The following is a 998,650-nucleotide window of genomic DNA, read 5'->3' as shown; positions in this document are numbered from 1 at the left end:
CATCCGCGGTACGCATGTCGTACACACGCGGGATGTAGGTTTTCACCTCGTACGGAGGTCCGTTCGGAGACTCTCTCGGAGACTCTCTCGGGGACCTATTAGGAGATGTGTTCGAAGATGTCTAACTAGCACCTTGTAGTAGTTAGACATCCGTTATTACAGTCATTACCCTACCCGTACCTTCTAGTCCCGTGTGTTACTATTCAGGTTTGCTGGCAAACCTTATAGAATAACGGATCACCCAAACACCCCGACTAGGAGACCCCGTATACGATGAATACGTTCACGCAGTGTTACGGACCGGATAGGGCTGTCCACCCCATCCCTGCGGATGCGATCCCGGTCTTGAGCGAAGACGGGAACATGCAGATGATGGATGGACAAGGAAGGTTCATGTGGAGGAACCCAACTGGGGAGACGCTGGTAAACGACCAGTGCGTCTTTGCCCACCAGCAACCGGAGGTAGGTGCCACGGGGGTACCTACCGCTTCCACGCAGGCCGCACCGGCCAACAACATGGGGCAGACTCCCCCACAAATGCAGTCAACACCCCCAGCAGCTAACCCTGCTCCGGCCGCTGCGCCTCCTACCAGTCCGGACGTTTCCGCCCTGCTCTCCATGATGGCGAACATGCATAGCCAGATGATGGAGTTGGCGATGTCGAGGGACACTCGATCGGCGACGGCCACGGAGGAAGCGAGAGCGAAGCTGTTCAAGTTCGGTACGCCGGACAGGTTCGATGGTAGCAAGAAAGAGAAGGTTAGGGGATTCCTGGACCAATGCAACCGGGAGTTCCAAGTCAAGCCGGGGTTGTACACCGACCTTTACAAGATTATGTACGCGGAGTCGTACATGGATGGGCAGGCCCAGGCATGGGCAAGGGAGTACTCGTCGGGGCGAACTCAGGTCACCTGGCGGGAGTTCGAGGCGTTGCTCGTGGAGATGTACGGAGGTGGAAGGAACATCCTTGCTACGGAGAAGGAGTACTACTCTCTGAAGCAGGGTAACAAGAGCTTGAGTACGTACATCACCGAGTTCAACGACCTCGCCGCCCTCCTCCCAAACCTCAACGAGTACGGCAAACGGTCGTTCTTCCGCGCCAACCTGAACCAGGCCTTTCAGGACGCTATTATCCCTATGCCCAACCAGGAGCATATGACGCTGGCGGAGTTCCAGATGGAATGTCGTCGGTACGAAGACCAAGCGGAAGCCCGTAGGCACACGTCTTCGGGTAACCGTGCCCACACGAGCGGGAATCGTTACGCAGGTAACCACGTCGCTCCCCGAAACCCTGTTGTGGTTAACACCACTGTTGCCCCTCCTGCGGTGGCCGCCACATCGGGTGCTACGCCCATGGAGGTGGACGCTGCGAGGATGCCCGGCGGGAAACCCTGCTACAACTGCTGGCAGCCCGGCCACAGGAGTGCCCAGTGCAGCAACGCCAAGAGGTCTCCACCTGCTTGGTGGCAGGCTCGGCAACAGGCTGGTCGAATGCAGGTGGCTGCGACGTACATGCAACCTCCCGCCCAGAACCACCAGGCGTATTGGGATGAGGAGTTCGCCAAGCAGAACGGGGACGAGCCGTTGCTGTGGACTCCGGGTGCTTAGGGTTTTCGTGTTTGTCATTACTCATTGTTGTACCTTCGTCGGCAGGACCGACGAAGATGTTTATCACCATTCCTTTTTTTACGAACTTCACGAGCCAACGACAATCAAGTTTGTCTTACGAAAACAATGAAGTACCACGACTCGCTTGGAGGCTCAATCGGAGACTCGTTCGGAGACACGTTCGGAGACTTTGCTGGAGAAATGAATCGCAACAAGAAAATAGCATAAAAATAAAAAGGGAGCCGACCCCCGAACGGCGACCAAACGAGACGTTACAAACACAAACAAAAATCACGCTCCACCACCGTCGCCACCACCGTCACCACCGCCATCGCCACCGCCATCGCCGCCCCCATCGCCACCATCACCCTCGTTGCGGTCCGCGGTGTGCTCGGTCGCGGTCCCCTCGCGCTGGGACCTGGCCCTGCTACCTCGTTGCGAGGGCTGCTTGTCCTGGACGGGAGGGGGAGCGGCGTCCTTGGCGGGGGGCGGGTCGGCGGGGGGAGTACGGAACCGAAGGGGGTTGACGGCGGCGAGGCGGTCCCGGGCCCGTTCGTACTCCAAACGAGCGTCCTCAGCGACCTTGCTGGCGGCCTCGGCGTCAAGCCGCTTCTGGCGGGCCTCTTCGTCGGCCTTCTCGGCCGCGAGACGAGCGTCTCGTTCCCGCGCAGCCTAGGAGAACTTGGGTTAGCTCAAAACGCAAACGTAGAAAGAGAGTACTAACGATCTGGACCTCGGTCTCCTCCTCGTCCACATCCATGGCGTCCTCCTCGCCGGGCCACACGGGGAGAGGCTTGTACTGACCCTCGGCGAAATCGAAGGTGATCTTGCGGGCCTCTTCGAACCCTTCCCAACCGCGACGGGTGTTGGGGTCCAGGTGGTCCCACTCCTCCTTGTTGTCGGCGATGGCCTTGTAGAGAGCCCCGCGTTCGCTCATGACGGAGACCCCGGACCGACGGTTGAGTTGAGGTACAATCTGGATGTCGGATAGCATGCAAGAGGAGTCAGTGGAAGAAGAAGAAAAAGAAAAAGAATAGAAGAAAACAAACTCACAACCGTATCGAGGAGCCTCTCGATCTCGGTCGCGACCTCATCCCGAGTCCCCAAGGCCATCTTGTCGGCGCGCAACAAGACCAACCCCGCTCGAACTCGGGTCTCGGTATCCTCATCGTCGTCGAAGACGACAACCATCTCTCGGGGAACGGGGGCACAACCGAGCTTCTTCGGGGCGCACCGACCGCAGGACCTGGTGACGTTGCCGGCGGTGTGCGGCGGGTGGATGAGATGGCGGCAGAAAAAGAGACCCTCGACGCTGATCACGTCCCACCACGTGCCGTCTTCCGGGTTGTACGTCACAAAGTCGGCGGGAGTGACGCTCTTGAACTTGCCACCGTCGAAGCAACGTTGGCAACACCATTGCCAACCACCGGAGAATTGGGCCTGAAGATCAAAAATCAGATATCAAAGGAGGGTCAGTCGGAGACCCTCTCGGAGACCCTATCGGAGACACGAAAACAAAAGAATATCAAAGGCTTACCAGCAACCCATTCACGCCATCCACATCCCCTCTCATCCAAGCGGAGATTACCTCCGGCGGGACGGTTCCTCGGAATCGTTCTTTCGCCTTCTGTAAGGCGTTGACCTCGTTGATCTCGAAGCCTTCCCAGTTGTTACCGCGTATGTAGCCATACACGGCGTCGTTTACCCAGTCCGTGGCGGCCTTGCGTTTGCGGGGTCTCGAGGGAGTAGGGGGAGCAGAGGGAGGCATCGTACGAAAGGAGGGAAGGAAAAGATACGGGAATAGTAAGCTATAGGTTTGCTAAAGGAGAGAGGATACGTACGTCGAAAAACATCAAGTCGACAAACCCCCTCGGGGGTCTTATACCTTTCACATTTCGAGAACAAGACAAAAGAGACCTAGGTAGCAGTTACTAGGACAAAGCAAGAAGTCGTTACTTCGAACACGACAAAGAGAATACAGCGATATCGGTTAGAAAGGACGTCGATACATACGACATCACCTTTGTTTACATCAACGAACAATACCGCGGACAGGACCATGTTGCAATGTCCGCGGGGAAGACAATAGAAGATAGACGCGCGACACGTCATCGTCGTCGGCTAGGCGTTTCAGACGGGTCGACGACACCGATAGACAATAGGTTCTTCATTGCAGCCCCCACGGGCGCCGAGCAGTGTTTCAGAAAGAACCAGTGTACCTGGGCGTACAAATCGAAGGTTCTAGACGATCTCTTCGGAGACAATAGAGCGGAGGCACGAGGAGAGTCGCGGGGGTACAGACACTGGACGTTTCGAGGGAACAAAGAACTTCAAGATGAAACGTCTACTCTAGCCTCGGACTACTCGACTACTTTGGGCAATCTGGAATCTCGCCCTAAGGGGGGGATCCTATTATAGGCATCCGCGGTACGCATGTCGTACACACGCGGGATGTAGGTTTTCACCTCGTACGGAGGTCCGTTCGGAGACTCTCTCGGAGACTCTCTCGGGGACCTATTAGGAGATGTGTTCGAAGATGTCTAACTAGCACCTTGTAGTAGTTAGACATCCGTTATTACAGTCATTACCCTACCCGTACCTTCTAGTCCCGTGTGTTACTATTCAGGTTTGCTGGCAAACCTTATAGGTGGAACTCGGTCAGTTCCAGGTGCACTCCCGTACGTACCAGCGTACGAGCCTTCTGGGTGATCCTTCCTCCCTGGATCTCCCGACCATCGATCACCGTCACTACCCGCGGCGTCTCGAGGTCCGTTACGTCGAATCCATGTAGCGACGCGAATGTCCGATCCATGAACATCCCGGTCGCTCCCGAATCCAACAACATGAGTGCTTGGACCGGCACTCCTTCCGGGTAGAACACTCCTACCAACGTCAGATGGCTATCTGGACCGTTGGGTACTCCGCTTGCACCCAGCTGCAAGGGGATCCGGCTACCTCCTCGTGCTCCCCCATTCGGGGTCCTTTGATGATCCGTTATTCTGTAAGGCCCGGGAGCGGCCCCCGATGGGGGTCCCCCTGGACAGGCTGACGGGACGCAGGAATGAGGCAAGGTATGGGTAGACATCTAGATGTAATAACGGATGTAGAGCTATTACAGGGGTACTAGTTCTACATCCAAACAACAACACCGAAAAGTACCCCCGACGGGAGTCGCATACGGGAGTCGCGTACGGCGTGTCCGACGCGTCACGTGACCGCTATAACAAGCATCGCAAAGACCGTAAGGATTCTTGTATCGAGCGGTGGGGAATGGCTCTTCCCAGCGAGATCCTGAACGGTAGATCGGTTCCCGCAAGTTTTGATGCATCCCGTATATAGCGCTGCCGAGCCAATCCTTTTCTTCCTTGTGCGATTTGGACGGCGTTGGAGGCTGTTGGTCGCGGTTTGAGGGGGCACCGAACTCGTCCACACTCCTCTCCCTACGAGCTCTCCCCTTCACCTCTACCTTCTCGGCCATGCCTTGTCTGGTTCTCACAGTTGAAGAACCCGGCAGCTCGAACTTGGATAGCGGGAACCGCTCTTGAAACTTCGCCAAGCTTTCCTTGATTCCCTTGTCGTCTATCTTGTAAGATGACTTAGGCACAGCTGGGGCGGGACGCGTCAAGCTGATCGTCGGTGTATCCCAGAGCTCAAATGGAACCGTTCCCGCTGGATGAGACAAATTTTGTACATCCTTGTCCTATGTATAGCAATCGCATACGCATCAGCACTCGCAATCACTTTCTAGATCCCCAAGAGAACATCGCAAACAAAAACTGACCTTTCCCGCTGGACCTTCTTCACTCTCACTTCTGGCCTTCGCGTTCCCGTCCTTTCCGGCGTCCAACTCTGCATCTTTCCCCGTGCTTGCTGCGGCGTTGCTCTCGGCGTTGCTCTTGCCATCTTTGCTTCGCTCGCCTTCCCGTCCAAGATTTGCCTTAGGGATTTCATAGTCGAGATCAAACTCAAACTCTTTCGAAAGGTCATCGTCTAGGGAGGCCCCCAACGTTTGCATCTAAATTCCATTGACACAATCAATATCTCAATCGCAAGTAACGGCCTGTGGTTAGCCTCGTTAACTTACCCCTTCCCTTTCCATCCTCTCCTTTTCCGCCTCATCTTCGTCCATATCCTCCACCGTCGCCGCCAAATTCTTGCGCACGACCTGCAAGATTGCCAAGGACAATAGTTAATACACGGGGCAGGTTGCTGCCGAATCGAATCGCTCACCGGTTTCTCCTTCCTATCGTCTTCCCTCTGTCTGTCCGACCCCTTCTGGCTGGACTTCTCCTCCTTGTCTTCCGGTCTCAAGTTCTTTTCCAACTGCTCTCCCGTTCCCGCCGCTCCCGCTTCACCTTCCCGTCGCTCTTCCTTCGTGGTATCGGTAGGGGGAGGCGGAGTAAGTGGGGTCGAGCTCCGTGAACGTTCATGCTTTCTTTTTAGCGGGACCTGGACGTCCTCCTTGTTGGGTAAGATCTTTACTTTTTTATCCTGGCGAATACATCAAGATACAATGTGATATACGATCAGTACAAACATCGATATGCCGTATACCTTATAATAGCACTTACATCGGGACCCCCAAGCGTCCCCTCTGCCTTCCGCTTACTCTGTCCCTTCCGATTCGCCGCGTTGATTAAGCACTGCTGTCTTTTGAGCTGTTTGAGTTCCTTCTTGCTCAGCTTGGGCTTGGGCTGTTTCACTTCAGTTCGGGCAGCGTTTTCTGACATGATGTGAGGATAATGAAGATATTATCGAGGCAGATACAGTTGTAAAACTATGAAAGTTCGCGATATGAGTTCGATTTCCTGCACACACGCACGCCTCGAGTACAACTCTCGAGCGGTGTTTATCAGCTCATATATATGTATATCCTTCGACGGAGCCGATATACAGACTTACCTTCTTTGTTCCCCAATATTATGTCGATCCGCGCAGTTACTTTTGTCTTCTGTTCGAAGTTATCGATATGTTGACTGGTTAGAAGTGGTATTGTTATTGTGCGGGAAAAATAAGTCTTTTGTTTTGATTGTGGGACCCGCCTTTGAACTCTTTGTTCGACGACACGTGGGAAGCCGGAGCACCAGAGTTAAGGCGTTATTCGTCATTCCCGCTGATCTGCGCGGGAGAGTTCTTATTCCCGCCTACTGAAAAGTAAACAGATCAAGTATTGCAAGTGGAAGATTTGGCAGTCCGAGCCATACCTACATTACAAAAACTTCGACAGTTGTTTTAGAGCACGCTGGAGTTACCCATTCACTCCTCGATACTTGATCATTACCTTCGGCTCTGAACTATTTGAATCATCAAGATGGATCTTTTCCCCCATAGCCAAACCCTCGCTTCTGCATACGAGAGTGCTAGCCTGGTTGATAACCATATCGACCCCTTCGCTATCCCCAACAACGGACATGTCGACCCCTTCGCTATCCCCAACAACGTACATATCGACCCCTTCGCTATCCCCAACAACGAACATGTCGATGTCGTCACCACCGGCAACCAGTTTCAAGACGACCTTGACCTTGGGGAGGAATTGGATGTAAGGACTGGGAGAGCCGATCAGGTCGGCCAGTTAAACTACAATCTCGCTGTGCAAGACATCCTCAGCTCGCTGCGCACGCAGTGTTCGGAATATGCTACTAAGCTCAATGTCCGACCACAGAGACTACTATACTCTGTTCTTAATATAAGCGAGAAAGAAAAGAAAAGCCGCAAACTGAACGAGTGGCAAGCGTGGGTGCATCTCACTGCCAAAGACCTTAGTAAGTGGAGCTTGTTCCTTTCCCGTTCGCTCCCCCTCCCAGATTCCCGTTGCACAGAGCTGAAACTGGTTGTCGCCTTTCAGAACTTTCAGCTACCAGCGGTAATTCTACGCCAACTACCAATGCACCTTCCACCTCGGCTGTTGGCGTTCAAGAGCAGTTCGCGACCCTCCAGGCCGAAGCTAAGAAGAGAAAGGCTGCCAGTCATTGGTCACCCGATGTTATTGAGAGGACAGTACAGGAGTTGGAGAGAAAACGAGCGGAGGACAAGCGCCAATCCAAAGCCACGTTGCCAAAAATGAAAGATACTCGGAGGTTACAAGCGTATCGGGGTAACGCGGTCATGCAGGACGTTTCTTTACAGGTCAGTCAACGTTTTTACGTCGCCGCGGCTGGTACAACGCTCTGACATAACGGCGGGAATGTTCGAAATCCTCCCATAGCTCTCCCGACTTCACGAGAACTATCAAATCGCCGGCTTTCTCCTGCTTATGCCTCTCGATGCAGACCATCCTTTCATGCCCCAGGCTGTTGTTAAGAGTCCTTACCTTGAGGCGGTATTGCAAAAGCGCTGGGGCATCGGCGGGAACGACTCCGGACAAAGCCAGGCTGTTCTCCTGTCAATCCAGGCAGCGATTCATGAGCTTCGTGCTCGCCGTCGTGAGTGTGGCCTGGGCTGTCCCCATCTCTAGCGACTAAATCTCTCTCCCTCTCTATGCGCTCAACAGAGGATGCCTACACCGCTGCTGTGACGGGAACCGGCTCCACTGCCTCACTTGCGGTCCAGCATTCCCGTCTGTCGTTGCAAGCTCAGCGATCGCGATTGACAGAGGAGATTAATAATGTCATGAGTGCTGGACTCAGCAAGAAGATGACTACAGTTCCTTGGACGGGAATGAATGTGGTCTGTTTGGAGCGGGATGTGTGGTGGGAATGCGTTAAGGTCGACTTCGACTGGGGGTTGGTGCGTGAAGGGCGTAAGGAAGCGGTGCGTGTCATTGGCCAATAGTTTGGTGACTGCGCTGATCCGGGCGCTTCCCTGTTCTTCAGCTCTTGTACCTGGGTGAAATATATGTCAAAGGGCAACTTGTCCTCAAGAGTATCAATGATTACGATGCCGGTTACGCTACCGCCATCCGTACTGCATTGAAACAGATGGCCTTGAAAAACGACAACAAGGCTGCGATTAAGCGATTTTTTGGAAGTAATCCCCCATCCTTCTCGTCATCTGAGCTCGACCGCTGCATAGCACAGCTTCCCGTCTGTATGGACTTGTAGACCTGTTGGCGTCCTATTTAATATATCTCACTTCGGCACTGAAGGATCAAACGTTCATGGCTGGCGGCGGGAATCAATACTCTCAGCATCTAATGACTAGGTCGACGCCAAGCCTTACAGCGAGGGTCGAGGTCATGTTCCCGGACTGACGAGGGACCGAGCCTATGGCGACGTTTACGTCGCCATGGACTCGGTCCAGAGGCGGTCCGGGAACATGACCTCGACCCGAGCCCGGGGTAAACGCTTACAGCTTATATATTACTGGCATAAAAAACGGGAGGGATGCAAAAAGGTTCAGACGGTATATAGAACGACGAGGTAACCTCTGGCGCACATCGATCAGATAATGAACTATTGAGACCCTCAGTCATATGTTCCGGAAAGAACCACAAAGAGTCCTCGATGAGAGATGTCTGGCCGTTCCCGCGATCCCCGGTTAGCGATTCGTGTTCCCGCAAAAATCTCGCGCGTTCCCGCACGCAAAAAGTTAATTCCCGTCGTCAACTCGAACCACGTACCACTTCATCCCAACAAAAAGGTCGCATGTGAAGATCGTTACTACTGCCCGATCGGTTCTTACGTGTCGGTTTACTCAATCTTTCAGATTGATTGAGTAAAACGTGAGAAGGTCGTCGTCACGACATGTATATCTGGAAGCTGATGGGCATGTCCAGATGGCGAACATATATTTCTTGAAGGCTGATGTTACGGTCGGGCCTAGTGGTAGCGGAAGGCTAGCCTAGGTGGAAAGGGTCAGTGGAAATCGTGCTGAGGCACAGATACTCAACGTTCGGTGTTGTTATTGGTGTTGATTGTTAATGTTTGCGTTGACGTTGGTATTAATGTTTGTGTTGGCGTTGGTATTGATGTTTGCGTTGAGGTTGGTATTAACGTTTGTATTGGTAACAGCTGAGAAGTCGGCAGGTGTGTCGACGATCAAGATTTACGAGGTAGGCGCAGGACAGGATAAATCGACACCGCAGCGCCATCACCCCAACATGAAACGCCAGTCTCTACTTCATGATGAAACAATTGACCGAGTTGCATTCGATTGGTACCGCAAGCAAGCTCGCTGCCGGTGCAACAGATGTAAGTGTTATTGTCTTGTGTCCGAGCATCGTATTTGCGGCAGGTCTCTATTAGATCACGTCTCTCACGTACCAATGTCAGGCAGGCAACGGCATGACCGGCGACATCGAGGTGATGATATGAAACATTCCCGCGCGCTGGTGAGAAGCCGTGTCTCATCATCAGTCAAGAGTATAGTGCTTCATATTGTCGGGACCTCACTCGCTGCTACTACAATCACTATATATCTATATTCCCGTCTGTATATTGGCCAAGATAGCCTTCCCGTCCCTCGGAGATCACACGCACACACACGATCACACAAAACGCGGTCGGTAGACTTGAGTCGGTAAAGTCTCTGTTTGAATTCACTCGTTAGCCTCACTGGTTTTCCAGACCAAGAAGAAGTGAGCGTACCAGTCTAGCTCAACGGGCCCATGCGTCCGTTATGGATGCAAGTACACCTCAAACGAGCCAGTCTGACTTCCTCCATGAAGACCGTCCAAACGGACATGTCGGCGGCGGCGGGAACGCGAGCTTCCACTTGCTCAGTCGAATATCCGAGTCGTCGGAGTCGAGGTCGCAAAATGTGGATGCGGTACAACGCCGCGGCCACCGCTGACCAAGACTGGGGAGTATGTTCTTTGCAGAGTTGGCGGTACTGCATATGTAGAAACAATCCCTGCCCGAACCAGTAGATTTCTCGCATGTCCTCCCACCGAAGCGTCTCGTAATTGACGGTAGCCAAGATGTATTCCCGCGCATCGTCAATGGCCATCATGATGATCTCCTGTCGCACCAGTATTGCGTATATATCAGTTATCCATCGATGGCGGGGCACGAGAAGGAGAACGTACGTGACAGAGCCATTGGGTGTATGGCTCGTTGCAATACGCCAGCAGAGGGTATTCGAAAGGCCTCCTTGCGGGAGACATGAAGTCGGGCAGGGACAAATTACGAGCATGCAATCCCGGCGGGAACTGAAGCAGCCCAAGATTATCGTTCCACCTTAACATAATTCGAGTGCCGTCATAAGGTTCCCAGATCAGACAGGGGAGATTCTCGCGCCTGTTCTGCCATAGCTTGGGACATTCCGGAAAGTAAGCCCGGATGTAGCCTGGAGGGGGTCCCGGCGAGTATCGAGGGGGCTGAACGGGAAACAGCGGGACTCGGAGGTCGTTGGGCGGCTGGGCTGGTCCGTTCTGGTAGACGACGCGACCTTGGCTGTTGACCGTGAAAGGTCTCCCCACAGCATCATGAAGGACAACACCAGGGGCAGTGGGTTCGTAGACCAAGACAAGGTCGTTGGCGCCGGCGGGAACGGACATCGTCGATATGTTGTGCGCCTTAAGTTACTATCTAGGTGGTGGGAAGAAGTAGGTCGAAAGAAGTACACTTAAAGGTAAAAGTTGGTTGGAAGTGATATGAAGAAGTTGAAGGTACGTCGCTGGTACGGTAGATATATATAGGGTTTGCATAATCGCAAAAATGATGGTACGACATCATACTCCAAGTGGATCGTTCCCTTCTTCACAAGCGAGACAAAGGACCCAAAGGATCGGCAGTGTATCCGAGAAGCACGAAGATCTGGAATGTACCCTCCTTTAGCCTCACCAGGGCCCGACGAGGTGTTCTAGGGACCGAAGATCATTGCGTTCCTGGGCTCGGTTCGCAGTTGAGTACCCTCCTTTCAATTATTTCTTCCTAAAAGTTCGATTTGCTGTACCGATGCGACCGCGGGAACGGAATAACACACGGCGGGAACAGCATTACTCTGCAGCTTCCAGTACATCATCAGCGATGTCATTAAGTCCAGGTAATTGTGCTTCATTTTGAGGGTCGTTGCCTTCCTCTGGCACGGCAGGTAAACGACTCGATTCCGGGAAATGCAAAGACATTTGCTCGGATGTGTATGGGTTCCGGGAAGACGATACTGCACGGTCGGCCGCGATGTGATATGTGCTCGGAGATCTCGCCGCTGAAAACATGGCGGGAACGTCCAACTTGCACAATTCTTTCTGCCAAGTGTCACTCCTCCGGTTTGCTTGCTGTAATTTCTCTTGCAGCCTGAGGAGGGCAAGCATAGGAATGATTGTAGTGGGATAGCGGTCCGGATTCACGCTGTCTGGAGATTCATCCCAAATTGCCGATATAGGGAGTTTTAGGGGGCGGGAATTGATGGCGTCAGATATTCTTTCTGGTTCCGACTTGATCCATAGTTGAAGTCGAGAGATCTCGATCTCTAATTGCTTCAACTCGGAGGTGGCGCAAGCGTGTAGTCGGGCTTGGCGAACTCCCTCCCGCATGGTAGGTTGCACCCAATCCTCCTGAGAGAAGCTGGCTAGTCCATCTCGAGCTACTGCAAATGCTTGAGAGACGGAGTCTTGGTCTCCCTTGAGAGCGTCCCGCTGCATCAAAGCTGGCTTATGTTGAAGTGGCAACTGTGTCCAGGCTTGGGCGTAACGTTTGTACGCGGCTTCGATCCCCTGCGTACGAGATCTCAATGCCCCTGCGATCTTTGCTCTCATTTTATAATTCGTTCCAGGTCGACAGCACCTCTCTGCCTCTGCGAACCTGTCGACACAAGCAAGCTCAAGCGCGTCCAGAGCCTGGTTGTACGCATGACGGAGGTGGAAGACCTTCCCGCGCTGACCATCCGGGGAGACTAACCATTCGGCCAGGCGGGAATCGTTTTGAAAGCTGGCAACCCGCCCTTGCCCACCAAGGAACTCGACTAGTCGAGTTTGTGTGTCATGTAACTTTTGTGACGCAGCAGCCAGTTGGGCAAATGATGACCAATCTTGGACTTGGCTTTGAATGATATCGAGGCTGTGGGTGATTGCGTTGGTTCTGGTAAGTGCAATCCACTGATTCTTGGCACGTAGGTAATCTGTACCCAATAACCAAAGGCGAGCATGATTCAGACCGGAGTTATAGCTCTCGGTGGTGGCAGCGGATGCTTCACGTGCGCGAGCCAGTTGCTCTTGGTCCCAGAGGCGATTGAAATAGTCCAGGGAGAATTCTGGGCGACGATGTTGCTGGCGTAGGCGGGAAATGTTGGCCAGACTGCTTTGTTGGATGGTTTTCGCTTCCCGCCAACCCTTAAGTATATTGGTAGCTGCCAAGAACAAAATTCATGAGGGAGCGATGAGCTATAGGGCCGGAAGAGTCTGCCTCACGATGGCAAACTGACCTAAATGTAACAGCTTGTCGCTATTCCACTGCTTTATGACCCATTCTGTTATAGCGGTCACGTGACGCGTCGGACACGCCGTACGCGACTCCCGTATGCGACTCCCGTCGGGGGTACTTTTCGGTGTTGTTGTTTGGATGTAGAACTAGTACCCCTGTAATAGCTCTACATCCGTTATTACATCTAGATGTCTACCCATACCTTGCCTCATTCCTGCGTCCCGTCAGCCTGTCCAGGGGGACCCCCATCGGGGGCCGCTCCCGGGCCTTACAGAATAACGGATCATCAAAGGACCCCGAATGGGGGAGCACGAGGAGGTAGCCGGATCCCCTTGCAGCTGGGTGCAAGCGGAGTACCCAACGGTCCAGATAGCCATCTGACGTTGGTAGGAGTGTTCTACCCGGAAGGAGTGCCGGTCCAAGCACTCATGTTGTTGGATTCGGGAGCGACCGGGATGTTCATGGATCGGACATTCGCGTCGCTACATGGATTCGACGTAACGGACCTCGAGACGCCGCGGGTAGTGACGGTGATCGATGGTCGGGAGATCCAGGGAGGAAGGATCACCCAGAAGGCTCGTACGCTGGTACGTACGGGAGTGCACCTGGAACTGACCGAGTTCCACCTCACCGATTTGAGTGGGTACCCGGTGGTACTAGGTATCCCTTGGCTGCGGAGACACAACCCGCATATCCAATGGGACTCCAACGCGGTGACGTTCGGGGATGTCTGCATCAGCACGGGATGCCTCAAGAGGCCCGAGACGGTGTATGCTCCGGACGAAGTAGAAGTGGAGACACGAGGGATCGACCCGTTCAAGAAGATGAAGGGGTCGATCACGGAGGATTTGGTCGTCGCGCAGATGCAGATGACCCGGGAGGACGACGAGCGGGCGAGGCGCCCGGACCTGTGGGATTGGGACGTCAAACCCACGGACTCGTTCCAGGACGATCTGGATCCTCCTGAGTATATGGAGAAGCTGAGGGACATGGTACCGGAGAAGTATCATGAACATCTTGGAGCGTTCTCCAAGACGAAGGCAGATACACTGCCCCCGACGCGATCGATCGACCATGCGATCGAACTCAAGCCCGGTACGTCGCCGACGTACCAGAAGCTCTACAACCACTCCCAGCGGGAAAGCGAGGAGCTAAAGAAGTGGTTGAAAGAAAATTTGGAGAAGGGGTTCATCAGGCCGTCGAAGTCGCCCTGTTCGAGCCCGGTACTGTTCGTACCGAAGAAAGGCGGCGAGATGCGTATGTGCATCGATTACCGTCGCCTTAACGACATTACGGTGAAGGATAGGACGCCCCTACCCCTCATCTCAGAGACGCTAGACAGGTTGAAGGGCGCGAAGGTCTACACGAAGATGGACCTCCGAGGCGCGTACAACCTGCTACGCGTAAAAGAAGAAGACATTTGGAAGACCGCGTTTACTACACGTTTCGGTCTGTTCGAATGTTTGGTCATGCCGTTCGGCTTGACCAACGCCCCCGCTACCTTTCAGCGGTGGATGAACGAGGTTTTCCAGGACCTTTTGGATGTGTGCGTCGTCGTTTACCTCGACGACATACTTATTTACTCCTCCGACCAGGAGACCCATGACGGTCAGGTCAAGGAGGTTATGAAGAGGCTGCAGGCAAATGGCCTGTATGCGAAGGCGGAGAAGTGTGAGTTCGATACGGTGGCTACCGAATTCTTGGGGTACGATATTGCCCCGACGGGGGTCAGTATGAACCCCTCCAAGGTCAAGTCCGTTTTGGACTGGGCCCCCCCGAAGAACATTCGGGGACTGCAGTCCTTTTTAGGATTTGCAAACTATTATCGGAGGTTCATCCAGAACTACTCCAAGAAGATTCAGGGAATGACGGCCCTGACGAAGAAAGGGGTGAAGTACTCCTGGACGGCAGCCGCTGACGCTGCGTTCCGGGAATTGAAGGAGTCCTTCACCCAGGCGCCTATATTGGCGCACTACAACGAGGAGCGCCAAGTGGTGCTCGAGACCGACGCTTCCTCTGGAGCGATCGGCGCGGTGATGTCCCAGGTAGGGGACGATGGGAAGCTCCACCCGGTAGCGTTCATGTCAAAGAGTCTGACGCCCGCCGAGAGGAACTACGATGTGCACGACAGGGAACTGTTGGCCATCGTCTATTGCAGTCGGATATGGCGACATTATCTCTGTTATAGCGACGCGCGCGTACGCCGGACTCGAGTCGTACCAACTCCGGCGGAGTTGTTCAAGGAGCATATCGTATTGTACCACTTTGTATCAGCATTGTAGTATATAGTCTTTCATCTGTTATTACATCTATATACCCTAGTCCTACGTTCTACATTACTCCCGGATATGTCCTCGCAGGTATACATCGAGCCGGTCTTCCCTGGAGCCTTCTCGACGCCTAACAGAATAACAGATCATCCGAGTTCCCCGGGTAATGACTTGAACGTAGCAACTGGAGAACCGTTGGTGCTGAGCAGCATAGGTTCTCCCTCTCGGCCGGAGGCTCATATTACGGTCGCCGGCACCTTCTACCCGAATGGTACTCCGACGGAGACGGTCTTGATGATCGACTCAGGAGCGACCAGTTTGTTTATAGACACCGAATTCGTCGAGCAACACGGATTCGACCTCATTCCTTTAGAACGACCCCGACCACTCCTGGTCATTGATGGGAGAGAGATCTCTTCCGGCGCAGTTACACACCGGGTACAAGCTAGACTACGTATCGGTAGACATACCGAAACGGCGTACTTCTACGTATGTAGCCTCGGAACTTTCACAACGGTGCTCGGCCTACCATGGTTGAAGGAGCACAACCCCCGAATTGACTGGGAAATGAGCGCAGTAGCGTTCGAAGATAAGTGCGTCCAGAACGGATGTACACCAGCAAAAGAAATAGTATACTCCCCCGTGGATTACGAATCGGAGGAGAAGGAGTTACGTTCGACGGACCGAATCAAAGGAGGGGTCACCGAAGAACTAGTAGTGGCCTACCTCAAGGCCAATGATGAAGAAGAAGAGAGGGTGAGGCGTCCCGACTTATGGGATTGGGACGACAAGCCAGCGGAGAGTTTCCCGGGAGACCTGGACCCTCCCGAATATATGGAGACGTTACGGAAGGTGGTACCGGAGAAGTATCACGCTTTCCTCGGAGCGTTCTCCAAGACCAAGGCCGACGAGTTGCCGGCGCATAGAGACTTCGATCACTCGATCGACGTAGAGGAAGGGAAAGTACCCCCCTTCGGAAAACTCTACAACCACTCCGAAAAGGAGAGCGCCGAATTGAAGCGCTGGATCAAGGAGAACCTTGATAAAGGTTTTATCAGGGCTTCGACGTCACCCGCCGCAAGTCCCGTATTGTTTGTCCCGAAGAAGGGAGGAGAGCTCAGGCTCTGTATTGACTACCGGCGTTTGAACGCCATTACCACAAAGGATCGGACCCCGTTACCGCTGATTTCCGAGACGCTCGATAAGTTAACGACAGCGAAGGTCTATACCAAGTTGGACCTCCGAGGAGCGTACAACTTGTTACGAGTAAAGGAAGGGGACGAATGGAAGACAGCTTTCCGTACTAGATACGGACTGTTTGAGTGTCTGGTGATGCCGTTCGGGTTGACGAACGCTCCGGCGACGTTCCAAAGGTGGATGAACCATGTGTTCAGGGACCTTCTGGACGAGTCCGTCGTAGTGTACCTGGACGACATCCTTGTGTTCTCTCCCGACGAGACTACGCACGAGAGACACGTGAAGGAGGTGCTGCGAAGGCTACAAGAAAATGGGCTGTACGCCAAAGCAGAGAAGTGTGAGTTCCACACAACAGACACGGAGTTCCTTGGATACGACGTGTCTCCGGGAGGGGTAAAGATGAACCCCTCCAAGGTGTCGTCCATAGAACAATGGGCGGCGCCTCGAAACCTGAAGGGACTACAGTCGTTCCTAGGTTTCGCCAACTACTATCGGAGGTTCATCACGAACTACTCCCAGAAGATACAGGGGATGACAAAGCTCCTGAAGAAAGGAGTGCGGTTTCAATGGAACGAATCCGCAGAGACTGCGTTCGTAACGCTGAAGAAGGCGTTCACGCAGGCGCCTATACTGGCGCATTTCCAGGAAGATGCAGAGGTAACGTTGGAAACGGATGCCTCGGCCGGAGCGATTGGAGCAGTGATGTCGCAGAGAGGTTCGGACGGAAAACTCCGACCAGTAGCGTTCATGTCAAAGTCGTTAACTCCCGCAGAGCGGAACTACGACGTTCACGACAGAGAGATGCTGGCCATCGTCTACGCCTGCAAGATATGGCGACACTACCTGGAGGGACCTCACCCTATTCGGATCTTTACCGATCACAAGAACCTCGAGTACTTCCGAACGGAGAAGTTACTGTCGAGGCGACAAGCAAGATGGTCTCAGCTGTTAAACAGTCTGAGCTACACCCTGGAGTACAAGCCGGGGGTAATGAACGGTAAGGCCGACGCCTTGAGTCGGAAAGAGGAGCTCCTAGAAGAGAGCGAACCAAGACAGACCGAGACGATGCTACGGCCCATGAATCTCTCGGCTACAGCGCGGGAGATTCCTCCGCATCTACAGATCAACGGTACCCTGCCAATTCCCGGCGAGGACCTCCGGAGAGACCTGTTGCAAGGTTACGAGGCGGACGAAGTAGTCAAGGCCATCTTGGAGAAGATGGAGGGGGAGCCCAACGAGCAGGGTCCCTACAAGAAGGATGGCGAGGGGTTCCTAATCTACAAGGGACTCCTGTACGTCCCTGATGTGGAGTCGGTAAGGGTCCGACTGATGAAGTACGTTCACGACGGCAAGCTCGCGGGGCACTACGGGCGAGACAAAACGGAGGACCTCCTCTCGAGAGACTTTTATTGGCCCCGAATGAGAGACTGGGTAGGCAACTACGTGGCCTCGTGCTTGACGTGCCAGAAGAACCGCCGTCCCCGACAAAAGCCGATCGGAGAATTGGCCCCTCTACCTGCGGCGAGGAAGCCGTGGTCGTCTATCACTTGGGACCACATCACGGACCTCCCCGAGTCATTGGGCCAGGATGCAATCCTGGTAATCGTCGACCGCTTCAGTAAGCGGGCACACTTCATCCCGTGTCGGAAGGATAACAACGCCTCGTACCTGGCGAAGTTATTCTTCTCCCACTACGTCAAGTTGCACGGGTTCCCTGATCAGATCATCTCGGACAGAGGAACATTGTTCATGTCTAGCTTCTGGCGGGATGTGTGTGCTTTTGCGGGTGTCGAGAGGAGGTTCTCGACGGCATACCACCCGGAGACTGACGGACAAACGGAGAGGAGCAACTCGACGTTGGAACAGTACCTGCGGAGTTACGTGAACTTCCAGCAGGATGATTGGGCGGAGTTGTTGCCTCTGGCGGAGTTCGCCTACAACAACTCCAAGCATTCCGCCATAGGGATGTCGCCTTTCATGGCCTCCGAGGGGACTGACCACAAGTTCACCATCCGGATGGCCGAAGTGCCCAATGAAAGCGCGGATGAGTTCAGGGAGCGACTCTCGAACATCCACGAGTCGGTACTCCGGGCGTTGGAGCAAGCAAGGGTAGATATGGCGAAATACGCCAACAGAAAGAGGCGACCCGTTCCCGACGAGGGAATGGAGGTCGGGGATCAAGTGATGTTGTCTACGGACCACATCAAGACGGTTCGTCCAAACAAGAAGTTGGACTACAAGACCCTCGGACCTTTCAAGATCACCGAGGTCGTGGGAGATGCGAAGATGGCGCGAAGGTTGGAGCTTCCCGAGCAACTGCGGCGGGTACACCCCGTGTTCCATGTCTCGATGCTGATTCCGTACAAGCGGAACGAGCTGCCCTCGCGGGAACAGGTCCCGCCTCCTCCCCCAGAGGTGGTGGATAACGGTGACACCCAGTGGGTAGTATCTGAGATCGTAGATTCGCGGAGCAGAAAGCGGGGACGTCAGACGCGTACCCAATATCTGGTGCGGTGGGAAGGTTACGAGGATGAGTATAACGAGTGGGTACATCCGGAAGACTTCCACCATGACGACCAAGCGGTGCTGGATTATCATCGACGATACCCAAACAAGCCAAAACCTGCTTTCGAGGAGTACGGCGATGCCTAGGGCGTTCGGAGCTCGCCCGTAACGGGGGGATCCTGTTATAGCGACGCGCGCGTACGCCGGACTCGAGTCGTACCAACTCCGGCGGAGTTGTTCAAGGAGCATATCGTATTGTACCACTTTGTATCAGCATTGTAGTATATAGTCTTTCATCTGTTATTACATCTATATACCCTAGTCCTACGTTCTACATTACTCCCGGATATGTCCTCGCAGGTATACATCGAGCCGGTCTTCCCTGGAGCCTTCTCGACGCCTAACATTCCCCGTACAGCAACTCTCTGTCCGGTTCCGTGTTGATTCTTGAGCTCTCGTAATTCTCGAGCTAAAGCCTCGTTGACTTGGGCTTGAATCTCTTGGTCCCGTGCAGCTTCTTCCGCGCGACGGAGTAATTCTTCGTACGTTTCAGCCCGCTCCTGAGCGGGAACGGACTCAGTCTCACCGCTTAACATTCTTTCCGCCCTAACATTCATCAACTCTCGAGTGAGAGCTTCCTTTTCTTGTTCCTGTTCTTCCTGTACTCGTTCAGCCTCTTGTACGCAAAAGAGTAACTCTTCGTGCGTTTCCGTCCTGACTCGTCCTTCTTCTTGAACTGCGCCTGCGTGTTCCCCTTCGAAATTACTTTCTTCATCTAAATCCCTGCCGTCCTGTCCTTCGAATCGCTGTTCTTGTCCGATCCTGTCCTGTTCAGTAAGGTTTCGTTCCATACTGTCCGTTTCCTGCCTGGCCTGACTAGTGTTTCTAGTCAAGGGAGGCATAGTGAAGCGTCAATATAATGTCACGGGAGGGCTAGCCGCGTAAGCGAAAGGTGAAGTCCGGCGCGAAAGGGTACTTTACTGTAAAGAACTGCTCGTAGAGGTGGCTAACCGTCAGGATAGTGACCTTTACTCTTGTACGATGATCAAGTATCGAAGAGATGTAATATCGACGCTTGAGTCCTATTCAGTACTCAAGCGTCTCATAACAAGTACGCTACATTACAGAAAGATAAATACTCGTACCGAAGCGTACGTAAGCGGACTCTAGACCTCTCTCCCTGCGCTTCTACATCGTTCGCCTCTCGACTCGTCTACGTTCTTCTCTCTCGTTCGCTTCGACGTCCTTTCCCTCGCTTCGCGTACGGATCTGTGCGTTCCTGTACCGTAAAGTCCGATCTCCAAAGCGACGCGTACGTAAGGGTTGTCGGGCTTCTCGATGATCTCGGCCGAAAGTGAGGAACGTGTCGGGCCCGATATCGATCGTCCTGTGACAGGCGGCGGGAATCGATGGTAATTGAACGTGGAGAGATGGTGGAGGCGGTTCGGACGGATCGTCAGGTAGCCGGGCTCGTCGGGCAGCACGCATCAAAGCGTTGTGGAGCGCCTCCGCGTCCGTTTCTGTTGGACGAATGGTAGCTACATATTGATATGTGAGCTTTTTATCGGAGGGGGTGGCGGCAGGGGTAGCAGGTGTGGCGGGCGGTTGATCCCTGACAGCGGCGGGTGGGGGGGAAGAGTATCTGGCTGTGAGCGGGAACCCGTTGGGCTTGACGGCGGACTGCGCGGGAAGAGGCTTGATGGGGCGGGAATGCTCTTCGCCCGAGAGTTTGTCTGTAACACTGCATTGCAGAGATCAGCTGTCAACTTAAGAAGGGTGCAGAGGAAGACACAAGATACGTACGGAATTCGGAGAACAGGTCGACCGCCATTTTCATATGATGTTTGAACTGAATAAGAACCCCGCGGGCTGCGGGTGGCACAGGGTCTGCGGTGAGATGTATTGAAACCCCGGCAAAAGTCACAAAACCGGCGTACCTCTACCTTCCGGGACCGGCATCTCCTCAGCACCGGATATTACCCACGAGGATACTGCCTTGAAGAGGTCGTCCCTGGATTCGGTTGACCGGTCTGGACTGTCGATCATGGCAAAGCGGTAGCCACCATACTGCGCAGGACTGAGCATGAAGTTATATGGGGATCAATACAAACAACAGACGATGACAGCAAGCTCATTCAGTCACTAACTCCAAGCCATTCAGAACCGTCGACATATCCGCCATCAACTTCAAGAAATGGCGGGAAGGGTCGACCTCATCCGCTGGTGGTCCGGTTGGCACGATTGGAAAGATTATGAGCTCGCCCGGGACTTGAGTCGAAGTGTTCGGACGATTGGAGGCAGAGCCATTGCCTAGAATTGGCGGGAAAGGAAAAGTTGAGGTGGGCATATGTGAGTACCAAGATGATGCTGTTCCCGCATTGAATCCTTGGCTCAGACTGACCGGTCGTACTTGACATCGTTATAGCTTCGAGGTTATGCAGAAGTTATTTCAAGGGATTGTAAGGTAGTGAGTCGATGTTGATATGCTGGTGCGAATAGAGAATTTTGCTCGAGGGTATGACTGCATATGTGCGTGTGTATCTGCCCATATTTATATATACATCGTTCAAGCGATCGTAAAGAGCTGCGTCAACGGACAATAGAGAGATACTATGGATATGAATCCAAACGATAGGCGATGAGAGGTCGTCCAGACAATAAGCAGATCGAAGACTCGCGATATGAAACGATTGAGAGTAAGGTTATGGAACGGTCGAATTAGCGGGAATGTAAAAATCGCTTATTGTTATGGGCGGGAACGTCATATCTCGACGGGAACGGTGGACAAAGCAAAACAAAAACAAAAAGATCAAAGGAGGTCTCGATAGTCACGTGAGGCCCTAGTAAAGAGGCCTCATCGCGCGACTCGTCGCGCGGTGATTCACGGAAGGGCGGCCAGCATAGAATTAAGCTGACGCGTGGTAGATTTATCAGGACTGCCTGTGCTGTCACGCAGCCAGGGACAGGTGCGAGGTTGTGCGGAAGCAAAATCGAATCGACTAGACGGGACGACTTGCCATTTCTGGTCGTCACACGATCGAATTAGGGAAGACCAAGACTCTCTTTCGTAGCAAGCATGAACACAGTCGACATGTGTAAACGGGGTATCGATTCGTATAATGTTTCGTCAGAGGTTCAGAGGAAAGCTACATGTGATGGACGTCAAGGACAGAAGATACAGACAGAGACAAAACCCGTAGGAAAAAGGAAAAGTCGTAACAAACCATAAACCGCTCCGTCAACCGACCTGCATCTCATCCGACTCTCGCTCGCTGGGACGGTCCGCTGCCCCAACCTTTGCCGTCGAAACGTCGCCCAAAAGGCCCGCCACGTCCAAGCCGGGCACTTTGACGCCCTTGTCCCTCAGCTGTGTCTCGCCCCAACACATCAACCTGACCATTCCGCTCAACTTGGTCTCTTGCCCCTGACCCTGAGATTCGAGGATCGCAGCGTTCAACTCGCGAGCGACTTTGGTTCGGTGATCACGTCGAAGCAGTCCACCGAGACTGGCCCAAGCGGGTTGTTTAGCGAGCGGGTCGGGACCATCGGCCGGTTGATCCTGTTCGTCTTCGTCCGAGGAAAGGGCGGCCAATTCGGGAAAGGCCAAGAGAGCCATCGTCTTTTCCAGGTCGCCTAGAAACTCGGGATTCTGAGCGCCTCGAGGTGCGAGTTCGGTCGAGGCGAATTCGAGGGCTTCGGGTACCTTGCCATGGCGAATAAGCTCGATGAAGCGTTGCAGATGCAAGTGGAAGAGAAGAGGCGGGTTCGTGTCCAGGATCTAATCGTTGAACAAGACTCGAGCGGTTAGCAAGACTGTTTTGTTATTTGATTCGATAGGCTCTGAAGCCCTGCGGACGACCGGTAGACAGACAACGACGACGAAAGCAACTGGTGTTTGTATGGGGTCCCTCATTTCAGGTCTGTGATAAATTTCGGTTGTCTCCGCATATCCACCCCGAAGGGATTTGGACTAAGCGTGGTGCATGAAATCTTTAATCATCGGGAGGGTTGCTTTCGGTCGTCGTTGCCGTTTCGTGGTCCCGCCGCAGGAATACGCAGGGGATAAGAAAGAACAAGGGCATTGACGCTTACCTCGCTGTCCAGCTCGTTGACCCGTCTGACGGCCTCGTCGATCCGCCCTGCCTCGATCGACTCTCGGATCAACATCCTCTCGTGGATCGAGTCAAAGTCGATCTTGCCCGGGTTGGATATGTTGTCCGAGATCGAGGTCGAAGGCTGAGAAGCTTGTGCGTCGAGTTCCAACTCTGATGCGAACGAGACAGCGGCGTCACGGTACCCTTCGATGATGAGCCAGTCCAGGACGAGCTTGTTTAGATCACTATCCGGGTCGAACACAAACATATCAAAGGCGATCAGCGATGTGTTCCGTTGTAGATGAAAGTGTCCACGACAACCGGAGGGATAGCGAGGGTTCAGAGAGCAATAGTAAACTATATATCCTCAATTGTTTTAGGAGAGATTCCCACTTTGCATTTATAGTAATTCTCATCAGGGACGGATGACGTGGGTAGACAGTCGAGCGGGACGAGGTACAGGGGTGAAGGAAAGGAAGGAGACGATGATGGTGTGGTGATGACGATGCAGGGAGGTCACGGGAAGACACAGCAAGCAGCAACAATAACTCACCTCTTGGAGACGTCCACGGCGGCGAGACCTTTGTCCCATTCATGTTGCGGGACCCGAGTGCGTTGGCGGGATTTCTACATCGGCGTTGATGCAACGTGATGGTTGAGATTGAAAGGTCAGTATCGTAGCGAGGCTCTGGCAGGATGCGGCATCGATCAATCCCAGCACAACTCCGAAGGGGGATGTGGCTGTACCTATCTCATCGTGCAACACATGCAGAGTCATCCTCACCGAATGTGTGCCTGCAAGACGGACGTTCTTGGAAGCACATATACGGTAAGGACGACTTTGTATCTGTTGGGCTGATGACGTGGTAGGTGCAGCCAGACCCCCTTTCGAGCGTGACGTGAATGACGTGGGATGGGAGGAGGGTCAGGTGTAGAAGAGACGTACATTGTTGTTGGTAGTAGTGGAAGCTGCCATATTTATACCTCGAAGGGAAGAGAGGAAGGTAGGCTGAGAGAATTTGCGAGACAGGGGGGGAGGGGCAGGGGGAGGGGTCTGAACGAGAAGAAGGGAGAACGCCCTCTAGCGGGGGGGGGACCTGGCTCTCTTGGATGGGGTGAATGCAAGAAGCGCATGGAGACGGTAAGCGCACAATGGGTGTGACGTGATGTCGGAAGCAAACGCTGCGGTCTGGGTTCATACTGAACATCTACCTCTCCTCGAACGTTTGACGAGCAATTCGAGCAATCAACGATCAACCTGTACGTTTGACATCACGGCAGAGACGCTTCGCTTCTACTCGAACAATCATCAGATTCGCGTAAACATGTCTTCAGAAGCCTCTACCTCGAACGCCATACAACAAACTCGGCGCGATAACGAACACCTCGTCATCTCGGACGACCCCGAACATGTACGTCCTGGATCGACATGCCCTCTACATTACGATTTTCTGGATGTTCATTCTACAAAGTCGACCTGATACGACTTCTAGCCTGCAAACTTGATCCCTGAGCTGTGTCGCGGTTTCTACCGTACGTCTCCAGCTTGCTCTCTTTCGCGTGCCATGTTGTACTAACCCTAACCCACTTTGCAGAACTCGGCTGGGTAACCGGCACAGGCGGCGGAATCTCCATCCGGCATTCCACCTCTGACCAAAACCTCGTCTACTTGGCGCCCTCTGGCGTTCAAAAGGAACGAATCACCCCTTTAGACCTCTTCGTGCTCCCTTATGATCAACCTACCGTCCCCCGCGCTGGTACAAAGAGGACGACGCTAAGGGAACCGAAGAAGCAGGGATTAAAGGAGAGCGCTTGTACGCCCCTCTTCTGGAACGCTTTCAGGTTGAGGGATGCCGGGGCCTGTATCCATACGCATAGTCAGCATGCAGGTGAGTGCGATTTCTTGAGTCCGTCTTGCTCGTCAACCGGCCAGTCGACTGATACTCCGCACGTTTCCTCTCCTTCAACGTATACAGTAATGCTCACCCTCCTCCTCCCCCGTACCGCAAAATCCTTCAAGATCTCCCATATGGAGATGATCAAGGGCATGCGCCTAGCCGGTACAGGCAAAGCGCTGGCGTACTTTGATACGCTCGAGATTCCGATCATTGAGAATACGGCAGACGAGGAGGATCTGACGGGTGGGATGGAGGCGGTGAGTCGCAGGATCACGGATTATAAACCTAGCGGGCGGGTCACGGGATGAGAAGGCTGACAGAGATGTGATTTTATGGGCCGTTGCGGGTAGGCTATGAACGAGTACCCCGAGTCGGGGGTCGTCTTGGTGCGACAACACGGGAGCTACAACTGGGGCAAGTCATTCCAACCATTCCTCGCGAACATACCCTATATTGACCTTTTCTCCTACATTCTTTCTGCCTCTCTTCCGGTTACCCTTTCTCTCACACCGCACGCCGGCGTTGACAGGCAAGACCTGGGAACAAGCCAAGACACAGGCGGAATGCGCCGATTACCTGTTCGAGATGGCCGTCAAGATGATCCAAGCAGGGATCCCGCTCGTAGGGGAAGACAAGACGCCAAGCAAGCCTTTCTTCTAGGCTGGGCTCGGTCCGGGCTAAGTACGCGCGTTACAGGGCGGGTATGCGGCGGGGTGGCTGTATCGAATTGGTCAAGAACAACGACGTGGTAATATGTATGATACCCTCAAGAGCGACGCGATTGACGACGGCGACGGGAAACAAAGTCTGTCTCTTCCTGCTGCAGATCCCGCACGGATTCCGCTTCATGCAAATTTCTGGCTATATATAGTGAGCAAGCGCCATCGCCAAGATCACCTGGGCAACGAAGCCCGGGTGCCGACTGAACGGCTTGACAGTAGGTCTGTGCTTGAATCCGCTTAGCAGTCTTTATTCCCTTTACGCGCAAATTAAACGGAAATTTTGCATTTCCTTTTTGCCTCTTTGCGTTTTTACTCGGCTCGACTTGTTTGCAGCTTTAGCTAACGGCCGCGAAATGTACTTTTCTGTATACGACTCAGCCCCGGTTATTACGACTCGCCCATGGAGGTATATAGACAGGCCATCGAGACCGTGATCATCCAGATCCAGCGTGTCGGTGGAAAGATGCCGAATGCCACCTTTGACTTCGATGTTATCCCTACACCCCCTGCAAACGCATGTCAACTCCTGCGGAATACATGTCCCGATGAACATCAGTACGCTGGTGGAACCAGGGAGACCCTGGGCGGGCATGGGCGCAAATGAGATCATGCCGTTGAGACGTTTCCTGAGGGGGATGGTAGAGTGAGGTCGTTCAAGTTGCATGTTGTAACGTTGAGTTCTGTCGAGTAGCACGGACAAAGCTCTCACCACATCTCCATATAGCCCAAGATTTCTCTACCATGTAGGTTCCACATGACGGTGTTGCCTTGCCTGACCCAAGACTCAGATCCTTGCCACGATAATGTGATCATCTTCTGAATAAAAGCCATGTAAAGGCTTTTCCCAGTGGATGTTCAGCAACATCATGCAAGGATTATCACTATTCGAGGCAGTCGCAGAGGCAGATCCTCCATGAACAGAGAGGTGAGCCAACGCGTGTTTGTCGACATCGACGCCGCCGTTATACCAGACGTGGAATTCTTGAGAAACGACTGGTATCTCAGGGGCCCATTGAAAATGCCATCGGGGTTTCCTCTTCGTTTTTCCTGGCTACAAGCGTCGGAGATTGTAGAAGGGCAACATTGCGGAAGTGACTATGGACACTGAACATGTACTGTGGCCAACGTCGTGATGCAATCACACGAACAGATTCATCAAATATCTCAAGTGGATACCATACAACTGACCGACCGAGTAAAACTGGTAAATAATGCGATCCCTCATAGCCTATGCCGTAGCGGCCACGGTCGCCGGCCCCGTCTCGACCTTGTCCTGCTTCTGAACCTCTACAGCTGGGGCTTTCCCTTTACCCTTGTCAGCGACAGCGGGCTCGGGGGACGTCTTGGCCTTCTTCCTCTTCTTTAGCAAACCTATCGAGGATGAACACGTATATCGAGGTGAACAGACGGGAACAAGGATCAGCTTCCATTTACCGATCAAATAGCGGTCCAAACATCTGGGACGACATAGAGCCAAACGAACGCGGATGCAATCACTCACCAGCAGCAACGGCACTCCGAACCCCATCGTTGATCTCCCTGCTTGTCTCGAAGAATGCATTGTCGTCGAACTTCTTCCGCTTCTGTGCGATCCTGACGAGCTCGGCGTCTGTTTCTTCGTTTGTAGGTTTCGAAGATCCAGCGGCTGAAGGATTTGAGCTGGAAGAGGCAGAAGACGTGGAGATGCCGAGTTGACGCTCGAGAGCTTGGAGCTTGGCCTTGTTGGCTGCGAGTTCGGCTGCGGATGACTTTTCGGAGGATTCGACCAGTTCCGCCATCCTGTCAATCGAAAGCAGAGAGCAAGGTCAGCTCACTCAGCCTCTCAGAGAGTGACAGACACATGGGCATCTAAGGGATACCTACTTTTGCGCCTCGGCCAACGTCCTCAACCGTCGACCGTTCAGATCCCGACAACTATCGTTGTTGGTGTTCTTTCCCGAAGACATCCTCCCACCAGCAGCTCTCAATTGACTTCCGAACCCTCCTTTCCCTCCTCGAACGCGTACCCCCAACTCCAAGAAAATTGGCGAGCTGGAGGACCCATCTCCGAGCGCTGAGAGCTGAGTATTGGGTGAAAGAGGAAGCGAGGATGAGGTGCGAAGGTAGGTGTTCGAGTCGAGTTCAAAGGGAAGAGGCAAACAGGCGAGCGAGGTTGACCCGGAGCATGCTGGGACTTGAAGAGTCCGGAAAGGAGCGGGAAGGCGAAGGAATACGGTGTGCATGGCTGAGTACTCCAAGTGATGGTATGTGTGCTATGTGTGGGAAGTACGGGGATGTCCAGAGACGACGGTTCATGAACTTGAGATGATCGTGATCGAAGTCAATCTCAGGCTTCGGCTTTGGACTGACGATGATGATGATGGTGGGTTCTTATCCATAAAATGTTGATGCAAGATGGAGAGAGAGATCCGTCAGCCAAGATGACGTGTCAATCAGGACAAATAATTCATCGCCGCCGCGTAATCGCAATCGCAATGACCAGCTTGCAGGGTTGTCGATATGATGATCACGCATTCAAGACGAGGATGACAAGCTACGTCGAGACTCTGCCATACAAGACATAAACGTTTGACAAACATACAAGATGGTAAGCCTGAATCAATAGGGCGTTGTGTGTATCACATTGTACGCTGACCAGAGCATGCATGATTGATGATAGGGTCAAGCTCCTTCAGGATTAGGCGGACGACAACCCGGTCAACCCGGTGATGGCAAAAAGGTCAATCCCTATTCGTCGGCCATCATCACACCTTTCCATAGCTGAGTCGTATGCCTTTCATCCTTGTAGCCTGAACCGAAGAAGTGGGAGCCTCCCGTGCCCACCAGGATCGGGAAACACAAGAAGAAGAGCAAGGGACCGGATTCGAGCGTCAAGCTTCCCGCCGTCTATCCTACGACCCGATGTAAGCTCAAGATGCTCAAGCTGGAGAGAATCAAGGATTACTTGTTATTGGAGGAAGGTGAGTTTAGCCTCGAGTCGTTGACTCAACGCCCTACAATCGATGGCTAACCAAGACTCTGACGGCTTGACACAATGCAGAATTCATCGCCAACCAGTCGCAACACCTTCAAGGCGCTGGAGCGAGTGAAGATCGTTCCGCTGAAGATCGAACCAAGGTCGATGCTCTTCGTGGAACCCCCATGGCCATCGGCACTCTCGAAGAGATTATCGATGACGACCACGCTATCGTCTCTGGTGCCGGAGGCGGAGAGAGCTATGTGACCATCATGTCCTTTGTCGACAAGGACCTGTTGGAACCCGGGTGTTCGATCTTGATGAACCACAAGAGCAACGCCGTTATCGGTGTCTTGGGGGACGATGTGGATCCGGCGGTGAACGTGATGAAGTTGGACAAGGCGCCGACAGAGAGTTACGCGGATATCGGTGGGCTCGAGAGTCAGATTCAAGAGATCAAGGTCCGTTCGGGCGGCCAGTTATTCGCGTGTCAATTTCTTACGCTGACCCACGCCCATCCTGTTATCCGTAGGAATCCGTCGAACTCCCATTGACCCACCCCGAGCTGTACGAAGAGATGGGTATCCGACCCCCCAAGGGTGTCATCCTTTATGGTGTACCCGGTACAGGCAAGACCCTTTTGGCGAAAGCCGTCGCCAACCAAACCTCCGCTACGTTTTTGAGGATCGTGGGATCGGAATTGATTCAGAAATACCTTGGAGACGGGCCTAAATTGGTCAGGGAGTTGTTCAAGACGGCTCAGGAGAATGCACCTAGTATCGTGTTTATCGACGAAATTGACGCCATCGGAACGAAACGGTGAGTTCACAATAGAATTTCGGTGAGAAAGCGAACGCGAGGCTGATCTGGTGAACGTTATGGCCTGGGCAGATACGACTCGACGTCCGGAGGTGAACGAGAGATTCAGCGAACAATGCTCGAGCTCTTGAACCAGCTGGATGGATTCGACGATCGAGGTGATGTCAAGGTCATCATGGCCACGAACAAGGTCAGTATTCGACATATCGTGGTAGTAATACATGGCCGTAACGACTAACGGAGAGTATCTCGAATATAGATCGAGTCGCTCGACCCTGCCTTGATTCGACCGGGACGAATAGATCGAAAAATCGGTAAGTGAAAAAAGATCTCATCAATCGCGAACTTGCAGACCCGAGTTGACATTTCTCCTTCTTTTTCCGCGAATCACAGAGTTCCCCATGCCTGATACCAAGACCAAGCGACACATCTTCAAGTTGCATACATCGAGAATGTCGTTGGCCGAGGACGTTGACTTGGAAGAGTTGATCATGACCAAGGACGATTTGTCGGGAGCCGACATCAAGGCTGTGTGCAGTGAGTTGCGACAACGCCCTTGAAGGTTACAAAGGTGAATCACATAGACTGACCCTTTGCCCTTGTCCCTTCCAGCCGAGGCGGGTCTACGAGCTTTGAGGGAGAGGAGGATGCGCGTCAACAAGGCCGACTTTGCCGCGGCCAAGGAAGCGGTCATTCACCAGAAGACGGAAAACACGCCCGAGGGGTTGTACTTGTGATGAATTAAGCACACGCAGTTTGATATCAGTGTAGCGACCAGAACCAGATGCGCCGTGTCAGCATCCGATATTATGACGAATGATTCTACAAAGTCTACGGTTACACTAGTTTGAGTGGTGTGATCAGTGCAACGACTCCTCACCGTCTTCTACTTGGGGTTTCTCTCTTATGGCATATCTACAACAGCTTTTATTTTGAACCGAGCTGTTAACGACGGGAACCTCGATTTCTACGCAGGCGCCGGAGGCACCAAAGCGACATGTCCTGATATCCTGAACACTGTCGCAGCCGGGGTGGGCGCATGGGCGTACGAGTAGTCACCGGAAGCAAACGTCAATGGCGTCAGTCAGCTGTCGCATCGATGCATCAACTACTTATTATCATCCTCTCTGGCTCTGGATCTCTGGCCTCTCTTCAAAGCTTCGAAAGCATATTTCCCTCTTACCCCTCTTGTACTTCGGCGCTTTGGTCAACCTACAATCCTGGGAAAGCATGGAAGAGAGAATCAATAACAACTCTTAGACTCGGGAGACCAGTCCGATTCGGTTCGGCTCGATTATACGTGATCATCATTTGAGTAGCGACCAATCCTCTCGCAAGTTTCACCGTATACTTCTCGGCGGGCCTACGAAGACACTGCCTCTCCAGACACCACTACAAGCTACACGTCAACCTCACATCTATCAATTCGACTCGATCTACAAAACAAACCTAGAGGTGGACAGGGTATCATGGTCCCTCCGGAGATTCTACATTTGATCTTCTCGTGGTTGGACAGGAGAGATCTGGTGCCCTTCCTGCTCTTCTCGAGTACCTTTGATTTCGCGGTAGAGCACATCTACCGACACGTACCCATGTCGGTGGTCTCGCTTCTGGAACTAAACGACTCTAGACCATCCTTGCTTCGTTCCTCCGGGAAGCCCGAAGATGGGGGACAGAGTAGTCTAGAGCGTACGAAGGCCTACAGAAAGGCTGTCCGCGTTCTGATCCACCCTCCTATCGGCGACACCGATCCGGACGTTCTCGATACAGCTTTATCCGAACCTCCTGACTTCCTCCAACTCAAGGAGAGCTTTCTACCTGGCCTACAATACGTATGGCGTAAGCAGGTCGGGAACCGGTTCTCTCAAGAGTACAGGCAGGCCTCTATTTGCTACAATCCTGAGGGTCGGATACTCTGTATCATCGTCAGTCCGAGTCGGGTCAGTCTGCCTGACTCCTTGAAAGCTATCGGCGTTTGGCTGGCTGGCCCCTCCGTGAAACCAGCAAATCGGCCGAGGATCTTACTCGGGGAATCTCACGGCGATGATTGGCGGTCGCGAGTCCGCACCAATGCAAGATGGGACGCTCCGCTTGATTACCATGACCATAGTCAGCAGGTCAAAAGGCTCAGACTGGAGAGTTACCGCATCCACATGAGTGAACTTGACCGGCTCCTAGAATCGTTTCCGGGACTCGAGGAGCTCGGCATCAACCTGGAGTTGCTTCTATCATACGAAATCAGGCCGGACATGATAAGTCGGCATGGTCATCGGCTGAAGCGAATATTTCTTCGGGCCTCAACCACGGACACTCTGGACAGGATCCTGGGCCAAGAGTTGCCGTCTCTGACGTCTTTGTTCATTCGATTGGACCCGGCAATTTTACCGTACATGACAGCCGAGTCGAAGTGGAATGCTCCTGGTCTTGCCGACTTGCACCTGCAATTACATTCGCAATGGGCGGGAAGTCCTGAAAGAGTCAACAAATGGCTTTCAGCTCACATCCCGAGGTCTTGTACCGTTGAAATCTTCTTCGGCGGCCCGGATGACTGCGCTTCTCTGAAAAGCAGACCCTGGCAAAAAGACTGGACTGACCGATTCAAAGCTCTCCGGCTCTCCGATTCCGAACGGAATCGAGGTCCGCCTGGCTTCTCGCTTGTTGCTTGAACGAAACACTCGTTCTCGTCGTCACTGATTGACCGATACACGATACGTCGAGGCGAACCTTACCTTACCTTCCGGCTTGCGGAAGCGATTTCCCCATGGCCTAGAATATGATCGACGAAAGACCGATCTCGAATGTCACCATACCCCATTGTCTACATGACCGCTTCTCCTTTATGTTGCAGGATCTTTCGCCCTAAACATCCATACATGCTATACACGATTGTAATATCTTGTCTTCTCTACTTTCATCCCGGTACAGCAGAAGCGCGTCCTCATCGATCGTAGCGCGTAGCGCGATCCTACGTCATTCGATCAATCAACCTCGATGGGCAGATTCGCTCGAGACTTTTTCTGACTTGCACATCAAGCACTGACTGGTCGCTACACAGATCTTGCGCCAGCACTTCTTGCTAAACATCTACCAGGCCTCTCCAGTAGCGATGCCTAAAACCAACAAGTCGTCCGCCTCATCGGGCACACGGAAGAAGCAAGCCGCAAAAAAGGCCGACAAGACGGGCGATCCCACCGCTGCGACCAGTAACAACAAATCTGGCGTCAAGCAACAGCGAGGTCAGAAGAAGCTCTCCAAGGCCGAAAAGAAGGCTCTGAAAGATGCTCCCAAGCAAAAGATCTTCGTTCCACCGCCTAAACCGCCGGCACCTGCCATCCCGGACCCATTGGACTCGCAGGGATTGGCGAGGACTCTGCCGGCCGAGTTGGTCGTCGTCCTGAGACGGCTAGGGAAGAAGGACGGTGTGACACGGCGGAAAGGATTGGAAGAGCTCAAAGAGAGCTGGGTAGATCTCGTCGCGAACAAAAGAAAGTCGGGCAAACAGGCGGAAGGAGATGCTGACATCGAAGGAGATGGAGTTGAAGACGCTTTGCTCGAGGCTATGCCGGTCTGGGTGAGTCCGCTGGGCTAGAATGACCGGGAAATTCTGGTGGATATGAGCGCAAATTCTGACATCATTCCGCGGTTTTCTCTAGCTCCACAACCTGCCCAGTCTGCTGCTCTCTCCGGGCCATCGCAGTTTGGCGCTATCGATTCACACCTCTTTGATTTCCGTCCCCTCTATCGCCTCATCGCTACGAAATACCCTCGCACTCGGATTGTTCGCAGGCGAACATCAAGGCCGGGATGTCATCTCCACCTGGCTCACTGCATGTGTCGAAGAGAGCGGAAGGAGACAAGCCGGTTTGGGAGCTGGGAGTTCCGATTCTGCATTAGGGCGATTCGAGCGGTTTGTCTCGTGGGAGGCAGAGAAAGAATCTTCCGAATCCGAGTCAGAGGGTACGGAAGGAAAGCTGCCTATGATAGAACAGCTAGGGCTATTAGTGGAATACATGGAAATGGCCATTTTGAACCCGCACGACCTGCACGACGAGGTACATCCTGCGCCTAAGGCCTCGGGCACGGAACCGTCGTCAGGGACCGCGACGCCTAAGAAAGGAGGAAAGGCAGCGGTCACCCCGATGAACTTCCCGTCGCTCGCTGCTCTCGGCCCAAGCAAGGTGGACGAAGAAACCGCTGCCGAGGAAGAATTGCAAAGGGTCGAGCGGGTATTGAGGTATAACTTGAGTGGGGTACTTGGATTGACGTACGTGTTGGGCAAATTGCCAGAGTCCGTCGAATGGCCCGAAAGGCTGGGTGGTCTGCTGTCCTCTTCAGGCCTCTGGGACATGCTGCGTCCTGCCGTCCCGAAGCATCAGGTCGTCGCCTCTCCTCCTGTTCGAAGAGCGCTTTATGGTCTACTCTCGATATTGATCTCCCGGTTCCCGGCAATCTTCGGAGAGAAACTGTTGCCTGTTGTGGGGCCTGCCGTTTTGACGAGTGTCTGGAGAGAGTCCGACGGTAGCGTTTGGGGAGGGACGACCGTGAGCGAGGCTTTGACTATGCTGGTCACCAAATTCCGAGGTGTCTGGACTATGGAGCCGGATGCCAAAACCTCGATCCCAGAACAGCAAGCAGGACAAGGGGAAGAAGACGCAGAATCCGACGAGGAGTCGGATGATGACGAGGATGATGATGAGGAACCGCAAGAAACAGAAACGGAGGCCGTCGAGGAGCCGAAGGAGGTATCAGCTAAACCGGCACGATACCGAATGGGCACCGAAGCGTACAACCAGTTCTTGGTGTATTTGCAACGAGGATGTAACGGTTGCCCTAGCGAGGGTTATCCCACTGTCCTGGTGATACTGTCCACTCTGCCTGCCGAGGTGAGTTGCCGATGAACGGCTTCAAATCTTCCGGGTTACCTGACTCAGGCATACTGCATTCCAGATACTCGCCCTGTCCCCCGATGTCTATCAGAGGTTCTTTACATCTCTTTGGGCTGCATCGGACGCCAAGTTGCTCTCCTCGACCCCTTCGGGCTCTGGTCCCTCTCCAGTGTTCCAATTCTTGACTGCGACCATCGACTGTATCGTCTTTCTCTCGCTTCGAGCGTGGCGTAACGCTGACGAGGCCGATAAAGAGGGATTCCTCTCACTTACGACAGAGGAGCTTTCACGAGTCTGGGTAGACGGTGTCCTTCCCGAGACTGGGAAGCTAACCCGTATGGACCGGTCGATGTTCGCTGAGCAGAGGCTCGAATCAACAAGAGAGGCGGTTGCTTTGTCGAAAGGGTTGTCCAGGCTGGCACAGGAATCATCGGGTGAGGCGCTCCGCCACAAATACATTTCAGGATTTGGCTAACCGTTGGATCCTATGACTGGTAGCGCTCAGCTCACAAAGCATCAACAGGATCTGCGAAGGAACTCGTATAGCATACGAACGCCCTCAAAGTAACGTCCAGGACAAGTCGCGAAGCATTCTCATCCCTCGCTTTACTGTCCTGTCCGAGGCGTTGAAGTCCAATTACCAAGTGGACGACATCATGAGCCGAGCGCTCGACACTCTGACATGTCAGGTCTACCGATGCGCCATAGCAGCAGCGGCGGACCCCGCTTGTGAAAAGGCGACACGCGAAGACTACCTCAAACTCGTTGTCCGTTTCTTCAAATCTGACGGACAGCTGTTGTACCAAGAAGAAGATATTCGAACGGTAAGTGACAGTGTCGACGGCAAATATTTCTTATCTGATCCGCTGGGCCCTCATAGCAAACGGTATCGATCATGGAAGCACGACTCCCCGAAATGTTATCTACCCTAGATGACAATCTCACCGGGCCCTTGTGCCGCGACTATATCGGCTGGCTCTCGGATGCGCAAAAGAAATCGGACGCATGGAAGAACATTTCGCATGTTGTGGACAGGCTTCCCGTGTCGAAAAAGTTCGACATTGCTCGGGCTCTGCTTGTTACCTGGAGAAATACGGATATCGATCTGAGAGCGGACGACACAACATGGGGCCATATCGTGATGGAGGCTGCTGAGCACGCTGGAGACAAGCAAGACCGAAGTACCTCAGCCGAACAGCTGATCTCGGCTGTCGTGCTTCACTCTGGTAAGTCGAGGCTTGTCTCCTCTACCGAGTATCGCCTTGATCTGACAGTATGAGAGACACCATAGATGATATTATCGACAACGACACACGGGACGGACTCCTGTTGTTGATTACCACGTCGATATCGTCGTCAATCAATCACATGTTGGAAGTCGGTAGTGCCGGTGCCATCGACACGGCCAGTCTTCAAAATCAGCTCGATGCTGTCAAAGTTCTCGCGACGCGGCGAGCTGCTGATTTCAATCAGTCTGATCTTTATCAAAGCGCGATCATCTCGATCTCCGAGATGGTCTCGTTTGCCGATTTGCTGGATCCTCCACCAAGCGACGAAGTACTGCGGGTATCCGGAGCTATTTTACAAGACCTGGAATCTTTGACATCGTCAAATTCGTTCCAATACCGCGCTGCTGCGCATCTTAACGATCTACTGGACGATCATTCGATACATCTAGAGTAAGTTGCAACATCGTTAGATATAGGCTTTATAACTCTGACTCGTATCGTTCAATCAGTCCGGCGGGCATGGTCACCTGTCTCTTGTCTCGAAAACAGACCCGCGGTCTTGTCCCGCAGGTTCATGAGCTGTGTCAGGGATCGCAGAAGTACCTAAGCGAGCTGTTGCAGCGCTCCAGCACCGCCAGCCCGTCTATCGTCTTTGACGACCTTCTGCCCTACGAGACCAAAACCTCTGCCTCTGGACAGGTAAACTATGATTGGCGAGGAAGATCGGTATACGCTCGCAGAATCGAGGCTATTGTCGCTCTCCTGCGATCGGATCGGTCCAAAACCCGCGAGTCTGTCGAGATTATGCATCACCTGCTACTTGCCGATCGCTTGCTCCGGGATTTGATTGATTGTGGAGGTGCCGACTGTGGCATGTATGCGACAGCAACATCTCGCGAATACATCGACAGTCTCAGCTCCGAGACCAATGACCTGGTTTCGTATGCCATTAACGCCTTGGCCGGCGATACTACGCCGCAATGGCACGCCAGTATCATGACGTCGTTGTCTAGGAGCGAGGACTCAAGCAAGGAGCCATCGCTGTTGGGCGACCTATTCTTGCGCATCGCAACATCGGTGGAGTCGGATCTCCTATCGCCAAGGATCCTTCGGTTCCTGTTGTCACGTGTTTTGTCCTTGTCAGGCGATACTCAGATAACGGAACGTTGGCTAGCTTGCGGTCAGAACCTGGAGGACAAGAGTTAGTATGGATTGCGATTGTGAGCGATATCGATAGACGCTAATCGGAAAATGCCCCCAGAGCCCATGACAACCCGAGTCATTCTACAGGCGGTTGTCCCACGGCTTGAAAAGTCGCCTCGACTAGATCGGGTCCGCAATGATATTGCCAGTCGACTGACAGCCACCCCGGTTTCCAAAGCTGGCTCGAACGGTCTTCGCCTCTTGTGCAATCTCTTGGCAACATCGCCAGGCATCGACTCGGAGGACGCTTTCTTGCCAGAGCAACGCTCGATCTTTGTCATGCAGCACTTGACACAATGGCTCACCAGTGATGATGACGCCGCTGACGACTTACCGGAAGAGGTCGAAGCCAGAATCTGCCTGCTTTTTGCGGAGCTCGCCCCTATCGTGCAAGGCCGTCCTGGTGCCCATTGGAATTCGATCTACGACATGATTACGAACAATCTCGAAGTGAGTCGAACCTGTTGCCGTATGACCATGTGCGAGTCACTGCGTCTGACGTTATTCTCATTTCTCAGTCTTGTTCATTGTCTGATGAGACTACCTACAATCTGTCATTCGCTACGTTGACCTTGATGTCAAGGGTCTTGGAGCTCAGCACCACGAACAAGGCCTTGGCTGCCGAATGGACTGACAGAGATGACCAAATTCGTCTTCTGGTTCAGTTCCTGTCCTCCGTAAATGGCGAGAAACATCACAAGAACGCTGTGCGAGACCGTTTATTATCAAAAGCAAGTGACATGATCCGCGGGATGGGAGACAATATTCCGGAAGTGCCGGACATCAACAAGGTCAGTACAGTGGGCGGTTTCTAGCTAGATCTTCGGGAAGTTGACGTGCCTTTCAATCACCAGTTGTATCCACTTCTGCGTTACGACAATGTCGAAGTACAGCAGATTGCTCATCGCCTCTGCCGTATCTCGATCGTCAAGCACACGGCGGATTTGGTCGTCGAGATGGAAACTGCTATCGATGCGGAGGATTCGAGCAAGACTCCTGTACTGCCCGCGGAGCTATTAGACAACATTACGGCATCAGCGTTCGAAGATCAGGTATGTGTCTATTGCTGACTATCACATTAGCGAGACCCTTTTTAAGTTTCACGGCGTTGCAAATAGATCCCCTTTGGTTCACTACTCGCGTGGATGCTGATCTTTGACCATTTCCGCGATGCCGTAAGTACGATGGTCTCTTGCATTGCTAGCTTTGCTGAATATCAGTTCGATGTAGTCCGCATCGCTGAGGTCAGTCTACAGCGAGCAACTACGGGACCGTGCCGTGGTGCAGGACGCCTTGATGTCGCACATCCCGGATGTCTTGCGACAAGCGTGCAACGGAGTCAAACCGTCCGATTCGATGTACTTTGCGGTAGACGAGTTTCACTTGGAGGGTACGTCGGTTGTTGTCGGGTTTCCTGTCGGGTTTCCTGGGAACCGTACTGACCGCCGACGTCTTACTACTCAACGTAGCTTTGGATGCCCTGACAGAGCAGACGACGATCGCCTTGTCGACCCACGTCTTCTACAGGGCGTTGGAGAACGTGCCTCAACTAGTCAGGAACTGGTATGAAGCTTGCAAAGACCGGCAGTTGGCGATGTCCTTCATCGCCATTGTCACCCGTCACCTTTCGCCAGTCCTGATAGAGCACGAGTTTGCCGTCATCCGTCAACCTGGAGTGCTCAGAACTCTCGAAAACGACAGCTTGAGTGTTCGAATCTTGTCTGCTTCGGCCGAGATTACGGCGAAATACATAATCGACGAACAACCTATGGAAATTGCCATCAAACTCCCTCAGGAATACCCACTGCGCAATGTCGAGGTCAAGGAGGTGAACCGGGTCGGGGTAACAGAGGGAAAGTGGCGAGGCTGGATGCTGAACGTGCAACAATTGGTCATGAGTCGGGTAAGTGTAGTCCAGGACTTTGTCCGACTTCGGCTCGGGCTGACTTTGGTGACTGTGACTGCAGAATGGCTTGCTTTTGGAAGCTCTCAAGCTGTTCAAGTCAAACGTATCTCTGCATTTCGAGGGCAAGACCGAATGTTCTATCGTAAGCTGATCGCGCAATGTGATCGCCCACGAGCATGAGCTAACCTATCTGATCTCTTCGTGTGATGTGATCTTAGTGCTACTCGTGAGTTCTATATTCTTTTCGGGTGCGATTCGATGTGATCGCTCATTTTGCCTCGCTCTAACAGCATCATTTCGATGAACGATCGCTCGTTACCAAGCCGAGCTTGTCCCACCTGCAAGAACAAGTATCACGCCAATTGCTTATTCACTTGGTTCAAGTCATCGAACAGCTCGACTTGCCCTATGTGTAGAAGCCTTTTCTGATTGACTAAAGTCGTCTGCATACTGTATCCTCATTAGCATAGTGTCAAATCTGACATACACGACCTATAATCGAAACGAGTGTATTTGAAGTGAATTTGTCATGCATGAATCTATGACGATATCCTGCGCGTTACAGGCTTTAGTTATAGCAACAGAGAGTCCTGTGAATATGATAGCATGTGGGCGGCACCTTGTATTTATCAGCCCTTTATCAGCCCTGACTCAAACCGTCTTGGTCCCTGGCGGCATCGGAAATGCGAGGCTTAGCCTTCTGCTGTCGAGCTCTGCGGGCATGGGGGTTTGGGACGGAGTGGTTTCGTTGTCGAAACCTTGTTCCGCATTGACCAATATGTACGAAGTCCTGGAAGACGACGGAGGTACCGAATGTACCGGGCTGGATAGAATGGTACGAATGCGCACATCGTTATCGGCGACAGCGGACGCTTCGGTCACTTCGGAAAGCAAGGTCGAAGATGCGCTGGCACGATGGCTGTGTCGCTGATGTCTGGATTTGTCGCCATTCCGGGACATGGGTCTACCGGAAAGATATCGCCCGCTAGGAGCGCGTTCCACCGTGGAACAGTGCGAGCAGGCTAGAGGATCAGTCTGTACTCCGACAGAGGTCGTCATCGGGCCGGCCCGAACGGTCGTTGCGGTCATGTTTGCGTGGTCCTCTTCTTCAATGACTTCACTGAGCAGCGAGAATGACTTGTCCAAGGGGGATCGCAGAACTGGGAATTCTGGCATTGCGACTTTTGGCTGATCATCCTCGACCGAGACCGAAGGCTGAGAGGCTTCAAATGCAGGAGTTGATGATCTGCTCAAGCTGGGGATCGTGGGCGAGGGGCCGCTGACGATGCTGGCAAAGTGGTCCGCTTCCTCAGGACGCAGCACGGTAGAGGAACTTTGCAAGAGTTTGCGCCAGTCACCGCTCGAGCGTCGGCTCTGCCAACGCGAGCCGGGAGCATCGAGAGGCTCGCCCTCATGGGGAGACCTCTGGGCTTTGGGAAGACCTGCTTGCGACGAGTCAGATTGACGCCGAGACTCTATAGGGGGGAATTGATAGGCGTCGCCCGTGTGGAGCCTTTGCGGAGATTTGACCGGACTGACCAGACTCGTCTTGGACGAGTTGCTTCGACGGAACAGCAGGGATAGGCGCGCCAATGATCGAGGTCGGGTCTTTTTGACTGGGATCTGCCCATCTTCTGCAACCGGAGTCGAAGCCCTGCTGGGCAGACTTGCAGATGGCGACTCGATCGCTGGTTTGGAAAACAAGGCCATCGATGTTGGGCGAGACTCGATGTTATCCATCGGCGGGTCATTCGCGCTTGGGTTTCCCTGCAATTTGGTTGGCACTGGTCGAGAACGTGCCGCGCTCCAATTCATCCGATCGTCTGGAAATCCAAGCGCCGCCTTTGGTCTCCGTTGACGGTTCTGCGTGTCCATGGATTCCAGGTTCAGGGATGTAGTCGAGAGCCACGCAATGATACGGTCATCGTTCGGCGTGTCGCGTTGCAGGCTTTCAGACAAGATGGGCATGGAAGGCGAATATGGGAGGGGTTTGGTGTGGCTAGATTGCCTCTGCGCTCGATTGCGCAAGAACGACTGGTTCTTGTATGATGAAGTACGCGCAGGTACCTGAGGAGGCTGCTCGGGTTCGAGGTCTTTGGCAGCGCTCGATCTACGGAAGAATAGTTTCCTCGCGCGTGAGCCAGGCGTCTGATCTTGACTTTCCCCGGATGACCGTTTGGGGATCCCAGATGATCCTGCATCTGCCTGCTTTGTATGGCCCACGAGGCTCATGAGGGACGCAGAGAAGCGCTTCTTGAATCCACCCAAATCCTTCTCTTTACCGCTTTCCAAGGGAGCGCTCAAGGGATCGGCGCGCCTCCATTTATCCACATTGATCTTTTTGCCACGAGCATCCCTCTGCGGACCTCCTGCCAGTCCATCGCCCATGTTGATGAATTCGCCTTGCAGCGGTTGCGTGGAGACGGGAGCTGGGGTCGGGCGTTCGCGAGGTGGAGAAGGCGCGTGGGTCTGAAATACGGAATCCACCTCTATCTGGCCTCGCCCTCCGCCCAGCGTGGACGATGACGGCACCCGTTGGAGATGGCTGTCAGAATGTAACGCCATCATGCCGGTCGACATCAGCGCGGGTGGTCTCCCGTCGAATTCGTCCTCTCTCTCCTCCGCCCATGATCGTAGGACGTTCTGTCTGTCTGTGGCGTGTCCACGGGATGATGAATCTCGGTCGTCACTGCTTTCCCGCTCGTTCGAAGATCCAAATGCCTCTCGCTTGCCAGCAGACGACAGGGATTTGAAGGAAGACTTTTTCTCGATCGCCGGCGGGGAAGTAAATCCTGCTATTCGGGCATCGTAACTCAGGGGAGAGAACCCGGCCTGTTCGTCGTCCCCAAAGGTAAGAGCCCGAGCTACCTTGGCACTTGACACCGACCTGCGGGAAGAGGATGCCTTGGAGACAGGGGTCCTGAACCCCGCTTGGATAGGGGAAGGATAGGAATTGCTGGTCTGGGTGAACCGGCTAGGGGAATCAAATGTCGGAGCCCTGGGTGCTCGAGGAGGAGTCGAGCTCGAGCCTAGTTTGGGAGCGTTAGGTGGCGAAGAGTTGGGCGGCATGGGAGAGTCGAGGAGTGCAGGGATCTCCGAATCTAGGGCGGGGGAGACGGGCCCGCCGTTCGTAGGCATCGAGACGGGAGGACCCAGTATGAACGGCGCGCTTAGGTTAAGAGGCGAAGGCGACAAGGGAGGGGTGTCTTGAGGATGAGATCCGGCAGTCCAAAAAGATAACCCGGTGTCGGCACGCTCCTCCTGCCCAAAGGTCGGTCTCGACCAGATCCCGTCATCTCGTTGCATGATAGTGGGAGTAGCAGAACCGGTTTGCTTTGTTGGCGTCGGCAAGAGCAACGAGACTGCGCTTGCACCCCAAGCGTAATCGCTACTGCTGTATTGTTTGACTGAAAGATGCGAGAGGGATCGTCAAGGTTATCAGTGACGAGGATTGGGAAATGACGCATCTAATTACTTACTGAAAAGAGGCCGAGATGGGGGTCTAGCAAGGGAAAATTCTGCGGATTCGCTTGCCGATGACCAGCTGGTTGAGGAGTAAGATACTGATAGGCCAGGTGTTAGCAAGGAGGTGTCGTCGTCTTCTGAGGAATCCCGGTCCTCCCGCGGCAACGTTATCGAAGTCGAGTCGTATTCGTCACGATTCTGGACGGTGTCTAGCAACTTGGTCCTCGCCCGTTCCTTGTCCCGATTCGATCTAGGTGCCGGGCGAAGAGGCGATCTGGCAGGTACGGTCTGGGTGGAAGGTTGAATGGATTTGTGTGTCTGGCGAAACACCAAGTCGTTCGACGGTCCCGAGGATAGCAGTGAAGTCATGGCGGGGACCAATTTTTTCCCAAACTGGTTGGGTGATTTCGCAATCCAGGACGGCGACTGCTGCTTCCCGACCGACTCGACCCGCTCGATCGATCCGATCCCACGAGGACGAGACGGACGACGGCGTTGATGGAAGAGGAAAGAATCGAGGGAAACAAACACACGCGACGCGGTAGAGAACCCCGAGGCAGGCTGCTGTGTAGGTGGGTCAAAGTCGCCTGGACTCTGCTACAAACCGAGAGACGACATTTTGTACAGTCTCGAGTCTGACATCCGCCAAACGTTGGTGACCTTATATGCTATACATGCGTTAGAGACTAGTCGCGATCGCTCTGGATCGATTTGGAACGGCCGGAAAAGCCTCCCGTGACACTTTGAGCCTGTGAGAACGCGGCCTCGGTCTTGGGGAATCATGGATAGCGTTCGTGGCTCTGGACTATCTTTCGGAAGGAAACTTCAATTCTGCTTCGGGCCCGTCGACCTCGCGACTCGACAGATGGGCAGAAGCTTCTGTAGCGATCTGCAGTGGCACTAGTGTTGTGTCTGATCGATGATCTTGGCAAATGTGGACTCCCTTCGCTAATGAGTCCTATCGTTTTGCTGACAATGTTGATTCACAGCGAGCGAGACGTGGTGGTCGTGGCAGCAGGACTCACGAACCGATTGCTTGCGCCAACCTGGGATGGCGTGCCGAACTGAGACGAATTATCGCGTTGAAGAGCAGGCATGGGAAGCCACACGGGACTTGTGAAAGACAAACCCGTTCCAACGAAACGTCCGAGTCATCCGAGACTCTCCTCTCTTCGATATCTGGTCATCAAAGCAGGGGCGTGATGGGATGATGATGATGAATGATCAGGAACGCGGTTGATCCGGAACTTTTTGCACCTTCCCGCGCGACCCAGATCCACCTCCCGGTTTCTCGGATGGGATCATGGTCTCAGCCACACACTGAGCGGATTAATTGGCAGCAGACAGTCATGAATCAGGACCTGATTGAACGCAGGTCGGTGGAGGGGCGACTTGGAAATATCGCTCATCGTCATATTCAGGTGACATCCCATCGGTCTTTTACTGAAACATTACAAAGGCTACCGTATCATGCCGCCGGGGCGCGATCAGGAGGATCCTGGTCATGATGAACCAGACGCGATCTCGTCGCAGTAGGTGCGCCATGTTTGCGCAAGCTGCTTTATTTCCTTCTTGGGCAGCCCACTCTTGCTCGTCCCGACAGACGTCGTCAAGATGTTCATCTGCGTCCTGGTCAGCGAGATGCCATATCTCATCACGTACTGCACAAACGCGGGTAGGGCCTCTGCGTAGCCCTTGACGAGCACGGCGATAAAGGCATCGCGACTTGCTTCCGAGGCGGTTCCCTTGGACGCCACCATCGTTCCCGCTGTCGTTGCCACGGTACCTGCGGGAAAGGTGTGCTGGAAGAGCTTTTCCGCCGAGCTGGGAGCTTGGACCAGGACAAAACTCCGCGCCAACAAGCCGATGGTCGTTGGCGTCAGATCTGTTACGGGCGGCGAGGACGCGATGAAGGCCCGGATGACGGAGTGGGCAAACCCTCGATCGTACGACCGGGCGTTGGTCACAGTACGTTGACCGCCGAATGCTCGAACGAGTCCATACATGACGTATGGGTTTTGTAAAACCGCCGTTCGCATCGCTTCCGAGCCGTGCTGAACGGCATTTTCGTAGAAACGTCGAGCGGATTCCTTGCTCCGGCTTCGAGAAAGGTAGGTGATGAACCAGGGCATGTACTGAGGCGAAAGCGTTTCTGACGATGCTTGGACGTCCTTGACCAAGGTCTCGACGGATGATTGAGTCCGACCCGTCCGACTCGTTCGCGCCAGGTAATCATAAAGACGCAGAAGACAGGTGTCACGAGGAGGCTGATAACCTTGAGTTCGGAGCCGGCGGTAAACGCTCCACACCGTGGCGATCGAGGATTCTTCCAGGGCGGTGTAGAAACTATCCAAGACCGAGCGTGAGAGAACTAACCCCGATTGCTGAAGAGGTGGGCCCAACAGGAGCGCCTTGAGCGGTTCAACTTGGGCAGGGTCTCTCGAAGCCAAGGACGTCCTCGCGAGCTGGTTGATGGTCTCGCTCCACACGCCTAGGGCGACATTATCGGTTCCCGCCAGCTTGCTCCCGAGCTTCTTGGCTCCCAAAGCCAGACCCCAAGCTCGCTCGATCCACAAAAGATCGGTACACCCGCGGACGACACCACACCAGATCAGCAAACTGGTAGACTCGGCAAAGTACTGGCCTCCCGTCTGACGATTGGCAAACACCGACAGGTCGAACCATCGGGCCTGACCGAGCAGTTTGCAGATCTTGAGCGCGGGGACGACCTCGTCTCGTTTCAACAGCGAGACGATGACCCGGTAGACCAACCACTTGGCCTTCCGTTCCCGTTCTCGGGCGGAGACGGTGTCGCCTAGGCCGAGCCCGACGACCTCGGCCGTGTACGTGTAGAGCGTCTTGTAGATTCGGGCCGACGAGGTCTTGGCCGGACCCTGCTCCTGCAGGTATCCTTCCAGTATGCTCTGTAGGCCGGCAAGATGATCTTCACCATTGTGCGGAACGAGAGCCGTCTCCCCGGTCCGATCGGATGTGGACAAGCCGAGGTTCTCGTCAGTAACCGTGGCGACGAGTCGGGAGAGGTACGACTTGTCCAGACCCATGATAGCCGCTTGACCTGAAGTACAAGCCCTGAGCACGGCGATCTTGACGTCGTCTGCGATTCTCGGGCGGATGGCGATGTCGTGCATCACCAGCTGTCCCAAGTGAATAGCTCCGATGGACAACAGCGAGGCGATCAGGCTCGCCATGCTACTAGGCGAGATGGTACGGAGAATCTTGTCATAAGACCCTCGAGATCGAATCGACAGCATGATCGAGATCAAGCCCATATCCCAATGTTCCAAGTGCGGGTTCTCGGCGCGGACCTTGAGGACCTCGTCGAGCACGCTGACGATCTCGTTGTCCTCGAGGGTTTCCAAGTGGTCCAACCCGAAAGATCCCGGGGGCTTCATCGGCATTCGGTCCAACGAAGCCGAGAACTGTGAATAGTCGACATCGTCCGGAAATCGCTCGTACATTCGATCAGTCCCGAGTTGGGTTAGCACCGATTTCGGCGCCTTGTAAGGTTCCATGGGAAGATCATGCTTGATGTTCAGTCTCATCCCTCCCATCGTTCCGAACCCCCTCCGCTGCGCATAAAACCGATGAAGATTGGCCGAAGTCGAATATGTTCGGTTACGTCGGGCGAGGACGAGACCCCGTGCGCGGTCGCCTACCGTTCCAAGACCTGATCTGAGGCCTCGAATGACGACGGGTGTGGCGCTCCGGACGTTCCTCACGAGCACATGTTGAGCGTGAGAGACAATCTGCCGGGCAGTTGGCGGTCTCCAGTTCCGTAGTCTCCGGATCCCGCCAGGTATACCCCTGATCAAGGCGATCAGCCGTACCAATCTCGAACTCGTAGGTCCGTCTTGGATTTTAAGTCCGGTCGATCCCTCTTCGGCGTCTTTCAATTCCAGAGACCTCTTTAAGAGAAACGTCTCCCACCCAGCCCTCGTCCCCCGCTCAACAGCCGTAGGCCTGTAACCTATCCGTGACCACGTCTTTTCCAGCCACCTTAGAAGCCTGACATCGCGTCTTTTAAACAGCTCGGTCGTGATGATCGATATGGTTGGTGGTAAATCGTCTGGTGAGGCCGAGCCGGGAAATTTGGTTTGGGAGGTCGAGGCAGAGGTGGATGCGAGATGTTTGGAGAGTCGGCGGGAGAGGAGGACGTCCGTGGCGAGTCGATCACCAACGACCAAGATCCTCAAGGGGTCGTTCGGGTCGTTATTTCCCGACTCAGAAGCAGAGTCGATATCGACCTCCCTGGCCTTGCCTTTACCCTTAACATCCCTTGCCCTGATCGTCCCCGCCTGCCTGCCTAACAGAGTCTCCCCCTCTTCCCTCCTCTGCCTCAAATCCACCCTGACCGCCTCTTTGATCTCCCTCTCCACCTCGGGGCCGAGATGTTTTATCCGTGATCGGTCGGTCAAGGAGTGCAAGGGTAGTTCGCCGGAAAAGTAGGAGATGATGTCTTGTGCGCATCCGGGTTTGGGTTGAGGGTGGATGAGGACGGGGACGCCTAGTTTGCGGGAGACGGATTCTGCCTGCCGATGTCATGCCATAGAGGAGCGACCGAAAAGAATATCAGTATCGAACAACCTGGACTTGTATAGGATTGCTAACAATACGGCTTTGCAGGAAACTCACGGCTATTCCTCCGAAATCCTTTCTCGTACCCGCGGAATTACTGACGACCAGTACCCTGCCGGGTCCAAAGGTTTCCTTCAGGTCCTTCCACCCGTTTTCTATCGAGGGGTGTAGCGGATCTTTGTAAGGGTATGTCTGTGATGTGAGGAGGAACATATCATTATCATAGTAATCAGAGAACGGTAGATGCCCGCGCCCTGGGAGAGATCGGGATTGAGAAACTTACGAGGCAATTGTCCTTGTCGATGACGACGGCGTTGAAACCTCTTCGTTTCAGGGCTTTCCAGTCGATATGTGATATGCCTAGGCAGGATGGAATGTGACCGTAAGACGACCGTATGCCACACAACACTATGCACAGAGGCGGCCCGACCTGGACTCACTCGGGGCGTAAAGATCGGGGTTGAGCTTTCCTGGTGAAAAGATTGCCTGGGTGTAGATGGCCGCGTTGGGCAGTCGAAGGGCGGGCATCCTGGGCCGTCAGGCTGCAGCGTTTCTACGCCTGTTCTATAGCTGATTGTGTTGTGTTGCGGGATCCTGATGTGTATATTATGATTATTATTGAATGTTCCGATGTGGAGATAGCACGAAAGTTCTAGGTCGAGATCGATCGAAAGGTCGAGGGAGGTCGAGGGTCGGGCGAAAAAAGGTTCCGCGCCCCTTCAACTCGCTCGCTCGGAACAAGGTTGGGACATTCGACATCATCAACAATTAACAACAATGCGAGGTCGATATTGTTCAGGTCTTCGCTCACTCATACCATACAACGTGTTCTATCTCGTCAGACCACCCACTCGAGATACACACTCATCATGTCCGGCGCCAACCTGAACGCATCCACCTCTACGACCTCTTCATCGGCGACCACCATCACGCCCAGGACCTCCCCTTCACCACGAGAAACGCAGAACGGCAGGTTCGCCTCGCTTTCTCCCTCGAAACCAGGAGGACTCGTTCGACGTCCCAGTCTGGCTAGGCAGACGACCGTCACTCCGGGTGCTGGCGGTGTTGTTACCGGTTCGAATGCTGCGGATAGGAGGAGGTCGTTGGTCAACGGGGCCGGAGCGGGGGTGGAAGGTGTCAAGAGTCCTGGCGAGTTGACGGTGTTTGTAAGTCGATAGGACCAGGTCGCCCGCCTCAAGACCGTTTCCTTGAGACTCACGAGATGTTTGTCCTATTGCTTGCTGTTGTGATAGGTGGACAAGCTGTTATCAGACCTGGAGGGGAAGTTTGATTCGATGTCACACGATCTATTGCAAGTACACTTTCCACCCTCCCTACCTCTTCCTAAACTCCCGCTGACCTATGCTTTCCTCTATAACCCTTCACAGAGAGCGAAGTAAGTCCCTGCTCGAGTCTGCCTCTTCTTTATTTTGCTTCTGAGTACGAATGTGCCGACTGTTCATCCCGCTGACGTCGCTCTATCTCAATTGCCCTTCGAAATGCTACCAGTGAACCACATGTCGGACCGTATAGACCAGATCGAGACGTCGATTCATGATCTCATTTCTACCGACCTCGATCACGACCATCATCACCACCAACAACAACAACAGCAACAGTATCCCGCAGTCTCTGTTTCCAACTCGGACCTGGACGATTCTCGCGATAATGGGCAGACGGGAAGGGATGTCGAGGGCCAGGGCGGAAATGGGAGCAGAGTCGGGAGCGAACAGAGCTTGTTGCTCGCCGAGCCGCCTTTGGGGGTCGTCGAGGGAAGCCCCTAGACGTGTGTCGGGGGATCGGCCCAAGCAAGAAACGAGAGAGGGAAATGGATAGACGTAATGACTTGTTGTTTTTCTTTCTCTCATAACGACTTTTTACGGGACTTTGGGTTTGTACGGTTCGGGTTGTATGACTATCTATCATCTTGCGACATTGTGTTTGGCCGTCAGGCTGATCAGGCTCGACTGCTCGGGCGGCACTGTCAGTGGTTCGGGCATATCTAGGCCGAGGATGAGGAAAAGGAGACGGTAAAGCACTTCCACCAGGGCCAAAGTAGACCGCACTTGGGTAGAGTTCTTGCGGGTCTATCAGCCTCTGGTCTTTCCCGTTCAGCAACAAATCTGTCACAACTTCCACCGCATCACTCTTTGCCTTGATACATGTGGTCTCCAAACTGTATCTGTCTGTTCCTTTCCAACATAAGAGGTTTGAAAGCTCAGTGTGCGCGGCTCCTTTTGCTAGCATGGTGTCACTGACGGTTGAGCATGGAGATTGTCAACCGTCAGGAGTGCGGCGTGTAATCCCAATCCTCATGTTTATAATCGATACAGTATCCCTTGCTTGTCCTCTATTCGGTCACACCCAGCCGCTGTCCGTTCTCAGCTCATACCGAAGCCCTAGCCCGCTGATCCCGTGCTTCGCTCTGCACCTTGTCGCCGACGTGGTCCACCTCTTCGTCGTCCTTCGCATCAGACCCCGAATGAGCCCGTTCCCTGATCCGCTCGAACCACGGACTCGAGCTAGTCCCCGTTGACGAGGATGCAGCCAGAGCCTCGCCCGGCGTAGGTGTCGTGCTACTCGGCGAGAGGTGCAAGAGGTTCTCGATGTTCGCCTGGATACGACGGATAGAGTTGGGTCGGTGGTGCCAGGCGAACTTGGTCACCGCCCAGCCTGTACCCAGGGCGGTCGCGCTGAAGAAGGAGGGGGCGACTAGCATGGTGGCTCCGGATGTTATCCCGGCGAGCAAGGTGCCTCCGAGTGCGGTAGCCACGGCTCCCTGAAATCCGAGACAAGGGCAAGCGGTCAGCCTTGTTATTTCCTGGTGTCGGTCTCTTCGTCAACTCTGACGACATTGAAACTCACGGCAATGGCATACTTGGCATATCGAAGCACCCTCCAGAAGATGTACTTGGAAAAGTACCTCGCCGTCGTCAATACCGAACGGGTCTTCCAGCTCTTGGGTACCGCAGATGCACCGGCCGCTGAACCGTACATGAGGTAGGCGGCGGATTTCTTGACCGTGTCGAGCTTGGTCTCGGGTTGGTCGGGGCGAGTGGCGGTTGTCGTGGACATCGTAGTATTTGAGGCTGATTATCTACGATGTGGTGATGGAAACAAAGCTTGAAACGATATCGGCGTTGTTTAGTTGTTGCTTGAATTCTTGATCTGATCGCTCAACATGCAATATGAATCTTGTCGCGACGGGTTTCAAGATCCACCTCGCTGACGTCAGGGCGACGCGACCAGGGGTTTTCTAACGCGGACATCGAGTTTCAGCCACAGTCCGCGTCTGAAACGCCTCTTTCAAAATCACCTGACTCTCATTGGGTCGGGTGAATTCGGAACGGAACTCGCTCCTTTCCCCTCGGCCACCGCCCTGAGCACGCTCTGACCAGCCAGATCGCGGCTGTTTGCTTTGTTTTCCGCGCGCTCGTCAACAATTGGGCGGAGGGTCGAGTTTTCGCCGCCGCCAGCATCCGCATCCTCCCCCCCCTCTCAACCTCGGTCGTCCTCTTGAAATTGTTTCGATCGATCTAGACCACATCTATATCGCCACACTCGAGTTGCTCTGCTGATACTCAACACCTACTCTTTACCCACTTCACTACCCACTTACACAAAACAACTCTTACAAAATGCCTGGTGAGCCGGTGGTCCCGCCTTCGCGCGATCTGCCGATCTCGAGCTGATCACGACGTATCCTTCCTCCTCGACCTCGATCGTTTTCACTCAACCTAGCCGACGTCAACAAGGGAGCTTCGCTCTTCAAGACCCGATGTGCTCAATGCCACACCCTCGGTGCCGGTGAGCCCAACAAGGTGAGCTACCAGTCGGGTCTCGTGTGAAACCCTGGCGGGAGACTAGCATCATCTTGCTCGAGTTGAGATAGGATAGCTGATGTCTGTCCGATGCGGTCTCGCCTTTCCTCTGCAACTAGGTCGGCCCCAACCTGCATGGGGTTTTCGGACGCCGATCGGGTCAAGCGGAAGGATTCTCCTACACTGCCGCCAACGTCAACAAAGGTGTTGTCTGGGAGGTCGATACTATGACCGAGTATTTAGGTTCGTTGTTCCCGCTCGATCATATCGGCTGTCCAGTAGCTAACTTTGCCTCGCCTATCCTTCATCGTATGCAGAGAACCCCAAGGTAAGCCCGACGCAATCTTCGAACTTCTACGCGTTTCTGACCTCGTCTCTTTAGAAATACATTCCGGGAACGAAGATGGCGTTCGCTGGATTGAAGAAATTAGGGGACAGGTGCGTGAACTGTTTCGCTGCTCGTTACTCGTTATTGCCCCTTCCTCGAGATTATGGCTTTCCGATCGTCACTCCGTATAGAGTTCATGCAGATGATAGGGACTAACCTCACTTGCACTGCGCTATCATCCTAATAGACAGAACCTTGTGGCCTATCTTAAAGGTAGGTGAAGAGGTGTTTGTTTCCATACAATCCTCATCGAATCATTTGGCTCACCGCACGTTGTTGCCTTCGTTCCACAGAGGAGACCAGCAAGTAATCTCCTCAAACGCGAGAAACGTCGAGAGGAACTCACGGAAGACGATAGACGCTGTAATTCATCGGTTCACATTCTCTCACGACCCTTATACATTATGCCCTGTCAGTAATTCTGTCAAACTACATCATCCGCCTCGAGCGGAGAATCACGTGTAGCGCGTCACCCTCCTGCTTCTTCCACTTTCCCGACCCACCGTCTCGCCGTCGGCCTTGATGATGAACTGTCGTAGCTCAGCCCTGGTTAGGGCTACCGACGAACTGCTTTTCCAGTATGCGAGGGGTCGAGGAACCGTAAGAAATCCTTCCATTGCTTCGATCTGGTTGACGAAGCGACGGAATTTACGGGATCGAATGGAACACATACGTCATAATGATCGGCAGTACAAAGACGGGACTCGGGGATCGGATACTCAAACGTTATGATAACGAGCGATGATTGTCGGGCAGGAGGTGTGGATTTATGCGAAACGATTCTGCTATTCGGGTCGGGTCAAAGTTTTCTGCAGGTTCGGCGCTTCGTCCGTTCGTGATCTCTTTATCTCACCAGCTCGCTGGTATGGGGCCCGTACAGGCTTGACTGCTACCGGACGATTCCGCTGCACTATCGAAGATGTTGATGAATTTTCGCCGCTATGCGCCACCCTACACGTTTATCCGACCAACCGGTACAAACCATCGAGGCGCGCGAGGTCCAATCCGCTACAGGATGCGCGGTGAATCGAAGTGGCTCGACCGGTCCAATCTGGTCCCGGATCGATTCAACCCGGCCATGTCTAGCAGCGGTAATTGCCGCATCGAAACCATCGCCAAGAAAAAGCGCTCCGCATTCAGCGCGGCCGTCTGTGATTCACTGGGTGGCTCGCCCCGACTCGTCCGCGAAAAAAAGACCCTCGACCGCCCTCGACATCAAAGTCGTTCTTGTTGCAAACGATCGACGAGCATCGATGTCCCCCTTGCCTTGGTCGATTCTGAAAATCAGATACATGAGAGCAGTGATCACCCACCCAACCCATTCCCTTCGGGGTTGCTGGCGGCGACGATCGGCTTAATGTTGATGATTGAAGAAGTTCTGCAGTCAGTGAAGGCAGTTGATCGCCCACCGCAGTTCTTGCGGCAGTGGCTGGTCGGCCTGATCTGACTAAAGACGACCAAATCCTTACAAGGACTGTTGTTGATGAACCCTGTGATTTGGGGGAACTCACATCAGCCCCGGTGATGCGATCTGTTCTCGTGATTTGAGGCAGATTCGCAAGTGCAAGCAGAGGGATTTCGGCTGTGAGTTTCCGACAACCCGGTTCCCCACCGCCGGTCACTCTGTATCTCGTTCAGCGAAGCGAGCAGGACGAACGGGATGGGAGCGTCGTACCCTACGACCTCATCAGGCTAGGGGTCAGCGAATGCCAGGTATGTACGACTGACCAGCCGATCGCGCAATCGAAAGTATCTCGAAACGCCGTCGCTTTGTACATCCACATAGTGGGTAACGGTGCATAACCTCACTCTCTCCCGGCAAACATGACAGGGCGCGCAGGAATCAGGATGCAGGAATGGTCGAGGCGGTCAAACGTCGTGACCCTAACCGGCGTGTGGTGCGCCAACGCAGACGATAGCCTACCGATCATGGACAGACTCGAAACCGTACCCATCAAACGCATCGTTGTGTTGGACCCAATCAGGCTTGGTGTCTCTAAACCGCTTCGTTATGAAGTCGAGTGATACACAGTGATTCGATATCCAGAATCAACCAAGGCAAGGGGGATCTTGACGATCGTTTGATTTGGCTACGCCTGGAACGATTCGAAGGTCAGGGGCGGTTCAGGGTTTTGAACGTGGACGAGTTGACGATCCGCCCGATTGGACTCGCTGGCGGGCTAGGGCCAACTACCGTCGCACCGCGCTGAAGACGGGGCTCTTCTTCAAGGCGCGACCGTTACCGCTGCTAGACATGGCCGGGTTGAATCGATCCGGGACCAGATTGGACTGGTCGCCCTTGCACAGCCTCGTTACGGACGTATGAGATATCAGCATGATCGTTATCAAAGTGAGCAAATTCAGCAAAGTCAAAGTCAATCGTAGGATTGGCTCTAAGTCGATACGATATCCATCGAGACGTTGATCCAAATCTGCAAGTGCCCGAAAGGTCGCGTATTTATTGAATGTAATTCGACATGAATTTGACGCAACTGTGACATCCAGCGTTCTCCGTGACAGACAGCGTTCTTCGCCGGCGCTTCCTGGCGCGTTTTGCTACGAGGAGGTACGAGAAGAGTCCGTGAAAGATGCGGTCCTTGTAGATGTGCAGAGGTAAAAGATACGGTTCTTGTAGATGTGCGGGGGTTCGGAGCCTGAGGTAGGCGTTCGAGTCGAGAAGGGCGGCGATTTTGATCGAGTACCGTGAAGTACAGCGCCGTTCTCGGAAGAGAATCCGTGTAGCTCACGAGTGCGGCTCTCATCTCCTTCTAACGTATGCCGTGCCGTCGGACCGAAAGTGCTTTGAGGAGTGATGACTCAAGCGAGACCGAAAGCGATTCGAGGAGTCCTCATTCAAGCGAAAATAATGGCGAAAGAACGTCCGTAAATTGGTTTGAGGAGTGCTCTTTCAAGCGAAAGTAATGGCGAAAGAACGTCCGTAAATTGGTTTGAGGAGTGATAATCCAAGCGAAAGAATTTGATGGTTCAAGCGAAAGTGTTCTGATGGCTCAGGCGAGAGTATTGGGCGAAGTAGAAGGGACATCCGCGCAAAGTCGCAGTAGATAGAAAAGTTCGAGGCAAATAGTAGAGAGACGCGCGGGTCCCGTGAAGCGTGTCCTTCGGACGGCCAGAGATGATATGTTATGGGCCTATGGGCGATGTAGACAGTCGGTGTCGGTCGCGCGATAGTCTGGTGAAAGACTACCGCGCCAGTGCAGCGGATATACGTGGAGATATGCATTGTGGCCAAAGAAGGCATGGGCGGTATAGACCTTTGGTGTCGAATGCGCGAGGGAGTGATGAAATATGATGGCTTCCGTAAGGTGCGCCGTTGTGATAGCTGGGATCGGTACAGAACCAGCTCTCGGTGCAGTACGAGCGAGACCTCGTGCGAGAGCGTGATACTCGTCAGAGTGAGCTGATTGCGGGAACGCTGAAGATTGGTGTGATTGCTGATGTTCCAACGAAATGAGAGTGAAACTGAGAGATTCGTGGTGTTACTTGAGAGCGATTGATACAGTGGTCCTTTTGAGTGCCGCGGAGGCCGGTCATATTCGTCGAGGTTGGGTCGAGCAAGGGCTCAAATCCTGCTCGCGTTTGGTCGACGGAATGAGAAGATGAATGGCGATAAGGAGAGACGGAACGAGAGATAGGGTTTGAGACGAAATCCGTGTAGCTAAATTGAGCCGAGCTTGCTTCTTCAGATTAATTGAGTCGAAGTTTCTTTGCCGGAGCGACTTCCATTCCAGCAGCCTTCATCATGTCGATAAAGCTGATCGTTCGTTTATTAGCAGACGAGGATGGCTTGACGGCGGCAGCCGAGGATGGCTTGACGGTGGCAGGCGAGAGAAGCTTCAGGGTGCCAGACGAGGAAAGCTTCAGGGTGCCAGACGGAGAAGGTTTGACGGTGGTAGACGCCGGCTGATCGGCAGGCTGGCTTCTCGTCTTGATTTGAAGTTGATAAGGTTCCAACTTTTTGGGCATGTTGTATCTCTCGAACGTTCTCTTCCACTTGTAACCTCGGCAAATATCGATGGCGTGTTGCAAATCGAGTCCGCTGTGCAGTGTTATGACACAATCAGTACCGAGTGGACAAGCGCCACGATCAAAATAGACAAGATCACTTACTGGTCGAGGAAGCGCTTTAAAGGTACGCCCAGTATACGCAGCCATTCCTTTCGCTCCCGTACTGCAGGACAATCTTTATCGCAAATCGATCCCACGATCAGTAACGAATTGACAAGCGCCACGATCAGTACAACAGACAAGATCACCTTTACCAGTCATGAGGTGATCGAGAAAGGCGTCGTAGAGAGCATGAGCTTCTTGTGTCAAGTGGCCTTCAAGAGCGTCGGGAGCGTTGGGATCATAGTGTATGTCGAAAATATTGACGTTGAGGTTCCTCCCATGTGTAGCGCCGGTGAGCAGATTCATCAGTACCTCGAGCGCTGATGTCAACCCGGGAGTACGGTATGGCAGGGCAACCCGCTGGGTGTTAAGCAGGATGCTTGGGGAGAAATCGATTCCTCTATCCATGAGCGCCTGTACAGTGAGGGTTGTGCGCAGTGAGGGTTGTGCGCAAACGGGACACTTTGTTAGCGATTTGCTAGGCGCGCGTTCCACCGAGGCGCGACCCTACCTGTATCTTCCGATTTACGCCCTTCCTCCTATGACTTCTCCATCTTCCCTGAAAGCTGTCGCTAGTCTTTCCAACGTAACCGCGAACTTCGACATCCTCTTCATCGTGAAAAGCGAGTAAGTAGATTCCCGTGTCATTGCTCGTGAGGTCTCGTCGATTTTTGGGCATCAAGTCCTGTAGATTCAAGTACGGGTACGCGTTGGGTCCTCGAGCTTCCAGTCGGTTTAGAGCATACGAGAGAGTCCCTCCACCCGCAGCTGAGATGGTGAGGCCGCATGCTAGAACCTTTTCTAGGTGGTCGAGAGGTTCTTGATGTTCGAGAAGCCCAATCCAGTCTGCAATTTGAACGCTGCGGATCCTGGTGATCCTATCTCTCTGAATCAAGTCATGAAGGAGTGGACGGTGACGCTTGGCCTCATCTTTGTAAAGATCGGGAATGGTATCGTAATAGGGCATGTCGTATATGTGTGAAACCTAAGAAAAGGAACCAATTTATCGACAGCTGTGGGAAGAGATCGACTCGATTTAAAAGAGCTCGATCAATCGTCACCCAGGAAGGAACGGAACCTTCGAGCGGTCGTGTTTCGGGTGGACGCAGGCGCGCGCTTTTGTGTGGCCTGAACTGGCCGGGTCGCAAATCGTTTATAAGAAGCGACGATCCTCATCAAAGGGTCCTTTGAGAATTTTCTTCGCCTTCCTCTTTCCAACGTCAAGATCATACCTGCTCCGACAGAATTCCTCGCTCCTCTAATTCTCATCGCTCATCGCTCCTTCATCCCTCATCACTGTTTCACCCTTCATCTCCACTGCTTCGCCAAGATTCTCGACCATGAATTACTGTGATGTCCCCGGCTGCTACAGCGGACAATCCATACCCAAGGATGTCAGGAAGCACAACGCTACGGTTATCCATCAACGTCGAGAGGCACGCCACGCCGACGAGAACGACGTCATATCCCTGATCGAGAGCGAGCGAGAGGCTTGGGCCGCCAGCGACCCTAAACGTCACGATATCTTCCTTGCGTTTCAAAAAAGGCATGGTCCCGTCTGGAATATAGACATGGACGGATTCATCAAAGCTCACTACCAGCGGGACGTGAACGGCACAGAGGCTTACAACTCGGAATCACCTTATATCACCCTTCTGAAACCCGCTTCTTATCCCCCGAATCCTTGGGCTATCGCTATCGATGCCAAACAACAGGCAAGTCGACTGAAGCCGCACAGTCCCTCGTTCCTATGCATTGAATTGGAACATCAGGCTGAGACAGACCTTATTGGCTTCCCGACACAGTCAACCCACTCGCTTCGATCCCAGGTCGAAGCCGGTGATCACGCCATCAAATCGCTCTTTGTCGACGATCTAAAGGTGGGGTGCAGCTCTCGCGCGATGAAACCCGTAGCTCGTCGACTCACTCACGCCCCGCAAATAATGATAGATGGATATCAAACAAGTCGCCGCTCATGCTCATACCAAGAAGAAGAACTGCTTGCAGCCACTCCTTGCCATCACGCTTGCTCGCTACGTCGACTGCAGCGATATCGGCGACTTCTACGACGAATGGTTGCAAGCCAGCAAAGTCTTTGCTTTCGACGGTGCCGCTAGAGGCGGTTCCAGCCAAGTCAAGGAGCGGCAATGGCGTACTCTCGACGACTGGGTAAGCTTCGATCAAGCTGTTATGGAATTACGACTCGGTAAGTGCAGCCAGACAGAAGGACTGCGTGCGCCAGGCCGGCCTGGCTCAAAGTCTCTGCGCTAACGACTTGTGAATTCTACCTACGCTTCGCTCTTCAATACCAAACTCGAAATACTATTTCTCTTTGGACCTTATACTCCTTGACTGTTCACTACTCTCAAACGACTCTCTCTTTCCGGAACGTAGACTTCATGAAGGCGTTCGGCGTTACATCCGATCAGATCAGCGAGTTTGTGCTGCTGGATGGTATTACGTCTTGGAACCTGTTTGGCACGTGTTGTTTCTCTGAATGCACGTCTCTTTGCTAACTGGTTGCTGGACACACAGGGAGATTATTCACCAGTCTCATGGGCGACCGACTTGGCAAATTCGAATATTGGCCTGGCGTAGACGAGCAGGCGAAGGGTGTAGGTCTATATGGATTACGGACCAATCTACACAAGAACCTCAGAACCTATGAAAGCGAGTGGAAAGCTGTTCGCAGTCAAGGACAAGGTAAGTCATCGGATACCGAGGAATAGACAGGAACAGGGTACAGTAGTAGGGTCAAGCGCTGATCCTGCCTGCGCTATACCACTAGTCACCGATGTCGCGCTCAAAAAAGTCAGGTCATCCCACTACGCACAAGACGACCTAGGTCTCGATGAGGTCGCGGAACGCATCGAGACCGACAGTGACGCCTTCAAGATTTTCAAAGTCCATCTCAATCCGTTAGCCCATGGATACCGCGGTCAGAGCCGGGGTACTGTCAGCCGAATGTGCTTGCTGCACTTCATCAATCTGGGTTCGGACAGGTCCAACCGGAGGTGGACCAAGGAAGAGCTCAAGGCAAGTCCGTGTATGATGCTCCTGTGCTTCAGGTCATCTAGCTGATGATCACGCCGGGCGCCTCGTAGGTACTTCGAACCGGCGCCAACGTATGTCACGTGGTATAAATGCAGGCGATCAATAGCTCACGCAACGATCCCCCTTTAGGCCTGCCAAGTCACCGGATCGGTCATGCCGCTGGCTACAGCTGTCGCAATCGGCGCGATGGCTGGTCTCTCCGAACGTACCCCATTTGCCATTCAAGTAAGTCGGGTACAGCAAATCTCCCACAGTTTCCTCCAGTCTTACGATTTCTACAGATGCGTTACAAGGTCATGCGAGCTCAGGACGACTTGTAACGTGCTACTGGCAACTCGTTTGAAGCTTACTTAATACCGACAACTTATGCGAGAATACGAAATACATACAAGAAATATATGTCAGAATCAGCTCCATGACTTTATGAAAGATAATATATTTACGCACATGCGCTGACAGTTGCCGTGATCTCGACCTATCCCGACCCGAATTCAGGTCGGGCTGTGATCTGTGACGACTCTTTTTTTCCCCTGCATTCCCACCATCCAGACGCAAACCAGCAGTTGAGCTTCGCTTGCACAGGCTATCTGCCATAATGTCTAGTAAGTATGCGGTGAATCTCGGCCTAAATATAATAATAACCTGGCCAACATTCCGATCCTCCTGATTTGATAGTGATATAGTGAACAGTGTGTGTGCCGAGACTTGCACACGACCTTGGGGCGGAAGCGGATTGCGTCATCACCCTTCCAGCGCTGTGATGAGATACGACCTCGTTCTTCTTGCTCGTACTCTTGATCCCACCACTCCAGCCATTCCTTATTCCCTTGTAATATCAGGAGCAACACCTGGGCAGACGTACAGTTACCAACTGAGCTTCACTTGTGTCAGCTCTTTTCCATCATGTCTAGTGAGTACAAAATGGTTTGCCGGCTTAACTCTGATATCCTGGCCAACACTCCTCATCTCTCTTTAGACAACGCTTCGATCATCCACAAGGGTGCATGTGCGGTCGTGGTATGTTTCCAGCTGGTGGCACTGGTTCTTAAGTACAATACTGAGGCTACATTGTTTCTGGTTTCCTGATTACAGACCGGCGCAGCGTGAGCAAATCATCCGTCTCTACGACGCATCTCATCAGCTGACCCGAAAGCCTTTCGCTTCCATCACAGCTCGGGCATCGGTCTCGCCGCATCGAAACACTTTGCCTCGGCCGGCATGCACGTCGTCATGGTGGACATCAACACGAAGCTCTTGGAGACTTCTGCTCAGGAAGTCAAGTCCATCACTGGTGCTGGGGATGTCTCGCCCATCACCACGGATGTTAGCAAATTTGACGAGGTGATCAAGCTCAAGGAAAAAGTTCTCGACTTGCACGGGGAGATTGCCATCTTGATGAACAACGTGGGCGTCTTGCTTGCTTACGCGAGTGTGTTCTCTATTCAACTGACCGTCGACGTTCCTCTTGCACAGGCGGCCTTGTTGACGAAAACTGCTCCGGCATTCTCGCTCACGGAGCCCGTTGCCAATGTTCACCAGACTTGGGAAGACATCATGTCGGTCAACTTTGGCGGAGTCCTCAACGGGACCCAGATTTTCGCCCCCGTCATGTGAGTCGAAATGTTGCCTGGTGATACCAACATACACTAACTAGCTGTCCCATCGCCAGGGCCCACCAAGAGAACCCCTCGGTCATCATCAACACCGGTTCGAAACAAGGAATCACGTGCCCGCCTGGCAACGCTGCCTACAACGCTTCGAAATCTGCCGTCAAGACCTTGACGGAGCAGTTGGCTCACGAGTTGCGAAACCTGCCCGACAGCAAATGTAGCTCTCACCTCTTTGTGTAAGTCACAGCGCATTCTTCACAATATAACAGGCAGCTCTTCTGATCGATAAATCGACATCTCGTCAGCCCCGGTTGGGTGCACACCGGTGAACGAGGTCGAACTCAGCCCAAGCCGGATGGAGCTTGGACTCCCGAAGAGACCGTAGCCTACATGCTGGACAGGCTCTCTCGAGGTGACTTTTATATCATCTGCCCGGACAACGATGTGACGTCGGTAAGTGGGCAAGCGACCGATGCGTATCACGCTCTGACGCTGAACACATTGCACTCTCAGGACCTCGACAAGCTCCGGATTGCCTGGTCCCTTGGCGACGTCGTCGATAACCGTCCGGCTCTTTCGCGCTGGCACAACGACTACAAGGCTCATTTCGACGACTATATCAAGAATGGCCTCAGGGAAAGACGTGCCGATCGAAGCAGGAGTAGGGGAAGGTTGAACACGACTGATCCCAGCCCTTTGCACGACAACGTTTGAGGCGATACGGTTGCGCGGCCATAGGTCTTTGAGTTGTATCTGAAGCAAGAGCATCAGCGAGGGCAGGGAGTTTCAGCCTTGCTCTACATCAAGATATAGGAATGACATAGGAAACGATATGAAGAAGTGCTCATCGCCTCGATCAAGCTCTTGTGGATGCGCTGAAGGTAGCGTCCGGAGTTTATCCGAGACCTTATACCTGGGAGGAGCTTACATCAATCACTGGCGTAAATTCAGAGACAATGGTGAAGTACGGTATCTATTTATCGAGATACCCGCAGGTAGGACCTCCAAAGCGAAATACCACAGTACAGATATACAGAACAGCAGGAGATAAGCCCATACGGCAAACGCGCTTGCTGCGCAGATCAATCGTCGTCGTCATCCCTCTCCCCTCGCATCGGAGGTGCCTAGGAGTGAGGGAGAAAGAAAGCCTTAGCAGACATAGGATTGTGGCAAGACGAAATAGCACTCACCTCGCGAGCGCCTTCGTCATCCTCGTCTTCGTCTTCCGACCTCGCACGTTTCCTCGTTGGAGCTGTCATTCCCAAAAATACGTATCAGCAAACGTTTTAGCTTGACAGTCCGTTATTCGGGGCCGGATACTCACCATCGGCACTAGCTCCCACCGGCACATTCGCTCCATCTCGACCGAGACCACCTTCAGCAGCATAGGTATCGGCAGCTGCGAGCTCTCGTCTTCGTTTAGCTTGGGCGGCTTCATGACCCCATCCACCTGCAAAATACGGTTCAACTTTGGGTCGCAGAAAGGAGCAAGGTTGAAAAGCCAATCAACTGACCTCGACCGGCGTCATAGTCATCTCGGTATTCATCTCGTACCTGCCCCTCCCGACCTCGATCAGCTCCCCTCCCTCTTCCTATATCATCTCCGTAACATCCCAGTCCACACTCACCTGCCCACCGCTCTTCCCTCGCCCGAACTGTCTACCCTCCTTGTACCCCGGATCCAGATCACACCGGATTATCCGCTCGTCCAACTTGGTCCCCGAGATGTAACGCATCGAAGCTAGGGCTTCGGAGTGCAGATAGTATTCGACGAATGCGAATCCGCAAGGGGTCCTGCGAAAGTAGAAAGGCGACTTTAGTGGAAGTTCAGGTGCATCATATGCTAAGGAGGAATTCCGGGCTGACTTGTTATTTCGGTCAAGGCCCATGATGATACTACGACAGGCGGAGCTAGTCAGACAGCTGACCCGGTACCTCCATGATCGAGAGCTCGTACTCACCGCTTGATTCCACCTCCTTCACTCGGCTCGGCACATTGAGAGAAGACTAGAGTCCCGGCATTCTAGTCAGCAACTGAGGCATACAGGGTACTGAGCAAGCAATCCAGACTGACTCTCGTAAATCTGAGCTTCGGTCGTGTAGAAACTCAAGTTGCCCACGTATAGCGTCGTAGAGTTGGCCAGCTGATTCCTCTCGTCCTCCCGGCTGACCTGCGGATGTTTCAAAAAGTTCAGATGCATCTCTCGGCGATGTATCAAAGTCCGTCTCACCCTATTCTTGTTGTCCTTGTAGCTGGACGGCATGTCCAGCCGGTCGACAATGTGAGCCATATTGGAGCGTGTTTTGAGCTCGATAGCGGCCTTTAGATTTTGGCAGACGGGCTCTTGTCAGTCGAATAGCTGATGAATGGCTTATCCAGAACCGCTGTGCTTTGCAGGCGCATTGCATGCTGACAAACAAGGAGTTAAACATCGAACAGGTGAATATTCAAGAGAGAGACATCGACAACAATCGACCTCGCAACCATGCACGAACCGACTTAATCACGTGACATGACTCGAGTGACATGGGATGACGTTCGAACATCATATTCACCCTTCGACCCTCCCAACCCTGTCACTAACAGACCTACTGCTTCTGAATCCCAAGACCATGCTATAGTACTCGAATCCAGACATCACATCCTAGATCACATGGTATGCTTGGACTGCGATGGCCGACACGCAAGGTCTGGCGGGACTGCCACTTTTGCGGACAATCTGCACTCGTCGAACGGGCGACGATCTCGGATTGGAACTGCGTCAATCCGTTGTGTGGGCAGAGGAATCTAAGTCATGTAAGCGGGCGTCCCGGAAGATTTGGTCAGGCGGTCTTCATACTGAGGTATTCAGAATTTCGTCAGAATGACGAGGTAGTAGCCGCCACTGCCACGGATAGACCCAACGGTCAAACAGGTCAGTCTCTTCACTCGACCCGAACGTAGGGCTTCTTAGCTGACTCGCAGCTCTTACGTGACAGACGTATTCTCGGAAAGAATACCATCCACCCCGGTGGAAAGCCCATTCTGTGCACAATGCGAAGAAAGCTTGCAGGCTAGTCTGGACTTTCGATCTAATTATCAGCTGGGGGACGATGATGTAAGTAGCTCCTACCAGGCCATTCCCCCTGCTGTCCTGACTCGCGCATGGTATACTCATTAGATTGATTTATTTATCTTCTGATGTGTCACCAGGAAGCTTTCCGGATATTTCAATGGGACATCCAAGCTTTCGAGCGATCCCACCCTCTAGCATGTCCCGCCTGCGAACCCAAGATCAAACGGATCATACAGGAGCGGGATAGCAAGATGAGGGAAAAGATATGGGCGGAGGCGACCGTGAGCAAAGCTGACCCGCTCGATGCCGTGCGCAATGGCGAGAGCGACGGAGATCCTGGTACACTGGATGGGAGGGCTCGCCGGTGGATGCGGACACTTCGCATGGATGCCGAATTATGGGTCTGGAGAGCCGGTTGGTTGGGGTGGACTGCGGGAACGCTACTTTACGCCTCGGTGGCATTCGCGGCAACGGCGACTCGGAAATATGCCTGGGGTGGTATACTTGCGCATTGGTTGACGAGACGTTGGATACCCTGGTGGAGGGCACTTCGATATCGTATGGACAGGGTCGAGGGGGAAGACGAGTGGCAGGCATGCGAGAGAATCATCTCGACTCTACGCCTCGTTACGCTCGTCGGATATACGTTGGGCCTTGGCACCGCGCTGAGTATAGGTCTGGGAACGGAGATGGTGGTAAGTCCTCGCGCAGGTCGTACGATTACCGTTGTATATCTGACTCAAGCCATTCGAAGTAGATTCGATTCTATGCGATCAGCTGTTTACGCTGGATCCGGCCGGGATCGATAGTTGGGCCTGGACTCGAGCGCACGGACACCAAGGAGGTTTCCCTTCGGTCAATCGCCAGAGATTGTGGCAAACCCGTCATCCGCTCGCTCGCCTCCATCGTCACGCGGTCGGCACCGTTGCCACCCGTCAAAGATACATCTATGGTAGAAGAAATGGATTGGGAACCGGAACATCCACGAGCCGTCCCATTACATTCAAGCTTCCAAGAAAATGCTCAAACGCCCGCCAAGAGAACGTTTCCGGCCTTGCAACCAACAAAGACTATGGAATTCGTCGTTTCCGCACCACCGAGTCCGCTTGACGATTGGGCACGTTTCAAGAACGATATTACGACCGAGATGACTCCCATAACGACCTCTCCTACGTTAATGCATCAAGAAGAAACAGAATCCCTAAGCGTCTCCGTTGAAGCGGTCCGACCGCATACACAAACCCCTTTACCAGTTGTCTCGAGCGAAGCATTTCGAATCGGCTATGCCTTCAGCGCGCTTCTCCGAATTCTTGCTATGGTTGCCACGTTGACATCGCGGGCAGGGGCGACAGCGACGTCTCGGTCAGAAGGGTTCCTCGCCGAGGGTCCTTCTATCATTGAGATGATCTCGTCTGCCGGGTCGGGTATGGCTCAGCGGCAGAGGGCGCAAGTGAGTCTGCCACCTTGTTGCTGCCGATATACCTCGCCAGCTGACCCATACTAGCCTCAACAGACAATGACAACACGTCGGACTATCGCGACCTTCGTTCAAGCACTACACTGTATTCACCTGATGTTCCGGTGGGTATCGGCTCATGCCAAACCCATTCGGATCATCGCGCAAGCGGCCAACAAACACGGGTCGCTTATCTACTGGAGGATTTTGGTCGAGTTGTTCTGGGTGGTCAGCGATGTTCTCGTCTGGCTGACAGTGTAATTTGTACTTCACCATTATACCACGGATCGAATATTGCATTGCAGGAGGAATCAAGACGTATAGAGATAGATGCTGACTGCGCTCAAGCAGAAAATGGGTTCTGCCTGGTGTTCAGCCGGGCGTTCCTTCGAAAGAATGGTATTTAAGGATGTTAACGTCGGGCTCGAGAGCGGACATTCCTGTCTGGTGACTCACCTCCCATAAATCGGTCGGCAGCTTCACGTTGCTCGCCGCTGCTCCTCTTAAACGCTGCGATGCCGATCAGGATGCCGCCCGCGAAGACTAATATCCATCGAAACGCGCATCAGCCTGAGCTGTATCCTTTTGCAAGACGCGGGACTTACAGATGATAGAGTTGATCAACCAGATAACACCTGGAAGAGTATCGGTAGAGGAAATGAGCCAACTCGGTACTTTTGTGAGACCGATGGGAAACTTACCCCAGACTCGAGGTCCAAAGAAGCCGATCATGGCTGCGAACCTGCTAGCATCTGAACCGTTGACCTTTCTCTTGATCGTGTCTGTAACGCAACATCAACGGGTTTAGCATATCAGTCCATGCCAGGTTAGATCTGAGCAATAGTCAAAGCTGACTCGCCATCGATGATATCCCATATGGCGTAGAAGCATCTTGATGAAGGCAGCGTCTTTTGAGCAGCAGAAAAACGTCAAAGTCCAGCTCGTCGACTCACGACATCACGCCGATGAACAGGACCAAGAACCGTAAAGGTACCGAATCGTAGATCAGCCAACAGAGCTTCAAAATGCCGGATTCGAAGTTGGTTCTCAGTCAGTCTAGCAATATGGACGAAAAGGAGGAGAGAATGTCGCGCTCACCGCCAACAGCCCGGTGAAGAGCGGGACGGTGATCCAAGCGATCCACGAGTTTCGAGCCCACCAGAGCGTGATGAGAAACCCTACGGCCAGGGCACATGTAGCACTGACCCGCATGCGATAACATCAGGACATCCATCCGGGATCTGATGCTTGTTCGCTTTCGAACTACTCGTGAGGAGACCAGACTTACATCTTGCTAGCATTGATATCGAATCCACAAGCGATCAGGGCCGCTCCGATCAGGCTACTTCCCAGGTACCCAGCGGGTAGGGTAATCTATACCCCGATCCATGAAGAGGATCAGTCCGAATACCACTAGACGTTTACTGGATCGTAACCATCGCTTTTATGGCTTCACTCACGGCGGGAACCCCGCCTCGCATCCGGGTGGCACCTCCTTCGTCCGGGTCCAGCTGGATGGACTCGATAACGGCGCAGGTGACGACCTGTTGGCAAGATGAGGCGGGATCAAGCCTGAAAGGATTAGCATGACGGAGTTGTAGAGTCGAAAGTCGAAGCAGACTCACACCCGCGAAAGCGTGAGAGCTGTTTATCGCCGACCACGAAGAAAAACCGGTTGTTCCAGCCAGTGAGCCCTCTACATTGCATCGTACTAGCTGGTGTTCACTCACGCTTCGTGCATCCCAACTACCTGTTGTTTCCGTTATACGTCCACCGCACAAGTAGTATATAGCCATAGACCATGACACAGCCGCAATCAGTCGTCTCTACTGCAGCGGGGTCAACGGGTCGATTAGACGAGCAAATGGTACTTACGAGCAGTTTGAAAGGGTAGATGATCTTGTTGAGTAGAGGAGCTACGAGCGATTCGGTTAGCTAGAGCCTATGGTCAGTAGGGAGATGCGACCAGGAACTCGCCATGCCATACTGTACAGATCCCAAGCAGCGACTAGATCTCAGCAATGCCATGGTATGTCAACATGAGAGAACACGAGATGGCTTACATAGAGCGATTACCAGAATGTACCCGCTGCAACCATTCGCTCTGGAGATTAGCCGATTCGATATTTATGATTCATGGTGCAGAACTCACGCTGCTACTCCCAGGGTGACCCTACAAAGAGAAATGCAAAGAGGTCAGAATCAGCTAAGACACGCCGCTTCAAGATGATATTCGAGTCATGTACTTTTGGGTATCATTAGGCGTCAAGACGTCTGAAGTGGCTCGCTTGACGAACGTATGGTGCTCCGTTGGCGGAAAGGTAGGAGACATCACGAGCGATTTGAGATGATTGTGATCCTATGGAGGTTGTTCTAAAGAGACACGACGAGCTGTGAGCTAGTAGCTACGAGCTGGTACGAGATCGACTAGGAGACTCTATCACGGTCGATGTCGAAAGCAAGTTGCAACCTGCTTTTATCGATCTTGTTTGTTTGTTTGTTTGTTGTTTGTTTACCTCGGTTTCGCCGATCGCTGATCATCATCAACTTTGATCGCTTACACAAATCTCCGCCGTTCCCCGCAGCCCGCAGCGCCCCGGTGAAGCTGATCAACCTGAAACTCCCGACGACCCCCCGCGTGCTCGCGCCCGGCAATAGATTTTGAGACTTCTCGCGCTTCACTCCTTGATTTACGCTGATTTACGGTCGCGGTAAATTGACCCAATTCTGATCACGGTTTCGCCTCTAGGATACCTTCTATACATCGGAATGTTGAGATAAGACATGGAAACTGATCTACAATGTACCCTCTACGATCCTATCTTACCTAGGAACGCGGCTCGTGATGCGTCGGTGAGCTCGATATTTCACGAGCACATTTGATTATATGCAGTCGATTTAGGAATCGGCATGAGCACGTGACCGCGGTAAACACCTTTTTGCTTTTAGCATCCGGTTACGGACCCGGATACCCTTGATAAAAACTGTGATGGCACCGTGGATGTACCCTCTACCTGCCTATACTACCACTTATAAGACCCTGGTTTTCGTTGCTGGTAATGTCGAAATTCGACACGAAGAAATGCAAAGTCGTTCCAATTTATCTCCTTAAATCGGGCTTATTTCCACCCTTCACTTGCGCTAGAAGCGATGGCACTTGCGCTAGAAGCGATGGCAATGCCAATCGATGTCTCTTCCGAGTTGCGACTGGTATCGTTGGTGATATTATGATTGATTACAGACAAGAAAGGGTATAGATAGTCACCTCGGACGATGTGTACGTTACAACAAGGGCAAATTTCCTCTGTCCAGATCAACCCCGCGGCGACTTTCAAGTCGTATCAATTGCTAGCTTCTTATAAGAATCCCCTGCCATCCCCAGACCGCCGACCGGATCCCCTCGGAACCATCCGAAATCCTCCTCGTCCTCCCAATAGTCCTTCCCTACCATCTTGAGCATCTGTTCCAACAGTTTCCGGCGTTCGAGGGATTGATCTTCGTCGCTAGGTAGTCCTGGATGTCCTTCGTAGATGGGGGAGGAGAGAATGGGTTGGTCGAGGACGAAAGTCTTCTTCTTGTCCGCAAAGGCGGAATCGCTTGGCAGGTTGATGGTCATTCGGAGTTGATACTATCAAGATGAGAGGAAACAACGGGGGCATTCGATCAGCCTCGATGCACAGGTTCAAGGAGAGACCGATTCCAAAATCATATAACTCACAACGAGGCTCGTGACGTCGGTGAAAATGGTCGGCAGACCGTTGATCTGAACAGTCCCCATCTGGACCATCACCTTGCTCCATCCATCTCCGTCTTCCTCGGTCCCGCTCCAGATCCCATCCTTGGTCAGTTCGAACCCGAACCCTTTCGGACCCACAGTCACGCCCGTCCCCGAGCCGGATCCCATCGCAGACGAACGAGAGGGTTCGATGACCTCTTCGAAGGCTTTTGCGACTCCCGCCGAACGTTTGTTCGTCTGGATCCGTTGTTTCAGGTCGAAAGAGATCTCAGATCGGGTCAGGTCGATGGAAGAGGGCGTGCGAGAGGTGAACGTGAGGAGGAGATGATAGGGGATAGGACGGCTTGGGGGCCACAAGTCCAGATTTGGTGTGGCGAACTGTACGGTGAACCGGATCATCTTGTCAGTTAGTTTTCGAATCCTCAAACTGTATCAGCATGACCGAGTGGACCTGCCTGTATTCTCACAACCCCCTCAGTGGCTTCATCGCCCCGAGACTTCTTTTTGAACAAACCCCCTATCCCTCCAGAGGCCGTCACCTCCCAAGCATCCTTGACGATCTCGGATTTCCACTTCTCTGGTACGTCGGCAACTTCATTGGGATTCGTCCGAGCGAGGAGGGTGGAGATGGGTGCGAGTGAAGGGGGAGATGATGATAAGCTGAATGGCATGTAGAGGATCGGAAGAATGATGGATTCGCTATGATGAACCAGGATTATTAGCTTGGGTGACCAGAGCCTGGATCGAAAGGGTCGAGGATGGCTTACGATTTCGTCCGACCCATGCTCTTCCGTTCGACGAGCACAGTGACCTGATATCGACCTTTGCTCGACAAGCGACAAGTCAGCTTCCATTCGCCATGAGCAGGAATCTACCTACTCACAGTATCCCACAGAACCTCCCGCGAACCGAGTAGACTCTAGTTGCAAAGACGGCGGCATCCTCGTCCCCCTCTCATCCTGGTCGGGGAAGACGAAATCAAAATTCACCACTCCTCCCGCACTTCCAGCTTCAGCCTTGGTGATATGCTGGACAGTGCTGAAGAGCTTGGTAGCCACCCGATGGTTGACGGGTTTCGCGCTGGCTCGGGCAGCTCCTACTTGAGCGTCTACCCCGCCGAGCGCTGTTACAGTATTGAACCCTGTGGTGTTGTAACCGGTGGACATGGCTTCGACGGATACGTACTGTGAGTCAAGAGACAGAACGTGATCGTGAGCGTGAGGTCGGGTCTTAAGTGACCGGGTGATCTCCGTGGGGCGAAGTAGGGACTGACCTGGTACCCAGCGAACTCGATGGACAAGGATTCGATCTTTCCCGGATCTTCGAGCTGGACGACACCCCGGATAGTATCGCCCGAGCAAGCCACGAGCCTGCCATTCGAGGGTATGTCCAGGAGAAGGCCCTCTTTCGAAGAGAGACCGGTCAAGGTAGCGCGTACGTTCTTGGACTTGAATAGCATTGTGGTGTATGTCGCTGAGTAGCTGAGATCTATGGCAAGAAATTGGAGGACCAGACTATCGCTGTGCAGGTTGGGCGACATCCTTATATATAGCCATTCTCCTTGTATTCTCTAGCCGGCGACCATGACGCAACATCGCGCCGGGGATCGTCCCCTCTCTCTCTCTCGCTTCCAGCGATGCCGGGGAATTCTTCTCAGGCACGCCGACCTCGAGCCTCTCTTGGCGGAAGACTCGCTGCCGAAACGGATGTCACCTGACCGAGATCAGCCGGCAACCCTATCGAGCCGTCGAGGCTGGCAGGCCGAGGTCGAGACTCATGGTGACATGGTGTACATGGTGATAGACATAGAGTCTACACTCGAACCTCGTTGCCGAACGACTCTCGCCGAGTGTCTAGTCAGTGAGTGGTCACAACTGTTGGCCTGGGGCGTCGCCGATCAGCATACCAGCATCCTCCTGCACCTATCGATGAAGCGTTGGCCGAGCCGGGACAAGAAGCAACAGGAAGATGCTCGTCGCCACCTGATCAAAGTCGAGCTCTGTCGAGTTCTGAAACCCAGTCCATCATATAATCATCATTCCCTTTGGCGTACAAAACCGAACCTCTCCATCATCCATGTCAAAAACACACCCTTCTCCTGCTCCTGCACGTGGTCCCCTCCCGTACGAACCCTTACGTTCACTTGCCCGAAGGAGGGTTGTAGTTGGCATTCCCCTGCCCGTCGTTGTAATAGGTCGACCCGTTCGAGTTGGAATAGTAATAGCTCCCATCGTTGTTGGAATAGTGGTAGGCGTTTTGGTTGGGAGCCGAGTCGCCATAGTCGCGGCTGCAGTAGTGGTTACCCTGGTATAGAGAGTGGTGCAAAAGTCGAGTTAGCAAGCGAGTAGTGGGGGATCAACTCTTAGCTCTTAGGGAATGAAAGCGTTGTAGGTGCTGACCTGGTCGTTGGTACCGCTGCTCTTGTAATCGTAACCCTCGGGCATCTTATCGATTGTTGTTCTGTCTCGAATTTGGGTTTTATCGGTTGATTCTGGTTGTTGAGGTTGACACCAAGTCGGGACGCAGTATAGATGTGTGGATGGTATGGATGGAGCAGCGTAATCAATGGTAGTGGGAGAGATTGGCTCGCAAGACGTGGCCGTCACCGTGTATATACCGTCTGCCCTTCGAGACCTAGCCCTGTCGGCGGAGATACCAAAACCGGAGTATCTTGACTCGAACGCACGTGCGGATCCGAAGACATTCCCTCGAGACCCCATCCAGCAACGCCGACGTTGTCGGATCTCGTTCGGTTCGCGCTGTGCACCTTGCGATAGAAAGCGGAAGAACAGTAAGATGCTATAGCGTGAACGGCATACTTGACAAGCGTTCTTTTAGCTTTTTTGCCTCGGGGCAGATGTTGTTCAGCTCTAAACCGGAAGGGTAAGCGACATTAGAGAGTCTCCCGACATTAACGCCCATGACTCAGGACCCATAACGCCCCGTATATTTCGCCGGCGCACAATCATCGTACTCGATAATCCGCTATGTACATCGCAAGCCTCGAACGAAATTCCCTCAGGGTCACCTCGGCTGATCCCCCCCTATCCCTCGTCCTCGCACAATTCCCTTCCTCATCCTCAACTCTACTCGCAGAGCACAGAGATCGACTCGTTCGGCACATCGGTACTCGCCCATTTACCAGATCTCGCTGGTAACTTGATGGCGCGTCGAACGAATGGCACTCGGCTGATTGGGGTGTCTGCTTGGTTGGACATATGCCAGATCTCGCTGGTAATTTGGTGATGCGTCGAACAGATGGCACTCGGCTCATCGTAGTGTTTGTGTTGTTGCCACTCTCTCCGTAGTGGTCGGTCCTGTCTATGTCGAGGCTGAACTTGCAGCTGCTTCAACCTCTTTCTTATCGTTTGCTTCATCGCTCACCCCGGAGCGACTGCCTTTCCTCTCTACCCCCCTCTCGGTCCTTCTCTACCTTCCTCTTGGATCGCACTCGTCGTCATCGAGGAAGGGTCGACAATTCCATGAATTACTGGCCTTGTTGGTTCGCAGCAGACGGATCTTGCGAGGGAGCAGGAGTGTACTTTTCATAGCCTTCGCCATTGTCCCAACGTTTCGAGCCGTCGGGGTACTTGTCGAACGAACTTCCGTCCTTGTTGTCGTACCTATAAGCGTTTGGGTTGGGGGCGGAAGGGTTATAATCGCCAGCGAACCAACGATTGCCCTGTAGTACGATGATCAGATAGGATCAGCTTCAACAAAGACAGTGGAAAGATCACCCGGCCCATATTTAGAGAGACGCACTTGTTGGTTGGTACCGTAGGTAGGGTAGCTGTAATACTGGTCGGACATGTTGATTTCGATGTAAGAGGTATTAGAATCCGTTGAGCGATAAGTCAATAAGAGCACGGGAAGGCAAAGAAGAAGAAAAAACGTAGAGGGGAACGGACCGGTATATATACCTTTTCGGTACACAGCTTGTCGGAGCTTACTCCGAACCCTGTTCTCTTGGCCATTGAGCGTGGAGCGGACAGAAAGACACTACGAAGGAGTATCCTGCGATACGGTGCACGTGCGGTCCCGCTGCTTGATAAGCTGAATGAAACCTGAAACTCGCCGGGCGACCCCCGGCCCGCGATATTATCCTCTCCGAGTCATTTGATCACTGGCGGATATTCCGAGGTCGTCGGACTTGCGTGCTACTCCTCATCATCGGATTGCTTGCCTACCGATGATTGCGCCGGTCGTGTGACATTGCAAATTTGATCTGTGTGGTGCAACTGAACGTCAACGCGGCGAGAGCTTGCCGGTTGTTGAAATTCTCTGCATTTTCCCGTCCGTCCCGAACGCCAATTTTCCGACAGGCTGGTGTCTACGTCGAAGACCGCTCGAGCAGTAGCCATATGAGAAATGACGTTTGAAGTTCCGCCTTTCAGAGGGTCGACGAGGTGACTTTCGATCCGGACCCAACAAGCTTCTTGATCGGCCAAAGTACTCCGCGGTGTTTAATGACGAGGTCAGTTAATCGAATTGGTTGCATCTGGACAGAGCGGTTTCCGTTTGATTTTTGATTGATCAGTTCTTCCGATCAAAAGGCGTGATGGCAATGCGAGACGAGACTTACTGGGACCAATCCATCAGCTCAAACCGTCCAGTCGAAGCGTGTTCAGGGCCATCTGTTACCATTAATGGTGGATACCATGTATACTCGTGTACTCATTTGTTATTGTAAATCGGGTCGAACCAAGAAGTTGGAACAAAAAAAGCTCAAAGCCCTCTCTGATCTCTGCCGGCCATCTCCGGAAAGGTCGCGGTCGAAGCGCGTAGGGTGGGCTGATCAGCTTTTGATTGATCTCGTTTTACACCACTCATACTCGTCTGCCTCCCCCAAAGAGACCGTCATCTCTACGGTCGCGATCACCTGCGTCATCATACCTTCCTTGAACACCTGTCAGCCATGTCATCAGCCGTTCCCGTAGACCCGCTATCTCGATTCACCTACCATCGAAACTTGACGACAAACACGCCAGAGTTCACATTCGCGGTCGAAACCGCTGGCAATCAAAGGATCCCTCGATGCGATCAGACGACCCTGTTACAACTGCTCGATCCCAGTAGAGCTCCTTTCCCACTCAAGGAACAGAGCACCGCGTTCTATACCGCTCAATGTGCGCACTATGGGCTGCCAGAGAGAAAGACCAAGGAACCGGCCAAGAAGACGTTGATGGCAGCGTTTGATCAGCAAAAGGGGACGCTGCGAGTACCAGCCCATATCCTGGCTAGGGAGAAACAGGCAAAGAAGCAGTTTGAAGCCGCTGCCAAACAGATTGAGGCTGAAGCGAAAAAGGCAGACGCCGCAGCAAAGAAGGCGGAGGAGGAGAAGAGAAAGAGGATGGAAAAGTTTGAAGAGATCGCCAAGGTCAGACAGAGGGCGTTGGCGGATCTGGCAAAGGTGGATGCTTTTGAGAAGAAGTTATTGGGCGGGTCAGCCGGATCATCGAAGCCCAAGGCGGCGGGAGCCAGTGCTGCTGCAGCTATGGCAAAAAAGAAGACGCCTGCGAAGCAGGCTGCTACGGCCCCGGCTTCGACTTCAGCAGCAGCGAAAAAGACTACAAACAAGACGACAACGGCAGGAGCAGCGCCTACGACCAAGAAGTCTGCCACCACCAAGACCACAGCCTCGGCTGTCAGGACCGAACCTGACAACTCGCATCTACCCTTCCTGTCCGACCGCCAACCTCGATCTTACGGCCAAGCGGCATCGTCCTCATCGGCGTCATTTGGAGTCCAGGCGGCCCATAAATCTGGCTCCTCCGTTACCGGTAGGCGGACCAAGCAGGCTGTCAAACGGAGCGAACCAGCCTCTGTTCCGTCTTCTCGGGTCAAAGCGGAGCCGGTCGTCAAGGCCGAAGTGTACGAGACCAAACCTACACTCGCACCCCAAGTCCAGCAGGAATATAATTTCCATTACGAGTACGATAAGTACGACGGGCTCGACGACGCAGATGATGACTTTCATTATTGGAATAACTATGATGTTAAGCCATATTAGACAAGACGAAGGTCTTTGTGCAGTGAGTCGATTTGGAAACACAAGTTCCCGAGCACAGCCCATGGCAGCTGACCGAGTCGCTTAAGCCAGTTCTTGCACGACTTGCTGAAGGTGTCTCTGCCAGAGTTGGAGGTCGGTTGAACCACCTCGACCAGGCTTGTTGTATGCCTTAAAGCTGTTGGAATGATATACCTTGGTGCCATGCTTGTCAGGGCGTCGGTTGGGACAGACTCGTGGCAGAGACATCTGGTAGGAGCCGGTCGCAATCCAAGCTGCACATTCTAAGAGAGCAGAACGTATTCCTTCGTATGTAAATTGTGTAAATCCGTACTCCTAAGTCGGAGCCAGGTACTAGACGTTTGTGATATACAGACAGACAGCCTTCGTACACCAAAGTCGATCACTTGTGACGCCCATCATCGTGGACTGGCGGCTTGGAAGCTACGGCCTTTTTCGACGGGTACGATTGCGCACGGGTCACAGGACCAGTCCTCTCCCGCTACGCGAGCTCCCTTTCATCAAACCAGATCCGTCTCCCGAATTCGAAGACGGTCGTCTGGCCATCGTCCGGGAACGCCAGGTCATCCGGCATCCGAATCTTTTCGGCCTGACACCGTCTGACGAAATGACGGTCGTGATACCCAAAGACCCTCGAGGCCTTTGTCCATCGACGGAGGAAGACGTCGTCGGGAACGTGTCCTTCGGCGGATTCGGGTACGCGGTGACGTTCCCTGTAGTCGAGCAAGAGTTTGCTCAACCTGACTCTTAGGCCGTGCACATGCAGGCCGTCTTCCCGGCGAGTCATCGTTCCCGCCCCATTACGCGGGTCCCCACCCATCTCCATGTCATACACCGCAGTCGTCGCGGCAGCATAGATGGACGGGTCCATCGTTTCCTCTTCCAGCACGCTGACGACGTATTGCCGGACGAGATTCCATCTCGCCTCTTGATCCGCATAGGGGTCGTTGGTACGCTTGACTTTCATTTCGAGCGGTTTGACAGCGTCTGATGATGGCGATCAGAGGATAAAGGGGAAGAAGAAGAGGGACAAGCGATGTAGGTCGTAAGCAGATCGTTCACACTACGGTTGGATCGTACGAGATGCAACATGGGAGTTCAAGACGTACCAGCCATATCAGCCGGTCTCATCGGTTTGAACTTGGAGGTATCGCTGGTGGCGTTATCGCTTCGCTCGGTTTCTGGCGCGGTATGCTGCATGATGGGATTTTGAATCACCGAGTCGATAGCGCAATGTGAATGACAGAGAGAAGAATGAGGAGGTGAACTGCCGCACCACTGCTGTGTAAGCGCGTAACCAGTATTTTGAGTAGTATACTCGAATGTCACATGCAACATGCAAGATGTTATACCATGTTGATGGAATTGCTGGCCGCTGGAGTGATCCTTTGATCTTTGATCTTTGATGCGTTGACTCGCGGCTCAACCGGTACGGGGCGATGAGCCATATGCCAAGCCGAGCCACGATGGCCGATATGAATCATAGGCTCATAGCTCATAGGCTCATGCGTTCATAGAATCATAGGAGCGCTGAGCAGGTGATCTGACAAGCAAAAAGAATTATCGTGAAGCGTGACGAAGGGGTAGTTGGGAACCTGCGATGTCGGCTTGTCGGGAGTATGGGCGGTTATCGATATGTCGTAGAGGGGGCAAAGGGGGCAAAAGTCAGTTGTTATCGCATGGATCGAACGGCGGATGTCAGGGGAGGAAGGGATCGGAAACAGTTGTGGCCGTATTGCGCTACGGGCTCCGGCAAGCACCCACCTCTGGTCCCTTTTTCCCAATTACGCTAGTCGTGCTTCTTTATACTAGGACTAGCTTCTTTCACCTATGAGATAGGCGTCTGCTGCTTTGCCTGTGTCTGCCGACGTCACCTGCGGCGCCGTCGATATTCAGTTCAAAAGTTGTTTACTTTGTGAAGCTGAGACTCCAGGGAAACCATAAATCTCGCTTGGTTAGACTCCTAGAGGACCATAGGTGCGCAGGTTGTCTCCATACAACTTGTCTTTTCCGTCTTCTTTTATATATATAACTAGTTTCTTTCACCCATGAGATGGGCGTCAGGTGTTTCGGTGTTTTGTGTTGTTAGCGTTTTGTGAAGTCGTGTCAGTTATGCCAATTTTCACAAAGTCCATTATCTGATTCTAGAGCCGGCCCTGGGCAAAAATTGATAGAAAGGCAATTGTTATAAGAACAATCACATAAGTACAAATACAATGATCAAGAACAGAAATGACAAACAGAAACGTAAAAGAGACCACAAATTACTAAGACTAATACAATTCAACCATCCGACTATATACCACGTTCTTAACCTTCCGTTCCAATCCATATCTAGAATCCTCCAATAGCACCGTTAATCTTCCAGGATGAGTCGCTCTTGAGAAAGCGACATATAATTGACCGTGTCCAAAGACCGGTGATGAAAGGTCAATCCCTACATTGTCAAGAGACTGACCTTGCGCCTATAATTCACATCAATTCAATCAGCTCTCAACTTCACGTTTTCAATGCACTTAATGTAACTTACTTTGTTAATTGTCAAAGCAAATGCCAACCTGACTGGAAACTGTAATCTCCGTAACTTGACAGGTAAGGTCTTGGTCACGGTGTCCAAGGCTATCCGAGGGATTAATACTGTCTTTCCACGATGATCACCCATTAAGATCCTGGCTTGAAGACACCTTCGTCCAACTTGCAAGAGTAGTAAGCGAGTCCCATTGCAAAGGCCTGCCGCAGCATCAAGGTTCCTCAAAAGAATGATAGGTGCGCCGACCTTCAACCGAAGATCATGCAACGGCAGGCCTGGAATTGTAAGGGAGTTCAAATACTCCGGTGGGAATGCTAATCCTTCAGCCAATTCCTCTCCATCCGTTATTACACAGTCGGCACTTTTCAGACTGTGCTCATTGCCTGGCAGCAGATCCAATACTGCTTGGTTGGCAGCATCAACTGAGTCGTTCCGTGCTGCTAAGATGGCCCGCCCGCCAAAGTAATCTGACTGCTGATCCAGACTTTGACCTTCAATCTGAGCGACTTCAGGGAATATGTTGCTAATTAGCACTGGAAGACCTTGAGTTGGGCTCAAAGTCCTTATGTACTGTGGCAACTCGACATGTCCCGCTTCGGTGTTCAATTGCCCTCGTCTATTATAGGCATCCGCGGTACGCATGTCGTACACACGCGGGATGTAGGTTTTCACCTCGTACGGAGGTCCGTTCGGAGACTCTCTCGGAGACTCTCTCGGAGACCTATTAGGAGATGTGTTCGAAGATGTCTAACTAGCACCTTGTAGTAGTTAGACATCCGTTATTACATTCATTACCCTACCCGTACCTTCTAGTCCCGTGTGTTACTATTCAGGTTTGCTGGCGAACCTTATAGAATAACGGATCACCCAAACACCCCGACTAGGAGACCCCGTATACGATGAATACGTTCACGCAGTGTTACGGACCGGATAGGGCTGTCCACCCCATCCCTGCGGATGCGATCCCGGTCTTGAGCGAAGACGGGAACATGCAGATGATGGATGGACAAGGAAGGTTCATGTGGAGGAACCCAACTGGGGAGACGCTGGTAAACGACCAGTGCGTCTTTGCCCACCAGCAACCGGAGGTAGGTGCCACGGGGGTACCTACCGCTTCCACGCAGGCCGCACCGGCCCACAACATGGGGCAGACTCCCCCACAAGTGCAGTCAACACCCCCAGCAGCTAACCCTGCTCCGGCCGCTGCGCCTCCTACCAGTCCGGACGTTTCCGCCCTGCTCTCCATGATGGCGAACATGCATAGCCAGATGATGGAGTTGGCGATGTCGAGGGACACTCGATCGGCGACGGCCACGGAGGAAGCGAGAGCGAAGCTGTTCAAGTTCGGTACGCCGGACAGGTTCGATGGCAGCAAGAAAGAGAAGGTTAGGGGATTCCTGGACCAATGCAACCGGGAGTTCCAAGTCAAGCCGGGGTTGTACACCGACCTTTACAAGATTATGTACGCGGAGTCGTACATGGATGGGCAGGCCCAGGCATGGGCAAGGGAGTACTCGTCGGGGCGAACTCAGGTCACCTGGCGGGAGTTCGAGGCGTTGCTCGTGGAGATGTACGGAGGGGGAAGGAACATCCTTGCCACGGAGAAGGAGTACTACTCTCTGAAGCAGGGCAACAAGAGCTTGAGTACGTACATCACCGAGTTCAACGACCTCGCCGCCCTCCTCCCAAACCTCAACGAGTACGGCAAACGGTCGTTCTTCCGCGCCAACCTGAACCAGGCCTTTCAGGACGCTATTATCCCTATGCCCAACCAGGAGCATATGACGCTGGCGGAGTTCCAGATGGAATGTCGTCGGTACGAAGACCAAGCGGAAGCCCATAGGCACACGTCTTCGGGTAACCGTGCCCACACGAGCGGGAATCGTTACGCAGGTAACCACGTCGCTCCCCGAAACCCTGTTGTGGTTAACACCACTGTTGCCCCTCCTGCGGTGGCCGCCACGTCGGGTGCTACGCCCATGGAGGTGGACGCTGCGAGGATGCCCGGCGGGAAACCCTGCTACAACTGCTGGCAGCCCGGCCACAGGAGTGCCCAGTGCAGCAACGCCAAGAGGTCTCCACCTGCTTGGTGGCAGGCTCGGCAACAGGCTGGTCGAATGCAGGTGGCTGCGACGTACATGCAACCTCCCGCCCAGAACCACCAGGCGTATTGGGATGAGGAGTTCGCCAAGCAGAACGGGGACGAGCCGTTGCTGTGGACTCCGGGTGCTTAGGGTTTTCGTGTTTGTCATTACTCATTGTTGTACCTTCGTCGGCAGGACCGACGAAGATGTTTATCACCATTCCTTTTTTACGAACTTAACGAGCCAACGACAATCAAGTTTGTCTTACGAAAACAATGAAGTACCACGACTCGCTTGGAGGCTCAATCGGAGACTCGTTCGGAGACACGTTCGGAGACTTTGCTGGAGAAATGAATCGCAACAAGAAAATAGCATAAAAATAAAAAGGGAGCCGACCCCCGAACGGCGACCAAACGAGACGTTACAAACACAAACAAAAATCACGCTCCACCACCGTCGCCACCACCGTCACCACCGCCATCGCCACCGCCATCGCCGCCCCCATCGCCACCATCACCCTCGTTGCGGTCCGCGGTGTGCTCGGTCGCGGTCCCCTCGCGCTGGGACCTGGCCCTGCTACCTCGTTGCGAGGGCTGCTTGTCCTGGGCGGGAGGGGGAGCGGCGTCCTTGGCGGGGGGCGGGTCGGCGGGGGGAGTACGGAACCGAAGGGGGTTGACGGCGGCGAGGCGGTCCCGGGCCCGTTCGTACTCCAAACGAGCGTCCTCAGCGACCTTGCTGGCGGCCTCGGCGTCAAGCCGCTTCTGGCGGGCCTCTTCGTCGGCCTTCTCGGCCGCGAGACGAGCGTCTCGTTCCCGCGCAGCCTAGGAGAACTTGGGTTAGCTCAAAACGCAAACGTAGAAAGAGAGTACTAACGATCTGGACCTCGGTCTCCTCCTCGTCCACATCCATGGCGTCCTCCTCGCCGGGCCACACGGGGAGAGGCTTGTACTGACCCTCGGCGAAATCGAAGGTGATCTTGCGGGCCTCTTCGAACCCTTCCCAACCGCGACGGGTGTTGGGGTCCAGGTGGTCCCACTCCTCCTTGTTGTCGGCGATGGCCTTGTAGAGAGCCCCGCGTTCGCTCATGACGGAGACCCCGGACCGACGGTTGAGTTGAGGTACAATCTGGATGTTGGATAGCATGCAAGAGGAGTCAGTGGAAGAAGACGAAAAAGAAAAAGAATAGAAGAAAACAAACTCACAACCGTATCGAGGAGCCTCTCGATCTCGGTCGCGACCTCATCCCGAGTCCCCAAGGCCATCTTGTCGGCGCGCAACAAGACCAACCCCGCTCGAACTCGGGTCTCGGTATCCTCATCGTCGTCGAAGACGACAACCATCTCTCGGGGAACGGGGGCACAACCGAGCTTCTTCGGGGCGCACCGACCGCAGGACCTGGTGACGTTGCCGGCGGTGTGCGGCGGGTGGATGAGATGGCGGCAGAAAAAGAGACCCTCGACGCTGATCACGTCCCACCACGTGCCGTCTTCCGGGTTGTACGTCACAAAGTCGGCGGGAGTGACGCTCTTGAACTTGCCACCGTCGAAGCAACGTTGGCAACACCATTGCCAACCACCGGAGAATTGGGCCTGAAGATCGAAAATCAGATATCAAAGGAGGGTCAGTCGGAGACCCTCTCGGAGACCCTATCGGAGACACGAAAACAAAAGAATATCAAAGGCTTACCAGCAACCCATTCACGCCATCCACATCCCCTCTCATCCAAGCGGAGATTACCTCCGGCGGGACGGTTCCTCGGAATCGTTCTTTCGCCTTCTGTAAGGCGTTGACCTCGTTGATCTCGAAGCCTTCCCAGTTGTTACCGCGTATGTAGCCATACACGGCGTCGTTTACCCAGTCCGTGGCGGCCTTGCGTTTGCGGGGTCTCGAGGGAGTAGGGGGAGCAGAGGGAGGCATCGTACGAAAGGAGAGAAGGAAAAGATACGGGAATAGTAAGCTATAGGTTTGCTAAAGGAGAGAGGATACGTACGTCGAAAAACATCAAGTCGACAAACCCCCTCGGGGGTCTTATACCTTTCACATTTCGAGAACAAGACAAAAGAGACCTAGGTAGCAGCTACTAGGACAAAGCAAGAAGTCGTTACTTCGAACACGACAAAGAGAATACAGCGATATCGGTTAGAAAGGACGTCGATACATACGACATCACCTTTGTTTACATCAACGAACAATACCGCGGACAGGACCATGTTGCAATGTCCGCGGGGAAGACAATAGAAGATAGACGCGCGACGCGTCATCGTCGTCGGCTAGGCGTTTCAGACGGGTCGACGACACCGATAGACAATAGGTTCTTCATTGCAGCACCCACGGGCGCCGAGCAGTGTTTCAGAAAGAACCAGTGTACCTGGGCGTACAAATCGAAGGTTCTAGACGATCTCTTCGGAGACAATAGAGCGGAGGCACGAGAAGAGTCGCGGGGGTACAGACACTGGACGTTTCGAGGGAACAAAGAACTTCAAGATGAAACGTCTACTCTAGCCTCGGACTACTCGACTACTTTGGGCAATCTGGAATCTCGCCCTAAGGGGGGGATCCTATTATAGGCATCCGCGGTACGCATGTCATACACACGCGGGATGTAGGTTTTCACCTCGTACGGAGGTCCGTTTGGAGACTCTCTCGGAGACTCTCTCGGAGACCTATTAGGAGATGTGTTCGAAGATGTCTAACTAGCACCTTGTAGTAGTTAGACATCCGTTATTACATTCATTACCCTACCCGTACCTTCTAGTCCCGTGTGTTACTATTCAGGTTTGCTGGCGAACCTTATATCGTCCAAGTCGCCTGAGCCAATCTGCATATTGAGTCATTGTGACCCGCTCCTCCGGTAACAGACCTTGCGACTGTAATCTCATGTTAGTCTCCAATTGGAGGATACTAACATCGTTCCAAAGCGCGCTTGAGGGTAGTGTAGCACCGACAATTTCCCCTTCGGTAGCATTAGGTATGATGGGCAGAGTCTGAGCCCAGTCGCCCCCAAAGACGGTTGTAATACCGCCAAAAGGCCTTGGATCATCCCGTAAGTCCTGTAATGATCGAGAGACAGCTTCTGCTGTGTAGCGATGCTGCATGGGTGCTTCATCCCAGATTATGAGCGAAGCTTGTTTAAACAGTTCTGCCAGTTCACCCTGTTTGCTGATCGATAGCACCGTGTCATTCCCACATTCAAGAGGAATCTTGAAGCGAGAATGAGCCGTCCGTCCGCCTCGAAGTAGTAGCGCTGCAATACCTGAGCTAGCGACTGCCAGGGCTATTCCGTGATTCTGCCTGACACCCGCTAACATTGAATTCTCCACAAATGTCTTTCCCGTTCCACCTGGACCTTGTAAGAAGAATAACCCAGATTCCCCCTCGACAGCTGCCATGACTGCATTGTAAGCAGATCGTTGATCCAGGTTGAATGCGGCAAGGGCAAAATCTGTTACGGCCTGCATTTCAACTTGGTTGTAGCTCAATTCCTCTTGAATCAACCTTCCCGCTTCATCAAAGACCGCCTCAGGTGAGGGCACAGGTAATCCCAACTCGGCCAAGGTTTTGTCATGGCGGGAAAAGACTTTCTGCAACTCCAGTAAGCAGAAATCCTTGATCTGCACATCATTAGGATTTGCGATGTGGAACCTGTTAATGAGTTGATGGTGACAGTCATCCGTAAGACTTGCAAAATGCCTTTCAAAAAGAGCTCCAACTTCTGCTGGAGAGTTGTGTAGGACGATCATGGCAAATAGATGGCGCAATTGACTGCCAGTTTGAAAGGTTGCTGCTTCTGTTAAGCAGATATCGAACTCTTCATCCGATTCCAAGAGACCTCTAGCTATGCAAGCGGCTTTGAAGGTTGGGTGAATGACCCCATCAAATGTTCTGAGATGTTCCCAAGACTTAGGGCTATGTACCGTGTTCAAGAGGATCCTCAGGTAATATCTTTCGCCTTCACGCGGCTGGGCAAAGTAAACCCTGCCAACAGCATAACCTTTCTGACGTGCCTTCCATTGCTTCTTTGTTGGGTCCCAAACCAAGTGTTCAGGTGCAAGGGGATAGGTGATGTTGGCAGTGGTATCTGGATTAGCCGAGCAGTATTCAAAGAACTTGATCAACATGGTGCTGGCTAGTACTGCGTTCTCTTGTATCTATTGTCTCAGTAAATAATCAGTTCTGCAACCTCCAAGTAATAAGTCACAGTCTTTATACTGAGTTGTGGCAATCCAGCTTCAGGCTGGAATAGGACTTGCTGTTGATTCGGCAAGTGAACCTGTAGCCGCATCACTGGTGGAGAATGCTTATGCATGTTATTGCTGAACAATCTCCACATTGCTTCAGGTGGTGAAACATAGCGGCTGTCGACATATTCCCTCGTTTCATCCCTTGGCTGAGGTTCTTCTACTGGTCCCATCGTGACGGTGATACGGTCATGTCCTTTGTAGACATATTTGTAGATGTATTTTACGCAATGGATTCCTGTTGTTACCTCGACGTTGATATGGCAGTTGAAACGTCTGCTGAGGTAAGGGCTATAGGGCACAACCATGTCGTTGCGTAGTTCAAATTCCCTACCGCCTGCCATGGTCCGCTTAACAGATCTGCCGTCATTGCGCCGTCGGTAATGAGGGTACCCGTCCTCGGCCATAAGAGTCTCGTCCCGGAAACTCTTTGGGTACTTTTTAGTACATTTTCCATCTTTCATGCAAGGTGCTGAAGGAAATTCTAGGCCACACGGACCATGCAGCATGCAAGAGGCCACAACTTGGTGCCCTATAGGGTCTGTTTCAGGGTCTGGCAACTCGGCACAGACCAATCTATCAACGTCTTCTGTGGTCCTTGGACGGTCTGTTGGATCCATAATGAGAAGAGTGTGCGCATGAGGTAGACCTCGCTTCTGGAATTCTATGACTTGCACATAACCAATGCATCGTCCTAACACGCCCTGCTTCAGGATTTCCCCGTTGATGGCATCCAATTTCAAGGCAAAGACTCTAGCAACCAAATCAGGTCTGTCGGTAGCTGTCTGGCCTGGTAATAGTTCCCTTTGAATTTCGTCCCACCGTGGATTGCAAGTGATGGTGATGAACAGGCTAGGTGCGCCTAATTTACGCACTAAGGCCATTGCATCCTGAAAGAGTTGAGCCATATGACGATTACCACCAACGAATGAAGATGGCAAGATGACCTGCCGGCCAATGTGTTCAGCAGATAAGCCAGTGTTGACCGCATCTGCCAAACCTTGATAAGTTTCCGCTCGAATAGTAGATTGGTTTGTCCGAATGAAACGTAATCGGTTCGCCTCAACCGTTACCCACATGTCCAGAGTATATTCTTGCAATAGTCTGCCCGTATAGAATAGCACGCTCATTTGTTGAGGCCGAGTGGGGATGTGCCATTGGAAGAACTGAAGCTGGCTGAGACGGGTTGAGCCTCCCTTTCCCCGTTGGTTGCGTCCAGTGACCACTTCGTCTTCTAGATTTTCCCCTCGAATAGCATCTCCAGCAGTTTGATTGGCAGCGAAAGGAATTCCATCATGCCATCCATCTTCACCACGGAGGTGAATTAAAGGGTAACGCAATGGGAAGTACATGCGGCTGAGTTCATTCAACCGTTTGAGGAATCCACCCTTGTATTGAATCACAATATCTCTGCCGTATCCTGCAGATTCATCGTCATTGGGCATGACCAAAGCCACTTCACTGATGGTAGGCAAGTTGTAGCGCCGCACATCAGTTCCTTCCCTCTGTACAGCTCGGAGCCTGAAGGCTAGTGCGTCTGGCTGAGCCTGATACCGATCAGCGGCACTTTTGAAGGTCCGAGCGTAAGGATTATTGGTATTAAGCCATGATTGTAATTGCCTGATGATTTCCTGCTGTATTCCCGTTCCACCGAAATGATCCATCCGCTGTGTGACTGCAGAGTCGTCATCCAAAGTATAGATCTGAGCAAAGCGTGCGGGCTGATGAGGGTCTGGTAAGATGGATCCAATTTTGTGTACTAATTCTCCGCTGATACGAAGATTATAAATCCCCTGCGGTCCCCAAGTAGTAGCGTCTGCGTTGATCCCAAGGGACGTGAATGACAGAACATTGTTAATATGCCTCAAGTTGTCTATGAAGACTTTTGACTGAGGATGATCCCGCTTGAGTAATGAGTCAAGTAAAGGAAAGTCGACATTGACTCCAATTGATGGCAGGATCACTTTGCCCGTTGAACAGCAGTCACTAAACAGTGGATTGCGCTTGGGTGATTGTGCCGTGCGTTCCTCTATGAAGTGTAGAGCATGGCAAGATGGACATTCTACCTCCATACGGCCCAAAGAATGCACTTGGTGATTGCCAGCATTCAGTTGTTGAAGCTTTGTGCGATAGCTTTCATCATCGTGCTGCGCCGTAAGCTCGCGCTCTTCTGCCCGACGCCTTTGCTGACCTTCTGCCCTGTTGGCAGTGTTCACAGGCTCATTGATTCTATTGGCTCTTGCTCTTTCCCTTTCCCTGCGTCGTTGTTGACCAAGTTCACGATTCGCAGTTTGGCGCGCTAATCGTTCCTCTGCACTTTCTGCAAGGGCAGCAGAGCGGCTGATACGTTTAGGTGGCATGATGTAGTAGTATATGAGCTGGGACCTGCTCAAGTAAGTGTTGTATAGTGTCTAGTCGAATGTCACCACCGATAGTAATGATAATGTGGCTATAGTGTTTGTTTCGTTGTTTCGTTGTTTGCGACGTGTTTCACTGATGTGTGATGCCTTAGTCTCAAAGCCAAGTGTTTACTTGGTAGCCGTAGCTGTAGGTGAGTTGATAATAGTAATAGCTTATAGCAGTGATGTTTGCTAATGTACCGTTGGCTGTGTTGTTCGGTAATGTCATCGTTTTCGCTTATATCGACGTTTTTCGGCTATTAGACCATATAGGGAAGTGTACTACTGTACTCTCTTCCCTATGAGGTTGCTAGGCAGAGGTCCGACGCGACCCAAATATCATTAATCCATAAAAATCATTTTTATATGACATTTTTGAAAGACATTTTTGTATGGGCTCAGGCTCGTTTTTGACACAACTGCAACTTTGCCAGCCAAATCGTGTTGGTATTGGGTCAAGTTTTGTAACGGTATTTCGAAACATCTGTTGTAGACTCTACATAACACTCATGAGTTGAACTTGGATGTAACAACAGCACCAAGGCAATTGACGTGTTGTAAACGTGAAAATGAATCACTTGCAAGCATTAATTGTAACAACTATTACAATCGTTCCCATATAGCTAACAAATGTGCTAGACCTCAATCTTGGTGGTGGTACACTGTATCAAAGACATGACGTCAATATTAATGAGACTGCGCAGGCGTCTGATTTTTTAATAAGCAAAATGCGCAAATTTAGGAAACCAAAATGCGCAAAATGCACCACACAGGGCAAAAAGAGATATCTCACATCAGATTTGAACCCTGAACCTGGGGGTCTCTTACCGGGAAGGCCATGCGCAGGTTGTCTCCATACAACTTGTCTTTTTCATTTTTTATTATATATATAATGCAGGTTATTGACATATGACAGGTTGCACCACTATGAGCTATGATCGTCCTGGGCATGGGTCGAGGTCGCAAACAAGCGAGTTGCTGCTGCTTGTACACGTCACCAGTTGCCAGTTGTCGAGGTCACGTGACTCGTTTCAGCGCGATGATCAGCCGATCGACCGGACGGCCGGTTGGACTTTCAAGCCAAATGACGATTGATCCTCGATGTCCTTGATCGTCCATTTATCAGGGGAAGGATAGCAACGACCTCCCGATAAACATTCAGCAGTCATGCTCCGGTTCCAGACCATACTTCGTCGACCATCGAGCCATCTGTTTCGTTCCCGCCGGCTACATACGACGGTGCACACCATCCTCCACCCGACCCCACAATCCGTCCGAGCCCATATCGATTCGCTTTCCCTCTCGTCCGACTCGGTGGGGCTGTACCTCTTACACCCGGAACTCAACGACATCTCTTCGGTCTTGTCCGCCGTGCAGGATGGGTTGGCAGTAGGGAAGAATTCGATCGGGTCTTTCGCACAGTCTGCTTCGAGACTTCAACAACTTCAATTTCAACCCCAAGCAGAAGCTGAAGAGCCGTTTGTCACCATCGCAACGTTTACCCCCTCTAACCCCAGAGAATCCATCCTCCCCTTCCGCTCTGAGCTCTTGGGACTCCCGCCTGTCAGCGTGGGTCGATGGCATCGTCCGGAACTATCCTACTCTGAGCGCAACCCGGCCTCGAGCGTGGACAAGATGAGACAAGAAGATCGCAAGGGAGAAGACGTCGGGGAGATCGAGAGGGTCTTGATGGGATCCCTGGGATTCGAAAAGGGAGAGTCGATCGGATGGGAAGGGCTATGGAGGTCGGAAAGGTTACAGGCTGGCGAGACGGGCGAGGGTACGGGTGATGGGTTGGATACCCAGGGGGTCATGAAAGGTCTAGAGGGACTTGAAGGTGCAACGTGAGTGAGTTTCCCGTCGCTTTGATAGCCTAGTTGGAGCTTCTGGTAGCTGATAATACAAGTCGATAGTGGAGTAAAACACATGTTGGTACTATCAGATAGCCTACCCAACCCGACGATAACCTCGCTCGATCGAAATTTCCCCCAAGCTAGCAAGGTACGTTCCCGAAAACTTGTCCTGGCTACATTCATTCTACTCTCCTCATCTGTAGGCTTAATTCTGATCTTGTACCGCTGCGTTGCATTTCCAACCACATCAGCTCGGGCTTTTGACAGAACCTACCCCCTTCCTCACCGGCAAACCTCACACCCTATTCCGAAACAAAGACATTTTCGAAGCCGGGGCCGTTGGACTAGCATTCTGTGAATCGACAGTAGGAGACGACCCCAGCGGTCCCGGATTTTCTACATTAGGGACGAAGGTCGGAATTGAATATGGAGGGCTTGAGAGGCTGAGCGGGCTGGAGACGATCGACGAGTGAGTCGGTCTGCCTTTTAGCGAATATCTATTTTGCGAGTCCGAGCTCATAGTGATACATATCGATTCGCAGTGCACAAGGCAACCTCTTGCTCTCTTTCCACCCCTCGAATGCCAGCTCGACACAAAAACAGACGAACCCCACCCAGGTGCTCATCAAGCTTCTCAACGTCTTTCAGTCAGCGTCCTCCGCTACACGTCCTTCAGAAGCGGGTACGGCTGAAGGAGGAGTTAGCTTGGGCAAGAAGATGAAGGAGGAAGAGTATTACTTGGCAGTCTGGGGGAATGGGGAAGATGGGACGGGAGAGGTGAGTTGTCAGGCGCGGTCGAAGGGGTCGGAGCTAGGGATTCTGACCGATGAGCCGTGCCTCGTGACAGCCAAGAGAGGTCGTCAGGATCTTGTCGGGAGATCCGTCCCGAGGCGCATTATCGCTTGATATGGAGACGCCTTTGCGAACGGGCCAGAAAGTCCAGGTAAGAGACGGCTGCGAGTCTGTCCCGTTCTCGCCCGTCGACCGCATCTGTTCTGACCTGGCTTGGAATGCTATTTGTCGAGCATAGTTCATGCACAAACCTCGAAATGACGGCAAACAGGACCAGACAGTGCCCCGCGCGAGGACCATGTCATTCTCAACATTACCTACAGAGAACGCCGTCCGTCTTCCTGCCTCGACGTCAGGCAAGACAGAGGTCATCGAGGGTATATCGGTAGGTACCGAGGGCGGATTCTTTTACTCCCCGGGCCAGGGGGAAAAGACGGCTCGGACGCCGGGAAGCGTTTGCAAGGTGGTCGGTGCAAATGGTTGGCTCAAGGTCTGAGATAGGGAGCGCAGTTTCTAAGCATTAGAAGTGGGAACCAAAAAGTCTATCGCCCTTTGTCTATCATGGATACCCATCTCTACAATCCGCCCTGTGATCATACTACTGGAACCGATGTCGGATCAGGGTACGGCCTGATATCCACCCCTACCGGTCTGGTTCCCAGGTCCGGGGATGTGACCTTGCTCATTGTCGTCGTCGGTGCCCAGGGTAAATCCACTACCGGGGAACCTGCCGTTGTTGTTCCCACCAGATCCCTGGTTGGTGTACGGAGGCGGAGTCGAGGAGAGCGCACCTGGCATCGCAAAGACTGTGCGGACATATATTAGCGATCTGTACGCTTAAGGCATGCAGTCGTGCTCGGACTCACTCGTCTGTCCTCCTTGTTCTCCTCCACTGCCCAAAGTCTGACCACCGTTCCCCGTTCCCCATCCGCCCCCGCCTCCCGCAGCCTGGAAGTTCTGCATAGCTCTCCTCGGATCCAGACTCGCGAACCCGTTCACGGCCTCTCCGCCCTTTTCGAGGAGGACGCGTTTGGCGCTCATGTATAGGGCCAACTTGAGGCCTAAGGAGAGGGCGGCGAGGATGAATGTGAAGAGGTTGGAGGTAGAGGAGAGGAGCGCAAAGCCGTCGAGGAAGAGCGAGGGGAAGAGGATGTGAATGAACTAGTGCGGATAGGATCGGCGGGATATATAGAAATCAGCTTGTGTTGGTGCTTATCTTGTAGCTGCGGACCAGAGGGAGCAGAGAGCGCAAGGAAGGAGATATGACGTGTGGACTCACTTCGCGGTAGACCACAAAGCCGCTCATCTCGTGCGACACGATCCCAAACAGATATATGGGGAAATTCCATTTACCGATCTCCCCTACGAGATTCCATGTAAACAGGCTGAAGATCTGTGAAGCGAGACGATGTCAGTACGAGGTGGTCTGATCGGCGCTCAACGAGGGCAAGCAAGAGGAAGAATTGGACTTGCTGCTCCGAATCGGCAGACCGACAAGGGGCTGTACGAGGAGAGGGCCTCGATCTGTCTGATCATCTTGAGGATAATTGAACCCTTTGAATGTCGATTTGCTTGGGGACTACTTGGTAGCTTGTAGCTTGACGTGAACGTATCGAGTGCAAGATAGATACATGCATGAGCTGCATGAGCTGTGTCTCGACTGCATCGCATACCTTGACCAGAATAGCTTCCGGCCCGGAAACAGATTTGGCGACGGACATCCGATTTCCCGTGAAACTATAGTTTGATGTCCGTCAATAAGTTCTCAGCGTTCGAGCACACCATCATCATCTCGATGTTTGCGATGTCGAAGATGTCTGCACATGCTGCACAACTACCGAAACATCTTCTCAGCGATCATTAGCTAAGCATCTTGACAGCCGTAATTCGACAATGGGTAAACGTAGAAGAAAGACCAGGACCCATCTGAAGGGCGCTCAGCCCGAAGAGGTGAGCTTCATCTCGACATCCGGCAAAAGGAAACGAGACCACTGATGGACGTCTGTGTTATGTAAAATCTACGGCTTGCCTTGTTCGTAGGATGATCAATCCGGTCCGAGGTCATTCGTGGTCAGATCAGGAGCAGTGACACGGAGTACGAATCAGTTGGTTAGGGATATGAGAAAGGTCATGGAACCCGGCACGGCTAGTCGACTCAAGGTCAGTCATGTGCACCTTCCTCCTAAAGTGATGTCGAAACTGAATTAAAACACCCACATGCTCACGAACGTTCTGTAGGAGCGACACGCTGCTCGTCTAAGAGATTACCTCGTCATGGCTCAACCTCTCGGCGTGACCCATATCATGGTTTTCACCTTGACAGAGGCCAACAACGTGCATTTCCGTATGGCCAGGCTGCCGACCGGTCCGACGTTGACATTCAGGGTGGAGAGGTATAGCTTGATGAAGTGAGTCTTCAAGATCAAAGTTTTGCAGACCAGATGGACACCCGTTGACGTCGTTTGCGGTTCTCTAGGGATCTTGTGAATGCGTCGTTGAGGAACCTCGGCAAGGCGCCAGGTTGTGAATACAGGACACCTCCTCTTGTGAGTACAGACTTCGGTGGCGTTTGGGTCTAATCGAGTATGTCTATGTGCTCACTTTTCCGATCTGTACAGCTCGTTATGAACAACTTCCAGACGCCGGCTGGGCAACCCCCCAAGCCCCACTTGAAATTGATCACGAGCATGTTCCAAGGTCTCTTTCCCCCTATCCAGGTCGAGAAGGTGAGCCTAGACTCACGAGACCGATTCGACTGCTATCAATGTCTAAGATGACCGTATCCCCCGAATAGTCGGCCCTGCCTTCATTCCGCCGAGTACTGCTGGTCTCTTACCACCCCGAATCCAACCTCATCTCCATCCGACACTACAACATCACCGTCCGTCCCCACGGCGTCTCCCGCAGAGTCCGCAAAATCCTCAATTCAACCACCGCAGGTGGCAGAGAACCCCTTTCGAAGTCTTCTCGCAAAGTCGACCTGTCCAACGCGGACGACATCGCCGATTACCTCTTGAAGCGGAATAAGAGGGACGGCTCTCAAGCGCCTTCAGAAGCTGGGACCGAGTACACGGATACGACAGGGACGGGAACGGGATGGGATTCGGCGAGCGAGACGGATGGGAGTGAGGCGGAGAGCGATTCGAATGCGGTGGATCTGCCCGAGGACTATGTCGGGAGGGGGAACAAGAAGGGAGAGAGGAGGGCGGTCAGGCTCGTAGAGGTCGGACCGAGAATGGAGCTGAGGCTGATCAAGATCGCCGAAGGGTTGGTCGGAAGCAAGCGAGGTGAAGGGGAGACGGTCTTCCACGAGTTTGGTGAGTGACGAATGTCTTTTCCGCTGCTTAGAAGCGAGCTCTACTTACGGGTTTGGACATTCCATCTTGCTATACCATAGTCGCCAAGACCAAGAGCGAGGCCGCAAAGCAAAAGGCCGAACACGAGGCTCGATTGAGGACCAAGGAGGCTCGTAGGAAACAACAAGAGGCCAACGTCGCTAGAAAACAGGCTGAAAAGGAGGCGAAACAAAAGGCCAAGGCTTCCAAGGCCAAAGCCACCACTGACGAGGACGGTGAGGCAGAAGAAGAGGATAATGACGAGGAAGAGGAGGAGGATGAACTGCCGGAACACGTCGCTGGGTTCTCGTCTGACGAGGACGACGAGTTTGAGTACGAAGACAAGTTTGGACCGGCTGGTGGAGCAGCGACGAAGGGTGAAGACGAGGAAGAGGTGGATTGGGATGAAGAGGTTGGGGATGTCAGCGAGGGATCCGATGAAGAGGGAGATGGGCAGGATGACAGCGGGAGCGAGAGCGAGGAAGAAGTTCGGGCTCCCAGACCTGTGGCCAAGAAGAGAAAGTGAACCGAATACGAGGTACGAGGAGGTTGTAAGGTGTAGATAGATGGTTTGCTGGGTACGGGCCGATGAACCATTGTCATGTATATCCTCGACAATGCTGAGCGGGAGCAATTCCGAGATCCTCGTCCCGTCGGGGTCGACCGAGGTCGAGGGTGCATCTACGTATCTACAAGCTACAGGTTGTACTCGCTCGATCACGCATTCAAAAGCTTCGTGCAAACGAATCAAGACTTTCGCATCTTGCCCAACACTGACATAGATAGCGCCAAGTGGACAAGCCATGTCGGCCGACTTTGATCGGATCGATCAAGCTGCCCGTAAGAGCCGGGCATCTTCGCTGTCGGACTCTACGTTAGCTGACGTTGTCGAAAGACCTCGCTGTCCTACTGTAGTGTTACAGCAGTATGGCTTGACGAGCCTAAATCCCAGCAGATGGGAGGACGTACAGGGTGAAGAGACGGCCGAGCTGGGGCTCGATGGGGACGGGTTGGCAGGGTCTTCGAAGGAGATGGATGATCCGCTTGGATTGAGGAACAAGCTCGCAATGTGAGTGGTTTGACATCCGGTCGCCAGCTTTCAGCTGACAGATTTTCCGAAATAGCCCGAGGGATATGGATATACATGAGGGTGGGTGGGAAACTCGATCATCAGTTCCTGGTCAGCTCTAACAGTATTCGTCGGGGGAATCAGTCACGCCGACATTACTCTCCTCCAAGACCTTCTCCCCATCGGCTTTTCTATCGCTCCACCACCCCGATGCATCGTTCCAGGATCTTCACTATGGAGTGGAACATCTCCGGAGAAACGTCGAATCCAAGGGCGAAGAGGTCAGGATCCTCGTAGAGAGGGAGTTTGGCAGGTTTGTCGGGGTCAAGGGGAGCAACGACGGTGAGTACTCTCGTTTGGGGCTTGGTCTACTATAGGACGACCGACTCTGTGTTCGACTATAGCCGTATACCGGGATATGCAGCTGGATATGTTGGCGGACGGAACGGACCACGGGACAAGAGAGACACGAGAGATTATCAAGAGCAAGTCCCGAAAGGGTCGGAACCGTCCAACTGGACGCTGACCATCGGTCTAACCTCTATTTCACACAGTCACATCTCATAAAGCCGAGACGATCTTTCTACCGCTACTCTCCAATGCTTTGAAGGCACAGAAGCTGAAATCTACAGCAGGAGTTTTTGAGCAGAGCAAGTTTCTATTCGGATTGCCGAGGAATCTGAGGATGTATATGCGAGCGGTGAGTTCACGCAATAGAGCTGCGCCCAGAAGCCTCATTGATAAAAGGCATGATCTATGCTTAATAGGGTAAATATGACGCTGTCCTGCGTGACTACAACAAGGGCCTTTATCTACGAGATACCCGACCGAATCAGTTGTTGCCAATCGGCAGTACTGCCGGTGAGGCCAATCCAGCTGTCGACAAGGCCGATGGGTCTGCCCTGTCCGAAATCCAGGTACAGGCGAGACGAGAGCAGCAGAAACGCGTGTTCGACAAGATCTGGAGCGAGGTGGAAAAGATCATGGATGAGATGAGGATGAGGTTGGAGAGTGGTCTGAGAAATTCCAATGGCAAGAATGTGGAGGATATTGAGAAGAATATCGAGTAAGTCACCATCGACCACACTGACCGGGTGCTCCATTGACGGATCGCGATATCCGGTTCGTACAGGATCCTCCTCGAGCTCAAGCCCAAGGAGGACCCAGTATGGGTTTACCTTGATTCGTGTCATTACCAGATCATGGACAAACTCAAGATCGTTTACGCCAACCAAATGAAGAATGTCGAAAGTGAGCAATGACGCTTCCAACCTGTTGGCCTTCCGAAAATAAGCTGATCGTAGCGCGCCATCAGCTGTTCGACAGGAAGTTGTGCGGAAGAACTTTGACGAGTATCAGGGTGCGAACAACCTTCGGCGATGTGTTGCCAGATTGACTAGACAACAGGGTGACGCTTTCATCTGTAGGTCTGAGTCACTACTTCGCCCCTGCTGCAAGAGCTAATCCCCCTTTCCATGTTAGCCAAATCTGCGGGACACGAAGAATGGCAGGCAATAACTCATTTGGTCAACAGGCTATCCACTGTTCTCATGGACCGCTTGCCCGATTTCTGGCGCATCGCCAAAGGCCATATGGAGGGCAAATATACAAAGGTCAGCCAAGAACAACCTCGATTCGGATGAGAATGCTGAACCGGTCCGGATCCTTAGCATAAAGGCCAGAGTCGTAGACAACTCGGACAGGCTCGAACAATGACCATCGAAATTATCAAGCTCTACGTCTCATGCATCAGCCAATTTTTCACCCTCTCAGATGTTGCAATCGCATCATCGCCCAACAATCCCACAGCCAGCGAACCTCCAGACTTTTTGCCCCAGCATTCTAATTCGATCACAACTTGTCATTTTGCGTCCCGCGTGCTAGCCGAAATCGTCGAGACGGCAAGCGAGCTTGAGGGTATCGGTGGAACATTGGATGGTGAACGGGCCGGCAGCCAGATGGAGGTTCGCAATGTTCTCAAAAATTTCGTTGAGAGCTGCCGGTGGAGATTCGAGGAAGCTATCTGCACAACATGGTCGAAAGGTGAGTTTGCGGAATCGAGCCCTCACCTTTACGTTGCAAGGCTGATTTCGGTTCGCAGATGCAAAGTCTTTCTTCCACCTTGAGGGATGGAATTTGAGTGCGACAGATTCGTCGACCACAACATATCTGGAGTGTATAGCTGCTATGCAGAGACATAATGCAACCGTAGCATGGCAGATAGCTGGAGGATCCATAGAAGCTGGCGCGTCAAAGGTGAGAAATGCAGCGCAGTCTAATTGTTCCTAAAGCCCACCCATCGACCGCATTCTGGTCTCTGTAGGGCACGGTACCCCAGGTCTTCATCACCAAGATCAAGAATGCGTTCTTCGACTCGCTATACTACCTCCTGGATGGGCTGGTGCACCTCGCCTTTTCGGATGACGAACCACTACTGGTATCCGAATTTGATCCGGAAGGCGGGGCTTCACGGCATAACGACAAAGTGAGTTCTCCCATATTAGGAGCGTCGGCCAGGTCTCGACTGACGTTATGCCAATCAGGACGCACGGGTACTGCTGACTATCAGCAACCTAAGCCATCTCAAAACGATAATGCTGCCTTCCTTTATGACCAAATTTGAGAACATGTATGGAACATCAACAAGTGCCGATCGGGAGACGCTGGACGAAGTCGTTGAGCAGCTGGACAAGATTCTGTTCGACGACTTTATCAAGCGCAAGGCCGAAAGGCTCCTCGATATAACGCAGAAAGGATTGATCCAGAGTGGAACCGCATGGGCTGAAGGGCCGAAACCTACAGGTAAGTCGTGCGTGGACCTGTCTCAAGCGATGGCAAGGCTAATTCCCATCGTCGTAGAGGTTCGCCCTTACCTATTGAACAACCTGCTATCCCTGGTCCATGTTCATTCACAGGTCAACGGTATAACACCTGGTCTCGTCGAGAGAGTCCTTCGAGCGCTTCTGTTTGAGCTTGGAACGATCTTGCTGGAGTGCTTGAGGCAGATACCAAGACTGGGAATGGGTGGAATGTTGCGGGTAAGTATCGGTTCTCGTCGCCCGAAGGATCACAAGAATAGAACAATAGAGCTCACGCTGTTTCATGTAGGCCACTCTCGAGGTGGAGCTTCTTCACCAGACATTGATGCAATACGTCACGGATCAAGCTACAGTTGTGCTCAATAACATTTACGAGGCCATATCTCAGGCGTACTCACGTAAATCGAGCGAGGATGAATTGGAGCAAGAGCTGGAGAATCTCAAGAAAGTTCTATATGATTGTCGCAGAGCGACCGGAGTCGAGTTTGTTTGTTTCAAGCCGACCAAACTGTAGTCATGTTACGTATGCCTACTACCCAGGGAATACAAGCTGCATTTGCTGTGGCCGCCCAATCTTCGGTGGAAATCAATCTATGCATTGTTCGCATCGTGATATATAAAGGCCTTTCGTGAGGCTCGTCTAGCGTGAAATCGTAATACTACATCAAGTCAAGGAAATACCATAGCCCAAAAGTTGATCGTCATATGCGAAGAGAGAACAGAAGAGATGTCTGTATGATTATGTCTAGAAATCAGACAGGTGATCGTGTATGGTCTCGAAAGGTAGGATCTGCTTACCGTCATGAGATCGGTCGATTACTGAGTGACCGCGAAGGCAACGACAGTAGAGTCAGAGTGCGAGATGGAGACTTTCACCGTCTTGCCGGCAGCAGCGCTCTGAGCGTCGCCGGTAAAGTTTACCTGCAAGTTGTGCCACCATATGAGGTTGAGTAGACTGAACGAGCGTTATCATGCAGAGCCTATGCACTTACGGTTGGGCCGGAATCGGTGTTCTGGATCTCGATGTCCTTCATGCTCGCACCCGCACCCTTGCTGGGCACACCCAAAGCCTTGAACTGGGGAGGGAAAATGGGGTCAGCTTCGTGTACAAGACAATCAAGTCAGACAAACCCGAAGGCTCACCACTGCCTCCTTAGCAGCCCATCGACCCGCGAACGAAGCGTCCGAGTCAGGAGCGCCGTTACAGTATGCAATCTAGAGTAAGGTTGAAATGTTTAGCCTGATGACCGATCGGAATGCTTGCAACGTGTTCGCAGATTTACCTCGGCTTCGGTGAAGTTTCGCTGCCTGAACGTCTCCGACGTAGGAACGCTGGAGATCAACTCGGTATCGACGCTGTAGAGAGAAAACTATCAGTTGGAGGTTTTCGATGATATGACGGCGCAAGAAGAAACTTACCCGACACCGTGAACACCCGATGCTTGGTTGAGCACGTCGCCCATCACGTCCAGGTTGCCAAGGGCCAAAGCCGGACCTTGAGGCATCTTCGGCCCAAAGGCATAAGAGTCCTTGCTGGCGGATGCACGAGCCAAGGGGTTGAGCAACACCTTGGCTTCGAGCTCGGGGGTATAAGGTGGTCCCTCCTTGATCTGGACCAGGTTGTTGTGGGTCATGGCAGAAGACATTCGAGAGTAGGCCTCCAACTGTCGATCACCACGAGCGGCAACGTAGGCGTTGTACTGGTCAGGCCGCAATGAAGCGAAGAGGTATCGCGGGTGGACCACCGCAATCTGACCTCCGACCTGTCCGAAACCGAAACTGGTGATGAGACCAACCTCGAGCTGGACGTGTTGGATAGGCTTGGATGGGTAGAACAAGTGGGGGAAGGCGCGGAGTTCTTCGGCAATGTTGTCGGCGTTGGCGTTACCCGGAATGAGAGCGCTTTGCAAGACTTGCATCATGCCGTTGAACTGCCAAGCTGCAGCTCCTCCCTTAGGATGTCCCGTCAGGTACTTCTGAGAGATAACCGGAACAGCGTTACCAGGAGTGCGGCCGAGTTGTTCGAACTGGAGGTTGTACACCCCGCTCTCGTTCTTGTCGTTGGCCTTGGTCGATGTTCCGTGACAACTGACGACACCAATATCGTCGGCCTTGAGACCCCAGACGGCCAAAGCTCGGCGGAGCGGAGCAACGCGCGAGTCCTTGCCTTCCAGCATACCGAAAGTGGCCATGGCATCATGCTCCTGCCTCTTGGCCTCATCCTCGATGAAGGATAACCGAGTCTGCATGAAAGAGTCATCGGTCGCAAGACCGCTCTGCTTCCTGTACTCGATCTCCTCACGGAGGACTTCGTGCTCATTCTCGAACCATTGGGAGATCTGCTTGCGTCGGAACGCCAGCTGTCGGGCTCGGTACTTGATGTCCAGCAGAGGCAAGGGCTCCTTGGTGACGATTTCTCGAGCGGTACTGAGAACACCTCGACCGGGTGCAGGAATCGACCTTCCAGCCTTGTCGGTGTGGGTGGAAACGTAAGCAACGATACCTTGAATGGTAGCACCCATCTCGATGGCGGTTTTGGCATTCATGAGAACGTGAACACCACAACCCTGAGACTCCATGAATCCGGATCGAGTCGTGGTCATAGGACGCGAGAACTCGTTGGGCTCTCGGCCCATGGCGAACTCGGTCTCGGAGTTGGCAGTTGCCTTCATGTTGGCGAATTCGAACGATCCTTCTTCGCTAAAGTCGTCGAATCCTCCGGCGATCATGACCTTGGCCTTTCCAGAAAGAATGGTGTCGCAGGCAATCTCGACTGACTGCAAAGCGGTAGCACAAGCTCCGACAGGGATCTTGACCGGTCCGCTGCTCGACAGCAACAGCAAGTTGACCCAACCGGCAACGGTATTGATGAAGGTTTCCTGCAAGATATCCTTTTGCACGTCCTTCTCCTCGCGGCGATCCTTGAACATGGCGCTCAAACTTCGCATACCTCCCATACCACTTCCCAAACTTGTACCGACCTCCGACGGGTGGATGTGCTTATACAGCTCGTAAGGGTCGGTCACTCCCGACATGATCAAAGCTTCCATAGTGCAAATCAATGCCCAGAGAGCTGTTCGATCGGTCTGAGCGATAATGTCGTCGGGGATACCATATCGTGCGGCGTTCCATCCGGTCGGGATCTGTCCGGCGACGACTCGGTCGAATCGGATCGCCTTGGGGATCATGACCCGAGCACCTCGCTTGAATTTCACGAACCATTCTCCCGAAGCCTGAGCCCAGGTGTCGCACTTTTCCCCCTGCTCTCGCTTGAATCGCTCGGCATCCTCTTTCGAGATTTCGAGAGCCTCCAGATCGTGAGTCAACTCGACTTCCTGGTAGAAGACCTTCTTCTCGGGGTTGTATCCGAAGAAGAGGTCGGGCTCGATGATCCTGATACCAGTGTGAGCGAGAATCTCCTTCTCGTACTTGGCTTGGATGTCCTTGTCGTCGACAGGATCGCCGGACTTGGCGTCAACCCAGCCAACCCATGTCTTGCCGTCCTTAAGACGACCGTCAAAGTGCTTGATGAAACCCATCATCCAGGCCATCTCGATGCAACCTTCGATCGTAAACTCTCCCTTGGCCTCCATCTCCCATCGGGTTCGCGAGCTTCCCCAAGGTCCGACTTCAGCGAAACCGGTGACGACGACAACCTTCTCCAGGTCGATGAGACCCTGCAAGTGTGAAAGCTGCTCCAAGTTGTCCGACTTATCCAATGAAGGGAAGTCGAATTGGAAGTTGGCTCGAGGAGCAATAGAGATCTTCTGATGCAGACGCTCAGCATCGACACCATTGATGACCTTGAAGTCTTGTGAGTTCTCCATCGTGATGGCTCGTCGGAGACCAGCCTGGGCGTTGAGGTCGGTACGGATCTTGGTGGTAACCTCAGCCAGATCAGATAGCCTGTCCATACCTCCGTTCAAGTCGGCCCAGATGGGCTCGATCTGGGTGATGTTGAACAGAAGAGGGTGCATGAGACCGAGAATGTTAAAGGCCATCTCCTTGGCCGAAAAGGTCCTAACACCGAGCTTCTCGATGCCTTCAGCAACGAAGTTGGTAGCGCTCATCAAACCGGTACCTCGAGTCCAACCGATAACAGCTCCAGCGATACAGAGGTATTCACCCCAGCTTTCGGACGACCACCTGTTGAACAAGGTTTCGAGGGCAATCTTGGATTCCGAGTAGAGACCGTCGTTTCCGAAGAGACCGTGGTTGGGTGAAAGGGGCAAGACGACCTGTGTGGGCCGGGTGACGATGTTCCTGCTAGCCTTCTTGCTCTTGACCGCTCCCATCAAACGCAGCAAGTTGGTCAACATGAGTCGATGCGCGAGTTCAGACACATCGTCGATGTTGTCGATTTCCCGACCGTTCTCGGGAAGAGCCGCGAAAGGAATGATGTAATCCAAATCCAAGCCCAAGGTCGAGTAGATGTACTCGATCAAAGCCTCGGTATCCTGTTTGGAACCACCGTTGTAAGGCACGACGATGAGCTTGGAACCCCTCGATCCGAATTGGTGGAAGATGGTCTTGTAGTAGTCTACCGCAGCCCTGCTGTATCGCGAGGTAGTGATGACACAAGTGGCACCTCCGGCCAAGAGACCCTTGACGATCTCGCATCCGATACTACCCTTGCCGACGCCGGTCATAAGAGCAGCCTTCTTGGCGAAGGAGGTACCGGAAGTAGCAATCTCAGTCAAGACGTCCAGGTAGATGTTGGTCAACTTCTGGCTGTAAGACCAGCTGGATCCGACCTTGCGCTTGAGATGAAGGAAGGGCAACTTGGCCGCCTGAACGACGCTGGGTTCAGCAACGTTGGGTCGCAAGAACTGCGATGACGATCGACGACTCCTGACGCCGGACGGTCCGCGAGGTTCTGCCGATCGACCGAGCGATTGAAGGACTTCCCCATACAGCGATCGGATGGCCGACTTCTGACTCTTCGAGATGGCAGGCTGGCTGTTGACGAGGCGCCAAAGCTTGGCTACGTCGGCCTGTACCTTGTCCAAGTTCAGAGCACTGGTGATCTTTCCACCAGCAGCCATTTCTACATGACAGATCCGTTAGTCCAGCTCCTGAAATTAGTAAGCAGGCGAGAACTCACCATGCACGTATTGCTCGAGCTTGCGAACGTTCTCCCTAACGACTTCAGCGTAGATGATGTCTCCCTTGGCAGAGATGGTGGTGGAAGGTGCGGTAGGGAAAGTAACTATACCGGTGTCTCTATCAGTCAACGACCTTTGGACCAACGGGCTTGAGATGTGACCTACCATCCTTGTAGAGAGGGTTCTCTTTGAGCGCCTCTCGACAGTTGTCCAACAGCTGTTGACCGAGCTCCTTTGCCAATCGATAGGTCTCTCCCTTCGATTCGTCACAGTGGTCGATATGGTACTGCATGTAGCTGTGAGCGGGGGATCGTATCAGTTACAGTCTCAAGGTAGATCCATCTCCGTGATAGAAACCCATACTTACTCAAGCAGAGTAGGATCGGCTCGGTTCATGATGGCGATACTCTTGCTGGTGATTTCACGGTCGACCGCGGTAAGTCGGCCGAAGATGATATCGTACCACATGATCAACGCATCCTGTCGCACCCAGTTCCAAGACGAATCGAAGTGACGAGCCTTGAGCGGCTCAAAGATGGGTTGGATTCCGTTGACGTACTTGTCGCCATGCTCACGGGCGATGGCGTCCAAACGTTCTTGCAGTGCAGCAGAGTTGGCCTTCTCCTCGTCATATAGCCTCTCGCCAGCCCGGACATCTCGCTTCAAGTGACGCATAAGGAGGTCAATCTGACGCGAGGTGAACTCGTTCTGTTCAGCTTGGAACTTGGTGAATTCTTCGCTGTTGATCACGGCTCCACCGCTAGCAGCTCCACCGCCGCCACCACCTCCTCCAGAAGAGAGGGTAACGCCGGCTTGCTGAGCATAAGCGGCAACGACAGAGTCGAGCCAAGCCTTAGCTTCAGGTTCGGACCCCAGACGTTTGGGCGGTTCCATGGTGATACCGTGCAAGAGAGCAGCATCGGTCCTCAGCGGTCCGAGTCCCCAAGTCTTGTTGATGTGACCTCGAGCAGTGGAGATGTTGAAACCACCTGGCATCTTTCCTCCGATCATTCGGGAAACCAATCCGCTGGTGTGCTTTCCGAGGGAGCCAGAGTAACCGACGTTCAAGGCGGCACCGAGTTCATCCAAAGGCAACTCTTCACCCTTCTCGGGGGCCGAAGCGAACTCGGTCTGCAAGTCTCCGAGAATTTCGTTCTGCAGGGTGGATTTTCCACCGACGAGATCCTTGATAGTCTTGCTGAGGGGAATATCGGCGACGCTCTTCTTCAACTTCTGGGCGATGATGATTCTGAGAGAATCAACAGCCTTGAGAGGGGCATCTGCGACCTCAGCGGCAGCGACACCGGAAGGAGCCGCTACGGGCGCAGCAGCCACAGGCGCGGCAGCGGCAACAGGAGCGGCAGCAGCTGCAGGTGCCTCAGTGGTAGGGGCTTCAGCTACCTCGTCCTCGAACAGGTAGTAGACTTCCTTCGTGTTCTTGGCGTGACACAGGATGGTCCTGCGAACGGTCGAAGACACGTCCTGAGCTTCGTACTTTGCCTTGAGGGTTCGCGAAGCCATTCCGGTCAGAGTAGGAGAAGGTCCGACTTCGACGAGCCTCTCAAACTTGAACTCGCTGAAGAGTCGGTCTTGAGTTTCAATCCATCGCACCGGAGAAGCGAACTGGTAAGCCAACAGCTCGACCAGAATATTGTAAGCGAGACGCTGTCGGTTCTCTTGCGAGTCCCAGTTGTCAGTCTCCCAAGCCTTGAAGATCTTGTTCAGGCGGGGCGATTGTGTCTGATCATAGATCTTTTGGGCGTACTCGCGGCTGACTTCGAAGGGCTCGGCGATCAAGTTGGGGATGTACTTGCCGATGAGTCGGTCGGGGTTGAGGCTGTTGGCGTCAATTTTCTTGGAAAGGTAGTTGCGGAACGACAAGACACCGGGCCATAGGTATCGGGAGTGGAAGGGCACGTCGATTCCGGGAAGCGGGATGGTAGCGAATCCTCGCTCGAGAACGATAGATCCGGTTTCCTTCTCCTTTTCCATGGTCATGTCCCAACAACCGTCGATGATCTCCTTGAGCTGTTCGCGGACTTCCTCGAGGGTCATCATCTCGGCCAATTTGACGAGATCGATCTTCTGAACCTTGAGCAAGTTGAGCACGTTGGTCAAGGTCATGAGACCGCGCAGCTCTCCAGCACAGACGTATTGCTGGTTGGCAACGTTCAGGTTGACAATCTGGACGAGACAGTTCTTCTGCTTGCTGACGGCATCGACAATCTCCCTCAAGGCACCCTCGTTGAAGGTCTTCGAAACCCTGGACGGGTTGACGGCCATCATGGCATACTGACTCTTCCCTTCAGCATCTCGCTGCACAGCGCGTTGCATGGTGATACCTCGGAAGAAGACGACGTCGGCCAAACTCGAGATTGGCAACACGTCGGCGATGGCGGCCAAAGCAGAGTATTCTCCGAGCGAGTGACCGGCAAAGGCAGCGTCCTGAGCGACCAAACCCTTAGCCCTCATGTCATCGAAAGCGGCCTTCTCGGTCACAACGAGAGCGATCTGGGTGTATTGAGTGGCAAACAGCAGACCTTGAGGGTGCGAGAAGGTGTAGCTGGTTGTGTAGAGGTCGATGTCTCCGAAGAGGGGCAAAGTCTTGAGCTGACCGTCCTCGTCGACAGTGTCGTACGTCAAGTCCATGTATCGTTGACGAATGGCTTGACCCTTGATTCCGCCAAAGTGAATCGTCAATTCCTTGGGGTTGTTCTTAACGATGTCGACGATAGAGAAGCCGTAGACCGATCCCAAGTGGGCGTCGGCGGCATCCCAAACGGCACGAGCGGTCGGGGAGTTGGCGTACAGCTCCATTCCCATGCCGACCTCTTGAGATCCCTGTCCAGTAAAGACGTAGGCAGTAGGCGGCTGCTCGACCTCGGCCTGACCTTCAATGACCTTTTCGCCACGTTGGTTGATCGTCTCGACCTTGATGACCTTGCGACCATTGTTCATCGCGACGTGGGTCAGCTTGACCGAGAGGTCGTCGCCAGGCAACACCATGCCAACGAAGCCGACATTGTACCTGAACCACTCGAAACATCAGTCCACGAACCTTGTGCAACGCGTATCTGTAACACTCACGATACGACTCGTTCGGGGTGGTTCTGAGCGGCAACGGTCTCAACGTAACTTCGGGTAGCAGCGCTCGACCACATCCCGTGAGTGATGGTACCGGGCAACACCGCAAAGTCGGAGAAGTAAGGGTTGATATGGATACTATATGGCGAGGAAAAAGCAGGTTTCAGATCGGAATTTCAGCTAACGGTAGAGCTGTACTTACGGGTTGTAGTCGCCCGAGATCTTCGAGTAGGGCTCGTTGGTCTTAGGAGTGGTGTACGTAGATGTAGCCAAGTCGGTGATCAAGGCGTAACCGCCAGTCTCGAGAGGAACAGCAAGGCCGGTGGGTTGGCCCTGCCTCTTGAGGTATTCGACAACTGGGTTTCCGATAGAGCGACCACCTTCGTAGTCGACAGTAGCGACCTGTACCAACGCCTTGGTCCGATCACGAACGTAAGCGGCCCCTTGCACGATGGCCTTTCGGTAGGTAGTCTTGTCCTGGTAGTGAACTTCGGACTTGACCTTGAAAGTGAGAGTGACGCCCTTTTCAAGAGGTACCGAATCGTCGTCCCACTGGAACCAGTCCTTGGCCTTGAGAACGCCGACCTTGAGGTCAGTGTCGAGCGAGACCTCGTAGTCGGCCTCATCGACGATCTCAAACGTGTTCTGGTAGTCGGTGAACCGGCCACGGTACAAGAAGGCGGAAGAGACCTCAACGACGGGTTTTCCATCTCGCATGACGTGTCCCTTGACCTTGACGGTTTTGCCGCTGTCGCTGTTGACGACAGAGACGACTCGAGCTTCGGCACTGCACTTGTCACCGACGGTCAGGGGGGTAGCACCATCGACCATGCGGAATCCGTTGGAAAGATGAACAAGCTTGAGGAGATCGCCATCGATGGCATCGGGGAAAATGGCCTTCATAATCGACTGCAGGTCAAGATAGTTATATACTTAGATGATTGCTTATAAGGCAAACGTCGAGCTATATTGACTCACCTGCCAACCGGTGACAATGGCAAAGTCCATGGGAGCTTGCACCTTCTCGCTTCGTCGCTGCTTGAAAGTCTCTCCAGCGTTGCCAACGACAGTGCAGAACCTCTCGACGGTCTCGACGTCGATAACAGTCTCTCCACAGGTGAGGTTAGCGGTAAGATCTAGAGAGGGCATGACCTGGTCATCACCGAACCAGAGCTTCCAGTAAAACTCCTTGATGGCTCGGTTGCGGCCGTCCACAACCTCGTGGATGGGTGCGAAACCTTGGTCAGGTCGGTAGGTGAAGTTGAAGGTCAAAGGCAAGCTAGAACCAGATCGCTCTTCGAACATGGTCAGCTTGATGCTCTTGGTCGAAGCGTCGAAAGCCATCTCCAAAGCTTTGAAGTCGCTAGGGTGAGCACCGAACGAACGAGCAGCACCGTAGACGGTAACCGATGAGGGCTTGCCGTTCGACTGAGCGATGACGACCTTTTGCTGCTGACGAGGCGCAAAGAGACGCTTGAAGGGGTTGCTAATGTACGAAGTCCCTTGGATAACGTTGACGCAGGTCAAGGCGGCTCGCAACCAGCTGGGTTCGGGACCAGCCAAGGTCTGCAACCAGGCGGAGAGCGAAGGCAAGGCGGAGCCGACGGTGTAAGTTCGCTCGCCATCGTTCTCGACAGCGTTGACGCCTGGCAAGTTGGCGGGAGCGGAGGAAGGCTCAGCTCCGATGTACTCGACGACAGGGACGTCGGCCTCGTTGCCTCCGTAGTATCGCTCGAGCAAGTACTCGATGAGCTTGGACTCGACGTTGCCAAGAATCTCCTTGACGGGTTCGTCGACCTTGGTCGAGTACTTGACAGCGATCGGACCTTGCAAGATACAAACTCGCTGGGGGTCTTGGTCAAAGACGGCGTCAATGTCCTCGGCGGCCCAGAGCGAGTCCTTCTTGAACCAGACCTCGAAGCTGTTGTCGAGGATGGGGATGAAGGGGACGGGCTTCTGTCCGGGCCTCTGCGAGATGTTCATAAAGTACGCCTTGTCTTCAGCCGCAACGAGCTGGGTCTTGGCGCGCGGGTAGGCGTTGAAGAAGGCCTCGATGGTCTCGAACGGCTTTTCGAGGTCCGAGAACGACTGGATGATGGATTCCTTGGACTTGGAGCCCTCGACACCGGCGAACCTCTCTTCGACTCGGCGGAGCCAGTCTCCGGTGAGGTTTCGGAGAGAGACGTCAATCCATCGACTCTGCTTGGCGACGTACATCAGACGAATCATTCGTCGAGTGATCTCCTCGTAAGTCATCTTGGCGAGGTCGTCGACGACGGTTCCATCGGCCTTTTCGCCGAACCAAGGCTTGTTGAAGTCCTTGTTGAGCTTGTCGATAACATAGGCCTTCTTGCCGGCCAACCAAGCACCTCGCTTCTCCTTGGGCAAGGCGAAGACGGTGTCATCGAATTCTCTCCAGAGCTTGACGGCGCGGTTGGCAATCTTGTGGATGGGTTCTCCCAACTCGGATCGAACGGTAAGGATACCACCGGTGGGCCTGTCGTAAGTTCCCTCCCACTTGTCATCATCAACACCGGGGGCATCAACGATCAACTGCTTGACCGAGGCACTGGTGTGAGCTTCCTTGGCGACCATCATTCGACTAGCAAAGAGAGCTCCGTCGTAAGGCATGGGCTGGGTGTTGAACATCTTGACCGACCAGTCTCCCGAGAGGTAAGGCCAGACGTCGTCGGCACCACCGAATCCGGATCCGGCAACCAAAGAGATGTTGGCGTGCTGCCTGATCGAGCTGTAGGTAGCGAGGATGGGCTGATGCATGTCCTCACAGCTGTGATGACCTCCGGCACGTCCACCGGTCCATTGAAGGATGATGGGGTAGTCGGGATTGGCTGCGGCGATGTTGACGACCTGTCGAATACCTTCCACCGAACCGGGCTTGAAGGCAATGTGCTTGATTCCCGCCGACTTGAGGTTGCTAATGATCTCGGTAGCCTTCTCAGATGTAGGGATACCGGCAGCGACACAGAAACCTTCGATGGGAAGACCTTCCCTCCTCATCTCTTGCCAGAGAGGGTACTGGAAGGTGAATTGCCTCTGGTTGATGTACAAGGCGTTCAAAGTGATTCCGACACCAGGTTCGATCTGGCTCTGAATCTCGGCGACCTTGGCACGGAGCGCCTTGGGGTTGTAGTGGGCACCTCCGGCCAACTCGATATGGTAACCGGCGTTGAGGGTGGCCGAGACCATGCCGGCGGGCACGGTACAAGGGGTCATACCAGCGACCATGATAGGAGGCTTTCCGAGCAATCTCGAGAAAGGCGTGTCGATGTGAAGCTTGCCATCGGTCGTCTTGACCAGCTTGGGCGTAAACTTGTCCGACCACCTCTTTTCGGTCTTGACAGAACCGGTCGAGTAGATCTCGGCACCGTTCTTGCCCTTGTCACCAATGATGATGACCCGGACACCTCGACCCTCCAAAGCTCGGGCGGTGATGGAACCGGCTCCGGAGAGTCGGCCTGGACCAAAGTCGACCGCATGGGTAGCAGTCTGAGGGAAGTCGGTCGCCTTTTGCCAGTGGATAGGCGCGGTGAAGATCTGGTCGCACAGCGAGGCGGTGATGGAAGTCGAGAGGTTCTGGAGGTTCTCGCCTGAAAGAAAATAACGCAACGAGCAGACGCGGATCAGTACTTTCGTAAATTGCGTTTGGAAATGCGCTAAACGCGAAGATAACTTACCAGACTCGGTGTGATAAAGTCCGAGCTTGATCTCGCTCGCCTGCCACAACTCTTCTCCCTGAAGATCCTCCTCGACCAACTTTTGCGTAGCGCCTTGCAAGTAAGGGCTGTGGTAAGGGACGTTGATGGGCATGAACCTGTTGGTAAAGACCATCTTTCGCTTGCTGAAGGGAACCTTGCTCTGGTCGAGCCCGGCGGGAGCCTTGACCGATCGAAGAGCACAGCCGAATCCGTAAAGCGCCTTGGCAGGACCGGTAACGACATAGTTCCTAGGTCCATTGTGCAGGGATACGTAGATTTGCGAGTTTTCAGGGAGATGCTTGTTGGTCTTGGCGACCTGGTTCTCGAGGTCGGTGAGACGCATCCCGTTGACGATCATCATGTTGGTCGGGACGCCCTCGCCGTTCTCTTCAGCGTCTTCGACGAGCTTGGGCTCGAGTGCGAGGAGGGGGAAAAAGTCTTGTCCTCGCAGACCGAGGTAGAAGAGCTGCCTGAGCGCCTTGAGGGCGTTGACGTCGAACGAGTCGAACGAGTCCGAACTAGCTACCGCGACGGCAGCGACGATACCTTGCGAGTGCCCGGTAGCACCCCTGAACCTGCTCCTCATCTCACCAGGAGTGAGGTCCGAGACCTTGCAGCTGATCAGGTACTGCACCAACTGGGTGAGACCGATCAAGGGCATCGAGACGGGGATCGATGCGAGATATTCGACAGGGGGTCGAGCGGTCGATCCGTTCAACCACGAGATGACGTCGAGGCCGTGGGCGTAGTAGGCGTGTCCGGCCGCCTGAGACTTGGTGGCCAGAGCATCGAGGTACTTGGTGGCGGAAGCCAAGAAGGGCTCGACGAAGGGCTTGTAGATGTCGTACAATGAGTAAAGCTCGTCAAAGTAGACCTGCGAGGATGACGATTGATGATTAAATTTCTAAGAAAACGAGCAGCTGTCTGTCCACGCCTCTCGACTCACCTCGTTGATACCTTGTCCTCCAAACAAGGCGTAGAGCTCAGCCTGACCCTCAGCGGCAGCCTTGAAGAGTGCGCTAGTCTGTACCAGCTCGACCTCGTTCGCACCGTAAACGGCTCGGAGGGTCGAAAACGCCTTGTAGTAGGCGGCGAGCACCTTGGCGCGGATGTCGACATCGTAACCCTGGACGAGCGAGTGCACGGCCTGGTTGGCGAGGAACGACCTGTTGAAAGCCTCGAACGAGGACAAGAGGATCTGGCTGGCGTCCGTCTTGCTAGGTTTGCCCGAACTGACGACCTTGTCGTTGACAAAGGCCAAAAACTTGCTGATCAGCTTGACCTGAGGTTCGGTGGTAGCGACGGCTTGGACGGGATTGCCTTCGTCGTCGAATTCCTGAGTGACAATCTCGACCAGGTCGGCATCGCCTTCGATCGAGTGGTAAAATTCTTCACGAATGACCTCGGCCGCGATCCATGCTTCGGAAGACGAAGGGATGGGGATCGAGAGACGGGTGGTAGCGTGCTGAAGCACCAGGGGTCGAGTGGAGGGTTGCGAGGATGAGGAAGAGAAGAACGAAGCCATGATGAGAGAAAGAGGCTCCTTGTTTGACTAGCTCTCCGGTATTAGGGGGCCAGAACGGTCCTGGCGATTATGTGTAGGTAGATCAGTGACCCAGTAAGGCGGTCAACCTGAGAGCGAACCCAAGAGCAACCAATGAGCTCTTTTTTCTCGATTCGACAACCAAACACGATCTCATCGCTTTTATCACTCACAACTACGTTCCACGTCTATAGTTTTGTGGGGGAGAAGGTCAGAGCTCGAGAGAATCTTATGATCCCTAGCTCTTCCTCTCTTTTTCGTCTATTTCCGTCGTGCCTCGTGTAAAGAGTGGGGAACGAGGTGATGTGGGTTTGGTCGTAAGTAGATTTTTTAGTCGGCTTGACAGCGTCTGATGTACACGCCGTTGTCAATCCAGAACTAGTTTGAGAGAGAGACCAAGCACGACGAAGACGACGAGGTGGACCTAATGATGGGATGACCTCTTGATCTCGAGCAACATTGCATCGGGAGAGAGCGGGACCCACCCCACGCTCGCCCAACATTCCCACTCGCACTCCTCTCAACATTCCCCAATCACGGCAGATCCCCAACGCGCGGAAGCAATTCACTCGCGTCGAAATCATCAGCATCAGCTGAAGGGGAGGGGAGGGGCGACGCGAATCGGTCATCTAACTGCCACAGCCAGGCAGGTCGGCCGAAGCAACCCGGGCACGCCGAGGTTCAAAGTCGTGACACATGACACAAATGGTGAACGTGAATGATATGGGTAGTGACCGTCGGCGAACGGCTCGCGGCTCGACTTGATACAGATACACTGTCTAACTGCTAGATTGATTCGGTGCTCAGGATCACGGGATGTTTACTCGAGCCTCCATCCCGCTCTTGACCCCCTTCAACGCTTCCGAACTCAACCTCGTCCTAGTCCCCGTGCTGAAACTCGTCCCGTTCCTCTTGGCTTCTGCCCACATTCTCGAGATCCTGCTAGGTCGTCGCAACGTACCGAGTAATCCCAACATGGTCGTCAACAAGACCACGCTCCCGGCCTGATGAGCCGCAGCGAGCGGGACGGGGACGAGCATGAGCAAGGTGGTGATTCCCATCGTGACTTGAAGCAGGCCGGCACCGAGGGCGACTTTACTCCACTTGATGGCATTGGGTGGCAAAGCTCGACGGAGAGCAGGACGAGTGGCAAGCAGAGGCAACGAAGCGACGCAGGCGAAAGTCGTCATGGCCTAGGAAGTTTGCGGCACCGACCATTAGTACGATGCTCTTTTGATACTGCACTGGAGCTCGACATCGGTCGACTCACAAAGGCTCGGTGATCGAACTGGACGGTAGTAGGGTTCTCGAGCATGTTTCTCCACCACTTGTCGCTCCCGTCCTCCTTTTGAGCGTAACGCGGATCCATCATCTCGTCGAGAGGAGGAACAATGGCACCTCCCATCAAAGGGAACTCGTTGTAGATGAGACCAGCGTCGAGTCCGGCGACGAAGGCACCTACGAAGTGATTTCCGTCATTAGCATCAAGCTTATCGAGAATTGCAGATAAGAGTAACCGCTCGCGACTCACCTGAGACAGCAGTGAATAGCACAGCAGCGGTAACAAGACCAGCCCATTTACCGAACCGCCTGACAGCCGGCTGGTCCAAAACGCTCATCAGGTTCTTGACCTCGACCCCAGCCGTCTTGCCCTGACCCATGGCGTACTTCCAGTCCCTGTTGATCCCGATGGCAGTGTGTACCATCCCAGTGTAGAGCAATAGAGCCGCACCAAGGTGCATAGCCAATCGATACTGGGAAACACGGGGAACGGCACCGGGCGTAGAGAGGATTTCTTCAGAGAGACCGGATTTCACCATGTACCACCCGAGGAAACCTTGAAACCCGATTCCTCCAGCGAGGGCGAGGAGCTTCCAGCGGACATTTGGGCCGACCTTGCCCCTCGATACGAAGTAGATGGCCGGGAGGATGAAGCTGTAGTATGGGAGAGGAGAACCGTCAGATATGACGGTCGATGGCAATGGAACGACAGACGAGACTTACCCAACTCCAAGGACTCGACCAGCGATACGATGAGCCCATTCCATGTAAAAGATGCGCTTGAAAGCGGGCAGATCCAATTGAGAGTTCATCCTAATTAGAGTAATCGCACATTAGCCATACAATTGTAACCAAATGAAGTTTGGCTCTGACTTACAAGACGCCTTCAGGCGTGACCCTGTACTTTTCCCACTCGACCATCCATTGATCCTCGCCGATGGGCGGTAGGATCCCTTTTACCGGCTCCCACTCGGTGATACTAAGTCCAGACTCTGTCAATCGGGTCACGCCACCAACGACCACGATGAAGAACACGAGTCCCGATGAGAGGTACAACCACCTAGCCACAGCGGACGTGGTGAGGATAGGCAAGCTGTCCGTCTTCGACTCGGAACGGTGGTAACTCTCTTCCTGGTTGAACGCCGCCGGAGGCACTTGAGAGAGGGTCGCAGAGCTCTTCGAGTGAGGAGTGAAGCTGATCGAACGGCTCGGTGCGATCGTTGAGGAGGAAGCTCGAGCGTTCAAGCCGGTGCGACCGAAGGTAGCTCTACGGGTCGCCTGCGTAGAGAGCGATCGGAGGAGGCGATCGGACGTCTTGACAAGGCAGCTTCTTGAACGTGGTTTGATCGTCTGTGCGGCTGCTAGCCGTAGGCCAGAGCCAAAGCATGTCGATATTGATGACATCGTGGGGGTTTCCAGGTCTTGAGCAGGTCTTGGTGAACAGAGACTCGCACGACCTCTTCCCGATCGAAAGTCCAATAGAGGACGATATATTTCAAGAAAGCGAACCCTTCACGATCGCTCGCAGATCGCGGAAGCAAATCGCTCGGGAGAACTCGCGCTGATCTCCTAGGCCCGACATCGATCTGATAGAACTGATCCGGTCGATCTCAACTCCAGAATAGCCAGAATGCGGCACAAATCACACGATTGATAGCGATACAACCGTGTTGCGGGTACGATGATCAGGATCGGACAGATACCATCTTCTGCATACTTTGACAATAATAGCACACAATTGAAATGTCGATACAGGGAATCACAGCAGGGGTAGTAAGGATCGCAACAGCCGTCCTATCGGGCTGGTCTGCCCTCAAGCTACCGGGACAAGACAATGAATAGCTCTTGTTTCGTCGCCGGCGTGGCTGTCAGCTCAGGCTTGGTGGTTCGGGATGAGCACAGACCTAAACCTAGCCTTTCCGCTCATCATGCTGTCAGAGGTTCAGGCTGTAGTCAGTCATTGTGCCCTTTCCCAGAGAAATGGCTGGGAGCAATGCTACTCACGACTCGTAGGCCTCTTCGGCCTTTTCCAGAGGATACTTCTCGACGTAACACTTGATACCTTGATCAAGCGCGAACTGGATCGCCTCGAGCGAGTCCCTGAGCGTCAAGATCGGCGCGAAGTGAGAAATACTGATTATCGCGAACGCTGGAACACTGGTAATTATCTCACCTAGGGCTCCCGCTGGGCCAACCTCGGACGGACAAGCGTTTCTGAATGAGCGGCATACTAGGAATCTGTAAATCGTCGCCGACAACGGCGAGGATGAGCAAGGTCCCATTGACAGCGAGACCACCGATGAGCCTAGTAATCAAGGTTTTTCGACAACGTCGCAGTTATCAGCCATTAGCCATGAAGTAAGAAGTACCATGGTCAATAGAATCGTTCACATACTTCTTGATAATATCGGCGTTGGGCGCGGTACACATGATCAAATCGGCACCGCCGAGCTTGTTGAGCGCCTCGGCTTGATCCTCCTTCGATCCGTCGACGTAAACGTGAGCACCGAGTTCCTTGGCGAGATCCTTCTTCGAATCGGAGGACGAAAGCGCGACAGTCTTGAAACCGGATTTGGCAGCGAATTGGACACCCAGATGGCTGATATATGGAAATCGCAGGTATTCAGATTCAGAGAGAAGTTCGCCCGCTGTCCTGTACAAAACGCTTACCCAAGACCACCGAGACCTTGGATGGCGACAACAGCTCCGGGCTGAAGACCCATGTTCCTCATGGAGTTCTGTATTACAAGACTCGATTGCATCAGCCAAAAGTTCTAGGCCATATCTTGCAACCGAGCGACATTGACTGACAAAGGTGGTGACTCCGGAGCAGAACAGAGGAGCCTGAGCAGGGTCCAATTCTTTCGGGATCTTCGTGATCCCGGTGAAGTCGAGGGTGACGTATTCGGCGTATCCTCCATCGGTCAAGATTCCGTTGATACCCTCGTTCTTGCAAGTAGGGTAGTCGCCTGGAAACGCATACTCCGTCAATCACTACAAAGCTGACGAGTATAACTCTAGATAAGGCTCACCCTTAGCGCATTGTCTGGCCAGATGAGAAGAAAGGAAATAATCAACTAGGGTTCCGGCTTATACCGAAGATCGCCTGTTCTTCTGTTCGACTTACACGCAGGCGAGGCAGTTGGACCCGTGCCATCCACTCCCGACTCGGTCCCCAACTTCAAACGCCTCGACACCTATACGTAATGGTTAACGAAGAAGTGAAACCCATTCTGAATTAGCTCGTGACCCGGATGCAGAGGAACAAGATGAGGACTTTACCGTCACCGACCGCGACGACATCTCCGATGATCTAATGCCGGAAGCCGATTCGGTGTTTCAGCCCTTAGCTCTAGTTTAATATAAGGTTGCAACTCTGAAACCCACCTCGTGACCGGGGATACGGGGAAGGACAGGCATCATCTCCTCCTTGACCAGGTCGTCACTCCTACAGACTACGAGCAGAAACGCATCGGACAACGGTCAGCCCAACAAAATATGATACATCGGAAAGACGGTCGCACATCAAGAGCAACGTACCACCACAAGCGAGGACCTTGACGACGACCTGCCTCTTCTCAGGTTGTTTCATCTCGACATCGATCATCTCGAAGGGCTTGCCCTTTTCCTTCTGCTGGAGGGCCTTGTAGGTCTTGGGAAGCGACATTGCGGTTCAGATTTCTGTGCTTATGTATTTGTTGACAAGGAGATGCGAATGGATCGAGTAGCTCTGAGTAGCGATATGCTTAGGTTTGGATGTCGAGGCAGGTAGGTATAGATCGAAGTCTGGCTCTATACTTGAAGACACAGTCTCGTCGTTCCCTAGGTATACGTCATACTCAACCCCGGCGTTTGCTACGGAAAAGGTGGAGGCAAAGTGGAGGGGGGCATCGTTTCGTGTCAGAACCCTTCCTTTGGAGAGTGTGGAGGGTTCTTTGATCAAGTGGATTGTTCCTAAATGCTACAAGCTACAGACATTTCGATCCTACAACTTTGAAGAGTACTAGAAACGGAAACCAGAGCAGTGGCGTCAGCTCAGACACGGGGACGGGCGCGACCGGTCATCTCTGGAGACGTGAGCACGCTACCCACATCATAGAAGCCTCTCCCGCTCTTCCGGCCCAACCGCCCCTCCTCGATCATCTTCTGCATCAACGGACTAGGCTCAACCAACTTCTTGTCGATAAGCCCTTGGTCGGCCTTGTCCTGCCACCCCGAGACGATATGGGAGGCGGTGTCAAGGCCGATAAAGTCGAGCAACTTGAAGGGCTATGACGGAGGTCAAAGGAGATTCTGTGAGCCTAGAATTCCATCTAGATAAATGACTGCAAGATAGCTCACTCCCATGGCTGTATTCAGCGTAATCAATGCGTCAGATATGTTTCGTCATGTGTCGGAAATTTTGGGAAGGGGTACTCACGATGACCGGTTCCAAGCTCCATGGCCTGATCGATATCCTCGGCCGTAGCCTCTCCGCGCTCCAACATGCGTACCGATTCCACTATGAACAGAGAATATGCAAGAACATAGTTTCATCAGAGGGATATACTACACAAAAAGTCGCTCCTTCACGTCTGAACTTACTCAGATATGGGATTAAAAGCCGGTTGACGATGAACCTACAATTGCCATCCTCGTAATTCGGTCAGCCCAAATGACCGCCATCGTTACGTCCGTAAAGTGAGACTCACCCAGGGGTATCCAAGCAGTTAACAGGACTCTTGCCCATCCTAGCTGTGATCGCCAACAAGATCTCGATGATTTCCGGATCGGTCTTGGGCGCCTTGATGATTTCTACAAGACGCATGGCGGGTACGGGTTGCATGAAATGCACGCCGGCGAACCTTTTTTCACCCAAAGATCGATGTCAAACCAGTCGAGTGAGTATCGTTATGGGAGGAGGGAACTGGGTGGAGCTCGGATGAAACGGCGAGCTTACCTGGTTCGTCGGTCTTCGGAACATTTGGATGAGATCTCGGCTACTGAGAGCGCTGAGGTGTTGCTAGCGAAGATGCAATCCTTGCTACCAGTCCGGAGACAATGTTATACCTCTATCAGCCTTCGTTCTCTCTATGCCGTGTATAATAATCGATCGTGGGAAATGGCTTACTTGGCTTTAGAGTCGAGGAAGGCGAACAAATCTTGCTTGATCTTGAGATTCTCGATGATAGCCTCAATGACCAGATCGGCGTTCTGTACCGCTTCCGCCCTGCGATTACACGCGATTCAGCCCACACCATATAAACCGTCAACACTTCAGGCCTCTCCGAAGATGAGACACTCGGTACAGGAAGCTGAGTAGACGTACGGGTCCTGACTGGTCGTGATCCTCTCCAAGACCTGTTGTTTCCAGTCCTCCTCGCTCTTCTCCGCTTTAGGGGCCATCTTCTTGGCGACTCGAGCTAGAGATTTGTGGATGATGTTCATTCCATTCCTTTTCCGATGTGGAATCAAGTTTTGCCAGTCAGTTCAGCTGAGCTGGAAGTCGGGGATTGGAAGCGGGGTTTTTTTTTTTAGCTTACTCGAGCGCTTTCTGTAGAGATTGAGTTGGAGGCATCGTAAGCTTCGAGGATATGGCTGATTTTCTGGTTAGTTATTTACCTCTGTTACATCAGTCATCACAACCTGGAAAGAGCACAAAATGGTCTATTGAGCTCGCGTTGCCCAAGAAGAGAGGAACATACCGCTGAACCGTGAAACATACCTTGTACCCGCTCGTAGCAGCAACCTGAACGATCCCGGAACCTACACAGCACTGGTATCTTAGCTCCTACCTAACCATCCGTCATAGTCTGATGTTGGTAACTCACCCATGAGTCCCGCACCGAACACGGTGATGCTCTTGACCTTGTCGGCTTTGGCATCGTCCGGTTTCGAGGTCGCGTACATCCGGCGGCTGGACATGATGGTGGCAGGGGTTGTGCGTGCGAGTGCGGCTTGTGCTACCGGTCGAGATCGGAGAGCTACTCGGCTCAGCATTGTATGTAGGTGGCAGTCGGATTGTCAGATCGAGACGAGAGATGGACGTGGATGAGGGTGTGTGTGAAGTTGTAGCTGATGATGTGCTCGTGACCTTCGACCGGCTATAACTTGAACCCCCGGTATCATATGCCATCGGAAGCAAATATTTGTTTCCGCTAGAAGAGGGGTTGAGCGATTAGGTAAGCACACAAAGTTCGCTCTCAGGCCCAACTCTATTCCAAGCAGTAGCTCAGGAGATACTCGCCCGTACGTCGTTTGCTCATGTGGTAATACCCTGACTTCCTTTTTGGCTTTGGGGAAATTGTTCCCTACGCTGCGGTACTCTAATCACTCCGGAGGACCTCATGACGATGGACATGGACTTCACAGACGACTTTGACGCCCTAGATTCGCTGAACAACCTCGAACAAACGTGAGCCTCCAGGTTCGTCATCCTACTCGCAAGGTTTTCCTTACCCATTACAAACCTCGATACAGGTACTATCAACAAGGTTACAAAGATGGATTCGAACACGGTCGACTACACGGCCTATTTGAAGGTCGAGCGATCGGCCAGGAAAAGGCTTTCGAGATCTGGGAAGAGGTCGGATATATAGAAGGGATCGCCTTGTTCTGGCGGGCCGTCGCGGAGAAACAGACATCGAGTCAAGCGGAGGGTGGGAAGAAAGTCAGCCCACGGTAAGCCATAAGTTTCCTATTTCAGCGGTTGATTGATGTCGCTGATTTCCTCCGAGGGCCTGATAAGAGCCCAGAACCATATTCAGACGCTACTCAACCTCATCTCGACCTTTCCTACCGACAACCCCACCCCGGTACCCGACAACTCATCCGTGCAGCCGGACGCCACCATGAACGCTGGAACGGAATCCCTCAAGCCCCAGGACGAGCCCGATCTCGCCGTACTCCTCGAACGTATCAGAGCTCGGTACAAGCTCCTCTGCTCCTCGCTCGGTGTCCGACCACGTTTAGCGGTAGCCAGCCGACCAGAAGATACTGGGCCGGATTTGCTCCCAAGAGAGACTTCGGGTGTGGAAGTGGGCATCGTAATGGGTGCGGAAGGGAGCGGGGTGGCCAAGGGCATGATCGACGGGGTGGACACTCGGATGTTACGATTTTGAGGAGGGCATGTTGTCACCACTCGTTGAATGGGCAGGGCCCGGGTGTCCTGGCGCCTGCCATCTCGTCTGTTACGGAACCCAGGATCTGGAAAGACTTCCGCAGTGCCCGGGCCTTTGTCAACGCGAGGATCGCCCTGCACAGTACAAGAGGCAACTGCTCCTCCTCGCATCGCCAACTCCGTTGTTGTATGATGGAGTTTTGATCAAGACGGTCCCAGCAGCCGAATCCCGACACGCTTCAGAAAGGTTGCGAGGAAGCGTATAAGAGTTCCTTCGGCTTCCAGCCCTCGAGCTCTAATACTTGAGCAGACGTGCTTGAAAATCAACATTGCGTCAGTGAATATGTAGATATATCATAAAGTCCCATACCCAGCAACGATCGTCAAGAAGCAGGGCTCAAGTTCGGGTCAGGCAAGAGACGAGCGCGATGTATACATGTTGACCGCCATACACGTCAGTGTGACTACAACTTGGCCTCCTCGCGGCCAGCTTTGCCCCAGACGGTGATTGACACTGCTTAGATCCAGAGCTTGATGGTTCCATCCCAACTCGCGGTCACAAGCTTTGACTGTATATGCGGATTATATCAGCCTTTGCCCTCCAAATCGGCCGGGCTATCTCTGACTCACATGCTCATTTGGTAGCCATGCGTGATCGATGACCACCTGCTTGTGCGCGTGCAACCTCTTCAAGATCTTGCCTCCCTTCCAGTCCCAGAACACCATGTTACCCTGACCGTCTCCACTGGAAACGAAACGGCCGTCTGGCGAGAACCCGATCGCACAAGCGTAACCAGCAATGGTGTGCCCGGCAAATCGCTTTTTCCGGTTTTGACGGAAGCCGTCGGTTGAGTACACCAGGATCTGGTTGTCGAGAGACTGGGCGGCGAACCATTTTTCTGCAAGCGACAGAATATACGTCATTAGGTCGAAGAGCTAATTCATGCGTGGATCAAATACCGAACTCACTGTTGGGGTGAACCGTAACAGCAGGCATCGAGTGCATGTACGGCTCGGCAATGTATTTGATGACGACGGGGATATCGTAATCCCACCCTCGGATCGTCTTGTCGTCCGAAGTCGTCAGGAATCGTCGGTTGTTGTCGACCCAGGTGATGGTGTTGACGGGTCCCAAGTGTTGATCGTACTCCTGCGTAATCTCCTTCTGTCTCAGATCGTACTGAATGATCTTCTTGTCCTGCATACCAGCCAGGAAGATGTGCTGCTTGTCCTCGTCCGGGTTGAATTTCACACAGTGAGGAATCTTTCCGTTCGAAAAGGCCTGGATACATTGACCTTTTATGGGACGGCCTGAATCAGGTCGAGCTCATTGACTGATCAAAACGACTTGGTTCTTACCGGTCTCGGTGTCCCACAACTTGATTTGTCGATCATAAGCCGCACTCAAGAACTTGGTTCCATCGTTGTTGAAGCATATATCCTTGACAGCCTTAGTGTGCCCTATGAAAGTCCGCAGGACGTTCCCTTCGTGGTAAACATCCCAGAGCTGCGGACAGAAAGCATTAGCCCGTAGCCCCTGGATGATGTCTCATTGATGCTGACCTTGATTTTGGTGTCCATACTAGCGCTCAACAGAAGATGACCGCTCTTGGGGAACAATCGAATCGCCGAAACGGCCTTGGTATGTCCAGTCTATTCGACCGAGCGAAGAGGATAAGCCTCCAGGACACACCCGCCGCATCACCGACCCGGCTTACCCAGGTATGTGCGCAAGTCTGCGGGATGAAGCTCTCCACGGCAGGGGTATCTTCGTCCGGTTTGAGGTTGACACCCAGATCGGTAGGGATATGCATATACGTTCTTCCAGCGTAGTCGGTAAGTGATTTGCCTGTCAGTGAAAGGCTTCCGAGTGAGCTAGCAAGTCTTGAAGAACGACGCAAGACGGGTTGACGTGGATTGTACTGACCGTGGAAGATACTCTTCTCCTCTCCAGCCTTCTTCATCTTCTCCCGAGTAGCCTCCTGCTGCTCTTCTCGTCTCCTCTTCTCCGCTCGCCATTTCTCTGCATCCTCTTCCAGCTCTTCCACGCCTTCCTCCTTTTCACCCTCCCAACCAGCCCAGGGACCCAAGTATGCCCCATCTCCGTCGACTACCCCAGCATCCCCCTTGCCTTGTCGTTTACGCTTGTTCTCTCTTCGAGACATATGCGTACCCTTGATGTTCTCGATCAAGGCATAGTTGTTTTCGGCAGCAGAAGCGACGTTCCCGACATAGGTGGATGAGGGGTCGTTCGAGACGGCTGAAGGGTTGAGAGCGTAGCCATGTACCGCGAACGTCCGTTGTTGTTGCAAGAACGAGTGGGCGTCCATTGATTGTTCCTCAACATGACCTGATGGTGGATTATTCACAGAGCATTAGCTGAATATATGAGTAGAGGCACCGGTCGACATCGGACGCACCAGCTAAACTGTTCATGCCCTTGTTCTTCCTCGTGTCAAACGGATTGTCGGGCCCCAGCACCGGACGCATCATATCATCGTACGTGATGTTGACGTTCATGACCTTGTCTGTTGGCCGTGTGATCATCGCTGTAGGAGCGTTCGGATCCTGCAGTTTCGTAATAGCGGTCAGCCTGAGAGCTCTTGAAAGGCTACAAAAGTCTTGCTGCTCACTTCCGCTAGTACATCCGGTGCCGCCGCTACTTTCACCCCCCGATCCGCCCTGTTCGCTTTGTTTGATGACCCCGCTACTCCACTCAATCCATACAGATCCTTCTTGGCTTGCTCGGCTGCTGCATCGTCGTCTTCATCTTCATCGTCATCTTCCGGTGCCGGTCGGATCGCGGCTGAAGCGTCATAATTGACGGCTTGAGCTTGATCGACCGTGTCTTCCTCGTCGGACGAGCCGTACCCTGATACAAGTCCAGACATGATCGTGCTATTGGTTGTGTTTGATCAAAATGATCTAGGACGTCGGGTCGTGCAGAACGAACAGGACCGATTGATTCATGATGGTTCAATACCCCTCGCAAGGGTGAGGGCGACCGAGTGCGAGCCTGACATTTCTCGCGGGGCCTTCCGTTCTGAGCGTTTCAGAAAGACCTGGTGTTTCGAGTGTCTTTCTACACTATACGATCATACTTTCGCCCTACCCGCAGCACCGATGCCTACGGGGCGTCCCGAAGCCAGATCGAATAAACAAAGCCGTCCGGATTGCGAAAATACGATGCTCATGTGGACCATTGTTGGCGAGAATCACGGCCCATGCCCGCAAAAACCCGATCATTCAGCTCATTGTGGTCGCGGATGACGAGAGTGGCTGTTCGTCCACCTGAACGACCAGACGTCTCCTAAATCTTTCAGGAACACGAATTTGTTCATAAATTAGCATGTTTGCCCTCGTTCGACCTCAAGCTCCTGGCAAGTGGCGAGACAAGGTGCAGGTGTTTACAGCTCGGATTTGCCCTACGTCGCCCCGTACCCGGCGAGGCCCTCCTTCGAAATGTATTCTCCGGCTTCCCATCAGAACCGGCGGTGATATCAGCAAAGATCAAAGACCTATTCGTCGGATCACGACTTGTCAGGTATCTTCGTGCTTAGGTAGACCTCACTCCGATCACAGTCACTGATGAATGCGTGCCTCATGCCCTTGAATTTCACTCAAGACGGAATAAGAGGGTATGTTCCAGGTGGCTGCATGCACCCAATTGTCAGAGCAAGCTCTTGGTATTCCGCACAGAGTAGCCCCAGAGACGCACCTCATCAGGCTGATCCGTTTGTATCAGACTGTTTTGTTTCTTAGCCGCCGGAAACCCCTAGAAAGCGTCTGGAAGCAGTCGAAACGGCCGGACGAGGGCAGAAAAGTCTCGCGGCACCAGACATTCTGCCGTGTTATCGACAAGCACAGGCTCTTCGCCACACTCTATCATAAGATCGATCGCATTACCCGATGACAGGACTGCAGATGGCGGGCGCGCTTATAAGACGGCGCAAACGGCATCCCAGTACGCGACGTATCAAGGGATCTCGACCGCCTAAGTGACCTTGACAAAAGCATTGCAGCGTGACTTGTCAGCTTTAGTCCGGTACGGGTCGCATACGTGCAAACGAGAGGCGACTGAAAACTGGGCTTCCAAACGGCGAGACACGCTGATCGGGGCGATTGTTATCGACCAGAGTCTTGCGAAGTCAATCGTTAATGCGCTTACACGTCCGGAATGGCCAATTATCATATCAGCTCGGCTCTCGTCTCAGAGTCATTGAACGAAACGATCGAGCTCGATGTTATGATGGGAGTTCAGGCGTCTTGAGTACCTTGTAGCACTTGCGCTTTGAGTGTAAGATTTGAGCCAGAGGAACGATGCAGGGGGCGGTCCGCACTACTTGCCGCTGATGCGGGCGCGCTATATTTCAGTGACTACTTGTGTACCTTCGGAAATTCACAATAAATGCATCACACGCAAGCGTAGGTTGGGAATCATATCATGGTACCGCTAGAAGAAGGACGGGTGGTTGCTGCCCAATGCGGAACCCAGTAAATTTCAGTTGCAATGCAAGGTCAAGAGAACGGCAAGTTTCGCGTATACAGGCTGGAAGCGCAGATTTGGAAGTGGCATGTACGAGTTCAAGGAGTAGATGCACTTCGGCGTTCGTGTACTATGACTACAGCAACTTCGCTCAATAGCATACAAGCGTTAAAGCAAGAGCACAATTCTCCACGAACGTCACAGAAAGGAAAGTGTCTAGCGCGGCGAGTCATCGAGAGTCGATTTCGCTTGATGAAAGAAGTTTCCTGCTCAGTGTGTTGAATTCTGCCCTCGGGGTGTCAGGATATTGCAGAGGTTCTGAAGACCTCCTCTTTCATCCCTTTACTTCAATGTCAGTATATAAATGTTCTGACATCCTGACAAACATCGATTACCGATTAGCCCGTTGAGCTCCGTTGGTAGAGCAGCCGACTCTTAATAGCTTCACAGCCATTGCGATCGGCAGGTCGTGGGTTCGATCCCCACAATGGGCTATTCTTTTTGTCCTCAGCAGTCCTGTTCAGATACTACCGGTTGTCCTGGTCTCAGGATGGTTGAATTGCGATCGGAAACCGCGATGCGTACCCCATATTTTTGCCAATATCCGCGAGTTCGGCGAGTTTTTATCACAAGGTTCCGCTTCCGCGCGTCATCGTTTGCCTCCGCGCGTCTGACGCTCTATCGCCGCCTCTAATATCACGGTATCAGGTTACATCTTCTCAAGATCGTCGCATTGCTGCCTCGAGTCACAACCAGAACCATCATCGTGTGACGGCAGAGAGGACTTCTCAACATACACAAAGGTCGGAGTCTTGTTGGCCGATCGCCCAAGGTAAAGCTGTACATGGTATGATATTACGCATGATAATGGCATTGAAGCAAAAGCTCGTACCAGACGCCCATACAAACGGAGTGAGTGGTCGCAACTCCATCTACAACCCCCTGAACACGTTCTTCGATGCGCTCCTTCCCGGATGTCGCCTGCTCGATCGTCCCTTGCGTTCGTCTTCGGTGACCTCGCGGTTCCCGTCTGCGCTGCCCCGGTAACCACCCTTCTCCAATCCGGCGGCGAACCTCTCGACACGCTTGTCGCCGGACTTCTTGCCATCGTCGGCAGCCTCCTTCTTCTGTGGCACATAGTCGACGTTGAGATCGTCCTCGCCTCGTCCCCCGCTGGCTTGTGGCACGAAAGACATCTCCATCCCCCCGTCTTTCGTCCTTCGAGCGGTGAGGATCCCATCATCTCTCGATTTCCCCTTGCTCGACCCGGCCGCTGCATCCCGATCGCCTCGCTTGAGACGTTGTCCGAACGTCGACCCTCGTCCGACCCGTGAACGACCATCCTCATCCTCGTCATCCCCTCCACCTGCCACCATACGCGGCTTCGACAGGGCCTTTTGCCTCTGAACGTATTCTTCCTTGTCGACCCAGCTAAAGTTGCGGGGTCGCAGCTCTATGTAGGCAAGTATGATTAGTAACAGACTTGACTCGATGATTCGTTCGCATCCCGACTCGCCTCCTTCTTCGTCACTGTCCTGACTCTCATCTCCATCCTTGTCGTCGGCCTCGTCGCTGTCATCATCGGAATGAGACAAGCCATCCGAAGACGCCCTGTCGCTCTCCTCCTCTTCTTCCTCGACTGCCGTCTTTTGTCGTTTCTGCGCGCGCGGGAAACAAGGAAAAAAAGAATTGCACTGTAAGCGACTGGATTCCAAGTCACACCCATCGAGACGAGACAAACGAGAACTCACGGCCGCATGTACCGATCCGGGGTTGAGCAACTCGTACTCCCGACTCTGCTCGTCGACCTCGAAATCCGGATTCTCCCACAACTCGGCGAATCGCGGATCTTGCAGGATGTTGGTCGTCGACGCGGACTTTTTCTTCTTCTTCCCATCCGTCTCGCCTTCGTCCACCTCGTCCTCGTCCTCCTCTTCTTCGAGATCCCCATCGACGAGCCCCTTCCTCTCTCTCCTCCTCCTCTCCTTGGCTTCTTCCCTCTCTTCCTGCTTCCTGACCCGCTCGGCGAGGGCCTTGTTGACCTTTGGCTGCTGCTTCCTCGCCCTGATCCTCGATTCCTGTTGAGCCGCAATCTTGCTCTCCACGACCTTTTCCCGATGCTCGGTATAGCTCGAAGGGTTGGACAACAGTCGAGCGGTCGTATACAGCTTGAGCGAGAGGAAGTATCCGTGCATATAAGGTTTGAGTGTAGACGTCCCGACGAGATGGGACAATCCGAGGGTGTCGAGTTCGGCACGGTCGACGAATTTATAGTCCCGGTAGGCGCCCTTGCCACCCCCGTTGACGCCGTCGACGTCGTCTTCAAGTTCCTCGGTGACCCCGTCCAAGAAGCTCGCCCATCTCGGTGCGGGTCCGAGTTCGGGGACGTAGTAAGCCGACATCTGAGGCGAATCGAGTGCGGCCAGCAGGATACCCGATCCGGGCAGAGGACAGAGGTTCAATAACGGAGCGTGAGGTTGAAGGGAAAACAGGTTTTCTCCCGCAGACGACTTCTCCCAGACCTTGATCACCTTGGAGTCGGCACTCGAAATCTTGCTCGTGCTCCCATCCGCGCTCGTCAACCAAGAGACGTTCTTGACCGCCTCGCCGTATCCTTGGTCCTTGACAGCAAAGGGTCTCGGACTTCGGAGATCGTAAAGCAGGGTATGGCCCGTACTGGTTCCGACGGCGAGGGAGAGCCCGTCGGTAGGGTGTGATTGCAAGGCGGTGATACTGAGGTAGGGAGAGGCGGTGGCGGTAGGTTTCAAGCTCGACGTAGGCAGGTGAAGCGATGTCAACGCCGTCCTCGACCTCGGATCCCAAAACTCGACGTGACCCTTCTTGGCTCCATCGAGCCCGAACGACCACAGCCCGTGGTTCTTGTCGACGTCGATACAGTTGACCCCGTCGATATCCTCTGCGCCCGTGGATTTCTTGCTACCGCCACCGACGACGAGGGGCATCATGTACCTCCCTTCGTCGAGGTTGAATCGAAAGACTTCCTTGCCCGTGGCCGCTACAAGCGCTTCACATGAAGGCGAGTGGTACGTCAACGCACGACCGTACGTCGGTAGCCGGACGGTATGATGCAATCCTCCCTGCGTGTGTAATTGCAGCGACCGATCGGCCTGCAAATGCAAGCTCTTCGTCCAGTCTTGCGAGAGCATGACGAAATCCACATTCTCCGCATCCGTCACCCGTTCAAACTTGACCGTCAACTGATTCAGATCCCAAACCTTCATCATCGGTTTATACGTCCCCGTGCCTACGGCATGTTGTCCATCGTCCGTGAGCTTGATCTTGATGGCCGATTGGGGAAAGGCAAAGTCCTGGATGAGCTCGAGTTGACCCAAGGAGTGTTGAGTCCGTGATCTTTTCTTATTGGGACCTCCTTTTGTCCGGGCTTTTGTCGTGATCCATGTGGGCAGGGAGGAGGAAGAGGTGGTAGATGGACCGTTGACGGTGTAGATCCGTGTGTACGGTGCGGTCGAGGAGGAGGCCTCGGGCATGCCGGCGAGTCTCGACGAGGGTGTTTGCGAAAGAGTTGTAACGAGGGGTGATAAGATCGAGGTAAACCTGCTGCGAGGAGAATGTACACGAGCTAGTTGTCTTTATGTTGGTGGTGTATAGTTGCCAACGAGAGATGATGTAGGTGTATCGACTTGAATATGCTCAACGGACGGCGACTCTCTCTGAAATCTCGATTGAGCCCCCATGTTTGTCACGTGATCTAGTTGGGGAGAGAGGGGCACGCTACATCCATAACAAACCATCTCTAGCTAGCTATTCGACGTCATTTCTTCAATCTTATAACGACCACTCGCTTGCCGTACATATATAGCATGCGACTCAAGCGTCTCCAACCATCCCTTAACCCCGAAGCTCAAAAGCTCGTCACGCTACTCGACACGATCGGCGTGAAATCGACCGATCAAGTCGTCCACACCCGCTCGACAAGGTTGTTCGGCTTGCTCCGACAAGCAACTAGGAATGCCAGAGATGCTCAAGGGAACGACAACGACGACCAGGACGGAGTGACGATCGGGGAGGCATGGGGATCGTTGTTGGAAGCCTGTCTGCAGGAGGAATTAGCGGGCAGGAAACCTTTGAACGCCATGTCGATCCTGGATCTGGCTGGTGGTAGCAGTGGCGGGGAAGACGCGGGGTCGGGCTCAACTTCAGCGGGATTCGGATTCGGGTTGGAAAGCCTGGACGACCTCTTGATGGGTTTCTTCAAGGAATTCTCGCAAGGCGGAGTTGTAGAGGTTGCAGGGACGAAAAGCTCAGGACGGACTGCGAGCATCGTTCGATCCCTACACTGATAGTTCATACGGATTGCTCTGACTCCTGATCTTTCTCGTTCGTAGCTACTAGCGCTGCACCTAGTCCTGCGAATCCTCTTCCACGACCCACGATCAACCTGTCTCTGGATAGATACAGAAGCTTCCTTCGACGCCGACCGGGTCAAGGATATCAGCGCGAGGCTTTCCTCTCCGTCACCCACACCACACGTTCAAGGTGGTATAGATGTGGAAGCAGCCAAGAGTGAAGATCTTGCAAGATCCCAACAAGGGGAAGCACAGGATGCGTTGGAGAGGCTTGAGCTTGCTGTCCTGTTTGATCTGGACGGGGTGAAACAGACGTTGAACCTCTTCCGGCAGAAACAACTGGATAACAGCAGCGGTAATACAGATAGGAACTGCGACGAAACGAATGACGGCATCGTGGAGCAGCCAAATACGACGGGGAACACAGGGAAGAAGGTCATCGTCATCGATTCGATAGGACCTCTCTTAGGACCTTGTCTGGTCAGTGGGAACGCGCACGGTGAGTCTCGTGCGACTGGGATAAGTAGAATGATGCCTATACGGGTTGTGGCCGAAAGAGCTTTTTCTTACATCTGAATATACATCGTGTTCATTTAATCGGAACCTCGTGGGCGGATCATACTATGATCATGGGATGTAGGTCGGGCGGAAATGCAAGCCTTCTTGGATGGTTTGAAGGTGTTGGTAGAAAAAACCGGGGCATTGTGTATAGTAAGCCTCACACTCAGTTCAATCCTTTCGTTTGAACTTCTGACCCTCTAACATCTCTGATCCCTCTGCAGATGATCAACTCTACAACCCCCCTGACAGGTCCGCGGCAACTGAACTCCTTTCCCTCCGTCTTCAGCACGACCTCGGTCAAACCGGCGCTGGGTCTGAGCTTCACGTATACGAGCGATGTGACGTTGTTGCTGCAGCGGACGGGGGAGGTGTTTGACCAAGACGACAGGGAGAGGAAGGACGGGGCGGGGAGGAGTGTCGTGGAGGTCTTGAAGAACAAGTTTGGGGTGAGCAGGATCGATCCTTTTTTTCATACACGTGGAATGGTGGCGGATGGGCTGATCTTGGTTGGTGTCTTTATTCTGGCGCCGTTGGTAGCCGGCATCAACATGGACGGTGTTTCAGACTGTGAGCTTAATGCCCCCATTTGCGTTCATCACACGCACGCTGACCCTTCATTCGCTGCTGCCAGGACGGGATCGGGATTTACGACGTGTCGCCCTGATTGGTATTCATGATGATGATCAGGAGCCTGCCTGATTGTTTTACGAAGAGCGAAAAGTTACGATGGTGTGACATGACGACGACTTTTTAACGATTGTATTTATGAAGCGCAATGCTAAGCGGTCGTATGATTTCGATCCATACGGGCCAGGGCTTCACAACAGCGTTGTTCTTCTCCAACTTGCGCGGCGGTATCGAGACAATCTTGGGAGAAGCACATGAAGCGTACAGGTACATTGTCATCATCTGAGCGGTGAGGGTAGAGGCCGATAAAGCGTTAACGTTTCCCACTACAGACTCGGACGGGACGAGTGGCTCATATCCACTGTCACAGACGATGGTCATGCGCAGGCTATTGCTACCAAAGCTTGGGTGAATTTCCAACTTGGCCTATGGGATTAGATCAATTTGCCGCAAACATCAACATTCGACAACCAATCTTAAGAAAGGGACTGACAATCTTCATCCGTGTTCGCTTCACGAACTGGACTATTCCGTCAGAGCCGGAAAGGGCAGCAAACGAACAGCCAAGAACGAATGGCAGGTTGACATTTCCTGTTTTCTCAGATCCACTGCCCTATCGTCTCGTACCTCTCCGCTTCTCCGTATCGGTCAAATCCTTGAGATACTCTCAAAGACCAAGCTGGTGAATCTTGTAAGAACGCTGGCGTCAGGAAGAGGGATTTTTATAGCCACTGTTGAGGTGCGTCGTGCGAGCGCCCATAAGAGCCTGCGATCTTGCTTGTTGGTCTCTCGCTCAAGTCCAAGTTGTGCTCAGGGCCCTGCTCAGCAAGCCACCTAGTTGTCCCCAGTACAGACCAGTCCATACCCCTAGCGCAGTCGGTTCAGAATTCCATGTATTTTCGTACCCCCCTCTTCAGATGCTACAAACTAAGTCCCAAACCTCGATGCGGTCCAGCGCTTGTTCATGGCTTCAACGAGCTGGGGAACTTGCCGGCCTCGACCTGTTCGTCCCAAGCGGCGGCCTGGAATAGGGTCGACGACAAGCAGAATGGGCAGAGCGGTCAGCTTGGGAGGAATTATGAGCGTTTTTTCCGTGCCGGAACGTACCCATTCGTCTATCGATCGCAGACGAGACGTCAGCAGAAGTAGAAGAGCATGTCGAGTTTAGCAAACCCTCCGAATCAGGATGACGGGTCTTGCACGTCTAGAAAGAGGCCATGGACGTACTAGGGCACAACGACTTGTAAGCCCTCTGGAACTGCTTGCAAGGAGCGTACTCCTCTCCCTTGGCGTTGATGCACTTGTGGTAGTCAATGTAGTTTTGCTGCAAGTTGTGAGGCGAGGTTGGGGTTCAGTTTAAGCGTTGATGATAATTATGATTTATTGAGGTTTCGAGTATACGTACGTAGCTGTATCAAAGCCGCAAGATTTTGTTTGTTTAGCTCTTACTTTCATCTCCTAACGAGATAGAAGAAACAAAGTAGAATGCTCACCAGTGCCTGGTCTGGTTGGTCTCGGGGAACCTGGCGTCGTAACCGGCGGTTTGGAGCTGAGTATCGCAAAAAGATTGTCCGAGCAAGGCGTTGTTTGCGTTCGGTTCACAGATGAAGCAGTTGAAGATAGGGACCTGATCAGTTTCTGTAACGTTTCCCGCAACCTTATTGTTCCGAGGATCCTAACGCACGACGTAAGTGCTGTAAGAAGACGAGATCAAAAGATTCGTCAGTTCCATATCTTGTCGTCGAGGGATATCCGCCGAGCTCCTGGGAGATTACGAGCTCCTTGCCGATACGTACTTTTCAGACATTATGGCGGGTTTCCGAAACGAGATGCTATCTGATGACTATTCACAAGACCGATGTAGTTGCTCGACCTTTGGATCATTCAGGTTACAAGTCGACAATCTATCCGGTCATTGCCTCGATCCAACCAGGCCCAGGGGACGCGATCGTTTCCGAAACCATCTTCCTGGTGTCCAAGGGCGACGCTTTCTCACGCGTACAACCAAGTTTTAAGGCGACAAATAGGGTCACATTCATCGATGGACCACAGGATACGACAACGCAATCTCCAACTCGGATGATATACAGACAGAACTACATTTTTCTGCTCGCTGGAAATCGTCACTCGCCCGTCCCCGAGGGCAACAGTCCCCCCTGCTTCATATCGTCCTCCAACCGCTTATACTCGGCTACCGTCTCGTCGTACCTCTTCCAGATATCCTCTATCGTACTCGTCTCTTCTTCCTCTGGCCTGCCGCCGGATCGTCTTACGTCCTCCAAGGCCTTCTGGGCGGTGACCAGAAGCTTGCCCATATCTTGATAAGACCTCTCAAACTCGGCCAACAAGACTTCGGGGCGCCGAACGTGAGATTGCGAGTGTAGATTTTCGGTTTCGCCTGTCATCGACCCATCTACGTGAAGAGGTACGTTTGACATGCTCTCCATGACTGTAGCCATGATCGCCTGGTTATCAGCCGAGAGAAGATCGGGGTCAACTTGAGAATTGAGAGCGAGCGTGTTTTCCTGCTGAGCGAGATCTTGGTCTTGTCCGTGAGATTGAGAGCGCGATTGCATCTGTTGGTGCTGCTGCATTTGTTGTTGTTCAGTCTCCTGCCTCGACCCCGTCGTCCTCAAATCCGAAGTCTGTTGAGAATTCCTCGAAAACCCGTTCTGACTATGCCCATATCCCTCTGCAATCACGGGTTCGTACCTGGTCTCAAAACCATGGAAATCCGGTTGTGTTTGAGGGTGCGGGTGTGATGGCGGTTGGTGGGCCAAAAGGGATTGACTCATTCCGAATCGAGCGTTCGGGTTGAACTGGAGAGCTCGATTGAGAGGATCGTTACCGGTAACCATCGGCTCATCTTTTCCTGTTCCCGCATTAGCGGCTTGTTGCATAGTTCCGTAAAGGGTCGCCTGCTCCTCGCCTTCACCTCCCGATCCGACGAGCGCTTGATCGTCCTCCGCCCCTGTTCCATCGATATCAAGCTTTTCCAGCTGCTTCCCCTTGCCCTTACCGTTCCCTCGAGTTCCAGTTCCTCGTCGCCGTTTGACATCCCTGCTCTCGAACGCAGCGAGATCTGCTTGGATCTCAGCCTGACTCCTCGCGACCTCTTGACCCCAGACGATACCCCGGAGGTCTGGGTTATTCTTCTTCTTCCTTGCCCGATCGAGTTCCGATGGGTCGGCCGGGTCGTGCCCCGTATGTTGCCCTACAGACGATGAACAACCGCCAAAGTCAGTCGAGGTACTCGAATACGATTGGACCTCGGCGAACAGCCACCGAAAAAACGGAAACGGAAACTTGAACTTACACTGATAAGTCGCCTCGATCAACCCAGTCTTGATGACCTTTCTCAACATGAACTTGGCCTTGCACCCTACTTTCGTGCTCGGCGCCCTCTTCCTCTTTCTCCCGCTTTTACTCGCATGGTCCCTCTCCCGATGTTTCCCGGAGAAGCAACATCGGTACTCGGATATCCACGCGTACTGCAGAGGGCCACCGAATTTACGTTTGAAAGGTTTGGGGTTGGGGGTTTCGGATGGATTTTGGTCGAGGTCGATTGAGAGTCCGGGGTCGATAAGAGGGTTCGAGGTTGACATGGCAGCCGAATTCGAGGTCGATGCAAGGGGTTGAGAGTGGGATTGGAATGGGTTGGGGTCGTATGGGTACGCGTTTAGGTGGGCGTTGAAAGCAGAATTGATCGTCTCGGCAGAGTATACAGGGATCTCCGGCTGGGTTTCGCTTGCATCATCTGCGGTATGGACAATAAGGACAAAAACAGTATTGTCAGCAACATAGCAAGAAATATCTCGCAATCAAGTTTGTGTCTTGCTCTACCTCGCACCTACCTATCTCTTTCTCCTTCTTCCCCTTCTTGCTCGCGACCGGATTCTTCTTCTCTGCATGTTTCAGAAACACAAACTCCCTAGCTCTCGCCTGGAGATAATTGGGAACTAGGTGCTCTTCGAACTCCTCCATGTACGGGTCCGAAGCGAAGTGGGCGGGGACGAGGATCATACGGGTGGTGGATAGGTGAGAGGGGATAGAAAACTCTTGTTCTGCGTCGTCGACATGTTCCTCGATGTCGTCCTGATCTGCGACATCCTCGTCTGCGGCGGTCGTGGCCTCTGTAGTCGCAGCAGCAGCTGCCGCCTCCTGGAGAGACTCGTCCGGTGGACGTCTAGACGACCCAGATCCTGATCCTGATGCCGCGGCCATCGCCATGATCGCCTCGTCTCCGACAAGCGAACGATCCATCAGACTCCTATCATCCAGCTCGATCTCGTTTCCATTATCGTTTCCACTCAATCGGGATTGTAGGCGCCGACCGATGCTCCCGGCCATATCGGCAAACTCTGCCAGGGTGGTGATCCCTGCATGTTGGTGATCATGTTCGATCTGTCCGAGATCAGCGTCCGTTTGAGAGAGGGGTTGGTACAGTGTCGACGGGTCGTATTCGAGGTCTGGTAGGTCGGCGAGGTGAATGTGTGAGTTGTGCTGGTGGTGTTGATGATGTTGATGGTCCATCGTGAATATATCGTTAATCGATGCGAGATCGTCGAGGTCGCCGGTCTAGAGACAGTCGGGTGGATATATGATACGGAAGCCGCACACGAGAAAGATAGTCTGACCCTTTGGCGATGATGCGTCTGTCAGCAAGCTCGACCGGGCATCAGGTCATTGTACCTTGCTCGAAGCCCGCTGTAGAAGTAAGCTCGATATCATCGACTGTGATCTGTGAACTTGTCGAGTTGTGCGTTGTCACGTTAGACAAAGGTCGAGGATAGCGACGATGAAGCGAAACTCTAGGTCGCCTGCTCGCCTGCTCGCGCGGAGAACGCTGCGTCGACAGCCTAATATGCTCGCGAGTGCACGTCGATCGCATGCTGCTGCTGTCAAGGCCTCGGCCCAGCTCTTCCGGGACATGTATGCAAAGGTTCGTCAGACCGTTTTTCAATCTCTCACATAATAGGCAGGTATATTCGCGCTGGAGCGTGTGGCCTAGAACGTGTCCCATCTGAATTATGATGCGAGGGGTCTCCATCGTCAGGTTAAAGAGGGAAGTGAGACTTTGCCTTACAAACCACTATGAGAGGTGGTCGTTCCCGCAGGTTGAAATCCGCTCTTCAAGCCGATCGGGGCAGACTATGCCCGGTCGATACTCCCTCCACTCCCTCAGAGGGTTTCTTTCCAGTTCCAAGATCCACTCGACCAGATGCAAAGACCGCCCGGGCTTAATCGCGATCGAAGCAAGCACCTGACATTCGCCACGGTCCACTAGCCGTCGCCTGATTATCTCGCCTCACTCCCAGCAATATGCTCTCGAAGTGCTGACCAGGCCGCTGGCCTCGTACTGATTCTGACCATGCATAATTCCCCAACACCGTCACTATGATCATACACCATCGCCATCAGGGACGATCTCTCCTCCTCTTCCTCATATCTTCCCCTTTGTCCTCATTTTGTTTCATATCAAGAATACACCCGTGATGACCGAGTTTACTCTTGCAACTTGTACCCGACGAGGTTCCTTCGACCGATGATCTCGCCGATCTTGAAGATACCGTATGCCTCGAGGCCCTGGTGAAGGTGATGACAGGTGCAGAAGCCCAAATGCAGGCCGGATTGAGGTGTTTGACGAGAAGTGGAGATGAGGTAGAACGGGGACGAGGGTCGTATGAGTAAAGCAAGTAGGTAGCAGATAGATGATCCGATCAACTTTCTGCAAGTGAAACATCCCGGTCGTACCCTCAGGACGCCTGCACTCACGACGACTCCAACCTTGGCCCACTGTCCGTTCTGAGCGAGCCCCTTCCAAAAGTTGGGCGAGACGGCGTTGGACCAGATGTTGGCGTACGAGTTGACGTACGCCGAGAGGTTCGTCGGGGGTGCCATCTTCTCGGCGATGTAGACTTGACGGGCGAGCGAGGCGAGGACCTTGAAGTTGTAGACGATGGGATCTTTGTAGCCTGCGGATGTCGAGCCGGAACAAGTGGTAGGTTAATAGCGGATTGCAGTGGAATATGAGGTTCGGATAGGCGGGACCGGGATGCAGCGACAGGTTCGATCTTCCTTCCAGCCTATACACCGCATACACTCACCTCCCATCATGCTTCCTACACGCTCCCCGATAGGTCCAGCGACCCTCTTGGCCGATCCGAGAGCGTTGTCGTAGGCCTTGGTAGCCGACTCGACGGCGGCCTTGACCTGGGGGTTCTGAGCCTCGGTCGAAGCGAATCGACGCGAGATGATCTGACGGAACGAGGCGATGGTAGGACGGGCAGAGACACGCATGGCGGAGGGGATTGATCTAAGGGATGGTGGTGGTAGAGGATAGGTCAGGGAAGAGGTGGAAGGGACTGGTTGCTGAATGGTATGAACGATAACATCGACCGAGATGTCCCAACTCCTGCTCTCCCCGGGCTGCCTCTCCCGAGGTCGACTTTGGGTGTTTTGCCCGATTTTTCTCACGCGACCCCACGCGCAGGGCACCTCACTCGAGGAGAAGGCCACGTCCTCGACCTCATTATCCATTCAACTTCTACCTCCAGACTACGCTATTTCTCTTGCCTGCATCACTCTATTTATCCCTTCAAAACTCAGTCGCATAGAGCAATAATCAGGCCAATTCTATTGCCAGCCTCAAAATGAACCCCGCCGTGAGTGACCCGGATCACCGAAGTACCTCGGTGCGATTCGAAAGCCATGCTCACATGCCTCTTCTCATGCTCTCTTCCTGTCCTATCGCTCGTTGCTGGATCGATCGCTGCAGGTCACCAACCTCGTCTTCTCCCTAGGAGCCATGCAGGTCGCCAAGCGTCTGCCCATGGAGGATAGCGATTTCATCCAAAAGCTCAGGGTCGGCTACGTCGCCGCTCAGGTCATCTCGCTCGCCATCTACTTTTACATCCAGATGCAGGTGAGTTGAGAGTCCCTGACGTGCAATCTGAGTCGCTTGTATCGTTTGATCTTCTCTGAGCTCGTACTGATTGTATGTTTGCTCTCGGCTGGACCCCTTATCAGATCAAGAAGAAGAACGACCTGACCACGCTCAAATACGTCCAGCCCGCCAGCCCCATGTCGCAAGAGGAGGGTGGACTCGTCACGACCACCGTCAGGGATTACGACTTGCAGGAGACGAGCAAGGCTATGAAGGGGTTGTTCACCGTGAGTCGAACGTCGTCAGGTCATCAGTCAAAGTTGGATCTGCTTGGCTGAACGTGCTGAGCGTTGTGGGTTCTTAGGGAATCGCCTTTATGGGTTTCTTGCACGTGTACATGAAGTACACTCAGCCCTTGTTCATCCAGGCCATCATGACCATCAAGGGTGTCCTCGAGTGAGTCCCTCGCTGTTGATTCATACCGACCATTCTGAACGCCTTGCTAATCCAATTTCTCCTGCCATACCCCTAGGTCTAAACCCGCCAAGCTTCACCTGTACGGTCAGAAGGCCGAGGGTGACCTCGCCCGTCCGTTCAAGTCGGCCCCGGGGATGTTGGAGCAGTTCACCGGACAGTCGACCCAGGTCCAGACCGATGCTGCCAGCATCAAGTCTGCGGAGAAGCCTACGGGAGCCAAGAAGGACCTGTAGGGGGCTCCAGGCGTGGCGTGCGGACCAAATGACGAGACGTTGAAGAGGGAAGAGAGGTGTTCGCTGGCTCGTGGGTGGAGACGAGGGTGGGGAAAGGATACCGCCAAGCGAGCGGCAGAGGTGGCTTTTTTTTGCTACTTGTATTTTCGAGAGACGTTAGACATACCGTGGGACATCTATAGATCATCGAGGAGAGCGTCTTGTCCAGCTTGTCACCTTTGATTGTGAAGTTCGATGTGTATGGTTGCATCGGGCGATCAGTCGTAGTGAACTTTGGGCGCGAGGTGTTGATGACGAAAGCAAGCGACGACTGGCGAGGAAGGGAACCTTCATTCATGCTCTTCATCTTCGGATCTCCAGTTTGGTTCGAACAAATCTCCTCGCATGGATCATATCTACGACGTTCTACATCTATACAGGACAAACCGATCTCATCCATAGTTACAACGCAAGATGACCACACCATCCAATCGCCCATACATCGAACCCGAGCTCCGAGCCTATCTCGACCGGATCGATTTCCCCCTAGGTAACGATCCTATAGTCTTGGTAGACGAGATCAGCCGGGATCCGAAGGCTGCATTGGGGCAGGTTGTGAGGGCTCATTTGGAGAGGGTACCTTTTGAGAATACTTTCATGTGAGTCCAAGATTAGAGCTGAGTCGAGGCGGTTGATTGAGTGACGTACGTGTCTCTTTTTCTTCGTTCAGACATTGTAAGCGGTACCCAAGAAGAGCTTGATCAAAGGAGGCGATCACTAAGCAAGGCGATCTCTAATCTCTTTCCCGATGTTTATATGAACAAACAGTGGCGGAACCCCGTATATCGCCTCCACTGGACCCATCCTCGTTGCACGACCGGATCGTCCGCTCTCAGCTCGGCGGTTATTGTTTCTTCCACTCGTTGAACAGTACCAACGTCGTACTAGGGCTTGTTCAGCTGCAACGAAATGGAGATCGGGATCTCGATCACAGTCAAGAAGGAAATTCAAATAGGCAGCGAGGCCATCGACAAGGTTGGCAGATCACGAACGCTAGACCTGTCCTCGGCGTAGTCTCCATAGGCAAAGAACCAGAAACCAACCGCCCGATCTTCGAGAGTCGTCGAGAGCCTACACACTGTGTGACGCTCGTCACCTTGCTCGACACCCGCACAGGGGTCGAAGAGCGGGCGGTGATGGATGTCGGGTTCGGGAGGAAGGGACCTATCGGGCTGGTCCCTCTCCCAAGTTCTGAAAAGGCTGGGACGGCGGGTGAGGTCATCTGGGATGATTCGCTCAGAGGAGAAGCTTGGCGAGTGAGGAGACCTAAAGTGGGGGAGTTACCGGGCCCGGAGGAAGGCTTGGAAGAGAGGTGGTTGGAGGGTCATCCGTTGACTGATGACGAGGGGAAGAGGAACTACTTGATGCAGCATCGGTTGTTCGCCCTAGGTCAAGATCCCAGCGACCAAGACGACGACGACGACGACGACGACGACGACGACGACGACGACGACGACAGTAATGGGGCCTGGGAGACGTTGTACGCGTTCAGCGTTGCCGATTACCACGGGCTGGAGACTTTCCAAACCTTGTCGGGGCACGTCTTTGAGGGGAGCGAGGGGTGTACGACCAAGTTCAAGGATCATCTGACCGTCTCGAGGACGTATGACTTGGAGCAAGGCATAGATTTCCCTGTCAAGAGGAATATGGGCAAGAAATCGGGCAGTGAGGCGAGGACGAGGTCGATGGGGAGGCTGGCGTTGACGGACATGGTATTGTCAACTTTCGTCACTTCAGACGAGGGCAAGGGCAAGAAGGAGGTCATCAAAGAGTACAAGGGTGAGCGGGAGAGGAATGAGGATCTGAAGGGGTTGTTCGGGTTGAAGTTGTGAGCTTGGCAGCACGAGGCGTTTCGAGCTGTACAGCGGGGTGAGCTGCTGAAAGCACCCCAATCAATGCCCGTTGACCATCCCCACACGCCCGCCCTGCTCCGAGCGCAAAGGTTCTTTTCCTCAGCTTGCTTCAGGCTTCACGGTTTGATCGTGCTATGGATTCATCTCAAACATCCAAGGACTTGTGTCGAGCTGCTTGACTGTCGTCCGAAGTATGCCACCCCTCACTCTCGTGGTCTTCACACGACGTCAAACCTTATTGTTGTCCGGTGTCCCTCTGTTGAGAGTATTTTGTCTCCGAGCGCGGTCAACACCGAAGAGGCCCGCACGGCCAAGCAAGCAATAATATGAAGATTGTTTGAGAGTTAGCATTCCATCCCAAGTCGTTACATACAGCATACTGCTTCCATCTTGCCATTGTCCTCGCTCCTGTTCCTTACCTGGCTTCTACTACTCTGGTCGACATCGACCTCGTCATTGTTCGTGGTAGAAGGATGAACGGTCGTTACGACCCGAACAACCCTCCACTCAGGCATGCTGACGGTGAATCGGGGTATCACCTCGCTCAAGACCCCGTAGCAGCGCCACCAGCTATGGTCTACACCACAGATCGTCTGTCTCATAATGATGGACATGAGGTGTACTACCCCCAAGCGGCTGGGACGGGTCAATACGCAAGAGGTTACGTATCGACGATGGAGCCGGTGGAATATCCTTATCATTCGCAGCATCAGGATGCCAGAACAGCTCCAGGCCCTTTACCCCAAGCTCCATTCGATCGCACGTATGCGATCTCTCTTCAAGAGCCTTTGCCTCTATCACGGCCTTCTGTGAGCTATATGGACGACACGGGATACATTCATGCCTCAGTACCGCAAGGCCAGGCTGGCGAACCGAGTGACATGCAGAAACAAAACAACCCTTCGACTGCCCTTGCATCTACCTCTGCCGCCATGGTATCAGCATCAGGATCTGGGTCGACGAAAAAGGTTAGAACTCAGTTCTCGGCCTGTCAAGCGTGTCGTAATCGGAGGGTGAAATGCGATCTCAAGGACGTTCAAGAGGAATGGGACAGTCTGGAGATCGACCTTCAACCCGGTTCATCTCAGTATCCTTCATATCCTTCGGGCAGCGACCACAAATACGGCCCCTCTCTGCCCCCTCCGCTCGTTCCCGGTCAGAGTGGGAACCCTTTGATCGATCCTACTACTGGGGAGATGTACCGAGCCCGAGGGATCTTGCCAACAGGGAAATCTCGACCGGGCAGGACGGGAAGGAAGACAAGGGACATCAGAGGGTTGACGAGGGATGAATTGAGCTGTACGAATTGTTTCAACAGGAATTCGGAGTGCGTGGATGAATATGGGGAGAGGAGGGAGAGGAGAAAGGTCGGAGCTGTGGTTGGGGAGGTAGGGTCGAGTTCCGGAGCTGGAACTGGAGTCGCAGCAGGGGAAGGAGGAGCGGGAGTGGAGAGGACGCGAGGAGAGGTGAACCCCGGAAACCGGTATAATCCCATCGGAACAGAGAGGCGGCCAGGTTATGCGCCGATGATGAGCGTGTTGAAGCAGAGTACGGGACACGCTCTGCAGCCACCAGCTGTACCACAAAGACCCGTTTTGGTTTCCTATCAGAGCTCCTCAGGGTTCTCTGATCGTCCGGATGTATCTGTAGAGGGACACGCCGCCGGGACGAGCATGCAGGCCTTGATGCCTGTCCCGCCGCCGTATGCTTCGGTCTTGCCTGCACCGGAACGACCGCTGGGCTTGTTCGACCCGAATCACCAACCTCAACCTCAGCATCAACACCAACAGGCATACCCCATGGCTTCGTCGTCAATGGCACATGTTCCACCCGTTGCGCCCAGCGTACCGGAATCGACCATGAACTGGACCGGTACTGGAACGGCTGGACCGAATCCGAGATTCGTAGCCATCGACCAGAACTCGAAGAACGCTCGCCCAGCTCAGCTCGTTAGCACCTACGAAGCTGTCCCTAACCAAGGACGTGGCCAGGAACGCCACATACCACCGTTGGTAATCGGTCCTCTCGATCGGACCTCGCAGGGGCACAAACCAGGGAATGTGATGATGACATCCGTCGAGCCATCCCGGGACCTTAATATGATGATACCCACGAGACCCGTCATGCCTCAGAGAAAGTCCGCGTCGGTTACTACTACAAACAAGACGGTCGGCCCAGACATTATCGTCGACCAGGGCGAAGGAGAAATCCCCGACCTCTCCCGAGACTTCTTGTCGAGCGCTTTCTACCGGAGGTTTCACATCCAACGACCCATCTGTGACCCGACCGACTTCTCCCGGCGTTACCTCGCCCAAGACCCACCTCGAGCTTCGTATATGGGCAAGGACGGCTCGATCCTCGTCCACATCATGTACGCCTGGGCTTGTTCGTACGGGGTGGACGAGACGGGGAATCTGGACGTACCCGAGAGGAACTGGCCTGGAGGGGTATTGCCACCCGAGACGGGTTATGTTTGGTCACATGATCAAGTAAGGGAAAGGGATAGGATTGGGCGAAGGGCCAAGACCGATGGGGTGGTGGCCAAGATCCTGAAGGAGATCGATGATGCTGGGATCATGCGTCGGCATTCGTTTGACGGAGTGAGGTGTTTACTCCTGCTCTTGCCATTGACGGAATACGTTTCGACTCCCATGGAAAGGCTGGCGATGTACGAATGCGCTGTCGCCCAGGTCTTTGCTTTGTGTTCGCTGTCGTCCCTCGGTTACGATGGTATTCAGCATCACTTGGGTCCCGAAGGCGATATCATCCGGGTGCGGCTGTACTGGTACACGTTCGTGCACGAGGGCATCACGTCAGGCCTCAAGGGCGGGCGCCTGGTCCTGGATGAAGATGATCTCGAGAACTTTCAAGCTAGTCTTCCACAAGGGTGGGCCTTGGTGAGCGGTAGTGGTACGCTCGATACGATACCACCACGTTCCTGATGACTTCGGTTTCTAGGTGACGCGGTCGTCTGCCATCAAGTCGGTAGCCAAGTTGGCTACAGCTCCGATTCGACTAGCTGTGAGTTTCCGGATTGAAATCGAACGATACACCTCGTGCTCAGCTGTCTCCCCTTTCGTCAGGTCGCATGTCGATTGATTCACAAGGCGCTGACCGGTCCCAAAGCCCGGAAACGGGAACGAGTCGACAAACGGTTAATGAATGACGCTTGGGAGGCACTCGAGAGCTGTTGGGAAGAGTTCGAAGCGATCAGGGCAGAGCCACCGGGTACCTTTTTGCAAAAAGACGATATCATTCGGTTCGCAGATGGCTGGGTAGGTTCAGATGACAAAACGGGCTCGCATGCGTGTCGGCTAAGAAGTGCGAGTTTATGCTTGATTGCAGCGCATCTTCATGTTCGAGGCGCACAACGTCATCCGAGAATCTTTGGAACATAGATGTGCACACCTCGTCCCCCGACCAGAAGGGGCCTTTCTCACCGAGCTTTCGCTCTCGGCGGAAGAGACGGATCCTCGGATCCAGATCCATAGGGAAATCAAACACTTGCACGATATCGCCCGGGCCAAATGCGAGCAGTTGACGAGGTTGATCGTGGATATCGTCAAGATGCACATCAACACGAGCTTTTTCGAGTGGGATGCGAGTCTCGTGCGAGGTGAGTTGTCAAGCGTATCGTAAGCCATCAGACATGCGGTACTGAATCGAAAGACAAACTCGTCTAGATGGGACATACTATGCTGCGATGTTGCTGGCCAAAGATCACGGTACGGAAGAGGATGTGGCAGCGTGTCTCCAAGCACTCAACGAGATGCGCTGGGCATACGCAAAGACTGGCGAGCGGTCAAACAAGTGAGTCTGGCGGTGAACAATGATGCCGGCTGCCAATGGCAGAAGCAGAAGTGTTAACCCAAGTCTTGAATTTTTCTAGACTGCGTGACCTGTGGGCGGAACGGCAAGCCAAGATGGCGTTCCCTACCTACTCGGCAACACCTTTCGGTTCTTCCAACGCGTCCTCCTCGGTAACCCCGCCCAACTCGGGGATGCTACCCCCTCCTCATAGCTTGATGACTGCCATCTCGAGCTTGGGCGCCAATGTCAGCGGCTGGATGCCCGACGGCATGTTGGCGGACACGTCCAGTATCAGCCAGGCGGTCGGCACGGATTTCGTTGGGGACGTCGCCGATTCCGCAGGGGCTGGTGCGTATCCCTCGACAGCGGCAGTCCCTCCTGACTTGGAACACTCGCCTACATCGTTAGCGGGGTCCTCACCTCCGATCCCTCAAGTAGCGCTTGAACTTCCAGGACCGGCATGGCGCACGAATCAGGGCTCATCTCAAGCTCAATCTCACGGACATGCGAAAGGTCTTTTCGACGCCTACACCCCGCCCGAGACAGAGGATCCGAGATTCGGCGCTCCTCAGGTCTATGGTTCGAACGGGATGCCTTATATCCAGCCTTCTAGCGGGATACATCTGCCAGGACACGTAGGTGTCCAATCGCTAGGCGGCACCCAAGACTTGACGGGAGAGCGGCTGGTATATCCGGAGACGAGGTACCCTCCAGGGTATTCGCAATGGCGACAGGCATGAGAATGTATGATCAAAAGTAAAGCGGACGGGGCTGAGAGGGGTCAGGCCTGATTTCTCGATCCTTTAGCATATAATTCCGGGTTTTAGGCTTGACCTTGTGAGACGTGGGAGTGGGCGGGGCGTTGACGGGGACAAAAGCAGGGATCGATCCCTCATGAGGATAGCATGTGGCCATGTGGTTGAAATTAGGGTTCTGCCCTGGTTTCCAGCGAGCGGTTCCGGAGGAGAACACAGCAGCTCGCAGGAAGAGGCATGCTATCGGGGAGGGATTTGCACATCTCGTAACGAGGGAGAGAGATCATCAGAAGATCATGGAACATCATCTATTTAATGGTCCAGACTTGCCCTTCAATCGCTTCGAATAGCATATAGCAGGTAGCCACGCCGTGACCTGTCTCCAAATATAATCAATCGAAAATCGACGTTCACGACTTGTCGCACATCATCCCTCCGGTCGCAACCTAGCATCCCGTCTGCAAAAGAGGCGTTCGACCCAGCCTCGATAACTGGGGCACACCCTCACTACAATAGGGACCCTACAACGATAGTACCCCACTCCGACCTCCCTTTACCGGGACTTGGTCGAGGGTGCTTTGGAGGTCCTTTCGACGTCGCGACCATCGCTTGTCAAATACCGGTTCTTGTCGACACCGTGACGATCGACGACAAGGAACAGGCGACCGACTAAAATCAGCCTGTACGGTCCAGACTCGGCTATCTGGGTGTCATTCTCACAGCGAGAGATAGAGCTGCCACAACAGCAATCGAGACAACGGCGACAACGACTGGGACGGATCTGACCGAAATTGATTTCACGACCAACAGCAACATTCCTCTTCTCGGCAGATACCTTTCGCTTAGAGGTCTCTATCAACCTTTTCCATCGGGTCGACCACTCTGTCAAAGGACTCTTGAATCGAAGCTAAACTATTCCCACATTGGGTAATAGCGGGATTGGGCTCTTCCACCCTCGAGCCGATAAACGACCCAGGCCCTATAATCGATAAAGCGTGACTTGCAGGGAACAATAGCTGATAAGCTAGAACTCTTGGATCGTCGAGGCCTGAACGTGGACGGCACATGCGGCAGATCGCCATTACAACCGCATCTAACAACATCTTCACCAACCTACGCACTACTAGTCACAAAGTGGTTCAACTCCGAGCGACAGACCCGGCTCGACGGTGATTACCGACCAGACGTCATGCTCGTTCAAGGCGGATTGCGAACGACAATCAACAATAACAACCTCTCCGGACACCCGAATGACGCACAGAATCCACACTCTAAAAGCCCTCGAAGTATTGGCGTGGATCGGTTTTGGGATCCAGCGACGGAGACGGAGCGGGACGAGCCTTTCCAAGACGGGTCGAGCTCGAACGAAGCGGATGACCTGTCAGACCAAGATGCACCGGGCCCCTCTTCGTTTTTCGTTCAGGCTCAGTACTCGTACAACTCTTCCGATACGTCTTCGCTTTCGTTCGCCAAAGACGACGTTATCGAGGTTCTGACCCAACTCCCTTCCGGATGGTGGGACGGTCTCCTGGGTCTCCGTCGAGGTTGGTTTCCGAGCAATTACGTTAGGAAGATCGAGCCTTGGGAGGCGGAGGCCTGGTACGACAAGTTGGCTCAGGAGGTCGAGGTTGAGCAAGACGACGAAGACGAGCTGGATACTGGAGATATCCATGAGGAGAGGGACGGGCGGGACGATACGTTGACCGGGACCCGGAGCCAGCCTCGGCCGATGATGGACCAGAACCCTGATGTAGAACTCCCGATAGACCGGTATTCGGGTTCGAACTATGTTGACTCTCCATTACCGGACGATTCGCCCACGGAAAGTGGGATCATGCATGAGGGGATCGACCGGGGATCACAAGGGAGCAAGAGGTCTATTGAGAGGCCTGCTGCGGTCGATCCTGAACCGCTTGAAGGCCAAGAAGAGGAGACGGGTAATCCTGAAGACTTTTGGGTACCCAGCATGACTCAGGATGGACAGGTCAGTGCGCTTGATGCTCGAGCTCTTCAATGTGTTCGCGTTAACAGTCGATCATGATCGCTTGACTTGTCTAGATCTATTATCAAAACACCAAGACAGGGGAGACGGCCTGGGAGATCCCGCACATCGATTCTGCTGACGAGGCAGAAGACGCAACGTTCCCCGCTCCGAAAGAACCACGCCGACCGCTCCGAGTCCCGCCAAGAGGGAGCTCGATCGGTGGGGCAGAAGATTTCGAAGACGTTCGTGCCGGAGGAGAACAGCTTGAGGACGGTGCGGCTCGAGGGGTGGATGATGGGTTCTCTCCCTATGGCCTGCGGAGACGGTTGAGTGAGATCGAGGAGGGCTTCAAGTCCCAATTTTCCGGCGGGTCGCAAAGCAAAGGCAAGGCATCAGAATTGCTCGGACATGTACCCGGTGGTAGCTTGGATACGAACGGGCATGTCGGTCAAGCCGTACGTCCTGGTCGACCGGGTATGGACAGGCGGCCAAGTGAAATGTCGGTCGAGTCGGCCAACTCGTATGGCATGTCGACAAGAAAGAACGGGACGAATGGGAGCGGCAAGGGCAAGCCAAGGAAGGGCCTCGGAGATGCTCTGAAGGCCTTTGGGATTTCCCGTAACCCGAGCCTCAGCAATGGACCCGGACAGACGATGCCGTTCGTCGGCCCCTCTTCCAGTAATCAGAATGGAGCCTCGTCGTCCGGTTGGAAGATGGACCGTTTCGGTGCAGTGGAGAAGGCGGTCAAGAGAATCAGTGGTACCCCACGCTCGAACGACTTTGGCCTCGGACCCAGTTCTCCAGTTCAGCAACGTACTAGCATGCAGAGTCTTCAATCGAACGGGACGAGCAGGTCTAGGCATGCCAGCCTGCGCAACAGTCAGGAGAGCGGTTCCGAATCCGCCAGGCGTAGAAGCCTACTAGCTTGGGAAGAAGAGGCGACCGTTCGACTGGAAAGAGCTGTCAATGATGAGGAAGCAATGATGGACCTGCAAAAAAAGGTGGAAGACGTGACGTCTGCCTTGGACGAGATCATTTCTGCCAGCGCGACTTATCTGTCTGTCTTTGAAGCGAGAGAGGCGGAAATCAACGCTGGCGAGGTCGAGGTGACGCGGCTAAAGGAAGCCGAGGCCTTGCGTGAGACTGTTCTCGGATTGAGTACGCCGGTAAGGCGACTCGTTCATGCGTGTCGCCACGCTGTTCTCGGTCTACCCGCTATCGTCATAGAATCTCTGATGGACGATACGACGCAGACGCCTACACAGGAACATGCGTTGTCCTTCCTGTCTATCGAAGGACTGCATCCTTCCCAGCGTCGAATCGTCGCCAGCCTCAGCAAGATCGTCTTCACTGCACATTCTGCTGTCGGTATGGACTGGCCTGTCCAGTCTTGCGCGGAAAAGCTTGGAAAAGACGCGACCGACGTACTGGGCAGCGTCGAGCTGTTTATCAACGAGGTCAAGGCGCTTGGGTGCCTTAGCGAGACCGGACGAGGAGTCAAACACATCGATCCTCTGTGGGGATTCGGCGAAGTCATCCTGCCCCGCAAGAAGGACTGGAAGCGTCTCGACGAACGAAGTCTCAAGCTAGTCGAACAGCTGGTCAACGAGATGGATGGTCAAGTCGAAAAACTGAAAGGCACCGAGGCGGCCGTGGTCAGCGATCTGGAACGAAGAGCTCAGCTCGAGGAGGCGGTCGCGTTAGTGGAAAGGTTCGAGCTGACATTGCGCAACCTCGACGTAGCCGCGACTCTCGATCTCGATACACTTGCTAGCCCCACAAGTCCAGCCGAGTCCTCAATCGCGGATTCGGATTCGACCTATTCCTCGCTGGTTGTACAAGCCATTCAGCACAAGCAAGCATACGAGGACATGTGTTCAGAGACGAGGGCTACTTCTGCCCAGATACTGTGGAGCATGATGCAGCCCGATGCGGAAAGCCGGTCAGCCGAGCTACTATTGGAGCTCCAAGCCACTTGGGGCAAGACCGGATCACTGCTTGAAGAGATGGCCAGCAATGCTACTCGTCAAGCCGAAGTTGTTGCCAACGGACAAGTCAAAGGGCAAATCGGCCGCCGATCCGCTCGAGTATTGGAGCGAGAAAAGATTGCACGACGAATGCGGTCGTCATCGCGCTCAAGTTCCCTTGCCTCCATGCAACAATTCGCTCCTCGGCAACACCGCACTTACGACGATGCAGACAATGAATCGCTGAGGTCACAGGATCATCACAGCCAGCCATTCGCAAATCGCTCGAATACTAGCTTGCACGCACGAAAGCAATCACTGGGACGTGATGGACTTTCGGCTTCCTCCTCGGTATCTAATCTGTCGACGATGGCCGACATGGATAACTCACTGATGATGTCGGCTAGGAGTAGCACGGGCAACTTCATGAAGGGGGGTATGGGCTTTCTTCGTAATCGTTCCGCGAGCGAGGTTGATATTCGTGAGTCGTCTCTGATGCGGGAAACAGATTAATCGCTTACTCGGCAAGTCGTCAGGTCAATCTCCCGTGTCAGGTAGCAAGAAGAAGCTCGCCAAATGGTTGGGGGAGGAAGAAGTCTCCGAGATTCTGGATCCCTCTCAGATGAGACCGCCGGTGGAAGAAAATCCCTCTTATCTCGCGGTCGATTATTCGGATGACGATGTCATCCTGTACATGGACGGTTCCGTCAAGGCCGGGACGTTGCAGGCGTTGGTTGAACGCTTGACACTGCATGATCGTACAGGCAAGTCTCGATGGCTCCGTTGAAGAGGATCCCGCCAGGCTAACGATACGCGTCTGATGCAGACCACTCCTTCAATGCAACGTTCCTCATGACATATCGATCGTTCGCGACTGGAGTCGAGATTGTCGATCGCCTCGCCCGACGGTACAGTATACAACCGCCGGCTGGTCTCACTCCGGACCAGGTCAGGGACTGGCAGACCAGGAAACAAAAGCCGGTCAAGCTGAGGTGAGAATAGGGCTTCACGTCCACCTCGCTCTACCGGGGCTAATTACATGGCTTATCTACAGAGTCTTTAATATCTTCAAGACTTGGCTCGACCAGTACTTCAACGAGGAAGAGGATCCCGAGGTGCTCAACAAGATTGAAACGTTCGCGGAGGAAGTGCTCGCCCGAGACATTCAGGTCAAGATGCCGTATCAAGTGCTTTTGAGAGCGGTACAGCGTCGGGTGAGTCGACGCTTCAACGACAGTCTTCCTACTTGATTACTGATGAATTTCCCATCTGTACAGAGAACCGTTGGTGACATCGGCGCTCGACGGTTGACAGTCACGACTGCTCAACCCCCACCTCCAATCGTTCCCAAAATCAACTCGTCCCGGGGCGTCCAGTTGCTCGATATCGACCCGGAAGAGCTTGCTCGTCAGCTGGCGATCTTCGAGGCCAATCTGTACAACCGCATCAAACCCGTCGACTGCCTCGACACGGCTTGGTCCAGGAGCAACCGCGAGGACGGCGCGAATATCAAGGCGATGATTTTGACCAGCAACAGGATGGCAGCCTGGGTCGCTCAGGCCATTTTGACCCATATCGACGCCAAGAAGCGAGCCCAGGTGATGAAGTATTTCCTCCAGGTTGCCGATGTGAGCATGACGACCCCTAGCTCTCCGTATCCTTACCGGAGGACTGACACGTTGCCTAATTTTGTTAGCACTGCCGCCGGTTCAACAACTTTTCCACCATGTTCGCCATCATGGCGGGCGCCGACTCGACACCAATCAACCGGCTGAAACGGACCAAAGATAACCTGAGCACCAAGTCGCAAGCGTTGTGGGAATCCTTGGACAAGACGTTGGACATTGGCAGGAAATATGCGGGATATCGGGAACTATTGAAACGGATCAACCCGCCTTGTATTCCGTTTCTAGGTGAGTCGCAGGATGGATACGGAACTTGCTCGCTCACAAGCTGATCGACATCGCTTCGTTTCTGGCAGGCGCCTACCTGACATTTCTCACGGCGATCGAAGAGGGCAACGCCAACATGTTGCCCTGCCCGACAGACCCTACTCGCAAGCTCATCCACTTTGCCAAACGCCAGAAATGCGCCGACGTCATTCGAGAGATCCAACAGTATCAAGCGACGCCTTATACATTCATCAGCTTGCCGGTCGTGCAGACGTTTGTCAGGGAACGATTGGAAAACGTCGAGAACGGGCCGGACGCTTACGAGTTGAGCTTGAAGTTGGAACCCCGGGAACGGGAAGACGAGAAGATGTGAGTCCAGCATAGTGGTCGGGAAAGAACGGGGCAAGGCTCACGACTTGTGTCTCTCTCGATGATCGCGGTACAGTGCCCGCATGCTCCGAGAGTCGGTGAGTACCGCAAGCGGATGTCTCGTGACTTTCGTACACATAGCTGAACTCGTCCTTTAACCGTGTCTTGCAGGGAATGATCTAAGACGGTGTTCTAGCACCTGTGCAACAAGGAAACAGAAGAGAAATGTGCAAAGAGATCAGGTTGTAATCGCTTCAGACCTGCCTGCAAACGAATTAGGATCAATCGACATGCGGACCTGACGACCAGGCGCTGCGATCGTGGTCGTGTTCTCCCTTCGTCGATCGAATTTCACCGACGATTGGGGCGACGACTCGCTTCTGCTTGCCTGATGCCGACCACGCTATATGCCAAGCGGTGGAACACGATCAAGTCCCCGTGCTGTGTTGCTGCTTGGTTGTCCCTTTTCTTTCTTTCGCAGTGAAACCTTCACCGCCTGCTCTGGCCACCGCGCGCGTCACGTCGGGAATCGTCATCTCGCTCCTCTTCCTCGTCCCTCCCTCTTCCTCTCCATCATCTCTTGTTCACAGAGCCTTTGACTAACGTTTCCTCCTGTCGCAAACCCCCACCTTCCACACCATCTCTCCTCGGCTCCCAATTAGTTTGATAGCAATATGCCACCGTCGAATCAGGCCTCGGGCTCATCGGCGACGAAAAGGCGATTGACGCACAGTCAACTGGATCGACCGAGCTACCTCGTACCCGACCCGTCCGAGATCAACCTGGCGAACCCATACAGTCGACCGAATACGCCAGACATTCGGTTCGCAGCGCCTTCATCTTCCAACTCGAATCACCAGCCGTCAATAGTATCAACGACGACAACAGGACTGTCGTTGCCGGCCGTCTTTGTCGCGTCGGATGAGCTCATGGGAGATTCTCTGCCTAACACCGACGTCAGGGTCAACGTCAATGTAAATGGGCACGTCGGCGGAGATCTGATGTCTAGATCAGGGAGATCGATGATAGATACCTCGGTCTCGAATGACATGCCCGGCATGTCTATGGATCGGACGGACGAAAAGGGAAAAGGTCACGCGACATTCGACGACGAGTGGGAATGGCGAGACCTACCCTGGGTAGGATACGCCAAGTTTAGGGATGCTGTCAAGCAGTTGCCGAGGTATTGGAGGAGGAAGTCGAGGGCTCTGTCCCCGGTACCCACGTACCGCAAGTCGAGGCGCCGGCATAGCATGATCCTCAATGGGGGTCTGGAGGATCATACCAATCTTCGACGGAAAAATAATCGGATACCTTGGAAACGGATTCTCGTCATCCTCTGCATTTTCACCACCATAATCTTCTTACGGAGACGACATCGCCTATCTCTATTCCCATTCAAAGAGAAACCTCCCCCGGTAGTGCCTACGCGGGATTGGGAGCACAGACCCTTGTCAGGGTGTTTTGACCCGGAACGGGTCGAGAGGACAGACTACAACCTCACTCAATTCTTGGACTCTCGACCTCGGCATACCTTGAATGCAGGGAGTAACATGAAATTCGAGATGGAGTGTTACGATTTCGCGGGCACAATCAGGCCTGACGAGAGGTACGACGACACGACGTCGTCCTTGATCTATCACACCTACTGGAGGATGGACCTCTTGCCCTTTGATCAGAGGGAAGGGTATACAATCGATTCGTTCCTTGCTACGCAAGACCTTTCGAGGTCGAGGTTGATCCTCTGGACCAATGATGCCGCGGGCTTGTCGGTCACTCCGGTCGTGGCCAAGTACTTGATGGATTGGCCAGGCGTCTTCGAAGTTCGAGAAGTCGATGTGCGGGAGATGACGGAAGGCACGGTCTTGCACCGGATTGAGGCGCTCGAAGGCATGTACGACGGGTCAGCTTGGGTGGATGGGGATGCGGTGAGGTTGTTGGCGTTGTGGAACCATGGGGGGATCTGGTTCGATATGGACGAGATCTTGACGAGGGATCTAGGCGTCTTGACGGAACACGAGTTTGTCACCCAGTGGGACTGTCGAGGTGAGTGGTGGTGGATCCATCCGCACTGTTCTCCCCTCGCTCGAACGTCATATGCTCATACTACTGCATGGACGACCCGATAGACGACCCAAATCTCATACTCAACGGCCATATCATGCATTTCCGTCGCCAGTCGCCCTACTTGTGCGAAGCGTTCCACATCATGGCCACCGAACCGGCCCCGACACCCAACTCGCTCGATTGGGGAGCGTTCCTATACCAGAAACTATACCGCCGTTTGATGCACGGCGGCGTCAAGCCGTTCTCGGTCCTTCCGTGGTGCTTTACCGACCCTCGCAATTGTCACGACGATATCAGTTTTCCTAATCCCTTCGAGAAGGATCCGGGGTCTTGGAAGGGACTCAATTGGTCTGATCCGTCCGGCGAGGGTCCCATCCGGGACGGCAGACAGCACCTGGAGAAGCGCATAAACCAGATCTGGAGCATTCATTTGCATAATCAATGGAACAGGACGTTCCCAGAAGGTGGATACATCGAAAGGTTGTTGGAAAAACAAGCAGACGAAATGGGCGTGCGAAAGAACAAGAGGAATGCCTACAATTGACGCATATAGCATATTGCTTACTAGCAGCAAATACAACATGACGACCTAATGACATCATGACTAACGCGTAGCGCAAGCAATCTTAGGCCGCACTCTGAGCGGAAGGCGTGCCATTTGAAGCGCCTCGACCTCGTCCGGCGAATCCACCTCGACCTCGTGGATGACCCCGAGTAGGGCGAACGACTGGGGTTGCGCCGTTGTGCGGAACAGGTACAGCTGCGTGAGGTGGAGCAACAGCATGGCCATTCATAGGCCGAGCGGCGAATCCGCCTCGTCCACGCACAGGCCGGATAGGTCCACCAGTCTTTCCAGTCAGAGCCTGATGCAGGATCTGTACCTGAGGCGTGTTCCCTTGTGCCGCCGCTGGAGCCGGCCGAGGTCGAATGCCTTGCGCAGCTTTACCATATTGCATGGGTCCTTGATGAACAGGAGGCCGGGGCCTGAAGCCTTGCGAGGCTGCGTTCACCTGAGGCTGGAATTGCTGATTGGCCCTGAAATGCTGACCAGGGACGACAGGCTGAGGGCCAAACTTGGGCTGGAAGGCAGGGTCCCGGCCCATTGCTTTCGGAGCAGACGACTTGTTGACGGCGAATTGTTTCCTGGTCAGGTTGAGACATGAGGCAAAGGGAACGATCGAGCCACGGTGCTCGGAGCATCGACCGGTCAACGTCTCTCCACCGATAAAGGGAGAGTCCCAGACCACGTCGATCGAGGTTGCGTTGAGACCGATGACGACTCCCTTGAGCGAGAAGGGAACACCGCCGACTGCCGCGTCTGATACCATGATGACCCGGTCTCCGATAGCAAAGACCTGTCCTTGTAAACGGTAGAGGGCATGTGTCGGCTTCAGCAGAGCTTGCCTAGGCACTGCCTTGATGACGACCCGCTTGATCTTGGTCAGATGCCTCTGCGAGTTGAACTCATCGGCCGTCTTCTCCAAGGCTTTCACAGTCGTCTGGAACAAGCGGAGATAGCATCAATATGTGATCGGACAACGATGTCGCCTAAGCTATCTTGCTCACCTTGTCCAACTGTTCTGCAAAGAGGGACACAGGTTCGAGGTCGAGAACTCCGCGGTCCTTCAACCATTCCCGAACCTGCTTGACGCGAGTATCCGGGTTGGGTGCATTGGGGAACATGTCCCTGGAACGGGCGATCCCACGATCGTTGCCATCAAGCCTCTCAAAGACGTCCGGGAACTCGTTCTTGTACTGCGCGCACAGCTCATAGGCAGCTTGACTGAACTCCCAACCTCGATCGTTCTTCCTGCTGTACCCGAGAACCTTCAAACCCTTGGCGTCGAACTTGAGGCTGAGTCCGATGTTGTACTTGCGTCCATCGCTAGTCTCGATCAAGACTGTAGACATGATTCGAGACATGGCCAACGACGAGACTCCCAATCCTCTGGCGATGAGAGGGTTCGGGTGGTATCTCTCGTTCGGCCGCGAGTGAACGAGTCGAGAATAGACAGCGGGTTCACTGGCTTCATTGGCAAAGTACTGTCGACACAAGGAGGACGGGTCAGTCAAAAGCCAAGGCCACCTTAGACGTCAATGCTTGATACTCACAGCCAGTTCTACGGTCAAAGCTTGTTCAGTAGCTTCAGTGACTTGGGCTGCGGCACCATAAGCGTGGTCGCCCAAGAACAATACCCTAGTACCCTTGGGGAATTCGGCAGGCAGTGATGGCGGGTCTTGTTCCTGCGAATCGATTCGAACATTAGCGGATGTCTCAAACCAATGACAACATGTAGAAAGGTAGACATACCAAATATCGTTCATCCTCGAACGCAACCTGGCGGACAGCCATCTGGACGGCCTGCTCGATTTCCTTCTCCTTTTCAGCATAATCCTTGAGCAGAGAGCCATCGTCCATTCGCTTCAGACCTGTGTCATTCGAGGATAAGGTCAACGACTGCGTGGACTCAGTGGACCCAATACAACTCACCTTGCAAAGGTCTGACGTGCATCAGGACATCGATCTGTCCAGTCACGACCCCGAAGCGTTTCGAGTAGTGGTCCTCGATGCGGTGCGATTTCTTTCGGAAGTCGATCAGCGAGTTGGGCTCGTGAGGCGTGGCAATGACACCTCGAGGGCCTTTCTCATAACGGAAAAGTTCGTCCGAAAGAGCAACGACCATTCCTTCTTGCAGGAAAGGCCAGTGTAGGAAAGTCCTCTCCCCGACCATTTTGCCTGCCAGCTCGGAGGTTTTGACGTTCTCGAAGGCGTTTTCGATGGTAATGACCATCGAGATGTTCCTGCTGTCCTGTCCATGAACGTTGATGGCGTGATGGTTGAGCTGGGCGTGATGCGGCAGTGTCTTCATCGAAGGGAATCCAGCCAGAGCCGAAGCACCAAGGTGAACGCCATCAATGAGTCCAGTAATGAGCTCAACGCCGTTTCCGAGGTCGGGCAAAGCATAAGGCTCCATGCGACATTTACACCTGGGCAGATCCGGGAATGATCCCGGAAGCGACGAAGTGTAGTGGTTCGACGCGCTCTCGTCGTAGATGAACATGGTGCTGTAATCGCTCAATTGGTTTCGTGCTTGCTCGTCCGCAGTCAGCCTGTGGTCTCGAGCTATAGTGATACGTGTAAGCATGTCGTCCAATTAGCGCAATGACATTCAGCGTGCTTACAGGCCATCGTTCGAAGTAGCCTGTCGCCATCAATGAAGGGGATCTTAACGGTAGCCTCCCAGGATTGCTTCTTTCCGTTCATATCCTCCTCGAAATCTTGAGGGTAGAAGTCGAGAATAGGAGAGCTCGGGTCAAACATGAGGTCCTGCGATCGGATGCCTGATGAGCTTCACTGGGTGGTCGGCCAGGTCACTGGCTCGATTGACTCACCCTGTACGCTACGGGAATATGCTCGGAACTTGCAGCCGGCAAAACACCCATTAACTGCTGGAAAGGCTTGAAAGGTTGTCCGAGGACAAAGTCAAACTTCATGTCTCCTAGCCCGACGAAATCTACGAAATCCGTTGCTAGTGCGTAAGAAACGGTTCATTGACCTGCAACAACATGTACTCACCGGTAATTCTGGGTGCGTAGTGGTAAGGGTAGTACCAGCCCCAACTTGAACAACCCTTGTAGTAGTAATTCATGACCCATTGTAGACCCTCAACGTATTTGTAGACGACCTGCTTGACATCCTTGTCGTCCTTGGCCTCGAGTTTGGTCTGACGACCCAAAGGTTAAGTATCGACGCCAGGTCGCAGAAAGAACGATAGAGACTCACTTTGTAGTAGTTGTCTTTCCATTCATTCAGTCGTTCGTGCAAGACCGTTTGGTAAGACTTTTGAGCGTCCTCATCGATATTGTCGATGACCTTGGCCTTCCTGTACTTGTCTAAGACCCGCTTGATAGCCGCCTTGCCTTCCGCATCCTCGTCATCGCTCTCGTCCGCTGTATCGCTGGAGCTCTCCTCGTCACTGACGGGCTCACGCTCGCTCTTGGTTGCAGAAGTAGCGGGACTGCTCTTGTGGGCGAGCATACCCGGAGCGATTACGACAAGACTCTGACCGTACTCGTCCACCTCGTCCCAAGCCAGGTCGACGTGCAAAGCATCGGCAAGGTCCTGGATGAAAGTCCTGTCCCGAGCCGGCAGATTGTTGACGAATTCGACCTGGTCGATCTCCTTCTTGTCGAGTTCGATGAGGTCAAGAACAAATCTCTCGACCTTGTCAAACATCGCTCGTTGGTTCTTGGTCAAGACCAGCTTGCCTCGATTCTTGGCGTTCTCCAGCGCCTTGATCTCCTTTTCTTGCTTGCCCTTGAACCAGTTCAGGTCGGCGTGTTCCCGCTCAAAGTACTCGATCTCGGTCTTGGCCAGCTCGTTCATGACCAGCTGTACCCGATCGACGTTGATCGTACCGCTAGAGTTCAAGTAGCCGCCTATTGCATCGCATTCACCTCAGCTTGGTGCAATGCAGAGCGCACACTCGACGCGACTCACCAGCGACAGGCAGAACCCTCTTGTAGATGTTCCAAATTTCCTCCATAGCTCCCTCGTTGATATGTAAGTTCGGTAGATGCGGCAAGAAATCGTTTCCAACGAAGACCGAGAGCAAGATGAAATCGTCAATGATCCGCTCGAGGTCGTATTCGAAAGGCATGGCCTCAGCGATACTAGAAAACTCCAGATCGAGGTATTCTCGCAAAAGCGAGAGATGCAATAGGAAAAAGTTTTGAGCAGCCAGGCCTCCGCTCTTCTTCTTGTTCCTGCCGAAAGTGACTTCCTCTCGCAAGAGACAGAAGTGGGGGTCGTGACTGAGCAGACCCAACATGATGAGATCGGCATCGAGCCCGTATAGACAATGCCTGGTATTGGGGTTGTAATCCGGTTGAGCCTTGTTCAACCTGATGAATTCTTGAATCTTGTGTTCTCCTTCTCCCGGGACGTCGTGGCCGCTGAAGATGACCTTGACACCCCGCCAGTCGGAGTCTTCCGATATCTTCTTGTTGATAAAGTATTCGAGATGTTTCGAGAGACGGGCCATAAATGGTGTCCCTAAAGGGATCAAGAGACAGCACGTTAGATGGTATCGACTTGTGTGAAGAGCTCATCAACGCCTCACCCGGTGTAATACAGTTCGAGTCGAATGCCTTTTCTTCGGGCAAGACCTCTCCACTCCTCTCTGCCTTTTCCTGTGCCTCCTTGTTCTCCTTGGCAGTCCTAAACCTCCTGCTTCTCTGCTGATTCATCTTGGCCCTAGGCGCACATCCATCGATGGCCATGAAAAAGACCTTTCTCGGCTTGATCTTGGTGAACAAGTGATCGATGTAGGCATAAACGGCGAGGATCATCTGTTCCTCGGTGATCCGGAAGTGCATGTCGCCCTCGGTCGAGGGAGGGTGGGAGCAGTTGTGAATGATCCCGTTCATGTCGAGGTAGAGGTTATCAAAAGTAGGGATCGTGTTCGGGGTGATGAGTTGGGACGTGAGGGGGTACCTCTCGGAGATCCATCGGAAGAACTTAGGGATACCTATTGTGGCCAGGTCAGCTCGAATCGGCTCAGCAGATCGATACGCAATAGCTTACCCATGATGCTTCGTTATGCGTTTCTCTTTAGTGTTTCTAGTGGTTCAGTGTGGGTTGTCTGTAAGACGTATGCTATGAAGCTCGGGGGTTCCGGTGTGGTGATACTAGCAAGGTTGTTCTGTACTAGCTCGACGGCGGTTTGTTGGTAGGTATCAAGAACTACTAGAAAGAGTGACGGTCCGACTATAACGAGATCGAACTATAGAGCTTTCTGAACTTAAGGATTCCAAAGGTGAAGAAGATTGACCGAGTTGTCCGGTTGTTGAGAGGCGATGAGGAACAAAGAGAGACTTCCTCGATTTATGACACTCCCACTTGGGTGTTCTTTAACTTTAGCTTAAGGATGCGAGGGTTTGAATTCCAGGTGTTTCAAGAAAGGGAGAGAAAGGGGGGCGGGGGCGATGGAGATGGTTCGACCTTGTGATCCGTGATCATGGCCATCATATACAGAGTACAGTACCCTCGAGGCCCAGCTGGCGATCGTGGCGACGTAACGGGTGACGCGTCGATAAGCGCTTGATCGGATGGATCGCGCTTTCATCCGGACCTCGCTACCGGGCCACCGTGACTGCCTGGAATCGTTCCACCTCGCCTTGACCGGAACCGAGGACTGTCACGTCCAATCGCACCTGGTCAACCCAGTCGCCACCCATTTTCTCGCAACGACCTGATCGTTGGGTGGCCAGACAGCATCGATCCGAATTCATCCTAGAGCCTTGGAAGATCGGAGCGATCGATCTCGCTTGCGCGTGATGATATCGATCGGCTGCTCACGACATGGCTCACCTTTGTTGGTTTGCGACCACGATTCACAACCAGATTTGAGATCGCCCAGGAGGGTAGTAGGATTCAAGAACCACTATGGTGAAAGAGGATCTATGCTGCCGAATCACCCTCTACACCGCCAAATATATTCATTGCTCTGCCGGCGGTGGACTCCGGTCAACATTGCTATATGACGGCAGCGGCAGTGAAGCAAGGAAACGAACGAATGCCTCACTCACTTGGTCTGGAGCGAGCTTCAACGCTATTGAAAGCTGAGTGGCCAAGGACCTTGTCGTTGGCAGGGCAACAGGCACATGTTTTTTGTGGCTTTGTCGTCGCGCATCTCATGCAGACGATCTCCGAGATTGTGATGGAAATGTTGCGGTTGGAATGAGCTTCCGATCCCTTGTGAATAGAACATCAATCGAAATACTAGACTCAATCAGCGTGACAGCGTTTCGTTTGAGGAAGCGACATTGGGTTGGGGTATGCTTAGCGAATGGGATATGAGACCAGAAGGATGATCGATAACCAAGAACCTTTGTCCGAGAATTTCCTGCCGCTAAAATTAACCGCTGAACACAAGATCATTCGCAAGAGAAATGCCTCGATTGCTCAGAAACTGGAATGTACAACCTGAGTTCAACGGGGACGTCAGCAAATGCTAGGCACCGACCGAAACCGATACGAATCACCCGTCGAGAAGATCGCCAGCTTCGCGCGAATTCCCACCTGGTTTGCCCGAAACAGTCAACTCGACGGTCTTTTTTCGATTACTGCGTATGAGGTCCATATTGAGGGATAGTTTAACACCAAATATCGTCGAGTATGTGCATTGTTTGGCCACCTATTAGTTGGACCTCGTCGACATCCCGGTTGACATGTTACAATTCACTTTCGTTGTCCGCGAAGTCCTCGTCGCGAAGTTCGTTGATGCTCTTGCTCTGCGATAGCATATTTCCTGTTTTCATGGGAACCTCGAACGACAAGGTCACGAGAGTTCACGCTGCACACGTCCAAAGGGCAACGACGCTACCGGATCTGATCGGCGCGATCTTGACGGCCGATAGGTGAAACCACACTTGGAACCTGGAAACTCTCTGAAGCGCACAAATGAAGGCACAAACAGATAATCCGCGCGTCGATCACTCACGTGACCCTAGCTCCTTCCCCAGGTCATCCGGGTGACTTGCCCTTTTCGAGGGACGATCCCCGGGGTCTGATCGGAAGCAGATTGAGTTTCGCTGTGATCCCGGTCATGGGAGGCGTAGCAGGCGTGAGGGGGCGTGAGAGCGTGGACAACAAAGACAAAGAACGGGCAAGGGGGGCGAGGAGCCGTGACCCACGGGGAAGGGCAGATGGAACATGGATCGGGTTTCGGGAGGGGCGCTTTTTCCAGAGGCTAGGTGTCAGGTGAGCGAGTGAGCAAACAGCAGGGTAGGCTGGGACAGGCTATATCGATCTGTTGCTCTATTGACGAGGTACGGTTTGTACTGAAGCTTGACGAAAGTACCTTGTGCTGAAAGATTAATGCCTAGGCATCTTCTCGCTTCTCGATTAGGCAAGCTTGCATTTGCCGGGTCCGTGGGATGTTACGAGGGGGGCGGTGGTTGTACAACTGACATGTGTCTCTCGCTCTCGGGATCTTGGTGACTAAACCTACGCGTGAGCTATTCTTTGCGCTCTTCTCGATCGTATGTGCGTGGTCTTGTTGGTGGTTTTGAGTAGATTGATGTCTAGATGTATAGACATGCTAGGTAACTTGTCAGTTGGCTTTGCTGTTGTGCTGTTGTAGATCGGCAGGACTTGTTACGACGTCGAGATCCTCCTGTTCCAGCTCGTGAACGCGGTCGATCTCCCGTCTTACCCCACACAGCTAGCGAGCTAAGATCACGGGGACGACACCCGAATCCGAATCCGACCTAGACCGAATCGACGCGATCAGAGCTTCGACGTCTCATCATCAACTTGCAACTTGTAACCCACTCGAGCTCGTCTACATCGCCCTAGTCCGTCTGCATCGACACCAGTGTATCGAGTGTGAAGAATCTGCCATCGATTGTTGGTTGGGTTGTCCTTGCCAATTGCCGCGAGTCAATCTGGACCGCTTTCGCAGGTGGATCGTCGCATCAAAAAGCGTCGTCACAGGTCACGCCCCCCTTCTGCCACTCCCCCGGTCGATCAAACTCCATCATCAACACCTGATCCTCGACTACGTCGTCAATCGATTCGGTCTGACGTCCGACTCATCACGCCAACCCAACACTCTCATCTGATTCGACCTAGCATCGCCATTGGGCACGAAATCCTGACGACCCAGATCATACAACCCGAAACCTCTCAGAAGCAACAAAGCAGACCAAGGAGATCTTGAACAAATCGGACCTGGTCGTCTCCCTGCATACAGCACTCACCACCTGAACATCGCCTTGCGACCCGCCTCACTCTCCCTCTTCGACTCTTCTTCTCCTTCCTCTTCCTCGGCACTCGCTCTCGCTCTCGACAACCGTGACGGTCGACCCTAAGCGGTCACCGAGGTCAAAGGAAAACAGTCTCCCCTGGAAGTCACGTCACGACACCTCCTCGCTATCCTACCGGACGTGAAAGGACGGACCAAGAGCTAGACTTTTGGTCTGCTCTTAATAGCCAATCCGGGCTAACCATACAGTACGCCGGCGGTCACCTCGACAATCGACGCATAGTAAGTATACGGATCGTAAATCTTGGCCTCGGAACCAGTATATTCTTTTGCCAGTACACCAAAGACGCAATTGCGAATGACGATTCGGACCTCGTGAAGTCACCCGCTCCGCTGAATCGACAGACGACACTAAGGAAAGGGAACAGACGAAGAGTCTGACTTGCCTGTTAGGTCATCTACACGCAAAGATGTACTCGAACCAAGGGGACAACGGCAATAGCCTGTTCGGGATGAGCAATGCCGATCTGAACGCATTGATCGCTTCCTCGGGGGTTAACTTGAACGGCATGAGCCAGAACGGAGGGAATCAGGGTTCCAACGGCAACAATGTCAACACCAATACCAACAATGGATTTGGGAACATCGACATGAGCATGTTCCAAGGGATGGGCATGGGCATGGGAGGACAAGGCGGACAAGGGATGCAGGGAATGATGCAGGGCGGTGCCGGAGGAAACGCCGGATTGGGTCTGGGTTTAGGCATGAGTCAGCAAGGGCAGGGACAAGGTCAAGGGGTTGGTAACGTGAGTAGTCGGGCTCAGCCGCCGCACGTCCTTTCATCTCCGAGTCGAACTGACGATTTCGTATCACGCGATTGTACGTCGCAGAACAATCCTCATGCCCACCTGCTCAACTCGTACAATCGGGGCATCTCGCAGCAACAGCAACAACAGATGCCTCAGAATGTGCAGGCCGTTAACCAGCAGCAGAACCAGGGGAACACGCAGAGTCCTCAGATGATGCGACCTCAGGGTAACGGTAACGGCCGGCCGCAACATATGAGGGTGAATAGCGGGATGAACATGCAAGGCGGAAACGGGCAAGGACAAGGGCAAGCCCAAAATCAGACTCAGGCGAGGTTGCAGAACCTGGGCTTGAACTTGGGCGGTGATCCGCAGCAGATGGCTCAGTTGCAAAGGTCAGTCGGCGTGATACTGTCTAGAAGGGCTACGAGCTGATCGGTATTACGATCCAGGATGATTGCGCAGAACCAGCAGAGGAGTTTGGCCGCACAGCAGGGCCAGCAAGCGGTACAATACGGAAATCAACAGCAGCAACAATCGCAATCGCAACAGCAGCAACAACAGCAGCAGCCACATCAGCAGATGCAGCAACAGCAATCACAACAAGGTGGTTCCTTGACCCCGGCCGACCTACGACAGTTGGCTAATCATAGCATGGCGACGATCACTCGGGGTCAGCAGCAAGGTGGTTCGACACCTCAGCAGGCTCAACAATCTCAATCCAACATGACAGCAAAACTAAACCTGTCGAGCTCTCAATTGACCCCGTCGCAGATGCAACAGCTCTCAAAGTACATGGCGGCGACACAAGCTCACGCACAGCAGGCGTTGCAAATCCAACAGCAACAACAGCAGCAACAGCAACAGTCTCAGATGAACGGCTCGATGCAGCTCCAGACCCCTCAAATGGGCGGTCAGCATCTTCTCAAAACGCCACAGACCGGGAACGCTCTGCCCCAAAGCTCGCCGGCTCTTGGCAGCGAAACTCAAACACCTGGTATGTGGATGCAGGGTAACGGTCAGAGGCAGAATAGTGCCGGGCCAGTAGGGCCTAATGGCCAAGACGTTCAGGGCACCCTTGGTTGGGCAGCCAATATGAATGAGCAACACATGAACCAGGTGAGATCTCCTGTCGGCGGGTGCAGAACCGAGGACGCCGCCATATTGACAAGTCTTCCCCTCGAAAAGCTGCGGTCGATCTATGCCTCTCATCAAGGACGTCTAGGTCTGCCAAATGGACCCAATTTGCCTAGACAGATGTCGTCGGGTACTGCCGGGTCCGTGGCTTCGCCCCAGAACATGCACCAAAATCCACAGCAGCAGCTCCAGACCCAGAATATGCAGATGAACCAGAACCAAGCGGCGATGGTGAACCAGCAGCAGCGTGCTCAGATGCTGCAGCAAACCCAGAGCCAAAGCCAGCAACAAAACATGAACGAGCAAGCCGCGATGACGAATGGCCAGATGCCGAATACGCCTAACATTCAAGCCGTCATTGACGGCCAGGGCCTGTACCGTCAAGTTTCTGACGACGACTTGATCAATACTGTCAAGACCATGATTCCCAAGCTCAATGCACAGCTCCGGACTACCGAGGCGGTCAGTCGACTTGTGATGATTCGCAAATTCAAGCCGATCTGACGCTTGATATCTTTCTTTTCAGCAAATCTCCTCGTACTCCCCTGACTCGCAATCGAGACCACCGGCCGAGGCGAAGCTTAGCAAGATCCACGGCTTTCGTAACGGATTCTTGAAAGAAATGGCACGGCGCGGTCTGGACCCCAAGACCGTAGGTCTGTCCGCAAAGTGAGTCATCGGGTATCATAGACAGCATTTCGAGCCGTCATGTGGCTGACCTCAAAATCAACAGTCTCTTGATGGGTAATGCGGTAGGACAATCACCGCTCGCACAATCGCAGCAACTAGGCGCACAACGGCCGAATGGCACGACGCCGATGCAGCCGTCTTTCGGTCAGCCACAAGGAAGCCCGGCCAGTCGACTAATGCAAATGCCAGATCTGTCAAGCGGTAACAACGGTAGCAGCAGTAATACCAGCAACAATGGCCAGCTGTTGGCTCAAATGCAGCAGGCGAACGCTAGCGCCGCCAACCTGATGGCAGGGCTTGCGGTGAACGCTTCTACTATCCCTCGAGCAGCCACGCTTGCCGGGCTGACGCTGCAAACCCAGAAGTCTATGCCCATCAGTATGTTTGACGGCCTAAACAGGGCGATGTCGTCGCGGAAAGGGATCGATACGTCCACAAGATACGTCGAGGGACAAAAGGTGGAGCCGTACCACCTCTTTCTGATCGTGTGCAAGTTCGGGGGTCATGCCGAGGTAAGCCGACAAGCTTTCTCGCTCTATGCGACTCGACAAAGGCTTACAGTTGGTCTTGATAGGTATCGTCAAAGGATATTTGGAGCATGATTGGGGGCGCCCTAGGATTCGTAGACGTGCCGGGTCCTCCTGCTTTGTCATCCTCGGAAGTTGCTCAGGAGCTCGCTCGTATCTATCGGGAGACGCTGGCACACGTAGAAGCCGCTTTTATAGCCCTAACCAATCAGCAACGCGCCTCGAACCAGCAAGCAGGGAGTACTTCTGAGGGCGTGTCACAACAGCTCGCGAATGCGACACAATCTGGCAATCCGAGCAACCCCCCGCAGGCATCACCTCGAAATGCACTTATGGGTGGTCTGCCCGGAGGAATCAATCCTTTGACCATGTCGGTCGAGCAGATGATGGCGCTAGGCCTGACGCCTGAACAACATCGTAGTATTGCCGACCAACGTCAACAGATCGCCGAACTCGCGAAGAAGGCTCAGACGTCAGGTGACCCTCAGATGCAAGCCAGACTCCAGCAGAGCCTTTTACAGCTGTCGCAGCAAGCGGGCATCTCCCAAGAACAGATGCAGGCTGCAGCGGCATCTCAAAGTAGCCTGCTTCCTGGTGGTGTCCCTCGGGCAGAGTTGGAATTCGCCAAGGATCAACTGAACCAGATGTATAGAGACCGTGACCCAACTCAAGGTGAGTCTTTCGGGCAGTCTTCGACAATCTCCATTGTGTACTGACTCGTAGACGAACTATAGGATTGGTATCTCACCCTATGCTGCCTGCCGAACAGGAGCAAGAGTACACCAAAATGATCGCGCTCGCTCAGAACGCTGTGTTGCAATTCGACAGGATGCTGACGGTCCTGATAGCTCGCAAATGGCAGGTCAGCGAGCGGACAAGCGTGGCAGTTAACACGGTTAGATCCTTGGCGCTTGCTTTGATAACTCGTCTAGATGCTGATCGTCTCGGCTATTTCCGCGTGCGTGCAGGCTGCTGTATTGAAATATGCCAGCCTTCGATGGGAAAAGAATCGGACGGCGGTTCTGTCGAGAGAGGAACTGATGACTCAACTTCCTCGTATACGCGAGGAGGTTGGCCATCTGAGCGTCGCCCTGAGGGGTACTATGGGGCAGCCATCGTCCGCAGAGGGACAGAGCAACGGTAACGCTCAAGCGATACCCGATTCGGCGCAGGCCAAGCAGGCTCCGTCGGCAAACACCCCGGTGATCGCTCCCCGGCTTCGGATCGAGGATTTGAAACCCCCACCGGCCAAGCGTCAGAAGCAGAACCCCAAGCTCAAGGACGAAAAGCCGTCCTCGGCTTCAGGCTCACCGGTCAAGGTCAAAGCGGAGGGAGAATCGAACGGAAATGTGACTTCGCCGCCATCTCAGACGAAACGACCGCAACCCAAACGGAGGAGAAAGCCGACCAATGCTGGGATGCCTCAAGAGCCTATCGATGTCGATGCCGCAGGGTCCACGCCAGTCGACCTGACCGCATCTCCTGACAAGGTGGACAACGGCCCCGCGCCAGCCGTACCTGGTCGGCCACCGATATTGACTGCGGCTCCGGACAACGTCCTGGGCGTAAAACTGGGCGAACAGATGGTCCAAGCCAGAATCAAGGCGGACAATGACGCGCAGTCGGACCCGGTGACGTATCTGACGAGCCAATGGAAACGGCTGGAAAACGTGCTGGACCGGCACGACCAGACCGTGCTGGACAATGTCAAGGCGGATCTGGCGATCGACGTACCGGTACCGTTTGACGATGCGCTGGGCGCATTTATCGTGCGTATGCGTACGGCTCAAGCGCCCTTCGGTCCCTCGTCGATGATGCCGCACAAGTCGGGACCGGCGATGTCGATGCCTATCCAGCAGCCCGCGGTTCCGGAAGGGTTCGACTATTCGTCGTTTATCGACTTTAGCGGACTTGAAGAGGACGAGGAAAGCGCGCCGACGATTATCGCGGCCACTCCCGATCTCCTCGGTCCTGGGGATGCCAGGTTCGAGGTCAGTCCGTCGTCCGAGGGTGCGACGGGGACGCCTCGTCAGGCTCCTCCGCCGATCCATCATCATCGAGCTCCCATCGGAACCGTCTCGCCCGTGCAGCAGCACGTCGACCTGTTTGGGGAGGACGGATGGCTCACGGAAGGTCTGGCGGATTCCAAGTGGGATGAAGGGTTCGACCCGAACGCGTCTTATTGGCATCTCGGTAGCATCTGAGACCAGGTACAACCAACAACACTCTCTTTCAATCACCTTGCTTGTTTAACGACCTCGCGACACGACACCGTCATTTCCGCATCTACTGCACGCCACCCAGAACCAAATTTCCAAGTTTATCGCAAAACCAACGCTCGCGCACCAAGAAAAGTAAAAACAAGGAGGAAACGAAAGATCAAAACTTATGCATGTCTCTTGCTCTTGGAAACCCACTACCAATGGTCCTATAATAACACGATGATCCGGTAGCGAGATAGGTCAAGAAAATTCTTTGTACTTGCGCCATGTTGTAAGAACACCTAGCCTCGCCACGCTATTCATTTTACGTCCTGTGCCGTTTCTGCAAGGAACCGGATATCGAACCTTGAACCTTGTCCCTGTCTTCGGTAGTAGTTGCGCGCGCGGACTTCGGAGTTTTTCCAGATGATAGATGATGATTGGCACTAACAACTTGCACTACTCGTATCCCGGATGACATTAGCATGGATACCGTCAAGGACAAAGTTGTCAATGGTGCATCGCATTGTTTCCCCCTTGTCGAGCGTATGACTCGCAGATCAGACGAGGTGCAGAACCATCGTCCCTAACCATGCTCCCGCTCAATCGCTGACAATCACACAGTCGCTCGGTCCCGGCCAAGCCTTTTTAGGCACCGAGGGGAGGTGAGGTGGACGGGGTCCCAAAAAGTGGACAGGCATCTTCATCGAATCATTTCCACAACACGGAAATACAACAGAAGGACACTGCTGCTCGTAGAGTCGAATCATCATGGCATCCCGGCACAGGGATCTCTCGACCTCCGATCATCTGGCAGTGTCGATCAACTCGCCCACGGGACCGGCCGAAGACGACGCGATGTGGGCTCGAGAGACTAGATCACAGGCGATCAAGCTGGCCCTGGCCGGATACAAGACCCTAAAAGATAGTCGTTCGGGGGTCATCTTCCTCAAGGGAGGTCTAGCTATCAGCCAGGTGAGTTGATACCGTATCCGAGCGATAGTCCTGGCTTGACTGACATTCTTGCGAATGTCGGCTAGATCACTTGTCTCTTAGTCCTCCTCATTCTCGCTCGACATCGAACATCACCGACAACTCCCGGGATCAGCCAATCATCCGTTCCATCCGAATCATGCGGGAAACCACTGGAGAAATGGATCATTGCGTCTATCGTGCGGCTGGCTGTCTGCTGGAGCGTCAGTATCTGGGTCGTCTTCCGCAGAAGAGAAGACGGCGAGGAGGAAGAGGCGGCAGAGGAAGAAACGCTGGAGGCAGGGAGGTTGGCACCTGGTCGGCCGAGTATCGAAGTAGATGGGAGACAACCTTCTTCGACGACTGTTCTACCGACGCTATACAAGGACTCTCAGGAATTGGGGTCCAGAGAGGGACGCAGTGTTGGGAATGCCGAGGGAAAGACTATGTATGGTAAAGAAGATAAGGAGGATCACCGGCCACAGTCGGAAAGGGTGGATGAATATCCCGAGACATTTTCTTCAAGACTTGCCAGAGGGATGGATTGGATCGCTCCCAAGTTCGTCCACTTTTGTGACTCGCTTTATCTCTCGATCCGCCATCAATTGACAGACTGCGTTGACTTTCCATTATTAACCAGGATCTCCTTATCCCTCGGCCTACTCTCCCTAGCCTTGTTCATCTACGGCAACATCCTCCTCTTTACCTCCCTCGACACGTGTCGTCGGTCCGCCCCTTTGTTATGGTGGGCCGTCATGGTCGTCATCGGCGTGGGGTGGTTCCTGTTGTTAGAGGTCGTCCTCGTGATCCTCGTCGTAGGGGTCGTTGGACCGGGTATCTTGGTGGGTTCAGAATATCCTTACATGTCTGTCAGTGGTACAGGCGTGCTCATGGTTGGCATCCATGCGGTTGTTCTGTAGGTCTTGTTGAGGAGGTTTGGGCTAGTAGCACCTCTGCCTGAACCGGCTCTCCCTTTCCCTCTCCCACCGAAACCTATGGATGCGACGCTCGTACAGGGGCTGTCGAAGGTCACATACCTTCCTGCATCAACAGTAGCGGAAGAACCTGAAGTCGACACTTCCGACTCCAACGATTTAGTCGAGAAGGATAGGGAACCTCTGAAGAACGGTTTCAGATGGCAGAATCGCAAAACCAAACAGACAATACAACCACGTGTGCCTCAACCTCGGGTTCAGCCGACAAGGATGGAAGGGTACACACTGCCCGTCATCAGACTTCAAAAGGAACTGGCCAGCTGTTCCATCTGTCTAGCCGAGTTCGTCGAAGCTGTCAGGACAGACGCACCGGCGGCGGGAGAGACGGAGGATGAGCATGCACTGCGGTTATTGGGCTGCGGGCATGTTTTCCATGTGAGTATTCGATCTGTATTGCAGTGTGTTGTTCTAGGTTACTGATTGACGTTCTACACAGGTGGAGTGCATCGATCAATGGCTCATAACTGCCTCGGGAAGGTGTCCGGTCTGCAGCGCTCCTGTCGTATTGCCAGACGCGAAGCAGCAGACGTAACGAACCGTATGAGATCACGAACGACGGATTTGCTATCACGGATTTTGGGAACCAGATGTCAAGAGGGATACCGACCGTTATGAGACACGATTTGTAATATCGCGTTGTAAATAGCCATGATAGGCATCGGATAGCTTAAAGCTAGTATTATACGTGTAATGGAACATCTTGTGTTGGCCATTTTGTCGTGCTGTATGGTTAGACAGCTTGCGACTCGTATGAATCCATATGTTGATCGATCGTAACTCTAGTACACGTTATATGGGCCATCTAAAAGCCTTCTGCGCTTCGTATAGCATCTCCGTATGCCGATGTTGCAGTTCCGTTGCTATCAAGAAGCACTGCTGCTGATTTAACGCTCATTCTAGACCAACGATGGAGTCTAGCCTGAGCTTAGAAGTAGCCTAAATCAAATGCATCATAAATCTTTCGTGAGACCCACAGATGGTAGCGGGTTTACTGACCTCCACAAGCCCTCTCGAGCTTCCCGGTGGATTGAATCCAGTCACGGCCCTGAATAGTATCGTCGGTGCCTACGACGACGTAACCGAGACGAATTGCCTCCTTCGTATACGCCTTGAAATTCGCTTGCAGGCCGTGTGGCCAGGTTTGCTGTCTAAGAGTGGCGCCTACCAGACTTCTAAGTACTTTCGGGTCTCCCTTGTCTTCAACCAATTGTCTTAAAGTTGAGATGAGGAGAAGGCAGTCCTGCTGTATTTTTCTGCGCAAATATAACTAATTGGTTCTTGGGGTTTCAGATTGGATGCAGATTCAGTTCCGACTAACTGATCAGCTTTATTCCATTCAAACGTGCAGGGCCGCTCATGAATCCCTGATGAAAAAAAAACTTAGACAGAAAATCTCGACGGTTGAGCGCGGCGGCTTACCTAACGCCACAGTTTTTGGTTGAATGGCGGAACAAACCTGCTGATGAAACAGCAGGCATTTGCCCTTGGCCAATCTATGGCAGCCTCTTCCGTATTTGCACATCTGCTGACCAAGATAAACTCGGTATTGAATCGAGGCAGTAGGGCTGAATTGTATCTGATCGTGGAGATACTGGCACGCCCATCCTCTGCTGCATTTTCCAAGTTGATGATGATCATGGCAGGGCTTCTTGCCGAATTTCTTCTCGATATGCTGGACGCCTTTGAAGTCGGATATGCCTGCGCGAAGTAGTCTTTGATCAGCGCTTCGCGAAAAAAGCACCCAAACCATAGACTTACGATTATCGAGATGATGCGCAGTCTTTCCAACTGTCTTGTGCTTAATGGACTTGTGTGAAGCCTTAGTTCCGGCAAACGGAGTCGCGGACCCTAATCAGCAATTGAGATTATCGGTCGCTTCGCTCGCACTGCTTACATTCACTCCGCAATGCGCCACAGCTCCGTGAACGTAAACACGAGACGGCTCAGGGTCGGCTTTGGGTCGCGATCCCCTTGGGGAGACTAGCAAAGGCGTATTTTTTATTATAGAGACGCCTCGTAGATGTAGATTGACGGTCACAAAGCTCGAAAAACTCTCCTCTCTGAATTCCAAGTATTTGTTGACGTCCGTGTCGACTAGGGTAGCGTAATGCGCTTGAAAGCCTTCCTGTATCCCCACAAAATCGATATCCACCTGATGGGGTGGCGGCGGCCGAATATAGGCTTGCTTGAGAGGCTGTACAGTAATCAGAATAGCAGGTCCAGATCCAGACAATGCATGATCTACTGAAAGCCTTCATGTCAGTAGTCGTTCGGCAATTTAAGTAAGGCCTGAACGCACTCTTGAGCATGTTCTCGAACACCCTTCCATCATCCGCGCTGCGATTGTGCCTTCCAGGCCAGATTGTGATGGGATACTGCTGTAAGTATGCACAAACGTGGTAATCCAATCCAGCCGCTGTATCATCAACTATGATCTCCTCTATTCCAGAGATCCGGTGGTTCTGGGTCTTAAGGAACCGTTCGACGTCCTCCTCAACAGCGGCGATGTATTCAACCATGATCTCTTCATCATCCACGGCCTGACATGGTTTCTTTTCTCAATGAGACACCGGTTGACCGAAGTGATACAGCTCACCATATCCACGGGAACGCTCATCACGATTATCGCTCTGCTCGATTCATCGTGGTTGAGAACGGTAGGGCGGAAGTTCTGGTCAATCTGTCGAGATATCGTATTGTCAGTCGAGCAATAGGATCCATGCGCTCTTGTAAAACTGACCGCTATCGTCGACATCGTCATCTTGCCGCAGGCAGATTAATATCATACACTGCAACTTCGTCAGATCCTATCAGAAAGCTTGCAAATGTACCCACCAGACAACTGCTGCTCATCTATATAGGCCCCTAGGGGACTTTTCAATTGACCGGATTTGCCAGTTTCATGCTTCTCAGCTTTCGGGCTTCTCACAGCAGCAGCAGAACATGTACGGATCGTCGTACAACCGGTGTAGTCAGGCACGGTTATCTTAGCGTATCTATGTTATCGACGATCTTATGGCTGTGGAAATGCAAGCAATGAACAAGGGAAACTTAATACCTATGCTAAACGTCAAACATCGGCTATCCACTGCTGATCTCGGTGGCGCTCTCCTTTGAGAAGATCGGCCGAGCCTTCCTTCTGCTTCCGTCGATCCGCTTGGCGCCCTTGACTTTGCTTCAGACACAGGTCTACTTGACGGGAAAAATGGTAAAGTTGTTGCCGATCCACAAGGTCGATGACCCTGACTCTTGTATCGAACAGGAACCGACAGTACACGGTGTATGTAACATAAAGCACAAGACGAAGTACAATCGATTCGCGATGTGATCCTGCGTTGATTTTCGAATTTTACTCGGATCACATAAGGGGGTCTTAATTGTACAGATATACTGATTTACTATTTGCCGTACAACCTGCATTGAGGGACATATTGCAAGGTCGTCGGAAGAATAACAGGACGATCGTAGGCTTTGAAACTCGATAGATCGATACGGTGTTGCGCTGAATGCCGATTCGATTTAGTGGTAAGGATCGACTGACAACGGCGGTATAGTCTTTGGGGTCAATGTAAGTCCCAAGACTCGCTGCAAGGCTTGGACTCACCTCCACAGGCATTTTCCAATCTTCCGGTCGACTTGATCCATTCGGAACCGCTGCCGATCGCACTGTCAAGTCCAAGGGTAACATACCCATGCCGAGCAGCTGCGTGAGAATACTTCTTGAAGTCTGCGTATTTTTCCAAGCCGATAGGCCACCCATATCTCGCGCTCAAAAAGGCTCCTAGTTGACCGCGAGATATTTTCGGGTCGTCTTTCCGTTGGGACATGTCGTACATGGCTTTGATGAGGGGTATAAAATCCTTCGGCCTAGATAGCTGGCATCAGTTGAATTACCGTGACATCGAAGGACTACCACTTACTCGTGCGTGAGCGGCAATCCATTCGATTCCTGCTGCCAGGCTTGGGAAAGCTCTGAGTTTCTGGAATTGACCAGCGCTGAAGAAGATCGGTTAGCGAGTATGTGGCACGGCTGCGTGATTGGTTCACTGACGTCGCGTGCCACTTCCGGCATGGGGTGTTAGACCGTGATTGAAGAAAGAACTCGGACTGAGAATCTGCTGATGAGGAAGTTCCGACGTTCGAGCAGGTCGAGCGGTCTTTTCTGGATGCTTCCATTTGCAGAGGGGTCGGAGGCAGCAGTCTCCCATAGGGCAGTCGTGTACGAAAAAGCACTTGCCCGCAGCACTGTATTTACAAGCGCCTCCATAAGGACACGTCTGGCCGCTTAGGTAGAGACGATACTGCTGTAAAGCTTGAGGTGAAAATTTGATCCGGTCGTGCAGATGGGTGCAACGGCTTTGCTTGCATCTTCCGACCATATGGAATGTATGGCAGGGGCCCTTTCCGAATCGATCCTTGATGTCCGCAAGAGTCGTAAATGTATCGACTACTGTTTGATTGTACGCCTATCAGCAAACGAGTCTATATCACCAATACTTCCGACTGACCGTTATCGGCTTGCGTCGACACTGTACGAGTAGGACCTCCACCTGGAGAATTTTGACACAAATCTCGGAAGGTAGCATCGTGGCTATGGATTGACTGGAGAAGAAGCGAAAGATTATGATTTCGCCAAACGACAATTCAAAGGGATGACATACCGACTCCGACTCTACGGCATCACCTAATTTGAGGGGAAGATCGGCCGAAGGAGGCGAGGAAAATCGACCCAATTCGGGCGATGCGCGACGGATTTCTGGCAACAACCCAATTCTCGCGGATTCATCGAGCTTGGGTTCCACCTTTTCTGGCGCTGACAGATCGATCTTGAAAAAGGGTATAGGGGAGTCACGTCTGTCCTGCACATAGACCTGTATGTCTTCGTGTATCCAAGCAGCGTAGTGCAGTACATAGCCGTCTTTGATTCCCGGGAATTCCAGGATGATCTGCTGGTTCAGAGCCCGCCATCCCCACCCTTTCGACATCGCTTGAACGAAAACCAAAATTGCCGGAGAGGAGTTCTCGGTCGCCTTTTCTGCGAGGTCAGCCGTGCGATATGGCTCAGCCTTCTTGATATAACGCGGCTCAGGACGATCGCTACGGTGGCTCACTACTCAATGTAGTCGGAAGGTCGTCCCATTCGTAGGCTCCAGACATTTTCGAGGCGAGGACAGTAATACTATGGTGTTCCTTCAATCGTTCAAATGTGTCGTGGTCGATGAGACAGTTGTTGACCAATACAAATTCAGTGCTTGTGATGTGCTGCTTGAGCGAGCCTAGGCGCCAGAGGATATCTTCTTGAATCCAATAAAGATATTTCAAGACAAGCACTTCATCCTCGCTCGGCTGCGACATGTGTATGCGAATCAATGTTCATCCGGTGAGGCGAATGCAAACGAGATTTGGGTCTGCTACCGAACTCACGAAATTCAGAGGCATGTCAACGACAATGACCAATCGCGTACTAGTATACTCTATGGCGGGATCCCCGGTATGCATATTCTGCTACACACACATGTTAGTATGCCATTTCCTGCTTCGTAATTGTATACTCACATCTACCATTCTTGCACTGCGATGGACACGATCAAGGTGAATAATCGCTACGAGTCCTTAGTTTCGGTATCGATTCAGACGTGAAAAGTGGTTATATCGCTTCTGCATTATTTGTTATGCTTTTACTGACATGATCTGTATATATGGACATACCTTCTCGCAATGGTTGTCGAGGTAGCATCTCGAAGCGAGGATTCAAGCTTCTTGATCCACTTGGCGACAATCGGCAGGATTACGACAAGAAATTTATATTGTTGTCCGCCTTCAACTTTACCGCGGAAGCAGAATATGAAACATGCTTCTTCCTTTTGTCCGCGCTCCCATTGAGACAGAGTGACATATGAGAATATGTTGCTACGTCGGCGTTGAGAAGGGCAGTTGCAAGCGACACACCAAAGGATGCTTGTTGAGCCGGTCGCAGTCTTTCGCTGGATACATGATGACCAAATTGATCGTTAAGCACTCTATTGTCGCTTGTCGCTTCTCATCCGTTGCGCCAGCGGAAGCAAAGGGTGAAACAAGCGATCGTCTATCTTGTTCGTTTGCAGCGCTTCTTGTTCTGTACTACACCCTAAAATCCACCGAACAACAGGGGTGCTTCCCGGTTATACGGAACCGTACGCGGTTCACGTCACTCCAGTAGCTTCTTCTCCCGATAAGACCGGATCCCACAGCCTTTCGACATCTCCCTGATCTCGGTATGGAATCATTGATCCTACGGACACAGGGGGAGTACGCGAAGCTCGTGAGAAGAGGGTTCAATTGTCAAGCCCTTCGTAATCGAGCGCTAACGTAGCTTTACATCATCGGCTAGCGAGATGATGAGCGAGTTCTACCACCGTCCCTCCGGCTTTCGTCTTTGATCGTTGTGGTATTGCAGTGTCAGCGACCGCAGACATAGCTCGATTTGCGAATCCGCTTCGAGTAGCTTCGCATGACGAGACCGACATATGCAGCAGTATTTGACTTCAAGTCGGATTGGCCCCTTCGGATGAATAGAATAAACAACGCATAGAGCATCGTGAAAGATGCAGGTCGGTAACATATGGAAGAGCATTAGAGTACACTCCATCGACTCTCAGCGAGTTCGTATCCGTCGGTTGTCAAGCGACCGTAGTCTTGTAGAAGCGGGCACTCATATCCATCGAAATCGTATACTTCGATATTTGCATCTTTGTGATTCAAGCGTCACAATCACTACTGATCAGGATCAACTGTTTTGGGAAATGTAGAGTGAGTGCAGTTTACAACAAATAGAGGATCATAACCGTGAACTTACTGCCGCACATCGTCTCAAGCTTACCGGTGGATTGAATCCACGCATTGCCAGAGATATCTAGTCCCAGAGTGACGTAGCCACGCTGAGCAGCCACATGTGTGTAGGTTTTGAAATCGGCATATCTCTTGGCTCCGAGAGGATACCAGTGTTTGTCGACTTGTGCACCTATCAGGCCTCTTGGTAGCTTAGATTCCGCTTTAAGTCCGGAAACGTCCCATAATACCCTGACGAGGGGGACGAAATCGACGATAATGTCTATGACACTGAGGAGAGTATCAGGTAAGACATCGTCAAATGCAAAACCACAATATTTTTGCTACGTATCTTTGACTCACTTGCAGCCAGAAGGCTTCATCGGAGTTTTCAAGTCCCAGGCTTGATACAATAGAGATCTCACTGCAAATAAACATATGATAGATCATCAACTAGGAACAGTAAGTGTCTTAATCGAGCTGGGCTCACATTGTGTACTGTACGAGGCATCATCCCAGCTTGCGTCCCGGTCGTCGGGCGGCAAGGGAATGCGTCGGTATGCGTATTCCCCTTGATGGACATATCGACATTCCGAGTTTATGCAGGCGGTTCCAGCAGGACACCTGTGTTTCGACCAGCAAGTGCCAGAACTCAAGAAGTTGCACTTTTCGCCAAGCCGGCAAGGGGTCTCGCGAAGGTGCGTGCGGTAATCTTCCACAGCTTCAGGAGTGAACTTGATTTGTTGATGTAGATAGTCGCATCGCGCAATCTCGCATTTCCCGTCCATCATGTGATATCTGAGACAAGGGGTGCCTCCCAATTTGTTGCGTAAATCTTCAACACCGGTAAATTCGGCGATCACTATCAAGAACACCAAGCGTCAGCTCAATGGCATAAGCGAAGTCTAAATCGAGTTCATACTTACGAATCTGATCCGACTGATGCTGATCGGCCCTGATCTGAGAGACGGACTCATTTTGCGAAACCGTGTAACCAACCTGTCAGAGCAGAATGAGTATGTGGGCCTTGAAGGACGCAGACCGAGGCATGACTCACAGTCTGGCTGATCTGGATCTCGGGAGCGAGATCTGTCATATCTTATAGTGTCAGCGTAGCCATGCGCATCCAATGACTTAGTGTTGTGTGCGAGATACTGACGAGAGATCCCTGAACTTTGGATGGTCACGCTGTTACTCTCGTCGCAGTCCATATGCGATACCGATTCTTCGACCCGATAGAAGCTGGGGCCAGCTCGAAGTCTATCCCGGAAGTACCTTCTGAAGTAATTCTCGATGCACAGGGCGTAATGAACCTTGAAGCACCCCTGCAAACCAATCAACATATCGGGGACCTGTGGGGGTAAAACCTTCCCATGGGAAGCCCGGTCAGAAGGATGGACGGTCACTAATACACTAGGACCTGGGCCTGTCGGAGCCCGTTTGTCTGAGTATTGAAGAACCCCTGTCAAGCACATCAGGTCGACAGGGATAAGTATGCAGCCAAAGATTCCAGAACAACGAATGCTTGCCCTTTATGAAACCTGGTACATCCCGATGGTCTTGAGTAATCAGTCCGATATCCATATTGAGGTGCTTTTGTAAGTGATCTTCCACCACCTCTTTCGGGATCCGACTGTCGCTGTCGACTAAGATAGTGTCCGTGGCGAAGGGGCGAAGGCGAGCGGAACCCATGAAGCAAACGGTGTCGTCGCGGATTTTTTGCAAGTATTTCGTCAGAATCGGCAGGAAATCCCCAGGCTAAGAAGTTGCCTTTCAATCAGTCAAAGTAGGAGCGCTATTGCAATCACGCTGTAGCCAACTCACGAAGTCTTTAGGTATCTGAATGACGATTATCAGCCGAACAGACTCGACCGATCCGGTCGAAGGCGATACGAGCTTTATTTGCAGGTATCGGTCAGTATTCTGCTTGAGTCGGAATAAAGAGGTATCTTCTTCGCTCACCGTAGGTGCCATGAGTGATGTTTTGTTGAGAAATTCACTTCGAGCAATATGAAAGACCGCTATCAGCTTAGTAGCTCATTGCCGCCTTCCTCGATCACTTAGCTATTCGCTGCTTGCCTGCTCGATTATATGTACATGTTCGAGAAGCTGAAATGACGGAGCTCTCGCCTCACTGCTGTGCAAGAGGCAAGGAACGGGAAAAGAATGACCGAAGTCGCTTTGTGCGATGCAACAGATCCACGATCCACCTGTCGTCCGATTATGAATGTCTCAGCCCGTCGCTGTCGCTATCGGTTGTGTCCTGACACAAAAGCTTGAAGAGATAAAGTTCATCATCTCAGGGTGAGTGCGAGCGATGATCGCCCTCTTTTGTTCCTCGGCATAAGTGGGTCTTCCGTTGCTGTCGGGTTTCAAAGTCGGAGCCCGAAAAAAGTCTCAATCTGTTGCTTCGGCGATATTACACAACTATGTCATGATAGTGATAGTGAGCTATATCGATGATGCGACCTCGATCCTCTTTACGCCTTGCGCCCTCGCTAGATGACAGTACTCTACGATCTGAGAGCTTCAAGCATACAAAGTTGAGGCGATAGCATCGCCGCGCGCTAGAATCTGACCATCTACGATCCACCTTGAAAGGTACCTTTCGGCATCGCGATCCACCTGCTTTGCAAAGAGTGTAAGCGAGAGGTGTCTCACAGCGATCCAGCGACAAAGAAACTTTGTTCGAGCTTCGCGCAAACAGCTGAAAAGGCTTCCGAACCTGCTTAGCGATCTCGGACTTGGTCGGAGTCCTGTTTTGCTCATACTATCAAATCCTGACAGCTAATCCTCCTTATTTTGGTTTCGAACATGTCAACAGGTCTGCTCGTACGTAGAGAATCATGAGTCAAATGGGAGTTACAGTATTATGATGCGCTGCTACCCAATTCTATGCCTCCAATCAATCCTGGGTTGCGATCTTCAGACCCCTTTCCAGATCAGCCAACAAATCCTCCCGATCCTCAATCCCCACGCTGAGCCGAACCAGATTCTCGGTGATCCCGGCTTTCAGCCGATCCTCGACGGGAATACTCCCATGGGTCATCTTCCACGGAGCCTCGGCGAGGGATTCCACACCTCCTAGCGATTCGGCCAGAGCGAATAGGCGCAGAGATTGCAGGAACTTCTCTGTCTGGGCTTCGTTGGCACGTAGACGGATGGTCACCATCCCGCTGAAGGGGATACCGCCCTCAGTACGCTCCTTGTCCAGTTCTGTGTGACCGTTCGAGCTGTTGTTGTTCTCGTCGAGGCTCCAGCCTAGCCGACGCAAGTCCCTCTTGGCCTGACTGCTCAAGCTCCATTTCGCTCGTCCGTGAAACTCGTTGCTCGCCAGACCGGGATACCGGACTTCGCTGATAAGCGGGTTGGACTGCAGGCGTGAGGCGATGTAGAGGGCGTTGATACCGTGTTGGAGGGCGCGTAGGGGCAGGGTTTTGATACCACGTTGAGCGAGGAAACAGTCGAAGGGGGAAGGGATACCGCCTCTGTCACCACCGAAAATCATTATGGGATCATTACTACTTCTCAACCAGGATATACGAACGGGGAACGTCTCACGAGCTATTCTGAAGGAACTTCAACCCTTTCAAGAGCCGTCCTTCCAACCCCTGTCTGATGATCAAGGCGCCCATGATCACATCGCTATGCCCATTCAAATACTTGCTGATCGACTGAAGAACGATGTCTGCGCCCAAATCCAACGGGTTGCTCCAATAAGGCGAGAGGAAAGTGTTGTCGACCACGATCAGCGGGCGGTCTTGCTCCGGGATCGAACGGACGACAGATGAGATGAGCTCGAGGGGAGGTACAACGAGCAAGGGGTTCGTAGGCGATTCGAGCCAGATAAGTTTGGTCTCGGGGGTCAAGGCGGAGGCGAGATCGTCGGATGTAATCTGGGCCATGTCTAGGAAGTCAACTTCGACCGAGGTTGTGGCTTCTGCCACCCGTCTCAGGTAACGGTAGGTCCCGCCGTACTACACATCAGGGGATCGACAACGTATTCAAGGTGAGCGTCGCGACCAGCCAGACCTCACGGATTGGCTACTTGCCACATCGCTGATAGACAAGACCCTGATTTCATCCCGCTTCGACCCTTTTCGTCCACCTCCTTCAGCTACAGGCAGGGTCAACCATTGACAGACCGCCGCGGTCGCCGCGCTCCCACTCGAATAGGCGATCGCGGCAGAGCCGTGTTCCAAAGAGGCCAAGAGCGATTCCAAGGCTTCTCGGTTAGGGTTGATGGATCTCGAGTAGTCGTACTGCCAGATAGAGTTCAAATCAAACAAGCAGAGAGGAAAGGGTCAATCAAGATGTATGTTAGTAGCGTTCGGGCTGGGGTGCTTACTTTGGCTGTCCCGACTCCGGCTTGAGCAAAAGTAGTACTGAGGGACAGAGGAGGGATCACTGCGCCGGTAGTAGGATCTGGTTGAGAACCGACATGAATGGCACGAGTGGCGAAACCATCCTGGTCCGAGTCGTGATGGATGTCTTGATTCGTCATGATCGGTGGAATTTGATCAAGCTTGTCCTAGATGGAGATTAGAGCTGAGGTTTTCGTCCTGAACCAAGACAATTACAGTGGGCCCCGATTCTTATACTACTTGCGATCAGGTCATAGTAGGGAGGCGACCTATATCTTGCTCGATTACCAACCCCCCACTTCCCTTCGCTGTATGAATGGATGGAATCTGAATCTGATCTGATCGAAATGACGAATCCTGAATGTCGTGCACTTTCTCGCTTCCTCGGAGTTGACGGTTCGACCGAGCGAGATGTCGCCATCGCCGGGTTTGCTTCCGGGACTTTTGTATCACGTGATCTGAACCTCTTAACCACTCGTCCCTCGTAAGTGCTTGTCAAAATACGATCGAGGTCATTCCTGGCTTGAGCCACTCGCTAGTCTTGGGACCGAGTGCCGGTACGTTGCACTAGTCTTTACTGTGCGTTGGCTTCATGCAACGCATCTCCCGACGACATATCGCCCATAATAGCGAGAGATCGGTTCTTGAAGACTAGAAATTACTCTAGTAGGCGCAGCGTTATGCTGTGCATATAGGTATGTAGCAGAATCGAAGCAGAATGTAATTAGATAAGTACACCTCGAATGGGCGACTCGCACAGACTTGATCTCGAGGCGGGACCGGCAATCGGTCAGAAAAGGCCAGATACAGCTACTATGCGTTCTCAACAGAATTTCGCTTCTGGGCGCCGCCACTCGAGCTTGAAATCAGGCGCCGTCTCGCATCAACTTCCCTAGCTGGCAGATGGTCGCCACTGCTGATGATCTTGTGCCAAAGAGGAAGGTTTGACTAGCTCACTGCGTTTAGCTTGCTTGCAGCTGGATCACCGACTGCACATCGTGTCCTGGTAGTCTCTGCTGATTCTTGGGTCACGACCGTCGCTGCCTTTGTTTCGAGTTCATGGCTGACTGGATCACAATTGCCGTGGCAAAGGCATCAGAGTCAGGGTTTGCCAACCCGATTGTTCTTGATGAGGTCAGCGGCATACAAGGCCCCTACCGCCGCGCCACAATGGACATGAAGGCATAACTCGTCTGAAACGGTGCTGAACCTTCTCTCAGAACGCTTTCGATCCGGAGATCGTTTACCCGATCCTCTTGAAAAGCTACCTACGCTCTTCATCGACTATTTGAATATGACTTGTCGCCTTGCTCTTGCTATTCATCGACAAGCAGGCGCGATTGAGGCTCTGGCCTCTGCTAGCAGCTAACGATTGCAAGTCCGACTCGAGTCTGCTCAATCGCCCATGATGGTTGCGCTTCCTCCTCTTTCGATAGACCGCGCGCAAACCGAGACGGAAAGCTGAAACGACAAACGGACCGACGGAGCATTGGTTTCCTGGAACTGCGAAAGGCTGCGTCCCTGGCCCTGCGCCTCTACGCCTCTTAAACGCCACGAATCCTATTCCAGACTCCTCGGCACAGGTCTCGGCAGAAAACGGATGCTGACGTGATGACGCAAGAATCGCGTGAAGGCATTCCTCAAACGCGAGATGCAGGGGGACGGTTCTCGTCCAACCGGTCCAGGTCTCGCGCGATTTGTTTTGATGATGAATGATGCAATGCTCACGCGGTTTTCATGTTGTCGCTTGGACGGCAGCGATGGATTCCAGTAGCCTGGGTCCAGCGACATTTGCTCCTCCTCGTGCTGCTGTGCTGAATGTCTCGCTTGGGTGACGGTTTTGGAGCTTGTTTTGGTCCTGATCGCGTCGAGGACGAGGGTCGGGTCTGATGCTTTCGTCATCGCGCGAAACGGAGGGGACCTCGCAGTTCGAGCAGCGAGCAGGTCGAGGTAAGCAGAACCATCCCCCATCAACCCGAAAAAAAGGACATCGATCCTTCGCATTTCCCTCTCAAAAGGGATCGAGGGTGGAGGATCGAGATAGCTGTTATACCCTGCACCCGCCTTCGATCTAGACCTAGACCCTGCACGACATCACGGGAAACACCCACCTTACGGTCATTTACTGTATTCACTCGGCGAGAAAAGCAGAGAAGATCATTTCACAGCATAGAAACCGTATCGACCGCTACGGCCGCTACCCGCAACTCTATCAGCGATCAGCGGCGAAACACGTCGCGAAGTGCACAGCAACGGACTGAGCACGTAGCTCGCAGCGAGATCAAGAAGGGGCACATATTAAAGGAAAATACTCCGACGGACCAGTCAATCATCCGTACCCAATAAACCAGACGAACGTTCTTGAGAAGACGAGAAGATATTGACCCATCCGCATACCCCGGCTAAGTCTACAAACCCCCCGGATACCTCCTCGTTTCACATTTCCCCTCACCCCTCTCGCAATCAAAGGAAACTCACCTCTCACCCTCACGAGTTTCTACGTCACCGCGTTTGAGCTCTGGCAAATCCGGAGTCGACTACGTCAACGCCCTTTGTCTACCCTCGCCTCGTACCACTTGTACGACTCACCAGGACCAGGATCAGCGGATTAGGGGGGAATCGTATAAAGGCCCTTGAATAGCTTTCGGAAGGTGAGTTGAGGATCCGGATGTGGGGTAGTTGAGGGGTCTTGTCTCGAGGAACATTTTCGTCTGATCAAGTTTGAGCGGTTTGTAGATCTAGTGTTCAACCAACATCACCAACATCCCTCACCACCACCCATAGCATTAACAGCGACAAACGCAGCGATACCTCACAACATGTCTCCTTCAACGACATCCCCCTCGACGCCACCGAGCGACCTCTCCTCGCCTGGATCTCCACCTCAGACAGACTACGCAGCAGCGCTGCAGAAGTATCATGAGAGGTTGAGGGATAGGATCCTGGATGGGATCTGGGCCGAACATTCTCCCGTCCCTCTTCCTTCTGCACCGAAACCCAACTCGAGAGCATCTTCATCAACTTCAATTTCAGCAACTGTACCCACGCCTACTCCCCAGCGAAACACTAATGGAGGTCGAAAAGGGACCCCCTTGAGTCCCTCAGCACTCGCTCTCCTGGCTAGTCAACCGACTAAAGGTGCTTCTCGACGACCGAGCGCGTTGGGAAGTTGGGACCGGATGATGGCCAACAAGCAACAAAGCCACGCTGCAGAAGACGAGAAAGAGCTAGGATTGGAGGCGAGCAAGCGGGCGATCAACCCGTTGACGAACAGACCTTATACGAGGTCTGATGCGTCTTCTGCCAAAGACCGGTCCCGGCTCGGGGCCGAGCGGGAAGTCGAATCGAGCCAGAGCGGGACGTACGTCCCGGTCAAATCGTTGGCCAGCGTAGGCGGCAGTCTCGGTTCCCGAGGAAGGCGAGACGAGCACGATCATGATCAGGAGGATGGGAGACGGTCCCGAAGTCGGTCGACCGAAGTCAGGCGGATCCCGGGGCTTTCGAGGGAGAGACCTCGATCGCGATCCCGATCTAGATCCGGGTCTAGGTCCAGGAGGGAGGTCATGGAAGTCTCGGCTTGGTCGAGCAGTGATGAATCGGATTCCAGCTTCCAAAGTACGCCCAAGAGCCGGACGGAGCGGAAAGAGTGGACGGGGCGAGTCAGCAGGTCGTCGGCCTGTCCCGAAGAAGAAGAAGATGATGACGATGACGAAGGCGTCATCACCGGTCAGACTTCACCTTCGCCTGCCTCAGGGTCGATCCGAGGAAATCTCCAGAAGGATGTCGCGCAGGTCATCGACTATAGCATCCCTCTTCGTTCGCCGACCGTCTTCCCCGTATCCTACAAGGTGGATCAAACGACTGGGGAAAAGATCGAGAGGAAGCTTGCGAGGGGAGCCAAGGTCCAGGCGCTCGGGTTGGGACTGACGGCTATGACGATCACCCCTGCGTCATCGGCGCCCTCTTCAGCATCAGGGGAGATGGGGACGGGTACCAAACGACCCAAGTCGGCTTCCTCCCTCGTGCCGAGTCGCGCTCCGTCGTTTGTCGATGCGTTCAAGAACGCTTCTTCGAGCGAACTCGGATCGGCACTTCCCACCCCAGCCGAGTCGGAAGACAGCTTCGCAGCCATCGCTCCGAGCCCGCTATGGACCCCTTCTGTCAACCCGCTGATCAGAGGCAGGAACACCGCTACTACGGCTGACGGCGCATCGTTGGCTGCAGGTGAACAACCGTTCTGGAGCATTGGGGCCAACGTCCCCTTAGTCAGCCGTAAGGGCATGTTCAGGCGGACGATGAGCGGATTGAGCGCTTCCCGCTGGGACGTCGACAACGATTGCGAGGCACCTGTAGAGGATGAAGCGGATGACGGATTGGTCTCGGACGGACGGGACGTAGGGTTCATCGATGGCCTGCTGGAAGATTATCAGTTGGCGCACCCCCCTACCCCGGCTGCTATGCCCAGGTCGAACTCTTACTTGGGGAAAGCGTTCGGGATGACCCAGATGAGACCGACGGTGGGACGAGGAGGGTCGTACGCTAGCGACAAGGAGAATAGGAACTTGCAGGTCAGGTCGATGGTCGCCGTTTCCAATACCCAGTCCAAGGCCAATGACGTGCAAGTACAACACGTCGAAGGCCGCTCGATTGGGGCTATGGCCATGACGACTCTGCCCAACGCACCTATTCCTTCTCCAAAAGCTAGGCGGAACCATAGCGATGGTTCTACACGTCCGACGACAAGCCCGGATTCTGAACGCAGGATGTTCAGGATGGTCCGAAAGTTGACGTTCCAACGACCCCATCACAAAGACGGACGGGGCAAGGGACGAGGAGGAAATTGGCACCGGGAGTGCGGGGAGGCCATCTGATTCGTGCAGATTTGGGAGCAGTCCGAGAGCGCTCTGATAAATTGAACGAGATACTGTATTACCAGTCACATACACGCACTACACTGTATCATCCTAGTTACCCGCATATACACGTAAAGGGAGATTCCATGCGATGATCATAAATGAGAACGATGACGACGATGATGGTGGATGGTTCGAAGCTTCATGACCGTTTCGATTCGTTCAACTCTGGTGGGTGACTGGTGGTCTCGTTGAATCCGCGGTGCAACGGTCGACGCGTCTCTTTGCATGATCGCGACTCGGGTGGTGCACTTGCTCTGCCTTTGAACCCTCGACCCTCGCTCAAGTCCTTGTCATACAAATCGACAGAGATCTCGGTAGAAGTTGCATCAACCCCTGGGGTGAACACTCGACAGACAGATATCGCAGCAACTAGCTGGTATCATCTACGATATACCTCCTGGCCCACCGGCTGATCGACGACTTTCTACCTGTCACCCTGGTTCGAACCGGGCCAAAGGGACAGCCGGAAAGACGCGATCACTCACGTTTCGTCACCCTGGGGCAATCGACCTTCAACCTCGGAGTTTGTTCCGCCCGAGGTGCTCAAATAGTCGATACGAGCAAGTAACACTTGGTCGATCTGACATCAAATCAGCGATCCAGCAAGCGACTGGTAGCCTCTCACGTTGACACCGGCGATATAGGCACCTCTCCAATACCTTTCTTGTCTTTCCTCGCCTACATCACCATCACCAGCATCATCACCGAGACCCTCAATCCCACCTCGTACACCTCTTTCGACCTCCACCATGCCTCGTCAAACCTCAAAAGCCAAAGAATTTACCCCGCAAACGAAAGATAAAGCGCTTCCTCCTGCTACACCCAACCCGCCGCTTTCTCCTTTGATTCAGTCCTTGAGGAGAGATTGGAGATGGGCGTCCATCAGCCAGTTTCTATGGACGTTTGGGCAGGCGGCTGGGTTGAGTAGCTGGGATATCGATGTAAGAGAGTTTCGAGGCTGGTTGCGTTTAGGTTTTGCGGCTGATTGTGATGCCTATCTGCTTTGTTTCCGCCCGTCTCTGACCATTAACCTCATCGCAAAACTCGCTGTCACCTCAACTCCTGCCCAACCCTCAATTCGTCGATACCCGGAACAGCTCTTCGAAGCAGACCTGGATTCGCCAGAACCGGATGTGCTCGTCCCCGAGACGGTCGTCAAGTTCTTGTATACTTTGACTTATGATAAGACCGTCAAGTGAGTCCTCTACTGCTCAACTCTAGGTTGTTTGGCTGGTCTGTTTCTTTGAAGCTAATCGATATCGTTTCTCTCAATTCATCCGACCTCTCTCCCATACGCCCCGTCTACATTAACGTTCACCCACTCAGCCGGAACAACCTCGAACGGAAACTACAGACCGAATACATCTCCCGTTCCCCTAAACAGAACCCATTCGGCACCGACCTCAAGCGAGAACCGAGACCGTGGGCAGAACTAGGACTGGGGGAGAAGGTGGATGCGCTGTATAGGGTGTGCGAGTGGCAGTGGGCGAACCCGCAGAGGTTCAGGGCACTCTTGGGGGATGATGAGCCGACGGCTTGGGTGAGTCGAGTCCCTACAAGGGAGAGTTGTGGACAGCTGTTAGGTGGAGCGTGAGGTGTTGATGATAGTGTTTGTGTGTGGACGTCACAATAGCGGGTCGAACCGATCGGATGGGACAAGGACGAGAACTGCTATTGGCTATTCGATGGTCAGTCCCGCTCCCTGCATCCCTGTATCTTCTCACATGTGGCTGACAATCGAGCTATGTTCCTGCAGACAATCGACTCTGGGTACAACACCCTGCTCCGAAACCGCCCAAACCTCCTCCAAAACCCAAGACTAATTCGAAAAAGGCCAAACAAGCCGCTAGAGCCAAAAACAAGGCTGCCGGCACCACCGCTTCGTCAACACGCAAGACTCAGGAAAAGAAGCCTAAAACTGTTGCAGCAGAGCCGATGGATGAGGACCAGCCGGAGAGTTCGACTGCGAGGCGATCGGGTCGAGGTCGAGCGGCTAGTCCGAGTCTGGATGTTATCCAGAAACTCATCGCCGAGGAGAAAGGACTCCGGTCGACCCGAAAACGGAGCAGGGACGAGGCTACTTCAGATAGGATGAGGGAAGAAGCGGAGAGCACGCCAACCAAGCGGTTGAGAGATCGATCAGGCAAGGCGGCTCCCGCTGGTCTTTCGTTCTCCACCCCAACGAAGATGGCAGGATCGGCCAATGGAAACCCGGCGTCTGGATCGAGGTCGACTCGACGGACTAGGGCGACTGAAGAGGTGTGGCAGCCTATCCCGGAGGAATGGTTGACGCCTAGCAAGACCCGGGGTTCGGCCTCCAACCAGAAGACACCGAGTCGGCTTGTCAATGAGAAGAACCAGGGCAAGGGAAAAGGCAAAGAGAAGGAAAAGCCGAAAATCAAGACTGGGTTGGAAAGCGACTCCGACTCCGAACTTAGTGAACTGAGCGACGAAGAAGAGGAAAAGGCCGAGGTGGTTCAAGCCGCACCGATATCAACCCGGGCTACCAGCTCGGACTTATCGCCTGATCCGGATCAGGAGGATGAGGGTGTGCATAAGGGGGCTTCGAGGCAGTCCACGCCGCTATCGGAGCCAGAAGCAGAGCCGGAAGGTGGTTCAAGGGTGGATGGGCCGGCTGAGCAGAACATGGACAAGCCTGAGACCCCTAAGGACATGGGCCAAGCGGATGAGCCGATGGAAGGTGTTGAGGCTGAGCAGTCGACAAGACGGTCAGTCACACCTATCAAAATCAGTGATGAGTCGACAGGCGAGAAGGTGGCGTCCCCGGAGATCGAGATGGCACCGCCAACTGGAAAAACAGACGAACATGAACTGGCGGACGAGAAGATGGAAGTCGATGAGAAGGCTGGTGATGCTGTCGACGTCACCGCACCGATGAATACCGCGGAGACGGGTGAGACAGCATCGTCTGGCGAGGGACAGCAGCAAGCGGAAGGTGACAAGACACTGCCTCCGAAAGGCGATGTGACAGATGGAGCTGATGCGATCGCGCAAGAGGGTCCTGCTCAGGTGGAAGAAGAGCCTCTGAAGCAGACCGATCGAGAAGCGGAAGGTTCCTCGAAGAAGGAGGACCAGGCTGGCACCGGATTGATCCCTGACGATGTCAATGCCGCCGAGCAGGAGGCGGAGCCGGAGGCCATGAAAGAAGAAGTGGTCGAGGAAGAGGAGGAAGAAATCACCGACGAGGTCATGCTCGCTGCGAGGAAGGCGCTCAATCCTGGGTTTCTCGAATGGGAATGCGTAAGCGCTCCGGTATTCCTTCTAACCCATGTCATCAAAACTCACGCGGCTCTTCAAATAGGTCTGCGCAACGCGATGGGACTGGGAGAATTGGCCCGAGCAGTTTGCCGGAAGCAGACATCCTGACGAAAAAGCCTTTTACGCTCATCTCGTCGAAAACACCCGACCCGCAGTGCTGGTACATCTTAGAGTAAGTGCCTGTTCGCGAGTCGCAATCACCTAGTCTATTCCTGACCACGCTCTCATCATAGGAAAAGGAAATACAAAGGGCCAAGGAAGAAGCCGTCCGGAACCGCAAGCGATCTTCTCGAATCGCCATGCGAGAGCTCGAGAAGGAAGAGGCTGCCAAGATGGAAGAGGTTCGTCGCGATCTGGAGAGGCGGATGCAGAAAGTCCGGGACGAGGAAGCCAAGGAGGCAGCGGCCGAAGCCGACAGACTGGCGAAAGAACGAGAACGGGAGGATCGCCTGAAAGACCGGGAGGAAAGGCTGAAACAGAGAGAAGAGGCCATCGCACAGCGCGCGATCGAGGAGATTCGAGCCAAGGAGGAGGCCGAGCGCGCAAGGGAAATCAGGGCACAAAAGAGACTCGCCGGTGAGAGTGCCGCTACGGAGTCGAGATCAGGCACTCCAGAAGGCAAAGCGAGCAAAGGTAAAGGCAAAAAGACCGAACCGCAAGCGCTCGCTACGGAAGAGGCCGACAACGACGACGAGGAGGAAGAGGAGGACGAGGAGCCATGGGAGCTTGCTTGTGAGATCTGCAAGCAGCATGGATGGAACGTTGTGAGTACTGTTTGATTCCCACATCCCTTGAAGTTTCAGTCAACTAACGAAATAGCGCGCCCAGGATGACGGACGCAATATATGTTGTTGTGAGAGTTGCGGTCGATGGCAACATACCGACTGCCACGACAAACATGACGAAGACAAGGGAAACAAGCGGCGGAACTGGAACAGGGTCACCTTCTATTGCGGTGACTGCCGCCGAAGAAAGGCGAGAGAGCGACATTCCGCCAGGAAAGCTGCTCAGAATTCTCCTGCTCAGGCCGGTCCGGAGCAGGCCTCACCAACGCTCCGTTTCAGTATACCCCAACAATTTTCGCCTACCGCCAACCGGTCTCAACCGCGATCAACACCACAAAACAACGGACAAGTCCCGTCTTTGGTACATCCATCACAAGCGCAAGCTAGCGGGTCTCGACCTCGCCTTTCGCCTCAGAAAATGGCCGCGCAGCCAACTCTAGCCCCTGCGTCGCAGACTCGTCCTTCCGTCTCGCCAGTAGGACACATGTCTAATGGGCATCATCATCCTCAAGCGGCCAACGGTCACGCAGGGCAAGCACCTGTGCAACGATCTGGTCCACGACCCGAAGCACCACACTATGGGCGCGATCCGCGAGCCAATGGTACCGCTCCTGCCCGACCTGCGGCATATCAACATCAAGGCAGTCAAAATCAATCTCCAGTGATCTATCACGCTGGATACCCGCCTCGACAAGGCAACGCATATGTTGCATCACCGCAAGGCACATCAATGCGTTCACCACCTGCTCCCAATGCGCCCCAGCTCTATCTACAATCAGGGCAACCGGTATATCGTCAGCAGATCCAACCGGGGCATGTGCAAGCTTCTCAATCGGGATATCAGCAGATCCCCTTGGCAAATCAAGGCAATTCGTCTACACCAGCACGGAATCATCCGTCTCAGTCGCCTATCCAGCATGCAATCAGACCTGTACAAGCTGCGCCCACGCCTCAACAGATGTATGTTGCATCGCCGCCAGGGGCGGTTCGCTATGTACAAGGCCAGCCGTACTATCCTGCTCAAGCGCCCATGACTTCGGATCTTCGTTATAGTGGGCTGCCTAACGGGGGAGCAGCGGGACACTTCCAGCAACCGACAAGACCGCCTCCGAATGGACAAGCAGTGCCCCCTCGACCGATATACAATGGCTACGCACCCAGTCAGGTCGATTCGCAACGCTATATGCAGCAGCAAGGGCAGCCGTACCTGGATCCTCGCGCTTAACAGCAACAACAATCGTTGCATGCTCGACCACCTGCACCGCCTCAGCCGAGATGATCGCGAAACATGTTTGCGTCTAGCTATTCGACTTTGCTATTCATAACTTTATGACTCGGAATTTCGGGTTGTAATCGATGGAAACCTCGGTGATATAAATCCGCAGAACGCTGCTCGCAGCCTTTGGTCTCAATGTCCGCATGTTTACAGCCCGCGGCAAGAGAACTCTTGCCAACAAAGATCAAGAACTGATCCTTCCCGGAGACTAATCTGACGGTAGAAGCGGATCATATATTCTCGACGTGCTACATGGTCTCGAAATCGGCAAGCTAGACAGTCATGATGTCAACGGCATGCATGAGGTAGATGCGTTCGATCATTTCTCTATTGAAGTGATACAGTAACATTCAGCAGGAAGCGCCGACGCAGAAGGAAGGAAAGTCGACTCACTCGTCAGCTTCTCTTTGTTCTTGTACACGGCGATCGCCCTCTTTAAGAACAAGTGCAACGGCTGTTGTTTCTTGTCGTACACTTTGAGAGCCCTCTCCAGATACGAAGGGAATCCTTCGTCGAGTTGGGGGGACACTTGACTAGTCGGCTCGACAGCCCCGGCAGGCTTGCTGGGGTTCTCATAGAACGCTTCCTCCGAGGTGGTATCTGCAGAATAGGACGAAACAGACATCACGGAATCAGTCGGGACGGACTCGACAAGTTCAACCCCGACTTGGTCTGGGTTGATTCTCTGGTGGTAAAAGTACTGTGCGGGAGCCTGGTTGTAGATCGAGGTCATCTTATCCACAAGCCCAGACGTGACGAGCTCCTGATCAATCCCATCAAACTGAATATAATGGGCCGCTTCGACGTTTGGATGAGCGTGGAGAAAGTGCCACAGAGGCTGGGACGTGCCGAGGGGACTGTCGGAGAAGTAAAAGTAGACGACCTGTCCCAATTGCATAATATCTACTAGAGAAAGGTAAGATTCAAACAACTCGCCACAAGAGCGCCTTATGACACACCTTGGCAAACGTCTTCGACCATCGCAAGGGGCTCGTCGTTCAACTCATTGATAGAGTTCGTGTTCACCCCCCATTGATCAAGCCCGGGCCATCGTGGAGAATGATGATCGACCACTACGCGGGTAGTCATCCGCCCGACGTGATGACCGGCTCCCATCATGTATCTCCATGCCCTGTGTTCGATCTCCCGCTGCCACTCAGTGTAGTTGGCTTCGGCGTTGAAATCGATAGCCTGAACAGCATGTGAATCAGCTGCAGGTCGAGTGGAAGAAAAGCATTCGACAACTAACCTTCCATGCATCGAAATCGATGACTACGAAAGCGGTCGCAGGTAACACATACAACGGATCCGATGCTTGATCCCCTGCAATAGTGATATGAGTGTACATCGTGCTGTGGCCTGTGGATTCAAGCGCGTGATCGCTTGTAAGATTGGACAAGGTTGGACAGCGCAGAACGTAGTACCACAAATCTTCGTCCACTACACGATTGCCCATGATTCTCAACGACCAGCCTTTTATACGGTCGCCTAGGAGCTTGGTGACGAGACAGGAATCAAAGGAAGGCTATGTTCGCTGAGTCTGAACGTCCAGGGCGACGCGCACGATGTCATGCGTTTCAGAACGCGATGGCGTGAACCCCGTGATGAAGCGCGATCGATTTGCATCCGATCCGATTGATGTCACGATCAATAAGCAAGCGAACGTTGACCAGCCGACTTCTGGCCTCTGGTCGAGGTACTGTGACTGTAGCGCTATATGGATTCGAAGATGTCCGCTTCCGCAAGCATTCAAGTGTATCGCAGACCGATATCGCGCAGCTTCCGCGATGGAATAATAACGAGTATTAATCGATCGCGTCACGATTCATGATCAGGAGATCAGGATTGATCGCATCAGATAAGAGGAGTCAATTCCTTTTTGTTCTTCTTTTCGGAACAGTCCGTTTGTTTTGATCCGAGTGCAGGCCGAATTCAAGCTGACGCGTCGTCGCGGGGTGAGTATATGAGTATAAAACAGAGGTACAGAGGTCAACCATCAAAAAGTCATCTGGCCACCCGTCCGGTGATCCCCGTGTCAACCGCATAGCAATACCTCGCAACTTTCGAAGATCGATCCTCCGCCCTCGCCCAATATCGCCCTTTCCCCATATCCATTCGACGAATACGACACACCACCATGGCCGATGCATCCAGCCGCAAAACCAACTGTGAGACCGAAGAATGCCTCAACCCTTTGCATTCGACCACCGTGGCTTTGTTGTAATCAACTTGAAAACCTGGCAGGTGAGTCACTCCGGTTCTACTATCGTCAAAATCACAAGAAATCTAAGTCTGTGGTCCTTCTAGAACCGCTTCTTTGCACCGAAAGAGGCTAGAAAGATCTTCTACAAGATCAGTCGAAAGGCATCCCTCACGCTGACGGGAGGAGAACACAGGGTCGGAGAGATGATGTTTGTCGTGATTGATCATGCGAACAACATGATACCCAAGACGAAGGAGACGTTGATGGAAGACAGCGATGTTCAAGTGAGCGTTGAGCCGCAGATGACTCGCAGGATTCTTGAAGGTGAGCCCAAGAGGTTAAATGATCTGTTCGGAGAATCAATAATAACTCCAAGAACTTACACCTGACTGTAGATTTCCTTCGAGCACCTGGATTCTCGACTATAGTACCTATCTACATCACGGACAGCAACCCCACCCATCCTCACAGAGATGCCCTATACGAGGCTCTCTGCTCCGGTCCCAGGGTGAAGATGTCGTACCACATGTGGTACCCTCCCATGTGCGAGCACAACGCTCGACGTGCCGACTCTGCTGCCAGGGTTGATCACTTTGACCCTATTCCCATCGTCACCCCGGAGAGACACGACCATTGCCCTACTGGATGTGCCAATCACTCGGTTCATACGTGAGTCAAACAGAATTGCTTGTCGGAAGGTTCGGCACCTAACAATGGACGGTGTGTCATCAGTCTGGAGTGAAGCAGGGCCACAGTGCCACAATGCCGTATTGTTGGAAGAAGCGAATATAGGATTTGTATCGCATAAGGTAGAATCGACGACCGTGTCTTATCGACAGAATATGATTACAACCTCTCGAACAGACGAACAGCCCTTTCTAAGAAGGATAAGAATCCTTCAGCGTTCCCGCCGACCAGATCTCCCGCGGTTTGGGAGTCGAACTTCTGGTCGTGGTTCTGCGAGTTTCCGGTTTGAACGTCGGACGAACTGTGGATGGATCGTTCCGCCGTAGGAAGACCGGCGAACTTCGCAACCTGAGGTACAGGTTCGAGGTGAAAGTGTTCGACAGGTCCTTGCGCGTAGATCACCTCCATCTCTCGTCTCACTGCTTCTTCGTGGATGTCCATGGTCGGAAAGCGGTAGCGAAGATGATGAGCCGCTTTGAAAATGTCGTTCCGGAAGATTTCCGTCCAGTAAGGGTGGGATAGGGATTCTTGGTCATCGCTGATGTAGAAGTAGATCATGTTGTCTTTCTGCATACGGTCTGGAGAAACGGAAGGAATTCGGGATCAACATTCAGCAATGCAAAGGAGGTCGCGCTGGCTGAAAAAGCTCACTCTTGAAGAACCTTTTGGCTTCCGTGAGATCCGAACCGTATTCCCAGGCTTCAACGTCCGGATATGTGTGGATTTCATCGTCGTCGTCGATGTCGTTGACGATGTATGCTCGACGTGATCATAAATGCGACCTTGATTCGGGACGCGATCGTAAACGAGGTCTGTGATACCTCGAACCCAGCGAATGAGGGCTTCGTGGTCCGTCACATCCTGCCATAGCTGGATTTTAGTGACAGATCGGGTTAGGTGTAACATGGCAGAAACAACTTCGCTTACCTCCCATGCCTTCATGTTGATCACGCAGACGATCTCTGGAGGTGGATCGTGGTTCGGCTTAGGGAAAGGATTCTTTACGGTCATCTTGAGGGGCGCAGCATTTCTCGTCGTCGATATCAGATCGCATTCACGGGCTGATCGATGAGAGCAACTCACCATCTAGTACGTAATTGAAGCAAATTGGTCAAACCGTATGATATTCAGTATGAATCAATATTAAGATATGGCTGAGTTGCTGAAATGCGCAGAGGTTGATAGAAGCGAGACCGAGAGCAACGTGGCACAATGAGTCTTTTATATGCTTCTTGCTCTTGCGGCTCCAATTTTCCTCAATCATCGGTCGTCTGAATCAACTGGTCCAGATCGTCGTCGTCGTCGTCTTCGATGACCCCAAGAGTCCCAAAGGACCTCGGCGATCGGGCCGATCCACCTCACTCCGAGAGCACCCGAAGCACTTGAGCGGGTGGATCGCGCTCAAAGTGAGACTACCGGTTTCAGGTGGATCTTGACAACGAGCAATAAGCAACAATGTATGACAAGGCTCACGTCTTCGCCGTATTTAAGATTACCGCATAGTGGACAGAGTATCGAGTATCGTTCAACCTCTTCACGTATGTCGTGTTTCCGTCTATTCGAAGCAAGAAAAAAGGTGTCGGGGAGTTGATACAGGAAGCCCAAGCTACAAGGTGTCAACCTAGCATTACGGCGGCCGCCTGTACATGAGCGTATGGCTAACAACCGGTTAGCGCCTTATCTATCTATCTATCTATAAATCTTGGGCAAAAGGCTTACTCGGTGTATTCCAGAGGTGAAACCTGTCCGAAATCGCATCATACCAGCATCAAAATTCGTGGTAAAGGCTTACAGCCCGTTTCAAAAAATGGAAGAAGGCCCTCTGGTTCGTCTTTTTCCGACAGTACTCATCGCAGGGAGGGCCAAAGATCGAAGCGCTTCGGATGCTAGAGACGAAATGACGGTCTGTCGAAATGCCTTTGTTCTGAATTGGTTTTATTCTTGGGCGGGGCTTTTATGGTATAGAGCTCAGCCAGCAGAAGATTCCGGTTGCATAACTCCAAGGTTCATATCGCCGCTAACAAGGATCTGTATGTAATGATTGCGGCTACTATTAAGGGTCCAAGGTTGTTCATCACAAGTCTATATAGGAAAAGCATATTCGGCGGAAAACACGGTCTCGTTGTCGATGCTCCCCTGAATGACTGAATCAATATTAATGCGATCCCCTTCCCGGTGTCTTGCATGGCTTACTTAGTTAGGTGCACCATAATTTCAAGTATCGCTCGCTTATAATCAGTCGTCCATCAGATCAACATCGTCCATTTCGGCCCTGGGATCCCCGAAGTCTGGTCAGAGACTTTGCCTTTTTGGGTTCAACTGCTACCTTCCAACATACGTTGCATCTTCTGCTTCAACGTCGACGTCATCCCGAATTTTCCGAAGCTCCCGTCCTTCAGCGGCATTGCAAGCGGGTGGAAGCGGGTCTCGGCTTCGTTCACGGTTACACCATCGACGGAATTGCGGCAGGACGATATCGATATGCTCGATAAGACCGCACTGATAAGCGACAGTCAGGATTTTTTCGAACGCCGTCTTCCTGTTCGGATACTGATAACGTTGAAATATGGCGCTAATCACCTGATTGTGGTATGGTACGTATGTCCAGTAAGGTGTTTTATGACTTTCAGGGGCATCGGTCACATAGACGTATTGTATTTCCCGGTTGCCAGCGGAAAATTCTGGAAAGCAAGATATCAGATTGATCTGTTACTTGGATCGAGGGCATAACCTTACCGTGATGCAGCTTGGCTTCCGTGATTTCCGCGGAGATATCGACCGAGATGATGGGTGTCCCCCAGACCGCTTCTACCGCTCGAAGTCTGGGATGGATGGCAGCATACCATTTGCCGATGTTCTCAAGGCGGACATAGACAGCAATAGACGAGAAAGAGTACTTGTTGCCATGGGCGTCACCTCCATCGACGGGCCGTATCGCATTATACATTATTAGCTGATACCAGGTCGCAAAATTCTCGCTCATCGCCTGAACATCCTGCTTACAGGGAAGTACAGGTAAGGACGTGTTCGTATACGCAGCGAAATCTTAGCCGTACTCACTTGACAATCACTTTGGCTGATGAAGCTCCAGGCAGCCAAATCGATGAGAATTACAGCCAAAGAGTCTTTCGTGTTGCTCGAAGGCAATTTGTTTTTCACTTGCGGTGCCAAAGATAGGGTTCTGAGTTGATCGTTAATATCGGCTACGCTTGCTTTCGAGAATCCCGCTTATGTGGGCGCGTCAGCGCTTCCTGGCGCGATGAGTGCAATTAAAGAGCGCTCACTGTTCTCGCAAATACCGGTCGTCGTTCCCGGCATGACGTTTTTGGCGATGCCTGTATATCTTTTGTCGTGAGAGCTGATTATACACGTCTCGGTACTATGAGAGCGTCGGCTGTGGTCGATCGTCAAAATAGCAAAGTACTCTATATGTACCTATGAGGCCGGTGCAGATGTGTCGGGTGAGCTTGTACCAGTGGCCTATTTACATCCTAGATATATAGATGGTCCCCCGTTACCTTTTCGGACGACCGCTCTCGGCAATCGCGCCGTCTTAGCGACGACAGCCAAGTCGAGTCGACAAGGACCCTAAAATCTGATCGTCCTCCCGGACTGAACGTAACACACGGTGGATCTGATACAAGACAACGGACATCGCTATCCCCGGTCGAGTGGATCTGAAAGGAGGTCCTTTGGGGATTAGCGCTTTCACACGGATGTTTCAAGAAGAACGGAAGCAAATCGGTGTCATTTCACCGGTATGACTTGGATCGTGAACCGTATCGTCATATATTCGAGATTGCGAAGATGCCACCAAGATCGTAAGAAGAACACCGTAAAAAGACGTCGGCTCTATCTAAACTAATTGCCCGTGTTTGTGCTTCATTCTATCGACCCATCAGTCCGTAAGTTCTCGCTTTTGCGAGACGTTGCAAAACCTAAGCGCTCTGTCTGTGTTTGCACGATCTGTTATCATAGCAATTCAGGCCCGAAGAGACTAACAGGAGACTTACTCTTCAGGCCTTCTCATAGAGGGCCAAAGCGCGCTCGAGAAAGTGGAGAAAATCGTCACCTTTCTTTCCGATGGCTTTCTCAGTGACCACGACATTCGAGGTTTCGACTTTGTCTTCGTCCTTGGGGAAGACCCTGCTAGCCTGCGCAGCAGCCCGCTCGGTCGGTACGTTCTGAGCGACACTTTGCTGAGACGGAATTTCATCGGCCGTCGGAACGACCACGTTGGCTTGTAAGCCAAGTTCCTCGACGATCAGGCTCTGAGTCTGTACCTGTTGGCGATCAACGAGAGCGTCTGTATCAAGAATCGGCCGTTCCGAAAGTAAAGAGAGTTCCCCGGAAGAGTAAACGTTGGACAGCGGCTGCGGGTCGAGGATTGGCTCGCTCCTCTGAATGGGTACGTCTGAAGTGAATCCATTGAGAATAGATCTGAGAAAGACTCCGCCAGGAGTGTAACGAATGATCTGACATGGTGTACCATGATGCTTCTCGATCACTTGCTGCCAGATTGGAGTTTTTTGCGCTGTCGGATTCTCATCGGTGGCCAAGACAAAGGTCGTACCCGGCTCCTGTTTCATTATAACGTCTGGCATTTATCATCAGCATATGGATAGATGCAATTGTATAAGAGAGAAGCATTCACCTCTGAGGAACTTTTCTGCTGACACGTACGGATGCGATGCCTGGCTTGGCCAGATGATTGCGGTGTCATCGACCACTTCTAAGCACCGGCGCAGGTTGTTGATACTAGTTTTATCATCATACGTGTCAACGTAGATCTTGATTGATGTGTAGGAGAAGGTCTTCTTGGCCTTGTCAAGAACAGATTCATAGGAGTGACTGAGATAGACAGTGCCGTTTACAGCTTCCTGCAAAAGAACATATATCGGACGTTTGCCTGTCTGGCCACACTTCATTAACTCACACTCCATTTTCGAAATTGCATCATCATGATGACCGGTCCTGCAATACGATTGGTGACCTCATGAGATGGTCGATACGAGCGTTGAGCTGATACTGGAACAGGGTTGCAATCAGACATGGCTTGTTCTGTAGTACAAAGGGGAAAAGATTTGGCTCTCGAATGAGTCTGAAGTATACAATGACCGTTGGAGCTTACTGGTATCGAGATAACGTAGGTACACTGCAGAAGTATTCTTCGTTTGCTGCTCGAGAGACAAGGGCGTCAGCTTTTTATTGAAGCGGGATCGCATGACCCCCTTATATAAGTATATTCCCAAACTCCATAAGTTGTTTCGATCAAATCGCCCGATGCGGAAGTCCGAGTCCAGAGTGTTCTAGCTTTCTAGGCGACCGAATAATCAGATCGTCAACCAAAGGGACAAAGGCATTGATTGTTGCTTCTCGATCCCTGAAACATAACGACCGATCGACCGACACTTCCTAACCAACCGACGACGATAAGCAAAGCGGGCGCAAGTTAGCGCGTCTGGATCCACCGATGATCCGGCTATCCTTCGAGATCAGGCTTCTTGTAGCTTGTAGGGAGGCGAGCACCCTCATTCGGGCGGAGGATCCTTCGGAGACGGATCTTTGACGATGAGTGAAACTGGGACTGTGCGCCGAGATGTCCAGAGGCCAGCCTGGTCCTCAAATTGGAAAAGTCATCGCCGTCACACAAATCGAGATGCTCGATACCGATCACTGATCACTAGGTCGTACGGTTGCATGAGTGCTCATTCGAAGGTCTCAAGATCCCCAAAGGACCTCGGCGATCGGCCGATCGTCTCACTCCGACTGCACCCGACGCGTCTGAGCGGGTGGATCGCGCTTAGGGGTGAGATCATCGTTTCAGGTGGATCGAGCGACAGTAGGATCCTAGCGTTGTCTCTGTGGTACGTAACACGGCAAACAGAACAACTGGGAAGCCGCCGATCTTGAAGGCTCGTATGACACGATCCAGGTCAAATTCTAAGGGAAGCGTAAAGTGATCGACGGTCGAGAGCTAGTAATTCAGACTGTAGATGGCGGCAAGCTGTGTTATGGGTTTTGATTGAAGGCGAGGCCGTCGCAGGACCGTGTCTAGCAAATCGATCCGGGCTCGACTCAGCTATGTCTTCGAGTTTAGAAGTCAGTCGAGAAACAGGCTCGTATCTTGCTTCTTCTGAAACAGCAGGCGGACGAGTCAGGCTGAAATGCCCTACAACATCAATCGTGCATCAACCGCCTCCAACTCCCTTGCTCAGGCGGCTAAGCCAAAGTATGACACAAAAATACGGAAGATCGACTTAAAGATTCATTCGCCGGCCTCGCCGATATTCATAGTGAGAAAGAAATACTACGGGTACCTAAAGACAGAAGATACAGGGCAACGGAGAAGAACAAATCTACCGAATATCATGCCTGTTTGAGCGGCCGTACGTAGTACATGCATATCTAGGTTCGCCGAACGAAGCTGGAGGAGGGGAGCGAGCTTTTCAAATGGGATTGATCGTTTCGTCTACCTTCATAGTCAAACAGCGTTGACCCTTCACATCAGATACATATCAGCCGATGCGAAACAAAGGAAGAGAAGTTTCCCCCACGTAACGTATGACAGGGTGAAGATCCCGCGATCAAAGCACCGTTGTCGCGGAGGGATGTTCTTCCGGAAGCGATAGATTGTCGGGCAGTTCAGGCGATGGATCGAGTAGGGTGGACTCGCCAGCGGCCGATCTGATGCTTTGACGTCCCCCCTCGGTATCATCAAATCGGGCCATGTCGCTTTCCGGGTTGCCCTAATAGAAATATTCGTCGGGATGATCGTTGTATACGACGTGCATTCCATTGGGAGTGAGTGGGTTCCTAGTCTCCCTCCAACCATTGTAGCGGAGATAATGGGCTGCGACAACCTTTACCGAATGAAGGATATCCATACAACGACTCTCGGACTTTGAATCTTCTTCGTCCGTGATCATAACGTATACAACTGGTTTCACACGGCCTGAATCGTCCAGATCTTGATTCCAGGTCCGCTCACGCTCAAACGGAACGCAATCCTAGCGAATACCATGTCTGTCCGACTCGTCATCAACATCTCCCTGTAAGCAGATCCAGTCGTAGGACAGCCAGCACACCAATGTATCAATATACCAAGTGCAGGGATGTCTAGCATACAGTGCGGTTCACGCGCCCTGGTGAGCACCTGAACTCCGAGTAATATGGCGCGCGACAAGAAGAAGGCCCGACGGTGCATCACACGCCGCCCGCCGTACTCGATACATGACTCGACTGGGTTCGCCATGTTGATGTCCTAAGCTTCTCCCAAGCAGTCTGTTGTCGTCGCAATATGACCCGAGAGCTTTGTGACCGAGTTTCGCGATGACTCGACGTAATCGAACACGGTTTCACGAGGATCTCGGTCAGACCTCGGGCGATCGTTGGCGCGGTACTGGCACGGGAAAGTGGCCCATCGCCCCATCGCCCATCGCCGAAGTACCGGGAATCAGTCAGCCAGACCGCTGTCGCTCGCAGCTCGCATGGTATATAAACCTCGTCCCATGCGGCTACCATGACCATACAATCGTCATATTCAGTTTCACTTCTCTTCCATCTTTCTTCCCTGCACGTCTTCAAAACGATACAAGAACGCGAGTCATGTCCAAAGAATCCTACAACCTCGACGACGTCGTCAAGGACGCTCAGGGCAAGATGCGCTACATCAACCTCGGCCCGTCGGGGTTACGAGTCTCGAGGATATCGTTGGGTATGATGTCCTAGTCAGTCATGAATCAGCTATGGTGTGTGTTTCATCAGGACAAGTCATGCTGATCCGTTGATACCTGTCTGGGCACGGGGAGTAGTGGGAGTAAGAAATGGCTCGATTGGGTATTGGAAGGTACGTCACGTCTGCTCTACCTTATCCCCCTCTCCCCCCGCGGCGCCCCACGTCCCGACATAACAACTCTTGTTCATACCTGATTTATGACCGTGCCTCGAGTAGAAGACGAAGCGCTCCCCTTGATCAAGGCCGCCTACGACGTCGGTATCCAATTCTTTGACACGTAAGCGTCTTGTGAAGCAACCCCTTGCACCAGAGAGGTCGCTTATCATGCTTGGTATACTCTCCTCCAGCGCCGATATCTACTCGAACGGCAAGTCTTTGTTCTCAAACAATCTCATGTACACCATCGTTGCTCGTATACTGAGACGCACGGGCGTCTCGCAGGATATTCGCACAAGGTCTTGGCCAAAGCGATCAAGCAATATAATCTCCCCAGAGAGGATATCGTCGTCGCTACAAAAGTAAGCCTAGACTCTATTTTTAGAATCTGACGAAGCGATAGTAGCCGACCTAAATCAATGGTTTCATGACTCGCGACTCGCAGCTGTTTGCGCTCATCCCTAGGGATTTCGAAAAGGTCGGTCTGGGAAGCCGAGCCGTTATACAGGTTGTAGTCGAACCTGATCGCTTACCGCCCTTATGTGACACACCGTACCTGATCTCAACACAGGGTCTGGACCAACTTTCCCGCGAGGAACGCGAGCGTCGCCACTATTCCAACCAACAAGGTCTCTCCCGTAAACACATCTTCGACTCGGTCGAACGGTCCCTGAAAGAGCTGGACTTGGAGTATATCGACTTGTTGCAGATTCACCGGGCGGATGAGAACACGCCTTTCGAGGAGACGATGTGTGCCTTGAAAGATATCATCCAGTCCGGCAAGGTCCGATGTGAGTCGTGTCGTATCGGAAAGAACAATCGAATCTATTAAAGCTGATCGAAGCCGTTTGACCGTTAGATATTGGTGCAAGCAGCATGTTCGCGTGGCAGTTCATGGAGTACCAATCCATCGCCAAGCGTAACGGATGGCCCCAATTCATCAGTATGCAGAACTATTACTGCGCCTCTTACCGGGAGGAAGAGAGGGAGATGATGCCCTGCATAAAAAAGATGGGGATCTCGAGTCTGCCCTGGAGCCCGATCGTGAGTCCTCGTGTCTGGAGGCGCTTGGAAACGGTAAAACTCGATATCCTGATTCTGACCGTGTTGTGACGCTCCGCACCCTAGGCCGGAGGTTTCCTCGCCCGACCGCACGCGCAACAACGCGGCATGACCTCTCGAGGTGACAAGGAAATACCCCGCGAGGACACCGAGATCGCCGTCAACGAAGCCATCAAGAGCGTTGCTGATCGACTGGGAATCACCATGGCCCAAGTGGCCATCGCGTGGACCCTGGCCAACCCGGTCGTCGCCGCGCCCATCGTTGGGATCTCGAACGCCAGGAGTTTGGACGACGCAGTCAAGGCTTTGGACGTGGTCTTGTCGGACGAGGACAAGGAGAAGATCGGTTCGGCATACACGGTCCGCAAAATTATCGGGCATTCCTGAGTATGCCGGTCCAGCAGCTCGTGGCACTCGCGTTGCCGATTGTATGATCCGAATTGTATCGCTCAATATGCTCAAATGTACTAGTGTCTCAGTAACCGCCTGGATACACGCCAATCAAACTCGACGACGATCGTCATCACGCCTTGACCTGCTTGTCAATCATGATCAAACTGTTCCCCGCGTGTTCCCTGATGGCGGCAAACGGGTTCGCCTTGAACGCCGGGTTTTGGAGGACCGCCTGGACGTGGGCTCGGGAAGAGAGGCTGCAGAGCCGGCACGTTCTCGTTAGCAGTGGTGCCTCGAAGACTTTCACGACACCCGGAGAGCTCACATTTGTTCTTTCCTCTGTTTCTCCTTCAACGTCCGCCCCCTCCCTTCCCCAATCTTGGGTCTCCCTCCGTCTGCCCCCTGTGTGGCCGACTTCTTGTTCTTTTTCCCTTTTCTGCGTTTCTTCTTGCCCAATGCTGTCCCATCTACGCTCATCCCATCCTCTTCCTCATCGTCACTATCCTCACCATCGATACCATCGTTCATGTCGTCTTCACCCGGACCGGCTTCGTCGTTCAAGATCGACCCCAGAGCATCTTGTACCCCGGCCATTGACCCCAACGAGAGGTTCTCGCGGGTCTTCTTGTTCAGCCGTTTGCGTGATGACTTCGAGAGGTTGTACGGGTGGTTCGTCGATGATGATAGAGAAGCAGAGCCGGAGAAGGGACCAGAGGTGGTGGAAGGGATTTTCGATTCGATGGCTCGTTTTTTACCCTTGACGTCCGAGTTCGAGGCGATGGCCATCCCCTCGTTTACTGCAGCGACCATGGTCGAACACAGATCGATCAGCTCCGTGAGGCCTTACATGACTCCTGAGCACGAATGAAAAGCTTACCTTGATTGATCACGTCCGGAATAGAAGCATCTTGCCCGCCGCCCTTTTGAACTTTGGCGAGCTTGGCCGCCTTGTCGTGTAACCTCGCTCGGCCTGATTTGGCTGCTTTGGGCTGTGAGCACAATAGATCAGTCGAGTTGGCAGAGAAGTGAATTTAGTTTTCACTACGAGAGACGCACCATGATGGCTAGGTTGGATGAGTGCTGATACCTTCCAGTCTTGCGGTGATTGTCTATCGATTGCAAGTGGGATGGATCATCTCGCTATCTAATCTTTGAACTTTGTGAGAGGAACCCTGATGGCCCTTGGTGTGTCACGCGTGAGAAAGCGATTTGATTGTCCCCCTCGCGCCACACACAGCTTCGGGAGCACATCATCATCACCCCTCACCACCACCCATCATCATCATATCAGCAACATGCAACAAGGTATCATCATCCGATCATCCACACAGCGTCATTAGAGTCTAGACAGCTAGTACCTATATTCATCAAACGCAGTGTAAGTATCAATCGATGCAACGGGTGGCTCGAGCGTGGATAAGATCGTCACGGAACGAGAACGAGAAACGGCAGCGGTCAGCCAACGACACCTCATCACCATCACCGTATCAACAACAAGACGTTGCGCGGCTTATGGACGACATAGGACGGGCGAATCTCGAAGTAGGGAGACCGATCAACAAGCTGAGAAGGGGGAGCTGGTAGCGGGAGAATCATAATGCTATCGAAACAATCAGGTGGCATAGTCAAGGACTTGGTGCAACGGGACATCCTTCAGGAACCGAGAACCTGCTCTGCAACGCATTTCGCCCCGGAAGAACCTGTTATATCCAAGGGTTCCACAATCATCAGGCTTGGCCTCTCAGCGAATCTGACTCTCACAAAAGTCAGGCGATGTCAATGGATGGCATTATCAGGACGTCAATCGGGCTTGGTCGTTCGGAGCAAGCGAGCGAAACTCGGTTGTCGCCGTGCGATTACGCTCCTCGGCTATACCCACGCTCGACTACGGATAGCAACGGAACATAATCCTCAATCGCCTAATATCTGAACTCAAATGCGGACTTTCACAACTACCCCGGCTCGAAACATATTTTCGTCCTGGCCGCGGACCTCTGCTCTGATCGTGATCTTCATCCCTAATCCATGTCTGCAACATCACGGGATTCCGCAATAGACATTGCTGCAAGAAGAAGAAAGCTAACAAGATCATTTTCATTCTGTCTATTTGGCGATCAGAACTCAAACGATAATTCAAACATGTCTCACGCAGCGGAATACGACTACCTCTTCAAGGTCCGTCCCCTCGACCCTCCTCCCTACCTCGATCTGATTCACTCACCTTCAACCCCTCAATTTGCTCCACCTACAGCTCCTCCTGATCGGAGACTCCGGTGTAGGGAAGTCCTGTCTCTTGCTCCGATTCGCAGACGACACGTACACCGAATCGTACATCTCGACCATCGGTGTGGATTTCAAGATTAGGACGATCGAGTTGGAGGGAAAGACGGTCAAGTTGCAAATCGTGAGTGTCGTGAAGTCGTGGACGAAGGTCCTTGCGCATGGGGTGGAAGGGAAGGCTGATCGACTTCGTCCTTGGGCTGCGTGCTGGCTTTAGTGGGATACTGCGGGTCAGGAGAGGTTCAGGACGATCACTTCGTCGTACTACCGAGGCGCTCACGGAATCATCGTTGTATACGACGTTACCGACAACGGCAAGTTCTTCCTATGGCTCTTTCGATTTCATCAGAACCTCGTATTGACGCCCGATTCGTTACCCCGCTATGCACTCTGTATGGCCATCATTGTTGGCGACCCACAGACACCTTTACCAACGTCAAGCAGTGGTTGCAGGAGATCGATCGTTATGCCGTTGAGGGTGTCAACAAGTTGCTCGTCGGTAACAAGAGCGATCTGACGAGCAAAAAGGTCGTAGAACACGCCGTGGCCAAGGTCAGTCCGAACGCGGTCCATATAATCGGGTCGATGTGGTGCGGATAGTTGATGCATTCTGTTGTTACCGGTGGGGACGTGCAGGAGTTTGCCGATCAGCTCGGAATTCCTTTCCTCGAGACTTCGGCCAAGAACGCTACCAACGTCGAGCAGGCATTCTTGACCATGTCCAAGCAGATCAAGGACCGGTGAGTTGGGCCGTCGACAACCACTTTCTGCCCAATGCGAGCACGGGCTGATGCAAGATCCTTCAACGGACGACGTATATCGCAGAATGGGATCGAGCTCGATGGCCGCTGGACCAGGTGGAAAGTCGGCCCTCAAGGTCGGCGAGAAGGTCGAGCAGAAGGCTGCTGGAGGATGTTGTTAAGCGGAGTGTCCAGGTCAGGGGTGGAAGCCTTGGTGTAGCGTGTTGTCTTTTTTTGCCGCTTTTGTGCGTAACGTCGACCTGGAACGGGAGATTAGAGAGGACGATCTCTCGTTTTTCAGTCATTCCTTTGTTTTTGTTTCGAGTCTGTTTTTGCAACCTTATGTTATTCGTCTGAACCCGCAAGACGACGTCGTCGACCAGCTTTCTCAGGTGCTTTTGCATGCCGTACTCTTCAGGTGCTGATCTAAGAGACGCATTGTCTCAGTAGTTGACGGCTGCAATGATTGGTACCCCCCCGGTCCAAATCGCTCTCGCAATCTTGACTCCTCATAGACCATCGATGCGATACAGCTGGATGTACACATGGCCATCTTGACAGACTCATTATGAGCATCTCGCGATGACCAGTGTGAGACAGGGAAATGAGGTTACCGCGGCCCTTAGCAAAAAGGTCTTCGGTCTTCGAGGGGTGCCTCCGACAGGCCATTGCTTCCGACTCGCTTTCAGAGGGTGGCTACATGGCTTGTGTCCAAGGCATGTAAGCACATGTAGTATAGTATAAGCGATGGTTTTCCTGAGGTAGTTTAATGGGTCAATTCCCCACTATAACACCTTCCATGCATGAGTACGGACCGTGGGGCTCAGGGCCCATTCCTGAAAGTTCTTACATGGAGGCAGAACTTGCTGGCATCCTATGAATGGTCACTCTCTTCGAGTTACTTTTTGCTAACCTTGGGTTCGTCGGCCAGATGCAGGTCTCGCAAAGAAATAGACGTTGCGGGCTCGGGAAAGATCTGAGCAGATTACAAATAGTATCACTCTTATTCACGACTTGATTCGAAGAATCCTTGAACCTTGGAAGGCGAGGACCGACTGCACTCGCCGCTCCGACTGTTGCGGATCGTTTGTTTCGAAAGCGCCCCAAGTTCCCGTGCAACGCTACTTCCAGACCGAGCCGACCCATACCGAGGGCCTTCCCCCTTTTGTCCTGATTTTTATGTATTCTCATATCCAAGTACATCCCGTCCCCCCAAGCTCGTTTTGTGGATCAAGCTCGGGTATACATCCGACCCCATTTCAGTCCCAGCCCGACTCGCTCAAATGCTCCGCGTCTATGGTACTGTATGCTCTCTCTCTTTTCGCTTCCAAGATACGTTTAGAAGGGCTTGTCGCAATCCGGGGTGTTGTCTAGCAAGTAGAGAGAAGATCGGACGTCAGATTTAGAACGATGCTTTGTGTCTTGGTGAGTATGGGGCGAGAAAGAGAACCGGAAGAGAAACGTGTCCGGGCTGCGGGACTCACCCTTGAAGTAGAGGTTGATGATGGGGACCTTGTGCAGGATGTCGTGCTGAATCATATAACGACGAGGAGATCAGCACAGGAACAAAGGAAGACCGGGAGATGGAAGAGGGTGCAAATATGGCCACCCCGACTGAACGCACCTTGAAGATGGGTATCGAGGAGAGGAAGAGACCGACGGCACCGGCAGCACCGGCTCCCCAGTACATCAAGGTGGGTTGGAACTTGCGGATCTTCCTATATCAGCTCGATCGGATATGGAGAACACGATGAAGGTAGAGAGAGAGGTGAGCTTGCTTGTTTGAGTGTTGCGGGTCATAATCGAGGATCGGGAAAAAGGACGTACTCCGGGGTGATGTGGCCCAATCGCTAGTAGTCCCAACAGTCAACGAGTCAATCCAGATTGGAGACGCAGCCATCCGCCAAGGGTACGACCAAACGAGTAGAGAGCAAGATATAGTAATTCGGATGTCAGCTTGCTTGTCGCTCCTTGTCTCGCTTGTGGAGAGATAGGCGAGGCTAGACTGACGACGGGGTTCTTGAATCGGAGAGAAGAGTTCATCTTGACGGGCTTCTACTGCGAGGACGACAAGGAGAGATCGAGTGATGCACAGATGCTGACTGACTTGATAGCTTGCAAGATGTAGCGGTGCTTCTTGACTTTGTGATTGATTCGATTGGACCGAGCTCGCGGGCAAAGACGGGAGCGAGGGGGCGGCAAGGGGGAGAAGCGGACATCGAGATGCGAACCCTGAGAGGAAACAGGGCGATGTCCGCTCTTCATCATTACGGTCACGTCCGATCGATCGCGACTTGCTGCTACCCTCGTCCTGATTCTTATTGTCCTCGTTCGCAATTGACCCCTGATGGTCGAAGATATACATCGACGTCCCGTGACAACTTCGATCAGACGATACACCGGGGTGATCGGTATCACTTCAGAACATGGCGTCACTACTCGCCACATCTCCTCTCTTGTCTCCTAACGAGGCTCATCTCGTCGCCTTTTCCCTCACCTCGGCTTACGTCGGCGGGCTCTACCTCTCCCGTCTCTCCCTTTCACACCAAAACGTCCAACCCAAAGCGACAGGTTCGGATGCTTCCAAGAAGAAGGATGAGACTCCATTGAGAGATTTGGTCGAGGCGGATACTCCCATCGAGTTGGACAGGGATGATCCGAGGGTGATCAGGAGCAGGTGCAAGGCGGTCGGCGTGGCTACCCTGGGTGGATGTGCTCTGGTAGGCGGTATCATCTATTACCGAGGCAATGTCCAGGACCTGAGGGCTACAGTAAGTCTCAATTCCTGAAAATCGATGTTTCCCTTTTGCTGAAATGTCATCCGATGTCTTTATCAGTTACCTGTCACCCTACGATATCTAGGCCTTCCCAACTCCCTCCCTCCCCTGCCCAACTTCCCCCTTCCCTCGTTAACCACCCTCTCCCATATCATCCCCTCCCCGTCAACGATCGTCGACCTCTTCACCTCCCTCCCTTCCAAGATTCAAATTAAATCCCTCCGCCCGCTCCTCCCTTATGCGCTCGCCCCGATCTTGTTCACCGGACCGATCCTCACAGGCGCCATGGAGAAGACTTGGCCGGGCCAGGCTTATGGGAGGAGGTTGTTCTCGCTGAAGGATGGTGGGGTGTTGGATTGCCTATCTTTGGTGATCCCTGGGTTCGTGAAGAATGCTTGGGGAGCGTTGAAGGGGGAGAAGAGGGAGCGAGTGGAGGTTTCGCCGGCGGTGGAGAGGAGGAGGTGGGTCGAGATGAGGAATTATATCGTCGTGAGTACCGCCACGAAGGCCAATCACACCGTCACTTCATCCGACTAACCTATCTCAAACCCAATCCTGCCCTCGTCCCGGCGTGGTGATCTCACTCGCAACTCGTAGGGCCCGATCACGGAAGAGATCGTCTTCCGCTCATGTATCATCTCCACCTACCTGCTCGCCGCTTACGACAAACAGTCCTCTTGGAAGGCATTAACGCTGGGCACTCCATGCTGGTTCGGACTTGCCCATCTGCATCACGCCTGGGAGGTGTACAAGAAGGGCGGGAGGACCGGTGAGGCTGCATTGAGGGCGGCGATCTCGGCCGGTAAGTCGGGCGAGACCTGGACGAGTGTGAGGTAGAAACAAGGCAGAGTGACTTAGTGAGCTTGCTTTCCGATCGATGGGTGGCAGGCTTCCAGTTCTCGTACACGACCTTGTTTGGCTGGTTCGCCGCTTACTTGTTCATCAAGACCGGTGAGTCTACACGCATTTCTCTTTTCCTCTTAAACCGCTGGTCTTGACATCGGATTCTGCAGCTGACAATGAGGTATTTGGTTTTCGTTTCTATTCCGTAATTCCATAGATTCGGTCTTGCCTGCGGTTGCGAGCCACGTGTTTTGCAATATCATGGGTTTCCCAGACCTTATGGGAGCGATCGAGAGTTTCCCCTCGATGAAAGGTCGTGAGTCGCAGCGCGCTTCGATGTACAGACAACACGAGTCTGCTTGGGTTACTGATGCCATTCTCGGTTTCAACTCGTCTCAGCCATCATCGGGTCTTACCTCGCGGGAATCGGTGGTTTCGTCTACGGTCTCAGACAGTTGTAATCGGACATCCACGTCTCTGTGTAATATGATCCCTTGTCCGCCGGTTAGGGCCATTTCTAGAAGCTGCGATTGAGAATCACAGAGTTCATGAGCCAGGCTGATGTCGGCGGGGAAAGGCATGCTATGATTGCAGGACGGATCAGAACCGGCGACGTTCTGTCTCGGCCGGAACATGTCTTGTCTCACCTTCCCGGCCGAGCCCCATCGTTTCTTTTCTCCGCGTTTCAGCCTGGTGCTTCCTTTCTCTTTTGGCGCCCAGCACAAAGAAGGAACCACGGAGTACGAATACGGGGCTAGTCAGGGGCACCTGTTGCCCCTCGTCTGGGGCAAGGGGGTTGAGTCATGGCCGGTATGGGGATTCGAGTGTGTGCACAATGGGCTCGGTCAAGATAAGCGAGAGTTTGGTAGGTACCCGATGAGATGACTCGGGATCACGCAGCACGGTCTTTGTCTTTGATTTGAGTGGATGTTCGGGTTGAAAGGGAAAACAGAATGGGCGGGCGCGTGATGTGAGTATATAGACCTAGGTCGCAAGTTAGAGGAATGGCGGAGTTCAGGTGTTGTGTCTGCAGCCATTTGTCATCCCACTATTCTCCTCGTACGCTGCAGCTGTCCTGAACCTCCGCCGAACTCGCCGAAAAACAGTTGCTCAGACGTTGCTCCGTGGAAACCAACCCAATATCCCTTCAGCAATCATCCCTTCAATTCGAGAAGTCTGCCGTATCGATCACGCGCCGTCGGAGGTGATTGGTTGAAGCACAGGTCTGGGAATCGCTTGCGAACTACGTCGACACACTCCTGACCACCAAGAGGGTGAGTAGGGTGAATCGGATCCGGTTGCGCTTACCTTTGAGGAAGACTGGCGCGGGATCAACCTCGACTGACGCGGTCCCTTGCGTCGCGAACTGGCCCGAATAGATATATAAACCCTTCAATTTCGACCTTTTGGTTTGGACCGCATTATCATCGACTTCTCCGTTGCCCCACATACTCGCACTACTTCACACTTGGATACCCCATCTTCACTATTCAATACTACCATCTCGTCGATATGTCCAATGCCAACACTTTCCAACTCTACGACCAGGTCAACGAGCTCAAGGCGTTGTTGTTCCACAACAAGGTGCGTTTCGCTCGCTCTTCGCTGTGCATGACCCGGACTGACTCTTCGTCGTCTCGATTACAGAACACCTTGACTTCCTTTACCTTTGTTCCCACAAGGACTGTTACCTGGAGAGGTGATATCGTCGCTTACAAGATCAGAGTGAGCCTTTCCAGCTCTATATCGGGGCTTCTTCCGGACGATTCGGGCTAACCTCTTTTCGGGACGCTTTTCAGCCCCTCTTGGCCGACGATAATGGATGCATGACCATTCGCATCTTGCCTAACGAGATGCAAGCCTTGATCGAGCTCGCTCATAAGGACAAGGTAAGCATCTCTGTACCTATTCATTAAAAACAAACTGCCCGGAACTGACGCCCACGGGCCGTTTCATCCCCACTTAGGACCTCATCGTGCGCCAGACCACCACCCGACTCTTCAACGTCGAGTCCATTCCCAAGTACGAGATCTCCCTCTGGCAAGATTCTCCCTTGAACAGCCCCATCGGTTCGCCTAGGATCGCTTTGCATCGATACGCACCGCTCGAGAAACGATGCGAACCGGACTGGAGGGAGAACGAGGGGTACCCTCCCTCAACCGCTATCGAAGAGAAAGAGAAGGCGCACGCCTGATCGGGTCGCACTGCATCTTAGATCGGTTATAATTTTCGTCTCACTCAGCATATCACGACTTCAATGTATCCTATGAGCATCTCAATCAGCATGTCATCTCATTCACATCTTTACGATCCAGACTAGGTCTACAAAGGGATGCAGTATATGGTTGATAGAGTTTCTCGCCAAACGTAAAGCTTACGTCATCATTTTGGTCACGCGAGGTTTCGTCACCGAGCTGCTGCTGCACCTTGAGTCTCTTTGATCACCACTACTGCACCTTTGTCCAACTTGAGCTCTTGATAGCATGACGGTGTTGCCTTGCAGTAGTATCACAGATCGATCTCTCCCTGACTTAGACGCTTCCGATCATCCTACATGCATCAATGATCTCTACGAACAACCGTAAGCTAGCTCTAATTGCTACGATCACTTTGATCGCTGTCCCGCTTGTCCTTGCCCATCGAGCAGATTCGGTCAGTCGGATGAGGAAATCATGACATATTATCGTCGTCATCTTGAGGGAACTGAAGTATTTTCTGCTGTATAACCGCTTATAGCATGGGAAGCTCGATAGCAAGATATCGGACGGAGAGTCTGCACATCACGGACGTCAGATTCAGCACGACAGTTTCCAGCAATGGGCGTTTTCCAAGCTGTTCCCGTTCAGTGCAAGGTGGAATTCGGTACTGGCTACCTTCTACATATCATCGTGAGTCAAAGTCAACCGAACACCGACTTCAAAGGCAGTTGACCCTTGACCGATTCCGACATTCCTTTCTTCGATCAGATTCCCCAACTTTATCCTCGCTCTTGTTCCCACCGAGCTCGACCCAGCGTCACTAAACACCATGATCGCCTTTGCGACCGGAGGGCTTTTAGGTGATGTCTGCATGCACCTCATACCGCATTCGTTCATGGGCGAATCCGAGACCAGCGCTGGGACCGTGATCGACGGGGTACGATATGTTCTGGTCGAGGAGAAGAGGAACATTATCATCGGGGTGAGCAGCATTTCCTTGCGACAAATGTATGGAAAAGGCTTTACTGAATATGTAGTTATCGATTTTCAGGGCGCTATCTTTGGCGGATTCTTTGCATTCTACTTTTTGGACAAGACAATGAGAGTACTCAACTCTTCACCTGGTGGGGAAGCTTCCGCTGGGAGCCATTCTCATCACCATCACCACCACCACGCACCTGCCGAAGCCAAGTCTACTGCCGTAGAGACTACCGTTTCTTCAGACGGATTGAAGCAGAGAACCAAGGAGAAGGCTAGCGATGATAATGTGATCGCACCGGTGGAGGACAAGAAGACAGAAGTGAGCGCGAGCTTGCGGTTGTCGGCATATCTCAACCTCTTTGGCGACTTCAGTGAGTATCATGAGAGATGCGAAATCGGCGAAATCGGCTGATGGCCAAACCCCCGCTATACTAGCTCACAATATCACCGACGGACTGGTGAGTCGATTTGCAAACAGCTTCCTTTCAAGGAGGTCGTTCGCTCATCACTTGTTGCGTTACAGGCGATGGCTGCTTCGTTCTATGCTAGTCCTCAACTAGGAGCCATCTCGACCTTTGCTACCTTCTGCCATGAAATTCCTCACGAGGTGGGTCTCGAAGTCTCCGCAAGTCATGAAGGCCTTCTGCTAACGATACGCCGCTATGTAATCAGATCGCCGACTACTCCATTCTAATCAAATCGGGTTTTACCAAGCGACAGGCGATGACTTCACAGTTCATCACCGCCATCGGAGCGTTTGTGGGAACATTTCTAGGTATCTGGATCGCTGAGAGCGCTGGTGCCGGGGGATCGACGAGTTCAGACGGCGCTGCCATTCTAGCTGGACGGACCGGAGGTTTCTTGGGGACTTCTGTCAGGCCCGCTGACTTGGTCATCCCGGGAACGGCTGGAGGTGCGTGCTCATATGGTTGTTGCTTCGTGCAGAGCAGCTAGTTAACCTGATCGTCCCTTAGGTTTCTTGTACATCGCATCGGTCTCGGTCATTCCTGAACTACTGGCCGAGAGTTGGTCTGGTAAGCAGACCATCAAAGAGGTTAGTCGACAATCGGTACAGGAGAAAACGACAATCATTAACGTTTAACGCATGTCACGTGTGGAACCCGTCTGACACCGCAGTACGCCTTCATGCTGTTCGGTTTTGGTGTTATGGGTTTGTTGGCTTGGAACGAATGAGGCGGCGTGTAAGATGCCATCGTCTGGCTATACAATCAGGACAACATACAAGAAACGAAGACGATGATACGAAGACGTGCAGAGAGTTCCGGGAAACTTATAGCTTGCTCTCCCTCGGGTTCTTGTCCAGCTCGGTCTTCCCCTGCTTGATAGCAGACGCAAAGGGACACCCACCGCCAACCTTGTCGAGCGGTTTTCCTTCCCGAGCCGCCTTGTTGACAAGACGTGAGAACCCCGAATCATCCCGATCGACTCCAAGCTCGATGAGCTTCCCGAACGCCAAGGCAAAGTCCTCGAAGAACTTTTTCTGGTCTTTGGCGTAGATCAGTACCCACTTCTTGAATTCGGGGTCTTCCATGAGTGCCATCTGCGGTGTCATGGAGTACGGCCGTGTCAGTTGAAGCAGACGGAATAGATGTTCAAGATGGTACTCACATCGGTGGGCAGCATCATGAGTCTCTCTCCGGCAACTATCGTCTCGTACTGAAAGGGACCGTCCCACTTTCTAGGCGTCCATTTCCGGGTTGACAGGAGCTTGAAGTATTGGTTCGAGAAGCTAGACAAAGGGACAAGATTCAGCTTGCATATATGAAAGTAGACAGCGAAGCCTAAGGTAATTACCGAGTCGGATTCACCACCCAAGGGCCGTCAAAGCCAGAACGATCGGCGTGACATCGACCGAGGTTGTGCGCTCCAGACAGGGCCACGATCTCTTGATCGCTGTATCCCATCCTGCCAAAGACCTGTCGCAGGTGATCGGCTCCCAAAGCCCCATCAGGTAAGCGGTCGCCAATGTTCCCTCGATGGTCATCCGCATGCGATTCATCATCATAGTCGGTCCGACCCGGTCTCCACGGCACCTTCGGACCCTTCATCGCCTCGAGTGCCGTCACCCCAGCTAGCGTCCAAAGGTCGGCGTGGGTGATCCATGGGTTGGCAGCCTGGATCGGCATGATAAACTCGATAGCGTGAACAAGACCGGCGTTGGCTGGATCGTCTCGCTCTTTGCCGAATCTCATTCCCGCTCCGTTACTTCCTCCGTTGTGTTCGACCAGGCTGAACGTCCCGCTCGCATGCCATGCCAGCCTGAATGTAACGTGATTTAGTAGTCGAGCGGCAGGTGGACGGAACACTAGTCGAGGCTCACCTCACGAGTACAGGTCCGGCCGACCCTGATACCGGAAAGCTACCCGTCAGCTGTGTCCTCTCAGGTCGATGGACTGCTTTGCCACTCACCATCATCATAACCTGGCTGTTCGAGCACCTCGACGATCTGCTTGCGGATGCCGTCGTAGTCGCCTTTCCCGACAGCTCTAGCTTGAAATTTGCCCATAGCGAATACTCTGATCTAGGTAATGTAGTCTTTTTGTAGGGAGCTGTATGTAGTGTGCTGCAATGGGATGATAGAGAAGCAAAGAAGGAGATGTATCGGAGTTGTAATCGACTTTTGCCATTATTGGTCCAAGGGTGTTGCTCGGTCACGGACGGCCGGACGTTCCGGCAACCGGCGAGTGACCGGCTAACGCGGAAGCAAAAAGCCAGCAAGCGGGGCCTGCGCTTCGTTGTAGTCGGGTTGACGTGAAACGCGACGAATCGTCAAGGCCTGCTCTTGGAAAAAGAGAAAGGGATGGACTGATATGATGGAGATAGGTTCGAGGATAATAAAATACAAAGGTAAATGCGGAAGGCGCAAGCAAGATTGAGAAGGTAGAAAGAGAAATCATCGATGAGACAATGTAGCGATGTTGGCGGTGACTTTTCAGAAGTTCCTGCGGATCTTGCGTCGACGGTGCGAAGTCAAAGCCGTATCGGAACAAGTCTTCCACTGAGTTTGCAAATCCTTTCATCAGTGAGTGGCTAGTTCATTATATGGAGCTATCAGACAACTCGCCTTGGCGTCACAATCCGCGGCATCGCTTTGACCGCTTGCGATGCCTTCTTGACATGTTTGCTGGGTGGAAATGGCTTGTCATCAGTGACGCCCTAGAACCTCATATGAGTGCAACTCTCAAAATTTACCCGGATCTTCCCGCATGTCTCCCAGGCTTGTTCGTCCAGCCTTTTGAGTAGAGAAAGGTCAACGATGAGATCTCCTTGTGTAACAGTCGCGTACCGATACAACATCGACTCACCCGCCAATAGCAGAAGCGGCGGGAGCGCCTTGTCCTGTAGGTAATGCAGGAGCATCAGCGGCAGTTCTTGATGTCGCTGCCGCAGTATTGAACGAAGCTGCGGTTGTCCCATCGGAGTTGGCTAAAGTTTGGGGCAACTTGGCACCAGGGTCCAAGGTCGCCGAGGGGTCATTGTTTTTGGCGTTGCCTTCAAATGCGGGGACTGTAGGATCCACTGGCCGGGCAGAGGCCGAGGTGCCGGAAGGGCTGACACTAGCAGAAGAGGCATCGGTCGCGTTTTGACCACCCGCTGGAGCGTTTCCACCCGCAGGAGTGTCGCCACTGGCCTTTACTCCGGCCTCAGCAGCAGGGCAAAGCGCGACATTGTTGGCATTCACGCTGTTCATGTTGAAGCGCCGTCAGCTCTGAAAGTGTGGATTGATGGACGACTATACTGACCTCACGCCTCCGGCAATGACGTCGAGCTGAACAAATACTTTATCAGTCAGGCTAGCAGGGTTTGTTAAGACGGTGGACTTACTCCGGGGATCTGATACATCAACGAGGGAGGATCGCAGGCATTGTTCCAGATCTCGAACGAGCTCACATCCTTGTTCCTTGGACTGGAGGTGTCGGCATAGATGGCAGGGAATTTGCCAGTGGGAGAAGGCAAATCGGTGCCAGCACTGGCTAGCTTGATCTGGAATGCTCTCGGGTAGTATTCCGGGCCAGCCTATCGTATTGTAGCAATCGGTTTCAGTGCAGTATATAGATTCCTCAGACCAATGGTTGGCGTACACTGGAATGCAAAGCTATTCGATGGTATGTTTTCAGTGAGCTGTAGTCCTGAGCAATCGCGAGGCAGCGGTGTGTAACGTACCGATGATGTTAACGCGGACGAGGTAGCTGCCCCCTGGCAAGCTAGTAGGAAGCTTAAAGCTCATAGACGGCTTGATCGTCTCAGTGGTAGCTGTGGGGTCAGTCGTTCCAGTCCTGGCGAACGCTAAAGTTGGCCATTGACCGGCCGCCCCATCAAATCCCCACTCATGAGTCTTGAACCACTCCATGTCAGCCCCAGCCTCTCCGTTGCAGTCATCGGCACACTTTGCCATGTATACCTGAAACGCCACATTCTCAGACCAGTAAGGACGACTGATCTTAAGTAAGACATACCTCGAGAGGACTCATACGGGGTGGGAAATTCGGTCAGGCTGCCATTGCAAATAGATCTTGAAAATCGACAAACCTTGATGGTTGTCCGGCATATCGTACCATCTCCACCAGGTGACGACAACCTCATCTCCAGCGTTGGCAGGAGCAGTCTTGGGGGCTGACGACTGGGTCTCACCTGTAGCGATGTTCGGGGCATTCCACCTGATCGGCGAATCGTTGGGAATAGGGCGTCTGAAGGAGAAACACTCAATTTAGCCAACCGGTGAGATTAGAGGGTCGCCCACTGACTGTATAGAGTTGAGTGCCCTTGGAGTACCGACAGTCGGTTGGGCTGTTTCCAGAACGAGTCGTGAGCGTCATCATGATCTGGCTAAATAACACCGATTGGACGGAATGGGAGTTACTCACTATTAATAGTTTCGTCTGACCAACCACCGTAGTCTATCCCTCCGATATTGATGTTATAAAGCAAAGAATGACTCCAGGCTGGGAGAGCTTTCAGAGCGACCACAAGTAGCGCGGTTCTGAAAAGCATAACGAGTTTGTGTTTGCGAAATTGCGAAATTAAAAAACAGCGAGCGTGAAAGAGGTGTACCGCACAGCGATATCGTCGTTTGAGTGATGATGATTCCGCCTATGTAATTTCCTGCCAGACCAACCTGCTTCACAGTAGGCATTGGCTTATATGGTGTTGGTACAACTGAGACATTGCGGGTGACCATAGCAACTCCCCTTGATCTTGCGACCAGTTTGAGGCGTCCTTTGCAAAGGATATGGCCCCCTCCTTTGATCTCCGCCTCCCCGTTGTTTATGCACAGCCGAGAATGTGGTGTTTCGACCTGAAACACCCAAGAATAGCGAGATGCTGCCGAGACAAGGACACATACGCCGAATAAGACTGGACATCGTTCATTATAAGGAGCACCTTTTGGCTCAATAATGTATTACAAAGATCGAGATCGAAAAAAAAGGGAGATGAACGTTCATACAGACGGTTGTAAATGATTCGACGGGATTGGAGCTACAGTATGGCGCACGATGACGCGATGCGCGAAGTATCTGATATTCGCAAGTTGTTCTGCGTCTGCTCCGCATGCAAAGATTTGATGTCATTTATTGTCCGGGACGAGTGCCTTCGCCAGTAACGGCGTCAAGCATGACTTGAAGGGCGTTGTAGTGCGCTTTGCCAGACCCGGAGGGTCGAGTGGCCGAGGCGCGAGCCCAGCGGGGTGTAGTCTTGTAAGCGGCCGATTTTGACGCCGCAGAGTTTGCGTTGAGATTTTGGTGATCGAGTTCGGTAGCGCTTTCGTCGGAATCGGAAGGATCGAGCATGCTCTCGATCGAAGGGCGAGTGGCGGTAGGCTGAATCGAATTGTTGAGCAATGCGGGAGAGTCCAAGGGTGTCATGAGGGCAGAACCGTTCCCGGCGGGGATGTCCAGGCAGGCTGAGACTGGCGAGACGCTCGACAATCCGCCGGTCGAATCGTCTACAGCCATGGGCGTAGGCGGGATCGAGACAAGAGATTCGTCCGAACCTCGACGTCCGAAAGGGACACGAGCGGGAAGTGGCAAGGGGGTAGGCCTGGGTTTGATCGATCGAGTGTTATTGGATTGTTGAGCTTGCCATTGAGCTGATGCGGCGTAGTCGATCCTATTTTGCGCAGGGATTGGGATGCTCTTATCCATCGCCATCTTTTGGTTCAAGTAGCTAAAAGCCGCGGCCGACCTCTCGGGGTAGCACTTGGGGCAAGCAAGTGCATACCTCTGAACGAGATCTTTGGGGAGGTACGAGTACGAAAATTTGTCTCGGATCTGAACCGTGGTCAAACAGTATCATCGTGGTTAGCCGTAGTTATGAAGTGATGAGCTCGTCATGTCCTGACTTACCATCGCCATGCACTTGTCCCTTCCTCCATGCCTGGTCGCAGTATGAGCGGCGGTTAACAATTCGTAGAACTGTTCGACGATCGCCACCCTCCTGTGCGCGTGGAGCAAGTATTTTCCGTTCATCCCGTCCATCTGATCGCCCTTGGGATCATCTGCGAGCTTGAATTGCTCGTAACTCCACTTCCTGAAAGTCGGAGGATAGTAGGGATCGTATGGATTCCTTTCGAGGGCTTCCCGGATATGAGTCGCCAGTTCGAGGTTGATGAGCGCTTTGAAGTGCTTTTGAGGGGAAATATTGCTGATGAATCCGTAGACGATGACGGAGCATTGGTAGTCGGTCATTTGCCCGTCTTTTCGAAGAGCGTGGGTAAAGTCTTCTTGTTTGGGAGGGAGATGAAGGGTAAGATCGATGGGCAGGGAATTTTTGATTTCTTTTTCTTCTCCCTCTTCCTTTTCTTCTCCCTCTTCCTTTTCTTCTCCCTCTTCCTTTGCGTCGCCCTCGTCCTTCTCGACCTTGGGCTTCTTGGCCTGGGTCTTCTTGGCCTGGGACTTTCTGCCCTTGGCCTTCTTGTTATCCTTGACCTTTCTGACGTGGTCGGTAGCCACACGCCTTTTGAAAGGAGGTCGAGACGATCCGGGCTGTTCGTATTCGTCCTCCTCGTCTTCGTCGATGTTCGCGTCATCCTGTTCCGAGGCCGATTCATCGTCCGACTCTCCCTGAACCGAAGCCAGCTCGTCGCCGGAATCTTCCTCTCGATAATTGGGTCGAGACTTGACCCTGACGTCTTCGTAGTCTTCGAGAGTGATCATGCTCTGCCTGGGCGGCAAAGACGGAAGACGCTGGGCGGGATCGCGTTGCGCGCCGCCAGTCGAGATCGTATCGGGAATCGGTACGCGCCTCACCTCCTCGTCGTCGGACGATTCGTCGTCGGACGATTCGTCGTCGGACGATTCGTCGTCCATGTAGACGTCCTCGTCCTCATCGGAGAGTTCGCAGAGATCGTCGCTGGCGAACGGAGAAAGTTGGTTACTGAATCCGGCCTGGCGCGGACTGATAGTCGGGACGATGGTGGTTGGATTGATCAACTGGAAGGATAAAGGATAGGGGTAAAAATGAACATCAGGACGGGGTAAAGGATGTGATTGATCGTCAGTCTCCGTAATCAGGGTCAGCGAGGTATCTACGTACCAGAGTGGTATCACAGCACAGGACGGCCATGATGGGCACGTCCTCGAGGTATGAAGGTTTCGCTTTAGCAAGACTCGCGATCAAGAGATAGGGGTAAAGGAGGTATGATTTCGCGAAATGGACTGAGGAGCGAAGGGGTTACAACGGGGTATGAGGAGATGGCCTTGCTCGAGGCGTAGGGGTTGCTCGAGGCGAGGTGGGAGAGGATGCTGAATGTAGAGGAGAAGTATAGGTGAAGGGATATGGACCGTTGGTGATATGGCCTGATATATGGCGATGGTGACGCTTACGGTGCGATTATTTCGCTGATGTTATGAATCTGTGACGTAGGGAGCGCAGGTCGATGATGTCAAGGAGCGTGGTATCCGGAGGAAGATGCGGTGAGTAGGGACAGTAGGTGAGCAGGTAGAGCAGGGGGAAGGTAGCTATGACGATGTTGATGACATCCAGGGCGGCGGGGTTTAGAGAGGACGAAGTGGTTAGTCTGAATCTGAACATATGTTTCGCTGAATCGGTCAACTCCTCCATGTGATCTCTTTGATCGACGAAGCACCCGTTACCCTGCTCTCGCTGCTCGCTCTCTCTCTCTCTAAGCGATCAGGTCTAAACCTAATCAATCGATCAAAATCTCGAAATCACCTCGACAAAATCAACAAACAGGCGGGAAGCGCACAGAACGGCGGCGACGATCCCCGGGGCGCTAGAATACTGGAAACGCGACTAACGGGCTGGCACTCGTCATCACTAGGTCCACTCGAAGTCCAAGGTCATAACTGATCCGAATAACATCCGAGATCCGAGATCGTACGAGAAAGTAAAGATCCCGCTTCCGAGATTATCGGTCAAATACTTGCTCAAACGACCACGCAAACCACCTACCCAAGGTCCATCTTGCTCTTTCGACAGAAACTCGTCTCAATCTCGCAGCCAACGGATACAATCAACCTCATACAATCGCAGTAGCCGGACCCTTTCCTGACGATCAACGACCCGATTCGTACCGTTCAAGGTCAAAATCGAAGCTAAAGACGACCGACCGTATAGGAAAGCCATCGCTGTCATGACTTCCACTACACCTGCCAAGGACTACCCTTACGACCGTACAGACCTCGAAGGATGGAGATTGGTCGTCTCGGAAGACTCGCATGGGCAGCACAAGTGGATCTACCTCGGACAGGACGATCCGAGACGAGAGACATGGGAACAAAGCCAGCCTGCCAAGTACTGGTTGGATCTCAATCTGGTAGGTTCATCAAGTTGATCACGAAAGCCTTCCCAGCGTTCATTCCAGCTTGAGTGCTTTCTGAAACTGCCTACAGGGAGCTCCAGAGTTACCGGAGCCGAAGACACCGATGGAAGCTGCCAGGAACGGGTTCGAGTTCTACAAGCGTCTCCAGGACGAGGACGGCCATTGGACGGGAGCCTACGGAGGTGAGCAAATCGCTAGCGTCTTTCTTCCTCATCGAGTAATATTGCTTCGGTATCGATCGGACTAACTGACCAAATGGCTCGGTGCCGATCTGTCTTCTTAGGGCCGATGTTTCTGATCCCTGGTGCGTAATTCACCGTCTCGGTGATTGTTCCAAAGCTCGGTACTGATCGTCATGACGTTGTCTCGTGATTCTCACACTCTCAGGCCTGATCATCGGCCTCTACGTGACGGGGAGATCGTTACGACCTGAACAGATCGTGGAGATGAGACGATACTTGTTTACGAAACGTCGACCTGAAGGAGGATGGGGATTGTAAGTCCCGAGAGCGGTCGCCCTCAAGATGCCAGGCCTGACCATGAGAATCATCTGGCTCGCAGGCACACGGCGGCACCACCGACGGCCTTTGGGACGGTCATGGTCTACGTAGCACTTCGTCTGCTGGGTACGGACAAGGATCTACCGGAGATGATCGAGATCAGGGCTCTTATCCACAAGATAGGCAAGTAGCTGACCTCCTCAGAACGATGCTGCTTCTGCCTAACCGTTGAATGTGGGCACTACAGGAGGCGCAGTCAGGGTTCCTTCTTGGGCAAAGGCGTGGTTGTCGATCTTGGGAGCCTACGAGTGGGAAGGCGTCAACCCCGTCCCGCCCGAACTGTGGTGCGTTACCGCTTGCTAGCCAAAGTCTTTATCCCAGATCGACGCTAATCACTTCGGTACTATAGGTTGTTGCCAGACTGGGTACCTTTCCATCCTCATCGTTGGGTGAGTTCGTCGTGCGACCCAGACCTGACAGGCGCATACTTATAGCAGTTGTGAAAACAGTGGATTCATACGAGAAACGTCTGTAGGTAGCTGTGCCGTCGAGGGTTCACCGGGTCACGCTGAAATGACAGAGGCTGCAACCAGATATTCCTCTAGGATATCTCTACGGCGTGCGTTTTGTCGGCGAAATTACGCCGCTCGTGGAAGCTATCAGAGAAGTGAGTCAATATTGAATGGGTAGACCCGAGAGCTAGAGCGCATTCTGATGTCGCTTCCGCATAGGAAATCTACATCGACCCTTACGACTCGATAGACTTTTCGAAGCATAGGAACAACGTGTGTGAGCTGGACATCTACCAGCCTCACCATCCGGTCCTAGACGGTCTCAACGAGATTTTGGCGGTTTACGAACAATGTCCATTGTCCCCTCTGCGGAAGATGGGAGTCGACCGGGCTTACGAACTCGTCGTCATGGAGGACGAAAACACAGGGTACCAGACCATCGGCCCGGTATCCAAGATGTTCAATATGGTCTGTCGGTGGCACCGAGACGGACCAGAATCCGAGGCTTTCAAGCAGCATTGCGCCAAGATTGACGACTTCCTCTGGATGTCGGGTGAAGGGCTCATGATGACGGGGACGAACGGTTCGCAACTATGGGACGCGGCATTCATGAGTCAAGCTCTGGTAGAGACGGGTCTGGGAGAAGAGAAACAAAACACAGAGGCCGTAGAGGGCGTGCTGGACTGGCTAGACAAGTGTCAGATGAGGGAGAATCCAAAGTGGTATGGCAAAGACTACCGGCATGCGACGAAAGGAGCCTGGCCATTCTCAACGCTAGAGCAGGGGTACACAGCAAGTCTATATATCGATCTGCTGCTGAAAGCGTGAAATCAGCTCAACATCCGTTGTTCGGCTGTATAGGTCAGTGATTGTGCCGGAGAAGGTCTCAAAGCCGTTATCGGCCTGCAGAGCCTGAGGTGAGTTCGATCCCGGTAACGTGAGCCGCATACACGGCTTAAACGCTACCCTGCTGCTTTAGCTACACTCCTTCGCCAGTAACTCCAGACCGGATGAAGGATTGCGTCGACGTGCTGTTGACGATGCAGAATCCGGATGGCGGTTTCGCCAGTTACGAGCTGATCCGTGGAAACAAGAAGATGGAATGGCTGAATACCGCGGAAGTCTTTGGAGATATTATGGTCGAGTACACATACCCTGAGTGAGTCGAACCTCGATTCTGCTGGAAAGCTTTATGTGACTGACACTGCGCAATAATAGATGCACCACGTCCTCGATTTCAGCATTGTTGCACTTCCTCCATGTTTGCCCTGACTACCGTCGTAGAGAGATCAAGTGCGTACATGACCGCAACGTGACTCTTAGATATTCGCGCTCATGACCGGCTGTCAACTTCACAGTTCGTGTGTTGACAAGGCCATCAAGTACGTGCATGATAAGCAAAAGCCTGACGGATCATGGTATGGCGCGTGGTAAGTCTTATCGCCTAGCGCAAGGATCGTCAATATCACTCATGACCGCTCCATTCCTCATAGGGCGATCTGTTTCACCTATGCGACCATGTTTGCGCTCGAATCCCTCTCGATGGCAGGCGAGACGTGCGAAAACTCTGAGAGCGTACGACGAGCTTGTGCGTTCCTGGCGGGCAAGCAAATGAAGGATGGCGGTTGGGGAGAGACATATATGGTGAGCTTATGCTTCTTAGCTCAGGACGTCGCAATAACCCCCGTCCTGTTGCGTAGTCGTGCGTCACCGCCGAGTACTGCCAGCATGAGCAAAGTCAAGTAGTCCAGACCGCCTGGGCTGTACTCTCCTTGGTCTACGGTCGTTACACCGACAAGCAGGTCATACGCCGCGCAGTCGACCTGATCATGAGCAGACAGCTTCGAGTGAGTTCGGCATGAGCCAGAAGGTGACGTGGACTATGAGGCTGAATAGATCCTCTTGACAGGATGGACGATGGCTTCAAGAGGACACCGAAGGTATCTTCAACAAGAACTGCGCTATCGACTATCCCAGTAAGTAGTAGTCACGCCCGTGGTTTCCAGTAGCTCCATCTAACTGCGCGGCCTTGCTAGACTATAAATTCTCGTTTGTCATTTGGGCACTCGGCAGGGCGGACAAATACCTGAACGAGAGTTGAGGCTAGCTTGGTAGCTTCGCCCGATCACGATATGCATACGATATACCCTGTATCCGAGTCGCACGATGCGTTGTCCGCATTTCTCGTGGCCGATAAGGTGAAACGTCCCGTGCCGGATCATCTCAGCGTAGCCGTCGAACATCGACCGGTTTGCCCAGACTATCACCCCAGCCTTGGACTCTGCGAAGATAAAAAAAAAACGCCTTGAAGCAGATTGGGTAGTAGTGTCATCTGTATTGGGTATTGCTACAAGTTCAATGTCGTCTATCCGTTCCCCGCGTGCATCTTCCTTTCCGATCGCCAATTATAGCTGGATCGGCTCGTTTTCGTCGGCAACCTTATCTCCCTTGGGCTTAGCTCGACCAACAGCGGGGTTGTAGATTGGCTCTCTCTTCGGTTCCTCGGTCGACCCCTCGGGACTCGATTCTGCCGTCTTGTTGGCAAACTCCGCTGATCCCGGGTTTACACCAGCTTGTCCAGCAGCGGCCTGTGCAGGTCCCTCACCTGGTACAGGTCCCTGACCAGGTCCAGCTCCGGTAAAAGGTTCAGCCTCCGCCGCAGCCTTGGCCAACGATTCTGGTGCGACTCCTCCTTCAGCAACTGTTCCTGCAACCATTGTTTCTCCTGCTGCTCCCTCTGCAACGGCTTCCGGGCCCTTCTCAGCCTTTATCCGCTCAAGTGCTCGGTAGACCTTGGATTGAAGGTAGTGAGAGTAGATAACAGCTGGTGCTTTGCCCTTTCGTCCGGTAGGTTTGGCTTTAGGGTCTGTTGCGGCAGGAGGTTCAGGTTTGGCGTTTGCCTTGAATATACGTTCGTAGTTCTACGTAGAAAGAGGAAATCGATCGGCTTGTCCAATCTGGTAATGAGGAACGAGCCTATCAATTACTCACCTCGAGAATCTTCTCCATCGAGTCGCCCTTCTTGACATTCAGAATCAATTGAGCTTCTTCAAACGACATCCCAAGTGATGAGGAGAGGTTCTGCGTTTTACCGCTACCGCCTCCCGCCTTCCCAGAATCAGCCACGCCCTCTGGCTTATGCCGTGCGTCTATAGAGTCCCAAGATTCAGTACAGCATCGTGCAAGTGGACTTCAAGAATGAACTCACTAGCGACTGCCTGCCGTCCGGCTTCCCTCATCGCCCGACCAAAAATTCGGGTAGCCGCCCATGCGATACGTGGGATGTTTGACTGGATACGGGTTCTCGTTAGGATTTTCCACCCCTCAGACGACATACCGGTCAAAACTGACCATGTTGAGGAGTTTGAGGGGATCTCGTGCGCAAGTGGACGATCTCAAGCTGAATAGAGCAGGAGGTTTCCGTGTACAAGATGCAAGATGAACGATGAACCATGATGATGATCGCGCACTTTCGGCTCTCGCTTCATCCCAAGTACCAGTCACGTGACCGAGACCAGGAACTTCGTTGCTACCGGTATACGAGTACATCTCCGAGCAACCCGACCACATGTGACTTGTATCAAGATCTTGTAGCTTGTAGTGATACAACAATTCCACTAATCGCATTCTTCGTGAACTTTTTGCGGTTTACCAAGCTTCGGCACCTGTTTCTGCGCTATCTCCTAGTTGCCAAGATGTTGGTGCGGGAAGGAACATGTTTGCCAACTCGGGCGGCAGGAAGATTGAATCTGATCCGTCGTATGGCAATCCTAGATCCATAACGTTCTATAACAGGGTCCGATAGCAGCTCATTAGTAAGATGTTCCGGAGAAGCGCACGACACAGGTATCCTTACCCCTTCAGTAATCCATTGTGGCAAGTTGGATGGACTGAAGCCGTCTTCTGGCCAGTTGAAGGGTCCAAGATCGTCCAAAATCGAGAAATCGACAGCGGAGTCGCCGTCCATACTCAGTAAGCTCTCCAATCCACGGTGGCCTGGAATCATGCCGTCGACGCTTGGCCCCGCTACCTGTCCATTGGCCATGGTACGAGGTGTACCTGGCGCCATGGTCGTTTCCCCCATCTTGCGACGGAAAGACCTGAGCATCAATCGGAGTGTAAGAGCGTAACGCTCGGCGGCGCATTCTGACATCAAGTTTGCCAGATCAGCGACTTCGGTGCTGATGAATTTGGCGGTGACCTGCGTCGGGAATAGAATGGCGATTTTGAGGAGGAAGACTGCAGCAAATGAAGCTTGTACCATCGTCTCGTGCACAGCGTATTTGAGGTAATGCCTAAGAGGGGTTTCGCAACGATTAGAAAGTGATAATAGTAGCAATGATACACAACATACCGAAGACTGGATGATTTGTAAGCCGACAAGCACTTGAGAGCGGCATCCTTGGCGCCGAAAGCCAATTCTCGCTGATCCAAGTTGAGCTTGTCCCAATTACATCCCCGTAGTGCGACACATGCGGTCCATAGCTGAGCATAGTACAGCTCGGCGTCAAGCAGCTTGACTAGAACGCTTTCTTCTTCATGTTTCTGCAGATGCCGTGTCCTCCATTCTGCATGCCATGCGAGCAGATCGTTTGACACTCGCCGTACAAAGTCGATGGTTGTAGTGTCGATGCGTCCGCGAAGTGGATGAAGATGTGTCCAGACCCGCACTGTAGAGACGCTGACTCAGCATGCGCTCGTGCAGACCGACCGGTTGGAAGCTTACCTTTGTGACTCATCAATTCGACGCAAGCGACAAGACGGACATCGGTTTCAGACGCCATAGGATGTGTTCTAATATGTCGTTGTGTCAGGCTTCATTCGCAGAGTGTAACATCACATGTACTCACAAAAGTTGACGAGCATTCCGAACAGACTCGTCATCCCGCAGCATTAGAGGCCGCCCCGTACCCAAGCTGACGCTGCAGATGCAAGATAACGATGAGCGAAAAAGTGCATCAACTACTGCGGCCTCGCACATACGTATGGTCGTTTAGGTAACAATTCAGCCAGATCCGTGCCGAGACCACTGCAGGGAGAACGAGCGCAATATAAGCTAAACCTGGTCTTACGAAGAATAGGACAAGGACGACCTACCCAGATCCCGTTCTTCCGCTTCGGTTCTGGCCTTGCCCCCTCCGAACGTGCCGACATCCTCGCCAAGCTTTTCCAGAGCCTTGTGCAGGTTCATGTCGAGCCCCATACGTAGGGCGTGTCCGCTTGGCAGCCATGGATCTTGCGACCAAGAGGCGAGGATGAGTACAGCCATCACCGCTTCTTTACGCACGACCGGACCAAAGAGCGTCGATCGAGCGATTCCCTGCGCTTCCTCCAGACATCGGGTATGTGTACGACCAAGAGGACCTGTTTGATTCTCATCAGTCCATGATTACGACCAAACGATTTGAGAGCCTCTATACTAACCAGCACCGGCACGAATCTTGGCTGCTACTGCCAGCATGCCGTCGAAACTAAAGGGTGTCCTCTGGACGAAACTCTCAAACTCGTCGTAGCTCGGATCGAATACGGGAATGAAGTAGTGACAACCGGAGAAGAAACTGGGAGAGCAGCGGGTCAAAGCCATCAGTTTGCATCACAACGAGGAACAACTGGCGCGGCTTACATGTCCCACAACTCCCTCGCTTCTTCCGGTGACACCAGCCCTTTCGTAACGACATCGGGAAAGGCGTTCCTCGGTGCAGGATCTGGCTTCTTCATCCGCTTGAACTTGAGCTGATTTTGCAGCACCCGTGGGGGGCTGAGGAATCCTTGCTGGCGGTTCTCTGCCTCGAGCTTGGCATTCTCTTTGGCAGCCTGATCGGCAGCGTTGGCCAGTTGATGCAACGCCTCGATCGGCGCGTTCAAGCTGGACCGGGGCAACGTGTCTTCCGATTCGTCGTCAGAAGAGGCGGCGGTTGAGGATACAACCAGGCCATAATTGGCGTATCGATGTGGAGGAGGTTTGAAGCCGGGCAATTTTGGGAACTCTTTCGGTTTGACGTCTTCCTCCATGTTGTCCTCCTCCATCTTGGCGATTGTCGCCTTGGGTACCGGAGGGTCCGGCCACGCGAAACCATCTTCGTCCCTGCGAGCCCGATTGCCATTGACGCTCCCGCTTCGAGGCGCCGCATGGCTGCCATCCATCTCGTTGCCATGCTTGAGTCCTCCTGCACTCGTCCCGACAGATGGCGAATACGTCACATCTATCCCGTTCCCATCCTGCACGAGGCCGACGCTACTCCCCGTATATCCGTTGGCCACAGCCACCTCGGTCAATGCGGCAACGGTCCCAGGCGAGAACGGATCCAGACGGGTTGAGTCCTGAGCTTCTGGAGGTGCTAGGTTGTTCATGCTGAACATGTCTGCCCCGGACATGTTACGCGAGGCGTGATGCTGCATCGGGAGCGAACTCTGCGAGGTCCCCATACCATCGTTTTGCGATGGCGAATGTTGTGGATAATTCAGCTGCGGTACATGCTGACTATTCATCTGGTTCTGCGAGAGTGCCGAGAGGATTTGAGAGAGCTAAGACGGCATCATCGGCGATATTCAACAGGTCAGCGTCATAGAACACCAGCCCGAGTTTTTCGTACTTGTCGGCAAACCACTCACCGTCGACTGCATCTGATTCTGACTCGCAGCCAGATGATTCACCGAGCTCTCGATGTGCATAAATCTCCCCTCAGGATCTCCTGCAGAGTTCCAACCACCTTGCATCCCAGTGCCCATCCCGCCGATGCTCATCCCGATTCCCATGCCCATACCCATCCCGTTCATCCGAAGCTGTCCCGATTGGTTCTGCTGCATCTGCGATCCGTTCCCGTTGCCATTCAACTGTTGTTGCAGCGAGTTGGAATTCGAATTACCGACCTTGGGCGGAGGCTTGGCAAACACGCATTCGAGGTTTTGCGCCGCACACCGGTTACAAGGATGGTCCCCCTCGCACCGGTTCTTCCCTCTGCGACAGTTGGTACATGCCCGAGCTCCCCGTCTCATGCCTTTACCACGACCGGGTCGCTCCTTTCCCTTTTTCCGAGTCTCGTCGTCCTTGTCCCCGGTACCTCCTCCATTCCCGCCACCGCCTCCTCCGACGCCGCTAGAGATTCCACGTAGAGCGCGTTTGCCTCGGGATTGGGATGAACCGTTATTTCCCCCACCCGTACCGGAACCTCCGTCATCATGGTCGTGATCATTATCGTCATCATCGTCCTCGTCGTCTTCGTCCTCGTCCCTGATCGAGACTTTGCGTTTCCTGCCACCGTTCCCGCTAGCATTGCCGTTGGTGGACGAGGCGTTCCCACCACCACCACCTCCATAGTACTGATGCGAATGCATCTCATCATCTTCCATCCCTGAACCGTTCCCAAACTTGCGCCTAAACGTCTGTGGTGGTTGATGCTGCTGTTGTGATGGGTGTTGATGTTGATGATGCTGTACGTCGAACCCGAAAGAAGGCCCCGCTCCACCCCCTACGCTTCCTCCGAAATGACCACCCGGATTTCGAAGCCCGCCAGAGTGCATGCTCCCGTAGGACGATCCCATCTCCCCTGTGGTCCCTCCCGCTCCGACGTTGTTATGGCTGGGCGAATAATCCCCATAGACGGATCCCCTGCTCCCCACGGAACCGTTCCCCTGGTTCTGGCCTTGATTCTGGTAATCTCTTCCTGTGTGCGACGATCCCCCTACACCCGTGCTCGAGCCGGTACCGGGCCATGAAGGGTTCGTCCCGGGCAAGAACGACCCCGTCCCGTTACCAGCATTGTGACCGTGAGCGCCGTACCCGGTGGTAGAGAGGTTGGAAGGGTTGACCCCGTTCCCGTTGTTGTACCCGTTGTGGCCAGGATGGGAATGCGAGTGCGAGTATCCTTGGTCCATTCGTACAGACGTGGATGTGGATGTTGACTGGTAAGCCCGGTCAGATCCGGAAGTGGTGACGAGGTCGTTCAAACCGCCTCGGCTTCTGTTCGAAGTGAAATGTTGCTGCTGCTGCTGCTGTGGTGATTGGTTCGTCTGCCGTCCAAACGAGTCCATCAACCGGGCAAACCTGCCTTCTGGGATCCTGTTGTTGTCCTTGTCCCTTTCCCTCTCCCCGTCGGCTCGTCGCTGATCGCAATCGCGGTTCCGGTCTCTCTCGTGGCGATCGCGTAGCGGCTGACGCAAGTGTGAAACGTATTCACCCTCGACGATCGGGGGTGGTGCGAGGGTGGATTGCGGTGGTGGTGGTGGTGGTGGTGACGATGAGATTGAGAGTGAGATCGAGGGTAACGGCCTGTTTTCGGTCAAAGGCGACATTCCCGTTCCTCCACCTTGGATGGAGAGAGAGGTCTGCTCTAGCTGCCTGCCTTCTATTTCTCCGCCCTCTGTATCTGTCGCTGTACAGGGAATGGTAATGATCTCGGTGTTTCGGTATTCGGTCGAGTGAGAACCGATCCGGGTATACCCTCTACCCTGGGTAGTGGTGGATGGTGTGGAGAAGGATGGCAAAGGGATGGGAGGTGATGGTTAGTCTCTGCGGGGTAGAGGAGGGAGAGAGCAGCGAGGGAGGTTATCGACGGCACAGGGACCAGCGCGAGGGAAGGGAGGGGTCACGCGCGCGAGAGAGAGAGGCTGCGAGCTGCGGGTACCAGTACGATCGAGGTAGAAGACCGTCGATCAGGTATGCAAGATACAAGAGCGGAGGGAATTGATGATGCAGTAGCCGGTAGGGGAAGAACAGTTATTCCAGCTCAACTTGCCTGCGACCTGCAAGTAGAAACGCGGATGTACAAGAAAGACCTGCTTCGACTGCAGCTATATGATGTGGCGAGCGCGTCACGACGACATTTTTCCCATCGCATTGTCCGTAAGGCAGACAAATCGATGCATTGCTCAAGGCTCAATCGTATCGTTTTGGAATACTACTTGCGCTATACGCAGTAGATGATGACTGTACCGGTAAGATTCTGGCTGGTAACAAAGCTGAACCCCTGTCTTGCTTCCCTTCCACCTTAAAAAGTAGAACGGCTGGACCTGCTATGAACCCGCGACCCGTCCTGATCCGTAGAACATCTCCCTACATCCTACACCCTAAACATCAAGCTACAGACGCCAGGATAGGTCGTCTCATGGTGTACCAATCCTCCTATCCGGGGTCGTTGATTTGACACTACGACGCGCCCCAGTCAAGGTCGGTCGACCATCGTCCATTCTGTCCTTCGGCTCGTCCCAGATTTTTAAACTTTCCCAAAACCCCCTTCACTCGCCTCCGTTTCGCGCCACCGCCGACCCGCGAGCCAACCGAGGGCGACGACCTCCGGTGCGACATGCGACATGATGTGCCTGGCTCTACGACACGGCCGTAACTCAAATACTGGAAACCAAATTCTGAAATCTCGAATCAAATTCACCGATCATGTCGTTTCGCTGCTCGTGGTCGAATGCTGGCCGAGGGGCGCGCAAAGCTCGGGGCCAGGACCTCGCGTGCTTCGTACCGAGGCAGGGTCTTGGCGGATTTTGCGTGGGTCGTGTGTGATTCGAGGTGTACATTGTCCTTCGACTGGCTGCGTCTGACGTGAGAGAAAGATGCAGAAGGCCGAGATTGGGAGAGTGTCTGGACCTGTACTATGATACGTTGATGTTGATGAGATGTTCGCTTTGATATCGATGGGACGAGATAGAGGTTACGTGTCTGAAAGGTTCTTCCTTCCATGCGCTTGCGCAGAAGCCCGAACGTCAAACGCCCACGCCCAAGAACCGCTCCTCTAGGCCTCTATGCGCTCCGCCTTGCAAATTCGAGATGTCCTCGACACCGCCGTCCCTGCGTTCATTATCTACGTGACGACCCTGGACGACCGACGCTTTACTCGAATCTACCCTTGGATCGTCCCGTCGCAGCTCGCTTTCACCTGGATAGAACGTCGGTCGCTCAGGCTCGGTTTGAAACTGAAGCCTGAGCTAGCCATCAGGTTTCCTGGGTTGACCGTGCTGGATGCTTCGGACCACGAGCAGGGAGATCATCATTGGAATGACGTTCGAAGCTGGGGACGGTCGGCTCCGACAGGTGTGGCACAGGGCGTATTGATGAGCACTATCGTGTACGGGCTCACGAGATTGGATACCTGCTGGATCCTTGCCATCCTGGTAAGTGGGGCTGCATGTCTAGAGTCTGGTAGCCGCTGACCTCTGTTGTCATTCGGAACTTGGCATTCAGAGTTTCTCGGTCCCAATGATCAGCCAGATCAACTCTCCTTTTTCTCTCTTCTTTTGCTCGTGTGCAATCCTCTTGGCTGGACAACAACCTCTCCCAGATTGGTCTACCGTCATAACGACATCGATCATCGCTTTCGTTGCGTTGGGAACGGTCTACCTCGGTCGGAAGCTTCGAGGAGATGAAGCGCGAGGAGAGCGAGACGGCAAAACGTCTCGTTTGAGCGTGTTCTCCGGGTTCGTGGGTACGGAGCAAGAATTAGTGGTGAGTCGCCCTGTGCTCTTCTGCGGAGAGACGGATGGCCTTGTACTGACAACGGTGAATAACATGGAAGATCGCGCTTGTGACATCGATCTTCTTGCTCTTGATCCAATCGTCTGAAATCCATACACCAACGTGGTCGGGCATTGGGCTCCTTGTTATAACTAGTTTACTCTCTGCGCTTTCCTCGATGGTTTCCGAATTGGCAGCAAGAGGAGAGGATCGACCACAGGGGCCGTCGTTCGTGCCATTCATCGCCCTTGCTATCACGATCGGATATCTTGCTCGCGGTCATCCTATCGACAGGCGTTGGGCACACCTGGCCTTGACTTTTGGTTTGGCCACAGCCGGTTCCGGTGCAGACGATAATCATGCCCGGGATTACAGCGAGATCGACGGGGTTGACGAGTTGGACACGTTGAAGGAGAGCGGAAAATCGTCCTCGATTGATTCCGGTGAAGCCCGGTGTGATGTCAGAGTCGACATTGGGGCAAGCTCAAGCGGCTCATCGCGAACATCGTGGAAACGTATGGGAATCACCGCTCTCGTTGCGCTGCCTATCGTGATCGCGCTGGGCCAACAAGCGGCTCAGTTGCGTCGCCTCGGTCACCAAAATACCGCGATGAGGAACGATGACCCAGAGGGTATCGTAAGGAGTCCAACCTGGAAATCTCGTTCAGACTACGACCTGTAAGCCTTGTCGCGAATCCGTGCCACCTGACTTCGAGGTCTGACTTTTCTTACGTGTTATCACCCAGCGTGATCTCTTACTACAACGAAGACCTAGAAACGATTCAGAATACGATCGAGCAAGTCAAAAAGCGGTTACCAAGCCAGACGACATCGAGGACGATCGTCTATGCAAAGGGACCAAATTCGGCTAGTCGCGCGGCAATGTCTGAATTTCTCCAGAAAATTGACGCAGACGAGATCGTGGCTTTGAAGACCGTCGGCAGAGAAGGGGAAACGTATTTGGTACGTCCTTGCTGAGTTGCCGTACGCGGACTACGACCTGATATGCGTCCATCTCAGCAACATATCGTCCGGCACTATTCCTCTACAGATTCACCCCTGGCCACGCACACGATATTCCTGCAACCTCACATCCCTTGGCCCGGCACTGCTTTCCCGCGGCTGGAATCGATGACCGCGAATACTGGCTTCATGTCCCTCAGTACATACGTGAACGCGAGCTGTCCTGCCGACGGTAGCGAGATCGACGTCCTAGACCAGGTACATCCACGCATAGCCCAGATATACTCTAGCTTTCAACAGGATTTGTGTCCATCGACGGGTTTCACGGTTGGTAATCGAAAGGGTCCTCTGAGAACTTTCGTGCGTCTACTGATGTATCCTCTTTCATCCGTGTCAGATCACGTGGTTTGGGCAGTTCGTGGCTTCGCGACAGCGTATCCACCGAAATCCGCTGAAAGCGTACCAAAACTTGCTGGACTACTTTGACGTACCCGTCGGCGAGGGAAATGAGAAGGAGTGGATCTGGGACGAAGGGTGGTGGAACAACTCGCCGGATAATCCGACGTTAGGTGAGAGACAATGTTTGCATGGATCGACGTGCGGTAACAAGTATTGACATTCGGCTTCGCGCTCAAAAGGTCATGCGCTCGAGCGATCTTGGCCGGCCGTTTTCGGCTGTTCCGATCTGAAGCTAGCACTCGAATGCAAAGACGAATCGGGCTCACATTGTATGTGTATGGATTGATACCAATGTCCTGGAGCACAGAGTACGGTTCGCCTTGCGTCCAACCACTTCGTAACAGTAGTGTGGTGTCATTTCTTGACAGTTGTTGCAAAACTGCTACAAATTTCTCGTGAGCGATGAGTGACATGGGCAGCAAGGACGCCACGAAATTCATGAAACACTCTGCTCGCTGCTCGGGCATATCGGCCGTCACTCGCTTGTTGGTAACGTAAGAGGAGGTCCGGCGTTGTGCCTGAGGCGATAGAACATGGGGCGGGCGACGTTCGTTGTCTCCCAAACCCTCAACTCGACCTCACTTGACGACGGCCGACCATATAGTGCAGATGATTCGACTCCAACGGGCGACGACGTGTTGCCTTGTTAGAGTGTTTATCGAGCTACGGTGTTGCAACGAAACAAAGCAATCCACTCGTCTCCCCGGAATGACGACCTGACCCTGTACGCGCTAAATTTCACTAAAGGTCCTCGTTCCCTAGGCCCGGTCAGAGCGGAAGAAGAATAGCAGCGAGTCAACCCTTGGACCTGTGAATTCACATGCCCATGTCTCCCATCTTTTTTCTCTTTGCTCAGTTTCGTCAAAGGACGTACATCGTGCACCGAATCTATCAGTAGCTCAGCAGTCATTCTCGCTCGCCAGTCTTGTTTTCATTCAGAGTCGGCAGTCGATAGGGACGAGCACTCGGACGATCGGTCGGAGGATAAGAGATAGACGACTGTCCGGATAAGCATCTCTCGTTGCATCTATTCCCGGCTCATAAAAACGGGAGGCCTGTGTAGAGAGACCTCTGCGGAAGAGCTCAGGCTCTACGTATTCCGATACTCGATACTCGCCTAGTCCGTGAGAGTAGTCACTTTGCAAGGCTCAGACGACGCAAGTGAGGCACCCGCAGGTCCCGATAGCTGTACCTATAGCTGGAGTGCCGACCTACCTCTCACATAGACGGCTTGTAGCTCTCGTTATCCACGTCTGGCCAGGATGACGGATCGATCACACCGAGATCGACAGGCGACTCATAGGGACCATCAACAGCTAGCCCCTATCGTCACCAATCCGGGGAGCTCTCAAGCTGCAGCTGCCGGGACGGGGACGGGGACGAGCGGTGCTGGGCATAGCGGGAGTGGGAGCGGAGGTGGGGGCGGTGGAGGTGGATTCTTCTCCAAGTTGATAGGCAGGGCCGGATCGACCTCGAGGCAGAGTTCGAGCGATACGATCCCCTTCCATCGGACACGCAGCGATGCTAGCAGCTCGAGAGGTCCTGGATCCTCCTCGTCGCATTCAGGATCACCGGCTACTTCCCCCGTCATTGGACCAGTGGGCGGGAGAGACAAGAGGAAGAGTGCGTTGGGTTCCGCCGAGGTCATCAGAGGAAACTATGATCGGGATTACAGGCCGGGACAGGACGCCGAAGGTCGAGGGATAGGATCGGTTCAGGAACAAGAGGAAGTTAACAACAACATTACCAGACCGGGCTCGTTGACGCAAGTAGAGATCGAAGCCGAACCCGATATCTCACTCGAGGAACTCATCGGATTCGTCAAGGGAGACTCTCATCTCTCTTCCGTTCCAGGCGAAGTATCGGGGCTGGACCAGGTGGAGGCTGTCAAGCTGTTGGCTCGACGTCTAGACAGGGCGAGGGAGCAGGCGAGAGTCGAAAAGGAGCTTCGGTCGTCGATCAGGGAAGATCGCGGTGATGGTGACGCTTCGAAGGAGGATGACACTCAGGCGATTCAAGGAACGCTGGGGTCTAGAGAGCAGGTTTTGGAACTTGCTTTGCCTCTGTGTGCCGCGCATGGCTCACCGAGGATCAGGACCGTCGGTTTCGAACTACTTGCCGCTGGGCTAAGGCTAGAAGACTCGACCCGAGCCGCCAAAGACCCAGTTTCCATCTCTCACACTCCCTGGGTCATTCTCAACACGATCCTCGATCTTCCCGTCGATCTACCCCGGAACCTGTCGTTCAGGTACAACATGACCCACGAACTTCCTTCATCGCAAACACTGGATCTCCACGAACGAGTGTCCTGCCTCTCCGAATTGACGGATCAAGGAAAGGACATTTCCATCAACCTCGACATGATCAAAGTCATCGTTCGTTGGCTCAACTTGCTCTCTGCCGAATGGGTCAGGGCATGTTCGAAGGGCTCGACCGGGCAGAGGAGGATTGCGAGCGATGAGAAGAAGGTGACAGCAGAGTTGTCAGGTAGTGGCACGGGACTAGGATTAGGCTTCTCTGGGATGCAGGAGGAGATCGAGCGTGGACGACCGAGTCAAGCAGCAAAGGAAATTCCACCGAAAGACGAGGTGGGTTCGTTCTGTGCAATGGGGCCATTCTTTGCTTATCCGCTGACATCCTGTATCACAGGGCGCCCACGACTTGGCGGCATCCGAATACACGCTCAAGACCGTGACGTTGCTTTCCGAGCTCCTGCTGAACATTGTGAAGAACAACCTCGCCCTGTTTACCCCTAATGACACCTCGCATATCCTTAATCTATACCTGGACACGATCAAGCGAGGCATTCGACATACCCCAGGGTCTCACCCGCTTCACAATCCGTCCTTCGCAGGGTACGGACGTACCGAAGCTTCCGTGCCCGACGTCAGAGGAAAGCCTTTGGCGGCCGCCCATGAGAGGACATCTTCGGTGCTCAGCAGTTTAAGAAAACCGACCAAGGTAGCACCAACTTCTGCCATCTCGATGGGGGACACTACCCGGTCTTCTTCGTCTTCGCTTCCTCCCAGCCTGTCACGGCACCCGAGCACGCGGAGCAAAGGTGACAAAGGACTGGCTACTACGGCCATCTCTACGGGAGGCGACGTCTTGGTCGATTTACCAGACCTACCCGAGGAGAAACCGTTCTGGTCGACATTGATCCCATCGCTTATCGAATTCACCAGGATGCTTCTCAAGGCCCGAAGCTTATCTCCTTTAGACTTGCCGGCCATCATGTCGCTCTTCGCCTTGTGTCTCGGTTGGAGGGCCATCTCAACCCACTCGTCCTTCAGGCTCGATGGAGGAGATCGGGCGCTCATTACCAATGCGCTCGACCTGAGGGACCGCGATGCCATCGTGGCCCTTGTCAGAGATATCATCGTCAGTCGGATGATTGGAAGGAGCGGTGAGAAGGCTCTGCGAGGTGTATTAGGGATGGATCGTGGGAGAGGAAGGGAAAAATCGACTTATCACGTCGGTCGAGATGAAGGCTTGCGGGGAAGGGATCGATTATTGGGGGTCATATGGTACGTCAATTCTGAGAGACTCCAGATTCACGTCCCTTGTTTGATGTTCAAAAATCTGTTATCAGCCTTATTCGGGAATTGTTGAAATCCACGCATCACGCGCATACTCGAGCCGATCCCGCATCTGCCCCTCTGTCCGAGAACTTCAAGCTCGCCTCCTTCTCTCCTTCGCTGCTCTCGGCCATGAGATTCTCTCACTCTGGCACTTCGTCACACACGCAAGATTTTGCCGATGCCTGGCACGATATCGATCTCGAGATCCTTGGCATAGTCGACGATCATCTCCGAAACCTGGATCACGTCGCGACGGCACGATCGATACCTTCACCCCAGGGCGTGTCAGGTGCTCCAGGGATTTCGCGCGGTCAAGAGACAAAGGCCGTTTCTTCGCAACACCAAGATGCATGGACAGAAGGCGAGCTGGTCTGCCAATTCCTGGAGAGAGCAAAACGTTGGATAACGACTACAGGGTGAGTTCGCTACATATCGCTATAAAACGTACCTTCTCGCTGATATACCACCTCCCACTTCTAGCGATTCTGGGGATTCTCGCCTCATGCTTACGCCGGAATCGCTTGTGGATCAGGACGGACTCCCCGTCGCGAACCATCGGTTAATTCGTCTCTTCCTGGAACTGCCGGCGGTGTTGGGCCGAATGCAAACGACCTCGTCTGGAAACGGCTTCTTCCATCCCGATTATGTGGACATCCTAATCCAGATGTCGGACCATTTGACTGAAGAGAACGCCTTGGCCCTCTTGGATTATTACGAGCGGGAAGGAGTTTGTCTGCCTCCAACTCAAAAATGGACAGGCAACCTCAACCGGATCTTGAACGCTTTCTACGTTCGCCCGAGGGCTCAGACAATTGCCAATGGTAGGGGGCCCTCGATGTCAGTCAGGCGGCGCACAGCAGAGCTATTGTTCCACCACGTCTACGGATATGTGGCAGAAGACAGTGCACTGAGGAATCAGCTCGTGCAGGACGTCTTCTTGGACCTGGCAGAGAGAACATTGCTCGTCGAGTCGGATCCTGTTGTTGAAAGGATGTTTTGGCAAGTCATGGTTGATTTCGTCTCTACCGATAGCATCGAAAAGGATGAGCAACGACGGGCACATCGTCTCGAGCTAGAGCAAGCTGGCCAGCCGGTGCCGGTATTGTCACTAGCTGAGCTAGTCGAAGGCGACTCGTTCGATCGACTGCGCTTACTATCGCTCCAATGCCTCAGTCAGCCTTGCGACCAGCATGCGGGCAGTCTGACCAGGAACAATTCTGAGCGGCGGGAATCCGCCCAGCGGAACGTCCGCGAGCGTGCGCCTCGCCCCGCGCAGGGTAGGAGTGAAGCCGACGAGGATCACTCGCGGTCCAACTCGGCGGGAATCAGCCTTAAGGGTATCATGGAAGCCATTTCCCCTACAAGTACCAATCGCGAGCTTCCACCCCTTATGGGCAGGACTGGGGCAATGAGCCCGCGGAGTGATGCAGACGAGACCAACTCACCTCGGGCCGAATCCATCAACGAAACTCTACCCGACAGCTCTCGGCAGGAAACGTCTTCGCCCGAGGAATTGAACCCGAGTCCTTGCAAGCACACGGCGACGATAGCCACCGCGATCACCATCTTCAACCGTTTGGCATTCTCGCTTCCATCCTCATCTGGACCGGCTCGACTTAGTCGTTTGCCGGCATCGGCAAGATGCATCATCATATTCAAGGATCTCGTTCGCCTCATGAGTCCCCCCGCAAGTGGGCCCAAACGAGACCGTGCGACCTCACCGGCAGATGCCAAGACAACGACCGAGTCGGATACCGACTTCAAGGATGTCGTCATCTGTCCCAAAGCTAGATTGACCATTTTGCAATGGTCGCTGCGTCTACGAGCCACTCAAGAGCATCGCATATGGATGCGACAGAATTTGGATCCTGAAGCAACCAGTTCTGCAACGACTCTCAGTCGCATGCAGGTGCAGGCAGATGCCATCAAAGTCGGTAAGCTTGCGGACGAACCGGACCCAAGGCGTAGAACGACGCGGACCGAGACCGTGGCTGGGGATCGCGGGCGCATGGAACGCTCGATGCAGGATGGGACCGGCCGTTCTCGCAGTCGTTCCCGACAACCTTTGCGCACCACACCGTATAATCCGCTCTGGACAATCCCGGATATCCTGAATTTCGAATGTCCAAAGGATGAGCGTCCCTCTGAGGGGATGACGACATTTGATCCCAGACTGACAGACAGTGGAACCGGCGATGTCACTGGTCCGATGGGAATATGGCTACCGATTTCAGAATATCTATCCGTCATGTGCGACATCCTCGAGTCGGACCCGGATTGGGACATGGTATCTTATCTCCTCGTATTCCTTCCATTACAATTGGCAAATCGACATTTCTACTGCGGACCTCGAGCGAAGACTGTAGTGAGGCGGCTCAGGCGGATTCTCTGTGACGGTCTACTCAGCGACCGACTCATTCACAACGTGCAACTACCCTCCATCCTGCGAAAAGCCGACATCAGGGGGGTCGCCTATCAGACACTCACGATATTGATTGGCTACAAATCGCTCTTTGATCGGTCAGAATGCAACAGCATCGTCGAAACCCTCGCTCGAGGACTTTCAGGCATTCATCGGAGCACGACCAAACCTTGCGTCAGAGCTTTGACCATCGCCGCGTACGAGTTGACCGACAATCTCGTCACCTATCTGCCTGGTGTGCTCGAGCAACTCAGCCAGATCATGGGCACGCCTTCAATCAGCTTGCACATACTGGAATTCCTTTGCTCCATCGGCCAGATTCCCGCCCTTTACGGGAACTTTACCGACATACAGTACAAGGCCGTATTTCAAGTCGCCATGAAGTACATCGAGATACACCACGACGAAGAAAACAAGGCCTTAGCCGATGCCGCTCAGACGCAGGATCCTGAATACTTCACGTTGTCTCAACACGTCCTGAAGCTCTCCTTCTTCGTAATCTATACGTGGTACATCGCTCTCGCCCTCCCCAAGCGAGTGATTATGTATCCTCACATCCTTCGGCAACTCATCTTGTGCTTTCCCAAGCAATTCGATGAGATGGCAGAAGTATGCTTCGACTGGCTCACCCGTTACACCTACGGGAATGCCGATCCAAAACCAGCGACATCCCACATCGGTAGTGTTGCCATGCACAATTCGGGAAAGTCGCCCCTTGCTGCCGAAAACGACCGTACCAAGTACTGGCTTCTGGGAAACAGCATCATCAGCATCACCGCGCATCCCAGGTCGGGGTGGGCCACGCTTAATATGCGACGCGCATCAGGAACTGTAGGAATCTTGTGCAAGATAGAGAACGTCCCTACCATCACTCTTGGGGAAGACGGGGCGGACCTTGACGTCTTGCCTGCAATGATGCGAGCAGATCGTCCAGAGGAGAAGCCCACCTACCAAGACAGCCATCCTGTCTCGCCGTCGGGGGATGATGAAAACAAGGCGGCAAGTCCCAACTGATTTGTCCTCCTGAGATATCGACTAACATATGATCCGAACCCTCTTCTTCACCCACAGTTGCAAGAATTATCTTCCGAGGAGGCTGCAGACAACCACGTGATATCTGTGACACCTTACCGTGAAGTCGAGTCTCAATTCAACTTCATCTGGTCGGGTAGCGCGCCGTCGCAACGCAGGAAGGACGTCGTCATCGACCCCAGCTTCATCGGGATTCAACTCTCCGCATATCCCTACATCAGCGCTTCAACCCCGCGCGGGCGTTTCCTGCCTCTAGACTCGACCGTCGAAAGAACGCTACGGAACCTCGATCGTATTCCAGTGATCGACACGCAGGCCATCGCTGTGCTTTACGTTGGTCCGGGCCAGACGACCGAAGACGAGATCCTGTCCAACACGAGCGGTTCGCCCGGCTTCTTACGATTCATGGCAGGATTAGGCCGTCTCATCAAGCTTAAGGGACAACGTGATGTTTACACGGGCGGCCTCGACACCCAGGATGACAGGGACGGGGAATACGCGTACGCTTGGTGGGACGATCTCATTCAGGTCATCTACCATGCACCTCATCTCATGCCCAACCCGGAGACGGAACCAGGAGCCAAGCCAAACTATTTCACAAAGAAGCGAGAGGTCGGTAACGATTATGTCAAGATTGTCTTCAACGATTCCGGACTCGACTATGCGTTCGACACCATCAAGTCCGAGTTTCAGTTCATCAACATTGTCATTTCTCAGCATACACCAGGCTTGAGCGGGACCTTCAAGGACCAACTTGAGGACAATTTCTACCAGGTTACGATACAGCGCGCACCAGGCATTCCAGACTTTGCTGCCATTGGCGATTTCAAGTTGGTCTCTGTCAAGGCTTTGCCGCTAGTGGTGCGACAAATCGGTTACTACGCCAACGTCTTGTCACAACTCCACTTGCACACTTCCACCAAGGGCAATCTTGAATATCTCACTGCTTGGAGGCAAAGGTGGCAGAAGATTCAGTCGCTCAAGAACTAGTAAGCATTGTGGCGGTTCGAGACGGCGTGGTTATGCAATCCTCACGCGTCTCCGGTATGTCCAACAGTTTACCGAAGCCCCCAGATGCAGAAGAGGTTGAGAACATGACCGATGTCGACCGCCGACAGATTTTACGAGAGTCAGTTGAAATGCATGGGTATGATAGACCAAATTGTGGCTGATGCTCGGCTTTCCGTCACAAAACAACAGCTTTACACGAGGATTCTGATTGTGATGATTAGTGCTGTGATTAAACAGCCTTTGACGACCCTTGTTACGACCCATGTACAATGCACTGCACCCTGATGAATCATCGATTGGCTGGCATTCCCCGATGCCAAAGCCACCTTCTTGCAAACACCCTGCTAAATGTTCACTGGACCAGGCATACATATCTGCTGGCCACGCAGCTGAAGGTGGGCTGCCGCGTTCCGAATACTGTGGTGTCTATAAAGCAGGAGGAGGCGTCCCTCCTGCCGGCTTGATCGGCAAGAACTCTGTCTTCAAGACCCGCTTGCCTTTGTTTCGAGGCTTCGGCGCTGTAAAGGGTCATTAGCGTTAATGCCAGGACAGGAACACGCATGTTCTGCCAGACTTACCGTTCGTATTAGAGGTGATGTAGAATCTCCGTAAAGCCAGAATAGCCTCTTCACGGTAGTAACCTCCGTATGCTGGGAACCCTTTCTGTGTAGGTATCATGTCGCTAGAGACATCACCGACACGGTCAGACAACGTAGACAGGCAGACCAGCCGACCAGGGCGAGACTCACGTGCTGTTGACGTCCAAAACGCTGCCGCAACCGCCGAAACGTTCGTTTCCGCAACCATAATACACCTTGCCGATTCCGATCTGACGCAGAGCGCTGGCACACATCACACAAGGCTCGACCGTCACGTAGAGGGTGACATCGGATAATGGTGTGGGGATTTGCTGAGTCTGTATGATATGATCGAGTGATACCAGCTCGGCGTGCAGTGTTGCCTGTGAAGAGTTTTGACACTAATTGTCAAAGGGAATATAGAGCAAAGATCGATAGGTCGACTCACATTGCGCCACTCGTTTGTTCTGTTTCTCGCTTTGGCTATTGCCTCGCCATTTCTAACGAAAACACATCCAACCGGAACCTCTGCAGCTTGCAACGCCTCCTCAGCCTGGTACGATGGAACACAGTCACGGAATCCAGGACAATATGATTATTCGTTTGGATCGATATATGGTGCATAGTAACGAGATCATGCGATAACACAGGAAGAACGGAACTAAGCTCGGAGTGAGCTTCAGATCTGAGACCTTGGGGGGGAAGGACGATTCCTGAGGTCGAAGCGAATGCTCACCATATCGAGCGCGACCCGCATCCATGTCTTGTCTTCTTCAGACTGTTCTTCCACGGGGACATAGTACGCTTCGGCTTGACCGAACGGTCCTTTCTTTTCTGACAGAATTGATTCCTTCGTCTGATCCTCGATGGTTTCCTTTTCAGCGGACTCTTTTTTCTGTACCTCGATGGACTCCAAGCTCTCAACGAGCAACTCGAACGACCCTTCCTGCTCGCCGAATCCGCTCCGGCACATGAAGCTGATCTCGGTGATACCCCGGCCCGGATCAAGAGGTTGGTAGTTCTCGTCACCCTCTTCTATCCGTCGTCCTCGATAGGTCACTCCAAACTCTTTCCAAGAGATCCAGTGGTCTAACCCGTCATTGATGCTCGAGGTCGCAGCGGGATACGTGAAGGTGTATTCATAGTTGACCGTGGATTCCCGTCTGCCATCGGGTCGGAGAGGTGGGACACCCGTCTTCAGAACCAAGGTGTAATCTAGAGATTTGCCTGTTGTCCGTTCTCCGCTTCCTTGCGTGAGAACCTCAGCATTGCTGGTGTTGGAGCTGCTCAGTAACCGAAGGCGCATGCCCGTATAGTCAGAAGCCGGCAGTTTGAGAGCTTCTTTCAAAGCGTAGGCCTGGGATGCAAAGCCAGCCCCGCCAAGTGTCTTGAAATCTGACATTGACAGGGGTGATCATCAGTCATCTGATGCTCTTCCTCTTGTGTTACAACTGGGTACCGGTGAACGTACCCAGTTCTCCGAAGAACCGCACGCCTTCCGGTCCGCTTTCATCTTTGCCATGACGAATCGGTTCCAAGTGGGATGTTGAGCTACCTCCCCGGATCCTGTCGTCCACCGCTCTCCACTTTTCAGGGGCGTCAAAGGGCGGGAATATGATCATGATGCTACTGTCGAGACGAGATGGCAGGAAGTGTGGGTCCGTGTCGATATGAGTTCGAATTCACGTCGACCTAGCTCTGAAGGTCCCCGTATCTTATCGCTCGATCCACAGCGGGGCGAGGGGCCCGTTTAGACGTTACGCGCGGTCCGTTTGATGCCCGTTTAGAAATGACTTTTTTCCAGCTCTCTCCGCAAGTTTCCGCAATTTTCATGTCGCGAACTAAACCCCGTTTGGGGTCCGTTTAGGGTTAACCAAAAGTCCAGCTTACGTCAGCCTTGTTTGGGGCCTAACCGGGCATGTATTCGACCTGTTCTACATTCATGTAAGACCAACTATATATGTTCATATCTCTCACTGTACCACTCGTACCAAATCCTGGTAATCGACCTACAAAGGTACTCTAAACCCACCTCAAACTGACAACAATGAGCGGCTTTAGACACAACGCTCCAAGGTGGGATCAACAGTACCCGTTGTCACTTGGGTTGGACGAGATATTGAAACGAGTGGTACGCTAGATGGTCGTCAAACGGGCCTCTCTGAACCCCCACTGATTGCCAGCATCAGCCAAAGCGAAAATTTGGCAAGTGCTACTGTACCAAATGTGGACCGGGCGGCGTCGCTATTTTAGGACGGACTTATTACGCCCATTCAGTGGCCGAATGGACCCTGATTGATAACCGGGAATTTGCCAGGCAGAGAGATCTGGATCGACTCGCCGCAGCGACTCACCCCCCTCCAGCTCCCCCTGAGCCAGAAGAGCCAGAAATGCGGCCTATTACACCCCAATCAGAGGGTGTTGATACACCGTTTGAAGCACCAGCAGAAATGTCCCTGGGTGATCATCTTCGGGCCTTCAATGACTTCCCCGAGAACATCAATCCTGATGTGGAACGGTCCTCAAATGACCATCGAACGGACCAAACCGGCCCAGCACTGCACACAGCTCCTGGTCTACATGACATGATCGACATCTGGCCGAACGATATTCCTCAGTGCTTGCAAGACAGCCCCCTTAGTCAGCCTTTATCAGGTCTGATTAGCGACCAACAAACGGCCGATTTGCCTTTTGTCGAAAGGTTCATCTACACGGTATCGCTTACGCTGGAGGCTGTCGGCGTACCTAGGGATAAAACAGAATACGCCCTCAAAGCCATGATTTGTGTGGCCAATATGACACTGTTAAAGGCCCGAAGAGACTTCACCAACGAGCAGATCATCGACGACTCGCCCGCACAAACTCTCAAAACAGTCCGCAAGCGAATGGGCATCGATCTGTCTACAATCGCCCATCCTGTTTGCCCAAACAAGGACTGTCAAGCAGTGCTGTATGAAATTACCACGATGTCGACTGCCGCTGGGGCTTTGCAGGGGGTAGAGAAGTGCCCGAAGTGCGGCCTAGACTGGGCCCAACCGGGCTCAACTAGAGGACCATCTACCCCTGCAGTATTTCCGACACTTCCCCTCACCAGCGAGATTGAGAGACTGCTAGCATACCCAGGGGTAGAAGAACTGGCCTTTAACTGGCGTGAAAGGCACGAGGTCGACACCCAACTGGCTAAACATGATTACCCCGACCTGAAAATCTACCGGGACCAGACGGATGGCTCATATTTACATTCACTGCTCGATCCTGACGGGAACAGGGTGGATCAGGGCCCGTTTGAAGGGGTAAAAGAGATATTTGTGAATCTGTCTCTCGACTGGCTCAACATCAACTCGTCATCGCATGGACCTGGATATTCTGTCGGCCCAATCCTACTCCAAATGGGCAATCTTCCGCAGTCAATGAGGGGGCTTCAGGCCATGGTTATGTGTTGCGGTTTGACTCCAGGTAAGCTTTGTTGATCGCTAGCCATTCGTGTACATTGGGTTTAAACGTACTCTTAACAGGCCCGAAAGAACCCAGTAAAATGACCCTTTGGCAATTCATGCTTCCGATCATCATGCAACTTCGTCGGACTTGGGAAAAGCCAGTTTTGATCAGGACGCCAAAGCACCCAGACGGGGTCTTATGTCGCATTTATCTGGCCACAATCAGTTGTGATAGGCCAGCCTTCACGTCGCTCGCTGGGTTTACCGGACAGATGTCGAAGGATCACATTTGTACGCGATGCACCCTTACTGAGGATGGTTTTGCGGCCAATCAAGGTGCGTTTGATCCTCGTTCCAGTTTCACATGTATCGCTGACGGCTGTTCCAGTTGGGGAGCCTAGAGATTCGGTCAAACAGGCTCGTGATTTTCTAGAGAGTGAAACCCGAGTCGCAGCGGCGGTCGAAGAGGCCCGTTTAGAGCACGAAGAACGCCAAAGAAATCTTCAAATCTTGTTTGACGCAGGTCGGGAAACACACAGGTCTCAACCGCGCGAGTTAGGGGCCCGAATACCCCCCGCTCATCGCCCCATGCCTTTCAGCAGGCTAGCTGCACAACGTGTAGCCAATCTACCTCAAAACAGGCCTTCACCGGGCCACTTGAGCGCCCTGTATCTGCTCCCCTACGTGGCGACTGCAGTTGCTGGCGTTTTCGATGCCATGCACAACATCCTCTTGGGCGTGAACAAGACTCTTTGGCGATCATGCGTTGTTCAGGGCGAATACAAGACCGACAAAGGCCCGGTTGAGTCTGGAAATCGATCGGCATCGGAAACTGAGACTGATGATGTGGAGTCAAATGGAGAGGGCTCTACACGTGGTTCGCAAGGCCTGTTTGGGCCCCGTCCCCCCCGCGTTGCTACCCTACGACTGGATGATCGAGTCGGTGATAAACCATTGACTCTGACAGCCCATCAGTTGTCTTTGATCAAAGATACAATCGGCACTGTGAGTGGAGCTTTAAAGGACCGTTTAATGTGCGTTTATGCTGAGTTTCAATACATCTGCACAGGTGATTACGCCTAGCAATCGATCTGTCTTCCCACGTCTGCCATCGACATTTTCGGACCTCAAAGGGGGGTCAATGTCGGCCGTTCAGTGGCGGTGTTTCATGGAGTTTTATGTCCCATTGATTCTCCCCGAAATTGCCCTCTTATCCCGCTCGAACGAGGCCCGAAACACCACCAATAGGGGAAAGTCAAATACTCGGATCACCCCAGAAGAGGTCGAGATGCTGCTTCTACTATCGGGCATCAATCTGGTCTTAATCAGGCCCGAAATCAGTGAGATACAGCTGCAAGAAGCGGAGAAGTTGATCAAGCGCTTGGTACCTCTGGCCCTTAAGATCCGACCGGGCCTTAGAGCCACCCGTAACCTACACCAGTTAATACACATTATAGACGACATCAGGGCGCATGGGCCTATCTACTCGCACTGGTGTATGTGTGGCGAGCGATGCGGCAAGTGCATCAAGAATGGCAACACCAACAAAAAGACCCTCGAAATTACTGCAATCAATGCCCGTTTAAAGGCCAGTACAGCCGGTCTCATACAATCAGTCCTGTCACGCTACACAGAACATCCAGAAGATCAAGAAGCGGTACTCAAACTGGCCTCGTTCCAGTCAGGTTTCCTAAAGAACGACCAGGCTCGTGGGTCATCTGCTTCAGAGCTCTATGCCGAGATGCAAGCCGACGCAGCCCAAGTAGAAGCTGGCGTTTATCGGTCCCTGAATGGCCGACTTCTTGGTCCACTGAAGGTTACTCCAGCACCGCTGTCCTATCTTGAACCCAACCTGCGTCCTATCGTACTCCAAACTCTCATGAACAGTGAACAAAATGACGGGAATGTTACTTACACCTTCCGTGAACGAGGGGCTGAAGTACTTCAAGGGGCAGACTTGGACAACACCTATTTCATCCAACGAATGGTCAAGAAACATGCCCGATTGGACACCCATTACAAAGGCTTCAATACGTGGAATTTGAAGGCTGATCCTACAACTGCCAACTTGGAGTCGTTCAGGGATCGAATGGCCATTTATCAGCCCTCTCGCAACGTACTTTACTGTACCTATGACTCGCCATCCTTGATATTGCTGGATAACATCCTTACGGTGAAGGCTGCCACAAACGGGGGTCAATCGCGGGAGTTTGTACTGCTTCTAGGCCGTAGAAGCATTGCTTACAGGGGAGAGACCGAGCACGTCTACTCAGATCAGTCAGTATCAATCGACCAATCACTCTCACAGCTTCGTGTTAACCACCCTCTTATGTAGCCCCAATCTGGGTGTACAAATGTGGGAACCCAACCAGTTCGAAGAGGAGCCTTGTTGTTGGGAACTGAATACACACACTCTCACTGCCTTGAGACCCGTCACCTTGCGATCGATGCGGGCCAATCCAACCCTGAATGACCCCCGTTTAGTATGGGCTAGTATTCCTTGCACTAGGGTCTGACTTGGTCCGACTTGATCGAGCCAGTGAAAAGACTTCCTCATCAAACAGGCCGTCTTGTTGTTCGTTTGGGTACCGTTTGAGGCCTTCTAGTTAATCATGATAAATCGATTCGAAATCGCTTACGAGCTTAGTATCTTATAGCAGATAAGTGATCGCTTCACAGGTGAGTGCTCAAAACGTCTGAACGGACATGGAACGCTCATTAATCGGACCCCAAAGACTTCTATATATGCTACAAACAGATATTGATACATGTCGTAAAGAACTCGTAAAAAGATACAGCACCTCGTAAGTTAACATTATAAAACGGGCTCTAAACCCGCCTCTATTGCCTGCGTTGGCCCCCATATCGTCGTGAGAAAAGACGTCGTATACTTGGTCGTGAAAAAAGGCCGTAACGTAAGTCGAACACAAGAAAAAACACGTCGTCGTATCGCCGCTGACTCGGCCCGTTTAGTGTCAGTTCAGACCCCACTTCTCGCACGAACCTCAAGTGCAGGTGACGCCGGTATCCTCCTTGTAGAATTGGATGGCGGCGGCCTTGAGCTCGAACGAGTTTAAAGTGGCCCCAACCGGGCTCTGATAGACCCCGATCGTGTCCCGAATGGCGACGTTCGCGCCCTCCTCGAGCCACTCGTCGAGACTCTTCATTGCGGCGTCGTTCGCAGACGGTATCGGATCGGGGTATATACGGGCCCAAAGTTCGGGCTTCTGGGTCTGGATCTTCGTCCGAACGTCCTGGCGAATCATCGACCGGTAGATCACCCACAGCCTCGGGTCGCTCTCGTTGGGGACGTTCGAGTCGTTGGCCGAAGGGGGGGCCAAGTCGTCCCGTTTGAGGTCCGTTATGGGCCAGAAGCGTCGGGGACCACACCAACGGTTGCGCCAGGTCGCTTGCTTCCCCTCTTGAGTTACTGCGAACTCCCGGTCGATCACACTGGCCGCTTTGATAGCCTGATGCAGGTAGTTGATGGTGTGTTTGATGGGGGTTGACGAGGCAGAGTATCAAACGAGAGGAAGAGGAAGAGATAATGTTATCGAGTAAGTACTCAAACACAATCGGTATCTTAACGGGGTCTGAACAGGCTGGAACATACCTCGTCGGACATCCAACTCGGCCAAACGACCTCCCAAGCCTTCTCGGCCTTCTCCTTACCGAGTACGATCCGCCGGTACGTTTGCCACGCGTCGACCCCGATATCCTCGGCCTCTTGATCCCCGTTCGCGGGCCGTTCCATGTCGGGAACCCCGGGGTACCTCGCGTCGAGCCCTGGCTCGTCGGCCTTGTAGAACGACGGTGCGAAGCACCTCTGCCTTAAGTACCTATAAACGGCCCTTTTTTGACAGTCATGGAGGATCGATTTCCCCCACATCTTCTCTCGGTCGGCGCAGGTCTATACGGAGATGGAGAAGGATCTTAGAAAACAGAAACGGGCATCAAACAGGGGTTAAACGGGACTGACTTTCAACGATTGACGGTCCGACCACGTCACCCTCGACTCTCCACCGGCCGCAGAGTCCTGGGGGGCTCGACCGGCCTTGGTCCGAATCGTCTCCGCGTACTTATAGATAGCGGTGACTATCGTATCCCGTCCAGGGACCGGTTGATCCCCGTTGAACTCCTCCCAATCGTTCTTGACGTTGGCCACGCAGGCGTCGATGAAGGGTGCCCATTCCCTGTTTTGATACACGTTAGTTGAGTCCGTTTGGAGTGCGTTTAGGGACTCACGGCTTCTTCACGTTCTTCCAGTCAGGGCGCCAAAACGTCACCTTCCCTTCCGGTCGAGTGATCTTGACGGTCTGTCGACCGTCGCCGCGAGGAACGGGGAAGACAGCGGGGTCTAAACCGTCGTTTTTCCACTCCGGGTGGGTGCCGGTTAACTTCGTCTTCATCCCGACGAGAAGCTTCACCGTGTGGTGAGCGTGTGCCTGCAAAACGAGGGTTAAACGGGGTCTAAACGTATGCATCACAAGCAAGAATAGGCTTACTTCCAGAACCTTGTTCCTCCCGGCCTTCTCCTTCTTCTTCGGCGACGACGACGACGAAGCACCAACGGGCCCCGATTGGGCGTTGGTCGGGGTCGAGGCGCGGGCGCTGCCGGTGATGTCCCGAACGAGTTTGGCGAACTCAGGGTTGCCGTAAAGAAGCTGGAGGACACCAGCAGCGTTCATCTCCCCAACGAGTGGCTTCGAGGCCTGTTCGACGGCCGATTCCGCCTTGTCCTCGCAGTCGTCGACTCGCTTGCGGAGCCTCTCGATCTCCTCGTAGCGCTCGTCGAGCTCACCGAACAGGGCCTGAACGCCCACCAAAGTCCCCTGAATCTCCCCCAACCCAGCCGCAACGACCCCAAGAACAGGAAGCGTCTGCTTCAGCGTCGACACCAACTCCTTCGTCTGCAACTTCTCAACCTCCCTCCCTTCGGCCATCAAACCGACCGCATCAGACACCTTCTCCACCAACTTGTTGACAGACCTTAGGCTCTTGTCGAACCGGGTCTTGGCGGCAGCGAGGTCGGCAGGCTTCTCGTAGGGGGTCGAACGGGTGTTGAACTGTCAAGATGGGTGTGACCGTGAATCACGATCAGTAAGCAGTCAAACAGAACGATCTCATAGGCTCACGAGGTCCTTGATGGTAGTCTTAGGCTATAGACAGAAACGAACATCAAACGGGGATTGTTCAGTCTCGATAACACCTTCCGAGAAGCCCAAAACAACAACATCGAGAACTTACGGCGGCAGGCATCTTGAGAGGTCGTAAAAAAAGATAGTAACGTTAAGGGGGTCGTAAGGGGGTTCGTATGGACTAGTAAGAGGTTCGTAAAGACTTTGTTTGATGTTTTATAGACAAATAACGATTTCGAGTAGTATGTAGTAAGTTGTAAGTCGATTCGAGCTTCTCGGTCGAGTACGAGAGGGGGGGGGGCGACGCGTACGGGGGTGCGGATACAAATAATCGAGAACAATAAGACCGTGTTCAAAGCCCGTTTGGAGTGCGGTTGAGACCGGTCTGCACAGCAACGCGAACAGGCATTGAACGGGCGTTAAAGTGACCGCGTGTACCCCCCCGTTTAGAGATTTATCCCCTAACAAATGGCGCGTCTAAACTAGCCCGTTTAGAACTCCTCTCAACGGGGGTAAAACGGTCCGCGCGTGAACTCCTGTGATCGCTCGGGTCACACTTTGAGAGGTGAGACTCATCGCAGACGGAAAGAAAGAGAACGGGTTTCACCTCGAATCTCGACATCACACATCATCCTCGTGCTGAGCCGTATCTTACCGAGCTCAAAGTCCGGATCGCCGCAAAGTTGAGACTGTATCAGTGACCACCGAGCAGTCGGCGATAATATATTGTCTGCCTTTCGAATCCAGATAAAAAATGATTGGCCCTACTATGATTGTGCTTAGTGCAATCAAGATCACCTTACGAGTCGTCCCGGGGCGTATCGCTCTCGGTTGTTTAACAGTAACGATTCGTAAGGGTCCCGTCATGTGGAACTGCAGATTTTCGAAGAGTTGCTGTTCCAAGGTAAATACAGATTCAAGCGAAGTTCGGCAGCGAAGGTCAGGATCGCCGCTAACCACGACCCTTCCCAAGCACCACAATCCGTTTTCTACTACTGATACTCACTCTCGCCCTGTACCTTTACAGACAGGTCCAACTCGGATGTACCAGTGTATCTAGATGTTTGGTAACTGTAAAGTTGATCGCTGATCTTCATGTTAGCTTTGATGTAGTGCCGGTTTTGACGTCGATCGTGGTCATTTCGGTTACACATTGGGCGATCAACTTGTCACCCTCGCACATGAAGCGTTTCGCTCTTGCTAAGAAAAAGTATATGGATATAGTGTAGGAGGTTGGAATCGAATCTTCACTTGATGCTTCGCTCGAGCTTCCTCTGTTTGGAAAGAAAACGATCGGGACGGACTTTCGAACCGGGCAACTTAAAAAGCATCACCACGCACGCAAAAGTAAAACAAACTTGAGGGATCGGAGCATCATCTCGCCCTTCTTGAAGCTTGGTACTCCAGTCGACCTTTCGCAAATTCAATATTGGACGTTTTGGAAGACTGCTCGCATTGAGAGGGATTGACTCGATACTTGAGCAGATCGCTCATCCGAAATCGCTGTAGCGTGAAATTGACAAGCGCGTCGAGTCGTACGTTATGGAAATACCGACTGGGACGGAGTTTGCCTGTATCTGAGGTCCTGAGTAAGTAATCATACAATTGTGCATGGGACGAGAACCTTCATGATCGGAGCGTGCAATAGAGCGCGAAGGGATTATGCTGGATGCGGGAAATCACAACTCGAAATTCGTTCCATTCTCGTTCCTCATCGAATCGACGTTCTAATTGGGTTTGATAGTAGCACGATATAGGCAGTCCTCTGTATCCCGCAGGAAACGATATCTGAAAGTGTTTCTCTTGGGAGAACGGGCCAGCCATTGTTCAACCCAAACGGTTAGCCTTTTGAAACACCGCGCGTGTACGCGTGTCATCATGGGTCGCGATGCCTTCGCGGAAGACCTCTAGGAAAGTCTGGTGGATTGATATGCAAGGACCCGCATCAGGTACCAGGTACTGCTGGTACTGAACAAAATCGTAAGATCATGAGAAAGGGTCCCCGATGTATTCAAGTGGTTCGGGTGTCGACTGCTCGGCCCAGTCGCAGGAAGAACAATAGGAACATCGTGCGAAACTCTACACATTGCAGGCTACTCCTCTTGCTCCGCCTACAGCACACATTGTCTGACCTCTCGTCTCACACCCAGAGGGCAACAATCGCCTTGCGATCGAAATGATCGTCGACAAAGTCTTTCTCACGAGTCGGAGATTGGATTTGAACGATAAGCGCGAGGGCGATAAGTCCAAGCGGACCAAGTTGCGCTTTCATTTGGCAGCTGATCGATGCGTCTTGTCTTGCGCGCGCGGGGCTCTCAACCTTTTGCCTCCGAGGGCCAACCTCTCTAGCTCTGTCTCGCTCGATTCTCAAGGTCGACCTCGTCGCAAACGGGAGAAGTGATCGAGTTGTAGCGATCTTGATCTCTCCTCCTCCGTTCGTATCTTCGGTAATAGTCGGTCACCACAAAAAAGACGTCAAGATGCCTTTCGTCAAGCTCCAGAAGAACTCTGCCTACTTCTCCAGGTTCCAGGTCAAGGTAGGTCGGCACAGCGGAAAGACGATATGGAGGAGGAACTCGCGTGCTAAGAAAGTTTTCGTGTGCAACATGACTCTTTTCCTCCTTGACCCCACTTTCGTATTCGACAATACCTTCTTTCATTTTGCTGGAAACTGTATTTGATGGGAAAATAGGCCAGGAGGAGAAGGGAGGGAAAGACCGACTACTACGCCAGGAAGCGATTGGTCGCCCAGGCCAAGAACAAGTACAACTCGCCCAAGTACAGGTTGGTTGTCAGGTTCACCAACAAGCAGGTCATCGTTCAGATCGTCTACGCCAAGCTCCAGGTGGGTTCACGAGCACAAAGGACCAAGGTCGAGGCGGAATGTGGGGGTCGTCAATGTTTTGCAATGCGAGATGTCGAATTCGAATTTGTCGTAGGAGACGAGACGAGGCAGGGATGCGCGGACAATCAGGGGTGAACGCACCTCTGCTTGGAGAGCCGGTCGAAGCGTTGCACGGCATCAAACGACCCACCCACACCGCCTCGAATCGTCGAGTGAACCAATTCGAGACTGACGAAACGTCTTTAATTTCGCGACAACAGGGAGACTTTGTCTTCTGCGCTGCTTCCTCCTCGGAGCTCCCCCGATACGGAGTCAAGCACGGTCTTACCAACTGGACCTCTGCTTACGCCACCGGTCTCCTCTGTGCCCGTCGTGCCCTCAAGAAGCTCGGCTTGGACGAGAAGTACGAGGGTATCACCGAGCCCGATGGTGAGATGACCATCACCGAGGCTTGTAAGTGTGGCAGAGACTCGATGAGATGTGAAGAGGGGACGAGGTGTTGATGAGCCGCTTGCCATGGTTTGCACATCACTATAGTGGAGGGTGACGACGAGCCCAGGCCTTTCAAGGTCTTCCTCGACGTCGGTCTCAAGAGGACCACCACCGGTAACCGAATCTTCGGTGCCTTGAAGGGTGCTTCGGACGGTGGTCTCTACGTTCCCCACAACGAGAAGAGGTTCCCCGGTTACGACATCGAGTCCAAGGAGTTGGACGCCGAGACCTTGCAAAAGTACATCGTCGGTGGACACATCGCCGAGTACATGGAGTCCCTCGAGGAGGAAGATGACGAGAGGTGAGATGACGCTCAAGGGCTATGGTACAATGCTGTTGCGCAGGACCTAACACCCTGATCACTCGATTTCTAGGTTCAAGAAGCAGTTCTCGACCTACCTTGCCGACGGTGTCGGTTCCGAGGACATCGAGGAGGTCTTCACCGCCGCCTACGCCGCCATCCGAGAGGACCCCGAGTTCAAGCCCACCGAGAAGGACACCGCCAAGTGGACCGCCGAGTCCAAGAAGTACAAGTCCCCCAAGCTCACCTACGAGCAGAGGCAGGCCAGGGTCGAGGAGAAGATCGCCGCCTACAAGGCCGGTCAGGCTTCCGACGACGAGGAGTAGATTCGCGCTCTTCGCGAAACGATGCCTTGACGAACGAATCCACTCCACGATGCTTTTTGTACTCCGTTCATGACGCTCGCTATATTATGCGCATGTTCGGGACCTTTCTGTCGCGTTTCATATCCGTCGGTACCGACTGTTCACGTATGAATGCCAGAACACGCCTCTTCCCCAGTGGCTTAGATCAGATGATACTCGCACTATGTACACATGGGCTCTTCCGTTAGGCCTGAGCCAACGAATCTCCGGCCTAAGCAAGGAAATTCGTATGACGAGGGGGAGCAGGAGTTTCAGTTCAGTCCGTGGTCTCGTTTAAGCGTCTCTGTAATCGGTCGCATCAAACGCATGCTGGCAGGCTAAGACGATGGACTTCAAAAGAGGTGTGACAACATCGAGATCGCGATCAGCAGTTCTCCAAGGGGAGAATCAAGGGCAGCCATCAGATCTTGGGCCGAAAGGGGGCCCGCTGACCTCGAGGGTTTGTAGTAATTCAAACCATTGGGCTCTAATAATGAAAGATGCTAGCAACGTAGATGCCCGAGTCATGATTATATACGGAATCGAAAACATGCAAGAGTCATAGAGAGAAACCAGATACAGCCTGAAATGTTGCTACACGAAGCGAAAATAGTGTGCCAACCTCCTGTCTTATCCTATCCTGTTCTTGGCAAAGGCGTCTCATGCCGTGCTACCGCACATGTACCTGCCAGTATCGTTTTGTCGACCGCACAACTTGGGCTCGACAAACATCGCCACGATGGAAGCGAGCAAGATGGCGAGTGCTAGAAGCGGTTTGGTTGAGTATTAGTCACAACGCAGTTATGGGGAAACGGTCGCTAAAGCTCACTATCGGCGCTTCCTATCGTGGATACTCTGTTTTTCGCACGATAGCAAACAGGTTGATGCAGTCAGTACAAGAAGGAATTCGCGGCAATCAACGAAGCAACCCACAGAAACTCCTTCAACGCCGCCTCATCTTCCGCCCGACGTTCCTCTCGGATCTGGAGACTCATGACGGACGGATTCCTGGTCAATCGGGTCGGACGCGGGAGACCTCGACCGCGTTCGACTTCTTCTAGGATCTCTTGTTCCTCTTCACCCTCTCGCTCGTCAGCGGCAATCTCGTCCTCGTCGTCGCTGAAATCAAGAAGGGCCTCTCGTGCGGAGTCTTCGATCCTCTTGCGTTTCCTGGCCTTGGCGAGCGCCGTAAAGACGGGATCGGGCAGAGCGTGTCGGCCCATCCGGTAGTAGGTGTTACCGAGTTCGGCACCTCCGCAGATACCCATTGCGATGACCAGGGTAAGGACCATCCAAGGACCATAGAGCGTATTCGAGTCGTCCGGCCCATTCATACTCAGACTCTCCCTCAGCTGAGCGAGTAGGATAACGACCTCGACGCCGACCAGGGCCCACAGCGCCGTAGGGTCTTGACGCTTGCCGCCGGGTAGGCGTACGACGGTGATGGTCGATCGACCGATAAAGGCTGCGAACTGATATAGGGTCTGATAGACCGGATAGAACGATCGACGAGCGGGGAAGAGGTCGTTCAGGAGTGAAGGTCGTGCGTATTGGTTATCGGCGAACGGCAGGTAAAAGATGACGGTCGCCAAGACGCCCTGATCGGGACAAAAGTCCGACGGGGACAGACGTCAGCCTATTTGCGACTTTTTTGCTTTTGCGTGCGCAACCCAGCCGTTGCTCACCTGCACGTTGATGAGTTCGACCAAAAAGATGGTACAGAGCGGCAACATGTACTTGGCTACGATCGGTCGAGCGATGCTCAGTTTCGCCCTTGTTCCCAAGTCCTTGATCATGCCCTCCTTCCTCGCACCCGGCTTCTTCTCCTCCTTCTGCGGCAGCTTGGGGAAACCGGGTAGCCAAAAGTTGTAAATCGTCAGGATGACCAGGGGGACGAGACCCGTCCCGGAGATGACAGCCGACGGCGAGGCTCCCAGTTGAGTCAGGACGGTGTACGTCAATGCACCTGCAAGACCAGCTGCACCTCCTCCCGAGGTGTACAGACCCACGGATTGAGTGATATTATCCTTGAATCGTGTCGACATTTGGTAGAAAGTGCTATGTTGGCGAGCATTGAGAGAACTTTTTGTCAGCCACTCGGCCGTGGATGATATCCCTGACAAGCCGACATGCGACTCACAGATCGCCCAAGTTCGAGCTGCAACTAGCGAGCGCGATCCCGACCAGCCTGACAAAGAGGTTCCCGCTCCACGCCAGGAGGTTCAACCCGAGAAACGAGCATACCGAGCAGACCCCGATCCTCCACGGATAGTTGACTTCCTCCTCTTCGATCTCTTTACCCTGTTTGATCACGCTCCTGGCTTTCCGTTTGGGGACCAACTTGCGGACGAGCGGGATCCGACGCAGAGTCGGTTTCAGAGGGGGAAAAGATGCAAAGGGGACGAGGAGGCGGACCATAACTGAGGGGAGAGTGTAGGCGGTCAGGACGGCGGACTTGGGTGCCTTGTCGCCCACGAGACTAGAAGAGCAAAGGCCATAGAGCTAGAACGAGTCAGTTGATGTTCATAGCGAGGCAAACGACGAGGCAGACCTACTCTCCGGCAGCCGCGGTGACCACGCTGAATTGCATGGCTAGACCATAGGGAACAAGAAAGCATCAGTCAAATAGAATGCCTCAACCCTAACCTCGTACTGTGCTCACCTATCAGCATCCCAAACAGGAAGAAACTAGTCCCTAATCTCATAGCCTCCTGCCCGACCAACGGTTCGCCCTCGTCATCTCCACGAATGCCCGCCATCCCATCCGCCGCGTCCGCTAGAGATTTCGCATCCCCACCTCCTGGTCGACCGATCCCCAAGCTAGAGTGGTACGAGACGTCTGAACCTCGACGGGCGTGTTGTGATCCGAGCAAGTAGGCGGACGAGGTCAGCCTCGAATGGGCGGGTCTGTCCCGATCCGCGCTGAGATGGGTAGGATAGCTCATCGTTGTCGACTGCGAGAGGCGATTGTTGACCCTCGAGTTGATGTGCCGTGCCGTGCAGGATCGATTGACTGCCGATTGCCCACTCGCACTCTATATATCGAGACGACCTGCCGCCGGGATAGGGGAAGAAACGACGACGACCGACGACGACTGATCTGATCAAAGTGTTGATGATGCTTGATACTTGATGTGATGTGGATTGATCGCGAGCGAGGGAGGGAGGCGGCGGGTTATCGGACTCGGCCGAACGTCCTTTGGATCAATTGTTCCTTCGAACGTTTCAGAAAGTCGTGATGACGATCCACCGCTCTCTCTCTCTCTCCTTGTTCTTCTGATGGAAAGAAGTAAGGATGCGTGCCTTTCTCCGCCGAGCCGACCTTGGGGGGTATGTTACGGCGTCGAGGGTGTGTTGGCTTGACATTTATAGTGTTTAGATACCTGGTTCCAGTACTAAAGATCTCAGGATCCTGTTATTTTGTTTGTTTTCGCCTCGATCCCATGGGCCAGGGGCGGTGCAATGCGGGGTGGGATGACGGATGCTTTTCTTGCGAACCGGTTGATATTTGCTTCCGATTCCTCGAAACGGTCGTTCCGTGCGTGCAACACTGCATGCATCGTCATATCGTCGTCATCCTGTCACCACATATATATACCTTGTTCACTACGTATTCTAGCTGTATCGTCGTATAATTCACTGATTACTCCCAGATTCCCTTTTTCTGACGTATTTGGTACCTTCCTGGTCCAGATCGACCTATGTATCTATATCGAGCGGACACGCCTGCTCCCTTACTCCTTTTCCTCCCTGAGACAGACCGAGATCTCACAAGCGTCCACCTCGGCGGTCAAGTCGTCGTAACCCCAGACCATCTCGCTCGAGTAGACCAAGTTCGGGTTCCCCTTGGCCGTCACGCCCTCGCTCTCGTCCGGGGTCCAACGGGTCTCATCGATCGGTCCATCAAAGAAGGCCTTGGTCCACTCTTCCTTGGTGGACGGGTTGGTCGTCGCGGGAGGTTGGGTGGTGAGACGAGGCTTCTCCAACGAGGCCCGTTTGAGTGCGGGGGTGGCTCGGACCCAACTGAGGTAGGCGGGGTTACCGGGCTTGACGACGTTGTCGGCCACGATGCAGGTGTCCTATGAGGGGTGAGCAGCAAGCGCGCTTAGCATAGTGCGCCACGGAAAAAGACCTTGAACCTTGACCGCCACTCACGGGTCCAACGAGTCCCTCGTCCTCCATCATCTTCAAGTCGTTGGTGTACAACGGCTGATATGGGGACAGGGGCAAGACGTCAGCGTCATCCGACCGATATCGCTGCACTCATCGAGTGTAGGGCTCACCTTCAAGTGGTCGATAAAGACGAGGTCAAACTTGAGCGGAGCGGGGAGGTTGAGCGTCTCCCTCAAGCTCTTGATCGACGAGGTCGAACTGCCCTCGACGATCTGTAGACATGACAAAAGTGATCGAAGATCAGCATTCGGTGTCATCGCCGTCTTCCATCCCTCGACGATGGAAGCCGCGTCGACTCACCTTGACGACATCCTTCAACCCGGCAATCTCGATGGCGGTCCTAGCGGTAGCAGCGTACACGGGGCTCTTCTCGAGCGAAATGTATCCGGCTCGGTCTTCCGTGGTGTCAGAGGACCAGTCTTTGGGGTAGATGCTGTTCGGGTGGGCGTCTCGCATGGACTATCGAGATGAACGAAGTAAGCGGCGTGGAAAAGGGTTTAAGGCGAGGAGAGGAATACTTACTCGGCTGAAGGTGATGGCCGAGTATCCGACGTAAGAACCGACTTCTAGCACCAGCTACGTATGATCCCACCAAAACCGCACAAGTCAGCCATCTGATTTCAACCTCGTGAACCCCTCCACGGACCCACCTTGGGTTTCCTCTCCTTGATTACCCTCTCGACTCCCTCTCCCTTGGTGCCACCGACGTTCATCAAGTAGAACTTTTTACCAAACTCGTACAAGAAGTCGAGGACAGGCTGAGTACCCGGGTTGTTCTGCAACGAAGGTTCGGCCAGGAGGGCCTTTTGAAGGGCTTCTTCTCGACCATCGCCCTGCAGAGTGTCAACGAAGCGATCCAGATTAGCAACGAGCGAGAGCATGACGGCAAAGGGGAGCGTAGACGTACGTGGAAAACGGTTCCCTGTACGGGCTCTAAAGGAGGTCAACAAGCAGAGTTGACAGGTGAGCCAAAGGTACCCTCGAGTAGCTGCAGCACACGAGAAACACGACTTGCCGTGGTACTTTTGGGGAGGGTTCTGCTTGTCGACGGGCATGATGAGAGAGATGTGTGAGGATGTTGTGGATCAAAAAACAAAGTAACGTAGAGTGGATATAGGATTGAAAGGCTGATTACAAGTTGCAAAGTCGTCTTTAGGCTAGGACATGGTCCATTCCCCTCTAGCTCTCGACATGCCAGCGGGTTGATCGGAGGGGGGATCGACTTTCGGATGCAAAACTCTCGATCTCCGAGGTTGATGACGGAATGCGAAACTCTGACGTAATAGCGCGCTAGACACGATCAAGGTTCTTTCGACGGTGGCTTTTCGGTTGGAATGTTCGATTATCCTCGGAAGCGGTTCCAGCCGGCGATCGCTTGTATTCGATCTGGAGTCTCGGTCGACCGAAATCGAGAAATGGACGGCGATCGAGTACGACAAGCGGTATTTCGATCGCTCGTGGATTAAATTGGTATCCGCGGAACTGGTTTCATCTATTAGGGTTTGAGTAAGTTGAATTTTTCGTCAGGCGAGCATCGTTTCAACGTGTGGCACTGACGCACTGTGAAGCGTAACACACTGGGTAACGAAACAAATACTGTTGCCAATCAGCTGATTACTAATCACCTGTAGACAAGCGGGGATCTCTCTGAACAGATGTGCATATCTCTTGTTAGTGGCCAGTAGTGGGTCGTGCTTCCCAGTGTCGCATGTCGAACTTGATCTGGGCAGAACCTGTCATGTCTTTTCTGCGACGACCGTTGGGTGAAGATGCTTGGTTCAGCGCTATTAATCGAAGCAAGCAGACCTTCAGTCTATGGGCTGATGGTACGGCTTCAAGAAGGCGCTTCCATCGAGACATAGCCTGCTGTAGAATGAAGCGCAAATTCGACAAGAGGAATCGAGCTGATACGGTCGGCTGGAAAGTTCGACCTGCGAGCGTGGCGCCGCTGTCGAAGACAACAGGATCTGCAGAGAATAACTTCCTCCACTGCTACCTCTCGCTTATCTTATAACGCAATCTTCGGCCGTCTTGGACCTATAAGGGAGCGACTTACCGTACTTAAGGCAAACAATGAGTAGAGGCTCCGGCAGAAACAGCCAGAGGTGTACACGTCCTGTCTGTGCCTACCCAGGAAAGAAAGTTCCGAGTTGAGTGGTGGACTTGGTAGTATGAGATTCATGGGAACAGTATGTATTTCCTGGACGCCTTGACATTCTTGACATATGGTACATGCGCCTATTACCTGATCCGATGCAACATCATTGTTGGCCCTAGACCGGACCTCTCGAGATAACTTTATGTCCACCGTAAAATCAGTGCTTGGAGTCAATTCAACACATACATTTGGATGTAAGCTCATATCGATGGTGGCGCCAGAGATGGCCAGGAAAGGTCAAGTGACTGCGCCTTTTCTCCGATTGGCACCAAGATGACACTGGCGGCTGTGCAGTAACGATGGGAGTGAGCGAACATTCTGACCGCAAGCCAAAGAGAAAAGAATCTCAGGGCGCACAGGTAGATGTCCATACGTGCACGATGGGAACTCGCATGACGCATCCGAAGCTTTCGCAGAGTCTGAATGGGCAAACTCGAATATCTCCGCGCTTGTATAGCAACAGCTGGGACCAGAATCTGGAATATCGAGGCCGCCACTGTCGTACGCTCGGACCCTTCAAAGATGTCACTCTTCAAGATCGGCGCACAAGAACATCATGCACAGATGAGGTCCCGCTGGCAGCTAAACGGCTGTCCTTGATCTGTGGAATACAATGGCCACTTCTCAAAGAGCTGATCCATTGACCTGTAGACGGTTTGCGAATACGGACAGCTTGGTGCCGGTTGTGGATCTGGTGGTAATTAGGTGACGCTACCAAGACATGAAGAGACAAGGCATGGCGGAAATACCATATTCATCTTCCCATATGGCGGCATCTCGTCGCGCATACTCGGCTTGTTCGTCCGTTTTACAATCTTGACCTCTTAGACGGAAGGGCGGAAGTGGAAGTGAAAGAGGACAAACAATTGCACTCTCAATGAAATTCTTTTGGGTATGTCAGCCAAGGTTTTTAGCCGCTAGAAGACAATGCACCGTTTCGGCCGGCAGGTTTTCCTTAGAGCGCAGACAACAGCCAATTCAGAGACAATGACGGGTGGCAGACAACTCCCATCTCTCGAAGGGCACGATCACAGACTTTGAGACTACGCCAAAAATCTACACGATTGTGGAAATGGTTCATTTCATTTCAGGGAACGAGCGGAACAGGGTATCGTCTCAGACGCATATGTAAAGAGGAAAGGGAATCGAGGGCGAGTCTTGGAAAAGGTCAGGTATGGTCGCGAGCGGAAAAGGAGACGAGATCGGCCTCGGTATGGAACCCTGCTTTCTTTCGGGTAACCAGCCTATCAAAGATGAAGCAAACAATCAGTGATCGTATGACAGGCGGCTTACAACAACAGCGCGGACTGACCTGTTGGAGCTTGATACAGTAGAGAAAACGGGAGTTTTAGTAGCTGCTCTTTCCTTGCAACCACTTGTTGAGCATGCTGTAAAAGAGTCGGTTGCTATCAGCAAGGCTAGCAATTGGCTACAGGACAACGTCATTGCTTACTCGTCAAGGTAAGAGACCTTCTGCCCCTGAGGACCGTACTGAGCGCCGTTGGCAGCGTACTATGACAAGAAGTAAAATACGCATAAGTGGGCGTCAAGCAATCCTGCTGTGACGCGGATCTCGAGACTCACCATGCCGGGCTACAGAGTTAACAGTAACAGGAACACAAATCAGACAGGCTCATACCGCGATGAAGCGCTCGCAGCAAACTCACCATCCATCCGTTGTATTGACCCAAAGCCGAGACGATGTTCCCGTCGGGGTTACCTCCCATCTTGTCGACCAAGATCGAGGCTCCCTTGTGGATGTTGTACCAAGGCTCCTGGCAGTCCCCGCTCGGGTTGTCACAGGCGTTACCGGCGACTTGCATGATACCCTGTTCTCCACGGGCACCGACGGCCGAGCGCTTGCATCCAGACTCTTGCATACCGATCGACATCAACAAGGCCGTAGGCACTGAGGACGAGGCGAGCGGGCGTCTCAGTTGTTGTTGGCCAATAGCTCGGCAAGCGTCAAACCGGACTAAACTCACTGTTGTACGAGGCGGCAGCATCAGCAAAGATGCTCTGGTACTCCAAACACCCTCCAAAGACCTCGGGGTGGGTCGAAGGGTCAGTGATGGAGATGAGATCCTTGGCCTTGATCGAGGGAGGGTTCCAACCACCGCTGCTGTCGAGCCCACAGTTGAGCCACCAAGGGGCACCGTTAGGGTGATCAGCCGAGGGCTGGTTAGCACCGCAGCTATCGAGGACGGGGCAATGTACATGTCAGCACAAAGACTGGTGGCTTTCGTCAGCGATTTCAAATTTGACACTCACGGTCCGTCGGCGTAGAGCAACCCCGAGTTGGAAGGAGGAGCCTGGGTAGCCGAAGGAGCGGCGGACGAGCTGGAAGTCGAGGTGGGTGCGGCCCAGGTGTCAGACGACCAAGCCGAGGAAGACGACTGGGAGTTGTGCCAGTTTCCTCCCCAAGGGGCATCCGAGGAGGTCGAAGCCCAAGTGGTCGAGGCCGGTTGCAAGACGGCGGCGACGACGGTAGGGGTGGCAGCCGCGGTGGACGAAGCCCAGGACTCGCTCTGACTCTGGGTAGAGGACTGGAAAAGCAGGCGAGAGGGTCAGTGTCGGAAAAGGATGGCAGCGCTGAACAATAGCCCGGAACTCACAGCAGTCGCGGAAGCACTGCTGACAGCCGAGCTGGACGACGAGGCCAAGCTGGAAGGGGCGGCAGCATCCTTGACCCTACAGATCTTGCCTCCCCTCTTCTTGTACTTTCGAGAGACCTTGCCGGTCCTCTTGCTGATGGCAGCCTCGGGAATACCGTTCACGGTGGCCTCCTTGGCCTGACGGTCGGCAATGATGGCCTTGTGGTTGCGTCGGTCGAATTTACCGTGAGGGGAAGCGGCCGAGACCATCGAGATCCCGACGAGGGTGGTCAAGGCGAGAGAAAGGATTCCGGAGGAACGCATATTGAGCTGATGTGTCGGAAAAGGGATATAAGGAGTGGGCTGTGGCGAGTCGTCGAGGTCGTATACGTGTATGGTGGAAATGAACGTAGTAGAAGAAGATAAAAGAGATGGGCAACTCGATCAACGAGTCTGTACTATGTGAAAGTCGACCTGCGAAAGTGAAGAGGTTGTTGATGATGGTTTGGCTACTCACAAAGAGGTGTATGATCTATCGGTTCCTTTTCTGAACTGATGTAGCGAGGACTTGTCTTATCGTTCGTGAAGGTGCACAGACGACTGGACTGCCGGATTGAGAGATGAAAGGTCGAGGTAAGAGAGAGAGAGTAAGAGCACGGTGCGTTGATCCTGTTGGAAAGGACAGACGATCCTCGAGGGGTACGATGAGACTGCGAACTATTTGTCTGGCTCTCGTGACCTCGACGTACGAGTCTGTGTATCTGTTCGTTTGTTGTTTGGGTCCGAGTGAGGCTCTGATCAAAGAGGTAGCAGGTAGCTAAAGCGATTGTTTGGGGATCTAAGAGAAGGTGGGTGGTCGACGTGGATGTGTCGAATCTGTTTGTTTGTTGTCCTTGCCAGAAGAGAGTCGGAGTGGGGGTCCGGGGGGTGGGGAGTGGGGTGAAGGAGGTGGATGAATCGATGAATTGATGAGGTGGTGTAGTTTGTTGTTTGATGCGTTTGATCCGTGTTCGACTCCTCGGTTTTGATGTTCGAGATCAAAAGGAGGGCCAAGGGGGGCCAAAGGACGAGAAAGGAGCGAAAGGAGGGTGACGACGAGGGAGCCAAGCGAGGGAAGAGCACAGCACAACAAAGAGCTAGCGTGGTGTGCGTTTCAAGTGTTTCGAGGGTGTAGCTAGGGTAGAGAGAGCGTGTCGGTCTTTGTTGAAAGAGGATCTAGGATGACGCGAGCACCGGGCACGCTGGCAAACAGTAGTAGTGGACAGGGGGAAGTAAATGCTGAGAGTTTGGTAAGACAGGCAACACGGACAATCACATTCGATACGACATCATTTTATCATGGAGCTACCCTCCCATCAGAGAGAGATGGCTCGACGACCACCCAAGACTTTCGACCTCGCGGAATATTTGACGGACTTCGTGCCTCTTCTTGTCGCGCCTTGCGAAACTTGGCACAGCTCACGGTCGCGTCGAGCCAGCCACGTTCGCCCGCGGCCTAGGACACAAAACAAATACAATCGAGGTAACGCATCTGACCGTCCTTGTGCTCTCGCGCTCATCATCATCCGGCAAGGGCGAAGCCGAGAGACCAAACGAGAATAGCCAGCATAGCCAGACGTGTGATGAAGTGTTTGATAACATGAAACTCGACAATGTTCACCGAGATGCGAGATGCGGGGGGACAAGGAAAAGAGACCGCTCTCGCCCACTTTGAAACCTTCTTACTTTTGGTCGCCAAGGGAAACAACAGCGAAGCAGAACCCGACGCCCCCGTCGCCTCTTTTGTTTATCTTATCCACCCGCGGATGTGGGGATCATCGCTCGTTTAGATTCTCGGACATGGTATTTGAATGCGATGTCCGAGATGAATTACACCTTGCTTACGGGCGCCACGCTTCGGGTGGCTGAAGTGTCTGACGATACGGTAATTGCGTAATTGCAATTACGTCGGCGAGTGCGGAGATGCTAGGATTTGATTTGACATCTTCGGACCATCACAGTATCACAGTTCAGATCGGTGATCGGTGTGATCGCTGGGATTTCCTTGCACAAGTCCAACCTTCGGAATCCCCCGTCATACTATCGAGATCGAACTCCTTTCGAGTTTTCCCGAGCTCGATTGCTCTTGTGAGAGCCGCGGAAGGATTCGTGATCAGCGAGAGAATAGCGGCAATGGGAACCGGCCCGAGATCGTCGATGTGTGGATTTCCTTCCGCGGAATGTTGTTCATCGAGATTCCAACAGAGGCCGGCACTACAGGTGCAATGAGCGCAACGACAAGGGGAAAGAAGCCATGGGGCAGCGCTGCCAGTCATTCCTGGAGCTCACAAATCTGCCTCAAACCTCCAGGAACTATCGCGCAAGGTTGGGGACTTGTGTGTGTGCGGGTGAGCTTGTGTGTGTGTGTCATGTAGACTCGCAACGACCGTGTGTGCCGACGGCAGTATTCTCCCCTCTCGTCATCGATCTTTCCAGTATTGCTAGATCGGGCGATGCGTCGATCGGGGATGGATCATGGCAGAAGTCGAGCGCAGCGTTTGTTAAGGGATTAGCGCCTCAGCTAGGCGAAAGCTTTCTTAATCGTCGGGTATCGTCCTTGCCCTCGCTCTGGCCCGGGCGGGCAAGCCACCATACCCCCCATCTCGCTGTCATTCCGCTGCCACCGGGGCGTATAGCTGGAGGAATAGGGTGCCACGGCAATTGAGAAGGGGGATCGTAGGACCCCCCAGGCTTGCTCTCGTCAGCGAACCTTTCGGATCGATCGGGTCTATCGATGATGCTGTGGCAGCGGGGTTCAGGGCTCGACCCGAATTGTACATATACCACCCAGGCTCGACACGTTCGTTCAGGTCTCGTCGCACAACTTCAGTCTTGCCTCTTTTCCTTCTCTCAACGAACTCTTCTTCAACTCGACGAGCTTCTTCCATCTTCAACACTTGATCCCTCACCCCTCCCCTGAACTCAACTTCAACGAAAATAAAAACTCTTCCATAATGTCTTCCGATATGTCAGGCAACGTCGTCAAGACCCCCACCGGTCTCAAGGTCAACGGTAGCGAGAAGCTCGACTACAACTTCCACTACGTCTCCCCCGTCTTCGACATCAGCCACGCCAAGCTCGCCGAGACCTACAAGCCATGGGGCCGAGTCCTCATCGTCCTCGACAAGAGTGAGTTTAGTGTTCGCTCTGGGCGTAGTCCGACGTGTCGAGCGCGCATGTTCAGTTGAGCATGAACTGACGGCTGTTGTATCTCACTCTGCGCAGTCGTCGCCGGTATCTACCAGAAGCCCATCGAGGAGTACTTTGCCCACTACAAGGTCCCCGCCCACTTCAAGCTCATCAACGGTGGTGAGCTCAACAAGAACATGGACGTGAGTACAGGGTGGACATGAAACCTTGCTGCGCGAACTCTCTTGCTCATCCCCGGCCGAATCCCATCTCATGGCGACAGACCTTCGAGGAGATCGTCGACTTCCTCGACGCTTCCGGACTCGTCCGACAGGAGCCCCTCCTCGTTGTCGGAGGTGGTCTCGTCACCGACGTCGCCGGTTACGTCTGTGCCAGCTACAGGCGATCGACTCCCTTCATCCGAGTACCTACCACTTTGATCGGATTGATCGACGCTTCCGTCTCGATCAAGGTCGGTCTTAACCACAAGAAGCTCAAGAACCGACTCGGTGAGTTTTCGAGTTCCCCTGCCAGCGCATTCTCATCGCGTCGCATCGTCACCTCGGTCAACGTCGACACGTCACGCTGACGTAATGCGCTGTTTGCTTCCGCTCCCCAGGTGCCTACTTCGCCCCCGTCGACACCTATCTCGACTTTTCCTTCTTGAAGACCTTGCCTGAGGGTCAGGTCCGAAACGGAACCGCCGAGCTCATCAAGATCTGCACCGTCTCCGAGAAGAGGATCTGGGACCTCTTGGTCAAGCACGGAAAGCAGCTCGTCGAGACCGGATACGGTTTCAAGAACGACGACAAGGAGTTGAAGGCCATCGGTGATGACATCTGCAAGAGCGGAATCGAGGAGATGCTCAGGGTATGTGGTAGCGTTTCACTTTCATCAGTCACGGTCGGCCGCTGACAGTCCCTCTTCCTTCATCTCGCAGCTCGAGTCTGGTAACTTGCACGAGTTGATGCTCGACCGTGTCATCGCTTTCGGTCACTCTTGGTCCCCTACCTGCGAGTTGGGAACCTCGCCCCTTCCCCTCAGTAAGTGTCCCATGTGACGATTCGTATCAGACCATGTCACTCATTTACATCTCTTTACCACAGGGCACGGACACGCTATCATGATCGACATGGCCTACTCCATCACCCTCGCCCACTCTCGAGGCATGCTCACCGACGCTATGCGTGACGAGTGGTTCACCCTCGCCACCCAGGTCGGACTCTCGATCGATCACCCCCAGTTCGACGCCAAGCTCTTGCAGCTCTCTACCCGAGCCATCGAGAAGACCCGAAACGGAAAGCAGAGGTTCGCCGTTCCCGACGGCGAGTTCGGAAAGTGCACCTTCTTGAACGATGTCTCGGACGAGGAGCTCGCCAAGGTCCTCGAGACCCACAAGAAGTTTGTTGCCGACAGGTTCCCCAACTACAAGGGACAGGACGCCTACGTTGACTCTGGGTGAGTTTCGTCTCGTACTTCCACATCATCATCTTTGACAACCGACTTATTCTATCACCTTTTCCATTCCCTCTCAGTGACTTGGGTGAGGACGTCGAGAAGTACATCGAGAACAAGAAGAACGGCGGAGAGACCCTCTCCGGTGGATGCGACCACTCGCACGGCAACGGAACCGCTCCTTCGCTCAAGAAGGTCGACGGCTCGGCTGCCAAGGCCGCCGTCGCCGCCGGTGCCGCTGTCAACTCGAACGGCCAGATCGTCAACGGTCAGGACGGAACCGCCTGAACAGGGTCTTCAGTCAAACATGACTGAGGCTCTGCGTTCTCGGGTCTCGACGGATCGGTCTTCAATATCTCGGCTTTTCTTTTCTGCGAATCGACAAATACAAACCGTACACGAATAACGACCCGTGCGGGAAGGGGATGCGAACCCTCTTCTCGCCGGGAAATGGACTGTGTAACACTACCCACTCAAAGAAAGGAAGTGCGCTGCAACACAAAAGAAGGGAGTTTCTCTCTCTCGAGGGGTCTCTCAAAGTTGGTGTTTTCTAGGGTTATTTTTCTATCATGACAATGTAAATGGGTGAATGCATCGAGCATACAAATGAATACTTTTCCTTGCAAACTTGGTTTTTGGCTTCACCTCCTTGCGGTCCAAACGCTTCATGTGGTCGACCGATTTCGTCCTGTTATTTATTGGACTACCCAGCTCCTACAGTTGTCAAGCGGGAACCCGCATGGGCTGTTCTTCGAGAAATTTCGCAGCAGTAGAACGATCATCGAACTCGATCGAACTTTGCGACGATTGTGGCTTGATTGGCTTCGGTTAGCTGGGTCTTGCACGAAGATCGGAGGATCGAGGTCGAGAATCGGGGTGATGAGCTGGCACACACAAAGTAAACAATCGATCGTGACGTAAGCGGGAGGTTATCTCTGATCGCGGAAGCAATTATCGGCGGCATCGATGGAACGTCATATCGCCAAAGGTTGGCAAGAAGGTTTCGACACAACTACCTCCTTTCAACTAGCAACCTGCAACCTGTAGACAAGAACGATTGCATCCCGTCGACTTTTCATCTCGTCACATCACCTCTAGACAACATGAGGCAGACCCCGTCCGACGCCCAGGACTTTGCGTCGAGCGTCCTCCTCTCGGTGCTTTCGCTCGCCCTCTTGCCAGTCTCCTTATCGGCCGTCGCAGGATGTATCCTCAAGGACCTCTTTTCCGGGGAAGACGAGTCGGTCAGAGTGCTTACGAAGCGTGCTAGTGAGAGGAAGAGCAAGGGAACCGTCATGATTAGTGGAGGCAAGATGACCAAGAGTCTGACGTGAGTTTTCGGTTGGTCGTGCGAGAACTCTGTGAGAAGCGCTCACGTCAGGTCTTCGCTCAAATCAGTCTCGCTCGGGCCTTCAAGCGTGCCGGATGGAAGGTTATCGGGGTCGAGGAAGCTGGGCGAGTTCAATGGGATCGAAATGTCGTCAATGCCTGGTCTCACCCTTGACACCTCTCATGTATTCACAGATGGGGTGAATACTGCCCGATGAAGTACTCTTCCTCGGTCGACTCGTTTCACCTTCTCCCTTCGGCCTCGAAAAACTACACGCAATACTCCAACTCGCTCATCTCCCTAGCTATCGAACACCACGTCGATCTCTTCCTTCCCGTCTGCGGAGTCGCTTCCGAGGTCGAGGATGCCAAAGCCGCCGAGACCATGTCGGTCAAGACGGGCGGCCGATGCAAGACCTTCATCCAGGACCCCGAGACCATCTCTCAACTGCACGACAAGGACGAGTTCATCAACCTGGTTGATTCGCTCGGGTTCCCTGTTCCTCGTGGTAAACTCGTCTATTCCGTGGACGAGGCCATGGACTTCCTCTACTCTGAAGCCAAGGACGAGCACGGTCGGGGTGTTGGATTCATCATCAAATGTACCGAGCTCGACGAGAACAGGGGGGATTTGACGACGTACCCTTTTGCTGGGGACGATGCTCAGATGAGCAAGACTAGGAAACACTTTGACGGACTCAAGCTGAAGATGAGCCGAAAGTATCCCTACGTCCTGCAGGAATACATTCCCGGTCAAGGTCAGTCGCGTCGGCACGTTTCAAGTCCTTGGTAAACATGGTGACTGACGTGGAATCCTTTGCATGATTCCACAGAATGGTGTACACACGCCTCGGTCGTGGATGGCCAGATCACCGCTTTCGTCACTGCGCCTAGTAACGACATGCTCATGACCTATGAGGACTGGACCAACCGAGAGATCGGAAAACGGGCAGAACAATGGACCCGAGATTTCCTTGACAGGCTCGCCAAGAACCCCATCGCCAGTGGCAAAAAGCGTCGTCTCACCGGTCACTTTTCGTTCGATTTCATCTTGTCCGAGAGGAACGGCGAGATGTACCCGATCGAGTGCAATCCTAGGGTCCATACCGCCATCATCCTGTTGCCCCTCTCTCAACTGGCCTCGGTGTACCCAGCCCCGCACGAGTCTTTCCACGTCGATAAGGTGTTGAAGCCTCTTCCCGGTACCGTGCCGAGGTCGTGGATCTACAACGATCTCATCATGCGCTACTTGCCCTACGTCTTGCCCTTCGCCGAGATCCTGGAAATGATCCATCCTTCCCTCCCGGCTTGTCACTTGACCTGGGACCAGAAGAAAAAAATCCTCCCGCAAGAGGGCGTCATGCAGCTCAGGGTCGATCCGACCTTGATCGCTGACGATCCGATTCCGTTTTTGGTATTGTGGCACGTCTTTTGGCCTTACTTGTTGACTACCCGTTGGTGGCAGGGGAAAAAGTGGACTAGGGTGAGTCAAGCGGGTGATCCATCTCGAGGTTGACGATATTGATCATCTCGTCTCACAGCTCAACGTCAGCACTGGCCGTATTTTCGAAGCCTGATCGATGGGAAAGCAGACTTGGCTGCTCTGTGCTGAAACGATATGGATAACAACACGACTTCTGAGGGTCACGGTAAAATACGAGATGTATGAGGAACGTGGAAATTGGAACGATAGAATAGACAGCGCTGAGCATGATAATAGATACAACCAAGATGACGACAATACTTTCGTGCTTTCTTCTATCGAGCGGCATCTGCGATCGGGTTGGCGTGGATTGTGATCTGAAATGACCACAAGAAGCATAAGCACATAGAGGGTGTACCGAGTCGCAACGAGACTCACCGATTCGAGTTTAATCTCATGCAGCGGCCTGTTTTTTGGGTTGACTGGGACCTTCTCCATGGTTTCCAGGGTGGAATCTGATCCGTCTATTACTCTGTGTACATGGGATTGCAAGGAATGGGCTTCAGCAGTGTACTTAAGACTTGACACAGACGTCAGATCAACACATACCGCCCAAAGATGGTATATTTTCCGTCGAGAGATGGTTGCTTGGCATATGTGATGAAAAACTAAGGTCTTGCTGTCAGCGTGAATCTTCAGAAGCAATCTATCGAGAAGGCCGCTCACCTGCGATTTGTTGGTATCCGGGCCAGCGTTTGCGCAGGCGACTACTCCACGAGAATTGAACTGTAAATGTATAAAGGCTCGATCAGACCCGGACAGCACGAGGTAAGCCACGTTGAAACTGACTTTGAGCGTCGGCCGGATCTCATCTGCAAAGGGACTGCCCCAGATCGACTGTCCTCCTTTGCCGGTGCCTAACAACGTCCAATTATTGATCAGAGACTGATCGCGTCAAACATGCAGATCTGCGTCAAACTGACCGGTTGGATCTCCGGTTTGTATCATAAAGTTTTTGATATTTCTGTCAGGCCATCATCGTGTTAAGCATCACCAGCTCAAATAACCCAGATATGGGGCTCAGGTCTTACCGATGAAAGAGACAATTATCGTATGCTCCTGAAGCGCATAATGCTAGGAAGTTCTGTGTGATACTTGCAGATCAGTCTGGCGTTGAGCGATGTCTATCTAGCAGTACCGTACCTCTGCCGCTTTCGGTGCCGCTTCGCAGAACACTTCAATCTATGATTGCAGATATGGTAAGGGATCAGTATAGAGACAGAAGCGTGCATACGAACTCGGCCGTCAACTAACCTTGATATCACCCAGAGAGGTGTGTAGCGTTACTGACTATCGAGAAGCCTAGCAGGGTGAGCGAGGTTACGATGTATTTATATATAAATTTAGCCAACTTACCATGATAAAGATGATGTCTGCTGCTGTACTGTGAGCCTTTGATTAGCAGATGGCATGTTGTAGAAGTCCAAACAGTTCAAGAGTATCGTATATCGTAACGAGCAGCGAGTTCAATGTGGAGGTCGATCTCCCGCGCAACGCGGACATGAGCTATTTACATGCCCCCGTTTCAGAGCAGGTAGCTAAATAATTACAAAGTCCTGTGAGACATGCTACAATTATGCTTGTGTAGTTCAATCTACTTGGATGCTCCACTGCCACTGTCATGATTAGTCTGAACGATACATTGTACGAAGTTGGTCGGATAAGAATTCTTGTGTGCCAGATCTGTCCATCATCGTGATGGGACGATCAGCAAAGCTAGGACGACCCGTACAATTGCAGACAGACATACCTCATGCGCAAAACCCTCAATATCATCTCGCTGCTTCCCGCTCCACTCTGCTGGCGACGTCGTTCTTCGCGGTCTCGCTTCATGGTGCCTAGGTTTCGTTGCGACTTGATCGTTTTCGAGCGGCCCCGGATGGCATAGGTGGTCTTGAGCGTTTTCTGAAAGTCACGCACGCATTCCTAAAGTCCCGATCTGAAATCAGCTTGAGCTCGAACGGCGACTTGAAGTGACTCGGACTTGCCTCCATCAAGTCATCTGTTGGCCAATCGTAAAAGATCCTGACCCGTAGGAGTTCTTGATATGCTTGCACTTGCAACTCCTCGAGAGGGATACCGTTGCTGTCCCCTGATGCGTAGAAGTAGTCCCTCAAGAACTGCGACATAGTACTACTTTCAGTATCGCGTCTAGCTTAAAGCTCTGAGATGATGTACCTTCAACCACTTGAGAACCACGTCTAGCTCCCCGTCTGTTAGAGGCCGCATATCGGACGGTCGATCAGACAACGGCGGGACAATCATGTCCTCTATGGCCAAGATGATCTCCTTCCACAGCCGTAGCAGCACCGCCCTGAGATTTGTGGCTGACAGTGACCCGCTCAGTACCTGGAGGTTGTCGTCAAAGTAATCTAGCAAAGGGCCGATAGCACTCTCTATCTGCACATCCGTCAGTTTTTGGCTGATCTTCGAGTGGTTCCGTTCCTTGACGGCAGGAATGAGGTTCTCGGACTGCGACATTGCCGATCGATAAGCCGCCGTAATCTTGTTCAGCGCTTCGTTGGTAGTCGTAGGCATCGCTCCAGTAGACCCTCGGAACAGCCTTTTGAGCGTTTTCCGCGAGAGGCACGACCGGATGAAAGGTGTCATCTACAGACAGGAATCCTATTAGCAAGCTGACTTTGGTGGCATTATAGCACATCCGACTTGCCTTGTCAGCGCAGTTGCGCACCATCTCCCCCTCAATCAGTTTGAGGCGCCGGAAAGCCTTGCCAAAGTAAAACTGTGCATCATCCTTTTCCCGTTCTCGGCTCAGACGAAGGAGCAGTCTGCCGCCAGTATCAAGCGGAAGCCAAAGATCGCGAGCTACCATTTCTGGGAAGGCCTTCTCATCGAGCTTGACGTATGCACGCCCAGCCCGCGGGTCGTCGTTGGCGTGATTGTGTATACTAGCCATCAACCACATCCGGCTTTCGCAACTGACATCAAAGCTCTCTTCCCCTATCGTGCGCAACGTCCCGAGTGAGTATCTCTGCTCAAGTTCAAGGTTCAGGCTCTAGCGTTCTACTCACATCGCGGATAGGCTGTATCCGGAACGATACGCGTAACAGCAACGGTCTGACCTTTCTCATCACTCAATACGACCTGTGTCTTCAGCATGGCCTCGTCTCCATAATTTCCGGCGCTCAAATCAGCTCTGATCACGCGCAAGCTGTATAAGGATGAATGTCCGCCAGCCGTGTGGATAGAGTGTCCGTCGACGTAGCGGTCGATTTCCAAATCCCAATACAGTCGGTCGAGCTCGGTCATGGCCTTCTCGATGTCATTTAGCTTCAAGCAGATCTGTTCATGCAGGATCATCAGCAGATCGCCTCAGATTGTAGGGATGGGGCATCCAGCTCACAGACGGCGAAAAGTCAAAGGGCTTGATAACCGGCTTCTCCCTCCTCGCTACGCGATTGGCCATAGCCATCCATCCTATCTCGCTGGTGGGTGCTTCTGGCAGTTCCTTCACCTCCGCTATCTCCGAGATGAACCTGTGTTTCAAGGCTTCGCCATACCGTGTGACAACGAGCATCACGATCTGGTAGGGTTAACGAATGTTTAGTGGATTGAGACGCATACCCCGATTTTGCTATACTGACGAGTGAAACCTCAGCGACAAAGTCCGCATGGCGCCGTTCATCAGACCATTTCAGATCATTGACCGCCTTGACTACGCTGTGCAACGATGTAAATACGTCCAGTACAGACGAGGTGCATCCATCCTCTTGACGAGAGGCGAACTATCAAGAAGAATGAGGCGGTGAGGAATTGCTGTCTACAGTCTAAGACAATGGTACTCACGTCATCTAGATTGATAGCCTGTCGGTAGATGGAGCGTGAGCGGTGTGTATATCCACTACAGGCAGGTCGTCACATACATTATCTACCCACTGTCGCACTTCCATGTGCATTCTTCGAAGCCATGCCAGAACTAAAGGCTCAAACAGTTGGTTGACGTCTACGCCCAGACTTGCTCTGCTCGCAGAGGGTGTCAGATGATCGGTCGACCATGTTGAATCGCACAGGTCTGCTTACCCGGGAACAAAGGCGCGGAAGAGGTCGCCAAGCTTGTTGACGGTCTTGTATAATTGAAACACGTCATCTGCCTCCAAGGCGTTATTGTCCGGTTGGCTGTTACCGGTCGCCATATGAGCCTGGCGCAACAGATATAGATCTCTCGCAAACGTGGGTACTTGAGCCTTCAACACTAAAGGCAATACGTCGAGTTGGCTGCCGGTCGGATGTCAGTTCCGATAACGACCACCGATTCCAAGCAAGCTATGAAGAGACCTCACTCTAGAATGCTGACTGGATACCGCTTGTCTAGAGCTTTGGCGTGCTTTTCAATCCATTTCGCGGTCTCGAACAGAGCCAAACCCAGGCTGTCTGCTCGCTTATCCCATTTCTGCCTGTACCGTTGTCTCGCGACTTGCGTGATTAGGCCGCTAAGTGCCGATATCCTGCCTTCTAATCTAGCCCGGATTCCGGCCACGCCTTTTGGGTCGATTTCCTCTAGGTCGTCCAGTATGAGCAGAAGATCGCAGATTTCGTTGACCCTCTCAGGGGGCGCTTGATCGTATTGATGCATTAGCTCGCCGAGCAGGGTGATTACGTGATCGGCGACCTTGGCGAGCATGTCGAAGAGCAGTGTTATCTGAATTTGGCACGAGACACGTCAACGGGATGACCTATTTTCCTGATTGAAGCAAGTCGCACTCACATCTTGCCTGAGCCAAAGATCCCTGTCCGCCTGTTGGACATATTGCCGAAGCTTAGTCAAGGCTTCGGCGACGCACTCTACCGGTACGCCATCCTCTCGGAGCAAGTCGACTAGTAAACTCGCGTGTGCGGTGAGCTTGGTCGCTTTCGAAATCCGCCAATGTCCGGCAACCTCGTCCAACAAGGCGATATGCGGCTCCGATAAGATTGCTAGCGAGACCATATCCGTATCGGACAGATTGGCCATGTCGTCGAGATCAACGTCTAGACATCTTCGTAGGAGGTCCAGATAATATTTGCGAGGTTCTGCCGGGATGAACGTAAGATTTGTGCTTGATGCGAGACTTGCATCGCTGATGGACTCAGGTCGATTCTGCAGAAAGGCCACATAATACGTTTTACGCTCCTCGAGATCCGCCTTTTCTTGTGAACTCCAAGCGTCGTATCCAGCAGGCGACATGAAGTCTTTCGCTTCGGCAAAGGCAGCATGACCCGCGGACAGTAGATCCAGCTGTATTTGGATATCTCTGATAGCATTCTACAGAGGAACCCAGATACATGAGATAATCTAGACTTTGACAGTCCTTCTAGAGTTGCAACTCACCTTTGCGTTGCTCAAGCCCTTCAAAGCACGACTCTTCCCCTTGACTTCCGACTCGTCCAGGATGTCGAAAACCCTCAAAGCGGTCGCTGCCATCTGTATCTGGTCCCCAGGTTCGTAGAGCGACACCTCTTCCGCCTCAGGCTGCGGCTTCATACTGGACAGGTAACCGTCGAGTCGTTGCAAGACGTCTGTGAGCTGGGGCGCAGCCTGAGCCACGGTAGCCCGCATAATTTCCACGAATTGTCGGATCTGATCGTTAACTTCTGCGTTATGTCGGCTTTCCGGAAGGTCGGGAGCCTTCTTGACAGTCTTGACGGTGCACGTCACGAATGGTAGGATGAAGTCTTCTGGACTTCGGCTCTCCCTCATCGTTTTGACCCAATCCGGATTGTGCCAATTCCCCCAAAAGATGGCTGATGTGCGGCGGAAAGCGTCGCCATTATATCTGAAGCCTTGGTCTAAGCCGCCATCATGTCCAGAGAATGCTCGACCACATAACTCACTTTGGGTCTTCCCCCTTTGCCACTGCTCTTAACCGAGACTCTAATCCTTTCAGAACTTCCTTCCCTAGCTTCGGCTTCGACTTTTGATTGGCCATACCAACGGCATCCTTCAGACTTCCTAGTATGCTAAGTGCATCACTGGAGGAGCCGCCACCGCCTTGACCTGTAGATTGAGGTAGTGAGTTCCGGATGGAAGCCTGTTGACGAGCTGTTCTGGCGGCCTGGGTCGTCACATCGCAAAGAACGCTATATGAATGTGATCAGCATCCGTTCTGAGTAGAAATGATAGCAAGAGGCGCTCACCTGACTCGAGCGGTGTACTCTCTGTGGACACGGTCTCGTTAGCTCATGTGGGTTTCGTATATCAAGCAATCAACTGACATCAAGTCATTCGCTGTGAGTGTAAGTCGGTTATGCCTCCTGTCAGACAATTTGCTACACAGGCCATGTCTTGGCAACGTGTTGCTTACCGAAGTTACTAGAGCTCATTGAGAGCTATGTTCCAACACCAAGAACAAGATTCCTATGAGAGGAAATAGTCTTTCGTGCCGCTCGATCCTGCGGCGTCTTTCGGTGCGATTCTTCTACCTTTGATCGTCTGCCTGCCGTGCCCACTTTCAGTCTTCGACCGGCTGTTCGAGGTCAATCCAGGTGTTGTTATCTATGGATACCGGTCCGACTGCTTGTATCCCGATAATCCGATTTGTATCGAAGTCGAGATATGAAGTTGTCGATATATCAAAGTCTTCCGACCAGCATGCATGCAGCTGTCTGCCAAGACGTCACTACCTGTCTTTTGCTTCCGGTCATTTCAATCAGTCGATCCTCCCAGATCCCGGGGCCCAAATCCCGCTTGCTGTATATATATATAGCGAGGGGTATAGAGTCTCGCAAGACCGCAATTCCCTCGATAGGCCTTGGATCACCATAGAAATCTAGAGACGTTGTTGACTAGGCTCGGATCTCATTTAACAAACTGGGAACGTCGACAGCAACGTTGCTCATAGGTCCTAGCAAGATCGTTCAGCAACGCCGCCTGAAGAGACGGGTCTACAATGACCATCCGATTAGCGGCCTGCATGGGCAGACCACCTCTTTGGTCAGCTTGTAGCGGGTCAACGGCCTGCGGTAGGCTATCAAGAAGCTCGGGAGGGTCCTCACTGCTCGATGCTGGACTGAGACCATATACGGATCGCGCAAGAGCACAATGGTCTCTCCGATCGGTCGTTCCTCTTAACGATGAATATCGGAAAAGCCGGCTAGCCTTAGTTCAAGCCTGTAATGGTCTCGGACAGAAACGGTACTACCGACAACTCTCGACTCAGGAAGATAGAACTACACAGTCAAGTGTTGTCAAGCCTGTACCAACACCTTCAAAGTCCTCTAATGACCTTGCAAAAGAGCTGGTTACAGACGACGCCTCGAAAGTGTCAGACAAGCAACAGAGCCTGACGGACTGGAAGATAATAAAGCGTCTGGCAAGCAACATCTGGCCGAAGGGAGAGTGGGAGATCAAGGCCCGGGTCGTTGGGGCGCTGGGGCTATTGGTTGCAGGCAAAGTGAGCTATGCATGGCATATCGGAATTGAGACATCTGCTGATGAAATTGTTACGGTTCTGCCATATCAGATACTGAACGTGCAAGTGCCGTTTTTCTTCAAGGATATCGTCGACGCCCTGAATGTCGAAATCACTGCGGACACCACTGTATGGGTCATCGGAGGAACCGCAATTACTGGTTGTAAGTGATCTTTCTCGCCTGTTCGTTTCGACACCGCGTAGCTTGCCAACAGCTCGCCGTATCGCATAGACGCACTGGCCAGGATCTTCTCGACCTTGTTTTCGGAACTTCGGAATGCCGTATTCGCTAGCGTATCCCAGAGAGCCATTCGCCAGGTCGCAAGGAACACGTTCGCCCACCTCCTCCATATGGACATGGGTTTCCATCTGACACGGCAGACGGGTGGTCTTTTGCGGGCAATCGACCGAGGCACCAAGTACGTCTGCCCTTGCAACAGCCACATTGACATGCTCGACGCGGGCTGATTTACCTTGTTGGGTACCTTCCGAGTTTAGAGGTATCAGCTTTCTGCTTTCGTCAATTGTCTTTCATGTCATACCGACAGCTTTAGAGGTTTCGATGGTCTGCGGTATCTTGGTAAGCACTTGAGTATGCCTTCCATGGCTGACCGTGGCTCATCGGAAGACGACTTACTGCAGAGCTGGAAATTCGGTTGGAATTTCGCCGCCGTGACTGCTGTGACCATGTTAGCATACGCGTGGTTCACAATTAAGACTACGGCCTGGCGGTAAGTGATCCCTGTTCTGCTAGATGTCATACCAGATGTCCGATTTCTCTGGTCATCATAGAACAAAATTCCGCAAGCAAGCAAATGCTGCAGACAACAAGGGAGCGACTGTGGCTGTTGATTCCCTTATCAATTACGAGGCTGTCAAGGTCAGTGGCCTCCGGACGACCACCATTATCTTTTTGCCGCTGAGACGATCGAGCACTTTTGCAGCATTTCAATAACGAAAGCCACGAGATCACTAAATTCGACAAGACGCTCAAGAACTATGAGGACGCCTCGGTCAAAATTTCGACCTCTCTTGCCTTGCTCAACTCCGGTCAAAACCTCATCTTCTCGTCTGCACTCACCATGATGATGTTCTTGGCCGCCCAAGGCATTATCAAAGGTGTGTTAATGAACAATTCCTATGTGTGGATACGGACTTAGTATTCGGCTCTCGACTCCTCTTGCAGGGACTATGACGGTCGGCGACCTGGTCCTAGTGAATCAACTGGTGTTCCAACTCTCGCTGCCACTGAATTTCTTGGGAACCGTCTACCGAGAACTTCGTCAGAGTCTGATCGACATGGAGGTCATGTACAACCTGCAGGGCGCTCAGGCCAACATCACCGATCGACCAGAAGCCCGACCGCTCGAGTACAAGGGTGGTGAGATTCGGTTCGAGAATGTCAGTTTCGGATACCACCCGGATCGACCCATTTTCAAGGACATGTCCTTCACGATACCTGCTGGGAAAAAGGTTGCCATCGTGGGACCAAGCGGTTGTGGAAAATCCACCGTGTTCAGGCTCCTCTTCAGGTTCTGGGATTCCCATTCCGGCCGGATCCTGATCGATGGGCAAGACATCAAAGATATCAAGCTCGAATCTCTTCGCAAGGCTATCGGAGTGGTGCCACAAGATACCCCGCTATTCCATTCGGATATACTACACAACATCCGTTATGGTAACCTCGAAGCGACCGAGGAGGAAGTCGTCGCGGCTGCCAAGCGGGCTCAGGTGGATCAGACGATTCAGAACCTGCCTGAAAAGTACCAGACCAAGGTCGGGGAGCGAGGTCTCATGGTATCCGGTGGAGAGAAGCAGAGAATGGCAGTGGCAAGGCTCTTGCTCAAGAACCCCCCGATCTTGTTCTTCGATGAAGCGGTAGGCAGGCATCCCATAGTTCATCCCGTATGCTGCGCATATGCTGATTATCGCTCAACCGACGTTCAAAAGACCTCTGCTCTGGACGTGTACACCGAGACCGAGTTGATGCGGAACATTAACGAGACTTTGATTGACGGAACCAGGACGAGCGTCTTCATCGCTCATAGGTAAGTTGTGACTTCCAAGCTTTCCCACTTTCGATCTGACAGGCTTTTCTTGCAACCGGAAGATTGCGCACGATCGCAGATGCAGGTATGGCTACTTACTTTCGTCGTGCAAAACCAACGCGATTACTAATGCGTTGGGGCATCGCTCTGATCAGATCTCATCATCGTGTTAAGGAACGGATATGTGGCTGAACAGGGCACTCATTCGGAACTGATGGAAATCGATTCAGGAGTGTATGCCGACCTTTGGAATGCACAGTTGCACGACAGCGTGCCCACAAAATCGGTTCCCGAGGAAGAACCGATCATTCAAGCTAAAGCGTAAAAAGAACAAGTACCCCCACTTTGTAGATAGAACATTTTACCTCGCATGTCGTGATGATCGCGCATTGATGGAGTCGTCACGTGATCCAACTCCCGGCATCCGGAATTTCTGAACGCGAGGGTACACTTTGAGCGATCTATCGATTTGACATGCATGTGAACCATGTAACAAGGTCGACCGAAGTTGTAACCATACCGAAAGGCCCGTCGAAATAGCAAGGCAGACTCAACATGGCCTCCAATGTATTGCCCTTGTTCTGGCAATTATCCTCAAACGACACAAAGTCGCGACTAGATGCGTCAGAAGAGCTGGTAACAGCCTTGCACACTTTTCAAAAACAGCATGAGGCGAAACAGAGTACCTCTGCCGGGGATGAACTGATGGAGGCCTCTGACGACGAGGACGAAAAAGACGATGGAGACGAGGAGGACGATGAATCTGGGGTCGAGGTGGACGAGGACGATGACATGGATGACAAGCCGAAAAGGACGAGAGAGATGGATGAGGAGGACGCCGAGATCGCCAAGCTGGATCGTATCTTCGAAACTCGCAACTCCGAAGATGTCAGATACTCTATCAAGCGATTGATCAGAGGTCTTGCGAGTTCCCGAGAGAACAGTCGTTTTGGGTTTGCCGTTGTGCTGACAGAGGTTAGTTATAACGATCCGGCGCTGCTAGCACGGGAACCGGGTTTATTGATCAGCCTCGTTGAATCCGCTTCAGCTACTGGCTACCATCGACACCGTCTCACCGAAGCATGTGATTTCCCTCATCTTAGTAGGATCTCAGACATCAAATGCGATGAAGGGCACGGAGGAGCGGGATAACCTCTTTGCTCGGCTATTCGGTCTGACGGCTGTAGTGGAATCCGGCATACTCTTCCAATCGAAGGCGACGATGCAGGACTTCAAGCTGTGTATCGGAGAGTTGATGGCTCTTGGAGAGAAAAAGTCTTGGATCCGAGAGTCAGCATGGTGGACCGTCCTAACTGGAGTCAAAAGCTTGTTGCACAGTGAGGTTGACTGGCGAGAAGACGCCGTCAAGGCGGTATTGCAACGTATGTACGGTACCACTGGCGAGCAAGAGGAGTCTAGCAAGAAGCATAGGGGAATGGAGTGGACCCAGGACAAGGCTGCATTAACTCTGATCCTTCAAGAAGCCAGACCTGTAAGTCCCGCACGATTTTTGCACTGTTCGTGCGGCTTGGACTGAATTGATCTGTTCTGAAACAGGAGTTGAATTGGAAGGTGATTTTGGCCCCGACCTTCAAGAATGGTATCATTCTTTCAGGGCAGAATCTTCCCATTCTCGGCAAGCTTCTCAAGGTGAGTACAGCTCTTGAGACGTGGTCGACTGGCACGCTATTGACTTGGATCTGGGTTGTCCTGTTCGCAGGAGACAAACGAGTCCATCGAGCCTGCAGCCCCATCAGGCGCTCCCGTGGCCTCGACCTTGACTACTGGATCTTGGAAACCCAAGGTTCACTTCATTTGGGATATCATCCTCGACATGTACCTCGGCGCAGATGCCAAGAAGGCCAGCCTCAAGGATAAAGCTGCTTTCCAGGAATTCTACCGCATAACCGTCGATGGTGAGCGTATTGATGGACGATGGAAACGAGTATATACTTACGAGAAGTTCCGCAGAAACCCTTTTCGCGCCAACTTCTACGCCCCAGAGGAAATACTGGGGTTTCGAGGTCGTTTCCAAGGCGTTGCCTTTGTTGTCGGACGAGATGCTGCCGTTCATCTTCACTCAAAACTTCATGAAGTGCTGGATGAACCACCTGTCGGGTGAGGATCGCTACTTACACAAAGCTGCCCAGCGTATTGTAAGCCAATCTCTCGCAATCCGCTTATCTGGCGGCCGAAGTAACAAACCCGCGATCTATCGTAGGCCAAGCAAGTACAGGACGTCACGAAGAGCAACTCTCTGGTCGGATTTGCCCTGCTGTCTCAGTTGTTGGGCAAGAATGGTTCCAGAAACTTCGACAAGGTCACCAGAACCAAGACGGTGGAAAACATTATGGGCAACCTGAATACGGACGGAGTCCAGCAATACGTCGAGTTCTTGACCAAGCTGGTTCTAGAGACGGCCGAGAATGACGAGTGAGTCATACAGGATTCGGCCGAGATCATACGGCCGCTGATCGATTGAAATGGTAGGGTCGACGGCTCCAGCATCGAGACCAGGCGAGCCTGGGCGTTCGAACAGCTTTTCGCCTTGATTCGAAGCCCGACTCTGCCGAAAGAGGATTCATGGGTTTCTACCGTTCTCGATTTCCTGCTTGCTCACGGACTGTTCATTCTGGACAAGGTCAACAAGAAGAGCAAGCACGAAGTTGTATGTCACTGCAATGGCAATGACTACGAATTTGCGGCTGACTTGACTGTTGTCACCTGAAAGCTTCACACCCGTCCTCAACCACCCATCTCTGAAGCCAGCGCCACAGTCTGTCGAGCTCGATTCTTCTCTGCTATCATTGAGCTCACAACGCAAGCGAGGGTAATCAAAGGTCAGCTCTGTCGTACCCACAAGCCATGTCTTCCGAGAACTCACCTCCTTCTGATGTTGTGCAGAAGAAGACCGAGCCACCAAGCTGCAGGGATGCGATTCGCAGGGTCGATTGTGGCTGTCCCGAGCTCTGGAGACTTTGCAGCAGTTGGAGAAGGACAACAAGCACGTTTCGTTGGCAATCGACGTCGACGACGAGATCATTGCGGACCGCTCCAAAGCATCAAAGGCCTTGAAGGATGTGCGAGAAGTACGGATTACGCTTGCCTGTCAAATCCCCAGTATACATGCTGATATTGGATCGCTTCTTAGGCTTCTGCGCTATCCTCGGACGTAAAAAAGGGTGTCGAAGTTCTTTTATCTTTCGGTCTTTTGCAGACTTACGGAGATGATGTCAAGGCCTACGAAAGCCTCGAGGCAAGTTGGCACCTTTCAATTGATGACAAGGAGAAGGCTCACCTGGTATCAACGTTTCCAGGATATCGTTTCTTGCGCCACCATTCTGTCGCAACCGGCAGCGTCATCATCCAAGTCGGAAGCACCCTTGCCACCTCTCGACTTGCTTGTTGATGTTCTCATTGCGTACCTCGACAAGGCTTCCAGTGATCTCAAATCGCTCGCGAGCCTGGTCTTCGGTCTACTATCCTCAGAGGTGCAACCTTCAACGATCGAGCACCTGATCGCTGTACGTACGACCGAATACGCATCATGTCATCGCTTGCGCTGACGCTTTCGTTCTATTCCTGTCAACAGCAATTGGAGCAGACCGGAGATGGCAACGAGAGCGACGATGAAGTTGAGGACGAGGACGAGGACGAAGTCGAAGAGGATGAAGAGGAAAGCGAGTCTGAAGATGACGCTGTTGAGGAGGAAGACGACAACATGGAGGTTGACGCCGAATTCCGCCGACGGGTGGCTGAAGCCTTGCAAGTGGCCGGAATGTCAGGTGGCGATAAAATGAATGGAAATCAGGATGACGATGCCATGGAGGACGACGAAGACGAAGATGATGGTGTTGACGAGGACAACGATGATTCCGAGTCTGACAAGGAGTCCATCTCGATGGATGATGACCAGATGTTGGCATTGGACGAAAAACTGGCTTCGATCTTCAAAGAGAGGCGGACAGGCAAGAAGGGAAACAGCGCTGGTAAGATACAAGCATATGGATGATCCTTATGATCAGTCGCGCTGATTTCGGCCTATATTGCCTCACAGTGGAAGCCCTGCATTTCAAGCAGCGTGTCCTCGATCTCGTCGAGATCTATCTGCGGAAACAACAGACCAACCCCTTGGTCCTTTCGTTCATCCCCATCCTCTTGACGCTCTCTCAGAGCAGCGCTCCTGCCGAGAAATCGCTGGCTGAGAAGGCCAAGGCCATCTTGCTCCGCCGATTCGGCAACGCTGTCGAAGTCCCCGTGATTGAGGACGTCGAGGCAGCCAAGAAGACCCTGGAAGCCATTCACAACACTGCTCGGAGGACCTCTTCAAAAGAGGTCGGAAAGGCTTGCAGCAACGTCAGCATCTTTATGGCCAAGGCGTTCAACCTATCTCAGAGCGAGGGCGCTGCGAGCGCCGTCACCGAGATCTACCGGGCTTCGTTGAAGGACTTTTTGAGCAGAAAAACGAGCAAGCTGTCGCCCACCTTCTTCCAAGCCTACTTGGAGCGACAACCTCTTCAAGCTTGGGCGCTACGGGACGATATTCTTCGATATGCTCGTGGAGACGCCGTCAACGATTTCCACTATCTCAGTGCTCTGAACCTGTTGAGTGCCGTTGCCAAGCAGTTCAGCAACGTGGTCAAAGCCGGTGAAAAGGGGAGCGTCGAGGCGTACGTAGAGGACTGCCGAAAGGTGCTGTACGAAGCGCTCGAAACCAAGGGCTCCGCCGCTGGATCGTGGAACGCACCCCGTGTCAAAGAGGTCATCAAGGCCTGTTTGCAGATGGCTCGACTATCCCAAGTTGTCTTCGACACCCCAGAAAAGCTCGCCCAGGCCTGGTCCGTAGAAGATCTCCGGAACATCGACCTGACCTTGCGACAGACCGAACGACTGGCCAACAACGGTTCCGTCTTTACCCTGCTCGGCCAGTTTTTGCTCCTCGTCGACCCCCAGGCAAAAGAGGCTCAGGCGGCCAAGAAGCAGCAGAAGCAGGCGGACAAGAAGCGAAAGCTCAGCGAGGTGGCCAGCACCGTTGACGAGTCTGTGACTGCGACAAAGAAGGGTAAAAAGGCTGGTGGGGCAGTCAAGAAGCAGAGCGCGACCGAGGATGGTACACCAAAGAAGAAGCAGAAGAAGGTGGCCAAGAAGGACTAGGCTGGATGCCACAGGGGTCGTTGCCTCGGGCCTGTAATATCAGAAAGGGAGCATCTTGTTTGACTTTGTACGGGATTGGATTGAAAATGTAGATTGTCGCGATTGGAACGGACGAAGATCTCGACCATGTGCGCAGTCATTCGGCAGCAATCCTTTTTATAACTCATTTGCTTCCGCGTTCGTACTGATCGCCCGAGTCGGCACACAGATTCGGCACTTGCGAAGATGAGTCGAGTTTCGCAGACATACAAAAGGGGATCAACGCCTGCAACCTGTGCATGGCCTACGAGCCTGTGTAGCTAGTTGTTGTCATCAAGTCGATCGAACATGTCAAGGAATCGTACGCCGTGAAACAAGACCTTTCTGGACTTGGTGATTTGAAGTTGATTGGGAAACGTACTGATCTCGGTAAGCCCTTGTTTCTCGACCTCGCCGCTGTTCCGTGCTGAGCAACCGCAACGCCTGATGCACCTAATACCGCTTCACAGAACTCTCGCTGGGAGCCTCGTTGTCAATTATGATCTGGGAAAAGACCGAGAACAAGGTCGAACCGTCCTTCACGCACGATCCCGAAGCTGGACCTACCTCTCCATCGGTCCCTGCGATCCGGACGTCGATAGCCAGGCACAGACTACTTACCAAGCTAGCCATTGGTGCACTGGCTGTATGGGGATTGATCTATATCACGAGAACATGGGGAGACTTTGCAGGGCTGCCTGGTGCCGAGGAGATACAGCAGGCTGGAGATCGTATCGGTGTTTCCAAAGGAACCGGAACAGCCTCAGCTGGCATGGCTAGTGACATCGACGCCTCCCGACCTACCCTGTCAGGTTATACAGGACCTGATTCGGATCAGTTGATATACGGCTTACCTGCAGCGATTGACAATCCTGGTGATCTGAGGCCAAGCTCTTCTCTCGGTCTCGAAGCCGAGTACGCGTACCAATGGGGTCCGACAACGCTGGTCGAATACAAGCAACACCTGGATAGTTTCCTGGAGAACCACTTTCCGACGGCCTCTCAGATCCGTCTGAAACAGGATCTTGAGCAGTACCTAAACGCATGGACGCCGAAAGATAATGAATCCGCTATCTCCTTGCCCGCACTCGGAGGAACGGGCATCTCTCGCAAGATCTACATGACCGACAAGGACGATTCAAGGATGAACTCTGACGATGTCGCTGACTGGGTCGAGAACAAGGACGGGTGGGACGTCATCTTCATAGACGATCAGGCTGCGGAAAAGTTTGTCGATCGGAACCTCGGGTCGAGTCGATTGAAACAGGTCTGGGATGCGCTGCCGAAAGGGATCATGGTGAGTCGGCTGCGATTTGTCAAAGACAGTTCTCGCTGAACTCAGCTCGATCCGTTGCTTTCCTGCGCTTTCAGCACTCGGACATGTTAAGGTATACCCTTCTCTACCTGAATGGCGGGATCTACACCGATCTCGATACCAGACCCTTGAAACCTCTGTCCGAATGGGGCCGTGAGCCAGACCTCTTTCGACAAGGCCGGGGTTGGTTGTTCCCGGAAGACCAGGAGCATGAGCCGACGCCGGAAGAACTGGAAAAGATGAAACGGTCTTTGGACGTAGCGAGCGTTGTTGTCGGGGTAGAGAGCGATGTCGGCGGTCGAGAAGACTGGCATGATTGGTGGCCTCGACCGGTGAGTGCGACGTCGGCGCCGTATCTGGATCACTGCGCGAGGCAATCTGACGATTCGCTTGTCTCCACGCTCGCAGCTTCAGATTGTACAATGGACCATCGGGTCAGCCCCTCGTCATCCCATCCTCCTCGACGTTTTGCTTGGGATCACCCGTGCCACCTCTCGAGCCTATACCTGGGCACGTGAACACCAAATTGACTCTACCACCCGGTCACCACAAGACTCGGACACGACCCTACCCGATATCACCTCTGAACCTAACGCGGGCGGACCCGTAGGCGTAATGGAATGGACTGGACCGGGCGTATGGACGGATTCGGTGCTCCGATACTTGCGGGTCAAGTATGGGGTCAGGTGGACGGATCTGAGGAGATTGGCGAGACCGGTGAGAATCGGAGAGGTTGTGGTATTGCCCGTGACTGGGTTCAGCCCGGGCGTAGGGAATTTCGGGGCCATGTCTAGGAAACGTGAGCCCAACGTGCTTTCTTTGTCAACATCGACGATAACTGTGTATGCTGATCGTACTATTCGTATTCGAAATTAGACCGTGAAGCGATGGTGGAACACAAGTTTGCGGGGACCTGGAAACCCCGCGAATCGAGACCCGAGGAGGAATGAGAATAGAAACCGGCTTGCGAGGCAATCACAATTGCACCAGGACAATTGACGTGGGATAGGAATCGAAGGACCATATATGAGGATGTCAGGAAGCTAGCGATACCTAGATCAGGCAGGGCGCGGGCAGGGTTCAGGATAGATGCGTTATAGACGAGCACAAATTCGGGGAGCGTCAGTGGAATAAGGGGCTGATTTCGCAAGAGGGCAGTCGGAGGATTTGATTTCGTTACATTCGCCTGTAATATTGTATCTTGTATCTCTAGTGTGTTTTCTTGTAGCTTGTAGGACGGGATGACGAAAAATCAAGGGCTCGGACGGAATAGGACGAGGTATGACCTCCCTCGACCAGGTTCATACGGATGAGAGCGCGTGGGAAAGAGCTCGGCAGAGGGTAGCGCGAGGGACAAGGGGACGGCCCGGTCCGTCTCTCGCTGATCGCTGATCCGTCTTTATCCGTTCGGTGGAATGATCTGACGGATCGGAGGATATCGAACGTGAGATCGTTGCGTAGCCTTGGAAAAGTAAACAGGCAAGGGGAACTGAATGGGATATATCTTGGCCACCGCTCGGATCGCTTGATCACTAGAAAAGCAAGGTTGTTGGCAGATTGCATCATCTACCCAAAGAGCTCGTATTGCATCAGCGAAGCCTCTTCTCGCGCTAAGATTAGCAGCCTTTCGATCCCGATCGATTGTTCGACAACGCAAACAACACACACACGCTCTCTACGCTAGCTACGCTAGGTACGCTAGCCCTAGCTTCAAAACGTTCGGCTTTTAGCTTGCTGACAAGGTCATACCGACTAGTATATAACGTGAGTCTCAGCGGTGAGGAGATTTGGGTCTAGCTGTGTGGCGGTATGAGATTGACGTCTCTCGATCTCTCGAACCCTCTCGGCCGTCCGCTAGATCAAATAGATCCGCCGCTTATCTCGACAAGACTCGCTAGTTCCCAAGCTCGCCATCGACTACAGTATCACACGGATCCAAGTCCTTGCTCGCCCTGACTACCACGCTGCGAAAGGTCATCTGACCAGACCGCTATCAACCAGTAACACCCATCGTCGTCGTCGATCCACCGCCGATCCACCCAGTCCCCCTTCCCCCAGGGTGCCCCCCTCCCCCTTTCCCCTTTGATCCCCCTCTGCTCGCGGAGCCCCGTGCGCGTAACCTTTAGATTCGAGGGTACAACATCCACCACATCACATCACACAATCCCATCAAAGGAATCTCTCGTCCCAGGTCAGCTGAGCGAGCCACACGATCGCACACCCAAAGATCACATCTCCCAAACTTGCTACGAAGTATATATAAATCTCGAAAGACTCGCCATTGAAGAAGTAGGTCAAGGACTCGGGCGACCAAGCTACCGGTAATTCGGTTTCATTCCGCTTATACCACTTGTCGCATCTCGCAATCCGTGTTAAAAAGCTAGTCTACGTCGGCATCAAACGAACGACAAGCACTACAACCACATCATCAACCTCGACATGCTCTCCTACATCTCGCCCAGCTCATCGGCAGCGCCTTCGCCCCGCTCTTGCGTCTCCCCCTCACCTCTGGCTCACAAGCTCAACGTCATCGGCTCCCCACTCGCACTGTCTCCTCACGGTTCACCTTCGTTCCGGGGCATCGTCCACCCGGTGACTCCACCTCCTTTCACCCTGGCTTCGGACAAACCGAGCACGACCGGGAAAAGCGCTACGACCGGTCTGGGCACTGGTGGTCACCCGACCGCGCTCGGAAGGCAGTATTCCACATTGGGAGCGCCGTCGGGACTAGCAGGCGCGCATGTGAGCAAGTCAATGTCGACGTACGGGTCGTTCGACTACGAAGCCGAAGGGTCCAACTACCCCGCTAAACGGATGGACTCGGTGCACGAAGCGTTGAAAGAGTTGCACGAGATCTTGATGGGGGACGTCGGGTCGTCCGAGTCGTCTTCCGACTCGGGGGAAGATGCCGGTGAGGGAGCTTTCGAGATGGACGACGACGACGAAGACGAAGCGAGGGATGAGGTCAAACTGCCAGTCTCTCCTCCCTCGGTGGGGATCATGAGCGGGCGACGGGCTAGCTTGATGGCCGCACAGAGACCCAGGGAGAAGCCGAGCAAAGGGTGGAGAAAGGGGGTCGCTAGGGAGAGCGTGAGGTTTCAATTAATGGTCGACGTCCCCTGTTGGGAGCCCGGTTGCTACAGTGGTGAGTCGGAGTGTTACCGGGTCGAACCAGCCTAGAGCACATGTGGCTGACATCCTGTGATTCGTTATCGTTGCAGACCTCTCGTCCATGCAAGCCCTCCGCGACAAGACCCTCAAGGCGTTGCACAACCTCATCGACTCGCTTCACCTCCGAGGCATCCGCTCGACCTACCGTCTCCACTCGACCGCCAACGGGGGCGCATGGGGTTGCATCCGCGTCGCACCATTCATGTCCTCTAGGCTCGGCCCGTCCGCGTCCTCGTCCTACCACAAGGCGCCCACCTCACCCCTCTCTTCCTTCTCGCCCGTCACACCTTCGAGCTTGTTGTTAAACGCCCAGACGAGGAGGTCGACCGTAGCAGGGAGCTTGCCGACGACGTCTTCCTCCTGGAGCGGGGACGGCAAGGCGGCCATGTTGGAGAAGAAGGAGATGGACGAAAAAGAAAGGGTCGCCGAGAGGATCAAAAAGGCGCTCGAGGAGGATGGAGAGGGGATTGTCGAGGAAAAGTGAGTCCCAGAGAGATTGTGCTCTGTGCGATGCGTCAGCTCACCATCATCCGCATTGTTTTTGCCAGCCGCACCTACTTGCTTGCCGTCAACGGTCAACCCGCTCTCATCTTGACCTGATCGCATTCAACCGTCCGACCGACGTCTTCCAATGTATCCCCTCCACTCTTGCTACTCTACAAAACGAATCTCCGACCGATCACAGAATTCAGCCATCGACATCATCGTCCCTGTTCCCACTCACATTGTCTCATCAACATCGCGCATCGCAGGATCCGCCAAACAAATCACGCCCATCTCTTCACATTCATCGGATCACGAATCTTGGACAATGCCTCTCTGGCCACTTTCTTCTCTTTCCTGAACTCTTACTCTCGATATACTTCTCTCGACTTCGGGCATATGGTCTGGTCGGCCTGTGACCCTGTATAGTATGCAAAAACGGAACCGGCAAGCGCAGAGGGATCCGTCGGGCTGGTCTACGCTGCCTGGTTCGAGAATCTCTTCGAAGCTCGCGCTATGTCAAGGCTGCGATCGATCCTAGAACTGGCTGTTCCTGTTATGGCTGTACAGGACTGTGTGATGTACAAATGAAATGATGACTGTTTCAGCTGCCGCTCTCTGCGATTTCGAGTTCTGCTTCCGTTCAAGAGACCGGCGACCGCATCGGTTCGAATACGAAATCTTTGAATTGCATCTACCTCGATCGACCACCTATCGATACCTAGCTACCTGGTAGGCAAAGGCCGCTACATCTCCTTCCAGTGCCATCGATCATCGTGGAGACAGTCGAAAACCTATATCTCGCTCAGCCGACGAGACGCGAAGCAGCTACCAAAACATGACTACGAGCTCGGCATCCATCCCGCAGCCGACGGTACCCTCCGTACAACAAGAATCTACGTTCGAGGAGGATTACTTTGCCGAACTTCTCCTCGACGACGATGTCGATGCTGAACTCGATTCGGTGGTCAAGCCGCAGAAGAAGAGCAGAGAAGAGCGGATGAATGAGGCTGTCGAGATCAGCAAGAGGGAGTACAAGTATGAGCATGGAATCACGGAACAATGGGTGAGTCGTTCTCGCACTTATCCATCATGCCGATGAAAAGACTGGATTTGGCTGATGTTAGAAGATATTCTCGGATCAGTAGTGGTCTTTAGGGCTCGACAGGCATCCTCATCACTTCGAACGGGACCGCAACGTTACGGGCGAAAATTGGGTGGATGTCGTCGATCTTAGAGTGGTCGGTGAGTAACTCCACTCCTTCCGCATCTGATCGTTCTGCCTGTGTTGCGCTGACTTCTTATGCTTTGTGTGTCTAGAGTCGAATATCATACAGCTATATTACCAGCACAAGTTCGCACGAGCTTTCAACCTGTCTCTACGGCTACTCTGTCCGAGCAGGTACTCGGGCATCTCCGCGGCTCAGATCCCGGCAGATATTATACCATATCACCCAGGCATGGAATTAGTATGGGACAAGATTTCGAGAGAAATAGGCGATATGATGATGAGGGTCGCTGTAAGGACGCAAACGAAGGAATGGGGACGAGTGTTGGCTGATGGTATGAGACGGACGGTGAGTGAATCAACTGAGACTTATACACCATGTATCAAGCTGACAGCACGATAAGCATGTCGTAGTGGACACAAGGATCTAACGGTCCTATGGCGGAGTTAGCGGCACAATGTTATGCACTGGACGGGCGTTTTAGAGGTGAGCTCGCTGCCGAGTCAAGTGAGATGTCATCAAGCTTATCGAAACCTACACACCTAGACGCTCTCGTAGCGATATCGTATGCTATCGTCGATCGGGGCTTTCTGAGGCCATTCCAGAGAACCCTACTTGGCATTCTGACTAGCTGGACCTCTAGGCTAGCTGAGGCTGAAGATGGAGCATTGGCTGATATCATACAGTCGATGCGGGGCGTTGCCGAGCATTGCGTTCGCTCGAACGGCCAGGCAGACAAACCCATGTTCACCGCGGAGGACAAGGTTAAAAACAAAGAGGAGGACCTTTCTTCATACACGGTTTCGCTGCCTGAGATTCCAGATCTGGGGTCAGAGCCGGAATACGTACAACGGTCTTCAGCAAAGCTAGGCTTCACGGACGAAGACGAGTTAAAAGTGCTAGACAAGGCTTGGAAGCGGGTAACAGGGTCGTTAGTACCTCGGTCTAGAGGAGCAGGAGGCCCGGATGACGATGAGGACGGTGCGCAGGGTGGAAGGAGCGTCAGAACGTTGTAGAACGGGACTCGCTAGCAGATATAATTCGTTACGACATGTTCGGAAGTGCAATCCAGTTTTTCGGTCAAGTGAAGAGTGTTATCTGGCCAAATATTGACTCCGCAGGTCATCTGCAGTGACCCCTCGCATCGCACATATAGTCGTCACTGCTTGTTGGAGAGTGAAAAAGGTGGGAGATGTAGAAAGGCAACTGCTATTCATTTCGGAATCTCATTTGAACCAACCGGCCGATCGATCTGACTTACGATCATCATGTTTGATCCTGTTCTCAATCCTCGTCTCGGATATTTGGCAGACGAGATCATTCAGCGGCAGAAAATGTTCTTGGAGGAATCCCGTTCTTCCAAGTGTGCTGTCATTATGGAGGGCATGCACCTGTACCGAAGGACCCCTTCTTCTGCCGAATACAAAGCTACCAAGTATGGTTTAACGTGGAACAAATGGAATCCAGGCGCTGTTGGTCACTTGGAAATCTCCCAGCCAAGTACCTTTCTCATCTGCAGTCCGCTCCTCCATCAGGTTTTCGAATCAAAGATTCGCACCGGTGATTACACGAAGTGCTGTTCAACAATCCGTGCTGTCTTGGAGAGGCTAGAGCGCGCATCGTCCCCCGCCGCAACGGCCTGGAGCGGAAGCAAGTTGATCGTTTCGCCGTTACCGTTGCATTGATGGGGGGCTTCCCGTACTCTTTTGTTCGTCGAATCGACGTGGCATCGTCCCCATCACAGTTCAACATCATCCGTCGTAACCCTTTAGCTACTTTAGTTATTATAGCTTCCGTCTTGCCACCCATCGATCCTCAGAATCGCAAGCCACCTGGCTTCTCGTTCGACTATACTAGTATATCGTTGACAGCAACGGTCACCAATTTCGGCGTGGGCGTGTCAAAGGACCCTGCTCCTTCATCCTTTCGAGACGGTCACGGTCGAGCGGCTTTCTACAAGCCTCTTTATACACAGAGCTGAAAAGATGGCAGAGCGACCCATCTTGCCGACAGAGATTCTGGACCTTGTCATCTCATGGTCGGAACGGCGGGAGCAAGTAGCCTTCCTGCTGCTCTCGGACACGTTCGGTCTGGCTGTCAAGCATGTTTACCGGCGGGTACATAATATCATGCCCCAGCTTCAGCAGCTGACGGCATCATCATCAGAAGCGGAAACCGAGCGAGCAAAGACATACGGCGAGGCCGTGCGCGTCTTGACCCTTGGGGATGCCGATTTCGACTGTATCAGGAGCGACAAATACCGCGGACGGGCAGAAGAGGCCATGAGGATTCACCTCGAAGGGCATCTGTCTGTGGCCAAGACTCTGCTACCCAATCTGGAGCGCGTATGGGCTCTCAAATTGCCTTGGTGGGCACGTGTCCCACAAAACATCAAAACTTCAGTGTGCCAAAAGCCTGACGGTGGCCTGCTCAGCGTGCTCGTGAAACCAAGCTATGAAAGTAGCTTGGGGTCCTGCTTCGACACTCTTCAGAAGGTACTGCACCACGCTCCAGAGATCCACCTGGGCGAGCCTCAGCAAAGTAATGAACGATTCTGGCTTCGTAGACAACTCTACAGAGATCATGATGCCTGTTTCGCGCCGATTGGGTTTCATGACAAGCATGGGGTCATCAAAACACTTCGGTTGGATATATACGATATCGGATCAAGTCGCCTCAATGACATACTGTCATGTTTCCCAAAGCTACAGGAGCTGGGGATTGACTTGAGCGCAGGTGGCAGTGCACCATATCCGGATGTGGTGCACAGCCATGGCTCAGACCTGCTGCGGTTGTGGATATCAGCAAATACGCTGGGCTGTCTCGATGCCGTATTGAATCGAGACTTGCCCAGCTTGCGGCTCTTGCACATCCACATCAAGTCGGTCGCAAAAAAGACCAAAGACATCAAATGGGCTGCTTGCCTCACCGATCTGGTCGTCCATATTGACTGGGAATGCCGAATCACGCCCGAGGAATTGGCCCAGCGGTTGTGGATCCGGGTACCCAGGATGTGCAACATCCAAATCTTGTTTTATGTTGGCGTCATCCATAAGGGACCAACATCGATCGACAAGGACGACTGGATCGCGCGGTTCAAGGCTCTGCGTTTGGAGCAGATCGAGAAAAGCCTTGGGCCGCCCGGCTTCTCGCTCGTGCCTCCTCCTCGTAGCAACGAGTCGGGCGAGTCGGAATTCAGGTCGAGCGAAGTGCACCGGGTTGATGCGGACCCGACGATGGACGCAACGAGGAAAGCAGCAGGCTCGTCGCCCGATAGCTAGCTATGGCTGCTTCTGTATATAGGCTTTTTCCTTATTCCCAAGATTTTTGTTCCGGGCAAGAAGAGGTGGGAGGACAATCACAAGCCTTCTGACATCTGACCTTACAATGCTTATGAAACATTCCAAACCAAAACAATTGTTGTCATTCATCATGAGTTTGACGGTCAAAGAAGTGTGTAAGGTCCTTCCTGAAGCCCCAACCTGGGTGCTTCTTTTACTACATCAAGACTGCATACCCCTCTATGGTCTTAGGTTGCGACAGGCCAATCTGCCGCGTCGCAAGCGATTTCATAGGGCGAGGCAACTCGGAATCGTATCGAGTGGTTCATGGCGATCCATAGCCCTAACAGCGCCCGGACTTTGTTTACACTTGCGCGCTCAGAAGTCTCCCAAATCCAACTCGACTGCCACGTCTCCGGTCTTAGTTTCTGTGACCTTTGCCTGCTCATTGTTTGTCAAATCAACAGGTGCAGTCGAAGTTCCCGCTTGGTTGGGTGCAGGACTACCCCTTGGCGATGGCGTATCCAGTGCCCTTCATGAAGCAGAGCGGGAATCAGCACCGAACTAGCTAAGCGCCAATCTTTTTGAGCCAACTCACCGGCGCGACTTGAAGTCTCCCAGTGCCAGCCGTTTCCTCTCCGTCTCGATCTTGAAAGCCCGTTTATGCGCGTCTTGTACGATCCTTCTGCTCCTCTCGTTGACTTTTGCAAGCATCGCAGCCGTCGTGTCGTTCGAGACGTTGCCTTGCTCTTGAGCCAGCCGCACACTTTGCAGATCGACAAGCTGTGCTTGCAGTGCTATGGCCCCCTCGGTATCGTGTCGTCGCTGAGCCAGACTCAGCTCGCTCTTCAGGATCTCTTCCTCCCTGTTGTTGGCCGGTCCTGCTCCCATTTTTTGCATCGCCGATAAACGAGCCTGGATCTCTTCCTGCGGTCGACAAAAAAGGTATAGAAATCCTAATATTAGTCGGGTCTATTTCGAGGCGCTAACTGATGTCTGGGACACACATCTGTAACGTTCCGATTCTTGAATTCTCCCAGCTTGACGGCCTTCTCTTGCACATCGGAGCGGAAAGGAATCGTCACATCGTCGGTATCCATGGTCGCTTGCCATCGACGAAATTCGGACTAGCGTCAAAGAATCGAGGTCTACTCAATACCTTCGTCATCTTTGGTAGACAAAGTCGACGAGAACGAACCTCGCTAAGCTTGGAGTTGGACACTTCTGCCATTTTGTACGGCCGGGTCACCTTGCCGTATCTCAATTGCAGACGCCTATTCTCCATGATGTTCCTGCCTCGATCTTCCATCTCGTACTTACGCTCTTCGCCGGTCAGACCTAGGCAACAATCATCCCCCGTAGGGTCAGCGACCACTGGTACATTGAATTCTCCGCCCAGCTCACCAACGACCTGGAAGAGCCGGTACTTCGGCTGTTTTCGCTCATCTTGGCCAGAAATGCACCTCACGTAGGCTCCTTTGCTCGAACGGAAGGGTCAGAAACAGCCACCCGACGTGTGAATTTTGCACCCACCTTTAATCATTGTCTCAAAAAAGGCCCTATGTTTATATTCCGCCAGGTCTGCACGCGTCAATTGTACTCGATGGATAGTCTCGAGATCGACCGGCCGATCGTCCTTCTTTGGCTTGTCCCTTCGGTTCCTATCACCTCGGTCAGAGTCGCTCTCTTCATCCGAGTACATGTCGACGGATCGACCGCGACGACTCTTTTTGCCAGGACGGGCGCCGTATTCTGAACCTTCCGACTTGTAGGACTCGGCATCACTGTCATCATCCCTTTTTCGAGTCTTTGGTGCCGATGTCTGGGGATGGCAAGTTCGATTTCAGTAAAATAGCAAAGTCGAGAGGCCTAAAACCCGTGCACACTCACGCCGTTTTTCGCCTTGTCCGTTCGAGCTCTCCGCTGTTCGGCGAGCTTGTCCAATGCTTGCGATTTAGGTTCAGAGGTAGTCTTTGTGCCTGTTCCAATCACCGCAGAAATTAAGCGTTCAAGGCATACTCACACTTGGGGCCACCGTTGTCGCTTACGGGTGGCTCCTCGTCCCAACTCTTCCTCGCTCTCTTGATCGATATCCATGTCCATCTCCATATCCTCTTCACCCTCCGCATCTTCTTCTTCATCTTCGTCTCGAGCTGGAGCTTCACCCGGGTTGGTCCGGCTGTACAAGGCGGCGAGTTGCTGTCTGTCCACAAACTTTTGGTGCTCCTCCAGACGGGAAGCGATGATCTCTTCTCTCTCGATCTCTGGCAGTCCGAGCAGACTGGTGAAGAGACATGTGTTTTAATAGCCATCCTAGATCGGCTGGACTGAACCGACTCACTAATCTCGATCGTCCTCATCCTTGAATTTGCCTTCGAGGGGGTATGGATTCCTGGCTTCAGGGTCGGTAGCGGTCTCTTTCGATGGTTTGCTGGCCGGAGCCTTCCTCTTAACAGCTCTCCCCTTGGGTACAGGAGCCTTCTTCTCTTTGGGCTTGCTCTTCTTGACCGGGGCCGGCTTGCTCTCCCGTTCCTCGCTGCTCCGCTCTGGAGATACTCGAGCGCTGGTCTGCGCTGTAGTAGGTGCAGAGGGTTCATGGATAGGTCCACGTTCGCCGTACCCATCCTCAGACTCCAGATCGATGTCCATGTCGTCCTCTTCCTCATCAGCTGCCCGTCCACCTTGCGGGAGGTCGTCTTCAGTCTCATCGTCATCTATGATATCCCTTCCAGTTTGAAGCAACAAATATTCAGGATCTTTTAGATACGAGAACACCGGGGGACGAACGGAACCCACTCTGACTTGTACTTCTTGCTGCCATTCCCACTAGTCTTGCGTTTTCGGCCGGTATCCGTACCCTCGCCAGCGAGGTCGAGCAATTCATCGTCGATGTCCGACATGGTGTGGCTTCGCGTCTAGGACTTTGTACTTGACTGGTCTACAGGTAGAGTGCACTTTGAGTATGTTCGTACTAGGATCCAGGACTGTAGGTAAACCAGCTGATCATTGCCTGTAGTAGCAGGTAGTACTCGTGGGGAGTAAGAGCAAGCAAGGTAGGACAAGGATGATCTCGGGGACCTCTCGCTCGCTCGCGACGACCTCCACCTGAACGTCCCCTGCACATGCAGCTCGACCTGGAACTCTGGGGTTATATAGACATCGTGTACCATTCCACTCCGAGTCATCCGGTCAGCTAGGACTCGTAGCTACAAAGCTGCATACTATAACATGGAAGACGATCCCTGGGGTTCTACGGCAGTGGACCCCTGGACCACTTCCAAACACGCTCAAGAGGAAGACGTCATCTCGAAACACGATCCTCTCAACGTCCCCAAGGATTTTATACTCGAGCGACGTCCCTCTGCGTCTGCGGACCCTTGGGCCACTGAACAGGCCGGATCGAATCTGAATGATGACAATCGGGGCGAGAAGACGACGGGGAGCGAGACGGAAGGGTTGCCTCTACCTTCAGCCAGCTGGGCGGCGAATACCGAGGACGATGGAGGTTGGGGAACACCCGCACCTATCGTCGAAAAGGATGAAGTGGTGCATTTCTCATCCCTCGACCAGGATCGAGCTAGATTTGAAGTGCCAAAATCGTATGCTCAGCCCAATGCTGATCAAGTGGGACCTGTCGACAGCGAGGTTCAGGAGGGAGGACTGTCAGTCTCGACACCTGCGCTTCCCGTCATCGACCAGGACTCGGACGGCTTTCGATCGCCTTCACCGCCTATCGTAGCCCCCGCCGAATATGCCGAATCAGATGAGCCGCCCTTCAAGAACTTCCCCGCCGACGATGAGGACCTCGACATCCCCGCCTTTCCTGCCACCCCGTCTCCCTTACCTACCTTTCGCACGTCGATACCTGAATCCCCTTCGTTCGGGGATGACGCATTCGGAGGCTTCTCTGGAGGGTTGGACGATCCTGCTCCGATGCCGGCTTGGGAACCCGCACATAAAGATGACGATGATGGCTGGGGGAGTCCAAATTTCTGTTCTCCAGACTTGCAAGTGGGAGCATCTGGTCGGGTCGCGGTGGATGCCTGGGGTGAGGAAAGAGAGGTAGAGGAGGGGGTAACACCGGTTGGTCAGACTAGAGATCAGCAGGAGGATGAATGGGATCGAGCGAGGAAAGCGATCGAACGGAGGGAAGCTGTTGCTGTAAGTGATATAACTAACCATCCTTTTCGATAAGGTCGAGACACCGCGATCTGAGCTTTCTTCCGTCGCTAGCCTACAGAGCTCATCGCAAGATTGGAAAGAGAATGGAGACAAATAGCCCGGGAATGCTACGGCTCTAAGGGTACTAGTGCAGAGCAGAACCACAGCGATGAGGATGCAGGTTTGAGCCAAGATGTTATCGATGCACGGGATCAGTGAGTTCTTTTTTCGTTCCCCGAGTCGTGCATACCGGACGCACCCTGAATGTCTGTTCGGTGCAGGCTCGCTCGTGAACTCGGTTCGATGCCGCCAGAAATCGACACTTTCCAGCACAACCTCGCCATGAGCATGACATGGGCGCGGTATCAAGACGCCTTGACCCAAATAAACCTGGATACAAGGACATCGGTTCTGGCACTCGTCAGCAGGCAATCCGCTACGAGGGCAGCGAGGAGGTCGTCTTCAGAGTGGCAGAAGGAGTTTCAGAGTCGGAACAGGGTCGACGATTCTCAAGCTATCAAAGACGCACAAGCTAATGTTCATGCTGAAGAGGCTCGTCCGAAATGGAGTTTCTGGGGTAGGCGTCAATCCACGCAGGTGGTACCGCTAGTGACTAGTGGAGGGGGAATACTAGAGGTCAAAGCCCTCTCACCCAGCAATACTGGAAACGCCAGCCTGCAGTCTGGGTCAAAGACGCCTCTACCTGTTACGCAGCAAATCACCTCGCCCATGTCTACTGGAGCGACCCCCTCGATCAATAGTCCGATTGCGGTGACTACCACCTCTTCGCTGCCTGGCTCTGTCGCACCTCTTGCTGCACAGGAGCAGCCTGCCGAGCCCGCACCTGGAGCGGTGGGCAGATTCTTTGGGCGATTCCGTAGACCCAGAGCGTCCACTCCTTCGGTTGATGTCAGCAATCAGGATCTCGAGCTCACAAAGGACGATTTCTCCTTCCTCGATCAGGTGCCGACGGCTCCGCCCGTTGCCCCTAAAGAACCGGGCATTGGCGATCTCTTGTCGATAAATGGCCCCGGTGGAAGAAGCGAACAGATGGCGAGTCTCGAGTCGATGCTCAGCTCAAAGCCTGTCGCTCTGCCGTCTCGATTGGCTCCGCCCCCTATCTCCAAAAGGACCTCTTCGGCAGCCTCTATCCCGAAACTCGGACCTAGCAGCCGATCGAGCTCCCATGTTGACATGTTTGGGGATCTGGATCTATCATCGCCATCCCCTCCCATTACTGCTGCCAAACCCACGACCGCTTCAAACGGTCTCTTCGAATTGATGGCGAGTGGGAGTAGTACTCCTCAAAGCGCCAAGCCTACGGCCCTGCCGAAAGACTTTGACTTTTTTGGAATTCCACCTGCTGCTGGTTCCTCAAAGCCTGCACCACCGCCCGTATCGACCTTCGTAGCTCACGCTGCTCCACCACCGATCCCGGAGGACGACGACGACTTTGGCGACTTTGGACAGACGTTTGTCTCGGCGCCGGTTCAAGGCAATCAGACCGACGCCAGCTTTGATGACTTTGGCGATTTCGGTGGTTTCGATGCTCCCGCACCGAACAAAACTTCACAGCCAGCGATCGTTCAACCACGTCCTCAATCGTCCACAATGGACCTGAGCTTCTTCGACAGCACACAAGCGAACAGATCGACGCGACCCCCCGAGATGAATTTCGGGTTTACCGACACCACAGCACATGCTGCTACACAGAACCTGGTTCAAAAGGCTGCCGAAAGACGCGGCCGCTGGCCAGCTCCCCCTTCGCCTGTACCTGATGCATTGTCACCCCCACCTGGCTCGAACAGCTTTTTCCCCAGGATAGATTCGCCTAATACCTCGCAGCTGAATACATCGACGTTGTTGTCGGGACCTCCTCGGCCCGCTGTTGCGACGCCACCCAATCACTCAGTTGCGACGCCTTTCACATCAACGACCACGAAAGACAAACGTGCCACGCTGTCCGCTCAGGACCTGTCATTCTTTGATTCGTTGTAGATGCCTGTCGTATATCTGTTCTGCTCATCGTATACCATCCTTTGCCAGCCTGACCGGATTTGGATCCGCACGAGGCTGACTCATTCGCCGTGACAGGCGGTCCTCGGCGGCACCGATGGACAATCTCTTTGACCGTACAACTCGAAGTTCACTGAATCATCCAAGTCTGGGCATAACGTCGATCCATCCAGAAAGAGCCCTATCGAGACGTCTTCGTCGAAACGTTCATACGTTGATATCCGTGAATCTTTATCCCGCTACCATGCCTGTACGTTCAAGGTCACTTGCCGACCGCTTCCGTAACGACGTGATTTCGCTGACCTGATCTTCCGTGACAAACCCCCTATCTACCGACTTCTCTTCGGCGTTCGTGTGCGTGCTGGTCTGGTGTGCAACCTCGAAACTTGGCTTCAATAGAATGGTCGACGCCTCTCTGATCATGACGATCTAGGTTCTGAGAACGAAGAGGGCGAGGGGAGCCCAGAAACTTCGCGGGGAGGAAAGGCTCGCAAGACAAGCAACAATACAGGCGTGTGCGTGTAACCGATATCGCTGAAGGAAAGCGTGTACTATTGAACTGACATGAATGACTTTCTTGCAGTTCGGCGCAAGGTACGGCTGTGTACCTCTCGAAGGACGTAGGCAGGTACTGAAATGGAGTTCAACTTGTCCCTAACAACAGCTAGACGAGACCAGAACCGGATCGCACAGAGAGAGTTCCGTTTGCGAAAACAAGTACGTGTCGTGGCGCAAGTCTAGCTGGGAAGTGTCGGATAGTTTTGCTGATGTGATGTGCTTACCGACAGCAACAAGTGAGTGTGGATCGATGAATAGGATCTGTCAAGGCTGGACTCTTACCGTCCGTTGCAGATCAAGGATTTGCAAGCCAGGGTCGAACTGTTGTCCGGCGACCATGATGAACGGCAAGAAGCGATATCGCTCCTGGTCAAGAACCTGTTGACAGAGAAGTATGTGCATCAGCATCAGTATGGAGCCATTGATGGTCGGCTCACGCGCATCTTGCTCTTATAGTGCTCAACTCAGAAAGATGGTCAAGGACCTCTCGGGTTTCATCGGAGAAGGTGATCCGTCGCTTCATATGCTTGCATGCGTATCCGAACTTGTGTGAATTTACCATCGCATTCTTCCAGGTTTGGCGACGTTCCTGCCTAGACTTGGTTTGAATCATGAACAGCTCGACGCCTTTGTGAATCGCCCGGAAACCGCTCCTGCACATGAAGCGATGGAGTTGCTTCGCGTCGCCAGGCAGAAGGAAGAGAATACGGGTACGAAGACGGCGAAGGAGTCCAACTTCGATGACATCTTGGGAACTGGGACGAGAGATGCTAGTCCCTTCGAAGGGTCTAGCCGAAAGCGGGCGGGGCCGGACACGAGTTATGATCCAGAGTCCTCGAAGAGGGCCCGGATGGATGAGCCAGAGGCCGGCTCTCGTCTATCTCGATACAACGAATATCCCATGCACAACGGGGGGACCGAGCAGGACAGCGGACGGCGTCCAACTCTAGATCCGATCTCGACGCAGAGTCAACCCGAAGCGAGTTATGGAGCAGGCGCATCGAACGGTCATTCTGCTATGTCACAAGCTCGGGGCGAAGTCACACCGAGCCGAAGTCCCAACGTCCTTGCGAATACGGGACAGGCTTTCATGCTTCCAGAAGGACGTGCACAAGAAGCTATGCAGCTTATCGGATATCATCTTACAAAGTAGGCCATGCGTATACCCCCGATTCTCGTTACCAGCCCTTTTAACCAGCACGTTTCACTAGCTATCGCCAAAACAATTCCTACGTCTTGCCTCCATCGCTGAGACCGACACCTCTGCAACGAAACCTTGCGCATGGTGAGCCTGATCTGAAATGGAATTAATGGATCAGGTACTGATTCTCGCCGGTAAAACAGAACATATTATCGACGGCGTCATCTTCCCCTCCCTTCGAGACAAGCTGATCTTGCTTCGGGGTAAGTATCTTATACGAGCAACGCCACGCAGGGCGTTCAGAGCCTAAGACGTCATGCAACTCTTCCCGCAGGAAAATACGACGTAATCGAGGTTGTCCGAGGCATGTTTGACGAGTTCACCATTCCAGGGGGTGAGTGAAGGGTCTACCGGCCCTAATCTCCTTGGTCGCTGAGAACCCTTTCTGTCTTGCAGAGGATACCCTGAATCATCATAGCTACGAAGTCAGCGAAAAGTGGCTTAGGGAAAACGTCTGGTTCTGGGACAAGGAAGTGTTGGAGATCACAAATGCTTGGAGGGCACGTAGAGGAGAGCCAATCTTGACTCGTGAAGATCTGGTCGGCAAGAACGATCCGTAATCCTAATCAGCAAGCATATATGGGTGCGAGCATATTTCCTGTCTTGACAAGGATCTCGATGGTGAGAATGTTGTATTATATCAAATCAGATCTTGAAACGCCATTTCACCTCTGATGCAGGATTATCGAAATATATATAGACGCAGTGAAAAAGGCGTTTCTGAGGAGGGTCAACGAGATAGAAATCAAACGAGCATGGCCCAAGCACAAGGATGGTGCCGCGGCCAATTCCCCAGCCTCTCCGGCCCGAATGAACAATCCACTGGGCTTTTCTCCGTGTAGTCTGAGGAGTCGATCGCGGCACCGTCCTGACGCCAGGGTCGTCTTCTTTGTGACGCTGAGCAAAACCGTAGCATCCCGAATGAGGTACCGCTCTGGATCAGTTGGAGCATCACTCCATGCTGACCCGGACAAGGGTCCCCGAGGGAGTGTCTTGCCAGACGACCAGATGGTGCAAGCGAATGTGGACGATGACTTCGTCCATAAGAGGACCACGGATGTGTTGCTCTCGAAGTTCGTAAAGGAGGTCGTCCAGATACATGGACTGATAAGGTGCAGCACGTCAGCGAGTGATGCGAGAGGATGGCGTCGACGTTTTTTCTCCCTTTCGGAAGACTCACCGATCCGTCCGCGGTCCTGACCATATTTAGTACCCACTCCGACAAGGGTCCAATACTCTCACGCTCTGCTTCGGTGAGATAGGGTTCTTCCACAAAGGGACTGGGTCCGGAACTTCCGGAAGACCAGGACATCGAATGAGTGGCGTGTGCGTCCCCGGTAATAAAGGTCGTCTCGTCGATGAAGAAGTTCCCGAAGGCCTGTCTGGACGAGACAGTGAGCGGTTGTTGTTGCCACCTTGACGACTGGAACTTGCCTTGAAGAATACTCGACGAGGAAGCCGACACCAAGTAGCGAGAGAGACCGGTGGAACTGATGTGTTATGCTGTGGACGCAAAGTAGGCCAGTCAGAACAGAGGCGAATGGTGAGCGTTGAACGTTGTATTCCTGCCTCACTGGATTCGATATGGGTGGACACCTGTATATCAAGCTATTGATCAGATGTTCAGGGACCCTTCAAGTTTCCGAAAGGACATCCGGCGATTTATATATAAGGTGGGGTTCTCGATTCTCAGACGACCGCTGTGTGATCGGAACCCCTCATCACGGGATCGGCAGTATGACGACTCGAGAACAAGAGCAATCGAGTACAGCGCTCACTGATGATTACCCGAAAAGGCCGAGTTGTTGTCAAATCCGTGGCGAGAACAATGGCTCATCATGTCCAGTATTCACCATCATCAACATGCAACATGACGCTCAAAGGCGGCCCGACCTCGTCGACGATCCTCAATTTCCATGGACTCACTATCCATCGGAGTGATATGCTGTGGAACAATCCCCACCGAGAGAACAATCCACCAAGCGATCCCCGATGATCGGCGCTCGGAATCCTTTCAAGTTGTGCTCTGGCGCAGAAGAGGACGGGTATACCCGCGCTAAGCGACGTAGTCGACCATGGTCAATCGTCCTTTGCGTTCTTTGTTCATCTTGCTAACTGGTCGGGTAGGCCGATCACTCAATCAGATCATGTACAAGATCGCTGTCCTCGTCTTTGGTCTCTAGATCTCAAACTTCTATGTGGTACAAGCCTCGTCTGCCTATCTGTTCTCGTTCGCTTCCTTCGCGCTCTTGGGAGGGATTCTCCTCAAAGGCCTCAAACAAGATCATAAGATACGAGATCCCCTTTTTCTTCCGTGATGATCGGACCGGTTCGATCGAGGTCCACAACTTCTTCCTCCACACCAAAGGTGATCTCTAACTCATCGCCGATCAGTCGGATTCGAGCTTTCTCTACAGGCCAAGGGTAATCCTCGACGCCTCGGCCGAGTAAGGTTAGCACGGGCATCTCGTCAGGTAACGATAACCGGTGTACAAAGGGGACCAGGAGGTGAGCCGTCGAGATGGTCCAAGCGGTGCAAATAGAAAGAGCAGTGATAACTAGGGTGTAGGTAATCCAGCTGTTGTCGTAACGAGCCAGAGCAGCCATCTTGTCCGCGTGGATGTAAAACTCGTCTGCTCAAGACCTCGCCGTCAGCCTTCCAAACGCTACAGTCGGCCAGCCTTTTGACCCACCGATCCAGAGAGCGGCTAACAAGCCCTCAAAGACAAGACAGACCCCCACTCTGTGTAGAAGTGGAGACTTGTCCGTGTTTTGACAACAACTCGCTTCTAGGTATCCGAAGCAGAGGTAAACCAAGCCGAGTTGAGACAGAAAACGAGTAACGTTGATCATCTGGTCCCATTCTTCTTCCGTGCCCCAGTAGGCACCGAAAGAACCAAGTCTATACAAGGCTGAGATTACTAGACGACGTTTGAGTTCATGTGCTTTCCAGCAACTAGACACCCACTCACCGTCGGGTACATGCCAAAGCACCGCACTGTATGCCAACGAAAGGCTGGCCAGGGCGGCGTGAAGAACGGCGCGAGTGCAGGCGAATCCCCTCGAGGAGGCTGTGGTGATTTGGACGTTCACCTCCAAGTCGTCGTCTTGAGTAGGCTCATGCAAGTTCATGCTGGAGATTTTGGCTTGGTGTGATACAGGGGCTTTGGAGGTCGAAACGTGTTTGCTTTACCTTGTACATCTCAGGCACATCACTCATCGCTCAGCTTCCAGCTGCGCTGCGACTTTATAGGCGATACCGCCCTTGCATGGCATCAACATCGAGATATTCCTCGCCATAGGTCACAAAGGAAGACGAACACGGATAAAAGGGGGGAAGAGGTATACTGGGGTCGATCCAACTTCGAACGGTTGGTGAGGGAAAGCTGAAACACACCACGAAGCGGATGGAGAAGCGCAAGAGACGCGCGCTTGACCGGGGAATCGATGCCGTAATTTCAGAGAGAAGTCGACAAGGTAAACAAACACGCATTTCCCCGACCCTCAACTTGTCAGATCGCAGGATCGCAAGTGATTGCGAGCATTTCGATTCATCACAAGCTCATGAATCATAGTCTTGGTGAATTGAGATCGACAACACTTACTGACTGAACGTCGCAAAAATGTCAAATGAAGCTACCCGCCGTCCGGAATCTAGGTCTGGACGTCAGACACCCCTCTCGCAACCAACGAGCGAGCCGGCTGCAACGACAGGAATCGAGCCGAGATCTCGAACGCGGGAAGCTTCAGGCAGTCAAGCGGCTGGCGAACCGGTCGGGGACAAGGCCTCAAAGACTGATGTAGGAGAGATCAAACGGAGAGAATACGCGAGAACTACCGCTCGGTCAGGTCAGAAAGAGGTAGACGTGTGAGTTGATCGAGATTGTCGTTCCAGTGGTGGAGAAGCTCAGCTTCTCGACGGTAGACAACCTGAACTCCGTCGAAGAGCATCAAGAACGGATACAACAGAGAGGTCCAAGAGAGTACCTCGACCTATATCCGTGCCAGACCTTGAGCCTGTGCCGCCTCCAGGTTTCAAAGAGCCAGGGACCGGAAACACGCTCAATTCGCCAGCCCCGATGCCGACTCTAGACCCTTCAGAAACCGAAGGCAAGACGAGAGCAGAGATTTTGAATACCTGGAAGCAGAAGACTGGTAAGATTTGGGTAATTCGAACATGTGATCGGCTTGAATGCTGAGCCTTGATGGTGTGATATTAGGTGTCAAAGCGGTAGATACATCGCTGCTTCTCCGAGACATGCTGTACCTTCTGCAAGGTATCGATGGTAAATACGTTCGCTTTGATCGCAAAACAAAGGCTCAGAAGAGCCGAGAGGTGAATCCGTATCTGGGCAACATCGAATTCACCCGCAAAGGAGAAGGTTCGCAGCTCGACAGAGATCTGAGAAAGGGAAAAGCACGAGGGGACTTGCTGCTTGGAGGCGGTGTAGAGGAAGATGACATTACTGGGGTCACGTTTGTGAATGAGTCGGGCCAAGTGAGTTGACACTGCCGTCTGCGGGACATTGGCTTCTTGCTGACTCTCTTCTGCGCGAGACAGTCCTATGAGGCCTCCGAATCGCTCAAATCGACAATCGTATCGCTCGCCGAGTTGGGCATGTTATACAGAGGGGTCTATAATTTCGTCAGGGTGACCCAGGCAACTGCTGGCGTGTCTATCGGAGCGGGAGGGATGACTGCTCAAGTAAGTTCATCCTGGGACAAGGAAGAGCGCATGGATGTTGAATGCAACTCCGCAGAGCCTGTGCTTTGTGCTACAACGAGAATTATCTGGGTATCATGAGCTTCTCACCTTGTTGGAGAATCAGATGAAGCGCACAGAGTCGGAATTGCCTCCTCAGAGCGAAGGGTCTCGGGATTCTTCTCGGGTCGTGGATCACGATTTCCCAGCACAAAATTCAGGCATGACATTTCAACGCCTTTCGCTGTGGACAGAAGAGTCGAATCTTAAGATGAGGATGATGAGCACACTAGTCAGCGAAGCCAGCAGTAAGTTTTAGCAAATTTCAGTTGAGCACAAGCCGTAATTGACGAGCCAATTCTCGATGTCAGCTGCTAGAGGTGGAGCTCTGATTTCTGCCATTCACGCTCATACTTTGCATGGCGATCCTTCTGTGCGGGAGTTTGCGAACGATGTGCTCGAAGAGGTTAGCCAAGTTACACAGCATCGCAGCCCGACCTCACATCTGACAAGCCTAAATCTCGAACAGGTCTCCAAACCTTTTTTCAAATCACTACAAAGTTGGATTTTCTCGGGGCAACTTCATGATCCCTTCAACGAGTTTTTCATACAACAGGATGCAGAAATCGCGAAGCGTTCCAACGGTCGCCACACACCGCACGGCGACTATGGCTTCGGAAATGGGGATGCTGAATTCGGCGGAGATGATCCGTACATGATCTGGGAGAAGCGGTATATATTCGTCAAGGATATGCTTCCCATCTTTGTGAACGAAGAGTTTGGTCGCAAGGTTTGTCTGTCTTCTGATCTGCCTTTTGCTCTCGACACAAAATTGACTAGCATTCATTTTTAGATCTTCATTACTGGGAAAAGTATCAATTTTATCAGGTTCAGTTGTCAAGACAGCGACTGGACTTCCGTTCAAGCACAGTCCACAGAGGAAGATGCAGGTGCGTCTCGGAGGCGTTGACCTTCGCGCGACGCGTTCTGAATCTTGACTTATGATCCGCTAGTCCTTTGCTACGGTGACATTGCTCACCTGGAAAGAACAATCGATGCAGCGTATTCCTCGGCCAGCAAGCGGTTGTTGGACATCTTCTTCGACCGCTTCAAGCTCCTTGAGCACCTCGAGGCGATGCGACGATACGTCCTGTTGTGCGCGGGGGATTTCGCCGACATATTGTTAGAAGGGCTTAGGTGAGTAGATTGCGAATCTTCTACGCGATATATGCTAATCTCATTGCGCCTATAGCCCACGACTAGACCGAGACGCTTCCAAGCTGCTACGACATCATCTCGCGTCAGATATCGAGACTGCGATTCAAGGCAGCAATGCCAGACACGAACCAGAAGACGTCTTGCGCAGACTGGACGCCCAGATATTGACATTTTCCCCGGGAGCCCTCGGGTGGGAATGCTTCTCCTTGCAATACAAGGTCGAAGCACCGATCAATGCTGTGCTGGATGATGCAGCGACTCGCGACTACGACAGGATATTCATGTATCTCTGGCGGGTACGACGTGTAGCCGCATCACAACGCAAGCGCTGGCTTAGGAGCACGTTCGAGCCTCGGAATTTCCGGAGTCTAAAGGGTGAGTACAGCATACAAGCTCAGAGCTGTGTCTTCTCGTTGACGTTCGTTCGTATGATCAGGCTATAAAAGTGCATGGCACCGTTGTCATATACTTCAAGCTCAGATGATACATTTTGTGGCGGAACTTCAAGCCTTCTGCCAATTGGAAGCCATCGAACTGGCGTGGCAGGACATGCTCGAGTTTGAACGCACCCGACAAGGTGACCTAGATGCGTTGATCTTGGCACATCGAACATATCTACAAAACATCATGTCAAAAGCACTCTTGATCAACCCAAAAGACCCGAAAGATGTGAGTCCGAGCCCGCTTTAGGGAAACAGGCACGTACTGACCCTCATCCCGAGATCAGAACTCGCTCAACGCCACTGTGAACAAGATCCTAGATCAGATCATGCAATTCGGACATCAATTGGTTAGTGAGGACTGCGATATTAGCCTAATAGCACACAGACTAACAGCAGGACTTGCAGGACTCGCTTTATAATCTCTCTGTAGCGGAAAAGACACGTCTTACCCAAAAGGCTGAGGTGGAGCGGGTGAGTAAGGTGTGGTACCTGCCAGCATCGAATCGTTGGCCGAGACTCTATATTGCTATCATCAGGGTGTACTTCCTGCATCAGTTTTGACCGACAACGGCGAAAAGGCTGCAGCACAGCTGCAAGATCTCAACCGTCAAATCGAAGATCAAACAAAGAAGTTCAAGTCAAGCATGACCAATCTGATAACAGGTCTCGAATCCCATTCGAACTACGAAGTCAAATTTTTGGCCGTGCGCCTGTCGTTCAACGAGGTCTATGTCGCAAAGAGAACCAAGAAGACGGCGACATCCCGAACGTAAATGATTCCCACTGTACAAGGCACAAACAAGCGTGGCCCAAATGTACGTTGATGACCTTGACGACGAGATGACGATGATACCCGGTGTACATGTAAGATTCAGAATAGGCAGGTCGTAAAGAGCATAACCATCTATAATACAACGATCTGATCCGCAAGTATTGCACGCTACTGTCTTGATCCACGCTTCTTGTTGGTGAGATTGACCTTGTTTGGGCCTTTCTGCTTGGTGGCTTTCCCGAGCGGCACGTAAGAATACGGAGATACATCCTGACCGGCGGGTTTGATGTCTCCTCCCGCTCGCTATGACAGGTTCGATTAGCGACAGTCCGCACCAGGCAAAGATTGACCAGACCTACCTTGGACCTGAACTCCGTCCCGAGCTTTTCTGGCACTCGCCTGGCCTTCTTCTTGCGATCGCTGTCGTCGTCCATGATCCCCTCCAACATATCGACATCGTTCTCGGCCTCGACGGCACGACCGCGTTTGTTGGCCTTATTCAACTTTAGTCGACCCCGGGCATCTCGACTCATACCGTCCACCGAGGTAATCGCAGTCTGGTAAGCGCTTCCGGCAAGAACATCGCCAGCCGACGGTTCTTGATCGGAGCCATCTTCGTCGATAATCATCCTGCCAGACTCCTTGTCCGTCTTGAAGTCGGCAGCATCTTGACCAGGTCGACGACGCTTGTTTGCGTTCGGATTCTGGCCAGTGACTCGTCCGGCGATCGACCTGTCTAACAGATCCATAGGTGCATCGTCATCCTCCCGAATGAAAGCACCGGTGTCCTTTCCTTTCCTGATCTTCTGTTGAGCCTTTTTGCCAGCTACAGCCCTCTCCACCTCTTCGTCATCAGACTCTTCGCTCGCACTACCATACAGCGCATCATCGAACGCATTACCAGAAGTCTTTCGTTGAACAGCCTATGGAATTGCCGTTGTGTTAGGTCGCGCTGTAGCGATTTGCTTTCGATACTTTTCTCAAAACTCACTTCTTCGTCCTCTTCGTCGCCGTTCTGAGCTTTGGCGATCTTCTGACGCTTAGCCCTGTCCTTCTTCTTCTTGATGTGCTCCAGAACCTTTTTCTCGTCACCCTCTCCAGCCTTGCGGTAGACCGAATCGTATCCGAACTTCCTGATCATCCGCTCGAAGATATGAATGGTCTTGGTCTTGAAATGGTTCTTGTGGTCGTGCACCCAGCCCAATAATGCGGGAACCAGAGCGCCTAATTGCGGTCGGAGTGTACTTTCGGGCAGCGAGACGACAGCGACCTTGACAAACCCGAGCGCCGACTTGACGATCTCTCGATTCTTCGAGGCGACAAATACGACAATGGTGGCAACCATCTCGTCGAGCATATCGCGGGGAAGGTCGTCTGTGAGATAACCGACTTGTCAGCAACCAAACATTGGCCCGATGCAGGTCTGGCCCAAAATCTTACCTTGGAACTCGAACATTAGACGAGACAAGGCCGTGATGGTAGCGCTGATCATATGAGGTGTGCTAGCAGCCAATCCAGCTGCCACCATGGTCGTGTACTCCTGCACACTTGCAACAGCTGTGGCGAGAGAGCGGTACAGTCAATCAGCCGACCCGCGGTGGACGTGCGACCGAGACTTACCGTTGCCAACAGGCGCGTCACCTTCCATCGCCTCATCGTCCTTTTCCGCATCTGCACCATCCCCTTTCAGCAATTGCTGATCGACTACACCTCCCTCGGACATCTTCCTGGCCATCACGACAAGCAGATCGAAGGCAGCATTTCGAGCCTTCTCGTTGACCTCCTTAGTTCCGAGCACAGCTTCCGTAACGAGCGTAGGAATCAAATGCAATCTAGTCTTGGGCAAAATTGGCACGAGGGTGATGAGGAGAAGCATCCGATCCTGGTTTGCCCCTAAATGTCAGTTGTCGTAGCTCGGTGTCATCACTGTTTCCACAACGACTTACTCGCTGAGCTCCCGGTCCAATGCTGGCGCTCACGTCGACCAGCTTCTGAACAAACTGGTCGAACCCTTCTCCCTGAAGTACGCTAGCTTTATTAAGCTCGATCAGACGGGTCAAGATCCTGTAACTCTTCTTCTGGATGGCAGCGTCAGAGTTCTCGATGAGGTTGCCAGTCGACGCGGCATTAAACAGCGCAGTAGCAGGAGCCGAAGGCAGATGAGGGATGAGGATGATCAGAAGATCGAGCATTGTATGAGACACGGGCGGTAGACCTCCAGTAGAGCTGGAAGGCTGGGACAGAGCGCTAGCCAAGTGTGAAGTGACCTTTTCGTAAGTAGCGGTGACCTCCTGTAGCAGACTTAGATATCAGCCCGTTTTTCACGCCGACTACGTAACATTGGACCCGGTGCTAACCTTTTCGTCCATGATGCCAAGCCACAACCCGATAACGTCACCGACCTGACCTCTATGCTCCCGCGGGACGCTGCTGAACACATTGAAGAGCACCGCAAGCATCTCGCCTGCCATCTTCTTCAAATGCGCGACATTCTGAGCGGCATCTTGCTGATCGACACCGAAGGTCTTCAAGAGCTCTTCAGCGTCCGTGCCGGAACGCGATAGGGTTTGCACGGAAGTGATGACGTTCGAAAGCGCTCGAAGGATGGGACCACGGAGCAAAGGCTGTCCGTACAGCAGTTGCGCTAAAAGGCTCGCAAATTGTGTTGTGAAGCCCTGGAGTGGCGCGCATGTCAGCCATCCTCGGTACCGGATGGCACGAACAATTCGATCGCACTCACCTCTCGAAGGTCTCGGGCAAGATCAACAAATCCAGGCAGGCAGTCCCAAATTTGACCAATGATAACTTCCCAAACCTTGGCTTCACCCGCCCTGCCCCCTTCTTCGGCCTTGACCTTTCTCTCAAAGGATCGCTCGGACATAGGTACCAGCTTGTTGGTGAAGAACGACAAGGAGTCGTTGGTGATTCTCGATCGCATGAGGGGAAGCAGATGTGCTCGTCCAGGTTGGGGAACTTTTCCAGAACTATTAGAAGCGGTTTAGCTTTTGTTACGGACAATGTCGATCGGTGTCGAGCGAGACTCACGCGTCAGGCTCAATATTGAGTGGCAAAGACCTCAGTACAGCCTCGACACCCATAACCTCGAAAGCCATTCCGACGACATCGTCAACCTTTTCCTTGTCTTGGAATCCAGGTTGTGCTCGAAGATCTGCCACGGAGTTAACGGCATCAAGGAGCAGGATCTGCGCGGGCGAGCTCGATTTCGAGTTGTCGGTCTTTTCCTCGTTCTCGACGACTCCAGACCTCATCTTTGAGACCAGAGCGGTCAAAATGGGCAACAGGTAGGGTAACAATAAGGGCTGAGTAGCCATGGCTCGCTCCAGCTGGTTGAGGATCTTGCTCAGAAGAGGCGGCTTCATCTTCTGTCGCTTCGCTTCGAGGTCCCCTCCAAACTTTTTGTACTGGACCGCCTGGGTGATCATCTCGGCCGACACGCAGTATCGGATCAATCCTTGCGAACCGAGACCTTCAGCTGCCTTTCTCCGTGCCTCGGGAGTAGCGGTCGGGTGGGTCAAGATGTTGCTCCAGAGGACGGTCCAAGCCTTCGAAAAGTATTCCTTCGAAGTGATGTACGCGTCCTGCATCGACAGCTTGAGCATACCAGACGAGAGCGCTTGGATATACTCGATCTGGTCGGCAGGCGCGGACGAGGGAGGGGGTGACTCGAGCAGAGCGTTGAGGATCACAGGCAGGTTGTTCAATTCCCTGATGGGCATTTGCTCATCCTTGGGGATCCCTGATGCGTATTCAGGAGCGGGAGAGAGGAGGTGGGCGAGCAAGGAAAAGATCTGAGGGGTCAGGTGAGGCATGTGAGGAAGGGAGAGGAGCAGAGGACATAGTGATGAGAGGTCCTGTGAAATGTGATAGAGTTGAGCGTGAGTATATGGAATCGAGAGCGGCGAGTCTTGATGGGCAGCCTCACCTCCTCGTCCATCACCGAGACCCAGCCTCGCAAACCCTGTACCACCCAGATCGCCCGTTTGCCCTCGGCATCCTCGGCACCGGCCATGACCATGCCGCCGGCAAATTTAACCTTCTTGACCTTGCTCTGGCCTCCTTTGGTCTCCTCCTCGAGGATCCCCATGGCCCAATCTCGAGCTCGATGCAGGTAGGGGTGGTCCCCAGCTACCACCTTGGGAGGAATGGGGGTAGTAAGGACCTTTCGGACGCCCTCTTGTGCGAGATGTCGGACCTTGGGTCGGGGATCCACGTTGAGCTCGAGAAAATGGTTCCAGGCTCGCTTGAGGAGAGGCGAAGAATTTAGGAGACCGACCGGAGCCAAGAGGAAGATTGTCGTGAAGATCTGAACAAGCGATCGGAGCGCCGGGGGATGTGACAAGCATGGGTCGAAGAGCGGGATGAGAATAGGGAGTAGGGTATTTAGCTGGTTGGATACGACCTGCTTGGGAGTTTCTGGTACCACGGTCGCCATCAAGTAGAGGGTTGCAGGGATCAGTCCGCCCTCGGAATAGTCTGTGGCGTCCTTCGACTTGGGCGTGCACGCCTTCTCCAGACATTGTACCAAAGATGCGAAATAGGCCGTTCCCGAGAATGGAGGTCCATTGACATCAGGTAAGCTGGACTTCAAGGTGTCCTCGAGAGCAATGAGCAGTTGAGCAGGTTTCTTCTGATGAGCGAGACCCGAGTTGGAAAGCCGACGGATGTTCTGCAAGGCCGTCTCAAAGTCCACTGCGGGAGCCGTTGAGGTCGTTTCTCCAGCAGCCATCTCGGTTCTATTGAGGTAGCTCGCTGGTTTCTTATATCTAGTTTGCAGAGTCCTGCGGGGTGGTTGTTGAAGATGCTTTGCGAGTGAAAATGAAACGAACATCCTCGAGTCCTTCGGTTTTTGCCTTGATCGACCCTTTCGAAATCTCAATCCCATCGTATGAAATCTGCTTCCGGTCGATGGGCAACGGGGGAGTCACGTGATTCAAGAGCGAGGCTCTCCGTTTCACAATTAATCTTGACGTTCCATGACATGCACGTAACAACAGGTAGAAATGACGGGACAACCCAGGCCCTGCACTCCCAGCCTTCGGTTCATACTCTTCAGAACAAAGCGACAGTCTCCTGGCCCTCGCCTCGGACCGCTTTCACAGCGCCGGACATGCCGAAAAATTCGCCCTCCCACGCAACCCAACCGGCGTTCTCCTTGCTGCCCTTCAGTCCCAACAATCTGTCCAGGTTGGTGGAAACCATGTCTATCGCTTGCGCCTTGGACAACGAGATGTTGGCGTTGATGTAAGTCCAAGCGGCATCGAGACGAACGTTGCGCGCCATCCACTCTTCGGTGATACCAAGCCCGACGACAATTCCCCGTTTGTGCAGATAAACAGGGAGGGATTCGGCGCTCAGCGGAAGTCCCGGGAGGATACGTCGAGAATCCCAGGATCCGGGGTAGGACCGGGCGGGCGAGACGATCACTCCGATCTCGGCTTTGGCAATTTCGTCCGCGATCTACAGCGTGAAGTGAAGAAAAATCAGCTTCATGACATCCGTCAGCGCATAACGTTTGCGAGGCGACTCACAAGCCATGCCTCGTGAGCGCCAACAAAGGTCATCCTCAAACCCGAAAACTCGCTCTTCAACCTGACGAGGTTCGCCATAATGTCCGCCTTGTCGACTTCGACGACGAGAACCAAGTCTCCCTTGGCGACCTTTTTGAACAATCGCGTCAATTCGGTTTTTTCAGGGTATTCGCCCGAGAGCAATGCCCGCAATACTCCGATATGGGTCGCGGTCGAGATTTTGGAGCTCTGACCCAGCCCGACGTGTACGGCAGCTACTTCGTCAACCAGACCATCTAGACTGGTCTTGCCGTTCGTCGCATAGGAATACGAGACGCCTTGGAAGACGCCGGATTCGATCGGGTGGACGACCCCCTTGGTAACTCCGTTGGCAAAGGCGATTTTCTGGTCTTTACCTCCGAACAGGGCTCCATCCTTGCCGAAAGTAACCATGCCATCGAGAAGGCTAGATCCCTCGGACAAGGTGTCCGGGATCTTGCCATCGGTCGTGACTCTCTCTTGTCGAATCTCCATTAATCCCATGTAAGATCCGTAAGCGGTCAAGCCGGTGGTGATCACACCGCCGTCCAGATTGACAGACTCGTAGTCCCCCGACAGGGGAGTCACGCAATCGGTACCGGCACAAGTGATCTCTCCACCCTCCACGATCACGCGAGAGGCTGCCAACTGAACAGCATCATTCTCGGGGATCAACCGGATCTCCTGGACCGATTCTCCGCCTCGCTTGAGGTAGACTGCAGAGACGCCTTGGAAAACGATGTTCTTGGCGCTATGCTTGGCTCCCAAAGGAGGATCTCCACGGTACTTCATTGTCTCGGCCGCTTCTTTGCTGACATCTCGAGTCTTGGGCATCTTCTGAGCGTGCTCGGGCTTGACGATCGTGAACGAGGTCTCAATCTGAGCAATCCCATCGATGTAAGTCTGGACAGGTGTGGCACCGAGAGCGAGAGGGTTCGAGTCCCAAACGACAACGTCGGCATCGTAACCCTTGAGTAGATGACCGATCCGGTGCCCGAGGCCTAGACGGTTGGCAGGCGTGACGGTGATCGCCTTGAGAGCGGTCGAGGCGTTCAGGCCGAACGCTACGGACTGCTGGGCTTCGTACGGAAGGTATCGGGAATCAAGGACGGGGTGATCGCTCTTGAACATGACTTCGTAGCCATTTTGGACGAGGATGTATGGCGCATAAGGGGAACCGAGGTAGGATTCCTGCTTATAGTTTGCGTTGTTGATGAATAACGCTAGAGCGGGCTTGCCCCCGTACACTTTGCTCAATGAGCCGTTGGACAAGTAGGACTCGTGAGCGTGATGCATGGCAGCAGGGGTGAATTTGAACTCGTTGGTCAGACGAGCGAAAGCGTCAAAGTCGGCCGAAGTGTACGAATGGGTGTTGACAAGCGTCTTCCCCCTCAAAACGTCGGCCAAGACTTCGTACTTGTAGTCTTCAGGGAAGGGCTCCGTATTCTCTTTGCCTGCAGCGCACCACTTGTCCTGCGATTCCTTCAATCTTTGGCCCTCGAGATAGGCCATCCTGAACTCAGCAGCCTGGTCCAAACGATTCATACCGTGGACTCGAAGGATGTTTTCTCCCATCGCACTCTTCATATGACGATAGTGACCTGTACGTTTGTAGGTCGTCGAGTTGCCATCCTGCACGATGGCAAATGGCGATTCGACGATCATGCTGCTGGGGGTATCCTCGCTAGTGATCCTAGACTTGGCGACGAAGGCCTGACCACCCATGTTGTTCGCACTGCCAGGCAGGATCAACATGGTAGAGATACCGCCAGCTCGGATCAAGGGCAACTCGAGGCCGTGGATGTTGAACCCGTTCCAAGAGGCTAGCCAAGGCTGGATGTTGGCCCGAAGAGAGTTGGTGTCTTCCGAAGAAGCGAGACTAGGGGCTGCATCGACCATGGCATGGCTATACAAGGCGAGATCAATATCTAATCACGATTTCCCAAACGAGATCTGCTTACGAGTGAGTATCGACGATTCCAGGAGTGACCCATTTCCCTTCAAGATCGATGGTTTCCACCTCTTCTTTTTCAAGGAGGGCTTGCACATCTGCCATGACATCGCTATGTTTCCCTATCTTGAAGATTACCCCATTCTTCAAGAGAACAGAACCTCCGTAGATGACCTCTTCGCCGTTCTGAGCGCCGGTCCACAGGGTTCCATTGCTGAGCAAGACCGATTTCGTCCCGACCTCGAAACGATCAGACATCGTCCGGTCTTTGGCAAAGTTCGAGGTATCAGGAGGCATGGTTCGAACTTCCTCACATCTAGCCAATCCGGCCTTGATGAAATCAGGGGTTGTCTTGGGTTGAGGACGCGGAAGAGGGAAGAATGGACCAGAGCTCAACAGATGCATAGTGGCGAGCGTGGCCAAGACGCCCAGAAGAGCGTATTTGATCTTCCTTCCATTCTTGCTTCGACGAGCTTTGTCTTCGTTGTCGGTTTCAGTTGGGCTATGATGCGGGAGTACGTCCTTCTCGAGGTCGCCCGAGAGGTGGATCGGTCCAGCGGCACGTTGTCGCATCATGTTGGGATTCGAGGGTTGACAGAGCTGGTCGAAGATCGACGAGAAGCGCGAGATGTTCAAACGGTCTTAGTCTTTGAACACCAAAGTGGTCTGATTAGAGGCCCAGTGCTGTTCGCTGAGGATGCTCGATGCTTTTAACGTGTTGATCGAATGCGCGATCGATAGCAATCGCTGAATACCATATGGGCCTCATCGGTCGCGGCCGTCGACGAGGATCACGGTCAAACCCGAAGGACGAGTGCTGGGGAGGGGGACCCGGCATAGACCGACCCCGCCCGTTCGGATCTGATAGGCGTGACTCGATTTCGAGGTTGACAGCGACAGTGCCGCTTTCAACGCCTCTCCGAGATCCGAATACCATGTTGGACATCTGTGATCAGGATTGTTTGATGGCCCATGGCCCAAGCTCTGACTGATCTGACGCCATCAAGGGATGATGACCCCCTCACTCCGCCAAAAGGAAATCCCCCGAAGCCGAGAGGGCGACGCGCACCGTGACAATCGGAAGATGGGTGCCTGGATAGAATATCCCTCAACACAAACATCCGAGGTCGATCAATCGACTGCGACTGCTACATCTCGACATGCGTGACGACTAGGTCATCGTGACATCAGCAAAGCAGGACCTTTAACAACTCATAATACATCAACGACAGGACTTTGAACAACGCCAATCGACCATCCGGCCTACCGCCTCGGAGCCGTTCGAATTAGCCCCAGCCCATAATATCGTACACAATTCCGCCTATTAACCACATACCCACCTGGCGATGCGATCAGGAGGCATTTTCTACATTATAAAGAACGGAAAGACCAACACAAACATATAATCACTCATTACACTTCGAAAGTCTCGCAAACACAGCCAACATGAATCGCACAGCCCGACCGTACCCGCCCGCTCGGGATTCGTACATGAGCAACAGTAGTGCCATGACCGATTCAAGCCAATCGACGGTCATGACAGACATCTGGGATCACGGCAATGGGCTTACAAGTCTAGGATCCCCCGGTAAAGCAGGATGGAGGACGTCACAGATCGGGTCCCATCGCAACTACGGATACGGCGCCTCGGCCTCCTCGAGACCGTTCTATAAGCGGGCCAGCACGAACATTACCATACCCGACGAGTCACCGGAAAAGAAAGACAAAGCACCTCTGCTGGAAGAGGTCGAGGAAGCCGCAGAGGATGACGCAGATACGGTGGTAGAAGAAGACCTGGAGGGATCTGAGAGGATGAAGCACTTCCCGGAAGCGGATGAGGAAGTGACGATAACCTTCGGTCAAGATACAGGCGAGAGCAAGACCAAGGCAGAGACGTCCCCCCCTAAACCATTGTTTGGGGGAACGACATCCTGGACTAGCGGTTATCCCACCTCTCCGTCTATTCGCGGGTCTATCCGATCACGACCCGCATCGACCCTGTTCTACAAGCCAGTCGACGCGGAGACCTCTTCTCCTCTCCCCGATCGCCAAGCTCTACGAGAATCGCCCAGAAGGGGGAGTCGGACGAGTCATATCGCCGCAGCCCTCGAGGCGCTCGAATCAAAGGCTGCCTCTAGCTCCGAGGGAACTCTCCCGACGACGCCTACCCGGTCGAAGCCTTCGAAGCGAGTCAGCTCGACGATCCAGTCAATCAGCAAAAGCCGAACTGCTGATCAGGATGCCGAGACGCCTGCTTCGGGCATGAAGGCCTCTCCGAGCATTATGGCACTAAGGAATACGGGGGGAATCAAGAATCGGATCAGTATGATCGAGCAGACTAGCGAGGGTCTCCCGCCAACAGATGCGTTCGGGATCACGCCTGGTCCAAGGCAAATCATCGCGACGACCGCTTCGTACGTGCCAAAGTCGCCTGTACCAAGCTTGCGGTCCCCTAGTCAACGGTCATCCAGACTGCTCGAGAGATCGTTGTCACGCCGAACGACGATTACAACCCAGTCTCGTGCAGGAGCATCGTCTTTCGCTGATTTCATCGAAGGTGAAGAGTCAGCCGGTTCAGACATGACCCTGGCGAAAGACGATCGTGTTGCCGACCCGCTAAACCTCCAATCACCTGTCGAGACGTATGAATCCTTTGGCGTCGAGTCGTTTTACGGCGAAGGTTCCCGGTTGGATGCCGATAAGGGGGACCTAGTTGAGAGAGAGGGCGACATCAGGTCAGGCAGCCTGCTCATCACTCCAAGCGGAAACTTAATCAACCTACCTCACGTAGCTCCTCTCAACCTTCATCGGCCAGCAAGCTCGATAGCCAGCGCGAATTGGCGAGGCGAACAGGATAAAATCAGGTTGAATACCGTCCGCGAATTTGACGTGATGACACCCGAATTATCCGACCAGGGCACTCGATCGACAGAGCAGGGCCAATTCCAACTGCTGACGCCGACCTTGTCGGATACGAATAAGGCGCACGATCTACCTCATACACCTCCTCGGGAAGAGGACGCAAAGACCGTATCACCGTCTCATTTCTCCACTAGCAAATCTTTGCGAAGACGAGCCAGGGTACCTCCACCAGAGTTGACGCCAAAAACCGCTGCGACAAGCGTGTTCCGGGCGCCTTCGACGAAGACAGTCAGAACCGCTGCGTGGATACAAGGGACTACCACAGACCCTGATACCGAGAATATTGACCCTGGAAATGCGATCGGACTGGAGACGGCAGGTCATGCGAAAGCCATGATCGACCGGTTCGAGGCTCAAGCCGGAATCGATGATGGTCTCGCAAGCGCAGCCAAATCTCTACCTTCGACACCGATCAAGCGATCAGCTCGGCAGATAGGTTTAGGGACACCACCAGTGAGAGGGAACCAGACGGAATCTCGAATCCCAAGCGGAAGGACTGGTATGCGGGGAGAACTATCCGGCTCGTACGCCAATAACCGCAACAAGCCATTACCAGCAATTTATCCGTACGAAAGTCAGCGAGACGCAGGTTTGAGACCGCCCGAACGAACTTGGACGAGCGAGGAAGTTGTGATCCCCGTATCACCACCGCGCGTGAACGGAAAGAGCTCGTCTCCTTGGAATGCAGGCCATTCGCCGCTAAAGGGAATCGGCAAAAAAGGCAAGAGTCCCCTCAAAGACTTTATGGGCAGGTTGCATGACGTGCGGAACAAGGTCAAGAGCGAAGTGGGGCGAAGACGGGCCGGAACGCTCGAGAAAGTCAACAAGACCCCGTCATGGGTCGTACCCGCTTATAGAGCTGGCGGAGGGACTGATCCCGTCGAAGATGTGTTTGGAAACATGTCCCCTCTCCCTCCCAAACCCACGGAGAAGGAAGCCGAGAACGGCTTGGGACCAGACGTCGGTGTCGCTCACAGCGTGCTCAGCAGCAGCGTAACGCCGTCTCAAACGGCTCCGTTAGTGCGAGATCGGATGGGAGACGCGGAAATGCAGATTGAAGCGCCTCTACAGGAGATGCCCCAGGTAAGCCGACTCAGCAGCCTGGTCTCTGCTCTATAACTGACTCCTGTTTCCCGGTAGCCTGTGCTCAGGCAATCGACCGGCTTTTGCTTACTACCCCCGCCGTGCTCTACGACCGACACGATCGGCTCCTGGATGCCCTCGGATCTGATGTTGACGAGCGGAGCGTTGAGTGTCAAGCCAGCCTTTGAACAAGATGCCTGGCACTTCGAAACACAAGAATGCTCCGATATCAGGTCGCTCTCCTCGAGACAAGCCATAGAACAAGGCATCCCGCCCGTCTTTACCGAAGACGGCAATCAAGCCGATATCCTGGAACTCAGTTTCGGCGAGAACTCTCCTCGACGGTATATAGCTGTGGAGGGGCTCGCGAATCGCCTAGGCTGGGTCAGCGCTTTATGGGATGCGATACTGGCATCGCAGCGCAGAACGGACAGTGTAGCTACGAGCGACAGACATACACAAGGAAACAGCGTATTCTACACGCCGTTTGCGATGGGGCTACAATCGAGCGGTCCCTTGACCATACGAAATCGCGATGCTACGCCTGCCAGCATCAGCACGCTCAGAATGGCTTCCGACTCCACCCCACGCGCCTCTCCGCGAATGGCTTCTGCGCTTAGAAACAGCGTCCAAGGTATGTTCGAAACGCCCGTCGAAGGACGGACTTTGGCGGATCTCAATGGAGAAAACGTGGAAGATCCCACCGGCGAACTCGGTCTCTACAGATCCCATACCCCTATCCCGGCTGAACGAGAATTATCGCTGTTCAGTCGGACGCGGTCAATCGCCAGGAGGAAGAGCACATCGACTTCCATTGCCGGGATGGTACCCAGTGCTGCTGATGGATCGGAAGGGATCCCGAGCTTTGACGAGAGTGACCTCAATCCTTCACGGTCGGCGTCTCAATGTGCTAGACCTGTGCGATCCGAGGTAGAATTTGTTCCACAATCTCATCAAGCGGCTCCTACTCGTGCGCGTTATCCTGGACGAGCGTTACCGCAGCCGAAGATGCCCAGTTTACTAGGGCCTCGACCTGGTCCTCGTGGAATACCTCCAACTGTCGGTCTGGATACTGCTCAGACGGGGAACAAGAGCGAACTAGAGTCTTCAGCACCGCAAGAGCTTACAGCCAGGAACAAGGATCTGCCACCCCAACCGGAAGAAGTTCACGATGAGACGGAACAGCCGCATGGCGATATAGCAGCGAAAACCGAGGAAGTCAAGGAACCGACCAAAGGGAGTCATATCGAGATGCCAGAACTCGCTGGCGACGATGTGGTTCCTGTACCAGAAGCACCTGTTGAGGTGGAGCTTCCCGTACTAGAGATGGCTGTCGAGAGAGAGGTCCCCGCACCGGAGGTCACCCAAGCGGCTGACATCGCCGCGACAGCCACTGACCCCCCTGCTGATGGTGAAGAAGGTGCCCCTACTCAGCCCGCCAACCCAGACGCAGAAGAGTCGGAAGAAGCGGATGTTCCTGCCGAGGAAGAACAAGTCGATCTACCAACCAAGACCGACCTAGACGCGCAATTGGAGACCGTCCGGGCTGAAGCTCGATTCGCGTTTTCTCAGTCTAAGCTTTTACAAGAACAGACTGACGCGATTCGAACGCAAGCCGAGGCTGTCCGTGCCCTGTCTCCTCTGGTCACCAAAGTTGACTCGGTTCACCTGGACATCAAGGAGATCCAAAATTCTCTGCAGATCGCGGCGCTCAGCGCTCTGAAACAAGCTGAAACGCCGCCACTGGATCTTGATGCCATACATGACAAGCTAGATGCTCTAGCGCTAGCTTTGAGCAAACAAGCTATTTCCGAATCTCGTCCAGAGGAACCGGTCAGCGAGAACAAAGCGACGACGGGTCCTGTCCCAGCGGCTACTCCAGCGGAGGCGAACGCACCAAGCTCGATCGCTACAGCTGTAGCTGATGAAGTGCTGAAAACGTCGATCACGGAAATGGCGGAGGGTCAGACAGCCTTGGCAGATCAGGTAAGAGGCTTGGAGCGCAAAATTATCGGGGGATGGCTAAGCTGAGTTACGAGACCTTCTTATATTACAGGTGAAGGAGGTTCTTTCTGTAGTCGAAGGTATACAGGCCGCCCGAGCAGCACAGACCCAGCAGACCGCGGACATGGCCAAATGTAAGCAGACGAATCCCTTTTCTTCTTTGGCCTGAGAGATTTTTGAGAGGCTAACATGCTGGATGACCTGGTAGATCTTGGCCAGCTCAACGGATGGCTGGAACAGTTCGTAATCGGAAGTACGAAAGAGATGCAAAACGTGACCGGACGGTTAGACAGGCTCGTGAAAGAGCTTGCGCCTGAACCGACTCCCGCGCCAGACGGAGGCGAACCGCCGGCTCCTGCCAGACAAGGTGTCGCATCTCTGGTCACACAGGTTCACGACTTGATGCTTGAGCAGAAGCAAAGGACCGATGAAGACGCCTCGACCGCTCAAAGGGTCGACAACTTGCTCAATCAGATGGTCGAGGATCGAAACAGTATGTCGTCACCTTGTCTCGGCTTCTCCCACGAAGTCGGCGATGCTGATTCAAGTGCCATATTGTTTCAGGCTGGACAACGTCACTCGACACCGTCCGCCAAGAGAATGAACAACTTCTTCGCGCCATGGCAACAGGTAAGAATTTCCATATCAAAAACATGACCTCGCCTGCGACCTGACAACATCGCCTGCAGATCTCACGAGCGAAATCCGAGGAGAACGTCTGCGTTTCGTCGAGGCCATGCGGGAGGCAACCAGCGTGAACGTCAGCCGTAAGTAACAATCACTCATATCCTTTCCCAGTCCGGAGGTTTCAATCGCTGATTCCATTCTCATGTTCGCCTCGTAGTCCACATCGAAGAGTTCAAGAACATGCTCAACACGGAAGTCTCCCGAAACATGCAAGAGCTCACCCAGATGCGGGAACAGAAGCGGACGCTCGAATTGCAACTGAGTGACTACTTTGCTCTCATGGCAAAGACCAACAAGGCATCGGATGGCGCGGGCGTGAGTTCAAGCTGAGCTTGACTCGGAAAGAGGAGAGAATCTGAGACTGGTCGCGGGTTTGCATGTGAACGAAAAGTTGAAGCCGATATTACCGGGAACTACGCCGAGGGTCAAGTCGCCTCTGCCTCTTCCACCTACAAGCCCGCAACAACAGGCTTGAGCTGGCTCGTCATAGCGACTTGCAGCTTCACGACCAAATCCTTTGATTTCGTTCCTTTTGCATTATCTATTTCCATGGCGAATCAATTTATGGTCTGCTCTCCTAGTCTTCTCCGAGCTGTCGTCAAATTTCGTCAAAGTTGTTACACGGCCCCAATCCAGCACAAGAGGTCGCATTATCGACCGATCCCGCAACCTCCTTCCGCTTCGTGTACGTCTAGACAAGGACGTGAACAGCTGTATTCCCCGCATCGGCCACACGAATAGGCTCCTGTATATCCGCACGAGCTGCAGATCTTCCTCGCTGGCACCTTAGATGCGGGTGGCGTCGCGTTGAAATAAGGATGATCTTCCGGCTAGGAAGAAAGAGCAGAGCAGTCGTCAGAAGGGTGTCCAGGCTATAGGAACGGAATCGGAGATCTATGCTCACTAGCTCGTCAAGGTATTCCGCAAGTGATTTCTTATACATGAGGAGATTACGGACGTTGGTAGTCTGCTTCTTTTTATTCTTCTTCGTGTCGTCTATCATTGCGAGCGAAGCAGGTAGACCGGCCGGCGCAGCCTTTGTGGGTTTGATTGTCTCCTGTAGCGAGATGGGTGAGGCAAAGGAAGTGGCAGGGACATCTTGGGCGTTGGTACGCTGAAATTACCCCTTTGTAAGCTCGTGCCAATCGCGTAGTTGTGCGACAAGAGTGATGTACGCACCTCGAGCTCTGCCAGCTGCCTCGCTACTCTCCTATTCCGAAACTCTAGCAAAGCATCGTCTTTCGAGCCTCGCGATGTTTCGGTCGGTAGAGCCGCAGCCTGCCTCCGGGCTGTATAGGTCGATCAGTTTGAGCGACACCCACAACGATGTCCGGCTGACTAACGTTGTTTTCTTGTGTTCCGAGCCGTTACAGGCATTGTGAGTGTGCGTCGCTCTGATCGTCCAGTAGACATCAAACAGGAGTGAACATGTACCCAAATCTCGCATCGATAGACCAGAAGGGATCGATCTCGGCTTCTGCCGAAGGACCTCGACCCCGATTGACCTGAGACTCCAAGGGATACCGCCGGCATCTGCTTCTTACCCATATTCACATGACGACTAAAAGCTCTCATTTTGGGGAACTTACTCAATTACTCGACCTTGTCGGGATAACTTCAAGCTGAAAGAGGACAGCCAAAACTCGAAACCTGTCAAACACCGCTTGCTGTGCAACTATGACAACCCGACCTTCTAATTCCGGAACAGCGACACCTCATGAAGGCTTCTCGACCGAGCAATACTTCGAAACGCAACCTCCACCTCCAGATCTTGACGCTCGCATACAGCCAGCTCGAGATTTCGTAGAGCGATGGAACCGGGTGGAGGGGAAGAAGGTTGTTGTGGTGACGGTAAGCTAGGCCACTCCAATCACAAACAAAACTTTTGAGGCTGATACCATCCCGAGAACAGAGTGGAGGGACGACGGTGCCGCTCGAAGCCAATACGTACGTTTTCGAAATAACTGAAAAGTAGGATATCGAGCTCAAACGAGCATCAAATTCAGGGTGAGATTCCTCGACAACTTCTCAGCGGGTGAGTCCTCTGTTGCAACACGTCTACATCCTACTGTGCTAAAGAGACGTCTTGCACTCTAGGAACAAGAGGTTCTACATCCGCAGAATATCTTCTCTCCGCTGGTTACGCCGTCATCTTTCTTCATCGCCAACACTCGCTCAAGCCCTTCTCCCGGCATTACTCTCACTCGCTTAACCCATTCCTGGATCTACTGAATTTGCCAGAGCCCGGAGCGTCTCGACAGGACATATCAGTCACCAACCAAGATGCCAACCACCTCCTGCCCGTCCTCAAAGCGTACAAAGAAGCACAAACAGCGGGAACTTTGTTGCAGATGGATTTCAACACTGTGAACGACTACCTGTGGATATTGAGGGAGATGGCCGGAGTTATGGGAGTCTTGGGTAGACGGGGCATGTTTTACCTAGCTGCTGCAGTCAGCGATTTCTTCCTCCCTCTTGACCGAATGGTAAGTGTTGTGTTCAGGGAGATCGCAGCACAGAGTGCAGAGATTGACGACTTGTTTGCGCGACAGGCGGAGCACAAAATCCAAAGTGTCAAAGGTAACCTTGTGCTGGAGATGGATCAGGTTCCGAAGGTTCTTAGACCTCTGGTGCAGGAATGGTTGCCCGAGGCATATATCGTCTCCTTCAAGGTACGTCATAATAACTCCGGCCGTCTCTGTCCAACAAAGCAGAAGTTGATTTCGATCACATTGCTCTGTTGTCTATTCAGCTCGAGACGGAGCAAGCCCTGCTGATCCCCAAGGCGCAGAAGGCTCTCACCCGATACGGTCACCAAGCGGTCGTCGCCAACGATCTGCACAAGAGGAAGCATGAAGTTTGTCTAGTGGAAAAGACACCCAGATCCGGTCAAGAGGCAGACAGTACCAGCGAGTTCACAGAGACGTGGTTGAAACTGGAGCAGCTAGCCAACCGAAAGACGTCGAGTGGCAGCACGCCCGAGATCGAAGAACTCATCATTGACGAGCTATTGAAACGGCACGAGGTCTGGTTGAAAGGATAAGATCAGCGGGTCAGGCGCGAAAAACGGCGATCAGAGCCATAGTCATAAAGTCGATCAGAAACTCGGGAAATTGTATCACACAAGATGGCCAGTTGCATACAACCTCAGCAGCATAGCATTACTGTCAGCTATGGCCTGGACGAACACCTCACAAAAAGTTGGATATATATTTCTCTCCTTCGGCTAGACTTTACAATATGGCTACATTCGAGCGATTACAACTTGGAAGAAATCGCTTCGTCCTTGAACAGAGAATCGCCCTCGGCATAAACGGCGTCGATGACCTGTTTGTAATGCTGAGCAGCAGCTTGCCTGTTTAACATCGGAAGGGGTAGTCTCAGCTAGGCTCATGAATCGAATCGGATGAATTGCCTTTCACGAGACTCACCTCTTGACCTTCAGGGTCGGCGTGAGGACATGCTCTGGGAAAGGGTCGACCTCCAGGTGCACACCCTTGATCGTCTCGAACCTAAAGCAGCGGAATCATGGTCAGCGTCGTCTGCTATAGCATTACTACCTATATCCTTGACATACCCTGTCAAGCCTGCCTTTCGCGAAAGCTTCTTGAGGTCTCGCAGCACCTGTCTTCGAACTCGCTTATCGTTGATGAGGCTCTTGATCTTGTTCAGATCGGTAGGATCGACCTTTTCACCGGTCACGCGCTGGATCAAGGCCGCCGACTGTACGGGGTCGCAGATTCCGATCAAGATGATATGGGATTGGAGGCCGTCTCCATGAACCAGCAAGGTTGAGAAAAGTGGGTTGAGGGCGTAGACACCTTCGACCTTTTCGAGCGCGACGTATTCTCTGATCAAGCGACAAACTCGTGAGATACATGCAGCCGACAAATAAGCCAACCGACAAACTCACCCTTGTGATAGCTTCATTACGTTCTTGATTCGATCAACGATCTTGACCCGTCCGACATGATCGATGGCCGCAATATCTCCCGTGTGGAACCATCCGTCCTCGTCGATGGCTTTCTTGGTGTTTTCGGGGTCTCGGTGGTACCGCGAGATGATCATCGGGCCGCCGATAAGCAACCTTTCGAACAACAAACAGCACGTCAGGATACAGAGCCGTCGGCTTGCTGGACCTCGCGAACTCACTCTCCACGAGGGTAAGGTTTGTCATTGACAGTGTACTGTGTGCATACGAGCGGTTGCGAATTAATGCCAAAATCCCCGCTGGGCAGATCATGGCAAAGGCTGAACTTACGTTGAGCTCTGCAACGTCAACAAGCTTGAGCTTGATACCGGCTCGAGGGTATCCGGTTGTACCCAAGTGACCGACATCCCACGCGATACTATAAAAGTCGGGCCCATGTGACCGAGCAGGTTCAGTGAAACGATCCTCTCTCGGTAGCAAGATACGACTCACCCAGAGGTACACGTCCCCACAGTCTCGGTTAGACCGTACCCTTCGGTTACGTCACAACTAAAACAAGCTTTGAGGACTTCCAATACCTCGCCCGAGATAGGGGCACTACCGCTGGCGATAAACAATACCCTTCCTCCGAGCAGGTTGCGGACCTATCATGTGATACGTGACGTTACCTTCTTCAGCGATCATTACGATTCAAGCCGTACGATCGTTTGTGGACTTACCTTGCGGAAGACTAGAGCGTCATAGATGGCATGCTTGACCTCACCGGTCTTTCGGTAATGCTGAATCTTGGCGTTGATCGCCTTTGACAAGAGAGCTCCCTTGACACCCCCGGCGTTGACTTGAGCCATGATCGCCTGGTGGATTCTATCTCGCCTCGACCGCGGTCAGCCTGACATGGCTGATATAGGGAACGTGGCACGCGGACTGACCTGTTTAGTACCCTAGGCACCGAGGGGAAGAGGTGCGGCTGGATGATCTGAGCGTCCTCGAGCAATCGCAAGGGGTCTCCAGTGGTATAAGCGAGGACACCGTCGATGTGGATCACAAGCAGCTCCATAAACCTCTCGAAACTGTGTTGCGAAAAAACGCCGAGGTTTTAACTACTCATTCAATCTTGTCAGTCTCTAAAACTCCCTGACCCACATGTGTGCAAGAGGCAAGTAGCTGATCATGACGGGTTGTTCCCATTCCGGAACAGCGGCGGCACCGAAAGACTGAGCGATGACCGCGTGCGTGACGGCCGAATGGGTTAAGACGACACCCTTGGGGTTGCCCGTCGTCCCGCTCGTATAGCTGATCGTCGCCGTCTGTTCAGGTCGGGGCGGCCTGACCTGAATCTTTCGTTTGAGTCCCTCCTTGGCACCCCAGATCTCAAAGTCGGGCAATTCCCAGAGCTCGACCCCGGTCGTCTCGGCCCAAGCCTTGAGGACGGCTCCTTCTCGCTCCATCAGCGTGTCCATGCTGACGATCACACGCAAGCTCGGGCACTTGGGAGCGACCTTGAGCAGCGCAGGGATGTGGCTCGACGCGGTAAAGACGATGCTCAAGGGGGAATGGTTGATGACGTATTCCACGACGTTAGGTCCGAGCGTATCGTAAAGGGGGATCCCGACTAGGGAGAACGCATGCCCAGCGAGATCGACCAGCTGCCATTCCGCTCGATTCATGCTCCAGATCCCTACTCCGTAACCCGAAATCTCATCGATAGGCTCCGGTCGACCAGAAGGTCCCGAACCTCGAGGGCCGAGTCGACCGTCCTGTTCGAGAGCGACGATGGCACGGCCGATGTTCAGCCTGCGTTCACGGGCCGTGAGGTAGGTCATCCCGGTCAGCACGGGGGAAAAGACCGCAGGCGAGGTAGGAGTAGCTGTCGCCAAGATGGGTCTCCATCGGAAGAGGTCCTTGGTGGTATTGCGGTCGGCAGCTATGACAAAGCATACGGTGTGACGTTAGGATACGAAAGCTGAGCGATCTCCTCATGTAGATTGCTTACACTGCTCGAAAAGCTCGTGGATCGTGAGCGGCTGGTTCTGGGTCAAGGCCGAGACGGGAAAGATAGCTATAGTGCGAAAACAACGATCAGCTCTTACGCTTAATCCGTGAGTCCAGCTACCAGCACTCACGGGTTGTGTAGACGCCTTTTCCAATGCAGCCTCCGGTCAGCCAGAGCGAGCAATATAGCAAGGTAGACGCTCAAAGAACTCACCGGACTGGCCCTGTTTCGCTGTGCCAGGTTCCTCCTTCAAGTATCAAGAACCGGAATGTCAGCTCTCGCGGCCATTGTTCGGTATGAACGTCTATCCACTTACGACTGCCTGACGGGTCAGGTCGAGATCTTCTGGGTAGGGTACGACTGGCATGACGCGGACTTTTGCACAAGATACGAGGCGGTTGGTATTCGAGCTATCTGGTTGCTAGCTTGCAAGCTGACGATGTGTTGTCCAGCTTGCAACGACGACGACGACCATCAACTTGCAACTTGTAGTCACACGTCGAGAGGGGGCACAATGGGAAGGAGGAGGGCAAGCGGGGGGGAATGGCAAGGTAACCGGCTCAATTGCCGGCTACTCGCTCTCTCGCGGATGCAAATACGATGATACCGGCGCGCGGCAGCACGGGGCCCATCACGACCGTGTCCTTGATCCGGGGAAGAAGGAGGATGCGCCTATCATTTCTGCACATTCGTCGCCCCATATACACATCTACAATGACCACACCTTGATCTCGCCATCCTTGCCTCCGCTGACGAGGTACTTGTCCCAAAACCTCATCCTCTCCACCGGCTTGACGTGTCCGTTGACGACGAGCTTCTTGTGCTCGCCCGACGTTCGGTTGTAGACCTCGACCCCGTTCTCACCCGTACAGGCGACAATCTTGCGGCTGTCGAATTGAACGGCCGTAACAGGGAAGTCGTATTTGAGCGTGTCAACGATGCTGCCCGTGCGGAGGTCCCATGTCTGTTTGAAAACACGAAACAAGGTTCAGCCACGACTCGCTCAACGAAATATGCCACATCGAGACCCTTCGACGTACCCGTATGGTCTTGTCTAGGCTACCGCTGATGATGTAAGACTCGTCGAATTGCAAGCACGTGACGGGGCCCATGTGCCCTATGAGCGTTCGGTGCGCTTGACCCGTTCGCACTGGTGAGCAAGAGTACGCCATGGGCATCAGCAAGATATATCACACCTCACTCCCTTCAATACACGACTCACTGTCCCACATCCTAACCCCTCCATCCCCGCTTCCAGTAGCCAAAGCATATCCCCAAAATTGCACCCCTCCCACAAAGTCCTGGTACATTTCCCAGCTCCCATCGGCAAACGGTGGGGTGGGTACGGCAAACTGCCCCGTCGTCGCGTTCAGAACCCCGGACCCTGGCATACCCATCATCATCCCCGGTCCAGGCGAGGCGAGGAACGGATCGTCAAACGGATCATAATCCCCTCCGCCAGCATATGGGGAAGAGATCGAATTCCTATACGTCGACCCTCTACCCAAGATTCCCGGTCGACGAGGTGAAGAGACGGGCGTCGTAGCCGGGTTGATCGTGTTAATCGTCATGGCCGGAGGGTTCGAGATGGCCCACAGGATATCCATGGTGAGGATACATTGACCTGTATTGACGTCCCACTGTCGGACCGTCTTGTCGTTAGAACCCGTTACCAGACAGTTGTCTTCGTAGTATAGCGAGGTGATGCTCTTGCTGTGCCCCTCTAGCACTCGGAGGCAAGGATCGCCTTCGAGCCGTTTATCCTTTTCGACGTTCGCCAGTTCGCGATCCTCGTCCTCGTCCCGACCTTGCCTCGAGGTGTGCTCGTCGATCATGTCTGCTCGAACGTTGGGTAGTCTGTGGTCCGCACTAGCGTCCAAGAGGCCATCCAGCCCCCTTCTCCGCTTTTCCTCGGCCTCGCGTCGAGACTCTTCCCATTCTTCGACCCGACCCAATTCCCATAGTCGTACGGCCCCATCGCTGCCGCCTGTCAATGCCACGGCTCCCTCAACCTGGACGCACTTGACGAGTCCATCATGGCCCCTCAACAGGCCCATCTCTTCTCCGTCGCAGAGATCCCAGACCCGAACCGTGTCATCCTGACCAGCAGTCACGGCCACGCCATACGGTTCGGAAAAGTCGAGCGATGTTATCCCTCCCGGATGGGAAGAGAGGGTCATGAATGCCACGTCCTTTGGTAGCTCGTCGTGCTCCGAAGGCAAGAATGCCGGTCCTCGTCGTCTTCGCGAAGGTAGCGAGGATGAGTTTTGTGCATTAGTGCCGGATGAAGGTTTCGAGTGGTCCTGTGCCGATGTTGACGACGAAGTCGTAGCGATGGCTGGGTTGGTCATGGCCTCCTTGACACCCTCAACTGCGAGCAGATGTGAATGATTCGTTAGAAATAACGAACGTATGATGTTGTCGAGAATCTCGGAGTGCGATACTCACGTTCGTCTTCGAGCTCGAGTTCTTCCTCTTGCATCTTGATCATGCTGCCCTCTAGCCGACGTCGGATCACCTCGAGAGCGTCGATCTTTACCGTGACGCTATCTATCTCGGCGGCGATCAGGTTCTGTAGCGACAGGAAACCCATAAATTCAGGCGATCAGAATTTAACAGGCCTGATAATGCTTCTGTCGAGCTTCGGACAAGACTCTATTGCTCACCTTTCTCACGGTCAAGTTGTCCTTGTCCACCGCAATCTCCTTGACCTGCCTCGTGAGCTCGTCCAGCCCCAAACCTTCCATGATCCCCATCTCTCTCGCTCCCTCCCCCTTGCCTCCTCTGCCCTTCCTCAACCGTCTCCTCCTAGACTTTCTCGCTCTCGACCGCTCCTCTTCTAACTCGAGCTCGGTCTGTTCTTCGCCCTCGTTGGTCAATAAACCCCGGGCTCGATCGCCGAGCTTTTTCAAGCCGATCTTGTTGCCAGGAGCATCGAGGAGCAAGAGGTCGTCGTCCGCTACGCCTCCACGAACTCGACGTCTCCGTTGTTTAGCGAGCTCCGAAGTCGGAATGGTCGCCTTGAACCCCCTGATCAGGGAGACCGTGCTCTCCGTTCCTTCTCCCGCTCTGTTCTCCAGCAGACGGCTGCTATCCGATGACGACGAACTCGGGTTGGAATTGCTTCCCGGGATCGAGAGGTTCAAGAGCGCAGGTACGTTCTCGAGGATGGCCAACGAGGTCGATGTCTCTGCCGGCTGTTTATAAGGGATATGGGTGGTATAATGTCCTAGACGAGTGGTGAAGCTGGCATTATCCTTGATAGCCAGCCGGGAGTTGTTTTGACCGTATCCGAGAGCTCGGGATGCGCCTTGGGAGGTCTTCATGGATTGGGCGGAGATGACATGCGGGACGACTAGTTCGAGATGTCCGGATCGTGCAGCAGACTCAGTCCAATCGATCAGGTGATACAAAGCAGGAGCTGACTGCAGACGTACGATCGTTAAGCTTGCTCAAACCCTCTGCCCGCCGAGATTCGCCATGAAACGGGGTCATGAGCGCCTCCTTGACGATGCTGAGCGTATTGCTCGAGCTCGCCAAGGTGGCCGCGATGGGTTCCAGGGCGTCGCTCAAGGGGCGACGTGAGCTCTTTTGGTTGCTCATCGATGATGCATCGAGGTCAGAGGTTGTGCTATGTCAAGAGTCTTGCCCACTGCAGGGGCTTCGCAACGAAGTATATAACTAGGATTCACCTCGTCTACGCTTCATTGGATGACTCTGAGGTCGTCCTCCTCATCGTCATCGTGAGCGGGGAGATGGGGTGAACATGATTACACGGACATCATAAATAGACGCTCGATGTCCGCTTGGGGCTCTGGTTGATTAAGTCGCGCGAGGATGAGACGCGTTCGACCTCTGCTTAGAGTCTCTTCAACTTGTGGTGGTATACTCGACGCTACACCCAAATGCAGTCTCGCTATCTTTTATATTTATGTATCAATGCCATAGCTAACTTTCTTGATGGTCCTCAAGCTTGTGGGTCCTCACGATCTCAAACCCGATTTCTCCCTACCTCCAGGATCGGCGATCAAGGGTACTATCGGGACGCTCAGGACCCTCTCGCGGGACGGTCCGCTCGTGTTCCACCTCGTCATTCACGAACCCGCCGAACCGATTCACAAGGGGCCATTCAAGAAAGCTGTGGTCACGATCACCACCGGTCTCAAGAATAGTGGGAACCATGCCGAGCTTCTCCAGCTGGCTCATGAGGCCTTGAGACAGGCGATGAAAGATAATCACAAGGTGGTCCTACATCTGGATGTCAAGGGGTGCCGCGTACAGAGCTGTGTAGCCAACCCGGAAAAGAAACGAAGAGAGGCGGACCTCAGGCTGGAAAACGGTTCGAAATTGCAGGTGGTCGGACCTACAGGAGAGCTCGGCGAGGTGGTCGATTTCTTCTCTGGCAAGTCGACAGCCTTTTCCCGTCTCTGTATGACGAATCATCGCGCATCGAGAGCTGACCTGCTTTCTTTCCGCTTGTTTTGCGACGGGCTACACGTAGAATCGACGGTCAACGAAAGAGACTGGTTCTCGAGTCCTCCTGATTCTCAATCCCAACCAGCTCCCTTCGAGCCTACGCCGAGACCGGACGGCACGGTACCTCTGACGGAATTGCCCATACCTCGACCTGGACCTCAAGCGGGGACCGGCACTAGCGCTAGCAGAAAGTCGGGCACTGATAAACAGTCGAGGGGAAAGAAACAGGCTGCTAGTTTCAAGCATCCGAGCACAGCGACTACCGGCAGACCGATGAACAACAGCAAGCAAGCTCAAGCAATGTCAACTAAAGGAGTGCAAGCGCAGGCTACCGGGGCTCGGGTGGAGGAGCTGTTTGCCAACCTGGATCGTAACCTGGCGCATTCCCCACGGTACTCGGTGGTCGAGGACCCCGAACAGCGTGAGATCTCCACGGAAGGCCGGGATAGGCCGGTCCAGAAGAAACGCCGACGAGAGGTCTCGCCGAGGCCTGTTGGATCCAACGACACATCCGGGAGTCATTCGGCCAACAATACGACGTCTATGCCGCCTCCTGCTATCCCCCGGGTGGCTGCTCCTGTTCACTCTGCATCTCCCGATCCCATTCTGATTCCCATCCCGACGGCGGCTCAGGCATCGAGAGATCCTGTGGTCAGCAATTCGAAGTCTGCGCCTGTCGCAAACACTTCTACCGCCGCTAGTGCGGTGACAAGTTCAGATATCGGTTCTTCCTCAAAATCTCTTGCTGCAGCAGCACCAAAAGCTGTCCCCACACAACCCATCTCTTCACTAGTCGACCCGGACAAACATATCGCCAAGCGTCTCAAAGCGCAAAAGATCGCCGAGCGAAGACAAGCGCGCGCGCTCGAACAGGCCGGGCTGAGCGGTCAATCCATCGTCGATCGGGAAGAGAGGGCGAAAAGAGTCAGGGAGGAGATCGATACGGTCTATAAGCGCGGATTGGAGAAGGCTGTCGCTTTAGTGGTCGAGGTCAGTGCGGTCCGCTCTGGTCCCCCTGAGCTTGCTGAAGCGTGCGAATGAGCTGAACGCCTGTCTACCCACTGTCAGTACAAGTACAACTTGATAGGAAAGAGTTTGACTTACCATATGCTCGATCACTGGGTCAATTCGGATCGTCCGTTGACCGGAGGGGAACGAGGCGATACTATAGCGGTCATCAGGGATTACTCCTTCATCCCTTCTGACGGCAGAAGTAAGACGGGCGTGGATCTTGCGGGATTGTCAGACAGGGACTGACCTGGACTCGGTTACGATAGATGACAACCGGTACAACTTTCAACTGCAAGATCCTTCGGTGGATCCAGACGATTTTTTCATCCTCACCGTCTTTTCTGCGACCCGGTTAGAATTACCAAATCAATTGTTGCGGGGCAGTGTTCTGTTGATCAGGGATATATGGGTAAGTCAGATCAATCTCAGGTGATAGCAGACCAATTGGGAGCCGCTATCGTTGACGCTGCGTGATTTTCAGGTGACAAGAGGACCGAATGGACGGCAGCGAATGAGCGGGAAAACGCAGTCCCATTCTGGTTTCCAATGGGCTTGTCTGGAGTTGAAACCGGACGGGACTACCATCGAGCATGTGGGAACGGGCAGGAAAGCCGTCAAGTATCCCGAGCTTGGGCCGACCGAGCGTCAAAGGATGACCAGATTGAAAGACTGGTGGGTGTATGTGGCCAAGCCACAGGGTGTGTCAGGAGATTCAACAGTCGGCGAAACGGTCTCGCATTACGGAAGCAACGGAAAGACTTCCAAGCGGGCGACTGTCGGCGAGATGAAGCCTTTTGCTTTTTACGATCTTGTTGCCGAGGTAAGCCAAATTGCTTTCCGACAGAGCTTTCGCGTCAACGGTCTTGAATTTGCGCCATCGATCAGGTGTTGTATACCTCAAAAGGTTATGCCGGAGTTATGGCCGTGTATGTGACCGACTATACGTCAAATTCGGAAATAGAAGACGACGACAGAGTTCTTGCGCATCACCCACATTTGAGAAAGATGATCATGGAGGTCACCTTTTGGGACAGCAACGCTGCAGAAGCAGACAAGCAAGAACTTAAAGAAGGCGATTTCGTCTTCTTGCGCAATCTACATTGTAAGGTCAAGCATGGGACCTTACAAGGGGTCCTGCATGACAATGTCCGAACGGGAAGCAGGGCTACGATCGAGATGGGGCAGACTTGGAAGAAGATGAACATCACAGACCCGTTGGTGGTCGAGCTATTGAGGTGGGTGTGGTTGGGTTTGCCCCTCGATATTCCGCACTGAAGACTAGCCTTCCGATCCGCAGTCGGAAGGAAGATCTAGCATCAAGACCGTCCACGCAGAATGAAGCAACCCAAGCACCAGCCATCGCGTCGGCGGAATCGGATTGGAATGGTAGGTTCAAGTTGTGCATAAAGGTCGATCCGACACACGTTGACCCTACTCACGTTGTAGAGACCATGAACCACTCGATTCGCACGGAGCATACTGGCCAACCTTCTTCAACAATCCGCGAGATTCTGGATAACCCGTCTGTGCCAAATCGATTCCGACTCAAAGCTCGTGCGAGCGCGATCAGGCCCATAGGGAAAAATTTGGGCGACATGATTATAAAGTGGTGTCTCGTGTGTAGTAGAAGGTCTGTCTGGTGACTCAATTGGGTTGTCTCCTCGGAAGCTGACGAGTCGTCCATGTTCGCCAGTTTTAAACATGAGTACTGCACGAAATGCAAGGATAAAGACCTCTTGAACGCGGAATATCGCTACCGATTCTGGGCGATCTTGCAGGATGAGCCCGATGGTCCGAAGTTGCCTTGTCAGATGGAACATCAGTTCATAGTAAGCGAGATACATCGGAATGCGTTCGCTCCTCAGACCTGACATTTTCCCTTGATAGCAAAACATTCTACATCGGTTGCCGGGCATCAAGTCGCCGGCGGAATCGTTGACCCCCTTGTTCATCCAGGCTACTGCCAAGATCCGGAATGTCCTGTGGGATTTCAAGGTCGACGACGTTTTCCCAAGAAATCAGATTGATCTGAGCATAGAGAGCTATCTAGTGGAACACCCTTCTCTTCCCGATCGATCAGTGGTCATGTATAGGGTCTTTGGGATGACCGTCGTCTAGAAATATTGCGGTGTAGGCGTCTCTTCTTGGTTGTATGCTTAGGTAATCATTCCTGTCATTCCCGTTGTATCAGTGGTCAAAAAGCGCGAATGTGATAGTCGGGTGTATACCCTGATCCCTAACGACCTTCCTTTGTTTGCATCTTCTCCGTGCTAGGGGGAGGAGCCGAGGGGCGAGGGGGATCAACGCTGATCGACGAGTATATATACGCGGCTCGATGATCGTCCTTGCCTTTTGATTTGGTGGCGTCGCAGGAACCTGGGCTTAGCGCTGAAAGCTTAAATCACCATACAAACGGATATCGCTGGTCACCGATATGGGTATGTTCTGACGTCTCTTCTATCGCGCTTATGTATAAAATTCTTACGAGCATCTGTGGACCATCCTCTTTTCAACTTTTCCGACAGTTGGAAAGTATGAACACGTAGGTGCGAAGAGCGATCGATGTCGCAGGCATTTGTGCTCACTGGACCCCGATATCTTACAGCGTGAAGTGCTCTCTGGTCCTATCGCCAAGTGCGAATGGTGTCCAGATGGCTGTGAGCATTATAACCACCCGATGACATGTCACGAAGACCGTCTGAACCTCAAATCATCCCCATAGTGATTCATCATGTATACAAGGGCTCGATCTATCACATTTTAGGAGTTCCAATCTTACCGCTAGGCCATCAGAAGTTGAGATGCCTGAGCTGCGGATCTTCAAAGCGGCGAAGAGGCGAGTCTTTTCTTTCTATCTTGGCCCATGATTTTATGCTTAGCTTTAGCCTTCTACATGCAGGTATCGGAATGAGCGGGTCTTATGCTCCTATGACTTACACTAGGTAAGAGCTTCACTGAAATGATGTGACCTCGCTCCTAGCTGATAACGATCGGTTATCGGTCCCATAAATTCACAGCATCAACATTCGACAACCCTATGTCAGGACACCGCACTTTGTCTCGAGTATGTCTACCGGACGATACCCTACCATGTCCCGAAGGCGACGGATCTGGTGACAACGAGGTGGTCGACATCCGGTTGTAATAAATACGCTGCATGATACAGATAGTTTCTCTAGTTTCTCGTGCTTTGTGGGTTTGGAAAGAATTACACGGATAACATATGCACTTCTATTGCTACAGTTTACTTCCCGAAATCTTTTCAAACAGGAATGTGATGCGTCCCCCTTCCATGGCATTGAGATCGTATTTGGCGCTAGGCATCTCCAGGCTGAAGGGTGAGGTCTCGTCCGTATCCGCCTTGGCGCGACGTTGCCCTCGGGCACTCTTGCCTTTGCCCATTTGAGTGGTCTTTCGTTTCTTCTTGACATGCCTTTCGGACTCCTCATTCGCGTCGCTGTCCTCTCCTACATCCCAATCAGGCGACGAGGCCACCGGCGCTCGCTTCTTGCTGGCACCCAATCTGGATGGACTAGACTTCCCGGACGCCATCTCTTCAACCTCGTCATCATCCGATCCTACCGTGCTTGCAACTTTGTTTGTGTCGACCGAAACATCTGCCTCGTCATCCGAATCAGAGATGTTCTCATCCTGAAACAGAGGCGGTGCCGACGATGACGGCATCTTTTTTCCGCGAGCCGATCTGGATTTTTCGATGAGCCCAGAGAGCAGGTCATCCCGAAGCAGGTTGACCGATTCCGGTATCTCTGGGTCGATGTGGGTCCATTTGTGTAACGCCGCTAGTTTCGCCTGCTTGTCTTTGGCCTCCTGTACACATCGGCACAACGTTAGTATCATAACTAGCTGATAGATGCGATTCGGTGGGTTTTACTTTGAATGCTTGCTTCTTCGACTGGAGAACATGGAATTGGTCAATGTCCCGGCATGCACGCGCAGGAAGATTCAGGTCAGACTTACCGGTTTACCCTCATACTGGGAAGCAGCCACGAACGCTGGCTCTTCCTCTTCATCGCTCACGCTACCGCTGTCGTTCCCTACATCCGTATCCTTCTTCGCGCTCAGGTCCCTGAGATCAGGCAAGTCCTCGTCATCGTCACTAGCTTCCGAGGGGACCTTGGAATCCTCGTCCAAATTGTATTTGCGGACTTGCTCTTGCAGACATTCGCATTCCAGGAGATCATCTGCCAATCACCAAGTAAGCGAGCGGACAGACAGGCCGTCGGCAAATAGCTTACGAGTCAAACATCCGTTAGTTCTCGTCTGTACGGTGAACAGATCCTTCAACTCTGCCGCGGTGAAGGCTTTTGCAGAGTTTTGGTTTATCGAGTCGTCAGCCTAAGATGATTCTGGAGTTTGGTCATCCAGGACTGACCATCGGAGTTCCCTTTCGTGTTCTGGGCCTGATCAATAAGCTGGTCGGATAGGCCGGTCTTCGTGACTTGACGCTAAAAAGTGGAGCTTCGTAAGCGTTGTGTGCTCAGCAATAATCAACGTGGACACTCGCCTGATAAATTTTCTCCTCAATTGTACCGGTAGTCAAGAACCGATAGATATGAACTGGGCGCTTTTGCCCGTCGCGATGTATACGAGCTTGAGCTTGTAGATCTAGAGCCCGAACAGATAAGTCTAATGAACATGACTACGAGATGTGCAGATGCACGCACCGGTACTCGGATTCCTGAGAAGAAGAATGGACGGCGTCTAAGATCGCTTTCGCTCGGCCTCTCGCTTGAAGCAGGAAACATGCTTACCAATCACTGTCAAAAAGCACCAGTCTTGACCCGCTGCACATAGGACTCCAGAAGTCAGCTTTGCGTAGTCTCATACAATATTCGGCAGCGAAAGCCTACCCAATCAAGTTCAGACCCACGCCTCCCGCTTTGCTGCTGAGCAGGAAGACGAAAGATTGCTGCTGGGAGCCTCTATTGAACGAGTCGACGAGATCTTGACGATTCTTCTGCGCTGTCTTCCCATCCAGTCGGAGGGAGTTGTAACGCAACTTCGTGCAATGCTCCTCGAGCATATCCAGCGTACTCGTAAAATTGCTGACGAGTACGATTTTCTCGTCGCTGTTTCTGTAGAGTGAGGCTAGAAGTCGTTCGAGCGCCATCATTTTCCCTGCCACATGAGGAATCAGCGCTCCGTACGCGCTCGATATCTGTTGATGACCTATGCTAACCACTCAGCGAGGTATCATGCAGTGAAGCACGATACGGGATGAGCTGGATAGCTTCCTTGAGATCAGCTTCTAGCTCTCGCTCCCCATCTTCCCTGTCTTTTAGTAGCTACAGAGACGTAAGAATGCCAGTCAGGCACGTTGTACTGCTCAAGAGGACAGTGGGGACAAGACTTACCGCTGGTGAATTGCATATCTTCCTCAGGATTGTGACTATGGTGGACAGGCTGACTCAGCTCGGGACGATCGCAGATGAAGTGCATTTTACTGACTAAGGGCTAGACATTGCGCTGTTGCTCCACGTGTGAATGTTTGCAATAATTTTGGCGTGAGAATCTTGTTGAGGATCTGGAGTTGCAATGACGATGGAGCCACATAGACCACGTATTCATCTACACGGACGAGAAATTGATCAAGACCACGTTGGCGAAACGGCTCAATCAAAGCTTCAAATGAGACTAACGCTTCGGGGGAAGATAGTTTGACAGGATGTCTGCGGTCCTTCGCAAGACGAACTCGCGTGTGATTTCCCCCAGCTGGAACGAGTGTATCAGTCACCAAGCAGTTTGTTGTAGCATACGCCCAACCTCACCTTCTCAGCTCTAGCTTGACCCAATTGTTGATCTTTCGCCGAACACCTCGGAGCTCTGGATTTGAGGATCGGTTTTTCGTAAATCTTGCTGAAAGCGGAGTATGTGTCGAGCAGCCCAGGGCAGGCGAAGTCGGCCTGAGAGACGACAAGGATAAAACAGGTTGGAGAAAGGCAGATATGAGCGCTAGCGAACCCGCATGAACTCACCATCGACCAATACTCCTGGAGATCGTTCTGTAGAGGGGTACCGGACAAGACTGGAAAGGTCAAGCTGTCAGCGAATCTACCGTGCATACAGACGTCGGATTCACTGACTAATCCTGCGCTTTGTGCTGAGGCTGTCAAACATCTTGGTCGTCTTGTTATCCTTCGATTTCAACCGGTGACCCTCGTCGCATACGATCAAGCCGATCGGAGGCACACAAGTCTTGATGGAATCACTGGGGTGTCTCAGTCGCATCAGGACCTTTCGTAAGCAACTCGATGAATCGAGCTTACATTACTGTTCGGAGCTGAGCAAGGGTGCGAAGACGTCAGCCTAGTGTATGATCTCACAATCGGACGGAGGCAGACCAACCTTCTCGTAACCAATCAGCAGAACTTGATGCCCCTTGCTGTTCGCCTGCAATATACGATTCAGAGGAGGTCATCACAATTTGACCAAGGTAGATGGCTACCCACAAATTGGCGGATCTTGTTCTTGTCTCCATCGCCGACGAAAACTCCGATCCTATGTCTTCCCAGCCTACAGCGAACAAGAGCAGGTCGGTCAAGGTTATGGCTTCGACGATTTCGTTGTAGAAACGAACCATTTGTGGAATTCCTTCTTCCAATTCTGCACGAGGGATACTGGACTGACGACCAGTACTTTTCCGACACTGAAGGAACCATAGACCGGTCATTTCGACTTTCTAATATGATTCCGACGAGATCGCTACTCACACTCCGCCTGCCGAAGGGCCTCCATAAGGATTTTGCTCTGAAGGTTCGTCGAATGACAATGTCTGTCAGGGTGGTTGCCTGATCGACGGACACAGCTACGCTGATTGACTCACGTAACAAGGTATAGATGAGACTGATCGTCTGCAGGGTCTTCCCCAGACCCATCTCGTCTGCCAAGATACAGCCGGTTCCCTCCATCTTCTTCATTCCCATAATGCATTCGTACATGAACTGCAGCCGGGTAGGGGGTTCAGCCACTTTCACAACGAAATGACCAGGCTCAGGGCGCACCTTTATTCCGTCTCGCTGATGCGGACGGAGTAGAGAACTCAGCTGTGGATCCACCACCACATCTACGATACTGGCATTCCTGGAAATAGTCAAGCATGGTCGTGAGCGCGGTCCATGAGTGGGCATAGAGGGAAAAAGACCGCTTACGATTTGTTGTACTTTGCCGCATGATCCCTCGACGGACGTCGCATTACCAGCGCGCCTTCAGCAGTCGGATCAAACCTACCAACATGAATCTCGAAATCAGCGGCATATTCCTTTGCCTCCTAGCTCGAGCCGGCTGGACTCACTTTGGCTCGCCAACTTTCGGTTTCTGAATAAGATGCGCGCTCTTTTTCGGATCTGCGAAAAAGCTGGACGCCGGGATAGGCTGCTTGAAGATGGGTTTCGGCGGTTTGCCTAATGTGCGGACGGGTGGAGCGGGTGGCGGAGCGGCACCGTAACCGAAACATGTGCCATCGAGGTATCTGCGCGGCGAAGAATGATAGGTTTCGTCTAGTTTCACATCCTAGGAATCCGCAAGTATCGGTGACACCCACTGTTGCGCCGGAATTTCGTGATCCACTTCCACCTTGGAAGTGGCAAAACAGATATACGTCAGCTGATGAATTTCTGTGACAAGCAGCGAAAGACGTTTACTTCTTTGCCTCCTACTCTCAGTTCGACACCTGAACTCAGTCTTCCTGCAGTATAACTAGCTGACGCGATACTACACAAATCGCGATGGTGGTAAGGTATCCCGTAGCAAAGCAATAGATACGAAAGCGCTTACTCTTTCCCGTCCATATCCTTCATGTAACACTTGTTGCCCCTGATCACCAGTACTCCATCGCCGTCCCACGTTTCTGTAGATTGCATATATACTGTAAATATCATGCGAATATCAAACGAGCCCATCGTACGGCTTACTATGCTGTTAGTAATGATTGATAGTTTGGTAGCCACTGATCAGTTATGAAAGGCCCGCATATGCAATTGAAACAATATACCTTTTCTAATGGCCGCAGCGGAGATGGAAATCAGTGATGAACGATGGAACGATTTGATACGAAATAGTACTTACTCGCTTGTGGTTTCCGCCTGAGCATTGGAGGACAAGTGGTTAGCTCAAGAGCAGCATTCCAGGCACCACTGCCCTGACCGAAAAAGCTCACCATTGCACCATCCAGTAGCTCTCGTCAGAATCGTTTGCCCTACTCGTCGTCTGGAGAGGTTTCGAGGGCCCAGCCATGGACGACCCGTATGATTTCCCGCCGGGTAACAAGCTGTTCATACTCGTCTTCACCACTCTTACGGGTTCAGGCACAGAAAGATCGTCGAGTTCGTCAGGTTTGATAGAAGCCGGCGCTTGTTCATCATCCTCATCACTATCCGGCACGCAGTCGTCTATCGGTCTTCGAGATCTAGCTGAAGTGACCGACGGTCTCGTCGGGGTAAAGTAGGGCGATCGAGCTGTGGTGGAAGGTCCTGGTGCTCCCGGGCGATTTGCCATGGGTGAGACGAACTTTTTCGAGAAATGGGGATACATGACGGCAGACCGGGTCGATCCCGTCCGTTCCAGCAGGATTTAGCCCACGTCTAGTGACTCTGATTGGAAAGAATCGCTCGATCGGTAGTAATCTGGCTGGAGGCTAAGTTCAGACTGACAGGTGATGCACCTGATCGATCGCTCTACAAGATGCAGAGCTGATCGACGACTCGGATCGAGGTCTCGCACACACAAAGTAAACAGAGAATCTGGGCTTGGACTTATCGCTGACCTAGATACGCGTCGCGTAGAGCGCAGAGCCTCTGCTCGAAAGATAATCATCAACCTCGGCGACAAGGAGCCTGGTGGAAGTTCACGAAAGAGGCAAAGTCGATATTTTGTACCATCGTTTCTTGTTTGCGGGACTATCTCTGCCTTTGGTATCGGCGGCATAGACTACACCCCCGGTGACCTTGAACTATAGCTCTACAAGCATCGACAGCCCGAAAATCTTGAAACCCCCAGATCGGACGACGATCCGCGCTCATCGGAACAACTGTTGGAAAGGACGCTTAGCGGTCAACTCCGTCGAGCATTTGCGAGTCCCATCCTAGAGTCGTGTCAGTCACCATACCTTGTCGTCGAGGATCCTCGCTCGTTGTATCCGACTCCGACAGCGAGATGACAGCACCCAGAAACAACTTGAAAGATCAGCTCAAGCTGTTGAGTTCGGGAAACAAGGCCAGCAGACCGACTGGACCTTTAACACCGGCTTCGCAACTCAAGGCAAGTCCACCTTGATTCTTGCGATCGGTCTTTGCAAGTCACTAACCTCGACGTCATCGATCTGTAGAGTACGGGTACCTTCCAGCTAGCCAGCGTTCCCGGTAACCCAAAAGGTTTCAGACTAGCAGCTCCCGGACCTTCCTCTCAGGCTTCTCGACCCATCTCAACCTCGACAGCTTCGGTCATCCCCAAACCCAAGAGCTCTTTGTATGCAATCCACCCTCCAGCGTCGTCTGTCCGAAACTCGCCAGCTCCTTCAAGACCGACATTCAACATGCCTCGCGATGACGAGATCGAGCTGTTAACAAGCGATCACGAAGGACCAAGTCGATCTGCAAGAGTTGCCGAAGGTAGAGGTCGGAAGCGACAGTCCGAGGAACACGAGGACGGGGCCGCAAGAGCTCAACGACTCAGGGTGATTGACGACGAGGCTGGCTCTACTGTCGGGCTGCCACCTATGGCTAGTTCAGGAAGAGAGAGCCAAACCAAGGTCACCCAGCTCACCAGAGACGTTTTGATGGCAAATACGAACGGGAGTCAGACTCGACGAGAAGGTGGGACGGCAGCTTCAACGGGTGGATCAGGAAACAATAAGCTTGCACAGGTATGGCTGTTTCCCGCCTCTTTCGCCGTTTGTATAGCTGACCGGTTGTCTACTGTCACACAGCTGTCGACCGAAAAGCTGCAAGCGATGTTAGCGAACAACAAGGACGAAATGATCCGCGTGTTGCAGACGCTTATGAACGAAGATGTCGATCGGGAGATGGTGGCGATGCAATCGCAAGTCACGACCCATGTTTCGAACTGTGCAAGACAAAAAGCTCATTCTTTTTGCTGTTTGGCCTATTACCACAGTGCAATGTTGGAGAAGCGTTGCAAAGAGCTCACCGAAGCGATCAACAATCGCGGCCAGACGTCCAGCATGGCATCATCCGTCATCAGCTCACCTTCACTGGCAAGCAAGCAACTCAAGTCTGACCGGGCATCAGCGCCAGGTGATATAACGCAATGGGCTGCCGGAATTCAGCCCACGGATACCACCTCCGAGGTGGAAGAGACCTCCAGCCCATCCGAGCGCGTGGCAGCGGGAAGGAGCGGGAACGCGGGCGAAGGACCGACGTCACGCAGGCTGCCGATCATGACACCCAGTCGAATGCCTAGCAACGAGGAGCTACAAGCAAGTCGTCGTGCTGGACCTTCTCATAACGGACATGCGGAAACACAAAAGATCATCGCCCAATCTACACCTCAGCGCCCTACCTCTCGCCAGACATATCCTGCCGAAGCGATCGAGGTTGACGATGAACTCGAAGACGATTTCGATATGGACGCCATGTTGATGGTCGAAGCCGCGCAAGCGGAGGAGGCTCAGATAGCAGCAGACGAAGCTGCTGCGAGGCGATTGCAAGAGGAATGGAGCATACAGCCTGTGTCACCGCCTGGACCCTCACGGCCCAATGCTGCCGTGTCCCGGACCATGTCGACAGGGAGATCGAGGAGCCGAACACCTGTTCCCGCTCATGCCGAAATCATCGACGTCGAAGATGAGCCGATTACTGCTCGAATACAGCCGCGGCCGCGTGTTCCGAGTCCTAGTCGGGTTGTTGTCAATCATCCCTGGACCAAGGAGGTCAATCAGAAATTGGAGAAAATGTTCAAACTGCCAGGGTTTAGGCATAATCAGAGAGAGGCTATCGACGCTACCCTCAGTGGAAAGGATGGTGATTATCCGAGTCCCTCTCAAGCGTGTGGTCGTTTGCGCTAATCACCGCGTTGATTTTGCGTTCAGTCTTTGTGCTAATGCCCACGGGTGGAGGAAAGAGTCTGTGCTGTATGTTGAACAAGAACGGCCCACTTCGCTGTCGCCATAACGCTTATAGGAGCGTCATTTATATCCTTGTACAGATCAACTACCAGCTGTTTGCGATGGTGGCAAGACACAAGGAGTGACTTTCGTCGTATCCCCGCTCTTGTCGTTGATCACCGATCAGTGCGCACATCTGGCGGCTAACGATATCCCAGCTATCGCCTATACTGGGGATCTCTCGGCTGCAGACAAACGGACAGCCAACGAGCAGCTTAGTCAAAGGGACCCGTGGGTCAAGGTAGTCTATATAACGCCAGAAATGCTTAAAGCGAGCACGGTGACAAAAGACATCCTCCGAGGTTTGTATAACCGAAAGAAGCTGGCTCGTTTCGTCATCGATGAAGCACACTGCTTGAGCTCGTGGGGTCACGATTTCAGGCCCGATTACCGGGCATTGGGCGAGCTCAAGGCGGAATACCCTGGAGTGCCTCTGATGGCATTGACAGCGACGGCGAACAACCAGGTGCAACAAGACGTCCGGAACATCCTTCACTTGGAGGGATGCGCGTTCTTCAAGCAGTCCTTCAATCGGCCCAATCTCTACTACGAAGTCCGAAACAAGACCGCAAAATCCATCGTCGCCGACATGTACAATTATATCCAGCTGCAACCGGCAGGATCGACCGGTATCGTATACGCTAACTCTCGTGACCAGTGCGAGAAGTTGGCGGCCGATCTACGTAACGCGCATGGTCTGCGGGCACATCACTATCACGCCGGCATGTCAAAGCAGGATCGGATTCAGACTCAAACCGATTGGCAGCAAGACAAGTTCGACGTCATCGTTGCGACAACGGCATTCGGTATGGGTATCGACAAGGCCGATGTCCGGTACGTCATTCATCAGGCTCTCCCTCGTTCGTTAGAAGGCTATTATCAAGAGACCGGTCGAGCAGGACGAGACGGCAAGGCGTCTCAATGCGTCGTGTTCTATTCCTATTCGGATGTACGGAGTGTTCACCGGCAGATCGACCGAGACGACACTCTCAACCATGAGCAAAAGAACAGGAATAAAGAGGCCGTTCAAGCGGTCCTACGGTATTGCATCAACCGGACTGATTGCCGTCGAGCACAGGTCCTTGGTTTTTTCGGCGAATCCGCGTGCGAATGTTATAAGGGTTGTGACGTCTGCTTGTCGCTCGACAAAGAAATCCGAACATCAAGAGACGTCACCGAGCACGTCGTCAATGCTCTCAAGCTCGTGCAACAGGTCGACGATTCTACAACTCTTAAAGCAGCCACAGCCTTGTTCAGGGGTACAAAGACCACCAAAGGGTCCGAAAACCCCTTCTTCGGGATCGGATCAGACTGGTCACTCGGCGACGCCGAGCGGTTGTTCGAGAAGATGATGATCGAAAACCTCTTTGGCGAGGTTCACAGAGCCAACGGGGCCGGTTACACAAATTCCTATGTTTGCGTAAGTCGCATTGTTATCCTCTCTGACTGTGAACCCGGAGCTCACCTGGTCTATCTTGTTGACAGCTCGGTCGAGATCATCAGCCTTACTTGAAGGGAAAGAAGCGTTTCAACATGGACTTCCGGGACGAGACCCCTAAAGCCAATAAGACGAAACCCAAAACGAAAGCTGCGACAGCAGCAGCGAAGAAGAAAGGAGCAGTCTTGCGCAACCCATCTGTCAAAGATGTATTTGTCGGTCAGGACTATTGGGACTCGGACGAAGACTACAATGACGCGATAGAGGAGTCGCCGCCGGTCACCATAGCCAAGCGCGTCTACCCAAAACGGACGATGCCGACTAGTGCTGCTGGAACGAAATCCCTGACTGGGAACGGCTCAACGGACTCTCAGTCAAAGTGAGTTTCACGTCTTCACGGAGAACATTATCTCGTTCCAGTAGCTTATATCGGTGAATCCCCAGCCGCATTCCTTCCATCGAATATATACGAAGTTTCAAGGCTGTGCCGGCTCAATCCCCCTCGACACTCCGACAGACGCCTCTAACGGCTACCATGCCTGGCTATATCCGACCGACTACAACAGCTAAACGAGTAACACCTCGCTTCTGAACCTGCTCCTTACTTTGATGAACGCAACGATTAGTAACGATCCACCGCTTTGTATTGATTCATATGGGAACCTTTTTCGATTCATGATGACGAATGCGAAAAAGGTGTTAGGCCTTAGTGGTAGCTTGTGCCGGCCTTGAGCGAAAGAGCTGGATCCTCGATATCGATCGCAATTCGGGTTTCTACGTATCTCAAGGGGATCTTAAGGTTCAAGTGCGATACATCACTACAGTCATCAAGATGGTCTTGAAAGTTGGATGGCATAGAGAACACTTTCTCTCCCCATTGCTCCAGCTGCACGCCGCCAAGGGGGGCTTCGAGGTGAGATACGGTACTTCGCTCCTTCAGCGGCATGATCGCCGTTACTAAGCCAAGGCTGTGCTCGAAGCTCGTTGAATGCCCTGGAGGAACAGGGGATATGCAAGCAAAGTTGAAAGCTGGAGAGATCGATGTGTGTATCGGTGAGTGGGTCGCCTCGGGAAACCTCCGAAGCCGCTCTACTGACCTGAACCTACCTGTAGCTCTTACCGATGCTCTTATCGCCGGCATCGCCAATGGCCAGACAAGCTATAAAATCGTTGGTCGTTACATCTCGACTCCACTCCGTTGGTATGTAGACTTGCGCCATCCTGCAAATACCTAGCTGACAAGGGACCTTGTGTATAGGGCAATCATCACCGGGAAAGACAGCCAATACCAGGACGTGAGCGACTTGAAGGGCACCAAGCTCGGGATTTCGAGGCTCGGAAGGTCAGAATTGGTTCTGAACTTGTCATTATCTGGAGATCTAATGTCTGTCGATGTGAACAGCGGTTCCCAGGTCATGGCTTCTGTGATGGCTTTGCGTGAAAAATGGTCTCAAGCAGATCAGCCGACCTTCGAGGGTGAGGACGTTGCGCTCCATCACAGCAGATCGCTAAGCTGAAACATTGCTTTCAGTCAAGGGGAGCTTCCAGCCGCTACGTGACTCTGTAAACTCAGGGGAAAGTGAGTTAGAGAAGAGGTCAAAGCTTGTCCGGAACCACGAGCTGCCCATCTAACCTGCCGCCGAATTCGACCATCAGCTAGCGTTTTCTTGTGGGAGTGGTTCACCACCAAACCTTATGCGGATTCGGGAGAAGTCCGATTCATCGGCTCTGTCTACAGCAAGTGCAGTTGTCGCTGCTATGAGAGCTATCGCCAGCTGATTCCGTTTCCCTCGATCGCTCTCAGCGCCTTGGCCTTGCTGGATGATCGCTGCTTCCCCTGCAGCCGATGCTGACCAGGTCTCCCAGCTCCTGATCGCTCTGGGAGAGTACACGACCGAGTTCGACTCGAAGTCCAAGCGAGACTCTGAAAACGTCGGTTATGTCGCCAAGACTTTCGGGCAACGAGAAGAAGATGTAAAAGAGTGGCTCGGCACGGTCGCGTGGTACCATGATCTGCTTGCTGTAGAGCGCAAAGTGGTGACTGATACGCTTGAGTAAGTCTCCCTACGGTCCGTATGCACTAAATTGAGCTGATGATGGGCACGACGATAGGGTATTGAGCCAGGCTGGCGTGGTGAAACGACCTAGCGAGGGGTGGGACGTAGATGCTTTTGTCGATCAGCGTATCGCGAAGGTTATCTAGCATTGACTTTGAACGTCCGCATTCCATAAATCAATCTCATCGATATTCTATGCAAGAAAATAGCTGCAAGGAAGATGTGCAAATTGATCTATCTTCACGTGTTACCGGCGGCGACCCCTCGAAGTTCTACTTCATGGTGCTGAATGAACTTAGAAATGTGATCCTTCTTTGATACCGAGTCTTCTCGCCCACTAGATAGCCTCTGGCAGCTGGCAGGTTATGCAGGGCGAACGTGGATTCCGCTTTTGCTCTTAGAAGCGCACGACGTCTGCCGTTGGCGGATCCATTCCGCAATGTTGGTTCATGTTCTACGCGCCGCATACCGCTGTTGCGATCCGGTCGGAGGGAACCTGTCACCGCGCCGCCCATTTCAATGTAAGGATCTTACCTTCGTATCATAGATTGGGTTTTCATTTTGTACTTTCAGCATCTCCCGGACTGTCGCTTCATCAAGTTCAACAGGAAAGGTAGCTACACCACGAAGAGCTGGTCTCTTCAAGCTTCTCCTCTCGTTTCTATAGTCAGTATTCACGAGATCGACAGGGATGACATAGCGCTCATAGCCCTCTTTCATTATGCACAGCCCTCAATCGATACCAGGCCAGCACTTCATCGCCGAGCGATTCAGCCTCGGCAACACAACATTGCAACCCGCTTTTAGTATCCTTACCATAGCCAAGTTACTGGACTTCGTTCCGGACACCCTCAGACGTCGCCCGAATCGTCCGGTCATCTTGCCTATCGGATTACACACTGTCTATCACAAGCGATATGTCAAGTCGGCACAATATTATGGTTTTACGGAGAGGGGATACAACATCGGCGGCACCAACGTCGACGATCATCCGTTCTCCCGTCTTCATTGCGCTGTTGGGCGTCATCGTATGTCTGCTGCTTCTAACACTCGCACTGGGACTGGTGCTACGCAAGGCCAACACCAAATTGGAGACTTCGCCAACTTGCGTGACCTGTACTTCTGTCCAATGCACGGAAGTTCAGCAAACCCAGAAGCCAGGTCATACTTTGGGATACCAGGACCGACGACAAGCATCACGAAGCGATGTCTCCGTGATCGAGGCAAAGAATCTCACGCTTCATCCGGCTGGACTCCAGGTCATGAACCGAACGGTCACCACCTTGAGTGAGGTTCCATCGGTCCCGTTCAGAAGCGCTCCGCAGGAACGAACAAGTATGGCAGAACCGTCGCGGGTGGCTGCGACTGTTCGGCTAGACCGTTATACCAAAGCTCTACCTAGCTTTCCGGAGCCCGTCCACAAGCTGGAATTCACGGCAGCTTGCTACAAATCTGTTCGCCATGACAGTGGTCTCCTGAGCGCCGATTTGAAGCCAGGTGGCGCAACGTCCTCAGAGCTCAGTAACAGCTCCACGAGGGACAGCACAAACTTCCATGAGTCGCTTGTCGACCTTGGCTCATGTCCGAGTCCCGGGTTTGCGAAAGAAAGCATCTCCAGCCCAGTCGCTCCCACTGTACTCCGATCGACTGCTCCGTCCGCCCTCACCGGTCGAAGCCTGACTCATCCAGTGTCTTTGCCGGCGCACTGCAGGCCGCGACCCCCTAGGCAACCTTCGCAGCTGTCATCGTCCTGGATCCCCGATGACGAAGAAGATGCAGACTCCGATAGCGTCAAAGAGGCGGAAGTGCGTCAGGTCACCGCGGTGGCGTATCTGCAGGCACCCAACAGCCCGAACTCCCGGTATCCGACCCTGCGCAATAGAGATCGTCCTCTTCCAGTGATGCTCTCGCTGCCATACGAGTTGGCCGAACGCGGCTCGACACCCATTTTCAGGGGACCGATTCCAGATGTTCGGGATTATCCCGTGTTTTATGATACGTCTGGTTTCAAGATCAAATCAGAATACTAGCTTTCTAACGTATGGCGCTCTCACCCCGCCTCTTTGTACGGTATATAGATCATGCTGAAATCGATGTCATTAAGGTCGTTATGTATTATGAGCGTAAATCCAGGTCACATATCGTCACCAACCGCCTTGCCGACACCCATACCCATCCTGACTAGCGTTTCGATAGCTTGGGAAGAGTTGTCCAGAATGTCCTCGTCCCATCGCAGCTTGCCCTTTTCAAATAGACAGACAATGGTGGAGCCGCCTTTGTGTCGAGACTGTAGTCAGTTGACGTCATAATCATGACAGGACAGCAGCTTTTGCTCACCAAAAGCGAACCATCCCAACTCGTCTCCACGCTTGACATGGTCCCCTTCCTTGACGGTGGCGCCGATACTGCCAACCACTAGAAAAATGCACACAGGTCTCAGCTTCCGGCATGGCGTCTAACAGTAAGGCCAGCTGATGGGACCCTTACTCATCGCGCCGATCCAGACCGTCATCACAGTTCCAAATTGAGGGGAATGGATAGGCCACACCTCTCGAACGTTCTCGCCATAGACGTCCAATGTCGTACGAATCGCTTGAGGATTGACAGTGTAGTACTGACCCTCGATCCGAGTTGGTTTGCCTATGATTCCGTCGACGGGACTATGATATCGATGGTAATCTGGCAAAACATTTAATATCAGCGGGAATTCCTTCCTGACGTCGTCACTGGTAAGACTGACCTTGCGGAGCGAGACTGCAGCGCGGAAGTCCGAAAGACAGTCAGCTTGGCTTTGGACGCTAAGAGTATACCACGACTAACCGGAAGATTCCCAGTGCTCCCCCTTCGTACTTCTGCCAATCGCCTTTATAGCTGTCTCCAAGCAAGCGCCCCACACTGAATTCTTTCCCCTTGATCCACAATCTAGTGGCTTCGTTAACGCTCTCGAAGGCCATCATCCGGCAATCTGCGCATGATACGAGCGTAGATGGATCCTGGGGGTTTGTGATCGGCCTTGCATCAGCCTTCAGCCGTCGGTAGAAGAATTCGTTGAAGGTTTCTGCGGACCAGATAACTATATCAGCCAGGGTGCCACGTATCGAGCTTACAGTCTCGATCACTCACTGAAGGAATCGAGAGGCTCTTTGATTTCATCAACATTGAGCTTATGATAGGCGACAAAGGTCGGAATGTCCGCTTTGGATTCGGGAGAGTTGTACTTGAGCCCCTGCTTAATGCTCATAGATCGCAAAAGCCGTTGTGCTGGGAAGGGATATGTCAGTAGAATCGTTGCCAGTGACCAAATGCCTTGATACATATCAACTGACCTCGATCTCCCTGCATACCCTTCTTGGCGCCTTTGTAAAGCACTCGAATCCCGATCCTAACGTAGACGGCCATCTTTTCTTCTTGCAACTGGCCCGTCAATCGATCCTGCACGATAATGTTGGCCGAATTGGCGCCAAGCGAGTAGGCTCCGGCCGAGACTTTGGTCAGGACTTTGGAGAAGAACTTGCGCTGCGCTTGGGACGCCGTCACATAGTTTCCAACAACGATGCGATCGACGCGGTCCCAGTCGGCCGAAGCACAGACGGCAAGATGAGTCAAGATGTCCGCCTCCGACTTCTTCTTGAGTCTAGGTCGGTGACATAGGGGGCACGACTTTATGTTGACGACCCTCTCCGTCTCGCCGCGAACGCCGATGTCAGATTCCGAGTCAGAGACGTCAGGAGTAGAGCCTGAGGACAAGGCGTCATGGGCTTGAAGGTGCTGCCCTGCATCAATACCCCCGGATTGTTCGACCTGGATCGGCTTGACGTTGACGTCTCCGTTCGGGCTGTCGTCGTTATCGCAGGTCGGTCGGCTGGCCTTGATATGGGCGGCTAGTTCGTCGGCATCTACGCCAGATGGAGCTCTCGCGGAAGGTCCAGATTCATCAAGACCATCGCTCGCAGGGTACGGTGCCATGGAAGGATAGGCAGAGGGAGAAGTAGCTCCAGAAGGCGGCTCCGATCGAAGGTGCTTCTTCTCAGTCGCGGACTTTTTAATCTCGTCTTCAAGACATCGAATGATTTCGTCGAAGCTGAGTTCGTCCTGCTCGGGGTTCTTGCCGAAACGTGTGAAATAGCCCTCGAGCGTTGAATTGGTCAAGGTCGAGTTGAGCGAGTCCAGCATGGTGGTCAGTTCGGTGAAGGAGATCGAGCCGGTATTGTCGGAATCGAATTGTAGCAGGTATTGTCGCCAGAAACGCTGACGAAGGGCATCATACGGTTCGTATTTCGCTCTGAACGAGGGTTCTTTATTAGACCTCATGCCCAGCTCGTATAGCACGAGCCAGATACTCACCTCACATGCAAGACGGGGGAGTGTCGGCTTTCCCACCCAGACTCCTTGGGTGTAGCGATGGGAAGCTATTGATACCGTGCGCAAGATCAGTACAGGGGACCAGGCGGATCGCATATCTGTCAGACTTACGGCAAACTCTCTCATCTCGTGCTTCCCATCAACCCGAGAGCCATACAAACCCGTCTCTTCGTCGGGTCGAGGCGCGTCCTTGATCAAGTCTTGCAGAGGAATAGTGCTTGAGCCGATGAAATCGTTACCTGATACCTTGTCCCAATCGAGAAGCGCAAATTGGATGTTGTAGTTGTCCTCGTACCGACGAACATGGAATAACATCTTTTCGTCCCAGGTAGGGTTGAGTCTGCGAATCCGCAGCGTTGTCAACATCGAAACGATCGCTGGCAATGTGTTTTCGACTCACTCGTGACGAATGACTCGGGTTCTAAAGACCTTCTTTCCGAAACTGATGACCACAAAGGGGTCCATGTCGAAAGTAAACTTGAGCGCTAAAGCAAGATCAGCGAAGAGTCAGCTCGGTTCTGTGACAAGTCTGGCTTGGACACACCTTGAACTTACAATTGCGTAACTTGGGCAGATCTTTCGCCCCTGAAATCTCCAGCATGACGATCCCCAAGATATCCTTGCCCGCGCCAAGGTTGTACTCGGTCCCGCTAGTATCCTTGCGCCTGACCCCTCGGAACCTCTTCTTGAACCTCTTCCCTTCAGGCGGCACGCTCGAGCTTGGCGTCAACAGACCCGACCCGGTACTCTTTTCCGAATATGTGCTTTGGTATTGGTTGTGCGCCGCGGTCAGGGTGTCCTTGCTGGCCCGTCGCTTGTTCAATTTGGACACCCCAATAGCGGTCCGGGGTAGCATCTTGTCAAAGTAACCGGGTGCGACCTCCTTGGCAGCGGTCGGCGGGACCTCGACGATGACAGGCGCATTCGCGGCGGGATCGGTCTGGATCCTCGTCAACCCAAGATCGGGACTGCTTGAAAACTGCGCCGTCTCGTGCTCCTCGATCGTCTTTCCCTGCATGGGTGCGACCTGACCACCGCTGACCGACCCGGCCCGATCCTTGTCCGTCATCGAGCTCAACGTGCTCGCGGTGCCACGCCTGGCTCGATCGGGGACCAAGAACCCCATCGAGTAGACGTCCCCGTGATCCAGCTCGCTCGCACTATCGCTCAACCCATCGTCCCTCAGAACTTCTTCGTCTGACCCGGTAGACGACGCTTCGGAATCGCTCGCCTCGTCCGGATCGTCGCTAAGCGTAGGTGTCTCTGCGCCCTCGCCGTCATTGCGCCCACGACGGTCTTTACGGTGAAACAAGGTCCGCGCAGCCGATTGCAAGGCGTTCTTCGGAATGGCGCGTTTCCGACGTCTCGGTCGCATCTTGACCGTACCCACGCCTTCGTACTGCAGGGTGACTACTTGTCAGCCTGATCCTTTCATCGCACGTCTGCCTCGAGTTGAGCTCAGGAACTCACCGCCGGCGCTGCCAACAAACTATCTTTCAGCCGTTTCAACTCGACATCGTCCTCGCCCCTAGACCGCCTAGATAGCTTCCCGATGACCTCTTTCGCCCATTCCTCTGTCAAGCCGACGATCGTCTCGCCGGGTGGTGGCAGAATCCCGAGTTGCAAATGGACCGTACCCGAGACTCGTACTTCCCGCTTCCCCCTCCGTCTCGTCGAATGGAGGTCGTGTGCGGTCGACTGATTCAAGCGACGTATATTTGGATCACCCCCGGGTCTTAGCTCCCAGCGCTCTTCTCGGTCGACATGAGCAAACGAAACCTTGGTTGCTCACCTGCATATTCTCCTTCCAAACCAATCCGCCCTCTTCCCACTCTCCCAATCTGACACAAACCTCTCCCATATAATCCTTCCTCACCCCTCCGAAATCCCTATCCCACACAACCACCTCCACTCCTCTGCCCTCGTATACCCCAGCTCCCTTTCCCAACGATTCGTAGAGGGGGAAATCAAAGGTGGATTTCTCACGTTCCTTTTCACCCTCCCAAGACGGATTCAGGGATTTCTTCACGCTAGGTGTCTGTCTGTTCGGGGTTGGCGGGAGGGAAAGGACGAGGTAGGGATCGGAAAGGCCGTTACGGTCCCTCGAGGTGAGGGAAGTTGCACGAAGGACCCGGACGCGGAGGATAGCTAGTGGAGGTTCGTTTTCCAAGGGTTTGAGGGAAGGTTTGAGACGGGTGAGCTCAGTGGAAGAAGTGCCGAGGTTGGGATTCGCGATCGAGGTCGAGTTGTTCATCTGGGCAGTGGTCGAGCCTGAAGCGATGGCGGGCGGAGGTACACTTCCCTCCCCGCTTGGCCCATCCAGACTGCCCCTACTCCCGTCCTCATCCATCGTGCTCAAACCGGTCGGCGTCGAAGCTCCCGTACCCGCGGAGCTGGAAGGGACCCTGTTCGAGCTGAACCCTCTCTTGATAGACCCGGCTATCTGGAAGGGCTTGTTCAGACCCGCAGAGGCTAGTCTTCTGAACGAGGGTTTCGAGCTCGAGCTCGGAGCCGAAGGAGTGGGAGTTGCTGCTCCTGATTGTCCTCCATTTTCAGTCATCGCATTGTTGCTAGAGTTGTTGGCGTCAACTCCCTGTGCTCCAGTAGTTTGATGTTGATGATCGGGGTTGTGAACGGGGTCTAGCGTCTTTTCGAGCACTGTCGTCAAGAGGTCTTCTTTTGGATTGTTATTGTTGGGAGGCATTTTGATGTGGATATTTTATCTCTTGTTTGTTTCTATGGTAGGCGGCTCGCAGAAGCTGGTGTGGACTGCTCTTGCACTGAAAGGAACGTCAGAAGATGATGAACCGAGTTGACGATGCAGCTCGTCAGCCTGTAAGGTCGACCAGAATCAAGAGCGAGTGGTCCAACTCAGTCCAGAGATGATCCTTGACGTGCTGACTATCTTCCGGGTTGATCTGGTGGTCTGGGGACGATGATATCTTTGTGGAGAAGTAGCTGTTGATCGAGCAACTGCGTATTTTGTCGGCGAGCTGCTGAGCTGCTGATCGATCTTAGCACACGAGCGAGCGCAACTCCGGCTTGGTGCGAACAGACGGTACAAAGAGGAGACGACCCGGCTCTATGGTTGCTGTGGCTGTATGGTATTTATTCTTCTATAGCTTCGTGCTGGCAAGTCTAATCGTTGCTGATGGTGATATCCAGCAAGTGATGTCGAGGGGATACGAGGTTGACAGTTACCGTTATCCGGGTCGTGATGATGATGAATCCTTTCCCCCTTTCAAGGGCGCGAGAGCTCAATTACCGCCGTTGGCCTAGGGGAATGTCGACCCTCGGCCACCGGGACAGGCAGCCAGGAATATACACACAGACACAGATCGAATGATACAGTAGTACAACACAGATAGGCTCGCACGGCCTCTCTCACTTCCGGATCAGTAATGTGACTTGCCAGGATGCACGAGGTTGGAGATCCGATCGTCAGTTGTACAGCAGCTCAGCAGCGTGCATGTACCGTGGGCTGTGCTGCGGATCCGAGATCGACACTTTTCACGTGATTGCTCTAACCCTAATCATCAAATTTCCGCGTCGCCCTCCTCCGCCCTGTCCCTATATAAACAGGGGAACACAGTTTCGTCCTTTATTACTCACAACCACTCCGTCTCGTGCCGGCAACGTCGACCATCTTCGCCATGTAACTAGATTATAATCGTAAGCATCTTCTTCCCCTGTTTCTTTGTGTTCGCCTTTCCGGCCCCTTTTCGCAATCTGCAATCACCGCCTCGACGACCCTTGAACCATCATCATGGCGCCGTCAACGCAACGACCCACAAACGACCGCGCACGCATATCCGTGATGTTTTCATTTTATGTTAGACTCTGACCGGGAGGACCTTTCAGCCTTCGTAACTGGAGTAAAAAATAGTCAATAGTCCCTACGGGGTAACTGAATGATATGCGTGCGCATCGCATTCGGGTCGATCCGTTGTTGAATGCGGGGTTGACGATGGGAGATCTTGCGGGCGGGATTGTGCGACTCCGTTCACAGTCTTATGAATTGCAAGCTGACCTGTCGTTACTGCTCTTTCGCACACTAGATTATAACATACCCAGCCTGCTATTCTCTATACGTGGAGAGATGGCTGCGTAAGCCCCGACCCGGGTTGGTGCTTTACAATCTCCTATCATCGAGCATCCAGCATTTCGATAGGAACATGTATCGCACCGATTCACCATCGGGCCCGGCCATCTCCCACCTTGCTTGATCGTCTTCTCTACCCTTCTTCCTGACTCTCCCCTCGCAGTTCCCTCACCTCGTATCGTTCGTTTCACATCGCACCAACTAGCCAATTAGACCGGCTCTTTCGAAGCCCATCCACTTTTCCAAAACTTTCCACAAGCGGACGGGTCAAAAAGAAAGCCCAGAACGATCCAAACCCACCCGAATCGCCACAAGATGGTCTCGGGGGGATGTCTTCTTTATTCTCTCCTTCATCCTTCTCCCTCTTTTGGGAGGCGAAGTCTCGTGTAAAAAGCGGACTTGTGGGGAGGAGAGTATGCTTGAGGACTTATATACATATCAACCTCACTGTATCCTTTGAAAAAGCAATGTCATAATGAACATGAGATCGTAACGACGAAACCGGCTCTTGAGCTCTTGACGACTGCCGACCATGTCTCTTTCATCGGCGTGCCAGCCATTCGAAACGATGTTGCGTGTGGACGTCGACAATGGCTGAAACGGTGGTACATGAGATTAGGTTGCCCATGCATGCATGCGATGCGACGATACAACACCTGTCGAGCGCGATCCTGATCCTTTTTTTTTGCGACCTGCGCTACCCTACTAATCTTGTCCGACGTGTACGGTGAGCACCGTAATACTGTCAACGTTGGCCATGAACGCGGACACGAGCGCAACGAGGGATAGGATTTCATCGTCAGCAATCATGCTCGGACGTGGTGAGTAAGAGCGAGACTCACTCGTCCAACTTGCCTCCTGGCCACTTCAACCTGTTCTGTGCCGCTTCCACTATCGACGTTGCCGTAAATTCCGGATCAGCGCCCTCGCCCGGTACACAGCACCACTCCCTCATAACCCTCCATGATTGCTGCACACGACTCGACTCACACTCGAATGGCGTCTGTACGTCTTCCCGTCCCATGACCATCCTCCCGTAAGCGACGAGAACGTCCGCCAACAGCCTCGCACGCTCGACTTCTCGTTCGAGCGGGTCCAAGAAGGCGTTTTCTGGCGAGGCCAGCGTGTTGTCGACGTGTTTCAGAAGACCGACGAGTTGGTGAGGGTGGACGTTGTCGGAGAAGCCGTCCGTCTGGCGTTTATAACGACGCGGACGAGCGATAAGCGAGATGGGAGGACCGAACCAAAGTCGAAGAGAGGACGTTACTCACGTAGAGGACGATCATGTCTCCCGGTTTCAAGGCCTGATGATACAGGTCGGCTTGTTCAGGACGATTTGATGCGGCGTCGGGTGTCTTGTTCACCAACTTGGCCAGTTGCCACTACGACGGAAAGATTTCTCCATGGTCACGTCAGCTGTGCGAATTTCTGGCTACGAGGAATAATGCGCTTTTGCGCTGCGAGGCTGGGCTCACGGGACAGTTGAAATACACGGTCTGTGATGTCGAGGCGAAATGCACGGCACCATTGCGAATGATGGTAAATCCGCTATCTCCTAGACTATCCCCGAGTGCCAACATCCGTGTCACAACTCCGTGTTAGCTCTCCATCGCCTCGCGCTCGAGAAAGCCACGACGACTCACTTGGCAGCTTCCAAAAGCCCTCTCCCCTTGTCCAAGGAGACGACGCAACTCGTCGAACTCCCACACTTGACCCCCTCGTCAGCTAACACGCCCGCGTAGCCCTTGATGAGGACGTCGACGGGTTTCGCGCTCGGGTTCTTGAGGGTCGAGGTGTACATGTGGTAAGTGAGGGATTCGGAAAAGAGGGAGGGGTCGACTCCCGCATCTGACCATCCTCCGACGCCATCTTGGACGGCTAGATACGTTTTCTACAGGATAGATTGAGAGATGCGATTAGCTTGATGAAACATTCGAGTTTTACTGCGAGGGATTCCAGCCATACAAAGTTGCCCTGTGGAGGGAAATGTGGTGGCTGTCAGATCCAAGCTCTTCCGGGTCCGAAGCATAGTCTCTACTGACCGACTCGTTGACGAAGAACGAATCCTCCCCGCTGCCCCATCGTCTCCGATCCGCCAGCCCGCTGTTCTCCCTGGTCCAGTCGTCCTCTTTACTCTCCTGCATCGTATCGAACAGTTCCACCCGACCCCCACCGAGGGCCATCATCTCGCGTTTCCATCTCCCAATCTTGGAATCCGGTTGAAACCCCTTTTTCGCAGCCTCGTTGGCTCTCTCGCGAGAGACGAACGGAGGGGTGTCTTTGCCAGAGTATCCTACACCGACTGAGAATCGAAGCGGGTCGGATGTGGAATGCGATTCGAAGCGTCTGGTGCAGGTGCTGAACGCTGCGATTCGGGTCCGGGTGAACAGCCGGGGTGTCACGAGCTGAACCGATCGGAGCGACATGTTAGGTTCGTATCGCAGGTATATCGGTGTTCGATGAGGGCGGACAGACTTCCAATGATGAGAATTCGTAATCATCCTGAAACGACCTGAAAGCTCGTCAATCATGATCGTGATGATGATGAATTCGCGGACATCGGCACGATTCAAGGTACAATCAAAGTGGAAGGAGGGAAACAGGCTGATGTCCGCTCAGATGGATGGGACCCAAAGGTCCAACGAACAGGACAAGTAAGTATCCTCCAAACCTCTTCAGCCGTGCCAGTCAGACATCATCCACCTGATTATCCAGCGATTTGATTCTCAAGCGAACGCCGAAGCCATGGGGAAACGAGGAGCAGAGGATCAACTGACCAAGGACGACGTCGAGGGCTCGCGAGGTAGGGACTCGGATGGAGACGAGGTGGGTCGACAGGTCGTATAGTCCCGTCCTGGAGTTTGTCGCTGACAGGTATCGCTGCCTGTTGTCCACTGTCTGTCATCTAGATCGAAGAGGTCAGGAAAGATGCATCACAGGAAGCACTAGCCGGCAGAAAGTACGTCGAGCGCATAGACACGCATCATCTAGAGAACGTCGGCATTGAACGTTTCATTCCTGCCGTTTGCGCAGGATCCGAGGCATGCCCAAGAGAAAGGCTCCAGTCGGACAGACGACGTCAACAGCGAGTACTGCTGGTTCGTCGGCCGGGTTCGGATCTACAGGAAGCGTGAGTCGTACAGTATGGCGGTCCAGCCGGCTGTTTCTAACTAGTATCGACACCTGACCGACATCTATATTGCGCAGACGCCTACCGCAGCAACCTTCTCTTTCGGAGCTCCGGCTGCCAATCCCACCTCGTCGACCTCGAACGCTCCGACCTTTTCGTTTGGTAGCACCAACACCAGCTCGAGTGCAGGACCGACCACCTCGGCCTTTCCTGCTCCGTCCGGACCTAAACCCTTCACTGCATTCTCCTTTGGCGCTCCTCCACCGACTTCCACGCCTAAACCGTTCGGATCGGCTCAACCCGCTGCATCGGAAGCCGCCGCACACGCACCTGCTGCGACTCCGGCTAAATCGCCCTTCGCCACCTTTAGCTTTGGGAAGCCCGCACCTGCATCCGTCGCACCCACCGCTCCAGCAGGGGCGGCGGCTGCGGCACCAGCTTCGATCCCAGCTCCAGCTCCTGTAGTGCAAAAGGAAGATGCCACCAAGAAACCGTCCCCATTCTCAGGCTTTTCTTTCGGAGGTGCGACTGCCAAGCCTGCAGCCCCGGCGGCGTCTGCATCAACGGTGGCTCCTGCTGCTTCTCAGTCTGCATCCTCTTCTTCTGCTCCATCTTTCTCGTTCGGCGCACCTGCTCCCCTGCCTACGACAGTCGCTAAACCGACTGAAATGGCGCCGACGCCTGTTCCAGCCCCTGTCTCGAAGCCGACTGAAACTTCGGCAATTGACACCGAAGAGAAATACCTCACCTCGATCCGGGGCCTCAATACGTCGGTCATCCGCGCTCTCGAGGTCGCATTGAAGCAAGACCCTTTCCTTGACCTAGGGGAAGCTTTGGAAAGGATGAAAAAAGAATATAGAACGCATTTGAGTGAGATCAAGAAGGAGGCTGGAAAGCCCGTGGACCTCGAGGTTGAGCAAGCGGAGAAGACGGGTATGGAAGTGGACAAGGTACCAGCTGTGACCGGAAAGGCGGCACCGGCCGCTCCCGCGAGCGCCGTAGTACAGCCACCCAAGGTTGGCGCGTTTACCTTGCCTGCACCTGCTGCCTCGACCTCGTCCGCTTCGGCAATGACTGGTGGATTCAAGCCGGCTGCGCCAGTGATGGGATTCTCTTTCGGTGGCAAGACAATCGATGTCGGTGCAAAGCCTGCTTCGGAGGGCGCACCGGCCGCCTCGCCGTTCGTGCCCAAACCTGTCGAGGAGAAGACGGCCCCTAAACCTCAGGCTACTACCGCCGCTGCTGCGCTGGTACAGGGAATGCTGGACGAGCCGCCTGCTCCGGTCACCGAGAAGACAGACAAACCGCCAGCGACCCCTAGCTCCAAAACGCCTTCTTTCAGCTTTGGATCCACCACTCCTACTGCATCTCCCGCTCCTCCTACCTTGAACAAACGTTCCTCGGCCATCTTTGCCATCAAACCCGAAGTGAGAAAGTCAACTGGAGGAGATGCATCGTCGATGGTCATCCCGCCGTCATCGGGAGGTTCCAATCCGGTGCCGTTCATCTTCAAGGCTAGCAACACTGGGTTCAACATGGGATCGAGCGGGGCAACTGCACCGTCAGCTTCGACCTCGACACCTGCGCCTGCTACTACCGCGGCTTCTGGATTCAGCTTCAGTCCGGCCAAAGCGAGGCAGAGCTCGGCTGGGTTCAGCTTCGGAAAGGCCGATAGCCAAACTCCTACAGCCGCGGCTGGGGACGCTTCCTCAGCCACGAAACCTGCCCCATTCTCGTTTGGCGCGCCGGCAACTTCTGGCTTTTCGTTTGGAAAACCCGCTGAGACGGCAGCTGGCGGGGCCGGTGCCAGCAAATCCGTACCCAGTTTCAGTTTTGGAGCGCCGCCTGCTGCTAGCGGGACCGCCACGAGCGCACCGAAACCTCCCGTCTTCTCCTTTGGCGCTTCGGCAGCTGCTAGTGGCAGCTCTTCACCCGCACCTGTGACATCAACCGAGACTGAAGGTGCAGAACAGGCTGAAGGTAGTGACCCAGCCGCACAGTCTGCCAATCTGACTACAGGTCAGGGCGAGGAGGACGAGGAGACGTTGTGGGAGAACAAGGCTCAGATCGGGACGTTGACGACGAACGACGAGGGTAAAAAGGTCTGGACCGATTGGCGCGTGTGTAAAGTCAAGCTCAAGCGGGAAAACAAGAAGGCAGGACAGGCGGATAGTCAGCCGATGAGAAGATTGTTGATGCGTGTGGATCCGTCCGGTCATGTGTATCAGGTGAGTCGGCGTGTTGAGTTCGTAAGACTGCGGTTGCTATACTGATTCCTGAATACTGGTATCTTGACAGAACTTTTCGCTACGATCGATTCACACCATCATGCCGCTTGGTCCCAGCGGTGTTACGTTATCAGTTGCCGACCCATCGGGTGGACTGAAACAGATCGGAATGAGGGTCGGGAAAAAGACGGATTCTTTTGATCCGCAACCAGTCTTGCAAAAATTCAAGGCCGCCATCAATACCGAACGACGGGCGATGAAATTGGGCGAGGTATAGAGACACGTCGAGGACCAAATCGGCCACTCTTTTGTACAACCGGGCCGAGCCACATATCAATCTATCGTATGACGAGCTTCTACGCATAGCTAAAGTCTCCGGGGGCAGCATCGTCCTTTCTCACCTTCCACTTGACGAGGTCGAGCGCTGCACGGGCGTCGGCACCGCTATCGTGACCTTCTTCGAGGATGTTGTTCTGAATAAAGACGCCAAGCTTTTCGCTCGTACTGCCGACATGTGGTATAATTAGCTCGATTATAGCGGAAGCGCGAGGCTGGGCCATCCACTCACAGGTCTCTGAGAGCACGTCTGAAAGGGGCGCCCTTGGGATGAGGAAACAAGATGGCCGTATCGATCACCTGCCTATGAACCAGCCGCAAGGATTTCAAGTCGTTTTCCAGTCTGTCCGAGAGCGGTTGTCAATTTGCGCCGTCTTGACGCTGACAGAAATCGAACACGTACCCATGACCGATAATGATCGTATCCTCGTCGATCAACCGGCACATCTCCCGCCTGACTTCTGGTAGGTCTTTTGTCGCGCTGTTCATGTCTTCCATGGTCAACCCGGAAAACTTCTCATTCACGTCACTAACGGCCAAGAAAAGAATAAAGCTCAGCTTGATAGCCACACTTCGCCACAAACAAAGCAAACTGGACTTGCAGTATGGTAGCTGTTTGTTTAACGAACTCGTCCAGGATCGTATCTCCTTGGGCATCTAGCACGCTCACGCGAGCCAACGACATTCCGCTCGACGTGTCTTTTCCCATCAGTCGGAACGACCGGTCAATTTCGAATGCGAACTGGAGTCCCGACAGCGGTCGCGGCTTACAGATCATCTCGCAGTCCATAGCGACGACTTCGTGAGGTTCTCGTGTTCTTTTCCTCTTTTCCCCCCGTGCAGCATCGACATCGATGACATTCTCGCCCTCGCCTCTGCCCATCGTTCCGACCTTGTCTTCGTCTCTGATCTCACGCAAGACCTTCAAAGTACTCCTAAACCCCTCCCTCGAGTGCAAAACCTCGACCTCCTCCTCCTTCTCCCTCTTCTCGGCCTGTAGGTCCGTAGCTCCTCGTCGGTCTGAAAACTTCCAACTCTTTCCATCTTTGAATACGTGAAACTCGGCTACGGCGCACCCTGGTTCGTTGAGCGTCCGATCGGATCCGCAACAACTCCAACGTTGCATCCTGACCCCATCCAAGCGTTCCATGGTAGCTTTCCCCCAGTGGTACACACAGGGAGGATGAGGGTCGACGCGTTGTTCGGAGGGGCCACGGACGGTAAAGTCGACGCCGCAGCGGTCGCACATCTTGCGTTCGCCTAGACAGGTCGTATGCGTGCTCCCCTCCCCAGGGGGACAAGCGTAAAGATAACCGAACAATTCCATCTGGGCACGGGTGGCGACGTACTTCTTGACTTTATCCCTCGTCAACCTGGACTTTTGTTCTTCCTCCCATTTCTTCATCTTGGTCTTTACGTCGGCGATCGTCCCACAAAACCTCGACCCCAGATCCTTGGGTGGTTCTCTCGTCTTGATCGACATGCAAGCTGACCTGACGGCTGACGAATAGGAAGCCACGGTCGTGCTGAACGATATCGCCATTTCTTCCGCCAACGCATGATCGGCCGCCAAGTCGGTGTTGAGAGGGAGGATCCGGGCGTAGGTCCGTTTGTATTCGTCGTATAATCTCTCAAGACCTTTACGGCGGTCCATCACGGGCTGACGGGAGAGACGGGAGTTGATCTGGAGTACGGGAATCTTCAAGTTCAGGCTAGTCTTGGGAGGTAGTCGTGAAGAAGATGAGGAGGGAGAGTTTGTGACAGCATTGGCTGATGACGACGGTAACCTCGAGCTCGAAGCCGAATTCGAACTGGATGGAACCGTCATGTACGGCGTCGGCGCAGAGAGCGAGATTGCCTGGCGTTTCGCTGGAGGAGCTTTCCATCCCGCCGGTCTGGCCTGTAACTTGGCTGCCGTCTTCTTGGCCAGCTCATCTCCCTCGATGATCTCGGCGGTGATGGATCGATCATGAGAGAATAGACAGGGTCGTCGATTGCATCGGGAGTCCGGGCAGGGTACTCCTGAGAAGAGGCCCAGGTTTGAGAACATGAGGATCGGCGGCCCGCAATGGGTACGACAGGACGGCGGCGGCGGCGATTCGTTTCTTATTCTTCCCAGGTCCTTCTGTTCGGTCGTGAAGTCAACAACAGTAGTGTTTGCATGATCGGATGGTCCTCAATCTGATGATCTGATGCTTGAATGCTCAATTTCAAGGTCCATGATGACATTTGCTTTTAGCGCCGCTTCGCCCAAAAGATCAACAACGACCTCCACCACCCGAGCCCTAGGCCATGCTGCAGCTCAGCTTCGTCATGACATGTCATATGCAGAATACACATGGCAATCATATTCCCTTCCAGTGACATCCAAACCACCTATCCACGCCAACCAGAACTGCTACGACCTCGACGAACCAATTCACGACCTCATTAACGATCCCGTTCCTCACACCAACTCGCTCGGAGTATACCCGAACAAACGAAACGTAAACAAACAAGTCGTCGACATTACGAAGTCTCCTGCATCAAGATCGAGATCCCAGAGACGACCACAACGAGAGGGCATTGGAGCAAAGGGCATCGTGAAGGAAGAAACAAACAGTTTCCGAAGCTGACAGAGAACCGAAACGTGAGTTGCCACTTCCTCCCGCGGTTGCGATGGTCATCAGAAGATCCACTAGCTGATATCCTTCGTGCATTCTTCAGGCCTGTAACGGTGACGAAAGGCAGAGCATCAAAGGATAGATAGGTTCCTGAAAGTCGACGAGACGAACTGAAATCGTCCAGAGATCAAGATCGAGATCATTATCAGATTGATCTCAGCGCTCAGCATGAAGATCACCTACAACGCCTATCACGCAGTAGGCTCGTGGCGGTGGGACCTCCAACCCCCTGCCGAGGGCGAAGGAGCTACCAAAACGGAGCCTGAGATTGATGACGAAGCGGATAGTGGTAGTGAGGAGGAAGAAGATGATGAGGACGAGGAAGAAGACGAGGTCTGTGGGATCTGTCAGTTGGAATTCGAGAGCAGTTGTCCGGGATGTAAAGTTCCGGGGGATGATTGCCCTTTGAGTGAGTTCTGACGAGATCTTCAGGTGTTGAGCGGGACTCTGAATCAGGTCGAATCGAGATGCTAATGCTTTGCGTTTCTTGTGTTTCTCCTTCTCCCGATCCGATGGACTGGGCTCGACAATGTCGACGTTTCGTTCACCCGGCACACTGTCCTTATGCTCAACTCGACTCTCCAACCATAAATCACTTGCTTTCCGACCACTGGTACGGTCCGACCGATCCTCCTTTGGCGAACCGTAGTGTGGGGTCAGTGCACGCATGTTTTTCACATGCACTGTCTTCTCAAATGGTTGAACACGGCGAGCAGTAAGGAACAGTGTCCTTTGGATAGGAGACCCTGGGGTGAGTCTTGTCTGCATTCTGGTCTTGATCGAATGAGGGCGTCGGAATTAGATCCAGGGGGACTTGTCTTGTATGGGCTCGAACATGTTCACGACATCTGGGCTGACTCCGATGGTTTCACTACGTCTCCCTGCTTTTCCTGCTTGCCTCCTCATCGATCTGTGCCATATTTCGCATACTGGAACCGACAGTCACGGCCGAACGACACACCTCGTCCCACGGTGCTCCTGTTCCGAGTACCCGCAGCGATACCGGGTCCAACCGGCACAATCACTATCCTGGCGCTGTAGCCGGTATTGCCGCACCGGCTGCCATGGACGATCGGAGCATGATGACCATCGGCGAGGAGAGCGATGACGTCGAATTGAGGCTGGCCATCGAGGCCTCGAGGGCGGTCTAGCCAGGGCAACTGATCTTCGAAGGATAATCGAAGACAGATTCGACTGAGGGATGATACTTGGGATGTAGATAGCGGTACATCGGTATCCATTGCCCTTCCCATTCCGGCCCTCGACTACATGCGCCGAATCAACGTGCCATAGTAGCCTGTGTGAGACGCAGACCAAAGCAGGACGGCTTGAAAGACACATATAAACTGGGATGAAGCCTGAGTTCTCGACGCAGGGCTTGAACTCGGGTCTGGTCGATTTGAGGGATGGAGGGCTAGAACACACCGTAGACGCTAGCAACGATGGTGATGACAAACACCGGGGGACCGGTTTCTATAAATCTGATCTGTACCACACCTCGTTATACCCAAGCAGAATACGAATTTCAATAGCGATCTCAAGGAGCATGCCGACGTGTAGATATTCTCCGCCAACTTGAAACTTTTCACATGGTCGACTCAGCACTGCTCGAAATATTCCATCCATTGCAGGCGGATCCCTCGAGGGCGCAAAATTGCGACGATCGGTCACAAGTCAATCAGAGACAGGTCCTTCACTCTTATTGTGGAATTCATGTACCAATTCTACCGTTATATCACCATTTCTCGCCATAGGCGAAGTTCGGCGCTAGTTGAGACCTGAAACATCTTATTTATTGGTGGGTACTTGACGGACATCCGGCAGCACTCATTGGGCGATCCGGCAATCTTCTTCTAGGTACGGCAGCAACCCGCCTATCAACCTAAAGCACTGCGTCTGGCTGTCTAAAGGCCACGTGACAGCATACAGGGGAAAACCCAGGACAGGTTCAGTCTGAAAGGAAGCGATGACGCAGCAACTCCCTTGTTGCAACCTATTCGCCCCGTGATGAAAATCGGGAGTTGGCGCTTGAATGGTTGCGCTTCATACATCTGTACTGAATTTACGAAGGGCTATCGGAACGGACGCTCATACCGTGCGGACTGATATGATTGCCTATCGCCGATATAGTATTGATCATGGATTAGCCCTTTCTGCTTCTTGCGATGCCTAAAGACACGTGACGACAGCCAGGCAAGACCACCTAGAGAGGAGAAGGATCAAAGGAAGCAATGAAACAGCTCCCTAGGGTTCTCGCAACATCAGCTCTCTTGTTACCTATAAAGACGCCTGCTCTGGACGCGACCGCGAAGCGATCTCCCTTCCTCACTCGAGTCCTCGAATACTCCTCAAACCGCAAAGTGAAAGCCCTTGTTATTCGCCTTTTCTTTATCGACCACCTTCATTCAGCTCAATGAACGACTCCATCAAGACTACTGTGCCGTCCCTAAGTGGGACACAGAGGCCGCAGAGCCAATCTGGATCTTACGGGCCTCAAGACCGTATGGCTGCAGATTTCCTCAAAGAAGCCACAGACCTATGGACGACGTACTCGTACATGTCGAGTTCGGAAGACGCGACAGATAAAGAACTGAATGAAATATTCAGAAAGTTCGATTACAATTATACCAAGGGAATTCGTCACAAACAGCTTGAGGAAGGGTCCGTCGATACCTCGGGTCCTCTTACAGTCTACGCTAAAGCGGACTATCGCTTGAAGGCTCGACGGATCTTCCATGCCTACAGGCTTGAATCCCCGCCTCCGCCCATATTCGAACCCAATGCCGGTTTGAATTTACTGTCCGCTCAGCTTTGGCAATACGCCGAATACTTCGAAAGGTACTTGCTGGAGGACGACGAGAAGTGTAAAAATCGATTGATGGAGGCTATTCTGAGCGTCCCCGACGAGAAACTCTCAATCTCGCCCTCAATCTCGCCGGAAGTCTTCATAGAGTTGCTGGATCTCTTAGAGGCGAATGAAATTCACGCAGGAGATCCCAAGGAGAAGGAGGAGAAGGAGGAGAAGGAGGAGAAGTGAGATGAGCGCCTCCCTTCTTGCTTTTCCCCATGTGTTGAGCCTATCAGAAACAATCTGTACGATAACGTTTTAGCATTGATGTACTAGTGAAGTCGATTGTGCACGGACGATTGAGTAGTAGGATATCACCCTGGAAAAGCAGTAGACCGATTCGTGAGCCGTCATACATTGCGCGTAGTCATTCCGTTCATTCTATAGGACGCTGCCGGAAGGCGAAGCATGATCCAGCCAGGCTAGAAGCAGAACACAATGGAATGGATCTGTCTTTGGTGACATCTTGACTATCACAAGCGGTTCACTCTCATGCCATGTTTGGGATTCGATTTGTCGAGCAGGCCCTTTAAGCACAGAAGTAGGCGTCTAACTGTACACTGTTATTTTGGCGAATTGGCTTCAAAGACGAAGTGGAGGGTCTCGATGTGACGTACGGTAGGGAACCGAAAGGATAAGCCTTGTGCCTTATCGCATTCAAAGATATTACCGCTTACGTTTACGAATGGACAGATGATTGTAACATTGGTTTACTGGAGGGCAATCTTGAAGTTTTCTTAGTGCTCGAGGGGGGTCTTGCGCTGAATCAATGGGATGACATGGCCACTTGCCGAAACTCTTCCCTGCTTCAGCCAAAACACGATGGTTGATGCACTCGTCACCGCAAGCGCGCGAAGGCACGTGACGATGTTCAGGTGAAGCCTGCAAGACAGGAGAAGCATGAAAGGGAGCGATGATATGCTTTTCTTGCAAAGCACTCCCTGTAGCAAACATTGAAATCACCTTTAAGGTACCTACCATTGTGGCAGATGAGGGCGACATGCAAGACATGAGCCCGTAATGGGAATCGTAGTGGCTGGCATGATTTATGAATTTATGAATTTGAGTTTCCCCCGCTGCCCCTATGTCCGCATGTCCGCCTCTTACGCGCGAATGGATGGATGAATCGAGCGAGCTGGACTAGATATTCCCGAGAGGCAGGTGATCAGCTGATAGCCTGCCTGCTGCATGGGATACCCAGAGAGGGAAACAGATTCCTTCTACGCCCCACGCTCTCTCGGGAATACCGAGCCAGGTCTTGGGTGGCATGAGTGGGGAATGCGGGGGAGGGGAGTGGGGTGAGAGAGGCCGAGACCCCCAAGCTGGGAGCTGGGGACCGGGCCTGCTGGGGCGGCGGGCGCGGGAAGGAAAGAGAGATCGATCGAGGGTGTGACCCGGTGACCGAGGGGGGCGAGCATCGTATGGCGACCTCGACCTTGTTCACAAGATGGGTTTGTTGCTTCGGGTCGGGTATGGATGGGGTCATGCTGCAAGAGATGATTGATGACGACGACGACGATCTACCGTTTGTTGGGGGGATCGTCGTATATAATACGACGAGGTTACCTGAATCTCGGTGACCTTCATGACCTCTCGCTCGCCGATATATCCGATTTCGCAGCAGCAACTTTCACCAATCTCTTCTCATATTACTCTGCTGACCTGGCATACGTACATCCCCCGACGTTACATCTACTCACTCCAATTGCCCTGTCGACGACCCTGTCTGATACTTCATAACGGCGTGAGGAACGACATTTGCATCGGCGATATCCCAGCGCTTTCTCTCTCTTGCACACTGCTCTCGCTCGTCTAACCCAAGTGACTCACCATCTCACCACTCGAAGCGGACCACGTCGAAAGCAACCACGCAAACGTCTGCACATCTATCAACCTATCCATCGATACTCGACCACCTCGCTTCTCAACGTCGTCGTCGTCGAAGATTCGAACTCCTCGAGATCGTCAACGAAAAACGCGACTGCGCCGACGAGACAAAGGACACGAGTTATACATCACGACATCGGCACCAGCATTCCTTCTCAATCACGCAATTTCACCCCGGTCTAATCGACCCACTACATCGTCTTGACCATGTCGTTCCTCCCCTCCCTGGACTCGCTCGTCCAAAAGATGACCTCGATCGGCGGCAAGTCGTCTTCCTCCCCAGGCGACCCGGGCTCGAACGACCTCGATACCGCCAACAACCCTGGTACCATCGCCGGCCTTCACGACGACCCGGCCTACGACCCGACCCTGACCTCCCCCTCTGCCATCCACCTTTCCACCTCCCTCACCCATACCCGAGAGGTCAGCATGATCGAAAAGGGCCCTTCCCACGTCGGGGTCGTCTTCACCCCCTCGTTGGCCGAACAACGGATCAGCTGGGCACTCGACGTCTTGCGTAAAGAAGAAGCGAGGAGCGTCCTGGACGTCGGGTGTGGAGAGGGGGCGTTGTTGAAGATCCTCTGTCGGCCGGCGAGTTGCGTGATGGAGGATCCGATCGAGCCCGTAATAGGGCAAGACGGGTCCATGGCGGCGAACCTGGGGGGTTCTTCGGCAATAGCAGCAGCGTCGGGCTCGACCTTGACCTCATCGTCGTCGTCTTCAAGACCACCGGCGGGCGGTTTGAAGAGGTTGCGGTCCGAGACGTCTGATTTCGCTTCGGACGGACGGGAAGGCGATCGGAGACGGTCCTCGTCGTCTTCCTCGCGACAGTCGGAAGCCCACAATACAGGCAATAATAGTAGCGATGGAGCGGTCAAGGAGCTGTTTATCCACGTGAGTCTCTGATCCATGTCTCGGAATCGAACAAAGACCTGGTGAGGCTGATCAAAGGTGCTTTATTCTTGGACTGGTCATTCATAGCGCCTGGGAGGGCTCGACGTGGATGCGACCACCATCCCGATCGCCGTTCGAAACACCGCTCCTCCACCTTCATGTTCCGGCACACAGGCCTCCGCTGCATCAACATCGCCATCATCACTCGATGACGACGCAAATCTCAATTCGGATGCTAGCAACGTACCGCCGAGATGGCAGAGGCTCGAAGTCGAGATCTGGCAAGGCGGATTGGAGAAGCATAATCAACGGTTGGAAGGGTTCGAAGCGATCACCGGGCTGGAAATGTGAGTCTGCGACGAGAGGTCATGAGAAGCAACAAAAAAGACTGATGCAGGTCGTGCGGTGATGACCATAGTATCGAACACCTGAACGGACCCTCGTTGGCCGTCTTCCCTCAGATGATCTTTGGGACGTTTCGGCCCAAGGTCGTCCTCATCACTACGCCCAATTTCGAGGTTAGTTTCCCTTCTTCTCTTTACCTTTTCGTGCTAGTGGACCTCGTCTGACATGCGTCTCCGTCGTCGACAGTTCAACAGCAAGTTCCCTCGATCGCACACGCCCGACGGTTGTCACGGCCCCTCCAAGGGGTTCTTGGACCCGACGGGGAGGACCGAGAGGGTGTTTAGGCATTCCGATCACAAGCTCGAGATGACCGAGCAAGAGTTTAGGGATTGGTGCGAGTCGGCCGAAGGTGGGTACACCTCGCGCCGCGGACCTCATCCGGGGAGATCACGATGACTGATTACACTTTGATCTCGAGATAGAATGGGGATACACCGTCGAGACGGGCGGGATCGGATTGTCAAACCAACCTTCTTACCACGACGATGACCCCTCGCGACCGATCTACGCCACCCATACGGCCATCTTTCGACACACCGGAGGAGCGCCTCATCGATCCCCCCGGTCCGTCCGATCGGTCAGGTTGCCGTTCATGCCAGCCAGTGGGGAAGAATATCACGCTCACAGGTTGGCCGTTCGGCACGTTCACGAACCGAGAGGTGCAGGCGAGGTGTACAAGAAGACGTGGGACCCCTCGCCAGAGTCGGACGAGACCATCCGAGGGATCGTGCGGGACCTGCTGAGAAGATGGAGAGAGGGCGAAGTCACGCTGGAAGAGGTCTGGGCGACCGATTCAGTCTCGTCAGCTTGTGTAGGGAGCAAGAGGACGCTTGTGCGTGCGCTTGGGGGGTTGGGCAATTGTCCCGGTTCGACGGGCCTGGTCGGGGATCAGCCGGAATGGGAACTGGTCTGGAGCAGGGTCTCGCCCGGGGGGATCCGCATTCGATGGAGGGACTTCGTCGACGAGGAAAAGGAGGAAAAGAGGAGACGAGAAGATTGGGGTGTGGATTCGTCTTCATCAGCGGCCAAGGAGGTGGTCATGACGGACACGAGCGGGTGGTAGAAGAAGGGTCGACAAAGAAGAAAAAACAATAGCATACACGTAAAGGACAACGAAGACAAGACTCGGCCGCCCGGTCACAACACGAGGGGCGCACAGTAAACGATTTCTATCAAGGGACACGGATCTTGGTTTGGTTTCATCGGAAGATTTTAGCATGAATCGCATTGTTATTGTACACATTGTTTCGTCTTTCCCGGAACCCATTATGATCCTCACCATGTCCCCTTTTTCCCCGTTTCAACCATCCTGTCCGTCCTAACGCACAGGCGTCCCCATCTCTCGGCAATGAGCTTTATCGTTTCTTGGTCTTGCCAGTCTTCTTGTCGCCCTCGCCACCTCCCATGGTAGCCTTCCAGAGCGCCTCCTTGACCCACTTCTGAGCCATATCGGCGAGGTCTCCACCGGCACCCGCAGCGTCGGTAGCGGGCTGAGCCTTGGGGGTCTTGCTCTTGCGCGATCTAGACGAAGAGGATCGCTTGGCCTTGCCAGCGCTCTCCTGTTGACCCTTTTGCCAAGCGTCGGCCATCTCGCCTGCAAATCCGCGGGCCATGTTGGCGAATCCTGCCTGTTGACCCCCACCGACGGCGTTGTTCAGGGTGGAAAAGATGTCTCCGATTCCACCGCCGTTGGCAGGAGCGTTCCCCCCAGCGTTCCTTCCACCGGTAACCCAGCCGAACAAGCTGATAGCGAGGGTAAACAAGCTCCCGTATCGGAAGACCGTGCTGAAGAGTCCCGTGGCCACCCTCAGGGTGCTCATCACCGTCCTCATGGACAACCAGATGGCCAGCCCGCTGACGAGCAATGGCCACCAATCACTCAGGCTCTTGCTGCTCGGATCGGTGAACAGATCGGTCACGCCATCCGTCAGTGATCCAATGTCGATCATCCTCAACAGCCCAAAGACGCTGGACAGGGTGTGGACGAGGATCCCGGGGATCTGAGTGGGGTTGTTGTACGCCGTATAGGCGAGCGAGGCAGGGTTGGAGAGGAGGTTGATCAAGGGTTGAAAGGCTTGCAAGACTTGTTGGGCGGGAAGGGGCAGATAAGGCCCGACGAGGGAGAGGAGCATGCTGAAGTGACAAGAGGAGGTCAGCCCGAGGACAGAGCCGGTCGCACAAGACGTGTTAGCACTCACTTCATCTTGGGCGATGGTTCTGCTCTATACTTTGTGCTTGTTTAGGTATGTTTTGAGGAAGATATAAGGGTTGTACGTTGTGTCGATATCGTAATCCACTCTTCGTGTTTTTGTGGAACCTTGGCCCCCCCTCCTCTCCGCTTCAAGACATCAATCAATCTCGGTTCCACGCGCGCGCGCGCCCAAAGACTTTGGAAACCACGACGTCATCGCATCGAGCATCTCATGGAAATCTATAGTGAAATGGCATGTGCGAGAGAGCTACACCAATGTTCGAACAAGGAAAAACCGAAAGGTGGAAGTGAAACCCATCATGCGAATCAGAGAGAAGGTGATCGAGTGGGAAACGACAGACGACATTTAGCCTAGCCGTCCCTGCCTTGAACTCGTCCACGTGGAAGCTGTATGTATCCTGTGTAGGTGTATGAACCGGAAAGAGAGAAAAGAAATCCGTCGTGCAGCCTGTCCTATGGTTCCCCGTCTCCCGACCTTCACGTCCGTTGTTGCCAGACCGATCGATCCGCACGCATCTTGCTCCGCTATTGCCGTCTACTTCTTCTGTCCGCCCGTCTTGAACAAGACGAGACCGGCGAGGGCGACCGAGTATCCAAACACCTGGATGGCGGTGATGGTCGATCCGAAGGCAAGGACCGAACCCGAGATGAGGAGCTGTGCAGTAAGAAAGTACGACGAGCCAATCAGTCAGCTTTGACGATCATTTCGAGTTTCACACAAGGCAGAAGACCGCGACTTACGATATCCTTGAGCACACCAGCCAAGGTCAAAACCAATCCCGATCCAACGGCGATCAAGAAGACGGCCGCGACGTTCAAAGCGAAAGCGATCCCGGCGTTGGTAAAGAGGACGAAAGCTCCGACTCGCTCTAGGTGGTAGAACGGCTCGACACCCTCGACGAGGAGCATGATGACAAAGTTGAGAGCGGCGCAGACGGGGGCGTAGTAGTAGAGCGAGACCAGAGGGTCCATCTGAGGGCGATCAGACGGCGATCAGCACTTTTGTCAGAGACTGTTGTCCTAAGGGCAGTGACTCACCTTCATGCCGTGCAACAAGATCTCGATCATGACCAATCGCGAGGCCTCGAAACAGAGGGCCAAGGCTTGACAGATGAAACCAGTCAAGACAAAGTGCAGTTCACCGTAGGCGGCTATCAAGATCGTGAAGGATCACAGCATCAGCCATCGACGAGAGTGAAACGTGACCGAGCGTGATGCGGCCGCTCACCAGTGCAACATCCGAGCGAGATCATCTATGACAAAACGGCACGAAAACCATATTCAGCACATAGTCCCTCCGGCCCGCGTAACGACACCATCACGCCGGATTCGAAACTTACAGCGACGACTCCGATAAGCCTCTGGTTGGGCTCCTGCAGCCTGAAAGCGAACGAGATCAAGAGGATGACGACGGGGTTGAATGCCTTGAGCATCTGGATGAATGATACGCTCAGGCTGTGATCAGATAGCGATGTCAACATACTACGTTCTCAGCAGGATATGCCGAGGACACACGGGTGCTCACGTGAGGTAGGCATAGTTGGAGAGAATCAAGCTTCCCGAGAAAAGCACTCCGATGGGCAAGATCGACCTCATCCATTTGTCCCGCTGCGAATCGCCCCCAAATTGGTTCAGCACGTCAATCTCGGCGGAACCCAAGCCAAAGCCTGCCTGCCTTGTTCAGATAGACTCACGGGCATGTCGATATCCTTGACACCGTCCAATAACGTGGTCGTCCTCTGCAACACCCTCGTTCCGATGGCCTATAGTCGCGTCATTCGTCAGTCCTATCCACTCTGCTTCACCGTCCTGCTATTTTGAGGGAGAACGCACCGAAAAGATCAAATGCCACTATTGACCGTGACGAGCACCATATCAGCTCTACCGAAACCTTCCGGAGTTCAGGTCGATTCGGACAACTCACGGTGGTCAAAAAGATCGGGTACTCGAAACTGAGCTCGGAAAAGATGTACTTGTTGTACAAGATCACCGAAACGGAACATCCCTGTCGATATGGAAGAAATGGAGTTCAAGAAGAAGAGGTCGAATAGGCCGAAGGCAGACGAGGAATGGGTAGTTGATAGGGACCGAAAGAGTTGCAAGTCAAGTTATCAGATTCGTGGCTTATTCAAGGCATTCGAGACGGAGCTTACCATCCAGATGGGAATGACTGTTTCGGCAGCAACCAGATGTCATCGGCATCATATTATCGGGAGGGAGGTTTGGTAGCGATGGTGAAGAGCGAATTTCATTGCAGCAAGAGAGAGGAAGCAAGAGAAAAGGGACCGAGAAGTGGGAATATGTTGTCAGCTCCCGTATCTTCTCTCTCATCCGGATCATTGTCGTCTCTAGCTCTTTTCCAGCCATTCTGCGAAAGAGCGTGGCAGAGGACAGAGGAGAAGCACCGCCGGACTCACTGAGCCATGCGGGGATGTTGATCTTTTTAGGTTGAGCCGGGGTGGTGAACGTGCGGGAAGGTTCCAGCCTGTCCAGGGTCCACAGCGTCCGGTACAGGTCGAGTAGGAGGTTTCGCAACAGTGTGACGAATAGCGAAGTCGAATTGATTTGGCGAACGTACAAAGGATAGGGTGAAAAGAGATGCGAGAGAGGATGACACCCCGATCAGCCTTCTGTCTCTCGCTCGCAACGAGCCACGGAGGACAAAACCGCCGCCGCCTCGCAACTCGTGGGAACCTCTCACTGACTTGATCTCGAGAGTATCGTTCGGGCTAAACTCGTCGACATCCTCGGGCTTTTGCATGGATTGCAGGGGGATCGATGATTGTTTATCGTTGTCGACCATCTTTGCCAGAGTCGTTGGTTCCGAGTGGGGTTTTCGGGAGTCGAGGTGCCGGGTGAGGGGTAAAGAGAGAGAGAGAGGTCAAATGTCTCGAGGAAGAGGAAGACACTAGGTGGTGGGGTAGGTCTCAATCGATCTTGCTCACGTTCAACGACGATGGATGCATGATGATGATGAGTGTGGTTGCTCGAGAAAAGAAAGACAGAGAGCTTGGGATCCTCTGCAAAGCTGGAGAGAGAGAGGAGGGGGAGCAGCCGTGACAACCTTAGCGCGTTTTGTTTCCGAAGAGCGAAAGTAGCAACGCGGGGCAGGCAGGGGAGGGCGAAGGAAATCGCTTCCGGACCTGAAATTGAGCGAGAGGCGGGGCGGCAGCAAGGAGCAGGAGCGACAGGGTTTCGGATGCTAATCGACCGATCAAAAGAAGCAACGTGCAAGATGCCGAGAGCAGGACTCGTTTCACCTTCAGGATCATCGGATGGATCATCCGTTGATCCGCCTTGTGACCCCCGATCATCTCTAGACCATGTTTCATCTGTGGAACTCACTCCCATAACAATACTCTTGAGCTATGCACAACCTGTGATGCACACACGGTCAGACCTGTCCGCAGAAGGCAAAGGAACCCGTCCAGGGATTGTGAAATCGATAGCTCCTCACTGGGCTTGACGTTCGCCATTGCGCTGCTTCAGGACCCTCGACTGGGGATCATTTAAACCAGTTGGTGCAGTCCATCCTGCTTCTTTGGAGGCAGACGCGCGGCACATATCACAGAACCTTGATCGTGACAGACTTAGATGATACTGCGACACGGACTAGTCAAGAAACGAGGTGTCAAAGGGTGATAGTTCACTGAGTTGTGATCGATTCGAAACAGGATCTGTAGATCCAGCTCGCGCGAATCTGCATCAGCGAATCCCGCTACCTGCTCTCGCATGTCACAGCAGGACACCTCCCACTGGCGGCGGCAGTACCTGGAGTTTGCTCAAGAACACTCGATTTACGAGTAGCAACGGAGCCTGAGCGGACAACAGAGAATAAAGATCATATTCAATATGTACGTCTCTGATTAGGAACCACACAGAGATTCTGGCCAATGCAACACTTCTCCTATTTTGTCTTGTCCTGTGGTGATCCTGACCATCTTGTCGCGAACCTTCTGCTCGAGGTCGTGGATGGGTTCCTTGCCCGAACCATGCCCATACTCCTGTATGGCGTGTGCTATCTCGTCTAGGAAAATTCGGTCGTATACTCCAGGGTCGGGCTTCAACCTAACTTGACGCTCAGTCCCGATCGTGTCGCGGTTGATGGAACAATGTATCGGGTCATAAGCTTTAGATCGTCTCCTCAGTATATTCTGAGCGATAGTCGAGATCCTCGTCGACTCTTCGGCTGCAACGAGACTCGGAGTTGCGTGGATGATTTTGGACAACTCGACTTTCACCTTCGTGGCGAGTTCGACGAGTGAAGGGCCATCTCAATCCGTTCTATGATCTAGTAATATCCCCCAGTAGATTTCCGCAAAGACGCTAGCATCAATGACTGACGTTGTTAGGTGGGTACGAAATGTCGACATACCCGTCCGAGAGTGTTCAAAAAGGTACGCAGGTGCTCTTCTCGAGAGGCTCTTGGCGATGGACGCAGCGATCGAGTCTAGGTCGGGTGTAGTATCCGAAGCGCCGGACATGATCTTGTGCTTTGACAGTAGGTCTCGAAGTGGTATCCGCGAATTGAGCGTGCTCCACGACCGACAAGACGGGTGCCATAATGGTCCGCGGTGATAAGGTGTTGAACTCTGATAAGCATTCTATCTCTCTGTCATCCTTAGATGCCATTATAGCCTCTAGAATAACGAGCGACAACAGCAGGGAGAGCATTCGTTCTCTTCAGGCAAATGAAAGGAACGCTGTAATATCGACCGTACGGCGCGTCAAGGGCGTCAAGAGTCAGGAGAAAGATGATTTGGCTGTGGTTCAAGAAAGCAAAGGACATAGCATCACCGTACTTGACGACGAATTGAGCCATGGCTGCAGGCCACCAACAGGTCGCGTCATGTTACATGTCAGCTGATCGTCGACCGAAAGTATGATCACTATAGACGCCATAACAGGCACGTGGTCACTGCAGATTCCTGAGGCAAGAGTGAGTACAGCTTCACCAGGACTACGTGATGGGATCGAATGAAAGGAAGGTTGCCGCACAGCAGTGAGCATAGTTTCGCCTGCATCGTTCGTGGGTCTGGCGCAGAGCGCCCTCTCGTATATCGCGACATGAAACGGCAAGATCATTGCTTCCGACGAGAGGGAAAAGCGACCAGGCCAGGACGGAAAGCATCTCCCGCGGACGAGCTCGACAGTGACATGCCTCTCATCTAAACAAATACCCTAGCCTATACTCTAACAACCGTCTGGATTGAAAAACAAGGGAGCACTCTCGGTCTTGGGCGACTCTGGTCTCTCGGTGACAGGATGACCTTGCTCTTCCTTCGTTCTGTCAGGCTTAGGGCCGAGCTCGGGAAATGCTTTGGTATCCTTTCTTCCCTCTTCGAACAGTCGCTGTGTTTCCTCCGAGGGTAAGCCATGTTGTTCGCCTTCAGCTTGAATCTGACTTTTCAGACGATCAAGGTGCTTCAAGAGCTCGTTCGTGTCGTACTGGTTGGACGCCTGTCGGCTCATCATGGCGCGCAATGCTGCAGCATCGGTTCCGTCTGTCTCGAGGATGGAGAGCAGACTGAATACTTCCTGGACAAGCGAAGTGGTCAGAGTGTTCTGATCTGCATTGGCGCCAGTCTGGGATGGGGCGGTCTGTACAGAACCGGACATGGTGGGAGTGTTTGTGACCATCGAACTCGCTTCATCATGCGAGCTTTGAGAAGTCGAATCGGAATGTTCGGGCATGATGGATGTTTAAGTTGTACGGAACTTGGGTGAGAGTTGGTATGCGGTGTGATCGTTTAGGTGATGGACTCAGCCGGCCTGACTTTCCGTATGTTATATCCTGCTGCAACCATTCCCGTCACATCACTCCCTTGTCAGTACCGGCGAAGGTATCCTTTATGTAATGCTGTCGATTGGCAGCAAGTTCGTCATCGTTAGAAAGGATAGCCTATCACCCTGAGGTCCGATCAATGGAAACACGGCCGGATAACGAAAAGGAAAGTACAGCCAGCCGGGAGGTTTCGACTCCGCTAGTCGTCTGACATGCCCTCCTTTTTCTGGCTGGCTGGCTGGCTGGCTGGCTTACCGTGATCTGATCGCCTTTCCCAAAAGTGCGGTGCGCCAGTCTGGTAACCCACCGTTGTCCAATCTGAAAAACGCGCTGTGTCATCCTCTTTGTCGCCTCACTCCCGCCAAGGATCAGACCAGGAAAATTATATTGACAGACTTGTGCATGGCGACTATGGCTACAAATGGCTCGTTAAGAGAGGGATGATCGACGAGAGGAGCGCCAGGATCAGGCAAACATTGTTGTATGGTATCGCGCTCTGACCGGAGTTCCTCGCGCCATCGTCTTGAGTCTGCTGTGCAGGCGTCGAGGAGACCGTCCTCGAACCTGTCGGCATGACGCTGGACACGATCGGTACCTGACCGACGCTGTAGTGAGAGGCATTGGCCAATCCCACGGTCTGTAGTGCTCCCACAGCGGGAATGCCTGCAGAGGCGTTGAAATTGTATCCTGCCGTAGTGTACGATGGGTTTGGCAGGAGCACGTTGGGTAAAACGGTTGGGATGACAGCTGTCAAGAGAGACTCCACTTCGGAGAGGGTCTGTACCGTCGTCGGTGTCGGATCCGTAGGAGCCTTGGTGACAGCCGAAGTCGTGACAGTCCCATTGGTAGAATTTCGCGCGGCGGAACCGAGCCGTTCCCCATTCGGCAATGGCAAGAACCCAACAACAGGACTCTGAACACCGCTGATTCCATATCCAAAGACGGTATAGACCTTTCGCAAGAACGGCGTTCCGAGCTGCCAATCGGCGTCCGAGTTCGGAGGGGAGACAACAGGCCAAGCCAAACACATCGAGCTGCCCGATACACGAGCGTACATCCATTCGCTCGGTTGCAACTCGATCACCCTGCCACCATTCGCGCCAAAAGCGAACGTCATTGTCTGCCTCGTATCGCATGGAACTGCCCAGCGCCCATCCGCAACTTGTCGCGAATCATGAACGTGCGAGAACAGCTCGTCGACGTCCTGTTGAGGCGCAAAGATGCCGTTGGTCCCCACATCGAGCAAGGCGGTCGACCCCGATAATCCGGTCAGGCTCGAATTGTACGTCGGGGCGAGGGCGACCTGCGTCCCATTCATGGTGACTTGACCCAACTCGAGCGTCCAGTATAGGTATTGCTCTAATTCCAGATCCACCCGCGAGAAACCATCCCCTGCCCTCGACGTGTTCAGTCCGTTGACCTGACCATAAGGCACGACGTCGTGCCATTCGATATCATCGACCGTCCTACCGCTTCCCGCCGTTGTCGCGTTGGTCGGCAGGACGTATTCGCCAGAAACGCCCCCAAAAGTGATGGATGACCCGGACGTCTTCTCTGAATACGGCTGAGACGAATTCGACAAGGCCAGTCCGAATACGGGATACGAGGGGAGCTCTGTCCCATTCGATCGGTTGTTGCTGTCCAGATTGAACAGGCTCTCCAAGAAGGGCGGGTAGTATTCCGGCACTGATTCTGCCCGTTTGCTCAACGATCCTGTCTGCGTAGACGGTGCGGAGGAGATGGTACCGATAGGTAAGATGGAAAAGAATATATTTGCACCAGACGATGTCGCCTCTGTGCTCGAGGTCGTTGTCGCGGTTGTGCCACTCGTAGTCGATGTAGTCGCTGATGCCGCTGACGACTGGGAGCTTGGGCTGGTCGTAGCAGAAGTCGAAGTTGACGACGAGATGATCGGCTGCACCACCTGACCTGCCCCCAAGCCGATCCTCGCCAACTGCGACAACCTTGGGAATCCTAGTCCCATAATACCTACGATCCCCTCGGCATCCATATCGATGTTCGTCCCGTTTACGACGCCAAACACCTGATCGGGCAACACGATCTCGTCCATCCTGCCCGTAGACGAGACATCCAGGCTCATTCTTTCTCTCGCCATATAACCCGAGAGGAACGATCCGTCCGAGAACGTCAAGTTGAATGCGCTCGAGTTGTCGGCGATTGGTGTGAACGATCGGGAGATCGACTCGTCGTAAAAGTTATCCGAGATGTAAGGCTTGTCGACCTGCGGACAGGACGAAGAGCTACATCCCTTTGATGAGAGGAAGATATCAGATGAGGCGATATCGACTTGAAGTGGGTAGCTCTTGGGTGGATTCCCGATGGTCAAGGGCATGATATATATCCTGCGAGTAGTGATAGTAGAATCGAACGGGATCAGTCTATCGGTATCCCTCAAACAGATCGTCAGGTTGAAAGCCTCACCCTGATCGACTATCCAAATCTTCAATGGCCCCGACTACCTCGTCTCCTTCAGCCCGCTTGTCGTGACCAGCACTTCTCTCTGACAGCTTGCTCCGATGGAACAGCTCGACCTCTTTCCCTTCAGCTAGACCCAGCCTGAACATCGGTTTGGCAGGTTCATGGTCGGTTCGTTTGATCAGAGATGATGACCTCCCTCGTTTAGGTATCAACCGGGAGGTGGCGACGAGACCTCGGTGTGCTTCATGCGCAGAGACAGTGGTCAACAGGATCAATCCGAGGAGACAAGTGGTGCCGCTTTGAGCTGGCGGGACCATAGAGGGCAGACTTTGTTTCAAGCAAACTAGGCGCTGCGGGATTGCTGCGTCAGGTGCAAGTGAGTTCTGGACCCTGGTGTCGATCGATCTAGGCGAACGAGAAGATCGCGGTACGGCGAGTTGACAGGGAGCGAGAAGATGGGGTGTGTGGGCCTTGATACCTTGGCCAGAAGCTAGTAGCTAAAACGAGTCACGGTGGTTCATGTGTGCATGCTTGTCAAACTAGTCTGGAAGCTGGAAGGATCAGATGACCCCCAGGCCTGGCGCCTGGAATTGTTTTGGTTCAAGCATTCCGAGCGCGCAGCGGAACTTCGTCAACAAAGCAAACCGCACAGCCACCACGCACCCGCAGCAAACACCTGGCCTTCTCGGCACCGTGACGATAGGCGGGTGTCAGTCGAGAGATTATGATCATGCCCGGGAGTACAGGGATGCGTGTCAAGTACAGGATACAAACAACAAAAAAGGTCGATAGTCATCGAGAGGGGCCGGCGTGGGCTAGAAGGATACGCCAAGATGATGCCCGGAGGTGATGGAGAAGCAGTCCCAAACTAGTTGTTCAGTCGAGTTTGATCACCACAGTTCAGACACTAGCCGTACGTAATAGACGAACAGATGATGATCAGCCTCGATATATCGATTTTGACCCTGATTCCCTTCTGCCAGCCCCACTCCGCGAGCGCAACCAGCACAACGGCAATCTTTATAGGATGCCAGAAGAGGGGAAAAAAGCCTCGACTGACCTTGTAAAAGACGGTCGCTCCTTCATCCGCGCTCCTCAACTGCATCGTCTTGTAGGATAATCCAATATGCCCGCACTTTTCGCACTTCTCCTGGACCTATTCGGCGTGGCGATGAACCGTTCATGGAGAAGAAAAGTATCAGCTACCTTTATACCATCCCGCTCTAGATGCATGTGGAGTCAAGTCGACATACGACCGGATCGTCGTCCTTTTGTCGAGTCCCATCGTCCTTGTGGCCCTGGACGAGCGCTCGCTTTTGACGTAATGATGAGGGAAAGGCGTTGGGATGCGAGTAGGTCTTGACGTCCAGGTTCTCATACGCTGATTGCACAAGGACGGCATATTCAGTATCCGAGGTGGCAAGGATGGGGCGATTGTACACAGGAATCATGGAGGAGGGGACCGTCGATTCGGGTAGCTGCGGTAGTCTTCGAGCTGTCCGTTCAACTAGCTTCTTCTTGCTACCCCTCCCTGGCCAGATCCCATGATATCCTCCTCTTCCCCTCATCAACCAATTCCCCGATACCGTCCTCTACCAACGGGTCTTCTACACTCCCGACAATATTTGAGCTCTGACTCACAACTCGCCGGTTCCCGTCGTCCACATTGTTCACAGGCAATCTCATCCATATCCCCCGGTAATGACAACAAGGTCCCACAAGCCGGGCAGAAGAGCAGGGATCCGATGCGGTCCGCTCTTGTCGTCGTTTGTTTGCTGGCCATATTTCTCGAATTTATTGAGCTGTCAGGTTGGGGACGAAGTTGTGATGCAGAGAAGTATGGTGGGTTCAGGTGACTAATTAACTAAATCAAAGCCGAATCTTACCGAACTTTTGTCTGCTCAAGGAAATGCTTCCTACATCTGATCACGGAAGCAAATTTATCACGCAAAGAAGCGGACATCGGATATTTCCATGATCATCATGTCCGTCGTCACCATCTGAAACCCGGACGACTCATTTCTCTCCCTCCTGATACACAGTGGTCATTGTTCTTCTTATACATCTCGCTGCTCCCAGGCAGCACAATTATCATCCGACGATCAAGCGGAATCGCTCGTCCCGTCGCGGGTCATCGCCCGCTCAAGGACTCACGTCCGACAAACGGCAAATGGCGGAGTCGTCAAGTGGGTAGTACTCTCGCCACCAACGGTCGACCTGTCATCCAGGGGCCTCTGAGAGGCGTTGTCAGGTCCGGGCGAGTAGTCCTAAGGCGATAGGCAAGACGTCGTATGGGAAGTCTGTGTCAGATGGCCACGTGACTCGGGGCTGCATAAGGCTGGATTATCCAACGCACCTGTACGGTCGATACAGTATTCGCTCGAATTCGTGTTCCTTCTTTATCATTAAAAATGAACGTCTGCAGGGAGTGACGAGAAGCAAGATAAGGCCTTCCTTCCCTGCCACCTGCAACGACAGATCTTTCGGTTACTGACCGAACTATGACCTCCGGCCAATCCCGCAAAGTCTCTTTGGAACTTTACGCGCGAATTCAGTACCGCGATGAACGGGAGGATATAGACCTTGGGGTGAAACATTTCCCAGAACAGGATGAAGAGGGTGGTGTTCTCGGTGATACAGAAGGTTGTCAAGAAGGCGATGGAGACGAGCGTGGCGGGTAAGGAGGCCTCGAGTGCGACACTGTATGAGACAGAGACGATGAGTCGGAGTCGTCAGCCGACAAAAATGGGATACAGGTGAGGATCGGGGAAGGGCGGTAGATGGTAGAAGCAGATCTGGCGAAGGTTAGAGACATATGAGGAGGCTTACGTGATCAATCTGTTGATGAGTCGTTCCGTCTCGACGAAACCCGTCTTGTTTCTCATTAATCCGTAGATGATCGCCGCCGTGATTAGACCGTCGGCATACAGAGTCGATGAGACCCAAATGTAAATCGGTACTTTGACCGCCTGTGTTTCAGCCGTGAGGTAAGCCCAAGTAAGCCCAGAACGAGTTGGCTTGTTTCAACGTGAGAGATCGAGGCAACTTACATCTTTTCGCTTGCCGAGCTCGCCGGCCTTGACGGAATAGGTCATGACGGCGCAAGCCATAGAAGCGCTGAATTGGCATAGAATCCCGAGGACGATAACGACAAGGAGAATGTAGTTGTTGTCATTCAAGCGAAAGGCGCGCATACCGTAAAACGCCTAGATAAGGTATACGGGTCGTTTCAAGTCAAACATGATGTGACAGCACCGGGCGAGACTCACTTGGATTTGGGGCACACTCAGGCTTCCGATGAATGCCCAACCTCCCGTTTCTACGCCATAGCACAGTGGTAAAAGGGGTAGAGGTCAGCTTAAGAACAGGAATAGGTATGAGGCCTGGCTTACTAGCAGCCAGAAAGAACGGCGCATAGTCTCCGAAGTGATACATGAAGTGATAAATCCTGTTTCCCCGCAATTAAGCAGCGCCTATCAGTCTCTGGTGAGATCTCCCAAGATTCTTTAATATTAGAATCGATGTCAAGCCTAACTTACATGATGTACATGTTGAAGCCCGTAGCTACCACCCCGGCGATAATGGAGTAGGCCTGGCAAAGCGACATTGGCGAGGCGAGGGAGGATCAGTGCTGCTCGGTCTCATCCCAGACGTGGTAGGCTCACAAGTACCAGCTTGATCGTCAAGCTCTCCTTAGCACCGTAGCGTAACCAATTTACCAGCGTGACGCACATCATCCCGAAGAAGATTGAGTCGATAGCGTAACCTAGAACAAATCCGCCCAGATTCATCCATGGATCCTGCTCGAGCCGCGATTTGATCAGCGGTTCCAAAATCGACATTGGCGGTAATCCCGTTGACATTCTGGATGTAAGATTATGGTGGTCGGTAAATTGCTAATCAGATCGTTAAAGGTCGTGTAACCGAAGGGGTGTAGCTGTCCAATGGTGTCTGCAAGGATCATGGCCGGAGTCCTTCATGCATATATACCCTTTCCTGACATCGATGATGTGATGAAACAGAACCTGAAGACCGCATTGGGTTGCTTCACTCGTAATCTGCCTTTGATGGAGTTTGATGACGCGGATTCGCCCGAAAGGTAGGTCGAGGTCCGTCCGAGATCCGAGACCGATCGAAAAGGACATGATCTTCATTAGTGCGGATGATCAGTGAGACAGTGGCGTGGAGCGGAACGATATAGCAGCTATAGCAAATAGCTGCGCGTTTCACGCATATCCACTGTGCGAAGATTCGCGAGAAGCCGGGAGAGGCCGACTTGTCTTTCGATCACACATCAAACTTAAACGGCAACGTATGCGCTGCCGCCACGGAAAGTATGAAGATCATACATTTTTCTTCTTCACCTTCTTCTTCTCCTTCCTCTTTTCCTTCTTCTTCTTCTTCCTCCTCCTCTGGGGGAAGAGATTGATCGACCGATCGGGTTCGGGTGGAACATCTTCTGAAACGCGGGAGCTCGCTTGGGTGGGAGTTCTCTCTCAACGGGACGCGCGTGTGTGAATGATCGTCGCCTGAGGCGCGAATCATTGCTCGACCAAAGAAACGAGAAAACGTGCGATCCCATGCAAGACCATACGACCGTAGTGAAGCGATATTGCCGAGGCAGTGTCAATCCAAGTCGGAATGAGGAGCTCAACAGGGGGGGAGGTATGGCTGATTTTAGTTCGCCCTGTGTTGGAACTCGATCACCCGTTTGTAATTTGCTATATGCTGGCTTGATGAGGATTTGTGATGAGCACTGCTCGAATTGGACGGGGCCTACACGGATCCTCACTAAGCACAACGTCGAGGTCGAATATGTCATCAAGTTTTCACACTTAACCATGTCCCAAAGTCCTCAGTCATGAGCTGGTTCCGGAGCTCGACTCCGACTCGCAGCAAGTATCTTCCTTTGTTTCCACCCCAATGGCTATCATAGCTGCAAATCTTACCGACGGATGTTTATTCTTGCAGCTCTACATCTCGATGGCCTTCGTGTTCCACTTGATCGCTCAGGGGTGAACACCTGGGCATTCCACCTGCTCCGTACTGTAGGGATCCCGAGAGTTCACACGGTAGACACGAACGTGGACTTGCTGAGATACAATTCAACACGACAAAGGTAAAGCCGTCGTTGAAAGGCAGCAACAGGAACGCTCATATTAGGCACGGGGAGTCTGCGCCTGAAACCGAAACCCGTGGGCGGAAATTGCCATATGGATGACAACAAACGTGTGTGATAGCGCATGTAAGACCCGGTAATCGTCGTCATCCGACTTGGTTTTGGTTTGCTGCAACCATAGTGAACCAAGGCTCCGAGGATATCCATGCTGAGTCGATGTCATTTCCTAATAAGGTCACCTGAAAGGCGAATCATATGTGCTTTTGAACTTCCGCTTACACGTTCGAAAGCACGTCTTCGATCGAGGCATCATGCATATCGAATAACATTTCCTTTGAGGCCTTAGATTAGTTTGTCTTTTAGTGTACAGTATAGTGGGAGCAAGCGCGATATATAAATCGGAATATCGTAGGGAGTGTGGGCTCATCTGATATTCTTGCTTCACCAGGCGCGATCAGCAATTCTCGTCACGCCACACTTGACTTGTGAGAAATCGCGTTGACTTCAGCCAACAAAAGATGTCCTCGTTACCTAGCAGGGAACAAGACAGCAGCAAGACCCTCCTAACAGGACCGTCGTTCTACAAATACAGCTGGGAACTCCCTCCAGATGAAACTGATTGCCAACCAGTGTCTCTTTCGAGTACCGAGATGACCAAAGAAACACAAGCTTCATCTGGAGTTGAAATTCGCGCTTATAACGCACGGTGCGAGGAGACATCAATTCAGTGGCCAAGACTTGGGTCGGACATGGACCTCAAGAATCAGGAACAGGATAGAAAGAGCCAAGAAGTACCTTTGTACGTTCCAGAAGCGATTCAAAAGGAAAGACCAGAACAGCAGCTATCAGGCTCAGGCATTGAACCATTCGAGTTCAGCTTGCATGATAGTCTCAAGCCTGCCTTGTCCAGGGAGACGTACGAGGAAGCGATGAAACGAAGACTGGAATTCGTGGGACGGAGAGTGGCAAGAATCGTGAACGATCCTGACGCTGCTGGTGTTCAAGATCATCAGCTAAGCGAGGACTTAGGCGAACCTTCGGCAGGACAGAAACAGAGACAGGTCATACAAGCCGCTCTGGAGCTTTCTGAAATCGTTGCCGAATTGAAGGAGATCGACAAGCTTTCTGATCTTGAAACCACACAACTCATTCAGCGAGCTTTGGTTCTGCATGCTGTTGAAGCGTTAGAGGAGTTGCAGGCCGTTCATCCAGGAGACGAAGCAACCGTGCAGGAGGAGTTTTACGAGACATTAGGAAGCGGTCATAAAGAAGCTACTGGATCTTTATTATGGAAAGGTTGAAGTCGTTCCCGGCGATTGATGTATGTAGGACGACCTATAAGGTCTGATGGCGCAGCTTACGCAATTCTGAGTATAGTTCATGCCATATAGAGTTCCTTGTTTGCCGAGATCGAGTCCGACCCACCCTTACTTTCCTGAATTTGCCGCCTCACGATGCACAGTAATCAGCCTCTGCTGAGATTTCCAGCTGTCAGCGTTCTAAACAGCTTGCTTCGCACTGCCCGTGTTTCAGCTATTACGTTATTGTGCGCTTGATCAACCGGCGCTTTCTTTTGGCACAATTTCTATTCACCGCGCGCGAGCTGATGATCGATTGAATGTTGCTTTTCTAGGCCAGTTACGGATAGTTTATATTTACGGACGATGATTCATCCCGACAAGTTAGAGACCCTGAGACCTCGGTTAACATAGCACAGATCTTCATAGGAACCGGAAACAACTTAAGATGCAAGGGGTCAGCAAAAGAAGCGTCGGTCAGACCGTCAAACAGGCTCGAGGTGAGTCGTCTCATTCGCGGGCGATCTGCCAATGTCCTGACGTTTCGCTCCTATTCTTCTGTAGCTCTAGCTCGATCCGCCTCGACCGATGCACAGGCTTCGTCGAGCTCTTCTTCAAAGTCGAATATCAAGGCAGCCATGTTGATCCATCGAGCTCCCCTCCTCACGCCCACCCCCTCAGCTTTCGATCAAGCCTATCATCAATACTCATCCTCTCTCCGACTTGCCCTTTCCAATCCCATCCCGACCGAGTTTTACTTCAAGAAAGGTTCTCTGACAGAGAGAAGGTTCTCTAGGGCACAGTGGCAGCGGGAAAAGGCAGTGTTCGGAGAAAAGCTCGCAGGGAAACAGCCAGACGTTGGCGAGCTTCCGGCCGAAGACGAAGTCAAGCTGAACGTACGGGAAAGCGAAGAGAACGTGAGCGATGTCTCGTCGGAATCAGCAAAGAAACTGGAGAGGAAAGGGGATGGGAACCTGTACCTACTGGTCAAGAACAAGGAGAGTGGGAAATGGTCGTTACCTACGGGCGGGTTACAAGGAGGAGAGGCTCTACATGAGGTGAGCGCACCGTCGTCTGGAGCGGGACATAAAGAGCTGGACTCACGCTCGTCATGACATCGATCGATACCTTTAGGCGGCATCACGAACGGTAGCAACACAAGTCGGACAGGAAATGGACTTGTGGTTGGTGACACGGAAGCCTGTTGGGCTGATATCAGAGGGTTCCGGCCAAGTTAGTCGAGGATCCGCTCTTCCTCTTCCTTCAGCACATCGAATCCAAAGCTAATCAAGGCCATCCGACCGTATCTTTTGCAGACTTTCATTTTCAAATCTCACATCCTCGCTGGCGCACCAAGCCCTACATCATCATCATCTTTTTCTGATTACGCCTGGTTGACAAAGGAGGAGATCCGACGGGCTCTGGGCGGTGAAGAGGTAGACGCAGGTGCAGCGGACGGGCTCGACGCGGAGACTCCCGAGAAGCCGCAATCGGTCTGGCGTCAGGTCGAGGCCTTGTTGAGCTGATGAAGACCGTTGACGACACTGATGAATATACCATACAACTTTGGAGCACTTTTATGCATGATTTCGAAGCGTGATCTACAAGGCAGGCACCGGGCCTTCTGGAACTTGTTCAGATCCTCCTTTGGCGGCCGAAACGGGTTCAGGGGTCTTGGACAGCTCTCTCGTCAGACTTTCCGGTTTGCCGCCAACCGACCCCCTCTTACTCTCTTCGACAGCCATTTGAATGGCCTCTTTGAACGGGAGTTGTTTGGGTGCGAACCGGGGGATCGTGCTGGGAGTTTCGAAGGCAATCTCGGCGACCGAGATGAGGACATCGCTGGTCAGACCTTTCTGTGAACGTTGAGCGTGCTTGTTAGCTCTGGTCAGCGAATTGTTGGAGCGCGAGAGACTAACCAAAGGCGTCTTAGATGTCCGTAATCGGTTCATACGGTATTCATATTCCCCATCGATCATCCAGCTCACATCAGTCCGCGCCTATCAGCATGAAGAATCTGCGTATGAGCCTACGATTCCTGACATATCCTTTGCTTACCCGCATGCTCAACTCACGTAATAATCATCTTCGTAAGGCCAGTCATCGCTTCCCTTTTTGCTGAGCAGGCTTCGATCGCCGGGCCATACGGCCGTCAGACAGTATTCGAGCGGAATGTCAAAGATCGCCCCGACCTCGTCAGGACTAGGCACGAGGCTTTCCAGCAGAGCAGGGTTCGAGATCAAGTAGACGACGGCTAGATCGTCATGGAGATCAGCATGTGGTATTCTTTGGGATAGATGAGATGACTTACGGAACACGACGAGTTTGTATTTGGAGAGAAAAGGTTCGAGCTCGGTCATCTTGTGCAGGTCAGGATGATAGCCGAGCGGGAGTCCGACCTCTTCGTAGGCTTCTCGTCTCTAATAGCAGCGATTCTTCAACACATTGCGGTCCCTGTGAAGAACAGTGAAGCGAGCTTACGGCTGCATAGTCTGCGTCGACGTCCGTCTTGTCGACTTTACCACCGGGAAGAGCCTAAAACAAGCAGCGCGAGATTCGTCAGCAGAAGCGTCATAACGGTATGACCGTATTCAGAAACATGGCGTACTGTCTGACCTGGGTGACTCCTAGTTTACAAATCTGGTCAGTGGTAGGATCTGAGGATTCCGCAACGAGATACACACCTCAGCGTCGTGGCCCGGGTAGTCAGCAAAACACGAAGTCCATCCTTTTCAGCCGTCTCATATAACGCTACGAGCACTGCAGCAGTTTGCAAATGACCGCAGCTGGAGATAGACAAGCTATCAGTTGGCTGCATAGAGCTTGCACCGTGATCATACTCACTCGATGTTGGTAACAGCACGATGGGCCTGTAGCTTCCTGATACATCCTTGAGCGCCTGAACTGAACTTGTCGAGAATACCCTGAGGAAGCCCCGATGCGTCTTTGAGTGCTATAGAGGACGAAGCGCTGCTCGGTCAGTCCAGCTTCGTGCTCGCTGTTTACCTGTTGGTTCACAGGTACTTACATAAACCTTTACCTCTCATACTTGTGTCAATTCTGAGTAAGTGGATGGCATCGAGGTCATGGGTGAGGGTAGTAGGTCGATGATCGATCATCGAGATGACGACTTGATGTCCGATCCCACCAGTCGCGCGAAGGTGGAGGCTGGCTAGGCTGCTTGCAGGGGGGGGCAGCAGAAGATCTCCCTCCGTCCTCCTCCACAGCTCTTGAGATCTTGAGAAACCTAGAACGATATAAACACTCGGGTCGCTACCGGTCTTGATAACAGATCCCGCTCTGGGTACTCGGTGTATCTGCCATGCCGGCCGGGAGTCAGTCGATCGTCAACGAGCTGATCAGAGCTGCCGCCTCGATCCCGAAGGACATCACCGACGCGGAGCTCGACAAGCATGTGGCAGATCTGCTCGTCAAGGAGGCCAAGGAAAAGGAGTCCAGGTTCAAGGAGCTCGGTATCGGTGTCTATCTGGATTCCGTGAGACAAGAGTGAGTAGCGTCTGCTTCGGAAGGGGGCTGAATGACGCTGATCCATCTGGACGATATCGACTAGGACTTCAGCGGCATCCTCTTTGCCTAAACCGAACAAGCGTTTCTTGTCGTCGGTCATCCGTCAGGTAGATGGGCATAATACCGCTTTGCTGCGAGAACAGGCTCTGGCTGCACAGGAAGCCAGTCGAGAGCTCCTACCTCCTTCCAGCCGGGATCTTGAGAGGGACAGAGGCAAGGATAGGGGTTCATCTTCAGCCCGCCCGGCGAGACCGGCGGGTGCGGCTCGCCTGTTCGGGGGAGCTCTTGGGGCGGCCAGTACCTCGAAAACCAGGCAGTCTGAAGTCGAGCGGGAAAGAGATTATAGGCAGGGAAGTAGCTCAGGACAAAGGAGCCGTCAAGAGGAGCGCGACAAGTCTGGACGGGATCGTGATCGGGTAGATCGCTATGATAGCGAGGACAGGGACGAGCGCCGCCCTCGCACCTCAGCGAGATTTCGAGACGACAGGAGCGCGAGAAGAAGGTCCAGCAGTCGAGATGATGTTCGCGGACACCTCAGACGGCGGGACCGCACATCGTCTGACCGCCGGTCACGTTCACACGCAGTGCGAAAAGGCACCGCTGCTCCGGCGGAGCGAAAACCAGAGGCTTTGGAGCGATCAGATGATCGTCGTACTTCTCTTGCGCCCGTTGTTGACGACCGTCCGGCACCGCCGATCCAATCCAAGATGGATCGTTATTTCGACGAAGCCTACGATCCGCAACTGGACTTTACTGGTGTGCTACCGATCCCGTCAGCTGGTCTGGTACCCGATGTCGGGTGGGATAATATGCTGGCCGTTCTGAAGGAGAAGGGCAAGAAGGTATTTCAGACGAAAAGCTTGCGTCATGGTCGAGTTGCGCGCTGACGCGTGATCGGACCGCAGAAACGAGCTTCATCACCTGGGTTCTCTGCCTCACCCCCGCCAACCACGTCGCACCGCCGACAAAGATCCATCTCGCCCATCAGAACCACGTCTCGGTCCGAGAAGCATCGAGACAGCGAACGGTCTGGCAAGCGCAAGTCGAAAGATAAGGATAAGACGAAGAGGCACACTCGGCACCGCTCTCGATCACCGGGGTCTGTTTCTTCTGGGTATGGCTCTGAAGACAGCGAGGCCAGGGAGAGGAGGAAACGCAAACGAAGGAAGGACAAGGAGAGAAGAAGGGCGGAGGAGGAGGAAGAGGACAAGAAGAAGTTTGGGGGTTACGTGTATACTCGGCCGGGGGCGACAAGGGAGTGGGACGTGGGCAAGGTGGACATGTCATTCTGAGCATGAGTCCATGTATGGCCAGATCGACGCTGTTGCATCTCTTGATTTATAATTAGGTAATCATCCGCAATAAACGATATATGCAATCGGACTGCGTCGACGCAAGCCCAGGTCGATCACAAAGTAAACAAAGCTCTTGGTCGTGCGATACCCGATCACCGAGTTCCTCCAAAGGCTCCTTCGCATCCTTGATCTCGACCTTTCGATGCTTCAATAGCCGGGCTTCTCGTCAGTAAAGCTTCATCGAGAATAGTTCCATAGCCAAGGAAGTCATGCCCACTGTAGCAAGCCGTGCCAGCGAGCGTTCGGGCGCCAGCAGTGATCGCGCGATGCAAGCGATTCCTTCGGCTGGGAGCGATTTCTTTACCCCTGCCATATTACCATATGTAAGACGACAACCATATCTCGAGAGACGCCGTAAGATGCTGGATATCATACTGAGACTATTGCAATACCCTGCAGACCATCTTTGACAGCTCACCCTCGTCCACAGGCTACTCGCCTCAGAATCTTCTGGTCAACAAGCCATCCGATCTCTCTTCCCGCTGGTCAGCTGGAGTACCTGTACAAGGCCACTCGGAGGCTACGAATCTTGTTGGCTCCCGAGATTCTGCTTTTGTATTGCTGGAACTGAAGCAATGGGCAGTCCTAAGTACGTTTGCGTTCATTGCGAGCTGCGATTTCGTTCTCTGGCCAGAGCTGACAAGTTGATCCTTTTGTTCTTAAGACTCCTGCAGATTCGGAAAGGCAATCAAAGCACATCCCTGTAACGCTCAATGGGTCAAGATATACGCCGGGCCAACACCGAAGAATCTGTACGAAGTGGGGGGTTCTCCACTCAGGAATGACTCGGTAGCGGAAAGCATTTCGTTACGGAGCAAGGGAGCTGTCTGGCATGGAGACATGGATCGCGATCCAAGAGAGATCGAAAATAGCGAGGTGTGTATTGTAGCTTATCGCTTCACAGCTTTCCCTAACTGATTGGCATTCTAATACAGCTGCCTTTTGCAGTACGCTACGTGAAGTAAGCTTCTTCCATATCCTGGTTATCAGTCGTCTAGGGTAGCTGACAGGATCGTTAATTTACGCTAGGATATGTCCTGGACCGTAAGTCCCGAAATCATGCCGTCATACGGTCGCTACTGACCCACCTACCTTTCTCTAGAGCTTATGAGCCCCGGTTCAATGTGAGATTCGAGTCGTTGCGAACAGTTGCGGTCTCGATGCTGAGCACACACTGTCGTCTAGACAAGCCTCTGGCATATCGAATTGAGGGGGGTAAACGACCAGAGGAAGGTAGAATCAATTCGCAGGTCGTGGGAAGAGGTAAACCGTGACATGAATGTGAAGCCCGACCCTTGCTGACATCTGCTGCATTCGACTTCAGTCTCAAGCGTTACAAGCAAATCGGATCGTCCTCAAAGAATTGCGGTCCAAACGATATGATACTGCGTTCACAGCTCTGCTTGCGGCGCTGAATGAGAATCCAGGATATCCGAAACACCCTCTGGAACATCCAGCCCTAACATGCCTGTTTCAAGATCTGGTGCAGAAAGGAGATTTTGATGCCAGCGAACGACATATCGAGAACATCATCGAGCTGGATTTGGGCGCCAGACATATGCGCGGCCTCGACAGTATACAAATCACGCCCATAGAGTTGACAGGCTCAGAGGAACCACCTTGGCGACAATTCTTCGCTCTGGCCAATGACGGGAACGAGCTGTATCTTTTCGGGGGTTGTGAGTCAGTGGCTGTTCGTTGGCGTCTTACTGGCTTGTCAAGTATGTTTGCTTCGCTTCAGTCCGCTACGGCGACATTCTGGATGATCTCTGGCGAGCCGAGCTCGTAGAGGATACGATACAATGGATACAGATCTTGAGGGAGAGTCCGGAAGATCCCTGGCCTCCCTCGGCAAGGGCAGGCGTAAAGCCGTATATGGTAGTTGCTGAGGGACACCTGTGAGTTATCCTTGCCTGCAATAGGTTGGAGTTGAGACCGACTGCGATTCGCTAGTGCAATGGTGGTGTACCCTGCCGCCTATGGGGAGCAAATGCCTGGACGATGCTTGTCAGAACTAAAGGCGATACCTGAGGACGGGTCGAAAAGCACGCCAGTCGCCGATTTCGGAATGCTTGCACCGGACATGCTCGATCTAGTCACCGATATCGAAGAAGAGAGAAAAGGTTCGGCAGAAGAGACTACTCTCTGGCTATATTCGACGACAATACGCAAATGGAAAGCGGTCAACCTGCCGATGCCTTGTGCTGGGGGCCTCAGACTTCCACGACCAAGAGTTTTCGATATGAAGTGTGAGCCGGCTTCAAAACTGGTTCTCTGTCCAGATACTAATTCGAACAACGCTAGCTACGGCAGGAGGATTAGTTGTCAATTACTGTTGCTCCAGGCGAGGCTTTCACTCCAGCATATGGGATTTTCAACTGCAAGATTGGCGATCACACTCTCGGTGAATTTGACCAGTTCTCGCCAGTGGTTTCGTCCGGCTCAAGTTCTCCGTTTTGCATAGGGGAGATTCGGTTGAAAAGTCAGAGCTAGAGCAAAGTCACGTTTCGATTCACGATGACGATATCGCGGCGGAAGCGATTCTTCGCCACATGATTGCGGCGGCAGATATCTTGCGGACAGGTTATCCGGAATACGATAGCATGCTGAGGCATCATAACGTTCATTTCGCGCGGGATCGAGCAACGAACGATGTGCTGGTTTTCCGCTCCGGCTTTGACTCTGCGATCACCGTGGATGTCTTCGATTGGAACCGGAAGAGACTCCTCCCGGACAGCTTGAAGAGCCTCGATGTGCGCGGCGTCAGTTTGGACTTCGCGCCAAACGATTACGGCAAAGACAAGCTGTGGGTACAGCAAGGATCAGACAGACTACATCTACACTGCAAGCGAATCCGTCTAGGAAGGTATGTCAAGCTTGAGAGTTGCGTGTCGTCTCCACGGCGTCTGATGTCTTTGCGTGTGATCGTTGCAGATACGATACATTCCGAACGACCGCTTTGCGAGCGTTGCGCCGACAAAGGTAAGCTTGTTGCGCCATTCAGCAGATTGACTTTCCGCTAATAATCAATTGAAGGTTCATGGAAATGGTGGGAACATCGGACACGATGGAGACCCTAGCTTACCTCAAGGGACCCCTACACGACGTGTCAGGTAGTGACGCTACCGATATCAAGCACCTGACCGCCCAGATCATCCGAAGTACCGTCTTCGAAGAGACGGAGACATGGCGAGCGCGTCTTCGGGTGTTTGAGGAGATCTCGAATATCGTTGACCGTCGATATACCCAACCTCAGGAGAGTGTAGGTGGGCTACTGCCACTACAATAATAGGATCTGTCTGCCGCAAAAGATTCGTACACCTGCCCATTCCATCCAACCTAGGGTATCCGAGCTGCTTCTTTCGCCAAACCCGTCAAGGCCGAACATACGAAAGAGCTGCCCGCAGCTGTTCTCTTACCCCTTGCCCACGATGCAAACATGTTTGCTGTTGAGGAAAACCCACTTGTTCGCCTGGGGGGACCCAATGTAGGAGAGACGACTTTTGTCGGCGCCGGGAGTCGGGCTTCGAGTCGCATCCGGGCCTCTGACTGAGAGGCCAGGATCAGTATGTACTTGTCGAGGAGGACTTGGGGTATATACACCTGCGCGCTTTACGAATCAGCTCTCGCCCAGCTTCCTTCCTTCGTGAACCTCTGCTTTACCGATGGCTGCCCTCTATGGATGGTCGCCCTGACTGAGCCACCGATGCCTACAGAGAGGTATTTGTCTGCATGATCGAGGGATCCTAGCTTCGCAATGTTGACCAATACGTCTCCAGCTTTCATGCCAGGGACGGTGAACGCGATGGTACGGTCATCCGGCTGATTGCTACCTCGATTGGTCAAGATAGACAGGAGCGGGAAGCGATAGAGCACTATATCGTGATCGGTCGTGACAAGGGGAATAGTCTGATGCCACAAATCTCAATAATCTCCGTTCTCCCGTTAACTTCATACCGCGGTACTCACTAGGGCTGTGCTGTAGTCTCGGACGTAACGGAGACTACGGTGAGGAATCTCCAATACTCGTAAGTGAGAATTTTAGGATCGCTGGTCAAGCGAGCCCAACGAGCTAGCTTACGCGAGAGCTCGAGCCGCGTTGAGCCTGGCCACGAAACTGTACAGCCTTGAGCTGGTGTCAAATTTAGATAACCACATCGGTTCTCGATTAAGCGGATCTTCGCCTGAAATATGAGAGATTAGCGTCATCCTAACTATTCCACATCACATCGCACTTACCTCCCGAATACCCTTGCTCGGCACCGCTGTATGTTATAGGTATGCCATCCCCCAAGAATGGGTACGCTAATGCATTCAAACGGAGCTAGATATAACACAATCAACCCGATGCTTGGTGGTAGTGGAGAACGGGAAGATGATACTCACGGCTTCGTCGCTGGTTTCATGAGCGAATCGTGGCACTGTGTGGAACATCCGACACGTCAACTCCAGACACAATTGGTTGCAGGATGAATGACGCACGGTCATGATTGCTATAGAGAGACATCGTCGTCAGACCCAACATAAAGCGCCCTGCCACGAGGGTATGTTCTGACTCACTCTAAGAAGGTCGTAAGGGTCGTAGGGTCCACAGCTTCGTGTTGGATACGTAATATCATGTCGGTCAATTCTATCATGAAACCGTCAGGACTTTGAAAGGCACGCCTGGAAAGTGACATCAGCTAGCGCTTCATCAGGATGTCAAGCGAGTTTTACTTACCTAAGGGTAAAGTAAAGGGGGTAGTTGAGGACAGAGCTGAGCGCGCTACCTTGATACGGTAGGGTATATGCGGGATCTAGTAGGGCGATATCAGCACACGGCTTCCGTACGTCCGTAAGTGAGCTGTAAGGAGGTTTGTTCACCTCCATGCAGCACTTCTCCCGTACACCAGACGCCAGCGGCCTTTTCGTAATCGGGCCAAAAACTCTTGCGTATATGCTTGAGCGTGTCAACTCTGAGGCCGTCCACAGAGAATTCCTGGACCAGCCAGTGTACTATTCTCTGTAGCTCCAGGACGACCTTTGGATTTTCGCTGCCAGGGTCATGGAAACTGGCTGGTTAGAGCGGGTATGATACGAGATTGGACACGTCGGCGCGGCTCACGTATTCAGATCCGGCAATGCGATGTCACCCTTTTCACCCAGCCAACACTGCTCGACCTCCAGCTGGTTTTCCCAGTCCCGACACCACTGAAGCTTATGAAAGTCGTCGTCCTGATTGAAGACCCCCCACGTACCATCGGAAGGTCGGAATTTGCTCCGACGCGGCACCGCTACGTGGTTCGCGATGACGTCGAGCATGAGGTACATGCCCCTCCGATGTAGCTCGGCCGAGAGGTTTTTGAGGTCTTGGGCCGTACCAAATCTGGGATTGATCTGGTAAAAGTCGGTCGTGTAGTAGCCATGATAGCCTTCTGGCAGGTTCGCCGATACCTAAACAGATAGGGGAATGGATTCCGAGTCAGAGACCGGCTCGATATATTCTTGCTAGACTCATCATCCTTACAGGACTGATCCAGATCGCTGTGAAGCCCATACCCTAGGAGATGAATAGTCTGTCAGCTGAATGTCGCCGGCTGTTCGCTTCCGCAGCGAGCTTACCTGAATATAATCCAGCTTGTCGACTGATCCCACAAGCAAACGATCAGGATCCATAACCTTACTCACCAATTGGATCGACTCACTTGTGCCTTTCCAAGTTCCTCCACAATACTGCCTAGCGATCAGGTTACATGGAGCTTCGACGTCATCCTCTCTCGCAAACCGATCGGTCAAGAGCTGGTAGATCGACTGCTGCCGCCATCCATGAGCGTCGAGAGCGCCGACGATGTTGAGGGCCAACAAGGCAGCGGAGGAAGTCACCCAGAACTTCATGTGGACTGGTCTTGGTGTAGCTAACTGATTTCCTGGTCTGTTGGCATCGATCACCTACGCTGCAAGTGATATGATTTTGCTGTGCAAGTCAATGTGCGGCTCCTGATCTTTGGTTTGGCGAAGTTGGGGAACTTGGAGCTTTCGGGACGAACTTCGGAGGAATTACGTACCATCAGCGCTGATTCGTCATCGGCCCGTCAGGACGTATAGATGTGCCAATTGGGAGATCGTTGATGTTGGCAAAGTAACTAGCTTAGAGGTCTTTCGGAACGATCAAATTCCGTGTATAGTGCTGCTTGAGACTATCAAGACGATCGGTCGCCGGTTCCCGTACTGCTGTGCGCCTAGATCGAGCATATCGCTCGAAGCTGGTGCATCAGCCTGAGGCGGAAGACCGCAAATCAACGTTCATTTAGTGCTCATCGCTCATACTGTCCCAAAACTGGTGTCCGGCTGGATTATAAGCTTTCGGCTATGGCAACAATGCTGGCGGAGGGCTCTCGATTTCCGGTAGTTGTTTCTGCGGTGGGATTAGACTCGTCGTCAGGTACATCCAGGCCGGGAGATTCAAAAGGAAAGGGTACAGAGGCTGTTCCATCTGCCGGCGAGACCAAGTCAGTCTTGGCGATGCCTTCGAGGACCGGAGGTTTGCAAGACAAAGCTACACGTACTGACACGGACCCATTGTGTGAGCTACGACGAAGTATGCAGAACCAATGTTTCCGAGGGATCGATGTCGTCCGAGTTGCTCTTCTCCAGCATATGCCAGCATACGCGTGAGAGAAATGCTACTTGTCGCGGTCCCTAGCTTGTTGCGCGTTTCATCTCCTTTTGTGTTCGGGGCGCGACGATCGACAACCGAATATGGATCAGCGCTCTTGCCAAAGGAGAGAAGCAACGATGAAGAAGGAAAAATTGATGCGAGAAGCACAAAGTATATATATATAGAGTATCCAACTAGAAGCGAAGTACGACAATTCGATCCTTCGTGATCACACTTCACTACATCTTCAAATAGCCATCCCACAGCAGCATATAGACGCCATCATGATCAGACCACCCACCGGCGTCCCCTACGGTCCTTGTGTTCCACCTAGCACATGGCCACTTGATCACATCCCCGGAACCATCCTCGACATCGTCATCAAACACCTCTCCAGAGATGCCATCAAGTCTCATACTTGTCAGAAAGGCCCCGGGTGCATTTTCACTCCCAAGCGTGTCGGACCCATCTTCACTCCTATGTCGTCTGAACTGGCAACCATGTCGCTCGTCGACCATGCTACCAGGAAGGTCGTACTTCAGAAATTGATCCTGAACACCGTCGTACTCAACGACGCGGAGCACATAGCTTCGACTTTATCGAGCCTGCGACCCAGTAGTCTTGGCTATATCTGGTAAGCAAGCAGTGACGAAATGAACGACGACTTTGTCGGCGAACTGATTCCTGCATTGCGGTACGCAGCCTGATCATGCTCTCGAGGACTGACAGTCCTCGCGGCTCCGAGGCTGCGGACCGGCTTCGGAAGAGAATTATCGATGCCTGCCCTAATCTGATAAGCATCATGGATGAGGATCAAGAGATTGCCTACATGGACCACGCCTTCTCCCCAGCAGTTCGCGCCCTCTCCCTGGAGCTGAAGGAAGGTCCACTACTGCGGGCTACTCCGATGCCGATCAAAGCTCCGGGCTTGACTAAATTGTCTATCGCTGCGCCCATTGACACCATCATGAGCAGCCATGGCAACTTTGAATCGGCCCACTACCCAGATAAAGTAAAAGCTCTGTGCAGAGAGATCACCCATCTGGAGTCCCTCCACCTGAATCCTCCAGGTCTTTGCGCTCCTTTGGGGTACGAAAGGAAATACCGTCTTCCCCAAGCATTATTCATGCGGGATATGCTGCCTAAGATCTTGGCGAGCGTCACAATCCTAGAACTTGCCCTCCCTCAATTTTGTACCGTGGAAAAGGGCAGCAAATACGAATCCCACTGGGTGAGTATCACCGGAGGTCAAGCATGAGCAATATGGCTTATCGAGATTTGTTGCCGCTCTTCACCTGAACTGACAGTACGGATGCTTGCAATGGCTATTCGAAACTGCTACAAAAATCGAGCACCTCGTCATCAAGATGAACTGGATCGAGGCTCTCGTAGGTCCATCCCACAAGGACAGGTCCCCAAGAGCAGTTCTCGACTCCATGGGCCTTACCTCCGTGCATTATGATGGTGCCCGGGTCCCGAAATCTCACTTGGTACAGGGAGACTCCGGCATGAGCGTGGACATGCGAAGCTTCCTTTCCGACATGTTCCAGCTGCGAGTTGGTCTGAAGAGCATCAGCATACGATGCGACGTCTCTCGTCCAGGTCACCTGTCAACCCCATACCGCTCTCTCCGTCTGGATGTGAAAGAAGGTCCCAAGCGTGGACAAAGGCAGATGGACTATGTACACCACATCGATTACGAAGTTGTCGACGCCGTCATCGCGGCAGGTCACTAGATCTCTCCGATCGACAACCCCCCCCCCCCCTCCTTGCATCGGATACGACGCTATATACGCCCACCTTGTACATGTTCGTACCACTCATGTCGCCTAACCTACTTACGATATATATCATTCATACGCTCTAGCATTTGTTTGCAACAATTCGCGGAGCTCTCGGCTCTGCAGAGCGGAGGGAAAGGTTCGAACACCAAACCATCCGCGACCGGAAGTCGATCTGTATTCAGCGAAAACATACCCATTATACTCTTACAACTCCTGGACTAGATGCTATACAATATCTTGATCTTTTCGTTCGCTCCAAATACGCAAGACATACGGAGCCGTACTAAGATCCGCTCTCGTTGGACTCTCGACAGACTAATCTACGAGGCCGCCGGAGGAAAGACGAAATCGTTGAACAGATGCTTGTATGGGTCGTCCGCCGCACCTTGCGGTATGCCCAGTATGCCTGGCAGATCCGCAGGCTTAGGCGGCGGATACCGTTGGAAGTTTTGCGAGTCGCCTAGTGTGTGAGAATGGCACAATCTCAGCTTCAAAGGTTGCGGTTTGAATCGATCCCACAGCTACCTACCTAGTGAGGCGACATGCGGAATAATCGGTGCACCGATAGCTCTGCGCTCGAGCGTGCTCCAGTCCACACCGGTAAACCAGCGATGGCTCATGACGTCGCGCGCTCCTCCTCGCAAGTTTCCGAGACGCTTAGATCGGTCCGCCGTTAATAACCGTCTGATAAGATCCTTTGCATAAGGATCTATGTGACTCGGGAAAGCGATCTTGTTGGCCAAAATCTAAATCGAAAGGGATGTGAAGATGAGCATCCTGCCGGTTTGGCCAAGAAAAGAGGTCATGTGACTACTTACCTTTTCATATATACCCATCGGATGGTCATCAAAGAATGGCTGTCCAGGTAGCGACATAGTCAGAGCACAGTACATTGTACTGGACACAGGCTCGAGCTTACTGGATAGCCGGCCAACATCTCGAATGCCAAGATACCCAGTGCCCACCAATCGACCGCCTTGCCATGTCCTTTTGACAGGACAATCTCTGGAGCGAGGTACTACGAAAACCAATACGGTCGGTTCATGCACATGTACACATTCGAAGAAGAGAGCATTGACGACTCACCTCGGGAGTGCCACACAGAGTAAATGTCCGATCCTCGACGATTTTAGCAAATCCAAAATCTGCTATCCGTAGATACCCATCCCGATCCAAGAGCAGATTTTCCGGCTTCAGGTCTCGGTAGATGATATCCCGTTCATGCAGGTAGTCGATGGCGAGGATGATCGAAGCGATGTAGAACCTCGTTACATCGGCCGTAAAGCGACCGGCTCGACGAAGGTGGCTGAAGAGTTCACCCCCTGGCACGTACGACAGCAACATGTATACGTTAAGGTGATCCTGATACGTTCCGTATCTGACCAAGACGAACAACAAAGCCGTGTTTAGCCACCACGCCTGTAACAGGACGCAATCGCGACCACATAGCCAGGCTCACAATTCGACCAAGAAAGGATGCCGGACCCTCTCCAAGATCGCTCGTTCGGAATTGATGTGTTCCACCTGTTTCAGCCTGACAATCTCGCTCTTCGCCAGGACCTTCATTGCATAGTGTGGTAGTTGAGCGTCGGCGTAGGAAGTCTGTTCCGGTGTAGGTTCTCCGGATTCCGCTGGGGCATATTTGAGGCTGGGGAAGATGGGGTGATACGAGCTGGACCGGTAGGGTGGACGGAGGCGGACGAGAAGGACTCTCCCGAAAGTACCCGTACCTGGTAGTGATGATATGCACGGTATCATGGGTTCAGTCCTGGTCTTCAAGAACGACAAATGTCTGGGCGATGACTAGACTCACCGAGCGTCTCGACGACCTCCCAATCGCTGAGTAACGCTGGACTTTCCGTCGTCCCATCGTCCGCCTCCGCTTCCATCTCCAGAGACTTTAACCTCGACAACTCTTGCTCCTCTTCGTACGTCATCACCGCAGAGGGTACCGTACTGCCCCGTCTTGCACCGGTCGGTTCTGGTTCGAACCGACAAGCCCGTTCAGTGGGGCCAGACGACGAGCCAGCCGCTTGAGCCTGTGCATTTCCAGGCCGGTTATGTAACAACGGATCGCCCTGAGCCGGGACCTCAGAATATGGTGGAGGATGAGACTCGGCGAAGGACGCCTGCGAACCAGAATCCTGATTCGGAGACGTCGTCGAAGCTGGTGCAGTATCGGTCGTCTCTGTCCGTAAGATAGGCACAGGAGCCGGAACCTCGTTCTTCGGTCCGAGATGCTTGAGCTTGTCCAGCTGAGCTTGTTCTCTTCCATACTTCTCGTGAGGTAATAGCATCGACGCAGGGTCGTACACAAACTTCTTGCTACCACCGTTCGGACGGGCTTGTCGTTCGGTATTGTTATTCAACATGTCGACCTCGGTGCGATCAAAGTCGAGTGACTGAGGTACGTTGCAAAGTCAGAGGGATAGAGTTCACGTTTGATGGGGGAAAGATTTGATCAAGGAAGCGGTCTCCTGATCTCCTGATCAGAGTTGAAGCAATCTCTATCCCGGTGTTTGGACGCGTAAAGAGTTGGCAAGATGCGGACTGGGCGACTTGTTACGGCTGAGCCTTGGTCGACGACTTTCCTAAGCCACCGTTGTTGGTGAATGCCCAGGGTTGTGGTCGTTTGTACGTTGCTCGAATTGCTCGGGTATGTTGCAGAAGGAACAATCGCTATATGTCGTCTACCTTCTACCCGATTCGTTTCTCTGCTTGTTGTCGATAGATCCCGCAGGTAGTGGTGGCAGCTGAACACTTGCCCTGGTCGCCGCCGCAGCCGGGTTTGTTTTGGTCGAGCTAGTGCTATCTCGATATCGTTAGCTCGATTCTCGTTCTCGTCGTCGTCCTCGACGTTGGTGGACGTCGTGATTCTGATACCGAAACGACCTCCCCAGCAGCATCCCAGCTCTGTGGATTCGTGGACAAGGATTTCACGCGGAAAACTCGTGGAAACCATTCACATCCTACGCATCCTACAGGGCAGCAGCAGGAGAGGAAGAGAGAGCCAGGGGCGCAAAGCCCAGCCGGAGCCTTCCCACTGCTCTGGCTCGGCCTGGGCGATGGATGTAAACCTCGAAAAACGGCCGAAAGCGGAATTCTAAGAAACAGCCGGCGGGGCTGGGGTAACCCTTGCGCCTCTTGGAGCGCCTTCCCGCCATTCCTCGCCACCACAAAAGCCATACCGTGTCACCCCTGCAGCCCTGACGAACGAAGCGAGATCCCCGTGAAACGAGACAACATGCAACAAGGTCATTCCGCTCCGGCAAATGATCTGGGAGTATCGTTCGTGGTGAATCAGACTCGACGAGATGGCTGCAGTTCGGTAAAGGCTGGTCATCAGATGTATGCATAGAGAGGTTACATGTGTTCTTTCTTCTACGTGTACAAGTGGTTGCGAATTAGAGGGATGCTTAGGAGATCTTTTTCCCCTTCCCTGACTTGACCTATTTTCGTTCTTCATGACTTTATGCGTCGAGATGCCAAAGTGCGTGCCGCTCAAGCCTGAGGTCGGTTGAGGTTGCTGATGATCTTGAGCATCATCTGACCAGCGCTTCGACTGGCCGGCGAGTTGTCCCTCGATCGAGTAAAGTGGTCCATGGAAGCCGTAAACGTGTCCTCGAGCGTCTTCTTGACAGCAGGCAAGTAGCTCTGGATCGTGTCGTCCTGTGTAAATCGTATCAAATAGTCTCAGCGAGTCGCACAGCTCTGTGAGACATGTTATTTCCACTCACCCTAGGATCGATAACGAGAGATGCGCGGTAGATCCACGTCATGACCGCTTGGTACTCCCTACTCTCGGTCGAATGCCTTTGCAGGCATTTCGAGAGCTGTAGAGGATTTGACGGAGAAGAAAGAACTTAGCGAAACTGAACAGCTCACAATTCCTCCTCACCATCAGAAACTTACCCTATGGACCATGGTCAACAATACGGCCTGTGACAAGGGCGAAGGTCGTTCCCGAGGATCAGGCAAATATTCGGCGGTCCTAGGCATTCGGCTCATGACGAATTGCACCAGATCAACGTCCGACAAACTCGAGAACGCTTTGAGGAATGCATCCTCGGCGTCCTCGGGCCCCGAAATCAGCTGCTGAAGCGCTCCAGCGTTCGGAGCAAGTACAGGCTGGGGGCTGATGATCTGGTTCTGCTGAGGCGGAGGCATGGGCAGGCCGGTCGGAGTATTGATATTTGGAGGGACACCGTTATAACTTGCTTGTTGGGGCATCATGCGAGGAGTTTCTCCGAAAGGACCGAGAGAATCAGGCGGACCGGGTGGAACGCGAGGATATTGCCCAATGGCAGCAGCCGCCTGCGAAGACATCCGCAAGGTCTCAATCTCGCGAGTAAGCGATTGGACTTGTTCCGACAAGGCAGCGAGGGACTTCGACATCGAAAGCATCGCCGCGTCGCTTGCAGTGGCTTGACTCGATTGCTCGATCATGACATCCTTGCGGACACTAAAATATCAAGCTTTCAATGAGTAATCGAGAGTTATATATATATGCCCTGAGCGAGACTCACTCTAGCATCTCTTGGTGGATGGCACGAGACACTTCGACCGGGACGTGCTCGACAGCAGCAACGAACTGTGGCAGCAACTTCTCATCGATAAGGCTTCGGACGCTCTTGTCCACCTGAAGAAAGGTATATTCAGTCTCTAACACGCGCAATGTTGTATGACATCTATCACGTACCGCTGGTGAGAGGATGGATGTAAACGTTCGACCCAGATGAGGTACCAGAGCTTTCTCAACCTGGCTCATGACGGTCTGTAGAGCGGAATATGAGCAAGAATCGCGACCTCGTTCAAATTAGTCGAGACTCACCGTCTCAACCGAGAACAAAATGGCACTGGCAAGTTTGTCCCCGACGTGCTTCTCGACCTCTTCCCGGAGAATTTCCTGCAGCTGAGGCAAGACGCTAGAGGAGAAGGTTTGAGACGCGGATCATAAACCATACGAAGAAGCGAAGATGCAACTAACCCCGAGACCATCTCCTCCTTGACTATCCGGGGTAGCAATCCGCTCAGCTCTCGCTGAATACCTTCGGACACAATTCGGCTCAGTACACCGTCGATCGACGCTTCCTGGTTAGCGAAGGCGGTTTCGATCGCCGTCTGAATATCGCCTATCATGCGCAAAATTTCATCTGGTCAGAAGCTAGATGAGAAGAGCGTGACGCATAGTTCAAGCTGACCTTGCTGAGTCAATACCTGGCGAAGTTCAATCTCTAAAGATTTGGAGATGGCCGCCGTAAAGATGCTCTCCACCTGGAATATGTGATCTGGTCAGTATGATTTCGAGCTGTCCAGGAGGGTCAATCTCACCTTGGAGTAATCGACCTCCGCAGGAGCCGATGCCATAGACAGGTTCGCTTGAACGGGACTCGCGACTGGTTTAGGCAAGTTGACTGTCACATCCTTTGCAACGGGGGCCTCCTTGGCGTCAGGAGAAGCAGACGTAGTCTCGACCTCCTCTTGTGCCGGCGCTTCGGGCACCTGTTCCTCTTCCACTTCGGGAGCGACCTCCTCTTCTTGCTTGGTCAGGATATCCGCGTCCGTAACAGGCCGTCTCGAAGCATGCATATCGGCGACCTCCTCAAGCTCTTTCGCAACAGAGGGATGGAGGGTAAGCATTGAGATGCCTGCCGGGCGACGGTAGAGGATCGAAGCTTCAGCGATCTGACTGCTCTGATCGATAGCCAGGTTGCTTGTCGGTCCACTGGCGATCTCAGCGTATGCAGCAAAAGCCTGTCGATCGGTCCCGGTAATCTTGATCGCAAGTAAGGATGCACGAGCCCAAATGGCTACCCAGTAGGTGTTTCGGGGCGCATCAAAGACAGCAGTTGACGATCGGACGGCAGATACTTCCTTTGCGTTTGATGGATCCTGCAAGAAGAACGTGCTTGAGGGGCTCAACTCGCCGTTGCCCGCAAGAGGGAATAGAGCGTATTCGTTTCTAGTCGAGCACAATATCAACGCGTGACCTGTGTGGTCGATCGATCGCCATGATCCTCCTTCAGCCGGAGCTTGCACCTGCAGCTCGCGCTCGCTGCTGTCGGTTACAGACCCGACGATGACCTTGTTGTTTTGGTGCAACAACGCGTATTCAGACTCTTCGGGCGCAACAGCTACATCGATGAGAGGCTGCAGTAAGAAATACAGTTCTTCAAGTCAGTCCGAAGGTACTCAGCAATGGACGACCCCTGATCTGATTGCTCACCGATCCGTTCGCCTGCGCGCCGATACTCTCGCCGATACCAGCCCAATCCCGAGTACCCTGACCGAAAGACTTGGACATCGCCGTGGGCGATTTCAAGAACGCTTCCGTGTCCGTGACCACGATCAACCTGTCCTTGTCCCCTTCACGCGCTCGAAGCCATTTTAGAGACTTTGCGACCGGCTGACTTGACCCTTGAGTCGGCGTCGTCGACCAGGTTTTGACGGCAGAGACAGAGTTCTCGGCTCCTCGTTTGGTACTGAGCCTCCACAGACCCAATGTCCTATCTTCACCCAAGGCGGCGAGCCAATTTTCGCAAATGGCAATATCAGCGACTTTAGCAGGGGTGCCGTTTTCCGTCTCCAACATGATCGCCGTATTGACTCCGGTGGTATAGTCGATGACCCTGACCTTGCCCTTGTTCAGAGCATAGGAGATGAACGACCTGCTCGCAGCGATCTTGGCGCCCTTCTGGATTCCGGCGGTCAACACGTTCGTCTTGACCGTAGCAATCTCCTCTTGGTACTTTTGATCAATAGCTCCGACCCCACTGTGATTCGTGTTGGACACATCGAAGGTGTAATGGTCACTCTCGATCGGGACGACGGTGGACAATCGACCGGGTTGGCCATTCACCGCGTAGGATATGGGGGGCACTTCGGCCTTTTTCGAAGGTTGAGAAGGTTGTGCCACCTGTTCTGATCGGCTCGGAGTGGGAACAGCCGACTGAGAAGCGGCCGGTACCGCTGGGGTTGCTTTGCTTTTGCTTGGGGATGGCACTTGCTTGGGTACCTGCTTGGATACCTTGGGAGTGGTAGTTTTCGATGACATCGGGCTCTTGACGGACGGTACCGCCGACGGTTCCTTTTTGGGAGTCGGCTGAGCGGGCTGCGTGGGAGCCGGCATGTCGAACACGTCAAAGGGCGAGATGAAATGAAACTTGGAAGCCGTAGGAGCGGTCGCCTTGCTAGCAGTACCCTCGACCTGAGGGGAAGCGAGCTTCTCGTCCTCTTTGGGAATGTCCTGTTCGACCTTGTGCGACTCCGATAGCTGTGTCGTTTGCTGAGACTCCGTCTGTGGTTTCTGAGGCTTTTCTTGAACCGATCGATCGGATTGATTCGTGGGGACACGTCCGAGGTGAGGGGGAGTCGGTTGAGAAGCGTATACTGGAGGTGCGGGGGAAATCGGTAATGGAATCTCGCTAGCCTGGGGTCCTTGTAGCATGTTATGGTCGATGACGGGTTGCTTCATACCGAACGGTAGTCCAGGAGATGGAGAAGGCATATTTGACGAAGGGTTCGAGCTGAGAAGCGTATTCGAGTCAGATTTTCGCGAGCATACAAAGGGCTCCATGGCGACTTACCCCGACATCAAAGTAGCCAAGAGGCTCTGGGCATTACCAGCTGAGGGAGAAAGCACTCGATGGTGGTTGGGTCCAGGTACAGCTCCCGGATGAGACGGTGGTGGTGGCGGAATGTTGGGCAACATTCCCGCGCGCCTAAAGAGCTCGGCAGCGTTCCCAGCATCCGAGATCGGTGGCGACATCATGTGAGGAGGAGGTTCCCGAGGACTGGGAGGCTGAGGAGACTGTAACTGGGAGAGAAGAGACTGCAAAGTCGCAGGAGGAGACGACAATTGGGGCGAGTGCTGAGCTGGCGAAGGCGAGGTCGACGACGTTGCGGCCGCGGATGGCCCTCCGTTCAACATCCCGAGCAGTCTTTGAGCGTCCATGGTGGTATTAACTGTTGATGAATCAAAAAAGGCTTCGTACGAAGACGATGTACCTTGAAATAAGAGAAAGGAAGTGCTCTTCTGATCTTTGGGTACGAGTTACAAAGGTTGAGCTTCTCGTCGAGGAGATCGAGCAACTGGGCAACTGGTGATCGGGCGCGCTCTCGCTGATGCTTGATGACGAGTTCGTCGCCCGTTCCAAAGACGAGATCACGTGAAAGGAATCCAGACAAGTGAGGGGAGGGGAGCTGGAGGAGGTTCGTTTCAGTCGTCCCTATCTCACTTCGGCGCTGCTATAGTTATCTACATGCCCTACAACCCCAAGCCCTCGTCCATAAATCTTCTCTCTGTCAACAGCCACAAGTAGCCGGCGCGATGTCGCACACCACACCCACTCAGGGCAACATCAACCACTCTATGCGAACGAATTACAACGAGTTCGGAGTCGACGAGGTAAGCTCGTAGCTCGTAACCATCAGCAAGCCTAGCATCATTTGGCGACATCCCAATCTCATTCATCGCTACGACCTCATTCCGGCGATACAGTACTATCGTAAAGTCAACGCTTCATACCGAAACCCGTTCTTCCCCGGCATACGCAAGGTGAGTCCAGAAGGAAGAGCTTCTGTCCCGCTCGTCAAGCTAACCACGATTGTGGGATCGCATGTGAAGATCAGGTAATCTTTGCCTTGCTGGACCGATGGTGGAAAGAGGAGGGAGTATCACGTGGAGGACCATCAGAGCCGGAGGTCGAGCTGGAGTTGCGGATCTTGGACATGGCAGCGGGAAGGTAAGAGAATACATGGCCTTAATCGTCGCTTCTGGCCGAGCTGACTTGTCTGCTTGCTCCGGCCCGGTCTCAGTGGGGAAGCCACTCTTGTCATAGAAGAATGGTACAATACCCGTTTCCCCAGTGCTATACCGAGCACTTTCTCCACTCAGACGTCGAATTCTCCTCTGTCCCCTGCGGCATCACCGAATCCAGGTCTACGGAATCCTCTGGCTAGTCTAGGGATCGGTTCGTCCCGACTACCAGTAGTTGGACGTTCTGCCTTTGTACCGCCGGGAAAGAAAGGCAATCAGGCCGAGACGACAGCCACAAGTTCTGTGCTAGCTCAGAAGCCTGCACGACCAAATTTGGGCTTGAAGTCAGGGAGACCGCCCAAGCTAGTGATCATGGCTACCGATCCCGTGAGTCAAGTACTGGAATAGTCTACCAACTCACTGACCGACAGAACCCACTGATAACTGAGCCATGACTCTTCCAGTACACCGTCCCAGCATACGAAACCCGTACAGGAAGACCCTGTCTCGAACTATCCTTCCAAGACATAGCCCAGGGCAAACTAGCGGCAGCTACACCTACCTACAGCAGCAAGCCGTTCGACCTTGTCATCTGCTCGTTCGCCTTGCACCTGGTCGGGGACGCCTCCGAGATGTTTTCGCTCTTGTACGAGCTGAGTCAGAGGGCAAAGTGGCTGGCCGTCGTGGCCCCACATAAGAAACCGGAGGTGAGGGCTTTCACGTCTTCCCGATTGTGGCCCTCGGTACTGACATTGTATCCTACTTGTCAGATCAAAGATGGTTGGGGGTACGCTCGATGGAATCTGGGATCGTGGAAGTCTACGCTCGACTCGGGTATCTCGATGGAAGACGTCGACGAGCATGACGACCAGGCCACCCCATCGCAAAGCAGAGATGGGATTGTCAACCAGGGACAAGAGCTCGTGCTCGATAGGGTGAGATGTAGGCTGTACAAGAGTGTCGAGTTGTGATACTGGACACAAGTCATGTAACATGTAGCATGTAGTCACCTCAAGGCCTCAGGAGTGATCAAGTTGCCGCGCGCCAGTCGATCTCGCTTCCGCGCTGCCTCGCTCGGTGTGCGTGGTGGGTGGGTAGTTTGGGTGTCATGTACCTTCTTTGTTCCCCCCCAGCCCACCCGGCCACTCGGAGCTCAGTACAACGATCACACCCCCCTTCGACATTTCACTCTGAGAGTGACAAGCCTGTTCAGCTCGCTCAACTGGCTGCGTAACATCAAACGTTCGACGTCAAGATTCCTGAACGGCACGACGCATTATAACGCTAAATCCCTCATCAAGCGGCATCAACGGATCAACACATTCCACACTGCTCGCCGCTCCCACGCTCCGGACGTGCTCGTGTTCGTGTGTGTGTGTTTGTGAAACGTCTCTCATCTTGATCCCTTTGATCAGACGCAAATTCGCAAGCAAGGGGCATTACCAACCTTTTGCCTAACAAGCAATCCATATTTCCGGCAGGTACGGGAATTAACGACTCGCCTCGTGGGCCGAGTCTTCGACGCTGGCTGGCTATCAAACGACAACAACGATCATACCATAACGCTCCGAGCACTATCGATATCAACAAGATCAACAACGAGCTACCTGACACCATGTCTTATCACGATCTAGGCAACCTCACACCGTCGAGAAGAGCGCCTCCCATACCGGGTTCGAGCTCGAACAGCAGCTCTTCATCGTCGTTGCAATATCAAGGACAAGGAAAACCGCCCATGTTATCATCCACCTCTTACGCACCGTCATTCCACCACAACGGCATGGGCGGGACGAACAATAATACCGTCACGCCACTTAGCCTCGGTCGGAACGGAAGTGCCGCCTCGAGCACGTTATCGAGTTCGGGATACGGTCACAGCATCCCGGCGGGTCAGGCTGGGTCGCTGTACAATGTCGGGTCGAGGGAGAGCATGGGAGGAATGACCCCGATAAGACAGGGCATGGTCACCGTCAACGAGGAAAAGGGGATCAGGAGTTTTCTGTGGAGCAAGAAGTGGATGGTGTTGAAGGAACAGACCTTGTCGTTTCACAAGAACGAGGTGAGCCGTCAGCTGTTCGGGTGTGAACGGCGATCTCCTGAGATAGTGCTGCATGCTGATTCTCGTAACTGTTGTTGCTAATTGCCGTTTCAGACAACTCCGACTCCTACCAGTATGCTGCAACTGAAAGACATTACCGACATTCAGCGGGTGGATATCAAGCCCTTTTGTCTCGAGATCCAGGCAAACAACAAGGTTCGTTCGACGGCACACCCCTTGCCTGGCCTATTACATCTCACTGAACCGCATACCCCTGCCTGTGATTTCTATTTCAGCGTTTATGGATCGGTCTCAAGTCTGACCCAGAACTCTACGAGTGGCAAGATGACATTTACGCGAAGTGTCCGCTTTTGGGTGTAAGCGGGCCGACCAATTTTGTACATCAAGGTGAGTTTGAGTTCGACATGTAATCATACGGATGGCCGATGCGCTATGGCTGATAAATGCTGTATATAGTCCATGTCGGGTTCGATGCTGTCAGCGGAGCGTTTACCGTAAGCATGTCGATCCACACGACTACCCAAACATTGCGGTACTAACAGCTACTTGACCTCGATCAGGGTCTTCCGGAACAATGGACACGGCTCTTGACTTCCTCGGCAATCACCAAGGAGGATCAAGTCCGGAACCCTCAGGCCGTCTTGGACGTGCTGGAATTCTACACCGACATACAAAAACAGCAACTCGACGACTTTGGCGTTCCTGTTCATTCGAACAGCCCTTCGCGGACCGGTAGTCCTGGTCAAGGGGCCAGAGCGCCTCAAGCGCCCGTGCAAACGGCGAGATTCAACGCTGGGACGGGGTTGGCAGGGCAGTACTCTAGCGCACAGGAGAAACCTCAGGCTGTTCAGCGGTCCGATAGTGCACCACCTGGCCCAGGGCTAGGAGCGAGCCGGCAGCCCAGCTATGGCCAGCAGCAGTCGCATCAACCACAAATTCCCCATCCTTATGCTCAGCAAGAAAGCCGACCGAGCCCATCGAGACAAGCCTCGTCGAGTAATCATCAGCTTAGGGAGGATTCGAATCAACGATCAGCGCCGTCGCCGCCTCCTGCGCAACGGCCTCTTGTGGCAGAGCGACGGGCGCCTGCTCCGCCCAAACCCTCTCAGCACCAAGACCAGGTTTCCACGCGACCACGACAGCCGACAGCAGAATCCACTCGTTACCACCAACGAGAACCTTCTGATCCGTCGAGACCGGCGTTGCAGACTGCGAAGACCGCGCCGTCGGTCGCCGATGCGGGACAGAACGCTGTACAAGCCGACCCAACACAGAATGGTCAGGTCAACATCCCCGTCCGGCCGCTGCAGCCGGCTAAGAAATTGCAGCAAGGCCCTCCACCGGCGCCTTCCTCAGGAGCGGCTACCCGTGGTGACGAGAAACCCGTAACGAAACCTAGCGAGAAACGGATCAGTACGATGAGCGAACCTCAGATCATGGAGAAATTAAGGTCGGTCGTCAGTCCGAAAGATCCATCGACGATTTATGCAAAAATCAAAAAGGTCGGACAAGGGTGAGTCCAGAGTTAAAGCGTCTCTGGCAGTGTGGTGTGTATACTGAAGTCCTTCTCATGCTTTTCCAGAGCGTCTGGCTCAGTATACGTGGCGAAAACCTTGGCCACGGGTGTACGCGTCGCTATCAAGCAGATGGATCTCGCACAACAGCCCCGAAAAGAGTTGATCGTCAACGAGATTATCGTCATGGGTGAATCGAGGCACCCGAACATCGTCAACTACCTGGAGTCGTTCTTGATTCGAAGCAGTGATCTCTGGGTTGTGATGGAATACATGGAGGGAGGCGCTCTGACGGACGTCATCGAGGCCAACAAGATGGAAGAAGAACAAATTGCTGCGATCTGTCTCGAGGTGAGTGACGAATATCTCATTCCCGGTGAGGACACATTGTTAAGGCGCGAGCTGTGATAGACTTGTCGCGGTCTGCGACACTTGCACGACCGGTCGATCATCCATCGAGACATTAAGAGTGACAATGTCCTCTTGAACACAAACGGCGAGGTCAAGATCAGTAAGCATTTCAAGACTTGGTTCATACTCCGATTACAAGGAGTTTACTGGATGGGCTCGCTAATCATTGCTTGAACTTGTCGCAGCCGATTTCGGTTTCTGTGCAAAGCTCACTGACCAGAAATCGAAACGAGCGACCATGGTAGGTACGCCCTATTGGATGGCACCAGAGGTCGTCAAGCAGAAGGAATACGGCGCCAAAGTCGACGTTTGGTCGTTGGGCATCATGGCGATCGAAATGATCGAAAACGAACCGCCTTACCTCGACGAGGAACCGCTCAAAGCGCTCTACCTGATCGCTACAAACGGGACCCCAACTTTGAAGAAGCCGGAAAGACTAAGCGCAGAGCTCAAGCATTTCCTCTCCGTATGCCTGTGTGTCGACGTCAAGAGCCGAGCATCCACCACCGAACTGCTGACGGTAAGCCGCTAGTTTACCCCCTCCCGGTAGTACGTCACTCGGTGCTGATTTCGATAGGTGTTTCTAGCACGAGTTCCTGAACAAGGCTTGCGGGCCAGAGGGCTTGGTGCCACTTATGAAGAAGAAAGACAAGGCAAGTCGGCTTATCGGAAAACTTGATGCGTAATGCCAGGAGCTAATGTGGATGTCATTTTCGACTGATCAGGCATAGGTCTGCGAAGCTTCGATTTTGATTCAAGAAGTCGCACACCTTACGACATAGGAATGACCTTTTACGAGCTGTATCGTTACCGTTTTCGAGCCGAATCGATCTATATGCGTTCCCGATCTTGCTGTTTGATTCGTGAAAGGGTCCAATGGCTAGGCGACTGATTATTATTTTGATCGAGTTCTATATACAACAAGGTGAATCCGCGCAACCTTTGACAAGCGTTGCTGTGCTGTGCGACATTTACATGAACATCTAGATCCTGTCCGCCGGAAACACTGAAAACTGCTCGACTCTACTCCATCGTGACATCCCCAGCTTCCTCTACGGGATTGTTCGAGGCTTCGGCCCGCCTGAGACCGGGAGGGAGCGGTGCTTGCATGTCCGGTCCTCTCGATTCGTCCAGAGGCTTTGCGTGTTCCACTAGCCATTCCTCTGCCGCCCAGACTGATGGCGCAGTATATGGAGCAAACAGTTTCGATGCGGTAGTGACGTCGGGGAGGGGAACAAGCAGAACCGACGAGCGGCAATTAGGAAAGGTTCAGCTCGAGGCAATTCAGCTCACCAATGCCAAACGGTCCACTTACCCGCTCGATCGCCGCGCATACCACCCGCTCCAGCCGCCTTGTTGTCCGGCTTAGCAATGTTCACCTTCAGGTATTTCCCTCTCCCCTGACGGCCCGGTAGTTCGTTGAAGTCGTAATTGTCAATCGCATCCTGTGCGTCCATCGATGATGAATAGGTTATGAACGCGAACCCTCGATGTTTTGACTCTGCAAGAAGGATTCAAGAGCGCTCATCAACGTCCCTATCCTATAAAGGCGGCTTCTTCGGCTTGAACTGACGGTCTCGAGGGTCCGTGGGTACCGAGATCTCAATGATATCACCTAGATTGCATGCCGCGTTCAGCTAGCCCGAGACGATGCCGTCGAATTGAAACTCAGCCAGGCTCACCAAACGTCACAAAGGCTTGAAGTAACTCCTGTTCCTTGACATCGTCCGCAAATCCAGTGATAAATATGGTTTTCTTGCCTGTCGATATAGATGAACAGCTCGACCGATCAGCTGCATGTCGAGGTTAGTGGCCCAATCGTGAGGTTACGTACCTCCCTTGACCGTCGTTGATTCCGCTGCAGATGTCGAGTTCATGTTTATTCTCCTATGGCTACTCGTTTGGCTTAACCAGAATCTCGCTGACCAGAAGACTGTACCAACACCCCAGCGTCAAACAAGATCTTAGATGAACAGGTAAACCTCGAGGTGGTACGCCGTTCCTTTGAGCCGCGTGCAGTCCAAGGTCTGGAGGTTGAATCTTGAGCAAAGTCTCTCTTGATATCGACTTTCGAGTTGCCATCGTCATGGATCGAGATCTTGGACAGATCTTGAGCCACACAAATCGCACTAGTAGCTAGGAAAATCATACAGATCAGTAGCTAACGAAAATGTCGCACGGAGACCACAGCCGAGATCCTTGGTTCGTCACCGAAATTACAGGGACAAAAAAGTTCGAATTGGTTCGGCTTACAACCCGGTCTCGTACCTCTTCGTCAATAGCCCTTGGGTCATTATTAACGATGCGGGGTCTGCCTTTTGTGAGTCTTCCCGTAGCTGAATGTTTAACCCGCTCTTGATGCTGACAAAATAGCGTTTGCGTAGCTATGGGAGCTGTAAGTCGCGACGCCTGAACGCTTGCCTGACCCGAACTTGACGTCTTCTTGTCTCCCCATGATTTGAATCGCTCTGGGTTTATAGATGTGAGTCGGCAGAAGATCTCTCCTTCATTGATTGCTCGATTGCTGACGACTTTTACCAACATAGTGGCGGAGGTGTAAGTCCTTTTCAACCACACTTAAAAACTGTCGGCAGCCAAATCTCAGACTTTCTCCATTACCTCCCTACTCTACCCCGGTAGATCTGGCACGGTATCAAGGGATCTCGAGCATCTCCTCGTGGTGAACGACTAGCAGGTTCCCTCAGCGCAATCAAGGCTCGAGCACCGGTATTGGGAGGGAACTTTGGGATCTGGGGAGGACTGTTCTCGAGTTTCGACTGTGCCGTCAAGGGGTACAGGCAAAAGGAAGATCCTTGGAACGCCATCATCGCTGGTTTCTTTACGGGTGGAACGCTGGCTGCCCGATGTGAGTCTTTGGGAAAGAATTCGCAAATCTCGGATCGGGACTGATGGATCGGATGGAATTTGCTTCACAGCGGGTCCTAAGGCGGCTTTCGGAGGAGCAGTGGGATGTGCCATCCTGTTGGGAGTATTCGAAGGCAAGTTTGTGGTCCAAGCTCGACATAACACCGCGCTCGTGACTTATTTCGATAATCAAAACAGGTGTCGGTGTCTTGATGGGCCGAATGTTCGCTCAACCCGTACCCCAACTGCCCCTCCCCGAGGCTGCACCAGCACCATCAGCCGCCATCACTGCCTAGACCCACACGCACCCCCGTGCTCCCCTCTTCCCACTCATCTTCTTCTCCCTCTCGGTACCAAGCGCCTCCTTTGCACCTCTACAAGTTGACCTCTTCGTAACCTACCGTATCATACATTGCTTTGCCAGCGAGAAGGCATATTCTTTCTCTTTACGACGAGCTGTGCCGGCCGTTCAGCGAAGCTACGACAAGCAATATTGTAACATTACCAGTAGGACCACGCTCTATGAAACACTACTATCAACTAGATGATCGGACTGGAGGTGTTAGGAAGGATTGTAACCCTGGACAGAACTTATATGATAACGTGCGCATAGCCGAAGACTGTACAAATCGAAAAGAGTAAGAGGCGCGATGAAATGGCGAGAAGACTGGATTCAGGCCTTTCTCGCGGTTGGTGAGAAGAAGGAATGCCCCTAGAAGAAAACGAGATCTCCAAGGGGACGACGATCGGTGCGTCGTATACTGATGTCGCTCTCGACCCGTGTGAGCGGAAACGACAGGATTTGCTATGGGGCGCGTCTAAGCAGCCTGGTTCTGCTCGACCTGAGTCTGCCACTGCAAGGTTACGAGATTAGGGATGTTTGATGTCAGTGTGAAGTCTCGATTGTCACCCGGCATAATGTTGTACTGACCTTGGACATCATGGTCGTGGCTCGGTCGGTAAACTTGTACTGTCCGTCCTCGGGGATGGCGTTGAGGGCGGCGATCTTCTTCATGACTGGAAAAACAACGCCGGAAAGATCAGTACCGCTGTAAAAGCCTTGTTTATCCGTCGAGCTGCAGTCTCACCCTTGCCGATCTTGGAATACTGCAAGATGTTCGCAATGGAGATATCAGCCAGGTCGTCCTTTATTGTTCCAGGGGCAGACTCACTGCCAGGTAGTCCACGGTCATACCCCCATAATCCTCGATCGCAGTAAACAAGTCGTTATAACCCTCCATCTCCTGGTACCAGCAAAGGCAATGAAATGATTCCTTTCTTTAGCTTCATCATACCCTCTCAATATTGTCATGAACACAACGCACCTCGGTAGCAGGCATACTCTTGCCCAGGAATCCACGTTGCAGCCTGTGTCGCCAGTCCTTGACCTTCTTGGCCTCTGGGTCGTTTGCGAACGGATCCGCTGTTGCGAAAGATTGTTGAAGAAGTGAGCAGAATCAGCTACGAATCCTTTGTTCAACACACACTGAACCGGTGATTCGCGGACTCACACTCCTCGCCATCCTCGGCGGCCTCGGCTTCCTTGGGCTCTTCGGCCTTCTTCTTGGACGCCTTGGGCTTCGCAGACTTTTTGGAGACGGGCTCTTCGACAGCTTCAGCTTCGTCCTCGTCCTCGACCGTGTCTTTGCTCTGCAAGCAGCTCAAATCAACCGTCAGCAACCGAATTCTATCCGGAGAGGCGTACGAACCCAGCTGCATGAGACCTGCTTGCGAGACTCACCTTTTTCGACTTGGCGAGCTTTTCGAGCTTTGCCTTTTTGGCCTTGTTATCCGCCGCGCCCGAAGCCTTCTTCTCTCCACCCCTCTTCCTCTTCTTGCCCGCGCTCTCCTCTGGCTCCTCGTCGACCTCCTCGGCCAGTTCGTCCTCGTCTTCGACTTCCATATCCTCGTCCTCTCCACCAGCACCAGAAGCTCGGGTTTCCAGCCATTCCTTCGGGTCCTCGGCAATCTCGTAGGCTGCGAAGAGGTCACCCTTCTTCTTCTTGGAAGGAGCTTGCAGGTAGGCGGTGATCTCGTGCTTTTTGAGGGGGGTCAATTCCTTGGGTAGGGACCATGCGCTGTGGAGGTGAAAGGTAAAGAGTAGACAGAGAATGACATGTAAGTCGAGGGTAGACGACGGGTCGAGTCGGGTCGGATGAGGAAAACGCGCGTGAAAGCGAAAAAAGATCGATGGGGGTCGTCAGCATCAAACCCCCAGGTGCCACGCGTCACGTCACCGCTCCACTGCGAATGACCAGCTACGTGATCGCCAAACCGGGACAGGACAAAGATGGAGGCTGGAACACATCAACTTACTAGTCTCCAGTGGGGAAGAACATGGAAGCGATCTGTCGGGTGCCCGAAGGCTTGGCACGCTGGACTTTGGCAGGAATCTCATCGCCCTCGACGATCTGACAGCGGGGAGCAGGAAGGTAGGTTCGGCGTGTCAGCATGACGGTCTCTGTGCAAAGAAGGCTTGATACGGCACGAATGACTCACGATCGAAGCTGTGATCCGGAACAAATAAATCATGACCCAGACCCAGCCAAAACGCGATCAGCGTCCCACGTCCCGTATCTAAACAAGCTCGCCCTCGTTCCAGATCAGACTTACGCCAAGGCGGGTACCCCTTCAGCCTGGTCAAGACAATGTCCCCACTCTTGAACGAATGGTTCCCCTCGACAGCGGCCTTGCTCCCACCAGCGCTCTTGCGTCGCGAAGAAGCCGGGGCGGCCGAGCCGTTGTTCTTCGACGACTTGGGCTTTTTGCTCGAGACGGGCTTCTCATTGTCCTCGTTGGCCTCTGCCTCGACATCCTCGTCGTTTGCAGCAACGTTGTCGTCCTTCTCCTCGTCCACTACAGGTGCTTCTTTGTCTGCTTCAGCTCCGTCCCCGTTGGCCTCCTTCTTGTTTTCGTCCTGATCAGCCTTGGACTCGTCCTCGGCAGGCTTGACCTCCTCGGCTGAGGTCTCGGCGGCAGGAGCTTGCTCTTCAGGAGCGGCAGGTGCGTCCATCTGGACGTCCTCGACGGGTGCTTTGTTCTCGGTGTCAGACATTGCGAGAGGGAGGGAAAGGTGTTGTGATGTTTGTAGTTTGTATAGAGGTAGAGCAGAGTGTTCAAGATTCGGGATTATGACTGCAGGAATGCAAAGACCGTTGAGCTACGGGAATACCGGCGAGACCGGACAAGCTACCTGAACTCACCTCGTTCCTCGACTGTTACCGTATACGATCGGGTACTTGGAGTTTCTTTGAACAGGCACACGAGTCTATGTGTGTATGGTGTATGAATGCGAGGTATAGGTCAGGGTATGAACAACGATATGGGCCAGCGACGGAAGAAGACGCGCCCTTTCCCGAATTGGGCAATGGTGGTCGACGCGATCGATGTGGCGGGTCACGTGATTTAGGTAGATTGACCCATTCACACTGATCTATAGATCAAGCAGGTCGCAGCTATCGTCTGTCAGCTGTCCAACAGAGAACATGGTGTGCGATACGACATTCCGTACCAGTGAGGTCTCACATTGCATGCAAGTCGCGAACTCGAGAGTTGGCAGCCGCGGTCAGATGAAGAAGGGAAACAAGAGTCTCCATACCAGGTGTGCATATCAAATCGGCAACATTCGCATCGTTATTGGCATAGACAACGGACCGGCCTGCGTTACGTCTATGCGTCGTCTTCCAGGGGCATGGCGATATGCTGTGTGCAATTGCAGGCGGATCTCGGATGGCCAATGGATGAGCCCTTGTTTCAACTTGACCGAATTAGTGAGGTCGGACGTCGATCACGTGAAACTCGAGAGTTTACGCTTTCCCTTCGATGACGACAGCAGATCGAAGTGAGAAAGTGGCAGCTACAGACTCTGACTATATAATTACACATTGACCACAAGTTTAAGGACGTCTATACTGCATTTCACGACCGCTTCACTGACCCAAAGCATCATCGCCGTAAAAACTTTACCACCATGTCCATCTTCCTCCGAACCCAACGCACCCTCTTTGCCCGCCCCGCCGTCCGAGCGCTGAGCACCACCCCGACCGTGTTCAACAAGGTCCCGACGCCGACCATGGACACCCCCGAGAACAAGCCCGACAGCGTATCCAACTCGAACTCGCCCCCCTCTGGCTTCCCCTCTGAAGCTCCTAATGCGAGCAAGGGGGAGGAGAGCCCTTCGACTAGCGCTGGCGACTCTGGGCCTCGACCGAAGGCTGCCGGTGGTGGCGATCTCGGGTTGGGAAAGGGAGAGCCGATCAACCCGCCCGATCCTGCCAAAGGAGAGAAGAGCGCGAGCGTGGGTCAGCAGGAGTTTGATAGCAACGGGGCGGATAAGAGGGGGGACTTGGGCAAGACCGCTTGAACGGGTGGGGCATTGTGAGTGGGGTCGGGCTGAGCAGCTGCTCGGGTCGCATAGCTGATCATCATATGGCCCAGGTACAGAATCTCGCTGAAATGCTCGACAGAGAGGGTACGAAGAGTTGCAAGATTATTTAATCAAAATTCCCCTGGAAAAGTAATGCACGATCAACGAATGTATCCCAAATGAAAACCACGTGTGTAATAAAGCAAAAGAAACAAATCTTCGATGATAACTTGGTTTCAGCTGACGGGGACGGTGGGAGTTTAGAATCTAAAATTTCCTCTTGTCCTAACTGCAGTTTCGCATCAAAGTAGGACTATTCCGAATCCAATGTCGCTCGTGTACGTGTATGAGACGTCGCGGGAAATGCGTATGAAGCCGAGGAAAGATCCAAAGTCGCAATGATCGCATCACCAGACGACGGGATTTCTTCAAGTAATTCGAGTCTCATTCCTCAACGGTGCTTCGCGATATGGTGCGCGATAGCTCAACTGAATGAACCTCTGATGACCAATCCTGTAAGCTCTGCCGAGACAGATATGAGAGAGCGTCTCTTGACTGCAACCAGATCGATCAGTCATCAATACTCTGAGAGCTTATTCCTCTCGATCCGACCTTTGTGACCGAAATGGCGGAGCTCTATCTTGTTTTCAAGCCAACGACACGGCGAAAATATCGAGTCGCCTGTCTGGATGGAGCATAGTCCCACCTGCCAAATGAAATGTGCTATGAGCCTTCGCTGAGGTCAGGCCATAAATCGCCTCCCCCCTCCCCCGCCTCGTTCCGCCAACGCCACACGGGATCACACTTGTCGATCGTCTACCATCGACCAAACCATCGTGAGAAATTATCAGATTATTATACACGTACTACCAACCCGACTCCGCATTATTCCACTCATAGGTCTAGTCATACCGTTCCAACCCGCTTCTCCTGCCCCAAGATGCCTCTGCATTTACCTCCTTCTGTCCCTTCCTCTCGTTCACCTCCTTGCCACTTAGCGTATCCAAGTTGATACTCGAACCCCCAACGCTCTCGACAGGTTCGTAGACAGGGACATTCATGACCTGCAGAGCGTTCACAACCCATCCTCTCCCCTTGACTTCTTCCCACGCTCTTCTTCTCTGGCTGGCGCTCGCGCTCTCCTCCTCGTTATCATCTACATCCTCACTCTGGCCTTTCCTGTCCGTAGCGTCCTTGTCCTCTTCGTGCGCTGGAGTAAAGAGCTCGAGGTACCCAACAACGCAGACCGCTCTCCCCGGTTCCAAGTTCACCGGCCTCAAGACCCTCTGCTCCTTCTCCTTGCCTGTTGACGAATTCTGCGTCGGTGTCTTGCCCGTAATCTCCCCGACCTGGATCTGACCCGAGCCGGCGGGATATCTACCCAGTGCGTATTCATGCGCGGCGTCGAGATCTCTAGGGAAATTATGAGTGCTAGTCCTGTCCGTCGCATTTCTTGTCGAGAAGGAATCGTTTTGAGGGAAAGAAGAGGCCGAGGCAGCGTGCAGATGTGAGGAGAGGATCGAGGTCGTTATGCCGATCTTGGGCAAGGCGTTCGCTCGGCGGGGTCGAGACTTTGATGTTGAATTCAGTGTTCTTGGTAAGGACAAAGAAGAAGAATTCATCGTCGGAGTATCCGGATCGTCAATGATCAAGACTCCTTCTGATTCCAGGTACTGCCCGAAAGACACAGTTGTAAGAGAGAGAAATGCACACATAATCAGCTCCTCCACCTACTTGATCTACAATCAAGCTATTCTTTCAGCCATCTATTCACCTGGACTACCCTCCCATATAACCTCACTTTCCCCAGCTTCCTGACCCCTGCCTCCACATCATCTTCCCCTTCTTCACCGTGAACGACCTTGACGAGCTCATCCACCGTGATCCTCCTCGTCGGCACGGGCAGGTTACGGTCCGATTCGAACTGCTCGAGTGAAGGGAGAGGGAGGAGGTCGTACCCCGTCGACAATGTCGGAGGCAGGTCGTACGTATGAGAGGACATCTGGTCGTCTTGAAAGTGGTCGAGTGAGCGCTGAGAGCGGTGGTCACGAAAGCATTTGTTGAGTCCCCAAGAGAGGTGATCGAGGTGAGTAGATGTCGACTTTCAAAACAAACCCACTCGCTGCTCATTTGCTCTCTGCTGTTATTTCCACCCCGAACGCAGATATGACGCGCGGAGGAATGGCACGGAGCTACGGACCGGCGAAAGGGAGGGCGAGGGTGCTAGCGGTGACGTGGGCAAGGGGGGTGATAGGCTGGAGATTCCCAGACAATGCAGCTGGGCGACATACCCATCTCTTCACCGCCACCTTCGCCTAGAGAACGTGATGATGATGTAACGACGATGATGATGACGACCATTCCTTTCTGGATCTCGGTAGTGGATGGAATGGATCCTTTGCACCTTTCGGTACGGTGTAGGTGGATCCCCTGCTGTATGTCCTATGACGGATGTTTCTCGGCTCAGCGATCAGAGAGAGAGAGAGAGAGGATCCGCGTAATCACCAGCCAGCCAACGGGGGGGCGTGCGTGCTGCTAGGGTGGTGGGTCGGACCGCGGAAACGCAATCTCTCTCTCGTCGTTTCTCTCTCTTCACACCGCCACGCTCCCGCTCCCTCTCTCGGTCCGTTCCCCCCACGACGACCAACAACCCGAATTGATATAACAACCCTCGACCCTTGCCCACACACACAATCACAACATCACCCCGAGCTAGATAGCAAGAGAAAAAAATCACACACAAAAACAACCTCACCCTACCTTTATCTTATTCCTACCATATCACCCCGACCTACTACCATGTCTACCTCTTTGGACCAATTGAAAGCTTCCGGCACCGTCGTCGTCTCCGACTCTGGTCAGTCTCAACAGAAAATATCATGCCTTTTAGGCGAGGTTGCTAATACAGTCGTGTCGTCTCGTTCTCCTTCTCGTCCTCACTCGTCTCTTTGGATCGTCTCTGAATGTGCACGTCGTTGCTCGCGACCTCGACGCTGTACAAATCTCCGTATCCCGGCAAATCTTTCTACCCCGAAATCGTCTGCGGAATGAACGTTTTGCTTGCGGTGCAACAGGCGACTTTGAGAGTGAGTCATACCACACACCTTGTTATTGGTCGTGTTCGCCTCCTCTTCCTGTCTCGTGGCCGTTACCTCGTTTCCCTACATCCTTTTCTCGGGACCGCAATCTCCTCTCTTTCTTCACCCCTAGTCTGTGTCACTCTTGCTGCTGCCGCCTCTCGCTATTGCCGGAGTGCAGCAGTAGTGACAAATGGATAAGATGTCGATTTGACAAGCTGACCCAGGAAGAGGAGATGGGGTGGAGGACGTGGAGGATTTTGGGGTTTCGATCCGTGTTGACCTGGTCAAGCAAACGGAATTCGCAATTCTGGGACCGGAAATTCCGTCATTTTCGGCTAGTACGAGACTAACATGACGTCCTCTCCGCCCCCGCAGCTATCGCCGTCTACAAGCCCCAGGATGCCACCACCAACCCCTCGTTGATCCTCGCCGCCGTCAACAAGCCCGCCTACGCCAAGCTCGTCGACACCTCTGTCGAATGGGCCAAGTCCAAGGGCGGCGAGCTCGACCACCAGGTCAACAACGCAATGGACCGTCTCCTCGTCGAGTTCGGTAAGGAGATCCTCAAGATCGTCCCTGGCCGAGTCTCCACCGAGGTAGACGCCGCCCTCTCGTTTGACAAGAAGGCCACCGTCGACAAGGCCAAGCAGCTCATCGCTCTCTACGAGTCCGAGGGTGTTGACAGGAACAGGGTCTTGATCAAGATCGCCTCGACCTGGGAGGGTATCCAGGCCGCCCGAGAGTTGGAGCGGGACCACAACATTCACTGCAACTTGACCCTCTTGTTCGGATTCGGTCAGGCCGTCGCCTGTGCCGAGGCCGGCGTCACCTTGATCTCGCCCTTCGTCGGTCGAATCCGTGAGTCCTCGCGGAGCGTCTTTTGTGCAGACAAGGACGAAAGCTGACTTGCGCTTACCCGGCGCAGTCGACTGGTACAAGAAGAACCAGCCCGAGAAGGCCGACAGCTTTGTCGGAGAGGCCGACCCTGGTGTCCAGTCCGTCCAGAAGATTTTCAAGTGAGTCGTCGTTCTCTTCCTCTCGCCTCTTTCCTGGTTATTGACTGACGGAACCCTGTCATGTTCCTCTTCGCAGCTACTACAAGCAGCACGACTACAAGACCATCGTCATGGGTGCTTCGTTCCGAAACGTTGGAGAGATCAAGGCTTTGGCCGGATGTGACTACCTCACGTGAGTGGCGCGGTCGAGGCTGGTGTTAGTGTCGCGGAGACGCGATGGCTGACTTTACTATGCTTGGTTTTGGTTCCAAACGAATTTCGTTCCCTTGTGTGATCTGGGATCCATAGCATCGGTGAGTTGGCTATCTTTGAACGCTCTTGTTGAACACAACGATGGACCCGCTGACGAATAACCCGACTTGACCTTGCAGCCCCTAAGCTCTTGCAAGAGCTCATCGAGTCCAACGAGGACGTTCCCAAGAAGCTCGAGTCCGAGACCGCCAGGCGAGACACCATGGAGAAGGTGAGTCCAGGCGTCTGACCCATTTGTAGAAAGCGAGCGATGTGCTTACCTCGACCTACAAAATTCGCCTCGCAGGTCTCCTTTGTCGACGACGAGCAGAAGTTCTTGGACGACCTCAAGAACGACAAGATGGCTTACGACAAGCTCCACGAGGGTATTGCCGGTTTCGACAAGGACGGCAAGACCCTCAAGGACTTGCTCAAGGAGAAGCTCTCTAGCTAGACGTCTCTCCCCTCCTACCCTCCTGAACCTTCCACCCACCTAGGAGCATCACGCTCGTTTTGCATTCGTCACCGTCGTTTCATTCGGGCCGTGGGCTCTGCATATTTCCGCCGCCACCTCCTGACTCTTTTGTCAACGTAATCTGAAAATATAAAAATGGTTGTCTCTGCAACGAAACGTCTCGGTTCGAGACATGACGTGCATGTGGGGAATCGCTGGGTGATGCGTCAGGACGTTGCAATTTTGAGCTATTTGGGACAGAGTCCAATCAGTATATGTTCGAATAGTCACTCGATATCCTCATTCAGTAGGGGCGTGGAGTGTAGCTCAACAACCAGTTTCGAGGAAAAAGGAACGTGAGGCATATGTTTCGTAACTTGTGGTGGAGGCCTTTCAGGCGACTGGCAAGTACAATCACCTCGCACGTCGGTCGATCGCATGACGTCCTGCTCAGGTCAGGCATCACAAGTGGAGGCCTTGTCCCGGCCGTGCGACAGATTGTGGGACGCACGCAAACGTACGGACGACGTCGACACGTCCGGCATCGCCTTCTCGACCTAGAGATCTTTGAGATTCCGACCCACCCTATTTGAGAGTTGATGCGCTCACGCGAACGAGGTTTGAGAGTTTCGTGGGTATTTGAGAGTTTGAGCTCGACTTGGCGGGGCCATTTGAGATTGCACCCTGGCGGATTTGAGATTCAAAGAGCGTGCGTGGGAACGGCGGAGGCCGGGAGGCGCGGATGAAACCCCACTCTCTAGGAGGACGACCCCCGGCGTTGGGACTGTCGATCAGCTGGCCAGGTGATCAGGTCAGGAATCGACCCCGCTCTGTCGAAAGATCTCAAATGATCGAAGGGAAATATCCCGATCACCCTCGAGGCAACGCGAGGTTCGGCATACGGTCCACTTCGGCCAGCCAGAATTGGGTTCGCACGAAGTGTCCGAAGGGAGAGATGATGTCGCAGTTGGACTGGACGAGGTGGACTATATAAGGATGGTCGGGCACGTCGAAAGATTTAGCTACACACAAAGACATGATAGAGTATCATCCACTTCAAACATCTATAACTGTACCCCTATCCAACTAAGACACAACACAAACACAACACTCAACGATGTGAGCAGAGGTTATACTTCCAAGCTTCAAACGGTCGCTCATTGCCTCTGCTCCCTCTTACGACGACACAGGACATCTAAAGGTATGAAGATCCTCCTCGTCCTCTACGACGGCGGCAAGTCTGCCGAAGAAGAGCCTCGACTCTTGGGGACCACCGAGAACAAGCTCGGGATCTCCAAATGGCTCGCCGACCAGGGTCACGAGCTCGTCACCACCTCGGACAAGGAGGGAAGCGGGAGCGAGTTTAGGAAACACATCGTCGATGCCGACATTCTCATCACTACACCTTTCCATCCCGGGTACTTGACCAGGGAGGTCATGGACACGGCCAAGCAATTGAAGCTTGCCGTGACCGCTGGAGTCGGTTCGGACCATATCGTGAGTACAGCCAGTGGACTCGATGTCATGTCCATCGCGGCTTAACAACTTGACCCTTATCATGCCCCTTGGTCTTAGGATCTGGACGCGGCCAACGAACGCAAGATCACCGTAGCCGAGGTGACGGGATCCAACGTGGTGTCCGTTGCTGAACATGTGGTGATGACGATCTTATCCGCCGTCCGTAACTTTATCCCAGGTGAGTCCTACGGCGTGATGGGCTACAATAGTATCGCACTACAGTTCTCGATCTGAACATGCGTCTTCTTTCGGGTTTTTTCTCTGCAGCCCACGAGCAGGTGATGAATGGAGGCTGGGATGTGGCCGCCATCGCCCGAAACGCCTTTGACCTCGAGGGCAAGGTGGTCGGTACCCTCGGGTGCGGTCGAATCGGTTACAGGGTCTTGCAACGACTCAAGCCGTTCGACTGTGCCGAGTTGCTCTACTACGATTACGCGCCTTTGCCCAAGGAGGCCAGTGATGCCGTCGGGTGCAAGCGGGTGGAGGACCGAGACGAATTCTTGAAGAGGTGTGATGTGATTACCGTCAACACGCCCTTGCACGCCGAGAGTGAGTACGAGCCTGCGTGGCCACCTGAACGACTATCTAACTCGGGCCCGTATCCTGTAGCCAAGGGAATGATCAACAAGGAGTTCTTATCCAAATTGAAGAAGGGTTGCTTCCTCATCAACACCGCACGAGGCGCCCTCGCCGTGGCCGAAGACGTAGCCGAAGCTCTCGAATCGGGCCAGATCAACTTTTACGGAGGTGACGTCTGGTACCCTCAACCGGCACCCGGTGACCACCCTTGGCGATCCATGCGCAACCACTTGAAGGGAGGCAACGGGATGACCCCGCACTACAGTGGAACCACCCTCGATGCTCAACGACGATACGCCGAGGGAACTCAGGAGATCTTGAAGAGATTCTTCAACGGCGAAAAGCAGGAACCGGCCAACTTGATCGTCGAGAACGGAGAGTACGCGACCAAGGCGTATGGACAGAGGAACACGAAGACGGAGGAGGCCAAGGAGCAGGTCAGGACGGATGGGAACGCTTGAGGAGGACATGTCATCCCGGACAAGTTCGAGTCCATTACGTCCATGTTGCTTCGAGATGTAAAGCAAGAAGAAAGTGCCAATTGTATCCAGACAAGATTGTCTCAGATGAAATGAAACCAATTACCTACGGATATTCAGCGATCGGTGACAGGCGCAGCAGGTTTGTACTGCGGTCATCTCTTCAAACAAGCATGACAGTCCCCATATAGACCTCTTTGTGCCGCAAGCCTGGCGGACCAGACTACGAAAGGCCCGGTTGTAGTGGGATGATCAAGGGCGCCGTGCATAAACGGCGGCGTGTGCGTGTGAGGTGACGAATTCATTCGGGGAGCGAAATGCTCCCGTTTCGTTTTGAGTAGCTGTCGGGATCGCCGTCTCGACGACAGTACTGTAGTGGATGACGTGAATTGCATTGTTGATCATGATGATCCACGCAGATCTGCAGTAGTGAAACGCACTCAGGATGGCGTTTCGTCGTCGTTGCCACCTGTTCACGTTCCTTTGGCGACGGCGGCGAGGCGATTATCGCTGATCAGCTGCAGCGAGGTCTTGATTGCGGAAGCAAGGTCGTAGCGGCCGAGGGAAGAGGTATCTGTTCCTGAATCGGAATAGAAAGGAACGGCAGCAGGGCAGGAGCCCATCGCAGGGGAAGAAGAGAGAAGCGGAAGCAGTACGACAGTAGCGCGTGGCGAAAGGTCCTTTGGGGTGTGGGTCGTGTGTGTTGATCACATCACCGACTCTCGACATCTCGCGCAATGCGAAATGTCGAGCGAGCGAGCGAGCGATACCAGCTATACCAGAGTCGAAGGGCGGGCGACAACACGGAGGGTGTCATCATGATTGATTAACGACAGAATGTGTCCCAAAGCGCAAACGTCTACTGACTAAAGTATCAAGGTCTCCTTCCCCAACTTCAAGCTATATACATCTCCCTTCCCTATACGAAATAACCGAGACTGACCCTCCTCCACACGCCGGACAAGACCGTGTAATCTTAGATTGCGCCAAGCGTCGAACCCCGTGGGGTCAGCGGGCACTCGCATCTCTCTCTATCTCATCGCTCGCTCACAACCTTGTCGCAACGTTTGACCCTACGACCTCTCAAAGCAACGGACAACGGTATCGGGTCAGTACATTAGGTTTCGAGGATTTACATACAGTCCGGCCAACTGAGGGTCGCCTTCCTCTCAACAAAAGCGATTCGGTTGGACCGTCCGGCGTCAACGGGGCGACCAACATTCCGCAGAAGCCCGACTCCCCCCTTTTGCCCGGTAAGACCCGTCTTGGCACAGCTTCCTGACCACCTCCTCGGCAACCTCGTACTTTCAACAAGACGAACACCTCAAACTCATTCCATCCACATCACACGACATCATGTCGTTCCGGATCGCCAAACCACGTCGACGATCCTCGCTGTCCATCTCGACCTCGTCTTCCCACGTCTCCCAGACCGACGACCGTCTGTCATTCCCAAAGGATAGCAATAGTACCCTAGAGCGAAGACAAAGACACCACCAGAGATACTCTTCACAAACGTCATTCGACGCCGGACTATCAGCACATGCAGGAAAGGAGGAGACTACGTCAAACCGGACTTCCTTGAAAGACCTCCTCTCGCGTTCCCGCACCACTAGTAACGATACCGAGATCGGCCGTCCTGGACCTCACCATCTTCGAACCCAGATTTCGCCCAAATTCTCACAAACACAGACAGGACAGGGTAGGATGAATTCGATAGGAGATGAACGGGACAAGGTCTGGGGTATGCCTGATTTCTATGAGTCGGTCGAGCGCGAGATAGAGCCGGGCATCAAGGTGGTCTCTCTGCCCGAGGTGAGTGAAGGTCTTTTAGTGGCCACGCAGGAGCTGATTTGCATTCGGCCATGTCTATCCCCTCGACTTGTTGTATCCTGACTGTGGATTCGTTTCGTACGGGATGAAACACAGTTAAAGCGGTTGATGGAGCATTATCACGACCTGTCGGTCCCTACGAAAGCTCTGTTCCCGTGGCTGCACGGCATAGGGGACGGACCGGACGGGGCATATGGACCTCTGGAGACTTTTTTCGGGTGAGTCAAGGTCGGACTAGTATCAAAGGTCGTACGCATGAGGCTGACAAGCGTGGATCACAACTTGCCGATCGGTTTGGCTTAGGAATCCGCCATTGGATCCGCCTAGATACCGGGGGTTATGTGTGATCAGGGCTCCTTACATCCCTGGAATGGCGAACGAGGAAGAAGAAACTGGGCCGTTGTTTAACACACGACCCGGTCCCATAGTCCATTCCGGCCCACCTACCGGACCCGAGCGCACGGATGACGGCGAAACCCGATCGACCGTCGGGTCCATCTCTGTCGGTCAGCATGGTCGGGAGGATTCCAGTGGCAGGAGAGACACAATTTCTTCTCAGATCTCTTCTCCCTCGACTTACTACTCGGTCGGACCTTCCGAGTGGGGAGCATCGTCTTACAACCATTCTTCATACGAGTCAGGCGTATACTCTCCCCCTACGCGGACAGGGAGTCTGGCTTCATACCCCGAAGATGGTTCGCCAGGGGGAGGCGGTTGGAAGCTCGACGACAAGACGATGATAGGTGCGGATCATGCCACCGACATCCTAGCGGCCAGCTTTGATTCGACAAGGGGCGAAGAGGCTGTGCCGGAGGGTATGCATCCGACGTGCGTGAAGGCGCCTTTTACTAGGGTGGCCAAGCGTGCGAGCGAGGCTTCGGCACATGCAGGGTCCGAAGTGGAAGTAGAAAAGGCGGCTTCGAAACTAGAGTCTCCCTCGGGGCCGGGAGCATCTAATCCGCACGATCCCACTCAACGTCGGCCTTCAGAACCGGCGACATTAGATGTTGGAACGAGCGATTCCACCAGACGATCTACGTCCACGCCAGCAATCCGCCGATCGATTTCGACCCCAGAGACGCCAGTATCGCCTCATCCTGCCGACCAGGTCTCTGGGCTCAGGACGAGCTCCGGTCGAGGGATATCCAGGACCTCCTCGCCCGCTCCTCCTATGCTGCCAAATGTACCCAGCCCGGTTATGAGGACCCCTGACATGGGTAACCTGACGATACCTGAAGATGACGACTCCGACGTCGAGGTCGATCTGCCTACTGAAAACGACATGGGGTATGGATTGCCAACCCCCGGGTTGCAAGAAAATGCCCAACACCCGGAGCTCGAGCAGAAGAGTTGTATGCTGGTCAACGCTCTTCGTGCCGAGACGTTGATAGATCTCGGTCATGCTCATGCCGGGGATGGCGAGACAAGGTTCTTGCCACCCGATCTGGGAGGTCAAGTCTCGTTGAGAAATTTGATGATTCAGGAGAACAAGTATGCCACGATCTCGGATCTCATCATTTACGCGCCACAAGGTCTGCAGAAGGATTCTAACGGCAACTCCCCTCTGCTTGATGTAGCGAAAAAGTGAGTCGACAAGCTGAGTGGGTATGACCTCTTGACTGAAATGATGTTAACGCACCACACCATCAGGTTTGTCGAAGCGCAAGAGGCAACTTATAGGGAAAGGTACGACCTCTTCTGCGATGAAGTCATGCGAGGGGAAGAGGACGATGTTACACCTGGGTCAGGCGCGAATGAGCATTTTCCAAGCGATAAACCGGGGGACGACATGGTAATCGAGCATGCGCCACAAGATGGTGTCGAGCCCGTCACCTATACCGACGTCCTGGTTCAAGCTAAATTACGAGATCAGTGGCAGCAAGATCATCGGGCTGGGCTGCCGATCCGATACCGGGTCTATATCGTGACCGAATCGTTTTCCGAAATCGAATGTCAGGTGCCTCAGTTGGTCGAAGCCACCAAGGAAGGTCTTATCCGGCCAGAGCGCGACTTGTTTTTGAGGGAGGCTGCCGAATCGACCAAGCTGGCAGGCGCGTCGATGATCGCAGAAGGCGTTTGGGTAAGCAAAAACGTTTCCTTGGTCCGTCGGAGCTTGTCTCAATGATTGAATGTTGCAGCTCGGCAATGGACGAGACGATCCGTTCCGACCCGATAGGGTGTCACCCTGGCTGAATGTCGACTTGGCCATTGAGGTGAGTAGTAAAGCTAGATAATATACGACGGAGCGATAGGAACTGACTGTTCTTCATGTAACAGGCTCATGACCTCGCCGACATGCCATGCGGGAATACAATCGAGGCGGTCCTCTCCACCATTTCGAACCGGGCCAAATCGCGGCCCCATCACAGCAAGCACAAGGACCAGGAGCCGGTACCTAGCGAGACCGGTCCCGTGTACCTGGAAGTGGGCTCGTCCAGCCGGAGCAGTGGGTGCAACGGTCACTCCGATGCTGATCTGGCGGAAAGGCTCGTATCGTTGGTCGAGTGTGTCAGCAAGGTCGTCAGATACAAGCGCAAGGATGGCAAGGAGAACATGACGGTCCTTGTCTTTTGTGATGACGGCTATGTGAGGCATGCAAGAACCAGCGTGGTTGGGCGGGATCTTTGCTGATTTTTTCTTTTCCGCCCCGTTGTTCAGACTGAGACAAGCCTCTTTGCCTTGGCTTATATCATGTTCACCCGGAACATTAGTGTGATAGACGCCTACTCGACCTTGCATCTGGAACTTCGGCGTTCTTTCTTCGTCTATCCCTTCGATCTACAGTTCCTCAAAGCCATCGAGCATCGCATTACCGAGGTCCTTGGGAAACCAAAGAGAGCTTCTATCAGACCGACATCACCCATCGCCAAATGGAACCCGTTCTCTTTCCCGCGCAGTCCCACCTCGAACGAAGGCAAAGAAGAGAGCAAGATGAGCGTCATCGGGAAGAGGAAAAAGTTGGACGGCTCGAGCGCTCCAATCGAGTCCTGGATGACCCATTCACGTTTCGATGGGTCTTTACCATCCAGAATCGACGATCACTTGTATCTCGGAAACTTGCAAGTATCAGTCGACCGAATCAAAGAACTTGTCACAGTCTTGCTGATTCTGGCGTGATGTTTCCATAGAGGTCATGCTCTGAACAGTGGGATGCTCAAGGCGCTCGGTATTACGCATGTAGTGTCGGTTGGCGAGACCCTCGCCAACGAGACGTGCTTCATCCATGGTCACTACGTCGATTCCAGCGAATTGAGTGGCCACTGCAAACCCCAGCGCAAGCTCGACAAGGAAGATCAAGCGATTCGAATGTGGGTCGTCTGGCTTGGCAATCATTTCATGCATCTTGCTGATCCCCGAAACTTCGTAGAATGGATATACAGAACGTCAAGGACGACGGGCAAGATAATCTGCAGGTCAGGCATTATCTTTCAAGGCTGTACAGACTTGATATTAACCGGCTTTCGCCTTGTAAACAGCCAAAATTCGCTGCCGCCTGCGCTTTCATCGAGGAAGCGAGGTCAGGTGGAGGCAAAACGTTGGTACATTGTGTAAGCTGTTCTGCACGGTCTCTGCTCTGCTGGACACTCGACTGACCTAGATACATCTCTCCGAAGCGCGTCGGCGTCTCTCGCAGTGCTACTATCGTCATTGCGTACCTCATGATGTATGGGGGAATGACCTTGATGGACGCCTATCTAATGACCCGTGCCAGACGGTTGAATGGTATGTGACTCCGGATGGTAGAGTCTCATAAATGACAACAGCTGACGACCGGTACGTCCATAGTCCTCATTCAGCCTTCCTTACTCTTCTTGCGCGAGGCTCTACACCTCGAGAGTGACTTGAATCGCGAAACGACCAAGCCCCTCAAGCTGACATCCCGATGGACATGGCCCGTCTTGTGCCGCGATATTGTGAGTATCCAGAAACTATGCCCTCTCGACTCTGTATCTAGATTCACTGATGCGCCTCTTTTACATCGCAGTGGATGTTGAATAAGCGATATCTTCAACCGAACTGAGACAGATTGTATGAAAGTCACCAGAACCGACGGATCTTCTCGACGGAAACAACAGAACAATCAGCACTGTAGCGAATATGTAGCCAGTATGATCGCGAGCGAATTTCAAGTTGTAAAATGTTCTAGTATGACGATGTAGAGTATCCGTTATTCATCTTATGTTATGCTTTTGGGAGATGGATTGATGATCGGGTGCAGGGAGTCCTCGTGGGAATATCACAGGAGCAGATGATGGAGCTCATCAAAGGTCTGGCCCAAAAACGTGCAAAGTCAAGGGACACGCCGATACACCCCCGACGGATGTATCGGTACCTCATGGACAGACCGGCGAAGACAGAACGGCAGGTCGCTTGTGAACGGCTGGCCAAATACCCAGGGCCCTTTCATATGTCTGTGTGCTTCGAGTTGACACCCGCAGAGATCGTGTCGTATATTTACGCAAGCATCTTCGTCGACATTGAAGCTGTAAAGAGGGCGCTTCCCGACGAGATTGGCGACAACCCTCCCCCGGTGCGGTCAATCAACGGGAGCTCAGGCGATACTTTGTCGTGCTTGGGTGTATTTGAACATGCATGACGAGATCAGCTGCAGCTATGAGCATGTTCGACGGGGGACAAGTCCGTTTTCGAAGCTGGTATGGGAGATGTTGGGTAAACGATCTAGGCTCTGAAACCGGGCAGGAGATCTGCCACCCCGTCTCTACCTGAGACGATTGCTTTACATCGTCCGGTCTTTTCCGCTATTCTCACGGCCAGGACGTGTTTACACTGCGTTGAAGAGCATCACATCAAGATCAGAGGCGAGAAACTACCTTGGAGGGAGTATCTATATGACTGACCATGAGCTGTTGCTCCGCAACGAGGCATGAATAGGTGAATGCGGCACAAGGGCAGTATGCATTGGCTTGTCGAACGTCCGCCGGATAGACTGTATAAGATTTCCCCTTGGTGCCGGTGACCTAGGGATATTATCAAATCAGCAATCAAAAGACAGCACAAGAGCAGAAAACGGCATACCCTGTAAAGCTGACGACCATTGGGCAGGCTGATCTTGTTGACTGGGCAGCGTTCCGATATCAGCAAGCGTTAATACCGCGTCGAGCCCATCGTTTGCGCAGGCTACAGACCATCTCCGCGATCTACTAATGTCAGGGCCGGCATGAGCATCGGGCCGAATATGAAACTCAGGGCTGAGAGGTCATCATCGGTAGCTGTGCCGACAAGCGAGTCGTTGCTCATGAGCGGATGATTAAGATGCTTTACTGTCCTTGGGCTTACGACAGTCATTGTTGATCCTATCTAGAGCCGTCTCGACCACCTGCGCATACAGGTCGCGTGGTTCACCGGCCATAGGATCATGGAACCATACGAAATCGGGCCTATCTGCACCGATACAGCTGAAGAGGGCAGCGAATTGCTGGGTTCGGTAAGTACTTCGAAAGAGCGATCCCTTGTGCCACATCTGCCATCTTCGTCATCACGCCCCGACCGAGACTATTTACTTTGTGGCGGGGAAGAAGGCGACGCGCATCAAAGCAAAAGTCGGTGTCATGTGACTACAGTAGTGCCTCGTTCTTGGAACTCTGATCATTGATCATTGACTGCCGGCTTGCGAGAGGCGCAACCAGGCCAGCGGATTCAAGATCGCATAAGACAAGACTGATAACCCGGAACATGCAACTATTTGCTTACAACTCGATTACTTCTATATGACATTCGATCATCTAGTCAATTTACGACTCCCAGCTCCAATCAGCCCATCCGGCGCTTTGAATCTTGCCTCTTGCCTCGGTCTCGAGCTTGCGCATCTTTTCATCTCGCCCCAGGTCAGACGGCTGTCTTACCGCAAGGAACGACTTGATGGCAGTATGAATCTGCAAATCGGCATAGTTGAGCTCGGGTCAGATATGGCTCTTCGCCTGAATGGATTGGTCAAGGGAGGCTGCTCACCTGTTCGAGGGTAGTGACACCGACGACAACCGGTAAGGACGTCTTGGCATTCTCACCAGTCCCATCCTTGACTTCAAACTCCCGCATTCCAAAAGAGACCGCTACGTCCTCAATCTTGATGTTCTCCAATCCCAGTTCCTGTGCTCGCCCTGGGGTCTCCTTTGCCAAACCTTGCGTACATTCCTTCATACCCGGAGGCGCTGGATGCCACTCGGGTCCACCCCCCGTGGTCAGCAAGCCCATATTGAGGGGAGAGGCGTTCATGACGATCGGAACCTTGGCGACGTTTTCGAAATGCGGGAGAAAGGCTGGCAAGGTGTTGTTCTGCAAGTTGGCATGAGAGTAGGTCTGGATAATGTCGAGCGGTTGACCCGTCTGTTCAAGGACCATGATAGATAGACGAAGGAGAGTGGGTAACGTGTACGCTAACAGGTCGACACCACGATAGTCAGACATGACTTCCTCGTAATATTGACAAGCAGAAAGCCGACTTACCGCTCATCCCAATCTTCCTGATCTTGCCTTGAGCTTGCAAATCCCTCAACACCTTGACGGCCTTGATGATCTTTTCGTCTCCTTCACCTCTTGGCGCTCCCCGCTTCTCTGGCTCCAAACCACAGGCGACAACGTACTCTGCGTCGTAATTCGCGCTGGAATCCAAGGCTCGGGTAGGATCACCTGCAGGCGGGGTGATAGACGAGTTGAACTCGGCGTCGTGAATGTCTGTGTAAGTGAATCCTCATTGCCTTCAGTATCGCCTTGACTAAGGAGACGTACACACGACGTCAACTCACAGACGACATCCAAGAAATTGGTCTTGAAACGCTTCAGACTCCTCTCTACACAAGCCCTCAACAAGTCTTCATCCAGTACATGATCTTCCTTCCGCGGACTATACTTTCCGCACTTGGTAATGATGCTGTACTTGTCCCTAGGGAACTCGTCTTTGAGCGCGTAGAGGCATTTCCCGAGAATAATTTCCGAAGGATGATAGTGAGGTGCGGTATCGAACGCTGTGATACCGTACCGAAGAGCCAAACGAGTCATCCGGAGGTAGAGCGAGGCTTGATTCGCATCTCCATAGACCGAACTGAAGGGAGCGCATCCCAGCACCAAGGGAGGGAGGCCGTGTTCCGAAGATGGCTGTAGGACCAACAATGTAGTGAGTAACGTCGAGGTGATGTTTCGAGCGCTTGTTGAGAGCTTACTTCGAGCTGCACGCTGTCAACGGGCTTGTCCAGCTCGCCATCCTCGACCTGGTCGATCGTAATGTCCCACTCGGTGAACGGCTCGTCTGGCTCGTTGGGGTATCTCGTCACGTAGCCCATGCCGATTCTTGTTCTTTCTCGCGGTGCTGATATTGTTGACACCTTCGAGGCGCAAGTCCGGTGAAGCGACGATCGATTGCGGTTAGAACTATATCACTCCGACCAATCCATTCCTATGTACATGGACTCGTATACTTTGGACGGTCGATCGACTTTCCACGCTCGAGAGGACGCGGGGGTGATCGTCCAAGAAAGGGGTTCGCGTCGAGTCTCAGCTCAAACCTCCCTAGGTCACGACCCCTAGATCTCATCTCCTGCATAAGAACTCCTCTCGCAACCACCAAGCAGCCTGGTGCAGATCAACCATTTACTGTGCAAGGACCTGGCAATCATGTCCACGTCTGAAAATAAAGTCGCTCCCAAACGGAAGATCCGGCCCGCCAGGAAACAGGTCGCCGTTGATCAGATCGATAAGACCGAGCAGGTGCAGACGGGGAAAGAGTACAGTAGGTCTCTCAACGTGAACCGAGCATAGTCCCCTCTTGGAGGTTGAGCTGAATACATTCCCGTCCCTTAGATATCTGGTACAACAAGTGGGCAGGAGGAGATCGTGAAGACAGCTATGGAAAGTCAGTAACACACCTTCGACTTCATGTCGTTTGCGAAGCGTCTCTGCGGATAGACCTCTAACAGCACCGTCTACCTTTTATCGACAACATAGCAAGACGCACTCTCAATCTCGATGCGTGATCTTACGAGATGCTGGATATACTCGAGCGGATGCCAACGGGACGAAGTACTGCTGCCTGTTCTTTGCCCGAGGATGTTGTCCTCTTGGGTAATTGCAGCTCTCCTTTCGCTCACTCGCTGGTCTCGTAGTTGACCATCCATCTGTCCTTTCCGACACTTGCTGGTTACAGACACGAATGCAAATACCTCCATCGTCTTCCTCTCCCGACACATCAGATTCCGGATACCTCGCTCGATTGCTTCGCCAGAGAGAAACACGCCGACTATCGGGACGACATGGGTGGTGTCGGTAGTTTCGGAAGGCAGAACCGAACGTGAGCAAGAGGGTCTTGCGCAAGTATTCTACAGAACTTAGCGGCTGACATTTGAATTGTATGGGGCCGCAGATTGTATGTTGGACGTATGACCGAGGCGGGGAGTAAAGAGGATACCGAGGAGATGGTACGAAGACATTTCAGCGAGTGGGGTGACATCGCTCGGAGTGAGTTGCGCTGAGCATCGCTGGCACCTCCCACCAGACCGACTGATACCTAATGAATTGATCTTCAGTCAACATCCTTTACAACCGAGGGGTAGCATTCGTCTCGTATTCGAACGAAGCACAGGCTCAGTTCGCAAAGGAAGCCATGTCCAACCAGAGTCTCGATGGGGACGAGATCTTGAATATTAGGTATGTCCCAGATGTCTTTTGTGCTTGTGATACGAGTTATACAGGAGCTGATCTGATGGATGCTGTGTAGATGGGCGACTGAGGACCCGAACCCGGTACAAAAGATTGCAGAGAAGCGTAGGATCGAGAACCAGGGCAAGGTCGCCATCGCTGGTCAGATCGATGGCAACATGGTAGAGGCCGTGCAGGCTATCGGAGCGCTCGAGGAAGGACGGGAGGAAGACTATTACCCCATCGCTCTAGAAGACGGTCAAGGCGAAGAGGATGGTCGACCAAGCAAGAGGTTGAGGTTGGAGAACGGTTCGGCTACCAACGGGTCCGGTGACAACAGCGCAATAAACGCCGAGTCTGGGACTGCTACGAAAAAGGGTGGAATCTTGGGTGGGGAAGCGCTTGACAACTTGTTGTACTTTGCCGAGTTGGCTAAGAAGCAGGCCGCCGAGGTCAAGCGGGCTGCGCAACCGGCGGCTCCCAAGGTCGGCATGGGTCTGCTGGGCGGATACGGTAGCGAGAGCGAAGAAGACTGAAGGGGTATGTCATATGCACATGCAGATTGAGAGGCGTCGTTGTATCTCGTATCAATTCCTCGTTATTGGTCGTTATGGTGGCAAGCTACATGCTCGCGCTTGATACGCTTCAAGCTGGAGAGGCCAGAGCAGCTTGTCCGTGGACAGGATCGACAGCGGATCGAATCATGGCGAGGACAGCTTCAGCTCCTCGCTGAACGCCCCAGGCGCCGACGGTACGGATACGCTCCTTGTTGGCCTGAACAGACGAAACGTGGTGGATGAGGGCAGCGTGGATCTGCGAGGATGACGACGAGGCAGGTGGCTTTAGTACGGAATGACAACTGAGCAAAGCCCAGATGTTGCGACTTACCTGCTGCGATGTCGATAATGTGAGACCACCTGATTTCGTGAGACAGCACGATTATGAGTATCCCGCGGTGCCAGTAAGAGCCGATAGTCAAGGCTTACTTTCGAAAAGCTGTTCGTTCAAGTCAAGCAACGATGCAAAGAAAAGTCAGCAATTTCCCACCTGCTAGTACAAAACTTTAACCTACAGTCCAAGCACCATCGAAATCCGAGAGCGGGGCCTTGACACTGCAGTGAATCGGGATAAGAGTCCGGTTGGCACTGGGACAATTGAAATCGATTCAGTGTCTCTCTATACAGGCGCGCAATACGAATCTTGCAGACCCACTTCATGAAAGCGACGATGGGTCGAATGAATGCATTGTTGCTGACGCTCAGGTCCGTAGTGTAGAGGGGCACCGCAGCCTTGATATCACGGAACCGGAGGTCGATGTCGATCATGACTTCACGCTCCTCGAGGTCCTTTTGCATGTTAGCGGTCCAATCCCAAGATCCGGTCGAGGTCGTTTCGGTCCCTGGCGCACGCAACGCTGGCCGAGCGAGACGATGTTGACCAGGAATGATATCGGCCTCTGCCTGTGCCTGTCGACTCGCTACCAGAGCGTTTTGAGCCGCTTCCGCAGACCCTCTGGCGTCGACAGAAGACTGGGCAGTCTGCTTGTCATCACCGATGACCCCGGCCTCTTTAGCAATTTCTGCAACGTTCTTGCCGAGGTGGTTGAGAATTGCCGTCAGGTCGACCTCTTCATCAGGATGACGGGGGAACTTGATATCCAGTACGGCATCCAGCTTGCCAGAGGTGATCCATGACATGGGTCCCTTGGATCCCGTCGCATATTGTGCGTGTTCGATGGGCAAACCGTCTATCCTGAATCGAGCCTGTAGATCAAGCAGAAGTCGTCAGGAGACGTGGAAGCCATCCAAGATAAGAGCTCCGCTCACTAGTCGCTTGATCCGCTCGTCCTTTTCCCCTATACTGCTCGTACCCAATTTTTGCGGCTTATGCAAGCTGAAAAGACAGTTGTCATACTGCCCAGTAATCCCCACGGCGGAAAGCATGTCGTAGAACATCCACCGTTTCCTGAAGGGGCCAATCTGAGCGTTGAAGATGGACACGTTGAAGGGCCTTTGACCGCCGGGCTGATGGACGGTCACGAGGAAATCCTCGATTTCCAGATTGTCCAGCTCGAAGTCGCCCGTCTTGCTCGGATGCCGGAAGTCGGCGGGGACAAGAGGTTTCGAAGTGTCCCAGTGGACGTGCCGTCGATCTGACAGATTCGGGGCAGAGCACGCATCAGTAAATAGAAAGGACTGCCTCAACGGTGTAACGACTTACCGATCACTCCCCTGACCCCTTTGACCTTAGCCTCATTCACGAGCCCCTTGCCGTCAAACCACTTTGGCAACGAAAGCGTGACCTCGACCTCCTCGATGTTCAAGTCGAACATCGTGTAATTATTCCTCGCCCTCCACGCCGCTTCGTCTTCTTCTTCATCCTCTGCTCCCTCGCTCCGCTCGATCGGTCGACGACTGATAAAGACACCGCCCATACGTAATCGACCGTCAGCCCATCGAGGCTTGATCATGCCTTCCTCGAATACGACAGTAAAGCCCGTATTCCGGGTCAGGTAGTCGGACAACAGCCTGGCAACTTGAGTCTGGAGGGAGAGCGAGTTGAGGGTCGCCAAGAGGGCAGAGACGAAAGTGGTTGTCCCGATAATGATCCAGATTGCTACGAGAGCAAAGTGACATAACGTTATGTCAGCATTTTCCAGATCGTTTATATATATGACTCGTGCTACCAAACCCGGACGTACTGTTCCCGACCAAGACCCAACTTCCAAACGCCGTCCAGTCGTCCATATTGAACCTCCTCCAACTTCGGATCGAGAACCATTTCCACCGGATCCGCAATCGTTGCCAGAACGACGTCGCGGCTGCTAACAGCTGATCCTTCGTCGGACGGAAGTGTGGGTGGGGTCCGTGCTGATGGTCGTGGTTGTGATTATGGGAGCTCGAATTTTCATTCAGTCCAGGGTCGGGATTAGGTGATTTTGAAGGATGGGGTAAGCGGGAGAGGAGTCGACGGATGAAGGGAGCGTAGTTTGTCTGCGCGTGTGGTAGTGGAGGAAGGTAAGGTTGGCCGTCCGATAATGTTTCTGGAACGACCGGCTCCTCAAGCGTAGCTGAACTTGCGCCGGATCTGTTATAAGTCTTTTCCAATTTGACTTGACTGCCGCCATTTTCGGTCGAGGTGGAATCGGGTCGTCCAGCTCGATCCGCATCGCGATCGGTAGAATAACGTCTACAGCTCTCGGTTTGCCCCCACGGTGTACCCTCAGATACCGCTCGACCGATCAAGCCACAACTTTTGTTGAGTACCAACCTTAATCCCGTAGAAGAGTACTGCACTCGATCGGTTCGATGCGATGGGCGATGGTATGCCCTGGTGCGGTGCGTGAAGAAGGGGGATGACGACAACGGTGTCGATCGTTGTCGAGCTCGGAGGAGCGTCCTCGTCAGGCTAGGGCATACCGGTTGAGCGTTCATTGCGGGATTAAGCTGCCCTAGTCGATCTATTGAACGCCAGAGTAGTCGTGCTTGTGGCCTTCGAGTATACCACGTGAAGAGAGGTCTTTGCATTTCGCAATCCTGCAGGGTTCCCCTCACAAACTTTGCTCGCTCCCAACTGCCGCTCGTCCGCGTCCCGATGCCGATCACTGCTGAGGATGCTGATAACGTAAGGAAATGCCGGCAGCGACGCGCTTTTCCCAAAGCAACTCAAGGTCACGTGAGATCTCGGACCCGTTTCAAAGGTTCCGGGCCGAGGATCGCTCCGATACACGAGCCGTGGTGGATGCTTTGTATATCAGCACAATCGCAGGTCTATTTAAGAGTCGGCTCGTTAGTTTGCAAAGAACTGACCACCCACCCGTCACTGGATTGACGCAACTATTGAAGGTCAGTGACAGTGGGTTGCGAGGTTGAACGGGTTGCAGCAAGTGCATGCTGTAACAACGTACAACGATAAACTTCCGACAGAGAGGCTTGGCGACCCCGTGTTTTGATCTACGGAAGCTCTTTCCTCCCCTTCCAACCGAGAACCGAGAGGCGCGGAGAGGGTGGTCACACGAGCCAACGATCTCTTGGCTTTGATCTTCCCCGGCTCCCCAGACGTCATATCTGTTTGATCTCAATCTTTCAGCACCGCCATCGTCACGTCTTCCTTTGACATTCGTTGGTGTGATCCCCGCACACAGCTCGCCTCTTCGAATTGGGCCTCGCTTCATATAGTCAGGGGATTGCGAAACCTCTTGCTCGCAACTATCTTGCTGCAAATCGAGAGGCAACAACGCCGAACTTGCAATACCCCGGAATGTCGTTCTTCCGTACCAAACGCAACAACAATAACGTAGGACCGGCGTCGACCTTGCCTGACGAGTACCCGATTCCGCCTCACAAGACACAAGACAATCCCTATGGACGTAATGGGACCGTTGGCGGGCCGTCGAGCAAGAAGTTAATGGGGAAACCCATGTCCCCGGGCAGGAGGAGGAGGCTGTGGCAGAGTTACGGGTTGGATTGGTTGTTAACAATCATTGTCTGGGTAAGTTTGCTCGATCGGTCTGACTTGGCCGAGCATTATTGCTTGATTACTAGCCGCGCTGACCGATATATCATTCGTTGTATATCTCGCTCCATCTGGACCCTCTTAACAGGCCGTCTTCTACGCGCTAGACAAGGTCAACGGCTATCGTCGACTTTTCTCCATCACCGATACCTCTCTCCTCCATCCATACGCAGAACACGAACGGATTCCCGTTTGGGCCCTCGCTCTCATCGCTGGTATCTTCCCGTTGTTCGTCATCCTCGTCTGGGCGGGGGCGGGGAGGAAGAGCTGGTTTGATGCCCAGGTGGGCGCGCTGGGATTGGGTTTGAGTCTGGGTTTGACTTCGACGTTTACCAATATCGTCAAGGTAAGCGTCTCGTAACTCGAGCTTTTCACTTATCCCGCAACGGCTTTCTCACATTGGCGCCTTTCCGATGCTGATCCATTGTCCGTCGCCCTTGCAGATCACCGTCGGTCGACCTCGTCCCGATATCGTCGCCCGATGCGTGCCCCCGCTCGATTACACCTCGAACCCCTTGTTCGGGCTCACAAGCTGGACGATCTGTACCCGGACCGACGAGCTTCAAGAAGGGTTCAGGAGTTTCCCGTCCGGTCACAGTAGTTTCGGTTGGGCGGGAATGTGGTACCTGGCCTTGTTTGCTGCTGGCAGTGAGTCGAGCCGAGTGACTTGCTCGGTGGAACAGGCAGCGCGCGATATTGACCTGATCCTGGCCTCATGCGATCATAGAGATGAGGATTTGGGATAGGAGAGGGTATACGTTGAAATCCTGGTTGCTCTTGATTCCCGTCTCTGCTGCCGCTCTGATTAGCATTAGCAGGACCATGGATTATCGGCACCATGCGACGTGAGTTGCTCCTTCAAGGAAAAGATCTGTAAGAAACCTGGATGTTGCATCGCTAAGCTATTCTTGGTTTGTGCAGTGACGTGATCGCTGGTGGAGTTATCGGAATCCTCGTGGCCTGGTATTGCTACAGGCAGTATTATCCCGTAGGTCAAGTTGATTTGACACGCTCTGATCCCGTAAACGGCTCATGGTAACCGAATCTTTGCAGGCTCTGACTGATCCTTGTGCGCATCGTCCGTACCCGCCCCGTATCCCTCGTGATGACGAGGACGGTCCGGGTAGGGATATCGAACACGGTGGCGTTCCCGATACCGACGTCTATCGACCGGAAGATCAAGTCGGTGGACGGTTCGAGGGGTACAACAACCGGGTCAGCATGACGGACTCTAGGACCCCGCTGGTTTATGGCCAAGGTTCGACTAGGCAGGCTGGATTGCCCCAGCCTCCGATCGAGAGCTATGCCTCCCCTGCTCATCACCAACATCCGCAGCAATATCAATCTTACGCACAGCCTGGGCCGGCTGATCAGGCCGGTGGCAGGCTTAGGACCAGGACGGAGGATACGGTTACCGAGCAAGTACCACTCGACGGACTGAAGGGAGGAAGGAGGAGTGGGGAAGAGGGCGTCATCCTGCAACCTGGCCAATCCAGGCGGGGCGATGAAGCATTCCTCTAAGCTGAGCTGGAACCGCGCGATTTTAGCTAGATATACACGAATACCTGACAGAGTGACAAATTTTTAGAGAGCTTTTGTTACGAATGAGATACCCTTTCCAAACCGCAGCCTTATAATCATATCGTGCTGTGCCCATTCTGCCTCTGCGCCCGTGCTGATCACTGATCGCTCAGCTTCCAAGGGGTCGCTTTTTGATTCCGAAAAGTGACGTAAGCCCAAAGTTCGGTTGGAGCGATCGGCGCGGCCCAGCTGCCCTGGATGACCTGAACGTTTGCAAGTCCTCGTCATTTCGGGATGTGAAGGGGAGGGGACTTTGGTAAAGACAGACCTCTCGTTCGAACCGCACATACCATACACCTCCGCTATCTAGCAGTGTTTGTACCAATTGCACATCGGCAGGCACCCAGAGATAGATAACTCTTCTCCCACAGATCGGCGCTGGCAACTCAGCGATGCCGCTCTTGACCCTCGTGGGCCAAGCCGTGGCCACGTTCGCTGCATCGTTCGGAGTGGGATATCTCCCTCTTGCGTTCGATGTGATCTCGGGTAAGCTCGCAGAGGTCCTACGCACAACCATGTCTCGCTCATTCGTCAAGGGTTTGTGCATCGACTTGACCAGGCAAACGGCTCAACGTTATCAGCGTGTTCGGGATGGGTCTGCTCGTAGGGGCGGCTTTGACTATCATTATCCCAGAGTAAGTTTGACACGCTCCTGCGACAAGGTATTCTTCCTAAGGATGACTACGGACTAATTTCTTTCATGTGTACATAGGGGAGTGGATACCTTATACAGCTCGTTCCCGGAAGGTGACCATGACGACCACAACCATCAGACAACGTCACCTAGCCATGTCATTGGGATCGCGTTGCTCTCAGGATTCGCCCTTATGATGATGTGAGTCGATTGACATATGGCCTTTGGCTCGTGGCGAGATCTGATGACGCTTTCTACAGGGTCGAATCTTTCACGCCACACCCGCCAAGCGACGAACATGAGCAAGAACACGCCGAAGCGTCAGCCGAGAACGGTCATTACCACTCTCCTTCTCGATCACCTGTATCTATCGATGGTCTCCCCCCTAGCGATACTCGGCTGCCTCTACGCACGCAGAATTCTCACATCTCGGATCTGGCTACCGACTCTAGGATGTCGGCCGAGCGGATGAACTCGAGTACGTCCTTGTTTCCCAAGACGAGACCTTCATACGACACTCGGCGGTCACGCCGTGAATCCAAGATATCGCTGGCGGGCGATGATGATGATGATGATGAGGAGGAGGAACAAGGAGGTTTGGCAGGGCTGAACGCGACATTGGGACTCGTCATTCACGCCATGGCGGATGGGATCGCTCTGGGAGCGAGTTCGTTGAGCGAAAAGGGCGGGCTTGGCTTTGTGGTGTTTCTGGCTGTTATCGTGCATAAGGGTGAGTTTGGACCGTGTCCCACTCTACACTTCCACTTAGTTGACGATTTTAAGTCTGACCCGGTCGTGTATCGCTCTCCTGCTTCATTAGGCCCTACGGCGCTTGGTCTGACCACCACCCTGTTGTCCCAAAAGCTCTCTCGAGTTCAAATCCGGACCCGACTCCTCTTGTTTTCGGCCTCGGCACCGGTAGGCGCCATCCTCACATATTTCCTTGTCAAGCTGTTCGGAGGCTCTGACGCCAAAGTAGGCAAGCACGATATCGATGGGATTCAATGGTGGACCGGAGCGGTACTTTTGTTCTCCGTGAGTGTCAGGATCGATACTTGTAGCGGTTCCGCCGGCACTGATATCCTTTCCACTGACTTCCGTCTCTGTAGGGAGGAACCTTCCTCTATGTGGCTACCGTGATTTCCCCTCTTTCAGACTCGGATAGCCACAATACCCACGCTCATGCACACACCCATGACCCCGAGGATGAAAAGCTCAGCAAAGGCGTCCGACTAAGTCTCCTGGTAGGAGGCATGATCTTGCCCTTGATCTTGAGTGCCGTCTTGGGCGGACATAGTCATTGATCCCGTCGACTCGAGTACGGTGGCGACGACACGATAGAAATAGCAATCAACAACAAGAATAACATCAACGATAGAGGACAAGGACGACGTAGAACGGATCGGTTTTTGATACAAGGTTATATTCAGCTTGTACGATGGCATCTTGATGTACCAACAGCTTTCATGGATTCGACGAGGTCACGAAAGGCGCGACGCTTCGATTCAGGCTGGATTTGCCCGACAAATTAGAGCCATCCATCCGGCCTAGCAAGCTTTGTTGACTTTTTGCTACTTTGGTCGCGGCGTGAGCTTCTTCGGCACCGAAGAAAAGCGGTGCAGCTGGAAAATGGCCATCCCATCGTGGTCATCACGTCAGATCTGGATGTGGACGCTCGACTGCTGTAGCTTGGGTGTGGTAGTCTGGAGGGATTGCTTGCAAGAACTTGAGGTCTGGTAGTCTAGAAGGCAGTTCATTCGTCGCTGTTAATTTCCCGATGCACCCTTTGCTAATTGCGCCTTTCGCCGAAGATGAGGATGAGATGATCGCGCGCGCGATCCCGCGTTTTGCGAGCGAAAGAGGGCAGCAGCATGTAGCACAAGGTGTGCAAAGGGGGAAGATTGATCATCGATCGTCGTGTTTCCCTTCTTACTACTCCTTCTAGAACCCTTACACTGCTACCTATTGTGCCAACTTTGCCCTTAGAAACAATAGATCCACTCGGTACAAGAAAGTTCCACTAGTTCGGCGTGGTGTGTTTTACCGGCCTGCGGTCCGGCTTGACGACGAGAAAAGACGGATCACCGATATGGCTCGATAGCAAAGGGCAGTATCGGCCAAGACAAGGAGAGCAGATCACCAGCGGGCCGCAGTCGACAAAGCACACCTTCTTCATATACGAGGCCGGGCGTTGATATAAAGCAGACAGTCACCAGTCCAAAAATCCCCGCCGCTGAACCATCACCGGGACTGGAGTCTGGCTGTTGATCTGGAACAATATGGTGGTAAGTCGCAAACAAGAGGCATCAAATTAGACAACAACTTACTACGACCGGCACGTTCATTAATCATCAGCTCGTCAACGACAAGTATGTTCAACTTATCCTTCCGAAAGTACACGAAGACGTCTACTGACACATCAATGCCGGCACCGACAATCCAGGAAATATTCTTGGTAAGCCGGTCAGTAACTCTCGAGACGTAGATCGATTGACTGATTACGCATGTCTACTACTTTCAGTGCCACTTGTGTGAAAGGTCACCGATCAGGCAGCTGTACTCATACCGACCGACCGCTATTCGAGATCAAGAAGAAAGGTGCGTTGTTCGGTCGAAAGATTCATCATGGAGGATGATTCTCATGCTCGGGATGCCTTTGAACAGGTCGACCGGTCACACAATGCGAACACTGTCGGAAATTGAGATCGGAGAAACAATTGCATATCAAAGTGAGACGCTTGCTCATTATCGACCCGTGGTGTACTTACTGAATCGCAAGCCATTCCGTTCAGTGTGATTGCGCAGGATCAAGCTCTGCACCCAAGAAACCGCCACAAAAGGAACCCCCATCCGCGGCGTTTCCGAACGGGCTTCGCGATGTCCATGCGATGAACGATGCGGCGGACGCGTTGAGTGCGATGCAGAATGGTTCGTCCTGTTGTGGACCGACCGACAACAAGTTGCGGAAGCGTGAGTTTCGGAATGAGCAATCGCCGTTGAGTAGGGGTAGGGCAAGCTGATCGTCCTTGATGGTGCTGGTGTTGATGCAGTCGACGCTCTTCTCAACCCTTGCCAATGTCAAAGTGGCGGCAAATGCAAATGTTGTCAGCCGGTAGCCCCTACAAGCGCCAGTTCGGAAAGCTCGGGTAACAACTCGAACAGCAACGAGGGGAGTGGAGTTTTGCCGGTTCTCGATCATCTGGATGGTCTCGCCGATCATCTACAAAGAGAGATGAGCGTGACGCCCATGCATGATCGACGGCCGTCGTTGCAAGTCGATCTGCCTGGACGCCAAGGTATCACGCCATCGTCCCATCATCACCCGCCTCATTCGAGTCGACACGTTCACAAGACGGCTCTATACTCGCCGTACAAGAACAATCACGGTCAAAAGGGTGCCGAATCATCGCTGAACCGAAGGAAATCCATCTCGAGAACCGCCTCAGGGAGATCGTCACCCGTAGTGCCCCACGTACATCACGATGTACCCGTCACTCTGCCGCGGATCCGGGAAGCGGACTCGGAACAGGCGATTGATTTGACACTGCCGGCGATCTTCCCCACGGTACAATCATGGGACATGGATGGCTGTACCTGTGGTGAAGGATGTCTCTGCCCTGGCTGCACAACCCACCCAAACAACGACGCAAACAGGGTCAAGCCGGAGGGCGATGAACATACGATGGAGGGCCTGCATACCTGTCCTTCCACCTGCACGTCCTGTTTCGACTGCCGCAGTCACGTCAACGTTCAACCTGGTGTGCAATCGATACAACATCTGATCGATATCGCGGCCTCGTCCATTCCACCTCCAGCTCAGCTAAGAACGCCTTACAGCATGCCCTCGCCATCTTCCGGTATACGTAGCCCGATCAGCGCCTTCGAGCTGGATCCCTTACATATGGGCGTGCTTCCACCTACGGCACTTTGGAATGACGAAGCAGCAACTGCTATGGGACTGGTCAAGTTGAAGCCGCTTGAATGCTGTAACGGGTGAGGTTATGACCGGAATGTAAGGGGAAGGCTAATGCTGATCAGACTTTTCTTCTGCTCAGACGTTGCCAATGTCAAGCGGGAATGTGTCAATGCTTGGACGACTGCTGTGGATGCTGTTCAGTCTGCCCTTGTGGTCCTGACGGCGATCATGGGGAACACAACGCAGGGAGCGCTGGTGATGAGACTGTCCAGGCGTCGTCCAACACCGTTACAGAGGACAAAGCCAAGGCGTCTGACAGCTGCTGCAATGGTAACAAGGGGGGCAATCCCATCATTGCTGAAGTCATCGAAATCTCGGATGAGAGTTCGGCGGGTGACAGGACTGAAAGAGACGCGAGTCGAACCGTGACCCCATCGACTGATTGGGCCGGATTCTCATTCGATCACCCCGGCAGTACAACGCCTGTCGAATCGGCAGAGTCGAAGTCTTGCTGCAGCAAGAAGACCGAATCGGCAGAACAAGGCAGATCGTCACATAGCAATTCCGGGGCATCGTCGAAGCGCGGGTCACACGGCCATCCCTACGATCATCATGGCGGTAAATCTGATCACGCTGCCCGGGACAAGCCAACGCTGTCAAGAGCGACTTCTGTGGGCAAGGGTCCTGGCAAGGGACATCATGGGTCTCACCCTCGACCGATCATGCCTCGACCAGCTTCAAACAAAACGCAGGAAGCTGTGGCAGTAGTCAGATCCTCTGGCGGAGTAGATCACAGCATTGTGGTACCTCGAACCGACAAGAATTCCGTAGCATCATCTTCTTCACAAACCCCAAGCGGCACTGCTACACCTTTCGACTGGACCTCCGCCGAATCGTCCGGGTCCAATGTTGGACCCGCTCAATCTCAGGCCCGCTCAACACGGCCCGACACCCCGACCGAAAACGCGGATTGTTGTACAAAGAAAGCAATTCCCAATCTGCTTGATCTCGTCGCTCTGCTGCCATTCAACCCGTGGACTGGGCAGCCCAATGAGCAATATACGGGCAACACGACCGTTCCCCCTCGACAGCCAGTACCGTTGCCATCGCCCATCGCAACATCTGGTCAGATTCCGGCCGCCTTGTCATCACCCGAGCTGGCCCGCGCGGCAGTATTTCTGATGATGCAACAACAGCAACAGCAGCTTGCGGACTATCAGCAGCAACCGCAAGCGCAGCAACAGTCGCGGCTGCCGAACTCCTACATGCCTTCTCTCCCCAGCAGTCATGTCCCGGCGCAGATTGTGCCTCCCGCCAATCTCTCGATGCCGATGTTCGCAAACAACAACTTTGACCTCCAAAGTGGCATGCAATATGGACTGTATAGCTCCGAAACCGGTTCTGCATCTACTTCGGCTGCGTCCACCATGGGCAATGGGGTTGGAAATACCTCGATACCTACAAGCTACCTGGACACCTCCAGCGATAGCTTGCAGGATGGTAGTCAGCTGGACGCCGTGTTCCAGAGATATCTTCAAGGTGTGGCAGACGGACAAGCCATGTTCGGAGTGGATCCACAGCTCGACCTACCTGGCCAGGCAGGGTTCAATGGAAACTCGTTCAACAGCTTGATGCAGCAGCCCTTTGAGTATGCACCAGAACAGCAGGAGCTACAGCAAATGTGAGTCGTCTCGCACCGTGAGAACGCTCATTCCAAATTGACGACCTACATCTTTGTGATCAGGTTCGACAATCTCTCACCACAGAGTCTCGCGGCGATGCTGAGTCAGGTCCTCGGCGATCAGTCGCAGCCCATTGCACAGCCGAACGGCAACTTTGACGGGAACGGCCCAAATAGCCTGCCCTCAGGTCAATCTCAAACGTCATCCTGGGCATGGCCCTGACCTGCAATGAACAACGGCACCGTACCTTGTGCTTTACACCTAACGACCACACGAGCTTTATCTGCATGCTCCCACGACACGATCCATAGACTTTGTTTTCCCAGCCATTTGTAGCTTCGCTGCCATTTTGTATGTCTAGGATGTAAACCAGATGTTGCCAACTACAAATCTTTCTTCGACTGATCTGACTCGTTTTCTGGTTCTGTCGTTATCTCTGCACTAGGTGGTGTATTCTGCTGGGACTGCTGTACTCTAGTGATTTCTTGCACAAACCTGCCAATGAACGCGAAAGCCGTCAGCCGGCCGCTCATTCAGGTTCCTGCTCCAAGATACGCACCAAATCATTGTCATCCACAGACCGGTACTGACGAGCATCAAAAACAAGACGTGCTTGTTCCAGTCTGTCATGTACCCGAGAAAGAGGAGTGACAGTATGAGGAAGAAGAAGGATGCATTCATCGCTATCAAGTCGGTCCACGGGGTCGGCATGAGTATGTGCAGTCGGCTTGATCGTATAAACTTCATAGTGAGCTCACCTTGAAAAAGAGGTACGTTGACGCCGGGCTGAACGATGCAAAAGAGACTCGGTGTCAAGATCATTTCCCTCATCCAGAACCGACTGAACATACCTCGAATACAGACGACACCAGCCCATCTACGAAACCCTTGCTCTCAGACGCTTCAAGGCTTGTCGTCGTCGTCGTCGTCGTCAACATCTCGTCGACCGGCTGATCAGAAGCAACAAGAGGAACCGTCTCATTCGTCCGCACATCCGATCGCAACCCGGAAGCTGCGAGCGACGTGCCTTGGTTCTCCGCCTCCGCCCCGGAAGTCGACCCCGCTCCCGATTCGGCCAACGAAGCCTCGATCGCCTTTCTCAGATCTTCTTCTTCCTCCATTCGGGTTCGCTGGAACCTGTTCAAGGTGGCCGGGGTTTGGGTTTGAGCAGCACTGGCATACGTCCCTTCTTGAGGCCCTCCAGCTCCAGTACGGTTCCTCAACCCGCCGCTGTTGTATTGTTGTTCCTGGAAAGCTTGCATCTGTTCGCGCTGGAACCTCTCAAATTCAGCCTGAGATCGTTGAGTGGACGTAGAGACAACGTCTGCGGGATGAAGTTCATGGTATTAGTAGGCTGTAAACGGTAGGTTATCCTGATTGTCGAGACTAACCATCCGAAAACCCGGCATGTCCGCCTGCGGAAGGCGACCCTAACTGCAATCCCATCAGATCCGCTTGACACTCCGGCAGAGCCGAGATCCCTTGTTCCTGCTCTTGAGCGTCCTTGCTCCGTACGACAAAAACCGAATGTCCTTCATCCTCGGCAGTATTGATGGCCAAGCTTAGATATTCGCTACTGAGCCATTCGGGAGAGACGAGGAGAGAGTTGAGGTTGTACCACCTGTCGGAACGGCCGGCGAATCGGCGAAGAGGGAGCCAGTGTTGCGAGAGGTTCATGATAAAGGCGGATTGTTCCCTGGTGTCACCGAACGGAGGATAAGAATTCAGCTCTTGGAATATTGATGTTGCCAGTCGGTCGCGTTGAGATCTAAGCTCACTCGGGCTTGTCGTGATAAGGCTTCATCTCTTCACTTCGCCACCTAACCAACTCGAGATCAAACACTCGCAAGGCCTGAACAGGATACGAGGACGCGATGAGCATGCAGTTCACGAGCCCAGGGTCTATACACCACGCCCACTCACGTTCTCCAAGACGGCGAGCGAGAAGAACCCGGTCCCATCCGCGTTGTTGCTATCCCTGCTCTGCTGAGCGGTACTCAATTCGGCGTTCTCCTGCTGATCAAGGCTGAGTTAAGACAAGCCGGACCCTCGATCAGTAAAAGCGGGCATTTAAGCTAATCAAGTCAAAGTCTGACTGACTCCGCTGCCAAGTCTGCTAAATCGCCAGGCGAATAAAGGCCTTGTTGCAGAAGGTTGTTTCTTGAGAACCGAGATGACCCGTTAGACCTTCGCTCGACTTCGTTTTCTTGTCTGCTGATTTGCATGAGCGAAACTCACAGACAGTGTTGAGCACCTGATCAAGGAGGCTTTCCGTCAATGTTGTCTCGCTCAGAGCTGTCGAGGCCAGAGACTCACACAGCATCGACCCGTCCCGGTCCTGCTTCTCATGGTAAATGACTGAGTGATGTGTCCCGATGATCAGCGTTCATCTCCAGCGTCGGCTGCTGCCTTAGGCACCATATGACCTACAAGGTACGAGATCCATGATTTGGTTTCCTGTTAGTAAGTCGTCTCCGTGCTGAAGGGCGTTGGTTGACGGGTCGAGTTGCAACTTTGCAAGTCATGATTTCGATGATGCTGAGTTTGCAAGACGAGAACGACGATTCATCATTCCTTGGAATTTGCCTCCGAGATAATGCTTCCGGATTACCTCCACCTGTATCTACTCGTAACGTTTCGAGTCTCACTCTTTCTGATCGAAATCGCACATGTCATGGCGGGATTTACACATCTTTCGCCACAATTACTGACCACTTGTGAGTCGAAGAACTTGGTCATTCACAGCTCACGGTAATGACTACGCCTTTCTGTCAAACAAGCAGCCCGATATGGTGACGACTCGAGGCAAAGCCAAGCAGCCAGTGCCAGAGACTCGCACGATCAAAGTGATCCCGCGTTCCGAAACGTCTCGTGATGACCAGGCGAGTTCGATTGTGTATTTTGACTATAGATCTCGTGACTTACATGGCTTTACAACTCCTTTATCATAGATTGGAATTACTCCAGTACTTGGAAAAGCAATCACCAGAGGATCGAATGATCAGACCCCTGGCCGAAAACCCGCAACTCGAAACTCCAAACAGATGCCATCAAATTCCGGACGCCACCAGCGCGACGAACCTTCTCCCTTACGATCTATCATCCACACCAAACGCAACAAACTTCAATTCCACCCCGGGACCTATTTAGCACTCCCTCCTGATCCTTATCCATCCATCAGTACCAAGTCCCGCTTACCCGGATCTACGTGGGTGAACCCCGCTTTCCAAACCCCCGACCCAAAGGACCTCAAGAAGATCAGCTGCGTCCAGCCTTCTCTACGCGATTATCGATTCCAAGTAGCTTCGAACGGAAATGAGAACCAGCTGGTTACGCCTTGTAAAGAAACCAGGTCGAGTTATCCTCAATTGGATCTGTCTGATACGCGAACTGTTTTCCCTAGGTGAGTGAGATCTGGGATCGCAAAATCGAAGCTCGTGGTTCTGAAATCACGTTGTATTTAGCACTAGAAAGAAATCCCGTCTCGATATCCAAAGAGGATCCACCAAGACGCCTACCAGGATGCGTACTTCACCTTACACCCGACCTACCCTTTCCGCACTTAAACTCAAACGAACGGAGCCGCCCGTGCCGGTCATGTCAGATGATCAGAATCAGAATTACGAAACACCTCGCACTCGGACCACAGCAATCGGGATCGGGATCGGGATTGAAAGCACGATTGAAGGAAGACTGCCGGCTCAGCCCTCGTTCGTACCGCAAGCAGGAACACGATCGTCCGAACCTCGTTCGTCGACTCCATTGAAAGTTCGGGAGGATGGAAGGAAATCGAGGACGACAGGATTGGAGGAATTCGATAGAGAACGTGGAGAGAGCAGGAGTCAGAGTCGTATCGACGAGGGTCCGTCCGACGTGTTTGGACCTCGTTCACAAGCACCTCCGCAACAACAGCAGCAAAAGGAACAGCGCCGGGTGAGGCCAGGATTATCGTCGAGAACGCTCACTACCTCACTTGCCCAAAATCGAGAGGATCCTTCGCTCGACACCGCTAGCGGTCAGGTGAAAGCCTCGGCAACCGATCTTCAGAATATGGAAAGCTTCATGAGCTCTTTACTCGTTTATCGCAACCAACCGGATCAAATCACACCCAGCCATTCTGACAGCCCGCAAGACCGTCTTACCGATACTACTACCACGCCCCTCCCAACCGTACCTAGACCGAAGGGAAGGAGAGAGAGACGCCGAGAACAAGCAGAAAAGACGGCGGAACGCTTACGACAGAAGAAGAAGAAATCGGACGTTCAGCCGGTCGAACAACCTCCGAGCCTTTCTTTAGAGGGTCAAGCTACATCACAGGCGGTGATCGCACCAGAATCGATGGTTTCAGCCATGACGAGGGTGTTCGAAGTACTTCCTCGGTCAAAGTCGGACGTATGGCCAGTTCCTCTTCCTTCGCGTCCGAGTGCCACTCAAGCTGCAAGAGCACCAGAGTCTTCTCCGTTGATATCAAAATCCCGTCAACAAGATACCCCTTCTCAAATCCAAACTCCTTTCTGTCAAGCTCAAATCCCTCACACCGAAAGCCTTGGAGCCCACGAAGCCCTCGCCCTCGCTTCTTCCCAAATTTCCGAAGAGACCGTCACTCCGCTAGCTGTACCAGTCCTGATTCCCTCTCGATCTATCGGAGATCGTTCCCCCGCCCGAGGCATCAGGAGGAAACCCATGTTGCTCCCGCTTCAACCAGACTATAAAGGTATGAAGTCATCTACGGCTAAACAAGCTGGAACGAGGAAGTTGGCTCCGATGGCTAGCCTTACCGTGAACGGTGAGGATGATCGTGGTGGAGGAATTGCCATTCTATGCTGATGGCGCCATCGAACAGCTCCAATTCCCGGATGGCCGTCTAGTTCCTTTATGTCTTCCCCTGCCGTACCGCCTCAAGCACGCCCCACAACCTTCAAACCCGCGCATGTACAATCCAGCCCAATCAAATCGAGCACCAATCGCCAGCCATTACGCCGGACTATCAATCCCGATCGCGCACTGAAGAGAGGAATGACGCTCGGCATGGACATCAGACGAAACGTGCAAGCGACACCTACGCAGTTCAGGCCGCCGACTCAGAAGAGGCGAGCGGTTGATCATGCATGATGGCTCGGGATCAAATTGACACCTGAGCAGGCTACTATCATGGTCTCATCCTCTCTTTCTTCCCATGTTTTCCATTCCTATCGTATCAAATCATCGGACGCGCGCATGCTGCTGACGTTGTCCTCTATATCAAATACAAGTGTATCCTCCGTCGACGCTGATGAGGACCAGAGTCAGCGTGTTTCTCGCGAGCATTAATCCAAGCCTGACTTACATCATGTTCGAGCCGGTTGTATAGCTACCAGCGTCGCTCGCTAGGAACAGAACAGGTCCCTTCAGGTCGTTAGGATCAGCCTGAGGTAAAAAAGGGGCCTCGTTAGTATTTGCGAAGCCACATCAGGCAAATACAGACAATACTCACCATTCGACCCTGGATCACAAGGGAAAACATGAATCCATCAGCCTTTGCCACGTTTCCACTTGCGCCATAGTCGTGTCTCGCTCACCATTGGGATCCTACAGTAAAATCGCGCGTAGATGGAACACACTGTAAGCCATCCGCCGAGGTACGGGTTCCGGCCGAAATTCGACATACCTGTTGATCCACTCATCCTTGAGCGCTTGGTTCTCTGGTTTATCCAAAATCACTTTCGTGAGGTTGGTCAACACATAGCCGGGCCTAACGATCCGGTTGGACGAATCAGCTTCACGATCCTAGAACTATGAGCTTTAGGAACGGACTCACGACACTGCGTTCACTCGAATCCCCTTGGGAGCCCATTCGACGGCTAAAGACTTGACCATGTGGATGACCGCTGCCTTGGAGAAGTTGTAAGGAGTCTGGGGCTGGGGAACGTTGATGACGACCCCGGACATCGATCCGATCATGACGATGGATGAGCCGGGCTTCATGACCTTGGCCGATTCCCGAGCGACATAAAAGGAACCCATGATGTTGATGTCACAGAGCTGGATGTATCCGTCCATGTTAGATATGAAAGTATCCGTCAACTCGGACAAGGCGTTGAGCTTACCATCTTCAGTCGATCGGTGGGGTCTGAAGGTTTAGAAGTAGGTGTCCGAGAATCGATATGTAAGTGCCCAGAAACTATGGGATGGCCAGCGCATGCCACTCGAACCACTTACAAGCTTCAGCAGTGAAATTCTCCACTATGCCCTGTTGGTAGAGGAATGAGTTAGATGAAATTTGGGTGCATTGGCCTTTTTGTGGTGTAGCAGGATGTCAAACATACCGCGCTGTTAACGACGGTATCCACCTGTCCGAACTCTTCCATCACGCTCTTGAAGCCTGCCTGAACGCTCGTCTCGTCGGCAATATTGACGCCCAATCCGATCGCTCGGATCGAACCCTTGGGTCGACCTTGCTCTTCGAAAGCTTGGACGAGCTCTCGAGCGGTGGCCTCGGCGTCCTCCTTCTTGAGATCGAGAATGGCGAGCTGGGTGCATTCGCTGCGAGGGGGATCTTGATCAACGGGGTGACACGGTGGTAGATGATGGGGATTGTGCTCGGACTCACGCCTCGAGGAAAGCTCGACAGATCATTTGGCCAATTCCTCGTGCTCCTCCCGTGACAACGCAGACCTTGCCGGCCTAGATTTTGATGCATATATTAGAGGCTCCACGATGCGTGGCTAGTTCTCTCTCGCAGACACAAACTTACCATGGAGAACAAAGGCAAGCTCTGACTAGGCTTGGATTGGGGCTCGGTCAAGTCCGTCTGTCGAGCTCTTACGATCAGCGAAACGGACAGAGTTATGAGCCAGCTCTGAAACGTTCGATACTGACTTTGGGCATAGGCTGGCTCATGTCCTTTGTGGTGCCCATGGTAGGCGGGTTGGCCTAATCATCAATATGAGGCCACGTCAGTCACAGGTCCGATTCGAGGCTTCCAGAAGCCACAAAGACACTCACCTGAATTCTGTGCTTCTCATACTCGGCGTCCCTGACCACAGCGCTCTTAGAGAGCATTCGAACCGCTGTCTGCGAGGTTCGGAGTACCTGCCTTTGAGCTCCAAGCTGGTGCAAGCTGGACCTGGCGATTCGGGTGGAGATGAAGGACATGTTGCTTGTTCGGGACGATAGGCAAGACGTAGTCGAATATGGAGGAGGAGAGGAAGACTCGTAATGCTCTTGATATGGTCAAAGGTAAGAGGTCGTGAAAGGGTGAATCATAGAGAATCATCATTCCAATCCTCATCAAATTCATCAAACAGACATCGACGACGACAGACAGCAGCTGGCAGTAAGTGCGGGGTTCGGCCCGCATTCCTCCGCGTGCGTGGCATGGCCGAGCTTACGTCATATTTACTTGCTTCCGCGCCAGAGTTTCGCCGAAAGGGCCCCGGAAGCGACGGTTTCAGGATTCAAGCGGGTTTCATGTTTGCTGTGGCTGTGTACAGCGATAGCGATCGCCTCGCAGCGGATCCCGGAAGAATCAGATCACAATTCGACTTTTCAACGAAGCAAAGTATCAGGCCCATAGATCGTAGAATTGGTATTCGTACGAAGGCATGCCTCCACGCAGAAGATTCAGCCCGTTGAACCACAAATCTGTCCCGATTCTCGAACCTGTACTTTCTGGCTACTATGACGCAGGCAAAGGCTTGATCCTGCAGTTACCGATACCATAGACACAGCGATTTGTTTAGCCTTTTGTATGGATTGGTCACGGATGGTCATCGGTATACAGTTCAACTACACGAGGCAGTCTTTGCCTTTGATATAAACGTGACTTACAAGGGCTGGTGTTAGGTTCTGCTTACGGTCGTGATTGCTACAGCGCTAGGGTCATTCGCGAGAAAGTGAAGGCCGACTGACCAAGAATATGTTATCCTGCTGAAGTGAATGGATCAAAGCAGCGGAAGCGCTGAAGATGACAGCTACCACCGCTGAAACGAGGATCGGACGACCTGAAACACGAAATCAACTCTGGGAAGTCGACATGATGGTCTCATTCGGTTGCCTCGAGGAAATGGACGCCACAAAACAAGGCCGCTCATGAATGATGCCAGGATACAGAGCTCCCTTTGAACACTGTGTAGTGTTGGGTCTGTCACAGCTGATCATTCTGGAGCTGGTCGAATTGATCTACAGTAAGCGTTTCAGCAAAGTACCTTCCACGCAGTGACAAGGGTGCCGGACGGAAGGACGAAAGTGTGAAGTCGACAAGATCTACACGGCAGAAGCGTATATGTGAGACAATACCTTGCGCAGTCTCGTTCTCGACTTGATTCAAACCAGATAGCCGTGACAATCGGGTACACCGATCCACATCGAAAGTGCTTCCATCAGAACGGCAGATTCCCTTGCGTTCCTCTGTTGACAGGACTTACTAGGGGTACTGAATTGCTCTGAAGGCCTGAGCAGATCGTACCATTGTTCGATACTTCCCTCAAAGAGAGAGTCCCGTTGCCAATCTTCGCCGACACTTTTGCTTACCTGACTTGGCTGAAGTCGCCGACGGAGACTTTGACGTTTGGGTACGCAGCGTACGACAGGATGGAAATTTGTGCGAGAAAGACAAACGTGCCGAGACCGAGAGGTTAGGCATACTGCGGGGGAATGAGAGGTTAGACCCCGTTCGTCTTGAACGAATCTACCAGTCCGTCCTGCGCATCGAGAAGGTCGACAAGGAGTAGAAAGCCGCTCGTGTGGCACAGGCGAACGATGTTCTGAGGTTGCGGGGGCGTCCCTTGACAATGACAAGTGTGTGGACATGTCTACCAAAGAGGTGGTGTCATACCTTTTTGCACACATCGTTATGGGTGAGCAGCAGCACGATTTGAGATCGGCCGCGTCCAGCTTGATTTTGGAACAGACCGAGCACATGCAGAACAGCAGCCAGCTGGAGATCCAGTAACCTGAGGAGGTGGGGGAGCGATGCGACATCACCCAGACCTGTCCGAGAAAAGTACAGCGGGGATACGATCATGTCGCTGGAATTCTCGCTGATGCAGGATGCACACGGCGTCCATCGGACCTTTCCACCGAGTATGCTGCCTTATCGAGGACGCACACAGCATAGGCTGGCGGGAATTGTGGGATGGTGTGCCTGCCTCTCCCTCCCGGAATTTTGCAGCGACGAACGACATTAATCTCGGACTTTGGGTATCTGCTTGATTTATAGCTTCGCCTCCGTCATGCTCCATACCCCTAATGGTCAAATTGGCTGCTCTCAGCTCGAAAGGTGTTCAAACAGACATACGAAGATGATGGCTTCTCAGCAGTATGTCAGGCACAAGCGGTATGATCAATCCAAAAGTCATAAAAAGGTCGTAAAAGCACTACACGAAACGGTCCCCGCCCGTCCAGGCCGAAGAAAAATATCTATCTAGGAATCGGTCAAACTATCACAGCCGATGACCGGGGACGGCCCACCAGATGACAGTCATGATCGCCGTACAGACAATCACGAACGCCATCAGGATGGCAGCCCTGCCCGCATGGAGACGAAGAATGTAATTGTCTCGGATCTTGACCGTCTTGAAGAAGCCGACCTCGGAACGTCTCAAGAGGACGAGGTGCGGCGCAAGGGCCCAGTAGGCAGAGAAGAGGAAGTAGAAGGCGAAGAAGAAGGGTACGATGAGCTGGACGCCACGAGAAGGGATGAGTAGTAAGCCATCCTAAAAGCAAAGCTGAAACCCGTTTCACACCAGGCGCTACTCACGCCTAACCGCCTGACTTTCGGCTTGTAGTCGTAGAATACCAGAGTGAATGCTACTACAAACCCGGCCCACAAGCAGAAAAGCCCGGCGATCAGAGATCCATAGACGCCCGGTCGGGTCAAGTTTCCGAATCCCTTTTCTCGCAGGAAAGCGGGATAGTACTGTTGCTCCAGCTCCTTATAGACGTAATCTTGTTGAGCGTTAAAGTAGTCCGGAATTCTAGGGTCGCAAGCGTGCTGGTCACGTGGAGGGTTGGGAAAGTCGTGCACGCGGAGGTGGGCACTACACGTATGTGCCATGGACGCGTCAGTCGTAGTCCGGTCCTACAGTCGACCTAGACTCACGGGAAGTACACCGGCTTCTCGGCATTATCCATCAGATACCTCGCAAAGATCCGTTCGGCGCTCGTAAACAGGACCATCTGGGTGACGACCTGGTTCTTCCGGATGACGGTCGGTCCCGCACTGACCCGCCTGGCTCCTCCTTGATCACTCCCCTCTTCACCTCCCCTGTTACGAGCTTGGTCCTGCTGATAAGCAGAGAAGGGGGAACCTGTAGCTTGTCCCATCCGATTATCAATCGAGGTAGAGTGGGCATATCCAGGAGAAGTGGGAGTCATGGGTCTAGGGCCGTGTGATTCGGTGTCCCTCCGTTCTCGGTGCGACAGGTTGCTACCAAGCCCCGAATCACGATCTTCCAACATCCTGTCCGCCTCGCGCTTCTCAGCCTCCCGGAGCTGCGTCTCGTTGTGACTGAACTGAGGCTCTCCCTGCAGACCGGCAACGTCGGCATAGTGCGAGCCGTGTTGACGAGCCCAGTTGTAAAAGTCCGGCCATTCCTGCTCGACCGCCGTACCGGTACGATGAAGGTCCTGTGGGTAAGAGCGGGTCAGAACGCGGTTCAATCTGACCTCTAGTGAAATTTTGAAAGGTTATGAAGTCCTATCTGACTGACTTTGAAATATGCTCGGCACAAAGCTTTGTGCTGGTGTACGTCTAGCCAAAAGTCCAACAAGTCTTGCTCTCCATTTCCCAATCGATCCAAAAAGACCTGCAAGCGTTCAAAGTACGGACTTCAGTGTCTGGCAACGATAGGATATATACAGACTCCTCACATAAAAGCACCAAAGATCAAGAGGTGGTCGTGTCCGTCTCGATAATACCTCGTTGAGATACTGATTGATGAGATTGATCAGGACAAAGGATGCAGGCCACGCAGGCAGGCAGCCGGCTTACTGGCATTCGCATGCGCGTTGAGATACTCTGCTTCTTCTCTGCCATTCTTGCGAGCTCGATCGGATGGAGTTACAAATATACAGAAGCTCGAGGGTTCTAGCCTGTGTTGATACGGATGTCAAAGGTGGTCGAGTAGCTAGTAGTCTTCCCCATCAAAGTGTCGCTTCTTGTTTACGATGTCCTGTACCACTCGACACACGAATGGCTTCTCGACTCGTCATCACGTGACATGGATTCGCCCTTAACCTTGCCATCCGGCGGGGGGGTCGATGGACATGTCTCGACCTGAACTTTTGCCGACTGATTCTCGATCATCGCCTATCAACCGGGTATCGCAAATACATCGATAGGCAGTACTTAACGGAGAGATCTGGAAGGCGGATCCATGTCGTATTGGACATAGCGACAGTCGACTCGCCAGCCGTCAAAGTCCGCTCGAATCTGAAAACCCCGAGCAAAGTCGCTACGAACCCTTTTCGACCGGAACAAACGCACCTCGTTTCTCTCAAAATGGGTTGGCGGCCGCCCTATGAGGGAAATGATAAGCTATACGTCTCGAGCAATGCTCCGAAACGGATCAAGGAGATTCAGTTCCAGCCCATGAAGGCTCAGCAGATCGTGCGGATATCTGAATTTCAAGCTATCAGCCATGAGATGTATCAGCTCGGGGACGCAGGCAAGACGCCCAAGGTCGGAGGAATATTGGACACGAGGCTGGTGAATCCTCTCTTCCCGGTCTCTAGGCAACGCAGCTCACTTAGTAACTATACTGATGTTATGATCCTGCGGCGAACAGGGGACGTCCTCGAAAACCGGGATTTGCTCAACATGTCATCTCCCGCTGACGGACTGCGTGGGACATTACGCCTACATCGAACTACCCTTACCGGTCTATCACATCGGATACTTCAGGCATTGTATCAAAATCCTTCAGAACATCTGCAAGGTGAGCCTGTCACCACTTCCACAGTTGGCAAACTGTTCCGATAGGGGGGCTGATACATCGCCTACCGTTTGCCTTGACCCTTGATTAGAAATGCTCCTGCGTGATGCTAGACTTTCCACAGCGGCGAAAGTACCTAGGAATCTTCCGGCGTCCAGGCTTGGACAACATGACACGTCAAGCACGGGCTAAAGAGGTCAATAACCTTTGCCGAGCCGTCCGACGTTGTCCGTCTTGTGATTCCGTCAACGGTGTCGTCAAGAAGAGTGGTCCGCTTAAGATCAGTCACGAGCCGTTCAGGAATTGGAAGGGAGAGGAAGAGCTGGATGAATACAAGAGGGGGTTCCAGGGGATCTTGCGAGATCAGCCGGAGCTGGGACCATATATTGGCAAGCCGATGATCGATGTGACCGCTCAGATGTGCCTGGAGCTGTTCAAGGGGATGTCGGACGAGGTGAGTGCCAAGTCGGCGAATTCGTGAGGTACCTTAGTCTGATATGGTCTTTCGAATCGATCAGGATGTCGAGCTGCTTGGGATGGAGCCCTCGATCGCGCGACCAGAAGATTACCTCTGGCAATACATATCAGTTCCGCCCACCTGCATTCGACCGACCGTCCAGCAAGAAGATGCAACGAATGAAGATGATCTCTCAGTGAAACTTTCAGAGATTATCTACTGTTGCAGTCTGATCGAGGCGTCACTAAAGACTGGTCAAGGTATCTCCCTGATTATGGTAGGTTGACGCTCCGGTGCAGAGCTCCGATAGACGAACATGACTAAGCACCGCAAGTTGACTTTTGACAGGAACAATGGGAGTTCTTGACCCTGTCGGTGGCGATGTATGTAGATTCATCTACACCAACAGGTTCGGCTATGCCCGTGGGTGCAAGCTATGGTCGCTACGAGTACAAGCCAGAGCTCTAGCTGATCTTCCTTGCGCCCTCCCGCATAGAACACCAAACCTATTCGAGGATTCTGTCAACGTCTCAAGGGAAAGCAGGGTCGTTTCCGTGGTAACTTGTCGGGAAAACGAGTGGACTTTTCAGGCCGTACCGTTATCGGTCCCGATCCCAATCTGAATATCGACGAAGTAAGTCGCTCATTCGGCCTGCGTATAATGGTATTCGACCTGAATTTATGAACGCTGCTCCCTTCAGGTCGCTGTGCCTGTCAAGGTAGCGAGGAAACTTACCTACCCGGAACGAGTCACCGATCACAATATCGACCGTCTCAGAAAAGCCATCTTGAATGGAACCAACAAGCATCCTGGAGCCAACTATGTCATTGACAAGGAGCGCGGTTTCAAGAAGGCTTTGAAGTTTGCGGATATCAAGGAGGTTGCACGGAACCTTCGCATAGGCGACACGGTCGAACGGCATTTGCACGATGGAGAGTGAGTTATAAAGCATACCGTGTTACCAATCGAAATCTTTAGCTGATTTTGGTCTCGTCCAGCATGGTACTGTTCAATCGACAGCCCAGTTTGCACAGGCTATCTATCATGTGTCACAGAGTGAGTCATAACGCTTATATTGAAGTATCTCCCGCCTTTAAACTTTCATTCTCTTTTTAGGCGAAAATTCGACCCTGGCAAACTTTCCGTCTTAACGAATGTGCCTGTACCCCTTATAATGCGGATTTCGACGGAGACGAGATGAATTTGCGTAAGTATGCCAGGCAAACGGCAGTAAAGTCAGGTGATATAGCTAACATGGGAAATCATACACTTCATAGATGTGCCGCAGACTGAAGAAGCAAGAACAGAAGCTCTTGAATTGATGTCGGTTAAGGCAAATTTGGTGACCCCGAAGAACGGAGAGCCTATTATCGCTGCCACGCAAGATTTCATCACCGCCGCGTATTTGCTATCGATTAAAGACCGATTCCTGGATCGGGCGGAATTCTGTCAGATCTGCACTTACTTTGATGACGCGGGTTTGGAGATCGACATACCTCCACCCGTAATCCAGAAGCCTATTCGACTATGGACCGGGAAGCAAGTCTTCAACATCCTGATGAGGCCGAACAAGAAGACAAACATCTTCGTCAATCTAGAAGCTAAGTGCAAGACCATTCAGAAGCCGAATCCCGCCGATCAATTCTTGGATGACATGGCGCCCAACGACGGATACTTGGTCATCAGGAACAGCGAGATCATGACAGGAGTCTTTGATAAGGCTACGGTCGGAGACGGAAAGAAGAACTCGGTATTCGGTGTCATGTTGCGAGACTACGGTCCAACGGTCGCGGCAGTGGCCATGAACAGGCTGGCAAAAGTCTCGGCTCGGTGGCTGGCAAACATTGGCTTCTCTATTGGTATCAACGACGTCACGCCCAGCATGATGTTGGTGAACACCAAGGAAAGGATGGTACAAGAGGCCTATGACGTGTGCGACGACTACATCAACCAGGCCAAGCTCGGAAAGCTAGAGAATTTGCCAGGTTCAACTCAAGAAGGTACACTTGAAACCAAAATCTCTGGAACGCTCAGTGCGGTTCGTGCCGCTGTTGGAGATATCTGCATGAGAGAGCTCTCGCGACACAATGCTCCCCTGATCATGGCTACTTGCGGTTCCAAGGGTGAGTCCATATGCTTTGTGGACAGTCAACACGATGGACTGACCCTTTGGTCGTACAGGTTCCGTCATCAATGTCGCTCAGATGGTAGCGTTGGTCGGACAACAAATCATCGCTGGTAAACGTGTTCCCAACGGTTTCGACGACCGATCCCTTCCTCATTTCGAGAAGAAGAACCGAAAACCCGCTGCAAAGGGTTTCGTGAGAAACAGTTTCTTCAGCGGTCTCGCCCCCTATGAGTTCCTGTTCCACGCTATCTCTGGTCGTGAAGGATTGGTCGACACCGCCGTCAAGACGGCCGAAACTGGATACATGGCTCGACGTTTGATGAAGGTCAGTTGCCACTGATCCTCCTCGTCTTGATGATGATCCACCTGACCCGCTTGTGTCGTGACGTGCAGGCTTTGGAGGATCTCGTAGCGCACTACGATTACACCGTTCGAAACTCTGTAGGAGGGATTGTACAGTTCGAGTACGGTGACGATCGATTGGATCCCGCCGAACTCGAAGGTGAAGCAGCACCGGTGGCATTCCCGCGAACATGGTCGCACGCTTTGGTGAGCAAAGATGGTTCAGTCGAGCCCGAGTCTAAAAATATGCTGATGTACCGTATCATCAGGCCATCACTGGTCGAGAAGGTGTCGCTCTCTTGCCGTACGAAGTTAGAAAATTGGCCAAGGACATCATGGGGAGCCTACATTGGTTCACGGTGTCGACTGCAATGAAGAACGAGACCGAGAACTTCATCGAGCAGCATATCGTCAACGCGTTGGCATCGCTGCGAAGCAAGCTGGGGATGTTCCCGGCAAGTGACGCCCGTGATGATGAGATTGGGCGCGAGGCGATCTTGGAGCTGGATGAAGGTGTGTAGCGAGGTCTATCCGAGCACGGCTGTTCGACTTACCGTTTTGATATTTGCAGACGATCTCGTGGCGTGGTATTCGAACGCTCTCAAGGTGACAGAAGGTCACATCCAGTGTTTCTTGGAACAATGTCGAGACAAATACCTCAGGGCGATGATCGAACCTGGTATGTACTGCAGCTATCGTTCTTCGGCGTTCCGGAGCTGATCCAATATCGATCCGTCTATAGGTTCGACTGTCGGGGCCGTCGCAGGGCAGTCTATCGGCGAACCCGGAACACAGATGACTCTGAAGACATTCCATTTCGCTGGTGTCGCCTCGATGAACGTTACCATGGGAGTTCCTCGAATCAAGGAGGTCATCAACGCTGTCGCAGATATCACTACTCCCATCATCACGACTTGCCTCGACCAGCCAAAGAGCGACGTCGCAGCTCGAATCGTCAAGGGAAGGATTGAGAGAACAACTTTGGGAGATGTGAGCAGGACTGAATAGAGCCGTTATTGTAACACTGCTGACACTCTAACGATACGCAGATCGCTTCGGTCATTGAAGAAGCATGGGATAAAGTGGCCGTATTTATCGGTATCCACATCGACATGGACGCCATACGAAAGCTACAGGTGAGTAGCTCTCATGCCGGCGATGTGGATGGAAATCTTCAATCTGACTCCAATCGCGTACTTAGCTCGAACTCACGCTCGACGATATAAAGACGGCCCTCATCGCCGCGCCCAAGCTCGGCATCAAGCACAACCAGGTGGTCGTTGTCGCGCAGAAGAATCGATTGAGAATCTATATCGAAGAGGAAGACAAGTTTGGAAGGCTCAAGAGTCTGAAACGAGCATTGCCGAGCGTCGTCGTCAAGGTTAGTCCAACCGGCTTCGAGCTGCCCTTCATTCGAGCTCGCCAAGCTGACTTGTCAATGAACCGTGGTCTCTGCTTGCGACCGTGTTCAGGGTCTCGCGCCGATCGTCCGAGGTATCATCAAGCTCGACGAGAAAACGAAGGAGAGAGAGCTGCTCTGTGAAGGGCACGCATTGTTGGAAGTCATGAACACGCCAGGTGAGTCGCAATACGGCCGCCAAATGTGCCTTGATACTGACACGAAAGCTCATTACTGCATCACGCGCGCCGCGGCCTCTAGGTGTTCTCGGAGTCAAGACGAAATCGAACAATATCATGGAGATGGCTCGAGTGCTAGGAATCGAAGCCGCTCGACAGACGATCTACAACGAGATTCAAGACGTAATGAAGCTGTACGGATTGAATATCGATCCTCGACACGTCTACTTATTGGCGGACCAGATGACGTGCAAGGTGAGTTTTAGGAGGGTGTCATGATTCGATTTCGGTGCTAACGACTAGTTGATCGGATAGGGTCAAATCTTGGGTATCACTCGGTTCGGTATCCAAAAGTCAAAGGACTCGGTATTGATGAACTCGTAAGCACCGGTCATCGACGATCGGCAACAAACCCTTGCTGATCCAAGCCATCCTCTGCCCCTTGCAGGTCATTCGAACGATCCACCGACCACCTGTTCGACGCCTCGCTTTACGGCAAGACGGACGCCATCGACGGTGTCTCGGAATGCATCATCATGGGTACCCCGGCGAAAAAGGCGGGAACCATGTTGCCCCACCTGATCCGCAAGGCGCCCGTTTTGAACCCTTCCAAGAAATTGTTGTTCGAGGACGCTTGGAAGAGTATGGCGCCGCACCGGGCGACGGACGCTACAGAGGCTACGAGGGCTATGAGGCCTGTGGAGGCGTACTAGGAGGCGGTGACGATCTGGTGTCGCGCATTTGTTCGCAAGAAGATGGCGAGATTTGCCGAGGAACGTCGTTACTTGAATTACTTGATTGACTATATGATGAAACGCGTATACACTTTACGAATGTTGCCCGATTGATCTGGAACCTTTCGGAACAGGGCGATTCGAGATCTTCGAGACCTGCCGAAACGGGTTTGTCGATCAGGGGAGACGGGGGAAACAGACGGCGGGTCCTGCAAGCCATCTTCCATCGGCGGTTTCTGCGTTGGGCTTTGTTGATCGTCTGGCTGCGCGCGCGCGCTTGTTCCCCCTTTGGGCGTGATGACGTAGTGACGTCATTCTTTTTGGATGGATTGATTTGGGAACACGGCATCACGCGCGCATTGGCTGCTGCCGCCTTCTCCTTCGGGAGGAGAGCGAGAGAGGGAGAGAGCGTGTCCTCGCTTGGACCCGGGTTGGGTCGTCGTCGCCGTCGTCGTCGTCACTCCCGTCGCTTGCGGCTCTCATATACTTCAAAGCTTGAAGAGATCGTCACCTGCCCTCACATCCTCCTGGACGATCAGATCTTGCCTCCTCTTCCTTCTCAACAGTCGTACCGTTTCATACTAGGACCCGTACGCAAACAAATACAAGCACGCACACACAAGGTCGAACAAGCTCCGCATATAATACATCAGGCAACCCATAAACAACCACACTCTCCACCATGTCCCACTACGGCAACAACAACGATGATGCCATGTCGAGGACTACCTCGATCTCGAGGCGACAGGGTTCGACCATGTCGAAGAACCAGTCTTTGGTGAGTCTCAATTCCGGCAGCTATGTTCGATTCAGCCCGTTCTGAGGGTGACGACGAGAAGGACGTCGAGAAGGACGTGAGGCTGGACAAGGACTGACGATCGGTGACTCTCTATCCATAATAGATTAAGAAGAACACTGCTCCTCACGAGCTCAAGCCGTCAGACATCTTGATCGACCGATTCACTGCCTGGAAGAACATTGTCAAGATGCTCATCTGTACGTTCATTGACCGGCCGTGGGTCAGCCCAGATTGGGCTGCCCGCGCGATTACCGCTTTGGGACATGTGTATTGACATGTCCACTTTCGCGAAACAGCCTACTTTGAGGGTGTCGCCGACATCGAGGCCAACACCTCCAAGGAGTTGACCAAGTTGGGAGCCGTCATTCAGGTCCCTTTCAGGCATGGAAACCAGTTCTTGGGTGAAGGTGGTGTTCAGGTAAGCATGACGCGTCTGCTCATTTCCCCACACGCTTTCCCCGCGGCTGACACGAGCAAGCCATCTTTTCTGTCTAATTGCAGGACGTCTTCTACACCATCCGTGACAAGACCCGCGTCATCGCCGAGTCCCACTCGTCCCTCGCCCGAACCATCGACTCGTCGATCGTTCAGCACCTCCAGAAGCTCCGAACCGAGATCAAGGCTCACATCAAGAACGTCCAGAACGACACTGGCAAGCTCGCTGCCGGTGTCGCCAAGGAGAGGGAGATGTCCACCAAGGCCATCGCCGACTTGGCCAGGGCCATCGGTGCCGTTACCAACACCCCCATGAGCGTCTCTTCCAAGGAGGACCCGTTCGCCGTCAACTTGGCCGTCCACAGGCAGCTCCAGAAGCAGGTCAGTACTGATGTATCGGATGATCCTTCGCTTTCACCGTCTAATAAATCCATATTTTCTTGCACTCGCAGGTCAACGAGGAGAACGCCTTGCAAAAGTCGGTCATCATCATGCAGCAAAACTCTGCTCACTTCGAGGAGGGTATCGTCCGATCGATCCAGTCGGCTTGGCAGACTTTCGACGAGTGGCAGTCTAGGATGTCCACCTCGGTCCAGGAGACTTGGAGGCACATGGGTGTCACCATGGCTCAGGTCGTTCCCGAACGAGAGTGGGTCTCGTTCGCCGCCCGAAGCGACCACTTGTTGGACCCCGAGACTCCTTTGAGGAACCCCGACGTGAGTACAGGAGCGGCAGATGGAGCTTGCGAGGAATAAGCCTGACATCGCAAACCCCCCTCTTGTGCAGATGATCGACTACCCCGGCAAGAACGACCCTTCGGTTCAGCCCGTACACGTCGGTCTGCTCGAGCGCAAGAAGCGATTCACCAAGTCGTACAAGGAGGGTTACTACGTCCTCACCCCCTCGGGTTACTTGCACGAGTACGCCTCGTCTGACCCCTCGCACGCCACCCACCCCGTCTGGTCGCTCTTCTTGCCTGCCTGTACCCTCGGACCTCCCTCTTCCCCCAACACTACCCAGTCGCACAAGTTCCACATCGAGGGACGAAAGGACGGTACTTCAGCTTACGGCAAGACTCCCAGTCACACCGGAAGCTTGTTCAAGATGGGCAAGAGCGAGACTGCCTACACTTTCAGGGCCAGGAGCCACGACGAGATGATGGAATGGTGGAACGACGTCAGGATGTTGGTCGCCAGGTACTTGGTCGCCAGCGAGCAGATGGAGAGGGACGGTCCCGTCGCCCAAGCCGTCCGAACCGTCGGGTGAGCAGGCTTTGTTGGCTGAATTTGTCGCCGTCAGGACAGAAACTGATCTTGTTGCGTTTTTCGTGCAGATACCGATCGGAGGACGAGGAAGACGAGGAGGAGGAAGACGATGATGGTTCGTCGGTCGAAGAGGAGGACGAGGAGGAGCACTTCGAGGAGCACCACCACCAGCAGGGTTCTGCCTTGGGCTCCAACTCGAACGCCGCTCTTGACCTCGCTCCCGCTTACACTCAGCCGGCCGCCGGTTCGGGCGTCCAGACCGGATCCAACGGTTACGCTGTGAGTGGTCCAGTCAAAGCAGTTTTCCAATCGACGCTCGGATTGCTGACTTGACACATGCCCGTGGTATATAGCTGGAGAAAAAGCTCGACGACGGCAAGGCCGGTTCCATCATCCCTGACGGAGGTTCCGCCGCCGGTTTGAGCCGACGTGAGGAGAAGGCTCCTCTGCGAGACTCTGCCAACGAGAGCACCGTCTCCCAGTCGACGACCACTGGCAAGCACGCCACCAACAACATCGTGCTCGGCGCTCCCAAGACCGAGGGTATGGGTGAGGCCGCCACCTCGGATGTCAACGTCCACTCTACCAACGGCGGAGAGACCGTGACCCAGGCACCCGCTAGCGAGCAGGCTCATGGCACAGGTGAGGCTACTTCCGCGACTGCTGTTGAACACTCGGCCGAATCTTCGACGGACGGCCTCGTCCAGCCCGCACCTGTTAGCGAGACGGACGACATCGAGGGCAGAAAGGAGGAGAAGAGCAAATTTACCGAGACTTTCGCCTGATCGGTAGGGGCGTTCTTCCCGGCGTCCACTACGAGAAGAGGTGAATACCGCGGGTGTTGCCGTCATCTGTTCTGCACGCTCCAGGATCGACATGGGTCTTCAGTTCCCTTGCTCCGAAAACGGGCAAGGTTACGATTCAAACAATGCTACTTCATTTCGCGATCGACGGTCGACGAATAAACAAATCGATTACATGTGAACATTTCGCTGACCTACCATCTCCTGCACCTCTATCGCAGAGACCACCGCTGACGAATCCGAGGACCGAGAAGAGCGAGAGAAGTAGGAGGCACCTTAGGCCTCACTGCTGAAGGATCACCGACTTGAGGTGTCAATCATATTGTTCCGTCATCCTTGTGTCCGTGTGTGTTCATCTCGAATCGTTTGTGCAGATTGTTGCGTTCTACTTGAAAATGTGAATTTATAATGTTCTTCAGTTAGTGTGCGGATTTGAGCTTGAGAACATATTGTTGTGTTGTTGAAGGCGCTCAGGACCGGTGGGCTTATCAGCAACTCGGCCAAGCCCGACAAAGCCCGAAGCCGAAGTCGCAGCGGTTGGACGTCGTCCATTCCCGGATCGTCGTTGTCGTCGGCCCAACTCTATGTCTAGGCTATTTAATCACAATCGGCGGGGCGGGATAACTGTCTGGCATGTCTGGCTAGTGGTGGTAACTCTTGACGGATGAGCTCCTTCCTTATCGGGAATGCGATTATCGCGGGTTACGAATCACCTGATGACCCGGGCACAGTGTTTACCTCGGTCATGATCGGTTGTGGCATGGCGTCATCTCCTTTGACTATCCTACGCCTACCTTCCGTGTGTCGCCTCTCACCCATTCCGCTGCATCATGATGAATCGAGGTCATCGGTGATGGATATCGTTGGCTGCTCCTGACTGCCGACAATCGTTCTTGAACGCCCGTGCGCAGTATCAACGGGGCAAAACCCCATCAACTCCCGTCATTTCCATTGTTCTCCTCCCTGATCGCCGAACCGCGAATCCTCTCTCTCCCCCGGTACTCGTCCCTCCCTTTGATCATCAACTCCCCCGGCACACGTTCCTCCTCGTTATCGGTCCACGCCTCACAGTACCAGCAGAGACATATACAACACGTCAATCACCTCGTACTAGTCTGAACAAACGACCAACTGCAACTCGGTTTCGACTTCAACATAATTATAACTATCAGTAATCAGTGACATATCCCGCCAACATGCCTCTCCCACAACGCCGTGCCCGGGCTCGACCCACCTTCCATGGCAGCCCGATCGCTTCTAGCGGATCCACCTCTCCAGCGTCGAGCTCGAGCTTGAAAGCGACCACCGCTATCGCCACCGCCACCCGTCCTAGCACAGGCATGACCGTAACGACGGGGCTCAAACCGGGACATCTCGTTCCGAGAAAGACGACCTTGGACTTTGTCGCCTCTTCCCTTGCCGACCTTGATGATCGGTCGAGCGTCTTGGAAGGGGATATCGAGCAGGATGGAAGCACCTTGCATCCAGGACCGGATGATCATGACGAGCAGGCGGTGGAGGGGAAGAACAAGGTCGTGACCCGGCGTCCTATCGGTTTGGGAGAGCTCATCGCGTCGTATCGAGGTCAAGGTCGACCTCCAAGAGGTGAGCTCGTTCGACGAGGGCGTGACTTCGTATGCCTCGACTGACATCACGATTACTGTGTTTCCGTCTTGTTTCAGGACCTATCGCTCAACAAATGGGATTTGACGTCGTCCCCAATCCCACTCAGCATGTCCTCGTTCCGGAAGATGGACCCCCAATGACCCAATCATCACACCCACTCAGACCACCGAGCGGCCACCTGATCGGCGGGAAAGACGAGCACATGCTGGAACCCAGTCCCACATCACCCGGCTCTCTTCCCGGCTTATCACGTTCAGGGGAGACCGCGTCGACAGTCTCTCCTAGAGCGTATGATTTCCCGCCTATCCCTCTCGACTCGCAGCCCAAGGACGACGACGATGACTCTGACGATTGGGATCTCGTCCACTTGGACCCAGACGCCTGGGTGGGAATCGAGACGTCTCAACATCATCAACCAGGATCCCGAGGAGGATCCACCGGGGACGATTCGGAGGACGAGTTGATCTTTCTCGACGAGGAGAGTTTGGCAGCCATGCGCGAGGAGGAGGTCAGGAGGAAGAAGAAGGCTGGCGAAGGTGGTCGGATGCAAAGCAAACGAGAGAAGCTGGATTATGCAGCGGCTGTGCTTAAAGGTTGACTCTAGAATCCGGTCCGGTGGCTCAGATTGCAGTTGTATTTGTAAGTCGGGATGGGGTTGCCGTGTGTCGTATCACTAGGCTTGTTTGCATATAGTCTTCAATGCCTTGTCCGTAGAAGCATGTTGTAATTCGTAGAAAGCAAGCATAAACATCATCGTTGCACTGGTCCTGACTTGAAACATGTCCACAGTATATGTCGTTGAAAATCACGGGAAGTTATGGTGTGTACCATAATGCTGGAAAGAGACTGAGAGAACAGCTCTATGGTCAGCACACCAACTGCCGGCTTTGATTCAAGCATCAGAGATGGCCTGCAAAGCGTGGCCTTTGTGGTTCGTTTGCATAATTGTCGTAGTATCGTAAGAATCTAGGGTTACAGGTGACGAGCATCTGTCGTACTGGCGCGACAAAGAGAGAGAAGATGGCATGTTGCGGATGGCGTGTTGTAAAAATGCTGATGGTGGAAAGGTCTATACGATGCGTCACAGTGCCGTTGTCATGGAAGCAGGAAAGCCGGTGTCTATTCCGCAGCAACAGCGAGGCCGAACCTCTCGCCAGAGACATCTTGGTCCTGGATGAACTGGAGTAACATTTCTGTAGCCTTCTTCCGTCTGAGCCTCCTGAAACCCTTGGCGATCTATGTCTGAACTGTATCAGCATTATTGAATCAATGTCCCATATAGTAGTCCCTAGCGTATGCTTACTTTCGATATCAATGCGCTGCAACTCATTCCTTTGTAAATATCGGTCGACTGATATCGAGCCAGTTTCCAGCAGTAGGGCAGAAAGTCCCGCCAGATTTCCCCGGTCAGACCTTCGAAATCAGGGCCGTCAGGTTTCCTCATCACCTGTCCAGCACAGACAAAGCTTACCTTTGGCGAGGATTGGCGCAAGTTCCATACAGAGCTTCTCGACCGCTGACCAATCCACCTCCCGGTCGTTCACCGGTTTCACCTCAACAACATGGGTGGGAGCAGAATCTGCGCGGATTCGGACGAAACAACGGGAACAGATCGTCTGTCCGTCTGGGTCGCAGTACCCGGTGGTGGCCGCAACCGGATTCCACGCTCCTGCAAGATTGCATAGCTGAATGCAACGGACGCAAGTCACGCGCACTTCCTCTTTTGGAGCGGCGATCATCGCTTCGACATTGATGATGTCGGTTCCCGATTCTAGCTTTAACTGAACTTCCTGCCAAACCTTGGCGCGCTGTTGCTTGCACTTGCCGCAGACCCCTAGGTGTAACTCTAGTGGGTCGGCGTAAGGGGCGCTCATGGGAAAGTAACCTCTCAGGCAGCCAGAAACCTCGCAGCGACTGAATGTACGCAAGGCGGCCAAAGCGTGGGGACTGAGATGCGACCGAGGATCGTTCTTGTTTTCGGCCAAAAAGTTTTCCGTCTCGCTGTGACTCCTCCATCCGTCCAGCAGGACCCCGGCGAAGCCTGAAATCGATGACATCAATGAACGTCAGGCAAGGTCGACCGAATCGATCGGTATACACTCACGGGGTGTGTTTCCCATGTAGTCTACGAGTAGCATCCAAATCTCGAAGTGCAGCGGGCAGAAAGCGGAAAGCTCTTGCTTCGTCGAGCGAGGATCAATGTGCCAAGTCTTGAGAGACAGCCGCGTTTGGTCAGGGTGCCTGTAACGGCAGCAGCCGACAGCGCAACCCTGGGACTGTCCGACTTGATTGACATGCTCTTGACCAAAGTTTTCTGACGGGTCGATGTGCTGCCGGCAGAAGCTTTGAATTTGAGATTCGCTCAGCTCTGCCTTGTCAGCAAAGGCAAAGGCAACCTGTCCGATGTGGAGATCAGTCTACGCTATCATTTTTCGAGATCAACCAGGGTATGATATTGTACTGACCCTTTTGTCTCCGATAAAGGCAAGATTCAAGGGGGGTAAAGGGGATTCGGATAGAAGCGCTTCTATAATGCGGTCCGAAATCGCTTGCCCTGCCGTGCTCTTCGAGCCTTTTTTGTGATTGGACTTCGGTTGAAATCGGTAAAAGTTGTTCCTGTTGGTGAACTCGGATATTTCGAGATAGACGCCATGCTGAGAGGCAAGATAGAGGTTGAACGACGTGTAATCGATACTGTCAATTACGTCCGAATCTGAAGTGTTCATGAATTAGCAAACAAATCGCCGGAGTCCTTAGTCGACGGCACGCACCGAGATCAGCCTTGGCTTTGGCAATCAGCACCTCCTGTTCGGTATCGTTCAATCCTTCGAATCCTTGAAGACGAAAGACTTTACTATCATGATAAGCCCAGTCCATCGAAAGGGCTCCGATATCAAAGGCCATGGGAAACCTATGGTGATCGACCTCGGACTCCATCGATCGATCAGCTAGCCATTGGTATGACATCCATTTCCCAGCGACCGTCCTGCTATTGGAAGACGGTGGAACTTCTTGCTCGTTGGCAAGATCGGTCAGATACTCCTCAGGAAAGTCTGAGAGGGTAAGGGCGCGTTCGCCGGATAGCCACTCCTCCTCGTGACTAAAGAAGAAGTCACGCGTCCAGCTTCCATCGTGCAGGCCTGGGTCCGCCGCTAAAGCATGGTCAATGGTCGCCATAAGGAGAGAGGCTGGATACGGAACACGACCGTGATTGTAGTCTCTAGCGATGCGGGCTATAAGTTGAAAAGACGTGATCAGGCGATCGGACGATAATTGATGGAGAGGGATGTATTCCCTGAGACCATGCTCGAATGGCGGATCAGCTGGCAGTCGCTTCTATCGACTTGGCTCATTTATACGCACTCCTTGCGAAGTGCCGAACTCATTTCGGAAATGCTCCGTCCAACTGATGTTTCCTGGTGCCTAGCTTTGAGATATGTCAACGTGGTGCATGTGATCGTGGTATCGAGAGCCAACGAAACGGAAACCTCTAACTGATTTAAAAGCTAAATACAACTAGCAATTTAGCAACTAGCAAATGTCATCGATGAGACTCTGACCGGCTGACCGGCGAGAACGAGGCCTTTTCCATCGGGCGATCAAATTTCGGGCAAGGGTTAGTAGTCGAGACCGGGTGGATCGGTGGATCGCATTCGATGCGACAGGCAACAGTAGATTTCGGGCGTCCGAACAGTGGGTCGGGTTACCTGAAACACGTAGGGGCGTGGTGGTGACGTCATTGGCCGGGGGCGAGATCATGCCGTATACTATCAGCCGTCGACCTTGGGTACGAGAAGGTGGTATTGAGCCGACTTGAACACTATGCTGCTCGCAATAGAGTAGTAGGTGGTGATTTGATGACTAGTTCAATCCATGTATATTTAAAAACGACAGAAAATAGCTCTTTGGCTCATGATAGGAAACAGCATTGGAGTGCACGCTGGTGCTTCTCTGAAAGACGTGAAAATCGGAGAGACCGAGAGACCAGATGATTGGAGATTCGAGGAGTGACTGAGCTGGACAGCAAGGGATAAGTGATGGAACCTGGACGGCGATGGCGATGCGCTGCGTCTCGGCTCCTGACACTCTCTAGCGCTACTTCTTGGCCTTCTCCTCCGAGGTTTGACGTTCGAGCCCCTTCTTGTAAGCAGGCCTGAATGAACGTACAGACGCAAACTCAGCATCCAGTTTTCCAGACGAACCGATTCTCGGTGGTCTACACTTACCTCGCCTCGACCGCCTTCAACCAGGCCCTGGTCTTCTCACCGATAGTGGCCTTGACTCGGTCGGGTTGAGAGATGCAGGCGTGAATGGGGTACAGCATCATGTACTGCAGACGTCGCAGTGGAAGGGGGAGGGATATTAGAAGCAACTACCGTTTGAGTACGTCGTAATCACTCACGTCGGCGAGCGAAGGTTCATCCTTGCCTCCGAACCATTGAGTCGCACTCTTCGCAAGTCCCGCTTCGACCTTTCATGAGGAGGGGGTCAACAAGATATAGGACGGTGTACTGCCATCCGGAAAGACTTACAAAGTCAAAGTGTTTCTGAAATATTCAAAGAGTCAGCATCTCGATTCATCATCCTCGCTCGTTCCCAACTAAACACTCACCTGGATCTCAATATCGAGGTACTTGTCCTGTAAAAGGAGGCCGAATTGGCATCAGCTCTCGTGTCTTCCCCCTTGTGCATGCTCATCTACAAGGCTCACATGAATCCCGCCAACGAACGCAGTGCTGATGGTCTTGGCGTAGAATGGGGTCACACTGGCGGCTTGCTGAAGGACCTGATTTGGGTAACAAAGATGGTTAGCATTCGGGATGGACAGATCACTCACTCCGATATACGTACTCGGCTCATCTGAAGGAACAACATGAAGCTTCCTTCGGCGTAGTGAGACCAGAAAGTGTCCTCGTCGTCGAACGGGGCCGGGGAAGTTTGTTGCGACTGGACGAACTTGGCTGTGTGAACATGTCCGTGAACATGTTATTATCGCTGAGCGAAAGAGTGCGCCGTAGAGACATAACGAACTGAGGATAAAGGCACTCTCGCTGTAACACCAACAACACAAGAGCGTTTGGATTAGCATGCGGACCGATAGCTGGGAGCTGTTTCGAAGTCCTCACTCACCTCAAGGTCTTGCCATCGACAACGGCAATGGGGCTCTACATCACGCCGTTATAACGATCCATCAGCCTGCTGATTGACAGACACGACACGATCATCATCACGGTCAAGCAGACGAGCTTACCTTGCCGAGAGGGTGGATAGCCTTGAGGTCAGGAGGAGCCTTGAAGTCGGAGGTACGTTGCCAGACCTTGACCTTGTAGTCGAGACCGAGCTCCTACGAGGTCCCGAGGCATTCAGTTGAAGATCGTCACCAGATTGACGGCTTTGGAAACTCACTTCGAGAGCCCAGACTGATAGCGGCAGACAACGAGCAAGTGATCAACGATTGGTCGTGTGAATAAAGGCCGGCAGACTGGGCCTGGCTGGGTAAGGAAACGATCGAGGCAACACTCACACAAACGCTCGGACCTGGACTTGTTGAGGTGGTGGATCAGGATATCGGCGGGCATCGTGGTGTTTGTGGGTCTTTGAGGTGGTGTGATGTAGCGATCGTAGTGAGAAGGTATAGGTTATGCGAGATGGACTATCGAGTCTTGACTCTATCGAGAAACAAGTTGTTTGTCGATGCAAGCTGAAGGATGCTTTGAGCTATACAGCTACGAGTGTATTTGAGGTGTGCCGGGCAGAGCGAGACACAACGACGTGAGCGAGAGTGCGATGCGAGTTGCCGGGGGCACGCACATTCCAGCTTTCCTCGCACCTCACTCCGGTTATCGTGATGCCAGCATGCCCACGAGTCGTTTTTTGCGCTAAATTCCGGGGGCTCGGGCGTGTCAAAGCTTCCGATTCACCCGAATCGGCGATCGAAAAGGCTCCGCGAGAAGGCAACAAGACTGGAGCCCGGAAGAGAGGGGTGAGTGGCGCAGCGTTTCACCCCTCTTTCGCCTTGGCGCCGACTGGATCGAAATGTGGTGGATATGACGACCGATTCGAAGGTCCGTGCGTCGTCGGAAGCGCAGATCGGTCGTCGGTTGTCGACAACAACAAAATTTGTGCGTCGGGGAGTTTTATCCCTGCACAGCACTCGCTTAGAACTGAACCCCCTTTGAAGGGTGTGTGATTCTCGGACAATCGCTTGTCCCCGGGTTCAGGTCCTTTGAAACGCAGGCGAGATCAAGATGTATTCTGGCAAGCGCCCGGTCGTCTTCCATTCCTCTTATGATGCTGCCAACCACCGAACCGAGTGAGACAACCCGTCGTCGAGTTTCAGCCTTTTCTATTTGCAAGCCCGTTTTGGGTGGCGCCAGACTAATGAGATCCACCTTGGCCCTGACAATCATTTCGGCAAGTGAGGTCGCGGGGGTTAATATGGCATCCACCTCTCTTTCCACGCCTAAATTCATCATAAATGCCACCCACGCCGATCTCTCGATTTTGATGAACAGTGCTCGCTTCGATAACCGTGCTGTGCTGATCGATTTTTCGATCTTTGCTGACGCCAACCTATCTGAAACCTGGATCGGGGAGCAGACGGTAGAGGATGCAGAGGGGCATGAGATCGCTGTGCATGGAAAGAAGACTGACGCTCGTCCTGCCCTTTCTGCCGGAAAATACACAGGACGTGATGGAGCCGGTATCCACCTTGCCTGTCCGTCTGCCTGCACACGGGCAGAGGAAGCGATCTTGCAAGCAAGAGCGGGGGGGATCGCGTATATAATGCCAGGGTGTCAAATCTGAGCTGAGCGCTGAGCTTCCTGCCTCTGGATCTCGAAGATACGTCTTTCCACACGTACCCACCAAATTCATCAAAAAAGGAGCATACTACGAGCTTCTTGATCGTCATCGACCAGCAATTCCAGCAACAAAAGTACAAGCACAGACCTACTGGATCTTCCATCTTTTCGACATGCACGAACCTATCTACAGACGTCAGATCGAGTCTTTTGTCACTGAAGACGGGGCTTTTCAGCTAGAGAAGGCGCACGAGATCGTGAGCCATCTCTTCCCATGTGTGCCAAAGCATCGAACCTAACGCCAGACTCACCCTGCTCAGACTCAGCCCGAGCCCGTCTTCGCCCGGGTCCACAAGATGGAGATTCCTCAGCCTCAACCGCTCCCCGTTTCGCACCCTATTATCCCCTTTCAGCCAGGAGTAGAATGGTGTCCCGACCTGGTCCCCACCCGGTACTCTTCCTCGCCTGAGACCATTCATGGCCCGGTTACGCCTCAGGACACCCCTCCCATGCACAGGGCCACCGTCGTCCCTCGTATTGCGGGGACAGAGATGGTTCACGTACCCTATGACTTCACTTGTCTTCCGGTGCCGATCCCGATGATCATGTCGGGCAAGAAAGGGTACAAAGGCCCCGCTCCGCCTTTGGAAGCGATGATCGTTGTAGACCTGGGTTCTGTCAAGGTAAGATGAGCTAGATATCGGTCTTCCAGAAAGGAATCTCGGCACTGACGGTAGTTCCTGCTTGCCTACCCGCACGCAGTTGACGGACGAGCTCATCGGATGGGGTTATCAAGGAGGCCAACGGTTCTGGAGTACATTGACCGAGTACATCAAAGAGATCGAACATACCTACCAAGGACCTCAAAGCGTGCCGACCAAGTTCCACCTCCGACTGTGTGGCAAGAAGGATTACAAATTTTACGACAATTACGACTTCAGGTTCGGGCTCGTCAATGACTTCCTTCGTGGCCTCAAGGTGGCCGCTGGGATGACTGACGCGGATCATCTCGTCCTGCCTACCATTGAAGGTTGGTTGAGATCTGTCACTCGCAACCGACAGCCACTAAAGCCACTTTACGTTTCTCTCGGCGCCACATAGATATCAGTCGTTGCATGATCGATCGTATCCGTCCCATCGATCGCGTCTACCTCGCCAAGTCAGCCGTGGTTCCGCTCCCTTTCTTCTCGTACCACACTCCGACCGTCCTCCTGGCGACCTTCATGGACGAGTGTTACTACGAAGGTAATCCGGCGATCAACCATGGCCTCGCCGTCTTGAGCGTCGAGAGGTGGATGTCGGCGCTTGATCCGAGATACTCAGCCCCGGTGTCCATGTCCCTGCCTGCGCCTCAGAAGGCCCTGCCGATCACAGGCGAGTCTGCGCCCTTCCCGATCGGAGACTAAACGACCATAACTTACTTGTCACACCAACTTGCAGTCATACACAACTGGCACGATCTCTCCCTGTTGAGGCACTTCAAGGCGACCCCGTGCACCAGCTTTTATCTCCGCGGACAATGTACGCGCCGCGGGCAAGGACACTGTCGCTACCTGCACGGCGAGGTCCAGATGGATCCCGAATTCCTCTGCAGGTATCGAGAGTACATTGCCAGCCAGCCTTGCAAGAGCAACCACAAGTGCAGGAACGAGTGGTGCCTCTACCTCCACGCCAAAAAACAACCCGGTAGGTCACCTCTTGTGCTCTAGTCTCCGGCCTCTTATTAAGCTTCTGTGCCTTTTCTAGCCGGGCACAAGGCGGAACAGCCTTAGATTGTAGTCCAAAAGGTTTCAGGCAGGCTTGAACATTTGCTTGCTGTTTTTCCTCCGCGCATGGCGCTTTTCATAATTTTCGACTTTGCTATCTCGCTGAAAGTACTCGGTCCTGGCTTGTCTTTGTATTGTCATCGTGATGCACAACTATTCTCCGCTCGAATGCATACAAACGAATCTGTCACACGAGCTCCGCGACGTTACGATCATCCCAACACATTGAGCTTCTTCTTCTTGGTCTTCTTGGGCGCTGCTGGCGAAGAAGAGCTCGTGCCGGCAAACTCTCGCCATGTGCTGACCCGCTCGTCTCGTCGCGATTCCCAAGTAGCTTCGTCCTCCTGCTTTCGCTTTCTCTGGTTGATTTCGGCCTCCTTCTTTGCCGCTTCCGCACCTTCGTTGGCATAGGCAATCTTTTGGGCGCTGTTTGCGCAGGAAGGATGATTGTCAGATCTGCGGAAAAAAAGGCGTTTCGTTGGATAGCTATAACACGTACCGTCGCTTGAGAAGTTCCTCTTCGACAAACACCTCGCGGGCCTTCTTCTTGACCTGCATATCGAGAGGAGGATCCAGCGCTGTCAACCGAGGATCGTCATCCGGAACCTCCGACGTGTTGGTGCCCGGAGGAAAGAGTCTGAGATAGTGATCCGTAAGTTCATGGGATTCTGACGCAACAGCTCGGCAGACCCACTCACGGTTTCAAGACTTGGACCCTGGCATGTCGCATAACGGCATCCACCTCGTCCCTCTTGTCCTTATCCCCCAACATTGCTTCAGCCTGGGAGAGACCGCAAAGTAATCGGAATATAAGCATGAAGTTCGGACATCTCGGTAGGGTCTAGGTTGTTCTGGACAGGCTGAGCCTTTCATATGCTGCCGTCACTGGTAGTCCCACGAGGCCGGACCAGCCGGAGAGCAGGGTCAGAAAAGGAGGACCACAACGATGGCAAGTCGACTTACCTTTTTGAGTTGGTCGAACGCCTGATAAAAAATGAAGGGTAGACCCGTGCGTCAGCCTGCATCCTATAGGTCATTCTGCTAAGAGGTATCCAAACGTACCTCTATTCCCCGAGGATGCTTGAACTTGTCAGGATGGATGAGGAGCGACTTTTTCCTGTATTGCTTCTTGATCTCATTTTCGGTCGCGTTGATACCAAGGTCGAGGATATCGTATGGGCTGAAGCAGGGTGTTTGGAGGGGGAATATTCAGATCAGCTTCTGGCGTATCTCCTCATCACATCTCCTACTTACTTCAACTTGAACGACTTCAAGACCCTTTCCACCTGCACAAGCGTATCATCGCCACCGTATCAGCTCACTAGGTCTCGTGATGTGCCAATATCCACACAGATTGCTCACCTCGAGCTCCTTGATAAAGTCGCTCGCCTCTTGAGCGATGAGTCGCTCGATGTCGACTTCCTTGGTTGCTTTGGCCATGGCGGTGATCTGATCGGGGTATGCGACGAGTTTCACCAAGGCAAATTTGTGGCGGTAGCAGAAGAGTTGTGTGTGAGGTTACTATCGCTCTGATCCTTCAACAAGCAACTACTCTAGCTACTCTGTACTACGTGTAGCCATGAATTAGGTCGAGGGCGATCAAAGGGGTCGTCCTCGCCAGACGGCAGGGACGGAGATCGGCGAAGGGAAGCGCGGAAGCAAAAGTGACCAGCTAGGGGACCTCGGGGGAATGTCTAGTAGAATCATGCTAAGAATCTTTTGCTATTATCGTTACAACCAAATGATGTAGGAACCGGGAATCCAAAGGGACTCTCCTAAGGTATAATAGAGTGGCTAAAAATACACTCGGAAAAAGGGATCAGAAAGAAAGAATGTCCATGATTATCCCGCTCAGGCGACCTGAGGACCGGCCTGCTTGACGGCGTCGGACATGGTGGCCTCGTACTTCTTCAAGGCGGTCTGGAACATGCCGGCCAACTTGCTCTGGGCGTCGTTGTAGGCGTCGGCGTCCTTCCAGACGGGGTTGAGGAGGTCATCAGGAACGCCCTCGACCTTCTTGGGGATGGCGAGGTTGAAGACGGGGTGGGTCTGGTATTCGGCCTTTTTGAGCGCACCGCTGTGGATGGCGTCGATGATGGCACGGGTGTACTTCAAGGGGCATCGTCGTCCGCCGGAAGAGAAGCCTCCCTCGACCCAACCGGTGTTGATCAGGTAGCAGTCGGCACCGGTCTGGGTCATCTTCTCCTCGAGCATGGAAGCGTATCGAGTGGGGTCGAGGACCAAGAAGGGAGCTCCGTAACAGGTCGAGAATACGGGAGAAGGCTCGGTGACACCATCCTCGGTACCGGGGGTCTTGGAGGTGTAACCGGCGATAAAGTGGTAGTTGGCCTGGGCAGGGGTCAACTTGGAGACGGGAGGCAAGACTCCGAAAGCGTCACAACAGAGCATGATGATGTTGTTGGGCTGCTTGTTGGCGATGCAGGGGATCTTGGCGTTGGGGATGTACTCGATAGGGTAGGCGCATCGGGTGTTTTCGGTGATCGAGACGTCGTCGTAGTCGGGGACTCGGTCGGCAGGGTTGTAGACGACATTCTCGAGGATGGCACCGTACTTGATGGCGCCGTGGATCTCGGGCTCCCTCTCGGCGGACAGGTTGATGGTCTTGGCATAACATCCTCCCTCGATGTTGAAGACACCAGTGTCGGACCAGACGTGCTCGTCGTCACCGATCAACAGACGGTTGGGGTCGGCAGACAAGGTGCTGTCGGGGAGGGAAATCGGCAGGGTCAGCTCGATGTGTCAACTCGTCATACCCGACCAGAGGCTTCGCGACTCACGTCTTTCCGGTTCCCGAGAGACCAAAGAACAACGAGACCTCACCCTCCTGTCCATCGGGACCGGGTCGAGCCTGGTTGGCACTCGAGTGCAAAGAGAGCTGACCAAACTTGACGGGCTGCAGGTAGTGCATGACCGAAAAGATTCCCTTCTTCATCTCTCCGGCGTACTCGGTACCGAGGATGACCATCTCGTTTCGCCTAAAGTTGATCGAGACCGAGGTGGTAGAGCTCATACCGGTGGTGAATCGGTTGGCAGGGAATTGACCGGCATTGTAGATGATGAAATCGGGCTCGCCAAAGTTTTCGAGCTCTTCCGGGGAAGGTCGGATCAACATGTTGTGCTGCGTGCGCGCAAGTCGGAGTATACGGTTTCGTCAGCATGAAGCGTCGATCAAGACGGACCGGCTAGACTCACCATGAACAAGGCGTGGTAGGCTCGCGAGGCGATGACTCGGACCTTGATCCTGTACTTGGGGTCCCATCCGGCGAAGCCGTCAAAGACGTAGACGTTGTCTCGGGTGTTCAAGTAGTCGATGGCTCGTTCACGGTTGATCTCGAAGGTGTGCTCGCTGATCGATACATCAAAAGGCGTGAGCACCTTCCGGCTAATTCCGAAATCGCTAATCTCGTTGCCATTAACTCACTCGATAGGAATGTTGACGCTACCCCACCAAACGTTATCCTTGCTACCATCCTCGTAGACGATACGCTTGTCCTTGGGGCTCCTTCCCGTCTTCTTTCCCGAAAAGTTGATCAGGGCACCGGTAGACGAGAGGACGGCGCCTTCGTTCATGATGGCGTCCTCGTACAAGGCGGCGACGGGAGCGTTACGCTTGATGTGGATCTTGTCCATGTCGAAACCGGCCTGGGAGAAGTACTGGATGTCCTTGCCCAGGACTATGAATGAAGCAGGACAGAAGATAGGGGAAGAATGGGTGGATCAGTCACACGACCTCGGCATCGATATCTCATGGTCACACCGTGCACTCACAATCGTTGCCCTCGACATTGTGGTGACCGTGTTGCTTGTTGAACATGATGATGAGGAGTAGCTAGTGGATTGGTAGCAGAGTCGACTTGTCAAGGTAGAGAGAGACCGGGTATAGGTAGAGTTGGAGTGAAGACCGGTAAAGGGCAAGCAGAAGTGTTTGTGTTGGAAGCGAAAGGTCGACATGATCGGGAGGACCTATCCATCCTCGTGACCTATCGGTAGGTTATATATTCCTCTCAGGCCTCTAATCGAAATGCCGGGCTGACGGATGTCCTTGTCTCGATTCGAAATGAAGTTAGGATCTGGATCGCCTGACCCCATGAAGTCCGGAGATGATCGGCTGGTCATGTGTCGAGAGCGCGTCCCCGCCTTCCCCACATCCCGCGAAACCGAATACCCCCGCTCAACATCGTCAACTTTCGAGCCCACGCCAGGCAAAGTGAATGTACAAGAGCACCAGGATTGAATTAGGCATGTCAACACAGACGTTGAAACTCCAGCACAACTTTCTGAGCACAATTCTAATGAAACCCATCAGCTTGGCCTAGATACTCATCGCATCTCATCCAGGTCGCAACTTGGACAATCGATGTCATAATCACCGACTCGCGCAAATTGCGGGCCTCCGCGCCCCGCAACACGGACGGGAACGTTTCAGACCGGGCCTTGCGGGAATACAGATATTCGAAAATATGACGCACAGGACCCTCGAGCCGCCTGTACGGACCCGGAAACCCTGGTCGGAACGAATCGCGAAAGGGCGATTTGCGATTTCGCCCGACGTACGTAACTTCCTATCTTTGGTTCGGTCCAACCGTTACACCGTGATGAACCGGATTTGATGCGCTAAACCAACCTGTGTTAGCCGCGTTCAGCGACCGGAGCAGAGATTTCAGCTCGTTTCGGAGTGCTTCCACTACGATCACGCAAGGATGGCAGACGACCGCAGTTGCGGGAAATGAGGTGATCATCCTCTCGAGGGTTGAACTTCCGTTCCGCAAGACTCAACCAACCGGGGATCTCAACGGTCGAGACAAAGGATTATAGGACCGTCCCTCGTCACCAGGTCACACGACCTGCTGCGACGTCTCCAAGAATGGATAGCGTCATCTGATCACAAGCTGCAAGCTGGTCGAGAACCATATCAACCTTCGATCAACAACAGTACACCATTCTCAATCGGGTCGTTCCTACGATAGTCGTCTTGAAATAATCACAAAGCAGGATGGGTCACGTCTTTCGGGAACGTGTCTTCCCCCGTACCATCTCTCACAACTCGTCTTGGTCCTCCGACGGACACAACCCCATGTTCGATATGGACCTCGAAGCCGACGATAGTGAAGAAGAAGACATCCGCTACAGCTACGCAGCTCGGTGGAATTTCTCTTCCCGGCCGTTCGAACCTACTCAGAAAGCCGGGCGGACGACTCGGACTTGGAGTCAGGAGCGACAAGGTTGGACCAGTTTGGGGACCGAGAGGAGAGGAATGCCAAATCAGAACGCTTGGCTACCATTACTACCCCTTCCACAAGAAGTCAGGGAGGAAAGAGTTTACGGTGCGACTGCTCAGGCGGGTCCGAGGGCTCTAGTGGGGAAACACGCAGAGCCTCTAGATATTTACCGGGTCCGAGCTCGGGATTACAGGGTTGTCGGACACTTCCTGGTAAGTTGCCCTCGAGACAGCCGGAACGCTGCACTAGCCTGATACTGATCGTTCTATCGGTTGCAGGATCAATACCTCCCCGAGTTTGACCCTGGCGTTTCATTCCCCGTTCTCCTTAACTCGGCCGACTGCCACGCCTGGGCCATTCAGCCTTCCCGCACTCGGCCCGCAAGCGGATGGACAACACAACCCGGCACGAGGTCTATCTTGGAAGACTTCTGGAACGACACGCCACCTTCGACCCCTCCATACGAGAGTATCCCCCTGGGCCGGCGGTTTGAACCAAGCACTGGTACCCGAACGGATGAATCGCTGGATCATCGCTTACCCATCCTAGGTTGTCTGATCGTGAGGATCATGCCTGTCCGGAAACCTGAATGCGACTTCGACTCGACTCCAGACTTGCATAGGGGAAAACCACGAGCCGTCCTGCACTTCATGGCGCTTGCGGTGGATCCAGAGTACAGGAGGCTAAGGATCGCTGAGATGCTAGTTGGAACGGCGATCGGCAAGGCAGGGGAGGTAGCAGCGAGCAAGGGAGGATGGGGTTTGCCCTTCAACACAACGACGACATCACCACCAACATCATTGTTATCATCATCGCAGTCATCAACATCATTATCATCATCAGCATCATCAGCATCATCAGCATCGCATTCGCCCTCGGGCTACTTTGACAACATGTACAAGTACCACCACCACCATCATCATCATCATCACGACAAACAGTCACAATCACAGCATCATCAAACACACGACACGATCAGCATCACCATCGCGCTCAAAGCAGAAGGCATCATCAGACGTTCTAGAACTACGGGCGAAAAGGACGAAGGGAGCATGTTGTTTTGGCAGCGGATGGGCTTGACGACGAGGGTCGTCCGGCTCAGGGGGAGGTCAGGGTGGGAAGGGGACAATACGCGGGACGTCCAGGTTCCCATAGATCGGTTGTAGATTCGCGGCAAAGGGTGATCACGAGCTTGAGATGAGAGCATAATCGATAGCATATCATTACACTGGGCAATGAATATGCTTACAGGCTGTGAATTCGAAAACCCCTACCAGTCCCGTTCAGTTACAATCCGTCTTAAATGTCTGGAGCAACACAGGAAGTCAGATGACGGCCGGGATGTTCTGCCACCAGCCCCTCTCAAACATAAGATGGCCGCCAACATGACGGACCAGTCTGCTGAAATGCGCTCGCTCCATTGACTATATTGTGAATGTCTTACAACCATCCGCATATCACAGTTTCAAAGGGTCAGATGCTGAGCCCGGAGATGAGTTATTTGACGAGCTTATTCAAGCCGTGGGTGATGAGCCTGAGCCGCCCTGCAAGATATTCAATCGAATCCGTATTCCGAGCACCTTTCTTGAACACCGCAGATGCTGCTGAATATGCAGTACCTTACGAGGCTCCTGCAGCTGCCTGCTCAATGATCTATGCTACAAGTTACGAGTGAACTATCCCCTGCAACTCAACATTAATCGAGTATCCTCGCACAGACCCCTAAGGACCGGTCCTGTTTGACCCCAATCTGGCAGGCAATTCACGATTCAGACACTACGCTCTCCGCCGGTCGCCTTCGACACACACTCTCCACAAGCTTATCGTCATCACAAAGCACAGCCCTTCTTTCCAGTGGTATTCCCACGACGGCCTGACTCCTAACCGTCACCTCGAAGGGAGGCTCTTCACTCGAACGAGGCGGCGTTAAGCTGCTCTACTGTGATCTTCGATGAACATTTTCGGTAATGACATTTACGCATCACCGAGCTAACGAAGTCATGTAAGTGGATACGTACATACTACTGAACACCTCGCGGATACATCTCACCGCATCTGAGAGGCTTTCTCATCGTCTGCTGACTGCTGAACATCGCGGTGGGACTCACGTTGACGAGCAGTAGTGATGAAACTCGAATCGAGTCCCGGGTGGAAACAAGAAACCGTCCACTCCCGCCCCTCGCCCCCCGCCCCCCGCAATCGGCTTGACGTCATCGATCACCCGCGCTTTCGTCATCGGGGGGATCGCTTCGGTGCGTGCTTTGCCAGCAGCCAGGATCGATTCAAAACCCATTCCACCTTTCGTCCTTTTAGAATCAACCTCAGCTACTTGGGACCTTGGATCCCTCTCAATCTCAAACATATTGCAAACAATCGATGTTCATCAGGACAGCACTCCGTTCGACTAAACCTATTAACACTACCCGTATCACTTCTTTCCGACTCATCAACACCACTTCCATCAGAATGGCCGCCGACGATCAGTACGCAGCCATGTTACAAACTGACAGGTCCCAAGAGTTGGCTGATTGACCTCGCCTGTCCCCTTCCACAACGCTTAGGTACTCCAAGAAGTCCGAGGACCAGACTCCTGCGTTGAAGGACCGTGTCGCCGAGGTCGAGGCCATCATCAAGAAGGTCGGAACCTGCAGCTTGACCACCGTCGGTACCGACGGATCTTTGGTGAGCTCATGATGATAAGATGACGTCTCGACCATCTCGTTCTAACGTGTTCGTCTTCTTCTCACAGCACTCTCGAGCTATGCGACCCGCTTCGACCGACAAGCTCCAGCCCGTCTTCATCTACGACAACTCGAGCCACAAGGACGAGGAGGTCAAGAAGGACTCTCACGTCAACGTCTCTTTCCTCGAGCCTACCAAGGGAGACTGGATCTCGATCGCCGGAAAGGCCAACACCACCACCGACAGGGAGACCGTCAAGAAGTACTTTAACCCTGCCACCAAGGCTTGGTTTGGTGACTTGGGCGACGGCGTCCACGATGGTACCGCCAACGATCCCCGTGTTACCGTCTTGATTGTCAAGCCCGCCGAGGTGAGCCGGATCGGATATGAGTTGACGGTTACGAATCGTATGGCTGAAGCGCTCCTGTTCGCTTGACATTTCCAGATTCGATACTTTGCCCAAAAGGACAGCATGATCGGCCAGGCCGTCGAGGTCGCTACCAGCGCCCTCACCGGCAAGGTCGCCACCCCCGGTGCCATCAGGACCATCACGGGTGAAGAGGCCGCCACCTTGTAGATTCCCCATCAGCACGTAGTATCCACCTGCTCCGTCAGGTTGTAAGCATTTTGTAGCCAAACATCACACGCCCGGTCCCGATCACGCCGGAAGAATCGCGGTCAAATACAATGAATGACAGAAGAGATTATCGGCAACTCGATTGGCCACTTTCGTGTCTTTTCAAGTGACGAGACGATCGGGATGCAGAATCTGATGAGATGGAGCAGCGAACCTGGCTGGAGCATCGTATATTGTTGACTTCTAGCTTCTACCTCCTTGCGAGACGTGAGCCTCTAAACGGATTGAACACATGGCCTTGTCGCGATCGTGATCATCAATGGATCTCTTGTGTGTGTGTGTGTGTGTGTGTACTCGACGACTGAGCTGGCAGTAAATTAGGTACAAAGGGAAGCAGAACAGCTGAGGACGAGTGCAAGATGTTATCGCCATCGCACTTGGGTCTGAGAATGGATAGCCGACCCCTTTGGGTGGATCATCACCCAATCGGTATTTCCTTTCTCCACTCTCTTGTATGCAGAGCCTCTATCATCGATAGCACTTTCAGAAGAGTCGTCATGTTTAGTCAGGACGATATCTACATCTATGGCAACCCTGTCTCCCGTAAGTAGATTTCTCGTTGGATGTCGTTGAATTAATCCGGAAATGTGATCTAGCGAAAGAACTGATCTACATGACTTAACGCCTTCCAGCTCCCGCATATCGCGAATTCACGACTTCTCGATGCTGGTGGGTACCAAGCCCTTGCCATATGTCTTGTCTGAACGGGAACACAGGCTACAGAAGATGTGAGATGGATGGCTGAAATAATGCCCTCCGATCCTCTGGCCTCTGATCGAGATCGTGGAAACGTGAGCTCGTGAGTGAGATTTCGCTTGTCGTATGGAAACCGCGCGGATCATTCCGTCGCGTGCGTTTCAGATCATTCAGATCAGCGGCGACGACGATCAATCAAAACAATTGGGGTCCGTGCGACAACGACAAGGCACCGGGCATGGAATCGCCCGACAATTTTCGGGTGTGATCATCAAGACTTTCGGCTGTGTCTGATGGATCTCGGCCGATGGGGCGACAGGAGTTGATCAGTCCGATCGAGATGATTCGACCTTTGCACCATCGTCGCTCATCGTGACATCACCTTCACAAACCTCAATTTTCGCGGTTCTCAGTGCGAATCGACGTGTTATGTCATCGTCAATTCAATACAGTCAACCCAGCTTCAATTCCTAGAACCTGAGTCCACCTCCCAGCTCACATCCTCCTCATGCCTCCTTCCGTCGACCTCATGGACACCTCCAACTCCGCTCTCATCCCTTTGGATCAGCCTTCCGCGAATGCCTTTATACCTCAGTGGGCTCTCAGCCCACCGAACATGACGCAGGCAAGTGGCAGTCCTCCTCACAATGCTCTGTGTGATATCCGAGGCCTAGCTCACACGCTTCTCTAATCCGTAGTTGCACGAACACATCGAACAGCTTCAGAGCTATCACAAGAAACACGCGCAAGCGCTCTCGGAATTGCAAAAGTTGGCGACGATCGCCCAGCGTTCCACCTTGTCTCGCCCTACCAAGACCGACGGCGAGAAAGGACCTGAAGAGGTCGAGGAACAAGCTCCCGCTCTCGTCCTGATTGACTGTGCCAGTGTCACTGTGAGCGCCCAGTTCGAAATTTGAGATCGTGAACGACCCGGCAGAAGCTGAACGATTGTACGATCGATGCCTTTCCGAACGCAGTTTGCTCCGGAACTCGTGCAACAAGGACGAGAAGGAGGCAAAAAGTTCATTGACAATCTCACCCGCAAAATCGAAGCCGACTACGCCAAGACGAAGAAACCGGACGATGCGAAAGAGATTTGGACCTGCTTCGAACTGTTTGTTTCCGAAAAGTTCGCCGAGGGAGATAGCGTCAAGGGACAAAGGATGAAAGAGTTCATCAAGGGGGTCACGGATGCTATCAATGTCAAGCTCGTACGTGTTTACGACGACAATACGACGAACTTGGCTTGGAAGTTGGCCGGTGAGTGATCGACGTCAGGGTACGCTGTTGATGTCCAAGACTCGTTTCTCATGACCTTTCTGCGTCCTTCTGATCCTTCCAGTGACCGCCCAGAACTGGTTCGAGCGTAATCCCGCCCGATACTGCTACGTCGCTTCCTGCGACGAAAAGACGTACGGATGTTTCAACTCGGCTAGTCGGACCCGCCTCAAGCTGCTCGCCCAGCAAGAGGCGGACCCGGAGGACATCGACGATCTGGAGGAATGGGAAGAGACGAGGAAGAGACGAGCGGGGTTCGAGCTAGTCGATGCGGGAGAGCTCTTGATGCCAAAGGGATTGGAGGAAGAGTCGTTGGAGGTCATCGGGACGGTATCGCCAGAGGCTCCTTATAACGGCGAAGGAGGGGTACCGGAAAGGCTCGAGGAGAAAGTCGACTCGGCTCAAGACATGCCTCGCCGATCTCTCGCTCCTCCCAGGTCAGCTTACGGTGAGTCACCGATACCCCTCTGATGAAGACAAGTCGAACTCATTCAAAGGTCATTTTAGATCTCGTCAAGCACATCATCGGAGAAACGGCTAGAATCAAAGTCGGATCCGAGATTGCGAAACCGCCTGTCACCAATAAAACGCCCACCAGCCCTCCCACACTCGTCGGACATGCCGCTCTTCCCGTTCGGCCCGCCCCCTCTCTGGCGGTCACTCCCAGTCGTATAGGACCTGCGTTGTCCGTTCCTGCTGCTGGTTCTGCCGCTGTACCTTCCGTCCCTCACGTTCAATACATCCCTTTGCCTGAGCCGCCCCATCCCCGCGATTCCCCCTTGCCCCCAAAAGTGGGCAGTGTTGGATTTAGCAGGTGAGTAGACGACCACGACTGAGCCCTGTCGAGCTAAGAATGAACCTCACTCAAGCACGGGTTCTAATTCACTATAGGGGCTTCCGCGAGTTTCAGCCGCTCTACAAGATCCTCGTCGACCTCAACAAGGAATACCGAGCGCATCGTTACCACCAGGCCGGTCAGGTCGGCCAGAGATTGTCCAGCGCCGACTACCGTCGATCCGGATACAGAACCTACAAGGACTATGTCATGGCGGCCGAGAGGGCTGGCCTCGTCAAGGTCCTCGTCGAAGGGTCTGCGCTCTGGATCGCTCTCAACGTTGCTCAAGCGCAGCATTCGTTGGCGATCCAGGGACAGCCGGCAACCACAGGTTCTCGAATCGGCTCGAGTTCGGATCCGGTTTGGCTCCCCAATCTCGAGGAAGAGTCCAACACGCCCCGCACGATCGGATCGTCCCACTGGGTCACCGAACCCATGAGCCCTCCCATGTCGCTCATTTGAAGCGCTCGAGCGAGGGTGGGAAAACAGTACCGGTATACAGAGATGAACCATGCGGATATTTTGCATTCACAATCAACGTCAGAAGGGTGTAGTTACATTATGATTGTCTGTTCAGAAGCGCTGCCCCCGTCGCGATGCAATGCTGATAATCGCGTCCCTGGCAAAGCCGACGGCTTCCGAGTCTGTAAAATGATCGATTAGATCTACGATGTCTCATTTGTATCGTATTTTGCTTTCGTGGCTCACCTCCGGTCAGAGTGATGTAGTCGTCCTGCTTGCCGACCTGAATCTCCGCTCCGGTCTCGGCTCTAAGTCGGGCAATAGTAGCACCCCTGCCAACACCACAGCGCCACCAGAAATGAGCTCCCATACTTTGACAGGCAATGGAGAAATCGACTGACTTTGAACCGATGATACGAGGGAAAGCGCTCCTAGGGATTCCGGCCAGGACTCCTACCTTGTTGGCGGCAGAGACCTTTTCAATCATCTGCTTGATGACTATTGGTGAAGAGAAACCCCCACGGATCAGCCAACTAGCGCTGCACCTGGAAGAACACATCAGGCTTACTGTTTTCGCCCCGTTCCAGAAGCTCCTCTCGTCCACGCAGGTTGAACTCGAGGTCCTCCTCGGGGAAGCCTTCGAAAGCGTCGTACTCCTCGAAAGCGTAGTTAATGGCACCATCGCCAGCCTCTTCTTGGTCTTCATCGATACGGGCAGTCTTGGAACCGGGCTCATTGGCAGGAACAGCCGGTCGACGAGCTTCGGGTTTGGCAGGAGCGTTGGAAGGCAAGTCGAGCTGGATTCCCGATTGACGAAGCTGTCGAGCCAAGAAGCCTTGGTCGGTCAGAGCGTAGAAGAACTTGGCCGGAACCGACACCGCACGAGAGCTAGACGCTCCTCCACTGTTCCTTCCGACAGGGGTCCGTGACCGCGAAGGAGTTTCGGACGCAGTGGACAAGGCCTCGATAGCTTGCTGACAGGCTTCACGGGTACCAATGACCTTGACCAATTCGTTGGGCGGGACTTCTGACAATTCGCTGGCGTTCTCGGGCTCACCGGCCGAGTTGTATTGCCGCGAGCCAGGGAATTGAATGCTGTTCGGATTAGCAAGAGGGTCAGTCAGTACGAGTTGATCGTTGAGTACATTTGTAATGCTCACGTTGCCCCAGTCTTCTTTTGCAAATCCTGCAGAGCAGAACCACCTCGACCAATCTTGATGGCGTGCTGAGCCGCAGGGACCGCAACACCGAGAACAACCTGGTTCTGCAGAGTCTCGACGGTGCGCTCCAGCTCGGCCTTGAGCTTCGCGACGAGGTCCTTGTCCCCTCGAAGTCTAACAACATCGGGAGAGGCATCGCCAGCTCGAGGGAAGTTGATAAGACCAGCCTGTCGCGACTGTTCTTCGGTACCGCCGACCTTCATAACCAGATCTCGGAGTCGTTGACCACCAGGGCCAATCAAGTTGCGGTGCTAGATGTGCAGATTCACAACGTCAGATACAAGCAGCTTCAAGCAAGGAATCCTTCGCACTTACGTATTTAGGGTCAATCGTGACCGACTCATCAGCGCGATCGGCAACCTCGGCAGCTATCGACTGGATGCTCGACTTGGCAGCAGCAATAGCCTTCTTATCTCCACGTACGGTGACAGTTGTCTGCTCGTCCGAAGTCTTGTCGACGTCAATCTGAGCGCCAGTGTCATCCTTGATACTGTTAATCGTGTTTCCACCCTTTCCGAGGATACGGGCGATGGCGCTGGTCGGAACGGTGAAGGTGGCAGACTGGTTGGACTCCTTCTCGAATTCGGCAGCCTCCAAGAGCTCGGCTTTGGCACCGGCGACACCCTTCTTTCCACCGCGGACCTGAACCTCGTCGGGCTTGAGACCAGCCTTGGCCTCTTCGCCATCCTTGCCATCTCGAGGGAAGGTGATCTTGACGGCATACTTCTCCTCGAGCCTGATAGCGTACTTGCCGCTAGCTCCGATCAAAGCAGGGTGCAAAGCCTTCTTGATGTTCAGGATCTCGGTGGTCTCATCTTCCAGTCGCTCGACCTGTGCGAGCAATCGCTTCTTGGCCTCCTCGACCGCTTCCTTTCGACCGATAATCCTGCAATGAACAACGGCGTTCTTGCTGGACTTTTTAGAGGCAGACTCGTCATCGTCAAAGTTGATTCGGACGGATAAAGATTCTCGCAGCTTGTTGATAGCGGATCCCGAAGACCCGACCAGATGAGGAACGTGTCGCTTGTCCACAGTGAATTCCTGATTGAACCCGTTGATCAGGTCGTCGTTCTTCGAGTCCTCAACAACTTGTAAGATGGCGGGAACCAGTCGGTCGACCTCGGTGCTAGGGCCACGGACCACGACGACGTCCTGAGGAGCCGAAGAATCCTTGCTGCCCACGGTAACCGTAGCGAGCTGGTCCTCCCCGAGAAGCGCTCGGAGAACACTGCCTCCCGGTCCGATAATGTGCCTGTGCCATTTCTGAAGACGCAAAATGGGATCAATACCCTATTCTTATACCACCTCGCCTGACGTAACGACACCAGACACACTTGGTCAATGTTCAAAGTTTCGGTCTTGACGTCAGCGGCCTCCTTGGCCAAATCAGTGATAGCGGAAGCAGCCTTGCTGAGCGACTCGGCGAGCTTGGCTTCTTTCTGCTTCTTGTCCTTGGGAAGGCTGGTCTCGTCGCCCTCAAACACGAGCAAGACGGCAGAGGACTCGTCGGAAGCGGGAGGGAAGACGGCTCGGACGTTGTGAGCGGACTCGAACTGTCCGATCCTGTTACAACAGCCTCGTGATCAGTATGATACTTTCCGGAAACCCCTTTACGTGAAAACTCACTTGGCACCCTTCTTTCCGATCAAAAATTTGTGGACGGCAAAGTCGATCTCGACCGGCTTGACATGAGCAGGAGTGATGGCCTTGACGGCGGCGGTGACCTCTTCCTTGGCCTTGTTGGTCTCCTGCTTGTCGGCACCAACAATCTCGATCACGACCGTGCCGGCCGACTCGACCGCAGCCTGGAAGGGAGGGTAGACCTTGACGCCGGAATGAGCATCGGCGATCTGGCGAAGCTTGGACGTCCTCAACAGGTATCGCAAGACGGTCTTGGCGTGGCTCAAGGGATCCGAGGTGGCGCTCCTGTGCTGAGCGACGAGGTCAACGGTTCCGACCGAGATGGCGTTGGCTTTGGAGATGACGAGGGTCAAGGCCGGGGCGAGGTTCTCGGCAGGTCCTCGGATGATACATTCGTCAGCCGGGTCCTCGATAGGGGGCAAGTCGACGATGCATCCGGTCTGCTCGAGAATCTCGTCGGCGGCGTACCCGACCAGGAATCGGTGCTGTCTCTTGGGGATCGAGATGGACAGGGTCTGGCTGGTCTCCTGGATCTCGGCGTACCGTCTCCTGATCTCCTCGACGACGGCCGAGACCTTTTCCCTGTCACCCTGAACCCGAATACTAAGGTCGCGCTTCTTCTCCTTGATCGTCTGGTCGGCATCGCCGCTCAACTCGGCAGCATCAGCTTGCTTTTCCAACGACCTCCAAACGCCAGGAGGAGGAACGTGGATCTGGACCTGTCCTTCCCCGACGCTGTCCTCCAATTCCCTAGCCTTTGAACCCTGAGGTCCCGAGATGAAGGGGTAAAAATCCGAGGGGATATCTTTGATCTTGACCGAGGTGTGCGAAACCTTGTCGTGAATGAGCGCGAGAATTTTGGACTTGGCTTCGGCGATGGCAGGCGTGGGACCGGTGAGCGAGATGGGAACCGAAGGATCTTCGGGTTCCTCGTCGTCCTCGGAATCGGCCTCATCGTCGTCATTGGCAGCGGCACGAGCAGGAGCGGCGGGGAGGTTCTCACGACGGGGAATGTCGATCTTGCAGCCAGTAGCATCGGTGACGGTCTTCAAGGTCGATCCCTTGGGTCCGATGATCGTTCCCAAGGTGGACAGGGGCACGTCGAGGGTAGAGGTCTCGACCTTGCTGACACCACGCTCGATCAATTTACGGGCAGACGAGACCTTTCTATCGTCGGGACCTCGGACGAAAAAGGTCTTGAGCCCGGCTCGCATCTGGGTGGAAGCCTCGATGGTGCATCCGTATTGCTCCTGGACCTTTTTAGAGAGTTCCGAAAAGGCCTTGGGGGTCAAGGTGATGCTAGCGATGGGCAGCGAGAACGAGATGGAGGCCGGCAAAGTTGACGAGCTGGGTCCGCCGGTCCTACCGAGACCGCCCGGAGCCGACTGAGCGGGAGCACGAGTCTTGATCTTGGACGAAGCGGAGGACCACATAGACGCCTTAGGAGCAGCCGAAGCAGCAGGGGCAGGACCACCGAGAGCTGGGAAAGCTTCCTCAGATTCGGTATCGACAGGAGTGGCGGACCCTTTGGCAGCGCTCTTGACAGGAGCAGCCTGAGGGGCCATGCTGGGGAACGGATCGGGAGCTCCCTCGAGACCGTGTCTCTAGCGATAGTTCGATCAGATATAGCTTATTAGTTACCAGCAGGTGAGATCGATAACCCCTATCGCTCAGACTCACCCTTTGAAGTTCAGCTGCAGAGAGTGTGGCCATATTTGCTATGTTTGACAACGACGTTGTGACGAAGGTGTTCCGTATAGGTGTAGCGGGGTGCGCAAAGACCGGTGACAAGAGCGGGAAAGAGCTAGACCGACGTTGGGGAGGTATCGGATAGGGTCGAAGTACCAGGACCTGTTGGCAAGACTTGGATGTTCAGAGTATGGTATGGGAGAGAGAGAGAGACAGAGGGTATCTCGAGACGCTGTCAGAGTGTGACAAGGATCAGAGTAGAGGATTGGATGACCCGAACACGATATGACCTTGCGACTTGGGCGAGGGGTTGCTGGCAATAACATCGACGACGACGATCATTGAAACGCATAAACAAATGTATCCCCCCCCCCACTCACCCGATCTCTTAATATGCGTTTTGACGTTCAACACTCATCACAACCACCTGTGGCCGCCGGGGATGAGCAATTACAAGGTTCCAGGTCATTTCCTACAGGTCGTCCGACGACCAATCTAACAGTAAGCTTTCCACAGCCACCTTCTTGAACAGGCCATATAGAAGCCAGCTCACACATTAGTCACTCGTCTCAGAGGACGGAAAACTGGAAAACGGCGAGCTTCGACGGTCTTTTCCTAACAAATCAAGCACAGCGTTCGACACGCTGGCGACGTCAAAAGGCATGAGATAAGGGTTCGAACGATCCTGTCACCACATCCAAGAGAAGCTTCTGGGTTCAAGCGGAGAGAACTAGTATCAAAACGTCGGACATGAACGATAATGAGATGATGGAGGACGTATCGCTCGAGGACGGTCAGGTGACACGTACGGAGGAACCCGAGTCTGCACGCCCAACGGCGCGGGACGAGGTCGAGCAGGATACCATCGAACAGCCAGTCCCGGTCGTCTCGGACGACGCTCTAGAGGCTGAAACGTCACTTCCAGAAGATGCATCGACCGCCGAGATGCAGGACGTCGAGCTATCGGAATCAGCGCCAAAGGTAAACGGCGGCACAGGCTCGGACGACACCCTCCCTGCTACGGAAACCCTCTCGTCTCCACCTCCACCGCTTCCGAGCAAGAACGACATGCCAAACCACAATGCCTCGGCCTCTGTCAGCAGTCTCAACACCATCCCTCATCGAACGCATCCTTCGATCAGCGTGACGCCGGGAGATGGCAGCATATACCGGGCAGGAACACCGGCTACGGCTTCCCGAACGTCCCTGTCATCTGTCCCGCACCTCTCCCTCGCACTCATTAAACCCGGTCTCGAGATCATCGCCCAGTCGAAAGAAGCTAAACGCTCTCCGGCGCTGTTACAGGCGTCGCAACGCGCCCTGGATCAATGTCAACAAGAAGGCTCCTCAGCCGTCCCCAGGGACATTCTTGAACCCCTGAAACTCGCTTGTGAACTTCAAGTCGACCGGCTCGTCACCCCAGCCCTCGACCTCATCGCCAAGCTGGTCTCGCACGGTTTCTTCAGCGATGAATCCGACGCTTCTCGAGACGGACCTTCGTTGGCCGATATTGTGACCCATATCATCACCACCTCGTTTACGGAATCATCTTCCCCAGCAGTGTCAGTCCAGGTGGTCAAATCCCTCTTGGCGCTCGTCCTCTCGAACACGTTGACGGTACATCAGTCGAGCTTGCTGAAAGCTGTCAGGACCGTGTACAACGTCTACCTCTTGAGCTCGGATGCGACGACGCAGTTGGTAGCCCAGGGCAGTTTGACGCAGATGATCCACCATATTTTCGGCAGAATAAGGAGGAACGACAAGTCGGCGGTCGGGACGCCGTTGACGGCACACGGGAGGAGTGGAAGCGTGACCCCAGGGCTGAACGGGAATGGCAATGGGAGAGAGCGCGAGACGGAGGAACGGTCGGAAAGGGGCGACGCCAGAGAAAACGAGACTCCAGCTGAGGAGAAGAAGAACTTGACGTTGTGAGTATTGAACTGGGTTTGATATACAATCACGATCGTGACTGAAATAGGAATCCTCGCGCGACCCTCTTGCAGAGACTCTTTCTCGGCGCCCAACCCGAATGACGATATTCCGCTAGAAGCTACTGCTGACGGCCCTGAACCTATCACGAACGGATTACCTCAAGCGAGTCAGGAGCTGAACCCCGACCTACAGATGCACGAGGATGCGCAGGCAAGGGATCTGACGCTCGAGCAGCTCTATGTGAAAGATGCTTTCCTGGTCCTCAGGGCGCTCTGCAAATTAACTATGAAGCCGTTGTTGAGTGAAAGGTACGTTTCTCGAAAAAGCCAAGAAGCAAAATATGAACAGATATACTGATCTCGAAGCTACCCCTCTCTCCAAACTCGACAGTGAAAAGGATCCCCGGTCGCATGATATGAGATCTAAATTGCTCTCATTGCATCTGGTCTTGGCCATCCTGCAATCCCACTCGGACGTATTCGCCGATCCCACCGTGGTGGTCCCGTCGTCTTCCTCTTCAGAGGATACGCCGTTCCTATTGGCCACCAAGCAGTACCTTTGTCTCGGAATCAGCAGGAACGCGCTGTCTTCCGTCAATCAAGTATTTGATCTGAGTACCGAGATCTTTTGGTGTATGTTGAAGAGTCTTAGAGCGCAACTCAAGGTAAGGGATTGGGATCGGAAATCATTCCTGACGACGCTTTTCACTGATGTAATCTTGCCGACCTTGCAGAAAGAGATCGAGGTCCTGTTCAACGAGATCTATATCCCCATCTTGGAAATGCGTCATGCGACCCTTCGTCAAAAGTCGTCTTTGCTCTCCACCTACCTTCGTTTGTGTCAAGATCCGCAAGCGCTGGTGGACATCTATATCAATTACGATTGCGACCGTTCTTCGGTGGAAAACATTTACGAAAGGCTCATCAACGTCATCGGTAGGCTCGGACAGGCTCATTTCCCGCTGCAATCAAAAGCAGAAGAAGGTTCGACGGACTCCAAGCTGGCTACCTTCATGGCCGCACAAACCGCGCAACTGTCGTCCATATCGCCCGTAGGAGACTCGAAGATTACAGCCAAGTATGCCGGATTTGGTTCAGAGCAGCGCATCCGCAGACAAGCTCTCGACGGGGTCATCACCATCTTGCGATCGCTGGTCGAGTGGACAAATATCATGCGTCCTCCTCAGGCCGACGAGAGTATCGATGCTGGCGAAAGGACGACACGGCCTTCTCACTCGGACCACCGTCTGAGCGTCGCTTCGGTCGGAGGGTTTGGCACGACAGAATCGCAGATCCGGGATGATCCCGAGCGATTCGCGTCGGCTCGTCAGCAAAAAACTTCGCTCATGGAAGGGATTCGTGACTTCAACTTCAAACCGAAAAGGGTGAGCCGGATTGATGGGGTTCTTACACCAGTCCCTTCGAAACTTACACGCGTCGTATCACTTTAGGGTATCCAATATATGCTGCAGCATGGATTCATTACAGATGAGAGGCCCGAGAGCATAGCACAGTTCTTACTGCACACCGAAGGTCTAAGCAAGGCTCAGATTGGAGAATACTTGGGAGATGGGTGCGTCACCTTCAAGCTACATCTCGATCTTTTGGCTGATCTATATATGCTGCTTCTCTTAGTGATCCCGGTAATATCGCAGTCATGCATGCCTTCGTCGACATGATCGACTTCACCGGGGCGAAATTCACGGATGCAGTACGGCAGTACCTGCAAACCTTTAGATTGCCAGGCGAGGCGCAAAAGATCGATCGCTTCGTGCTAAAATTTGCCGAACGATACATCGCAAACAACCCGTCGACGGTGTTTGCCAATGCAGACACCGCCTACATTCTTGCCTTCTCCGTCATCATGCTCAACACGGATGCCCATAACCCGAACCTAAAGTCCAAGCGGATGACAAAGGCCGAGTTCGTCAAAAACAATAGAGGGATCAACGACGGTCAGGACTTGCCCGAAGAGCTACTCGCGGAAATCTACGATGAGATACAGAAGAATGAGATCAAGATGAAGGACGAGATCGAGTTGGCACCGCCACCTCAAGCTACAGGACTCGCATCGACGATAGCGAACGTTGGCCGGGACCTTCAGCGTGAGGCCTATGTGTTGCAATCCGAGGGCATGGTAAACAAGACGGAAGCACTTTTCAAGTCACTCGTCAAGCAACAACGACGAGGCGCAAAGGGAGGCGACCTGTTTTACAGCGCATCGCACCTCGAACATGTGAAACCAATGTTCGAGGTCGCCTGGATGCCTTTCTTGGCGGCCATTTCAGCCCCCATGCAAGAAAGCGACGACATGAACGTGGTGGTCATCTGTCTCGACGGGTTCAAACAGGCAATCAAGGTGGCCGGGATTTTCGACCTAGAACTGGAGCGGAACGCTTTCGTCTCGACCTTGTCCAAGTTTACCCTGCTCAATAATCTCGCAGAGATGAAGCCAAAACACATCGAGGCAATGAAAGCGCTTCTTGATATAGCCATCTCGGACGGAGATCGCCTCAAGGGATCTTGGCGGGATGTGTTGACTTGTGTCAGTCAACTCGAGCGGATGCAGCTCATCTCGAGTGGGATCGATGTTCCGGAACTGAATCGTCGAAGGTAAGCCGTTAGACGAAGCGTATTCAGCGTTAAGGATCGCGCTAAACTCCTTACACCAGTTCGACGCAATCTACCAAATCAGCAATGCCCAAAAGGAAGGGTCCCACGGGTGATGTTGCGGAAGAAGGTCGCTCGACACAGGTGACCGTCGCTGCGGACATGGTGTTCTCTCTGAGCAGGAAATTATCAGGGGTGAGTGCCGTAAGATTTGGGGAAGCGGTCATATGGATCCCTGATTAGCTCTGTGCGTTCAGCCTGCCATTGTGGACTTTGTCAAAGGTTTGAGCGAGGTTTCATGGGAGGAGATTCAGTCTTCTAGCTCAGCTGCTCAGCCACGACTATTCTCGCTTCAAAAGCTGGTCGACATCGCCTACTACAATATGGACCGAATTCGTCTCGAGTGGTCAGGTATCTGGGCTATTTTAGGGGTTCATTTCAATCAGGCAAGTGCTGAATACCTAAGGTTGGCAATATGTCTCGCTGACGTGCGCCTGCTTCCGGGTCGCCGAATCAGGTTTGTTGTCACAACAACCCCAACGTTAGCTTCTTTGGCCTGGACGCTCTGAGACAGCTGTCGATGCGCTTTTTGGAGAAGGAAGAGCTGGCGCATTTCCGCTTTCAAAAGGACTTCTTGAGACCGTTCGAGTACACCATGACGATGAACCAGAACGCTGATGCTCGCGAGATGGTAAGTGGACCCTGGCCGGTGCGCATTCGTGATGGCCTAATGCTCATGCGATCTTCCCGGTGACAGGTCTTGCAATGTCTGCAACAAATGCTGCAAGCTCGGGTAAACAACCTGCGATCTGGTTGGCAGACCATGTTCCGAGTATATTCTGCCGCCTCGCGCGTTTTGACAGGTAAGCAGACGAAAGTAGCTGGCGCCGTTGCAGTCGAGACTGACACTATGGGGAACAGAACGCGTGGTAACTTATGCATTCGAGCTGGTGACATCAATATATCGCGACCAATTCGAGCTGGTTCTGCGATATGGCTCGATCAGCGACTTTACAACCTGCCTGACCGACTTCAGCAAGGTCACAAAGTTCCAAAAAGTCAGCTTGCAAGCCATCCACATGGTGCAAGGTCTGGTACCGAAATTGCTCAGCGAATCGCCGTCAAAATCGTCGAAGGACGCCGATCAAGATTTGACGGAATCGGAGGATCCTACGCCACAATACTGGTTACCGGTGTTGTTGAGCTTTTGTGACATCATCATGACGGGCGAAGATCTCGAAGTTCGACGCATGTAAGTCTTCGGATGCATGTTATGCCTCGATCCGCGCTCATTCCTCGTACCCAACAGGGCCTTGGACTCGCTCTTCGGAGTGCTAAAACAGCATGGAGGAAACTTCAAGATCGAATTCTGGAAGCGGATCTGTGACGAAGTGTTGTTCCCCATCTTTGGAGTCCTGCGGTCAAAGCAAGACATATCGCGCTTCGCTTCGCAGGAAGCCATGAGCGTGTGGCTATCGACGACGCTCATTTCAGCGCTTCGGAGCCTTATTGAGCTATTTACGGTCTACTTCGAGACATTACAGGCGTTCCTGGGAGGGCTGCTCGACCTGCTTTGCGCATGTATTTGTCAAGGTGAGAGACCTCGCGGTTCTATTTGTGAAATACGAAAATCGACTGAAGCGGGCAATCGATCACAGAAAACGATACCCTTGCGCGGATCGGTACTGCTTGTTTCCAGCAGCTTTTGGAGGACAATGTGAAAAAGCTCAGTCCGGAGAAATGGGAGCTGGTTGTTGGAACCTTCATACAGCTGTTCTCTACCACGACCGCCCGTCAACTCTTCGACGAGACGCTTCGAGCAGAGACGACACTACCCGAGGATGGCGGCGAGGCTGCTGCGCAAGGTCGGTATCTTTCAAGACTAGCCATGTATTCTCAACTGACCAGACTCTATCCTTGTAGTCTCGTTGGCCACTTTCAGCGATGCGCCGGAAAAGCTCGGCCCGCTTACGGCTTCCGCTCGAAGACGGATCTTTCAGCAAATCATTGTCAAATGCGTACTGCAACTGCTTCTCATCGAGACGACTCACGAGCTTCTCCAGAATGACGACGTTTACAACACGATCCCTGCCAAGCATCTTTTGCGCTTCATGACGGCTCTTGACGACAGCTATGAATTTGCACGAAGGTTCAACGCCGACAAAGATCTCCGAATGGCTCTCTGGAAAGTCGGTACGTAGAGTCATGAATGTCTCAGACAGCGCAAGGCACGCTTATCCCATTATGCTCGTGACAGGTTTTATGAAGCAATTGCCAAACCTGCTCAAGCAAGAGTCCAGCAGTGCCGCTACCCTCGTCAACGTCTTGTTGCGAATGTACCGTGATCCTCGACCTGATCACCAAGCTAGTCGACAAGGGGTGTTGGAGCAGTTCATCCCGTAAGTCAAGCGAGCTTTCTATTTCCCATACTCGTCGGCATAGCTAAATATCTGGTGCTCAGTCTGGGGATTCGGATAATGAGGGATTTCAACGGGATTGACCCCGTGGCTCAGCCCAGAAACATCGTCGCCTGGACACCGGTAGTCGCCGAGATCTTACAAGGTTGCCGTGACTTTGAGGATGAAAGCGTGAGTCACAACTGCATCGTTGTTCAACCGATAACTCAAAGCTGACTCTTCCTGGCAGTTTGAGCGATACCTACCTCAGCTTTACCCTTTGGTCACCGTCATGCTAGAGAGGGAGATGACGCCGGACTTGTGGCAGGCCGTACGGCTGTTCTATGTCAAGACGGGTCACGTCAAGGGTTTGATTGCAAAGGATAGAACGAGCGAACATTAACGACAATTGTACAAAAGTTTTGTGACGACGGTTGTGCGGGAGAACATGGACATCGTGTACATCGAGACTTTGCTACGGGGCAGGCGGAGGGAGGATTTGCCTGGAGACAATAAACCCTGCTCAGAGCGCTTAAACCGAGCTCGAGGGGAAGATCTTGAAGAACCGCCTCCTGGCTGATCGTCCCAACCGGATAGCGTACGAGCGTATACTGCTCGTGGATGTTGAGGACGAGGTGCGAGACGCGCTGTCTGCTAGCCTAGGCATAACTTTGGGTAAGGCCTGCGTCGGCTGATGAGCTTGGTACATGGATTCGGAGTCCGATTCGTCCCCTGGCTCGGGAAGGTGTTCGACGAATCGGCTGATTCGATCTGGCATGATCGATGAGGTAATGTAGGATCGATAAGGGGCGCGAGGTGAGTTTGGTAACGAGCGTGTGTGCTGTGTGAGCTCTGTGAGGGTTTGTGTTTGTATTATAGTCTCCTGTGATGCTAAGCGATGTATGTTCGGAGCAAATGATGGGCGATTGCTGAGTGGGTTTATATGTATATCCTTGCCTTGAAACACCCCGTTGGTCCAGGGAGCACGCTATCACTCCGTGGTCTTTAGCGTATCAGAGTGTCCGATCTGTAACGCTTCGAGGGGAAACGCGTGAGACTCGAAAGCGAATATGCTCTTCTACGTCAACGGTCACATCCGCCGAGCAAGCTAGCTAGGCTCCGATCTTGTGCTCACCCAAACTCGAAGCTCCCATTCTGTATCACAAGAGAGCTCACATATACACCATCGCATACAACAGACTGTAGCGAGACTGATCAGCACCGACTGATATCACCGTACTCATCCCGCACCCCTTCAAAGGTTGGAAAGACGGCGTTTTCTTTTGACCATAGCCCTGGTCAAAGGGCCCGGACGCTCCAGCCGTAGTGCAATCATCCCATGGCTCCGAAACGGACACTAGCAGATCTCTGAGACCGAGGAGACCGACGAGAAAATGAACGGCTGGTCGAGCATGTTTGATGCGATACCCGCTGAGCATCCTCTGGATCCGTCGTCCAGCCGGGCTCGAAGTGGAGGGGTCTTGGGACCACGACCTACCTATCAGACGCAAAGCCGACCGAGTCTCAGTCGGTTGACCGATGTCGTAGAGAAGGAGGTGGCAGAAGCTGCGGCTTCTCACAGAGGCAGTCCGCTTGCGGATGGACCGACGAATCAGGACGTCAAAGGGAAAGGAAGGGCGATCGACATGATCGAGGTCATCGTGCACAAGGTGAGTTCGGCACCATGACCGATATCAGTCCAGACGAATACGAGCTCATGTATAACTTGATATACTACAGGTCACTTCGACAGACTCGGTCATGGCTGTAGCTTTGAAATATGGCATCGAGGTGGGACCGTGCTGAAATCGCTCCGTTTCAGGATCCAGCTCACGTCTGAACCTCGCACTTTGCTAGGTCGGCACCTTACGAAAAGCCAATAAACTGTGGTCATCAGATCCAATACACCTACGGACGGAACTACTCGTCCCCCTTGACGCTTGCCTTCGAGGCAATGTCATTCGAGGACCAGAAGCTGGCCAGGCGACCATAGTACCGCGAGGTCATTATCGTCAGAAAGACCGGGCCACTGCGCCTCCTTTGATACGCTTAGACTCGGACCCTCCGCCGCCTGATCATCCTCCTGGCGAGATCGTCTTCATAAAGAGGGTCTTGCCTACCTCGCTTCAAGCTGGTAGCAAGCAGACCATACCGAGAAAGAGTGCCGAATCGACCAGGCCCGCAGTGCGCCGAAGTACGTCCATAAACCACCTCAACCGATCGGCCGGCCCCGAGGCTAGGGTCAGCACGAGCTCTTCCCGACCATCCTTGGATCTCGGCTGGGATTCTCGGCCCGTAAGCAGAACGAGCATCGATGCAGAGTCGGAAGCTTCGATCGAGTTGCGGCCTCGGAACGTCTCGACGCCCCAGCAGAGCCGATCGAGACCGCCGAGAAATCTCTGGTTCTCGGTCGCGGACGATGGAATAGATCCGGGTCAGGGGTTGTATTGAATCTCAAAAGTTGTATTCTTATATGTGAATGACCGACATTTCTCAGGGAACATGAGCTTCGGGCTAGTGACGTTGGGCGGTATACGAACGATCGGTTCATCCCGGTAAGGCTTCTCGATACAGGACGCCAAGAATGCTGCGTTCACCTGGAAATATGCCCTTGGCGAAATATCTTGGGATATACTGTCGAGATCTTGTCTCGCCTGCTATAGTTGCATTGTAAAACACTCGCCTATGTACCTATACATTGCGGTCCAAGTCCCGCTGAAGACCAGCTCACACCGCCGACTATCGCCATGATGATGAGATGTCCCAGCACAACGCTGACGCCAACATAACACCATTTCCACCTCGTCCGTTTGATACTGGTCCATTCGGAGGCAAAGGTGCTGACCGTACTCAGACATCCACAGAACCCTTCTTCCAACGCGTACAAGGCATCACATCCCACACTAGTGAGATGTGGCGTCTGACCGTCTTTGCCCGGCGCTCGTTGACCGACGTACACGGCAGCGAGGACGGCTGTGGCAAGCATGTTGGCCAAGAAGGTTCCGATGGGAAACTTGCCCTCGAGCCTGGTACCGGTGTTCAGCTTGCTTAGGGCGTAACGAAGCATCGTACCAGGAGGCCCGAGGAGGAGCGAAAAGGTGACCGGATGTCGCCAAGAATGCGGTCCTAGAAAGTAGAGGAGCAACACCCCTACGTAGAAGAGCGCTCCGATGACGATGCTTAGCTTGTGGAAGAGTTCGAAATGTCGTCCCTCTTGCGAGCTCGACTCTGATGCTTTGCCCAAGGTCTCGGACGACTCCTCTTTCGAGCCTGATCCAGAGTGTACTTTGCGAGATAATTTGCTGAGGGTACGGGCACAGTGACTCCCGAGATGCAAGGCCCCCAGAGCGATCGAAGCGGTCACGATGTTATAGGCCAACCCATCGACGGTCTGCCGATATCAACTAGTCTCAGCGGATAAACGGGCTCGAACCAAGGGAACGCGAATGCGGACACACATTATGGAGCCTGCTGCGCCCGGTACCGTCTAGGTCGGCAAAGGCTTCATAGCCCTCCAGCATCCAGGAGGAGAAGGTGGTGATCGATCCAGCCAGGCCTAATCGGGAAACGAGTGTTCTTCTCAGTATGAGCTCGAAACGGTGAATTGTAGCTGCTGGATCCACAGCTTACCTGTTGCTAGTGCGAGGTATAGTAGAGGATAACTAAGAGGCAACCCATGCAGATGTCAGCCAATGTGTCACGGTCCAAATCGCAGAAGTACGGCTATATGGACTGACATGTTTGATATCGACGACTTCCATACCATGACCGTGCCCATGATGGCACATCCGACACCTTGAGCCCATGCGAGTGGAAAGACGGCGCTTCCCGGATCTGTCCAAGCAGCGAGAATCAGTCTCGAGATCGCCCCGATATGGATACTGGCGAGTACAAGCTACTGACACTGTGAGACGGCTACCAGGCCTAACCGCGCCAAGACCCCGAACATCGAGGCAGGGACGAGTACAGCATACTCGGTCAGCGTGGTGAGAACCTTGCCTGCCATTGAGGTCCTTCGGTCCTCTCCCTGTTGAGGCCGTTGCAAGGTGGTTCAGAGCAGAGGAAACGAGGTCGAACGTCCCGGTCGGGCCTTGCGAGGCTTCGAATCTGGACCGCGGTGGTCGTCTTCGTCCGTTCTTGACCGGTCAATAGGCCATGATGTCGCTGTCCAGCTAGAACCTATGGACGAGACAGGGCCGGTGAATAGGGACGAGCGGACGAGAGATGTTCATGTTCACCTGGAGTGCGATTGTGCAAACAGTTATGAGAGGGGTCAGGCCTCGATCTGGAAATAACTCGTGGGGTCCCCTCTTCCCCCTGTCTGTGTGGCATGTGCGGAAGCAAATTTCATCCGATCAAACGATCGATTCCTCTCTCTCTGATCTCTCTGATGAGCTCCAAGTTTCACTCTCACTACCAGCTACCAGCTACCAAAGTCGATACCTCACATACTTACTGCCCACCGGGAGTCATCTCTTCTCTCGATATCCGGTCGGGTTCGCACTGCCTCTCAGGTCTCCATCAGGCGACCCGTATACTAGCAACGAGTTTGGCTCTGCCTCGGCATCAAACTAGACGTTTCGGCCTTGTCCGTGTAGGGGAGGAGGCCGTCTATAACGAGGTCGATAGGATGAGGTATTCCGGCCGGACCGCAACTGCGAGACCGGCCAAGTACAGCCTGTCTGCTGCGAACGCTCAGGCGAAAGCGTGAGTGTGTGATGACGTCGCGAACCGGCCAGCTCTCACCAGAATCTCTGATTTCGAACTGCTTTCAACTGCGATGTAACACAGCCGCAAACGTGGAGAAGTCTATCATGACGCGGCCGGTTCAAGCAACAAATCCACCCTCGACGGCTTGGCTGGACTCGATCGTGTAGACGTTTCTCGAGGAAAGAGGTACAAGACCATGGCTAGCCGGCATAAACCGAAGATCTATAAAGGTCGAGATCGGGATGCGAGGGGATATCAACGCAAACAACCTGAAGTGACGTATGATCAAGAAGAATTATCGAATGGAGTCGAGGTACATCCTGTGACGACGACCCCTACTGTAAGTCTTCAATATGAAGTATGTCCAGAGTCTGGTCAGACTGACGTCTGTATCGTAACAGCGATACGCCGATCACCCATTCAATGTCGCTACTGTGCCTATGACCGGTGTCAAACGACCCAGATCTTCAGAATTCGAAACGCCTCCTCCTATACACGTACCACAGCCCCAACAACACAAAAGAGCTCGCTACGAATCGCCTGACCTATACAGCCCCGACCCTTATTCTACTCCGATGCAACCGAGACCGACGATCAGACCTCCGTCGAGAGAGCATCGTTATCAAGCCCAATTTGGAAAGGTCGACACTGGACCGTATTACCGTTCTCCTTCGAGCGCGTACCAAACCGCTCCGCAGGCGCGGGCGGGAGGCTTCAACTATACCAATCTTTCTGGATCCCCGATACCGTTCCGATACAGCTCACCTCTGATCATGTCGAAACCTTTGAAAACTGCCCACACCGTCCAACGACAAGCTTGGACGCGAAAGCCCTCCATCTCGCCTTATCCCTCTGCTCATTTCAAACCGTCAGCCTCGCCGGCGTTCTTCAAGAATCCTGGACCAACGTATTCCTTGGAGCACAACCATCCGCCTTTCACCTCTCATCCACACCTGCCCTTCCAAGTGCCGCTTAGCAAGAGTTCCACAGCGGCTCGCTTGCCATACGGTCGACCCCATGTTCGAACCCAGACGTTTCCCGACTATGCGCGCAAGGCTCCTGCAATGTCGTTCCAGCCAACGATGCCTATCATTCAAGAAGAAAGCCCGATCCCCGCCAATGACGTTTTCTCTCCTCCTCTTCCGATACGTACGCCGTCCTACAACTTCAATCACCATGACTACCACACCGAAGACAGAGCCATGTCGCCCGAAACGCAGACCTATGCCCCACTCTCGGAAATGCCTGTCTACAATCCTCCCGCGCCCAAACTCATGTGGCAAGCGCATCGTGCCACCGACATCGTCTCGTCCCAATCGACAGCCAGTCACGATGAGAACCTCCGACCCTCTCAAGAATCGGTCGTTTCGTTACCCATCTTTGCGCCCAAGGCGTCGATGGGCATCGATATCGACGCTCTGGAAGCAGCCGCCCGATCGCCTTCGACGGAGCTCGATGCAGGGGGATTGTCGCTGGGATGTCCTGCGGAATCTTCTCTCACTCTGAACGACACCACTCTCAAGGTCAGACCGGAACCGGATGGAAGAGGCAAGAATCAACCGAAAGACCGCGCTACGTTGACTTTGACAAGACCGGACAAGGTAGGCCTTCTTCTCTGATCGGCGTCCTCCTTTGTATTGAACAGCGGGATTGACATTGTTTGGGCATTGTAGCCTGATTTTCCTGACGTACCTACGCAGTCGTCTGTTAATGTAGCGCATCACCGACCTAAGCCTAAACAACGTCACAAAACCCGACACGAATCAACCAACACCGGTCCTCAAGACGAATCAAAGCCACTATCCGCAATTCGGCCAGCATTTCACCCCGGACTCTCCACTTTTTCCAACATGGACGACGCGAACGAGGGAATGAGGGAAGAGACGGATACAATCGTTTCCTTTGAAGACGAATCTCTGGGGAATATCGACAAGACGCAATCGCGAGAGGGTTCTGTTAGGGTGCAGGAGACAATCGAAAGCTCCGGATCGCCGGACCAGCGGAGAACAGAGGTTGAAGAACGGATCGACGGATCGAGCGTCTCTGAACAGACCGCGGAATGTCGGGAGGAGATCGAGGATAGGAGTTTTCCGGGATTTGTCATTTGGAGCGATTATTCAGGTTGAAAGCAAGATGGTAGCATTTAGCAGCTTAGTAGTTTAGTAGTGAGAGGTCACGTGATTACAGATATCGCGATGCGAGTCGCCCGCTCATTGTTGGATCAGTGATCTCGGCCTTGTCCTTTACTACCTTTGGGTTGTACGTCGGTCCCTGTCGATACATGACTTATTCTGTATCCCTTGCCGTCGACGTACGAATAGTTACTCCCAGGAATACGACGAGATACGATATCTGGAAGCGAAACCCGACATTGCTCGCAACCTCGTCGCGCGAGGCTCTCACCCCGCAAGATTGAGCAAAAGTAGAGCAGAACCGATCGAGTGTGAGTCGCTTTGCTATCATTAGTCGCTTCTTAGATGAAATTATGACGAGCTACTTTCATCAAGTATGAACCTTTCGCCCCTCACAGCACGTTCCATGTCTTTTCTGCCGCAACCGCAAATCAGTGAGATGAGCTCTGCACACCAGACACCTACTAAGACCGGGCGAAGTCTGCCTGCGACCGCGGCCGCGTTGCATGCCGTAGAAGGAGAATCAAAAGGAGAGAATGTGGAAAGGGCAGCCGAACGTATCGTATCGTTAAACCAAGTACGTTCTCCTGGCCCATTTACAATCTTTCTACCTTACCTGATATCCATAAGGCCACATAGACTGTCTCCAGACAAGCGCTGCAAGATGAAGGAGGGAGTCATCCCTACTGGATACGTTTGAACGCATCTCCAGCTAAAGAGGAGGATTTTCAACAGGATCGGGGCCAGGCAAAGATCGAGTTGCAAAAAATACCGCCCGAATACCCTCTCTTGGTCGAGCGTTACCGGTCCTGGCAGAAGATAGGATTTAGGCATAGCTACGACCCGGACGGCCAGTACATGCAGTCAGCGAGTATGCCTGGTATACGCTCAGGCGGATACGGAGCGAAGGAGACGCCCCCTAAAGGACTGGGTCCGGGTTCGAGTGGCCCTCGTTCACACATATCCTCGAAGATCGAAGACAATTTGATCACAACCGCTCTATCGAGATTCAATCCCGCTTTCCAGGACCTCGTTATCGCGCCAGAAGATATTGCCTTATCGGAGGCGATCTTCAATACTACAGAATGGCTGAAGCGAGGGAAAGGTTCTAGTAGGGAAAAGTTCCTGGCTATGAACGCCCCAAAACGCCAAAGTAGCTTTCATGAGGATGAAATTTCGAAAAGCGCCTGTAACATGCTAGAGGAGATCACCGTGGAGCTCAGATCAAGAATGGGCGAAACGATTACGTCCGATGAGCAACCTCGTTGGAGCGACTGCGGCAAAGTACCTTTGCCCCATAAAGAGGACACTCCGCAGGACTCCATTTCAAAAAGGCAGTCGCACAAGCCAGACATGGTACTCAAGCGGCCATTCCGCTTGGTCCCAGCGGACGATGAGAAACGTCATTGCGAAGTTGTGAACCCGGTCACCTCGGGCAATACCAAGAAACGCAAACGTCAGTCGTTCTGAGTCTATTTAACATGGATGCGCATTGATGGATCATTGGATGCTTGGTCACAGTCCTGGAAGACGATGATGATAAGGCTGTATCGATCCCCAACAAGAAGATCAAGCTAGCCAAATCGGCCCAACCGCCCAAATTGTCTAAGCTGACTCATGCACAAGCCCTGATGTTGCTGGAGATGAAAAAGAGGCCAACGTTGGAGATGAAGGTATATGCCAATAATGGCATGGACAAGGTCGTGCCTCGAACGCTACGTTACAGTGTAAGTTTATGATCGGACCTCTGGATGGCAAAGATGCTCATCATATTCGATCAGTACGAGTTGATACGGAACAACGCCATAGCTGGTCGTGTCACAACGGCCACCATCACAGGGACCTACATTCGCCTATACTTTACTGAATCGTTCTCCTTTTCGACTACCCGGCTGTACAACATCGCTAACGAGGATCATCTCTATGATATCGTCAAACTCGTGGCCTTCCTTATCGGCCCATCACAGAACGTCTTACAAAGCTGGCAACCGGATGTCAAGTCATTCTCTACCCGGATATCGGATACGGCGGTTGAGACCAGCTCAAAGGGAGTACTCGAAGGTGAAAGGACAGAGACGATGTCAACCAAGACGTCGAAATCTCCAGGTGCCGAGACCCTCGAGGTGCTGGATACGAGCGATACGGGCGACGAAGAAGCGTCACACGTCCTGCAGGAAGGTACACAAAGCTTCTCAGAGCGACGATGGTTTTGGGTCGGAGGGTTCAACCAAATCTTTCGGGACGCAGAGCTTTTCGGTCGTCGGACTGCGGTTTGGACAGGTATGACTTGCGCAGACAAAAGTCCGGGCCAACCGGACTGCGACCCGTTCGAAACTGTCATCAAGGGCGCCTGGCTCCCACCGGGCCTTCGATGGCACGAGCACAAAATGCTTGATCATCTCGATCCGAAGCAGGCGTTCAAGCCGAGCAGCCGATTTGCTAAGCTCGACGAAGACACCAAGCGAGAAGTTTACGAACATCTACCGACCTCGATTGGTCTACTCGACGCCGATATGAAAACTAGTCAGATACCTCCGGAGCTGCATGGCAGTCAGAACGCCTTTGCTCCGCCGTTGGAGCACCTCGAGCTTGTCGTTCTAGGGATGCATGGGCCGATCGGCGAAATGGTTGATCGAGAGCTTCTTACCATCATCGAGCTCAGCGAGGTACATCTCGGGACATCCACCCAGCACTGGTACAATGCTACTAGAGATGTACACTTCCGGGATACCAGCCCAGGCAACGTCGTCTATAGGAGAGTTGAGGGGAACAACAACACGAAGACCAGAGGGAAAATAGTCGGATTTCTCATCGATTATGGAAACGCAAGGTTCCAGAACGAGAGGCGTAACCCGTGCCTCGCCGGCCCTTGGGAAGGGCTGTGCGCAGATGACCTACGTTCTGGAACCCCAGACTTCTTATGTACCGCCGTACTCGAGACGGATCGAAATCTGAACCAATACAACGAGACCGAATCACTACTACAAGGTCTATCGGATAATCCGGATGACGAGTTAGAGCGCCTACTCCTGCTGGATAAACGCGCACAATGCGAAGTCAAACTTAAACAGAAGCGGCATCGTTTCATTGACGACCTCGAGTCTGACCTATACGTGTTCATCTACCAAGTGAGCTTACCTCAAATCGTCTTACTGCCGGCGACCTCTCACTCATTCTTTCTACAGGCTGCACACCCATCACGGATGACTCAAGCTGATTTGCAGACCCTGCAAACTACCCTACGAGATCCCAGCTTGAAGATGGTGGCTTGGGAAAATTTGCTATTCAAGGTAAGTATGCTTTTGATTTCACAAGAGCAAGCGATCAAAGGACCAACACTTACCTACATTGGCCTGGTAGTTGGTTTGTCCCATAGACGCACCCAACGGTTTCGCTCGGATAATTCAACGTTTAGCTGCAATCGTTCAAAGCACTCGTACTGCTTTAGAGAAGCAGATACTGTCACAAGAGGATCTACCTGCTTGCATGACCGAGTTGGAGGATGAATGTTTCGAGAAGTACCACAATACGCTCAAGACATGGATAGCAGAAGCGAAGCAGCAAGCGCTCTCGGGGGAACGGTCCGAATACGAGAAAACCGAGATTTAACCAATACCAAAACCAACCGCAACGCAATTAACGAAACCACGCTGGCCCATCATGATTCTACCAGTACGAGATGCAGTATAATGACCAAGACTCCGATCGACAATAAATGACATCTCGCCCGACACCTCAGACGCTGTTCGAAGGCAGCTCGAAAGGACATTCCAGATCAGTCGCCAGCCGCGAGACCGTTGGCTTTCCAACAAGTCCCCGGATATTCATCTTCAGCGTCACGCGGAAGGAGAGATCTGCAACGCAGGATAATTGGGGAATCGACGATCAGCCGTGACGAACGATTGGGGCAGCTACCTGTTTCAACGCCACACCGGCTTACCGGGCCTTTCTGTACCTGTCCACCGATGTCCACAAGCATTGTACATGCCAGACCCTACATGAGACCGAAATTTAGCCCATTTGTCGCTCGATCGCGCCATCGGAAATGACTCACAGGTCGAGTCGGTCGCGTTGACAGCCGAGTAACTGAAATCGACCGGTAAACTCAAGTAGTGTAGACCTTTGCGTCCGATCGTTTTGTCCTTCCAATCCCCCGTGCCGATCTTCTTGTTGGTATTCATGTCGAGCACGGTGATTTCGAGGTGGTTGAAATGTACGGGTAACCACGAAGTGGAAGCGTCGGCTGGGTAAAAGCAATGCAGGGGGGAGCTCAGCCACCGGGAGAACGGGTTTTGCGTAGCATAGAAGCAGTACTCACCAATCATACGGATATCACCAGTAAACGAGAAATTAGCCGGAGTCCTCGAAAATCCGACGGTCGATTCGTCGGCCAGGAAGACGGTATCGGACGGGAAGCTAAAGTTGGGAGCTCTCGGGATGACAAAGTACAATGTTACGCCGAGTCTAATGGCGTTGACCCCATCCCACAAAACGCAGAGAATCCATCAGTAAGCTATTCCTTGTACAAGACGGGTCAGGCAAGCCTGGTCATGACTCACGCAGCGAGGAAGGCAAATGTGACGACGACCAACATCCTCTTGGTCATCCATCCGACACCGCAACAGCCCCGTTGATCCCGATTCCATTCCCTCCACATTTTGCCTCGTTTCTCCCTTCGAGCCTCTTGTTTCGCCCTCCGAGTTTGCGAGTAGAGTTCGTTCTTTGACCATCTGTTCGGGAGGAGCAAGAACAGGTTGCAATCAGGGATGACTGAGCGGGATGAAAGGATGAAAGGGGGGCGAACAGTGACGAACGGGGCAGTTCGCCGCCCGTCGTGATCGAGTTGAGGAGAAGGAACTCACTCGGCTCCGAGTGCAGGTACAGTGACGAGTTCCACATTCTCACCTGTCCCTCCGACGTTTCCTTCCCCCAAAAGAGGCTTCTTCATGCCTCCGCCCGCTTTCGAGGTCGAGTAGAGACTCTGTTCGTCCATGTGAGAGTTCGGTCGAGCGAGCGGGTCGTACCTGTTCGTAGGAGGCATGGGTTGATAAGGACCAAACGAGAAAGAGAAGCGAACCTTATTGGGCTCACGAAGTCATTGGTCTAGCTCCAGCCGCAAGTTGTGCCATCTCCTGCCGACTCTGTCCACCGTAAAGCTCGCCATACCTTGGCCCTTGGTTGTTGAAATCCGAGGCCACGTTGAACTGATCGTCCGTATAACCTCGGTTCGCGTCCAAATCCTCCTCGTACCGACGTTCTGACGAGTAGAACGGGTTGTCATATTCCTGAGGGTCAGGGTCGTAACGGCTGGACCTCTTTGTTTGATCTGAATGGTATTGATGTTGTTGTTGATAATGTTGTTGATGAGGGGGCGGCGAGGTGGGATGATCGTCCTGGTACCCGCCCGGCGAGGCCGGTTGATACGCCGGCTGGGAGTACTGAGAGTATTGTCTGGACATGTTGCCAGGATGTGGGATTGAAGAATGTTCGGATTCGACAGGGCGATGAATGTGCTCGTATCAGACTGTTGAAATACACTCGGTCCATCGGAATTGCATAGCCACCCACCCCATCAGCCATCAGCTACTCGCATCATTTGCTTCCGAAGCTGACCCTCCCCTTCGGATGCATTTGGCCAGGGCCATGGGCTCCTCGGAGGCGAACGACGAGCGATGATGATGATGATGATGGAGAGGACCCCGATCAAGTGCAACTTGCAGGTCGACAAGCCAACTAGACTTGGCGACCTTGACCATCTCACTGCCACCGCCGACAGCTACATCGTCTCACGCCTAGAAACTGCCTCGTTCCCAAGTCGCTTTGAACCATACCTCACGCCCATCATGTCTGGATGGATGTCATACTTTACCGGCAAGCCCAAGGATAGCCGTCAATCCGCTCGCGATAGCATCGTCGGTCTCCGGTCACAACTCCTCGTTCTTGATAAGCGGGAAGAGTTCTTGCAGAAAAAGATCGAAGAGGAGCTAAAGAAGGCCAAGACGAATGCGACTGCCAACAAGCGATGTGAGTACTTGATTAGAGGCCTGCTACTCGCACAATCGACCGGGCTTATCAGACTGTGTCTGCTTGAAACCCCGCGCTGACCCCTTTCTTATATCGTCCTCCTCTTCCTCCGATCATTTCCTACTGTCAACCCTCAGTGGCACTCGCCGCACTCCGGCAGAAACAAGCTTACGAAGGCGAACTCAACCGGATCGCCGGGACCCGACTGACGCTGGAAGCCCAGGTGAATGCGATCGAGACGGCCAACTTGAACGCCGAGACCATGGTCGCCATGAAGAAGGGAGCTGATGCGCTCAAGGGGATCCATGGGAGTCTGTACGTACACGTTTGCTCGTGTAGAGTTACATCGCTCTTTGGTCTGGCTATCGCCAAACACGCGACGAGACAGCGACGTATCTTGACCGCTCGAGCAGCGAGACTGACCGTCCGGTTACTCCCTTTCTACCTGGTGATTTCGCAGCAACATCAACAAGGTCGATGCGACCATGGAATCCATCCGGGAACAGATGGATCTCTCGAACGAGATCTCGGACGCTATCAGCAACCCTGTCAATATGGGCATCGAGGTGGACGACGTGAGTTTCGATTTCCAGTTGCGAAGAGAGATCGTTACAGGCGGTCCCACTAGTTGTACACGTCACGTCAAGTTTGAGCTAATAGTCTGTGCTCTACCATTCATTGCAGGACGAATTGAAGAACGAGCTAGAGGAATTAGAGCAGGAACAGCTGAACGAGCGTTTGGTTGGTGCAGAGAGGGCACCGGTGCACGCTCCCGTCAGTGCGGGTCCATCGAGAGTCTCACATCAGCAAGGTAAGCCGGATGAGCTGTTCGATTCGACCTGGGTGACCCTGGATATGGCTTAACTGACTGTTTCTGACATTGCTGTGCACAACCGTGCATACAGAGGCTCAACGGCAAGAAGAGGAAGACGACGAAGAGGCGCAACTTCGAGCGCTGCAGGCCGAGATGGCCATGTAGACTGCCTCACATCTCAGCGCCTTCACCACTTCAGCTTGCTATATACCTGCACCTTCCGTGGATTCTATCCTCCATGCGCCCTTCGGTCATCTCTCGATTGCTTTCTCGTCCTGGCGTTCAGCCTTTACCGTATCACTGAGCGGCTTGCATACAGTACAATCCAACTGGTGACTAGGCTGCCGCTCAACCTAATTCAAGCAGAAAGAATGTTTTCTCGTGTTGTACATAGTCATTTGCGTAAGGAATCGATACAATCGCATGTCGTAAACTCGAACTCGTAAAAAGAGCAATGGGAGGGCGCTGTAGTACAGACCACCCAGTCGCTTCTGCGTCAAAGCCATGGTTGCTGCATGATCACTGCCCTGGAGCTCTCGACTGACCCCCTCCAGCTCCAGGTCCAAGCCCTCCACCAGGTTGGCGAGACATGTTCTGACCGTTTTGCATCATCGCCAGCTGTTGTTGCATGTGCTCGGTCAACCCGCCGAACCCTTGTTGAGGCTGAAACTGCAGGGGCATGTTGATCGGTGGAGCCTGAGCCTGGTCCATCGGAGCCATGCCCATCGATGGATCGAGACCCCCCGCACCAAACGCTTCGGCCGCGGCGAGAAAGTCGTCCTCGGAGATCCCATTCGGCACGTTCATGTTGCCCATGTTGAGACCCATGGGCATACCGTTGAATTGGGCCAGACCGGGACCTCCATTGGGGAACCCGGCGGGAGGTACAAATCCTGGCCCTTGATGAGACGGGGGTCCTGCGAGATGACCAGCTTGTAGAGGAGGTCCCTGTACATTCCCCCCCTGGGCCTGATTTTGCGCCTTTTTCGTCTTCTTCTTCGGGGGCTCGGCCTGACTAGCTGCTGCTGCCGCCGCTGCAGCCGCATCTTCCGCCGCCTGTTGTTGTTGTTTGGCCAGAGCCTCCTGCTGTTTCTTCGTAGGCTTCTTTGGCTTGGGTCGATTAGCCGTTGTAGGGGTGGGCGCGACGGACCCGTCTACCGTCATGGGCGATCCGGCGACGGTCCCTTCGTTCTCCTGGTTCATCTCCTCGGCCGTCCTCTTCTTGGCCTTTCCTCCTCCTGCTTTCGGCTTCGGTTTGGCTTTACTCTTGCCGCTAGCATCAGTCTCACCTGTCGGTGGTGGTGGTATTACGTTGGCCGGTTGGTCCACATCGATAGGTTCCGGGATCTCGGCCTCGGCATTCTTCTTCTTGTTCTTGGTTCGAGGTTTGGGCCTCTTTCCACCATTTCCACCGGGTCCGCCACCGGGACCACCGCCGTCCCCGTGATCAATACTGTTCCTACCGGGTGGGAATTCATCTCCATTCCTAGTCTGCCCTGGCCCGCCAGCATCCCTCATGTGTACATCGCGCTCGGGAGGCCCAGGCGTTGCTGCAGCAGAGGGAGCATCTCCCTGTCGACCCTGTTGAGGATCCACCCGGGTCCGCGACTGACGTCGATAGAAGAACTCGTCGTCGAATGGTTTCCGCTCGGCACTACGTCGCAACAACATCATAGTTAGTCCAGTTGACATCACCTTGGCGGCTCAGAGATATTCGGGGACCGCAATGCGGCGGGACTCACTCTTCGAGACTCGTCGCCGTATTCTTCTTGGTACCAAAAACCAACATGTTCCAATCCTTCTTGCCGATCCCCAACTTTTCCACCACCGCCGCGCTGCTCAGAGCCGACGCCTTGCGCGCATTCTCCTCGGCTTCTTGCGCAGCAGTGGCATTGTCCTTGGCGTTTGCAGCCGTCACGACCTCGTCCTCGACCTCGGATTCGTCGTCCTTGTCGGCCACGGTACCGTACATCCATTCCCGGCGCTTGGATCGAGAGATGAAGGATCCGTCAGAGGCGATGTGAGGAAGGTTAGGTACGGTCAGGATAGAGGCTAGATTGGCGACTCGGGCAGTGAGAAAGGAGGTATCGAGACAGAGGGGAGGTGCAATTGCGGCCTGCAGACAGGGTTACAAGGTTAGGAAGCAAGTCGAGTAATGCTAAACGACGTGCGACTCGCCAATATGCGCGCTTCCAACTCGAGAATGGACGCATCGTCCCAATCCAGCGGAGGTTGATTCTCCCTTGCGGCCGTCCGATTCCACGTCTGATGCATCGACAACAAGGTCTCGTACAGGCTCTCGGAATCGGGTTTCATGATCACTCGATTACGGATGCAAGACGGTTCGCCCGGGTTCTCGCCCAACGCGCCACTTGGTCCGGATCCCGAAGCAGAGCCGGAAGCCTGGGGGTTGCTGATCATCCCTGACGAACCTGGTAGTCCGAGGGGTGTCGTTGTCCCAGAACTCACGGCGGCGATACTAGCCATCGTGGCACTGGTACCCAGCCCAGCTCCGTTGAGCGCCGATCTCGAATTCCGAAAGGGATTCTTGGAAAAGACGTTGGTCCCCATCTTTCGCCGGTCGACCTCGTCCCCCTGGTTCTTGGTCGGCGGCCGATAGTCGTGAATCTCGACGATGAGGCAGCCGTCCGAGATGGTGATAGGGGGTTCCTGTTCGAGGATCAAGGGGACCAGGAACGCCGGGATTGTCTGCGCTCGAAGAGCTACTAAGAATGGCTGCGATGTGAGGTGTCAGAATGACAATTTAGCTTGGGTCGGACAAGGGGGAAGTGGACGGAAGATCGTAGCTGACCCTCATCGGTCCATCGTATGCGAGCATCGAGTCCTATGAGAGCGAGCCAATTCATAAAGGTTAGCCTTGTGGTGGGACTGAAATTCGCCCGTCTCTCGACTACTTGCCGAATTCTTAAACTTCCAATGATCGGTAAAGAGCTCGATGGTCAGACTGGGTTCCGACTTTCTTGACTTTTTGAGGATGGCACGGGCAAACTTGTGGTGATTGTAGATGGACGACGCCATGGTCGCCGTGGTATCGAATCGTGGCAAGCTCGATCTCCCGTATCTCTCTTCAAGTCTATAGGAATGATGACTTGTGTAAGTCTGTCGACGAGACGAGATCGAGTGTGGATGCGATGCGATGTTGTCGTAGCTTGTGTGTGTACAGTAACTTAGTTGAAGACGATCATCATGCATCCTTATTGCCCTGATCGGAAGCGAATTTGTTCCGACAATCACTTCCTTCGGACCCTTTTCTTCCGGGACAAGAGTTCGGGGGACAAGCACGACCTCGCCAGTCACATCTGCCCACACAGGGTGCACACGACAGCAACCAGCTATCGAGTCTCTTGATCTCTTGATCACCTGACGACCTTACACAGTTCGCGGCGAGGAGGACACGGCTGCCGTTCCAGCTTCTCTTCGTGGATTACCGCCATGTCCCGCGATGTGAGCCACCTCGGCGAACCCCCGACCATTATCAGACGGACGAGCTCGCCCTTGCATCTCCCAGCGAACAAGAGGGAGGATGCCTCGCAGATCGAGGAGATTAGGTAGGTAGCATGTTCCTAGTCTGACGCTTCTGTTGGAGTCGTGATGAATTCGCTGAAACGATGCTGTTAACCATCTCCTCGCAGACGGTACGAGGACTTTAGTACCGTGGGCAAGTCCAATGACCATAGAATATTATCCCTTAACCTCACACGGCAATAGCTAATCAGCTGCGATATAACAATTCCTCAGACTGGATCGAGGATTCACTCCACGAAAGAGATCTCCGATCCAAGAACCTGCCCAAGGATCCGAATTCCTTCTCTGGGCGGATGAGCAATGTCCCCGGGATCGTCGGGTACCTCTACAGGGCGTTGGCCCAATTGGGGGAAGAGGGGGAAGGTTGGGTCGTCGTCACCCTGGTCGGTACGTAGTCTATTTCCGAACAGTCTAAACAGATCAGGGAGGCTGACTGAACTTTCCTCTAACCCTTTCCCGTCCATCCTCGCAGGCATCTTGATCGGACTCAACGCCGCCCTGATCTCCATCGTCACCGCCTGGCTATCGGACATGAAACTGGGATACTGCTCCACGGGATGGTGGCTGTCCCAAAAGTTCTGTTGCGCAGAGATCTCGGCCGAAGGGGCTGCTTGTGAAGAATGGAGGTCGTGGGGCGGGATCGAGCCGTTCCAGTATATCGCCTACGTCTTGTTCGCGGTGAGTGCAGCGTCTTGTCTCGTTCAGCTCCTGATGGGGAGGATGCTTGCTTATCTGAAAAACGTCAATGTCGCATCCACTACAGGCCCTGTTCTCTTATTCAGCGGGCAAGCTCGTCAAATCGTTCGCTCCCTATGCAGCCGGGTCGGGTATATCCGAGATCAAGTGTATCCTAGGTGGATTCATCATCAACGGGTTCCTCAGCATCTGGACACTGGCCATCAAGAGTCTGACTCTGGTGAGTAATTCTTCTGCAAGTGCTGAAGCGCTCGGATACTGAGCCGGGAACACTCGCCATGTAGCCTCTTGCGATCGGATCGGGGTTGTCGGTGGGGAAAGAAGGTCCCTCGGTACACGTCGCGTGCTGCGTGGGTAGCGTCGTCGGAGGGATGTTTGCCAAATACAGGGCTAGTCACGGCAAGTTATCGCCAGCTAGCGCTCGATCCGCATGCAATCGCTGATCAGCTTTGACATGAACGATCACAGCCAAGATGAGGGAGATCTTGACGGCGGCCAGTGCTGCAGGAGTCGCCGTAGCCTTCGGTTCGCCCATCGGCGGAGTCTTGTTTGCGATCGAAGAGATGAGTCACAACTTTACCAATAAGACCATGTGGAAGAGTTTCGTATGCGCCTTGGTGGCGACGTTTACCTTGTCCGTGAGTCGTTTCGCAATCGGAAGGTGATAGGATGGGCACGGCTAAAATTCAGGACGGTAATCTCAGATCATGAACCCTTTCCGGACGGGCAAGCTCGTCTTGTTTCAAGTATCGTACGATCGGGACTGGCACTATTTCGAGATTCCCTTTTATATCTTGATCGGAGTGTTCGGAGTGAGTAGATTCCGCGAATTTTCCGTGATATTTTGTGGTTGACAAGCTCCAGTGTGCCCGACTCTGTCTGTAGGGACTGTATGGCGCTTTCGTCATCAAATTCAACCTCCAAGTCGCTGCGTTCCGACGTCGGAATCTAGCCACACACGGAATCTACGAAGCGGTCTTTTTGGCCGTGCTCTCCGCCATGATCGGATACTTTAATCGGTTCCTGAGGATTGACATGACGGAAAGTCTCGAAATCCTCTTCAAGGAGTGTGAAGGTGGTGGTGATTATTCAGGATTGTGCCAGTGAGTTTGATGAAGGTATTCAATGATCGGGATCCCCGCCTTACCCAAGAGGACACAATCAGGTCGTCTTCACAATGGCGGATGGTCAATTCTCTCCTGCTCGCTACGATCATCCGGACCTTCTTGATCGTATTGTCTTATGGATGCAAGGTACCGGCAGGTATCTTTGTACCGTCAATGGCTGTGGGAGCTGTCTTTGGCCGGATGGTTGGGATCATCGTCAAGGCTATGTATCTGTAAGTCTAGATCTGCTCTGCTCGTCACCCATCATGTGCTGAACGGTACTCTCTCCGGAACAGTGCCAACCCGGAAGCTAGTTACTTTGCCAGCTGCGCACCAGATCAGCCTTGCATTACCCCAGGGACATATGCGTTTTTGGGGGCGGCTGCTGCTCTAGGGTTCGTATAAATCATTCAACCAGACATTTGCTTGCAGACTGACTCTTACATCTTTTTTTTTTCGATGTGCAGCGGTATCACCCGAATCACAGTTACCGTCGTCGTCATCATGTTCGAGTTGACGGGTGCCTTGACCTACATTCTGCCCACCATGGTGAGCGAGGATCCAGCTTTTTGTGCCGTAACAAGAGCTCACTTCCGACTCTGCTCTACAGATCGTCCTGCTTTTCACCAAGGCAGTTAGCGACTTCTTTGGTGGTGGAGGGATGTCGGACCAAATGATCAAGTTCAACGGCTTTCCTTTTCTTGAGAAAGAGGACAAGGAAGCTGGCGACGCTTCTTACCTCGAGCCGAGTACGTGCAGGCGCCTCTTGTCTACCCTGTAACAGCTGCTGAAATCGTCCTTCGATAGTCGTCAACGTGATGAAGCGGGACATAGTCGTTATGAGAGCAGACGGGATGAAAACGCAGGAAATCGGTAAGCTTTCCTGCAGTCACTTCATGCAAGATACAGCCAGCTGACTAGAACGGGTTTTCAGAGGAAATCTTGCAAACTACTAGCTATCGAGGATTTCCTGTTGTCAAAGGAGTACGGGATAATACCATTCTGGGCTTCATCCGAAAATCCGAGTTGGGATATGCATTGGGTAAGTCTGTTCAAATTAGTGAAAACTGCGCGAGTAGCTCATGGTCTCGATGTTCCTACAGACAAGATTCGCATGACAAGAGGATCGTCTGCAGATGTCATCTGTACCTTCCGGCAGAGCTCGTCGAATGACATTCGGCCCGGCAGTAGCTCAGCCACTGAAACGCGTGCGGATCACGTCGACTTGGGACGGCATGTCGATCAAGTAAGGGTTCACCTGACGCGCGAGCGACGTTCCGTTTGCTGATTAGAAAACGCTTCCAGACCTCTTTGAACGTGTCTCCTCAGCTTCCGCTTGAGATTGTAATGCAAATGTTCCGACGAATGGGGTGAGTCCTGAATTCAAGAGAAAGTTTGATTGGACAGTCGCTGATGCGAATTTGCCTGACCAGTCCTCGGGTGATTCTGGTTGCTCAAGAGGGACAACTCTTGGGGCTAGTCACTGTCAAGGATGTTCTGAGACATGAAGCTGCAGTGGAACATGCACACAAGAATCGCCAAGCCCAGGTCGTTGCGCCGGACTGGCGAGACGGCATCTGGAACCTGGATGAGAACGCCGCAGGGCTGGAGGTGGTACTCGAAGAAGCCCTGTCCCGGGTCAAACTCGCCACGGAAGGCGTGCATAACCTTTTGGACCGGATCTTTAATCGCAATCGAGCAGGGACCTGGACCAGACCGAACGATGATACCAGAACAGCGGCGGAGGAGTATGAGCTGGCTCCTGATCAGCGATAGCTGGAGCATAGGGTGTATATTGCATTTTGTCATGACGAGGATATAGATGTGTTTGCGATTCTCAAAGCCACCAATCGCTATAGCCGATCACGTATCTACCTCTTCCATATCACTATCCTCATCGCCGTCATCTTCCGCATCGCTCAACTCTGCGATGTCGATCTGGGATGCGGACCGCGCCTGCCCATCCTGCCCGATGATGGGTTTCCGATCTTCGTCCTCTTCGTCCATGTCGCCATCTCCGTCGGCTTCGTCGACCTGCTCGTTTTTGATCGCCATGAGGGCTGCATCCGAATAATCCTGGTTCTCGGGTGCCCCGCCGACATCTTCTGCTTCTCCCTGCGCAGCGCTGAATTTGTCTTGCAGCCTCCAGTAGTCTGATATTGGGTACGGATAAATCAATAAGCAGATCGTTACAAATTGAGACGCGCCACAGCTTACTCTGGTAAGGCCCCGTCTCTTCTCGCACAGCGATAGCTTTGAGGTTCTGCCTGATCCACGAAGTAGGCTGTTGCAATCGCTCCTGCAGGGTGTTCATCTTCCAGTACTTGTACCGATTGAACTCTTCGTACAAGATGTCTTGCAGGTTCTGAGCCAGGATACGGTAAGCCCTTTCTTTGACCGGTTTCTTTTCCAGCTTCTTCTCCGTTGCTTTACGCATCTGTGATAGGTCGATGAGCGGAGGTCAGCATGGAACAAGAGTCTTGATCAGTTGACAATATGGGCGTACAATTCCGCTTTCGAGTTGCCCTCCTCCTGCCAGGATGTTTTGCTGAGCTTTGGTCAGATTCGTATCACCGATCAACTGTGTTCGCCTGAGATGAGGACGAGTTCCTCCAATCAGTACAGGTGGAATCCACTAGGAAACCGTCTTACTACTCACTTCTTCTTCTGCAGCTCTCTCAGGTTGGCCTCCTTCAATGCTCTCGTCGATGCCGCTGCGCTCATCTTCCTAGCCAGAGTGAACTCCCTGCCGACTTTACTTACGAGCCGAGGTCGAGCTGTCACGAATCATCCATCAGCGCCCCTGAAAAAAACCTTACCGTACTGCGTTATAGCGGCTTACCGCGCTCGGTCGTTCGGCCGCTGTACCGATGTTTCCGCTCGTCCTCGTAGTACATCCATTTGGACGACTTGGCGGGGATGACATTCTCCCTAAAATCGTATGTAATCTCCTTTTCCTCCTGTTCGGTGCCCGAAGCGGTCTGAGAAGCAGGATTTTTGCTGGATGAGGCTACGGGTTGTTCGCGTGCTTCCTCGTTGGGCAGGATGAAGGCGAAAGTACCGCTGAGAAGAAAAAGAACAGAGCATCATCGTGATCAGCATTAAAACCAGCGCGTCTAAGGGACCAGCTTGTGGTAGTCGTTCGTGAATCTCTACTCACTCTGAGTAATACCGCAGTTTAGCGACCTCTTTGGCTTCATCGGTAACCTTGATAGGAGCTAGTCGCTCATACAGGTCATTGGGTATCTAGGGGTCGGCGAGACGGAACATGATCAGTTGCATTCCGAGATTCAGTTTGCGGACGAAGATTCCCTACTTTGAGTAACCAAGCCACATCGGCATCGACAGTCCGGGAATTGAACTCCTCGTCCTCCACGAACTTGACGGCATCATCGGCCTCACCGACGTCGAGACCCTCGACCTCGTCGCCCTCGTCGCCCTCGACATCTTCCTCGTCTCGTTCAACGATAGGCTCGTCGACTTCCATGTCCGCCATTGTGCAAGATTATGATCGATGAGCTGGTGGTCCGCAGACTCTACAATATGGGCTATGAGTCTACTCGATCTCGACATCAAGTGCGAGCAGCAAGCAGATGGATATATGAGTAGGGATGAGAGCATAGAGCAGGTACCCAGAGTGAGGTCGACGCTGTCCAGGGTGGATATAAACGGGTGTCATGATGAGATTACGTAACACCGCTGGTGACCGCTCACCAGCGGGACCTAGATCTGACCGAGCATCATGCATTCATGGGGAGTCGACAACCTCGGCAACCTTTACATCCAAAGACTCGTCACCCCTCTTACATTATTGTGTCGGTCTTAACACAGATAAGCATACTGCGTGGGATTGGTGGTCGCTGGAGGCATCATGGAAGAACAGCGCGCAAGTCCGGCCTCACAAGCCCGCGATTCGCATCAACACTAAAGTGCACCTCCTGTCTTCCTATAGCAACCGGTTGCTTCCTCATCCAAGCTACCAGCCGAGCCTGAACATGACGACTTGAAAGGAAATGAGACAGATCAGGATGATCACTCCATACTCGAGGAGACAGAGGAAGAGTTGGAGCAGGACCGAGCAGCGCTCGAGCAATGTGAGCCTTCTGGATGTGATCCTGCCAGTGTGCACGTAACTGAATATCAGATGCCAACTACAGCCGAGAAGCGGATAGACGACTACCTTAAGCTACATCATTCGATAGCCGTGAGCCTTCCGTGAAGCAAGACAACTTTTTCTTTCGGGCTAAGATTAGTGACTTTTGACAGTCCAGCAAGGAGCTTCTCAACAATCTTTCGTCATTCCTTACGACATTCCAAAGCGACCTGTCAGAGGTGTCTGGGCAGATCTCAGAGCTTCAAGGCAAGAGCAAAGCGATCGATCGTCAACTAGAAGGCAGAAGGGTGAGATATAGTTGCGTTCAGATTGCGTCAGGACCCTGCTCATCGATAATCCCTCAAATCTACCTTGCAGGCCATTGCGCAACCTCTCAATTCCCTCATCAAATCGCTGGTCATCCCGCCAGAACTCATCTACCTGATCCGAGACACTGTACCTAATACCGAATGGATACCAGCGATCGCTCAATTGGAGCAGAAGATATGGGCGGTTAGAGCAAGAGGGAAAGTACGGGCGAGCCATGAGGTTGCTATGGTCGTCGAGGGCCTGAAGGCAAAGGTGAGTCGTAGGAGGTAGGCAAGGCGTACATCGTCTATCAATAAAGACTCACGATCTCTTGCACGTAGGCCATTGTGTCAATACGACAACATATGCTGGGCCTGATACGGCCTCTAAGAGCTTCCGTGCAGACCAACATACAAGTCGTCCAGACCACCATACTATTGAAATATCGGCCGCTCTTTCAGTTTCTGCATCGACACGCACCGAAAGTAGCGGAAGAGGTACAGCGGGCATACGTAGTGAGCGCCAGGGCGTACTACGAAACATGTTTCAGACGTTACGCAAGAAGTCTGGGTTTGGTCAAGGTGAGCTCTGGAATAACGCTTGCGGGGAAGCCTTGTAGAAGGCTGACGGTCAGCGCATCACAGGCGCGCTCGACAGAAATGAGAGATCTGATTGGAGCACCAACAATATCGGACGCTGCACAAACGCTGCTGTCGGGTCGTCTACCCGGACGCACAGATCCATCTACCAACGGGGCCGAGCTCAAAACACCAGCGATGAAGGCTGAAGAAAAGCTTGATCGGCTGAAGTTTGCCAAGATTGACGAGGAACCGGTGATATTGGGATTTCAAGCGGAGAACAAAGCATTTGTGAGGTCGACTTTGGACGGAACCGGATATCCCGGATCATAGCTCATGTCGCCCGGCTCCCACAGATACAACCTGTAGAAGCGGTCTTTCGGTCGCTACTCTTGGTGCTCCTCGACAACGCCTCATCCGAGTTCACGTTCCTGGTCAGGTTCTTTGCTGCGACGCTAGACCGGCCTAGTAAAGGCCCTGCCGTTCCGCGATCGAATTCGGTCGTCAGCATTGGGCTCGCCAGTCCTTCGCTTCGCTCCGTTGCCTTGACACGTAAAGATAGCGCTATTAGCATGGCTTCGAGTGCCCAGGGCGGATCTGGGGCATCAGACGGGTTGGGCATGAACATGCGAGATGGTGATGCCGAGTCGGACACCGGAACGGCTACTCCCCCGGCAGAATCTAGTCGGAAGGGAACGTCAGAACCGTCCAGAGAGACTTTGCGGTTGCTAGAGGTCATTTGGAAGCAGGTCATGGAAACGGCAGTCGAATATTGCAAGGTGAGCAGAACCACGGCCGCAAGACGGGACCTTGAAGATCTGATCAGAGGGTACTGTAGGCGCTTTTCGATAGCATCGCCGAGCCCTTAGCACCACCGCCTGCAATACCGCTACTCACCATGATCCGGCTGAATGACGCAGCCATGGAAGAAGCGAATCAACGAGGGTGTATTCCCATGGAAGGTATATGCATGGGACTCAAACTCTCGATGTGGCCGATCTTCCAGAAGGAGATGACTGCGCAGATTGATAGCGTCAAAAAGCTTGCGGACGCTGCTGCTGGAGGCGGATTTGGAGCCATGTTGAACAAGGGGCCGAAAGACTCGACAGTCAGGCAAGTCTGCGAGAGATATGCAGACTTCTTCTCCTATATCGTTGCGCTCAGCAGCGATGAGGACGAAGCCATGGTCTTTACAAGGTATGCTATGGATGGTATCTTCAGAAGTACACCGCACCGCAGGGGTACTGATTATAATGTTCAATTCCGATTGTGCAGTATGAACCGCCTGCGGACAGAACTAAGCCGACTAGCAATCACTCAAAGCCAAAAGATCAAAAGTCCACCACAGCAAGCTTCGTTTTTAGTCGGTATATACGACGATATTATTCGAGGCTTGACGACGGGTCCCGGGCGGACTAGCCACCCTCGGCTTCAGACGGAATTATCGTTTTTCCGGACAAGAGAGGAGGAGGCGAGACGAAAGGTGTAATGCATGATCTGCGATGATGAGAATCATGCTTGCACAGAGACATGTGACGCCCTTGCTTTTCGGTCTCTGAAGATGTCCTTCAGGATTTCCTGTTCACAATGGAGCGGTTGATTTCAGCTTTGCCGTAGGCTTCGGCTTCAGACCGCTAGGAAACCACTGACCTTGGCATCGTCGGGATGCATCTTGCGAACTTCCTGGCCATGTGCCGAACCATCCACGGACGCAGTCGCTGATCTCGATTGGGACTTCGATCGTGGTCGATTTCCGGCGCCTGCGACCAACAACTATTAGTGCACATGTTGATTGGACCAACAGTCGGCTAAAGTGCTCACCTAAGGCTTCACGCAGACCTTCAACGTCCACTCCCCACGTGCCAGGCCCATCATGGCTGTCGACGGAATAGTTCGACCCCTTCATGGGACTCATATTCAGAGATCGTTTGCTCGTGGACCTTAGCAGGTTGGCGATAGGCAACTCGATGGAGTTGGCAAGCGCAGATTCTAAGGTCCATGGGACTGCCAGATGGTCCGACAATTCGTTTCGGTCCAGCCGTAGTCGATTCTGCATCGCGGTGCTTTCCGAGATTTGTGTAACAATCAGTTCGGGATGCGCGATGGGCCGTGACGCGGTGGAGCCCTCTCCTCGGGCTGAGAGTGGCGGGAAGGTCAACATCTCGCTGGGGGCAAAGAGACCGAATGCCGCTTTGGGCATAGAGCCTTGCGGAATCATAGATGGCTCTGGCATGTTGCGTCGGGTCTGTGTATCAAGTCAGGCGAATGTTCTAGTCTTTGGCCCGAATGTAATGCTCACCTCTCGCATAGCTTGGGCTAGCCCGTCCAATTGGCCCTGTTCTGCTAACTCTAGCCACATGAAGCAGACGAGCTCTCGACAGGCGCGCCTTCGTTCCGTTATAAAGATGTTTTCCCTAGAGTCGTGCGTCTTTCGGACCAGAATAGTCCCCGCATCACGGTCGAGCGCTAGAAGCATCGGTGCCATGACAAGCAGACCGGCTCGAGGCGAATACTCCAATACGGTAGACATGATCTCCTGTATAATGAGGTAATCCAGAGGCCCTGCAGTGTCTTCAGATATCTGACCTATCACGGGCAGATTCGTGCCAGACCCGGAATGATTCCTGTTGAAAGGGAGCGAGACCAGCTTTGACGTCCGACGTGTCATCTTGGGACCATCTTCCATAGGGTTCGATTCGTGCGGAGTAGATAGACCTGGCGTAGGCGCTTCGACCTGCACCCTAGGAGTCGGCAAGTCGCTCACCACATCTTGTTTGTCCATAAAGCCATCGAGGGCAAGAGCAGGACCAGCGAATCCGAGGCGCGACGTGATTGCCAGGGAATAGAGCGTAGCAGTAAGAGCGTGCAAGAATCGAATCATCGGAGGTTGTATCTCGGACCTTAGGTCAGAAGTCTGGTATGCAGGTAGTTCTTGACGAAGGTATAGCAAGAGGGCTTTGGCATACTCGGCCCGGATGGCAAATTTGCTCTCGCACAGCAGCGGCAGGGTCTCTTGCCAAACTTCCGGTGAGACGGGGTTCCTTCGACCCTTTCTCACAGACGCTCTCGATTCAACGCGCGCTGGACCTTTCCCCTTGTCCACGTGGATGCTACTGCTAGTATCGTTATGAACTTCGTGTCCGGGCTCGAAGTCGACGTCCGAATTGCCCAGGAGAATGTTGGCAAGACAGGTGACGAGAATCCGAATTGTCTCGGCATCGGCGGGGTTGACAGGAGAAGACCCCACGACCGCGGGAGTGGAAGCTCCACTCGCAGTGCTCTCTTTCCGGCTTCGAGCGCGTTTCAGCCTAGGTCCCGCCATCTGAAGCTCCGAGATCCTGGTTATGACCTCTTCGATCATGTCGTCCGCCTGACCCACGTAGTATGCGTGAGTCGACAAGGAGGATATGCAGTTGACGAGCGGAACCAGCAGAGTATCCTGGTTCTCCAGCTTGAGCCTAGCGATGATGGCTGACAAGAGCACAGACAGGGCTTCCGAAGGCGAAAACCCGGTGAGCGAGAGTTTTTCCGCGCTCCAGATGGTTTCGAGCATCTTGAGGAGGGTCATTTGATGCCGCATGACCGGGACCCGCTGGATATCGACCATGAACCTCTCGAGCAAGGTCGACGACATGGCATACCGGTATGGCAGCATGGTGAACCTCGTCATGTTCTCGGCTAGCCAACAACACCTCTCCTCGTCCGCCCATGCCGAAGATCCAGACTCTGGGAACCCTCGATCGATGCAAGAGAGGGAGACATCCAGTGCGTCTGCCAACTGCGACGAATGGCAATCGGACAGCAGTTCTCGAAGCGTGCCCAGAGCTGCACCCATGACATCGGCGGTGGTGGGACCTTTCTGACCGACGATATGTGTGTGCAGAGAAGGGGCACGCCGCTGAGCGGCAGGCCGACGGGCCGAGAACTCGGAAAAGTAAGGTGAAGGAGAAAAGTCCATCTGTACCCGAGCAGTCCTGACGAAGATGGCGATTTCAATACGCGGTACATCTTATAGCTTCTGAGAGTGGACCTACTGAAGCTTGAGATCATCCATATCCCCGAGCCAGAGATTCTGCATCAGAGCCGGCAAGACAATCTCGGCCTGTTGCCTGAAGTCGGACAGGCTCGTATGAAAGACGTCCGACTGCACCGCCGCAGAGAGCGCGGCAAGGCCGATCAGACGGGTTCTGTGAGGAATCCAAGTGAACCGATGGTATTAGCTTTGTCTCCTAGGTCGAACTCGAGCATATAGTTCGGCCCACCTGTTCCTAGTCTCGAAATCTCGGGTACCCTTTTCGTTCGTGACGGGCGCGTTGACCGAATCTGGCTGTACTGCGAGAGCCGCCAATCTCTTCAAGACAGCCAAGTAAGAGGTAAGCGTCGAGTCGTCCGCTGCGAATGCTGCACCGTCTACATAGGTCGCGAACGAGGTGAACTGCAAGTGATGCGGAATGGACATCGCGTACATCAGTGTCGGTGCGGGGACAAGAGATCAAAAGTTGACAGGATATGTCTGCTTACCACACCAACGGCTCGGATGGCGATATCGAGATCAAGTCCTCCTCCAGCCACGGGTTTGCTGGCGAGATCAAGCGCTCTTTCCAGGATGTTGACCACGCTGGTCGCGAATAGTCCGACGTCGCGTTTGCATTCGGACAATAGCGATCTCAAGATGGCCAGGGAGATCATGAATGAACTGTAGATCAAGTTCAAGTTGAGTTGGTTGTTGTGATTGTCGCAACAATCGCATCCATTTGCAAGAATTTGCGACTCACATCCTGCTCTTGACATTCCCCGTCGAAGCTTTCCTAGCCTCACCCGCCGCACGGACCTCGAGCTCTTTCCCCAACCGATGAAGTTTCCCCGGTTTATTGCTCGCATAATAGGTCAACCTGGACAGCTCTTGTGATAACGGTTTGTACGAATCTTGTGATGCCTTGAGGTCGTCGTTGGCCACGGGGACGAGTTGTTTTGATGGAGGGTAACAATCGTTGAGGAGTCGAGCTTCTTCCGCGAGCTTGTTGACGCCGCAACAAGAGAGGAGACCCATGCTTTTCGACTTTGAACTCTTGAAGATTCTCCTCTTGGATTGAGAATGATGTTTACCCAGATATACCGGAGTCTTGATTGTATAGAGAACTTCCTGGTAGGTTTTGATCGAAGTCTCCCTTGAACGGCCGGCCCGGATGAAACGACTGTTGAGGAATGGCTTGAAGGAGCGTAGAGTGGCTGTCGGATCAAAGACGGACGGGGTGTCTTGACATGGCCTTCTCGATGAGATGGCAAGAGAGGCTAAAGAGATGTCCTGCAAGAGCTTTTGCGATCGACAATGAATGGTGGAATAGGTATTGACATCGAGAGCATGGTTGAGTGACCAACCACCCCGGTTCCCCCCTCGATGCCGAGAGAGATGCCGAGAGAGAGAGAGAGAGAGTCGGCCGGAGGTATATCCCGAGCGAGGACGATGATGATGACATGCGAGACATGACTTGAACCCATTTCGCCCATCTCGTTCCAACCTCAGAGACCCGTAGGTGGAGCACTCCTGTACACGTACACCTTGTGCGACAGATCTCTCGAAAATGTCGGAAAGACAGGCAATCTCGGAACAAATCCACCTGATAGAGGCATCCCTCCTCCCCGCCGAACAGCTCATCCTCACCTCGGACGAGACCCCGACCTCAAAGTTGACCTTTGAGATCCTGAGCAAGGATAGCACCTACAGCATTCATGTGCTCGAACAGGACCATTCCGATGCAAAGGAGACCACCCTGAACAAGTTTCGATTCCAGATCAGGTCGACCGAGATGAACCGGGAAGAGGCGCTCGGGTGGCAGCAGTGGGTGGAAGAGGTCATCCGGGATCACGGGGACGAGGCGGAACAGACGGGTTACCCCCTCTCGACGATGATTATCGAGCACTTCTTGCCCCTTTTACAAAGCCTCACGACCCAGCCAGAACCGAACGTTCAACCCAAACCTGCACGAGAAGGCCAGCCGCCGAAACGGACGACGTATAGACCGGGACATGTCCTCTTCTCCTCTCACCACCTCCTGGCCCCGTCCAAGCGCAAAAACCTGGTGGCCCTTTCGTCCCAACTCGGTCTCGTCGGGTTCGGCAAGGTCGGCTACCCTGGCATTATATTCGCAGAGGGCGATGTCGACGACCTGGAAGAGTTTTCCCGCGAGGTGAGCCGCCGAACCATCGTATCCAATAAAGCTCAAAGCGCTTCGAAGCTGAAGCTGGATCGAGATATTCCTGTCGACGCGCAGGTGAAGAGCTGGCAATGGTTAGCCCTCCGACTACGTGTCCTCGAAGCGGACGAGAAGGCGAGCCGTTCTGAGTGGGAGGGACGCAAGGGGAAATGGGAAGAGCTGAACAAGGTCGGGGAGGCCGTAGACTACCTGAAAAAGATCGACAAGGAACACTTGCTGTTGGACATCGGGATCGGGTCGGGCGGTCACAAGGCATAGCGTTGGTTCCACCGTCCAAACATATTGATTCCTTGAACAGTTCTCTACCCGCTGTAGCCATTATACGCCAACCTGTATCATCTATAATTCATGATGCGCATCATGACGAGCTACCAAGGTCTGACCTCGCTCAAGCGAGCGTGCGCCGAAACTACCAGACATCTAATTCCACTGTATCACGTTCGAATCCATCCCATCGCATTGCGTCCGCCCTTTAACCCAAAGAAGTATAACCCGATCGTCGGCTCGTCCCAGAAGAACTGCCGCCTCGGACGTTGGAAGCGATGTGCGAAAAGAGATCGCTCATCATTGTCGGCAGATCTATCCAAAAGTCCTTGTGCGGTAACAGGTCCAAGCCTCTCGAGCCGTACGTGGTGTAGTTGTAATACATCCCTGCATGGTTAAGGTAGACCATTGTCAGCTTGACGATGGTCGTGTGACCGAGGGCATCAAGCGTAACCAAGGGAGAACGTACCGATCACAAAGTAGAAGAACAGACCGGAGAAAAGCATCCAGAATACAAACTTGAAGAATTTGCCTACACCGCTCCCACTCGAGGCAGCCTTTTCTTCAGGGGTCGGGACGTCTTCACTCCCGTCCGCCGCTTTGGGACAGGCATCAGGAGTCGACCATGTCATCGTCAATGTGCCGTCCGAATACGAGTCGAAGGCCAGCTTGTTGTCGTCCGAGTCGGATGAACAGACGAGGTGTAGCTTGAGCCGTTGTTGTCCGCTGAACAGAAGAGACGTTCACGTTCAGCGTCCGTAAGCTTCGGTATCCCACCTCAACGAAGCTTCAGCGCGACTCACCCTGCATATTCTGCTCCGTTCACACTGACGTCGAGACCCTGATCGTTCTCCCTAGTCGACACCTTGATATCATCCTCGCCCGTGCCCGTCGACCAGATCGGTATCACCGCCGTTACTCGAGCTCCTTCCGACGACGACGATTTGTGGTTGAGGAGGGTCAAGCAGACTTTCGTCCCATCCGGACACTGTTTCAAGAATCATGATCAGATTTGAAGCTAGCTGATCTCCTAGGAGCATGCTGAAGCTGCTACGCACCTGGTCCTCGTCGGCCATCTCAGTGTCACGCTTCAACCCCTCATCCCCGCATAATCTCAACCTGACTTTGGCTTCATTCGTGGTAGGGGGTGTCTGGGTAGTTTTGCTAGCCGAATGTTCGCCATCCAGAGGTCCTAGATCGAAGTGCACGTCCTTGCCCTTTTTGCCGTTTGATGATGGCAGGTCGAGACGGCAGTCGAAAGCCAAGACGGCTGGCAAGAGGAGTAGGACCAGCAGCACGCTGATGAATTGGGAGCGTAGTCGGTCCGTAAGCATGGTTCCGGTCAGATCTGCCAAGAAGCTGATGTGAAAGTAGATCTACGAGACGAGGGGCTGTAAGTGAGAGAGAAGTTGGGTATGGGTGAGGCTATCGTCACATTAGCAAGACCTCCCTCCCAGAAATATGCCCCGAGTGCGCCATGAACACGCGGCGCGGCCGAGGAACCGACAGATAGGCGCAAGTCGATCTTGTGAACAATTGATATGCCGATGGGATATGAGGGGGCAGTCTGAATCACTGGCGTACAATCGAGGACGATACATGCGAATCGTTGGATCCGAGGAAAAACGTTATTGTTAGCTGTCCGCGAGTATGAAGGTGACGCACGGACGCCCTATAGATCTACAGACAGTATGAGAGATGGACGGGGAAAGGAGCAGACGGCCAGCGCGCGCAGTCAAGAGGTGTCCACCCGTTTAGAGCAGTCTGCCTGACCCGCTTCGACCCAGTCCGCCATTCCTAGTCTCGGTCATCTCCATCATTTCGCTATCAGGTCGAGAGTCAAACGCCCTTGACCCACCGAGCCCACGCGCCATTCCGCCGTCGTCTGAATGACCCGACAAGAATGTCGCAGCCCCCGTCGAAGGGTTCCGAGTCACTCCAGCTCCACCAGCTCCATAGACGCCAGTATCCGCATACGACATGCTTGTGCCCGGAAGAGGTGGCGACGGGTCGTGGTAATACGGCGAGTTGTCGTGCATGGACCCGGCGAGCGATACTGGGTGATGATCCCCATGAGAATAGGCATCATAGTCGTCGTCGATCAGGTTGCCATCGAGGTCAGTCCGGCCTCGTTCCTAGCAGACGGATAACCCGTTGCGTGTCAGTATTGTTTGCTGTGCTGTATTACTAGAATATCGCGCCAAACACTCACAAAGGCGTTGGTCTCGAAACCGTGTCCACCGGTAGGCTTAGCGGGGAGAGGCAGGTTCATAGACGAATCTCCGTGACGGTTGAGTTCAGGCCTGCGATGACAACAAGATCAGTCTTATGAGGAGGCTGTTGTTGTTGCGACAGCTATCTTATTACCTACCACTTGATACCGTCGGCTACAATTTCAGGTAATGGTATTGTAATCAGTATCAGACGCAACTCCGTACGTGAACCTCTCGACTCACCGTCGTCATCGTCAAAGCTGGCGAATCTCTTCTGTTTGAGCTTCCAGACGAGGAATAAAACCAGTCCAAGCACAACAACACCAGCAACGACGCTGATCCCGACAATCGCACCGGTTCCCAGCCCGCCCGAATCTTCGTCTTCGTTTTTGGCGCTGGACGTGCCGTTGGCATTTCCTGCCGACATGGTCTCGAGCACGGTGGCGGTTTGCGGATCGACAGCTCCGGTTTGAGAGCTTCGGGAGAGTGTTTGGACTTCGGTGACGTAGATGACAGAACCTTGAGCGTCGGTCGAAACGCGACTGCGAAATCGAAATGAGGAAAGCACAATGTCAGCCTAGATCCCGCAGCCACGCAAGGGGATTCGAGATCCGAGAGGAATCGGGAGAAAGAGATGAACCTCGTAAGGGCCTCTTCATCGATCACGGGTGTGAGGGGAGGTATCCGGCTCGAAGTCGACGTGACCAGACTGGTCAAGCTCGGATCCGTCGTCGTCGTCAATGCATTTGTCTGGGAAGCCATGTTTGGCCGACTTTTGTTTAGCGAGGGAACAGAAGACGTTCCAGAGTGGATTATTTGAGGGGACGAAGCACCAGTCCGATTTCCGTTCGAGTACAACGAACAAGACCAGCGGGCCACGGCGATAGACCAGAAGACACGTCCAAATCGAGAAACCAGAGAGCCACGACCAGGTCAAGAGACGAAGGGAGGGGAAGCGAGATGAAGGCAGAGAGGAAAGAGGGGTCAGGATAGGAAGGGTGGAAGGTAAAAAAAGGGAAGAGGACACGCCAGGGGAAAGAGACCCAAACCAGAATCGACGAGAAGAATAGAAGAACGCTGTGATACGTACGTCGCGGAGACCACTACGGTCGAGCTGCTCATCCCTGCCGGAGCCGTTAAAGTGCCTGATCGACGAATATATACGATCGTCAGCACCTCTTACTCTCTTGTCGATATCGTCCACCTTCCAAGCCTACTTACCAGTAGGGCTTACACCCAGTGCCGTGCTAGCCCCCGCAGAGCTGGCTACACCAACGGTCGAGCTGACGGCCTGTTCCTGCGTGGTCGGATCGGTCTCGCTGACGACGACCACCGAGGTAGAGGAAGGCGTGCTCGATGTAGTAGGTGTGACTGCTGGAGTGTTGAGGCTGGTCGTACTAGGGGTGACGGCCGCTGCCGAGGTGGTACGGATGGCAGCTGATGTAGTAGGCGTGATAGCTGCGGCCGAAGAGGTCGTAGGAGGTGTGATGGCTGCGGCCGAAGTAGTGCTGACCACCGCGGCAGAAGAGGTAGGTTGACGAGTGGCCTAGCGAAGAGGAAGCAGCGGCGAGCGGAGTCCAAACGATCTAGACATCAGCAAACTTGCCCAGTGTAGAAGAAGACAGCCTCTTTGCACTCACACTCGTGGCGTCCTCATCCGCATCATCGTCCCCGCCAATCTGGATCAACTGCCTCTCCCTCACCCAACCCTGTTCCCTCTCTCCCATCTGGTTCAGACCTCGGCCAGCCCGTCTCGCCAAGACCCCATCATGGCCCCTCACATGTCTTCCTTGTTGAACGTGGTGGTGGGAAGATTGAAGGGCCGATACGACCGAAGGTGGGGCGAGGAGAAAAGCGGTGAGGAGGATGGAGAATTGGGAGGTAGAGAGCTTCATTGTGGAAGATGTATTCGGGAGGGGAATGGAGGTTTCAGGCTCCTTTGTGTCGGTGAGGCGTGCGTTTGAAGGGTTTGGAAGATTGAACCCTGAAGATTGGGACTAGGACGAGCCCTAAGAATTGGGACTAGGACGAGGTTTGCTATGAGAGCAAGGGAAGAGGGATCGAGGATCCTCGTCTTGATGTCTGCGTCTGATTCGCGCTAAGGTCGTTATGGCCAGACCTGGAGATCTGTGCGAGAGTCTTGAAAGCGAGCAGGTCGGAGAGGACAGCCGAGAATCCAGAAGGTCTATATGGTCCAGACTAGCAGACTATCGTAAAAGGTCGAGAGGTGAGGTACCGGTTGGTGCGATCGTCACACGTCGAGTCTTGTCGTAGTCGGTCGCGAGTTGGTTTTTGTTGTTGTGTTGTGTTGTTGATCGTGTGTCTACTGCGTTGACGATGGTCGTATCCAGAGCCAGCTCGGGGAGAGGACGTGTCGTAGGATGTGTGTAGGGTAGTGAATAGTGGATCTGGGTAATGAATATGGTTGCGTTGTAAGGTGTCGTCGTTCAGTGTCGGCTGAGGGAGTGAGTGTTCGATCAAGAAAAGGCGATTCTGAGTGATCGAGTGATCACTGTGATTGCGGTTGCCCTTAGCGTGAAGAGGGGAGGGGATGGGCTTGGCTGCGAAGCGGGAGCAGATCCGTCTTTAATCTTCCGGGTGAAAGCGAGTGTTTACTTTGAGTAGGGGCGAACGGTTCTCGCTATTGGGTCGTTGGTGTTCTGGATAATTGGCATTCGAGTTACAATTTGCAAGTGTATCCGGATCGAGACCTCCCCCCCTTGTCGCCATCATAATCCTGGTATCTCCAGCGGCTGTAACACGAATCCACCCAACACCCCCTCGCATGCCTCCTTTGAGTCGATTGTTGCGCGTGCCCCAGCGAGGAACGACCCCGTTTCACATTGTACTTCTTGCGACATGGACCAGGGGCAAGAGGGACATGGAGGAATGGTCGCATCATGCATCATGGCATGAAGCGCAAGTCTCCTGTTCGCTGCATGGTCAACGGGCAACAAGGCAGAATCCAGGAACTGCGTCGTGACCTGCTTACGTGACGTTACGGCATCCTGACGGCAGATGTATCACGTGACTCGTAGCGTCAACCCTGGCTTGAGATTATTGACGGCCGAGCTGCCAAATGCCCTATGATCCTATGATCTATGATCCATCGATCTATGATCCATCAACAAGCACATGGTCGGTTTCTGTGTCCACACACTTCACCGGTACTTTTGCGATCTTCACCTGCAGACCTAGCTGCTTCCCCAATAATACCCTCGGCTGGTAGCCTCGTATCACAAACAGATCTATACCTGGCAAAGATGCCCCGAAAACAGCCGTCCAACCCAAAACAATCCGCCGCCATCCTTCCCGTCTCGTCCGGCAAGAAAAAGGTCTTTGGAGACGACGACCAGGACGAGGATGAGGATGTCTACGATGTCTCTGCCAAAGTGAATCAGGAAAGCGAGGACAGCGAGGAGGACGATGACGACGACGACGATGACGACGCGCCCGAGGCAGTTGGATTGGCAGTGGGAAAGGATGCGGCTAGGCTGGAAGAGGAAGAGCGATTAGCGTACGTTCTCCTTCGCGTCTCGCTATCTACTGCTATACAAATCGTTCAAAGTTAACTGACGATCCCTTTCTTTCCCTCACCCATGCGTCTCCTCTTGGTGATCCCTTGCATATTTCTCGACACGATGCAGATCGTTACAAGCCAAGAAGAAGGCCCGGGCGGAAAAGTCTGCCAAGGTGCAAGCAGTCCGAGAAGCTCAAAAGGCCGCAGAGAGGGAAGACGAGGCGAGCAAAGCTGCGGCAAAGGCTGCGAAAAAGGGCAAGGGGAAGAAGGCGGTCGCCATGCAGCAGGAGGAGGAAAGCCAGGACGAGGAAGATGCCGATGTGGATATGGATGGGTCGGACATGGAATCGTTTCATTCTGACGATGACCAGGATGAGGATCTGGACGCCGATCTGGACGACGAGAGTGACGAGGACGAGGACGAGGATGAGGATTTGAGCATGATGAACGAGGATCCAGAGACGAAACGTCTACACGCCCGAATGCAAGCCGCCATGGAAGCCGCCGAGACCAGAGCTTCCTCCAAACCCTCTTCCTCCACTTCCAAACCTTCCACGTCCAAATCGTCGAAAAAGACCTCCACATCGCAGGCACCCACACCGGCGGTCCTGGATGACTCTAGCGAATATGACATGGGACCGATGATGCTGCCCGCCTCGGTCTTGTCCGCTGCGGCGGCGAACGAGGCGAGAAAGAAAAAGTTGATGGCCAGAAAGGCAGAGTTGGCGAGGGCGGAAGAGGCTAGGCGGGCTCGACGGAAGACCAAGCGGGCGCAGGTCGAACCGAAACAACGCAAGGTCAAGTGAGCACCATCTGCTCCCCATACCACCATGGATTTAGACTGGCTGGCTAATCCGGACGATCTTGCAGCGACAAGACAACCATTCATCTCTTACCTACAAGCCTGAGTGCAGGTGGAATGCCCCCAATCGTCCGAGCGAGGGCGCAGGTGAATGCAAAGTCCGTCTCCGAAAAGTTCACCAAGGGAGCCATGCAGAGGAGCGGTCTCCAGGCGGATGGCAAGACCTCGGGCAAGCGATCGGGTGGTGAGTTCCGTTGCGAAACGATTATGCTACAGGGCCACGTATTAATTACGCGTCTTACATATATTCTGGGGCCGACAGTCTCGTCAATGGCATCTTCTCGTACAAAAGGACCTGCTGCCAAGTTTGAGCGTTAAGCGGGCTACATATATCGTAATCATGGCGTCCAGAATCACCGGTATACCGGGCTAGGACACTGTAGCATAAGGATGGCTCGTTCTCGCAGCCCTTGTAATCGTCACCCGCCGCTGCGTTTCTGGCGACCATGTTCGTACACCTGTGATCAATCCTCCATTAAGGCTTCACGCGCCACTGAGCCAGAGATCAGCAGTCCTTGCATGGACTCGTCGTTGGGCCCGTCCATCATCTCGGGATATATGCGGGACCTATAATGCGAAATGGCAAGATGAGTAAAGACTTGGAGGTTGGCCCCTGATAGAATGCGCCGACGTACTCTAAGCGCGAGATGTACTCGCCAGTGACCTCGAAATCTTTCAATTGGGGGCCGATATAGCTGGAAAAGTGTAAAGATAGTTTTGAAGAAGGGTATCACAGATAACAGTCATCTTTCAGCTCACAATTGGTGGCGAGAAGCGATCTGCAATAGTGCCGCCCAATGCGAATCGGCCTGCGGGCACAAAATGCTGACGTCAGTTAAGCTACGCCTCTCTGGCTTGTATGACTAGTACCTTGTGGCAGTTCATGCTGCCGATGATAACCATCAGCTCTTTCGCTCGCGTGATGGCAACATTAAACCTGAGAACGCCAATCGAGCTAAGAATCAGCAGGAAATCGGCCATGCTTGGGCCACGCTTGCTTTCGGTAAAGTCGAGACTTGCCGTTTCGGCTCGTTGATGAGTCCCATCCCGTTATCCTGGTCAGACTGGAGGAACCTGTCGCGGGAGCGAACGCATGACAGAATGACGCAGCGGTACTCGGCACCTTGATACGCCTGACAATACAAGCCCGGCTTCAGCATCCCAAGTCGGTACGCAAGGTTGGTCTGTTGCTCACCTCCACGTTCCCGACGTTGATATCGTGGTAGCCCGCTTCTCGTAGTTTCAACCGTATCCGCCAGACCTGTTCTCTCCACGGTGTGATTACGCCAATTTCGCTCTGACGGTATCCGTCGGCACGACCCGTTGCAAGGCTCTTGACCGTCCTGACTACTTCTGCAATTTCGCTCATCTGCCACAGGGCGAGGCGACATCGTTCAGCCAAGTGAACAGCAATGAATCGCTCAATCACATACATTGAAAAAGCTCGCGCCCTGGATAGCAGCATTCATTAGCCATCTCTAGCCACGGCGGAATGGTTCTCCAACTTACCTCGTCTATCCAGTCTTCGTTCGCTTCGATGCCCTTGATCAGCATAGGCAGACGCTTGTTTGGGAGGTCCGACCATTGCGAGAGAGTCACTTTGGCGACCGGTTCCAACGAATCGTCGTAGAAGATTGTGCTTGGCAGCAACAGGATACCAGGGTGGCTGCGGTAATTGTTGACCAAGCGAATGATGTTGACGGATTCGGTCTGTACGTTGGCCTTCAGATCGTATATCGTACGCTCCTGCAGCCTCTCCATGAGAGAGACATCCAGCCCATGGCCTCGAGCACGACTAGAGGTGACGATCGCAGGTAGCTGCTTGATGTCTCCGCAGATCACCACTTGGGGTTCTCGACCTTGCAACATGTCGGCTTCCTCGGGCCCGATCATGACCGCAGCAAGTGGTATCAGGATTTCCGGTTCCGAAGCTTGCCCCGCCTGGTCAAGAAGCTCGGTCAGAATGTAGTACCGTTGCAAACTCTGTTCCTGAACTCGCCTCGTCAACGAGAAGATGAGTCCAGTGCACCTGTAAAGACATCTTCGCCTTTTTACGGCCAATCGCTCGCAACATTCGGTGTTCGAGCCTCAGCATCTCTGCGTTCGTCGCCTTTGCTATCGTGAGAAGTTCCGCATCCAAGCAGTCGACGACGACTACCCGGTATCGCAAAAGCTCGGCCCATGCAGGGACTATGCAAATCCATGACTCAGTTAGCGTTTCAAAGTTAATCTGCTATACGCTCGGACTCACCGACAAAGCTATTGTTCTTGATACACGAATAGGTCAACACCTCGTTCGGTGTCTCGGCAAACGTCCTCGTCGAGCTCTGAAGCCTCAACAAGCTCTTGTTGTCGAGGAACGGAGCGAGGCGTAAGGCGAGGGTATCCGCAGCGGGATTTGACGGAGCTGTGAGCAGGATGTGAGCGTCTTCGTGATGCATTAGGATCTGGAGCACCAGCTCGACCATCGTCTTCGTTTTGCCTGGCCGCAAAAGGGTGTGAGGGTATATTTCAGCACAGAGGTTTGAGCTATATAGATGAGGAAACCAAACACTTGCCGGTGCCAGGTGGTCCTGCTATCAGGTAGGGTACGGTCCTATGCGACCCAACGATCCGCTTGATTGCCAACTTTTGTTGTTCATTGAGCGGAGGTTGGCTGAGAGACTGCACGTCATTCCTCCTCGCAAACGGCTTGAGCTCAAAGTCGGTACGAGACATGGTCTCCTTGATGTCCTCGATTCGAGGGAAGAGCCACTTAGTTGTAGGAGTACGAAATGCACTGTCTGTCTGCGTGACGAGGCACGAAGCCACCCGTCGTAGCTGCGTATCATGTATTCATTAAAGCAGAGATGCCGACAGACATTGTCATGCGGTAGTTGGGAAAGAAGATATACAAGATGCGCATAAGTGCGCTGCAAGCCGGACATGATCAGAGACGCGACAGAAATATGACTGACTGCACTGTGCATCGAAATTAGCGCATCCGTCGAAGGGTAGAATTCGACCATATATTCCGGACCTCCTCTAGGAGCATGATTCCGCTGCTGAAGCGCGGGCTGAAGAGCTGGGAAAGCGGTCGTGTACTCGGGACTGCCTCCTGAAGGATGATGCCGCAGATGAGTATCCATTTCTGAGAGGGAGGGGCATTCGAAAAACACCAGCCCCTCCCGTTTGATGGTACCGGTGATCCTGGCTTGTACCGCTGCTTCGGTAGCGGTCTGTAGCGGACGATAGAGGCCTCGAATACGCAGTCGGTCGTCGATGAAGAGACGTGGCGAGTCTTCCCTCGTCCCTGGGATTCGGATCTGCCACATGACTGGGTTCGACTGTGGTCCGCTGGAAGTGACGGATTGTCTGGTGATCGGTACGCCGTAGATGACTTGACGCCCCGCCGCCTGTCGCAACTCCTCTTGTTCCATCGCCAGCAATGCAGTAAAGTGATCCAGATAAGAGGCTGCATCGTCTCGTAGCGCTGGAACGTTTGCGTCGATGGCGGGAGACGTGATCGCGTCCAATCCGCATAGTCCGCACGCTGGAGGATACATGTCTCGAAGTAAAGGTAGGGGAAAGACCTCTGCCGCTTGACCCGGATCGACCGCTAGAGGAAGAGGCGGTAAGGGGACGTCGTACAAGGCTGGTGGGATCGTATGTAGCCAATTCGGGATATATGCCGTTGCCTTCGATGTGCACATATAGACACAATCGGTAGGAGCTCCCTCGACACGGATGACGAATGTGGGCAATGCTTTACTCACAAACTTGTCCAAGACGTTTCTTTCGGGATGTACCGAATGACTACCTCCAGTGCCTATCGCTCCCTGGTTTTGTTTCATCTTGGGAAGATCTTGGCTTGCACTAGCCAGCCCGTTGCCAGAACCAGAGATAGTCTTCATCGTGGTGGTTGGCGAAGCCTTGCTTGCATCATTTTCGAGGACGGCCTCGTCTATGCTCTTTAATAGTTGCAACAGGTCCTCTTCAATCGTCATCCAGGCCTAGACAGCGCCAGAGCTTTCACAAGGCAGACGGTCGAACGGAGACCTGGCTCGAGTCTATGATGACGTTCGCCAGCCGATGCTGGATATCGCATCGAGAAGAAGCATTGTGATCTTGTGATGAAGATGGATGGTTGACTGTAGCACATCTGCGGGTTCTTTGTTCAAGAAAGGTGCGCGGCTCTCTCTCCGGCGCGCGCTGCGTCGCCGAGCGAGAGCACGCGAAAAGGGGTTCTCAAGATCGATATTCGACTCGTTACCTACCTGCTTTACACAAGTATCTCTGACATCGAATACATCTAGCATCCCGTCATCACTTGCGACTGGACTTGAACAGGAAAAAATCTGCCTCAGTTGTGAAGAGCGATGTCGGATCGCGGCAGTCCAGCGCCCGGCAGGGTCACCCGAGCGGCTCTGGCACCTCCTTCAAAACCGGTAGACTATCGACAAACGCATGTAGTAAACGGTGAGTTCGAGGTTCAGCTGGCGTGTATGATTCTGCTATGATCGCTGATACGTTCTGATTGTTGTATTTCATAGCACCTGCCACTTTCACTCAAGCTCCATTGAAAACGTACACGCCGGCCGTGCCATCTCGATTACGACCAGGAGCAAACAACCAATCTCCTTATGGATCTCCCGCTCCGTCCTATTCTGCACAACAGCATGCACCTCAACCTGCCTACCAGCAGCAGAATACCGTCATTCCTCCAGTCTCTTATGCTGGTGGTAGCTATCCCCTTGCAGCTGTCCCACCTGGATCAGTCACGAGGGGTATCCTCGCCCGTCGACCTGTATCACAGGCCAAGTGGACGACCTATGAGAGCCGAGTGAAGACCGGGGTGACAACCTTGATTCAACCCATCAACATCACTGGAGGCCCCAACCCGGCCTTTTCTCAAATGCCAAGTACCGGTGGCGGTGCGAGTACACCGGTAGCTTCGGAAGGCAGACGACGGACGACACGAGTGAACTATGCCGAGGATGAAGCGTACGAGGGGTTGGAGGATGATGATGGCGGGGATGCGGGTGGGACCAGGTATAGCCGCAGAATGGCTCAACAATCGAGAAGAGCAGACAACGCCTCCAATGGGGACATTCAAGCTGGATGGTCATGGCTTGGCGACCGGGCACCATCAGATAGGGTGGTTTCGAAGCAAGCTCAGCCCATGGTTCTGTCTTGCGCGTGAGTCGCATCCTTGGCTTTCATGGTACACGGAGGAAGGTGGACAACTGATTTTGCTCTTCCTCCTCCATGCCAGATCGAGTGGTGAAGATGAACTGGATCGGGAAGCCTACAAGCCTGTGCTTCTAGCACCAATACGGATCGAGTTGGACACCGATACACATAGAATACGAGATTACTTTACGTGGAATGTCAACGGTAGGTCCCCTTCGAGATATTACTCGTACTTCTCAACCCAGCTGATCAGTTCTGCACCACACAGAGCGCCTCATCACCCCTTACGAATTTGCCATGGTTCTCTGTCGAGACTTGAACATCAACGGCTCACAATATGCCGATCCCATCGCTACGATGATCGTGGGACAATGCGAGGAATACGCCGAGCTCTTGAACATTGACATCCTGGATGATGCGGATATCGAAAACAACCCGGTAGAAGAAGGAGAGGAGGCCGATGGTACCGCTGAGAAACATGTCGGAAACGGTCTGCGGAGCAGAGGCACGAGCGCAGGGGCCAGTACCCCAGGGTTGGGAACACCGTTAACGGGAGCCAATACCCCCCTGCCTGGCGAATCGAGCAGTCGAGCGAACAGTCCTGCTGTTGTTGCAGGAAAGCGAAGCGGTGCGGGCTTCGACCTCGACCGTGTGCATAAGCGGGTCAGGTTCAATCGACCTGGAGATGTCGATGTCGTCAAGGACGCCAACGGCGAGATCAAGGAAGCGGGAGCGGCACCGAAGGAGAGCGAGGCCGAGGAGAGCGATTGCAGGGTGATCGTAAACGTAAGCTGTTCGGCGAGCGGCTGGTACCTCGCGAACAAGATCTCATCCCCGTTGCTTTTTCGATTCTTAGCTCGATGTACAGATATCAACCTTCAATCTTCGAGACCGAATCGAGTGGGACCTCTCGTCTACCATGACCCCAGAAGCTTTCACCGCATCCTACTGCACCGAGCTCGGTCTGACAGGCGAAGCGAAACCCATCATCGCCCACGCCATCCACGAAGAGATCCTCAAACACAAAAAGGACGCGTACGAATCCGGTCTCTATGGTCCCGGTGCGGTCCAGTATGATTCGAGAGATGACGCGCCAAAGAGACTGAGGGGCGTCTGGAGGGATTATTGGGATCGGGACGAGTTTGGCCCGGTGATGATCCCGCTGACGGCCGAGATGATGCAGGCTTCAGAGGAAGGCAGGAGTCGAGAAGCCAGGTCAGTGGATATTGTCGACGAGTCTTTGTGTCAATAGCAACTGACGATTGCCATACCCGCGTGCTGCTTATTGTCGGTAGGCGTATGCGAAGAGAGGCTGCCAGAGGTGCCGGGCGATAAGAATTCCGCGGGGAAAGAAGAATAGACTCTGCTTGAACATATTTCGTGCCGAGGCGGTGCTCGCGTTGTAACAGAAATCAGACCAGTAGCACCCTGGAAAGTTGGAGTGGTCATGGTCGTACAGCCACATATAATAACGATAGACAGATCAATCTGAGAGAAAGAAGCATAGTCGCAGATTCACACGTCTAGATTGTAGACTGAAAACCTCGTCCCGACACCGAGCCGTGTGATGTGTCGTGATAGTCGATACTCCAATGTCCCAAGTCGAAAGGACATTTCGTCTCGACTCGCCTTGTGACGAAGCGTCAGATGCTGCGACTTCGACTCAGTCAGAACGTTGTATCTATGACAAGGAGCACCGGAGTCGACGTTACTGCTACTACCACTACTGCTCAGCCTAAAGAAATGGCAAGTTGGTAGTTCGAATATGAGATGCGCGGTTCCCCTCGAGTCTCACCTCTGATCGTCGGAGACTTGGGTTCGAGAATCAAAACAAACTCGTCACGTCCTCGCTCGGTCGGAACCTCGAGAGAGGTTCCAACTTCTACCAACAAGTGCAGGAGCTATCGATATGAGCCGATCCCGGTAATTCATATCGACATATCAACCATCGAGTCACGGTACCAAGTGCTCAAGAGGCGTCTAGAGATCGTTCACGTACGAGAAATAGCGTACAACGTAAACCCTCCTTCGGACGAACCGCAACGACCTGGACATACCAGATGGCCATTCCGACGCGCCGGACGTCAGCCCGTCTGTCGGGGGGATCAGTCAACGATGATCAGGGTACACCGCTAGCAGTAGAGCTACTGGGTAATATCACTCGCAAGAAGAGGAACTCGGCGAACGGGACCATCTTGGGAAATGATGCAGCAGTGTCGGAAAAGCAAGACGCGAACGATGGAACGCGGAAACGTCAAAGGACGGCAGATGTAGGTCGCAAGGAAGGGATTGTAAGGGTCTAGATGAACACTCCTGATAAGTTTACAATCGAATAGAAGCCGGTTGGAACGCGGAAGACCAAAACAAGTAAGGGCATGCTCGTCGAAACTGGCCGACCAGAGCCTTCAAGCTAAGGTCAGATTGTAAACCCTTACTCCTCTTAGCCATGCCCTTCAAACCCGTTCCGGTATCTTCACTCGAAACTGCCGAGGAAGAAATAATTTCCAATGGACGACCACCCGCACCGCCTCAATCAACGAGACGCATAGCTCGACAGCGACCGTCCGCGAGCCGGATGGACGAAAGCCCCCCTTCCCCTCCTGCAGTCCCTATTACCTCGACGACAACAAGTCAACCGAGAAGAGGTGCAGCCTCATCTGCCGTGCAGTCCGATGTGACCAAGACGAACAAGGGCAAATTAGCGGTCAAGCCTGCTAACGGGAACACGATTGCATCGGCCTCGGCGGAACAGTCGGATTCGGAAGGGTTGGGTGCCAAAGGTTCGATAGAAACCGAGGTGGCTGCTCAGCGGAAAGAGTGGGAAGATGAGGCCGATCGGATACGATCGACAGTCGGACATTCGGTAGGTGTCCTGTACTGTACTTTAAGCATTACTGTCTCAGCGACGCCACCGCTGACCAGTACTTTGGTTGGGTCATACGTAGACCGGTCTAGTATTTAACCCATCTGAAGAACTAGAACCTACTGGAGCTCGACCAATCTCGCCGCCAAGGGCCGCCCCGAATGCTTCACACTTTCAAACACCACGGGCGAGTCGTCGTACAAAAATCATCACCATCGATACGGTCGAGCCCATAGCGCTCAGCGAGACGCCCATGCAGAGGAAGAATATAGCACTTAGGGAGCGTGCTTCTTCCAGACGGGGTTCAAGGATGAGTGACGCTCATAAGGACGATGCCACAAGCTGTGAGTACGAATGCAAAATTGGGCTGCAGCAAAGCGAGCGCATGGCTGAACCCACTGACATTTCACAGCTGAACCCCATGCTGGTGTCAATCCCGAAGAATACCACTCGCACATCTCGCAAACTCTTACGCAGCCCGTCCGCGCCCGGTACCTGTTGATGTGGTGTCTCAAGCGAGCCATGGCGGACGAGACAGAGCCACCGAAAAAGCGTGGAAAAGAGGGCAAGTCGTCCAAAAAAGAAACGGACAGGTCATCAAAGCCACAACCAAGTATAGAAATGACGGCCGAGGGGGACGAAATGGTAGCCTTGATCATGCAAGACATATTCCGTGCCCAAACCAAGGGTGAGCTTGAGGCAAATATCTTCGCTTCGACGGTGAGTGACCGGATCGCACATCGCTCCTGAAAAAAACGCAGATATACTAACATTTGTGCTGGATATGCGGACGTAGGTTACCCCGGAAGACAACGCATCTATTGTCAAATTGTCACCCAACCCTCGAAATGTCAAGAATCGCCAAACCGAGGTTCTATTCAACAGAGACATCGCTAGGTAAGTCGACGGTCACGTTGCAGCTCAGGACTGGGTGGCCTGTTGACAATATGTCAATCTTGCAATCAGGGACAAGGCGGAAGAAGCTCAATGGGTTTCCATCTTCGGTCGAGTGAATGAACATCGGCACCAGGTACTACAAGAGCAAAAGGATCTAGTGACGAAACAAGCACACCCCGAATCACAAGGGACGGACGATATACCATCCTTTACGGGTAGAGAACCCGGAATCGAGCGTCTCCACACCTGGGCAGAAATGGCTCAAGAGGTCTTGTCTGGTGGGGACGATATCGAGGCTATGCCATTGGACGACGTTGAATATCACGTGCGTCGATGATTGCTCTAGGCAGACCGTGAGCTTCTTATGCTAACGCGATCTAAATGACATTGTACAGGTGGACGTACTGCATCAAGCGTCACACGCCGCACTGCAATACTCGGCGACAGCGAAACGCTTCCTGGACGGCATCTTTGCCTCTCTTGCACAGGACGTGCGGAATCGAGATCAGTCGGGCGCACGAACGACCCTGGATTCCCATGGTGCGGATCGCGAGGTTGGTGCGCCGCCCTCTATCGCCGGGTTCCTCAAGAGCACCCAGGCGGAATCGTCTTCACATACATCGTCCGGCCTGGACATCTTGAAATCGCTGTCTGCCAACGACGATCCCTCAAAAGGCGCAGAAATGATGAGGTTGTTGGACAGCCTACCTCCTGTCCCGCCGAGCGTAAGGCGACCGGCCAACCCCGGTTCGACAAGAGCGGGTTCGAATCCGACATCATCAGCGTCGGGCTCAATGACGCCTCGTCGGCCAGGCTCTGGAATGGGTATAACGCCACGCAAGATTGGCAGGTTGGGTTCTTCTACACCTCGACGGGAACGTGCAGTATCTCGGGGACCTTCTCCCTCGTCCGCAACGTGATCTCTACTTCAAGACGGTCATTCTCGAGACAGACACCACTTTCTCTTCGACTTCCGATAACGTCAGAACTTCGCGCGAAACGCCGACCCGGCTGGTCTGGCGAGATTACACCTTTTGACTTTGACTACTCCTCCTTTCTGTTCGCCTCGCGCACAGTCCATACACACCCCAAATCGCCCATTATAATGATTTGTTTTTTATCTACCTTCTTCTACTTCGACTTTTTGGCTCTGCCCTTGTTTATTCTTTCATCCTTTTGTAAAGCAGACGACGAGTGCGTTATGAATGGTATCTCTGGTAGGCATGGTTCGACTTGACTGGCGAGGTCTTACTGATTGTCGAGCTCTGAAATGGGCGGGTATGACCAACCGATCATCGAGTGGGCCGTAATCGAGCAGATGTCAGCGACGACATCAACGATGATGATTACAGTGATCAGTGCTCAGTAAGGTCGCGTGATCTCCGAGATCCGTGGATATCGGGTCTTGACGATGTTCACGTATCCTTGCTGGTTTTTGGTCATCTGACCAGATGACCAGCTGGTCAGATCGGTCAGAGTATCTGCCCGTTCACGGTTATCCCAGGAATGCCAACCTGACCGACCGACCGGCCGAGTTGGTGGTATGCCTGATCTCGACCGCATGGCACGGTTTCGAAAGACGCAGAGGTGGCGCCGATCTTCGAAAGCCCGTCGGAAGGAGAACGAGCCTCGGCCACGCAGGATTGATTATCTCTCCGTCCAAAATTCTGCAATCTCATGTTTCACTATCGTCTTCCCCGCAATCGTCTTTGCGTATCAGTGCAGATCCCGACAAGATAGGAGTGCGTTGATTCGAGCGTACGAGCGTCTCGTTATCAAGCTTTCGTTTATCGTCTCATAATCGCCCAAGGTATTGCGGGGTATCGATGTCGCATGTCGGATCAGGCCCTCAGCGAAGGGTGGCCGGGCTGCGTCGATCTCGGCAGCTGTGGGGTAAGAGAGATGGCACCATGTGACAACCTGATCGCGGAAGGCCGAGACGTGGCGAGACTGGCAGCAGACGCATGCATCAGGCACACATGTGATTTGCGCCGGCCCGCGATCAATGGCAGATGGAGGAGGGGATAAACGAGATCCAGTTGAAATGTGAGCCACATGGGTCGGGGCGTTTGAGGCAGGCAGGCAGCAGCGCGGGTCAGTCCTTTGCCTTGTCCCCTCCGACGAACCGCGCGGAGCTTGGCGGGCTGGCAGCTGGCACGGGAGAAGGAAGAGCAAGATTTTGCGCTTTTTTCCCTTGTGCCCTCTCGATGGCCATACCCGGGCTTATCTGGCCAACCCTGGCGGTGAGCTCTCATGCGATTGCTCCGACTTCAAAGGATATAACCTTCCACCCCACACTCTCAGAGCCCTTCGACGTCGTGAAAAGCGACCTTGGCAAAGCGAAAGCTCTCATTCGTCACTCTTCTTACCCCACGAACCCGACCTTGCAACTTGCAACTGGCGACTTGCAATTGAGAAAATTCGAGATGGAGCGAGCACATCAAGCCCAGTCACACGACCTCCCCATTTCGGTGCCGACACCACTGGTCGAGACTACCGATGTCGGTAACCAAGAGGGCAAAGCACTCGCTTCGGGTTCCCTGCGATCCGAGGACGAAAAGCATCCTTACAATAACGAGGCCTATGTCACGGACCTCGAGGCCTCGCGGTCCCCCTCAGAAGAGCAGGACAAGGACCAGGACAGCGGTGGTAGCCTGATGAACCGGTTCAAGTCTTTCCGACGTTCTCGGGCTGCCCGCGTCATATGGGATTTCGCTTGGATCGCCCTCTTGGTGAGCTCGAGGGTCATTTGACGCTACAGTCGTAATCAGACGTTTGACTCTTTGCACGTTACAAATTTTCGCGTTGCGCGCACGTCGACTGTAGCTCGGATGGTGGATCCCTGGTAAGCCGGCGTCAGACCGTGCATGCTTGGCGGGGGACAGGTCTCACTCTGTCTGTCTTAATTCTCAGGTATCATCCGGGAGGAAACCAGGCATTACTGGATCATCACGACCGTTTTCGTGAGTCCCGTCTCTTCTCTGCTCAGAGACCCCTATCCTCGGAAAGGCTTCACAGAGGCTAATATCAGCACTTTATCTTAGACCTGGTTCTTCATCCTCTTGATCTTGTTCCACAACAACAAGTACATCTCGCAAAAGCCGTTCATCCGCATCATCGAGTCTACCTGGGGCTTGGTCTTTGAGAAGCCCTGGAACATGATGTCGCACAAGGTCAAACTGATCGTCAGCTGGGTCGCCCTCCTCGCGCTCTACCTCGGTAGCGCTTTCGGTATCCCCCCGACCGAAAAGTCACCTTACAAGTGGCGTGCCGTCGGTCTTTGCGGTATGGTCCTCTTGTACGGAGGTATCTACCTGACCAGCACCAATAGGTCCGCCGTCAAGGCCCGAACCACCATCCTCGGTCTCGGTTTCCAGATGATCCTCGGTCTGTTCGTCTTCAAGACGGATGCCGGTCTAGACCTTTTCACCTGGGTCGCGCTGGCTTGTGCCGACTTTTTGCGACAAGGTGCTCTCGGAGGAGGAACCTTTTTCTGGAGGAGCATTATCGACAATGGTGACTTTGCTACCAACACCTTGTCCAGTATCATCTTCTTTGTCGCCTTCGCCACCGCTCTTTACTACAGTGGAGTCATGTCCTGGGTCCTCAAGAAGTTCGGCTGGCTGTTTTACAAGTCGTTCGGTCTCTCGGGAGCCGAATCGATCGTTGCCGCCGCTTCGCCTTTCATCGGTCAGGGTGAAAACTGTATCTTGGGTGAGCTGCTGTGGGCGCAGGACCTATGGAGAAACGTACTAACGATGAACCACTCGTCTACAGTCAAACCCTACGTCAAGGACATGACAGTCTCTGAGTTGCACCAAGCCTTGACTTCTGGTTTCGCCACCATTGCCGGGAGTGTGTTCATCGCCTACGTTACGCTCGGGATTCCAGCCAAGGATCTCTTGACCTCGTCGTTGATGTCGATTCCTGCCGCCATCGCCCTGTCCAAGATCGCCGTTCCCGAGACCGAGTCACCCAAGACGTTCGGTAACATCGAGATCAACAAGGGAGACGACGAGGACGACAGCTACAACTTGTTGCACTCGTTCTCCAACGGTGCCTGGTTGGGTCTCCGAGTCGCCGGGTTGATCTTTGCCAACGTGTTGTGTGTCGTCTCGGCCCTTTACGCTTTCAACGGTCTCTTGGCCTGGATCGGTCAATTCTGGGGAATCGCTCGAAGCGGACCCAACTCGCTATCCCTCGAGCTCATCTTTGGTTACATCTTGTACCCCTTGACCTTCATGCTTGGAGTCCCCCCTGCCGACGTTCTTCAAGTCTCCAAGTTGATCGCTACCAAGATCATTGCCAACGGTAAGCTCCGATTAGGCCTGCTTGGCTATGACTGCCCACGCTGATCAGCTATTTTTGATTCCTCATCAGAATTCGTTGCGTTCGAATCGCTCGCCACCCAGACCAAGAACGACCCTACCTGGATCAGCGGACGTGCTCAGCTCATCGCTTCGTACGCTCTTTGTGGATTCGGTAACCTCGCTTCTGGAGGTATCTCGATCGGTATCCTGGCCGCATTGGCTCCCAACCGAATGGTCGACATTGTCCGTTTGGCTCCTCGAGCCTTGGTCACCGGTATCGTTGCCACTCTGTCCACCGCTTGTATTGCCGGTGAGTCTTAGCCCTCGACTCGGCACCTGGTCACACAATTACTAAACACCTTCCAACTCTTTTCAGGTCTTCTCGGAGACCAGTAGACGCGCACTAGTGGATAGAAGCAGAAAAAAAGTACTCGACACCCTTCATATGACATAATAGCACACGCTCTCCCTGTTTCCCCGTCGCTCCCTTTCCACCTGTGTCTCGCGATCCTCATGATCGCTTTCAATATTCGAGGGTGTCTTGTTCGAGGTTTCTTTCTCGGTTGTAATAGGATAGTTAAATGGTTGTCAAGTGATTTTGTAGTCGTCGAGGGCGTCAAAAACAGTCTCCTATCTTATCAATTTGCCATGTGGAAGCGCACCTGGTCCTGTTACGGCAATGTTTGCGCTTATTCAAGACCCCGTTCAACCGGTCGATCGATCGATACGTCACCAAGCGGGCGGTAACTAAGATGTTCAGCCTGCTTGTAGAGGACATCTGTTTAATGTTTAATCGACAGCATCGAATACCAGCGAAGTACACCAATTTACCTCCATCCATCCGACTTTATCGAACCAAACCTCGCTTGGACATACAACCTACGACATGAGCGGTTCGATCTTACCAGGAGGTCCGCTAGATATACCATCCACTCAAGCGTTGGTTCAAGAAGTACATCAGTAGACTCGATACGAGACATGGGTAACAAACGACTGACTACATTGTGCGTCGTATCAGCGCATCCGCCGTGGCGAGATCAGTCAACACGACGTCGATATCTTAAAGAAGGGGTACAGATGGATGATTGTCTCGGCGGCTCTGGGTACCGCGGCCGGTATCCCGGTCTGGTATAGCATGAGGCGACGAAAGCCTCCCATCTCGCTCGGAGTCAGGTTGGCCGCTGCCTGGTTCGTCGGTTCGACCGGAAGTTTCCTCGGGTTCACGATCGGGGGAGCAGCTGCAGCTCTGGAGGTGAATAATCACATGGCGGATAGTCAGAGGTCAGTCTATATTCGACCTTGGTGGCGACCGATCGATAAGCTTGCTGATACACTTGGCGATCTGGCGAATCAGGAAGATGAAGGTCTTTGAGGATATCATGGTGCAATCGAAGCGGATGGCGGACGAGCAGCGACGAACGGGTATCGCCCGAAACCCTCGAGATATAGGCAACGCAGGTCCAGCGGGCATTTACGATGGACCTGCTGGGTCGGACTCGTCGGGTTCCCGGATGGACGAAGACTTACAGGGAGTCTCGATGACCGACTACAATCAGAGGTCGGGGAGTGCTTTCGATCCCGAGGTGGATGAGCAACGACAAGAGTACGAGAGGGAGCGACAATACGGTCAGAGTGGTCGTGAGTACCTTTCTGCCTTGGCGATGAAGCATGCACGGCGTACTTAGCGAACGGCATTTCCCTAGCCATCGGCCAGGCAACGAGTTCTACTTGGGAGAGGATCAGGGCTGGCGAAGCCCCTTCGGTCGGATCTCCTGATCGTCCCTCCGACCCTTCTGCTCGACCCGGCCGCAAGCCTTTCGTCAGTAGCTCGGGTGTTAACGCGCCCATGTCCGACTCTGCGGCTTCTCCCAGCGCCCGTGAGGGATTCGGTCGACCTAGCAATCTCTCGACGCGCGATCTTGATATCAAGATCGATACCCTCGGTTCCAAAAAGGGCGATCTCGGCAGTCGAGGGGAGATTTACGGGCTAGGGGGAGCTGTCGAGGAGCGAGATAGGGAGAGGGCTAAAGAGAAGCGAGAATTCGAGATGTTGATGGAGAAGGAACGCAACGCCGGCGGGGCAGGCGGAAGGGAAGACGGATTCGAAAAGGGGAAGTGGTGATGTGGTTGTGGGCGTCATGAGATGAAAGGGAGTAGACACTGTGATGTAATTATCGTTTATGAGATACACGATAGGCAAACGGTATCTATGCTGCGTGTCGAGGGTGGGATCGGTATAGTGATTATCAGCAGAAAGGACGCAGCAGGGACGTAAGTTAGTATATTGTTATCAAAGTTTGCTTTGTATCACCGACAATAGTGGTGTAGTGGTAACATTAGCCGTTGCCATCGGCTAGCACTCGGTTCGATTCCGGGCTATTGTATCTTTTTTTTCTTTTTGATCGATTTGACCTTTTTGGGCGTTTCATCTCGAACGGTTCCGCTGCTACCTGTAACGGGTGCGCCCCGCTGGTACGGGGCAGTGCCGTTGGCATCTGCAGCTCTGCAGAAAGTACCGCTATGTATCTTAGAGTTGCACATCCAGGCTTCAACAAACGCCCTGCGAGAGCCGGAGCAGCGCCCAAATCCTTGCGTTTCATGTTACTTGTGAAATCGCCCACTAAAAGCAAGCGCATCGATTATCGCACAACATGCCAGCAGAAAGGAAGACTGATATCTGCCTGATAACTCCACCTGATTGGAAAACCTAGACCCAGGGGCAGCTGATTGAACGATGCCTCTCTGTTGAGTTTTAATCCATACAACCAGGAGAGCTTGTTCTGTCACCGATCAGGGTGCGGTCGCTACGATGTACATGAACGATTCTCACCTGATAGACGGAGCTTTCGTACCAACGCTAAAATGACTGTAGTCGACGCTCAGCTACAGGGGGCAGGAGGATCAAGGCTTTGTTGTGATCGCACTCAATCTTACAGAATCAATCTGAATGTTAAAGACCTCACGGATGTCCTGCCATAATCCCCTTTTCACACAAGCCGGGGGTACTGTTTGCTCAATGATCAAATGGGCTGACCCAGCCTAAAAGAAGGCGAACGAGCTGCAATCCCGCTCCGAGCCGTTCTTGGCTTGCTGCCTCGTGGGGGACGGGGTCTGGAGAGAGACCCGTTCCGACGCTTCTGAGTGCGGTCGGTTCTGGCTCTCCAGATCTCCTGCCTCAGAATCTCCAGCACCTACTGCGTTATCATCCAGGACGATTGCCATCCAAAACCTTGCGTCAAATACACAAGCGTGGATATGCAATGAGCATCGGTCTCCTTTCGCCCCTGAGGTGGGCGAGTCTACAGACAAGTGACGGTGAAAACCGGCGGTAGCCCAGCTCTGTCAACGGGCAGGCCAGGAATCAATGACGCCGAAACGCAAGCGGGCTCCATTTTCCAACGTCGACGTGTGGCTACTGGCGTCATAAGATTTACTGAACGCCCTACAATTTATCGAAGTCCGCTCTGTACGGCAGGCCGACATGATGGCACGGAGACATATTCCTATTAACGATGTGGTGCATAATTTACAACGTCTAATCTCATTACGGTCGATAGAATATCTAGCGATGTTTCAGGCCGCGTCCTGTATGCGCGACTCCAAGTCATCAGCCATGGTATTAGCGACTCCAAAGACCTCCCCAAAGGGTCGGAGCCAGCTGACGAAACATGCGATATCGTCTAGTTGTAAGGGGTTGTGATTCAGGGTGACAGGACCTCCTTCGGTGATGAAGCGTTTTGCGGCGCTATCCGAAGTGTATTCGTATGCGTTGTGAGCCATGGACGACATGGCTGGGTGATTGTTGATATCCATGCTGTCAAAGTCCATCTGTGTAGATAGTTCAAAAGCTTCTGCATTCTCATTGAAAGCCTCGTTGGCTTTGCCCAGCACGTAGGCAAGCATAGCCAATCCTGCGCGATAAATATAGGCAGACACAAAGACGGAGGGGAACCTCATGGTGGAGAAGGGGATATTCATGGCCGTTAACCGGATGGCGTTTGCATGTACCAAAATCCGCCGCCCGAGAGCGGTCCGAGTATACCGCATCTTCTCGTCTGCGACGGGGCATATGTCCGGCATTCCGAGCGGTATATTGGCAGCCGTGAGGAGATCCTGTGGTGACAGCGCTTCCACGAGCAGCAACTCGATGTAGGCAGAGTGCCAGCCCATACGTAGACTGCTCGCCTCCATGGAGGCACTTTGAGGGTTGGATAGCAAAACGCCATACAGGCGTTTGAAGCCAAGATGAAGGTTGATTGGAGACCGATGATCGTCTAGCAGGCCTTGCGCTTTACTCTCACGCAATTGCGCGATGACCGTGTGCAAACCTGTCAAGAGAACGTTTTTCGAGATGGAGGGAAGGTCGAGACCGAGCTCAAACCGAGCGTTCGGATACTGCTCATTGAATAGGTGGCGGTAGATGGCGGAGAACGTATTTTCACGACGTCGGTCTTGGTCCCGTTGCCTTTTTAGCAGTATGGCCTTCCATGCTCGAGCGTTGGGCGCGCAAAACAGTTGATCATCACAAGCGCTCACGAAAGGGTTCGATAGGTGTGACGATGTTGGCGGGACGCGATAGAGCTGCACAAATTGTCCCTCCACGATGTAAAGCCCCAGTACGGCCCTAAGCTGGGACTCGTAAGAGGCCCAGGAGCGGAAGGCGTTTTCCAGTTCGATCTGCGAGCAGTCCCCGTCGTTCGGCAAGAAGTCATCCGCGGCCGCCTTTGGTATCCGGAAGATCCCAGCGAGTCTATCGTCGGCAATGCTACCGTAAGCCGCGGATGTACCGAAACCATTTCACCAATTGTCGCTTACCGAGCGATTCTCAAACCAAATCCCTGGAAGGTGTACGGGGACGCTCTCATACTGTTGCGCTGTCCCATGACCGCTGCTTCGTTAACGCTGTCGCTTTGACGAGCTGTACATGTCGCAAGACTCACTTCGGCTAGGGCAGCGTAAATCTGACCCAAAAGGATAGTCTGGCAAAGCGTAGTGCCACGTGTAGGGTCTCCGGGTCCAGCTCGCAATTCTATCAAACGCTCCCACTGGAAGACATGTAACTTTGTTCAGAGTTTTGCCCTACATTTGGAGTGATAGATGGGCCTCACCGAAATGCAACAGCCTTTGTAGACCAGCCTCCAGAGAGCCTCGCCCTGTAGAACAGGGAAAACCCCCAGATGAGCGAAGGTCGACGACAATCGCGTCATGACAAGGCTCTCATATTTGCGTACCTTAGCTCTATCCCCGTCCTCGGTCATGTATAGTGTCCCAAGGGCTATGAGGTTGATCGATAGCGACGCGGAAGCCGACTTGAGGGACCACGTCGGTTGATGGATCACCTGAAAGGTAGGCAAGAACCTCGTAAAGAAGAGTTTCAGGCCTTTATCCAGAAACGCCGAGGAAAGCGGAGACGTGGATGCCGACAAGTGGAAAGACTGCATTGACAGCCATGAATTAGTGAGGGAGTATGTCATGGTCAACAGGTGGTGAAGCTCACCAGGTCGGATATCAGATGCTTCGCTTCTGTAATGGCGTCCTGTGGACGACCCCTTTCACCAGCGATGTGGGACTCGCTCGTGACGCTAGCGCCCTGCCCACCTTCATCTCGTGCGTTCGCTTGTGATCCATCTAACTGAGCCGTCCGAGTAGCAGGAGGAGTAGCACTGCGCGAAATACCTCTGACTGTATCTGTAGGTATCCGCAACTGGTCCTGCGATTCGGCGACACCAGTCGTGATCAAGTTCTTCCACAACGCAGCCATCTTTGGCGACAGCGACACGTGCTGTGGATAATCCGTCTGCATCGGATCGTTACCGCCTACCGATGAGAACGAGGTGATTGATGGATCGATGAGAGGGTCCGCAGGGAAGCGCATAGGACTGAGGGGTGAAGTGCGTCGAACGGTGGGATTGGAGGGACCGGGTGAATTGTGCCTTGTATACGTCGTGTATTCGGGTATGAGGCTGTAGGGAAAATCCAAGTGCCGATTTAGCGATCCTCTAGTGACAACGACCGATACGAACGATGATGTTCAACCAGAACTAACGTATGTGCAAACGCGATCGACGTATCTGACGCCAAGAACTGCAAGAGGTCCAGGTCCGAAGTCTCCTCGATCCCGAAACCCATCGGCAAACCATACGCGTTGCTCTCGAAATTGAAACTGCTATCTATATCGAGTCCGGCGGCGCCATCTCTCGACGTCGGTATGCCTAGGATGTTTTCCTGAGCATTCATAGTCAGAGGTTCTATGACCGAATCGGCATTGAAAGGTGGACCACCCGGATATGGGGTCTCGACGTGTAGTCCCAAGGTCGGCCCTTGGGAATCTCCCATACTATTGGCGCGATCCGCAAATTGACCCAAGTGATCCATGAGCGACGTTGGCGTCGAGTTGCAATCCCCATCCGATTGAGGCGTACGGTACGACGTCGCGTAATTATCCTGAGGGTTCCTGATGTGGTCGAGCAAGTGTCCCGAGAGGTGTGGGTCGAGGTTTCTAGCAAACATCAATGCGGAGGTGGGGGCACCGAGATGACGATTGGTCGGATCCGGGTTGGAAAGACGATCGATCGTCCCGTTCGGTCCGTAGGCGTGAGAAAAGTTGGAGTTGGGCGAATCGAATGCGCCTGGAGTGGAATACATTGGCATCCCATCCATGACGGCTGATGCACGCAGCAGCGCTGTCGGGTTGGCTTCCAACAGCTGGGATGGTTCTTGCGAATGAAACGAGGCGCTTGAGCTCGATCCAGGCATTCTCGCGCCCATATTCGATGTCTCGGAGTTGTTTCGGCCTAGAGCTTGTCGAGTGTGTGAGGTCGACGGCTCATCATTTGGCTTCCTGCGTTTCGATGGCGGTTCGACTTGCGCATCGTCTCCAGGCAGCCTGATGGACCGACTCGAACTCGACCAAGCCCGTGACTCTTGAGGCATCATCAGGCTGCCCTTGCGATCGACTTCCCCTTCCTGTCTCGACCCCTCTGACGGCCTCGCAAAACCTCGAGATGCCTCTCCCGACCCGCTAGCACGTTGTCGCTCTACATCGTCGATGGAGACCCCTCCTCCGTTCAACTCGTGCAGTCTGCCATGCCGCACCAAGCTATCCGCACGCGTAAACTTCTTGCCGCATTCCGGACACTCGTACGGTCGTTCTTTCGTGTGACTGCGTTCATGCCTTCGAAGGTGTTCCGTCTTTTGAAACGTGGAATCGCAAAACGAACACTTGTGTTTGTAGACCCCAGCGTTGATGACGGCCTTTGGCAGCTTGCCCGTCTGTTCGGGTGAGCCGTCGCCGACCTTGTCCTGCGCAAGACCTCCTATACCGTCGTCGCTTCTCGTACGGCCATATCCGGTGGGACTGTCTGTCTCCATAGTTTGACGAATGAGGAACTTGCGGGTCCGATGGTTCCACTTCGCGACGCTGCGTCGAGACACGAGGTACTCTGCAGGGCGGGGCACTTCTACCTGTCGCGGTCCACCTTGTTCGACGAGATCTACTTTGTCGAACGCCGAGCCTTTGCGATGAGGTGGGGCATCGGTCGTACCGTTTCTCCGAAGATTAAACTGAGTGAAGGCTGGCGATGTGTATGTGGTGAGGCCGTAGGAGTCAGTTACTGCGTACACTGGTGTCGTTGTTAGCAGCAGTTGATCGTGACAATCTCCCCTTCGCTCTCCCCCCCGCCGCGGCCCCTGTCCCCGCTCGCAACGTCGACCCCTGTCGGATGTTAGCGGTGGAAATAAGCGGTACTCCGTTATTTCCCCCGGTAACGCTCGGTATGCCTCGCTGGCAGTTATCTAGAATTTTCCACTTGTACTTTGTTTACATCTACTCCGGTAACTCCGTTATTAAATCAATCGTCTCAACAGGTTATGAGCCCAGACTTGTGATCCACTACAAGTCTATCAAGTCACCTTCATCACCCCTGTCAACTCTGAAACCCTTTTCCGGCAACTCCGGCCCCTCTATCGCTCTTCCCGGCTTATCGGACCTCCGCCAATCATGGACTCAGTCACTTCAGCCTCCTCTGCTAAGATCCCCAAGCTTGTGGGACAGGACAACTTCTTCTCATGGAGACACTGCATTTTAGATGCTTTGCTGGCCATTGGTGCTCAGCATGTCCTTACGGAAGCCTTCCCGGTCGCACCGGTGAAGCCGGTTTATATCGGAGAGGGAGACAACAAGACTGGTCCTACCAGTGGGGAGATTAGCCTTTACCTGGAAGAACAAAGGGAGTACAAGGATTTCAGGGAGAAAGACAGTAAAGCCAGAGGGCTTATTCAGTTACACATGACTGAAGGGTTAAGGATGGAAGTTGATGGTTCCGCCACCGCTAAGGAGCTCTGGCAACAACTTACCGGACTCTTTAAGCTGGACTCGGAGGATTACCGCTCCGATATCAAGGCGGAGCTTACCAACATTATCTTATCGGACGGAGACGACACCGATAAGTTCCTGGAGAGGTTTAACACCCTGCTCCTCAAGGCCAAGACAGCATCGCTTGCCTTGACTGATGATGAAATATGCAGTTACTTCATCAGAGCGCTACCGGCATCTTACCGGAGCGTCAAGACCGAGTGGCGGACTCAAGCTAAGAATTCCCTTACTCCTCTGAAGTTCAGGGACCTCAGGGAACTATTCAACCTTCATGTTGCTGATATCAAGAGGGAACAGGAGCGGGAATCTACAGCTCTGGTTACCTTTGGCAACAAGAAGTTCGCTCCGGCACGGAACGGCAGTGGCGGAGTGAAGCCCGGCAAACGTCCGGGCAAGCCATCTGTCTGTTGGAACTGTGGCAAGTCTGGCCACAAAAATACTGAATGCCGTGGGGCTACGATTGGCAACGGTGAGACCTACAAACCAAGGTTTAATGGAGGAGGCAAGCCTTTCAAGAAGTCCGACAAGCCCGGTAACCGGTTTGGCGGAGCCGGCGGAGGTGGACCTTCCGCTAATGAAATGGCTGCTCTGCTGGGAAAGTCTAGTGTTCTTGGTGCTTGCATCGAGGAGATTACCCAGGGGGATATGCCTGATGCTCAGGAAGCATCTGCCTTGGTAGCGGCAGGACCGGTAAAGCCCGGTAACTTCGTTTTCATTATGGATCTTGGTGCCACTGAGCATATTTGCAATGACATTCAAGCATTCAGCTCTATCCAAAGGATGGACATCAACACCAGATTTGAGACTGCTGGAGGTCAGGCAGCTGCCACCTCTACCGGAACAATCAGTCTCTTAGCGGACCGGGAACGGAACCGGCATGTCATCTTTGAAGATGTCTTCTACTTGGCCAAGTCCCCAGCCAATCTCTTGTCTCAAGGACTCCTGATGGAGCGAGGTTGGACCATTACAGCCACCAAACAAGGTGGATTCATGTCCAAACAAGGACTGAAGTTACCGCTAAAGCCTGCCGGACCCAAAGGCCGGCTTCGAGCGTTAGTACTTCCGTTAGCGAAGATACCGGATATCAAGGTCAATCTCATCAAGCAACCAGAAGGTGGCAGTCTGTTCATGACTGTCCTGGACAAGGATACCCTCCAAGGATGGCACAAAAGGTTGGCCCACATGGGTGTCAGCACTTTGAAGAAATTGGCGGACCGGCATGAGATCGACATCACCGATAAGAACGACTCTACTTTCAAGATGGAAGACTGTGATGTCTGTGCTAAAGCCAAGGCTACAAGACTCACTTTTGGTGACATCTCAGTGAAGGCCAAGGGCCCTCTGGAGATAATTCACTCGGACCTTGCCGGACCGTTAGCGGCATCAGTAGATGGGTATCTCTATTACATCACTTTTATTGATGATTACACTGGCCTTACCATTGCTAGATCTCTCAAGACAAAGACCTCAGCAGAGGTACTGTCAGCATTCACTCTCTACAAGAATCTGGTGGAACGGACCTTTGCCGGAAAGATACAGGCTTTCCGGTCTGATGGCGGAACGGAATATCAGTCCGTTATGGGCGCCTACCTTTTGAAACAAGGTATTGTGCATCAAGTTACTACGCCTTACACTCCCCAGCTCAACGGAAGGGCGGAGCGGGCTAACCGGACCCTCAAGGAGATGGTTGGCGCTATGCTAATCGATAGCGGACTTGGCATGAAATGGTGGCCAAATGCTCTCAATCATGCTACCTGCCTCATAAACATGGGCAAGAAGTTTGAGGATATCAGTCTCATGGAGAAGGTCTTCAAACACCGCTCTGGCTACAGCAAGATTCATGCCTTTGGCACTGAATGCTGGGCGAAGGTACCGGACGAAACCCGGAGCAAGGCGGACCTTACCGTAACCAAAGCGCTTAGCGGTAAGCTTTTATCCATAGATCTAGCTGGCAGTGGATACTCTATACTGCTCGATGGCCATACAAGCAAGGTTATACGAAGCAGGGATGTTGTTTTCAAGCGCCCTGAAGCAGCGCCCATCCGGAACCCTACCGGGCCCGTTACCAGAAGCGGCGGAGCGCCGGCAGCTCCGGTAAACAATCCGGACACTGAGATTGCCAGAGTTACTGGATTGATTCCTCAAGATGGAGAAGGCCGTTTGCCTGACCCTCCTGCAGATGACAGGAACCCTCAAGAACAGCCTGACGCGGATCAAGCGGAACCGGCAAGGATACCGGCCATACCGGAAATCCGTGTTCAAGGACCACAGGAGCCAGAGGGAGCTGTTGCTCCACAAGCTGCACCTGAACCTCCAGTTCTCAGACGCCACTCTCCCAGGCTTGCAGGTGAAGATCCTGAATTTTCAGCTGTCATGGTGGCGGAAGCGATAGCGGCGGAGCATGATCCGCTAACGTACCGCCAGGCAATGGACAGCACCAATGCCCCTCAATGGGAAGAAGCAATCCAGAGGGAGCTTGCTTCAGTGGCCAAGACGGGCACCTGGAAGGAGGTGAATGTTCCCAATGGAGCTAACTTGGTTGGTTCCAAGTGGGTTTTCAAAACCAAGATGAACTCCGATAACGAGATCGTTAAGTTCAAGGCCCGGGTAGTTGCCCAAGGATTTACTCAAGTTGAAGGCATCGACTTTGATGACACCTTCAGTCCTGTTGCTAGGCTCACATCGCTGCGCCTGTTGCTCACCATAGTAGCAACAGATGATCTGGAACTTTACCAGATGGATGCCGATACCGCATTCCTTAACGGAACCTTGGCGGAGGATATTTACATGAAGTTTCCGCCCGGATACGTTCCGGCAACATCGGCAACTGGCCTGAAGCTCATCAGGTCTCTTTATGGACTCAAGCAATCGCCTAGAGTCTGGTGGAAACTCATCAGCAGTTATCTGGCGACTATCGGATTCACGCGGCTGGAAGCGGACTGGGGCCTGTACTACCGGAAGACTGATAACACCTATCTCCTACTCTATGTGGATGATGTGCTTATCGCTTCGCGTACTGGTAAGGCTATTGACAGTGTCAGAGAAGCACTGACTGCCCAGTGGAAGTGGTCTGATATCGGAGAAGCCGGCTACATTCTCGGACTCAAGATAGACCGGCACCGCCCGGCAAGGACCCTCCGGCTCAGTCAGTCAGCCTACCTTGAGAGGATGCTAGAGAAGTTTGGTATGCAGCATGCAAGGCCTGTTAGCACTCCCTTGGAAGATGCAAGGCTGCACAAGCAGGATGACTCCATCCCGGTCGATAACGCTAGGCGGAGCCTTTACCAGAGCATTGTCGGATCTCTCATGTGGTGCGCCATGTCCGCCAGACCCGATATGGCATTTACTGTTGGTTACCTCAGCAGATTCAACAGTAACCCATCGGAACAACACCTGCAAGCTGCCAAGAGGGCGCTTGCTTATATCAGGAAGACATCTGAGCTTGTCTTGACGCTTGGCGGTACCGGTTCCGGTAAGGGACGACTTATCGGATACTGCGACTCGGACTATGCCGGAGACTTGGAAACCAGGAGAAGTACTACTGGGTTTGTTTTCAAGTACAGAAACTCGGTTATAGCCTGGGGTTCCACCAGGCAAGCCACAGTGGCTACCTCCACCTGTGAAGCGGAGTACATGGCCTTAACGGAAGCCGTTAAGGAAGCGATATGGCTCCGCCGGATCCTGATGGAGCTTGACAAGGACTACTGTGGAGCTACACAGCTCTACTGTGATAATCAGGGTGCTCTGGCACTTGCTGATAATCCTGGGAAGCACAAGCGAACCAAGCACATCGACATCCGGTATCACTATGTCCGGGAAACCGTCGATAACGGCTTGATCATGTTACAGCATATTGGGACAAATGACCAAGCTGCTGACATGCTCACTAAGGCTCTGAAGACAGTCAAACATGACCAGAACTGTGCCTTGGTACGCTTGGAGCATTGACTCCCACTGTCGGACCGGCACACTCCGCTATCGGACGCTCAAGACCGCTACCGGACCGACAATCATATCAATAGCGGCATGAAACTTTCTACTCTACTACAAGTTGTCCATCTTCCTTTCCAACCTTTTCAACCTTCCATTCTGCTCCTTCAACAACTCCAAGATCTGATCCAACTTTCCTCCATTGGTGTTAGCGGAGCGGTCGTAGTCGCTACCGGAGTCGGCGGAGTCGCTACCGGAACCGCTATCGGTGTCCGCTATGACGATAGGCCTGGCTCTTCCCTTTCCTTTGTCCAACTTGGGAAGTTTGGAGGGACCAGCTTCCTTAGAGGCCTTTGTAGCTTTCCTCTTCCTCATGGGATCAAAGCTGCATTGCTTTCCGCCAAGAAGGCATCTGGCACACCTCTTTCCGGCAGTACCGCCACCTCCGATAACACAGTATTTCCTTCCCTTCTCCAAGGTCCTGCATTCCTTGCAGACCCCATCCTCTGGGTAGTCGGGCTTGGCATCTTCCTCCTGAAGGAAGAGCCTTTTGGTGAATTTATCCTGGTAGGACTACATCGACATGTTAGCGGTCGCTATCGTACAATCCCGGAGTCGCAGCGGACACTACCGGAGCCGAAGCGGACACTGCCAAACGCTACCGGACCGCTTCCTTTTGGCAACTCCACTCACCAATCCCTTGGTCCTCTTTTCTTTATCCTTGATCATCTCCTCAACTGCCTGAAGTGCAGGGTTGATCTTCTCAGCAGGAGAGAAGTTCCTGCTCCTGGGACTGGCGGTTGGCGGGACGCTACCGGTCTCTGGCGGGCTGGTGGCGGAGTCTGTGGCTAGCTCATCCATGATGGAGACCTTGTGATCTCTAATATAGGTCCAGTCTACTGGGTGGGATAGCAGAGGTGGTGCTGTAGCTAGTCTAGGAGCCATTGATGGGCTTTTACTGGTACAGGGAGTAGGTATATAGTTACCAGTGGTTAGCGGTGAAAAATCCGCCAGCTCAGCAAGAGGGAGTGTCGGATGTTAGCGGTGGAAATAAGCGGTACTCCGTTATTTCCCCCGGTAACGCTCGGTATGCCTCGCTGGCAGTTATCTAGAATTTTCCACTTGTACTTTGTTTACATCTACTCCGGTAACTCCGTTATTAAATCAATCGTCTCAACAACCCCGCTCTCTTCGGGAAGGGGGCCGGCCAAGTCACGTGAGCAGCCAACACATATCATCGTCATTCATGCCATTCAACAGTATGCGACACGATGATCGACACAGAGGTCCGCGCTCTTGGTAGTATACAGATTTGGAACCAAGGCAAAGCTCATACAGCGACCACGGGCCGCGTCAAACGCCAAATCCTAATAAGCATCATCGTCCTCGCCCTCGGCGTCATCATCGTCATCATCGTCGTCGAAATCCCGCTGTAATCGCTGCGCAGCCTCCCGCTCCCTCTCCCTCTCTTCGCTCCTGGATCGGCCTCGTTGTGTCCGATTCCGATCGGGCGAGGCTGATCGCGTCCTGGTCGTTGCGGTCGTCTTTTTCTGGGTCGTGCGTCGTGCAGCCTGAGCCTGCCTGGCTCTGGAAAGCAAAAAGGATGGAGCAAATCAGACGCTGCAGCAAAGGAGGATAGTATAGGATGGGGGAGGACTCGCTTTTCTTCTTCTTGCCTGACTTCTTCCGCAGCGTCAATCCACCTGATGGCAGTATCACGGTCGAATAAGGCAAATCAGCTATCAGGACGTCCGAGCGCGATCGACGGCGTCGCCAACAGTCCTCGCTCACTCATAGTACTATCAGGTAGTCCAATCATAGCATGGTAAGCTGCTGCATTTCCTAAGAGTATTTGAGACCTGAGACTCACCACATCAATAGGTTCTAGCTTTTGACCTGTCATAACCCGATGCCGACGCCCATCAGTACCTGGTACCACCGTCACAACCTAACCCGAGTAGCAGTAGGGGTATTGATACTCACCTGGTCCACAGTCCATATCCCACGTAGCGTCACAGGCTCCACACAGGAGGTGCCATCGGTTATTAGGTTTCGAGCTGTTTTTGGAATCGAGCAAGAACCGCGATAAAGTCTGAGCTCGGGTCGATCGCCGAACACGTCGATTCGGTCACGTTCAGAGGAGAGAGACTTACAAGGTCATGTTGACCGACTTGTCTGTAGCACAGTAGACACAGTCGAAAGATTGGCCTATTCATGTGTTCCAATAGGAGGCAGACCGGGTTCAGCCTGGAAACTCCACACGACGTGTGCGAGTCCGGTCGCGAGCGATCACTGACCGATCTTTCCGGGCCCTATACACGTCTCGTGTACGGTCAGCGACTAGTCGATGAGGCTTATAACCGGTGTGGTTCAATGCTGACCTTTCTTGGCCATTGGTTTCTACGAGCGTTTGATCGAAAGAGGTCGAGATCGTCTTGGTGAGCTGTCTTGACGACTACGACCAGGGAAAGCAAAGATGCTCACACTTGAGGATTTTCTCTTGCCCATTTTGGAAGATGGTTCGGAATTCTGAGTGACGATAATAGTCTTGGCGGAAGGGTACTGTTCGGTTCGATATGAGAACGATACCACGCACATGAGTAACAGTAACAGAGTAGTTCGACGTAGTTCCAAGTGTACTGTACTGCCCCTTGATCTAGGATCTCCACCAGCAAAAACGCATAAATCTTCGCATGAATAATAGGTTGATAACGCATAAAATCGCTCTCATCCGGCCGGTTGCATATCGGACGATCATCTCCGATCCAACCTTTGCGACCTCTGACTGCTATCGTTCGGGGAAATGGGGAACCCCTCTGACCTATATACATCTCTTCGAGACAAGACTTGTGGTACGATGGATGAAGGAACCATTGAACGGTAAGCCGAATAGTTGGCGCTGTCGAGCGGATTAGCTAGATTTCAAGCGTGAAATACGGTGTGCATCCATCCTCTACAGTCAGTTCTTTCGAGCGGTCGACATCGTCCAAAGGTCCGTACAAGCCAGCACAATGCTGGGTGTATATGAACAGGATAGTAACCCAAGCTCCCTGCGCCGACTAGTTTGCCGAAGAATGGACCCATCCAGTCATCCTATGACGACAAGCTAGCCATCTACAGGTAAAGGATCTTACCCCTCGTCCGGGTCGACACCTTACAGAATCCTAACCGCCTTTCGAAACTCATCTAGCCTCTTTAAACAAGCAACCGAGGGAGACCGACCAGGGGGTCGTCCAGGACTATTTGACGTGCTTGGACGAGCGAAATGGTAAGCGCAGGACTTTTCAGACTCAGCGATCGAGTTTTGAATCGGTAGTCGAATCGTGATTGCCTGTCATAGGGATGCGTGGAACAAGCAGAGGGGATCGTCCAAGCAGGACGCTATGGTAGGTGTTGAGCAAAGGAGGCGTGACGGGAGACAAATTGACCGGTTTGTTACAATACCCGCCGCAGGCTGCCTACGTCGACGTCTTGATCAAGGTACGCATCGCATCAGAGTCATCTGGATCTCGCTTGCTCACTCCCGAGAAGTGGTGATCTTTAGCTCTTGTACAGATACCCAAACGAATCCGTAACTCAACGGTACATTGAAGAGCTAGCTGCTTTGGGAAGCGTCACCAGGTCCGAGAGAAGGCGGAAATCGAGAAGAAACTGTGAGCTCGGCTTGATTACCACGAGCCGGACCGCTAGGAAAGCTGAGAATGCGTATTGTTCCGGCTTTTAGCCGACGCAAGCTCGTCGTCGAACGATTCATTCTTGTCATCGCGTCAATCGGAACTTGGCGATGATGCGAACCAAGCGTCGAGACCGAACCCTGCGGGACAAGCTGGGCTCTCCACAGGACCCCTGGCTCAAGAGCCTTTCTTGGCCGTCTGTCCTCCTGGGCCTATTCATCTGCAGCAGTCCGGCTTGCCGCCATTGTTAGAGTCTCCCGATCGGCGCTATGACTCTCGCCAGGCGGAGCAGGGGCAACTAGCCGAGTCCCATCGGTTGGCGGACTCTCCAGCGTACCTAACGAGAAGAGGGAGCGACTCTAGCATCTCGCTCGGTGGCGATGCGCAGTCGCACAAACCGTCAAGGGCACCCTCTGTCGCACAGAGTCAAAAGAGAGCTCGGACGACGGGCGGGAGGAACGATGGGTCGGGGCAACACTTCAGTCGCACACAGGACGGAACAGGTTATCCGATCGGCTCGAGCGGTCAAGGAGGTGGAGTCACCCAAGGTGCGCATACAGATATGGGTCGTACGGAATGGCCCATCGCATCGCCTTGGGAAGGGGTTCCTGCTTCTCGCGGCGGTGCGCTTCCTGCAGCAGGACCCTCTCACCTGCAACGGCCGATTTCGGAAACTTCCTTTCATCCGTTTCGCCCTGCACACCACCAGCATTACTATGACCATATCCACTCGTTACGTGCCACACCTCAGAGTCACCTACGAACAGCGTTTTCGCCCGCTCCTGTGGATCACTGGCGCTCTCCGCACGTCTTTGCCTCGCCTTACGCTGGATTGGCGACACGGGTCCAACCGCCGATGCAGTCTCGCCTCGCACCGCTCAGCACGCTGGCAGGCCAAGCCACACCGGCTCAACTACCGCCCGCAACGGTGGCTGAGCTTCCGGTCGTCCTTGAGCGTATTCAGACGTCGCTGACGGCTTTGCACGAGCGGATCGACTCGATAGAATATGCTCAGACGATGGTCCTTCGCCAGCCTGCCAATCCATGGACGGTCTTGCTTCGGATATTGGGCGTGGGTTCATCGAGCGGGACGGATCAGCGATGGGAACCGCATTACCAGAACCCGTATCAGTTACGTGGACATCCAGTTCAGCGAAGCGGACTGGTAACCCGTGTCGTCGTGCGGTTACTGGGCACGGTCCGGAGGACAATAGTCGACGCCAGTTTCGTGCTCGTCCTGATGAGCTTGTTCGTTGCCGTTGTAGCCGGGATTCGTGGAAGGGGAAGAGGAGGTCGGAGAGCGCTCTTGCAATTCTGGATGACAGTCTTGCGGCGGGCGCGGGCCGCCGGACGATCGCTGCAGGGCAATCATGCAGGGGTGTAAGATCAAGGTTGAACATCGATACCCGCTGTAGAAAGGTTGTAAAGACTCCGTCTAGTTGTAATGAATCTTGTTCTCGGATGTGTAGGATATTTGAGTCGGGTATATACAACGCTTGTGTCTTGTGTCAAGGTGTCGATGCAAGCGGGCCAGCTGAGCCAAAATTCCCCTTTGTCCCTTTGGCCCAGACAGTCAATTCCGTTCTCGCCAGGCTCGTTCCTGCAAGTAGCAACAATGACGACTCTTCAGCTAAGTACCAGGCGCATCAGCAGTCTAGAAACTCACTGTAACCTCTTCCCCATGGTCGACCGTCCATCCGGCCCCTCTAGTCCAATGCTCGGTCGGCGTTCACGGCGATGAAGTGATATGCAACGACGAGGAGCATGGCAGTAACTCCGAGCCCGTTGGCCAGGTTTGTCAAGGTGGTATCGGTAATCATATGGGGGGTGATGAGTGGTCTCAAACGATACTGGAAGGTTGTCGTCCGCACTCGAGCAGGAGTCAGCGAGCAATGCGAAGTAGAGCAGATTAAAGGCAGCGCCGACTTGCCAAGTTCCGCAAAGGGCACAAAAGTCGAGCTCTATCTGAGATTGGTCGTGCTTCTTAATCTCCTTTGCTTGTGAATGTACTACGTATGAGATTCTTTTAGAAACCGGTTTGCCGTGGTTTGAGAGGTCGCATCACGTTACAGGTCGAATATACCAGAGCATTACAAGACCTCGTGCGTGATCTGCGTGATGATGCATCGCCTTATGCGTCCGCGAAGAATCTCAGGTCAGATTGATTACCTGGCAAATCGGACATCTATTCGGCTACGATCGATATTCCACGTAATTGCATGCGATATATAGTAGCTTTCAAGCTTGGCTAGCACTACCTCGCTTCTGACAGTCTTGTCACCGATAGACATACAGATGATGATAGGACCTTCCCCAGAAGATATCCCAAATTGTAACGCGCCTTCGACCAGCTGCACGTCCAGTGTATAATGTCGAGCGTTTTCATCTTTCATTGATGCTGATACTGATGCTGATGCGAGAACGATCCACCCTGTAGCGTATCAGCTCGACTGACGCTGGTCCCCGAGTAGAATGAGCCCTTGTGCTCGTTAGAGAATCTGCTAGATGATAATCAGCTCGAATGCGACTCGAGTAAAGCTTGTCTCACTCACTGCATCACATAGTCATCGATGAACGCCTCCAGTTGCCTTTGGTCCTCTGATCCCTGAGCAGACTGCAATTCCATAGACGTCCCGTCGTCTGACCAAGGGAGGAGCTGATTGTATGCAGCTATGATCACTGGGTCCACCATGACGCCATTGTCGCCCTCACCGCCCTCGCAAACCGCCCTGGCTGCTGCCAATCGCCTTGTACAAATCCTGAGCAAGCTTCCAAATAGTTTCTTGAGATACAGTCGTCGACTTCCCGCCGTTGCGCCGATCGACGAAGCCTGATAAATATCCTCGAAAATGGCCATGACACCTTTGGCAGTTGCTGGAGTCAAAGAAGCGATGTGCTGTCCGAGCGAATCCTAGTCAGATTCTCTTCGAAAAGATTGTGATTCATCGACTCACCTTTGTCAAGAGCAATCCACATTTGGATACATGGAGAGGCACAGAATTCATGCCCCAGAAGAGTAACCCTTGCGGTGACGTGTCAATCGCAATCTGTCGGATGGAGTCTATCGCCGCAAAGATATCGTTCCACAATGTTTCCACTCCTTCCTCGTCGTTGGCGGTGAGTCGAGCGACATTGGTAATATCACGGGCGATAGCCTTTTCCGCCCAGCTCATGAAGGAGCGAGTCGCATGGAGCAGCGAAGTACCGAGGGCTAAGTAAGTCTCAAGTTGCGAATTAGCCTCGAGCCAATCCTACGGAGATATTACGATTTGACTCACGCTTTCGCCCGAGCCAGATCATCGACCACTCGTACCGCAACGGTCGCGCCTTCTCTAACCTCTCCTTGCGCTGCAACCAGTCGGGTTTCGCTTCCCCTTGTAGCGAAAGGACATCGCCTAAGACCGGTACTAAGCCGGCACTGGCAATGAGAACAACATCGGATGGACATTGGTACTGCGGGTGGTCCATATGCCAAGCCTCAATCTTGGCAGCTGATTCCGGTTGGATCATAGAAGGCATTCCTCCGTACATGCCATTCACTCTGTCGATACAGCGGGATTGTGAATTGTACCAAGGCTAGCAGAGTGGAGAAATCTTCACTCACAAGCACTCGAAGAGGCTTAGATGCATCCATGTTCTTTCCCTATTCTGGTAGTCCGAACGAAGGCAAATTGAGTTCGCAGACAATCGTGATGCCTGTATGTCTGCCACTCACGAGTTCTAGCCTCGCCTCCATCTCGTCGGATGGAAGGGGTCGCACGGGAGGTCTGTTCAGCCCGAGCTGGTATGCGATTCTGCAATTTCAAAAACAAGCTCAAATCAACCCATCTTGACCTCGTCCACGCGCAACATGCCACACGGATACCCCTCACCTGACTGCAAAGCCATACCTCAGAGACCCGCTCTTATCTTCGACATCGTTCCAATTGTTGACCAGGCTGATCGCCTGGCATAACTCTACCGACTCTTCTGCCGCCCCAAAGGCCAGACTTATCATGGATTTGGTCCGTTCCCATAATTCTACGTATTTATCCAATCGGAATGTACCGGCGGTTACGGCGAGGATGGCATGAAAGAGGAGAGGAGATGTAGAAGAACAAAAGGCCGGCGTGTGAAGGGCCGGATCTAGAAGTCCGATGCAACCGTTGTGATATTCAAAGAATCTTTGCGGTACATCGTGATTGATACGTCAGCCACCGTGCGCGAATAATCGGTCGCTGATGTCACACCCACCTTTCAAACAGATAGGCTACTTCCTCTGCCGTCAATAAGCCTGGCAAATCCGGTCCGGGGATGATAGGTAGTGGCATCGCCTGTGACACCTGCCCATCCTGCCAAAACATTTGCAAAGCTTCGTCCCGACTGGTCCCAAGGCCTGGAGATGGCGGCGATAGTGTGTACCGTATCCCGTCTTCCCGCTCGGGTGACGCGTTTCTCGACACGTCTCTTGTCGGCGGGATCCCCAGATCGTCCTTGATCTCTTGCACCTCTTGCTGAAAGCTCATCGTCGCTCGAGGTCGCGATCGGGGTCTAACAGATGGTGTATGGGAGCTCCCGGAAGCCAAGTTGCCCATCTGTCCGAGCGAGTCTGAGCCTGGTGAAGAGGAAGGTCGAACGGGCAGGAAAGACGGTTGATGGGCCGCGGTCAATGCTCGCGGATGAGCATTGTTGTTGACGGTATTGGAGTTGAGATTGCGTGGATCGAACATGGAGAAGAGATCATGTAGGGGGGGAGTCTGAAGGGACGAGGATGCCTCATTGTTGGGGTTAGGAAAGCTGTACTGCCCTAACAATGGATGGTTCGAGGTGAGAGGTCCAAACCCCGACTGGCCGGGAAAGTGACTTGGTCCTGGACTGGCCGATGGTAGGGGAACATTCGAGTTCGACGACGATTCTTGCCTGTCACTCAAGGCTTGCCGTTCAGCACTGACACTGCGTAAACATCCGAGAGGGATTTAGATCAAGGAATCCCCCAGTTCGATGGCTCTCGAATGCTCTGCGGCTCACTCGGCTCTTTCTCCTCTCTTCTTACGGGCTGGGTATCGGCATCGCAGGCCATGTTTCACGCATCGCATGCAGGGATCGCCGCTGTTTCGCTGCGGATCATCCTGCAAAGGCTTGCACTTGACCTTGGCAGCTCTACAAGAGACGCAACTGGTCACAGGTCCGACGGTCGTTAATGTACATTTATCGGGTGCTTCTTTCATAAGCTAATAGGAATGCTCACGCTAACTGCCTGACCACGAATGTGTCGTTGTGCGCTTCCTTGTATAACGAGCTCGAGCTCGGTTCCGCTGCCATCGCTGAATGATCCCCAGCAATACGTAGCCGTATGTATTTGGGCGGATCGTGAGTCGGCGAGGAGCTGTAGATCGTGATGATCATCACAGATTATGAAGCAAGTGAGCAAATGATACCAACAAGTGATACGGTGCCATGTGTGTGTGAGTCCTGGGGTTCGGGTGAGACTCGATCGACGGATATCGACGGCCAAGAGCGAGCCAGACGGCCGCCATGAAGCTTCGAGAGATTAGTCACCGTCGGGCATGATGATCTAGCGCTCGGGGGCTATTGGCATCCCGTGTTCTTTCCAGAGGTGAGACTTTCCGCGAAGGTTTCACAATGCGATAGTCGCCGATCACATGTCACATGATCATATCCAAGTTATCGATTGATCCAATGAAAACCATGACGGGAGAACTACTACGCTACTACGCTACTACAGCTACAAAACCGTTTCAATCGCTCGATCCTTACACAGGCCAAGACCTTGTCGTGCCGCTCAATGCCGGATGATTTGTCAATCATGACCCCCCTATCTCGCTCCTCATCTCCAACCTCCAGCACCGTATCATCCGACGGATCTGAGTATTAGGCTCCCGCTCCCTATTGCTTAGAGTACTCGAGCTGCTCCTCGTCCGCATCCCCCTTCTTATCGTGCACCAAAGCCTCGGGGTGGACCTCGAGCTCTTGGTTGACAAGGTCGGTGACGGCTCCGGGACCGTCGAACAATTCCTGTAGAATGAGATCGCGGAACACTCGTCAGCTTTCCCGTTCTTTGTTTCGTAATAAGTATGCGCACCTGGATCGTCTCGAGGGATCTCCCGGCCGTCTCCGGGTAGAAGAACCAGATGTTGGCAATGGTAGCCACGAGCACGACAATGAAAACAAAGTAGTACTTCCACGCACTGTATGTAGGCGAGGAAAAAAACCTGTTAAATAAAGCCGTCCAAGTACTGCAAACGACGTTGACCACTCACATCGCTTCCAAGGCGATCGGATTAACGTAAATGTTGAAAAACGCAGCGGCAAGACTGGTACCTCCGGTAATAGCGAAACCTTTGGTTCGCAAACCGTAAGGCAGAATCTCGAGCGGGTACAAACCGTTTCCGATGGCGGTGAACCCGATGGCGTAGAATCCGTTGAACTACAGCATGCAGGGACGAGTCGCACTTGTGATCAGCCTATACGACCCTTGGCATGATACGAAAGGTTCCGACGATCTCCGCTCACCATGTAGATGAACGCGATTGTGGCCCTTCCCGCAGCATTGGCCCCTTTCTCAGCAAACAAGGCCGAGCAAGTGGTGATGAGAACGTAACAGGCGAGGCATCCGCAAGAGGATGCGAGCCAGAGTGTCCGACGACCCAATCTCTCGGACATCATTGCACCAAAGATCGCTGTGTGGCGGTTCGTTTTCGTCAGACACATATCCCTTCGCTTCAAACGAACATTTTTCGCTGCCTCTCGACTCACCGGCAAACCAGGACCAGATAGACCTATCGTACCCACGCTTCGTAAGCTTCCAGACAACGATATTGTTATGATTGACCACTCACAATCCGCCATTTACGCCGGTCTGCGCTGAAGCCGTGGTGATACCGATAGTGCTCAAAATCTGAGGGAGGTAATAGCTAACGAACCCGATCTACGTCGTCAGCCTGGGGGATCATCCACCAATCGGAATACGCCACCGATCGAGATACGAACGAGATAACTCCGTTTCCCACCCACTGCGAAGAGAAACCGATACATAACAGCAGGTAGAGACGCTGTATAGGCCATTGATAACACAGTCAGAGCGGAGCTTCGAATTAAGGCACGATAACTATCACCTTTCTGTTTCCCGGGGTCCGGAAGAAGGACAGGTAAGATGTCCCCGCAGTTGCGGCCGCTTCTGCTTCGATGGCCATCTTCATCTCCAGGAACTCGTACCTGTCACAAAACTTGTTCAGCCGAGATGCCAGGCGATGCACAACGATCAAACGCGGAAACGTACTGAACCAACTCGTCATCCTCTTTGCCGTTGGCATGGAATTTGGCGAGCACTCGCACAGCATCTTCATGCCTGCCTCTCGACACAAGCCACCTCGGCGAATCATCGTGACAAAAGATCAACAGCAGGATGATTTGAACCGAGCATGGAACAGCTTGCATGAGGACGGGAAGCTTGAACGACCAGTCGCCGTTGATGTTCAGAGTACCAAAGGTGAACTGAACGACGCGGAAAAGTCGACAAAACATGCGGTGAGTTTGTAGATCTCGCTTCTTTGGATATCTGTGAATAGCTCACCCAAGCGGCGATGATGGAACCGACAAAGTAGCTGTTGTCAGGTGGTAGAGGTCATCAGGCTGCAGGCTCGTCTGAAGCGTCGAGCAGTCCACGTACGTCGTGGTGGCGAGACTGGTGGCTTGCGCTCGGAAACGCGGATGGGCGACCTCGGTGACATAGGTGGTACTGTTCAGCCGAAGTCATCAATGAGCTGTTGTCCGTATGGTGATGTGCTTTTTCGGGAATGTATGCTTACCCGGATACCTGTTGCAGACCTGATCCGAACCCCATGACGACACGGCCTCCAATGAACTTGGCGGAACCCCTGACAAAAGTCTGCATGAACGCGCCGGCGATTACGATGGTACCCCCGATCAGAATAGGAACACGACGGCCGTATCTAAAACGATCGTTGAGATGCCTTTAGCGCAAGGCTTCACGTTGCTTGTCAGTCCCGCCACCTGCACTGACCTATCGGCAATGAGAGGACCGATGAGAAATGATCCAAAGGTACCAAGCAAGAGCGAAGCTCCAACAAGACCGATGATGCTGGACTCGAGCGGTCCATCCCGGTCCTCAGCCAACATGGCGAGGAAACGAGGGAGCGCGAACAAGCCTCCGACGAGCGAGCCGTCGTAACCTGAATTTATAGTCGCGCAGTATCTAACGCAAGGTGAACCAGCACGCTTGTCAGACAAGATTCGCCCGCCACAGCGCATGTACACTCGTCTGCTCGCTCACCCCATAGCCATAGCGCCCGCCAACTTGCGCATACCGGGATCTTTCCACCACTTGGGGTGGGCATTGTTAGGAATCTTGGATACATCCATGTGAGTTCCGCTGCTGACGGCAGCTACAGGAGCCATGTTGAGATTACCAGTTACTGAAGCGCTTCTGAAGTGTCTGCTGGACTGATGTTGCAAATGACCTCTTCTCTCGAGTGTCGTTCCAACTTTGGCGAGTCTCTTGCCTTCATCTATGTACTCGTCCTGGATGCACCATTTCTCCCATGTCAAACGCAACATCCGTCAACGTCCGTGTTGCTCTTGGGGCACCGGCTGTCCGGGGTTGGAGACCCGCTGTCGATCACGCGCAATCCATCGATTGCAGGACCCCGTTAAGGTTTCGGTAGTTCACGTGGGACCAAATCTGCCCGTCAGTGCGATCGGGCCGGGCGGAGGTCGCGCGGGCGACAGACGGGCGGTCTCACACCGTCTGAGTGATTGCTCGACCGCTGGACCGAGCTGCCAATTCGTAATAGCGTCTGCGAAACTTGATCGGAGATTCAGATGTTGTCCTCACTTGAAACCCCGTGTTGTATCAGCATTTGGACACAGCTTCGAAGGCTCCGACCTGATGTCGCCCCGCGCTTGGCGCGGTCATCGCTGGGATGAACACCGAAGCCTACGGAGATTGGTTCGACGGTCCCCGAGGGCTTCGGACAACATGACTGATCATTACTGATCTTTATCCAGCATTGTATCCCGTCTCGCTCGCAACCAGATTGGGATATAAGGTGTCGTCAAATGACAGAGGTCCATTGATCTGTCGTGAACAGTTGACTTCCTTTGGCAAACCGAACCTCATCGCCGTGGCCGAATCTACACTCTAAATATGACCATCTCTACCGAACTCTTGAACGGCAACGCGAAGAAGCAGGGAAAGACTTTTGATGTCGATGCGGTCCTTGAAAAGTTGAACGTGGTATGTAGTGCTCCCTAGTCTTCAAGATCTTGTCCATGTCCTCATGAATCGATTGCCTCTGCCATCTTCAATAGTCGGAGAAGATCGCCTTGCTCGCTGGCGCTGACATGTGGCATACGGCGGGATTCCCCGCCAAGGGAGTGCCCTCAGTCCGTCTCTCTGACGGACCGAACGGGGTGCGAGGGACTTTGTGAGTTGTGAGCAGTTTATCCACATCGGACGATTTCAGCTCATCCTCTGCTCTCGTTCGCAGGTTCACGAACGGTACTCCCTCCAACGCTTACCCTTGCGCGCTGGGTATCGCCTCGGCCTGGGACGACAAACACGCAGCCGAAATAGGACACTATCTCGCGGACGAAGCCAAGGCCAAGAATGTGCACGTCGTCTTGGGTCCTACACTCAACATGCAGCGATCTCCTTTGGGAGGTAGGGGTTTCGAGGCGTTCTCCGAAGATCCAGTATTGTGCGGACAAGTCGCGGGGGCATACGTGAAGGGTATGCAAGCCAATGGAGCCGCGGCTACTCCCAAGCACTTTGTCTGTAACGACCAGGAGTTTGAGAGGCAGTCGAGTGACAGTAAGTGTTTGGTCGAATCGCCTGGTCCGTCACCTGCCATTAACTCTGAACGTGGGTTTCAGGTATCGTCCCGATGCGCGCCGTCCGCGAAATCTACCTCGAGCCCTTCCGAATCATGCAAAAGATTGGGAACCCTCGAGCCTACATGACGGGATATAACCGTCTAAACGGGCTCCACGTCTCGGAAAATCACTGGCTCTTGACTCAAGTGCTCAGGGAAGAGTGGGGCTTCGACGGCTGTGTGATGAGCGACTGGTAGGCCCGGATCGGGAACGCGAGGCCCAGCAAATCGCTAACGAAGCGTATCGTCTACGCGCGAACCTCACTAGGACTGGCGTCTATAGTACCGACATCAGCATCAAGGCTGGAATGGACCTAGAGATGCCTGGCCCGGGTGTGTTTCGAGGCGATCAGATCCGTCGCCAGATGAGCGCTGGCAAGTTGGCAGAGTACGACCTGGACCTATGCGTCAAGAGCGTGAGTGCCAGACGCAACGCTTGTCCTAGGCAAGGTCACACGCTAAAGGGCTCTTCTCCCCACAGGTCCTCAAGCTCGCGAAATTCGCCGTCGAATCTGGCCGATCATTCGAGACTGGCGAGACCTCTGTCGACGGCGATGACGTCAAGGCGTTCATGCGCCGGGCTGCCGGCGAGGCCCAGGTCCTCCTAAAGAACGAGAACAACCTGCTGCCCATCCAGCAAGGCCCGAAGAAGATCGCCGTGTTTGGCCAAAACGCCTCTCAGCCGGTGGCGACTGGTGGTGGCTCCGCCACGGTGAAGTCGGCCTACGTCGTCAGTCCCTTGGACGCCATCACTCAGGCTGCCAAGGAGATCGGAGCCGAGGTCGAGTACAACCTCGGTGCGGGCGTTCACTTGCATCTTCCCCCCGCCAAGAAGTACTTCCAACCGAAAGAAGCAGGTGGCCAGCGGGCGACCTTGGAGTTTTGGCTGCCTCCCAACAGCCCTGGAGATGATTGGCTCAGCGATGCTGCCAATGTAGCTCCATCTTCGGCACCCGATCACACGTCTGGACAAGACGATTCCTTCCTCATGCTTCTCGATGGCGATTTCATGCAGATGGCTGTCGCCGATCAATGTCACCGCGTGAGTGTTCCTGTAATTTGTTCACGGTACGTGAGGCCGTCTTGCTCACTTGGTGATCTCATGACCTAGTACACGACTACCTTCGTCCCCGACGAGTCCGGCGACTGGGACATCGGCATGGCTACCTGCGGGAACGCCAACCTTTACTTTGACGGCAAATTGCTCATCGAGAACAACGAAAACTACAAACAGGGTGAACTCTTCTTCACCATGGGATCCGAAGAGAGGCGGGTCGTGGTCAAGGACCTCGTAAAGGGCCAGGCCTACCCCATCGAAGTGCGAGGCAAATTCAAGTACGGTCTAGGTTTCATGCAATTGCCCTTTGGAGTCCAACTTGGCGCCCAGAAGATCGTCGACCCGCAAGACATGATTCGCGCTTCTGCCAAGTTGGCCTCTGCTAGTGATCTCGCGATCGTCATCGTGGGGGTTACGGGAGAGTTCGAGACCGAAGGATTCGACCGAAAGACTTTGGAGTGAGTGCGAATCGAATCGTGAGCACGTATACGTATTTTGTTTCTGACCAGGCCTCTACCGTACATAGCCTTCCGGGAGCGCAAGACGACTTGGTGAAAGCCGTCCTCGCCGCCAACCCGAACACGATAGTGGTTACCCAGACCGGCATGCCCGTCGCTATGCCTTGGCTCGATCAAGCGCACACTCTCGTTCAGTCCTTTCACGGTGGTAACGAAGTCGGCAACGGTATTGCCGATGTCTTGTTCGGCAAGGTCAACCCGTCTGGACGTTTGCCAGTGACATTCCCGTAAGTCGCTGGGACAGGCAATGATTTGCTCCGGACTACGCGCTGACTTGGTTCTCGATATAGCAAACGACTCATCGACGTTCCCGCCACGCTCGGCTTTGGAAACCAGACTGCCAACCCCGGACGAGTCATTTATAACGAAGGTGTTCACGTATGTATCCAGGCGGGGCGATTTTGGGGTGACCGAATCCGCGCTAACAGAATCGTGTCACACAGGTTGGATACCGATACTACGAGTCGTTCGACGTTCCCGTCGCCTTTTCCTTTGGCCATGGATTGTCGTACACCACCTTCGAGCACTCGAACCTCAAAGTCTCGCCCATCTCTTCCGAAGGCGAGTTCGAGGTTACAATCGACGTCAAGAACACGGGTGACCTGGCCGGCAAGGAAGTCGTCCAGGTGTACGTCAAGGACTTGGTCTCTTCCTCGGTCCGACCCGCGCTCGAGTTGAAGGGCTACAGCAAGCTCAGCCTCGAGCCTGGTCAGACCAAGACCGCATCTGTCAAGCTCGACAAGCACGCCTTGAAGTTCTTTGACGAGAGGCGGGACTGGTGGGTCGCCGAAAAGGGAGAGTTTGAGATCCTGGTAGGCTCTACGTTGCAGAGCGCAAAGGAGTCCAAGCACAAGGCGGTGGTTAGTTTGGAGAAGAGTTTGATCTGGAACGACCGTAGGGACTAAAGAGGGTCCTTGAGAGGCTCTGGCAGCCACGCATTGATAAGAATGCTCATGTATCGATAGGCCGAACCGGTATTGATGAGATTGCCTGACAGCCGCCTTTGCGGGCATAAGACTGTTGCACGTCGCCTTTCCTACGTTATGAAGGCATGCCTCCTGTCGAGGAAGTCGGTGGACCGAGTGTGTTGGTTGACGTCTAAATCGAGAGACTTTAAACGTCTACATCTTTCGATGGAATCGTCTCGGATTGGACGTTGCGAATCGCAGAACTTGTCTCCCATCGCCATAATTCCCCAGTACGAGGTCGATGTATCGTAATCTAGCCATGTATATGTCTTGTGCAGTCAATAATAATAATGTCTGTAATGTCAGTGGGTGTCCTGAGCGTCATAGCTATGATACAGTAGTAGGCCAGCAGCATCATCATCTGCCTCTGACTAGGAAGCGCGTCGCCTCCCTCCTCCTCCCTCCCTTCCCCGGCGGTCGAGGCCGACCTCGGCACATGAAGTAGACCCTGACCTTCGCAGAGATTCGACAAGTCGATCCGGTTCTCTGCTTCGCCAACGCAACAACCCACAAGTAAACACATCACCCATCCTCTCGTGCTGAGTAGGGTCAGACAGCAACATTTACAACGATGTCGGGATCGTATCAGCCGGCTGTCGGGATCTTTCCAACGACGTCTGTCAGGGTCAGTCTTGCTCGAGCGCTCTCTTGTCAAGCATCTAGGGGCTGAACTTCTCCGTGCGACGAGACAGGACGCAGCGGAATCTCTGGCCATAGACAAGATATCGGAAGAGACATGCCAGGCTATCGCTGGGGACGTCGAGTATAGGCTCAACCTGATCATCCAAGAAGCCCACAAGTTTATGCGTCATGCAAAGAGGACGACTATGATGCCAGAGGATATCGACTATGCGTTGCAAGCTCTGAACGTGCAGGTGAGTGTCGAGAGGGACTACAAACGAGTCGCCGACATCTGATCATCATGTATGACTGTATGATAGCCCATCCTCCATCCTCCCAAACCGCTCTACAAGCCGGCTTTCCAGCCAGTCTATCCTCCCGAGACCGCAATCACCGCTTCAAATCCTCAACTGTATTACCTGAAAGACGAAGAGATCGACCTAGCTACCTTTCTCAAAAACGCACATACGACACCGGCGAGAGCGACCGTAGGAGGAGAGGCGGGTGTGAGGTGGAAGGCCCATTGGCTGGCGGTGGAGGGGATACAGCCGTTGACCAAGGAGAACCCTATCTCTCAGATCAGTAAGTTTGACGCCGGAACAGCTTCGAATGTATGGTCATCGTACTCATTTCACTCGCCTCGCAGACAACTCGTCCGTCGCGGCTCAGGCCGCATCCAAGCAATCGTCCGCCGCGCGACCAACAGCTACGGGAGTCGAGTCGTTGGCCAGATCGCATCTCTCTCAAGAATTTCAATTGCTCTTCCGTCGACTTACAGAAGGCCTGGTACCAGACCCAGCGCTCGCCACGGTATCCGCTATCCCGTCAACGCCGAGCACGGAAATCCCTCCACCATCCGCTGGACCTTCACGACCCTCAGCTGCTGGAAGCCAGAATCAAGTCACGTTATCGGAATCAGAGAGGATCCGCAGCGCATCGCTCGCAACCTTGTCCCTGGACCCTTCGTTGTCGGACCTGGTTCCCTACCTGGTCCGATGGCTGAGCGAGAACATCAGCTCGAGCGTCTCGGCAGGAAAGGAAGGTCGATCTACGGTAGAATTAGGGTATTTGGTGGATGCGCTCGTCGCTCTGGTCAAGAATCCGGCGTTGTTCATCGAACCATATGTGAGTCTAGTCCAGGTCGTCACACACCAATTATGAGCATCAAACTGATCTTCGCGAGAAATCGCTTCTACAGCTGCATCAACTCCTGCCCCCGATACTCTCCATCTTGCTCTCCATTCCACTCGGTCGAAGCAACAGCGCCACCAAAGAAAAAGTTACCGCTAAATCCGTCCGCACAAAAGCAGCTGAACTGCTTGGTTCGCTCATCTCCTCATTTTCCGCGGATTACGAGACGCTCATGCCCCGTGAGTCGAGACAAGTCGGCACGATATGCGATCCAGACACTGACGGCCACACTGACGATCAACGTCGCAGGTGTCGCTCGCACATTGACTCGAGCTTTGGCTTCTCCAGCCAGTATCAAAGCGCCTGTTCCAACCGGCCTGCTTGGCAAGCAAGAGATGATTTCTGCGGCTGGGCGTTACGAAGGAGCCTTGCTCGGGCTCGGCGCGATGGGCAAGCAGACGGTGATACATGCATTGCTGGGCAATGGCGGGGAGCGGCTTCGCATCCTAGGAGGAGAGGTGGACAAGTTGGCTGAAACTGAACGAGAGGGAGTGATTTCCACTGCAGTCGTGGGTATCTTCGGGGCGACGAAAGATCAAAGGCATCCATGCTGACATGTCATCTCTGCAGGATGCCCTGACTAGACTTCAATCCAAGTCTGAGCCTGATGATATCGCCGTTGACATCGATGAGGATGCTTTGAAAGCATCCGTAGGGAACACGTTTGGAGCAGCGATTGCACGATCCAGCACCTTAGGCGAGGCCGTGCTACAGCATCTGCATAAGAGCGATTGAGGGTTGCTGAACATTGCACACTGTATTATCAAATAACGACCAGACTACAACTTCGTTGTGGAAGCACCTTATGTCATGAACGTCCTAATCCCACTCGTCGTCGCTTTCCTCTTCATCGCTGTCTCCCATGTCTCCCTTGCGCTGTGCTAAAGCAGCCGCGAGCGAGGAAGCAAGATCTGGACCTGCGAGACAGATGCGCTTCGAGTCAGCTATTGACTTTGCGGCGCGACCATGAGGAACACAGGCTTACCGTCATCCGAAGCCATTGCAGCTCCGGCAGCACCTCCGACTGCTGCTCCACCCACTGCAGCCGCCGCACCCGCACCTGCTCGACTGCTACTGGCCTGCGGAGCTGGCGAGTCGGGTCCTCCAGTCTACGAATCGCCGGGCTGTCTTAGCGATTGACTCTATCTTCAAGATCGCGTGGGGGAAAACTCACCTTTTTGAGGACGTGAACACCTTTGCCCTGGATACTCGCCAGTAGGGCTGACCTACCGTCACCCCCAGCGGCTGGCACAGGCGGAGCAAGCGGTGCTCTGCCACCTGATGGAGGTGGGGGTGGCGGTGGAGCTGGAGGTGCACCCATACCACCGCCCATAGGAGGTGGAGGTGGAGGAGGCGGGGGAGGTGGCGCTGCAGACCCACGACCTGGCATAGGTGGCGGCGGAGGTGGCATAGCCCCTCTACCAGGAGGAAGAGGCGGAGCCGGCGGCGGCGGGGGCACAGAGTTACGAGAAGGAGCCGATCGACCAGGAAGGCCAGGTGGTGGTGGAGGAGGCGGGGGAGGGGGAGGTGCATCGTCGTAGACGTCTTGTCTAGCCGCACTACGGGATGCAGGAGGTGGGGGTGGGGCCTTTCTCTTGGTTGTCGGAGCTGCCGGTTTCTTTACGGCGGCCTGAATCAAGGTCAAACGGTAAGTGAAGAACTTGCAGCGCGCAGAAGAGAGCAAACCCTACCTTTTCTATACCACCTTGTTGCGCAACAAAGTCCTTGATGAACTGCTCGTTCTCCTGGATCTGTTCAGCGCTGTGTGGGAGACATTATCAATCACCAAAAGCCAGGCATCTTGACCGCAGAGACCTACCTGACACCCTGCATGCCCAATTGGTCCAACAAGTTTTGCCAACTAGGGTCGACGCCAACCGACGTGAAGCCCTTTTCATTATCATATCCCATATGAGCGACATGCTGGAACGATTCGCTTTTCTGCAGTACCGGCGAGAAAGCAAGATCAGTTCCGTTTTCTTTTCTTCTGTGTGCCTCGCTTGCCGACGAACCGGTGCGGAAATGGCCGATTTGTCAATCTTGAACAGGTTGTTGAACCTGCTCCTCTTCTTCTTCTCGGGAGATTTAGCAGCTGCTGCCTTTTCTGCCGGTTTCGCAGCAGCTACAAACGATCATATTGAAATCAGTCGGATGTTAGACGCTAATCGACAAGACCTAAACTCACCCCTCAGGTATTTCCCTCGCTTGCTGACCTTCTTGTAGAAATCGTTCGCTTCGACCTCTGAAGCGAAGACAAAGGCGACTTGTGAGTTCTGGGAAGTCATGAAGGAGATCAGCAGGGACGAATCTCGGCTGAGAGGAACTGTGCTGTGCCCTACGTCTCCGCCGAACGAGTGGAAGAACCCTCGATCCTGGTTATACTCGATCTCGAGCGGCAGTTCATGCTCCCATACTACACCTCTTGTACTCTGTACGAGATAACGTTAGCCTGGTAGTCACCCGACCGGCCTTTCTTCCAAGACCGAGACTACCCACGATGAGATCGACCACCCTGAACCAAAGACCCCCTTTCACCTTGTCTTGACAGAACGTGAGGGCTCCCTGGATACCAGTATACGCCCATCTGTATGGCAACGATGGTCAACGGTCACCCAGAAACACTACATACACCACTACATCGAATCCGGGCACTCACGAAGACTCTCCATCGTGTGCTTGATAGACCCTGGCTACGGTCGCATCGATAATCTTGTTGCTGCCGCTCAAACACTTTTTCACTCGACTCTTGTCTTCGGTCGTCAGCGTAGTAGGCGGAGACATAGCTGATGGTCCACGAGATCGTTCGAATGATTCCTGCAGCTACTGCAGTGTCGTAGCAGCCTTGTCGTACTCTGTTGAGCGTTAGAGTTGAATCTCGAGGTCGAGGTCGTTTGAGCGAAATACGTCACCACGTACGGGCCCCGCCGCGTGGGGGATTGCCCTTCTCGGGTCCCCTTCCGACGGATCATCCCAAGCTCGACAAGTTCAATCAGCCGACCGGCACATCTGCTTTCTATATCGTTTCAATCGTCCATGAGGGGTCAAGTAGCTATTCGTCAAACGAGGGTGTGTATATGAGGTTCTCTATTCTACTTTGGTGGTCATTATTTTCAGGCTCGTCAAAAGGTCCATCTCGTTTCAGACCGGCTCTAGAACATGGTCAAGAATAGTCCGGCGAGGACGGTCATCGCACCAGCGACCACCGGGATCTTGGCATCGACGAATCCGGCGCTCTTGCTGTCTCCTCCACTGCTGGATCCAGTCGCCGTGCTCGAGCAAATCTTGTTGTCCTGGTTGAGCGAGGCCGGCACAAAGACCTGAGGCGCGCCGTCCTGGACGGTGACATCGAGCGACTTGTCGCCGTTGGTGCTGTAAGTCTTGCAACCGATGACGTCCAACAGCTGCGTGTTGGCGTCGTAAGCGAGATTGTTCAGCTTCATCGTGTTGCTACCCGACCCGGCACCCCGGTTGGACAGAACCGAGAGCATGGGAGGCTTGGAGATAGCAATCTCGCTGTCGGTCGAGTCGGCGATCGAAGCTTTGGTGGTGTAGAATGAAGGTTGAGCCTGGCCCATGACCGATCGAGCCGTGTTGAGCTTGCCGAAATGCTTGTACATGTCGGTCTCCGTGTTAAAGTTGCTGAGCCACATGGCCTCCCTGTTTTCGTAATCAATCTCGCCACCGGTAAAGCCCTGTCCACAGTGACGCATGCTCAGCGCTGAGACCCGAGGCACACGACCGACACTCGGGCGACTCACCTGCTCTTGTCCGTAGTAGACGTAGGGGATTCCATCGCTGACAAAGGGGAACGTAGCCGCGTTCATGATCAACATTTTGTCGTTCACGGTGGCTTCGAACCGGGAATTGTCGTGGTTGTCCAAAAAGTTTCCCAACATGGTCGTGTCGTCAAACGTCGTGGTGAGCGTAGTGACCATTTCTGACAACGCGCTCATGTTTCCGCTCGTCGAGTTGAAGGCGGCCTTGAGGGGAAAGTAGACGGGATAGTTGAACACGCTGTCCATGGACTGCTTTTGGTACGCGGCGACGTAGGGAGGGTAGCCATCGAGGACCTCGCCGACGGCGTAGACCCCGGCAGCGTCGACGAAAGCGGGCCAGAAGTCCTGAAGAAGCGAAGACGCTATTAGTCTCACGGCTCACGGACGTCATCGTCCTAATCGCGGATCCGAAGCTCACCTTTCGAACGTGCTTGACGGTGTCGATCCTGATGGCCTCGAACCCGTAATCGGCGATCAGACCCTTGATCCACGAGTTGAAAATCTGAACGACATTGGGATCCTCCGTGTCGAGATCCTGGAGCGTAACGTCAGTGTTGCCGAGGGAACACTGCTCTACGTTCGTTTGGTTGTTGTAGTCTAGAGTCGAGGGGCGTTGCGAATGTCAGACGAGAAGATTCACGCGACACGTCGAGAACGCAATCTTGTCCGACTCACCATCGACCCAGCAGAAGGGATGGTACTGCGCGGTGCTGTTGAAAGGACCGTAGGAATCGTTCGGGATAAAGTTGCCCGAGGCCGTCGCCGCGACGTGGTTGACGACCTGGTTGCAGGGCGAGGCATTACTAATCAGCCAACGTGTCCTCAGGAATCTGTTTCTCCTCGAGTATGGTCTGTACTGACGACGTCGACCATGATCCCCATATCCTTGGCTTTGGCCTGACTGATCAGGTCCTTCAGATCGGCTTCGCTTCCGAACGCTTCATTGAGGCTGTAGATGTCCTGCGAAAAGGGTCAACCATATCGCCAAGTATCAGCGCTGTGCGTGAGACTCTCACGTGGATTCGGAGCATCCTGCTCGACGACGCCGACAGGGCGACTCACCTGGGTCCAGTAACCGTGATACGATTCCCCAAGAGATGTGTTCCCTCCGATGTTCTAGCAAAGAGGGCAATTTCGGTCTTCCTATCAGCTCCTGATACTGAACGAGATCCAAGGTCGAGAGAAATAGGGGTAGGCCACTCACCGAGACAATGGGCGAGATCCAGATCTACGATGGCCGAGAAGCGATTCGAAGGTCAAAGTCGATTAAGCTCTGTCTCCGCGACGAAAAGGTGGCGGCGGACTCGTTCGGAGACTCACGACGTCGAATCCCATGCCCTTGATGTAATCCAGCTTGCCGGCGAGTCCCTTGTAGGTGCCTCCACAGTAACTCCTGCGAGAGACGAGATTTGGAGAGTCAGTCATGAAGATGAGCCAGACCGTACGAATCGACGCGGCATGGGGTCCACTCACATGGCAGAGACATCACAAGGCTGGGTCGTGGACCCGTCGCTGGTTGCGAACCTATCCGTCAAGACCTATACAGTAGTGTCGACACAGATGAACCCATATCAATTCGCCGTCTCGGTCGCTCCGAGTTTGTCACGAGGCACGGACAGAGACTGACCTGATAGACGGCCTTGCTACGCATAGCATCGTTGTCGTACGCCTGTGCCAGGCCTGCGAGGGAACAGACCGCCAGGGATCCGAGGGTCGCTAGAGAGAGCATCTTGCGTATAGATCTTGTAGAGGAGATTGAGCGAATGAGGTTTCCGTTGTGTGGAAAGACGGTAGCGTGTGTGCGTGAGGTATATTGTCTTGTGTTTTGTGTCGTTTTGATCGTGGTCTTGATCGGAGTGTAGCTAGGTCGAGCGGTTCGTGAACGTGTGCGGCGGCGGTTATCGAAACTCGCACAAAGGACGGTCTATGTGGGTGATCGTGGGATCCGGTGAGTTATGATCTGTGTGAGTCGTTCTTGATGGTATGAAGAGAGGAGGTATCGGCGGGGTGTAGCTGGTGGCTGGTGGTGGAATGAGCATGACCTTGAGAGTGTGGTGTGTTTTCGATCAAGATTTGATTCGACAACAAAGAAATCTCCCCTGCTTACCCTTCCCCTTTCCCCCCCGCGCAAGCACAGCAATTACGGCCGCCCCCTCGTGATTCACCAACGCCCTTCTCGCTCGGCATGGACGCCATCCCGCATGGAATAAATGCGATGCGTGGCGTCCCGACCCCCGGCTCCGGATGATCACACTTGAATCTCCTCAATTCCATCAGATGTAGACATCGACGAACAGAACAGTCCATCTCAAAGACCTGGAAGCGCAAAAGCGTAAATTAGATGCCATTCACCAGGTTCTCGACCTCTACTACCCCTATTCTATATTCTCGTGCCCTTCCCGTGGTGGGGTCTTTGCGCGGCGGTCTAGCGCAGGGGATTTGGGGGTTCATCAAGGGCGATCAAAACAACGACACAGCAATTTCAAGCGGGCCGGGAACTCATCTTATACCCGAAAAACATCGACCGATCTTGTTTCACCGGGCTCTCGTCGTCGGACGCCATGTGAAACCTACCCTCAAAGTCCCGTGGCTACGCCCTTGTCAAACGATATATGAGTGATTTACAACCGCACGAAACCTCAAAGTGCAAAGCGGGCTACACATTACAACCCCTCGAACGCGCGTTCCAGCTCCTCGGCCGCCCGCTTGACATCGACGAACCGGTTGTACAACGGTACCGCGCTCAAACGCATCACGTCCGGTCGCCTCTCGTCCCCTACCACCCCCCTCTCCACCATGGCCTGGAAGACCTTGTCCATGTTGCCCGACCCTTGGGGCAAGACGAGGAGCGAGAGCTGACACCCCCTCTGCGCCGGATCCGAAGGGGTCAAGATCTTGAACCCCTTGGATCGCTCGTCCACCGGCAGTCCGGACGAGGTGGCTTGAGCGACTTGCTGCTCGTGTCGTTCTTGCGGATCGGGAGAGGCGATGCCGCGGTACCACTTTGAACTCGTCAACAGGTCCCAAAAGTATCCCGTCAACCGTTCGCTCTTTTCCCTCAAGACGTCGATCCCACCGGCCTTGTCGATGATCTCCAAGGTGGCTATCAACGGCAAAGAGGAGAATACGGGCGGGTTCGAGTGTTGGTAACCGCCCGCACCGGGAATGGGATCGAACTCGGGCGACATGTGGAACCGGGTCTGTCGGTTGTGGCCCCACCATCCTGCCAGTCTGACGCGCGGGAAGTCGTCATGATGAGCTCGACGTCTCGCACTTTGGAGGATACACTCGACGAAACCCACCTTCGACCGCCATCATCCAGTCCGTCCTTGATGTAATACCCCGCGACCGAACCGGGTCCTCCACACAGGTATCTGCCAGTCACAACCATATTGTGATCAGTAGAGAGTTACTCGGAGGAATGGCATACCTCTGTCGGCACAAGCACCCACTTGTAAGTACACCAAGCGGCGAAATCGACCCCCCAGTCGTTCAGCTTGACCGGGACGTTCCCGATCGCATGTGCCAAGTCCAGCCCAAAGTAAGCGCCCTGTACGATCCCATTCGCCATACAGTTCTGCTGTCAGCGTTCTCGCAACGTGTCAACAACGAGGCGAAGCCTGATAGACTGACAATCTCATGCGTCTTCCTGGCGATCGGCTCGACCTCGAAGAACTGTCCCGTGTAATACTGTACACATCCGATCCAGACGACGGCGACCTCGTCCCCGATCTCGGCGAGCTTGCTGACGACGTCTTCTGTCCGCAGATGATCCTCACCCGCACGCGGAGAGAGGGGGACGATGGCGTTCTCGATCTGTTCAGGCGAGAGAACGGCCGAGTGGAGTGCTGGATGAGAGTGGATGGCATACTGCGAGATACCGAACAAGTCTTGATCAGCACAAAGTCTTCCCGGAAGAAACAATTGAATGAGGAGGGAACTGGCACTCACCCAGTCCGAAGGAAAAGCGCCCTTTTCGATGACAATCTTCCATCGTTTCGGCGTCGGTCGGTAGAACGAGATGAACAGGCTGTGTATGTTGGACGTCAACGTCGAGGTGTGAGCGACTTCGGACTCTTTGGCTCCTTCACCGCGGCAAACATTCATGATAAGGGGAAGATTTGCGATGAGTTACGAGCTCGTGCGCGGAAAAGGCAAGGTTGGTTGACTTGCCGACCAGCCGGGCTAGACCTGGGAGTACGCATTGGTCGATATCCTTCCAAGGTCGGTCATGGGGATGAGCAAAGTGACCATAGACCGCTCTATATGCACCGAGTAGTGATAGCGAAGTGTCCCAGATCGGATGGATATGGTCAGCAATCGAAAGTCGTTGAAGGATTCTATGTGATAACGGGAACGCACCGTTTGCTCCATACGTCGAGCTCTTCATTGACGATCTGTCGGCCTCGTTTGGGTAACAAGCCGAGCGAGTTTCCACACAGGTAGATCAAGTCCCCTTCGCCTGCAATTCACAATCGAATGCGACAACAATTGGAAACGAGTCAGGTGCAAGATCTCGATCATTATCCCGCCGCCAGTGCTCACCTTGGCCTCCGCTCTCTGCTCTCAGAGGGACTTCGAACTCGTCCCTCGTCCAACTTAAGGGATCGTTCTTGTCTGCTTCTATGGGATCGAATGGCATTGTGGTAAGGGTGGCGGCGATGTTTATGGCTGTGTACAGTAGGAGAAGTGGTTGTTATCTCTTCTCAGTTGGCTTCTTCATGACGAATTTGGGGTCGATCGGTGGCCCGGTGGATTTCTCGCTCGCTCGCGCTCGCATCCTTGGCGGGCGGGCGACCTCGGCCTCGTCCTCCTCCCCCCCGGATGACATGAGTATGCTCCTAGACTTCTCGAACAAACTCGACACGTACACATATACACATATCAAGACAGAGATTGTGTGTCTTCACGCAGCTTCGACATGTCTATTCGACTTCGCCTGACGAGCCTGGCAAACTCGTTGTATCTGACGACGACCCGCAATCGACCCCGTTCGATCGCGGCCATCGTCGTCTTTTTCTTTCTACTCCTCGTCTACTGGAACCCACGGATACATCACAAGCTCGCCCCGCAAGACTACCTCCCGTTACTTCCCGAGCCTGCTTCGTCGCCCAAGCTCGAGGGGAGGTTGAAGGACCTGGACAGGAGGTTGGAAGAGCATTTCGGGGAAAAGGGGCAGGTGGTCCCAGAACGGGTGTACCCTTATCATGCCTTGACGCAGGCGCAACAGGATCGATATTCGTTATTGACAGAGGGGACAGGGGTGTACATGTTCACCACGATTACCAGGCAGATTCAGGATCAACTCCCTGACCTCCTCGCTGCCATCCTCGTCGTGGTCAACACTCTCGGGGCTACAAGAGTCTCGTTCTCGTTCCTCGAAGGTCCTTCCTCCGACCTCACCCCCTCCGTATTCGACGACGTCCTCTATCCCTTTCTCATCTCTCTCAACGTACCAGAATTTAGGATCCATATCGTCACCCACTCTCCCAAGATCGATTTCTCCGCTGGCAACCGGATCGAACTCCTCGCCGACTTGCGGAATCAGGCATTGGCTCCTCTGTGGAACGAACGGGGCAAGGGACAGGTCGGGGACAACGTGAAAGCCGTCGTCATGTTCAACGACGTCTACCTCAAGGCGGAACATTTCCTCGAGGTGCTCTACTGGCACCAGGTCAACGGAGCCGGGATGACGACCGCTTGGGACTGGTGGAAACGTGAACCCGGTTACTATTACGACATCTGGGTCGGGAGGACGGTGGATTCCGGAGATCTGTTTTACCCGATCGACAACTCGTGGTGGTCGCCTTCTGATCGATTGTTCCCCACTTCGGCGGAATCGAAACGGGCGTTCGAGGCTCTCGAACCGTTCCCCGTCTACTCGGCTTGGAACGGGCTGGCCGTGCTCGACCCGACCCCCTTGGTGAAGCAAGGGGTCAGGTTCAGACGGAGCGATCGGGCCAAGGGAGAGTGTGCGGCCAGCGAGTGTACGTTGATCTGCGGGGATTATTGGAAAGAGGGTGCCGGGAGGATCCAGGTCGTACCCGCCGTTCAGGTGAGCGCCCGGTCCATCGTGTAGCGGTGTTTATCCGTGGTTCTTGCTCGTTACTGATGTCAGAAACCGATAACCCCTCCCCTCCTCAGCTGGCTTATGAACGGGACGTCGCAATAGAGACTGAGAAGAAGATGCAAGAGAGTCGCAAGGGACTGGGTTGGAAAGCCGGAGTTCCGCCGGTCAAGTTTAGACAGCCATTGAAACCATACTGGCGTAATTCGTGAGTGGGCTCGCTGTCATCGATCGGCACATGTCTGCTGACCGAATTTGTCGGCTCGACTCAGCCCTCCCGAAAAGGTGCGATGTCACCCATGGCCAGAAACCTCAGGTCTCGATGCAAACGTATGGGAACACACTGAATGGGTGGAGCCATGGCAAGGTTGAACGCCAGGTCGAGAGAGACAGGGTGTACATGACATTTTTACGAACGCTTGATGAACATGACGTCCACTTTTCGCCCATACGTACGAGATCCGTGCCAACCAGGTCTTTACACAGATGAGACCGACACTCTTGTCGTTCACCGACTAAACTCATACACTGACGATTTCCTTGTCCAATACGATATCCCCCACTCTCAACCGCGTCCATCCTTGCTTGTGCTGAATGGTCTTCTTGTACCCCTTTCTCCTCTTCTTCAGAAGCTTCCTCTCCAACGGGCTTTTGGTATGCTCCAGCACCGTCAAGTTGCATCTGACCAGGTCACTCGGCAAGACCGGTCGTTCCCCCTCCAAAGCCGCACCTCCAGCGCCCGCATGCGTCTTGTCCTTGACAGCTTTGGGCGCTCGCAGGATGTACTCTCTCGATCCGACCTCCATTATTCGATTCAGGCCGAGCAGTGTTCCCGGCGGCGGAGATCCCTTGAGGTGCGGGACGGTGAGGATGTCTTTGGGATGGAGGAGATAAGTTCGGGAGTGTAATCGTGCGAGGACATATCGTCCGTGTGATGGTGTGGATGACGAGGTGATGAGAGAGACTGCAGCTGGGGTGTCTTGGGGAAGGGATGATAGTCGTTCGGCAGCCGATGCCGGAGGCAGAAGAGGAGGCAGAGTGGATGCCGATGTCGAGGCTGTCGACGTGGCCAAGGTGCTGAAGGTGTTCAACGTGTTGGGAGCGACTGGAGCCATCGGTCGGATGCTCAGGGCACGTAGTGCAGTCAAGCACGCTGCATGAAGATCAATGAGGGTCAGTCGATTGCGGGCATAAAGAAGTCACCGCGACTCCCACTCACAAACTGTCACAGATCTCGACGAGGACGCCATCTTGATAGCAGCTTCAAATCTTCTACTAATTGTGTAAGCTCTTATATGAGATGATGCAGCATTCGAGAATGACGGTATCTATCACCTCTGACATGTCGACATCAGTCCCAACTTTGTGATCAAGAGAGGTCTGAACTGGACCCTTTGCGCTAAAGAGGGTCGCGCTTCTGCTTGGCAGCCAAAGCGAGTCGATTCGCCACGCTGTATAAGGACCAGCTATAGTCGTGTATCAAGTCGTCCCGAGAAAGATATGATATCAGACAACAGAGTGACGAAAGTGCATCTGAGCATCCGAGAGTAGTGGGACAGGAGCGCGAGATCAAGCACAAGCTGTGGTCTGACATGTGTCCTTTTTCGTATTTCTCATACCATTGAAAGCTACAACTCGCGCGTGCTACATGAAACAGGATCTCAGGCAGCGGCCGAAACCATATGTACGTCCTCCTGAATCGTCGGCAAGGCCTGCTCCTGCTGCCCTTCGCACTCTTTTCGTCGTCGCTCGACGATCTTTCGAAGCGATCGAAGCGTACGCTGAACAAACCGCGTGTTCAGGTCCTCGCCGTCGATAAAGTCCTTCTCATCCCACTTGCGGAACTGCACGGCTTCGACGTGATCAATCAGGCTGTCCTCGTATGCATAGAGCATACCGAGGTCGCTTCGGACTAGCACTTTGGTGACTTCCTCCCTCGCGCAACGAGAAGCCTCGTACAAGACGTCGAGGACGGGAAGCAAGAGAGGGTACATCTCCTTCATCGCCGTCTCCACCCGGGCCAAGTAGGTCTGCCATTCCTCGTCGTGGATGTGCTCGAAACTCTCGAGCATGTTCTTGGCAAAGATGAACGCAACGCTGTTGAGGGAAGTGTGATACTCCTCTGCAGGGTAGTCGGCGAATCCAGAGCACTTTTCGACAGGCGAGCCTCCGAACTTCGGGTGCGGGATGGCGTTGAAAAGTCGCTCGATGCCAGAAGGCTTCGTAGCGGGGATCTCCTGAGGAGTGGCCGGGGTCGGTACAGGGGTAGCAGGTGCGACGGCGGCCTTGACAGCCTTGTCGGTACTGTTGTTTCCCTTGCTGACGGTGTCACGGAGGATCTGAGCGATATCGGGCATGGTGACGTGGAAAAGGGTTTTGTTGGTGGTTCGTAAAGGTTTGGCTGAGCTAGGCTTCGAAGGGGAAGGTGGAATGGGAAAGGCGCGAGAGCACTGGTGGTTTGAGAGTATCTCGATCGTCTGTAGTCAATCTCTACAATACCCTTCTCGCTCTCGGCATTTATAGCCCCGGCCAACGGATGATTTGTCTTCAAACCTCTACATACACCCACAGGGGTCACAAAGGAAGCACCTGAAACCGAGGGGAAGGATGGGGCTAGTTCAGCTACTGGTAACTGGTGTCAACTCGCTGACTCTTGAGGGGCCCAAACACAAGCAGGACACCGGCGTTAATCAGGTGGCATCGTCTACCCCGCCGTTTCAAGGTTGCGCTACTTTGCCGAGAGTTTCGATGTCCCTGCACAGGCTCGTAGCCGATCTCAGCCAAACAAATTCGCTACAGTGATTCCAGCCGGTGATGTTGTTAGGTTATGCAACCTGTATCACAGGCCTTCGCTGTCGATCAGACTTGCCATGACCTATGTATCTATCGAGATCGTCATCCATCTCGCACATGAAGCGTTTTGGCACTTAGGCACTTTCGGAGGCGGTCTTTCATGGCAATTCCGTCCCTCGCTTTGTTCGAGCCAGAGCCACACGAGCCAGAGCCACACGAGCCAGAGCCACACGAGCCAGAGCCACACGAGCCAGAGCCACACGAGCCAGAGCCACACGAGCCAGAGCCACACGAGCCAGAGCCACACGAGCCAGAGCCACACGAGCCAGAGCCACACGAGCCAGAGCCACAAATCGGTAGCCCGATTTTAGTGCTCAAAACTCTGAAAATAGCAAGGAAACCAGGCGTAACGCCGCAAAGTATGAAGACCTCCATGATATACCGATATGCTGATAGCTACAATTCTACATCTCCTGTAAACAGCCCCGCATCGCTTCCACCTATCATGAGCCTTCTCAGACCTGCTTGCTCTTCTTCTTTTTCTTCTTCTTCTTGTCGCTGATCACTTCCGCAAAGAGATCGTCAATCTCATCCTCTGAATCACGCGCCCGCTTCTTGCTCTTCTTTTCCTTCTTGACGGGTTTGACTTCGCCATCCTCAGCCACGACGGGTGATGTTGCCTGCTCTACCTTGGCATCATCCACTGTCGATGTGGCCACAGCGGCCGTCTCCGTTCGAGTTGCTCGCACGGCAGCCTCACCCACCGCTGTCTTGGGTCCGTAAAAGTGATGTACTACCTTGAGCTGTACCTCTCGCCATTCCTTCGGTCGGCTTTCGTATAGAGGCAGGTTCAATCGCTTGTAGAAGAATCGACCGTATTGATTATTGCTCAACGCGATGGCATGCGGTAACAACGATTTGGCGATCTTTTCCTGCAAGTGTCGCCATACGAATTGTGAGATTAGCGCCCCTAACTCGCACTCGCCCGGAGCACTGTGCTACTTGCCTTCATGAAACCATCAGCAGCACGATCCCAGATCGTGTCACCTACTCGACTACCAAACTTGTCGTTGACGAGATCGAGGTACCGCCCGTCGAGCGCGAGTAGCAGCTTTCGTTTCCACTTGGCGGCGACCTTGGTCGAGATGAGAAAGGCGTCGAGGACGTGCGAGCTGATGGCGTGATGTGCCATTCGGATCAAGTCGTCGACGCTCTGTCCCAGAAGACTGAAGAGGGCAGATAAAGAGTTTCGAGTCAGTATTCCGTGGAAGCTAAATCCTGCTGTGTCCCTCTTGAATCACCTGTTGATTATCGTCTCGACGGCCGGAGCGTCGAGCCCGAACATGGCCTGTATTAAGATGGCTCCCTGCATTGTAGGCTCCATGGGTGCCCTCTCCTTCTTTGGCTGCCTCGGCTTCCACCCGTGTCTCTGAGCAGCGTCTGCAGGAGGGGCTTCCGCTTTTACGTCGGCGTCTTCTTCCCCAGAAGTCGCCGCCTTGTACGACTACATCCGAATTCGGCGTCAGGTTGCGTTTTCAAGGCCTGTTGCCAATACCAGGACTCACCTTCAAAACATTCAATGTCAAAGCGCACGGCACGAGCAATTTCTTCTCGGGGAAAGTCTCCAGTTCGAAAGCTTTACAGATGCACTGTATCGTGACGTAAACGGAGGTTATAAGTTAAAATCCTGACCCGATTGGAGGGAGCTGTGAACATACGGCCACAACTTCGAGCTGCAACTGCCCCAGCTCTGCAGTCCGGTCGACCAAAGCCTTTAGCACTGACGTTCGGGCGGTACCTTTTTTGGTTCGCACATATCGATAGTTAGCCATCAGTCAGCATTCGATATCTCTGCGAGTCTAGCACGAGTCGAGACTCACGGATCAGGTTCGACACTCCCACAGCTTCCAGCTCGAGCATGACCGCTTGCAACTTTTCCCCTTCCAACCGCTTGATCCCGCTCGAAACGACGTAGTTCCCGATCGGATGACTGGCGAGTTTTCCTACCTTGCCGACAAAGTAGGTCTGCCAGATGGCCGAGAGGATGACCTCGGGCGCGTAAAGGAGGATGGTTTGCAAGAGATGAGAGCCGGTCGTGTCTCTCAAGAGTGAAGGCAGGAAATCGTGTGATGTAGGTTCAGGTGGAGTGGGTTGGACTGTTGGTGGTAGAGGCATCAAGAAGATCATGTATCGGTCAGAAACGGGGTCTATAGTGCGTAACGTATTTCACCGCTAGGCTCACCTTGTTCTGCTACAAGACCGGACGTCAGATGATCCAGGATACTCCCCTCTCTTAAGGCGTCCTCATCCTCGGCCTCGATCTCAACAAGCATCTACCGCAACCCATCCCGTCGCAGTGTCAGTTCGCGGTCGACGGTCTCTTATTAACTTGGAAAACGGGCGCTCACCTGGATGACGGGCCCGCCAGCATTCTCCACACCCATCGCTCTCCATTCTGCCCCGCTCAGTCTCGTCTCTAGATCCTTTCTGATCACCCTCCTCATCTCTCTCAGCGCATCTGGCACGATCCTCTCCCCCGCTTCCACCGCTGATGTTCGTGTTGAGGATGACGCAGCGTCGGCTTCATCGACGATGGATCTCATCTTGCCACCCTCGGTCTGCCCAGCTCGGAACCGCTGAGACTTTTTGCTCCGAACCTTGCTAGCAGCATCGTGGTGTGTGCTGCTGGAGGATTCTTGAACGTCGGCACCGGTACTGCTTGGGATGATCTTGCCCGGAGACAGCACGATCAAGAGGAGCCGGATGGGTGGGGAAGCAAAGGGGGAGGTGAGGAGTTGGGGGATAGATGGGAGGAGTTCGTGGACGAGGTCTTGCAGGAGCTGAGTGGCCGTCCTCAATTGACCGGTAGCTTCATTGCCCTTACTGGCGGCGGCTTCGACCTGTTCTCGATGTTGACGCGGAAATACCCCCTTGGCCTCTCGGTCGATCGTCTCCCCTGCCAGACCGATCAACGTCTGACAGACGTGCGACCCGAACCGATGTTCGATCAGGGGTCTCCATTTCCCACTGAAGCTGTCCATGAGAACGCGCCTTCCCCAGTCCCCCATGCTGTGAATGAGACGTTCGAGCACCAATGCCGTGTCCCCATCTGTCGCCAGCTGGAGTTCCAACCCTCTCACCTCGTTCAGAGCCGAGTGGAGGAAATTCGTCCGGTCTTCCAGCTCTGAACCGAGGTCTTCGTCGTTGTCTTGCCCATTGGAAGATCGGACCAGGCCGAGAGAGGCGAATTCAACGAGCTTTTCGTCTACGCTGCGAAAGTACGCCTTGACGTCCGGGTCGACGAAACCGAACGGGGCGGCGAGGTCGATCTCGACCTGGGCCTTGGTAGGACCTGGTACGAACCCACCATTCGCCTGACCGTCGTTCCCGGCTTGGTTTGCTCCTGCAGGTCGGCCGTTGCTAGGTCCAGCGGTGTTCGAGGTGGTGGGGGTATCGTCCAAGCTGATGAAATCGGCGTTCGAAGTGAACGCATCGCCTACCGATCCGACGACGACGGCGTCCGCTACCAGAGGCTCGTCCTTGTCCTTCTTCTTGTTCTGACGTCCGCCACGACCTCGTTTCTGAAATTCTTTGGGCATCCTTGTTCGAGTGATTGGGTATCCAAGTTTAATGTATTCGACTCGAAGTCCGACCCGAGGTTTTGGTCAAACTTGTCCTTCTCAATCGATGCGAGAGTTTTATCAGAGGGAAATTTACTTCCGAGACTCGAAGAATAGCTTCCGGTCGACTCCCCCTTGTCACGTGACATGCCCCCGCGAGTGACGCACGCAGTCGAAGTACCAGCGACGGATTGAATATATGGTCAACTTTGTGCTTTGTACTTTATGCATGGTTGTCGGGGGAATGTCGTACAGATAACACAACCACTTGAACAACAATATCCAGGGTCAGACAGTGGATGCGTTTTGGATCGTCTTGTCGACCTCTTTTCACGGGAATCGCGAGCTCGTCTGAGCCAAGGGTCGCACGCCGCAGCCGAGGTATACCCCGCACATTCACTACGAGCTACGGTACGCATCCGGAACTCTAGATGCGAGAAATAAGGCCATAGATCATCGAACAACGAGCAACATCAAGTCGCAGTCGATATCAACCAGGATCTGAAATGTTCTCTCAAGGTTGAAGAAGATGTCTCGTGACGAACGACCAAGCACGACCGCTCTTCCTGCCTGATCCGACGGACCCCATCGCCACATACGCCGAGGATGGCCCATCTCTGGGCAGAGCCTAACCCTCCTTCGCTCCGAGATATTCCAGAACACCATCGGCTCGCTGGACCTCAAACGGATTGGACGGAGAAGATATCTGAACCCAAAGATGCAGTCTTGCAGCCTCCTACTCCCGGACCTGTCGGACTGGGTGGAAAGGAGAAGATGGGACTATTGAGCGATGAAGAGCAAGATGAGAAGGAGCGGGATCGGGACAAGCCCGATACCATGAAACGATCATTCTCCACTTCATCGTCATCCTCCTTGTCAGACTTCCGATCTAATAAGAGGAACAGAACTCGCCGTCCGCATTCACCTTCGACCGGAGCCGGAAATCGCCCGGAGAGTACAGGAGGGGTAGCAGGTGGAACGTCGATCGAACATATGCGACCGAGACCCAGTCCCAAGTCTAAATCCAGACCGATCCTCGAACCGCTTAAAATCCAAGTGGAACAGTATAATGACCAAGACGAAGGAGCGCAATCGCGATCAAGATCGCACGGGTCGGCGTCCCCTACTTCAAAACCGCATCATCTCACATCTCATAATCACCAGCATGACGGGGACTTCGTCGATTCGCCCGTCTCGGATTCCCGACCTAGTTCTAGGTTGACAAACCGGTCGCTGGAGCAAGATCGGGACCAGGATCGAGGTCTAGGGAGACCGGAAGGAGGTGAAAAACAAGGGTTGAGGAATGGTGTTACCCCTATCGACTCAACGTCGGCGTCGACTTCGACATCGACGGCAACTCCCCTGTCGGTTCCGGGTTCCGGTATAGGTGCTGGAGAAGCGGTAGGGACGAATACGGGGGCAGGAGGACATGTGAGGACGATCTCGGCCGGGTCGGGCAAGGTAATCGGAATGACGGGGAGACAAGAATTGGTCAGGCGGGCTCTGGCGGATGGACCTGGGCACGGCCATGGTCATGGGCATGCAAATGGGCATCATTCAGGTTTGAGTCATGGGTATGTGCATCCGCAGGGCGGGACGATCGAGTCGCCAAGCTCGCACGGATCTGCTGGAGTACCGTTCCCTACAATGGCATCGAATCCGACAACGTCATCCTTGCCCTCCCCGAGTCCCCGGACAGACCCGTCCCGGAGACCACCCCTGGATCTTTCGATCGACGTCGACCTCGCCTCCCGTCCTCCCGTACGGACGCGCCGTACCACCTCTTCCTCTCGATCCCCGTCCAACAGCAGACACGGTTCGACACCCCACTCTCCTGTTCTGCCCAACGGAAGCGTAGGGATCGGTCCAGCCCTTGGTATAGCCAAGGCAGGAGCCAGGTTGCGGGCCATTGTCGACGATGCCGATCAGGACGCTTGGGCGAGTTCGGGTTCGGCCTCTCCGCCCATCTTGGGCAGGCAGAATCGGTCGCGGACGAGCAGTTTGAGGTCGATCCCGAGACGACGGATGACGGATCAAGGCGCTTCGGGGAGTAGTACGCCGACTGCGACCCCGATCACCCCGGGATTGAGTGGGTTTTCAGGAGGAACGAGACCGAGCGGGCTGAATGAAGGTGCAGTGGCTGCGAGGCGGCGCGCCAAGAGCTTGATGAGCCCGGCTTCCTCTCGACCGGACGATCGCGAAGGCGGCAGAGGTGCTTCTTCGCGGAGAGTAGAGATGGGTACGAGAAAGAGGAGCAGTGCGGCGAGGGTCAGGACGATCTCTGATCTGAAACGTGAAAGGCAGCGCGAGGTTGAGGATGGTGAAGCTAGACAGGGTCGCAGGAGGGGTGCTACGGTGCATTTCCCTCCGACACCGATGGAAGACGGGGTGCAGCATCAATTCATGGTCGAGACGGGGACCAAGGATCTCGATGAACGATTCAACGGTCTTTCGAACGAGCTTACTTCCAAAGGGTCGAGACGGAGGGAGACTTCGACAGCACGCTCGACCTCTGACGATAACAGCTCTCTTGCTGGGCTTGTTGGATCCGATACGGAGCGTGAAGGCAAGCGACGGCGTACCCGATCGAAGCCAAGCGACGAGTCTAGTGATGACGAAAGGTCACGTGCGGTCAGGTCGAAAAAGGGCAAGGAAAGGGCGAGGGACCGAGATCGGTATAGGAACGGGCTCGAACAGGTCTTTGAGACGGAACGGTCAGGTCATGGTGATGATGCAGGTAAGGCGGGCGGTAGTCATATCTGCCCTCCAGATTGACGCGAAGCTGAACAACTCGGCTCTTCTTGACAGATCCGCTGCAGACCTTGCTAGCGTCGGTCGACATAAACAATGCCCTCCGTTTGATATCGCAGACCACACTCATTCCGGGCGGCCGTCAAGCTGTCTTGCCTGGTATGGGAACAGGTTTGGCTGCTGAAAAGTCGCTTACGACGGGGTTTACACCGATGACCCCTTACAAGAACGGGAATAGTGGTCGCATCGGCACCTCGAAAGGTCGTCCTCCAGAAGTGTTCGTGGCCAAGGCTCCACCCTCGGTGACGGCTTCTCCGGCTTATGTCGGTGGGGAGGACAATCGACTGCACGATACGGAAGCTGTGAAGGCCAAGAACAAGCTTATCGACCGAGCGGGTCAGAAAAAGAACAAGGTCTCTGTCATGATCGAGGAATCTCTCAAGGCCGACGGGCTAGACCATTCCCGGGAAAAGGCATTGTTCGACGGCAGGGCCAAAATTCGAAGCCGGAGAGGTACCATGATCGAGCGCGACTTTGTACGTCCCGAAGCCGGGGATTTGTCAAGGACCGCTACGGCTCAATCAGGGGACCACGGACGAGCGATCTCTTCCGACGAAGAAGACCTCGACCGGGTCTCGAGCTCGATTGGACACGGTGGATACGAAGGTACTGTTCGAGACGACGCTTCCAATCGCTCGGAACCGCATAGCAATGGTTCCGTTTCTCAAGCGTTTCGGCCCATCACCCCTGAATCACGGACGGAAAGCAAGCCTGTGGAAAAGTCTGTCAACGCCACACCAGAATCGACGAAAAGAAAACGCCTCAGCGGACTCTTTCACCTGCGGCATAGCCGCAGTAGCAGCAGCAGTAAATGGCGAAGCGATCCAAAGGCCAAGGATAAGATTGACCCCGTAAGAGACTCTGCGGCTCGGGAAGCAGCCGAGAGAGACGCTGCCGAGCATGAAGGTAAACAAAGCTCGGAATCTGACCCATCATCGACCACAAGCTAATCGTCCCATGCCGCTTACAGCCAAGGTGCAAAGTGTGCTATTGTCGTTGCCGTCCCATCCGCGTTGTGAGGCGCTGGCCTACCAAGCGCGCTCGCACTTCCAGGCCTACTACGGACTCATGATTCGGTCCCTCGAAGATGCTGCAGAAAGACCCGGGCAGCCGTATCTTCGGTGGAACCCCCTTCGCGTGATCCGCTGGCGGAAACAGGTTTTGGCCGAGGAGAAGCGCAGACAAAATTGGGACGCCAGCGTCAACGAGCAGATCAAGTCTCACCACAGGCTCGTCCAGAGTACCGAGGACGACGGTATACCTCGCGATGGCTGGGAAAGTCAGATGCCTGAATCTATTGGAAGGGCAGGCAGCAGGTTGCAGCAGATGAGCAAAGTTATCTCTCCACCGCTGCGATCGGCAACTGCCCTGAGCCGCGCCCTAGCGAGTGACCCTCAGGCCGCAATGGCACTACGCAAATCAGCTACGTTCAAAGAATGGCTGGTCTTGCCCAGCGAGATTCTGGCATTTATCGATTGTCGAGGCAACGTAGACTACTTTGTGCCGGCAACGGACAAGGCGCAGGATGTACTGCGAACGGCTATGGCGAGTGCCTCTTACCCGCAGAGCGATGGCTTGCCTCTCTCGAGGGCGACCAAATCCGCGTTTCCCGTACAACAAGGCTTGTCCCCTGGTAGCTATGGAAGTTCCCAAGGTAACATCAGTACAGTCTCTTTCGACTCGGAGACCCTAGAACATGTAAGTCGGCATCGAAGTGGGCGCTCTGCCAACGCCTTATTGACCAATCAAGAGACTGTCTATTCAGGATCAAACTGAAGACGGCGTGCACAAGCGCAAGTCTGTCACGAGGAGAATGTGGGCCAGCACGCATCTATCTAGACATCAAAGCAACACCTCGAAGGAATCTGACCACGGTGAAAGACTCGCGCACGTACTCAAGAGCCCGATTGATGCCATCAGGCGGCGTGTCCTTCATCACGAAAGCGATATCGAGTCTGACAGCGAACGGGACCTCCATAACCGTGACCGATCCTCTCACAATAGGCACGGTCGTCTGCGCAAGCTTGCTCATCCTGATCGGTACCAAAACGGACGTGGATCCCTCGACGCAGCCACTAGTCAGGCAGAAGACCTCGCGCACGATGCGGCCGTGTCATCGAGACAGAGCAGTATAGCGCCGATCGCCGAATCGCTGGGTGGACAAACCGATCCGCCTGGTGGTGGCGACTTTATGGACAAGAAGCTCGGATGGTCACATATCGAGGGTACTGCCGAAGAGAACAGTCTCGTCAGAGAGCTGGACAATAAACCAGAGTCTGATGCCCAGCGCGATGAAGAATATACCAAGCACGAAGCGTAAGCATGATAGCTTACGATCTCTGACCTGGGACCGTGCCCGCTGACACCCTTTCTCGCTGTAGGCTGATTCGCAACACTGATACTCTGCTGGCCAAACTGTTCGTGGATCTGGCACCTGTGCCCATCACGTTCAGTCAGACGCTGGAGGTGTTTCAACAAGGGATCGTGCATATCAACCGAGCTGCCGGATTACACGTGGATGCTCCAGAAATGCCTGGTGAACTTGTTGCCAGAGGCAAAGCCGACTTCTTTGTACCCACCCAACCTACCTCACAGTCTGGGAAACCGATGGGTAGTCGCACTCTTTCGACACGCGGATCGATTCAGTCAGCGACGGATGTCCTTCCGGGCCTGCAAGAGATTCGTTCCCGCAGAAGCGTGACAGTCACAGGCGGTCGTTCGGCGGACCCTGTAGCAGCGCTCGAGCAAACCGTGAACAGCCTTTCAACACAATTCGATGCGGCTTTACCGCAGGCGATCGCGCTAGCGCAGCAACAAGATGATCTGCAGGACAAGGTGTCTCTCATGACAACTCGAGCCGAGCAGCTGCGAGTGAAGCTGGACGCTGAAGGTAACGGCAAGGTTAGTCCGCCCTGACTTCGCTTTGCAAGATACGAATCCGTTGGCTGATCATCACATGATCCCGTCACAGATTCGGCGCCAGCGCGCTCACCTGCAATCCATGCGCATGCCTACTGAGCGATCGATCGACCATTGGTATTACGAACTCCTCAGGTATCTCGTCAATGCCTCTCTCGCTGTGTTCCGGATCGGAGTCTACATCAAACGCATTATTCTTTGGATCGCCTACCTAATCCAACAGATCGTCATGGTGGCTTTCCGTTGGGTATGGGCAATCGTCACATCTTTGATCGAGGTGGGGCGTTACATCTTGGGCGGATGGGTCATTCGAACAATTTTACTCCTGGCAATCTGGAGTTTTTTCCTCTTGTACTTCTTTGTCGAAGATTGAGGCGGATGGTTGTTGTACAAGATTCGGAGGATTTCGTCAAGACTGCTTCCATTGTAAACATTCACGACTCTTTCATGACCGCACGAACACCTTTTACAATACAAACGATAACGATCATACTTTCCATTGCAAGCATATCTACTAATCAGCCTCGGCGTGATATCTGTACAGACGAGGAGAAGTATCTCAAGTCAGTTTGACTGCTCGAACAGCAGCGCATTCGAAACGAGACTTACCCGGCTCGCCTCATCTCTCCCAGTCGTCTCCGGGCGGCGCCCAAATCCTTCTCCAACTTGAGAATCTCCACCTGTTGCTCCATCTCGCGCACCTTGAATTCGTGGGTGGCCATAGACTTGTAATCGACCAAATCGTCTTCGGTAGGTTGTGAAGAGATCGTTTTGACCTGTTTGACAAGACCCTTGCATGCGTCTGTTACGGCCTTGGCCGCCAGCTCCAAGTTCTGTTGTGTCTTGGACATCAATGAGGCCTTCACTCGAGACGCGGCGACGAGCTGAGCGGTGGCTCCCGACACCTCGTTCGATGCAACGATGAGTTGTTCTAGAGAATGCGTCCCGCTGATAACGCCATCGGCGCTGTCGATCAGCAATTTAGTGGCAAAGGCGACGGCCTTGGCCGCCGAGATGAGACCTTCTGTCCATCGGTTGTTTCGCTTGTAGAATTGCTGAGTACTGCTGGACCCCTTGCCTTGAGCGACAATCTCCTCCTGCGATACCGTAGCAGCTTGGATCAAGCGACCGATGGCACCGGTAATGACCATGGCGGCCTCGAGGATGGCATCGTGGACCTGTACGTCCAAGACGCTATACTTGGAGTTGTCCTTCGGCCGGGACATCATGGCTCGCAATCGCTCGGTGGCCGCTTCGATAGCCCTCGAAGCATTCTGCATCTCTTGCGATACGATATCGCCGATGTCGCCGCTGGCCTTTGCGATCGACTGAGCGGTCGCTTTGGGGATTAACGTCTCGACGGCTTCCGACAGCTTGGTAAGCGAGCCTCGGCATTCTGCATTGCTTCGCAAAGCAATCTCCTCCTTCTGGGATGGCCCGACCAGCTGCAGGCGATATGATTGCAGGTTGAGGAAGAACCTCATCCCCACGTCACCAGCCATCTTGGCAACCCGGACCAGCTTGTCCGCAGCTTCATCATTGCTTGCGAGCCGGGTAATTCCCTTGGCGCTCAAGAGCGTCTCGGACAGCGACTGGGCCAGCTCGTTGGACGCCTTGATAACATCAACCTGACCGCCGCCCTTCTTCTTGGTAGCGTAGAGGTTGAAGATGGACGCAAACTCGGTAGCGTTCGTCATTGCCTTTTCGATGATGGAAAGGGTGTATTCCGGGGTTGCAGTGGTGTTTCCCGTAGACATCGGTGCCTCGAGCTCGTAGATCGCATCATCGACCTTCTGGACACAAGCTTGGAAGATCGAGTCTGATAATAGTAGAAGGATGAGATAATCAGCAAAGAAACCATAATATAGCGTCGAACTGGCCGCATACCGATGATCTCGTTAAGTTCCTTTTGCTGATCGAGAATCAGTGTGTCAACCTGTGCGGTGAAAGCGTTGTCGTTCTCGCCGTGGGTCTGTCAAATTGAACGAGCATATCAATACCAGATAGGGGACTAAGAAACTATCTGCCCTCATACTTACGAGTCGAAGTTCGTTCATCTGCTGAAGAGTCGAATCCATACCCTCTTGCAGGATTGCAAGCTCTTGGTCCTTCTCCTCCATCATTCGGCTGACCTCGCCCTCCTTGGCGTCGAGTTTGCGGAGCAGATCGTCGATTTGCATTTGTTTGCTCTACAGTTTCCGCGGCGGCTGTTAGCAACTACCACAAGCGATGCGCTGAGTCGACAGAACTGGCGCACGACCGAACTTACCCTGAGGGAGTCCTCAAGTTCCGTGAGCTGACGGTTGTACTTGCCAAGCATGCCCGAGACCTCGGAACTCTTGTTTCGAGTAGCATCCTCTGCTCGTTCGTTGGCGAACGACAGATCGCGCTTGATCCTGTCGACTTCCTCTCGGTGGCTCTGTGCAAGAGGCAGGCGAACAAACACGGTTAGCTGGTAGCCATTTCTCGCAAACATCCCTGTGCACTTACCGACTTGAGACGATCAACATCGTACCTCGCCCTGTCACGCTCCCTGATCATGTCCGCCAATTCCAAGTTCTTAGCCTTGACATCCCGCTCCATCCTCTCCATCTTGTCGATGGCCTCCTGAGCAGAGCTAGCCTTGAGCTGGAACCCTTTGGTCTTGTTGAGCAAGTCGAGATGCTCTCCTCGGAGTTGAGAGTAGAGTTTGGCGAGCGCATCGTACTTGTTCTTCCAGACCTCGATCTGGTTTTGCAACTGCATGATGAGCTCATCTTTGGCTCCCATCTGAGCTCCTACGTTGGCCCCAATCATTCCCAACTCTCCCTCGAGAGCCTTGACTCGCTGTATAGCATGCAGAATGTCAGTTTCTGGCGCGTGCTCACCCCGATCGCCTGACGCCAGCGGAGCCGTCACTTACGCGGTCATACTGTTCGAGCAACATTTGATCTCGCTCGTACTGTCCACGCATGGCCAACATCTCCCTCTCCATCTGCTGGGCCATCTGAGCCGTCTGATCAAACTGCTGTTGACTCTGCTGGTTGGCCTGCATGGCCATCTGATCCCGCATCAACTGTTCTTGCGCCTGACGTTCCCTCTCGACCTGAGCACGTTGCTGTTCCGCAAACTCTCGTTCCTGCCTGGCCTTTTCCTCTTCCTGCCTCTTCTTTTCGCTATCTCGCTGGGCGACGAGTGAAGCCTGTTTCCGCTCGTACTGCTCGAGCATCCGGCGTTGCTCCTCAATCTCGTCCGCTGTAGCGCTCGGCTCGCCCGAGCCATTGGCAGGGGTAGCGTTTCGGGGAGGAGGGGCGGATGATCCTCCATTCTTGGGTCGTTGAGGGAGAGAAGGGGTGGGTTCGCCCGTCTCCAAGAGATTGGGCGGTTCTTGACCAAGCTTCGGAACGTTGATCAATCCGGTCAGGTATTTCAGGTTGGAACACTCGTAGTAGAACTTCCTCAGATTGAAGTGCTGGGCGTTGTACCTAGCCCTCAACGGGTCCAAGATGCCGACATCCTCGAGCTCTACCATTCGCCGCGATTAGCGACGAATCTTTACCGATCTGTCTAGCCGTACTTGGACTCACTTCTGTGCATAGCCCTCATCATGCTGGTGATGAATCGGTAGATACCGTAACTCTCCTTGACGAGCGGTACCAAGGCCGAGATCTTGCACTCGTTGTTATTGCTTCCCCTAAAGTGAACAAAGATGAGTTTCTGGAAAGTCTCGATTTGATCCTGGAGGGTCATGAGGTCGCCGATGGTCTCGTATCTGCAACATCTCCCAAACATCAGCTTTATGTGGGTGATAGGAGAGCCCAGACGCCGGCTCACCCTTCGTTGGGATCGTCGATGTTCTTCAAACTGATATACTCCTCGTACTCGAAAAGACCGTTGAATTCGGGGTGGTGTCGGTGGAACCGCAGTTTAGACAGGGTGAAAGAGACGTAGGCGCGGATGAGAGGAGCGTAGCCTGAGACGTCGATATCGTAGACTATGTTCAGTGCCGGACTTGCTTGATCCGGAACCCAAAATCGTGCATGCGGCCGGCTCACCTTTTGTAGCATCGGCCGCGACCGTCCTGCCGCACGTCTCCAACCACCCGGTCTGACTATGAGCTTCCTTCAAGGTCTACTCTCCCGGTACACCGACCGCTCTGATCAGCAACGGTGTCATAACCACAAATCGGAATGAATGACGGCAACCATTGCCTTCACTCACGACAGGATGACCCTCTTGTAAGAGCTTGTGTACGACAATCAGGGCTTTAAAGGTCTGGACCTCGTCGGCCAGAATGGGCAACGTTCGAAGTCCATTCCAGACAGGCAAGGACGAGTGGTAGTCCCACGTGTAGACGATCATTTCTGAGCGAGATGGGCGAGGAACGAGCGCCGTGAGGACGTTTCTACGGGTGTACAGCGCAAGGCTTGATGCTTACTTCGGACGTGTTTCTGTTCTGCAAGGTAGAAGCCAGCCGTCTCGATCAGCCCACCCGAACACTGTATGTGCAAGTACGTCTTGCACTCACTCGGGGCAGTTTCCTCCGGTGTGACGGCCTTCTTGATGCTCACGCCCAACTCGGCCTCGTTCTTGTCCTTGTCGACGGGTCGGGTCGGCTGGTGGTTCGACATGGCTGCCGCTCGACGACGACCATAGTCCTCGTCGTCCATATCAGCGTCTCCTCTTCCTCTGCCGAACCTGTCAAGCGAAATGCAAAGGTGAGCGCGATGATCACGAGGCCGGCCTTTGGTGGGAGGACTTGCATCTTGCTGCGTGGATGGCGGGTGGATCAGGTAGTGGTTACGAGTCTTGTTGATCGGTACGCGATCGATTGGAGCGGGTAGAATCAGAGCAGCTCGGACGGTTGCGACGATTCACGATTACAAGATCCGAGATGATTATGATCGCGCGATGAGAGGCAGCTATTCGATGCGCCCGATGCAGAGGCTCCAAAAAGGAGAAGGATATAGGTTAGTTATCTGAGGTGGGAGAGGGTGTCGATGTCGTCGGAGGTCTGCGTCATAGCTGGTCATTCGCTCGTGGCTGGGACGCCCGGGGACCCAAAGGGAAGGCACCGGAAGCTAAAAACGGACATCAAAGATAATATCGCAATGTCCGCCCAAGAGCCTTGTTGATGATGATGATGCTAACCTCGACATGACGAACACATCGGTTGCTCGGTTGATTCAATTGATCAGGACATTGCTGCGTCGGACAATCCTTGAACCCCGATACACTAGCATATTACATCAAGCATATAGGCTTTCAACACCATCATGTTCAACCTGCAATCCAACTCGGCGTCGTCCTCGCGATACTCGTTGCCAGCATCCGCACCTAGCCCTCCACCCAATGCCAATCAGACGAAACGTTCCTCTTCTTACCTCTCTACCGGGTTCACCAACCTCTCCATCTCAGGCATCGGTTCCTCTTCTTCCAATAACGATCTGGCTAGCCCAGCAGGGAGAGGTGGGGAGATGAACATCCTCGATCGACCGATCAACAAGAGTCGGGGGTTCGAAGTGGGGTTACCGGCGTGGGCGTTCCTGTTCAGCGAGATTGTCAGTTATAGTCAGACGAGGGTGGACAGCGTAGCAGACCTGGAAAAGAGGTCAGTCGGACAGCCTCGAGGCGTCTCCGCGCTCTTGAGCTTGGATAGTGATACCCGGATATGGCTGGATGCTGATCCTAGAAGTATATTCTCATGGCGTCAGACTATCGACATTAGGAAGAGAAGCTGGCATCCGGATCATATCTCTTCACCTCCTGCGAGCAGCACAGACAAGTAACAACAAGGTATGATATCCCCTTGCTCATTTACCCTCCAACATGATGTTCGTCCAGCACGGATCGGCGCGATACTGACCTGCACCTTCCCTCCGTTCGGACGTGCCCGTGACCATAATATCGACCCGGAATAGGATCCGAAAAAGGAATACCGGTTGATCCCAGCATTACAGTTCATACACACCCAGGTGTATCGATATTGTTTCGGAAAGGCCGCGGACGGGTTGGAAAAGAGCGTCGAGGGGGACGACGAGTGTGAGTCGGTCGTTTCTGCGAACACACCTTGTTTGTGACGTCCAAAACGAGTGAGAAGCTGATCTTCATACTTGACATGCTATATACGTGTCGACATCCTACAGACATGCTGACCTTGAATAACCCGCCGTTGACGCAACATATCTCGATACCAAAGGATCTCTCACAATTGAGCTGCGAGGCGTTCTCGGCCGGAATTGTCGAGGGGGTGTTGGAAGGCTTGGACATGGTAAGTCTCGACTTGCCCGTTTTCTCTTTCCTCGTCGCCCTGTGGACAGAACGATACTTGAAGCACGGGCTTACACCGATTCTCTCTCGACGTGCGCGGCAGCCTGCAAGAGTGACGGCGCATACCGTACCAACCGACCAGTTCCCGCGGCGCACGGTGGTGCTGATCAAGCTGGATCGGAGCGTGTTGGATCGGGAAGAAGGGCTGGGCAAGTGAGACCGTATGATAGTGAGAGACGTCTATCGGGATCATGGAGATATATGTAGCATCCGGTGATCAGCCATGCACGTTCAAGTGCGAGTGGGCGGTATCATACTGTAGCAGGCAATCGAAATCGTAAACAACGGTCAGCCCTTTGATGTCACGTGACTTTGATGAGATAATTCAGAGAGAGACCCCCGGTCGCGATTCCGATCGAAGGTCAAGCTGAACACGATCCTGTGCAGTCGATACGGTTCTAGGGTAGGGTAACTGTATCGTCCACTATCTTGACTCCGTACAAGCATTCTTATACACTAGTCATACCACACAATGGGCCGAAGCAAAGCAGGAAAAGGCGCAAGTGTTTCGAAACTCCGATAGCGTTTGCACGACCGGAACGTCAACTAACGCTCCATATTCCGTCACACAGCGAGGAGGCAAGGCGAACGGAGCGGCAAAGGGTCCTGCCAAGTCAAGAGATGGACCGAATGGAAGCATGACCATGGAGCAGACGTTTGCCAAGCGAGCTGACGGGAACCCCGCTTTTGAGGCCTACTACAAGGTCGGTCTCGAGTCCTTGAAAAGATTCGAAAGGGGTAGAGTCTAGCGTCATGTTCGCTGATCATGGATCGGTCGGTCTTGTCCCACAGGAGCAAGGCTTCATCCCCGAGGGTGAATGGGACGACTTTATGGGTGCTCTCAAACGGGAGTTGCCGACTACGTTCAGGGTCACGGGATCTCGAGCGTCAGTCCCGGCCTATCATACCCCATGCTCCACCGATCTCTCCGCTCAAATCAACCCTTGTTGTTCTTGTACAGCCACGCTCAGACCATCAATGAACACATCACTACCAACTTCGCCCCCATGCTACAGAACGTCGTCCTGGACGGGGAGACCCAACCGGCACCTAAACAGCTCGAATGGTACCCCGACCTCCTGGCTTGGCAATTAAACGTGCCCAAGAGGACGATCAGGAAGAGTCCCGAATACAAGGTGTTCCAGAGCTTTTTGGTAGGAGAGACCGAGATTGTGAGAGACTATTGCTTTGAATCTTGGTACAACACGAGTGGTCGCTCACGCGCAGGACTCTTGCGTCGTGATAGGGAAACATCTCAAGACAGGAAGCGGTATCCATGATCCCTCCCCTCTTGCTGGACGTTGAGCCCCATCACTTCGTAAATTGGCGAGGAGAGGCAAGGTGGTCCGATCACGAGGCTGACAACGCGACCTTTTCAGTGCCTGGATATGTGTGCCGCTCCTGGTTCCAAGGTGGGTCGTTTGCTGTATCCGTTCGATGGGATGTTCCTCTCACACATCTCGTCACATCGCAGACTGCTCAAATTATGGAGGCCCTCAACCCTCACACCGCCCCCACTACCGGTCTATTGATCGCCAACGACGCTGACGCAAAGCGATGTCACATGTTGGTCCACCAAACCGGTCGAATGCCCAGTATCGGATTGGGAGTCACATGCAACGATGCCGGTGCGTAAAAAAGCCGCCAGATGTTGACCTGATGTCATTCGGACTGACTTGCGCTATCCTCGATGCAAAAGCCGGATTCCCTTCGCTCAGGTCGGATGAGAGCAGGAGGAACAACCTGACTTTTGACAGGATCTTGGCTGATGTACCGTGAGCATCACCGAACTGTACTGCGCATAACGATCTGATCAGTCTGACATCCGTTTGACAGTTGCTCTGGAGACGGTACGATGAGGAAGAACCCTGATATCTGGAAGACATGGACTGTCGCCAACGGAACGCAGCTGCACGGGTGAGTTTCGCTTCTGTTCGGGTTTGCAAGCGCCCAAAGCTGATATCAGTGTGGCTCGCAGTGTTCAACTCCGTATCCTCACCCGAGCAATGCAGCTCCTGCGAAACGCTGGACGGCTCGTCTACTCCACCTGCAGTTTCAACCCCGCTGAGAACGAGTCGGTCGTCGCTGCGGCAATGAACATCTTCCCTGGCCAGTTCCGTATTGTTCCCGTATCGGAACGATTGCAAGGCCTCAAACGTCGGGCGGGTCTGACAAGCTGGAAGGTGGCCACTCAGACGTCGGGTGCAGAGTTGAACTGGCACGAGTCGTACGCCCAACACTTGGGCTTTGTGAACGGTGTTGCAAACAGTGACGAAGGTGCCAACGATGCCGTCAAGGCGGATCCGGAGTACGCCGCCGGAAAGGAGGCTGGTGCTGCTTTCAAGGCTTCTGGAGGTGCTATGAAGCCCAAGCGATGGGCCGAGACGGTCTTTGCACCTAAGAACGCCGACTCGTTGGGTTTGGAGCATGCGTGAGTGTTTCTTCCAGTTCTTGCGAATCGCACAGGATCCAGGAGTTGACACATTGGCCTGCACAGCCTTCGCTTGCTTCCTCACGATCAAGACACCGGCGGCTTCTTCGTTTGTGTCCTGGAGAGGATTCCGAAGGGCAGTAATAACAAGGAGGAAGGATTGGCTTCGGCAAGCGGCATCAAGCGGGCCATCTCGCCGTCCGCTACCGATGGCGGCGAGTCGAGCAAAAAGGCCAAGATTGAAGAGGCGTCAAATTCGCCTGCACCAGAAGAGCGAATCAAAATTGGAGACGAGGAGATCAACTTGCCCGCTCCCAAGGGAGAGTTGAAGCAGGGTCGAGCTGATCCTCAGTTCAAGGAGGATGCGTTCTTCTTCATCAACCCGCAAGACCCCGAGCTTCAGTCGTGCATGTGAGTCTACAAAAAGGGTCCATTTCAGTCGTCCAGATTGTTAAGTCGACCTGGTGATTCGCAAACCAACTAGCGAGTTCTTCAAGCTGGGTCCCGAGTTCCCGAGAGACCGTGTCTTTGTCCGAAACGGAACTGGAGAGGTCTCGAGGACCATGTACATTGCCAACCAGTCCCTCAAGGTGAGCCCAATTTACGATTACCTTTCACCCGCATGCCCTTGTTAAGGAAGCTCTGCGTCGCTGTGCATGACAGTCCATGATCCAAGGCAACGACTACAGTCACGCCCACTTGCTCTCGGCTGGTATCAAGATCTTTACGCGACAAGACAGCCGAACGAACCCCGCCGACACGTATTGCAAGTGGAGGATCCCGTCGGACGGCTTGTCCACCATGTTGCCCTACCTCGACCCTAACGCGATGCTCCATGCCGATGTGGACGATTTGAGGATGTTGCTCGAAGAACAGTACCCGCTCGTGAGTTTCCAAGAGGATGACGATTTGCGATGGTAGGGCAGAGACTGATATCGCCAGTGCGATCGACTTGCACGTCATGGCCGTAGATCAAGGAGGAAGACACCGGACTGAAGGGTTCCATACGCGACAGAGCTCAAGGATGTCACATTGTTACCTTTGCCGCCAACGACGGAAAGGACGGTCGTGGAGCGTGAGTTCACACTGACCAGCTCATCTGTCTGATTCTTTGGCTAATCTTGGTGTCTTTATGATCCCTTTCTCATAGACTGCATCTCCCTCTGACGTTGCCTCTCTGGAAGGGTGTCGGATCGCTCTCTCTGTTGGTCGACAAGAAGGAAAAAGGGTAAGTCGCCAGCTTGAACCTTGCGCCTTTCCGGAAATCCAGACTTCATGACTAACTTGCGGCGTCTCTTCAGAACGCTCTCGAACCGAACGTTCGGAAAGGACATTTGCAACTGGACCGGACTTAACAAGGAAAAGCGACAGGCGGACGCTTCCGTCAAGATCGACGTGACCGAACCGATGAAGGAGGAGGAGGAGGAAGGGATCGTCGCGCAAGCCGCGGTCTCGGTCGCCCAGGGTGAAGAGGCTGCGAGCGTTGAAGAGACGATGACCAACACCAACTCTGCTTAGAAACGACATTTTGAAGAGGGGGTTTTGAAACGTCTCGTGGTGTGCGTGAATCAGGCCTTGGTTCTTGTTATTTGTTGTACGCAGTAGTGTGTGCCTAATGCGATAGCAACCGACAAGCCGATGGATGGGATATTTTCTGATCTAATCTGGCCACACTGTTCGGCAGGAGCGTGCGACACTCTCGGCTGATCAGTGGGCAACGGGCGAGAGGTGAAACCGCAAGAGCGTGTTTCGCGTTTGACATGACCTGTCGGACCAGCGAGTTTTGTGCCGATGTGACACGCAAAACGTCGTGTTTGATACGCGTTTTCGGCCCTGACGGGTCGCTCGAAATAGACGGATTTGGGCTTTTGGCGGGGTTTGAGCAAAATCTACCGGCCGATAGCGACAGGCCAGCTCGATGATCGACGATGCGAGTGACGCTCTCATGAACAAGGCGGTCTGACCCTTTTAGATGGCCCAGAAGATAGATGGCTTGTCCACTCATCGTCTCTGCAAGCCATCTACGACGAACCACGACGACGATCGCCGAACGACGCGGCCTTTGCACCCGCCGCGGTCGGGTCCGGGCTCGTTCAGGAAATGAATTGCTCTTGGCTGTCTTGGACGACCGATGAGATGGCGATCTGCAGGAATATTCGCTCCGGATCGAGGATTCTCGTTAGCTTCGGAGATTGAAGATTCCGGCAAGGGTCGTCGTATCCCTGTTTGAGGACGCTTGCACGCTGTGGTTCCAGTATTTTTGGCAGGGTGCCTCGGTGGCGTTGTGTGACTCTCTCAAACGCGGCATGGGCCAGCCGAAACAACAAAACAACAAGAAGAGACCCGTCCGCATCTATCCCCTCATTTCCTTCCGCGTGACGCGCGCGCGCACAGACACAGCGAGGGGCAGCAAGCAAGGGGTAAATGGAACATTCGCGGGATCGCGGGTTGGAAGGTGTTGATCAGGTTTCAAAAGAGAGTGGACAATCGATTCAAAGGCAGGTCGTCGAGATACAAAGACCCGTGTAGTAGTGTTCATCAACCATCTCGCCTCTTGTCCTCATCATCATCACCACCATCTCCGCCTCCCCACTCCGACTTTTCCCTACGACATTGATTGTCTAAAGAGAACAGCATCGAATCCCTCTCCGTACGAGCAGCAGCAGTAACAGGTCTTACTAGCTCTCCCCACACCCTCACCCCGGACTTGTCATCATCATCGACGTCGACCATCACGTTCACTACCACTTATTGTCTGAAGAAGAAGAACATCTAACTCGGCTGCGCCACCAACACAAACACAACAACGCTAACGGAATACGCTGTCGAAAGACCTCCGTACTCGAACAAACGTCACTGGACATCAGCCATCAAGAATTTTTTACTCGACCGTGACATCGTGCAACCTCGGTTGATTCACCCCGCAAGTCTACCTATAAGTATCGCAGGATCGATACCTGGTCAGACCTCTTTCCCCCCATCAACTCTCTCGGACACCATCGCTCCACCCTCGACTCGCTCAACTGTATCCAAGCCCGCCCTTTCCTCCATCAACCTCGACGATCACATCCCAAGACATCCGACATGTTCTCCAAGCTCGTCCTCGCTCTCGCCCTCGTCTCGTCGGCTTCGGCCCACATGCAAATGTCATGGCCTTACCCCTTGCACTCGTGAGTCGATCCGAAACCGATCCAGAATTCAAGACTTTTTACGTCTTCTATGATCGTCATTGGAAACTGAACCATATCGCGCTTCTATCCCGTCATTCGCAGGACCTTCAACCCTGCCACCCCGGAAGCCAACAAGGACTATAGCCAGACCGCTCCCTTGCCCCAGGGCGGCGGTGGGTTCCCTTGCAAAGGGTACATCAACAACCCTGCTGGGTCGCCCTTGATGGACAGCGTCACCACCATCCAGGCCGGATCGACCTTGTCGACCAAGTTTGCCGGGACGGCGAGCCATCTCGGAGGAAGTTGTCAGTGGAGTATGAGTTACGACATGGGAGCTACCTGGAACGGTGAGTCGCGATTGAGAAAAAGTTGGCTGGGACGGGCACGAGTCAGACCGGATCACTGACTGCTCTTCTTGTGACTGCTTAGTCGTCCACACGCAAATGGGAGGATGCATGACGGATTCTGTCAACATCGACGTGCCTATCCCTAGCTCGGCTCCTTCCGGCGAGGCCTTGTTCGGGTGGACCTGGTTCAACCATGCAGGTAAGATCATCTCTCGCACAGACCCTTTCGATCCTTCCTTCTTCATCCCACCCGTGCCGGACCGGTATAATCCATGCCTTCAAAGGCAGGTCCAAGCGGGATGGAACGAAAAGAGAGATCGAAAGGGTCCTTGTCAATCGGTCGATCGACGTTCGTGTCTCTGACCACTTGCTGTTCTTCGCGCACCAACAGGAAACCGAGAGATGTACATGAACTGCGCCGTCGTCACCGTCCAGGGCGGTGGATCCGGGTTGAACGGACCTGCTCCTTTCGTCGCCAATGCCGGTGTCAACCAGTGTGCTACTATTGAGGGTATCGACACCGTCTTCCCGTGAGTTGCTAGATTGTCCTACTTGTCGACGCGCAATGTCAACAGGAAGCTAACCGGACTGCATGCTTTTCTGACCTTTCGTAGTAACCCTGGTGACTCGGTCTCTTATGGAGGATCTTACGCTTCGAGCCGACCTACCTCAGCGGCCGGGTTTACTGGATCCAACTGTGTCGCTCCTGGAGCTTCGAGCGGTTCAGGATCTGGCTCCGGCTCGGGATCCGGTTCGACCGATGACGATGATGACGAAGACGAGACCACCTCGATCCAAGCTACTCCTACTAGCACCGTTGCCACCTCCTCGACCATGGCTGCGATCTCGACCGAGCCGTCCGCTTCGTCTTCGACTTTCTCCGATGAGGAGTACTCTGCCACCTCGACCTACGCCGCTTCGTCGTCCGCTGCTGCTTCGTCGACCGAGGCCGCAACGTCGACCTCAGCGACTGTCCCCATCCCGACTGCCTCGATGCCGAGCTCGAGTGCCGACCCCGCCAGCGTGAGTAACATTGATCAATCCGGGTCTTGCGCGCATACCTCAACTTATATCTCACCATCCTGTTGATAGACCACTGGCCGAGTCTGCCGAATCAAGAAGCGAAGCGCCAGCCCGGAAGCTCGAAGCCTTCACCCTGGCCAGAAGCTCGTCACGCGACGAAAAGCTGCCAAGGAACACCGCCGATCGAGGATCGGACGTATCGGCCACATCGGTCACTAGAGGGATTTCCTTTACCTCACCTATCGAGTTGCAAGATTCCACCGTGTCGATCGAGCGATCGAGAAACGGGTTTGATATGGGAAGGGCGTTAGATGATAGAGCAGCATGGCTGAGACAGCCGGGTTTGACGACAAAAGAGTACTAAATGTAGCCAAAGTTCTTGTGGGATTCTGTTTGTGGTGATATCGCATGAGTGTTCACGTTCTGCCCATAGCATTAGGATCCACTCGTTCAGTTCCTAGATCCGACCAGGGCGATCGGCGCTCGGCAGTGCAGTATCCTCCTGTGATGTAGCTCAAACGCCCTATGAGTTAGTACACTTACTACATAGCTGTCCTCTTCGCTATCCTATTCTCGGCTCCATGCAACAAATGGCAGGATCATGATCTGCAAGGACATCGATGGTATGCAGTGCACGCCATCTCGATGCAAACGAGTTTCCCTTTTAAGCCGAGAGGGAACATGGCATTTCATGGTGATGAGACCGACTTGCTGCCAGTGATTGATATTGTTGATATACGTGCTCATGTGTGGAGGAGATCAACCTCGAGAAGATATTTGCTGCTTGTGATGGTGATTTGTGGTATACAGTAGAGATACAGCGGCCAGTCTGTGAGTGCGATGGACCCATCTAGACTTCCTTGTCGAGCGATTCCCACGCCTGCTTCTTCTTCTCGTTTCTCAACTTGGCGTTCTCCGAGTTCCTTGCCGTTCGATCCAGTCTCTGCCGGTGGATACATGAGGAGTGAGCTCTACTAAGCTTCCGAGACTCTGCGACGTGCTTCGATCGACGGACCTCTTTTCGTAGACACAGATTCAGTGCCTCCCGAGCGGCGTTACAGTCTCCTTTTAGTCGTGCCAAGAAGCCTCTTGCATGACACTCGTTGATGGCTTGGATCTCCTTGAGACAGGCTGATAGCAATGAGCGAAGGGGTGATGAGCACGATCAGCTGAATTTCGGGAGGCGAGCGGAACTGACAGGCTTCCCTCAGCGGGACGTTCAACGGGGCGTGCATCTTGGTTGAGACGACTTGTCCTATCGACTTGTGCGAAAAGGGAAGATGACAGGAGTGCGGTCTTTGTATCACACCGGGAATAGCTAGAAGATCGACCGAGGCATCGAGCTCTTTCACCCTTCTCGGCTCCGGTCGATCGGAAAATCCGAGCACATGCATGCTCGCTCACACAAAATCAACAAACGGGACTCTGACCCCTCGGGATTGCGAGCGTATACCTTGATACTCTTACGGGATACTGGCGTGTACTGGATCGACTGAAACGACATTGGGTGTCAGCTCTGCAGCTCGGCCTTCGACTATATAGTGTCAATAGGGATCTGAGGGAAACCTCCCGCTCCTTCGATGCTCGAAGCCCGCCCGTAAATACAAGTGACCACAACGACGGTGATGAACTCTGCATGCTTTGGCATTTTCACGAACATCTTTACGACCCCCTCGACCCGGAATCAAGCGACCTTACCTTTACTCTCCGGCGACATGACTGACAACGATGAGCCTATAACGAAAGCCGGATGTATCTTTTGCGATGTCACGGTTGAAAGGGGTTTTAGGGTTCACGATTCTACGGAAAAATTGATCGCATTCCATGATCGGTAAGTCGAGACGGTCTATATATACGATGCGTTCAACTGAAGATGTGATCAAGTAGATCCCCTGGCGCTCAAACTCACATACTGGTGATACCTTGTCATCACATTTGTGAGAAGACGTTATACATGCTCTCGTACATAGTGAACCGAGTTGATCATGGTGATTGACGGTTAATAGCAACAGTAAAAGATCTAAGGGAGCACCACATACCGCTTCGTAAGTGCAATTTTCAAACCTACCGCTGCGAGTTCCGATTCATATTGATTCATGCATTTTCAGTAACGGAAATGGAAAGCTTTGGCCATAGGATCTTGAACGATCTGGGTGTGAGCGAATCTGGCCGACGGTGAGTTCAAATTTGTTTCGATGTAACAGGACAAGTCTAATCTGAAACCATGTCCTCGATGGTAGTCTCGGCTTTCATATACCGCCATTTTCATCCGTCCATCATATTCACCTGCACGCACTGTCCCTGCCCCTGACCCACCGTTGGGCTTACGTAAAATATCGGAATACTCGCAGGGGACCGTCCTATCTTGCCAACCCGCCACAATCAGAACCAACCCAAGCGAACACTGTCAGAGTTGCGGAAGAAGCTCGTACAGGGAGAGGTGGCAAGAAGTGGGGATGGTTCGTGGATGTAAGGGATGCCAAGGACATCCTTGCTGCTGGAAAGACGATCAAGGTCGGCAGCGTCCGGGCGTGATCGCGCTGATGTAATTCGAGGCCAAAGTCGTGGGATATGCATCGGAACTATACTCGCTTCTTGCGCAACTCGCCCATTCAAAGTTGTTCTGCCTAATTCGGGTTAGGACGAAACTCGGACCTCAGACAGCGAAGAGGCCTCCTCCTCGGTGCCGCACCATCATCCTACTGTTCTCGAGACGTCGAACCTCTCAGCATTGACCCTGTTGTTCTCCTTGGACGGACGCAGCCATTGCTCCTGCAAAATGTACATCCCCTAGTGTTTAAAACAGAGATGGGCGACGAGATTGCATGGGCCCGACACGACGTAGTAGCGTTTCTTGGAGGCCTTCAACAGCCTAGCCGATACCGCCGCGATATGATCGGTTGAATCGAATCCTGTCTTGGAAATGTAGGCCAGACTGAGGGCCGAGTACACCCGCGTCCGTAAAGGAGTACATATTCAGATCGGACAAGCCGGTCCATCATCACACAGTCAAAAACGTCGCCGAGAGGTAGATTTCTTCCGGCTTGACGATCCGATTTCTTAAAGCCATGGCAAGATCTTCTAGCATGGCTGCGACAGGAAGTCATCGCTGGACAACAAAACGTTCCGGGAGGCTGCCAGATGGTTCAATACTATTTCGAAGATGGCTATGAAACCCTTTTCGCCCTCCGGTTTCACGACAAGTACCTTCCCAGGGGAAAGTGCTGGAATGAGCCGGACCCAACTCCTCTTTTGTTGCGCCCGCTCCGCATCATCCTGTGCAATCAGGTGCAGTCGGAAATCAGACTCTTTCTGAGGGGCCACGGGAAGAAGGCATGGATAGCCTCAACAACGGCAGTGCGAGTCTGGAATTCCAATGCGGAAAGGATTTTGCTGGTTCGGCGCTGATTGTCTGCTCCGGCTGCTCCTCCGGGTTGCTTCGCCTTCGATGCCTGTCGGGTGCGCACCCTCTATATCAGTTGTAGCCATTTGCTGTGTGGGATGCAAGTCAGGAAATGTCTATCTTCCCGGATCCCCCAACATTAGAGTAGGTGTACTCCGTACTGCGACGGAGCTGGGCTAGGTGCCATCGCAGGCGAATTGACGTCCGGGATAACGAAAAGTGTTCGCGCCTGGGGCTACGACATGCCTTGATCCCGATCTGTACGACATCTGCAATATTTTAAGAGCAATCTCTGGCCTGTGGGTCTGTAGCATCGGGTTAGCTGAAGCTTAGTCTTCTGTGTGATCGTATGAGTGACCAGAGATTACGGATAAGTGCGCTATCATATGCTTGGGGACTGAACCCCCGTGCTCTCTCGAAAAGTCGATCGCCAGGCCTCTACAATAGCCGAAGCTCCCCAGTTGAACACCCGTGAAGCAGAAGGCATCGATATGGGTTGGCTTCTCCCAGTCTGGAACTGGCAATCATTCGCTATCAAATTCAGTAAGATATCAGGTTTGCGCGTACCTGTTCATTAGGCCGGTGTACCGGTGTCCCAATCGGCAATGTGCGGGTCGGATGATCAGCCCTTGCGATATGTATACTGCCAATGTTCAGGTTTGCGATGTTGAATAACGATAATGTCCAGTCTCCTCTAATTGATTCGGAAAGCGTCCTGCTTCTCCGAGTGTCCGTCCGAACGCTTAGACTGGCAGCACGAACTCGCCTGCGAATCCAACAATGTTCAAGCACGATCTCTCCCTCCCTCCCTCGTGGCTGAACCCCGCTTACGTAACGGCGGCAACACGCGAAATCGTCATGCTATGCTCCCGAGAGGCTGTAACGATCAACCTCCTCACGTTCAACTATCGAGTTCTCATCAAGTATGCCTGGACTGGACTTTTGTGTTCGAACAATTAGTGGTCAGTTCTTGGACAAACGATAGATTGACTCTTGGTGAACTCTTGAACGGTATATAACGAGATACAGAAACAAGTACAGCTACGGCCGCACTTCGAGCTCAACTGTAGACACCGGGATGTCGGGCGCAGCCAACTTCATCGCTCGACGATCCAACTCGACTACAAGCCTGGCACAGTTTTACAAGGAGAACAATAGCAACATCAATCCGTCCTTATCGAATCACGACGGAGAGCTTGATTTCTGTAACGCTTTCTGGGGCGAAGGTGATGCCGGTTACGAGGTCATCAGTGCTCGACTTCGGGCATCAAACAGGACTGTTGATGATTTGAAGACGTTTTGGAAGGAGAGGTACGGCTTTCGGTCTACCCATATCTACACTGCCGGGCTGATCAGACCAGTATCCTACTCAGGGCCGCTATCGAAGAGGACTACGCGAAGAGATTAGCAAAGCTCGCAAAGTCAACGCTGGGCAAGGATGAAGTTGGGTAAGATAGCGTTGTTCGATTGTGTCAGATCGAATAAAGCACAACTGATGAGCATCCTTTGGTACAATTAGGAACGCCAAATCAGCACTGGATTCCCTCCGTTCCGAGACGGAGAAGCAAGCTCATGCTCGCCAAAGGCTGGTGGCCGAAATCAAACGGGACATCGAGGTTCGTAGTCGGGGGTGAAGGAGAGCAGAGATGGGTACTGAGAGGACGTTACATTAGGCACCTGCGAGTGAATTTTCTGGACGATTGTCTAACTTGAAGAAGACGGTAAGATTCGCAAGGCGTGCTTTGTGGCTGTGCGGCAAGCCTAATCGTATAATATGATGCAATATAGTATCAAGCCAATGTCGAAAAGTCGTTCAAGACGAAGCAGATGCAGGAGATGAACGTCGCCAAGGTCAGCCTGCTTACTTTTGACAGCTCGGCAACCGGTACTGACTTAAAGATACTATCCGAAATTCGAATAGGCTCGAGAGAAGTACGAGCAAGACTGCCTGCGGATCAACTCGTTCACCGCCAATGCCTCTATCGTGCAGGGCCGCGAGCTGGAAAAGCTGCAGAAGCAACTGGACAAGGTCAACTCCTCTGTCGGGGGCAACGAGAGGGAGTATCAAGCTCTGGTCAGGATGTTAGAGGAAACCACACGGAAATGGGAGCTCGAGTGGAAAGGGTTCTGCGATCATGTGCAGGATCTGGAGGAGGAGAGGCTTGATTTTATCAAGGATAATATCTGGGTGTATGCCAATGCGGTGTCAAGCGTTTGTGTGACGGATGACGAGGTGAGCCATGACCGTCTTCGGTTGGAGGAGTTGCCATAGGCATGATCTGACATCTTGCTCAGTCCTGCGAGCGCGTGCGTGTGGCTCTTGAAGGCTTCGAGGCTGTGACCGAAGTCGAGGCCTTTGTCAAGAACTTTGGAACCGGACCACAGATACCAGGCAAGTCAGATCTCACTTAGATTTTCGGCATATGCCCCGCTAACAATAGTCATATCCAGACCCTCCACTGTTTATCGATTATTCGAAAGGAGAGGCGTATCACCGAACGAACGAGACTGCAAGGATGGCTCACTTTTCTCGGATGACCAACCGATCCGCTCTATCAAGTCAGCCGCCTCTTGATAACCAGAACGAATATGAAACGACGCTTCCGCAACCATCACTTGAGAAGCAGGAAGAACGCCACACTCTGGAAGACTTGCAGCCGCAGAAGCCCGCTGGAGGAGGGAGCCTTACGAACGGTTCCCTTGCTTCAGTGGCGTCTTCGCAACCGAGATCGTCCTTCGGCGGTGTTGCCATGCCTGGCATGGCGGACGGGGCTGGGGCCGCAAGGACCGCTTCACCCGCACCCATGTCTGCCCCGCCACCGCCCGCTGAGAAGCCAGTCAGACCTCCTTCGGTTTTCGGCAGGCCGACGTCTGCGTTCGGTCAGCATGCTCCACCTCCTACTGGGCCGAACGCCATTCGACCTTCTCCAAGCATGACGGAGGAGGACGACCCTATCGCTCGGTCGCTGGCTGAGCTTCGGCGAGACCCACCTCCAGCCGGGAGCATCAGGCGAGGCCATTCGCAGCGCAGGCCAGAGTCTGTCGTATCGACGCATCCTGCTTCAAGGCAGTCATATCAGCAACCACCTAGATCTCCCGGACCTGCTTCGAGCATGAGTCACAATGGAAACAGGCAGTCCTACCAAGGACACGCGGCGGGCAGGCCCTCGATGGACACGGGTCTCATTCCTCCAATGGCTGGGCACACCGCTGCAGATCTGGCTAGATCGCGAGCAGAACACGATCAACGAGCGAGCCGAGCTTTCTCCCCAGCACCTGGACAGGATTATCATTCTGCAGCTGCCAATGTTGTGGGTTCACACCCTGCGTCGCGTCCTGCTTCTCCTTCGGCTCAACCGACCACCGCACCACGGGCGCCGTCTCCTGCCTTTATGCAACCTCCAGCCATGGCACCTTCGCCTGTGGATGAAGTGCTTGGTCAGTACCACCAGGCGTTCCCGGGCGAGCGCAGCCGATCCCGCGCCGGGTCATTTGTCTCCACGCACTCTCGCCAGCAGTCATACAATGCGGCACCGGGGCAGCCGCCGGCCCAAACACACGCTCGTTCGCCGAGTCCCGCTCCAAGAGAAGGCTTTGTTGGGATTGGGGCAGGAAGAAGTCCCAGTCCGCAACCCCAGCAATTTCAATCTATGCATCAACCGAACATGAGAGCGCCGTCTCCGCAACCGAACATGCGTGCTCCTTCACCTCAGCCCAACATGCGTGCTCCTTCACCTCAACCCAACATGCGGGCGCCGTCCCCCCAGCCGAATATGCGGTCTCCATCGCCTCAACCGGATGTTCATCGACGCGGTCAGTCTTACTCGAGCATGGCACCGCCTATGGGATCCCAGCCAGGAATCACCTCCCCGACTTCGCCCCATCCAGCAAATCCTGGTTACGGCGGACAGTATCCCGGTCGTCCAGGTTCAGTCGCTGGTCAACCGATGACATCTCCTGTACATCACCAATCTTATGGTTCCGCTAGCGGTCTCAACCAGTTTGGATCAGTTACCTCCTTATCCCAGCCTCCGCAACATTATCAGCAGCGCGATAGCAGTCAACCTGGCAACCAGAATGGGGGCCAGGTACCGGTACAGCACCCCTACCTTCCGCATTCGGCGTCCTCGACGGGACATGGAGACCCACGATACCAAGGGTATCAGCAAGGCCCGGTCACGTCGCCACCTGCTGCTCAAACACAGTATCAAAGCTATGGTACTCCTAATGCTCCATCGGGCGGTCAATACAACAACATGCCGCCCAATCAGGACCCGCGTTATCGGCCCGGAAGCGTCCAGCCAGGATCTGGCTCGCAGCTGAATCAATACCAAAGATCAGCGAGTCCGGCTCCTCTCGCGCAGTCTCAGCCGCAATACCAGCAGCCCGGATATGGCGGGTATGGTCAGCCTCAGCAGGCTCCTCAACAGCAACAACAACAGCAGCAGCAGCAGCAGCAACCGCAGCACCCGCCATACGGAGGCAGCCAGTTCGCACGAGGGCCTAGTCCAGCACCCCAGCAGATCAATAGGTCACCCAGCCCTGTACCGCCGGCTCCACCCGCAGACACCCCACCTACTGGACAATACTCGACAACGGGGGAGCCCGTTTTGTTCTGTGAGTTTGCGATATCTATGGCGCCAAATGAGCTATGCTGACGAGTGTACCTCTTGTCGCAGATGGTGCGCAGGTTTGCTTAGCTCAAACAGTTGTCCTCATTTTACTGACCACTTTACACACACGCATGCACAACAGTCAAGGCTTTGTACGATTATCAGGCTCAAAGCGGTAAGTTTAGATAGCGCGGCATAGAAGGCAAATGTCATTCACTAATCAAGCATTGATATGCGGAACAGATTCGGAATTCGATTTCCAGGTAGGCGACATTATCGCTGTGACGCACACGCCCCCGGACGGCTGGTGGAGTGGTAAGTCGATCGCGCCACGACCTCGTGACGAGTGAGCTGACTTCTCCCGGTCCATCAGGAGAACTTCTCGACGAGGCTCGTCGACAACATGGGAGGACCGATTTCCCGAGCAATTTGTGCGTGTAGAAACTGAATCGTTCGCTGAGTGCTCGATGACTAACGCCTCTTCTGTTCCGATTACAGCGTGTGCTTGTTCTAGGAAAGCAATTCAAAGGAGGATTGTTCCCAGCGACCTGAAGGAGCTGTGTCTGTAAAGGACCATGCGGCATGATATACGATCTTATGACCCTGTTGATATGTAGTAGATTTAGATTGCCCAACTTTTCTTCTTTTTTCCGTTGTAATCAGAGCGATTTGGCTTTCTCACTGTTTCACGCTTGCTGCCTGGAAGCGCAGGTGGCAGGCGAGGTGAATGAGACGCGTGAGAAAGCGATTTGGAAGGATTTCGTCATTTTTCGGGCAACCCCCTCTTTGCGTGCCTGGTCACCCTCCCGCCTCCTCCTCAGCGTTGGGGGGTGTCACCCCACTCTCTCGCTCTCTCTCCCATGCCAGCAGCCAGCAGATCCCTCGACATACAACTAAAACTCCCAACTCTACTTCAGTTTGATTCTCGAGCATCTCTCTTCTCTCTTCACAGTTTCTGTAGATTCAAACAACATCTAAAGCAACTATCTCAATAATGTCCAAGATTTACGTCGGTGAGTACTTGGCAAACGCGGGCTCGATCGAGTCGTTTTTTTTCGGCTTCTCGAGAGACTGACGAAGCGTTCTTTTATCCTCTTCTTCCCCTTGCAGGTAACTTGTCGTGGAACACCACGGATGAGATTCTCATGCAGACTTTCACCCAGTACGGGCCTGTCCTTGACGTTCGTGGCATTTCTCTCGACTCTGGCCGCTCGCACGGTCAAGTCGCGCTCTCTCGCTCGATTGTGCTCGATTCTGATTATTCTACTTTCCGATATCATATATGGTGCACACCTCTTGCCCTTTCGCTGGTCCTTCGTCTTGCAACATGGTCATCGTCACCTCTCTACGACTCGTCGCTCTCCCGTATGCTCGTTGCTTCGTCGCACTTGTCTCTACGCTTGGCCTGGGCTTTTTTTCTGGGAATTGGCGTTTCGTCTTGGGCACGCACGCGTCTTGGGGATCGAAAATTTTCGGGCTGCTTTCTTTTGCAAACTCGACGTCGTCGTTCCCTGCTGCTATCTATGGCTGCATGCTACTTGCAAATGTGGTGATGGCTACTTTGGGACTGGGCTCGACGTGAACGTCTGCTATGGATCTCTTTGAAAACTGCGGGCTCGATCCGGCTTGTCCTGTTGGCATGAACGCGTTCGTTTCGTTGCACGGCATCTCGAATTCTGCCCGGTCTTTGCGAATCAATAGGGAATCGTCATGAAGGACCGAGAGACTGGCCGATCCAGGGGATTCGGATTCGTCGTATGTTACCCTTGACGCGTTCTGGCAGCGATGTCCAATCTTTTAAAACTCCTTCCTCTCTTGTCATTTAGACCTACGGATCCGCCGAGGAGGCCAACAACGCCATCGCCGCCATGGACGGACAGAACTTGGACGGACGTCAGGTCCGAGTCAACCTCGCTAACCAACGTACCGGTGGAGGTTGTTAGTACCCTCTACTCTCGTGAACTTACCTATTGATGAATCTTGTCCTTGCTCAAACGTTACACGCGCTCTCCCAGACGGTGGCCAGTCCGGATACCAGGGTGGTGGCGGATACGGCGGTGGCCAGGGCGGCTACGGCGGCCAGGGTGGATACGGTGGTGGTTACGGCGGTCAGTCTGGCGGCTACGGTGGTCAGGGCGGATTCTCTCAGGGAGGATTCGGAGGTCAAGGTGATTATCAAGCTAAACTCTAATTCACTTGCATTCCCTTTTTGCTGAATCGTATATATCTTCTGCGTCTCCAGGCGGTGGATACGGTGGCGGTTACGGTGGTCAGCAGGCCGCTGGTGGTCAGTCCTCGAATTGTCATCGAACGGGCTGAGCTCGATCGCTAAACTCTGTCTCATCGTCACGACACACAGGCTTCCAGGGTGGATACGCCGCTCAGGGCCAGTCCGGTTACGCTGCCGGTGGTCAGGGTGGATACGGTGGCCAGGGTCAATCCGGCTACGCTCCCCAGGGTGGATACCAACAGCAGGGTGCCGGCGGATACGGTCAGCAGGCTCCTTACGGCGGTCAGCAGCAGTAATCTCGTCGCCACGTTTTCATGATTGAAGTTTCCCCGACTCGCGCTCGATCTCGACAAGCTCTCTCAAAACACGCATCTGGCTGGATGGGTGGGATTACGGAAGGAGGATGTAGGGAAAGGGTACCGATTGTTTTTCACTGTTCAAGAGTGTGGTTGAGAATTTGATCGTCTGTGTGAAATCGTGCTTCGTAATTATCTGTCCGTTGCCCCTGTATCAACTTTGTGCTCGCATGAATTGATCCATTGAAAAGGCTGTTGTGTGTGCTTGCTTGCCTTCCTTGCTTCTTGCTTCTTGCGAATCTTACTTTGAGGGTATGGGTGCGAGGTCGTGCAATTTCGGCGGTGAGCGAGTACGTCATCGCGGCAAAGCACGAAGAATTCATCTGGTGGCGGTAACTTTTACTACCCTGGCGGCAATCGACTTTACATTTCAAATACCTACCACCTCTGCCTATGGCTTGACGCCAAGGAACAGCCACACGCACTAGTCCCTTGAAATACTCCATGGCACCTCTCCATTGCATCCGTTTCGGTGAAAACATTCTCGGGGAATAAACCTCTTTGTTACCCCTATTGGAACGTCTCAACGATCAGCGTTGATCGTCAAGAACCTTACAATCTTTCCTTACAACTTTCCACTGGGTCTCTTCGTTGTACGATCGCCTTGTAGCTTTACCTATCGAACTACACATTGATTTATCACTCAGAAACTTGCCCTCGCAATCGCACTAGTATTCAATATCAATACGTTATCACAATGAACTCTTCCCAGGCAATCGACATTGATCAACTCCCCGACATTCTTAACCAATACACTGGGATGGAGGAGGACCTAGTCGACCTCTTTATAAGGGATGAAGCAGAGAAAGACGCCGAAGAAGAAGTCCAATTAGCTTCTCCCCCGCCCTCCCCCCTTATTATCGCTCAACAATCGATTCCAGGGGATTCATTCTCTGTTGAACTCCCTGAGTTCGGACCCACGCTCGACATGGATGCAATCGTTGCAGAGATCAATCTCCATGGTCAAGCCCATGGGTATGCTATAAGGAAGTCAAACGTCAGCAAATACCAAGGAGTCGTTCGCAGTTTTAACTTGAAATGCACTCGCGAGGGGGAATACACTCCTTCTCACGACTACATTAAAAAAACGGGACTTGCCCGAAACAAAAAGACAACTACACAGCGATGTGGCTGTGGATTCAAAATCTATGTGAGCTGCGATAAAGCTGGCCAATGGTCTGTCTCACCGCGGTGTTTAATCCACAATCATGCACCGGCCGAAACCCCTGGAGTATTTCGCCAAAATCGAAAGATGACTCCAGCCGAAGCAGCGATTGTAGAAGCAGGTTGCAAGGCAAATCATTTACCTTCTGCGACCCTAGCAGAACTACGACACAAAGCAGCACAGGAGGGAAGAGAAACATTGGTCTCAATTAAAGAGATCTACAACGCTCGTCAAAAGTTCTTTTCCAATGCAGCGACTGGAAAAACACGTACCGATGCATTGATCAAACAACTCGACTCCGCTGGAATACCCTTCGAACCTTGTTTCGGTGCAGCCAATGTGTTAACACACTTGTTTGTAACTGAACCAATGGCCATGACCCTTGCTCGACATTACGGGCAACTGTTATTTATCGATTGCACCTATAAAACAAACAAATACAACATGCCGATGCTTCACATCGTTGCAGCGACCGCGAGCAATACTACATTTACTGTGGCCTTTGCATTCATGTCTCGGGAAAGGGAGAAGGATTACATCTGGGCAATGAAGTGCTTCAAACGATTCCTAGGGAATACTCCAGTGGAAACGGTTATGACCGACGCCGAAATGGCCTTGCGCAATGCGATCGAGCAAGAATTTCCTCGTTGGAAACACATCCTATGCCTTTGGCATATACAACAGAACATCGTGAAGAATTGCAAGAAAGGCATCCCAAACGACACGTTCATTGAAGTGCTTCGAGCCTGGTGGGGTGTTGTAAGACAACCAACGGAAGCGAAGTTCAAGAACGCAAAAGTCGATCTGATCCATCGATTTGGTCAAAATGGATCGAACACCCAACAAATGGTGGGGTACTTGATCATTGGATTCGAAGAGGCGGAACGCTTTGCCTTCTACGCTACCGGGCAAGCGTTCCATCTGAACTATCTAGCTACATCGACCGGTGAATCGTTCCATCGCGCTGTCAAAAGGCAAATCAAAGGCAGTGGCGATCTCTTTGCAGCGACCAACGCGGTATTGAATCACATGGAGAGTACGCAGTTGAAAATCTTTGATATTCATGCCAATGGACCTGTTCGAAGGAACATTAGCTTGCCCGAATGCTTTGTCCAAGTGAGTTGAGGTGTGACCATGTGGTGTTCCGTTAGAGTCGATCTATTGACATGTTTCAAACAATAGCTCCATGGAAAGGTTTCAACGTACGCGATCGACCTCATGCATCAACGGGGATACCTCTTTGCGAAAGCTGTAAAGGCTAGCAACGGTCAATTAGACCCTTGCACTGGTGCATGGCAAAAATCCACTGGTCTCCCATGCAAACATGACTTTGCGGCGTTCTTGAATGGCACTCGACGACATCCTTTACAACTCCACGAAATTCATGTTCATTGGCATATCGTTCATCGCGCACAACTCAAAGAAACAGCGGTACAAATGGGTATAGAGGTCCCTCGAGCTCTTCTCAGGGGTCTTGACAATGCAAACATCCCTGTACCTATTCCATTGGGAGGCATTCAGAACACCTACATCGAACGTCGACTCCCAGGGGATTTACTACTGAACGACCTATCGGCGACGATCCTGCCACCTGTTCGGCGGGTACGCGTAGGGCGGAAGCAAACAGCGCCCTCGCGCGCGGAGGCTGCCACCCTTATCAATGACGTGGCAATGGATTGGCCTGTCGCGCGCGCGGAAGCAGGTCCAACTCGTACATACGCGGCGCCCTCGCACGCGTCTATTCCATCGCAAACGACCAGTGAATTTTTGTCTGGCTACATTCCACCGGGCGACATCATCGTACCAGTTGCTTCTAGCGGTCGCACCCAATCGGGCGGGGAGACTGTTCTCAAGAAACGCAAAGTCGTACCAGCTGCAGAGCAGCAATGCCACGGATGTTGGCAATTTGGTCACCGTAGTAACAGCAGCAAGTGCGACAAGAACAAGGAGAAGGCGATTGAAACAGCGCTGTGGAGGGCGACATCGACAACTACGGAGAACAATACAATTTCGAACTCGTTTTTAGGATCGACGCAGGGTGTTTAAACATACGTCTTGTTCGATGCTTTCAGACAATGAAATACCTATTTTGAAACGCTGCAATGGACTGGAACAAGGACCTATCTCGACCAAAACGATCCTCGGAGTGAAACTAATGACGTTTTCCTCTTGTTTGGACAAAAGTAATCGATCGACATATCAACTGCAATGGAAGATCACCTCGAAACAACTATTGTTCACGTTTACAACGCTCAAGAACAATAAAAATACGATTTGGAGACATACATCTCGATGAGTACTTATACCTTTCGCAAGAGAACACCTTACTGATCGATAACATCGTCTCTCTACTCTTCTCTTTACTCTACAACGAATAGATTTCCTTCCCGCAATAGCCCTATGCCCGTCTCACCCTCTATCGCAAGCACCATCGATATCGTACAGTCACCTAACCCAATGGACGGAATGGACGGAACGTGAGTACATGTTTCTTTCCTTTGAATCGTTCCAGATATTCTTTCCATCGAGATCGACCAACTAATTGATTCATTGTATGCGTTTAGTCCTCTTTATTCCGCGTTCGACATCCCCAATATCCTTACCCTCGACCCTACATTGCCCATCCCCAATCTCAATCTCTGGCCCGGTATTTTTCAGAATCATCAACATTGGACCGACGCCTGGAACGGTTGCGTCGACGAATCTCGCCCCGACGATGGCCCGGGAGCTCCTCAACGAAGGACTCCATCGACTCCGAAGAAGAAGAAGACCAACAAGGGGAAGGCCAAAGCGGTCGATCCCCCTAAGCTTCGCGTGGCGGATAAAGCTTATCGCTGCACCACTGGAGCATATATTTCGAGGTTGGACAAAGGAGGTATTGAAAAGGACGACAAAAGGAGTAAGTTCACATCGATATCTTTCATTGTTCGACTACATTGCTTTAGATCGCTGATCGACTTCATTGCATATGTTCTTTGTTTAGTTCACGCGGATCTCGTCGATGAATTGTCCCTCCCCGTTCTCCCCGTCGCTCCCCCCGCCCATCTCATTGCCATGAACGCTCCCATGGCTTCCGGAAGAAAGGATACTCCCGGTATCGACGCTGCCTTGGTGAGTTGCGTTGATCGAGTTTATTGGGCGATTTCAATGAACTGACGCGTCGTACGATATCATTTTCTTAGGCCAAATACCAAGGAGGATGGAGACTCGCCTGCGACAGCTGCCTCGGGCTTTATATCCCCGTCCCCTACACCGGCCCCGGCCAAGTCTTCACTCAGCAAGCGATGATTGCTGCGAACCTGAACGTCAACTACGCTACAAGGATCCGACTCATCGAATACGGTCCTTTTATTCTTTGCCGTGGTTGCATCGGGGTTGCGAAGGGCAAGGGGATGTTGCCGAGTTGTGGGCCGTGTCGGGTGACCGGGGAAATGTGCAAGGAGGTCGATGCCAGTACGGCAATCCGATTGAACGACGCCGGGGTCCATCCCATCAAGAGAGCTATCCGGGCCTTCACCATCATTCGGGACCACGGGCAAATGCAGAAGCCCGATCGCATTAGGATCGCCCAATACGGTCTCGACGCGCTCAAGAACGAGGTCTGCCACGGATGGGATGGTGACGAGTTGGAAGACGGCGAGATAGCTCATGAACGGGTTGTTTGCGATGGGGTTATGAGTGCTTTCGATTAATTGGTTTGTTTCGTTGAAGTCTTCTTATTTATAATACGCAATGTTCTTGTTTTGTAAATCTACTTCTATGCGATCGTCTTATGCAATTGATACCGGAACAACTTTGAGCAAACTAATTCACCGAACGACTCCAACGGAACACAGTGATGCGATAATCCCTTGAACAGTACCTTGGCGTAAAGCCATTGTCACATACTCCCGAGCTATTTGAAATGTAAAGTCGATTGCCGCCATAGTAGTAAAAGTTACCGCCACCAGATGAATTCTTCAAAGCACGAGCCAACTTCTGAGCTTCCGAGAGGCGATCGACGGTCATATCTCGTCGTCGACTCGTCCTGACAATAAATATTAACACCGTCATTCAGCTCGCACCCACCACCATCAAGGTCAAGTTTCTGTCCGGAAGATCAGACAGCCAGGCTTCGGCTTCCTCTAGTCCATCAGGATGTTCAGACAGGCGACATCGATTGCTCGGTCGAGCGTTGCCAGGCAGTCGCTCGTCAGGAATACCAGGAGTCTTCATCTCGCAAGCCGGAACCCCACATTACACCTCACTGGCTCGGATCAAGGAATGGCTAGCGCTTCTAGGCTGAGAGCGGTCAGAAATATGCACGTCCGGGCCATCTCGTTCGGAACCATCCCTCGGATTGTCGCTAGGGCTTTTAGGGTACCGATGTACGGTGCAGGGGTCGGCGCAGGAGCTCTGACATATGCAAACTACAAGCTAGAAGGTGAGCCGGCTTTCATGACATAGTCAGGCCCTCAAGCTGACTCAAAAGTGCTGCACAGGCGTTCGTACGGCGACGAACGACATGCTCGACTCGATATCCTCGACAGTGCACGACGGATACGACCAGGCCAGCTCATTGCTATCAGGCGTGTCGAGCACTCTGTCGTCTGCTGCAGGCAGCATCGGAGGCGAATTGGGAACTCTAGCGGACGGAGTCAAGGAGAATACGAGTGGGTTCGTGAACGGGTTCAATGAGTGGTGGGGTGGAGTCAAGTTTGGTTCTGGCTCGACGCCATCTCAGGAAAGGTCCTCTACAGCGCCGGCGGCTAGTATTCCTCCCCCTCCTGCAACTCGACCGGCATCGAACGAGAGCAGCGGGAACCAGAACGGAAAGGGCCCAGAGGATGACGGTCCTTTAGCTGGAGGCGCTGCAGCTCTCGCTGCTTTAACATCAGCTTATATGAACCGGGAGGAAAACAAAGATGAAGCGGAACCGGCTCAACCTCAAGAGCTGTTACAGCTCACCAGAAAGTTGATCGAGATCCGACAGGTCCTCATGTCCATTGATCAGAGTGACGCTTTGAAGCTGCCGAGTATCGTTGTCATCGGCAGTCAGAGTAGCGGGAAGAGTAGCGTGCTCGAGGCGATCGTGGGTCACGAATTCTTGCCAAAGTCAGTAACACGTTTGTCTTTGCGCTTTGCTGCGTATGTGCTAATATATCTGCCTACTATTCATAGAGGTGACAATATGGTGACCCGGCGCCCGATCGAGCTCACGCTTGTACATACCCCGGACGATGGTTCGGGAGGCCCTCGAGAATACGGTGTCTTCCCTGGTCTGGGTGGACAAAAAGTCACCTCGTTCCCCTCAATCCAGAGGACCTTGACGGAACTCAACGTCGCGGTCCCATCCTCGATTGCCGTCTCATCCGACCCTATACACCTGCGCATCCATTCGCCCCATGTACCAGACCTCACATTGGTTGACCTACCTGGTTACATCCAGATCTCGTCGATGGACCAGCCAGAAGAGCTCAAAGACAAGATCTCCTCGCTGTGCGACCGATACATCCAGGAGCCGAACATCATCCTCGCTGTATGCTCGGCCGACGTAGATCTCGCCAACTCGGCTGCTTTGCGAGCGAGTAGACGAGTTGATCCTATGGGACTGCGGACGATCGGGGTCGTTACCAAGATGGATCTGGTACCTCCAGAGCTTGGCGCTTCGATCTTGAAAGGAAATCGGTACCCGCTACACCTCGGTTACGTCGGTGTCGTGAGCAAGGCGCCGAAAGGCCCGGGTAGCGATAAGATCCGACACGGCGGTGAAGCCCCGAACATCACGGGCGCGATCATGAGACGGGAAGAAGACTTTTTCGGAGGAGAGAATGCTCGCTACTTCTACCCGCCCGAATCGTCCCGGCGTGGCCTAGGGAGCGGACAGAGCTTGCAAGGCAAGGTTATGGTAGGAACAGACACGCTACGTCGCCGTCTGATGGACGTGCTGGAAACCAGCATGTCTGGCAGCCTGAACGGAATCACTAATGCGGTACAACTCGAGATGGAAGAGGCCAACTACCAGTTCAAGGTGAGTTTATGTTGCAGCCCCCTGATACTACACGTCTAATTGCCCAAGTTCTCAACCCTTACAGGTGCAATACAACGATCGTAGGATAACGGCAGAATCATACGTCGCAGAAACGATCGACGCGCTCAAAGCTAAATTCAAGGAATACACTACTCAGTTCACCAAACCGCACGTTCGAGCAAAGCTACGAGCGATGCTTGACGACAAGGTCATGGACATCCTGGAACAGCTGTACTGGGTCGACAAACGAACCGAGGAGTTATCCAAGCTCGCGGACGACCGGAAACTGAAGCCTGAGGAGCTCGCTTCTTATTGGCGCTACAAGCTCGACACAGCTAGCTCACTCCTTACCAAGTCGGGTGTGGGTCGTGATTCGACGCAACTGGTCGCTGAGGGGTTGAGATCTCTGATCGACTCTATCGCCATGGGAGAGCCTTTCACATATCATCCCGGAGCAGCGGAGAGGATTGTCGAGTTTTCGCATGCCTTGCTGCGTGAGCGACTCAACCTGACGGCGGACCAGGTCGAGAACTGTATCAAACCATACAAGTATGAGGTGGAGATCGAGGACCGTGAATGGGATAGCGGCCGGGCTCGGGCAGAGCAGGCCTTTGACCTAGAGGTTGCGAGGTGCGAGTCGAAACTGGCCGAGATCAAGAAGAAGGTCGGTGGAGCTTGGCGTATGAAAGGCTTGCTCGGATACGTCAGCGACCTTGAACAAAAAGAGACCGAGAGAGCCAGGCGTCGGTTCGCCGCGGTCAATAATCCCGAGACGAGTGATAGCACAGACCAGTATGAACCCCTAGATGAGCCTCATCCAGACAGCTACAAATACAGTGCAGCTCAGCTGGCTGACGGTATGTAACCCGTTCTTAACTTCTGAAAGTGTTCGGCAAGCTGATCATGGGCTTGGAGCAGGGAAAATCGCCGCGCTGTTTTCTGATCGACTGGCTGTGCTAAAGTTGCGACAAGCCGCTCTCAAATCGCGTCGGTGCAAGATGGGCCCTGAACAAAAGGCATTTTGTCCGGAAGCTTTCTTGAGCGTAGTCGCAGAAAAGCTCGCCTATACCTCTACCATGTTCATCAACATCGAGTTGCTGGAGCAGTTCTTTTACCAGGTGAGCCCTGCTCCGTTACCGTCACAGTTCTGCAACCTGATATTGCCTGCCCATCACTAGTTTCCTCGCGAGATCGATTCGCGTATCCTTTATAATCTCGACGTAAGTAGTAAGCCTGTGATTCCGCCTGTACACTCGCTTACGCATCGTCACTACATAGCGAGAAGAGATATTGCGGTTTGCGCGAGAGAATCCGGTCATTCGCAAACACCTTGACCTACAGGACAGGAAAGACAAGCTTGAGCAGGTAGGTCGTTCTTCAGCGCTAGCCTACAAAGTTGATGCGAGCCTTATGCTGACATTTGCTGCATCCTGCTCAGGTCATGCGGTCGCTGCAGTCTCTGGTCAACCTTCGACAAGAAACTGAACCCCGGTCGTCTCGAAATCAAGGCCTCTTTACCAAGTTCTTCTGAGCTGATACCCTTGACCGACAACAAACTCCACTCCATCTCGCGCAAGATACCCGTTTGCGCAATTGTCACGAACAAGATCAGTAACCCGGAGAGAATAACGAATGTATGGTATAATGACGAATTACGGGTAAACGAATTGACAACACCCTATGCACAGCGATATACGAAACAAGCAGTTGCAACCTAGATCATATTAGGCCTTCGAGATTGCGTTTCTGGGGAGAGCTGCGAAGGCAAGGGTTCGGTGGCCTGTACGTCGAGCAAGAATCAGCGGGCGTAATCTCCTGCCCACATACCATTCTCTCTCACCTGGAAGTAATTTGGAGGTAATTCGTGTCTACCACTGACCGACGGAGAGGCTGGCAGTGGTCCCGCGTCGACAGCTCTGCCGTAAATCCGCGTGCGACTGTTAATGTCGTCCGGTGATACGGCAGAAGACGGCGCAACACTCGTGGCTGGCAGAGCGGCGCTGAACATGTTTCCCTTGTTGCGCAAGGCTGTCACTGCGCGGGTCTGAGGAGAGCCCATCACAGTCGCGGTGCCAGGAGGCCCATAAGAGAATTCAGAGCCAAAGATCGCTTCCGGTGGCTGATAACCCGCTTCGCCTGGAGGAAAGAGAGATCTTCCAGAGTGAGGTTGATAGATCTGGTCGACAGGGACCAGCAAGGCTCGCCCAATCTCGCCGACGCTACCTTGCGAACCAGTGGAGGGTCCCGATCGCTGTTGCTGAATGCCTCCATATGCGCCGTTCGTGCGAGATCCGGACCTTGCTGCGCCATACATATACTCTGCTTGTCCTTCATCTATCGGACTACGTCCGTGTTCAGAAGACGGTTCGACGGAGTGCGGGTAGTATGACGGGTTCTGCGAAGGAGGTGCAGGCGGAATGTAAGACATGTACGGCGAGCCGGAGTTCCCGTAAGGAGAACTGTTGGCATGTTGGACAGGCTGCATGCCGGAATCCCAAGGAGTGGCAGAGGCGTGGTCGCTAAAGGGGCTGACACCGTTGCCACCATAGGGGTATTTGGAACCGTCATCACCGGTGAGATCGACGATATGTTTGTCTTGCCATTGATCGGGTTCTTCGCCACGACGCTTTTTGCGTTTCAGCAAGAACAGGATGGCGCCAAGCAAGAGGAGCGCGATGGCCCCGCCGACAGCACCGCCTGCAATTAGGCCGGGACTCGTTCCGCTATACATGATTCAGATCAGTTCGCGACTCAGGCCTAGGCCTTCAGTACCAATGCTAACCTCTTTTCTTCGCTCGATGTCGCGCCATTTATGGCACCCGAACTCGGAGGAACGACAGTATTGGTCGTCGCCGGGGCGACCGGACCAAAGTCAGGGTCACTAGTGCCGGGTGTAGTACTCGCCATGACGAGGTCCATAGAAGATGAAGAGGTGCTTGTACCTCCCGTAGTGGTTACAGAGTTGGATGAAGCGGAGGCGGAGCTCGAGGCGGTCGCACTGATCGTGCTTGCCACTCCAGCGATCGTTGTCACAGACGTCACAGATTCGGCCGAGTCCCTAAGAAGCAACTCATCAGCCTTAGCTACATGATGGATCGAATTGGCTTGACCTACGCCAGCGTATAGTTGTACTCGATGTAATCGATGTCAAAGTTGTTCTTCGTACCAGTACCGAGGTTTTTCAGTACGAGCGAATGTGTCGTGTTTTGGAGACCCGTTGCCATGTAGACTGACGTGAGACGTGACACAAACGGGTAGAAGGAAATCTCAATCGCGAGTTGACTGGGATCATGACCTGTTGTTTAGACTCACGAACCGCTCCCGCTTTGAGGTCATCGTAAGATCCAGAGTATCTATGTGGTTCAATCCGTCGTCAGCAGGGTATGAAAGTATCCCATATCCTGCCTTGCGCTTACACCTGTTCTGGACCTCCATCCAAACTGGCGGAGTAGTCCCCATGGTTGAAATTGACACCTCCAAATACCGCCAAGGTCTGTCCAATAAAGCTAGACAACGCGATACATTGCGCACACGGTTAGTTAATATGATCTCTCAATGTCTCGTGTTTTTAGCCTGGGCTCACTCGACTTTGACCGTCTCTCCGGCGGTATTGAGCAGGCTAAACAGAATAGGTATTCAGTCAAAGCCTGTCCTAGTCCCATCATACTGAAGCCACATGAGACTTACTGCCCGGTCTCGGCGTAATACTGCTTGGTAGCCGAGAAGTCCGTCGTGATCGAACCCCCGTCGTAAGTGAACCGAGGGCTAGCATCGTCGATCCTGGTCGTCGCGGTCAGGGCACTGAAATAGTAACAGGGCAAGACGGTCGTCAGTGACCGTGATCCGAGCGCTCTGTTTGCTCCAGCAAAAGATTCAGGGCTCACTTGGCATCTCCGAGCTTCGTTTCGATCTTGTAAATCCGTCAACAACGTAGAGATAATTTAACTTCGAGATCTTCCCGGCCGCTGGATAACGAGTCAAACGGAAAAGGGGTGACTCACGATGAAATAATCGATGTCGAACCACGGTCGTTTATCCCCCGTACCTTGATTCTTGGAAGGCGTGTTTGTGAATTTCTAGTTCATCGCGCGCATAAGTTGCGAATGTCAGTCGCATTCTTGTAAAATTGTAGAGATAAAAGACGACACGTGATCCCCCAAGGCGACTCACTACCGTATGTTCCACATCGGGATCCAATCCTCCTTGCCCGAATAGCAGTTCCTGCGCCTTGTTCGCCCCGTACCCGTCCGACGTGGTTACTTGCCCATCCAGATCTACCTCGAACATCCCGTGGTTGTCCCGCTTCGCGCCAAAGACCCAGACGCCGGTCCCTTTGAACTTCAATGAGCCCGAGGCGTTATCAGTTTGGGTGCAGCGGAAGGTGGAACCGAAATACCGAGGGGTGAAAGGGTCTGTGATGAGTTCCGGCAGGGTTCTGAGTAAGCGACCTGCGCGATTGGGTAGAACAGAAACCAACTTACCGGCGGCTAGGCTTCCGATGTTCCATCCTTGTCCCCAAGAGATCATGGGAGATGTGTCGTCCAGAGTGATGTTCACGCTCATCTTGCCGACTCGATCTTCAGCTCGGTGTTACCTGGTAGATTCTGGTGTGGGTGGGTCGTGCAGCTGCGATTCGATGTCTTGACGAAGATGATGAGGCGATCGAATTCAACGAGAGAAAGGCGAGGTGAAGACAAAGGGACTAGGTCGGATCGCTACCAGGCGACGTAGAGAGTTGTTGCAAAAGAGGTGAAGGTCAGATTCGTCGTGTTGTGAGCTGTGCTGTGTGCGGAACACTTGGTCGAGGCTCGCGATGCCGTTGTTTAATCAGAATCGGATGTCGAATCCGTATGAACGAGAGTGTAATTGATGATTGAGAATCAATAGCAGAAGAGGAGCTCGATGGGTGACGGAGAACCAGGGGTGTCTAGGCTAGCCTTTGATCGATATGACAGGAAAACTCACCAAGAGGAGAGGGGGCGGAGAGCGAGGGACCGTTGGGGGCTTGGGGCGGGGGAGGGGAGTGTTACGGAGTGTGAGGTTTCAAAACCCTTTGTACATCCTTTCAAGGTGGTCATCCTCCTCCAACTTCGACTCGGGTTGCTCCGCCCGATGTTTCGACTCTCCCTTTGTCAGCTTGATCAGCTTCCAGTGTGATGACGAGGTCGATGACTGGGCTCTACCCAGCTATCCAATGACGCCGACAGCCCGATAGTAAGACGATCGCGACGATCTCCAACCACGGCGATCTGCGTCGGTCACCGGCTCCGTGCGACGGCTTTCGTCACGTTCGTCGGTTTCACACGGTCATCATCCGTCGCCGACACATTATTCGAGCAGAACTTCTTCCGGATACGGTCTCGATTAAGGCTACAGTCAGAGGAAAGATGACGATCAGTCAACTGGCCGATAACGTTTCATGTCGACACCTTGTGACGCGGCTACCAGGCCCCCTTTGATGGATCATCACGGCCTTTAACTTTTCCACATCTGAAACGCGCGGAGTTTCTTCCCTCCTTCTGCCCGTCTTTTCGGATGCGGCCCGTCTGATCCGGTTCGCAGGACATTCTGCCAGCGCATTTTCATCCACCCGATGGATCAAGCACTTCTTTCATCAATTTGTCTCTCGATCACCCGTTGCGACCGTCGACATCCCTTCCACCCTTCCACGATTGCGCCTCGCTAGATCGCTCATCGCCCGTGCGCTTGTCAGATCAAAATGATCTTCGTGATCCGGCGTCCGTCAATTTGCTCCCGCTCGAGGTCTGATCAACCGGAAGTAATCTGATAATTTTGCAGCCGAGAGCACGCGAGCGGCCGACATCATTCGGATCTCGACGTTATGGACCATATTTCGGCTTACTTGTCCACGACCATGTCTCGACCACAGCCGACCTCCTCGCACTGCCCTCACCATACCACAGATACCATAGTTTAATACCAAAACGTTTGCTGTAATGTCACTCCCACCTGTCCGCTATACCATCCTCGACGGAGGCATGGGCACGACCCTCGAAGATTCGGGCCACAACGTTTCTTCCAACCTCTGGTCGTCCGACCCGGCACTGAGGAGCGCCGTGAGGGATGTGCATGCTGGATTTCTGGACGCTGGGGCCGAGATGATCGGGACGGCTACGTGAGCGCGAGCTGTGACTTTTTGTAAATCGCGATCGGATGAGGATCGTCGCTGATCGTTGTGCTGTGTCGCTGTGCCATAGGTATCAAGCCTGCGAAACTCTCTACACGCAGGATGGCGCCATGTCATCTGACCGAGCTCACGAGCTCATGCTCAGTCAGGTGGGCGTTGCGGAAGAGGCTGCGAGGCAGGCGAGCCAGGGTCGAATGAGTGATGTAGGGAGGGGGAAGGTGGGATTGTGTCTAGGACCCTTCGGGGCGACCTTGCAGCCGGGACAAGAGTCAGTACAGGGCGAAATTTCGGCTCTCGCACCCGACTCTTCGGTAGCTAACGACTGACTCTTCCATTTCATCTCCAGATACTCTGGTCTCTACCCACCGCCCTGCGGTCCCTCCTCATCCAGCACGACCTGCTCAACCGTATCATCCTACACTTCTTCCCTGACCGCTCTGCGAGAATTTCACCTCTCCCGCCTCCTCACCTACGCTCAAGACCAGGCCACGTGGGATTCCCTGGACTGGGTCTGTTTCGAGACGATTCCGCTGCTTAGGGAAGCTCTGGCTATCAGGCTGGCTATGAGGGATCTTGAAGGGAAGCTAGATGAGATGTATGGATCGGATGGGGGAAGGAAGAAGTGGTGGATGGCCTATGTCTTTCCCTCGGGCAAGTTCCCGGACGGGTCGACCGTCAAACAGGTCGTTGCCGCCAGCGTCTTGCCTCGACCGTGGGCCGCTCAGGAATTGGGCCTGTCAACCAAGGACCTCGGCTTCGACAACGGGGACGAGACGTCCAGCATCACCGAACTGTTCCAGGACCGACTCCCCGTCCCGCAAGCGATCGGAATCAATTGTACCTCTCCTGCGCATATCCGTCAGCTCTCACGGGATTTCACTCAGTCTGTTGAAGAGATCCTCTTCTCAGGCCACCTAGACGCAGCAGAGGGAGACATCGGATTCGTGCTGTACCCCGACGGAGGCCTGATCTACAATACCACCACACGATCTTGGTCTGTCCCCACTGGCGTGGCAACTGCTGGAGGAGAGGGTAACGGGAGCTGGGCGAGGAATGTGGCGATAGTCGCTCGCGAGGTCGGGGAAGCCACACGGACGACGAGCCCTGCCGGTGGCAAGGAGGAAAAGACGGCACGGGTTTGGGGCGGTGGAGTATTGGTTGGGGGCTGCTGCAAGAACGGGTTCGAAGAAATCAAGGGCTTGAGGGATGAGCTGAAGCCGAGGGAGGGTTGAACGGCGAGCTGGATGGCTGACATAGCAGGCGAAGACCAGCTCTATGATCATTTCTACATGATAAAATATTACGACAAATATGACAATGCAACAAGAACAAACATGCACATGCACATACACACGCTCACACCGCCTCATGCACAAACGCTCTCCTTCGCAGCCTATACACCAGCTCCCATCGCTCTCCACTTGGACCTCAGTCCCGCTACGCAAGCTACGGTCCCGAACAACCCCGTCCAAGCCTGGTTCGTCCACGCGCCTTGGTATAGTGACCAATGAATCGTCAAGGGTGCGTACCCGAGGTTGGACACGGCGTCTTCGTACCAGCCCACCCAGTCCTTCTGCAGTTCCAACTCCGAAGTCGGTGTCGTTGTCGACATTGAAGGTCCGTCGGCGGGTTTGACCTCCATCTGTAGACTTTGACGATGTTGCACCTCGAGAGCCTTCTGCCGCACGATCAAGCCGTTGCGTCGTTCCCACAGGGCAACGAATTCCAATGCGACGTAGGCCATCCAGGCTCTACAGCTCCATACGCTCCATCTCAGCTCTTTAGCGGGAGAAAGGGGGAAGACTCCCTTGCTTGATAAGAATGAGAGGTTCTCTAGAGGATAGTAGATGATCAAGGCGAGGTTCTGAAGCGAACTCAAAAGAGAGGTCGTCGGATGAAACAGTGTGGGGATTGAAGGGAGCATGGCAATGATGCCTGATGAGTCGGCCCGAGCGAGATTGAGGTACTTTTCAGCTGTCGTTTAGATCTGAGAAAGTAGATAGTGGAACTCACCTAACAGCCTCATCATCGTCCTCGCATCCGATACGGACCCGCTCAGGTTGGTCAGATCCTGTGCGAACCTGCTCAACAGCCGTCTCCCGTCCTTGTTCCTGCTCCTTCTTGCCAGGACCAATAACAGCGGGACGATGATCCTCGCGGGGTACTGGATGAGCATGAGCGTCTTGTCGAGTCCCGAGGTGGTAGAGAGAAAGGTCGCCAGGTTTGACGGTGTCAGACGCGGGGAGGTCGAAGGGAAGAGGAGGTGTTTGATGAGCGCAGACGAAGGTTTCCTCGAGGAAGCTTTATGGTAGGCGTCGGACATGGTGGGTGTAGAAGCGCTGAGGGTCAACTTTTCTCGTATAGTCGATTCGAGGGTTCAGAAGAGGAAGATGTATGGTAGATGAATCGTAATCTATAGATTGAACGTCGTAAAGTGTACATTTGGTTGGGACCATTAGCATTTCTCAATTCCTCTTGCTGATCCCTTCGCTCCGGTTATTGTCTCAAGTCCGGGTAACGTCATGCATGTTACGGCAGAAAGGCATTGCATCACGTGATAAGCTAGACCTATATAACGAGTATACGTTATTGAGCTTCGACCTTTACCATCCGCCAAGGGCCAAGGGGTCGTTGGGACAGAGGTCATCGGAGCTTAGACGAGGACTACTCTCGTCTTCATCCTCGCACACCCCTTGACACTACATCGCATCGAGCTCCCTCAGGATTCATCCTCATTCTGCTCGTTCGATCCTTTTTCAAGAGCTCTCGCCATGTCTGTCAACCCGCGTGGTCTCACACGCTCACCATCACCGTCCACAGCGGCACCTTCACCTAAACGACAAAAGCTCTCGGATCAAGCGGGTCCTTCATCGGCTTCATCTAGTAGGACCGCTCATCAACCACCACCGCCTCCAGCTGCGATGTCATTCCCTTCCACATCCTCCACCTCACTACCGGTTACCTTTCCATCGTCGACATCGACAACAGGCGCAGTCGAGGACGAACCTGCCGCACAAGCGCTCGGGACCGCACAACCCAATGGCGCAGGGGTGACCAAAGTCAATGGCGCTGATGGGATCGATCTGTCGAACGGCTCCTCGTCGTCAGCTCGAGTCGATACCGATGATGTTCTGCTCGGATCAAAGGAGGTCGGTGTGGATGGTTCAAACAGCGGATCCGCAACAACGGGGACGAGCGAGACGCAGCTCAAGCAGCAGGACGAGAAAGAAGAGAGCGACGATGAAGAGGTCGAAGAGCTTCCGGAACCTGAGAAAGAAGAGATGGACACAAGCCACGGGGACATGTATCTTGACACCGTACGTACTTTCATACTTGCCGCGCGAGCGCTTTCCCTCGTCTCACCGAGCTGCTTGTTCGTGGCCTTCCCGCAGGTTGCCCGTCAAAACCTCGAATTTGATTTCGAACGTCTCTGCTCGAAATCGATGACCAATATCAACGTATACTGTTGTCTGGTGTGCGGAAAGTACTTCCAAGGGAGAGGCAGGGGTAGTTGGGCATATCGGCATGCCGTCGGCGAGAACCATCGGGTGTGGTTGAACTTGGGAACTGAGAAGGTAGGTAGTCGGCTGCGGATTTATGATCGCGAGAGGATTTGAATCGTTGACGATCAATCCTGACACCGCTTGCGCAGTTCTACGTGTTGCCGGAAGGCTACCAAGTCTCGGATCCTTCATTGCAGGACATCATCTCGGTTCTCAACCCGCGCTTCAACCCGGCTCAGCTTCCCTCGCTCTCCCTGTTGCCGTCGAAATCCTCATATACGCTCAACGCTCAACCCTACGTCCCTGGGTACATCGGTCTTAACAACATCCGCGCCAACGACTATTCCAATGTCATCGTCCACCTCTTGCTCCACATCCCACCGGTCCGAGACTACTTCCTCTCCCCCTCAACCCCACAGCTGCAGATGGAAGCTCGACCGACCGAGCTCGTCAGGCGATTCGCGAGTCTAGCGAGACGAGTTTGGAACCCGAAGCTGTTCAAAGCTCAGGTTTCGCCGCACGAGTTTCTGCAAGAAGTGACGAAACGCAGTGAGGGCAAGTTTGGGATGACCGAACAGGGGGATCCGGTGGCCTTCTTGGGATGGTTATTGAACACTCTGCATCGGGATCTGGGTGGTAGCAAGAAGAGCAATTCCAGTGCGTTGTCGCTGTCCACCTACTTGTTTAAACGCAGCAACCCTGTACTAACGATGTTCTTGCTTGTCGATAGGCGTGATATACAAGACATTCCAAGGAGAAGTCCGGATTCAGACGCAAGAGGTCATTGTCGACAAACGAGCCTCGCGTCCAGTGTTTGATATCAGTCGAGACATCAAGACGATCAAGTCGCCCTTCTTGTTCCTTGCGCTCGACCTCCCGCCAGCGCCGATCTTCCAGGATCTCAACGAAAATCGGATCATCCCGCAGGTGCCTTTAGGAGAGATCTTGGCCAAATACGATGGGGTCACGACACAGGTTAGTATGGTCGTGGTCTCATTCGGATGAACAGAAAGCAATATGCTGATCGCAAAATTGTGGTGTTGGCGATATCTTCGTAGGAAATGGGCAATACGCTGAAACGACATCAATTGACGAGGCTGCCACCGTACTTGATCCTATTCATCAAGCGGTTCACAAGTAACAACTTTGTCAAGGAACGTAATCCGACCATTATCAACTTTCCGCTTCGGGGTATCGACTTGAGGGATCGTGAGTTTGGCTGGGTTACGACGAGTCTTCGAGTCCTTGATCTGATTTTGGCAACTTGTCGTGCTCATCGCATTGCAGACGTCGACCCAAAACCCTCCTCCCCAATGGCAAGCGTGTATGACCTGATCGCCAACATCCCCCACGAAACGACGAGTGCGTCAACCAATGCCGGAGGCTCCGGAGCCTCTTCTTCTAAAAAGAACGACCGGGAAGAAGGCGACACCGTGTGGAAGGTGCATGTCCGAGCGGGTGCGGGTGGAGGCGATGCGGAAAAGTGGTTTGCGCTGCAAGATCTGGACGTGTCCGAGGTCCGGAAAGAGATGGTGTTCCTGGGAGAGACTGTCGTACAGGTGAGTTGGGTCGTGTCTTTCAGATCTATCGGTGGGACAGTGTATTGACATTCGCGTCGCAATCTCTAGGTTTGGGAACGTAGAGATGTCGAAGTCAAGGTATAGCTTCTACGGGTTCATGGTTGTTCGAAATTCTCCCCTTTGTATCACAAAACGAGACGAAATCCTACGGTGTATCATGAGACCTTTTTACGATGAGGACAAATTAGAGATCAGAGCATCAAACCTTAGCGAGACCGTTGCGAATATGGCAAGGATCTCAGTTGATTTCAGCTTTCAGTGAGCAGATGTTCTATTTTTGTTGCTTTGATTTAGAAATGGTTGCTAGATTCACAGATTATATTACACGTCAGAAAAACTCATCATCAATTGCTCTTGTGGCGCAGTTGGTAGCGCGTATGCTTAACAAGCCTTAACTTGTAAAGCGCATAAGGTCCTGAGTTCAAGCCTCAGCGGGAGTATTTGTTTTTGCTTATCCAGAACCATTTTTGGTCACAATGGCCGGGCTACTTCCCAATTCGCTTCGTAACAAGAACAGTTCTGAGAGGTTTCGTCCTGACGCAAACAGCAACGGCAATCATGGATATGCGTAGGAATTCTCGCAGGGTATAGACTACACCGATTACATCCAGGTTCAACTCGCCGTATCTATACCGGATTAGCACCAGAAGAATCGAGGTCAGCCAACGCTTAGTACTCATCACCTCAAAAGCTTCCCACGGCTCACAATAATACAAGTCGTCCACCAGGTCGACATGATCCCTGACCAACGTCGCGATCAGGTTCAAGCCCCACACCTTGTCTAGCGCGTTCAACAACCCCATCGCCTTGGGCCTTGTGAATCGCTGCCAGATGGACCCCCGGACGAGGTACCAGACGAGGTTGTTATCCCTCTCAGCGTACGTGTCAGCGAGCAGGGAGGTCATGCCTTCGTCCCCCCGCGTGGGTTTCCGGCGGAGTAACCGGGAGATGAGGATGTAGATGAGAGGGACCAAGCTGGTCGTCGTGGTCGATTGGGCGAGATTGAATAGACTCCACGAGGCGGGGACCGTTGGGGAGATGGCTCCCCGGCCTGGTCGTAGCCCTTGGCGTTGGTGACGATGAGCGACCCAGATGTAGGTCAAGACGCAGACCAAACCCTCGGTCGCATGCATCGTCTCCCCGATCCATTCCTTGGTTCCGTGGAGCCGGGGCAAGAGGTCCTGTGCGGGTGATTGCAGTGATTCTGGCAAGGCGTCACTCAGAGGCAAGACGTGGGAATGCAGAGGAGCTGGAGGGAGGGCGGGGATGTTAGGTAGATCCGGGAGGGATTCTTCCAGGTCGGCGGCGAGAGGGTCCGGGCGAGGTGTTTTTGAGGGGAGTAAGGATGGGTCGACTTCCCGTCCCGGGATGGGCGAGTTTAAGAGTGGTCGTCTTGTCACTCCTAGCATGACTAGACGTAACGATGATCTATGAGAGACAGAAGCAGCTTTTGGTCAGCCAGGCTACATAATACCCGCTCGTCGCATTCCGCCCACAACTCACTTGATCCCCTCCAACCACAAGAGGACCTGCCACCGCTTCTTGTCGCCTCGCTTCTTCCTGACGACCATCTCCGTCAAAAGTTGTACGTATTGAATGAATACGAGGATCCTGCTCGCCCGGTTGTAAGTCGGTGACGTCTGACAGAAATGCCGTGTGTACCTCGAATGATCGGACGGGCGAGGGATCTTCTGACGGGCGGACCATGCTTCAGCGGATGAGGTGGAAGAAGATCCAGAGATAAGTCTGTCCGATGGATTTGACTCGATGGGAGGAGAAGTGTAGGTGTGAACGACTGGGAAGGGGGATGGAGGTAATGAAGGTATCTGATCGAGCCGTTTAGCGATCAACGAGTCGTGGTAGATCCCGATGATTGACAACGCCGAGTACACTAGAAGACTTCCAGCACATGAGCTCCAGAAGGTAACAATAGGTTGACTCGCCCTGACGCTCTACTCACACCCTTCACTCGCAATTTCAGCATCCTCGAATCTTCCGGGCAAGAACCAGGTCAACTGCCTAAGCGTGCTCTCGACCGTGGTCAACGTCGACGAGCTCTCAAGAAGTGCATCCTCATAGGCGTCCTTGATCTTGCCAAGCATGTTTGATTGTGACTTCGACGGATGTATGATGAGGTACAAGCGTACAAGTAATGGGGATGCTTGTCATATTAGACGAGGAGCTGATAGACCTTCTGTCCCCGGGACAATCGTCCTCAATAACCGACAACGATCGTCAGATACGCGTCGCCCCCTGGGTGACGAATCACACTAGCTATCCGGTACAACTCTCTCAAAGATAACCCTGCATCTTGACCGTCCGTCCCACTTTCTCCTCGTCCCATCGCCCACACTCGCTTGAATTCGGGAATAATGGGCCTCTCCATACCTCTTGTAGCAACGATCCGTCCTCCTTGTCTGCTCGCCAAGTCGCTGGCGCGAGCACGACCGACCCAGCGTGTACCCCCTCGTCGTTCGTTACCTGTCCTTGTAGGTCGGGCATGAACAGCTTGACCATCGGTTTCATCGCTTCCATCTTGTCCCGCTGAGCTTGGTCGGGCGTGGGGTGGGCCGATAGCATCTTCTTATACGACTTGCGACGGGCTCGGTCGACAGAGAGTTCCCCTTTGCTTAGCATCAAGGTCGTGGAAACCGTCAGCGCCTGCAATGTTTCACAGCAGTTTAGCTTTCGTCAACATTATCTCCTTCTCAGGAGGTGCGGTAGACTCACCAAGCAGACCGCAGAGAACACCACGGCCATCCCCAGCAATGCCAGATAGAACAAACTCGGTTCTCTCCCCACCTTCATCCCCGGTACGTATTGGTGCGCGAACCGCTTATAACTCCAAACGATCCCCACGGCCCACCTCCCGATCGGACCGGGTACCCAGGCGTACCACCTCCCCCACCAGATCTCCCTCATCAGCTCGGACTTGTAAGACCAGGCGAGGACGGTGCGGAGGTCTTGCAAGACGAGGGTGGTAGCAGGTATGGCTATGATGAGGATACCAACGGGGGTCAGGGAGGTGAGGAGGAGGAAAGCCTTCATGTGCGGGAGTGTCAGGCAGTTGTTGAACTAGCAAACACAAGCCTCAATCAGCCTTGAGAACACTTTGAACCGATGGAATAAGGACGGCAGACTCACCCAAGGACAATGATGGTCAAATCCCACCCTACACCGCTTACAGACACTGCAATGCCTCGTCCTCCCCGTCTTCCAACCCCCTTTACACAGGCCTTTATGACATCGATCCAGCTCCAGAGATTCTTCTGAGGAGACGGGGCCGAGAGGTTGCGCAGGGGAACATGCGAGCGGGATGGACCTGTGAGTTATGCTCCGAGGGAGCGGTTCCGCGAGCGGAGAGCAGTGCGAGGAGGGGAGTAACAGGAGGTAAATGAATGTCCGGACGATACTGGCGACTATAAGAGTCGTGAGGACGATGTATCCGCCTGTGCCAATCAAGAGCTCAATTGTCAGCTCAGATATCGATGCGACTGCGAAAGGATCGTAGTTTGACTGCGATGACTGCACTTGCCTGCGTAGAGTTTCCTCCCTTGCGCCTTCCAGATGATATCGTACCCGATCTCATAACAACATACGTACCAGGCTACACTAAGAGCATACATATCCGATCAGCCTCTCGCGTTCGCTCTTGTCGTTCTCGTGATTCTAGGCGAAGACACGGCGGAACTGACCAGAAGTAGCCGAGCAAGAAAGTTGAAACGAATCGACCTAGCGTCCGGGTGAGCAGCGGGTTCGACATGGGAGGGTGTAGATGATTCGTATTCTCCTAGGACATGGTGAGAGATGAGACAATGATGTGATACCGCAGCGGCAGTGTATGAGATTGACAGAAAGATGGTTGCCAAGTGGATGTACCCCCCGGGCCCCCCCGCATGTCATGGTTCTTCTCACGTGACCTAGGTTCGGCGATCGACCAACTCCTCGATGTCAGAGGTCGACAAGATGTACAACTTCTGCACTTGAAAGTAGCTAAAGTAGTCTTGCTATCCTCGCAGCAAGCATCACCACCAGATAAATCATGTCCTTGCGTATAGTCAGGGTCGAACGCTTGTGTGGTCCGCGTTTATGGAAAAGCCGCTGGACATGCCGAGGATTCTCCACGACCCGACCGACGAGGATAGATGATATTGCTGTAGGGACACCAGTCAGACCAGAGGCCAAGCCGTACTACGTGACCACTCCCATCTTCTACGTTAATGCTGGTGAGCAAGTATCCTCCTGTAATCCTAGGCGTGTGAAAACGCTAAATCGAATTCATCTGCTTATCCCAACGTCATAGCTCCTCACGTCGGCCACCTCCATTCTCTCCTGCTCACAGACGTCCTAGCTCGGTACGCCCGCTTACGAGATCCGAATCGAGAAGTTAGATTCGCAACGGGTACGGACGAACATGGATTGAAGATCCAGCAGGTAGCTAAGGGGTTAGGGCGAGAGCCGGGGGATCTGTGTGACGAGATTAGCGAGCGGTTTAGGGTGAGTACCATGTGAGACCGTTGCTCGGATAGAGACACCCAGCAAGCATTGATGTAAAGGCTGACGTCGGCACCTTACGGTGGCTTCTTTGGATGATAGGCATTAGCCAAAGCAGCCAACGCTTCGAATACCAACTTCATTCGAACGACCGACCCAGCCCACAAGCTCGCCGTGCAACACCTCTGGGTGAGCCCCCCTTCTCATCTCATTTTTGACGATCCCTCAACCAACTGCTCAAGCTGACTCTCTCAGCCTCTTATAGAAAGAACTAGAAAAGAACGGACATATCTATAAAGGATCTCATTCTGGCTGGTATGCCGTTTCGGACGAATGCTTCTATACCGAAGCTCAGATTGGAGACGTTGTGGATCCCGTTTCAGGGGAGATTAAGAAGGTGCGGCATGCCGGCATCCGCCTTTACGAGGCCAGCGCAGGGTAGGCGAGCCATCATCAGAGCTAATCTGAGTGCTTGCAGGTCGCACTGGAGAGTGGGTCGACGGTAGAATGGACGGAAGAAGAGAATTACAAGTTCAGGCTGAGCTCGTTCAAGCAGAGCTTGATCGATTGGTTAGAAGCCAGCCCTGATTGTCAGTACCAGTATCGGACGCGATCTTCAGCTTCGAGAGCATGCAGCTGAACCGGATCGTTATCCGTTTGCAGCGGTACATCCTCCCTCGACCCAAACACACCTCTTAAAAACCCTTCAGTCCGAACCATTGCAAGACTTGTCCATCTCCCGTCCCGCTTCGCGACTTTCATGGGGTGTCCCCGTACCCAATGATCCCGAGCATACAATCTACGTTTGGGTGGACGCGTTGACGAATTACCTGACGGTGCTCGGGTATCCTTGGAAGGGGGAGGAAGGGGGAGAGACTTTGGGTGTAGAGGGGAGGCATGGGTGGCCAGTGGATGCGCATGTTGTCGGGAAGGATATTGTCCGGTAAGTCACCAGCTCACTTATAGTCTCCTGCACCCGCCTTGAGACTCATTGATACCTGAGAGATTTGCAGATTTCACGCGATCTACTGGCCAGCGATGTTAATCGCCGCCGGCCTCTCTCCGCCTAAACAAGTTATCGCCCATGCACACTGGACGATGAACAAATCGAAGATGTCCAAATCCAAGGGCAACGTGGCCGATCCCTTCGAGGCTATGGAGAGGTACGGTGTGGATGCGGTCAGGTGGTATTTGATGCGGGTCGGGGGTAGTCTTTCGGGGGATGCAGGTGAGACGCAAAGGGGGCAGACGGAATGTTGGGTGTACATTGCAGCTGACCGATTTGGCCGTTCCACCTCGATCGCAGACTACTCGGCAGGCGAGATGGAGAAACACTACAAACTCCTAGCCTCGCAAGTCGGTAACCTCGCCTCCCGAATCGCTTCGCCCAAGTTGCAGAAACGGTTCCTTAAAGCCGCTTCCACGCATCCGGATGCCACCTCGCTCGTTCATCCCGAGGTACAGGAGCTACGAAAGGTCTTCCTTCGATGCCGGGATGTGCTGGAGGAACGACTGGATACCTTGGAAATCAGTCGTGGGCTGGAAGAAGCTATGGAGATGGTTTTCGAGGTGAGTGGACGACTAGACGAAGAATCTACCCGGCCAACTGAAAGGAAGGCTCCTGGGATTGCGTGCGGATGCAGGCCAACCGCCTGTTTACAGCGCTCGAACCATGGAAATCCGATACGAGCGATACCGACGTGATCAACGCCATGGTTTTCGCTCACGAATCACTACGACTGCTCGGCATCGCGTTGACTCCGATCATGCCGAGCAAGACGGCCGAGCTTCTCGGTAGTCTGCACGTGTCGCCGGACAAGAGGACATGGGAGAACCTCGTCTGGGATGAAGAAGCCGCTCTCAGGCGCGTCGTCGAGAGCGTCAACTCGGCCATGCAAGTCAAGGGGAAGAAGCAGGTCTTATTTCCAGCGCTAGTGGAAGATGCTTAGCGGATGGTCTGGCGCGCGATCGCGATACGTTGCGGAAGCCTGACGAAGGAAGCATTTCTTGTCCGAGACTGCTAGTTGAATGTGACCAGCTGGTTCCGAGAAGGTTCATATTGGTTGAACGATCAATGAGCTGGATAGAAGGCTTTCACGAATCCCAATCGGATGGTCGCACTGCTGCATCTGCGAGAGTCGCGCTTGGAGCAGGCTCAACTGCGAAAGCCAGGGCGGAGCTCGATTGTGTATATCGAAGAAGCATATGGACTCGCTTCTTCGAGCCAAACCAACTTCGCTTTGAGTATATAATATGATCTCACAGACTGGGCGGGCGTATTTGGTGACTTATCGATGAACAAGTAGATTGCGAGAACACGCCCAAACTTCACCAAGGAAAGCAAATATGTCAACGCAAAGTAGCTCATGGTTTGATCTCGGGGATGGCAAGCACGAAGGCCACTTGTACAATTGTCAAACGAGAATTGCCACCCGAGGTCGACCCGAACATCGAATCGGCAACTTACTAGTTCGTGAGATCGAAAATCTCGCCCAAGGTGAGGTGAGGAGCTACAACGGCCCGATACCTTCAGATTCGTGCAGGGTAATGGTTCGCGTGCCGAAAGGTCCAACTTTCGAGCTCGTCGCCAAGTACGCGGAAATGCCCAAATTGAAGCAGCGGCTTGAAAACATCTTTTGCGAGGAGACGGTCAAAGCGAAAATCGCCGACAACATTCCCGAAGTCGAAAAGGTGTTTTCCCGGCCAGAGCGTATGGCTCCCAGCTTGTTGTCGAGGGGTAGCTTGCCGTCGGTGACGGATTACGCTGGATCGAAGATGAGCGGCGCGTGTGACAGCTGTCTCCCCCGTAGCGGCCTAGACGATACGAGCGAGGAGAACGACAGTTTGCGGCCCTCGACCCATTCAGTCCATTCAGTCCAGACAGCTTGATCTCGCGCGCGTGAAAGTGAAACGTGGCTTGCCCCTTTCAGCCTTGAATGTTACCAGCTAGCAGCCGAATGTAAATTAACCTAGATCGAGCGGATGAGACATGAATGCCATACAAGGAACTTGTGATAACCGCATAACCCGACATATACATGAGACCGTCCGCCATTAGCGACAGCCCCGATAAGCGGTAATGTCCCCTAAGCATGTGATCACGTCTCGAGGTCAGATGATGTTGCTTGCTACCTTGTATGCTTCAAGCCGCAGTAACGGTATTATGAAAGTATCCGCATTCTTGGACTGCTCCTTCCAGGCCCTTGTCTTACGAAGAACTCAGACATGACCTCGGCTGACCAGCCGCCATGCTGTGAGAGTAATGCTAGCGAGAGTCCTTTCCCCAAACAAACATGTTGTAGCTGACGACGCTGGTCCAACGGAACATGTGACGAAGTTGACGTTAAAGGAATGTCCATACTTCCTCGGGCATAGCATTGGCCGAAAGCCAAACAGGCTACCTCTTGCCTCTTGCCTCTTGCCTCTGATATACCCCAAAGAGATCTGACAAAGGAACGTTCTTCTAAGTACGATCGGCGGACCGAGGTGCTCTCTGGCCGATCTCGCCAGCGGAATATGCATATATACCTGCTACCTTGTTGCCGGTTTCTGCTAACCAGATAGCGCGATAGTATTGATCTCATTATCTGCCTATCATTCCAGCCGAACCTGTATCCTCACTCAGCTTGACTCAAATCTTCCTCAATGCCGCTTGCAAAGCCATTTCCATCTTCGATCCGTAAGGATGGACCCGAAAAGCCAGATTTGTCTATGTGCGTCGAGCGCAAAGCGGGTTCTCTTCAGCTCTTTGTCCAGTATGCGGAGACGGATGGAAAAGGTGAAGACGGGACCGATGCAACTCACAACTTTATCATGATTGTGTACCAGGCCCGCGATGTCGATCAGGTCGACGGCGAGGAACTGCAAGTGGTGCGTATCGGGAAAATTGCTTATGGAAAGAACGAGCTTTGTATCTGGCTCGGGATCGGAATGTCATCTCACCAAGATGAACCCGGTGAGGTTGTTTCGATCTCTCGGCAGCTGTCGAAGTTGACCTCGAGAGCCGTGCTCGAGCCTTGTGTTCAGATTTACGAAAATATGGAGAAGGGTGCCTTGGATGTCTCGCAGTTCTTGTCTGATGAGGCAATCCCGATCGGAGGTTTGGATTTCAGCGGCGTATCTGGTTCCGGCAGGGTTGGAGAGGATGGTGAAATTGATGATGCCATTAAAGACCTGACTATGTGGCATCGCATATTTGAGCATTCTGACGATGATGTCAGTTCCATCAGGGTTCCTTGCAGTACTGCTGGGACCGGATACGGCATCCCTCCACCACCTCCACCACCTCCACCACCTCCGCCACCTCCACCAGGGTCTTCGTATGACAGTAGTAGGTATGATCCGAATCAACTGCTGGTCACCAAGCCAAGGTATGGCCCGATCGACCCAGAATTCGCAGAGGGTGATCTTGAACAGTCCAAGGAATGTCAGTTCGCTTTCTCGGGCCACGTAATCGCCATGCGATGGGGATGGGACCCCTCTCTCAGACAGAAAGTGCTCGACATCTCGACGAAGCCCGAGGAAGAACAAGAAACTTGCCAGAAGGCGCTCGTGATGGAAGGTCTCAAGATCGACGGGACCTCGCGCAACATCGAAGGCTATATGATCAGGTCATACAGATCGACGATCCATCCGCAACACCAGCATATGGATAGTTGGCTGAGATCATCGGTCGCCCAAGCGCTACTCCGTCGACACATCCGAGAGGGCGGCGAACGTGGGACCGTCACAACTCTGGTGATAGGAAAAGACGTATCGGCTTCGATGGACAATACGGTGCCTGGCTCGACAACCAGTGGGGACGTATCGACCGAAACCCATAAGACCGTCACTCATGCTTCTCAAACGGACTACACCTCCGACTGGTCCAGCCAGACATCTGGCAGCTCGACTGGCCTCAGACCATTTGACCAATCCTCCTTCAGGGAATCGGTCAAGGGTTACCGACCTGATGTGAAAAGCAGGCTTTGAGGGGTTTTTACGTTTCGCAACATCCGTCTATCTTTGCACATTCCCTGTGTTTATGTTCTGCTCAGTACATGTACTTCTTTTTGAGAACCAGCCCATGACATTGGTATCGCTTGAACCACTTCTGGTATGCAGCTATACCTTCGCGAAGTCTTTCATCTCAACTTCAAGAATGCCAAAGACAGTCCCTACATGGAGGAACGTGATCGGTGTCCCAGTGGAGACTGAACCGTCGTTTCTTCCCCCTTTTGCTTCATCCTCATCGCAACTCGTAACAATTGAATTCACGATGGTTTCGCACGTAGGGTCCTTCACCGGGATGACATAGGCGACCGTTCGTCTAAATCATGAAAGTGCCAGACGAGGCTCAGCCGAAGCCTGTTCGTTTCAGCACAAGCCACATATTTAGCGCCTGGACACACTGGCGTCGTGTTGCCTTGTACTCGACGGTTTGAGTCAGCGGGCCTTGCGCTTTGAGAAGGAGCAAGGCCGTTCTACCAATTCGTATCATGCGACTCATTGTTATTGTCAGAGAGAAGATACTAGCGTACAGGTATCGAAAAGTAATGCATATCACAACCACACTAGACTTCTCGGTTGAACACGACGAGGCAAGAGACGCGGAACTGGCCTTTGCTGCGGAATTCTGTTAAAGGAAGCTTGTATGTAGCTTCTTCAGGGATATATGACTGTAGAGCCGTAAGGAGTCAGAAACGCAGATCACTCTGCATCAGCCGATGGAGGTGGCGCTGGTTCTAGAGTGGCACGGCTTTAGGGGGGGATCCGCTGAAGGTATGCCAAGGGACTGTGTCGATAGTCGGACCACCTTTAAGTTGATGGGAGGGGTAAGCAAGCCAGCATCGACCCTTCATTGACGTCATGAAAGGATCACCACAAGCTATGCATCGATTTTACTTGGTATGCCTTTTATCGGTACATACACAAAGTATATAAGACCGAGTCCCCTCGGCTTGCCATATTTCGAATTTGGACACCAATAAAGCCATCTTCCCATCCACGATCACTACTCCACGCTTCCTGATATCCACGGCCTACGATGTCTGCTTCCACCCATCAACACCCGTTCGATGATTTCAGCACGCACGGAACGCACGGCTACATTAATGTGGAACTATATCATGTTTCCATGCAGTGGGGCATCAAGCAGGGGGCAAAAATCGCACTCATCTTCATTCGTCAGGAGTCCGAGCCCTTCGATCCCTCCTGTCAGGCCATCACAGTCGACTGGCCAAAACCGTCTCTGTACATAGGCGATTATCATGTAGCGAGAGTCGCCTCGACCTGTTTCGCCTCTTCAGAAGGGCTCACGGGATGGCTCGCGCAGAACGATACTCGTCAAACACTGCAAACAGAGTACCAGCGGGCAAGCCCACCTACAGCTTCGGCACGCGATGGGTTTTCGCAAGGCACCTCGACCGCCGGGGCCCTTGCCGGTGCATCCACCACGCCCTCAGGCTCAAATCAATTCGCTCCGCAACCTGACGACGACGATGATGATGATGATCGAAGCTCTCAACGTTCTAAGTCTACTGCCGCGACTGAGTAGAGTAAGACTGCTACGACTTCATCGTTCCAATCACAGAGGTCCATCGGACCTTTGAGGCTCGATATTCACCCCTTGGAACCGTACTCGAAAGCGATTGTATGTAGAGACAACCTGTAAACTATTTGCATTGCATGAAAACCCCAATCCCCATCATTGCCCAACGTTACCTGATCCCCTCGTTCCACCCCCGGTCATGTGCCCACATGGCCGACTTCCACGTCGAGCGCTCACGGAATTCAATTCGCATTTGTACTTTTCGTTTCCATACAACCTCATCCGTTTTCATGTTGGGCCGTTTCGAGGCCTGATAAGACTCGCATGTCACGTTGTTGTCTACTCGTCCTTGAAGGCGGGCTTTCGCTTTTCGGCAAAGGCGGCCATGCCCTCCTTTTGATCGGCCGTGGCGAACAACTGTTGGAAGAGACGTCTTTCGAGACGAAGTCCTTCGCTCAAGGGGAGCTCGTTGGCTGTAGATTGAAATAGCAATCATGGATCAGCATATGGGACCAACACGGTGGATATTTGATCGGTAGGAAAGACGCTCGACGCTAACCCGCATCGACGGCCTCTTTACCAGCCTGGACAGCGACGGCCCCGAACCCTCCAATCTTCTTGGCCAGCGCCACGGCCTCTTGTACCACGCTCTTGCCTTCCTCCCAGACGACCCTGCTGACGAGACCCATCCTCTCGGCCTCTTTGGCGTCGATCTTGCGGCCGGTAAGGACCATGTCCATGGCGATCGGTTTCCCGACGATCTTGGTCAACCTCTGGGTACCTCCCGCGCCGGGGATGATACCGAGGGTGATCTCGGGTTGCCCAAAGATGGCTGTGGGAGATGCGAGGAGGATGTCGCACATCATCGCGAGTTCGCAACCTCCACCGAGCTACGTCGAAGCGCAGGCAATTCGATCAGGTCAGAAGGTAGGTCATCGAGAATGAGCAGAAAAGTGAAGGGGAGACCCACAGCATAACCGCTGACGGCACCAACGATGGGTTTCCTGAACGAGGTCACCCTGGCCCAAGAGCCCAAAAAGTTGGATCGGTAGACTTCGGCAAAGTTCTTGTCCTTCATCTCCTTGATGTCCGCGCCGGCTGCAGAAGACATACACACCCGAGGTTTAGTCATAATACCACATATGTGTGTTGAACTTTTTCCGACTCTCCGGCGGGGCTCACCGGCAAACACCTTTTCACCTCCGGTCAAGACGATACATTTCACCTGATCGTCCTGAGCCGCCTTGTCCAACTCGTTGTTGAGCTGGACGAACAAGGGCGAAGAAAGCGCGTTCAGAGCCTTGGGTCTGTTCAACGTGAGCACTGTCACGGGACCTTGCCGGTCGACAAGGACGAGCTGGTCGGCAGGGTTGGCACCGTTGGCGGTCGAAGACATGAAGCGGGCGAGGTCTAGACGATTGGCCGACGTGATGACGGGTCGTAACTGGGCGGATGAGCGGGCGAGCATAGTTGCAGAGGCAGAAGAAGTCGTCGTTGAGAGGGGGAGAGTGTTGGGATTGCGTGGGCGAGTGTGGGTTATGATATATGACGTGCTGCGTGCTGTTGGACACGGTAGCTAGTAGGATGTCATGTGATGAAGTTGCTAGGTTGTGATGCAGCAACCATCAAGTAACCGGCGTTCGGCCGAGGTGACCCGGTCGATGCTCGGATGCAAAATATGGGAACAGTAGTACCGGCATCAGTCTTACGTCAGCACGACAGGTTGCACTTGGGGTACACCTGAACTGCAAGGTATAGAAGTACAGATATACGCTATATGCTATACAGAGTTACAGCGCTACAGAGGTAAGACTGGATGCGATATCGTTCGAGTAATTCAAGAATGGCGGTTGTCTACAGTGGATTTTGTGTCTTGGCGTTTGCTAGTTGGTGTTAAATCGACCGGCCAGAATATTGGAGGCCCAGTTGAGATCAAATATGTCCGCTAGTCAAGTCGATGGGCATATACCCTGCTCTGATATGCAAATCATGCCTGTGATTTGTTCTAAAAGGACTGTTCACCATTTCTGACTGGCTTGAACCAAGGTACTTGGGGATGGGCCGTGTGCAACGGGGGTCACCCGAAAGCAACGATTGTGAGCCTGACATCATAATTCTGACCATCTTGACGACCTCCACCTGCGATCTCCGGCGATCGAGAGCAGGTAAACTCAGCTACTCGGAGGGTTCGACGAGAGGTTGTAATCGAGACAAACTCTACGGCTGAACTCCCACAACGCTCCGAAGAATATCACATAAACCAGCATGGGTAGCTAGGATAGAGCATGAGGATAATCACATGGAACGTCGTGAGTCCCTACCACTCAGCTGGCACGAGCGGACGCTGCGTCTGACATCGGATTCGTCACGGTCAAACACGACAGAATGCGCTCCGAACGGTCCTACCGTATCATCCGTGAGTCACAAGCAGATACTGACGACAACAGATCGATCTGATATCTGCGAGCTGAATCGTATTGGTCGTACAGATGGACGGAGCTCACGAACAAGTCGATCGGGGGGATGTTGGATGCCATGGACGCAGAGATCATCTGTTTTCAAGGTGAGCCGACCTGGGTTCACGTTCCCTCCTCTTGCTGCTACACACGCTCACGGCTTGTTTCGACTTCAAATGGCTCAGAGCACAAGGGCAGACGAGATAACATGGACAAACCCACCGCCGTGCCTCCACATTTTGACGCCTTCTTCTCCTTCCCGCACGGCAAGGGCGGGTATAGCGGTACCTGCACCTACGTCAAATCGTCCTACGCCGTCCCCCTGAAAGCAGAAGAAGGGATCACTGGAAAGCTCCTCAAGACGCCCGGTGGGAACTCGGCGTTGAGCAAGCTGGTCTACGAGGATAGGGAGATGATTGGGGCGTATGTCGGGGAGGACGAGGTCGAGGTGAGGGATAATACGGATGGGACGGTCTTCGACGTGAAGAGGTTGGATATGGAGGGCAGAGCCGTCGTTCTCGACTTTGGGTGAGTTGAGTGGTCCCATACTGTCCAAGGGATAGAGAGCTGAGATATATTGATATCCTTGATCTACAACCAGCTTCTTTGTGATCTTCAACCTCTACTGCCCGAACGAGACCAACGACACCCGACTCCCTTACAAGCTCAACTTCTTGCATCACCTCGAAGCCCGCGTCACTGCCCTCCTGCGGCAGGGGCGCAACGTGATCGTCCTCGGCGACATCAACGTCTGCCATCGACCGCTCGACAACGGGGAAGGTGGGATTCAGAGGAACGCAGAGGAGCACTTCAATCATCCGGCTAGAAAGTGGTTTGATCGGTGGGTAGCGCCAAATGGGATCATGCATGACGTCACGAGGGAAGCTTGGCCGGAGAGGAAGGGGATGTTTACATGTATGTCTCGGGTCGAGGAGCCCATTTTGAGTTGCTGTCGGTACTGATGCGCGCGTGACCTGTTCTATAGGCTGGAACACGAAACTCGATGCCAGGTGAGTTGGTGGAAGGTGTATCATCGTCGCGGGACACACGGCGCTGACCGCGTGATCACATCAGACCATCAAACTACGGTGCCCGAATCGACTATATCCTCGTCTCCGAAGGTCTTATGCCCTGGATCAAACACTCTGACATCCAAGCAGACGTTTTCGGCTCGGATCATTGCCCGGTGTACGTCGACCTGCATGAGACCATCGTTGATTCTGAGGGCGAGACGTTACACCTACGTGACTTGATGAACGCCGGCGAACGAATACCCCTACCCGCCTCACTCGAAACGCTGAAGGACGAGTCCAGAGAAGCGCCCGAACCACCTCCGTTTGCTACCAAGTGGTGGGATGAGTTTTCGGGCAAACAGAGGAGTTTGATGAGCTTCTTTGGGAAAAAGGCTGATGGGCCCGTAGCTTCGACTTCATCGTCGGCCTCGACGGCCGTCCCGACGAAGAAGACTGATTCGAGAAAGAGGGAAAGGTCGGTCTCCGCTACTGACACGGCACGACCCCCGGGCACGCCATCAATCATCGTGGAAGACAAAGAGTCAAAACCTGGATTATTACCGCCCATCATGATACCGTCTTCAAGTGCCATACCGTTGACGATCGATTCCGATGCGGAAGAGGTCACGATGTCGCCGGCCAAACCGATAATCCAGTCTACGACAGACGAAGAACCGATCGAAATCGGATCCAGCCCGATCGAGGCTAGTCCGGTATACAAGAAGATGAAGACGTCACCTGTCGCAACACAGAGTTACAAAGGGAGTCAAGGCAACAAGGCGAGCAAAAGCAAACAAAAGGAAATTGAACCGGCGAGCCAGACCAAGCTTTCTAGCTTCTTCCGACAACCTTCCGCTTCGCCCTCAAGCTCGACATCGAAACCCACACGCAAGTCGCACAAACGGACCGACTCGCGCTCGTCGACCGGGGTCAAAGCCGAACACGAACTGATAGAGATCGATGATGATCTGGAGATCGCGCATGTCGCCAATGGATCGGCCTCGAAGACTGCGATCGAGCTCGATGACGAAGCACTTGCCATGTCCATGGCTCGAGAGGAAGAGGCGTCTATGAACGGCAGTGGGGAAAACAAGGTGCTCACCGAGCAGGAGCAAGCTGAAGCGGTCAAGAGTTGGGGAAGTATATTCGCAAAAAAAGTTCCTCCGAGATGTATTGTCCACGACGTCCCGTGCAAATCGTTTAGTAGGTTATGCCGTCGGGATTCGAGTTGACTTGAGCGAGCCATTCATGTTGCGCCCGGTTCCGCAGTATCAAAAGTCACGGGAAGCAAAGGCAAGAAGTTCTGGCTGTGTTCCAAGTGAGTGGACGAGATTGCGCGCAGCACAAAGCTCTAGCTAAAAAAAGTCTTTAAACAGGCCTGTTGGCGAAGGATGGGACAACGGGAGATCCAAACGGCCCCGGAACGAGGTTAATCATCAGTTCCGATGCGATTTGTCAGTATATTAGGCTTGACCTACCATGGATCGATCACTAACGATAAGGTTTACCGCAGCTTCATCTGGGACTCTGCTGTGAAACAGAAAGAACAGCCAAGCGAGACTGACACAATGGACCAGGATGAGAAATCGAAGAAAAAGCCGAAGGCTTGAACGACAAGTAGTAACGCCAAGCACGACACTTTTAACGAAAGGACGTCCAAACACCAGGCACGTTCGTGAAGAATCTATGGCAATGTAAAGCATGTTGCAAGTAATATGATACAGATCACGTCCCTTAAACCTCCTCCTCAACGTCCATGAACTCGGGATCCGTCTCGTCGTCCAGTCCGTCGACCTTTTCTTCCTCGCCGTCGTCGAGGTGTATCAGGTCGTGAACCTCTCCTTCTGCTTCTGCGGTCACCTCGATCGATAATCGAGCGTGGATCAATTGGGCCACGATCTTGCCGTCTACAAGAATAAGCATTGCGGTTGAGTCATCAATGAGGTGATGTCAAAGCCGTCTTCGGACAAAGCTTACCGATGGGAATTTCGTTGCCTTGGAAACCCTCTGGATAGGCAACCTCGGGCGTATCCGGTGCGGTAAAGTACTCGTTCCCCCAGAAACCATAGTGCATGATACCGAGGGCTCTTGACTGCGACATCAGAAAGAAGCAGAGATGAGACTCGACGCCAGCAGGCCAGGAGCGCCGAAGCGACTCACGGTAAACTCGTAATCGTGAGCGAATCCCTTGGGGAAGAAGAATTCAATGACGGTTGCTCGAGGTGTAGGTTTCATCCACAGTAAATGAGTAAGACTAGCAAAGGAAAAGTAGTAAGCGACTGATGTGGCTTGAGTCGCAGTCGATACGACTCACCCGTTGCCGTGGACACCCAACATCACCTATTTTGCGGAGGAGCGAAGCATGAGGCGGTTTCCAGGTTTGTCCGGTCCGGAGATAGCACAACTCACCGTCGTTCTAGCAGCCAACCTGATCTGTTCGTCTCGGGACAGCTTGTCCATCGAAACGATGTTGACCTGACGAACCGGAAGTTCCGCATTAGGCCGACGAGCAAATACACAGCCGTATTTTTCGCTAGACCTACCTCGTAGCCGTGTTCGTCGCGCAGTCGCTCCAGCTCCTTGACCAAGACCTCGTGATCCTCCTTGATCAACATTCTCCTTCCCCAATCCTGCCTGCTGACATAGGTGATGACCGGTCGTTCCAGGTCGTGAGGGCTCAACACGGCCTCGGAAGTGCCTCCTACGAATTCCAGGAGGTTTCGCCTGACGGGACTCCACCAGTATGGACTTCCTTCCAGCGTGAACGCCTCTGCCGCCGTCCTCCACGTAACCGCAAACTGAGCTCCCCGCAGCGCCGCCGCCCGGTCGGTAAAGACGACCCGGTCGTAAAGGTAGGCTCGACCAGAATCCACCCGATCGGCAAATTCGCCGGAAAACTCGTAAGACATCGAAGGGAAGACGCTCTTGCACAAGAAGGTGTTCATTTTGGAGTAATCTCGCCATTTCTGATCGTCTGTGTGCGTGAACATCAAACGACGGGGAGCCGGTAGTGTCGTGCGGCCTTCCGAGGTGATGGTCCTGTCCAGAGTCGAATACGTCCTCCAGAATCCAAACAGGGCTTCCGCTGCAAAGCTGTCAAAGGGTCGGAGGAGAAATCAATTATCGAGCCTAAGATCTATCCCGCTCGATTCAACACGTCACACTCACTGGTAATAATGATCCAGGAACTGAGGAGGATCGTTTATCGTCCACGTCGTACCCTCGACTTTGCTCGCCTGGTGCCCTATTGTCCGCTTGGCTTCGGAGGGGAAGATGATCTTCAGATCCTTGTCCGTAGGTTCTCTGCAGCAGACGAACATCGATGCCGGAATCGTGAGCTCACGCTGTCAATCTTCTGGTATCGACATACAACGCATGCGGACTCACCGGTTCTTGATACTCTCCTCATCGTTCCAAATCTCGGCACCCGTACTCGTCATCATCCTGAGCAATGGGAAGTCTGACGGTTCGTCCGTCACAATATACCACGTCCCGTTGAACAGGTAGAGGTTTCGAAGGATCGTCCATCCTGCGAGTGAAGCGAATTTACGAGATTTCGACCGTTAGTCGCGAGAACTGAATTGACGGACTGCCTAGAGATATTTATGGGCTCATCATGAGTCCGGAGACTGACCTGGTGCATGAGCGATGATCTCTGTCCGTGGTGCCCCTGCCTCGTCGTCCCATCTGACCAGACTATCGTTCATGGTCATCTCTCTCCACCTCCCTACGTTCCCATGGCTCCCGAGCTCGTTCACCCCGACCAGCTTGCCCAAGAACGCATCCGACTTGCTAATCTCCTCGACTACACCCTCGGCATCCATCCCATCCAAGCTCAACTGGTCGTGCTTGTATCCCGATCGAGAACCTCCTTCCCCCGTGCTCGAACCGATGGACCAAGGAGCATGTCCCATGATCGATCGGGTCCCATCGGCCGAGGTACGGGCGAAATCGAACTGGATGATCAGGGTGAAGAGGACCGTCATGCTGATGACGAGCAAGAGTTCTCTCCGGGTCAATGGCGTCGAGGCCAGGCTGGCGAATCCAGAGTGAATCATCGTGGGCGATAGGAGACGCTAGGGTCGATTCGAGGTGTTGCGTCCGAGTAGCTGTTCAAGATTGTAGTCGCGGTCCAGATTGACCTGCGACGAGCGATACGTTCAAGAGCAAATCTAAGTTGAAGAATATACTGCTGGTGGGTTCTATCTCGATTTGGCGATCTCTGTCGATCTGTCCGGCGACAAACGATTTCTACGTCTCACAGACTGCAGACAAGGTGCAAGGAGAGTTTTGATTTCGTATCCGAGGGAGTCACCTGTTCGGAATCACCTCCAAAGCCTCCTTCGATGCTGGCTTCTAATCGCGTATCGCTATCCCGATCGTTGAAGACCCGTCGTTGTCGGTCGATCTGTCCGTCCTGCAGACTGTTTTCCAAGTAGACGAGAGAAGGAGGTGGCCCAGGTCGTTGTGGTCCGGAGGGGGAAAAGTATCGATGTCGATGTTCACACACTCACACACAGCCCTTGCTTGCAATTGCTCGCTTGTTTCTTCCGAACCACCCAGCCGCGGGACCGGGAGCAAGGGAAGACACAAAACGCGCTCCCCGCCCTGAGAACCATCATCATGATCACATGGGTCGACAAGGATTGACACGCTACACCACGATGACGTCCAAATACACATGCCAGTCATCACTAGTGGACACGCACATCAGCAGGTCGATATAGAGACCGATAGTTCGTCTGCCATGATGATATTACAGGTCAGACATTACAACCAAAATAGGGTTTCACAACAACGATAAAGCGGAGATTTCTACAAGATTTCCTTCGGGTTCCTTCTGATTTTCCTTTCGACAAGTCCGGGCGGGTATAAGGGTTCATTCTTGATAGCACAACAATGCGCGTTAGGCGAGACGGGTTTTTCGTCGTTCTTGCGGGCACACAGACGGGTATAAGGGGTGAACTTTCCAGTGTCCACGGCGATTCTTCTTGTCCTGTTCTTCACGGTGTTTCATACGAGTCTGAGCAGGTATAGTATAGCGGCAGTAAAATTCTTGGCGCCTAGGGTTTAGGGGATTAGGAACGTCTTGCAAAGACGGGTGTTGACGGCCTTGAGCCTAGTCTTTATGACGGATCATAACTTCGACGCCAGCCGCGCTCGAGGTAGATCTATTGCAAGCGGATCACGTCGATCAGCGTTGCATCCCAGCCACTTCAAGTACCGTCACAACTGACCTCGAATTCGCGCCCAATCCTTCCATGTCGAGCTCGACCTCGTCTTCATCATCGCTCTCGAAATCATTATCATCGTCCTCTTCACCCTCGCTATCCTCGGACCCGCTATTATCCTCGACGGCCGAGCCTCTCTCGCCTGCCCCACCCAGCGCAGGTCCCAGACCGCTACCGCCAGCGACGCCCCGAGGCACCTTGATGGCCACTGCACCTGTGCCTTCTTCATGAGGCGTCCCCGGAACGCTCGATTCTTCTATGATCGTCGCTTCGCTCGGTCTCGTCGAGATGAAATCGGGCGCACCTCCACCCAGGGATCGTTCAGATTCCCCACCAGGTGAAAAGGATTCAGGCCAGTGGGGCGGGGTGACCTTGAGCGCGGGGACCGAACCGACGACGACATCCCCCTTTGACAGCCCCTTGTCCGGCGTGGCCAACTCGCTGGCCCGTCGCTCACGTTCCTTTTGTTCACGTCGCCTCTTGACCCATCCCATCCCGCTGCCATCGTCTTCGTCGTCCAAGAACCCGCTTCGACGTTCTGGCGGAGCGTCCGGCCGGGTGGCGGTGGTGGCGGAAGGAGCGTTCGAACCCATCCCTCCGCCTTTGGCACCCATCAACCCGCCCCATTCTGAAAACTCGGGGTCCTGCGCCTTTGATGACCCCGCAGAGCCAGCTTGACCTTTTTTGGCCCCGTAAACTCGCCCGTTGAGCATCTTCACCGGCCTGCGATCGCTCTTGGGCATGTCCGCAGCGGAGGGCGCGAAATCCGTCTGAGCCTTGTATCCGAGACTGCTCGACAATGACGAAAAGTCGGGCGTCTCCGAGGTCGATCCGTTACGTAGATGACGCTTGTTCTCCTTATCCTTGGAAGAGCCTGTACTGAGGAACGATCGTCTTCGCTCCTGCTCGTGCGAAGATCGAAAGGGGGAAGAGCCCATCAAGCCTCCCGTCGAGATGGTCTTTCGCAGCGGCATGCCAAAGGTCAAGGACGAATCCCCAGTATCCGCCGATGACGAATTTGCAGCGTTCGAATCAGACCCGGAGAACGGTTTCAAGAGCTTCTTGGTATAGGTGTAAGAAGACGAGGTGATCGAACCCGTCCTTTTCTTGCCCATGCCCATGGTCATCCAGCTGCTCGATGTCAAGGAGGACGAAGGTTTCTTGCGATCGTCCTCGTCGTCATCGTCATCATCTTCGTCTTCATCCTCCACGGCCGAGCTCGAGATCCCGTTATCACCTTCACCATTTTGAGGACCGGCGCGATCATCATCGCTTACCCAGGGGTCGTTTCCGTCCTGCTTGCTGAACCTCTGCAGCGTCCTCGTCCCATCCGGCTCGAGCTTGGCTTTGGTGACTATGTTCCTGCCCGTCGAGAGGGACCTCTTCCTATTCGGCGTGGGGAGGGGTGCGAACCTGATCTTGGTAGACGATGGCATCCTCCCATGAGACGGTCGAATCGGCGTACCGGTCGTGGCGGTGACGGCGCTGGGAAGACCGGCTGAGACCGACTCGGGGCTGGACGACCTCTGACCGGTTTCGTACGTCATCGTCTTTCCATCCGAACTCAAAGCGGGGCTCATAGGCAAGTTGGTCACCTTGAACGCGACCGGACTGGGACTTCCCGGATATCCATGCCCCGTAGGCAATCCATCGACCGGGATGGAGGACCCGTCGAGCTTTGGCGAATAGGCTTGTCCTTGCGCTTGCGCCTGGGCCTGATTCGGGTCAACGACATACTCGGGCGTATCCGACGGTCTGCGTTTGTTCAGCAAGATCCCGCCAGCGGGCGACGAGTCGGTGAATGCCGGGTTGATGGGGAAAAGCAAAGAAGACCCGCCGATGGTATTGTTGTTCCCAGAACTAGGGAACGTGGACCTCGACGATGAAACGGGCGAGGCGGGTGCGTAGGGCGATGATGGGGGGTCCGAGTTGGATGGACGACGGAGTCCAAAGGAGGAGGTGTTCACGCCTAGCAAGCTGGTCATTGAAGTATGTTCGAGTGTGGTCCACTGGGAAGGGTATATGGGATATGGTATCTAGGTTTGTTACTGCAGAGATGGGTGAACCGGGTCAGTCTGGGGGGACCGAAGCGAGGTTATTCGTCCTACTCACGAGCTGGGAGTCGACTCGCCACAAAAGATACTGGTCGTAGTGGATAGGGGTACCCTGAGATCCTTTCGTTTGATGAACCGTCCACCGGTTTTTCGTATTGGTATGGCGGGCTAGCAGCTAGCTAGCAGCAGCTAGCGGATGGCTCTCGATGATGTGGAAATCAAACTCGTTCAACTGAACAGCGAAGAGGCAAAGCTGCGCAGCTCTCGAGCAGCGAGCAGGGTGTTCGTACGGTGTGCTCCGAATTAGCACTCGAACTCGCCCAGCCCAAATTCGCAGGAAGGTGGACGATGGAGCACCCTAGATGGCGAGAGGCGAGTGGACCGAGGTTGGAGGCGGCGATGATGATGGTGATGCGGCGTCCAAAGAGAGAGAGAGAGAGAGAGAGAGAGAGAGAGAGAGAGAGAGAGAGAGAGAGAGAGAGAGAGAGAGAGAGAGAGAGAGAGAGAGAGAGAGAGAGAGAGAGAGACAGGGAGAGTAACCGGATGGCCTGGCTCAGCTGCCCCCAGGGTTCTATGCGATGCCAAGCCTGATTACGAGGAACGGATGCTGTTGGTTCCTGCTGTCCTGTTGTCCTGTGGTTGCGTGTGTGACAGCTGTGTGAGATCCTGTGAGATCAACGTGGGAGGGCAAGGGTATGGAGCAGATACAATATAAATGTGGTCAGACTAGATCAGACTGACCAGCAGTCTAGTAGCTAGTAGTACCTAGTACCTAGTAGTCTAGCCAGTAGCAAGTTGTAGGCGATCGAGCTGGCGCAGGTCACACGGCCGGGATCGCCGCTCGTGTACGCTCGTGATGATATGGCCGGAAGTGAAATTTACTTCCGGTACCATTCGTCGCATCCCACGAGGCCCCGCACAGGCTCAGGCAGGGGGCAGGAGCAGGGAGAGACACGGGATCAAACCCGCCGGGGATGTCGATCGACACGCAACACGACCCCCTTGCGAAGGGTGGATAGGAACTGGTAGCGCAGCGCGATGAGCCTCATGTTCACAAGGTGGACTTGTGATGATCGCTCTTCCAGCAACCAGCAATCGTCATCGAGGTCAAACGTAACTAGCGTAATACAGACTAGATTCTGTAAATATGTAGACAACAAACAAAGACAAAAGGCCATCTCAAAGACAATTGTTCATTCCGCCGTGTGCAGCTTCCACTGCACTCGCAATCCCGACCGCCCGGGTAATCGACGATGTGCAGGATAACGTGTCTATTGCTTGTAAATGGCCATCTCGACGCCGACGTTGCGGTACCCGCACTTTTCGTAGAAGCCTGACAACAAATCCGTCTCGAATCGTGATCAGTCACTGCGCCAATCGAGCTTGGTAAAGAAAAGAGTGATCGGAACTCACCGGCATTCTTGGCATCGCAATCGAGGATGACCTTGTAACAGCCCCTCTGCATGCCCAACTCGCTCAACCCCTGGATCATGATCTTGCCCAGACTTTGTCCCTTGCATTCCGGGTCGACGACGACGTCTTCGATGTGACCGACCTTGCCGGCGTCTCGGAGAAACTTGAGCTCGACCATCAAACTGGCCGAGGCGAGGATCTTGCCAGTCTCCTTGTGCGCAAAGACGAGGACAAAGTACGTCTCCGGCGAGGCGAGCATTGCGTCGAAGCGGGCCTCGTACGTCTCGGGCGAGAGGTCGGGGGCGACAGTCAAGGTGGAGAGAAGTTGAATATGTGCGTTGGCATGGTCATCACGGGCGAGCGGTCTAACCTATACAACAGGTCGCGGCAGGATACGATAGCGATGATCGTCAGAACAACGAGTCGGACAGGCTCGATTACAGACGAGCGTATGGTATAGGCGAGCGCTGTACGCACGACAATGTGCGACGGGAGTCGACCGCCGATCGAGCTCGGCACAAGAGCCGGATCGAACAGCAAGCGAGCGCCCGAGGCAGAAACGTGAGGGGAAGACGAGCTGGACATGGGAAGGGACAGGTTCGTATAACAAGGCTAGGTATCTTATGACGAAGGCGAAAACAGACGAAAGCGATGTCAGCTTGCCTGCTACAGTCTTGTGCGAAATGACGGGAGCAACAACATGGAGAAGAGAGGTTCAGATGGGGTGCCCGTAAAAATGGGTTCGGGCCTTTTCAACTTGGTGTTTTATTATTTCAGTAGACCGTCGTGATTGGATCATCCTTCGCATATAGGCGATATTGAGAGCGGAGTGGGAAAGGAGGGCATGCAAGTGATGAAGCAGACGAGGTCGTGACACTCACAAATCAGGGAATAACCGTGGCGGGTAGAGAGCGATAGGTCGTGAAAAGATACAGAAGAGGTATCTATCGCATGGGAAGTAAAGCATAAGCGACCTCGTCCCGCTAAACAAGAATCACACTTTATCCACACGGCCGGAAGCGTCATCATACGCAGAGGTATGACGACAGGGAGATAGAGTCAGAAAAAATAAAACAGCCATGTTTCGTCGACAGGTATTCCGAACGTCCACCCGTACCCGGTCACTCCCCGAAAGGTGTTCGCAGGCCGTGGTTCGTGATCGGCTTGTTCAGGCGGTAATTCCCCATTAAGGGACATCATTCGAGGTAGAGGAGTGGGATGGTGGGAGAAAGAGGCGACTGATAGAAGATAGAGTTGATAGATACTCACAGTTATCTATCAGTCGTCGTTGAAATTGCACAGAGGCTTTCGTTGTCATTCTGATCAAGCGAGGACAAGTTAAAAGAGTCAGCATTCTCGCGATGACGACACTCTGTCCCGCTGGTCGGTCTTCCGAATGAGAACACGTTGAATCGGCGTTCAGAGTTGTGCGTTTATGGAGCATAGTCGAGAGTTCCGCACTTGGGCGATGTCCCCGACTACCAGACTCTAGTTTGAAATGTATTACACGATGTCATCAAGACACGCAGGAAGGTAGTGTTGAAGGTGTCGACAGTGTCGCTGGACGTAGAGGAGAAGTGGTTTCGGAGCAGAACACGGTCACAGTGAGTACTCACAATTTCGTTCGTTTCGGAATGAAGAGAAATCAAAACCAGTTTGGGCATGTGATGTTGATGCGAATTCTCTCGTCACCCGTTTTTTTGTAGTCGTCTCAGAGCACTTTGTGTTGTGAGCAAGTTTTACCAAGCGCAGTGATGCGCCTTTATTTGGTTGATGGTGATGACAAACGCGGACTGGTGAGCATTATTCATGTCCGGTTGAGGTGGCTTTTCTTACCCCACGCGCTCGACCCTCCGGCATGTGGAGCCCATGCTATTTTGCAGATCAAGGTGTCGCCAGGCCCAATCGGTGGTCGGAAATATCGGTCGCTCCTTATCTTGCCCTAGCGGGACTTGTTGATCGTTGTTGAGGGAGTTGGTCCCGGCAAAACAAATCGCAGCAAACAGGGATGTGCGCTGTTGCTTTCTCGATCTACGAGGATTACGTCTTTGCAAGAACTCGATCCTCATAAACGTTCGAGTCCCCTAGACTCGGCTCCTAGCTCCTCGTTTCCCAGCCTTGCAAGCGATCTGATAACGCGGAGTAGCGTTGCGGCTCTGGCCGTGCCTGCTTCATCATTCGGTCATTCCCCACGCGGGCGGGGCTTGTGCTCGGGTAAGTTACGCATCCGCGAAGGTCGAGTACAGAACTCTCCGTCATAAAAAAGTCGAGCCGTTGCGAGGGGGTCAATACGCCCATTTCCGGGTCGAATTCGCATCCGTGATGCCCTCACACCATCCTGGCTCGCTCTCAGTCGCTGTAACATCCATCAAACTACCTCGCTGCATCATCTCCTCTTGCTCGTATCGGGCATAGTTGGTACTCTTTTGCTTGTAATCGATTCTTTGACCGCCATCATCAATCTTGCGGAACTTTCCGCTTCGATCTCGTATCCAAGCAGAGCGTTGATCAGACAGGATGTCGACACCTCATCTCTACGCTTCAGAGACCCGGCAACGAAGGACCTCAGCCGCTGCCACTCACGACAGGATGGCCGACGTTTCACCCTCGGCCGTCGAGGACCAGTCTTCATCCAGGAGCCCTAGTATCGGTGACACCAACTTGGATTCAGATGACGCCGAACTAGCCCGTCTTGGGGTGAGTGAACGGAATTGTATTCGAGCTTGGAACGTTTCATCGGGGACCTCGCGGAGGCGTACAAGCGTTTGCGTGACCACGCATCGTCCGACGACAAGCTCGACCATCGATGATTCAGCGATCGTCTCACAATACTGAGCATGCCAATTCCGTTTTAACTGTCTTGTAGTACAAATCCGAAATGTTGCGAGAGTTCGGCAAGTGAGTTCCCCATTCTCGTGTTTCAGAAGGTCAAGCCTCTCGCTTACCGTCGCGGCCTGCAAATTCCGGCCTCTAGCTTGTCGACTTTCTCCTTCGCCTTTTCGATCATGGGGATGTGCTCTTCCAGTACGTAGTCCTTATCGAGCGTAATAAGAAACCTTCTCTCAATCAAGCCACTTGTTTTCGAACTTCAGTCGCTACTACCTTCAATACTCCTCTTTTGTCTGGCGGGCCCGCCTCGGTCGTCTGGTGCTGGCTGATAGGGGCTATCTGTCAGTGCAACGACCGGTTCCGCAATACCCATACGGACTTGTGGTGCTGATGAACCGGGTGCAACACAGTGAACATCTCGCTCGGAGCTTCGATTGCTGAGATTGTATCCGCTTACCCTACCAACGGAGGGTTGTACACTGCTTCTGCCAGCTTAGTCCCGGCTAGGTGGCGCGCAATGTGCGTATTCTCGTCTGTGGGTCGCTTTCTCAAGGCTGAACAGTTGTTGTTCACACAGCACCGGGTGGATCGTCGGTTGGCTCAACCTCCTGGGTCAATGTGCAGGAGTCGCTTCGACAGAGTATGGTAAGCACTCTTTCGGCTACGCTTCACAAGCTAGATTGAAAAGCTAAGCGCTTCGAGGACCAATCTTCAGGTCTTGCCAGGATGATCTGTGCGTTAGAAGTGAATAACTATAGACGGATTATAGACGTACTGATCGGAAAGCATCGGATTTCTTTTTGCCAGGGGCTGGATGCAATGTTGGCTATGACGGTGACTTCGAAGTGTCCACCGGAATGCAATTCGGTCTCTTTGTCGGCCTGCTCATCGTGCATGGTTTCCTCAAGTAAGATGGCTCTTCACAACTATCTAGTCGATTTGATGCAACCTGACACGATTTCTTCGAAACAGCTCGCTCAAGACCAGGGACCTAGCCTTCTTGACTTCAGGCTTCGTTTTTGTCAACGTCGGAGTAAGCAGGGACTCGCGCGATAAAACGGCAAACATATTCTGATTGACTTGAAACCAGGCCACCTTGATCATCATCATCGTACTCTTGGCTACGACTGGGCGGGCTAACATGCACCCCGCCAGCTACGTATTCGGGAATGTTGTTAACCGTAAGCGCTCTGGGAACGTTGCCAGTATTCGGAGTCGAGCTAACGAATTTTTCGCGACCTGATCAGAATCTGGTTGGGAAAGTGATGGCTTGGCCTTTATGCTTGGTTTCCTTTCCGTTCAGTGGACTGTAAGGCTCTAGACTTACAAGGATAAGCTACGTAGTTACCTGGAAGCTGATGACCACCTTACCTGGATAAAACATGATAGATGACTGATTATGATGCCGCGGCACACATCAGCGAGGAAGTCAAGAAGGCGTCTATCGCCGCTCCTGTGGCGATCTTCGTGGCTGTCATCGGCACTGGGATGCTCGGTTGGGTTCTCAACGTGGTTATGGTTCTCTGTTCTGGAGACCTGGCCGACCTTCCCGGTCCTAGCGGTTCTGCTTTCCTGCAGATCATGGCCAACAGGATGGGCAAAACCGGCGCCTTGGTCATCTGGCCTTTTGTCTGCTTGGTCGCGTAAGTTCAACTAGGGTACGGGTGTGAGGAGTCGGTTTTACTCGTCACTAACGGTCCCGGTTCAATCTCCTGCTATCTTGCTCGAATAAAGCTTCTTTACCGTCCAGACCGCTCTGCAGGCCAACGCTCGAACGTTCTACGCGTTCAGCCGAGATGGTGGTCTTCCCGACCGTGGTCTCTTTGGGCGGGTCAACAGGTACACCAAAACTCCCATCTGGTCTGTCTGGCTTGTGGTCGGCATCGCCATCCTCATGGGCTGTCTCGACTGGGCGAGCACTATCGCCTCTCAAGCCATCTTCAGTATGTGTGCGTTGGCCTTGGACTTGTCTTATACTATCCCGGTCATCGGTCGTCGGTTGTTCGAAGTGAGTTGTCACAATCTGCGCTTAACTACCTGACGACGTTGTTGACCGATACGGTGATTACTAGCACCGTCCCGATGTCAACTTCAAGCCCGGTCCTTTCTACATGGGCAAATGGGGACTGCCTGTTAACATTGTCATGGTGCTGTGGACCGGTAAGTCATCTTCATTGACCTCGCGCCGGAGTCTGTCACTGATTCTGAACCCGACGAATCAGCTTTCGAGGTCATCATTCTCGCCTTCCCTGCGGTCAAGCCGATTACTGCCTTGACGATGAACTACTCGAGTGTGATCACCGTGGGAGTCATGGTTCTCTCTGGTCTGTGGTACATCGCCGGCGCTCACAAGCATTACCACGGGCCTCAATCCAATGTGGACGAGCATGTCGCGCCCGTCGAGGTGTCGCCTTACGAAGACCAGAAAGTCGTCTCGGACGACCGGGAAGGCAAGGACTACCAACGCACCGACCTATAACACGAGCTCTCTGTCTCCCGACGCCTTCAACATTAGACGTCTTCTCGTTTTTACTGATTTCCTTTTCTCATTGTGTGCGCCTGTCACCTCGTCTCAACACTGGTCGGTTTCAAGTAGGATTCTCTAGATAATTAGGATAGAACCCCAAAAATACCCAACCCGTTCCTTGACCCTGACACGGTAGTAACTGTTGTAACGGACTTGTGTCAAGAAGGATCACTGGAATATACCAATATAAAGTTATGAATGGCTATTTGGCTCGGAAACTCATCCATGCGATCTTGTGTTCTCTGTAGAAGCGCGGCCGCGCTTGCTCACGCAACTGCTTAGCTCGTGCCCAAGTTACAGAATAGTAGAGATCTATCGTCGTCCTTCCGATCTCCTATCAACAGACAAGATCAGGCTACAAGATAGAATCCTTGAAGACTGTATACGGAACACTACCAGGATGTATAACGGTCATCGTGAGTGACGCCTGATCAACCGGGGTTCCCAGCATGTTTTTGATGTCGAAGTTGTGTGCCGGCAGCTCCTCCTCAGAATGGGTATCCCCCTTACATGCCGCCGGGCCCGCCAGGTGGTGGTTTCCGACCACCTCTCGCAGGAATGCCACCTCCGACTCTTCCAGGAATGCCGCCCCCAACATTGAGTCCGATGCCTGGTAGCTTGCCACCATTTCCACCCGGTCAAGGCGGCTTCCGACCTCCCATTCCTGGAACCCTGCCCAACTTTCCGCCTACGAGACCTCCTATGCCAGGCTTCCCGGGTACTCCAGGATCTCAAGGCCTAGGAGCACCCTCCCCAGGAAGTATGCCTCCTTTCAGTCCCGGACAGATGCCGCCTCCCGGAATGGGTTTGCCAATTCGACCAGGCTTTTCGCCTCATGGAGTTCCTGGTTCGGGAACACCCGGTTTCGACCCGAACAACGCAGGACTACCCAGACCTCCTCATATTCCTGGTGGATCGCAGAACCCCAACTTTGTCAGAGCAGTCAAGACGACAAAAGTCTTCATCGGAAGCATCGCAGCGGGGGTTACGGATGCCATCCTGACGGGATTGATTCATGTGAGTAGTGTGGCTGCTGAGGTAGCTGATATGCACTGCCGGAAACTTTGGCTCATCAAATGTTCGGTGTTGGATAGACGTGTGGTCCATTGCACAGTCTCAGCCGGGTGACGACAGCTTCGGGCAATCTTGCGGGATTTGGTTTCGCCGAGTTTGAAGATCCCGAGGTCGTCTTGCGATGTCTCAAATGCCTCAACGGTACCGAGCTCCCCGATATGACATCTGCTGGGCGAAGAGAAGGTGTCACAAAGGCTCTAGTGGTGAGGCCGACTCTGGTAGTGATAGACCGGCATAGACCTGATCTCCTCATGACATCACAGGTAAAAGCGGACGACAAGACGAAAGCTTTCTTGAACGAATTTGAGGAGTTGAACATCCGTACAGACGTAAGCCGTTGGCGACGCCGTGATCCTGGTGCTTTCAGTAACGGACTTGTCGCTTTGATCATTACAGCATGATGACGAACTAGATGAACATGCTAGGAAGCGTATTCAGACCATCGTCCAGGCGATGAAAGACCCGAATGCCGATCTGAACTCGATTATCCCAGCTTCAGCGGCGCCCAATGTCAGCGAGGCGGCCAAAGACAACGGACCTATGGTTCCTGACCACCTGAAAGATCTGGACGCGGAAGAATTGCCTGAGGATCAGCGTGGAGTTGTGTTGGATCAGATCGCCTCCTTCCGAGTGCAAGCGCAAAAGAAGGAAGAAGAACGAAAGAGGAAAGACGAGATGCTTAACTCTCGTTCAGGCGGCTCTGGGTCTTATAATAATGCAGGCCCGGGTCAGGGTGGGAATCAGATGCGACAGTGGGGTGGAAGGGGTGAACAGGGTGTTCGGCCGATAGGTGACGGGCCTCAGGGTTACAACCAGCCTGTCGGATTCGTAAAAGCCGAGACCATGGAGGGCAGACAAGGAGGTGAGAGGAGTGATGCCGAGGTAGAACAAATGCGAAAAGAAGAAAAGCAGCGTCGACTGGAGGAGGACTTTAGAAGCGTATGTCGAACAACGCAGTAGATCCATTGCAGCCCGAAAGCTGACACCTTCGCGGTATCGGAACAGCTCGAACGCCGCGTCGAAAGCCGCGAGTCGAGGGTGATGAGAACCCTGGAGAAGGAGAACGAGGATCTTAAACGGCAGGAAGATTACGAGAGGGATGCACGAGAACGAGCGAGACGGATGCTCCGAGATTACGATGACGATAGAGAAGAGGCTAGCGGAAGGGATGTCTTCTATGCCGACCGGTGAGTGTCAACGACAAGCGCGAGTGAAAAGTCTAAGGCTAATTGTCTCCTTGACAGAGTGAAATGGAGAAGTATGCGTCAGGCGGTCCGAAGAAGGGAGTACCAGGACGATGTCCGAGATCGTCAAACAGAAGAAGTGGAGATGGTCGAGCTCGAGAAGCAAACCGAAGAATTGCTTCAGAAGCAAATGCAGGAGATGGCAGACCTCGAGGCCAAACAGCGAGCTGCAGGATACTTGTTCGACGACTCTGCACATATCAAGGTTGCCATTGGTGGAAATACTGCGCCTACCGCCTCTAAGCAAAAGACGAATATTGCATTCAACGGAGATGACGATGACGACGCTGGGAAGAAGAAGAGGACTTTGATCATGCTAGATGATACAGAGGGCCTCACACCGTCGCAGCGAGACGAGCGCAACGCTGAAAAGTTACGGACCATCAGGGATGCTATTCCCAAAGACCAGGCGACTTTGTGGGCTACCAAGATCAAGTGGGGCGTGGCTATCACTGTGAGCGCATCAATCCTGCACTCTTCACTGATTCAGTCACTGAGGACTTCATACCATACCTGAACAGTCGCAAATGGACAACAAGATTGCGCCCTTTGTACGCCAGACCATCGACACAGCGCTGGGCCTCCAGGAAGAAGACCTGTCCAATGCGGTCATCCAGCATATCAAAGAACAGGCTGGACCAGGAGTGCTACTGGAGACCCTTGAGCCGGTGAGCTCTGCGTTGGCTTATGGATGCCTTGACAAGTGCTGAAGTCATGGTAATCACTACAGGTCCTGGAAGAGGATGCTAGCCAGGTTGTCAACGACATCTGGCGATTGTTGGCGTTCGAATCCGCTGCCTATACTGCCGGATTGCCGACGGGAGAAATGACAATTTGAGCGAGATTCCGGCAGAACTCGACTCTGGTTTTTGGAGGTGCGCCAGTCACTCTACTTGATTCTTTTACGATTGCGGAATACCGTAACGGCATATGATCTTGATTCGAGAATGTAGTTCTACCTTGACACTTCATGTATCGCGGTCAAGGTGAGTATCTGCACGGGGTCATGAGGTTGTACGAGGATGACATATCCGATAGAAATCCACTACAAACACCTCTTGGTTGCGTGTGTGAGTTTCCCATTCCTCCTATCCCACCGAAATGATGGTAGTATCGTAAAGTCAGATTTAGATTACATTGATCAGTTGCCATCAGCGACATTGGGGTATACGTCGAAACGTCGCTGGACAGTGACAGGAAGTCCGGAACGAGTGCTAGCCAACAGCTGAGTATCTGTTTCGCAGGTGCAAATATTGGACTCCAATATCCTCCTGGTGTTGCAATGAGTGTACTCACCGATGTCAGCATAGACGATTGTGGGATGCTCGTCAGCTTCAGCCAAAACGTCTCCGTTGGGCGCGACGACGGAGGAGTGCCCGTACTGCGGAGGGATGCTCAGCATGGTTAGCTCCCCAGAGAATTCTCGGTTATATGCAATCGTAGTGCTTACAGCCTGGTAAGATGCGCCGGGATGCCTTGCAGGTGAGCACATGGCTACAAAGATCTGATTGTCGACGGCTCTGTAAGATCGAAGTCAAGTCAGTCGTGGCATCACGACGGATAGACATTAGACGTATGCGATATACCTTGCTCGTTGAAGAAGAGTCCAGTAAATGGGTCCGGTTGTAGTGCTGCAACAGACCGTCAGCAAAGTTGCCTCATAATCTTGGTTCCGCTACACGCTCAGCTCACTTGAAAGCTGATGGGTAGATCATGGCCACGACACCCTGACGAGCGGCGATCATTGCCATTTCAGGGAAACGCTATATTCGGCGATGCGATTGTATAAGCTAACGACGCAGCGATGCTCAGATCTTGAATGACTTCATGCCTTACGATATCATAGCAGATCCCAAGACCGATCTTCCCGAACGGAGTCTCGAAAGTGTTCAAGGTGTCTCCGCCCGTCAGAGTTTCGCTTTCCTACGGTCAGAGGCCAGGAGAAATAGTATTAGTATACTAGCAATCGTCGCGATTAAGTCACGACCTTGTACTCACCTTGAAAGTCTGTTTTCCGGGAATATCGATGTCGAACAGGTGGACCTTGCGATGCTTCACCACGAGATCACCATCAGGGTTGTATACCGTGCAAGTGTTGTAGATGTGATCAGTGTCGCTCTCAATCTCCGGAACGGAGCCTGTAATGGGAGCCTCAGTAACAGCTCCTGGCATGATCACTAGTATACACGTAACCTACCACCTATCAGCCAGATCTTGTTTTCTTTCGCCATCTGACTGAGAGCCTTGGTACTCTCTGATTTCAGGGAGCCAGCCCGAACCGGCAGACCATTCGGTATAGACTCAGAATATTTGCGAAATGCTGTGACCGCATAAGGAGAATTGAAGATTTCCTGTTTTAAGGAATCGCGTTAGCTTGACTTACAGATCTCAGGTAGACGCAAACAAGCTTACTGGCAGGACGACCAGGTCGGCTCTGCCTTTTGAAACCGCCTCCTTGACACCAGCCGCAGCGATCTCGAGGTTCTTCGTCTTGTCTTCGCTCAACCCGCCAAGTTGCACGAGCGCGAGCTTGAATGGTTTAGCTTGAATGGTAGACATGGTTCTTCTTAGCAACGCGGAGTTGGAGCTACTACGTGTGAGGGATGCTCGCAGCATTGATTAATGTGGGACGGGCTTCGGCAGATTGGTACGATCTGGGTGATCGTTGCAATTCTTGTCGTTTGTCAAATACACTACAGATCGCTCAGCAGCTCGGGCCCGATCGATATCTCGGCTTCGACCGATGATGTTGGCTCTTCGTTCACGTTTCCACAAACGTTGCGAGTCAACCAGGCTGTTCACCATCTGGCATCACAGGCAGTCTACCCTCAGGCCTGACGTTGTACAGTATACAGTATGTGATCCGTATATGATGATCCTGGTAGATGAGCCGGATAAGAACCACACCAATGCGCGACGGTGTAGGGTCCCGATGAATTTGGAAATCAGCCTAGCAGGTTCACGAGGAAACCCTATGGAATAGGCGGACACCTCGAGCTATATTTCCGTTTGTACATTTCGTGAAGTCTATGTCGTCAATCGTTCTTGTTGGAAAGCCTCGTCCTTGCCTCCTTCACCTTGGCCTGGGCGTCCTTGACTTTCTCTTGGGCACGCGCTGCAGCCCGACCCATGCCTCCCTGAAAGGTCAAGTACAGCATCAGCAAAGGCTTCGAATGCGAGATGACGGCGGATGACAGGCTTACCTTGCCGATCCAACCTCTGAGCGTCAGCCACTTGACGAGCTTGGGTGTCCATGCGGCCGTAAGACCAACACGAACGGGCAAAAACAACGTCTTGTGGATGGTGTAAGCCAAAGCAGCCTCTGCCCATAACATCGCAGTACGGCTGCGCTTCTTCTGAGCGGGAGCACCCGACTCGCTAGCCTCCTTGCCTTCCTGCGCCCTTTCCATCACGTCTACGGCGACCTCTCCAGCCTTGTCCGTGGTACTGTCAATCAACTCGTTGTCCGTCTCGAGAGCGGGTCGGAATTTACGCCATTGCTCCATCACCATATCCTTGACAGCTTCTAGCCGTTCGGCTCCGACCAAGTGCACACCGAGGAAGGCGATCCCGAAATCGATGGCCGAGAGGAACAGGTAAACTCCAAGGGCATGCCGTCCGTACTTTTTCATCAAGTCTTTCAGCTTGTTCCCGACACCCTTGGCCTTGCCATCCTCTCCTGCGGTCTCGCTCTCGGGACCTGTCGAGTACGAACGACGTGAGGACTCTCCATTCGATCGACTTTTCCGGAGTTCGAGCCGCGCAGGTGACGAGGTCGAATACGCTCGACTCTGTTGTACTCGTCTTCGGGGCGCAGGCGAAAAAGCTTTTTAGAGCGAGAAGATGAGAAGAGAAAAGGTGTCAATGACAAGGGGCGAGTCTGCGCGAGTTAGATTTTCACTTACAAGCCGTCTGCCGATCATCAACCTCGGCCTCTCCCCGCTTTCCCGTGTTCCAGTCGTACATGCTGACCTGCTCGCCGGTCGTCCTCCCGAAAGCGCCTCGGAAATGTTCCCACATGTTTCGATCGACTGGGCCGTCACCCTTTCCTTCCAAGCTATCGACATGCTTCAAAAGCGGCGATGCATCTTCTGGTCTCAAGTTGCCAAGCATGTGCATGGAAGGCAGAAGGATGGCATTGGCAGCGAATCTGAAAGGATTGAAGCGTGCATCAATATCAACCAACGATAGGCAAACGATAGCCGGATGTCCAAATCGCTTACTTGTGACCTCCCACATGGCTGCATTCCGAAACTTTCGTTTGCTTTTGCGTGTTCTCGGCCTCCTTTCTCAACGAGAACACCAGGTCCCCACCGATGTCTCCGCATCGACAGTCCCTTGCACCATGAGTGCATACGACCACCTCGGCTCTCTCTACCGGCTTAAATTCCGACGACTTGCCATCAACCAGGCTCTTGAAGCTTTCCGAAGCAAGTGTGGCTTCGCTAAAATTCTGAATGTGGGCAACGGTACCGTCCGGACGGAACAGTCGGGCAGAATACGTCGTCCCTCCTTCGTATGTCGCCAAAATCCTGACCTCGGCGTTCCGAAGGTTCTTGTCCAGGTTGGCAGCTCCCACGATCAGATCTTCTTTCTCTATGACGCAGCCCCACTGTTTAGGTGGAGTAGGTACGGCGATGAGGAGCAGAGCTTTTGTTTCGGGAAGGGTCCTCGATGAAAACGGCTCAATCTTGTTGGCATAAGATTGCTCCGACGTCGGGGACAACTTCGAGGGCAACTCGATGGCAGATGCAAAGGCATGCGAGGCAAGCGGGCGAGCGAATGGTGACTGCCGGATAAAGGCTGTATTTGCGATCGAAAGCTGGAAACCGGTCGACAAGGACGACTGCAGTTGTAGTCGCCTGATGGACATGGCCGGGCGGATCGACCGAGATGCTGCGAGGCTCATGGCGAGGGTTCCAATAGTCTGGGTAACGATGTATTGTCTGTTCTCTATGTGTGCATGTAGATGGTACAACTAGTCGAACCTGTCCATATCGAAATCTCATTTTCAACGTGCAATGTCCTCCCTCGTCCTCCGACTTTTGGCTTGCGTCACGACCTCGGCTGCCGCCGCGAAAGAAGACCATGTGATATTGATCGATGGACCAATCTCGAGCTTCCCGATGCACACCAACACAGCGTAGATGACCAGCACACACCGAAAGTACACGGATAAATCAAGAGACATGAAGCGACACAAGTTGACAAGGAGATCCTACCCAGACCCAGGCTCGAGGCGAACGACACAAAGAACATGTCCCCCAGAACCCTCCAGGTACTTCCAGCAGCCAACCCGTCTTTGAAACCCCTGTTTTAATTCCAGATGCTCGACCCCGAACCCGGCTCCTCCTTTGCCGACTTTTTCCCCAACGACCATAGCTTGAAGGACCGTTTCTCTTGCGGCACCGCACCGATCACGCTCGAGATCGTGGACGGACCCGCGGCGGCATGTTCCCAAGCCTGACGTGCGCCGTTCCCATTCAGGTCGACAGAGCTGGCCCGAGCCGAATTAGGCAACGACCCGAGATGCTGCTTGTACGGCCCACCGACTTCGTGAGGTGCAGACGTCTGCCTCGCACCTCCAGCCCACTTGCCGATCGAGCCCCATCGGAGCGCTCGTTTCTCGGCAGCCGAGGGTGCGAACGGGTTGTTGTCGAAGCCGCCTCCAGGAACGAGCAGGCTCTCGTTCGAGATGGTCTGAGCCAGCGGCATACCAAATAGGTCGTTGAGGTGTCCGCCGGATCCGTTCTCCAAGACGGCATCAGTAGGTCCCTTGAGCTTGGAGGAAGAGAACCAACGACGAGGCCGAGGTCCATCGGTCTCGTCGTGATACTCGGCCAGCTTGCGCGAAGCCTCGTCGAGCGAGACTTGCAAAGACGCCGGGTCCTCGTCCGATTCCTTGCTTCCCTGACCGCCGTTCGAGCCGACGTCGTGGGAAACAGGGTCGGAAGACGCAGGCTTGGGAGTCTGACCGGAGTGTTCTTCGCTCTTTTCGGGAGACTTCGGTAGCTCCAGGTTGGCAGGGTCCAGGTCGAGAATGTCCATCGGGTCGTCCAGCTCAGTCTTGACATCCTGAGGCGTCTGATCGCCTTCAAGAGACCGAAACAAGCCTTGAGGGAGCAGGTTGGCGGTGAACGACGAGGACATGACGTTGGGCGAGCCAGGTTCTTCGGGCTCGAGAAAGCTCGCATGATGACTTTCCGAGAATCCTTGGACCGGCGCTCCCAACGGTCCGAAACCTTCGTACCCAGAGATATCCCGAAAGGGCGAGCTCTGACGAAACGGTTCCGACATGCCCGTCGCTGTCGTCGTAACATTCCCGCTGGCAGTCCGACGAAAGACATTGCCAGAGCTAGAATACGATCGAAAGTCTGGTCCTTGTGCGTTGTTGTGGTGGCCGGGATGCTGATGATGCTGTGCAGGGTGACCAGCTCCGAGGGACTGGTAAGGATCGGGAAAGGAAAAGGAAGAATTGTTGTACACGCGATTCGAAGCCGAGTAAGGCGTCTGGTGACCGCCCACCCCCGCTGGCTGATTGCCATTCTGCTCCCCAGGGGACGGAGCGGGCACATTGGCGTAATCCGGAACGGGTTGAGGACTGCTGTCGATCAACGCCTGAAGCGTCTCAGCCGCCTGTAAGACCTTGGCGGCCAGATCGGCGTTCTCCGCAACCTCGTTGGCCAGTTCCTCGTCCAGACTCGTCAAGTCGACCTCTTTCTGCTCGATGGCCTCTCCGGTCGTCTTGGCATGCGACTCGGTATTGACCTTGCTCTCCTTGATCGCCTCTTCATACCCTTGCATTTCGTCTCGCATCCTCGTCATCTCACGCTGCATAGTCTCGCATCGCTCCAATACGGCATCACGCATCGTGACTGCCGTCTTGAGCTTCTTTTCCGCCTCTCTCCGCGCACTCTCGGCTTGTCGTTTGTTCTCCTCCAGAGTTTTCATCTTGACCTTCAAATCCGCCCGATCCGCATCCTCGGTCTTTTTCTTGTTCCGTAGCTCGTCGACGGTGGCTTGCAACTGTGCTTGTTGATGAGCCACGTTTGTGTCGAACAAATTCAACGATTCCTGCATACTCGCTAAAGAAGCTTGCATTGCGGTCAAGGTGGAGTTCAACTCCGCTAGCATGGGCGAGTCCTTCTTGGCCGCCTCGGCCGATTTCAAATGAGCAGAAGAGGAATTAGAGGAAGAGAGGGTCACGGTCGTGGCATCGTTTGCCGAATCCTTGAGAAGTGGTACAGTGAGATGTTGAGAAGAGGTGTGAGTCGTCTTGGCAGGGTACGTCGAATCCACCAGCGTCCGGGAATGCAGTGGTAACGATGCGTCTGCACGTAACGGCGGTGGAGATTCGGCGCGTGACGTAGGCGTATTGGCAGGCGAACGTCGCAACGGTGTCGCAGGCGCGGTCCTGGCTGTAGGAGCGAATCGACACAAGAACTTTCAGCTACACCAACCTCTCCCTTTCGCATATCTGACATGCCATTCAAGGCTCACGTTCAGGTAACCGATCGTCCTTGGGCAGAGCCACGACGCTGATCAACCCTGGCTCCCTCTTCCCAGACTCTCCCGCCGCAGTGGCAACCTCCATCTTTTTCCTGCTCCACGGCCTGAGCGCTGGATCCTCCATAATCCTGCCCATGTTCCACCACCTCCCAAAAGCCCCGAAATACCAAACCCCTTGCAAAGTCGGATCAAAGCCTTCCCCGTGATCCTCACCGTCTATCCCAAACGCGGTCGAAGAAGCCGACTTGGAAGTTCCCGCTGAGGACGACGCTGTCGATGATGAATTCGTCGATTTAAAAGCATGGTGAGATTTCTTGTGGTTGCCCGTATAAGCAGACCCGGGCAAGATCCAGACAACGGAAAAGAGATACGAGTGCAGGAAGTGATACTGCGGCGTGCGGAGGGAGACGGCGATGTGATTCGAGAATCTGAACGGGGTGGGCGTGACGACATTGGTAAGCTGTCGTGACGATGACGTTAATGATGATGTTGGTACTGATGCTGTTGATATTGTTGCTGCTGAAGGTGTTGACGATGCCTGTGCTGGAATCGACGCGCCGTTCGATCCAGTTTGTTTGCTCTTGCCTGAAATTTCCGGTACATGCCCCGTATCATTTCCCGGTACAGATGCCGATCCCGTCTCTTGACGATGCAGACCTTGCAGATGTTTTCGAAAAGACTGTTCGTTCAGGTACGTCCGGAACGACGTCTCGTTCGGGTTGAAAACCCAGGCTGTCACAAACGAGAACGGATGAAAAGGAACGCGTCGTCAGATCGTCGAGATTCGAACGGTTCTCAGAATCAACCTTGTGTCCTGGGAAACTTACCGATGACGCAAAAGACGATGAACACGAGTGACCAGAATAACAACCGTTTGACGTCCCAACCGTAGAACAGCCCCGAGGCCTTTGGATTGCCCGCCCATACCAACGACCCTTCGGGCGAGGCCATGTAGTCGTCCAACTGCTGGTCCCCGGTGACGGGCGGCACAGACGAGCCCCAGAACGAGCCACCCCATCCGTAAGCGAAGAGAGAAGCCATGATTCCAGAGAGTGACCACGCAAGAAAACCCAGCGGGGTGGTCGTACTCCCGCGGGTGTCGGTATGAGTCGTCGAGGTAGCAGAAGGTTGGTCGGAATTCGAGACCTGTGGAGGGCCTGAACGAGCGGATTGCCGTTTCGTCCTGGATCCTAGGTCTTGACTCCCTACTACTCCTGCTCCTGTTCCTACTTGTCCACCTGAGCCTACACCTGCTCCGCTCAAAGGGCCTTGACCTGACGAACCCTCGACGTCGAGCACTGTCGAGTCGTCGGTCCGGTTTGACAGAGCGGGTCGGCTCTCGTGCTGCAGAGAAGAGACGCCGACCTGAGCCGGTTTGGCCGGGTTACGGGACGAATGGTTGGAAGGGGACACGATGTTTTCCCGTAGAGAGCGACGGATGGCGAACGAGGTCGTGGTCGAGGCGCCGTGTAAAGTGTAACCTGATGTGGACCCCTCTCGCTCGTTTCCTCTCGTGACCGACTACGAGATGAACAAAGACTATGAGAGACTAGAGAAAACGGAGAAGGTCGACCTGAAACGAGGCTATCTGTCGAGATAGACACGCAATCGCTACAAGGTTTTGTGCAGGAATACTGGACCAGCCGAGGTTGCAAGGTGGATATCTGTTTTCACTTCGAACCGACGATCAGACCATGGACTCTGAGGGGACCGGCGAGCCCGTTAGCGCCCAAGCTGCCCCTCTCTAGCTTCCCCCCCTGCGGCCGACGGATCCGGGAGCGGAGTTCAGATCAGGCGACAACGCAGAGAGCATGACATCGGCATTGATGCAACAAAGTCGACATCCGACATGAAGCCTTCTTTGAAAGTCGATGTACCAGACCTCGGTTCTCCACAAGTCATTCGAGACTCGTCAGAACCTCGTACGCGACCTAGCGAGCCTCTAGCTCAGAAACTGACCCCGTAAAGGTTTGGCCCTGAACCAAGGTCTCCCGCGCGAGTCAATCGAGGGTGCGATTTGGATCGGCGTCCGCGGTGCGCACATTATTCTCTCATAAGCTACAATGCAACAGGTGATAATACAAAGGACAAAACTCGTCCTTGTTCGTCATATAAATTCGCTCTCAATGTTGTTGCAGTATGCCACATGCGGCAACTTGTTCACTCGGGCACGTCAGACGACGGTCCACCTTCTGCCTCTGCGTCTTGCTCGGCCTCGAGTTCGGCCTCTTCCTCCGTCTCGTTGGCTGCACCCCGAGATCTCCTCGGTCGGGCTCTTCCGTTGGGATTCTAGCGTTCATACCGAAAGGAATTAGCGGCGAGTCGAGGTAGAGCTCCAAGGCGAATGCGTCACTTACGACCGGTGTCGTCTCCTTGCTCTTCCCCTTGTCCTTTTCTCCCCCGTTGACACCGCTGACCGCGGCGCCTTTGGTCTTCTTCGCTTGCCCTCCCGCTGCCTTTTTCACCAAATAGTCTGGGTGCTCAGGGTCCGTACTCGGTACAAGAGGTACTTTGGGGAAGACGTCGGCCAGCTTGGTCGTCGATTCGTCTGTCGGTCCTTCGGCGTCTTCCACAGCTTTTGGTTGATCAGGTGGATAGCAGAGATCGATTAGGTAAGTCGGTTGATATGGTTTAGTTACCGAGTCTGATGAACGAACCTTTCTTGGCTCGAGCAGCGAGTGCTACCGATAGCGGCACCGTCTCTGGCACGATACCTACCACGTTGCAAATGAAGCAAATCAGCACACTCAGCCTTGTGTCCCGTAGCAAGCACTTTAGGCTCGTCCTTGTAGCGATTCCGACGCTAGCGAAAAGGCCCCCATGGCGAACGACTGAGCGATCAGAGAGAAGATTTTCCCTTGAACGTTTCTCCTTCATCGATCGAGCGCGACTCCCCAGTCCCAGACTCCTTCCCACCCTCTCGGACACGTTCCCACTACCCACTTGAGGTTTGGATGCCCGTGCGGAAAGGCCAGGAAGATGCTCAGAACCGGGGAGTGCCTTGATCTGGGTATAAGGATGATGTATATGATACGTTTGATCTCATCATTTCGCTCGTCTGCGTCCACCGGGGTGTTCCGTCCTTGCCGCGCTCTTCGTCTTCGATGACGAGTGGCGGCATCGCGGTCAAGGACGTCGAATTGCACGACGAAGGGAGATGAAGGATGCAGGAAGTGCGTGCTTACCGTTGAAAAACTCGAATTCTGGGTAATTTCGGATAGCGGTCGCTGATGAACACAAGAAACGTCGAATCCCTTGAGTATCCGTTGCTGCCGCGGATGGCGGTTACAAGATATCAACTCACACATATCCTTTAACGTCACGTTCTTTCGCTGGTCCATCCTCGCTTGTTCATACGCCTTGTCCGTCAGCCGTTTGATAAAGTGTTCCTGCAAGGGAGACCAAGAAGACAGTAAGCATCAACTTCAGTGCGTCAGCCTTTTCGGATTAAGGTCGGACGTACTGTTACTACAGACAACGCAAAGATGGCCTCCTTGTTGACCATCTGGATCTCCTTGTCCGCCTTGACTATCCGCTGAACTCTCGCGACTGGTAGCGTCGTGATTCCAGGCTGACCATCGGGAAGCTGGACCGTCTTCCTCGGATTCGTCTTACCAGCGGTTTTGACAGAAGCTGCTCAGGCGAGGTTAGACGCTCGGTCATGCATATTGACAAGAGGTAACCCCATGCGGGAGATCACTTACGAACATCGTCGACCTGCATAGCCGCCTCATCTTCCGCGGCTTGTTCCACTCCATGGATTGCGTCGGAATCCTCTTCTAGGGACATGGTACTATCGATCAGGTCCTTTCATAAGTGGTGTCGCCAGATTGATAAAGACGATTTGAAGACAATCATAGCTGCTAAAGTGAGTGTCGTCGCTACTCGTTAAGTGTTAGAGACTTTTGACGATCGAGAGCCTCCCGTTGACGCGATTGGACGCGTTTGCCCAGGGCCGGCAGCACGCGCGGGACTTGCTGTGAACCGTTTCATTGACCTGCTCACCTGCTCACCTGAATCAACCGGGGTCCGAGATGCAGGCGCATATTAGACCTTCTGTTGAACTTCCATCGAGGGATGAAGGTGGTGAAAAGTATCACACGTGACTGTCAAGCTACATGTATCCTTATCTCTCATACTAGTACAAGGAATACGTTTCTTCCAGGTCTACGCTCTGATTCTGCGTCGCCACCCTTTACCTCAGGAATCTAACTTCACCCTAGACCTTTCATACAACGCCTATTTTAGCGAACATCCGTCAGGCAGGGTCGAGTTGAACGGATTCTGGCGCTACAAATCACAGGAAGATGGGAAAAGATACTGTATGGATGAGAATGGTTTGAGTATCTATAATCCATTTGAATCTTGCCGTTGCGAAAGGAGGACATACGCCCAGCATCAGGAATGAGCTTGGTCCATCTTTCTGGCCCCGGAAGGGCGAAGCCAGACAGATAGTGTTGACCATGTCCCAGTAGTTCATGGGAACGTCAACATGCTCTGATAGATGATACAGCATCAAGGCGCGACTCCCTTGTCTCTTTGGGTCCCTTATTGCCTCATCCCAAGCTGACAAGGTCGCCACCTATCAGTCCCGGACAATGGGTCCAAAATGTGGATATGGCCTTCAAGATTAAAAGGATTCAGGCGCTGCAGAAGGAGAAGGAATGGGACACGGAAGAGAGGAAACGCTGTGCCGGGGTGCGCCTTGCGAGTCGGAACGTCGCAGTCTTTAGGAGTTCCACATAGTCCAAATATCTGGCGAGGTGTATCCGAACTTTACAACCGAACTCTTCGGCTGATCGGTGTCGTAGCGGAGGGCAACCGAATTCTTTGATAATCTGGCTTGACTGGGATGGGTATATAGGCCAGTATGGGGCGATCACAGGATTCGCCCATCATCAGCTCACGAAGCGCCTCTCCTGCTATATTTTTGGGACCGCCAAGCGGCGATTTATCGGATACCTTCGAGCTGCAGCACAGCGATGGTAGGCCTGACCTCGGTGTGTCTTGAGATTGATCTTCAGCCGATTGCTGTACGGAGATAAAGCCTGAAGAGACCCTGGGCAGTACTGTGTACAGACCTCGATGCCTGTATCGACATGGCCCCTCGGAACGTGATTCCTCTCGTTTTGGTCCATTCCGTCTTTGAAAACGCTTGGCGCTCACGACGACGACGACGACGGGAACTGTAAGCTTCCCCCTGATTCTGAACACCCAACCTCCGGGCGATAACTATATAGGACCTACGCGGATCTCTGTGCACACGGAACTATCGATTGGGAATACAACTTAGTGGGAATGATAGACGTGACATTGTATACCACAATCAAGGCCTTCACATTTGCATGCAGAGAGCCAGACCGGAGCCAGACCTGGTCCAGCGTTTCGAGATGCGAACACTGCTACTTTGCAGAATCGTTCATTGTCATGAAGGAGGATCGTGAAGGTTGTCTAGCAGATTATTACATGCCATGCAAAAAGTGGAACCCGGTGGTTGACGTTACATCAAGTGGTATTGGCAACTCGGCCGGGGTGTGACTGTCCTGAAATCATGAGGATCGTTCGTGAAGGTTTCATAAAAGGTCATGGCGTTACCGTCCAGCAGTCTGCTTTGACGTCACCAAAGGGGGAGATCAGACATTTCTGAGCAGAATAGAAAGATGAGTCAGCCAGCAACTCACCTGTGCTATCGATCGAGACGAGTTGAACTGGGTCGGTCGAGCGATCCGACTGCTCTGACTGGCAAAGTTGCCGCTGGACGAGGCGGGCAAACCGGAAAGCGTTTTGCGAGCCGTCAAGGGTGAGGGTTCAGAAATCCTGGGTTTGCCGTTTTCGCTGCCATTGGATCTTCGGGAAGGAGTCGCGGTGATGCTCGACAGACGAGAATGTATCGCCGAAGCGGGAGGCGCATTAGAGGCCGGCACCTTGCGAGCACCAATGATCCAAGGGTGTCGCATCGCCGCAGCTGGTTTCAGGCGACGCTCCGGGTCCCAGGTCAGACATTTCGCAATGAAGTCGATGAATTGGTCGTCGTCGGCTTTCAAGACCTGCTGTAGTGTTTTGGAGCCGGGCCTTCGGCGTTTGCCTTTGGAGTTGGCTACGATTTTAGGTTGACCCAGGGAGTCTGTTTGTGTCCGAGACCATCAGCATTACCACTACCAGGTATGGACGAGAAAGACTGACCGAAAAAGTTCTTCTTTCGGGTCGACTTTTCGACCGTACTGCGATCAGGGGCACCCAACACCTCCATGATGCAAGCCAGCTGCTCTTGCTCGTTCTCTCCGGGGAAGATTGGATATCCTGTGTAGAGCTCGGCGATGATGCAGCCTAGACTCCACATGTCGATGGCGGTATGGTAAGAACATCCAAGGATGATTTCAGGGGATCGGTAGAATCGGCTTTGTATGTAGGTGTAGACTGATGCGATCATATTGTTTACTTGTCAGTGGACGTCCAGCTAGGCAAACTTCGGGACGCGGTAGTAATCCTACCTTTCTCGTGTTCGAAGCAGCTGCTCCCGAAATCGATGACTTTGAGACCGCTCTTGGCCGGGTGTCGCAGGAGAATATTCTGCAGCAAGGATATACACGGGATTAGTGGTCACTCGACAAGAGTGATAACGCGCTTCACCTCACCTCTGGCTTGAGATCGCAGTGGATGACCCGGTTGTTTCGCATGACCTGGAGAGAGGACAGGAGTTGGACCGTGAACCGGCGGATCAAGGTCGTCGAGAACCCGACGAAGCTGTTGGCTTTGACCATTTCGTAAAGGTTGATGCTAAGGAGCTCGGTCACGATACAGAGATGGCCGCGGAAGTAGAAGTGCTGATTTATCTTGATCAAGTTGTGCTTATCCTCGGGGTCCTGCAATGTTACCCAGGTCAGTCTAGCGTGATGCGGCGAGCGCAGACTGTGGATACTCACCCATTTGACCAGGTTTTCTAAGATCTTCACTTCAACGAGCGCCTGAGAATGGAACCGTTTCTTGTTCCGAATGATCTTGATTGCGACGCATTGTCCCGTCTTGTGATCTCGGCACTGGAGCACCTGACCAAAGGAACCTTTTCCGAGCAGGCACATGATCTCGTATCGATAGGCCAGATGATCGCCCTGGATGTGAATGTAGTCGCCCCTTTCGTCGTCATAGCCGTGATTGTTGGCTGTAGATTCGGGTGTAGCCTGATTTTTCTTGCCTTTTTGTCCAGAATACCAGATCGATTGATAGTCCAAAATTTCCCGACGTTCGAGAAGTGACAAGGACTCGAAGTGAGACTTGATGAAAGCTACATACCGAATCACCCGTGATAGTCATTAGTCTTTCTCTTTGCTCCGTTCTGTGATCATCGGTTGATGTCTTACCATGGGGAGACAGTTCCTTGCCGGGTTCCATATCGTCGGGAAAGTTCAGCATTGCCTCAATCTCGGGACTCTTGATCTCGCCTCGGGCTTGCTTTGACCGCTGACGTTTGAAGAACTGAGCCATTTCCTCGTTGCCCTTGTGCTCGTCCTCGTCTACAGTGCTGGTCTGCGGAGATTGCGACCGAGAGGATCGACCGGACATGTTCGAAGTCGATGAAGAATGAGGTATCCTAGCATAGCTTGGCACGGCCAAACGATTTGGAACCTTGTCCATTTTGCTAGGCGTTGCGATAGGGCTGGCCGTGGGCCCGTTGGATTGGCTCGTCAACGAGGTCCGTCTCAGGGAGCCGCCGGAAAGGTCACGTGGTAACACTTTGGCCTTCAAGGTCTTGTTCGGATCTGAACCATCCGGGAGCATGGGCAGGTTCCTTTTCGAAGAGCTGGCACCAGTATCTACGGATCCTCGGCTGGCCAAGATAGTGCCTTGACTAGAGATGCTGGTCGGCGACTGGTCTGCACGGGGCAGCTCGGCTGTTCCATTTTTGGCGTAGAGTCGTGAGCCCACTCGACTTTTGTCTGGTTGACCATAGCCAAACTCGGATAGCATGGAGGATGACACGGCGGCTGGCCCGGTGACTGTACGCTCGCGCGTGACAGGCAGACTATGGTTGATAGCCGATTTGACGGGCAAAGGGGGAGCCTGACCTGATACGCCGACCGAGTTGACGAGAGACGTACGGCTTGCCATTCTCGGGATCTTGGTGGGAGTACTCGAAAGGATCGTGCGGGCATGTGTCTGAGTAGTGGAAGGAGATGGCGATGCGGCTTTTGTCTTGTTTTGAGTAGCTGGAGATCCAGCTATCGAAGGCAAGAGACCGCTTCTACTCGTATGCATGGTAGCGGCCGGTCCAGCACGAGGCAAACCAGAGCGATGTTGGGTTGGAGTGGTCGGTTTGAAAGACGAGGTGTTGATAGAGTCCTTGCTGGGACGTCGCTGTATGCTCGACGTGCGCGATAATGTGCCCGAGTCACGAGGCGCCGGATCGAGGTCTGATTGCACAGGTAATCCGGTTCTTGCCTCTTCCGGGTCCTGTATTAAATAGCAAATGGTTCTTGATCAGTGATCCAAGCATGATGGCAAGCGAAAGCCGGCTATCTAATCACCTTGCTTCTTTTTCTACTCCAGCCAAGACTACCCTTCCTCTCATGTTTCGGTCGGTCAGTGGCACTGAAGAGTCCTGCGGAAGCTTGCATCTGCTCTTGGCTGGGTTGACGCTGCAGGTTTCGCCGCGAACTACTTCCCTTGAGAAGCGACATCCCCACCCCAAGAATGGTCTTTCGGTTGTTTTGTGTCTGTGGATTCGCCGATGACGCTGATGTCGTTGTTGTTATTGCAGCTTCTTTACCTTGCTGGCCGTGACCTCCCTTGGAGACCGCCGCCATAGCCATGGCGTTTGAAGACGAAGACGACGACCTCCTGAAGAACGGAATGCCCGATGATGTCGATCGCTTGCCATGTCCGCTCAAGCGAGAGTCTGAAGGTACCATCAAACTGCCATCGCCGTCGGCAAGAGGAAGTGGCTTTTTCGCCAGGCCTGGACTTCTCTGGTCCATAGATTCTCTGGTGGCGACGTTCGATATCTTCAAACCACCGTATCCCATGCCGTCTCCTGCAGACACCGCCCCGAAGTCGTCAACATAGCCGGAAGCATCCGTAAAGGAGGTTCTCGCCGAAGTGGGTTCTACCTTGTTCTTGTGACCATACGAACCGAGATTGAGAGCCGAGGAAAATGACCACTTTTTGCTCATGCGAGGGGCTTTCCCGTCCGTCCCTGCAGACTCGAGAGCCGAGAATGAGGACATCGCCGGGCTCTTACTGTCGGCCGAGTGATACGATGCGTCCGAGCTCAAGACCGGCGAGGAAACAGAATGGCTCATTCCCTTGTCTGGTTCGAGCAAAGTTTGGCCGGAATGGTCCCTGACACGCGCATATTCGCTTGGTTGTGGTAGTCGGTCGAGAGTCGGCGATTTGACCATACCGAGGACAGGCTTGGCCTGGTAATCATTCGGCAAGGGAGGAACTGGCGGTACTTGAACTGCAACCCCGTCCAATGCGGGACCTGCATCGTCGGTACCGGTCGAGCTACCAAAGCTCGAGCGGTTGCCGTTTCGAGAGCTACTTGCCTGCTGGTCGAGGGAAACACTAATCGACGTGCCCCTCGACTTTGACTTTGCAGTTTCGGGTGAAGATGGCGTACTCGCGGCGGGTCGGCCGCGTGCAGCATCCGTCCCGGTGGGTCTCTCTCCCATCGCCGTACCCTCTCGCGAGTGTGGCATTTCTCGCTCATCCTGTCTGTGACTAGCCGGGTCTTGCCTGGCCTTGCTCTTGAGACTGTTCGAGCTGGCTTTGCCGAGCCCATCCAGTTTTCGCAACGCCTCGGCCGTCTCCTTGTCCAATGTTCGATCCGCTTCCCCTTGCACATCTCGCCTACGCTTGGATGACCGAGCATGCAAGTCTGAGGCTACGTCTTGCGCCACCTCGGGGAACGGGTAGGCAGGATGGCCTCCGTCCTTGTCAGCGGGCGTTGTTGTTGGCGAAAACGAAGTGACCGAAGCCGACTCGCGCATCATGAACTTGTTGATCGAGGCCGAAGAAGGGCTTGGAGGCAGATGTGAGAAATCTCGGTGCGATCCGAGCTGTTTGAGGATGGTCTGAGGATGAGGGTATTCGTTAGGAGATTTCGCTTGGCTGGAGGACAACCTCGTCTCCCGCTTGTATCCCGACGGAGGCGTCTTGCGCAGGTCGCTTTTGCTCGGACGCGAGGGAAACCCGTTTCTGTCCAGAGACGCCTCGGAGAGCAACCTCGGTCGACCAGCTTGATCAGTGGCGTAATTTCCCTTTCTCGGCGACGAATAGTTGGAACCCGGTGCGCTGCCAGTATCGGGCAAGGGCAACATGACCGACGAGCCCCTCTCGTCTCCTTCTTGCATGGCCGTCCGTGCGAATTGATTGGCTTCCTTGATCTTGAGCGCTTGCAGATCGGCAGCGACCCTGTTAGAGTATCGCCGTGTACCTCGAAGGCTCGATGGCGAAGCTTCCTGATCGACCTGCAGCAGAGCCGATCGAGGCGGAGGCGTGACATTTCGCTCGGAATTCGCTTGGTCTCGTCGCTGATCAGGCGTGGCGGCTTCGTCCTTGACAAACATCGCATCCAGTGCATGATCTCCTCCGAGCCTGACGCCCAAGCCGACTTGGGAAGGCAGGTTGGCCCGCTTGGTTTCGGTCACGGCGTCCACTTGCGGTTCATAGGTCGAGCTCACCGCCGATCTTGTGCCCGAGGCGGCCCTCGAAGCTGGACCACTCGGGATTCTCAGACGAGGCCCCTGAACCCGTCCGCTTCCATGTCTTCCCAGAGTGCCTCCCATCGTCGCCGTCGGCGGCATGGTCACGCTGCTGGGAAGATCAGGTACCGGCTCCTGATGTTCCCCCTTCATCATCAAGCTCGGGTAGCTTTCAGAATTTGCAATCGACTTGGTACGTCTCGAAGGTAGCCCGAGTTGTCGTTGTGCAGCGGATTTCCTGGAGACGGTCTCTGGGATGGCAGAACGGACGTCTTGGCCATAAGCACCCGTCGGACTCTGGTACATCGTCATCGGCGACTTCCACCTCGGCGTCGAGAGTTCCCCAACCCCGATCAGGTCATCCCGGTTTAAAGTGGCTGGGTCTGTCGGTCCAGGTGTCGAGGGAGATTGTAGGTAGCTATGGGGGTTCATCGTCGACGAATACTTGGCGGAAGGGGTACGCAAGTGAGCGTATGATCCGGAAGGCGCCAGTCGACGTGGCGGCGAGTTTCTCGTATAATACGAATCCAGCCTATGGGTGAGATTGTCAATACTCCAGCATCCAATGCTCATTCACAGCTTGTCTAAACTCACGAGCCTCTCGTATCCGCTTCCTCCTGCCTGATCAAACTCTGCCTCTTGCTCTCCCCCAACCCATTTTCTCCTGCCAATCCCATACTCAGACTCCTCGGAATGGGCGGCAATCCCGTATCCTCCGCCTCTCCACTCGCAATGCCATCCCCTCGTCCTCCCATCTCGAGGTTCCCGAACCCAAATGCCGAGAGGGGTAACGAGGGCGAGATCGGCAAGCGGGACGGTCCGCGCTCTCGGTCAAAGGACAAGCTGGAGTAGCCCATAGCGCTTGTGGAGGATGTGGTCGGGCTCGAGGTGTTCGAGTATGGGTCTACCATCTGCGGGGAGTACGGTTTCCGGAAGTCTCCCGTGGGTTGCTAATAGCGCGAGAAATCGAGAGGGTCAGCGGACTGCAACTAGCGGACTGTTGGAGCGAGTAAGCAGAAGGCTGTGCTTACCCCCTGAGCTGGCTCGGTGACGACCCTCCTCCTAGTCTCTCGCGCTGCCTCTTCCCTCTCCAAACCCTTGTACCGATCCTTTCCCGGACTAGCCAGATCCAACCTCTCTGGCGGTGCACGTCTTGCTCCTGCCGTCATCGTCGATGACATTGCAGAGGTGGCTTGTGAACCAGTCGCAACGCGTAGATCCGGACGATCCGGGTTGCCTGGGGAAGATTGAGGCTGAGGTTGAGGACGAGGCTGTGGACGGGGAGACGCCCGGTGCTGGGCCATCCCCCTTGCGACAGGTAGTCTGTCGGGGGACGCCGTGGCCATACCCATCTGCTGCCTGTCCTTGTCGGCTCGATCGGTGAACGAAAAGGCCGACGAAGAGGAAGAAGAAGCAACCAGCTTCCCTTCTACGTCCTGGTCGTCCTTCTGGATCTGGTCAAAGGAGGTATCGGGCTTCATAGCGTACGACCTCGACGCCCTGAGTTCCGGCTCGCTCATCTCCCTCTCCCGGTCTCTCACCTTTGCCCGGTAGATAGGCTCGACGGGTTCGGTACCGACTCGCTGATGAGACCCATAGTCCGATCTTCGTAGTTGTTGTTGAGCGGGCTGAACTCGTCGTGCTGGAGACGAGTCGCCCTGCGCGGGGATCAAGGGTAGGTCGAGACCGTCCGATGCCGTCGAGCTGGAGAAACTGTCAAAGAAACTGCCTGTCGGGATCAGAGGCAGTTCGAGGGCCGAAGTTCCTATAACCGACGAGGTCTGTCTGAGAGTCGAACTCGAAGCGGCATGATGTTGCGAGTCAGGTTGACGAGCCCTGGTCGAGCTGTTCTGTGCAGGGTCTGACGATTTGGCGGATCTGGCGTTCGAGGAGGAAGGATGGAAGAAGGATGAAGAGGAAGAGGAGGTATTCATAGTGAGAGCCTGTCCCTCATCTGAGTCGAGTCAGGTTCGACGGGGGGAAAGGCGTTGTATGTATATGTATGCAAAGTTGATAGTTGATCGTAAACGCGGTTTTTGGGTATCGGAAATGTGCTTGTTCACCGCTCGTCGTTCGTTTTAGAGTTTGATCTCTCGAGTGCTCGTTGAGGTCGATCGTCCGTCTCGTTTTTCGTGTCCCTTCTTGCTATTCTCTCGGCAGTTGGCAAGTCGTTGCCTTGGCTGATTATCTGGCTGGATTCCCAAGGGAGTAGACCTGTCACAAACCCGGAATATGCATTGCAAGTGCCGCAGTGTGCGATGTGCTACTAGCTACTAGCTTGCAAGTGCTGGTTCACCCCCGCATCATCCGGGGGAATTGTTAGTGTTAGCGTGTAGGGTGACGTAAATCAGAGATCAATAAGCCACGTCATCTCGTCGGTATCAAAGTCAACCTTATCAATTAATCGTGGACTTGCAGCAGCAGTCACCTTCTTGAGAAAGATCTGGCCCAAATTCAAGAGTCTGAACCAACGATTCTGACGCACAACACCCTCACCATTAGACCTGCATACAACCCTCCAACCTGCGCAAAATTCGACACACATCGTCACTTCCATCCTCACCCGGCGTTTCGCGATGACGACCGCATCGTCCGGTCCCTCGCTCACCGCGCCGACCTCGACCTTGACGATCCGCGAAAAGCTACTCTTCTCGCAAGCCGTCCACAAAGTCGGAGCAGGCGAGTCGAGATGGACTCAAGTCGGGGATCTGCTCAGGGCATGCCCGGTGGTCGATCGTCCGGAGGACTACTGGTCAGACGTCGCTTGTCGAGGAATCTATGACGCGCTCATGGAAGAGACCGGGTTTGACAAGTGAGTCATGGGTCGACTGGTGAAATCGGGCTCTGAGGTCATCGTGTATATTCAGTAATTTTGCTTGCTGAAATCCTATGTTCTCTGCTGTTGTCTGTAGGCTGCTCGTACCGGCTCAACAGTCTCAACCACACGGTAAATCAGTGTCTTTCATATAAAGGCTTTCTGCGCACTTCCACTGAGCTGCGCGATAATTCTTGCCGGACCACAGCCGAAGCACACCTCTACCTCGCTCAACACTACTATGAACTCAGGATGCAAGAGATCCGAGCAGAGATCGAGGACAAGGAGGAAAAGTTTCGGTGCGTCTCGCACCTTTTCACCGACCACGATGCTGTTAGCAGGGCTCGAAAGCTTACCCCTATTCCATCCCTTCTTCCCTCTTGTTCTGTATACTGCGATTTCTTGACTTCTAATACTTGATATGTCGTCGATATATACGACGCCTTGTACGTACTTGCATTGCACCCTGACGACGCTTCCCGCCTCCCCTTCCGGCCGTGCCGCACACTCGGTGCCATTAGCTCGTTGGCGGTCGAGATCAACGCTATCAAATCTGGTGAAGCCATCTACAATCCGGGCATCATGCTGCGTCTCAGAGATATCTTGCTCGATCGTCGGCGTGCCGCTAAGAACGAGAACAAGAATAAGGGTGATGAGAACATGGACGTCGATGTCGAGGGCGGTGCTACTGTCACTGACGAGGACGACCGGGCGAAGCGGGATACAGAGATGGAGGTCGAGATGAAGGTCGGCGAGATGGGAGAGAACGGAAAACGGACGGGCGGGATGGCCCTGTTTAAGGAAAAGGAAGAGGTAGTATGGAGGATGACCGAGGAAGATCTTCGCCTAGCCGCTGGGGGGACACTCCCTCCCGGTCAACGTAGACCGCTTCCACCGACTCAAGTCCCCGTCTCGATACCTGTCGATTCCATTCCTTCGACCGCGACCTCGACTTTGACCCCGACCACGGCCACGAGCAACAAGATCGAGTTTGCGAAAGAAGACGCCCCGATCCAAGCTCAAGCGCCGATCAGAAAGCTCACCCCTGAGCCACCTCTGTCGATCGACGTGGATATGGATGGCCCCGTGCCCTCTTCACAACCCGCCTCGGCGGGACCGTCTAAACGCTCAACCCCCGTGCCCGGTCTGGGCAACTCGATACGCTCGACGCCTCAACCTCAAACCCGGCTGCAGAATGGCAGAGCAGTCTCCATCGAGATCATCAGGGAGGACGCCCCGTTACAGGCGCAGGGACCACCGCCTGCCCGGATCTCGCCCCTTCCTCCGGTTATCATGCCGGTTCAGCCAGTGTTGCCGCCTGTCACCAGGACCGTACCGCCTGCTCCTACGCCTGTTGCTGTTCCGGCTGCAGTCGTTACAACCCCTGCTCCTAACCCTGTTAAGGAGACGGCGATAACAGCGACGGAATTGAAAGCCGCTTCCAGTCGGCCTGTCCCGAGAAAACGCAGGACGGCTCGGAAAGCTACCACCCCACCTGCAGAAGAGAATTCTGCGGATGATCGGGTGCCTGACAGTCAAGAGACGCCGGTTGCCACATCTCCTGCTCAAGCTGAACCTGACACGTTGAGGGAAAGAAACAAGAACGGACGAGTCGTTTCAGATTCAAAGAAAAGGAAGGCAGAGGACCAGGACAGCAAGCGGATACATGAAGAAGCTGAGAGCAAGCACGAACCGGTTCGTCCAATGGAGGTGGATGGAGATGCCGATGTGGTCCCCTCGTCCACGGCTGGAGATGATAATCGCCTCGTCACGGAAGCGGACGAAGTCGAGCCCAAGAAGCTCGTCTCGGATCAATCGTCCGAGGACGATCTTACCCCACCTCCGATGTCACCCAACCTACCTCCGGTGGAGAATGACGCGCCCGTTCCCGAGCCCGACTCTACACCACCTCGAAGACGAGACAGGGAGGAAAAGGCCCGCAAGACATCTGCCGCACCTTCGACACGACGAGGTCAGGCGAAAGAAGCGAGGGACGCGTCAGTGAATTCAAGAAAAAGAGCAGCCAGTAACGGTAGTGGAGATGAACTGTCCCCCGTCCCAAGCACACCTGTGACGAAGCGTCAAAAGACCGATGCGAAAGTCTCAGAAGCGGAGGAGGAGACTCAGAGCGAGATGGAGATGACGAGCAAGCCCAAACGGATACGAGGCCAACCCAAGGTGCGAGTGACCGAGGACCCTGCTGCCGCCAAAAAGAGCGAAGACGAGGGACAAGATCAGGGTGCAAGGAGGACGAGGCGACAGGAAACTACCAAGCGGCCTAGCACTCGGAACGCTAATGCCAACAAGCACGACATGAGTTCCCCTCCACCGAGCGTGACGACCAAGAGGAGTTCCCGTCCGACCCCGGAGAGGCAGACCAGGACCCGAGGTGGCCGCACGAGGGCGTCGAAAGACAAGGACGAGACAGAAGAGCCTGAGGACGAGGTCGATGAAGATGACAAGCCGGAAGAACCTGCCGTCGTGCGTCGCAGCGGTCGGCATGCCAGGACTATGCCGGATCTTCGGGAACAAGACGAGGATGATGACGAAGAGGAAGAAGACGACGAGGCCGACAGTGCTGAAGAGGAGGCAGACAGTCCTGCGGCGACGATTGATTCAGACAAGCGGACCCGTCCGAGCGATCGGCGACAAAGAGACAAGGACAAGGCGGGGAACAAGAAGGCAACCAAAGACGAGCCGAATAAGAAGGATGGTAGGTTTGACGAGAACGTCTCCCATCGGTGCATCGGCTCATTGCGATTATTTTCTCTTGAAATCTGTTTGTTTGGCATACGTCTTGCCTAGATCAGCGTCGAGAAGACCAAGGGCCGCTGAGAATGACGAGGTGCCGGATTCGACAAACAAAGGGGATGCCATAGACGTCGACGCAACGGCGCAAACGCCGCCTTCGCCTGGACCGAGTGTCAGGCCAGCAGGAGCGGAAGAAGCAGCAAAAGGTGGGTCTCGCTGCATTCAGTCCTCACGTCCCCTACTGTCGTTTGACCCCGTTTACCCTGTTGTCCCGCAGACGGGGACCAGCCACCTCATGACGAACCGGCCATGCCGGAGACCACGGCTTCACGAAAGACACGATCCGCTACGAACGCCACTATGACCGAAACGACCACCAGACAATTCAAGAACAAGATGAATCAGCTTCATCAAGAAGTCTTGGGCCACAAGCATGGGCCCATCTTCAACGCTGCCGTCAGGGCTGTGAGTAGGGCTCTTTAATCCGGGATCGAATCAGCTGCTGAATTCGATCTGCCAATAGTCCGATGCGCCAGGTTACTATGATGTTGTGAAAAGGCCGATGGATCTCAAAAAGATCAAGGCAAACATCAAGAACGGCACCATCCGTACCATCGACGATTTTCAGCGTGATCTCTACCTCATGTTCTGGTGAGCTCGACGATTATTGCCTTGTGTTAAGCATTTCGGCTGATATGCTCTGCGTGACAGCAATGCGATGATGTACAACAAGCCGACGAGCGAAGTACATCACATGGCAGAGGAGATGATGGAGTGGTGCGAAGGAAAGATCTCCGACTACAAGAACGCCGAAGCACTGGCCACTTCACGGTCTTGATCTACCCGCGGAGAGAAGTTTTACAACATATAATTCATAGGAGCCAAGTTGAGCGAGTCTCTTTATGCCAACAATCGATCATACCCCTCAAGAACTGTTCTCGCTCTTTCCTAAGTCTGTGGTCTTGCCAGCTGGTCGTGCCAGTAAGCGATCGTCGCTCTTAGGTCTTCCATTGAGAATGTGGTTTCGCCTTCCCGCTCGGCGGAGGGCTGACGTTCGTCTCCAAGGGTAGCCAGCAGCTTCTCAGCTTGTTGCAATGCGATCTCGGCGTAGGCTATCGGATTGATTGAATCCTGGGTCAGCTTGGGCAGATGTTTACAACGCTGCCCTGACGCGTACCTTTAGTCTCTGCCTCGACCCCTAGAATGTGAAGGAGTTTTTTCGATACCACATCGATTGGCGGAGAGTCGGTCCTCATTGGTTGTATCATCGAGACTACCAACGAATGACAGACGGAGTGTCAGTGGGCAAGATGGTCCGAGCGATGTATGCGAGGTCTTACCCTCGGGTACCATGGCAGTCATGCAGGGTATTTGTTCAATTGCCAAGACATGAGGACCGAGGCGTCTCTGGGAATAAGGTGCCTCCTCCTCCAGACGTCACGCTATATATATGAAGAACGGTACAAACGGGCAAAGGCATCCTTTGATCACCTCGAAACACGTCTTCAGCGCATCCTTTCGAAAAAGGACCCCTCGGGCGAACCCCCTTTCTTCTCTGAAACGCGCGACCCCGTAAACAAATAACAAATAGACGCGCTAAAACGAGGGGCAAGGTTCACCCTGCCGCGGAGCTTGCTCTTCTTTTTCCCCTCGAGTCTCAGTCCGAGATCTCGATCACCTCGTCATCGTCCGGATCGTGCTTCTTCGTTTTACTCTTTCCCCTCGGCACCGAATCTCGGGCAGCTGATCCTTTTACTTTCCTTTTCGCTAGTGCCGGTCGATTTTCCTTTTGAGAATCCTCGAGGTCGTCATCATGGTCGTCATCGTCATCATCAATCTCCATTACCCCTCCCGACGCTCCCCTTTGACCGGAGCGCGAACGAGAGGTTTGCGCCTTGGACTGCGATGTTGCTCCCTTGGTCTTGGACTTGCGCTTGCGTAGCGGGCTCGTATTATCTGGAACGTAATCCTCGTCCTCGCTTTCCTGATTGTAGACGTATTCTGTGGGCGGAAACAATTCGTCCTCTTCATCATCCGCATAGGTGATGGGTCCCTTCTTCAACTTGGCCTGTGCAGGCTGCTTGTCCGGCTGTTTCTGATCGCTCTTCTTGCCAAAGAATCGAGATCGAGTCGTCGTATCCTCCTCGTCTGCGAGAGACGACGCAGCCCGTGACGAAGAAGCCTCAGCTTTCTGGAACGGTAGTCCCAAGGTCAGTCGAGCGGGAGGTTTGGGGCCAGCGTCATTTCGCAACGGGTTTCTAGTATTGCTTTCGGCAGCCTCGGCTTCCATGGCCGCTAGGACCTCCCACTCTTCCTCTTCCTCTGGTGGATCTCGCTTTTCGACCGCAGCAGGTCTCGTCGTTATCGGACGGGCAGGTGCTTGTGCTTTGGCTTGAGCTCGTTCTTGTATGACCATCAAAGCCTCGAGATCATCGTCGCCCGGATAGAAATCCTCCTCCTCCTCTTCCTCCCTTCGAGCCGGCTGAGGGAGTGCAGATCGAGCCGGGTTTGTTTTCGAAGGACCAGGTGCGGACAGGTCGATCCCGCTAGCGATCATGTCATACTCCATATCGCCCTCATATTCGGAGAAACGATCGTCATCGAACCCGATGGCTGGCTGAGCAGGCTGCCGATCAGCTTCGACCATGGGCGGGCCTTGCTCTAACATCTCGTCTTCTAACGGCAATTCAGGTTTACTAGACCGAGATCACGACGTTAGCGATGTAGAATGATACGACCAACACCGCACGTACCCCAAGGCTCGTAATAGAGCGTTCTGGAAAAGGCGACCTTGATGCATCTCGATCTCCTCCACCATTTGCCCCTTAAGTACCGTGTTTGCTGGGGTGAGCATTACTGAGCAGAGTTATCCCAGTAAGTCAGCTCGACGTGGTCATCCGATAAGAATCGAGGACCACCCACATATTCCTCGACGCATTTGGACCCCTTTGAGTAGGATCTGCGTCGTATCACGAGAGTTGAGGGGAACAATCTATACGAATACCCCATCACTCCGACTCACCTTGCTACCCAATGCCGTCTCCCCCAACGTCAACCCATCGATCCGCTGATACTCCATCGCTTTCAAGGTATGAAATCCATCGCTCACTTCGAGCCTCAACATCCCTCTCGGATAAGGCGGGATCGCTTCGTCATCGTCATCATCCTCTGCTTCCTCCTCGTCTGCCCCATCCCCGTCTGCCTGGGGATTACGGATCCGTCTGATCCTCCTCACGCCGGACAAGGCTTCTTTCCTGTTCTCCATCGTCGTCTGTAGTTGAAAGGCGCTGTGACCGATTTCCATGATGCTCATGACCATGACCAGGCAGTAATCCTTTTGGAAGAGCATCTCGCCGTGAAGATCTTCGAGAAGTTCTGGGGCAGGAAGCCCGGTTTGCGGGAGGCATGAGTCGGACAGCGAGGAAAGGAGAAGTTGAAGGTTGACCGCGTGAATGAGATCACGAGTATTGATATTTGGGTCGTTCTCTTGCAGTGCAGTACAACATCCTTGAAGCCATTCCTATATCGAGGTGAAGGGGAAGAACATGAGCACCAAGCCGTGTTGCAACGATATGAGAACTTACCGGATTGATTTCTGGCCGAGGATACTCCCTACGAATCCAGTTACGGACTGGATTCAGGTTTGTGAGGACCATGGCTTGTCCATTCAGGTCGACCTGTCCCAGGCTGACTGGGCTGATCGAAGTAAACGCCAAGGTGACTTTTGGTATATGAAAAGAGTTGATCCATGTATGTCTGCTGCAACTGCCTGCACTTTGTCAACACACCCACCCACACCCTTCTCATCGGAAGCAAATGATCGATCGATCTCTCTCTCTCTACAGCGTCATCGTACAGTCAAGAGCTCTACATCCCATCCTCTTTCTGAGCGCTCCTATCACAAGCCGGCTTCGCTTCTTTCTCGACTCTCATTCATGGTTCCGCCGCTCGAGCAAAGGTTTCCGTAAGTCTTTCCTGTTACCACTGTCTTCCGGATTTTCGCGCGAGAAAAGATGTGCCAGACTGTCTCCGCATGTGACACAATCTCGTGCGAGATCAAGAGGGGTCTGAGCTGTCGGATCCTGTGATCGACGACGTCTTTCGCATCCGATTTGCTTTCCGCATCCTCCCTGGCTCTTGCTGCACACTACGTCGAATGTTATACGCGATATATGGGCCTCCAAGGTGATTGTCCATTCAAACCTCCCAGGCATCCCAACTGTTTGATTTCAGGCACTTTCTCCATTCTTGCTCGAGAGCCTCCTTCCCTTTCATCTCACGCCGTTCATACCTCTCGGAAGCCAATCTTAACGGGGTATCCAAACTTGATCGATGTTGGCAAATGAGTCTATGTCGTCCCCAGAATTCGGGTGAAAAGTTCCAGGTCGAGCGTTCCTATCGAACGATTTGGGGGCCTAAGGACGCGATTGTTTATGCTTGTACAGAATCCAGGGCGACTCACTACTTCATACAAAAAAATCAGCTTGGACGATGCTGGTTTCTCCGCATATGCTGTGGGGAAGTCTGGAAGCAGCAAGGGTTCCTGATCTTGGTTCAGCTTGTCCTCCTCGAGCGCCAATCGGGCGTTGATCTCTGAAAAGCTAGGTCCCGATAACATTGTTCCGCCGGAAGAAGAACTTGTCATCTCTGCAGTGTAATCCTGGATCCTCTCGGATCGGTCGATGCACTTGCGCACGCTCACGTCGTTGTGGATCCAGTCATCCCACCGCGTGACCGCTTCGAGTAGCTTGTTCGGGTTGAGGAATCGGTGTCTGACCGCGACGTCTTCTTGGAGATACATCCGGGTTTGTTCGAGAGGATATCCAGAGGGGCCGTCCAGAGCATATCCATCCAGAAGCTTCCTGGACCTGGCAAAGAAGCCGACCTCGAAACCTTCGCAATCGAGTGGAAAACCCATCTCCAGTCTCGCGATACGGTAGTGGCCGTCTTTCCAAGTACGGGGGATTTGACCAAGAGATTCGAATCGTTCTAGCTCATTCAGACGTATGCCGAAACATACTGGGAAAGGCGAACAGAATCAGAGACAACCGAGCGCTTAAAGGCGAAGCAATACGCAAAAATAGGCCTCACCGAATTCTTCATAAACCTATGATAGCCCCACGGCCGGTTGGAGGTAGAATTGACAATTGGTATCAGCGAGGACCATCGGCACGATGTCAATCCTTCAGACTCACAGTGTTCCACCAGCGCTCCAGCCGGTAAAGGTCGACACTATCTGGATCGTTGTCGAATGCACTTGATGCTTGCACAGCTTTCATGATATGTACGCGATTGATGGTGACCTGACGCAGGTATTCCCATATTAGAATCAGCTCCCAACGAAAAATTGTCGAGTAGCGAGCGGGTTTCTGCCAGCGATATGATGCGAGAATCAGCGCCTGATAGTACTTCGGGGCGTAGAGATGAACTTGGAAGAACAATGCTAACCTTTTCGCCTCCGAGGTACTCGTCCTCCAGTTGATAACGGTAAGCCAGCACGTACTTTGGAGAAGTACCGCCGGTCATACTTGTCAGCCAGGTTGTTTCCCTGACTAGGTAGTCGGCTGTGGCAGTGGATTCCCAGTTCCAGTTGCCAGGGAGGATGTGTCGCTGTGTCGGCAGCGATTTGTGCACGTATCGCTCCCCGAGTGCAGTACTTGAATTCAAAAGCCGATCTCTTGGCAGCATATTGAAAGGTTCCGTACGAAGCTGATTGACAAGCGATGAGATGGTACGGACGACAAGCTGATCCTTTCGGCTTGCAGAAAAGGTCCTCAATAGTGATCACGGATGTCGGTGACGTTTTCGATTCCGACCTCAGTAATCGTCGCGGGCCGTCGTCGGTGCATGCCGCATATCTGATTGTCCTCGCTAGAACCTTTTCAACAGATGGTCACAATAGCTTGATGCTTGATGCCTACCTGCCTACAGACTAGTACATTGGTAATCAAGTAGCACATCCCACAGCGTAACTTGCTCGTACGTCGTCCGCGATCGGTTCAGACCGAAATCGTCAACAAAGCCCAGATTGCCGGCCATTGCTTCGGAAGCAGAATCCCATCAAAAACTGCGATCCTCGTCGTCATGCATCATCTCGCATCTCGTCAAATGAATCCCAATGATGTGTCATGTGTATGTGTACGGAACAAGAAGAGCGATCGTGTTGAAATCGTAACAACAAGCCTGGCGACGACTATAACGTGCCTATTCGATTTTGCGTATCAACAGCGAGGGGGAGGTGGTCGTGATGGTACATTTTTTGTGTAAGGGGAGGGGGTGGGATAGATGGGTGAACCGACAAGTTCGGTTCAAAGGTTCAGCACTTGAAGCCTCGTTGAAGGGGGAGAGAAAGAAAAGGTACGGGGAAGGAGGGCGTAAAGCGTTCCGCTTAGTATCCGGCGGGTCGCTTGATGGCGGACTGCAAGAAGAAACGATTCAAAAACGGTGTCAGCTCTATCGACATGTCCGGGAGCATCTAGGTCAGGCTCTCGAGACTCACGGTGTCGGGCACACCGGGCAGAGGGAACTTGGTGGCAAACTCGACGACGTCCTTCTTCAGGGCGGCCAACTGTTGCGAAGCCTCTCCGTTTCCAGAGTAGGCGGTGACAAAGTCCTTCAACAACTTGGTCCCGGCCTCCTTTTGAGCCTGGAGTGCGATCTGGACGGCTCGGTGCAAAAAGTCGGCGACAATGTCCATGTGCTCCTCGGTCATCGATCGGCTGGTCAATGCGGCCAGACCGACTCGGACACCACCGGGAACCTGGGCCGAAGTGTCACCAGAGACGGCGTTCTTGTTGACGGTGATGTGGCACTCGTCGCAGATCTTCTCGACCTTGGATCCGGTCAGGCCGAGGGGTCGGAGGTCCCAGAGGACCAAGTGGTTGTCGGTACCGTCGGTCTGGAGCTTGTAGTCGTGGCTCGAGAGGACCTTGGCGATGGCCCGGGCGTTGGTGACGACCTGCTTGGCGTACGTCTTGAAAGCGGGGTCAGCGGCCTGCTTCAAGGCGACGGCGATACCAGCGATGGTCTGCGGCAAGAAAAATAATACGACTATCAGCACCTGCTAATGATTTTCGATCTCCACCACTCCACGCCGCGACTGACGTTGTTGTGAGGACCTCCCTGACAAGCGGGGAAGACGGCCTGGTTGACCCTCTGCTCGATGTCGGCCTCCTTGTCCTTTCGGAAAAAGATCAAACCGGCCCTGGGTCCACGCAGGGTCTTGTGCGTCGTCGTGGTGACGACGTCACAGAAGTCGAACGGCGAGCTGTTCTCGCCCGCAGCGACGAGACCAGAGATGTGAGCCATGTCGCTCATCAAGTAGGAACCGTTGGCATCGGCAATCTTCCTGAGCCTGGCATAGTCCCAGTCTCGGGGGTAAGCCGAAGCTCCACAGATGACGAGTCTGGGCTTGTACAATCCGGCGTTGACTTGCAACTGCTCGTAGTCGATCAGACCGGTCTTGGGGTCGACACGGTAAGGGAACGACTGGAAGTAGATCGAAGACGCGGTGATCTTCTTCTTGGCGGTGTAGTAACCGTGAGTCAAGTGACCACCGTCGGGCAGACCGAGACCCATGATCCTGTCCTGAGGGTTGATCAGGGCGGTGAAAGCGGCAAAGTTGGCGGTGGATCCAGAGTAGGGCTGGACATTGACACCCCAGAGCTTGGGATCGAGGTTGAAGGCCTTGAGGGCACGCTCTCGGCACAAGTTCTCGAGGATGTCGATGTGCTCGTTTCCTCCGTAGTATCGGGCACCGGGGAGACCTTCCGAGTACTTGTTGGTGAGCATCGATCCGTTGGCCTCCATAACGGCCAACGAGGTCAAGTTCTGGATAGGAGTCGGAAAGGTCAGCCCGACGTCGTTCGCACTCGTTCATGCTGACCGCCGGGAACTCACCTCGGAAGCGATCAACTCGAGTCCGGAAAACTGCCTCCAAGTCTCATCCTCGACGATCTTGGCGACCTCGGGGTCGGCCTCGGCGAGGGTGGTGTAGAGGTACTTGTTAAAGTCCGTGGGGACGGGAACGGAAGAAGAAGCCATCCTGCGTTGTTGTTGTTGCTGAGCGACGGTAAAGGTAGGGGCGAGTCGGGCGGTCTGACGGAGAGCAGCGGTGGTACTGGATCGAACGGTGGGGATCAAGGATCGAAGGACAGAGGGCATTGAGCGGCTGGTGAGGCGTCCGAAGTATTGAGAGAGTGAAATGTGGGTCAAGATCGGCCGTCCAAAGGAAGTGCAAGTCGTTATGTCGTCGAGAGTTTAGGATTTGTATGCGCGAAAGGTGGGGGGAGTTGATGCAAATGAAGAGTAGCGAATTTGCAGAACGGGCCATGCGAGAGGAGCCAGCAGATATATGGTTGAGCGAGTCGAGAAATGAAAGGTGGAAAACAATCACTCGTCAGCCGTCCTGCACTGAAATGACTCTGATTTCCAACACCACCGCCGCCATCATCGCCAGTGTGACCACCTCGCACCTCTTCCCGAACCCCGCTCGAGCACATTGTACAGCTCGGTATGCTGGATCACCAGGGCGATTCGAGAGGAAAACAAGCTCGATCTGGGACGAGGCTACTCACGGGATGGTTTGAGTGTCCAGGGAACTTTCGTGATGAAAGAGCTGGAGGACGATAAGGTGGCAAGGATTGAGGTGAAGAAGATTGGTTTGAAGTTGAACAACTTTTGTAACGATCGACCTGCCAAGGTGCATGGTGCATGAGCATGAGTTCTGGCCGAGTTGGAAGAAATTGGAAAATCGCCCCTTGCCCCCTTGCCCTGCCTGCCCCGATTGACCCGAAAGTGCAGCGGTTCGGATGCAAATTTTGGGAAAGGAGGGGAGCAAGTGGATCGTCGCGTTCTGACTCGTCCGCTACTTTTACTACGGAAGTATATCCGCGGATAACCACGATCGGGACAAGGAGAGTACATCGCATCACGATAGTATATACATGTACATACAACAGGTGACCAGCCAAACAACGATAAATATATACCGAGCATGCGATGCAGTCTCTATGCAACGATCCAACGAAGACACCCGAACCCCCTTCCGAAACCACTAGCGTTTCCTCTTCTTCTGCTTGTCCGCGGCGGCACGCAGTTTCATCTAGACGAGCAGAGCGTATACGCAGGATCAGTCTCAGAATGTTTATTATCACACCAGCCGGTGCACACTCACCTGAACGTCCCTCAACGAAGCCTTCTTCTTCTGCATGACCTTGTTCGAATGCACAGCCATCATGATCGGCTTGTTCCTCGCCTTTTCCCGGTTGGTCGAACTGCTCGGAGCCTCCTTGTCCTTCTTGCCCTTCTTGCTTCCGAATTTCTCTCGACCCTCCCGTCCCTTTTGGATGTGGGCCATACGTTCCTCATAGTCCATCTTGGCCTTTTTCCTCGGTCCCAAGATCTCGTTTTCCGTGAGGAAGGCGTCTTCCGGGGTGGTCGTCACGTTGTTGCGCGACTTCTTTTCGGCCTCGAGCGCGGCGAGTTTACGTTTGACGGCGGTACCACCACCGGCTTCCACGGCCTTGGTGGCGGCCTTGATCCGGAGGTCGTTCAGAAGCGCGAAATCGGCCGGGGTCAAGATCTGCAACGGAAACGTGTCGTTATCAGCTCCCTGGGTTTTCCAGGTCTTTCAGGACGATTATCCGACGCACCTTCTGTTGGGCGAGCAGAGACATCTTTTTGAGCTCGGCTTCGGTTCCGGCGACTGAAGGTGCTGCCTCCGACACCACCGATTTGGAATCATCTCCGCCAACCTCCTCTGCCTCGTCCATCTCCTCGTCTTCGTCCCCCTTGGCCTTGTTCTTGCCCTTGCCGTTCTTCTTGTCCCGCTGCTTCTCGTTCCTCCTTGCCTTTTCCTCCTCATCGTCGTCGCTATCGCTGAACGAGATGTCATTGTCGCTATCCGACGAGACGACCTCCCACCCAGAACTGTCCGAATCGCTATCGCCCTCCTCTTCGTCCTCTTCCCACTTTTGCCAAGCCGCCGCATCCTCGGCTTCTTGCTCCCGCTCATCCACAGGTGCATCGGGATCCAGCCCCTGTTCGGCCCGCGACTGAGCGAAGTGTTCGTCCAAAAGCTCCAACCCGTCGATCCCGTCAGCAGCATCTTGTCCGTGACCGAACGCAGGGACTTGCCCGTCCAGCAAGCCCAGCGTCGCGGCCTTGCCCCGCTCTCGTCGTTTCAACAATCCCGGATTGACCTCTCGGAACAGCTGCAATAGTCCTCGAGCGGCTGTGGTGACCCCCTTGTCCTTGCTCTTCCTATACTCGATCAGATCGCTCAACAAGTCTTCCTCGCCCTCCATACACCAGGGTTGTCGTCTCGAGACCTCTCGGATCGAGTTGATACCGGCCGCAATGACCTCGGCACCGACACCGGGGTGAACGAATTCGTGGGCGAGCTTGTGAATGATGGGTACGAGCACGTCCGGAGGGGTGAGGTCGTGTACGGATTGAGCGAGCGAGACGAGGATCTGGGTGACCTGAAGCTGATGGTAGGTGAGGTACTTGATGATGTAGGTGTAGAAACCGAGGACACACAGCTTGTGCGCGCCCATGACACGGGACAAGAGTTGCATGATCGTGATCTTGTGTTCGAGCGTGTACATCTTGTCTGCGATTGCATGGAGCATGGTCATCTTCAGCCTCGAGCCCTTGTCGCCGTCACACCGCGAATTACTCACCGTGCTTCTGCATGTTTTCGTACAAGTCCTCTCCAAACCTCTGGGCGTCGTGAAGCAATTCGAGAGCGGGAAAGTTGACCTTGTTGTTCAATCCTGCAGCCTTTTCCTTGCGTTTCTACAGATTCGCCGATAAACAAAGAGCAACTGTCAAATCAGCCAAACATCGCATGGGACAGATCGGGCACTGATACCGCCGCTATGACCGGTGGCCCACCCTGTTGACGACCGTCCTCGCTCGATCCATCCTCCTGCCATCCGCCTTGGTCTTCTTCTTGATCGTCCGCTGATGCGCCAATTTCTTCAAATCCGGCCCTTCATCATCACTATCCTCGTCCGAATCGTGCGCCCCTTCACCATCCTCGTCACCCAAGAAGAAATGCACAGCGGCTGATTGCACCTTGACGTTCGGATGTTGACACGCCCTGACGACGATCGAGACCGTCTTGGCGTCGTTCCAGATGTTCTTCCTCCAGAGCTCTTTGATCAGGGTCACCGCCCACAGCGCCTCTCCACCTTTCGCTTGAGCTTGAGCGGCAGCGGATCCAGCGGCAAATCGACCCTTGTTACCGACGATATCGGCTCCCATTCCTTTTTCTACCATGCCGAACAAGAGGGTCTGGACGACCCGGTTGAGCTTGTGATTCTTGGAAGGGGTGTTGGCCGTCTTGATGTCCGTGAGAATCTGTTTCCGAATGAACGATCGAAGGGTTGGCGAGGTCGTCATAGGCAGGAGAGGGAAAAGGGTCTGTAGGAGTCTGTCGAAGTCGCCCAACCACATCAGTAAGGACTATTTGCACGTCAATCCCAGCGTCTGACCACTCACTCGATAGACGAGATCACGTCCTTGTTTCGTAACATGACCAAGTTTTGTACGATCGTCTTTCTCGTATCATTTCCCAATCCCCTAGCTCCCCTACCATCCTCCAAAATCAAAGCGCTCAGGTCCTGCGGAAACGTCTTGGTCTCTTCCGGGTAACATTGCGCGACCTGGGCGACAAAGGTCACCAGCTCGCGAAACGACTGTCCGGCCGTGTTGTTGTTGCTACCGTTACCCTGCCCTGCCCCGTTCGAGCTCGAAGCTCCAGCAGCATCGTACCCTGACGTCGAGTTGGCGAAAGCGAGAGGAGACTGTTGCAAGATCCGAAGGAGGGAGAGGTAATGGTTGTACTGGTTCTGAAACTCGGCTTGGTAGGAGGCGGCGTCTCGTTTGATCAGGTTTTGCAATTGAGGCAGGTTCTGCAAGAGGTTGATACCTCGCGAGGTACGGGTCTTGGGCATCGTAGCTACAGCAACGGCCAGTATCAGAGGCTGTATCTATGGCGAGGACTCGATTAATGAGCCTGGCTACCTCTTTCCACCGACTTGGCCAGGAATCCACTAGGTGCATGAGATGTCTCCCCTCCACCTTCAAGGTAGCCTAGCAACTAGCAGCAACTTTTTCAGCTTCCGAGATCGCCGAGAGCGACGAAGGCGACGCGCATGAACCGAGAGATTATCGACATCTATCAACAACTTCTTGAGATTGTGCCGCATGATGGAATGAGATTCGGATTGTCGTCAGTCTGTTTACAACGTGTTGAAACTATGCTTGTCCTCTTGTCGGATCTTTGTGGTCTGTCGGTCGCTATGCTCGCATTATAAAGGCCTTTTTCCTCTCCTCATCTATCCCCTTCTAGTCTCTTAACCGTACTCTCTTCAAAAGGTCATGGTGATGACCTCGACCAGACTTCGCTCGATAACGAGCCCGCTACGTCGTCGGCAACCGATCCAGAATGCCAGTTGAGTCGCCTCGGGATCCTGCGATCCACCTTGCCCGCCTTGAGCCGACGCTTGCATCTTGCTCCTGGCTCCGCGGAGGATCATCTCGGCAGCGAGTCTCCCGGTCGCAATAGCGTTCTGTCCGTCCCGTTCACCACCCAAACCCGGGATCCCCAACAAGGGGTTCTGTTCCGACGATGAAGGATCCAGATGCGAACGGAGCGCCGACCAAGCCGCCTCGAGTTTCATGTACCCCTCGGGATTCTCGCTGTCGTCATCTTGCCCGCTCAGGTCCATCCTACGTCGCTTGCCACCTCCATCTTCCGGTCGGTCGTCCATGTCCGAGTGGTTGCCCGTAAAGGGACATCCGACAGCGAGACACAGACGGCTGGCGAAGAGCAGCAAACCGGGATCCGTCGCGACGTGATGATCGGTCAGGTGGCAACAGTGTCGTAGTCGATGCAAGAGATCCGGTTCGGCTCGTTCACCTTCGTCTTGAGTCGACATGTCTGCGCTGGTCTGCTGCGGCGGCTGCTGTTGCTGCTGTTGCTGCGGCTTGCCCACGCTTTCGGACCTTGTCCTCGGCTTTTCAGAGTCCAAACCAAGCGCGTTGTGTCCCGTGGACGTATGAGGTCGAGGTGGCATATTCTCACCCGGAGGCGGTGGTGGTCTCATGTCTCCCGGCGACCTGGACCCCATGCCGGACGCGTTGCCAAACGAAGGCGTTCGCAGGCCCATGTTCGGTCCGCTCCTCCCGATATTCTGCATATGATGCGGGTTGTTGTTCTGATGACTCGGTGGGATGTGAGGGTTCGAATGTGACGGAGGCGGTGGCGAGGCTTGGATGGAAAAGTTGGGAAATTGCGGGGGAGCAGAGTTGGGCGGGTTGAAGGAAAAGTTGCCAAACGCGTTGTGATTCGGATTATTATTGTTGTCATTGCTGTTCCCGTTGCTCGGCCCAGCCCCGTTCTGATACCCTTGGCCGCCGGGTCCACCGTAGCCTTGCGCGTTGTTGCTCGTTGAGGGTGCCGAGGGGAACGAGGGAGCATTGGAAGCGGGGAAGGGCATGGGCAAGGACAGGTTGGACATGCCTCCAGGTGGGCCCATATGATCGGAAAACCCGTTCTGTTGCTGCTGACCATTGGGCAAAGACCGCTGATGCTGCTGTTGTTGTTGCTGTTGTTGTTGTTGTTGTTGCTGCTGCTGCTGTTGTTGCTGCTGGATCTGCTGCTGCTGTTGGGATTGCTGGTTTGTGATCCCCGTCAACAAGGCGATCAAGTCCGGCAGATTGGCCGGCGGGGTCGATCCCGAACCCCCAAGATTATGGCCGGTAGGCACGTTCGAGTAGCCCGACGAGCCCCCGATACTTCCGCCGCCTTGGTGGTTCATCCCGATATCGGGATTACCCCACCCACCGTTCTGTCCCGGCAACCCATTCGGCGCCGACAGTTGCGTGGCCAACAACGCTTGCTGGTATAACCGCTGCAATTCGGCTTGGACCTGATTGTTATTCGCAGCGTTCTGACTCTTGTTAGCGGCGTGGTTCCCGTTGGAACCAGGGGTATTGGCACCGGATCCGAAAGGCAACTGATGATGCAATCCCAGCAACGACCCCACCGAATGATCTTGCACGCCCGGTGTCACCCCGAGATGAGGGGTCCCGATCAACGAGACGTTGGTTCCCGGGGTCGTCAGCATGCCAAACGACGGACTCCTTCCCAACCTCATCGAGCCGCCTCCCGCTGCACTGTCCGGCGTCCTCGTGAGGTCTCGTCGGCTGCTCGAATCGTCCGGCGTCTGACTGCCGAAATCGCCGACCAACTCGTGTCCATGAGCCTTGTCGACCTCTTCGTTCGAAGGCGGCTGGATACCCTTTAACCGGGCGGCCTGTTGCGCTCGAAGTCGATCGCGTTCCTTTTTCGCCTTGACCCGTTCGGCCATGGGTACTCCACCCTCCTTGAGCGATTTGCCTCGACCCGTAGGGCCGGAGCCGAGCTCGTCCCGCCCTATGGTTGGAAGGGCCATGAGGGCGCGCAACCGATTGTTCTCAACTTCGAGCTCAAGGATCCGGTCTTCGAGTTTGGCCAAGTGAGCCGCTCGGCGCGCACGAAAGGCTCGTTGAACATCCCGCGCGCCTGTCGCCGTCGAGGTGGGTGTCGCAGTCGATGTCGAAGTGCCGGGAGTGGTCGCGGTCGATGACGAGACCGAAGGTCCGGGTCGAGGTTCAGGGTCGGGTCCAGGATCAAATGCATATTCATGTCCATGTCCGGCCGATATGATGGGAACGGGAGGAAGAAGAAAAGACAGAAACGATGCCGGATCAGTGTCGTTGTTCGTCGAAGGGTCGTACGACATGATCTCCCCGCTGGAACCCCAGTCCTTCGCGGTGGCAGTCGTATCGCAGATGACTATGAATCTCTAGCGACGGATTCGGATACTCACGACTGGGAGGTAACGTATCGTCCTTCTTCCGACCTCTCGATTCACCTCGAAGCGGCTGGTGCGCGTTGGTCGTCGTATCGTGTGGTACGGTATGGTCGGTATGGTAGGGGTAGAGCAGGGTGTGGTGTGGTGTGTTGCCAGCGAGCACGATCAAACCAAAAACAGAATATCAAACAACCTCGGTCAGCGCCGAATGGCGTGATTCCGCCGCGATATTGCGACCCCTGGCCCCCCGCGATTGAGATTCTGGTCAACTCACGATCCCAGCCTCTGGATCGACAATGATCTCATCCTCCTTGTCCTTCTTCTTCCTCTTTATTCCACCACCTTGTTTGTTACCCTTGTTACTAGAGGTCGGGGTCGACATGGACGGACCACCTCCGGTCGTCGAATCGGCATGGTCATAGTTGGCATGGGCGTGGTCGAGTTCCTCGTGTTCCAGCTCGTCGTCTTCGTGGTAGTGATCCCGGCTCGTGTCTAGGTCGAGGTCGTGATCGGTCGCATGCGAATCTTGACCATGTTCGAGACCGTGCTTGCTCTCGTGTTTGAGACGCTCGTCCTGTACGTCCCCGTGACGCTCGACGAGTCGCTGGTGGTGTTCATGATTCTGCTGCTCGTAATGACGCAAACGATCCTTCTGATCATCCCTCTCGTCCACACTTCCACCTGCACCGTTGACGTGGGCGGTCCCGCTCAAGATCGACGGGTCGACCTCGCGAGGGTCATACTCTCCATCGTCCATTCCGGTCAAGGTTCTCGGATGACGATCACCTCTTTCAGTTGACGCTTCGGTCGTTGTCGTGATCCTCCTCCTCTACTCTCTAGCTCGGACGCACAAAGCCCGAGGGCATTCGAGACGGAAATGTGAAACGGCCAACGAAGAGGACGTCTGCCGGGCGAAGACCTCGACAAATGTGAGATCCTGGTGATGATTCTGGAATAGAAGCCCTGGAGCACCGGGGGCCTTGGGTGGACGTACTACTGACGATTGACCCGGCGGGGGGATACGTGATGCCTCTCCGAAAGTTGCTAATCGATTGCGTGAAAGTGATAACGTTGGTCGTGCTTGGACTGGATGTGTTTTGGTATAAACTCGAGTTGCAAGTTGGGGCTAGTGCTGGCGAGTCGAGTATTGCAATAACCGTCGTCGTGTCGTTGGCAATCAGTTCGAAGCAGCTCATTCGCCCCGCCCTTCACCCGATTCGGGTCAACAACGGGGGGGTCGCGTTTGCAAATTCGACGACTCCTTCTCTCGCATTTTCACACGCGTCGCGTTAGAACAGCCTCGGAGACCCCACGGTTTCACAAGAACGTTTCACACCCACCAAGCCCATCAATTCCATCAATTCCATCAATCCCATCAATCCCGAATGTGCGAAACGACAAGCCCGGATCGGTCGATTCTGACGGCATTTATACATCCAACTTTCTTTGCTTCGTTGTTGTACATTTGTTTCTTCGCTGACAGATCGCACATCCTTCTCTAAACTATGATCGCCTGATACCTGCTACTAATCGCTGGCTTCTGTCAACCTCGTCTTTACCCTTGCAACAACCTGGTATAGAGAACAATTCCGCCTCTTTGATCACTGGAACAGCTCGAGTGGGATCGAGTCCGCCATCGCGTGATAACCTTTGGGGTTCGGGTGTAACCCATCCCCAGACAGACCGCCCACGTCGTACTCTGGCTTCAACGTCTTGCCTCCATTCGAATCGTCCCTGACGGCCGCATCGAAATCCAACAGACCGTCAAAGAGGCCGGACCTATCCGAGTTTGAATTGGCTCGAAGCCAGCCGTTGATCTCGACCCGGGAAGCAGCCCGTAAGCCGGCAGGGTCGTCGTACGAGTTGTTCCCGAACGGCGTGATCGTCCCCGCATACACCACGATCTTTTGCGCATGCAACCTCTCTACCATCTGTCTGTACGCTTCTTTCAATTGCTCGACGACGTCGGCCTGAGCGGCAGAAGTGTTCGCCGCCGTGCCGATATCGTTGACCCCTTCAAAGATGATCGCGTACTTGACCCGGGTCTGGGCGAGGACGTCCCGATCGATTCGGGACAGGGCGTTCGGACCGAGTCCGTCGGCGAGGATCCTGTTCCCACCGGCTCCCTGATTGAGGACGGATAGGGGCAGGTTGGCTTGTTGAATACGAGTGGCAAAGTCGTCGGTCCACCTGCGATCAGAAGTCGGGTTGAACTGTCAGAGACGTGCCAGAAAGGGGATTGCCTAAAAGCCCTTTGCACTTACCGATTGTTCTCGTTGGTATCACTTCCTCGACCATCGGTGATGCTATCGCCGACAACGACGATCGCCGCCGCATCATCTTGTTCGGCGACCACCTCGACTCCGCTGATAAAGTACCTGTTTCACATGGGCGATAGTATTATGCCATTAGTCCGAGACTTTGCGTGAGGAACAAGTAGAAAGCCGACGTACCAGTGATCGACCGTGGTGGCTCCTTGCAAATCCGCATCGACAGTATGGTTCCCACTGATCAAGTATGAGGTCGTCCGACTTCCCGGATGCGCCGTAATGGCCGATCCGTTCTGTCCGTCTTGCAAGTACATGCTGATCGACAAGAGAGCGCCATCCTGAACGGCCCATTCGATGGGATCGCTGACGGCCAGAGATCCGGTGGGGATCGTGTATCCCTCTTCGCCACCGTTGAACGTGACTGGGTGGATGGTGGTCTGGTCGATCGTGCTCACTCCAGTGTCTGATTCGTTGAAGCTCGAGGTACAGGCGACCGAGACGGACGAGATGGGCAAGACCGTCCCGCCAAACGCATTACTGAATCTCAGCCTGAACCCCCGTCCGCCCAGGGTGAGCTTGATGGTCTGTCTCAGGGTCGTATCCACAAAGACTGCATCCGATTCTGAAGACGCGTTGAAGGGGGCAGGCGGGAGGTTGGCGGGTTCGCACAGCTGGGGCATGGCCGTCCAGGAGCCTACCCAGTTCGAGCGCGAGTCGATCCGGCCTCCATTGTCGTTGTTTCGCGCTTCAAGAGAGGTGGCAACTCCATTGTGGGTTGGCAATGCTAGTATGGTGCTCAGAGACGAGCAGAAGATGAAGAGAGAAGAAAGCTTCATGGTCGGTCCGCTTCGCCCCAGATGTTCCTGCAGTCTTGAACATCTACATCGTCGAAACGGCATTGCGCATCTTTCGGGACCATCTTTATAGCTCGACAGATTCAACGAAGGTCCGGTTCCTCATCACTGGTCCGGTCCGGATTCGACATGACGACCCGACAAGCTGGTCAGACTAGACCAGGGATCAATGGCAGGTGATCCGAAAGATGCAGAGCGATGTACTGATTCGGTGTTCCATCCCAGTTTAGCGCCGGTCAATTGGTCGGTCTCGGGGGATTGCAGACGTCGGAGGCTTTCAAAATAGCAGCAACGACTTCGAGGTCTTGACCAAGGACTTGGTAGTCGAAACGCGGTTCATTGATCATTGAAGATATATGGGGCATTCGGACCGAGTCGGCACAGAACTCAGGGCGCATTTGAAGGGAAGAAAGTCCCTGGTAGATATGGAGGATTGCTACAAACATGATGCGGGTGGGCTGCCTTGAGAGCTTGGAACCTGGCGACTGCTGGCCATTCATTCTACAAGTCCAGCATTGAGAACTCTTCCGACTGGTAATCGAGACACTCTATTCCTCTTTGACTAACCCGCGTCGTTCCAAATCATCCTTCTCTCTTGCCCAGACCGGCCGCGGAACCTCGTAACCACTGCGATAGAGACAGACTGTCAGTCAAATAGAAACCTCGTCTCCCGTTCATAGCGCTCGACATACCTTGTGACGCGACCGTACGTCCAGCCTCCCAACCTGGCGACAACCTTGAATTTTTCCGGCATAATCTTGATGTCCGTATCATCCGGGTCGATCACGTGCTCCTTGATGTGGAACTTGCGGACCCTGGCGATGAATACGCTTTGCGTCGTATCGCCAGCGTCGTTCTGGATCGGCTGGTGGTGCATGAGCTGACACTCCATCGAGAATGCGGACTCGGCTACGTGAGGGACCTTGACGTGGCTACGTGCGCGCGTTGCAATCTAAGCGGTATCAGTGGCCAGCGAGCTGAACGAGGGGTGGGCTGCGAGCCAAGACTCACCGAGACTCCCGCTGGGTCAACCCCGTCAAGGGCCACTCTGACTGTCCCTCGGGCGCATCGATCGCAGCGTAATTGGCCGCCTCGACGAACGGCTCGGATATCAGCGACACACAAAACTCTTTGAGCTCGAGGATGTTGTCCGAAGTGTCCTTGCGTCCCGACGGCCGGTTCCCCTTGACGATGGAGATCATGATCGATGGAGGATCGGCAGCGACGTGGTTGAACCAGGAAATAGGGGCCAGCTGTAAAGCCATCGATCAGCGGCTCGGTCATCACCTTAAATTTTGGTATCATACCAGGCTCGATCTGATACGCACGTTGGTCCTTCCCTGCTTGTCCATGGTCGAGACGAAAGCCACTGGCCGGGGCGTGATTCCCCATGTCATCATCTTGTACATCGCGGCGTTGTCGAGGTCCTTGCCTGGCTCGACCTCTCTGAAAGGGCTATCGGCAGTGAAACCTTCGTTTTCGAGCTACCAACATGCGAAGTAGCATTCTTATGTTAGTGTCATGAAAGGACTGTCAAGGTAACTGACAGGGCTTACAATAGCGTCCTGCTTCTGACCAGGCTTCCAATCAGGATTGGGAGACTTTGTCATACTGAAGCTGTGGCCGACGGAGTCAAAGTCCAGGTTAGATAGCTTGCCTTGGGGGTCTCCGATGGTCGTGGTGCTTACACATCCTTTGCATCATAGTCCGGTCGAGAGGCCTGTACCTCTATCGCAGACAGTGGCTCAGTCACAACGTCCGAATACCGCAATTCTTCCTGACTTCCTGCTCACCAGCAAAAGGTGCGTGTTTGCTCATGTTGCGCAAGAAGGGTGTACGTGTGGCGATCGTTCTTGCTACAAGTAGTCTCAAGATTGACGTTCTCATCTTCACTGAAGTCGATGTCCTGAAATGAGGTAGTCGCTGGATCGCTGGTCGAGGCCATGAGTGTGTCCCCGCATAGAGAGATCGGCTTATGAACCACGATCTGATCCCGATCACGGAACTGAATTCGGTGACCGTCGTTTCCGCTAATTACATCCGATCGCCGCAAGCGGGACCCTCGCCGAGCGAGCAATACCGACAGACGGGCGGAACACGGATCTCGCCTTCTGAACCATTTCAATGCGTATGCTAAGGAACCCAAACGAAAGTCTCCTACATGGAACACATGCTTTCCTTTCCCGCTCAGCAGGAGGATTTGTAAAGAGAGTATGACCAGTTCCCCTCTTTCTCTTGTGATCGATCGACGAAGACTAGCTTGCCATCACCATCTCGACCTCGTGCGTTCAAGCGGCAACTCGAGTGCCGACATTCGTGCCGTATTGACCGGCGTAGTTGCCAGGCTTTTGGTACTCGCAGACCAGGTATTGAGTCTCTCCCTGAATAGAGGCGAGATTGACAACAGTTGGGTGAGTACATGGACGCTATATCGTATCGACAGTGCACGAAGACCGGTAAACTCACCCAACCAGGTTGAATGCTACCAGCAGGGCACTTGACGAGTGCACATCCCACCTCCGAGGTGCCCTTCCAGACCTGATCGGAGCAAGTAAACAGCCGTTAGCCTGATGCTTCTGCCAACCAACCACGACCATGCCAGGGTACTTACCACTTGGGTCCAGTGGGAATACATCGGGCTAGCCGGGTTGTAGTCCGACCTCTCATTGTTCCACCCGTTGATACCTTGCGAGATCGCATCTGGGTATCCGTAAGAGGCGGCCAAGTTCTCACCGTACGGTCCGCCAGAGTGCTTCCAAGCGCAACCCTTGGCATAGTCGAGAGCGTACTTTTCGAGCTGGCTGTTCCAGGTCAGAGGGCTGGCGCCTGATCACATCAGGTGAGTGAAGGTCAAAGGTCAGACGTGGTCCGGGACCAGAAGACGAGATGTATGGCACAAGAGAGACCCACCATAGTCCTTCCTCTCGGCGTTGTGAAGGTCGAGGATCAGCTTTTGCTGAGCGGCCGTGGCGCCTCCAACGCTGGTAGAACCCGTAGCAGCCGGCTGCGAGGTGGTAGGCTTGACGCTGGTAGCCGAGGATATGACACCAGAGCTAGCTCGAGTGGTAGCCGCGGTCGTGGTCGAGGGCTTGGGGGTGGTAGAAGAGCTGGCACGAGTTGAAGTGGTGGTCGGTCGAACGGTGCTGACGCTGGTGGATCGAGGGATGCTGGTGCTGGTGGTTCGGGTGGTAGGAGAGACCACAGCGTTGTTACCAGCAACGGTAGTGGTGGGCTTGCCAAAGTAGCCGTCCTGCGTTGAATGACCAAGATCGACTCGTCGTACGTCAGCTTACAACGGTCAAGTTATCTATGCGGACACCCGAACCGGATTGTAACTCACGCAAACTTGCGTACACTGGTTGTAATCCGAGACGTAATTTCCACCAGTAGCCTGCCTTTTTCGAGCCATATCGACCTTTTTTATGTTCAACCCGAGTTGCGGCTCGGCGGTGGCCGAGGCCAAGAAGGGCAGGACCGAAAGGAGGGCAACGAGAGGGGTGGTGAAGAGCATCGTTCCGAGTGTGTTTTACGTTGTTGTGTTTGTTGTACGAGGGGGTCCTTCAAGGATGATAACCGATGCTAGCGATGCTAAGATGCCTGTATAAAGTCCTGGAGCGAGTGTATTGTAACGATAGTGTCGGTGGCGAGATTCTGCACTTTCGCCGTCAAGGCTTGAATGAGGTGCGAGTACTTGTAGTCAAACAGCTGAAAGTCGGAAAGGTCAAGCCAAGGGAATGTCGATGTTGTTGCTAGGAAAGCGAGTAGAAGCGGATGAATCGGAAATGAACAAGGACGGGGCAGGGAAATTCCAAAGCGAAGGTTCAGGTCCCGGAGTTTATATAACTTTGCTGATACACGCTAGCACTAGCTCTGGCTTACCAGGTCCAAGGGCCTAGGAGGGCGAGGGAGGGAGGCTGCGAGCTGGCGTGGATCTCGAAGGCTCGTCCCTCGTCCTGTCGTCCAGAACTCCTGAGACTCCTGTTTGTTTGTCGTTTCTCTCAACGATCCACCCTCCCTGGATCCAGGATCCTGGATGAGTTTCAACGTGCAACGAGCGCAACGAACGATGACGATCGAAACGACAAACCGATTCGGTCAAACCCGCCTCCCCCGCCTTCCTGCTTCTCGAGGTCATTACCCCCGAAACGCGACGCATCCGGCGTTTTGCGATCTGACCCCGTGATCGATACTTGGCGCTAGAAATCGAGAAACCACCGGGCTTCTGACCAGGGGCTAGTAAGCTAGTAAGCCACTTTCTTTCGTCCGTTTCGTACGACGTTGTCGTTTCGGGTTCAGACTCCGCGACGGTTGGCGAGCAGGCGAGATCCGATCCGGGTTTCTGATTCTGATCCCCTCGTTTCATATTTCCTTCCGCAGGCTCGGGGACAACCCTTGATCAGTGGTAACTTAGCGATTTTTAGCGATCAATTGCATTTTCAGGGTGACCAGTGCCAAACTCTCGCTCACCTCGTCTGAAACGATCGTGAACATGAGACACGAAAAATCTGGTGATCAGATGGTTCGCTCCTCGATGCCCGGGACTCGCGCGGACCTGATCTTCTTTGAAGATCGTTTGACCCGCGAATAGCAACTTGAAACGATCGGCGATCAGATGCTCCTCTACTCAGCAGTTGGTAGCAGAACATCAACCTCTAGCCCCTGGCGGCGGACTCGACGACGTTGTCAAACGGGTGATCATCCGACATGTACCGAGGAGTTCTACCTCAGGAAGCATATTCAAGAGACGCTTCGCTTTGTCTGACGTTCTCGAGGCTTGAGCGGATCCGCCAATCTTTGCTCTCTTTTAAGCAGACAAACTCCCGCCGATCCGACAGCTGGCCGTAGACAACAAGCTTCTAGGATCGCAAAGGAAGATTCTTGGGTGATCACGAGGAATTATCTGAACACTGTGCTGCTGGGATATTGACTATGACACTATCACAACCCCTATCGCAAGACCGCAAAGATTGCGGCCGTCCGAATTCACAATCCCTTCGATACCCGGTCTGCCGTCATCCAGCCTCTCATTCCGCTATCTCCTTCAAGTTTCACGTTAGAAATTGCTGGTCATGATCTACCGTTATCAGTTGATTTGTAAAGAGGCCATCAGGCTGGCCTTTGGAAGCTCGGGGACTGTTAAAAGATCCGAAGCATCGCGAATTGACAGACCAGCATCTGTTTCGCACTTCTTTCACAAGCTTTCTGTGCTGATGTTGACTTTCCATAGTAAGAGTGGGTCGTGACCTGTTCGATACGTGAAGTGGCCCATGACAGCCCGAGCTCGAACGTTGCATCCTGAGATTTGCAAGGTATCTTCAAGAGGTAGCATATTATGTCATGTTGACACCTTAAGGGGTTTCGGACATGATATATGCATTATTTGGGGTTTGCGTGGGTTGAAAGGGGTTGTAAACAGCTTCTATCTTGATACTGTATATAGAATTGACCTCGCAGCACGATCTTCATACGAGTCGAAACACCCAAAGCGGCCCAGGCATGTATGTGAGCTACCGGTTTCAATTCCGCTAGATCAGCCGCTCCGCGCATTGACTCGGGACGTCGGCAGAGTGCTTCCTCGATCCATGCTTATGAACTAAATACCTTGCCCTTGAGGGACGTCCAAATCCCGCATGTATTGCTCTCCCGAGACCACCTTTGCCTAATAATCTCTCAAGTAAGTTCGGGACACCTGGCTAGATGTCACGCAGCGCGGGGGGGAAGATGTCTGCCTCTAAGCTTTCTGAAGCATTGGGGGGGGGGCCACTCATGAAATTGGACTCGATGCAATCAAGAGCAGGTTCCCGTATGGACAATGCTTGGCAAATAGGCGTCGTCTCCATCGGACTGAAAGAGCTCAACAAAGTATCTCCTTGTGCAACAAGATCGTTTCTCGACAACACTGCTTCGCCCGGCCTATCAAACCCACACCTGGGAAGCGATCAACGCGCTCGGAGAAGACGGTACTGGTCCTCTTGCTGCTCTTCAGAGAGGATGTGCCTTGTTTTTCCCGGATGTACCTTCCTCCACGTAGCAGAACATGCATCCTGTTTGACAAGGCGAGGGAACGCGATCGACGTCGAAAAAGCTACTGTCTAAGGGCATAAAATAAAGTTCAAGTCCGAGGAATCTAGCTAGCTATGCGTGTACATGGACAGCGTCTGCATTAGCTGATGGAAGGAGGGCAGAATCTCCGAAGCGTGGAATCATGGGGGTAGTAAATGAGCGATCCCAATGTGAAGACCCAATCTCAAAATTTCGATCGCTGTGTCAACGGCTTTTCCTGTATTCTTCTTCACGTGTTCTGGTAATCGCTCGAAGCTCGCCATAGCAGTCTATGCGGCCAGCGTACACGATTGTAATTCCAACATGATCCGGAGCGATGCTGAAGACAGATTCTGCTGATCAATGGATCTGTTCGTTGGCCAGGCTGGTCTCCCGTCCTTCGACAAAGCGAATGCAAATCACGACATTTGGCCGCCCGTCCCCTGCGCCGCCTATTCCCAGAGTTTGGATTGTGCAAATAACAGCAGAGCGCCGGCTGCCGGGAAGCTATGATTGGGCAACGAAAGATTGCACGACCACCATCTCTTCCGCCCCTATCTCCTAAATCCGGCGGAGGCAGCAACCGTCGGATCTCCCGCACATCGAATTGCCCGCGCGTCGATCGCGTGTCAGCGGCGATCACACAATGGTTTCTTGACAATCAAGGTTTCACCTGCGCCCCTCTGTTTTTGCATCTGGTCGCTTCTTCAACCTCATGGTGATATCGTGATCTCGTTGTTGGATTGTTAATGCTTCGTAATCGATGCCCGACTGCTTACCAAAACCCTCGACCTGTCCTTATCGTTCTCAGACATGCTTATATCGATACATAAGCATCGATGCTCCAGACGAATCGTCGAGTCCAAGATGGATGCTTTGGTCGTACTGTCACTCAAGGAACCATCACAATATCTCACGGCACATCGAACAAACATCGAAAGCCATGACCGTCACTCAGTCTGAAACTGCCCCTCTCGTCGTTATCGTCGGCGCTACAGGGAATCAGGGCGGAAGCGTCTTGCGCAACCTCGTCGAGTCGGACAAGGATTACCGCATCCGAGCTCTGTCTCGAGATGGCAGCAAACCCTCCTCGCAGAAGATCAAAGAGACCGGCGCCGAAGTCTTCGAGGTCGATATCCGAGCCGACAACAAAGACGGGATCGTCAAGGCGTTTGCCGGAGCTGACATTGTTTTCGTGAGTACCTGTTCGAGATCTCCGCCTATGGGTCGGCTTCCGGACTGACGCTCTCGTATCCTTTTCCTAGGGTGTCACCAACTTCTGGGAGCATTTCGATGCCTCGAAAGAGGTCGCTGAAGGCAAAGCGATGATTGATGCTGCCATCGAAGCTGGCGTGGGTTTGTTCATTTTTGCCGGCCTCCCCGGTCCCAACAAACTATCGAACGGCAAATTCTCCAAGGTCTTGCATTGTCAGTATAGGAAATGAACCGCCTAGCTGTCGATTGGACGCTACATATACTTGCGTACATGCGACTGATACCCTTGTTTCGCTCCGACAGTCGATTCCAAGGCTACCATTGATGACTATGGTCGATCCAGGGCTTCCGGAACCTTGAACTATCGCACTGTCCAGGCGGCCTATTACTACAGCGTCCTCTCGGGCGCCGAACAACTCAAGATGTTCCAGCGAGGCGATGATGGCGCGTTCTACATCACTCTTCCGGTATCCGAGGAAGATGCCAACAAGATTGCTCTTCCCTTTACCGATACCCCTCGAGATCTTGGGCTTTACGTGAGAGCGGTGATCGAGCATGAAGACGTCAGGAAAGATTCGAGGCCTGTGCTTGCTCAGAGCGACGCAGTGACTGTCGATCAGTTACGCGAGGCTTTCGCTCAAGGTCAGTGATACTCTCGGGATACCAGAGGTAGCCTTGAAGCAAGCGCGGATGATCCGGGCTGCTGGCTGACCTGGATTTGGACTTGTCCGAAATTTTCCGTGCTGTCATGCAGCGACGGGCCAGACCTTCAAGCTACGAGCCCTCTCTGTTGCAGACTACGTCCAATCTTGGCCGGCCGGCACTCCTCCCTTCATCCTCGACGCTATCGTGGACCAGTATCGATTCCACCTGGAGACCGGGTGTGAGTATCAAGTTGCTGCACTTGAGGTTGACTAACGTCGACGGCTGACGACGGTGGCTTGATGCTGACTCTAATCAGACTGGGGAGGTCAGGATCACCAATGGACCGAGCAATATCTCGCGAGGAAACCCACTTCGTTGGTCGATTGGTTGAAAGAGGCCGATTTGAGCTATTACACAAGTTGAAGGGATTGAGCGATCCACCCGGAGGGAGACATTGCCCCTACACGAAGCCGCAGCATTGGCAGTTGTACTTGCATGAGATCACAATGATGGAGCTTGCCCGCTTCTGTCGTCCAGCTGTTTTTCCATTTGCTGCATTGGTAAACCTGCGCATGGTCATCGTCCGCGGCCTTGACCGATTGATTTGGGGGTTTCTTGAATGATGTACATCATTATAAGCTCGTTCCGGGTTCAGAGACTTCGGTTCCATACTTGTTACAATGCTATCTTATACGCCATATACAACGTTGTCGTCACAAGTCGGTTGTCGTTAAAGAGAGGTCGTGTCGGCGTAAAGGTTCGGTCTGCAGCGGCCCGCAGGCTCGGGAACACAAGTCCCCGGGCCCATTAAGACGTCTGCATGCTGTCGGATGCGCGTTCCATATCCCTGCCTTGCAAGTCCGTCATCTTCTCCATGTCCACCCTGATGATGTGGTTCAGGTCCCCGTATTCCCCCTCGCTTCCGGCCTCGGAATAGGTGTCGGATTCTCTAGCCTCAGCCTCTCGTTGTTGCTTTCTGAGCAGCTCGGGAAGTTCTATCTCGAATTCGGAGTCTTCATCCTCATACATCCAGTCGTCAGCGTCCGATTCGACATCGAAAGCTCCGGTAGGTCTATGATTTCGGGATCAAGCGGTCAGCAGGGGTTTTACCATCGTAGCAGGGCGGTTAAGGACATACAAGTAGGCGTTCATGCTAGGCTGTGAGGGTCGACTTCGTTGTGTTGTCCTCTGAGGCTTCGACTTGGAAAGGTGAGAAAGGCCTGCTTCTCTGGCCAATCTGTCGGCCTCGTTCGAAGCGTTCTGAATCTGAATGGACTGCGTGGCGTCTCTGTTGATCGTAAATGAGATCAGCATTGACCGAGGCAAGGTCATATAAAACAGAACACCCACAGCATCTGAACTCTGGGAGCACTTGGAGGTTGAATGAAAGCTGGTCTAGCAGAGTTGCTGGTACTCAAGAGCTGCGCGGAATCTCCGCTCGCTCTCCTCTGATCCGAGCTTGGCTTAGTGGATCCGTTCGCTGTTCCATTGACCACCGGTCTGACAGACATGCCCGCGAGCGAACTCGTCAATCGAGAGGCCGCAATGTCGTCCAAACGCTTTCTCATCTTGGCGTTGGCTTCCTTGAGCTTATCGTAGTCTTGTTGGGTAAAGAGGGTAGGGGCACCGGTCTTGAATCTGCCGAATCGCGTCGTGTCAGCCAGGATTCTGACGGACCGCAACCGTAGGTACAAATAGGTCGAACGGGGACTCACGCATGATCTAGCTCGGCAATCGTCTTGTCCGAAAGTAATAGCTTGGACTTGACTTCGGATTCGGACATTCGATCGATAGGACGTTTGTCCTGGCGGTGTCGTGTAGCGCGGAGCATATCGAGAATGAGGGCAAGTGGCGAGGAGATAGTTGAAAGTAGGATGTGCTTGCTTGTTCTTTCATTACTAGGAAGATGATGTGATGAGGAAGAAAGATACAATTTCCGGGCAAGAAAGAACGCTGAGATGGTCGAGGTTCGGTGCTGATATATATACCCCTCTCAGAACCAAAGGTAGACAGAGCGATCTGCTTCCGCTGATGTCGAGGTGGGGGGGGGAAACCGAGGCCAGCTGACGTCCTTTGTATGCCGGCAGAGCGAGCGACCTTCCGATAACGTACAGATACATGCAAGAGTACAGAATCACTACAGTACACATTATGTTTGACGGCAGATGTATAGCCTGGAATGCTCAAAGCGCGAGCTCAGTATGGCGAATTGACGAACTGGTTCTTCGATCGAAGCTGCTTCATAGGGGTCGAGAGCGAAGCACGCGTTGGCTGCAAGAGGAAAGACACGCCGGGTCAGCCGTAGCATACCTGGCCTCGCGCAACTAGCCTCGTTTACCTTGAGCAAGTCCTTCTTGTTGACCATGAGCACATTGTGCTCGAGGGCGACGACGACGTTCTTGTCCGATCCGTACTTGAACTCGTCTGCGACAACGTTCGACTGATACTTCTTGATGTTGTACTGATCGAGCTTCCCTTGCTTGACGCGCTTGAAGTCCCCTGCGTTGCGAAAGAAGACTCGTCAAGAACCCTATCTATTGGGTGCAACCGGGTCGTTGCAAGGCATCTGACTTACATGTGATGACGAATGGACCAGTAGAGGTGACAATATTGTTCTCCTGTTGCCCCTCACCAGTGTTGAATCGGGCAGGCGTGAACGAGATCTCCGTAGCCATGTACGCCAAATGTTCGGGCTTGAGCTGCAACCTTCGAGGGATCGGCTTTGAGTCGGCCGGGAAGCTCCTGTCGAAACCGAGTGATCCTGCGTATCGGCCATCACCAATCAAGGTATCAATGAGCAAGAGGTAAGTCTTGCAGGTGGCGATGATCCATCGTCCATCGGCGGACACATCGACGCCAATGATAGGATCTCCGAGAGCCGGAAGTGCGGTCTGAACGATGCTCGAACCGTTAATGGCTGTGGAGGTCGAGCAGATTACCCGCTATTCAAACTCACCTTGGCATTCTTGCCGATCGAGTCGAACAGACGAATGTCACCCTTGTTACTAGCGACTGCAACACGACCGGACTCGGTGGTAGTGGCGGCGGAAAAGTCATTCTTGGTTGCATACTGCTTGAATTGAGACTCGACCAGCTTGTTGCCCTCTACACGGGGATCGATTCGGAAGAGACCATTGTGGGCTGTTGTAGCGGATATCCTATCAGTGTTCTATACTGGTGAGCTCGAGGTACGAACTTACAGTGTCCGATCAGGGTCTGGGTCGGGTTCATTTGAGCATATTTCGACCTACATCCAGCTTTTAGTCAGATTCCATCCTCGGTTGATCTCCTACTTGGGCGCATGACACTCACTCGGGAATAATGTTGTCCACATTGATACTGTCCGACACCTTCCATTCGTCGACGATCTTGCCTCGCTCCAGGTCCATCCTGTACACCGAGTTCTTGTTATTAGGGTCCATGACCAACATGTCCGAGTCTTGGTTGTGAAGCATGATCTACGCGATGTACACATAACCATTAGTCACGAGGTCTGGTTAAGCTACTTCCACTGCAAGACTGACCTTCTTGGGGGTAAAAGCCTTGCCCTTCAAGTCAGAGACCCGGTTGATCGAGGTCTGCCACTTGACTTTGTTATCATCGGTATGCTTGAAGACTCCGATCATGTCGCCTCGAACGACAAACGAACGGTCATTCTTGTATCCGACCGTGAGCTTTTCGTTCTTGCCCTTGGCCACCCTGTTAAAGGTCTCGCTATCGCTCTCCGACTCGTCCTCGTCATATGAGCTGGTTCCGACATCGCTCTCATCCTCGACCTCTTCCTCCTCGGAATCGCCAGCTTCTCGCCCTTCGACATCTTCCATCTCGACATCCTCGTACTGGGACCCGATATATCGCTGTTCATCCGCCTTGGCTTTCGCCCAGCTCATCTTGTTCCTGCCTTCCCACATGTACTGGGTAAAGGCAGCCTTCCAGCTGACGAATTGCTCCTGCTCGGCAAACTTGACACACCAGGTCGAGCTTGTCCCGCTCTCTGCAGAGTTGAAGGAGAACATGAAGGCACGCTCGGCCTCGTGCAAGCGGGGGACCATCTCGGAATCTAGGGGGACCGAGATGAACGCTATCTTCTTGTGGTCCCGAATGACGAGCCAATAGTCGAAAACACCGCCAGACCGGATTTCGGCGATAACCGAGGCATCTTGGACCACAAAGGTCTCTACGTCCACGTCGAAGAGGTAGCACTCCCCAGCCTCGCTGTGCAGAAGCGGCGCTTGCTCGAAGGGGTCTTGGTATTCCTCTTCCTCTTCCTCTTCTTCCGGGATGACTTGAGAGCGCGAGGGAGGTGTAGACGGTCCCGGTTGAGGTTGCTCGACGTCATCCTTGAGGGACAGTGATTGTAGGTCGAGTTGCTCGGGCGAGCTCGAGGTGGCGGTTCCGCGACTGATTCGACTGGCTGGGTTCTCAGATCGCCTAGACTTCGGCCTGGAAAAATGATGTTTCATCAAGGCTTCTGCGACTTGCGAATTGCTTGGAAAGCCTGACTCCACTCACTGCCATTTTAGAGCTTCTAGATCCGCCTGTGTCGCCTGTTCATGGCTCCGCTGGAATTTCTGCTCAAGCCAGATTGCCTTCGATGTCAACATTTCGACTTGCCCATCTCTGTCATCTACTACTTCACTTACCCTCTCGTACATGCAATGCAAGACTGTAACCTCGAAAACCCCACTCGTCGCCTTGGGAACAGCCTTAGTGTTACAGACAAACTCCCACATGTCACCAGGATCTCCCGAAAGGTCCCGCCACGAAAAGGTAATATCGCCATCGAGGATCCCTGAACGGAACGATAGTGCTTCGTCTAGTAGGAACAAACGCTCATCCTCGGCTACCATTCCCAAATACCGAGTTGAAGGAAGCAGATTAGCTCAACTAGAAATGACCCCTATCATCCCAGATTGACTCACACTCGGCGTCCTCATCAAGCAACTGCTCTTCTCCCTCTTCGTATGCACGAGTGATGACCAGCTGGAATTGATGCTCGATAGAGGTCCTCCTGATGGTCGCCACTGCATCTTTGAAGCTATTGATCAAATCAACCATAGCAAAACGTTAGCTGCTATACGAGCAACGTAGAAGGGATTCCCATCAACTGAAACAACTCACATGCATTCTCTCGATCCCTTGATACTGTCAGGTCTGACCAAATAGAGCTGTCCAGCCGGGATTTGTATGATCTCGGGGTTGGAGGGGTTACCTGAGAAGCCAAAGGCACATGATAAACAACAGATTCGCGAAATGTCGCTGATGACAGAGAAGCCTGGCTCACCCCACATCTGACCAAACACTGATAGACAAGAAGAAAGAAGGGAACCATTCAGCAAGAACAATCTTTCGCCTTCATCAGCGAGCGAAAGGACTCACATGACTTTAGGACGAACATCTCGCCAATTTGTAAACAATCACTTGAGCAGGTGAATTCCGGGTGATCCGCCTTGCGCTGTGTTGACCGCTGTCGATTCGCAAGGACAATAGACGGCAGTGTTCAATTCCGAATCGTGCGTGCAGAATATTTAAATCGATAGCTTTCGAACCTGATCGAACCAAAAGATGGTGATCAAAGTGCTTTTGTAACCAAGAAGGTCGGAGCATCAGACGCATGTTTAGGTTGTGATCGTCGACCGCCGTGACGACTGATTAGATGTCAGGCTGGCCTCAGCCATTGAGCCTGACATTTCGGATTGACGCTCCGAAATCTCTGGCTGAAGGTTCCAACGTCGAGATATCGTTCATTTCCGCTGCGAGGTCGTGCATTGTGTGTTCTACCTCGGCAACTCTCGACAATCATAATCTCGAAGCTAGCACATCATGACGGTACTAGAAGGAATCGTAACAAAAGCTGGCGTGATGGGCAAGACGGTAACGGTGACGGTGCGTCGGGAATCAATCATAACGCAGCTCGTTGATCTGGACGATGAAGAGCTGAACAAGGCTGTTCCTAACCGCACCAACAGGTATCACGCAAGGTGGTACATCCGATATTGTTGAAGGAGATGAAGCGACATAAGAAATTCCTGGTGCACGATGAGCACGAGCGTGAGTCGAACGGTGTCAGACGGGTTTACCAGATGGTGCGTCTAACCGTCTGTCAACTTTCCGATCGCAGAGGCAAGACTGGACGACCGGGTAACGATCCAACTCGGCAAACCTCAATCGAAACGAAAATCATTCTACCTCACTCAGATCCATTCCCGTGGTTCGGCTCTCGTAACACCCTCGACGGTCGTCGCAGGAGCAGTAGCACCGGAACAACAGGAGAGCGAGATCTTGAAGCAGGTCGAGCTGGCCGAAAAGAGCATGGGCACGGAAGGGTTTGAAAAGCAGGAAAGGCGCAGGAAGGAAGAGGAGAGGGAACAGAAGGTCTTGGAGAAGATGGGGATCCAAAGCGAGGCTTGAGGAGAGAGAGGCGATGAAGGGAATGCTCGGGGAGACTGGTCGAGCCGGTGCATGTACGTGTAACGAAACTGAAGCTGGCCTAGAATGTATCAGGGTCGGCTCTGTAACATCAAATCTCAATCTCACACGGAACTTCAGCTGGTCAATCAGCCATCAGTCAAGACACCGGACATGGCACACCCGGACATGGCACACCGTTGTCTTTTGGTAACAAAGACATGACTTCGGTGACGGTGTCAATTGAAGCTTGCGACAGCCCAAGACTGCCAAGTTTAACTGAGCGAGGTCTCACAAGGCCTCGCGCCTCACAAAGACTGCGTTCTTTTCCTCCAAGCTGATGGGAAGGATTGCGGCAAGTCGACCGCAGGGCATACCGCAGGTCGTTGCGCCCGTAGATGGGAGAGCTGTTTGAGGGTTACGGTATCTGATCATGATGAGCAATGTAAAAGAGGTATCAGTTGTCGAGACAAGAGGTATCGAATGTTGAGAGACAAGAGGTATCGTATACTGAAAAATGTGCTCAAGTCGCTGAAGTCTGGTCTCAGCCCGGCTCTCGATGTGGAGATATCGTTGGTTGGTAGTTTTGGTCTTAACTCAGGTGAGCGACCTCTCATTGCATGGCTCTGGTCATGCTACGGGTCTCCCTGACATTGTACAACGCCGATTCACGATCCATGATGACACTGTCTCCGACTCAAAGTTCTATATGCCGTGTCCCAACGGCAGCCGTACTTGTCAACACCTTCGTCTCGGTCAGAGTCATTGTCCTGACTGTCTCGCCCTCCTTGACGCTCTCTGCTAGACTCTTGACCGCTCCCTTGATTGTGCTCCCCGCCCGACCCGCTTGGTCGACCGCCTTGCTCAAATCCTTTGCCCGTAATTTGCTTTTCGATCGCCCCCGCCCCGTCAAGATCTTGAACGTCCCTCCGACCCACCACCATACCCCGCCGGCAACCTTGTCGAGGACCCGTCGCTTGAGGATGAAGGCGATGACGAGGAAGAAGAAGCCCAGGGCAAGGAAGATGATCATCCGGTCGTACCAGTCGGCTTTTTCCAGGTGCTGGACGAGGTGAGAGGAGGATTTCAGGAGGTTGGCCGAACGGTCGTACAGGCTGCTGGTCGAGCGGAGAGTCTGGGTGGATTCGTCTGTCGGGATCCGGAGCGTAATGTAAGCATTCTAATAAGGCTACCTCACAAAAGGGAAGGGCAGAAATGAGGCATACCAAACATCTGCGTGACCATGACACTCCTCTCCAGCTCTTCTTTCATGGTCCCGACCGTCCTCCTCAGGGCGTCCGTCACCTCGTTCGTCTTGGCTTGCAAAGGATCATCATCGTCTCTGCGGGAAGAGCGAGAGCGAGGGAACCATCACATCGAATCAGCCAGTTTCCGACCGTACTTGATCCTGATCAACACTCACCTGCGAGCTGCTGGTGTTTCCGCTATTGTTGGCTCGACAGCGCGAGGTTGAAGGAGGTTCGTCCGTGTGTCCTTCTTGATCTCCTGCGCAGAGAACAAGAGAGCCTTTCGGTAGAGTAACCGGATACTATCAGAGAAGCCATTATCAGTAGCGATACTCACCAGGAGCAGATTTGGGCCTACATACTCGTTTGTCTCCTGTTTGAAGGCTTCAGCTCGAGCCAAGAATCCTTCTCTGTCTGCCGGTGTATCTTGATCATGCGCCAGTTCCGTAAAATTCTAGATCAAGGCCTTCATTTTCAGCTCAATCTGACCCAAATTTCTATTCTCGAGCCGTAGCTAACCTCGATGGTACGCATCGTCAGTTCCAGGTCGTCCCTCATCTCGGCGGCTATCTCTCCTTGCAACGAAGCATCTCGACAATCCTTGAGCCGGGGAAGTTGATAGTTCCGGAGGTCTTTCAGTCGACGAGCGATACTGGATGCTGCGGCATTGGCTTCCGCGTAAAAGTCTCCGTCAGTAGACATCACAAAGGTAGAGAAGGATAGCACTGAGGCCTGAGGCAGAGTTTCGGGGAGTATATGATCTTGGGTTGTCGAAGGTCGAGGATGTCGAGTCTGCTAGTCTGATTCGTAGCTAGTCGTCATCATCAGCTTGACCTCTGGGCTTTGAGGGCGACGCGGATATTGACGATGCCGTCATGGGGGCTTGGTGGGGGGCAAGACAGCATCCCTGAAACGGCGATGGCACAATCAGTTCAAAGGGATCCAAGCAAGAACAACGCAGCAGCAGGCGCAGATCTCCCTTTGAGTCCTTGAACCCCCTAGATCTCTCTTATCATCTCTACGGTCGGCACTCGTAGATCTCAGATGCATATAGTATGGAGCGATAATGGTAAAAAGGGCGGCGACGGAGCGAAGTCGGAGGAGGTATCGGTCTGTCACATGCTCTTTAGGCATCCGAATGTGTTGTGCAACGATGGCGCCCATTCCGCACCGGTTCCTCATCCCCCTTATCCTCTGTCGATTCGCCTTGGGTATTAGCTGGACCGTCATCCACCCATATGTCAGCGATCAAGTAGCCTCGTTCGGCGTCCCGGCGGCCTCGCTCGGATTCTGGGTGGGGATCATCGAATCCTGCCTTCAGCTCGCCGAGATATTCGCCCCGATCCTGTGCTACATCTCGGACTACACGGGGAGAAAGCCGATCTTCATCTTGTCGATGTTGCTGTACGGATGGGTGCTCATCCCCATCGGCTTCAGCACTAGCCTCTTTGGCGTATTCTTTTGGAGAACGATGCAGGGCTTCTGCTCGGTCTATGCAATTCTGACTAAAGCCATCATGGCAGAGGTGACTGATCACTCTAACCGTGGAAGAGGTGAGGAGAGAGAGCTCCATCGTTCGGGTTTGCGCTCGTCCACTAAACACCGCTCTTTGAGCATGGTAGCGTTCGGAATCATGTTCTTGGCGTTTGCGGTAGGATATGTCGTTGGAGTAAGTAATCTCCTCATCGTGACACTCAACAGTACTGATCGAACAACAAATATGGTTTGCGAAGCCTTGGGTTGGAGGACACATGGTCAAGCTCAACCGCTTCGAGGCGCTGTCCGACATCGGCGTGTTGAACCGGTATCCATACTTGCCTCCGAGCCTTGTGGTTGGACTATGGTAAGCAGCAAATAATCAGAATATACCACAGTCACGAAGCGCCAAAAATCGACCGATATATCCTGTGTTTAATAGTATTCTAATCATCGCGACAATCGTCTTTATCTATCTGCCTGAGGTAAGCGGCTCGGCCGCCATCAAATACACCTCAATTCGCTGACGACAAGCATTATCAGACACTCCCGAAAGAGAAGCGCAAGACATGGGGCAGCAAACAGACGACGGGGCCGAAAGAGACGAGTATGAAGGAAGAGTGGATCAAGCTCTGGCATTATAGGCCTTGTCGCAACATGCTGATCCTAGAATTCCGTAAGTCCCTATGTCTCCGCGCCACAACATGGAAATGAAGTTTCTTCTCGACGCGCCGCAGTGACTTGTGCAGTCGGTTTCAGTTGGGACGTCAGTTTCATCGTCGTGTGTGCCTCTCCGCGCCCCATTGGGCCGGGCTTGATGCCCCCCGAGATCGGCAACGTCTTGCTAGTAGGAGCGATCGCCTCCGGTCTCGGTGCGATCACACTTTTCCCTTGGATGGAGAGGAACCTGTCTCGATCGGTGATCTTGAGCTCGACCTGCACTGCGTGGACGATCACCTTTCTCACGCTGGGAATAGTCAGCTGGTTATCGAACGTGGAAGAAGGACAAGAGGGACCAAGTGCAGTTGTGATCTGGTTCTGGATCATTCTTTCCAACCTTTGCAAGCGATACGCTGATCTGGGCGTGACGTGAGTCGGATCGGTATCGCGACGTCTTTGATCGCTAGGACTTGAGTTCATGATGGCCGGATTGCTTTAAAGGTTTATTGAGGCTTCCGTTCCGGACTGCGTTCAATACCATGCTCAAATTACCTATGCTCACACAATGGTGTTCTCAATCGCGGTAAGCGGCGATTTGCGGATGGATAGCTTACGCGGAATCACCCATCCATGCTGACGTTTTGTCGAAATTTGACGTCATTTGTATAGGGCTTCGGTCGAGGTTTCCCTCCGATTCTTATAGGGTAAAGTGTCACTATCGGCTATGCCAGACGATCTGAGCTCATTCCATGCCTCGTTTCGATAGCGCCTTGTTTTCCTACTCTGCCTCAGGAGGGGCGCTACGACGTCTTGCCGTTTGGATCGCCGCGATTAGCCTTGCGCTGTTCACTCTGTGGTTTGCCGTGGTTCATGGGAACGCGAAGGGAGAATCAAAAGGCGAGGAGGGTTATGAGCTACTCCAAGGCAGACCCTCTAATGATGACATGCCGGCCGACAGGACTGATGACGACGATGAGGCGAAGCTGGGGTCCTCGGAGCTTAGGTAGCTCTAGCATGTCAGATTCTTCACAGCTTTCTCGCGAACATAGGTGTACGTGATATGCTTAGCTTGTATATAGATCAGGGCCTTATTATAAGCTCTAACCCCGCGATGGCTACACGTTTCAGTGAACCATGAACAAGGATGTCGCTGAATCGCCGAGGTTTGAAGCGCGTCGAACAAGCGCGGACTGCATACCGCTCGGGACCGATTGCTTCGATCGACCTCGACGTCGAAGTGCTTGGAATGTCAATAAGTAGATGATAACCTCTGTTCCAAGTCTGCCAAACTTTCTCAAAGCTCCCAGCTCTTACATATATACTAGACAGCCATTCAAGGCTAAACGACGATTACGCCTCCTCAAAATGGCTTCAAAAGCTGACAGTGCCGCTCGGGCGAAAGCTATCAAGGACCGAGCTCTGCCAACTAAAGAGTCGGGTCTCTTTAGGCAGCTACTGGTAGGTCAAGGCTCAAACATCGCGGGCAAGATCAGTCTTCGGCGACGACTTACATATAACTTGTCGATTCACAGCAACACTACGAGGCGAAGCAGCACAAGCAAGGAATCAAGGCTGCTGATCAGATCCTCAAAAAGTTCCCAAATCACGGTGGTAAGTCATGCCTTCGAATCACCGACAACTTCAGAGCTGACCGCTCCTCTCCTGTCCGCTAAAATTATGATCAGAAACTCTGGCAATCAAGGCTCTGGTCATCCACTCATCTCTGCCTCACAATCACCCCACGGCTACCTCACAACCCAAGGGGGAGGAGGCTAACCGCCTGATCGACACCGCTCTGCGCAAAGATCCCTATTCCCATATCACCCATCACGTTCACTCGATCATCCTTCGGGCCGACAAGGACTTTGCTGGAGCTGCAGATGCTCTGCGTAAAGCTCGTGAAATCGACCCGGAGAACATCCCCTTGATCAGGGACAGTATCTCGCTCTACACCCAGCTCAAGCATTACGATGAAGCACAGCAAGCCAGAATCAAGTATCATACCCTTCGGCCGAACATGAAGGCGAACTGGGTGACAGTAGCTATCGGATATGAGCTGTGCGGCGAGCCTCAAAATGCGTTGAACGTTTATGATCAGTTGGGAAAGGCCTTGAAGGTCAGCCAGGCCCGACATGTACAAACCTGCCGATTCCAGCTGAAATCATTTGGCCTGCCTGACACAGGACACCGGCTATGATTCGGTGGAGAAAGCAGAGCTGTGTATCCATACGATCAGGCTGATGGTGGAAGTTGGCCGGTATCAGGACGCCCTCGAGTTGTTGCGCAAGTCTGTCGACGACAAAACCCTTCCACCAATTTGCGACGTCATGACGCTTGAAGGTGAGCAACACTTGGCACATATACCGTGTCATAAAGATCGACCGTGCTAATGCGGTTCACGCACTGCACAGCAACAATCTACGAGAAGCTGGGCCAGAAGGAGAAAGCTGAAGAGCAGTACCGAAAGTTGATCGAGCTCAACCCAGACAACTTGAGCTACTATGGCAATTTGATGTTCCTCAAAGGAATCGATTTCGGTGAGTCTGGACCAGGAAAAATTATTCAAGGCCGGGTTATCAATCGCTCTGCTAAATCACTTTCATACAGACTCAACAATATCTGAGGACCTGCTGCCGAAGACATTGACAATCATGGACGGGTTCGCCGAAAGCTATCCGAGGGCTTCAGCACCGAAACGTCTTATCCTGGATATCGTCAACGGTGAATTGACTGGCTTCCTTCGATTCAGATGGATTACTGAACGCTAATCATCATGCTCTTTGAACTGATAGGCGATGAATTCCGGTCTAGGGTGAAAGCGTACATGCAGAAGGCTTTCGAAAAGGGGGTTCCCTCGTTATTCTCCGATTTGAAGGAATTGTGTCGGGCGGAAGAAAAGCAGAAGATCATCCAGGAAGCTGCTGAAGAGTTCAGGGAGCATTACGAAGCGAAGGACGAAAGTGAGCCATGTGCATTTCTCATCATGGGGTCCCAAACTTCTGACCCTGTCTATCGTAGACTCGGAAGCCCTTCTCTGGACATATTACTTTATCGCATCAAGCATCTCGCATAGGACTTGCCCTCAGAAGGACTATGCCAGGGCTCTAGAACTACTTGATATCGCGGGGAAGAGACACCCTACCGTGCCCGAGGTGCTGTTTGCTCGCGGACACGTGCTCAAACGGGCTGGTGATTTGGAGGGTGCAGCGAGGGCTTTGGAGCAGGCGAGGTTGTTGGACAAGAGCGATCGATTCCTCAATGGGAAAGCGGGGAAGTACTGGTTGCGAGCAGGTCAGATCGAGAAAGCTGGACAGGTCTTTGGGTTGTTCACGAAGGTCAGTCCCGAGTTGCTAGAGGTATCTTGGCTTCCCGCTGACAAGGGAATGTGGGTATTTACAGAAAGACGCACCGACACCTGGAGCCGATCTCAAAGACATGCAATGTAGCTGGTACCTGATTGAGGAAGGAGACGCATATCGCCGGGCCGGTAACCTGCCTCTCGCTGTCAAGCGATACGAGCAGGTCATTGCAGTGAGTCATCACCTCTGGCCAGGACGGTCCGACCTCGGTTGACAACGCAAGAGCCGCTATAGATCTACCAAGAGTTGGAGGACGACGAATACGACTTCCATACCTATTCTCTGCGGAAGCTGACTCTGGACGCGTACCAGCAGTGAGTATACGTAGAGCCTTGATTACTGTTCAGATGATACTGATTCCGATTCAACAGGATGATGAAGTTTGATAGAGAGTTGCGCTCGGATCGCTGGTTTACGCGGGCTGCTGCTTCAGCGTGTGAGGTTTACGCCTTGATTCACGACGATCCGTCTCTGCGTGAAATCAGATTGAGTAGGTTTTAGCCTCTATGAAAGCCCTTTTGATGTATCCTGACAGCGACTGTCGTGCTCATAGGTCCCGAGGAGGAAGCCGAGCGAAAGAAGGCGGCTAAAAAGGCACAAAAGGCGGGAAGCAAAGCAAAGAAAGGTGGGTTGCGACTTCGGGAAATATGGGGTTTTTTCTCTGAACTTTGCTTCGTTGTCCAGCCGCTGCTTCTGCCCCTACGGATCCGAAGAAAGAGAAGGAAGAACCCTCTTTGCCTGACTCTGACCCGGCCGGTGCGGACTATCTAAAAGAAGTGGATCCTTTGGAGGCGATGGAACGTTTGGTGCAAGCTATGCGAAGGACACCTACTCTCGAGTCATGGCTTGTAGAGTTTGAGCTCGCCATGAGAAAGAGTGAGTCCCGTTCCTTTCCTCTCTGGCATTCCTTATTGAACGCTCACGATTGGGATCCATTGCAGAACAATTCATGCGAATGCGATTGGCAATGTCCCACGCCCACGACTTAGCTCCTGATCATCCTAAGGTCCACGAGAAGTGCATCGCTTTGGCTATCTTTTGTGAGTTTGCCGCCATCAGCTACATTCTTCACCCATTGCACCACCCATTGCTCGAACTGACAACCACTATAATGCACCTGCTTAGGCCGCAGCGAAGCCGGTGTGAAGGCACTTGCCGAGGGGCAAAAAGAGATCAACGAGGTCGCACTGGCCGAAATCGAAAAATTCATCCCGCAGGACGCCAGCGCCTTGCGAACCAACTCCGACTACCTTCAGCAACATCAAGACGCCGGGCATATCTTGGCCGCCGCCAGGTCCCTCTACCTCATCCTTTCGAATCAGCTCGGAGAGGGACAGTCGGAGTTGTCCGGCGATGACAAGCGTCAGGTAGAGGAGACGCTCATGCAGATCGTCTCGCCTGACGTCCAGCCCGATCTCGCCGTCTACAAGCAAGCCCTGGCGTTCTACGTCTCTCCATTGAAGAGCTCGGATGAAGCTAGGTCGGCCTTCCTTTCGGCTGTGAGGAAGAACCTCCCGCTCGGGTTTGACTTCAAGGAGTTGTCCGAGATCGCCTCTAGGCGTGAAGCTTGGGCCAAGGAGGATGATTCGGTTGCCACCAATGGGGACAGCAAGAAGTAGGAATAGATTGGTCGTGATCATGAAAGAAGGACGTTAGTAGAGGAGAGCTGTAGGGAACCTGTAGCTCGCAAAATCGCATGTCAAGAGCCCGAGTCTAGAAACAGTAGAAATCAACCGACACATTATGCATGATACATCATCCCATAAGGTCGAATCTGCGTCGACCCACAGCAAGATGGACAGCTTGCCAATTGAGCGAGCAGACGGGCGGAAATAAATCATCTCGTACTAATTCCACTTAGGGCGGTAGAGGCACACAAGGTCGTGGTCGACATCAGAGCGAAAAGTAAACGAATTGGGATCGTGAAGGTGTCGAGGACGAGAAAACGAAAGAGCATTGGTGTCTTCCTCATCCCGAAAGTCGGTATCGGTGCAAGGAAGACGAAAAGGAATAAGGTCGCAGAAAGTTGAGGGGAATGTGGGTTCTCGTTCGTGTAGCCAGTCGTTGATTTTCGGTATGTTTGCCCGATCAAGCCGTCTTCTTCGACTTGGGCTTCTTCGCCTTTTCCGGGCTGGCCTTGGCCTTCTTCTCCTTGGTCTTCTTCTCCTTGACGGGAGCCGCCTTGCTAGGGGTCGACGGCGCAACAGCAGGGGCAGCCGCGGCGGTATCCTTCTTGCCCTTCTTCGCCGCGGGAGCAACGGGGGCAGGGGGAGGAGCAGGCGCGGGCACAGCGATCTCGTCGTTCGAGTCGGCCTCGGAATCGTCGGAATCGTCATCATCGTCGTTATCGGTCTTTTCGGATTCAGAGTCGTCAGAGTCGCTCGAGTCGGATCCGGCTACGGTCGAGGCGGTCTCGAGGGGTTTGGCAGCGGCGGCTTTGTCGGCGGCCTGGCAGAGCGGTGGGGGACATCGATGTCAGCTAAGCTAAGGAGATCCGCTCTGTCGACCTCTAACCGGCCGGGACTGGACTCACGGTAGCAGCGGCTTTGCCCTACGAAGCGAGAGGATCAAGTGGCAGCACCGAGCTTGTCAATCGAGCTGATTCCATCGTAGCAACTGGTCGAACCCCAGCACTCACATCGGTATACACCCGTTGCTTCGCCTTCCATTCACCCGCAAGCTCCTCGTATCGGTCTTGGTAAGGCTGCGACGACCAAGAGTCAGGATCAACATCGACGATGGCCACCTCACCCCGCATGAACGCCTGCTCGGAACTCACCTTCTTCTCCTCATCCGTCATCGCCTTCCATTTCTCTCCGATCATCCCGATCAACGCATTGTACGAAATGTCCGGTTGGGACTTTTTCACCTCTTCCCTGACGGCATTCTGGTAGGCCAGGTAGGCCGAGGGCGGTCGTTTAGGCTCGTTGGGATCCTTGATCTTCTTCTCCTTCTTGGCCCTTTTGCCCTTGCCGGTCCCCTCGGCGTCCTCGTCGGCCTTGCGCTTCTTCTCGTGGGTGTCGAGGATGTTTTCGGGAGAGTGAGAGACGTAATCTTCGAGGATATGGGCGCAGGTCTTCATGGCCTCGGATAGGGCTTGAAGGGATGCGACCATCTGTACGGCCATGAGTATGACGAGTCGGTGTGGTGATCGTCAGAGCATGTCGAGCGCGTGACGCGTCATGCAAGTGGAGAGAGTGAAGGCAGGTCGATAAAAAGTTAAAGGTCGATCGAGATCAGTGTTGCTATGTTTCGTGGTGGTGACAAGGTCGACCGACCTCTTTCCTCTTCTCTTCCATCTCCTCCCATGTCGGGTTGACCGGTCCGGCGGGCTTTGCTTTAGGTGGCATGATGTTCAAGTTGGAAGCTTTGTCGGCGACTGGGTGTCTATCTATTAAGAAGAGTAGATGTTCAACCTGAACTTGTGTTGAGTAGTAGTAGTAGCATGGGGGGTCGACCTTACCCTTGCCCTTATCCAGTTTTGCTAATGGGACTCACCCAAACCTTTTGGAAAGCTGACGCGACCGACTAACAAACCCTCCCCTAACGCGTCAAGAAATGGTTGAAGCTCAGTTTATCTCGCGCATCTCGAAAGTACCACCTTAACCTGGGCTCCCGATCGATCGACGGCAGGAATTCGTCACCATGATATCATGATGGCTGCTTCTTTGTCTCGTGAGCTCGACTTGAAACCATAAAAATCAAATCGACATGCGATGTCAACCACTCGCCACCAACATATCGGTCATTGAGATCCTCGTCACAGTGAATCAGGAACAACCACCTTTGGGCGGCGACTTCCCCTCAGATGCTGGTCACGAGGTCTCTCCGACCGAGACCTACACACCTGGGAGGAACATGCTCGGTCCGGACGCTTCTCGTTCGACAACGCCTGATCAGCTCGACCTACTCGCCGTGCTCACCGATACACACGGCAGGCGGGCGAAGCTACAAGAAGGTATATGCCAGAGTCGACAAGCTATCAAATGCGCCTCTGAAGGGAGATAAACCTAAAGCCAAGAGGACGACTGGCGATAGAGGTCGGCTGGGCGAGAGGAGGGATTACGATGAAGCCCTGATCATGCAGCTAGAACCTCGGGAGAAGATCCGGAAAGAGTTTCAGGATGGGTTGGATGCTATGGAATCAGCCGGGAATGGACAAGGTGAGCTCGATTGGACAGTAACTTGATCAGCCGGGAAAGATGGACTGATGTTGAATCCGGGCGGGTTTGGATGGTCAAGGGAGGAAGATCAAGCTTCCAGATCTCAACGACCCTTCTTCGTTCAAACGGCGGGTGAAGAAGCCCAAGCTGGCATCGAAAGCCGACTCGGCGGTTGCGAGCAGCGTGACGGTCGACGAGAAGGGCAGGAAGCAGGAAGTTGAGAAGGCCCAGGCAGGGTTGACAAAGAAAGTCGAGGTGGGAGACGCAAAGTTAGTCCAGAAGGATGGCGTTGAGCATGAAGGTTCCGCAGATTCGGCTACGGTGTAAGTCACGACGATAAAGAGGAGCCCTGGCAAGATGTGGTAGCTGATCGCGACCGTTTCGAGCTATTCAGCAATGCTTCTCAACCGCCGCCCCCTTCTTCCCGTTCGAGTGACGAGCCCGCAGAAGTATCACCACTACCACCACCATCATCCTCCAAACCGCCTCACCTACGACGAAACGCCGCCGGCGTCCAGCTCCTCTCACCCCACCTCCAATCCCAGATATTTCCCGGCGAACCCCCTCCCGGCCCTCCGCAGTCCGTGATCGACATCTCCCTGAAACACTTGGCGGACAACGAGCTCTACCCGGAAGGTGCGGCCGTACTCCCCGAGATCGACTTTGACCTACCCCCGCTCCAGGGAAATAACATCCGGGATCACTTTTACAAGTTGGGGGAAGAGGCCGCTCAGCCTTACCTTGGGTTGGCTAGGGAGTTTGCAGAGAATCCGATCCCGGACATGCCGACCACGTGGAATGCGGATGGACCAGGATGGATACGGTATAATCTCGATGGGAGTATCACCCCCGTTGAGGATCTAGGAGGGGAGGAGATGATCTGTTTCGACGTCGAGGTGCTCTATAAGATCTCGCCTTTCCCCGTCATGGCTACCGCGGCGACCCCGAGGCACTGGTATTCCTGGTTGAGCCCGTCCATCTTTGAAGCGGATCGTTCTGCCGAGGAACCTACATCAGCCGAAATAGGGTCACCGCAGCAAGAGCCACGTAAGGACATCCCCAGAGACTTGATCCCGTTCACCAAGAGTCAGAGTTCCCAACCCGCCCTGATCGTCGGGCACAACGTCGGGTTCGACCGAGCTAGGGTCAAGGACGAGTATCATGTCGAGCTCACCAACAACCGATGGCTGGACACGTTGAGCTTGCACGTGGCCACGAAGGGGATCACGTCGACTCAACGACCGGTCTGGATGAAGAGGAAGAAAGAGTTGAAGCAGGAAAAGGAGATCGGAGAGGAGACGGAGCATCTGATCAGGGAGAGTGGGGATTCACCTTCGGCCGTGATCGATGCCGAACCCGAGGTGGCCGAGCAGAAACGTTGGGAAGACGTCACCTCGTCTAATTCCCTGGCCGAGGTCTATAGGTTGCATTATGGTGGCAAGATGGACAAGACGGTCCGATCCCGGTTCGGCGACGAATCGATCAGATCCGCCAGTCAGTTGAGACCGGAATTACAAACCTTGCTAGAGTACTGCGCGGAAGACGTCCGGGTCACACATGCCGTACTGCAAAAGACACTGCCTCTTTTTCTCGCCTCCTGCCCTCATCCGGCTTCGTTTGCCGGAGCGCTGGGGATGGGGAACCCGTTCTTGCCCATCAACAAGGCTTGGAAAGAGTACATTGAGAGGGCAGAGATGAAATACAGGCAGCTCGAAGGTGGGATCAAGGGGATCTTGTGGGAGCTGGCGTACAGATTGAAGGAACGGGGTCATGTACCCGGGGATCCCTGGAGTGAACAGTTGGATTGGACATTAAAGGCCCCTCGGTGGAACGATGATGAGGTCAGAGGGTCTTACATGAAGGAGGAAGGAAAGGGCGGGGCCCAGGCGAGTCCCGCCGATTCTGCACCGGGAGGCGAGTCAATCGAAAGAGCTGCGGAAGCACCTGCGACGCCGAAAGCAGAGGAAGGCCACATAACCCCGCCAATGCCTGTTGAGCCGAAAACTTTTGAGGCAGAGCACGTCAAGGAGGTCACTTCATCATCAGAGCCTCCGACATCAAGTGCTGCGTTGGTACGGCCTGTTGTATCGAGCAAATCCGAGTCGCTTGTCGAGAACGAGATTGCGTCAGATGACGAGTCTTTCCGGTTCCTCCCTGGACACGAACGTATACCTCGGTGGCTCAAAGAATCGGAGACTATGCTCAAGGTCCTGCCTACCAACGCCCTTTGGGATCCCCTACCGCTGATTACGCGAGTCAGGTTTCATGGATTCCCGGTGATCGAATCGGCTGAACATCGTTGGGTGGTTCAAGTGCCCAAGACCGAATCTCACAATCTCGCCGAGCACAAATTAGAGGGGCCGCTCACGCTCTCTCGGCCGAAGGAAGACAAGATCCTGGTTGAGCAATCGGAAGATTACGACTTTTTCAAGCTGGGGCCTTCCGGGTCTCCTCGCGTGAGCTCTGTCTACTCAAAACGGATAAAGAAGCTTTGGACATCGGGCGTCCTGGCGTCGGCGCATCCGGAGCTGACAAGTGAGTTGAGTAGATCTGTCGATCGGATACATCTCCAAGCCGAGATCCAAAAAGCTGTCGAGGACTTCGTGGAGACCGGCAGAGATACCACTTGGGCTCGGAGCTTGGCGTGGGATCTGGTCGATCGTCCTGCTCGTACGGCCTTGGCCATATCCCCGTCGGGATCCAGGCCTTCACCGCCAAGTCCCAAACCTGCTCGTCCCAACAAGTCCACATCCACAAAGAAGATGATAGACCAATCGACCATGTGGCCAAAGTGGTTCCATGATTTGGCGCCGCTTCCAAGCAAAGGGTTGCCTGTCGGCGAACTCGACTTGACCGTCAAGAAGAGGGTCGTTCCTACGCTCTTGCGGTTATCCTGGAAGGGTTTCCCGCTATATCACGCACCCAGCACCGGATGGGTGTTTCGCGTCCCTAAATCTGAAGTCGAGAAGAACCGCCATTTGATAAAGACAGAGGTTACTGATCCAAAATTCCAGAACGACCTCGATGGCGTCTACTGCAAGCTGCCGCACGCCTCGGGCGATGAGGCCAATGTTGGCAACCCCTTGTCCAAGAACTTTATGCGCTACGTCGAAAGCGGGGATCTGGCCTCTTCCGTCGCGACTCGACCGGGAGACGATCAGATCGCCAGTGCCGCTGCCGACGCCGTCAGCATGAATGCTCAATGCAGCTATTGGATCAGTGCACGCGAGAGGATCATGGCACAAATGGATGTGTATCATCAAGATGTCGGCGGATTGGGTTTACCCGTGGAACAGGAAAAGGCCGAAGATCTGGGCATGATCTTGCCTCAAGTGCTCACCATGGGGACGGTGACTCGAAGAGCCATGGAGTCGACCTGGTTGACCGCCTCGAACGCCAAGAAGAATCGAGTTGGATCGGAAGTCAAAGCGATGATTCGGGCTCCACCTGGCTATGCGATCGTTGGCGCGGACGTCGATTCGGAAGAATTGTGGATCGCCAGTGTGATGGGTGACGCTCAATTCGCGATGCATGGTGCTTCCGCCATCGGATGGATGACTCTGGAAGGAACCAAGTCTGCCGGTACAGATCTGCATTCAAAGACCGCCAAAATCCTCAAAACCAAGCGTGACAATGCGAAAGTCTTCAACTACTCCCGTATCTACGGTGCAGGGATGAAGCACGCCGTCCAGCTTCTTCTGCAGAATGATCCGACGTTGAACTCGCTACAAGCTGAAGAGCTCGCTCAGGCGTTGTACCAGTCTACAAAGGGCGTGAAGACGTTCGCGCAGAATGCCTACAACAAAAGAGCCAGGAAACTCACTGGCCCTCGGTCAATCTGGCATGGAGGCTCTGAGAGCTATCTGTTCAATATGCTCGAGAGCATCGCCAGCAGTCCCACTCCTAGGACACCCGCACTCGGCTGCGGTGTAACGGACGCCCTGCGGAAAAAGTACTTGTCAGAAGGCCGTTCGGGTCAAGGGGACTATTTGCCTTCACGGATTAACTGGGTAGTACAGTCGTCGGGTGTTGATTACCTTCACCTGCTCATCGTATCGATGGATTACTTGATTCGGAGATACTCCATCAACGCTCGTTACATGATCTCGGTGCACGATGAACTCAGGTACATGGTCAAGGAGGATGACAAGTACCGCGCGGCGCTCGCTTTGCAAATCGCCAACATCTGGACAAGAGCACTGTTCTGCTACAACCTAGGCATCAACGATCTGCCGCAAGGAGTCGCCTTCTTTTCACTAGTCGATATCGACAACGTTTTCCGCAAAGAGGTCGATATGACCTGCGTCACACCTTCTCAGTCCGAGCCTCTTCCGCCGGGCGAGTCGATAGACATTATGAACCTGCTCGACCTAACTAAAGGCAAATTGGGCAAGGAAAAGGCGATCAATCTTGAGCATCCCGGCGCCCCAAGCGCAGAGCAAACCAACTTCTTTGGCGATTTGAGCTCGAAAGATCATCTGGCATATTTGGAAGCCCAGGCTTCTAGGGGCACGAGCGGAGCTCTGGCTTACCTGGCATCGAAGAACAATCTGTCCATCAGGAGGGATCATGACCGGGACGATTGGACAGAGCGTCACCCTGGCGTCGATTTGAACGCAGTGTATGCCGAAGTCAAAGCGAAGACGATACCGAAAGGCAGAAAGCAGCCTGCCAAGCCCTCGGTCACAGACCGTACCAAGCCCGCAACCAAGAAGAAGAATACAGGAACACTTAATGACCGACCAAGTACAGCAGAGCATCGTGGTGCACCGGCTCCCGGCTCAACACATGAAGAAGAGGAACCGAAGAGAGCGACAGGCTAGAATTTTCGCCTTGCATGATATAGAACAGGACAAATTATGAAATCGGTTGTATCGAAATATCACTACGGTTGTAGAGAAGCTAATCTACCTTGTACAACTCATATGCATCACCACCTTGTCGTGAAATACGTTCGAACGGCGGGATCGACTCTTTAAGGTCGTATCGATACAATAGAAGAATACATACACGTCCTTGTGCTACAATCGCAGAGGCTGCGTATGCTGATGTTCCGTGAACATGGCCAAATTACACTGCCCACGAATCCTTCTGCGTGTTGACGGGACCGCGTGCCGGAATCATGGGTTTTGTGATGTTGAACAATCTTATCGCCTCCTGCATGGAAGTTGTACATGCCCAATTGTTAGCACATTTTTCTGCGGAACGAAGATCTGATCGCTCAGCCCTTACCTTCCAAGTGTCCATATCGAACTGCAGAACCTCTTGAATCTTTGGTGCCGTATTCGGAATCGGGTCGGGTTCCGTCCCGTCTTCCAGCGGGGCCAAAGCGTCATCTGCCCAGCACCGAAAAATAAGATCAATTCGCTCAGACCCGTCCGCCGCATAGCCACGCACATAGCCTAGGAATCCCCTCATCATCGATATCAATGACGAGCTTGCCTTCCCGAACCAGAAATGACGTATAGAAGAGATTCTCCACGGTCTCTGAAAAGCTTTCGGGGTTGATGATCCATTCGTAAAAGTTGACTCCGCCATACTCCCCTTCTACCGGCAGGTCGTTTGCTTCGAAATCTCGTAGCCGCTTGTACACCTGCGATCAGCGTCTTCAGCCTTGCGAATTGGCATGAGCGCGATCTACAACACAGATAGACTCACGCTCTTGACGTTTTCCGTCGTCTCGTTCTTGCTTGCCGCCATGTCTTGTTCCCTCAATTCGGTAGGTCTCACTTCTGCCCCGAGAGCGGCTTGTTTGGCTCGCTTCTTGACGACGCGCTTCTTGTGCTCGACAGCCATCATCCCATTACTATGTCGATGTTTGCGCAAGTTAAGACTGGACAGTTGAGGGACAACGGACGAGCAATCCGACTCACATGCTCTCGAGTCCCATGACCGTTCTCATGCGTTTCGTAGCCATCCATCCGATCCTCTCCCAATCTCCAAGTTCCCCATTCTTGCGTATACCTCGCAAGTTGTCCTCACCCTCTTCCTCGACTGTGGGCAGATCAAAACCGAGTTTCGATCGGAGTCTGCAAGCGGGACGTATGGTGGCAGATCAGCTTGATGCATATGCATAGATGTAAACGCACAGGCGAAAGGATGTCACATACGGCTCGAGGAATTCGTTGATATCATAGGCGTTGGCATTGGCCCTCTCTTTCTTGCTCAGTCGATGTAGGTTTTCTGATACAAGTAGCAGGTTGCCCGCATCCATGATCCGGCTTTCAGTGTTCTTGCCTGATTGCGAGGAATAGCTCCTTGTCAGCAGTGTAGAGGGACGAGTCCTTTTTCCAGATTCTTAAGCATACCTGCCGCATAGTATTCTTGTTGCAGATCCAGCTGTTGTACGACCTTTTTCATCGTCAACTTGGAAGGATCCCTGTTGTCCTCTTCCGTGCGCAAGCATGATCAGGATCAGCCTCGTCGGACCTGCCGTAGGTTCTCCACTCTCAACACACCTTCAAGCTCCGCCCGCAAGCCTCTCATCTTCTCCTTGGCTTCAGGCTCAGTATACTGTGACTCTCGCGGCATTCTTTCCGAGCTTTGGTTGTTGTAGAGGCAGGTTCTTAGCCTATGCATGTAGAGAGCGTGATGATCAAGCTACTCACCCTCCATCACGGCCGTTGACGATCTCATCCCCAGACCCAGCACCGTTTTCTTCTTCGCTCTCCATGGTCCGTAGATCACCTAGCCCCGGCTCGGGTCGCAGCAGCTCTAAGTAGGAGGAATGTTTCTTGTATAACGAGTCTGTAGAGATCGCAAAGTGTATTGTACGAACAACATGCAAGAAGAAGAAGAATCTCGAGCATCTCCAGATCAATCAAACGGTCGATACGCGTCGCGAAAATGTCTCGAGACGCGGCGAAGACCGAGGTCAGTCAGAGATCGGGCAATAGGGACACTAGTCAGACCGACGATCGAGTACCAGCGACATAGGGGACGTGGGTGTATGACATTTCACGACGGAGCATATACAACGATTATGAAGTGCAATTGAGCATTGCGGTGTGAGAGTCGGCATAAGGGGAACACGGCAAAATCGAAATATCTATAGGTCAAAGGAGGGCGTTTTATTGCTTCTTCGAGCTTTTCCTTGTCCTTTCGTTCGTCGAACTTGTGGTCTTTGCCCCGCCTTTAACGTGTGAAGACCCAACCTTGGGTTCGGGTGACGATGCAGACTTCGGTATTCGGTCTTCTGGCAAATCCGACAGCTCGCTCTCTTCCTCGCTGATCCTCACTCGTTTCCTTCCCGATCTCGTCGACGGCTTCCTATTACTGCTTCCATCAGCCTTTTCTTTATCTTTCGCCCCTGCCTTGCCGATATTGTCCTCCTCCTCCTGCGGGGCATCGGGAGGTCGTTTCAAGGAACTCTTGCGTTTCTTGGGTTCGAGGGATTCCCATCCTCCCCTTTCACCGAGGAGCAAGACCGTCCTGTACGCTTCCTCGCTGACCGATTGGACGCCTGTCACATCCGCATGACCCGTCAGCCTGCTGCTGTCAGCATCAGAGTCTCACTCGGGCGCTCACTCAGTCTACCTCGATTGACCAGAGGCATCCCCTTGACCGCCTTCAAACCTTCCTCGCCGATATATCCTACACAATCCGGTAAATTCGTGCTCGTAGCGAGCGTCTTGAAGAGCGATAGCGTGACCGGGTGGTCGAGGTGAGATTCGTACTTGACATCAACCTATCAGTCCGTCCCACATGAGAAGCAATTGTCCGGTCAAGAAAGGTCAGCTTGTGCGGATTGTGCTAACGCCTGATGATCAGACCGGCTGCTTTCAGATCAGACAAGGAAGGACTTGCCATGTACCACGTAGGATTGCTCTCTTTCGACTTTTTATCGAAATACGGGTGTTTTCTGATTACGTAGCAGATTGATCGAGAGGAGGAAGAGGTGGGGAACGAGGGGATGAAAAGACCGATGTTGGCTGTCGAGTAACCATGCGCATCCTCTCGTTTCGCTCGATGCAGCAACGATCGGTCGGACTAGAGGAGTTGAAATAGGCGGCTCACTCGTCCCATGCTGTATCTGATCATCTCGATTCTGGAGGTCAGCACATATAACAGCAGATAGGAAGAGAGGAAAAGATTACGCTTACGATCTGGATAACCTTCTTTCTCTATTGTCGCCGTTCCGTACACGCCGGGGGTTTTGCAGTTTGAATGATAGAACAAGACCTGTTTCGATGCAGATAAGCACCAGGAGATGGAGAAGAATTGGTATCAGGGAAGTTGCAGTACGACCGAATCGACTCTGGAACTTGCCTTGTCCCCGAGCTTCATCCGGCTCTTCATGAAGTTCTTGGCTTCGTGGTTCCGTACGCCATCCCAGGGGGAGACGCCCATCTCTTTCAGGTCATCGATCGAGAACTACGAGACAGGCAAGTATCACATGTCGTGTCCATTAAACAAGGTCAGAGGTGACGTTGCTAGACCCTGGGCAGTTGAATAGAGATGGATGCAGTGTGAAGAAGGTTGTGAAGCTGACCTTGACGTCGACGCCCTTTTCGAGCCGACTTTCGGGCTCGGCCTTCATCAGCCAGTGGGAGGTTGAGGTCATCTTTCCAGCGTGCCGCAGAGGAAAGGTATAAACCTGATCAGGCCACAGATTGCTAGCTTGTTGACGGTGTCGGAGAAAGGATGAATAAACAGATTCGATGAGGATCTAAGGATTGATGATGATCCGCGAGAAAGAGGAATAGAATCCCTTTCAACCTTTCGGCTCAACGCGAAATTGGATGACGTAAGGCAGAGCTCAAGGGGGAAACGCGTGAGAAAGCGTGATTCAAGTGAGAAGGGGATCACGTAATACGCCGAAGCGACTGCGACGTACGTCCTAGCTTCGAGCCTGTACGTCTGGCCATCACTATATACCTGTGACGTTCCTCCTTGTATGTCTGTTATTCGTCAAGGTAGCGGTCAATAGTACCTAGATCGATCGTTGACATCGCCTGCCTTGCCTGCGTGTTTCTGCGTGTTTCGCCTGCCTGCCCTCTCGTCGCGTCAATCTGCGTGTTGCCCGCCACCGAACCGCGCGGTTTCGCGCGGTCGAAAGCCCAAACCCACCCCCACTCACACACACCGGGACCATCCCACCTCGCCCACTCTGACATCGACAACAATCAACAACCAACATCTACCTTGCAGCAACTCGACCTCTAAACCCATACTCCCAGATACACCACACCTAATCTTTTATCTCTTATGGACCTGTACAAATAACACCTCGCCTCCTCTCCAGTCTGATCCCGCCGATCATTCGTCACGCGCACCGCACCGCCCCCGGTATCACAACACACCCAGACCACCACGACACACAGCCGGTCGACAACACCTTCGACCCTCTACGACACACCACAGGTCCCGCCTCCTTCACCCTGATAGATTATAGTAGCAGAAGTGAGTCTGAATCGCGTGTGCGGTTGTGTCGAGCGTCGGTTGTTGACGGATCATCCGGCCCGGATCGCTTCAGGACATAAACAATCGTTCAGACCGAATCGATAACGACATCGACCTATCACCTTGCGCAGCCGCACCTATCCTAGAGTCGAGCCACTTGGTAAACACTTGCGGCTATACGGCTACATATTCTGAATCGCATCGGGTACATCGTTCCTCGCCCGACTTGAGATATAACTCAAGATGGCACAATCACCAGGACCTATCGAACTCTCCTCTCCACCCTCATCCTCTCACCATTCCCACCACTCATCTTACGATCCTTATTCGCTGGATAACAACGGTTTCCTCGGCTCTCCCGGCCGGGACGGATCAGGAGGTGGTGACCCGGGCGACGTTGACGACTTTATGGGGGGTATGGGGGGTATGGGAGAGATCGGGATGGATACGCTCGAGATGATGGGGATCGAGATGGGGATGAGCAGTCCGTCTGGGATATTTGGAGATGCACACGGAATCGAACTTGGTGGAGGGACAACAAATACGGCGGGTGGACAGGCTAGACCATCGTCGGGTTCGGGTTCATCACCATCCCCACAACTGCCGCTATTGAATCATCAACAACATCAGGTGGATCCAGCTATCATGCCCCTGACGTCCACGTCAATGTCAACGACAATGAACGATAATCAGATGGACGGACGTTCATCCGCCGACAATCTTAATCATTCTTCCGGCCCCAACAGCGCTCAATCTGGTGGGACGCCGAGTTCCTCGACAGCCAACGTCAATGTCAACAACATTGACATCAGCTCGATACCTACCCACGCGCAGATGCAAAGCCTGTTCGGTGCCTCGGGTTTCAAGATGGATAAACAGGCTTATGCGGCCGCCTTGTGTCAACATCAAGCGAACCAGCAGCAGAGTCGGGGCAGTTCAGGGGAACAGGATGAGAACGCCGATCGGTCGGGCCAAGGCGTGAAGCGAGGTAAATCGAACGAGGGTGGTGCCGATGATGAGAACGACGTCGAGTTCGTCTCGTCCTCGCGTACCGTCTCGCGGGGAGTCGTGGACACAGGTGACAACAACGAGAACGATAATGGGCAGACCCCGAGAACGGCGAGGACGCGGTCGGTCTCGAACAAGCGTAGGAAACGGGATCAAGATGCCGCATCCTCATCTTCGGGTCAGCCACCTGTACCACCTCTACCTATACAATATGCCAATGCAAACGTCAAGGTTGAGGACGCTCTACCTAGCCCTCTAAATGCCACCACGATGGACGTTCCCTCAACCCCAAGGATGAAGAATGGGTCGAGGCACGTCATTGGCGCACCTAGCACGCCCGGACGGAATATGAACCCCGTCAACAATCTCAACCATGTCAACCACGTCAATACCTCTAGCCCCGAGGTCGGGAGCAAAGCTGCGGTACAGAGGAGTCTGGGGATTTCGGGCGGATCGGGTCCTTCGGGACCCAAGACGCCGAGAAAGGCAACGTCGATGTCGGGCAGGAAACGCGCGAGGGATGGTGAGTTTCAGAGTCTGACAGAAAACGTTTGAGCTCGAGGCACTAACAATTGTTTCTGCGTGCAAACAGATGAAGACCGGTCGGCTTCGAACCCTTCGGCGTCGGACGACGAAACGCCACCCAGCGGCCAGGGCGTTCATCCCGGTCACGGCTCGATACCTCACGAGCCAGACGCTCTGCGCAAACAGGGGATGATCTTCAAGAACGCGTTTGGAGCTAGCGACGTCGAAGATGACGATGATGACGAGGGGGATGACGAGCCGGGTGGTAGCGGTGGCCGGTCAGCCAGCAAGGGCAAGAAGAAGATGCCCAGTAATGGAGTGGGAATCAACCCTACCGATGGACAACCGGGTGGATTCGAGCTCGTCGACAAGGATGGAGATTCGATGAGGAGAAAGATCAGGATCGAGTACATCACCGACAAGAGCAGGCGGCATATCACGTTTAGCAAGCGGAAAGCTGGGATCATGAAAAAGGTAGGTCCGGCATGTATGGCTCTGCGAAGATGGCAATGCTGAACTATTATGCTTTGCTTGACCTCTTCTTCGTAAGGCGTACGAGCTATCGACACTTACCGGGACCCAGGTTCTGCTCCTCGTCGTCAGCGAGACCGGACTTGTCTATACCTTCACGACGGCCAAGCTGCAACCGCTCGTGACACAGTCGGAAGGGAAAAATCTGATCCAGGTAGGTCTCGGCGTGTTCGCAACTTGTTGCTGACTGTTCTGTAGCTGACTCCAACGTTCACATTGTAGGCCTGCTTGAACGCCCCTGGCGCTGAGGATGAGGAACATGGCGGACAGTCTGCCTCGACTTCGAGCGCGCCATCGAGGAAAGAACGACCCCTTGCCATTCGACCGCTCAAGCTGAATGCCGAAGAGACTGGCAAGCTGGCCGCCTCTGCCGCCTCGGCGATTCCTGTACCGCCCATTCCCGAGGATACGACGCCTCGACCTCGGAAACGGTTGCCTAGCGGCAAAAATCGTCGGCCGAGCAAGAAGGAACAGCAGGCGCTCAAGGACGCCCAGACCGACGGACAGGGGAACCCTTTGAGTGAAGGCAACAATCCAACAAGCGAGAGCGATACGCAGACGATCGAGGTCCCGGAACATAACATGCACATGGGACACCATATATCATCGGCAGGTAGCGGTCTAGACATGCAGGCGGCACAGCAACAGCAACAGCAGCAGCAGCATTCGCATCAGCAACATATGCCACCGCAACCTCTGCAGCATCAGCCTCAACAGCAGCCTCAACATAACGGCCAGCATATGCACATGCAGACAACGCCAGTCTCTGCAACATTTTCGACTGCGTCGCTTCATCCTTCACTCACCGGGTCGCCATATCACATGTCGCCAAGCCGAGCTCAGATAAATCATCAGGGCGGCTATTACCACTCTCCACAGCCACATCACGGTCAGCCGATGATGAACATGCAGCCCAACTTTTCATACCCCACACCACCTACCCATGCTCCGCCGCAATACCTCTCCGGCGTACATCACGGGATGGGTGGATCACAAGGGTTCGACCCGAATCATTTTACCGACTCGAACGCCTTTGTCGCGCATCAGAACGGCATGGCCATGTAAACGGTCCTTCACTTGTCCTGGAATCGGACGCCCCTTCCCCTTCGAGTCGCTTTTCAACTCTATGACTCGCTTCAAATCGCACACATACACACACGCCCTTCGCAACCGCCATGAAAACTCGACCGTTTTTTTCGCTTTTCGCTCATTGTACGTTTACTATTGCCCTTCGTCGGCAACGGCGTCCTCGATTTCAACAGGATCTGTAGCCTAGCCAATTCTCCTCCTTTTCGTCCTTTGGTGTACATATTACATGTGTGAATGCTGCTCTGTTGATCTGTTACTCTACCCATGCATTATAATCCTGTTCGATATGTTGGCTGGAGCAGTCGAAACGCTTGGGTGCTATCGCCATCGTCACCACCTCGAAAGTATGGCGTGACCGGAGATTGACGGGACCAAAATTGGACATTTCGGTCAATTCAGTCGGAACGTCGACATAGCGAGCGAGTTCGAAGCAGCAGAGTAGATGGATCATACAAATGGTTGGAGATTGATCATTGTACTACATCTTGTATCTGCAACCTGTCTCAACAAAAAATGTCTGAACAACCTATCCTTGTTGGTGTGATTGGCGGGTCGGGGCTTTACAAGCTCGACAACCTGAACTTCATGTGAGCCGATGGAGAGAAGTTACCGTCAATGCCATCACCTGGACTGACAACCCTATTGGCAGCGACACTGTCAACCCCGAGACTCCCTGGGGCTTCCCCTCATCTCCGATCCAGATTGCGGAACTGCCGTCCGGTATCAGAATCGCTTTCCTCGCTCGACACGGAGAATTTCACCAACATGCACCTTCCGAGGTCCCGGCTCAAGCCAACATCGCTGCGTTGAAGCACATCGGTGTTCAGGCCATTGTTGCCTTCTCGGCTGTCGGGTCTCTTCAGGAAGAGATTGCTCCTGGTGACTTTGTTATTCCTTCCGGGTGAGCTCCCACACCTCTTAATTTCTGGTTATTGCGTTGGTTAACGATTTCACATTCCTGGCAACCAGAATCATCGACAGGACCAAGGGTATCCGACCCGCGTCTTACTTCGAAAAGGTCGGCATCGTCGCTCACGCAATGTTCGGTGACGCTTTCGATAACAACCTGTCCGAGTTCTTGGCCCCGAAGGTGAGCAATTGCACGTGATCATTCATCACAGCAGAACGACTAACCTTCTCGATAATTTGCAGGTCAGACAAGTGTTGGAAGCTCACCCCGAGGGCAGCGTCAAGTTGCACGAGAAGAAGACTGTCGTTGTCATGGAGGGTCCGGCTTTCTCGACCCGAGCTGAGAGCTTGATGTACAGGCAGATCGGCGTGAGCTTATATTTCAAGTCGAGGTTCCGATGCTTGGGGCTGACCGGGTTTGACGTGTGACAGGGAGACATCATCAACATGTCTACTATTCCCGAGGCCAAGCTCGCTAGGGAGGCCGAATTGAGGTGAGTCATGTATGAAACCTTTTTAACAGACTGTGTCCTGATCGAAATGGTTTCCCAGCTACGCCCTTATCTGCACTTCGACCGACTACGATGCCTGGAGGGTTTCCGAGGAGCCCGTCACCGTTGCGTGAGTGTCGCATGTTGCGCGCTTGCTCTTTTTTCACAAGCCAATTCACACTTTCTCTACTAAAATATAGCGAGGTCGTCAAGACCCTGACCAAGAACGCCAACATTTCCAAGTTGATCACCGTCGAATGCCTCGATGCCGTACACCACGCCGTTGCCAAGGGCAAGATCACTTCCGCTGCCAAGGGCGGCATGCAGTACTCTATCATCACCAAGGTCGGTTCCACACCACCTTTGCTCAGAAGAGGGTCCTAATACTGACTATCTCTGTTTTGCAGCCCGAGGCTTGGCCTCAGGAGAGCAAGAAGAAGCTTAGCTACATTCTTCCCGACTATTTCAAGTAGAGCGACTTCGTCATAGATGCTAACAGGCCATACCATTATGCTTGTATGACATGAACTATAGATACATGACCTGCATTTCGAAAAGATATGGAAAGGTGTACAAGACGTTCTGAAAGGGGGAGCGTGATCGATTCGTGACAGACATCATTAGGACTTAGGCAGCGCTCGCCATCGTATCACGGTTAAGGGGCTTGCAGAGAATCTCTAGGATCTCGGCCGATACGACGTTGCTCGTGCTACGGACAGTAGCTCTTGCCAGAGAAGCGTCACGGTTTGGCTCGAATCTGATCAAAATTCCGCTGTTGAGAGAAAGGCGATTGATGAGTCTCAAGTCCTGCACGCAGAGCAAACCATTCCGACTTACATCTTGCCATCCGCAGTATGTAGAACGCCGGCGGCAACGTGCTGTCATGGGTACCATAAATCAGCACTAGTATGTATCAACGTTCACGAGCTCGCTTACGTTGCTGGGATTTGGGTCAACCTTGTCCAGAAGGGCAAACTTCTGACCCCCAATAATCTTGCCATGTCGTGCAGTGTCGACCGATCCGTCTGCGGCCAGATGAATAGGGAAGATCTTTTGGGATTCTCGAGGCGGACCTGTTACCAATAATATGTTAGTGGAGTTCTCGGTTGCGTAAATCAGGCCTCTCAGATCTCACCTCCGATAGCTTTCCAACGACTGAAGAATGCAGCGCTGTCCAACTCTACGGGTTCCACGAATTTTGACAGGAACACTGGCAGTTTGAGCACGAGATTTCGTACTGTGCCCGCGATAAAAGACATCTTTAAGATGGGCAGAGTCGAAAAGGCAGACTTGCATTCGATTTGCAAGAGGTATTGAACCTGCGCCAATCCCGCAATCTCGGTCGCAGGAGGCTTGTAGAAGTCGACCTCTAGTGCATCTGGCTCCGCAGTTTCGATCGTCGCCGAAAAGGAGGTGAACGGCTGGGGAATCTTGTTACCGATGTAGATCGCCAGGCGGCCCAAATTTCCATGATATTCGGCCTTGACTCCGATCTGCAGCTGTTCATCTTCGTAAAGTACACCCTCGGAGTTGTAGATCAATCTCTCGAGCCACTGTGACACGAGTCGAAAATGTCAGCTGTGAGGTTATGACAAAAGAACGTATGGACAGTACCGACCTTTTCTATGCCAGGACCCTTGGTAAGTGACATCGCTGCCAGTGCTGCCGCCGTCGAGATGTGCGTTGTAGCAGCTGGTGCTTCCGGTACGTACGTCGTAACGGGTGCCTGTGCAGGTTGTGCAACAGCGGGAAGCAACGGCGCCTCCTGTATAGCTGGACCTCCCATGTCCAAGCCAGCTAACGAGGTCATCACGTCGTCTGTGGCGGCCGATTGGTCGGCGCCCATCATATCGTAGACGCCCACTTGATCCCGCTCCATCTCTATAGGACTCTGAACCTCTGCAGCTGCAGGGGTAGAAGCGGCTGCGCTACCCGTTTCCGGCCTATCAGTCGACGGTACATTCGAGAACGACCGGAATCGAGCGGCCTCTCGACCCTTGTTTTCGTCCTTGCCACCGATGACCCAAGTGCGCTTGTCCTGGGTAGAGTCGGCCTTACTGTGCAACCGGCTGACCAGAGCCGATTCTCGTTCAGGGAACGGGGGCATCTCCTCGCAAACCACTTGAAGAAGCTCGTCCTCGTCGTTCCGCTGAGTGAGAGCCAGGTACTCGCATGCACGTTGCTGAAGCTCGGCGTCTAGGACGTATCGATATCGTTCGAAAATATTGACTAGCTGAGGCTTGATCTCGGGGAACAGATTGACCCACTATCACCATAGAAAAACTTGATCAGTTTGAACGTCATCGGGTCATTGCGAGTGGCTACTCACCTTGATGTAAGTCGTCAACAAAAGCGCTCGAGTAGTGGCTGAACATAGATTTATTTTCGAATGCACCGCTTGGAACTGTTCGATCGGGCTGCACCCATCGTCGTTTGCGATCAGATGACCAAATTCTCCCAGAATATATCCCGCGACCTTGATCAATGTCTCGTGTACCGAAGATGCCTTCAAGTGCTCAAACACCGCCCGAGACGCATACGGCTGCAGATCCTCATTGTTGGTCACTAGCTGTACCACCCGATACCAGACTTCTGGACCGACGTGGTCTCCAGCCGTAGAAATGAGCTGGAGGATGGTGTCTACATACCACTCGTACTATAGTCGACCCGACAATATCAGCATGACTGACGCAGACTGTAAGTAGACGAAAGGCGACATACCTCGGTGGCAAAACGCTCTGTCAGGATCGCGATCTTCAAGACCATTTCTTCCCTGAGATTGTAGTCGGCCACCTGGAGGTACCTCAATAGCTCCCCAACGATGACCTTCGAGTTGGAAGTATCGCACATCGAGTACAAGAGGTCTAGACCTCGTCTTCTGACACTGATGTCCCGGTCCTTCAGAGAGGCGATGATGATATCCTGGTGTTTCTTGATTGGGGAGATCGATTCGGATACCGCGGCGAGATGTGCCATGGCATCGAGACCGAGGTATCGGACGTTGGTCTCTTTGGCGAGAATGAACCGCCCAAGCAACTTCGAGGCGGCAGCGACCACTTGCGACTCGGGATCAACGTGGATGGCCAGGTTGATCGCTTCAAAGAGGACTGCATTCTGAGCGTTGTTGTGTTGCACGTTCTGAGTATCGACAGGTGCACATATTCAGTTTACGAAAGCGAAACTCCGTTGGTGCATACTGTCCCACCTTTGGCGTCTCTTGCGAGTTCTCAATGATCGTCATCAGACAGTTTTGCAACACGTTCTTGATCTTCTTGTTTTCTATTAAACAACCTCTTTAGTAGCGCCAAAAGATTTGTGTCAACGCATAATCTTCTCACCTGGGGCAGGATAGTATTGAAGCAACCGCAAAAGCTTGACCTGAAGCCAAGGTATTGGGACCTATTGCAAAGGAGCAGGAAGGATCAGCGCAAACACGAAGTGCAGCACTTGGACCGAAAAACATCTCTACCTTGTAATAGATGTAGTCTGACGGGAATTCTCGGTCGAAGATCAACTACAAGGAGAATAATCAAGTGCCAACATCAACCTCAAAAAGGTGTTTTTCACCCGGACAGACATCTTGACCTACCCTGGTCAGCCTCTCCACGGCCTTCTGGTAGCACATTGCGAAATCGTCCAGGTTGTCTTGAGCCATGGCCGAGACGAGGTTTGTCACACATAACGCGACACCCTACATCCGTTCGCTCGATCCGTCAGCTAATCGTCAACTCTTGAGAGCAGGTGGCGGCAAGCAGACTAACGGGATCTCGGTCGTCCATCAGGCTGATGATCCTCTCTGCCCAATCCGCTACAGGAAGAACTGTAGGATGCTTTCGATAGAGACGGAGTAACGTCAAAGCGGCCTTCTTTCGCACAAAAGTGCTCGACGTGCTGCGTGGCTCAACCGTGTCATGAGGTCCGTCAGGTCTGCTCCCATCGAACGTGCTTGCAGACGGCCCACACTCACGCGCTCAACAACAACCGATGTACATCCTCCGCTAAAGACTCTGCCATCTCCTTGCCTCCGATGTTCGCAATCGCATGTAGGGCGAGACAATTGTTGATCTCGTCCCTGTCGTCCAGGTCTTTACGGATAGAGTTGATCACGAGCCTGATCAGGTCTGAGTTTTCGTGCAGGAGAAGGGTGATTGCGAGGTACCCCTGCAGAAGTGGAAGGCAAAGTTGAATTAGCAGAAAAGACGAGGTGGGCATAGAGTAGACTGACGTACGATCTGTTTCTCGCTGTACTTGTTGCTCGAGATCAGGTTGACCGCTTCCATATGACCGGTATCCACCTTGTACCCGAGGATATAGGTGAAGATGACCTTGGCGAGGTACTTCTTCTTTTGATAGCCATCCAGGCTGCCGTCTATCAAAGGATGAGAAGTACTAGAACCAGGTCAATAGCTGTAGACGGGCGGTGTTTCTGTGGCTAGAGAAACGACGGTGTGGCTTGCCTTTGAACTTTTGCCGGATGTGTGCCATCTCCCGGTTGACCCGCTGTACTCTGATCAGAACGAAACGTCACATCAGTTCGGCTTCTAGATCGCTGCATCTCGCCTCACACTCACTCTAGGTCCCGTTGCCTGCATGCTCGCAGATCACTGATGTACTACACAAGCCAAGACAAAGAAACGTCAATAACTCGACAGCTATGCGTCGTAACAGGATGCTCTCACCTGGGTCAGCCCCCGCATTGACGAGGCCATGTTTGCAGGTGTTTGAGTGTTGTTACAAGCGTGCTGATTGAAGCTGCAACCGATAGCTCAACAGCAACCTCTGGCGACATACAGCTCGTTACTCGACCTTACCCTCGGTTGACCTTGTGTGGACTGCCTCGTGGTCCTCACGTCAGGATCGTGCCCGGAAGCATTTACGGCAGCCGGGGATCACGGAAGCAAATCGATCGAGTAGCTGACGACAGCTGAGATCAAGTGCGAATCTGCGGGAAGCGTCAACAGCATATTCCATGTTTTCGCCATTGGAAACCAGGGATACCAACCTAACCTGGGACTGAACTCGACCCTTCATCATCATGGCCGCCTCGGGGACGGAAGGTGCAAAGCCTTCGGCTGTACGATCTCGCCGGGACTCGACCGCCTCGAGTTCCGGCCGCAAACGTCGCAAGCCAAAGACCGAACCGACCTCGACCGTCCGGGTCGTACTCTCGACCTTTATGGTCTACCTCTCTTACCAAATCCTGACCAGGGAAGACGACGATATATCCACGACCAATCTACATATCCCCCATCTCAACCTCGATACGCACCGGCCGAATGCGTGGGCAAATACCGGGGGCGCTGGGCATGGAGGAGGAGGTCACGCGAGTTTCCCAGACCCTTACGGTCTAGGGCATCAGATTGCGGGTATGGGCAGCAACTTGCTGCATCACGGGAACATATACAACTCGAAGGATCAGAAAACATCGTCCGAGAAACGATCCGGCTCACTTGTTATGCGGATACTCGGCGGTATCGGCAATGGATTATATACGGTGGTCTCCTTTATCTACCGTTCGCTGAATAGCACCCTCCTCCTCGTTCTCTCTCTCGCCTACTACCTTGCTGCTCCTCTCAGTACTGTCTTCTATACACTAAGCGACATCCTCCTCTCCCCCTTCAACATCACATGGAGCGCGGTCAACTGGATATGGGAACCCGTCGGCAAGTGGATAGGCGGGTTCGTCCTGACAGGCCTCGGCCTGGGCGCCGGTCTCGCTTGGATCGGGCATCACATCGAGAGCTTCTTCAAAGGGAGAGTGGGATCTCTTCGAGATGCCGTCAGAGGGAAGTTTGCCGACTCTTGGGTGGGCAAGATCTTTGGAGCCGAGTCGAGCGGACAGGATGGGAATGCAGGCGACGTTTACGGACACCCTATGTCTTCATACCCCATGGTACCCGTGGTCCCCGTGCCTGTTTCATCGCCTCAAGGGCACGGTTACACTCATCCAGTCTACACTTACCCCGTCCAGTCGGTTCCTGCCCATGTCTATCCTGCGCATCTCTATCCTGGAAACGGAATCCCATACCCTTTCGTCCCGACGCCATTCTTTCCGCATCCACAACAAGCCGTCGCACAACAGTATCTCCCACACGGCTCGAGGCGCAAATCGGAATCATCCCGGCGCGTTTACATTACTTCGTCAGCTAGACGAGGTGGACGATCCAAGTACGACCCGGACGATGTCCAGCTGTCTTCCCCGTCCGAGAGCGAGAGCGAGTTGGACCCAGAATCCATCTTGACAGGCAAGCGGACATCCCGACAACATCGTACCGGCTTGTCAAGATCAGATATTGCCAAGCAAGTCGACCTCATCGACCCTTCCCTGTCCGTCACTTCCGGCTCGACCGGCAGCGAGAGCTCGAGTTCGGGCTCGCAACAGGAATCCCCCACTCGAGCGAGTGGGAAGAGCGAAAGGGACCGAACAGGGTCTTCCTCCCTATCGTCCAAGCGTAGTGGGGATAAACGATCGAAAGCGATCCATTTCCACTTTCATCCGGGTAGCGTCGAGGCGAGGGCAAAAAAGGAGAGGGAAAAGATCAGGGTAGAAGATGGGGGTGAGCGCGGTAATGAAGACGAGAGCGATGACAGTCTGAAGGTTACGGGGATCAACGAGGTTGATGGAAAGACTCGAAGTCTTCGGATGAGGAAAGCGACAAGCAAGAACAATTAGTTGAAAAGCGGCCAGGCAACAACGAGTTTCTGACTCAGATATAAACCAAAAGCGCCCTGAACGTAGGCGAATGTATCCATTTCGAACCGAACTATTTGTAAAAACGGCCGCTTCAATGAAACCTGGTATGATAGAGATGGTTATTCGGTCATTCGGCCAAACGCAAGGGAAGAAGCTGTCTTCGTGATTGATACGTCAAGGAAAGAGTCGTAATGCTGGGCCGCGGAATGCAAGCGGAAATCGTGTCGGAAACGATCACTGCTGGGTGATCGATACTTCTCCGAGCATGCCAGCCAGTCTGTGTTTCGAAAAGCATTGCGGTCAGATTGAGGAGTTCGCAAGCAAAACGAGTGATTACTTACTGATCGGCGGAATCAATAGGCTTCGACACTGGCTCAACAACCTCGTCGGCCTTCTCGTCCGAGGATTCCTTCTCGTCTTCGGAAGCCTCATCCTCGTCATCCTCTGGCTCCTCCATGTCGTCGACTGTTCGAGGTGGAGTGACGGTTCAGCGCGGTGTTTCGAAGGGAACGTCTCATGACCATACTCACGCTCATCCAAGGCGTCCTCATGTCCGTGACTGGCCAAAGCATCCTTGATCCTCTCGATACACTCGTCCTCAGGATCGGCCCGATTTCCGTTCAGCTCGAGGGTGGTCAGCGACGAGAGGTGCTCCTGAATCGCCTTGGCGAGGATGTGGATCGCTCGGGCGTCCATCTCTCCGTACTGCAGCTTGAGCGTCTCGACTTTGGGATTGGCACCCTTCTCGAGAGCGGTGGCGAGGGAGACACCCCCCTTCGGGCTCAAGAGGCAGTCAGAGAGGTTGAGAGTGCGGAGTTCCGGCCATGATGGTAGCGAAGCCGAGATCGAACGGGTACCGGACTCGGTACAGGTGTTGTCCTGCAAATCGAGCGATTCGAGCTTGGGGCACTTGCTCAACCCCTGAGCTAGCGCGTGGATGCCCTCCATCCGGATCCCATTCTGAGGAAGGCGGACCTCGATCAGGTTGCCATGGGCAGCAAAGGCTTCGGCAAAGTAAGGCGCCGAGCCGTTTTCCAGCCTGTTCCTTCCGCATACGACGGTCTTCAAGTTGGATTCCTCTCCAGCAGCCTTTGACTTCTTTGCATTCTCAAGGAGAGCCTTGGCGACGACGGTACCTCCCCAGATACCAAGCCCGTTGTTGTTCAGCTTGAAGACCTGGAGGTGGCGGTTGTTCTCGAGAAAGGGAACCATGGCGTCCGCACATCGCCCTCCAAAGGCATTGTCCGAGAGGTCCAACTCGACCAAGGAAGTGTGAGACTGAAGAGCATCACAGATGGCAGACAGAGCAGTAGGGATCTCGCTAATCAAACGCCCGGTGAAGACATCAGCAAAGTCGGCGACCTGTGGTGCGGATCGAAACACATCAGCTATTCGTGATCCGCTTGTCATCTCATTTCGCATATCTCGAGACTCACCTTGAGACTCTTCTTGGTTTTCAAGACCTCGGCGATAGCCTGACAAGCTTCAACACCGAGCGAGTTGCCTCCAAAATGAACCTCTTCGACATCCTCGAACTTTTCGAGCTCCGAGATGTAAGGCTCGAGGTCGGCTCGAGATTGCGCCTTGATGTTCTTTCCGAGGATCGAGAATGATTTAGAGGACATGTCGAGGAATCTTCACTTTCGAGTGGCAAGACTGTGGCAGTTTCACAGCAAGTGTAGGAGGGCGGAATGTAGTCAACGATGTAAAATGCTAGGGGAATGTCGATGATCTTGAAGGTCGATGGGACTTTCGAATTTGTCAACAAACAGCAGAAAGGCGCGCCCAAAAATCATGGTCAACCCCCAGCTCGACTCGGACTTTCGTCTAGTCGTATCGGTATCTCGTAGGGACTCCTCAGATCAACAGCAACGGCTCATATTTGCTCTAGACGATAGCGAAACATAATACTACATCTGAGCGTGAAACCAGTGAGATGCAGGCCACCATCTCTCGGTCGACGAGACTTGGCATTCCGAGGACGATCCGAGCGGTTCTAGACGAACCTTCTTCGTCAACTACTACCGTTCACGGATGGCTCAGGTCGATACGGGCACACAAGAACGTATCTTTCCTAGAAATATCGGATGGGAGCTCTTCCAGAAACCTGCAGGCTGTGGTGAAGGGGTCGCCAATGAAAGACCTCGAGGGGTAGGTGAGCTGCTCTCTTCATGCCAAGTCCTGCTCGAGTACTGATATCTTCTAGCCTTTTCTGAGCAGTCTTGCACTGGGAAGCAGCCTGATTTTGAAGGGAGAAATGAAAGAGAGTCGTGGAGATCAGCCTCATGAGTTGTCCGTGAAGTCCATCGAAGTTACGGGACAGTCATCAGCGGTGAGTTTAGTGCGAAACCTGGCCGAGGTAGAGGAAGCTTATACGTCAAAGTATCTACCTGTAGGCATATCCTATCCAGAAGAAATACGTACCACCAGACGTCCTACGCGATCATGCCCACCTACGGTTTCGGACCGCGAAGAACGGTGCTTTGGCACGATTACGAGACGCAGCCATGAGAGAGTGGCATGATCATTTTGAGGTGAGCCGGAACATGCTTGCTTGGAGATCGCTGTAGAAGCTTATACCCTGTCGATCCGAACAGAAACAAGAATACGTTCATATCCACACTCCGATCATGACCAGTTCTGACTGTGAAGGTGCTGGAGAAGCTTTCCGAATCACTACGGATCCTATTACCCCTCCCTCTGCACCTTCAACACAAAAACACGACCCTTTCTTCCCGTCCCCCGCTTACCTCACTGTATCCTCCCAACTCCACCTCGAGGCCCCGACACACGCACTTTCCCGGACGTACACCCTCTCGCCGACTTTCCGGGCTGAACCTTCTGCCACATCACGGCACCTCGCCGAATTCTACATGCTCGAGGCCGAGTTGGCGTTTGTTGAAACGCTGGATGACCTGATGGATACCTTGGAGACGGCAATCAAGGACGTCTTGGGGGGCCGAAGGATGACGAGGGCGAGGCGAGATCAAGAGGTTATTGCAAAGAGCTTGATGGAGGACAAGGCAGAGACGCCGTCAGCGGACGAGGAAACCGATCCAGTCGAACGGTCAGACATGTTCGGAAGGATATCGGGTAGCGAACCTTTCGGCAGAGTCACATATACCGAAGCCGTCGAGATCCTCAAAGAGAAGCACGTACAGACGCCATTCGATTTCCCACCCACCTGGGGCGCAGGGCTTCAATCAGAGCACGAAAAGTACCTAGCTGGACAGGTTTACCGAGGACCGGTGTTTGTCACCAACTATCCTCGAAGTCTCAAACCGTTTTATATGCGCCTCAACCCCAAAGATCATCTCGATAGGGAAACGGTGGCATGTTTTGACCTCCTCGTTCCAGGGATTGGTGAACTGGCTGGTGGATCGCTCCGTGAAGAACGTCTCGACCGCCTGATCGAATCGATCGACAAGGCAAACATGAAGCGGGAGGACTACGAATGGTACCTCGACATGCGACGATTCGGGTCCGTCAAGCACGGCGGTTGGGGCATGGGATTCGACAGGTTCATGTGCTGGCTTACGGGGATCGGCAACGTACGAGACGTCGTCGCTTTCCCCCGTTGGAAGGGACATTGCAAGTACTAGACAGAGCTGCTACCTCGTGTTCGATCTTCGTATGCGTATGTAATCTATAATACAGTGGTGATATACTCGTATACTCGATATTCGACTCCTTCGGTCGTGTACAAAGCAGCCAATCCGTCGATGATACGACCCCGGAGAAACATTCTGTGCCTAGAACGACAAGTTGATTATATGCGCGTAAGATCTCCCTCTCCCTCTGAGTCTGTCTCTGCCTGCTTCATCTCTGCAAGATACCTTTCCAAATCGCAATCTCCGTCGGAGGATGCAACATCTCTTCGCCTTCCTCCTGTCTGATCCGACGCCTATATCGAGCCGTAGCTTCGGATTCGGGCATCTTGATGAGAAAACTCGCTTCCACGGGTAGAGCGCTATCGTCCTTTGAGTGCGTGACGCGTTCGATCCAGAGGTTGCCTCGGCATTTCTCCAGCTCGTCGGCTGTGGTATCCCCAGTCGGACCCGGACTGTTCGGAGGATCGGTATCTGTCGATGGTGGTGGTACGGGCGACGGATACCCCATCGATATTCGAAAGTCGGGTGGAGGCGAGGTGTTGTCGGACGAGCTGAACAAGGTGTTCTGCCATTGCTGTCGAGCGGCAGGATGGCGGGTGTATCGCTCCGCTGTACGGACGTTACGAGGGACGTTGATGTTGTAATTGACCAAACGACGGGGTTCGTTATCGATCGTGGTAGAAGGTAAAGGGACAATCGGTGTCGAGGTCGGGTGAAACACCGAGAATGGCTGGGGCGTCGCGTGATCAGCCGTCGGATACTGTGATCACTGGCAGTACGGCAGGTAACTCACCTGATAGGCCGGTAGCTCGTTCGAGTATACCGACGCTCTCCCATCCCGATTCTCCTTCTCTTCCTTCATCTCAAACTCGTACAGCTTCGGTACCGGTCCTAAATCCCTCGCCTTTCTCCTCCTCCTCCCTCCCGTCCTCCCGTACATCGGGTTGGACCTCTCCGCCAGATCGTCACTCAACAGCGTCAACCAAGAGGCCGACCACCGACCCATACTCCACGTCATCGTATCCAAACGGACGTTGAGCTGTTCCCCACGCCTCGCGGTGATCTCGCCCCGGTCGACGGCTTGTTGGATCTCGACACGGATCCGACGACGTTGAAGCCATCCTCTGATGATGATAAAAGACGAGGAGCAGACGAGAACGCATAAGAGGGTAAGGAACTGCAGAAAGCGAGTAACGATACGTATCGGAATGTCAGTCGATATGCCATGTATGCGAGTCGGGTCGCACGACTCACGATGATCAAGTACAAGCTCGGGGGTGTACGTGATTTGCCCGACCCGTCCCCATCGTCCCTCCTGATCCCCGTGGTCGACGTCGGTGCAGGAAATTGCCACCCGATCTTGGAAGTGTTGACCTCGACAGGGTTCTGCCTCTTGTTTGCCGGAGCGATTCCGGACGATGTTCGAGATTCGAATCGTCGTCGTTTGGCTCGTGTTTTCGTAGAGACAAGCGTCATGATGCCCGACCGTGATCCAGAGACGGCTGACGCGGTTCGTGACCAGGAGGGTAAGTGTCACGGCTAGCTGGTTTCGATGTCTGTGTCGCTATTATACCATGATGAGAGGCGATCGACACTTGTGTATATCGTCGTTGTCGTTGGATTCACTGACGATTGTTGATGGATTGGGAGGATTGATGATCGATGATCGATGAAATGTCGTCGTCGTCGTCGTCGAAGAGGGTTCACCCGAGAAAAGCCAGGGGTAACCGGGGCAACTCGAGTCTTAGCGCGCACCCATCCATCCATCGCCGAGGGCAACACGAGAGGCACCCATACCCACCAGCCTTCGTCACAAGCGCCCGCGCCGGCATCAACGGCGGAGATGCCAGACGCGCCTTGGCATCAAACCCATTCGTACCTTTCCCGAAGCTCGTCGTCGGCGGAAAGGAACGGAGCGATGGGATGATGTCTGAGATCATCGTGATACAAATGCTGACGAGATCACACGGGGAAAGACATGTCCAATCGTGATACCACTTGCTATACCTTGCTAAGTCTACTTTCTATCCGTCTGACTAGTGTCATCGCGTCGACCTCGTTCAATCGCGATCGGTAAACTTCCATCGAGACTGATGAAGACCCCAAAATCACACAAGACATCAGCGTTCTATGATCAACCTTGAATATCGACTAGACGCTGAAGCGACCCACCTCGTAGTGCCCCTTCAGGGTATCATCTAGAATGATCTCCGCCCGTTTCTTCACATAGTTGGTCTTGTTCACCATGTCCGATTTGAGTTGCATAATGGTCGTCGCGTCGATCGGCTTTTCCAGCATCTCGGACAAGGCTTCGACGGCTTGTTCCAAGTTGGCCTGGTTGTCCTCGAAAATCTCGGTCGAAAGGTCCTTTTTCATGCTGAAAGAAAAAGGAGCGGGGGTCAGCTGGAAATCGATCAAGAGATCGTCGACGTGGGCGACTCACTAGAACGCCATGGCGTACGTCCACTTCAACGACATTCTCGCTTCCAACAAGACGTCCGCGGCACGCTTGACGAACTGGACCTCGATCCAGGTCAGATCGCTCCCGTTCTGCATCTCTTCCATCTTGCGCTCGGTTTTCTGGTAGAGCTGATGATCGAGCTTGGCAGATTGCTCGTGATTAGCCCATCGGTTGAAGTACTGCGAAGCAATGTCTCATTGGCGTTAGGTTTCTGTGGCGAGCAGATGAGGACTCGTCACACTCACATGCAAGTATCGTTGAAGACTGGCTCGACTCTTTGCTTGACTGTCACGCGCATCTTGTCCAGTCTTCTCGTCGAATCGGTTACAATTGTACCAGCTCGTCCCGTGAGATTGCCAATCGCCTTGACAGACCCAACAAAATTCGTCTGCGAATGCAAAGAGAAAGGTGTTAGTTATCACGACTTCGGGTTCCAGCTCACGCGAATATAAGTCATACGCACATCGACACTTCTTGCACGTCATGTGGCTAAGAAAAATAATCTGATCAGTCGCAAGCTCTGTGACTGTTTGCGTCAAATAGCAGCAGACTCACTTGCATCCGCCATTCTTCTCGATCGTAGCGTTACACTTCGTGCACTCCTTGGTGTTGGCCATCAACCAATTACCTGTCTCGGAATCGTCCGCACACTTTTTCTGCCAGAGCTTGACATAACGGCAGGTGAGGGGTTGGTGATTGTTGGCAAACCCGCAGCTGTATTGCACAAGGTAGTTCAAAAACCTGATGAGTAAGGCGCGGCGACGAGATCCATATTCGAGTCTCACCCAAAACAAAAGTCGTTGCCACAAGCACAGTGCACGATGGGGATGATCTGATCCAACTTGCGAGCGGGGGATTCCTTGCAAAAGACGGCATACTCGCATCCGGGGTGTGGGCACCATTTGAGCTGCGGGCTATCATCGACGTAGGTACGATCCAGCAACACTCGGTACCTGTGTATTTCCAAGCAGGAAGACGGTTTGTGTCGGGTCCTGAACCTCACTTTCTTCCCGTAGACCGCTTGGACTCACCTGTCTTTGGCCTTGTCATTGACCAATGCTATCACAGTCCTTTCCCCCACTACCCTTCCGCAACCATCTTCCATGCATTGCACTCGACCACTCTCTTGTTCATCCAAAATCTTGCGTTCCAAATATTCAGTCCAACAGCCCTTGCAGAATCGATGTTCGCATCCAAGGCTGAGTGTCTGGCTAGCGATCTCTTCAGGCTCGAATTCCAGGCAACAGATGGGACATTCGAACGATTCCGTGGGTACCGGCTCAAGTCGAGACCTAGAGGAAGAGGCTTTGGCGTTGTTGGAGGCGGGAAGAGGTTTGGTGCTGGATGACGGGGACGAGGGCGGAGAGAGACCGGCAGCATGCAAGGTCTTGGCCGGTTCTTCCCAGAACTTGTCGCTCAGCTTTTCCGGGTTCCAGTGGTAATGACGTAACAACGTGGCTGCCGTGGATGGCTGCGAGGAGACAACAGCTGGTCAGACGGGACGTTCTTCGCGGTTGCTAGGGGGAATGGACGCGATCCACTTACATCGCTGTCGATCAACCCACACACTCGGTCGACCAAAACCTTTTGCTCTTCTTGAAGCTCTTCGACACTCTTGGGCTGGTAGCTGATGTCCCAAGGGTCCTTCTTCACGGGTTTTCCTGCGAAAGAGATACGACCCATGAATAATTTGAGCTAATATTCTTCGAGCACCGTCCTGTATTCCGATATACTGACCTGCCACTCCGTCATCGAAAGCATCGTACGCTTCACCGATCGAGGTCTGCGAACCGTTATCTATGTTGACCGCGATGTAAGCAGGTTGCAAAGGCCAGAGAAGCTGCAAACATAGCACATACCATCTTCGATCCCTTCATCGTCCTCGAACTCGAAATCGTCGTAATCCATCTCATCGCCGTCGGAAGACATCTTGTTCTGATCCTTCTCTCTGATTATATCTGCTCCCTCTTCCGGTTCTGGATCTGGAGTTTGTGGTAAAGTGACCTTCGGGCCCGGTGGACTGTCTGACGCTTCTTCAAACGGAGCAGGCGAAAATTCTCGCTCCGTATTCTTCTTGGCTTGCTTGTTTGGTCGTGTGCTCTCGCTCGATAACGATGGCGAGGGCGACAGCGGTCTCTTGATGGCTCGGGAACGTAAGGTACGGGTTGAGGAAGCCAGGTTGAGACGTGTTGAGCGGGTTACCCTTCAGGTGAAGGCGACCCCTTGCAAGGACTAGCGAGGTATGAGGTTGATGACTAACGTCACGGTGGTGGCAAAGCCGACAGTCCTCGATCGTGTGCGATAGCGAAGGAGTGAATGATCGGATTTGAACGTTCGCCAGGTCGACGGAATGATTCTAAATGTCTGACCAAAAGTACAGATATGACGGGAAAGGTGATGATCGAGCACACCGAGAGAGAAGCTAAACAAGCCAGATCGATCACTAATGATCACTGATCACTGCTGCTTCTCAGCTGCTCGGCTCCAACCGAACGAACGGAAGCAAATCTCGATGTCCCTTTTGTTTCTGGCACCAACTATCTCTCGGTATATCTCGACAATGATACAACGATCTTTGTACATGTTCCCTGCTCCCTTGACGTATGGCTGTCACGTTCCTTGTCGCGGTGCTGACGGCCAGAAGGGCGTTCTGCTACTCCCTGAGATATTGAGCGAGCGTGTGAACCTTGTCGAACATGAGGGTGAGGTATGACGTATCATTGAGGAGGGCCTCGAGATGCTTGATCGCATCCTCTTCCGGTATATCCAGCATGAATTTCTCTTGTACCTGTGAGAAAAAGGTCTGTCAGTTTGAGGCTTCCATCGCAATCGTGAAAAAGCCCTTCACTAACCTTTAATACCGCCTTGTCCGGCTCGAGACGGATATCTTGAATGCTCGCATCCACCATCAGGGCGATCAGGTTCAAGATCAAATTGGCATTTTTGCGGAGTCCTATAAAGGCCGTATAGCATAGACTCTTGAAGCGGTTGTAGTGAGGTGAATTCGGTCCGCCCATCGCGTCGACCATTTCGCGGCAGACTTTGACTGGTGGAGGGAATGGTTTTGGGTCCCGTCCCAGTATGTACCCAAAGTCGACTAAGTGTTTACGAAATCAGTACATGGGTTCTTATCAGGTAGACGCGGAAGCCTCAACTCACCATGGAAGAAATGACCTGTAGACATATCGCATCTATCAGCTCGATGCTCTGGGTGGCGAGCGATTGAGACGTTGCTGACTTACCATCGGGTGCCAGCATGAGATTATCCAGGTGTCTATCGCCCACTCCCAAGATATAGGTCACAACCGAGTACCCAGCTGATCCAAACGGAGCAATCAGCACTCATAGAGGGTCTCCGGAGTAGGTAATCATGTACTCACCACAGCTTCTCACAAAAGTATCCAATACGCTCGGCTCTACGCCAAAGGTTCCGATAGCGCCTTCGTTGGCATGATCGACCTTGAGGTAATTCAGAAGGCTTCCATATTCTCCCATGATCGCAGCTAGACTCTTGCTCCGGACGAACTGAATCATGCCTTCGGTGGAGCCGGTCGCCAAGACCGCATAGGGACTGAGTTTGAGGTCCAGGTTCTCTTTCCGCAAGAGACGATCCATCAGGGTGAACAGCTGGATAACGAGCTGGTCTTGCCGTAGATCATCTCCGTTCTTGAACATGATCGGATATTCCCCCGCTTCTGTCTCGAACCAGAGAAGCATTGGGAACAGGTTCGATTTAAATACCGTAGAGTTTTCTGCTACCAAATTGACGACGTCGACCCGAGGGTCAAGCGGGATCGTGAGCGGAGAGGGCAAGGGTGAAAGCCCATGTTTGGCATCAGCGATGTAGTGTCGAAGCTTGTCGATCTTCTTTGGTCTCGGATCTTTTGTAGCTCGCAATTCTTTCGCCCTGGCTGAAAGAACGGCGACCAATTCCCCCTGCCTGCGGAGCATTTCACGCCGTGCCGCTCCATCTTCCCGCTATAAGCATAACGCGATCAACATGCGCCGTCGGGTCACAGATAGACGCATGAGATGACTTGACTTACTTCCATGAGTTTTGTCTGGAACTGGAACGCGACCCTCGCAAACATCTTCCCTACGATGCGATCCTCGGTTTCGACCATCAGATACCAATGCAGAGCGGTACCTAGAACCGGATTCTGCACGGCTCTAGAGATGAGAAAGTCCGCCAATCCACTGTCCGTCTCAGCCGGAGATCGCGATGGAGATTTGCTGGAAGAAGCATGTCGCGATCGCCGTTGTCGAGCACTTGATGTAGAAGCATCTCCGTTGGAGGAAGACGGCTTCACCTCGAATTTGAGCGCTTGGACCAGTTGTAACAGGTACAATTGCAGCTCCTGCGGATGTAAAGCGGTACCTCGTCAGCATCGGTGTCGTATTGATGAGGTTGGAGTCCCCGTGAGTTGATGATATGCTCACCTCGTCATCTGCTCTGGCCATCTGTTTCACTGCAAAAGCCCTCACCCGACCGTCTTCAGACCCTGGACCGAGAAGTTCTAGCGCATCATCTATTCCCACTTCCGTCCACAGCGGTAAAAGCACTTCGACCGCTTGTCTAGCTTCCGCATCGTCGGACCATGTGACTGATTTCAAGAACTTGGTCAATGAGCGCTTGAAGGTGTTTAAGGAGAACCTGTAGCGCCAGATCAAGTCTTTGTCCTCAGGCGACAAGACGTAGGTCGGTGGTTGGCGGAACAGGTCCTGTGTCGCGTCAAGCGGCCGTTCAGTGCCTACAAATTCATATCGAAATGCGTTTGCACTCACATTCAACAAGTCCCGCATATCCGGCCCAGGCTTCAACTCCCGATCCCCTCTTCCTGTGCGATGACTTCTCGCCAGCCGCCTATACTTTGCTTCGACCGGATTTCCCTCCCCGTTCACATCCGCCATAATCCTGATCGATTCTGGGTCGTATATACGCCATAGATGAGGATCTGAAGAAAGGAAGTTTGGTGGCAATGGTGATGGCGCAGCTGTGGCTAGTGTGGGATTAGGGATAGGGCGGGGAGGCAGAGGTAGAGTCGCTTCCTGGAGGAAGAGTGCGTAGTTTGAATATCAGAGACAGGAAATGTAGGCTCGCATGGAACTGACCTGCTCAGCGAAGACGACCGGGAAGTCAAATCGGGGCAAATCCACGTATAGGAACAGCTTGTTCGATTTCTCCATTTCTCGCTTCGCAACACGTCATTCTCTTCAAATCAGCCAAAGATTCAGGCTCTACGACGAATGAACCCCGTAACTAACCGCTTGCACCTTCTCAATCTGTCTAAAAGTGACAACGTCCAACCAGTCTAGACGCGGCATGTCCCCCTGCTCGTAATCCTTGACGAGCTTCAACAGGCGGCCCAACTCGTCTTCTTGGTGAACGTCACTAGGCGTAGAATTGTGGTCCGACGGATCACCCTCGACGTCGGGATGTAGGTAACATCGTTGTTGCCCCCGTTTCAAAGTCCTGAAAGACGGCGAAACGACTCAGCTAGACCAACCTCGCTGCGGACGGATTGCAGCAACCTGCCCTTTATCCGAGAAGAGGAACAAACAAGATCCTCCAACAGGTACGCCTTTCCCTGCCTTTTCGATGTCCCAAAGAGTAATCGCAAGTCGAGCATCCATGGGTAATGAGGGGTAGTTGATGGGTAAGGTAAGGGGCATATTCCAGCTGTATTGCGAGCGAGAACCGCTTCAGCATACAACCTCGCTCGCTGTGAGTGCCCCATAGCTCGACTTGCACATATCTATCCTTCTTGAAGACTTTGCTTGATGTCCGTATGGGCAAAGTCAGTGCACGGCCTTTTCTCGTAAAGAGCTGTATTGTCACGTAGAAGTCTGAGATTCCGCTATAAGAACGATGAAGCGTTAGAACAAGAGAGAAACATACGGGTTGATCTACCACTTACTCTATCTGAGCATATGCATGACGGGTCTCGGGCTTCGCTAGGATTTCGCTGTAAGGTCTTCGAGGTACTCTGCCCTCCAGATAACCGCTGAAGCAGCCACGCAATTGATAGTGAGGTGCCACTCTGACGGAATACAAACTTAGAGACAAGGCTCACATCTTGACCTCGAGCGGAAACTTGAGATCACATAACTTCGCAAACGTTACGTCCTTGGGTTTTCCTAAACTGACATTCGCCGCCGGTATTCCGCTACCTCCTGCTACAGATCCCTGACTGGGAGATGGTGCGGACTGAGATACGGCAGGGAACCCAGGGGCCGGAGCGTCTCCCACAGATGGGGACATTGCTGGAAAGGCTTATGACGATATGGCGTGCGGCTGCATCGGTTCCCGGTCTTCTGTCTGAACCTTGTTACGACCGAATTTCAGTCTAGTCTCAACGAATGGGCCCCGGTTGCGTTTGACGGTTATAGGGTGAGGAAATCGATTGGACCGAAGGGCAAGAAGCTACAAGTCGCTCGGCAATTCAGCAACGACCCTCTGACAGAGTGACGATTATATGTGCCGGAAGCAAACGGACTTCGGAAGTATTTAGCTCGGCCTGCGGATGCTAAAAGTTCGACCTTGGGCCTCGCTCGATTTCCTGATCAAACCGCTAGTTTGAGCGAAACGGTAAACAGGAAAAGACCATCTCATACTACATCTTCATACGCACCAACCAGACACCGGACAAAGCATTAATCTTGGACTGTCTCTCAACCCCTACACTGCGTCCATCTTGAAAACCCCGACTGATTCGCGCATTCCCACGAGATGCCGCTGGATACGACGGAATACCTTACGAGTCGAGGATGGAAGGGGAAGGGAACGGGTGAGTGCTCGTTGTGGTTTGATAACCGTGATGACTGCTGAGATTTCAGGTTTTACACCTCGTAGCGTTGAAGCAGGGTCATCTGAGTCGACCGATTGCTGTTGTACAGAAGAAGACCATGTCAGGGGTTGGCAAGGATCGGGATGAAGCTGTACCGTTTTGGGACAAGTACGTCGAGTTGGATCATGCAAAGCGGTCAATCGAGTTGCTTATAGAGGTTATTGTATCCAGCATCTTCGCCTCTGCAGCTCAAAGTATCGCCTCCGGTACATCAACACCATTAGGCTCAGGCGCCTCCACCCCGATTGCGACTCAGTCAGGAGGACCGAGCAGCATGAGCGTGATGGCGCGTTCAAAGAAGGAATTCGCTCGCCTCAAGCTATACGCCAGCTTTGTTCGGGGGGAAGTCATCGAGTTTAAACCGTCGGATCCTCAATCATCGGTATCAGCGGCAAGTCTTGGGAGTGGAGTAGCTTCGCCCAAAGGTTCAGCCACTCCGATGCACCAACACAAGATCATGAAATCACAGCTGTGGAATGTTCAGCCGGTACCTTCTGCCTCGACGTCCACAACCCCTTCTCCTGTACCAGCACCAACGACAATGTCATCGAAATCTGACCGGAAGGCAGAAAAAGCTCTGGAGAAGGCGGCTAAACGCGCCAGGAGGGCAGAGAAGGAGACAAGACGAGCGGAGAAGGAAGCGAAACGAGCTGAAAAGGAGAAGAGACGGGCGGAGAAGATGGAAGCTGGAGCAGTCGGTACGAACGGTATCGAGGAAGGTCCCGATGGTGTCAAGGAGAAAAAGCGGAAGCGGTCTGCCGCAGGAGAGGATGCCGTCGATACGAAGGAGGTCAAGAAGAAGCGTAGAAAGGAAAAGATAGAGGCTCTTGAAGGCGATGAGCAGCAGACCGGGCATGCGCTATGATCCAGTCATTTGTACGAGACGGACTCATGGATCATAGTAACATTTCCGATGGCACCGGAAGATATCGCTGCGACGCCGACGTTACGCACACGATCCGACTGGACATGAACGCGTTCTATCAGTCGCCTAATCGCGCTCTCGGCTGAATTAGATCAGATACCATCATACCAGCAGCAAACTTGATGAGCTGTTCATAAATTCATAAAGTTGTTCAGGGGCACAGGGTGCAAAGACAACGCCGTTAAGACGGCGAGTCATACCATTAACTTTGGAATCCGTGACATCCTGTATAATAAGATCCGCATGACAACGCATCACCTCGTTAGTGATCCACTAGTGAGCGACAACTTGTGACGGCGAGGGAGCGAGCTGCGTCAAATTACCCGCTGATATGACCGACAATCCGGTAAAACCTGGAGAGGGATAAAACGAAAATGACTACTCTCTGAAAGCCTGGAGCTACAAAATCTAAAACCGGACAGCCTTCTCAACGAAAATCTCACTCGTCATCGCTCTTGACCCCCTCAAACTCGCTCTGAGCGGCAGCCCAGGCGTTCAGTTCACCGTGTCCGTGGTAAATGACAGCCCCGTTCTTTCGCAGATACTCGACGACCTCGGCTCCGGCCCGACTACCCATTGGGACCCGATCGACAATGTCGCCCGTATCCGCCGTCTCGTTGATAGCATCGACATCCTCGTCGACCTCGCCGCCGAACGCAGCAGCCCGTGCCAACCAGGGCTTGGCGTTGATCCTGATCTCAGATCTCTCCAGCTCTGACAAGAAGGCTTCGAGAGCCTGAGCTGCCTTGACCCGGCTCCGAAGGACGTGCTTGATGAGCCGACGTGTGGGCAGGCGCTTCTTGGCCTGCTTCTCCTTGCGCTTGTTCGCCTTGATAGCCACAGAGACGGGTGGGCCGCCCTTCTGCCAAGCCTTGACAGCGTCTGGGGGTGTGGCTCCGACCGGGGTAGCCGACTCGGGTATGAATGTCTTCAGGTAGTCCATCGGTCTCTCCCTAGCTTTGGGTGTCCAGATACCGACAATAACCCTCCAGGCCGCGACAAGACGTGTCATTCTAGATTTTGCGAGATTGTTAATGTTAGCCACACGATTCTCGGCGCTCGATCCCTGACTGAGACCGGATACTGACCTGTCATAGTTCTCGTCAACGAGCGTCTTGTGAGACATGTTGAACAGGTAAACGCCTCCTGCAGCAACGATGGCACCGACAGAGGTAAAGCCGAGCATGAGCCACATGACAAGGAAGACGACTGGGTAGACCAGCAGGGAGAAGAGCATCCCAAAGACGATCTTCATCTGAGCTTGAGTTTCCAGTTCCTCCCTGACAATGTTTTCGCCCAGCTTGGCGACATAGTACATCGGCAGGTGGATGAGCATGGGCATCAGGAAGAACGGCACGCGCACGAGGACCGATATGGTATCCCGGATGAGGAGGATGAGGGTGGAGAATCGACTCGGCAGAGGGATCGGTTTGGAAGGGTCCAGATCGGTCGGTACCGGCAGATCAGACAGCGTCTGATTGGTCAACTTGGCGGTCAAGAGGAGGTTGTTGTATTCGGTAAGGATTGTCTTGACTTTTTCGACCTCGGGCGAGGGGAATGGTTGTGTGAACAGGTCGACCAGGCTGCAAGCAAGAGAGGAAACGATCGGTCGATATTTAATGATACTGACGTGGCTATACCAGCACTTACGTTTGAGAAACGTCAACAAAGTTCTCCGGTGCCAATGAGTGCTTCCGCTCGAACAGCAGCTCCCTCGCCATCTTGGCGGCAATCACTGCATCCCTATGGTTATGATTTGTGAACTATCAGTCAGACAACATACACACTGCTCGTGATTCTGTGGTACCCACCAGTCGGGCGCATTGATCGTGAGCTTCATCATCTCCAGCTCGAGCTTTCTTGTCATCCGTTTGACCGCCGACCGAGATGATCCCTCTTCTTTACTCAAGAAGTCCTCTTCGTATCCTTCCATCCTGATCGGTTCGCCGTACCTGCATATGCGACGCAGTTAGAGTCATGACATCTGACTTTGTAACCGGGCATCACGTAGGGACGCTTGACTCACGTGACCACGATCCGGCTCCTATACTTGCTCTTATCCAGATAGCTCAACCCAACGGGAACGATGACGGCCTTCCTGGCATTCTTTTTAGGTACTCCGTCGGGCATTTCATAAAGGTACTTGAGGTACTCCAGCGCCAACCACGAGATGCCGTCTTTAAAGGGCAAGAGCTGGGGCGAGGTGTGCGAGGTCCCTTCGGGAAAGACGGCGATGCATTCTCCCCTCACCATGGCTGTTGGGCGAAACGAGACACTTACAGATTAGCCAGGCCATGAGAGAAGAAGCGTTAAGAGATGAGAAAAGAGGGTGCAAGACAACTCGCCTTCGAAGCTACCGGCAAACAAGCTCTGGTTGTTCTTGTTCTTCCTGTCCACCGGAATGTTGCCTGCAGCACGCATGATCGCCCCGGCCAGAGGGTTCGCGAAGAGGGCGTCCTTGACCTGCACAAATATTTCGGATTCGGGGCCGAAGACGAAAGAGACAAACACATGAGGGCAGTATCGTGGCAGAAGTTTAGCTTGAGCTCACCCAGTAGTGAAGGGGATGGTCGTGCGGCATCGTGCAGCTCAACACGGCCGGCTATATGCACGGAGTCGAGGAGAATGTGATGAGCGGAGATTCAGTCAGCACAGATGGTGAACATACGTCGACAGCCATGTTGGTGTGGGAACAAGCCCTGAGCAGATGGATTGAGCCAGGAAACACCCATCAGTGCTTCGCGTGATTGACGTCCGATATCATGGCACTTCAGTACGACTTCGAGCGGAAAGTGCGACTTACAAGATGATGGGACCATCCCGAGGAACATTCTCACTACCCAAGACGGTGATCTCCCGGAAAAAGCTCGTCAGGCAGTTGTTGGCCAGCGCCCGAATCGTATAGTGGGTATACCCGAATCCTGAAGCCATTGTGCTCGAGGCTGGGATGTTGACGAGGTTGACCGATTCAAAGTTGTTCCGAGGCGATGATCCAGATAGCAATGCTTCGAAGAACCGTTGATAAGGCTCGGTCGTTGTCGACAGATGAATGAGGCTGGCAGGGAGGAGCAGGCTACAGGCTACAGGCCTAGCAACTAGCAGGTCGTTGTCGTCGGTATTGATGGGAGCTCGCGAGCTCTTACTTGGCTCTCGCTCGGCATTCCGGCTCCGGAGAATCGCTTACGTCACATATCGCCTACGCGAGAAAGGCGCCTCCCTCGAACCCCGCTGTGGTCGGAAACGGATCGTCCGCAGCGCATAGCAGAACGTTATGACCTCAGTGATATCAGTGATGTAGGTTGCAGTTTTAAAGCTCCATGTTGGCGTTATGTGTAATACCTTTGCCTTGGAGAATTTCGCCCGGTCTCGGTAGGATCGCGTGAGGCGTCGTGTGCGAAGCTCTTCGTCCAACCTTAAAGTAATTTCCCTTCGAGCTCAACAACCAAACCGGCGCAGGGTTCGCTTGGTTGGCGAATGTCACTTTGATGTATCGTAGACTTGAAGGGATATGCGACTTCGTTGGATCTGTGGATATCTTCATCGCTCAATGGCCAGTGGTTGAGTGGCCGAGATAATACGGTGTGAGGCGGGATGATCTCGTTCCACACCGACAGACATCGACCCGGCTTTCGTCGAATTTAACAGACGCGATGAAGATCTCAGGTGGGCCCGTAACAGGAGGATTCTTCCCAATTTTCATGGTAGAAGTCGCTTATAAGAGCGGGGAAAGAGATTAGTACTTCCACCCCCATTTTGAGTGCACGATTCAACACAACTAGTACAGCTGTTTTGGTGGTCATCTTTCTGTGATTCACGGCAACGAATGCGTTGCCCAGTTTCCAAGTCTGTCAAACGACGTGAGAAGAGGCCTGTACTCGGTTCCATCTGAAGACTGAATAGAGGAAGGCTCTTCAGCACAACGCTGATGATATAGACAGGCATTGCGTGACCAGTCTCAATGCATTATGACCGGATAAAGCCTCAAACTGGTTGCGCTTGGAGTTTTATCGATGTTTCAGGGGGTGTCTCCAAAGAGTATGTATGTGGCGACTCAGGGATCTTCAATGAGGGGTCAATCGAGTATCAAGAAAATAAACCATTGAATGTACTCCCTCGACAGTACTACAGAGACGCATGCAGAGCTGCACCTGGCGCAATGAGCGCAAACTCCCGCGACCATGTTCTGTACCATCATTGATACTAGGAAGATCATTACTGCTATATGCACCTCCTTCGAGCAAAATCTTCCCCAGTTCCCATTTGTCGCTGTTGAGCTTTTGATGATGAGACGTACCATTTCAAGCGATGCGTAAATTTTCGCGCACAGAAGATCGCCTAACATCCCCATACCCTGGTAATTCCATACCCTGGATCCAATGTGTCTGGAAAAATGGCTCCTATCCTCCATAATTGCAAACTCTAGATAGATAGGCGGCAAGTTGAGAACAAGCATGAGATCGAATGTCGACCTTCGTTTCGCAGGCCTTCGGTCGATCTTTCGGGGTCATTCCGGAACCTTTTTCACTTTCGTCCGACGCGACCGGAATCAAATCTTTCTAGCGGATTCGTCAGATCGGATCTCTGCCCGCAATACAAAGACCAGCAAACAACCTCGAATCATCCTCCATGTCCCCCCCCCCTTCACCTCGATCAGATCGTGATGTCCAACAGCACACAAACCCGAGTCGCTTCTGAGATCTGGATCTGACACTGTTTCACGACCATGATCAACGCTCGTAAACGCCATCGATCCCCATCGACCTCTTCCGACGAACTCGACCGCTTCCGACGACCCCACCCTCACGCGAACGGGGGGTATTCGACAAGAGAACCGACGTTATCTCCATCTCGTGCTGATGACACTACCGATTTGGATACGAGCGATGGAGAATACTTATCTGCTGGACATGGAACTGGGCACTGGACGGGGGAAGGCCCGGCGAGGAAACGGAGGAGAGGGGTGTTGAGGAACAAGATGGAGAAGATGGGGCTGGTCAACGAGGAGCCGATCTCTGAGCCCCAGGCGTTTCCTTCGTCTGTCACGACGGGATGGAACTTGCCCACACAGGAAAACGGGCCCTGGGTACAGCCTACGGCAACGTTGGATGATTCTGGTCTTAACCTGCGGGAGACGAGCGCTCGAGACCGAATCCCGTACGAGGATCTCGGCAGGGTGGCTTATCCTACCACGATCGAGAGCCCACTGGAAGAGACTTCCTCCTGGGGCGAGGCTTCATCTGCGTCCATACCTCCACGAGAACGAGTTCAAAGCCGGGACGAAGGGCACGATGAGGACGACAGCATGATGATGGACCAGAACGAAGTGAACGATGATAACGACAACAACGACATTCGGGGCACCCGACGTAAACGCCAAAAGACATGGTACGAGCCCGAGAAAGACCGGATCGTTGTCACCTCCCTATCCGACTCGGAGGACGACGATGACGACAACGAGGCGGCCTATGGGCAGAGGTCGAGGTCTGACCACGGTAAAGTCCGGTCGGACGGATTGATCGATCTGGATGACGAGGCCGACATCATCGATATCACCCATCGACGCGCTGACAGCCCCGATCGAGATCAGGATGGAGGCCTCCTAAGCCGAGCGGCGTACCCTTACGATAATGCCAAAAATGCAGTCAAGGTCGAGGACGACCTCGCTGCTGGACTCGCTACGGGCAAATTCACCCAACCGGGAGTCAAGGGGTTCACCATCTCCCCCTCCCTGCTCTCCCGGCTGAATCAGCTCAATGAACGTCAACGTGCTGAACTGAGTATGGGTTTGGGGCTGGGGCGTGGCGGGTGGGACGATAGTCTAAGGCCCGGAGCTGGAGGGAAGGGAAACGGACGGGGACTGGTACTGTACAAGGCTTTACCGGGAACTAACCCGGGCGCTGTCGGAGGAGGCTATTCTGTGCGGTCGACTGGAGCGGGGCTGGGGGAGGAGGGAGATATGGGTTCGCGATTCGAGCTCGTACAGGACGACGATGACGGGGTCGGGAGGGATGATGTAACGATGGAGGGTGGGATGGAGGTGGATGACGGGCAGATGGTGGAACAGGAGCAAGGGCAGCAGATGGAGATGGAGGACATGGAGATGGGATAAGGGTTCAAGAGGAGGGTCGACTGATTGCGGAGAGGTCTCTGCTTTACGTATACAAACAAAGGTTGTACAATTCAGATCAGGCTGGCGACAATGTCAGCGTCCTTCCATAATGCAATACGCAAGACGAATGAACATAGTCGAACGTTCAGCAAGAATGCTGAGCGATGCAGCACCGATTCTTCCAGGATACGAAACGATGCGACGCTAAATCCTCAATTGATACTTGCGTTCGGCGACATGGTTTCGCCCGATCGTTCCCAAGCCATCTAGTTAATTAGCGCGAGTTGCGGATGACCGGCCCAAGAAACCAAGAAACAGGGGTGTGTGTGTGCGTGCGGGTTGATCACCTGAGATCGACAGAGCCCACGGTGATGGCAGCAAGTGAATGTGGCCAGAGTCTGAGCCAAGAGAGGACCTATCTGCCGGTCTCTGTTACTCGTTGTCGATCTACACTCGACGATCACTCGACCCGACTGTCCTGATTCGATCCACCTACTGCCCCTCCCCCCGCTTGGCGGCCCCTGTCCCCCGGCCGCACGTTCCCGCGTCATCATCACCCAGCTCATCAACACATCAACACATCGTCTATTCCAGAGCATCCCCTCGGCAACCAATAACCTCTGCCATTCTCACTCTAGACGTCCTCTCTGCCTGATCTCACCAAAGAGCTTCCAAGTCCAAGAAATTCTGGACTTTACGGCTAACAGTCCGTTGTTGACAACCTCGTCATCCGTCACCGGTCAACCCCGGTCCCATTCCGCTGGACCAGCTTTACTCGCTAGCGTCGCTCGGCTGCGCAAGAGAGAGAAGGACAGCTCACATTCCGTTGTCATCGTACGTCGTCGTCGTCACTCCCTTGCACGAACGATAGACACACAGCTATCAAAGGATATCGCTGCCTTCGACGAGTCTCAGTCGTTGAACGTTCGGGAACGAGCTCGTTGGACGGTACCTAGCTCGGAGACGATCGGTCCTCAGCGATAGGCTCGTGTTTCGGCGGAACGGACCAACCCTTGCTGTGCTCCCGATCGAAACGACGACCAATCTCGACCTGCTGGTCTGCCTCTGACCATCACAGTCGCCATTCACCCACTCATTCCGAATTCAGCTCACGCAACTTCGTCAGGCGCTCACGGACCGCTCGTCGCATGCACAGATCATGAACCCGGAATACGGCTACGATCCCCATTCATCACGTTCCTCACCCTCGCTCCCGTTGTACCAGACGACAGTGACCCCGCAGATCAACTTGCCAGGCGGGTATCAACATCAGCAATATCACGACCATCACCAGCAGCAGCAACAGCAGGTCAGGCAATCTCCGTATAGTCCATCAGGGCCCGGAGCACCTCCTTCCTTTGGTCACTCCAATCAAGCTCAACAACAAGCATCACCGGCACAAGCACTACCACCACCACCGTCGAATCAACAACAACGACATTCGGTTCACGGGAGCATGCCGGCGTATTCCATTGACCAGGCGTTTGCCAACGTCAACCCCGGAAGCTTGACGGATGCACGAGGAAGGTTCGCCTTGGGCTCGAGTGCAGGCGGGGAGTACGATCAGAGTCAGCAACAGCAACAACGGCAGTACGGCGCTCCTGTGCATCATTCACATCAACAATCAACCGGAGCAGGAGCGTACGGACAGGGCCAACCGACGTCGAATAGGCAGATAGCTGGTACGGGCGGGTCGACCTCGAGTCAACATTTCCTCGAACCGTTCACTTCAGCGCTCGCACGTTCGGCTTCCTTGGGCACAAGAAGAAAAGGCGGTGGAGCCGACGATATCGAGGCCGGGATGGCGTTCGGTTCAGCAGGAGCATCGGGTGGAGGGTCCGGAGGACTTGGAGGTGGCTTAGGTCCTGAGCACGATGTCGAGAATGGAGATGGGGACGGGTTCGGGATGCCGCAACAGCAGGGTTCTCGTTGGGGGTTTGGCAAGACGTCTGCCGCTGTACCTTCGACCGCTCATCCGGGGTACGGCTCGGCTTCCACCCACCGAGCTTCCCAGTCGGCTTATGATCCGTACGGAACGGGATCAGGAGCGTCGACGAACATGCCTTATATGGGGGATGCGCCGCAATTAGGGCTCGAAGGACAGACGGCGCGGAGGACATCGTTCAACCGAGCTTCGTTTGCGAGCCCAACGTCGCCGACAAGTGGAATGATCCCACCACCGAGTGCTGGGGGTAGGAGCCAGTACGGGAATATCGGGGGTGGCCAGCATCAGCAGCAGTTGCAACAACAACAGCAGTATCAACAACACCAGCAACCGACATCTTCCTCATCCTCGTCGTATGGCCAAGGCTCAAGACCGGGATATTCGCCCGGCGGCATGTCATCTTCTCTGGCCAACTCGCCTTACATGCAAGGATCGCAGATGGGCCTGGACGAACCGCCTTACCACAGCTTGGCACCTGGAGGAGGACCTTTTGATCACGTACAGCAACACCAGCAACAACACGCGGGAGGTGGATTCGGTCAACCTCGTAAACCTCTGCTGAACCGCACGTCCTCCTCGAACGACTCTTCGAACGGTGGTCAAGGGTTTGGGTTCCCCAGCTCGAACGTTCCTGCTAAACGCGAACGGAACTCTTCAGGATCGAGCGCTGGCGCAGGGTCGTCTGCAATGGGTATGAGCATGACGGGTATCGAGAGTCAGCATTCGCCCATCGGGCAGTTTTCGACGTCGCCGTTGTTGTCTCAGCCGGCGAGTGTACCTACATCGACTCATCCGCCGCCCGCAGCTCTTGGAGGCCCTCGACAGGCTCTGGCGAACAGGTCCAGGTCCAGTCAACAACTCAACTCGTCTCGTGCTTCAGGTGGGGCGGGAGGGTTGCCACTCCAATCATCAGCCATGGGTCCGGCTGCGGGGATCGTCTCCGCTCCCGGGATTTCTGAACCTCCTCGTAGCTTGGCCAGGGCGAGAGAGGCCGAGTATGAGATGACGGGGATTTCGAGGGCGAGCACGTCTACGGGATATGCGGAGAACGACAAGCGGGTAGGACTGAGAAAGGTCATCGATCCTGCTACGGATCTGCGACCTTCGCTGGATAGCCAGCCTGGAGAGAGACGAGCGGATCCCGATGTGCCAGGGGCGTTTTTGAGCGTGAGCCATGTTGCCCCAAAGCTTGAGTGCTGATCGTGACGAGCTGACAGCCCGCCCCTGCAAACCCATTACAGCCTTTAAAATGTTTGACGACGCAGTTGGCCCAGACGTATAGCATCTGTGACCCTTCGTTCCGGTACGAAGCCACTCATAACCCTCGACGGGTCTTAACCAAGCCCAGTCAACCTTGTCATAACAACGGGTCAGACAACCAGGACTATGATTACATCCTCTACGTCAATGATGTCTTGACGGCCGACAACGGGACAGGTGACAAGTGGGTGGCCGATTTCAGGCTTTCGTCTGTTCGAGCTGACCTGACGTTGCATGATAGGTATCTCATCCTCGATGTCCTCGGTCAAGGGACTTTTGGTCAGGTCGCCAAGTGTCAGAACATCAGGACACACGAGATTGTCGCCGTCAAGGTCGTCAAGAACAAGCCCGCCTATTTCAATCAGAGTACGATGGAAGTCGCGATACTTCAGCTCGTGAGTTCATTGCAAGACGACTCGCCGCCATATGTCACGCTTCCAACCTGATCACGCGCCCCCAGCTCAACAGCGAAGCCGATCCGAAAGACGAGCATCACATTCTTCGTATGCGGGACCAGTTCATCCATCACAAGCACTTGTGCATCGTGTTTGAATGCCTGTCGTCCAACTTGTACGAACTCATCAAGCACAACCAGTTCCGCGGACTTAGTTTGCAGCTCGTCAAGATGTTTACTACGCAATTGCTGGATGCCTTGACCGTTTTGAAAGAGGCGCGCTTGATTCATTGTGACCTGAAACCTGAAAATATCCTTTTGAAGAGGTGAGTTCCCTTCCCTCTGGATGCAGGCGATCCTGGTACACTGACACGTCACGGTCAGTTTGAACTCCCCTCAGATCAAGGTCATTGACTTTGGTTCAGCCTGTCACGAAAGACAGACGGTCTACACCTACATCCAGTCACGTTTCTACCGGTCGCCAGAAGTTCTGCTAGGGCTACCATACTCGGCCGCTATCGACATGTGGTCGCTCGGATGTATCGTTGTCGAACTGTTCTTGGGTCTACCCATCTTCCCGGGGACGAGCGAGTTCAACCAGGTGTCACGAATTACAGACATGCTCGGGTTAGTAGAAAGGTCTCTCTGTACGATGGCTTGCGGAGTAGATAGGCTGACTGACATGCGACTTCCAGCAATCCTCCTATGCATCTCCTCGAAGTCGGCAAGCAGGTCAACGAGTTCTTCAACGTCGTTGGATCTGATGACATGGGCCGGAAAAAGTATGCACTCAAGCCTATGGAGCAATATGCTCGGGAACATCAGACGGATGAGCAGCCTAGCAAGCAATACTTCAAGGCCACGAAACTGCCCGATATCATCAAGACTTACACGCTACCAAAAAAGATCACGACTCAGAGCGAAGTTGACAAGGGTGAGTCGATCGGTGTTGGTTCTCGCTGAAGGGCCCGCATTGACATTTGAACGTTCGTCTCCTGCAGAGATGTACATAAGAACCGTCTTCATAGACTTCGTACAAGGACTGCTCAATATGGATCCTATCAAGCGATGGTCGCCGCAGCAGGCCAAGTTGCACCCGTTCATTACGGGAGAGCGATTCACTGGACACTGGGAGGTGAGCTCGCTCCCGGGTCGAGGTCGACGAGATAAAACTGACTCGCGACATCGACAGCCTACCCAAAAGAGCACAACGACCTCTGCTAATAGCGCCCGGCAATCGGCTTCTACGGAGAGTCGATCTCAACAAAGCAAATACGCTAACACGGGCGACACAGACAGCTCGAGGGCTACCCGAGGTTACGCCGATGCCAATGCATACAATCAGTACGTAGAAATGCATGGTCATTCCCGAGAGTGGGGGCTGACTTGTCTCGCGCCGTCTTCAGACAAGCCGTGCAGCAGCAACAATACACAACTCAACAGCAACAGCGAGATCGGCAACAGCAACAGCAGCAGCAGCAGCAACAACAACAACAGCAACAGGAGGCCAAGAACGCTGCTGCCGCGAATCGGAAACCCTACTTCACCTACGATGCCATCACCTCTGCTCTCAATGCCCCTCCAAGCCAAACCTCACCCTACCAATCTTCATCTCAATCGGCGCCTCGTATGCCTTCGCAACCTCAAAGTCTTAGCCAGAACCAAATTCGAGCACACCAGGCGCAACCCCGTATTCCCTCGAACGGTCACGGCATGACGGCAAGCATGTCTGCCGGAAACTATGGACAGCGACAAACACAGGGTGATGGACATCTCAGTATCAACGTGTCTAACCCTCCTCCCAGCTCGTACTACCCACAAGCAGCTACTCGCAGTCGAGCCAACACGATCAATCGTATGGATGTCATACCGCCTGCACTCGCCAGGCTGACCCACTTGGGCGCCGCCGATCCGGCTGGTACAAGGTCGGCCTTGACGCCGGTCCTGAATCGAGACGACGCCATCAGGGAGTGGGAACGGCGCAACACGGCGCAGCTGGGACACGCCAAGCGAGCGTCGATCGCTGTCGGCAACCCCCAACTGGATTTCCTGCAGGAACAGGCTGAAATGATGGGACAGGCATGGCAGAGTCAATATGGCAATAGTGCAGCGATGCAAGCCTATCGTATGCAACCCCCACCCCCAGTCCTGGAAGCATCTGGCCGGCCCTCGCAACATCGATCAGGCCTGTCGACCGATTTTGGAATGATGGAACCGCCGAGCTCGACGAGCGCCTCTTCTCCACGGACCTATGGAGGTGCCGGAGGTTCAGGTTCGAACAGCGCTTACCTACCAGCCTTTCCTCCTCCTGCCGCATCCGCCTTTGATTCGTACGACCCGCGAGGAGACGCCATGGCCATGATGTATACACCGCTGCAGGCAAATGCGGCTGGGTATCATAAAGCCTCGGGTTCGGTCAGCCAGCAGAACCCGTTTGCAACTGCGCCCAATTCGCCTCAATACGGATCATACATGAATACCCCGTATAGCCCGCGGCAGGCCAGGAAGCGAAGCGCAGGCGATGGCAATGGGACGGGGTACGGAGGGGCATAGTGGGCCTCGGGTCGTGAAAAGAACGTTCTAAAAAGTCGACGGCGGTCTTCGGGTCAGATACGATGACGATACATTTGCATATGCTTTCCAAGCTGAAAGTGTACCTGGAGGCAGTACTTGTCATATAGACTAAAGCAACCGGACCGCCACCCGGCTCTTGCATACAACTGAGCGATGCTCTAGCATTTCATGATACAGGCATCTAAGTTTCACCAGGCGATGAGAACACAGTCCAACGACGTCGCAAATCTTACGAACGGTCCGCAAAGGCGTTGGAGATCCAGCCCGCTACCTTGTCCGCTATCGCGTCACTATGAGCTACACAAGCCATGCCGGCCGTCGATGTCAGCCGACATAGCACAGACGCGCGGTTCACCTAGCAGAACCTACCGAGACAGAATGCATGAGGAATGTTGTCCACGCAATCGATAACTTGTCCCAACTGTTCTGCGTGTTCCTCGTGTTCTCCTTCGACCCGCTCCCCTTCTCCCTTTCCTCCCCGTAAAACCCTCTTCACCACATCCCCCTGCATTCCCACCCACCCGTCCGGCTCTCCCCAATAACTCCAAATCCGTTTCCTCTGCTGTCTGTACCAGTCCAAGTCGGGCGCCTTGATCGTACTCATCTCCGATCTGGCTAGATGAAGCACGCTCTTCACGGTCTGCGGGGAAGAGAGGAACGATAACGTGGTAGCGTTGGGAACGTAGATCGATTCAAGCCCGGGAAAGCTCATAGTCGAAGGCAAGATGGAGAGAACGGTCCGGAGCGTCCAGATGAGAGGTTGAATTATGATGCAGAGGAGGGGGAGGAGCTGAATCAGGGGAGGATTGAAGATGGGTCGAAGGGTTCGAGCATTAGGCGTTTCGGCGATATGCGAGACCGTGGGGAACAAGAGGAAGCTCGCAGTGATGTCGAAGCTGGTATCGGACACGGCGGCGGAACCGGAGAGTTCCTTAACATCTCGATTTGATCGCTCCAGGTGCCGCATAGTCTGCACAATAATCTCTGATCCGACCGAGTGGCCGATGAACCCAAGCCTCACAGGTCGGGCTTCGGTCTCTTCTGCCCGCCTTGCTTCATTCAGCTCTGCCTGTAAGCATCGGACGAACTCGACCTTGGCTTCGATTTGTTCATTCAGGTTTAGCGGGATGGACGGATGAACAAGCGACGGCGAGTGTCCGATGTGGGAATGAGCTAGGAGGGCGAAATGTGGGGCTATGTGAGATTGCAATTTGAGGAGGAAGGGAATGTAGTAGTCGACCAGTCCTGGATTACCTGAAATAGGCGGTAGCATCAAAGGCCATCAGCATACATCATCTCACCTTCCGATCAGCTCTCCAGATTCTCTTACCTGGCACGAAGATAAGGACGTCTTTAGGCAACTTGCCGCTTCGAGGAGGATAGTAATGTACCTCGGCTGGACCTCGAGCGTGAGAGAAGACCGACCGGACGTATCCTTTGGGTCCAGGTATCCGGTGTGCCAGGAAACTGCAACTCGACATTTCCAAGACTCTGCCGTTGATTTAGCGTGTTACTTGGGAGAGTGTTGTGGCTGAACAATGTTTTGTTGAACAGCATAATCAAGTGTTATCGAAGCTAGAAATCAGTTTCGAATCACTTGAACAAAGTCGCCGATCGGAAGTAGATAGAGCTGACGTAATACTTGTCGAAAGCATCCGGTGGTCGATACCAATCACGTGACCGCTTTGCTTCCCCGAAGTCGGGCGAAACCGAGCATCAAAAGGTTGATCAAAGCTCGATATTTCATTCGCAACTTGCAACTTGTGACATTATCGTCTCGAAGTCGCTCTTCACCTTTCACTTCGAGGCCATCACTCGTATTATATACAGCTATTACCTCGACTTGCTTCTCCCCTCGAAAATGTCCTCCCCAAAACGCATCACCGTACTCATCTCGGGCTCAGGTAAGCATGCCTTTGGGTTGCAGAAAACGAATTCCACGCTAAACAGTAAAACACATCACAGGTACAAACCTACAAGCCTTGATGGATGCCGCCGGATCATCCCGTCTTCCCAACGCTCAGATCACCCATGTCATCTCTTCGCGATCCGCTGTAAAGGGACTTGAGAGGGCTTCCACGCACGAACCTCCTATCCCAACACAAGTCTGTGCACTAAAGACGTTCCTCAACAAGGTCCCTGGATCGTCAAGGGAAGACTATGACAAGGAAGTGGCTAGACGGGTAGTGGAGACGAAGCCCGACCTGGTGGTACTCGCCGGATGGATGCACATTCTCAGTCCAGCCTTTCTCGCCATCCTCGAGGGTACCGACCCGGCACCTTCAGCCCCAGCCCAGCTTCAGACCAGCGTCACAAACCCTTCGCCGCTGCCCTCGGCCGCCACTCGCTTCCCTATCCCTATCATCAACCTCCACCCGGCTCTCCCAGGCGAATTCGATGGGGCTAACGCAATCGGCCGAGCCTACCAAGCTTTCCAAGACGGAAAGATTACGAGGACGGGGGTGATGGTGCACAAGGTCGTCGCCGAGGTGGACGCTGGGAAGCCGCTCGTCATCCGGGAAGTAGAAATCAGGGAGGGCGATTCGCTAGACGACCTAGAGGCGAGGATGCATGGAGTAAGTAGCATAAAGCCTCTGTTCTCCTTCATCAGCCAGTCTGCGTTACCGGTAGCTGATGCTCTGGGTTGCGTGTCTGAACAGGTGGAACACGAGATCATTGTCGATGGCGCTCGGGTCATCCTCGAGTCGCTTTCTACATGAAGTGGATCTAACCGACTGACCAGCACAAACATACAGTATAGCATAGAATGGGGTTCAACGCGATCAGTCTCTGGTACGAAAATGATGTTGTATACGGTAAAACCAGATCGAGGATCAGATAAATCACGCGAGTCGATATTTGAGCGAATGATATTGGTCTGACTATCCTTTATACTCGGATACTTGACAGCATCGCTACTCGCTGTAATCCTGGGTGGTCTTGCCACCGAGCTGAATCACGGACGTCCTCTCCGCTTTCGCTCTTGCACGTGCATTCAAACCGGGGGATGGATCAGGCCGTCCAAGTGGCCCGATAGCAGAAGTGCTGGCTGCGGCAGAGGTGCTTGCGATCGCAGACATGCTCGCAGCGGCAGATACGCTTGTGGCAGAAGGCTGGCTGATCCTCTCCATAGAGGATGAGGAGGCCGCAGGAACACGAGACTTTCCTTTTCAATCGACGACTGGGGGGTCGCTTGCCTGGTTGCCTGCCGCAATGTCATCGGAGTCATCGTCGGACCCTAGATCCAGGTCGTCATCGAGATCGTCGCCCAGGTCGTCGTCATCGAGCGTCTTGTTGAAAACATGCTGTACCCGTATCGCAAAGACGCTACCCTGTGTTGGTGACTTGACTAGGCGCCGGCGCCTTCCGAAAGGACTTACTTCAATATCTCCGCGCCCTCAAGGCCATATTGACAGCTGCCTCCGAAAGACTGGACGCTGCAATTGAGTCGCCGAGTGGGGCGTGGTAGATCGAAGTGGACGTGAATTGAGATCGGATCCTCAGTTTGGCTGTAACTACCTCGAGCACGCTCGAGTGACAGCCGCAAGCTCGCTTGCCATATGGCTCTGATTCATGATTGATCGGGGTAGAGAAAGATGTGCCGTGCCGAATAAGGTAAAAATCGAGGCCCCGACCGGGAATTGAACCCCTTTCCGCAGAAGGAAAAAAATGCTTCGTACGTTGTTAGTCTGGTAAACTCAATGAATCTGCCACTAAACCAATTTCCGGCTCCCATCTGCTAATCTTGATGCACAAATATATCATTTTTTCCCCACTAAGCGGGCCAACTTCACCATCTTTGCAGGAATACTGGTGTGCGAATGTCTTCCATGGCGACATCATTTGGTTTGATCACTCGAGGACAAACCGGTAGACAATACAAATTGATCATCACAGTACATCGAAGAAGACGAACCTTTCACCATCGCATATACTCATGCGCAGCGGCTCATTGTAAAGACTCTACGGACAACCCGGCTTGCCATCTCCCAAACCTCCTGATCATCTCCAGCATGGCTGGCAAGAGGACGATCGTCCCGACCGAGATGGGGAAAAGTACAATGATGATGAGCGAGGAGAGCACCGTGACGAAGGCTTTGGTGACAAGCAAATGGTACAAGCACTGATAGCTGAGTGGATCTGTTGGACAAGGTGTATCAGCGATAACGCGATGGATGCGAACCACGGCGATTACATGGCTCACCCGAAAACATGGCCCAACCGTTCTTGAGGAAGTTCCTCTCCCAGACAGGATGGGCTACCTCGCCGTGGCTCCCGTCGTGGACTTCGACTACCGGTCGAGGCACACCATTAGGTCCCTGGGCGACGACCTTGACCCGCTTAAAGATGGTAAAGTAGACGGGCTTGGGGATGTTGCTGCGCAGGGGCGAATGGAAGTAGAGCTGCATAGCGATCTATTTTTCAAGCAATCGAGAATGTTCAGCATCGACTCGAAAGCAGTCATCGGAGGTCATGACGAGACCTACCTCTGCTCGACAAGCTGATCGAGCCAGAATCAGGACGAGGAACCAGACCATGGCTCCGAGAGGTAAGGTGATGAGGAGGACCGTTCCCACTAGCGTTCCGGCGATCAAGATGGGCCAGAGAACCAGCATCTGTAGTCGAGGCGCTACTCAGCTACCCAACGAAGAATCACCGCGATATTGCTGAGACTCACCAGAGGCAGGTTGATAAAGATCAAGTGAAACAACGCCATCCAGTGTGTAGCGCTCCATAACGGCGATAGGTATCGCACGACCGGATGCTTCTTCTTCTTTGGCCTGGTTACCACGATCGCTTCCCCATTCGGCGTATCGATGACTCGCAGCGTCGGCGTATTCATCTGGGACGGTGCTCGGAGCATGTTTTTCCAGGAAGACGGTCTCGGACGTCGAGGCGTGACGAGGGCTTCCGGATCGTAGGAAGTCGCGGTCACCGAGATGGATCGGTGAGATCGATTACCGGGCGAGCGGCCGTTCTCGATACGATCACCACCGATCAGTGGAGTCCTCTCATCGGCCGACAAGAGGTTGTTCCTCGATTGAGCGAATTCCGTGCTCATCCTGTTCAATGAAGGCGGTGCAGCCCATGCAGCTTCACGATCGCCGTTTCTCGATGAAGCATCTGACGATGTCCTCGTCCTCTTGTCCGCAGCGGAAGCGGTGTGCGCTCGAGGTCTACGGGTAGATCTCCCATGTCTTGGAGCCCCGGTTCCTACGAGTCCTAATAGGTTGTCGCCTTCGGCCATCGTTGATGCGTAAGGAGGGGGTTGATCGCGCCTTCTAGAAGATGCTCGACTGCTAGTACGAGATCGTCCGGTGGGGAAGGTGTAGAGCGGAGGTTGAGCTATTTCCTCGGGTGTAGCAGACGATCTAGAATTCACACAACCTCGAGGGTTGCTGTGGGGGGACGAAGAAGAGTCGGACGTCGTGGGCATCAAAGTCTCGGGAGGTAGACCCGTTCGAGCGGTCTGAAGCTTTCAGCGGTTGGTTGGTTGATGTCGCTCGAGCTGAAGCAAGGCCGTGAACGACTCGAGATAATGACGACTTGGTTCAACGAGATATAGCGAGATGAAGAGTCTCGTATGGCATATGGCAGTGTGGATATTGTCGTAGTCGTCGTCGCCAGGACGCCGGATTCCACCGATATCCCACTAGATTCGTCAAAGGAGAAGGAGGCGACGCGTAAATAAGCCTGATGGTATATATATCTACTCTATGCATGGTCCCGTCTATCTGTGTATAGACTACCTGTAGTTAAGTACGGTGTATTGTTACATGTCAGCATATAACCATGTCACGGCGATCACCGGGCCGTTTCCATAGTGTCATTTGTCTAATCTAAGCTTCCATCTTGATATCCATCTGATCGCCATCGTCCTCCCCAGCTCCCTTCTTCGCCGGTAACCAAAATGCCTGTGACAACCAGTAAACGTCGTCTTAGCTCTTCCATGCCAGTTCAACAATCCGCGCCGTTTGTAACTAACCATCGCCTCGCCCGCAGAAGCAAAGACCATGTACTTTGGATTGAACGCTAAAGCTCTGCACGGTCCACCCGACTTTTCCTCGTTTAGCGACGAGATGGGCGTGATCGTCGGGATAGCTGGGAGCATGTGCGGCATCAGAGGTACGGGCTTGGGTATTCTCGTTTCTCCAGGCGGTGGTGATAGATCCCACATGCAGATTCGGCCGTCCCATGATCCTGAAAGAGCGTGATACGTGGCAATCGGTTGGATGAGCGTCGGCAACGGAAAGAATACACGGGACCAGGCGCGAGATGACGCTTACCCGACATGACAAAGCAGGAATCTGGCGTCCAGCAGACCTCTGCCCCGCTCAAACCCTTTCCTGACTTTATGCTCATGTTTCCGCGCTTATCCTTTTCGAGCCCTTCGTGTCCTTCCAACCTGGCCAATACCGAGAGGTCGTACGAATCCATCACGTAGTGGAAGACGCCCGAAGTCCCGACGAGCAGGTATTTCCCGTTGTTCGAAAACTTGATCGAGGTGATATACGGATTCCGACGTGGCACAGAGATCTTGTCGAGCTCTGGGTCATTGATCGTTTCATACTTGAACGGTGCCTGTGGAGACAAGAAGTGCGGCATGAGTTGGATTGATAGCATCTGCAAACGGCCTGGGACAAACTTACCTTATCTAGCTGATTGTTGCTGTAGAGACAGACATAATGGATGTCAGGCATCGCTACTGCGAATACTATTCCGGTAGGGTCCCAGTCTACGAGACACGGTCCTTCCATCTGGTTCAACATTCCCTGTCGAGGTCGCACATCGCTCACGATCAGCATGCATGCCTAGATGATCGATTCTGGCATTTGTCTTACTTGCGCTTTATCCGCTCTTTGATCCCAGAGTATCACAGTTCCGTCATGCGATCCGGTCAAGAATGTGTTCTGCGCGGGATTCATGCTAATCGATCCCACTCTGAGCGGAAAATAGACCAGGCGTCAGTTTGAGCCTCCGTGACGATCTATGTTCTAGTTTTGTCAGGACCGAGACTGACCTTTTTGTATGACCTTTATAATATTTCAAGTACGACCCTCGATCCGCCACGAATAACCTCACATCGTCTTCATCCCCTTTCGTAGAGCTATGTAACAAGTGTCCCTTTTGGTGTGTCGGTGTCAAGTGATCCACGCCGTACTTGGCAGAGGGATAACCTTTCACCTTCCTGATATTCATGGATTGTCGATGGATTTCCGAGTAAGCGCTCATCATCAAATGAGACGCAGCGCACGTACGACGACTCACTTCCCGCCCAGTACATCCCAGTAGGTGATCATCTCGTCTTCTCCGGCGGTCACGCACGTTCGTCCTGTATCCTCGAAACAGAGCGATATGATCTGCTTCTTCCCGCCTGCAACCATTCCGCTGTCTTTCTCCGAGGCGACATCTGGAAAGACTCGCGACGGGAGAAAGTCTTTCTGCACAAGATGAACGGAGCATATCGATTGTCAATCTCAATAACAGTCCGATATGTAAACGGGCGGGTCAAAGTGAGATAGTCCTAGCTGATGACGTACGAGTATATCTGGGTTGAGGATCTGCTTATGCTCGTCCTCCCTATTGGGTGCTTGACTTCCAGAGGCTACGGGCGCAGCCATGTCGATGATTGCGCGTTAATGTGAAGACTCGAATGACTACTGTATACGTAGGTCCGAGGTTGATCGCTGCGGCAGCAGGTGCAGGAGGAAGAGTATACAAGCTAGAGGAGTTCTATAAAGTCGAGGTCTGGGAACGTTGAGCAGCAGCAGCAGTGGCCCCGGTCGCGTCTTCGTCGCGTCTTTCGCTCGCTCGCGATCTCGGGGTTCGACCCTCGCTCTCGGCGAAGTCCTGACTACTCTAGTACTCTAACTAACCTCGATTTGCAACTTGCTTCTTCCTTTCCGTGTAATCTTGATCACTCGACACCCTCCTTCCCATCTCTACCTAGTTCAGAGCGTGACCAGATCGTTCTGGACAAACTCCACCTCGATCACCATGCCGAAAATTACCATCGAGACCTCTGACGGCGACAAGGGGAACTGGCCTGCAGGTTGGCTGGACCATGCTGTTCCTATCAGCTCGAACGAAAACTATCACGAAAAGGTCAAACCGTGAGACATGGCCGGAAGCACTTTCTCAGTCATCTCGTCGTATAGTTCACTGATCCTGGCCATGTCGCTGCCTCGTCCTTCAAAGGGGACATGCGAAATACATCTTGTTCTGCCAAAAAATCGGACAACACCTGGCCACGGTCGGAGGTCTTTCGAATCGTGAGTCTGCCCTCAGATCAAATCTACTACGACATTTTCTCAGTACGCTGACGACCGTTCTATATCGTTCCTATTCCCGCGACTCTCTCCTGATTCTCACATCAGCTGTGAATTACGAGCTCAGTGACCTTCCGTCAGGATATGCTCTCTTCCTCCATCACAAGCTACAGAAGAGTGGTGAAGACCGAACGGATATTTACATGTTTGTCAGTGTTTCCTTCCTGCCTCGATAACATGATTGCAATAGGCGGGGCGCTGACTGTTACGTTTTCGTATCAGGGATCGAAAAACGTTCTCAAGTTCCGAAGCCCCGCCGAGTTTTTTGGTCACGCTGGTGAGCTTGAAAAGCTACGGCCATATTTGCTTCTTGTGACAGTCGTAATGACGATAATGACGATACTTCGGTGCTGTTCGACCGACTCGCCTTGCAGAATGGTTGCAGAAAGGAGATATTAAAGATCACGGCAAGGTCGGTCAACGCCTCCTTCTCCTTTTCAAGTATAGACCTGATGGTGTCCGATCCTCCTCATCCCGCTCTGAACACTAGTGCACCTGCAAATACTCTGGCAACTATACCATCACCGCCGGTCCTGGTGCCGAAGCCAAACGAAAGGCCGCTCCGCAAGCCGCAAAGGGTCCTCAGAAAAAGGTCAAGACTTCGGACGAAGAGGAATTGATAACATACAAGAAGAAGCAGGAAGCTGCGATCCATGTCAGGCAGGACGAGGTGAAGAGTGACAGGTGGTTCCGTGAGTACCTTTTGAGACCGGCGATGTGATACGCCGTGGTCTGGATGTTGAACGCGAGGTAACTGTTATAGGAAAGGGAGAACTTGTATGGGCCAAGATCCCTACCATCCGTCCGGGACCAGGGTCTACCATCGCCGTAGGAATCCAAGAGATTGACTATTGGCCTGCAATCGTCACGGAGCCGGTACTCAAGGTCCATGCTGACGCGGGCGAACCAGGGGCGATCATGCAATCGACTCAGTATAGCTTGCGTTACTGCGGTCGTCTCGATCAGGTTTCGGGTGAGGGGCCGCACAAGACGACGGCGACGTTGAACGAGACGGAGATCCTACCATGGCACATGTACTCCCCGACGAGACCGGAACTCGGCGCCGTTGCCAAAAAATACGCTCTGAGCGTGGCGGAGGCTTCGATTACGCTGAACAACGGCGAGTCTGCCGAGGAAAAGCGGGTGAAGAGTTGGAGGCGCGAGACGATCCAGCGAGCTTGGCCCATTGCAGAAGCGATCAAGCCGGATAACTGGGAGAGGATGGTCACAATCTACACCGAAGCGCTGGTTCTTGCGAACGAGATGTCGATGCTGTGGTCACAGACGGATCCGTATTCGCATATGGATAATATCCCCTTCAAACATGACTTCCTGGCTGACAAGTCGTACTTTCAGGTACGTCTTTGTTGTTCTCTGCACGAACCACGCGGGTACACAATGACCTCGCTGACGCACAATGACTTGATGATGATCAGGGCTTGTGGTGGGGAGCCGAACGAATCTGGCTGGGCGACTTGATCAGGCTGGTCAGGTCGAGATCGAGTCTGGTGCAGGATGCTAGGCTCAAGGCGTTCGCACCTGGAGCGGACCAGCATGCCGCTTTCCTGAGAATCACGTGAGTGCGCCTGGGGCCAGCAGGCGGCCTGACCTGTTCTCACAGCTCGTACCTCTCTGCTCACTCGCGGTTGGGTAGTCAGATCTCGGTGCAACAGATGAAGCGAGAGACGTCGAGCACTTTCCATTGTATGGTCCATGGGGACCTGTTCGAACTGGCTGAACCCGAGTGGATCGCTCAGAACGACCCGCAACCGCAAGCTGAAAGCTCGGCTGCCGGGGCTGCAAACGGCCAAGCGGACGCTGCAACCGCAGACGATACCGAGCATTTCAATCATCTTCCCGCGGCGCCCAAGGGACTGGTGTACAGGCAAGTCAACGAGCCTCACAGTGAGGTGATGTGCGATATCTTTGGTAAGTTGCCATCCGTCAAGGCAGTCGAGTAGCGCAATAGCTGTGCTGACGGTCGGCTTTACGCCTCACACAGATATTGCGGGACGAGTCTACTCGACTCTGGACGAATCGCCCTTGGTAAAAGCCGGTCAAAAGGACGGCGATGATGGGGCCGAGAACGATTCTGATGATACGAAAGAAAGGCAGACGAGGTTGAACGCGTTGATGGGCGTGGCTCCAGTCGGCGAAATCAAGACGATCGTCAAGGACTGGAAGAGTGAGGCGCAGCTAGTGGTAGTGCATTGTGTACGAGACGGGCGAGCTGATATGGGTTCTGAACACTTTGCACATAGATACGAGATACGAGGCCGTGAGGTACGCACACGCGGTCGCTGTCAAACATCTCGCGGGCGTGTTCGAGAGCGATCGACGACCAGGACTTGAGATCCCGGCCGCGTGAGCTGCCGTATGTACGGTTATATATCTTGGTTGGGATCGTGTCTCGTTGCGTTCGACCTTCTTTGCTCCATCAAGCCTTGTCGATTCATCTTGTACGAGTCTATACAGTTCAGTTCTTCCTTATGCTATACATCAACCACGTAGTCCTGAAAACACGAAGCGCGATATAGATCAGTTTTCTATATGTCGTACTAATCATCAGTTTTCACAGGTCCTGCTAAGCTGACTTACTGATAAATCCCCAGGGCCAAAGGCTTCCAAGGCTATGCCTGCTATCCAAAGCCTGATTGTGCTGCGGGGAGGAGTCAAGCCCCTGACATGATTCCACCAACCATGGATTTCGTCGTTCTTGCTTCGCCCTTCGAACTGGTGATCAGTAATGGGTGATCGGAATGTCTCGCAAGCCCGCCGCGGGTCGCCGGCGCGATACTTTTGTCGACATGAGTCCTTTTGATGATGTTTTTTATCGTATGAAACTGAGCGTCGCGTCGCGACGGGCGCGGGTACATGATCAGCAGTATCGAGCCAGGTGGGCGTGAACATTACATACTGTACACTCGGAGAAAACCTCACCCGATGAAAGGGAGACGATATTGCATAGCCATCTCTAGAGACCTCGCAGTGGATGATGACTATATACACCAGTAAGCCACGGCGGGAGAAGCAATATTGACTTCTACCGACCAGGAACTCTGCAGCCACTTTACCTCCGAAGTGTATCAGCTGTAGAGGTACGATGTTTAAAATTTGTGCAGAGAAGGGTGGCATAGCAAATCTGTTATTCAGGAACACGGGTCATGTGCTCTCGTTGAACAGGTATCCAACAGCTTCCCATCGATTTATGAGTTCCATCGCATACTTATGTCTCGGGAATGCTCCCTCCAAAACAGACGGCGTATTTCTCCTGAGATATTTACATCATTCATGGTAGATACTCAGAGGAGGACTGAGCGGAAGGCTCAACTGATCGTGTCGTGTATGCGGTCTTCGCTAGCCATATTACGATGAAGCGAAGTGACCGAACCAGATTTATGCTTCGACGATACCAATGTCCAAGAAGTCCAAACTCGTGTAGTATAGCGAGCCACCTGAAGATTTTTGAGAAAGAAGGAGGCGAGCCCACTCGCCATCGACTCCTGGCTGCGCTGAGACGGAAAGCTCTGGGATAGGGGACGTCTTATTTTCCGCTTTTTGATGAAACGCGAACAGAAAGAGAGTTTCTGCTACTCCAGCTCGTGTCTGGACCTTGTCCTGTAGAATCCGGATCCCACCTTGTTTAAGCGGGCGTAATAAAAGACCAGGTTGTCAGTAGAGGCGCAGTGCGCTCGAGATGACCCCTTTGCCATATTGAAACAGCTATCGCGCTATCCCGATGCCCAACCGAGAGCAGTCTCTCGGAGCCGTCAATATGAAGGCAGGTCAAGAAGAGGGCGTCTCGTTAAAACATCGCAAAGATGAAGCGGATAGAAGATAGACGCTGGTCCTTGCCGAATCCGTTTCGGAGGCACACATGCGCTAGATCCCTCCGGAAGTTTCTTTCGTGAACACGAAACCGGATCGACGCTTGCCAGATCTGAGCCCGTCTTCGTCTGGGCCCGTCTGGAACCGTGGATACGACGAAAAGGATCAACGAGGCAGGAGATGCGCGTTGCGGTACCTGTTCCAGATCTCCGAAGCGACTCGTGGGTCGTGAATCGTGCTCAGGTTCCGGAAGCAGCCGAGTCGCGAGCCGCGTGCTTACGCGAGGGCACAACCACGACGTGGAGAGGTCGGAGGGTTCGAGACATGGCAAACCTAATAATTTCGCTCAGAAAGGCACACACACAGGGGCTGGGGGTGGGTGGTCGTGTTGCGTGGTCGAGGTGGCTGAAGCTGAAGTCGAAGCCGAAGCTGCATGCCCCTGTGCGCTGTGAGCTCTGTGCTGACCGAAAATATCGATTGTCGTCTCCTCGCGTGGCAAAGGCAGCTCGACGTCACAAAGAGAGATCCCTTCCTAGCTCACAACCTCATGCAACTAGTAGCGACTAGCTCGACTAGCTCACTAGGTCACTAGCCATCTTGCAATTGCAACTACACTACTCGTACCACCACAATCACACGAAATAGCCAGGCAGACCAGATCGGAACAAGAACAAAAGAGCTCGTCGGCACTCCTAATCTCTGCGGGAAGAGCTTGAACAGCCGTCGAAAATCTTGGCTACGACGATCTCATCGAGGACACGGCGACGACCCACTATGCCACTCCTCAACCCCAAACTCGCCAGGCTACAGGCAGCCTTGCCCAGGTTCCTCAAGTTCCGACTCTCTCGTATCCCTATCATCCTCCTCTTCCTCTTCTCCGGTTGGGCGTTTTATCGATACCTCTCGGACCCGACGAATTTCGACATCTTTGACGCCCTGGGGTTGTATACCGAGGAAGACTACTACGACCCGCACCTGTATGAATGGCACAAGTATCCCGGTGCTGCGAGGGCTGGAGATCATCAAGACCATGCGGCTCACTCGGACGGGAAGAAGGCGGCTTCTGCTCTAGCCAAGCCGATCGGACCGGGGATGGACGAGATTGGCGAACACCACTCTCAGGACGGGTACGTCAACTATACCTCGGGTGACGGCCTTGTCCGTGGGTGGACACTAGAGGGGAGGAGCAAGAAGAACGTGGGGAAACGTCTGACGCACCCGATCGAGGAACTCATGAGGGACAACAAGCAGAGGTGGGAGGACCTCTTGAAGCGACAGAGCAAGAGTCTCGAGCAGGCCGTAAAGGAGTACAAGCGGAGGTATGGCAGGTTGCCACCAAAGGGGTTCGACAAATGGTACAAGTACTGTGTGGACAACAATGTCAAGATCATCGACGATGTGAGTGGAGAAATAGGAGTGGCCCCGTCGTGGTTGTCTGATGAGCTTTCCGGCTGATTCGACTTCCTTTTCGCTCGTACCGAAAGTACGACCAAATCAACCACGATGTCGAGCCTTTCCTTGCACTCTCGCCCACCATGTTCAATGACCGTGTCAATGATCTCGCCGTAGCTCCCTTCACCTAGTAAGCAGCCCGTCAGGTAGCGTGTGAAAACCCGGAGATCGACGCTGACGCTAGCTACCCAATGTCATCTTCTTATCAGCCACGTCAGCATCGGACCCGAAACCGAACCAGCGATCTCTGGCGAACGATCCGGAGCGACCCGTGCCAAACAGTTCCTCAACCTGGTCTCCCCGCTCGGACCCGACTTGCCTCGGAACATCCCCATCCACGTCTCTGATCACGATCTCGGGTCTTGGATCCTCGGATCTGATCAGAGGGGGTTGGCGTTGATGAGGATTCAGTCGGTCATGAAAAAGGATGGAACCGGGTTGAACAATGTCAAGTATCTGGCTGGTGCCGAGTTGAAGAGGCTGGAGAGCAAGAACAGAAACGAGCATCGTGGTTGGTTCGTGAGTACAAGCGTGATGTAGAAAGCCGGGATGTCTGAATGACCCCTGAATGTGTTCCGGAATACCCTCCACGTTCAGTCGGCATGTGACGAGGACTCACCAGCTCGAGGAAAGGATCGAGCCATGGAGAATCGACTTCGAGAACTCGACGGTCTCCCACCTCTTCCTGAGCCTGCCAGTGCGTAACTCAAAAGTCGAGGGATCCTTCGGTTCTGAGCTGACAACTGCTAAATCGAATTTCGCGCTTAGCGCCGGCCTTTGTCAAGGACGTGCGACCCGGGTTCGACTGGTGCCAAAACCCAGCTACTCAAAAGCTCCACGGAACCATGTCTTTCGATTTCCCTCGAGACACCGTCATGCGTCCCATCTTTGTCCTCTCGAAACACATGCGAAACAACGAGTTCCTCTTCCCGCCTATGGAAGCCTACGAGAACGCTACCGACGCCACGGCTTTGAAAAAGTACAAGCCTTGGTCGGAAAAGACGGTCAACAAGATCTTTTGGAGGGGGACATCGACGGGTGACAGTTATTCCAAGCGAAAGAGCGACCCGGATTATGATTGGAGGCGACAACATCGACCCAGGTTGCATCTGATGGCCCAGCAGGAAGAGGGAACCAAGGACGTCTGGTTGCACCGAGGTCGAGAGTGGATCCCGGAAAACTGGGCCGTGAAAAAGTTGAACGAGCATTATCTCGATGTCGGTCTTACGGGAAAGCCTCACCAGGTGAGTTCAGGCGTCTCGCCAAGAGAAGGAGCAAGACTGACAGCGAGGTGACGATTTGACCTGCAGTGCAACCAAGCGGACGGGACTTGTGACGAGATGGCAGCCGAGATCAAATTTGCCGACCGGGTTGCACCGGAGCAAGCCGCCCAGTACAAATATGTCCTCGATGGTCAGTACCATGTCACCTCTGTTTGCACGCAAGTCTTTTCTGTGAACTAAAGGGACTGTCGCCTTTGCAGTTGACGGTAACGGCTGGAGTTCCCGTCTGCATCGATTGATGACCTCGGGGAGTGTCGTCATCAAGCATACCATCTTCCCGGAATGGCATCACGTAAGTTGTCACAGAATATTGGTTCGCTATCTGTCCGACCTGGGGAAAGACGCTGACCATGGTGCGCGGGCCTGTATAGGATTGGATGACTCCCTGGGTGCACTTTATCGTGAGTCCCGCAATCCGAGCCAAAGAGACGTCGCTTCGGCCAAGCTGATCTTGCCCTCCGTCTATAGCCTATGCAAGTCGACTATTCGGACCTGTACGACATTGCGGCCTTTTTCATCGGTTCACCAGAAGGCCGGGTCAAGGGTCGCGATGACTTGGCCCAACAGATCGCCGAGCAGGGACGAAAGTTTGCGATGGAACATTGGAGGTGGGAAGACATGCAGGCATACGTGAGTTTACCACTGCCGCTCGAATCCTTTTCAAATCGGCGAGGCTCATGCTGATCGTGGCATCCTTGCAGACCTACCGACTCTTGTTGGAGTACACCCGGCTGATGGCCGAAGACCGAGATGCATGGAGCTTTGGGACCGAATTCATCGGTGATGGGATCGAGGAGGAACCGGTCGTCGCTCCTAGGGGACAGAAGCGGGCCGCTCGGGTAGAGAGGGAGCAATAGATCATATAGATGGGGAATTAGGGGTTTTCATTCAGGGGGTTCAATACATTTACGCTAGCCTTTTACCGCATTTGTCTTTTTCCGTATCAGGGCATATATCCATATAGAATTGTATCATCATGCAGGAGGTCGTGATCGTCCTTCACTGTACCGGCGACGAGATTGCCTTACCATGGGAAGCATTGACTAGGATGATGTGAAACGGTTGGGGCGGTACTGGCTGTTTCCTGCCATGTAGAAGCGCGTCGTGATTGCGTGATGCGCCTAGCAAGTTCCACCCGAGGGAGGTGGATCTCGTCTCCTTATCTCTTGATCAGGTGATGGCGAATCGACCCGAAAGCGAGGGTCACAATGGTTGAACAACTCTCTCAACCAATTCAACCAACACCTCGACACGAACGACATCAACCAACACTCCGAAACCGTTCCACACATTCCTCAACCTCCTACTCGAACCCACCCAAACCGCTACGACTCCCACGTTGATCGACAATGAGCCATCAATCCATCAATTCCACCGCCTCGCGCAATAATCTTTACCCTGCGACCGGCTCTTCTTCTGCTTCGGCAGGATCTAGGCAGGCCGCAGGGCTCAACGACAACTCGGTTTCTCTCTTCGATCTGGCTCGGATCGCCGTCGCTGAGCAAGATCAGAAAGAACGCTCCAACGGCGAAGACCAGGACGTCTTGGCGTTGGCTAGACTCGGAGGACATGGAGGACACGTTTGGGTCTACAAGGACGCTTACTCGGGAGCACAAGACCACACATCGGCTGCTTTCCTGACGGCCTCACATCGGCAGTGGTTTTGAGGTCGGCAAGGATAAAATGCCTCCTGTACGTCGATACGATCTGGTCTAGCTTCACCTCTGTCTTGCGCCATCATTCGCTGATCCCTCCACGCTTGTCCCGTTCATCGGCGTCTCCAGGACATTGTCGGGAGGTCGTCAGCGTGGGTGACAAACGCGCTGGCGCAGTATCCCCCCTTCCCCCATCATCTCCATTCCTCCCTCTCGCCTGCCCTCTCCACACCTCCCATCAGCCTCTCTGGATCATCCTATGCATCTACCTCATCCTTTGCTTCCACTCAACATGAAGCGTCTCAGTCCTCGAACGGGTCGTATGGCGCAGCGAGGATCAACGTGGCCACCAGTCCCACAAGCCGTCCGAACAATCTCGCTGCGTCCCCCGGATCGTTTACGTCTTACGGATCAGCCCATAGTAACAAACCTGATCACGCCCATCCATCACTCGCGGCCATGATGGCGAGCACCCATCTCGCTGTCTCTGCACCCAACACTACCTCCCACACAACCAACAGCGGAAGCCATCCGCAACAGCTCGTCGATTTCATCTCGGCGCTTTTCCCGTACCAAGCCACTCGAGCTCTTTCGCTAGCCCACCTCCTCGAGATCGTGATCCCCCATGCCCCGCTCATCGCGGGAGCCATGATCGACCTCCCTCCGACCCCGGTTCCTACTCGTGGCAATAGACCCAAGTTCGAGGCTGGTCGAACAGTCTATCTACATCTTCCACCTCTACATCCCGCTTCACACGCTGAGCATGCTCAACTGGGAGACCAAGGCACACATCACAACGTGGACATCAGGGATCACTTGACCTCGCTGCTTGACCTTGTCTCAGAGTCTCTTGAAGCGAGCGAGCTCGTCCTAGTCCTGAAGCGGAACGAGTGGCATGACGAGGAGCTGCGAGATCTTCTCCATGCCCTCGCATATATCGGGGGCGGTGTCCTCCGTCGCGTCAAAGGGGATTTCGGAGGGTTTGACGAGAGGAGCTGGGTGTTAGTTGGAATCGAAGTGTAGTTTTGCACTACAAAGTATAGCCTTTTGCCATTGAGAATATATAAAGAAAGCTAGCGAGCGTCCCAATTTGTATCTTTCAAGCCTAGCACCGTTGTACTTTCAAATTCAGCCACTCAAATAATGATATCAGAAAGGCCTCGAACTACAATGTCTCCCTTAGTGCCAGGAACGATCAGTCTTCGTCGTCTCTCTTCCGCTGCATGGACGGGATGGAAAACAGATTGGTAAGAAAGCTGGACGAAGGCAAGTTTTGATTCTGGTCACGCACCTTCATCTCTCTCGTGATACGTTGCCTAGCCGCAGGATGATGAGCGAGTTCCTGTGAGAGCGTCGAAATAGGACTCTTCGAGATTTCTGCGAAGAGCATAGCAAGGCTCAATGAGCATCTGAAGTTCAAGATTCTCGAGCCATGCTACACACCTTGCTTGAGATCATACATGGTCTCTTCGTCCTCGTTGCCCAGGAAAGTGATGGCGATACCGGTCTTACCAGCACGACCAGTTCGACCGATACGATGCACATACTTCTCGATGGTCGATGCCATCTGCCAATTGATGACGCAAGTGACGTCGGGTACATCGATACCACGTCCGGCCTACGAGGGGATATCGACGTTTCTGTCAGCTACGTAGACACGATAGAGAGCCTCATACGTTGCTCACCAGATCGGTAGCGACCAGCACCTCCACGTCACCATCTCGCAAAGATTGCAATGCAGCCTCTCGCTGTTCCTGGTTCTTGCCGGAATGCAGTGTGACACCACGACGCTGCAAGAAAAGGCATACAGGCAAGGTGAGTACGAGACGTACAGAAAAAGTCGAGACGACTGTACATACCCCAGCCTGTTGGACGTATTTGACGACCATGTCGGCAGTCTTCTTTTGGTTGACAAATACGATCATGGGGGGTGGCAATCCGATGGTCCTCAAGATCTCTTGCAGCTTGAGCTTTCGCTTCTCGTCTCCCTGGATAAACTCGACCCTCTGCTCGACCGTCTCGACGGCCTCTCCGGCGTTTCCGATAACGACTGTCGCTGGCTTTCTGAGGTATTTCCGGGCGAGCCTTTCGACGATCGGAGGCATTGTAGCCGAGAACAGCGTCGTCACCCGGAGACCCTTCCACCCCGTCTGTGGTCCGCCGTTCTTGTCGAGCTCCGGGTTAGGGTCGACGTAATCATCGACGTCCATGTCTTCCGGTTTAGCGTAATCCGCAGGCATCGAACCCAGGATATAGTTCAACTCCTCTTCGAAACCGAGATCGACCATTCGATCGGCTTCGTCCATGACGACGTATCGACACTGGCTTAGCACCATGATGTTACGGTCGATGATATCCTTGAGACGACCGGGTGTGGCAATGACGATCTCGGCTCCTTCTCTCAGGTTGAACTGTTGCTCTTCGACAGCCTTTCCACCGACAATGGAAACCGTCTTGTATCCCATGGGACCGGCGAATCTCTTGGTCTCGCTCTCGATCTGTTGAGCCAACTCACGAGTCGGTGCCATGATGAGCGCATAAGGACCGAGGTGCATATTCTCTTCAGTGAGTGGGGCCAGATGCGAGATGTATTCCAGCATGGGAATGACGAAACTGGCCGTCTTACCGGAACCGGTCTGGGCGATACCGATGAGATCTCGATTCTTCAGACCGATCGGGATGGCTTGTCGCTGAATAGGACTAGGCTCCTTGTACCCAATCTCGTCGATGATGTTCAGAATCGCTTCCGGGATACCCGACTCTCGCCAGTTTCGCATGGGATGAGGAATATTTCCTCCCCTTGCCGAGATGGAAAAGTCTTCCCGGAAAATTCGCCAATCTCGGTCCTTCATCTCGACAAGAGGTTTCTCGGTCCAGTGTCGATCATCGTGCCCATGCTTGGCCGCCCGACGTCGCTCGAGAGCATCAGCGTGGTGATCTTCCAGAGCTCGACTCGTCGCCTTGCTTCGGCCACCTTCGTCATAGCCCGCTAGTCGACCTCCGAACATGGTCCCGACCCCGACGCCCACGGCTCGATTCCCATTAGCCATTTCGTCTCGCCATGTACCGACTTCTGCCGAGGAGGTGTCTTCGCTCGCATCCCAATCGAAGACAAACTTCTTGTCCTGCAGCTTTCTCGCGCGAGGTTTCTTGGCGGCCGGTCCAGCTTCACCTGGAGGAGCCGCTCCGAGATATCGTTGACGGATGATGGCTAGCTCGGCATCAGTGGGAGGTGCAGCTGACGACCCGATCGAAGGCATTCCATCGGTCGGGTTGTCAAACGTTCGAGAAGGCGAGGCGGTAACGGTAGGGTTGTCCTGGTTAGGCGGGCCTGGCATAGAGTTGGTGCCATTCCGAGGCCCGGTGGGGATCGGTGTCGACTGGTAGTTGTCTCCATTCCTTGAACTCGACCCTCCACCAGCACCGCTCAATGGTGATGGCACATAACCTCCACCTCGAGGTCCCGAAGGTGGCGGACCGCCATTGCTTCTAGGTCCACTAGGCGCACCTAGTCCTCGATCATAAGCCCGCTGATTGGGATGAGCACCTCGGTTTCCAGCTTGATACGATTGTTGACCGTATCTTCCACCTTGCGGTCCACCGTATTGCCCATTTCCTCCAGGTCCTCCGTATCGGTATGAATCGTTCCGCCTCCGCTCCTCCTCGACGGATTGTTCCAACTTTTCTCGTTCCGCTCGTTCGGCAGCCTGCTTGTCTTGAGAAGCGGCGATCTCTTGTTGCCGTTTCTCGAGAGCGATCTGAGCTCTCTGTGCTTTCGTCAGGAACTTGGGCTAGAAGTGCAAGGATGGTTAGTTTATAGGTTGATGAGACGAAACGAGCTCGAGTCAGACTTGCCTTTGACGCCTCTTCCTTCTCGGCCTTTTGTTTGGCGAGAATGTCCTCGACCGACAGAGGTGTCTTTCCAACAGCCATGGTGCTTGAATTTACTGTATCGCCAACGACGCCTGGGTATAGAGCAATGATTGCAAAAGGTCAACATCCCTTGCAACCCAACACACTGTTCAACCCAGAACAGCAGGGGTGGGTGACATATTTTGGGCTTGGACTTGTCGATGACCCAACATCATCGGGGAGTTGACCGAAAGATGACGAACCCCGCCTTCAGAGCTTCAGACTCTCGAGCACATCGTGATGATCCGATGTACAAGTAAGAGCGCGCATCGACCTACTACCCTTGAACTCGATCGAACAAGGACTCTGATAGCTCCTTGCATCGATCAGGAAGTACGTAGCAAATCCGATACCTCTTATACGAAAATGGCCGAAACTGCCGATCGACTCGAGCCGTTCCTGCTCATGGCTCGTTCCACCAAAGGAGCGGCTGCTGCAAAGATCGTTCAGACCGCTACGGCAGCCGTGAGTGTCTCGATCCATATCCTCATCTGTTACCCGCCGGAGCTTATGAGTTATCACTGCGAAGCCTGGTGTATACGGGTTTGGAGAGCTGCTCGATGTTCCCAATATCAAACAGGTGACTAGGAGGATCTGCACTTGACCGGTCTCGAGCACACTAAACCGAGGCTGACGCCCCTCGTGATAGCTTCAAGAATCTCCTGAACACTCTTCCAGCTATAAACTGCTCGAGCTGTTTGCTTACGGGAACCTAGCGGACTACAAAGGTCCGTTTACGGCTCCAGCCTGTCAGCGCATGTATATGTGCTCGAGCTGAATGGCCTTCTTGTGACGCATCGTTTTCGTAGCCAACCAATCGGGATTTCCTGCACTGAACGAATCTCATATCAACAAGCTCAAACATCTCACTCTCGTCTCTCTATGTCTTGATTCCCGAGTGAGCACGTCCCCTTGCGGTATCACACGCCTAAACCAAGCTTACATCTACCTGGTTCAGACATTACCTTACGACCACCTCCTGCGTACCCTCGAGATCGCTTCCGTGCGAGATCTGGAGGATCTGATCATCGATGCGATGTACAGCAACGTTCTCGGCGGAAAGCTGAATCAGGAGCGCGGGACCTTGAGTGTGGACTGGGTGATCGGGAGGGATATATCGAGGGTCGGAGGCGGGATGGAGGAGGTTCAGCGCAAGTTGGCGGCATGGTTAGTCGCTGCTGACAATCACTTTGCAGCGTTCCAGACAAATATCGACTCAACTGTTCTGTTATACTGCAGGTGCGACAATGCGCAAGGAATCCTCAACTCGATCGATCGACAGATCGCCAACGCAAAAGCCGAATCCTCTCGAAACCGCCAAGTGAACGCCGAATATCTCGATGTACGCGACAAAGCTTACAACACGAAGCTCGCCAGTCTTCAAGATCGTCAGCAGGATCGAGTTGGCGGCGGGACGTCCAGTTTTGTGACGACCAACCGGACTCAATGGGGGTCGGGATTCAACCCTTCTTTTGCTCAACCCCCTCGGGCTAGCGAGTTTGAGACGATGACTGACATGGGCGACGATCCAGGCAGTCAGAAAGGAAGAAAGTCAGTATCCATGACAGCGCTTGGAAAAGAGAAAAGGCTTTGCGACGTGCCGACCGAGCTGATCATGTTCCCCTTTCGTGCGTTTTCATCGGACTCTCGGAACACATTCTCTCTTCCCCATTCCCGGTTAGGGCGGTTCAAGAAGAAGTGCCTATGAAGAGACAGAAGAATACTCAGACCCCGACCTGGAATGAGAGTTGAGATTGTGGAGCAGGAGCTGGAGAAGCGGGGGTGACGTTAGTAGTAGCAAGTAATGGAGACCATTGACGACCTTTTTACGATTATCGAGTGGGACGGACGGGCGGCTTTGTTTTCGCCTATCGATTTCACCTTGTACATTTCCTGTTGCGATACGCACATATGCGGACCAAAGATGATGTCGACGCCAAGTTTCAATCGAGAACCACTTGATCTCTTTCGCATAAAACAGAATACTGCATTACAATATGGCCTAGCATAGTTTGTACATCCGACTCGAGCGAAACGAAATACTGTCGTGCATGGTAAACCTAATCCTCGTACTGTGACAAACATTTGGAACCATTAGCGTCTCTAGCTAGGATGGCCATGACGATTCAGCAAAGCGGAACTTACCTTTTCTAGATCCAACGTGAGACTTCGAGAGCTGTTGACATCCTGATCTCGGTAGATACCGACAAGAGCTTGCGAGCGTTCGTACCTGGACCCAGTGATACAATGAGCAAAGCAAACTCCGGCGCCTCGACTGCAGGAATACTCACAGAGACCCTTTCAAGCTAATGACGATGAATTGGAATGTCGGTGACGAGTTCTTCCTGATGTAATCGGCAATCCTTCCGACGTTGGTGTTGTCAAGGGCAGCATCCACCTCGTCCAGAACGAAGAAGGGTGACGGTTGGTAGGTATGGATGGCGAAAAGCAAGGCCAAGGCCGCCATGGTCTTCTCTCCCCCAGACAGTTGCTCCATGTCCCTGAAACGTTTCATAGGAGGCATGGCGTGGTACTTGATACCGCTAAGGTAAGGTTCCTGAGGTCACAAAGCGTGTGAGCCTCAGGTCCCCTTTGCAAGAAAAACAATCACGACCACTCAGCTTACCTCACTGTCCTCCAACGAAAGATAGGCTACACCTCCAGAAGGAGCGTTGTTCCCTGTCGTCAGCTCTTTGTAGACGGTGTCGATCTTCTCTGCAATATGGTTGAAGGCTTTATTGAAGAGGTCACATCTGCGGGTTTGATGGAGAGTCAGTAAGCTTCAGCAAGGAGCGGATCTGATCGGACGCTTACCGTTTCTTCTTCAGCGCAACAAACGCGTCTCGCGCCCGCTTCTGCTCCTTTTTCGCTTCTTCATTGTCTTTTTCCGTATCTTTCAGCTTTGCCTCCACGTCGGTCAGCCTGTGTACAAGAAGATATGAGCTCGACTTGTACTTGTATTGCCCAGATTCGGACGCACTTCTCAATAGCCTTGAGGTTCGGGGCCATCTTTTCGATGTCAGAGGCGAGCGCAGCAATGCGTTGTTCGAAATCGTGTCCACGTTCCGGATTTCCATTCTGCAGGAAGCATTTGGCTGTCAGAGTCTGGCAAGAGGAGCTTGGGATGAAGCGATCACCTACCTCACGATCATCATCCTCGAGTGACTCGAAATCTACCACAACTTCATAGTCGTTCACCTCGTCGTCTTGTAGATTCTGTTCGGTGAGGTCAGACAGGTGTGAGAATTTCGATCGGATTCTGACGAGTTGATGACCATCAACAGCAACTGACCTCTTCGAGAGGCACATTCTTGAGCGAACCAGATTCCAGCGGTAGCTCAATATCTTCCACCTTGCACCGACGGTAAATTGAGAAGCGCTCGGACGATTGCCTACGGATTTCATCGTTCTGTTCGTGATCCATGTAGAAGTTAGGGATTTTGGCTCGAAGCCTGGAAACAGAACAGACTTGCCCATTCGTTGATCTCCTTTTGGAGGTCATCCAATGCCCTGGTCGCCTTCAACTGTTGTTTCTTCGCAGCGTCCGAAGCCGCACTTGCATTTTCTAGAGCTGTTTTCAGCGTGTCCAGCTTTTCTCGCTGTTCCCGAATGCCTTCCTCTGCTTCTTCAATCTCTTCGCGTAGAGCGGCCAACTCGGTCTCGAGAGTGTCCGAGATGTTGGTGGTCTCCCTTTCGATGGTAGCTCGCAGTTTGGTGAGCCTATCACGAGTCCCTGTGAGTTGAGATTCCTCAAACTTGATCCTGTTTTGGATAAAGGAAGATGGCGTTTGAACAGAAGTGCTAGTCTTATGGAAAAGTAATCAACATACTGGTGGTTGAGGCGAGCTATTTGTGCGTCGAAACGAGCTCTCGCTTCAGATTCCTCTTCGGCTGCGCGGAGTTGCACAGTCTCATAATCCCTGACGCTGTCGATGGAGAGTCGCTGGCAGAATTCGCCAAACACTTCATCGTCGGCAGCGTTGACAGCGGTTTCCAGGGCTTGCATCTGTTGTTCATGCTGTTGCACGTTCTTCTCGGCCTGTAGACAGATTTGCAAACGTTTACGAATCGGATCACTTTTAACGGTATGCCTGCTGGCTGACCTTTTTGTGTTCTGCCCTCTGCTTTTTGATATCTTGATCTGTCTGCTTGAGCTCCGCCTTCGTCCCTTGCAGACGGTGGTTGGCACCGGTCTAGTGGTTGAGCTGGTGGTGATCAGCACAAGCGCTCAGGTGGTCTGGTGACCAGACTCACCAAGTCTTCCCGAGCGATGCGTAATGCGGTCTCCAATGCCTGAAGATCCCGCGCGACCTGATCCATAGTGTCTTTGTTGGGCTTGCTCTTGACGAGGTTGCTAAGAGACTTGTGGTACGCGTCTCTCGCTTGCTCGAGATCTGACCAAGAGCACCGTCAGCGGGCTGCACGCCGATGATCGAGAGGAAGAGTCGAAATCACCTCGAACTTTGCGTTCATCCCACTGCTGATCTTCAGCTTGCTCAACGCCTCCACCAGTAATGAGACCACTCTTGTGGAGGATAGTCCCATCGATCGTGACCGCTTTTTAGAACACGTCAGCTAGCTGCCATACTGGCACCGGCTCTCGACAGCTTAGCTCACCTTTGACCTCGATGCCCTTGTTGTAGCAGATATCGCGTGCTACTTCCATAGTGTCGCACACCAAAGCACTACCGCACGCATGTTGCATGGCTCGCTCAACCAACGGATCATACTGAATGACATCTATAGCGAGCCTCGCTCCGCGTAAGCTCCGCAAACGATCCTGTACCTGCTTGACCTGAATAGTATCTAGCGGGATGAAAGTCGCCTGACCGCTCCGGTTCTGTCGCAGGTACTGTATCAACAGAGAAATAGTATGTTAGAAGGGCAAACCGATAATACACTGCCACATTTGACTTACTTCGATACATCGAATGGCGGTCTGCTGGTGGTCTACCACAATCGAGTCGGTATTGCGACCCAAAACGATTTTCACAGCGGTATTGTATCGGCGCTCAGAGGGTCTGCAGAGGTCGTATACTCGACCGTGTACGCCTGACCGCTCCCAATCAGCATAGCGTAGTGAACGTGAGAGTAAGACGATCTGGGCATACCACTGAAGACCTTCTTGAGCTTGGCAATGTTGTCTTTGAGTCGCAGAGCGCGATCAGATTCCGACTTGGTCGCTCGGAACTGCAGGAGTTGCTGGAGTGTGTCGTGGAGCTTCTCGTTCATCTCCGTTTCGAGTTGACTGGAGAAGAAGGGTGAACTCGTTGGTCTTTCGGGACATAGTTGTGACCACTCACGAAATACGTCGCGTCTCGCTTGCAAGCTGATCCGATTCGCCCTTCTTGGCGTTGACTTGAGTCTCCAGGTCTGCAACATTCGCTTGGGCCTGGCGATTGCAGGTCCTTGTTAATACTGTTTCTGAGAGAAAATCCTCACGATGACTCCTGCCATCTACGCTGGACTCACCGAGTCGACTCGCTCCTGGAGGACAGCCGCTTCTTGGGTCAACTTTTCCTTCTTGGCTGTCAAGCCTGCCAGTTTCTCTTCGCCAGTGGTGAGCACATCACGCAGGCCACGTGCTTCCCTCTTCTTGGCATCCAATTCCTTTCGCTCATCTGTCGCATTGGCATTCGCAGTGACGCGGCTGATCACAACACCACCAGAGTCAGTTGCGATCTTGATTTTGCGTTTCCCTTGGACTCACAGCTTCCGGTACTCTTCAAGATCGGCAGGAGTGAAGGCTGTTCCTCTCGCCGCCGCCGCAGTTCGCTGCCTCTCTGTGGATGTAGGAGAGTAAGCATAGCCGACTGGTAGGATGGGTGGAGAAACACTTGCCAGCAGCAGCTTCGGCAGCCTCCTCGGCATCCTTCAAGTCTCGCTTAAGGTTGGTGACAGTGGTAGCCTGCCTCTTTTCGTCCTTGTCGACACTGGCAATTAATTTCTCTGTTGACTGGATCTTTCGGTTGGCATGTTCAATCTGGGTCTCCAAAGTGAGCAGCCCAGGTTTCTGTGAAAGCAGCGTTGAGCCGTCTACATCTCAAGCGAGAATTTTGCTACCGATCGCTTACCTTGTCGTCAAGAGCTTTCTCAGACGCTTTGACTACTGCCTCTTGTTTCTTGACAGCCAGATTGGCCTTGGCTTGAACATCTTTGGCCTTCTTTACCTTCTTCTCCTCTGCAGTCTGTAGGCACACCAGCGAGTCAGTGGTTGAGGCTGTTGAGCGCCCTGATCAACCTCTTACCTGAGCAGCCTTCGAGTCGTTGAACTTGGCCTCGGCTTCTTCGATATTGGTTTCGCAGCTCTCGATCTCGGAGTTGATGTGGAACAACCTCCATAACATGTATTCGGCCACAAGATTTTCCTGCGCAGCCAAAACTGGGTCGGTCTTGTGTCCCCGTCGCTAAACGTATACTGACTCACGTGCTCTTCCTTCATCTGCTCCCAACGTTCAATCTCGTCCTTCTGTTCTCGGTAATGTTTCACTTCTCCGGCGATACTCCGCTTCTTGGTATAATTAACGGTTGAAGTCTCGGTAGCCTTCTCTGATGCCACCTTGGCCCGTTCATACTCTGCAGCGAGATCAAGCGAACTACATGCGATGTGAATCGCAATCGAGTGAGAAGAGTCCATTCGGTAAGGTCTCCTGTCTGCTTCGGCTTACCCGCTGATTTGGTCAATCAGTTTGGAGAGCTCTTTGGGACTCTGGGAGGCTACAGCTTCGACGTCTCCTTGAAAGACCAAAAAGTTCTTGGCCTTGACCAAGATGTTGTGTTTCTCCAGCGACTGATTGTAGAGTAGATACGTCACGCTTTTACCATTCAGAGAGTATGTCGATTGGCCGTTCGAGGCGATTCTAGATGGCAGCAACGTCGATATGAGCGACATCTTCGTCACCACTATCTGACATCGTAAAGACGTACGATCGCTTGTATTTGTACTCTTTGCCATCTTGATCTTCGTACACTGCCATCACCCATGCTGAAGAGGCATCATCCTTCCCTCGTGTGACGATTTCGGTGGCCTCGTCCTCTTCATCAGTACCCTCCTCATCTTCCTCGTCCTCGTCCTCTTCTTCATCCTCTTCTGAAGCGTCCGAATCGTCGTCCCTCTTCTTTCTCTTTCCAAGAGTAGTCTTCTTGACTTTTCTTTTGCCCTTGCCTTTCGTAGCCGCCCGCTTCCCCTTGCCTTTCCCCTTGGGATTAGAAGGCCCGGCAGGAGGAGCTTCACCATCGTCATCCTCTCCAGGTCCAGCCGCCGCTTTCCTGCCTCGATAGATGAGGTCTTTCAGCATGGTGCTCCTCAGCTGGGCGGACTTGACTCCCAGAACGAATGAGATGGCGTCCATCAGGTTCGATTTGCCGGATCCATTGGGGCCGATGATACAAGCGAACTCATGGGTGCCGAAATCGATCACTTGTTCACCTCGATACGACTTGAAGTCGCAGAGTTCCAAACGTCGAAGCGGCATCTTGACGGTATCGTCTCGCTAGATTCCTGGAGCGGGCTAGTGATCAGGCGGAGACAGTCCCAGTGTGAATATGTAGAGCTCCCAGGCTTAACGATTATGAGTAGCAGTAGCTACAACGTTTTGTTGTGTTTTGGTAGATACCTTCAGTACTCGGGATCGAGGTAGCGATTCGACGCGATTTCATTTGTTTCGCGTCGCGTCAGCGCGTGCTGGAATCCTGATCAAGGTCGGAAGTCGATTTATCGCAATGACATCGTACAGGGACAGGGATAACATGAGGAGAAGGTATACAATTATTGCCATGCGATCGGTACCGCCCTTCTACCACTTTGAACCCGCCAACTCTCGCTCGAGCGCAGAAGCGGGGTCCTCCTCCCTGTCCGGGGCGTCATTCTGCTGGCCTTGAGCAGACGTGTCAAATCCAGGTCCAACTCCCGCTTCAACCCCACCTGTGACAGCGGCAGCAGGGGCAGGAGGCATACTGAAGAGCAAGAACGGGAATATCAGTTCCGATCCACATCTTGCGGCAGAGTCTGGGTCATTTACGAGTCTTTCCGAGGAGGCTGAGGCTTGGCCTGCTCCTGCTTTTGCTGGTAGTGGACGGCAGCTTCCTGACGGACCTGATTCCTGAAAGCGGCGACCTCCTGGATGATCATCTTCTTCATGCCTTCCGTCGATTCTTCAGCTTCAAAGGCGAAATCGAACGTCTACAACAGGATGCATACACCGGGATTAGATATATACTAGCTCCAGCGAGACAAGTTTCACTTACCTCGGCGCAGACCGGCTCATCCTGAGGATCGTGCCATACACTCAGGCTGCCCATGTGAAGTAGAGCTTGAATAGGATGAATCTTTGAAAAGCCACCGACGCCAGGACGACTCACTAAGGGTGCTCTAAAGCCTCTTCGCAGCTGATCCGCTTGGAAGGATCGAAGGCCAACAGCTTCCCTAGCAGGTCCAGCGCTAGCGGGTTTGCCTGGGGGAACAACTGCTTGAAAGGGATTCTCGGCTTAATAGGCAGCGACCGAATGTAGCTGGTATCCAGTCGAGTCGATCAGCATGTTGTACACGATCGATCAAGGAGAGGCGATACTCACTCTTGTGCTCGAGGGCTTCCTACCCGCCTGAGGGTGTCTTCCGTCGGCGTTCCCAACAAGTTGAGGATTTGGTTCAGCTGATCGACATAGTCTCGACCTTTGAAGATAGGACGTCCTCCCAAGAGCTCGGCCAAGATGCATCCTACGGACCACATGTCGATGCTCGCGGTATAGTTGGCGAAACTCAACATGATCTCGGGAGCTCGGTACCACCTCGTGGCGACGTATTCGGTCATCAATCCCGCTTGACCCGTCTCGGCGCTTCCTCCTGCCTGGAAACCTCTTGCGAGACCGAAATCACAGATCTGCAGGTGCAGCGCTCGTATTAGGTCACGACTTCTTCTCAGGAATCACAAGGCTCAACTTGCCTTCAGCTCGCAGTCAGCGTTGACAAGCAGGTTACCGGGCTTCAAGTCCCGGTGCAAGACGTTGGAAGAATGGATGTACTGTGAGGATTCAAACAGGAGTGATCAATACCTTCAAGGTAATTGCGAAAGCGACCTGACTGACCTTGAGACCACAAAGAGTCTGATACAGGAAGGACTGGAAATGGGCGTCTGAGAGAGGCTGGCCGGAACGGATCTGAGGGAAACAGGCAGACGCACCAGACAAAGGTCAATCAGCGACTGCAGCCGCAACGAAGCGCACAAGAATCTCTCACAATAGCGTGTAAGTCTGCCTCCATGAGCTCTTCATAAAGGTAGACCTCATTGAAGGTCCAAGTGCCTGGAGGATCGGGAACGATATCCATATCATATAGACAAGTGATCTGCACAAGCGATGCCGCGTGTTAGCTTGCTTTTCCGGGCGGTGGGTTTGCAAAACCGGTCGACTGACGTTCTTGTGACCACGGAAATGCCGCAACAACTTGATCTCCCTCAAACACCTCTTTGCCAAGATCTTCTTGCTGAAGATGTTCGTGATCTTTATCGGAAAGGAGGAAGCGATCAGTAAAGAAGTCGTTAGAAGCATGGGAAACAGCTTTAAGCGCACCTTTTTGACGGCACACATCTCGCCCGTCGCTTCATGTCGAGCTGAAATCACGCATCCATAAGCCCCTTGACCCAGCTCTTTAACGAATGAGTATGGTTGAGCAATGGTGCTGCAATGTTGGCATACTGTTGTCAGTTTTTTTATTCCTGCAAAACGCTAGAACACTCGCTTTGCACGTACTAGACATTGTTCAGAGCCTGAAAGGAGTGTCGAGGAGCGTTGTCCATGTTATATAGTCGCTTTCGCAGTCAATGGGGGTTCGTAATGGAGGTGTCAAGATGTCGTTAACGGACACAAGCTAGCGATAGGTCTTTCTGCCTTAGTTCTGAAGCGGCGTAAGGATATATACCGGCCGGGGTGTTGCGAGTGACGGTGGTCAGGACCGTTGATACCAGTCGATGGCTTGCGAATGGTCCGTGCTGTGCAATTGCTGTGTCGCTTAAGCGTGCTCGCTGTAGCCGAGGTGTGTGTGACTCTTGTCGCTGTCAAATTCTTCCAGATGACACTTTATACGATTTTGGTGTAGATAGGATCGACCCCTTTGTCCCTATCCTTTGTATTCCGCAGCTGTCAACGGGAAGTCTACACAAAGGCAGGAGCGGAGAACGGACTACCTTTCGGGGGCGTTGCTCGGTTCTGGTGGTAACTCGGGAGTCCCTTTCAGCTATCGTCGGCCCGCTTTGAATGTCCTTTCTTGAGCTCAAGTGATGTGATGCTCAATGCGTATCCTAGCTTTTTTTGCAGCTCATTTGGAAGGTCAACCAGGCAGAACAGGTCGTGATCGAGCTAGCATGTGAATGACATGGGTCCCCTCCAACACAACTCATATCGGACCGATCTGCCTCCGTGAACGCTTCCCAACGAAGGTTACGTCACGAGCTGAGACGCCGAGGTCACGTGATCTGCGTTGTATTTGCTTCCGGGACGCTTTCGATTCCAAAGTTCAGCGTTTCTCGGGGTGATTCCACATGATTTGCGTTGCTGCATCTATAGCAGATATCGCAGATACAGCAGCTGGTCAGCCTGTCCTGATTGAGCTCGCTGCTGCTTTTCCTAGACGACATAGACACAGTATCCACGAAAATGTCGGGGTCTTCCAAGTCCTTCGTACTGTCCTCTCTGATCGCCCAGCGCAAGCAAAAGAAACCGCTGAAATCGAGCTTGAAGACACCCGGTGCCTCGGGAAGCAAAGCCAAGGCTTCTAGATCTAAACCGCAAGCTAAACCAAGCAAGGTTCGAGCGGAGGAGCTTGACTGGAAGAAACTCTCTACCGATAGCTACGAGGGTGGAACTTTCGACGGAGATGAGGGCGGCATGCTGCTCTTGGAAGAGGTGGATGGCGTAGACGTTCAGTGGGAGGAGGACGAGGCAGGAAGGAAAAAGGCCGTCTTGATGGTATGTCCCTGGCAGGATGTATCGTGAAAGTATACCATAATCGCTAACAGCGCTCGTCCTTAGTCGAACAAGGCAGCTCCTTTAAGTAAGCGTCAAGCTCAAAAGAGGAAGCGAGCTGAAGAGGACATCATACGGGAGGGACCCTCCGAGAGCGAAAGTGGCGATGATTTGGAAGATGACGACGAGCAAGTCACGATAGATGCCACCGGTCCAGCTTTCCAATCTGCATTTCCGCCTTCGGATGACGAGGATGTGGAGGCGGGTATGACAGATTCCGATGTCGAGGTAAAGCAAGAAGAAGACGAAGGCGACTCGATCGAGCCAGACGTCAAGGCAGAGCTCGAGGCCACCTCGACGAAGAAAGCCAAGGCGTCGACCGCAGATGCAGTCGTACAGCCACCTTCCCTTCAGGATCGCATCAAGGACATCAAGTTCGACCCTGATCTCCTGCCAGGATGGAAGGATCAGCCTTTACACCCCTTGCTTAAAAAGTCGCTCTTCGCGCTCGGATTCTCGCGGCCAAGCGACATCCAGGCAAAAGCTGTGCCAATCGGTCTGCAGGAGGGACGAGATGTAGTCGGTGTTGCCGAGACCGTGAGTCACTCCGCGAATAGTTTTGCAGCGCTCGCCAGCTAAGATGAATGCGGACTGTAGGGTTCTGGTAAAACGCTAGCATACTCATTGCCCATCCTGAACACACTGCTAGAATCATTGTCTCGACCAGAGTCGATCGCTGAGTCAAGCGCAAAGTCGGGCAAGCGAGAGCTCTCTGCCCTGATTTTATGTCCCACACGAGAATTGGCTTTGCAAGTGGGCAAGGTCATCGGTGGCGTGGTCGAGGCTGGTATGAACGCCATCGACGAGGTCAAGGAGGAAACCGACGATGAAGCAGAAGCTTTGGCCAAGGAAGAAGAGGCAGAAGCGAGGTGGAAGAAGAAAGGGAAGGGCAAGAAAGGTGCCAACAAGAAAGCGGAACAGCCGGTAAAGAAGGTGGTCAAGCCTGCTCCGGCGGGTCCCAGACCGCCTCCCATCGTTTCGGTGGCAACGGTCGTAGGAGGCTTGTCTTCGGTCAAACAGAAGCGACTAGTGGCAAGGGGCTGCGATATCCTTGTCGCTACGCCTGGTCGTCTTTGGGATCTTTGCGAAGAGGTGAATGATACCCTTGTGTCTACAGACCGCGATCATGCAGCATAGAATATTGACAGACCCTCAACTTCCAGGACGATTCGTTCGCCAGCCAAATCAAGAGGATCAAATTCCTCGTCATCGATGAGGCTGATCGAATGATCGAGACCGGTCACTTTGCTGAGCTGGAAAACATTGTCGGCCTGACTGTCAGGACGAAGGAGATGTGCGTGTGAACAATCGTCGTGTACGCAGAATCGAACTCATCTTTGAGTTCTTTCTCTCAACAGGCAGACGACGAATGCGTCGGAGGACGATCCTACTTTCGCTCGTACCAATACGAAGGCAGACACTACCGCAGTGCGGGCAGACATCAAGACATTTGTGTTCTCGGCCACTCTGTCCAAAGACCTGCAAGGGAATCTGAAGAGAGGTAGCTGGCGAAAAAGCAAAAAAGCGGGCAACTCCGGCAACACCCTGGATGACCTGATCACGAAGCTGGACTTCAGAGATCCTAAACCCGAGGTCATTGATATCTCTCCTGAAGGCCGCTTGGTTGCTACCTTGAGAGAAAGTATGGTAGAGTGCATGACCCTCGAAAAGGTGAGTTTCTTCCTTGGTTCAGTTCTGGAGATGCGCTCTAGCTGAGCCCATCTTGCTTACATACAGGACCTCTACCTGTACTATTTCCTCCTTCGATACCCTGGGCGATCGCTCGTCTTTGTTGGCAGTATCGACGGGATCCGGCGGCTGATCCCGCTCTTTGAGATGCTCAAGATGCCCGTCTACCCTCTGCATTCGCAGCTGCAGCAGAAACAGCGTCTAAAGAACTTGGACCGGTGAGCAGGCTCGTCGGAAGGTCGTGATCTGCAGTGAATCTGACCATTCTCCCACGAAAGCTTTGCTTCGTCACCGAACGGGATCCTGATAGCAACGGACGTTGCCGCAAGAGGTCTCGATATCCCCTCCGTTGATCACGTCATTCATTTCCAGTTGCCGCGAACGGCCGATGCTTATATTCATCGAAGTGGTCGAACTGCACGAGCGAAGCAGGACGGTTTCAGTCTGCAAATGGTCAGCCCAGAGGAGCGAGGAGTACAGAAAGCCTTGATGAAGAGTCTTGGCAGGAGTGAGTACCGCGCTCTATAATCAACGTCAGTTCAGATGGGTGACTGATCGAATCCGTCTGTGCAAAGCTCCCGAACTGCCGGAACTCGCCATTGAACCTGGGTTCTTGCCCAAGCTGAAGGAAAGGATTCGGATCGCTCGAGAGATTGAGAAAGCTCAACATCAGATCAAGAAGGAGAATCACGACAAGAGCTGGTTGAAAGAGGTCGCCGAGGCTATGGACGTAGATATCGACGCAGATATGCTGTAAGCCTGGGTTTTTGCGGTGGTGATAAGGTGCAGTAGTGATTGACCTCGTGGTCCCCACCAACGTAGCTCTGATCTCGAGGAGAACGAGGCAGACTCGAGGTCTTCGGCCAAGAACAAGAGGCCCTCCGACACCAAGCTCTTCAACCTGAAGGGCGAGCTGAACGAGCTATTACGTCAACCCCTGATGGCAAGAGGTGTTTCGGCAAAGTATCCCACCTCAGGCAGCAGGACAGTCATTGACGATCTGTTGCGAGACGATAGTGAGCCGGATTGAAGCCATCCAAGTTTGTTTCTGACAAGCTGACCGTGCGTTTCCTCCTGCAGACCACCCTGTCATGCTGGGGGCTTCGACAGCGAAGGCGTTCGAGGACGTCGATTCAAGACCAGCGAAGAAAGCGCGAAAGTTCATAAACAAGCGGGCACGTACTTGATACCGTTCATACAAGGACTTGACGATCCGTCCATACTGCATGATAAATTACGCAAAGACTTCTAAGCCCTAGCGTTCTAGATACATCGTTTCAGGAGGGGATTAGTGGAGTTGGGCGCCGTCTGAGAGGGTTACATTTCGTGCGCGTCGCCCTCCGGATCGACCCGCTAAACTCGTCGTCCTCGCCGTTCGATATGGTCAATCTCGAGCATGTACTAACCTATCTGGCTTTCGAGATGTCATTAGCACATACACATTGAGATTATAGAGTCAACTAGACACCCAAGTGACATATACCCTGTGGTGAGATGGATTCGGAACAACTGAAAGCGGCCGTCGCCGTTATCAATGCCGCAGTCACTGCAAGCAAAGATGAGGTAAATCGTAACGTTCGAAATGAGCAAGGCCACAACTGGAATATGCGCTGTGAATTGTGCAGGATATAATCGCCAAGCTGAAAGAGGTCAATGAGGGCCCTTCTCCCTCGGAAGGCGTACTCAGAGTACGTCAATTTCTGCTCTGCCGCCGGTCGCGATTCAGCTGCAAGGTAGACTGACTGTCTGAACAGGAAACGAAAGCTGGGGCAACCATCAACAGGTTGAAGAAGAACAAGTCGAAAGAGATTCAGAACCTGGCCAACGAGATTATCGCAAAATGGAAAGCTGCCGTAGATCAAGAGAAGAAGAAGAAGCGACCGGCAGAGGATGCGGCTGAGCCAACGCCAGAGAAAAAGGTCAAGACTGAGGGCGTCAAGACCGAGCGAAAGGAAGGAGCTTCATCTAAGGTCAAGGCCGAGTCAGCGGGTGAGTCAGAACCTCGTAAATTGTTTGAAGCTTGAACTCAGGCTGAGCTGGTATCATAGCTGGCTCCGCTCGTCCATCGCCGGCACCGGAGCGACCCGCAAAGCGAGAGCGAAAGTATTCTACCATCGACGAACATGGCGCCAAAGACAGGAGTGCGGAAAAGGACGCTCCTAAAGGTTTGGAACCTCTGGGTATCGAGAATATGCCGGATAGGGAGCGTCCCATTCGAGAGAAGGGTGTCACGATGTGTTATGACGCCTTGGCGTTTGACAATCTGTCTGGTAAGTTCCGAAACGTCAGCCCGCTCTCCTCTCCTCTTTGTAAACCCCATATTGATATGCTTGGCGTATCCAGAATCCACCTTGATCGTATCTCGGGCCATCGCCATCGAATATTCCATCTATGAAAAAGTCGATCGAACAACGGGCAATGACTATCGATCTCGTGCGTCTCGAATGACCTACGGATTACCAGCGCGATGCTAAGAAGTCGATCAACAGGATTACGAGAGATGTACCTGCACCTCCGCGAAGCAAATGCCGCGTTGCGTGATGCGATCGTCAGAGGAGAAACGATACAGGCAAAGGACGTGATCAACCTTTCCCGAGATGTGAGGATTTTAGGCTCTCGAGCGGAGCCTAATTCGAATTAATAGCATCTCGTTCTGTGCGGCAGGAACTTGCTAACGAAACAATCAAGGCTGAGACTGCTGCGATTGAAAAGGCCAACTTGTTCGCCGCTCAGGGTGCAGGAGAGACTGAGGTGCGTAGTTCTCGTGACCTAGCAAGATTCATACCATAGAGCGCTGAAGCCCACGTCATCTTGTGATGCAGGCCGAGACGTTTGCCTTCAAGTGCGGCAAGTGTGGTCAAAACCGAACAAGATACTACCAGATGCAGACTAGAAGTGCCGATGAGCCTATGACCGTGAGCATATTGCAAGCATGCAAGAAAGTGCCTCGGCTGACGCCCTACACTCTCGCAGACATTCGTAACGTACGTCTTGCGAGCAATCATGTCGAACGCGCTCAACCTACTGACGCAATGCCTATGCTTTCTTCAGATGCATCAATTGCAGCAACAAGTCAGTTTCAGTTTTGTTAGTCTTTCACTGAAATAGTTCAACTGATATCCCGCACTTCCTAGGTGGAAATTCTCGTAGATCCAAGACGCTCGGCAAAGAATCCCAGTTGTATCGTAAGCAGCATCGCTGCATGTTATTTTTGCCACTATTTACAATACGTGCGCGAGACATCTATGCGGTACCCTGCTTGGCCCGCTTGATAAAGTCTGCGATCTTTTGCGCATCCTTGCCCTGCCCATCTGATCGTTCCGTCCCACTGCTCACGTCGACACACCAAGGCTTGACGGCCTGAACAGCTTCTGCGACCGACTCGGGTGTCAATCCGCCCGCCAGCACGATCGGTAGCCGGAACGCCCCGCCGGTCCCGACTTCGCCCTTGGTCACCGTCTCTGCAGCGACCGACCAGTCGAATTTGACACCCTCGCCACCTCCCGCAGAACCCGACTTGCCAGCCGCATCGAGCAGGATCAAGGCGTTGCAGCCGGGTCGATCCACTTGACCACCACGGATGACGTTCTCATCCGTCACCCGGAAAGCCTTGATGACGGGTACCGGGATCTGTCGTGCCCACTCTTGCGGTTCGTCTCCGTGCAGCTGGACGACATCCAGCGGTGTCGACTGGACCGCCGACAGGATATACGACAGAGGTTGATTCTGGAACACTCCGACGAGCAGAGGTTTTCGAGAATTGCCCAACATCTGTGCTCGGCTGGTAAACCAAGGCAAGGGCGCGAGAGGGTCATCGACCGCAGCCTGGGCATCAAAGTCTTCCTCGTCTTCGGGGTAACGGATTGAACGGAGGTGGGCCGAGATCTTTTTGGCGACGGGTAAGGCGATCTTTCTCCGTGTAGGCGCAAAGATGATCCCGATAAAATCGGCCCCAGCATCCGCAGCGACCTTGGCGTCCTCAAAGGTCTGCACTCCGCAGATCTTGACGAGTGGTGCGGTAGGCACAATCGGCTTCGGGGTGGGCACGGCCAAGAGATCGTGGATGAACTTCTTGGGGTCTTCGGCTCGCATAAGGGATTCTCCGATGAGGACGGCCTTGACCCCCTCGCTGATATATCGTTCGACATCGCTCCTCCCGGTGATCCCGCTCAGAGCACAGAGGATGACATCCTCCCTTCCGCGTTCACGAAGCACGTCCGCTAACCTACTCGTCGTCTGCATGTCAACCTTGAAGTCGTGCAGGTTCCGGTTGTTGACACCCACGACCTTGGCGCCAAGGTCGAGCGCGATGTTGAGCTCTTCGGCGTTGTTGACCTCGACCAGAGGTTCCATCCCGAGAGAGACTGAATAGTCATACAGGTCACGCAGCTCGGTGACGCTGAGCATGGCCACGATGAGCAAGATCGTATCCGCCCCGTGCATCCTGGCCTCGTCGACCTGGTACTTGTCGACGATGAAGTCCTTGCGCAAGAGGGCCGGCCGGTTGGGTAACGAGTCCAGGGCTTGTCTCACGCTCAACAAGTCTGAGAGGGCTCCCTTGAACCAGGTAGGCTCGGTGAGGACCGAGATGACCGACGCTCCAGCTAGGGCGTACTTGATGGCCTGCGAGGGGGCATTGGCGTCGATGGCAATGTCTCCTTTACTGGGCGACGCTCGCTTGATCTCGGCCATCACGGCCGGGTGAGCAGGCAGCGTCTGGCTGATCCGGGCCACGAGGGGGACGACGGGAGGAGCTGCGTGCAGTGCTATCGAGGTCTTGAGGATCGAGGCCGAGGTGGAAGGTCTAGCAGCGGCCGATTCGACATCTTGTAGACGTTGCTGGTGGATCCTGTTGAGAATGGTCGGTACGGCCGCAGGGTCCGACTTGGCCTTGGACCCGTTCGAGCTAGTCGCTCCTTGCACCTCTGCCTGGACGAGTCCCTCGGTGACGGGCAAGGTCTCGACCTTGTCCTCGTGCACGGCTTCGACACCACACCAAGCGTTCTTCCCACCCCACTTGCCGCCCTCCAACTTCAAAAAGTTGCCCATCAACTCTCGCCCGCCCTCGCTCATCACCGATTCCGGATGATACTGCACGGCCTCGATGGTAAACTCCTTGTGCCTGACGCCCATGACGACACCGGACTCGCTCGTCGTCGAGGTGATGGTTAAGCAAGAAGGAATGGTCTTGATGTTGGCGGCGAGAGAGTGATAACGGGTCGAAGGGATGTTTTGGGGGATGCCGTGGAAGCACCCTTTGGCGTCGTGCTTGACGAGAGAGGTCTTGCCGTGAAGGATCTCTCCGGCGTGTGCGATCTACAAGAGTGCAAAGATGCAGGCCGTGTCAGAAAGGGAGTCTGGGTACGATTGTAAGAGCGCAAAGGGCCCCTTGACCACTCACATCTCCTCCGAGCAGATCGACAATGCACTCGAGACCCATACACACACCGAGCACGGGTACCTTGCCCATCGCCCAGGTGATGATATCTCTACAGATCCCCGAGTCGGTCCGTGGGTGTCCAGGTCCGGGAGAGATGACAATTGATCGTAACCGTCTGGCCTTGTACATCTCCTATAGAGACAGGTTGGAGCGGATCATGAGCCAACTTTCTATGAGACGGTCCCGACTCGCCACAACGGTCTTGCGGGCTCACCTCGACCTCGGGAATCGTAATCTCGTCGTTCCTCTTGACCAACATCTCGGCCCCAAGCTGACAAAAGTATTGGTAGAGGTTGAAGGTGAACGAGTCGTAATTGTCGATCATCAGGCATAGCGTCGGTTCCTGTTCGGATTCGACGTCGGTCTGGGGGATGACCTTTTCCGAGGTGGGGACGGTGTGATTTTGAGGGATGTCTTCGGGTGGGACCGACATGATTGCGGGTCTGTTTTGTTGTGATCTCGTGTGTACTGATCCGTGTTTGAGTTGATGTGTCGACTTGATGAATACATGACAGTTGTACAGTTGATCGGGGGCTATGAAAGTGACGATTGACTCGAATAAAGTTGGAGACGACGACCCCACATTAAGACTGGTCGATCATAACGCATAACACGCGCATAAACGGCATGATCATCCTTCGAAACGCATAAATGAATCCCCCCTAGAGCGCGGTCATGTCCGACAGGCCTGACAGGCTCAAGCATTTCCTGACTTCAGATCTAGTTACCACAACCGAAATTCAGGACTCCAATCGACTCGCCCAGAGTCGAACCCAATCCTGTCAACAGATCAGACGGTAGACCTACGAGACAATGTCAGCTTCGCCTTTCCTCCAGGCCGTTCGAAGGGCCGACAACCTCCAAGTCCCGACGACCGACCTAGTCTCGAATGTACTGCAATCGCCCTCTGACCAGACCGGCCCCACCTCGCTCCGACCGTGGTCCATTCCTCTTCACCTCGCACGAGCCGACATGCAAGCCGGCCTGACCCCGATCGGGTGGCTAAGACCCGCCGTGAGGGCCTTTCTCGAATACCACTGGCCCGAAGGAGACTTGGGAGAGCCGATGATCGAGTTTGGGATTTGCCGGGAGCTGGCGAAAGAGGGGACGGTGGGGAACTGTCATCAGGACGGACCTGAATTCGCTTTCGTCTCCCAGCGGTTGTTGGATCAGGGGTATGAAGGATTGACGAGGGAGATGAACCGGTTGGCGAGGTACATGAAGGACAAGGGGATGTATAGCGAGTGTCTCGACGGTCAGTCCGGAAACCACTGCTTGTTCACATGCACAGCGAAAAGACGTCTTCGACTCAGACATTATATATATACTGCTGCAATACAGGCTGGAGAGACGAACATTACGAGATCTTTGCCAGCCCAAAATCCAGCTACTTTGCGTCTGGCGGATCCGGCGTATCTTCTTCAGGAGCCACGTACGCGCTGATAATTTCCTTCAAAAACTACTGTTCTTCCTCTCCAAACAAGCTCACGTATTTGGCTCGTATCGTGACTTCCTTCTTTGCCCATAGGAATCGTGCGTTCGACTTTGAACGAGCTGCATGTGCAGTATTCGGACTAGCGACGTTCGGAGTGCACATGACCGGTGCGTACATACGAAACCCCAACTTCCCTGTCGTTAAGCGAGACGAAAGGAGCTGATACATTTGGGTTTTGTTCGTGAGGAATATAGCTTACGAGGGTGAGGGTGAAGAGATGAAGATATGGGTACCGAAGAGGAGCGCTACCAAGGCTACGTGAGTATATCTCGATCTGGGCAAGGTTCGCTCAAGCCTGAGCTGAAGGCGTATTTGAGTCAACGTAGATGGCCTAGCAAGCTCGACAACGTGAGTGTGACACGGTACCACCCTAGTTTACGCCTCGTAAAAAGACTGAAGATTGTCGATACGTTCGATAGTCCGTGGCAGGTGGAATCCCTGCTGGGATGGTCCCCTTCGAATCGATGATCAAGGAGTGCGAAGAGGAAGCCTCTTTACCAGAGAGTCTGACTAGGAAGCTTGTCAGGTAAGTGGCACATCAGAGATCGCTCGATGTCGTCTTAGGCTTAGCCCGTCTCCGCCTCGCCTCAAAAATAGACCTGCAGGCTTCGTGTCGTACTTTCACGTGACGGAAGAGGGCTGGTTTCAACCAGGTGAGCCAACGTTAGGGGTTCTACACCTGGATCATATGCTGATCAATGCGTTCACCGTTCGCACAGAATACGAGTGAGGAAAACAGGTTCAGGAGAAGCAACCTCGAAGCGGAAGCCTTAACGAATTTCCTTTTCCTGCCTTTACAGATATGTGTACGATCTGAAGATGCCTGCACGAGAGTCTCCGGAATACCAGTCGCTCAAACCATTTGACGACGAGGTCGACTCTTTCCAGGTATGTACAGATTCGAACGCACCCAGATACTAGTCCCTCACGCCGGATACTGTGCCCTTTGCAGCTCCTGCCTGTCCGTGAGGTGATAGACACCTTGCAGAACGATCCGACAGCTTTCAAACCAAACTGCGGTCTGATCATCGTTGACTTTCTCATTCGGCACGGCATGATCACGGTCGAGAACGAGCCCGACTTTTTCGAGATCGGTTGGAGCTGCCACAAAGATTTGGGCAAGATTGTGCCGTTTCCCGTACGGCGACGTTGAAGGGATATGCTACATTCTCGTAAAGGGGTCGGTATGGGATTGTCCGTGTTGTCCTCGCTATTGCACATGTCTTCGTATTTGGGACCACTGTACCTTTGGGATTTCACATCGCACGAGATCACCTAACCCTAAGCAAAGGCTCGGGAGCAGGCTGAAGGACAGGCTTGGGATCAAGCGAAGCGGCGAGCCTGCTCAAACCTCTTCATCTTCTTGACAACTGTTCGTTACAACAGCTCATTTGATGTCTCCTCTTGAGCCCTCTGTTCATCGAGTCCCTGTGAATGTGTGAGCCTGTCTTATGGAGGATTTGTTGGCGAGTAAAAGTGATGCGTAGATCGTTGAAGAATCATGGCAACCCTGGAGTTTCCTCCATGCATGCGAGCCACGAGTTTCGTAGCACGAACGAGGATTGAATTGGGTCCGCTATGAAGTCGAAAACCTCGTGAATGGCGGACTCGCCTCACAATATCCAAGCATGTTGATCTGCGTAGCGGGCTGAAAGGGGAAGCATAGTCTACGATCAAACATCGGCCTGGCCTGACGGTTACTTTCCATACGCTCTGACTATCATGAATAGTGCCCTGATCCTCGACATAGCTCCTTGTGTCCTGCCTACAAAGCCGGCGCCTCATAAGTGAGGCGAGAAGCTATACATCCATTCGGATCTGTCTCTCACTCACTTCAAGTTTTTCCAGGCGATATGCGCCCTCCACCGCAAACTGCATGGTCAACCTTGAATCTCCGGCGATGCAGACCTGGCATCGGCCCTCCGACCCGCAGTCGTTGTGACTTCACTCTTCTCACACCTCGCACAGCAAAATTTGCAACCTTTTTTTCCATTTTCCTGTAGCGCTGTGTGACTGGGAAGAGGAGCAGCGGAACCCCATGAATCCGGAAGCGCCAAAGACCCTTACCAACCTTCGCTCAGGCGGCGAAGCGTCAACTACGGCCAAGTTCACCCCGGGACCCAGGAAGTAGGTCGAGCTCGCAATCGAGCATGAACAGACTTAAAAGACATATCGAGGGCGTAAGAAAGTTGAAGCACAGCTGGAACGGGAGGAAAGAAAGTGGGAATTGACGAGGAGGACTACCAAGAGTTTGTGGCGTGATGCTCTGTTGCCGTGATTGCAGTTCAAGGTGCAAGCCAAGAGTTCGGGACAAGCAAAGAGCGAAGTTAAATCTTGAACGATATTCGCCGCATTCAGAGGCTTCGAAATCTTTATCAGAGCCATAATCGTATAACATCGCTTCATCACGTTCCGCGACGGGGTCTCGATACGCTAAGCACAGAACGTAAGACTCGGTACAAGCATCAAGGCGAGTGGATCCTACGCAAACTTTCGGATGGATGGCGCGCCTCACAGGCATGGCCCTCAGGATGCGATAGTGATGGCTTGTTGGCGCTGTGTGAGCTACGCGTTTGCCGTCCCCGGATCTGATCGAGCTTACACTGATTGTTCAGGCCGTCTAGTCGACCGTGATGATCAAATAGATCGTCTCCTAAATACTGGGCTTTGGCCCTCATGTCGTCAACCCTGGTGACCAAAGCTTGCAGGGCATTCCAAAAACCGGTTTGTCAAAGGGAGAGGTGGTCCAGAGCCGTTGCAGCAGGATCGTATGTCTTCCATTTCAATCGGCCTGAACACCTCGGGCGTGATCTTCTGAACGACTCATCAGGCAGGAGGGAGTCTGAAGAAGTGCGTTGTACGAGATACGCCTCAGGGGATGGTTGAGCGCTGGCCGCTCGATCATTGATCATTGATATTCTCATTCTGTCTTGCATTCCACCACGTCATAAGAGTTAGATTCCAACCTGAAGCTGGAGTGAGATCGACAAAAACAATGCCAGCAAGAATGACAGCGATAACGGACAGGTTTCAACCTGATTTGTCGTTGAGTCTCCAATGTCGGACAGCGTTCAACTTGATTTGTCGATAAGTCTCAGCACTCATACCGAATTATGGTGATGATCTCAGAAATGCACTCACGATGACAAGGTCATTTGCTGTCGCGCTCCTCCTCATCTCGATGCCCCCACCCCAAACTGTCTTTGTATCCTCTTCTTGAGGAGAGACCCTCCTCGTTTGCATCACCGTATTGAGCATCCCCATATCGAGTATTCTCATCGGGTGTCCAAAGATGAAGACCTGACGCTTGCGGTGTCTTAGTTCCCTAGTTGTTGATACATCAGGCCGCATGCTGAGGCGGTCTCTGTCATCGCGACTGGCGTTTTACACTACCATTCTGAAACGCATGACGACGCCAAACGGGAGATTACCAATTACCCCAGAGTCCCCTCCGCCATGTAAAGTTTGGTGCCTCCGAAGCACTTGTGATCGGTTTGCATCCGCACCCAATCGACAAAATGACGTCGGTTCTCGCTCTCGATCCGGCGAGGATGATGAATATAAGGAGAGAGAGAGAGAGACGATCGATCACTTCGCACAACCGTAACACTTCAACATCGACACTATTATCTTTCAACTCGATAGTTGATTGCCTGTCTGTTGATACGACGACAACCACGATGAGACAATCGACGTCGATCGCCGCGATCGCCCTGCTCGGGTCGACATGGGCTGCCCCGACCTTTGACGGTCAGACCGTCTTTGGCGTCAAAGGCGGTGCGGGGGACCAAGAACCGCCTTCGCATCCTATCCCTCAGAAACCTGACACTGGCATGTTCAACCCGTTGCACCGTGAGACTCAAACAGGCGTAATCTGCGGCTCATTATTCTCGCTGATCAAGATGTACCTTTGGGATGATGAGCAGACCTGTCGGCCTTGTCTCCTTACTATGTGCCATCGAAAGAGAGTGAGTGATCCCGATCAAGCTGAAAACAAATTCACGAACTCACATCGTTCCCCCACCGATAGTCACCCCGTTGCCCAACCCGACCTGCAACGTGACGACCACCTCCATCCTCATCCGTCACTCGGCCATCATGTCGAACGATGACGATCGCGAAGAGTTCATGCAACCGTTCATCGACAAGGTGGCCGAATGGGAGACCGACGTCTTCCCCCAGCCTCCGGCCGAGTGGAACATGACGGACGAGATCAAGAGGTGGAAGCGAGAGGGCACGTTTGATGGGGATGTCGGAGAGAGGAAATGGTGGTTCCTGTCCCAGTGGAAGACTCCGATCGAGGAGGAGATTGACGAAAAGCTCAGCGACCGAGGCAAGGAGGACGCTTTCGTGAGTCATTTACGCGGGCTCTGGTCGAGCTAATCATATTTGTGGTTACTGATCACCCGTGCGTTGCTGTCACTGCTGTTCGTCTCGCAGGCCTTTGGACAAGCCGTCCGATCGTCCTACTCTCACTTGTTCCCGGCGCCTCACACTGGCAAGCCCCACAAGGGAAAGAAGCCCATCGAGTTGATCGACATGCTCGAAACCTCCGAATTCGACGAGCTTTTCGAGCCCAAGCACCACCACGGTCACCACAAGAAGGACAAGCATCACCGAAAGCACAAGCACCACCACGATGATGATGGCCACAAGAAGAAGCGACCCTCCAAGGATCCCAAGCACAAGAAGCCCTCCCCGCCTTACAAGATCTGGACGGCCTCGAGCGAGCGGGATATCGAGACCGCCACCTCGTGGATCAAAGGCGCTTTCCCTCGCAACCAAACCGGTAAAGAGGGCGAAGGTGACGGTTACCACGTCCAGCTCGTCAAGGTCCCCAACAAGCTCGGCAAAGGTTGGAAACGATCCTTGACCCCGCACAAGGCTTGCGAGGCGTTTGACAAGAAGCCCTCGTTGGAAAAGGCTGCCGAGTGGTTGCACGTCTTTGCGCCCAGGATCAAGGACCGATTGCAGGGTGTCGTACCCAAGGTCGTCGAGAGGATCAGCGACGAGGACGTGTTGAGCATGTTCATGCTCTGCGCTTACGAGTCGATCGACCAGGGTTGGTCTGGTTGGTGTGGTGTGTTTACTGAAGAGGAATTCAGGGACGCCGAGTATTACTTTGACGTGAGTCTCGAGACGCCCGCCATCGGCATCATCGTGTAGGCTGACCTAGATACACCCGCCTTCCAGGTTCGATTCCACTACATGATGGGATACGGTAACGAGCTATCTTCCATCCTCGGTGCTCCCTGGATCAAGACTGCGCGACACTTGATGGCCGGCGAGGTCGAAGACGACCGAAAGGGGCACTCTGCCGATCACATGTCGAGCGCCATGAAGAAGAAGAAGAACAAGAAGGGCAAGAAGGAGAAGAAGCCTGGTGATGGTCTGCCCGAGCCTACTCAGCCTCCTAACGGAACCCACTCGCAATTGTAAGTCGACGCTGCGAAACTCCGGTGGACGATACACGTAAACTGAACTCGTCCTCGCTCCACATATCTTTTAGGCTGCACGCCTTCTTTACTCACCGGGAGTCTCCCGCTTTCTCGTCTACCGTCCTTAACCTGTACAACTCTACCGACGAGGCTCTCGGACCCTCGGCGTTCTTGCCTCCCCCTACGGATCACCGCCCCGAACCCCGCCAATGGCGGACCAGCGAGATGGTCTCGTACCTTAGCCACATCGCTCTCGAGCGATTCTCCTGTGCCCCCGGCTCCGAGGGTGTTCCTATCTCGATGCGTACCGGAGACGACGAGGACGAGGAGCCCTCGTTCGTCCGTGCCATGGTCAACGGACAACAGGCCAACATGCACGGATGCGAGTCGGGTCCCGCTCAGAGCTGTGCTTGGGAGGAGTGGAAGGAGTGGATCGACGACAGGCTGGAGCAGTACTCTGACTGGGAAGGCAACTGTGACAAGGAAAAGGACGATGAGTAGAGCGTGGACCGAACTTGTCGAGGGAGTTGGAAGTCGAGCAGGTTTTCGATAGTCTCTTAGTGTACCCGTATACCCAGACCAAAGGGTCGTTAAAAAAGATGAGCAGTGCCATTTGATCGTGTTAAGCAAAACAAAGCCCTGTCAAGCGTCGCAAGGATAACCGTGATTGTCTTCGCCGACCTAATGGGACGGGACGGTATGCATGGTGCGTTGCATCTTGGTGCCACGAGTGGGCTTGCTGACATAATAAGCTACAATCTGGTAAAGACTACAGGGGGGTACGGGTCAAGCGCACTGCGCGCGACGCCGAGACCATTCATTGCAATGCGGAATACATCGAGGGGCAACAGGTGAATCAGAACTTCCAGTCGGGGTCCGACTCGATCTCGGCGATAGCCCAAGGGAACTTCTGGATAAGAGTCTGTGAGAGATGATTCCTGTTAGCGATGAGCCCGATCAGCCGGCGATTGCGATGCAGCTTACCTTGGAGAATAGCTTCTCGAGCGGTACCTCATACTTCTTGGCCCAAGCGACAGTCAAACGGGGGTCCTGTGAATGACAGAATCGTCAGTTTCGAGAGGCAAGTGAGCGAGAGAGGATGTCACGTACGATATAGTTGATCCTAAAGGCAAGAGGTAAGCGGACTGTCAGCGCTGACTCGGTAAGCACCGAACGTTCGCCTTCGACTCACTTCGAAGTACTCAGAGCGACAGTCTTGTTGCTCTCTCGGTCTTCGATCGACACCTTTGACGTCTCGATACGATCATCAAGCTTCTTGATGTTGGCGAGGATCTTGTCGGCATCGGCCCCTCGAGCTGGCGCTTCTACCTTCTTTGCCTTTCTTTCCTTGATCATCTCGGCATTTTCCTCCTTGATCTTGTCAATTCGCTCGTTCAGGACACTTTCCTTTTGAGGCTTCTGTCCTTCTTCCTGTAATTTGGCGTTTTCCTTTTCGAACTTCTTCTTGGCCTTGTCGATGTTGGTCTCGAGCAGGCTCGTTTCGTGACGCTGGAAAAAGTCGTCCTCGAGATCTGATTCGAGATCGACCAGCTCAGGGTGCTTCTTTTTCATCTTGGGATCCACGTTGAAGAGCGTGTACCGCAGCCGCATTCGTTGATATTTGATGGCGAGAAGCTAGCGAGTCGATCGGCAGCGATGAGCCAGGCGTACGCGGAACCGTCTGCTTCCCCAGGGCTCACCTTGTCACCCAACTTGGCCATAGAATCGCCATGGGTCCTGCTAACTGTCTTTTGATGGTTACACAGAATGGCAACCTCCTTGTTCGCCTTGTTGTAAGCAGCAATTTTTTCAGCGACGGTCCCCTTGGCGGGCGTCAACTGATTGAGCTGGTCCTGGAAGGTGTACGAGGCGTTGTAGGTACGGAAGACCTTGGCCGTCAAGCCCTCCATGTAGCTGCCCAAGTGTTTGTTCAGCCCGGACGTCTACAAGCCAAGGCAGATATCTCGTGAATAAGGTCACAGCTACCGTGTCCATGCCTCGACACGCTAACTCACGGTCAAGCGGTCGAACAAGTCATCCTCGGGCGTCTTGGGGTCGGCCTTGAAGATCTTGATATTCTTGAAGACCTGCGGGTCGACCTCGACTTCCTGCTCGTACATAATACTATCTTTACCCAAGAATCGCAGCTCGATGGTGCAGGGCGGAATCAAGGTGACGTGTTCTAGTCGCAGGGAACAACAACCGACGGTATCGGCTTCCTCCTCTCCCTTCTCGTTTCCCGCTCGGAGCGCCAGACGGTCGATCAGGTACATGGCCGTCGCTCGTTGTCGGTCGGCCATGATCTTGCTCTTCAACTCGGCCGTATAGTCTTTTCGGATGACATCGACGTATTGCTAGATTATATGATGGTAAACACCAGCGGTTCAATTAAAGGAACAGCAGTATCGCGATGCGATGTAGACGCCGACTGACCTGGAGCTTCTTGGCCTTTTCAAACTTTTGCCTATCGCTCTGACCCTTCCATGTACTTCCCGCCGACAGGAAGACGTATTTCGAATTCCCATTGACGTTTTCCTTCCAGTGCGCCAACCAGGTCACGGTATTGTCGTGGACGACCTCTTTCCACGATCCCGGGATGTTGGGTACGGGCACAGGAGCCGACTCGGCGATGTTGATAACGATATCCTCGGGGTTCAATCGATACTTAAATGTTCCTTTTTTCGGGTGCTCTCCTCGACCCCTGAACAGACCGGGGGGTTCGACCCGGAAATTCCCGACCTTTTCCTTGCGTCCGTCGATAGTTGCAATCAAGTAAGGCTTCTCTATCTCCTCCCGCTCGGCTTTCGCCTGTTTCTTCTCTGCCGCGGTCATTTGCTTCTTCTTTTCCTTTTGCAGCTCAAAGTACTCGAACATTGGCCTGAAATCGCACTTGTTGAAATCCTTGACCTTGATCCCCTCAGCGGGCGGGTGATCTTTGAGGAGTTTCAACCAGTCGCGGAAAAAGTTGGCTTGGAAGGTCTTGTCGGCGGCATGTTCCGTTTCGAGCAAGGCGGCAAAGAAACCAGCCACTTCTTCCGGCTCTGGATCGAGCGTCAATGGTGTGCCTGATCGCAGCGAAGGGAAACCGAAACCCTATCAGACACACGACGGTCACTTTCACCACGACCCGGGCTAGAAGCTCACCGTCATACTTCATCTTGATGTTACTTGGTAACCTCACATAGGCAGGCGGGAACATGACCCCGTTGTGCTCCAATGTCGTCCACTTGACAGACCCGTCGTTGTTCTCGGCTTCCCACCATTTGAACTACTCCCGGAAGAGACGCCTCAGCCACTAGCGTTCCCGAGTCAAAGGTCAGTCCTGGCTCGCTCGTCGCACTCACCAACTCGTCCTCGTCACCCTCTTCCTCCTTCTTAGCCCGTCCCTTGCCCTTTGCCTTGACATCCGGTTTCACATCCTCCTCGTCCTCATCTTTCGCCTTCTTTCCCCGTTTCGCCGTCGTTGTGGCCTTGCCGTTCTTTCCAACCTTCGGCTTCACGTCCTCTTCCTCACCCTCGCTCTCGCTCTTGGCTCCCTTCTTCCCAGCCTTCTTTACAACGGCGGCCTTGGATTTTGAGCCCGAAGCCGCGGGTTGTTTCTTCTTCGGGACGACTTTTGCTAGAGGTTTCTCGTCTTCCGACGAGGACGACGCTGCCGATTTCTCCTCCTCCTCGCTCAGATCCGACGATCCCGGCGCTGGCGCTGCCGATTTCCCCTTCTTCTCCTTGCCATTCGCCTTGGCATCTCCGTTCTTCGTTTGCTTCGATGCTGGCTTTTTCGACGACTCGCCGTTCGCTCGACCCTGACCGGCGACCGTCTTGCTCAACGGCCTCTCGTCCTCGCTCGAGCTGGCCCCTCCTGCCATCGCACCAGGAGGAGGCCTGCGACGACTGTTTGATGACGGCGGCTTGGCCTTGGAACTACTGGGTTTCGATGTCGAAGCCGGTTTCGACGATTTCGAGGTAGGTTTCCCTTTCTTGCTGAGCGGCACCTCATCGTCGTCCGAGGAAGACACCCCTTCCTGATCGATAGCAGGTGGGATCCCATGCGGATGAGGGTCTTGCGCCTTGCCACGTGCGGATGAGGGTTTGTCGATATGAACATGGCCTGACGCGTCGGGGTTGATAGGTCGAGGAGCTTGGGCGATTGGGCTCGATGACTATGGCAGCATGGGGGATGATAGTTTGGATTGAGTAATGCGTTCAGGCTAAACTTTCCTGATCAGCAACGATGAGGAAGCTCACCTTCTCTTCAGCGTCCTTCATGTGCACATCTCGGCTCCCGTTTGCATTCCCGTTCTTTCCAGCAGCGCCGTCGTCATCCTCATCCTCGTCACTGCTGACGACCAAGTTTCTTCGTTTGCTACTCTGAACCGGGGCGGATGTACTGGGTTTGGGACGTTTAGCCTGCGAGGTCCGTATAGGTATAGGTTACGACACAAGAAAGAGGAGGGTATGGACGCGTCAAAGGGAAATAGTCCAAAGGTCGAATCAGCTCTCCAAAACGCTCCATGATTCCAGCTCGTCTCGTTCCTCGACGGCCCGTCGATGCTACTCACAGCACCCTCCTTCCCAGTCGGACTAGCCGGACGTTTCCTGCCATTCGCATTCCCTCCCGAATTGCTGCTGCTCTCCACGGGCTGGTGGGGAACGTGAGCCTGATCGGCCGGGGCCGAGGTGAGGGAAGGAGCCTCGACTGCCATGGGCTCGGAGGACATGGTTGTGGGGTGTAGCTTTGCTCGTTGCAAGTGACGTGACAAGGGTCGTTGTGCCTTGGGATGAGGGACCGTATAAGCGGTGCTCGCGGAGTCGCTATTATATAAGTATGAGTCTTTGTGTAGAGTTAGGTTGTTTGTCGTTATTATAATAAATGAACCAGACCACCATCCTTCATCATCCAACTCGCTCAATCAGCCACTTCGATCCCAAGTGAGACCTCAGGCGCGCCTACTCGATATGCGCGCTTCTGAGTGGAAATGCCTCGTCTCCAATGAACGCCGGCTGCGTCGACTCGGCGTAGGTCGCGCCCACAGGCAGCTATCTTACGCCGGGTCTGCGGCGACGGCTTCTAGTTTGAGAAGCCAGTGCCGGTCATACTGATCTGGTACGCGAATCTCGAAGCTTGCATCGACAAGGTGTTCTTCTTGCTTGATGAAGGCGACTCTAGCCAGGCTGGCGACACCTTGGTCCGAGAGCTGTTTCAAGCCCCGGGCGAGATTGCCGCGACCCAACCAGGCAGGCGAGTGCTACGGCATGATAACGTCATTTCGCGTGCGCTTATACATCCGGATCGGAAGCATATTTTGAGGCTGTGGAATAAGACGTCACCCCCCTTCAACGACTGTGTGTTCGTCTCCCAAGGGTATACAACTCTGCAACAGTCTCGGACATCCGCTTGTCGACATACTTGTACTCGAAATACCATTGCTGCGACACACATTCCCGAGAGATATGGCGGCCTCACGGGAGAGGCTCGGTACGGATGACCCGGACGACGGGAACGAACGGGTCGACGTCAAGTCGATAGGGTCCATCTCCTCCCTGAGGTCTCGTTTCGAGGCATCGTCGTCGCTAGCTCCCGGATCCGCCCGACCAGTCAAGGTGGCACAGACGAAACAGCAGGATGATACGAGAGGGAGTTTAAAATCGGCGATACTCGATGGCAAGGCGGCGCCTGCCAAACCGTCACCTTCGGTATCTCGACCTCGAACTCCTGAGCCGAGGATGGCTTCGACCTGGAATCCACCTAGGACAACCCAACAACCTCCTTCTCCAGAAGCAAGCGTTGCACGCAGAGGAATTACGGACGGTTCGAGCACGTTTGCAGCTCTAGCTACGACAACGGCTACAGGTGCGAGTTCAGACGGAGGTCTAGGTGCAAGCACAACTACATCTGCTCAGACGATAGTCAAGAAGAAACCCGCCCCGCCCGTTCCCCGGGCTCTCGGATCAGCTACTCAGCTTCTCAGTAATCCAACTACCATCAATTCGACTGCTGCTACTGGCGTCCCTGCAGCAGGATCTGCACCCGCATCGAGTCCTGATCCCGGTCTGGCTGCTTCTAGCTCGGCGACCTCGACATCGATCCCACCCCCCTCATCCGTGCCACGATCTTCCATGAGAGCAACAACCGATGTTGACAATACCACAGCAACGTCAGCGGTATCCAGCTCAATTACTCGTGATCGACGGCGCTCCACCGACACAGAACCGGAGCGGGAAAGCGATCGACCATCATTTCCTCTCAAATCCGCTTTCAACGATATGCCTGTAAAAGATGAGCGTGCGGAAGGGATGGAAGCACCGGTATCCAACGCAGGAACATCAAATTCGATCTTGGCAGCCGGGACAGGACCAGAGGCAGAAACAGGGGTAGAGGTTGTCAAGAACGTCTCCTCTCTGAGAAACATGTTCGACCGACCGACAACCACTCCCGCCTCCATGTCGACGTCAAATTCGCAATCAAACTCGACTACGGTGACACCGCGACCGAGCCTGGCCCCTTCCCGAGCGAACTCGTCTATCTCTATCAACGTAGAAACGCGACCTGTCGAACCTGTTTTGATGCAAAGCCGCCCAGCAGAAGGACTATTCGGGAACCGAGAGGTCAAAATCGGAGAGGACTCTGGATCGTCGCTGGAACCACCTCGAACAAGTGTACGAGCAAAGTCCCCGCCGCCTCCACCTCCGCCACTGCATTCCCGACCGAAAGTGACTATGCCCATATCCTCCCCGACGCCTGCACAAGTGCTTGAAGAGGACACGACTATAGGCGCTTCAGTTCGTGAAGACAGATTGAATTCGGGTTTGATTTCAGATTCCAAAGCGAACGAAAAGATCAATATGGGTATAGACATCGGCACGGGCAAGACTGGGAGAAGCGGCGGGTTGTCTGTACCTCCACCTCCTCCTCCGATGAGGAGGAAAGGTCCTGAAGCGGACAGAACGAGTGACGATAATAGCGAGAGGGAGGCATCTGGAGGTATGGGAGTGTTATACAGTCGGTCGCCCGAGCCGCTTGCTTCGCACCTTGAAACTAGAAGAAACGGGAGGAATAGCCTTCCGCCTCCAGGGCCTCCCAAAGCGTCTTCGACCTCGGCCTCGACATCATCTACCGAGACGAGTCGAGACGAGAGCGGTCTATCCGGGTCGTTGAGCGTTCCACCCGTCTTGCCTCCCAGACAAACTTCTGGGGGTCCCACCTCGACAGTTACCCCTATACCTATACCCGCATCATCTCCTGCACCGGCTCTTCCTCCCCGTACACCCGGCGCACCACCCGCCTTGCCCGATCGGAACAACACTCCCGATCAACCTTACAAGAGCGGGCTGAGTCGCTCGGCTTCGCTCGCGGTAGGTCGTTCGTACACCCCTGGACGCTCGGGAGAAGGACAAGCAGGGTACGTGAGCAGATCGGACGCGCTCAAGGATATGGTCAAGAGGTCAAGTACGGTCCTGAGGCACGGACCTGGACATGGTCATCGGCTAGACAGACATGCAATGCAGCCCCCACCGCCAGACGTCGATCGAGAGCAGGACAGTGGGGTGAACGATGATGTGTGGGTACCGCCCCCTCCGCCTGTAAGAGGTGCGTCATCGGGTTCAGCAGCATCCTCATGGGTGGTCGTGCCGAAACCGAGTCGGTCGCTGGATCGATACGATTCGGAAGACGACTTCATGGATGAGGAAGACGAGGACGGCGTAGTCGAGCCCGATCCGGCTGCTTCGGCCGCACTGCAAGGAGGTGGCAGGGGGATCGCGAACTTGAAATCCTCGGCCAACCGGGCGCTTGCAGAATATCCAGACTCAACCCGGGTGAACCGACGGGCACCGGATTTCGTACCCCGCCAGCGCGTCTCGCTTGGGGGACACCATCATGCGCATTGTTTCGCCGTCTCGGGGCACAAACTATGTACGGGCGGTAGCACGATAAAGGTATTTGACCTGACTTTGGGAGATGGGAAGCCGATCTTGGTAGTAGAGCCCAGGCATATTGGTATAGAAAGCAAGGGCAAGGACATCAAGATGACGGCCATGTCGTTTCGGTCTCCAGCGTCTTCAGACGATGAGGGCAGGTACCTATGGTGTGGGACCAATGTGGGACACATATGCGAGCTCGATACCTTGACGGGCGAGATCACGGACGTCAAAGCAGGTCTACATGCAGCTTCTGTCACGCATGTGTTCAGGCACGACGAGTGGATGGTCACCCTCGACGAACTCGGCAAGGCGCACGTTTTTGGGCCGTTTGCGGGCGGAGAAGAGGTCTCGCGAAGACAGACGAATGCGCCCTGCCGGACCTTGAGAACGGCGGACAGGCAGAATTTTGCAACCATGTTGGGCGGTCAGTTGTGGACCGCTTCAGGGCCCGCCGCGAGGTCTACGACCAACAGCGCCCTGCGAGGCCCGACATTGCGAGTGTACGACCCTTCGGGTGTAACGTCAGGAAACACGGCGGGCAAAACGACCTTTACCTCAGAGTGGACCGGCGCTGTGACGGCCGCGACTGTCGACCCGTTTGACAAGCGGTCCGTGTATCTCGCTCACGAAGGCGGATACGTTTCCATCTTCGATCGAGACTCGTTGGTCTGCCGACAAGTGCTCAAGATTTCGCCGACCGACATTCTCGGGCTGGAGTATGTCGGAGACTACCTCTGGGCGGGGACAAGAGGTGGGACGATAAACGTATATGATACGAGGACTAGCCCGTGGACGACCATTAACACATGGGTTGCGCATCCGTAAGTAGTTCTTAAGTCACATTCACGTGCGGTGAAACCACTTTCTAATCTAGAACCTCTGATTCAACCTGATGCAGTGAGTTGCCTATACAACGGATCTATGCCGACCCGTATTCGATCGATCAGGTGAGTTTCATAATTATCAGAGATCTACGATATCACGCTGATTACTTGACCCCGCTGTAGTCTGGCAAGTATGCTGTTTGGTCATGGGCGCGAGATGGGCTTCACGCATGGGACGGTCTACTTAGTGTGGACTGGATCGGTACGGCCTGGATCATCCGTCTGCTCGCCACTTTCGACCGATTGACAATACTTTCCACATCATACAGAGACGGCCATGCAAGAGCGTGAAGCGGAATACTGTCGTTTCCGAGACCTGACAGTGCTCATCTCGTCTTGGAATATCGACAGCTCAAAGCCAGGCGACCTGTCAGGTTCCCCTGAGAACCAGAGTTTCCTGCAGCAATGCCTTACTTCGGTCGAAACGCCAGATGTCATTGTCTTTGGATGGCAAGAGGTCATCGACCTCAACAACAGGAAACTGACAGCCAGTACGTACTCGGCCTTCGCGCAAGCCGTCGGTCGAGGTTACTCATATCCCTCTCTTTGGCGTAACATTGCAGAGACCATGCTGTTTGGCAGCAAGAGCAAACAGGACGGACGTGGTAATACCGATGGCGTCTCGCGAGCTTATCGGGATTGGCAAGACAAGCTACAGATGGCCGTTCGCATGAACACTCCTCCAGATTGTGCATACACCATGCTTGATGCCGAATCTATGGTGGGGTTGATGACGGTCGTCTTTGTGAAATCGTCGTTGAGGGACTCCTTGCGAGACGTGGCCATCACTACGATTAAGAGGTGGGTCTCGGTGGACCACGTCTGATGTCGTTTGCGGTGCGGTTTTGACTCGTCTTCGATGCTTTTGACCGTCCCGAAAACAGAGGAATAGGCGGAGTGTACGGCAACAAGGTGAGTATGGATCGGATGCGACGAACCGACCAATGGAGCTCATCGTGCTTGTGTGTACTCCAGGGGGCCGTGGTGGCCAGGATGACAATAGATGACAGTTCGGTCTGCTTCATCAACGTGCACTTGGCCGCAGGGCAGAGCCACAAGGCAGCTCGAAATGCCGATGTCGCGGGAATTCTGGAGGAGAAAGCAGTATTCTCAACCTCGGACACGGGCAAAGGTTACGTCAATGGAGGCGATGGCTCGGCAATTTTGGATCACGAGACCGTCTTTCTGAACGGAGATCTCAATTACCGGATTGATCAACGACGGGACAACGTCATTTCGACCGTAAATGCCGGCGATCTGGAGTTTCTACTCGAACACGATCAACTGCGCAAAGAGATCAAAGGAAACACGTCGTTCCGACTACGATCGTTCCACGAAGCACCGATAGCATTCGCGCCAACGTATAAGTACACGCCTAATTCTACCGAATACGATCAGTCTGAAAAGAAACGAATCCCTGCCTGGTAGGTGGAACAGCAGTGTGATAAGACTTGCCTTGTTACTGATTGTCCCGCCCTGTTGACCTTGACCGATCAGGTGCGACAGGATCCTTTGGAAATCTAGGCAAGATGAGCGGGTAGAATGCCTACACTATCGACGATACGAGCCCACCGTATCGGATCACAGGCCAATCTCGGCGGCCTTCAAGCTTACGGCCAAATCGATCGACCCATCAGGTTATGCCGCGATCCGAGCAGAAGTGGAAAAAGAATGGTTCCAGCGTGAGGGCGACCTAATGCAACGCATAGTGGACGCTTTCGAAGATTACAAGTAACGCCAAACGGACGCAACATCGTAAAAGATGATACGAATGATACAGTGTGACTAGCATGCGGCCGGATCGTAATGTTTGTCGTTATACAAATGCGTTAATGTGAGCGAGGGTCCTCAAATCGCCCTGGTTCGTCAACCTCCGAATAGCCCCTTGAACCATCTGGACAACCTCTCAAAAAAGCCTCTCTGCCATGGTGCATCTCGAGGCAAAGCGCCGAGCCATAATCGACCTGTTCCAGGCGCCACGATCCCATGCGCGTCTTCAGGTGGGACCTTGACATTCATGACGGATGGCCAAGAGGCTTCGCCCTCATCGTTATCTGCACCCAATCCCATCTCGGCATCGTGCGCTTTCAGCGCCTTGAGCGATGTCGGACGGGGTAAGGGGAACCTCATGTTGCGCATTCCTTGAGCCTTTGTGATATGTTTGGGAAAGACGCTGAGCAGACCGTCGATTTCCCCGTCGGTGATGTGAGCGGGGAAGGTCCAGAGCCGTAAACGAGGCGCTGCGAGATCCTCTTCCTCTTCATCCTCGTTGAATTCTTCAGTATCGAGGGCGACCTCGGCATTGAGATCCAGCGTGGAGGTACCATCTAGCAGCCCGCGAATCTCGGACGTCGACAATGATCGAGCATCGCTGGTCGGCCTCTCGGGTCGAGCAAGCGCAAACTTGTCCCTACTAGCTCTGCCAAGACTGGCGAGGGTATCTTCCCGCTCGGCGGCTTCCTCTAACCCTGTTACGATCGAGTCGGAATCGCCGCCAGAGCGACCTGTCAAGAGAGGCGATTCGACCGTAGGGCTCAATGGATTGGATGAGAGCCCGTCCGATGTATCTGTGGACGGTGTTCGACTTTGTAACATTCGAGGCGTAGGCGCTTGCAGATTCCTCGATGTCGGCGGTGGAGGTGCGGGCCCTTTCATCGAAGCCGATCGGCCGTGTGTTGGTACAGGCGGTGCTGGGCCACGCTTGCCAGCTTGTTTAATGACCGGGGCTGCGAATCGCTTGTCTGGAGATTTCGAAGGATCGAGAAAAGGGTCGGCAGGAGCTCGAGTCCGGTTACCCGTAGTAGCAGACGTGGTCGAGTCACCGGAAGCAAGCGGCAAAAGGCTCTCGATTTCGTGACCTCTTGGCTGTTCAGAAAACGACGAACGTGGAGTCGCATTGGTGGCAAAAGACGGTCGAGGTTGTAGCATGGGCAATGTTGGACGCCTCAATCGAGGTGGCGTGGACAGGGCGATGTCGTCGAAACCGAGGACACCCTTAACAAGTGCGACTGCCTCGTTCATAAAGTCCTTGCCGCTGTAGGATGGTATGGTGTCAAGATGACCCGTCAGCGAATCTCATTTAGATTCGGTTGTTGCATTTGCAACTCACCCAGCCTCGATGAATACGGCATCATCTACCTCCCAGACCACTCTCTTACCCCCAGCTCCGCCTACTCCGCGCTCTCCTTTGCCCTGCAACAACAAGCAGACGTACAACGCCTTGTAGAACGGTTCGACCCCCACGGCGCTCTTGGTGCACCACCTCGTCACAAACTCGGCGAGCTTGGCCTTTCTCTCAGCTCGCGCGCGTTTCGACCTGATCTCCTGTCTCACCAGCGGGCTCAGCCCACCGTTAACGGATGTGGACGAAATGAGGACGTGAAAGGCCAAGAGCCGGAGTCGGGCGTTGTGAGAGTGTGCTTGCGCTCGGAGAGAATTTTGTATGCGTGTGTAGGCGGCTCGGTGTGATGGCGGGAGGGAGGCGAGGGTGGTATCGATATAAGCTTGGGACGAGCTTGGTGCGTTCGAGGTGAAGTAAAACAGGTGGCAGTGATGGGCGAAAGTATGAAGGTCCTGCGTCGATGCGGGGTCCTCTACGTCAGCTCTGGCTGTTGCACATTTAGCCCAAGTTTGGTACGACACTTACTCCTGGACTCGGACTTCCTACACCCCCACCTTCTCTCCGGACATAACTCCCCGCCACGCTCTGCTGCCCGACCGTGTACAAAGACCCCTCCCGAGCTTCCCTCATTACGCTCCCCGCACCTCCCGAGGCGAACATCTCGCCCTGCCTGTTCGGTGAGGGCGAGCCCAACCGGGACGGAGCTTGCGATGAGTGCAACCGTGGTGGAGGCGTCGGTCCAGTCTTGGATCGGACGGGCAGGTTATCATAGTACGGACTCGGTGACATGTCCGCCGACCTCCTGGGCTGGCCCAATCCTGACGGGGTAGGCGTGGTCGTGTTCGATCTCTGACGATGGTCGTACGCCGACTTGATCGGACTGGATCCTCCGCCCAACGTACTCCCGCTCGTACTTGCTGACAAGGTCTCTCTGCCGCCCGACCCATACGTCCCTGCTCCAGAACCGCTTCCGGTCCCGGCTGTAGTGACATACGATTCGTTCCTGCTCAACGTGGCTCGTTCGACCGTCTCCCTACTCCCCCGTCTAGACCTCGGTGGTCGCCTCGGAGCACCGTTCGAACGGGATTGCGTATAGGCTAAAGCGTTGCCCGTCTTCCTCTCTGAGCTCCCGACCGAAGCGGTATAAGTGCTCCTCGTCCTTTCTGTCCCCGTTGCTAGTGACGAAACGATCAACGGGTGTGCAGAGACGCTTCCTATAGCTCCGACGTCGACGCTCGTGTTCTCCATGACCCCGCTCGATTCCGGTAAAGGAGACACAGGAACGGGGATATCGTACATGATCTGACCGGCATACTGGTGCGTGTGATGGGATTTGACGGGGGAAGGGTTGAAGCTGTAGGTCGTCGGCGAGGCATTGTCCTTTGTGCGAGATCGTTTGGGAGGTGGATTGAGATTGTGTGTCCTGACGGGCGGTGGGGAAGGTCTGTAGCCAGACATCGTCAAGGCGATAGCATGTACAGGCCGGAGCGAGCCTTGATGGTCAAAGTTGGTGTCCGCCGGTCTGTCGATGACTGGTAGGCGATATTGATCGCTGAAGGCTTATACTGCTACTGCCGTCTCTCCTCCGTGGTTGGGGGCTAAAAGTATCGTTCGATTGACGATGATGCTGTGCTATGTTCTTGCTGATGTGCTCGTACCCCTTTGACCGTCTGAGATCTGATCAAGGGGAGAAGAGCAGGAAGGATCGCGTCTCGTCTGTGCGTCCTCGATGGGGAAAGAAAGGAAGAGGGTCCGTGCACCAGGTCGGGACTGCGTTTCCCTTGTATGTTGAGCACCAGGCTCTAGATGTGTAGAAGAGGAGATTGATAGTAGTAAGACGATGCTGTGTTCGAGAATACGGTCAGGGTATGAGGTAGATAGTTAAGACAGATCTGCTCTCTGGCTGCTCTTCCCTAGATCTCTAACAAACAAGGATAGCGCGCTTGCCTCATCAAACATCAATAACCCTCTTTCGTATTGATCGACCGATAGGGTAACAACGAGCGACAAGCTTCCGATTAGCATGACCTCCGGAGAGCACACTGGCAGGCAAAGCTAGAGTCTTCAAGATCAAACTGTGCTAGTCGATAGGGGACTTTCTCGCAATTTACGACAATCAGAGTGACAACCCCAAACTTCTTTTGGCGGAAGGAAACTTTTCATCCGGTCACAACAACAACATCGACGTTCTAACACACTGTAAACAGATCAGAATCGAATCAAAGGCACGGAGCGGAGGCCGACTGGAATCTTGCTCGTCGTCCTCGGACTGATGTGCCGCAAAAAGTGCAACGTGGGGAATCAAGACAGATTAGACTTTCATATTATGTTCATATACGCTGTCAGGCGCATCACGTCCTGTCTTCGCGTCTTCGTCTACCTGGCCGAGATTCACTTCTCCTGACCACCTTGCTGGCTCGCACCAAGCGATCCTATCCTCGTTCGTCATACTATCTTTCTCCCCGTCGACCAGCTCAGTACTGATACGCAGAAAACAACGTGAACAATCAGCCTAGTTTCCCACGATTCGACTACACCGAACGCGAACTCACCACATAAGGGATGATCCTATAAGGCACCTTCTCGCAATACCTATCCCAATCCGACCCGTACTTTTCCTTGCACGCCTCGTCGTCCCGGATCTGACGGTGCAAGAGGAGGATGACGAAGAACACGAGGTAAAAGTAGGTGATCGGGGTGTTAAGGCCGGTAGGCAGACACCAGGCCAGGCTGAGGATGCAACGAATGGTTCAACATTAGCGGGAATGTCAGGGAAAAGGGCGATTTGTGCTTGGCGACACTTACGCCATGAGCCAGTCGCCGAAGTAGTTCTGAGCGATCATGAAGAAGAAACATCATGTTAGATAAGCTTGACCGTGTCTCTGCCTCGAGAGGTCTGCGTCAGGCTTACAGGGTGTCGGGATCGTCCCCACCAACCCGAGGTCAAGAGCTTGGTTCCTCTCTTGGTGGCAATGAAATCGAGATCTATACCATCCACCCTAGATCAACTTTTCCATTCTCACGGCCTGACTGCGCCAACCCCAGCCATCACTCACTCCTCGGGTTTCTCCCGCTTCTAAAAGCGTCCTTCTCCCAGTTACTAGACCTGAAAATGTAATACCCGGTAGCCTCGGTGGCGATGATTCCGATCACGCTCAATGCAGACAATCGGACCGGGTTGAAAGCCAGATAACGAGCTTGCAAGGTGTAGGTGAACGGAACCCAGGCGAGGTCACCGATGGCGAGCATGAACCCGAACCCGTCCGTCGTGATGTCCATCGTGGTCAATACCGAGGTCTGGGTTGAGAGCGAGATAACTTGAGCGAGGCATGAGAGTGCCGAAAATGACATCAAACGTACTTCGTTGTAAACGGCATCGACAACATAGAGGGATTGCATGACAAAGACCAACCACATGCTAGCGGTGACGTTGGCGAGTCCTCCGAGCCTGATGCTCTGCTCGCACAAACAAGCGACATTGAGTACGAGCCAGAGGATGAGACCGGGTCGGAGCTCGTTGAATTGCTTGATGTCGAACTCGGGGTAGCCGGGAGGAGTAGGATTGAGCGGTCGACCCATGAAGAACTGTTCGCCATCGCGCAGTATCAGACTCGAGATGTCTCTCTCGCATCAAGGTGAATCCAGCACCTACATCGTAGATGAAGACTCCACTGTTTCCGCCCTTGGCGAGCAGTTCTCCAGATTGGAAGCTCCAAGAGTACACCCAGACAGACTGGAAGACTGCCATCAAGATCGAGGCGTTGACGAGACCGAGCCAGTGATCGTACAGCCAAGAGAGACCTTCCTGGCCTTTCGACGTGGACATGGGGATGACCATGAAGCCGGCAGTGAGCAGCAAAGTTGAAAAGGCTGATGGTCAATATACAAAGAGAGATCAGCCGCATATCGCTACTATTCGTATATGATCAGACAAGCCTGATGCCTTCTTGAACTCACCGTTAATCTTGTACATTTGCTTCTTTCCGTTCCGCATCAAGGTCCCCTCGACCCAGTCACCAGGAATGTAAGCCCAACAGAGGACCATGTACGTGTACCATCCTATGTAGACCAAGAAGGCCTTGCTGTCGAACAACTTGTCGACCATCAGGCTAAAGTCGTATCGACTGAATTCGAGCCTCCCCTCTGCGCGGTTCCAGGAAGGAGGACATCCTGTCCGTTCGTTACACCCGATGAAGAGCAGGTTACAGAATAGCGGCGTGAGCAGAGTCACTGCCAAGGTTCCCCAAGGTCCCAAGAACTCGGTAGGGGAAGACTTGGGGTTGAGCTCATCATAAGTCGGTTTCTTGGGGTGGAGTGGCAGTTCCACATGGGTGGTCGCGGTGATGGTCGTGACGACCTCGTCCTGGGGCGGCGTATCGAGGACGCTCATTACGGGCTGGCGAGCAATCATCTCCGGCGAGACGTTCAAGAGTGCTAACGGTGTCAACGGTAGAAGGTAAAAGCTCGAAAGCGGTCAAAGTCCAAGGTGATCACTGAAAGTTTGTATCTCGCTTTTGTTTTCGTCGAGGTAAGGGTTGCAGTCCTCGCGCGAGGAAGGTCGAGTGGTACGATCGATCGATGAGCTCAATCGTACGAGATACAACATCCGATAACGATAACCAGCAGCTACATCGCACGCCGCTCTCCCCTTCCAATTCCCCTCCTCCGTAGAGTCAGTAGAAAGAACAAGAGAATCAGCGTTGCCCATACACAACGACAAGCAGTCAGGGATCAGAATGTTAATCAGGGACACCGCGCGGGAAAAGGTAAGAAACGCGAATTTTTGGTTGTACAAGGATGGTTAGGGATAACGGCCTTCTTGTTGGCCCAGAAACCTTGGAAAGGCTATGTCTGAGAGCGAAAGAATAGTTGAGGGGTCGCCGGATCGGGTCTTGCTGCATGTCGAATAGAGAGGGTGAGTTGTTTCCAGTTAGTCTTGGCGTTAGTCCAGACGACACGAGCGAGGTCAGCCGTTAGTCGAATCCCGATATGTCAGTATGCCCAGCGCCACCTCAGACGGCAGGCGGTTGCTGCTGTTGTTGCTGTTGAAGAGAAGCGTAGTACCTGCAGAGATGATACGGCGGTCAATTTCTGGTCTCATGCAACTCTACTTGGCGTGCCTCAAGACTCACGCCGCATATGCGTTGGGATCCATTCCAGATGATTGTTGACCATATGACCCGTAACCCTGCGCAGCCCATGCCGCAGCAGCGTTCGCATCGTAGCCCTGAGCACCATAAGCAGCTGCAGCGGCGTTGGCGTCGTATCCTGCCGGAGCAGCGGCGCCGTATCCCGCAGCAGCCTGTCCTTGCGGGTATCCACCGGCTTGTTGCTGCTGCTGGTAGCCGCCACCACCGTAACCGCCCTGCTGATGTTGCTGGTAACCACCTTGGAAGCCTCCTCCCATGTGGCCACCGTATCCACCACCACCGCCCATATGCGGACCTCGGTTGGGGTCTAACGCAAATGAATTCGGATCGGACTTCAGCATATGATACTCGTTCTATATCCTTCCGAGGTGATTCGAAACTCACTGTTACTGAACCAGTTCTCCGGAACCCTCCAGGGAGGCACCTTGGGCGCCGCAGGTGCTCCATCGGCAGCCGCACCGTTGGTGATCATACCAACGGCAGGACCTGACGACGAGACCGCACCACCTTCTCCGAGCTCGGCCATCAAGTTGGCATATTCGCTGTCGAAAGCAGACTTGGGCGCCCCGGGTGCACCTCCGATTCCGGGAGGTCCGCCGAATTGGTTGCCTGGAGGTCCGTTTCGCTGGAAACAATCCCGTGCCATGTGACCGGCTGTGCAACGAAGAAAACAATCGGATGATTCAGAACGGTACGGTAATGAAATACCGGCAACGATGGTGGCTCACCGTTTCCACACGCTCGACAGATAATGTTGGCGGTAAACGACCTCGCCTGGGGACATTCGTATTTTCGGTGACCCTTTTCACCACAGTTCTGACACAGCTGGTTCTCGTCGTCTCGCAAAGTACCGTTCAGCGAGGCGAGTTCTCGCAACTGGTTTCGCTTGTGGTCGTTCTGGCCTTCTGGGGTCGAGGCGGCCTGCAGAAGCGTGGGTTCAGGAACATGTACATGTCAGTGTCGCATACAACCGAATCGGAACACCTGCGACTCACGGTCTCAATGACGGTGTTGATCAGCTTGACACACTTGTCGACCTTTTCCTGCGTGTCTCCCATGACCAGACAATGCAGCTCGTCGTGCTCGTCGCTCGCAAACTGGTCGTTCCTCTCCTTTCCCGGCTTGACACTCCCCTTACCTCGAATGCTGATCTTAGCACCCGAAGCGTTCTCCATCCCCTTCAAACTGTTCCCACGGGGTCCGACGAGCAGACCGAAAAAGTTGATCTCGGGGAACTCTTTGGCCGGGATGTAGACCTTTTCCTGAGGTCGGTTGTTTCGCTTGTGGAACGTGTACTCGGCAGGGGGTTTGAAGTTGGGGTCGGCCTTGATGGCCTTGTCCACCAGACGGACCCGTTCGTCCTCGAGCTTTTTCCTGTACCTCACGTCCCGCGTATTGGTCCTTCGACCTTGCGAGTCGTACATGGGAGGTGGCGAGGGAGATCGCATCCTTTCGGGAGGTACGATGTCGCCGGTGTTGAGCTTGCGGTTGATCTCTTCAAGACGGATGTGAATGGCATAGTTGTCCAGCTCGGTCTGGGAGACGTTGCCCGTCACGGCCGTAGGGAGACCGGGCATGTTGACCTTTTCTGTAGCGTCACCCCATCGAGATCGACGTTTTCGAGGTTCGCCGGGGGCTGAGATTGGGCGAGAAGACATTCCGTCAGACTTCAACTGTATGTGGCGATTTCGACACAACTTGGACTTACCTGGCTCTTCTCCTCGCGGCTGCTGATCTCGACCCCTGTCTGGTGCTCCACCCGAGTAGTCGTAACCGTAGCCACCTCCTGATGGTGGAGGAGGAGGAGGAGGCTGCGAATCATCCTGAACAGGTCCCCATCGTCGGTTGGGCAAGGGGGTCTGTCATCCACAGAGTATGGAATGATTATCAATTATGGTCGCCTTGAAATACCGTTGAGCTGGGCTGAACTCACCTCGTTGGTCCCCGTTACGGCAGCTCTTGATCTGTACATCCTGATTTGTATGTTACTTTGCTCCAGGCTTTGCAAAGTATGGATCGGTGTCAGGCTGGATGTAATCGATTGTCAATGAAAGGCTCAATACAGGCCAAGGATGCGTTGGGAGAGCGAGGGTGACGCGCGGACATCGGGAGACTATTTTGGACGTCCGTGTGACGGGATTATTGTACTTTGTATTCTGTATTGCTGGTCCCCGCCTCAACGCTTTTCGTCCTCAGAAGAGCTGCAAGAGATCAAGAGAACAAATGCGCGAGTGCACAAAGGCGGGTCGACTTGCGACTTGATGAAGAAGATGGGCAAGTCGCCGCAAGACTGGTCAAATCCCCGCAAATTCGGTACCGTGATGGTATCGTATCTTCGTTTATCAGGATCCCGATCGTGAATGTCGTGAAATATATATGTACAAAGGTGAGACATGAACTAAACTCGTAATTTCGTTGATAGGCTCGTTGGGATTCCCGGTAGCGTGTCTATGTCGTTAAGCCGATGCTGCTTCTATTGATAGTGATTCAAGATCAAATATAGATTGTAGGTTGAGTTCAAGAAAGCCGGACAAGGCCTCTGTCAATGTCCAAACGGGCATGCTTGGAGGGCCGTTCTTGAGAATCCTCCCGCGCTCCAGTAGTCAGGCAACGCTTGGTAGCGACATCTTTGCTGTGATCATTGACGTGGGGGTCCAAGGCATCGATTCCGACAGCTTTGGGAGTCAATGACGCTTCGGAGCTGGTGGACGATGCGATTAGTGGACTTTTAATCATCATAATCAGGTTTATACTCACGGCCGTCCTGTGGGCGGATCCTCAACGTCCTCACTGCTGAGCTTGGAGTCTTTGAGTCTCTCATACAGTTGCTGAGCGGCATCGTTGCGGGCCATGCGCTTGTTACGGGCTCGACCGGTAGCCTTCTCGTGCCCGTTGACCACAATATGCTGAGCCCAGCATTCTTCATTGGGATTGGGGTTCTCCAACTCGTTCGGGTCGATGATCTCGACCGTCCACTTGTGCCTGGAGCAGAGCTCTCTGAGCTTCCTTAAGAAATCCATTGAGGCTGGCGTTGCGTAACCCCGACGCCCTGCATGACTCAACAGAGACGCCTCCTCCCATCCGGAAACTGAAAGATTGGATGACGCTTCAGTCTTGGACACTCCTGACTGGTTGATTTCGTCCCTCACCTTCCAACTGTCGACGCAGGACTGCGAGCACCGGTTTATAGATCGCTTCCACGTAGACCATCAGCGTCTCATACCCCAGTTCCAGAAAGATTGCCCCGGCAATCGCCTCGAATACGTCCTCACATACCCTGTCTGACAATCCGCCTCGTCTATCGATGTCGATGACTTGGTCAATTCCTAAGCTGCGACAAATCGCATTCATCGTAGAATGGCATTTGCAAAAGTCGAAGACGACGTTCTGGAACGCCAGGTGCTTGTCGGCGTGATTTTCCTGTATCACGTGAGACACAGCCGCACTGATGAATTTGTCTCCTATCCACTCCAATTTTTCGTAGTTATCGATCCGATCGATCGTTGAATGCCGAAAGGCTCTCTTCCTCGTCTCTTCGGGAACCTTCATTATGATTTCCCAGATGATCGGAGGCCAGGTCGAGATGGAATCGACGGTAAAGCCTTGAATTAGCTTGGTCTTGATGGGATTGACCAGCTGTGGCCCCGTGATGGAGTTTACGAGTGCCCTTTTCCCTTCGCTGGCTTTCGTGTCACCACATGGTGCAGACACCAGAGGAAAGTCGGAAGAAGTGGGAGGTGTTGAATCATATTGCGACATTCTTCCAGTACGCGATGGCGATGTACCCAAAGGCGACGACTGTACAACCGATGCGCGGTCAGCGAAGTTACGAGGACACAAGCTCAATGCCTGCTTACCGATTGTGACATCAGATAGAGACCCGCCAGTCAAGATGACAGTGCGAGCTATTTTACAAGACAGAGACAAGCACAGGTAGATCGGTATGGGTTGAGCGATATTATCGATAGGTGATCGCGGGACTCTTTTGCATCCGCCCGCAATTAGGCGTCAGGCAGTTCTCCGATCCCCGACCAACCTCGCCGCGTCTCCATTATTATTCCCTTCGCCTCCGGCCTGCGACCAACGCCGCCGCATCTTCGTTCGTGAAAGTGTCCTTGACTCTCGCCGCTTCCTCTCGATCCTCTCGTACTTCCCCTTGCGCACCTCAAACTGCTCCACCAAACGCCAATCTTAACCAAGCGGAGAATGCGTTACTCGATCTTGGCAGATGAGACCCAGCGGCTCTGGCACCTCTCTTTTTTGACAACAACAACAGCGAGACATGGAAGCAGGTTGTTCAGCCGTCGAGAGGCGAGGGCGAGGGTTCAAGTTCCAGGCTTTTAGTGGACGAGTAAGTTGCTTCTGCCATCTGCTAGGATCCGCTTTACCCTCCAGCTGAAACGATCGATCCTTATGATGGTACCTCTAAAGTGATGAATATTTATTACTAACTGACAATGAAGAAGACGAGGACGAAGAATTCAAGGTGGATGAGGACATCGGTACGTCCGCCGAGCCCGATGCTGAGGATGACATAGCAGCCGAGATTAAGAGGAGGGAACGGATGAAGCGACGCAGAGAGATTAGAGAGAAATGCTACGCAGTCCTCCCGGAAGCGAATCGGATAGCGGACCGTCTAGAGAAAAGAATCCTGCACGATATCTCCTGTGATGCGGGGAGCGACGACAGCACCTGCGATGCCGGGAGCAAAGACAACATCCCTGGCGAACGCATGACAAGCGAAGGCATCAAGCGAGCTATGGAGCACGAGAAGCATTACATACCGACATATCAGGAAACACCTCGCGCTCGCAACGGTTTCGCCCTGCTCGAGGCTATCACAAGCGTTCTCGACCCACAGGAGAGAGAAGAACTGCTCGATCTCCTGACCCTCCCTCCCGCTCCCAACGCACGCCCTGACCGAGTACATTCAGCTCTCTGCGCGGCGCTTCATCCGGACATCGCCAAGAAGGTTCAGCTCCACAGCGGGGATCTTTCTGCTCGTGTTCACATCATTGCTCACAACCCACCTCCCTCGAAGAGCTTCGTACCAAATCGACGTCTTCTAGATGGCAACACCTACACCGCTACAAGCTTGCGAACACAGTTGGGAACAGCCCTGGCCGGATTATGTGTCCGCGACATGATGCCGATTGAAACACCCATTCCTTACGCTTGCCCGTCTCAACCACGAGATCGTTTCCTCTACGATGCCAGCGCCGACAATACCGCCCACAACAAAACCAGCATCGCCGGCGCCCAAGATAGCTCCGTCAGCTTGATGGAAGCAATCGCTGCGCAGGAGGTCTGCTACCGCCTGTTCGAGAGAGGAATGCGAGAGAATGCACCTAGCTTAACCGTGCTCGTTGGTAGCCATGTCAAAGCGAAGACCTTGAGCGCGTTGGAAGAAGTTGAAGGTACAACTCGACGGGTGGAGAAGCTGGTCGCCAAGATGGACATCGACGGTATTCAGAATTCGGATGGTGATTTTCCCCCCTCCAGCGCCTTTATAGCCTTTTATCTCGTTTACGGGGGATCCGCGGCCGACAAGGGTAAACTTATTCAAATAATCATTCCGATGACACACTGCTGCGTCGGGAGATTGAAGGAGACGAAACGCATACAGACGACACCGAAGGATTGGGCAAACGCACAAGTGAGTTGACCGTGACATGTGACCCGTGAATGACGGTTTGGTATGAAGCGCAGCATCAACAAACACTCATTGCGTCATGCTACAGATACAGTGTGCGGTGATGGACTTGGTATATCGATTGGCAACCGGAGGATACACGCGCGGAGTACCTCAACCAAACCTCTATCTTCAAAAGGTCGTCCCGCGAAAAGGTTCAATGCCGGTCGGCTTGACCGGTTATCAATTGAACGTTTTGAGGCAGCGCGAGATGGAGACGGGCGAGGCACTACGATGTGATCAGATGACGGCTGTGATCGATCAAGCGCTGGAACTAGGTCGTCTTCCCCATCGGCCTTTGCCACACGAGACCTCGATTGACGGCAGCCGAACGATCGTTCAGACCATGATCGCGGCTTACTGGGCGGAAACTGTCACCTATAAAGGAGAAACGATGAAGCGATCGAAGATGCACAACTTGCAATTGTTACCAAGAGGACGACCTGTAAGTTTCGGTCAACGCAATGCGGCCCTAGCGGATCGTTGACAACGAGTGCCTTCGCACTGTACAGTATACCCCGACGGGAGGAGTATATACCAGGTGGCGGGAGAGAAGACATCGGTCGCTTTAGGGAGGATCATCGAGGACGGGGAGCACAAGGGACTGACGGTAAGAGGGGTAACCGCATAATAAACGTTGCTGCGACATCGACGTACACGCCGCTTCGACAGGTAGCGAAGGTGCGAAACATGGCAATGGTGAAGACCAAGATGAAACGCAAGGCGAACGATCTGGACGTTTACGCGGCGAGGGAAAACGAACGTCTGAGGTCGCTCAGGAAGGTGAGAATCACTACTATACGTCCAATGGTTCTTCTTCGTTGAGTGGATCGTCTTCGCAGCCACCTCAAGACGGTCTACGAGCTCTTGATTTGAAAGATCCTATCGACCGGAAATACGACTTGTTCACGAACGACACGCTGAGGGATATCGTGAAGAAATCGCTCGCACATCGTGGATCCGAGATCATGCGTCGTTTGAACCTCTTGCGCGATGGCTACGACACCTCAATTTGGAACTACGATCGATTTCGCCAGATCGAAGATCATGGCATCAGCCTGCGATGGCCTTCCGGCTTTGAGACGGGGATCATATCTACTCAAAGAGATGCACGAAAGCGAGCGGGAAGAAAACTTGTCACTCTCAACAAGGCCAACCTCGCCGTCATCGGCGCTGATTTCGAGAAGGGAATTATCGACTGTTTTTACAAGGACGGCTCGCGAGTGCTCCCGAACCTTCCCAAAATCCTATCGGAGGCGGAGGTGACGGGCTCCGCTAAATAAGTCGATTGGTTTTTTTTTTTTGGACGTGGGGATTTGTTGGAAGTAGTCGAGGGGCACATTGTCAGCCCGGCATGTCACGAACGAGCGTCATCGAACGCCGTTACCTTTTGTCAGTTTATTGAAGGCACAACAGGAAACGATGAACTTTCACTCTTAAGTCGTTGCGCATGATTTATGAGGATATTTTCGTATGGATACAGCAAAACCCCTAGAGACCCAAAAAGTATTTATGAAAGATGATAGGATTGAAAGAGCGTGGTGATGCCAGCATCGTCAAGGGTCGTTAAGAGTTGCCTTTTGAGGGGGGGAAGAGTTGCATTCGGTGGGAGGTGTCGAATGGCTTAGATGAACTTCCAGGAGATGGAGACCGAGCCTTCATCGGGAGAAGCGATCTGGTTGAAGGCACCGGAGGAGAGGTCGATGGAGTCGGCACCGACGCAGCTGGGGCAGAGATCTAAGGGGTGGATGTTTGCGCGGTTAGTGAATTGTTATGGCGCGTTGTTTTTGTCTCGAGCGCAACTCACCAGCAACCAAAGCGTTGACGCTCCTGTCTCCTCGGGTGACCTGAATGTATTGCCCACAATATTTACTGGGGCTGGCCCCTCCGTTCCAAGACCAATATTGTGCGGGAAGAGCGACGAGAGGAGTGCTGTCCGAGTTCACCTGTCCGCAGGCGCCAGAAACTCCATTTTGATAGAAGAAAGTAGCCTGGCCGTAGTGAACGTCACCTCCGGTCGAGGCAGTGTTCTGGGTCTCGGCGGTGGTGGCAGCAGGAGCAGGGGCCTCGGAGGTGGTGGGAGCAACGTAGGTGGAAGTAGGGGTAGGAGCGACGTAGACCGAGGTCGAGGTGGGGGCCTCGTAGGTGGACGAAGTCGAAGCGGGAGCCTCGTAGGTCGAGGAAGCGGCCTCCTCGGTGGAAGAGGACGAAGCGACGGCCTCCTGCGTAGAGCTCGAGGCGGCGGCAGGGGCAGCGGTGGCAGCAGGGGCGTTGGAACCGGTGAGAACGGCCAAGGTGGCGGTCTCCTTGGCGTCGGTGTAGGTGACCGAGCTCAAGTTCTCGCCAGCAGCCGAGGTGATGTTGGCAACACCAGCAGCGACCGAGGAAGCGGCACCGACGAACTCCTACGAGAAGCAACGCGTTTCAGTAAATCAAGATCTTGCGCGCGTCGACATGAAACGCGAGCTCGGGAGACTCACGGTGACGGCGGCCTCCTTGACCCAAGTGGCGGTAGCGACGATCGACTCGATCTCGGCACTGACAGAGTCCGAGGGGAGACAGTAGGCGGGCCTGACCTCGGCCAAGGTCTGGTTGGCCAAGATGGGGTGGCAGCAAGTCTCGTAGTACTCGGCCTTGCTGGAACCAGCGGGCTGACCGACGTGGTAGTCACAGCCAACGGCGATGTATCGGACTCGGAAGGTCTCGTAGTCCTCGAGGTAACCCGAAGCCCAACCGGCGGGGGCAGCGACGTCGATCGAAGCGGGGTCGGCGACGTTGGCGCTGATCTCGATGGGAGCGGCCGAGACGGAACCGGCCAAGGCGGCGAAGGCAACAACAGCGGTCTTGGAGAACATTTTGTTGGTGATTTTTGTTTTGTTGGTTAGTTGGTGGTGGGGAAGTGTCGAGCTAAGAGCTAAGTCTAAGTTTTTGTTGATGGCGTCGTGTGTGACGTTTAGAGCCGTGAGTCCCGTAGAGTGGGTGGTGAGGTTGTGTCGAGGTTGGTGGTTGTCGAAGCTGAAAGTCCGAGAGAATGTTGGTGAAGAGAGGAGAAGGGATTTGTGCACAACGAAAAGGGAAAGAATCGATCATGTCGAGGCCTGTACTTATACATTTCGACGTTGCTACCTCTCCCCCTCCTCCACAAAGAAGGTCGAATGAAAAAAGGCGGGTCGGGGTGGACGAACAATCGAGGGTGATGATGTAAAAAAGCCCATGCGCAGTCAATCTCTACGAGACCCGAGCCGAGGCTGCACTCGAACCGACCCCGACCGACAATAAGGGGATGGAGGTGGATGCAAGTTTGAAACTCAGGGCACGGACGGACGATCGGGGGTCACTGGGCACGGACGCGCACGCAGACACACGTTGAACAAAGCCGCTGTCGCCATAAAAAAAAAATGCGAGGAGTCTGATCCCAATATCGAGGGGAATTCAAGCTTCAGAGACATTGGGGTAGCTACCCCGAAGCTGATCCATACCCCGAACGGAACAAGGACCGAGAAGGGGTTGTCGACTCGAGTCGCTCGGGTCGGGCTTCAAAACCGCTTTGAACCCCAAATTTCGAGGGTGATGACCGAGGGCACGGTGTCGGCGGATTCGATCGGAATGTTTTCTTTGTCGTTCCTCCCCTGCTCCTGCCCTCGACTTTGTCAACAACGTAACAATCGTAAGTGGCTGCCGCGCATTACCACCGCCCGCAAGGTCAGCTTCAAGTCTCGGGTCAAACCCTCGAAACGATTTTAGATTTGTCCAGGCAAGATCTACCCGCGCAAGGTTCGGAATCAGCTGCTTTCGCCCTGTATCGCATGCAGATGGGTCCTCGTGCCTCTCATGGAATCTACAGCCGGAACCGTCTTTTTCGCAAGTTGGAGCGCTCCACATCGTTTGCCAGCTACTACAACCACGAACATGTCCGTCCAACAACCAGCGCAAAGGGGGGTCTCGTTCGCGATTCTTCTTGTCATCCCGATCGTCCCTTCCCCTCCACTTCCCTGGCCGATCGGGGTCGTACCCTCATCCTCGTCCGAAGACGGACCCAGGTTGTTTACAGTTCAAGGGTCATGGACGTATTCGTTCTTGCTCGACCTACGACGTCCTCGACGATTGACCGGCCTACCGGAAATACCTTTCTCTCTGCGTACGATTCCATGTCGCGCGGGGAAAAATAGAGGGTGCGCTAAGAGGCGATTTCTGGGGTACTGACCAAACGGCTGGATCCGGGAATCCCGCGTGGGGGACAAGCGAGAATCGATCGGGCTCGGGGGATATTCTGGTAGATCGTCGGTCAACCTACTTTCTACATTGTCCGAAACAAAAGAGAGAAATGCTTCCTCCCCGCTGCCCTCAAGGACAATGCGGTTTCGACATGAAACACTCGATGTCCACCTCGATTCCGATTGTACGTCCGGGATTTGAGAGCCTTGTCTCGCCATGAAAACAAGTTCAAACGTCTCTTTTGTCGTCATCCTGCCCGTCCGACGCCGTCATCTCCTTGTTGTTATTCGCGCAAGCGAAAGGTAGATGTTGAATGAACGACCCCCCAGCGATGAAACGCCTTCCCCGAGAGACGTCCTGGTTCTGTCATTCACATCTACACGAACCGAGTCGCATGCAAACGGTCATGGCGGTCATGGCGGTCATCGACGATCTCTCTCGGGATCACACGGTTACACGTCCCCTTTTCATCACAGCACATGACATCGTCAACGTTCGGCTGCCGCACTTTCCGGTGTCCTAGATGCTACTTGAACTCACTTCGTCATCAACCCATCCGTGTGACCTAGATTCTACTTGAACCTTCTCGGCATGTTTACCTCCTGGCGGGCCTAGATTCTACTTGAACCGTTCGTCATTTCGGTTCACATCGTAATCATTGCGAGGAACGAAATGAAGGGCGATACCGTAGAGGTTAGATGGCTCGTCAATTTGGCGGGATTAGCAGTACCCTGCTTCTGCTGTGCTAAGCATGACGACGGTGGAGCTGAGATTCGAACCCTTTGAAATGGTTGGAGTCGATGAAGGCCGGGTATCCTGGCAACCCGATATCGCAGTTTTGACCAGGCTTCCCTCATTCTGAGGACCGGTGGATCTCGTTACTCGCCCTTCTCCAGGCTCGTATCTTGCAGCACTCTCGAAAACTCCAGCCGTAGTATCAGCCTTGGAAGCACCATCATCCATACGCTCGAAAGTCGGCATGATAGCTCTCGTCGACTGCAGCTCGGGCACGTCGTTCGCTGCATCGGAAACGCGAAGACGCGACGGACCGGCTTGAAAATCGATTGAATGACCCTACCACAAGACACAAGTCGAGCAGCGGGGTAGTCGTGAGTCGCAGCTCGTTTCCACCATGACCACACCTGGTCATTCTCTGGATGAAGTCTCGTATATGTGTAGAGCATGGCCTTGAAGACCCGACAACCTACCCTTCCTGCCTGATGTTCCCGCTACTGCTCAGTACGGGACGGTTTTTCTCAGGTCGGTCCGTATAGCCTGAATTACTCGATGCATCCCGTGTCAGTCAAGCTTGGAAACAAGTCGAGGTCAAGGGAGTGCTAATCCTGAGGGAGCATCCGGATTCCAGCAGCGCAAGGCGAATGCGGGTCGACGGCGATAGGATATGTAACGAGAACGGGTGCACATGCGTTCTCGACATCTCATTGAGCACGCCAATTGAGGTGACGTAGGAACACGCTGGTCGTTTACCTTTACAGGAGGCGTCTATCGACTTTGAACAGTCGATCTGCAAAACAACTTGCTGGATGAGATTACCACACAAATGGAGTGCATAACAAGTCGGGCCCACCCAATGGTCTTCTCACGACCAGGATACTCTTCTCAGATAGTGTTGCTTAAGGTACACGATCCTAATACCGGTGGAAGCGCTCAATGGCAAAGTCCATTCAACCTGCATTGGGCCAATCTGACGACGAGCCGGCAGGGTGCACTTCGTCACGCCACTGAAACCAAGACGTTGTTTATCGCGCACAGCTAGGTGCTGATATCTAGCTGCTCAAAGCTACGTCTACTTGTTATAGGCGGAATCGTTGCATGCAACAAGGATTCATCGACGTGATACCTCATGTCGTGAAAGCTCGCAATCACTACTTGTTAAGTATGGTCTGGTTCGTATCCGCTGTCATATAGATGACCAACTGCCCTCCTCATTATCTCGGCGCTCGCTTAAGAGCTGCGTCTGTTTTAATTATGGTGCGACGCAGATTGGCATACCGACAACGTATGTGCTGGTGTATTCACAATAACATTACGATACTACCTTATTACAATTCTACCTTATTGCAACCCCGACATGTATCAAGCTTTGTTGCAATTGTCCAACCAACCGATCTTATATTCGGGGTTTGAATGGAAGATCTTTGAATGAGTGATAAAGACCAATATTTGAAGCTCATTCGCAAATGCAGAACGATATGAGATTAGGTCACAGTTCAGCAACTGCTGGAATGCGAAATTGAGCGTGACGTTGAAGTACGATACCAAATCCCGCCGAACGCGCATTGGACGATCACGTCGTTCACGTCGATCAGGTGAATCAGCGACAAGTATATGTTGGCTGCTTCACTGGATCACCCACCAAGTCTTCTTCTGTCTGAGCCCCTGACATTCAGGGTTATCGTGTTACCGACTCAATGCGTCCCATATGTTATGAACAGCTTGAATCTGTGCTTTTAATCCATGCTGTGTGTCAATGTATCCTGGCTCTGAAGTAAGACAAACAGTAATGTCCTGATGTTATGATATCATTGATGCTGCACAGATGTATACATCCCAGCTCGTACCGTATGAGGTGGGGCAATACAAATCGGCGTCGAACGCCTCAACACCGAGAACGGGAGCGCGTGATCTCGTCGATAGCCTAACGGACTGGCGATTACGGTTTCTGCCTCAAAAGGGCAGTATAGGAACACCAGGTTTTCCACGACTTTTTGGAGATGTAGACAAGCCCTATGGTGTATGGTCTGCCGTTCGGTCAAGAAGGGTTGATGCGCCTCGCCGGAAAGGTCAATTGTCCCTTGCATCGTTCGGCTCAGAGTTTCAACGCTCGACTGGCAGCGGCACAGTCGAGAGACAGAAAGCTCAACTATATAGGCATAATCTCAATAGGCCAGGCTGACTATCGGCAACTAGCCAGTAGTGCTGTAATGGAACTCGTTTGCGTCCTCGTTGAAGTTTCGAGATGACGAAACCAAGTGGGTCAACCGCTGTGGCTCGGGGCGCGCGGCCTCAATCACCGAGTCTTGAATTTGCCTCCGCTGACGAAAGCGGATCCGGATCTGAAGAGGTTGACTTGATCTGATCTGGTCTGTCGCAATCAAGATGGTGGTTGATTCATCTTCACATCTTCATCGATTCCATCTCCATCGACACCACACCTCTGCCACTCTACACGATCAGTTCCAGACATCGAGAGGTACACCAAGAAAGACGATAGATAAAGCCCACAACACGGTCGTTCGCCCCCTTGCACCGCTTTGCCGAGGGGCAGCGACGCCCAAACGACTCGCGAATCGTCATTGTGCTCGGTGGCGAAGCTCGGAGTTCCTGATCGAATCCTCCTCACACGGCTGTCTTAGCGAAACCTAGCGATCGACAACATGCCTCAATCTGAGGCTTCTTCTTCTGCTTGGGAAGTCTTGTCTAGAGACGACCCCAACTCCTCTCCCTCCGCCGTAGCCTTTCCCACCTCACCGACATCTCCCACCTTTCCCATCGCATCGCGCTCAGCTGCCACCAAAGGGCCCACCGAGACCATTACTGAGAGGCTCGCCAAAGTATCTCTAGGCAATTCCTGTCAACCCTTGCCTCAGGGCCACCAAATTCGAAACGTCAGCGGCGGGTCAGTCGACTCGGGAAGCTCTGCGTGGGGAACCTTGGCTAGCAAGAGTATCCTGTCGGGATCCAAAGCGAAGAAGGACAAGGAGGAGCGTCGAGCGTTAAAGGAAGAAAAGAAGGAGAAGGGTTCGATTTCGGGAACGAAAGAAAAGAGTGAGAGGGCAAAGAAGGAAAGGACGCACAGGGAGGACAAGGCGTTGGAGAAGCAACGGGACACGAGACCCAAAGCCGAGGTGGTCGAAAAGGTCCAACCTGCCCAGCCCGAATCAACTACAGCTTCGTCGTCAATCGTCCACGTCGCCGTTCCCTCATCTTCAGTATCAGCCCAACCAATCAACAATAGCCCGGCAGACCACAACAGAAAACCTAGAAGATCTCGCAAGGGCAAGAACGCGCGAGCCAACGCTGGTGACATCGTTGCTCCAGAGCCAGCTCTTTCGGACAACGCTAGCGTGGTCACTCCCTCTTCCGCACCGACGGCCCTCGAGCTCTGGTCCGAAGTTCAGAGCCAGCCAGCCTTGTCGTCTGCCGCCGGAATTTCGGTCGCGGAGATGTCCATTGCTGAGATGTCGAGCCAACATAAAAGGGACAACAAGCAACGAAACAGGAGGTCCGGTCGTCAGAGCGAGAACGGGCGGAATGAAAGCGAAGCTAGAAGCCAGGCTGCGGGGATGATGGATGCGGGACAGGATCTAACGGTGACCGAGATGGTCATGCAGGCCAAGGCTAGAGCTCGACGAGGCGGAGCGCCAGACCAAGAATCTTCACGGGGCGGAGCAGAGGAGGACGAAGAAATTCGACGACGAGAGAAGCGAAGGACCGCTCAGCGAGAGAAGCGTAATCGAGCCGCTGCCCGGAAACAAGCTGAATGCCAAGCGGTGACAGGCGATTACGACCGAGGCGATCGTGTTGCGTCCGGGTCGACTGGAGGACAAGGTCGATCGGACTTGAGAAGTGGAAATGAGGATAATTTTCGAGCCGACTCTGCCGCCCCCGCCCAGAGTTTTCGCCTGGTCAGGGGGACCTCTGATACCTCCAGAGGGACGTCCGGGACCCCTACGGATTCCGGCGTATTACTTTCGGACGGGTCGATGAACAGGAACGAAACGAGAGGAATCAAACAGACTACCGCGAGCTCTTCCCGAGCCACTGGAGGAGGAGGTTCGTCCTCTGCTATGTATATGCACACGAAATCGTCAGCCGATCCTCTCTACAGCGGGTATCTAGTCGTCGAACCTCCTTCCGCGGGATCAAGCAGAACTTTCGGAACAATCTCCAATTCGAACGAGAGCGTCGCGCCGCACCATTCCATCTCCCGACGTGGAAGTTTCGATCACAGTGCCGGTCGAGAAAGGGACGCTCCCACGACGACTGTGATCATCGGTCTTGAACGACTCGACCTGAACGCCCGACGAGATCAATCGGCAGGACCGGCTGGGAAACAGGGTGGACAAGTGAAATCGATCCAGCAGCCCAAACAAAAAGGTTTCACTCCCGTTGCCCCGCCGCGACCTCATTCCGTCTCCAACACTCTCGGCTCCGCATCTACGAGGCCCTCGGCCCATCCTCACGAACGCTACGCTCCAGACGACACGGACGATGCGCACAGCATTACGTCCTATGAAGAGGCGCACTCGAGCGTCCGTGCGTATCTCGATCAAGATCCAGAATTCTTGGCGGATCCAAAGAACCAGCTGGTCTTTTGGCAAGGGCTCTGTGTCGAGGTGAGTAAGGCCTTGTCGAAGATGGCAACGATCTTCAGAACTGATCAAGTACCCTTGTCGTTTCAGCTCGGATTAGCTTTGCCCACCAATATGACTGTGGGGAAGCAACACGGCTCCAGCAGTCGAACCTACTTTGAAACCTCTGAAGAGGAACACGTCATCCGCAGCACCACCTCGAAACGTCGTCGTGCCTACTCGACCACCAGCAGCACTAGCAGCGTCCGTACCACCTCCACGGCATCCGACCGGACCGCCCAAGCCGCCGATCTATCCCGTAGCTCAACTCCCCGACCCGTCCTCCCTCTCGTCCCGACGTCCAAGACCGCCTGTCTCCGGCTGCTCAAAGCTGGTGCGCATATCAACCTGAGCGACTGGTTCGAGGTCCGACCCGAGGTCAACCAGAGGCTCACCGATCTGCGACGTCGACGAGGTGCAGGGGCCGTCTTGGGGGAAGAAGAGATGGAGTACGTATACGAGCCGTTGAGACGGTTGATGTTTCCCTCGGCATCGGCGATGATCAGGTCAGTCCCCGCCTTTTCTTGTTGTTTTCCAATAATGGAGAGCTGATTCGGATGTGACCCTCATCGCGGACAACTTTAGGTACACGTGCAAGCATGGCAAATTCGTCGGTAAAAAGACATTGAAGGCCGAATGGCTCGAACCGTTGATGAAGGATATGCACTTCGGTGGTCAGACGAGACGTGGGTAGATGTCATGGCTGTGATGATAGGCAGTGGAGCGAGATACGACGGACAGGAGAGACTCTAGATAGAGAGGAGAAGAAGAAGAAGAAAGGCAGTGGCGGAGGATACAGGGGGTGAGGATTTACGGGATCACGGTTTGCTTTCCCACTTTACGCTTTTACGTTATCATCTACGCTGTGCGTTGTGGCTCAAATTTTACTTTACGCCGCATTTGTTTCTCTTGTTGTCTTGTGCACACTGGAAGTGCTGTTGTATATCTCTGTAGACCGGGCCGCCAGACCGTATCATATATATCATGTCAAAATGTACAAGAGGTTTCAACCTGTGTCGAGGGGATAGATGGCTGCGGAGAAAGACCCGCGGTGCATCGGGGTGTCGTCACGCGTTTCAGGGATAATCACCCGAATGTTCAATCATGACCTACCGTCTCGCGATACACGTAACGATGCCACACATGCCACACACCTTCGAAGGGCCTAACGGCTTTGTATGTCCAAGTGGAGCCCGGCCAATGAATGAAACTTGTTGCATGCGCTTGACAGACTCGTAGAGGATGCCTCTGATAAGAGGGACTAGCACGCAGCTATATCAGCAGCAACTTGACCTGATACTCCTAGGCAACCACTAGCCTCTGGTGTGGACCCACGCGGACGAGGTTGGCATCACAAAGGAGAGACGATCACCCAACACCCTGGCTGGCTGGCTGTTGCAGCTCAATCGTCATTCCAAGTCGATTCTACTCACACACACACCACTTCATACACTCGTTGACACGGCTCTCGACCTCTTTCTCTCCCTTCCCCCAACTCCCCCTGGTCTCACGGTCCTTCCTTTGACGATCGACTCCGCTCGCGACCCCTTGGCCAGGACTGGCGAGCTATCACCTCATTCCAGGGTCCGCGTTCCAACCCCTCGTCACCTCACGGGGCATCAAACGACTCTCCTCGTCGACTATATAGCCCAAGGACATTCATCGCCCGCTCACCCTTTCCCTCTTCATCTTTCTCCTGTCGATTACCTCTCCGACAAAGAGATCATCCCTTCGAGGAGTTACGCAACCCGCCGATCAGTTCGACGAATCAACAAGCCACCCAGAACCCGAGAACGAAATCAACCCCCGGAGCTTTCGGCCTGATTCAAAGCAATTCCGATCAATACCAAGAAAACAAACGTCCCGTACATACGCTCTTCCTCTCTCGTCGGGCAGTTGATTCGTGAGGGCCCAACTCGTGAAGATCTTCCTGTCCATTTATCAAGGACAGCCTCAGCAACCGGTCTAGACCCAAACGTCCTAGACCTACCTACCCTTGCAACCCCTCAAACACCTTCAAACCACACACAAACACCCGCCTGATCGCGGGATACATGGCAACCACTCATATCATCTCGACCTCGAACAACATGTCCAACGCTCAGACCGCACCCGGTACCCCGACCGCGGGGAGCTCTAGCAACGTCGTCGGCGTTCACTACAAGGTTGGGAAGAAGATTGGAGAGGGAAGTTTCGGAGTCATCTTTGAGGGTGAGTTTCGCGGCTAGAGTGGGGTGTCGGTGGTGGTGGTATTGAGGATGAGGGTGGGGGAGATCTAGGACCGGGAAAGCTGATTAAGAGGATTGTTTGGCTTGCAGGAACGAACCTCTTGAACTCGCAGACCGTAGCCATCAAATTCGTACGTCTTCCCTGGACTGAAGTTCGGAACATCTTCCGCGCAATCGATAGCTCACACTTCATCATCTGGATCACCGTAGGAACCTCGAAAGTCGGATGCTCCTCAGCTCAGGGACGAGTACCGATCGTACAAGATCTTGTCCGGATGTCGTACGTCTCTTCACTTTACTCTCTAGCTAGAACGTCCTTTGTCCTGATACTACTTGAAACATGCCTTGCCCCGCCGCAGCCGGTATTCCTCAGGTCTACTACTTTGGCCAAGAAGGTCTGCACAACATCCTTGTCATCGACCTCTTGGGACCCTCGATGGAAGACCTGTTCGACATGTGCGGACGCAAGTTCTCTGTCAAGACCTGTTGTATGGTTGCCAAGCAGATGGTGAGTCTCGTGTCGATAGCTTCGGGGTCGCGGTGTGGCATCCCAATCGGACAAAGACTGATCATCATCGTCGCCGACGACGTCATGCTGCTCAGATCACCCGGGTCGAGACCATCCATGAGAAGAACTTGATCTACCGTGATATTAAGCCCGACAACTTCTTGATCGGACGTCCTACCACCAAGGGGGAGAATGTCATCCATGTCGTCGATTTCGGAATGGCCAAGCAGTACAGGGATCCCAAGACGTATGTCGCGTGATCGTGTGTGGTTCGACACCGAGTGATCTGAAGGCTGACCCTTTTCATTTTTCTGTTTCTGCAGCAAGCAACACATTCCTTATCGAGAGAGGAAGAGTTTGAGCGGAACCGCCCGATACATGAGTATCAACACTCATCTGGGTCGAGGTGAGTTGGGCGACAGGGATTCAGTTGAGGCCCAAACCTACCCACGCTGATATCACGTTCCCCTGGGCAGAGCAATCCCGACGAGACGATCTCGAGTGTCTCGGACACGTCTTCTTCTACTTTTTGCGAGGAGCACTTCCTTGGCAAGGTCTCAAGGCTGCCACGAACAAGCAGAAGTATGAAAAGATTGGTGAAAAGAAGCAGACCACGCCGATCCCTGAATTGGTCGAGAACTACCCTCGTCAGTCTCATTCTCTCCGTCCTGTTGTCCTTTTCTCAATATGGCCGCTGATCCGAGTGCGTGATCTCGCTTCGACGCCACAGAGGAGTTTGCTATCTACCTCAACTACGTCAGGAAGCTCGGATTCACCGAGACTCCCGACTACAACTTCTTGCGAGACCTGTTCACCAAGGCTCTTCGCACTACCGGCGAGACTGAGGATGGCGTGTACGATTGGATGTTGTTGAACCAAGGCAAGGGATGGCAACACACTAGCGTGAGTCGGCCGTTCTTACACCGGTTGCCGCGAGGCAGACTTTCCCCTTCCCCTTTCGTCCCACTCACCCTTCACTTGCCACTTTCCCTTCCTTTCCTCTTACATCGCATCGCCGAATCGTCCTCCGCCTTCTTCCTCGTTCCTCCTCGTTTCGGCTCGGGTCTCGATCGCTCGAATGGATTTTACTAATGCGTCACAGCTGCCGCCTCCACCCGCATCTCGTCAGCACCGATCGAGGGGTGAACGTGAACGCGAGAGGGACAGGGCCGAAAAGTTGCGAGGTGCCGGACCTTCGGGCGGAAACATCATTCCCCCGTCCCCCGCAGCGTAAGTCAACGCGTGTCTTTGATGATGTGAGATGATCTTCGACTGACAGGTATCACTCTTGACTCTGCAGCAAGAACCGCAAGTCCGTTACGGCCGCGCTCCAGACCCAGAGCCAGAACAACGCCAGCAACCAGGCCATCGTCGGTGTCAACGCGGCGACCAGCGCTGCTCCGCCATCGCGCAGGCAATCCGCGCACCAGGGACATCCGTTTGCTGCATCTGGAGGGTACGTCTTGCCTGGGATCTTGGGAATGGCTTGAGACTCGCCTCGTTAGGTCTTGAAGGAAAAAACAGAAAAAATGCGACAGAAGTCCTCTTGCCTCGACCGACTTTCTGCGATTCGGAGTTTGGCTCATCACGGGAAGGGAACGGCAAATCTGATCACTGTCTTGCTTCCGCTTGTTTCACACGCTGTATATGCCATCGCAAACGCATCTTCTCATCCACTCCTTGCTTCCTACCTTCCTACCCTACCCTCCCTTTCCTTGTGTTCCTGTCCATGCGTCGTCTTTCGTCCTTCGTCGCTTTCAACTTCGCCTCGCCCTCTTACGACGCACTACACTACCTGTGCCTTTGTTCTACTCATCGTACTCTTATTGCTCTCCGTAGCCAACCACCATCGGACAGCCGCATGGAACCCGTCTACCCTCGCCATAACAACGAATACGACCCATCGGCTCAGGCCGTACCATCACAAGCTGGTATCAACCCGATCTCGCCCGTGAACGGTACCCAACGGACAGGCACGCCAACGATGCCGATGGACAGTAGGATGTCTCAGCAGCAGCCGATGCAGTTCTCCAACTCGAACGGCGGACAGCAGGCAATAGGCGTCGGTAACGGCAATGGCGAGTTTGAGGAACCGCGACGCAACAAGTTCCTCGACATCCTCTGCTGTCGAATGCATTGATAACGGCAGGATATGCATGGCCTTGGAACGATTCTTGTAGGTCATCCACGGCAAAAGTTCATGCAAGCTATCCCGAAAATCGACTTATTGATCACGCAGCCTTCAGATACCCTCGATCTCCCGGTAATCAAGCTTCTGGGCATTGGAAATAGATCAGCCCGCTACGACTCACGACATTCGCGCCACGCTTACCGTCCGACTCGACGCTCCGCATTGCCGACATTGCACCTCGTCGTTGTATAATGCCCCGGACCACCTACCAATTCTACCCGTTCTCTGCCGGCTCTCCCCGGAACTTCAACCGTCTTCCTTTTTCTTTTTCTCTTCAGCACATGGTCTTTATAATTTCCAATCTTTGTGATCCCCCTTGTTGTGCATGATGAAAATGAGCATATCCCACGCCTATAGGATGGTAACCTCCCTGGCATCTGATACGTAGTACTTTCCGACGGCTAGGACACCGATCGGCACCATCGGCCTCGCGCTTGCCGAACCCGCCTGGCTTGTTGTTCTGTGCCAGTTTACACCATTATTACGAGCAGACTTCACAGCAGTCTTCCGTCGCTATGCTATTATTATTGATCAATGGGGTGTCATGGTGTTACACAAGCTTCCTCAATTTACAGGCGAGGCCGACATGAGCCATCTTAGTCGCGCTTCCCGCTTACACGTCTCGTTTCTCGCCCTCCCAAATATGCTTTATCCGAGGAAAGCGTAGGCTCAAGCCACCACCCTTCTTGTCCCTAGCATCGCTCGTAGACTCGCCAAAGTATTCGACCGTGACCTGCTTGCCAATCTGAGAAAGATGTTCCCGTCAATAGGATGTTGCAACTCTAGCATCGTTAAAGAACTCACGATCAGGCTAGGGTCTTTGGCAAACTCGATCCGTTGTGAGTTCGTGAACCCACTCCCGACATTGACGGGCACGCCTGGTACGCAATGCTGAATAAGTCGTACATCACGGTGACTGCCTTGACACGGCCTCTCACCTTTGTGCTCGATTATCAGGCTAGCCAGCGCTGGTCGGTCTTCGTAGATACCATCGACCGGCAGACGCATAGTATTGATCTCGATATCCTTAACCTCATACTCTGCATCTAGCCAGGCTTTGTATTTCCGGATGTTCGCTCTACAAGACGGGACACGATCGTCAGCGAGAGAAGCGGTGCCAAATACACGTCGTACACGTACGTCCGTTTGCCCTCGTATCGTACATCCCTCCGCAGGACGATACCCTCCCAGCCCTCCTCCGAAGCCGTAGCTATCAGGCCCTCGACCTCTTCGGGACTGTTCATGGGTTCTTGCAACAGCCAAAGCAGGCTGTGATCCTCGCCCTCAATGGTGATATCGTCCATCCGCTGCAACACCGCGATAACGTCTTCCTGTCGTTGACTAAACGACTTCTGTTGAGCCGGCATATCCGCAGTTCCCTTGTTGGCATGGCGGTCAAAGTTGCTCCAAGGGATCATGTCCAGAATGAACATCCGGATATCGTCCGCTGACCCCGTCTTTCGCCTGACCTTGCCGACGACCTCTTTGAAATCCTCGACCAGAACCCCTTCCTCGTCCTTGGACTCTTTCAACACGCAGAGTTCTCCGTCCAGGACGAACCGTTTGTTCTCTGAAAAGATCCCGCTCAAGTACTTGTATTTGTACGTGTTCTCGCTGAGACTCGGCTCACTCTCGAGTATCCGGATGAGGTCGGTCCAGTTGGTGCAGAGCTTTTCGATGTCATCCAGTAGAGGTTGGAGCACGTGAAATGCCTTGCCCGTACGGGAATAACACTTGGCCCGGGTGACCTTGATGTTGCTCGATTCAAAGTATTCGCTCTCCTCGATCTCGACGTCGACGACGACGAGGCACCGTACGCCGTCCAGCTTTCGGCTTCCGTACCACTGTGCACCGTTGGGGTCCGCAAACAGCTTCGGAACGTCTTCTGCTAGGACCGTCTTGCCGAGTGCAGGTTCCAGACGCATCGTATCGGGCATAGCCATATCGAAAACGGGCTCCTCCTTGGGCGGGTCGGACAGTTCGACTCCGTTACGCTTGGCATGTGCAATGAGACTCCGTTCCGCACTGACCAAGATGAAATCGAGACGGTCAGCGAAGTTTCGCGACTCGCTCGACTCGCATGCGGCCATGCGTACTCACTCTTTCTGTAGCGTCCAGCCGACGTGCTCGAACAGCTTGGGCCCGAAACCTACGTTCAGATCCTTGTCGATCACCCTCAAGAAAACTGACAGTGCCGACAACCCCTGAGCCCCCCTGACCTCGTTCGCCCGCTGCACGTCCTCCACCGTCCGTGCGGTAGCAAAGACCCCGTTCTTTTGCATGAACGAAATGATGTCAAAGATGTTGGCCTCCTTTTTCCGGAGAGCTTCGAGTAGACTCTCCAGCGTCGGGTGGTTTGAAACCTCTTCATCTCCGGGAACAAAGATGGACGAGACTGGGCGAGAAGAGCTTCGTTCGATGTCTTCCGGGAACCTGGCCAAGTGCTTGATGACCGAGCTGGATTTGACATAATACTTGACATGGGGGTCATAGGTACTATCGCATACCGAAATCCATCATTGGCTTCGCTCTCCTGCGACCGGCTCTTCAATCCGTGATCAGGACTCACAGCTCGAGAACGGGACGAACGTCCTCGTACTGCTTGACCACCTCGATCTTTTCGCTCGGCCGATTCGTCCTGTCGATCCTCTCCAACATCTCCTTGATCCGGTGTAGCTGCATATTCCCTCGGGTAGCGACGAACTCTCCGGCGAGCCTAGCTGCTGATGGACTGAAATTCCGCATATGCACCTGGACGATGCTGATCGACCTGGCTGGGCGGACCGAGTTCCCGGTTCGTCGGACGAATGGAAACATGACGAGCGTGCGTAAGGATATCCGGTACGAGGTTTGCTTTGAACCTGGATCAGGCTGAGATTACATCGTCGAGTGTGACCATCCGTCTTCTAGATATAAGACTCTCCGGGTATATCATCAGGACTGACTGACCCCCCTCCTCTCTCAAAGAACAATAGAAATCGAGTTGGATCACCCTCCTCGGCCCTCGGGGAAACGCGAGAGCGAGGTTCCCAACGGAGAGAACGATTATACGTTATCGACATTTGACGTTTCATCCTTGAACGGGGGTCTCCTTTTGTTCGTAAAGGCGGGTTTTACACAGCACGGGCCGCAATGTCGGCAGCCGCGGCACTAGATGATATAAAACAACGAATGCACGAACAAAAGAATGATGTACAAACAGGAAACATGCCGGAAAAAGGACCCGTAAAGAGAGCGTAAGGGGGGACAAGAATTATGAGTACAGTGCAACGGCGAGAGGGAAACCGGACAGAGAACACTAGATGAGACCGCCTGGATCGATAGGAATATCACGTGGTCAGAAAATTTGATGCCATTGAGAAGGATTTGACCGTCTGTAAACTTACAGTCTCGCAGGTTCGACTGGATTATCACGTCGTTGACAGCGGATAACACAAAACTCAGTGCCTTGGTGTCCGTTGCGCATGTGTAGTGCTGCAAGCAGTATCCAGAGACCCTATCAGCCACGTTCCCCAACTTCAGACACGAATGAATTCATGCGGGACTCACAGCATAGATGCTCTTGTCCAAGTTCTGGTTGAGGCCGACAAACTTGTCGAGCAAAAAGGCGCTCGTCTGATCATACGATTGATCGTCTCCTCGGAACTCGGGGAAGTAATGCGACATTGGCGAGACTGGTAGCTTTTCCCGGAAGATGTCGATCTTGTTCAAAAACAGGATCTATTGCAGGGATGCGAGTTAGGTGTTCATGTTACAAGAACGGAAATGGTATAGCGAACGACTTACGATCGATGTGCGGATGAACCACCTCGAGTTGCAGATCGAATCGAACAGCGTCAAGGCCTCGCTCATTCGGTTGACGCTCTCGTCCTCGTACAGCTTCTGGTCATCTGATTATGTCAGGTGAGAGAATCAGCTAATGTCATTGTCATAAGGCTTTCTGCCAGACTCACATTCGGATATGGCGACCAGGAAGACGATTGCATTACAGCTCTCGAAACAGTGAATCCCTACATTCACGATCAGACTCCCTTGAAGTCAGCATCCGTATTCCCTCTCATTTTTGCGGGCGAGACGGCCAAACTCACACTTCTTCCTCTCACTCCTCTGCCCACCGACATCAAACAGCTTGTACGTCAGGTCCCCGATGACAAAGGTCGTCTCGCTGATCCCCGTCGTCTTGACCCGTGCGCGCAAAATGTCCTGGTCGGTCGGTGTAAAGTTGGTCGCCCCAATCCGTCCGATCGAATTGAAGTAGCTGAGGCGAGAAAGATAGGTGGCTCGGTCGTAAGTCTCGAAGGTCTAGTAATGGCGGGTGACAACAAGAAGAAACGCCGGAACTCACTAAGGTGCGCTGTCGTTGATCTGCAATTCGTTCCGTCTGCGGTACGCCTTCCTGACCCCAGCATCGTTCCACAACCCGTACACAGCGTCCGCCAGAGCAGGTGGCATGATATCCCCCTCGATCTGAGATGGACTCGACATGATCAGGTCGTACCGCCCTCGGTTGCTCGGGTCGAGCTGGATGCCCATGTTCCCGACCCCTTCGAGGAGGACGCGCATGGACTGAACGGTGTTGCTAAAGATGATCTCCTTGTACGACTCTCGTTCGTCCATGTCGTACGGTCTGAAGCCAGGTCATAAAATCGCACAAGCATGAGTATCGAAGAATTATTGCACGGGTCCGGATGATGCCGACTCACTTGTTGTGAATCAGTCTCATCTGCTTGAGAACGGTCGATTTCCCACTCTCTCCAGCTCCAAGCAGTAGCATCTGTCGTCATGAGCATTCGCCTCTTCAGTCAGATAGCTGCCTCATGGCACACCCGATCGATCTTGTACTAACCTTGACTTCATTCTGGAGCACCTGTCGATCCCTCTTGAGTTGAGATTCGATAGCTTCGTTACCTGATCAGATCCGTAGACGTAAACAGCCGTCAGCATCGACTCTTTCAGTTCCTCACAATCTCAAGCAGGTTGAGCTACGCACGAGCCTTGGCGGCGGGGTCTTCATGTTGCGAGGTGGTGCAGCCCATCTTGATCCTTCTATGTCAAGTAGGATGTTACTATTTTATGTCGAAGAGTTTGAACAAAGGAACACGAGGTGATTGATGGCGGCAAGATCTAGTAGCTAGTCGGTCCGATCTGGGCGGTCGTCCGTATGTGTCGTAAGAGGTTGAGTCGATCGTTTACTCCCAGAGCGGATTGTGCTGGCGTAACGAGTCTGACGACTTGTGATCTTGTGATTGTTATATCTCGGAGGAAAGGTTCAATAAAACGTGTCGGTTCGTCGATTGGCGATTTGTTTGACTGCGATTGAATGTCTCGGTGCGAGGTCGAGTCGAGCGGCCGATTGATCTGATGCTGATGTGGTTGCTGTGCCGTGAGCAACAAGCGAATACCATGCGAGGATCGGCAGAACCCAAAAGGACAGTGACAGTGCGACAAGGCAGAAAGAGGAGGGCAAAGGGGGAGAGGGGGAAAAGCACCGGGATCAGCGTTTCTATACACTTTCAAACGATGATCAAACATCTCCGTCCTCCCTCGCAGATCGCAGCTCCCTTTGACTTGGCTATAAGCGAAGGAATCTGATGACGACGGCCACGATCCACCCAGCCATCCATCACTCCCTCTCCTCGAACCTTGAGACGGAGGTGAAACCTTGCCTTTCTTCTCGTCGCCGTTCCCCTCTGATCCTTTGAAGCTCTCTCAGCCGGATCGTCGAAACCTTTCGAGACAGATGTTCTTTTTCCTTTCGGCCACCGGTCTTTCAATTTGCCCGAGCACGGAGATGGGAAGATCGGATCGTCGCCGGGTTTGAAACTCACGAAAAGCAGAGAATGAGGATTCGCTCTTTGGTCCGAAAGAACGGGGTTGTTCTGAGGTGACTAGGGGGTAAAAGTTGCACTCGGCTTTGAAAGGTGTGAGCACTGTAAGCTCGAAAAGAGGTGGTTTGGTACACTAAAAGAGAGGTTTCTAGGCGGAAATGAAGGCGTGTTCGAAATGGCGATATGGCCATTCAAAGGTATATCAACCAGACCGAATCGACCTGAGCTGGTCACTCGCACTCTCGAAGACCGGGAGCATACCTGAAAGGGGGAAGAGGGCTATCGCCTCCGCCCTGCTAGCCAACAAAGCAAGGTTCTAGGAACAGCGAAACGACCTGACGTCGACACTTCCGAATTTAGTGCGGGGACTAGCTCCTCCCCAGCTGTCCACAATAAAAAAAGGCGAGCGAAATAGGTCCAGGGCAACAAGGGGTAGAGGGCCAGGACGAGGGCAGGAAGCACAAGAGCGGAACTTGTCGGTAGGATCCGGGGGACGGTGACTTGTTCGTTGGATAGTCCCTCGCTCGTGAAAGGGTTTCCCTTTTGTTCGTTCGGTCCGGGGTCAATGGGACGGGTCAGGAGCTCGCGTTTCAGGCTTTCGTCTCGCGCTCAGAGGGCACAGCAGAACGGATTCACATCGATCTCGATCTTGTCCCGTCCTCGATTTCACCAACGTCTTCCCGTAAAAGTCTCACAGTAAAACGACCGTCTCGACAAAACCTGCGGACCGTGGGTATCGTTGGCTCTCGCTTAGGCGAGCGAAGGTTCACAAAAGGAGGACCTCTTTCGGCGAACAAAAGAGATTCGAAACATACGCGCGCACAAGCGGACGGATCCAAATCACGAGGGGGGGTCTCGTGGGTTCGGATCGATCTGTATGACTTGGATCTAGGAATCGACATCGAACGCTTCGTATAGCTACAACTTGCTACATTTCGAGATCCCACTTGTTCTAAACTCTCGTATTGTCATCTCGAAAGATCACTTGGGCGCGCGCTAGGCTCGTCAGCCCCCATCTACCCCGTTTCAGGCTTCACTAGCGGCTAATCGGAGCCGTTCCTGCCAGACGGTCGATACTTCACTCAGACTATGCGTCTTGCCTGCGGTGCGAGGGTAAAGCGATGCAAAGGGTGGTCAGTACATGGTACAATACGACGTAGGAATGGCGCTAAACACGTCTCGAGACCCACCGAATATATTGAGTACGTCCTTCAAGAGATCCTTTTTGTTCAGTCCGCACACCGTCGCCTTGTACTCGCTGTGATTTGCCGTGCCACTGATACGATCGAAGCTGCTTTGTCAGTCTCCACCGCAAGAATCAATGTGTTCCGCTATCCTGCTCACAACGATATTGGCCCGTAAAGGTCTTTGGCCAGCTGTTCCGCCTTGTTCCTGTACCCCTCGTCGGCAATCTTCTTGGCATACGATGTCAAGAACGTCTTGTACTCGTTCGGCGAGTTGAGCAGCGCACAGGCCTGTAGTCTCGTCTCGAGGTGTCCTAATGGGATCGCATCGTCAAACCACCTAGGTTTGACCTTCGCACCAGCCGCTTCCGCTGCGGCGACAACGTCGGGACGGAGGGTGTTGAGGCTGGTCTCCAGGTAGGCGACGATATTCTTGGGGTTTGAACTTGAAGCCCTCGTCCGCGTCCAGTAAGACGACCGTTCCGCATACCACAGCGAGCATACGTTCTCGAATACCTGCGACTCGATGTTGTACGCGTAGGCTTCCCCGTTTGTAAGTTGAATCAACGGGGTCCCGTTGGGTCGGATGGTCGCCGAATGAATTTCAGTCTCCTTGTCGAGAAGGTGTACCATGTCGGTTGGTGCGAAAGCAGCTTTTCGGGAAAGCATGTTCCTGGCAAATGGCGCGAAAGGGATGGTCTGAATAGTCTCGAAGTCGCAGGACAAGTTGTCCTCACTTCCTGCTTACCAGCCATAGATCTTGCCGCTCGAGGTGACGACCATTCCATATTTACCAGAAGCAGACACGTAGGAGACTGGACAATCGACCTTGTGCTCCGAGATGAGTCTATCACATGTTGGACATCAGTTATCAACCTTGACATGGTCATCAGAAGCTGGAACTGACCTGACGCCTGCTGGACTGTAAACGACAACGGTTCCGCCCTCTGTTGCACAGACGAGACCATACGCACTGACAGCAAGAGCGACGACGGCTTTGGCGGGAAAGTCCAGCCATTGCACCGCCCCCTTCTGCAAGAAAGTGACTCGATGCGGTTGTTCTGATAGATGCCACTGTGTATCAGCCAGTCAGTCTAGAAAAGACGGCGTCGCCATCGACTTGCCATTATCAGAGTTTTCCGCCTCGGCGACCAAGTGTTCATCGTCCTCCGACCTGACTCTGATCCTGTTCTGTATCATGGGAAGCGGTAACTTGAGACGGCTGGCCGAGATTGAGCTCATGTTCTTGATCCCCTGCATCGCTGGTCTCAGTTCACGGACAGGCCACGTCTCTTTGGGACGCTCGCCTCCGCCCAACGTCCTCGTCTTGACTTGTCGACTCGGAGGGTCATACTCTCCGATCGAATATTTCCTCTTCTCCCCTCGTTGCATGTTTTCGTCTTCAAATGCGGAAGGAGCGTTCTGGATCAGGTCGTCCCTCGATTGGATCACGTTCGATTGACTCTCGAGCGGCTGATCGGCTGCTGCTGCAAATACGTCGATGGCACCTCCTGGGTTACTGGTGCTAGCGATCGGTTGTTGAGGGAGTGGGCGCGATACGATCGGATTCGCACTACCCAGAGCCGAGCCGGGTTGAATCCTCCTCTTTCCGTCCGGCAAACGTGTCATCTTCTGCGCACCTTTACGAGGCTGCAAATAGTTGATACCGCCCTTCGACGGAGTAGCGAGCGATAATAGACTCGACGCTTGCGAAGAGGTCTGCCTGGCAGATACTTGTTGCTGGTGCATTGCTCCGCTCCTGTTGACCTTTGTAGGCTTCCATTCGTTCGCTTCGAGAAGCTTCGTCGTATCCTCCGCTGTACCGAGATCGGGAAGCTCAGATGCATCGAACTGGATCGCGATGATCGTCCCATCGGAAGAACATCCGTACACTACCAATCCGTCAGCAGACCTGTAGAACAGAAACGGGCAAGTGGATTGATCAGCGGTCTCGCGATTTGCATCCGAAAGCTTGATGATCCTTAGGTCCTTCCTTACCAACAGAGGTCCAGGATCTGCCTGTCGAAGACATCCTTTGCCACAAACGTGGGCACGTTGTTTGTATTTCTCCAGATCGATATCGAATTGTCATCTGCTCCCAATGCTACCATCGAGGATGCCGACGAAGCCTCCCTCTTCTTCCCCTTGGGAAAACAAACGAGCGGATTGAACGCCTGTTGCGATTGGTCATTTTTCGTCAGTGACGTCCGGGGATGGGCGAGGTCTATGTACATACCGCCACCTGGATCGTGTTTTCGTGCCCAACAAACGAGATCTCGCTTCCCCACCCTCGCCGCTCAATGACTGCTCCGACAAAGATAGGTCCGTTCATAGCGTTCGATGCAGCAATGAACTCTCCGTCTGGCGACCAGCTGCAGAGAATGGGTAGAGGTTAAGCGATACCCACAAACTCCGTTCGATGTCGGTCGGACTCACCTCAATCGTCGGAAGAAGGTGCTTCCTGGCGAGTTCTTGAAGGGTTTGGATACAGTCTCCACGCATGACCAATCCTGCGTACTCCAGATCTTGACCGTCTTGTCGTCGCTCTACATTGCAGTAGACGAAGGGTCAGCCAGACCGATCAGCAAAGTTGATCTGAAGAAATGACTCACTTGTGTAGCCAGATACTGCCCGACGGGATCCCAACAGACCCCTTTGACGAACCCTTGATGCCCTTCGATCTTTCTGATAAGTTCTGTCAAAGCCGCAGGGTCTCGTTCAGGTTACCATTTGTTGGAGGGAGATCTTATCGTACGCACCGAAAGTATACCCATCCCAGATGAAAATCGTGCTGTCCAGACCGACCGAAGCGATCATGGAGTCGTCCCTGTTCCAAGCGATATCTACCACATCTACGGAAAACCAGTAGCCAGAGGCCTTTCAGTCGACATGGTTCTCGAACCCTAAAGCCGCTCCAAACATACCGGATTGATGCCCTACGAGCCGTTTCAGAGGTTTCCATGCTTCTACGTTGACCTCATCGGAACCGAAAACTTTACCCGCGCCGTAACTAGACTCGTCGTGCAAGCGGTTCAGATTCAGCGCATGGCAAGAGGGCAAATGCCAGGGGCACGAGCTTACAGGTCGAGGTTCCAGATGAGGACGATTCCATCATCCGAGCCACTGGCTAGAAATCTCCCGTGGTGTGCCCAACGTACACAGAGAACAGGGCCTGGGAACGTTCAAGGGGACTCTTAGAGTGAGCTTTACGTTGCAGCTTGCATGCCCGATGGAGATTGCTCACCGTTATGATTGCTCAAGGTGCATAGCAGCTTGGGATTCGCTACATTGTCTTCGGCTTGTTTGGATAGGATTGGGAGTGTTGACCAGATTCTAATCTTGGCATCTGTTGTGTGAAGTATCGTCAGTATTCCCATTTTCAGTATGGCAAGCTGGTATACGATCTGTGTCAACTTTGTTCGACTGACCTATGCCTCCGGTAGCTAGTCTTGAACAATCCGGGTGGACATGCAGGCCAAAGAGGGAGTTTCTTTGCTTCTTGCTATCTGTTTCCTATACCTGAGTCAGTCCAGCTATATAGATCAGAGTTAGGACAAGCAAGAGGACTCGCCTGAATGGGTAACCCATGCTGGTTTCGTCACTCTCATCTTGACCGCTTCCTTCTGCCCGATGAGCCCGGTTTGTTCGCTTTCCGCAGGTGTTCCAGTAACACGGCACTCTAGATACGGAGTTTGGAGATACCAAGTTTGTTTCTGAATGTTCTATCGTGATCTGGGCATAGAAGCGGAGAATAAGAATATGGTAGTTAGCTAGTTAGTTTGCATCACCAAAGAATATGAGAACCGGTGTCCATCTGAACTTCACGGCTCCCCCCCCCCTGCCTCACGGAAGCAGATCTTCCCCCGGATGATATCACTCGCTCGAGAGTAGGTTGACCCAGAGTCTACGCTCAGATGGGGCGAGGGGGGGGGGAGGCACCTTGTAAACAAACCAAACGTCAACATCGGTTCACATGAATTCAGATCTCGTCGAAAGTGAACGAACAGACACAATCACATACATCTCCCTTCCAAAGCTATCGGATACGTCAGCTATCTCTTGAGAATGCCTGCCACACGGAGATCCTCCGGGACAAAAGCCCCTACGACGGCCCAAACCGTCAACCATGTCGCTCGACGACAATCTCCAGCGAAAAAGACCAAGACAATCGAAGACATGATCCCCCTGACCTGCACGCCCTACTTCGTCCCGCCTGGACCCCCATCCATCCCGGAGGCATCATCATCATCATCAAGCAGCAAGGCCGGACCGACGGATCTGAGGAGACGGACGTTGAAGGGCAAGGACAAGGCGGTGGAGGGGGAGAGACAGCCGTTGGTTGGATTGAGTGCGGATGATAAGAACAGGCTGTTGCAAGAGGTAGATCGTTGGACCGGTGCATTATTCTTCACGTTTGATGATGATCGAAACTGATCGGGAGTGCCTCTGCCTGTAGCTCATGGGATTCCATCCTCGAACGGTGGTGGAAGATATCAGCGAAGCGTGTAGGAAGGAGATCTACAGCATAACCAGCACGATCAGCAACTGGGTTGATAGTAACGGGTTCAAGGAGACTGCGGAGGAGGCAGCCGATGCGGTGAGTCGCGGTCCTATCAAACCCAAAGCTCAGGTTGCGGTCAAGGCTGATGCGTTTTCAGCGCATACAGGAACAAGGACCGTACAAGCTAGAGACACTGCTCGAATCGCACATGGATCCGGCTTTCGATAGGTTTATCGCATGGTGTTTGCGAAACCCTTTCCACATCCCGGACGACCTGAGGTTGGTCCTAGTGAGTCTCTCAGAACGATTCAAGCAGAGTTCTCTGGGAGCAGACGATTGACGATTCGAACCGATTTGTTGTAGCCATGGCATAAGGATCTCGACTTTGATCGAGCGAGCTATGTAGCCGCGTTGCCTAGCGGGGAAGCTGATGTGCAGGAGAAGATCGACGACTTGCGAGCTCAGGTGGTAGAGGTCAGTCATAGTCGCGACGTCGATGCACCGCGCCCATGCTGACGCCGGTGACCTAAACATGCTGCGATTAGATGCGGAAACTCAAACATCAACTGGATTTGGCCAATAAGAAGCTGGACAAGCAGGTCAAGGGGCTGGAGCTGGAGAAACAAGCTGCCGGTTTCGTCCTCGAGCTAGCCGAAGAGAGCGGTCGTGAGTGTTGTTCGATATCGCATAGTGCCATCTGGAGCTGACGAGACACTCTACCGTGTATTCCAGTCGCTCCTCTTCCTCAAGCCGCAGATGCACTGGAGAACATCTTGAACACCCTCGCTACCAAGCTCGAACCTTTTGGAGACACCGTACCTACTCCCCGACCCGTCCAGACTCTCCCGGATTCGAACGCGCCGCCGGGCGGTCCCGAGCACAAGATCTGGGAACAAGGTCGAGCGGCGTACCTCAACTGGGCCGCTTCTGGAGGTGCTGGGTCTGGGTCTGGGCCGAGTACGGATGGGGTGGGTGAGACAGACAAGGCATCTAGGGAGAAGGCGGAGCTGGATCGAATGAAGGGCGAAGTCCAGGTCGTGGCGGATGCGGACGAGTTGGGCAAGCTGCAAGACGTCCTCAGCGCGAGTTGATGGAGGGAGGGGGCTCGCACAGGCACTGGTTATCAGATTACGGGCGTTGTGATGGGATTTGTATTCGATTCGGATCGTGTAGTGTACAGCGGCGAAATACAACGGACCCTATGTCGACCGGCTTTCGGCCCGTCCTTTACCCTATAATTCAGAGTTCATGTTTAACCTGCCACCTTTCGAAAGAGATCGCTCTGATGCTCGACTGTTTCATGCGATATGAACAGCCCCGGTCACAATCTTATCGTTCGTACTCCCCCGTTTCTACTCCCGGCGTCCGACCATCTTCTTCCGGGGTTCAAAGGCGTTCGGAGGGAATTGCGACTCGCCGTCGTCCCAAGATCCCACACACACACACATGCACGCACTCGCACTTGAGATTCGTCACCTGCGGCGGTGCGGTATTGCTATGCAGTCGCGGACACATGGGGTTTCGAAGACATTGCATTCACGAGGTCGTGGTTCTCACGGCGCACATCGCATATGAATTGTTTACATGTGTCGTTCCGAGCTGGGTGGACGATCCACCCACCGGCTCTTTCGGCGCCCTCGAGCTTTGAATCATTATTGATTGATCCCTGTTCCCTGAAATTGCGGCCATGCAAGAGCGATCTGCGATCTGCGATCTATGATCTTCAGGTTCAGACCTTTCGATAGGAACGAGAACAAGGAGGTGGATCAGAAACGGACAGGAGAGCAGAGAGGAGAGAAAGAGAGATCGACCGGCAGGTACGGATGGCGTTTCTCACTCTCGTCATTCCCCCCGCCGTCGCGCCGCCGTCCCCGAGGGCCGAGGATTGAGGACGAGGAGGGCTTGCGTGCTTTTGTGCACCATGCGGACCAGGCCAGGACCGTCGACCTCGACTTTGTGGTGGTCGTCTGCGCGTCTGACCCATCGAGAGGTCCTGCAATTATTGTCCGTGGTTTTGTGACGGTGCCTACGTACCGTACAGTACATATTCAGCAGGGCAAAGGGGATCTCGTTGACGGCGAGCATCGACTAGGTTGATCGCGTCCGGCACTTTCGGCGAAGCAGGTCGCAAGCCGACAGGCATAACACAGGGAATGTAGTGGAATATCAGGAATCACAAAAGACAGGGACATGTACATAATAATACGAGTGCACCCCGTGTTTTCCCCTTTGTTCCCTTTGTTGGGACCTCCCTGATCGGACGAGTTCGCGGTTCACGATGACAGGGCGCACCGCACGGACGACAAGCGTTTCGCTTCTGAGCTTTCATTGATGGGAATCGCCTCTTGCTTGTTGTCGCTTCGAAAAAGTATGGATGGGTGTTGCTTGTATCACAGATCACGGATTCGATGCGCCCCGGACCTTGAACTGTTCTCCAATCCCAGCCGACGGTTGAGAGGATTCACGAGACACACTAGTTTTGCTACCACTTCTCACAAGCGTTCCAAAAAGTGCAAGACCTTGCAGAGGCTTCGGTTGCTATTTGTGCGCCTTTGGACATTTGACGATAACCGGGTGTGGGAACAAAAAATATCAATCGATCGTGGTCAGTAGTAGTGGCAGAGTATCGTCGGTCACCACCACCTCGACCTCCTTGCACGCGCTATCGATCGCTTGTCCTCCCGCTGCTGCTGCCGCTGCCCGCCCTTCGCTAAGGCCCAGCAAGAGACCGACCGAGCCCCCGACCAACTTCCAGCTTTCAGGAATAATCAGCTGAATACGATCAACTACCTGCGACTTTGGCTTTGACCGTCCGCTCACTCGAGAGGCGAGAGGACGATATCGGGATAGATCATAGAGGGACTGCAGTCAAACACCACCTCCTCGGAAAAATAGACCGTGGTCGCACGCTACACGCACGCACGCAAGTCTTAGGGACGAAAGCGATTTCTGGAAGATCATTCTCCGGTTTCCCCGCCGAATCCCATCAAACACCAGTCGACCTCTCTTTTCCAAGGTCACTCGACCACTCGACTGCCTTCATCATAGCAGGATCACTCGGCTCGGCCCCGATTCAAGCTACTCCTCATCATCTACTTCGCGGCTTCGACATCATCAATTTCTTCTGCTCGACGATCAATCGGTCAACCCGTGGTTTCCCCAGCACACATTATTTGATGCATCATCAGGATATCCCAGACGAGCACATGCACCGCGATAGACGCACCATCCGTTGATCACTCCTACTCGGCACCAGGTCATTCATCCCGCCCTCTACCTACCTTTCGATCGAACCATACGGGCCTTTTTCTAGGGTGACAGGATCACCCTCACCATCCCTTTCTCTGCTCTCCCTCTGACAACCTCTGTCAATCAGCCGGATCTTCCTCTTACCTGGTATCCCTTTGGACGTCGATCATACGGGCACGCCTCTCCTGGCCTACGGACCGACATCCTCACACCATCATTTTCTCGAAGACCCGCACGAGCTCATCCCCATCCCCCGGCATCACACTCGGTTCCCAGAAGAGACTCCCTTTCTCGATCGTTCTGTCAGCTTACCCAAGCTTTGACGCTCTCGGCAGGTCGTCCACCGTACCGTAGAAGGGTGAAACTGCCGAAAAGAGAGTTTGATCGAGCGGCACGGATATTCAAGAGCCAGCACGGGACTTGATTGATTGATCATACAAGGGGCATCTTTGCGGCGAGAGAACGTCTAGATACCGTGTGGATTCGACCATCTAGTCGACAGAGGCATTGTTCAGACTCTCGATCCGGATAGTCAGGAACGAGTCTCTCGACTCGAGCTCTGTCGATCAATCCGACGGCTATCCTCCGCCCTCGAATGGAGACTGCACAAACCTTTGTCCCGACGACGCTCTTCCACGACTCGTCATCAAAGACTTCCTTCTCTCAATCCATCTCCACCGCCACCACCACTACTACCAACACCTTTTCGGCATCATTTAGAATGTCTATCCCCCGTCGAAAAGGCGGGTCCATCTCGCATGCTCCGTCCAACATCTTGCTCCCCACGGCCGACTTTTCGGGCATGACCATCGGGTCCCCGAGCCCGGGGTTGACTACACCAGGAATCGGAGCGAATCATTTGGGCATGTCTAGCAATGTCAGTCTGAGCGGGACGACGGTAGTCGATATCCAGATGGGACCGACGTAAGTTTTGTGAAGTGGGCGTGTCGTGAACAGTCTGCGAAAGGGGGACTGACGGTTTCGGGTATGATGTGTAGCACCAACACGCTGGCGGCCAAGACAGCCAGTATGGCAGGGCCGCAGACCATGTTCGAGATGTGTTCCGAGACTAGGCGTCGATTGAGACGGGTCAACGGGTATGATCGGTTCATCGGTGAGCTCTTTTCTCCTTGATCTCTCTCTCCATCTTATCCTTTCGGGCCGTCTCGTACACATCGCTCAACCCGACATGAAAACCTGCCTTTGTGCTCTGCCTCGACTGTAGAACTGCCTTCGGGTGCCCCCAAGATGGACGTGATGCAGCACGTATGGCAGTCGTTCCGACTAGGGACGTCACTCTGTCACCTCTTCAATATGCTCCTTCCCAACTTTAGCTACGACGCGCCTATGCCCATCTCCATCGAGTTTCCCGACTTTGATTTTGAAGGACCCGAAGGAAGGGGAGTCTACGCGTGGGCAAGGGAAAAGGACAACCTGAAAAAGTGCAAAAAGGGAGCGGCCAACTTTATCATGCGGATGACCGAGTTGAAGAAGAGCGGACGTTGGCCCGAGGAGGATCCGTTGTGGTCCGTCATGGAGCTCTTTGGCGAGGACACCGGCGGGCTCAAGCGGGTACTTCACACCGTGATCAACCTACTCGACCGGTTACCCGAATCGGCTTGGGTGCAGGATGATGTCAATTCGCCCGCCACGCCGTACAGCACAACGACGCCGCATACCGGGGATCAGAACGGCCACGAATCGTTTGCCAACGCGCCTCCCCTGCCCTCCGGTCACGGCCGGCATTATTCGGAATCGCAACCGATGGGACGTTCGCCGTCGTCCGCCTCGACGCTGAGAGAGATGCCTTCTAACATGTCGATGAGCTCTCAGTTTCCAAATACCAGCTCGGGCAGCGGCATGCCTCGACAGCCGTTGTCGATCAATACGTCGTTCGACGGCAAGAACTTTCCGCGGAGTCATATGAGCGCCGGACCCGGACCGATGACGGGGATGGGGCCAGGACCGATGGATGGCGGTGCAATGGCAGTAGCCGAAATTCTGCGAACCGAGAAGAAATACGTCTCGGATCTCGAGGTCTTGCAGGTGAGTTGATTTAGCATCGCTATTGGATATATGTTAGGAAGCGAATCGAGCTGATTCTCTTACCCTGCTAGGCATATGCCCAAGCTCTGTTACAGCATTCTATCGTCGCGCCAGATACGGTGCATATGATGTTTTCCAATCTTGGCAAGCTCATTGACATCCAGGTAAGCACAACGCATCGCTCTTTCATCGATTCCGTTTGCCGACCGTTGTGACTTTCTGGACAGCGACGTTTCTTGACGTGCCTCGAGACTGAATTCGAGCCCATGGTGGAGAAGGGTGGCAGTGCCTGGCTTGAAGGGAACTGGGGATACCCTTTCGCCCTCTTTGTGAGTATTTGCTCCACCAACACAAGTCTTCGATCATAGCGCTAAAACACCATACGCGCGCCCAACTCGTAGGAGAAAGACTTCGAGGTGTACGAACCTTATTGCGCAAACTACATGAATGCCTTAGAATTGGTCGAAAAGGAGACCCCTAACTTACAGGTCAGCAAACTCGACCATCAAATGAAGCGAGTGCAGTTGCTGAAGTGAATAATCGCGACATCTAGCGAGACGTCCTACCGTTGACGGTAGCAGAGCTGAACGCCTACCTTATCATACCTATCCAGCGGATATGTCGGTATCCGATCTTGCTAGACGTGAGCCAGACCCGCCGTATTGACCGCTTGTTGGCGGGGTGCTCAGTGCCGATATTCGTATACAGGCATTGATCAAGGGGGCTTCCGACAAGGACTACCCCTACATGGCCGAGTTAACCAGCGGACACGAGGTTACAAAACGGATCGCAGAGAGCGTCAACGAAACTATTCGTCAGAACTCGAATATCAGCATCGTAGCGGAGCTACAATTCCGTGTGAAGGATTGGAAAGGTCACCACATTTCGGAGTTTGGAAACCTCCTCCTGGAAGGTCGGTTCGTGGTCACTAAGGGGGACCTCAATCGAGACTATGAGGTATATCTTTTTGAGAAGATGATCCTCTGCTGCAAGGAGATCTTGCCAGACAAGAAGGACAAGCGGAGCGGCAAAAGCGGCAGTCTTCTCAAGAAGCAGCACGCCGACAAGCATATATCGGGCCCACCCAAGAAGAATCCACTCTCGCTCAAGGGTCGGATCTATGTCAACAACCTGACTCACCTTCAGAAAGGAACTGCCGAGGGTAAGATGCGATATTGTTGACCTTGGTTCGGACCTGATGCTAAATCGGACGCCTTGGCATTTTTTCAGGAGAATATGCCCTTTCAGTGTATTGGCGGCAGCAAGAGAACCCGAACGAGTTCGAGAGTTTCGTCCTGCACGTCAAGAACGCCGAGCAATATAACCAATGGGAGGCCGCCCTCACCAAACTCATGGCCGCTGATCAAAAGAGGCGTGAAATGCGGGACAAGGACCGGCATTCTTTGGGCACCAGTCGCCGACACATCTCGGCCGCTACCAACTTTGCTGCCACTCCGGCTTCTGAAGGTCCATCGACCGGGCCCCTGAATGGCAGCTACTTCGAGCGCGATCTGGGCTCTGCAGGATGGGACGACGACGGCGGCACACCCAGCACCAGCGCGAGCAGTACACCGTATTTGTCGCGACGCACGCTGAGCCAGTCAGGCGTACCTCGGCCTCCAGATCGTTATTCGAACATGAGTGCGAGGTCTTCGAACGACGATCCCAACGGCTTGCTTATGGCTCAGTGGCGATCGCAGCAAAGCGCGGCTCCCATGCCTCCGATACCCATAAGGAACTCGTCGGAAGCTTCGGTCGCGACTGAAGCGTCTTTCGGAAACCCATCGAGCTTGCCAAGATCCAGTCTGGGTCGTGGGGGATTACCTACAAGGATTGCTCGTGTCATGTCTGACGACAGCCACGGACCTGCTCTGGCAGCTACTCCAGAAACGTACGAAGCCGGTCAAGAGATACTGCGCTCCAACGGGGGAGAAACAAATGGGTCGCGCTACACGAATGGCGCGGCCGGGGCCAGACCGATGCACGGGGTCTACCCTTCGGCATCGCAGTCGCCTTCGCTGAGGATGAGAAGCGCTTCCAGTCCCAACGTCTACCAGTTGCCCAAGATCGGAGGCGATGGACATAACCCACAGACGTCGCCAATGCACAGCGCTTCGCCTCTTGGGATTTACGATTCGCGAACCGTGACGCCTCACGACTATGGTGATCCTGCTGCGCAATACGCCAATGACGGTCATCGAGGGAGCGACCCTAGATTCAAGTCGAGCAATAGAGGTAGTGGATCTACCGAAGGCTCGGACGCCTCGTCACATTCCCCGAAGACGCCGTTCGATGGGCAGGTGCCCGACTCCGCCAAGATCGCCTCGGGTACTTTCACTGGCTCAAGCACGGATGTATCACATTACTCCAAGCAGAATGTGATCATCAAGGTCTTGTCCCCGAACGTGAGTAGCTGAATGGCATGCAGTGTATATGCAGTTGGCTCGTGCTAATCCACTTCGTCTGATTCAGGCCGTCTTCACGCTCGCCGTCTCGCCTGACATCAGCTGCGAAGATCTCAAGACCAAAGTCGCCCGCAAAGTGAATACATGTGTCGGCGGCACTGTCACCGGCGTCCTCAAGTGCTACTACCGGGACGAAGACGACGATCGGCTCTTGCTAAACAGCTCGGACGATGTTCAGACCTTGTTCGAGCCCTTCATGAAGGGCGTCAGGCGGGAAGTAGAGTTGGAAGTCAAGCAGTAGGACCGTAACAACAACGAATCCATCAAGCAGCAAAATACAAGGCATCCACCGGGCAGGACATTGCCGCCCAAAAAAACAGTCACGAACCGTCACGACGAGCTTTTGTTTCCCAGCTTTTCTCTTCGAATTTCTCACCTTCGGTAATCGTTGTAGCAGTATCGACTATATTTCTTCTCCAACATCCTTCTTGATCGATCAATGTACTGTAGGACTTTAACGAAGACATGTAGCGTCCCGTTCGCCCTCGAACTTAGATGAATCGAATCAACTTCTCCTAAAATAGCTTCCGCGCTGCCTTGAGAGGACATATTTCGGGGAGCGAGCATGTCGAGGCAGTCAATCGCATCGACTTCATCCCGACCATACTTAGGTAGACCTTTGCGATTTTCACATCACGACAACTGATACCTCCGTCCCGAAGGCCATTCGACTTATGAGCGCACCGCCAGCCAGCACGAATCGGGCACCTCGAGGCGGAAAGGGGGGTGGTTATGGTCGCTTCAAGGCCAACAACCAGAAGTTCGGTACTCCCTTGCCGATCCTTTTGCCGACCTCGCCTCTCCATCCCGACTACATCGAGCCGCCTTCAAGAGACTTTGGCGGTCCTGCAGAGACGAGTTCGTCAGTGTCTCACGGCTTGACCTACCTTTTGAAGTCGTACCTGTACTCGACCGGACCCATTCGACCGCAGTGCACCGGAACATACGATCCTCTGACTCGGTCGGTATGGGTCACCAATAAAGCGGACCGTGAGATCTTGTTCGAGAGGGGGTTCTTTGGCAAAGGAAACTTGAGTCGTAGCGATCTAAGTTGGGCGATCAGACGGGCCAAGGCTTTGGAAGGAGAGCGCGACGGACGAGGTTGGTGTCATGGTTTCGATTCTCGGGACCAGCTTGACTGACAACACTGTCTTGCAGGGTTGACATCGGAGGAGGTGACAGCACTACGAAGAAAAGAGCGAAAACAGTTCAAGAGAGACCGAGCTCAGGCGATGTTAGATGCGTCACTAGCAGCAGAAGCAATCTTGACGGGGAAGACCTTGGCAAGCACTTCTGCTGTCAATGACAATCATACAGATCAGGCTGGGGAATCTCTTCACCGGGTTGATTCGACCACCCCTTCGGTCCAGTCGACGTCGGCATCAACACCGAAGGCGGGACCGCGAGCGAATGTGATGACGACGGTCAATTCGACCTTTATCCCGACCGTGGATGAATACGCACATGTTCTGCCTGAAGGAGAGACTCGTCTGACCCCTCAGACATTTCTGGTGCGACCGACCAGACCAGATCAGCGAGTCGGGAAGAAGAGGACACCGGCTGCCGCCCCAGTCGATCAGACGGTTGTGGGCGAACAGTCTGCTGCTACCGGCCAGCCGATAGCACACGTCGAAAAGGCAGACGAGAAGCCCGCTCGAGAACCGCTCCCACCCATCGAAGTGCAAGACTTTGAGCACTTGCAGCTCAATCTCGAAGAGGCTTTCTTCTTGTCCTGGGCTATAGGATGTCTCCACGTGGTTCATCCAAAGACTGTAAGCGTGCCATTTCATTTCGTACTCAAAAGTGGACGCCGAGCTGATCAGGCCATTGTGGATGACAGGGTGCCGTGATTCCTCCCCGTGACCTGTTGCGGACGGCTCTCGAGCTACCGTACCCTTTAAGGAACCTCGGTCCTGCCAGGTCTGCAGCCGACGAAATCGCTATGCGTCCCGACAACCCGTTCTTGGTGTCTTATGTCGCATATCATCACTATCGGTCACTAGGTTGGGTCGTCAAGACTGGTATCAAATTCTGCGTCGACTGGCTGCTATACAAAAGAGGTCTGGTATTCAGCCATGCCGAGTGAGTCGAGCTGTTGGCAGCACAGGGAAGCCGAGGACAAGCGACTAAGTTATTCAAGACATAGATTCGCTGTACTGGTCATGCCGCACTATGCAGATCAGGTTGAGGCGTCAAAAAGTCCCTTTGCACTGCCCAACGACGGCGCGATGACTTGGCAATGGTTGAACACGGTCAATCGAGTCAATACGCAAGTGAAAAAGGTTGGCTTATTCATTTGTCAGATATCTACGTTCCCACAATCCGAACTCACGCCCATCATCTTGCAGACCCTGATTTTGTGCTACGTGACGATACACTCGAACGACACGGTGACGGCAAAGGATTTGGAGAACCCGGTCAATCTGCTCGGACGATACAGCGTCAGGGAAGTGACTATTCGTCGCTTCGTTCCCGCCCGGATGAGGGATTAGGGCCTGTGCGGGGCGACGGCAAGGTCAGGGTGGTTTCTCGACCACCGTGTATCGAGCACGAAATCCGCGTTTGTTTCTTACGAGAAATCTCAACCGCGCCTGACATAGAGTCTGCGCGAATGTAATGCAGCGAAGACATACCATACTGTATGCAACGAATTCCGTGTGCCAAGCAAGTACCATGCGATCTTTCAGGAAAGGTTGACTTTGCAGTAACAGCAACGATGTGTGACTCGAATGCGAGTTTTACGATCTTACATTTGGATCCACCGGTTGTACCACAATTCCGAGGGTTTCTTTTGTTCCTGTCAGAGAGATTGGTATATCGTTCTTTTCTTGACCTGTCCAAATCAGGCTATAATCGTGGTGGCTCAGCTCCGTCGTCCCGCCGGTCTAGCCTCAAATCTTGCGATATCGAGGCGATGAGGACTGGCTCGATCGCAATTCTGAAATATAGTCACAGAAGTTGTATGCGCTGACACTGGTAATGCATCCAGGTGAACGGGACGGCTCGATGAATTCCCTCACACCTCTCTGAAGACATCTGCAGCGTTTTGGCTTGCAAAAGGGATAAGCAAAGAGGTGTGCAAAAAATTACAGGCGTGTCTCCTCGCTTCTCCAGTCGTCGCCATGGAAATCTTTACCCCCGAACATGCACATTCGCGACTCACTCCAGCTCTAACGACGCACCAGTTACGATGCGCCGTCGACAAAGGATAATAGCTCTATCTTTCTGTTTGAGTGAAGGAGATGTCACCGGGAAGCATTCCAGGAGATGAAATCCGTCGTCCATGGTGTGTTGTTTGGTCATTCATCATCAACTTATGTCCCCACGCAGGATCAACCAGTCAATTAATCACCATTTGCGTTCTGAGATGTTAGATCAGATGTGCGAGAATTGGGTACGTCTCGATGCGCTTCACATCACAACTTTGTACCGCCTTTTTGAAGTTGTACAAGCTATGTACAATCATGCCATCACCATGTTTCAGGTTTGCTAAGGGCTCGACCTTTGAAACAGCCACGTCGCGCAGAAAAAGGAAAAAAAAAAACGCAACATCTCGAAACTGCAAAAACAGGAATCCATCATCTGTTCCCCCCTATCAAATACCGCAACGTAATCTCTGTGTGGACGGGCCCGTGGCTTCCGACACCTGTGTGATAATCTACGTTCTCTGTGGCCTGGATGCTAACTTGATCCCCAACGGTCAGGAGTACTCGCCGCCCGCACACTCGCAAGACGTCGAACGAGGTGATTAGTGCTGACTGATGCCCATATGCCTTGGACACAAGCCATGTAGCCACCTTTTCTAGATTTTTGCCCTGCGCGTTGGGCTCTTCGGCGTTGGCAGACTCTGTGCATGCCAAGTGAGACCCCGTCGATCTGGGTTTCACGGCTGCCGGTGGATATGATCAGATGTGTCAGAAGGGCGGCCAAAGGGACCAAGGTTCGGATCTCCGCCAAGCTTGTCGTCTATGAAAAGCTGGGCAGAGGGAAACGAAGGGCGAAGGGGTTGTTTCCAGTGTGTTTTGGCGATGAGGTCATCGAGATTCGTCAGATTCCCTCGCTCGCTCGCTCGTCCCGTCCCCCGCGTATCTTTCCATTCGTCCAGCTGATCGAGGATAGCGATACGGGTATATGAAGTGGAAAGGGTCGACGAGTTGCGCAGCTTTCACACCTCCATCATCGTGCGTGCACAACCTGATCCGCAGCCATACGAGCCTTATCAACCATGGGCGTCGACGTGAAACAGTTCGGGACAACTACCTTGTCCGCCCTCCAGGTGAGTCCGCTGCTCATTTGGCATTCGTATGCCATCGAGGTGATCGGTCAACGGAGGTATTCCCTCACCGACTTCGAGGGTACAATCATCCTGACCCTCCCTGTTTTGATTGTAGGCCTCGGTGACTGTGCTCTTGATCCTCGGATATGGATATTACTTGAGACGCTCGGACTTTGTGGATCGGAAAACGGAAAATGTGAGCTTCGACCTTCATCGGTGCATGAATCCGAGAGCTAGAGCAAACCCTGACCCTCGTTCGTTCTACGCCCGCCTTTCTGCAGGGAGTGAGCAAGCTCTGCGTCAAGATCTTTCTCCCATGCCTGCTCTTCTCCCAAATCGGACCTCTGGCCACGCCCAAGAACCTCGAATCGTGTGAGTCTCCACTCTCATTCTCTTCTAGCTTCCAATCGTCATGTTCCAGGTCAGCTGACTCCTTCTGCCAACCGCTACTCCATACCCCTCGACAGACTGGATCGTCGTCGTCCTCTCGTTGGCCTACCAACTCATCTCCTGGCTGTTCGGCTTCATCGGGGTCAAGCTCTTTGGTTTCCCACAATGGATCGTACCGTGCATGATCTTCAACAATGCTACATCGTTGCCGCTGTTGCTCCTCCAAGCGCTAGGGAAGATCGGGACGCTCAAGAGTCTTGTAGGAGAGGGAGAGGAGATGAGCGAGGTTTTAGCTCGAGGCAAGGTGAGTGCAGCGTCGCGGTGTAAGGAGGGAAGAAAGACAGGGGATTGTCAGAAGATAGGCTGACACGGTAGCTCGGCTGGGCTTGCTTAGGTTTACCTATTGATCAATGCCTTGGTGTCGAACCTGGTCAGGTCAGTACGAATGCCTGTATCGGCACAATCAATAAGGGTTCAACGAGCTGATTTCGGTAAACTCGATGATGGACGGATAGATTTGCAATCGGTCCTTGCGAGTAATCCACCACACATCCAGTCTCGCTCGAACAGCATCGCTGACTGCCTGGTCTACATCCCGACAGACATGCTCGAGGCCAAGGAAGACAATGGCGAACCGTTTAACCCGCAACTCTGGCTCGAATCCACCATCTCCGAGATCCCCAAGAGCATGCCCGAGCTCCCAGAATGGGACGATCACACGCACGGACCGTCCAACCCCCAGCCCGACTATCCCAACGTCCAGCCATACCCTTCGGTCGAGAACAACGAGACCTCGCCGTTGTTGAACAAGAACAAGGCCAAGGCGGTGTCCAAGGGCGTCTTCCGGGCCGCAGTCGTCCTGGCCAAGAAGGCTACGTCATTCATGAATCCTCCGATGTGGGGTGGAGTGCTCGCAATCATCTCTGGCCTGATTCCGTGGTTACGACACTCGTTGTTCGACGATTCGGGCGTGCTCTCGGCCTTTGAACAATCGGTGGAAAACTTGGGAGACCTGTATACTTCGTTACAGACGTTGATCCTGGGTAGCCAGCTGTACAGCAAGGCTGGACATCGACCACCCGTCGGAGCCGTAGCGTACTTGTTCCTCTACCGGTTCTTCATTGTTACCGGCGTGTCGTGTGGTTTAGTAGTCGCGTCCCGCAAGCTGTTGGGAGACTACATCAAGAAAGATCCTATTCTTGTGAGTAGGACGTTTGTACGCGGATACCCGGTACAAGTATTGATCTCTCCGTCTTCCCCTCTCTGCAGGACTTTATGTTGATCCTTGCACCAACTGGACCTTCTGCACTCTCGCTGGCCGCCATCGTCTCCATGTCGGATGCGAGCGAAGAGACGGCCTCGGTCGTCGCTCAGACCTTGCTCGTCAGCCACATCGCCACCCCTCTGATCAGTCTCACGGTGTCGGCAGCTCTCGTGGTCGTGCAAGCTCTGCATCCTTGATCTTCACTCGTTCGCGTAGTCATCGTTCCGTATCATTTGCCAGGACTCCGAGGTCATACCCGATACCCCTCATTCCATCGCCACGATCACGAAATCGCATGCATGTACAATATGGAATTACAGTCAGCAAATATCATCACAGCCTTGTACTCAGGCCTCTACAGCATAGAATACACGAAGCACTACGTCCGGGCGTGAAAGAAGCTTTCATACAGATCTAGATGACGAGCCCATCTAGATCCCCTTACTCGGTTCGGAATCCTGCTACCGTCAAGAGAGCGGCGAACACGACTCGAGAGATCGCAGAGATCTGGTCAAAGTCGTAGTTGTCCCTGTAATGCTCGATCATTCATCGTGTCAGCCGAGTAGGTACCAAGTTGGATTCCGAATGTCCTTACCTCATGCTAAGATCTCCCGAGCTGTGGTATTCGGGGTCGGCGATCCAGTCGTTCCTTTCAAAGACCTGGGTAGCCGGGAAATTGTAGCCCACTGCAATCGATGGTTCGAGAGTCAGCAGTGCACTATAGGGCGTTCGAGCCTCTGTCCTGATCTAGACTCACGGAAGCTCTGATGGTCGCTGCAACAAGCGGCCGTCCTCCCAACGACAAGTTCCGGGGAGTAGCTATCAAGATGTGCAGATCGGCAACCATTAGCAATCATGGTGTCATCATGCCATTGATGGAACTCACATTTGAGACAAGTTACCGATCAGCCAACTAGCCTCGGGGGTCTCGATACTGTATGCAAAATCAGTAAGCGCATCAGTATGGACCCTTGTTGTTCCGGTAATACATATCTGGTTGATGCTCACGTTGCGGGCAACCCAAGTTGACGGGGCTCGTTGGCCTGTACACGGCTCACTTGACATCAGCACGAGATAGTCGAGACAAATTCAAGGAGGGAAAGACGCACGACTCGATATCCCAACATGTCCGCCTGGACTTGTAGGAGTACGGTCGCGTTCTCGCTCGAGAGTTGTCCTGATCGACGGCAGGCGACATCGTTACTTGATCAACAATCCGAGCGGCAACAAAGGCAAGAACGATGTCTGCGGCACTCACTGGCATATGCGTGACTTCCCAACAAGCCCTGTTCCTCTCCCGCAAAGAACGCCAACACGACAGGCTTCTCGAACCTGACACCCTGTTTCCCGATAGCCCTAGCGATGCCCAACAAGTGGCCAGAACCAGAACCATCGTCATCTCCACCGGGAGCCCGGGTCTTGCCGAACGATCCTCGGGAATCGTAATGCGCCGACATGATCGTCATCCCCGTAGCGTTCTGGATGAGGGAAGGGTAAGTGCAGATGACGTTCGGAGCGAAACCGGGGAGGAAAGGTTCGAGCAAGCATTCCGCTCCGGTATGTTGAACGATATCCCTGATCCAGTGGGCGGCTTGTCGGGCTCCGCCGGTGAAGCTGTGACGGGAGACAAGATCGCTAGATTCTCCGGTCAGGTACCTGACATCCCGGACGAGTTGGTGGTCGTCGAGACCTTCGTTGAGGATGCGGTCGATCTTGGGGGAGAATTTCAGTTGGGAGGTCAGATTTGCGAGGTTGTCGACGAGGTCTTTGCGAACAGAGCCTGTAAAGGCGTTGGTGAGGCCCGAGTCCAGGTTGTTGAGATCGGGGAGGGCGACGAGGCTGAGGTGCGAAGGGATGAGGGTGTCGAGGATGGGCACCAAGCGGTCACTGGCAGAGAAGATGACCGAGTGGGAAGTTTCGTACAGCCGTTCGACTTGCGAGGTCTGGACGGGAGCTCGACCAGCAAAGACGTCGAGGATCCTTTGAGCTGCGGTCTGAACGAGACCTGATCGGCCGGCGAGCGAGTCGGCCTTGTTCTGAACGTCCTCAAATACGCCGAGTAATGGAGAGTCCATACCCTCGACATGGACTTTGCCTTGGACCCCGGCCTCGCCGAGCCAAAAGAGACGCCTCGAGGACGACTCGGACTCGGTCGACGCAGCGGATCCCGATTGATCCATGTCGAGCGGGATCATCGACCCTTCCACCAGCCCAGACGCCAGGTTTTCAAACTCTACATCCACACACGACTTGGAAGCTAGGAATACCTGGTCCGACCCTGATACAGATCCGTAGCTACCGAGCGAGTGAAGGCAGCTAGGTAGGTCGGAGAGCTGAGGTTGTTCGCGAGTGATCAGGAGGACTCGAGGTTCGAGCGGTGTGGGAATGGCCCCCGCGATGACGAGTAGGGGAGTGAGGGCGAGGATGGGTCGGAGCATAGCTGAAAGCTAGACGAAGTGTCTCGAGTGTGTCTACAATGGATTATGTTGGTGATAGCTCTCTGACATAACGGGTAGGTTGCATAGGTTGCATAGGTTGATAGCGTGCACAGCGTGTTACGTTGGTGGGGTACGAGGACAGCCGGTTGAAAGGTTCTGCCGTAATTGGTTACGTCATCACCGAACCACGTGCCGACGAGGGCTCAGGCGCAGGAGGTTGAATCATCCAACCATGCCATCGCCATCCATCGATATCCATCCAGGCCATCCAACAAGCAACGTGCAGCGTTCGTCAGCAACGCTGATAGACGGTGAGTATCCTTGAGCGGTGGAGGGTCGAATAGCATCATCTTATTCTCGCGATATTGAGGTTGCCACACAGATCTGCACGTTCTTTGGACATTGTGACCCCAAGGATCGTCCTTTTGACGCCCCCGACAGTACTCGTTCACCCTGCCGTCCGGTGCCATACAATACTTCGAGACGACTCGATCACGCTCGACACGGCATGAGTGGGTCGTTGCCTTCTGAGAGCTCATCCGAGTCGATCTACAATCGAGGACAAGGTGATTGCTTGCAAGAATTCATCAAGACCAAGCTGAAGGAACTGGGTAGTACCGATGATCGAGAAATGATAAAGAATTTGAAGTCGATCGAGATGTATATCTCGATGATGCTCCAACTTGATTGGCAAGAAAGTTGGAAGGAGTCGTACGCGAGTGAGCTCCTCGAGCTATACTTCAAGCAACTAAGGAAACCAATCATGGGCCTGTTCTCGCAAGAATATTTCAAGAAGCATCGCGAAGAATTCCCGGAGATCCATAAACTTCTTCTTCCGGTATCGATGGATGAGCTAGACTTCGACGCGATCGCTACAGCACAGCCAGAACGACCCAGCAGCTGGACTGGACTGTTCTTATTGATTAGGAAGTATGGCAGCAAAAGACAGAGACTCAGGGCAGTGCAGGAAAAGGTCCTAGAAGATCTAGGACAAGAATATGTTGGTCATGGTGTTGAACATCTCCATGCCCATATACGGAATCTTGACTGCTCTGGGTCCTCAAGCGTCTACGCAAACGTGCTACCTTTCATTCAGTCCTCTGGTTCCGGCAAAACGAGGAGTGTACTGGAGCTATGTAAGCGCGAAATTGGCGTATACACATGTATACGCGAGAGCAGTGAGACCGATGATATAAACCAGGCGGTCTCTGCTCCAGCCCAGGACTCGTCTGTCTTTGAGGTCCTCGCTGCCGGAAGGTCGTTCCAGCCTGAAACCCTCACAGCACAGCACGAAAGCATCGCGAGGGTGGCTACCTGGCTCAAAGCGCTGGTAGAGACGCTCTACGATCTTTGTCTGGAGCAGTTCGAGCAGGCGGGCCCGAACTTTGATCTACCCGGAATCATCGACACGAAGCTGAATAGCGGCCTATTCGAGCGAGTTGATACGGCTGGCATAGAGTCACAGAACCTTAGGAAAGATTTCTTCACCAAAATCAAGAACCGTGCTTCGCAATACAGAGAAGCAGAAAAGGACAGAGCTGTATCCACTCCACTTGAAGCATCTTGGGCTGCGTTTCTAGACGAAAGTTTTCATAAGATGCAAACGATCTTAGACCGCTGGGATTCGATGACTGCGGGGACCGCCCCTTCGACGAAGGCAGCCAAGAAGGGGAAGACCAAGCCGATTTCGAGGCGGACGCCTGGAACTTTCATTTTCCTCGCCATAGATGAAGCATCTTCGATGGGTCATGAACGTATAGTTCATCTCCGTCGCCTCATGAATCATTTGCGAAAGGGACCCTCCTTCTGGATTATCTTGCTTGATACAAACAATAACATCAGCGAATTGGCCGGTGCCAAGGCAAAGAAAGCGTCGCCACGTCTGGTTGACGGCGTAAAGCCCCTCCTACAGGTACGGCCACACTCGAACGGAACTCGCGCCTAGCAGCAAATCGCTAACAAAGTGTTCCGTCTATGCGCGAACCTCACTATACAGCCTTTTACAACAACTCCGCATGATGTCTTTCTTACAGAGGAGGACTACGGATCCGTGCTGAATGGCGTGAAGCCAGCGAGCTACGAGGATCTGCTATCCTATCTTTTCCAGATGGGTCGACCGGTCTGGAACGATTCGCATCTTCAGTCGATTCGTGGGGAATCCTCAGCTACACAGATCGCAGGGCGCGATCTCTCTTTCATCTATCGCAAGCTGTCGATCGACGAGAATCCATCAGGAATGAGACACAGTGGTATCATTGCCGCTGTGGCTCAACGACTACCTCTTAGGTTTACGGGATATCAGGGTATGTTGGCGTTTTAGTATGCTCTGCATCGCCGCTTATCCCTTTGGTTTTGATAGGTCCGAAAACCGAGATCAATTTTCTCGAGGGCCAGGTCGCTTTTCACTTACGTACCGTCCTGTCAGTGACCGAGGACCGTATCGTGACGGCTAGCAAATCGGAACCGATCCTGAGGTATGTGACTCGATCCATTCGCAGAATGAATCCCAGCCTGAGCTCACACGAAGGCCCACAGTCTAAGCGTTGCGGATTGCGTGCGGAAGGACAGTCCACATGAATGGTGGTCAAAAGCGATCCAAGCCATCTCCAATCTCGTCGATTCGAAGACGCTGCATCCTGGTGACACTGCCGAAGAGTGTTTCCAAATTCTCCTCACTCTTTCGATGGATGTAGCGCTTAGGAGGGGGTCTTCACTGAAACGGACGCCGCGTGGGCTTGGGACATTGCCTCAACACCTCATGCCCATCAACGCCTTGATCTTCCTGCGCCAATTGTTTGGCTCTCGCCAGCTTTCAAAGGATGTGGTCGCTTGGGCTGAATGCCACTGGATCAACTTCACGCATTTTCTCCCACCGCTTGGTAATCAAGTCACCGCGGAATCATCGCCGGCTTCCAAACTGCTACTGATGGAAGCCTTCACGCGCCAAGCAGCAGTGATTGGCATAGTTACACAGCCATCCTGGGATCTGCTGGTTCCCGCTTATCGGAGCAAAGACTTCGAATTATCTGCAACCATCAATCCGGATACTTTCGACGCTATGGTGTTTCAGGTCAAAGACAGGAAGGGATACAGACCTAAACAGAAAGACTGGATCCGAGATCACAACGACGGCGTAAAGGCGAAGATACCAGATCATGATCTCAACATCTTTGTTAGCCTCACGGCAGCCCGACCGGAATTCCAAAGTCCTGATAGAGCTCCTCACGGCGCTAAAGGTGGCAGCAAACCTCTTGCCATCTTCATCAATGAACATGGTCCTGAGCAATATCCGTCCCTGTCCACCCTCACAAAGGAAGGCCAGAAATCGTTTGCAAATCTATTGCAGCGTAGTGTGCCGATCTCGCTGCCTGGAGACCAAAAAACAGAGTGTTGGCTCAACCATACTCATTACCAGTGGAAGGAAAAGGCAGACGGAAGCGACATTGACACATAGACGGCTGAAGATGACATGCGCGCGCACCGAACCGACACATCAAACCACACCGCCATTGCCGATACACATGGACGACCGGACCGCCACCAGCGGTCGTTTTGCAAGTTCTCCTCTGCGATCGATAACCCCTATCAAAGTCAAGGGCGGGGCGATTCTAGCCTGACATTCGATCTACACGCTAATAGCTGATGATAAATTCCTTTTTGAGCCATTGTATAATGGTATACGACACATGTCCCTCTGATGAAATACGTGGATCGGAAAGCAACGCAAGCGAATTTATCGATACAGGGGTGAATGTGATGTTGTCTTCCTAGTCATCTCCCTTCATGAGCTGCTATCCACCGAAGCCTTGCGCTTGAGCGATTTTAGGGGAACGACACTACCTGCGCAGATTCCTCGCTGGCGATGTCGCATGAGGGCGTCTCCTCGAGCGAAACCCTTTCCACTACAGCACCACCGAAGAGGAGGGTCACTTTGCGATTCAAAATGACGCCGGGAGCCGCGTAAGATGCTCACCATGGGCAGGGGAAAGGCTTGGTCCCAGAATGTATCCGAACATGACGTCTCAAGTCGTGTTGCCGTACGAATGCGGCGTTGCTGCGAGTATGAAACGACAGGAAATCGTTAGACAAGCGCCAATTACGGATTCGCAATCGACTACTTACCAGTCCGGAGCGGTACAGACAAAAGGCTTGTCCTCAAGATGCGTCTGGATATGACTGTGAATGGCGCTCTTTCGAGGAAAGACGCGCTCGCAGTCGTCGATGTTGCATCGGTACCGCTTGACTGGGGCCCCACCGCTTTCCTTGTCGGCTTGCATGAACATGATGTAGCAGCTTTCCAAATAGGATCGAGTGACGTTGGATTGCGAGTCGGGCGCCTGCGAATCCGCCTGGCTATCTTCTGCTTTCGCGGTCGACTTGACGGCAGCTGTCATGTCTGCCGGAGTCTCGGACCTGCGATCCTGCTGAGAAGCCTCGGGTAGGAAAGTCGGTTCCTGAGGCTCGACGTGGACGGGAAACTGTTGTTTGGGCAGCTGCGAGTTCATCTCGATCGTCCCTGTACGCGCGATCTGCACGAACGGATCGTATGGTAGGGACTCCGGATTGGAGACCGTTCGAGCGCTCGATCCCTCCCTCCGCTTCGATTTCGGCGTCTTTGGTTTAGGCTTAGGTCCAGGTCGGAGTCGTTTCCCGACGGGCGGGTATTTCACTCGCTGACGTTTGGCAGCTCGGTCGTCCCCACCTTCAAGGACGGCAGCCATGAGGCCCATACTGGACCCCGGCGTCGACTGGTACGCTGCCGCCGCTCCGAAAGCTCCTCCCTTGATGGTGGCTTCGAGACTCGCGTTTACCGGGAAGCTGACTTCCTCTCGGGTCTGACCTTGGCTACTGGAAGCATAGGCATCCTGACCCAAGCCAGTATTCATCACGGGAACGTAGCCAGCCGAGACTGACCGGGGCATAGGCAACGGAGGTTGCAGCTGTAATTGTGCTCCCGTAGGATAAATGTCGTATGGCGACGAGACGTGTCGCATCTGGGATTGAACGATCGATCGACTCGCAGTGGGAGGCGCAGAGAGTTGCAAAGGCATCTGATAGCTGATCTGCTCCCCTGTTGCCCATTGCTGTTGATCCGACATCGTCGAGTGCGCAGTAGAAGGTACCTCAAGAGAAGCGTTCGAGGACATCTCGTATGCTTGCAAGGGCATCGAACTGAAATCCCCGGTCGTTTGGTACACCTGGAATGCAGCCGCTTGCGCTGCTTGTAGTTGACCCATCTGACCGTCAATGGGGGTGTGGGGCGAGCGCATGTCATTTGTCAGTTCGACAAAGCCGTTCGGGACGCCCGTCTGATCTTGCGACAGTCCTTGAGCTGAATGTATCGTATCCGCCATACTAATGGTTGTTACGCTCGACATCGGCCCCGAATCCCACATTCTCTCTGTCCCTTCGACTTGGATAGCCAGACCATTGAGCTTTTGCTGGAACTGATACTCTGCTGGATTCGGTGCCGGGAAGTATTGTGCATTGTTGGGCAACAACCCAGCCGAGGACGGTCCGACGAGCGGGGTGACCAAGGGAGAATGGTGATGCGTCGAAAAGTCTGGACTGGGGATCGAAGATTCGAGTGCGGGCGTGTCGATCGTCGTCCCGCTCAGAGCGCTGATATGCCGATGATGCGTCCCGATGTAGGGCTGGAATTGGTATGTAAAGGCTGGCGAGGTACCTTCGCTCAACGTCGGGGTCATTGAGGAGGCCGGGAACAGATGCGGCGAGATGGGCATTTCTCCATCGTCGGCGACACCGCTAGAGGACACGGGCCTGAACCCGCCCATCCTCGCCAGAGGTCTCGATGTAAAGGCGCTCGCTTGTCCTCCCATTGTCAAGGCCGACGTCGAAGCTGATCGGTTCATAGTCAACCCTGGCCGAGGCGCCATACCTTCATACGTCGACGAGACCGACCGAGCCGACATGTTCTGGTTGTTGTTCACATTATCCGCTGCTGACCCGGACTGGTTCATCTGCTGCATCATCCTCCTACTCGCTGGTCCTGGCAATCCCACCGGTCCATTGCTTCCAAGCGAACTCGAAGGCGTGCTCGACCCCGGTACAAAGCTGGGCAGAGGAGAACTCGCCGGCTGGATAGACAACACGGGTCCGTTAGGACGCATAGAAGAGCCGGAAACCAACCTGTTGATCGGCTTTCTCGAGCTCGGCGCGTAACCCGAACCCAGGCCCAGGGTGGAAGGGTATTTCCCAGATGGCGTCGAGACAAAGGCGTTGGAAACACCGCTCCCTCCGCTACTCCCACTCGTTGGGTGATGGTCTAGGTAATCGAATCCCAAACCGAACCGTGCCCCATCGCCCATCTGGTGCAAGCCCATGCTAACGTCCAAGTCGGTGTTCAAGTCCATCCCGCTCACGCCCGCGTATGACCCATCTCCAGAGAGCGAACCATCCCAGTTGGCGATCGTCGCGGTATCCTCGGGACCTACAAGGAAAGGGTCTGTCCCGCCTGCCAGATGATGATGAAGGTCACTCCCGCTCATCGGCGTGAAGTTGATCCCACCATGAACCTCCATCGACATCCCCCCACCCATTCCCGACTTGACTCCGGAAGTCTTCCACGGAGTGGCTCCCTGGGGCGAGACCAAGTATCCTCCCTCGACCCCCTGGCCGAACAGCTTGGCCCTCATTCCCTTTTGTACGCTAGCAGGTTCTTGCATGAAGAAGGCCGCATTCTTGACGGTCGAGGGTACGACGAAGGGCGAGGTAGGATCGAGAGTCGGTCGTGCCGGGGTGATGGACGGTGCGATAAAGGAGCCATCGAGAAGGGGACTGTTGGTGTATGATTGTAGTGGCGTGGAGGATCCAGGTTGAGCGGCAGAAGAGGTCTTGACGGTGTTCCGTAGTGGTGTAGTATGAGAAAGGGGCTGCGAAGAGGGCTGTTGAGTTTGATATTGGTGTTGTTGTTGTTGGTAAGAAGATTGTCTATTTCGAGAATGCGGTCGGGGGGTGATGTTGGCCGAACGATCGACGTAGATGTTTTGAAGCGGGTTGACGGTCGTCATTCCTGGTAGTTGGTGGAACCGAAGGTGATTGTGGAGGTAGAGACGGACGGTAGCACCTGCCTCTACGTTTTTAAGATCCTGTCAATACTCCTTAGAAGTTGGACATCAAACCAGGGTTTCGATCGTGGCAGTGCGGGTAGCTGGCTGGTCAATGTAGTAAGCCCGATGTAGACCAGGCGAGGGTGGAAAGTCGTTGTAGATTGGTCAAGCGAATGTCGATGGTTGCGATGTAGAATGTTGCAGAGAGAAAAGAAGCGAGCGTATGTTTGTTTGTTGTTGTGCAGGTCGTGGGATGCGATGTAGGTAAACAAGAGTCGGAAAGCAAGCGAGCGTGTCGTTAAGAAAAGAGAGTGTGACGTGTGAGAGAGTGCGTCTCTATCCTGAATATCCAAAGACGGAACGATCGAATTGATGGAACGACGATGGAATGATGAAATGAAGATGAAACGTCGAGCGTCGATGGAAGATGATGGGAATGTCAAAGGTGAGACCTTTTGCTGACGACCGACCACGACTCTACCTCGAGGCTCAGCGCCGCATGCTGTGTTGTTTTGGTTGATCGACTTTCCACTCCTTTCCCCCCCTCCGATGCTCCCCGCCGTGATTCCCGCCTGGGAAGCATGGAACCACGCGACCGCGCGACGCTAAAGCGATCATCGTCGTCGGTGGCGACCGAGCGGAAGGGTGCGAGGGGAAGGAGGGCAAGGAACCGAGATGCGGTGTAACGTAATTGATCCCGATCGATAGATGAAAGCCAGGAGGTCCAGGGAGGATCGTCGTCACCTCGTATCACACCAAGAACAAAGAACATTCAACATGGTACATGGACAACAATCGACAACGTCCGCACGGATACCTAAAGTCGCGCTCGAGGCACACCAGAGGCCAGAGTGTAATACTGGCCATATCGAATTTGAAGTCACTCCCGCTCTCGTCACTCGACCTCTTCATCGAATCGGCTTATCATCCGAGGGATAGGCGATCCTGTTTGTTGACAAACAAACTCGAAACGTCGATGACCCCAATCGCCGAGGTCGATCGGAAACCATAAACCCCGCAGATTCTGTGCGAGCCTGAGAACGATATTCCACGTTCCACGCCATTGACGCAAAATCGTGACCTTGTGTGATCGTGTGACCCGTCGACATTCGACCGTTCCAGATTCTCGAGATTAAAGTTGCCGACGGTGACGGAAGATCTGCATCGGGAGATCGGGAGCAGTCGTAGGCTGCATGGGTTGTAAACAAGTCACATCGTTATTCATTCACGACCCTTGCTGCCACTCCGACCGCAATTTCCCGATGGCCGTGTGTGGTCCTTGTAGGCATGTCACGCAGGCCTCATTGCCCAGCAAGACAGAAACAACCACACGGAATCTACCCACCCGTTTTTCTCCATCGTGGTGGTCTCAATGGCGATGGTGAAAAGCAGCGCCGTGATTATACTGGAAAGACGGACGAGAGCTTCCAGAGGAGATGGGCGGCTCACAGAAGGAAGGGGGTCAATCGGAATATATGGGCGCGCATGGCCAGAGGTACAATGGCGTCTGCAGACAGGTCCGAACTTCCAATGTCGAGCCCCGCATATTTCTGTACTTGCAAAAAACCGCCACGAGAGAGCTCCCTGCTTAATCAGGGTTTATCGTCTCCTTCTGGCCCACCTTCCCCCACTGAAGTTGTAGCAAACAACGTGATGGTAATGACCTCCTTGTTCCAAACTTTGTCCTGCAGATGAGGATCACCGCCTTCAGAGATGTAGGGGAAGTAGGAGAATCCGTCTTGTATGACTTGACAGGTGCAGGACATGCCCAGGGCTTGCCACCTCTTGATGTCAACCGCATCCTTCAAAACCTCAAGTGCATGTATGGCCTCAGTAATGTCAATCCTCACTCCACCCTGGGAGTTGAGCAGATGTCATGTACCGGGAAGATTAGCCTGAAGACGTAATGGAGTGGCAATCGAATTGCATGCAGCTTGATAAACGTATAAACACGAGCAAATCGCTCGCACCGTCGACAGTCATATCCGGCTCCTTGTCATCTCGTTGCATGCATTCGCTTCCCTTCACCTCGAGCCCGTCGTATATGCGTCCGTACCGATACCGTTGCCGACCTCAACTAGAAGACGGCAATCTTGACTCCCGTCGCCAACAGCTTTTCCCGCACCTTCTTGTCGCCAAACAGGACCTTCCAGAATTCGTCCCTGATCTCGGGAATGGTGAGGAGTGTCCGATTTTCTGTTTGAAGAACGGAGGTCCATGAGTGTTGACTCCTCATAGACAGGTCAGAAGCAATAGAACCACGTACTGGTGTCACGGTAAGAAAGATCGAGCAGGATTACAGTTTGCTGTCGAATCGTCAGTGCATCTGAGATTGGCAGCGAGCAACGTCGTCAGCTGATCTGAGCACGGGCTCGCTCGTCCTTGTTCGAAACATACCGCTATCAGACAAGATCTTGCCAATTCGTCCGGGTGTTCCGGCAGCAGCCCAGATCTTGGTTGAATTGAGGTATTCAATCTGTTCCGACGCCTTGAAGTGCTTGGCGAACAGCTGCAGTGTACCGTTATGTCAGCGTGATGTTCCTGTCTGACTTGGGCTTAGGACGTGAAACTCGCCTTGCCAACCTCGCCTGGCGGTTTTCCCGTTTCGGCGCCATCCTCTCCCTCGGGTACTCGTACTGACTTCAGGGCTCGCACTACATCCGCCGCTCGGATGCCTGACGGTGACAAGACGATGAGGGATGGGGTACCAGCTCTCTTGAGTCGCTTGGGCAGGGAGGGTATTTCTACGAGGTCGGATCGGATTGTCGTCAGACATCGTGCAGCCATTTAGAGCTTGTCGAACAGATGGATTACACTCACGACTATTCACAAAGGCAGGAAGCGATGCGAGCTCCCTGGGTTCCGTAAATGCCGATGTCGATTGAAGCACGTTCGCTAAGAAGGAAATTCGGCACGATGTCAGCACCACTGAGATCATCGCTTCGAAGACGGCTAAAGACTCACCTGGGATCCTCAAATCATTCAATTCCATATCCGAGGCTTTCGAATACGTTGCCTTCAAGCTATCGTAAAAGAAATTGTCCAGCTCTTCGGTCGTCATTTCATAAGGTTGAGTAGCCTCCTGTTCCCTGATTTTCCGCTACCGATTGAACGGGAGGACGTTAGCGTCGGTGACGGGGAGCGAAAGAGGCCGAAACGTTATTTCAACTGACCTACCTTCTCCTTGCGTTCCTTCTCTTTCAGCTTTCTCTTCTTCTTCTTGTCGGCGTCAGATAATGCTGTCGAAGGACCCCCGCTCGATCCGGCGTTCGAAGGCCTTTCCTCTTCTGCCTTTCTCTTCTTCCCGACGGCTTCATTGGGTACTCCGCTATCCTCGTCGTCATCCGATAAGAAATCGGCAGCATCTCCTCCTTCCGCTGGATTCGGCAGGTCCTCCTCATCCCCGTTGCTCATAATGGCATCCCCCTCGTCGTCGTCTTCGGCATCCGAAGCTGCCATGAAGTCTGGCTGCAGATTCAAGTCATCCTCGAGATCGTCACCTCCGGTAATCGTATCGGCCTTCATTCTGTCGGGAGTGCTATCTTTATCTGCTGCTACTGTTCGGTTTGAGTCTGAGATGTGTCGAACTCGATCACAACGAATCGATTCAGTAGAACGCAACGTGATGAGATTAGGAATATTTTGGATGTCGAAGCCTTTTGATCGGTGACCTAGGTCGCGCGGAAGCAAACTTTTCGTCCGATCTTGTCGGCCGGTTCGGACATTGTGCCGTAGCTCTACCAGATCACCAGATCTACCTGTACCGAAGGCTGAGGTAAGACTATGTCGAGTCAAGCTTGAAACATCTTCGCTGTATTATCTATTCTTTCCTTGGCCACGCGATACTCGCATGGTACAGCTGAACTTCGGACTGCTCAATGAGTTCGGACGAATAGCTACACGCCCCATTCATTGAGCTACTTGCGAAAAGACCTTGTAGCTAGTCTGGTACCCAGCTATATACTGTCCGATCACCTTGCCTGAATTGCCATCCAAAACAACAAGAGAGCCAAGTCAATGTTCAAAGTTGACCAATATCAGGCACAGATGCGACTGACCGAAGATGAAGTTGACGGCCGGAGCGAGGTAGAAGCAAAACGGCACGTCCGCTAGGGCTACATCAGCCGAGTGCAAGAAGCTGAGCATCTGGAACGGGTTTGGCTTCTTCCCTTGGATAGTCATGGCTATATGAAAGCTGAAAGTCAGTCTAAGCTATTTGTTTCCAGACACCCCATGTGCCGCCACTCACACGACAGGTAGCCGTAAAAGTTGTGAACGAAGTCATCGGAAAATCCCTCGTTATCACCCCCCGAGACCGTTATCAGAACCTCCAAGTCATTACCGTCAGACGGATCGCTCCAGAAAGTATGGCGCTGGTAAGTCGGGATCGTCCTGACTTCTCCCGCCTGGAGCTTGCCCTCGACACCCTCGATCTTGTAGCAGAGTGTTCCGGAGAGGACCTCGAATCGCTCGACTTGGTAGTAATGATAGTGATACGGCGGTGTCGTATAGACTGCTGACCTTGACCCTATCGGACGATATTCAATCAATTGAGAGTATCGTGATTATCTCGTTTCCCTGAGCAGACTCACAGTATGAGGGCTACCCGCCTTGAAAAGCTGTCGACTGGTAAATTTACCAGGCTTGTCGTTGGGTATGTTCCAGGTCTTGAAATCTCCTCCGAAATAGCTGTACGAGCCGTCTTTGGGATCGTACTCTGGTGCAACCAACGTGGGCTGAAAGAGTGACTCTCTATGGATCAGCTTACGTTGGTAGTGGGCGGTAAGCGAGTGATCCTCACGTGCGGGAACAAGAATGCCAAAGCCATTGCGCTCGCCCTGTTGCCGTGCTTGTGTTGTTATAATGTGCTTGTGCACCTAGTGCAGCGAGCAGATCGGTTGTTTGGAAATGATGACGAAGTGAACAGATGCAGAACAGGTCAAGGATGTAAAAACAGAAGCATGCTTGACCAAGCTCGGGAGTTGCTGCCCTTAGAGGATGATGAACTTGGTGAGAACGGAGAACAAACAACAAGCGGGACAAGCCGATCGCCAGCAACACAAGACACGTGACAGCTTCCGCGAGATCCGGCCGCGTCATCCTACCGAGAACATGAAACGCGAGAAATCGCCCGTCGATCAGGTCGAGGCTGTGAAAACAGGTTACTGACCACTGAGGTACACATGTGAGATCTGCGACCTTCTCGTCCACCATATTCTAAGGAAACGTGTGTGACATGGCTACGACAGGGCTCCGCGTATCGCCCGGATCTAATCATTACAGATGTCGTTGCGTTGTGTCGTGAAATTCGTACAGGAACGAGTCGTCGTATAAAGCTTTTCTGAATGCTGGCTGTTGATGCTGTAATATTGTAGGGTCCGGTTGGACGATTGGTCCCGGAGGTATGTTGAGAGGATTGTAACCCGGTGGAGGTCTTCCGTTTGTACTGTCGGCAAGGAACACGTCGAGCAGTCCGGAAAGGTTTTGTGTTCCTGTGGACGGGTTGTAGCCAAGGTCCATCGCGGGAGGGAAATATGACATGGCAGCTACCTGCGGGTTCGACATGTTATCGGTCGGTTCTAGCGGCCCAGGCGGTGCGTTGAGATCATTGCCTCCTGGAATGGATTCAAAGATGGGGATAGGCAGACCCTCAACGGGTGGAGAATGTCTCGAGCGCTTTTGAACGTGATCTGTGTCGAGATCGCTGTCGTATCTATTCCTCTTGTGTGGTGTTACGCTACGCGAGCTGAATGAGATAAATTAAAGTCAGCAAACCCAGCATGACCTCAGACCTTCAGCAGAGACTCACGGCTGGCCCCGGTGTTGCTCTGCCAAGCGTGCCTTGCAGAGTCGGATCAACTTGTGAACGATGTAAGCACTTTTTTCTTTGATATCAAGCAGGACGAGTATAAACATCGCGATGTCAGAACACAAAATTGGGGTCCAGATGGTCGATTGAGGGATAAGAATACTCACCTGCTCCTCGCCATGTGGTCTCTAGCTCGAGCAAAATATTGTAGCACGAGTCTGCCTCCTTGATCATGTCGGTGGCGAGGTCTACGTCGGTCAACCAGCTAGTGCACCGAAGGAGAATGGCGGCACTAATAGTGAGATAGTGCACAAGGAATTGACAGTGGTGGGAGGCCGGAATGATCTGTTTGATTTGACCGCCTGCATAGATGCATCCTTTTGCTGCGCTGATGCACTTCATCAAGGATGTTGTGTCCTGGTTCTGCCCAATCTGCTCGGGTATAAAGGGGCGGTCTAGAGCAGGGAGTAGAGGAGCTCAGTATCTCTTATCAACTCAACTATTGAGTTTACTCACGCAGATTGATTGTCGCGGCGAAGAGGGTAATGCGACCGAGCATGGCCAAGAGGAAAACGCCCCTCGATGCGGGGACATTCTCGGCAAGGCGGACACAGTCAGGTAGACGCCTGACCCAAGCGTCCATGTCGGCGTCAAGCTTGGAGACGACACCATGTAGCCTCTGGGATTGACTAGGATCATCATACCCACGTAACGACTGGAGGGAATGCGCGTCTCTCTCTATCTCGCCCGCTAGAGCGTGCACGCGAGTGAGCTCAATGAAGGCTGTGACTAGATCGGAGTCCTCGGTAAGAGAGGGGTCATCCCACACCGTCGGCTCTTTGGACGATTGTCGAGCTGATGAGAGATTAGATATCAGTCTCCACGGTTATGGTTCCATGTAAAGCGTCAATCGGACACATACGATATTCCACATCGCTGCGGCATAGTAGCTTGATCAGGCGCAGTCCTCCGGAAACCCACGGCCCGAATGACTTACGAATCCGCATCATAGCAAGCCATAGGACGACCCATCGAAATCGAAAGTGCGCGATCAAGGCCATATACACACCACCAGACGAGTCTGCGATGATCCTTGGCTTGGCTCGATAGCCGTAGCCTTTCTGGACTCCTCTGCAGAAGAATACAGTCAGCGTATATCCTTTGGCTCGCAGGCGACTCACTGGTGTACTCACGTGTAACCCTAGATCTTGTGCCGCGCGACAGGCTTGGCCGGCAAAGATCCAAGCTTGAGATAGAGCTGGAGAGTCGTGTGTTAGCCACGCACATCACACAAATACCTGAGGAGCACCCACAGTTCCATCCGGCCATGGTCGATGCCAAGAGCGCATACGAACTGACGCTACAAGTCAGGGTATCGTTTAGCTCTGCGTGTTCTCCTCAGCGCCTGCCAAGTCACCACTAACTGCTCTATTGTCAACTCCCCCGTGTGATACCAAAGCAAGTACAGAGTCTGTTCGTAGACCTCCAACCCGACAGTTTGTACTACGTTGATTCGGGTTAGCTTGAAATGAACCTCCAGGCGCGATGTCCAATGGGACTTACGAGACCAATTCAGGCCTTCCTTCTCTCTCCTGCCGACGATACCGCGGACGATAAGGAGGTAAGTGAATAACATATATGACCCGGGTCATGTTCAGTGTGGTCTTTCCGCTTCTTTTGCGAAATTCGACTGACATGTGATCCCTCACGACTTGAGCAGTGGCGGTGAAGACAGCGAACAGGAGACACAGAAAGGTGCTGTCTGCTACAAAGGCGCCATTGGCCCGCATTGTCATCCTGCGATTACGAGGAGTTCAGCACGTACACTGTTAAAGTCACGAGGCCGAAAGTCCTCACTCACGTCTCGTTGTACTTCAGCAGAAAAGTAGGTCTATCGATGATAGGAAACCTGGGGCAAAATGTATTAGCGCTGGACAGTACCGCAAGCTGCAGACCAATAAGGCATACAGTGGGTGTAATCGCTCAAAATAGGTCTGGACCAGGAAATCGCAAATCCTGCTATGCGGAAATCTTGCCTGTTCCGGCGGGGGCCTAGTAGCCACCGTGTGCTGTGTCAGTACAACCGATACTCACGGACTGAAACCAGCGGTTGTCGGAAATGCAACTGACAAGCCTCGCAGACTTCGAAATTGTGCCTGGAAAACGCAACTCCAGAATATTTAGGACTTATTTACCGAGTGAGATCACCAGAGTGGAACTCACCCATGGCTTGAAATACAATTCGTCCAGATCTATCGTCCCATCAGATATCGCATCGTTCGAACCGACTGTCCGGGCATCTGGATCCACGCGCCTTTCGATCGGACTTCGTAAAGCTGCAACGGCATCACTGAACAAAAACGTCGCTGGACCTCCTTGAAACCTGATCACGAGTTTTCAAACATGTCAGTCACCTCTGTCAGAAAGGATGTCAATAGCCTAGCATTATGATTGCGACGCTGACCTCATGTGACCGCTGTTATCCTTGCCCATCCTTCCGGCTAATCTCTCTTGCCAAGTCGCAGGCAAGTCTTTATCCTTCTCTTGTGCCGCCGACTGCGATTCCCTTGGTCCATACCGGCTAGGCGATATGTCCCGATTGTATCCCTCAACTTCACCATGAATGGCGTCAACAGACATGTTACTTGTTGTTACTGGACCAGGTCCTTGAACGCCTCCGACGAGAGGGGAAAAAATGTCATTCGATCCCAATGGATAACCTTGATCCAGCTGAAGAGACTGGCTCTGTTTCCAACTCGGCAAGTCAACTTGTCGCAGCGATCTTATCCCTGAGCGAGTATCTGAAGTCACATAGCCGGTGAGTGTTGTACCAGGAACGGGAGCCGGCAAGCCATCCTGCGAGTCATCGACTAAAGTCGTAAGCGGCAAACCAAGCAGTGGCCTTCATTAAGATAGGCGATACTCACGATCCTGCTCGACAAGCCCGTATGATACGAATGCACTGACTGCGGCGTACTATCCCGCATTGTGACCGGCTGTGTCACTGATCTCATTGGTTTGATTATCGACTGTGACATTGAGGAGTGAGGCAAAGGTCGACGAGAAAATTTTTCGAGGGCCTGTAGAGCCCCAACTTGTCCCGGTTGTCCGATCTTTTGATTGCCTGCGAGTTCGTGAATATGTTGTCGAGGCGGTCCGCTGGTCGATCCGCTTGTAGGAGCGTATGATGTACCAGTCCCGGCCTGCTCGTCCCTGGTAGAGGAAGGGTTTGGTTGCATAGCTTGAACCAAGTCGACTAGGGGCATGAGACGTTCTAGCATCTCTTCCATCCTCTCCAATCGCTCTGCTACCGCGGCAGTTTGAGCACGATGTGAAGCGGCATTGTCGTTCACCACCTTGTCTGAGCATGAGCAGGTAACGGTGATCAGCTAGAAACTGCTTCCCATTCGGGGAAAGGCACTCACAATCGCACGCCTTGTCATTGAGTTCGCAAAAGGAACACGGAAACTCTCCATCACACTTGATCTTTCTCTTCCTACAAATCTCGCACGCCCTCCAAGTTCTCCTCTGCGTTCTGTGGCACCCGATGAACAGGTTACCCATGAGCGATCGCTTCGATCCCATTAAGGTGAAATATACCACTTACGTAGTGGTGTTTCGGGTAGTAGACTGGTTCATGCCTGTCGAGCCTGATCCTGTGTAAATGCCTGACGGTCCTGGATCGTCCCGGTATCCTTGCATTTCGATCCTGTTCTTGCGTCCGGACCGCTATAGCCAGGCGAATCTGTGTTTTGATCGAAGGGAAAGTTTCGCCTCAATTCCTTTCTTGTTCATGTCTACGGGTTGCTGCGGTATAGTCCGGATTCCTTCCCTTTCGCTTTCGCCAGAACCAAAGGACGTCAATCCACCGCTGTCTCTGCGCGAGCAGGATCTCCCTTTTGTGTTGGGACTTGACGACAATATATGACCAGTCTATCTTTGAGGGATGTCGGCTGATGTTGAGGCGTACGGCCTTGTGTTCGAATGAATGGTAAAGGGAACCATGTCAGGGTTGAATGTGGTGACGAGTTGCGAGTTGACGACGAAGACGAGCGGGTCGACTGTACGAGTCTGGCGTATCTGATTATCAGCGCGGCGGCTTTACCAAGAAAGGCCGGTCGACCTCCACTTTTCCACTTTGTCAACACACCCTACCTGTTGCCTGTTGCACCTTGATCGCCGAGAGAGGGGCACATACCTACCTACCTCTCAACTCGGGACTTCAATAAACGATCCCGTATACTTCCCTGGCCCCCAACAGCGACCAGCTTGGTTACCAAGAAGCCTGGCTGATGTAGATGAATCGCTTTGGGACAGGAATTCCCTTCGCGAGACCGATCCGATCAAGCTGACAGGACAGGGCGAGCACTCGAATCATGACGACCTCGACCGTTGACCTGCCGGGGATATACCATCCCACGCTGTCCTCCTACTTTCCTCTCATCATCAAGCTAGAGGACTATATAAAGCACCATATCGATCTAGAAGAATGGCATCAACTTGAGGCAGTACCTGGACCGACGGCATTGGGAGAATTTCTGAGCGGAACACTGGTCGCGTTGGAAACACAGGGCTTGGAAGATATTTTCTCTGAGCGCAAGCAGCAGCTAGGAGAGGTCTATCTGACTCAACAAGAGGTGAGTTCCGAGGCTGAACATTGAAAAACCATCATCTGACGGCCTGATTTACAGCTTGTCGACAGATCGCTCGTTCACATTGCACGGCGGCCAGGAAAGCTTAACGAGCTCAACGTACTCACGGCTGGTTTCCGCGTAGGTGCAGGCATCTTGCTAATACATGCATGCATTAGATGACTGATCGTAAGCGTAATCTCTCCGCCCCCAGCGAGCGGATACTCTGGGAGGGCTCGCACCGAATGTGCAGAGATTGGGGCTAGACAGTCAACAGGCGAACAGTCAAGTAGCGCTCATTCTGAACGGGCCTGAATGGTCGTTGCTTCATGAAAGGTAAATGGGGCGCTCCACGTGCACGAGTCCGCAAGTAGCTTATAATAATGCAATCTTGCGATCCTTGGCCTGCAGGCTCGGCACAAGCTTCATGGAACACCTTTTCACCCATCCACGCCTCGCCATCTTCCTCCCCCTGCAAAACAACTGCTTTACCCAGCTATGCGGTCGCCCGCTCTACATGATCGAGCCGATATGCAAGGTCGAGGAGAGGGCGTTGAAACGAAAGCGTCGCGTGGAGAGGGAGATGGCTAAACAGCTGACTAGACATAAGCGGAAGAAGAGGAAAGCCGCGGTTGGAGAGATGGATGGCTCCTCGGTCAAAACAACGGAAACGGGATCTTTAACTGTACCGCAGGAAGACACGATCAGGACAGAGGCGGAGAAGTTCGTGCTTGAACAAGAGAAGCAGTTTGCTAGACCGCCTGTCATGGTCGAGATCGTTCGGAATAGGATGTTTTACGGGAAATGGGGTTGGAGGGGAGATAAAAGACTGCCAGGAGTGGGACTACCGGTGAACCGTGAGAAAAAACAGCTTCCTGCTTCACCGGCGAGATGAATGGGCAGTCTGATGATTTTTATTTGGCAGACATATTGAACAACCTGACGCCACCTGTCAAGATCCGGACACTTCCCTCCTCGGCTGAAGAACGCTCGCAGATCCCCAAGGGACATCATGATCCGGACTGGGCGCCTAGGACTCTGTTGAGATATATCTTTCCGCGAGAGCACGGTCTGCACAATGTCTTTACCTCGCCGCCGCCGGAAGACAAAACAACAGGAAATGAGCCGAAGGATCATTATGGGAATTGGAAGGTCGAGCCGGGGAAAGCTGCTTATCGAAGCTACGAGGACAGAAAGGACGAAATCGAAGCAAGTCAACAAGATCCAGCTTTATGTCACAGCCAAAACGTACTGATCGTTTTTAGTCTCCCTGATTTGCACAGGCCGCGATCGCTGTAAAGAGCGCCAAGACGCCTCGTCGGATGAAGGGGGAGATGCTCGGCATGATGAAACAGATCATCGCTCGGCACAAGAGATGTGACTATCGTCGTATCCGAGATGCATATTGCCCTTCGAAAGTCAGTAGAACTGGCATCGCGGTACTCTTGGTTCACTGAGCTGATGGCAGTTGATGATATGCAGGCCAAAAACCGCGAGCTGGTAAGTGCAGCAGATCCGGGGATGAAAGTCAACAACCATTCACATCTAAGTGCATGTTTTCGTATCATAGTCTGCCGATACTCAAGGAGCAGCCGCCTGCGCCATATCTTCCGGTCAGGTAAGTCTGTAGCGGCACTTTCTCTTATCTGTCCTTAATACTCATAGCTGAAGTCGCGTTTCAGGTTGGCCGTTTCGCGCTAGCAGTTTGCCGTTTCATCTTTCCCGAGGCGTTTTGGGGTAGCACGGATAATGCTCGGCATATGCGCAACCGTGAGTACGTACAGTGTCAGAAATATGGTCCCAGGGGTTGAACGCCACGATTCACCTTTCAGACGTGGTCGGCTTCGTCAGAGCTCGACGTTACGAGACATTCTCGGTTCATCAGCTACTACAAGGATACAAATGCAACGATTGTTCCTGGCTGGGTGCTGGACCGAATGGTGGAAAGGTGTCAGTAGACGAGGCAAGAAAACGCATGGATCTGACGCAGGAGTTGGTCTACTGGTTCTTTGACAGTTTCTTGGTACCCCTTCTCAAGGTGAGTTATACGAAGCTGTGAAGCGCGACAAGCACTGGCAGACGGTTAAAGCGGACCTCTGCTAGACGACGTTTTACATCACCGAAACAGCGACTACCAAATACCGGACCAGTTACTTCCGCCAGGATGATTGGGATACCCTGTGTCAGCCCATGATCCAACATTTGACGTCTACAGTCTACTATCGGATGCCCGAAGTAAGATTTCTTGCAGAGTATAGATTCGAGTAGGCCGATTACATGGCTAACAAACAACTTGTCATGCCAGAGCCGCCAACGGTACCTTCGAAAACACAAGCCGGCACATGCTACGATAAGGCTCATACCGAAGCCGAATGGGATGCGACCCATTTGCAACCTTGGGAAGAAACAGCGAGTCGTGAGTCCAGTCAAGATGGATACCCTTGCTCGAGGTTGACGCGGCTCGTGATAGGTCACAACGGCTGGCTCGGTTCAAACGAAGTATAGTATCAATGATAACCTCGCGGATGCCCATCACGCCTTGACCTTTGAAAAGGTGCGTGCGACAACTTGAAAGTCTCGCACATTCCTAACGATGTCATTGCATTTTCAGCGACATCAATCTCAGCTGCTTTCTTCATCACTTTTCGGTCTCTACGACATCTACGGGAAGTTAAAGGTGTACAAAGCTACTCTGACTGAAGCTTACGGCGAAATGTAAGTGGATTCTTAGATGGCAGCGCGCTTACAAAGAAAGCTCACAACATCTGTTCAGCCCACCCCTGTACTTTGTCAAGACCGACATTAGGGCGGCTTTCGATACGCTCAATCAGGAAAAACTTCTCGTGGTGGCAGCAGAGGTACTACGACGGGTAAGTCCGTATACCCGCTTCTGTCAGAGATTATAGCTCAAATTTAACTCTTGTATAGGATGGGGATTACGTGGCCAGGAAACACGTGCAGATGCTACCTTTGTCCGGTCGGGCACCTCTGCTCTGGAAAAAGCACGCATGTCCGGAATGTAGGTCGAAGGAGTAGAACCCCTTGCAACCAAAAGCTGATCTGCACCGGGCTGACGCAAATAGCATTGCTGAAGGGATTCTCGGAAGAGTCGCACGATTTTTCTCAAAAATTGCAGAATGCAGTGTTCATAGATCAGGCCGATTCAGCGTTGCAGGTCAAGCATGATATCTTCCGCGACCTTTTCAATCACGTTAGACATACACACATAAGGGTTCGTCCAATGAGGGTCGAATCGAGTGCTTGGCTGAACCAATATGGCATCGCAGTTTGGAAAAGACTATTACAAGCAAGACACGGGGATCCCGCAGGGCTCCAAAGTCAGCAGTCTTTTGTGCTCTTACTTTTACGGTCATATGGAGAGCCAGCTGTTGAAATTTGCGGCCGCAGAAGACTGTGTGGGTCATGGGATGTCGCACAATCCGTAGTCTACCGCTTACATACCGGCGAATAGCTTCTCATGCGGATCATCGACGATTTCATCTTCATCACCCCACGCAAAGACCAAGCGGAGCTCTTCTTGCACACAATGAACGAAGGTGTGGGCAACACTGGTCGAGAGGGAGATATGTGCTAAAATACGCTTTTTCGACCTAGGCTCGGATGAATACGGCTGTCACGTATCGCTGGAGAAGTCACTGTGCAACTTTGCTTCGCAACACAGGTTGCCAATCCCTATGACGACCGAGGATCAGCGTGAGTCTTCAGCGACCAATTTTGACATGTGAACACCATGACCTCAGATAAACGTTCCACAGCCTTTCCCTACTGCGGCACCCTGATCGATACAAGGAGTCTCGATCTGCGGATAGATATCAAGCGAAGTTATGGGATCCGTGAGTCGGAAGAGGCTGTGTTGGTTGCCCTGATCCTGACTGACTTCGACACGGAAGATGTCCGCGAGATCCTCTCGGTGAAGTGGACACGGGCACAAGGCGCCAGTTTTTTTGCGTGGATCAAACGGTACGCCGAAACAAGGTTCTTTCGCTATAGAACTGCAGCTGACTACATGCCCCTTGCAGGATGCTCGAAAACCACAATCACATGATTTACGTGAGTTGCTCGATCCGGGTGTCGCAGACTGATACACTGATCGTCATCGAGCGCCACGCAGAACGACACTGGTCTATCGTCCTTCGAGTCCGTCTGCAGCAACATCTACACCAACTTTTTGTTGACCGCCATGAAAACCGTTCACTATCTCGGAGAGCTAGACCATGGGCTAGGCGTCAACGACCAGTTCATCTACAGCAAGTCGCTCACGGTGAACGTGGATTCTGGCTGTAACGAGGCTTACACCGTCCGTTTTGGCCTGCTAGACGCCATCGATGCTGCCGTGTCGCACACGGCGAATGCTAATCGGGCCCATATCAAGTCATATGTTGGTACTTTGCAAGCTGCTCGGTGCGACGTCCCCAACAATACCTTTGTCTGGTGAGTATCTCTTGTATGTCTTGCCGCTACAACATCCAACGCTTAAAGACTCCCGATTCAGGATCGCCAAACACGCCTTTGCGCGGATCATGCGCGAAAAGGGGGACAAGTGGGAGACCGTTCGGACCGTGCTCGAGGAAGACTTGCGGCATCACCGTTGCGTCCACCTGAACAAGGACAGGCGACTAAGAAAGATCATGCGCCAGACGTGGGAAGACGTTTCCAAGGTGACCTTCTGATCGAAAGTTCCGGATTTCGAGAGTAAATGAGTGTGGTGAATAGAGGTTGCTTGTTCATAAACTCTTGTGAAGTCTAATCTATGCTCGTAAACCACGTAAAGATCCGCATGCTACAACATCTAGCTCCTGCCTCTCTAGGCTCATCGTCCAAACAAGCCCGAGAACATGCCTCCCATCCTCATCCCCCACGCACCGACGCTATCGAGCGCGGGCCTAACGTCGAGGTAGAACACCGGGTTGCCATCCTCGTCAGGCGGGGCCGAGTAATAATCGATGACGTATCGGATCTCGGTGGCCGGTCCGGTCGGGTCTGAGGGGACGGGTCGGTGCACGACCCAGTCGTGACGGTCGAAAGGAGGTTCGGTGCTGTGTCGATCAGGAGGTTAGCTATATACGATTTCGTCTTCGACGAGAAGCGAAAGGCGAGGGGGGACTGACTTGAACTTGGAAGGAAAGACGGATCCGAGCATGAGGTGGATCCTGGCCTTTGGTGATCGTTTACCAGGATGACCCTGGAACTTGGCCAGACGCGATTGTGACCCTCTGCACATGATGCAAATGGTATCAGCGTCAGCACTACTACCGGGGACTCCTGAGACATCCTTCCAACTGGCCCATCAACTCACCCTCGCTGCGTCTTTTCCCAATCGAGGACCTCTTCCCAGGCCTGCTCGTTCAAAAAGTTGTGAATCTCCACCATCGTCTCCACGTGTTCCTCTGGCGTCTCCCACCCCTTTCTGACGAGCGCATTGTAAAACTGTTGAGGGGAAGGATATTCCCAGACCTTGGTATCGTCCCGATGAGGCGAGGTGTTGTACGGGTTCGACGGGTCCATATAAGGTCCCGTGGTAGCAGTAGAGGAAGAAGGGATGGGATTCGACAAGGATGACGCTGGCGGTGGGCGAGGGATGGTGCTCGCCGTCCGAGTGGTAGGAAGGTCGATACGCTGGTTGGGCGCTCGATCGTGTGACAGGTTGGGCATCTGGTTGAGCGGGTTGAGGGCGCCATTGTTGTCATCGTGTTGAATGGGGCACTGGGCGGGCTGATTGACAACAGCAGCGGCGGCTGCTGCCTTGAAGGATGAAGCTACCGGGGTGTCGTCTGTGGGAACGTACTTGGACGTCGAGGTGTTCGCAGCGTGCATAGGACATTCAGGCGGAGGAGTGCCCGAGGTGGGATGCGAAGCGGGTCGAGCCGCCGGTGCCGGTGCCGGCGTCGATGCTGAAGGGGTAGATGTAGTCTGGCCCATGATGTATCGAGATTATGCGGTGTTCAAATAGAACTAGCAGGTTGTGGTAGAAGGTATCTGAATCGATGGCGATGGCTCGTTGTTGTATATGTTCGATCGTCTATTCGACGAGCGACGAGCGGCAAAACGGGCTGATCCGTCAACTTTTGCCTTTGCAACACCGTGATTACATAATCAACCGGAAGCCAAAGAGGGGCGACGCGCATTCCCGACCGATGGTCTAGGAACAGGGGTGAACGCCAGAGTAGACTGCGGATTTCGGCTGCTGTGCAGATGCGATGTCTTGTATTTCAACAGGTTCTCAGCTACGCAACTACAGTCGTCTTTGGGTGACCAGTCTACTTAAGATTTCCGCTAGTAAGAACAAACAATATACGAGAATGACAGGATAGACCTGCTTGACGTGAAACTTGACCTCTGGTTGAAATGATCGCCGCGTGGCTTTCCGTCACCACTGGCTGTCCATCCGCTTCTCTTTGATGCGCGTCGCCCATCGGTGTCGTCACCTTCCCCCTTCCCCTATGCCATGCGTAGCTCATCATCGATGCCTCTCTGATCTCTGATCTCCGCAATTTCGATCATTCCACCCGACGAATCTGCTCATTTGCTCGGTCTCAGCTATCTTCCTACTCGTTACGCTTATTATAATAACCTGTAACGACCCCTTCGACTTGTTTGGCCGATATCTCGATCAGATCAAGAACGGTACTTGTAACGACGCACAACCATAGCACGTCGTACTCTACAGCTCGGAACCGTCGACGAATTAACAACTCGACAAGTTTCAGATCTCTGGTACGACTCTGAGGACGACGAAACGCCAAATCTCTTTCCCCGGGATAATTGACGCTAGAAAGTGACGTCGAAAGGACACTCCCTCCATCGACTGCCGACGGCTTTGGAAAGAAGATCTGAGATCTGGAACATAGCCGAGGACGCCCAAAGGACCCCCCTTGACCCCTCCTTTGGAGAGAGAATCAAGTTCTTTCTTTCTGCCCCAATATCTCGCACGAGCGCACGAGTGGATCGAACTTGTTTTGGATTTGATCCCATCGCCCCATCCTCGCTGTCTCGCTGGCTGGCTGCTGCGGTGTACACACCTGGGCCTCCACCCATTTTCTCACGATCAGACTCGAGAATTCAACAACATCATCATCATCATCGACCTGATAGCCTGATACTCCATCATCCACCACGTTACGAACGACAACGACGACTCACCACGACGAGGACGAGGACGATAATCAGGTATCCGACGATAATCTCAAGGTTGCACGCATAAAACTGAACAAGATATCTCTGAGGGTCTGATCGGACAGCTATTCGTTGATCAGCTAGTTTCCTGCCAGAGGAAAGATCTATAATCTGAGAAGAGCAGCTTTTGCGACGAAAAATCGAGGCGGTCAACAAGCTTTCGGGTGCCAACAGTGAGTCAGGTTTGGACCGATAGAAAGGTCGTCCACCGTGCTCATGAGTTGTCCGCTGCTCTCCCTGTATCAGCTCATCTAGCATCTAACGTCTCGTCAAATCGTTCACTCGACAATCGCCTCGTCATGTCCGACCCACTTCACCAATATCATCATCAGCAACAGCAACAAATGCACAACCATCCTTTCCCCCTCAACCCAATGTTCCCCACATCCAATAACATTCCCCCTTCCTCTTCGATGACGGGCGAGACGCCGAGAAAGGCTTACCGACCGCCGGCATTACGGACGCAGGGGCACTTGCCGACGAGATCGTTGGAAGAGTTGAGCGATGCTAGTGGAGACGAAGGCGAGGTCGGGAGTGCGTTGGGGAGCGGGTTTAGTGCTGGGTACAGAAGGGCCAGGGCAGGGTGAGTCCGAGAGTGATTGATTGATTGAACACCGTTGACGAGCGATGCTCATACGTGCGATGTGATGGCTCTTCGACGCAGTACCTTGCCATCCACCCTCGATGCGCCTTTCTCCGGCGATCGTTACGGGTTGACCAACGCAACCACTCCCACCGCCCCGACTCATCAACGAGACCTGTCTTTGGGTCCTTCCGACCTCATCACCCGGTCCGGGGGTACGACGCCGATCGAACCTCTTGAACGTCAACGACAATTTCAATACGCTCGACCCGGATTGAGGCACTCGAACTCTTCCGCGGCGGCATTGACCGGGTCGGGATCGTTGAGCTTGGGCGGGCAGCAGGATTCGCTTCAAGGCGCCCCGGGGCTGTTGGACGACGGATTTCCTTCGGACGCTCAGGGACGATTGAGGAGTGGGAGCTTGACCCGGCCCAACAAGGCGGTCGGGACCGTCTCGGACGCGTTCGGTTCAGGTTTCAGTAATACGTGGTTGCAAAACCCGGCTGGGCGGAGCTCGATGAACCAGGTCACCACAGCTCGAGGTGGGGCTTCCGGAAGGGGTGGCGCGTTACACCAGGTCACTTCCCGCGAGAGCAGTTTCAGCTCCGGTAACTCGAGCGGCGGCGGGGAAGACAACTATCAGATCTCTCAGTCCACGGTCGACTACCTCGGATTGGCCGATAATATGGAAACTCCCCGAGCGGCCACGTTTGGGTTCCAATCTGGACCTGCGCCTCCCGTGCCTAACAACGGATCATCCGGCTTGGGTCTGCCTCGAGGTGCCGCAGGTGGCTCTGCTCAAGACTTGCAGATGACCCCGACGGCAGCGACGATGGTAGCGAGGAACAGGGCGAGCACTGTCTCGGTCCAACCCAAGTCCAGCGCCTCCTTCCAAGACCTCATTTCTGCCGCCAATCTCGGACTCGACAGGGACCCTACCCGGCCAGTCGGCTTGTTCGATGGCGCTCAGCGAAACTCGGCGGCCAATTTGCGAGCTGGTATCGAGGGGATGGAATATCTCGAGTCAGGAGGCAACAGCGGCAACCGGGATCCTTACGGCTCTTCGGCCCCTCACTTTGGGATGGGCTCGAGCGCTCAACTTCGAGGGTACAAAGATGATGGGCTTACCGGCTTAGCGAGACCCCGGGCGACCACGATCAGCATGCTAGACCAGCCGTCGGCGAGGTTGGGGAATGTCGGCATGCACGGTTCGGAATTGATGGACAGCCTGATCGCGCCGTCAGCTCCTACGCCTCCCCCAATGGGAATGGGCTCGGGGTTGATCTCGGCCAATCAAGGAGGAAGACGGAGTGCGCTCGGTAACGATGATCAAGCGAGAAGGCGGGACCGGGGCGAAGGCGCCCGAACCGGACCAGGGGGTGCTGCGGGTGATGGGATGGCCGCTGGCCAGACGCCTACCAGGAGTATCTGGTTGGGCAACTTGGACGTCATGACGACCGCTCAGGACCTCTTGCAAGTCTTTCAGGGTTATGGAGACATCGAGAGCTTGAGGCTGTTGCCAGAGAAGGTGAGTCGTGTCCTGCAACCGAAAAAGGGAGGTCGATCTGCTACTGATGTATCTGACCCTTGCTCGTCCAGTCTTGCGCGTTCGTCAACTTCATCGATCGAAACGACGCCATCCGCGCCAAGGAAGACGTTCAACTCCGTATGCACAACCTTATCCCTACGCTCTCCGACACGCCCATTCGGATCGGGTTCGGAAAGATCGACTCGGTACCTACCGCGCAGCCGTCGGCCTCAACTCAACAATACTCATTGAGCAATTCGAGCGCTTCCAGCTTGGCCAGTCAGAGCGATGTCGAATCGGACGCCGACTCGGTTGCTGGGGATAACATGGAATCCTCTAGGATCAACGAGAGCAACTCGCCCACACGCGCGCTCTGGATCGGGAGCATCCCTTCGTATATCACGTCGAACACGCTCGTCAGCATCTTTTCGGCTTTTGGAAACATCGAGAGTGCCAGGATGTTGCCCGCCAAGCAGTGTGGATTCGGTAGGTCGATTGAGACATCCTCCGCTCTATATGTCATGACCCTGCTAAAGTCACGTTCCCTATGGCAGTCAATTTTGAAAGCTTGGATGCGGCCACGTCTGCTCGGAACGCGCTCAACGGTCGCGAATTCTTGGGTGCAGACATCGGTCCTGTCAGGGTCGGGTACGCCCGAGCGCCTTCGTCGGGTCAGCATGGTCAGGATGGATCGCCCTCGCCCAACAACTTCCCTTCCGTCTTCCAATCGCAAAAGTCGGAAGACCCTGCTACGCACAGGCCCGCTGGAACCGCTCCGATGACCCAGGAAAACGTCTCTCATATCGAGAGCTACGGCAACGATCTGGTCCGCGACTTGATCAACAAGGGATCACCCAATCCTAACCGAGACGTCGCCCCACCGGCGCAAACGCCACCTCCGCACCCTCCGGCTGATGTCGCTGCCGAAGGTGATGTCAATGAGCAACAAATGCTGATGACCGTATTGAGCCACGGGGACGCCAACCTCGCTGCTGACGTTCAGGCGGTGGGCAGTGAGTCAGATGAGACCATTTTGTCAAGGGTTATCACTGATGCTCCGATTCCATAGAACACTCTGAAAAGTCGGCGCTGTATTACAGCTATATCCCGGTTGTTCCCGATCGTTCGCATTACCGCAAGTTTGATACTGTGGCTCTCAAAGACATTCGAAGGAGACTCGATGGAGGCTATTGCGCTCCCGAGGAGGTCGACCAGGTTGCCCAGGATCTTATGGAGGACTGCGTCGTGGTGAGTTGTTGTTGAGTTGTCATTGTCTCGCGAGACATGACTCACCGGTAGCGTCTGGGTTGTTCTTAGCTGTCGTCGGATTATATTGGCAACACCATCATCCAAAAGCTATACGCCAGCACGACGACCTCTATTCGCATGGAAATGTTGCGTCGCATCGCACCTCATCTGGCACTCACGGGAACACACAAGAACGGAACGTGGGCCGCCCAAAAGATCATCGAGTGCGCTACTTCCGAGGAAGAGATGTCCATTATCTCTCGAAACCTGTCTCCCTACGTACCGCCTCTCAGCGCCGACAGCTACGGGAACTACCTGGTCTCTGCTTGGTGAGTGGTATCCGAAGACCTCTCGATATGGAAGTCTGATGCTGATGCGCTCGGCTCCGGATACACCTTAGCCTCAAGTTCCCTTCGCCATTCAACGGATTTGTGTACGACGCCATGGTTGACAGGACTTGGGACATTGCCCAGACTCGGTATGGAGCTCGTTGCATGCGAACCTGTCTCGAGAGTCCCCATACCTCCTTCTTCCAAAAGGTGCGCCTGCATCCTACGCTCGGGATCGTTCTTCGTTAGCTGACATGCTATTGGGCCATTAGAAACGACTCGCTAGTGCCATCATCTTGCATTCGATCCCATTGGCTACCAACCCGAACGGAGCGCTCCTGTTGACGTGGTTGATGGATGCAAATGAGCTGCCTGGTCGCTATGGCTTGCTGGCCACCCGTTTGGCAAGCTTTGTCCAGCACCTGGCGACTCACAAACTGGCCTCCCTGACAATCCTGCGACGTGAGCAACGGGCACGAAGCTACGCATCTGGCGGTTTAGCTGACAGAATCTCTCCTTTTCTAGTTGTCAACCAGAAGAATGAGCCCGATGCAGCCAAGACGATGATCGACGCCATCTTCCGGTCCGCAAACGATCAGACGCTACGAGAGATCTTACAGGACCAGGTGCATGGAGTCCATGCCGTCTCGAAGATGGTGTGTTCGGACGCCATCATCCCTCCGGACGAGAAGCCAGAGATTCTGGCTGCCGTCAAGCGTGTCCTTGAAGACATGAGGAACGTCTCGGGTCTGAACTACAAACGTCTTCTGGAAGAATGCGGACTTCCTGTTCCAGCTGCTCCTTCTGGAGGTCCTCGTTACCAGGGTGGTCGCAGGGAAGGTAACCATCGTCACCGAGAGCAGAGTAGCAACAGCCTTTACAACGGAAGCACCGGCACAAACCCCAACTACAGAGGGCGCGGCTACAACAATGGTAGCAATAATGTCGGCAATCCTGGCCCGTCGATGGGTGGTTTCGACTCGTACGGTATGATGCCTGACATCAACCAGATGATGAGCTCGATGCAGGCGTTCCAGCTGGGTCAAGGTATGACGGGAAGCTTGAGCCCACTGCTCGCCAATCAGCACAGCTTCGGTCAAGTGATGAACCCGGGACTGCCGCCATTGTCGCCTACGCCCACTTTGGGCTCTTTCGCGACGCCGCATGCCCAGCTGATGAGCCCCAACTCGGATCCCTTCAATCCTGTGAGTAGCAATCAAGTCTGGTTTAGTTCGGGAAGCATTTCACTAAATGTTTGACGCGGTATAGTTCGCCTCTCCCTCTCAGTTGCCTCGCAACCCGAACGCTCCTGTTCGATATCCGACCCCCATCCGTCGAAGTCCGGCTGGCTTCGACCTCTCGCCGACTCTCGGCGGCTTAGGGATGCAACCAGCCAACAGGGACGATCTTCACCGTAGTACCTTCCCTGGGTTTGCCCCGACTTGAAGGTAAGTCTAGCGGCCCTTTTTGACGGTGTGTCAAGCTAATACTCAATCGCTTTATAGACGCGACACCCTCAAAACGCTGCGTCATACACGATAAAAACATCTTTTATTGCCCACCCGACTCGACATGTCCCGACCCGCAATAGGCTCTTTTCTTGACGACACCGACTATACAGGAGAGGACGAAAATGACACTGTGCCTGGACCCCTTCCCCGACCGCAAAGAAACCACGACGGCTCGGAACGAAACCGTATACCCCTTTCCATTATTCATCTTGCCTAACATCGATTTCCGTCTCACCCTAATTAATTGCATGTCTGTACGACCACAAAAAGTGTCCTTGGCGGCACAATTCACGACTTTATGACATTGCATTTGCGGGTAGTCTCGATCACGCAAGCGTTTCTCATGGCATATAAAACGCTCGGGCCGTCAGTGGCACGGTTCATAACAAATTTGATGCTGGAAAGATACAGTTGACTACAATCATGCGTTTTCCCGTTGTGGATTCTCAACTCCGCTTCTCGAGCGCAACCTTGACGTCCCTCTTGGCTTCACTAGGCAGCCTCTCCAAGTCTTCGATCATCCCCGAGAGATCAGGTTTGACGGCATAGCCGTCCGACCACGATTTGTAGAGATGCGTCAAGATCCCGCTTCCCATACCGAGCCATCCACCACCCAAGAGCAACAAGGGCAAGGGAGCTCGCTTCAGCAGGAGCGTAGGAGTGATCAGGGCTCCGAGCGTAAATCCGATGAGCGAGTAGTCGTCGGTGCGGATTTGGGTAGGCTACAAGAACGAAAAATCATCAGTACCACAGGAACAAAGATGGCATGGTTTCTCGGCTGAACGAGCTTACGTTGTGCGACTATTGGCAGGTCAACGACGGTCAGTAGGACTCGAGTGATCGAAGGTGGTAGATACGGAACTCACCAGTCTCTCCCTTTTACCAGCCATCGCCACCTGAGATTCGTCCTTCAACATATAAGCCCCGATCGGAACGCTGACAGCCGTTCCACCGATGGCCAACAGGTTCAGTCGCCAGAAGAACGATCGTATGGAGATAGGTTTCCGACGGATGAGGTGGTAGGCAGCGATGAGCGGGGGAGAGACCAGAGACATGGTCTGACCAGCTTTGAGCGCGGTGTGGAAGAGCATGTAGTCGGTCTCTGGCTTGTCGGAAAGCTTGGGGTGAGGGATCGTGGACATTTTTGGCTGGATCTAGGAAAAGGTTAGCTGTTAGTTTGTCATCCCGGTGCAACGTTCGAAAATGCAGTCGCCCTCACCTTTGACTGTATGGATATTCGTGCGATTTATGAAACGTTACTGGATAGTCTATATCTTTCAAAAGCCCATATCCTCGCCGAAGTCGTTGACAGAGTACGAGTAATATGAAATGACTTCATCGATTTGGCGACCTCCTTCCGAGATATGACGACGATGCCCATCGATCGGTGTCCGCGGATTACGTAAGCTAACTCTCTCTTTCTCTCGGGACCGAGGATGGGATCAGGGATGGGATCCTCCCGGTCAGCGCCGCCTGCTGGGCCACTGCCTGCAAGAACAACTGATCACTTTCAACTGATACTCTGTACATCGACATTGCGCCCTAATCCCGAAACAGGTACAAGATTTCATAGTTCTATCTGATTCACGATGGCTGACGAACAGAGGGGAGCGACCTATCTTGAAATCTATAGGGGTTCAGCGTAAGTCTCCCACACAGCTGTCTTACTGAGACCGGCCCCTACACTAACACATGCGGTTCGATAGCCTCGGCAGATCACTTTGCGATGCTCTGGACGAGATGGTGCATCACGGACAGATGACCCCTCCCTTGGCCAACGAGATCCTCTTGCAGGTGAGCTCGGTCTGGACAGGGCTGGTGGACAGCGATCTGGCCGTGACAAATGCTGAGTCACATCGATGGCAAATCCGCACAGTTCGACCGTAGCATGACCCTAGCTTTACAGAAGTCAGTCAAAGCCAAGTCGTCTATCAAGGTATGTGTGTCTACTGGACTACGGCTACCGATGTCAAAACGACAGCAGCTCATATCGCCAACATATACTTTGTGGCGTGGTCAGGGCCACCTGAAGACGTACCGTTCGGTGGACGAAGTCTGGAATTTCAGCATCCAACAGCCAAACCTCAAGCTAGAAAGCTTGTCAGCATTAGCAGCTGGTGACAAAAGGTAAGCCTCGCGGCGAATCTTACAGCCTCTTCATGGTGTTCACGGGCTGACCGTCCCTTTGTTCTACGCACAGCGGGACTGAGACACTGGTCATCGATCAGATCGATATCGTCGCTTGCAAGGCGCCCAACACATGAACACTGCCGGTATCACACCTGGGGCACGGCCAAACCAGACTAGTTCCTCCCGGAGTTTATAGTTTCACTCCTTTCCATACGTTTTCCGGCTGCACGATACAAACCTCACGACCTTCATGTATTCCCAATCTGATATTCACTGCTAATAACTGTATAGTGACGATACCAATGAAAGACGCAAACACATCTATTCAGGACTGTTTCCAGTATCAGATTAACGCGGCCATGCATACGGCTCATCATACAACGTGCCCATATCCCTCAAAGTAAACTAACATTTCCCGATCAGTTTATTTCTTCTTCAATGCATCAAACCTGGCCGTAAGGGCCGCAAAGGCGTCTTCCGGCTTGTCCTGCTTCTCTAGACTCTTCTTCGTCTGCTCGATCAACTTTGCTTCGGCACTCGCCGTCTCGGTATTCTTTTTTGATGCGGCCTTGCCGTCCTGCCAGACATACTCAACGAAATCAACAACGTCGCGCGCGATATGGTTGAAAGAACTCACCTTCGGCGTTTGTTCATCCTTGTCGACTGACTTGCCCGCATCTTCTACAGATTCCGTCACTGGGACTTCTTCTTCGACCTCCTCCTGCTTTAGCCGGTCAGACGTCCAGTTGATCCCATACCCTCGAGCGATCTCCTGGAGGTACATGTCTACCAGTTCTGGAGGTGGTACGTAAATGGCCAGCTTGGAAAGGACTCGAGGCGGTACACATGGCGGATCGTTGTTCACGACCGATAGGGCAAATGTCCGACCGAACTTCTGCATCAGCATTTCTCGTAGCAGATGAAGTTCTGTAGGAACATATCGGTAGAAGGAGGGTGAGTCGTGAGCTCTACTGGGCGTATATGCACAGTCCTACCTTTGAGTTCGGTATGGGGTGCTGCATAGATAATCGCACAGACAGCATCTCTCAAGCTCGGGTCCGGGGCGTCCTTGCTACAATGGGCGACAACAATTAGAATGAGCCGCTCGCCCGAAACTTGGAGTACTGAGATCAAACTCACGAAGCATCCAGCAGCGCAAATCGGGCGGAAAGAGTCTCGGTATAAAGCTGTTTGCGAGATTCTCTGTGTCAGCATACACAGTCACCCGCCTCGGGTTCAGATAAGACCTACCTCGACAATTTCCAAAAGTTCCACCTATATAGAGCAGAGCTCGTCAAAAGTTGATCCCCCTGTGAACGCTTCCAGAGTGCTACCGATCGGCCCTTACTCACATGTATATCATCCCCAATCAACGTTTCTACCCGCAACCTCGCAGTTTCGATTCGGCCTTTTGTCACTAGATCTGCGATCTCTCTTCTTGATCTGACGAGCAAGAAGTTGTATAGGGTCTCAGACGGTTCAAATAGGGTACTCGAACGGAACAGCTCATGCACTTACTGCTTGGCTAGAGCCAGCTTCTTTTCCTGCATTATCGTGAGCCGCTGTGCAGCCAACCTTTCGAAACCACAAGGTAAGCTTTCCGGAATCAGTGATCATACGAGATGTTATTTCTAGACAACAAGACACACTTCAATTGAACCTAGTGACATGTAGAAGGTCATCGGTTAGCAGGAAGTGACTTAGCCGACTCTTGGAATACAGCAGACCTACTCTCGCCTTTTGAGAGTGCCAGGGAACCATGTTGGATATGTAGTCCTCGGATTTCTACGAGAAGCAATGATGAGGATGATGGATGTGCTTATGTTGCTCCAGGTCACAGCAATCCCATCGACGGGGCCCAGAGACGTATCAGCTAGTAGTCCTCGTAGTAGCGTTGATCAGTTGATCCAGGCAAAGACGGTCTGGTCGTCATCGGGGTCGGCCGAAGCTCGGGAGCAATCCGTGTCCGCTTACGGCATCCATCCGACGGTCAACAGGGCGTCAGATCGGCATCGTGTGTTGTACCCTGAACTTTCCATACAAATAGGATCCCAGAATTCACATCTACAACGGTAATGCATTTTTGGTATCAAGGGTCCCTTGGCCTGTTTTTGCTACTAGTTGGGCGGCCTCTGCGTTGCGTTTTCCAGAAAGCGCATCATAGGAAAACGGCAGGAGCGTTCTCGATCATCCACTCGATGGAAAGGGCTTTCCCAGCCTGGAAGAGGGATGTGGTTATCAGCACAATCTCTTGCTGGTGAGCAGTCCGGCGTGTCACTGACCATGTCTGCAAATTCTCTTGAAGGATCCGCCGATCGCATCAACGTAGCTGCGAGTAAGGTATCTCTCGAGTCAGGTAAGATGTTGTGAAAGCCGTCTCTCAGGCACTCACGTCCAAAGACCACTCCGAGGTTGCGAGCGTTCATCAAGTTTTCTGCACTCGAGCTCTTGACGCTGTGGATATCACTAGTTTAGCCATGTTCGACATTCTAGTGAGCCGATCGCACACTTACCGATGAAGATGAAGCATAAGAGTTCGGAGAGTGTTATAATGCTCGGTCGGTAGCTGTGTCAAGAGGGAAGACAAGGCCTCGAACTTGGAGTCTGGCTCGCGTATAGCTGTGTCGTATGCGCACACGATCAGTTGTCTGCCCTCCTACGACACACTAGCGCGACTCACAAGCTGCAGTCACAAACAACTCGTGCAGTCCGTGCGTCAGGAGAGGATTAGGCAGGGCTCGGAAGTACGATTTGAGGACGGAGGTGATCGAGTTGATGTCGTTGAACCGATCAATGTCGTTGAGGTCGAAGGAATCGTAATTGCCCTTCTCAAACAGCTGGGTGATGGCTTTCGAGAGGGATGATCCTCCCGTCTTTCGGTAGATGCCCTCATACTCCATTCCTGTTGATTGAGCCAAGTCAGTTAGCGATAGCCGTAGCAGAGTCTATAGGTCCTACGCGTGACGCACCTTGGGTTTCAACCGCTTCAATGCACTTGGTCACGATGATAGGCACAGGTTGGCCATCTTCCTGCACCTGCTCTGTCAAGTCACGCCCGAACAACGAAGGTCCAGTTACTGTCACTAGAGGTGCAAGGTCCGGAGAGTCAGCTGGCTATTCATGAGTGGCTACGGGTCAAGATGTCTCTCACCTGTCTCCACCGATGGCTCTTCACGGATATGCCCCGAATGACTACCGGAACATGATCCTCCAAGCTTGTCGACGCATTTCGTGTGACAGTAAACTCCACACACTGATAGCCAAAAGCACTCAGAAAAAATTGCGACCTCTCATCTGGTTTATTCTCAGGGCGAGCTTACCTGCACACCGAACTTCCTGCAGTCCCCACATCTTGTCGCCGCAATGCTCGCATTTGGAAAATCTCAAAATGCTAGTCGGCTGGAAGACGTGTTCCCGCACACCAGGATCGTTGCTTGGTCGCGTTTTGTTCTTATCGGGAGGAAGCGCCAACGGTCGAGATATGGAATTGGAAAGCCCGCTAGGTTCAGGGCCTTTTGAGGACTTGTACCACTTGAATCGACGTGCAGCCGGTGCTGCATCGATCGGATCTGCTCGCCCGTTTCTTATCTGTCTGAAGTTCTCGTCCGGCATCTCGTGAAGAGTGGCGCTCGTTGCGATAGATGACAACGAGGGTGAGCCTGAGATGTGGTGTTTGACACCAGGCCGCATATACGCAGAGGGTGCTCTGGGTCGAGCCAAGCCATCCTGCATAGACTCGGTCTGCTTAGTCAGCCTAGTATTGAGTTCCGCTAATTCGTCGTTCTTGGCGGACAAGGCAGCGGCTTCCTCGAGATATAGGTCCCGCGTGCCACGAAGCTCAGCTATTTCTCGACTTAGCCGTTCGTGTTCGAGAGTCAGAGGTTGAAGTTGGGTCTTGTACTGTTCTTTGACAGTGTTCAACCGTTTGGTCAAGGATCGCGCCACCGTAGCGCCTTTCTCGACCGGATCAACATTTGGGAGATCCGAGTCCCTACCGGTATGCAAGTTTGTCAGTACCAGGCGTCACTGGATGTCATTTCCAGCCTCCACAGTCACTCACGTCTTTGTAGCCGCCAGTTCCTGTACTTCGGCCAAGGTGATGTCTCGCTCAACCCTCAGCTTGGAAACATCCTGCTCAAGTCCGCTCAAGTTTGTCACGAGATCGCTGGATTGCCGCTTCAGACTTTCCTGGCGCCGCTCATCTTCCGCAATGAGCGAGAGTCGGGCCGTTTGCCCGTGAACTTCCGCCTTTAGTCTCGCCACCTCTGTCTCTGCCTCTAGCCGAGCTTGTACCGCCTTTTCGTATTCCTCGGATGCGACGGTCATACCTTCCATATAGTGAAGGCTGGTTCTCTGTTCAAGTCGTTGCGATAATTAGCATTTGCATGATGGGATTGCGGAGACAGATGCACTGACCCGTGCTCCAGAATACTTGTCCTTCAACACCGTGACTTGATCCGTCAATGCCTGAATCTCGTTGACTGCCCGTTCGAGCAATGTCTTCTGGATCGAGACTGAACCATCCAAGCTTGTTGCAGTTGCTGTGCTTGCAAGCAGAGCTTGCAGAGCCGGTACAGTGGTTTCGAGCGTGGGGATCTTCAGCTCGCTCAAGTCAGTGACTAGCTCTTCTGACGACTGGCGATGGACCGCAAGTGTGGGTTGTCGCCTTTGTCCGGTTTCATCTGACACTAGGCCGTTATTCAACGACCTAAGGCTATCGGACCGCTGGGGCCTTTCCGTGATCTTGCTCGCGTCGGAGGCATAGGCGGCCATAATCGTTTGCAGCGGGGGACTGTGGCCGAGGACCGGAGATGATGGCAAGGAATTGGAACCTGGAGCCTTTGTTGGCTTTTGCAGCGGTGTCACACGTTCCCCAGCAGCTGTTTGCAGACGAGATCGACCTGGCGATGCCTCTCTAGCGGCAAAAGCTTGTTTGGCTTTTTCCGGAGAAGCTTTGACTTCAGCCAGGAGTTTGGCGAAATCCGGATCGCTCAGAGAGAAGCCTAGATTTGACCACGCAGGAGCATCTATGCGAGGCGGTTCATATGAATTAGACGGCTGCGATGGCAGACCCTTATTTGAATTGTTTTCCTGAGTCGGACCGCGTTGATAAAGGGTCTTCTCCTTGATCGTGACATCATCTCTATCTTCCTCGCGCCTGTCGGTGCTCTTGGCAGCCACAGTGTCCAATGAATCTGTCAAGCTGCTTGAGCGCGGTGGCGTATCGGAGGCCTGTCCTGTATCTGAAGCGGCTCGAATCATTGGACTCCGAGGTTTGGGTCCGCCATAAGCTGGAACCGTGGGAGTCAGGCGGCTACTGGAGGCTGGGTAGCTCTTCAGCGTAGGACTACCTGTATGGGTTGCCGATCGGGCCCCAGCCCGCTCATTCTCCCGAGCTTCGGCATCGGTAAAACTCGCTCGAAGGGGCGAATTCGGCAGAGGAGAGTGACGTCCCGCTGAGAAGGAGTCCATGACCGGAGAAGGGGAACTTCGGCCGGAAAAGTAGTCCTTGCTCGAGTTGGGAGCCGAGCTCGAGGCGGATTGTACTTCTTCTTTGTATTGCTGCTGTTGGTAGTTCAGCACCATCTCGGGGTTGATGGAACCTCGTTTATCCGCTCTTGATGTAGAGAGGGTACTCAGCCCACCTACCGGTCCGACTCCCAAGCCAATAGGGATCTCAGATGAAGATTGATGATTTACACCTCCAGGTTGATTCCTGTTTCTTGAGTTGGGACGTTCGGGATCGACGGTCGAGGCACTTCCCTGACCAGACTCGCCTCCAGAATAGTAACTCATGTCGATCTCGACCCCTGGACTGAGCTTTCGCCGTGAATTCGACATCGGTGAAGGGGAATGGCGATGGCGGTCAAGAGAACTTCCCTGCCGCGACGGGTCCTCTCGCCTGAACTCTGAATCCAGTCGAGGGGACCCTAACTGGATGGTTTCACTAGCTGACGATGCTCCACCTGGCTCTGGTATGCCGATGAAACCATGTCTAGAGGGGGAAGGTGTCAAACCTGCTGGTGTTGACAGTGCACTGATCCCAGACAGAGCCTCGGGGCGAGGACTCTTGCCTGGCTGGCTGCCCCCCGCAGAATCGGCTCTCGCCCTCTCTGTCGCGCTTGAATTGCTGATGATGGGGGCAGGACGTTCGCCTGCGCCCCTCACCCGCTCCTTCTCCTTGTCTTTCTCCTTCTCGCGCTCCTTTTTGGCCCGAGCTCTTTGCTTGGCTTCGGCGTGACGTCGCGACCGCGCGACTCGTTCGTTGTGACACGTCTATGTGATTGGTTTCGGAATGGCTATGTCAGCATTGTATGTCTTGGAAGCCGAAACGCAGAGTTGTGGCTTACCATGCAGTAGATTCCCTGACTCGTCTTTGCAAAGACCAGTTCTTCTATCCGTCTCGAACATTGCCTACATGTGAAGCAATCGGCATGATAACTCTCGTCCCCGGTCATGATGGCCTCTTCGGTAATGGGCAATTTGCACACATAACACTGATACGAGCATGACGAGCAGACCGGGTCGCCATCCGAGAGAAGCAGGAGGTTCGTGTCCGCCGTCACCCGGTTGTTGCACTTGATGCACCGGAAACAATCGACGTGCCAGAGTGATTTGCTGTCGGAGCGCATGTGAGCCGGGTGATTGTACGAAATGAAAAGCAGGTGACAGGGCGTCAAAAAGAAACAATCGAGTATCGGTCAGTTTCTAGCGCAACGCCGGAATGGGATCTATCGCTTGGCGATAGAATCATGGACGCTCACCCAAAAGCGACCACAATTCCACCGCTTGCCTGGTCGATGAGTTTGGAGCACCCTCCACATTCGACCTTCTTCCCGGCAACCATGTCCATCCGGGCGAGTTCCTGCCTCTGTGCTGTCTGGGACATGGTCTTTCTCACGCTCGTCTCCCCCTTGGGCTCATCCCCATGAGAGTGCGAATGCGAATGATCAACGTTGGAAGTCACATTTTCCGGGTGATCATTCGACGTGCCGTGGTGTGATGCAGAGCCGGTGGCCTGAGAGTGCCCATCGTGTCCGTCGTCTGTGTTGATTTCGTGACCCTGGCCGTTGACTTCGCGAGGGAAAGCCATGCCAGGCGACCCGGGTCGTCGGCCACCCGCTGCGAATGGGTGAAATCCGTGCGAATGTGGAGAACTAGTATGATTTCCGTGACTAGATGTGGTGGAAGATGCTGAAGAGGGAGGGAAAAATGCGTCCGAATGGTGGTGATGTTGTTGTTGGACGTGCGGGGATCTCGAGCGTGAAGATGTCGGCTGATGCTGTTGTTGATCAGAGAGGATACCCATGGCCCCAGTTCTAACGCTTCCGGATCACATATAGGGCTCCTGAGAGATGTTGCATCAAGAAGGCGGCGTCCGTAGCTACCTTTGTCGACGGTGAAACCGAGTCGGCGAGGGCACTTCGAATTCCCAATTAATTAGTAGTGATTGCAAGAAAGGTTTCGAGATGCCGACGGCGGAATGGGCGACTTTTGAGCACGACTTTGGCGAGCGCCCGGTTTTCCGCCAGGTATTCTGTTGGATCTATATCAGTGCGAGGTGTAATCGTTGACGGGACTGAGGTGTCGTCTGTAGGAGGTGATGGTGATGATAGAGATGATGGTTCATGGAGTGATGCTGCTGCCCTCCTCCCTGCGATCGAGCGAGTTGTCGCGTTCCAACTGATCCGACCGTCGCAGTCACAAGTAAAGCGGTCAAACCAACCAACCAACTCTTGGCTTTTTTTGGAACACACTTACCTGAACACAAAACAATCACAGTCACCTCAGATATCGGGCCCTAGGCCTATAGATGCGTAGCTAGAGTATCGATCGCTAGGACACTACAGGACCCACCACATAGGGGTTCAAACGCGCGCTGAAGAGGTTCATCCAGGATATAACTATAACTGCAAGGAAAAGAAGGCCCCTTCGCTGGTATATCGTTGCCGCAATTGCCAGGCCTCAAGCTGGAAGCTGCATCGATCGGTATCTGGGAATTCAGTAGTAACCATGAATTTTCGCTCGAAGCTGCTCGCCATCCAGAGCACAAAGCTCGCGGATTTGACGTCGATACGGAATTCTGCTCCACGGAAGGCTAGCGAGGACCAGGATGTGGACGAGATCGTCCCGGAGGTCATCTCTTTGAAGAAACTCAGGCTGGACGTCAGGAATGACTGGCAGCATGCTTGTGAAGCGTATGCCACTTCTCACGACGGAGAACAGCTGGACGAGGACCTCATAACGGGATATGTGGAAGGTGCTGTAAGGGAATACGTTTTGGACAGGGCGGTGAGTTCTCGATTCACAGCCAGATAGCGAGGGGGTAGCCATCTGATTGTTGTATCGAATGCACCAGTACGAGGAACCAAGCTTCGCCTCAAGTACCGAATCTAGGTCGACGTTTTACCAAAAGTTGTTCGACTCGCTCGATATCGGGCTTGTCTTGTTCGAAGTCGCCTACGGTGAGCTGCATACTAAGTCATTGCCTGAGCAAATCGACTCAACCGTACCTTTCATTTTCCTACCTATCAGAGCAATATCAAACCACAGCTTCGTTAGACTCTGGCGCATCGCTCAGTTTGATCCTAGAAGACTTGGGGGATGTCCTGTCTGTCCAAAGCTGGAGCGTGATCTTCGGCTGGGTAGAGCGCAGAGCTGAACAGATCACAGCAGTAAGCCCCGTGTGCTCGGGACTGTCGTCTCGATCGTTATTTCTGATCGCGTCTGCGTTGTAGGGAATGCAACCATCTAAAGGGAAATCTTTAACGCTGCTGAAGCTGTTGAATCATCTCTTACAACAAACGTCTCATGTGATGGTTGATTTCGAATCCAGTACGGATACGCTTCTGCTGAGAGCCCGAATACACCTGTTCATTACCGAGTGGTTCAAGCTGAACGACATGAGCGGCGTCAATCTGCGAGGAGAATACTCGGAGATGAGGCAAAGGTGGCCGGGAATGAACGGTGATGATGAGGACGAGGAAGATGAGGAGGAAAAAGAGCTTGAAGCGGGCGCGAGGGAGGATCTGACCGAGACCAAGGTGGAAGCAGAAGATGCCACGACGATGGAATCGAAGGAGATCGAGGGCACCGGTCCGGAGGTACCCAACGGCCAAGCAACAGCAACGGGGGAGAAGCAGGCCGATCAGCAGGGAACGACAGACTCAGAGACAGGAGCTGCTGCTGGTAAGCAGAATCCCGAAGATGCTGCGGATCGTATGGAGGTGGATGGGCCAGAAACACAGGCCAAGTCAGAGGAAGAGGCCGATTCTGCCGTGCCAAAGCAGGAGGACCTCTACTCCGTGCTATACCATCTTCAAGTCGCCTTCACCAATCCGCCGTCTCTCGCCGGTTCTCGCCCAGTAACAGCGGCCAGTACATCTACCTCTGCGAGCGAGACGCCCATACAAGCTTTCAGAAGGCGGACAGGCGTCCTTCTCAACGAATTGAGTAGTCGGCGAGGGGAAGCCATTGAGATGGCCAAGAGCATGCGAGAGGCGGCTTTAGCCGGCACTGAGGAGACTGATCTGCGGACAGACGAGTATCCGGCTTTTCTGGTCAACCGGCGGACTTTGGAAGCCGATGTGAGATGATTACACACTCGATACGTCTGAAATTTTAGTCTGACGGTATGATTGCCTTCAGTTGGTCAACCCGATATATCGCAAGCGGATATACGCACAGTTTCTGGTTCTATTACAACAAATCGCGCAGTTGACGGAGAAGGAGAGGCCAAAGCATCCTAAAACGCCGCAATTCCCGCCATCCTTTTTTGTTGAGGTGTCAGATGTACGCACGCCGTCATGGGATCCGACTGCTCGAGTTCTAGCAGAGCTGATGTGCCTATCATACTTCTATTTCAGGCTGACTGGGCAGGCGAGACTGCTAGTCAGATCAGGATCGAACTGATGAAACTACCTGACGGAAGGGACTTCGAAGCTCGGATCCGCAAAATGCTCGAGATGGATAGACACTATGTTCGTGTCTTCGCGCTCTTCCATCACACAGAAACGAGCTGACCTCCCCGATCCGCTTGACCGCAGGCTCTTTGGAAGCAGCTATCTTGTCCACCTTTAGATCAGAAACCAGCGGAAGATTCGACCTTGGAGCAAGCCGAGATAAACCGGAAGCGAATCATTGCTCCTTTGAAGCCGTATCGGTGGTCTGCCGGAACAAAGAGTTTGAGCCGCCTAGGTACCGACCCTCTGACCGGTGTCGATCAGCTCAAGGGTTTCAAGGTGTAAGTGTTCTGAATTTCTCACCAGATAGTGTAGCCGTTCTGACCGGTCGGGCGGGGGGTTCATAGAGCGGAGACTGTGCAGAGCTTGAAGGAAAAGTATGACCGCGAAGTTGAAGAGGAAGAGGACGAAAAGGCTATGGGCCGGGAATATACCACAAAGCTGGGACCATTCGTCGAAGTGAGTATCCACACAGCTCTGTACTTTGCAATCCCTACTGATCAGGTATGGCGTCTCAGAACAAAGCATCTCTGTCATGGAAAGCCCTGCGCCTGGCCAGTCGAACCGATCTGAATGCCTTTCCGAAGGCGCGAAACGGAGATCTGCCGGACCTCGTCTCAGCCATCGAAGCGAGGCGATCGGAACAGGCTGGTACAAATGCTGCCGCTCCCGAAAACGAGGAACCAGCCGGTATGGACAACATTGGTGCTGACGGCGAAACGCCTGGGCCTGAAGAGGTCGCCGAGGCAGAAGGCGAGGCAGCAGCAACTGATGCGATCAAAGCGGAAGCTCCTTCGGAAGCGATGAATGTCGAGCCAGAAAAGGCGGACCTGCCGACCGAAATGATAGCTGGCGAAGCGTTGGAAACATCTGACTCTGCTGCCGCCGAGACCGAGTCAATGAACGTAGAACCGAAAGTGGAAGAGACAAAGGTGGATGATGCCGAGGCAGTGATGCAGGAGGGAGGTGTATGAAGGGGGAGAATCTGGGTCCAGTCTTCCATATATCAGGGAGATGAGTAGACGAGGTGTATGCGTGGGTCCCAGAGACCTGGATTACATAATCATGATACTAGCACCGCAGGACATGCTATGCTTGAAAGTCTATATCGTTAAGTAAGAAGCGTATACTTCGGTTGTCACGCCATAAAGTTGGTGGTCCATATCGTGTTGTATGAAGCACGTTTTGGTTATGGGGACCGTAAACCAGCGCTCTACTGCAGTGCGCGCATGGTCAACTCGAAGAACAAGAATGTCGCTCCGTTGGCTATCGACAAGGAGAGGTCAGTCACATTCTCGTCTTTTCGACTGATGCCATGGAATGCAACGTACCAAACGGCGACCTGACCAAGGTAGGGATCAATCCATTGGTGAAACCCTTGAGACCCTGGTTCTTCCAGGTCTTGCTGAAACAGTCCACCATGCCCGAGTAGACGCCTGCCCCTGACTGGATCTTCGATTTTACGACATCGATTCTGATGTGTTCAGAGATGACAGGATTCAGCGATGTCACGTGGTAGATGGTTCGAGTATGAGGGCTGATCTGCTACTTACGGGTAGACGCTGAACCAGAGAGCGTAACCGGCAACCATACCGGATCCAACGGCCCATAACGGGGAGATTTGATCTCGAGCGATGTTCTGAGTCTTGCAGACGTATTGAATCGTGGCTTCGTAAGCAGCAAAGTATGACCTGTCCAATCGTAGATCATTATGGTGAGACTCTGTAACTGGCGTGTGCGTTCCGTCCGCGGTACTTACCCGGAACCGAGACCATCACGCCAGATCGTCGGCACTTGACCCTGGAAGATCCCCTTGATCCCATGCGCTCGATACAGCTTGCTCGCAACGTCCAGAGGACCGTTGTACAGTTTCTGCTCTCCAGCTTTCGGCTTAGGTTGACCTTGCAGCTTGATTCTGATGTTCTCGATCGGCCCCGACAGGATCGTGTTGGCAACCCCAGCGAAAGCTCCGGCAGCGAACAGTTCTCCCATGCTCAGGTTTTGGCCAGGAGCTTTGTCCTTGGTGAAATATCGCTTGGCAGCTCCGAAAGCAGCAAATTGGATGGAAACGCATGCCCCGATACCGAGGAGAGGAGTCAGGGTTCCCTTGTAGAAAGCACGGGGACCCTCATTTTTGAAAACCTTGACGGCGACGTCGAGGGGTCCTTTGTAAGTCCCCGATGGTGAGGTCTGCTGCAAGACCTTTCTGTCAGGAGCAATATTTTCAGCTTTAGGTTCCAGTATCACTGCCCCCGACAGCCATCGAACCCCAAGAATGACTCACACCAAGTCGAAAGGCTGACCGACCAGCACCTGAGCGACACCGCCAACCGTCCCAGCCAAGAGTTCTTTCTGGGTCGGACTCAGGTTCAACCTGTTCGCACGTTTAGCCTGAGGTCCCAGCGAGAGTTCAGACATGGCGAGGACGTATGGGAGTGGGCTATCCGGGACGATCCAAGCTGCAGGCACTGATGATACAAAGGATTTATCTGATCATAAATTTATACTTGCAAACGTCTAATCTCGATTAGAGTTTACAATTCCATGGTGCTTATCGCTTTGGAATCACGTGACAAAGTAGATTAGCGACTGACTCGTTCCAAACAGTCAGGAAGGAAGTCAGGAACATTATATTTTCAACTGAGCTTTTCGGAACATCGACACCGGGTTACCCTAGCGTGCGCGCACTGGGGGTAATCCTGTTCTTCGAGACAGTTAGGCCCGCCGCTGCCCCGAAGGTTCCCCGTTCGACCTACGCCCGCGACATAAGTGGGCATTTTGGAGGCTAATGGCATGACGGTCCCTCCCATGATCTTCAACAAGGTCAACAAAATTTGCTTTTTTTTTCTTCTCTTCTCCCTCATCATGGTTGACTCGCATGACTCGCTTGACATTGAGCAGATACTAGACCGCGTATGTATCCTATTGCTCAAGTTGTCATAAAGGCCTTTTCAATCGAGATTTGAGACTTGCCGATGGCCGATGGTCCTTATCCAGAAAGCGCGAAATTGCAACGGATTCGTCGAGCCTCATGTGAGCTTTGGTAAGCTTAGTGGGATTGCGCTCGTGTACAACGAACTATCGGTACAAACGTACGAAATATAAGAGGCTCGCACCGCACCACGACGATGGTCCAGAGCCTCGCGCCGAGTATCCTGATGAGGTACTTTCAGGGTCACCTTTTTATTCGCGCCAACCTATCCAGCCAACGAAACCTCTCGCCATCTTAGGTCCCATCGCCTCTTCTCCCAGCCTATATATCGTCCACCCGTCATGCGAAAGCCATTCTTCGAGGAAAGCCGTTACCTGGAACGCAACAAAGTTAGCTTACGGACATGGTCGCGGTTTCATTGCGACCTTGGCGTCATCGTCAGTGTACGCACCACATCCGACGACCTCAGCTCGATGACGACCCAGACAAGTGTCTTTCTGCGCGTCGTATACCGGTCAAAGGTGGCTACGAGCGGTTTGATCAACGCTTCGTTATAGATGCAATCGATAGCGAGCATGAGGTCATAATCTCCACCCTCCTGCCGATTTGATGACTGAGAAGCCTTCTCCAAGCTCTGAAACCAATCGACCTCTCTGATCCCGACGACATCTTCCAGCTTGTTCTCCTTGAGATTTCGAGAGATGAGCTTGAGGTTGTCATATTGGTCCGTGGCGGTCCACGATCCGAAGATTTCGTGTAACAAGACCGAAGAGAGACCTGTTCCCGCGCCGAGTTCCAGGACCGAGGAGGTTTTGGCCAGAGTTGGGTTTAACAGAGGCGTCATTGTGGGAAGGGGGAAGTAGAACTGCTGCAACAGGAATTCGGCCAGAAAGAGGCTGTTGCGGGATACACCACATCAGATCTCGGTGACCTCGCTATCAAGCGCAAATTTCCTCACAACAGAGATGCTCACCTTGCTCTCCATACCACGCTACCTGAACCATGACATGCGCGTCAGACGTCCGAAACGTACGCTCCAATCCTCCTATGCACCCCGCGTACCAGTATCTCCCTTTCTATTCCTCAACGCGCCTATATCCTGGTGAATGCTGACCGAGATATTTTTGCTCTGAAGCTCGGACTTCTTCGCTTTGTGACTCTTGACCCTCGAATGCCGAAGCTTTGGGCTCGAGGCAGAGTCGAGAGGGACCGACGGTGGTTGAAGCTCGAAGTCGATCTCGAGGGTGTCTTTGTGCGAATCGAGGAAACCAAGGCCGCCCTTCCTAGCGTTGTTTGAATCTTCCGAACCGGTATTCGCGAGATTTGAGTAAAGCTCGAATGTCTCGAGTGATACAGAGTGTGAGGGATCAGCTTTTGTGCTGGAAGCTGTTTCATCGGTTTTATAACCGGCTCGACCCACTTCTTCATCGGCGTCCTCCACAAGCGTCCCGCCTGCGCCAAGCCGTATCAGATCCGACGGAGGCTTGAGAGGTTTTTCCGAAGATGAATCCATCAGGCAGACTTCTTGTTCTAACTAAGTTTGTCTACATGCAGTCTATCGATAATTTGGCAGACAATAATATGCATCTAACTGATAGATAGCTAAGCCCCTAGCCCCATGCAAGTCGAAGAGGGGTGAGCCATGAGCCACACTTCGTAAACAAGGCCCGGTCGACAACCGACAACCGATCATGATAATGAATATTTATTATCGAGTCGTTGATTACCATGTCCTTGCCTTCATAGAGTGGCAAGCTGTATCTGAACAGACGTTACGGATGATATCCTTCTCACCTAGAGCCTGCCAAAGGCGCCTAACAATGTCATCCAATCGGCCGACATCGCCGTCAGCTGAACCCCCTGCCAAACGCGCTCGAACGAGATCTCCTTCACAGGCCGATGGAAACTATGACGGGGAGGCCGAACTGGTCAGAATCAAGAAGCGTTTGATCAAGGTCAAGCAGTTGAGGGAGAGGGGAACGTCTTTCGGAGCGGATGAGGAACAACAAGGTGGAGATTCTCGAGCTGCTGATGGGAGATCTCCTGATGGTGCTCAGCCGATCAACAACGTCAAGCCGATCGAGGAACAGTTGACGCCGATGCCGAAATCGAAATCGCCGTCGCCAGAATTCAGGATCCTGGGGAGTAGCTCGCGGATAGGAGCAGCTATGGAAGAACCTGTTGCGGCAATCTCAAACCAGCCTTCATCAGCTACAACATCAGCTACAACATCTTCGCAACCACCACCTCGTCAACCCATCTTTCTCCCTGCGGCAGTCCCAAGATCGACTCTCGCACCTCGTCGAGCCCAACACCCTCCTCTGGCATCGTGTCGATCGGTCTACAGCTATACCCGACTGAATCATATCGAGGAAGGGACGTACGGCATCGTCTTTCGAGCGCGATGCAACGAGACCGGCGGGATCTACGCTTTGAAGAAGCTGAAGCTGGAGGAAGAGAAACAAGGGTTCCCGATCACCAGCTTGAGGGAGGTCATGGCGTTGATGGTCGCCGGCGAGCACGAGAACGTGGTTGGAGTGAGAGAGATTGTCGTCGGAGATACTTTGAATCAGTAAGTCCATTCAAAGCTTTGGTCCGCCCGGAGCTCTTCTCCGGGTGTTCAAATCCCGACAACCGTTCATGACTCCCATCAGCCTGCCTCTTTGTTCTGTTACATGACACGATCCACCCTGGACTCCCCCCGGACTCGCTTGGCTTGAAATGGTCTCGCGCATAACACGCCGTCGATAGGATCTTTATTGTGATGCCGTTCATCGAACATGACCTCAAGACCTTGTTGGAGACGATGCCACATCCATTTCTCCAGTCCGAAGTCAAGACGTTGATGATGCAGCTGTTGAGCGCGGTAGCTCATTGTCATAGCAACTGGATCGTAGGTCATGTTGCCAGACTCACAGAGTTCACTGGAACAACCGGTTGATTCGCTTGTTCTTGATGCCTGTGTGATAGCTTCACCGCGATCTCAAAACGTCCAACCTGTTGTTGACAAATCGTGGGCAAATCAAGGTGGCCGATTTCGGGCTCGCTAGAAAGTTCGGCGACCCGTTGGGAGAGATGACGCAGTTGGTGGTGACGCTTTGGTACCGGTTAGTTCAAGTTGTCCCGTCGTGTATACAGCTCTGCCCCTAATGTGTTTCTTCGGTCACCTTGTAGGAGTCCTGAGTTACTGCTTGGTGCAAAAGAGTATACCACAGCGGTAGACGTCTGGTCGGTAGGCTGCATCTTTGCGGAATTGATGCAAAAGGACGCCCTGTTCCCGGGTCGAGGCGAGATTGACCAGATCGGACGGGTCAGTAGAGGGCAATGAACATACTTCGATCGCCGTCGATATTGACAGCGAATTCCGATTGGCATATCTGCAGATATTCAACCTGCTGGGCAAACCTACGGAGGAGATGTGGCCAGGATTCTCCAGGCTGCCTCTGACACGGACCATAAATCCTATTGGACCTCCGTAAGTGGCACCGGGACCTATCAACCCAAGCTGTTCAAACTCAAAGCTGAGCTGCTCGCATTCGCGCAGATACTCGTCGTTGCGAAAAAAGTACCAGTTTCTCAGCGATTCAGGGTACGACCTGTTGGCGTCTCTGTTACGATATGACCCGGAGGAGAGGATCAGCGCCGATGTCGCCTCGCGGCATCCTTACTTTGAGTACGTTTCGAGGGCCATGCGCGATTCTGACCCGATCACTCGCTGAATGTGAACATTCTGGCATCGCAGCGAATCGCCTTATCCGAAGCACCCCGACCTCTTTTCCAGCTTTCCGAGCGTGGCTGCAGGTGAAAAGTAAGAGCCCTGCTCATTCTGCATCTTGTCGAACCAAAAGCTGATTGTCATCCCTTCTCGCCGAGTATCAGACGACAAAAGATCAAATCCCCTAGCGCGCCCGTCCGAGCCATCGAAAAACCAGAATTCGACTTGGTCTGAGTTTATCCGCTTGTTTATGGTCATATGCGCATGTAGCAGTCGAGCATGTTGTATGGGCAAATATCTTTATATGATCCTGGTAGACGAACTTCAGACTATCCGTGCCGCGGGAAATAATTGGGCGCGACGGCTGTTGCTGATCGCGAGACGAGGTGGATGTACAATATGGCTCCGATGCCGACGACTGTTGAAGACGTCATGTTAGCTATGCGACGCGTCGATGCAAGTCGCCAGATGCCGATGACTCACGGTAGCCGGCGATCTTTTCCGGGACGGTGTGAAAGTAGGCCGAGGTGGTCCATAGCATCTGGCAAGCGGCAAAGGGGAAGTCTTCAGCCTTTCATTCCGTTTTTCCCCGGACGAGATACTCGAAGACTCACGAAGGACCACATCAAGACGAGCCCAAGCCCAACAACCATGCTCAACGCGTGCCCTGCCAGTTGCACACCCCCGATCCTTTTCCCCGGAGCTTCCACCAACGTGCCCCTCTCATACACCATCTTCAAAGCCGGGGCGAGTTGCCTGGTGATGATCGCCATCGACGCGAACAAGAGGAACACGTGTCCGCTCAGATCGAACCCTTCGAAGAACCTCGCTCGGAAATCGGTCGAGTCGACGTTGAACGGTTTGTAGAGCCCCTCTTCGGCGAGCTGTTTGGTCCTGGGCTTCAGCAGGGAAAACAGCTCGGGAAAGGCCGAAGGGTTGATGTTCCGGCCGTAAGAGCAGTATTCCTGAGGCACGTTGATAAAGGTGGTACCCGACTGGACGTCACCAGAATCATCGGCCCGGACGATAGGCAGCTGATCGATCCGGGTCAAGGAGGAAAAGGACGGGTTCTGGGCGAGTTGAGGCGGGAGAGGGAGTTGACAGACCGCGCCCGTGGTCGTCCTCACGTAACTCGTCATCCACCCGGTGACGACGTACCAAGCGAGCAAGTACAAGCCGATCTCGAGCGCTCGATGAGGTTTCGAGGGAAAGTACGGGTGGTGGTGCCTCGAAGGCGAAAAGATGGCGTGGGGGATAAGGAAACCGAAAGTCGTCCACGCCGCCGCGCGTTTGACGAAGATCCGGTTGAGGATGTTGCGCTTGTCGGCGAAATACCAGACGTGAGCGGCCGCTTTCGGTCGGAGGTCGAACTTCGAGGTAGAATATGCCGTATGGTAGATAGCATCCCAAGTGATTCCAAGGCTGTGAAGAGTGGCGGTGAAGGGCAAATCAGTCGGGCCGTCAGCGGACCGAGGACTGCAACATGGAGGGTCCGGCCAACTTACGCTACGACGACGCCGACAAAGATGACGACATGTACAGCCGGGTAGTTGAGAAATTTGCGAATTGGAGAGCTCTTCTCTTCGACTTGAACACGTCTTCTTCGTTTGAGCGTGGCCGTTGCTGTGCTCGTGCTCGTTGTGATTGTCGGATCTGTCGACGTGGAAGAAGTCGCTGCGGCGTATGATACGCCAGGACGGGGTTGTTGTGACATGGCGGTGACGAGGCTGGCTTGTTGGCTATTATGATCGTATCTTGTAGATTCCGAGGCTATATGTCTGTGATGCTATCCGCAACCGGGAACTTTTATATTTCTGTCGATCTGTCGAGAGGTTGTCGAGATGAAAGATCAACCTCTTTGAATATGCTCTTCATCCAGGAATCCTATGACGTAACCCCAACCCAGACCGTCGCTGCGGAAGCAAAATACGAAGAGTCACGTGAGGTGTATACACTGCCACGTCACCACACATGAGAGAAAGAGAGAGAGAGAATGTCCATCAACCATTTCGATTCTCACTACTGATGCACCTGACTACCGCCTCTTCTCCCTCGGAACACACCAACAGCTAACATCTCGGACAACATCTCGAGCACTCCTGACCATCATGAAGGCGCTCAAGTTATTCAGCGCCCTGGACTTACTAGCGGCCACGGCCACTGCCGAGACGCACCGTTACGAATCAGACATTTCGAAATTGCGAAACATCGTCATCCACTCGATCTACTCGCACAAGGATGTTTTCCTCAGAGAACTCCTCTCGAACAGCGCGGATGCGTTGCAAAAGCTCAGGATCACGAACCTAAGAGAGGGGCACGGGTTGGAAGGTTGGCAGGGGAACATCACGATCGAGGCGAGGAAGAATGAGGGTGGCAAAGGGGGGCAGCTGGTCATTCGAGGTGAGCCCGCGATTGCGTCTAGCAGGTCGGTTCGAATTCCCCTTCGCTAAACTTTAGTCGATATCATCAGATACTGGGATCGGGATGACCAAGGACGAGCTGGCTACCAACCTCGGTACGATCGCTAAATCTGGTACCTCCGAGTTTCTCCACCGAGCCGTCGGAGACTCTGCGAATGGCGGCGGCAGCGGTAACGAAGGCAGCGATCTCATCGGTCAATTCGGCTTGGGCTTCTACTCTTCCTACCTAGTCTCCCCGCGAGTCAAGGTGATCTCCCTCCCGGCCCCCTCGCCCTCGAACCCTGAGCCGGAACAATGGATCTTTGAATCCACAGCGTCTGGGGATGAGTTCTCCGTCTATCCAGACCCGAGGGGGAAGACGTTGAAATTCGAAGGGGGTGGACCTTGCGGGACAGAGATCGTGCTTGACTTGTCTGAGGACGGAGAGAACGATTGGGTCTTGGAAACGGATAGGTTGAAGGGGCTCGTGTAGGTCGTGTCGGTTCCTGAACCCGTTGGTCTTGGCTGATGAGCGGGTCTACCGATGCTCGATAACGTTTAATAATCCTAGAGAAAAACACTCGCAGTTCGCCTCAAGCTTCCCGATCTACCTACGAGTACCGACCACCCCTGAACCTGTCAACGCGGACGACGAGCTCGAGGTGGACGACGACAGCTCGAGCGCGCCGGGATCTTTCACATGGCAACGGTTGAACGAAAAGGGACCTATCTGGATGCAGTGAGCGATAGACCCAGGCTCGTTCAGATAGATGCCGTTGCTAAAACATCCATCTGGATCGATAGGGAACCGAAAAAGGTCTCCGAGGAAGAATACCGAGACTTTTACAAAACGCTCACCTCTTCGGAAGACGCCGAGACCCTCGGTTGGGCTCATTGGAAGGTACGGACGTCCACACCGACAAGTCAATCTCTCAGTGTTTTGATCGGATTCGTTTCGATTTCTAGGGTGATACCGGTAGCGGCGTCTCGTTCCGAGCCATGATGTACGTTCCCAGTGCCGTTCCTGACGATTTCTGGCAAAAGATTACCGCGGGGGTCAAAAATATCCGACTGATGGTCAAGGTGAGACATGGCGTACAACATCGTCTTCGAGGCCAACTGGGTAGCTGATTGGGCGTCTTGGGTTTCCTTTGCAATCTAGCGTGTTTTCATCACGGATGATTTGGGCGCGGATTATCTGCCTCAGTGGCTGAGGTTCTTGAACATTGTGGTTGACGGTAGGTCTCACAAGACAATCATGCAGACACCGGACGTAGAGTCTAATGCCATCTTTCTCTTACTACAAAAGCTGACGACCTACCGTGAGTCTGCTTCATGTCTCATATGACAAGGGGTTCTGATCATAGTGCGTTCGCAGTCTGAACGTGTCACGAGAAACGCTCCAAGCGAACAAATTCATCAAGCAACTGAGGAATATCATTATTCGAAAGGCCCTCGACCTGTTCACGAGATTGGCCAATGACGACGAGGAGAACTTCAAGAAGTTTTCGACCGTGTACGGAAGCGCTTTGAGGGTAGGGATCCTGGAATCGAGCTCGAAAAAGGATCAGAACAAGCTTGCTAGCTTGTTGAGGGTCTCCTCGACCCGGTCCGACTTTACCAGTTTCGATGAGGTGAGCCTCGCGTCAGGACCACCCAGAAGGAATTCGGTGAAATTGAGCATAAACCTCGTTGGTAGTATGTCGAGAACCGTCGTGGCGATCAAAAGCAAATCTTCTACCTCGCGGGTGCGGGCGAATCGCCTGAAGCCCTCGCCAGATCTCCTTTAGTGGAAAAGCCAGTGGCGCGAGGTTACGAAGTGCTGTTACTGAATGCACCTCCTGATGAAAGTGTCATGTTGGCCCTGCGTAATTACCGGTGAGGAACGGGTCCCTCGTCCCACCGAGAAGAATCGCATTTTTCTGACGATATGAATGGTAGTGGTCTGACTTTCCAGGACGTCTCGAAGAAGGGACTCAAGTACGGAGACGAGGACGAACACGAGGCTGAAAAAGCGGAACTCGCTGCCCAGAACAAGGCTTTTGCGCCGTTGCTCAAATGGCTCAAGTCGCAGTTTGAAGGCATCGTTGCTGATGGTGGGTTGACTTGGGTTCTGAGGGCGATAGGGCATGTGTGACTGACTTTGCGCGACTTAGTGGTTTTGACAAACCGACTGGTCTCGTCGCCATGTGCCATTGTCGCAGGTAAGGCTGTCGCTATCCTCACAGACGTGACCTCGCGTCGCTCATGCATGACATGATGAAACACTTGCAGACAACTTTGGCTGGTCAGCTAACGCCCAGCGGCTCGCCATGGCCAACGCCAAAAAGGACGACCCCATGCTTGTCATGATGGCGCAGATGCCCAAGATCCTTGAGCTCAACCCGAAGAGCCCTTTGGTCGAAGGCCTACTAGAGAGACTGCTCGAAATGCCTTCGTTCGACGAGGACATCAATGAAGAAGGGACCGGACCCACTGCCGACGAGCTGGAGCTCCGTGAAAGCGCTGCGATTCTCATCGACACGGCCTTGATTCGAAGCGGATTCAATGTCAAGGACAGCAACACGTGAGTCTGATAGGCCGCTAGCGTGCGCCCGTCCGTTCATCACTGAGCTGCCTAGACTCTTTTCTCGATAGCTATTTCGACCGCGTCGAGTCATTATTGCGACGATCCTTGGGCGTCTCGTTGTCTGCTAGGACCAAATCAAACGTCCGCCCAGCTCCTCCTGTAGCCACTGGACCTCTCCCAGAGGTTGATGAAGAACCCAGTACAGAGGGATCGACCTTTGAACCTGCCGCCATGCTCAAGGACGCACAGTTCGAAGATTGGGCGAGCATCAAGCAGCGGATGAAGGAAAGCGGTGAGCAGCTCGAGGAGACGATCTTGCAACGAGGCGAAGAGATGGCCCAGGCGGTCAAAGATGGCGCTCAGGACGTGGCAGAGGGTTTGGGGCTGGGTCCAGATGACGATGACGGCCAGGCCGCCCACGACGAATTGTAGTATGCAATATAGTAAGCGCAAAGATATATCAAATGAACATCTCCTTGATCACACGATAGTTGGAGACCCCTTGAAGGGGAGGACCATATCATATCCAACTACTCAACAGAAGCTCAACAGGTTGGGACAATGTTGTCACCAGGCTAGCGTGAGCAGGATTAGGAACCGTGGCGAACGATCTGTCTCAACGTTGACACAGTCTGTGAAACTCGAGAGTTCTGCCATGAATGAGCCAATACAGTCAAGAATAGTTAGTTATAGGTCACCCGATGTATATATATAAACCTATCCAGACCCTGACCCCTGTGAAGGGGAAGGGGACCCGGAGACGTCCTGCTAACAGGTGGACATTTTTCTCATACAATTTCCAAATCCGAAAAAGCACGCTAAGTTTCCAAACACAAACACGGTTCGACGATCCGGACTCGCGTCCAGGATTGAAATTGGAAGAATAGATCGCTCCACCCTTCCGCGTTCAGTCCTTTCAGTGGTTCCCAATGTGATCGAATGCGTGTGATTGAAGATGTATGTATATATGATAAAGGGAGATCGGGTGATCAGGGATTGAGCGAAAATCAAATATCGGTGGTTGTTGTAGTAACGAGGGCGGTCTTCATATTGCAGTCCAGGTTCAGTCGATTTCAAAGAAGGGGCATTGTGTTGTAGTATATGGGTCGGTCCGGATGAAAGAAGGCGAAAGAAAGGTCCGGATCCGAAGAGCAAAAGCGAGCGAGCCGGCAGTAAAGAGAGACAGTCGAAACCAAGATAGGACCTCTACGAGTACGAGCCCACAGGTCCTCCGAAGAGAGACTAGGGGTAAAGAACCGACATCGAGATGTCAAACTCTTCTTGTTCGTCTCGGGTTGAGTGTTCCTTGGCTTAGGTCCTCTCGCCACGGAGACGACGAGCGAGTTGCAAGTCTGGAAAAACAGAGATGAAAGCGGGTCAGCGACTAGGAAGCGGAATGACAAGGAGGGCGGCGAGGAGAAGGACGTACCCTTGGGCTGGATGGTGACTCGCTTGGCATGGATAGCAGCCAAGTTGGTGTCCTCGACTGCGACGCGACGAATAAACGTTGTTCAACACGAGTGAGCTACCATCTCTCGGACGAAACCCCTTGAAACAGACGGCGCGCAGTACTCACAAAGGGAGACCAAGTAGGCCTCGCTAGCCTCCTGCAACGCTCCGATAGCGGACGACTGGAATCGGAGGTCAGTCTTGAAGTCCTGGGCGATCTCTCGAACGAGACGCTGGAAGGGGAGCTTCCTGATCAAGAGTTCGGTGGATTTCTGTGTTCCGCAAGATAAGAAGCGATCGCGAAGGGCAAGAAGGCATCCGAGTAAGCAAAGACCGTCCTGACCCAAGCCAGTGACTCGACCGAGGATCAAAGCCGGGACATGAGCTCACCTGGTACTTCCTGATCTCCCTCAAAGCGACGGTACCGGGCTTGTACCTGTGGGGCTTCTTGACACCTCCGGTCGAGGGCGCAGTCTTCCTAGCGGCCTTGGTGGCGAGCTGCTTCCTGGGGGCCTTGCCACCTGTACAGTGAGGAGACACCTTGTTAGCGATTTGCCTAGCGTCGGTCTGGTTCAATTTTGTCCCGGACCTGTGGATTTTCTGGCGGTCTGCTTGGTACGGGCTGTGAGAGGATGATAACGCGAGAGTCGAATCAGCCTACGTGTCCGACCTTCTCTCTAGCTATCGAGGCTGTGATGGCGACGACAGCGTGATTATTGACAATGATAAGGTGGATGTACTTACCCATGTTTGTGTTGTTGTCTTGCTGTTGTTGTCGATGTTGGGGTTGTCGAGACTATCGATCGTGATAGGAATGGAGGTGGGTGAGGTTGATGATGATGATGATGATGATTGTGTATCGTGTCGAGGGGGAGGGAGGGAGGCGAAGGGGCGAAGGGGAGGGAGGGGGAATACGCAGACGCGCGTACGAAAAGAGAGCGTCGCAACCCCCGTATACCCTGTATTCCCCTCGCAGTACCGCACCCTTCCCCGTTACGCACGCACGAATCCGCCGCAACTTGCAACATGCACCCTTTGTTGGTAAGTCGTAACTTGACGCGTCCGTGACTCGACGATTCCTAATGACGTGTCAAAGAGAAATCATGTGCAAGCCCTGTGGCGTGATTTACTTCCGATCGATCTGGATCGGGGGAAGCCGGATGTAATTTGACGGGGAGTGTGGGGGGTGGTCTTACGAATACTCAACATGGACGTTTACATTTTGCGACACTTTCACATTATTGTCGCCAACCTCTTGCTCCTCTACTGCATCTGATCCTGATACTCGAAGCTCTCGAACTGCCCCTATCATGACATCCTTTGTCCTCCGATCGGTACAAGACCGCCCCTCCTCATACCCCGCTCGGGACGAGAACTGCACATTTTGCCGGATCGTCGCCGAAAAGAGCGGAGCGTACGTCGTTTACGAGGACGAGGATTGTATGGCCTTTCTAGGTGAGTCATCATCGTCATGGAATATCCCGCTTAAAGTTTGAGTGTCTGAAGATAAATCCATATTCTCATCGTTTCCTGGCCCTTCAGACATCTATCCGATGAGACCCGGGCATACGCTCCTCATACCCAAAACTCACGTGGTGCGGCTCGCCGACTTGGATCCAACGAGCGCAGGCAAGATGGGAATGGCTTTACCCAAGGTGGTGAACGCCGTATGCGAGGCGACAGGGAATCCCGATCTGAACGTCGTCTGTAATCAGGGATACGCGCAGGCGGTACACGTGAGTCGTATGCTCAAGCACGAGGGGAGATAGTGAAATCAAGCTGAAACATGATGTCGCAAATCTTTCTACTCTCTCGTCTATCACCTGGAAACTACGGCGAATCGTATACAGCATGTGAGCCCAAGAAACCTTTTCCTATACGTCAACCCTAGAAGAAAGCTAAGCAGCGCCGCCGTCCTGTCGATTCCAGGTTCACTGGCACCTCATCCCAGCACCCACGTTCAGCTCGATCCCCAAACCCGACCCGAAACCACGAACATCCAATACCACATCCAGCTCGGATCCCGTAGGCGAACTCCCCGTGAACAAACTATCGGTGTCCTCGCCATCACGGAAAAAGAAGAACAACAACAAGTCGTATGAACACAAACCCGCCGGATCTTCCCCGCCGAGTCATCAATACATGTTGAGGGGCGAGATGGCTTATCGGTGAGTCCCTCCTGAGATGACGGTCTTGTCGGCGGCCTGCGCTGACGTTGTTCGATTGCGCCTCGCGATCTAGCGATTTCCTGGACGATGACGAGGCGGAGGGCTTGGTCAGGGAGATCAAGAGTCGGCTGTGAGCCCGTGCAACAGGTGGAATTGTATAAAGTTTGGTCCTTCGAATCAAGATTGATCAAAAGTCCGCGGTGTTTTGTATAATGAAAAGTTGGTAAAGTCGGGAATGTAATTTGGATACATAATAGCAAATGGACAGCGACGCACCTGATCAATCTGGCTTCACGCCATCGGATCCGTCTTTCAACCCGGTATGGTACGACCATCGTGGCCCCCCTTGCTCCCCTCCTTTGACCGGCAGTCAACACGAGGCGTACCACTACGACCAAGACCCGGTGAAGGGAAGCAAGCGAAGAAGATGGTCGAGCCCGCGGCGAAGAAGAAGGAAGCGAAGAAGATCGTCGAGCCCGCGGCGAGGCAGGATGATGTCCACTCGGCGGCGAGGTAGGCGTCCGATTCAATCTCTTTGAGAAATTCCGACGCCTCGAGTTTGCGCTCGATGATCTTGTTTTCCCGGCGAAACCTTTCGGGGGTAGCATCTGGGGTGAGGAGATCATGTGTGCAAGGAGGCGTGATGAAAGTGGGCTCCTCGTCGCTGTCTGGCGGGGTGATGTGGGCATTGGTGCAAACTCCAGTCTGGCCCAGGCCGGCGGGACCAAAGGTTGAAGAATAATGTCGAGCGAGCAAAGCCCTCAAGATGATCTTTCTGCAAGAATCCTGCGCAATAGCAGCGTCCTTCTTGATGCAAATGGGATTCCAAAAACCAGCTTTTATCGCTATCGGGTTGGGCACAAGCCCCTATGCGACTTTGTAAGGAGAGGAGTGTAAGCCCAGATCGCTGCTCAGGTTCGAGGTGCATGTTTCATCAGTGCGGCGTTGGGGGACAGGGACATCTTGCCTCCCCTCGCCAACACTCCGATGTCTCGTCGCCCGTCTCGACCCTGTGGGCCCCCGTCAGCTACTCGAATCCATCCGCCCCGCAAGTTGCAAAGTACAAGAGTTGACCAGTTTCTTACCGGCTTGCAGATCATCATGTCGCTGAGGCAATCGCCAACAAGCCCAAGGTTGATCTTGGGGCTCGATATTCAGGTTCTGTTTCCTGGCCGAAATACTGATCATGCGATCATCATGCCATTTCGATTTGCGTTACAACCATTGATAGCGTAGCTTTACGAGCCACCCCGGTACTACAACTTGGCCGCGATCAAATGCCCGCCCTCGATGGGAACCGTCGCGCCCGTGATGAACTGCCCAGCCTTGCCGCTCAACCACAAGCATGCCCCAACGACGTCGCTCGGTTCTCCGACCCGGCCGAGGGGCATACCTCGGACGATATCGTCCTTGAACTTGTCCAGCGTCGCGGCCATCATCTTGGAAGGGAAGGGTCCGAGGGCGAGGGTGTTGACGTTGATGCCGTCGGGGGCTAGACGGCTGGCCAAGTGGCGCGAGAGGCTGCGAGCGGGGCGAGACGAGATCAGCCAATGGTCCGTCCGGATTGATTGAGGGGAGGACAGGGGGAAAGACGTACTGATGCAGAGCGGCTTTCGAAGACGAGTATGCGTACGTCTCCATGGCCGGAGGAATCTCTCCGTTGATACTTCCGATCTGATCGACGCAATCCAAAAGCAGTTTAGCACACTTACTATTTACAGCTACTCAAGTCGAATTGAGCCTCACGTTGATGATCCTACCAACCCCACCGCCTTCAGCACCTTTTTTCAAGAGGGGCACCAACTTTTGACTGAGCGTGAACACTCGTTGGACGTTGAGCGTCATGAGCTTTGTGAACGCTTGGTCCGGATAGGTCTCGAGGGATTCGCCCCATGTGGCTCCAGAGTTGTTGACCAGGACGTTCAGGACTTTAGGCCACGGAGGGGAGGAGAACAATGTCAGATGAGAGAGGCGTAACAAGGGAAGGAGGTCTCTGTCTTACCTTTTTCTCGTCGACCCATCTCCTCTGCGAGCTTGACGCACTCGTCGTACCTAGAGCCAGCCGCTCCCATAGTCAGCTCACCGCTCACACGCACACGGTCCTACTACACAAAAGAACATGCTCGACTCACTTGCTCAGGTCAGCGACGATAGGAATACACTCGCCCTTCCCGAGCTTGTTCAGTTTGTCGGCCGTCTCCTTCAGAGCGCTCGGGGTTCGAGACGAGATGTAGACTTTGGCGCCGTTCTGGACGTAGCCCGTGGCGATCTGAGCGCGTTAGACAGCGGGGTCATCAGCTCGAGGTCGGGTATAATGAGGAGAGGACAGGCCTAGCCGAGTGACTTGCCATCTCTCCGACACCCCTTCCACCTCCGGTGACTAGAACCACCTGTACGAACAGGCCATGACCGGGCGATCAAGGTCAGTAAACCAGGAGAAGACGCTGTCAGTCGCACATCGGCCCTGCGACTCACCTGTCCCTTGACGTTGAAGAGTGAGCTTGCATCGAGTCCGGACATGCTTGACTATGATTGTGTTTGATGTTCGGGATGTGGTAGCGAATAGGTGTTGATGGATGACAGTGTTCGCTAACGATCGAGATGTTCTAGTTTCTGATTGCAAGAACTTGTAGGTACACTTTGTCTGTTTGTACGGGATGTTGTGATTAACCGGAATGGGACGATAGCCGGGGGGGGGATTGATGATTCAACAATTACAATTCCCTTATAACACGTCATTTGTCGATCCCTGGCGGAGGATTGGGTCGGTCATGACCGATTGTTGATAACCGGCAGCGCCATCGATACCGGATGCGGCCGAGAGCAGCATCTGGGGCTTCGCAATCGTAGATCCATCCATGATCTCGAGTTCAGATCAAAGGCATACAATTACATCAACACTAACCACTTGACTCCGTTCAACCTCCTCTGCGTCAAAGAGATACTGCCGACAAACCATCATCAACATGCTCACAAACCTCATCCCGCTGCTAGCTCTGCTGGCCCTGGCGCCCAGCTCGATCACCGCCTCGCCCATGATCGCCAACGCCCCTTCGCAGTCCGCTCTCCAAGCTCCTTCCCCGCACGAGCTCTTCCGATCCGCCCTCTTGACGGACGACCAATCTTCACACATCAGGAACGCAATGTACGAGTGGAAGGAAGACGGGTTCGATCTCGACCTGAAGGAGAAGAGGTTGATCAGGTTTGGAGAGGATGAGGTGCCCGTCTGGATGACCGAATTGGAGAAGATCGAGGCCAAGGCCAAGGGTCTTAAATTCATGGATATGTGAGTCCAGTCAGTCGCAGAACATTTGACACTAGCTGATAAACACGGTTTCCGTCTTGTCGACGCTTAACAGCACTGATCACCCCGATCTTGGTTTCGCATCGTTGATCTCGCCCGGAGGCAAGCATCAAAAGGTGTTTGGTGAGTGCAATGGCCTTATTGAGATTCTTCCACATATCTGGTGTTTATACGTCATCTATCTTTTTCAGAATACCCTTCGCCTTCCAAGGCCAACAGCACGACCAACAATTACATCCACTCCCTCTTCCCCAGCATTTCAACCGACTCGATGCGCACCTTCCTCGGCCACTTTTCCGGCGGTTTCCGAACCCGGTATTACAAGTCGTCCACCGGTGCCGAGTCGTCCAGGTGGTTGCAGAGCAAGGTCGAAGAGTTTGCCAAGCTGAACAAGGCCACGAAAGTCAGCGTGAGGGCGTTTCAACATCCTTGGGGACAGAGCAGTATTATCGCTAGGTTCCCGGCGGCTGGGAAGAAGGACAAGAAGAGGAGCGTCGTCGTCGTCGGGGCTCATCAGGACAGTACCAACTTGTGGCCATTCTTGCCTGCTCCCGGAGGTGAGTCGAGAGCGTCGTTGGCTTGCCCCTTGGGCCTTACAAGACCCTCTCGCTGATCCTTACCCCATGGTCCCACTCGCTCTCGTAGCCGACGATGATGGGTCGGGCACGACCTCGACCATCCACGCCTTCAAGGCGCTAAACGAAGCCGGCTACGTACCTACGGAAAGCGACCTCGAGTTCCACTGGTTCAGCGCCGAAGAGGGCGGTCTCCTCGGGTCTCAAGCGATCGCCAAGGAATACGAAGCCGAGGGCGTCGTTGTCAAGGCCATGGTCCAGATGGACATGACCGCCTGGGTAAAGAAGGGGACCGAGGAGGTCGTAGGAATCATCACCGACTTTGTGGACCCGGCCTTGAGCGAGTTTATGACCAAGGCTGTTGGCGCTTATCGTAAGTCTGAGCGTTTCTGGGGTGAGATACAGGAGGATTATGGGCTGACACGCGGTCTTCACCTTGTTTAGTTGATATTCCGTTAGTAACCGCATAACTAACCTGCGTTGTATCTGAGGCCACACTAACATTGCCTACACTCTTTCCGACAATCAACGCAGTGCCGTTCCTACCAAGTGCGGTTATGCTGTAAGTCTGCTGGGAAATACGCGTTTTGCGACATCGAGAACGGTGACTGACAAGGCGAGCTGGTGTGACTGTGATCGTAGTGCTCGGACCACGCTAGTTTCTCTCAGGCTGGATACCAATCCGCTTTCACCATCGGTGAGTCGTCGTTGTCATCGTCATCACCCACGCAACCTCCAATCTGACACTCTTTGACTGCCCCGTCTCTGCCTCCAGAATCGACCTTTGCCGACTCGGACAAGCTGATCCACTCTACCGGGGATACTACCGAGCACGAAGAGTTCTCTTTCAACCATATGAAGGAGTTTTCAAAGCTGGCTATCGCGTTCGGAGTCGAGCTGGCTGGGTACGAGGGCAAGTGAGCGAGGGGGAAGTATCCCGGCTGATCGCAATCTCAGCAGCCAAGGGAATGAAGGAGGATGGAGAGGGGAGCTTGTATAAGTGACTGAGGGATGGCGAGGACGTTTTGCATTCGGTCTTAGGTCGAGAGTAGGGATTTATGTGTAGTATATAGTTGTCATGATGCATCACAGTCTTGTAGATCTGAACGACATGTCACTTCCGGGATGGGAGGAGGGCGACGTCATCAACTCGGGTTCCGTTGTGCCACATACCAGCTACACGTCGCATCCGGAACTCAAGAGGCAGGGGGATGGCCAAGGAGCTCGCAAAGGGGCTCAAGGTCATACTTGGTCTTGATGACGCGCTCAAGACGGAGTAGGAGATCGTTGACGGGGATGTGTTCAGCCCCTCTGTCCAGAACCTCCTTCCAATGACGCCGTATGTTCCGTTCGTCTTTACCACTTCGGACGTTCCCAATTCCTCTCCCCTTGATAGACAAATGGTTGGTGCCAACCTTGCCAGCCGGACAGATCGACAGCAGGGGAATCCGTCGGACTTGAATGGCATTGAGAAAGGTTCGAGTACGCCCATAACGAACAACAACTTCATCCAGAGACGTAAAGACCGTGACATTACATCAATAACTCCGAGACGTCCTGTCATAGAGGCAAGGTCGATCATCCAGTGGACTCGGCCGAGACGGCAAGATCGTACGATCGGAATCGACGGGGGTCCTTTGATATGATTGTTCGGTGGATCGCGGGATGGATCATCTGAAACTCCCGCGCGAGCTTCTACGCCACCGTTCTCTGGGCGCTTCGATCAGTTTCGGCCCCTTCCTTTGGTTTGATTGTCGATGGATTCTGCTGGAAGGTCTCACTCTCGATCGACGTGGATGACTTGAATCCGTTTCGATCGGGTTTCAACAGAAAACAAAAGAGAAGGGGGATGACGTGGTGATGTCGAGCCAAACCTTGCTTTCATGCTCATGAATGTCCACCCTGACCACCCTTGATGTCTTTTGTTCTCGGGGGTCAAGGTTTGGCCACGAATCGTGATATACGATGGATCGATCTCCCCAGCAGAACCTCCGAGCTTCTCGTCTTGTCATCCACTCTCTTCACCTCTCGCAATATTGTCCAGTACTCAACCGCCCGTCCTATGGGAGTCTGCTGTTCTGCCGGATACTGCAGCGAACTCTGGGGTTGCGACTGCTACCACTGCTGCGACGATTGCTGTGGGTGCTGTTACTACTGCTTCGACGACGACAGGTATCACCGAAACTATCCACCTGGACATCTAGCTTACGGACCTGGGTACGGACCACAGCTCGTAGGAGGACCTCTGCCGCCACAAGGATACGGATTCCCAAGACCAAGAGGATTTCCTAGGTTGTGGGGAGGATGTCAGTTCATCTCGTCCATCTTGTGCGAGTGTACTCTGTCTGATACTACCCTTTTGCAATCTATCCAGACAATACTTACCCACCTCAACCGCCACTCCCGGTCGGACCTGCTCTAGTGCGCCCGGCTCCATACGCAGTCCCATCAACCCCTCAGATTATCCACATTCACCACAACTCACCTCCGCCTCAACTTTTTTCCAATCACTCGGGTCCTTACGTCCGACCCAATTCGGTGGGCTCTGTGCACTCTTACCGCCCGAACACACCGCTACAAGGGCAGCTTCCTCTCCCTCGACCCGGATCAGGTGCGGGTTCAGGATATTTCGCGCCTGACGCTTCGCAATCTCAAGTCCCAGCACCCGTCTATCGATCGGGGTCCTCTTACGGCCATAGCCAAGGCCATCACGGCAGGCACCAATCGCAAGGAGGATCTTATACGGGATCTTTGAGCCGGAACCCTCCTTCCACCTCGCATTCGCACTCGAGATCAAGGTCCTATTCCAACTCCAACCCGGGCCAGTATTATCCTCCTCAAACGCAAGAGAACAGGGGATATTATCGACCATCCAGCTCGACGAGCTTTCACAGCCAACATCAAAACCCAAATCAACCAGACCGAGAACGCGAGCGGGAATTGGACCTGGACGAACTCGATAGGCAACGAAGGGCTCGACGGGAAAGTCAAAGAAAGGTCGATCGGTTGGAGGATTACGCTAGATACGAGGATCAATTGCAAAGAAGTAGTGGAGGAGGCGTACAGAGAAGTTTGTCTACACACTGAGCAGGAGAAGGATAGTAGGAACGAGAACCAGGAAAGGCACGAGTACCAGGATAAGAGAAGAGAGGCCGGAGCTTAGCTTCGGAGATATATATCGATCGAAGGAGTAACACTTAGCGCGATCGGATGTCTCGAGTTTCGAGAGCTCCGACCGTCATCGAATCGCATCCCCCTTCTCAATCACCACCGGAGCCCGCTCCCGAGGCGGACGCGGAAACTGATCTGGCTGATCAGATCTACGTACCTCCTCGACCTGGAACTCCTTTCCCACGCGGTCCACCGCCAGATAGCGACGAAGACCAACCCGCCGAACGTCTTCAATCCGATACGCAACAAGCTGAACCGCCTCGTCGGACCGGTCCATCGAGCGACGGATCCAAAGGAGGCAACGCCACCACAGGGACGACGGGCACTAGTGGAATTTCTGTCGAATACACCTTCAAGGATCTCGGAAGCGCGAAAAAGGCGCTCAAACGGATCAGGGTGGCGAGTCGTCGAGCGGCTTCGAGCGCGATGATGGATCGAAGGCCAAGGAGCGTTGTTGGTAACGGTGGGCGGGGGAATAGAAATGCCGAGGGTTATGAGCGTGATCACGAGAGTTTGGAGGAGGAAGAGAGTGAGGACGACCGAAGGAGGAGGGAGAGAAGGAGGATGGATAATGCCGAGGTTATTAGGTCGCCTAGGGGTGGGGTCAAGAGGAAGGAACCGACCCATAGGAACGTGGAAGCTAGGACACTGAGGCCGGCGCTCAGGATGGTTCAGACGGATATGGATGATAGAAGTCGGAGGTTACCAATGGAGCGTGCTAGTATGCCGCCGAGGTCCCCGTACGATCAGCCGGGACCGGGCAGCGAGTATGCTCGGATGGCAGCCATGTCGGGCGCAACGCACCAGTTCAAACCGTTACCTTCACTTCCCCCTCAGCATGGGCAGATGTATCCCGCCTATCCGTACCCGCCACATCAGGGAGATATGTACGGAGGATCATTCTCTCCGATTGCGCCTTCGTTCAACTCGATGTCGTCCCCGCCAATGTCGCCGATGATGAGTCCCGGTCAACAAGCCTATGCCATGGATTACTACGAGTCGCGCAACAGAGACCAGGGGAGAGATGGGTCCAGCATCTTCTCTTTGCGAGGTCTTCGAGAAGCGCTACCGTTCATGCCTCGGCGAAGGTCGTCCATCTACGATTCCGAGGAAGGGTCGCAAACAAGACCTCGCTACGATCGAGGCTACATCAACGCGTCCATGCCGAATATCAATGAGTTGCTACCGCATCCTAGCCAAGTGTCGCGGCCTCCTTCTGGTCCGGCAGATAATCTGAACCTGTATCTCAAAAAGGCGATCATCGATAAATGGGAAAAGTGGATCGATCCGGCCGAACAAGAATCTTATGTGATGGAGCGTGGGAGATGGCAATCCCGTCCGTTATGGGGAACCGGATCGATTACGTCCAGTACGGGTCGAGGAGGTTTCCCGCAAGATTCGCCGAAAGCACGTACGGTAGAAAGGCTGGTGACATGCGTCATGAGCTATACAAATGAAAGCACAGGATCGGCCGAGCGTCCTTTGAGACAGTGGTTGCAGAGAAAGAGCTTCTTTCGGGCCATCGAGCAGTGTAAGCCACCCGCGCGTGAGAGCCATCATGAAACGCATAACTAATCGTGTGAATCGACAGCGTTTGAGAAGAACGTTCCATATCGCCCAATCAGCCGAGACAATCGATGGGGCGATCAGTGAGTGCTTCCTCCATCTGGTTTGTCGCGTTACAAGTGCTGAACGTTCGCCCGTTTGTTATCTAGGATCTTTGCGGTCTCTGCGGACGGATTCGATACCGTCGGTTTCGGCGATGAGGCCGCGTTGAGGGCTGAAGACGCGGGCTTGCTAGGATGGGTAACCGGATGCGTGAGTTGCGTTCGATCTTCTGGTAGCTAGGACTGTCTGACGACCTGACATTTCGCAACCTCCAGGTCCTCAAGACTGTGACCTCTGTCCTCCACATGCTCAGGTTCAACGCGCAGAACATGTCTTTCCAGGTTCTTTCAGAGACAGTGGCGCCGAGTCTAAGGGACCAGCACGGTCGAAGCCACTTTACGCGAGGTGGAGTTCGCCAACAAAACACCACCGAGCTTCCCGATGGCTGTGGCAGTCTTGTACTGGTCGATACGCAAATTCCGATGGATCGCGCGTTGATCTTCTGTATCAGGCCTCCTTGGCTGATAGGCAAGCAGGAGCTTCAGCAATTTGTCCAGGCGAACGTGAGTCTTATATGGCAACGCTGGATTTTCCGGCTCGGTCTGATTTTTCCCGGTCTTCAGCCTGAGTGGAGACGAGAATCTCCTGAAGAATTGCGGTCTCTTAGAGGCCAAGCCAACCTGTTGCAAGCATCGATTTACGTCGATTGCGTGAAGAATCACTGTTTCTTCTTCTGTATCACGAACCTTCAACATTGGGTCTTTGGACACTTCGTAAGCCTCTTCGCAGCGAAATCGCTCGAGCATATGAGTTGATCTATGACATATGGTTGCATCGATAGGATCCAACCTTCGAAAAGTGCTCCGTCAGCCCGGTCATCAGCAGAAAGGCCGATACCCCTTCTGTCATGCAGATACTCTCAGTATGGTGCCTGAGAGCGGTGGACGAGGTGAGTCAAATCATTCAATCGATGAGATATCCACTAACCTACGTTCCTTACCTCAGCGACCCCGAGATGCCGAGATGGCGGCTCAACAAGACAGCGCACCTACTCCACGCAGTCCCAGCGTCAGGTCTGCTCCACTGCCTCCTCCGCCCCCGCCTCCGCCTTTCCCGGCAGGTGCGCCTCCTGGATATATTCATCGCGACTTGCCATCGGCAACCCATCGCCCATCCCCTTCGACGATCGGCAATAACGAGCTGCGAGGTCGAAGTATGCCTCCATCCCAGATGGATAGTCACCATCCTTACCCTACCATGTCGCCTAACGGCTACGTCGCTCCCGCGTACCGGAACAACATGTTCATGCCATCATCGGGACAATATTCTGGCATGCCATATAGCTATGGATACGAAATGCATGGATCTCAGCCAGAGATCGTTCCACCTGGTACTCATGGGTATACGCGTCAAGACTCCAGCGCATCGCCTTATTGGAACGAGAACAGACGCCATCAAGACGACCAAGTCGAACGAGACCGCGCGAGGCTGCGACATGAGAGGGATCGCGCATATGCTCGGGAGAGGCGTTCGAGTTGGTTACCGACGCGGGACTAGCTTACAGGCAGAACGTAATGTCCTGTTGCCTGGAAAGGAAGGTCATCGATCTTTGTAGATTCCTCTGTAGTTTGCTACGCTCTTGCTTAGGATTGTAAGTCGGTATTTGATGCATGAACATGTGGTGTCGTTTGTGCCGGCCAAAGCCCCACTGGAAACGAGCATCCGCCTCAGCTAGATCATAGCGGTCGAGGACACCTGGAACGTCACTGGCTAGCATCGCATTCCAGCTAGTTTTGGATTCCGTATGGAATCCATGCCCAACCCGGTCCCACATGTTTGCGAGACGAACGGAAGCAAGCCAGCGAGTTCAAGTGAAACCTAACTTTCGGTCAAGTCCGAATTCCGATTCTCGGCGAATTTCCCAGAAATATATATTTCAAAACAGGAAGAGATCAACCATGTGCGACCCCCCGCAACTCTCAAGTCGACATCTACGTCGACATGGAGTATACGGACCTACCTCGCCTGATCAAGGTGCTCTCAGCGCCGTACCATCTGCCACATTCGCTCCGGGTGCGAAACCTCTTTCTCGCTCCGTTGATCGAGCGAGACATCCATCCGATCGACCCAGAGACATGCTGGAAAGCCTGGACAGATCACCATGGGGAACGGAGCCTGATCCGGCTCTATGGCGACTTGCCTCCCGAAGGCCAGGAGGACGATCCTGAGGCCCTTTTCGGGATTCTGGTGATGTCGAACGGACTACGAATGGTGGACGACACCCCTTGCGTCGACCTATACGTGTCACACGAGCCCTTGGTCAAGTCGAGCTCGCTGGAAGGACACGTACCGCCTCCGACGGGAGAGAGCGCAGCACTATTTACCCGGATGTTCGAAGAAGGTATCCTACCGACTCTCTCACTATGGCGGAAGACGAAAGCTATATATTTCGGCATCGATCGCTGCTGGGTACCTCTATCTGGCAAAAAGATCATCTACGACGGCAGTTGTACCAGGATGGTGAAGAGGCTTGATGTGACCGCTGCCAATCAAGAAATCCAGGCTCCTGCGGGATACCGCGTAAGGAGAGCTACGGCAGAAGATTGTGATACCGTGAGTTGAGCACGAAGCTGCGGGGACAAGCCAATATCAACGCTGACATGGCTTGCTCTGCCTGTCAGATCGTTGCCTTGAGCTCTCACCCTCGACCTCTGGCCTATTACGTATCAAGAATCCATTTCTCAGTTACTGTAATAGACGAGGCTACCGACGAGTTGGCCGCTTGGGCCCTGACTCACGATGACCGTAGGTCGTCCGCATAATCTAAGCTCTTGTTGCCGATTAGCTAAGCACCGCCTCATACTGCAGTATCCATCGGGTCGTTGCACACCGTCGAAGGTCATCGCAAAAAAGGACTGGCTCAGCTCGTCGTAGCCGAGCTATCTAGACAATTTGCCTCACAATTCCCACGTCATCCTCTGCATTCCGGTTCCGTCTACATCCATGCGGACTGTGAAGCGTACAACGTGACGGCAGTCAAGATGTTTACCAGAGCGGGTTTCGACGAGCAGGTTTTTGTCTCCTGGATCGGTATCGAAGTCGGCGACGAAGCATAGAATCCAAACACGGCAGACGAATGGCATATGCTTGTACAACAATATAGAAATCACGAATGACAAGGGTTCAGGAACCTGGTTCCGAACAAAAAGTTGGAAGCGAAACGAAATGTGGTAGTGTCGTTATAAAGCGTTCGTCACGGAGATTGTCGTTCACAAGAGTAGCAGCGTAACCAGAACGGCACGTCAGAGTTGGCGATGATTCTTGACTAGTCCGTCATCTCCACGTCCACGTCGGTTGCCATAGCGGTCGCGGGAGACGCATCGGCCAAGACTCGAGGCAAAAACATTTCGTCCTCTGGGGCGAGAGCATCCTTGCCCAGTCTCCTGGCTCTTTCCAAAATAGGATGTGTTATGAGATTCGCCATAGTAGGTCGTTCGAGAGGGTCGGCACGCATGCACTGGGTGATCAGGTCAACCAAGGCAGGCGATAAGAAAGTAAAGTCGATGATGGAAAAGTCGTTCTCGCGGATGGCGTGCCAGGCAGCTATCGTGTCAAGATTATTTAGCCTTTTGAAAGGCATGATGATCAAGTAGACCACTACTCACAGCCACCGTCTGGAACACAAATATTGGTGGCGGCTTCGAGGACGACCAGACCGAAGCTATAGACCGCTCACGTGAGCTCAAGCGAGGATGGCGAACAAGTCTGACTAGACCACTCACCTAAAGACATCGTTAGCGGCTGTAAAGTCGCCCTGCAGCATTTCAGGTGCCATATAAACGCGATCTCCTTCGCGGTCGCTCAAGCGCGAGATTCCGCTAGCGTTGCCGACTTCCCCGCCAAGCCCGGAGCCAACCAGGATCTCTTCCGCCGAGATCCGAGGCCACCTAGTTGCCATGCCAAAGTCTCCTATCTTGAGGCAGCCCGTCTCGTCGATCAGGACATTGTCTGGCTTCAGGTCGAAATGTATCACCCCTTGCGAATGTATGTAGGCCAGACCCTGAAGGTTCGCGCGGATAGAATGGGCTGTTAGTACATGTGACCCGGAGAGTCAAGTCGCGAGCCAACTCACGTCGGCCATCTCTCGGCATATCTTCCATGCCCGAGCCTCGTCGAGTCTCTCTACAACCCTGCCGTATTCCTCGAGGAAGAATGCCAGCGTTCCCAAGTATAGTTCAGTCTGAATGAATAGTTGTCGGTTCTGGGGAGAAAGCGGATCAGTTAGGTTTTTTCTTGCTCCGGCAGTTGCGACGCCTGAGACACACCTGCTCCCAAGCATCGACAAAAGCTATGACATGCCGGTGTTGCGTTCGACTCAGATGACGCAGTATATCGACCTCCTCCAGATGACGCAACCTGAAAGGCGAATCTAATGTTAGGGTCGTGCCTCACTCTCATCGCTGCGTCCGTCCTGTACGTACCGATCTTTGACGCCTTCGAAGACACCTCGAGCCTTCTTGATGGCATACACCTTATCGGTTTCTCGGCTCTTTGCCTTGATGACCTGGCTGAAAGCGCCCTTGCCAAGCGGTTCGAGCGCGATGAACCTCTTGTCAAACAAGTCCTCATCCTGATCGAGGATAGGTGCGGGTGCCGACTGCCTATGGTTGATACGCTTGACCGGCTTGAAATGGGGAAGAGACTGCCTGGCAGGAGTGGGCGCTGTGTGCATATGTTGAAGAGAGGGCGCTTTCAAGGCCGATTTCTGACTGGGAGCCGCTTCTGGAGCAAGCAGAGAGGTATCATGTGAACCATGTTTGGGAGCTGGTGTCGGGGTCGTCGATCGCAGCAGACTCGGTCGCTGAGCGGCCAACATGTCGGGTTCCCCACCCTTGATCTTTGTTGGTGTATTCTCGTCCTCGCTCATCTCGCTGCTGGCGCTGGCGGCACTGCTGCTCAGTCGTCGGAGGAGACCCATGCGTACGCTGGCAGGTGCCCCCGGTGCCAGCTGGCTCTTTGTGGCGGAATCCTGCTCTTTCGGCATCATTTGAGCAGCAGCAGCGCCGAAGGGGGCTCTGTGCGAAACTCTGACCGTGGGCGAAGCCTCTTCGACGCCAGGGCTATCGACAGACATAGGGGATGATCCCGTCGTGATGGTGACGAGTGGAGGCCGCGTACCGGCGTGAACCATGGGGGATGGGGGTACGTTATATCCAGGTGGACCCCCGTTGAATACTAGTTTAGGCAGAGGCGGAACCACGACTTGACTGGGAACAGGTGGAGCTTTGGCCGCTGAGAAGAGGGGCTGCGTGTTAAGGATCGGCTGAGAGACCGAGTGGCTGACCCGACCCATGCTCTTGCCAGCGGCCGTGCCATCGAAAGATCCTTTCTTGACAGGTGTATCAGGCATACTGGGCCGGTCCGTACGCGAGCTAGACGCTCCACCCAAGCTATCCCGGGCGGCTGAGAAATCGATTCCGAACGCTGTAGGCCATCCACTTCCGACAACGGGTCCCAGACCAGGTGTCTCTGCGAACAAGGTGTTCTTGTCCCGATCGTTCGCGTACGAGCTGGCACGCTTCAAGAAACCAGGCCGAGACGGCTGGGGTGCGAAGAGCGGCGGTTTCGTCACGACCGAGATTTCTACCTCGGGAGCCTCTTCGAGAATCTGATCCTTGAGGCTGTTGCTCGAGATGCTATCCCTGCCTTTGAACTTCCTACTGACCCTCTGACTGTCACTCGCTTCGAACGCTGCCTGAAGAGGCTTGACATCATCGAAGAACGGCGGGTCCTCGAAACCCAAGCTCGTGGCGCTGGTCACCGAAGTCAGATTGGTATTCGTGTTCGAAATCGAACTTTCCATCGAGCTCCGCGACGAACCGCTGGTCGATTTAGGAATCAGGCCATATCCTCCGCCGAGCGTGCTAGGGATCGCTCCCTTGGCCGAGTCTGCAAGTCCGGTTTTCAGGCCAAAAGACCTCGGCATTACGCTCGAGTGATCGTTCTCGACACTCATCGTCTTGCGGTGAGGTCGATTCGTGATGGTGGCAAAGGGTGAAGCCGGCGGTATCGAAGATCGATCGGCTGGCTTCGCGAATAAAAGTTGGTTGCCATGATGACTCCCCGTCCTCCGATGTCTCGCGGGCCGAAGAGGTGAATCCATCCCGATCTGATTCTCCTTGTTCAGCTGAAACAAGGACCCGCTCGCCGATCCATTTGGACCGTGTCGAAGTTCGCTCATGCTGATCGCCTTTTTCCCACTCCCGAAGATTTTTTCCGCCTCCTTGTCCGCCTCGTATTCCCTATCCAGCGCGGTCCCGCTATGAGGTCTCGGCTTGTCGAGCCCATACGACAACAAGCCTCGGGCTGACGATCCGTGTTCGACCGGCCGTATCGGCTTGGAAGACGACCAGGCCGTCTTGCTCGCCGGACTGAGAAAGACGGAATTGTCCGCATCGCACGTGGGACCGGTATGTCCGCTCCCGCTTTTCGACTTTGGCAGACCGCTTATACTATGGCTCGAAGACATGCTGTTTAGCGGGACGGACGGGCGTCTCATGGAAGCAAACCTGGGCTGAGGGATCCCGCTCAGACCGGTCGAGCTACGCATCTTGTGAATTTGGTGAGACCCCCTCTGAATAGGTGTGTCCGGGGGAGGTGGTGAACTACTCATATCAGACCGCTCCGACCCATTCGTCAACTTTCTCATCCGTCCACCGTCTTGCATCCCCATCCGCTGAGGTGAGAATAGCGAACCTTCTCCAAATTTCCCCAGACCTGCACTTGGGAACGCGTTCAATGGGCTAGCGTCTACCGCCACCGGCGCATTGGCGGTCCCTTTGGACCGCTTGATCCAGCTTCCCTGCCTCTGTCGTACGGAATCGGGAGACGATCCATCCCCCTCTTCTCCTCGCATTGAATCTGATCGAGCTCGCGTGATGAACGTCTTTGAGGCAGTCCCGAACGGCTCCTGACGATCTCGACGGGGAGGCGAGAGCGGCTCGAGCTGAGGGTGGCGACTATTCTCGTCCTCGGCGCCATGATTGTTGTCTTCACTGGAGTCCAGCCTGAGACTGCGCGAATGTCCCGGTAGTGGTCGCAGCGGGGAATCAAACGTTCCTGAATCGAATCCGGATGCGAGATCGAGTTGGGGAAGTCGAGGAGGCTGAGAATGTTTGGGCGGGGTAGATGAAGACGGAGGATGATTCATCCCCCCGTATTCGACCAAGGACAACTTTTCCGCTGCCATGGTCATCCCGCAAGACGGCTCTCCAGGCTTGTTGAGGCTGGCAGCAGCATGCTGTGACCTCGTCTTCCTGCCCTTGCTACCCTCTGGAGATACCGAGACCATGATGAAATCGTCCTCTTCCCCGCTGACAGCCCGAGCGTGACCTGCTCTACTCCTCGTCACCACCCCTTCATCTTCCATTTCTGGTGACGATCTACGTCGACCTGAAGACGCCTTAGGACGTCCCGAGTTCTTAGGTTTGGAAGTTGCAGGCGGGTCGGTGGGGTTGGCAGACAGGCTGCCAGAGGAAAACCATGTCGCGGGTTTCGGCAACGTCTTGATAGGTCTCTCAACCTTGGATCTGCTAGGCCCGGCCGGCATATTGAATATCGGTCTGGTCCGACCGTGATTGTCAAAATCGGACCTGATGCAGAGTCGCCTTCTGTTCTATACCAGCTGTATAGATGATAGGAAACCCTATCGAGGTGTGGCTGCTGGTCAGACTGATTCGAGGATGTCGATGGATTGTTGACGATTTACGACGCGGTCGAATCGATACGTGTCTGGTCCATGCAGGTTCGCCGGGCTCTGCTCGCCTCGCCCACCCAGCAAGTGTACGTGGCAGTAGTAGAGAGTATATCGATACAGTAGTGATAATGAAGTGTCTAGATATATTTCAAAGTGGTCGTCTTGTTTGATGGTTCCTGATGGAGATGGAGATGACTTGGGTTGCGGGAGGGGGGATGATGATCATCCTTTCGCCTCGATTCCCGCCGGCCGAGGGAATCTGAAGATTACGCTATCACGCGCGCGACGGACGCGTCTTTCATACGACAATCACGTGATTTCGCAAGCTTGTCCCAAGTCTGAAACCCGAGATTGATTTCATGCTGTTCATGACCGTCGTTGTCAGAGAGAGAGACCCTACTACAAAATGAAACAAGACTGCAGTCGATGCGGTGGATGCCAGCTGGCCTATAACGGTACAACTACGATAACAGAAACGCAAGCCCTGATGTGCAATCTGGGTATGTGCTTTATTTTACAATCTAAATACTAGGTTTAAGAGTCGGTGCCTGTGGGTGTAAAAAATGGGGTATTCCAGCCTGGAGGAAGCCCCTTGCAGCGAAAACCAAAAATGCTCGTGCGGTGATTCGGGTATGAATTGCTTCGGTGAACGCCGGGAACTTTGCTCGTGTATTATTGTTCCCCTGTCCCTTTCCATGTTCGGGTATATATTGTCGTCCGTTCGTCCATCGCCTAAGTCATAGCAGTCCTCACGTCGTTTACTTTCCCAACACCCTGTCCCAGAGATCCCGACCGACTTCAATAGACCCATCTGCGACCTCGGCGAATAACATCCGGGTAGACCCCAGCGTGAGATCGCCCGTCCGTACGACCTCGACGAGCGCGCTGTTCTCTCCCAACGCCGTCCACCCGGTAGCAGGTCCGCCGTTGCTGAGATTGTTCCCGCCCAACTTTTCGTAAGCCAGTCGCAAGGTAGACTGATGCAATGGGAGCGCCGTCAGGGTCGAATGTGGTAGAGCGACCGAATGCGCCAAGATGTGCGAGATGGCAAAAGCCAATCGCGATCGAAAGATGGGCAAAGAGCTGGAGACGAGACGAGTTGATTAGCCACGCTTCGGAATTCGTGGAACCACGAGGCTAGAGACTTACTAATGCAGCGTCCGCGCAATCTCGGGCGAACAGACGCTCCTGATCAACGCTACAGCTGAATCCCGAGCCCGTACCAGCATCTCGTGACCGGCGTGATCGGCGCTGAGCTCTTCCCACAGCGGAAAAGGTCCAGACCCAGGTCGACCTGCGATCGCTCGACCGGAAGCGGTGGATCCCGGTGCAGGTGCAGAGGGGTCACCGGGCTCCCTGATCAAGGGAGACTGAACAGAAGCGGGCTTTCCGGGAGAAATCAGGGAGACGGGCTCGATCTCTTGCATGAGCAACGGCGATGTCGTAATAAGGATCGCACTGTGGTAATGCAGTGCCAGGATACTGTAAACGGGGCGCAGGACACGATCAGACCTGTCCAGGTTTGTCAGTCCATCACGCCCAGGCGCAAACTCACGGATCGCCACCTTGTCCCCACCGACTCTGCCAACCGTCCCAACCGGCCAGGAACTCTCTCCGCTTTTCTAACCGCTCCAATCTGAACCTCTCGGCTGCAGCCCTTCGATCACTCCGCACAGACCCGATACTTTCGGGACGTGGCGAACTCGTTGCCCTCGTCTTGTTCCGACTCGGATCCATTAGGACGTTTTGCACGTCCGTAAGCATCTCTGCGTACTCGATCCAGGCCAGCATCTTGACGTCGTTGTCCTTTTCGGCGGGGAAGGCTGGAACGTGCGTCTTGACCTTGTCCCGCCATGTGGTTGATACGGACGAGCGTACGGAAGACGGTACGAAACATGGGGAATCTATCGACCACAGCCTGAACGCAGGATGACACCATTATTGTCAGCATGCCCGGCGGATGGTAAAAGTCAGCCTGCAACCACGGCGCTCACATGTGTTCTAAAAGGATCATCTCGACGGTATCCCTCGCCTGCATCATCTCCCTGCCGAGATCCCCATTCCTTTTCCCCGTCACCTTGCGCGCTTGCCCGATCGCCAGACTCGCCAGGCTGGAATTCCCTTCCCACATCGCGAGCGTGCCCAGCGCGTGAATATCGTCCCGACTCCAATCTTCACCCGTCGCTACTAGCCTAGCCAGTTCGATCCTCGCCATCTCCCTCGTCTGCGTCTGAGCTTCGTTGGGTCCCGGGCTTACTCGAGGACGAATACCCAGGGCGGAAATTACCTCTCCAGACAGGTCGGTAGGCTGCGTCAAGGTGACGAGCCACGGGCTGAGTGGCGAAATGTACGACCGGTACGCGTCCCATGTCCGTTCTGACACGTAGACTTCCCTCTGCTTGCCCTTTTCCCGCCTCAACATCCGGCTCAGACCCATCTCGGACGATTCGGCTAGCTGACCGGTGAGTTGTCGGACTTGCAGTTCGAGGTACTGAACCGTGTTCTGGAGCGCCGCTTGATTGGTTTGCAAGACCTCGACATTGCGCGCCGTATTTTCCAGCTGTCGGACGCGGGTCTCAAATGCGTACAGGTTGTGTGGCAAGGCGGTCATGGCTCGAGGTGTCGTGGGCGAAGTCACCTGGCCGCCAGCTTGTGGAGGCACGGCATACCCAGTCACTTGAGGTGGTCTCGAGATGTCCAAAGTCGAGGTCGAGAACGATGGTCGGTGGCCCGATCGAGGTTGATAAGACGCAAACAGTCCAGGCTGGTTCGAAGGTTGACCTGGTGTGAACGGTAAACCAGGATTTCGCTCGCCGACCGCTACTGCCTTGCCTAGTCCCGGCGGTGGCGGCTGAAACACGGCCTGTTGTCGCAGCCGAGGTGATTCTGGCGCGCCCGTCGCCGTCCCCACAAGCAGTGGTGGCGGTGCGGTCGCATACGGATCCAGGCTTCTGGTAGACTTGTGACCGTACATTGGGGGTCCAAGTGTCGACGTCGGTGTACCTATGACCGAGGACATGACGGCGGGAAGCGGTTGAGCGGGTGCTAGCGTGGACATGGATTTCGGCCGGGAAGATCGCGTACGGGTCTCGAAGATGCAAGTGGTGTTGACCGACTTGCAACCTCGACAGGGCGCCGCGGCGGGTCCGTCACACTTCATCTTTTGCTTGCGACACCGTACACCTAGGTGGGAGAGACATTTGCGGGCCGATGTCAGGAAAGTTTGCCCTATTGAAACATTCTTTCGACGGTACGCCTTAGTTTGCGACTCACAAGCCATCATGCTGCGCGGTGCCCGTTCGCGACCAGGATCGCGACTGCCGACCGTCCCCGCATCGCTCCCTTCGTGACTCTCAACGATCATGCCAAGGCTGTCTGTCCTTGCGAACCCTTGCTCTGGGGGCAGTCGAGCAGGAGGTCCTGGACCTGGGTCATATCCTGTCACTTGAGATGTCCACCCTGTCGACATCTGACCGATAGAAGGAAGCGGCACACGAGAACCACTAGCAGATCCGGGTGCGTGTGAAGAAGTTGCAACGGGATAACCGGGAGGATTGCCCTGCGGATGTCGTGATGATGTGGGTAGACGAGCCAGGGTGGGCGAGGTAGATCCGGCAAAGACCGATCCCCTCCTCGCCTCTGCTTCTGATTGTGTTCGAGGAGAAGCCAGGACGGAAGGACGGGGTCGACCCGAGGTTGCAGGACCAGAGATGGCGAACCTGTCCCCAGGAGACCCCGTCCGATCGGTACGAGGCGAGTCGCTCAGCCGAGCTCGTTTGGCGGGCGGTTCGTCCATCTTGCAGGCAAGAATGTTACGCGCCACTCTAGGGTGTTTGCGGTGAGCTCCTTTCGAGACTGGGAGCTCTAGGTCGACTCAAAACTGCATCAATCGTGATGAGACAGTCGGGTGGTGGACGGATGATTCGATTATCTTGGCTTGTGAGCTGATCCTCCTCTTCCGATGTCTCGTGATGAAAATTAATCCCCGATGACGTCGAAGACACACAAAAGAGAGAAAGGGAAGGGGAGGGATCTGCGTTTCTTTTTTTCGGGTAGAAAGGAATCACGGTATCAGCGGCGAAACTCTGATCTCTCCCTTTTGTTTGAATCGATCGGGACGACGACGAAGACGACGATCGGTGGTTTCTAAAGGGACAGGAAGAGAGAGAGATATGCTCACAAGTATGAAACACGACGGTTCTCTTTTCGGGACTTGTTCCCCCGCCGTTTGAGCCCTTTTCCCTTCTCGCGTATATCCTCTCTCTCTCTAAGCGATCAAAGCCCTCTTTTGGGCTGAAACGACCCTTCTTTATCCGACCACCAGTTGATGGGACGGATCAAAAGCTGACGATATGTTGGTCGCTGCCCTCCTTTCGATACGTAGATCGAGATCGAGGTTGATATCCAACTTTGAGGGTTCCTTGCCAGCTCGGAGGCAGATCAGAGTCGAAAGCTTGATGTGATGAAGTATGTGGAACGGTCGTCGTTCAGACGTGTGCTGATCAAAGCTCTCGAACTGGACCGATATTGGAACGTCGGTCTGTTTGTGCATAGCATCGTCGTGTCGTTGATCGAGAGATGGGGGCGAACGAAAAGGTACCAGCAGTGGGGTCCGGGTGGAATGACGTTTTTATGATGGTCGAGTGGGTACGACCCGTGGTTTGCGTGTCGATGATGATGAACGACGATGATGTGAGGCAGTCCGGGATAAGAGAAGGCAAGTTGGGAGCCGAGGAATGGAATGGGTTGGAAGCAATTGTTTCGACACATGACCGCGATCGACATGCAAGGGAGAGAGAGAGGAACGGGTGAGCTGCGCGACGGGACGGGGCCGAGGGGAGGAGCGAGATGCGCACGAGGACAGAATAGATAGACCGAGAGAAGCAGTGAGACGTTGAGTAGAGCCGAAGATTTGTTTCCAAAACACGCTGCCTTGTTAGCTTGTTAACTATGTCTACGATTGATCCGAAGAACCCAGCGCTAAGTCGAATAGAAGATAGGAGATGTCGATCTTGCCTTGGCGAATTGGAGTGATCGTCCGAATCCGAGCTCGAACCTTCCGAAATGGCAGACCTTGCTAAGAGAGACGAGAAACGACAGTTGTGGCCTGGGCAAAGCACGGAAGGCTGGTAAAGACTGTGCTTATTCCCTCTCCTGTCGAAACGCTGGCTTGATCGCAAGAAGACGAGACCGAGCAGGAGGGAAGGAGGAGCTTCAAAGCGTACGTGTCGAAAGATATCGATCCTCTTCGTTCACCCTCCGGGTTGACCTTTCCTCTTGATTGATCGAAAACGAGCGTGAGATATATGAACGAACTCAAAATCGCGGGCGAGCAACGTCTATCTCGTTCTCGAGGGCTACGATGATGATCATAGAAGTATTGGAGCAGGGATATGCATACCGCCAGGAGAGAACTTCAAGATCAAGGGGGTAACCCCTGAATTGCCCGTCCCGAACAAATGCGTTGTCTGCGAGAGAGGCTTTCGTCAGACGAATTGCTTCCCCATCTCCCCGCTTCCCGCAGCCTCTGCCGCATCGCGAGGATGCTAAACCGGTCGACAAGACCGGCTCAAGTTTCGAGGTGTGTGCGAATATGATCAAGGAGGGAGAGAACCGAGGGGGAGCGAGCAGGGGAAGAGGGGGGACGTTTCAGTGATCCGTCATTGACGATGCCCGGTCGACCCGGGACGAGAGAGATCTGCCCGCTCACGTTTTTTGACTCCCTCCAGACGGCTCAGGGACCAAGGCAGAATGTATCACGTACGCCGCGTGTTCGGAAGGAAAAGACACCGATCTTCGGGTCAAACATGGAGGCTCATGCAGGGGCGAAGGGGCAAGGAAGCGGGAAGAGAGGGTTTTGGTCTCGGGAGCGTGTGTCGATCGCAAGCAATCCCGCGTGCCAATATCGCGCCTCTGTCACGCACGGGTCACGGGTAAATTCTGCCGAGCCCCGAGACACGAACGCCCGTACGCCCGACCCACTCGTCATTCGGCGCCTTGATCACCTCTCCTGCGACACCGTAGGTCTCAGGCGCGATGAAACCGGGAGGGCGTAGGTTCACAGGGCAGAAGGCGCGTGTGGTGCTGCATTCGAGACATGGGCAGTGTTCAGATGTCACGATCGAGAACGATGACTGTCTCTCTCTCTCTTGCAGCAATTCGCGAAGCAGGACGATCATGTCTTCACTTTGTCAGGCGTCTACAGGGACATGTTCGTTTCATTGCTGATGACTGCTGGAACAGGGGCCAAACCAATGCTAATCCCCGGGGCCGAGGCGGAACCCTGCCTGCAGGGTCACGATCCGTTCCCGTCTTCCGCACTTTCGGGTGCGTCGAAGCAAGGGGAAAGGGTTGTTGGCCCTTCTTGTCTACAATCCATTTCTCCGTGAACCGAGACCCGTTCCGTGGTGATTGCCATCCTTGAGCCCTTCTTCTGCCCCCGACAATGTCCCTCTTGCCGCATAGTTAATACAAGTCTTGTACATACCCGCTCCAGCCGAGACATCGCCCCAGCAGCTCTCGCATCTGCAATCTGTGGAGTTTCATCGACAACGTATGCGGGTCGCGAAGTTTCATGCTACCTCGACATTCTTCGTTCAACGATGTCCTGCGATGGACTTTGATCGGCAAGATTTCGACGTCTTCAAACGATGCTTCAGGCTGTTACCCTTGCCTCAGCTCCTTGACGGACTTCGACCTAGCGCTTGCACCAGAACCAAGAGATCGGCGCTGGAAGCAAACCTCGCCGCGTTCTCGTGCAGCCATCTCTGGTCGGAAGCGCACACATGTTTGCCATCGTCATCATCATGTAATCTTCGTGTTCGATCTCCATAAACCCAAAGACCTCCTTGTGAAAATTCTACATCGCTCGATCAAGCCAACTGGTTCTGCTCGTCGACGCGCTTGTCCACGGCCTCCTTGTCGAACCTCTCGGTAGGTCCCAGTACGCCCTTCTCGGGAGCGGCTTGCTCGGCGGCGCCTGAGAGCAAATCCAAATAGGGAAGCAAAACCGACGACAGGGGAAAAAAAAGAAACACGATACGGGAACGCCGAACAGAAGTAACATGGTTAGCGTTCCTTCTCTATCAAATCGCCTCCGCTCCAACGCCGAGCACTTTCGAACTCACCCTGAGAGATGGTCTGGATGGGCTTCATGGCCGGGAAGAGGAGGACCTCCTTGATGTTGGCCGAATCGGTCAAGAACATGACCAAACGGTCGATACCAAGACCGAATCCTCCAGTAGGGGGCAAACCGTATTCGAGTCTGAGAACATCGATGAAAGGGGTCGCCCGATACGTATGTTAGCACACAAGAAGTCTCGATTGGGCGATGATCTCTACGCCAAGGCTATCTTCCTGCGAAGCTACTCACGCGTTCATGAAGGTCTCGTCGACACCCTGAGCCTCGTCGTCTCCCTGATCCTTCTGCCTGGTCTGCTCCTCGAACCTCTCTCGCTGGTCGAAAGGATCGTTCAACTCGGTGTAGGCGTTGCAGATCTCCTTGGTGGCGACGAAAGCCTCGAACCGCTCGCAAAGACCCGGTCGGGATCGATGACGCTTAGCCAAGGGCGACATGACTTGCGGGTGTCCAACAATGAACGAGGGGTTGATGCACTGGTTCTCGATGAACTCGCCGACGAGCTGTAGAGTTATGAGTCGCGGGTCAGACGTAGGCAAGATGGCGAAAGCATTCAAATCTGGTACGTACCTTATCGAGCAATCGAGCGTTGGTCCTCGGCTCGGAGCAGTCGACGTTGTGCTATATCAGAAACCCACAAATCTTCGTCAGCTGCGTCCTCCTCATCGTTCGCTCCGTGATCGTAACGGCCACCCACCTTGGTGCAGAGATCCCTCAAGAACTGGTTGGCTTCGGCAGTGTGCAAGGTCTCGCCAGGAGGGAACTTGACGTTCAACTGCTTCTCTAGCTCTTCAATCATGTCAAACCTCTTCCAAGGAGTGGCAAAGTCGAGCGTGTACTCCTTCTTGCCCTCTCCCTTGCCCTCGGGGTGGAAGGTCACCTTGGTACCTCCAGTGATGTACTTGACCATCCCGCTGATCATGCTCTCGGTCATGTCCATCAGGTCGTACATGTCGGCGTAGGCCATGTAAAACTCGCAGATGGAGAACTCGGGGTTGTGGGTCATGTCGATTCCTTCGTTTCGGAACACTCGACCGATCTCGTACACCCGGTCGAGACCTCCAACGACGAGCTGTTTGAGGTAGAGCTCCGGGGCGATTCGGAGGAAGAGGTCGAGTTTGAGGTCGTTGTGGTGGGTGATGAACGGCTTGGCTGTGGCACCTCCGGCGACCATGTTCATCATCGGAGTCTCGACCTCCATGAAACCGAGCGAGTCGAGGTACTTGCGGACATAGTTGACGACCTTGCTACGGGTGATAAAGACCTTTTTGACATTGTCGTGCATGATCAAGTCGACGTGCCTCTTTCGGTACCTGATCTCGGGGTCGGTCAGACCACCGTCGGTGATCTTGGGCAACATGTGCAGACAGGGCGAGAGGAGGATGATCTTGCGGGGAGAGATCGAGAGTTCTCCCTTTTGCGATCGGGATGGGGATCCAATGACACCGACAATGTCACCTCGGGCGAGAATGTCGTGAATCTGACGGAACTCCTCCTCGTTCTCGGCCTCCCTTTTAGGTTGCGAGATTCATTCGAGAGCGCATCAGTTCCTCGGGCCGAACCTTGAAGACGGGCGGCGACCTCGACTCACTGAACCTGAGCTAGGATCTGAATCTTCTCGCCCTCGGCGTGCAAGTCGTAAAAGTGCAAGTTCTGACCCGAACTTCTCATGTTGCCCAACCTTCCGGCGAGCGAGATGGTGGGCTCCTTGAGCCTGTCACCCTTGGCGACCTTGCCCTCGACCTCCCATTCTTTGATATAAGACGGGATCGACTGGCTGACGTTGAACTTGTGAGGGTAAGGGTCCGGGTTCTGCGACGCTCGGAGGGCAAGGATACGCTTGGTTCGGAGGGCAAAGTATTGAGTGGGGTCGAGCTCCTCCTCGTCGGCCTTGTTGTCCTTTTTCTTTTGCTCGGGCTGGTCGGGCTTGTTCTTGGCCTTTTCAGCCTTGGCAGCCTCCTTTTCCCTGTTCTTTATACGCTTTTTGAGCTCGCTAGATGGCATAGGCAAGGTGTATAGACGCAATGAGCTCATGTGAGCACTGGCAGACTTCGAACAGTCCATACATACGACTTGGAGATCATCTCCCCAGTTACGGGGTCCTTGTGGAGGTTTTCAGCTTGAGCCGGGGCGGACATTTTGCTCGTATGTCTCGAGAGGTTGAGTGGTTGATACGGAGTCTGTCTAGGTCTAGCTTGCGGGATCAAGACGATCGGACGGGTACGTAGGATGGACGCAGATGGAGATTGACGGAATAGGTTTGTGATCCAACGAGATGCCATACACCGATATCAAGGGGGGGAAGCAGGTTGTGTCTTTTGACTGCAAGTCGACGCTCGCGAGAGGTATATTCCCTCGATCATGTCGCTGATCCGAAATCTCGCAAGGAGGTCGCGAAGGGAAAGTCTTATCAAATTAATAAAGTAGAATGGGATGATGATAACAAGCCGAGAGGTCGGAGGAAACATCTCCAAGGAAATGACGTGTCATACCATTTATCTATTTGTTGACGATCGCAAAGGAAAGGGGTAGATCTAGAGATCCTGTAGACATGCTGCCATGTACATTTGTTGCTATTATCGTCTATCAGCTTGCTAGCCATCTCCAGTCACGTCGGCTTTTTGGATCAAATTGAAACGCTCCCACCCATGTCTGCTACCGTCCCCCGCATCATCTACGGTACGGCCTGGAAGAAGGAAGCCACGACCGACCTCGTTGTCAAGGCGGTCCTCAACGGCTTTCGAGCGATCGATACGGCATGTCAACCCAAGCATTACAGGTGAGCCATGGACTCTCTGGCATTGTCACTGGAGATATCAGCTGATCCGTTTCGTCGAACTTCCAGAGAGGACCTGGTCGGACAAGCCATCTCGGAACTCGAAACGTCGCATGGCATCCCCCGTTCTTCGCTCTACGTCCAGACCAAGTTCACTCCGATCGACGGACAAGACCTGACGCAACCGCTTCCCTACGAACCTCGGGCTAGTACTGAAGACAAGGTCGATCAGAGCATCGCTACGAGCTTGAAACAGTTGGGAGTGGAGTATATCGATTGTCTCGTCATGCACAGTCCGATGCGGGACAAGAAAGTGAGTCACATATCGCCGGCCTAGGATCGTCATCCTGATCCGAGGCTGACAACAACTTCCTCGACAACTCCGATGAACGCGGACCACAGCAAACCTTGAAAGCGTATCGACAGCTGGAACAACATCACGCTCGTGGAACCGTCAGATCGCTAGGGATCAGCAACATCTACTCGGCGTCCACCTTGAAATGGTTGATCGGGGAGAGCAAGGTCAAGCTTTCCGTCGTCCAGAACAGATGGCACAAGGGCAACCGTTGGGATTGGGAAGGTCAGTCGCGCGAAATGATCTGATGGTGATCCTTTCCGATCGAGTAACCAGGAATCTGATCGATCCTCTGTTGATCCTAGTCTTCAATGTCTGCCGCGAGAATGGTATCATGTATCAATCGTTCTGGACGCTGTCTGGCAATCCATCACTGCTCGCGCACCCGCTGATGAGACAGTTGGCTGAAAAGTACGGGATTACCCGGGAACAAGCGTTGTTCAAACTGTGTTCGCAGTAAGTACCACCTCGGGAAAGGGTTGTCTCGAGTGCTGTGAGAAGACCTTGCTTAATTGTCGTTCTTGTTATGTCCGATTAGGATCGGCATCACTCCATTGTCTGGCACGACCTCTGAGGAACACACGAAGCAAGACGTCGAGGCGATCGCGATGAAGGATTTCGAAGCCGACGAAGTCGAGGCCGTTGTTAACCTGATCCAGTGAGGAGGTCTCCTAAGCCCATGCCCCTCGCCCCTGGCGCAGATGTCCTTGTTAGGTCGATGGTCGTTGACTCGCTTCTTCATCTTGTTATCCCGGTTGTACCTCTTGCGACTGCATGAATTCACTGTATCCAATCATACCTGGCTCATCCCGTATCACTAGACAATCGTCAACATCGACGAGCGGGCCCAGCAGACGTGCAAGACGGACAAAACAGCACGTCCATGCGAGGGACGTTCCACTGACCTTGCCCGAGGACGTCTCGATGCGGAATCTTTTGCTGGCGAATATCAACGAACAGCACGTCCTTGCCACCCGGTTGTTTGAGACACTGTCAAATTCGTTATCCGGATCTAGGAGGATACCGAGGTCGATCAACCCTATAGAAGAGGTGTCCGAGATGTACGCGCGGCTCGAAAGCCTGACGGAAGAACAAGCTCGGCTGGTTGAACTCGCTCGTCGGCACCAACAACGGTGGGAGAGGTTGCAACGCAAACGACGGAAGAGACAGGCTCTGGACGAAAAGGCACGGAGAGTATTGGTCACTCTCGAACAGGGAAGACGGGAGTTGGCAGGGATCATCGAGAATGGGAGCGAAGTCTGCAGGGGGATTGAAATGGCCGAGAAGGGTGAGTTGCACGAGTCCGTTGCTTTGATTCGGTGGTACAAGCTGAACACTGGACTGTCAGCGGCCATCCCGGTCGACACTCTGGTCCGACACGCGACCCGGTTGGCCCCGTATACTACCCGACCAGTCGCGGCGGAAGTCGCAGGGGAAGCCTTGGTCTCCACCTCGCAATCGTACTACCCGGTCGAACCGGCGATGATGAGTTCAAAGCTCATGAGACTGGCCAAGGGCGAGGTGATGGGGCCGGGAGAGGTCGGGGACGGTACCATCGTCGGCGAAGGACCCGAAGAAGAAAACGATCCGCCGTTGCCTGCACAACAAGAGGTAGTCGCAGATACCACACAGGCGGCAGTGGCTCCCGCAGCAAAGGTGTTCAAGCCTATCAACCTCGATCTCAGCGAAAGCGAAGACGAGGACGATGATATGGAGCAGATCGCTTGAGATGTACATACCTTGATGTTGATACGTTTCGCTTGGCTGCACTTGCCTTAGATACCGGAAACCGGAGTGCGGGCGGTGTTTGAAAAGCATGAGAAACTAGGAAACTAGGACACGATCAGTCAGACAATTGAGCGGTTATATTGTATCAACTACAAACCTGCACATGGCATCTTTGCTGGTGTATTGGTAACATTGGCGCTTGTCATGATATCAACTATCAACACTACTCGCGCCCGCGCTGGGTTCGATTCCCAGGCAGAGAGCTTGATTGATCTTTTTGTCAACGCTACAAGCGTTTTTTTTTTGTATAGCTTCGCAAGTCAAATCAATATACTTCACTGTTCGATTCTTGTAATCTCAGACAGTATGTCTTTAGGCTCTAGTATACCATTAAGGTATGTGGCTAGAGATGCGCAAGAGTTAATCGTTTCAGATATGAAACCTGCCAGCGCGTGACAGATTCCGCGTGACGCCGCGAACCTTGTACCGAATGATCCTGGGATAATGCTAGGGGAAACAAGACAAACCTGACAGAGCCATTCATGGTGATGATTAGTGCTGCGTTGGAAGCGATCGTGCTGAGGGAGAGCGATGCACCCGACAGCGGAGTCGCACGAGACTTCAAGCTCATCCCGCGATGCGACCTCGACTCTGGTTGCGTCCGCTTGTTCGATGAAAAGCGCACCTCTGGGGGAAGTCACTCGGGATACCAGTGCCTTTTTGCACATTGGCATCACTATCGCTCACTTGCATCTCCAATCATGACCTAGCTATTTAATCTCGACCTTAACAAATATTTCCTGCTCATGATATCGGTAAACGTTGCGAGACTCTCGGCGGGGCGAATTCATCGCGTTGTTATACGATCCTTGCCCTAGCGCTTATGCCATGGCCATTCCGATCGTCTACGTGAAGGATGCCTGGCCCTTTGATGATCAGGCTACATTAACGTCTCTATGTTGTAGCATATCGCACAAGCGGGCCGGCATTTGGGTAATTTAAATGATGCCATACATTTGGGCGCGGACATCAATCGTCCAGGAGGTCCTCGATGTGAAGTCGGATCTTAAAGGCGATACCATTCAGCAAATCGGGGTTTGGTCCGGAGATCGAGATCGAGGACGGCGAATAGCCAATGGACATGTTCTAAAAAGCCTTGGCAAGATCCGCAAATTCTTGGCCAGTCGGCAGCAACCACTCAATGATCAGTCTTCAAACTTGTATTATGAACTTCATAGCCGCGCGGAGGGCACAATACTCATGATGGAAGTGCAAATCATGCCCCGTATCCCAAGTTAGAACCAAACCACGGCTTGTCCGCACGAACCCGCAGCAAGGCCGTCGTTGTTGACTCTGCTGCTGTTCCTGCCATACTGACTCAAGGTAAGGCGCATCAATCCCATGCATTCTTCTCAGGAACGATCCGAAACAGGGTCACTTCATCCCCATTTTATCGTCTCGGACGCGAGGCAGCTTTCTTTCGGTATCAGCATGTCCACACTGAACGGCTGGAACGCGTCGAAATGATGTACGTATTGTCTGTTCATGCGATTGTAATTTGCCGGTATGTGGTAATTCGATACAACGGATGCGCAAAAAGTCGTGTATATGTGTGTGTGTGTGGTTGAGTGCGTTCGTTCTCTAGCCTGCCCAATTCCAATCCATATCGACCGGCCCCTGAGACGCGTTTGCCGAAGGCCCCTTACCCACCGGTTTCGTTGTTACACGGCCGGTAGTGTCCTCTCCACCTTCGGAGGGGCTGGTCCCGCTCACAGAATCGCCACCGGGACCGACTTCGGGTCGAGGCTTCGCACTGGCCTCGGCCTCTTCTTTAGCCTTGAGGGCCGCGATCTCGGGAGCGGTCAAGAACCTTCCCCCTGGGCCTCGAGGGCGGGAGCAAGCGTGTTTGTGACGGGATTCATGGAGATAAGGCTATTCGTCGTCGTCCGTAGGTCGTCAGAAAGGCAAGCGAAACATGCACGACATTCGGGCTCTTGAACCTACCTTGCGTTCTTTCACCACCCTGTTCATCTCCTCCAACCTCGCTCGAGCGGCTCGCCGTTTCAAGATCCGGTGATACTGCTTGGCATTTACATACAACGGTTCCTCGTCCTGCTCGCCGTCATCGTCGTCAAAGTCGAAGTTCCCCATCGCAGAGGGCGGTTGAGGTAACCCCATCATCTGCAGGTCGTGCACCGCGATCCCGTCCATCTGAACAGGATCGAGAGAATGTAGGTGGCCGGGCGCGTGTACCGGTTGGCCGTTCATGCTCGTGCTCATTTTAGCCATCTCTACCAGAAAATTGGTATTTCCGGCCCTGCCCGATTCATCCTCTAGCGGACTCATCGGTATGCGTGCAAGGTCGGAACCTTCTCCAGAGTTCCGTCTGAGCTCAGCCATCAGGCTCGCCGGTGAATGCGACGTGTTACCGCCCAACGTAGTGGATTTGGACATGCTACTCAGGTTCTTGGTGACCTGATTTAAGAGCCTCTGCGCTTCCTGATATGCAGCGGGCGTATGTGGCTCGTGCATGTTATGAGATAATCGAGGGGTGGGAGGCTCGTCCTTGAGCGCGCCGTTGCTAAAAGTAGTCCTGTCTTCGAAATCATCGTCTTCGTCGTCTGAAACTCCTTCATTGACGTTGACGAGATCGAGTACTTCGGGCTGGACCTCGTCGTCTCCTCGCTGATCGGATAGTCGTCCGACTCCGCTCAGGTTGTCTGTCGGCGAGTGCTCTCCAGAGTGACGAGAGGACGAATGTGGGGATGTAAAGCTAGGGTTGTGGTGGTGAGGATGGTGTTGCGGGTGGTGGGTATGTGTCTGATGTATGGACGAAGAGCCGATGTGCGGGTTGTGCTGAAAGTGCGGATGATGGTTGGTGCTGAAGGAAGAGGAAGATGCCGTAGGTACAGGTATCAAGGGATCCGAGTAAGGCGTCCGCAGACCTGGATGAGGTGCTTGTCCGGAAGAAAATTGCCTCATAAGGGGCAATGTTGGGGGCGAGTTGGGTCTCGAGAATCGAGGGGTCGATATAATTCCACTCTTTGAATCAAAGCTGTTGCGTTGTGTCGATCTGCCTCCTGCGTCACCTCCCGCCGAAGAGGGACTGTACGGTCTCGTATTCATGCCCATCCTTCCGATCGTGGTCGACGACGCCGAGTCCCTCCGGGCACCATGACCATAAGGCATCCCCGGAAACCCATGGACAAACTCTACACCCGTCTGATTTCCTGTACTGTGCGTGCCCGTATCTCCGGGACTCCCAGCAAAACGATCGTCTGCGCGCAGAGGAGACACGGATCGAGGCGAGCTCGCGTCGAGTCTCGAACCGGACGACGACCCCGATCGAGACTTGGTCGACGACTGATGTTCGAGAATATCTGGGAAAGAGCTAAAGTGTGCGCTCGGATCGTCGTTGCCATCCACGGGATCGTCCTGAAAGGTGAATTTGGGCGACGCCCACACCGTCGATGTGTCGACCATCATAATGAGAGCTTTCGAGGCGTGTTTGTCTCCCAAGAGGATGCGACGGTCCGGTTGGCAGCGAGTGCGGATCGGCGTGTAGATCGGACAAGCGTCGATCGATTGCTTGGGGGTAGTATGAGGCGAGGTTATACAACTATCGTGTCATGAAGCGGAGAGAGGTTGATTGTGTGCGTGTGTGATCGCTGTGTACTTTCGGAGAATCAGCGAGGTTGTTGTCGATGTCATCAGATCCGAAAACTCAAAAATCGGGGGTCCCGACCGAGGACAGCATCATTTATTACGTAAGCAGAGAAACGGGGACAACACAGGCTTCAATAATCATCATCTACCATCGGTCATGGGTCGCGGGTACGGTATACAATTCTTGTCAAAGCTATGGGCCAACGATAAATCGAATGGGGGCATGTACACGGGCTTCGAATTGATGGTCCAGTAGAGAGAGAGAGAAAAGGCGGCGACGTTTCGGATTTCGTCATGAACGTGTGGGTCGTGGGGTCCGGTAACGCAAAGCCCTACGCCCGCTGGATTCTTGTTTCGTGTATTGAAGATTATATGAGATGAAGGCGTTCCCGTCATTTCCATCATCGACGACTCATACTGCCGTTGGGCATCAAGGCGGGCGCGCCACTAGGAGGAAGCATACCAGGAAGGTGCTCCCTGTTGAGCCGGACGACCTGGACGTTACCATCGTCCGAGACAAAGATGATCTGATTCCGCTGCAGTCGATTTCCAGCCGGTTGAGGAACCGGAGGTGGAGGCATGTGAGCGGGGTGGTTGCCTCCAGGGCCGTACGGATAACCTTGCGGATGAGGCGGAGGTGCTTGGCCGTAAGGGTAACCCGCCCCCATCCCGGGTCGATACTGGTTCGCGGTGTGTATATGCGAAGGTGGAGTGTCCGAGAAGAGGCAACGGATATTGCTGCCCGTAATGATCTGCACCAGGTTACCACTCTCAACGTGCCGAACCTCGATAAATGTCGGTTCAAACGCCAGGATGAAGGGGTAGTGCATGGCTGTGATAGGAGGACCCGTCAATCAGTAACCGGTTTCGTGGTCCTGCTGAGGCATCCGTGCTACTCACCGAACGCGGTTGGGAAACCTTCCCATTGGATGGCCCATCGCGGCCTCGCTCGCCACCCAGTTTTGTTGACATAGAAAGCAAACTCGGCGTAACACAGCAAAAAGTTCTCCTCTACCCGGTAGATGGCCACGGGGCGAACGTTTTCTCGTTTTGACACAAAGTCCAAGCTGCTGTCCGATGGGTCTAGCAAGCCCTGGGTGTCCAAGGTCTGTATCGAGCACAAGATCGGATTAGAATGCTGTTCAAAGACCTGGACCGGACTCTAGTACGACTTGCCTCTAGATCAACGACCTCGAAACCTCTGGTCGTAGCTACGCAAAGCTTGGTCTTTAAGAACGAAAGACCGCTGCTTTCTGTCGGGATGTAGAATTCCTGCACAAGTCCCGCAAACTGATCAGTCATGTTGCATACCATACAAGCATGAGATCGACCACAAGACAAACCTTGAACACCTTGAACGGTTCATTTGAATTGTTCAAGAGTTTCCGGAACGGCGTCGGCTGTTTTTTACCCCTCATCGATTGATCGATGGGCTCGAGCGTCTTTATCGTTGAAGACAAAGAGCTCGACTTGACGATGCACAGCAAAGTCCTGCCGAGACAGATACCGCTCTTGAAGAACGATGTATGTGACGATAGACGCTTCCCACGCTTGAGCGCTGCAGAGGTGTCGGTGGGGTCGAGGAATTCCAACGGGAAAGCTGTAACGCTCCGCTCTGAAAGGTGGTCAAGCGGGTGAGAACTGTTACATACAAAAGGAAAAAAAAAGAAGCGCCCATCGCCTACCTGATAACACAACTAGGAGCTGGAACTCCTCCAAGACGTCCACCTGAGTGACGTCAGGCATACTGATGACTTTGGTCGGATGCCGTAGTCTCTCGTCGCGGTGGTTGCTGAAGTAGACACCGTCATCTGTCCCATATATCATTCGGTTACCGCGGTCTACAGATATCACAGAGGAGGTCAACAGATTGATCAACATACAGAGGCATCATACAGCCGTGAGCTCACCATATGGTACCGCGCAGTTAAGCTTGTTGACGCCCATGAAGAATCGGTCGGTCAAGGAGACGGTATCAAAGATTTTGCTCCGATCCCGCAGAGCTTGCTGTTGCGCATCGATGTTCTCGAGCCACTTTTTACGTCCCGCATAGGTGGGACACCAGAGGGTCATCGTATATCCCTTGCGCCCAAGATGAATCAGGGTCAAGCTATAACCATGCTTCGACTCGGCCTTGGGAATCGGGTCTTTAGCCGATTTCACGCCGGCCTGACGTCCTGCTGTCGCCTTGCCACGACTTATCGAACCCTTGATATTGATGTCCTCGGGAGATGTCGCTACCAGAAGTTCCAAGGGTATAGGCTGCGACGAGCTGCAAGATCAGCCACTGACAAATCTTGATGGAAGCGGTCTGCGACTGACCTTGCGGTAAACCTTGTATTGCTCGTGCTTGTTCACCCATTTTGGCTTTACCATGAGCAACGCGTGATCGAACAAGAACACCAAGAGATCGGCATTCTCCGCATTCGGTCCGCCGCGACATTTAAGCGGACCCTTGTAGACCAACTCCCTATTCTTGTCTCGCAAATGTAAATCCTATGTAGGCAGAATAAGTCAGCTCGCGCGCCTGTCATGGCGACATTATTTCTTGCTCACGAAGTTCTCGCCTGGTCTAAAGATCAGTTGCTGATCCAGTTGAGCCAAATTGAAGAGGTTTTCAGATTTCCCGCTCTCCTTGTTGACCCTGGTCAAGAATTCTCGAACGATCTTGACAGCTTCAGCTAAATCCTCCTTGTCGCTGTTGTCGTCGTGTGTATATTTAACAATAACTTCGAGTAGAAGGGGATATCGAGCCAGACGAGTGGTAGGCTTGGTCAAATAACCGTTCAATTCCAACTTTCGCGAAGACGGGTCGCGCTCGGTTTCCTTTGATGTGGAGCTGTCAACGATCGCGTCCACAACAGACTAGACCATAAATGCAACTCACATCGACAAACTTCTGGAAAGCAGGATTGGTTCCCTTTTCCTTTTCAAACTCGTACTTCCCGAAAAGTTGGTGAGCACCGTACGTCACAAATGGCTCGAAGCGCTGCACCTGCTCGAGCAGGATGTCTCCGACGCGCGGGACCACATGAGCCTGCTTCTGCCTCTTCGTGAGCTTCTCCGCCAGGACCATATTGACCGAAAGGATCTCGTGGGTGTTCCAGAACACCTGCTGCACGAACTCCTCCCGCTTGCCAGCAGGTATGACATCCGATGTACGCAGAGGTTTGATCCATTGCTACAAGAGGGGTCATTAATGACAGCTTTTGCAAGAAAAGAGCGCTAGTCGGGCTTACATCGCGCAGATACTCCATGTCGCGGACGAAGTCCCGTTCAGTGTAGATCAACTCGTTGATGGCTTCCTGACGCTTCTTTTCGGTATCATCCACGCTGTCAATCACATCCTGCGGAACGGATTGAATCCAGAGAGTGCCAGTTTCCTATCGAAAAGACCGTTTAATTATGACTCGCATCGATGGTAAGGGTTCTCAGCTCACTTTCGTATCAAGCAACACATCCTCCGCTATCTCGGTAATGAGACCAGGTTCAATCTTCATGTTAAGTCGCTTCTGCACTTCAAGTCGACGCGGGCAGTTGATCGAATAACACAGCGAATCTCGGGAGCATGTCGGCGAGTAACAATCGGTCAACAAGGTGAACACGCCCACGGGCAATGAATCCTCAGAGGACGCGTCGGACACCCGGCGAGGTCTTCCCGAATCGCTGACCTGGTTCACGGTCGTAGTCGATGTTGCTGGAGTCTGGCCTGGAGTGGTGGCCAGAGGGGAACTCGCTCCAGACGACATGGCCGTCAAGGCGGTGACGGAACCCGATGAGTACCCTTTCGAGGTGGGTCTTGAGGCAGGCCTGCCATCCGCGGTCGCACCTTCTGGGCCTGCAAACGGACTTGGTAGCAGTTGCTTGAAGCGGTAGATCTCGTGTGTGCTGTCTCGCAGCCGATGTGCATAGGTCACATCGTGGAAGAATCTCTGTGAATCCAGCGCTCTCCCCAACAGCAGCGCCAAGTTTCTGTCGCCAGTTCGGATGATATCGCAAAGAAGATCGACAGCCTCCCGACCGTCAAATGCGTCACTGTAGCTCAGACCGTCCTTGATCCTATCCCCTAGTGCCAGAACCTGCCTAAAGACCTCGGCCACCCGCGAGATGAAGGCCGGGTGGATGGTGGGTGTTCTCCTGACAACCTGACTCTGCGAAGGCCGTTTTGCATGGATGGCGACATTGGTCATGGAGCTGTTCGGCGAGGGATGACTGATGGTTGAAAGTGGCATTTGTGACCGGACGCGAGTACCGTGACCAAGAGATCCTGTGCGTATCGCAGTCACGGCGGCCTCCCTTTGCATGGAAGGTCCGGAAAAGCTTGTCGACCGAATATCTACGCCAGACCCATAGCTCGTGCGCTGACCGTAAGGGAGGCTCTGTATACTCTCACTCGACGGCCTCCCGCTGAGGCGGTGCGCAGCAGGCGGTTGGAAGGGGTTGTCACCAGGAAGCGTGCCGGGTGACGACATGACCGGCGAACCTCGTTCGCCATACTGGCGTGACGATGTATCAATGTTGGGCAAATACCTGATTTACGCTCACTCAGTTAGTCCTCAAGTGTAGTCAGTAGATCGATGAGCAACTCACGTCTGACTATTCCGAGGCCCGGTCCCGTAACCCGAATGGACAGTGCTTACGCTGACTATGGAAGTATCACTAGCCTGCCTGCGATGCCGCATGTAAGGATCCTGTCGAACGACCGGGTGTACACGATCTATTCGGGATACATCAGCTATTCTGTAGGAAGTTGCACTGACAAGAGTGATAGTTGGCATACCTCTTAGTTCATCCGCATACCGACCGCCATCATGCGTCCCAGAACTGATAGGGCTG

General features: G+C 53.4%; 315 protein-coding genes and 4 non-coding genes across 319 annotated transcripts; 155 read left to right on the top strand and 164 right to left on the bottom strand.

Annotated features, from left to right (window-relative positions):
• Positions 1-6,919: 6,919 nt before the first annotated feature.
• On the top strand, positions 6,920-9,200 carry HD553DRAFT_321455 (uncharacterized protein; the record flags this gene model as incomplete). The annotated part of the gene is made up of 7 exons (XM_046181228.1): positions 6,920-7,150; positions 7,384-7,737; positions 7,817-8,033; positions 8,102-8,337; positions 8,424-8,633; positions 8,752-8,887; positions 8,995-9,200. 7 exons carry the CDS (start codon positions 6,920-6,922, stop codon positions 9,198-9,200), a joined length of 1,590 nt encoding a protein of 529 aa, XP_046040521.1.
• A 940-nt stretch (positions 9,201-10,140) lies between these two features.
• Positions 10,141-11,047, bottom strand: HD553DRAFT_338592 (uncharacterized protein; the record flags this gene model as incomplete). Its single annotated transcript, XM_046182355.1, has 2 exons — positions 10,141-10,509; positions 10,577-11,047. The coding sequence occupies 2 exons, from the start codon at positions 11,045-11,047 to the stop codon at positions 10,141-10,143; spliced, it is 840 nt and encodes a 279-aa protein (XP_046040520.1).
• Positions 11,048-19,176: 8,129 nt separating this feature from the next.
• On the bottom strand, positions 19,177-19,785 carry HD553DRAFT_338589 (uncharacterized protein; the record flags this gene model as incomplete). The annotated part of the gene is made up of 1 exon (XM_046182354.1): positions 19,177-19,785. One exon carries the CDS (start codon positions 19,783-19,785, stop codon positions 19,177-19,179), a length of 609 nt encoding a protein of 202 aa, XP_046040519.1.
• A 286-nt stretch (positions 19,786-20,071) lies between these two features.
• HD553DRAFT_338588 (uncharacterized protein) lies at positions 20,072-21,300 on the bottom strand (the record flags this gene model as incomplete). Its single annotated transcript, XM_046182353.1, has 5 exons — positions 20,072-20,616; positions 20,687-20,752; positions 20,821-20,960; positions 21,031-21,193; positions 21,285-21,300. The coding sequence occupies 5 exons, from the start codon at positions 21,298-21,300 to the stop codon at positions 20,072-20,074; spliced, it is 930 nt and encodes a 309-aa protein (XP_046040518.1).
• A 679-nt stretch (positions 21,301-21,979) lies between these two features.
• Positions 21,980-23,982, bottom strand: HD553DRAFT_303650 (CTLH/CRA C-terminal to lish motif domain-containing protein). The gene is made up of 4 exons (XM_046178900.1): positions 23,924-23,982; positions 23,531-23,604; positions 22,976-23,222; positions 21,980-22,661 (listed from the first exon to the last, which is right to left on the bottom strand). The coding sequence occupies exons 1-4, from the start codon at positions 23,951-23,953 to the stop codon at positions 22,122-22,124; spliced, it is 891 nt and encodes a 296-aa protein (XP_046040517.1). The 5' UTR covers positions 23,954-23,982; the 3' UTR covers positions 21,980-22,121.
• A 47-nt stretch (positions 23,983-24,029) lies between these two features.
• Positions 24,030-25,927, top strand: HD553DRAFT_303647 (cytoplasm protein). Its single transcript, XM_046178899.1, has 7 exons — positions 24,030-24,117; positions 24,206-24,389; positions 24,471-24,510; positions 24,573-24,866; positions 24,954-25,132; positions 25,226-25,289; positions 25,405-25,927. Exons 1-7 carry the CDS (start codon positions 24,110-24,112, stop codon positions 25,533-25,535), a joined length of 900 nt encoding a protein of 299 aa, XP_046040516.1. The 5' UTR covers positions 24,030-24,109; the 3' UTR covers positions 25,536-25,927.
• A 557-nt stretch (positions 25,928-26,484) lies between these two features.
• Positions 26,485-27,887, bottom strand: HD553DRAFT_347335 (telomere stability and silencing-domain-containing protein). The gene is made up of 3 exons (XM_046183292.1): positions 27,461-27,887; positions 27,099-27,376; positions 26,485-26,968 (listed from the first exon to the last, which is right to left on the bottom strand). Exons 1-3 carry the CDS (start codon positions 27,817-27,819, stop codon positions 26,826-26,828), a joined length of 780 nt encoding a protein of 259 aa, XP_046040515.1. The 5' UTR covers positions 27,820-27,887; the 3' UTR covers positions 26,485-26,825.
• A 249-nt stretch (positions 27,888-28,136) lies between these two features.
• Positions 28,137-30,282, top strand: HD553DRAFT_303642 (putative 26S proteasome regulatory subunit 4). The gene is made up of 9 exons (XM_046178898.1): positions 28,137-28,184; positions 28,257-28,316; positions 28,386-28,557; positions 28,638-29,014; positions 29,086-29,372; positions 29,445-29,562; positions 29,632-29,686; positions 29,766-29,909; positions 29,985-30,282. The coding sequence occupies exons 1-9, from the start codon at positions 28,182-28,184 to the stop codon at positions 30,107-30,109; spliced, it is 1,341 nt and encodes a 446-aa protein (XP_046040514.1). The 5' UTR covers positions 28,137-28,181; the 3' UTR covers positions 30,110-30,282.
• A 455-nt stretch (positions 30,283-30,737) lies between these two features.
• On the top strand, positions 30,738-32,400 carry HD553DRAFT_19459 (uncharacterized protein). Its single transcript, XM_046177054.1, has one exon. The coding sequence runs from the start codon at positions 30,842-30,844 to the stop codon at positions 32,036-32,038; it is 1,197 nt and encodes a 398-aa protein (XP_046040513.1). The 5' UTR covers positions 30,738-30,841; the 3' UTR covers positions 32,039-32,400.
• A 7-nt stretch (positions 32,401-32,407) lies between these two features.
• On the top strand, positions 32,408-39,160 carry HD553DRAFT_303637 (uncharacterized protein). Its single transcript, XM_046178897.1, has 16 exons — positions 32,408-32,943; positions 33,026-34,255; positions 34,320-34,692; positions 34,757-35,082; positions 35,139-35,484; positions 35,550-35,937; positions 35,997-36,688; positions 36,749-37,140; positions 37,209-37,481; positions 37,545-37,742; positions 37,809-37,865; positions 37,921-38,080; positions 38,160-38,593; positions 38,658-38,738; positions 38,815-38,822; positions 38,887-39,160. Exons 1-16 carry the CDS (start codon positions 32,479-32,481, stop codon positions 39,023-39,025), a joined length of 5,562 nt encoding a protein of 1,853 aa, XP_046040512.1. The 5' UTR covers positions 32,408-32,478; the 3' UTR covers positions 39,026-39,160.
• Positions 39,066-42,667, bottom strand: HD553DRAFT_19396 (uncharacterized protein). The gene is made up of 2 exons (XM_046177044.1): positions 42,076-42,667; positions 39,066-42,003 (listed from the first exon to the last, which is right to left on the bottom strand). The coding sequence occupies exons 1-2, from the start codon at positions 42,428-42,430 to the stop codon at positions 39,248-39,250; spliced, it is 3,111 nt and encodes a 1,036-aa protein (XP_046040511.1). The 5' UTR covers positions 42,431-42,667; the 3' UTR covers positions 39,066-39,247.
• Positions 42,668-43,369: 702 nt separating this feature from the next.
• HD553DRAFT_303635 (mitochondrial PGP phosphatase-domain-containing protein) lies at positions 43,370-47,286 on the bottom strand. Its single transcript, XM_046178896.1, has 4 exons — positions 47,098-47,286; positions 46,941-47,017; positions 46,715-46,849; positions 43,370-46,611 (listed from the first exon to the last, which is right to left on the bottom strand). The coding sequence occupies exons 1-4, from the start codon at positions 47,183-47,185 to the stop codon at positions 43,564-43,566; spliced, it is 3,348 nt and encodes a 1,115-aa protein (XP_046040510.1). The 5' UTR covers positions 47,186-47,286; the 3' UTR covers positions 43,370-43,563.
• A 157-nt stretch (positions 47,287-47,443) lies between these two features.
• Positions 47,444-48,696, top strand: HD553DRAFT_303632 (uncharacterized protein). The gene is made up of 4 exons (XM_046178895.1): positions 47,444-47,823; positions 47,911-47,969; positions 48,046-48,053; positions 48,167-48,696. Exons 1-4 carry the CDS (start codon positions 47,527-47,529, stop codon positions 48,439-48,441), a joined length of 639 nt encoding a protein of 212 aa, XP_046040509.1. The 5' UTR covers positions 47,444-47,526; the 3' UTR covers positions 48,442-48,696.
• A 149-nt stretch (positions 48,697-48,845) lies between these two features.
• HD553DRAFT_303631 (uncharacterized protein) lies at positions 48,846-49,812 on the bottom strand. The gene is made up of 2 exons (XM_046178894.1): positions 49,523-49,812; positions 48,846-49,436 (listed from the first exon to the last, which is right to left on the bottom strand). The coding sequence occupies exons 1-2, from the start codon at positions 49,730-49,732 to the stop codon at positions 49,044-49,046; spliced, it is 603 nt and encodes a 200-aa protein (XP_046040508.1). The 5' UTR covers positions 49,733-49,812; the 3' UTR covers positions 48,846-49,043.
• A 228-nt stretch (positions 49,813-50,040) lies between these two features.
• HD553DRAFT_303629 (cytochrome c) lies at positions 50,041-51,287 on the top strand. Its single transcript, XM_046178893.1, has 7 exons — positions 50,041-50,302; positions 50,399-50,478; positions 50,598-50,721; positions 50,796-50,806; positions 50,861-50,916; positions 51,054-51,079; positions 51,160-51,287. Exons 1-7 carry the CDS (start codon positions 50,296-50,298, stop codon positions 51,174-51,176), a joined length of 321 nt encoding a protein of 106 aa, XP_046040507.1. The 5' UTR covers positions 50,041-50,295; the 3' UTR covers positions 51,177-51,287.
• Positions 51,288-53,774: 2,487 nt separating this feature from the next.
• On the bottom strand, positions 53,775-55,961 carry HD553DRAFT_321443 (uncharacterized protein; the record flags this gene model as incomplete). The annotated part of the gene is made up of 6 exons (XM_046181227.1): positions 53,775-54,284; positions 54,368-54,542; positions 54,663-54,923; positions 54,995-55,067; positions 55,147-55,408; positions 55,524-55,961. The coding sequence occupies 6 exons, from the start codon at positions 55,959-55,961 to the stop codon at positions 53,775-53,777; spliced, it is 1,719 nt and encodes a 572-aa protein (XP_046040506.1).
• Positions 55,962-56,106: 145 nt separating this feature from the next.
• Positions 56,107-58,466, top strand: HD553DRAFT_347327 (uncharacterized protein). Its single transcript, XM_046183291.1, has 8 exons — positions 56,107-56,709; positions 56,800-56,874; positions 56,945-57,200; positions 57,530-57,697; positions 57,783-58,030; positions 58,099-58,119; positions 58,178-58,273; positions 58,330-58,466. Exons 1-8 carry the CDS (start codon positions 56,335-56,337, stop codon positions 58,366-58,368), a joined length of 1,278 nt encoding a protein of 425 aa, XP_046040505.1. The 5' UTR covers positions 56,107-56,334; the 3' UTR covers positions 58,369-58,466.
• A 257-nt stretch (positions 58,467-58,723) lies between these two features.
• HD553DRAFT_19116 (uncharacterized protein) lies at positions 58,724-60,520 on the top strand. The gene is made up of 8 exons (XM_046177020.1): positions 58,724-58,958; positions 59,025-59,065; positions 59,141-59,151; positions 59,221-59,452; positions 59,522-59,658; positions 59,718-59,894; positions 59,964-60,111; positions 60,172-60,520. The coding sequence occupies exons 1-8, from the start codon at positions 58,952-58,954 to the stop codon at positions 60,370-60,372; spliced, it is 954 nt and encodes a 317-aa protein (XP_046040504.1). The 5' UTR covers positions 58,724-58,951; the 3' UTR covers positions 60,373-60,520.
• HD553DRAFT_330418 (putative 20 kDa nuclear cap binding protein) lies at positions 60,498-62,066 on the bottom strand. The gene is made up of 9 exons (XM_046181976.1): positions 61,890-62,066; positions 61,733-61,829; positions 61,620-61,665; positions 61,525-61,554; positions 61,287-61,452; positions 61,173-61,212; positions 60,983-61,108; positions 60,849-60,910; positions 60,498-60,782 (listed from the first exon to the last, which is right to left on the bottom strand). Exons 1-9 carry the CDS (start codon positions 61,947-61,949, stop codon positions 60,741-60,743), a joined length of 669 nt encoding a protein of 222 aa, XP_046040503.1. The 5' UTR covers positions 61,950-62,066; the 3' UTR covers positions 60,498-60,740.
• Positions 62,067-62,263: 197 nt separating this feature from the next.
• HD553DRAFT_19065 (uncharacterized protein) lies at positions 62,264-64,604 on the top strand. Its single transcript, XM_046177015.1, has 6 exons — positions 62,264-62,455; positions 62,522-62,573; positions 62,638-62,756; positions 62,852-63,409; positions 63,472-64,164; positions 64,219-64,604. The coding sequence occupies exons 1-6, from the start codon at positions 62,318-62,320 to the stop codon at positions 64,429-64,431; spliced, it is 1,773 nt and encodes a 590-aa protein (XP_046040502.1). The 5' UTR covers positions 62,264-62,317; the 3' UTR covers positions 64,432-64,604.
• On the bottom strand, positions 64,543-66,716 carry HD553DRAFT_347323 (peptidase M50B-like-domain-containing protein; the record flags this gene model as incomplete). The annotated part of the gene is made up of 17 exons (XM_046183290.1): positions 66,615-66,716; positions 66,417-66,543; positions 66,323-66,343; positions 66,234-66,259; positions 66,148-66,156; positions 66,046-66,086; positions 65,901-65,920; positions 65,796-65,814; positions 65,631-65,714; positions 65,459-65,544; positions 65,269-65,371; positions 65,124-65,188; positions 65,026-65,078; positions 64,872-64,952; positions 64,776-64,805; positions 64,627-64,713; positions 64,543-64,556 (listed from the first exon to the last, which is right to left on the bottom strand). The coding sequence occupies exons 2-17, from the start codon at positions 66,500-66,502 to the stop codon at positions 64,543-64,545; spliced, it is 825 nt and encodes a 274-aa protein (XP_046040501.1). The 5' UTR covers positions 66,503-66,543; positions 66,615-66,716.
• A 657-nt stretch (positions 66,717-67,373) lies between these two features.
• Positions 67,374-69,394, bottom strand: HD553DRAFT_347322 (uncharacterized protein). Its single transcript, XM_046183289.1, has 6 exons — positions 69,180-69,394; positions 68,790-69,090; positions 68,674-68,728; positions 68,362-68,605; positions 67,889-68,284; positions 67,374-67,798 (listed from the first exon to the last, which is right to left on the bottom strand). The coding sequence occupies exons 1-6, from the start codon at positions 69,363-69,365 to the stop codon at positions 67,502-67,504; spliced, it is 1,479 nt and encodes a 492-aa protein (XP_046040500.1). The 5' UTR covers positions 69,366-69,394; the 3' UTR covers positions 67,374-67,501.
• Positions 69,395-70,045: 651 nt separating this feature from the next.
• Positions 70,046-70,350, bottom strand: HD553DRAFT_338570 (uncharacterized protein; the record flags this gene model as incomplete). Its single annotated transcript, XM_046182352.1, has 2 exons — positions 70,046-70,210; positions 70,306-70,350. 2 exons carry the CDS (start codon positions 70,348-70,350, stop codon positions 70,046-70,048), a joined length of 210 nt encoding a protein of 69 aa, XP_046040499.1.
• A 936-nt stretch (positions 70,351-71,286) lies between these two features.
• On the bottom strand, positions 71,287-71,784 carry HD553DRAFT_19022 (uncharacterized protein). Its single transcript, XM_046177010.1, has 2 exons — positions 71,669-71,784; positions 71,287-71,588 (listed from the first exon to the last, which is right to left on the bottom strand). Exons 1-2 carry the CDS (start codon positions 71,714-71,716, stop codon positions 71,394-71,396), a joined length of 243 nt encoding a protein of 80 aa, XP_046040498.1. The 5' UTR covers positions 71,717-71,784; the 3' UTR covers positions 71,287-71,393.
• Positions 71,785-72,754: 970 nt separating this feature from the next.
• On the top strand, positions 72,755-73,962 carry HD553DRAFT_18939 (uncharacterized protein). Its single transcript, XM_046177006.1, has one exon. It carries the CDS (start codon positions 72,822-72,824, stop codon positions 73,914-73,916), a length of 1,095 nt encoding a protein of 364 aa, XP_046040497.1. The 5' UTR covers positions 72,755-72,821; the 3' UTR covers positions 73,917-73,962.
• A 44-nt stretch (positions 73,963-74,006) lies between these two features.
• On the bottom strand, positions 74,007-75,717 carry HD553DRAFT_303601 (uncharacterized protein). The gene is made up of 2 exons (XM_046178892.1): positions 75,044-75,717; positions 74,007-74,921 (listed from the first exon to the last, which is right to left on the bottom strand). The coding sequence occupies exons 1-2, from the start codon at positions 75,270-75,272 to the stop codon at positions 74,416-74,418; spliced, it is 735 nt and encodes a 244-aa protein (XP_046040496.1). The 5' UTR covers positions 75,273-75,717; the 3' UTR covers positions 74,007-74,415.
• Positions 75,718-76,207: 490 nt separating this feature from the next.
• HD553DRAFT_266187 (P-loop containing nucleoside triphosphate hydrolase protein) lies at positions 76,208-76,596 on the bottom strand (the record flags this gene model as incomplete). The annotated part of the gene is made up of 2 exons (XM_046177469.1): positions 76,208-76,399; positions 76,465-76,596. The coding sequence occupies 2 exons, from the start codon at positions 76,594-76,596 to the stop codon at positions 76,208-76,210; spliced, it is 324 nt and encodes a 107-aa protein (XP_046040495.1).
• A 9,521-nt stretch (positions 76,597-86,117) lies between these two features.
• Positions 86,118-88,374, top strand: HD553DRAFT_303597 (uncharacterized protein). The gene is made up of 6 exons (XM_046178891.1): positions 86,118-87,029; positions 87,099-87,186; positions 87,290-87,507; positions 87,581-87,815; positions 87,886-87,981; positions 88,069-88,374. The coding sequence occupies exons 1-6, from the start codon at positions 86,353-86,355 to the stop codon at positions 88,324-88,326; spliced, it is 1,572 nt and encodes a 523-aa protein (XP_046040494.1). The 5' UTR covers positions 86,118-86,352; the 3' UTR covers positions 88,327-88,374.
• Positions 88,375-89,419, bottom strand: HD553DRAFT_303595 (uncharacterized protein). Its single transcript, XM_046178890.1, has 4 exons — positions 89,304-89,419; positions 89,110-89,223; positions 88,697-88,991; positions 88,375-88,636 (listed from the first exon to the last, which is right to left on the bottom strand). The coding sequence occupies exons 1-4, from the start codon at positions 89,364-89,366 to the stop codon at positions 88,449-88,451; spliced, it is 660 nt and encodes a 219-aa protein (XP_046040493.1). The 5' UTR covers positions 89,367-89,419; the 3' UTR covers positions 88,375-88,448.
• A 229-nt stretch (positions 89,420-89,648) lies between these two features.
• Positions 89,649-91,898, top strand: HD553DRAFT_330417 (Brix domain-containing protein). Its single transcript, XM_046181975.1, has 7 exons — positions 89,649-89,780; positions 89,871-89,990; positions 90,069-90,238; positions 90,307-90,376; positions 90,449-90,556; positions 90,625-91,147; positions 91,228-91,898. Exons 1-7 carry the CDS (start codon positions 89,724-89,726, stop codon positions 91,689-91,691), a joined length of 1,512 nt encoding a protein of 503 aa, XP_046040492.1. The 5' UTR covers positions 89,649-89,723; the 3' UTR covers positions 91,692-91,898.
• Positions 91,899-91,910: 12 nt separating this feature from the next.
• HD553DRAFT_303592 (exocyst complex component sec5) lies at positions 91,911-95,638 on the top strand. Its single transcript, XM_046178889.1, has 16 exons — positions 91,911-92,005; positions 92,081-92,234; positions 92,290-92,315; positions 92,379-92,576; positions 92,639-92,719; positions 92,789-92,934; positions 93,002-93,300; positions 93,367-93,485; positions 93,550-93,657; positions 93,717-93,847; positions 93,905-94,277; positions 94,336-94,490; positions 94,558-94,719; positions 94,778-95,036; positions 95,094-95,272; positions 95,343-95,638. Exons 1-16 carry the CDS (start codon positions 91,969-91,971, stop codon positions 95,565-95,567), a joined length of 2,652 nt encoding a protein of 883 aa, XP_046040491.1. The 5' UTR covers positions 91,911-91,968; the 3' UTR covers positions 95,568-95,638.
• Positions 95,618-108,945, bottom strand: HD553DRAFT_18734 (uncharacterized protein). The gene is made up of 15 exons (XM_046176993.1): positions 108,675-108,945; positions 107,905-108,590; positions 106,938-107,832; positions 104,221-106,850; positions 103,445-104,151; positions 103,246-103,380; positions 100,526-103,186; positions 100,324-100,454; positions 100,158-100,262; positions 96,473-100,100; positions 96,337-96,409; positions 96,197-96,268; positions 96,046-96,129; positions 95,852-95,974; positions 95,618-95,798 (listed from the first exon to the last, which is right to left on the bottom strand). Exons 2-14 carry the CDS (start codon positions 108,481-108,483, stop codon positions 95,870-95,872), a joined length of 11,805 nt encoding a protein of 3,934 aa, XP_046040490.1. The 5' UTR covers positions 108,484-108,590; positions 108,675-108,945; the 3' UTR covers positions 95,618-95,798; positions 95,852-95,869.
• A 253-nt stretch (positions 108,946-109,198) lies between these two features.
• Positions 109,199-111,231, bottom strand: HD553DRAFT_303587 (cytochrome oxidase assembly). The gene is made up of 5 exons (XM_046178888.1): positions 110,660-111,231; positions 110,506-110,595; positions 110,033-110,436; positions 109,772-109,959; positions 109,199-109,694 (listed from the first exon to the last, which is right to left on the bottom strand). The coding sequence occupies exons 1-5, from the start codon at positions 111,184-111,186 to the stop codon at positions 109,311-109,313; spliced, it is 1,593 nt and encodes a 530-aa protein (XP_046040489.1). The 5' UTR covers positions 111,187-111,231; the 3' UTR covers positions 109,199-109,310.
• A 196-nt stretch (positions 111,232-111,427) lies between these two features.
• On the bottom strand, positions 111,428-113,742 carry HD553DRAFT_18554 (GroES-like protein). Its single transcript, XM_046176985.1, has 11 exons — positions 113,323-113,742; positions 113,170-113,237; positions 113,065-113,095; positions 112,910-112,979; positions 112,815-112,828; positions 112,594-112,751; positions 112,453-112,520; positions 112,178-112,381; positions 111,956-112,087; positions 111,787-111,882; positions 111,428-111,713 (listed from the first exon to the last, which is right to left on the bottom strand). The coding sequence occupies exons 1-11, from the start codon at positions 113,447-113,449 to the stop codon at positions 111,656-111,658; spliced, it is 1,026 nt and encodes a 341-aa protein (XP_046040488.1). The 5' UTR covers positions 113,450-113,742; the 3' UTR covers positions 111,428-111,655.
• Positions 113,609-115,910, bottom strand: HD553DRAFT_18530 (3-hydroxyacyl-CoA dehydrogenase). The gene is made up of 13 exons (XM_046176982.1): positions 115,593-115,910; positions 115,487-115,527; positions 115,384-115,407; positions 115,305-115,315; positions 115,091-115,216; positions 114,893-114,991; positions 114,722-114,805; positions 114,474-114,626; positions 114,367-114,401; positions 114,203-114,283; positions 114,124-114,131; positions 113,875-114,051; positions 113,609-113,785 (listed from the first exon to the last, which is right to left on the bottom strand). The coding sequence occupies exons 1-13, from the start codon at positions 115,759-115,761 to the stop codon at positions 113,768-113,770; spliced, it is 1,026 nt and encodes a 341-aa protein (XP_046040487.1). The 5' UTR covers positions 115,762-115,910; the 3' UTR covers positions 113,609-113,767.
• A 107-nt stretch (positions 115,911-116,017) lies between these two features.
• HD553DRAFT_330412 (uncharacterized protein) lies at positions 116,018-117,289 on the top strand. Its single transcript, XM_046181974.1, has 3 exons — positions 116,018-116,176; positions 116,242-116,442; positions 116,510-117,289. Exons 1-3 carry the CDS (start codon positions 116,109-116,111, stop codon positions 116,880-116,882), a joined length of 642 nt encoding a protein of 213 aa, XP_046040486.1. The 5' UTR covers positions 116,018-116,108; the 3' UTR covers positions 116,883-117,289.
• On the bottom strand, positions 117,290-119,961 carry HD553DRAFT_303573 (putative pre-mRNA splicing factor). The gene is made up of 9 exons (XM_046178887.1): positions 119,515-119,961; positions 119,302-119,449; positions 118,809-119,231; positions 118,600-118,730; positions 118,445-118,534; positions 118,241-118,388; positions 117,851-118,177; positions 117,512-117,780; positions 117,290-117,450 (listed from the first exon to the last, which is right to left on the bottom strand). The coding sequence occupies exons 1-9, from the start codon at positions 119,770-119,772 to the stop codon at positions 117,400-117,402; spliced, it is 1,845 nt and encodes a 614-aa protein (XP_046040485.1). The 5' UTR covers positions 119,773-119,961; the 3' UTR covers positions 117,290-117,399.
• Positions 119,962-121,768: 1,807 nt separating this feature from the next.
• On the top strand, positions 121,769-121,861 carry HD553DRAFT_t3. Its single transcript has one exon. It is a non-coding gene; the product is annotated as a tRNA-Lys (tRNA).
• Positions 121,862-122,115: 254 nt separating this feature from the next.
• HD553DRAFT_330409 (uncharacterized protein) lies at positions 122,116-125,000 on the bottom strand. The gene is made up of 3 exons (XM_046181973.1): positions 123,119-125,000; positions 122,884-123,025; positions 122,116-122,820 (listed from the first exon to the last, which is right to left on the bottom strand). Exons 1-3 carry the CDS (start codon positions 124,874-124,876, stop codon positions 122,300-122,302), a joined length of 2,421 nt encoding a protein of 806 aa, XP_046040484.1. The 5' UTR covers positions 124,877-125,000; the 3' UTR covers positions 122,116-122,299.
• A 209-nt stretch (positions 125,001-125,209) lies between these two features.
• Positions 125,210-126,920, top strand: HD553DRAFT_338552 (uncharacterized protein; the record flags this gene model as incomplete). Its single annotated transcript, XM_046182351.1, has 6 exons — positions 125,210-125,671; positions 125,735-126,194; positions 126,336-126,406; positions 126,478-126,702; positions 126,794-126,823; positions 126,888-126,920. The coding sequence occupies 6 exons, from the start codon at positions 125,210-125,212 to the stop codon at positions 126,918-126,920; spliced, it is 1,281 nt and encodes a 426-aa protein (XP_046040483.1).
• Positions 126,921-128,087: 1,167 nt separating this feature from the next.
• On the bottom strand, positions 128,088-128,432 carry HD553DRAFT_266491 (cytochrome c oxidase, subunit VIb; the record flags this gene model as incomplete). Its single annotated transcript, XM_046177488.1, has 3 exons — positions 128,088-128,207; positions 128,289-128,292; positions 128,377-128,432. Coding segments are annotated over 3 exons (180 nt in total), but the record flags the coding sequence as incomplete, so codon positions are not given.
• Positions 128,433-128,831: 399 nt separating this feature from the next.
• Positions 128,832-131,737, bottom strand: HD553DRAFT_347304 (uncharacterized protein). The gene is made up of 3 exons (XM_046183288.1): positions 130,738-131,737; positions 130,200-130,640; positions 128,832-130,097 (listed from the first exon to the last, which is right to left on the bottom strand). The coding sequence occupies exons 1-3, from the start codon at positions 131,414-131,416 to the stop codon at positions 129,007-129,009; spliced, it is 2,211 nt and encodes a 736-aa protein (XP_046040481.1). The 5' UTR covers positions 131,417-131,737; the 3' UTR covers positions 128,832-129,006.
• Positions 131,738-132,137: 400 nt separating this feature from the next.
• Positions 132,138-133,239, bottom strand: HD553DRAFT_303553 (mitochondrial ATP synthase g subunit-domain-containing protein). The gene is made up of 3 exons (XM_046178886.1): positions 132,991-133,239; positions 132,659-132,858; positions 132,138-132,469 (listed from the first exon to the last, which is right to left on the bottom strand). Exons 1-3 carry the CDS (start codon positions 133,181-133,183, stop codon positions 132,389-132,391), a joined length of 474 nt encoding a protein of 157 aa, XP_046040480.1. The 5' UTR covers positions 133,184-133,239; the 3' UTR covers positions 132,138-132,388.
• Positions 133,240-133,445: 206 nt separating this feature from the next.
• Positions 133,446-134,745, top strand: HD553DRAFT_333238 (inorganic phosphate transporter pho88). Its single transcript, XM_046182094.1, has 5 exons — positions 133,446-133,548; positions 133,662-133,808; positions 133,913-134,056; positions 134,134-134,225; positions 134,302-134,745. Exons 1-5 carry the CDS (start codon positions 133,537-133,539, stop codon positions 134,477-134,479), a joined length of 573 nt encoding a protein of 190 aa, XP_046040479.1. The 5' UTR covers positions 133,446-133,536; the 3' UTR covers positions 134,480-134,745.
• A 105-nt stretch (positions 134,746-134,850) lies between these two features.
• On the top strand, positions 134,851-136,738 carry HD553DRAFT_303523 (uncharacterized protein). The gene is made up of 4 exons (XM_046178885.1): positions 134,851-135,117; positions 135,189-135,193; positions 135,287-135,927; positions 135,952-136,738. The coding sequence occupies exons 1-4, from the start codon at positions 134,933-134,935 to the stop codon at positions 136,348-136,350; spliced, it is 1,230 nt and encodes a 409-aa protein (XP_046040478.1). The 5' UTR covers positions 134,851-134,932; the 3' UTR covers positions 136,351-136,738.
• A 1,756-nt stretch (positions 136,739-138,494) lies between these two features.
• Positions 138,495-140,185, top strand: HD553DRAFT_265938 (uncharacterized protein; the record flags this gene model as incomplete). Its single annotated transcript, XM_046177457.1, has 5 exons — positions 138,495-139,268; positions 139,330-139,392; positions 139,455-139,646; positions 139,717-139,987; positions 140,055-140,185. The coding sequence occupies 5 exons, from the start codon at positions 138,495-138,497 to the stop codon at positions 140,183-140,185; spliced, it is 1,431 nt and encodes a 476-aa protein (XP_046040477.1).
• Positions 140,186-145,509: 5,324 nt separating this feature from the next.
• HD553DRAFT_266876 (ras GEF) lies at positions 145,510-147,152 on the top strand (the record flags this gene model as incomplete). Its single annotated transcript, XM_046177505.1, has 6 exons — positions 145,510-145,645; positions 145,714-145,879; positions 145,942-146,101; positions 146,165-146,515; positions 146,584-146,800; positions 146,869-147,152. 6 exons carry the CDS (start codon positions 145,510-145,512, stop codon positions 147,150-147,152), a joined length of 1,314 nt encoding a protein of 437 aa, XP_046040476.1.
• Positions 147,153-148,401: 1,249 nt separating this feature from the next.
• HD553DRAFT_266791 (uncharacterized protein) lies at positions 148,402-149,759 on the top strand (the record flags this gene model as incomplete). The annotated part of the gene is made up of 2 exons (XM_046177502.1): positions 148,402-149,194; positions 149,278-149,759. 2 exons carry the CDS (start codon positions 148,402-148,404, stop codon positions 149,757-149,759), a joined length of 1,275 nt encoding a protein of 424 aa, XP_046040475.1.
• Positions 149,560-155,178, bottom strand: HD553DRAFT_17932 (XRN 5'-3' exonuclease N-terminus-domain-containing protein). Its single transcript, XM_046176945.1, has 12 exons — positions 154,803-155,178; positions 154,339-154,746; positions 153,717-154,271; positions 153,000-153,655; positions 152,793-152,940; positions 152,609-152,730; positions 152,399-152,543; positions 151,707-152,339; positions 151,527-151,645; positions 151,328-151,459; positions 150,782-151,258; positions 149,560-150,714 (listed from the first exon to the last, which is right to left on the bottom strand). The coding sequence occupies exons 1-12, from the start codon at positions 154,804-154,806 to the stop codon at positions 149,842-149,844; spliced, it is 4,272 nt and encodes a 1,423-aa protein (XP_046040474.1). The 5' UTR covers positions 154,807-155,178; the 3' UTR covers positions 149,560-149,841.
• A 2,972-nt stretch (positions 155,179-158,150) lies between these two features.
• Positions 158,151-163,685, top strand: HD553DRAFT_17913 (uncharacterized protein). Its single transcript, XM_046176943.1, has 9 exons — positions 158,151-158,792; positions 158,877-159,187; positions 159,245-159,911; positions 159,981-160,391; positions 160,456-160,598; positions 160,663-161,131; positions 161,194-161,818; positions 161,881-162,041; positions 162,115-163,685. The coding sequence occupies exons 1-9, from the start codon at positions 158,457-158,459 to the stop codon at positions 163,348-163,350; spliced, it is 4,359 nt and encodes a 1,452-aa protein (XP_046040473.1). The 5' UTR covers positions 158,151-158,456; the 3' UTR covers positions 163,351-163,685.
• A 150-nt stretch (positions 163,686-163,835) lies between these two features.
• Positions 163,836-166,085, top strand: HD553DRAFT_303511 (uncharacterized protein). The gene is made up of 6 exons (XM_046178884.1): positions 163,836-163,916; positions 163,972-164,322; positions 164,388-164,878; positions 164,960-165,161; positions 165,240-165,689; positions 165,751-166,085. The coding sequence occupies exons 2-6, from the start codon at positions 164,119-164,121 to the stop codon at positions 165,844-165,846; spliced, it is 1,443 nt and encodes a 480-aa protein (XP_046040472.1). The 5' UTR covers positions 163,836-163,916; positions 163,972-164,118; the 3' UTR covers positions 165,847-166,085.
• Positions 166,086-166,729: 644 nt separating this feature from the next.
• On the bottom strand, positions 166,730-168,075 carry HD553DRAFT_321419 (uncharacterized protein; the record flags this gene model as incomplete). The annotated part of the gene is made up of 7 exons (XM_046181226.1): positions 166,730-166,770; positions 166,845-167,012; positions 167,073-167,133; positions 167,209-167,555; positions 167,614-167,866; positions 167,911-167,994; positions 168,055-168,075. The coding sequence occupies 7 exons, from the start codon at positions 168,073-168,075 to the stop codon at positions 166,730-166,732; spliced, it is 975 nt and encodes a 324-aa protein (XP_046040471.1).
• Positions 168,076-168,591: 516 nt separating this feature from the next.
• HD553DRAFT_354545 (uncharacterized protein) lies at positions 168,592-170,879 on the bottom strand (the record flags this gene model as incomplete). Its single annotated transcript, XM_046183803.1, has 9 exons — positions 168,592-168,850; positions 168,919-169,181; positions 169,235-169,310; positions 169,366-169,764; positions 169,823-169,916; positions 169,976-170,349; positions 170,426-170,660; positions 170,739-170,816; positions 170,871-170,879. The coding sequence occupies 9 exons, from the start codon at positions 170,877-170,879 to the stop codon at positions 168,834-168,836; spliced, it is 1,545 nt and encodes a 514-aa protein (XP_046040470.1). The 3' UTR covers positions 168,592-168,833.
• A 996-nt stretch (positions 170,880-171,875) lies between these two features.
• Positions 171,876-174,585, bottom strand: HD553DRAFT_347294 (uncharacterized protein). Its single transcript, XM_046183286.1, has 10 exons — positions 174,084-174,585; positions 173,946-174,017; positions 173,651-173,879; positions 173,281-173,583; positions 173,179-173,210; positions 173,048-173,120; positions 172,612-172,983; positions 172,485-172,545; positions 172,150-172,412; positions 171,876-172,084 (listed from the first exon to the last, which is right to left on the bottom strand). Exons 1-10 carry the CDS (start codon positions 174,093-174,095, stop codon positions 172,068-172,070), a joined length of 1,434 nt encoding a protein of 477 aa, XP_046040469.1. The 5' UTR covers positions 174,096-174,585; the 3' UTR covers positions 171,876-172,067.
• A 318-nt stretch (positions 174,586-174,903) lies between these two features.
• HD553DRAFT_291247 (Cys/Met metabolism PLP-dependent enzyme-domain-containing protein) lies at positions 174,904-176,818 on the bottom strand. Its single transcript, XM_046178366.1, has 4 exons — positions 176,470-176,818; positions 176,174-176,383; positions 175,683-176,098; positions 174,904-175,609 (listed from the first exon to the last, which is right to left on the bottom strand). Exons 1-4 carry the CDS (start codon positions 176,623-176,625, stop codon positions 175,027-175,029), a joined length of 1,365 nt encoding a protein of 454 aa, XP_046040468.1. The 5' UTR covers positions 176,626-176,818; the 3' UTR covers positions 174,904-175,026.
• A 2,867-nt stretch (positions 176,819-179,685) lies between these two features.
• Positions 179,686-181,510, top strand: HD553DRAFT_303502 (uncharacterized protein). Its single transcript, XM_046178883.1, has one exon. The coding sequence runs from the start codon at positions 180,049-180,051 to the stop codon at positions 181,354-181,356; it is 1,308 nt and encodes a 435-aa protein (XP_046040467.1). The 5' UTR covers positions 179,686-180,048; the 3' UTR covers positions 181,357-181,510.
• A 472-nt stretch (positions 181,511-181,982) lies between these two features.
• HD553DRAFT_17843 (uncharacterized protein) lies at positions 181,983-186,875 on the top strand. Its single transcript, XM_046176938.1, has 8 exons — positions 181,983-182,342; positions 182,499-182,596; positions 182,728-182,941; positions 183,035-183,089; positions 183,158-184,662; positions 184,724-184,852; positions 184,914-185,444; positions 185,509-186,875. The coding sequence occupies exons 1-8, from the start codon at positions 182,151-182,153 to the stop codon at positions 186,688-186,690; spliced, it is 3,906 nt and encodes a 1,301-aa protein (XP_046040466.1). The 5' UTR covers positions 181,983-182,150; the 3' UTR covers positions 186,691-186,875.
• A 138-nt stretch (positions 186,876-187,013) lies between these two features.
• HD553DRAFT_354534 (uncharacterized protein) lies at positions 187,014-194,684 on the bottom strand (the record flags this gene model as incomplete). The annotated part of the gene is made up of 23 exons (XM_046183802.1): positions 187,014-187,066; positions 187,135-187,644; positions 187,701-187,932; positions 187,991-188,181; positions 189,123-189,261; positions 189,328-189,354; positions 189,480-189,651; positions 189,795-190,198; positions 190,283-190,501; positions 190,559-190,642; positions 190,715-190,717; positions 191,105-191,186; positions 191,351-191,373; positions 191,424-191,517; positions 191,970-192,181; positions 192,212-192,312; positions 192,368-192,626; positions 192,692-192,834; positions 192,916-192,966; positions 193,067-193,111; positions 193,704-194,228; positions 194,286-194,511; positions 194,568-194,684. The coding sequence occupies 23 exons, from the start codon at positions 194,682-194,684 to the stop codon at positions 187,014-187,016; spliced, it is 3,912 nt and encodes a 1,303-aa protein (XP_046040465.1).
• A 2,457-nt stretch (positions 194,685-197,141) lies between these two features.
• Positions 197,142-199,030, top strand: HD553DRAFT_303494 (NADP-dependent oxidoreductase domain-containing protein). The gene is made up of 9 exons (XM_046178882.1): positions 197,142-197,361; positions 197,446-197,480; positions 197,586-197,646; positions 197,717-197,736; positions 197,811-197,887; positions 197,971-198,003; positions 198,097-198,316; positions 198,385-198,569; positions 198,654-199,030. The coding sequence occupies exons 1-9, from the start codon at positions 197,240-197,242 to the stop codon at positions 198,972-198,974; spliced, it is 1,074 nt and encodes a 357-aa protein (XP_046040464.1). The 5' UTR covers positions 197,142-197,239; the 3' UTR covers positions 198,975-199,030.
• Positions 199,031-200,074, bottom strand: HD553DRAFT_347288 (uncharacterized protein). The gene is made up of 4 exons (XM_046183285.1): positions 200,037-200,074; positions 199,858-199,969; positions 199,306-199,777; positions 199,031-199,237 (listed from the first exon to the last, which is right to left on the bottom strand). Exons 1-4 carry the CDS (start codon positions 200,037-200,039, stop codon positions 199,111-199,113), a joined length of 714 nt encoding a protein of 237 aa, XP_046040463.1. The 5' UTR covers positions 200,040-200,074; the 3' UTR covers positions 199,031-199,110.
• Positions 200,075-201,119: 1,045 nt separating this feature from the next.
• HD553DRAFT_327586 (GTP-binding protein ypt1) lies at positions 201,120-202,182 on the top strand (the record flags this gene model as incomplete). The annotated part of the gene is made up of 6 exons (XM_046181829.1): positions 201,120-201,155; positions 201,232-201,384; positions 201,478-201,574; positions 201,682-201,812; positions 201,897-202,000; positions 202,086-202,182. The coding sequence occupies 6 exons, from the start codon at positions 201,120-201,122 to the stop codon at positions 202,180-202,182; spliced, it is 618 nt and encodes a 205-aa protein (XP_046040462.1).
• Positions 202,183-202,866: 684 nt separating this feature from the next.
• Positions 202,867-204,099, bottom strand: HD553DRAFT_303483 (cytochrome b-c1 complex subunit 10). Its single transcript, XM_046178881.1, has 5 exons — positions 204,011-204,099; positions 203,828-203,850; positions 203,625-203,718; positions 203,485-203,530; positions 202,867-203,370 (listed from the first exon to the last, which is right to left on the bottom strand). Exons 1-5 carry the CDS (start codon positions 204,041-204,043, stop codon positions 203,339-203,341), a joined length of 228 nt encoding a protein of 75 aa, XP_046040461.1. The 5' UTR covers positions 204,044-204,099; the 3' UTR covers positions 202,867-203,338.
• A 244-nt stretch (positions 204,100-204,343) lies between these two features.
• HD553DRAFT_279555 (uncharacterized protein) lies at positions 204,344-206,231 on the top strand. The gene is made up of 6 exons (XM_046178090.1): positions 204,344-204,771; positions 204,838-205,266; positions 205,375-205,579; positions 205,666-205,728; positions 205,838-205,936; positions 206,020-206,231. Exons 1-6 carry the CDS (start codon positions 204,427-204,429, stop codon positions 206,079-206,081), a joined length of 1,203 nt encoding a protein of 400 aa, XP_046040460.1. The 5' UTR covers positions 204,344-204,426; the 3' UTR covers positions 206,082-206,231.
• A 1,951-nt stretch (positions 206,232-208,182) lies between these two features.
• HD553DRAFT_354528 (ZIP zinc transporter-domain-containing protein) lies at positions 208,183-210,219 on the top strand (the record flags this gene model as incomplete). Its single annotated transcript, XM_046183801.1, has 9 exons — positions 208,183-208,272; positions 208,435-208,508; positions 208,587-208,800; positions 208,870-209,170; positions 209,235-209,257; positions 209,323-209,406; positions 209,472-209,712; positions 209,774-209,853; positions 209,937-210,219. 9 exons carry the CDS (start codon positions 208,183-208,185, stop codon positions 209,991-209,993), a joined length of 1,164 nt encoding a protein of 387 aa, XP_046040459.1. The 3' UTR covers positions 209,994-210,219.
• On the bottom strand, positions 210,060-211,414 carry HD553DRAFT_303475 (heme peroxidase). Its single transcript, XM_046178880.1, has 5 exons — positions 211,230-211,414; positions 211,141-211,165; positions 210,615-211,079; positions 210,429-210,549; positions 210,060-210,360 (listed from the first exon to the last, which is right to left on the bottom strand). The coding sequence occupies exons 1-5, from the start codon at positions 211,324-211,326 to the stop codon at positions 210,091-210,093; spliced, it is 978 nt and encodes a 325-aa protein (XP_046040458.1). The 5' UTR covers positions 211,327-211,414; the 3' UTR covers positions 210,060-210,090.
• A 562-nt stretch (positions 211,415-211,976) lies between these two features.
• Positions 211,977-213,812, bottom strand: HD553DRAFT_338523 (glycosyl hydrolase family 61-domain-containing protein; the record flags this gene model as incomplete). The annotated part of the gene is made up of 9 exons (XM_046182350.1): positions 211,977-212,052; positions 212,126-212,503; positions 212,564-212,589; positions 212,646-212,837; positions 212,903-212,916; positions 212,985-213,222; positions 213,295-213,508; positions 213,566-213,608; positions 213,686-213,812. 9 exons carry the CDS (start codon positions 213,810-213,812, stop codon positions 211,977-211,979), a joined length of 1,308 nt encoding a protein of 435 aa, XP_046040457.1.
• A 551-nt stretch (positions 213,813-214,363) lies between these two features.
• Positions 214,364-216,383, bottom strand: HD553DRAFT_354526 (uncharacterized protein; the record flags this gene model as incomplete). The annotated part of the gene is made up of 3 exons (XM_046183800.1): positions 214,364-215,089; positions 215,165-216,250; positions 216,354-216,383. The coding sequence occupies 3 exons, from the start codon at positions 216,381-216,383 to the stop codon at positions 214,391-214,393; spliced, it is 1,815 nt and encodes a 604-aa protein (XP_046040456.1). The 3' UTR covers positions 214,364-214,390.
• An 829-nt stretch (positions 216,384-217,212) lies between these two features.
• HD553DRAFT_303474 (putative lanosterol synthase) lies at positions 217,213-220,838 on the top strand. Its single transcript, XM_046178879.1, has 18 exons — positions 217,213-217,596; positions 217,673-217,784; positions 217,886-217,906; positions 217,990-218,098; positions 218,164-218,285; positions 218,350-218,446; positions 218,512-218,551; positions 218,612-218,633; positions 218,696-218,769; positions 218,834-219,406; positions 219,476-219,531; positions 219,594-219,773; positions 219,833-219,907; positions 219,973-220,044; positions 220,108-220,258; positions 220,315-220,461; positions 220,524-220,590; positions 220,651-220,838. Exons 1-18 carry the CDS (start codon positions 217,414-217,416, stop codon positions 220,713-220,715), a joined length of 2,166 nt encoding a protein of 721 aa, XP_046040455.1. The 5' UTR covers positions 217,213-217,413; the 3' UTR covers positions 220,716-220,838.
• A 149-nt stretch (positions 220,839-220,987) lies between these two features.
• On the bottom strand, positions 220,988-222,020 carry HD553DRAFT_303460 (uncharacterized protein). The gene is made up of 4 exons (XM_046178878.1): positions 221,966-222,020; positions 221,823-221,904; positions 221,606-221,763; positions 220,988-221,535 (listed from the first exon to the last, which is right to left on the bottom strand). Exons 1-4 carry the CDS (start codon positions 221,966-221,968, stop codon positions 221,020-221,022), a joined length of 759 nt encoding a protein of 252 aa, XP_046040454.1. The 5' UTR covers positions 221,969-222,020; the 3' UTR covers positions 220,988-221,019.
• A 242-nt stretch (positions 222,021-222,262) lies between these two features.
• HD553DRAFT_266862 (uncharacterized protein) lies at positions 222,263-225,949 on the bottom strand (the record flags this gene model as incomplete). Its single annotated transcript, XM_046177504.1, has 12 exons — positions 222,263-222,400; positions 222,471-222,909; positions 222,969-223,284; positions 223,341-223,408; positions 223,465-223,536; positions 223,598-223,643; positions 223,712-223,978; positions 224,039-224,172; positions 224,238-224,699; positions 224,973-225,139; positions 225,227-225,290; positions 225,450-225,949. 12 exons carry the CDS (start codon positions 225,947-225,949, stop codon positions 222,263-222,265), a joined length of 2,673 nt encoding a protein of 890 aa, XP_046040453.1.
• A 3,761-nt stretch (positions 225,950-229,710) lies between these two features.
• Positions 229,711-230,783, top strand: HD553DRAFT_354510 (uncharacterized protein; the record flags this gene model as incomplete). The annotated part of the gene is made up of 5 exons (XM_046183799.1): positions 229,711-229,751; positions 229,820-230,036; positions 230,094-230,363; positions 230,434-230,605; positions 230,675-230,783. Coding segments are annotated over 5 exons (807 nt in total), but the record flags the coding sequence as incomplete, so codon positions are not given.
• Positions 230,784-234,071: 3,288 nt separating this feature from the next.
• HD553DRAFT_17170 (uncharacterized protein) lies at positions 234,072-238,925 on the top strand. The gene is made up of 4 exons (XM_046176896.1): positions 234,072-234,492; positions 234,557-237,497; positions 237,570-238,519; positions 238,731-238,925. Exons 1-4 carry the CDS (start codon positions 234,206-234,208, stop codon positions 238,747-238,749), a joined length of 4,197 nt encoding a protein of 1,398 aa, XP_046040451.1. The 5' UTR covers positions 234,072-234,205; the 3' UTR covers positions 238,750-238,925.
• A 42-nt stretch (positions 238,926-238,967) lies between these two features.
• HD553DRAFT_265960 (cytidine deaminase-like protein) lies at positions 238,968-240,092 on the bottom strand (the record flags this gene model as incomplete). Its single annotated transcript, XM_046177458.1, has 5 exons — positions 238,968-239,059; positions 239,120-239,223; positions 239,291-239,502; positions 239,568-239,672; positions 239,856-240,092. 5 exons carry the CDS (start codon positions 240,090-240,092, stop codon positions 238,968-238,970), a joined length of 750 nt encoding a protein of 249 aa, XP_046040450.1.
• Positions 240,093-249,694: 9,602 nt separating this feature from the next.
• Positions 249,695-251,877, top strand: HD553DRAFT_354486 (60S ribosomal protein L5-2). Its single transcript, XM_046183798.1, has 5 exons — positions 249,695-250,231; positions 250,387-250,539; positions 250,800-250,992; positions 251,077-251,332; positions 251,406-251,877. The coding sequence occupies exons 1-5, from the start codon at positions 250,175-250,177 to the stop codon at positions 251,656-251,658; spliced, it is 912 nt and encodes a 303-aa protein (XP_046040449.1). The 5' UTR covers positions 249,695-250,174; the 3' UTR covers positions 251,659-251,877.
• A 299-nt stretch (positions 251,878-252,176) lies between these two features.
• Positions 252,177-255,041, bottom strand: HD553DRAFT_303449 (CLN3 protein-domain-containing protein). Its single transcript, XM_046178877.1, has 7 exons — positions 254,339-255,041; positions 254,232-254,268; positions 253,817-254,155; positions 253,362-253,734; positions 252,610-253,274; positions 252,506-252,531; positions 252,177-252,440 (listed from the first exon to the last, which is right to left on the bottom strand). Exons 1-7 carry the CDS (start codon positions 254,619-254,621, stop codon positions 252,337-252,339), a joined length of 1,827 nt encoding a protein of 608 aa, XP_046040448.1. The 5' UTR covers positions 254,622-255,041; the 3' UTR covers positions 252,177-252,336.
• A 180-nt stretch (positions 255,042-255,221) lies between these two features.
• HD553DRAFT_333218 (S-adenosyl-L-methionine-dependent methyltransferase) lies at positions 255,222-257,001 on the bottom strand. The gene is made up of 8 exons (XM_046182093.1): positions 256,865-257,001; positions 256,757-256,782; positions 256,500-256,682; positions 256,372-256,425; positions 256,150-256,308; positions 255,960-256,061; positions 255,832-255,885; positions 255,222-255,755 (listed from the first exon to the last, which is right to left on the bottom strand). The coding sequence occupies exons 1-8, from the start codon at positions 256,902-256,904 to the stop codon at positions 255,411-255,413; spliced, it is 963 nt and encodes a 320-aa protein (XP_046040447.1). The 5' UTR covers positions 256,905-257,001; the 3' UTR covers positions 255,222-255,410.
• A 2,061-nt stretch (positions 257,002-259,062) lies between these two features.
• Positions 259,063-261,372, bottom strand: HD553DRAFT_303446 (uncharacterized protein). Its single transcript, XM_046178876.1, has 9 exons — positions 261,119-261,372; positions 260,623-260,964; positions 260,279-260,553; positions 259,993-260,201; positions 259,675-259,916; positions 259,592-259,600; positions 259,461-259,519; positions 259,320-259,395; positions 259,063-259,251 (listed from the first exon to the last, which is right to left on the bottom strand). The coding sequence occupies exons 2-8, from the start codon at positions 260,923-260,925 to the stop codon at positions 259,356-259,358; spliced, it is 1,137 nt and encodes a 378-aa protein (XP_046040446.1). The 5' UTR covers positions 260,926-260,964; positions 261,119-261,372; the 3' UTR covers positions 259,063-259,251; positions 259,320-259,355.
• A 1,927-nt stretch (positions 261,373-263,299) lies between these two features.
• On the top strand, positions 263,300-265,671 carry HD553DRAFT_16961 (uncharacterized protein). The gene is made up of 7 exons (XM_046176887.1): positions 263,300-263,769; positions 263,866-263,972; positions 264,053-264,278; positions 264,389-264,639; positions 264,710-264,812; positions 264,876-265,227; positions 265,305-265,671. The coding sequence occupies exons 1-7, from the start codon at positions 263,595-263,597 to the stop codon at positions 265,510-265,512; spliced, it is 1,422 nt and encodes a 473-aa protein (XP_046040445.1). The 5' UTR covers positions 263,300-263,594; the 3' UTR covers positions 265,513-265,671.
• Positions 265,672-266,264: 593 nt separating this feature from the next.
• On the top strand, positions 266,265-268,286 carry HD553DRAFT_347270 (uncharacterized protein). Its single transcript, XM_046183284.1, has 5 exons — positions 266,265-266,554; positions 266,623-266,679; positions 266,749-267,311; positions 267,387-268,036; positions 268,095-268,286. Exons 1-5 carry the CDS (start codon positions 266,328-266,330, stop codon positions 268,128-268,130), a joined length of 1,533 nt encoding a protein of 510 aa, XP_046040444.1. The 5' UTR covers positions 266,265-266,327; the 3' UTR covers positions 268,131-268,286.
• Positions 268,287-269,474, bottom strand: HD553DRAFT_303418 (cyclophilin-like domain-containing protein). The gene is made up of 10 exons (XM_046178875.1): positions 269,393-269,474; positions 269,291-269,326; positions 269,180-269,218; positions 269,068-269,120; positions 268,960-269,000; positions 268,826-268,893; positions 268,703-268,762; positions 268,586-268,644; positions 268,415-268,508; positions 268,287-268,353 (listed from the first exon to the last, which is right to left on the bottom strand). The coding sequence occupies exons 1-10, from the start codon at positions 269,393-269,395 to the stop codon at positions 268,312-268,314; spliced, it is 495 nt and encodes a 164-aa protein (XP_046040443.1). The 5' UTR covers positions 269,396-269,474; the 3' UTR covers positions 268,287-268,311.
• Positions 269,458-274,649, bottom strand: HD553DRAFT_303416 (uncharacterized protein). Its single transcript, XM_046178874.1, has 18 exons — positions 274,339-274,649; positions 274,250-274,262; positions 274,172-274,192; positions 273,869-274,114; positions 273,366-273,810; positions 272,763-273,299; positions 272,338-272,696; positions 272,078-272,272; positions 271,921-272,017; positions 271,844-271,861; positions 271,642-271,782; positions 271,401-271,580; positions 271,069-271,339; positions 270,708-270,997; positions 270,215-270,646; positions 270,025-270,156; positions 269,787-269,962; positions 269,458-269,719 (listed from the first exon to the last, which is right to left on the bottom strand). Exons 1-18 carry the CDS (start codon positions 274,355-274,357, stop codon positions 269,662-269,664), a joined length of 3,630 nt encoding a protein of 1,209 aa, XP_046040442.1. The 5' UTR covers positions 274,358-274,649; the 3' UTR covers positions 269,458-269,661.
• A 133-nt stretch (positions 274,650-274,782) lies between these two features.
• Positions 274,783-277,952, top strand: HD553DRAFT_303412 (transporter ATM1, mitochondrial precursor). The gene is made up of 11 exons (XM_046178873.1): positions 274,783-275,427; positions 275,497-275,608; positions 275,678-275,864; positions 275,944-276,025; positions 276,088-276,176; positions 276,238-276,325; positions 276,390-276,564; positions 276,632-277,323; positions 277,396-277,493; positions 277,556-277,578; positions 277,649-277,952. Exons 1-11 carry the CDS (start codon positions 274,924-274,926, stop codon positions 277,816-277,818), a joined length of 2,220 nt encoding a protein of 739 aa, XP_046040441.1. The 5' UTR covers positions 274,783-274,923; the 3' UTR covers positions 277,819-277,952.
• A 43-nt stretch (positions 277,953-277,995) lies between these two features.
• HD553DRAFT_347267 (putative DNA-directed DNA polymerase) lies at positions 277,996-282,927 on the top strand. The gene is made up of 13 exons (XM_046183283.1): positions 277,996-278,468; positions 278,542-278,985; positions 279,051-279,143; positions 279,214-279,409; positions 279,465-279,649; positions 279,715-279,926; positions 279,984-280,161; positions 280,225-280,333; positions 280,398-280,582; positions 280,645-280,749; positions 280,811-281,017; positions 281,086-281,482; positions 281,551-282,927. The coding sequence occupies exons 1-13, from the start codon at positions 278,049-278,051 to the stop codon at positions 282,645-282,647; spliced, it is 3,828 nt and encodes a 1,275-aa protein (XP_046040440.1). The 5' UTR covers positions 277,996-278,048; the 3' UTR covers positions 282,648-282,927.
• Positions 282,928-283,437: 510 nt separating this feature from the next.
• HD553DRAFT_266093 (uncharacterized protein) lies at positions 283,438-284,930 on the top strand (the record flags this gene model as incomplete). Its single annotated transcript, XM_046177462.1, has 4 exons — positions 283,438-283,962; positions 284,037-284,312; positions 284,389-284,779; positions 284,857-284,930. The coding sequence occupies 4 exons, from the start codon at positions 283,438-283,440 to the stop codon at positions 284,928-284,930; spliced, it is 1,266 nt and encodes a 421-aa protein (XP_046040439.1).
• Positions 284,931-286,419: 1,489 nt separating this feature from the next.
• On the top strand, positions 286,420-287,751 carry HD553DRAFT_338503 (uncharacterized protein; the record flags this gene model as incomplete). The annotated part of the gene is made up of 3 exons (XM_046182349.1): positions 286,420-287,125; positions 287,202-287,631; positions 287,700-287,751. 3 exons carry the CDS (start codon positions 286,420-286,422, stop codon positions 287,749-287,751), a joined length of 1,188 nt encoding a protein of 395 aa, XP_046040438.1.
• Positions 287,752-288,329: 578 nt separating this feature from the next.
• On the top strand, positions 288,330-289,917 carry HD553DRAFT_303402 (uncharacterized protein). The gene is made up of 5 exons (XM_046178871.1): positions 288,330-288,700; positions 288,783-288,879; positions 288,955-289,211; positions 289,277-289,349; positions 289,410-289,917. Exons 1-5 carry the CDS (start codon positions 288,473-288,475, stop codon positions 289,877-289,879), a joined length of 1,125 nt encoding a protein of 374 aa, XP_046040437.1. The 5' UTR covers positions 288,330-288,472; the 3' UTR covers positions 289,880-289,917.
• A 674-nt stretch (positions 289,918-290,591) lies between these two features.
• On the top strand, positions 290,592-292,242 carry HD553DRAFT_303401 (uncharacterized protein; the record flags this gene model as incomplete). The annotated part of the gene is made up of 1 exon (XM_046178870.1): positions 290,592-292,242. A coding segment is annotated over exon 1 (1,292 nt), but the record flags the coding sequence as incomplete, so codon positions are not given.
• A 29-nt stretch (positions 292,243-292,271) lies between these two features.
• Positions 292,272-295,279, bottom strand: HD553DRAFT_303399 (uncharacterized protein). The gene is made up of 10 exons (XM_046178869.1): positions 294,941-295,279; positions 294,486-294,869; positions 294,193-294,425; positions 294,035-294,123; positions 293,678-293,966; positions 293,549-293,620; positions 293,343-293,482; positions 293,152-293,271; positions 292,743-293,071; positions 292,272-292,676 (listed from the first exon to the last, which is right to left on the bottom strand). The coding sequence occupies exons 1-10, from the start codon at positions 295,042-295,044 to the stop codon at positions 292,523-292,525; spliced, it is 1,914 nt and encodes a 637-aa protein (XP_046040435.1). The 5' UTR covers positions 295,045-295,279; the 3' UTR covers positions 292,272-292,522.
• Positions 295,280-295,318: 39 nt separating this feature from the next.
• On the top strand, positions 295,319-298,356 carry HD553DRAFT_16518 (uncharacterized protein). The gene is made up of 3 exons (XM_046176853.1): positions 295,319-296,305; positions 296,378-296,520; positions 296,587-298,356. The coding sequence occupies exons 1-3, from the start codon at positions 295,373-295,375 to the stop codon at positions 298,301-298,303; spliced, it is 2,793 nt and encodes a 930-aa protein (XP_046040434.1). The 5' UTR covers positions 295,319-295,372; the 3' UTR covers positions 298,304-298,356.
• Positions 298,357-298,432: 76 nt separating this feature from the next.
• HD553DRAFT_303392 (uncharacterized protein) lies at positions 298,433-300,789 on the top strand. Its single transcript, XM_046178868.1, is given in 12 exon segments — positions 298,433-298,571; positions 298,721-298,836; positions 298,905-298,915; positions 298,986-299,038; positions 299,054-299,056; positions 299,171-299,271; positions 299,336-299,385; positions 299,455-300,028; positions 300,091-300,164; positions 300,224-300,283; positions 300,355-300,414; positions 300,477-300,789. 12 exon segments carry the CDS (start codon positions 298,566-298,568, stop codon positions 300,638-300,640), a joined length of 1,272 nt encoding a protein of 423 aa, XP_046040433.1. The 5' UTR covers positions 298,433-298,565; the 3' UTR covers positions 300,641-300,789.
• Positions 300,790-302,354: 1,565 nt separating this feature from the next.
• Positions 302,355-303,212, bottom strand: HD553DRAFT_321392 (uncharacterized protein; the record flags this gene model as incomplete). Its single annotated transcript, XM_046181225.1, has 3 exons — positions 302,355-302,713; positions 302,774-302,992; positions 303,053-303,212. The coding sequence occupies 3 exons, from the start codon at positions 303,210-303,212 to the stop codon at positions 302,355-302,357; spliced, it is 738 nt and encodes a 245-aa protein (XP_046040432.1).
• Positions 303,213-303,605: 393 nt separating this feature from the next.
• Positions 303,606-307,307, top strand: HD553DRAFT_303388 (putative spindle pole body component alp6). Its single transcript, XM_046178867.1, has 14 exons — positions 303,606-303,948; positions 304,006-304,235; positions 304,301-304,578; positions 304,642-304,785; positions 304,841-305,090; positions 305,154-305,248; positions 305,312-305,572; positions 305,636-305,732; positions 305,796-305,979; positions 306,035-306,375; positions 306,437-306,669; positions 306,728-306,790; positions 306,849-306,914; positions 306,980-307,307. The coding sequence occupies exons 1-14, from the start codon at positions 303,704-303,706 to the stop codon at positions 307,214-307,216; spliced, it is 2,724 nt and encodes a 907-aa protein (XP_046040431.1). The 5' UTR covers positions 303,606-303,703; the 3' UTR covers positions 307,217-307,307.
• On the bottom strand, positions 307,308-312,107 carry HD553DRAFT_303386 (putative ribosomal protein). Its single transcript, XM_046178866.1, has 10 exons — positions 311,159-312,107; positions 310,261-311,087; positions 309,956-310,199; positions 309,573-309,890; positions 309,162-309,506; positions 308,836-309,097; positions 308,656-308,772; positions 308,207-308,589; positions 307,575-308,138; positions 307,308-307,518 (listed from the first exon to the last, which is right to left on the bottom strand). Exons 1-10 carry the CDS (start codon positions 312,062-312,064, stop codon positions 307,384-307,386), a joined length of 4,101 nt encoding a protein of 1,366 aa, XP_046040430.1. The 5' UTR covers positions 312,065-312,107; the 3' UTR covers positions 307,308-307,383.
• A 178-nt stretch (positions 312,108-312,285) lies between these two features.
• HD553DRAFT_327578 (uncharacterized protein) lies at positions 312,286-315,138 on the bottom strand (the record flags this gene model as incomplete). The annotated part of the gene is made up of 3 exons (XM_046181828.1): positions 312,286-312,693; positions 312,765-314,688; positions 314,744-315,138. The coding sequence occupies 3 exons, from the start codon at positions 315,136-315,138 to the stop codon at positions 312,286-312,288; spliced, it is 2,727 nt and encodes a 908-aa protein (XP_046040429.1).
• A 791-nt stretch (positions 315,139-315,929) lies between these two features.
• Positions 315,930-322,012, top strand: HD553DRAFT_16325 (uncharacterized protein). The gene is made up of 8 exons (XM_046176839.1): positions 315,930-318,738; positions 318,796-320,724; positions 320,795-320,876; positions 320,951-321,235; positions 321,307-321,372; positions 321,432-321,509; positions 321,587-321,744; positions 321,821-322,012. Exons 1-8 carry the CDS (start codon positions 316,180-316,182, stop codon positions 321,902-321,904), a joined length of 5,241 nt encoding a protein of 1,746 aa, XP_046040428.1. The 5' UTR covers positions 315,930-316,179; the 3' UTR covers positions 321,905-322,012.
• On the bottom strand, positions 321,947-322,842 carry HD553DRAFT_303381 (uncharacterized protein; the record flags this gene model as incomplete). The annotated part of the gene is made up of 4 exons (XM_046178865.1): positions 321,947-322,259; positions 322,334-322,543; positions 322,609-322,718; positions 322,773-322,842. 4 exons carry the CDS (start codon positions 322,840-322,842, stop codon positions 322,080-322,082), a joined length of 570 nt encoding a protein of 189 aa, XP_046040427.1. The 3' UTR covers positions 321,947-322,079.
• A 264-nt stretch (positions 322,843-323,106) lies between these two features.
• HD553DRAFT_354408 (DNA/pantothenate metabolism flavoprotein) lies at positions 323,107-324,654 on the top strand (the record flags this gene model as incomplete). The annotated part of the gene is made up of 6 exons (XM_046183796.1): positions 323,107-323,280; positions 323,342-323,376; positions 323,436-323,464; positions 323,527-323,915; positions 323,982-324,101; positions 324,182-324,654. 6 exons carry the CDS (start codon positions 323,107-323,109, stop codon positions 324,470-324,472), a joined length of 1,038 nt encoding a protein of 345 aa, XP_046040426.1. The 3' UTR covers positions 324,473-324,654.
• Positions 324,487-327,811, bottom strand: HD553DRAFT_16179 (uncharacterized protein). Its single transcript, XM_046176831.1, has 14 exons — positions 327,670-327,811; positions 327,567-327,600; positions 327,484-327,498; positions 327,354-327,419; positions 326,504-327,284; positions 326,290-326,430; positions 326,080-326,224; positions 325,853-326,004; positions 325,691-325,778; positions 325,582-325,616; positions 325,343-325,516; positions 325,007-325,279; positions 324,861-324,941; positions 324,487-324,784 (listed from the first exon to the last, which is right to left on the bottom strand). The coding sequence occupies exons 1-14, from the start codon at positions 327,718-327,720 to the stop codon at positions 324,688-324,690; spliced, it is 2,133 nt and encodes a 710-aa protein (XP_046040425.1). The 5' UTR covers positions 327,721-327,811; the 3' UTR covers positions 324,487-324,687.
• Positions 327,812-327,863: 52 nt separating this feature from the next.
• On the bottom strand, positions 327,864-331,207 carry HD553DRAFT_303372 (putative peripheral protein of the cytosolic face of the mitochondrial outer membrane). The gene is made up of 6 exons (XM_046178864.1): positions 330,791-331,207; positions 330,020-330,708; positions 329,802-329,925; positions 328,576-329,724; positions 328,394-328,503; positions 327,864-328,317 (listed from the first exon to the last, which is right to left on the bottom strand). The coding sequence occupies exons 1-6, from the start codon at positions 330,954-330,956 to the stop codon at positions 328,063-328,065; spliced, it is 2,493 nt and encodes an 830-aa protein (XP_046040424.1). The 5' UTR covers positions 330,957-331,207; the 3' UTR covers positions 327,864-328,062.
• A 34-nt stretch (positions 331,208-331,241) lies between these two features.
• On the top strand, positions 331,242-334,194 carry HD553DRAFT_16111 (uncharacterized protein). Its single transcript, XM_046176830.1, has 6 exons — positions 331,242-331,755; positions 331,855-332,819; positions 332,898-333,042; positions 333,107-333,249; positions 333,322-333,660; positions 333,726-334,194. The coding sequence occupies exons 1-6, from the start codon at positions 331,314-331,316 to the stop codon at positions 334,113-334,115; spliced, it is 2,424 nt and encodes an 807-aa protein (XP_046040423.1). The 5' UTR covers positions 331,242-331,313; the 3' UTR covers positions 334,116-334,194.
• A 1,771-nt stretch (positions 334,195-335,965) lies between these two features.
• Positions 335,966-341,510, bottom strand: HD553DRAFT_291181 (SNF2 family N-terminal domain-containing protein). The gene is made up of 30 exons (XM_046178365.1): positions 341,017-341,510; positions 340,926-340,942; positions 340,635-340,707; positions 340,502-340,571; positions 340,402-340,433; positions 340,153-340,329; positions 340,010-340,084; positions 339,863-339,941; positions 339,685-339,802; positions 339,572-339,608; positions 339,439-339,507; positions 339,311-339,374; positions 339,207-339,251; positions 339,128-339,141; positions 338,945-339,069; positions 338,837-338,886; positions 338,630-338,764; positions 338,501-338,573; positions 338,310-338,429; positions 338,216-338,250; positions 338,041-338,146; positions 337,712-337,979; positions 337,613-337,645; positions 337,526-337,539; positions 337,366-337,466; positions 337,234-337,306; positions 337,097-337,162; positions 336,819-337,042; positions 336,733-336,753; positions 335,966-336,668 (listed from the first exon to the last, which is right to left on the bottom strand). Exons 1-30 carry the CDS (start codon positions 341,388-341,390, stop codon positions 336,078-336,080), a joined length of 3,279 nt encoding a protein of 1,092 aa, XP_046040422.1. The 5' UTR covers positions 341,391-341,510; the 3' UTR covers positions 335,966-336,077.
• Positions 341,511-343,593: 2,083 nt separating this feature from the next.
• Positions 343,594-345,801, top strand: HD553DRAFT_266642 (P-loop containing nucleoside triphosphate hydrolase protein; the record flags this gene model as incomplete). Its single annotated transcript, XM_046177491.1, has 4 exons — positions 343,594-343,837; positions 343,906-343,947; positions 344,022-345,400; positions 345,466-345,801. 4 exons carry the CDS (start codon positions 343,594-343,596, stop codon positions 345,799-345,801), a joined length of 2,001 nt encoding a protein of 666 aa, XP_046040421.1.
• A 329-nt stretch (positions 345,802-346,130) lies between these two features.
• On the top strand, positions 346,131-347,684 carry HD553DRAFT_15949 (uncharacterized protein). Its single transcript, XM_046176815.1, has 9 exons — positions 346,131-346,331; positions 346,399-346,471; positions 346,532-346,619; positions 346,677-346,760; positions 346,821-346,894; positions 346,950-346,997; positions 347,075-347,155; positions 347,223-347,472; positions 347,531-347,684. The coding sequence occupies exons 1-9, from the start codon at positions 346,251-346,253 to the stop codon at positions 347,619-347,621; spliced, it is 870 nt and encodes a 289-aa protein (XP_046040420.1). The 5' UTR covers positions 346,131-346,250; the 3' UTR covers positions 347,622-347,684.
• Positions 347,685-348,104: 420 nt separating this feature from the next.
• Positions 348,105-349,581, top strand: HD553DRAFT_15944 (uncharacterized protein). The gene is made up of 2 exons (XM_046176814.1): positions 348,105-348,141; positions 348,205-349,581. Exon 2 carries the CDS (start codon positions 348,393-348,395, stop codon positions 349,503-349,505), a length of 1,113 nt encoding a protein of 370 aa, XP_046040419.1. The 5' UTR covers positions 348,105-348,141; positions 348,205-348,392; the 3' UTR covers positions 349,506-349,581.
• A 28-nt stretch (positions 349,582-349,609) lies between these two features.
• Positions 349,610-354,187, bottom strand: HD553DRAFT_266733 (phosphatidylserine decarboxylase-domain-containing protein; the record flags this gene model as incomplete). Its single annotated transcript, XM_046177500.1, has 13 exons — positions 349,610-349,749; positions 349,813-349,890; positions 349,963-350,185; positions 350,292-350,533; positions 350,599-350,736; positions 350,802-351,757; positions 351,820-351,884; positions 351,949-352,177; positions 352,238-352,322; positions 352,393-352,843; positions 352,973-353,236; positions 353,308-353,535; positions 353,630-354,187. 13 exons carry the CDS (start codon positions 354,185-354,187, stop codon positions 349,610-349,612), a joined length of 3,657 nt encoding a protein of 1,218 aa, XP_046040418.1.
• Positions 354,188-356,439: 2,252 nt separating this feature from the next.
• On the bottom strand, positions 356,440-358,415 carry HD553DRAFT_303360 (phosphatase 2C-like domain-containing protein). The gene is made up of 8 exons (XM_046178863.1): positions 357,982-358,415; positions 357,905-357,913; positions 357,583-357,830; positions 357,415-357,499; positions 357,211-357,321; positions 356,930-357,131; positions 356,782-356,830; positions 356,440-356,681 (listed from the first exon to the last, which is right to left on the bottom strand). Exons 1-8 carry the CDS (start codon positions 358,363-358,365, stop codon positions 356,645-356,647), a joined length of 1,125 nt encoding a protein of 374 aa, XP_046040417.1. The 5' UTR covers positions 358,366-358,415; the 3' UTR covers positions 356,440-356,644.
• Positions 358,416-358,633: 218 nt separating this feature from the next.
• HD553DRAFT_15786 (uncharacterized protein) lies at positions 358,634-361,614 on the top strand. Its single transcript, XM_046176802.1, has 5 exons — positions 358,634-358,765; positions 358,849-358,898; positions 358,973-359,069; positions 359,147-361,297; positions 361,368-361,614. Exons 1-5 carry the CDS (start codon positions 358,685-358,687, stop codon positions 361,572-361,574), a joined length of 2,586 nt encoding a protein of 861 aa, XP_046040416.1. The 5' UTR covers positions 358,634-358,684; the 3' UTR covers positions 361,575-361,614.
• Positions 361,498-363,804, bottom strand: HD553DRAFT_15791 (uncharacterized protein). The gene is made up of 5 exons (XM_046176803.1): positions 362,405-363,804; positions 362,236-362,332; positions 362,037-362,162; positions 361,866-361,976; positions 361,498-361,801 (listed from the first exon to the last, which is right to left on the bottom strand). The coding sequence occupies exons 1-5, from the start codon at positions 363,681-363,683 to the stop codon at positions 361,654-361,656; spliced, it is 1,761 nt and encodes a 586-aa protein (XP_046040415.1). The 5' UTR covers positions 363,684-363,804; the 3' UTR covers positions 361,498-361,653.
• A 423-nt stretch (positions 363,805-364,227) lies between these two features.
• Positions 364,228-365,492, top strand: HD553DRAFT_15766 (anaphase-promoting complex subunit 11 RING-H2 finger-domain-containing protein). The gene is made up of 3 exons (XM_046176801.1): positions 364,228-364,262; positions 364,340-364,705; positions 364,946-365,492. The coding sequence occupies exons 2-3, from the start codon at positions 364,465-364,467 to the stop codon at positions 365,335-365,337; spliced, it is 633 nt and encodes a 210-aa protein (XP_046040414.1). The 5' UTR covers positions 364,228-364,262; positions 364,340-364,464; the 3' UTR covers positions 365,338-365,492.
• Positions 365,493-366,709: 1,217 nt separating this feature from the next.
• Positions 366,710-367,556, top strand: HD553DRAFT_321378 (uncharacterized protein; the record flags this gene model as incomplete). The annotated part of the gene is made up of 2 exons (XM_046181224.1): positions 366,710-367,329; positions 367,532-367,556. The coding sequence occupies 2 exons, from the start codon at positions 366,710-366,712 to the stop codon at positions 367,554-367,556; spliced, it is 645 nt and encodes a 214-aa protein (XP_046040413.1).
• A 1,721-nt stretch (positions 367,557-369,277) lies between these two features.
• HD553DRAFT_266133 (uncharacterized protein) lies at positions 369,278-371,393 on the top strand (the record flags this gene model as incomplete). The annotated part of the gene is made up of 5 exons (XM_046177464.1): positions 369,278-369,770; positions 370,023-370,272; positions 370,344-370,443; positions 370,517-370,679; positions 370,753-371,393. The coding sequence occupies 5 exons, from the start codon at positions 369,278-369,280 to the stop codon at positions 371,391-371,393; spliced, it is 1,647 nt and encodes a 548-aa protein (XP_046040412.1).
• Positions 371,394-371,539: 146 nt separating this feature from the next.
• On the bottom strand, positions 371,540-372,667 carry HD553DRAFT_15738 (uncharacterized protein). The gene is made up of 2 exons (XM_046176799.1): positions 372,529-372,667; positions 371,540-372,463 (listed from the first exon to the last, which is right to left on the bottom strand). The coding sequence occupies exons 1-2, from the start codon at positions 372,531-372,533 to the stop codon at positions 371,686-371,688; spliced, it is 783 nt and encodes a 260-aa protein (XP_046040411.1). The 5' UTR covers positions 372,534-372,667; the 3' UTR covers positions 371,540-371,685.
• Positions 372,610-375,470, bottom strand: HD553DRAFT_303347 (triose-phosphate transporter family-domain-containing protein). Its single transcript, XM_046178862.1, has 12 exons — positions 375,248-375,470; positions 374,960-375,027; positions 374,696-374,712; positions 374,467-374,547; positions 374,376-374,393; positions 374,237-374,305; positions 374,068-374,150; positions 373,883-373,997; positions 373,771-373,795; positions 373,581-373,693; positions 373,284-373,514; positions 372,610-373,197 (listed from the first exon to the last, which is right to left on the bottom strand). Exons 1-12 carry the CDS (start codon positions 375,343-375,345, stop codon positions 373,078-373,080), a joined length of 1,038 nt encoding a protein of 345 aa, XP_046040410.1. The 5' UTR covers positions 375,346-375,470; the 3' UTR covers positions 372,610-373,077.
• A 3,085-nt stretch (positions 375,471-378,555) lies between these two features.
• On the bottom strand, positions 378,556-381,294 carry HD553DRAFT_303337 (putative peptidase). The gene is made up of 2 exons (XM_046178861.1): positions 380,770-381,294; positions 378,556-380,690 (listed from the first exon to the last, which is right to left on the bottom strand). The coding sequence occupies exons 1-2, from the start codon at positions 381,081-381,083 to the stop codon at positions 378,743-378,745; spliced, it is 2,262 nt and encodes a 753-aa protein (XP_046040409.1). The 5' UTR covers positions 381,084-381,294; the 3' UTR covers positions 378,556-378,742.
• A 182-nt stretch (positions 381,295-381,476) lies between these two features.
• Positions 381,477-382,609, bottom strand: HD553DRAFT_303335 (DNA-directed RNA polymerase i 13.7 kda polypeptide). The gene is made up of 4 exons (XM_046178860.1): positions 382,408-382,609; positions 382,020-382,147; positions 381,827-381,922; positions 381,477-381,673 (listed from the first exon to the last, which is right to left on the bottom strand). Exons 1-4 carry the CDS (start codon positions 382,547-382,549, stop codon positions 381,635-381,637), a joined length of 405 nt encoding a protein of 134 aa, XP_046040408.1. The 5' UTR covers positions 382,550-382,609; the 3' UTR covers positions 381,477-381,634.
• A 203-nt stretch (positions 382,610-382,812) lies between these two features.
• HD553DRAFT_347238 (uncharacterized protein) lies at positions 382,813-384,629 on the bottom strand (the record flags this gene model as incomplete). Its single annotated transcript, XM_046183282.1, has 9 exons — positions 382,813-383,033; positions 383,123-383,185; positions 383,262-383,466; positions 383,596-383,735; positions 383,817-383,972; positions 384,036-384,085; positions 384,159-384,214; positions 384,306-384,358; positions 384,432-384,629. 9 exons carry the CDS (start codon positions 384,627-384,629, stop codon positions 382,917-382,919), a joined length of 1,038 nt encoding a protein of 345 aa, XP_046040407.1. The 3' UTR covers positions 382,813-382,916.
• A 2,934-nt stretch (positions 384,630-387,563) lies between these two features.
• On the top strand, positions 387,564-388,943 carry HD553DRAFT_15585 (60S ribosomal protein L17). Its single transcript, XM_046176786.1, has 4 exons — positions 387,564-387,683; positions 387,754-388,241; positions 388,318-388,416; positions 388,500-388,943. Exons 1-4 carry the CDS (start codon positions 387,632-387,634, stop codon positions 388,707-388,709), a joined length of 849 nt encoding a protein of 282 aa, XP_046040406.1. The 5' UTR covers positions 387,564-387,631; the 3' UTR covers positions 388,710-388,943.
• On the bottom strand, positions 388,603-390,422 carry HD553DRAFT_15564 (NUDIX hydrolase domain-like protein). The gene is made up of 9 exons (XM_046176782.1): positions 390,212-390,422; positions 390,028-390,136; positions 389,868-389,969; positions 389,792-389,810; positions 389,665-389,718; positions 389,495-389,603; positions 389,259-389,437; positions 389,103-389,183; positions 388,603-389,039 (listed from the first exon to the last, which is right to left on the bottom strand). Exons 1-9 carry the CDS (start codon positions 390,300-390,302, stop codon positions 388,785-388,787), a joined length of 999 nt encoding a protein of 332 aa, XP_046040405.1. The 5' UTR covers positions 390,303-390,422; the 3' UTR covers positions 388,603-388,784.
• HD553DRAFT_15627 (uncharacterized protein) lies at positions 390,237-392,115 on the top strand. The gene is made up of 3 exons (XM_046176787.1): positions 390,237-390,690; positions 390,755-391,553; positions 391,617-392,115. Exons 1-3 carry the CDS (start codon positions 390,506-390,508, stop codon positions 392,001-392,003), a joined length of 1,371 nt encoding a protein of 456 aa, XP_046040404.1. The 5' UTR covers positions 390,237-390,505; the 3' UTR covers positions 392,004-392,115.
• Positions 392,116-392,275: 160 nt separating this feature from the next.
• Positions 392,276-395,619, top strand: HD553DRAFT_338466 (Muskelin N-terminus-domain-containing protein; the record flags this gene model as incomplete). Its single annotated transcript, XM_046182348.1, has 14 exons — positions 392,276-392,389; positions 392,466-392,665; positions 392,741-392,942; positions 393,002-393,027; positions 393,096-393,110; positions 393,169-393,190; positions 393,252-393,329; positions 393,391-393,745; positions 393,808-393,964; positions 394,020-394,315; positions 394,485-394,932; positions 395,001-395,048; positions 395,103-395,328; positions 395,410-395,619. 14 exons carry the CDS (start codon positions 392,276-392,278, stop codon positions 395,617-395,619), a joined length of 2,397 nt encoding a protein of 798 aa, XP_046040403.1.
• Positions 395,620-395,723: 104 nt separating this feature from the next.
• HD553DRAFT_15415 (alpha-amylase A precursor) lies at positions 395,724-398,231 on the bottom strand. The gene is made up of 13 exons (XM_046176769.1): positions 398,111-398,231; positions 397,751-397,999; positions 397,668-397,690; positions 397,573-397,605; positions 397,171-397,499; positions 396,930-397,099; positions 396,787-396,862; positions 396,627-396,731; positions 396,549-396,559; positions 396,453-396,487; positions 396,306-396,390; positions 396,036-396,250; positions 395,724-395,975 (listed from the first exon to the last, which is right to left on the bottom strand). The coding sequence occupies exons 2-12, from the start codon at positions 397,938-397,940 to the stop codon at positions 396,144-396,146; spliced, it is 1,164 nt and encodes a 387-aa protein (XP_046040402.1). The 5' UTR covers positions 397,941-397,999; positions 398,111-398,231; the 3' UTR covers positions 395,724-395,975; positions 396,036-396,143.
• Positions 398,232-398,987: 756 nt separating this feature from the next.
• On the top strand, positions 398,988-400,439 carry HD553DRAFT_333190 (uncharacterized protein; the record flags this gene model as incomplete). The annotated part of the gene is made up of 3 exons (XM_046182092.1): positions 398,988-399,337; positions 399,406-399,934; positions 400,011-400,439. The coding sequence occupies 3 exons, from the start codon at positions 398,988-398,990 to the stop codon at positions 400,437-400,439; spliced, it is 1,308 nt and encodes a 435-aa protein (XP_046040401.1).
• A 190-nt stretch (positions 400,440-400,629) lies between these two features.
• HD553DRAFT_303306 (kinase-like domain-containing protein) lies at positions 400,630-402,321 on the bottom strand. Its single transcript, XM_046178859.1, has 6 exons — positions 401,947-402,321; positions 401,574-401,865; positions 401,407-401,505; positions 401,306-401,344; positions 401,017-401,233; positions 400,630-400,947 (listed from the first exon to the last, which is right to left on the bottom strand). Exons 1-6 carry the CDS (start codon positions 402,243-402,245, stop codon positions 400,808-400,810), a joined length of 1,086 nt encoding a protein of 361 aa, XP_046040400.1. The 5' UTR covers positions 402,246-402,321; the 3' UTR covers positions 400,630-400,807.
• A 1,434-nt stretch (positions 402,322-403,755) lies between these two features.
• On the bottom strand, positions 403,756-408,556 carry HD553DRAFT_303302 (uncharacterized protein). The gene is made up of 11 exons (XM_046178858.1): positions 408,074-408,556; positions 406,714-408,013; positions 405,819-406,637; positions 405,689-405,761; positions 405,475-405,619; positions 405,319-405,412; positions 405,187-405,261; positions 405,014-405,126; positions 404,400-404,949; positions 404,225-404,320; positions 403,756-404,156 (listed from the first exon to the last, which is right to left on the bottom strand). Exons 1-11 carry the CDS (start codon positions 408,439-408,441, stop codon positions 403,989-403,991), a joined length of 3,801 nt encoding a protein of 1,266 aa, XP_046040399.1. The 5' UTR covers positions 408,442-408,556; the 3' UTR covers positions 403,756-403,988.
• A 200-nt stretch (positions 408,557-408,756) lies between these two features.
• On the top strand, positions 408,757-410,288 carry HD553DRAFT_303299 (uncharacterized protein). Its single transcript, XM_046178857.1, has 6 exons — positions 408,757-408,894; positions 408,988-409,044; positions 409,119-409,231; positions 409,305-409,632; positions 409,710-409,952; positions 410,016-410,288. Exons 1-6 carry the CDS (start codon positions 408,817-408,819, stop codon positions 410,214-410,216), a joined length of 1,020 nt encoding a protein of 339 aa, XP_046040398.1. The 5' UTR covers positions 408,757-408,816; the 3' UTR covers positions 410,217-410,288.
• A 121-nt stretch (positions 410,289-410,409) lies between these two features.
• On the top strand, positions 410,410-414,105 carry HD553DRAFT_279454 (Pkinase-domain-containing protein). The gene is made up of 10 exons (XM_046178089.1): positions 410,410-411,304; positions 411,398-411,499; positions 411,580-411,691; positions 411,761-411,798; positions 411,865-412,817; positions 412,887-413,169; positions 413,230-413,329; positions 413,415-413,749; positions 413,817-413,882; positions 413,955-414,105. The coding sequence occupies exons 1-10, from the start codon at positions 410,861-410,863 to the stop codon at positions 413,958-413,960; spliced, it is 2,439 nt and encodes an 812-aa protein (XP_046040397.1). The 5' UTR covers positions 410,410-410,860; the 3' UTR covers positions 413,961-414,105.
• HD553DRAFT_303293 (uncharacterized protein) lies at positions 414,106-415,336 on the bottom strand. Its single transcript, XM_046178856.1, has 5 exons — positions 415,064-415,336; positions 414,912-414,989; positions 414,803-414,844; positions 414,545-414,730; positions 414,106-414,404 (listed from the first exon to the last, which is right to left on the bottom strand). The coding sequence occupies exons 1-5, from the start codon at positions 415,104-415,106 to the stop codon at positions 414,253-414,255; spliced, it is 501 nt and encodes a 166-aa protein (XP_046040396.1). The 5' UTR covers positions 415,107-415,336; the 3' UTR covers positions 414,106-414,252.
• Positions 415,337-416,668, top strand: HD553DRAFT_303289 (Tim17/Tim22/Tim23/Pmp24 family-domain-containing protein). The gene is made up of 8 exons (XM_046178855.1): positions 415,337-415,431; positions 415,512-415,549; positions 415,614-415,624; positions 415,683-415,684; positions 415,776-415,785; positions 415,870-416,095; positions 416,166-416,228; positions 416,293-416,668. Exons 1-8 carry the CDS (start codon positions 415,400-415,402, stop codon positions 416,388-416,390), a joined length of 480 nt encoding a protein of 159 aa, XP_046040395.1. The 5' UTR covers positions 415,337-415,399; the 3' UTR covers positions 416,391-416,668.
• On the bottom strand, positions 416,669-419,390 carry HD553DRAFT_303285 (uncharacterized protein). The gene is made up of 11 exons (XM_046178854.1): positions 419,298-419,390; positions 418,708-419,229; positions 418,594-418,601; positions 418,411-418,505; positions 417,836-418,172; positions 417,606-417,744; positions 417,420-417,517; positions 417,267-417,338; positions 417,183-417,201; positions 417,026-417,111; positions 416,669-416,948 (listed from the first exon to the last, which is right to left on the bottom strand). Exons 2-11 carry the CDS (start codon positions 419,147-419,149, stop codon positions 416,913-416,915), a joined length of 1,332 nt encoding a protein of 443 aa, XP_046040394.1. The 5' UTR covers positions 419,150-419,229; positions 419,298-419,390; the 3' UTR covers positions 416,669-416,912.
• Positions 419,391-421,140: 1,750 nt separating this feature from the next.
• HD553DRAFT_14964 (uncharacterized protein) lies at positions 421,141-422,375 on the bottom strand. The gene is made up of 3 exons (XM_046176733.1): positions 422,235-422,375; positions 421,328-422,120; positions 421,141-421,166 (listed from the first exon to the last, which is right to left on the bottom strand). The coding sequence occupies exon 2, from the start codon at positions 422,080-422,082 to the stop codon at positions 421,363-421,365; it is 720 nt and encodes a 239-aa protein (XP_046040393.1). The 5' UTR covers positions 422,083-422,120; positions 422,235-422,375; the 3' UTR covers positions 421,141-421,166; positions 421,328-421,362.
• An 884-nt stretch (positions 422,376-423,259) lies between these two features.
• HD553DRAFT_291133 (transaldolase) lies at positions 423,260-425,617 on the top strand (the record flags this gene model as incomplete). The annotated part of the gene is made up of 8 exons (XM_046178364.1): positions 423,260-423,317; positions 423,535-423,546; positions 423,916-424,398; positions 424,466-424,556; positions 424,633-424,728; positions 424,845-424,849; positions 424,928-425,019; positions 425,095-425,617. 8 exons carry the CDS (start codon positions 423,260-423,262, stop codon positions 425,239-425,241), a joined length of 984 nt encoding a protein of 327 aa, XP_046040392.1. The 3' UTR covers positions 425,242-425,617.
• A 345-nt stretch (positions 425,618-425,962) lies between these two features.
• On the top strand, positions 425,963-427,929 carry HD553DRAFT_291131 (putative formate dehydrogenase). Its single transcript, XM_046178363.1, has 5 exons — positions 425,963-426,360; positions 426,432-426,738; positions 426,817-426,937; positions 427,027-427,308; positions 427,369-427,929. Coding segments are annotated over exons 1-5 (1,143 nt in total). The 5' UTR covers positions 425,963-426,358; the 3' UTR covers positions 427,800-427,929.
• A 1,002-nt stretch (positions 427,930-428,931) lies between these two features.
• HD553DRAFT_14792 (uncharacterized protein) lies at positions 428,932-433,852 on the top strand. The gene is made up of 13 exons (XM_046176719.1): positions 428,932-429,632; positions 429,747-429,868; positions 429,954-431,234; positions 431,301-431,730; positions 431,789-431,863; positions 431,928-432,236; positions 432,309-432,709; positions 432,779-432,958; positions 433,018-433,063; positions 433,127-433,198; positions 433,265-433,373; positions 433,437-433,564; positions 433,636-433,852. Exons 1-13 carry the CDS (start codon positions 429,174-429,176, stop codon positions 433,669-433,671), a joined length of 3,648 nt encoding a protein of 1,215 aa, XP_046040390.1. The 5' UTR covers positions 428,932-429,173; the 3' UTR covers positions 433,672-433,852.
• Positions 433,853-434,288: 436 nt separating this feature from the next.
• HD553DRAFT_14787 (uncharacterized protein) lies at positions 434,289-435,235 on the bottom strand. The gene is made up of 5 exons (XM_046176718.1): positions 434,949-435,235; positions 434,798-434,881; positions 434,688-434,728; positions 434,510-434,629; positions 434,289-434,438 (listed from the first exon to the last, which is right to left on the bottom strand). Exons 1-5 carry the CDS (start codon positions 435,130-435,132, stop codon positions 434,331-434,333), a joined length of 537 nt encoding a protein of 178 aa, XP_046040389.1. The 5' UTR covers positions 435,133-435,235; the 3' UTR covers positions 434,289-434,330.
• HD553DRAFT_279439 (Aldo/keto reductase) lies at positions 435,118-437,041 on the bottom strand. Its single transcript, XM_046178088.1, has 5 exons — positions 436,829-437,041; positions 436,415-436,763; positions 436,116-436,343; positions 435,621-436,045; positions 435,118-435,544 (listed from the first exon to the last, which is right to left on the bottom strand). Exons 1-5 carry the CDS (start codon positions 436,946-436,948, stop codon positions 435,404-435,406), a joined length of 1,263 nt encoding a protein of 420 aa, XP_046040388.1. The 5' UTR covers positions 436,949-437,041; the 3' UTR covers positions 435,118-435,403.
• Positions 437,042-437,241: 200 nt separating this feature from the next.
• HD553DRAFT_303263 (putative nuclear mRNA splicing, via spliceosome-related protein) lies at positions 437,242-438,877 on the top strand. Its single transcript, XM_046178853.1, has 7 exons — positions 437,242-437,394; positions 437,466-437,517; positions 437,610-437,726; positions 437,809-437,952; positions 438,025-438,119; positions 438,188-438,308; positions 438,379-438,877. Exons 1-7 carry the CDS (start codon positions 437,280-437,282, stop codon positions 438,833-438,835), a joined length of 1,101 nt encoding a protein of 366 aa, XP_046040387.1. The 5' UTR covers positions 437,242-437,279; the 3' UTR covers positions 438,836-438,877.
• Positions 438,878-441,817, bottom strand: HD553DRAFT_303259 (mitochondrial distribution and morphology proteins-domain-containing protein). The gene is made up of 8 exons (XM_046178852.1): positions 441,001-441,817; positions 440,520-440,915; positions 440,126-440,451; positions 439,512-440,062; positions 439,372-439,444; positions 439,286-439,295; positions 439,188-439,216; positions 438,878-439,112 (listed from the first exon to the last, which is right to left on the bottom strand). The coding sequence occupies exons 1-8, from the start codon at positions 441,731-441,733 to the stop codon at positions 438,945-438,947; spliced, it is 2,286 nt and encodes a 761-aa protein (XP_046040386.1). The 5' UTR covers positions 441,734-441,817; the 3' UTR covers positions 438,878-438,944.
• An 889-nt stretch (positions 441,818-442,706) lies between these two features.
• Positions 442,707-444,335, top strand: HD553DRAFT_266705 (PAP2-domain-containing protein; the record flags this gene model as incomplete). The annotated part of the gene is made up of 6 exons (XM_046177499.1): positions 442,707-442,790; positions 442,903-443,160; positions 443,258-443,462; positions 443,542-443,659; positions 443,736-443,802; positions 443,868-444,335. The coding sequence occupies 6 exons, from the start codon at positions 442,707-442,709 to the stop codon at positions 444,333-444,335; spliced, it is 1,200 nt and encodes a 399-aa protein (XP_046040385.1).
• Positions 444,336-444,662: 327 nt separating this feature from the next.
• On the top strand, positions 444,663-446,532 carry HD553DRAFT_303254 (Zinc/iron permease). The gene is made up of 6 exons (XM_046178851.1): positions 444,663-444,881; positions 444,955-445,030; positions 445,108-445,230; positions 445,290-445,759; positions 445,850-446,064; positions 446,139-446,532. Exons 1-6 carry the CDS (start codon positions 444,788-444,790, stop codon positions 446,331-446,333), a joined length of 1,173 nt encoding a protein of 390 aa, XP_046040384.1. The 5' UTR covers positions 444,663-444,787; the 3' UTR covers positions 446,334-446,532.
• Positions 446,533-447,533: 1,001 nt separating this feature from the next.
• HD553DRAFT_266418 (uncharacterized protein) lies at positions 447,534-449,172 on the top strand (the record flags this gene model as incomplete). The annotated part of the gene is made up of 5 exons (XM_046177481.1): positions 447,534-447,627; positions 447,694-447,787; positions 447,809-447,999; positions 448,080-449,022; positions 449,085-449,172. Coding segments are annotated over 5 exons (1,410 nt in total), but the record flags the coding sequence as incomplete, so codon positions are not given.
• A 1,785-nt stretch (positions 449,173-450,957) lies between these two features.
• On the bottom strand, positions 450,958-453,127 carry HD553DRAFT_303248 (Josephin-domain-containing protein). Its single transcript, XM_046178850.1, has 10 exons — positions 453,058-453,127; positions 452,944-452,985; positions 452,866-452,881; positions 452,728-452,787; positions 452,551-452,653; positions 452,406-452,479; positions 452,019-452,323; positions 451,386-451,951; positions 451,187-451,310; positions 450,958-451,122 (listed from the first exon to the last, which is right to left on the bottom strand). The coding sequence occupies exons 1-8, from the start codon at positions 453,071-453,073 to the stop codon at positions 451,455-451,457; spliced, it is 1,113 nt and encodes a 370-aa protein (XP_046040382.1). The 5' UTR covers positions 453,074-453,127; the 3' UTR covers positions 450,958-451,122; positions 451,187-451,310; positions 451,386-451,454.
• A 544-nt stretch (positions 453,128-453,671) lies between these two features.
• HD553DRAFT_354365 (uncharacterized protein) lies at positions 453,672-455,924 on the top strand (the record flags this gene model as incomplete). Its single annotated transcript, XM_046183795.1, has 3 exons — positions 453,672-454,030; positions 454,092-455,413; positions 455,471-455,924. The coding sequence occupies 3 exons, from the start codon at positions 453,672-453,674 to the stop codon at positions 455,737-455,739; spliced, it is 1,950 nt and encodes a 649-aa protein (XP_046040381.1). The 3' UTR covers positions 455,740-455,924.
• On the bottom strand, positions 455,648-457,856 carry HD553DRAFT_303247 (uncharacterized protein). Its single transcript, XM_046178849.1, has 13 exons — positions 457,612-457,856; positions 457,486-457,539; positions 457,361-457,417; positions 457,217-457,290; positions 456,933-457,149; positions 456,826-456,856; positions 456,714-456,736; positions 456,425-456,648; positions 456,275-456,358; positions 456,186-456,195; positions 456,101-456,109; positions 455,954-456,033; positions 455,648-455,896 (listed from the first exon to the last, which is right to left on the bottom strand). The coding sequence occupies exons 1-13, from the start codon at positions 457,759-457,761 to the stop codon at positions 455,869-455,871; spliced, it is 1,041 nt and encodes a 346-aa protein (XP_046040380.1). The 5' UTR covers positions 457,762-457,856; the 3' UTR covers positions 455,648-455,868.
• Positions 457,857-459,935: 2,079 nt separating this feature from the next.
• HD553DRAFT_291108 (uncharacterized protein) lies at positions 459,936-461,715 on the bottom strand. Its single transcript, XM_046178362.1, has 6 exons — positions 461,600-461,715; positions 461,479-461,538; positions 461,319-461,414; positions 460,709-461,235; positions 460,367-460,646; positions 459,936-460,286 (listed from the first exon to the last, which is right to left on the bottom strand). Exons 1-6 carry the CDS (start codon positions 461,642-461,644, stop codon positions 460,050-460,052), a joined length of 1,245 nt encoding a protein of 414 aa, XP_046040379.1. The 5' UTR covers positions 461,645-461,715; the 3' UTR covers positions 459,936-460,049.
• A 217-nt stretch (positions 461,716-461,932) lies between these two features.
• On the top strand, positions 461,933-467,943 carry HD553DRAFT_303244 (uncharacterized protein). Its single transcript, XM_046178848.1, has 21 exons — positions 461,933-462,316; positions 462,396-462,545; positions 462,634-462,996; positions 463,061-463,276; positions 463,348-463,422; positions 463,496-463,633; positions 463,701-463,936; positions 463,999-464,056; positions 464,117-464,207; positions 464,278-465,123; positions 465,182-465,453; positions 465,522-465,677; positions 465,740-465,983; positions 466,042-466,149; positions 466,213-466,460; positions 466,520-466,606; positions 466,672-466,851; positions 466,943-467,048; positions 467,131-467,303; positions 467,364-467,428; positions 467,497-467,943. The coding sequence occupies exons 1-21, from the start codon at positions 462,110-462,112 to the stop codon at positions 467,759-467,761; spliced, it is 4,284 nt and encodes a 1,427-aa protein (XP_046040378.1). The 5' UTR covers positions 461,933-462,109; the 3' UTR covers positions 467,762-467,943.
• A 292-nt stretch (positions 467,944-468,235) lies between these two features.
• Positions 468,236-471,698, top strand: HD553DRAFT_303243 (cytoplasm protein). Its single transcript, XM_046178847.1, has 9 exons — positions 468,236-468,560; positions 468,685-468,778; positions 468,878-468,999; positions 469,083-469,397; positions 469,469-469,732; positions 469,803-470,278; positions 470,350-470,560; positions 470,635-470,923; positions 471,306-471,698. The coding sequence occupies exons 1-9, from the start codon at positions 468,465-468,467 to the stop codon at positions 471,350-471,352; spliced, it is 1,914 nt and encodes a 637-aa protein (XP_046040377.1). The 5' UTR covers positions 468,236-468,464; the 3' UTR covers positions 471,353-471,698.
• A 260-nt stretch (positions 471,699-471,958) lies between these two features.
• Positions 471,959-473,426, top strand: HD553DRAFT_14509 (uncharacterized protein). The gene is made up of 2 exons (XM_046176697.1): positions 471,959-472,689; positions 472,767-473,426. Exons 1-2 carry the CDS (start codon positions 472,281-472,283, stop codon positions 473,306-473,308), a joined length of 951 nt encoding a protein of 316 aa, XP_046040376.1. The 5' UTR covers positions 471,959-472,280; the 3' UTR covers positions 473,309-473,426.
• A 73-nt stretch (positions 473,427-473,499) lies between these two features.
• HD553DRAFT_14502 (uncharacterized protein) lies at positions 473,500-475,728 on the bottom strand. Its single transcript, XM_046176696.1, has 6 exons — positions 475,482-475,728; positions 475,176-475,423; positions 474,815-475,106; positions 474,182-474,751; positions 474,014-474,123; positions 473,500-473,957 (listed from the first exon to the last, which is right to left on the bottom strand). Exons 1-6 carry the CDS (start codon positions 475,675-475,677, stop codon positions 473,610-473,612), a joined length of 1,764 nt encoding a protein of 587 aa, XP_046040375.1. The 5' UTR covers positions 475,678-475,728; the 3' UTR covers positions 473,500-473,609.
• Positions 475,729-476,458: 730 nt separating this feature from the next.
• HD553DRAFT_303235 (uncharacterized protein) lies at positions 476,459-478,501 on the bottom strand. Its single transcript, XM_046178846.1, has 12 exons — positions 478,235-478,501; positions 478,117-478,130; positions 477,962-478,054; positions 477,841-477,875; positions 477,742-477,761; positions 477,562-477,671; positions 477,422-477,496; positions 477,323-477,349; positions 477,243-477,257; positions 477,113-477,181; positions 476,937-477,040; positions 476,459-476,863 (listed from the first exon to the last, which is right to left on the bottom strand). The coding sequence occupies exons 1-12, from the start codon at positions 478,287-478,289 to the stop codon at positions 476,806-476,808; spliced, it is 675 nt and encodes a 224-aa protein (XP_046040374.1). The 5' UTR covers positions 478,290-478,501; the 3' UTR covers positions 476,459-476,805.
• A 57-nt stretch (positions 478,502-478,558) lies between these two features.
• Positions 478,559-480,919, top strand: HD553DRAFT_321348 (uncharacterized protein; the record flags this gene model as incomplete). Its single annotated transcript, XM_046181223.1, has 7 exons — positions 478,559-478,775; positions 478,948-479,023; positions 479,226-479,428; positions 479,631-479,770; positions 479,834-480,196; positions 480,276-480,543; positions 480,615-480,919. 7 exons carry the CDS (start codon positions 478,559-478,561, stop codon positions 480,917-480,919), a joined length of 1,572 nt encoding a protein of 523 aa, XP_046040373.1.
• A 395-nt stretch (positions 480,920-481,314) lies between these two features.
• HD553DRAFT_303230 (uncharacterized protein) lies at positions 481,315-482,980 on the bottom strand. Its single transcript, XM_046178845.1, has 7 exons — positions 482,642-482,980; positions 482,534-482,565; positions 482,342-482,459; positions 482,243-482,263; positions 481,978-482,060; positions 481,779-481,916; positions 481,315-481,705 (listed from the first exon to the last, which is right to left on the bottom strand). Exons 1-7 carry the CDS (start codon positions 482,717-482,719, stop codon positions 481,492-481,494), a joined length of 684 nt encoding a protein of 227 aa, XP_046040372.1. The 5' UTR covers positions 482,720-482,980; the 3' UTR covers positions 481,315-481,491.
• HD553DRAFT_279413 (putative phosphoenolpyruvate carboxykinase) lies at positions 482,960-485,352 on the bottom strand. The gene is made up of 5 exons (XM_046178087.1): positions 485,069-485,352; positions 484,722-484,974; positions 484,493-484,646; positions 484,078-484,418; positions 482,960-484,001 (listed from the first exon to the last, which is right to left on the bottom strand). The coding sequence occupies exons 1-5, from the start codon at positions 485,112-485,114 to the stop codon at positions 483,131-483,133; spliced, it is 1,665 nt and encodes a 554-aa protein (XP_046040371.1). The 5' UTR covers positions 485,115-485,352; the 3' UTR covers positions 482,960-483,130.
• Positions 485,353-485,861: 509 nt separating this feature from the next.
• Positions 485,862-487,828, top strand: HD553DRAFT_347204 (uncharacterized protein). Its single transcript, XM_046183281.1, has 2 exons — positions 485,862-486,731; positions 486,798-487,828. Exons 1-2 carry the CDS (start codon positions 486,294-486,296, stop codon positions 487,683-487,685), a joined length of 1,326 nt encoding a protein of 441 aa, XP_046040370.1. The 5' UTR covers positions 485,862-486,293; the 3' UTR covers positions 487,686-487,828.
• Positions 487,829-488,814: 986 nt separating this feature from the next.
• HD553DRAFT_303226 (uncharacterized protein) lies at positions 488,815-490,000 on the top strand. The gene is made up of 4 exons (XM_046178844.1): positions 488,815-489,002; positions 489,081-489,201; positions 489,269-489,571; positions 489,647-490,000. The coding sequence occupies exons 1-4, from the start codon at positions 488,896-488,898 to the stop codon at positions 489,776-489,778; spliced, it is 663 nt and encodes a 220-aa protein (XP_046040369.1). The 5' UTR covers positions 488,815-488,895; the 3' UTR covers positions 489,779-490,000.
• Positions 490,001-490,335: 335 nt separating this feature from the next.
• HD553DRAFT_347202 (uncharacterized protein) lies at positions 490,336-493,174 on the top strand (the record flags this gene model as incomplete). Its single annotated transcript, XM_046183280.1, has 7 exons — positions 490,336-490,381; positions 490,471-490,511; positions 491,233-491,427; positions 491,512-491,794; positions 491,877-492,260; positions 492,320-492,626; positions 492,704-493,174. 7 exons carry the CDS (start codon positions 490,336-490,338, stop codon positions 493,107-493,109), a joined length of 1,662 nt encoding a protein of 553 aa, XP_046040368.1. The 3' UTR covers positions 493,110-493,174.
• HD553DRAFT_279408 (uncharacterized protein) lies at positions 493,143-497,914 on the bottom strand. The gene is made up of 9 exons (XM_046178086.1): positions 497,651-497,914; positions 495,956-497,574; positions 495,664-495,892; positions 494,645-495,592; positions 494,270-494,580; positions 493,678-494,204; positions 493,511-493,607; positions 493,356-493,441; positions 493,143-493,291 (listed from the first exon to the last, which is right to left on the bottom strand). The coding sequence occupies exons 1-9, from the start codon at positions 497,681-497,683 to the stop codon at positions 493,221-493,223; spliced, it is 3,921 nt and encodes a 1,306-aa protein (XP_046040367.1). The 5' UTR covers positions 497,684-497,914; the 3' UTR covers positions 493,143-493,220.
• A 255-nt stretch (positions 497,915-498,169) lies between these two features.
• On the top strand, positions 498,170-505,109 carry HD553DRAFT_347200 (uncharacterized protein). Its single transcript, XM_046183279.1, has 17 exons — positions 498,170-499,587; positions 499,663-499,899; positions 499,982-500,255; positions 500,325-500,975; positions 501,042-501,163; positions 501,226-502,203; positions 502,263-502,395; positions 502,458-502,646; positions 502,718-502,891; positions 502,958-503,063; positions 503,122-503,452; positions 503,510-503,793; positions 503,859-504,065; positions 504,124-504,393; positions 504,458-504,599; positions 504,662-504,788; positions 504,847-505,109. The coding sequence occupies exons 1-17, from the start codon at positions 498,410-498,412 to the stop codon at positions 504,997-504,999; spliced, it is 5,556 nt and encodes a 1,851-aa protein (XP_046040366.1). The 5' UTR covers positions 498,170-498,409; the 3' UTR covers positions 505,000-505,109.
• An 881-nt stretch (positions 505,110-505,990) lies between these two features.
• On the top strand, positions 505,991-507,024 carry HD553DRAFT_321342 (uncharacterized protein; the record flags this gene model as incomplete). The annotated part of the gene is made up of 4 exons (XM_046181222.1): positions 505,991-506,266; positions 506,337-506,387; positions 506,454-506,891; positions 506,917-507,024. 4 exons carry the CDS (start codon positions 505,991-505,993, stop codon positions 507,022-507,024), a joined length of 873 nt encoding a protein of 290 aa, XP_046040365.1.
• A 69-nt stretch (positions 507,025-507,093) lies between these two features.
• HD553DRAFT_14136 (CrcB-like protein-domain-containing protein) lies at positions 507,094-508,833 on the bottom strand. The gene is made up of 5 exons (XM_046176669.1): positions 508,500-508,833; positions 508,334-508,430; positions 508,227-508,258; positions 508,055-508,152; positions 507,094-507,987 (listed from the first exon to the last, which is right to left on the bottom strand). Exons 1-5 carry the CDS (start codon positions 508,600-508,602, stop codon positions 507,280-507,282), a joined length of 1,038 nt encoding a protein of 345 aa, XP_046040364.1. The 5' UTR covers positions 508,603-508,833; the 3' UTR covers positions 507,094-507,279.
• A 231-nt stretch (positions 508,834-509,064) lies between these two features.
• Positions 509,065-511,574, top strand: HD553DRAFT_303217 (uncharacterized protein). Its single transcript, XM_046178843.1, has 4 exons — positions 509,065-509,303; positions 509,388-509,646; positions 509,708-510,907; positions 510,980-511,574. The coding sequence occupies exons 1-4, from the start codon at positions 509,227-509,229 to the stop codon at positions 511,430-511,432; spliced, it is 1,989 nt and encodes a 662-aa protein (XP_046040363.1). The 5' UTR covers positions 509,065-509,226; the 3' UTR covers positions 511,433-511,574.
• Positions 511,575-511,579: 5 nt separating this feature from the next.
• On the top strand, positions 511,580-515,514 carry HD553DRAFT_303216 (uncharacterized protein). Its single transcript, XM_046178842.1, has 7 exons — positions 511,580-511,749; positions 511,814-512,015; positions 512,078-512,894; positions 512,960-513,165; positions 513,220-514,566; positions 514,624-514,728; positions 514,799-515,514. Exons 2-7 carry the CDS (start codon positions 511,815-511,817, stop codon positions 515,045-515,047), a joined length of 2,925 nt encoding a protein of 974 aa, XP_046040362.1. The 5' UTR covers positions 511,580-511,749; position 511,814; the 3' UTR covers positions 515,048-515,514.
• On the bottom strand, positions 515,174-516,386 carry HD553DRAFT_265989 (uncharacterized protein; the record flags this gene model as incomplete). The annotated part of the gene is made up of 6 exons (XM_046177459.1): positions 515,174-515,292; positions 515,379-515,432; positions 515,493-515,681; positions 515,757-515,902; positions 515,998-516,168; positions 516,301-516,386. The coding sequence occupies 6 exons, from the start codon at positions 516,384-516,386 to the stop codon at positions 515,174-515,176; spliced, it is 765 nt and encodes a 254-aa protein (XP_046040361.1).
• Positions 516,387-517,157: 771 nt separating this feature from the next.
• Positions 517,158-518,653, top strand: HD553DRAFT_330366 (Snf7-domain-containing protein). The gene is made up of 5 exons (XM_046181972.1): positions 517,158-517,462; positions 517,600-517,777; positions 517,923-518,037; positions 518,147-518,273; positions 518,368-518,653. The coding sequence occupies exons 1-5, from the start codon at positions 517,282-517,284 to the stop codon at positions 518,439-518,441; spliced, it is 675 nt and encodes a 224-aa protein (XP_046040360.1). The 5' UTR covers positions 517,158-517,281; the 3' UTR covers positions 518,442-518,653.
• On the bottom strand, positions 518,654-521,428 carry HD553DRAFT_347193 (Spt20 family-domain-containing protein). Its single transcript, XM_046183278.1, has 5 exons — positions 521,196-521,428; positions 521,089-521,121; positions 520,455-521,012; positions 520,019-520,392; positions 518,654-519,930 (listed from the first exon to the last, which is right to left on the bottom strand). The coding sequence occupies exons 1-5, from the start codon at positions 521,313-521,315 to the stop codon at positions 518,796-518,798; spliced, it is 2,220 nt and encodes a 739-aa protein (XP_046040359.1). The 5' UTR covers positions 521,316-521,428; the 3' UTR covers positions 518,654-518,795.
• A 191-nt stretch (positions 521,429-521,619) lies between these two features.
• Positions 521,620-525,465, top strand: HD553DRAFT_347192 (chloride channel). Its single transcript, XM_046183277.1, has 18 exons — positions 521,620-521,845; positions 521,930-521,955; positions 522,036-522,209; positions 522,295-522,500; positions 522,586-522,738; positions 522,803-522,917; positions 522,987-523,156; positions 523,223-523,330; positions 523,404-523,621; positions 523,684-523,857; positions 523,921-524,019; positions 524,092-524,173; positions 524,235-524,373; positions 524,432-524,497; positions 524,559-524,666; positions 524,728-524,870; positions 524,930-524,994; positions 525,058-525,465. The coding sequence occupies exons 1-18, from the start codon at positions 521,730-521,732 to the stop codon at positions 525,398-525,400; spliced, it is 2,505 nt and encodes an 834-aa protein (XP_046040358.1). The 5' UTR covers positions 521,620-521,729; the 3' UTR covers positions 525,401-525,465.
• Positions 525,466-527,256, bottom strand: HD553DRAFT_303206 (transcription initiation factor IIF, beta subunit-domain-containing protein). Its single transcript, XM_046178841.1, has 7 exons — positions 526,941-527,256; positions 526,785-526,870; positions 526,467-526,687; positions 526,284-526,401; positions 526,131-526,215; positions 525,842-526,061; positions 525,466-525,777 (listed from the first exon to the last, which is right to left on the bottom strand). The coding sequence occupies exons 1-7, from the start codon at positions 527,118-527,120 to the stop codon at positions 525,488-525,490; spliced, it is 1,200 nt and encodes a 399-aa protein (XP_046040357.1). The 5' UTR covers positions 527,121-527,256; the 3' UTR covers positions 525,466-525,487.
• A 158-nt stretch (positions 527,257-527,414) lies between these two features.
• On the top strand, positions 527,415-530,413 carry HD553DRAFT_13932 (Sac2 family-domain-containing protein). Its single transcript, XM_046176660.1, has 10 exons — positions 527,415-527,510; positions 527,577-527,718; positions 527,782-527,828; positions 527,891-528,025; positions 528,096-528,299; positions 528,368-528,607; positions 528,671-528,895; positions 528,961-529,383; positions 529,443-529,801; positions 529,880-530,413. The coding sequence occupies exons 1-10, from the start codon at positions 527,496-527,498 to the stop codon at positions 530,091-530,093; spliced, it is 2,004 nt and encodes a 667-aa protein (XP_046040356.1). The 5' UTR covers positions 527,415-527,495; the 3' UTR covers positions 530,094-530,413.
• Positions 529,794-533,911, bottom strand: HD553DRAFT_303203 (uncharacterized protein). Its single transcript, XM_046178840.1, has 8 exons — positions 533,380-533,911; positions 533,126-533,300; positions 532,867-533,039; positions 532,639-532,791; positions 530,904-532,578; positions 530,426-530,849; positions 530,255-530,364; positions 529,794-530,182 (listed from the first exon to the last, which is right to left on the bottom strand). Exons 1-8 carry the CDS (start codon positions 533,652-533,654, stop codon positions 530,117-530,119), a joined length of 3,051 nt encoding a protein of 1,016 aa, XP_046040355.1. The 5' UTR covers positions 533,655-533,911; the 3' UTR covers positions 529,794-530,116.
• Positions 533,912-534,186: 275 nt separating this feature from the next.
• On the top strand, positions 534,187-535,077 carry HD553DRAFT_266285 (uncharacterized protein; the record flags this gene model as incomplete). Its single annotated transcript, XM_046177477.1, has 2 exons — positions 534,187-534,792; positions 534,877-535,077. The coding sequence occupies 2 exons, from the start codon at positions 534,187-534,189 to the stop codon at positions 535,075-535,077; spliced, it is 807 nt and encodes a 268-aa protein (XP_046040354.1).
• Positions 535,078-535,184: 107 nt separating this feature from the next.
• Positions 535,185-536,617, bottom strand: HD553DRAFT_13893 (autophagy-related protein 27). The gene is made up of 4 exons (XM_046176659.1): positions 536,142-536,617; positions 535,887-536,071; positions 535,553-535,809; positions 535,185-535,470 (listed from the first exon to the last, which is right to left on the bottom strand). Exons 1-4 carry the CDS (start codon positions 536,415-536,417, stop codon positions 535,292-535,294), a joined length of 897 nt encoding a protein of 298 aa, XP_046040353.1. The 5' UTR covers positions 536,418-536,617; the 3' UTR covers positions 535,185-535,291.
• Positions 536,618-536,699: 82 nt separating this feature from the next.
• On the bottom strand, positions 536,700-539,298 carry HD553DRAFT_13887 (uncharacterized protein). The gene is made up of 7 exons (XM_046176658.1): positions 538,937-539,298; positions 538,518-538,842; positions 538,387-538,441; positions 537,540-537,838; positions 537,455-537,470; positions 537,296-537,386; positions 536,700-537,218 (listed from the first exon to the last, which is right to left on the bottom strand). The coding sequence occupies exons 1-7, from the start codon at positions 539,189-539,191 to the stop codon at positions 536,838-536,840; spliced, it is 1,422 nt and encodes a 473-aa protein (XP_046040352.1). The 5' UTR covers positions 539,192-539,298; the 3' UTR covers positions 536,700-536,837.
• A 1,441-nt stretch (positions 539,299-540,739) lies between these two features.
• Positions 540,740-542,318, top strand: HD553DRAFT_13873 (uncharacterized protein). Its single transcript, XM_046176655.1, has 4 exons — positions 540,740-540,813; positions 540,955-541,618; positions 541,687-541,862; positions 541,941-542,318. The coding sequence occupies exons 2-4, from the start codon at positions 541,095-541,097 to the stop codon at positions 541,994-541,996; spliced, it is 756 nt and encodes a 251-aa protein (XP_046040351.1). The 5' UTR covers positions 540,740-540,813; positions 540,955-541,094; the 3' UTR covers positions 541,997-542,318.
• On the bottom strand, positions 541,840-545,769 carry HD553DRAFT_303195 (P-loop containing nucleoside triphosphate hydrolase protein). The gene is made up of 13 exons (XM_046178839.1): positions 545,434-545,769; positions 544,636-545,355; positions 544,237-544,498; positions 543,930-544,160; positions 543,678-543,868; positions 543,188-543,619; positions 543,112-543,129; positions 542,874-543,047; positions 542,699-542,811; positions 542,549-542,615; positions 542,438-542,487; positions 542,314-542,373; positions 541,840-542,245 (listed from the first exon to the last, which is right to left on the bottom strand). Exons 1-13 carry the CDS (start codon positions 545,662-545,664, stop codon positions 542,143-542,145), a joined length of 2,652 nt encoding a protein of 883 aa, XP_046040350.1. The 5' UTR covers positions 545,665-545,769; the 3' UTR covers positions 541,840-542,142.
• A 518-nt stretch (positions 545,770-546,287) lies between these two features.
• Positions 546,288-548,102, top strand: HD553DRAFT_266113 (putative SWI/SNF-related matrix associated protein; the record flags this gene model as incomplete). The annotated part of the gene is made up of 5 exons (XM_046177463.1): positions 546,288-546,856; positions 546,939-547,054; positions 547,119-547,373; positions 547,467-547,636; positions 547,707-548,102. Coding segments are annotated over 5 exons (1,506 nt in total), but the record flags the coding sequence as incomplete, so codon positions are not given.
• Positions 548,103-548,910: 808 nt separating this feature from the next.
• HD553DRAFT_338409 (Mis12-Mtw1 protein family-domain-containing protein) lies at positions 548,911-551,530 on the top strand (the record flags this gene model as incomplete). The annotated part of the gene is made up of 8 exons (XM_046182347.1): positions 548,911-549,120; positions 549,187-549,217; positions 549,295-549,713; positions 549,796-550,057; positions 550,126-550,433; positions 550,510-550,610; positions 550,680-550,935; positions 551,006-551,530. 8 exons carry the CDS (start codon positions 548,911-548,913, stop codon positions 551,528-551,530), a joined length of 2,112 nt encoding a protein of 703 aa, XP_046040348.1.
• A 1,383-nt stretch (positions 551,531-552,913) lies between these two features.
• On the top strand, positions 552,914-555,579 carry HD553DRAFT_303185 (Na+ dependent nucleoside transporter C-terminus-domain-containing protein). Its single transcript, XM_046178838.1, has 7 exons — positions 552,914-553,342; positions 553,437-553,455; positions 553,524-553,573; positions 553,655-554,324; positions 554,388-554,921; positions 554,991-555,230; positions 555,297-555,579. The coding sequence occupies exons 1-7, from the start codon at positions 553,037-553,039 to the stop codon at positions 555,314-555,316; spliced, it is 1,839 nt and encodes a 612-aa protein (XP_046040347.1). The 5' UTR covers positions 552,914-553,036; the 3' UTR covers positions 555,317-555,579.
• A 52-nt stretch (positions 555,580-555,631) lies between these two features.
• HD553DRAFT_303161 (uncharacterized protein) lies at positions 555,632-557,121 on the top strand. The gene is made up of 4 exons (XM_046178837.1): positions 555,632-555,872; positions 555,939-556,201; positions 556,275-556,558; positions 556,624-557,121. The coding sequence occupies exons 1-4, from the start codon at positions 555,807-555,809 to the stop codon at positions 557,040-557,042; spliced, it is 1,032 nt and encodes a 343-aa protein (XP_046040346.1). The 5' UTR covers positions 555,632-555,806; the 3' UTR covers positions 557,043-557,121.
• A 112-nt stretch (positions 557,122-557,233) lies between these two features.
• Positions 557,234-557,304, top strand: HD553DRAFT_t4. Its single transcript has one exon. It is a non-coding gene; the product is annotated as a tRNA-Gly (tRNA).
• A 1,103-nt stretch (positions 557,305-558,407) lies between these two features.
• On the bottom strand, positions 558,408-562,523 carry HD553DRAFT_279377 (uncharacterized protein). The gene is made up of 7 exons (XM_046178085.1): positions 560,967-562,523; positions 560,418-560,883; positions 560,152-560,355; positions 560,029-560,073; positions 559,861-559,965; positions 559,736-559,794; positions 558,408-559,670 (listed from the first exon to the last, which is right to left on the bottom strand). Exons 1-7 carry the CDS (start codon positions 562,289-562,291, stop codon positions 558,494-558,496), a joined length of 3,381 nt encoding a protein of 1,126 aa, XP_046040345.1. The 5' UTR covers positions 562,292-562,523; the 3' UTR covers positions 558,408-558,493.
• A 4,815-nt stretch (positions 562,524-567,338) lies between these two features.
• On the bottom strand, positions 567,339-568,085 carry HD553DRAFT_338404 (uncharacterized protein; the record flags this gene model as incomplete). Its single annotated transcript, XM_046182346.1, has 2 exons — positions 567,339-567,797; positions 567,918-568,085. The coding sequence occupies 2 exons, from the start codon at positions 568,083-568,085 to the stop codon at positions 567,339-567,341; spliced, it is 627 nt and encodes a 208-aa protein (XP_046040344.1).
• Positions 568,086-568,441: 356 nt separating this feature from the next.
• On the bottom strand, positions 568,442-569,907 carry HD553DRAFT_303155 (transcription elongation factor Elf1 like-domain-containing protein). Its single transcript, XM_046178836.1, has 9 exons — positions 569,709-569,907; positions 569,606-569,624; positions 569,522-569,536; positions 569,378-569,432; positions 569,208-569,281; positions 569,095-569,120; positions 569,016-569,023; positions 568,886-568,927; positions 568,442-568,811 (listed from the first exon to the last, which is right to left on the bottom strand). Exons 1-9 carry the CDS (start codon positions 569,820-569,822, stop codon positions 568,592-568,594), a joined length of 573 nt encoding a protein of 190 aa, XP_046040343.1. The 5' UTR covers positions 569,823-569,907; the 3' UTR covers positions 568,442-568,591.
• An 11-nt stretch (positions 569,908-569,918) lies between these two features.
• Positions 569,919-571,173, top strand: HD553DRAFT_13599 (acyl CoA binding protein-domain-containing protein). Its single transcript, XM_046176633.1, has 7 exons — positions 569,919-570,104; positions 570,184-570,216; positions 570,288-570,344; positions 570,415-570,492; positions 570,565-570,704; positions 570,769-570,877; positions 570,949-571,173. Exons 1-6 carry the CDS (start codon positions 570,028-570,030, stop codon positions 570,813-570,815), a joined length of 432 nt encoding a protein of 143 aa, XP_046040342.1. The 5' UTR covers positions 569,919-570,027; the 3' UTR covers positions 570,816-570,877; positions 570,949-571,173.
• A 1,913-nt stretch (positions 571,174-573,086) lies between these two features.
• On the bottom strand, positions 573,087-576,534 carry HD553DRAFT_303149 (uncharacterized protein). The gene is made up of 9 exons (XM_046178835.1): positions 576,126-576,534; positions 575,906-576,052; positions 575,132-575,830; positions 574,771-575,061; positions 574,614-574,692; positions 574,503-574,546; positions 574,177-574,439; positions 573,853-574,109; positions 573,087-573,794 (listed from the first exon to the last, which is right to left on the bottom strand). The coding sequence occupies exons 1-9, from the start codon at positions 576,281-576,283 to the stop codon at positions 573,447-573,449; spliced, it is 2,286 nt and encodes a 761-aa protein (XP_046040341.1). The 5' UTR covers positions 576,284-576,534; the 3' UTR covers positions 573,087-573,446.
• A 250-nt stretch (positions 576,535-576,784) lies between these two features.
• HD553DRAFT_266640 (putative hexose transport-related protein) lies at positions 576,785-579,280 on the bottom strand (the record flags this gene model as incomplete). Its single annotated transcript, XM_046177490.1, has 14 exons — positions 576,785-576,913; positions 576,981-577,086; positions 577,159-577,325; positions 577,412-577,578; positions 577,655-577,677; positions 577,738-577,812; positions 577,889-577,950; positions 578,014-578,113; positions 578,178-578,392; positions 578,472-578,502; positions 578,568-578,636; positions 578,707-578,850; positions 578,922-579,113; positions 579,192-579,280. 14 exons carry the CDS (start codon positions 579,278-579,280, stop codon positions 576,785-576,787), a joined length of 1,569 nt encoding a protein of 522 aa, XP_046040340.1.
• A 784-nt stretch (positions 579,281-580,064) lies between these two features.
• Positions 580,065-585,977, top strand: HD553DRAFT_333150 (uncharacterized protein; the record flags this gene model as incomplete). Its single annotated transcript, XM_046182091.1, has 19 exons — positions 580,065-580,154; positions 580,229-580,344; positions 580,408-580,730; positions 580,793-580,969; positions 580,990-581,207; positions 581,273-581,833; positions 581,903-582,306; positions 582,375-582,593; positions 582,657-582,744; positions 582,795-583,226; positions 583,332-583,448; positions 583,710-583,847; positions 583,882-583,959; positions 584,027-584,209; positions 584,276-584,537; positions 584,602-585,080; positions 585,154-585,325; positions 585,396-585,655; positions 585,717-585,977. 19 exons carry the CDS (start codon positions 580,065-580,067, stop codon positions 585,879-585,881), a joined length of 4,482 nt encoding a protein of 1,493 aa, XP_046040339.1. The 3' UTR covers positions 585,882-585,977.
• Positions 585,966-587,982, bottom strand: HD553DRAFT_330360 (uncharacterized protein; the record flags this gene model as incomplete). The annotated part of the gene is made up of 10 exons (XM_046181971.1): positions 587,803-587,982; positions 587,643-587,730; positions 587,486-587,575; positions 587,332-587,419; positions 587,159-587,268; positions 586,966-587,087; positions 586,838-586,907; positions 586,321-586,776; positions 586,132-586,255; positions 585,966-586,063 (listed from the first exon to the last, which is right to left on the bottom strand). Exons 1-10 carry the CDS (start codon positions 587,925-587,927, stop codon positions 585,966-585,968), a joined length of 1,371 nt encoding a protein of 456 aa, XP_046040338.1. The 5' UTR covers positions 587,928-587,982.
• Positions 587,983-588,139: 157 nt separating this feature from the next.
• On the bottom strand, positions 588,140-590,959 carry HD553DRAFT_333148 (putative alpha-amylase precursor). The gene is made up of 10 exons (XM_046182090.1): positions 590,550-590,959; positions 590,396-590,460; positions 590,243-590,315; positions 590,127-590,150; positions 589,985-590,038; positions 589,784-589,882; positions 589,598-589,703; positions 589,341-589,519; positions 588,905-589,267; positions 588,140-588,838 (listed from the first exon to the last, which is right to left on the bottom strand). The coding sequence occupies exons 1-10, from the start codon at positions 590,649-590,651 to the stop codon at positions 588,296-588,298; spliced, it is 1,608 nt and encodes a 535-aa protein (XP_046040337.1). The 5' UTR covers positions 590,652-590,959; the 3' UTR covers positions 588,140-588,295.
• Positions 590,960-591,182: 223 nt separating this feature from the next.
• Positions 591,183-593,607, bottom strand: HD553DRAFT_303136 (kynureninase). The gene is made up of 8 exons (XM_046178834.1): positions 593,468-593,607; positions 593,285-593,384; positions 593,096-593,184; positions 592,874-593,007; positions 592,556-592,792; positions 592,375-592,472; positions 592,225-592,296; positions 591,183-592,153 (listed from the first exon to the last, which is right to left on the bottom strand). Exons 1-8 carry the CDS (start codon positions 593,562-593,564, stop codon positions 591,586-591,588), a joined length of 1,395 nt encoding a protein of 464 aa, XP_046040336.1. The 5' UTR covers positions 593,565-593,607; the 3' UTR covers positions 591,183-591,585.
• Positions 593,608-593,816: 209 nt separating this feature from the next.
• On the top strand, positions 593,817-595,421 carry HD553DRAFT_303133 (cryptococcal mannosyltransferase 1-domain-containing protein). Its single transcript, XM_046178833.1, has 3 exons — positions 593,817-594,977; positions 595,067-595,197; positions 595,262-595,421. The coding sequence occupies exons 1-3, from the start codon at positions 593,844-593,846 to the stop codon at positions 595,359-595,361; spliced, it is 1,365 nt and encodes a 454-aa protein (XP_046040335.1). The 5' UTR covers positions 593,817-593,843; the 3' UTR covers positions 595,362-595,421.
• On the bottom strand, positions 595,422-601,502 carry HD553DRAFT_333145 (uncharacterized protein). The gene is made up of 16 exons (XM_046182089.1): positions 600,191-601,502; positions 600,025-600,115; positions 599,663-599,938; positions 599,501-599,580; positions 599,348-599,431; positions 599,084-599,286; positions 598,834-599,008; positions 598,304-598,780; positions 597,900-598,238; positions 597,641-597,782; positions 597,559-597,578; positions 596,678-597,439; positions 596,582-596,633; positions 596,332-596,440; positions 596,209-596,264; positions 595,422-596,142 (listed from the first exon to the last, which is right to left on the bottom strand). Exons 1-16 carry the CDS (start codon positions 601,379-601,381, stop codon positions 595,511-595,513), a joined length of 4,689 nt encoding a protein of 1,562 aa, XP_046040334.1. The 5' UTR covers positions 601,382-601,502; the 3' UTR covers positions 595,422-595,510.
• A 506-nt stretch (positions 601,503-602,008) lies between these two features.
• On the top strand, positions 602,009-607,505 carry HD553DRAFT_338390 (uncharacterized protein; the record flags this gene model as incomplete). The annotated part of the gene is made up of 6 exons (XM_046182345.1): positions 602,009-604,139; positions 604,211-605,119; positions 605,184-605,911; positions 605,979-606,529; positions 606,595-607,114; positions 607,185-607,505. 6 exons carry the CDS (start codon positions 602,009-602,011, stop codon positions 607,503-607,505), a joined length of 5,160 nt encoding a protein of 1,719 aa, XP_046040333.1.
• Positions 607,506-607,535: 30 nt separating this feature from the next.
• HD553DRAFT_291041 (ANTH domain-containing protein) lies at positions 607,536-612,075 on the bottom strand. The gene is made up of 14 exons (XM_046178361.1): positions 611,875-612,075; positions 611,640-611,809; positions 611,550-611,567; positions 611,333-611,475; positions 611,167-611,242; positions 610,946-611,084; positions 610,699-610,883; positions 610,035-610,636; positions 609,623-609,958; positions 609,402-609,551; positions 609,172-609,321; positions 609,020-609,104; positions 607,742-608,951; positions 607,536-607,668 (listed from the first exon to the last, which is right to left on the bottom strand). Coding segments are annotated over exons 1-14 (3,288 nt in total). The 5' UTR covers positions 611,877-612,075; the 3' UTR covers positions 607,536-607,646.
• Positions 612,076-612,316: 241 nt separating this feature from the next.
• On the top strand, positions 612,317-613,777 carry HD553DRAFT_291039 (NO signaling/Golgi transport ligand-binding domain-containing protein). Its single transcript, XM_046178360.1, has 5 exons — positions 612,317-612,722; positions 612,826-612,907; positions 613,033-613,153; positions 613,258-613,382; positions 613,485-613,777. Exons 1-5 carry the CDS (start codon positions 612,388-612,390, stop codon positions 613,596-613,598), a joined length of 777 nt encoding a protein of 258 aa, XP_046040331.1. The 5' UTR covers positions 612,317-612,387; the 3' UTR covers positions 613,599-613,777.
• A 308-nt stretch (positions 613,778-614,085) lies between these two features.
• Positions 614,086-617,390, top strand: HD553DRAFT_266273 (putative tRNA (cytosine-5-)-methyltransferase; the record flags this gene model as incomplete). Its single annotated transcript, XM_046177474.1, has 16 exons — positions 614,086-614,145; positions 614,234-614,328; positions 614,403-614,613; positions 614,688-614,759; positions 614,821-614,853; positions 614,916-615,069; positions 615,141-615,216; positions 615,278-615,358; positions 615,420-615,732; positions 615,814-615,872; positions 615,939-616,283; positions 616,357-616,462; positions 616,536-616,757; positions 616,844-616,947; positions 617,023-617,100; positions 617,174-617,390. The coding sequence occupies 16 exons, from the start codon at positions 614,086-614,088 to the stop codon at positions 617,388-617,390; spliced, it is 2,226 nt and encodes a 741-aa protein (XP_046040330.1).
• Positions 617,391-618,956: 1,566 nt separating this feature from the next.
• HD553DRAFT_321315 (uncharacterized protein) lies at positions 618,957-620,631 on the top strand (the record flags this gene model as incomplete). Its single annotated transcript, XM_046181221.1, has 6 exons — positions 618,957-619,042; positions 619,145-619,389; positions 619,472-619,738; positions 619,781-619,919; positions 620,004-620,412; positions 620,482-620,631. 6 exons carry the CDS (start codon positions 618,957-618,959, stop codon positions 620,629-620,631), a joined length of 1,296 nt encoding a protein of 431 aa, XP_046040329.1.
• Positions 620,632-621,262: 631 nt separating this feature from the next.
• HD553DRAFT_338386 (uncharacterized protein) lies at positions 621,263-621,647 on the bottom strand (the record flags this gene model as incomplete). Its single annotated transcript, XM_046182344.1, has 3 exons — positions 621,263-621,355; positions 621,428-621,543; positions 621,611-621,647. The coding sequence occupies 3 exons, from the start codon at positions 621,645-621,647 to the stop codon at positions 621,263-621,265; spliced, it is 246 nt and encodes an 81-aa protein (XP_046040328.1).
• A 236-nt stretch (positions 621,648-621,883) lies between these two features.
• Positions 621,884-623,354, top strand: HD553DRAFT_12942 (HIT-like domain-containing protein). Its single transcript, XM_046176576.1, has 5 exons — positions 621,884-622,243; positions 622,300-622,349; positions 622,419-622,457; positions 622,521-622,587; positions 622,653-623,354. Exons 1-5 carry the CDS (start codon positions 622,038-622,040, stop codon positions 622,945-622,947), a joined length of 657 nt encoding a protein of 218 aa, XP_046040327.1. The 5' UTR covers positions 621,884-622,037; the 3' UTR covers positions 622,948-623,354.
• A 1,407-nt stretch (positions 623,355-624,761) lies between these two features.
• Positions 624,762-628,693, top strand: HD553DRAFT_303096 (uncharacterized protein). The gene is made up of 9 exons (XM_046178832.1): positions 624,762-625,126; positions 625,189-625,263; positions 625,335-625,431; positions 625,489-625,536; positions 625,604-625,666; positions 625,737-626,048; positions 626,111-626,207; positions 626,267-628,432; positions 628,571-628,693. The coding sequence occupies exons 1-9, from the start codon at positions 624,894-624,896 to the stop codon at positions 628,615-628,617; spliced, it is 3,138 nt and encodes a 1,045-aa protein (XP_046040326.1). The 5' UTR covers positions 624,762-624,893; the 3' UTR covers positions 628,618-628,693.
• Positions 628,694-629,243: 550 nt separating this feature from the next.
• On the top strand, positions 629,244-631,219 carry HD553DRAFT_303090 (uncharacterized protein). Its single transcript, XM_046178831.1, has 7 exons — positions 629,244-629,441; positions 629,539-629,609; positions 630,130-630,183; positions 630,255-630,366; positions 630,444-630,596; positions 630,671-630,715; positions 630,788-631,219. The coding sequence occupies exons 1-7, from the start codon at positions 629,423-629,425 to the stop codon at positions 630,952-630,954; spliced, it is 621 nt and encodes a 206-aa protein (XP_046040325.1). The 5' UTR covers positions 629,244-629,422; the 3' UTR covers positions 630,955-631,219.
• Positions 631,220-636,442: 5,223 nt separating this feature from the next.
• Positions 636,443-639,720, top strand: HD553DRAFT_266665 (uncharacterized protein; the record flags this gene model as incomplete). Its single annotated transcript, XM_046177494.1, has 8 exons — positions 636,443-636,602; positions 636,661-637,273; positions 637,340-638,189; positions 638,254-639,046; positions 639,105-639,307; positions 639,368-639,409; positions 639,468-639,554; positions 639,628-639,720. The coding sequence occupies 8 exons, from the start codon at positions 636,443-636,445 to the stop codon at positions 639,718-639,720; spliced, it is 2,841 nt and encodes a 946-aa protein (XP_046040324.1).
• Positions 639,721-639,913: 193 nt separating this feature from the next.
• On the bottom strand, positions 639,914-642,752 carry HD553DRAFT_338379 (uncharacterized protein; the record flags this gene model as incomplete). Its single annotated transcript, XM_046182343.1, has 12 exons — positions 639,914-639,945; positions 640,017-640,912; positions 640,972-641,247; positions 641,304-641,418; positions 641,502-641,542; positions 641,606-641,695; positions 641,773-641,808; positions 641,877-641,990; positions 642,074-642,099; positions 642,191-642,265; positions 642,360-642,601; positions 642,671-642,752. The coding sequence occupies 12 exons, from the start codon at positions 642,750-642,752 to the stop codon at positions 639,914-639,916; spliced, it is 2,025 nt and encodes a 674-aa protein (XP_046040323.1).
• A 1,304-nt stretch (positions 642,753-644,056) lies between these two features.
• HD553DRAFT_303060 (Homocysteine S-methyltransferase) lies at positions 644,057-645,685 on the top strand. Its single transcript, XM_046178830.1, has 3 exons — positions 644,057-644,325; positions 644,408-644,605; positions 644,684-645,685. Exons 1-3 carry the CDS (start codon positions 644,147-644,149, stop codon positions 645,567-645,569), a joined length of 1,263 nt encoding a protein of 420 aa, XP_046040322.1. The 5' UTR covers positions 644,057-644,146; the 3' UTR covers positions 645,570-645,685.
• On the bottom strand, positions 645,686-646,784 carry HD553DRAFT_279333 (peroxisomal biogenesis factor 11). Its single transcript, XM_046178084.1, has 2 exons — positions 646,351-646,784; positions 645,686-646,272 (listed from the first exon to the last, which is right to left on the bottom strand). The coding sequence occupies exons 1-2, from the start codon at positions 646,658-646,660 to the stop codon at positions 645,731-645,733; spliced, it is 852 nt and encodes a 283-aa protein (XP_046040321.1). The 5' UTR covers positions 646,661-646,784; the 3' UTR covers positions 645,686-645,730.
• Positions 646,785-647,639: 855 nt separating this feature from the next.
• Positions 647,640-649,504, top strand: HD553DRAFT_327536 (uncharacterized protein; the record flags this gene model as incomplete). Its single annotated transcript, XM_046181827.1, has 7 exons — positions 647,640-647,654; positions 647,730-647,912; positions 647,990-648,497; positions 648,571-648,815; positions 648,899-649,049; positions 649,128-649,399; positions 649,469-649,504. The coding sequence occupies 7 exons, from the start codon at positions 647,640-647,642 to the stop codon at positions 649,502-649,504; spliced, it is 1,410 nt and encodes a 469-aa protein (XP_046040320.1).
• Positions 649,505-649,770: 266 nt separating this feature from the next.
• Positions 649,771-649,860, top strand: HD553DRAFT_t5. Its single transcript has one exon. It is a non-coding gene; the product is annotated as a tRNA-Val (tRNA).
• Positions 649,861-649,899: 39 nt separating this feature from the next.
• Positions 649,900-651,582, bottom strand: HD553DRAFT_347155 (peroxisome membrane protein). The gene is made up of 4 exons (XM_046183276.1): positions 651,381-651,582; positions 650,924-651,311; positions 650,127-650,848; positions 649,900-650,047 (listed from the first exon to the last, which is right to left on the bottom strand). The coding sequence occupies exons 1-4, from the start codon at positions 651,520-651,522 to the stop codon at positions 650,034-650,036; spliced, it is 1,266 nt and encodes a 421-aa protein (XP_046040319.1). The 5' UTR covers positions 651,523-651,582; the 3' UTR covers positions 649,900-650,033.
• HD553DRAFT_303055 (DHHC palmitoyltransferase-domain-containing protein) lies at positions 651,583-653,230 on the bottom strand. Its single transcript, XM_046178829.1, has 5 exons — positions 653,116-653,230; positions 652,956-653,032; positions 652,565-652,869; positions 652,151-652,495; positions 651,583-652,081 (listed from the first exon to the last, which is right to left on the bottom strand). The coding sequence occupies exons 1-5, from the start codon at positions 653,181-653,183 to the stop codon at positions 651,713-651,715; spliced, it is 1,164 nt and encodes a 387-aa protein (XP_046040318.1). The 5' UTR covers positions 653,184-653,230; the 3' UTR covers positions 651,583-651,712.
• A 232-nt stretch (positions 653,231-653,462) lies between these two features.
• Positions 653,463-655,863, top strand: HD553DRAFT_327535 (putative methionine-tRNA ligase; the record flags this gene model as incomplete). The annotated part of the gene is made up of 9 exons (XM_046181826.1): positions 653,463-653,646; positions 653,724-653,917; positions 654,017-654,103; positions 654,180-654,311; positions 654,393-654,504; positions 654,578-654,857; positions 654,928-655,142; positions 655,221-655,483; positions 655,558-655,863. The coding sequence occupies 9 exons, from the start codon at positions 653,463-653,465 to the stop codon at positions 655,861-655,863; spliced, it is 1,773 nt and encodes a 590-aa protein (XP_046040317.1).
• A 1,696-nt stretch (positions 655,864-657,559) lies between these two features.
• On the top strand, positions 657,560-659,110 carry HD553DRAFT_333134 (uncharacterized protein; the record flags this gene model as incomplete). Its single annotated transcript, XM_046182088.1, has 2 exons — positions 657,560-658,867; positions 659,018-659,110. The coding sequence occupies 2 exons, from the start codon at positions 657,560-657,562 to the stop codon at positions 659,108-659,110; spliced, it is 1,401 nt and encodes a 466-aa protein (XP_046040316.1).
• Positions 659,111-660,381: 1,271 nt separating this feature from the next.
• On the bottom strand, positions 660,382-662,006 carry HD553DRAFT_303049 (putative enoyl-CoA hydratase). The gene is made up of 4 exons (XM_046178828.1): positions 661,626-662,006; positions 661,414-661,541; positions 661,003-661,333; positions 660,382-660,916 (listed from the first exon to the last, which is right to left on the bottom strand). The coding sequence occupies exons 1-4, from the start codon at positions 661,909-661,911 to the stop codon at positions 660,783-660,785; spliced, it is 879 nt and encodes a 292-aa protein (XP_046040315.1). The 5' UTR covers positions 661,912-662,006; the 3' UTR covers positions 660,382-660,782.
• A 722-nt stretch (positions 662,007-662,728) lies between these two features.
• HD553DRAFT_266085 (Endonuclease/exonuclease/phosphatase) lies at positions 662,729-665,522 on the top strand (the record flags this gene model as incomplete). Its single annotated transcript, XM_046177461.1, has 12 exons — positions 662,729-662,752; positions 662,828-662,859; positions 662,933-663,006; positions 663,085-663,427; positions 663,501-663,814; positions 663,885-663,909; positions 663,974-664,316; positions 664,380-664,895; positions 664,977-665,115; positions 665,182-665,230; positions 665,289-665,366; positions 665,426-665,522. 12 exons carry the CDS (start codon positions 662,729-662,731, stop codon positions 665,520-665,522), a joined length of 2,034 nt encoding a protein of 677 aa, XP_046040314.1.
• Positions 665,523-665,608: 86 nt separating this feature from the next.
• Positions 665,609-668,396, bottom strand: HD553DRAFT_279316 (uncharacterized protein). The gene is made up of 9 exons (XM_046178083.1): positions 667,547-668,396; positions 667,300-667,441; positions 667,081-667,215; positions 666,456-667,005; positions 666,322-666,387; positions 666,227-666,252; positions 666,073-666,166; positions 665,890-666,004; positions 665,609-665,819 (listed from the first exon to the last, which is right to left on the bottom strand). The coding sequence occupies exons 1-9, from the start codon at positions 667,968-667,970 to the stop codon at positions 665,647-665,649; spliced, it is 1,725 nt and encodes a 574-aa protein (XP_046040313.1). The 5' UTR covers positions 667,971-668,396; the 3' UTR covers positions 665,609-665,646.
• Positions 668,397-668,873: 477 nt separating this feature from the next.
• HD553DRAFT_12450 (uncharacterized protein) lies at positions 668,874-671,368 on the bottom strand. Its single transcript, XM_046176531.1, has 3 exons — positions 671,256-671,368; positions 669,150-671,191; positions 668,874-669,083 (listed from the first exon to the last, which is right to left on the bottom strand). The coding sequence occupies exons 2-3, from the start codon at positions 671,126-671,128 to the stop codon at positions 669,032-669,034; spliced, it is 2,031 nt and encodes a 676-aa protein (XP_046040312.1). The 5' UTR covers positions 671,129-671,191; positions 671,256-671,368; the 3' UTR covers positions 668,874-669,031.
• A 1,100-nt stretch (positions 671,369-672,468) lies between these two features.
• Positions 672,469-673,195, bottom strand: HD553DRAFT_338367 (acyl-CoA N-acyltransferase; the record flags this gene model as incomplete). The annotated part of the gene is made up of 3 exons (XM_046182342.1): positions 672,469-672,530; positions 672,611-672,980; positions 673,088-673,195. The coding sequence occupies 3 exons, from the start codon at positions 673,193-673,195 to the stop codon at positions 672,469-672,471; spliced, it is 540 nt and encodes a 179-aa protein (XP_046040311.1).
• Positions 673,196-674,890: 1,695 nt separating this feature from the next.
• Positions 674,891-678,181, top strand: HD553DRAFT_303032 (amino acid permease-domain-containing protein). Its single transcript, XM_046178827.1, has 15 exons — positions 674,891-675,307; positions 675,477-675,508; positions 675,585-675,634; positions 675,703-675,780; positions 675,850-675,958; positions 676,017-676,084; positions 676,155-676,172; positions 676,247-676,346; positions 676,412-676,472; positions 676,530-676,620; positions 676,687-676,748; positions 676,829-677,082; positions 677,174-677,447; positions 677,512-677,599; positions 677,662-678,181. Exons 1-15 carry the CDS (start codon positions 675,128-675,130, stop codon positions 677,916-677,918), a joined length of 1,722 nt encoding a protein of 573 aa, XP_046040310.1. The 5' UTR covers positions 674,891-675,127; the 3' UTR covers positions 677,919-678,181.
• A 170-nt stretch (positions 678,182-678,351) lies between these two features.
• Positions 678,352-681,155, top strand: HD553DRAFT_12279 (uncharacterized protein). The gene is made up of 9 exons (XM_046176518.1): positions 678,352-678,382; positions 678,459-678,983; positions 679,061-679,243; positions 679,304-679,369; positions 679,437-679,979; positions 680,046-680,227; positions 680,285-680,738; positions 680,806-680,952; positions 681,015-681,155. The coding sequence occupies exons 2-9, from the start codon at positions 678,477-678,479 to the stop codon at positions 681,120-681,122; spliced, it is 2,190 nt and encodes a 729-aa protein (XP_046040309.1). The 5' UTR covers positions 678,352-678,382; positions 678,459-678,476; the 3' UTR covers positions 681,123-681,155.
• On the bottom strand, positions 680,932-682,962 carry HD553DRAFT_303027 (carbon-nitrogen hydrolase). The gene is made up of 9 exons (XM_046178826.1): positions 682,697-682,962; positions 682,482-682,635; positions 682,283-682,422; positions 682,121-682,207; positions 681,977-682,047; positions 681,871-681,915; positions 681,735-681,804; positions 681,581-681,665; positions 680,932-681,517 (listed from the first exon to the last, which is right to left on the bottom strand). The coding sequence occupies exons 1-9, from the start codon at positions 682,898-682,900 to the stop codon at positions 681,426-681,428; spliced, it is 948 nt and encodes a 315-aa protein (XP_046040308.1). The 5' UTR covers positions 682,901-682,962; the 3' UTR covers positions 680,932-681,425.
• On the bottom strand, positions 682,963-685,267 carry HD553DRAFT_303024 (Sucrase/ferredoxin-like-domain-containing protein). The gene is made up of 4 exons (XM_046178825.1): positions 684,508-685,267; positions 684,190-684,434; positions 683,488-684,110; positions 682,963-683,421 (listed from the first exon to the last, which is right to left on the bottom strand). Exons 1-4 carry the CDS (start codon positions 685,191-685,193, stop codon positions 683,320-683,322), a joined length of 1,656 nt encoding a protein of 551 aa, XP_046040307.1. The 5' UTR covers positions 685,194-685,267; the 3' UTR covers positions 682,963-683,319.
• Positions 685,266-691,803, bottom strand: HD553DRAFT_347142 (uncharacterized protein). Its single transcript, XM_046183275.1, has 11 exons — positions 691,747-691,803; positions 691,498-691,661; positions 691,257-691,426; positions 691,098-691,182; positions 690,979-691,020; positions 690,451-690,507; positions 690,151-690,368; positions 689,966-690,082; positions 688,621-689,314; positions 687,785-688,525; positions 685,266-687,702 (listed from the first exon to the last, which is right to left on the bottom strand). Exons 2-11 carry the CDS (start codon positions 691,580-691,582, stop codon positions 685,601-685,603), a joined length of 4,311 nt encoding a protein of 1,436 aa, XP_046040306.1. The 5' UTR covers positions 691,583-691,661; positions 691,747-691,803; the 3' UTR covers positions 685,266-685,600.
• Positions 691,804-693,426: 1,623 nt separating this feature from the next.
• HD553DRAFT_266704 (kinase-like protein) lies at positions 693,427-696,046 on the bottom strand (the record flags this gene model as incomplete). The annotated part of the gene is made up of 6 exons (XM_046177498.1): positions 693,427-693,917; positions 693,977-694,210; positions 694,285-694,363; positions 694,429-694,656; positions 694,717-695,075; positions 695,152-696,046. 6 exons carry the CDS (start codon positions 696,044-696,046, stop codon positions 693,427-693,429), a joined length of 2,286 nt encoding a protein of 761 aa, XP_046040305.1.
• A 4,934-nt stretch (positions 696,047-700,980) lies between these two features.
• On the top strand, positions 700,981-701,823 carry HD553DRAFT_11979 (uncharacterized protein). The gene is made up of 3 exons (XM_046176487.1): positions 700,981-701,305; positions 701,406-701,440; positions 701,517-701,823. Exons 1-3 carry the CDS (start codon positions 701,070-701,072, stop codon positions 701,726-701,728), a joined length of 483 nt encoding a protein of 160 aa, XP_046040304.1. The 5' UTR covers positions 700,981-701,069; the 3' UTR covers positions 701,729-701,823.
• A 2,453-nt stretch (positions 701,824-704,276) lies between these two features.
• HD553DRAFT_12004 (Bromodomain-containing protein) lies at positions 704,277-705,141 on the top strand. The gene is made up of 3 exons (XM_046176492.1): positions 704,277-704,524; positions 704,583-704,710; positions 704,771-705,141. The coding sequence occupies exons 1-3, from the start codon at positions 704,369-704,371 to the stop codon at positions 704,895-704,897; spliced, it is 411 nt and encodes a 136-aa protein (XP_046040303.1). The 5' UTR covers positions 704,277-704,368; the 3' UTR covers positions 704,898-705,141.
• Positions 705,142-706,766: 1,625 nt separating this feature from the next.
• HD553DRAFT_266299 (uncharacterized protein) lies at positions 706,767-707,715 on the bottom strand (the record flags this gene model as incomplete). The annotated part of the gene is made up of 4 exons (XM_046177478.1): positions 706,767-706,915; positions 706,982-707,018; positions 707,082-707,579; positions 707,644-707,715. 4 exons carry the CDS (start codon positions 707,713-707,715, stop codon positions 706,767-706,769), a joined length of 756 nt encoding a protein of 251 aa, XP_046040302.1.
• Positions 707,716-707,865: 150 nt separating this feature from the next.
• HD553DRAFT_347138 (uncharacterized protein) lies at positions 707,866-710,016 on the bottom strand. The gene is made up of 5 exons (XM_046183274.1): positions 709,508-710,016; positions 709,255-709,428; positions 709,151-709,166; positions 708,522-709,078; positions 707,866-708,454 (listed from the first exon to the last, which is right to left on the bottom strand). Exons 1-5 carry the CDS (start codon positions 709,745-709,747, stop codon positions 708,257-708,259), a joined length of 1,185 nt encoding a protein of 394 aa, XP_046040301.1. The 5' UTR covers positions 709,748-710,016; the 3' UTR covers positions 707,866-708,256.
• A 186-nt stretch (positions 710,017-710,202) lies between these two features.
• HD553DRAFT_11960 (putative glycine hydroxymethyltransferase) lies at positions 710,203-712,263 on the bottom strand. The gene is made up of 4 exons (XM_046176484.1): positions 711,959-712,263; positions 711,164-711,889; positions 710,559-711,086; positions 710,203-710,477 (listed from the first exon to the last, which is right to left on the bottom strand). Exons 1-4 carry the CDS (start codon positions 712,220-712,222, stop codon positions 710,448-710,450), a joined length of 1,548 nt encoding a protein of 515 aa, XP_046040300.1. The 5' UTR covers positions 712,223-712,263; the 3' UTR covers positions 710,203-710,447.
• Positions 712,264-712,974: 711 nt separating this feature from the next.
• On the bottom strand, positions 712,975-716,139 carry HD553DRAFT_303004 (putative cell cycle-related protein). The gene is made up of 6 exons (XM_046178824.1): positions 715,568-716,139; positions 714,959-715,499; positions 714,745-714,859; positions 713,713-714,674; positions 713,235-713,642; positions 712,975-713,162 (listed from the first exon to the last, which is right to left on the bottom strand). The coding sequence occupies exons 1-6, from the start codon at positions 716,020-716,022 to the stop codon at positions 713,115-713,117; spliced, it is 2,529 nt and encodes an 842-aa protein (XP_046040299.1). The 5' UTR covers positions 716,023-716,139; the 3' UTR covers positions 712,975-713,114.
• A 127-nt stretch (positions 716,140-716,266) lies between these two features.
• Positions 716,267-717,650, bottom strand: HD553DRAFT_303003 (uncharacterized protein). The gene has a single exon (XM_046178823.1). It carries the CDS (start codon positions 717,607-717,609, stop codon positions 716,440-716,442), a length of 1,170 nt encoding a protein of 389 aa, XP_046040298.1. The 5' UTR covers positions 717,610-717,650; the 3' UTR covers positions 716,267-716,439.
• A 2,880-nt stretch (positions 717,651-720,530) lies between these two features.
• Positions 720,531-722,035, bottom strand: HD553DRAFT_327522 (SGNH hydrolase-type esterase domain-containing protein; the record flags this gene model as incomplete). Its single annotated transcript, XM_046181825.1, has 3 exons — positions 720,531-721,119; positions 721,194-721,307; positions 721,383-722,035. The coding sequence occupies 3 exons, from the start codon at positions 722,033-722,035 to the stop codon at positions 720,531-720,533; spliced, it is 1,356 nt and encodes a 451-aa protein (XP_046040297.1).
• A 158-nt stretch (positions 722,036-722,193) lies between these two features.
• On the bottom strand, positions 722,194-723,871 carry HD553DRAFT_354235 (uncharacterized protein; the record flags this gene model as incomplete). Its single annotated transcript, XM_046183794.1, has 7 exons — positions 722,194-722,680; positions 722,746-722,985; positions 723,065-723,306; positions 723,382-723,537; positions 723,610-723,670; positions 723,742-723,781; positions 723,847-723,871. 7 exons carry the CDS (start codon positions 723,869-723,871, stop codon positions 722,602-722,604), a joined length of 843 nt encoding a protein of 280 aa, XP_046040296.1. The 3' UTR covers positions 722,194-722,601.
• A 166-nt stretch (positions 723,872-724,037) lies between these two features.
• Positions 724,038-725,754, bottom strand: HD553DRAFT_11819 (CAP domain-containing protein). Its single transcript, XM_046176468.1, has 5 exons — positions 725,394-725,754; positions 724,964-725,303; positions 724,665-724,879; positions 724,520-724,591; positions 724,038-724,434 (listed from the first exon to the last, which is right to left on the bottom strand). The coding sequence occupies exons 1-5, from the start codon at positions 725,562-725,564 to the stop codon at positions 724,342-724,344; spliced, it is 891 nt and encodes a 296-aa protein (XP_046040295.1). The 5' UTR covers positions 725,565-725,754; the 3' UTR covers positions 724,038-724,341.
• Positions 725,755-726,494: 740 nt separating this feature from the next.
• Positions 726,495-728,149, top strand: HD553DRAFT_354231 (uncharacterized protein; the record flags this gene model as incomplete). Its single annotated transcript, XM_046183793.1, has 5 exons — positions 726,495-727,057; positions 727,141-727,285; positions 727,494-727,555; positions 727,620-727,727; positions 727,751-728,149. Exons 1-5 carry the CDS (start codon positions 726,983-726,985, stop codon positions 728,147-728,149), a joined length of 789 nt encoding a protein of 262 aa, XP_046040294.1. The 5' UTR covers positions 726,495-726,982.
• Positions 728,150-729,038: 889 nt separating this feature from the next.
• Positions 729,039-730,378, top strand: HD553DRAFT_338351 (NAD(P)-binding protein; the record flags this gene model as incomplete). The annotated part of the gene is made up of 5 exons (XM_046182341.1): positions 729,039-729,290; positions 729,361-729,523; positions 729,614-729,952; positions 730,065-730,193; positions 730,272-730,378. The coding sequence occupies 5 exons, from the start codon at positions 729,039-729,041 to the stop codon at positions 730,376-730,378; spliced, it is 990 nt and encodes a 329-aa protein (XP_046040293.1).
• Positions 730,379-730,486: 108 nt separating this feature from the next.
• HD553DRAFT_11549 (uncharacterized protein) lies at positions 730,487-731,987 on the bottom strand. The gene is made up of 4 exons (XM_046176450.1): positions 731,671-731,987; positions 731,306-731,593; positions 731,094-731,243; positions 730,487-731,027 (listed from the first exon to the last, which is right to left on the bottom strand). Exons 1-4 carry the CDS (start codon positions 731,784-731,786, stop codon positions 730,763-730,765), a joined length of 819 nt encoding a protein of 272 aa, XP_046040292.1. The 5' UTR covers positions 731,787-731,987; the 3' UTR covers positions 730,487-730,762.
• Positions 731,890-735,515, bottom strand: HD553DRAFT_302980 (cytoplasm protein). The gene is made up of 13 exons (XM_046178822.1): positions 735,335-735,515; positions 735,240-735,257; positions 735,077-735,167; positions 734,878-734,993; positions 734,599-734,798; positions 734,468-734,526; positions 733,480-734,398; positions 733,268-733,413; positions 733,156-733,202; positions 732,912-733,096; positions 732,531-732,846; positions 732,294-732,454; positions 731,890-732,226 (listed from the first exon to the last, which is right to left on the bottom strand). The coding sequence occupies exons 1-13, from the start codon at positions 735,351-735,353 to the stop codon at positions 732,152-732,154; spliced, it is 2,352 nt and encodes a 783-aa protein (XP_046040291.1). The 5' UTR covers positions 735,354-735,515; the 3' UTR covers positions 731,890-732,151.
• Positions 735,516-735,710: 195 nt separating this feature from the next.
• Positions 735,711-736,366, top strand: HD553DRAFT_347128 (uncharacterized protein; the record flags this gene model as incomplete). The annotated part of the gene is made up of 3 exons (XM_046183273.1): positions 735,711-735,841; positions 735,925-736,006; positions 736,077-736,366. Exons 1-3 carry the CDS (start codon positions 735,779-735,781, stop codon positions 736,364-736,366), a joined length of 435 nt encoding a protein of 144 aa, XP_046040290.1. The 5' UTR covers positions 735,711-735,778.
• Positions 736,367-737,060: 694 nt separating this feature from the next.
• HD553DRAFT_338347 (Sec20-domain-containing protein) lies at positions 737,061-738,312 on the bottom strand (the record flags this gene model as incomplete). Its single annotated transcript, XM_046182340.1, has 5 exons — positions 737,061-737,512; positions 737,590-737,705; positions 737,787-737,912; positions 737,973-738,064; positions 738,130-738,312. 5 exons carry the CDS (start codon positions 738,310-738,312, stop codon positions 737,061-737,063), a joined length of 969 nt encoding a protein of 322 aa, XP_046040289.1.
• A 451-nt stretch (positions 738,313-738,763) lies between these two features.
• Positions 738,764-740,179, top strand: HD553DRAFT_354220 (major facilitator superfamily domain-containing protein; the record flags this gene model as incomplete). Its single annotated transcript, XM_046183792.1, has 6 exons — positions 738,764-739,163; positions 739,233-739,279; positions 739,344-739,453; positions 739,529-739,571; positions 739,630-739,762; positions 739,824-740,179. 6 exons carry the CDS (start codon positions 738,764-738,766, stop codon positions 740,177-740,179), a joined length of 1,089 nt encoding a protein of 362 aa, XP_046040288.1.
• Positions 740,180-741,153: 974 nt separating this feature from the next.
• HD553DRAFT_354216 (NMDA receptor-regulated protein 1-domain-containing protein) lies at positions 741,154-744,849 on the top strand (the record flags this gene model as incomplete). The annotated part of the gene is made up of 15 exons (XM_046183791.1): positions 741,154-741,204; positions 741,279-741,357; positions 741,432-741,862; positions 741,930-742,086; positions 742,158-742,283; positions 742,354-742,467; positions 742,539-742,715; positions 742,765-743,081; positions 743,146-743,277; positions 743,340-743,419; positions 743,477-743,595; positions 743,659-743,730; positions 743,790-743,981; positions 744,047-744,145; positions 744,231-744,849. Coding segments are annotated over 15 exons (2,640 nt in total), but the record flags the coding sequence as incomplete, so codon positions are not given.
• Positions 744,850-744,863: 14 nt separating this feature from the next.
• On the bottom strand, positions 744,864-746,568 carry HD553DRAFT_302973 (uncharacterized protein). Its single transcript, XM_046178821.1, has 5 exons — positions 746,384-746,568; positions 745,885-746,220; positions 745,744-745,809; positions 745,639-745,656; positions 744,864-745,553 (listed from the first exon to the last, which is right to left on the bottom strand). The coding sequence occupies exons 1-5, from the start codon at positions 746,453-746,455 to the stop codon at positions 745,194-745,196; spliced, it is 852 nt and encodes a 283-aa protein (XP_046040286.1). The 5' UTR covers positions 746,456-746,568; the 3' UTR covers positions 744,864-745,193.
• A 781-nt stretch (positions 746,569-747,349) lies between these two features.
• On the top strand, positions 747,350-752,091 carry HD553DRAFT_266156 (putative gamma DNA-directed DNA polymerase; the record flags this gene model as incomplete). The annotated part of the gene is made up of 4 exons (XM_046177465.1): positions 747,350-747,517; positions 747,709-749,117; positions 749,361-750,534; positions 750,571-752,091. Coding segments are annotated over 4 exons (4,272 nt in total), but the record flags the coding sequence as incomplete, so codon positions are not given.
• A 123-nt stretch (positions 752,092-752,214) lies between these two features.
• On the bottom strand, positions 752,215-754,020 carry HD553DRAFT_11447 (Nse4 C-terminal-domain-containing protein). The gene is made up of 9 exons (XM_046176445.1): positions 753,877-754,020; positions 753,727-753,800; positions 753,577-753,657; positions 753,379-753,505; positions 753,142-753,297; positions 752,927-753,074; positions 752,666-752,861; positions 752,501-752,604; positions 752,215-752,425 (listed from the first exon to the last, which is right to left on the bottom strand). The coding sequence occupies exons 1-9, from the start codon at positions 753,939-753,941 to the stop codon at positions 752,339-752,341; spliced, it is 1,038 nt and encodes a 345-aa protein (XP_046040284.1). The 5' UTR covers positions 753,942-754,020; the 3' UTR covers positions 752,215-752,338.
• Positions 754,021-754,191: 171 nt separating this feature from the next.
• HD553DRAFT_302963 (DUF55-domain-containing protein) lies at positions 754,192-756,214 on the bottom strand. Its single transcript, XM_046178820.1, has 8 exons — positions 756,105-756,214; positions 755,760-755,986; positions 755,537-755,641; positions 755,371-755,449; positions 755,285-755,300; positions 755,075-755,129; positions 754,796-754,955; positions 754,192-754,730 (listed from the first exon to the last, which is right to left on the bottom strand). The coding sequence occupies exons 2-8, from the start codon at positions 755,829-755,831 to the stop codon at positions 754,339-754,341; spliced, it is 879 nt and encodes a 292-aa protein (XP_046040283.1). The 5' UTR covers positions 755,832-755,986; positions 756,105-756,214; the 3' UTR covers positions 754,192-754,338.
• A 2,373-nt stretch (positions 756,215-758,587) lies between these two features.
• Positions 758,588-758,921, top strand: HD553DRAFT_266246 (SRF-type transcription factor (DNA-binding and dimerization domain)-domain-containing protein; the record flags this gene model as incomplete). The annotated part of the gene is made up of 2 exons (XM_046177473.1): positions 758,588-758,677; positions 758,754-758,921. The coding sequence occupies 2 exons, from the start codon at positions 758,588-758,590 to the stop codon at positions 758,919-758,921; spliced, it is 258 nt and encodes an 85-aa protein (XP_046040282.1).
• A 1,369-nt stretch (positions 758,922-760,290) lies between these two features.
• On the top strand, positions 760,291-761,784 carry HD553DRAFT_302955 (glutamate biosynthesis-related protein). The gene is made up of 8 exons (XM_046178819.1): positions 760,291-760,410; positions 760,473-760,724; positions 760,793-760,913; positions 760,976-761,101; positions 761,165-761,226; positions 761,285-761,353; positions 761,424-761,568; positions 761,631-761,784. Exons 1-8 carry the CDS (start codon positions 760,337-760,339, stop codon positions 761,694-761,696), a joined length of 915 nt encoding a protein of 304 aa, XP_046040281.1. The 5' UTR covers positions 760,291-760,336; the 3' UTR covers positions 761,697-761,784.
• Positions 761,785-765,984, bottom strand: HD553DRAFT_330336 (adaptin N terminal region-domain-containing protein). The gene is made up of 17 exons (XM_046181970.1): positions 765,903-765,984; positions 765,795-765,835; positions 765,681-765,730; positions 765,453-765,592; positions 765,191-765,384; positions 764,985-765,114; positions 764,813-764,914; positions 764,693-764,737; positions 764,562-764,622; positions 764,429-764,502; positions 763,945-764,361; positions 763,553-763,879; positions 762,842-763,489; positions 762,359-762,776; positions 762,160-762,296; positions 762,061-762,101; positions 761,785-761,995 (listed from the first exon to the last, which is right to left on the bottom strand). The coding sequence occupies exons 1-17, from the start codon at positions 765,930-765,932 to the stop codon at positions 761,851-761,853; spliced, it is 3,000 nt and encodes a 999-aa protein (XP_046040280.1). The 5' UTR covers positions 765,933-765,984; the 3' UTR covers positions 761,785-761,850.
• Positions 765,985-766,258: 274 nt separating this feature from the next.
• Positions 766,259-767,896, top strand: HD553DRAFT_321280 (uncharacterized protein; the record flags this gene model as incomplete). Its single annotated transcript, XM_046181220.1, has 1 exon — positions 766,259-767,896. One exon carries the CDS (start codon positions 766,259-766,261, stop codon positions 767,894-767,896), a length of 1,638 nt encoding a protein of 545 aa, XP_046040279.1.
• A 358-nt stretch (positions 767,897-768,254) lies between these two features.
• HD553DRAFT_266070 (Ran GTPase activator) lies at positions 768,255-769,542 on the bottom strand (the record flags this gene model as incomplete). Its single annotated transcript, XM_046177460.1, has 3 exons — positions 768,255-768,382; positions 768,448-769,279; positions 769,354-769,542. 3 exons carry the CDS (start codon positions 769,540-769,542, stop codon positions 768,255-768,257), a joined length of 1,149 nt encoding a protein of 382 aa, XP_046040278.1.
• A 230-nt stretch (positions 769,543-769,772) lies between these two features.
• On the top strand, positions 769,773-771,583 carry HD553DRAFT_302951 (uncharacterized protein). Its single transcript, XM_046178818.1, has 4 exons — positions 769,773-770,068; positions 770,138-770,249; positions 770,314-770,451; positions 770,515-771,583. Exons 1-4 carry the CDS (start codon positions 769,854-769,856, stop codon positions 771,517-771,519), a joined length of 1,470 nt encoding a protein of 489 aa, XP_046040277.1. The 5' UTR covers positions 769,773-769,853; the 3' UTR covers positions 771,520-771,583.
• Positions 771,584-773,261, bottom strand: HD553DRAFT_302949 (uncharacterized protein). The gene is made up of 3 exons (XM_046178817.1): positions 772,783-773,261; positions 772,322-772,705; positions 771,584-772,258 (listed from the first exon to the last, which is right to left on the bottom strand). Exons 1-3 carry the CDS (start codon positions 773,002-773,004, stop codon positions 771,737-771,739), a joined length of 1,128 nt encoding a protein of 375 aa, XP_046040276.1. The 5' UTR covers positions 773,005-773,261; the 3' UTR covers positions 771,584-771,736.
• Positions 773,262-773,441: 180 nt separating this feature from the next.
• On the bottom strand, positions 773,442-776,393 carry HD553DRAFT_302947 (uncharacterized protein). The gene is made up of 11 exons (XM_046178816.1): positions 775,849-776,393; positions 775,727-775,786; positions 775,535-775,650; positions 775,021-775,460; positions 774,775-774,942; positions 774,545-774,703; positions 774,453-774,478; positions 774,235-774,377; positions 773,972-774,168; positions 773,701-773,905; positions 773,442-773,618 (listed from the first exon to the last, which is right to left on the bottom strand). Exons 1-11 carry the CDS (start codon positions 775,916-775,918, stop codon positions 773,589-773,591), a joined length of 1,614 nt encoding a protein of 537 aa, XP_046040275.1. The 5' UTR covers positions 775,919-776,393; the 3' UTR covers positions 773,442-773,588.
• Positions 776,394-780,391, bottom strand: HD553DRAFT_302946 (atypical/PIKK/PI3K protein kinase). Its single transcript, XM_046178815.1, has 14 exons — positions 780,064-780,391; positions 779,908-779,994; positions 779,740-779,847; positions 779,526-779,669; positions 779,255-779,462; positions 779,102-779,182; positions 778,775-779,038; positions 778,430-778,711; positions 778,036-778,347; positions 777,370-777,967; positions 777,232-777,306; positions 777,149-777,163; positions 776,842-777,086; positions 776,394-776,777 (listed from the first exon to the last, which is right to left on the bottom strand). Exons 1-14 carry the CDS (start codon positions 780,249-780,251, stop codon positions 776,643-776,645), a joined length of 2,742 nt encoding a protein of 913 aa, XP_046040274.1. The 5' UTR covers positions 780,252-780,391; the 3' UTR covers positions 776,394-776,642.
• Positions 780,392-780,719: 328 nt separating this feature from the next.
• HD553DRAFT_338331 (uncharacterized protein) lies at positions 780,720-781,702 on the top strand (the record flags this gene model as incomplete). Its single annotated transcript, XM_046182339.1, has 3 exons — positions 780,720-780,777; positions 780,843-780,945; positions 781,009-781,702. The coding sequence occupies 3 exons, from the start codon at positions 780,720-780,722 to the stop codon at positions 781,700-781,702; spliced, it is 855 nt and encodes a 284-aa protein (XP_046040273.1).
• Positions 781,703-781,951: 249 nt separating this feature from the next.
• On the bottom strand, positions 781,952-784,844 carry HD553DRAFT_11066 (uncharacterized protein). The gene is made up of 9 exons (XM_046176427.1): positions 784,566-784,844; positions 784,431-784,461; positions 784,314-784,364; positions 784,108-784,225; positions 783,789-784,017; positions 783,574-783,714; positions 783,413-783,505; positions 782,851-783,345; positions 781,952-782,775 (listed from the first exon to the last, which is right to left on the bottom strand). The coding sequence occupies exons 1-9, from the start codon at positions 784,691-784,693 to the stop codon at positions 782,202-782,204; spliced, it is 1,860 nt and encodes a 619-aa protein (XP_046040272.1). The 5' UTR covers positions 784,694-784,844; the 3' UTR covers positions 781,952-782,201.
• Positions 784,845-786,409: 1,565 nt separating this feature from the next.
• On the top strand, positions 786,410-788,007 carry HD553DRAFT_302942 (uncharacterized protein). The gene has a single exon (XM_046178814.1). The coding sequence runs from the start codon at positions 786,486-786,488 to the stop codon at positions 787,869-787,871; it is 1,386 nt and encodes a 461-aa protein (XP_046040271.1). The 5' UTR covers positions 786,410-786,485; the 3' UTR covers positions 787,872-788,007.
• A 2,811-nt stretch (positions 788,008-790,818) lies between these two features.
• HD553DRAFT_266338 (yak1) lies at positions 790,819-794,023 on the top strand (the record flags this gene model as incomplete). Its single annotated transcript, XM_046177479.1, has 9 exons — positions 790,819-790,983; positions 791,058-791,253; positions 791,296-791,471; positions 791,537-791,796; positions 791,855-792,097; positions 792,166-792,404; positions 792,472-792,605; positions 792,663-792,818; positions 792,935-794,023. 9 exons carry the CDS (start codon positions 790,819-790,821, stop codon positions 794,021-794,023), a joined length of 2,658 nt encoding a protein of 885 aa, XP_046040270.1.
• Positions 794,024-794,273: 250 nt separating this feature from the next.
• Positions 794,274-795,584, bottom strand: HD553DRAFT_333105 (uncharacterized protein; the record flags this gene model as incomplete). The annotated part of the gene is made up of 3 exons (XM_046182086.1): positions 795,375-795,584; positions 794,414-795,298; positions 794,274-794,341 (listed from the first exon to the last, which is right to left on the bottom strand). The coding sequence occupies exons 1-3, from the start codon at positions 795,523-795,525 to the stop codon at positions 794,274-794,276; spliced, it is 1,104 nt and encodes a 367-aa protein (XP_046040269.1). The 5' UTR covers positions 795,526-795,584.
• Positions 795,585-795,905: 321 nt separating this feature from the next.
• On the top strand, positions 795,906-796,764 carry HD553DRAFT_327511 (putative phosphoribosylglycinamide formyltransferase; the record flags this gene model as incomplete). Its single annotated transcript, XM_046181824.1, has 3 exons — positions 795,906-795,948; positions 796,010-796,620; positions 796,705-796,764. The coding sequence occupies 3 exons, from the start codon at positions 795,906-795,908 to the stop codon at positions 796,762-796,764; spliced, it is 714 nt and encodes a 237-aa protein (XP_046040268.1).
• A 1,229-nt stretch (positions 796,765-797,993) lies between these two features.
• Positions 797,994-799,292, bottom strand: HD553DRAFT_338325 (uncharacterized protein; the record flags this gene model as incomplete). The annotated part of the gene is made up of 4 exons (XM_046182338.1): positions 797,994-798,184; positions 798,249-798,459; positions 798,532-798,660; positions 798,723-799,292. 4 exons carry the CDS (start codon positions 799,290-799,292, stop codon positions 797,994-797,996), a joined length of 1,101 nt encoding a protein of 366 aa, XP_046040267.1.
• Positions 799,293-799,660: 368 nt separating this feature from the next.
• On the bottom strand, positions 799,661-801,736 carry HD553DRAFT_302933 (histone lysine N-methyltransferase). Its single transcript, XM_046178813.1, has 8 exons — positions 801,586-801,736; positions 801,314-801,486; positions 801,066-801,233; positions 800,887-800,986; positions 800,695-800,817; positions 800,332-800,626; positions 800,031-800,245; positions 799,661-799,959 (listed from the first exon to the last, which is right to left on the bottom strand). Exons 1-8 carry the CDS (start codon positions 801,664-801,666, stop codon positions 799,885-799,887), a joined length of 1,230 nt encoding a protein of 409 aa, XP_046040266.1. The 5' UTR covers positions 801,667-801,736; the 3' UTR covers positions 799,661-799,884.
• A 125-nt stretch (positions 801,737-801,861) lies between these two features.
• On the top strand, positions 801,862-805,047 carry HD553DRAFT_302931 (uncharacterized protein). Its single transcript, XM_046178812.1, has 12 exons — positions 801,862-802,158; positions 802,244-802,317; positions 802,423-802,523; positions 802,597-802,651; positions 802,749-802,786; positions 802,865-803,066; positions 803,138-803,730; positions 803,811-803,950; positions 804,029-804,303; positions 804,377-804,559; positions 804,636-804,886; positions 804,972-805,047. Exons 1-11 carry the CDS (start codon positions 802,043-802,045, stop codon positions 804,740-804,742), a joined length of 1,884 nt encoding a protein of 627 aa, XP_046040265.1. The 5' UTR covers positions 801,862-802,042; the 3' UTR covers positions 804,743-804,886; positions 804,972-805,047.
• Positions 805,048-806,577: 1,530 nt separating this feature from the next.
• On the top strand, positions 806,578-809,979 carry HD553DRAFT_290931 (uncharacterized protein). Its single transcript, XM_046178359.1, has 10 exons — positions 806,578-807,600; positions 807,687-807,784; positions 807,864-808,173; positions 808,252-808,351; positions 808,423-808,898; positions 808,965-809,067; positions 809,138-809,229; positions 809,309-809,338; positions 809,406-809,567; positions 809,639-809,979. Exons 1-10 carry the CDS (start codon positions 806,977-806,979, stop codon positions 809,792-809,794), a joined length of 2,151 nt encoding a protein of 716 aa, XP_046040264.1. The 5' UTR covers positions 806,578-806,976; the 3' UTR covers positions 809,795-809,979.
• A 186-nt stretch (positions 809,980-810,165) lies between these two features.
• On the top strand, positions 810,166-811,749 carry HD553DRAFT_302917 (uncharacterized protein). Its single transcript, XM_046178811.1, has 2 exons — positions 810,166-810,629; positions 810,722-811,749. Exons 1-2 carry the CDS (start codon positions 810,621-810,623, stop codon positions 811,613-811,615), a joined length of 903 nt encoding a protein of 300 aa, XP_046040263.1. The 5' UTR covers positions 810,166-810,620; the 3' UTR covers positions 811,616-811,749.
• Positions 811,750-814,893, bottom strand: HD553DRAFT_302916 (Pre-mRNA-splicing ATP-dependent RNA helicase PRP28). Its single transcript, XM_046178810.1, has 7 exons — positions 814,836-814,893; positions 814,448-814,761; positions 812,452-814,383; positions 812,278-812,382; positions 812,036-812,210; positions 811,884-811,969; positions 811,750-811,811 (listed from the first exon to the last, which is right to left on the bottom strand). The coding sequence occupies exons 2-7, from the start codon at positions 814,523-814,525 to the stop codon at positions 811,788-811,790; spliced, it is 2,400 nt and encodes a 799-aa protein (XP_046040262.1). The 5' UTR covers positions 814,526-814,761; positions 814,836-814,893; the 3' UTR covers positions 811,750-811,787.
• HD553DRAFT_302911 (uncharacterized protein) lies at positions 814,750-816,478 on the top strand. Its single transcript, XM_046178809.1, has 7 exons — positions 814,750-814,969; positions 815,034-815,084; positions 815,154-815,232; positions 815,314-815,402; positions 815,463-815,671; positions 815,744-816,055; positions 816,187-816,478. The coding sequence occupies exons 1-7, from the start codon at positions 814,871-814,873 to the stop codon at positions 816,254-816,256; spliced, it is 909 nt and encodes a 302-aa protein (XP_046040261.1). The 5' UTR covers positions 814,750-814,870; the 3' UTR covers positions 816,257-816,478.
• Positions 816,446-822,101, bottom strand: HD553DRAFT_302909 (cohesin complex subunit psm1). The gene is made up of 25 exons (XM_046178808.1): positions 821,432-822,101; positions 821,173-821,364; positions 820,932-821,100; positions 820,753-820,872; positions 820,579-820,692; positions 820,346-820,517; positions 820,215-820,287; positions 819,977-820,154; positions 819,808-819,896; positions 819,616-819,752; positions 819,423-819,556; positions 819,122-819,356; positions 818,960-819,061; positions 818,759-818,898; positions 818,608-818,697; positions 818,335-818,543; positions 817,978-818,266; positions 817,797-817,913; positions 817,646-817,720; positions 817,485-817,582; positions 817,319-817,426; positions 817,131-817,257; positions 816,796-817,061; positions 816,650-816,734; positions 816,446-816,576 (listed from the first exon to the last, which is right to left on the bottom strand). The coding sequence occupies exons 1-25, from the start codon at positions 821,977-821,979 to the stop codon at positions 816,565-816,567; spliced, it is 3,879 nt and encodes a 1,292-aa protein (XP_046040260.1). The 5' UTR covers positions 821,980-822,101; the 3' UTR covers positions 816,446-816,564.
• Positions 822,102-822,200: 99 nt separating this feature from the next.
• Positions 822,201-824,283, bottom strand: HD553DRAFT_354168 (kinase-like domain-containing protein; the record flags this gene model as incomplete). Its single annotated transcript, XM_046183790.1, has 11 exons — positions 822,201-822,460; positions 822,526-822,686; positions 822,752-822,797; positions 822,866-823,015; positions 823,079-823,397; positions 823,443-823,524; positions 823,589-823,660; positions 823,740-823,847; positions 823,916-824,002; positions 824,072-824,180; positions 824,252-824,283. Coding segments are annotated over 11 exons (1,326 nt in total), but the record flags the coding sequence as incomplete, so codon positions are not given.
• A 790-nt stretch (positions 824,284-825,073) lies between these two features.
• HD553DRAFT_279232 (P-loop containing nucleoside triphosphate hydrolase protein) lies at positions 825,074-828,630 on the top strand. The gene is made up of 10 exons (XM_046178082.1): positions 825,074-825,466; positions 825,530-826,060; positions 826,121-826,615; positions 826,687-826,817; positions 826,882-827,194; positions 827,261-827,430; positions 827,491-827,720; positions 827,788-827,965; positions 828,035-828,228; positions 828,293-828,630. Exons 1-10 carry the CDS (start codon positions 825,155-825,157, stop codon positions 828,397-828,399), a joined length of 2,661 nt encoding a protein of 886 aa, XP_046040258.1. The 5' UTR covers positions 825,074-825,154; the 3' UTR covers positions 828,400-828,630.
• HD553DRAFT_302900 (transcription factor S-II-domain-containing protein) lies at positions 828,631-830,465 on the top strand. Its single transcript, XM_046178807.1, has 11 exons — positions 828,631-828,775; positions 828,838-828,900; positions 828,967-829,201; positions 829,261-829,482; positions 829,556-829,645; positions 829,702-829,811; positions 829,877-829,963; positions 830,035-830,127; positions 830,186-830,196; positions 830,264-830,284; positions 830,347-830,465. Exons 1-11 carry the CDS (start codon positions 828,707-828,709, stop codon positions 830,360-830,362), a joined length of 1,017 nt encoding a protein of 338 aa, XP_046040257.1. The 5' UTR covers positions 828,631-828,706; the 3' UTR covers positions 830,363-830,465.
• On the bottom strand, positions 830,456-833,165 carry HD553DRAFT_347097 (N-anthranilate isomerase; the record flags this gene model as incomplete). The annotated part of the gene is made up of 3 exons (XM_046183272.1): positions 832,867-833,165; positions 832,614-832,784; positions 830,456-832,528 (listed from the first exon to the last, which is right to left on the bottom strand). The coding sequence occupies exons 1-3, from the start codon at positions 833,083-833,085 to the stop codon at positions 830,456-830,458; spliced, it is 2,463 nt and encodes an 820-aa protein (XP_046040256.1). The 5' UTR covers positions 833,086-833,165.
• Positions 833,166-833,240: 75 nt separating this feature from the next.
• Positions 833,241-835,555, top strand: HD553DRAFT_302893 (NUDIX hydrolase domain-like protein). Its single transcript, XM_046178806.1, has 10 exons — positions 833,241-833,907; positions 833,994-834,084; positions 834,181-834,254; positions 834,342-834,405; positions 834,474-834,495; positions 834,567-834,673; positions 834,745-834,800; positions 834,867-834,873; positions 834,948-835,035; positions 835,100-835,555. Exons 1-10 carry the CDS (start codon positions 833,466-833,468, stop codon positions 835,298-835,300), a joined length of 1,152 nt encoding a protein of 383 aa, XP_046040255.1. The 5' UTR covers positions 833,241-833,465; the 3' UTR covers positions 835,301-835,555.
• Positions 835,556-837,732: 2,177 nt separating this feature from the next.
• Positions 837,733-840,214, top strand: HD553DRAFT_290913 (histidine phosphatase superfamily). Its single transcript, XM_046178358.1, has 6 exons — positions 837,733-837,999; positions 838,074-838,115; positions 838,178-838,497; positions 838,588-839,274; positions 839,341-839,582; positions 839,657-840,214. The coding sequence occupies exons 1-6, from the start codon at positions 837,828-837,830 to the stop codon at positions 840,084-840,086; spliced, it is 1,893 nt and encodes a 630-aa protein (XP_046040254.1). The 5' UTR covers positions 837,733-837,827; the 3' UTR covers positions 840,087-840,214.
• A 227-nt stretch (positions 840,215-840,441) lies between these two features.
• On the bottom strand, positions 840,442-843,451 carry HD553DRAFT_266429 (uncharacterized protein; the record flags this gene model as incomplete). Its single annotated transcript, XM_046177483.1, has 9 exons — positions 840,442-840,507; positions 840,570-840,635; positions 840,696-840,708; positions 840,778-841,220; positions 841,286-841,528; positions 841,601-841,939; positions 842,019-842,650; positions 842,730-842,853; positions 842,930-843,451. The coding sequence occupies 9 exons, from the start codon at positions 843,449-843,451 to the stop codon at positions 840,442-840,444; spliced, it is 2,448 nt and encodes an 815-aa protein (XP_046040253.1).
• A 3,811-nt stretch (positions 843,452-847,262) lies between these two features.
• HD553DRAFT_266487 (Endonuclease/exonuclease/phosphatase) lies at positions 847,263-850,124 on the top strand (the record flags this gene model as incomplete). Its single annotated transcript, XM_046177487.1, has 8 exons — positions 847,263-848,326; positions 848,404-848,452; positions 848,513-848,591; positions 848,659-848,880; positions 848,953-849,190; positions 849,274-849,301; positions 849,365-849,813; positions 849,887-850,124. The coding sequence occupies 8 exons, from the start codon at positions 847,263-847,265 to the stop codon at positions 850,122-850,124; spliced, it is 2,367 nt and encodes a 788-aa protein (XP_046040252.1).
• HD553DRAFT_10357 (uncharacterized protein) lies at positions 850,037-853,362 on the bottom strand. Its single transcript, XM_046176390.1, has 3 exons — positions 852,036-853,362; positions 851,499-851,962; positions 850,037-851,423 (listed from the first exon to the last, which is right to left on the bottom strand). Exons 1-3 carry the CDS (start codon positions 852,966-852,968, stop codon positions 850,256-850,258), a joined length of 2,565 nt encoding a protein of 854 aa, XP_046040251.1. The 5' UTR covers positions 852,969-853,362; the 3' UTR covers positions 850,037-850,255.
• Positions 853,363-854,041: 679 nt separating this feature from the next.
• On the bottom strand, positions 854,042-855,900 carry HD553DRAFT_266690 (ergosterol biosynthesis ERG4/ERG24; the record flags this gene model as incomplete). The annotated part of the gene is made up of 7 exons (XM_046177496.1): positions 854,042-854,240; positions 854,316-854,341; positions 854,422-854,495; positions 854,567-854,807; positions 854,871-855,095; positions 855,163-855,380; positions 855,468-855,900. 7 exons carry the CDS (start codon positions 855,898-855,900, stop codon positions 854,042-854,044), a joined length of 1,416 nt encoding a protein of 471 aa, XP_046040250.1.
• Positions 855,901-858,907: 3,007 nt separating this feature from the next.
• HD553DRAFT_302878 (uncharacterized protein) lies at positions 858,908-860,651 on the bottom strand. The gene is made up of 4 exons (XM_046178805.1): positions 860,518-860,651; positions 859,810-860,458; positions 859,418-859,748; positions 858,908-859,361 (listed from the first exon to the last, which is right to left on the bottom strand). Exons 1-4 carry the CDS (start codon positions 860,527-860,529, stop codon positions 859,178-859,180), a joined length of 1,176 nt encoding a protein of 391 aa, XP_046040249.1. The 5' UTR covers positions 860,530-860,651; the 3' UTR covers positions 858,908-859,177.
• Positions 860,652-861,657: 1,006 nt separating this feature from the next.
• On the top strand, positions 861,658-863,105 carry HD553DRAFT_10287 (uncharacterized protein). Its single transcript, XM_046176384.1, has 3 exons — positions 861,658-862,316; positions 862,402-862,797; positions 862,865-863,105. The coding sequence occupies exons 1-3, from the start codon at positions 861,804-861,806 to the stop codon at positions 862,922-862,924; spliced, it is 969 nt and encodes a 322-aa protein (XP_046040248.1). The 5' UTR covers positions 861,658-861,803; the 3' UTR covers positions 862,925-863,105.
• A 700-nt stretch (positions 863,106-863,805) lies between these two features.
• Positions 863,806-865,421, bottom strand: HD553DRAFT_10274 (RlpA-like double-psi beta-barrel-protein domain-containing protein-containing protein). The gene is made up of 3 exons (XM_046176382.1): positions 864,833-865,421; positions 864,160-864,757; positions 863,806-864,089 (listed from the first exon to the last, which is right to left on the bottom strand). The coding sequence occupies exons 1-3, from the start codon at positions 865,205-865,207 to the stop codon at positions 863,977-863,979; spliced, it is 1,086 nt and encodes a 361-aa protein (XP_046040247.1). The 5' UTR covers positions 865,208-865,421; the 3' UTR covers positions 863,806-863,976.
• Positions 865,422-869,729: 4,308 nt separating this feature from the next.
• Positions 869,730-872,946, top strand: HD553DRAFT_10261 (uncharacterized protein). The gene is made up of 3 exons (XM_046176379.1): positions 869,730-871,927; positions 871,994-872,448; positions 872,528-872,946. Exons 1-3 carry the CDS (start codon positions 869,966-869,968, stop codon positions 872,634-872,636), a joined length of 2,526 nt encoding a protein of 841 aa, XP_046040246.1. The 5' UTR covers positions 869,730-869,965; the 3' UTR covers positions 872,637-872,946.
• Positions 872,947-873,523: 577 nt separating this feature from the next.
• Positions 873,524-876,947, top strand: HD553DRAFT_10228 (kinase-like domain-containing protein). Its single transcript, XM_046176376.1, has 12 exons — positions 873,524-874,153; positions 874,261-874,301; positions 874,381-874,450; positions 874,530-874,678; positions 874,774-874,925; positions 875,002-875,084; positions 875,155-875,325; positions 875,409-875,581; positions 875,781-875,908; positions 875,979-876,134; positions 876,518-876,854; positions 876,925-876,947. Exons 1-11 carry the CDS (start codon positions 873,997-873,999, stop codon positions 876,816-876,818), a joined length of 1,581 nt encoding a protein of 526 aa, XP_046040245.1. The 5' UTR covers positions 873,524-873,996; the 3' UTR covers positions 876,819-876,854; positions 876,925-876,947.
• Positions 876,948-877,379: 432 nt separating this feature from the next.
• HD553DRAFT_302847 (uncharacterized protein) lies at positions 877,380-879,788 on the bottom strand. The gene is made up of 6 exons (XM_046178804.1): positions 879,439-879,788; positions 878,970-879,365; positions 878,010-878,894; positions 877,808-877,947; positions 877,674-877,747; positions 877,380-877,614 (listed from the first exon to the last, which is right to left on the bottom strand). The coding sequence occupies exons 1-6, from the start codon at positions 879,684-879,686 to the stop codon at positions 877,483-877,485; spliced, it is 1,875 nt and encodes a 624-aa protein (XP_046040244.1). The 5' UTR covers positions 879,687-879,788; the 3' UTR covers positions 877,380-877,482.
• A 291-nt stretch (positions 879,789-880,079) lies between these two features.
• On the bottom strand, positions 880,080-881,905 carry HD553DRAFT_290891 (guanine nucleotide binding protein, alpha subunit; the record flags this gene model as incomplete). The annotated part of the gene is made up of 10 exons (XM_046178357.1): positions 880,080-880,181; positions 880,256-880,343; positions 880,419-880,589; positions 880,656-880,759; positions 880,823-880,879; positions 880,958-881,127; positions 881,215-881,496; positions 881,573-881,643; positions 881,716-881,777; positions 881,860-881,905. 10 exons carry the CDS (start codon positions 881,903-881,905, stop codon positions 880,168-880,170), a joined length of 1,065 nt encoding a protein of 354 aa, XP_046040243.1. The 3' UTR covers positions 880,080-880,167.
• Positions 881,906-883,565: 1,660 nt separating this feature from the next.
• On the bottom strand, positions 883,566-887,639 carry HD553DRAFT_302845 (WD40-repeat-containing domain protein). Its single transcript, XM_046178803.1, has 16 exons — positions 887,453-887,639; positions 887,310-887,387; positions 887,126-887,227; positions 886,963-887,053; positions 886,806-886,891; positions 886,641-886,733; positions 886,494-886,576; positions 886,318-886,427; positions 886,118-886,253; positions 885,880-886,055; positions 885,006-885,793; positions 884,789-884,942; positions 884,630-884,728; positions 884,042-884,554; positions 883,888-883,973; positions 883,566-883,797 (listed from the first exon to the last, which is right to left on the bottom strand). Exons 1-16 carry the CDS (start codon positions 887,487-887,489, stop codon positions 883,724-883,726), a joined length of 2,706 nt encoding a protein of 901 aa, XP_046040242.1. The 5' UTR covers positions 887,490-887,639; the 3' UTR covers positions 883,566-883,723.
• A 254-nt stretch (positions 887,640-887,893) lies between these two features.
• Positions 887,894-889,644, top strand: HD553DRAFT_347081 (uncharacterized protein). Its single transcript, XM_046183271.1, has 6 exons — positions 887,894-888,261; positions 888,338-888,478; positions 888,549-888,671; positions 888,746-888,856; positions 888,928-889,048; positions 889,115-889,644. Exons 1-6 carry the CDS (start codon positions 887,947-887,949, stop codon positions 889,471-889,473), a joined length of 1,170 nt encoding a protein of 389 aa, XP_046040241.1. The 5' UTR covers positions 887,894-887,946; the 3' UTR covers positions 889,474-889,644.
• Positions 889,645-892,226: 2,582 nt separating this feature from the next.
• Positions 892,227-896,383, top strand: HD553DRAFT_338297 (uncharacterized protein; the record flags this gene model as incomplete). Its single annotated transcript, XM_046182337.1, has 10 exons — positions 892,227-892,555; positions 892,630-892,745; positions 892,857-893,677; positions 893,749-893,841; positions 893,905-894,006; positions 894,079-894,165; positions 894,231-894,320; positions 894,386-894,839; positions 894,908-896,082; positions 896,150-896,383. The coding sequence occupies 10 exons, from the start codon at positions 892,227-892,229 to the stop codon at positions 896,381-896,383; spliced, it is 3,501 nt and encodes a 1,166-aa protein (XP_046040240.1).
• A 376-nt stretch (positions 896,384-896,759) lies between these two features.
• On the top strand, positions 896,760-898,945 carry HD553DRAFT_302836 (tRNA-intron endonuclease). The gene is made up of 5 exons (XM_046178802.1): positions 896,760-897,243; positions 897,301-897,914; positions 897,983-898,224; positions 898,289-898,424; positions 898,491-898,945. The coding sequence occupies exons 1-5, from the start codon at positions 896,817-896,819 to the stop codon at positions 898,632-898,634; spliced, it is 1,563 nt and encodes a 520-aa protein (XP_046040239.1). The 5' UTR covers positions 896,760-896,816; the 3' UTR covers positions 898,635-898,945.
• Positions 898,946-900,098: 1,153 nt separating this feature from the next.
• Positions 900,099-902,438, top strand: HD553DRAFT_10035 (putative endoplasmic reticulum protein). Its single transcript, XM_046176362.1, has 8 exons — positions 900,099-900,418; positions 900,534-900,614; positions 900,700-900,790; positions 900,886-901,112; positions 901,203-901,243; positions 901,324-901,340; positions 901,411-902,009; positions 902,078-902,438. Exons 1-8 carry the CDS (start codon positions 900,368-900,370, stop codon positions 902,267-902,269), a joined length of 1,299 nt encoding a protein of 432 aa, XP_046040238.1. The 5' UTR covers positions 900,099-900,367; the 3' UTR covers positions 902,270-902,438.
• Positions 902,439-902,580: 142 nt separating this feature from the next.
• On the bottom strand, positions 902,581-904,573 carry HD553DRAFT_302830 (uncharacterized protein). The gene is made up of 6 exons (XM_046178801.1): positions 903,331-904,573; positions 903,182-903,249; positions 903,081-903,115; positions 902,959-903,006; positions 902,830-902,891; positions 902,581-902,758 (listed from the first exon to the last, which is right to left on the bottom strand). The coding sequence occupies exons 1-6, from the start codon at positions 904,508-904,510 to the stop codon at positions 902,664-902,666; spliced, it is 1,488 nt and encodes a 495-aa protein (XP_046040237.1). The 5' UTR covers positions 904,511-904,573; the 3' UTR covers positions 902,581-902,663.
• Positions 904,574-904,742: 169 nt separating this feature from the next.
• Positions 904,743-908,221, top strand: HD553DRAFT_354098 (uncharacterized protein; the record flags this gene model as incomplete). The annotated part of the gene is made up of 5 exons (XM_046183789.1): positions 904,743-904,821; positions 904,855-906,422; positions 906,507-906,813; positions 906,870-906,984; positions 907,046-908,221. The coding sequence occupies 5 exons, from the start codon at positions 904,743-904,745 to the stop codon at positions 907,962-907,964; spliced, it is 2,988 nt and encodes a 995-aa protein (XP_046040236.1). The 3' UTR covers positions 907,965-908,221.
• HD553DRAFT_9981 (uncharacterized protein) lies at positions 908,222-911,780 on the bottom strand. The gene is made up of 2 exons (XM_046184657.1): positions 908,633-911,780; positions 908,222-908,564 (listed from the first exon to the last, which is right to left on the bottom strand). Exons 1-2 carry the CDS (start codon positions 911,539-911,541, stop codon positions 908,480-908,482), a joined length of 2,994 nt encoding a protein of 997 aa, XP_046040235.1. The 5' UTR covers positions 911,542-911,780; the 3' UTR covers positions 908,222-908,479.
• A 1,686-nt stretch (positions 911,781-913,466) lies between these two features.
• Positions 913,467-914,854, bottom strand: HD553DRAFT_9932 (U3-containing 90S pre-ribosomal complex subunit-domain containing protein). Its single transcript, XM_046184653.1, has 7 exons — positions 914,754-914,854; positions 914,545-914,680; positions 914,401-914,475; positions 914,155-914,324; positions 913,978-914,089; positions 913,847-913,906; positions 913,467-913,776 (listed from the first exon to the last, which is right to left on the bottom strand). The coding sequence occupies exons 2-7, from the start codon at positions 914,639-914,641 to the stop codon at positions 913,658-913,660; spliced, it is 633 nt and encodes a 210-aa protein (XP_046040234.1). The 5' UTR covers positions 914,642-914,680; positions 914,754-914,854; the 3' UTR covers positions 913,467-913,657.
• Positions 914,855-915,277: 423 nt separating this feature from the next.
• On the bottom strand, positions 915,278-916,408 carry HD553DRAFT_354088 (uncharacterized protein; the record flags this gene model as incomplete). The annotated part of the gene is made up of 5 exons (XM_046183787.1): positions 915,278-915,560; positions 915,639-915,764; positions 915,830-916,108; positions 916,169-916,316; positions 916,382-916,408. The coding sequence occupies 5 exons, from the start codon at positions 916,406-916,408 to the stop codon at positions 915,490-915,492; spliced, it is 651 nt and encodes a 216-aa protein (XP_046040233.1). The 3' UTR covers positions 915,278-915,489.
• A 127-nt stretch (positions 916,409-916,535) lies between these two features.
• HD553DRAFT_302818 (fungal-specific transcription factor domain-containing protein) lies at positions 916,536-921,424 on the bottom strand. Its single transcript, XM_046178800.1, has 19 exons — positions 920,997-921,424; positions 920,815-920,924; positions 920,317-920,750; positions 919,854-920,245; positions 919,613-919,772; positions 919,520-919,545; positions 919,358-919,441; positions 919,251-919,298; positions 919,085-919,186; positions 918,953-918,981; positions 918,814-918,892; positions 918,703-918,749; positions 918,583-918,647; positions 918,387-918,520; positions 918,312-918,325; positions 917,906-918,244; positions 917,557-917,844; positions 917,390-917,465; positions 916,536-917,326 (listed from the first exon to the last, which is right to left on the bottom strand). The coding sequence occupies exons 1-19, from the start codon at positions 921,089-921,091 to the stop codon at positions 916,858-916,860; spliced, it is 2,991 nt and encodes a 996-aa protein (XP_046040232.1). The 5' UTR covers positions 921,092-921,424; the 3' UTR covers positions 916,536-916,857.
• A 4,427-nt stretch (positions 921,425-925,851) lies between these two features.
• Positions 925,852-926,758, top strand: HD553DRAFT_302813 (uncharacterized protein). Its single transcript, XM_046178799.1, has 5 exons — positions 925,852-925,874; positions 925,932-926,001; positions 926,061-926,288; positions 926,358-926,472; positions 926,534-926,758. The coding sequence occupies exons 3-5, from the start codon at positions 926,222-926,224 to the stop codon at positions 926,709-926,711; spliced, it is 360 nt and encodes a 119-aa protein (XP_046040231.1). The 5' UTR covers positions 925,852-925,874; positions 925,932-926,001; positions 926,061-926,221; the 3' UTR covers positions 926,712-926,758.
• Positions 926,759-928,060, bottom strand: HD553DRAFT_290878 (putative pyruvate carboxylase isoform). Its single transcript, XM_046178356.1, has 3 exons — positions 927,338-928,060; positions 927,150-927,254; positions 926,759-927,077 (listed from the first exon to the last, which is right to left on the bottom strand). Exons 1-3 carry the CDS (start codon positions 927,958-927,960, stop codon positions 926,852-926,854), a joined length of 954 nt encoding a protein of 317 aa, XP_046040230.1. The 5' UTR covers positions 927,961-928,060; the 3' UTR covers positions 926,759-926,851.
• A 1,198-nt stretch (positions 928,061-929,258) lies between these two features.
• On the top strand, positions 929,259-934,429 carry HD553DRAFT_9808 (putative Puf protein). The gene is made up of 12 exons (XM_046184643.1): positions 929,259-929,387; positions 929,461-929,797; positions 929,879-931,325; positions 931,397-931,811; positions 931,880-932,338; positions 932,395-932,573; positions 932,643-932,902; positions 932,974-933,112; positions 933,175-933,364; positions 933,428-934,107; positions 934,172-934,350; positions 934,408-934,429. The coding sequence occupies exons 2-11, from the start codon at positions 929,514-929,516 to the stop codon at positions 934,346-934,348; spliced, it is 4,230 nt and encodes a 1,409-aa protein (XP_046040229.1). The 5' UTR covers positions 929,259-929,387; positions 929,461-929,513; the 3' UTR covers positions 934,349-934,350; positions 934,408-934,429.
• A 323-nt stretch (positions 934,430-934,752) lies between these two features.
• On the bottom strand, positions 934,753-935,719 carry HD553DRAFT_302807 (uncharacterized protein). The gene is made up of 4 exons (XM_046178798.1): positions 935,633-935,719; positions 935,280-935,567; positions 935,206-935,214; positions 934,753-935,135 (listed from the first exon to the last, which is right to left on the bottom strand). Exons 2-4 carry the CDS (start codon positions 935,553-935,555, stop codon positions 934,860-934,862), a joined length of 561 nt encoding a protein of 186 aa, XP_046040228.1. The 5' UTR covers positions 935,556-935,567; positions 935,633-935,719; the 3' UTR covers positions 934,753-934,859.
• A 169-nt stretch (positions 935,720-935,888) lies between these two features.
• Positions 935,889-936,878, top strand: HD553DRAFT_302804 (putative transcription initiation factor iia small chain). Its single transcript, XM_046178797.1, has 5 exons — positions 935,889-936,055; positions 936,120-936,207; positions 936,290-936,349; positions 936,434-936,540; positions 936,614-936,878. The coding sequence occupies exons 1-5, from the start codon at positions 936,003-936,005 to the stop codon at positions 936,675-936,677; spliced, it is 372 nt and encodes a 123-aa protein (XP_046040227.1). The 5' UTR covers positions 935,889-936,002; the 3' UTR covers positions 936,678-936,878.
• On the bottom strand, positions 936,879-938,391 carry HD553DRAFT_302802 (regulator of Vps4 activity in the MVB pathway-domain-containing protein). The gene is made up of 9 exons (XM_046178796.1): positions 938,275-938,391; positions 938,193-938,203; positions 938,062-938,118; positions 937,896-937,986; positions 937,795-937,818; positions 937,684-937,730; positions 937,539-937,615; positions 937,181-937,470; positions 936,879-937,120 (listed from the first exon to the last, which is right to left on the bottom strand). The coding sequence occupies exons 1-9, from the start codon at positions 938,302-938,304 to the stop codon at positions 936,968-936,970; spliced, it is 780 nt and encodes a 259-aa protein (XP_046040226.1). The 5' UTR covers positions 938,305-938,391; the 3' UTR covers positions 936,879-936,967.
• Positions 938,392-938,701: 310 nt separating this feature from the next.
• On the bottom strand, positions 938,702-941,316 carry HD553DRAFT_266158 (uncharacterized protein; the record flags this gene model as incomplete). Its single annotated transcript, XM_046177466.1, has 10 exons — positions 938,702-938,761; positions 938,826-938,872; positions 938,936-938,997; positions 939,057-939,162; positions 939,224-939,445; positions 939,513-939,620; positions 939,695-939,796; positions 939,864-940,534; positions 940,604-940,896; positions 940,960-941,316. 10 exons carry the CDS (start codon positions 941,314-941,316, stop codon positions 938,702-938,704), a joined length of 2,028 nt encoding a protein of 675 aa, XP_046040225.1.
• Positions 941,317-944,296: 2,980 nt separating this feature from the next.
• Positions 944,297-947,636, top strand: HD553DRAFT_9495 (THO complex subunit 1 transcription elongation factor-domain-containing protein). Its single transcript, XM_046184622.1, has 9 exons — positions 944,297-944,835; positions 944,903-945,008; positions 945,079-945,218; positions 945,282-946,130; positions 946,192-946,335; positions 946,410-946,523; positions 946,590-946,786; positions 946,853-946,964; positions 947,024-947,636. Exons 1-9 carry the CDS (start codon positions 944,557-944,559, stop codon positions 947,477-947,479), a joined length of 2,397 nt encoding a protein of 798 aa, XP_046040224.1. The 5' UTR covers positions 944,297-944,556; the 3' UTR covers positions 947,480-947,636.
• An 82-nt stretch (positions 947,637-947,718) lies between these two features.
• HD553DRAFT_265913 (mitochondrial carrier domain-containing protein) lies at positions 947,719-948,923 on the bottom strand (the record flags this gene model as incomplete). The annotated part of the gene is made up of 5 exons (XM_046177456.1): positions 947,719-947,771; positions 947,837-947,979; positions 948,059-948,196; positions 948,265-948,711; positions 948,790-948,923. The coding sequence occupies 5 exons, from the start codon at positions 948,921-948,923 to the stop codon at positions 947,719-947,721; spliced, it is 915 nt and encodes a 304-aa protein (XP_046040223.1).
• Positions 948,924-949,543: 620 nt separating this feature from the next.
• HD553DRAFT_9452 (putative methyltransferase-domain-containing protein) lies at positions 949,544-951,023 on the bottom strand. The gene is made up of 5 exons (XM_046184618.1): positions 950,858-951,023; positions 950,500-950,779; positions 950,411-950,432; positions 949,889-950,333; positions 949,544-949,811 (listed from the first exon to the last, which is right to left on the bottom strand). The coding sequence occupies exons 1-5, from the start codon at positions 950,948-950,950 to the stop codon at positions 949,689-949,691; spliced, it is 963 nt and encodes a 320-aa protein (XP_046040222.1). The 5' UTR covers positions 950,951-951,023; the 3' UTR covers positions 949,544-949,688.
• A 582-nt stretch (positions 951,024-951,605) lies between these two features.
• Positions 951,606-953,249, top strand: HD553DRAFT_266274 (putative cell division cycle 2; the record flags this gene model as incomplete). Its single annotated transcript, XM_046177475.1, has 7 exons — positions 951,606-952,009; positions 952,189-952,330; positions 952,408-952,544; positions 952,612-952,747; positions 952,821-952,912; positions 952,982-953,110; positions 953,180-953,249. The coding sequence occupies 7 exons, from the start codon at positions 951,606-951,608 to the stop codon at positions 953,247-953,249; spliced, it is 1,110 nt and encodes a 369-aa protein (XP_046040221.1).
• Positions 953,250-953,500: 251 nt separating this feature from the next.
• On the bottom strand, positions 953,501-954,969 carry HD553DRAFT_9449 (inositol phospholipid synthesis and fat-storage-inducing TM-domain-containing protein). The gene is made up of 3 exons (XM_046184617.1): positions 954,658-954,969; positions 953,767-954,574; positions 953,501-953,693 (listed from the first exon to the last, which is right to left on the bottom strand). The coding sequence occupies exons 1-3, from the start codon at positions 954,864-954,866 to the stop codon at positions 953,592-953,594; spliced, it is 1,119 nt and encodes a 372-aa protein (XP_046040220.1). The 5' UTR covers positions 954,867-954,969; the 3' UTR covers positions 953,501-953,591.
• Positions 954,970-955,115: 146 nt separating this feature from the next.
• HD553DRAFT_330310 (putative cation-transporting ATPase) lies at positions 955,116-958,601 on the top strand. The gene is made up of 13 exons (XM_046181969.1): positions 955,116-955,552; positions 955,623-956,040; positions 956,123-956,290; positions 956,356-956,452; positions 956,518-956,634; positions 956,714-956,789; positions 956,861-956,873; positions 956,930-957,185; positions 957,251-957,429; positions 957,493-957,647; positions 957,708-957,755; positions 957,826-958,117; positions 958,189-958,601. Exons 1-13 carry the CDS (start codon positions 955,261-955,263, stop codon positions 958,550-958,552), a joined length of 2,475 nt encoding a protein of 824 aa, XP_046040219.1. The 5' UTR covers positions 955,116-955,260; the 3' UTR covers positions 958,553-958,601.
• Positions 958,602-959,359: 758 nt separating this feature from the next.
• HD553DRAFT_9300 (histone H3) lies at positions 959,360-960,543 on the bottom strand. Its single transcript, XM_046184602.1, has 6 exons — positions 960,314-960,543; positions 960,159-960,191; positions 959,960-960,090; positions 959,697-959,841; positions 959,550-959,606; positions 959,360-959,472 (listed from the first exon to the last, which is right to left on the bottom strand). The coding sequence occupies exons 1-6, from the start codon at positions 960,315-960,317 to the stop codon at positions 959,432-959,434; spliced, it is 411 nt and encodes a 136-aa protein (XP_046040218.1). The 5' UTR covers positions 960,318-960,543; the 3' UTR covers positions 959,360-959,431.
• Positions 960,544-960,573: 30 nt separating this feature from the next.
• HD553DRAFT_9273 (HIT-like protein) lies at positions 960,574-962,013 on the top strand. Its single transcript, XM_046184599.1, has 5 exons — positions 960,574-961,024; positions 961,112-961,305; positions 961,420-961,422; positions 961,499-961,737; positions 961,811-962,013. The coding sequence occupies exons 1-5, from the start codon at positions 960,880-960,882 to the stop codon at positions 961,869-961,871; spliced, it is 642 nt and encodes a 213-aa protein (XP_046040217.1). The 5' UTR covers positions 960,574-960,879; the 3' UTR covers positions 961,872-962,013.
• Positions 962,014-962,921: 908 nt separating this feature from the next.
• Positions 962,922-964,392, bottom strand: HD553DRAFT_302780 (uncharacterized protein). The gene is made up of 7 exons (XM_046178795.1): positions 964,213-964,392; positions 964,086-964,127; positions 963,870-964,006; positions 963,740-963,789; positions 963,484-963,665; positions 963,335-963,411; positions 962,922-963,258 (listed from the first exon to the last, which is right to left on the bottom strand). Exons 1-7 carry the CDS (start codon positions 964,255-964,257, stop codon positions 962,994-962,996), a joined length of 798 nt encoding a protein of 265 aa, XP_046040216.1. The 5' UTR covers positions 964,258-964,392; the 3' UTR covers positions 962,922-962,993.
• A 128-nt stretch (positions 964,393-964,520) lies between these two features.
• HD553DRAFT_302779 (peptidase) lies at positions 964,521-966,717 on the top strand. The gene is made up of 8 exons (XM_046178794.1): positions 964,521-965,023; positions 965,097-965,164; positions 965,233-965,598; positions 965,687-965,989; positions 966,061-966,070; positions 966,151-966,178; positions 966,259-966,313; positions 966,392-966,717. The coding sequence occupies exons 1-8, from the start codon at positions 964,704-964,706 to the stop codon at positions 966,535-966,537; spliced, it is 1,296 nt and encodes a 431-aa protein (XP_046040215.1). The 5' UTR covers positions 964,521-964,703; the 3' UTR covers positions 966,538-966,717.
• A 5,664-nt stretch (positions 966,718-972,381) lies between these two features.
• HD553DRAFT_302771 (uncharacterized protein) lies at positions 972,382-973,588 on the top strand. The gene is made up of 3 exons (XM_046178793.1): positions 972,382-973,008; positions 973,077-973,200; positions 973,264-973,588. Exons 1-3 carry the CDS (start codon positions 972,397-972,399, stop codon positions 973,509-973,511), a joined length of 984 nt encoding a protein of 327 aa, XP_046040214.1. The 5' UTR covers positions 972,382-972,396; the 3' UTR covers positions 973,512-973,588.
• Positions 973,589-976,258, bottom strand: HD553DRAFT_290846 (kinase-like domain-containing protein; the record flags this gene model as incomplete). The annotated part of the gene is made up of 7 exons (XM_046178355.1): positions 973,589-973,998; positions 974,061-974,116; positions 974,178-974,455; positions 974,528-974,656; positions 974,721-974,811; positions 974,877-975,427; positions 975,482-976,258. The coding sequence occupies 7 exons, from the start codon at positions 976,256-976,258 to the stop codon at positions 973,721-973,723; spliced, it is 2,160 nt and encodes a 719-aa protein (XP_046040213.1). The 3' UTR covers positions 973,589-973,720.
• A 2,651-nt stretch (positions 976,259-978,909) lies between these two features.
• On the bottom strand, positions 978,910-981,947 carry HD553DRAFT_338268 (uncharacterized protein; the record flags this gene model as incomplete). The annotated part of the gene is made up of 5 exons (XM_046182336.1): positions 978,910-979,234; positions 979,301-979,633; positions 979,707-980,069; positions 980,146-981,334; positions 981,425-981,947. 5 exons carry the CDS (start codon positions 981,945-981,947, stop codon positions 978,910-978,912), a joined length of 2,733 nt encoding a protein of 910 aa, XP_046040212.1.
• Positions 981,948-984,922: 2,975 nt separating this feature from the next.
• Positions 984,923-987,628, bottom strand: HD553DRAFT_302767 (lysyl-tRNA synthetase). Its single transcript, XM_046178792.1, has 7 exons — positions 987,360-987,628; positions 986,881-987,282; positions 985,987-986,800; positions 985,860-985,910; positions 985,524-985,792; positions 985,279-985,415; positions 984,923-985,130 (listed from the first exon to the last, which is right to left on the bottom strand). Exons 1-7 carry the CDS (start codon positions 987,569-987,571, stop codon positions 985,024-985,026), a joined length of 1,992 nt encoding a protein of 663 aa, XP_046040211.1. The 5' UTR covers positions 987,572-987,628; the 3' UTR covers positions 984,923-985,023.
• Positions 987,629-987,858: 230 nt separating this feature from the next.
• HD553DRAFT_279155 (NADP-dependent oxidoreductase domain-containing protein) lies at positions 987,859-989,264 on the top strand. Its single transcript, XM_046178081.1, has 5 exons — positions 987,859-988,068; positions 988,135-988,378; positions 988,468-988,645; positions 988,726-988,876; positions 988,959-989,264. The coding sequence occupies exons 1-5, from the start codon at positions 987,938-987,940 to the stop codon at positions 989,080-989,082; spliced, it is 828 nt and encodes a 275-aa protein (XP_046040210.1). The 5' UTR covers positions 987,859-987,937; the 3' UTR covers positions 989,083-989,264.
• On the top strand, positions 988,721-990,412 carry HD553DRAFT_9146 (uncharacterized protein). Its single transcript, XM_046184587.1, has 2 exons — positions 988,721-989,708; positions 989,769-990,412. Exons 1-2 carry the CDS (start codon positions 989,195-989,197, stop codon positions 990,146-990,148), a joined length of 894 nt encoding a protein of 297 aa, XP_046040209.1. The 5' UTR covers positions 988,721-989,194; the 3' UTR covers positions 990,149-990,412.
• Positions 990,318-990,411, top strand: HD553DRAFT_t6. Its single transcript has one exon. It is a non-coding gene; the product is annotated as a tRNA-Asp (tRNA).
• Positions 990,413-991,663: 1,251 nt separating the features above from the next.
• On the bottom strand, positions 991,664-993,889 carry HD553DRAFT_347049 (uncharacterized protein). The gene is made up of 2 exons (XM_046183270.1): positions 992,153-993,889; positions 991,664-992,080 (listed from the first exon to the last, which is right to left on the bottom strand). Exons 1-2 carry the CDS (start codon positions 993,632-993,634, stop codon positions 991,790-991,792), a joined length of 1,773 nt encoding a protein of 590 aa, XP_046040208.1. The 5' UTR covers positions 993,635-993,889; the 3' UTR covers positions 991,664-991,789.
• A 326-nt stretch (positions 993,890-994,215) lies between these two features.
• Positions 994,216-998,046, bottom strand: HD553DRAFT_327484 (CNH domain-containing protein; the record flags this gene model as incomplete). The annotated part of the gene is made up of 11 exons (XM_046181823.1): positions 994,216-994,646; positions 994,715-994,922; positions 994,991-995,086; positions 995,158-995,429; positions 995,500-995,655; positions 995,725-996,076; positions 996,137-996,310; positions 996,371-996,640; positions 996,702-996,995; positions 997,054-997,197; positions 997,255-998,046. The coding sequence occupies 11 exons, from the start codon at positions 998,044-998,046 to the stop codon at positions 994,216-994,218; spliced, it is 3,189 nt and encodes a 1,062-aa protein (XP_046040207.1).
• Positions 998,047-998,650: the final 604 nt, after the last annotated feature.

Source organism: Filobasidium floriforme (genome assembly GCF_021052385.1).
Source record: "Filobasidium floriforme strain CBS 6241 chromosome Unknown HD553scaffold_1, whole genome shotgun sequence".
NCBI classification, from domain to species: Eukaryota; Fungi; Basidiomycota; class Tremellomycetes; order Filobasidiales; family Filobasidiaceae; genus Filobasidium; species Filobasidium floriforme.
This window is presented reverse-complemented; position numbering and strand designations above follow the sequence as displayed.

Excerpts from the sequence above, each read along its gene's own strand:
- HD553DRAFT_302947 (XM_046178816.1), bottom strand. The coding sequence starts at position 775,918 with ATGTCTTCCGACGGCGATGAGATGGATTACGACGATTTCGAGTTCGAG. Across the intron at positions 775,651-775,726 it reads TTTCGATGACGGAGTGGCAG|GAAAACCCGTGAAGAAGGAC; the intron begins GTCAGTATATCG and ends TCTCTTTCGCAG. Across the intron at positions 774,479-774,544 it reads GAGAAGAATGGCGGATGCAA|CCACATGACGTGCAAGAAGT; the intron begins GTGAGTCTGCTG and ends TATTTTTCTTAG.
- HD553DRAFT_302878 (XM_046178805.1), bottom strand. Across the intron at positions 859,749-859,809 it reads CCTGCGTCGACAGTTGGAAG|TTTCCGGATGGGAGGAGGCG; the intron begins GTGAGGGACGAA and ends CCAATCTTTCAG. Across the intron at positions 859,362-859,417 it reads GATCCGCCCACAGGACGGCC|CTCCGAAGCGTCATTGACTC; the intron begins GTGAGTATAAAC and ends ATCGTCCACCAG.
- HD553DRAFT_12279 (XM_046176518.1), top strand. The coding sequence starts at position 678,477 with ATGCCGCCGGGCCCGCCAGGTGGTGGTTTCCGACCACCTCTCGCAGGA. Across the intron at positions 678,984-679,060 it reads TCCTGACGGGATTGATTCAT|ACGTGTGGTCCATTGCACAG; the intron begins GTGAGTAGTGTG and ends GGTGTTGGATAG. Across the intron at positions 680,953-681,014 it reads TACTGGAGACCCTTGAGCCG|GTCCTGGAAGAGGATGCTAG; the intron begins GTGAGCTCTGCG and ends TAATCACTACAG.
- HD553DRAFT_9449 (XM_046184617.1), bottom strand. The coding sequence starts at position 954,866 with ATGTCACAACAACCCCGTCCTGGCGTATCATACGCCGCAGCGACTTCT. Across the intron at positions 954,575-954,657 it reads TTTGTCGGCGTCGTCGTAGC|CCTTGGAATCACTTGGGATG; the intron begins GTAAGTTGGCCG and ends CACTCTTCACAG. Across the intron at positions 953,694-953,766 it reads TCGTCTTGATGTGGTCCTTC|ATGCTATGGACCACCTCGGC; the intron begins GTGAGTCTTCGA and ends GCCGCTTGCCAG.
- HD553DRAFT_303474 (XM_046178879.1), top strand. The coding sequence starts at position 217,414 with ATGACTTCCACTACACCTGCCAAGGACTACCCTTACGACCGTACAGAC. Across the intron at positions 217,785-217,885 it reads TTGGACGGGAGCCTACGGAG|GGCCGATGTTTCTGATCCCT; the intron begins GTGAGCAAATCG and ends CTGTCTTCTTAG. Across the intron at positions 220,591-220,650 it reads CTGCGCTATCGACTATCCCA|ACTATAAATTCTCGTTTGTC; the intron begins GTAAGTAGTAGT and ends CGGCCTTGCTAG.
- HD553DRAFT_15944 (XM_046176814.1), top strand. The coding sequence starts at position 348,393 with ATGTCAAGTCGGCACAATATTATGGTTTTACGGAGAGGGGATACAACA.
- HD553DRAFT_302900 (XM_046178807.1), top strand. The coding sequence starts at position 828,707 with ATGGATTCGGAACAACTGAAAGCGGCCGTCGCCGTTATCAATGCCGCA. Across the intron at positions 829,202-829,260 it reads GGTCAAGGCCGAGTCAGCGG|CTGGCTCCGCTCGTCCATCG; the intron begins GTGAGTCAGAAC and ends CTGGTATCATAG. Across the intron at positions 829,964-830,034 it reads AGGGTGCAGGAGAGACTGAG|GCCGAGACGTTTGCCTTCAA; the intron begins GTGCGTAGTTCT and ends CTTGTGATGCAG.
- HD553DRAFT_303446 (XM_046178876.1), bottom strand. The coding sequence starts at position 260,925 with ATGCGTTCCTCCGGAATCCTTTCTCTCGCCTTGACCACCCTCGTCGGG. Across the intron at positions 260,202-260,278 it reads TTGCTCTACGCCGACGGACC|CTGCGGTGCTAACCAGCCCT; the intron begins GTGAGTGTCAAA and ends CGTCCTCGATAG. Across the intron at positions 259,917-259,992 it reads TGCTGCCGCCTCGTACAACA|TGCCTACGGCCTTGTTGATG; the intron begins GTGAGTTTAGTC and ends CCTCGTCCTCAG.
- HD553DRAFT_11979 (XM_046176487.1), top strand. The coding sequence starts at position 701,070 with ATGACGACCGCATCGTCCGGTCCCTCGCTCACCGCGCCGACCTCGACC. Across the intron at positions 701,306-701,405 it reads GAAGAGACCGGGTTTGACAA|GCTGCTCGTACCGGCTCAAC; the intron begins GTGAGTCATGGG and ends TGTTGTCTGTAG. Across the intron at positions 701,441-701,516 it reads TCAACAGTCTCAACCACACG|CCGAAGCACACCTCTACCTC; the intron begins GTAAATCAGTGT and ends GCCGGACCACAG.
- HD553DRAFT_347335 (XM_046183292.1), bottom strand. The coding sequence starts at position 27,819 with ATGCACACCGTATTCCTTCGCCTTCCCGCTCCTTTCCGGACTCTTCAA. Across the intron at positions 27,377-27,460 it reads ACGTTGGCCGAGGCGCAAAA|GATGGCGGAACTGGTCGAAT; the intron begins GTAGGTATCCCT and ends TTCGATTGACAG. Across the intron at positions 26,969-27,098 it reads TCGGAGTGCCGTTGCTGCTG|GTTTGCTAAAGAAGAGGAAG; the intron begins GTGAGTGATTGC and ends CATCCTCGATAG.
- HD553DRAFT_302931 (XM_046178812.1), top strand. The coding sequence starts at position 802,043 with ATGCCGAAAATTACCATCGAGACCTCTGACGGCGACAAGGGGAACTGG. Across the intron at positions 802,318-802,422 it reads GGTCGGAGGTCTTTCGAATC|CTGTGAATTACGAGCTCAGT; the intron begins GTGAGTCTGCCC and ends TTCTCACATCAG. Across the intron at positions 804,560-804,635 it reads GATCGTCAAGGACTGGAAGA|ATACGAGATACGAGGCCGTG; the intron begins GTGAGGCGCAGC and ends CTTTGCACATAG.
- HD553DRAFT_303195 (XM_046178839.1), bottom strand. The coding sequence starts at position 545,664 with ATGACGATTGAAGAGGACCTGTTGCAACTATTAAAGAGCATAGACGAG. Across the intron at positions 542,812-542,873 it reads TCAACGTCGGGAACGTGGAG|GCGTATCAAGGTGCCGAGTA; the intron begins GTGAGCAACAGA and ends TTGTATTGTCAG. Across the intron at positions 542,246-542,313 it reads GAGTACATCTCGCGCTTAGA|GTCCCGCATATATCCCGAGA; the intron begins GTACGTCGGCGC and ends TTCGCATTATAG.
- HD553DRAFT_303502 (XM_046178883.1), top strand. The coding sequence starts at position 180,049 with ATGGAAGTCTCGGCTTGGTCGAGCAGTGATGAATCGGATTCCAGCTTC.
- HD553DRAFT_279439 (XM_046178088.1), bottom strand. The coding sequence starts at position 436,948 with ATGGGCTACGTGACGAGATACCCCAACGAGCCAGACGAGCCGTTCACC. Across the intron at positions 436,344-436,414 it reads CAATTTCTTGGATGTCGTCT|ACATTCACGACGCCGAGTTC; the intron begins GTGAGTTGACGT and ends TCACTTACACAG. Across the intron at positions 436,046-436,115 it reads CAGGAAGATTGGGATGAGCG|CGTACACGTTACCCACTCTC; the intron begins GTAAGTCGGCTT and ends TCGACCTGTTAG.
- HD553DRAFT_303285 (XM_046178854.1), bottom strand. The coding sequence starts at position 419,149 with ATGTCTGACACCGAGAACAAAGCACCCGTCGAGGACGTCCAGATGGAC. Across the intron at positions 418,173-418,410 it reads TTCTTCCCCACTGGAGACTA|CGCATGGTCCCTACCCAAGG; the intron begins GTAAGTTGATGT and ends TCACCTCCACAG. Across the intron at positions 416,949-417,025 it reads CCACGACCATGATGTCCAAG|TGGCAGACTCAGGTCGAGCA; the intron begins GTCAGTACAACA and ends GTAACCTTGCAG.
- HD553DRAFT_18939 (XM_046177006.1), top strand. The coding sequence starts at position 72,822 with ATGTCATCAGCCGTTCCCGTAGACCCGCTATCTCGATTCACCTACCAT.
- HD553DRAFT_302779 (XM_046178794.1), top strand. The coding sequence starts at position 964,704 with ATGCTCACAAACCTCATCCCGCTGCTAGCTCTGCTGGCCCTGGCGCCC. Across the intron at positions 965,165-965,232 it reads CAAGCATCAAAAGGTGTTTG|AATACCCTTCGCCTTCCAAG; the intron begins GTGAGTGCAATG and ends TATCTTTTTCAG. Across the intron at positions 966,179-966,258 it reads CTACCAAGTGCGGTTATGCT|TGCTCGGACCACGCTAGTTT; the intron begins GTAAGTCTGCTG and ends CTGTGATCGTAG.
- HD553DRAFT_303347 (XM_046178862.1), bottom strand. The coding sequence starts at position 375,345 with ATGGTCGACAACGATAAACAATCATCGATCCCCCTGCAATCCATGCAA. Across the intron at positions 373,796-373,882 it reads GGCTTATCGGAGTCGTCGCT|ATGATCTCGCTCGGATGTTG; the intron begins GTAAGTTTCGAA and ends GTTTTGTCATAG. Across the intron at positions 373,515-373,580 it reads TCTTGTTGCACGGCATGAAG|ATGGACCCTCTGGTCTCGCT; the intron begins GTGAGTCACTGC and ends GATCGCCCTCAG.
- HD553DRAFT_347294 (XM_046183286.1), bottom strand. Across the intron at positions 173,584-173,650 it reads TGTACCAGGTTTCATAAAGG|GGGTTCTTCAATACTCAGAC; the intron begins GCAAGCATTCGT and ends TGTGCTTGACAG. Across the intron at positions 172,413-172,484 it reads ATGAAGCCTTCTGGCTGCAA|TGTCATAGACATTATCGTCG; the intron begins GTGAGTCAAAGA and ends TACTCTCCTCAG.
- HD553DRAFT_11066 (XM_046176427.1), bottom strand. The coding sequence starts at position 784,693 with ATGGCTTCAGGATTCGGGTATACCCACTATACGATTCGGGCGCTGGCC. Across the intron at positions 784,365-784,430 it reads ACACCAACATGGCTGTCGAC|CCGGCCGTGTTGAGCTGCAC; the intron begins GTATGTTCACCA and ends CCGTGCATATAG. Across the intron at positions 782,776-782,850 it reads GTTGACGAGAACTATGACAG|AATGACACGTCTTGTCGCGG; the intron begins GTCAGTATCCGG and ends CGCAAAATCTAG.
- HD553DRAFT_302949 (XM_046178817.1), bottom strand. The coding sequence starts at position 773,004 with ATGACGCTTGTCTCTACGAAAACACGAGCCAAACGACGACGATTCGAA. Across the intron at positions 772,706-772,782 it reads CGAGCTTGTACTTGATCATC|TTCCTTACCCTCTTATGCGT; the intron begins GTGAGTCGTGCG and ends CGCTTTCTGCAG. Across the intron at positions 772,259-772,321 it reads ACGAGCTACCGGCCTATCAG|CCATTCTCGGTGTTTCACCC; the intron begins GTGAGTTACCTG and ends GCGACGCCCCAG.
- HD553DRAFT_19022 (XM_046177010.1), bottom strand. The coding sequence starts at position 71,716 with ATGTCCGACCAGTATTACAGCTACCCTACCTACGGTACCAACCAACAA. Across the intron at positions 71,589-71,668 it reads CCTACGGTACCAACCAACAA|GGCAATCGTTGGTTCGCTGG; the intron begins GTGCGTCTCTCT and ends ATCGTACTACAG.
- HD553DRAFT_279155 (XM_046178081.1), top strand. The coding sequence starts at position 987,938 with ATGTCTGCTACCGTCCCCCGCATCATCTACGGTACGGCCTGGAAGAAG. Across the intron at positions 988,069-988,134 it reads TGTCAACCCAAGCATTACAG|AGAGGACCTGGTCGGACAAG; the intron begins GTGAGCCATGGA and ends TCGAACTTCCAG. Across the intron at positions 988,379-988,467 it reads GTCCGATGCGGGACAAGAAA|CAAACCTTGAAAGCGTATCG; the intron begins GTGAGTCACATA and ends CGCGGACCACAG.
- HD553DRAFT_303289 (XM_046178855.1), top strand. The coding sequence starts at position 415,400 with ATGTCGCACGGAGACCACAGCCGAGATCCTTG. Across the intron at positions 415,432-415,511 it reads GACCACAGCCGAGATCCTTG|CCCTTGGGTCATTATTAACG; the intron begins GTTCGTCACCGA and ends CTTCGTCAATAG. Across the intron at positions 416,229-416,292 it reads CCTGTTGGGAGTATTCGAAG|GTGTCGGTGTCTTGATGGGC; the intron begins GCAAGTTTGTGG and ends TAATCAAAACAG.
- HD553DRAFT_279454 (XM_046178089.1), top strand. The coding sequence starts at position 410,861 with ATGTCTTATCACGATCTAGGCAACCTCACACCGTCGAGAAGAGCGCCT. Across the intron at positions 412,818-412,886 it reads ATCAAAAAGGTCGGACAAGG|AGCGTCTGGCTCAGTATACG; the intron begins GTGAGTCCAGAG and ends ATGCTTTTCCAG. Across the intron at positions 413,750-413,816 it reads CCACCACCGAACTGCTGACG|CACGAGTTCCTGAACAAGGC; the intron begins GTAAGCCGCTAG and ends AGGTGTTTCTAG.
- HD553DRAFT_303592 (XM_046178889.1), top strand. The coding sequence starts at position 91,969 with ATGTCGGCCGACTTTGATCGGATCGATCAAGCTGCCC. Across the intron at positions 92,006-92,080 it reads TCGGATCGATCAAGCTGCCC|TGTTACAGCAGTATGGCTTG; the intron begins GTAAGAGCCGGG and ends GTCCTACTGTAG. Across the intron at positions 94,491-94,557 it reads TAGAAGCTGGCGCGTCAAAG|GGCACGGTACCCCAGGTCTT; the intron begins GTGAGAAATGCA and ends TGGTCTCTGTAG.
- HD553DRAFT_19065 (XM_046177015.1), top strand. The coding sequence starts at position 62,318 with ATGCTTGGACTGCGATGGCCGACACGCAAGGTCTGGCGGGACTGCCAC. Across the intron at positions 62,456-62,521 it reads GGCAGAGGAATCTAAGTCAT|AATGACGAGGTAGTAGCCGC; the intron begins GTAAGCGGGCGT and ends GAATTTCGTCAG. Across the intron at positions 62,574-62,637 it reads TAGACCCAACGGTCAAACAG|ACGTATTCTCGGAAAGAATA; the intron begins GTCAGTCTCTTC and ends CTTACGTGACAG.
- HD553DRAFT_330412 (XM_046181974.1), top strand. The coding sequence starts at position 116,109 with ATGACGATGGACATGGACTTCACAGACGACTTTGACGCCCTAGATTCG. Across the intron at positions 116,177-116,241 it reads CTGAACAACCTCGAACAAAC|GTACTATCAACAAGGTTACA; the intron begins GTGAGCCTCCAG and ends ACCTCGATACAG. Across the intron at positions 116,443-116,509 it reads GGGAAGAAAGTCAGCCCACG|AGCCCAGAACCATATTCAGA; the intron begins GTAAGCCATAAG and ends GGGCCTGATAAG.
- HD553DRAFT_14136 (XM_046176669.1), bottom strand. The coding sequence starts at position 508,602 with ATGGCAGGCAAGGTTCTCACCACGCTGACCGAGTATGCTGTACTCGTC. Across the intron at positions 508,431-508,499 it reads CCTGGTAGCCGTCTCACAGT|ATCCGGGAAGCGCCGTCTTT; the intron begins GTCAGTAGCTTG and ends CTGCTTGGACAG. Across the intron at positions 508,153-508,226 it reads ATACCTCGCACTAGCAACAG|GCCTGGCTGGATCGATCACC; the intron begins GTAAGCTGTGGA and ends TTTCCCGATTAG.
- HD553DRAFT_347193 (XM_046183278.1), bottom strand. The coding sequence starts at position 521,315 with ATGGCGTCGTCCATCTACAATCACCACAAGTTTGCCCGTGCCATCCTC. Across the intron at positions 521,013-521,088 it reads CATACGATGGACCGATGAGG|CCATTCTTAGTAGCTCTTCG; the intron begins GTCAGCTACGAT and ends CTCACATCGCAG. Across the intron at positions 519,931-520,018 it reads ACGGCGACGAGTCTCGAAGA|TGCCGAGCGGAAACCATTCG; the intron begins GTGAGTCCCGCC and ends GTTGCGACGTAG.
- HD553DRAFT_303203 (XM_046178840.1), bottom strand. The coding sequence starts at position 533,654 with ATGGGTCTCCTCTCTTGTTGCGGCGTCAACAAGCTCGCGGAAGAAGCT. Across the intron at positions 532,579-532,638 it reads ATGGATGATCTCAAGCTTCA|GACTGCTCGGGTACAGATGG; the intron begins GTAGGTCCACTC and ends CATCTTCGTCAG. Across the intron at positions 530,183-530,254 it reads TGCATCCCGACGATGCCAAG|GAAATCCTGAAGGACATCTT; the intron begins GTCAGTGGTTTC and ends CATTGTGAACAG.
- HD553DRAFT_347270 (XM_046183284.1), top strand. The coding sequence starts at position 266,328 with ATGAGGCAGACCCCGTCCGACGCCCAGGACTTTGCGTCGAGCGTCCTC. Across the intron at positions 267,312-267,386 it reads GGAATACATTCCCGGTCAAG|AATGGTGTACACACGCCTCG; the intron begins GTCAGTCGCGTC and ends ATGATTCCACAG. Across the intron at positions 268,037-268,094 it reads AGGGGAAAAAGTGGACTAGG|CTCAACGTCAGCACTGGCCG; the intron begins GTGAGTCAAGCG and ends CTCGTCTCACAG.
- HD553DRAFT_303293 (XM_046178856.1), bottom strand. The coding sequence starts at position 415,106 with ATGAACTCGACATCTGCAGCGGAATCAACGACGGTCAAGGGAG. Across the intron at positions 414,990-415,063 it reads ATCAACGACGGTCAAGGGAG|GCAAGAAAACCATATTTATC; the intron begins GTACGTAACCTC and ends CTATATCGACAG. Across the intron at positions 414,845-414,911 it reads TCAAGCCTTTGTGACGTTTG|GTGATATCATTGAGATCTCG; the intron begins GTGAGCCTGGCT and ends CATGCAATCTAG.
- HD553DRAFT_279413 (XM_046178087.1), bottom strand. The coding sequence starts at position 485,114 with ATGTTCAACAAGCAACACGGTCACCACAATGTCGAGGGCAACGATT. Across the intron at positions 484,419-484,492 it reads CCTACCACGCCTTGTTCATG|CACAACATGTTGATCCGACC; the intron begins GTGAGTCTAGCC and ends GCGCGCACGCAG. Across the intron at positions 484,002-484,077 it reads CTCTCGGGAACCGGAAAGAC|CACCTTGTCTGCCGACCCCA; the intron begins GTGAGTCGCGAA and ends CCTCCCCGACAG.
- HD553DRAFT_302951 (XM_046178818.1), top strand. The coding sequence starts at position 769,854 with ATGCAGGCCACCATCTCTCGGTCGACGAGACTTGGCATTCCGAGGACG. Across the intron at positions 770,069-770,137 it reads CCAATGAAAGACCTCGAGGG|TCTTGCACTGGGAAGCAGCC; the intron begins GTAGGTGAGCTG and ends TTTTCTGAGCAG. Across the intron at positions 770,250-770,313 it reads TTACGGGACAGTCATCAGCG|GCATATCCTATCCAGAAGAA; the intron begins GTGAGTTTAGTG and ends ATCTACCTGTAG.
- HD553DRAFT_291039 (XM_046178360.1), top strand. The coding sequence starts at position 612,388 with ATGTTCAACCTGCAATCCAACTCGGCGTCGTCCTCGCGATACTCGTTG. Across the intron at positions 612,908-613,032 it reads CACAGACAAGTAACAACAAG|GATCCGAAAAAGGAATACCG; the intron begins GTATGATATCCC and ends GACCCGGAATAG. Across the intron at positions 613,383-613,484 it reads TGTTGGAAGGCTTGGACATG|CCTGCAAGAGTGACGGCGCA; the intron begins GTAAGTCTCGAC and ends CGTGCGCGGCAG.
- HD553DRAFT_303216 (XM_046178842.1), top strand. The coding sequence starts at position 511,815 with ATGAACCTTTCGCCCCTCACAGCACGTTCCATGTCTTTTCTGCCGCAA. Across the intron at positions 512,895-512,959 it reads CAATACCAAGAAACGCAAAC|TCCTGGAAGACGATGATGAT; the intron begins GTCAGTCGTTCT and ends GCTTGGTCACAG. Across the intron at positions 514,567-514,623 it reads TATACGTGTTCATCTACCAA|GCTGCACACCCATCACGGAT; the intron begins GTGAGCTTACCT and ends TTCTTTCTACAG.
- HD553DRAFT_17932 (XM_046176945.1), bottom strand. Across the intron at positions 152,731-152,792 it reads CTACGCACCCAGAATTACCG|ATTTCGTCGGGCTAGGAGAC; the intron begins GTGAGTACATGT and ends CGGATTTCGTAG. Across the intron at positions 151,646-151,706 it reads GCACGTCAGACCTTTGCAAG|GTCTGAAGCGAATGGACGAT; the intron begins GTGAGTTGTATT and ends CGAATGACACAG.
- HD553DRAFT_302802 (XM_046178796.1), bottom strand. The coding sequence starts at position 938,304 with ATGGTTCCCTGGCACTCTCAAAAGGCGAGA. Across the intron at positions 937,616-937,683 it reads TTTGCGCTGCTGGATGCTTC|CAAGGACGCCCCGGACCCGA; the intron begins GTGAGTTTGATC and ends CGCCCATTGTAG. Across the intron at positions 937,471-937,538 it reads ACCCCATACCGAACTCAAAG|AACTTCATCTGCTACGAGAA; the intron begins GTAGGACTGTGC and ends ATGTTCCTACAG.
- HD553DRAFT_303637 (XM_046178897.1), top strand. The coding sequence starts at position 32,479 with ATGCCTAAAACCAACAAGTCGTCCGCCTCATCGGGCACACGGAAGAAG. Across the intron at positions 34,693-34,756 it reads GCTGGCACAGGAATCATCGG|CGCTCAGCTCACAAAGCATC; the intron begins GTGAGGCGCTCC and ends TATGACTGGTAG. Across the intron at positions 38,081-38,159 it reads AGACGAGTTTCACTTGGAGG|CTTTGGATGCCCTGACAGAG; the intron begins GTACGTCGGTTG and ends TACTCAACGTAG.
- HD553DRAFT_347304 (XM_046183288.1), bottom strand. The coding sequence starts at position 131,416 with ATGGACCATCAACATCATCAACACCACCAGCACAACTCACACATTCAC. Across the intron at positions 130,641-130,737 it reads GAAGAAGGAGAAAGAGATAG|ATGATGCAAGCGAAACCCAG; the intron begins GTAGGTGCGAGG and ends TCCATACCGCAG. Across the intron at positions 130,098-130,199 it reads GATCGAGGCGACTTATCAGT|GGCAACATACGGGGCACGAC; the intron begins GTAAGTTCAAGT and ends CATCGTCTGTAG.
- HD553DRAFT_18554 (XM_046176985.1), bottom strand. The coding sequence starts at position 113,449 with ATGTCGCTTCCCAAGACCTACAAGGCCCTCCAGCAGAAGGAAAAGGGC. Across the intron at positions 113,238-113,322 it reads CAAGGTCCTCGCTTGTGGTG|TCTGTAGGAGTGACGACCTG; the intron begins GTACGTTGCTCT and ends TTCTGCTCGTAG. Across the intron at positions 113,096-113,169 it reads CCCGTATCCCCGGTCACGAG|ATCATCGGAGATGTCGTCGC; the intron begins GTGGGTTTCAGA and ends TTCCGGCATTAG.
- HD553DRAFT_303259 (XM_046178852.1), bottom strand. The coding sequence starts at position 441,733 with ATGAACGCTCAACCGGTATGCCCTAGCCTGACGAGGACGCTCCTCCGA. Across the intron at positions 440,063-440,125 it reads ACGAGCGGATCAAGCGACTA|GCTCGATTCAGGATAGACGG; the intron begins GTGAGCGGAGCT and ends CTTGATCTACAG. Across the intron at positions 439,113-439,187 it reads CATTATCGACATCGCAGCAG|ATCCACGCTGCCCTCATCCA; the intron begins GTAAGTCGCAAC and ends TCATCCTCGCAG.
- HD553DRAFT_303302 (XM_046178858.1), bottom strand. The coding sequence starts at position 408,441 with ATGGACGCTCAAAGACTGCTCGGGATGTTGAACGGAGGGCCATCCGCG. Across the intron at positions 406,638-406,713 it reads GCGCGCAGGCGAACGGATCG|CCTCTCATCGATGTAGCTGT; the intron begins GTGAGCAATCAG and ends TTCTTACTGCAG. Across the intron at positions 404,321-404,399 it reads TGTTGACCATGGTCCATAGG|CTCTCGAAATGCCTGCAAAG; the intron begins GTAAGTTTCTGA and ends AATCCTCTACAG.
- HD553DRAFT_303631 (XM_046178894.1), bottom strand. The coding sequence starts at position 49,732 with ATGTCCACGACAACCGCCACTCGCCCCGACCAACCCGAGACCAAGCTC. Across the intron at positions 49,437-49,522 it reads ATGCCAAGTATGCCATTGCC|GGAGCCGTGGCTACCGCACT; the intron begins GTGAGTTTCAAT and ends CTCGGATTTCAG.
- HD553DRAFT_303090 (XM_046178831.1), top strand. Across the intron at positions 630,184-630,254 it reads CCAGGGGATTCGGATTCGTC|ACCTACGGATCCGCCGAGGA; the intron begins GTATGTTACCCT and ends CTTGTCATTTAG. Across the intron at positions 630,597-630,670 it reads GGGAGGATTCGGAGGTCAAG|GCGGTGGATACGGTGGCGGT; the intron begins GTGATTATCAAG and ends CTGCGTCTCCAG.
- HD553DRAFT_291131 (XM_046178363.1), top strand. Across the intron at positions 426,938-427,026 it reads CGTCCGTAACTTTATCCCAG|CCCACGAGCAGGTGATGAAT; the intron begins GTGAGTCCTACG and ends TTTTCTCTGCAG. Across the intron at positions 427,309-427,368 it reads CACGCCCTTGCACGCCGAGA|CCAAGGGAATGATCAACAAG; the intron begins GTGAGTACGAGC and ends CGTATCCTGTAG.
- HD553DRAFT_303244 (XM_046178848.1), top strand. The coding sequence starts at position 462,110 with ATGGGTTGGCGGCCGCCCTATGAGGGAAATGATAAGCTATACGTCTCG. Across the intron at positions 463,277-463,347 it reads AAGGTATCTCCCTGATTATG|GAACAATGGGAGTTCTTGAC; the intron begins GTAGGTTGACGC and ends GACTTTTGACAG. Across the intron at positions 466,461-466,519 it reads AGAGAACAACTTTGGGAGAT|ATCGCTTCGGTCATTGAAGA; the intron begins GTGAGCAGGACT and ends AACGATACGCAG.
- HD553DRAFT_14509 (XM_046176697.1), top strand. The coding sequence starts at position 472,281 with ATGCCTCTCCCACAACGCCGTGCCCGGGCTCGACCCACCTTCCATGGC. Across the intron at positions 472,690-472,766 it reads TCAAGGTCGACCTCCAAGAG|GACCTATCGCTCAACAAATG; the intron begins GTGAGCTCGTTC and ends GTCTTGTTTCAG.
- HD553DRAFT_303642 (XM_046178898.1), top strand. Across the intron at positions 29,015-29,085 it reads GTCAGATTCAAGAGATCAAG|GAATCCGTCGAACTCCCATT; the intron begins GTCCGTTCGGGC and ends TGTTATCCGTAG. Across the intron at positions 29,687-29,765 it reads ACGAATAGATCGAAAAATCG|AGTTCCCCATGCCTGATACC; the intron begins GTAAGTGAAAAA and ends CGCGAATCACAG.
- HD553DRAFT_15415 (XM_046176769.1), bottom strand. The coding sequence starts at position 397,940 with ATGAAGTTCTGGGTGACTTCCTCCGCTGCCTTGTTGGCCCTCAACATC. Across the intron at positions 397,100-397,170 it reads GCATTGCCGGATCTGAATAC|CGAAAATCCAAAGGTCGTCC; the intron begins GTGAGCCGCGCC and ends TGACCCTGGCAG. Across the intron at positions 396,391-396,452 it reads ATGAAACCAGCGACGAAGCC|CTCCGTTTGAATGCATTAGC; the intron begins GTGAGTATCATC and ends TGTTATATCTAG.
- HD553DRAFT_303392 (XM_046178868.1), top strand. Across the intron at positions 299,386-299,454 it reads CTCGGGTTTCATCGGAGAAG|GTTTGGCGACGTTCCTGCCT; the intron begins GTGATCCGTCGC and ends GCATTCTTCCAG. Across the intron at positions 300,284-300,354 it reads CAAGCTGATCTTGCTTCGGG|GAAAATACGACGTAATCGAG; the intron begins GTAAGTATCTTA and ends CTCTTCCCGCAG.
- HD553DRAFT_333148 (XM_046182090.1), bottom strand. The coding sequence starts at position 590,651 with ATGCTCTCTCTAGCGACCCTCGGATCCCTGGCGGTCTGTTCCCTCGCA. Across the intron at positions 590,461-590,549 it reads GTAGCAAGGCCGTCTATCAG|GTCTTGACGGATAGGTTCGC; the intron begins GTCAGTCTCTGT and ends ACTACTGTATAG. Across the intron at positions 590,039-590,126 it reads GGATCTCGCCCATTGTCTCG|AACATCGGAGGGAACACATC; the intron begins GTGAGTGGCCTA and ends CCTCTTTGCTAG.
- HD553DRAFT_9146 (XM_046184587.1), top strand. The coding sequence starts at position 989,195 with ATGAATTCACTGTATCCAATCATACCTGGCTCATCCCGTATCACTAGA. Across the intron at positions 989,709-989,768 it reads GATTGAAATGGCCGAGAAGG|CGGCCATCCCGGTCGACACT; the intron begins GTGAGTTGCACG and ends CTGGACTGTCAG.
- HD553DRAFT_9981 (XM_046184657.1), bottom strand. The coding sequence starts at position 911,541 with ATGACGACCGTCAACCCGCTTCAAAACATCTACGTCGATCGTTCGGCC. Across the intron at positions 908,565-908,632 it reads GTCTGTACCGCTCCGGACTG|CAACGCCGCATTCGTACGGC; the intron begins GTAAGTAGTCGA and ends TCATACTCGCAG.
- HD553DRAFT_354486 (XM_046183798.1), top strand. The coding sequence starts at position 250,175 with ATGCCTTTCGTCAAGCTCCAGAAGAACTCTGCCTACTTCTCCAGGTTC. Across the intron at positions 250,993-251,076 it reads GATGACCATCACCGAGGCTT|TGGAGGGTGACGACGAGCCC; the intron begins GTAAGTGTGGCA and ends ACATCACTATAG. Across the intron at positions 251,333-251,405 it reads GAGGAGGAAGATGACGAGAG|GTTCAAGAAGCAGTTCTCGA; the intron begins GTGAGATGACGC and ends CTCGATTTCTAG.
- HD553DRAFT_303060 (XM_046178830.1), top strand. The coding sequence starts at position 644,147 with ATGTCACTCCCACCTGTCCGCTATACCATCCTCGACGGAGGCATGGGC. Across the intron at positions 644,326-644,407 it reads GAGATGATCGGGACGGCTAC|GTATCAAGCCTGCGAAACTC; the intron begins GTGAGCGCGAGC and ends GCTGTGCCATAG. Across the intron at positions 644,606-644,683 it reads ACCTTGCAGCCGGGACAAGA|ATACTCTGGTCTCTACCCAC; the intron begins GTCAGTACAGGG and ends TTTCATCTCCAG.
- HD553DRAFT_347288 (XM_046183285.1), bottom strand. Across the intron at positions 199,778-199,857 it reads TCCGGACGTGATCAATCAAG|TAAACGAGGGGATGGCCATC; the intron begins GTAAGCTTTTCA and ends TGGTCGCTGCAG. Across the intron at positions 199,238-199,305 it reads AAACAGAGGAAAGAACAAAT|CCTCTCTTCCCGAGCCCACG; the intron begins GTGAGCTCTCCG and ends CCGGCTCTGCAG.
- HD553DRAFT_302973 (XM_046178821.1), bottom strand. The coding sequence starts at position 746,455 with ATGCCACCTAAAGCAAAGCCCGCCGGACCGGTCAACCCGACATGGGAG. Across the intron at positions 746,221-746,383 it reads TGGAAGAGAAGAGGAAAGAG|ATGGTCGCATCCCTTCAAGC; the intron begins GTCGGTCGACCT and ends ATGGCCGTACAG. Across the intron at positions 745,810-745,884 it reads TGACGGATGAGGAGAAGAAG|CCTTACCAAGACCGATACGA; the intron begins GTGAGTTCCGAG and ends TGGTCGTCGCAG.
- HD553DRAFT_14792 (XM_046176719.1), top strand. The coding sequence starts at position 429,174 with ATGTCGTTCCGGATCGCCAAACCACGTCGACGATCCTCGCTGTCCATC. Across the intron at positions 431,731-431,788 it reads TGATCGCAGAAGGCGTTTGG|CTCGGCAATGGACGAGACGA; the intron begins GTAAGCAAAAAC and ends TGAATGTTGCAG. Across the intron at positions 432,710-432,778 it reads CACTTGTATCTCGGAAACTT|AGGTCATGCTCTGAACAGTG; the intron begins GCAAGTATCAGT and ends ATGTTTCCATAG.
- HD553DRAFT_13873 (XM_046176655.1), top strand. The coding sequence starts at position 541,095 with ATGCAGCAGGAGGAGGAAAGCCAGGACGAGGAAGATGCCGATGTGGAT. Across the intron at positions 541,619-541,686 it reads CCGAAACAACGCAAGGTCAA|CGACAAGACAACCATTCATC; the intron begins GTGAGCACCATC and ends ACGATCTTGCAG. Across the intron at positions 541,863-541,940 it reads CTCGGGCAAGCGATCGGGTG|TCTCGTCAATGGCATCTTCT; the intron begins GTGAGTTCCGTT and ends TGGGGCCGACAG.
- HD553DRAFT_16179 (XM_046176831.1), bottom strand. The coding sequence starts at position 327,720 with ATGCCAGTCGTACCCTACCCAGAAGATCTCGACCTGACCCGTCAGGCA. Across the intron at positions 327,601-327,669 it reads ACCTGACCCGTCAGGCAGTC|GAGGAACCTGGCACAGCGAA; the intron begins GTAAGTGGATAG and ends TGATACTTGAAG. Across the intron at positions 327,285-327,353 it reads CCACGAGCTTTTCGAGCAGT|CTGCCGACCGCAATACCACC; the intron begins GTAAGCAATCTA and ends GCTTTGTCATAG.
- HD553DRAFT_19396 (XM_046177044.1), bottom strand. The coding sequence starts at position 42,430 with ATGACTTCACTGCTATCCTCGGGACCGTCGAACGACTTGGTGTTTCGC. Across the intron at positions 42,004-42,075 it reads CCCATCTCGGCCTCTTTTCA|TCAAACAATACAGCAGTAGC; the intron begins GTAAGTAATTAG and ends CGCATCTTTCAG.
- HD553DRAFT_9273 (XM_046184599.1), top strand. The coding sequence starts at position 960,880 with ATGACATCCTTTGTCCTCCGATCGGTACAAGACCGCCCCTCCTCATAC. Across the intron at positions 961,025-961,111 it reads GGATTGTATGGCCTTTCTAG|ACATCTATCCGATGAGACCC; the intron begins GTGAGTCATCAT and ends CTGGCCCTTCAG. Across the intron at positions 961,738-961,810 it reads AGGGGCGAGATGGCTTATCG|CGATTTCCTGGACGATGACG; the intron begins GTGAGTCCCTCC and ends CTCGCGATCTAG.
- HD553DRAFT_15786 (XM_046176802.1), top strand. The coding sequence starts at position 358,685 with ATGGGGAAACGAGGAGCAGAGGATCAACTGACCAAGGACGACGTCGAG. Across the intron at positions 358,766-358,848 it reads GGGACTCGGATGGAGACGAG|ATCGAAGAGGTCAGGAAAGA; the intron begins GTGGGTCGACAG and ends TCTGTCATCTAG. Across the intron at positions 359,070-359,146 it reads GGTTCGGATCTACAGGAAGC|ACGCCTACCGCAGCAACCTT; the intron begins GTGAGTCGTACA and ends TATATTGCGCAG.
- HD553DRAFT_12450 (XM_046176531.1), bottom strand. The coding sequence starts at position 671,128 with ATGACCAGCTTGCTAGGCGTGAACACCTCCTCCTTTGGACTCCGTCGT. Across the intron at positions 669,084-669,149 it reads GGATTGGGCGCGAATTCGAG|ATCTACCTCGAGCGCGGCTG; the intron begins GTCAGTTGTGAC and ends CGCTTGCAATAG.
- HD553DRAFT_303003 (XM_046178823.1), bottom strand. The coding sequence starts at position 717,609 with ATGGGCCCACCTGGAGGCATGTCCAACCTGTCCTTGCCCATGCCCTTC.
- HD553DRAFT_347204 (XM_046183281.1), top strand. The coding sequence starts at position 486,294 with ATGGGTCACGTCTTTCGGGAACGTGTCTTCCCCCGTACCATCTCTCAC. Across the intron at positions 486,732-486,797 it reads GGGTTGTCGGACACTTCCTG|GATCAATACCTCCCCGAGTT; the intron begins GTAAGTTGCCCT and ends TATCGGTTGCAG.
- HD553DRAFT_303299 (XM_046178857.1), top strand. The coding sequence starts at position 408,817 with ATGTCGCACACCACACCCACTCAGGGCAACATCAACCACTCTATGCGA. Across the intron at positions 409,232-409,304 it reads TTGGACATGGCAGCGGGAAG|TGGGGAAGCCACTCTTGTCA; the intron begins GTAAGAGAATAC and ends GCCCGGTCTCAG. Across the intron at positions 409,633-409,709 it reads TGATCATGGCTACCGATCCC|TACACCGTCCCAGCATACGA; the intron begins GTGAGTCAAGTA and ends TGACTCTTCCAG.
- HD553DRAFT_302916 (XM_046178810.1), bottom strand. The coding sequence starts at position 814,525 with ATGGCTGTTGGAAAGACACCTCTGTCGGTCGAGGACATTCTCGCCAAA. Across the intron at positions 814,384-814,447 it reads AGAAGGAAGAGGCGTCAAAG|CCCAAGTTCCTGACGAAAGC; the intron begins GCAAGTCTGACT and ends TTGCACTTCTAG. Across the intron at positions 811,970-812,035 it reads CATGTATGATCTCAAGCAAG|AAATCTCGAAGAGTCCTATT; the intron begins GTGTGTAGCATG and ends TGCTCTTCGCAG.
- HD553DRAFT_18734 (XM_046176993.1), bottom strand. The coding sequence starts at position 108,483 with ATGGCTTCGTTCTTCTCTTCCTCATCCTCGCAACCCTCCACTCGACCC. Across the intron at positions 96,130-96,196 it reads GGGCTGCTAAGGAGGCAGTG|TTCAAGGCTTTGGGTGTGCC; the intron begins GTGAGCCTTCGG and ends TTCCCTCCCCAG. Across the intron at positions 95,975-96,045 it reads ACACCGATTCCGGCCCAACC|GTAAACTTTACCGGCGACGC; the intron begins GTAAGTGCATAG and ends CACAACTTGCAG.
- HD553DRAFT_9452 (XM_046184618.1), bottom strand. The coding sequence starts at position 950,950 with ATGGATTCATCTTCGGAAAAACCTCTCAAGCCTCCGTCGGATCTGATA. Across the intron at positions 950,334-950,410 it reads AGCGTGGTATGGAGAGCAAG|CCTCTTTCTGGCCGAATTCC; the intron begins GTGAGCATCTCT and ends ATCCCGCAACAG. Across the intron at positions 949,812-949,888 it reads AGCTGAGGTCGTCGGATGTG|GTAACGGCTTTCCTCGAAGA; the intron begins GTGCGTACACTG and ends GTTGCGTTCCAG.
- HD553DRAFT_333145 (XM_046182089.1), bottom strand. The coding sequence starts at position 601,381 with ATGCCCAAAGAATTTCAGAAACGAGGTCGTGGCGGACGTCAGAACAAG. Across the intron at positions 599,432-599,500 it reads TGCAGCTCGAAGTTGTGGCC|TGCATCTGTAAAGCTTTCGA; the intron begins GTATGTTCACAG and ends GTCACGATACAG. Across the intron at positions 596,441-596,581 it reads AAATACGAAAAAGGACACAT|CGTGGCGAATCGACTCGCTT; the intron begins GTCAGACCACAG and ends GTCCTTATACAG.
- HD553DRAFT_347327 (XM_046183291.1), top strand. The coding sequence starts at position 56,335 with ATGAATTACTGTGATGTCCCCGGCTGCTACAGCGGACAATCCATACCC. Across the intron at positions 57,201-57,529 it reads TGTTATGGAATTACGACTCG|GGAGATTATTCACCAGTCTC; the intron begins GTAAGTGCAGCC and ends CTGGACACACAG. Across the intron at positions 58,274-58,329 it reads GTACCCCATTTGCCATTCAA|ATGCGTTACAAGGTCATGCG; the intron begins GTAAGTCGGGTA and ends CGATTTCTACAG.
- HD553DRAFT_19116 (XM_046177020.1), top strand. Across the intron at positions 59,895-59,963 it reads TGTAGCTCTCACCTCTTTGT|CCCCGGTTGGGTGCACACCG; the intron begins GTAAGTCACAGC and ends ACATCTCGTCAG. Across the intron at positions 60,112-60,171 it reads CGGACAACGATGTGACGTCG|GACCTCGACAAGCTCCGGAT; the intron begins GTAAGTGGGCAA and ends TTGCACTCTCAG.
- HD553DRAFT_303511 (XM_046178884.1), top strand. The coding sequence starts at position 164,119 with ATGGCATCCCGGCACAGGGATCTCTCGACCTCCGATCATCTGGCAGTG. Across the intron at positions 164,323-164,387 it reads GAGGTCTAGCTATCAGCCAG|ATCACTTGTCTCTTAGTCCT; the intron begins GTGAGTTGATAC and ends AATGTCGGCTAG. Across the intron at positions 165,690-165,750 it reads GCTGCGGGCATGTTTTCCAT|GTGGAGTGCATCGATCAATG; the intron begins GTGAGTATTCGA and ends CGTTCTACACAG.
- HD553DRAFT_12942 (XM_046176576.1), top strand. The coding sequence starts at position 622,038 with ATGAACTCTGCATGCTTTGGCATTTTCACGAACATCTTTACGACCCCC. Across the intron at positions 622,244-622,299 it reads TTGATCGCATTCCATGATCG|ATCCCCTGGCGCTCAAACTC; the intron begins GTAAGTCGAGAC and ends GTGATCAAGTAG. Across the intron at positions 622,350-622,418 it reads GATACCTTGTCATCACATTT|CAACAGTAAAAGATCTAAGG; the intron begins GTGAGAAGACGT and ends GACGGTTAATAG.
- HD553DRAFT_279232 (XM_046178082.1), top strand. The coding sequence starts at position 825,155 with ATGTCGGGGTCTTCCAAGTCCTTCGTACTGTCCTCTCTGATCGCCCAG. Across the intron at positions 827,195-827,260 it reads AGTGCATGACCCTCGAAAAG|GACCTCTACCTGTACTATTT; the intron begins GTGAGTTTCTTC and ends GCTTACATACAG. Across the intron at positions 827,966-828,034 it reads GATATCGACGCAGATATGCT|CTCTGATCTCGAGGAGAACG; the intron begins GTAAGCCTGGGT and ends CCACCAACGTAG.
- HD553DRAFT_347138 (XM_046183274.1), bottom strand. The coding sequence starts at position 709,747 with ATGCTGCCAAGAGATCGGCTTTTGAATTCAAGTACTGCACTCGGGGAG. Across the intron at positions 709,429-709,507 it reads AGTACCTCGGAGGCGAAAAG|AAACCCGCTCGCTACTCGAC; the intron begins GTTAGCATTGTT and ends TATCGCTGGCAG. Across the intron at positions 708,455-708,521 it reads TGATTTTTTTGTATGAAGTA|GAACGCTCGACCTGGAACTT; the intron begins GTGAGTCGCCCT and ends ATCGTTCGATAG.
- HD553DRAFT_330336 (XM_046181970.1), bottom strand. The coding sequence starts at position 765,932 with ATGGCCTCGTCAATGCGGGGGCTGACCCAG. Across the intron at positions 765,836-765,902 it reads CAATGCGGGGGCTGACCCAG|TACATCAGTGATCTGCGAGC; the intron begins GTGAGAGCATCC and ends TGGCTTGTGTAG. Across the intron at positions 762,777-762,841 it reads AGGGTCCTGGCATAGAAAAG|TGGCTCGAGAGATTGATCTA; the intron begins GTCGGTACTGTC and ends CTCGTGTCACAG.
- HD553DRAFT_17170 (XM_046176896.1), top strand. The coding sequence starts at position 234,206 with ATGAGATTCTCTCACTCTGGCACTTCGTCACACACGCAAGATTTTGCC. Across the intron at positions 234,493-234,556 it reads CGTTGGATAACGACTACAGG|CGATTCTGGGGATTCTCGCC; the intron begins GTGAGTTCGCTA and ends TCCCACTTCTAG. Across the intron at positions 237,498-237,569 it reads GGGATGATGAAAACAAGGCG|TTGCAAGAATTATCTTCCGA; the intron begins GCAAGTCCCAAC and ends CTTCACCCACAG.
- HD553DRAFT_290878 (XM_046178356.1), bottom strand. The coding sequence starts at position 927,960 with ATGGGCCAGACTACATCTACCCCTTCAGCATCGACGCCGGCACCGGCA. Across the intron at positions 927,255-927,337 it reads TGGGAAAAGACGCAGCGAGG|AGGGTCACAATCGCGTCTGG; the intron begins GTGAGTTGATGG and ends CATCATGTGCAG. Across the intron at positions 927,078-927,149 it reads GTCTTTCCTTCCAAGTTCAA|CACCGAACCTCCTTTCGACC; the intron begins GTCAGTCCCCCC and ends TGATCGACACAG.
- HD553DRAFT_303388 (XM_046178867.1), top strand. The coding sequence starts at position 303,704 with ATGTCAAATGAAGCTACCCGCCGTCCGGAATCTAGGTCTGGACGTCAG. Across the intron at positions 304,579-304,641 it reads TTGTGAATGAGTCGGGCCAA|TCCTATGAGGCCTCCGAATC; the intron begins GTGAGTTGACAC and ends TGCGCGAGACAG. Across the intron at positions 305,980-306,034 it reads ATATTGTTAGAAGGGCTTAG|CCCACGACTAGACCGAGACG; the intron begins GTGAGTAGATTG and ends TTGCGCCTATAG.
- HD553DRAFT_303230 (XM_046178845.1), bottom strand. The coding sequence starts at position 482,719 with ATGGCCAAAGCAACCAAGGAAGTCGACATCGAGCGACTCATCGCTCAA. Across the intron at positions 482,264-482,341 it reads AGCATCCTCGGGGAATAGAG|GCGTTCGACCAACTCAAAAA; the intron begins GTACGTTTGGAT and ends ATTTTTTATCAG. Across the intron at positions 481,706-481,778 it reads GAGGAACTTCTCAAGCGACG|CGCCCAAAAGATTGCCTATG; the intron begins GTACGTGTTATA and ends CTGCGCAAACAG.
- HD553DRAFT_303416 (XM_046178874.1), bottom strand. Across the intron at positions 272,018-272,077 it reads TTCCGCGCCTTTGTTCCCGG|AGCAAGTCTGGGCGTAGACG; the intron begins GTAAGCAGACCT and ends CTCTGCGAGCAG. Across the intron at positions 271,581-271,641 it reads TTGTCGCTGAGGTTTCACTC|ATCGTGATGCTCGTTGTCAC; the intron begins GTCAGTATAGCA and ends TAACCCTACCAG.
- HD553DRAFT_303133 (XM_046178833.1), top strand. The coding sequence starts at position 593,844 with ATGTCTATTCGACTTCGCCTGACGAGCCTGGCAAACTCGTTGTATCTG. Across the intron at positions 594,978-595,066 it reads AGGTCGTACCCGCCGTTCAG|CTGGCTTATGAACGGGACGT; the intron begins GTGAGCGCCCGG and ends TCCCCTCCTCAG. Across the intron at positions 595,198-595,261 it reads AAACCATACTGGCGTAATTC|CCCTCCCGAAAAGGTGCGAT; the intron begins GTGAGTGGGCTC and ends GGCTCGACTCAG.
- HD553DRAFT_347155 (XM_046183276.1), bottom strand. The coding sequence starts at position 651,522 with ATGCTTGGCAAGATCAAGGACGCCTATGAGGATGCACTTCTTGAGAGC. Across the intron at positions 651,312-651,380 it reads TGAAATTGCGAGTGAAGGGT|TGTACTCGGCGTTGTCAATC; the intron begins GTGAGTAGAGCG and ends GAAGTCTTCTAG. Across the intron at positions 650,849-650,923 it reads TTGTGGTTGGAGGGGATCAA|ATCATCGTTACGTCTAGTCA; the intron begins GTGAGTTGTGGG and ends TGTCTCTCATAG.
- HD553DRAFT_303254 (XM_046178851.1), top strand. The coding sequence starts at position 444,788 with ATGCCGCTCTTGACCCTCGTGGGCCAAGCCGTGGCCACGTTCGCTGCA. Across the intron at positions 445,760-445,849 it reads GGCTGTTATCGTGCATAAGG|GCCCTACGGCGCTTGGTCTG; the intron begins GTGAGTTTGGAC and ends CTGCTTCATTAG. Across the intron at positions 446,065-446,138 it reads GAGCGGTACTTTTGTTCTCC|GGAGGAACCTTCCTCTATGT; the intron begins GTGAGTGTCAGG and ends CCGTCTCTGTAG.
- HD553DRAFT_303235 (XM_046178846.1), bottom strand. The coding sequence starts at position 478,289 with ATGCCCGCCGATATCCTGATCCACCACCTCAACAAGTCCAGGTCCGAG. Across the intron at positions 477,041-477,112 it reads ATGAACCTTCGCTCGCCGAC|TACATGATGCTGTACCCCAT; the intron begins GTGAGTGATTAC and ends CGACGTCTGCAG. Across the intron at positions 476,864-476,936 it reads TTGAAGGCGGTCGAGGCGAG|GCCTGCTTACAAGAAGGGGC; the intron begins GTAAGTGTAGAC and ends ACGTTCATTCAG.
- HD553DRAFT_330417 (XM_046181975.1), top strand. The coding sequence starts at position 89,724 with ATGGGTAAACGTAGAAGAAAGACCAGGACCCATCTGAAGGGCGCTCAG. Across the intron at positions 89,991-90,068 it reads GCACGGCTAGTCGACTCAAG|GAGCGACACGCTGCTCGTCT; the intron begins GTCAGTCATGTG and ends AACGTTCTGTAG. Across the intron at positions 91,148-91,227 it reads GACGGTCTTCCACGAGTTTG|TCGCCAAGACCAAGAGCGAG; the intron begins GTGAGTGACGAA and ends GCTATACCATAG.
- HD553DRAFT_15564 (XM_046176782.1), bottom strand. The coding sequence starts at position 390,302 with ATGATCGATCATCGACCTACTACCCTCACCCATGACCTCGATGCCATC. Across the intron at positions 389,438-389,494 it reads ATACAAACTCGTCGTGTTCC|CCGTCGTCTACTTGATCTCG; the intron begins GTAAGTCATCTC and ends ATGACGATCTAG. Across the intron at positions 389,184-389,258 it reads CTTACGAAGATGATTATTAC|GCGCGGACTGATGTGAGCTG; the intron begins GTGAGTTGAGCA and ends TCATGCTGATAG.
- HD553DRAFT_303418 (XM_046178875.1), bottom strand. Across the intron at positions 268,763-268,825 it reads AGATCCGGCCGACGCTCAAA|TTCAATTCTCGTGGAGTAGT; the intron begins GTCAGTTTCAAC and ends ATACATTTACAG. Across the intron at positions 268,509-268,585 it reads AAATATACCATCTTTGGGCG|AGTAATAGACGGATCAGATT; the intron begins GTATGTGTTGAT and ends CCATGTACACAG.
- HD553DRAFT_302942 (XM_046178814.1), top strand. The coding sequence starts at position 786,486 with ATGATCAACGCTCGTAAACGCCATCGATCCCCATCGACCTCTTCCGAC.
- HD553DRAFT_303399 (XM_046178869.1), bottom strand. The coding sequence starts at position 295,044 with ATGTCGGACATCGACGATGAATTGCTCGACCTCGCTGGCGAGGGTACG. Across the intron at positions 293,621-293,677 it reads TTTTGAGACAATGATTAAAG|GAGCCTACGTGAGGTGCATT; the intron begins GTGGGTGCAAAA and ends GTTCGAGCAAAG. Across the intron at positions 293,072-293,151 it reads AGAATCGGAACGTTACAGAT|GAAGAGATCCAGGCTCGTTT; the intron begins GTGTGTCCCAGA and ends TGTCGACCGCAG.
- HD553DRAFT_302955 (XM_046178819.1), top strand. The coding sequence starts at position 760,337 with ATGTCTGAACAACCTATCCTTGTTGGTGTGATTGGCGGGTCGGGGCTT. Across the intron at positions 761,227-761,284 it reads GCTAGGGAGGCCGAATTGAG|CTACGCCCTTATCTGCACTT; the intron begins GTGAGTCATGTA and ends ATGGTTTCCCAG. Across the intron at positions 761,569-761,630 it reads AGTACTCTATCATCACCAAG|CCCGAGGCTTGGCCTCAGGA; the intron begins GTCGGTTCCACA and ends TCTGTTTTGCAG.
- HD553DRAFT_13887 (XM_046176658.1), bottom strand. The coding sequence starts at position 539,191 with ATGAAGCTCTCTACCTCCCAATTCTCCATCCTCCTCACCGCTTTTCTC. Across the intron at positions 538,843-538,936 it reads CGGATGAGGACGCCACGAGT|GCCACTCGTCAACCTACCTC; the intron begins GTGAGTGCAAAG and ends CCTCTTCGCTAG. Across the intron at positions 537,219-537,295 it reads GTTTCGAGACCAACGCCTTT|GAACGAGGCCGGACTGACCT; the intron begins GTGAGTGTTTGG and ends TCCGTCTGCTAG.
- HD553DRAFT_14787 (XM_046176718.1), bottom strand. The coding sequence starts at position 435,132 with ATGTGGCACAAGGGATCGCTCTTTCGAAGTACTTACCGAACCCAGCAA. Across the intron at positions 434,882-434,948 it reads TAGGATCAACAATGACTGTC|CTACCGATGATGACCTCTCA; the intron begins GTAAGCCCAAGG and ends TTGTCGGCACAG. Across the intron at positions 434,630-434,687 it reads ATGGTCGTCAGCTTTACAGG|GTCACCGGCACCAAGGGGAA; the intron begins GTATGCCGTTTT and ends TAATATCCCTAG.
- HD553DRAFT_11960 (XM_046176484.1), bottom strand. The coding sequence starts at position 712,222 with ATGCCCTCTGTCCTTCGATCCTTGATCCCCACCGTTCGATCCAGTACC. Across the intron at positions 711,087-711,163 it reads AGGGAGGTCCTCACAACAAC|ACCATCGCTGGTATCGCCGT; the intron begins GTCAGTCGCGGC and ends TTCTTGCCGCAG. Across the intron at positions 710,478-710,558 it reads TGCCCGGTGTGCCCGACACC|TCCGCCATCAAGCGACCCGC; the intron begins GTGAGTCTCGAG and ends TTCTTCTTGCAG.
- HD553DRAFT_279555 (XM_046178090.1), top strand. The coding sequence starts at position 204,427 with ATGGCGTCACTACTCGCCACATCTCCTCTCTTGTCTCCTAACGAGGCT. Across the intron at positions 205,267-205,374 it reads AGATGAGGAATTATATCGTC|GGCCCGATCACGGAAGAGAT; the intron begins GTGAGTACCGCC and ends CGCAACTCGTAG. Across the intron at positions 205,937-206,019 it reads TTTCCCCTCGATGAAAGGTC|CCATCATCGGGTCTTACCTC; the intron begins GTGAGTCGCAGC and ends AACTCGTCTCAG.
- HD553DRAFT_303587 (XM_046178888.1), bottom strand. The coding sequence starts at position 111,186 with ATGTCATCAATATCGACATGCTTTGGCTCTGGCCTACGGCTAGCAGCC. Across the intron at positions 110,437-110,505 it reads GGTCGAGTCCTTGGAGTTGG|CTTCATCCTCCCGGCCATCT; the intron begins GTAAGTCTCGTC and ends CCCATACTACAG. Across the intron at positions 109,960-110,032 it reads GCTATTCACTGCTGTCTCAG|GTGCCTTCGTCGCCGGACTC; the intron begins GTGAGTCGCGAG and ends ATCACTTCGTAG.
- HD553DRAFT_302847 (XM_046178804.1), bottom strand. The coding sequence starts at position 879,686 with ATGTTTCCATTCGTCCGACGAACCGGGAACTCGGTCCGCCCAGCCAGG. Across the intron at positions 879,366-879,438 it reads GTTCGTCCCGTTCTCGAGCT|TACCTATGACCCCCATGTCA; the intron begins GTGAGTCCTGAT and ends GGTATGCGATAG. Across the intron at positions 877,615-877,673 it reads CCAAAGACCCTAGCCTGATC|ATTGGCAAGCAGGTCACGGT; the intron begins GTGAGTTCTTTA and ends CATCTTTCTCAG.
- HD553DRAFT_279408 (XM_046178086.1), bottom strand. The coding sequence starts at position 497,683 with ATGGCCACACTCTCTGCAGCTGAACTTCAAAGG. Across the intron at positions 497,575-497,650 it reads CTGCAGCTGAACTTCAAAGG|AGACACGGTCTCGAGGGAGC; the intron begins GTGAGTCTGAGC and ends AACTATCGCTAG. Across the intron at positions 494,205-494,269 it reads CAAAAGAAGACTGGGGCAAC|CATTCAATTCCCTGGCTCGC; the intron begins GTGAGCATTACA and ends TAATCCGAACAG.
- HD553DRAFT_303412 (XM_046178873.1), top strand. The coding sequence starts at position 274,924 with ATGACCATCCGATTAGCGGCCTGCATGGGCAGACCACCTCTTTGGTCA. Across the intron at positions 276,026-276,087 it reads CGATGGTCTGCGGTATCTTG|AGCTGGAAATTCGGTTGGAA; the intron begins GTAAGCACTTGA and ends GACTTACTGCAG. Across the intron at positions 276,177-276,237 it reads ATTAAGACTACGGCCTGGCG|AACAAAATTCCGCAAGCAAG; the intron begins GTAAGTGATCCC and ends TGGTCATCATAG.
- HD553DRAFT_302963 (XM_046178820.1), bottom strand. The coding sequence starts at position 755,831 with ATGACCTCAACCTCCCACTGGCTGATGAAGGCCGAGCCCGAAAGTCGG. Across the intron at positions 755,642-755,759 it reads AAAAGGGCGTCGACGTCAAG|TTCTCGATCGATGACCTGAA; the intron begins GTCAGCTTCACA and ends CCTGTCTCGTAG. Across the intron at positions 754,956-755,074 it reads GCAATCCTACGTGGTACATG|GTTGATGTCAAGTACGAATC; the intron begins GCAAGTCCTTCC and ends ACGGACTGATAG.
- HD553DRAFT_303027 (XM_046178826.1), bottom strand. The coding sequence starts at position 682,900 with ATGCTGCGAGCATCCCTCACACGTAGTAGCTCCAACTCCGCGTTGCTA. Across the intron at positions 681,916-681,976 it reads ATCTACCCATCAGCTTTCAA|CACTACAACCGGACCCATTT; the intron begins GTGAGCTGAGCG and ends GGTCTGTTGCAG. Across the intron at positions 681,666-681,734 it reads CCGGCGCATCTTACCAGGCT|TACGGGCACTCCTCCGTCGT; the intron begins GTAAGCACTACG and ends ATCCCTCCGCAG.
- HD553DRAFT_302818 (XM_046178800.1), bottom strand. The coding sequence starts at position 921,091 with ATGCAAGGATACCGGGACGATCCAGGACCGTCAGGCATTTACACAGGA. Across the intron at positions 919,546-919,612 it reads AATTGTATTTCAAGCCATGG|GCACAATTTCGAAGTCTGCG; the intron begins GTGAGTTCCACT and ends TGCGTTTTCCAG. Across the intron at positions 918,521-918,582 it reads CACAAGATCTAGGGTTACAC|AGGAGTCCAGAAAGGCTACG; the intron begins GTGAGTACACCA and ends ATTCTTCTGCAG.
- HD553DRAFT_347142 (XM_046183275.1), bottom strand. The coding sequence starts at position 691,582 with ATGTCCCTAGAAGAGGATTCCGACGCAATCCATGGAGTGGAACAAGCC. Across the intron at positions 691,427-691,497 it reads TATGCAGGTCGACGATGTTC|CTTCTGTCAAAACCGCTGGT; the intron begins GTAAGTGATCTC and ends TCGCCTGAGCAG. Across the intron at positions 691,183-691,256 it reads TTGCGTTGTCTGTAGTAACA|GAACACTTTATCAAACGGCT; the intron begins GTACGTCCGACC and ends TCTCCCTTGCAG.
- HD553DRAFT_279377 (XM_046178085.1), bottom strand. The coding sequence starts at position 562,291 with ATGGAGACAGACAGTCCCACCGGATATGGCCGTACGAGAAGCGACGAC. Across the intron at positions 560,356-560,417 it reads AGCATCTGATATCCGACCTG|TCTTTCCACTTGTCGGCATC; the intron begins GTGAGCTTCACC and ends CTGTCAATGCAG. Across the intron at positions 560,074-560,151 it reads AGGACGGGGATAGAGCTAAG|GGCGAGGCTCTCTGGAGGCT; the intron begins GTACGCAAATAT and ends CCTGTTCTACAG.
- HD553DRAFT_302909 (XM_046178808.1), bottom strand. The coding sequence starts at position 821,979 with ATGCCGCTTCGACGTTTGGAACTCTGCGACTTCAAGTCGTATCGAGGT. Across the intron at positions 819,557-819,615 it reads GCTCAAGAAGGTCTTCAGTG|GCGTACACGGTCGAGTATAC; the intron begins GTATGCCCAGAT and ends GGGAGCGGTCAG. Across the intron at positions 819,357-819,422 it reads CCGCCATTCGATGTATCGAA|TACCTGCGACAGAACCGGAG; the intron begins GTAAGTCAAATG and ends CTGTTGATACAG.
- HD553DRAFT_303337 (XM_046178861.1), bottom strand. The coding sequence starts at position 381,083 with ATGGTCCCGCCAGCTCAAAGCGGCACCACTTGTCTCCTCGGATTGATC. Across the intron at positions 380,691-380,769 it reads GATTTGGATAGTCGATCAGG|GATATATATCATGCCCTTGA; the intron begins GTGAGGCTTTCA and ends CACTACTCGCAG.
- HD553DRAFT_279316 (XM_046178083.1), bottom strand. The coding sequence starts at position 667,970 with ATGATTCACTCTGGATTCGCCAGCCTGGCCTCGACGCCATTGACCCGG. Across the intron at positions 666,388-666,455 it reads GCGACGAACACGGCTACGAG|GTCAACATCGTTTCGATGGA; the intron begins GTAGGTCTAGCG and ends CCGGTTCGTCAG. Across the intron at positions 665,820-665,889 it reads AGGCAACGAAATTCCCATCG|ACGGCAAGATCGTGGCCCAA; the intron begins GTAAGCTTTGTC and ends TTATTCTTGTAG.
- HD553DRAFT_303247 (XM_046178849.1), bottom strand. The coding sequence starts at position 457,761 with ATGTCCTTCATCTCCACCCGAATCGCCAGGTCCAGCTTGCACCAGCTT. Across the intron at positions 456,857-456,932 it reads ATACCGTCGTTAACAGCGCG|GGCATAGTGGAGAATTTCAC; the intron begins GTATGTTTGACA and ends CTCTACCAACAG. Across the intron at positions 456,649-456,713 it reads CCACCGATCGACTGAAGATG|CTCTGTGACATCAACATCAT; the intron begins GTAAGCTCAACG and ends GGATACATCCAG.
- HD553DRAFT_303460 (XM_046178878.1), bottom strand. Across the intron at positions 221,764-221,822 it reads CGGACGGCAGGCAGTCGCTA|ACGCACGGCATAAGCCAGAG; the intron begins GTGAGTTCATTC and ends GGGACTCTATAG. Across the intron at positions 221,536-221,605 it reads CGATGGAGAAGATTCTCGAG|AACTACGAACGTATATTCAA; the intron begins GTGAGTAATTGA and ends CTTTCTACGTAG.
- HD553DRAFT_303523 (XM_046178885.1), top strand. The coding sequence starts at position 134,933 with ATGACCACACCATCCAATCGCCCATACATCGAACCCGAGCTCCGAGCC. Across the intron at positions 135,928-135,951 it reads GTCAAGATCCCAGCGACCAA|GACGACGACGACGACGACGA; the intron begins GACGACGACGAC and ends GACGACGACGAC.
- HD553DRAFT_302767 (XM_046178792.1), bottom strand. The coding sequence starts at position 987,571 with ATGGCATCTCGTTGGATCACAAACCTATTCCGTCAATCTCCATCTGCG. Across the intron at positions 985,793-985,859 it reads ACGCTCGATTGCTCGATAAG|CTCGTCGGCGAGTTCATCGA; the intron begins GTACGTACCAGA and ends ATAACTCTACAG. Across the intron at positions 985,131-985,278 it reads CATCCAGACCATCTCTCAGG|GCGCCGCCGAGCAAGCCGCT; the intron begins GTGAGTTCGAAA and ends ATTTGCTCTCAG.
- HD553DRAFT_303161 (XM_046178837.1), top strand. The coding sequence starts at position 555,807 with ATGAGCGGTTCGATCTTACCAGGAGGTCCGCTAGATATACCATCCACT. Across the intron at positions 556,202-556,274 it reads CACATGGCGGATAGTCAGAG|GAAGATGAAGGTCTTTGAGG; the intron begins GTCAGTCTATAT and ends CTGGCGAATCAG. Across the intron at positions 556,559-556,623 it reads ACAATACGGTCAGAGTGGTC|CCATCGGCCAGGCAACGAGT; the intron begins GTGAGTACCTTT and ends GCATTTCCCTAG.
- HD553DRAFT_303647 (XM_046178899.1), top strand. Across the intron at positions 24,390-24,470 it reads TCTCGGACGACCCCGAACAT|CCTGCAAACTTGATCCCTGA; the intron begins GTACGTCCTGGA and ends TACGACTTCTAG. Across the intron at positions 24,511-24,572 it reads GCTGTGTCGCGGTTTCTACC|AACTCGGCTGGGTAACCGGC; the intron begins GTACGTCTCCAG and ends CCCACTTTGCAG.
- HD553DRAFT_303595 (XM_046178890.1), bottom strand. The coding sequence starts at position 89,366 with ATGATCAGACAGATCGAGGCCCTCTCCTCGTACAGCCCCTTGTCGGTC. Across the intron at positions 88,992-89,109 it reads GCTTTGTGGTCTACCGCGAA|TTCATTCACATCCTCTTCCC; the intron begins GTGAGTCCACAC and ends TATCCGCACTAG. Across the intron at positions 88,637-88,696 it reads AGAACAAGGAGGACAGACGA|TCTTTGCGATGCCAGGTGCG; the intron begins GTGAGTCCGAGC and ends ATGTCCGCACAG.
- HD553DRAFT_15949 (XM_046176815.1), top strand. The coding sequence starts at position 346,251 with ATGGTCTTGAAAGTTGGATGGCATAGAGAACACTTTCTCTCCCCATTG. Across the intron at positions 346,761-346,820 it reads GGGATTTCGAGGCTCGGAAG|CGGTTCCCAGGTCATGGCTT; the intron begins GTCAGAATTGGT and ends CGATGTGAACAG. Across the intron at positions 346,895-346,949 it reads AGATCAGCCGACCTTCGAGG|TCAAGGGGAGCTTCCAGCCG; the intron begins GTGAGGACGTTG and ends CATTGCTTTCAG.
- HD553DRAFT_11447 (XM_046176445.1), bottom strand. The coding sequence starts at position 753,941 with ATGGAGAGCGAAGAAGAAAACGGTGCTGGGTCTGGGGATGAGATCGTC. Across the intron at positions 753,658-753,726 it reads CTTGCGGGCGGAGCTTGAAG|AGGACAACAGGGATCCTTCC; the intron begins GTGTGTTGAGAG and ends TGCGCACGGAAG. Across the intron at positions 752,862-752,926 it reads CGACGGAAAACGTCAAGAGC|GTGTACAAGCGGCTACGAGA; the intron begins GTGAGTCTATCT and ends CGCTGATCGCAG.
- HD553DRAFT_302911 (XM_046178809.1), top strand. The coding sequence starts at position 814,871 with ATGGCCGAAACTGCCGATCGACTCGAGCCGTTCCTGCTCATGGCTCGT. Across the intron at positions 815,403-815,462 it reads CTCTATGTCTTGATTCCCGA|ACATTACCTTACGACCACCT; the intron begins GTGAGCACGTCC and ends TACCTGGTTCAG. Across the intron at positions 815,672-815,743 it reads CAGCGCAAGTTGGCGGCATG|GTGCGACAATGCGCAAGGAA; the intron begins GTTAGTCGCTGC and ends GTTATACTGCAG.
- HD553DRAFT_303306 (XM_046178859.1), bottom strand. The coding sequence starts at position 402,245 with ATGATACCGTGCATATCATCACTACCAGGTACGGGTACTTTCGGGAGA. Across the intron at positions 401,866-401,946 it reads CATCCTTTCTTGGTCGAATT|ATACGGAACGTATCAGGATC; the intron begins GTGAGCCTGGCT and ends CGTCTTGGTCAG. Across the intron at positions 401,234-401,305 it reads CGATGGGTATATATGAAAAG|ATTTTGGCCAACAAGATCGC; the intron begins GTAAGTAGTCAC and ends CTTTCGATTTAG.
- HD553DRAFT_303632 (XM_046178895.1), top strand. The coding sequence starts at position 47,527 with ATGTCCGGCGCCAACCTGAACGCATCCACCTCTACGACCTCTTCATCG. Across the intron at positions 47,824-47,910 it reads CTGGCGAGTTGACGGTGTTT|GTGGACAAGCTGTTATCAGA; the intron begins GTAAGTCGATAG and ends CTGTTGTGATAG.
- HD553DRAFT_303055 (XM_046178829.1), bottom strand. The coding sequence starts at position 653,183 with ATGTCGAACCCGCTGCTCACCCGGACGCTAGGTCGATTCGTTTCAACT. Across the intron at positions 652,870-652,955 it reads AGGGAGGAAACTCTACGCAG|GCGGATACATCGTCCTCACG; the intron begins GCAAGTGCAGTC and ends TGATTGGCACAG. Across the intron at positions 652,496-652,564 it reads TTGACCATCATTGTCCTTGG|TTCAACAACTGCCTGACACT; the intron begins GTGAGTCTGCCG and ends TGTGTTTGCTAG.
- HD553DRAFT_303635 (XM_046178896.1), bottom strand. The coding sequence starts at position 47,185 with ATGCCCGCCCTTCGACTGCCCAACGCGGCCATCTACACCCAGGCAATC. Across the intron at positions 46,850-46,940 it reads TCGACAAGGACAATTGCCTC|ACATACCCTTACAAAGATCC; the intron begins GTAAGTTTCTCA and ends CTCACATCACAG. Across the intron at positions 46,612-46,714 it reads AGGATTTCGGAGGAATAGCC|GCAGAATCCGTCTCCCGCAA; the intron begins GTGAGTTTCCTG and ends TGACATCGGCAG.
- HD553DRAFT_303032 (XM_046178827.1), top strand. The coding sequence starts at position 675,128 with ATGTCGACACCTCATCTCTACGCTTCAGAGACCCGGCAACGAAGGACC. Across the intron at positions 675,635-675,702 it reads CATGGGGATGTGCTCTTCCA|TCGCTACTACCTTCAATACT; the intron begins GTACGTAGTCCT and ends TTCGAACTTCAG. Across the intron at positions 675,959-676,016 it reads CCGGCTAGGTGGCGCGCAAT|CACCGGGTGGATCGTCGGTT; the intron begins GTGCGTATTCTC and ends TTGTTCACACAG.
- HD553DRAFT_303494 (XM_046178882.1), top strand. The coding sequence starts at position 197,240 with ATGTCCAAAGAATCCTACAACCTCGACGACGTCGTCAAGGACGCTCAG. Across the intron at positions 197,481-197,585 it reads GCTCGATTGGGTATTGGAAG|AAGACGAAGCGCTCCCCTTG; the intron begins GTACGTCACGTC and ends TGCCTCGAGTAG. Across the intron at positions 198,570-198,653 it reads GTCTGCCCTGGAGCCCGATC|GCCGGAGGTTTCCTCGCCCG; the intron begins GTGAGTCCTCGT and ends TCCGCACCCTAG.
- HD553DRAFT_291041 (XM_046178361.1), bottom strand. Across the intron at positions 611,085-611,166 it reads CGCGGCCGATGCTACAAAAG|GCTACGCTCCTCTCATCCGC; the intron begins GTGAGCCGGCCG and ends TCGACGTCTCAG. Across the intron at positions 610,637-610,698 it reads GATGAGGGCTATGCACAGAA|AGCTCGAGGATGTCGGCATC; the intron begins GTGAGTCCAAGT and ends GGCGAATGGTAG.
- HD553DRAFT_302807 (XM_046178798.1), bottom strand. The coding sequence starts at position 935,555 with ATGTCCACGATCCCTCACCCCAAGCTTTCCGACAAGCCAGAGACCGAC.
- HD553DRAFT_17843 (XM_046176938.1), top strand. The coding sequence starts at position 182,151 with ATGCCTCGTCAAACCTCAAAAGCCAAAGAATTTACCCCGCAAACGAAA. Across the intron at positions 183,090-183,157 it reads CTGCTATTGGCTATTCGATG|ACAATCGACTCTGGGTACAA; the intron begins GTCAGTCCCGCT and ends ATGTTCCTGCAG. Across the intron at positions 184,853-184,913 it reads CAGTGCTGGTACATCTTAGA|GAAAAGGAAATACAAAGGGC; the intron begins GTAAGTGCCTGT and ends CTCTCATCATAG.
- HD553DRAFT_303096 (XM_046178832.1), top strand. The coding sequence starts at position 624,894 with ATGTCGGGCGCAGCCAACTTCATCGCTCGACGATCCAACTCGACTACA. Across the intron at positions 625,667-625,736 it reads AGGAGATGAACGTCGCCAAG|GCTCGAGAGAAGTACGAGCA; the intron begins GTCAGCCTGCTT and ends AAATTCGAATAG. Across the intron at positions 628,433-628,570 it reads GGGGGAGCCCGTTTTGTTCT|TCAAGGCTTTGTACGATTAT; the intron begins GTGAGTTTGCGA and ends CATGCACAACAG.
- HD553DRAFT_16111 (XM_046176830.1), top strand. The coding sequence starts at position 331,314 with ATGGTCCTCAAGCTTGTGGGTCCTCACGATCTCAAACCCGATTTCTCC. Across the intron at positions 331,756-331,854 it reads GGTGGTCGATTTCTTCTCTG|AATCGACGGTCAACGAAAGA; the intron begins GCAAGTCGACAG and ends GGCTACACGTAG. Across the intron at positions 332,820-332,897 it reads CTGTCGCTTTAGTGGTCGAG|TACAAGTACAACTTGATAGG; the intron begins GTCAGTGCGGTC and ends ACCCACTGTCAG.
- HD553DRAFT_330418 (XM_046181976.1), bottom strand. The coding sequence starts at position 61,949 with ATGGCTCACATTGTCGACCGGCTGGACATGCCGTCCAGCTACAAGGAC. Across the intron at positions 61,453-61,524 it reads GGCCTTGACCGAAATAACAA|GACCCCTTGCGGATTCGCAT; the intron begins GTCAGCCCGGAA and ends CTACTTTCGCAG. Across the intron at positions 60,783-60,848 it reads ATGACGAAGGCGCTCGCGAG|GCACCTCCGATGCGAGGGGA; the intron begins GTGAGTGCTATT and ends CCTCACTCCTAG.
- HD553DRAFT_16518 (XM_046176853.1), top strand. The coding sequence starts at position 295,373 with ATGGAAGACGATCCCTGGGGTTCTACGGCAGTGGACCCCTGGACCACT. Across the intron at positions 296,306-296,377 it reads AACGGAGGGAAGCTGTTGCT|CCTACAGAGCTCATCGCAAG; the intron begins GTAAGTGATATA and ends TTCCGTCGCTAG. Across the intron at positions 296,521-296,586 it reads GTTATCGATGCACGGGATCA|GCTCGCTCGTGAACTCGGTT; the intron begins GTGAGTTCTTTT and ends TGTTCGGTGCAG.
- HD553DRAFT_303386 (XM_046178866.1), bottom strand. The coding sequence starts at position 312,064 with ATGTTCGTTTCATTTTCACTCGCAAAGCATCTTCAACAACCACCCCGC. Across the intron at positions 309,507-309,572 it reads TTGGCATCATGGACGAAAAG|GAGGTCACCGCTACTTACGA; the intron begins GTTAGCACCGGG and ends AGTCTGCTACAG. Across the intron at positions 307,519-307,574 it reads GGACGGAGTTCAGGTCCAAG|CGAGCGGGAGGAGACATCAA; the intron begins GTAGGTCTGGTC and ends AACCTGTCATAG.
- HD553DRAFT_303372 (XM_046178864.1), bottom strand. The coding sequence starts at position 330,956 with ATGAGCAACCAAAAGAGCTCACGTCGCCCCTTGAGCGACGCCCTGGAA. Across the intron at positions 330,709-330,790 it reads TTTGAGCAAGCTTAACGATC|TCGTCCCGCATGTCATCTCC; the intron begins GTACGTCTGCAG and ends ATCTCGAACTAG. Across the intron at positions 329,926-330,019 it reads ACAACTTGACCGTGAGAAAG|AACCTGATCGCCGCCGAGAT; the intron begins GTGAGCAATAGA and ends CTGTCGCTACAG.
- HD553DRAFT_18530 (XM_046176982.1), bottom strand. The coding sequence starts at position 115,761 with ATGCTGAGCCGAGTAGCTCTCCGATCTCGACCGGTAGCACAAGCCGCA. Across the intron at positions 115,408-115,486 it reads CTGCTACGAGCGGGTACAAG|GTTGTGATGACTGATGTAAC; the intron begins GTATGTTTCACG and ends TGCTCTTTCCAG. Across the intron at positions 114,627-114,721 it reads TCCGAAGACCGACGAACCAG|GTTCGCCGGCGTGCATTTCA; the intron begins GTAAGCTCGCCG and ends GGGTGAAAAAAG.
- HD553DRAFT_303149 (XM_046178835.1), bottom strand. The coding sequence starts at position 576,283 with ATGATCATCACGATCTACAGCTCCTCGCCGACTCACGATCCGCCCAAA. Across the intron at positions 574,693-574,770 it reads AGGTATGGCTTTGCAGTCAG|AATCGCATACCAGCTCGGGC; the intron begins GTGAGGGGTATC and ends TTGAAATTGCAG. Across the intron at positions 574,547-574,613 it reads TGGAGGCGAGGCTAGAACTC|AATAGGGAAAGAACATGGAT; the intron begins GTGAGTGGCAGA and ends TCGGACTACCAG.
- HD553DRAFT_347192 (XM_046183277.1), top strand. The coding sequence starts at position 521,730 with ATGTCCCGCGATGTGAGCCACCTCGGCGAACCCCCGACCATTATCAGA. Across the intron at positions 523,858-523,920 it reads ATCGTCAAGGCTATGTATCT|TGCCAACCCGGAAGCTAGTT; the intron begins GTAAGTCTAGAT and ends TCTCCGGAACAG. Across the intron at positions 524,667-524,727 it reads CGAGTTGGGATATGCATTGG|ACAAGATTCGCATGACAAGA; the intron begins GTAAGTCTGTTC and ends ATGTTCCTACAG.
- HD553DRAFT_13932 (XM_046176660.1), top strand. Across the intron at positions 528,300-528,367 it reads TCGAGGGCCTGAAGGCAAAG|GCCATTGTGTCAATACGACA; the intron begins GTGAGTCGTAGG and ends TCTTGCACGTAG. Across the intron at positions 529,802-529,879 it reads GAAGCCATGGTCTTTACAAG|TATGAACCGCCTGCGGACAG; the intron begins GTATGCTATGGA and ends CCGATTGTGCAG.
- HD553DRAFT_333218 (XM_046182093.1), bottom strand. The coding sequence starts at position 256,904 with ATGCCCGTCGACAAGCAGAACCCTCCCCAAAAGTACCACG. Across the intron at positions 256,683-256,756 it reads TACAGGGAACCGTTTTCCAC|GGCGATGGTCGAGAAGAAGC; the intron begins GTACGTCTACGC and ends GACACTCTGCAG. Across the intron at positions 256,062-256,149 it reads GGTTGAAGGATGTCGTCAAG|ATCGTCGAGGGCAGTTCGAC; the intron begins GTGAGTCGACGC and ends TCATGTCTACAG.
- HD553DRAFT_302845 (XM_046178803.1), bottom strand. The coding sequence starts at position 887,489 with ATGAGAGTGACGAAACCAGCATGGGTTACCCATTCAG. Across the intron at positions 885,794-885,879 it reads CAGATCCTGGACCTCTGTTG|GTCTGCTGACGGATTGGTAG; the intron begins GTAAGGAAGGAC and ends TCTGTTCTACAG. Across the intron at positions 884,729-884,788 it reads TACAGTCCAGCAGGCGTCAG|ACTCATCTCGGAGCACAAGG; the intron begins GTCAGTTCCAGC and ends AACATGTGATAG.
- HD553DRAFT_302836 (XM_046178802.1), top strand. The coding sequence starts at position 896,817 with ATGAGCGCACCGCCAGCCAGCACGAATCGGGCACCTCGAGGCGGAAAG. Across the intron at positions 897,244-897,300 it reads AGGAGAGCGCGACGGACGAG|GGTTGACATCGGAGGAGGTG; the intron begins GTTGGTGTCATG and ends ACTGTCTTGCAG. Across the intron at positions 898,425-898,490 it reads TCAATACGCAAGTGAAAAAG|ACCCTGATTTTGTGCTACGT; the intron begins GTTGGCTTATTC and ends ATCATCTTGCAG.
- HD553DRAFT_303483 (XM_046178881.1), bottom strand. The coding sequence starts at position 204,043 with ATGAACTCTTCTCTCCGATTCAAGAACCCCGTC. Across the intron at positions 203,531-203,624 it reads CCTCGATACCCATCTTCAAG|CACGACATCCTGCACAAGGT; the intron begins GTGCGTTCAGTC and ends TATATGATTCAG. Across the intron at positions 203,371-203,484 it reads CATCAACCTCTACTTCAAGG|ACAACACCCCGGATTGCGAC; the intron begins GTGAGTCCCGCA and ends TCTACTTGCTAG.
- HD553DRAFT_12004 (XM_046176492.1), top strand. The coding sequence starts at position 704,369 with ATGCCGGAGACCACGGCTTCACGAAAGACACGATCCGCTACGAACGCC. Across the intron at positions 704,525-704,582 it reads TCAACGCTGCCGTCAGGGCT|TCCGATGCGCCAGGTTACTA; the intron begins GTGAGTAGGGCT and ends ATCTGCCAATAG. Across the intron at positions 704,711-704,770 it reads GATCTCTACCTCATGTTCTG|CAATGCGATGATGTACAACA; the intron begins GTGAGCTCGACG and ends TCTGCGTGACAG.
- HD553DRAFT_291108 (XM_046178362.1), bottom strand. The coding sequence starts at position 461,644 with ATGGCAGAGAAGAAGCAGAGTATCTCAACGCGCATGCGAATGCCA. Across the intron at positions 461,539-461,599 it reads CAACGCGCATGCGAATGCCA|TATCTCAACGAGGTATTATC; the intron begins GTAAGCCGGCTG and ends CTCATCAATCAG. Across the intron at positions 461,415-461,478 it reads TTGATCTTTGGTGCTTTTAT|GTCTTTTTGGATCGATTGGG; the intron begins GTGAGGAGTCTG and ends GAACGCTTGCAG.
- HD553DRAFT_303263 (XM_046178853.1), top strand. The coding sequence starts at position 437,280 with ATGTCCACGTCTGAAAATAAAGTCGCTCCCAAACGGAAGATCCGGCCC. Across the intron at positions 437,518-437,609 it reads CGTGAAGACAGCTATGGAAA|CAAGACGCACTCTCAATCTC; the intron begins GTCAGTAACACA and ends TCGACAACATAG. Across the intron at positions 438,309-438,378 it reads GACGAGATCTTGAATATTAG|ATGGGCGACTGAGGACCCGA; the intron begins GTATGTCCCAGA and ends GATGCTGTGTAG.
- HD553DRAFT_303475 (XM_046178880.1), bottom strand. The coding sequence starts at position 211,326 with ATGGGCAAATTTCAAGCTAGAGCTGTCGGGAAAGGCGACTACGACGGC. Across the intron at positions 211,080-211,140 it reads GCCGGACCTGTACTCGTGAG|GCTGGCATGGCATGCGAGCG; the intron begins GTGAGCCTCGAC and ends CGTTACATTCAG. Across the intron at positions 210,550-210,614 it reads TGGGTGGTGAATCCGACTCG|CTTCTCGAACCAATACTTCA; the intron begins GTAATTACCTTA and ends CCCTTTGTCTAG.
- HD553DRAFT_303004 (XM_046178824.1), bottom strand. The coding sequence starts at position 716,022 with ATGCCCAAGACCCGTACCTCGCGAGGTATCAACCTCTTGCAGAACCTG. Across the intron at positions 715,500-715,567 it reads GACGTGATCTCGTCTATCGA|ACTCCTACAGACCCTTTTCC; the intron begins GTGAGTGGTCAG and ends CGACTTCGACAG. Across the intron at positions 713,643-713,712 it reads CTCTGCTCGCCCAACAGAAG|ATCTTGACCCCGGCCGATTT; the intron begins GTGCGTCGGATA and ends TTTCCGTTGCAG.
- HD553DRAFT_302780 (XM_046178795.1), bottom strand. The coding sequence starts at position 964,257 with ATGTCCGGACTCGATGCAAGCTCACTCTTCAACGTCAAGGGACAG. Across the intron at positions 963,790-963,869 it reads ATCGTCGCTGACCTGAGCAA|GTACGACGAGTGCGTCAAGC; the intron begins GTGAGTCGAGCA and ends GGCTGGCTCTAG. Across the intron at positions 963,666-963,739 it reads GATGGGTCGACGAGAAAAAG|TCCTGAACGTCCTGGTCAAC; the intron begins GTAAGACAGAGA and ends CGTGGCCTAAAG.
- HD553DRAFT_303601 (XM_046178892.1), bottom strand. The coding sequence starts at position 75,272 with ATGTTGCATGTGACATTCGAGTATACTACTCAAAATACTGGTTACGCG. Across the intron at positions 74,922-75,043 it reads GAGACCGGCTGATATGGCTG|ACGCTGTCAAACCGCTCGAA; the intron begins GTACGTCTTGAA and ends CGCCATCATCAG.
- HD553DRAFT_303217 (XM_046178843.1), top strand. The coding sequence starts at position 509,227 with ATGAGGTATTCCGGCCGGACCGCAACTGCGAGACCGGCCAAGTACAGC. Across the intron at positions 509,304-509,387 it reads GCGAACGCTCAGGCGAAAGC|CCGCAAACGTGGAGAAGTCT; the intron begins GTGAGTGTGTGA and ends GATGTAACACAG. Across the intron at positions 510,908-510,979 it reads CTTTGACAAGACCGGACAAG|CCTGATTTTCCTGACGTACC; the intron begins GTAGGCCTTCTT and ends TGGGCATTGTAG.
- HD553DRAFT_15766 (XM_046176801.1), top strand. The coding sequence starts at position 364,465 with ATGAAGATCACCTACAACGCCTATCACGCAGTAGGCTCGTGGCGGTGG. Across the intron at positions 364,706-364,945 it reads GGGGGATGATTGCCCTTTGA|TGTGGGGTCAGTGCACGCAT; the intron begins GTGAGTTCTGAC and ends GGCGAACCGTAG.
- HD553DRAFT_291181 (XM_046178365.1), bottom strand. The coding sequence starts at position 341,390 with ATGTATCCCCATTTCTCGAAAAAGTTCGTCTCACCCATGGCAAATCGC. Across the intron at positions 340,572-340,634 it reads AAGGATATGGACGGGAAAGA|TATCGCGTCAGCTAGTTATA; the intron begins GTAAGCGCTTTC and ends CGATTTGTGTAG. Across the intron at positions 339,252-339,310 it reads AGAACAAGATCCGCCAATTT|GCGAACAGCAAGGGGCATCA; the intron begins GTGGGTAGCCAT and ends CGTATATTGCAG.
- HD553DRAFT_291247 (XM_046178366.1), bottom strand. The coding sequence starts at position 176,625 with ATGACGAATCAAGACATCCATCACGACTCGGACCAGGATGGTTTCGCC. Across the intron at positions 176,099-176,173 it reads TCTTGTCTATCAGCGATGTG|TACGGCGGGACCTACCGTTA; the intron begins GCAAGTAGCCAA and ends CCTGATGTGTAG. Across the intron at positions 175,610-175,682 it reads AAGTTCCTTCAGAATAGCTC|AGGCGGTATCCCTTCCCCCT; the intron begins GTGAGACGTTCC and ends CGGTGGTGACAG.
- HD553DRAFT_303136 (XM_046178834.1), bottom strand. The coding sequence starts at position 593,564 with ATGCCATTCGATCCCATAGAAGCAGACAAGAACGATCCCTTAAGTTGG. Across the intron at positions 593,385-593,467 it reads AGCAGAGAGCGGAGGCCAAG|GCGAAGGGGACTTGATCTAC; the intron begins GTGAGCACTGGC and ends TGTGAATTGCAG. Across the intron at positions 592,154-592,224 it reads CTGGATGATGGCGGTCGAAG|ACTGGCAGGATGGTGGGGCC; the intron begins GTGGGTTTCGTC and ends CCCGCGCGTCAG.
- HD553DRAFT_303402 (XM_046178871.1), top strand. The coding sequence starts at position 288,473 with ATGACTACGAGCTCGGCATCCATCCCGCAGCCGACGGTACCCTCCGTA. Across the intron at positions 288,880-288,954 it reads CGTCGATCTTAGAGTGGTCG|AGTCGAATATCATACAGCTA; the intron begins GTGAGTAACTCC and ends TTGTGTGTCTAG. Across the intron at positions 289,212-289,276 it reads CTGATGGTATGAGACGGACG|TGGACACAAGGATCTAACGG; the intron begins GTGAGTGAATCA and ends AGCATGTCGTAG.
- HD553DRAFT_303597 (XM_046178891.1), top strand. The coding sequence starts at position 86,353 with ATGCTCCGGTTCCAGACCATACTTCGTCGACCATCGAGCCATCTGTTT. Across the intron at positions 87,187-87,289 it reads ATTTCCCCCAAGCTAGCAAG|CTCGGGCTTTTGACAGAACC; the intron begins GTACGTTCCCGA and ends CAACCACATCAG. Across the intron at positions 87,508-87,580 it reads GGGCTGGAGACGATCGACGA|TGCACAAGGCAACCTCTTGC; the intron begins GTGAGTCGGTCT and ends ATCGATTCGCAG.
- HD553DRAFT_347049 (XM_046183270.1), bottom strand. The coding sequence starts at position 993,634 with ATGATGGTCGACACATCGACGGTGTGGGCGTCGCCCAAATTCACCTTT. Across the intron at positions 992,081-992,152 it reads GGGTGGTGAAAGAACGCAAG|CCTTATCTCCATGAATCCCG; the intron begins GTAGGTTCAAGA and ends GACGACGAATAG.
- HD553DRAFT_302771 (XM_046178793.1), top strand. The coding sequence starts at position 972,397 with ATGGAGTATACGGACCTACCTCGCCTGATCAAGGTGCTCTCAGCGCCG. Across the intron at positions 973,009-973,076 it reads CGGCAGAAGATTGTGATACC|ATCGTTGCCTTGAGCTCTCA; the intron begins GTGAGTTGAGCA and ends TCTGCCTGTCAG. Across the intron at positions 973,201-973,263 it reads GGCCCTGACTCACGATGACC|TATCCATCGGGTCGTTGCAC; the intron begins GTAGGTCGTCCG and ends CTCATACTGCAG.
- HD553DRAFT_303226 (XM_046178844.1), top strand. The coding sequence starts at position 488,896 with ATGTTCATCAGGACAGCACTCCGTTCGACTAAACCTATTAACACTACC. Across the intron at positions 489,003-489,080 it reads AGAATGGCCGCCGACGATCA|GTACTCCAAGAAGTCCGAGG; the intron begins GTACGCAGCCAT and ends CACAACGCTTAG. Across the intron at positions 489,202-489,268 it reads TCGGTACCGACGGATCTTTG|CACTCTCGAGCTATGCGACC; the intron begins GTGAGCTCATGA and ends TTCTTCTCACAG.
- HD553DRAFT_303553 (XM_046178886.1), bottom strand. The coding sequence starts at position 133,183 with ATGCGTGTCTCTGCCCGTCCTACCATCGCCTCGTTCCGTCAGATCATC. Across the intron at positions 132,859-132,990 it reads TGTAGGAAGCATGATGGGAG|GCTACAAAGATCCCATCGTC; the intron begins GTGAGTGTATGC and ends CGACATCCGCAG. Across the intron at positions 132,470-132,658 it reads GGGCCAAGGTTGGAGTCGTC|GGCCTCGAGGCATACGGTAT; the intron begins GTGAGTGCAGGC and ends CACCTTCACCAG.
- HD553DRAFT_10228 (XM_046176376.1), top strand. The coding sequence starts at position 873,997 with ATGGCAACCACTCATATCATCTCGACCTCGAACAACATGTCCAACGCT. Across the intron at positions 874,302-874,380 it reads AGACCGTAGCCATCAAATTC|GAACCTCGAAAGTCGGATGC; the intron begins GTACGTCTTCCC and ends GGATCACCGTAG. Across the intron at positions 874,926-875,001 it reads CAGTACAGGGATCCCAAGAC|CAAGCAACACATTCCTTATC; the intron begins GTATGTCGCGTG and ends CTGTTTCTGCAG.
- HD553DRAFT_15791 (XM_046176803.1), bottom strand. The coding sequence starts at position 363,683 with ATGTTCTCAAACCTGGGCCTCTTCTCAGGAGTACCCTGCCCGGACTCC. Across the intron at positions 362,333-362,404 it reads TATGGACTGCGAGATGATCT|ACACGTCGAGCGGAATGTCG; the intron begins GTAAGCCGCGAC and ends TGATGGGAAAAG. Across the intron at positions 361,802-361,865 it reads AGACGTGCTCTCAGAGACCT|TACGAGCGAAAAGCTTGGCG; the intron begins GTGAGTGGATGG and ends ACATGTCGGCAG.
- HD553DRAFT_302946 (XM_046178815.1), bottom strand. The coding sequence starts at position 780,251 with ATGTCCCCATCTGTGGGAGACGCTCCGGCCCCTGGGTTCCCTGCCGTA. Across the intron at positions 779,183-779,254 it reads AGATTGAGAAGGTGCAAGCG|CGAGAAATGGAGAAATCGAA; the intron begins GTTAGTTACGGG and ends CGTGTTGCGAAG. Across the intron at positions 777,307-777,369 it reads TACTTTTGTGAGAAGCTGTG|CTGGGTACTCGGTTGTGACC; the intron begins GTGAGTACATGA and ends CGTTTGGATCAG.
- HD553DRAFT_303650 (XM_046178900.1), bottom strand. The coding sequence starts at position 23,953 with ATGGCAGCTTCCACTACTACCAACAACAAT. Across the intron at positions 23,605-23,923 it reads CCACTACTACCAACAACAAT|AAATCCCGCCAACGCACTCG; the intron begins GTACGTCTCTTC and ends ACGCCGATGTAG. Across the intron at positions 22,662-22,975 it reads TCAACGAGCTGGACAGCGAG|ATCCTGGACACGAACCCGCC; the intron begins GTAAGCGTCAAT and ends TTCAACGATTAG.
- HD553DRAFT_15627 (XM_046176787.1), top strand. The coding sequence starts at position 390,506 with ATGCCGGCCGGGAGTCAGTCGATCGTCAACGAGCTGATCAGAGCTGCC. Across the intron at positions 390,691-390,754 it reads CTGGATTCCGTGAGACAAGA|GACTTCAGCGGCATCCTCTT; the intron begins GTGAGTAGCGTC and ends GATATCGACTAG. Across the intron at positions 391,554-391,616 it reads TGAAGGAGAAGGGCAAGAAG|AAACGAGCTTCATCACCTGG; the intron begins GTATTTCAGACG and ends ATCGGACCGCAG.
- HD553DRAFT_303629 (XM_046178893.1), top strand. Across the intron at positions 50,479-50,597 it reads GTGCCGGTGAGCCCAACAAG|GTCGGCCCCAACCTGCATGG; the intron begins GTGAGCTACCAG and ends CTCTGCAACTAG. Across the intron at positions 50,917-51,053 it reads TTGAAGAAATTAGGGGACAG|ACAGAACCTTGTGGCCTATC; the intron begins GTGCGTGAACTG and ends TCATCCTAATAG.
- HD553DRAFT_9300 (XM_046184602.1), bottom strand. Across the intron at positions 960,091-960,158 it reads GACCGCCAGAAAATCCACAG|GTGGCAAGGCCCCCAGGAAG; the intron begins GTCCGGGACAAA and ends CTCACTGTACAG. Across the intron at positions 959,607-959,696 it reads GGCCTACTTGGTCTCCCTTT|TCGAGGACACCAACTTGGCT; the intron begins GTGAGTACTGCG and ends GTCGCGTCGCAG.
- HD553DRAFT_13599 (XM_046176633.1), top strand. The coding sequence starts at position 570,028 with ATGGGGAACCCCTCTGACCTATATACATCTCTTCGAGACAAGACTTGT. Across the intron at positions 570,217-570,287 it reads GCGGTCGACATCGTCCAAAG|TTTGCCGAAGAATGGACCCA; the intron begins GTCCGTACAAGC and ends TGCGCCGACTAG. Across the intron at positions 570,345-570,414 it reads GACAAGCTAGCCATCTACAG|CCTCTTTAAACAAGCAACCG; the intron begins GTAAAGGATCTT and ends AAACTCATCTAG.
- HD553DRAFT_14964 (XM_046176733.1), bottom strand. The coding sequence starts at position 422,082 with ATGAATTCTTCTTCTTTGTCCTTACCAAGAACACTGAATTCAACATCA.
- HD553DRAFT_303049 (XM_046178828.1), bottom strand. The coding sequence starts at position 661,911 with ATGCTCGCCCGCTCATCCGCCCAGTTACGACCCGTCATCACGTCGGCC. Across the intron at positions 661,542-661,625 it reads AGGTGAAAAGGTGTTTGCCG|CCGGCGCGGACATCAAGGAG; the intron begins GTGAGCCCCGCC and ends TGTCTTCTGCAG. Across the intron at positions 660,917-661,002 it reads TAAAGAGGCCGTCGATGCGG|CCAACGAGCTCCCCTTGAGC; the intron begins GTTAGCGTCGAG and ends TTCAATCTACAG.
- HD553DRAFT_16961 (XM_046176887.1), top strand. The coding sequence starts at position 263,595 with ATGTCTTCCGATATGTCAGGCAACGTCGTCAAGACCCCCACCGGTCTC. Across the intron at positions 264,813-264,875 it reads AACCTCGCCCCTTCCCCTCA|GGCACGGACACGCTATCATG; the intron begins GTAAGTGTCCCA and ends TCTTTACCACAG. Across the intron at positions 265,228-265,304 it reads GACGCCTACGTTGACTCTGG|TGACTTGGGTGAGGACGTCG; the intron begins GTGAGTTTCGTC and ends ATTCCCTCTCAG.
- HD553DRAFT_303206 (XM_046178841.1), bottom strand. The coding sequence starts at position 527,120 with ATGGCGGACATGGAAGTCGACGAGCCTATCGTTGAACGAGACGAGGAA. Across the intron at positions 526,871-526,940 it reads ATGTGGCTTGGTTACTCAAA|ATACCCAATGACCTGTATGA; the intron begins GTAGGGAATCTT and ends GCCGACCCCTAG. Across the intron at positions 526,402-526,466 it reads CGGCCGAACGACCGAGCGCG|CTCGACCTCGGCTCGTAAGT; the intron begins GTAAGCCGCTAT and ends GATTCGTGACAG.
- HD553DRAFT_302980 (XM_046178822.1), bottom strand. Across the intron at positions 734,994-735,076 it reads AAGGGATCGAGAGAATGCAT|CTTCAAAGATGCAGTGGCGA; the intron begins GTGAGTTGTTTC and ends TTTGATCAATAG. Across the intron at positions 734,527-734,598 it reads TGCATTGCATGTACGAGAGG|AAATTCCAGCGGAGCCATGA; the intron begins GTAAGTGAAGTA and ends TGGCTTGAGCAG.
- HD553DRAFT_10287 (XM_046176384.1), top strand. The coding sequence starts at position 861,804 with ATGATGCCGATTGAAACACCCATTCCTTACGCTTGCCCGTCTCAACCA. Across the intron at positions 862,317-862,401 it reads AGGATTGGGCAAACGCACAA|ATACAGTGTGCGGTGATGGA; the intron begins GTGAGTTGACCG and ends GTCATGCTACAG. Across the intron at positions 862,798-862,864 it reads TGTTACCAAGAGGACGACCT|TATACCCCGACGGGAGGAGT; the intron begins GTAAGTTTCGGT and ends CGCACTGTACAG.
- HD553DRAFT_302830 (XM_046178801.1), bottom strand. The coding sequence starts at position 904,510 with ATGCTCCGACCCATCCTCGCCCTCACTCCCCTACTCGTCATCGCGGGG. Across the intron at positions 903,250-903,330 it reads GGGAAGTCACGCATATGCCA|GACAACTCTCGAGCGAGAAC; the intron begins GTGAGTGCCGCA and ends GCCGTCGATCAG. Across the intron at positions 902,892-902,958 it reads ATCGGTAACTTGTCTCAAAT|CTACTCCCCGGAACTTGTCG; the intron begins GTGAGTTCCATC and ends ACATCTTGATAG.
- HD553DRAFT_303243 (XM_046178847.1), top strand. The coding sequence starts at position 468,465 with ATGTCCCACTACGGCAACAACAACGATGATGCCATGTCGAGGACTACC. Across the intron at positions 468,561-468,684 it reads TGTCGAAGAACCAGTCTTTG|ATTAAGAAGAACACTGCTCC; the intron begins GTGAGTCTCAAT and ends TATCCATAATAG. Across the intron at positions 470,924-471,305 it reads CGAGCAGGCTCATGGCACAG|AGACCACCGCTGACGAATCC; the intron begins GTGAGGCTACTT and ends CCTCTATCGCAG.
- HD553DRAFT_16325 (XM_046176839.1), top strand. The coding sequence starts at position 316,180 with ATGAATCGCACAGCCCGACCGTACCCGCCCGCTCGGGATTCGTACATG. Across the intron at positions 318,739-318,795 it reads CTCTACAGGAGATGCCCCAG|CCTGTGCTCAGGCAATCGAC; the intron begins GTAAGCCGACTC and ends GTTTCCCGGTAG. Across the intron at positions 321,745-321,820 it reads AGGCATCGGATGGCGCGGGC|TTGAAGCCGATATTACCGGG; the intron begins GTGAGTTCAAGC and ends GTGAACGAAAAG.
- HD553DRAFT_302893 (XM_046178806.1), top strand. The coding sequence starts at position 833,466 with ATGTCAGCTTCGCCTTTCCTCCAGGCCGTTCGAAGGGCCGACAACCTC. Across the intron at positions 833,908-833,993 it reads GTATAGCGAGTGTCTCGACG|GCTGGAGAGACGAACATTAC; the intron begins GTCAGTCCGGAA and ends GCTGCAATACAG. Across the intron at positions 834,085-834,180 it reads GTATCTTCTTCAGGAGCCAC|GAATCGTGCGTTCGACTTTG; the intron begins GTACGCGCTGAT and ends CTTTGCCCATAG.
- HD553DRAFT_9495 (XM_046184622.1), top strand. The coding sequence starts at position 944,557 with ATGAATTTTCGCTCGAAGCTGCTCGCCATCCAGAGCACAAAGCTCGCG. Across the intron at positions 944,836-944,902 it reads AATACGTTTTGGACAGGGCG|TACGAGGAACCAAGCTTCGC; the intron begins GTGAGTTCTCGA and ends CGAATGCACCAG. Across the intron at positions 945,009-945,078 it reads CTTGTTCGAAGTCGCCTACG|AGCAATATCAAACCACAGCT; the intron begins GTGAGCTGCATA and ends CCTACCTATCAG.
- HD553DRAFT_303573 (XM_046178887.1), bottom strand. The coding sequence starts at position 119,772 with ATGTCTGGACTTGTATCAGGGTACGGCTCGTCCGACGAGGAAGACACG. Across the intron at positions 119,450-119,514 it reads CACCGGATGTACTAGCGGAA|GATCCGAACGCTCCTACAGC; the intron begins GTGAGCAGCAAG and ends ACGAAACTGCAG. Across the intron at positions 118,178-118,240 it reads GTTGTGGGACACCGAGACCG|GTCAATGTATCCAGGCCTTT; the intron begins GTAAGAACCAAG and ends GTCCCATAAAAG.
- HD553DRAFT_11819 (XM_046176468.1), bottom strand. The coding sequence starts at position 725,564 with ATGCTCTTCACCACCCCTCTCGTTGCCCTCCTTTCGGTCCTGCCCTTC. Across the intron at positions 724,880-724,963 it reads CGCCGAGAGGAAGGACTATG|GCGCCAGCCCTCTGACCTGG; the intron begins GTGGGTCTCTCT and ends TGATGTGATCAG. Across the intron at positions 724,435-724,519 it reads GTAGCATTCAACCTGGTTGG|GGAGAGACTCAATACCTGGT; the intron begins GTGAGTTTACCG and ends GCCTCTATTCAG.
- HD553DRAFT_303449 (XM_046178877.1), bottom strand. The coding sequence starts at position 254,621 with ATGAGCTATCCTACCCATCTCAGCGCGGATCGGGACAGACCCGCCCAT. Across the intron at positions 253,275-253,361 it reads TCGAACTCATCAACGTGCAG|GGCGTCTTGGCGACCGTCAT; the intron begins GTGAGCAACGGC and ends TGTCCCGATCAG. Across the intron at positions 252,532-252,609 it reads GCGGCGTTGAAGGAGTTTCT|AGTATCCACGATAGGAAGCG; the intron begins GTGGGTTGCTTC and ends TGCGAAAAACAG.
- HD553DRAFT_303185 (XM_046178838.1), top strand. The coding sequence starts at position 553,037 with ATGGAGCGAGCACATCAAGCCCAGTCACACGACCTCCCCATTTCGGTG. Across the intron at positions 553,574-553,654 it reads GGATCATCACGACCGTTTTC|ACCTGGTTCTTCATCCTCTT; the intron begins GTGAGTCCCGTC and ends ACTTTATCTTAG. Across the intron at positions 554,922-554,990 it reads TACCAAGATCATTGCCAACG|AATTCGTTGCGTTCGAATCG; the intron begins GTAAGCTCCGAT and ends ATTCCTCATCAG.
- HD553DRAFT_333238 (XM_046182094.1), top strand. Across the intron at positions 133,809-133,912 it reads ACTTTTACATCCAGATGCAG|ATCAAGAAGAAGAACGACCT; the intron begins GTGAGTTGAGAG and ends ACCCCTTATCAG. Across the intron at positions 134,057-134,133 it reads CTATGAAGGGGTTGTTCACC|GGAATCGCCTTTATGGGTTT; the intron begins GTGAGTCGAACG and ends GTGGGTTCTTAG.
- HD553DRAFT_303024 (XM_046178825.1), bottom strand. The coding sequence starts at position 685,193 with ATGAGCCTCGCAGCATCTCGGTCGATCCGCCCGGCCATGTCCATCAGG. Across the intron at positions 684,111-684,189 it reads TGATGATCGGCAGACGGCTT|CTTTTTCGCCTGCGCCCCGA; the intron begins GTAAGTGAAAAT and ends CGCTCTAAAAAG. Across the intron at positions 683,422-683,487 it reads TCAGAGGTTGGATCGGCAAG|GGAGGCATGGGTCGGGCTGC; the intron begins GTAAGCCTGTCA and ends TTGACCTTTCAG.
- HD553DRAFT_19459 (XM_046177054.1), top strand. The coding sequence starts at position 30,842 with ATGGTCCCTCCGGAGATTCTACATTTGATCTTCTCGTGGTTGGACAGG.
- HD553DRAFT_347081 (XM_046183271.1), top strand. The coding sequence starts at position 887,947 with ATGCCTGCCACACGGAGATCCTCCGGGACAAAAGCCCCTACGACGGCC. Across the intron at positions 888,262-888,337 it reads AGAACAGGCTGTTGCAAGAG|CTCATGGGATTCCATCCTCG; the intron begins GTAGATCGTTGG and ends CTCTGCCTGTAG. Across the intron at positions 888,857-888,927 it reads TGCGAGCTCAGGTGGTAGAG|ATGCGGAAACTCAAACATCA; the intron begins GTCAGTCATAGT and ends TGCTGCGATTAG.
- HD553DRAFT_347322 (XM_046183289.1), bottom strand. The coding sequence starts at position 69,365 with ATGCTATTCAAGTCCAAGAACGTACGCGCTACCTTGACCGGTCTCTCT. Across the intron at positions 68,606-68,673 it reads AGCATGGGTCGGACGAAATC|CGAATCCATCATTCTTCCGA; the intron begins GTAAGCCATCCT and ends GGTTCATCATAG. Across the intron at positions 67,799-67,888 it reads CCGACGTCACGAGCCTCGTT|TATCAACTCCGAATGACCAT; the intron begins GTGAGTTATATG and ends TCATCTTGATAG.
- HD553DRAFT_303155 (XM_046178836.1), bottom strand. The coding sequence starts at position 569,822 with ATGTGCGTGGTATCGTTCTCATATCGAACCGAACAGTACCCTTCCGCC. Across the intron at positions 569,282-569,377 it reads AAGTCGGTCAACATGACCTT|CTCGAAACCTAATAACCGAT; the intron begins GTAAGTCTCTCT and ends TTCCAAAAACAG. Across the intron at positions 569,121-569,207 it reads GGATATGGACTGTGGACCAG|GTCAAAAGCTAGAACCTATT; the intron begins GTGAGTATCAAT and ends GGGTTATGACAG.
- HD553DRAFT_13893 (XM_046176659.1), bottom strand. The coding sequence starts at position 536,417 with ATGCTTACGGACCGACTACGCTCCCAATTCATCAGCGTGCTGCTGGTC. Across the intron at positions 536,072-536,141 it reads AGATGGCCGACGAGGACCAG|TGTCCGGATGGGACGAAAGT; the intron begins GTGCGTAGCAGC and ends TTCTTGAAACAG. Across the intron at positions 535,810-535,886 it reads AACGGAGCAGAATATGCAGG|CGGACAACAACGGCTCAAGC; the intron begins GTGAGTCGCGCT and ends TCTTCTGTTCAG.
- HD553DRAFT_303360 (XM_046178863.1), bottom strand. The coding sequence starts at position 358,365 with ATGTCGCTCCGATCGGTTCAGCTCGTGACACCCCGGCTGTTCACCCGG. Across the intron at positions 356,831-356,929 it reads CGTACAGACGCCATTCGAGT|TGGAAGCGGCACAGAACAGG; the intron begins GTGAGTCGAGTC and ends CAACGTCGATAG. Across the intron at positions 356,682-356,781 it reads CCAGGAGGCAAGTTGGACGA|TATTACGGTGCTCACCGTAC; the intron begins GTGAGTCTCGCT and ends CAACGTTGACAG.
- HD553DRAFT_10035 (XM_046176362.1), top strand. The coding sequence starts at position 900,368 with ATGGGCGTCGACGTGAAACAGTTCGGGACAACTACCTTGTCCGCCCTC. Across the intron at positions 900,615-900,699 it reads TGGATCGGAAAACGGAAAAT|GGAGTGAGCAAGCTCTGCGT; the intron begins GTGAGCTTCGAC and ends GCCTTTCTGCAG. Across the intron at positions 901,113-901,202 it reads AGGTTTTAGCTCGAGGCAAG|GTTTACCTATTGATCAATGC; the intron begins GTGAGTGCAGCG and ends GGGCTTGCTTAG.
- HD553DRAFT_14502 (XM_046176696.1), bottom strand. The coding sequence starts at position 475,677 with ATGTCATACCAATGGCTAGCTGATCGATCGATGGAGTCCGAGGTCGAT. Across the intron at positions 475,424-475,481 it reads CAAAGCCAAGGCTGATCTCG|ATTCGGACGTAATTGACAGT; the intron begins GTGCGTGCCGTC and ends TGAACACTTCAG. Across the intron at positions 474,124-474,181 it reads TGCGCCAATCCTCGCCAAAG|GTCTGACCGGGGAAATCTGG; the intron begins GTAAGCTTTGTC and ends CTGATTTCGAAG.
- HD553DRAFT_302933 (XM_046178813.1), bottom strand. The coding sequence starts at position 801,666 with ATGGCTGCGCCCGTAGCCTCTGGAAGTCAAGCACCCAATAGGGAGGAC. Across the intron at positions 800,987-801,065 it reads TATAAAGGTCATACAAAAAG|AGTGGGATCGATTAGCATGA; the intron begins GTCAGTCTCGGT and ends TTTTCCGCTCAG. Across the intron at positions 800,818-800,886 it reads AAAGAGCGGATAAAGCGCAA|GGAATGTTGAACCAGATGGA; the intron begins GTAAGACAAATG and ends CGACCTCGACAG.
- HD553DRAFT_303248 (XM_046178850.1), bottom strand. Across the intron at positions 452,654-452,727 it reads TTAGCAGACTTGGCAGCGGA|CCTTGATCAGCAGGAGAACG; the intron begins GTCAGTCAGACT and ends GTCTTAACTCAG. Across the intron at positions 452,324-452,405 it reads CCTTATCACGACAAGCCCGA|GGAACAATCCGCCTTTATCA; the intron begins GTGAGCTTAGAT and ends CGGTGACACCAG.
- HD553DRAFT_347200 (XM_046183279.1), top strand. The coding sequence starts at position 498,410 with ATGAACGATAATGAGATGATGGAGGACGTATCGCTCGAGGACGGTCAG. Across the intron at positions 504,394-504,457 it reads AATGGCTCTCTGGAAAGTCG|GTTTTATGAAGCAATTGCCA; the intron begins GTACGTAGAGTC and ends TGCTCGTGACAG. Across the intron at positions 504,600-504,661 it reads GTGTTGGAGCAGTTCATCCC|TCTGGGGATTCGGATAATGA; the intron begins GTAAGTCAAGCG and ends TCTGGTGCTCAG.
- HD553DRAFT_279333 (XM_046178084.1), bottom strand. The coding sequence starts at position 646,660 with ATGTCCGACGCCTACCATAAAGCTTCCTCGAGGAAACCTTCGTCTGCG. Across the intron at positions 646,273-646,350 it reads GACGATGATGAGGCTGTTAG|GCATCATTGCCATGCTCCCT; the intron begins GTGAGTTCCACT and ends CCGACTCATCAG.
- HD553DRAFT_11549 (XM_046176450.1), bottom strand. The coding sequence starts at position 731,786 with ATGCTCCGCGCTACACGACACCGCCAGGACAAACGTCCTATCGATCGA. Across the intron at positions 731,594-731,670 it reads ATTGCCGAGCTAGATCATGC|ATTCAAGACCGGTGCCCCTA; the intron begins GTGAGTCCCCGT and ends GCGATTCGGCAG. Across the intron at positions 731,028-731,093 it reads CCTAGCATGAACGCCTACTT|ACCTACCGGAGCTTTCGATG; the intron begins GTATGTCCTTAA and ends CCGAAATCATAG.
- HD553DRAFT_330409 (XM_046181973.1), bottom strand. The coding sequence starts at position 124,876 with ATGCCCGAGGCCTCCTCCTCGACCGCACCGTACACACGGATCTACACC. Across the intron at positions 123,026-123,118 it reads CCGGATCGGTACATGCGGCC|AAACGACAAAAGACGGCAGT; the intron begins GTGAGTTCTCGT and ends CCGCGCGCGCAG. Across the intron at positions 122,821-122,883 it reads GGACAGTGACGAAGAAGGAG|AGCTGCGACCCCGCAACTTT; the intron begins GCGAGTCGGGAT and ends TTGCCTACATAG.
- HD553DRAFT_9932 (XM_046184653.1), bottom strand. The coding sequence starts at position 914,641 with ATGACGACCGAAGAGCTGGACAATTTCTTTTACGATAGCTTGAAGGCA. Across the intron at positions 914,325-914,400 it reads TCCTGCCTTTGTGAATAGTC|AAATACCCTCCCTGCCCAAG; the intron begins GTGAGTGTAATC and ends CCGACCTCGTAG. Across the intron at positions 913,907-913,977 it reads CAAGATCTTGTCTGATAGCG|ATGCACTGACGATTCGACAG; the intron begins GTATGTTTCGAA and ends TGCCAATCTCAG.
- HD553DRAFT_290931 (XM_046178359.1), top strand. The coding sequence starts at position 806,977 with ATGCCACTCCTCAACCCCAAACTCGCCAGGCTACAGGCAGCCTTGCCC. Across the intron at positions 808,174-808,251 it reads ACGAGCATCGTGGTTGGTTC|TCGGCATGTGACGAGGACTC; the intron begins GTGAGTACAAGC and ends CTCCACGTTCAG. Across the intron at positions 808,352-808,422 it reads ACCTCTTCCTGAGCCTGCCA|CGCCGGCCTTTGTCAAGGAC; the intron begins GTGCGTAACTCA and ends TTTCGCGCTTAG.
- HD553DRAFT_347267 (XM_046183283.1), top strand. The coding sequence starts at position 278,049 with ATGGCCTCCAATGTATTGCCCTTGTTCTGGCAATTATCCTCAAACGAC. Across the intron at positions 280,162-280,224 it reads AGAAGAGCAAGCACGAAGTT|CTTCACACCCGTCCTCAACC; the intron begins GTATGTCACTGC and ends GTCACCTGAAAG. Across the intron at positions 280,750-280,810 it reads AGGCCTACGAAAGCCTCGAG|GATATCGTTTCTTGCGCCAC; the intron begins GCAAGTTGGCAC and ends CAACGTTTCCAG.
- HD553DRAFT_302813 (XM_046178799.1), top strand. The coding sequence starts at position 926,222 with ATGAAAACCGTTCACTATCTCGGAGAGCTAGACCATGGGCTAGGCGTC. Across the intron at positions 926,289-926,357 it reads CAACGACCAGTTCATCTACA|ACGCCATCGATGCTGCCGTG; the intron begins GCAAGTCGCTCA and ends TTGGCCTGCTAG. Across the intron at positions 926,473-926,533 it reads CCCAACAATACCTTTGTCTG|GATCGCCAAACACGCCTTTG; the intron begins GTGAGTATCTCT and ends CTCCCGATTCAG.
- HD553DRAFT_302804 (XM_046178797.1), top strand. The coding sequence starts at position 936,003 with ATGGCTGACGAACAGAGGGGAGCGACCTATCTTGAAATCTATAGGGGT. Across the intron at positions 936,208-936,289 it reads CCAACGAGATCCTCTTGCAG|TTCGACCGTAGCATGACCCT; the intron begins GTGAGCTCGGTC and ends AAATCCGCACAG. Across the intron at positions 936,541-936,613 it reads TTAGCAGCTGGTGACAAAAG|CGGGACTGAGACACTGGTCA; the intron begins GTAAGCCTCGCG and ends TTCTACGCACAG.
- HD553DRAFT_303335 (XM_046178860.1), bottom strand. The coding sequence starts at position 382,549 with ATGGCCAGCAAACAAACGACGACAAGAGCGGACCGCATCGGATCCCTG. Across the intron at positions 381,923-382,019 it reads AAAAGGACGACGATCCGGTC|GTCCAGGAGAAGTGCGAAAA; the intron begins GTATGTCGACTT and ends CACGCCGAATAG. Across the intron at positions 381,674-381,826 it reads GAGCGACCGTCTTTTACAAG|TGTCTGAACTGTGGTGATCA; the intron begins GTCAGTCGAGGC and ends ACGTACGGCTAG.
- HD553DRAFT_9808 (XM_046184643.1), top strand. The coding sequence starts at position 929,514 with ATGTCCGACCCACTTCACCAATATCATCATCAGCAACAGCAACAAATG. Across the intron at positions 929,798-929,878 it reads TACAGAAGGGCCAGGGCAGG|TACCTTGCCATCCACCCTCG; the intron begins GTGAGTCCGAGA and ends TCTTCGACGCAG. Across the intron at positions 931,326-931,396 it reads TGAGGCTGTTGCCAGAGAAG|TCTTGCGCGTTCGTCAACTT; the intron begins GTGAGTCGTGTC and ends TTGCTCGTCCAG.
- HD553DRAFT_15585 (XM_046176786.1), top strand. The coding sequence starts at position 387,632 with ATGCAAGGGGTCAGCAAAAGAAGCGTCGGTCAGACCGTCAAACAGGCT. Across the intron at positions 387,684-387,753 it reads GACCGTCAAACAGGCTCGAG|CTCGATCCGCCTCGACCGAT; the intron begins GTGAGTCGTCTC and ends CTGTAGCTCTAG. Across the intron at positions 388,417-388,499 it reads TATCAGAGGGTTCCGGCCAA|ACTTTCATTTTCAAATCTCA; the intron begins GTTAGTCGAGGA and ends TATCTTTTGCAG.
- HD553DRAFT_17913 (XM_046176943.1), top strand. The coding sequence starts at position 158,457 with ATGTACTCGAACCAAGGGGACAACGGCAATAGCCTGTTCGGGATGAGC. Across the intron at positions 159,188-159,244 it reads CAGATGGCTCAGTTGCAAAG|GATGATTGCGCAGAACCAGC; the intron begins GTCAGTCGGCGT and ends ATTACGATCCAG. Across the intron at positions 161,132-161,193 it reads AGTTCGGGGGTCATGCCGAG|GTATCGTCAAAGGATATTTG; the intron begins GTAAGCCGACAA and ends TGGTCTTGATAG.
- HD553DRAFT_330310 (XM_046181969.1), top strand. The coding sequence starts at position 955,261 with ATGAAGGCGCTCAAGTTATTCAGCGCCCTGGACTTACTAGCGGCCACG. Across the intron at positions 956,635-956,713 it reads ATATCCGACTGATGGTCAAG|CGTGTTTTCATCACGGATGA; the intron begins GTGAGACATGGC and ends TTTGCAATCTAG. Across the intron at positions 958,118-958,188 it reads AATGTCAAGGACAGCAACAC|CTATTTCGACCGCGTCGAGT; the intron begins GTGAGTCTGATA and ends TTTTCTCGATAG.
- HD553DRAFT_10261 (XM_046176379.1), top strand. The coding sequence starts at position 869,966 with ATGCCTCAATCTGAGGCTTCTTCTTCTGCTTGGGAAGTCTTGTCTAGA. Across the intron at positions 871,928-871,993 it reads GGCAAGGGCTCTGTGTCGAG|CTCGGATTAGCTTTGCCCAC; the intron begins GTGAGTAAGGCC and ends TTGTCGTTTCAG. Across the intron at positions 872,449-872,527 it reads TCGGCATCGGCGATGATCAG|GTACACGTGCAAGCATGGCA; the intron begins GTCAGTCCCCGC and ends GGACAACTTTAG.
- HD553DRAFT_10274 (XM_046176382.1), bottom strand. The coding sequence starts at position 865,207 with ATGTTCTCCAAGACCGCTGTTGTTGCCTTCGCCGCCTTGGCCGGTTCC. Across the intron at positions 864,758-864,832 it reads TCAAGGAGGCCGCCGTCACC|GAGTTCGTCGGTGCCGCTTC; the intron begins GTGAGTCTCCCG and ends TGCTTCTCGTAG. Across the intron at positions 864,090-864,159 it reads CGTCAACGCTTTGGTTGCTG|ATCTCTGCCCCAGCTGCGTC; the intron begins GTGAGTTGCGCT and ends TCCACCCCTTAG.
- HD553DRAFT_10357 (XM_046176390.1), bottom strand. The coding sequence starts at position 852,968 with ATGTCTGGCTACAGACCTTCCCCACCGCCCGTCAGGACACACAATCTC. Across the intron at positions 851,963-852,035 it reads TAGGAAGTCCGAGTCCAGGA|GACCTTCATACTTTCGCCCA; the intron begins GTAAGTGTCGTA and ends GCATCGACGCAG. Across the intron at positions 851,424-851,498 it reads GCCGTATTCATCGAGGCTGG|CGGCAAGGACTTTATGAACG; the intron begins GTGAGTTGCAAA and ends ACCATCCTACAG.
- HD553DRAFT_290913 (XM_046178358.1), top strand. The coding sequence starts at position 837,828 with ATGAGACAATCGACGTCGATCGCCGCGATCGCCCTGCTCGGGTCGACA. Across the intron at positions 838,116-838,177 it reads CTATGTGCCATCGAAAGAGA|TCACCCCGTTGCCCAACCCG; the intron begins GTGAGTGATCCC and ends CCCCACCGATAG. Across the intron at positions 838,498-838,587 it reads GAGGCAAGGAGGACGCTTTC|GCCTTTGGACAAGCCGTCCG; the intron begins GTGAGTCATTTA and ends TTCGTCTCGCAG.
- HD553DRAFT_330366 (XM_046181972.1), top strand. The coding sequence starts at position 517,282 with ATGTCTGGATGGATGTCATACTTTACCGGCAAGCCCAAGGATAGCCGT. Across the intron at positions 517,778-517,922 it reads AAGGGGATCCATGGGAGTCT|CAACATCAACAAGGTCGATG; the intron begins GTACGTACACGT and ends GTGATTTCGCAG. Across the intron at positions 518,274-518,367 it reads GAGAGTCTCACATCAGCAAG|AGGCTCAACGGCAAGAAGAG; the intron begins GTAAGCCGGATG and ends CCGTGCATACAG.